At 43.4% G+C, this 1,094,851-nt stretch overlaps 3 protein-coding genes and 2 long non-coding RNA genes across 10 annotated transcripts; 3 read left to right on the top strand and 2 right to left on the bottom strand.

Moving 5' to 3' along the window:
* Positions 1 to 64,555: 64,555 nt before the first annotated feature.
* Positions 64,556 to 138,933, top strand: LOC136577484 (uncharacterized). 4 transcript variants are annotated; one of them, XR_010786489.1, is made up of 3 exons: positions 64,556 to 64,620; positions 137,921 to 138,066; positions 138,653 to 138,933. It is a non-coding gene; the product is annotated as an uncharacterized lncRNA (long non-coding RNA). The 4 variants fall into 4 exon arrangements; XR_010786490.1 differs by lacking the exon at positions 64,556 to 64,620 and adding an exon at positions 67,207 to 67,221; XR_010786488.1 differs by lacking the exon at positions 64,556 to 64,620 and adding an exon at positions 134,527 to 134,788.
* A 3,342-nt stretch (positions 138,934 to 142,275) lies between these two features.
* LOC136577483 (uncharacterized) lies at positions 142,276 to 148,074 on the bottom strand. The gene is made up of 4 exons (XR_010786486.1): positions 147,825 to 148,074; positions 142,935 to 143,080; positions 142,610 to 142,708; positions 142,276 to 142,520 (listed from the first exon to the last, which is right to left on the bottom strand). It is a non-coding gene; the product is annotated as an uncharacterized lncRNA (long non-coding RNA).
* A 225,028-nt stretch (positions 148,075 to 373,102) lies between these two features.
* Positions 373,103 to 399,719, top strand: LOC136576412 (ras-related protein Rab-5B-like). Its single transcript, XM_066575680.1, has 6 exons — positions 373,103 to 373,239; positions 382,527 to 382,760; positions 387,915 to 388,066; positions 390,262 to 390,384; positions 396,866 to 396,959; positions 398,722 to 399,719. The coding sequence occupies exons 2-6, from the start codon at positions 382,601 to 382,603 to the stop codon at positions 398,835 to 398,837; spliced, it is 645 nt and encodes a 214-aa protein (XP_066431777.1). The 5' UTR covers positions 373,103 to 373,239; positions 382,527 to 382,600; the 3' UTR covers positions 398,838 to 399,719.
* A 10,173-nt stretch (positions 399,720 to 409,892) lies between these two features.
* Positions 409,893 to 508,938, top strand: ARMC8 (armadillo repeat containing 8). 3 transcript variants are annotated; one of them, XM_066575679.1, is made up of 23 exons: positions 409,893 to 409,949; positions 427,504 to 427,580; positions 427,739 to 427,810; positions 429,683 to 429,825; positions 429,924 to 430,021; positions 432,280 to 432,372; positions 432,478 to 432,558; positions 434,906 to 434,981; positions 441,837 to 441,927; positions 447,127 to 447,187; positions 448,255 to 448,455; positions 450,350 to 450,499; positions 456,249 to 456,344; positions 476,343 to 476,425; positions 482,800 to 482,881; positions 483,308 to 483,394; positions 490,091 to 490,183; positions 490,271 to 490,420; positions 497,780 to 497,875; positions 500,323 to 500,418; positions 504,590 to 504,662; positions 506,411 to 506,504; positions 508,080 to 508,938. In XM_066575679.1, exons 1-23 carry the CDS (start codon positions 409,896 to 409,898, stop codon positions 508,111 to 508,113), a joined length of 2,181 nt encoding a protein of 726 aa, XP_066431776.1. In that variant the 5' UTR covers positions 409,893 to 409,895; the 3' UTR covers positions 508,114 to 508,938. The 3 variants fall into 3 exon arrangements, with proteins under 3 accessions (XP_066431776.1, XP_066431774.1, XP_066431775.1); XM_066575677.1 differs by lacking the exon at positions 450,350 to 450,499 and having other exon boundaries at positions 409,896 to 409,949; XM_066575678.1 differs by lacking the exons at positions 450,350 to 450,499; positions 456,249 to 456,344 and having other exon boundaries at positions 409,896 to 409,949.
* A 17,890-nt stretch (positions 508,939 to 526,828) lies between these two features.
* On the bottom strand, positions 526,829 to 989,990 carry LOC136576410 (potassium voltage-gated channel subfamily H member 8-like). The gene is made up of 15 exons (XM_066575676.1): positions 989,915 to 989,990; positions 815,643 to 815,876; positions 714,238 to 714,372; positions 665,289 to 665,425; positions 631,319 to 631,580; positions 622,450 to 622,607; positions 621,380 to 621,572; positions 594,996 to 595,265; positions 588,825 to 589,024; positions 584,469 to 584,718; positions 579,998 to 580,212; positions 569,711 to 570,048; positions 540,794 to 540,900; positions 535,785 to 535,828; positions 526,829 to 528,147 (listed from the first exon to the last, which is right to left on the bottom strand). Exons 1-15 carry the CDS (start codon positions 989,988 to 989,990, stop codon positions 527,395 to 527,397), a joined length of 3,372 nt encoding a protein of 1,123 aa, XP_066431773.1. The 3' UTR covers positions 526,829 to 527,394.
* Between the last annotated feature and the right edge of the window lie 104,861 nt (positions 989,991 to 1,094,851).

Here is a 1,094,851-nt window from a genome sequence, read left to right as displayed (position 1 = left end):
TCCTATGAGAGGTAAGTTTGACCTATGCATATTACACAGTACACTATATGCGATTCTCATTAAACATAGTTCTTATAGCATTTACTGTATGTCCCCGGGAGAATTAATAGATAGGTAACAAGAGCCCTTAGTGGTCAGGATACTTTTTTTTAAAAATTTGCTAAGTAAATTGTATTCTGGGCCTGTTTGTCATGTGACAGCTATACGGATATAGAGCGATAGGAATAGAGATGTACAGAACATATCGCTGGCAGTATTCATTGCTGGCGTATTTATATAGTTCAGTATGTAAAGGTGTTACAAGGTAGATGCTCAATGTATAACTTAACATTCATGCAGTGCTCTAATAGCGTATGTTATAATATTGTATGGTGGCGCCAGAGATCCATTTATGGTCCAACAGTTGTACATTAAACTAGTCTTTTTTTTAACCCCATGACCACTAAGTGTGACATGACTTTAAAATACTACTATTAGGGCTCAGTCAGATGAGCACAATTTTCACTCATTGTAGGGGCGGGGAAAAAAAATCGCACATCGATTGTAGAAAGAATTGCGCAGCCGGGTGCACTTGCATTGACATGTCCTATCTTTTGCAGGAGCGAATTGTATTTGCATATAAAAAAGGCACATGTGACCGCTTTCATTGGAAAGCATTGGTTCTAATAGATGTGAATCGAAAACGCGCCTATACGTGCGTTGAAAACTCGCTCGTCTGACTGAGCTCTAATTTAGGATGGTGAAGATGGCGAGAAAAAATATTATAAAACATTTTATATATATATATATATATATAGAGAGAGAGAGAGAGATAGATAGATATAGATATATATATATAGATAGATAGATTAAATTATATGTGTGTATCTATCTATCTATCTATATATATGCATTTTTTTGCTATACAAGCATATATATATATGTATATACACATTTTTTTACTATGCAATATATGTATATATATATATATATATATATATATATATATATATGCGTTTACTACTATACAAGCAAGTGAAAACATGAATCAACAAGTTGTGGTATACATGTAATGTACTTACTATTTAAAGCAGTCCATACACCACTGAACTATTTCTATCCCTACTCTGAACACTACACTGCCACATATGAACCATATGAACTTGTGAATTATTAATCTATTACTGCTCTACAAATGAGCCAGACATGTACATAAAGTACGTAAATTACTTACCTTATTATTTGAGGTGTGTCCCACGTACATAAAGTTAATGAAAGGAAAGTTCTTCTAGATATACACAACCAACTAAGAAGGATTGGTAATAATAATGGACTTCCTGGCTCCCAACAAATATAAATAATTGTCAGAGTCTCCCAATGAATTGATGGTAGCTGATTGGTTGCAATTATCGTATGTTGTGATTGGGTAGACTGGTAATGATAGATAGATAGATAGATAGATAGATAGATAGATAGATAGATAGATAGATAGATAGATAGATAGATAGATAGATAGATATGAGATAGATAGATAGATAGATAGATAGATAGAGAGATAGATGGATATGAGATAGATAAATAGATAGATAGGACTTACTGTAGATAAATAGATATTACATACTGTAGAGATAGATAGATAAATAGATATTATATACAATAGATATTGTTTACTGTAGATAGATATTACTTATTTTAGATATATATATATATATATATATTACTATTGATAGATAAAATTAGTGTATTATTGCAAATAACATACATATACATCTTTGGTGTATAATGGTATATATCAGATCAAAATAACCTACCTGTAGAATATGAAAAGGGCTAAATCGTGCAATTTATTCTTCCCTGCCAATGTTGGAATCAGTAAATCTTGCAGTTAGTGCTTATTATGTTACTGCTTCCCACCTCCCTTTTTCAACAGGGTCTCATAAAACTTTTGGAGTGATCTCTCACTAACCAGATGCTGGCAGTTTTTGTAGATACATCATGAAGAATAGATTTAGATTGTTAATTAGTTAATATTTTATCAGGTGTAAATATTTTATAACGTTTTTAGGGAAACCACTGATACTAAATTATTAAAGTAGGCGGAGGGACTTTGAATTATGCATACAATTAAGCACTTGTTATTATAAATTGTGGGATTTACAGAGGGAGCTCAAGGTGTGACTTGTCCTGCATACAATTACATGGATGTTTTTTATCTGTGTCATATAAATGTTTCAACTCTTTTTTTTCTTTCATTTTGTTGCCTGTCTTTTATCTGTTTGTATATGAAATAAATAAAACTTTTACCTGGACGAAAAGTTGTGTCGGATTTTGATTTTTAATGGTGTAGTTTTAAATGATCATTTCACTTATTTAATTTTACTTTTCTTACCGGTCTTAAATGACAAAATAGCCCTCATTAACAGAACACATAAATAGTAATTCCATCAACAATTAGCAAAAAAATGGACAATATCTAGATCTGCTTTTTTTAAGTTAAAAATTCTTTATTAGTTTGTTAAATATGTAATTGTTAAATAATTTAGTCCTGGTTTTCTCAATTATTTTCATCTGAATGGAGGATAATGGAGCGAATATATAGCAGAATTCTGCTGGTTTAGCTACTATTTCAATGTTTGTAGATAGCAATAAAATGTTTGTTACAAAACAAATATATGTCTGCAGATTATTGCTAGTTAAAGAATAATTTTCAAGAGCTTTTTCCTTCATGTGGATTCTAATTATGCTTCAACCTTGTATTTTCCATAGCTTCAAAGCAATGATGCAAACAGGCAATACAATGTTGCATTTAAAAAAAAAAAAATATATATATATATATATATTATTTTTAAAATCCAACATTTATTTACACACACACACACACATATATATATATATATATATATATATATATTTAATTTATATATATTTTTTCTAATATATATATATATATATATATATATCATATTTCTTTATTATTTTAATTTAGTATTGCTTTCTAATGATTAGGGTACTGAAATACATTGCCCATACCTGACATATTTAATTGCTCATTGCGGGACTGTTCATACCTTTGTTTAAAATGAAACTTGATGATAAATGAGATTTTTCTTACTGAACAATTTGGATCCTTTTTTTTTTGCCCTTCCACTTATACTCCCAGGAGAATATGGTTTGACAACATAAAAATACATGGATTGCTTCTGGCATACATCATTCTTTATTTATGAAAGAAAGATTAATAGACTATCAACATGCACTGATATAATGAAATTCGATGCGTTTTCTCTTTATGCTCAAATGTATTTTTAGGAACCTGAGAACGGGGACTAGAACTTTTTTGGAATGTAGTGTTACTTCGATATTAGTGTTGATGAAGAAACATTGTTCACTGCGTATTTTCACAAGAAGACGTTTATATGGATGTAAAGCACCAGGACAGACTACCAGTAATCCACATTTATGTCCAGGAACCCAACTCTATGCAGAAACTAGTTTTCTGCACTTGTTTCTCCTTAAATACTGCCACCTACTGGGCTGCTGATGACACTGTATTGCACACTTCCTCTTCAATCCAGATTTTCCTTGTTATATAAGCTTTCATATTTAATGCTTAGATGCAATGGTTAATAATAATTTTTTTTCTGAAGCACAGCAATTTGTTGTCCACTTTATTAGCAAATTGAACAATCAAGATCAATATAAGCAATAAAGCAGAATTATTGAATGAAGTGGATAAAATCAATAAAACAGTGTCGGGTTACAATTAATAATTTTAAATTAATTTTGGCTATGTTAAAAATTAAGGAAATATTAGATGTAAATAGCTAATATACCATAATTATAGTGAATTCTTGAACACATACCTTGTGTGTATATATATATAAATAGTCATTCAGCTTTTTCACCAGAAATGGGACAATGGCATAATGATTGATAGTATAAGTGATTGATGATGCCTTGACAGTGCCTAGGTTTTTCTTAAGACACTCGGAGCACTGAGCGAAGTCATCTCTGTGCAGCGCTGTGTAATAAGTTGGTGCTACATAAGCAACAGGACATAAAATGAGTAAATATATTAAATCACTACTCAACGTAAAACATGAACATGTCTTGTCCTACGTAGATTTTAATTAAAGCCGAAATTAGTTAGAGATCATTAAGTTAGAATTAATGACTGGTCACTATGGATTCATTCTCCTCAGGTTTTTTTTGGACCACATATTTACTAGACATGTAAGTGCATGTAGAACAGCTGTAGCCTCCGCTGAGACCAAAAGAAGAAGATGCATCCACTTAGAGAAGGATCTCCCTACTTCTTGTCATATTTTGATGCTCGGAATTTATTGTAAGTTTTAGTCAAGCTTGTAGTAAGTGCAAAGTTAACATTAATATCACTTATTTTCTCCAATACTTGTAATATAATTGATAGCAGGGCTCTATGGGGTTTGTAACTCACAGGTAGTTTAGGAAAAAGTTTAAGGACGTCTCATCGCCCAAAGTCAACATCAATAAATACCTCACAAGTTGAATGTAATCTCTCTCTTTATTTAGTGTTGTTTCCCTTGGTCATTGTTGTAGAGAATGTTATAGATTTCCTAAAAGTGTAGCCTGACCTTAAAAGCTCGATAATTAATATAGCTAGTAATAGTAATAATGATGGTCACTATTTTTCTTTATGTTTACCCATAGAGTATGATTGCATAAGTAGTCTATGTAGAAATAAGTCTTCATGTATCTTCAACTAACCATAACGATGGGGAGGAAATGAAGATACTAGTAATGAAATAAACCACAAATCCTCACACTATATATACACTAGAAAGGCGAAAAAATAGGCAAAAGACTTGTTCTAATTTACAGGTTATATTTTTCACTTAATTAAAGTCTATTTTCGTTTTCATTTAATTAATAAATAGCAACTAAAATGATAGCATATTGGGTTATAAGTGATGGTAGCATATTGGGTTACAACAGTAATATTTGTTATAATGAAGTACTGTTAATTAAACCCATATTTTGACAAATTATAGACTAATATACATTTATATATTTTTAATTATTTTATTCCGTCATTTCATGAGTACGACATGTGAGAAGAAAAAAAAAAGGAATCAAAGCACTACAAGATGTCTAACCTTAATTTGCACATTTCCTAGAAGTAATAACAATTTAGCCATTGATACATTTAAGTATGACACAACTATAATAAAGTAAAAGAACTAGTGAAACCTTGTCTAAGTAAAAACTAAAAAAAGTAACCATTTAAAAAAAGTTAGATACTTTAAGTAAATGAGTGTAAAATTATTAACACTTCATTTATTAATTATATTTATTAATTATTTCCTATTATAATGATATATTTTTAAAAAAAATAGATCTGTGTTGAAATATCAAGGGAGATCTTTAGTAATAGGCTATTTTCTGGATATAAAAATGATGATGCTTCAGTTTAAAATATTTGTATCATTATTTTAGTTTTACCTATATCAGAGGTTTAGGAATGTATTTGTGTAATTCTCCTAATGTTTGAGTATGACGAGACTGATAATTAATACATAATAATAATTAATTTTATTATTTCTAATTTGATTAAAGCACAATAATATGTATTTCCAAATTGTTTGATTTTTAGAGCTATGACATTTTAAAGAATAGTAGCAAATAATATTAATAATAATAAAAAATGCCAGTTATTATTAATAATAATAATAATAATATAGCAATAACGCTAGTATATTTGCTCACAGAAGCGTAAACAATCTGGAAGTGAATTGGCAAAAATTTGGTTTAAACTATTAATACTCAAACAAAAAAATACATTTTTATTGTACGAATAGCAACAAAGCAGAATATCTAGCAAAGAAGAATAAGGGAGAAAATGTTTGGGGAGGGAATTCTGGATACATTTCGTATATATTTATCACAATTGGGATTAGTTTTTACATATTTCTATATTGTTTAAACTATCTAATCAAATAATGCATTTAAATTAGACGATGATAGTAATGTTTAGATGATACTATGACGAAATATAGGATGGCAATACTATCTATCTATCTCACAGCTATCTATATCTATCTATTTATCTATCTATCTCCTATCTATCTATCTATCTCATATCTATCTATCATATATTTATCTAATATCTATCTATCTATCTCATATCTATCTATCTAATATCTCATATCTATCTCTATCTATCTCATATCTATCTATCTATATCTATTTATCTCATTATCTATCTCTCTCATAACTATCTCATATCTATCTATCTAACATCTATCTATATCTATCTATTTATCTCATTATCTATCTATCTAACTATATATCTATCTATATCTATCTATCTTGTATTGAAATGTATGTAACAAGTCACAGCAAAATCAACTGATTGATAAATCTACAGACTAGACTACGCTAAACTGAAGTTACCTGTCTAGAAACATATGCGCTCTTTACAATGTGTTAAAGTGCTATTTCTATTTCAGCTCAGAATATAAGTTAGATGGAGAATAATCTAAACTTAAGCTTCAGGTATGACTTCAGACTAAAGAGTGTTCTATATGATTCTAAGTCAATTCTATCCATATTGACTCCATTTACTTACTAATATACGTAGGTCTGTTTTTGCACTCTGCTATTTCACCCTTCTCTGTTGAGAAATTTCATATGAAGCGCCCAAGAGGCGTTCCTAAAGGGATGTCTCCATACAGCAATCCCTCAGCTTCCCTTGCAACTCACTGAACACAGTAAATGTGCCTGAAGTTTCTGCTCCTCCCTGCTGTCAATTAGCAAGCCAGGTCACTCCCTCCCTGCAGCTCATTAATGAATATTTATTAATAATATGCTAATTCCACCGGTAAGTCCGTTTACAATACATCTCCTAATAATATACTTACCGTTCTTTAAGAAACATTGTTCTGCTCTGTCATTGCGCTCACTTAGCACAGAGATCAACAGTAAAGTGTGCTGCTGAAGCCAGTGCGAGAATCAAAGTGGATAATCAAGCCCACCAGTCAAGCTGGTAGACCCCCCTCCTTCCCCTGTCTGCTGGACTTTTCTTTATCACTTCTACCAGTGCACACACAACTAGTTTAACTCTTTTATTGCCTCCCTGCTTGCTGACGGGAGGCAATATTAGAGACTTCTGTTCATAGATCTGCCTACATTACATTAGATGGTTTTCCTGCAAACTTGTACTTTATGGATGTTCTAGAGTTAGTTTTGAATTCATACCTTGATTTTCTAATGTAAAACTTATTTCTGTCTTATAGGATTTCTGAGAAATGTAATGGGTTTTAAAGATTCGTATTATTTCTGTAATAATATAACAACATTTTAGAACAATGCTGATAATTGCGATTTTATCCTAGGTCTTTTCTTTTATTGCTGGAGGCGCGTTTTCTTGCAAGTGTAATTTTAAAAATATACTCTTTTGCAATTTTTTTAAATTAATGTCTCACTTTTAGAGTTTGTATTTATTTAAATTGTTCATTCATTTCAGACTCACTTCTGCTTAATACATTCTCAGTGATCTTTAGGAGTTACAATAGTAACTCCTGAATGTAATATAACTCCTTTATATGATAATATCGTATGGCTATTAAAAAGAATTTGAAGATCACAAATTAGAAACAGACATGTAAACCTGATGCAAAGAGATGGTAAGAGGAATTGCCATATTCTGGTCTAAAAGCTGGTTTGGAGACAATTGAAAATGTAGCGCATATCTATCACCACAAACACACATGTACATAGAGCAAATTGGGAGTATCATATATGACCTTATATTATTCCTTACATCTTTTACCATCTTACATTATATATATATATATATATATATATATATATATATATATATATATATATATATATATATATATGTGTGTGTTTCAGTCTAAAATCTAGTTTGGAGAAAATTGTAGCACATGTCTAGCATTATCAACCCGCATGTACTTAGAACAAATTGGAAGTGCAGCATATATCCTTCCATATAACCCTCACCAAGAATACATAGGTGTATATATATATATATATATATATATATATATATATATGTATAGACATACACACACACACGTGTATTCATGGTGAGGAATATAACGATATATACTATACTTCCAATTTACCCCATGCACATGTGTGTTTGTGATGATAGATATGTGGCACACTTACAATTTCCTCCAAAGCAGTTTTTAGATGAAAATATGGCATTAGGTTTACAAGTCTGTTTCTGTGTTTCTAATTTGGGACATGTCATATATATATATATATATATATATATATATATATATATATATATATATATATATATATTTATACACTTACACTCATCAATACCGTGGATGCACATGAAGTATATTTATTAGACAAGTGTCTGAGCTTGAACTTGAAAATCAATTTAGGCAACACTGAACTTTTTCATTTCACTCAAGTTACCCTGAATATAATTGCGATCTCAGTTGTATGGGTTGATCTTCCTAGCGATTGTCCATAAGCGAAAATATCATCTAAGTACTAGATTTTACATACTGATAAGGTGTGACGTTGTAATAAATCTCCTCACTTTTGAAGTTGTCTCCCCGAGGACTGAAAAGAATGTCATGCAGAGTGCCCCGTTTATACCCAGTTCTGTAGCCTGTGCTAAGTCAATGCTCTTCATTCTGTACAGCTCCGTTATAACATTACAGATAACAATTCTGTCAAACATTATATATATATATGTACATTTATATATATATATATATATATATATATATATATATATAGCTGGGTTTAGCTGAAACGCTGTATATGTTATTGTAAGGGAATCTAGAAATGCATTCTGGACTGTGAGTATAATATGCGTAACTTTACCTGTCTGTAGCAATATCTCATTTCATTCTATCTATCTATTCCCTATCTATCTATCTCCTATCTATCTGATATCTATCTCCTATCTAGCTATCAATCTATCTAATATCTATTTATCTATCTATCTTCAGTATCTATATCATACTTCTTATCTGTAGTGCATGTATCTGAGAGTGAGAAAAATATAGAAACAGCTTAATGCAAAGTTTCATTTTCTTGTGAATTAACGTATTATTAGATATATTTAGCAAGCTTCAATGCTATTAATGCTTAATGTAATCAAATAATTGCAATGATTCATCCAATGTGACACTCAACAAGACTATACAACAATTCCGTAAGGTGCATTTAACTGTGATGTGAAAGTACAGAGTGTTTCAAATAGATGAAATCGCTCTATCTCTGCCCAGTTGGAGGGCACATAGAGCATTTATAAAATGTTTCATAAAACCCGTTAACTCATTAAACTGTTTGTATAATTGAAACATGTTGCCATTGTGAAATCTACTGCTTTGAACTTGGGTCCATCTTTTTGAAACACCCTGAATTATGACAGTATATTAATTTAATGGAAGCGTTGCGGAATATGTTGGCGCTATATAAATAAAGATTACTAACTTATGAAGGGCTTCCATTTAGCATCCTGTATTAGCTGATATAAGTAATAGGTAGATAGGTCATATATAAAGAACATGTCTTTGCATTTAAAATTTGCTTCATTTGAAAATATAGAAAACTAAGAGTGATGGATGCCACACAGGCAAGGATATGATTGATGCTGAAGTCAATGGTTCTATAACCTTGAACAGAAGGCAAGGTCACTTAATTATCATGAGTGTAGAAATGTATGTTTTACTGTACAATTCGTTCCTAAAACGTATAATGTGACAATACAGTGATGTATAAGTGGAGCTATTTACTAACACACGTTTCTCCTTTCGCTGCCGCCCTCATGAAGAATAATTACTCTGGGTTTCATGGTTTCCTCTAAATCACAAATTGTTTCCACTGATGTTGTCCAGTCCGAGGTAATACCCCTGTCTCTATGTGTAACCTTCTAGGAAAAGCCAGCCAAGTGGTACAATTCATTTAAATCTAGGCTATAACTACTGCTACTCTAAGGAGGACGGACTTTACCCATTAATGGATTTTCCGTCACTGACAGCTATAATGAAATGCTTTTTCTAAAGTACCCAATAGTAAATATAAAGTAAGAAAGTAACCCACAACACTAATACTTCTTCCTGGTACTTTATATCTACTTTAGAATAGTGCAGGGATCACCCACATGTAGTTCTAGTGCTGTTGTGAAACTACAGCTCCCAGCATATCCTTGCAAGCTCTTCAGCTGTTGTAAAACTACAATTACCATTATACTGGAAAGCCCGAGGTTACATACCCCTGGCATAGTGAGTGTGAGCAAGGATGGAAAGACGTTTGTCTAAATGTACTGTGATATATAAAATATTTATTTTCTGCTTTTCTATCCATTATGGATCATATCCTCCCTAAATTAGCATTTTCTCGTCCATTCACACGAGCGGGTGCGACGTATTAGCGAAAAAATACCCCACAGCCCGGAAGTCCCTTACTCGGCATAAATCCTTGGAATGACTTTTAATGCCTAAATACAGGCACCTGTAAGCTTTCCCTGCGTTAGACACAGCTAATCTGCCTCCCCCTCCCTTTTTTTGCAGCTCCCATAGGAGTCTATAGGAGCAGCAAGCGTATATAGACTCCTATGGGTCGAAAGATAGAGCAAGACTTCTCTTCCAACAGTGTAGAATTGTGGTTGCTGATTTCGGCTGCATATGTGCTATTTTTTTTGGCGCGATGGTGGAAAGATAGAGCAAGACCTATCTCTTCCGGCAGTGTATCATTTTGGCCGCCGATTTCAGTTGCATATGTGCTATTTTTTTTTTTGGCACAACGTTTTATGCGGCTACAAATAGGTGATCTGAACTAATACATTGGAAGCCAATGCTTCAGATGGTCGCGATTTTCGGTTGACGTTAAAACGTGGCTAAATAGCTGCGTAAAAACACTTGTGTGAATAAAGCCCGAAATGGCGGGTTCAGATGAGTGTGGTTTTGTACCCTTATAGAGCCATGACAATCACAGCTGTATAACAGGACAAAATGAAACCACTGATCTCTATGGGATTTTGCACGGGTAAGATTGGGCAGCACCTGTCTTCCCGTGGTCATTTTCAAACTTCTGTGCTCTGGCGCAGAGTTTTAACTGCCAGTCAGGGAGAAGAAATCTTCCTCGTTCAGGCGCAATTACGCTCCGTCCCGCTGAGGGTAGTTGCACCTACTGCAGTGGGGATAAGCCTAAATTACGTACAACTGCAAGATGAACAGAACTTGCACGTAAAAAGAACCCCTCCATTTCCATGGGTTAATACACATGAGTGATTTTTCTCTCGGACCGATAGTCTGAGATCCAAAAAACCGCAGCATGTCCTAAATTGGGGTGATTCTAGTTCAAGAACTGCCCATTCTTTTCTATAGGAAAACGCATCGCACTCACATTCTATGTGATTTGCAAGCAATTTATCATTGGAACCACTTGGTATTTTTTCACATGTGTAATAAACGTGTGTGAAGATCGTATGTACATCTGATTCAAAATGGCTGTTTTTCTTCCAAGATGCATTCCACTTGTGTGGCAATGGCATGAAAATTGCAAGTAAAATGGGTAGTTTTTTTTACTTATAAAGCACTCGCCTTCTTTAACATGGCCTGTGTGTACAGGTATAGGCACTTATATTAGGAACATTGGGGCTCTCAATCAGTAATGTTTGCATTACATGTAAATACCATTTTGAAGCAAGTGACGGTGGGGGCCCAGATGTGAGTGATTTCCAGGTAGGTCTCAGTAGGTGACTGACATTCGTCATGAAAGCATAATGTATTTTTATAAATTGATTTTGACCTCCTGTGTGGTTTCGGCTGATTGTGTCCAGATAAGAATGTCTTCACAGAATGGCTGCAGTTGGGGCTGGTTGTTTATAGCTGTTTGAATTAAGCCATATATTCGCCATGAACTCTCAGGCCCCAATCAATGGACCTCTCTGCGCAAAGTCAAACAGAATCAGACATTTCATGATTTTTATTACAATCACGCAAAATCATTTAAATACCTAACAACAGTAATGAGACCTGAAAGTAGCTGCCTCTAAACCTTGACGACTGAGTCATTAAGCTGGAGCAGGTAATTATTATCCTTGTTTAGTAGATGAACTTTGCTTTACAGTCACCTGAAGACAAACACGACCAGCTGAAATATGGATTTTACTGAAAATGTTTTAAAAGCATGTCGTAAAATCCATACGAGTTCTTCATCACCGATCTAAGGCTATATAGTGGATACATGCATCTACCCGAGTTCTGCAAAACACTCAATTAGATAAAACAGAATCATTTACATTGCACTCATTTCTGAATCAAGAGATAACTCTATGAGGCCTTAGTCAGACGGGCGTTTTTAGCCGCGATTCGCGCATGCGCATGCGTCCGGCGATTTTATAAAACCATTGCTTTGCAATGGTATGAGACACATGAGCGCTTTTTATGCTCTCGTCTGATAAATTATAGAACAGAAATCGCAGATCGCACCTATCTGCGATCTGCGATTCCTGTTCTCTTCTCTATATGCGCTCAATGGGGCCGGCGGCAGCAGCACCGACCCCATTGAGAACATATAGTAGACAAATCATTCTTCTCTGCCACAGCTGTAACAGCTGTGACAGAGAAGAACGATATTTGCCCATTGAATTCAATGGAGCCGGCAATACAGCCGCTCCATTGAAAGCAATGGGCTGCCGGCGTGCGTGGGGTGAATTGTCGGGAAGGGGTTAAATATATAAGCCCTTCCCTGCAATTCATCCTAAAATGTGTTAAAATAAAAAAAAATTGTATACTCACCTTTCCGCTGCAGCCGGAGTCCAGCCGCGGCCGCTGTCAGTTCTCCTGAACTGCTTCTCGGTACTATTCAGCCGGCGGGGCTTTAAAATCCCCGCCTGCTGAATGATCTGCCTCTGATTGGTCACAGCCCTGACCAATCAGAGGCAGGTTTCACTCACACACCCATTCATGAATTCATGAATGGGTGAGTGACTGCTGCCTCTCAGCGCTGAGCCAATCAGGGGCAGGTCTGACTCACATCCATTCATGAATTCATGAATGGGTGTGAGTGAGACATGCCTCTGATTGGCTCAGCGCTGAGCCAATCAGGGGGCAGGTCTGACTCACACCCCCTTCACACCCACTGCAGGACGGCCGCGCGGAGCTCCGGCTGCCGGGAGAAGGTGAGTATATATATATTTTTTATTTTTACACATTTAAGGATGAATTGCAGGGAAGGGCTTATATATGTAAGCCCTTCCCGACAATTCATCCCAGGCTCGCCCGCAGCGCATTGCTTTAAATGGAGCCGGCTCTATTGCCGTCTCCATTGAATGCAATGCGCTGGACAGCTCCGGCCCGTTTCTAATGAAACGCGGCTAGGAGCAGATTTTCGGGCGATTTGCGGGCGACTTGCGCGCACCGGTCACGCGATTTGCGGATGCGCATCCGTCATGCGATCCGCAAATCGCGTGAAAAAACGCCCGTGTGACTAAGGCCTAATGCGTAAGAGCTCAGTCACATGGGCGTTTTTCGCACGATTTACAGCTGCATTTGCGATCCGCATCTATATAGACCCAATGCTTTGCAATGGGAGCGGTCACGTGCGCATTTTTCATGCGCACAAACACATATGGCGAAAATTATAGGACACAACGATTTGCAGAACGCATGTATCTGTGTTCTGCGCAAAATCAGTGTTCCTGTGTATGTGCGCCCATTGAGAACATATACTAAAGATTGTTCTCCTCTGACACAGATATCACAGCTGTGGCAGAGGAGAATGATGTTCTCCCATTGAATTCAATGGAGCCGGTAATACAGCCAGCTCCATTGAAAGCAATGGGCTGCCGGCGAGCGCGGGATGAATTGTCGGGGAAGGGCTGCAAATATAAGCCCTTCTCTGAAAACCATCCTAAAAAAGTGTAAAAAAAAAAAAAGCAATACGTTCCCTTTCTGCAGCTGCCGGGGCTCAGGGTGCGGTCACACGAGCGTAGGCGTATTTACGTTCGCACGTGCGCAGCGTTTAATCGCCGGAAAGAACGTTTTTCGGCAATCATGACTGGAGCTAGAAAGCGTATTATCGTTTGTTCCTACTTTGCAAACTATCTTTTCGGCCATCGAATATGCGTTGGCGCGTATTTCGGTCGCATATGTTCCGTCTTTTTTTCGGGTTGCCGTTTTTACGCGCCGTAAAATCGCCCGTGCGAATGAATACATTCAAAACCAACGCCTCAGATGGTCACGTTTATACGATTGGGCGCAAAAACGCGCCGTTTATGCGCTCGTGTGAACGCACCCTCAGACGCGTTAAGCTGGCTCTTCTCCTGAACTGCTTTTAGTAGTATTCAGCAGGCGGGGATTTAAAATCCCCGCCTGCTGAATGGTCTGCCTCTGATTGGCTGAGCACTGTGACCAATCAGAGGCAGCTCTCAGCTATTGAATGACAGCTGAGAGCTGCCTCAGATTGGTCACAGCGCTCAGCCAATCAGAGGCAGCACTCACTCACCCATTCATGAATGCATGACACAGCTGTGGCAGAGGATAGCGGGCAGAGCTCTTTCTGAGCATACAAACGCCCGTGTGACCGAGCCCTTTTGGGCGGATAAACACTGCTAGCTGAATGAAGAATAGCCGCGATGTAGTCCCTATCTTAATTAGCGTTTTCTCATCCATTCACATGAGCGGCTGTGGCGTATCAGCAAAAAAATACGCTGCTGCATGGAAATCCCTCGGCAGCAAACCTTGAAATGGCTGCTAATGCTTAAATAGAGCCACTTGTCATCTTTTTTTCCCATTGGACGCAGCTAAACTCCCTCCTACTCCTTTTTTCAGCTTCCATAGAAGTCTATGGGAACCTCCAATGTATCTCAGCAAAAGATAGGGCAGGAGCTATCTTTTCACATGCCACATAAAATCGGTCGCTGATGCTATCTTTGCTGGCACACATTTTGCGCGGGTAAAAATCGCTCATCTGAATGAATACATTATAATCCAATGCTTCACATGGTCTGGATTTTTGGACGCAGATTCATTAGTTTTATATATATATATATATATATATATATATATATATATATATATATATATATATATAATGGGAGTGGGTAAACAAATCGTGGCATGTCTATTCTTGTACAAGCCTCGCAGAGGCCCGCACAGAAACGTCCCCTCTGACGCACCGGCTCTGCTCTGCGCATGTGCCTGCTGGACGGCAGCCGGCACATAGCAGAGCAGAGGAGACACCGGAGGAGGTGACCCGCAGGGGGCCACTGCAGGGGCACAGCTCGCATCCCGCAGCGAGAATTCTTGCAACAGCATCCGACCTGGCCATCTGCATGAGGCCTAAGAGCAATAAAAGCCCTGTATAACACTCAGCTTGTTAGATAGGGCTTTTCTGACTCATAGATAGTGTTATACACTAGTTTTAGGAATTTTATTGAACTTATGATTTGGTTCCAATTAATTTGAAACGAACCAAATTTTTTGCAAAAGTTTGGTGCATGCGCAAAACCAAACTTTTCAAAAGTTTACTCAGCACTAGAGATGAGCGAGCATACTCGATAAGGCAAACTACTCGAGCGAGTAGTGCCTTATTCGAGTACCTGCCCGCTCGTCTCTAAAGATTCAGGTGCCGGCAGGGGCGGGGAGCGGCGGGGGAGAGCGGGAGGAACGGAGGGGAGATCTCTCTCTCCCTCTCCCCCCCCACCCGCTCCCACGTGCTCACCGCCGCAACCGACCTGTCACCCGCGCCAGCAGCCGAATCTTTAGAGACGAACGGGCAGGTACTCGAATAAGGCACTACTCGCTCGATAGTTTGCCTTATCGAGTATACTCGCTCATCTCTACTCAGCCCTAGTCAGGAAGATCATGCAGACACAGCAGTTGCAAAGCTAGCTGTGATTGCAATTTTACCTTCTAATTAACTTGACAGGGGATGGAGGTCAAAGATTTACTATGGGTGCCAGGGGTTTAACAAAGGCCTTCAAGTCTGTCATAGCTGACCTATTAGGCCATGCCAGAATGATACACTGATAGGCAATAATGGTTTGAAAGTATTCCAAAGCAACATATATGTTATCAAACGCTCACAGTAAAATAGAAAAAAATAAGGCTTGTTTAAAAATGGTAAACCATATAAAATGGTGTATAGTATTGGTACAATGATTGTGACCGGTAAAATAAAGTTATTTACACTGCCAGGTGCATGGATTTTCCAATTCCTCCTCCAAAAGATGTATCAAAGTTAATCGGTCAATATCATATATATAACATACGTGGACCCTAGAGTGGTAGCAATGAAAACTATAACTAGAGATGAGCGAACGTACTCGGTAAGGCCGATTTCGCAATCGAGCACCGCGATTTTCGAGTACTTCACTACTCGGGTGAAAAGTACTCGGGGGCGCTGTGGGTGAGCGGGGGGTTGCAGAGGGGAGTGGGTGGGGGGGAGAGGGAGAGAGAGAGAGCTCCGCCCTGTTCCACGCTGCTACCCCCCGCTCCACCACGCCACGCCCCGCCCCACAGCGCACCCGAGTACTTTTCACCCGAGTAGTGAAGTACTCGAAAATCGCGGTGCTCGATTGCGAAATCGGCCTTACCGAGTACGTTCGCTCATCTCTAACTATAACTCATCCCAAAAAAATACACCGATGGAAAAAATTTAAAAAAATGAGGCTCCCTTTTTGCGCTGACACATAAATGAATTTTCCTCTACATAAAATTATTGTGCAAAACTGCTAAAAGATAAAAACACTTCACGAACATGAATAGGAGTTAACGAGAAAATTATATGTATACCAAAATTTGGGTAATGAAACCTACAATTCGTCCTGCAAAATAACAAGTCCTCATATGGCTATGTTGACAGGAAAATAAAAAAGTTATGGTCCTTGGAATGTGGTGATAAAAATACAAAAATAAAAAAAGTTTAATGCTGAAGAAGCAAAATAGGTTGGTCCTTAAAGGAGATGTCTCGAGGAAGCAGTGATTTTTTTTTTTTGCCCAGTCCCCCCCATTAAGTACACATTACTAAGCCCCCCTGTAAATGACATTTCTAGCTGGTTCGTACTTACCGTTCCAGCGTTTCAGCAACTTATAAAAGTTTCCCCAAGATGGCCGCCGGCTCTTTTCCCGTCGCTCGCTGCAGCCCGACGTGCGCGCTCCCGAGACGCTGCCAGCTGTGTCTCCATGGCAACCAGACGCCCCGCAGCCGCCGACCGGACCCACCGCAGCCGCCGACCAGTCACCCACCGCCAGGCAGCAGGTAACCGGCGCAGCCCCCCCCCCATCACAGCGGCAGCCCCCCCGGCCCAGCGACAGCCCCCCCCGGCCCAGCGCTAGTTCCCCCAGCCTAGCGACAGCCCCCCCCGGCCCAGCGACAGCCCCCCCCGGCCCAGCGCTAGTTCCCCCGGCCTAGCGACAGCCCCCCCCCCCCCCGGCCCAGCGACAGCCCCCCCCCCCGGCCCAGCGCTAGTTCCCCCGGCCTAGCGACAGCCCCCCCCCCCCGGCCCAGCGACAGCCCCCCCCCGGCCCAGCGACAGCCCCCCCCCCGGCCCAGCGCTAGTTCCCCCGGCGCAGCGACAGCCCCCCCCATCGCAGCGACAGCCCCCCATCGCAGCGACAGCCCCCCCCCCCCCCCCGGCGCAGCCCGGCGCAGCGGCAGCCCCCCCGGCCCATCACTTACCAGGACAGCTGGACGGCAGGACAGCTGGGCGGCTTCTCCGGACAGCTCGGCAGCTCTGCACCTTCCTCTAACAGAGGAAGGTACAGAATGGCCGCTCCAGCGCGCTCCCGAGCAGTGACAGCTCGTCTGCGCATGCGCAGAAGAGCTGTAGCGGGGAGCACACTGAAGCGGCTCGTGCTGAATGGAGAAGACCGGACTGCGCAAGCGCGTCTAAAAAAGCAAGCTGCCGGCGAATTTAGACGGAACCATGGAGACGAGGACGCTAGCAACGGAACAGGTAAGTGGAATAACTTCTGTATGGCTCATATTTAATGCACGATGTATATTACAAAGTGCATTAATATGGCCATACGGAAGTGTATAACCCCACTTTGTTTCGCGAGACCACCCCTTTAATGGATTAATCATTTTGTTTAGATATGTACATGAACACATACAGTAGTACCCTGTTTTCCTGAAAATAAGGCCTACCCTGAAATAAGCCCTACCCTGATTTTTCGTCATTTTCAGGGAGGCTTGAAATATAAGCCCTAGCTGCATTACTTAAAAAAAAAAATACATTACCTAGCAGGCTTGACCGAGGTCCCTCCCACTGGTCTCCGGAGCTCCGATGAACTTCTGGCAGTCCTCAACTGGCCACAGAAGATCACTTCCTGGTTACGGGATTGATAAATCCTGCCTCCAGGAAGCAATGGCTGTGATTGATTCTTTGACTGCTGCTCAGCAATGCAGTGCTCAATGAACTAATGTGATGGTTGTGATTGGTTCATCGAATGTTGCCTTGATTAACTGAGCAGCGGTCAAAGAACCAATCAGAGCCATCGTTTCCTGGAGGCGGGATTTATAAATCTCATAACCAGGAAGTGATCTTCTGCAGGCGGCTGAGGACTGCAAGAAGCAGGACCACTGTTCTCTGGATAGGTGGGGATCCCAGAGATCAGATCTCAACTAATCTAGCAGTTTTTGCCAATTCAGTGGATGGGTTAAAGCATAAAACAAATGTTTACTAATTGTAATATCCCTTTAAACCTTTATTACTGGGATCTGCACCATACAGAGTGCCACTGTACAGGCTCCATGCACATGACTTCAGAGCTGTTGGCATGAGTGGCTTCTTGGCACATTCCCTACCACCCACGAGGGCTCATGCTTTGCCAGGCCTCCTTGCTACTCTCTTATATGGCATTGTCATAAGATCCTGCAGAAATGTGTTTATCTTTCCTTTACGGAATTCTGGTATAACTCAAAAACACAGATATGGTGTTTTAGACACACACAGTGGGGCACATTTGCTTAGGCCGGTGCTTGTTATACCAGTCTAAATAAACTATGCTTCGGGCTAATAGCAGCAAAAGTATTAAGAGATGTAAGCAGCTCTTAATGCATTTGTTGCATCTGGTGGCACTTCCAGATGGAAACCCATGCCAGATGAAGACTGACGTTGGTTTCAGCTATATTTGACGCCAGTTTCAGCCAGCAGGTGATTAGGACAGCGCCTCTATTTACAAAGATGTGGTTGTAGCCAGTTGTTTGGAGAAAAAACCTATAATGTTTTTTTACAGGCTCCATAGTGTATAGATAGAGATATGTGCTAGTGGTGGAGGACACCCTGTTCAGATGGATATCCAAAGAGAGTATGCAAGGAGAAGTTTTGAGGTATTAAAACACTCCAGACAATAACTAGAGTACAGACAAAAAGAAGAAAAAGACTCCTGCGCTCAGGGTACCACAGAAGACCAGATGCACCAAGCAGTAGGCAATGCAAAAGGACTACGAGTATGTTAGTGGAGAGACTTCTTGTATAATCAAAGGAGAGATAATCATAGGGAAGTGATGAAACCTCCGTAAAAAGATCAAGATTACGGTATATTTATTGACAAACAGTGATACAGTGCAACGCGTTTTGGAGCATATCCTGCTCCTTTATCAAGCAGAAATCCTAGTTCTCTCTTCTCCAGTGCTCCAGACGCAAGAGCTCCCTCCACTAACATAGTCCTTTTACATTGCCTACTGCTTGGTGCATCTGGTGTTTTGTGGAGCGCAGGAGTTTTTTTCTTCTTTTTGTCCTTATGCTAATTTGAGGTATTGCGATATGCCATACACATCCATGTCCCTTAATGCTAGTCCCTACAAACGTTTTTATGTCCTTTACGACAGCTTCAGGCAGATGTGTAAGCTCATGGTTCAGAGAATAGAACTCATTGTTTGAGAACAAACACAATATGCTCTATTTGGGTGTGCATTCGTGCACCAAAGGTCCCCATAGGAGTCTATGGGGAAGCGCAAATAGGCACATATGCACATGCGAGCATGCGCAAAACACTGCGCATACTCACAAACACCGGCACCTAATTTGGCTTAATAGCCACTGAGATCAGGGAATGGGTGATTCCTCTCTCATGTCAACAAGCAGTGGAAATACCTTGAGGTGGAGCAAGTGTTTTTGCATTTACACTTGTCGTCAGTCACCCTTAGGCCTTTTATTGATACGCATTACGTGCGTATTTCATGACCGCAAAATACGCAGTCCTAAACCTTCATATATTTCAACAGGGCCTCTGACACTAGCATCTTTGTGCTTTGTATTTTATGCATACTAAATCGCACGCAAGATGTCTTATTTTTGGCGGTTTAGCGCATATTTCATGCATAAATCGCCATTGAAATGTATGGGGTGTGTAAATAACGTAATAAATACGCAATTGCACACATAATAATGTGTTATTTTACACAGGTTGCTACGCTACTGGAAGGGGAAAAAAGGTGTGACATCATCAGCTTGCCTATCTGTGTTTATTTTGCATAAAAATGCAGGCAAATGTGTGCAGAAGCGCATAAAAACGCCAAAAAATGCTGCGTAAAAAAGGCCGCATTTTTCCGTGCGGTGGTGTGAGAGTGGCCTACGGGTGCCGTTCTATAGGCATATTACTGATGCTATCTATGTTTTAGGCCAGGCAAACAATTGGATACTTTTTCATAGGAGGTTTTACACTCTTTTATGTATTTTGTGGTCGGTAAAAGATGTTTAATAAATGTAAATGAGCGATTTGTAGCTTTGCATTTGGTTCAGCTTTAAGCAAGTTAAGCAAATTACAAACATTGTTTGATGCCAGTATTTCCTAGAAGATATTCTGATTTACCCCAATAGAATAGACATTAAATGGCTTTTTGGGATGTATACATATGTTTTTAGTGATGTAATAGTAAAATGATTGTATATACACTGAAAATGTAATAATCTAAGTATAGCAATCTGTGCTGCATGCCAAAATAAAAAGATATGGCATTTTCTTCTGAGTGCATATATTGATATAGCTCCGCTGCAAAGCCAATAAGCTGAACCAATCTGAAACAGAAATGACATGTTTAGAAGTTACATGGGAGGTAAGTAGGATGTGGGCTTGATTAGATTTCATGGTAGGGAAGGAAGTCAAGCGTCCCCCTCTAAGTACTCTACGGTGGAGGTGTGCGCTCCACTGCTATGCATTACACTGTGCCTTGTGCCCCGGTGGCCTCTCATGCTGAAATCTTCAATATGCTTGATTATTAACCCTCAATATTCATACATATATCACCCATAATATGTATGCAGGCGTGGACACAGACAGCGGAGGGCAAGGACGGTATATCAGCACCTTGCTCTTAAATTGCTTCCCTTTAATTCTCTTTATTCAATACACAATCCACCAGTTGTGAGTCGTGACATTTATTAGCTCAGCCCCTTACATACAATCTAAGAGCTTAAACAGATAGGCGCATTTTTGTCCCGTCTTAAGACCGTGAAAATTACGGTCGCAAATGGGCCAAAGCAAAACCATTGATTTCTATGGTTTCGTTTTCACTATCAAGATTCACGTGCGTTAATACTACCCGCGAGAAAAGATAGGGCAGGACCTTTTTTATGCAAAATACTCGAGCGTTTAGCACATGTGCCCATCTTGTTAAGCTGTAGTAATCAGTAGGGAGCAGCCTTCTACCCTATAGACCCTTATCTACTGGGTCCGTGTGCAACTGCATAGGCCAGTGATGGTGAACCTTTTAGAGACCGAGTGCCCAAATTGCAACCCAAAACCCACTTATTTATGGCAAAATACCAACACGTCAGGGGGCGGGGCTTATCCTGATGTATGATTTTACCTCCCTCGATATAAAAAGGACAGGACCGCTTGAAATAGACTGGGAGGAACACCGTGTTTTTTTCCTAGCTGGAGCCATGGATTACCATTGGTGCGGATTTTGAAGGAAATCGGTCGCGTACTCGCAGCTGATTTCATACTATGCATCCCGCCCACCACCCCTTAGCTCCTCTGTAGGCTTCCCGCTGTCGGCACCCCTTGGCTTCTGGTTCCCTAGTGGCCTCACCTGACCAGCAGCACCACACCTGCCCTGGTTGCTGGGAACCAGAAGCCGGGGAGCGTTGACAGTGGGAAGCCTACAGAGGTGGTGAGGGGGAGTGCCGCATTGTATGAAATCAGCTGCAGATACGTGGCTGATTTCCAGTCAAAGGAGCCCTAATGATGCATACTACTGCACAGCATGCATCGGGCAGTCAGAGAGGCTAGTGTGGCCATCTTTGTTTCTCCAAGCCTGGAGGGTGACTTTAATTCTAAAGCAAAGGTAACCTTATAATATCTATAATATCTTAGAAGATATGCACTGGCTACTTTTAATAGAGACAATTTTATTTATTAGAGACACCTACTCCATAATTGGAGCTTCCCTGTATGAAAAATTAGACACGTAACCCCGGGGTGCAGCATAAAATTAAGTACGTTTTCTGTGGATCAGGTTTCAGTGTGAATTCACATTAGAATGGGAAAATCAAATGATCTAAGAAACTTTGAATGCCTGAGGAATATTCCGCTTTGGGGTTGAAACGCAAAGTTTTATGTTTCTTCTGTTTTGTTAATAAAAAGTGAATTTTAATCTGAAGCAAGTCTGATGTCACATCTGTCAGTGCTTGAGGAGTAGCACTTGTATTAGTTTATTCTCTTTTCATTTTGAGCCCCGGGAAAGGCCATCTGGTGGACCAAGAAAGGCTTGTAGCTCCACTTAATGCTTGACTCATCAGGTCTGCCATTTTAAAGTGCTTCTATGTGGTTGTGCACATTCCAGCACAGCTCCACCAGGTGAGAGTATAAGTTATTGCACCTTATCAGCTTCACCTACTATATGGACTTTACTACACCAGACAGCGCCCCTTGTCCTCCCCTCTCTCGTCTGTTCTTTTTTCCAACTTTGAATAATGCACGATCAACAGTGCTAGACTATTGTACCTGGGACCAGCATTTCAAAACTGCCAACCTTCTGGGGCTTTATATTGCAATGGTGTTGAGATTATACTCATATTCCCCTTTCGCTCATATGATTATACAGGTATGAGCGAAAGGGTATCCTGTGGATGTAAACAACTCGTCAATCAAAGGGGTCAGAAGAGGATATCAAGAATTATTCTAATGAACAAGATGTGCATAGTCAAGCAAATTCCAGTCAAATACAATGCTGGTGCTCCAACTAAGGTGTCTGAAGGCAAAACTCATTGTTTCTTAGCATGAATGGGAAATAACAGCAGACAACCATTTCTAGTGGTATTGAAGTCTAAGATGAAAAAAAGACTCTAGTGGACAAAAGAGCACAAAAATTGTATCCCTGAGCAGTAGAAAAACATTACTTGGACAGATGAATGGAGATTTCTGTCGCACGTGCTGATGGGAGGTCAGAGTTTGGCGCAAGTAGCATGAGTTTATGGACCCTTCCTGGCAGCTGTCCAAAGCATGTCAGCACCTTCATCTAATTTGCGGCAACTACAAGAAGCTTCCTGTCCACTTGGACCAATATGTCTACAGAAGTAATTCAACACCTACTGGAATCTATGTTCACAGTAAAATGCCTGAGGTTCTTAAGGCCAAAGAAGGTCCAAAGGTACTAGTTGTAGGATTTTAATAAGATATGCATCCAGTGTATATTTAACTGTTAATTGTTGCTCTTACTATAGCTAGATAGTTAAAGTGGTATTCCGGTGCTTCAAAGTGGAAGTTTCACATCCCACCTGGACACACTGGATTGTCTCTCGCAGATATACCAAAAATGTAAATAAATAAAGACAAAACAAGAATGGAACCAAAATATGGGAAACACTGTCCCTATACAACCAAACGCTGGGAAGGGCCCTGCCTGAATGCAGGGCGACCGCCCCATGCCTCGGCCCCTAGTTGACCATACGTGGGGAAAGAAAACAAAGCCCGAAAACTAAAATCACTATGTAAACAAATGCAGTACTTAGTTTGAGCTGCAGCAAGAAACTGAATGATCCAGTGTAGTGGCCCAGAGAATTAGTGGGGCCCCTCCATAATGTTATATGTCTGTCTTTTGCCATTGTCTTATGTGTAGTATGCATCACATTTATGTGTATTGCACCTCCGCAGCACTGAATGGGTTAATGTCTGGGTTATGTCTGGAAAATGTATCAGGTTGTGTGTCATGTGATTGTCATATATGTGTTTGTAAGGATGCTATGCTAGGTAGTCTATGCAAGGCAGAGTGAGTCAGTATAGTTTAACAAGTGTTCCTGCAAGAGTCTGCAGGTGAGTGAGCCACACAGACATTGATTGGTCTGAATGTGGAGAAAATGGAGGAAGCTGAGCGATTCCTTTCTGCTTGTCCTGGGACCAGTCTACCCAGGATATGCAGGTGCTACCACTAAGTACGGAGTGAGAGAGAAATACCACTGCATGCATGGAGAAAGGCACAAGAAGCATGAGTGTTGACCTGTAGAGAGTTGGAGAGAGAAAGAGTCGCAGGGAGCTGGATCACACAGATACCTAGGACTGTGGATTGTCCAAAATACCCAGAGAATCCTCACTGTCACACCACCTTCTCTTGTTGTAATTGTGCCAAACTGTTGTTGTAAAGAGGACTTTGTTGAAGTTACAGTAAATGGACATTACCGACCATTCCCGGTTTGTCCAGAACGTTTCCTTATGTGTGGACTACTTTATCCTACTGTCAAGATTCACTACAGAGGACAGAACAGTGGCATCATGAGTGACAAAGACTACAGGTAACTATCGGTTGCTTTTCCCTGTGACCTCCCCCAGCAGTAACTTGGTCGGGTCCCAAGCTGCGCCCAGGAGAGGAGATGGTCGAGCCCTGTGACAAGGTCTTTATCTACCCCGCTATCTCCTCGGCTGTTGGCCCACTTCTTGGATGCTGCTCAAGTAGAAAGCTTCTGACTGCTAGTCCAGTCAGGGAGAGACTGCAAAATCAACCACATTTCAGCTCAGTCTCAAACCAGGCTAAATAACACTAGTAATTAGCCACAGGTGCGACTAAACACGTCACACCAAACACCACACCCACTGAGCCAAAAGATGTTGAAACATCTCCAAAGCCAGCACCAGACTATCAGCAAGGTGGCAATTTCCAGAACCGTCGCAACAGGAAGTTATATGCTTCATGAAACGATAACATGTAATTTTGCAATATAATGTTATAACTTGTTTTACAAAGCAGTAAGGTATTCCTTTACCTGTGATCCCCCCCACTTAGTTCTCCATTGGTATCCAGTGGTTACGTCCTGTACGCTGTTTTACTGGTCAGGCATGCTCAGTGCCTTCACATTTTGTAATGATGACTAGAGATGAGCGAGCACCAAAATGCTCGTGTGCTCGTTGCTCGAGTCGAACTTTCCGCGATGCTCGAGAGCTCGTTTCGAGTAACGAACCCCATTGAAGTCAATGGGCGACTCGAGCATTTTTGTATGGGACCGATGCTCCGCATAGGTCATGACTTGTGAAACTCTGGAAAACCTCAGAAAGTCATGGAAACACAACAGAACCGGATAGGGAAGGGCAGGGGCAGCATGCATGGCTGCATCTGAGGCTCCCAGGTCCCACTATTAAGCCAAAATGGGGGCAAGAGTCTGGCGTCACCCCTCTAACAATTTTTACTTGGGACAAACCCTCATTAGCAAGGCACACTTTAGCTAAGCACCACACTACCTGCACCCAAGGACAATCACTGCCTGCGGGTGTCACCGCTGCCTCTTCTCCTAGGTTACATGCTGGCATTGCTGTCCAACCCCCCCCCCCCCGCACGATCCTCCATCCACAGCGCACACAAAAGTGTCCCTGCGCAGCGTTCAGCTGCCCTCATGCCACACGCTCGCTTCATAGCCACACCACCCTCATGTCTATTTATAAGCGCGTACTGGATGAGGAGGAACCGGAGGCACACACTGCAGAGGGTTGGCAGGGCCAGGCAGCAACCCTCTTTGAAAGTGTGGGCGATAGCTGTTGAGAATCGATGATAAATTGACGTTCGATCATCATTCCAATCCCATGCCACCTCCGTCGCAAAATTGTCAGGAGCCACAAACGTGGGCATAAAGGTGACTCAGGTGCCAGCACTTCTACACATCTCCACAATGCAGCAATACGTGTGGGAAACACGTGAGCAGGCCCTGGGTCAGGCTTGGTCCCAGCCTCCATCTTGTGTGACCCAAGGTGCCGCGAGTTGCATACCAATGGGAAATCCATGTGTCCCCACACATTTCATTCTGTGCAGGTGTTAGATAGCTCAACACCGCAATGGAAAGTCTTTGAGTTCCTTGGGCTTGCCTATGCTGTCAGTGCACAAAGATGGTATTACACAGGAAGAAATCAGAGCGCCCAAACATGGCAGAGTTTCACCCCGCCAAGGACCTGGGCCCACATTTCTACCCTAGTCAGTCAGTGTGTGTGCCAGACAGGTAAAACAATGCATAGGCGAGCCCAAGGAATTTAAAGATGGTATTACACATACGGAAATCAGAACACCCAAACATGGCAGAGTTTCACCCCACCAAGGACCTCGGCGAACCCCTGAAACATTGGTGTACCATGAGTGTAGGCGAAGGCCGGAAAAATTAGTTGCATAACAATACAGGCGAGGGCCACAAAAAATTGGTGTACCAAGAGTACAAGTGTGCCCCTGAAAAATTGCTCAACCGTGAGGGCAGGTGAAACCCAGAAACATTTTTTAAAGATACAGGTCACTGTTACTTAATTTGTAACAGAGCCTGGAGGCAGCCCTGTGAAAAAAATTGGTTTCTGTTAAAGTATCAATACTTTAGAAACTTTGAAAAATTGTAAAAAAAATTATAAGCAGCGCCTTTTGGGCCGCAGAAAAATTGGCAGTTCAGCGTGATGACATGCTGTTTAAGGAGGAGGAGTGAGGGGGCGTGGCTTAGCCGAACTCTAAGATGGCTGCTTAGTCCGGAGCTCTGAGACCCCAGACTCCCAAAAGCGACGAAAAAGCAAATTAAACAGCTTAACACTGACCGCAATACCGGCGCTTCCACGTCAGCTGTGCACCGATGTCCCGACGCAAGTCATCCAGAGCTCATGCAGGACGACTGGAGGAGTTCTTTACCGCACGGGGCAGCGGCCCGCGGGACGCAGTAACTGAAGTCCCGGCATTAATGTGCTCACTGCATGAAGAAGGAGAAGCTCCAGCCTCCCACTCTCCTTCACCTCGGGACCTATCACCCGACCGAGAGGATGATCCCGAGGTAAGCAAGACACATAAGCACCCGGGAAACGAACCCCCTTTGCTAGCAAAGACATCAAAGGAGAGCCACCCCAGCAGACAGGCACACGGAGCTCACAAAATGGCGTCGGCCCCACAGAATAAGAGTCCACTCTATGTCTCCCCTTCTGCTAGCCCTCTTAAGCAGCGCCCAAAGCTAGCAGGAGATCAGGCAGAAAGAACAACTATGCCTCCTGTAAATGACTATTTCTACAATGCTTACAAAAGAACAGCCAGCAACAGAAGCCTTTATAAAGGAGATGGTAGTTGCCCTAAGAGACTCCTTGCAGTCTAACTTTGATCTTCTATCCTCTACATTGAAAACAAGCCTAACGGAGTTTGATGAAAGGGTCACCCACACAGAAAACAAAATGGGAGAGCTTACGCACTCACACAACGACCTCATCGACTCCCATTACGCCTTAGCAGAAAAGGTAGAATCGCTCAAAACTAAATTGGCAGATGCGGAGGACAGAAACCGCCGAAATAATATTAAATTTAGAGGAATACCGGAATCTGTACCTCCAGCAGGAATCACCAAATATCTCCAACAACTAATACAAGCTCTATTACCTGAAGCTTCGCCGATGGACCTGATTATCGACAGAGCCCACAGACTGCCCAAGCCCAAATTTATTCCGGATACAGCACCAAGAGACGTACTGGCACGTATTCATTTTTTCCATATCAAAGAAGCGGTCATGCAAGCGGCCCAAAAACTTAATCAACTACCAGCTCCATACTCCAATATCCACCTATATATGGATTTATCTCAAGTCACTCTACAAGCCAGAAAGAAATTCTCAGCTGTAACCAGCACTCTTTGACAAGAAAAAATTCCATATAAATGGGGCTTCCCTCCGAAACTGATAATCCAAAGAGAAGGCGTAAACCATACTCTTTTGAAACCAGAAGATGCGGCTGCTCTCCTGAAAGCCTGGAACATCCAACTCCTTGAAAACGCAACTGCACTTCCTTCCAGGAGAACCAGAGACGCGGAGAAGAACCGACTTCCATACAACCCGAACCGCTGAAACTCCGAAAGCACTTACTAACAACGATAAGAGTCTGGGAGAAGGCTTTGCCTAAGTGAACTTTCCACCCCCCACCGATGACCAAGGCCAAAATCTGTAAGGACTTGTTTCTCTTTTTCTTTCTCGTAACACTTATGTTAATGTTACTGCATAAGTTGATGCATGTTACTTTTGTCCCTACTGTTTTGAGAAGACACGTACCGTATTCCATGCCGTATGCTAGCAAAATAATTGTCCCGCATGGCAATTGAGCTTCTCTCCATTAATGCTAATGGGCTGAACTCCCCATTTAAACGTTCATCCCTGTGGAGAGAGGCTTTGTCCAACCATGCGGATATACTTTGTGCCTCAGCTTCTCCAAAAATTTCACACAAAAAATACCCTAATATCTATATGGCCTGTGCACCCACTAAAAAAGTAGGTGTATTAATCGCCTTCAGAGACACTATGTCCCTAGAAGTATCGCATCTAGAACTTGATCCTAAAGGGAGATATATAATACTCTCTGGAAAATTAAACTCCACTCCCTTCACAATTTTAAATGTCTATGCACCCAATAATGCACAGATTCGTTTCTTAAACAAAATCGTAAAGAGGCTGAGGAGGCAAGAGATGGGCAGATTGATTTTATGCGGTGACTTCAATATCACTCCAGATAGACTTATAGACTCATCATCACACCTAGTCAGAAACGCACCTTCTCTACAGCCCTGGATTCAAAAAGAGGCACTTTACGACACGTTTCGCTGCCTAAATGCCTCTGCCAGAGAGTACACGTTCTATTCCCCCCGCCACAAAACCTTCTCGAGAATAGACTTAATTCTTGTGGACAGGTGGTCTTTACCCTATGTCACTGAGGCAAAAATCAACCAAGCAACCTGGTCAGCTCATGCCTCAATCTCTGCCACGTTTCAATGGAATGGCTGCGGGGAAAGATCAAGAACCTGGAGAAACAATCTCTTTCTGATGAGAGACCCCCAAAACTCCAAAGACATAGCGAAAGCCTTAGAAGAATTCTTCCAAATTAACGCAACCCCAGATATATCACCGCTATCTGTCTGGAATGCTCACAAGGCCTTCATTAGGGGAATACTTATTAAAATGAGTGCCAAACAAAAAAGAGAAAAAACAACCCAGATTAACGAAACTCTCTCACAAATCTCGCTAGCTGAACAATACATCCGCGACCACCCTACAAATGATGCCCATGAAAAACTTTTTACACTCAGACAAAAACTGCGCAAACTTCTTATGGAAAACTACGATAAGGCATTAAGAACTTCCCGCATAAATTACTATGGCTCAATTAATAAACCATCAAGAATAATGGCAAACTTAGTTAAAAAGAAAATCCAAAAGGCCAAAATCCCATTTGTGTATAGTCTTGATGACAAAAAAGAGAAAATTTCTCACCCAAAACAGATAGCCGAAATTTTTCGACAATATTACGCAAAGCTTTACAACCTCAAAGATGACATATCCACTCCCCAAGCAACCCCACAAAAAATAGCATCCTTTCTCCGAGACCTCAACCTCTCTTCTCTCTCAAAAGACCAAATAGACCAACTAAATAAACCTATAACAACAACAGAAACATCTGAAGCAATCACAATGTTAAAGAACCAAAAATCCCCAGGCCCGGATGGATATTCAAATGTATATTATAAACAATTCTCAACTCACCTTGTACCTTATATGGTTCCCGCTTTCAATTTAGCAATTTTACATAGTAAACTCCCAGAAGAAATGTTGGAAGCCACAGTAGTCACCATACCTAAACCGGGTAAAGATCCCACGTCACCAGCTAATTTCCGACCAATCTCACTTCTAAATTCCGACACGAAAATTTATGCAAAAATAATAGCCCATAGATTACTTAGGATCCTCCCCGAGCTAATACACACCGACCAAGTTGGATTTACCAAGGGAAGACAAGCCCCTGACGGCACCCGAAGAGTATTAAATCTCCTCAACAAAATAGACTCCTCCCATTCCCCATCTCTACTGTTAGCCTTAGATGCCGAAAAGGCTTTTGATAGACTCCACTGGGGCTATCTTTTCTCAGTCCTTGAAAAATTTGCATTTACAGGACATATAATACAAGCAATTAAAGCCTTATATTCGACCCCTAAAGCTAGAATACTGATTGAAGGCACATTATCTGACCCTTTTGACATCACAAATGGCACCCGTCAAGGGTGTCCACTATCACCATTAATTTTTACACTGATGATGGAACCCCTTGCAGAGCATATCAGAATAAATCCCCACATCCATGGCATACACACAAAAACCCGACAACATAAAATAAAACTATTTGCAGATGATGTCCTGCTAACATTAACAAAACCTACAACTTCTCTCCAAGCAGCATATTCGATTCTATCTCAATTCTCAGAGGTCTCTTTCTATAAACTAAATATTGGTAAATCACAGATCCTAAGCATTCATGTAAATGAAAAGTTAAAAACGGTACTACAGCAAGAATTCCCATTCCAGTGGCAACCCAAAAGTATCCCTTACTTGGGGGATACAACTATGTTTTCCTCTGAAAGAACTAGCATCTATAAACTACCTTTCCATTTTGAAATCCATACAAGGTGACTTAGATAATTTTAAAAGACAACAGACCACCTAGCTGGGTCGTATCATACTTTACAAGATGATGATTCTCCCAAAACTCATGTACTATTTTAGAACACTGCCCATCCCTGTCCCGAGAGTGGTAATTCAAAAATTTCAAAAACAACTGGCCAATTACATTTGGGAAGGTAAGCCGCCAAGAGTCTCCCTATCAACCCTAGCTCTCCACAACTCACAAGGAGGTGCCGGCCTTCCAGACCTCAGTGCATACAGAAATGCTATTACGTTAAACCAATCATTAGCATGGCTAACGAGGCCTACAACGATCAGCTGCCCTAGCCTAGAAGCAGAAGAGATTAGCCCCAGATCTTTAAACTCTTTGGTATATGCAAAAATCCTTGCCACCTCCTCCCCCCAATTGCGCTCAAGGGTAAACTTTCCTCACTTACCCCTAACCATGTCGGCAACACTACAAGCATGGAGTGAATTAGTTATCTCTTCAGACAAAGCAATATCCTCAAGCTTGAAAAAAATCCCTATTGACTGTTTAGGGTATTTTATTTCAGACTTGTAGTTGCTCCCATGGGTTAAAAAAGGAGTAAAACACATCTCGGATCTATTTACCAGGGGCGTTATAAAACCCTTTGGGTCCTTAATGAAAGACTTTAATATCCCCAAGGAAGATGTACTCAAATACCTCCAAATTAGGACATTCCTCCAGACGTACCAGATACATAATATATCTATACCCTGGGTGATCCTCCGAGGTCTTGAGGGAATCTGGCAAACAAATACTTCAAAAACCAGATTCTTTTACGACCACTTGGCGGGAAACTTAAAAACCGGAAAGAAGTGCCATCTCTTGAGTTGGGAGAAGGATCTGGGAATTGAAATATCAATCGAAGACTGGATAGATGCATTTAAATGGGCAAACAGAGCTACCAAAGGTGCAAACATGCTGGAAACACACATAAAACTAATAACAAGATGGTACTTCACACCACTCAAACTTAAGACCCTTCGCCTATCCAGAGAGGCATTGTGCTGGAGGGATTGTAAAGAAGTGGGTTCACTCCTCCATATATTCTGGCTATGCCCCCGGATCTCCTCCTTCTGGAGTGAAGTATTTATTCTCCTCAAAAATACAACAAAGTAAAATATATCAGAATTCCCGGGTACAGCTCTTCTGCTCTTAAAATTAGAACACCATAGCCCTCCAACCAGGCATTTGGTGGCCCATATACTCTTAGCAGCAAAATTGCTTATAGCAAGACGATGGAGATCAAATGAAGTACCAACAATCAAAGACCTAATCCATTTGGTTTCTGAACACAGCATTTTTGAAAGAGTTCTAGCCCTTAGAAACAACACTATAGAAAAGTACGATTCGGTATGGAATATGTGGCTTAAAAATCACCCAACATAATGTCTTCTCTTTGTTATGTTTGTCTCACTAAACTGTTAAACCCCCACATGTTTTACTTTCCACTCTAGTCTCTAGGTAGTTTGGAGACTACTGTTATACTACGTAGCTACCACTAAGTTACTATTTGCTGAAATAAAAAATAAAAAATTTTTCCGGTTAATAAAGTTGAGCATTCAAGATTATAGTTACAAATAAAAAAACCAAACTATTTTATTGTAAGAATTATATCAGATTCTATGAAAAATCTTACTGTAATGTAAAATGTATGTCTCCTTGTCTTTTATGATGCCAATAAAAATTGAATGATGAAAAAAAAAAAGGAGGAGGAGTAAGAGGAGGAGGAGTAATAATATCCGACAGTGATTGACAAAGCTAATTCCCCCTTCTTTTTCCAGTGATAGAGAATGCTTTTTTCTCCGGTTGCAGCGAAAATAATCTTTATGTTCCGCTGCTCTCCGCCGGTGGAGAAGAGAAGTCTGGGAAATTCCAGCCTTTGTTCATCTTTATGAGTGTAAGCATGTCAGCACTGGCAGTTGCGGGCGGGTACGCTTATCCGTAATGATTCCCCCAGCTGCAATAAACACCCTCTCTGACAAGACACTAGCGGCAGGGCAGGCCAGCACCTCCAGGGCGTACAGCGCAAGTTCGTACCACGTGTCCAGCTTTGAAACTCTATAGTTGTATGGAGCAGAGGCATCACGGAGGACGGTGGTACAATTGGCTACGTACTCCCTCACCATCTTTTTACAGTGCTCCCTCCGACTCAGCCTTGACTGGGGAGTGGTGACACAGTCTTGCTGGGGAGCCATAAAGCTGGCAAAGGCCTTGGAGAGTGTTCCCCTGCCTGCGCTGGATATGTTGCCTGATCCCCGCACCTCCCCTGCTACTTGGCCCTTGGAACTGTGTCTTTTGCCACTAGCGCTGTCAGATGGGAAGTTTAGCATCACTTTTCCACCACGGCCCTGTGATATTGCATCACTCTCATACCCCTTTCCTCTTTGGGAATGAGAGTGGAAAGGTACTCCTTATACCGTGGGTCGAGAAGTGTGTACACCCAGTAATCCATGTTGGCCAGAATGCGTCTAATGTGAGGGTCACAAGAAAGGCAGCCCAACATGAAGTCAGCCATGTGTGCCAGGGTACCAGTATGCAACACATCGCTGTCCTCACTAGGAAGATGACTTTCAGGATCCTCCTCCTCCTCTTCAGCCCATACATGCTGAACAGATGACAGGCAAGCAGCATGGGTACCCTCTGCAGTGTGCCCAGCTGTCTCTTCCCCCTCTTCCTCCTGCTCCTCCCCCTCCTCCTCCTCCAAAACGCACTGAGATATAGACATGAGGGTGGTCTGGCTATCAAGCGACAAACTGTTATCCCCCGTTTGCTGTTCCAACCACAAAGCGTTGGCCTTTATGCTTAGCAGCGAACTTCTCAGCAGGCAAAGCAGCAGGATGGTAAAGCTAATGATTGCCGCATCGCCGCTCACCATCTGGGTAGACTCCTCAAAGTTTCTGAGTACCTGGCAGATATCTGCCATCCAGGCCCACTCCTAAGTAAAGAATTGGCGAGGTTGACTACCACTACGCCGCCCATGTTGGTGTTGGTATTGCACTATTGCTCTACGCTGCTCATACAGCCTGGCCAACAAGTGCAGCGTAGAATTCCACCGTGTTGGCATGTCGCACAGCAGTCGGTGCTCTGGCAGCTGAAACCGATGTTGCAGGGTGGCAGCATCTGTGGTGGACTTGCGGAAATGTGCGCAGACGTGGCGCACCTTGCCGAGCAGGTCAGACAAGTGGGGGTAGTTTTTCAGAAAACGCTGAACCACCAAATTAAAGACGTGGGCCAGGCATGTCACGTGTGTGAGGCTGCCGAGCTGCAGAGCCGCCACCAGGTTATGGCCGTTGTCGCACACGACCATGTCCGGTTGGAGGCTCAGCGGCTAAAGAGAGGTCGGTCTGCTCGGTCAGACTCTGCAACAGTTCGGGGGCCGTGTGCCTCTTGTCACCTAAGCTGATTAGTTTCAGCACGTCCTGCTGACGCTTGCCCACCGCTGTGCTGCCGCGCGATACCGACTGCTGGCGACGTGCTCACACTTCTGAATTGAGAGGTAGAGGTGGCGTAGGAGGAGGAGGAGGGGGAGGGTTTGGAGGAGGTGGCATAAAACGCCACAGACACCAGCACCGAGGTAGGACCCACTATTCTTGGTGTGGGTAGGACATGTGCGGTCCCAGGCTCTAACTCAGTCCCAGCCTCCACCAAATTCACCAAATGTACTGTCAGGGAGATATAGTGGCCCTGCCCACCAGTACTTGTCCACGTGTCCGTGGTTAAGTGGACCTTCCCAGTAACCGCGTTGGTGAGGGCACGATTAATGTTGCGGGAGACGTGCTGGTGTAGGGCTGGGACGGCACACCGGGAAAAATAGTGGCGACTGGGGACCAAGTAGCGCGGGACCGCTGCCGCTATCATGCTTTTGAAAGCCCCTGTTTCCACAAGCCTGTACGGCAGCATTTCCAGGCTGATTAATTTGGCAATGTGCACGTTTAAAGCTTGTGCATGCGGGTGCGTGGTGACGTATTTGCGCTTTCGCTGCAACGCTTGTGTTAGCGACAGCTGAACGCTGCACTGAGAGACATTGCTGGATGGAGTGGAGGTGAGGGTGTGGGTGCAGGCCGGGAGGCGCTTGTGCCTGTGTCCTGGGAGGGTGTTGGATCTGTGTGGCAGGTTGGGGCACAGGGGAAGAGGCAGTGGTGTGACCCGGAGGCGGTGAACGGCCTTCGTTCCACCTTGTGGGGTGTTTGGCCATCATATGCCTGCGCATGCTGGTGGTGGTGAGGCTGGTAGTGGTGGCTCCCTGGCTGATTTTGGTGCGACACAGGTTGCACACCACTGTTCGTCGGTCGTCCGCGCTCTCACTAAAAAACATCCACACCTTTGAACATCTAGCACTCTGCACGGAGGCTTGTCGCGAGGTGGTGCTTTGGGAAACAGTTGGGGGATTCTTCGCTCTGGCCCTGCCGCAACCCCTTGCCACCCCACTGCCTCTTCCAACCTGTCCTGCTGCTACACTTGCCTCCCCCTCTGAAGCCCTGTCCTCAGTAGGCTTAGCAAACCAGGTGGGGTCAGTCACCTCATCGTCCAACTGCTCTTCCTCCGAATCCTCTGTGCGCTCCTCCCTTGGACTTAGTGCCCTCATCATCATCATCCTCCTCACGCACAGAAAGCTCTTGAGATAGTTGCCGGAAGTCCCCAGCCTCATCACCCGGACTCCGGGAACTTTCCAAAGGTTGGGCATCAGTCACGACAAACTCCTCAGGTGAGAGAGGAACCATTTTTTCCCACTCATGGCAGGGACCCGAGAAGAGTTCCTGGGAGTCTGCCTGCTCATCAGAATGTGTCATTTTCATGGAGTGAGAAGGCTGGGAGGAAGGAGGAGCAGCAGCAGAGGATTCAGAGTTGCAGTCCCTAGTCCGGGAGTAGTGAACTGCGTAGAAGACTGGGTGGTCGATACATTGCTGGATGCATTTTCTGCCATCCACGACACGACCTGCTCACACTGCTCTGTTTGTAATAAAGGTCTATCACGCGGACCCATAAATTGGGATATGAAGCTGGGGACCCCAGAAACTTGCCTCTCTCCTAATCCCGCAGCAGCCGGCTGTGATTCACCTGGACCAGGAACTCGGCCTGTGCCCACAACCTCGCTTGGACGTCCGCGTCCTCAACCCTTACCCTTACTCCTCATCATGGCGGATTAAGAATAGAGCAGGGCCCAAATAAATTACCCCACTGTACAGCACTGACAACTGTGGCTTAATTCACTGCACACAGAGACTTGTAGATAGCGGAGGCTCTATGCTGGGACTTGAAAAAATTAACCCGCTGTCTTGCGCTGATACCTGGGGGTAATTTACCGCTCGCAGAGATTTGTAGATAATAGAGGCTGTGTGGAGTGGGAGAAGACTCTAAAGCCAGTGGATAGTGCTGGTAACTGCGGCTATCTCAACCCCACCAACGGAAATGGTATTGTCAGACGCTCTGCACAGCGGCAGTCTACCTCTGTCTGTGGTCCGGGCCTAGTGACATCTACAGCTCTGACTACTTGAGACGTCATGTGTTCCACCACAATGTGTGTGTGCCACTCTGAGCAATCAGGTCCATCTGAGTGTTGAGAAGCAGTCACTGAGCATGCACCTGATTACTCAGAGTGGCAATATTTATGCCCAACTGGTTATGGGTATAAATTGAGCATTCACTACCTACTTCTCCGCCCTTCCATTTCTGATGTTTACCAGCATTACTATTTTCCAAGATGGCCACTGCATCCCTGCCAATATGCAGCTTTAAAATACATTTAGCACAATTACCCACTCTGTACGTTCTTCCTGTACATGTATCCACAAAGTAATGCCCTGCTATTGGTCAGCAATCTGGTCATAAGAGAGAAAAAAGCCATCCCTGGTCATTCCTATTGAGCAAGTCTGACCTGTAGTGCTGGAGTATTTACAGGACGTATCCAGGGGCAACCTGGGAATAAACACTTTTGAAGTGCCAGGAGAAGGTGATGGTTTATAGAGCTATAGACACAAAACTGAAAGCAGAATCACACTGCAAACTTTAATAACTTTTGATTATCATTTTCCAGCAACTTTGCGTAGCTGGAATATCTCTTTAACCCTTTCCAATCCATTTATTTTTTCTCACCCATTCTCCCCAGCTCCAAATAAATTGGAGCTGGGACAATGGGTGAGAAAAAATACATTTTCCCTGCACCCTCCTGATCTGACAGAGTTCAGGAGGGTGCAGGGAGGGACCTGCTTACCTGACCGGCGTCTTGTGCATTCTCCTTCTGCCTCCCGGCTCGGCGATCATGTGACCGCTGGGGTCAGGTGACACCTGGCGGTCACATGATCGCCGGGTCGGGAGACAGAAGGAGAATGCACAAGACGCTGGTCAGGTAAGCAGGTCCTTGCACGGTGCAGGCTCCCGGCTCGGCATTCATGTGACCGCCGGGGGTCAGGTAACACCGGCGGTCACATGATCGCCGGCCGGAATCTATGCATTGCATAGCGCTAATTGAGCGCTATTTAATGTATAAAGAAGTTCGCAGAAAGGGTTAAAAACCCTTTCTGCCTTCTCCTCGGGGGTCCTCGATGACGACCAGTAAAGGAGTGCATCTGCACCCGATGTGCCTGACGATCGGGTGCAGATCCACTCCTGCACTGCAGTGTCGGGCCTGCCCCGACATCGGAGCTGTGGAGGAAAATGATGATGTCGGGGCAGGCCCGACATTGGACTGGAGAGGGTTAACACCAGCCCAGAGGAAAAGGTATCCTTTTATATGCCTCGTAGCTTTTTGCTTTTCAAGTCATCGTATCTCCTACTCTAAAACTTAGCTTTATTCTATTTCCATCACTATTCAAAGACTATAGATACTTTGCTTGTAGCTCCAAGGTGAAATACAAAATCTGTAATAGGATTCCTCACCTACCCAGATGCGACTGCTGCCTCTGTACCCCTTATATTTATGCACTTGAACAACTACTAAGGCAAGTCCTTGGTCCCCTCTATAAATGTCATACATGTTTGTGTTATGTGGATGCACTGTGCAAAATCTGTCTAGTCATTTCCAGTGTGTATGTTACACAGCTCCAGCACTTGAGAGGTTAATGTCTGCTAAAATCAGTGCCTGCTTGTAAATGTATCAAGTTTGTCATGTCATATGGTATGAGAGAAGATATAAATAGGAATGATTGAGAGCGGGAAGATATATTCATCTTCAACCTGTGTTCCATCTTGACTGCCACCTAAAACAGAGCCACATGGAAGCACCTTCAGGTTCCTTGTGGTGAAGATGGAGGAGGAGGAGAGATTTCCCATGATGTCTGGATTGTGGATGTGAGCGGAGTGAGTCCCCAATAGTGAGATAGCAGTTGTAAGTAATTCTTCTGACAAGGCCAGTGCAGAGGTACTACCTCTCCGTCTAATTTTCCTACGCGGCTGTCCAGAGGGACACCCTTTAATTGTCACACCCATCCATCTCTGAGTTAGGGTGGAGGTACTGCAAGAGAATAATCTTTACTATGTTTAAAAGTCATTTGCCTGCACTGTAAAGTCTTAAAGTGAACTGCCTTGTGTAATCTGTTCAAGTTTGCAAGTAAAAGTTTATGCCGGGCCCTAACTGTTCCTAGGGACCCGTGGCACTCAAAGATTGCTTCTGTCTGCATTTATTCCCTGCCAAAGGTCTTTCTGGTGTTTAGGAACGGTGGCATCACCCTTGACAACTACAACCACCATCATCATGTATATTGGCATTCCCTATCCTAGGGGTATCTACGGTGGCCTGTAGTAATATTCCGGCCTTGAAAGCGTGTATCCCTTCAGAAAAGGAGTTTGGCAAGTGTCGCCGTGACAAGTCATCACTTTACCCTCCCAGCTCCCCACATATGTCAGGTGTCCGGGGTTTCCCTATGGGTATGTTGCATAATAATTAAAAGTTTTGCACCATTTGTCTTCTACATATCACTGTATATAGACACTGCAGTCCTAGGGTTTTTTCACTCGAATGTCGTTTTGATGCAGAGTAGGCGCATCAAAAAATTTGCATCTAAAAGAACCAATTGCTTCCTGTGGGTTCTTTCAGACTAACGTTTTTTGACACGGATATTTCACTCTGCCAAAAGATAGGACTTGTCCTATCTTTTGATGGCAAAATGCCGGAGACTCTATAGACTCCTATGGGAGTCGACCGGCACAGGGAAGAAGAGAGAGTTTAGCAGAGCTGCTACACAATGGCATTTCATGTCATTGTACATTGTCCTGGCAGCTGAGGGATTTCAGGGCTGTGGCATCGGTGCACTGCAAGACGCCACAGCCAGTTAAGTAAACTCACAAAAAATAGCTGCGACCAAGTCGCAGCTATTTTTCGTTCACGCATTTTAGCGCTCCGATTGCTGCATTTTTCTAGTGCGGCTATCGGAGTTGAAAAATGACGCTTGTATGAAAAAAGCCTAAGGCTGGTGTCATACGGGCATAAGTACATTTACCTGCGTGTTTGCTCTACAAATATGCGTGATGGGTGTTGATTATTTGCCCGCGCATGTGCGTGCTTTTTCGGTACTTTTGCGTGCACAAAGAAACACACAACCATGCTCCCATTTATTGAAATGGGCAATTATTAGAGTTGAGCGAACATACTCTTCCGAGCTTGATGCTCGTTCGAACATTAGCATACTCGATAGTGCTCGCTACTCGAACAAGCATCAAGCCATGTTTGACTTCGCCCCAGGTTTTGGCTCCTCCCCTCTGTGATGTTCCTGTTTTGGCCCCTCCCCGCCACGACGCAGGCGCGTCATTGGCAATTTTTTGGCGAGAGAGAGAGAATCTCGAATTTTACGAAAAGCTCGACTCGAATAACGCGGGCTCGAGCATTTGGGTGCTCGCTCATCTCTAGCGATTAAGTTGATTAGTTCAATATGGACTATTTTTTGCGCAAATGTTTAGGGAAAAAAGAACATGCTGCTTATTTTTTTGTGTGAATGAAATGCACATGCAAAACGTGAACCAACCCTTCGAAATCAATAGATTATACTTACTACGTATTGCACGTACACATTTTTTGTACACAAAACGCTGCACAAATGCGTTTGTGTGAACCCAGCCGAAGGGCCTATACACATGGCGTATTTACGAGCGCAAAACCTGTGCACACAATACGCAGAAAATAGAACCCATTGTTTTCAATTGTTTCCTTCTCACTGTTCTCTTTTGCTTGCACATTTCGCTCATGCGGAAAGAAATGCAACAGGTTCTGTTTTTGTGTGCATTCACGCACCAAAGGTCCCCATGGCTGTCTATGGGGGTGCGCAAATGTGCACATATGTAAGTGTGGATAGGCACATATCTGTGAACTGTGGCACCTAATTTGGTTTAATAGCCCTTTAAATCAGGGCAGGGATCATTTCCCCGCTCATGTCAACAAGCAGTGCCTGCGCAAATGCACACAGTATTGGTGCTAGAGGAAACCAATCTGTCAGGTAATATTTGATGTTGATGGTGTTAGTTAAAGGGGTTATCTCGCGCCGAAACAGGTTTTTTTTTTTTCAATAGGCCCCCCGTTCGGCGCGAGACAAACCCAAGGGATGGGTTAAAAAAAAAAAATATATATATTACTTACCCGAATCCCCGCTCTGCGACGACTTCTTTCTTCCTTCTCCAAGATGGCCGCCGGGATCTTCACCCACCATGCACCGCGGGTCTTCTCCCATGGTGCACCGTGGGCTCTGTGCGGTCCATTGCCGATTCCAGCCTCCTGATTGGCTGGAATCGGCACACGTGACGGGGCGGAGCTACGATGACGACGCGGGACCAGCTCTCTGGCACGAGCGGCCCCATTCACCAGGCAGATGACCGGACTGCGCAAGCGCGTCTAAAAACGCCAGAAGACAGTGAATTTAGACAGATCCATGGCGACGGGGACGCTAGCAACGGAGCAGGTAAGTTAATAACTTCTGTATGGCTCATATTTAATGCACGATGTACATTACAAAGTGCATTAATATGGCCATACAGAAGTGTATGACCCCACTTGCTGCCGCGAGACAACCCCTTTAAGAACATAGAGCTGATGATGTGTTGGTGGGGCAATACACACCACACACTAACTTTGATGGAGTGCAGTGGTTTTTCATTTTGTGTATTTTATACCGGTTACTTTTGACCCAAATTCATGTGTTTTGCTAGTCACATGACCACAAAGATGGAATCATGTTTTGTCTTTAAACCAAGTGATTTCCAACAATTCTTGATTTTGGCCTAAACGTTGCTGGAACCACTCCTCGTACGCCACAGGCTTTACTATGACAGGAGGCTGCAGTTCCCGAACAACCATGATAAAATGATATTGCTTGCTTAGTGGCTCTCTGACATGTTGCTAAAAACTTACCAGTTTCTTGTGCTTAACAACGAAGAGACGTTTGTGGAGAATTGAACAAACATACCCTCACATCCTGAACTGTGGCTGCTGACATTTTCAAATGCTCTCCCTGAAGTACATCCAACAAAGTTCCTACCATTTCCAGTTTGTTTGCTAGAAATCAAATGGTTGTGTTGTTGAGTATGGTGCGACCTCGAAACTTTGGCTGAAATTGCCACTGGCATTCCAAAAATGAACCAGACACCCAGTATGTGCGTATGAAGAAAAAAAAATACACTCTTCTATAGAAAACTCAGAAAAAACTGTACTTTCAGCAGTGATAAACACTGAAAGTCAACACTGGACCTCATTTATCAAAACTGCCTAACGGTATGACTGTCCTTGTTGCCTATAGTAGCCAATCAGAGCTCAGCTTTCATTTCTGAAACCTGGTAAAATGAAAGCTAAGCTCTGATTGGTTGTTATAGGCAACAAAATATATAAATGTGTCTGTGCATACTTCCTCCCAACAAGCTATGCCCCTTGTTGCAGAAAGTGGCGTAGTACGGCGTACCTGTCAAAAAGTCACAAGTATTTTGCGCCAGGTTTTGTGACTTTTTTATGCCAAAAAAAGGCTTCATAAATCTTCCTGTGTGCCAGCAGGTGCTACCCCATGATGAACAATGCGCTAAGCTGATTACTGCAGATAAGGACTGACATGGAATATTTGCACTCTGAGTGACTGAAGCACTTTAGGCAACATCTTCAGAGAATCATCAGCATTTCATGACAGTTAAATTAAAATACTGAAATTCTAAGAAAATTTGTAAGTAAAGTGTACTTAGACAAAACGATTATGCTCAGTGCTCTACACACCGAATATGATGCCTTATGGAGGCACTATATTTATGATATAGCTACCCCCCAGTATATATAAGCTGGTATTACCTTGATTAGTTATTCCTTTCTACCTAAGCTTCAGCCTCTTTTTCCTCAGATAGTCATGTGATCTCAGTTCTAACGAGCTCAGATCTACTTGTGGTTATGTGTTCATTTCCTAGTCAGTTTCTCAGCCTGTGTTTTGCTGTTACATGATCCATACCACAGAAACTACCTAGAGGTGGGACACAGACAACCCTATCACAGTTACTGATTATGATCACACAGTTATAATAGAGGAACTCATAGCTCATCCTCCTGACTGTATACTGGTGGTCTGTAGCTAATTTAGAAGACCATAGGAGCTAATGATAATTAAACTGCCCCTCTCAGCAGACAAAAGTGGTAAAGCCTCAGTTAATGCTGTACTGTTGCATCATGGGATAGAAGTGAAACTGAAAGTAAAAAATTTCAACCTCAAGATAATGAGTCATAAGCATCAGACAGGTGGCAGCATTGCATGGAAGTGGCTGTAATACACACAGGAGACCTCCAGAAGGTGACAGGCAATCAGGTATGTACAAGGTATTGGTTTGTATCTTGGCCAAGACACTGAAGCTCACAAGCCCACGCCAAGGGTCCTCTTTGTCTCGTGAGTCCCTAATCTAACAAGACAACTTATACCCAACAAGTCCTGCCTGTAAGCGGGGTGATTGTCCCAATAGGTACCCCGGGGCCATGCTCACTCTAGATGGTATACAACATATATGTTGAACAGGACAAAGTTTACATGCACAGACAAGGGACATACACCTTGATCAGGGAGTTGATCACAAGTGTCTGGTGAGCTACATAGACACTGAACATGTCGCTGTTCACACCAACAAACAGGGAATCCCACCCAGAACCTCATGCAAACAAGCAACACTGTACAGAACATGCATGACTCCAAAAAACCAGGGTCCTGAAATGAAGGAAATAGCAAAAAGGAATAAATGACCAGCACCCTCTAGGAAGAGGGTGCTACTATTTATATGCAGCTGGCCAGTGGTGATTGGCTGGCTGGAGAATTCCACACCATCAGCCAGCCAAATCATCCCACACCTGTGAAAGAGTGCTCCTGGAAACCTACAGCACCACAGGTCTCAGGAGCACAACATGACAGCTATATGTAAGATTCTAAGTGATTAAATAAATAATTATAATTATTAATAATAATTGTTCTAAGTATACTGCTTCTAAATTTAAAAAAATGTATTCAAACCTGTAGCCTAGCATAGACAATTTTTTTCAGCAGATAAGTCATCAATAGTTTGGTCCTTGAAACCCCCATTTAAGGACCAAGGGAAATGTTCATTATTGCATTCCTTCAGCTATAACTTTTTTTTTAAGTTTTAAAGCTACTGTGTTTCCCCGAAAATAAGACAGTGTCTTATATTAATTTTTGTTCAAAAAGGTTTAACTTTTTTTTACATGTATAGCTGCCTGGACACTATTTAAATTGACCTTTTTAATTAACTGTTAGCAGGGCTTAATTTTGGAGTAGGGCTTATATTTCAAGCATCCTCAAAAAGCCTGAAAAATCATTTTGCATCCTCAAAAAGTCTTATTTTCAGGGAAACAGGGTATGTAGTTACTTAAGACATTGTTTTTTGAGGAACTAGTACATATATGGTTTCATTTACTTTATGTGAATATTTGACACTGGCAATAATCATAAAGAAACGATTGCTTTTTATTTTTATGTGGTACTTAACATTTACCTAATTGATGGCATTTATTTGTTTTTCTATGGTGTATTAGCTTTAAGGCTGGGTTCACCAGGGGCGGAATTGGCATGGAATTTCCGTGCTGACTTCTCGCAGCAAAGTGGATGAGATTTGCAAAAATCTTGTTCACATGCTACGGACAATCCGCTGCAGACAAGCCGTGCAGAAACTGACATGCAAGCGGGATTCAAATCTGTGACATGTCAATTGTATCCCCGTTTCTGCTGCGGGGTCTCTTCTCTCACTGGGGAGAGATTTCTGCAGCGGAAAGGGCGCAGGTTTTGAAGCAGCATTTTTGCTGTGGAAATCTCATGGAATTTCAGTGGGTTCCCGCTGCGGACATTCCGTAAAATTTCCACAGGATTTCTGTCCCGTGGGAGACCAGCCTTATTACATAAAATTATTTATTTTGAAAGAATCCTGTTCATTGTATATAGTGTTTCAAAAGTGTGGAAAATATGATTGTTACACACATACTTATGACAAGGCACAGACCTGATGTGATTAATTTATATTTACATGAATACCACAACAGGATGAGTAGAGAAATAAAAAAATACCCAAATAGTCCGCTGATAAAGATGTGAAAGTTTTATGGCCTCTCAATTAGTGTTAGGGGGTCACCCGGTCAGAGTGTTATCTGTGCTATAGATTTCTCATACTTCCCATTCACACATGAACCCTCTTGAAGAATTTAGCCCTCTGTTGAAAGTATCAAAAGTTGCTAGAAAGTTGTACTTTCAAATTCTCCTACGGCTTTGTGATTTGAAATTGCCTTTTAATATGTTGACTTTCATGTGTTCTATGTTGTGTATGTGGAAACACCCATACAGAATGAAAACAGTTGGAAAGATAGTGATCCAATTTTGCCTTCAATGTATGGGTAAAGGGGGAGACCTGTTAAGCCTTGTCACCAAAATGATGGCCATTTTGGCCATTTTGAATGCCGACACCTTGGATTCAACTCTAATTTTTCCAATCAGAAGGTAGTTGTGTGATATATCAAACTGGCAGACAATTTCACCAGTTAAACAAGAGTGTGCTTCATTTTAACAGAATTTGTTTTCATATTAACACTGTGATTTAATGATTTTTCTTCGTTATGGGCAATGTCAGGTAAATGTCACCCAACCAGACCTCCCATTACCCGTAGTGCAGTTACGAAACTTCTTTCCAAATTTTAAGCAACAGGTTCTGTCGCTGATAAATTTTGTCTACTCATAAATGGCATCCTTACAAATTGCAGTTGCCGCAACACCTAATGGCGGATGACCCAGGTCATTGGATAAAATTTGCAGAATGGGTGTCATAGCAACTTTAGATAATGTCATCATTCACATTTACTGTAATGAAGAAAAATCATTGTGTTAACATCAGAACTAGTAAAGTTACATTAAAATGAAGCCCAACATTGGTTTTCTCTGCAGCTTGATATATCACAAACCTACCTAGAGTTGAATCCAAGATGGCAGCATTCAAAATGGCCGTCATTTTAGTGGAATGCCCTAACTGGTTTCTTCCTTTGTCCACAGCTTGTATGAAAAATTGGACCACCATCTAGCAGACCATTTTCATCCTATATGGGTTTTTACACTTTTCTTTTTTATACCTGTTATAGTGCATGTAAAATGCAGAGGCATCTGTTAGTGAAAATCTATGGCTGTAAGATACAGTGTCTACTATGCTGCTTCTTCAGACCTACCTGTATTCATACAAGTGCCCTACAGTTCCCTCTTAGTGGTTAAGTCATTCACTTATTCAAAAGAGAATCGCCTTGTCTAAAAGGACCCTTGGAGATGATTCTGTGTTGAGCAGTGATCCCTGTCTTCCTCCCTATGGCAATCAGAACGGCTTACGGTAAAGTAAAGGGAGAAAAACATAAAAGTAATGAATAACAGAAAATGGAAGACCCAGTTTCTATTTAACCAAACCAGAGAGGAAACTTAAAAGTGACTGTTTTTAAGCCTAATATCAGACAGCAGGTCTCGGGGGTCTAATAATGTCCATCATTTAACAGCTCTACCTACAAATAAGACACCATTTCAAACATTGTAAAGTCTTTGTCTCAGTCACCGCTCTGCTTTTTTTGATATTGGCTCAATTTAGTCCCTGATAATTGTCTACTCGATTCTTAAATTGCCACATTCACAGACCTTAGAAAACACAGACATCAGGCAAATTGGGAAAGGGATTTGTAGTAAGTAGTGAACAATACAAAGCAGTCATATAAGACTTAAGACGCCCTTCCACTAGCAAACAGTCCTGAAGAACAAGCAAGGTGAATGAGGGCTGTAATTGTGGTAAACATCAATCCTTTATCTAGATAAACCTGAAGAATTCACAAAAACATTCGATAAATTGAAGTAAAAGCCGGTCCTGAAACTGCTAATAACGATAGTAGGATGCATTTATACTTTTCTGTCTGCAACTTGGTGCAAAGTCAGATTTTGTCTGCACATCGCAAATAAATTATTAATAAGGTTATAAAGGAAAAGTATATTTTTCGATAATGTACCATTTGTAGAGATGAGCGAACGTGCTCGTTTAGAGCAATTACTCAATTGAGCATCGCTTTTTTCGAGTAACTGCCTAATCAGGCGAAAAGATTCAGGGGGCACGGGGGTGAGCGGGGGGTTGCGGTGGGGAGTGGGGGGGGGGGGGGGGGGGGAGAGCTCCCCCCTGCTACCCCACGCTCCACCTCGCTGCCCCCCGAATCTTTTCACCCGAGTGGGCAGCTACTTGAAAAAAGCGATGCTCGATCGAGTAATTGTCCTAAACGAGCACGTTCTCTCATCTCGAAATTTGGTATTATTCTGTGCTCATCAAACACCAATGGAGATTGGATTCTTCCATCACTATTCTATGAGCAAAACATTGCTGCCGTTCATAAAGCAATTCATTTTGGTATACTATGTAAATCAGCATTGGGGTACTCTTGTACGGTACAAATGACAGTTGGCTAATAACCTTAGGCCTCATATACACAGCCATATTGTGGTTCTGTTTGGTATTGAGCTGTAACTGGTTTCCCATAGAGGTGCATAAGGTACCTCTATAGATATACTGTACCTTCATATATCTTCCATTTAATATGTAAGTTTTTTATGCTGAGTTTGTTCGGAATATAACATGAAAAAATCTGGAATGCTTCACCAAATGCTGTATGTATAGAGCTTTTCGGCCTTTGAGGCATTGTCGAGCCATACAGGACACTTTAAGTCATAGGTCACAGCATATGTCATGTCTCTTCCTCCTGCTGGCACCCTACTCCAGCATCTGCCTGGTCTCTGTTGGTAGCACAATGGGCATGTGTGCATACCCGCAGTCTAAAAGGGCCAGCGTGCATCTTGGAAAGTCTTCCCTTGCCAATCATCAGGTTTCTTTGGCTATATCAGACACCGTCCACCTATAGATGGTGTCTGAGTTTGTGGTCTTTTGGCCCAGCTTAAGGTGCCATCTAGTGTGTTTTCATTCTCTGGCTGATGACTCTATTGCATTCTCTACTTTTGACCTCAGCTTGCTATATTGACCATACTTCTGTCTGTTGCCTGCCCCGAGCTTTGGCTTGTTGTACCATGCTGAATCTATTCTGTGTGTAGTAACCTCTTGCTTGCCCCTCGTTCTGAAGTTACCTTGCCTTCCACGACCGAAATTGTTCTGACTATGCCTTTATGCACCCCCTCAAGTATTGTGTCTTGGTCTCTTACTAGGACCACTTACATAGAAATGGCTTGGGGACTCTGCAGCTAAGCCCACATCTCGATTGGTGGGGTTAAAGGGTTAAGTCAAAAATTCCTCAGGTGTCATCTCTGGATTTGGCCCTAAGTCAAACCAGCATGTAGGAGAATGGATCTTCATCTGCTGATCCTAACACTATGCATATCAGTCAAACCTCAATGTCACTTTCAAGCAAGGCACAAGAGCATCTGAAGGCTATTGCTACTGATATATCAGCCCTCTGTATTGGCAATGCTATCCTGTTTGTATCTTTTTCCACTCATTTTGATTGTGGAGCGCACAGACATACACGTGTCCTTCCTTACCTTTACTTTTGGCTTGACTGTCACATCTGAATCAACTAGTTTGCATGACCAGAAATAACAAGTCTTCGATATAAAGACATAGTAAAACAGGTGACTGGTAATACCGGTCTCTTCAGCATTACTAAAGATAACAGGACTGTATGTAGCAGGGTATGGAGGATTTAATGGACAAGTTAACCAGAGCCACCTAAATGGGACCGCTCACTCAAGCGGAGCACCTGCCCTAGAAAAAGAGAGACCAGTCGGAAACTGCCTTATGGCAACTACGCTAAACGTTGGCTTCTAAAACTAAGTAAACCCAAAGTATTGATGTAGCTAAATCTTTAAAACTGAACACTTGGATAACTGCGGACTTTACCAAAGATTCCACTGGTGCAGTGTGGCCAGTACACAGTCAGTATAACCATTAGCCTCTAGTCAGAAGAGCTAGATACAAGAAAGTACTTGACTGACTGAGCTATCAATTATCCCAGCCAACCCAGCAGCTAAATAGATGATCAACCCTCAACTGCCAAGACTGAGTGAAATGTATATGTGCCGGCAGGTATATAACATGATCCAAAGTTAAAGTCGTGATGTCACCCAAGACTAACACAGAAGTTACGGCACAGTAGACAATGTGACATTGACATTTCCCCAGATGACTGCCAGGAATTGACCAGCTTTGAAGAGAACACAATTTCATTTTTCTCTGTCATTAGATGTATCTGCTACTGAATAGTGTTGCTCTTGTAATTGGCCGGGTGATAAAATCACCCTGAGTTTTGGTAAATCGTATGGGGTAAAGCCGGTCCAATTTTTGTGATCGAATTTACCAAAATGCCTGCTACAGAGGTCAGAGTGCAGCCAATCAGCAGCCAGGACATTTTGATGATGTCACCAAATATGTTCTTCATCTTGGATGTTCATAGCAGTTTCACTGCATCACATGACCTAGCCATATATAATACTAGCTGATATACCCGGCTTCGCCCGAGTTAATTTGGTACTGGTGTTTATCTGGTGTTCACACGGAAAATCTTATGAAGTCGTGGTTACTTTAGAGATACTGAGGAAAAACATATGTTCACCATTTTGCATAGTTCTCTGCGTTACCCAGGAAACACCACGTGGAGGCAACCATGCGACGTTTCTTTATATAAAATGACATCAGGAAGTGAGAGAATTAGATTACGCACATAAAATTTGGACACTAATTCTTTTGCGCTTAGAATGGAATAATCGAGTTGGGACTCATTAACTTTTCATATTTATGACACAATCAATGCTTGTGCCAAATTTCCCGTTTCTATGACACCGGGAAGTGAGACATTTAGATTATGTACGTAAAATTTGGACGCTAATTCTTTTGCGCATAGAATTGAATAATGGAATTGGGACCCATTAGCTTTTCCTATTTATGACATAATCAATGCTCGTGCCAAATTTCCCGTTTATATGACACCGGAAAGTGAGAAAATTACATTCCGCACGTAAAATTTGGATGCTAATTCTTTTGCGCATGGAATTGAATAATGGAGTTGGGACCCATTAGCTTTTCCTATGTATGACATAATCAATGCTTGTGCCAAATTTCCTGTTTCTATGACACCGGAAAGTGAGAAAATTACATTCCACACGTAAAATTTGGACGCTAATTCTTTTGCGCATAGAATTGAATAATTGAGTTGGGACCCATTAGCTTTTCCTATTTATGACATAATCAATGCTCTTGCCAAATTTCACGCTTCTATGACACAGGAAAGTGAGAAAATTAGATTCCGTACGTAAAATTTGGACGCTAATTATTTTGCGCATAGAATTGAATAATGGAGTTGGGACCCATTAGCTTTTCCTATTTATGACATAATCAATGCTCGTGCCAAATTTCCCGTTTCTATGACACCGGAAAGTGAGAAAATTACATTCCACACGTAAAATTTGGACGCTAATTCTTTTGCGCATAGAATTGAATAATGGAGTTGGGACCCATTAGCTTTTCCTATTTATGACATAATCAATGCTCGTGCCAAATGTCCCGTTTCTATGACACCGGAAAGTGAGAAAATTACATTCCGCACGTAAAATTTGGACGCTAATTCTTTTGCGCATAGAATTGAATAATGGAGTTGGGACCCATTAACTTTTCCTATTTATGACATAATCAATGCTCATGCCAAATTTCCTGTTTCTATGACACCGGAAAGTGAAAAAATTACATTCTGCACGTAAAATTTCGACGCCAATTCTTTTGCGTTAGAATTGAATAATCGAGTTGGGACCCATTAGCGTTTCCTATTTATGACATAATCAATGCTCTTGCCAAATTTCCCATTTCTATGACACAGGAAAGAGAGAAAATTACATTCCGCACGTAAAATTTGGACGCTAATTCTTTTGCGCATAGAATTGAATAATTGAGTTGGGACCTATTAGCTTTTCCTATTTATGACATAATCAATGCTCCTGCCAAATTTCGAGTTTCTATGACATTGGAAAGTGAGAGATTTAGATTATGTACGTTAAATTTCGATGCCAATTCTTTTGCGCTAGAATTGAATAATCGAGTTGGGACCCAATTACTTTTCCTATTTTGGAGATATTCTATGCTCGTGCCAAAATTCATGTTTCTGCGACATCGGGAAGTTGGAGAACTTTTGGCGAGTCAGTCAGTGAGTCAGTGAGTCAGTCAGTCAGTGAATGAGTCAGTGAGGGCTTTCGTCTTTATATATATAGATAGATAGGCACAGGACAGAGAAGCTGTATCACGTGTATATGCCTATACAAAACGTTTTCTGCACTTATACAGAGATAATGAACCAGCAGGATGCATGGACCTAATAGGATTCAATTGCAGAAGACAGTTAGAAAAAGATTGTGTATCCATGAAATTATGGCTTTATTGAGATATCTTAAAATCCTAACAGGAAGGACATACAATGGCGCAACAATCTGATGTGTTTCGACTGTCACAGCAGCTCTAAGTCATAGCAAGTGGTCTGCACTTTTGTGCATAGAATATATTGCTGCTGGTTTGAACACTTGCATACCAGCAAAGAAGTTAGATATAGTAACATAGTATGTTAGGTTGAAAAAAGACATATGCCCATTTAGTTTAGTCTACTAGCAACCCCCCCCCCCCCCCTCCCCCACATGTTGATCTAGAAAAAGGCAAAAAAAAAAATCCCCAATAAGTCAATTTTCCTCATTTAAGGGAAAAAAATTCCTTCTTCACACTTAGGCCGCCTGCAAACGGCCGGGTCGGATCCTGCTGCCAGAATTCTGCACAGCCTTGCAGCCCACCTGCTCCTGGCATCTTCTCTCTGCACTATGTGTCGGCTGCCACCCAGCTGATGCATGCTCAGAGCGGAGCTGGCCCATCACTAGTGACCTTATTTGTGCAGACCTCTGTGAGACCCGCACAGAAATAGGACATGCCGCTATTTGTTTTTCACGCATGTTTTCACGCGGACAAATCGAGGCCGTCTGCATAGGATTGCATTATGTAATACAATCCTATGGCAGCGGGCACAGGCGGAAATTCTGCGGGAAATCCGGAATCTCCGCCCATGTGCAGGGGTCCTAAGGCCGGCTGCACACAGCAGAGTCAGATTCCGCATTTGGGTTCCCGCGGCCGGTCACCCCACATACCTGCTTTTGCTGTACTATGGATGACCGCATACACTTGACGTCAGTAATCCGCAGTACAGATTTTTTTTGTTTTTCCCGTGCCATCGCTAGGCGATGACGCGGGTACCCACGGCCTATCCACAACGTCAATTGTGGATGTGTCGTGGGTCGGACAACTTCTGTTCACTTTGCACAAAAATAGAGCAGGCTGCAATGTTTCCTCCACTCCCGAAAATCGCAATTGTTTACTCAAATGTGAAGGAAAAAGTGACTTTACATAGCATGCTCTAAACAGTATTTGCTGCGAGTCGCAGATTCCACAGCAAAAATACGTTCGTGTGCAGCCGGCCTTAGTCTGGCAATCGAAATAACTCCCTAGATCAACAAGCCTACTTAAGTAATTAGTGACTATAACATGTAGTATTGTAATGCTTAAGAAAGGTGTCCAGGCCCTTGTTAAAGGGAACCTGTCATGTCCAGACAGGACCATAAACTAAGTTATGGTGCTGTTAGAGGATGTGACAGGGAGCCGGGTGATCTATTTTTTATACTTATCATATCCCACGACATGGCTGTGACCCCTCTGAAGGGAGTCTTTTCAGAGTCTTGTGTGGGCACCCTCCTATGCAGGTCTCTTTAAAAAGAGTCATATTCTTAGTCAGATATGCATAGACTTTGGAGGCGGCCTACAGGGGAACCAGGAAGCAGGTGAGTATGAAAAATATAGCACCCGACACCCAGTCACCTTGCCTAACAGCACCAATGGTCAGTTTACAGAGCTTTAGGCAGGTTTCCTTTAAACGTTTTTAGCAAATTCGTCATCACTATGTCCTCAGGCAGAGAGTTCCACAGTCTCACTGCTCTTACAGGAAAGAATCCCCTTTTATGTCGGTGTAGAAACCATCTTTCCTCTAGATGTAGAGGGCGCCCCCTTGTTACAGTCACAGTCCTGGGTACAAATAGATGGTGGGAGATCTCTGTTCCCTGATAATTTATACATAGTTATTAGTTCACCCCTCAGATGTAAGTGAATGACCTCAATTTTGATGACCTCTCTGGGTATTGTAGTCCACCCATTCCGTTTATTACTTTAGTTGCTCGCCTCTGTACCCGCTCAAGCTCTCATATGTCCTTCTTGAGTACCGGTGCCCAAAACTGTACACAATATTCCATGTGCGGTCTGACCAGTGACTTGTAAAGAGGAAGAATAATATTCTCATCATGTGCCCCTAGACCTCTTTTGATGCACCCCATGATCCTATCTGCCTTGGCGTCAGCTGCCTGACATTGGCTGCTCCAGTTAAGCTGACTATAAGTCCCAAATCCTTTTCCATGTCAGTTTTGCTCAGTGGTTTTCTAGTTTGTAATGGTGATATGTATTTTCCCTACTTACATGCATAACGTCTGCTTTCTATCATTGACCCACTTACACACATTCTCACCCAGACCAAGCATTCTTATTTTACATACCAACCTTTTATGTGGCACAGTATCAAACGCCTTGGAAAAGTCAAGATATACAAGATACAATGATTCTCATCCATCCAGTCTAGAGCTGACCCTGTCATTATAGAGTCCTTGAATATAAAAACACAATGGTCTGTCTACCACATTACTTAATTCCCTTAGAACCTGAGGGTGTATGCCATCAGGACCCGGTGATTTGTCTATTTTAATCTTTTTAAGGCGGCTCTCCACTCCTTCCTGGGTTAACCCCTTAATGACACGGCCTATTTTGGCGTTGAGGACCAAGCGATTTTTTGGTATTTTTCCATCTCCATTTTTCAAAAGCCATAACTTTTTTATTTTTCCGTGGACGTGGCCATATAAGGGCTTGTTTTTTGCGTGGCGATCTGTAGTTTTTATCGGTGCCACTTTTGGGTACATAGACAATATCGTAAAATTTTTTTTTTTTATGATAACAGGGAGAGAAAACGCATCAATTCTGCCATAGATTTCTTTTTCTTTTTTTTACAGCGTTAATCATGCAGCATAAATGACACACTAAATTTTTTCTGCGGGTCGGTACGGTAACAACGATACCAAAATTGTTATATTTTTTTTAGGTTTTTACACTTTTTTGCAATAAAACACCCTTTTTTTGGAAATCTTTTTTTTTTCTCTATAGCTGCATTCAAAGTCCTGTAACTTTTTTATTTTTCTATGTAGGGAGCTCTTTAAGGGCTTATTTTTTGTGAGACGAGCTGTAGTTTTTATTGGTACTATTTTGGGGAATGTATGGCTTTTTTGATCACTTTTATTGCATTTTTTGTGAGGCAAAATGCTAAAAATTAGCATTTTGCCTCTGTTTTTTAGCGTTTTTTTTAACGCTTTTTGCCGTACAAAATAAAAAGTATGTTCAACTTTTTGTACACGTCGTTACGGACACGTCAATACCCAATATGTGGGGTTTTCATTTTTTTCCCCTTTTTTTATGCTAATATTAGAAAAAGCATAAAAAAAGGGGGTTTTTTATATTTTTTTTTACATTTTTCTTTTTTTTACGATTTTCTTTTCTTTTTTTTACAGTATTTGAGTCCCTCTGAGGGACTTGCAGCACTGTGCCTATGATCGCTGTCATAAGGCATGGCAGAGCTACTGCCCTGCCATGCCTTATCGCTTGTACAGCGATTATAGGCACAGGCAATACAGGACGCCAGTGTCTGGCGTCCTGTTGCCATGGTGACAGGCCGGGCTCTTGTGATGACATCGCGATAGCCGGCCGGAGACACAGAGGGAGCGCGATCCCTCTGTGAACTCTTTCCCTGCCGCGATCTAGTTAGATCGCGGCAGGGAAGGGGTTAACAGCGGGGGGGTGCATCTCCGATGCCCCCCCGCTGTTGCAGCGGGATGCCGGCTGTGACTGACAGCCGGCTCCCGCTGCGGGATAGCGCGGGATCATATGTGATCCCGCGCTATCCCCAGGACGTACCGGTACGTCCTGTTGCGGGAAGTACCAGGCTCCCAGGACGTACCGGTACGTCCTGGAGTGGGAAGGGGTTAAACAGGTGACATTTAGTGGGACTTTACTTTATAATTCTGCATTTTACCTGATATTTCATTTTCTTCTGTGAATGCACTGGAGAAAAAAATATTTAATAGATTTGCTTTTTCCTCATCACCCACTACAATTTTTCCTACATTCCCTATTAAGGGCTCAGTCAGATGAGTGAATTTTTCACGCTTGTATAGGCGCATTTTAAAAATGGATCTATTAGAACTGAAGCTTTCCAATGAAAGCAGTCAGATGTCCACTTTTTAGAAGCATTTAAAATTTGCACCTGCAAAAGATAGGACAGCGTTTTTCGATTCTCACAAAAATGCGTTTTTCGTGTGAAGCAATGCAACTTTGACAGTAGAAAATCCTACTATCAAAGCCCTTAAATAAGCCCTAGCTGCAGGGGGAAAAGATAAAAATAATAATACATCACCTAGAAGTGATGTCAGCTCCAGCGCGTCTTCTCCTCAGTTTTTTTGGTGAGGGATTAAAAAATCACAGAATGGCTGAGCGCTTTGACCAATTACAGCCAATCAGAGGCAGCACTCCCAGGAGGCGTGGATTTTTCAATCCCCGGCCAAAAGAAGTAAAGAAGAACAGAGGAAAAGACGTACCTGACCCAGACAGCACTTCAAGGTGATGTATTACTATTTTTATTCTCACCAGCGCCAGCCCCATTGAAAGCAATGGGATAGCTGTCACAGCTGTGGCAGGGGATTCCTTGATCACCTCGGGGAGTCCCCTCATCACTGAACACTGCACACCTGTTATTTTTTTCAGGTACGGTGATTAATATTAAGTCCAAACTGGTAATCATCTTTAGTTATTGACAGAAACTTGTTGAATTTATGAAATCCATAGGTTTCAGCTTCTCAGTTTATATGCGGGAAGCTGAAACCTATAATAATTACCTCATTGTGATTTGCTGCTTTATCTATTCGCCTCAGTAATAGATTTTCGGTGGCTTCTATGATATTTTGTAACCTATAGAAAACACCTACAAAATTGTTATTATTGTTTTCCCCATTTATATCTACCCATAGAGACTCCACGTGTACATCTCCCTGACATATATCTTTCCGTACTGTAAGCTTTAAACAGGATTTGACATAAAAACAAACCACTCCACTTTTCCATTTTCTACATTCTTTTTGGAACAGACTGTAATCCTGTGAGTTAACTGTGTAATCACAGCATTCGTCCAACAAGATCTCAGTCATTCCCACTGTGTCATAGTTTTCCCACAAACATTACTTCAAATTTATCAACTTTATTGGTAAGACTTCTAGCATTAGTCATCATCATACAGTTTAAAAAGTGTTGGCTAATTTTTATATTAATTGTATCCCTATCAATTGTTCTGTCAATTCTAACTTTACTAACTCCTCCCACCACTCCACCCCAATTTTCATTACTTAGTCTCAGCTTACTGTCTATACTGTCTTTCCCATTATCTCTCTGGTTGCCCTACCAACTAGTCTTTAGTTTAAACACTCTTCCAGCCTTCTAGCCATCTTCTCCCACAGCACAGCTGCACCCTCCTCATTTGTATGTAGCCCATCCCTACGATAGAACATGTAGCCAATTGGCCCAGTTCTCTAGCAATCAAACCCCTACGTCCTACTCCAACTTTTGAGCCACTTGTTTTCCTCTATAATCTCCTGCTAACTTTCTTTGGAGGGCCTTGCCTTAAGCTTACATCCTAGTTCCTTGAAATTATTTTTAACGATCTTCCACCTTCCTCTATTGTGCTCATTGGTGCCAATGTGCAACATGGTCACTGGGTCCCCACCAGCCCCTCCTAGTAATCTGTCAACCAAATCTGTGTTGTGTTGAACTTGAGCGCTAGGAAGACAACACATTGTTCAACAATTCTGGTCTTTGTGGCAGATTCTGTGTCCCTCTAATAATTGAGTCTCCCACTACCAGGGCCTGTCTTACCTGCCCTGTGCTCCTATTCCTATTGTCGGAGGTATGCCAGTTCAGGACTAGCCTCCCTGGCACTTTACGCCACCTCCTGTCATCCAGCTAGATGCCTGATTATCCACCCCTCATCTACTCTAGTGAGTGTCTGCTCAGCGAGCAGCAAACACCTTTCCATGTTGTCACTATAGTGAGCTGTACATTTAGATCCAGGATCTGAGCTTCCAAATGCACAACCCTCTCACATCTCATACAGCAGTATGCACCCTCGAATGGCTGTTCAAGGACTATATACATGGCACAAGATGCACACTGGACAGCACTGTCAATCATGGAGCACATTCTAAATGGAGATAGTACAGATAGATAAAAGATATGGATCTTACAGATTAGATAAAAGTTAAGTGTGTACTAAAGTCTTCTCATTTTAAGATAAAAGTAATATATGCAAAAATTAAAATAAACACTGAATAAATACAAGTGACTCTTCCAAAGTCTTAGAATTTAAAGTCACTAATCTCAAGTCACACACTTAAGAAATAGCACACTTTAAAAGACAGCACACTTAGGATACACACTCCCTTTATATAGCTCTCAACTATAATACTCCTCTGTTTGGAAAGGACACAGGAAGTTCCACAGATGCAGACCTTGATTGAGTAACCCTGCCCTTAATTAATCAGCTCTGCAAAGAAATGGATATTGAAACCCACAAACAGACTATATGTGCTTTTAACTGTAACAACGTTTAACAATATAGCTCTCCAATATACCTCCTCAGTACAACGCATTTAACCTCTAGGGGAAAAAAAGCAATAAACCTATGATGTATAAGCTAAAAGATTATTATGATATGACTACTACTTGATATAAAACACAAATAAATAAATACAAATAAAATAGGGAAAGTTGCACTCGGCAATTACACTAATCTCAAGTCATAACGGTTAAGAAACAGCACACTTTAAAAGACAGCACACTTAGAATACAGCACACATACTCACTTATATGTGTCTTTGGCTTTGTTCCCATGAGCATATATTGGCCACCGTTTTCATGACCGGACGATATTTGCGCTACGATCTGAGGAGTTAAAACCCGTGAACAGGTGTACAAATCTAACGTTTGTGCGCCTGTTCAGATGGCATGGGCCCCAGTACATATATGCCGAGGCCGCCATGCTGTTGCTCCTTCCCCTACTCTCTCTTTCGCCACCTCACCTCCTTTCTCTCCCCTCTGGCTGATTGCAATAGCAGGGGGCTGGATGGGGGTGGAGCTAAGCCCTGTCCCGCATCCTCCCATTGCTGGCTGGGGGGTGGGAGCTTAGCTCGTAGGAAGAAAGCTTTATATAGCTTTTGGCTGTAGTACTCCTGCAGGAGTTGGAGCAAGCCCTCTGACCTTCCTTAAAAGTGGTTCTGCCTGTGTGTTACATCCGCAGTATACAGAGCAGATTGTAGAGTGGATGGGACACCATGCCTCAACTACCACCGCCTGCTCTTTCTCCCAGTCATAGGTGCACAGCAGTCAGTCTGCACTAGTTGGCCATGAACATTCAGCCTGTACTTTACCCCATGCCAAATACCCTGCACACTCTGAAGCCGTCCACATGGATCAGTCTGAGGAGCTGTTTGATCATTCAGTGTCATGGATATCAATGGACATTGAATGCACTGATGCACAACCATTTTTTTTCCTCCAAAAAGGAGGATTAGGATGGGTCAGTGCACATAGTCAGCCCTCCACAGGCAATGTGTTCTCAGGGGGATGTGGAAATGGAGATGCTAGCTCCCAGGGTTCACTGTAACATGAAGTCCACTCAGAAGGAGAAGAACATTGAAGAGGAAGAAGTGGTGGAAGATGATGAGGTACTTGATCCAACAAGGAGAGACTGAGAGAATCATTATAGAAACTCACAGGGGTAGGAGGAAGAGGTGGACGTTGCAGGGCAGTACTATTCAAATATAGGGAGTAGACTGTCTCAGACAAATAAAATGGTTCTACAGTTACCATCAGTTACTACTAGTCACAGCAGCACCAACATCAGGCCTACAGCTATGTCTGCTCACAGGACTTGTGCAGCCTGGGAATTCCTTGAAACTGCACGTGTTGACAGAAGAGCAGTCATCCATAAGATCTGCGGTAAGCATTTAAAACATGGCAAGAATGCAAACGACCTCAACACAACATGTGTGAACAGTGACATGAACTGCCGCCACCCACTGTCTTTGAGAGCCCACCATGGCTGGAGGGCAAAGATCCTCCTCCACCTCTTTGTAGCGCCCTTTTAACACCCTCTACATTGCAACAGATATCTTTATTTGAAAAACCCGGGCTCCATACAGTGCTGCACATTCTAAATGCCACACTCAGGGCCTGTCGTCTGGTGGAGTTACAGTGACAGTTTGGGCTACCACTCAACTGCCTCTTCTGTGACATGACTACAAAGTGGAATTCCATATTCCATATATCGCAGAGGCTAAGCCAGCAGCAGAGGGCAATCATGGAGTACCAGATGGTGTATACCATTAGGAAGCACTGTGCGAAGGTTGGCCACTTGATGTTTGTGGAGTGGCTGCGGATGAAAGATGTTTGTTCTGTTTTAGCCTGCCTTGAGAAAACAACCAAAAAGATCAGTCGTGATGATGCACTGATTAGTATGACCATCCCTGTTGCCTGCCCACTGGAGCAGATGCTGTAGGGCATCAGAGACGATGACGGGCGTTTTGTCACATTAGGAGAAGGAAGGGATACCAATGTCCCAACTGTCTGGCCAGTCCACCATTACTGAACACTGAAGGGAGGTTGGCTTTGGACAAGACAGGGAGGCATCTTCTTCAACTCATTTCTCTATCCATGGGAGAAGTATAGAAAAGGAAGATCAGAAAAAAGTAAGAAAATGGGGGGGGGGGGATATAGGTCCAGAGGCAGGGGAGGGGCCTACGCGATGTTCCTTCCATCTCTAATCCCAGCTATTCTACTTAGATTAGCAGGAGCAGACAGAGGACAGTCTTTTGCCTGACCCTGAGGAATGAGGGCAATCACCCTTAGGCACTTTGAGGTATATGAGTGCTTTTATGCTGCAGTGCTTGCAGAAGGACCGTTGCATAGCCCACAACAAATCATTACTGGATGGTCACTCTCCTTGATCCCTGCTACAAGGCCAAAATGACAAATCTCATTCCGACAGTCCTGATTCACGACGATTTTGGTGAAATTGGCGCAGTCCAAACACGAACCAATTATTCCATTAATCGCTTATCATCACTACTACTGATGTTTCTTTCTTTATCTTATCTCAAAACCTGGAGTACAAATGCACCAATCATTAACATGACTGGAGCATCCTGATAACTAAATTTATAGTACAATGTAGTAGTTATCTTATCATAATGTTAAATATCAGGTTAACATTCACTACATTTGTATCGCAAGATATTAAACAAATATATAAAGTAAATGTACGCTTCTGATGGATGCCATCTGTCAGCTATTCATCACCCATATACTCCCATGTTAAAAAAGTACATGTTTAGTATATACATTTATTTTACTGGATGGCGTGAGATTGTATTGAAATGGAATCATAATAAGTTGTATAACTTTACGCAAATCAAGAAAAGTTAAGAGTCGACATATTGTATATGTAGCCATTCAGTGGTTGTGATGTGAATTGCAGCCTGTCAAGGGTTTTGCTTGCATGTCGTGAGAATGTATTGAACTTGCATTGTGAGAAACTGGACTTCAAGGCATTTCATGCTGCTCTGTAATTGTCCAGCACTCATCACGTGAGTAGCAATCAGAGAACAAATGTAGTGCATCGGTAGTCTAACATGCTACCAATGCAGTTTACAATAGTTGGTCAGAGTATTATGATGGAATTTACATAGGAGTCTCACCAGTGAGAAGAGACACCTATGAAGTACTACACTACTCCAGTAGGGAGTAATCTGAGGAGATTCAGATTATATTGGATGAGAAGGCTGATACAGTTGTCACTGGAATATTTTGTGTGTGTTAGGCAGAGATCCCCAATCTGCAGCTCTCCAACTGTAGCAAAATTACAACAATCAATATGTCTTGAGAGCAGGGGTGATCCATGAATGAGGCTAGTTGAGCTTCTTGCCTCAAGAAGCGTAACCCAGCAGGAAGTAGGCAGCATGGATCATAAGAGAAAAGGCCTGCGGTGTAGATGATAAGTGAATATGAACCTTTGATGATGTAACAAGGGGGTGGAGCTCTGCAGTGTAACTAGGATGCATTCTCCTTGGCATTGGTGCTAAAGGATCTCTATGTGTCAGGTTGTATTTCAGGGTTACAGGAGTACACCTTCACAGGTAGGGGTTAAATGAGCTGGATGGGTGTGGTTATTCTGGTCAGCTACTCCCCTAGGTTTGGGGGTAGATATATACCCCAGCCCCTCTGCAAGAGGAAGCTGTATTTCCTCAGTCTCTGTACTTGTCCTGGTTCCATGTACCACCTATTCTGGGAGAGCCATGGCCGAGGTTCCAATGTGGGGCCGCCTTTATCTGGGCAATCACTCCACTTGTAGGTAGGGCCTAGTCATCTTCCCTGCAGCATAGGGTCAGTTTTCCTATCCTTTGTCCCTAATCCGTGTCCTTGGGTCACATTCATGTGGACCCGGTGCTTTGTTGCCCACACAATTGTAACACTATGATGTCACAAGAGGGCGGAGCTCAGCAGTAAAGTCTCCTGAAATGATGCAGGTTTAGGTGAGATCTTATACCCAGGGCAGTGCTTCTAACATCCCACAATAAAGGCCTCGATGTGTTCTCAGTTCTCTTACAGAGAGAATGTATACTGTTTTTAATAACACATATTGACAACTTGGACATCCTGACTTGTAATTTCGCCTCTTAGACGCCTCCACCATAATTTCCTCTGATAACCCACAATGTCGTGGACATGCTGGTACATCTTCCTTTGAGTATGTTCACACATGGCAGGTAAACTGCACATCTCTCCTATTTTCACTTTTTTTTCTTTACCATAGGAGACTTGAACTTGTGACCATTGTATTGCTTATATCATACACTGCAGTACTTCAGTATTGCAGTAAATGGTATTCTGCAGGCATTCTATTAAGACCGGCCACAGGTCTGTCTCAATAGGCTGAAATACATGGCAGGTTTGTGGACCTCTAGAAGGCTCCCTAATGATATGAAAATCGAATGGCACCTTGCTATCCTAGGGGGCCATTAGCGCAGCACAAATGCTGATTGTGGCTGTTGTAGTCCCTCTGTCAGATGTTAAAGACTGTTTACACTGGCCATGTATGAAGCCGGATCAGCTCTCATTCTGGCTCCATACAAAACCTGGGCAGTCCAGAGGCGTAACTCCAGGTGATGCAGAGGATGCGGTTGCACCCGGCCCCAGGAAGCTTAGGGGGCCCATAAAGCTTCTCTTCTCCATATAGGGAGCCCAGTAGTATAAATAAAGTATTATAGTTGGGGGCCCTGTTACAGATTTTGCATTGGGGCCCAGAAGCTTCAAGTTACACCTCTGCTGCTCACCCAGGATGTAATTAAATGTCAAGGGGTATGAAGTGGTTAAACACGAAACAGAGAATGTACTAGTATAAAAAACTTAAATAAAGCAGTGCTCACTTCCTCAGTTTACCTCTGATCCAGCACAGATGCTCCATTGGCTGCTTGCTGGTTCTTGCTTACAGGCTGCCAGCCATTATGTGCTATACCAGCACGCGACCCCTGCAATCCTTAGCAGCCATGTGCCATTCTCACTGCCATCATTGGGGAACAGGGAGGAGGTTTTTTTATTGCCTGAAAATTTGTATGCTGCTTTTTTGAACTACTGGACAACAGCCTTATCAGGTAGCACTAGCGCGTCAAAGTCTTTCCCCCAGATGACAAGCCACACTGTATAGTTACAATATAGACTATTGAGTGCTCCTTGGGCATTATTCTGAGAGTACAGTGCCACCCTTCCTCTTACTTCATTGCACAAAGCAAGTCGCTGATGGAAGGTAAAGAAAATTGTTCCAGAGCCAGCCGAAGAAGCACAAGGGGCAACTCCTCAGGAAGTCTTGTATATTCGTTTTATACACATAATATTGTAACTAGTATATTTTTTTTTGTGGTGGGGGCACCATTTTGTTGTTTGCCTTAGGCATTACAAAGGCTAGACACACCGCTGCTTGAGAGCCACATGATGCCAGGAATTATGGGAAATTGGGATCTCATGGAAAATCTTAGTAGGTGGATAGATGGGTTTCTACAACCAATTGTACAGATAATTCCTGGCTTTCCCAAAGACAGTGGAGATGTTCTGAAAGTTAGGACTAACTTGTGATTTTAGCGCACTCTATACCTCTATTCCATATGATAGAGCTTTGATGGCTATTGTTACCATGCAGGGCGGCGCTGGGTCCCGCGGCCGGCGCGCGCCGCTTCGAGCTCGGCTTCGGCATCCCGGAGCTGTGCTGTCAGGGATCTCCCGGCGGCGTGGAGCAGCCAGCGTGCAGCAGCGTGGAGCAGCCAGCGTGCTGCGGCGTGGGCGTGTCCGCCCGTAGGGTGCCGCCCGCTCTCATCCACCTCCCTTATGCAACAGTGGGAGAGTCGGCTCCTCCCACTCTCCGCCCCTGGGCGGAGGCTTTTAGTTAAAAGGCTGGCAGTGACCTGAACTCACTGCCAGTTATTGGTTCTGCTAGCCTCTAGTCAGGTCTATTCTAGTCTGTCCTAGTTGCTTGTCAGTATCCTTTCGTTTGCCTGTGAGCTACACCTCCAGCCTTGATTCACCTAGTAGTTTTGTTGGTCTGTTACACCTGCCTCTTCTGTCGGCACTCTGTCCCCTGTTAGTAGTTCCATCCAGGTAGTCGCCAGGTCCCTAGCCAGCGCAGGGACTGCCGCCCAGTTGTCCGCCTGGGGTTAGCCAGGGCCGAGGCAAGTAGGCAGGGACAGTGGGGTGCAGGAGATCAGGGCACCCCAACTGGCGCTCGGGGGGCAGAGTGCCGTAACAGCTATATCTGAACAATTGGATAGATATACCAACTATAACCCAGAGCTGAAGGAGTATTTATTATTGGTTATAAAGATTTTGTTGAAACACAATTGTTTTCTTTTAATGGTAATTTTTATTTTCAGCTGTAGGACTACCCAATGTGCTTGTGCTGGCTTCCATCCATCATGAACATTTATGTGTCCTGGTTGGAGAAGAGAAATTTATTTACTCATGATAAGTCTTTTTTTTCACTCTATCCAGTAGTATGCTTGATTTATTGATGACACCTCACTAATTTGGAAAGGCTCTCATGATAGTATACAGGAATTTGACCACCGCTTAACCCTTTCCAATCCACTGTCTGACCTCTGAAGACATTATGATTTAAGGCTGTACAGCTCCGATGTTGGAAGACGTCCGTCGGGGTTCTCTTACTGTATATTGCCAGCCTCTCTGCTGTTGGAGCCTACCCAACGTGTCACCTCATGCAGTACTGGCTTTAGCCAACATATAGCGCCGTTGTTTAACGGCAGAAAAAGAGTAAGCCCCCTAGGAAAACCAGGATACTGTTACGGCACTCTGCCCCCCGAGCGCCAAGTGGGATGCCCTGATCTTCCCGCACCCCACTGTCCCTGCCTACTTGCCTCGGCCCTGGCTAACCCCAGGCGGACAACTGGACGGCGGTCCCTGCTCTGGCTAGGGACCAGGCGGCTGCCAAACAGGAAACTACCTAATGGGGGGAACAGAGTGCCGACAGAGGAGGCAGATGAATCAGACCAACAAAACTGACAAGGCTGGAGATGGAACTCACAGGCAAACTGGCAGGGTGCTGGATAGCAACTAGTGCTGACTGGGCCAGACTAGATGAGAGGCAAACAGAACCAACAAAAACAGACAGAGTAATAGGGGACCAGAGGGAGCTGACCGACAACTAGGGACTGGCTGAGGCGAACCGCAGACAGACTGGCTAGGTGCATGCAGAACCAATAACTGGCAATGAGCTCAGTTCACTGCCAGTCTTTTAACCACAAGGTTCCGCCCAGGGGCGGAGAGTGGGAGGAGGCAACTCCACCCACTGCTGTATAAGAAGCACAGAGGAGTGCGGGCGGCACCCTACGGGCGGGCACGCCCACGCCGCCGCCCACTGGCCAACCCAAGCTGCTGGGATGACCTCGACACAGGGCTCCAGGCTGCTGGAGCCGACGCCGGAGCGACGCGCGCCGACCGCGGGACCCCATGCCGCACTGTATGGTAACATTACCCCCCCCTCTTACGGGGGACCTCCGGGCCCCCGGAAACTCGACCAGGCTTATCCAGGCAAAGGCTGTGAAAACGCTGTACCAACCCGAGAATGTGACCCTCCTGAGCGGACACCATGGCCTGATCCTCAGGTCCATGACTTCGGTAGTCTGTGGCTGCCCCATTTCCTTCAGGGCCAACCGTTGACATATCGTCATGTTTCAGGTCGTCTTCCGAGTCAATGTCCAACCATTCGCCACTGTCTTTTGACCCATCCTCGCTACCAATGACGCTGCCTTCAAAATCTGAGGCATCTCTAACTTTAAAATCACTGTCATCTGAGCTATCATACTCCAAAAAACTCTTCCGGGCCCCCAAATATTGTACGGTTCCTGGACCCCGGCAAGAATCCAGGACCTCCTGGGCCTTGTGTTCAACTTCATCACAGACCAGGGTGGGCGGCGGGGGACCGGAGGTGGGCATCACCGAAGAGACAACAGGTTTCGACAAAGACTTATGGCACCCCGTGCGACCCCTCCTTTTGCGATTTCCAGAGGACCGGTATCCCTTCTGTTCGACTGAGCAGGGGGGAGGGGGAGCACGATGGCTATGGCAGGACGGCCCCCACTGGGTTAGCTCCCCAGTGGCCCAATCGAATTGGGGGTTGTGCAACGCCAGCCACGGCATCCCTAGTACCATGTCTACCGACATTTTCTCCATCACCAGGAATGATAGACCTTCCGAATGGCGACCCCCCACCATGAGTTGTAACACTGGGGTCCTCCATTGTACCAAGCCCGAAGCAAGAGGAGTAGCATCAATGCTAGCAAAATGAATTGGCGTCTTCAGCGCCACAAATTCAGCCCTCAGGGGCTCAACGAGACGCATGCTTATCAGGTTAGCAGCTGCTCCGGAATCAATAAACGCCTGCCCTAGGCGGGAGAAGTTCCGGAATCTAACCTGGCAGGGTATCAGAAGTCTAGAGACGTACCTGAGGTCCTAGGCGACTCTCCCTGCAGTTGCCTAGGACTGGAAGTCTTTCTGCCGATTCAGACTGTGCACGCTGAGGCCTCCAGGGGCAAGTTATCACCCGATGTCCAGCTTTCCCGCAGTAGAGACAGAGATTATGTAATAACCGAATCCGGCGTCGCTCCTTGGGGTCCAGCGGGTCCAGTTCCATAGGTTCGGGAACAGAGACTGGTACGGACGGGGAGGGAACAGGACAAATGACCTCCCTGACTCTATGGGTCGGTCTATCTTGCTTCCCAGCCCTGAGCCTCCTATCTGCCTTCACTGCTAACTCCATAGCCTCCTTTAAGGACCCGGGAACGGAATGGGAGATCAACAGTTCTTTGACCGCGTCTGAGAGACCTTGCATAAAAACGTCTTTCAGGGCACTATCGTTCCATGCAGTATCACCCGCATAGCGTCTGAAATTGGAGCAATAATCCTCCACACAAAGCGACCCCTGATGCAGCGCCAGCAACCGTGCAACCGCCAACCCCACTCGGTCCGGTTCATCGAAGATACCCCCGAGTTCCTGAAAAAAGGAGTCCACCGACTGCAGGGAGGGGGAACCCTCGGGAATGGAAAAGGCCCAAGTCTGGGCAGAGCCCCGCAGCAGGGACATTATAAGCCCGACCCTCTGGACCTCCGAGCCGGAAGAACGGGGACGCATCCGAAAAAACAGGCGACACGCCTGTTGGAAAACGAAAAACTTGTTCCTCTCCCCAGAGAACACCTCGGGAAGAGGGCACTTGGGTTCGGGACAGGTAGAGGCGTTCTGCTCCTGCGACAACGCCCACTGCTCCTGGGCCACCATGCGAGCTGACAAATCCCGGATCACCGGCACCAGGTCTTGCAGCTGGTTTGCAAGGGCGCTGATCGCCGCCATGAAAAGAAAAACAATATTTTAAGGGCCAGTTATTATGTTACGGCACTCTGCCCCCCGAGCGCCAAGTGGGATCCCCTGATCTTCCCGCACCCCACTGTCCCTGCCTACTTGCCTCGGCCCTGGCTAACCCCAGGCGGACAACTGGACGGCGGTCCCTGCTCTGGCTAGGGACCAGGCGGCTGCCAAACAGGAAACTACCTAATGGGGGGAACAGAGTGCCGACAGAGGAGGCAGATGAATCAGACCAACAAAACTGACAAGGCTGGAGATGGAACTCACAGGCAAACTGGCAGGGTGCTGGATAGCAACTAGTGCTGACTGGGCCAGACTAGATGAGAGGCAAACAGAACCAACAAAAACAGACAGAGTAATAGGGGACCAGAGGGAGCTGACCGACAACTAGGGACTGGCTGAGGCGAACCGCAGACAGACTGGCTAGGTGCATGCAGAACCAATAACTGGCAATGAGCTCAGTTCACTGCCAGTCTTTTAACCACAAGGTTCCGCCCAGGGGCGGAGAGTGGGAGGAGGCAACTCCACCCACTGCTGTATAAGAAGCACAGAGGAGTGCGGGCGGCACCCTACGGGCGGGCACGCCCACGCCGCCGCCCACTGGCCAACCCAAGCTGCTGGGATGACCTCGACACAGGGCTCCAGGCTGCTGGAGCCGACGCTGGAGCGACGCGCGCCGACCGCGGGACCCCATGCCGCACTGTATGGTAACAGATACAAATTGGATTGGAAAGGGTTAATAATGATTGCAATTTGTCATTTATTTTTTCTGTAGATGCACAAAGTATTAATTTTTCTATATCTCAATTTGAGAGTGGATTATGATAATTGGTGAATTGCGCCATCCAAAATCTGTTAGTGGTAATACTCCAGTTAGTCTTCTGGTTAGTGAGTTCACCCATGCCAGGAGGTGTTCTTGTACTACCTATACACATTAATGGCACTTCCTGGTACAGGGTTATTCCCCACAAATTATTCATGGAGCAGAGAATATTGTTAATGACAAGTCAAGGGAAGAAGTGCTTTATGGGAAGAGAGAAAAACAAGGTAAATGTAATTACACGCAGAGTGTAAAATTTATTACCACACTAGTAATAATTACCCTGAAATAGTTATTATTAAAAGTGTTATATAAAGATAGAGCCTTGAGGATAATATTGGAAAATGGCTTCATTGCCAGAACACCCCAGACGATTGGGAACATTATTTCCCCCAAGCCCGTTTTGGACTAAATATGATGATAAAATCTGGTTGGCTCCCAAAGGTTCATTCAGATGTGGGAGTTTAAGATGCAATACTTGCTGCTACTTAATAAAAGCCTAGACTTTTTCCTCTTACCCTACAGGATACGTTCATTCTATATGTTCATTTTTGGTTTACCTATCATACTGCTTGTCAGGTACAGTAGGCTGGTTGTACAATAAGAGCTCCAAGGAAAAGTAAAGGTGAGCATGTCCATGATATGATTTATCCCTCCACTTGTGTTATATCAAGTGTTTCCAGGCATTTCTCTTCTGAACATTATGCTTGCCTGGATTCTACAGAGATTATTGGGGTGGAGAGGGTTAACTATAACCAGCCAACTTGGAATGAAGACTGGAGGCACATGTTGTTGAGGAAGGAGGCTTTTTGGATAGTGGCCTCAAATTGTAGGTCTCCAAAGGGTCTAAACCCGAAAACAGATCTTTGATATTTTTATTAAATTAGTAGCTCGGCATATACTGAATATTATGGAAAGTGTTTTTGATTTATTTTAAAGTATATATTTTCTAGCTGTTTTTGAGCATTGAGAGGCGGAGTTATTTTAATTGGGAGTAAATATAGGGTCACTCTGAGTATCTGGACTTTGCTATGGCTAAGACTCCTCTGTTTGAGTTTAAAAAAATGTAAGACTCGTCCAGAAAGTGCACTTGTTTTGTTTGTTTTTTAATGTTGGAATAAATTTTTTTTTGTTTTTAGTCTCCACTTGAAGTGCCAGAGTCACCCTCTTCATGATGCGAAATGTAGTCTTTCAACAACAGCTGGAGAATCACAGGCCGGAGACTACTGATGTAAGCTTAGAGCGTGAATGAAGAAAAGTACTACACTAAATCCCAATCATGTGCAGCAAAAAATGTCAGCAGGCTGTAGATTTCCAAATCTGTTTTATTTTGGCAGAGAAAATTATGTAATTTAAGCCGAAAAGCAACGCAAACAAAATAAAATCTAACATCTTACCATTAAATGGGCATTCCAACTGCAGATCTTTACAACATATCGAGGTGGGGGACCCTTCTGTGTGATTTCCAGCTGTTGGGAGAATAGGAGTTTCTTGGCTCATGCTCAGCCATCTAAGGCGGTCAGCGGTGGTCATGTATAGGAGGAGAAATAGAAAGTCACTCTGTATATGCTTAGAGATCATCACTAAAGATAACTCTGGTGTATCTGGTGAATCTTGGGTAACCCCTTTAATGTTAAATGAGAAGCAAATCTAAACAGAAGACAACCATTATCATCTATTATGCTTGATGACTAAAGGAATTAAAGGTTGCAGGAACATTTGGAAAATCATTTCAACAGTTTGGGTCCATTTGGGGCCTCACATGATCTATGATTTTATGATATTAACTATTACAAAAAAGAATTGTAAAAAGTTTGGTACCATGTAGAGATGAGCGAGCATACTCGTCCGAGCTTGATGGTCGTTCGAGTATTAGGGTGCTCGAGATGCTCGTTACTCGAGACGAGCACCACGCGGTACTCGTCTCGATTAAACGAGCACTGACCATTGAATTCAATGGAGCCAGCAATACAGCCGGCTCCATTGAAAGCAATGGCTGCCGGCGATCGCGGGATGAATTGTCGGGAAGGGCTTAAATATATAAGCCCTTCCCTGCAATTCATCCAGAAATGTGTAAAAATAAAAAAAATATATACTCACATTGTCCCGGCAGAACGATGTTAGCCCATTGAATTCAATGGAGCCGGCAATACAGCCGGCTCCATTGAAAGCAATGGGCTGCCGGCAATCGCGGGATGAATTGTCGGGAAGGGCTTAAATATATAAGCCCTTTCCTGCAATTCATCCAGAAATGTGTAAAAATAAAAAATATATATCTACTCACCTGGTCCCGGCAGATGGAGTTCAGCGCGGCTGGCCTGCAGTGGGTGTGAAGGGGGTGTGAGTCAGACATGCCCCTGATTGGCTCAGCGCTGAGCCAATCAGAGGCAAATCTCACTCACACCCATTCATGAATTCATGAATGGGTGAGTGAGTGTTGCCTCTGATTGGCTCAGCGCAGCTCTCAGCTGAATGACAGCAGTTCAGCACCACAGTGCAGGGGACAGCAGGAGAGCACGCGCCTGTGCCCCGGCAGCTGAAAGGAGGTGAGTATCTATTTTTTTTGTTTTTTAAATCGCTTTTAATTCATTTCCAGGGAATGGCTTATATGTAAAGTCCTTCCCTGAAAAAGAATTCAGGTGTGCCAGCGGACCAATGTCTTCAATGGAGTCGCCGGCAGCAGCAGCGGCTCCATTGAAGAGAATGCCTGCATTTTTATTCTTTTTTACACTAAAATCTTTCTTTTTCAGGTAAGGGCTTATATTTTTAAGCCCTTCCCGAAAATTCATCCCGCGCTCGCCGGCAGCCCATTGCTTTCAATGGAGCCGGCTGTATTGCCGGCTCCATTGAATTCAATGGGCTAACATCGTTCTTCTCTGCCACAGCTGTTACAGCTGTGGCAGAGGAGAACGATCGTTATGCTGACAGTGGGGGGGGGGGGGTCTCACTCTTGCCACTATTGTGGCTTAATAGTGAGACCTCGGAGCCCGAAATGCAGCCCTGCATGTTGCTCCTCGCCTGCCCTATCCATTTCTGTGTTTTTTACATGACTTTGGTGATTTGCTAAGATTTTCACAAATGAAAACCTTAGCGGAGCACCAGTCATATACAAAAATGCTCGAGTCGCCCATTGACTTCAATGGGGTTCGTTACTCGAAACAAACTCTTGAGCATCACTGAAAGTTCGACTCGAGTAACGAGCACCCGAGCATTTTGGTGCTCGCTCATCTCTAGTACCATGTTTGCCAGTATAGCCAAATGTGATTGTTCCCTGCAAGAGAAACCAATTAATCTTGTAGCTATGATACCTTTAAATGGCTAACAAAAATGATGTTACAGCAAGCTTTCAGAATCTACTTGGGGTTCTATTTAATCCTGAGGAAGATCCCCAAGTAGGTTTGAAAGCCCGCTATAACATTATGTATTTTTGTTCGCCATTAAAAGGTATCATATCTACAAGATTACTTGGTTTCTCTTACTGAGAACAATCACAAAAAATAATTGATGATTACAGTAAAATATCATTAATACAATGATTGGTGCCATATATTACAGTGTATGAGGCTGATTATGAATCTTCAGAAAAATCAAACTGTATGGTCAGCTTTAGGATAAACCTGTTCTAGACTCAAACCCCTAAAGATTTGGCACATGTATCCTTTATCTTTGTTTAGTCGTTCATGTCCACTGCACTTAACCCAGGCTGACTGCAAGAGATACTGTAACTTGTATTTGTAATGAGGTCTAGATCACTGAACAGAAGAGAAGCTGTTTTCCAGAACTGTAATAGTACATAGACACTGAAGCAGAAAATCCACTACGAATCCATGGTAAAATCAGTGCATGCTACATGCGATTTTGCAGAAAATTAATTGTTGACTTATCCATTGCTTATTTGAAGGCGTGCAATCCACATTGAAAATCTACAGCATAAGGGCGAGCACCCACTGGCGTTTGCGTTCTCCGCGGGATTTCCGCGCGTTTTTCGCGGCGTTTTCGCGGCGTTTTCCGTTAATTTCCATTGACATTCATGGGTGCATTAGGAGAAAAATAGGGACACATATGCAACTGACAGTTCCTATGTTAAAAACGCAAACGCAACGCAAAAAAAACGCCAGTGGACAGGAACACATGTTATCTCTATGCCTGTGCAGGAAAAACGCAAAACGCAGGTAAAAAAACGCCAGTGGGTGCTCGCCCTAAGGCTGGGTTCACACAGGGCGGATTTACCGCGGAAATTTTGTCCGGAATTTCGCCGGGGCAAATCTGCCTTCAGCCACTAATCCCGGGATTAGCTAGCCATGTGGATGAGATTTCTCAGAAATCTCATCCACACTGGATGGCGAATCCGTCGCGGCAAAGCCGGCGTTGCAGTACAGATTCGAAGGGCCGCAGCATGTGTATTCTTTTTTTTTTTTCCGTTGCAGTCGCGCTGTCCGCAACGGAAAAGCCTGTGGCCAAGCCGCCTCAAAACTCATGGCTAAGTGCTGCGGGGTTTGAAGCAGCGCTTTCTTGGCGGACATCTCGAAGTTTTTCGCTGTGGCCAAACCGCGAGGTTTCCGCCAGGGAATACGCTCTGTGAGAACCCAACCTAAATTGCCATGATGCAGATTTATAGCATTAATTTACACTGCAGATTTGTATGCAATTTGTGGATGAGATTTCCATAAATCTCATCCACTTTGCTTGTACTGTAATATGCGGTGTATTTTCTGCATACAAATCCAATGCTGAACATATACAATGTATCTGATATACATGAACATACACAACAGGGAGTGTTGCTTGGAAATCTACATGAAACTTGTGGGGATTATGCCATTTGCAAAGAATGTAATTCACAACAATAAAGATGAGAATCTGCAAGTATATCGCACATATTTTCTTGCAGATTTGCTGTGGTGTGCAAACATGCTCCCCATGTAAACAAACCCTTAAGGCCTCATGTCCACGGGGAAATCAGGGCCGCCGCAGATTCTTCATGCAGAATCCCGCAGCGGGTCTCTCCTTTCCCGCGGACATGAGGCTAAAAAGTAAGCATTACTTACCTGTCCAGACGCTGCGGATCTGCCCTCCGTCGCGGCCGGATCTTCTTTCTTCGGCCCGGCGGATGTGCTCGGCACGCCGGGAGCATGCCGCACGCATGCGCCGTGCACTCCATTTTCTTTTTTGAACTCCTGCTCTCCCGCGCTGGAGAGCAGAAATTCAGCTGCGGGTGTGCCGCGGATCCGGACGGCTTCCATAGGCTTCAAAAGAAGCCGGCGGGAGACTCGCACTAAAATGGAGCATGCTGCAGGTGTTTTCCAGCACACGCAATCCGCTCCTCAAGGTAAAATAACATTTAATTACCTGCGGGTGTCCAATGCATCCCTATGGGGCGCAGATCATGCGTGCGGGTGACCCGCTGCAGATCTGTCCCCGTGGACATGAGGTCTAACTCTGCACTAGTATTGAGCAAAAAAACCCTGTTTTGGAGTTGAATTTTGCTAAAAGTTCAGTTCAGCACAAATGTGAACCAAGCTTTTAGCAAAGTTCTACCAAAAAAGGATTCTATTGGTTTGGTTCACTCAACACTAGTCCTGAACACTGGTGTGTAACACTTTCAGAGTTGTTATACAGGGCTTTTAGGACTCCTAAACACTGTTATACACTAGGTTTTAGGGGTTTTGATGAACTTTGTATTTGGTTCAAACTAATTGAGACCAACCAAACTTTTTTTCAAAAGTTCAGTGAAACAGCCAAATCAAACTTTTTAAAAGTTTGCTCATCAAAACTTTACACATTCTGTACAACCATTGTAAAGGCACGTCATATTTGTGCAAGCGCAGTGGTAAATATGATGGTACGTTTGTACTCTATCAAACTCTGTAAAAAATGTAAACTATTAAAGTTCATGCCTACAAAATATTAACAGTATTTAGACAAAGTGAGCTCCACAATACAAGGATCTCTCCCATGATCTGTTTATACCCAGGACTACGATGGTAACGAGAGGGCATCCACTATGTCTAGAGGAAAGCAGATTTCATCACCAACACAGAAAAGGGTTCTTTACTGTAAGAGCAGTGAGACTGTGGAACTCTCTGCCTGAGGATGTGGTGATGACAAAATCCATAAAGGATAAAAGGGGACTTGATGTCTTTCTGGAGAGGAAGGATATTATAAGTTATAAATCTTAGGTTAATTGTTGTGCTGGGTCTTAGGCTGCATTCACACGAACGTATATGGAGAGGAGGCAGAGAGGGGGCAGGAGCTCAGTTCCTGCTCCTGACTCTTCCATCCCCCCCCCCCCCCCTTCAGATGAGGATGACGTATATCGGCTCGGCGTGAAAACCGAGCTGATATACGTTCATGTGAATGCAGCCTTACATTTAGGTAGGAACTATTAGGGGTTGATCCAGGGATTAGTCTGATTGCCATTAGGGAGTCGGGAAGGAATTTTTCCCCCAAAAGGGCTAATTGGCTCCTGCCTCTTGGGGTTTTTTGCCTTCCTCTGGATCAACAGCATAGGAGGATAAAAAGGCTGGACTAGATGGACATTGTCTTCATTTGGCCTTACATACTATGTATGTTACTATGTTACAGAGGAACAGCAAAAGCATTTATACATAGGGAAAATGAGCATGTTGGCCGTTGAAACCATTTCATCTAGACTCTGTAGAAGACCTTATGATATAATACATCTCTGGTGGAAATAGCAGAAGAAAGAAGTTCATCTAAAGGGAAACAATTCTTCAGTGAAGTCTACAGAACCAAGAAGTAATATTATTTTGACAATCTGATCTACTTTGTAGGAATGCCATCTAAGGTGACTTTCTTTGGCTCTGCCGTGGTTATCAACGTTAACTCCGAGTGATTCTTAATAAAATAAAATTTTTCCAATCAATTTTTTTTAACAAAATGACTTCCTAGCTAGCAAAAACACATACTTGCTTGCATGGAGAGAGTCGAATGACTATCAAACAGCGTTTTAGACTGCTGTACAATGAGTGTTCAGCTTGACAAGCCTTGGCATGCATTACCTTTTGTTATCGTTGGCTCCGAAGGGTGGTACTGTCAGATAGAACCCAAACCTTGATTGCCGTCTGCAGTTGGAGTGACACAGTAACCACCTTTCACAACTTACATCGCCTTTGATTCCTGACCCAGGTTTGACCCTGACAAGCACATAACTAAATTGTTGATGTAAATGTATATGTGAAAATATCCAAGCTGTTCCATCAATGCCATAGCTGAATGTGATTGTCAGGTGCTTGTACTTCGGATAGTCTACAGCCTTCATTCTTAACAAGAGTTTGATGAACTCTTTGGTATTTTAAGAAATGATCAAACATTGAAACCACCAAAACCTTGTAAGATGTTTTGCAGTGTGATGACATTTTAATTTAATAGTCCTGTGTTTTCTTTATAAAAGAAAGTGGCGTTCAATATTTATGTATCTACCCTATAACATCATAGAGTGTATATAGAAACTTCCTCGAATGTGGCTTTCTTCATCCATTGGCCATATTTTGAGCAAAGTGTCCTTGCAGCTTCTGGGCTATTAGTAGGGTTTGGAGGGATCTCCGATATCCACCATCTTTAGTATGGCGTATGCCTCTTTGACATCGCTGAGAAGACTCCCAGTGACATAGGAACTGAAGTTTTTTCAACGATCTTGCAGCTACAGGTTCTAGAAAAACTTCTGATGATATTGAATTACTGCTAGAAAGACTTCCCAGAATGGTGACTGCAATCTATATATACATTATATCTAACCATCCATCCATTATTAAGTGGAATTAGGAATAATAGTTATAGTACAAAGGTGACAGCTATTTCGAGTACACAAAATAGTCAGGGCAAACCAACATGGAGGTCTCTTTGCATGCTTCCCTACTTTTGTAGACACTGGCAGAATTTTTCGAAAGCCTCTGTAGGCTTTTCATTTAGTCTTAGCGTATCTAATGAACTATTTTCCAGTGTACAACATTCCAATGACGTTTGTTGTACAGGGTTGGCCAAGGAAAATTAGCCCGACACTATACTCTTATGTAAGCTGTAGTCAAGAAAATCTGTGTTGCCCACAGCAGCCAATCACAGCGCAGCTTTTATTTTACCTTAGCAGTATAGGAAATGAATGCTGCGCTGTGATTGGTTGCTATGGGCAACACAGATTTTTTTTTAGACAGCTTTCAATATAATGTGGTGCCAGGCTAATTTTCAATGGCCGACCCTGTAGACGCTATGGTGAGGATGAGGGAGTGTAAGGCATAGCGTGTATTGGTGCAAAATGTATGATCATGAGGGTAGAGTTGTTTGGAGAGAAAACCACATCACATCAGGCTAAGATGTATGTATATTAGATATAGACCATATATTATGCCCTAACATTAGTTTTGATATTAAAGAATAAGCTCGCCTTCACATAGCACATATCTACTGCGAGCTCTGCACAGCAGAAAAGCTGGAAATCTACAGTGGCCAAATCCATATCTAGGTGGCGTGCATTTGGCTGCGTTTTTTAATGAGTAAATGGTGCGACTTTTAACACTTATCTTTTAAGGATTGAAATGTGCAGCATGAATCCACAGCATAAATAGACATGCTACGGATTAAGAGAATCCGCAGGGTTTTTCAAAAATGTGGATTTATTGCGGAACTTTTCTCCAGCATGTAAAGGAGATTTTAGATAGCTCCCCCATAAGCTGTGCACTGTAAATGCTGCGGAATTTACGCTACAATTCCATCAGCGGAAATTCCAAAGCGATTCTGTTGTGAGTGAAGGTGGCCAATAGATTCCAACCTTTATAAAACTTCATTAATAGAGATGAGCGAGTATACTCGCTAAGGCACATTACTCGAGTGAGTAGTGCCTTAGCCGAATATCTCCCCGCTCGTCTCTAAAGATTCGGGGGCCGGCGGGGGGCGGGAAGCGGCGGGGGAGAGGGGGGAGGAACGGAGGGGAGATCTCTCTCTCCCACCCGCTCTCCCCGGCTCCCCGCCACAGCTCACCTGTCCCCTTGCCAGCCCCCGAATCTTTAGAGACTAGCGGGGAGATACTTGGCTAAGGCACTACACGCTCGAGTAATGTGTCTTAGCGAGTATACTCGCTCATCTCTATTCATTAATTAAAATGTGACAAAGTATAGAAAATATTTAAGTAAGATTATTATGACCACTAATTATTATTAATCACCTGCTTTTTTCTTGCAATGCTACTGTTTTATATTCTATTTTAGAGTCACAGGAATAAGGCTGAGCTACAATAACACAAACAGTCCATAGACAAGAGTAGTACTCTTTTGGGGTAAAAAACACTTTTTTTCTTATTTTAAAGTGACCCTCTATTTAGCAGTAAAGATTTCACTGTTGATGCAGAATACATAGTTAACATACAAGGTGCCTTCCTTTTCAATATTATGACAAGTTTCATCCCATTGTCAGTCCACTTTTTATATATTCATAGGGCTTCATTAGTCTGAGGAAGTCCAATAGTCTCGGGGCAGGGGACACGTAGTGGAAGATAAAAGATCGACACAGTGATGGCGTCTTCAGCCCTGCTCCATCTGAGAACAGGTGGAAGCTTTTACAGACACATAATGGGCATAATCTGGTGGCCACTCTTAGACACATGAAGAGGGGACTTGGGATGAGTCAAAACACAGCAGAAATGGAAAGAGCATAATCGAATAGAATTGAATATATAGTAAAAATTTTTATTTCAACTACAGCACTGTTTCCCAAACTCCAGTCCTCACGCCCGAACCCCCAACAGGTCTTGATTTGAAGATATCTTATAGGGAGGACACCTATGGCAATGTCTGAGGCACAGACAATAATGACAATACTTACATCACCTATCCAACACTGTGGAAATACTGATAACCTGACCGGTTGGGGAATTGTGGGGACTGGAGCTTAGGAAACACTGAAGTAGAGGGTATCTTTAGAGAATACCGTTGAATGACACAAAAAAAATATTTTTGGCATTAAAAAGTTTATACTATCATTTCTTAGGCATATATCACCATTATGATAAATAAGTTATTGGCTTCTGCCTCATTGGGTTTTCTTCTGCCTTCCTCTGGATCAACAAGGGGGGTGGAAACAGGCTGAACTGGATGGGCATTGTCTCCCTTCAGCCTAACATGCTATGTTACTATGTTCCTGTAACAACATCTACAAAAAACAGTGTGTACAATTACTAAAAAATCTATTTACGGTTTTTGGTTTAACTGTTGTTCAAGAATTAGGAAAAATGTCCTTTAACCCCCCACCCCCCCCCCCCCACCCCAGGTATTGTACAGCTACATAGCCTTAAAAATGTAAAACTGTAGGAGTGCTGGAAAAATAAGGGATCGACCACTGAGTTCTGTGATTCGCTGTAGCAGCCTGTAGCATGCCGCATACAGGCTGACAGCAAGTCAACAGAGACCTGGCGGGATGATCAGAGATAGCACTAGATCAGCATGGATGGGTAAATATACGCTAATTTATTATTTTGTGGCATGACCAGCATATTTAAGCACAAAAATTAAATCCCTTTTAAAGAAAAACCTGAGGGCCAATGAAGAAGAGCTTTAGAGTAAATGAAGAAATCTGTAGCCATTTTTGTTTCTCACTGTAAGAAGTTAATAGTATCTGCAAAAATATCCCTCATCTTAATTACTATTAAATCTTATTCATGTTATTAGTTTTTTGCTAGGAAAGCCCAATAAAAAGAAGGTCCAACTTTTTTACACCATATTAGGTTTAGACTTTAGAGCTCAACTTTTCTATGACAGCACTCCAAGTACAGCCAGTCAATCATAGGAAAAATATCATTGCTGATTGCAGTTATCACTTGAAGGAGCTCAAGAGTTTACAGTATATACATGTATTACTGCAATTATTGGGAGTTGTATACATTTGTATACAGTAAGGACACCTAGTGGTGGCTTCAAGCATTCAGAATTATTTCATTTAAAGATCCTTTAACACAGGAGCGGATCGCTCACTGAATGAAGGCGGAACTTGCCGGAGAGCTCTCCCGGGCCAACCACCTCCATTCAGAGTAAACAGGCAGTTGTTGAGAGATGACCCTGTTCACATGGGTCGATTATATCATTCAGTTCTTATACATACATAAAATGAAACACAAATGATAAGTGAACACATTGCCTTTCATCGTTCAATCATTGGCTGTGTTCACACGGAACAATTATCGTTCGGTTTTACATATGCAATGATTATCTGAACGCTAAGTGCTCCATGTAACAGAGCCCTATGGCTACATAGGAGATTTGAGCTCTATAACAGAAGAAAGTACTCATAGACAGTTTCTCAAAGCATTGGACCTATTTCGATAATAAAACTATCCAATTAGTTGACTAAAATTCATTCAGATTTGGCCATCTACATTAAAGTGAAGCTCTAGAGGTATCTGCCTTCTGATATATAATTCTAAGAGCATCTGAAGACAACATGGCATGCCAAGATCTACATCTCTTAGGCTCCTAGTCCTGCAGTTTCTCTATCAATGAGCTGTGATGACAACGCCTCCATTAAGTTCAATGGAGTCACGATGTTCACATGTGTTATCTAATGACAGTTCGGAATGACATGCCAATCATCATACCTAGTCTCAATGTCTTAATAGCACAGAACCGGTGTGTTACATGTATGTTATTACTCATTTGAAGTCCTGCTCTGTAAAGCACTTTATAAGTTATAAGGTATAAGAAGAACATGATATGAACGGTCTCGTAGGATTTACATTTCTAGGGGAAATATGGGAAAATCACAATTGCATCAGCTGGTAAACATCACGTAGCTGTGATGGAAATTGTTGGTAATGTCATTAGCTGGAAAGATTTAAAGTAATGCAGACCTGATTATTAAAACAGTGAGTAGTCAGAAGATGTCATATATTCCATTGCAAACATTCATATCCACTTTATTTAGAAAAGCCTGAGTTCACTTAGAAACACAGACATCTGACCGCAGATAAAGACCGATTTTATATATATACTAAATGTTTGCACATTACTTTTTGTGGGCTCATAGACATTCATTGTCCAGCCTTCCATAGGCTAGTGTGTGGTTAACTGCTTTCTACTACTTTTACTATATTGATTTCACCTATTACCTATATTGTTTTAGTAAGTTTTCACACTAGGCTATGCTGATCAAACACACTAGTGGCCATTTTATGGGAAGTCAGGTACACTATCTCTAAGTTTTATTATTGTGGGAAGCAACCAGAGGAAACCTTGGTTTTAAGGACTAGCTGCAAAAGTTACAAATTGAACAATTGTGCTACAGAGAGTTATGTGAAAGAAAATGGGAATTATATATTTAGGACCATGTAAGAAAAAAAAAGTCAAATCTGAAGTTACTTTGGTAATAATATGATATTAAATTCAACTCTACTATTTTGAACCCATTTAAAAAAAACAAAAAAAAAACAATGAACAATTTCAATCATTTTAGGCTCATTTCAGGCAAGCGTTTAAATAAGCATCCGTAATACACATCTGTATTATCGACGTGCCTCAAAAGACATTGCATCCATTTGTGATCAATTGTTAAGCCATATTGACTTCCGTAATTTTATTATTGTCTATTGAGCAAATACTGATCTGTATTTGCCCAATAGTAATGAATATAAATATGGAGGCAAATCCATAAAAAAATAAAGCTTCCTACATTTTTGAAAAACGGATGTAAAAAAAAATACGGCCATGTGATTAATCCTATAAATTTATATTAGCTCCATATTACAGTCCTCCTCAACAGAGACCAATATATGCTGGCCTGAAAGCAGCCTTATACCTTTGAACTACTAGGGAATTTTTATGGAGGCATTTGTAAAAGATTTGGATTTTTTTAATTACATTTTTGATATTAATAGCCAATCAAGTTTCCAGAAAAAGAAAACAACAACAATTGGACAGACAGACACTAAATAATAATAAAAACTGACTATTTTAATTTCATGATGAGTTGGATATTTTTATATTATTCATTGTATTATTATTTATTACATTGTTGCAAAGTGATACAATATAGAAATACATACAAATAATATCTGTTATTTATAATAACGTAGAGTAGCCCAGTGTTAACCAATGGCAATAATATTTCCTAATAATGCACATTTTATTTTATTTTTTGTCTCTAGTAGCTGATATCATGTGAAATTCTCCCTACAACACATACAGTCTGCAGCAAAAGGCAGCCGGTATCAGCTGAGCATGGTTCAGCTCCAAATTCGGGCTGTGTTTTCAGGACCACAATATGGAATAAATGTAACTCTATGTATCTATTCAAATAGCTGTATTTTTCACAGACCTATTTTTTGCATTTCTTCCCCCATATTGATATTATTTTCTATTGGGCAAATACAGATCAGTACTTGTCCAATAGAAAAAAAAAACAATACAGATGCAAATACTGATAAAATGCTGATGACATGTGGTTGTAAAGTCATCTATATCACACCCGTAAGATGTATTTAAATGCACTCATCTGACACTGGTCTTACCCAATAGATACAAAATTTAATCATAAAGTAGCAAAAAAGAAATAAACACATAATTAATTACTTATGTTATTGTAAATATTAATAGTCACAAAACCAGCGATGCCCCCCCCCCCCATGCGCACATAAAATCAACATGATTTAGTGGTAAAATTGGGACATTTCCATATTTTTAACATATTCATTACTGCAAACCTGTAAGTAACTCGTTCTATCTTCTTCCTGCCAAACATTTTATTGTTGCAGAACAACTATAGAACATAAGCTATAAGGATTAACAGGTCTCAGATTGCTCCAATCTTATAAAGCGAACATACTGAAACTACTGTACTCTCCGTGTAACCCTTACAAAATAAGGAGAAAAAAAAAATCACCATTTGCAGAACTGGATTTTTTGTCTCTAATGTTTATCTGTGTGTGTGTGTGGCTGCGGTTTGAAATAAAACCCATATGTGTGACTAAAATGAAAATATTAAAATCACAGGATCCCTCCCATGTTAGAGAAGTTAGAGTCTAATTTGTCCTGTCCCTGGAACACAAGCCCTTGGGGCAAAACAGCCAAAAAAGCAAGAAGCAGCAAGCCTGTTAAATTTAGGGGAGATCTCTGCACTTTGTCATTATAGTGAAGCATTTGACAATCCCAATTATCTGTAAATACTCCTATGGTTTTGTATATGAAACACTTTCTTTTGCCTAAAGGTTTGAATCTGGTATGTTTCACCCATTGTAAACATAAGTGAAGTCTTTAATGTTTGGGGAATAACTTTTTAAATGCGAGGCAAACTTTGTACTAGGTTGCAAAGGGTTAAGGAGCTTTAAAAACACACATATGCTAATTTACTGAATTGCATATTTGTCTGATTTCTGTCCTTGTGTATGAGGAAGAACAGTAACCGAGGACCACAGAAGCTGATAACTGAGATTGAGCTGTCAGACTGGTAGCTTGTAATTCCATGTTGCCTTCTAAAGGGGTTTTGGGCCCATACTTTTTCAGAGAATGCTCATAGACAGTCTATAGAACATGGCAGAGGCATACTGTAAATAAGGGATGGCAAAGACCAGTTGCTGGGTGCCAGGGGCACACCAACGAGCCACGCTTCTTTAACCAGGGTATTTAGGTTTGGGCAAGGAAGTGAATCTTTTCCATGGGTAAAGGAAATTCTAGATCCTACTTTCAGGCATTACCTGGAGCCAATGAAGGGTTAATAGCATCAAATAATGTAGCTAGTTTCCCTCAAACATACCAACTATCAGGTTATGGGGATCACTGCTGGGCTATATTGAAATAACAATAGTGTACTTGAATGGGAAGGCATGGATGTGCTACACGATGGTATGGCACACAAACTCCTGGGGACCCAAGAACATGGATTTCAATTTTGTGTTGTGGCCCCTGTAAGAGACAGAGTAAAACCCAGTTGCAAAGTTGAAGAGTAGAATGTGAGAAGCACTATCTCTCTAAGTCCCGTGGGACCGATGCTATCACTGAAGTAAGGAAGGCATACCAGATGTGGCCTGCTACTGCTGTGATAGGGGCAGATCATCCAAGATGTCATCCACCATTGTTTGCAGAAGGAATCAGGTACCAATTTGCGTTGAGAAACTCTGGAATGAACATGGGGCCAATGATGGCTCCATGCATGTTTTGTAGCAGAGCAGGCGACTTTGAGTACGCTTTCCTTACTTCAGTCATAGCAGCCATTCCACCGGAGTTAGAGAGATGCAGAAAGTGAATTTCTGCAGTTCACATGCTACGCTTCAACTTTGCAATTGGGTAATACTCTCTATCTCTTACAGGGGCCCCAACACAAAATTGAAATCCATATTCAGGGGCCCATGCACGATACTATCGTGTAGCGCATCAATGCCTTTTTGTTCAAATACACTAGTATTAAGATATAGCACTGGGTCAGTCTTTTGGACTACACCGTATATAAAGAATGGCAATAATTGCAACTGTCTCACCAGTTCAGGTATAATGAAGCAGAATTGTGCAGAACCCACCATAATCCCACTCCACATATAAGCCCCTCCTGGAGTATTAAGCCTAATATACCTTGTCATTGGAAGACAAACCCAATAATGCATAACAGAACCAAATATTCTTTCTTAGCTTTTGCAGAACATTTCAAACGTGTTTTTTAAGCTCAGAACCTTGTTGCTGCATTACGTACAATGTATACAATGTAGAGCATTGTACTTATAGAGCCCTCTCTATACCTCTTATCGGGAACACAATGAAAAAGTGGCATTCAATGCCCTGCGGAACAATGGGTATGAAGAATATTTTTGGACAATCGCCTGGTGTGTAGGTGACCACGTTGTTATGGGATTTGCCACAGTGCCAAAAAAATCATTGAATGCTCGAACCAATGTAACAGCCTCTCATCACAACCAGATATCCATCATGGAGGACGCCGGTAGTTACCGACAGGACTTGACCAGCCTTGCTTAGCATACAGTCTATAAAACAAAAAGAAACCAACGGTCAGGAATCTGAATATTTTTAGCAAATGTCTGATTTGCAGGAGTAATAGTTCCACTTACTCAGATAGGGGTCCCTTTGGCCTCTCGCACTGCCCCTCAATCTCAATCAAAGTAAATCCCACACCACGAAGTCTTCAGTTGCCCCATAGTAAGTGAATCTATTAACCCTGCAAATCACATACATTTGCTAAAAAGATTCAAACTCCTGAGTGCTGATTTCTTTTACTTCTATACATAATACCACTTATTAGGGCATGTTAATCTAATACAGAGCTTAGGGTTCCCCTGTACAAAGGGCTGAGTCCAGTGCCGCTCTCAGCTTCAGAATGCTTTACGCTTATCAAAACAACAATGTATTTGATACCTAGAGAAGTCTCTCAGCTCGCAGGCGCAGCACGTTCTCCCTGCCACCCAAGACGAATAAATGGTTTTACTCACTTCCTCGACAGATCATCTGTTCAGATTGATATCTTGTCAAGGGACCTTGAAAACTAAGCAACTGTTGGAGAAACCTTTCGGGTGCAGTTACCCTTCAATTATACATGTGCTGTTATAAATCAGGACTGTAAATAAGATAATGTTACCGGTCAGCGATGTTGGGGACGGAGAAGCAGTGGCCGTAACAATTCTCAGGTAATGATGGGAGGTAACAAATGAAACAACCTTATGTATACCATATAGATTTATTTATATCACCTTTATTTATATAGTGCGTACATATCACACAGCCCTTTACATCGCTTGATTTTATGAGTCCTTTCCCAATTGGGGCTCACAATTTTTAGATTCACATAGTAGCATGTTTTTTTGTTTTTTTTTGAAGTGTCGGAGAAAACCCACACAAGTACAGGGAGAAAATACAAGCTCTATGTAGATGTTGTCCTTCATGGGATTTGAACCTAGGACCACAGTGCTCCCAGGCAACAGTGCTAACCACTGAATAATGTATTTGCAAAATGTAAAGTTTTACAAAACTATACAAAAGTTAACACAGGAAAGGACAGAAAGTGGTTGCAAATGGATCTGGATAAAGTGGGTGCTTAGGCAGAGAAGTGGCAAATGAGGTTTAGCACTGATAAACGTTATGCACATGGGCAGAGGAAATACATGTCAACATTACACACTAAATGGCAAACAACTGGGACACACTGACATGGAAAAGGACTTGGGGATTCTAGTTAATTGTAAACTTAACTGGAGCAACCAGTGTCAGTCAGCTGCTGCCAAGGCTAATAGGATCATGGGGTGCATCAAAGGAGGTCTAGGGGCACATGATGAGAACATTGTTCTTCCTCTTTACAAGTCACTGGTGAGACCACACATGGAGTATTGTATACAGTTTTGGGCACGGGTACTCAAGAAGGACATATCAGAGCTTGAGTGTGTTCAAAGGTGGGCAACTAAAGTAATAATTGGGCGGACTACAATACCCAGAGAGGTTATCAAAATTGGAGTTATTTAGTTAAGAGAAGAGATGGCTGAGGGGCGACCTAGTAGCTGTAGAAATATATCAGGACACAATACTAGGATTGTGACTCTAACAAGGGAGCGCCCTCTACATCTAGAAGAAAGAAGGGCTCTACACCGACATAGAAGGGGGTTATTTATTGTAAGAGCAGTGAGACAATGGAATTCTCTGCCCGAGGAGGTGGTGATGGCAAACTCACTAAAAGAGTACAAGAGGGGCCTGGACGCCTTTTTTGAGCGATACAATATTACATGTTAACGTCAATGGTTACTTCTGAAGGGTCAGCGATGCAGGGATTATGCCAATTGCCAGACTTGGAGTCAGAAATAATTTTTTTCCTTTAGATGATGAAAATTGGCTTCTACCCCATAGGGGTTTTTTTACTTCTTCTGGAATAACATTAGGCTGAACTAAATGGACATACTGTATTTCTGTACAGGTTGTCATGGGTAGGATAATGGCATTTTTCTACGGCTCTGCAGGGCGGGGTGGGGCTTTGGTCATATAGGGGTGGGATTTCAGTGGTTTCAGTAGTAATGCTATTACTACTGGGGCTAATATTGCAGGCACTATTACTAGTAGTATCCCCTATATCAGCCCCAGTAGTAATAGTACCCCCCTGAAACCCATATACTTAACCCTTCCTCCCTGTGCAAGCGCTGCTACTCCTCTGCTCTGTGCTGTTAGCGGCGCTGATCCTTGTGCACACTGTGAGATCAGTGTGCTGCCGGACGTCTCCTCCCCCTGCTCTCGCGGAATGAAGTAGGAGATATCAGAGGAGGAGGATCCCAGCTGCACACCGGGATCAGCGCCGCTAGTAGCGCTGCTTAGTGAATATCAGCAGGGGATTCGTGGCCCCTGCCAGTATTCACTACTAAGGTGATGAGCGGCCAACGGCGGTGCCGCTGACCGGCAAAAAAACCCCAGTCCTGTTCTGTAAAGCAGTGGTTGGAGACCCCTGATCTAAACTATGCATACTAAGCAATATTCTATATGCAGGCATTCAGCTTGTTGATTTTACTTTTTATATTTCCAAATGTAGGCCAGAACTATGTTCTGTATGTTTATGAACCTTTTTAAGCTACAATACAGAGAAAGAATTCTGCTGTGGTCCAAACTGGCCAAAGCATAAAGAGAGACAAGCCCGTTGACATTTGTTTAGTAACAAAAGTTGTTACTACTGTATTTGGTTTATTTGAAGAAGAATCTGTGTTGGAAGTACAACATAATATTAATTATGCGCAAGCAGATAGCTTTGATCAGCTGACATATTTTATACTCTGGGTTGACACATTGACAAATAGTCTGATACTTATAAGAATAGCAGGTATAGACAGCAGCACACACACATACCACAATTCCTGTGGGGAGCAGGGTGTAGCTACACGCTCAATGTATAGATCCTGAAAACAGATCAATAAGCCAGATAGAACTTGAAAAAGACTGGGTGCTCCAGCCAAAACGTTATTTTCTATGTGGACTTGATTAAAGGGGATCCTCTGGACATGAGGATGTGAATATTGCACCTGTTTGCTGCTCATGTCTCATTTATGGTCTAGTCTGATACTTATTGATAGTGATGAGTGAACTTTTGAAAAGCTTGGTTCCGCCGACTCACCGAACTTTTCAAAAACTTTGGTTTGCTCCAAATTAGTTTGAACTGAATCGGATGTTCACCAAAACCCCTAAGGCCCCCTGTCCTCAGGGCGAGGCAGAATATCGCTAGCGATATTTCGCCGCCTGGGAGCAGGGGAGAAAACTAAAGCACCCTGTCCACGGGTGAGGCGGAATATCGCTAGCGATATTCTGCGATGAGGGAGCAGGTGAGAGACCTGTTAGTTCTCTGCTGTGAGCCTATCTGCAAGGTAGGCTCACTGCAGAGAATAGCAGCAAATCGGAGCATGCTGAGATTTGAGTCCTGCGAGCAAAGATTTGCTATGATTCTCCACTCGTGGACAGGGGGCTACGCTTTACTGCGCTTTCCAGTGTACGTGGACAGCGTGCACTGCGTTACTCGTGGCCGAATTATTGCCGCGAGTAACGCAATGCACTATCGTCTGTGGACAGGAGCCCTAAAACTAGTGCATAAACTGTCTAAGAGCCATAGAAGTATCACTCTGAGAGTGGAGCAACCTTTATTAGTGTTATGGATCAAGGAAGTAATCTTCCATGCAGAAGCAAGATAAGGTGCTGCTTGTCCACTAATCGCTAACTGTGTAGTAATGGGGTGTAGTAACTGGACTGAAGAGAAGTGAAAATCTGTGGACTAAAAGTGCAAAACATAACAAAAAGAAAATACTACAATAAGTGATTAACCCAGTTCCCTCTAGAATCTCCATATGATTTGCGTGTCAGGCTTTTTGTCTGTCTTTAAATGGTCACATGCCTAGCTGTGCCACAGTAATGGACTGCACTGAGCTGATATCACTCTAGGGAGGGATTCTGTTATAACCTCTGGATTTGCAAATGTGCTCCTGAGGAGGATAACCACCTTCTGAGAGCTATTTCTGAAGAAGAGTCTGCGTCCCCAAAACGTGGTAATAGTGGTTGTTTTTAATTATCTAATAAAGAAGAACCGGATTAAACACTCATTGCAATATTCTCTTTTTATTATAAGTGTTGCACCTTTAGGGCTCATTCCCATGGGTGTATGCATAAAATGCTAAGGGTTACCCATTTTGTAACTGTACGCTCTGCCGGCAGAGACCACGTATGGCTGTGTATGGCCCATAGCACAAGGTCATGCGCAGTGGGACTTTTTATTTTAAATGCCCCACTCTGTTTCAGGGTGGGGGAGGCATTTCAAAACATGCTGCATGGTATGTAGAGAGAAAGAGCATGCTGCAATTTATTTCTCTTGCGTATCGATACGCACTGTCTACATTCACATGTGCATGTATCAATGAAAGTCCATAGACTTTTATTGACTCCATTCACCACGTATCAGGTGTCTGTGCAATGAAAGTGTAATATGGGGTAAAATGCGATTGTTATCCGTAAGAGAAACCAAGTAATCTTGTAGATATGATACCTTTTAATGGCTAACAAAAATACATGATGTTATTGCAAGCTTTCAGACCTCTCAGGATCCTTACTGAGGCATAATCAAACAGATCTGGATGGGGCATATATAAATACAAATGTACACACATAAAAGGCACAGACATAGAGAGACTAATTTGCACTTAAAACAATACCAGACAAGATGAGCAGAGAAGTAAAAACTCAATTAGTCCACTGGTAAGGAATGTGACTGTTTTATGATCTCTAAATTAGTGCTAGGGGTCACAGGCCTGTGTGTTATCTCTCCTTCAGACCTGCAAATAAAGATGATGGAAGAATACCTCTGAAGCACCACCTATTGGATTGCAGCATTCCTTCAAATCAATGTGTGACTTTTTACCAAGTCAGTAAAACAATAATTGGGAATAGCACCCCATCCTGAGTGCTCTCCTTGGGGAGAGATGATGTCATCCCCTGACCCACTCATCCCCTAGGTGTCTCCACAAACAGCCTGGGTGCTCGCCTTAAGGACACTCCTCCTGACCTCCTTCAGACCTTTCATATTCTCCACTGATACAAGAACCCCGCTCTGAGGTTCATTCCATTTTTGAGGGTATCAAAAATGGCCAAAAATTTATACTCCCAAATTCTTCTGTGATGCTGCAACTTGAAGTTGCCCTTCAATATGATAACTCTCATCTGTTCCATGTTGTATCCGTGATTAGAAAAATGTTTTGCCACAGGTAATTCCGTCTTTGCCTCTCTAATAGTGTGGCGATGAGATCTCATCCTGGCTCTCAGTTTTTCTCCTGTTTCCCCAATATAAAGTCCTCCAAGAGGACATTTACTGCACTTGATCAGATATACAACATCGGATGTGAAATATGTGAATGTCCCCGGGATCTTATAGTCCTGCTGTGTGTTGGGGATTTGTATCCTGTCCGCAAGCAGTACATGTCAGCAGGTCTTGTAGCTCCTTACATTACAGGGATAAGTTCCTTTCTGTGTGTCAAAGGGCAATGCACTCCTGATTATAATGTTCCTCACATTTAGAGATTGCCCGTGTTAGCGCAATTTTCGCTATTTGATATACTGTGGGTGCCATATTAGATAGGAATAATGAACAAGCCTGGAGACCCTTTAAAGGACCACACATAACACAGAAGTGGAGGAATATAGTCTTCAGACAGCCATCCTTGTGTAGGGTATGATGGAGTTTCTTTGCAGTTTACTATTTGCGGTGAAAACACGGTTGTGTACATGAGCCCTTAGTCCATGACTTTTCACTGTCCTTCAGTACTATATCACTCTGTGAGGGTGATATAGGGCTTTTTTTGGCTCCTTATGTTATAGACCAGTGTTCAGAACTACTGTTGAGTCAACCAAACCAGTTTAACCCTGTTTCAGGTAGAACTTTGCTAAAAGCTCAGTTTGGGTTCATGCTGAACCAAACTTTTAGTAAAGTTCAACAGAAAACACAGTTCTACTGGTTCGATTGGCTCAACACTAGTTATTGACTATGTGTTAGATGTGATTGAAATCTAATATAGTGAAAAGTCAAAATGGCAGTGATTTGGAAACCTCTGTAGTGCTGATATCATAACTCTTGATTCTTTACATTGAAAAGAAAAAAAGTTGACTTCATTTCACAAAAATGCAAATGTAAATGATTTACTGTATTAATGGGTTGCTCCTATTACTATGCCAGTGAGAGACAGAGAATACGATGAGAACATTGCAAAGTGGCATAATGAAAGGCAAACTGCATGTTAGGGATACAATGCATGCTTCTGGATGTCCTAAATTGGTGCCTAACCCCTTGCTTGAAACATGGATAACTTAGCTAGCACCTCATGTGACACTGCTGTCTTTAATCCAGCTTGACTGAAGAAGTGATGCTGGTTTTATTCTGCCAGACTTTTTCCTTCTTTCATCTGCACACTTTGTGAGGTAGGAATGTTGCAAATTATGGCACATGCCATATTTGTGCTATAATTTGTGACTTTTCTGGGTGGGGTTTAAGAAAAGGGGGCATAATTCAAGAAATATATTAACACTTTAAGACATAAAATGGTGCAAAAAGTGGTGCAAATTTGCGCCTGCTCATACTAGGTGTTGATTACATTTTCTGGCTTTAGAACTGCCAAGATGTGCTAAAATAATTAACAAGTGTGGGTCTCTTAATTTATTTGGTATATTTGAGAGTGGCATATGAAACACCAATGTTGATAAATGTCTTCCATAGTTTTGACCATGTAGTTGTGTTAGTCTTTGATCGGTGGGGTACAGTGCACAATTTGTAACTACCAAACGCTGTATACAACTATACTAGGATGTGAAAGCTTTCTCCAACAAATAAGCTCTATTTCGGATACTACCGGCCTCTAAAACGACTGGTCTGGTTAGTAAATACCGTATATACCAGCGTATAAGATGACCCTTTAACCCCGAAAAATCTGCTCTGCAGTTGGGGGTCATCTTATACGCCGGATATACAAAAAAAAAGCAGTACTCACCTCCCCTGGCGTTCTGCGGCGCTGTTGCAGGCTGTCGCTCCCTCCTCGTCCCCGATAGAGCATTGCTTTCTGGATGGCTGTGATTGGCTGACGCCGCATGAGTTAGCCAATCACAGCATTAGCTTTCTGGAGGCGGGGATTTCAAGCCGGCGTATAAGACGACCTTTTAACCCCAAAAAATCTGCTCTGCAGTCGGGGGTCGCCTTATACGCCGGATATACAAAAAAAAAGCAGTACTCACCTCCCCTGGCGTACTGCGGCGCTGCTGCAGGCTGTCGCTTCCTCCTCGTCCCCAATAGAGCATTGCTTTCTGGATGGCTGTGATTGGCTGACGCCGCATGAGTTAGCCAATCACAGCATTAGCTTTCTGGAGGCGAGGATTTCAAGCCCCGCATCCAGAATGCAATGCTCTGTTGGGGATGATGAGGGAGCGACAGCCTGCAGCAGTGCCGCAGAACGCCAGGGAAGGTGAGTACTGCTTTTTTTTTTTTTATACCGTGTTCCCGGTGTATAAGGCGACAGTTGGGGGGTCGTCTTATACGCCCAGTCGCCTTATACGCCAGAATATACGGTACTTCTTTTTTGAGTGAATTAATTTTGAAGGATTCTTTTTGAGAACTCTGCATTGAGCCATTCCTGTCAATCCATTGAAAATAGTATGAATAAATTGACAAATAGGTCTAAATTTTTCTTGTTAAAATTGGTGTCTAAGAGAATATATAGGTTAATAAGAAGAAGGACTCACGGCACAAGATGGAGAAATGATAGCAGACAATCTAGTGGATATTAAGAGAAAAGAATATGCCACACACAATCTAGGAAGGCATAACCACAAGACTATATTCAACAAAGTCTAGCCTCTTGTCCTAAAAATGGAGCTGCCATGTTACCAGCAGACCAGACCTCCAGGGGGCCATGCCAATTAGGGGTTTCCTTATGTGTCCCTTCTAATAAATATCTGATGGATGTGTCAACTACTTTCCTTTGAGTAGGTTTGATTAGTACCCGCATGGCTTACGGGGTGGAAGCGACATGGATCTCCCTTGTTCTTCCCCTAAAGTGAGTTGATCTAACAATTCTTTGCATATTTATCAACTGTATGTCGGTAGTCCCTAGTCCTGAGCACCTGTTCCCTTCCTTCTTTTTTGCCTATCCTCAAAATAGATGTCTGTCAGCCCTTGTAGGGACGCACTCTATTGAAGAGGGGAATGGTAGAATTATGTCACTACATACATTTATTATGTCAATACTTAAACGCATGGCAAGGGTAAATTAAAACAGTAATAGTAAATTTATATTATTATGCCCCCTAGCTTAATCTACACAACAAGGTGTTGTCATCTGATTCTAATGATGTGGTCTGCAGCATAATCATAGGAAGTGCAGAGATAGCAATTGCACCTGTGCCCTGGTGCTGAGGGGTCTTAAGGCTTTCGCCCATGTAAGAAGACACCTGCATTACATATGGCACATAGTAGCTTAGGGGTCCTCTTACAGGTTTTGCACTGGGGCCTAGGAGCTTAAAATTATGTCTCCAGTTATGACAAAATAGCAGCTATATGTATTGCTTTTCTAGTTTAGACAGGTATCAGCTACTTCCAACTCCTATGTCCATGTTGATGCACAGTAGTGTCACATACAGACAAGAGAGAGCAACCCTGCTTTGGTATTCAGCCTCCTGAGATCAGATCTGTTGAAATAATGACATTTAGGTTGGTGTTATTACTGTTGAGTAATGTCACCCTTCGTTGTTTTTATAGCATTATGTTATAACGACCTACTTCAGCCTCTACCTGGGGTAATATGGTCACCACTTCATAAATGGTCTGACCATGGCAACAAACCTAAAATAAACTCTATGTTTCTCTGTCTGACATTTGAAAACCAATCAACTAGATGAAGGATTGATGACAAGTAAGAGTAACATTTGTTAATGAACTCAACATTACCCAAAGTGTGTTTGCTTTTCCATGAACATAGTCATTAAAGGGCCTGTAGCAAAACCAACTTTTATCACCTATCCATAGGATAGGTGATAAAAGTCTGATCCATGGAGGTCTCACCACTGAGACCCCCACCGATCCCCATCTTTCCCTCTCATCCTCACTCTTGACTCACTGCAACCCCTGCAGTAAGGAGACTGAATGGAGTAGTGATTGAACATGTGCAGTGTCGCTCCATTCATGCTGGAGATAGCTGACAGCTTGTACTCGACTAGTCCCATCATTCCCCTTTGGAATGAATGGAGCAGCGCTGCGCATGTGTGAACTCCACTCCATTAAATCTCCACATCACTGTGGCTGGGTGCAGTAGACAAGCCCACAGTTAGGAGAACAGGGAGTCATGGTACCCCCCTTTCTTGGGATTTTTGGGGCTCTTAGTGCTGATACCTTCATGATACTTTTATTTCAAGTATTAGCAAGGTCGGGAATAGAGATGAGCGAGCACCCAAATGCTCAGGTCTGCATTATTCGAGTGGAGCTTTTTCGTAAAATTCGAGAGCTCTACTCGAGTAACGAACCCCATTGATTACAATGGGAGACTCGAGCATTTTTGTATGTGGGGCGCTGGGTCCCGAGCTTTTTTTTTTCTTGGTTCGTGTTCTCTCTCTCGACAAAAAATTTGCCAATGACGCGCAGGGAGTGGGGAGGGGCCAAAACAGGCACGTCACAGTGGGGAGGAGCCAAAAACTGGGGCGGGGTCGAACACGATTTAATGCTCGTTTGAGTACGAGCACCATCGAGTACACTAATATTCGAACGAGCATCAAGCTTGGCACAGTATGTTCGCTCAACTCTAGTGGGGAATAAAAATACTTGTCGGAAATAAACATAAACGTATGAAATTTACAAAAAAGCTACATTTACAATATACCTGTGAATTTGTATATAGATAAATACTAAATAATCCCCAAAATATTGTCTATCAGGATTCTAATATGATATTCTTCCAGGAGTTGGAGCTTTGTTTCCCTCCATAAATCTGCAAGTACATAAAATGCTGAAAATCAAAATTCACCAAATACTGTTACATTGTGCAGCAGGTGATAAAGAAGTATAGAGGAGTGAGGGGCAGCTAAGGAGCAGAGATCCACAAGATGGTTAAAAATTGACAAGTTCCCTAACTGCTTTAACGTCCAAAAGCTTAGTGAGAAACAAATGTCAGAAAATATTTTACTGAAAGAGTAGTAGATACTTGGAACAAACTTCCAGCAGAAGTGGTTGGAAAATCAACAATAAATGAATTCAAGCTGCCTGGGATAAGTATAGATCTATCCTATAGGAGACATATCAAGAGGAAATAATATAAGGGTAGACTAGATGGACCACGTGGTCGTTCCGTGCCATCAGTTTTTTTTATACTTTTTCTGTTTGTAGCCATCTGGCCTCACGAATGCTGGATTGTTACAGAATATAAAATTATTTACATTCTACTTATATTTTGGATATATATGTGATCTGCTGGTTTTTTTTCTTTTTAGTTTAAAGGGGTTGTCCGGCCATGAACATCATATCTCATTACTTCTGTTTGCACATTTCCATGCACTTTGTAATGTACATTGTGCATTGAAAATGTTGCAAACAGAAGTTATTCACTTACCTGTAGGGGTGCCCCCCCCTGTGTTGACCCTCGGTCGTCCGTGGTTACGACAAGAAATCGTCTGCATTTCTTGTCGGGCCGGCAGCAGCTCTCGTCGGCGCTGGAACGCTCCTCTTCCCTTCCGCGCATGCGCAGTCCTTCTTTCTTCCGCCGGGACCGCGCTCTTTACCTAATCATCGCAGGGGACGCGCGCCGCCGGTCGGCGCATGCGCAGTACACTCACTTCCTGGTTTCATATACCAGAGCGGAGTGAGTGACTGCCTGCCGCTGCTGCTTGGACAAGAGCCAAGAAGACACCATCGGGACTTGAAAAGTATGTGAAAGGGGAGAAGGGGAGTAGGGGAGAAGGGGAGAAATGTTGGAAATGTTGGAGAGATGGATGGATGGATGTGTGCACGGGAGGGGGGGGGAGGCGGGGTGCAGTGATGTGTGTGTGTGTGCACGGACCGGCTGACAGAAGTCCCGGGGGAAGGGGGGGTGTGGAGAGGGAGAGATGGAGGAATGGATGGATGGATGGATGGATGTGTGCAGGGGAGGGGGTGCAGTGATGTGTGTGTGTGCACGGACCGGCTGACAGAAGTCCCGGGGGAAGGGGGGGTGTGTGGAGTGGGAGAGATCGATGGATGGATGGATGGATGTGTGCAGGGGGGGGGTGCAGTGATGTGTATGTGCATTGACCCGGCTGACAGAAGTGTGGGGGGGGGTCATTGTGAGAGGGGCACTATGAGGGCATGTGTGTGTGGGGAAATGTTTTACTTTACTTTAGCAGGGGGCGGGGCCTGGTCGGGGAGAGACTGTAGAGCAGTTCAATAGAGGTGGGCGTGTCGTGGGCGGGGCTAGGACGTGAGCTGAGGGAAATCCTGCCTTTCATGTCTCTTACTACCATCGGGAGCGCGCACACAGAGGAGGGAGAGCGCAGGGCATGTGAGAAGGCAGCACAGAGGCGCCATCTTTGAAAGCTGCAGAGAAGATCAGAATCTAAGGTAAGAAACTGACATTGCAGCTGATCTGCCGGCCGGTTTGCGCCCCTGTATGCTGTCTGTTACTATCCTTACTGAAAGGGAAGCAGCAGCATTATAAAAATTTTTACCCTGTGTGGCCGGACAACTCCTTTAAGTAAATTACTTTGCTATAATATATAAAAGTATAGAAGCATTACTTTTGTAGTTGCTACAAATCATAATTTGGAACACATAAAAGAAAATTTCATGTAGTCTCGATATATCTCCATTTAACAATTGTTACTGGGATTTGAAAATATTGATGAGGGAAATGTGAAAAAGAAAAAATATTCATTTGATGAACCAAAATTTAAAATATTGGACTGCACACACTTCTTTAAATTGCAAAAGTTTGTGAATACTTTTATTACAGAAGTTTTAGATGCTCACGGTATATCCAAGCAAGATAGGTCCCCTTCGCCATCCAGACACCTCATCTGGTAGACTCAACCACCAGTTCCTCCAGGATTCATACTTCTATTATTCTACACCAGACTCTGATGTTTTCACTCCTGGCTTGATAAAGGGCTATATTGCCCGAAACATTGCTTGAATATATAATGATTCAACATCTGATGTGTCTGTAAAAAAAAGCATTCGTGAACTTTAGCAAATTCAAGAAGAGTGTGGAATGCTATTTTCTGAATTTTGGTGACTTCTGGAGGCAGTGACATTGTGACACTGATACTGATATCAATTAGGGTAGTGCTGCCGATCTGCGTTTTAAGTGATCTTAGCATGAACGACACAAGACTGCTGAGACCTGTTAAAGGCTACAGTAGTCACATGGGTGTATAATTGACATGTCGTAACTACAGGAGATCAACAAAGACTGGTGGGACCACCGGAGCTGGAGAAGTGGGGAAGATAGCAGAAATTCTTTTCTTATCCATCAAACTTCTTTTCTTTATCTTTTCTCAAATACAGAAAATCCCTGCAGTATGTTCCTATTATTTTTTACTAATCCATGTTAAGATCCTACTTGCGTGGCCCAGACCTATATATATATATTATTGATGCTTTGTTGTTTTTCTGATTATGAATATCAATTAGTTGTATCACCCCAGATAGATAGATAGATTTAAAAAACAGTCCAAATGACAAGCAGCTATTTAAGCCATTGAGGCTGTGGTGTCTGTGCAATAAGATAAATATCTCAAAATTATATATAGCAGGTTTCACAGTAGTCTTATGATAAATTGTGCCAAATTATAATTTCACTTCAGCTCTGATATTTCTGTATACTGATTTAGCCGTACGAACTATTTAGCATAAAACATTACATTTGATGCACTTGTTTATATACTGTAATGTTACAAAATACCATCTAGATCTATAGAACATAGGAATATATATTTAGTGGATTTCACCTTTAGACTATTATGTTTTCGTATGTAATACCCCCACCTAAAAAAATATTATATTTATAATAATATAGTTTTTTTTAAGTTACAGCTAAAAACTTGAATACAGGTAAAATGAGGGTTATTGAAAGTGCAGCTTAAAAATATAATCACACAATCCTTCAGTCGTTTTCCCACGTGTGCACCTTTTCCTTTAGTTTATGCAACGCTTAATAGATAAAACTCATTTTGAAGTGTGTATACTGTACAATTTCTAAATAAAATGAGAAATTAAAAAAAAAAAAAACTTGGAGAAAATGTAAAACTTTTTCTTAGTTTTTAGATATCCCTTTCTATCTTTGTACTCGTATTTCAGTAAGGTTATTTATACTGTGTAGTAAAATATGCTATAAAATAACTATAAATAGAGGAAGGCATAGTTTGTGATTAATCCTCACTGTGTCAGAGAATACCAGGCATTTCACCCTTTACAGGCAATTATTTTGGACATCTGAACTTAACACAGTGGAAACCAATACTTAGAAGCAGGAAGGGCAATGTATTATGGCAGGGGCAGGAGGCACACATGAAAGATTCTATTCTGAAAAGAACTGTTGCCTTTTTGACATTGCTCAGTTAAATTTGACAAAAATGTAGATTGATTTCAACTTTTTTTTTCTAATCCTTGGGGGAAACGTCAGCTTTTATTTGGTCAGACAGGAATTGAAGGTTGTTGATAAATCAACACAATAGGAAATGTAGGTTAAGGAAACCTGGCTTAAATTAGTGGTCAGTGTCAAATAGTTCACGACCCTCAGATTCAGGTAACCTAAACATTTACTAACAGCATATATAGGCACCCTAATCAATGCTAGTCCAAGTTTATTAACTCTTTTCCTGCCATGTGTGCCATGCGTATGAGAAACGGAAATAGAATTTAACTCTTAAGCTGAGGCGAAGACAACAAATAATCATTGTCTCCCAGGCATCTTAGAAATAGTACATTTTAATACACTTATTTAATGAATTAGTAACTATTAGAGATGAGCGAGCACCCAAATGCTCGAGTCCGCGTTATTCAAGTCGAGCTTTTCATAAAATTCGAGAGCTCTACTCGAGTAACGAACCCCATTGACTACAATAGGAGACTCAAGCATTTTTGTATGTGGGACGAGCTTTTTTTTTTTCTCCTAGGTCTTTCTCTCTCTCTCTCCCTACCAGACAAAAATGTGCCAATGATGTGCGCTGAGTCGCGGCGGGGAGGGGCTAAAACAGGCACCTCATAGCGGGGAGGAGCCAAAAACTGGGGCAGGGTCGAACACGGCTTGATGCTCGTTTGAGTAGCGAGCACCATCAAGTATGCTAATACTCGAACGAGCATCAAGCTCGGCAAAGTATGTTCGATCAACTCTAGTAGCTATGATGAACTTTGTATGATGACGATGAGCAAGGCCTCGTCCACATGGCCTTATTATGGCTCCGTTCAACTTCCAAATTGGACCAAGCTGTAATATGGTTCCAATGGACTTCAATTTTATGTGTTGGGGGTTTTTTTCCCAGTTGGAGTCCATATAAATCCAAAATTGCACCATGTTGGACACTATTTAACAAAGCTATTCTGGTTAAAGCATTACTACTAGGGGAGAATATCTCAGAGTGCCTACAGGTTGTCTGTAGAGTTGCAGGGGTTCTGGATGCCTCTGTACAGGCTTTGCTATATGCTTGAGCTCTAAATGCTTAATTAGTAAAAGTTGTACAAAAGAATAGCCAGTTAAGTCAGGGAAGCTTCAGTTAGTCCTACAAAAGACACATGGGTGAAGCAGCAAAGCACCTTGGGAGAAGGCATTGAAGACTGTCAGCACTAATTTTAAAGTAAGTTAGTATGCTTTTAAGCTACATAAAGGCTTCAAAAAGTATATTAAATAAATTTACTTTGTTAAAAGACGGTTGTCAGAATTGTGTGATATGCGCATTTCATTTTGACTTTCATGCTGAGATGCTTTTAATTGTTGTGAATGGGGAGATTGCAGGAGAACGCTCAATTTGGTGTAAGTGGATACAAAGATGGTCTGTTAGATGTAAGATGTGCCTGAAATTACCAGCACAGTGCTGTAAAAGACAAATGCACAGGTGTGCCTTAGAAGAAAGACAATAAAAAATGTCCTATTACAGAATAACACAGTATCCTCCGTTTTGTATGCACACATCAGTTATTAAGACAGGAAAGATTAACCAGAGAAAGAAACTGGTGAACATCCTACTGGTGCGTAAACAGGAGCATCACCTGTTCAGCATGGTAAACAAGAGAAATATCTTATCATGGAACATTTTGCATCATCTTCTCCACTGTGTCCTTACTGTAATTGTTCGAACAGAGACTGAAGAGATACTTATGCATAAAAGAAAAGTATGTATATAGATGACAATGGAACTAACTTTATATCGATTATATAGTTAGTTAAGTTGAAAAAAGGCACATCCCTCAGGTTCAACCTTTTTAGACCCTCTTCACGCATGCAAGTTTTTTTTCTGAGTTCTGTCTGAGTTTGTAACTAAGTAAACTCGGACAGAACTTAGATCCATTAAAATCAATAGGGCTTTTCAGACATGTATTTTTTACAGACTGATAGCACATATAAAAAAAATCTCAGCATGTTATATTCTGGTCCAATTCACACACGAGTAGGACATGCAATGTTCATTACTGTGCACATCAGACAACACATAGATCGGGTGTCTGTATGCTGTCCGATGAAAGTTGTGCCTGAGAATCTTGAGCCCAACTCATACTCGGCTGTTGGAATACAGCCTTAGACCTTGCAAATCCAGAAGAAAGAAAAAAAAATCCATCCTGACTAGTGCTGAGTGAACCAAACCAGTAGAACCCTGTTTTGGGTAAAACTTTGCTAAAAATGCAGTTATGTGAGAACCTGAACCTCAGGTAGTTCATTTTTGCTGAAAAAGAAGCTCATAAGAAAAAACTTAAAACTAGTATTGAACGCTGTCTGACTTGGTTAGTTTTAAACACTCAACACTCTGAGGAGACAGTGCTAACCACTGAGGCACATCTATCGAATCTTCCTCTTCTTCTTCCTCTTCCTCTTCTTAATAGTTCAGCCCTAAATGAACCCTTTGACGTAATTTGGCACAGTGACCTAAACAAATTTTTGAAAAGTTTGCTCATCTCTAATCCTGACCTCATAACGGTAAGTCAGATAACTTTTGTGGACACATTCGCATCTTATTAGTTATAACTCTCAATTCTTCATGTAATATATTTCTCTTCTTTGTTCCCATTTTGACTCAAATTATAATGATAATGGTAAAACCTATATGAAGAATGTTTTTATATATGCCACATCTTGGTGTAAGGCAAATGGCTGCAGCAGAAGACATCCACCATTACTATCGCAGACCAGTCATGATAAGCACCCTTCAGAAAAGACCTGCCTCTATCAGCCGTATGCCAGGCAAAAATGAAAGGATCGTGAAACAATACCCATATCCTTAAGCACTGTATGAGGTGCATTCAAGTTCTCAGGTCTCCTAATTTTTTTCTCAGGAATAGCCACAAATAGAATCATGGACACATATTTTAGAAGATACAGCCATTCTTCAGAGATGAGTGAGACAGATAGCAACATTGTCCAGTGCACAGAACTCATATGACAGAAATCTTGAAATGGCAATGATTATGTTCCAAGAAAAGTGTGAAATAATCTGTTTTCTTCATTTATGTGGAATGGCATCCATCAACATTCATTGTCAGTTGATTGAGACATACAGCGAAAGTGTCATGGACATGAAAAATGTGTGTTTGCGGGTGTGACAGTTAAAAGAAGGCCGAATGCCATGTGAGAAGGAACCAGAAAAGCCTCAACCACACACCAGCTGATCTGACAAGACGAGTGCGTGAGTAGAGCAAGTGGTTATGGAGGACCACCGATTGACTGTGGAAGAAATTGCCTGAAAGTGTCATGGACATGAAAAAGTGTGTTTGTGGGTACGACAGTTAAAAGAAGGAAAAATGCCACGTGAGAAGGAACCAAAAGAAGGCTTGACCACACACCAGCCGGTTGGACAAGACGATTGCAGGAGTGGAGCAAGTGGTTTTGAAGGACCACCAATTGACTGTGGAAGAGATATACTGAAAAGGATCTGTGCTTACCATTCTGCATGAAGACCTAAAGATATGGAAAGTTTCCTTCAGGTGGGTGCTGCGAATCTTGACCAATGATCACAAGGCTGTGCACATGTCAAGATCACCTGACACATTGCTATGTGATAATGGCATGAATGGTGTCCTCATTCCATCATTGAGAAGATGTGGATGAATGATGCTCTCCATTGTCGCACATTTTCCCGTAGTGCCTCTTGCATTAGTGATGTTCCAGTGGTCAAAACGGGCTCCTAAAGAAACATTCACAGCGGTCATGCAATCACAGTGTTGACGCTGTGAAAAATGTGTATCTCAAGAGAGAGATTATGTTGAGAAGTGACAATACTTTTAGCTTTTTGGCGTAAGTAGTATTTTTAGAAAAAAAATGAGGAGACCTTAGAACTTGGATGCGCCAAGTAGCTACAACTCAGTCTCCCGCTTTTTATGTCTTCTAGTTGCTGTTTCACACTGGAAGAGTTTTTGGGGGACAGATGATATTTCTAAACATTTACAGAGGCAAGGAAAGGAAAACTACAGGCTATTATAAAGTTATGAAGATGTTACTTTCCACTAATAAAATCTCAACAAATTTTCAGGGATTCACATGTGCTTTTAAATATGGATAGAAAAACTGTATCTAGGGCATCGGGTATAAACAGTGGCTAACATTTATTCTCCCAATACAAGACAAGTCTCATCTGGTTATCGCACACTGGGAAAATTGGCAGCATCTTGCTTGGTAGGGACCTCAATCTTGGCCTAGACCTAAGCCTGGACACTTCTTCAGGTAAGCCCAGCTTCTCCCTGGTGTCCCTACCTAGACTGCAGAGACAACTAACAGAGCTGAGACTTTTTGACTTCTGGAGGATACTTCATCCGGGGGTCAAGGACTACAGCCATCACTCTACAGCCCATAACAGTTATGGGAGATTAGATTACATCTTCATCTTGCATGGTCTTCTGGACTTGGTTCCTAGTTGCTCGATGGGTAACTTCATCTGGTCAGACCATGCACTGATGCACTATGGGGCCCTACTAGGTCAGGATGCAACAGGGGGGGGTTGAACTCTGGGAGGCTAAATGATAATCTCTTAGGGAACACCTGCTGTCTCAAGGAGATAAGACAGTCCATAGAAGCCTTTACTGATGTTCACAAAACAGACATGATGTCCCCGACCATACAGTGGGAGACCCACTGTATGCCCGTCCTTAAACGCGGAGATTTCGAATTTGCGCCAACAAATTCTGGGGATCCTGGATAGGGCTCACCTATGCATGAGGGATAGAATAAAAGGAGGATTTTATGAATATGGGAACAAATGTAGCTCTTGGCTTACAAGAGCATCAAACCCAAGGGAGCGCCAGGCCTGCATATTTGCACTGAATCCAGCCAATAAAGGAAAGGTTCATGCGCCTAACGACATTCTTGAGTGTTTCTGAATGTATTATAGTGAGCTATACAGTATTAAGAGGGCTTCTGAAGTACTCACAGGGAATAACTTAATAGGCACTGACCAATACTTAAGCAACTTTGCTCCAACACCTATACCCTCGGAAAGTGCTGAGCTGCTAGAGCAGGATTTTATGGATCAAGAAATATTGGAGCAAATTCAGAATCTGAAAATAGGAAATAGCCCTGGGCCAGATGGCTTTACCCACAGGTATTATAAAGGCTGTGGGGATCTTATCATCCCTATAATGAGCAAGGCCTTCAATGTGGTCTCGGGGAGCTGGCCTTTTCCACGGCAGGCTTTGCAAGCTACCATCATGGTCCTGCCAAAACTAGGTAGGGACCCTATGTCATGCAGGAACTATTGCCCAATCTTCCTACTAAGGGAGGACGCTAGACACACATTTGCGACCCCTTGTTCCTGTACTCATTCACAGAGACCAGGTGGGCTTTGTCCCTGGTCGGGAGGCTAGGGACAATACCATCAGGACACTCTCGTTGATAGGGAGAGCATGGTAGGTGAAAAGTCAATTGTGTCTCCTATTGGTCGATGCCGCGAAGGCATTTGATCATGTTAGTTGGGCATTTCTTGAGGCAACGCTGACAAAAATAGGGTTAGGCAAAAGATTTCTTAAATGAATAAGGGCCCTATATGATAACCCCACAGCCCAGGTCCAGGGAAATGGGAAACTCTTTGGAACGATTAATATAAGAAATGGTACAAGACAACGGTGCCCCCTCTCCCCGACCCTATATACCTTGGTCATGGAATCACTAGCCAATGACATAAATGCAAACAAAGACATCCAGGGTTACAGTGCAGCTCAAAATGAACATAAGTTGGTCTCGTTCGACGATTTTCTGGTTTATATCACCAATCCCAGTCAGGCCCTGGCAGATATATTACAGAAATTTGACAGATAAAGTCAGCTTAGTAACTTTAAAATCAATCTGCATAAATCAGAAATCCTAAACATCACACTCCCAGCAAATTCAGCAACTCCAACCACTGTTCCAGTTAAATTGGCGAGACGATCATATCAGATATCTAAGTGTTAACCTGTCTCCTGACCTAGGGAAATGGTTTGATTTGAACTATGAACCCATATACTCTGCCATTGTGAAAGACTTCGAGAGGCAGCGACCGCTGACTCTCTCGTGGTTCGGGAAAATTAACACAGTCAAAATGAATTCCTTCCCTAAACTTATTTATCATTTTCAAATGCTACCCATACAGATCCCAAGAAACTTTTTTCTTAAATTAAGAAAGGCAGTGACATGCTTTGTGTGTGGGGAAAATCTGGGCACGCATCAGCTATAGATTGCTGACCCAACGGAAGGAGATGGGGGGGGGCAGGCCTACCTGATCTATTCCTTTACTATAGGTATGCGATATGCAAAGCTGTTCTGGTTTATGGTACGTGGGGGGCCCTCTAAACTATGGATAGAGTTGGAGCAAAATTCTGTTCCTGGGCAGGCTCAAGGACTCTTCTGGCTCAAGGGGGGTTTGGGTCGTATGGGTATCAAGGTTTCTCCCTTCTTGAACTCGCTCTTAAAGATATGGGACGACTTTGCTTTGCTGGGCGACTTAGTGACTATTTCGGGCCCGCTGACGTCTTTGTTAGAAAGCCCAGATTTCCTCCAGGGAAGCATGGGACTACTGTTGGTGGATAGACTGGTGGGCCAGCTATCAAGAGTGCATGACCTGATTGGAGGGGAGGGACTGTCTTCATTTAGCACAATTATGGGAGAGGGGTGGCCTATATCTGGTGTGTGGTACCAATACTTACAGATAGGCCATTTTGTTCATGCACTGGGACCCTTTTCAGACCTGACTAAGCCACTCATGCCTTTCGAGGAGCTATGTGTTGGCTCGCGTCGTTCAGGGAGCGAGATCTTTGCAGTCTACTCTATCTTGGTAGCTAAGGGGATCCGGTACTCAGGAGGTGGGATTCAGAGAGCTTGAGAAAAGGAACTTGAAAGTTTTTTGTCAGACAATGAGTGGGCAAGGTCCTTGCTCTTGACTCACAAGATGTCAGCTTCAGGTTCCCACCAAGAGCTAAATTACAAACTGCTTACAAAGTGGTATCGCAGCCTGGCACGACTATCAAGGTTCCACCAGGGCACATCTGACTTGTGCTGGAGATGTTTAAAAGGGAGGGGCACATTTACTCACATTTGGTGGTCATGTCCACTAGTCTCTGGACTTTGGAAGGAGATTAAGGACCTATATAACACCCTGAATCGGGGCTCGTTATCATTTTCTTCCAAAATTGCTATATTGTCGGTCCTGCCAGGGTCCATTGGCACTAATAAATGGAATATTCTAAGGTTCTTTATTCTAGCCATGAGAATAGTAATTCCTCAGCTCTGGAGATCCCAATCCTCCCCGACACGTTTGAGTTGGGTGATGGCACTAGATAAAATTGGCCACATGGAAGAGATGCGGGCTCGGGATGCCGACAAATACTCAATTTATTACGCCACTTGGGAGAGATGGCTGGAGTTCTACAAGTCGGATGGGTTTGAACAGTAGCTTGCAAATGGGGATCGGCCTACTCATTAGTAAGGTTGGGGTGATCTGCTAATACTGGTCGGAGGCTTTTCTTTCTCGCCTTTTCCTTTCTTCTTGTCACACTTTCTTACTTTTTCATGCATGCTCTATTTGCCGCGGGTGTACGCGCTGACGGCTTCCATTGCAGTCAATGGAAGCCGTCCGTTCACGCTATCTCCCGCTGTAACACAGCGGAAGATAGCGTGAAAACACTTTCCCGCCTACCGCCGCCGCATCATATGACGCGGCCGGCGCGTCACGTGACACGGCCGGCCGTGTCATGTGATGCGGTGGGCGTGTCACATGATGCGTCGGCGGTGGGCGGGGAAGCGTCTTCACGCTATCTTCCGCTGGTAAGTATGGGGTCTCTGGGGGGCGCCGTGACGGGCTTCACTGCAGAATATTCTGCGGCGGAGCCCGTCACGCTCGTGTGAAGCCGGCCTAATTGTACAAAAATGTACTGTTCTTTGTGGGAGGCTCTATTTTGAAGGGCGGGGGAGGGAAATGTATATGTTACCCATCTGGGGTGTGTTAAAAATTAGAGATGAGCGAACGTGTTCTTCCGAGCGTGATATTCGTGCGAATATTAGGGTGTTCGGGATGTTCGTTATTCGTAACGAACACCATGCGGTGTTCTGGTTATTTTCACTTCCTTCCCTGAGACGTTAGCGCGCTTTTCTGGCCAATTGAAAGACAGGGAAGGCATTACAACTTCCCCCTGTGACGTTCAAGCCCTATACCACCCCCCTGCTGTGAGTGGCTGGGAAGATCAGGTGTCACCCGAACATAAAAGTCGGCCCCTCCCGCGGTTCGCCTCAGATGCCGTGTGATTTAGATGAGGGACAGTGCTGTTTGTACCGGAGCTGCTGTAGGGAAAGAATTGGTAGTTAGTGTAGGCTTCAAGACCCCCCAAAGGTCCTTATTAGGGCCACTGATAGCTGTGTGTTGGCTGCTGTTAGCAGTGGCAATTTTTTTTTTCTCAAAATCGCCTCTGCAGACCGTTGCACCTGGCATTAGGGACAGAAGTGCTGCATAGGCAGGGAGAGTGTTAGGAGTGAGTGTAGCCTTCAAGAACCTCAACGGTCCTTTCTAGGGCCATATTTATCCGTGTGCAGTACTGTCCAGGCTGCTGTTAGCTGTGCTGCATTTTTTTTTGCTTCTCAAAATCGCTTCTGCAGAGCATTGCACCCTCCATTGATACTGCAGGGAAAGAATTGTATAGGCAGGGCCACAACACAGTTATTATTCATAGAATATACGCAGTGCTGCCTTTTGCTTGTAAAACAAGTGAAAATAATTCTATTTGTCCGGCCTCTGTCCGTCCTAAGGGCGGTGGACACGTGTCGGCTGCGTGTGACACCTTTAAAAATCAGACACACCCAGCTACGTTTTACTCCTGGCTTCGCCATTTGCTTTCCTTAATTGGGAAAAAAAATACCTGCTCTGCCACAGTTAATAACTCTGCTACCCTCACGTTCTGTGACACATTAGCAGGGACACAGCACAGTTATTAAACTTCTCATGTTCATAGAATATACGCAGTGCTGCCTTTTGGTGCCAAAAAACGGAAAATAATTCTATTTGTCCGGCCTCTGTCCGTCCTAAGGGCGGTGGACACGTGTCGGCTGCGTGTGACACCTTTAAAAATCATACGCACCCAGCTACGTTTTACTCCTGGCTTCGCCATTTGCTTTCCTTAATTGGGAAAAAAAATACCTGCTCTGCCACAGTTAATAACTCTGCTACCCTCACGTTCTGTGACACATTAGCAGGGACACAGCACAGTTATTAAACTTCTCATGTTCATAGAATATACGCAGTGCTGCCTTTTGGTGCCAAAAAAACGGAAAATAATTCTATTTGTCCGGCCTCTGTCCGTCCTAAGGGCGGTGGACACGTGTCGGCTGCGTGTGACACCTTTAAAAATCATACGCACCCAGCTACGTTTTACTCCTGGCTTCGCCATTTGCTTTCCTTAATTGGGAAAAAAAATACCTGCTCTGCCACAGTTAATAACTCTGCTACCCTCACGTTCTGTGACACATTAGCAGGGACACAGCACAGTTATTAAACTTCTCATGTTCATAGAATATACGCAGTGCTGCCTTTTGGTGCCAAAAAACTGAAAATAATTCTATTTGTCCGGCCTCTGTCCGTCCTAAGGGCGGTGGACACGTGTCGGCTGCGTGTGACACCTTTAAAAATCATACGCACCCAGCTATGTTTTACTCCTGGCTTCGCCATTTGCTTTCCTTAATTGGGAAAAAAAATACCTGCTCTGCCACAGTTAATAACTCTGCTACCCTCACGTTCTGTGACACATTAGCAGGAAAACAGCACAGTTATTAAACTTAGATTATTCATTCACTAGAGGCAGTGGGGCCTTTCGTTTTCAAAAAAGGGAAAAAATTATATTTGGCCTGCAGTCTTGCGCCAATTTATTTCCTGCCTGTGAAATCAAATCACTGGTAATACAGCATGCTGAGGGGTAGGGGTAGGCCTAGAGGACGTGGACGCGGCCGAGGACGCGGAGGGCCAAGTCAGGGTGTGGGCACAGGCCAAGCTCCTGATCCAGGTGTGTCGCAGCCGACTGCTGCGCGATTAGGAGAGAGGCACGTTTCTGGCGTCCCCACATTCATCGCCCAATTAATGGGTCCACGTGGGAGACGGTTATTAGAAAATGAGCAGTGTGAGCAGGTCCTGTCCTGGATGGCAGAAAGTGCTTCGAGCAACCTATCGTCTACCCGCAGTTCTGCGCCGTCCACTGCTGCCAATCCGAATCCTCTGTATACTGCTCCTCCTTCCTCCCAGCCTCCTCACTCCACTACAATAACACCTGCTCAGGAGCGGGAGCACTCCCAGGAACTGTTCTCGGGCCCCTGCTTAGATTGGGCAGCAGCGGTTCCTCTCCCACCAGAGGAGTTTATCGTCACTGATGCCCAACCATTCGAAAGTTCCCGGGGTCCGGGGGAAGAGGCTGGGGACTTCCGCCAACTGTCTCAACAACTTTCTGTGGGTGAGGAGGACGATGACGATCAGACACAGTTGTCTTGCAGTGAGGTAGTAGTAAGGGCAGTAAGTCCGAGGGAGGAGCGCACAGAGGATTCGGAGGAAGAGCAGCAGGACGATGAGGTGACTGACCCCACCTGGTGTGCAACGCTTACTCAGGAGGACAGGTCTTCAGAGGGGGAGTCAAGGGCATCAGCAGGGCAGGTTGCAAGAGGCAGTGCGGTGGCCAGGGGTAGAGGCAGGGCCAGACCGAATAATCCACCAAGTGTTTCCCAAAGCGCCCCCTCGCGCCATGCCACCCTGCAGAGGCCGAGGTGCTCTAAGGTCTGGCAGTTTTTCACAGAGACGCCTGACGACCGACGAACAGTGGTGTGCAACCTTTGTCGCGCAAAGCTCAGCCGGGGAGCCAACACCAACAGCCTCACCACCACCACCATGCACAGACATATGATGGCCAAGCACCCCGCAAGGTGGGACGAAGGCCGTTCAGCGCCTCCGGTTTGCACCCCTGCCTCTCCCCCTGTGCCCCAACCTGCCACTGAGATGCAACCCCCCTCTCAGGACACAGGCACTACCGTCTCCTGGCCTGCACCCACACCCTCACCTCCGCTGTCCTCGGCCCCATCCAGCAGTGTAGTTCAGCGCACCGTCCAGCCATCGCTTGCGCAACTGTTGGAGCGCAAGCGCAAGTACGCCGCCACGCACCCGCACGCTCAAACGTTAACCGTCCGCATAGCAAAATTCATCAGCCTTGAGATGCTGCGGTATAGGGTTGTGGAAACGGAGTCCTTCAAAAGTATCATGGAGGCGGCGGCCCCGCACTACTCAGTTCCCAGTCGCCACTACTTTTCCCGATGTGCCGTCCCAGCCCTGCACGACCACGTCTACCGCAACATTGTACGCGCCCTCACCAACGCGGTTACTGCCACGGTCCACTTAACTACGGACACGTGGACAAGCACAGGCGGGCAGGGCCACTACATCTCCCTGACGGCACATTGGGTGAATTTAGTGGAGGCTGGGACAGAGTCAGAGCCTGGGACCGCTCACGTCCTACCCACCCCCAGAATTGCGGGCCCCAGCTCGGTGGTGGTATCTGCGGAGGTGTATGCTTCCTCCACTAAAGCACCCTCCTCCTCCTCTGTCTCGCAATCAAGATGTGTTAGCAGCAGCATGTCGCCAGCAGTCGGTGTTGCGCGGTGTGGCAGCACAGCGGTGGGCAAGCGTCAGCAGGCCGTGCTGAAACTACTCAGCTTAGGCGATAAGAGGCACACGGCCCACGAACTGCTGCAGGGTCTGACACAGCAGACCGACCGCTGGCTTGCGCCGCTGAGCCTCCAACCGGGCATGGTCGTGTGTGACAACGGCCGTAACCTGGTGGCGGCTCTGCAGCTCGGCAGCCTCACGCACGTGCCATGCCTGGCCCACGTCTTTAATTTGGTGGTTCAGCGCTTTCTGAAAAGCTACCCACGCTTGTCAGACCTGCTCGTAAAGGCGCGCCGGCTCTGTGCACATTTTCGCAAGTCCCACACGGACGCTGCCACCCTGCGCACCCTGCAACATCACTTTAAGCTGCCAGTGCACCGACTGCTGTGCGACGTGCCCACACGGTGGAACTCTACGCTCCACATGTTGGCCAGGCTCTATGAACAACGTAGAGCTATAGTCGAATACCAACTGCAACATGGGCGGCGCAGTGGGAGTCAGCCTCCTCAATTCCTTTCAGAAGAGTGGGCCTGGTTGGCAGACATCTGCCATGTCCTTGGTAATTTTGAGGAGTCTACCCAGGTGGTGAGCGGCGATGCTACAATCATTAGCGTCACCATTCCTCTGCTATGCATCTTGAGAAATTCCCTGCAAACCATAAAGGCAGCTGCTTTGCGCTCGGAAACGGGGGCGGGGGAAGACAGTATGCCGCTGGATAGTCAGGGCACCCTCCTGTCTATTTCTCAGCGCGTACAGGAGGAGGAGGAGCATGAGGAGGATGAGGAGGAGGGGGAAGAGACAGCTTGGGCCGCTGCTGACGGTACACCGGCTGATTGCCAGTCATCCTTTCAGCGTGTATGGCCTGAGGAGGAGGAGGAGGAGGAGGATCCTGAAAGTGATCTTCCTAGTGACGACAGCCATGTGTTGCGTACAGGTACCCTGGCACACATGGCTGACTTCATGTTAGGATGCCTTTCTCGTGACCCTCGCGTTGCACGCATTCTGGCCACAACGGATTACTGGGTGTACACACTGCTCGATCCACGGTATAAGGAGAACCTGCCCACTCTGATTCCCGAAGAGGAAAGGGGTTCGAGAGTGTTGCTATACCACAGGACCCTTGCGGACAAGCTGATGGTAAAATTCCCAGCCGACAGCGCTAGTGGCAGAAGGCGCAGTACCGAGGGCAAGGTAGCAGGGGATGTGCGTAGATCGAGCAGCATGTACATCCCAGGCAGTGCAACAGTCTTTAAGGGCCTGGCCAGCTTTATGGCTCCCCACCAAGACTGTGTCACCGCTCCCCAGTCACGGCTGAGTCGGCGGGAGCACTGTAAAAGGATGGTGAGGGAGTACGTAGCGGATCGCACGACCATCCTTGGTGACGCCTCTGCCCCCTACAACTACTGGGTGTCGAAGCTGGACACGTGGCCTGAACTAGCGCTGTATGCCCTGGAGGTGCTTGCTTGTCCTGCGGCTAGCGTCTTGTCGGAGAGGGTGTTTAGTGCGGCTGGGGGAATCATCACAGATAAGCGTAGCCGCTTGTCAACCGACAGTGCCGACAGGCTAACACTCATCAAGATGAACAAAGGCTGGATTTCCCCAGACTTCTGTTCTCCACCAGCGGACAGCAGCGATACGTAAGCAATACGTAGGCTGCACCCGCGGATGGAAGCTACGTTCTCTCTCACCATCCAAAACGGGGACATTTCTGCTTCATCAATCTGTGTCTAATATTCCTCCTCCTCCTCCTGCTCCTCCTCCTGAAACCTCACGTAATCACGCTGAACGGGCAATTTTTCTTAGGGCCACAAGGCTCGCTCAAATAATTTTTCTGAACAATTTTTATAAGTTTCAATGCGCTTAAAAGCGTTGGAACTTTAACTTGAACCAATTTTTCGTTACACTGGGCTGCCTCCAGGCCTAGTTACCACTTAAGCCACATTAACCAAAGCGGTTAATGGGTTTCACCTGCCCTCTTGGCTGGCCATGGCCAATTTTTGGGATGTACATTAGTACTGTTGATACAGCAATTTTTGTGGGCCCTCGCCTACAGTGTAATCAAATTAATTTTTAGCCCACCTGCATTACAGCTGACGTTACCTCAGCTGTGTTGGGCAATGCAATGGGATATTTTTATGTACCGCCGGTGGGTTCCAGGGAGCCACCCATGCTGTAGGTGCACACAGAGTTTTTAATACATGTGTCCACTTCTAAAGAACCCCAGTCTGACTGGGGCATGCAGTGTGGGCCGAAGCCCACCTGTATTACGCACGACATTACTACCTCAGCTGTGTTGGGCAATGCAATGGGATATTTCTATGTACCGCCGGTGGCTTCCTGGCACCCACCCAGGCAGTGGGTCCACAGGGAGTTTAACCTACATGTGTCCACTTGTAAAGAACCCCGGTCAGACTGGGGCATGCAGTGTGGGCCGAAGCCCACCTGTATTACGCACGACATTACTACCTCAGCTGTGTTGGGCAATGCAATGGGATATTTCTATGTACCGCCGGTGGCTTCCTGGCACCCACCCATGCTGTAGGTGCACACGGAGTTTTTACTACATCTGTACACTTATAAAGAACCCCAGTCAGACTGGGGCATGCAGTGTGGGCCGAAGCCCACCTGCATTAAGCACGACATTACTACCTCAGCTGTGTTGGGCAATGCAATGGGATATTTCTGTGTACCGCCGGTGGGTTCCAGGGAGCCACCCATGCTGTGGGTCGACAGGGACTTCACAATAGGGAGTTGTACCTGCCTGTGTCTATGAATTAAAAAGCCCGGTCTGACTGGGGCATGCAGACACCTTGACAGAATGAATAGTGTGTGGCACATAGGTTCCCCATTGCTATGCCCACGTGTGCAGCTCCTGATGGCGGTGGCACAGGATTCTATTTCTCATTGCTTCTGTACAGCATTGTGGGCTATCGCTCCGCCACTTTTAAAGAGGGTCGCTGCCTAGCCGTGCCAACCTCTGCAGTGTGTGCCTGCGGTCCCTCGTCATGGCAGACGCAATTCTAAATAGACATGAGCGTGGTGTGGCATGAGGGCAGCTGAAGGCTGCCCAGGGACACTTTGGTGTGCGCTGTGGGGGGGAGGGGGTGCGGTTGGGCAGCATGTAACCCAGGAGAAGTGTCAGTGGAGTGTCATGCAGGCAGTGATTGTGCTTTGTTGGAGGTAGTGTGGTGCTTAGCAAAGGTATGCCATGCTAATGAGGGCTTTTCAGAAGTAAAAGTTGTTGGGAGGGGGGGGGCCACTCTTGCCGGTATTGTGGCTTAATAGTGGGACCTGTGAACTTGAGATGCAGCCCAACATGTAGCCCCTCGCCTGCCCTATCCGTTTCTGTGTCATTCCCATCACTTTCTTGAATTGCCCAGATTTTCACACATGAAAACCTTAGCGAGCATCGGCGAAATACAAAAATGCTCTGGTCGCCCATTGACTTCAATGGGGTTCGTTGTTCGAAACGAACCCTCGAGCATCGCGGGAAGTTCGTTCCGAATAACGAACACCCGAACATTTTGGTGTTCGCTCATCTCTATTAAAAATCTGTTTGATAGTATTAAGTGTGAAATTTCTACATTTTCTATGGTGATATATAAGGCAAGATTAGTCAAAAAAGGATGACAGATTAAACACAAATATAAGTCTTTCTTTTTACGTTTCCTCCTTTTAAGGTATATTCACACCTCATAGTGGTCCCCCTGTACTCCTGCCCCCTCCTCAAACAACAGTGGTCCCTTTGTTCCCCTAAATAATAGTCGTTCCTCAAGTAATAGTAAGCTTTCTCTTCCTCTGCACTGCCAAGTAACAGTGCTCCCTATATGCCCATTCCCAATCAACTAATAGTCGTCCCTCGGTTCCTCTTCCCCGATCAAGTAATAGTGATCCCTTTGTGCCCCCGTACCTTTACATATTTCCTCTGTGCCCAGCATGCAGCTAGCTCACAACAGCCTGTGCAGCCTGTCTTTTCTTCCCTGCCTCCTCAACTGCAGAGTGCCTCAGAAGAGGAACCAAAGAGAAGTCAGGGGAGGAGTATACATGCTGCACACACTGCAGCATGCCAGTAGCGCCTATAAAAATCCACGTGGGGCCTCTTGAGCACCTTGCCATGCCCCGACTACCAAAAAGTACCATTGTGGTGCCCTGGCACACCCCATCTCCACTACACCCTGCTTATAGTATGCTAAACTTTATTTAATATGTACTTCTTTCATGAATTTTAAGAACAAAAAATAAGCAATGCTGTAATTTTCTATACAGGGTGTTGTAAAAAAGACTGATCCAGCGCTATATCTCAATACTGGTGTGCCATAGTGAAATAATAATAGTGTATTTGAAAAAGAAGACATGAATGTGCTACATGATGGTATTGCACACGGGCCCTAAACATGGATTTTAATTTCGTGTTGTGGCCCCTGTAAGAGAGAGAAAGAGTAAAGTTGAAGAGTAGCATGTGAGAAGCAGAAATCCATTTTCCTCATCTCTCTAAGTCCCATGGGCCCACTGCTATGACTGAAGTAAGGAAAGAGTACTCAAAGTGGCCTCCCTTAGCTATGATAGCAGCAGATCATCCAAAAAGTCATCCACTATCGGCTGCAGGAGATTCAGGAATCGATCTACATACAGAGTCCCTGGAATGAAAACAGGTCCAATGATGGCTCCATGCATGTATCATAGCAGAAGGAGGCCACTTCAAATATACTTTTTCCTACTTCAATCATAGCAGTGTGACTTAGAGACACGGAAAGTGGATTTCTGCTTCTCACATGCTACTCTTCAACTTTGCAGTTTTATATTACTGTCTGAGGCCTCGGTCAGACGACCGTTTTTTGCCGCGATTTGCGGATCGCATGTCGGATGCGCATCCGCAAATCGCGTGACCGGGGCCGACGATTCGCCGAAAAATCTGCAGCTAGCAGCGTTTTCGGCGAAACGTGACCGATCAAAGGAGCGCTGTCCAACCCATTGAAATTCAATGGAGCCGGCAATACAGCCGGCTCCATTGAAAGCAATAGGCTGCCGGCGAGCGCGGGATGAATTTTCGGGAAGGGCTTGAAAATATAAGCCCTTCCCTGAAAATCATCCTAAAATGTGTAAAAAAAAAAAAAAAAATAATAAAATATAAATATTATATATATATATATATATATATATATATATATATATATACACATACATACATACTCACCTTGTCCCTGCATCCGGAGTTCAGCCGCGGCCGGCCGGCAGTTCTCCTGAACTGCTCTGTGTAGTATTCAGCAGGCGGGGATTTAAAATCCCCGCCTGCTGAATGGGCTGCCTCTGATTGGTCACAGCCCTCACCAATCAGAGGCAGCTTTCACTCACCCATTCATGAATTCATGAATGGGTGAGTGAGTGCTGCCTCTGATTGGCTGAGCGCAGGGAACAATCAGGGGCAGCTCTCAGCTGTCATTCAATAGCTGAGGCAGAGGAGAATAATAATAATAATAATAATCTTTATTTGTATAGCGCCAACTTATTCCGCAGCGCTTTGATCTTTGTCTGCCGCCGCCAGCCCCATTGAGCGCATATATAGAACACAAGGAATTGCAGAACGCAGATAGGCGCGATCTGCGATTCCTCGTGTCCTATAATTTATCGGACATCTGCATAAAAAGCGGCCATGTGACCGATCCCATTGCGAAGCAATGGTTCTATATATGCGCAGATCGCATGCGCAAATTGCACAAAAAAACGCCCGTCTGACCGAGGCCTCACTCTTACAGGGGCCACAGCACAAAATTGAAATCCATCTTCTGGGGCCCCAAGGAGTTTGTGTGCCACACCATCGTGTAGCGCATCCATGTCTTCCTATTCAAGTCCACTATTGGTATTTCCATATAGAACACCCGTACTGAGATATATCGCGCTGGATCCATCTTTTTGACTACATCCTGTATAATTGACTATGAGACATAAGGGAGGGAGCTGATAAAGTGGCTGATTTGAACAAGCAGCATTTGAAATGTCAGTATTTCTTGAAGACACTTTGTTAATTTTTTTATGAACTTTTTTTATAATAGTGATTAAAGTGTTGATCTGGTCTCCGTTCTTCATATTCATGTCACTTTCTGCCCACGCTTGTTTACAGATGTTCCAGGAATTTGCAGCTGCTCCATAAGAATGCAGCATGATTGTGCTATAAATACATGGACACTTGTGAAGTTTTGTTAATAACGTTCCCTTCTTTTCCATTTTCGCTCGCAGCTGATTACACTGCATGACAGGACCCAGGAGGCAGGAAAAGGACTGGTCCCTCAAGTGTAGTGTGTGCTAGTGGGAGATCGCTGTAACTGAAAAATGCTTATATATCAAAGCTATGAAGAAAATCAAAGTGTAATGATAAATGCACTAGAACTGAATAATTGGTAAATGTTTAGAAACATTAAGTATATCAATTCATATCTAACACAACATCTGACATTGATATTGTTATGTAAGTATTAGAGATAAACGAGCATACTCGCTAAGGGCAATTACTCGATCGAGCATTGCCCTTAGCGAGTACCTGCCCGCTCAGAAGAAAAGATTTGGCTGCCGACGGCTGGCAGGGAGCGGCGGGGGAGAGCGGGGAGATCTCTCTCTCCCTCTCTCTTCCCCCCCCCCCTCCGCCGCAACTCACCTCTCACCCACGCCGGCAGCCAAATCTTTTCTTCCGAGTGGGCAGGTACTCGATAAGGGCAATGCTCGATCGAGTAATTGTCCTTAGTGATTATGCTCGCTCATCTCTAGTAAGCATCAGAACAAATAATTGAAGCTTACAGATACTTTTCATATAAACATATTTACATATATTAGTGATTGGCTTAAGTTATAAAAGTTGGACTAATTTTCAGGCTGCACTCTCCATTCTTTAAAGTTAAGTTTAAGTTGTCCGATTACTTTTTCAAATGTGAATGTCAGCTGCATCTATGTGAAAATAACAGAAGTAGAACTTACCCATCCTCGGCCCCAGTGTTTCGGTGTTGCAGCCGCAGAGTTCTCCCAGTCTCTTGATAGCGGAAGTCAACCGGCAAATCAGAGGCTGCAGCATCATCACCTGTTCTCCTGTCATCAGCACTCTCATCCTGAGCACCATAATGCCATAAGTTCTAAATGGTGATGCTGTGGCCTATGATTGGTAGACAGCAAGTCACCTTATTTACATTGTCAACAGAGATCAGGAGAACCACAGGGCTGTAAGTACTGCGGAATTTGTTATTTTAAGACAGATGCAGCTGACATTTAAATTTGAAAAATTAACCAGACAACCCTTTAATTTTTCTTCAGACCCTCCCATATGTCCTTTGTAACCTGCTCCTAGTTTTATACCTGTGTCTTGTTGGCATGTCCCCGCCAGTTTTGCTGCCTGACAGTTGGGAGGCAAGTATCAATCCACACGGGTTTAACTCGCAGCACACCTCAGGGTTCTTCAAACCAAACCGAAAAGGGGACTAATAAGTCCAACGGGTGCACGCCAGCAATGTGGGGGTCAGAGCCTCAGAAGACCCCCCAAAGTATATCACAGTATCTCACAAAAAGGTTCGTGGCAGCATCCAGGGCGTAATGCAAAAATAAATAATTTATTCCTCCAAGAACATGCTACGTTTCGACCCTCATGGGGTCTTTCTCAAGCATGCTTGAGAAAGACCCCATGAGGGTCGAAACGTAGCATGTTCTTGGAGGAATAAATTATTTATTTTTGCATTACGCCCTGGATGCTGCCACGAACCTTTTTGTGAGATACTGGGAGGCAAGTATCAGCCAATAGGGGCATTTAACTTGCAAGTGATGACAATCTCTGTACAATGCTTGGTAAGGGCGTCAGTTCTGTGTGGGAGCCTAGACCCTTATCTGGAGCCTCACTCAAGGATAGCACAATAAAGGGGCAGACATGCAGCAGTAACTTTAAAATTATTCTAACAGGGGGGTGCAAGGCTTACAGTACAAGTCGTTACAAGCATATACAACTTAGTGGCTAGAGTCTCTATAGTGCACAAACAGCTTGGCAGTTACAGTCTCACATGGCAATTCACGGTAACTTAAAATAGAAGAGCACTTTCGGTTGACCCAACATGAGTATTCTCCAGGGCATTGTTGAGCCCACAGTACAGTCTCTCTTCTGGTAGCATTCCGAAACTGCTCCAATACTCCAAAGGACACTCCCGGTTCAAGATGCTCCCTTAGGCAATGTCAAAGGCAGCACAGGTCATTAGCACAGGATGGTGGTTTACCACGCAATAGATTTCAGGGTCAACAGCTTCTAATATGGCTCACTGGTCAGACCCAAAAACATTCTTATAGACCAGGCTTGTTCATGCTTAGAAGTTCCAGTCAGCTTCATGTAGATAATAAAGCTACATCTGACACTTGCTATATACACTTCTGCTAAGTAGGTCACAACTCACAGAGGAGCAAAAAACAGTCCCATGTATAATGTCTGACTGAATGGAGCCCATACAGTGTCACACTTCAACTTATAGAAAAAGAAATCGCCAATTAAGGCAATGTAAAGCCCATGCTTCCCTATAACCTTTAATAGTATACTTAATTAAAACTGTACTTCTACAAATATGCCAAATGCAACGTCTACAGTATTAATATTTTGGTTTGTAGTGAATTTTCAAAAGTAATGTACTTCTAAAAATGTGTGAAATAAGACTCTATACTACATATTAGCGGGTCTAACCGTAACAACATGAAGCACTATGGCTTGCTAATACAAGCTTTCATATAAGCCCCTTTGGGAATTAGGGGTTCCCTTCTTTTCTTATTTACACTTTACCTTGTCACCCAAGAGGCCACCTATAAACATACGCAATTCACAATCTTTTCTTTTGCCCATGCCAAGCATTCAGTTTGCTGCCATAATCCTATATTTAAAAAAACACAAGTGGGTAAGAGCCCTTATTTGCTTATACACAAAGCAAATTTTTATTTTTCAAAAGTTTTTTCATTTTGTAAAAGTGGTAAAACATAACTCTAGTCATTCAGTATTTCCATAACCATATTGACATGCAAAATAGATTTAACATCACATTTTTATGGCACAGAAAAACAATGTAAAAAAAATAAACCTAAAAAATTATGGCAGACGTGTTTTTCCTGCTCCGCGCCAACGTTTTTCAATACATTGTATGGTACATTAAATGGTGTGTCATTTACACTCACCTTTAAATTTTAAAAGGAGCTTATGTAGGTTGAATAAAGGTTGCCATTATTTATTCCCATACCTTGGGGCTGGAAGTTTTTGTTCTCAGCATCTACTAGCTGGGCAAGAGGTTGTCTGTGATTAAAACCGGAGAAAAAGAATAGTCAGGTAAGCCATTTCTGCATATTTAACTACAGTCAATGGTACTATTAAAAGATGCAATTCATTCCAGCAGTGTAGCTAAAGGCTTGTGGGCCTGGATGCAAAAGTTCATCTTGGGGCTCCCCAACTTCTCTTAACCCCTTAACATAGTGGCATTACTTAAAGCTCCTGGACCCCAGTGCAAAACCTGCTCTCAACTATAATGCTTTATTCATAGTACTGGGCTCCCTATATGGAGAAGAGAGGCCTTATGGGCCTCCTAAGGCTCCTGGGCCCGGGTGCAACTGCATCCCCTGCATCCCCTATAGTTATGCTAGTGATTCATTCCATAAAAAAACAAGCCTTCATATGGCTACGTTGATGGAAAATAAAAAAAGCTATATCTATTGGAAGGTGGGGATGAAAAAGAACAACAAAAATGAAAACTAGTTATCACAAAAAGTACAGGGTGGACCATGGAAAAGTAGCCCAACTATGACAATACTGCGCCAGGTAGAACAAGCAAGTGGATTGCTTTTATAAGTTTTATTGATTTACCCACATGTTGCAAGAGTTGCTAGAAGTGGTTCCCACTCACCTCTATGCGCCTGTGGGCATGTCACAACATGTTGGCTGATACTGCCTGTAACTCTTCAACGGTGATGCTGCAGATAGTGTTTGCAATGTTTTCCTGCAGTTCATCCAGGTTATACGAATTACTAGTGTACACTTTCTGTTTTAAATTCCCCTACAGTTAAAAATTCCCTAAACAGTTCATGAACCCATGCCAGTGAGAAACGGGAGATGCGGCATGTTATCCTATCTTGTTGGAAAAAGTGATACATCCTTTGCTCGGGTGTTAGTTGGTAATAAAACCATTTAAACATGTCCAGGCAAACAATAGTATTATTTACTGTTGCAGGAAGAAAACACTATGGGGCAGATTTCTGAAAACTGTCGAAAAGAAAATCTGTCTTTTTTGCCCATGGCAACCAATCACAGTGCAGCTTTCATTTCTTATACTACTTAGTTAAAATGATAGGGTTACGGCTTTCTTTAAAGAGTGTGGTAGCGGGATCGAAGGCGGGCTACTTTTTCATGTACCTAATGAATCTAGACTGGTCAGCTTGCAGGTTATCCCTCATATAGTAATATATAAACTTTTTGCCTTCATGGAGAGTGGACAATCAATTTGTAACATCAGAAGTGAAGAAAACTGAAAGACAGAAGAATAGAAAGACTATACTTATTGATTGTCGGAGATGTACTGCATTGTCTTGTCAACCACTGGAAAACTCTCTTCTAATTCATTTGGCAGAACCAAGTATCTCAATTTCAGCAGTCTTAAACATAACAGCTCTGCTTCTACAGCAAATAGCAAGAGGGTGGAAATAATGGGCCTTCACAGGATCATCATTATATGTGCATTATGTACGGGCTGCTACATTGTTAAAAGCCCTTTATTTTTAACTTCTGTTCGTCTGTTCTCCATTATTGGAGAAGATGAGAAACCCTAGGAGATGGAAGAGTGGCAGAGGGTAATTATACACTTTACAGAAAAGTATTTTTCATCACGGAATTAGAACAGCATCCAGATAAACACTGTCCACGTAGCCGCAGCTTTGTGAATAGCAGCTATTAGCAGGATACTAGACTGATTTGAAAAAAAAAGTATCATGTACTGCCTTGTTAACACTTTCAGTGCTCTGCTGCTTAGTTTTTGGAATATACTCAGCCTTTTCTGTAAAATATATGATCATTGGGTTAATAAATGGTATAATATCCCAATAAATACATGTAGGTAATATAGCCGTTTCCAGCTGTTCCTAGAAAAAAGCAGACCCTTTTTTTCTATTTTGGACAACTCTTTAAAACTCGTAAGCTGTGTGATGGGAACAAATTGAACAAGAATAGGTTAAGAAAAAATATAATTTTTATGAAATTTCAAATTTTATGCTTTTTATTATATTTTTAGAATATAACAATCATACAACACATACACAGGTTTTTCTTCCTCGAGGTAATATGCCAAAACAAAAATTCAGCATTTTACAATTTTCACTGTAGATTAAAAACTATTTAAAAAAAAAAAAAACATATCGCGAAATCCTGATAAGCGAATGTTGTAGTGAAAAGTTATTGATTAGAGATTGACAACTTTCTCGGTATCCGTGTATATTCGGAAGCTTGTCAATCACTGTCGGTAAACGGGGTCTGCAGGACTCTCATGGTCTTTCATAGGAGTCCTGTCAGAAATTTTGCTCCAAATCCTAAAAAAACGACAGATCACAGAACTCAGCTGCTCTCTCTCTACCAAATCCTGCTCTCAAATAGGGCAGCATAAATGGTCTACCATCCAGGATAAATCATCCAAGGTGTAACACAGCCATCTCTGAGTTTGCACAGTTATTCATTACTAGAATGTATATTAAAAAAAATTGCAATTTTCAGACCCATTGGATCATGGGGTCAATTTTTTTAAAAAAAGGTCACCAATAGAGTTGAGCGAACGTACTCTGCCGAGCTTGATGCTCGTTCGAGTATTAGCGTACTCGATGGTGTTCGTTACTTGAACGAGCATCACGCCGTGTTCGACCCCGTCAATGGCAAATTTTTTGGCTGGCTGGCTGGCTGGCTGGCAGGGGAGAGGGAGAGGGAGGGGAAAAGGAGAGGGAGAAAACACATGAACCAAAAAAAAAAAAGCTCGGCACTCGGCGGCCCACATACAAAAATGCTCGAGTCTCCCATTGTAGTCAATGGGGTTCGTTACTCGAGTAGAGCTCTCGAATTTTACGAAAAGCTCGACTCGAATAACGAGGACCCGAGCATTTGGGTGCTCGCTCATCTCTAGTCACCAATAACCATCATTTTTGATAATTCATATCTCAGAAATTTTTGTACATAGGAAGATGTGCAGCATGTAATTCCCTTCATAATAATATATAAGTTTTTAATGTTTTTTTCTAACACTATAATTCCAATACAAATCACTGAAAAATTGAAATAAAATTGTTTTTAGGAACTGAGCCACTCCAAAGAGACAGATTTTTAAAAAAATTATATATATATGCCCCATAGATTGAAGTTTCTTACCACAAAATTTCAGGAAGGTTTTCTTTGTAGTTTTTGAGAAACAAAATCTTGGTTGTGACTAACTGTATACTGACAACCATTTTAGTGGTATCAAATATGACTATACATACCTGAATATGCTTCATATCAGGAATTGGGTGAAATCTGCTTTTAAACAAGTCTTAATAAATGATTCAATTCCTTTTATTATTAAATTAATAATTTTAATGTAATTAATTTATGTAATACAATTCAATTAAAATGAATTAATTTTTTTCTCACAAACTACTAAGAACACCTTCCTGATGTTTTGTGGTATTCATGGGGCATATATACATTTTGCCAGCTTTCTGCCTTGCAGTGGCTCAGTTCCAAAAAAATAATTTTTAAATGATTGCTCCAATTTTACTTTAACTTCTATTAGAATTACGGTCTGGGAAAAATCTGGTATAAATCTACATATTATTACAAAGAGAATGACACCTTGCACATCTTTTTAGGCCTTATTTCTGGGATATGAATTAGCAAAAAGTTTGGTTCTCTGTGACCTCCTGCATTTCTAGACCCCATGACCCAATGGGTCTGAAAACGGCAATTTTGATATGCATTGTAGTAACTAAAAATTGTGCAAAGTTTTGTAAGAATCAGAGACAGTTGGGTGTTACCCCTTGGGTCATTTGTCCCATAATGATTCTGCCAAGCTCGCTTTAAATACCAGATTTTTTTCCACTTCACATTCTAACATATTTTTTTAGTTTATATCAACTTGACTTTGTGAGGCCCCTTTTATGTTACAAGATGTAAGTTTGTTGGGGAACATATAAGTTATGAAATTCTGCCATTTTTTTTGCATTAGCTGTTCACCATGGAAAACTTTAGATGTATTTCACAGGTTGACTGTGTTTTCATTGGCGTTGGAGGATCTTTTTGGGTCTTCAGTTGTAGATTCATCAAATTTAATGGATAGAGTAGAGCTGCATGCAGCACTATTAATCCTGCTAAACAAAACAGAAATCAGACAAAACCTGACCGACCAAACTGTAAGTCAATGGGGTTCGTCAAGTGCCATTAGTATATGTTGTGTAACAGATTTGGCACTGCATTATGGTTTCTGTTCTAATAAAGGAAACTGCAATGCAAGTATGAACAGAGCCTCAGTTTATTTTTTAACTGTAACCATATAGCATATGTAGTATCTATCTATCTGGACAGCCCAGGGGCCCTTGCTAAACATTAGAGTACCTTTAGTAAAGATTATCTGCAGTCATAGGTTCATCAGGATTTATATGACATAATATAGGGCACTTGCTCCTTAGCCGTCTACTAGGCATGTACTTGTATGCCGAAAGGCAGGAACTACCTTCCACTTCCAATGTACATCTAAATGCTAAAAACAATGAAATAAAATCTTGGACTGTCAGGCTTCTAACTGAATATAAGATACATTTTTAAGAAAAGTTAATACCTTAAATCACTGACTTCCGACAAGCCTATTCCTATACTGCTGAATATGACCCAGGACTAGACGAATCTAACATCCGGGCCAGTTAATGAGTTGTATACAAAGACCATGGTAGAACAATTCCTCCAATGCTAACTTTGTTGTTTCTTTAAAAAATATGGATTTGTGTATTTGTGAATGTAATACATGTTTCCAATATTTTAGCAGCCACCTTCATATATTATAGAAGAAATACACATAAATTGGCTTACCGGTAATCCTCTGCCAAAATGTTCATTATAATTTTTTTTAATAAATTCCATAGAAAGTTAATTAAATTCAGTAGTATATTGCTTATCTATTTGTACCCTGGTAAGGGTAGCTACTTAAAAAAATTCAGTAGGGCCATTTCCTAAACCCATCCCCAAGAAAGTTTATTTAGCTTTGGTAACAATTGGCGTTTATAGAGAAAATGATTGATAGAGATATCACTTATTGAAATTATTATCTTATTCAGCAATAATAAAAAGAAAAAAGCTGCTGTTGCGCTCGTCGGGATAAAAGACGGAAAAATGTAAATATACTTACATTTATTTACATTAATAAGAGCAACGCGTTTCGGCGAATGCAATCGCCTTTTTCAAGCTCTAAACGAACATGTTCGTTTAGAGCTTGAAAAAGGCGATTGCATTCAATTAGAAGTGTCAGATTTTTAAGTATAAATTTGCATTTATGGTTACTAAAACAAAGCAGACAATATAATGGGAGTGCACCTAATATGCCCCAAAAGTGCATCTAACATGCCCCAAATGATGGGAAGAAAAACCAACAAAAAAAAACACACTTTATTGAGACCACAATAAAAACTTTAAAACCTCTACAGAGAGAAGAATAATGATGTGCTAATCCATTATAAGATCCTAAACATGGGTGCAAAGCCTACCCAGGTGAATCTGAAAGTAAATGAGGGACAGGCCTTCCCTGTGTTAGATATTATAGTATAATGTGATTGTTCTCAGTAAGAGAAACCAAATAATCTTGTAGATATGATACCTTTTAATGGCAAACAAAAATACATGATGTTACAGTGAGCTTTCGAACCTCTCAACGTTCTTCCTCAGGCTTAAATTTAGCCATTAATGGGTATCATATCTACAAGATTACTTGGTTTCTCTCCCTGAGAACAATCACACTTGACTGTACTGGCTAACACTGTACCAAAACGTGTTTTGTTTTATATTATATAGCAGGTCTGTGAGATATATAGTAGAGAGGAGATGCAAACCTCTCATCTCACCAGTGTTGGAGTTAAGCTGGTTTTGACTACATAGTCTTATTGAGTTGCTGTATTGTCAAAAAAAATTGGAATCTTCAGCATCTGTGGTCAAGAGACACTGACAATTTTTTTTATATACTTTAGTGGCTTAGAAAATATGAAAACTCTGTTATCTCACAATATACCTGGATGAGAATGTTCAAATTTAAATGTGTTTCAATAGACAGGAAAAGTAAAATGGATCATATGGGAAGGCTAGATAAAGTGTGAAACAGGTGAATTGGTGCCGTATTCTGATTTAATAGAATAAGACCGCTTTTAAGCACACATATTTTTGCTCAAAATTAGGTCTGTGTTGAAGGGACTGCAGCACAGAGCTAATGTAAATCTATAGAGCTAATCATATGTTCATATTTTTTTCGGGCATTTTTTAAAACGCAGAATTATCTATTTTTTACATACTTACCTCCATGTTTCTTTCTTTTCTATTTGCCAAATAGAAAATAATAAAAATACAAAGGCAAATACCCATTAAAAAATTGATGACATCACACAGCACACAGACGGGGTGTCAGGGTGCTGTGCAATGCAGGCTGTGCCCGAGATTTTCACAAGCAACTCACTATCATCCATGTAAATGTGTCCTAAGATATATTGGATTTTAGTGACACAAAATTTAATTCGATGCCGACCTCTCTGAGGAAGAGGAAAGTCTCCACTACTTACTTGGTTTTAATGAAGAATGCTGGGAAAAATGGAATGAATAGAAATAGATCTTGAAAAGATCTTGCCTTGGTAAAAAACACAGGAAAATCCTACAAAAGACATGTTCCTTTTTAGTTAAAAATTGTTCCCTGATGAAAGAGGAATTACAGATGTGGCAAACCAGACATTTAACACATGATACCATGATGCAGCAATCTTTGAATTGTCATTTAACAGAACACATGCTAATGCTTGGAGCTGCTCAAAATTATTTCTGCAGATGAGAATATAAGGCAGCAGGAAAGACTTGTGCCAACCCATAAAAATAATACATAGGTAAAATTTTAGAATACTTGACTATAAAAAGGTGATATTGTGACATCAGATATTCGAAGGAAATCCAAAAACTCAAAAGACGCACTAGATAAAATGAGTAAGTCCAGCATATTGACATTTGCACCAAACCTTACACCTTGGGTATCGCCTGATGCAATTCTGCACAAACAAGATATACCTGTTTGGCAGATAAAATTCCGCTTAACACCAGCAAATCCTGCATGCTGGCTTTTGGTTTTATTTCCAAAAACATTCTTTTTATGGTTTGACACAATTATTTCTGATATTATAGATTAGAAAAATACTTTTAGTAGGTTACACACTCATGTTTTGGATTTTAACACACATCACCAATGGTTATTATTTTATCTATGCAAATTAGAGATGAGCGAGCGCGCTCGGTAACTGCATACTCGTCCAAGCAAATGGGGGGGGGGGGAGGTGAGAGAGAGGGATCTCACTCTCCCCCGCCCCTGCCACCCCCCGCATTTGCTTGGACGAGCTTGAAAATCTCTTCAGAAGGGTTCTAGTCAAACGACACCCTAGCAATTTCTGTTTCTAATCACTACATTCTGAGATTTCTCAGCAATTTTAAAATGTAGTAGTGACTTTATCCTCCATAAAGGAATAGAAAATTGCTTAGAAATTGTTTGGAAATCCCTTAAAAATCTCTTGTTAGTAAAGAAGAAAAGTCTTACAACTATAAGGTTTTATCACACTTTCGTTCAGTGTTCCACATAGGAATATGAAACACTCAACAAGATGTGAACAATTCTCAATGATGAATTTGCCTGTCTAAAGACAGGCTGAACGAGTGAGAACGAGCTGGTGATGACGTCACGAGCAGGTGATGACGTCACCAGCTCGTCCACTCGTGCAAACGATTCTGATTCCGAATTGTTGGGGGGGGTAAAGGAGCATTAGTTAGCAAGTTCTCTTATCAGACACAAGCAGCTTGTACTTCCCTGTTTCAGCAAGATTTTCAGGGTACTTAGCTATCTCACCATTTCTTCAACTTCAGCAGCTGACATCAGCAGGGAAGTAACAAAGGGCTAAAGTAATTCACGTCCCTTCCTACTCTGCCCCATATTAAAATAAATAGAAGGTGCAGGAGGCACACTTTACGATGAAATGTTACAGTTTTATTCATTACACTTTCAACCAACTGTGAATTTAGGAAGCACAATAGGCTAACGCTACACAGGAACCGTTAGCAGTACAGTCATGTTTCTGACTCATCATCAGTTTTGGATAGATGTCAGTAGCGCTCTTCCAGGATGGAAACACAGCTAAAATTTGTCATACAGGCATTCTTTAGCATATCCGATCTTCACATGATTGCACTCTTACTACTGTAACTAAACAATCAGAGCCACCATAATTTTCTATACCAGTTGAAAGATGAGAAGCTGATGAGGATAGGTGGTCTGGTGGAAGTGGTGATCTAGCAATGGGTATTGATTTGTAGTTATAGTCTATATAATAAGAGTTTAGAATATTACAGCTTTAAACAAAGAAATCCAAGACAAGAGATTGAGGTTATTCCAATAGTCGCTGTCTTTTTATCACCAAGTATGTCTCTATAAACACCTGTATGTCCTTCGAACTCACTACTGACATGAATCATTGCTATCAGTTGAAAAAATAAAACATAACTTTGAATAATATTCTTTAAAATCAGAGTTAATATTAGGAACAAAAGATTCTCAAAGCAAAAAGTCTCAAATTATATTATTAAAAGTCATGAGATATATTAAATGGAGTGAGCATGTTCACCTATATAGAAGGCAGTCAACAGTAGTGCAGTGGTATTCAAGTATTGGATTAGCTTAAAGAAACCCTCCAGGCCTGGAGAAACAAAGATGGCCAAAACACTTCTCTGACTACCTGATGCACACTGTACATGGTATATATTGGTAGTCTAATATATTACATACTGATCAGACTGGTCAGCCCTGCTCATGTGGGCAGCCCTGGTTAAAGGGGTTTCCCAAGGAAATACTTTTGATAACCTATCCTCAGGATCAGCTGAGCGGGTGCATGCTGTCAGCGCCACAAATACACAGAGATCGGAGCAGATGCAGCAGAAGTCTCTGCGCCGACCTCTGTGCAGTGGTCAGTGCTTGTAACTGTAGGCATGGCTTCCATTGATTTCAATGAGAGCTGTGCCTGCAGTTACAAGCACTGGCCACTACACTGAGGTCCACGCGGAGGCTTCTGCACAAAATACACAGAGGTCGGAGCGGAAACCTCCATGCCAACCTCAGTATAGTGGCTGATTTCAATGAGAGCTGTGCCTGCAGTTACAAGTGCTGGCCACTACTCAGAGGTTGGTGCAGAGCCTTCCGCTCCGAGCTCTGTGTATTTGCAGCGCTGACGGCATGCACCTGCTTAGCTGATCAGTTGGGGTCCTGAGCGACGGACTTCGGCTAATAAACTATTGATGACCTATCCTGAGGATAGATTATCAATAGTATTTCCCTATAAAACCCCTTTAATCAAAGCAGGTGCAGTGTCTTAGACTAATGATGTATACTAATGTACAGTGTGTAGCAGGTAGTCAGAGAAGCTGGTGTGGCCATTGTTGTTTCTCCAGGCCTGGAAGGGTGCGTTAAGCTCACACTTTTTGTGATGACCCTTCTATAATGCTCCATATTGGAGCCCTCTATACCTCTACCATCTAGTATTAGATATATTTATTTCTGCTATTCTTATGATAGTTTGATGGCATTGATTCTGCCCTCCCAAACACTAACGAAAATTATTGCACTCCCAGGATTAATGCTCTTATTCGGCTAATCAGCATTACCATTTTAGGATTACTACTCTTCTTCTGCTCGCCCTACAATAGGACCTTCCCCTGTCCCATTAGGAGCTTGTTAGTATTGTAGAATGATCAATCATTAAAATAAACAGACATATCAAGCCCTGATGATGGGCAAGGTACCATTAGGTTCAGACAGCTGCCAGCACCATGAAAACACCAACTAGTTAGGCTTTTATCTCCACCTATGGGACAAGGGGCACAGCCTGTCTGCACCAATGGGAGGAACAGGATTATTATTGGAGGGCTTGGAGTTCTAGCTCCAGGCCCCACTCTCCAGCTGTTTTAGGATGGTGGCCCCCAGACATAGGTTTGCATTTTGCGGCTTCAACAGCTCCATGAATGTACAGCTATTTACATAGAATTGTATTGTTTCTGATGCAGTATTATGTAAACTGTAGAAAAAATTTGGCATTTTGTGCAAATTGCATGAACAGGAAGGAGTGATAATGTAATGATAACATAGCTTTTAATAATAACAATTAAAATAAATGGTGGATATGATTACGATAAAGATCTGGTAATTGACCAGACAATCATGCAGACAAGTGTCAACATGTATCAGATAAAGCAATCAACCCCTTAGTCTGCGTAATTCATATCAAAAGTAGGAGGCAATCATATTTCCATTCTACGACAGATAACACCGGATCACAAAATGTAACCATTTTACCAGTCTCTGAAGTTAGCTATATTGTCTTGCCTGGGAGCCTCCTACATTTCAGATAGGTGCAATTTGTAGAAAAGAAGCAGGACCATTTCAGGCTGTCCCTGGTAACTATTATACCCCAATGCTCAAAAGTAGGGCAGTCACCCCAAAAAGGTCGGTCTCTCCCTGTTAAGTCACCGATTGGTCCCAACATGTTTTGTCCCATACAAGAGATTTAGAGGAATAGAAAAAATTCCCAAAGAAGGTCAGGTAGATGGATTCCTCAAAACTACAAAATGTCTGAGTGCTCAGGCATTTTAAAGGAAGAGGCCACTGTGGCGGCTCACCTACCTTTGCAGCTCACCACAAAACAGCTGGGATTGAAGATTACTCTGATGCTAGCCACGTAACCCTTTAGATGCCATGGTCAATGAGGACTAAAAGATCTAACCGATTAGCAGAATAATAGAATTGTAGAGTTGGAAGGGACCTCCTGATTCATCTGGTCCAACCTCCTGCGCAATGCAGGATCACTAAATCATCCTAGACAGATATCTGTCCAGCCTCTGTTTGAAGACTTCCGTTGAAGGAGAACTCACACAACCTCCGGCTCCCCCCCGTGGCAACTTGTCCCACTCATTGATAACTCATCTGTCAGAAAATTTTGTTTCTAATATCTAATCTGTGTCTCCTCCCTCTCAGTTTCATCCCATGGCTTCTAGTCTTTCCTTGTACAAATGAGAATAGGGCTGATCCCTCTGCACTCTGACAGCCCTTCAGATATTTGTAGACAGCTATTAAGTCTCTTGTCAGCCCTCTTTTTCTGTATGGTAAACACTCCCAGATACTTTACCCGTTCCTCATAGGACACGATTTGCAGACTGCTTACCATCCTGATAACTCTTCTCTGAATGGTCTCCAGTTTGTCGATGTCTTTTTTTAAAAAAAAATTGGGGTGCCCAGAAGTAGACATAGTATTTCAGATGAGATCCGATTAAGGAAAAGTAGAGGGTAATAAATACTTAATCTTATCTAGACTCTATGCTTCTATTAATACATCTCAGAATTGCATTTGCCTTTTTTTTGTTGCTGCACCACACTGTTGACTCATGTTCAGTCTATGATCCATTAGTATACCCAAGTCTTTTTCACATGTGCTGCTGCTTAGCCCAATTTCTCCCATTCTGTATGTGTTTTTTTTTCTCATTTTTCTTGCCCAGATGTAGGACTTTGCATTTCTCCCTATTAAATACCACTATGTTAGTTACCACCTACTGTTCAAGCTTGTCTAGATCTTTTTGAATCCTCTCTTTTTTCTAGTGTTAGCTAGCCCTCCTAGCTTTGTGTCATTGGCAAATTTGATTACTTTCCCCTCAATTCCCTTATCTAGATCATTTATAAAAAATGTTGACCAACACTTGGGCAGGACAGAGCCTTGGGGTACCCCACATTCGCAATTCTGCAAGATTTTTGGGTGGGGAGCTGTTAATGCAGTCCTGAGGAAAAGGCACATGTGAATGCTGCTGCTAATCAACAGCTACCTTCAGCCAGTTAATAGCAGCAGTGTTTTTGTGTGACCTCCTGTTGTATCGTCAGCAATGGTTTCTTAGAAGCTTAGTTTTGTATTCAATGAAGAGACACTAGCGGTGCAGGAGCTAACATGAAAAGCAGAAGCAGAACCAGAACCAGAACCACCACCACCCTTCCCCTCCCCTGAAAAGAAAGAAATAACTTGTTTTTTATTATGTTTAAAAAAAAAAAAGACAGTACACACTTTTTTAAAAAAACACTTTGAGTGACCAAAAAAAAATATACATGAAATGTCATTGCTTTTTAAGGAAAATATTGGATATTGGGGCCACATCAAGAGTCCTCATTGTCTTGCAAGTCCCTACCTAAAAAACACCCTAGCTAAAACAAAAAAAAAAAAGGAAGCCGATTTAGAGAGTCCAGCTCATCAGGCTTCATGGATAGAGTCCATCTGCTGTGGAACGTCTCCCTGAGGAGTCAGGAATTACTCCACAAAAAGGTCTCTAACTTGAAGCTGAGATGAGGCTGGCCTATGCTGTGGGTGCTGATCCACTCTAACAACTTGTGTGGTTGCTGGAACTGGATCATCAACCACAGTTCAACTTGTGTTACTGGTCTGGCAAAAATTCTGAAGAACCAAGGTTGCTTTAAATTACCGCACACACGTTCTTACGTTCCATCTGAATAGTGCCCAGGAAAACTCGTCACGCACTGGTAACAATCTGAAAAGTCCATTTGACAAAACGCAGAGTCTGTGTGAGACACCAAGTAAAAACCCATCTTCTGCTGTTCAACCTTTTACACAGAAATGATTGCAGAATATTGGTTGTTAGGTATAGCCCTCACCTGCCACAATAATGAATTGGGCTGGTGGACCTGAAGAGCAAGGAAGCAGCTGTGGCTCTGGCACGGCCAGCTAGTTTGAAAAAAGCTGCTGCACCATTCTGGAAGCCCTGAAAATGCATGCATCTGCAGTGCTTCTATAGGAACAGATATCCACAAGTACAAATCGATAGTTATTGTTGGCCATGGTGAACAGAACTATAGGAAAGTACTGTTTATAGATATATCAGGTCCCTGGCGGCTTCTTCATATGGAATATGAATGTGCTTCAGGGTCACGAGTCAGTATGGAAACTTCGCAGAAGCTTGGAATCTCTCAGCGATTTCCAGCCAGGCTTGCGGAAAGGGCAGCAACATCACCGATAGCTTCAGCCATTCCCAAATAATATTTCAGGTCCTCCTTACGATCCCACAGATGGTGGAGTGGCCCAACAAACACAAAATGCAGTGATGCAAATAAGTTCCCATTAGCAAGGAATCTGAAAAGACAAGAGAGACACAAATAATAAAACTATTACAAAAGAAAAAAGGTAAACATATTCTAGGAATAAAGGCTCTCTAAACCGCAAAACACACATGGAAACCTGCTTGCCCTTACCTCAGGTGACCAGCAGATGCTCTTCATGAGGAGATACACTAGCTCAAGTTCCTGTCAACATAGCTCAATCCAGAACACACCTCCTCCACCAGCTTGTTAAATTATGTCATAGACATGCGGCAGAGAACTTATCCGGATGCTGGCACAAGCTGCAGTAAAGGCTGATTAAGTCACCCCTACTCGCTCGCTGCAACACCTTTGGGAGAACACAGAACCACTGATTCTTTCTTTGGATGTGGCTGCACAAAAAAAAAAGTTATATAAGCCAGCCAAGCCAAGAAAACATTATCCCGTTCTGCTAACAGCTCTCACCACCACAAAAGTAGAAGAAAATGTCACCTGCGCGGTCACCTGAGCGTTCAGAGAGTGTTTCCAGGCAGTTGGGAAACTTCCTGACATCATTCCCTGCTTGCGTTCTTTTTCACATGTATCATACACTGTACATACGCGCACAAAAAGGAATGCATATGCATTAATACACGGGCATACACAATTCAGTTTGCCGGTAATTGTGATTTTACACAAAAGTAATACGAAATGGTTGTGCGAGCCCGGCTTAACCTGTAATATAGTGATAGGTGAAAGAAAGGTGTCCAGGCTCCTCTTAAACTCTTTTATCAAGTTCCTCATCAACACGTCCTCAGGCAGACAGTTCCATAGTCTTACTGCTTTTAAGGCTACTCTCATACAGGCATCTTTAATCATTTGCAGCACTACGCTAATCGGACGCTGTCTGTTCTAGTGACTTACAGTGCTTTTTAATGCACCACATCACGCACTGAAATGATGGAGTGCATTAACCCCTTAGTGACGGCCCAATAGTGTTTGTACGTCCTGCTGTTGCAGTATGTGTATGGAGGGAGATAGCGCCGCAGAACGTCAGAAGAAGTAAGTAATGATTTTTATTCTTTGCTCCACTGTATTGCCAGCGTATAAGGTGACAGTTGGGGGGTCGTCTTATACACCCCGTCGCCTTATACGCCGGTATATATTTTTATTGTAACACATTTCTGGATGAATTGCAGGGAAGGGGTTATATATTTAACCCCTTCCCGACAATTCATCCTGCGATCGCCGGCAGCCCATTGCTTTCAGTGGAACCTGCTGTATTGCTGGCTCCATTGAATTCAATGGGCAAACATCGTTCTTCTCTGCCACAGCTGTTACAGCTATGGCAGAGGAGAACGATCTTTACGCTGACAGTGCGGGGGGGGGGCACTCTTGCCGCTATTGTGGCTTAATAGTGGGACCTGGAAACTTGAGATGCAGCCCAACATGTAGCCCCTCGCCTGCCCTATCCGTTTCAGTGTCGTTCCCATCACTTTGTAGAATTGCCCAGATTTTCACAAACGAAAACCTTAGCGAGCATCGGCGATATACAAAAATGCTCGGGTCGCCCATTGACTTCAATGGGGTTCGTTACTCGAAACGAACCCTCGAGCATTGCGAAAATTTCGTCCCGAGTAACGAGCACCCGAGCATTTTGGTGCTCACTCATCTCTAATCATAATATATATTAATGCATTATTTTACCTGCACGATAAACGTGGTCCGGAAAAAAAAAAATAAAGAACGCCAGAAATGCACTTTTTTTGGTCACCCCATCTCCCAGAAAAAATGTAATAAAAAGCGACCAAAAAGTCAAATGGTACCAACTGAAATGACAGGATGTACCACACAAAATGAGCCCTCACTCAACTATGTTGGCGGAAAAATGAAAAAGTTATTGTGTGCAGAAAATGGACACAAAAATAATTTTAAAAAATTAAATATCTTAAAAAAAATATATAAGTACTACAGCAAAAAAAAAAAAACTATACAAGTTTAGTATTGTTGTAATTGTACTGACCCATAAAATAAAGATATCAGGTCATTTTTGTTGCAGTTTGTGCGCCGTAGAAACAGGACGCACCGAAAGATGGCGGAATGTAGTTTTTTTTTCATTTCTCTCCATTTAGAATTTTTTAAAGGTTTTTCAGTACATTATATGGTATAATAAATATTCCATTGAAAACTACAACTTGTCCCACAAAAAACAAGCCCTCATACAGCGACGTCGATGGATAAATAAAGGAGTTACGATTTTTTTTTAAAAGGGAGGAGGAAAAAACGAAAATGGAAAAAAGCAAAAAAGCTCCATCACTAAGGGGTTAAAAACGCTGTTGAGTGCGTTTAAAAACTTAGTTTGAAAACACAGCAAAAATGCAGTATTTTTACTAACATCTGTGTGAGACCGCTCTTACAGTAAAGAACTTTCTTCTATTCTGGCCCCCTTTTACATTTTCTTTCCTCTCTATAGGAGGATGCCCCCTTGTTACAGTGATGGTCCTGCGTATAAATAGATGGTGGGAAAGATCTCCGTATTGTCCCCTTATATATTTATACACAGCCATCTTTTCTAAACTAAATAACCCAATTCTGATAACCTCTCCAGGGATTGTAGTCCATCCATTCCATTTATTACTTTACTTGCCCCCACTCAAGCTCTGATATGTCCTTCTTGAGCACATTCTAAATGGAGATTGTACAGATAGATAAAAATATATGCAAAATTTCAAATAAATAAACAGTAATTAAATACAAGTGACTCTTCCAAAGTCACTAATCCCAAGTCATACACTTAAAGGGGTCGTCCCACCACCCAAACTGTTTTTTTTCCCCCATTACTGCCCTGTAGAGTAGAAGCATCATACACTACAGCTTTACACACACACACACACAAAAAAAATATTTTGCTTACATTTTTATTCCTTTTCTTCCCCTTATAAAGCTGGCCTGAAGGATTTTTCAAAGATGGCACCGCTGGGAAGTTCCCATGATGCACTGCTGTCTCTCTCTCCTCAGTGTTCACGCTCCCGATGATGCTGGTCACATGACGAAGACCAGCATCATAATGGAGACGCAGCTGTCATGGGGAGAGCGATATAGGGCTGTGAGTGACAGCCCGATATAGCTCTCCCCCTCTGCGAGTCCCTTCACTGCTTTGAATGGAGACGGTAGCCACCCAGCTCCATTCAAAGCAATGGAAGAGCAGGGAGAGCAGTGCAATCTCCTTCTACTGCTCTCACAGCTGTAGCAGGAGATTCCTTCATCTCTCGGCATGTCCCCTCATCACTGGACACTGTGACAGCAGTGGTCCAGTGTCCAGTGATGAGGGGACATGCTGAGAGATGAAGGAATCTCCTGCTACAGCTGTCAGAGTAGTAGCAGGAGATTGCGATCTCTAGCATTACTTTCAATAGCAGAGGATCGCGATCCTTTGCCATTGAAAGAAAGTGAAAGTAACACAACACAACACAACACACATCCCCCCCACGCATATTAGTAGTTTACACTGCGGTTATTCCTGCTGCCGATTCCAGCCAATGAGGTGGCTGGAATCGGCACCATGTGACCTCCCATTGTGCACGAGCAGTACAGTTCAGCTGCCGTGCACGATGAGAGCTGTGCCCGCGCCTCACGTGACCGGTGACGTCACCGGTACTTGAATTTGCCCGCGAATTCCGAGCCTACAGAGGAAGCTGATGGTTGGAGCCTTTTATACTACTTTCAACGTGGGAGAGGAAGATTTCTGCGCTGTGTGGTGAGTACCTACCTGAGATTAATGCGCTGTGTGATGAGTACCTACCTGAGATTAATGTGCTGTGCTGCTACGTGTGGTGAGTACCTACCTGAGATTAATGTGCTGTGCTGCTACGTGTGGTGAGTACCTACCTGAGATTAATGTGCTGTGCTGCTACGTGTGGTGAGTACCTACCTGAGATTAATGTGCTGTGCTGCTACGTGTGGTGAGTACCTACCTGAGATTAATGCGCTGTGTGGTGAGTACCTACCTGAGATTAATGTGCTGTGCTGCTACGTGTGGTGAGTACCTACCTGAGATTAATGCGCTGTGTGGTGAGTACCTACCTGAGATTAATGCGCTGTGTGGTGAGTACCTACCTGAGATTAATGCGCTGTGTGGTGAGTACCTACCTGAGATTAATGCGCTGTGTGGTGAGTACCTACCTGAGATTAATGCGCTGTGTGATGAGTACCTACCTGAGATTAATGTGCTGTGCTGCTATGTGTGGTGAGTACCTACCTGAGATTAATGTGCTGTGCTGCTACGTGTGGTGAGTACCTACCTGAGATTAATGTGCTGTGCTGCTATGTGTGGTGAGTACCTACCTGAGATTAATGCGCTGTGTGATGAGTACCTACCTGAGATTAATGTGCTGTGCTGCTACGTGTGGTGAGTACCTACCTGAGATTAATGTGCTGTGCTGCTACGTGTGGTGAGTACCTACCTGAGATTAATGCGCTGTGTGGTGAGTACCTACCTGAGATTAATGCGCTGTGTGGTGAGTACCTACCTGAGATTAATGCGCTGTGTGGTGAGTACCTACCTGAGATTAATGCGCTGTGTGCTGAGTACCTACCTGAGATTAATGCGCTGTGTGCTGAGTACCTACCTGAGATTAATGCGCTGTGTGCTGAGTACCTACCTGAGATTAATGCGCTGTGTGATGAGTACCTACCTGAGATTAATGTGCTGTGCTGCTATGTGTGGTGAGTACCTACCTGAGATTAATGCGCTGTGTGGTGAGTACCTACCTGAGATTAATGTGCTGTGCTGCTACGTGTGGTGAGTACCTACCTGAGATTAATGTGCTGTGCTGCTACGTGTGGTGAGTACCTACCTGAGATTAATGTGCTGTGCTGCTACGTGTGGTGAGTACCTACCTGAGATTAATGTGCTGTGCTGCTACGTGTGGTGAGTACCTACCTGAGATTAATGTGCTGTGCTGCTACGTGTGGTGAGTACCTACCTGAGATTAATGCGCTGTGTGCTGAGTACCTACCTGAGATTAATGCGCTGTGTGCTGAGTACCTACCTGAGATTAATGCGCTGTGTGCTGAGTACCTACCTGAGATTAATGCGCTGTGTGCTGAGTACCTACCTGAGATTAATGCGCTGTGTAATGAGTACCTACCTGAGATTAATGCGCTGTGTGGTGAGTACCTACCTGAGATTAATGCGCTGTGTAATGAGTACCTACCTGAGATTAATGCGCTGTGTGCTGAGTACCTACCTGAGATTAATGCGCTGTGTGCTGAGTACCTACCTGAGATTAATGCTCTGTGTGGTGAGTACCTACCTGAGATTAATGTGCTGTGCGCTACGTGTGGTGAGTACCTACCTGAGATTAATGCGCTGTGTGGTGAGTACCTACCTGAGATTAATGCGCTGTGTGGTGAGTACCTACCTGAGATTAATGCGCTGTGTGGTGAGTACCTACCTGAGATTAATGCGCTGTGTGGTGAGTACCTACCTGAGATTAATGCGCTGTGTGGTGAGTACCTACCTGAGATTAATGCGCTGTGTGGTGAGTACCTACCTGAGATTAATGCGCTGTGTGGTGAGTACCTACCTGAGATTAATGCGCTGTGTGGTGAGTACCTACCTGAGATTAATGCGCTGTGTGGTGAGTACCTACCTGAGATTAATGTGCTGTGCGCTACGTGTGGTGAGTACCTACCTGAGATTAATGCGCTGTGTGCTGAGTACCTACCTGAGATTAATGCGCTGTGTGCTGAGTACCTACCTGAGATTAATGCGCTGTGTGGTGAGTACCTACCTGAGATTAATGCGCTGTGCGCTACGTGTGGTGAGTACCTACCTGAGATTAATGCGCTGTGTGGTGAGTACCTACCTGAGATTAATGTGCTGTGCGCTACGTGTGGTGAGTACCTACCTGAGATTAATGCGCTGTGTGCTGAGTACCTACCTGAGATTAATGCGCTGTGTGCTGAGTACCTACCTGAGATTAATGCGCTGTGTGGTGAGTACCTACCTGAGATTAATGCGCTGTGTGCTGAGTACCTACCTGAGATTAATGCGCTGTGTGATGAGTACCTACCTGAGATTAATGCGCTGTGCGCTACGTGTGGTGAGTACCTACCTGAGATTAATGCGCTGTGTGGTGAGTACCTACCTGAGATTAATGCGCTGTGTGTGGTGAGTACCTACCTGAGATTAATGCGCTGTGTGTGGTGAGTACCTACCTGAGATTAATGCGCTGTGTGTGGTGAGTACCTACCTGAGATTAATGCGCTGTGTGTGGTGAGTACCTACCTGAGATTAATGCGCTGTGTGTGGTGAGTACCTACCTGAGATTAATGCGCTGTGTGTGGTGAGTACCTACCTGAGATTAATGCGCTGTGCGTGGTGAGTACCTACCTGAGATTAATGCGCTGTGCGCTACGTGTGGTGAGTACCTACCTGAGATTAATGCGCTGTGTGGTGAGTACCTACCTGAGATTAATGCGTAGTGTGGTGAGTACCTACCTGAGATTAATGCGCTGTGTGTGGTGAGTACCTACCTGAGATTAATGCGCTGTGTGTGGTGAGTACCTACCTGAGATTAATGCGCTGTGTGTGGTGAGTACCTACCTGAGATTAATGCGCTGTGCGTGGTGAGTACCTACCTGAGATTAATGCGCTGTGCGCTACGTGTGGTGAGTACCTACCTGACATTAATGCGCTGTGTGTGGTGAGTACCTACCTGAGATTAATGCGCTGTGTGTGGTGAGTACCTACCTGAGATTAATGCGCTGTGCGCTACGTGTGGCGAGTACCTACCTGAGATTAATGCGCTGTGCGCTACGTCTGGTGAGTACGTCACCTGAGATTTGCGCGACGCCACCTGACGCAACCTGTCTTTTTTTGCAGATTTGTGCGCTACGTGGGGAGACGCGGCCACCCGAGATTTGTGCGCTTTTTTTTGCAAACTTACGTGTGGAGATGATCCTGACGTTTGGACGCGTTGTGAGAAGAATTTCGCTTCGCTTGCACACAAGCTGACATAACTCGTCGAGGTAAGCTGCTGCATCTAAAATTTTCATTGCGTGCATCTGCTCATACGTGCTTATTTTGCGCATATTTGCAGGTTTTCGCTTGCGTGTGTGTGTACGCACGCGTGTGTGTGTACGCACGCGTGTGTGTGTGCGCACGCGTGTGTGTGTGTACGCACGCACGCGCGTGTGTGTGTACGCACGCACGCGCGTGTACGCACGCACGCGCGTGTGTGTGTACGCACGCACGCGCGTGTGTGTGTACGCACGCACGCGCGTGTGTGTGTACGCACGCACGCGCGTGTGTGTGTACGCACGCACGCGCGTGTGTGTGCACGCACGCACGCGCGTGTGTGTGTACGCACGCACGCGCGTGTGTGTGTACGCACGCACGCGTGTGTGTACGCACGCACGCGCGTGTGTGTGTACGCACGCACGCGCGTGTGTGTGTACGCACGCACGCACGTGTGTGTACGTATATATAATATATGATTCTTCTGACCAGGTTGGGGGAGTAGTGGTCAATGTAAGTGGGTAGAGCGGATCTAGGGATCAGTAATACTGGTGTGATGTGACTGTTAACCTGCTGATTTTTCGTTATTTCCTGCAGATCTGACGTCCTTGAGAATGGGAAGGCTGGCGGACAGTGAAGAGACCCTCGACGTTCAGCAATCTTGAAACCCTTCGTTTTATGGACTGCTTTTTGCCGGTGACTCACCTTTTTTTTTTTTTAATAAGCTTTTTGGAGTATCCTGAAAAACTGCGCAATATTTTACACCGATTGAGTAAACAGAAAAGATCCCCAAACACAGCGGCCTTTGGTTTATCAGGGAATGACACTTGGTGTAAAATCCAAATTTTTAATAAATAATAAAACGTGATTTGAATTTGTTTTTTTGTTTTACCTTATTTATATTTTCAGGCTCCTGATTACCCCCGCTGTAAAGCCGGCTGCGACGAGCTCCGCCATGGAATTCCGGGGCGGAGCCCATCACGGCAGCCCCAAGAGACCCCAATACTTACCTCTGGTTCCGGAGTCCCGCATGACGCCTCAGTGCGCATGGGTAATAGAGCGTGAGACGCACCGCAGCGGCATGTGACGCGGCTGGCGGTAGGCGTAGAGGCGGTTTCACGCTATTTTCCGCTGTGCTACAGCGGAAAATAGCGTGAATGGACGGCTTCCACAGACTGCAATGGAAGCCGTCCGCGCGTATACCCGCGGCATTTTACGGTGCGGAATTCCGCTGTGAAATTACGCACCGTAAGCATTGAGCTATTAGGTTGAATACCGTGTTTCCCCGATAGTAAGACACCCCCCGATTGTAAGACGTATCGGGGGTTTCAGGGGGGTCGGCCAATGTAAGCCGTACCCCGAAAGTAAGACATATGTCTTACTTTCGGGGAAACACGGGGGTATTGTCGCCTCCCTCTCATCTACGGTAGCTGCGCGCCGCCCCCCCTCCATACGTCACCGCGTCTGCCACCTTTGGCCTCATGTCCACGGGGAAAATCAGGCCCGCTACGGATTCTCCATGTAGAATCCGTAGCGGGTCCCTCCTGCCCCGCGGACATGAGCGCTGAAAATAGGAATAAATCAGAATTAACTTGCCTTTCACACGCTCCGGATACTTCCTTCGCTGCGGCGTCATCTTCTCTCGTCGCAGCCGGATCTTCTTTCTTCGGCTCGGCGGATGTGCATGATGACGTCGGTGACGTGCCCCGCACATGCGCCGGGCCGAAGCAAAATGATCCGGCCGCGACTGAGAGAAGATGGCGCCGCGGCGAAGAGAAGAACCAGAGCGTGTGAGTACAATTTGATTTTTGTGTCCCGGGAGACCCGCATGAAAATGGAGCATGGTCCAGATTTTTTCATGCTCCATTTTCCAATATAAGACATACCCCGAAAGTAAGACATAGTGGGGCTTTTGGGGATAAAAAGAAAGTAAGACACTGTCTTACTTTCGGGGAAACACGGTAGATCCGTCTGTGGGAAGGAGCCTTAAGGCCTCATGTCCACTAGCAAAATGGAATTGCGGTTTCCGCAGCGGATTTGCCCCTAGGGAATCATTGGCCATCCCGTCCATTAAACTGATTTTTGCACCCGCGGATGGAATTTTAATAGAATTGCGTTTTTCATGCGTGGGAGAAAAAACCGCGGCATGCTCCATTTTACCGCGGATCGGCCACATTGCTATCACATTGACAGCAATGTGTGCGTATATCTGCATGAAAATTATACAATTGAAAGCTGATTCTACGCGGATTGTATTTTTCCAGTGGACATGAGGCCTAAGGCCGCCTGCAGACGGCCGTGTCGCATCCAGCTGCTCGCAACGGGACCCGACCTGAGCGCCTGCAGAGAGCAGTGCGGAACTCGCCCGCTCCCGCAGCGCTGTCTCATGTGCCAGCAGACGACACATGCGCAGAGCCGGCAGCCAGCGAGTGGCGTTTCTGTACGGGGCTCTGCGAACCCCGCACAGAATTAGAGCATGCCGCGGTTTGTTTTCTGCGCGTGATTTCGCGTAGACAAACCACGGCCTTCTGCATAGGATTGCGTATTGAAATGCAATCCTATGCAGGCGTGTACAGCCAGAAATGTACGGTGCTGCGTCTGGCATAGACTGAAGTGGCAGCGGTGCGCACTCGTCATCAGCTGATTGGCAGGGATTCTGGGAGGCAGATCACCACTTCACTGCGCATAGATCATCAGTACTGGAGTCCCAGGGAACCCTTTTAACCCCTTGCCACCGCAGCACGTGAATGTATGTATATGTTAGGAAGCAGCTTTCTGGAATGGACTTGCATCTACATCCTACAGATCTGAGCCCACACCATCTACTGCTGAAGACTGTTGCTAATGACAGTTGGCCTCCCGCAGCCACAGAGGGGATGGGTTAGACAGATTCCCGCTGTTAACCCTTTCCAGTCCAATGTCGGGCCTGCCCCGACATCATAATTTCCCTCCAATGTCGGGGCAGGCCCGACACTGCAGTGCAGGAGTGAATCTGCAACCGATTGTCAGGCACATCGGGTACAGATGCACTCCTGCACTGGTCCTCATCGAAGACCCCCGAGGAGAAGGCAGAAAGGGATTTTAATCCTTTCTGCCTTCTCCTTTACACATTACTTAGCGCTATGTAATGCATAGATTCTGGCCGGCGATCATGTGACCGCCGGTGTTACCTGACCCCAGCAGTCACATGATCGCCGAACCGGGAGGCAGAAGGAGAGTACTGAAGACGCCGGACAGGTAAGCAGGTCCCTCCCTGCACCCTCCTGAACTCTGTCAGCTCAGGAGGGTGCAGGGAAAGTGTATTTTTTTCTCACCCATTCTCCCCAGAACCAATTTATTTGGAGCTGGGGAGAATGGGTGAGAAAAAATAAGTGGATTGGAAAGGGTTAATGCTTTGCATGCAACGATTGCTCTTATTTCATTAGGTTTTTGTATGTAATCAGATATACTTCAGTCTAAGCCAACCTGAGTATAAGCCAAGGTACCAACTTTTACCCCAAAAACCTGGGGTCAATTATTGACTTGAGTATAAGCCAAGGGGTAATATTAGGTACCTCGGCTAACACTGGGATCGGCTATACTCGAGTATGCATTGTGGCTGCTGCTACAGGCCAAGTGGGCAGTATTGTCCGGGTCTCCTGGACTCATGGTTAGTGTAGGGACTAGCGGTATAACCAGGAGCTTAGAAGTTCGCCCGCTAGCTTCACGTTTTGTCTAAAATGTCAAGTAATACCTGTTCTTTATAATCAGCCTGTTAGTAGTGGTTGCATTTTTGGCTTCTGTATGCAGTGTTTTCTATCTCTGTTGTATTCTGTTCCGTCTGTTATATGCCATGCGTGTGTCCTGTTCTGTGGCTCCTAGGATCAGCTATGGCCCAGTTCCGAAGACCGCTGGGCCGCCCTCTTATTTGGGGATGTATATGTTCACTCAGTGAACACAAAGGGGTGTACTTTGTAAAATAGGGCCATTTTAGGGGGTATGTATTCTGACACCCACGAGCCTTTGCAATCTTGGCTCGGTGGAGGAAAAAGGATTTAGCAAAATGAGGAAAAATGAGGTTCAACTTGAATGTCTCCTAAATGGTTCCAAACAAAGGATGTTTTTGCAAATGTGCGTCCAGAATAAAGTGAACAGATGGAAATATATGTTGGCGAGGATTTGTAGAGTATGCTTGCACATATGAGATATAACATTTGCAAATGTTAAAAAATTACAATGTCTTCAAAACTGTCAATATTCTTAATTTTAATTAATATACACAACTTCTAACTGCCCATTTTTACCACTTAAACGAAGTACAACAAGGCACAGAAAAAACAATGTAAGAATCACTTCGATTTGCAAACATGCCCATCTTGAAAGCGTCCTACTGAGCCAACATCTAGGACCGTCAGTCTCTCTGCTGCTTCAACAATGATTGTGAGCAAACGCAGTGTGGTAATCTGGAAATAACTTATCAGCTCACCTGTAAAGAAGAAGGAAAAAAGTTTGCAAGAAAATAAATAAAAGCTTAGTCTATCCAAAAATACCAAAAAAAAAAAAAAGGTGAGTCACCGGCAAAAAGCAGTCCATAAAACGAAGGGTTTCAAGATTGCTGAACGTCGAGGGTCTCTTCACTGTCCGCCAGCCTTCCCATTCTCAAGGACGTCAGATCTGCAGGAAATAACGAAAAATCAGCAGGTTAACAGTCACATCACACCAGTATTACTGATCCCTAGATCCGCTCCACCCACTTACATTGACCACTACTCCCCCAACCTGGTCAGAAGAATCATATATTATATATACGTACACACACGCGCGTGCGTACACACACACGCAAGCGAAAACCTGCAAATATGCGCAAAATAAGCACGTATGAGCAGATGCAGCAGCTTACCTCGACGAGTTATGTCAGCTTGTGTGCAAGCGAAGCGAAATTCTTCTCAAAACGCGTCCAAACGTCAGGATCATCTCCACGCGTAAGTTTGCAAAAAAAAGCGCACAAATCTCGGGTGGCCGCGTCTCCCCACGTAGCGCACAAATCTGCAAAAAAAAGACAGGTTGCGTTAGGTGGCGTCGCGCAAATCTCAGGTGACGTACTCACCAGACGTAGCGCACAGCGAATTAATCTCAGGTAGGTACTCGCCACGCACAGCGAATTAATCTCAGGTAGGTACTCGCCACGCACAGCGCATTAATCTCAGGTAGGTACTCGCCACACACAGCGCATTAATCTCAGGTAGGTACTCGCCACACACAGCGCATTAATCTCAGGTAGGTACTCGCCACACACAGCGCATTAATCTCAGGTAGGTACTCGCCACACACAGCGCATTAATCTCAGGTAGGTACTCGCCACACACAGCGCATTAATCTCAGGTAGGTACTCGCCACACACAGCGCATTAATCTCAGGTAGGTACTCGCCACACACAGCGCATTAATCTCAGGTAGGTACTCGCCACACACAGCGCATTAATCTCAGGTAGGTACTCGCCACACACAGCGCATTAATCTCAGGTAGGTACTCGCCACACACAGCGCATTAATCTCAGGTAGGTACTCGCCACACACAGCGCATTAATCTCAGGTAGGTACTCGCCACACACAGCGCATTAATCTCAGGTAGGTACTCGCCACACACAGCGCATTAATCTCAGGTAGGTACTCGCCACACACAGCGCATTAATCTCAGGTAGGTACTCGCCACACACAGCGCATTAATCTCAGGTAGGTACTCGCCACACACAGCGCATTAATCTCAGGTAGGTACTCGCCACACACAGCGCATTAATCTCAGGTAGGTACTCGCCACACACAGCGCATTAATCTCAGGTAGGTACTCGCCGCACACAGCGCATTAATCTCAGGTAGGTACTCGCCGCACACAGCGCATTAATCTCAGGTAGGTACTCGCCGCACACAGCGCATTAATCTCAGGTAGGTACTCGCCGCACACAGCGCATTAATCTCAGGTAGGTACTCGCCGCACACAGCGCATTAATCTCAGGTAGGTACTCGCCGCACACAGCGCATTAATCTCAGGTAGGTACTCGCCGCACACAGCGCATTAATCTCAGGTAGGTACTCGCCACACACAGCGCATTAATCTCAGGTAGGTACTCGCCACACACAGCGCATTAATCTCAGGTAGGTACTCGCCACACACAGCGCATTAATCTCAGGTAGGTACTCGCCACACACAGCGCATTAATCTCAGGTAGGTACTCGCCACACACAGCGCATTAATCTCAGGTAGGTACTCGCCACACACAGCGCATTAATCTCAGGTAGGTACTCGCCACACACAGCGCATTAATCTCAGGTAGGTACTCGCCACACACAGCGCATTAATCTCAGGTAGGTACTCGCCACACACAGCGCATTAATCTCAGGTAGGTACTCGCCACACACAGCGCATTAATCTCAGGTAGGTACTCGCCACACACAGCGCATTAATCTCAGGTAGGTACTCGCCACACACAGCGCATTAATCTCAGGTAGGTACTCGCCACACACAGCGCATTAATCTCAGGTAGGTACTCGCCACACACAGCGCATTAATCTCAGGTAGGTACTCGCCACACACAGCGCATTAATCTCAGGTAGGTACTCGCCACACACAGCGCATTAATCTCAGGTAGGTACTCGCCACACACAGCGCATTAATCTCAGGTAGGTACTCGCCACACACAGCGCATTAATCTCAGGTAGGTACTCGCCACACACAGCGCATTAATCTCAGGTAGGTACTCGCCACACACAGCGCATTAATCTCAGGTAGGTACTCGCCACACACAGCGCATTAATCTCAGGTAGGTACTCGCCACACACAGCGCATTAATCTCAGGTAGGTACTCGCCACACACAGCGCATTAATCTCAGGTAGGTACTCGCCACACACAGCGCATTAATCTCAGGTAGGTACTCGCCACACACAGCGCATTAATCTCAGGTAGGTACTCGCCACACACAGCGCATTAATCTCAGGTAGGTACTCGCCACACACAGCGCATTAATCTCAGGTAGGTACTCGCCACACACAGCGCATTAATCTCAGGTAGGTACTCGCCACACACAGCGCATTAATCTCAGGTAGGTACTCGCCACACACAGCGCATTAATCTCAGGTAGGTACTCGCCGCACACAGCGCATTAATCTCAGGTAGGTACTCGCCGCACACAGCGCATTAATCTCAGGTAGGTACTCGCCGCACACAGCGCATTAATCTCAGGTAGGTACTCGCCGCACACAGCGCATTAATCTCAGGTAGGTACTCGCCGCACACAGCGCATTAATCTCAGGTAGGTACTCGCCGCACACAGCGCATTAATCTCAGGTAGGTACTCGCCGCACACAGCGCATTAATCTCAGGTAGGTACTCGCCGCACACAGCGCATTAATCTCAGGTAGGTACTCGCCGCACACAGCGCATTAATCTCAGGTAGGTACTCGCCGCACACAGCGCATTAATCTCAGGTAGGTACTCGCCGCACACAGCGCATTAATCTCAGGTAGGTACTCGCCGCACACAGCGCATTAATCTCAGGTAGGTACTCGCCGCACACAGCGCATTAATCTCAGGTAGGTACTCGCCGCACACAGCGCATTAATCTCAGGTAGGTACTCGCCGCACACAGCGCATTAATCTCAGGTAGGTACTCGCCGCACACAGCGCATTAATCTCAGGTAGGTACTCGCCGCACACAGCGCATTAATCTCAGGTAGGTACTCGCCGCACACAGCGCATTAATCTCAGGTAGGTACTCGCCGCACACAGCGCATTAATCTCAGGTAGGTACTCGCCGCACACAGCGCATTAATCTCAGGTAGGTACTCGCCGCACACAGCGCATTAATCTCAGGTAGGTACTCGCCGCACACAGCGCATTAATCTCAGGTAGGTACTCGCCGCACACAGCGCATTAATCTCAGGTAGGTACTCGCCGCACACAGCGCATTAATCTCAGGTAGGTACTCGCCGCACACAGCGCATTAATCTCAGGTAGGTACTCGCCGCACACAGCGCATTAATCTCAGGTAGGTACTCGCCGCACACAGCGCATTAATCTCAGGTAGGTACTCGCCGCACACAGCGCATTAATCTCAGGTAGGTACTCGCCGCACACAGCGCATTAATCTCAGGTAGGTACTCGCCGCACACAGCGCATTAATCTCAGGTAGGTACTCGCCGCACACAGCGCATTAATCTCAGGTAGGTACTCGCCGCACACAGCGCATTAATCTCAGGTAGGTACTCGCCGCACACAGCGCATTAATCTCAGGTAGGTACTCGCCGCACACAGCGCATTAATCTCAGGTAGGTACTCGCCGCACACAGCGCATTAATCTCAGGTAGGTACTCGCCGCACACAGCGCATTAATCTCAGGTAGGTACTCGCCGCACACAGCGCATTAATCTCAGGTAGGTACTCGCCGCACACAGCGCATTAATCTCAGGTAGGTACTCGCCGCACACAGCGCATTAATCTCAGGTAGGTACTCGCCGCACACAGCGCATTAATCTCAGGTAGGTACTCGCCGCACACAGCGCATTAATCTCAGGTAGGTACTCGCCGCACACAGCGCATTAATCTCAGGTAGGTACTCGCCGCACACAGCGCATTAATCTCAGGTAGGTACTCGCCGCACACAGCGCATTAATCTCAGGTAGGTACTCGCCGCACACAGCGCATTAATCTCAGGTAGGTACTCGCCGCACACAGCGCATTAATCTCAGGTAGGTACTCGCCGCACACAGCGCATTAATCTCAGGTAGGTACTCGCCGCACACAGCGCATTAATCTCAGGTAGGTACTCGCCGCACACAGCGCATTAATCTCAGGTAGGTACTCGCCGCACACAGCGCATTAATCTCAGGTAGGTACTCGCCGCACACAGCGCATTAATCTCAGGTAGGTACTCGCCGCACACAGCGCATTAATCTCAGGTAGGTACTCGCCGCACACAGCGCATTAATCTCAGGTAGGTACTCGCCGCACACAGCGCATTAATCTCAGGTAGGTACTCGCCGCACACAGCGCATTAATCTCAGGTAGGTACTCGCCGCACACAGCGCATTAATCTCAGGTAGGTACTCGCCGCACACAGCGCATTAATCTCAGGTAGGTACTCGCCGCACACAGCGCATTAATCTCAGGTAGGTACTCGCCGCACACAGCGCATTAATCTCAGGTAGGTACTCGCCGCACACAGCGCATTAATCTCAGGTAGGTACTCGCCGCACACAGCGCATTAATCTCAGGTAGGTACTCGCCGCACACAGCGCATTAATCTCAGGTAGGTACTCACCGCACACAGCGCATTAATCTCAGGTAGGTACTCAGCACACAGCGCATTAATCTCAGGTAGGTACTCAGCACACAGCGCATTAATCTCAGGTAGGTACTCAGCACACAGCGCATAAATCTCAGGTAGGTACTCAGCACACAGCGCATAAATCTCAGGTAGGTACTCACCACACAGCGCATTAATCTCAGGTAGGTACTCACCACACATAGCAGCACAGCACATTAATCTCAGGTAGGTACTCATCACACAGCGCATTAATCTCAGGTAGGTACTCACCGCACACAGCGCATTAATCTCAGGTAGGTACTCAGCACACAGCGCATTAATCTCAGGTAGGTACTCAGCACACAGCGCATTAATCTCAGGTAGGTACTCAGCACACAGCGCATAAATCTCAGGTAGGTACTCAGCACACAGCGCATTAATCTCAGGTAGGTACTCACCACACAGCGCATTAATCTCAGGTAGGTACTCACCACACAGCGCATTAATCTTCCTCTCCCACGTTGAAAGTATAAAAGGCTCCAACCATCAGCTTCCTCTGTAGGCTCGGAATTCGCGGGCAAATTCAAGTACCGGTGACGTCACCGGTCACGTGAGGCGCGGGCACAGCTCTCATCGTGCACGGCAGCTGAACTGTACTGCTCGTGCACAATGGGAGGTCACATGGTGCCGATTCCAGCCACCTCATTGGCTGGAATCGGCAGCAGGAATAACCGCAGTGTAAACTACTAATATGCCCCCCCCACAGTGCCCCCTCCACAGTGTCCTCCCCAAAGTGCCCCTCCCTCCAAAGTGCCCCCCCACACATACACATGCCGCCTAACAGTGCCTCCCCCCACAGTGCCCCCCCCACTGTGCCCCCTCTAAAATGCTCCTTCCTGCAAAGTGCCCCCCCAAAGCGCCCCTCCCCCCACAGTGCCCCCACACACGCCTCCCCAGTGTCCCTCCAAAGTGCCCCCCACACAAACATGCCCCCCACAGTGCCTCTCCCTCCAAAGTGCCCCCCCAAAACACCCCTCTCCCCACAGTGCCCCACACACACACACACACACACACACACACACGCCACCCCCCCAGTGTCCCTTCAAAGTGCCCCACACACACACGCCCCCCCCCAGTGCCCCACAGACGCACGCCACCCCAAAGTGCACCCTCTACAGTGCCTGCCCACACAAATTTCCCCCCCAGGACCCCCCTCCCCCACACACACACACCCGAGTGCCCCTCCCCCCAAAGTGCCTTCTCCAAAGTGCCCCCCACAAGTCTATGTGACAGCACCCGACGGCCACAAGTCTATGTAACAGCACCCGGCCAATTATTATGTGACAGCAACAACCCCCCAACCAAGTATAATGTGACAGTACACCCCCACTTGCAGGATCAGTGACGGCCTGACACCCCCACCCATCCACCGCAGCAACTACTTGTTAGCACCCCGCTGCCCCCTGTGGCGACTAATTGTCAGCACCCCTCTGCCCCCACGGCGACTACTTGCCAGCACCCCCCCCCACCCGCAAGTAAAGTGACAGCCTGCCCCCCACCCCCGGAAGTAAAAAGTGACTGCCCGTGCAACCCCAACTTCGCAAGTGACAGCCCTCCCACCCTGCACGTAAACTGACAGCCCTCCCACCCCCACCCCCTGCAAGTAAAGTGACAGCCCTTCCTACCACCACTGCCCATAAAGTGACAGCCTGCACCCCCTAACCCCCGCAAGTAAAGTGACAGCCCCACCACCTTGACCCCCGCAAGTAAAGTGACAGCCGGCGGCCCCCCGCCCATAAAGTGACAGCCCCAACACACCCCCGAAAGTAAAGTGACAGCCTGCAACCCCCCTTCCCCCCCCCAGCCCCCATCAGCTGGCAGCCCCCCACCTCCAGCCCATAAAGTGACAGCCCCCCCACCTGAATCTCCCCGCAAGTAAAGTGACAGCCAGCGCCCCCCCCCCCAACTCCCACAAGTACAGTGACAGCCAGCAGCTCCCTCCTCAACCCCCCACAAGTAAAGTGAAACACCCCCCCACAACCCCCACAAGTAATGTGTCCGCCTGCCCCAACCCCCCCCCCCCCCGCAAGTAAAGTGACAGCACAAAACCCCTCCCCCCACCCCCCAAATGTTACTCACCCTCCCTCTGGATCGCCTTCACCCTCCTGCCGGAGCGCCGCACGTTCCCAAGCCCATAGGTGCTACTGCGCATGCGCAAAGGAAGAGGCGCGCACCCACGGCCCAAGCAACGCTACTGCACATGCACCAAGATCCAAAGGCTCGTCCACGGACCTAGGACTCGATCTGCTTGTGTGCGACTAGGAGAGAAGAAAGAAGAAGCTTCATGATCGGCACCAGGACAACGGAGTCGTCAACACAGGAAGGTTTTACATAACTTCTGTATGGCACATATCCTATGCACAATGTATATTACAAAGTGCATTGATATGGTCATACAGAAGTGTACACATACACTTCAAACTATGGGACAACCCCTTTAAGACTCAGTACCCTTAGAATACAGCATGTACTCACTTAGCTTGAATGCTGACATATGTTTGATTTCTATAGCACTTCTTTGTACTACTTCTGCTCCTCCTCTGTTTGGAAAGAACACAGGAAGTTCCACAGATGCCATTTTATCATCCCCCATTTGGGAAAGCCTGCCCCTAATTACTCACCTGTGCAAAGCAATGGAGATTGAAACCCTCAGGCTGCATTCAGACGAACGTATATCGGCTCGGTTTTCACACTGAGCCCATATACGTTGTCCTCGTGTGCAGGGGGGGAGGATGGAAGAGCCAGGAGCAGTAACTGAGCTCCCGCCCCCTCTCTGCCTCCTCTACGCCCCTCTGCACTATTTGCAATGGGGAGAGGCGGGATGGGGGCGGGGCTAAGTTCCAAGAATCAGCCCCGCCCCCGGCCCACTTCCCCCCATTGCAAATAGTGGAGAGGTGGCAGAGAGGGGGCGGAAGCTCAGTTCCTGCTCCTGGCTCTTCCATCCTACCCCCCCCTGCACACGAGGACAACGTATATCGGCTCGGCGTGAAAACCAAGCCAATATATGTTCGTGGGAATGCAGCCTAAGGCTGCATTCTCATGAACGTATATCGGCTCGGTTTTCACGCCAAGCCGATATACGGTGTCCTCATCTGCAGGGGGGGAGGATGGAAGAGCCAGGAGCAGGAACTGAGCTCCCGCCCCCTCTCTGCCTCCTTTCCGCCCCTCTGCACTATTTGCAATGGGGAGAGGCAGGACGGGGCGGGGCTAAGTTCTGAGAATTAGCCCCACACCCGATCCGCCTCTCCCCATTGCAAATAGTGCAGAGGGGCGGATCGTAGGAAGAGAGGAGGCGGGAGTTCAGTTCCTGCTCCTGGCTCTTCCATTCCCCCCCCCCCTGCCTGCAGAGCAGGGCGACGTATATGGGCTCGGCGTGAAAACCGAGCTGATATACGTTCGTGTGAATGCAGCCTCAAGCCTCTGAGCTCCCGCCTCCTCTCCACCCCCTCTCCACCCCATTGCACTATTTGCAATGAGAGGAGGTGGGACGAGGGCGGGGCAAAGTTTTGGGAATTAGCCCCGCCCCAACCCTGCCTCCCCACATTGCAAATAGTGCAAAGGGGTGGAGAGGGGGTGGAGAGGAGGCAGAGAGGGGGTGAGAGTTCAGAGCACTGCTCCCGGCTCTTCCAGCCTCCTCCCCCTGCAGAGAGAAACGCTGTATAACGGCCGGCGTGAATACCCGGCCGATATACGGTCTTCTGAAGGTGCCCTAAAAAGGAGTTTTTGGGTACATTAAAAATTAATTAAACGGTCTTACAATTTAAAAAAAATTCAATACTCACCTATTCTGGAAACTCCCCGTACAGCACTGAAGCCCCAGTGACTGCCACACGGAACCTTAGAAAAAGTAGTGGACGGTCATGTGCAGAATAAATAGCCACTTACGGGCTTCTTCCATAGTCACTGAAGCTCATGAGTGATTGAGTAATCACGTGCCGCTTCTTACAAGTTCATTGCGGTTGGCACTAGGGCCATAGCACCTGACTGGGAGCTGCTGGAATAGGTGAGTTTTAAATTTTTATTAATTTTAAGTCCCTTTAACTTTTCTTCTATGTCTCAGAAAACCCCTTGAATTGGGGGGTTCTATATTTCACTGATGAAAAAAGAGCAGCCATCATAATATTTTTTAAACTTTTGATACACTTTTGGCCTGTTTCACACAAAATCCTGACCAAGAAGCTCTGCCGGAGAACTTCAAGCAAGTGCCGAGGTGCTTTGGGAGACGTGCGCCAGAGCCTGACAGCGCCTCTTAGGTAATGTTTGTGTTTATGCAGCTAGGGCTTATTTTAGAGCTTTTACAGTAGGATTTTCTACTGTTAAATTTGCACCGCACGAAAACCGCATTGTGCTGCAACAGAAAGGAAGGGTCTATAGGTAAACATGGGCTACAAAATATCACAAGTCACGGGCATCTCTAGCAACCCACAATTTTTTTTTCTCGCTATGGCCGCCTGCAGAAGGGCGGAAATTTCCGCCGCTGGAAGCCTGCATAGGATTGCGTTAACAAACGCAATAACGCAATCCTAGGCAGACGGCCGCAGTTTGGCTGAGCGAAATCTCGCGCGGCAAACAAACTGCGGCATGTTCTATTTCTGTGTGGGGCTCACAGAGCCCCACACAGAAACGTCACTCACCCGGCCGCCGGCTCCGGTCTGCGCATGCGCCGGCTGCCGGCAGCCGGCACATGAAAGGTCCGGAGCTGCGGGGCGCCGGTGAGTACGCGCTGCTCTCTGCAGGCACTCGGGTCAGGTCCCGTGGCGAGAATTCTCGCAGCCGGATCCGACCCGGACGTCTGCAGGCGGCCTTAGTCACATGCTACAAAACATTGCTAATATGAAGGAACCCATAGGAAAGCATAGGCTTCACATACATGCAATTTGTTGCACAATCGCATCACAAGAACATTACTAGATTGTGTTGCCCGTGTGAAACAGGCCTTAATCGTATGATATTTCAGACAATTAATAGGTCTATGCAAATATGTAAAATGAGTGTGTTTTTTAAAGAACCTACCCTTACAAATAAACAGCTGGAAAACACTTTAAAATCTGCATCTTGATGTTTGGATACATGTTTGAGAAAGAATTTCTTTGTTGGGATATTTCCATAGATTTTCTGCCAAATCTTCATAAATAATCAATTTAGAAAACCAAACAAGAAAAAAGGCAAACTAAATAAATATCAGTTATAATCTGCAGTTTACGCATCACATTAAATGCTGTTGTATTCACTGACAATAACGATCAGGTTGTAGAGCGTTAACATTCTTGTTAACTCTTACAGCTAGCTATAAGATGCAAGTAATGGGTCTAGTTGGTTGTATACAACAATAGTACATGGTGTATAAAATGGTTTTCGTGAATGGCAAGGCAGAGGGAGTTCTAGTCTCTAAGAGGATGGTCAAGGGCCGTCGTCTGCTTCTTGTAATTGCTCGTTTTTGCTATTTTGTTTCATTTTTAGTTACTATTTTTAAGTTATCCAACTAAGGTAACTATGCATAAATGATACGGCATAGTAGTACAATAACCTAGAGTGCCAACTCATGTCATATTGTATACATTGATAAAATCAGCATAAAGGTTTAACCCATCAAGGACACAGACTTTTTGGGAATGGTTTCATCTAGAGATGAGCGAGCACCAAAATGCTCGGGTGCTCGTTACTCGGGACGAAATTATCGCGATACTTGAGGGTTCGTTTCGAGTAACGAACCCCATTGAAGTCAATGGGCGACCCGAGCATTTTTGTATTTCGCCGATGCTCGCTAAGGTTTTCATTTGTGAAAATCTGGGCAATTCAAGAAAGTGACGGGAACGACACAGCAACGGATAGGGCAGGCGAGGGGCTACATGTTCGGCTGCATCTCAAGTTCCCAGGTCCCACTATTAAGCCACAATAGCAGCAAGAGTGCCCCCCCCCCTCCCAACAACATTTACTTCTGAAAAGCCCTCATTAGCAATGCATACCTTAGCTAAGCACCACACTACCTCCAACAAAGCACAATCACTGCCTGCATGACACTCCGCTGCCACTTCTCCTGGGTTACATGCTGCCCAACCCCCCCCCCCCCCCCCGTACGACGCAGTGTCCACAGCGCACACCAAAGTGTCCCTGCGCAGCCTTCAGCTGCCCTCATGCCCCACCACCCTCATGTCTATTTATAAGTGCGTCTGCCATGAGGAGGAACCGCAGGCACACACTGCAGAGGGTTGGCACGACTAGGCAGCGACCCTCTTTAAAAGGGGCGGGGCGATAGCCCACAATGCTGTACAGAAGCAATGAGAAATATAATCCTGTGCCACAGCCATCAGGAGCTGCACACGTGGGCATAGCAATGGGGAACCTATGTGCCACACACTATTCATTCTGTCAAGGTGTCTGCATGCCCCAGTCAGACCGCGTTTTTTTTATAAATAGTCACAGGCAGGTACAACTCCGCAATGGGAATTCCGTGTGCACCCACAGCATGGGTGGCTCCCTGGAACCGACCGGCTGTACATAAATGTATCCCATTGCAGTGCCCATCACAGCTGAGGTAACATCCGATTAAATGCAGGTGGGCTTCGGCCCACACTGCATGCCCCAGTCAGACTGGGGTTCTTTAGAAGTAGACACATGCAGTTACAACTCCCTGTGGACCCACAGCATGGGTGGCTCCCTGGAACCCACCGGCGGTACATAAATATATCCCATTGCAGTGCCCAACACAGCTGATGTAACGTCAGCTTTAATGCAGGTGGGCAAAAAATTAATTGGATTACACTGTAGGCGAGGGTCACAAAAAATTGGTGTACCAACAGTACTAATGTACGTCAGAAAAATTGCCCATGCCCAACCAAGAGGGCAGGTGAAACCCATTAATCGCTTTGGTTAATGTGGCTTAATTTATAACTAGGCCTGGAGGCAGCCCAGTTAAAATAAAAATTGGTTCAGGTAAAAGTTTCAACGCTTTAATGAGCATTGAAACGTATAAAAATTGTTTAGAAAAATTATATGACTGAGCCTTGTGGGCCTAAGAAAAATTGCCCGTTCGGCGTGATTATGTGAGGTTTCAGGAGGAGGAGCAGGAGGAGGAGGATGAATATTATACACAGATTGATGAAGCTAAAAGGTCCGCGTTTTTGATGGTGATAGAGAACAATGCTTCCATCCGCGGGTGCAGCCTACGTATTGTTTAGGTATCGCTGCTGTCCGCTGGTGGAGAAGAGAAGTCTGGTGAAATCCAGGCTTTGTTCATCTTGATGAGTGTAAGCCTGTTGGCACTATCGGTTGACAGGCGGGTACGCTTATCCGTGATGATTCCCCCAGCCGCACTAAACACCCTCTCTGACAAGACGCTAGCCGCAGGACAAGCAAGCACCTCCAGGGCATACAGCGCGAGTTCAGGCCACGTGTCCAGCTTCGACACCCAGTAGTTGTAGGGGGCAGAGGCGTCACGGAGGACAGTCGTGCGATCGGCTACGTACTCCCTCACCATCCTTTTACAGTGCTCCCGCTGACTTAGCCTTGACTGGGGAGCGGTGACACAGTCTTGCTGGGGAGCCAGAAAGCTGTCAAAGGCCTTAGAGAGTGTTCCCCTGCCTGGCAGATGAAACCGATGTTGCAGGGTGCGCAGGGTGGCAGCGTCCGTGTGGGACTTGCGGAAATGTGCGCAGAGCCGGCGCACCTTTCCGAGCAGATCTGACAAGCGTGGGTAGCTTTGCAAAAATGGGCTGAACCACCAAATTAAAGACGTGGACCAGGCATGGCACGTGCGTGAGGCTGCCGAGCTGCAGAGCCGCCACCAGGTTACGGCCGTTGTCACACACGACCATGCCCGGTTGGAGGCTCAGCGGCGCAAGCCAGCGGTCAGTCTGCTCTGTCAGACCATGCAGCAGTTCGTGGGCCGTGTGCCTCTTCTCTCCTAAGCTGAGTAGTTTCAGCACGGCCTGCTGACGCTTGCCCACCGCTGTGCTGCCACGCCGCGCGACACCGACTGCTGCCGAGGTTGCTGAGGAGGAGGAGGGTGGTTTAGTGGAGGAAGCATACACCGCCGCAGATACCACCACCGAGCTGGGGCCTGCAATTCTGGGGGTGGGTAGGACGTGAGCGGTCCCAGGCTCTGACTCTGTCCCAGCCTCCACTAAATTCACCCAATGTGCCATCAGGGAGATATAGTGGCCCTGCCCGCCTGCGCTTGTCCACGTGTCTGTTGTTAAGTGGACCTTGGCAGTAACCGCGTTGGTGAGGGCGCGTACAATGTTGCGGGAGACGTGGTCGTGCAGGGCTGGGACGGCACATCGGGAAAAGTAGTGGTGACTGGGAACTGAGTAGCGCGGGGCCACCGCCGCCATCATACTTTTGAAAGCCAAAAAAGAAAGATGTGGGCTCACCTCACCAGCAGTAACTTTCAATGTTGCAGGAAGATCTGGGATCCAACAGGAGCTCCATCCTCAAGTAGCCGACGGCAAGCGGCCAGATTCCATATGAGCAGAAAATAGAGATGGAGGAGAGCTGCTACCGTTAAAAATTTCCTTCTTTATTGAATAAAATAAAGCATACAGCTCACAGGTGACGCTGAACGCGTTTCGGCAAAAGCCTTTGTCAACAGCTATGAGGTATGGAGTACATAAGACATTTATAGACCAAATACAAATTAAAATCAAAGGAGAAATACCTGTGTATGTTAGCTTGTCAGGGGGAGAAATGGTTGAGGGATGGTATAGAGGGTGTGTTCAAGAGCTAATTACATCACATGTTACAACCAGCATACAGAGATTTGTGGCAAGAGGATTCAAAACAGACAGATAGAGAAACAAGTATGCATATGGATATCTGAAAATCAATTCTTAAATACATTTACATAGCGATAAATAGGTAAAGAATATGAAAAAGAAAAAAAAAAAATTTATAAAAAAAAAAGAAAAGAAAAATTTTTTGAAGAAAAAAAAAAAAAAAAAAAAATTTTTCTTTTCTTTTCCTCTCCCATTCTTCTCTCTTTTTCCAGATATATAGTTGCACAAGCTATTTCCGCATAATAGTAAAGCAATTACAAAGTATATAAATTTACCAGAGTAGAAGTCAGGAGAGGGAAAAAGCACACACACAAAAAAAAACAAAAAAAAAAAAACACACACACGCACACGCACTTTCTCTTTTCTTTTTTACCTTTAATCCCCCCTTACTGTTCATTAATAAACACAGAATAAATCCGTTCTATAATTCATACCAAATGGGAATCTAGTATTTAGTTCCAAAATCCAATACGCTTCCCTGCGAAGGATATCCTTCATTTCTACTTTTTGTTTCCTATTTTTCCAAACTCTGTCTATCCCCAAACATGAAAAATTTTTTGTTTCACCACCATGTTTTAGAATAAAGTGATTTGCAACCCCTGATTTTCCTAATAGATTTTTTTGAATGTCCCTCAGGTGTTCTGCTATTCTAGTATGTAATCTCCTAGAGGTGCATCCTACATAGAGTAGATTACATAGGGTGCATACTATTACATAGATTATTCCACTAGTTTTACAGTTAATAAAACTATTGATTTTGTATTTTTTGTTGTTCTGTGGGTTATTAAATTCCCTAGATTTATTAAGGGTGTACTGACAACAACCACAACGGGGGTCCGCACATTTGAAAAATCCATTAATATTAATCCAATTATTTTTGGGTTTCTGACATATGAAATTCTTAGATACTCTGTCTCCAATAGTACGATTTCTGCGAGAGGTACATAACACGCCTTTGTCTAAGATAGATTTTAAATCATCATCCTGTTTTAAAATTGGAAGATAGGAGAAGAATAATTTTCTTATCTGTGGGAATTCCCTACTATATGGTGTAGTGAAGACAATTTTGTTGGATATACCATCAGATAAATCCTTATCCTTATACAGCAATGTCTTTCTGTCCATTTTATTAACCTTGTCCCTAGCATTATTCAAAGTTTGTGGGTTATAACTTCTATTCGCCAAACGGGTACAGATTTGGTTTGCTGATGTATTATAGCTTGATGTATTGGTACATATACGTTTTGCCCTAATGAATTCCGTAAGTGGTATGGCATTAATTGTATGTCGGGGGTGACAACTAGTCGCTTTAAGTATCGTGTTTCCACTGCTGGGTTTGCGATATACTGAAGCATTAATACTATCCCTAGAGCAACTAACCTCTAATAGGAGATCCAGGAAATTAATTTTGTTCTGATCACTATTAATGGTAAACTGTAAGTTGCAATTGTTCTTATTAATATAACTCAGGAATTCTAATAATTCTGAGTGGACATCAGAGATGGTGACATTATGGGAATGGGAAGATCCCTGTCTCCAAATAATAATGATGTCATCCAAGTATCTGGCATACCACACCACGCTGTCAATGAATGGATTAGATATAGAGAAAATATAGGATTCTTCCCACCAAGCCATATAAAGTATGGCTAAAGTGGGAGAGAATTTCGACCCCATAGGAGCTCCTACCAACTGTAAGAAAAATTGATTATTAAAAATGAAAAAATTATGAGTGAGAAGAAACTCTGTGCAAAGCATGATAAATTCTCTCAGCTCACTACTATATTCGCTATACTCTCTCAAATGGTAGTGTAAAGCTTGTAAGGCAGCGTGGTGTGGTATACAGGTATAGAGATTGACAACGTCGCATGTTACCCAAATGTAATCCTCCTGCCACACAAATGTATCCAATTTTTTCAAAACACTACTGCTGTCTTTCAGGTAACCCGGTACTCGCATAGCTAGTGGTTGTAAAGATTTGTCTACCCAAGCACTAAGTCTTTCACATAGAGAGTCAATTCCTGAAATAATAGGGCGCATGGGAGGAGGGAAAGAGTCCTTGTGTGTTTTGGGAAGGCCATACATAAATGGGACTTTTGGGTTGGTAGGGATAAGATATTCTCCCATATTCTCCCATATTAGTAGTAATAACACCTAAGTTGGATCCCAATTATAATAATTCATGCAATTTTTTAGAAAAAACAATCGTAGGGTCTCCCTGTAATTTTTTATAAGTGATCCTATCCTCAAGGATGTGATTAATACAATTAATGTATAGGGTAGAGAGAGTATAGCGAATACAGTAGTGAACTGAGAGAATTTATCATGCTTTGTACAGAGTTTCTTCTCACTCATAATTTTTTCATGTTTAATAATCAATTTTTCTTACAGTTGGTAGGAGCTCCTATGGGGTCGAAATTCTCTCCCACTTTAGCCATACTTTATATGGCTTGGTGGGAAGAATCCTATATTTTCTCTATATCTAATCCATTCATTGACAGCGTGGTGTGGTATGCCAGATACTTGGATGACATCATTATTATTTGGAGACAGGGATCTTCCCATTCCCATAATGTCACCATTTCTGATGTCCACTCAGAATTATTAGAATTCCTGAGTTATATTAATAAGAACAATTGCAACTTACAGTTTACCATTAATAGTGATCAGAACAAAATTAATTTCCTGGATCTCCTATTAGAGGTTAGTTGCTCTAGGGATAGTATTAATGCTTCAGTATATCGCAAACCCAGCAGTGGAAACACGATACTTAAAGCGACTAGTTGTCACCCCCGACATACAATTAATGCCATACCACTTACGGAATTCATTAGGGCAAAACGTATATGTACCAATACATCAAGCTATAATACATCAGCAAACCAAATCTGTACCCGTTTGGCGAATAGAAGTTATAACCCACAAACTTTGAATAATGCTAGGGACAAGGTTAATAAAATGGACAGAAAGACATTGCTGTATAAGGATAAGGATTTATCTGATGGTATATCCAACAAAATTGTCTTCACTACACCATATAGTAGGGAATTCCCACAGATAAGAAAATTATTCTTCTCCTATCTTCCAATTTTAAAACAGGATGATGATTTAAAATCTATCTTAGACAAAGGCGTGTTATGTACCTCTCGCAGAAATCGTACTATTGGAGACAGAGTATCTAAGAATTTCATATGTCAGAAACCCAAAAATAATTGGATTAATATTAATGGATTTTTCAAATGTGCGGACCCCCGTTGTGGTTGTTGTCAGTACACCCTTAATAAATCTAGGGAATTTAATAACCCACAGAACAACAAAAAATACAAAATCAATAGTTTTATTAACTGTAAAACTAGTGGAATAATCTATGTAATAGTATGCACCCTATGTAATTTACTTTATGTAGGATGCACCTCTAGGAGATTACATACTAGAATAGCAGAACACCTGAGGGACATTCAAAAAAATCTATTAGGAAAATCAGGGGTTGCAAATCACTTTATTCTAAAACATGGTGGTGAAACAAAAAATTTTTCATGTTTGGGGATAGACAGAGTTTGGAAAAATAGGAAACAAAAAGTAGAAATGAAGGATATCCTTCGCAGGGAAGCGTATTGGATTTTGGAACTAAATACTAGATTCCCATTTGGTATGAATTATAGAACGGATTTATTCTGTGTTTATTAATGAACAGTAAGGGGGGATTAAAGGTAAAAAAGAAAAGAGAAAGTGCGTGTGCGTGTGTGTGTGTGTTTTTTTGTTTTTTTTTTTTGGTTTTTTGTTTTTTTTTGTGTTTTTTTTTTGTTTTTGTTTTTTTTTGTGTGTGTGCTTTTTCCCTCTCCTGACTTCTACTCTGGTAAATTTATATACTTTGTAATTGCTTTACTATTATGCGGAAATAGCTTGTGCAACTATATATCTGGAAAAAGAGAGAAGAATGGGAGAGGAAAAGAAAAGAAAAATATATATTTTTTTTTTTTTTTCTTCAAAAAATTTTTCTTTTTTTTTTTTTTTTTTATAAATTTTTTTTTTTTTTTTTTCTTTTTCATATTCTTTACCTATTTATCGCTATGTAAATGTATTTAAGAATTGCTTTTCAGATATCCATATGCATACTTGTTTCTCTATCTGTCTGTTTTGAATCCTCTTGCCACAAATCTCTGTATGCTGGTTGTAACATGTGATGTAATTAGCTCTTGAACACACCCTCTATACCATCCCTCAACCATTTCTCCCCCTGACAAGCTAACATACACAGGTATTTCTCCTTTGATTTTAATTTGTATTTGGTCTATAAATGTCTTATGTACTCCATACCTCATAGCTGTTGACAAAGGCTTTTGCCGAAACGCGTTCAGCGTCACCTGTGAGCTGTATGCTTTATTTTATTCAATAAAGAAGGAAATTTTTAACGGTAGCAGCTCTCCTCCATCTCTATTTTCTGCTCATACTTTTGAAAGCCTCAGTTTCCACAACCCTATACGGCAGCATCTCCAGGCTGATAAATTTGGCTATGTGCGCGTTTAACGCTTGAGCGTGCGGTTGCGTGGCGGCGTACTTGCGCTTGCGCTCCAACACTTGCGCTAGCGACGGCTGGATGGTGCGCTGACAGACATTGGTGGATGGGGCAGAGGACAGCGGAGGTGAGGGTGTGGGTGCAGGCCAGGAGACTGTAGTGCCTGTGCCCTGAGAGGGGGGTTGGATCTCAGTGGCAGGTTGGGGCACAGGGGGAGAGGCAGCGGTGCAAACCGGAGGCGGTGAACGGCCTTCGTCTCACCTTGTGGGGTGCTTGGGCATCATATGTCTGCACATGCTGGTGGTGGTGAGGCTGGTGGTGGTGGTTCCCCGGCTGATCTTGGCGCGACACAGGTTGCACACCACTGTTCGTCGGTCGTCTGCACTCTCAGTGAAAAACTGCCAGACCTTAGAGCACCTCGGCCTCTGCAGGGTGGCATGGTGCGAGGGGGCGCTTTGGGAAACAGTTGGTGGATTATTCGGTCTGGCCCTGCCTCTACTCCTGGACATCGCACTGCCTCTTGCAACCTGCCCTGCTGCTGCCCTTGCCTCCCCCTCTGAAGACCTGTCCTCAGTAGGCGTAGCAAACCAGGTGGGGTCAGTCACCTCATCGTCCTGCTGCTCTTCCTCCGAATCCTCTGTGCGCTCCTCCCTCGGACTTACTGCCCTTACTACTACCTCACTGCAAGACAACTGTGTCTCATCGTCATCGTCCTCCTCACCCACTGAAAGGTCTTGAGACAGTTGCCGGAAGTCCCCAGCCTCATCCCCCGGACCCTGGGAACTTTCAAAAGGTTGGGCATAGGTCACGACAAACTCCTCCAGTGGGAGAGGATTCGGAACCCTTGCTGCCCATTCTGGGCAGGAGCCCGGGAACAGTTCCTGGGAGTCTGCCTGCTCCTCAGAATGTGTCATTGTAATGGAGTGAGGAGGCTGGGAGGAAGGAGGAGCAGCAAGCAGCCTGAGGATTCAGAGTTGCAGCAGTGGACGGCGCAGAACTCTGGGTGTTCGATAGATTGCTGGATGCACTTTCTGCCATCCACGACAGGACCTGCTCACACTGCTCATTTTCTAATAAAGGTCTACCGCGTGGACCCATTAATTGTGAGATGAATGTGGGGACGCCAGAAACGTGCCTCTCTCCTAATCCCGCAGCAGTCGGCTGCAATACACCTGGATCAGGAGCTCGGCCTGTGCCCACACCCTGACTTGGGCCTCTGCGTCCTCGCCCCCGTCCACGTCCTCTAGGCCTACCCCTACCCCTCAGCATGGTGTATTACCAGTAGTGCAGAAACAGAACGCTGTAATTAAATGTGCGCTTATTGGCCTGTGGTGGAGGCTGACTTCGCTTACCGAACGCACAGCAGAGCCAGGAAATAATTTTGCGCAAGCCTGCTGTAACACTTAGCTGGCTGCGTATGAATTAGGAGGACAACTACACCCAGCACAGACCCAGTACACTGAGGACAGTCACAGGCAGCCCAAATAGATTTTTTTTCCCAAATGTTTTTGGAAAGGCCCACTGCCTATATTCAATAAATTTATGTCTTCTGTCCCTGCCTCACCACTACTGGCCCTGGAGTATGTAAAATAACTGCAGACTGTTGCACTGTGGACTGGAATACAGCGGTGATGTAACAGCCAACACAGAGCCAGGAAAGAATTTTGCGCAAGCCTGCTGTAACACTTAGCTGGCTGCGTATGAATTAGGAGGACAACTACACCCAGCACAGACCCAGTACACTGAGGACAGTCACAGGCAGCCCAAATAGATTTTTTTTCCAAAATGTTTTTGGAAAGGCCCACTGCCTATATTCAATAAATATATGTCTTCTGTCCCTGCCTCACCACCACTACTGGCCCTGGACTATGTATAATTACTGCAGGGCGCAATGCTCTGCACGGCCGATATACAAAAAAAAAAAAAGTTCAACACTGCAAAAAGCAGCCTCCACACTACTGCACACGGTTAGATGTGGCCCTAAGAAGGACCGTTGGGGTTCTTGAAGCCTACACTAACTCCTAACTCTCTCCCTACAGCAGCTCCAACACGATACCACTGTCCCTCAGCTATGTCACAACGCATCTGAGGCGAGCCGCGGGAGGGGCCGATTTTTATACTCGGGTGACACCTGATCTCGCCAGCCACTCACTGCAGGGGGGTGGTATAGGGCTTGAATGTCGCAGGGGGAAGTTGTAATGCCTTCCCTGTCTTTCTATTGGCCAGAAAAGCGCGCTAACGTCTCAGAGATGAAAGTGAAAGTAACTCGAACATCGCGTGGTGCTCGTCACGAGTAACGAGCATCTCGAACACGCTAATACTCGAACGAGTATCAAGCTCGGACGAGTACGTTCGCTCATCTCTAGTTTCATCCAAATTTGCAAAAAAAAATCAAACTCTTATTTTTCCATCAATATAGACCTTGTTTTTCCTGGGATGAGTAATATTTTTCAGTGGCACTATTTAATGTACCATGTAATGTAAAGTTTTAACAATTTCTAAGTGGGGTGGAATGGGAAAATTGGGTCAGTATGATTACGACGATACCAAGTTTATATAGTGTTTTTTTTGCTGTAATGCTTTTAAAAAATAAGATATCTTTTGAAAAAAAACAAACATTTTCTGCCGACATCTTTTGATCACCATAAATATTTTATCTTTCCATCGATATCGCTGTGTGAGGGCACTTTTTTTGTAAGACGTCTTTTGGTTTCTATTGGTATCATTTGGAGTACATACAACTTTTTTGAATGCATTTCAAAAAAAATTTTTTCTTGCAGACGGGGTGGCAAAAAAGCGCAATCCCAGCATTGTTCTTTTTTTCCCTGAAGATAGTCACTGTGTGCGATAAATAAGGAATTACTTTGATAGATCAGACTTTTACAGATGTAGTGATACCAAGTATGCTTTTCTTTGAATTTTTTATTTTTTTTATAAATATGGGAAAGCAAGTTGAACGTTTAATATCCTTCATTATTAACAATAATGAAAAACACTTATTTCACTTAATTTTACTTTCTTTTAGTTTCCATAGGGGACTTGAACTTGCTATCCCCTGATCACTTATATCATATATTGCGATACAACTGGCCGAAATACATAGCCAGCCTAGGGATCTACAGAAGCTCTCCTGCTGCTGTGAAAACCAAATATCACCTAGTGAACTAATTGTGTGGGGGTGGGGGTGGGGGTGGGGGGAGTGGGGCGACATGTGGGACCCCAAATGCAAGTCGGGACTTTTAAATGCTGCTATCAAAATTAACAGTGGCATTTAAAAGATTAACAGCCATGATCAGCGCTCACGGTGATCACTGTTATTGCAACCAGGTGTCAGCTGTCAATAGAGCTTAGACTGCCATGCATGAAGCAAGCACAGTTCCCAATCCCTCTCTTTATAAATCCTGGGCACCCAAGACATAAATACATATCTTGGAGCATTAAAGGGGTTGTCCCGCGCCTAAAGATAAAAATTTTTTATGCCCAGTCCCACAGTACCTGTAAAGGAAAACCGCTGACATGTGTTGTTAAAAAAAAAAATTCCCTTACCTGAATCCCCATTCAGCAACTTTAAAAAATCTTCTGTCCAAGATGGCTGCCGCTGGTCTTCTCCCACAGTGCACCGCGGGTCTTCTCCCATGGTGCACTGTGGATGTTCTTCTGCTGTCTGCGCTCCACTGCTGATTCCTGCCACCTCATTGGCTGATTGGCACCATGTGACGGGGCGGAGCTATGCAATGACGCTGAGAAGGGGGAGGAGCCAGGACGCAGCTCGTGAGCCCGGACCATCTACGAGAAGAATCCTGTGTGAGCAAGCGTGACTGTTCCTGCGACCAGAGAAGAAGTTTGTTCGTCGCCATGGAGACGGGGAAGCCAGCACAGGGGGGGACCCCTGTAGGTAAGTAAATAACTTCTGTATGGCCAGTATTTAATGCACGATGTATATTACAAAGTGCATTAATATGGCCATACAGAAGTGTATAACTGCACTTGCTGTTGCGGGACAACCCCTTTAAGGACTAAAAGGCTCCTCTTGCAGGCAAGGTGCAGATTTAGCAATCATTAACCCTTTCCAATCCAATTTGTATTCTGGTTTTCCTAGGGGGCTTACTCTTTTTCTGCTGTTATACAATAACGCTATATGCAGGTTAAAGCTAGTACTGCATGAGGTGACACGTTGGATAGGCTCCGACAGCAGAGAGGCTGGCAATATACAGTAAGAGAACCCCGACAGACGTCTTCCAACATCGGAGCTGTACAGCCTTAACCCTTTCCAATCCATTTATTTTTTCTCACCCATTCTCCGCAGCTCCAAATAAATTGGAGCTGGGAGAATGGGTGAGAAAAAATACATTTTCCCTGCACCCTCCTGATCTGACAGAGTTCAGGAGGGTGCAGGGAGGGACCTGCTTACCTGACCGGCGTCTTCCGTATTCTCCTTCTGCCTCCCGGCTCGGCGATCATGTGACCGCTGGGGTCAGGTGACACCTGGCGGTCACATGATCGCCGGGTCGGGAGACAGAAGGAGAATGCACAAGACGCTGGTCAGGTAAGCAGGTCCTTGCACGGTGCAGGCTCCCAGCTCGGCGTTCATGTGACCGCCGGGGGTCAGGTAACACCGGCAGTCACATGATCGCCGGCCGGAATCTATGCATTGCATAGCGCTAATTGAGCGCTATGTAATGTATAAAGAAGTGGGCAGAAAGGGTTAAAAACCCTTTCTGCCTTCTCCTCGGGGGTCCTCGATGACGACCAGTAAAGGAGTGCATCTGCACCCGATGTGCCTGACGATCGGGTGAAGATCCACTCCTGCACTGCAGTGTCGGGCCTGCCCCGACATCGGAGCTGTGGAGGAAAATGATGATGTCGGGGCAGGCCCAACATTGGACTGGAAAGGGTTAAATCATAATGTCTTCAGAGGTCAGACAGTGGATTGGAAAAGGTTAATATGACTCGTGCATCATGATAATTCAATTTACAGCATTGTGGTGCATAAGAGTTTATGATAATGTGTTAAATATCGAGTTTAGGTTTGCTACATCTGTAACAATTACCCAACAGCTTCCACCTTGTGAAGCTGTGACATAAAACTGTACCATTTCTTGTCATTTGCTATTTACTGTAAAATGAATCAATAGTAGAGGTAGCATGAGGGAGTAAAAAGCTGGGGAATGCGGGAAAAAAGAAGTGCATCAGATGGGTATGGCAGAATAGTGCCTTGGAGCCACTGGGGGATTGCTGATAGAAGGGCAGCCATTTATATACGGGAGGGATATGCTGGAGCCGTTAGATAGGTATCTTGTATGTACTATAGCAGTTTTCTCAAAACTATACATAAAGGTACATAGTAAATACTTTATCTAGACCAGTGCTCCCCAACTCCAGTCCTCAGGGACCCCAACAGGTCATGTTTTCAGGATATCCTCAGTATTACACAGGTGATGTAATTATTGTCCGTGCTTCAGACATTGCTACTGGTGTTCTTACCATAGGATATCCTGAAAACATGACCTGTTGGGGTCCCTGAGGACTGGAGTTGAGAAACGTTGATCTATACAATATATGTTTAGATAGAACAAATCTAAAACAAAATATTGAAGGAGGTGCCCTGACTGTCTACCCTTAAGCTTGCCATAGACATTGAAATAATGTTGGTTGAAGCCTCTGATTTTGAAGAGCTCAACCAAACAACTCTTGTATTTTGGGGTTTACCAAATTTCACCTGACAGCAGACGGAGGAGAGATGGATTGGGCATTTAAATTCACTGGGAGCTACGCTGCAGTACTGGCCTGGTCCCCTACGTTATGTTTATCGTTTTCGGCTTCCTGTGCTAACTGCAGTGACAGCAGACCTGGGAATCAGCTGATTGGTAGGGATTCAAGTGGCAAGTCCCTGCTGATCATTTACCCTGTGTGAAAGCAGCTTAACTGATATTTCTTGAGAAGAACAATAGACAGGCTTTGTGTGCCTTTATTTAACGTACAAAGCACCTGTAAAACCTACACTTCTAATCTCAACTTCCTAATTAAAATACTTTCTTTCTAATTAGCACTTGGAGAAGTTATAACAGAGGGGTTGGCTTATTTTATTCTCTGTGCTCTGTAGATGTTAATCCTAATACTGAATAAAACACAAGAACAGTACAAATTCTAGTCTAGTTTAGTTAGACTGTGTGTGTCTATAATTGTGATTTGGATAACAATTTGACCACATTTATTAAAAATCAACGCACAAATCCAGGTAAATCCAAAGGGTTCCCTTACCGTTTCTTGCGACTGTAGTTTGCTTTCGTACCACATCACATGGCAGGTAGCTGCGTGTTTGAGACACACTGTTATATGTCTACAAGTGTCATCTTTGCTGAGAACAGCATGGGTCATAAAAACATAAGCATGCATAATTGCTTTTCACAGGAAATTTGGGGAAGAGGGAGTTGTTTGTACACTATTATATTTTCCATTGCAGAGCTGTGCATTCCTCTACCAAGTGATCCAGTGCAGAGTAGGTTAGAAATGTTTTGGGGGTTAAACGCAATCTGCATATTTTCCCATCTTATATTCAAATTGTACGAGAAACGTTTGTTGTACAACACTTCCTTTGGCTAAAATCATATACATAATGATTCTAATCCCAAGATGGTATTGAGTATGTAAAGCATAGATGTAAGGAATCCTCAATGTTAGATAGTATAAGGGGTCATGACTAGAGATGAGCGAGCATACTCGCTAAGGACAATTACTCAATCGAGCATTGCCCTTAGCGAGTACCTGCCCGCTCGGCAGAGAAGGTTCGGCTGCCGGAGCAGGTGACAGGTGAGTTGCGACAGTCAGCAGGGGGGGAGCGGGGGGAAGAGAGGGAGAGAGAGAGAGATCTCCCCTCCGTTCCTCCCCGCTCTTCCCCGCAGCTCCCCGGCCGCTGCCGGTAGCCGAATCTTTGCTTCCGAGTGCGCAGGTACTCGCTAAGGGCAATGCTCGATCGAGCAATTGCCCTTAGCGAGTATACTCGCTCATCTCTAGTCATGACCTCAAGCATTACTTCTAGGACAGAATATGTGGATGCATATGGCACCTGATAGAGTCTGTATGTCAGTACGCAGAGGTTGTGCAACTCTCTACTATGGAGTAGTGATGAGTGATTTGTGGAATAATTAGTCTGTGTGGGGATCAAGGCGATTAAATCTAATTCATCGTAAATCGGGCTGGTTGATTCCGTTTCCCATTAAAAGCAGTGGAAATAAAAATCACTTTCATTAATTTTCCCTTCGTAATGTCCCCAATGCAGCTAAAGCCCCCCCCCCCCCCCCCCCCCCCAGATTGCATGGGAATGCAGACACACATCTGGGGAAGACTGTGCTTCTCCCCAAAATTGGTCAAAATAGGGTACAGTGGGGTAGTGGTCAATTGTAGCACACAAGTGTCACTGAAAACAAAAGAAGGCCTATATGGGGTCTTTAAGAGTAAAAAAAAATACCAAGGAAGACAGCAGGTGTGCTGCTTGGTTAAAAAGCAATGTCATAAAATTAGCAAGGACAAACTCAGCCAGTTGAACACAACACTTCAGCCTGGGCCTCGTACTCCCCCTCCTCCAAGAAAATACTGGTGGAATACAGAGGAAAGGCCTGAATTAGCTATGCCACTGCCTACTCATAGCTGCCCTTCTGTACTCAGACTACTGCATGAACAGGGGGTGGGGGGGGGGGTGGATGAAGTTGACTATTTGCCCTATGTCCCAGGTGGGCTCTTGAAGGCAGCGGGTGGTGGGAGTTCATATATGTTGTGTTGAGGTTGTTTATGTTCTTCTGTCATCACATGCCGTTACAAAGAATGCCCAGGCTGCACCAATCATGTGAGCAGACTTAGCTGTTGGCCTGATGTTGCTGCTGTGATTAGTAGTAGCTGATGGTGATGGTATGGTCCTTATGTTTGTCTGCGACACACTACTCCTTGTCTCAGCATGGTGCTGCGCCTCAATGTGTGCACTTCCTTTTCCCCCTGCGAGCGGCAATCATGACTCCATATTTGTTCATGTTGGGTCAAACACCTTATCATCTTTCATCTCCTCTTCCTCTTCGTCATCCATTTCCACATCCCCCTGAGTACACATTGCCTTTGGAGGACTGACCACTTGCTCTGACCCACCCTCATCTTCCTCTTCGGAAGAGACAAATGGTTGGGCATCAGTGCATTCAACGTCTTGGTCTTCTGCTTCTTTGGACTTCCACATTGACATCCATAACACTGAATGATCAAACAGCTCCTCAGATTGATCGATACGGACTGCTTCGGAGGATGCAGTGGATTTAGCACAGGGTGAAGTAGAGGGGGATGCTCATAGCTAACTGGTGCAGACTGCTGTATGCCTACGACTGGGAGGAATAGGAGGTGCTGCTACTTGAGGCATGCTATGTCATCCACTATATGACCTGTATTGCATGCTGCGCATGTAAAGTAAGGCCTCATGTCCATGGCATTTTTCATGCAGATTTCTGCAGCAGACACACTGCGAGTCATCAATAAATTGATATTTTATTGCTTACAGAAAATCGCTGATTGCGGGTTTTTTCCACGTAGATGCACTGCGGATAATGTGCGTGGGAAAAATGCGCAACCCCAACTCCCAGCCTTTTCCCCACTTCCCTAATTGATTCTAACCTTTAAATCTGCAGTGCATCCACAAATGTATTTGCGGTTGCACTGTGGATCGTAAGGTCTCATAGAGATGAACAGAGCACATCGGTGAGTGATCTGCAGTAAAATGGAGCATGCTGCAATTTATTATCCACACGTGGCATCTGCAAGTCAAATAAAAGCAAATCCGCAGGTGTTAAATATAGTGCAGCCGACCAATGCTTCCCTATGGGTAGCTTGATTTGCGGATATTGTGTGCAGATTCCCCAAATCAAATCCACCCGTGGACATTGGACCAAAGGCAGGACCACTTCTAAGGAATGGCAGTAGGCTTGCCTCATGTCCTGTAGAACGTGGAGCTGTTGCTTCAGTGAGAGCCACTTGAAGTGTCAACTTGGCCCATCCTCTTCCACCCCACCACTACCAACACATCCCCTACCTCTATCTTTCCTTTTAAATAGTCCTTTTTTGTTTACTTTTTAGCTTAGTTTTAAGTAACTTTTCAGCTGACTTTGTAGTTTGCAGAAAACCAGTGCTAGCTGCATAAGACCTGCAAATAACTTGTAGTGGCCTGACTCATGACTGAATGACATCTGAGGCCGCTGACATGCACTATGTGTAGTTTCTCTTTCACTGTTTGGTTTTCTTTTTGTTTTATATTAACACAAAACACCACAGCCAACTAAATAAACCGTAATCCCAAAGCAGCACGATATGTAAGAACACAAAGCTACACAGTACAGCTTGTATATTTGTGCACTGTCCCTTTTTTGCGCAGTGTAACTGAATTCCCCGAAACCAACTCTAGCTGGATAAGGCCTGCAAATAATTTGTAGTTGGCAGACTGACGACTTTAAATGATATCTGAGGCCACAAACCGAGAACTGCAATATTCCCCACACCAGAGCGTAGTTTGTCTGTCTGCTTTGCTGCTGTTTATGTTGACAGCAGCAGAACTATACCTTCTCCCAGTGTACAGAACATGTTTTATATAGGCATATAAATGTGATGCAGCTTCTTTCTCTGCTCCCTCCCCGTTTAAGTTCTCTGCGAGTATATAAGCTTTCACACCCAGCAGCATTATATCCTCTGTAGAATATCTGTCCCTAACAACACACCATGTTTTATATTAGCTTGCTCCAGATCTGTGTATGGGACGTCCCAGGCTGCTGAACCCAATGACAGAGCCTGATGCTTGAGCACTGAGATCTGTGGCTGCTGTAGCCTGTAACATTCCATACACAGGCTAACTGCAGCCTGAAAACAAAGACTGGGCATGAAGGAATGAGCGGCATTGCAGGAGATTCAGAGAGCCGGGAGAGGTGAGTGGAAGGTAGTTTATGATTTTGTTGCTTGGGGATGCAGCGTCCCATAGGGTGACTCCGGACACGGGCATACGTTGAGGAACTGGGAGGGTAGAGTAGTCTTTTGTCACAATGGCACTTACCAGGCTCCCTCCTGGAGGAACAAACGTAGCCTTGGCCAGAGCAGTGCTGGGCCTCTTCCAGACACCCCTAGGAGTGGGATGGCCAATAAACATAACGGGAGATAACGTTGTCGCCACTGTTCCGTTACCCACCGGAATGACCCTCAATGGTAAATAAAGAAGATTCAGACAATGGTAAAGTACCTCAGGCCCCTGGGAACGGTCAGGGCCTGGCAAATCTTTAATTGATAAATGTGATACAAGGCATAAATGCAAAAGACAGCCTGCAGGCAAAACAGCAGATTTGAGGTCAGGGAGGAAACATAGGATGACACCGATCCTGCAGTCTCAGTTATCTGACAGGAATCACTCCTGGCATGGGAACTCTCCAGAGGAGGATAGAGGTAGGGTCACTCCACAGACGCTCGTGTAGTACAGTATTTCTGCATGGTGATCTCTGCCTTTTCTGTGCATGCTCACTCTCGAACTCTCTTACTTCACTTACTCTTTCTTCCACGGTTCCTGGTATATAGAATTTCAGGAACTGCTCCTCTTCTTTCATCTCTTCACCACATGAGGGTTAAAGATACCCCCATGTGGCCGGCACTCCACTCCACTCCCAACCGTAGAAGATGACAGAGTCTTTCACCACACCCAAAACACTTAAACATATAGACTACACAAATCACATGACTAGACAAATATTGATACATTTGCAGGCATCTCCAAGTCTCATGCAAACATTAAAGGGGTTGTCTCGCGAAAGCAAGTGGGGTTAAGCACTTCTGTATGGCCATATTAATGCACTTTGTAATATACATCGTGCATTAAATATGAGCCATACAGAAGTTATTCACTTACCCACTCCATTGCTGGCGACTCCGTCTCCATGGCTCCGTCTAATTTCAGCGTCTAATCGCCCGATTAGACGCACTTGCGCAGAAGGGTCTTCTCCGGGCACAAGCGGCGTTCTGGCTCCGCCCCCTTCTATGCGTCATCGCGTAGCTCCGCCCTGTCACGTGTGCCGATTCCAGCCAATCAGGAAGCTGGAATCGGCAATGGACCGCACAGAGCCCATGGTGCACCATGGGAGAAGACCCGCGGTGCACCATGGGAGAAAACCGCGGTTCATTATTGGGAAAGGACCGGTGGCCATCTTTAAAAGAAGAAAAGAAGATGCTGCGCGAACTGGGAAGGAGGTAAGCGATTTTTTTTTTAAAATTACAAACAGTATTGATTTTAACAGGGCAGAATGCAGGGGTAGGTTGAAAAAAAAATTTGCATTTCGCCGCGGGACAACCCCTTTAACTAGTCATACCAGACATGACAGCAATGCATTTTTGTAAACCTGAGAGTAATTTTTGTCCAATAGGACAATAGTTTTAGATCTGCTACTCGTGTCTTTCGCCCTCTTGTGGTTCCGGGCAGACACGAGCATCACTGTGCTCCTCCTGTGTGTATGGACTCCATGTGTCTGCTTTCTTCCAGTACTGAAAGAGTTCACCAGTTCTCTGGCTCTCAGCTCAGCTGTGGGGTTACTAGGTATTACTTTTGTATTTAAGCTGGGCTGAGAAATGTCCTCTTTGTCTGAGAGTTGTTGTTGTGTTAGTCTCTGACACCCAACTTTCCTAGGTCACCTGTTCCTGTCATTATTGTCCATTTCATCCGGTACCCATATCTGTATTTTGTTTTCTGGTTGCCTCCCTGTCTCTGCACCTTATCCCGTTTGTGTGTTTGGCTCTGTCATCCTCTGCCCTTTGTCTTGTATGTTTCCTGCATCCTGATGTTGGTTCCATAGCCTGGTGTGAAGCCTGCTCCAGTCACCCAGCTTAGGCATTTTGTATCCATGCCTGTGCATACATTTGTTTACCGTCTGATCCTGTCCCTGTCCTTGTTTCTGTCTTTTTGCACGTCTATCTGCTGTCTAATCCAGTCCTGGTACCATTCCCAGTTCCGTGGTTTGTACAGCCATGTCCTATGGTATTGGCGCATCCTGTGCCCAGTACTTTTCTCCCGTGTCCTGTTAGGAAGAGTCAGACCCAAGAGGAAGATAGTGGGACTGTTCTTATCAGGACATCTGCCCCGCTTATAGGCAGGGTTTCCCCCATCTTCCTTAATAACAAAGGATTAGATTTCCCATCTGACCACCAGAGGTCAGCTGCCAGCCTCTTCGAGAGTAGCCCAAAGGCCAAACTGGTTGGCTGGTTTAGTGGGTCCACACTCGTTCTCCGTAACAAATAATATATGCTGAATTGTATGGTTGCCCATGTGACTTACTACAACAAATTTTCTCGCTATATTCATATTTGTTGATCTTTGACCATCTTAATCTAAATGATTTAAGGAAATGGAGAACAGTTTTTCCTCCTAGGAAACTGTATATTTGTTTAAAGTCCTATCAAAGGCCATCTTACATAAACACTAAACGTGTTGGTCTCATTGGACAAACACAAGCTCAGTTGACTTTCGGCCGTGTTCTCTAAGACCTTGGCTAGACACATCCATTCTTGAAAACTTCTTCCTACCTAAAAAAAGGGTTGCAAGTAAACTGCTCTCTCATACACAACTGATGGATTTAGCTCAGAATGATGTATGAATATATGACTCCTGATCTTGCGCTGGGTCTGTTGAAAGCCTCTTTGTATTAATGGCATGAATCAGACAGTATGCGCAGGCAGCTTTTCTGCGACACCAGGGGAGGATTGCCGTGTGGCAGTGGATCGCATTTAATAACTTAAGGTTAGCTGTCATAAACACTTAATTTGACATAAAGCATAGCTCTTTCCAAACAAGTCATTTTTTTCTAGGTGTTGAGGTCGGTTTGCACATTACCAGCTTCATATTCCTTGCGTGTTAAGAGATGCCAAGAGGCAGTGAAATTGTGTCTTATTTATAACTGTTCATTTACGCATTTCATGGCTTTAAAGTAGCAAAGGTGAGTGAAGGTGAGTTAAAGGTTCCCGCGATCAAACATATTTATATTAACTTTTGTTCTGACAAATGATTTATTCCTAAATGTAGCCAGTGTGTATCGAGGCAAAAATTAAACCCTTTCATCTCTGATTTTTGCTTATGCATGTATGGTTGGTACTCTCCCCGTCTTGTTATAAATTAGTAACGGAGCCCAACATGATTGCATTGCTCTTAAGAAAACCAAATAGCAAATGAAATAGGATCAAAGAATACAAAAAAAAAAAATAGCAAAAAATGTGATGCGAATAGGGGTTTACTAATCCGTTGGGAAAAGCTACTGTAAAGCTCCTGACATTTAACCAGTGCCTGTAATAGATGCAATACGGTGTCTTTCATCACCTAAAGGCTTCCATGTTACAAAAAATGTATAAATTTAAACCATTAACATGTACATGTTGTTACTGGACTCTACAGGATGGGACACTATTCCATAGATTGTTTTTCAGCATATTGCTGTATACCAGCAAGACCAGGCCAAAAGATTAGTCTTTTGGCCTCTGTTTCACTAATGGAGCCCTATAGATATATTCAGTGGATATCTTGGGAACTTTCCTGGCATATACACTACACATTAATAGAAAAAGTAATGTGACCAGCCCAAATACAGCATTTTTTAGAGTGATATACTCCGTTTCCCCGAAAATAAGACCGACCCCGATTGTTTGTGATTTTCAGGGAGGCTTGAAATATAAGCCCTATCCTGAAAATAATATTTCACAGAGTAGGCAGAGCAAAAAGTCTCCAAATTTAACTTGAGTAGCCCTTTCACAGTGGTGACTTGAATTAAAAAATATAATTTTTATTTTGAACTTTTTAAAAATGCACATATAGGGGCACAACACATAAAACAACAAAAACAAAAAAAGTAAGTAAGGGGCGTGGTAAATACCATCCAACCACACCGTCACTAAAGATGGGCATCCAATTGTGCTGTGTGTGTGGGTGTTTGTGTGATCTGGTCACCGGCGACCACAAAGTTTTTTTGTCCTGCTTAAAGCCGGTAATGTATGAGGCAGGGGTATATTGGTACTTGGGGTTTGTAAGATTATCCCCAGTTGTTTTGGTCTTTTTTATTTATAAAGCCCACACACCGTAGATGGATGCAATTTTTAGTGATCTGAACGTTCGTTTCTTCACAATTCTTTCCCCCCCCCCCCCCCCTTTTTTTCAAAGGAGGGTAGAGGTACCTGACCAATTCCTAAATGGATAGTCGGAATTGGCCTTGGCCGTAGGGATCATCTCCCGAGGTTGCTAGATATGTATGATGCCAACCTCCAGAGAGAGTCTCCCGGTTAGTATAGGATGGCCTCGCCTCTATAGATAAGGGTCGTAGTGTAAATACTTGACCCAAGCGTATTCGAATTTCCCTTTTTAGTATGCTGATTCTCGTATTTAATTGCTCGACGCATTTCACCACTTCAATTCTCGTGGATCATCAGGAGCATTATAAATCGGGATTGAGTAGAGACAGTATAGATGATATCATGAGGTCACCAATAGACCAATTGATAAAGAAACGAATATCTTAATTTTTGGAGGGCCTGTTCATGCAGCAGGTTTCTCAAAGGATCGGGTCTAGCCTGGGTAGAAAGTTCGATACTCAAATTTCTCTTATTGACAAAAGCAATAATTTGAGATTTGCCAGAGATAGCGTATCCTAATGACCCAAATCAGCCTTGAATGCGAATGTCTGGCGTGGGGTGTTCAGGACTGATACGGGAATGTTCAAGCTGCTACTACTCACAGAAACATACCATAGGGATGCAGTATTATGCTGTGAGTAAAGTAGTATTGGAGCAATCCGTCTCTGTCCAGAGATTGGATAGCCGGTTCGTCCTATGCAATATGCATACTGGGACGCTAAGCCGGTATCGCAAGGGTTTTTGTGCCTGTGCTTATTCAGGACACATATCCCCAGGTGAGGAAAAGGAGAGAAGCACTAGCCCCCTGCTTCTCTATAGAGAACACCCCGTTCACCAATCTGCTGCTTCTTTAGCTATCACATAAACAGACTAGTGGTTTACTAGCCTGTTACGTGTAGGAGCTTATCTAACAGAACCCGCCCGAGTTTCTTTTCCCAGAGTGTCAGAATTGACAGAAGAAAAGGATGGATACAAGATGAAAATAACAAAAGTTGGTGTCCATAGCCCAGATGGTAGGCTAGGGACACCAACTTTTGTTATTTTCATCTTGTATCCATCCTTTTCTTCTGTCAATTCTGACACTCTGGGAAAAGAAACTCGGGCGGGTTCTGTTAGATAAGCTCCTACACGTAACAGGCTAGTAAACCACTAGTCTGTTTATGTGATAGCTAAAGAAGCAGCAGATTGGTGAACGGGGTGTTCTCTATAGAGAAGCAGGGGGCTAGTGCTTCTCTCCTTTTCCTCACCTGGGGATATGTGTCCTGAATAAGCACAGGCACAAAAACCCTTGCGATACCGGCTTAGCGTCCCAGTATGCATATTGCATAGGACGAACCGGCTATCCAATCTCTGGACAGAGACGGATTGCTCCAATACTACTTTACTCACAGCATAATACTGCATCCCTATGGTATGTTTCTGTGAGTAGTAGCAGCTTGAACATTCCCGTATCAGTCCTGAACACCCCACGCCAGACATTCGCATTCAAGGCTGATTTGGGTCATTAGGATACGCTATCTCTGGCAAATCTCAAATTATTGCTTTTGTCAATAAGAGAAATTTGAGTATCGAACTTTCTACCCAGGCTAGACCCGATCCTTTGAGAAACCTGCTGCATGAACAGGCCCTCCAAAAATTAAGATATTCGTTTCTTTATCAATTGGTCTATTGGTGACCTCATGATATCATCTATACTGTCTCTACTCAATCCCGATTTATAATGCTCCTGATGATCCACGAGAATTGAAGTGGTGAAATGCGTCGAGCAATTAAATACGAGAATCAGCATACTAAAAAGGGAAATTCGAATACGCTTGGGTCAAGTATTTACACTACGACCCTTATCTATAGAGGCGAGGCCGTCCTATACTAACCGGGAGACTCTCTCTGGAGGTTGGCATCATACATATCTAGCAACCTCGGGAGATGATCCCTACGGCCAAGGCCAATTCCGACTATCCATTTAGGAATTGGTCAGGTACCTCTACCCTCCTTTGAAAAAAAGGGGGGGGGGGGAAAGAATTGTGAAGAAACGAACGTTCAAATCACAAAAAATTGCATCCATCTACGGTGTGTGGGCTTTATAAATAAAAAAGACCAAAACAACTGGGGATAATCTTACAAACCCCAAGTACCAATATACCCCTGCCTCATACATTACCGGCTTTAAGCAGGACAAAAAAACTTCGTGGTCGCCAGTGACCAGATCACACAAACACCCACACACACAGCACAATTGGATGCCCATCTTTAGTGACGGTGTGGTTGGATGGTATTTACCACGCCCCTTACTTACTTTTTTTGTTTTTGTTGTTTTATGTGTTGTGCCCCTATATGTGCATTTTTAAAAAGTTCAAAATAAAAATTATATTTTTTAATTCAAGTCACCACTGTGAAAGGGCTATCCTGAAAATAAGCACTAGCTGCATTACATTAAAAAAAAAATACATACCTAGCAGGCTCGGACAAGGTCCCTCCCACTGCTCTACGGAGCTCCAGCATATTTCCGCCCAAGGAAGATAGCTTTCTTGTTATGGGAGTCATTAAATCCTGCCACCAGGAAGCGATGGCTCTGATTGGTTGAGCAGTGCTTGAGAAAACCAATCAATGCAGCTCTTAATGAACCAATGCGATGGCTGTGATTGGTTCATCCAGTGCTGCATTGAGTGTCTGAGCAGTGCTCAAAAACTAATCACAGTCATCGCGCTGTGGTCAGAGACGTGGATCAAGCCTGCTAGGTAGTCCTAGTGCCTCTTTTGGAGCAAAAATGAATATAAGACAGTGTCTTAAGGCTCATTTAGACACAATGATTATCGCTCAAAATTCGCTCAAAAGCCATCTTTTGAGCGATAATTGCTGGGTAAAAGTGTGCTCATCTTTCACTACTCTGCAGAACAAGGAATTTGAATTCTGCATGAAAACCATTGTTCAGCAGAACAGCTGATAAGCAGGACCACACGCTGTGCTCCGCCGAGGTAGAGCTGATTACAGCTGATTGCATTGTATCAGCTGTTCTCAGCTGTCAGCCCTGTGGGAAAAACAAAGGGAATGTAATTAGGGGATCTAAATACAGCTCCCAGTGGCTCACATGCTACTAATTGGTACAAAAAGGCAATAGTACAAAGAAGTAGTTTATTCAAAATGATCGCTCAAAAAGCCATCTTTTCAGCGATCATCTTTGGGGTGTAAGTGCACCTTTATTTTCAAGGAAACACGGTAGTGAATGTGATCTTCTGATCACTATGAAAACAACTTTCCAGTTATTGTTACAGAAGATGTCCAGGCTCCTATGAAAACCTCTTCACCAAAAACTGGGATCTGTAGAGATTATTTATCAAACTCAATCACTACTCCCACTATTATACTATCGCTAATTGTCAACATTTATACCTCTTCAAGACCAGAGATTTTTAACTTTTTATCTTCATTTTTTCATCCTCGCCTTCCAGGAGCCATACTTCACAAGTAAACAAAAAAGAATGCCCAGTGGAGGTGGCAATGATCTTCTCCACAAGGCAGACTACATAAGCTGATGTCTATTTAGGTATTTGAGCCAAAGAGGCACGTTTCGAAGTGTATAGCAACTTCCTCAATCAACAGACAAAGGGCCTGTTCCAAGGGTCATATTCTGAGACCCATAACTTTTTTACCGTATTTTTGGACTATACGATGCACTCTAGGTTTAGACAGCAGAAAACAGGGAAAATATTTCATACTAATTTAAACATCTCTGCGGGTCTAAGAAGTGGAGGGGCTACTGTCATTAACTTTAGTGTCCTAGTATAGAAAAGAAGGTTAACCCCTTCCCGCTCCAGGGCGTAAGTTTGCGTCCTGGCAGCGGGGTACTTCCAGCAACAGGGCGTAAATTTACGTCCTGGGAATAGCACGAGATTACTTATGATCTTGCGCTATCCCGCAGCGGGAGACGGCTGTCAGTCATAGCCGGCCTCCTGCTGTTAACCCCTTCCCTGCCGAGATCTATGCAGATCGCGGCATGGGAGGGGTTCACAGAGGGAGCGCGCTCCCTATGTGACGTTACCGGGCTCTCGCGATATATTCGCAGAGAGCCTGGCTGGTTGCTATAGCAAAAGGACGCCAGACAATGGCGTCCTGTATTGCCATAGCCTGTGATCGCTGTATAAGCCATAAGACATGGCAGGGCAGTAGCCCTGCCATGCCTTATAACAGCGATCATCAAATTGTGTAAAAAAGAAAGGAAAAATAAATAAAAAAGAAAAATGTAAAAAAAAAGTAAAAACCCCTTTTTTATGCTTTTTTTCATCTATATATATAAAATTGAATGTATGTCTGTCTGCGTGCGTGCGTGTCTGCGTGCGTGTCTGTTTGTCCTTTATGCGCTACTACACCATTCATCCGATCGCCATGAAACTTTGGGAAGTTGTTAAGTACACTCCTGGGAAGATTATAGGCATAGTACAAATATCCTACGATAAATGGCTCGCGAGCGTCGTCGAAAGTTACGCCCCCCCCCCCACGTAGATCGAATAAGTAAGCCACCTGCTATTGTGATGTCATCACTGATGTCATCAACATCGGACGCCCTTGAACATGCCCCAACATGTTCTATAAAGCTGCATTGTGATGTCATTAAGGCTGTATTATGACACGTACAGCTTGGAACCACTAGAGCACGCCAGCCAATTACCATTGGAGTTGGAAGTGGGTAAACAAGTACTAGGATATCTTCCTAAGAAGCCACAGCAGCCGGATAAATTGTATGTTCCACCCAACGGCTATTTTATTCAGCCTGCAAGGGGGAAGCAGCGGCCTACAAAATCTAATTCTCTCATTTCCTGATGTCATAGATAGATAGATAGATAGATAGATAGATAGATAGACTGTATGCAATAACCCTGATAGATAGATAGATAGATAGATAGATAGATAGATAGATAGACTGTATGCAATAACCCTGATAGATAGATAGATACATAGATAGATAGATAGATAGATAGATAGATAGATAGATAGATAGATAGATAGACTGTATGCAATGACACGTACAGCTTGAAACCATAAATACTAGAGCATGCCAGCCATTTACAGTCAGTCTCCATTGGAGTTGGAAGTGGGCAAACATGTACTAGGCCAGTGATGGCGAACCTTTTAGGGACCGAGTGCCCAAACTACAACCCAAAACCCACTTATGTATCGCAAAGTGCCAACACGTCAGGGGGCGGGGCTTATCACAACGTATGATTTTACCCCCGTCGTTCTAAAAAGGACAAGGCTGTTTCAGAATAGACCGGGTGCAGATTCTGACTGCTTTTTGGACGCGGAAATACTGCAGAATGTCCTCAGCGGAGATTTCTGTGGAAAATTCTGCAGCATTTCCGCATCTAAAAAGCAGTCAAAATCTGCACCCGGTCTATTCTGAAAGAGCCCTGCCCATTTCTGCCACATGTACACATACCCCAGCGGTAATAGTGACACCTTCACCCCAGCGATAATAGTGACATCCCACAGCAGTAATAATAGTGACACTCCCCCCATTAGTAATAAGAGTGACATACCCCAGCGGTAAACCTCAGTGGTCGCTGCTGCCGTCATCTAGATATATAAAAACGTAGTATGTATGTATGTCTGTCTTCGCAGCAACGCGCGACGGGTACGCTAGTATTAGCATAAAAAAGGTAAAAAAAAAAAAATATTTAAACCCCACATATTTGGTATTGTCGCATCCGTAACGATGTGTACAATAAGCTGCACATGCTTTTGACTATGCAGGGAAAAAAGCTTTAAAAAAAACACTAAAAAACAGAGGCAAAATGCTAATTTTTAGCATTTTGCCTCCCTAAAAACGCAATAAAAGTGATCAAAAAAGCCGTATGTACCCTAAAATGGTACCAATAAAAACTACAGCTTGTCTCGCAAAAAATAAACCCTTACAGAGCTTAGTCCATGGAAAAATAAAAAAGTTACAGGACTTTGAATGCAGGGATATAGAAAAAAAAAGATTTCCGAAGAAAAGTGGTTTTATTGCAGAAAAGTGGAAAGACCTAAAAAAAGTAGGAATTTTGGTATCGTTGTAACCGTACCGGTCCGCAGAAAAAATGGATTGTGTCATTTATGCTGCATGTTTAACGCTGTAAAAAAAAAAAAATTATCTATGGCAGAATTGATGCATTTTCTCTCCCTGCTATCATAAAAAAAATAATAAAAGTTTTACAATATAGTCAAATGTACCCAAAAGTGGCACCGATAAAAACTACAGTTCGCCACACAAAAAACAAGCCCTCATACGGCCGCGTTGACAGAAAAGTAAAAAAGTTATGACTTTTAAAAAATGGAGAAGAAAATCCGCCCAAAATCGTTGCGTCAGCTCCTATTAAACCTAGTGTGTCCATTCAAACAATGGCGCAAGCACATTCACATTATACACCTACACAGCACTGCTACATGCACATTGTACATGCATACAACACACACAGCTCACATTCACATACACACATAATGCTCTGCTGCATGCACACGCAGCTCATACAGCGGTGCTATTTGCTCACGCACACACCTGCAGCTGGCATGTTAAATAGTATTTTATTAACATTAAATCTCCACATACAAGTGTAGTAATACATGACTACCTCTAGGTGCTTCCCGGTCACATGGTTATTACATCATCTATAGTCCTGCTGCTACTGCAAGACCTTTGCAATTGTCTGTCCATGTGTGTACAGAGGAGGACCAGCACCACGGGGAAGATATGTGAGTGATCTGCTGGAAGAGACTGATCGGATAGGGAAAGGAAAGACTGCAACTGCGGTATGTATGGCTAAGGAGGTCTCCCGATGATCTGGCTGCTTGCTGTATCACTTGCCATCACTTGATCACTTCTACTATATACTGCAATACGGCCTATGACACACTAGTGTTTTTTTAATTCATGTGTCAGATGTGAAAAAAATGGACAACACATGAACAGTATACAGACCCGTAATATTCAATGAAGCAGCACACACTACTGAGGTTTTCCATGCGGACACGAGCTGCGCGAAAAACACATCACATGTCCTATTTTTGCCAATATAACGGATGAGAATTAGTACATGCAAGTGCATGTCAATGTGTGGACAGTCCATGTGTCAGCACATAGCAAATATGTTGAAGGCCTACTTCGGTATTGCAGTATACAGTACTTTTCACTGTTGCACAGGCAGGGCTTAATAGGCATCCATGCATGGAAGCACTGAGAGCCTTTACTAGACCCCAGGCTGCTATGCTAACACATAAGCATCTTGCAACTTCATTGTGAGAGTGCTAATAGGGTACTGAAAGCTCTCTTTCCTAGTAGGCTATGTAGACAAACTGTCAGCTTGGACAGCAGCATCTAAATAGTTAATAGCCACTACCATAGCTAACTCTGACGATGGCCATTGCCAGAGGCTGTCAGCTGTTTAAAACTGCTAACACCGGTTTAGTAGTCAGCTGACTCAGCTTCTGATCCCACTCTGTACACCCTTTGTGATCATAGGCTTACCCTCAGGGGTGACAATTGCAACCACACCCCGGCGGTGAAGGGGCGCAGAGGCCTCCGCCATATACAAAATGCACATTAAGTGCATTACCGGCCGGTTACACTGACGGCTGTGTGATTTGTGCGGCAAGCAGTGTGTGATTGTTCGAGGAGAGGAAGCCGATGCAGAGAAGAGGAGGAGGGAGGCCAATGAAGGGCATGCAGCGGAGCTGGATGATGATGTCATCATCCTGCTGCTCCAGTTGAATAAGTGCACGGCATTTGCATGCCCTGCTGTCCTCACACTGCGGCTGTCTGCTGGAAAAGCACAGAGAAGTGGTCCGATTCTGGGGTCACAACTGTTATTTAAGGTGTGGAGGGTACAGAACTATCCAAGTCTGACTGCCCTGTGTTTGTACGTAGTTCCCATGGATAATATTCAGAAAGGTGTAGTTTTACTACAGGTTATCTCCTATCCACAGGATAGGAGATAAATTGCTGATTTGTGGGGGTCTCACACCACTGAAAGACCCCTGCTGATGTCAAGGGCTCCTTTACCCTGATGAGGGTGATATCGGACTGTGAATCACGGCCCGATATTGCCCTTGCCATCCATGTGAAACCTGCATATTTCCAAAGTGGAGAAGACGTAAGACCTGCAGAAGACCTGGACGGGTAAGTAAAAGAACTGCAGTGTCCCCTGCCACGGGCAGGGTCAGATTCCGTTGCGGGCTCCCACATGTGAAATCCGATCCGCCCATGGACATTGGGCCTAAGGGCTTAAAAAATTAAAGTGTTTTACTCCTATTATGCAGAAATTATATCAATAACCGGACAAAACAAAACCATTGATTTCAGTGATTTCGTTTTCAGTAGTTCGTGAATGCTACGCCTAAGAAAAGATAGGACATGCCTTATATTTCCCGCACATAGGTAATACTACATGCCGGAAAGATAAGGCAGTACTTATCTTCCCACAGTTTTTTCAAACTCCTGTGCTATGGCCGAAGAAGGAAAAAAAAACAGTTCATGCGTAATTATGCTCCATAGCGGCGAGTGTAGCTGCGCATATGGCCATCTGAAACCGCCCTCAGTACATTCATAGGGAGCAGATTTTGTTGCAAATTTGCATGAAAACCCTCAGCATTTGGTGCATTTTTGCCACAGATCCACAGCTGATTTCACTCTGTAAATTGAAGGCTTGGACTCTGCTGTGAATCCTCATCAATAGTATCACCAGAGATGTGGAGTGTGCATCCGCTTCTGATGTGGATTTTGGTGTGGATTTTATGCTTCCCAAAATCTGCACCAATTCTGTTACATCTGAACATACTGCAAATCACACCAACACAATCCATAGCGTAGTCCCACACACACAGACCATACAGGAACCCAGAGAGGGTATCGAAATTGGGGTTATTTATTTCAGAAAAAAAATACGAGATAACTGAGAGGTGACAAAAAAAAAACCTCTGTATGAAAGCCCGTTGTAAAAAAATCTCTCCCTTAGAAGGAGTAGTTGGAATGGAAGAAACCTTATATGTGTGATTGTAACGTTGATATAAGTGATTACAATATCAGAGCAAAACTGAACACTTGAAGAGAGGCTCTGGTACCCTGTTGTACCGCCTCTAGCTTGGATACAAGATGTGATACAGGTGGGCGTGGTGGCTCTAGTACCCTGTTGTACCGCCTCTAGCTTGGATACAAGATGTGATACAGGCGGGCGTGGTGGCTCTAGTACACTATTGTACTGTCTCAAGCTTGGCTACAAGATGTGATATGGGCAGGCATGGAGCCTCTAGTACCCTGTTATATTGCCTCTGGCTTGGATATAAATTGTGATATGGATGGGCATGGAGGCTCTGTTACCCTCCTGTACCATCTCTAGCTTGGATACAAGATGTGATACGGGTGAGCATGAAGGCTCTAGTACCCTGTTGTACCGCCTCTAGCTTGGATACAAGATGTGATACGGGTGAGCATGGAGATAAAAACGTTCTGCATGACATCCTCCTGTATATTGCTCCATATTTGCTGTAACTGAGCCTCTAGATCGTGTAAACTCATAGGCTGTAGAAGTTGGTGCCCCAGATCAACCCATACATGTTCTATCGGGGATAAATTTGGCCACCAGGCAGGCCACGGAAGTGTAACAATGTTGCGGGGACATTCATGTGACTTTTCCCCCCTTGTTTGTGTGGGCGAGCATTATCCTGCTGGAAAATATACAAGATATATGAGGCCTCTGCAGCCCTATCTTTGCGCGAGCCCTTGCATCATTGTTTTCAACGTACAAGTTGCACACAATGCAATACAAGGTTTCTCTACTGTCGGTCACAGCGGAGTATTCCTACTTCCCCGGAGTGAGGCAAGACGTTTTTGGTACAAAAATACCTTGCATCCGTGGCGAAATCGCATGCTAGCAAGCGCGATATCAGGCTCTGGTTCACAGTCTGATATCGCACTCGCTTGTGTGAAATTAGTCTAAGGGGCTGTAAACAAACTCTCATGTAGTCCAGGAAATAACTCATGTTTGGAAAGCTTACGCCCAGATGCTAGCTCGTGTAGGTAACTTTGCTTTGCAGCTGTAGGCAGCACGGTTTAGGTATGGGTACAGGTGGGGGGGGGGGGCTGAACTTGTGCACCCAGGGACCTGAGCCTTTAGTTACATGCTTGTTTGTACCCATATGACCTATGATTACATTGTGCAGTTGGGAAAAGGTTAAAGAAAAAAATAAGTCAGTAGTATTTGGGTTATTCGAGTTGAGCTTTTCGCAAAATTCGAGAGCTCTATTCCAGTAACAAACCCCATTGACTTCAATGGGAGACTCGAGCATTTTTGTATGAGACCCGCCGGTTGCCGAGCTTTTTCTTTCTTCCTGTGTTCGTATTCTCTCTCTCTCTCTTTCTTTTTCTCTCTCCGCTAAGCCAGCCACAAACTACCGTTGACGTGCGCAGCGTAGCAGCGGGGATGGGTCAAATCTGACACGTCAGCGGCGGGGAGGGGCCAAAAGTGGGGCGGGGTCGAACACAGCGTGATGCTTGCTTGAGTAGCGAGCACCATCGAGTATGCTAATACTCGGACAAGCATCAAGCTCAGAGGAGTACGTTCACTCAACTCTAATTGTATCATGTTGTAAGAAGACAGATCTAATATGTGCTGAGAATGCCCCCAAGCCAGAACCCTGAATGTAGAAGAGCCTGCAAACCAAGTAGAAGGCTTTCTAATTACATGAGAAGGAAATCTCAATGCCAAAAAAAATCTAAGTGCATCATTTTTTTCCGGCAGGAATTTACTAAGATATGCTTATATGGATTTTTCATTCACAAAGGTTTGCATTGCCTTTAACCCCTTAGATGCTACTGTCAATGATAGAACTAATAAAAACATGATCTCTTAAAAAAATGATAATCGTGTAGATAAAGATTCTAAAGTAACTATATTTCTTATAATGCTCACATATTAAAGGCAATGATTCTCCTGCTGCAGCCAGAAAGACCAGTAATATAGCTGCTTTATCAACTCCAATTTGGGAAGACACGCAGTCCAGCTGTTTTAACTTAGAGAAGATGTCATTATTTATAGAATAATGTATTTTGGTAATTGTTTTAGAGAAGAGGCTTACATTTATTTACATATGAAATATAATGCAGGTGCTGAACCAAAGAGTCATTGGGTGTTGTCATGGAAGTTTGGGCCATTGTTGCATCTGCAGAGCAGGTCAAGGTGGATATCAATTTCTGGAGACACTAACCGGACCTGCTGCAGCCGTCATTTTCTTTCTTTCTTTAATTTATTTACATTTTGAAACATTTTTAACAAGTTAGTAAGTCAAAAACATCTTCATTCCTGGGAAGGGGAAGAAGTGTGATAATTACAGCTGACATTTCAAACATTTACAGTAAGCTCAGTGACAGCTAATAATATCTGTATAAACTAATGCATGCAGCCTTCATTTTAAAGCATGAGTAGAAAATGTTTTGTAGCGCTGCAACCTTTGTTCTGCACTTTCCAACATATTGTTAGATCACATTCTCTAAATGCATTTCATGGTGCTTTGACCACAGCTGAATTTTACCCCAGTAGTCAAAAAGTTCCATTGATTGCTTATACAGTAGGTATTGAAAGAGACTGCCAACACCCCGGAGAAAGAAAAACTTTGCCCACCCACCGTTCCCGTCCTTCCCCGGTTGATTTTTAGAAATGCCTCCCTTCTATTAATTTAGAATGTTGTAATCGGTGAATTTGAAAATGGGTTTTCCTAGCCAGACAGATCTTTGAAGAATCTAAGCTGGCGTGTATTGCTTTTGGCTGCCTATATCCTCCTATACCAATGCAGGCTCAGGTGTATCTTATATGTAGTGAGGAGAGGAAGCCGCTGCCAGACGCATCTGGCAGCAGCTTATCTTCCGAGAACAAAATCCATTCTTAGCTCCCTCAGTATCTTATGTCCAAGAAGATTCAGAGGTCGCCATACACATCAGATGATTAGTTAGTCCTGTTGAAATCGGCAAGGTTGATCAATCTATAGCTAACGTGTATGTCCACCATTTGTCTTACATTTAAAGTGCCTCTTCAATTCCATTCTCCCACCCTAATTATTAGGGCTCAAGAATCTCTGGTCACCGTACAGCAACTGCACTACTCTGCTTTTCTCCAATGTCAAATTAGTCAGCTTAAGTAAATTAAAGGGTTAGTCGCTGCTTTTCAGCTCAAAAATAGAATGCTTAAAGGGATATTCTGGAGACTGGACAAAATGTTTCAAAATTTCCCTAACATTTCCACCTATTGCCATTATTCCGGACGTCCGTCTAAATGATCAAACTGAACTCCAGTACCTTTGTATACTGACTTTGCCACCGCTGCTTTCCAGCTGCAGATTCCAACATTGTTTTTAAACCACTGGGGAGTGAAAAAACTACATCTCCCACAATGCCCCACTGCCAGTTACTGATGAGTGCGCGTTCACAACTGTACAAACTGTCATCATTACAGAATGTGAAGGCACTGAGCATGCCTGACCGGTAAAACAGCGGAGCCTACAGGACGTAACCACTGGATACCAATGGAGAACTAAGAGGAGGGAGACCACAGGCAAAGCAACATCTCTGCAGCGCTGTAAAACAAGTTATAACATATTGCAAAATTAAATGTTATCACTAGAGATGAGCAAGCGTACTCGGTTCGGGTGTTTTTGCACTCGAGCACCGCTTTTTCCGAGTAACTGACTACTCAGACGAAAAGATTAGGGGGGCGCCGGGGGTGAGCATGGGGTTGCAGAGGGGAGTGGGGGGGGGAGAGAGAGAGAGCTCCCCTCTGTTCTCCACTGCTACCCCCCTCTCCACCACGCCGCCCCCCGGCGCCCCCCCCAAATCTTTTCGTCTGAGTAGTCAGTTTCTCGGAAAAAGCGGTGCTCGAGTGCAAAAATACTCGAACCGAGTACGTTCGCTCATCTCTAGTTATCACCTTATGAAGCATAGCTTTGTAGTTGTAGAATATTATACATTGCCTACTGTTTTCATTATCAACTTACTTAAAAATCTAAGGGTTCATTCCCATCAGTGTCGGAGGTCCCGTTCGCAACCTCTGTCCCTGATTTCCAATAGAAAACAGGACAAGATAGCGCTACAAGCTGCCTTATTTTGTCCTGCAAATTCTGGCAAAATGCCAAACTGCTGGCCCGGAAATCAAACAGCCCCCTACTATAGTCAACGAGAGGCCATTCAACGCTCTTCGGTTCCATCATAAGACGTAACCATTCCGTCACGGAATGCTGGAAAACAGAATCCCCTAATGCTCATGTGAGCGAGCCTTGACTTGGCATGGAGTGAGTTAATAAGAAAAAACAATTACAATAATTGCTACATTGTATTAAATCTGAGTATATTAAATAGCGTGTTTATACTTATCCTTAATCATATAGTCTGTTTGGATCATCCCAAAGGTTTAGCACTTTTACTAAAAAGGGCAAGAAGTTAACCACTGTAATGTACTAACATGAAATGTGATGAAATAAGAGATTTGCTCGCACACGCTGGATGGAAGGCATCCTTCACTTTGGTATCCGAGCACGATTTACACTGTGATTAGGACTGCGAAGCTTCAGTTGGGATATTACGGCTTATGTTTTTCCTATTAGTTTCCAAATGACCTTGCAGCACCAGAGTTACATCTGATTTTGATGAAACTTTAGACGTTGCTGTTAATGGAAGGCATGAACCTTCCCATGACTCCTTGCAATTATGAAGGCCGTACAGCATTGCTAGTAATGTAAACATATTTACCAAACGTAAAATTGATCGTGTGAGATCCCTAGCGTCCTGCGTAGTCAGTCACGTCAGTACAGGGATATGGGTGGTAAAATACGCGCCAGGACTTTGCTCCCCCTGCACCTGGTATTGTTACTGTATCTCAGCAACATTCCACAGAAAGCTGGCTTCCAATTGGTTGGCGGTGTTCTAAAAGACGTAGATCAGTCTGTGGTTTGTTCAGTGATACTAAACAATAGCTAAACAATGGATGCACCACATGGCTGTCTGATTTTCTTAACAGCTTTGAGGCATTTTGTTGTTAGTATCATACCCCCGAATTGCTTTTCTTTTTAATTACAGTGAGGAGCAGTCACCATTCCTGAGGCTATTTGTAAATTTGATCTGACTTGGAAGAAACAGACAGTACAGACTCTGCAATGACTTCCATATATAATAGGCTGAAGGTTGGAAATAGTTCTCATTGGTATCAATCGGGTAGAACAAGGACCATCCCCTCTCTCCTGCATCGCTCCACTCCCAATCATATTGCTAGTTCTGTATATGTGTAATAGCCACAAACGAACCACGTACAAGTTTGCAAACTTTTTAGAGCCTACGGCTGCAAACAACATTTCATAATCTATTTGTGAATGAATCCATTAGAATCTCGTGATAATATCTGGAAAAGGTGATCTTCAACCGTAGAGAAGACTTTAACTGACCACGAGTAAACATTTTTAAATTATTTTGTTAGTATGAGTCATATCTTCTGTTGCTCGGATGGTTTTGGATGGCTGAGTAGAAAATGAGTAATGTATAATATGCTGTACATGGACATGCCAAAAGTCATGGGATAGCAGTATTTATATTGATTATGAAGTGGTGTTACTTTAGGTGATGGCTTGGGAATGCCCACACCTGTATAAGGTGTGTGTGATATCATGAGTGAAGCGGAACTCTGGTCAGTGTGCTCATGGCAAGGCGATGTGAATTATTGGAGTTTGAACAAGGCATAACAGTGGGTGCCAGATGGATGGGACATTACGTTTCTGAAGTTGTGTGGGCATTTAATATTCCTCGATTTACAGTGTCACATGTGTACTATGAATATGTCATCGAAGATATTACTTTCCATATTGGCAGTGCAGTAGCCACCCACGGGTATTTAATGATCACAACCGGTGCATCTAGGTAGAATTGTTCGGGTGAACAGTCAAGTGACTCTGGAAGAAATCACATCCACAGGCAATGCAGGAAGCCCAACACATATATCTTGTAGGTCAGTACATCGTTTTTTAACTTCCATGGGATATGGGAGCAAAAAAACAAACAGAGTGCTTCTGTTTATACCATGACACCAGACATAATGCTCGTGAGGTTGCTAACTGGACCGTAGAGAATTGGCAACATGTGGTGAGTCCCATGAGTCATGGTACCAATGGTTTGGGTTGATGGTAGGGTTCATGAAGCCATGAATCCTAACTGTCAACAAGGCACTGTGCAGGCTGGGGGTGGTTTGATACAGGTGTGGAGTGTGTTCTCATGGCATGGGTCGAGTCTACTGATTCGCCTAAAAATAAAAAATAAAATAAATCTTTGTATTTGTATAGCGCCAACTTATTCCGCAGTGCTTTCAGGTAATTATTACTTATTACCTCCCACCAAGCTGGGTTCTCATTTTACCTACCTCGGAAGGATGGAAGGCTGAGTCAACCTTGAGCCGGCAACCTGAATCATTCGGGGATTGAACTTGCAACCTTCAGGTCGTAGGCGAGAGCTTACACTTCATGTACCCACATAATGTTGGTATACTCCAGCATTAATGCATTATGTAATCACGCCCAAGTTGTCCAGGATTGCTATGAGGATTATTCTGGAAAGTTCCTATGAATGGTGTGGCTTGCACATTCACCCAACATGAGCTAAATGAAGCATTTATGGGATGTGGTGAAGAGGTCTATTCGCACCAGAGATCCTACACCGATAAATACAATTATTTTTTTTCTTCTCCTTCTTCCTTCTTTTTCTTTATTTAACTCCTTTTTCTTCTTTCCTTCTTTTTCTTAATTAACTTTGCCTTAAAAGCAGCTCAAAAGTACTTAGATATATTTCTAGGTGACCTAAGAGTATCGTACAGTGCCTTCATGACTCTTAAGACTTACCCACATTGCCGTAGGTGCAACTATGCTCAGCAGTATGGAACGTAGCTGCGCCTGGACAAGGGAAATTCCTTCTCCCTTGCTGGCAGTTCAAACTCTGTGCCAGAGCACAGAAGTTTAAAAATAACACTGTGCGTGGTGGATAGGGCATGTCCTATGTTTTCTCGGCCATAGTATTCACGGCTGAGTAATCCTAGCAGTAAAAACGAAACCATTGAACTGCTATTGAGATCAGTGGTTTGTTTTGTCCCCTTACACGGCCGTGATTATCACGGCTGTATAGGGGAGAAAAACACGCCCATGTGTTTTTGCCCTTAAACAGTGTTATATGCCAGATTCAGGGGTATTGGTGAAGGTTCAGTTCAAAGTAATTTGGACTGAACTGAACTTTTTGCCACAAGTCGTCGAAAAAGCTGATCCGAACTTTTCAAAAGTTTGCTCATCACTAGTAATGAACACAATGATTTCACAGTAAAGCTTTAATTAATGCAATTATCTCACACCACAAAGATAGTTAACATGATGATTAAGCCAAATGATTATCAACCTAGTTATGTTATACTATAGAAAGTAAAAACACACCTGGCACTTAGTACTTATGTATGTGAACCTTCCCTTCAAATTAACTTTTTCTCTAATTCTTTTATAAATAAATAAATATATATATATATATATATATATATATATATATATATATATATATATATATATATATATATATATATATATATAAAATGTGCTATGGTGTAGCATATTTTTCCATTTCTTGTAAGTAGCGTAATAGTTTTACAATCAACATAATAAAAAGTGATGGCATATTGTATATTATTATATGTCTGAATATATACTAAGTGTTTTCGGCAGGCAGCGCCTCCTAGAAGAATAGTTATTAATTACTTATTTTCTTTCTTATAGGTCAGAAATCTAATAATCAATAATCTCCATGTTTGTATTTATGTTATATCACATTCACATTTATAACGCTCTTTATTATATTATGTCCCCAGAAGGTAGAGACAGTCTTTCATCTACAATAAACGGATCTAATATTCAAAGGAAACATTCTCAAGTACTGATGAAGTAAATGTTACAAATCATCTTCTTCTGCCTTAAGCAGTACTCGAACATGACTTAGTTTTACTTCCAAAGCACATTGTACTATGATGACATATTTATTCATATTTTGAAGTTATGTCCTTCCATATTTTGACATCAGTAACAGCTCTATCAGATCTTACATATTATCATAGAGTTGGGCCAGAAAGTACAGTATGTGCACCTGTTAACAGTCTGGGAATGGAATTTTCCTTCTAGTATGACAGGAATATTACATTAGTACAGACATTTAACCCTTTCCAATCCACTGTCTTACGTCTAAAGACATTCTGATTGAAGGCTGTACAGCTCCGATGTCGGATGACGTCCGGCAGGGTATTCTTACTGTAGATTACTGGTCGTTCTGTTATTAGGGGGCCTCTCCGGCATGTCTCATACTGCAGTACTGGCTCTAGCCAGCAGATCGTGCCATTGTATAATGGCAGAAAGAGAAAGCCCCCTAGGAAACCCTGAATCCAAAATTGGATTGCAAAGGGTTAAATGAACCGAGTGGTTAGAGTCCTAATTACATTATAGATAAATGCATCCCCCCAAAATGTCATCGATTATAATTAAAAGGGTATTCCGAAGGTCACATTGGTGGCTCAGTGTATCCTATATCTAGAATTATTAGTCTTTGCAAATACATCAATTTACTGAAAATGCCCCAGTCCTGACTTCTTACCCCTTAAACATCCCATCTCCACTCTCTGTTTACCTTTGGCTGCCGCTCTAACTCTAGTAGTTCAGCACTTTAGTCGAACATGCTCACTTTGTCCTGTCTTCACTTCTTTGTAATTGTTCTATCCCTTACTTTTGCACATAGGGCAAGCATGTACATATCAGGCTATCAGGACCAGCGGCTCGTGGATCCTCCGTGCCCTTTCTGCCAGTCCTGTCACTCAGGAGGCTGTCGTGTGGCGCAGGGGAGTCCCAGTCCTCGTTACCTCCCCTGACCACCAGGCTCCTCTTCGCCGCCAGATTGCTAGGGACCTCCCTGTGCCACGTCCTCGACACCATGGCAACCCGGCACGCCTCTCCTTCTCTGCCTCCTGTAAGGCTGGGGGCAGGTTTCCCAGCACGGTTGGCTGTACCTGGCTCCTGTCAGACTCCCCCGCCCCAGTAGCTATTGGGGAAGGAACTCTGACAGGATTTAAACTTCCTTGTGTCTGCATACCAGTGCCAGTGTTAGTTTGGTCTTCCTGCTACACCTGCGTAGTTTGTGTTTTGACTCCCTGTTTTTTGGACCTGGCGTTGCCTTTGCCTGACCCTCTTGTATCGCGTACCATATATACGTTGCCGACCCATATAGTCTGACTCGCCTTTGTGTTGTTTGTTCCAGTGTCTGTTCGTTAGTCCCTGTGTCCCTCTTCCTTAGTGAGTATAGGGACCGCCGCCCAGTTCTCGCCCTGGGGCTTGGCCCAGAGGGGAAAGTAGGTAGGGACAGGGGTTGCGGGTTTTTCAGGGACCTCCAGTATCCCGGACCCCAGTCCTGACACAGGCTTGGCAAAGGGATAATCTGCACCAATTAACCTTTTCAGTGCACAAGCAGAGTAGTGTTACTGGTAAATACAATAACTTCCTGTTCACTCTGTATGGAAGGGGGCGGCTGGAAGAGACATCTGGTGCACTCCGCCTCCATTCAGTGAGCGATTATCGTTCCTGTGTAAAAGCACAAAAAAAGGTAATCATTAGGATGGTTGGGCTCTTAAGTGCTCAAAAGTCATCCAGTATAAAAGTATCCTTACATGAGCCCCAGTTTTAAATCGAACCCTGAAAATAATGTGTATATTCATGTATATGTTTGCACTCTCTTCTTGCAGTATACTACTGTAAAAAGTAGCAAATTAATTACAGTACTACTATGAATGTACTGTACTTTAGCATATTTGCTTCAGTGTTCCTCTGATCCCCACCTCTCATCTGGCACTTGATGGCTTGTACACTCTGATTGACCAGCATCCATGAAAAATAGCCTCAAACTAGAATCTACTGGTAAAAATCCAAGTGGTGTAAAAAGAACCGTAAAGCAACCTGTAGACTAAGATTACATGAGTTTAATACTGTAATTGCTCTTCCGAATATGTAAGTACTTTACTCTCTGAAATATAATATTAGCATATTAGAAAAATTCTAGCTAAAGTGTGAATATGTGATAATGTGCATTATGACATCATTAAATAAAGGCCATTTTAACCTTAGAATGAGTTGGATTTTGGATGGCCTGGCGGTCACATATCGTGTTTTGAATAAACGCTCGAATGGCCGTTAAAATTCTTGTATTACGGAGGATGACTACAGTATACAAGGCACAGCAGTATCCTGGTAACTGTTTTTCAGAGCAGATTTGGAGAGGCTTATAGCATGGGTGGTCTATTAAGAGCTTTACAAAAAATTAGGCAGGCTTTTTGGAAAATAGCTTTCTGCACTCAGTGAGGTTTTGCAAATGATGCCAAAGTCTGTAGGTTCTTAATGATGTCAGATCTGTGCAGCCAGACACAGAATTATATTAGAAAGCAGATCACTGTGGTTTATGTAATCTATGAAAGAAAGGGGAAAGGAGATTTTGTGCAACATGTGTCAACATCATAGAGTGGGATTGAAAAACAAATTGTTCTCCTCTAACATCTGCCCGAAGAAGACAAGTTTGTGTGAAGTCTAACACAAACTATCCTGTTAATAGATAATGTACGTTATCGTCATCATTATACATCTGCTTTTTATACCAAAGACACCAATCATGTTATTTCACCATTAATTGCAATTTGGACCTTAAAAAATGGCATACTTGGATGATATCTTGGAAGATGTGTAAATGGAAAACTATTCAAGACTATAGATATATGTGAAAAAGTAGATCTTTCACACAATGAACCATAAATGTCCCTCCTTGACCATTCAAAATGTTGGAAGGATTACATATAGTGCTGGTCAAGTACTCAAATAATATCTCAAATAATCAGAACCAAACTGTATTGACATTTCCAGTGGATTGTTAGTTCTTGGGAACTAACATGCAAATTTGACGTATGTTTGTCAAGACATGCCATGGGGCAAAAGTGAAGAAATAGTCTTCCAAGCCAGGGATCAAACTAGAACATTACAGCATTAAAAAAACAGGGCATATACTGGTTTCAAAGAATAAAGACATTTTACATGGGCCAATGATCATCTTAATGAATTTTTATCTGAATCTGAGATGAGTGAACTTTTGAAACATTTTGAACGGTCGGTCAGGCAAAGTTAATAAAGAAAAGCAAGGGAAAACAATAAGGAAGGAGAAAGGAGAAAGAAAAGCTATAAGGAAGGAGAAAGAAGAAAGAAAAACTATAAGGAAGGAGAAAGAAGAAGGAAAAACAATAAGGAAGGAGAAAGAAGAAGGAAAAACAATAAAAAGGGAGAAAGAAGAAGGAAAAACAATAAGGAGAAAGTAGAAGGAAAAACAATGAGGAAGGAAAAACAGTACATCTCCCCATATAAAAAGGTGATGTGTTGCTGACAAACATGATAACAAACAGCCATATGAATGATTGCAAGTAGTAGACGATTGTTCGTGCAGCTGTTCATTGGGGTGAACCTCATCCAGTATAAAGTGCTGACAGAATTGTCATATGGTTGATCGGTGCATCCCGGAAGACAGATGAGTAAACAAACCAGGAGCGATGCAGTAGAAGCAGGAGATGACAGGGATGTAGCAAAAAAAGTGGAAAAGGTATTTGTACATGTTAACTAGGAAATATTGCAAACCATGCATGGTTTTATGAAAAAAAATATATCATTATCAGAAACACCCATTTAACTTAGACTTTAATGCAACATATCCCAGGATGTGTGGCATGGGATAACCAGCTTAAAAAAATGGTTTTGTGATGATCTGTCATGAGATGTCTGTCCTATATGTGAGAATCAATGGTTGTGTTGTGAGTTGCAGATCATAAAGGGCTTTGCAAACAGGTCAAGATATTGTACTGAATTTGAAATTGGCACGTGAAGAAAAATAAAATGCTTAATTCTACAATAAACCAATTAGATGTACCCCTGGAAAACCAGGGCTTTCACCGAATAGAATTCAGGGAGTAATAGACGGTTTCATTGAGTACTACCTTCCAGGAGAGCTACATATGTACCACAAATCAGATCTTCTACACTGAAACTACTCTTGCAACCGGGTACATCAAAGCTATAGGTTTCTTGAACAACTGTACATAAACACGGCAAAGCAATGCATTTCAAGTTTCATGTCCCTTTTCAAGCCATTAAGTAAGCATAAACATCACTGTTACTTATAGGTAAAACTCACCCCAACATAGGTTCCAACATCTTCAGACCATGGGCCTTCAGTGAAGAAATGGTGCTGCCAGCTCACATGGTGTCCCAGAAGGGTTCCACCAGCCGGCCACCCGATGCCATGATAGGAATCTATACCATAAGACAGTCACAACCAATATTAATTTCACAATGTAACGGCAAATCCATCTCACAGCCAACAGGATTTAGGGCTTGTTCACATCTGTGTTAGGGCTCTATTAATGCCATCCATCTCTCTGTTCTATTTCTTGGAGCAGAGATATGGAATGAATCAGGTATTCCTAAAATCTAAAAATTAGCCCCTATTCTGTGAATAGGGGATAACTTTATAATTGGTGAGGGTATCACCACTGAGACCCCCTCCAATCCTTGGAATGGAGGTCCCAACTTTAAGTTCAAAAAGTGTTTATTAACCAACCATGGTACATAGAGTGTCATACATATTAAATCAGGTCAAAACAAGTTGAAGCATGACAGATTCTGGAGTCATAGTGTGGACATATAAATTCATGGAGGTCACACTAACTAAAGAAAACCTACCAAAACAAAAAGGAGGGAAGGAAAAGAGTGGGAGGGTAAAGAAAACCTAGTCCAACAGTAGTACTGGAGCTACAATAGCTTAGGTAGCTTAAATAGTCAGGGTGGAGAGCAAACTCAGGGAGATCCAACCCAGAGATCCCTGAGTGAAGCTGACCAAAATGCTTAGCTCTCATATAGCAAAGAAGCCCTCAAGATAGTTGTCTTGAGCTGCTGTCATGTCAAAATGGCCTCTGCCCACAGTACTTTAGAGGGCTCATTGGTTGACTTCCGTAACCTGGGAATCACCTGTCCCACTGCAAGGATAAAATATTGAAACAAACCCTTGAGATTTGGGATACGAGGGCTATATCAGGAGGAAGTCCAATAGAAGACCAGCATAGAGAGTTAAACAAGTCCGCAACATCTCACTAGAGGACGGCTACAGGAGGGCAGCCCCACCATATGTGTAACATACTGACTGAGGCGGCCGACCCAGGTGGGAAACATGATTAAACATTTTGTGCAGCTTCCCTGGCGCTCTAAACCACTAAGTAAGAATTTTCTAATTAACTTCTTTCAATCTGCAAGACACAGCTGAAATATGAGCAAGTACAAAAAATGAAAGGCTCCGACTTAGGGGGTCCCATCTTTAGACTTTGGGAAAACCCAAACTAAGATAAACGTTTCTGTTTTTTACTCACTAATGTCAATGGATTTTCCAAAAAAATGGAAGTTTTCAGTTTGCCTCCTTTTCAATAAATTTCAGTTTTTTAAAAGAAACATAATGCTATTCGTTCCATGAAAAAAACTAAACAGAAACCTGATGAAACGGAGGCAAAATGAAAGTGTTACTTCTTTGTGAAAACCCACTAAAATCAATAGGGAAAAAAAAAATGGAAATTTTTATTTCAGTTTTAATTCGGTTTCTCTACTCCAAATACAGAACAGAGAGAGAAGCCCTAACTCTATTAAGCAGACACTTCAAACAGAACTGATAGACTCCAGTCTGCCTAGGCGTCTCGTGCCACAAATAGTCGTAGAACATCAAAGAGAGAAGATTTTAATTATGAGCTGCAACCTTAGTTCTTGCAGAAGGCATAACACAGTGTAGCAGTATTCTTCTAATATCATCATATGAAAGATTTGCCTCTAATGCTACAGTATCATTATATAACAGATTATGATTTACATTTATTTACATGATAATGCAGTTTATCGTGCATGAGCTTAAGGCTGGACACCCACTGGCGATATTTTCTATCTTGCGCTACGAGAGCAAGTGAAAACACTCACCTCGCAGCGCAAGAAGGACGCCGGAATGGGACCAGGGTATCGCCAGTCTTTTCAATGGGGCCAGCAACAGCAGCGCTAACCCCATTGAAAAGATATGGAGAATACCGCGGACTTCTGCCACAGCTGTGGCAGAAGTGCAGCATGCTATCCCATTGCTTTCAATGGGATCGGCGCTGCTGCCGATCCCATTGAAAGCAAAGGTTTTTGGCAAACCCTGCAGTATGCTTTTCGGGGAGGGGCTTGAAATATAAGCCCTTCCCTGAAAATCAGCAATAGGTGGTAAAAAAAGTTTTTAAAAAAGTACTCACCTATCCGCCGCTCACATGCGTCCTCCGGCTAGCTCCCCGACACTGCTATCCAGCACTTTCAGCAAACGGGGATTTAAATATCCCTGCCTCAAGAAAGGGCTGTGCTGATTGGCTGAGCGCTCAGCCAATAACAGCTAGTGCTTAGCTATTGGCTGAGTGCTCAGCCAATTACAGATAGTGCTTAGCTATTCATTCATGAATAACACTATCTTAGCTGAAAGTGCTGGATAGCAGTGTCGGGGAGCCAGCAGAGGATGCGTGTGAGCAGCGAATAGGTGAGTTGTTTTTTTTTACCACTTATTGATGATTTTCAGGGAAAGGCTTATATTTCAAGCCCTTCTCCAAAAATCATACTGCAGGGTTTGCCAAAAACCACTGCTTTCAATGGGACCGGCAGCAGCACCGATCCCATTGAAAGCAATGGGATAGCATGCTGCACTTCTGCCACAGCTGTCACAGCTGTGACAGCTGTGACAGAAGTCCACGGTATTCTCTCTATATTTTAAATGGGGCTAGCACTGCTGCCGCTGGCCCCCTGGAAAATACTGACAATATCCCGGTGTCATCCCGGGTTTTTTTCTCACACTGTAAGGCGAGAGTTTTCACTTGCTCTCGCAGCGCAGTGGAGAAAAAAACGCCAGTGGGTGTCCGCCCTAAGAGTAAAAAAAAATAATTGAAAGCGGCCATAAACTTACTGATGTACTAATACAAGAGGGCAGGTATAAACACCACATATCTCTCAACATGCAGACAGCCATGCAAGCTTGCCACCTATTATTGATGCCATATTTTAATCCAGTGGGCAGCCCTGCCCCCTAATGGTGAACCATACCACCACTGGCACCCTGGACTCCCCCAGTGTTCAAAGCTGATAAATACCAATAAATACAAGGTATTGGTTAATATTTTGTCCAAAATACACAAGCTCACAACCCACGTTAAGGGTCCTTGTCCCAACATGCATAGTGCACTACATGTCCCATGTTGCCTGACACCCTGTATATGCCCTCTTTTTGTGCATGAATAGTACTAAGTAGCCACCCACTTCGATATAAGGAAGGTGTGTGAGTGGTTCATCAGTGTCCTTCACATGTGTTACTTGCTCCTCCATTTAGCAGTTTGGCTGTCTGCATGTTGAGGGATAAGTGGTGTATATAGCTCCCCTCTTGTATCAGTATATCGGTAAGTATATGGATGCTTTCTGTGATATTTTTTTATGTTTATTTTTCCCTTTTCTGTGATTTTTGATCTTAAGAATATGTTCAGACTTTGCTGATTCGTAGCCGGTTTTAAATGTACCTGTAGGTTCCAAAGTCATAGTATAATGTTAGTGAAAGGGATTTTACCAAACCTCATTCACATAGACCTTTCTACTATAGATTTAAGGCTTTACTGTGGATTTTTAAATGCATGCATATTTTGTTGCAGCTTTACATGCGATTTCTGTTACAAATTACAACCTACCGGTATTCCAACCTGTAAATCCGCAGCAAAATCGGTGTGTAACAAAGGATTCTCTGCAGATTTGCCATGGATTTCAATGATCTCATAAAAATAACATAGTGTTCATGTGTGCTTTCTGGAAACACGCCAATGACATGATGTACGTATAATCCTTTAACACCATCAAACAAATGTGAAAACCAACACTTCATTCTGCGCACAAAGTGAAGATGTTCTTCAGAAAAGGTAACAGGCAAGTCTTTAGTCCATGGTTGCAGGACAAAGTACACTTGCTGGCTGGGCAGGGTAATGTTGAATACAGTGTCCCCCAGTGGTAAGTTCCTGATATTAGCATTATTTATTCCTTGGGAAATTTTGAGGAATGCCCCAGCAGACGATGTGACTTAAAGGCAGAAATAAACATATCAAACTTACAGCTGATTTTCCCATGCAGATCGCTGCTTTAGCCAATTCTGCTCAATGTCTATTCCCTAAATGGGGCCACTGTGAAGTTGTAACCCAAGTAATTATGCTGTGATATTCTCAATACCAATATGAGCCTGGAGTAAATGTATATACAGTTCTACATTATGTATATGTGCTTCTTTGTTGATTTTGTGATGTATAAAAGACACCTTTATATTATGGAGGAAGACATGGAATGACCCATTTTAGAGGAGTGGGATCAGTGATGATGCAGGGTATGTAATATTGTAAAGAGAATCTTTACTATATATATCATATTGGGGCGCTATTGGACAGCTGTTGTAAGTATAAAGAGCTGATTTCATTAGACATATACATTAATATATGGATGGTCAGTGGTAAAAGGAAACTGGGAAGACAACAGACACGTTGGCTGGACACCATCAGGAAAGACATACTGATGAGAGACGGCGCTCCACCCACTGGAATGCAATATTTCAATCACAATAAAATGAAACAGAAAGCTGGGGACTTACCCGGTGAAGGTGGATGGGCCTCTAAAAAGGGACCCACCACCTACCACCTCCACGTCCTGGTAGGCATTGTATATAAAGTACACTCTCCTTTCTCCCGTCCGGAAATAAGGTGATGATGCAAAAAGAGCAAGCAGGGATCTGTCACATCCCTTATACAGGGATGCGACTAATAAAACAGTATGCAAAAAGAAAAAAAGATCCAGCGCTCCAAAGCAAAAGAAACCTTAATAACTAGTGAAACTAGAAGATTGCTTAGGTATCAAAACATAGAATGACTTTTTATTGAAGATATGGACATATCTTCAATAAAAAGTCATTTTATGTTTTGATACCTAAGGAATCTTCTAGTTTCACTAGTTATTAAGGTTTCTTTTGCTTTGGAGCGCTGGATCTTTTTTTCTTTTTGCATCAGGAAAGACATGGGAATATACGTCAGGGAGTTGAATGCAGTCGTAGAGGATAGAGATGCATGGAGAAGTCCGGCCTAAAGAGTATCCAAGAGTGGCACACAACTGAACGGGTACAATTGAATATATATATATATATATATAGATATAGATATAATATATATATCTATATATATTCAATTGTACCCATCAGTTGTGTTCCATATATATATATATATATATATATATATATATATATATATATATATGGGAAAATCCAGGTATTCACTACACCAAGCCGATGAGAATGAGTTTGGTGGAAACAGCATGAATCAATAACCCCTTCCTGTCAGCCGCTCAGAGCCTGTCAGTACTTCTATCTAATTTGTGGCAACTACAAGAAGCTTCCTATCTGCATGGGCCAATATTCTTTATTATTACACCTAGTAGAATCTATGCTGCATTGACTTACTGCAGTTCTGAAGGCCCCAGAAGGTCCAATGTGTTACTATGGGTGTCTCTAATAAAATGGCCACCCGGTTTATATCGAGCTTTGTTTTATTTAGCAGTCCTAATTACAAGACATAAAAAAAGAATGATGACAAATTACTGATCTACTGTACTTCCTGTTGACAGAGAAACATCAGCTAAAAAAGTTACAGAAAGCAGCACTTTGAATAATAAAGTGTTAGCGTAACAGAAAACAACAAATTCTTTTCAGACCAATGCAAAAAAAAAAACTAGAAATAAACAAACGATGTGGCGGTATGTTTTGTGTTTACATAAATTATTAAGAGATCAAGACATTTTCTTGGCAGCCATTAGTAAATTTAATCAGTCTGCCTGTGATTGGTGATTCAGGTCTGAGTTTCTCATGATCAAGAATCTGTATTAATTAGAAAAAGCAAACCTCTAGGGGGGAAAATATTTTTGTTAACATTTAATTGAATTAACTTTTTTTGTGGGAGAGAAAACTATGCTCTCAGATATTAACTAACGCAGTGCCATATGGTATATGATTGCAGCAGTCATATTCCAGAAGGGTGCAGATTACTCATATGTAGCTGGCCTAATCTCTTCCGGTCTCTGTCCACAGTAGACTACTAGAATACAGACTGCTGGAACTGGCAGCTTTAGATTACTGATGGATATTGCAGAAGGATCCAAAAGTGAATGTGAAACTCTCTACAGCCCAGGAGGTTATACCTGATAAATAGGAATAAATCCAGTAAAACTGGAAAAATTAAAAAATATACATTATTCTATTTCTAATCTCTATGAAGAGACTGGCAGTGCCTTGTGAACGTATAAGCCCCCCCTTTATGCTTGGTGACTTTCCTGTTTTGCTGCATTGAAACCTGGAACTAAAACAGCTGTCCTTGGGGATTGGACCATTTAATATACCCAATATGCTTACTACTTTGAAGGTGGCAAATATTTTTACTGTGACACGAACAATAGCTAAGACAAAAAAACAGGAAGTTTAAAGGGAATCTGTCACATACTTTTGGGCTAAAAGAAAGCGACCCTCTGAGTCTGGGGATGTAAGTCTTATACTTACCTTCCCTGTCTTTCCCCTAATGTCAGTGCTGGAAGCCGCCGCTCGGTGCATTGCTGCTAAGCAGTCCACCCATTATAGAATTAGAACGGGTAGGTTACTTAGCTCGCTACTCATTGCACTGAGTTGCGGCTTTCAGCAGTGAATCAGGGTTAACAATGGGGAAGGTAAGTATAATACTTACATCCCCAGACTCAGAGGGTCACTTACTTTTAGCCTATAAGCGTAGCGTCTGTGTGCATTGGACTTTTTTCAGGTTAAATGGGTTGAGTTGGTGTACAGCTATTTTCAAGTCATGCCAGAGATTTTCAACTAAATTGATGTTGGGGCTTTGACGAGGGCATTCTGCGACATTTCCATGTTTTACCTTACACTCTCCAGCATATCTTGAGGCTATAGGCGTAGCGGTAGGGGGTGCCGGGGTCGCAACGGCGACCCGGCCCCTGCGCTTGAGGGGGCCCAGAGGCCACCGTCCATCATACACTTCGCACTGCACTGTCGGCTGCCGCGTTCTTAGTGCAGTCCAACCGACTGCACAGCCAGAGAGGAGAGTAGGAGAAGGGAGGGGGGAGGGCTTGGAGAGATGACAGGGGAAGAGGAGGGGGTGGGGGAATGAGCAGAGAGGACACAGACTTACCAGCTCAGCACAGCACAGCATCGAGTGGACCAGGGATGATGAGGTCATCTCCCTGCTGCTTCCATCCTGCTGACACAGCTGCTCTCCTCACAAAAGAAAAGGGGAATGTATCTATCTATCTGCTTGTCTGCCTGTCTGTTTGTCTTTCTATGTGTCTATCTGTCTATCTATCTCATATCAATCTATCTATCTATCCCATATCTATCTCATATCTATCTATCTATCTATCTATCTATCTATCTATCTATCTATCTATCTCTCTATCCCATATCTATCTATCTATCTATCTATCTATCTATCTATCTATCTATCTCCTATGTATCTATCTATCCCATATCTATCTATCTATCTATCTCTTATCTATCTATCTATCTCTCTATCCCATATCTATTTATCTATCTATCTCCTATGTATCTATCTATCCCATATCTATCTATCTATCTATCTATCTATCTATCTATCTATCTATCTATCTATCTATCTATCTATCTATCTATATATCTCTTATCTATCTATCTATCTATCTATCTCTTATCTATCTATCTATCTCATATCTATCTATCTATCTATCTATCGATCTCATATCTATCTATCTCATATCTATCTATCTATCTATGGCCGCCTTCAGACGGCCGTGTCGGATCCGGCAGCGAGAATTCTCACTGCGGGACCCGACCCGAGCGCCTGCAGAGAGCAGCACGTACTCACCCGTGGCCTGGCAGCTCCGGATCTTTCATGCGCCGGCTGCCGGCGCATGCTCAGACCAGAGCCGGTGGCGGGTTACGTTTCTGTGTGGGGCTCTGCGAGATAGAATATGCCGTGAGATTTCGCGCGGCCAAACTGCGGCCGTCTGCATAGAATTGCGTTTGTTAACGCAATCCTATGCAGGCTTCCAGCGGCGGAGATCTCCTATCTATCTATCTATCTATCTATCTATCTATCTATCTATCTATCATCTATCTATCTATCTATCTATCTATCTATCTATCTATCTATTCATCCATCTATCTCCTATCTATTTATCTCATATCTATCTATTCATCTATTTCATATCTATCTATCTATCTATCTATCCATCCATCTATCCCATATCTATCTATCTATCTATCTGAAATCTATCTATCTGAAATCTATCTATCTATCTATCTCATATCTATCTATCTCATATCTATCTATCCCATATCTATCTATCTATCTATCTCAAATCTATCTATCTCAAATCTATCTATCTCACATCTATCTATCTCATATCTATCTATCTATCTATCTATCTATCTATCTATCTATCTATCTATCTATCTATCCCATATCTATCTATCATCTATCTATCTCATATCTATCTATCTTATATCTATCTCATATCTATCTATCTTATATCTATCTATCCATCTATCCCATATCTATCTATCTATCTATCTCATATCTATCTATCTATCTCCCATCTATCTATCTATCTCTCTCCTATCTATCTATCTCACATCTATCTATCTATCTATCTATCTATCTATCTCATATCTATCTATCTATCTATCTATCTATCTATCTATCTATCTATCTATCTCCTATCTATCTATCTATCTATCCCATTTCTATCTATCATCTATCTATCTATCTATCTATCTATCTATCTATCTATCTTTGTGCACCAATATTTAAAAAAAATCTCCTGTTCTCCCGTGTATCCGTGGCACTGCACAAAACAGCTGTGGCTGTGCCGCAGATACAAACGGCTTCCATAAGCTTCAATGGAAGCCGCAGGAGCTGTCCGTGTTGCAGATCCACAGGAAAATGGAGCATGCTGCGATCTCTTCCTGTGCGTGTGACCCGCAGTCCGGGAAGGAATCCCATCTGCATGCTTTTAGCTGCCCTACTGATGCTAATGCATCCCTATGGGCAGCAAGACGCACGGATCTCTCGTGCGGGGGCCTCGCGCAGATTTTATAAATAAAATCCGCACGTGGACATTGGCCCCCAGGCATAGGTACGGGGCAAGGGGGAAGAGGGCCTGGGGGGGGGGGGGCCCAAGCTGAACTTTTGCACTCGGGCCCCTAAGCTTTTAGATACGCCCCTGCTTGAGGCCCTTTTACATTGAACGATTATTGTTCAAAAAATGAATGATAATCGTTCAGTGTAAATGCAGCCAACAATAAAAACAACGAACGATGAACCCTTCACTTTTCATTCATTCTTCATTTTCTGCAGGCATACAAATCATCATTGACTTGTTCACTTATCATTCAGTTTAAATACTAATCATTCATCTTATTTACTTATACAGTGAATGTGAACGCTGAAGGATTTCACGCCAATGATGTATCTGATTGTATAAACAAGCTGCCTGAGTGTACAAATGGACTCAAACATAGTTCACTCGTTCAAACGACAAATCGCCCAGTCTAAACGGACCTTTAGCAGTATGTTTACGGTCATTGAACTGATGGAGGGTCAATGACTGTAAACATCCGAGATGAAGCATCCGCCCCAGTCTCAGATCTCTGGCAGACTGAAGAAGGTTTTCCTCAAGCATTGCCCTGTATTTACTTCCATCCATCGTTCCTTCAGTTTTGACCAATTTTCTAGCCCCTGCAGATGAAAATTATCCCCACAGCTTGATGCTGCCACTGCCGTTCTTCACAATGGACATAATGTTCTTGGAGTGATGGGAAGTGTTGGGTTTGCATCACACATAGTATTTCCCATGATGGCCAAAAAAATAAGTTTTAGTCTCCTCTGACTAAAGAACCTTCTTCCATGTACTTAGGGAATCTGCCACATGTTGTTTGGCGGACTCCAAATGTGGTTTCTTATATTTTTCTTTAAAGGGGTTGTCTCGCGAAATCAAGTGGGGGTATACACTTCTGTATGGCCATATTAATGCACTTTGTAATATACATCGTGCATTAAATATGAGCCATACAGAAGTTATTCACTTACCTGCTCCGTTGCTAGCGTCCCCGTCGCCATGGTTCCGTCTAATTTCGGTGTCTTCTTGCTTTTTAGACACGCTTGCGCAGATGGGTCTTCTCCCTTCGGCTCAGCTCGGCAGCATCGGCGTTTTGGCTCCGCCCCCTTGTACGCGTCATCGCGTAGCTCCGCCCCATGACGTGTGCCAGTTCCAGCCTCCTGAACGAGCATTGCCTTTAGCGAGTATCTCCCCCGCTCGAGACAGAAGGTTCGGGTGCCGGCAGCGGGCACGGAGCTGCGGGGGAGAGCAGGGCGGAACGGAGGGGAGATCTCTCTCTCCCTCTCTCCCACCGCTCCCTCCTGCTGACTGCCGCTACTCACCTGTCACCTGCGCCGGCACCCCAACCTGCAGTCTCAAGCGGGGGAGATACTCGCTAAAGGCAATGCTCGCTCGAGCAATTGCCTTTAGCGAGTATACTCGCTCATCTCTACATGTGATGCTTTGATTGCACACAGAGAGACTTTATTCAACTAATTATGTGATTTGTTGAATCCAACCTTATTTAGGGATTGAATACATAGGCACTCACAACTTTTCAATTTTTGTTTACTTATTTTTTTACAGGATTTTTTTTTTCATTCCACTCTAACAATTTGAACTATTTGTCAAGTTTATTACATAAAATCTAAATTAAAGTCAATTTTAATTTTAGGTAGTAAAGTAACCAAACAGTAAAAATACCAACAAGAGAAATAAATTGTTGTGGCACTGTATATGTAACATCACTACTGTAATATCAGTTGTAAATTATGAAAAAATGGTAATTATTTTTTAAAAAAACCTGAAGGGGACCTACCTGGTTACTGTAATGTCAGGGAGATAAGGATCAGGAATTTCAACTCACCAGTGCTTTTGTCCTAAGGAAGACAGTCCATTGACAGAAGTGTCTGGCAGTGGTTTTATCACGCTCGACATTGAGAATGCATGCAAGTTGGCAGCTGAACGAATGTTCATCAGACAGTTATCTCATGTCTATGGTCTCCCTTATACACTGAAGACAATAATAAAACAGTATGCAGTAAGATCTTAAACTCACCACAGCGTTGACAGAATTGTATCATTTAACTCTTTGGGGAAAATTTTATGAAGGTTTTGTGTCGATCTTTTTAGCTAAGGAAAGTCGTTAAATTTTGCGTAAAGAGACAGTCCCACCAGTTTTCCAAGAAGCAGTCAGAGCCCTCGGGATGGAACCTGGCCACTCTAGACCAACAGATTTGTGTATATATTAGGTCACACAATGGCATAAATTATGCTAGAAATGTACACCTGGTCGGTACTAACTGTACATTCCTGTGGACAGAGTGCACAGAGCTGCGCCTAATCATGGACAGGAGTGAGCCTCTTCATGTATTTAGCGCACCGTGCACTTGGGGAAATCTTAGTAAAGGTGCTTGTCATTCAAAAAAATCATTCGTAGAACAAAAGTGAATGAGAATCCTAAACGCGAGCCAATGAATGAATGATGGACGAGAGCTGCTCACTTTTTGTTTATTGTTCATTTTGTGCAAGCATAAAAATCATCGTTGGCTTGTTCATTTATTATTTGGTTTAAACAGCGATTGTTCGGTCCCTTTCATTCATACTGGGACTAAACGATTCTGATCGATTCTCATTTGAACGAGCCAGCGATGTATTTGTATTATGTTTGCACCCCACCAGGGCACCAAGCCTCAGCACGGATGCAGGGCGGCATTCACACAAACACCAGAAGCATACACACAATGCACATTCAACACCAGAAGTAGGACTGCGCACTGAACTCACAGGCTAACATAATATACCCCTACTCTAACAGGACAACCACCATGTGAAAACCTGTCCACAAGCAGGGCAATCATCCTGATAAGGACGACCCTGCACTGGAACCTAGGGACCTACCTATCCCTGGATGGCAAACAATCCACAGCAGGACAGGATGCAGCTCACACCAACCCACAAAACAGGACTGTTAACACCTGATGTCTGGAAACCTCCATGGACACTGAACATGTCACTATTCACACCAACACCCCAGGGACTTGCATGCAAGATAGAACAGGATTGTTCATACACTTTGGCATCTGCACAGACCCAATGAACATGTCACTGTTCACACATGTTAGGCCACCTGCATAGGCACACACCACACATCATACATAAAAGCAAAACCCTAGGGTGACAGAGAAACCCAACACAGAAACCCCACTCAGAGCTCACATGCATACAGATAAACCATTGCTAGCGCAAGTGTCCTCACACCAAGGGGAAAGAGTCAGACACGTGTTGACATACAGGGAACAGTGTCAGGCATCACTCGCCTGACACACACATAGCACATCAGACATATGGAGGCCGCATTTGTCAAAGAGAAGGGGAGAGGATCTTCATATGATGCAGACGGGGACTGCAGGTGTCCAGACCATCCTCAGGAAAAGTGAGAGAGACACACTACAGACCAGACAAGCATAAAAGCAAGCTCAGAGAAGGATTAACACAGAATGCATAAACAGGATAAAATAATAGGCCTTCTCTAGCAATAGAAGCTGGTATTTATGTGCAGGGGGGATTGGTTGGCGAATACCACACCCAGCCAGCTCAATTAACCCTCACCTGTGAAGGTGTGCTCATGGAAACCTGTAGAACAACAGGTTCCCTGCTGTACAACCTAACAATTTGCCTGTCTAAACAGGCTGCATGAGTGCAAACAAGTTCGCGGCGATGTCACTCGCTCAATCACACGAGAATTGGCTTGTCTAAAAGGACCATAAGCCCAATGCAGGAAATGCCGGGCTTAGTAAATTTCCTCCTATGTCTATACAAGGAGTTTGAAACTCTATAACAGTAAAATATATATTGAATAGCTCTAAAAATATATATTTCAAAATCAAATAGCAGAAAACGGTGACCCTAAAATGAAATGTAATTAAAAGTTGGACGTTGACTTTAAAGTTTCCGTTATTCTCATCCCATAACCTTGTTTGGGTCCCAACTTCTCTTTTATTTCATGAATTAATTACTATTTGCAGTTCCTGTTCTTAGACCCCTATTAAATTAATTCCCAATGGTAGAAAACCCTTTTAAGAATAATATGGATTGTTTCATACACATTATTTCTTCAAGGTCTCTAGAAATTTTGAGCATCCTACATAAATGTTCTACACAATCAAGAAAATGTTAAGGATAATTCAATATATAAAAAGTCTGAAAATAGAAACCAGAGTCCAGGAGACTGAAAACCAGAAGAGCTGCATGTATTTCATCTATTCTTCTAAATGCAGTGTAGAGTGAATGCTGCGGCTGAAAATGTGTTAGCCAGTTATTGCCTAATAATACAATGTATCTCATTCCCTTGATTAGGTAAAAGTTTCCATCATGTCAGCCCTGCACAGAAATGTTAGAGATCCTCCATCAGTTAATTTACATTCACCACGGGACATAATCGTAGCCAAAACATTCAATTTCATGCCGAATCAATGTTATCCACACTTTTTAGAATTATCGCTCTGTACTTAGTTCCCATCTTTTCTCAATGAACATTCTCAGAAAAGATATTTGCACAGAAAACTAACTTGAGATCCCTTACAGCACAAGGACACGAGGGCAAGATAGCCGACCTAGGAATGTTCCTGAAGACTAAGATCATACCAACAATGCCGAACCACACATTGACTAACCTATTAGTATGTGCCAGCTGCAATCATTATATTTATTAATTATACCTTGTAGCTCCTACAAAATAATTCACTTTGAGTTTTTGTATTCCCTGTTCAGGTAAGTTGAAAAGTCTTAACTTAAAAGAAGTTGACTAGAGATGAGCGAACGTACTCAGATAGGCACTACTCGTCCGAGTAATGTGCCTTATCCGAGTACCGCTGTACTCGTGCTGAAAGATTCGGGGCGCTCCGCTGCTGACAGGTGAGTCGGAGCGGGGAGCGGGGCAGAGCGGCCGGGAGAGAAGGAGAGAAAGATCTCCCCTCCGTTCCTCCCCGCTCTCCCCTGCAGCTCCCCGCTCCGCAGCGCGTCCCGAATCTTTGAGCACGAGCAGAGAGGTACTCGGATAAGGCACATTACTCGGACGAGTAGTGCCTATCCGAGTACGTTCGCTCATCTCTAAAGTTGACCATTTAAAAACTATTGATAGCCTGTCTTAAGGATAGGCCATCAATAGTAGATCGGCAATGGTGTGCCGCTCAGCACCTCTGCTGAACAACTGTTCTTTGGGCCAGTGTCTTCATGCACTGGGGTTTGAGTGGAGTGAAGTTTTTAGAGACGTTTATGACAGGCAACTTTTTAAAAAGTCACAAAATGTGTCGCAATCTCACATCAGTAGCTGATTGGCATACAAAGTGACTCCACATTTCTAGGCATATTTGAAGATGCAACAAATTTATCAACATCATGTGATTAATTTGTCACATTTATAAACTGGAGAAGGGACAAAAAGCTGTCAAAACTGCAGTCAAAAGTTTCGCCCATGAGGAAAAAAAAAAACATATTGTGTAATATTAAATGCCCCTGCTAGCATGGTTGCATTGGGCTGCAGGTTCTGGGATAGACCTATGGGATACAAGCTGGTGACCACCTCCCTCCCTACCAGAGTCCAATCGCACATCCGGTTGTCTTTTCTCTACTATCGGCATCCTTTACACCCAAAAGGTACCAGTGTCTTTTTGGGAGAAGTGCCCTGAAAGTGTCTGCATCAGGATGAATCAAGCAACTGCTGTATAGCAACAAGTCTTTATTGTCCAGAATATCAAACCAAGAGCCCGGTTTGATTTGGGTGATAATGGGTACAGCGCACACGATACAACTCTTATTGGTGTCTATCACAGCTGCAGACCAGTCCATCATATAATGTCCTGGCAAGCTCTCCTTTTATTTGCAGGCAGTCGCAGACTCACTTCAGTGAACCTCTAAAACTTAGGTTCATCTTCCTCCTTGGCAACCTACAGGATACAATCCCTTTCTGCCCTGATGAGTATTTCAGACTACGGCACACACTGGCAGGTACATTGTGACTTACTTATATAACCTCATCTTGCCCCTTTCCTGCACCATGTGCCTCTTATTCAGTCAGTAGAGTTAAAGTAACAATTAGAGATTAGCGAGCATACTCGTCCGAGCTTGATACTCGTTTGAGTATTAGGGTGTTCGAGATGCTCGTTACTCGTAACGAGTACCACGCAATGTTCGAGTTACTTTCATTTTCTTCCCTGAGAAATTTGCGCGCTTTTCTGGCCAATAGAAAGACAGGGAAGGCATTACAACTTCCCCCTGCAACGTTCAAGCCCTATACCGCCCCCCTGCTGTGAGTGGCTGGCGAGATCAGGTGTCACCCGAGTATTAAAATCTGCCCCTCCCGCGGCTCGCCACAGATGCGTTCTGACATAGTTCAGGGAAAGTGGTATCTTGGTGGAGCTCCTATAGGGAGAGCGTTAGGAGTATTTTAGGTTTCAAGAACCCCAATGGTCCTTCTTAAGGCCATAAAATGTTCTCTTCTCTACATGCGCTCAATGGGGCCGGCGGCAGCAGCGCCGACCCCATTGAGAACATATAGAAGACAAATCATTCTTCTCTGCCACAGCTGTAACAGCTGTGGCAGAGAAGAACGATGTTTGCCCATTGAATTCAATGGAGCCAGCAATACAGCAGGTTCCACTGAAAGCAATGGGCTGCCGGCTAGCGCGGGATGAATTGTCGGGAAGGGCTTAAATATATAAGCCCTTCCCTGCAATTCATCCAGAAATGTGTTACAATAAAAATATATACCGGCGTATAAGGCGACGGGGCGTATAAGACGACCCCCCAACTGTCACCTTATATGCCGGCAATACAGTGGAGCAAAGAATAAAAATCATTACTCACTTCTTCTGACGTTCTGCGGTGCTGCTGCAGGCTGTCGCTCCCTTCTGGTTCCCGGCAGAGCATTGATTTCTCTACGAAGGGCTTTAAATCCCCGCCTCCAGAAACACACGTGCCTTCAGCCAATCACAGCCAGTGACAATGATGTCATTGAATGGCTGTGATTGGCTGTGTTTCTGGAGGCGGGGATTTCAAGCCCTGCGTCCAGAAAGCAATGCTCTGCCGTGGACCAGGAGGGAGCGACAGCCTGCAGGAGCGGCGCAGAACGTCAGAAGAAGTGAGTAATGATTTTTATTCTTTGCTCCACTGTATTGCCGGCGTATAAGGTGACAGTTGGGGGGTCGTCTTATACGCCCCGTCGCCTTATACGCCGGTATATATTTTTATTGTAACACATTTCCGGATGAATTGCAGGGAAGGGCTTATATATTTAAGCCCTTCCCGACAATTAATCCTGCGATCGCCGGCAGCCCATTGCTTTCAGTGGAACCTGCTGTATTGCTGGCTCCATTGAATTCAATGGGCAAACATTGTTCTTCTCTGCCACAGCTGTTACAGCTATGGCAGAGGAGAACGATCTTTACGCTGACAGTGCGGGGGGGGGGGCCCACTCTTGCCGCTATTGTGGCTTAATAGTGGGGCCTGGGAACTTGAGATGCAGCCCAACATGTAGCCCCTCGCCTGCCCTATCCGTTGCTGTGTCGTTCCCATCACTTTCTTGAATTGCCCAGATTTTCACAAACGAAAACCTTAGCGAGCATCGGCGATATACAAAAATGCTCGGGTCGCCCATTGACTTCAATGGGGTTTGTTACTCGAAACGAACCCTCGAGCATTGCGAAAATTTCGTCCCGAGTAACGAGCACCCGAGCATTTTGGTGCTCGCTCATCTCTAGTAACAATGTATAAATAAAATAGTAAAATACACAATAGAGATAATGAGGCCACAAGACCACTTCTATAATAGAACAGTGAAAGTCTTCCCTACATGCCATAACTAGGGACGAAACAGATGCAACCATCAGAGATAATAAATATGCTCCCCTTTTTAGATTTTCACTCTCTCATCCCATATAGAAGTTTAGTAGGACGTGAAGTTCCTAACTCTGGTCAGGGACTATTGGAATTCAGTTATATGAAGACACTGAAGAGTTCCTATTACTACATTTATATATAAAGGAGGGGGAAGTTCACTTTTCTTCATATAAGTTTTTATTTTAAACAAATGTTATTCTGTATTTGCACTGTGCCTTTAAGAGGGGGCAGGAATGGAGGAACAGAGTAAAGCAGGAAACTGAACAGGAATGAGTGAGTGTAAGCTAAGCTGCAGACCGGTGTGGTGGCAGGAGCTTCTCCTAAGACTCTGTGCTAGTAAAAAAGGCAGTTGTCCTCTCCTAGAAAAAGGTGTTGTAAAGAAGCTACCGAAAGGGGATGTTAGTGCAAATTAATCTATTTGCTATACAATATGTTTCTGAGGTTCAAATTCTGTTAGAAGATAGCCGAGCCCAGAAAATAACTTTCACCACAACACCACTTAGCGTGATGAAAAGTTATCCATTTATTGTTTGACAGGCAGCAGCTTTTATAGAGGCACATGCTTCGATTTATTATTTCATTTATTACCATTGATCGATTAAACATAAACACAATATGAATATGCAAGATAAGGAATTTAACATCTAAAATGCAAACCCAATGCATCACAGGCGCAGTGGAATTATACATGATTAGTTTTCAGAACACAAAAGTACAGTAATAATAAACAATAAAATGTTTAGTATAAATATTTAGGAATATGCCTGAACAAAAAGGGACAAGTCATCTTGACCCACCGGCCAGTCTGAATGCTACATAGCTATCTCCTGTAGCTCTGGCCTCGGTTATTCACTCAAGGCTTTTTGAGTAACTATTTAATATCTATAAATCCTCAAGAAAGAGGACAAATGAATATAATGAAAAGAGGCATACAAGATGGCTACCTGACACAACATGGCTACGCATAGGATAGAACATGGAGTTATATTCATTTCACTAACAGGGACGTATTAACCATTTCCAATCCACTGTCTGACGTCTAAAGACATTCTGATTGAAGGCTGTACAGCTCCGATGTCGGAAGACGTCCGGCAGGGTATTCTTACTGTATATTACTGGCCGCTCTGTTGTCGGGGGTCTCTCCAACATGTCACATACCACAGTACTGGCTGTAGCCAGCAGATGGCACCATTGTATAATGGCAGAAAGAGAAAGCCCCCTAGGAAAACCCTGAATCCAAAATTTGATTGCAAAGGGTTAATTACCAGACTCAGAAGTGTGAGTGCAGATTCAGAAAGACGTGTTCCTCCTCTGACTATTACTAACCCCTATAAATGGACTAAAAGACTGTGCATTTCAAGTTCATTTTGTTGGAAATAAACCTGTTTTGTTTCAAGCAAGATGACTATGCCTCTTGCGTTCATCACCTACCCGTGTACTCTCCGGTACTCTCTGAGCATCCAGGGCCAGTTGAGCCTGCGGCCGTTACTGGGACCAGTATAGCCAGAACCCGTCCACAAGTCTCTGATGGCTCATTTGCCAATACAAGAGGATAACGTGACTACGACCAGCCTGGAGTTAATCCACCCCTTAATCCTTGCTTTGGAGAAACTGTGGCTTACTAAAGGCAGAGAGTGCAAGACTATTGCTCCTGTTGCCAAAGACCCTGGGTCCGATGCCTGATGCTCAGGTACATGTACATGGGTGCTGATTCCCAAAACTCGGACAATATACAGAACATGCAGTTTTGTTACTATACTGGCAATATATTTAACATTTCAGATATATTTGCACTCTTTTTCCATCATAACTTGGAAGTATTTTGCTTTTATACGTTAAACTCTCTCCATTCCAGGAGCATTTTACTCTATTTATAACACAACAGCTATCATTGCCGTTAAATATCAATTGTTTAGTTGCAATTGTAGAGAAGGAACATTACAAAATACTGTACAGACCACAGCTATTCCTCCATGGGTTTTAAGTTTAATTATAATAGAAGCTATAGAACAAAAGCTCTCCCGGTGCTAGACTCGGCATTATTCCTTAACAGTTGGGTGTCTTCATTTTCTTGGAACATTGAAAACCTTAGCATAGGTAGAACCCGTCTTTAACCGGTAAATGTGACGCTATCTGGAGAGCTTGTGGGTGGTAAATTGCAATGCTTTCACAATGCTTTTGAGAACAGATAATTGTAAGGTCAGCAACAGGCCCTGGTGTTCAAAAGACATCATCCTAAATCATCAAATTGTACCCTTAAGTGGGCAAAGAGTGTATGTAAGTGAAATTAAGTGAGTAATTTGAATATTCACTTCCAACTAACTAAGTGGGATTTTTTTCCACTGGGGGCTCCTAATTAACTCCTTTGCTGCTTTTGAGACTGGCTATTACACAGTGAGATCCTAGGGGAGTAGATAATAAAGATAATAGTTATCACTTGCTTTTGTGCTGCTCTGGCTGTGTGGGCAGTGGTGGACCTTCCACTGATACAGACAGAGCCGTCCTGTATCTCCCCATATGCAGCACCGCACACAATGCTATAATGGAAACAGATATTATAGGCATAACCCTTCCATTTCTTCAAATGCCTGCAAAGTGTTTCCTAACAGAACAGTCTAGAGCTCTTGCTCGGAGAAATGGTTAATTACACTAGCAGATTACATTGCCCTGATAGCAGGGGATAAATGGAGCTTTTGTAAGGAAAAGGACTGCATGAATTTACCCACCGCAGTAATGGTGTGGAGATCAGCTGGGTCATGATAAAGATCCAATTACCTTATAGCCATAGCATATCCAGCTACTATGTATGGAGCTACTGTGAGAATAATTAATATTAAACAGGGATTGATGTTCTGAAATTTGTGAGATATGTATATTATATATATATATATATATATATATATATATATATATATATATATATATATATATATATATATATATATATATATATATATATATAATGCACATGCAGTTGCAAGGAAAAGCAAGTGAACCCTGGATTTCTGCATTGATTGTTAATAAAATGTGATCTGATTGTTATCTAAGGGCATTTTATACACTGAATAATAATACAATAATAGTTTAGTGTAAGGCCTTGTTCACACAAGCATGATTTTAGCGCAGAATAGGCGTGTGAAAAAATTGCAGCTAACTGCACGAAAAATAACGTGAATAGGTGATTTCCAGCTATCAAGTCTTAAGCTTAATTAGCAGTGAAATTGGCCGTTCACACAATCGGGAGCTGTGTGGTACATGTACCCCACTTGGATGTGCAGCCATTTATGATCACACAGCCAGTTGGGAATCCACCTAACAGTTCCCTTGTCAATCCCATATTTGGTCATTTTTCATTAAGTATAGTATAAGATACTTTGTCAAATGCTTTACTAAAGTCAATGTACAGTATATACTATATCTACTGCATTTCACTGATCAAACCAGTCCGTGAGTCTGTCAGAGAAGGAAATTAGATTCCTCTGGCATGACTTGTTTGTTACAAACCCATGCTGGCTCTGGTTAATTACTGCATTGTCATCCAAGTACTTGCATACATGCTGTTTAATAATTTGTTCAAAGATCTTTCCGGGTATAGAAGTCAGGCTCACAGGCCTGTAGTTTCCTGGATCTACCTTCTTCCCTTTTTTGAAGATAGGGACATTTACCCGCTTTACAATCTTCTGGGACGTGTCTTACTTCTGCTTTCGGCCGCAGCATCGCTGCAGCTGACGTTGGCTCTTAGCACTCCTCATCATCGGTGAGGAGTGCTAAATGCTCAAAAATAGAACAGACACAGCTCAAATATCACGGCACTGAAAAACGCTGTGATCAAGCAGCTATCTGAGCGGTTCCCATTGAAAACAATGGGAGCGTTATACCGCGATTAACGCATTGCTGAAATCGACCAGCTAATCGCGGTAAAAAGCACATGTGTGAGATAGGCCCTAGAATGCAGTTATGCGGAAGAGAATATTTTTAAAAAAAACAAAACACTTTTGATTGTGCAGAAGTGGAATAACCTATAAAATATATATAATTGTGTTATTGTCCTAATCGTACCAACCCGTAGAAAACATGTATCATGTCATTTATGCTGCATGAGTAACCCTATAAATAAAGAATAATACAATGGCAAAATTTGTGTTTTTTTTTTCTTTTTGCCCTCCAAAAAGTTTAAAGTTTTAAAATATGTTTCCAAAAAATGGTACCAATAAAAACTACAGCCCATCATGCAAAAAACAAGCCCTCATATGGCCATATTGAGGGGAAAATAAAAAAAAGTTATGGCTCTTTAAAAGTGGAGATGAAAATCCCCCCAAAAATCTTTGAGTCCGTATGGCCAAAATAGCTATGTCACTAAGGGGTTAATGATATTGAACAAATTAACATGTTATCAAAAAAAAGCAGAAGGCACATCCAAAATACGGTGTTTTATTCCATTAAAGCAGGTGCGACATTTCGCCTGAATATAACCTTTTTTACAGCAGGCTTGAAAAACGTTATGTTCAGCCAAAACGTCGCACCTGCTTTACATGGAGTAAAAAGACCCTTTTTGGACACCGCGTTTTGGAAACTGTCCTCTATTTTTCTTGATGATCTACATGGTTAGGTAATGGGGATTATTCCCACAGAGGAGGAGAACATCCGTCCTCTTTATAAATGAACATGTTGTGTATTACATATTAGTAAACAATATTACAAAACATTAAACATAATACTTCTACTGGTGACTATTCTACTAGGATCTAACGTTGGTGAGAACGTGTGTTACACTAAATCACAGATAGCTTAGTTTCTCAAAGTTTTCATCCACGCGAAATACTTGGATGAGAGTCATTTCATAACTGAGTTGGAGCCTCCGGTCAGAGATTCTGTAGCAGATCCAGCACAGAATACTGGAAGGAAAAGACCTGCATACAGAAAACAAACACACCCATAGTAGTCAATGTTGTCCATTCCGTTCAGTTCCATCCTAAGATGGAGCCGTTCAGACGTGGGGATTCATGTTTCCTGCTCCCCGAACGAAGCAGGAAAGCCAAACCCCGAGCGCAGGTGTGTAACCAGTGCTAGAGATGAGCAAGTATACTCGCTAAAGGCAATTGCTCGAGCGAGCATTGCCTTTAGCGAGTATCTCCCCCACTCGAGACTGCAGGTTCGGGTGCCGGCGCGGGGGAGCGATGAGTAGCGGCTGTCAGCAGGAGGGAGCTCTCCCCCGCAGCTTCGTGCCCGCTGCCGGCACCCGAACCTGCAGTCTCGAGCGGGCAGGTACTCGCTAAGGGCAATGCTCGCTCGAGCAATTGCCTTTAGCGAGTATACTCGCTCATCTATAGTAACCACCCTAATACTCCACTGAATAGTGTAGCCTGCACATCGGCCCCTAGATGTAGATTCCGCAATCAACATCCGCGCGGACGACCCACGGCAAAACGCGGGCATTGAAAGGCATGTATTTTCGAATTTTTCTTCACACGTATGTGGGTACGCATTGGAATTTAGCGAGTGGAAAATCCCAGCATGCTATATTTTGCTGTGGACTCCATGCGGGCATCCTCCATTGATGTCAATGGAGGCATCCGACCCGCAGCCCATACGCAGTTAACATAAACTAAAAAAACCTGTATTGCGCATGACCGCTGGCGAGCCTCCATGGTCATATGCAATACAGTAAAGTGGCGTATGCAAGGTCACCGGCGGGGCTCAGACGGAATCTGCTGCGCCCTCCCACATGCGTAATTCAGACCAGCCTTACACATATGTCGTTTTTACTACATTTTTTTTACAAACTGACAGTTGACAGAAGTTGAGTCTTAAGGGACACACTGTGACATTACCCTGATGTCTGGGGTTTATGTACTTTAGGTTGTTGGCTTTAATGTAAAGTTTTTGTTTCTTGATTCATTCTTTCTATCTTTTGGAAACAATTTAAGAAAAGGTGGATTGAAATTTTCTTTCAAGATCAATCTTATTTTGATCTGTCGTGGCAGGGTATCTAAAAGGTGGCGTGCCCATAGGCTGGTGCCTACTCTGCCTATTTAGTAATCTGACACTTAGCACCTCCACCAAATGTTTCCTCTAGCTGTAAAAAAATACATTTTGCCCAACATTGAAGAGAGAACTTTTTGGATTATTTGTTGATGTAAATGTGCTTCAGTCCATTAGTTTTAGTCGGCATGTGACAGACTGCCATAGTATGGAAAGAAGTCAGCCATGTTTCTTGGTATTTTCCATGGCAGAATATACCCTGTTTCCCTGAAAATAAGACATACCCTGAAAATAAGACATAACATGATTTTCCAGAATTTTTGAGGATGCAAAATGATTTTTCAGGCTTTTTGAGGATGCTTGAAACATAAGCCCTACTCCAAAATTAAGCCCTGCTAACAGTTTATTTAAAAAGTCAATTTAAATAGTGTCCAGGCAACTATACATGTAAAAAAGTTAAACCTTTTCGAACAAAAATTAATATAAGACACTGTCTTATTTTCAGGGAATCGTGGTAGAAGAAGGCTAGTGTCAGAGGTTTATATTGAAGGGGTCTGTGTGGCGCAAGCAGACTGCTTAGTCCTGCAGTCTTTATGTGCCAACCTGCATGTTCTACCTGTACTCAGATCTGTCGGTGTAGTTGGCTGTAAACAGCCCATATACTTTCTAGCGTCTATACAGGACTCACTGAACAAGGACAAGAAGTGCTGACAGGAGCCAAAGGGGCACGGCACTCGGCAGACTGCTTGTAACTTGACGTTCCAGCAATCAGTGGAGGGGTCACAGGATCAACCGAACAATCACTAAACAAACCGTCTGACATGCCTCTATGATATGTCACCGTTTTGTAATGATAGATATGTTTCAAGGAGCAGCAGAACAGAATACGGATGCAGTAGCATAATGTTTACATAGTGTTTAACCCCCTAGGCCCATGTCACATGGGTGTAAGTGCATTTACACGCGTATTGGAATAATAGGCGCTGTGTATTTTGCTGTACTTTTTGCGTGTGCAAATCGTATGCATTGGCAAACACAAAAAATACATGCAGCCATACTCACATTAACTGCAATGGATAATTAATTAGTTCAATATGCGCTATTTTTGTGTGCAAATGTGCAGGAAAATGGTGCATGCTGGGTATTTTATTGTGCAAATGAAATGCGCGTGAGAAATACGCTTATATAAACAAACCCATTGAAATCAATACGTTCTATTTACTGCGTATTGCGGGCGCTAAATGCTGCACAAATCCGTCCATCTGTCATAGGCCTTACGGACGCGCCCCTTGTTTTTACTTTTTTTTTCGTTTTTTTCCTCCCCACTTTCAAACAATCATAACTCTTCTATTTACTAATCGCCGTCGCTGTATGAGGGCTTGTTTTTTGCCAGACGAGTTGTATTTTTCCATGGTACTATCTAATGTACCATATAATGTACTGAAAACTTTTTAAAAACTTTGGGTGGAGTAAAGTGGAAAAAAAATGCAATTCCGTCATCTTGGGGTGGGGGAAGTCTTGTTTCTACGGCGTATACGCTGCAGCAAAAACGACATGCTAACTTTATTCTATCGGTCAGTATCATTGGAATACAAAATGTATGTAGTTTTTTTTTTGCTGCACTATTATTGAAAAATACAATAGTTTTTTGTTTTTATAAAGTTATTATTTACTGCCCCATCTTCTGACAGCCATAACTTATTTTTTTTTAGATCACAATAGCTGTGTGAGGGCATGTTTTTGTGGAATGTCCTGTAGTTTCCAATGGTACCATTTTGGAGTACGTATCACTTTTTAATTACTTTTTACTACATTTTTTCTTGAAGATGGGGTGACCAAAAAAAGTGCATCTCTGGCATGTATTTTTTTTTCTGACAACATTTGGGATATGTAATGGATTACTTTCACAAATCTGATTTTTGCAGACGCAGCAATACCGAATATGATTTTTTAACATTTATTTATTTTAATATAAATATGGGTAACGAGTTTTTTTTAAAATTTTAATACCTTTTGTTTTTTCAATAATTACCTTTTTTTAGTACCCACTGGGGACTTAAACTTGCGACTGTTTGATCGTTCTTGCAGTATAATGTAATACCATAGCATTACATTTAGAGATGAGCGAGCATGCTCAGATAAAGCAGTTACTCAAGCGAGTATCGCTCTTCTCGAGTAACTGCTTACTAGTCCGAGCAGGCTCAGGGGGAGGGGGGGGGGGGCGGCGGGGGTTAGCGGGTGGGAGAGAGAGAAAGATCTCTCTCTCCCCCCCGCTACCCTCCGCCGCCCCTGCTCACCCCCGCTTCCCCCCCCCCCCCCCTCCGAGCCTGCTCGGACCAGTAAGCAGTTACTCTAGAAGAGCGATGCTCGCTCGAGTAACTGCTTTATCCGAGCGTGCTCGCTCATCTCTAATAACATTATAGTACAATTTGCCTGACAGTCTATCAAGCCACGCTAAATGCATGGCTTCATAGGCAATCTGCAATGGCAACCCTGAGAGCATTCAGAAGGCTCCAGCGAACGACCCCCTTCAATCTCATTGCTGGGGACTCTTCTGGACCCCCCGAACTCAAGGCATTTGAATTCTGTTGTCAAAATTGACATTGGCATTTAAAGAAATAACAGCCAAGATCAGTGTTAGCTGTCAAAGCCCCCGGATCCCGCTCCATACAAACCACGAACCTCCATGACATACATCATGTACGTCATGGAGCGTTAAGGGGTTAAAGACATGGAGATACATCTACTCAACATGCCAGACTAGTTTATACATCAGTAAGATGTTCTGGATACATAGTTGGCAACAGGGGCAAAAGGAACAATTAAAATGTCTCAGCTATCCTTAGGCCACCTGCATTCGTGGTGCAAATGCCGCAGAATCTCTACTGGTGGAAATATTGTGGAAGTTCCAGAGCATTTACAGTACAAGCCATGTGGAGGGGATTTACAGCGTAATTGAAAATCTCCAGCTTTTATTATTAGTTTTTAGGCCCAAAATTCTGTGTTGACCTATTTTTCTCCATCCATCCTCCATGCTTTACACTGCAGCTGTGCAACCATTTTGAGGTCAATCTGCTACTACACAATGACTGTGGATTTTGAACGTATCTCCTCCACACCCATATGGACAACATAATATACCTTATTACGGCCTAACGTGCATTCCATCAACCATCTCCTACATTCAAAAGGCTGTCATTCTGCTGCAGATTTATAGGCTGCAGGTGTGGACCTTGTTTGTGAGATGTTTATGAGAATTCTGGCAAAAATATAATTACCTAATTTTACAGTCTTTTATTGACTTGTTGTTTTTCACATGAAGCTGTTGGGCTGTATCTTTTATTAGGTGGCTGTAGTAGGTAATAGGTGCTGCACATGCACAGGACAGTGAGAACGTAGGAAGCCTAAACAGTAGCACTCCCAGGAACAAAAGCTACGGCTAAACCCCAAAGCTATAAAAGGCAACAAAGTTCATTGGTAAACTGAAATATATACGGACGTGCTTCTATTGTTACAAATGCATCTGACACATTACAAGCCCTCAGAGACAGAAGAAGCAGACATCTCTGCACCGCTCGCCTTACAGAAGAGAATCTAGCATCGGCTGCAGTGGCCTTCGGACGGCTGTGAAATTGCATTGAAATGACTAGATTAACTACTTAGTGACATATAATTGATACTACCCTGTTTCCCTGAAAATAAGACATTTTTGAGAATACAAAATGATTTTTCAGGCTTTTGAGGATGCTTGAAATATAAGCCCTACTCCAAAATTAAGCCCTGCTAATAGTTAATTAAAAAAGTCCATTTAAATAGTGTCCAGGCAGCTATACATGTAAAAAAGTTAAACCTTTTTGAACAGAAATTAATATAAGACACTGTCTTATTTTTGGGGAAACACGGTAATAATACTTGTGTTTTTCAACATGCAAATGTTGCATGTTGTTGAAATACACATTACCTTCTGCTGGGTTCTGAACGCCACCTTCATTTCCATTTCAGGGAATACTGAAAGCGTTGGCTTCAGATACATTGTTTCAATATGGGTAACAACTGCTAGATCTCTGCACAGCATTCCAGTATTGTTACCTGCATGCTTTGCTCACATGTACCATGTAATTACAGTGGCAGATATCGTTATATCAAGGTTTTCTATTTCATTTATTTTAACTCCTGGGATACAGTAAAAAAAAATAAAAAAAAAATATATATATATATATATATATATATATATATATATATATATATATTATATGAGGGGGTGCTGATGAGTCCTTGGCTTTAACCACAAAAAATTAACATATAAGGCCTCATGCACACGGGCGGAATTGATTTGCAGAACCCGCATGGGAGATCCGCTAATCAATCTGCCCATAGGGAGACATGGGCGCCCATACAGCAGCTAAAGCATTCAGATGTGATTTTTTTTTCCAGTGTGTGGATCAAAAGCGAGGGAAGAAATTGCAGCATGCTCTATTTTCCTGCAGATCTCGCAGGGACGGCTTCCATTGAAGTTAATGGGAGCAGTCCGATCCACGGCAAAGCAGCAGCTGTCACTGCAGATGTACTGCAGATACGCGGGAAAGTAGGAGATTTTAAAAAAAGGCACTGCACATGCACCATGCACTGCTCAGCCGACATGCCCGGATGCATCCACGGTGCTGAAGAAAGAAGATTCGTCCATGATGGAGGAGACCAGCACTGGATCCGGAAAGGTAAGAACCTGTTTTTTATGCCCATTAGAGATGAGCGAACGTACTTGTCCGAGCTTGATGCTCGTCCGAGTATTAGCGTGTTCGAGATGCTCGTTACTAGAGGCGAGCACCACGCGATGTTCGAGTTACTTTCACTTTCATCTCTGAGACGTTAGCGCGCTTTTCTGGCCAATAGAAAGACAGGGAAGGCATTACAACTTCCCCCTGCGACGTTCCAGCCCTATACCACCCCCCTGCAGTGAGTGGCTGGCGAGATCAGGTGTCACCCGAGTATATAAATCGGCCCCTCCCGCGGCTCGCCACAGATGCATTCTGACATAGCTCAGGGAAAGTGCTGCTGATGCTGGAGCTGCTATAGGGAGAGTGTTAGGAGTGATTTTAGGCTTCAAGAACCCCAACGGTTCTTCTTAGGGCCACATCTGACCGTGTGCAGTACTGTTGAGGCTGCTTTTTGCAGTGTTGCACATTTTTTTTTTTTTGTATATCAGCCATGCAGAGCATTGCGTCCTCAGTCTGCAGTAATTTTACATAGTATAGGGCCAGTAGTGCTGAGGCAGGGACAGTGAAAAAGGTGAAAGACATATACTGTCTATATAGGCAGTGGGCTTTTCCAAAAAGATTTGGGACAAAAAAATCTATTTGGGCTGCCTGTGATCGTCCTGAGTGTACTGCGTCTCTGCTGGGGGTAGTAGTCCTAATTAATACGCAGCCAGCTAAGTGTTACAGCAGGCTTGCGCAAAATTCTTTCCTGGCTCTGCGTTGCCCGTTACATCACCGCTGTCATCCTGTCCAGAGGGAAACAGTCTGCAGTAATTTTACATAGTATAGGGCCAGTAGTGCTGAGGCAGGGACAGTGAAAAAGGTGAAAGACATATACTGTCTATATAGGCAGTGGGCTTTTCCAAAAAAATTTGGGACAAAAAAAATCTATTTGGGCTGCCTGTGACCGTCCTGAGTGTACTGCGTCTCAGCTGGGGGTAGTAGTCCTATTTAATACACAGCCAGCTAAGTGTTACAGCAGGCTTGCGCAAAATTCTTTCCTGGCTCTGCGTTGCCCGTTACATAACCGCTGTCATCCTGTCCAGAGGGAAACAGTCTGCAGTAATTTTACATAGTATAGGGCCAGTAGTGCTGAGGCAGGGACAGTGAAAAAGGTGAAAGACATATACTGTCTATATAGACAGTGGGCTTTTCCAAAAAAATTTGGGACAAAAAAATCTATTTGGGCTGCCTGTGACCGTCCTGAGTGTACTGCGTCTCTGCTGGGGGTAGTAGTCCTAATTAATACGCAGCCAGCTAACTGTTACAGCAGGCTTGCGCAAAATTCTTTCCTGGCTCTGCTGTGCGTTCCGTTAGCGAAGTCAGCCTCCAACCACAGGCCAATAAGCGGCACATTTAATTACAGCGTTCTGTTTCTGCACTACTGGTAATACACCCTGCTGAGGGGTAGGGGTAGGTCTAGAGGACGTGAACGCGGGCGAGGACGCGGAGGCCCAAGTCAGGGTGTGGGCACAGTCCGAGCTCCTGATCCAGGTGTATCGCAGCCGACTGCTGCAGGATTAGGAGAAAGGCACGTTTCTGGCGTCCCCACATTCATCTCACAATTAATGGGTCCACGTGCTAGACCTTTATTAGAAAACGAGCAGCGTGAGCAGGTCCTGTCGTGGATGGCAGAAAGTGCATCCAGCAATCTATCGACCACCCAGAGTTCTGCGCCGTCCACTGCTGCAACTCTGAATCCTCTGGCTGCTGCTCCTCCTTCCTCCCAGCCTCCTCACTCCATTACAATGACACATTCTGAGGAGCAGGCAGACTCCCAGGAACTGTTCTCGGGCCCCTGCCCAGAATGGCCAGCAATGGTTCCTCTCCCACCGGAGGAGTTTGTCGTGACCGATGCCCAACCTTTTGAAAGTTCCCGGGGTCCGGGGGATGAGGCTGGGGACTTCCGGCAACTGTCTCAAGAGCTTTCAGTGGGTGAGGAGGACGATGACGATGCGACACAATTGTCTGTCACTCAGGTAGTAGTAATTGGAGTAAGTCCGAGGGAGGAGCGCACAGAGGATTCGGAGGAAGAGCAGCAGGACGATGAGGTGACTGACCCCACCTGGTTTGCTAAGCCTACTGAGGACAGGTCTTCAGAGGGGGAGGCAAGTGCAGCAGCAGGGCAGGTTGGAAGAGCCAGTGCGGTCGCCAGGGGTAGAGGCAGGGCCAGACCGAATAATCCACCAACTGTTTCCCAAAGCGCCCCCTCGCGCCATGCCACCCTGCAGAGGCCGAGGTGCTCAAAGGTCTGACAGTTTTTCACTGAGAGTGCAGACGACCGACGAACAGTGGTGTGCAACCTTTGTCGCGCCAAGATCAGCCGGGGAGCCACCACCACCAGCATGCGCAGACATATGATAGCCAAGCACCCCACAAGGTGGGACGAAGGCCGTTCACCGCCTCTGGTTTGCACCACTGCCTCTTCCCCTGTGCCCCAGCCTGCCACTGAGATCCAACCCCCCTCTCAGGACACAGGCACTACCGTCTCCTGGCCCGCACCCACACCCTCACCTCCGCTGTCCTCGGCCCCATCCACCAATGTCTCTCAGCGCACCGTCCAGCCGTCGCTAGCGCAAGTGTTGGAGCGCAAGCGCAAGTACGCGGCCACGCACCCGCACGCTCAAGCGTTAAACGTGCACATAGCCAAATTGATCAGCCTGGAGATGCTGCCATATAGGCTTGTGGAAACGGAGGCTTTCAAAAGCATGATGGCGGCGGCGGCCCCGCGCTACTCAGTTCCCAGTCGCCACTACTTTTCCCGATGTGCCGTCCCAGCCCTGCACGACCACGTCTCCCGCAACATTGTACGCGCCCTCACCAACACGGTTACTGCCAAGGTCCACTTAACAACGGACACGTGGACAAGCACAGGCGGGCAGGGCCACTATATCTCCCTGACGACACATTGGGTGAATTTAGTGGAGGCTGGGACAGAGTCAGAGCCTGGGACCGCTCACGTCCTACCCACCCCCAGAATTGCGGGCCCCAGCTCGGTGGTGGTATCTGCGGCGGTGTATGCTTCCTCCACTAAACCACCATCCTCCTCCTACGCAACCTCTGTCTCGCAATCAAGATGTGTCAGCAGCAGCACGTCGCCAGCAGTCGGTGTCGCGCGTCGTGGCAGCACAGCGGTGGGCAAGCGTCAGCAGGCCGTGCTGAAACTACTCAGCTTAGGAGAGAAGAGGCACACGGCCCACGAACTGCTGCAGGGTCTGACAGAGCAGACCGACCGCTGGCTTGCGCCGCTGAGCCTCCAACCGGGCATGGTCGTGTGTGACAACGACCGGAACCTGGTGGCGGCTCTGCAGCTCGGCAGCCTCACGCACGTGCCATGCCTGGCCCACGTCTTTAATTTGGTGGTTCAGCGCTTTCTGAAAAGCTACCCACGCTTGTCAGACCTGCTCCGAAAGGTGCGCCGGCTCTGCGCACATTTCCGCAAGTCCCACACGGACACTGCCACCCTGCGCACCCTGCAACATCGGTTTAATCTGCCAGTGCACCGACTGCTGTGCGACGTGCCCACACGGTGGAACTCTATGCTCCACATGTTGGCCAGGCTCTATGAGCAGCGTAGAGCTATAGTGGAATACCAACTCCAACATGGGCGTCGCAGTGGGAGTCAGCCTCCTCAATTCTTTACAGAAGAGTGGGCCTGGTTGGCAGACATCTACCAGGTCCTTGGAAACTTTGAGGAGTCTACCCAGATGGTGAGCGGCGATGCTGCAATCATTAGCGTCACCATTCCTCTGCTATGCCTCTTGAGAAGTTCCCTGCAAAGCATAAAGGCAGACGCTTTGCGCTCGGAAACGGAGGCGGGGGAAGACAGTATGTCGCTGGATAGTCAGAGCACCCTCCTGTCTATATCTCAGCGCGTTGAGGAGGAGGAGGTGGAGGAGCATGAGGAGGAGGAGGAAAAGACAGCTTGGCCCACTGCTGAGGGTACCCATGCTGCTTGTCTGTCATCCTTTCAGAGTGTATGGCCTGAGGAGGAGGAGGAGGAGGATCCTGAAAGTGATCTTTCTAGTGAGGACAGCCATGTGCTGCGTACAGGTACCCTGGCACACATGGCTGACTTCATGTTAGGATGCCTTTCTCGTGACCCTCGCGTTACACGCATTCTGGCCACTACGGATTACTGGGTGTACACACTACTCGACCCACGGTATAAGGAGAACCTTTCCACTCTCATACCCGAAGAGGAAAGGGGTTCGAGAGTGATGCTATGCCACAGGACCCTGGCGGACAAGCTGATGGTAAAATTCCCATCCGACAGCGCTAGTGGCAGAAGGCGCAGTTCCGAGGGCCAGGTAGCAGGGGAGGCGCGGAGATCAGGCAGCATGTACAGCACAGGCAGGGGAACACTCTTTAAGGCCTTTGACAGCTTTGTGGCTCCCCAGCAAGACTTTGTCACCGCTCCCCAGTCAAGGCTGAGTCGGCGGGAGCACTGTAAAAGGATGGTGAGGGTGTACGTAGCCGATCGCACGACCGTCCTCCGTGATGCCTCTGCCCCCTACAACTACTGGGTGTCGAAGCTGGACACGTGGCCTGAACTCGCGCTGTATGCCCTGGAGGTGCTTGCTTGTCCTGCGGCTAGCGTCTTGTCAGAGAGGGTGTTTAGTGCGGCTGGGGGAATCATCACGGATAAGCGTACCCGCCTGTCAACCGACAGTGCCGACAGGCTTACACTCATCAAGATGAACAAAGCCTGGATTTCCCCAGACTTTTCTTCTCCACCAGCGGACAGCAGCGATACCTAAACAATACGTAGGCTGCACCCGCGGATGGAAGCACGGTTCTCTATCACCATAAAAAACGGGGACCTTTTAGCTTCATCAATCTGTGGATTATATTCATCCTCCTCCTCCTGCTCCTCCTCCTGAAACCTCACGTAATCACGCCGAACGGGCAATTTTCCTTAGGCCCACAAGGCTCAGTCATATAATTTTTGTAAACAATTTTTATACGTTTCAATGCTCATTAAAGCGTTGAAACTTGCACCTGAACCAATTTTTATTTTAACTGGGCTGCCTCCAGGCCTAGTTACAAATTAAGCCACATTAACCAAAGCGATTAATGGGTTTTACCTGCCCTCTTGGATGGGCATGGGGAAATTTTTCTGAGGTACATTAGTACTGTTGGTACACCCATTTTCTGGGGCCCTCGCCTACAGTGTAATCCAATTAATTTTTTGCCCACCTGCATTAAAGCTGACGTTACATCAATGCAATGGGATATATTTATGTACTGCCAGTGGCTTCCTGGCACCCACCCATGCTGTCGGTCCACACGGAGTTGTAACTGCATTTGTCCACTTCTAAAGAACCCCAGTCTGACTGGGGCATGCAGTGTGGGCCGAAGCCCACCTGCATTTAACATGACATTACCTCAGCTGTGATGGGCAACGCAATGGGATATATTTATGTACCGCCGGTGGCTTCCTGGCACCCACCCATGCTGTCGGTCGACACGGAGTTGTAACTGCATGTGTCCACTTCTAAAGAACCCCAGTCTGACTGGGGCATGCAGTGTGGGCCGAAGCCCACCTGCATTAAACATGACATTACCTCAGCTGTGCTGGGCACTGCAATGGGATATATTTATGCACCGCAGGTGGCTTCCTGGCACCCACCCGTGCTGTGGGTCCACAGGGAGTTGTAACTGCATGTGTCTACTTATAAAGAACCCCAGTCTGACTGGGGCATGCAGTGTGGGCCGAAGCCCACCTGCATTTAATCTGACGTTAGCTCTGCTGTCCAGGGCACTGCAATGGGATACATTTATGTACAGCCGGTGGGTTCCAGGGAGCCACCCATGCTGTGGGTGCACACGGAATTCCCATTGCGGAGTTGTATCTGCCTGTGACTATTTATAAAAAACCGCGGTCTGACTGGGGCATGCAGACACCTTGACAGAATGAATAGTGTGTGGCACATAGGTTCCCCATTGCTATGCCCACGTGTGCAGCTCCAGATGGAGGTGGCACAGGATTGGATTTCTCATTGCTTCTGTACAGCATTGTGGGCTATTGCCCCGCCCCTTTTAAAGAGTGTTGCTGCCTAGCCGTGCCAACCCTCTGCAGTGTGTGCCTGTGGTTCCTCCTCATGGCAGACACACTTATAAATAGACATGAGGGTGGTGTGGCATGAGGGCAGCTGAAGGCTGCGCAGGGACAATTTGGTGTGCGCTGTGAACACTGGGTCGTGCAGGGGGGGGGGGGGGGGTTGGGCAGCATGTAACCCAGGAGAAGTGGCAGCGGAGTGTCATGCAGGCAGTGATTGTGCTTTGTTGGAGGTAGTGTGGTGCTTAGCTAAGGTATGCATTGCTAATGAGGGCTTTTCAGAAGTAAAAATTGTTGGGGGGGTGGGCCCACTCTTGCTGCTATTGTGGCTTAATAGTGGGACCTGGGAACTTGAGATGCAGCCCAACATGTAGCCCCTCACCTGCCCTATCCATTTCTGTGTCGTTCCCATCACTTTCTTGAATTGCCCAGATTTTCACAAATGGAAACCTTAGCGAGCATCAGCGATATACAAAAATGCTCGGGTCGCCCATTGACTTCAATGGGGTTCGTTATTCGAAACGAACCCTCGAGCATCGCGAAAATTTCATCCCAAGTAACGAGCACCCGAGCATTTTGGTGCTCGCTCATCTCTAATGCCCATGTCTGCGGGCACGGGCTGATTCCACTGCATGATTCAGCAGCTGAATCCATGCGTGCCTGTGTACATGAGGCCTATAGTTCCCTCTGATATCAGTGCTCTTCTGATTGTGGTGTTGCACCTTCTTCAACTCAACCAGACAGAAGTCCTTTGGTTGGCCGCCAAATGGATGTCAGCTGCTGCAATTGTGTCAGAAATTGAGGCAGATTTGGTTTCCTTGAGATGTTTCTTCAGATTAGAAAACAGATAATAGCCCAAGTGGGCCGCATCAAGTAAATAAAGAGGATGATCCAGCACCTCAAAACTAAGGTCAGCAAGTTTGCTGTGGACGATGACCCCTGTGCGAGACAAGGCATTGTCATGCAAGAAGATGACACTTTGGGTCAACTTTCTGCACTCTTTTACTTCAATAACTCCTTCAATTTACCAAGAAGTGTTGTGTAATACACAGCCATGAGAGTAGACCCTTTTGAGCAGTAGTCTGCAAGCAGTGTACCATCTTAATTCGAGAAGACAAACACCATCAAATTGGATGACTTCTGCACTCTGAACTTCTTTGGACGCAGGGAACCGCTGTGTCTCCACTCCTTTGCTCTTTTGACTAAGGATCATACATAAAAATCCACATTTCATCCATCATCCTCAGTCATGACAGAAAAGCATCAGCATCCTACAGAAAATACTACAGAATTACCTGGGATGCTTACACTCAGACACACTTTTCGTGATGTGCTTGGTAGATACCTTCCTCGGGTCCAGATGATTGTGAATTATGGAAACAACTCTATGGAAATGTTCAAGCCTCGACTAACTAGTCTTAACAAAAATTCACCCGTCTTCCAGAATCATGTCATGGATGGAGTCTATGGGTTCTGGCATGGTCACCGCTGGAGGTGTCCTGGAACATTCTTCATCATCAGTGTTGAAGTGGGGAGTTTTAAATTTGAGCAAAATATATAAAAAAGAAGATCCTGCGCTACTACTGCACCAGGCATTGATTGCTCTATCCTATCATGGGCTGGAACTCCGATTATCATTCGCAATCTCGCTTTTGCGGAGGCCTCCTAGGAGGGGACTTCTTATAAAAGTAAGTCACTCGTATTTCAGTTTGTTTGAAATATCGTCACTATTGCTCACTGAAGAAGCTTCTATTTTACATATTTTTCTCTATTGTTATCCCAGGTATCTATTTGGTCACTGGTGAAAAGCCCAGCAGTTCACCACTACATTGGTTTGAAAGGAGTGAAGACGTTTGACTACAAGAGGCGTAAATGAAGATCCCAAAGCTAAGGACTTATCAGCACTAGAGATGAGCAAGCACGCTCGGATACAGCAGTTACTCGAGCGAGCATCGCTCTTCTTGAGTAACTGCTTACTGGTCCGAGCGTGCTCGGGGTGGCGGTGGGGTGCGGGGTAGCGAGGGGAGTGAGAGATTGCAGTCCTTGCGTGGTCACTGGCTTTTCAAACAATTTGTACATATGTGATAGCCAATGTGATTAGCAAAAGTTCAAGTCACTTTATTTATCTGAAATGACATTTTCCTACTGAAAATTCTTCTAAAGTGCTGGTTACTAGAGGTCTCCCTTCCTTCTAATTTGCTGTCCACAGCCTATTGTCAAGTGATGCCAGTCTCTAGTAATAGAGATAACAAGATGAATTACAGGAAGTGAAGGAGGGTGATGATTCACCCTGTCCTGGACATTCTATAGAAAAGAGAGGGTAAGGAGGAGGAGAGAAGCAGATGCACTGTTAGATGTGCTGATGGTGAGTTATTTGCCATTATTTATTCACATCTACAGTGTTCAGTACTTCTCTAGTGTCCTGCATAATGATGTTATATCGATGTACGTGTTACAGACAGGGCGCAGAAACAGCAAAAACCTTTTTAAAGGGTCTGCTTAGTGACATTATATGAAGAAGGCACTGCCTGTGTGATTTCAACACAAATCTACTGCCCTCTTTAAGCACATGTGTGATGATCTTCACTAGCACTCATAAGGCAAAAACACCATAGGAAATGTTCACACTCATTAGAAGCACAAGGGAGCAACACTAACTTTCCTCTACAAACAGTACAGCTTTAGTTGTGCAAAGGGGAAATCTCATTTAGTTTCCGGCTGTTCTTTAACCTCATTAAAACAGCATTTTATAGGGAGGGGCATTAAGATAGTTACTTGATAACTTTTATAAGTTGACCATTTTTAATGATAAAGGTGTTAAGGAAACAAAGGAAATACATGAAATAGCACAGCTGGCAGAATCTATCATTTAAAGGGTATGTCCACCTATGAGCCCTATGTTACTGTTCATGTAGCTATAGAAATATAACCTGTATAAAAAAAAGTTGAGCAATGTCGTAAAGACATTTCAAGTGTATTTTTTAAAACTCCTTGACAATCGCTTCAATTCAGACCCAAAATTCATTCAAGCCCAGGCTCACACAGGAATGCCGGAGGAAGGTCAGGAACATTATGGGTGGTGGATAAGACAGGTGCTTTTTGAAAACTGTTCATAAGTTTACAAACTGTTGGTAATGCTTTCATGTTGGCATTTCTAACAGAATGGTAGGTTGGGATCAGTGCTGTTACAGAAAACAGCCGAAGGGGCCACTCAGTGTCCCCCAAATTACCGCAGATTTTGTGGACTTTGAAAGCCAGATGACGTACCCCATGGGATACATTGGGAATCGTGCAATGTAGCCTACATGGGATTATACAACAGGAGTCGTGTGACAACTGTATGCTGACTGCAGCGCAGCAAGACCTGGGATTCTCCTGTACTCATTGGGGCAGATTTACTAATACCATCCAATAATTACACAGTGCAAACAGACAATCTTAACCCTTTCCAATCCACTGTTTGATGTCTGAAGACATTCTGATTAAAGGCTGTACAGCTTCAATGTCGGAAGACGTCCGGCAGGGTATTCTTACTGCAGATTACTGGCCGCTCTGTTGTCGGAGGCCTCTCCAGCATGCCACATACCGCAGTACTGGCTCTAGCCAGCAGATGGCGACATAGTATAATTGCAGAAAGAGAAAGCCCCCTAGGAAACCCTGAATCCAAAATTGGACTGCAAAGGGTTAAAATACAGCAGATTTATCACAGTGGCTCAGGCTGGATAATAACTCTGGCACATTTTTAGACTTTATGGTCTCAGTTTATACCACCTATTAGATGACTTAGTTTACATCAAATATTGTGCTAAAATTTTGGCAAAATTTGTACCTCGCAATATTGCTTTTAGGCCTCCTTAAGGCAAGTTTCTTAAGAGTTTGAACTGCCGGTGAAAGGGAACGGATTAAAATGCAACTACACTGCATGCCACCGAGCGTAGTTGGTAGTAGGAGTAAGCCCTGACATGGCTGTTTCTGTACCTCTCATTGACTGTACAAAGCAGCAGCATATATGCATGACTATATACAACTCCTCCCTACCACAGCTATCCTTAAAGGGATTATATATATATGAGAACGTCCCTTTTGAACTATACCAATAATAAGAATAGGACTGAAGAACACTGATCTGTGCACTGAAGGGTCGGGAACCCCAACCGGCCAGCTATCATTAGTGCAATGTACTGAAAAAATTAGATCCTCCTCAGGGAACTCAAAACTAGTGAAACCGTGACCTTGGGCATTACTCACGCAAAGCTGTTAACACTCGTTAACAACTATTTACTGGAAGTGACTGGTGTTTTATTAGAGGATTATTGAGGACTGGAGGCACTAACGCGGTAATAAAATGGATCTTTGTTTATAGGACAGACCTAATACGCGATCTATAGGTAATGTGGAAGGGAGGTGTTGACTCAATAAGTCTATAAAGCCAATGCTGCGTCACTGTGCTAACAAAAAGAGAAATAAATGTGCCCTTTTATGAGTTAATACGTGCAGTAGCTAATGTCTCAGGGCATTAAAAAAAATTCCACACAGGGTAATATTATTTTTTACCACTTTATAACATGAACCACCAGCAACAAAATGACTCGTATAAAGGTGACTAATCTTTATATACGGAAAAAATTAAGAAATAAAGTGCGCAATAATCTTTATTTTTAGGAAGTGAGACTTAAAAATTAAACATAAAAGGGGGAAAAACTGCTGCATAAAAACCGGACTATTGCTGGTAAGGATATAATTAATGGGATAAGCAGAATCCAAAAATTGGTTCAGAAGGCAACACACCTACCGTACAACGTAAAAAGAAACACTGTCACCACCGAACAGCATGATAAACTAAGCTATGGTGCTGTCCGGGTAGATGACGGGGAGTCGGGGATGGATTTGTATACTCGCCTGAAACCCCATTCCCGTGCTGTCACCTGGTGAAGGTCACATGGTCTGAGAATCGGACTCTTTTTTGGACCGCTATGCGCACGGTCTCCCATATAAGTCTATGGGAGACTACGCACATGGCGGTCTGATAGGAGTCAAATTTGCACAGACTTCTGGTGACAGCAGGGGGAGCAGGTAAATATAAAAAAATACAACCCTGACTTGCCGTCATCTACCCGAACAGCACCATTACTTAGTTTATGATGCTGTACAGTGGTACCAGTGTCCCCTTAAAGGGGTTGTACCAGGATGCACTTTTATGACCTAACCATAGGATAGGTGATAAAAGTGTGATTGGTGGGGGTCTTACCTCTACTGATCCTGAGAATGGGGGTCCCATGTCCCCTTTTTCTCATCACTGTAGGAATGCTTCTCCCACCAGCAGCAACATTGGAATAAATGGAGCTGCGGTCGTGCATGCACCACCGCCGCTATATTCTATTCAATGGGGCTGATGGAAATAGCTGAGTGCTTGAACTTGGTTATCTGTGGCAGACCATTACTACACTCAATCTCCTCCTCATTGTAGGGGGTGCAACAAGCCTGCAGTGAGGAGCATTGTGAGATGGGACCCTCGTTCTCTGGATTGGTGGGGGTCTCAGTGGTGAGATATATCCTGTTGATAGGTGATAAGTGTATCTTGGTGCTACTACTTTAAGCCCTGAAGGTGTCCATACATATTACCTGTCGACACCTAGCACATGTGCCCACGTGTTTTTGCCAAAAGATTGATTTCTGAAATGTATAAAAGATGTTCGGTGATCACTATACAGGGTGCCCCAGTTAATGCTGCAACAGGGCAAAAAGTGCAGTTGGCTTCACTTGCTGATACTGTTGACTTGTCAAATTCAAGTAGCTTAAGGGCTTAGACAGACAAATGTGTTTGTGTAGGTTTTTGCGCACGTGAAACTCATACCCGTAAAATGTGCAAAGTCATTGACTTCAATGGGTTCAATAGAAGTCTATGACAGGTTAAAAAAATCATTGGTAGGGTGTGACCCTGTGGACAACCCAGGAAGAAGACGACAGCTGGAGGTTATTAGGCTTTAATAACCATTCTATTCCACGGAAAGGGAGTATCATGCGTCTGAACTGGGATTGCGAGTGCAAAAATTACATTACTATGCGCTGACACGTGCCTATCAGACTGATTAGTGCCATCTCCGTACCTTGTTCATGCGTGAATACGCTTTGCATGGAGCATATTTGCGCACACACTCATGGAACCCCTAAAGCACTATTGTCTCTGCTGAGTGATGGGCTTGTTTCCTGCCCTGCAAGACATGACGGCGAAACTATGTTGCCCGCTCGTTCATCACGTCGCATGCCCCTTGGTTTTTTTCATCTGGGGGGAAGCTGAAGGAGATGCTACATCTGTGAAAATCGTTCTCACCCTGCGCCAAAGACTTCTGGATGCAGTTGGACAATTTAACAGCAGACGGATTAATTGCTGCTGATCTCCAATGTATCCCTCGCACATAGTTATGTATTGCAGCAGAAGGAGGACATGTTGAAAAGTTGACATAAACTAATTGATCTTTCTGAACTTCATACGCTTACAAATAAAAATCTGTTTTACACTTAGGCTGGGTTCACACAGGGCAGAATTGGCGCGGAATTTCCGTGCTGGCTCTCTGCACAGAAACTCCACCTGGAATTTTTGATCCCAGGATATAGCAGCAAAGTGGACGAGATTTGCAAAAAGTAGCCAAACTGCACTGAAATTGAAATTTTTGCTGTTTCCGCTGCGGCCATCTCGCTACTCTATGGGGAAGAGCTGGCCACAGCGGAATGTTCATGCGGACATTCCACGAGCTTTCCATGGGATTTCTGCCCCGTGTGACCTCAGCCTTAAAGTAGATTTTGAGCTGCCTTCCATGTGCATAGCTCCCTAGTATTACACATCAGCGATGCGGTGAGGCTTACCTCTCTATTAGCACTTTTACAGCATTTACTGTATATAAAGTATGAGCCACAAACCCAGCAGTTCCCTAATCTGCCTCTACTATCACAACCCCTCCTTTATAAGGTGTGAGGCTGGAACACAGCAGGAAGGCAATGAGGACATCAAAATACCGACTGCTTCCCTTTTTGCTTACAAGCAAGCACAGTCCTTCTGTCATGATAGTCTGTTTCAGCTGGACCATCAGCTAAGCACAGGCTGCCCTGAGGTATAGGCCGCTTTCATACAGGCTACAAAATCATTGCTACAAATCGCATGTATGTGGAGCCCATACTTTCCTATGGGTTCTCCCACACAAGCGATGTTTTGTAGCCTTCGACATTACGAGACTACAAAATCGCGGCATGCTCTATACAGCCATAATTTGCAATTTTCTTCTACCCCATGTTTCCCTATCGAGTCTTCCTATCTGTTGCATCGCATGAAAATGTCGTGCGATGTAACTCTTACAGTAGGAAATCCTACTATAAAAGTCCAAGCTGCAGTAAAAAACAAAAAAAAAGTAATACATCACCTAAGAAGTGCTGTCACCTCCGGCGTGGGTCTCTTCTTCACCTCCGGCACTTGTCTTCAGTCTTCTGTCTGCCCTTCCTGGATTGAAGGATCAAAATCCCCGCCTCTAGAAAGGGCTGGCTGTGATTGGTTCACAAGGGCCAGGGGCTCAGCCAATCAGAGCAGGCGCTCGATGAATCAATCACAGCCATTTATTCATTTATTGAATGGCTGTTATTGGTTCCTTGAGCACTGGCTCTGATTGGCTGAGCATTGCACTTGTGAGCCAATCACAGCCAGCCCTTCCTGGAGGTGGGGATTTTGATCCTTGAATCCAGGAAGGGCTGGCAGAAGACTTCAAGCAAGTGCCAGGGAGCTTCAAGAGAGAAGGCGCGCCAGAGATGACAACGCCTCGTAGGTAATGTTTTTTGTTTTTTTTTCACTGCAGCTATGGCTTGTTTTCCGGGTAGGAATTATATTTCATGACCCCCCCCCATTGGAAATCCTCGTAGGTGGTGCTATAAAGTCGTGTGACTTCGTAGTCGGACCACTAATGCGATACTGCTGCGATTTTCTCGTGTCGCTCGTGTGGATGTGGCCTAAATCACATATCTACACCCAAATCTGCCTCAAATCCACATGTGGATTTTGGTGTGGATTTTCACGGTGGAATTTACTCTCTGCATTGCAATTAATGGCATTTCTGCAATTAATAGAGCATGTTGCGGATTTCAAAAGCTACAGTATGGCTATCTTTCCCTGTGGGTTCTTTCCACTGTATGGGTGGCCTTACGTGAGCGCAATTTATATCAGTGGTTTAGTTTTGTCCCGTTATATGTCCGTAATTATTACAGCCATACAAGAGGAGAAATTTACGCTTTCACAAATATGCTTGCCACAGAGCAGTGTATTGAAGAAGAACCCAAATAGCGTGTTGCGCACATGTCCGCAGGTATTACTATCATTTTTGCGCATGCCAAGGCCAGTTCATTCGCACGCATGACACACCCTTTGCGTGGAATTTAATTTTTATATAAGCCTAATAACATCTAGTTGTCTTCTTTTGCTGCGTTTTGCACAGTGTCACACCCTTCCCCTTGCGTATTTTTGCACCTGCCGTAGACATCTCTGGCACTTTTGCTAAGTAAAACGCAGGAAAGTAGAGCAGGTCCTATTTTTTGGCGCACAAGATTTGTGCGCGCAATATGCAGAGAATAAAACCCATTGCGTTCAATGGCCTCATTCTCATCACTCCTTTTTGCGTGCACAAAAAAAGAACACAGCATGCTCTAATTTTTCCTTTTGCATAATGGGAGGTGTAGAAATGCGCACTCAATGTACCTGCAATTGTTCAATACGCTTTGCAATTCCGCAAAAAAAGAACACACCTGGAACTCATTAGGCTTCAATAACCTTCAAAATCACGGCGCAAAGCCCAAGGACTGCAGAAAATACAGTAATATGCACAAAAGTGCTTAGTTCATGGTGCAAATATATTCCACGTTTTTGTGCATACGCTCGTGTGAATCCACCCTTGGGTATGTTGACACATGGCACATATGTAGCGAATTTTCCACTGCAGATTCGCGTAGTGTTTTACAGTACAAGCCAAGTGGAGGAAAATCATAGAATCACAGAATGGTAGAATTGGAAGGACCTCCAGGGTCATCGGGTCCAACCCCCTGCTCAGTGCAGGATTCACTAAATCATCCTAGACAGATGTCTGTCCAGCCTTTGTTTACAGACTTCCATTGAAGGAGAACTCGCCACCTCCTGTGGTAACCTGTTCCACTCATTGATCACCCTCGTTGTCTAATATCTAATCTGTGTCTCCTCCGTTTCAGTTTCATCCCATTACTTCTAGTCTTTTCTTGTACAGATGAGAATAGGGATGATCCCTCTGCACTGTGACAGCCCTTCAGATATTGGTAGACAGCTATTAAGTCTCTTCTCAGCCTTCTTTTTTGCAGGCTAAACATTCCCAGATCCTTTAACTGTTCCTCATAGGACATGATTTGCAGACCGCTCACCATCTTGGTAACTCTTCTCTGAACTTGTTCCAGTTTGTCTATGTCTTTTTTAAAGTGGGGTGCCCAGAACTGGACACAGTATTCCAGATGAGGTCTGACTAAGGAAGAGTAGATGGGGATAATGACCTCACGTGATCTAGATGCTATGCTTCTCTTAATACATCCCAGAATTGTGTTTGCCTTTTTGGCTGCTGCATCACATTGTTGACTCATGTTCAGTCTATGATCTATTAGTATATCCAAGTCTTTTTCACATGTGCTGCTGCTTAGCCCAATTCCTTCCATTCTGTATGTGCTTTCTGCATTTTTCTTGCCCAGATGTAGGACTTTGCATTTCTCCTTGTTAAATACCATTCTGTTAGTCGCTGTCCAAGACATCTTATCCACACACTGCTGGGAAAATCTGCTGCATAAATTTATCTTTCAGCATTTCAATTTCATTACTACAAACCAGGAAAAAAATCTGCACCAAAATCTGGTGTGAATATAAGAGCTTAACCCATGGGCATGATTTTGTCCCATTATGCAGCTGTGATAATCACGGCCGTATAATGGGACAAAACAAAACCATTGATTTCAATAGTTTAATTTTCACCAGGATTCTCGCCTGTTAGTATTATGTGACAGAAAGATTGGGCAGGGACCTATCTTCCTGCTTTTTCTTCAAACTCCAATGGCACACAATTTGAAAAGCCCGACAAGAAAAAAAAACGTATTTATGCACAACTACACTCCATACTAGGGAGCATAGTTGCGCATACGTCCATCTGGAACAGCCCTGAATGGAACACAGGCAGATTTTGCGACAGATTCCTTGTGGATTTTGCTTCAGGTTTATATCAAAATTTTCAGCAAAACTTCTGCAGCAGATAATATGACCAGCATGGAAATACCCGTAATTTTTCCAATAACATCCATCCATATGGATCACTTAAAGGGGTTTACAAGGGCAGCAAGTTATCCCCTATTCACAGGTCCCATGTTCCCCATCCTCCTTCTGTGGCGTAAATACACCCCCTTCAGTGAGGAGGAGACTAGTTGCGCAAGCACATTAATGCTCTATTCACTTTCAATGGGACTACAGAGTACCTAAGCTGTGCCCGCTCAGGTATTTCCATCATTCCCATTGAAATGTTTGGAGTGCTGACCACATGTGCTTGACCAGCGCTCCATTCAGAGTGATGTCACTGCGGCGGGAGAAGCAACCCCTGTAGTGACAGGAGAAAGGACATGGGAGTCCAGTTCTCCAGATCATTGGAGGTCTCCTGTGGATAAGTGATAACTTGATATTGTGGTACAACCCCTTTAAAAGGGATGATTTTGAGTAAGATATATATCGTAGGGCTTGATGTGCATGCACTTCCCTAATATACAAATCTTTAGGAAGAATACGGGCTTAAACAGAGTTCAATGGGTTCATTCTTACTTCTTTCTTGCACCTATTGTTTTCACTGAGGCAAAAATATACCATAGGACCTACTCTATCTTGTGCATGCTTGCGTACCTAAGAGCCCCATAGAGGTCTATAGGAGGTACGCAAACATGCATATCTGCCTGCACGGGGATGTGCCAAATGATGCATTTAAATACCCCGCCCATGTGAACAAGCAGTGCCTACTCAAATACACTTGTAGTGGCCCAGAGTTAGCGGGGTGCCTCCATAGTTTTGAATATGTTTGTCTTGTGCAATCGTATTGTCAGTGTCATCTGTGTTGTATGCATTTGATGTGTATTGCACCTCTGCAGCACTGAATGGCTTCTTCTTTCACCTTCAGAGAGTTTTCTGCCACTCAGTTATCGCCGTGGCTGTAGGAAAAATAACCCGACCGCGGAGCAGAAGCAAGAGCCAATGCCACAGCAGCAAGCTGGAGACCCCCTTGGGGAGAGGTCACCAGCACAGGTGAACGAGCCTGTGGATCTGACCCAGTACACTAGCGCAAGCACTCCTGCAGACAGCATGTCTTCTTCCACAACTCTTCATTCTGTTCCTGTGGGATATCCTCTATCCCAACCAAGATTTTATTGGGGTGATAAGCCTGAGCTGCAAGAATCAATGAAGACAATTTCACCAGCATTATCGTCGACAGAGGAAAGACTGGTGGAAGCGTGGGACAGTGACCGTACGGTTGTGGAGGATGTCTCCCCTTCTTTTATTGCCCATGCAACGGAGGAAAAGCCTTGGAGGCTGCATCACTATAATATCTCTTGAGGCAAGAGTATGGCATAGGAAACATGAGTGTGGACCGGTAGAGAGTTGGAGAGGGAGAGAGATAAGGTCACCAGGAGCCGGATCTCACAGATAACTAGCCTGTGGATTGTCTGGATTGCCCCAAGTATCCTCTTTGTCACACCACCTCCTTCCATTGTCTCTGTGTTTCTAATAACCAGTTTCACTGCAGAGCATGGAACGGTGGTGTCATGAGTGACATGAAGTTTTAAAGGTAACCTTCAGCTGCATGATCCCTGTGACCTTCCCTACCTGTAACTTGGATGCCTCCTGTGCTACCCTAAGGGCAGGGGATGGTGGAGCCACCATGACAAGGCCATTATCTACCCTGCTAAGTCCTCGGCTGTGGACCTGCTCATGGGACCCTGCCCACTCAGTATTTGCGTAGGCACTAGAGATGGGCAAGTATACTCGCTAAAGGCAATGCTCGGTCGAGCAATTGCCTTTAGCGAGTATCTCCCCCACTCGAGACTGCAGGTTTGGGTGCCGGTGCAGGCGAGCGGTGAGTAGCGGCTGTCAGCAGGAGGGAGCGGGGGGGGGGGGGAGAGAGATCTCCCCTCCGTTCCGCCCCGCTCTCCCCCGCAGCTCCTTGCCCGCTGCCGGCACCCGAACGTGCAGTCTCGAGCGGGGGAGATACTCGCTAAAGGCAATGCTCGCTCGAGCAATTGCCTTTAGCGGGTATACTCGCTCATCTATAATAAGCACGAGTGTAAAATATGAAACCCCATTTTTTCGATTGGGATCATTCCCATGAGTGATGTTTTCCCGCATCACACCGCAATGCGATGCAGGAAACAAATCGCGGCATATTCTATCTTTGTGCATGCTCTCACATCGCAGCGCCCATTGTTCTCAGTGGGGCCGGCAGCAGCCCCACAGCACATGCTAGGTTCACACAATGCGAGGTCTTCCAGTGAAAACAATAGGAAAAACTCAGCGATCCTCCGCCCTGGCTGACAGCCACGGTGGAGGATTGCTACATACCCGAAATGATATGAGGCTGTTTTGACATGAAAACACCTCACATCCATAGTGAACTCTCATGGTGGGGAGTGTGATATGGGGGTGGGATTCTCTTCTCTATATCGTGCTCACCTGTGTGAAGTTAGTTTCACTGCGCAAAAAAATTGCATAGGAGCAAGCGTATTTCGTAGCACGCCTGTCTGTTTAAACCCTAAGAATTATACTTCCAGTGATTACAGTGTAATCTGCATATGGTTCAACCAAGTAGTAGGTTAACTCCTTAGTGACCAAGTTTTTTTTTAGTTTCTTCATTTTCTTTTTTTTCCTCCCCCTTGTACGGACACAGCCTCACCCTCCTCCCCGTCTTCACAGCACCGCTGCTTCTCTGAGTACTGCCAGCGGACGTGTGTGTGCGCCCGCCACAGCGCCTCCTCCCCTCTCCTCTCATGCAGAGCCAAAGAGGAGAGGTCATGGGAGGAGGAGAGGAAGACCCCGGTAACCACTATAATGGTGTCCCGAAAGTGGAACAAATGGCTGTTCCGCTGGGGTTTTGGCGGAAAGCGGAAGATAGGGTCCCAAAGCCGGACTGTCCCACCTAAATTGGGATGTCTGGTAACCTTATGAAATGCCAAACAGCTGATCCCTCATGTCAGCATCACCAAGAGCAGTCAACTTATATGGGGGGATGTGGGAACGGCTAGGAAATGGGAGTAAGGAATGGGAAAGAGGGAGCAGAAGGAGGAGGCAGAGAAAGAGTGCAGCACAGAAAAAGGAGAGATAGAAGGAAAGGAGTCAAATAAGAATGTAGGAAATGTTAATAGAGAGGATCAGGAGACAAAAGTAACATAATGAGGTAACTATTGTGCTGCAGTTCTTGCTGTTCTTGCCATGTGACATCAATGACAGTTTACAATAAATTGCTTTAGTAATTAGTAAAAGTGCTGCAAATAGCGATAAAGCATGTGCTTTTTGGTTGTGTTGTAAGAACCACAGTATGACCACTAAGCGTGAATATGCAAAATTTTCACCCTCTGCTTAAGATTTGTCATAGCATCATATTGAGAAGGGGAGGGAGATATTGTATGTGGGCTGGTAGGATTTGTGTGCCAAGTTGCTTTTTAATCCCAGTCTGGCTCTGACTTCCCCTCTCACTTATCTCATTCTCTCTTCCATTGTAGATTGTAATCCTTCGCAGATATAAGGCCGGTTTCACATCTGCGCTGGAACCGCAGTTCGGAGCTTCCATCGTAGACCCATAGACTCAGTAAAATACTGAGCAGAAATCGACTGGACTGCAGTATAGTCAATAGGGTCTGTTTGGCACTGTTCAATTCCGTCATAAGACTAAGCCGTTCGGCTGCGGAGATTCCCTTTTTTCTACTTCTGGAATGTTTAAGGAATCTGAACCCCCTGAGTGCAAATCTTAGACCACCCTTAGGATATTCTCAGACAAGACAACTGTCAGGCTGACGATAGTCATTCAGTAAGCCGGAGTGCTCTTGAGATCTCTTCCAGATGTCCACTTTCCTTAAATGCAAACAGGTAGTCAAAGTGCTAATGACCACTTGTCCATCAATCCCTGTGTGTGTGTGATGTGTAAGTTACATCCAGAGCTTGACAGCAGCTGTGATGTCATTTACCATCTCTTAGTTCCGCCCACTGATGACATGACAGTGAGGTCATCACAGGTCCTTTACACATACATAGCTGGTGGTGCATATTGACCAACAACATTGAAGCATAGTCCTTCACTGCTATCCTCACATCTCCTGAACGTGATATCATGTCATCTCAAGTGCTAATGCCGCCAATACCAGACCGGCCTTCATCTAATCATGAACCGTTATCCAGTGTTGTAACAAACCATCGCTGTCATGCAAACATGTCACCACAGAGAGTTCAACACCACCGTGAAGCTAATGTAGCTTACATGACACAGCAACAAGCCACGATGTCACCTCAGCCACCAGCTGAAGTTTGTAAATCTCATGCAGCTGATATGTGAAAGCTATGAGCAAACATGTCTCCTCAGCTAGCTGCTGAGGTTTGTAAATCACGTGCAGCTGATATGCAAAAGCAACATAGCAGAGCTGTGTGTGTGTGACATGCATGTAGCAGAGCTCTGTGTGTGTGATGTGCATGTAGCAGAGCTGTGTGGTGCATTGCGCCACCAGAAACACTGGTACTATAATTTCCTAATAAATACTAGTCATTCCAAGATGAACGACTGCCTGTTTATACTAAGCGAGAAGTCACTCACTAGTCATATCAATTCAGTGAGCTGACACAGATCGACCAGAGATTACTGAGCAACTTGTCACTTAGTGCTCTGTCGGGTGCCATATTTACACGGGCCGAAGGTTGCCCATAATAGTTCTTTTGAGTAATTATTTGGGCAACTCTCAGCCTGTGTAAAAGTACCTCATCTTTTTTGCATTTATTGCTTCATCTTATGTTTGCATTTCATATGTATATCTCATCGAATGAATGGCACTATAATAAATAATAGTAAGCTGCGGTATGAATGGCGTGTCACATGCATTCTGCTTGATCTCATGATATACTTGCAGCAAATGTCTCCAGATACTATCAATTATATCAATCAGTACAGAATACATTTCACATGCCGTTGAATGTGCCATGTGAAGAACTGGTACAGAGGTGAGGGAGTGGTGATAATGATCAAATGTCCCTTACACTTCATAATGCTAAAAATATAATGTACCACTACCACCTAATATACAAAGCAGGTGTGACTCCTTGGTATTTAATGGCCTTGTTAAGATACAGAATAATGTTTATTGTTAAATAAAAAGTAGGTTGTAATCAGAGGTTTCCATGACCCTTAGTTCAATAGAAGCTGTATAATTCATATGAAGTCAGCAGAAAACTCATGTAGGAAAAAGAGATGGCGGAAGTAAACTTTTCTGCCATGTTTCTGTCCAGTGGCGTTGTAGTGGTATTGTTCAGCAGTTGAGCTACGTGTACAGAATGTTAGGCTAGAATTATACATCGGTGTACATCCGAGGACTTAAGGCTAGAGATGAGCGAGCATACTCGCTAAGGACAATTACTCGAGCGAGCAGTGTCCTTAGCGAGTACCTGCCTGCTCGGAAGAAAAGATTCGGGTGTCGGCGGGGGGCGGGGAGTGGCGGGGGAGAGCAGGGGGAAACGGAGGGGAGATCTCTCTCTCCCTCTCACCCCCCCCCCCCCCCGCTCCCCCCTGCTCACTGCCGCAACTCACCTCTCACCCGCACCGGCACCCGAATATTTTCTTCCGAGCGGGCAAGTACTCGTTAAGGACAATACTCGCTTGAGTAATCGTCCTTAGCGAGTATGCTCGCTCATCTCTACTTAAGGCCCTTTTGTAATCATTATTATAATAATATCATTCAAAAAGTCATTCAAACTAGTGAAAATTAACGATACAATTGTTCAGTGTGAACCCAACCAAACGAAAATACATTCACTTTTTTATTTTCATTCATTGTGGGCTCGTTTACTAATCATTCGGTTTAAATGCCGATTATTCGCTCATTCTCATTCTCTTATACAGTGAACGACTGAATAATTTATCTGCTGTATGACCAGGCTGAACAAGCAAACTCATTGTTCGCTCTTTTACTCATTCCAATGTGAAATCGGCAGTTCTAAATGGACCCATAGTAAATAACACCCCAGTAAACGGCCATATACTTGCTGGTACAGGAGGGCAGATATGTGCACTACCTCAACATGTAGGTAGTATTTATCTCCTCATTTGGCATTTTAGCTACCTGCATATTAAATTGGTGCACATATCTGCCCTCCTGTATCAGCAAGTATATGACCGTTTTCTGTGATTGTTTGTCTATTTTTATATTTCCCTTTCTGTGATACATTTATATTAATGTAGGGATTCACAAAAGCGAGGAGCCTTGACGATTGGCTTGTGAGCTCAAGTATCTTGCAAAAATCCAACTAATACCTCGCATTTATTATGTATTATTCACATGCAGTGCGGTTTCTATACCCTGGGGGAGCCCGGAGTGACAGTACCAATGTCGTTCACCTTTTGGGGTGCAGGGCAGCCCACCGAATTGATATGGCATCGTTAATAGGTTGCTAACCTGCGTGGTGCACCACATGTATCAGAGTGGTCTGTCACTCTGTATCTACTACTGTGTGCAGGAGTATACACCAAGCAGCTACCCCCTTCTATATTAAGAGGCTGTGTGAGTGGCTGTCTCATTGGTGTCCTCCATAGCTGTATTGGCTCCCTCATTTGGCAGTTTACTACCTGTGTGCTGAGGTGGTGCACGTCTCCCCTCCTGTATCAGTAAGTATATAGCCGTTTTCTGTGATTGTTTGTCTGTTTTTATATTTTCCTTTCAGTGATACCCTTAGTAAATACCAGTTCTAAACGGACCCTTGTAAATACCCATATTACCTCATTATGGACTCCATCCAGGGGTACTATCTGAGGTTCCATTTCAAAAACCCAAAAATGGCACCCTTGGACTAGACGTGAACAGAATCTATCTCAGCCATTAAAGAAAACTGCTGACACTCTGTTTGCACAGGTCCACATTAGTTTCTAGCATTTTGTTCTGGAAGAATAATGTCATGGCACAAAATGTCAGAAAGAACCAAAAACCTGCCAAAGTGAAGACTATTGGTGTCTGTTTCAGCTGTTTTCACTAATGGCAGGTTCTGTTCGGGTCCCATCCAGGGGTGACATTTTCAGGATTTTAAACAAAAAGCTGGACAGGACTGCTGGACAGAAGCAAATACATATAGTAAACTCTGAAGAGCAGAAATGATGAGAAGTTAACATGCTCTTTAAGACAGATAAAGATTATGACATTATTGAAACTTTCTCGAAAATGTATACTACAACCCTAAAGTGATACTCCGAGTCTGGGCAAAAAAAGATGGCCGCCCCAGCTTCTCTGACTACCTGATACCCACTGTGCATTAGTTTGCAGTATTAGTCCTCCTTCACACGGGCGACATGGCATCGCAGCAACAAAATTGCAGCAATATTGCATCGGTGGTCCATACAATATTGCTGCGCTTTCTCGCAGCAATACAATGATTTTGTGGCGCTACGAAGTGGTGCAACTTTGTACCACCACTTGGGAGGATTTTCAGGGATGGGGCTAGCCCTAGCTGCAGAAAAAAAAGAATACATCACCTAAAAAGCACTGTCAGCTCCGCTGCATCTTCTCCCTGGTCCCTGGCACTAGTCTTCAGCATCTCTTCTCGCCGGGGATTGGAACATCCCCGCCTCCAGGAAATGCTGCTTCTGATTGGCTGAATCGCGACCCTCAGCCAATCAGAGGCAGTGCTTCCTGGAGGTAGGGATTTTCTAATCCCCGGCCAGAAGAGATGCTGAAGACAACTGCCGGGGACTAGGAAGAAGATGGGCCGGAGCCGGACAGCGCTTCTTAGGTGATATATGTGGGATTTTTTTTAGTTGGGCTACAAAATGTCACAGGTCGCGTGCATATCGCCTGCTACAAAACATCACAAATGTGAAGGAACCCATAGGAAAGCATGGGCTTTACATACATGCAATTTGTAGCATTGTCACCTTGCGCGAAAATCGCACAACTTTGTCACCCGTGTGAACGAGGCCTTAATCTAAGACATTGCACTTGCTTTGATTAACCTGTGTTGTCCACATGAGCAGCCTGGGCTAGTCTGATCAGATGAATGTCTTAGGCCTATTTCACACTGGCTACAATATCTTGCTACAAAATCATTGCTACAAAACGCATGTATGTGAAGCTCATGGTTTCTAATGGGTTCTTTCCCATGATATGTTTTGCAGACTGAAAAAACCCATTAGAAACCCTGGGCTTCACATACATGCGTTTTGTAGCGAGATTTTGTAGCCTGTGTGAAGAAGGCCTTGGACCACCAATGCATACTAGTGCACAGCATACAACAGTAGTCCTAGAAGTGGTCTGTCCATCTTTGTTTCTTCACGCCTAGAAGGTCACTTTATAGAGGTTTTACAGCTTTAACAATTCTTGCTCAGTTCAGTTCACATTTTTGACAAGGGGCTGTGGTACATGGTGACATCTACATCAACCCCCTTCATATCCTGCAGGTTTAATAAGTGCCATTCTTCACTGCAGTTTAGTCTTGAGTAACACCAGAAGCTGTTCAGTAGTGGGGGTGTAGTGGCCCGAAGTCTATATATCTGGACCCTCCATAATTGTCATACATATCAAGTCTTTTATGTGGATGCACTGTGCAAAGTGTCTTGTTTGCTGCTATGTGTATTGCACAGCTGCAGCATGCAAGAGGTTAATGTCTGCAAGCGGCTGGGATATGTCTGGAAAAAGTAACACGTTTGTCTAGTCACGTGGTGTCGTATGATTATAAATATGAGTGATTGAGAGTGGGTCTTCTATCATCTTCAACAGTTGAGAAAGGAGTGAGTGCCGACCACATGGGGGTACCTTCAACTCTCATGTGGTGAAGAGATGGAAGCAGAGGAAAGGTTTTTTGAGGCCTACCATTCCAGGAACCACCTTTGGGGAGTGGAAGTGAGAGAAAAGAAAGTCTGCCATGCAGTGTTCATGCTACAGAATACAAGTGAGTGTCAGTGGAGTGTTCCCTTCCCTCGTCCTCCTCCAGAGTGTTCCCTTTCCAGGAGCGGAACCTTACAGATAACTTAGCCTGGAGGTCCGAGGTCATCCTGTGTTCTCCCCCCTGACCTTGCCTATTTGTAATTTCTGCACTGACGTGTGAAGTTTCTACCACAAGAAGTAAATTTCCAGCCACTGCCCGTTCCCAGTGATTGAGGTATTTAAGCATAACAGTGTGTGGACTCTGTTATCTCAACCGCCAGAGAATCAACGGTGTGAGAGAGCGCGGGCGTCACGAGTGACAACTTTTACAGTCCATTACACATCCCTATACAGGTAACCGCTATCCCAGAGGCAATGGCCGCCACTTGGACCAGTACCCTGTAGGGTCCAGAGATTGCATGGTCTTGGTAGGCTGAGTCACAGTCAGAGACCAGATTCCTCCAATCATTCGCCCTCCTGCATTAACATAACAGGTGGTTAACTGTCAAGGCTGTGCAGTACTTACAATAAAATGTGGTTAACACGGAACATGGCAAACAGACAAATGGTGGTACAACACTTAACAGCCCCAATCATGGTCATTAGGACCTGAAAGTTCCGTAAGACAGCCTATGATATATTGTGTTCACACTTTTGGTAAGGGGGTGCTGTATATGGTGGCATCTACATCAATCTCCTTACATATAGTAAATACTCTAGGGTCAATTTCTCACAAAGCTACAAGACATGAAAGGAAGCACAGTAGGCCGTGAGCATGTTACTGTAGGAAGCCAAGAAACTTCTAATGGTATCAAATATATACCTCCACTTTGAAATATCATGTCAGAAGCCACTCTTCATCTTTTATCATTGTAATATAACTATATTAAAATCCAATCCAAAGGTTAGTGTATGCAAATCAGAAGAGGATTATTAACTATCATTCATATTCTACCTATGACTTACAGACGTTACAAGTTTAGAAGGATGAGTAGAAGACCGTGGGAGCTAGGGCGGCTTCAGAGGTGAACTCCTGACTAATGGTGTGAGGGCTATTTTCTGGCGTCAGCTGTAATAAACAGAATAGACTTGTGTTTACACACCTGGATTCGTTGCATGTGATTTGACCTAATTGACTATGTAATCCATCATAAAACTAGATAGAAGCATAATGTCCAGCAGAAAGTCACAAGCCTTGTAATTCCTAATTGTCTAAAGGTGAAACTAAAGATGACAACATCATATATATTCATATTAAAAAAAATATCAAACGTCTGGAAGGAGTTTTTGGATTTGAGTGAAACTTTCTCTGTATGATTGTAATGATGATATAAGTAAGTGATTAGTATATCAGAGCATGTTGCGGAAAACTGAACATTTGCAGAGAGGCTCTAGTACCTACGCTTTTGTACCGCCTCTAGCTTGGATACATGATCTGATACGGATGGGCATGGAGGCCCTAGTACCCTGCTGTACCACCTCTAGCTTGGATAGATGATGTGATACGGATGGGCATGAGGCTCTAGTACCCTGTTGTACCACCTCTAGCTTGGATACATGATGTGATATGGATGGGCATGAGGCTCTAGTACCCTGTTGTACCACCTCTAGCTTGGATACATGATGTGATATGGATGGGCATGAGGCTCTAGTACCCTGTTGTACAGTCTCGAGCTTGGATACAAGATGGGATACAGATGGGCATGGAGGCTCTTGTACCCTGTTGTACCGCTTCTAGCTTGGATACAAGATGTGATGTGGATAGGCATGGAGGCTCCAGTACCCTATTTTATTACCTCTAGTTTGGATCCATGATGTGATACAGGCGGGCCTGAAAGTTCTAGTACCCCGTTGTACCGCCTCTAGCTTGGATACAAGATGTGATATGGGTGGGCATGGAGGCTCTAGTACCCTGTTATACTGCCTCTAGCTTGAATACAACATGTGATACGGGCAGCATGGAAGCTCTAGTACCCTTTGTACCGCCTATAGCTTGGATACAAGGCGGGCATAGAAGCATACAGCTTCTGTATGGTATCCTGCAGCATATCGCTTTACATTTGCTGTAACTGAGCCTCTAGATTGTGCAAACTTGTAGGCTGTCGAAGTTGGCATCACAGATGGTCCCATACATGTCCTATTGGCAATAAATCTGGTAACTGGGCAGGCCACAGAAGTGTGGCAGTTTTGTGGAGCCATTTCTTTGACCCCCTTGTTGTGTTCGGCCGAGCATTATCCTGTTGGAAAATGTCTCTTAGAAGTCCTGCCATGAGAGGAACACATGTGGCTGCAGGATGTCCTGAACATATCGCTGAGCTGTCATTGTCCCTCGTACCATGACTAGGGGTGACTGAATGTCGTATGCGATGGTTGCCCAGACTATCACACAAATAGTGCGGCAGTGTGCCGCTCTACAGCAAAGGCAGGATTGAAGAAACGAACACGGCCGTCATCAGTGCCCAAACTAAAGCTGGATTCGTCATTGAAAACAACCCAGCTCCATTCCATAGCTGTCCAGTTTTGCTGTTCACAACAGCATTGCAAACAGAGGCGACTGTGGGTGAGTGTCAAAGGCAGTACATGTAATGGGCTCTGTGAGACCTAATGTCCTTCAGCCAAGCACTAGTGAAATGGTCCCAACAGACACAGGCACAGTTGGAAATGCTCATGCTTGTTAAACGGTCAGATGATCCTCTCTACTGGTGGTCTGTTGAGGGCATACTAACAGTCTGGTCATAATTGCCCAGATGGTGAGCAATTTGGCGATACAACCATTCAACTTCTTGCATTCCAATAATGTGCCTCCTCTCAAATTCTGTTAACTGGGTGAAATATCTTTGATTGTATCGTAGGAGCATATCTAGTGGTCTAGAAGTTCTACACAAGCAAAAACGGAGGTCCACTACACACAAGTAACCTCTGTGAGCCTTTTTATATAAAAATAGAACCATTTTTAGGGCCTCAGTTCATCTAATCACACCCCAACTTTAATCATTTCCATATCTGTCAGAGATGTAACTGCATGCCGAATTTTGCAGCAAATTCAAAAATAACGCACCAAGAAGGAGTTGAGATCGAATGAAACTTTATACGCTATGTGTGAATGCAGTCATGATATATGTAAGTGATTACAATATTAAAGGGAAAGAATACATTAATTGGGGAAAACTGTACAATAGAAGGGAAGCTCTAGTACCCAGCTGGGCCACCTCTAGCCAGGATACATGATGAGATACAATCGGTATAGAGATGTAAAGGCTCAGTATGTTATTCATCTGAGCAAAATGTTTTCGAGTGCCTTGTGGAGTCATGTCCAGCAGTCAATGATCTCTCAACAAAAGGTGCGCTACACAAAAGAAACTTCTAAAAAGCCTTTTTATAGGGCAACGAGGAAGCACTTTTACAGCTTCTGGTTTCAAGTTCCAGTGTCTAATCAGAACACAACCAGGGGCGTAACTACAGAGGATGCGGTTGCACCCGGGCCCAGGAGCTTTAGGGGGCCCATAAGGCCTCTCTTCTCCATATAGGGAGCCCAATACTATTAATAAAACATTATAATTAGGGGCCCTGCTACACATTTTGCATTGGGGCCCAGGAGCTTCAAGTTACGCCTCTGACCACAACTGTAATTATTTACAAATCTCCCTGAGATATAACTGCATGCCGAGTTTTGCAGCAATCTGACATTTGCATCTTACATTTGCAAGCCAATCCAACATTTGCAAGCCAACATGAGGTGAGCGAAGAGACAAGCCATTGTGACATACTTCAAAATGTCTTATGCGGTGGCTTAACCAAGGTGTTCAGGCATTGTTTCTCTTGACATTTACTATTGGAGAGCAGTTAGAAGATCCCCATAAACATTAGATTGTCGGTGTATGTGTATGGACAGCTTAAAAGTTCTAGTATTACACTAAATGAAAAACAGAAGACTTAACCCCTTCCCGCTGCAGGGCGTAAGTTTACGTCCTGGCAGCAGGGTACTTCCCGCAACAGGACGTAAACTTACGTCCTGAAGATAGCGCAGGATCACATATGATCCCGCGCTATCCCGCAGCGGGAGCCGGCTGTCAGTCACAGCCGGCGTCCCGCTGCAACAGCGGGGAGGCATCGGAGATGCGCCCCCCGCTGTTAACCCTTCCCTGCCGCGATCTAAGTAGATCGCAGCAGGGAAAGAGTTCACAGAGGGAGCGGACTCCTTCTGTGTCTCCGGCCGGCTCTCGCGATAACATCGCGAGAGCCCGGCCTGTCACCATGGTAACAGGATGCCAGACACTGGCGTCCTGTATTGCCTATGCCTATGATCGCTGTATAAGCGATAAGGCATGGCAGAGCAGTAGCTCTGCCATGCCTTATGACAGAGATCATCAGGGCGGTGGTTAAAGTCCCCCAGGGGGACACAAATGTTGTAAAAAAGACAAAGATTAAAAAAATGAATTAAAAAAATGTAAAAAAAGAGTAAAAAAAAACATTTTTTTATGCTTTTTCTCAGATTAGCATAAAAAAAGGTAAAAAAAAACCCCCACATATTTGGTATTGTCGCGTCCGTAATGACGCGTACAATAAGTTGCACATGCTTTTGACTGTGAACGGGAAAAAAACGCAAAAAAACCCACTAAAAAACTGAGGCAAAATGCTAATTTTTAGCATTTTGCCTCACTAAAAACGCAATAAAAGTGATCAAAAAAGCCATATGTACCCCAAAATGGTACCAGTAAAAACTACAGTTCGTCTTGCAAAAAATAAGCCCTCATAGAGCTCCGTACATCGAAAAATAAAAAAGTTACAGGACTTTGAATGCAGCGATTTAGAATAGAAAAAAGATTTCCAAAAAAAAGGGTTTTATTGCAGAAAAGTGGGAAAACCTAAAAAAAAAGGGAGGAATTTTGGTATCGTTGTAACCGTACCAGTCCGCAGAAAAAATGGAATGTCTCATTTATGCTGCATGATTAACGCTGTAAAAAAAAAATTTTTTTAAATCTATGGCAGAATTGATGCGTTTTCTCTCCCTGCTATCATTAAAAAAAAAAGTTTTACAATATAATCTATGTACCCAAAAGTGGCACCGATAAAAACTACAGTTCGCCACGCAAAAAACAAGCCCTTATACGGCCGCGTCGACGGAAAAATAAAAAAGTTATGACTTTTGATAAACGGAGAAGAAAATCCGCCAAAAATTGTTGCGTCATTAAGCCCAAAATAGGCTGTGTCATGAAGCGGTTAAGGTAAAGTAGTGATGCAATTATGATAATCAAAGTTACAAAGGAATTCACAAAAATACTAGAAGATCTTCCATAAAGAGCTCAAACTTCATTAATGTTGAGTCCATAATTCAAAAAAACAACTGGGTAAAAATAGAATATATAGGGGAGTTACAAGTCAGAATCCATCGCTATTTGGGGGGTTGCAATGCTTTTTGTTTTGTTTTTTATTTATGTTTTTGTTAAATAAGAAAAGTGATGAAAATCCAAATCAAAAATATTTAATGGGAAAAAAAAGAATCCATCGCTATTTAAGACCTATGTTGTCTTGAAGGGTAAGGACACCTGAACTGAAATGTATGTAAATTTGTGCATTTTCACATAAAATCAATTTTACAATTGGTTGTTGTGGAAAAAATGTTGACTATTTATTTTCTGTGCTTCCATGTACTGTAATCCACTGCAGTATTGGAGGACTGAGAGTTTTTGAGAATCCGTCAGTCAAGACAGACAAACAGGACTCTCAAACTAATAATAGGAGGGGAAGAGCAGGTGTAATGTAAGGTAGATAGCAGATGGAGGGCATATGTGTGGGACACACTATTTAGAATTGTATTACTCTATATGAGCCGTCCACTCCTTAGCTCTGTTTGGGAGCACTGGGCATCGGATCCTTACTGTTCTCGATGACCCTGGCACATAATTGATTACCCCCCCACGGCTTGCCTTCCACAGTAAGGAGCTGACTTTCAGCACTCCTAAACACAACTACAGTGCGGATGCCTTATGTAATTAAATCCTAATTAGCTAAATAGTGTGTCCCACAGGTCTCCCACTCCACCTGCTATAAACCTTAGGCTACACATCTCCCCACCTCCTGACACTAGTTTGAGAGTCACGTCAGTCCGCCTTGCAAAATTGATTTTTATGTAAAAAAGGAACAAATTTGACTGACGGATTCTGTAAATTTCTCAGTCCTCCAATACTGTAGGGTATTGCAGTACATGGAGGCACAAAAAATAAGCAATTACATTGTTTTTTAATAACAACTAATTGTAAAAAGTGAAGGTGTCCATAACCTTAAAGGATGATATATGTGTTACCTTGGCATGAATTATATTTAATAGAGATGAACTAATATGTGAAATTCACTTAAAGGGGTTTTCCACAAATTAAAATTGCTTCACAACCCTTCTGCACTTCCTGATTGCTGGGGACCAGGACAATTGACTGTTGCAGCCAATCAATGGCTGTAGACGTTCACTGCCTTGGGCAGTAATTGGCTGCAGAGGTCACATGTCCTGGTCACCAGCAACCAGGAAGTACAGAGTGGCTGTTAAGCAATTTTAAGATGTGGAAAAATCCCTTTAACTTTAATTTAAAACAAATTAAAACTGATATGATAAAATATAGATCCTTATGTTAACCTCCATTGTCTTATGTGTTGGTAATATAGCTTAAATGTTTTAAACTCCAAATATTTCAGGACTGATGTTAGAATAGTACCACCTACTGTTTCTATTGAAGAGTCTTTCTATGTCCGGTCCAACTTAGTAAATAATCCATACAGTCTTGTCTCTTTCTCTGCTCTGCCAGGTATCTGGAGGGATCCCTGGCATTCTGAGCAGAGAGAGTAGCAAGTCTGAGCATGTGTGACCACCTAGAAACATTTACTGAGGTGGACAGGGCACAAAAAAAGCTATTCAATAGAAACGGCAGGTGGCGCTATTCTAACAATATTTCTGGAACATCTGGGTGTATAAACTTATTTTAATAACTGTAAATGCAAAACATACTTAGAATTATGGGCTAGATGTAACTATAAACAGTATTTTATGAGGCAACCACCTTGAAAGATGTATTTTACTCCTTGAGAGTTAATAGAAAACTTACTAGCTTCTCAGTACAAAGTAACCTTATCCTCCAAAAAGTAACAGTAAGTCATTTTCTGTAATATAATATTTTAACCCATTTCAAGCTAAAACAATCATCCACGCAAAAAATAGTAGCCAACCATTGCATTTTTTTTTCTGCAGAGGAGTTAAATACACTTAATTACGCATAACCATAGTGATCTGGCCTGTATACATGCATGAGGATTACAGACACGTTGCAATGATTAACCCATTTTAAATAAGAGTGAGTGTTATTTTTTCCACTTTCCAGAAAATTGCGCAGACTGAAACACCTTAGGTAGAAAATGCTTATGTATTGAATTTCCTTCAAAAATACCATGTTGATTTTTTTTCTTAAATTACCTCTTAAAGAAAATAGTTAAGAAAAGAAACTCTTAATGCTAAAAACCCTTCTCCTTGAAAACAATTATGCAGAAGCATATGGTTGCAGGGTGGTCAAGGCAACACACTTCTTTCTATGTCTAGTTCCCGTAAGGACCCATTTATCTATCAAGGATGACTCTTACCAGCTGCAAAATACATCAAAATAACATCCTAATTAGATTGTCTAGAAAATTAATTTCTTTACATGTATTATACAAATTTTTGGAAAGATTTTTGAAAGATTTTCCTAAAACAGTATATAGAAAGCCAAATTCCTGCATTTTACTTGGTCAAATGATAGCTATAGTTGCCTAGTTCACTGAATACTCACTATCGCCAATGATGCTAATTTTGCTAAACGAAACCCATGGTATTTAATTTTGTCTTTATTTCTCCTTTACAATTAGCTTTTTTGGTTTAAAATTTTTAGCAAAAAAGTTCATCAAATTTTTGCTTTGCTAGAGCTGACTCAGTCAACTGTAAATGCTCTTACCATAATGGAGAAACTGGTAGATCAGAGAATCTTACAGAATGTGACTCGTGAGTAAGTATACCTCCTCTGGAGCAGTAAAAATGCTTTCTCTGGAATTATGAATATATCAACCAACTGGCTAAACAAATCTGGATGACAGAAGAACACTTTTTTGCCTGAATGCATGGGACTAACGGTAAACTCTGTTGGATTTGGCACTGGCTAGAACTCAGGTGCACGTTCTTCACACTTAACATATGCAATGAGGTATGGACTTTCCCTGTTGGATTCCTTGGTCAACATCCTTGGTGGCAGTAGTATGGATGCAGCAGTAGTCAGGAATAAGTCCAAGGTCATCACCAGATAAGCAGTCAAGGTGTTACAGGCCAGAGGATAAGTAAAGTTAGAAAATCAGTCATGGATCAGAACCAAGACAAAAACAACAAATATCAAGCAAGTGAAATCCAGGAATAAGGCCAAGGTCAGCTTGCCAGGTCTATCATCTTTGGCATGCATTAGTTGCCCTGGTGCAAAAGAGGAGCCACAGCCAAATCAAGCTAGGCTGCAACAGAAGACTAGAACAGAGGCTACAGCATGTGGTTGCCTTACAACTGGCCTTGGCTGAAAGCTTGAGCTACTACCACTTGCTGTATCTTATAGCAGGAGTACACAAGTTGAAAAATAGTTGGCTGTTCTTCAGTGCTCAGGCTGAACCCATTGATCTTATGGATTATATGCTTCAGGAGACAATGAAATTCCACAGGCGATAAAGTCTATTTGTGTGTGCTTGCTCCTTTACTCAACCCTGACTGAATAATGTGTGGCTGTTGGATGGAGTCAAAGGCCATATATGAGGTCCCCATAATGTAAGATTGATCACCACTGTTTTAGATAATAATGTACTTCCCACCTTGTGGCAGCAGTTTATTGAAGCCCCTTCTCAATCTGAGCATGGAGTAGAGAAGGGACCACCTCAAGCAAAAAAAGTTGGCCCCACCTAATAGTATTTAGATAATTTGCAATTCTGTCTTTTTGCCAGGCTTTATCTTCTAACATTGAGTATATAACTTTAGTGATGCTCTCAATGCTGGATGTAAGATAACAACCACAGTTTCATCCCAAGATCTTGCAACACTAATTCCAAGAAGAGTGTTTGCTGGTATGGCCATAATGGGTTACCAATTCTTAAAACCTATGGTTTCAGAATTAATTATTCTTGAAGGATATGTTGAAGTGTCACTGTATTTTTTGTCCATTAACTGTATCTTTAGTTAACATTTTTTCCCTCTTCTTTCATTAAAGTGGTTGTCCATTTGTAAACTACATATGACTACCCTTGAGATAGGCTATCAATAGTAGACTGGCAGGGGTCTGTTGTCCGGGGCCCCTGCTGATCAGATGTTTGTTGGGCAGGTGTGTTCGGGCACTGAGCTGATTTCTGCAGAAAGCAGACACCTCAATTCTCACTGCAGTGGCTAGGCTTAGCATTACAGATGAAGTTCCCATTCATATCAATGGGAACTTTATCTGTAATACCAAGCCTGGCCATTGCACTGAGAATGGAGCTGTCGGCTCAGGGCATAATCAGATTGGCGGGGCAAACAGCTGATTGGCAGGGATCCTGGGGAGCTGACCCCTACTAATCTACTACTAATTGACTATCCTAAAGGTAGGCCATTAGTAGTTTACAACTGGAAAATCCTTTAAGTACAAAAAAAAATAATAACCCACTTTTTTATGTCTATTATTGATTAACAGAGACTTTATTATTGTACATTATTTTCTCATACATGAGTCAGAGTCAGCAATCTGAGCTTGAGCTAATAATAACTAATTTGGAGCATATATTATGCTCTTTATCTAGCAAAAATAGATCATTCTCTGGGAGTGCAGAAATCTGGGCTTGTATCAGTGCTTTTGGCACGTAGATATCATAGTGATGTATCATCTGGAGCATTAGACCATTGGATGTGTTTCGAACAATGATAGAATTATAGACTCAATCTTAGGCTTTTTTCACACGAACGCATAAACGGTGCGTTTTCATGCCCAGGCGTATATATGCGCCCATGAGAGGCATTGATTTTCAATGCACTCCTTCACACGGGTGAATATACGGAGCGTAAATACGCTGGCAGTGTGGAAATTAGAACATATACACGGCCGGCGTATATACGCTCAGCCGAAAGATAGTTCTGGAACTATGTTTTGGCCAATATACGCCGACAGGTCCCATAGACTCCTATGGGAGCAGGGAAAGAGAAGGGAGGGGGAGGCATTTTTCCACGTCCAATGCTGCGAAAAGCTTACAGGTGCCTCTATATAGGCACTGGAAGGCATCCCGAGTATTTTGGCAGAACGAGGGATTTCCGGGACGCAGCATATTTTTTAGCTAAAAACGACGCTCACGGTCGTGTGAATGAATGAGAAAAAGCTGTCATTAATTATTATTATTCTAACTCCTGTAAGTTACTAATGAGCAAATAGGAAACAGTTTATTAATGAGTTCAGAACTGCTAGGACTACTGTGATTTTCATGTAATACAATCTGTGACTTGTTGATGTGCTTTATGTGGATAAGGGATATATAATAATGCTCTGTCATTTCACAATGAAACAACCTCCTGCTCCCCAAGAATAAATAGATATGATGACAACAATGGCTCCAAAATAAAAGTATTTCTTTAATAAACTAAAAGACAGGATCAAGCTACACGTTTCAACCCCAGAATGGGGTCTTCCTCAGGCAATAAGTTCAAACCACTCACAGTTCAATGTTTTTCACTTATGCCTGAGGAACACCCCATTTCGGAGTTGATCCTGTCACTTGGTTTATTAAAGGAAGATTTATTTTGGAGCTATTGATGTCATCATATCTGTTCATATCTGATTGTTATATTGTGATTACTATGTCCGGTTTTTGAGCCTAGAGAAAGGCTTTCCCGATGACAATGGAATGGCTTGTAGCTGCCATAGCCTGGACTTACCAGCTCTTTTGTCTCCCATCTTGTAGTGCCTTCTATGTAGTTGCGCACCTCCTAGCACAACTGAATCTGGTGAAAGTGGCAGTCATTTGTACTATTTGTATTTTGGTTACTTTCTTTGCGTATACCAAACTTCCTCACTCTTGTTTTCTTTTCCTGGAGATTCGGTTGTCATTTTTATTGTTAGTTATTGAATGTAAATAGTATTGGCTCTAGTGATATCATGTTACAAAGGATGTATTAGATCTCCAGCCCTCATGCTGTAAGTAGATGTATATACATTTAAATACTTTAATGCGGATTAATTTTTGCCACAATATATTTGAATTACATTATTTTCCCCATGTACTAATATGACAAGGTATAAATTATTTTGGTATTTTAATTTTTTTCCTCCTTTATGGTCTCTCCTCTTTTTTAGGATTGTTCCTCACCATTTTTGATATACCAGTTGTGACGGTATACTACCCTTGATACGCCAGCCCGGGTGCCCTAGATCTCACCCACAACCCCTGTCCCTGCCTGCTTGCCTCCACTCCTGGCTAACCCCAGGCTGGCAACTGGGCGGCGGTCCCTACTCTCACTCGGGACGGAAAAGGGACGCTGGCGTACCTGGATGGAAAGGGTAGAATACTGACAGGAAAGGCAGATGTAAATAAACAGCACGAACAATACTAAGCAGAACTGAGGCAGATGGAAAAACCTGGCGGGAAATAGCAAAGTATAGCAGACAAGCTGACAGAAGCAGGGGACCAACCGAGGCAGACTAGCTAGCACACTGAGGGAAACCAATAACTGGCAGTGATTACAAGTCTCTGCCAGACCTTTAAACAAAAGCATCCACCCAGGGGCGGAGAGAGGGAGATAGCCTACTCCTAACAGAACATAATAAAAGGGAGCTCGAGCACGGCAGCTGCACTCACAGGTGTGCGCTCGCACTGCGCGCCACCAGCACCACGCCAGCCGAGCGCCTGCGCCCCTGGCAGCCGGACAACAAGCCGAGGGGATGTGCCCCCGACCGGGGGACCCCGCACACTGCCATCCCGGGAGGACCAGCAACCGCCGCATGGTAACACTAATATAATGGCCAATGCTTTATTAGTTAGTAGCATAAACAGAGCATTATATTAAGCAAATTAAGTTGTTCTGTGTGAAAAAATGTGTTTAATTTTTTTAGACATTTTGTGAATCAATCTTTTTTAGGGGAGAAGTACTAAAAGGGTCTTTTAGCGTGTATTCACACATTTTATGTGCAATTTCACATGCAATTTTCATCCACGCTTGATGTGTTTTGCCATAAAACATGCATTTTGTATCAGATTTACGTGCAATTTCTGCATGCTTGAAAAAAAATCACATGTGGTTCCAATAGTAAAATGCTTGAAAAACATCACACTGCACCACATGCAAATCGCATGACATGTGCTAATATTTTTTTATACTTCCATGGAAAATGATGGATGATTCTTAAAGCAGAATCACACAGAAATAGGAAATGCTGCTAATAAAAATTGCTCAGGTGAATTAGAACATAGAGATAAATGGGTCCTTTCACATGCAATTTCTGTCAGATAGAACTCACGCATGAATATACCTTTACACAGGCAAATGATTGTGAATGAAAATTCAACAGAATGAACAAACGTTCATTTGGCAGGTGATTACATCTTTCAATCAGCACCAAAAATCATTGTTGTCAGCGATGAAACATTATGGAGGATGAACAATCAGTCGTTCCCCATACATCTGAATTAGCCTGTGTTGTGGCCAAATTAATGAACACTAGTCTTATGGGTTGGTGCTCATCAGGGTGCTTTCACACGAGCTGGAATTAGCCCACATTAGCCACCCAAATCCACACTTTAGGGCTTCTTCAAACAGCTGTATTTTAGCGCATTTTTGTGCGGGGAAAAATCCCGTGCACAAAACCTATTGATTGTAATTGACTCATTTTCTTTTTTTTTTTGTGCACGCAATTGTCGTGGACGTAAAAAAAGAACGACCTGTTCTATGTTGTGCGCATTTTCACACCAAAGAGGCCCTTAGAGGTCTATGGGAGGTGCGCAAGTATGCACATACAAACGTGCAGGTATGAGCATAACATGACACATAAGACCTACCCCGAAAATTAGCCCTACCCAGATTTTTGGCTATTTTTGGGGAGGCTTGTAAGATAAGCTTGAGAAAATAAATCCTAGTTAGACTACATCATAAAAAATGCATACATTACCTAGCAAATTCCTTCCTGCTGGTCTCCGAGGTTCGGTAGCTCCACCAGGCTTCCTGTACTCCTCGGCCGCCAACAGAACATCACTTCATGGTTGCGACGTTCATAAATCCCGCCTCCAGGAAGCAATGGCTCTGATTGGCCAGTGAGCGCTGCTCTAAGCCAATCAATACAGCGCTTATTGAACCAACATGACGGCTGAGATTAGCTGAGAAGAATGGCGGAGCTACGGAACTTCACAGACCAGTGGGAGGGACCCAAACCGCATCTGCAAGGCAAGTATTAAAAAGACATCCCTTGAAAATAAGACCCCGTGCCTCTTTTGGGGCAAAAATGAATAAAAGACAGGGTCTTATTTTCGGGGAAACATGGTAATAGCTATTTAAATCAGGGCGCAGTGAATCCCCCACCCATTTGAACTAGTAGTTGTTCACAAAAAAGCTGACAGAATTAAGCCATTTCCAATACCGCATCAAAGTCCCCCTGCAGATTTTGGTGCAGAATTAACATGCGGTGCATCCACCCTTGTGGGCTAATCCCGCCCATGTGAAAGAACCCTCAGAAAAAGCTGCCTAAAAGGACCCCAAACTGTTGCACTTTTGCAATCCAACTTATCCCCTCTGATATCACTTACAAGAGTTTTGTGCACTCAGCTTGTTAGCAAAAATGAGGGGACAGATGGAAGGCAATATGACTGCAGGATCAGACTGTGCAGGGTTATGTTTGCAGTTTATAGACATCGCGCCACATAATACCTATATACACAAAAGGTAAAATATTTTTAATCCAAACAGTTTACTAAATTGCAGCATTTTTTATATGTATTGGGCAAAACAAAAAGTTTCAAAAGTGTCCGTCCACTTTAAATATCCTTAAAACATTACTCTCAAGTAAATCCATGTACTGTGCTTGTAAAGGAAAACCCATAATTCTGCGTTGTAGCTGGTTTATTCCAAACAATCTAACCATGTTTTTAGGGTCGCTATCAGGGGCGTAAGTAAAGGCTCAGGGGCCCTAATGCAAAAGGTGAGCTGGGCCCCCCCCTCTATCTATATCTGTACCCGTACCCATACCTAAACCATGCTGCACAGAGACATAACTTGAAGCTTCTGGGCCCCAATGCAAAACCTGTAACAGGGCCCCCAACTATAATGCTTTATTCATAGTACTGGGCTCCCTATATGGAGAAGAGAGGCCTTATGGGCCCCCTAAGGCTCCTGGGCCCGGGTGCAACCGCATCCTCTGCACCCTGGTCGCTATACTATAAAGAGCAGACTAGGCTAAGCTCTGGTATCCGATTCCAGGGTGAGCCTGTAAGGAGTTAATGTTAAAGCGAGCAGCAAACAGAACTGCCTTTAATGCCTTCAATGTATAGTATATGTCATCTACTTTTCTCAGTGAACTCATTCTTAATTTCCATCATCTGTACATGCCACAATCATACAGTAAGGTGGTCAGCATTACATAGAAAGCTTAACTCGCATTCAAAAATGCCAAATATCACGAAATGCTTCGTTTGAAAGGAAAAACCGACAACGTTACGTTTTTCAGACTGCTGACCTTGGTGAAATCCAGATCTGTAGTCCCTTGTTAGAATCTTACAAATTATAACAGGCCTGTCAATTTCACTTAAAATCTGGATTGTTTTCCAAATTTCACTTGGAATTTCCGATCAATATTTTTTTTTTCTACATAGGATAGAACTGCTAAGATTTGATAGGCCGGCGTAAGAAGCCAAAACAATTCATTACGTTTTTTTTTCTTAAAAGCCAGCAGCACATAATGTTTATTAATAAAGGGACAAGGTTTATAGAGATTTTATTATTATTGAGCATAAAACGGTTTATAGTACAAGCAAGGGTGAAATTACCAGCTAATTAGGCTGCGAGGATCAGGTTTAATGGAATATAAATCTAGATTCTTCCCAAACCTTTAGGGCCTCATTCATTAAACATTTATATATACAACGTTTATGGTAAAGTTGGGTGGGGGGGTGTTGTACGTACAGATGGTAGATCCAAGGTCAAACAACTCATTTCGAAATGCAAATCAGTCACTGAGATATTAAAGATTCTCTTAGCAGGAAAAAGATGAATCTTCGGAAAGGAAGAAATGCTGACTACTGATGACTCGTCTCCATAACGTTTTTTCCCATTATATGTTTGCATTTTTATGATGCTGTGATGTACCTGTTAAAAGGGCTGCTCCCATTTTGGTGAAACAAAGCCAAATTAACAAAACGTCTTAATTGCCTTCAAATAGCGTGTGATATAATTTAGCTAAAAAAACACTGATTTTAGGATTCTGGCTGCAGGACATACAGTAAATGTCCAAACATGCTGCATTGGTTGAATATATATGTGTATATATATATATATATATATATATATATATATATATATATTACAGTATATACTGTATACAAAAAGTACTATATCTCAATAGTGGTGTCCTATATTGGAATAACAATAGTGTACTTGCTTAGAAAGACATGGATTTACTAAATGATGGTATGGTGCATGGATTTCAATTTTGTGTTGTGAGCCCTTTGACCCCAAGCATGGTAAATATACGGTGTATGTTCCTGGGCTTTAATCCCGGCCAATAGCAAAAATATAGTATGGGATTAAAGCTCCTGCAATCAAAAACGAGCAGGTTGGGTCCTTGGCTGTCAGACACAGCCAAGGACCCAGAAGAGAAGCGAGAAGCGTTTTTTAACCACTTTTGCCTTTCTGGGGTACATAGTGCTCAATGAGTGCTATGTACTAAAGCAATGGGATGAAACTGAAAGGGAGGAGACACAAATTAGATATTAGAAAAAACTTTCTGACAGTGAGGGTGATCAATGAGTGGAACAGGTTACCATGGGAGGTGGTGAGTTCTCCTGCAATGGAAGTGTTCAAACAAATATCTGTCTGGGATCATTTAGTGAATCCTGTACTGAGCAGGGGGTTGGACCCGATGACCCTGGAGGTCCCTTCCAACTCTACCATTCTAGAATTCTAAAGAGGGAAAGCGAAGTGTTACTTCTGCTATTCGACCACATGACCACCGAATATTCCCTGTTACAGCAGAACTGCAGGGTTCTTGCAGACCCTGATCAGCTCTGTTAGTTACTATTGTCACTACAAGGGGATGTTTTTCGCCATGACTGAGGCTCCTATGGATGCCCCAATTATAGTGGAAAAGTATGAAATGGAGAAAAACAAAGATATAGGTGGTTAAACATAGGTGGTTAAAAAATGGTGACAAATATAAGTTTTAGAAAAATTATAGAATAGAATAAAAATATACACACACAAAAAAAATAACCAAAAGCCGACGCCAACTAAAATAAACAACTAAAAATCATTTTTTAAGCTTTTTAACCCCAACAAACCTAAAAAAACTGAAAAAAAAAAGTTCATGAAAAAAGATACAAAATAGCCATGTATGCTACAGAAAAGAAACGCATCAAAAATAATTTTGGTAGCTGACGAGAAAAAAATAGGACAGTAAAACAACCACATGGGTAAAACTCTAAAAAGTGTCTGGTCCTGTAGGACTAAAACACCCTGGTGCTTAAGGGGTAAAGAGACAAAGAGCAAAGGCCCATTTACATGAGCAGATATTCGCTCAAGGATCCCTCAAACAACAGTTTGAGTGACAGCTTTGAGTGATTATTTTGCATAAAAAACAATTGGTATTTAAGTAGCTACTTAAATACCAATTATGTATGCATATGAAGCCTTCCTTGAATGCAGCTAATAGCCCGAGGCTATTATCTGTGCTCAGATCCTTTGTTCTCCCTGGGGAAACAATGCTATCAGCACTCCCCCATGGAGAACGACTGATAAAAGTGAGAGATGATTTTTAGGTGAGCTTGATTTTAAAGATCAGCTAAAAGTGCCCGAAAAGCGGGTGCCCTGCGCTCATTTACACGCACCGATTATCGCTAAAGCGATCACCGATTAGCGATTTTTTTTTTAGCAATAATCGTCCAGTGTAAATGGGCCTTAATACGCAATTGCAAAGTTGAAGAGTGACATGTGATAAGGGGAATTCACTGTCCATGTTTCTCTATGACCGAACTTAGGAAAGTGTACTTGAAGTGGCCTCCTTTTACTACTGTACGGGCAGCTTATCCAGGAAGTCATCCACCATTGTCCATAAGGCATTCTGGTACTGATCCACGTTGAGAACCCCTATAATGAACACCGGTCCAACGAGGGGATCAAACTAAATTCCAGTCCACACGTCCATGCTAAAATTCGCATTGTCTTCGGATTGGGTTGTGTTCTTACTAGTAATTTGCATTACATCTGCATTGAATTGGCACTTCACCATTCACTAATACAGTCCCACAATTATTTGTATATAGTATTACGATTAAATGTAATACAAGAGAAGCTTACCCATGAATATATACACAATTAGTGACATCAGTATGGAAAAGGAATAGGATTCCTGAAATCTATTGAAACACATGAAAATATTGTTAAAATATATGACATGCTGAATGTTGTAATGCAAGTGTGGGCAGGGGGTGAGGAAGCTGCTTTTACCTGGTAGGGAGGTGAGCTCCGAGGAGGAGTATATACATGAAGGGAGGAGTCTTCAGGCCAAGATCAGCAAGTTTAACAGGATTCTGAATGTAATCTGTCTTTCTTTTAATTTTCTGTAATTTCTATTTGTGCTTGTTTTTCAGTACAGAGCAATAGGCTGTCACTGCAACAAGAAAGGAATGGGGTCTTTGAATGAGGTACATTTCATGGTGAAAAGGGGCCCATTGCAGGTAATGGAATCTCTAAGATTATGAATTATCAGTGGTGAATTACTGAGACTGTCTCTCTGCTGGGCTTAAGGCTTTATTCCCATGAGCGTATATCGGCCGGAATTTTCACAGCCAACTGATATACGCTATCATCTGGGGTGTAGAATCTCGTGAATGGGCGCACAAATCTAATGTTTGTGCACCCGTTCACACGGCATAGGCCCCAGCGAATATACACCGAGGTCACCATGCAGTCGCCCCTTTCCTCTCCCCCTCGCAGGCTTACCTCTGCTCTCCTCCCCGCTCGCTCTTTGCAATGGGAGGGGCAGGATGGGGGCGGAGCTAAGCGCCGGCCCATCCAACCTCCTGGAACTCTCTTTTGGGCCGGAATATGTCAGACGCTGCATGGATTCCTATGAGAGCCCATGACAGCGACCGGAGGTGGGAGGGAGTTTAGCACCGTGGGTGCTAAACTCTCTCCCTCTGCTCTCCTCCCCACTCTCTCTTTGCAATGACAGGGGGTGGGACAGGGGCAGAGCTAAGCGTTATCCCATACCGCCTCCTCCCATTGCTGGCTGCAGACAATGGGCGGTACAGGAGTGGGGGCTAAGTTTCCACCCCCTCCCCATCCCTTGTCTATAGCCAGGAATGGGAGGAAGCAGCATGGGGTGGCACTTAGCTCCGTCCGCATCTTGCTCCCTTTCTTTGCAAAGAGCGAGTGGGGAGGAGAGCAAAGGTGAGCCTGCGAGGGGGAGGGAGGGGAAAGAAAAGACGGCAAGGTGTCCTCGGTGTTAGATTTGTGTGCCCGTTCACGAGCATTAACGTCCCACCTGAGCCAACAACATATATAGTGTTTATTTTAGCTATTGAGTGAAATGCAAAGGATTTCAAAGAATTATCTTTACATGTAATAGCTCAGAATTGGAAAGCATAAAAGTTGTTAACTCATGCATTCATTCGTTCAAACAACAATCATTGCATATGAATTGGGCTTTAGTCTCCAAGCTTATTTTATTATTGTGTTATTATTTTAATGCTAATTTAACATGTCAGGTCTCTGCTCTTCTGTTTCTTCAGATATACTATTCTTGATGAAAAGACCTAAGTAGTCTCTAAAGCTTGCGCTGCTATCATCATTTCCTTTTGTTAGCCATTAAAATGTATCTTATCTACAATATTATTTTGTTTCTCTGACAAAGAGCAATAACATCACATATAAACAAACATCATGTAGCAACACAGTCTTTCCAAGTGGCACACTGTCATTAGACATTTTAACATACAGCATGCCCGTCATGTCTCTAGGGCACAGATGTATGACAAACATATATACTTACAGTCTATTTGTTACAGGCCTTCCAAATTTTCAGGAACTTGCTTCTACAGCTAGGAGGCTCCAGGCAGGGGCGTAACTATAGGGGATGCAGGGGATGCGGTTGCACCCGGGCCCAGGAGCCTTAGGGGTCCCATAAGGCCTCTCTTCTCCATATAGGGAGTCCAGTACTATGAATAAAGCATTATAGTTGGGGGCCCTGTTACAGGTTTTGCATTGGGGCCCAGGAGCTTCAAGTTACGCCTCTGGCTCCGGGGTTTCTTTTCGGCTCATAATCTTCCGGAACACTCAACTCCTCTCAGACCCCTGATACTCACTTCCCATTTCCACACTTTACACCACTGATTTGTTCTGCAACAGTGGCTCATTCATCACAGTGACTTCCTCAGGTCAGCAGCTAACTTCATAACAGTTCTCCTTACTCCTGCTGCCCACTTCACTTCTCTGGCACACTTTTCTACAGTAGTCAACTACACTGGGCACCAGTATGCTAAGCTGCCATGCATTACACTTACACACCTCACCTTTTATGTCATCGGCAGGCACCTTCCTGTAGGTTAGCTATGCCTGCGGTCTGTTTCACACGGTTGAGAAACTCGCGTAATTATTGTGCGCTGTGAGATGCACAAATACAGAGCTAATATGAGCGCCAATCTTTTAAATGAACTCATAGACACGAGCGATGCATGTCCCATCTTTTTGCGTTCCACAGAACGCATTCCCTATTATTTTCAATGGGACAATAAAACTTTGCATGGTGTGTGATGCGAGGTTTCTCATTGAAAACAATGGGAAACACTTGCTGATCCTCTAACGCGGCTGAAAGCTGCACCGGAGGATCGCTACTTCCCAAAAGTGATAGGAGGCATTTTTGCCAGAAAAACGCCTTGCATCGCCGTGAAAACGAACACAGGACAGCGCGATATCGGGACGAGTTTCTCAGCCCAATATCACACTTGTCCATGTGTAGGTAGCCTTAGGGTACCTTTACACGGAACAATTACGGTAAAAAAAAAAAAATTCCCAATCATTTGAATTTGAATGCTAATTGTTTTGTGTAAACACAGTCAGTAATCGAATGATGAATGATAATCTGTTCGCTTATCATTCATTGCTCATTTCACGCACGCATGACAATCCTGAATGGCTCATTCACTAATCCTTTGGTTTAAATACCAATCGTTCAGTCATTCTCATTCACTGATACAGTAAATGAGAACGGCTGAAGGATTTGAAAGTGAGCAATTTATCTGCCTGTATAAACAGGCTGTATGAGCGAACTCTGTCATCATCCGCTCGCATGAATGATAAATCGTTCCGTGTAAAGCACCCTTACTAATCATCCACCAGATGCCCATGCCCCATCCAGTATGGTTACCATCTACATAAAACTTCAGAATGGTCACTGGGAACAAACGGTAAGGTCAGTTACCCGAGCGAACCTCGCTCATATCGAGTACCTGCCTTCTCCTCCGAGTGTGCTCGGGGGGAGTGAGGCGGCAGGGGAGAGCGGAGGGGAGCGAGAGGGAGAGTTAGAGAGATCTCTCTCTCCCCCCGCCACTACCCCCTGCCGCCCGCCACCCCCCAAGAGCACGCTCGGAGGAGAAGGTAGTTACTCGAGATGAGTGAGGCTCGCTCGAATAACTGACCTTACCTACCGAGCGTGCTCGTTCATCTCTAATTACTATAACATTTGTCCCAATAACTCCTAATAACAGGATTGTATCACTTTCCTAATTAAATATTAGCACTTGTCCAATAAACCTCAGTAGCTATGGCATTTACCTAACTTCATTATTAGAGTCGAGAAATAATTTTTTCCCCCAAATTGGCTTCTGCCTCATTGCTTTTTTTTGCCTTCCTCTGGATCAACATGTTACTATGTTACATAAGCTCACCGTTCTAATCCCCCTTACATTCCTATGACGATTAATAAGATTTTCTACTATGAGAATCGTAAATTCATACTTCTACTATTTTCAGTTCCCATCCTGCCTAACCCCCAAGGGAATTTACCTGAAGGCTAATTATAACAAGACTCATGATTAGTGGCCATTACCCAAAAAGTCTCTACCTAAAATACTTCTGGCAACAGTTTTTTTTTAATATCAGGACCTCTCTACGAAATAAAACATGCTTCACATTTTCTGCCATGTAGTTCACAGCGGTGTTGAAAGACCATATTCAGACAAGCCCTCTGTTGCCTATAATAGTTTTACCTCAATATATATTTTGGAGAAAATACAATTCTCAAAGAGGTTCTTCAGGAATATATTAAGTATGGCTGACAGGTTCCTAAACAAAAAAAAAAATGAATATGGGAAAATACAGAGAAAACTGTCTATTTGACAGTTTTCAAGACTTTATACAAAGTCCTTAAATAAATAGCCTTGTACATTATGGCAACGGTTGCAGGGTTCCATCTTCAAATGGAATCCGTTACGGGAAAGGACTTTGCTAAAGGCACATTATTTGCTTGCCAGGTTTCCGGTAAAATCAAAGTGGGACAGCAATCTTATGCTTCCAAATGGAAGACTTGCCATGGATTATCCACCCCATAGAAAATCCACAGCGGCAAAAAATACAACATATGGTGTGCGCTTTTTCATGGATTTTGGTGGACAAATGCTGCAGATTTTTCACTTGTTGCATAGAAAATAATAAAATCCACGGTGAAGATCCACAGCGAAGAATTTACATGCTGTGGATTTGAAATCCTCACCACATGTCAATTTCCACATGGATTTCCCACAGCCTGTGAGGCAAATTTAAACAAATGCTGCTACTGCGCATGATGTGGATTATTCTAAGGTAAAATGCTTATATAATATGACATCCAATCAAATCCGAGACATATGGAGGTACAGTATGACTCCATAGATGTTGCATTGAAGCTTAACCCTAATTTTGATTTCAAGGTTTCCTAGGGGGCTTTCTCTTTCTACCATTATACAATGGTGCCATCTTCTGGCTAGAGCCAGTACTGCAGTATGTGACATGCTGGAGAGGCCCCCGACAACAGAGCGGCCAGTAATCCACCGTAAGAATACCCTGCCGGACGTCTTCCGACATTGGAACTGTACAGCCTTCAATCAGAATGTCTTTAGACGTCAGACAGTGGATTGAAAAGGGTTAATGCTTTGGTGGTTGTAACCCGTGAATTGTTTTAACAGGCTTTCTATTCAACAAGCATTAGCACTGGGGGAGGTGAGAATGAATCACAGACTAAATTGATGTCTCCATTGACACATATAGATGTTTTTTTTCTTTTTGTTATCCTTATGTTGTTATTTTATTTTTAACTTCTATAACCCTATATAGAGGGTTCTGTCATTAAAAAAAAAAACAGTACTTACCTATTACTGCCCAGGCAGCCTTTTTACTGCATCTTCTCCTTGACGATCTTCTGGCTCCTGCAGTCCCCCAGGTCACCTCACCGCAAGCCGGATGGATCCCCTTCCTGTGACGAAGCGGACATTTCCAGAATTCTGCTTCCTGCAGGGTAATATATGCTATGTCACTTGTGACCTAGTGTTCACTACCTAATACTATCTGTATTGGGCACTCTAGATAGGAGTATCACTCTACCTCCTGGGGTGTTCCTCCTACTGGCAGACTCCTATAGCCTGACTTTATGTATTTATTATTGGTTCCCCCAATGAGTAGGCACCTGTAGAGGCTCATTTTGAGTGACCTTGGCTACTGACCCGGGGGTATAGATTTTGTTTGTTTGTATGTCATGTCTATCTTTTGTATGGCTTGTAGGTTTAAGTTTTTAAATTATTGAAAGTTAAGTTTTAAGGGTCACAGTGTTTTTTTTGTTTTTAAGGCAGCGACTTCCTTCATGTTTCCTTTCCATGAACACTGTTCTTGTTCAGTTTTTCCTAATACTAATATTGGAGTTGTTTTCATTCGATGGAGTTCTCTAAAGATGTTTAGCGGGCCTTGTGTGGCAGAGTGTTAAGGCAGCAGAATGCAGTCCTAAGCTCTCACTCATGACCTGAAGGTTGTGGGTTCAATCCCCATTTGGTTCAGGTAGCCAACTTAAGGTTGACTCAGCCTTCCATGCTTCTGAGGTCTGTAAAATGAGTACCCAGTAAATAAGCACTGCAGAATGAGTTGGCGCTATTACAAGTCCCGTCCCCTTCCCCCTACCCTTGGGTTCTTTCTCACTGCTTTCAGAATAGTCCATAGTGCAGCGAGCGAAAATAATTAAAACCAGGCTAACTGATTAGTTGCAGTGGTCACATGCTCTGGTGTCAAGATGTTACTGACCGGCAGTCAGAAGTGAAGAGCAGTGGGGACCAAGCGCCAGTGGTACGGGTGGGAGTTATGGGGGTAAAGGTGAATATACCTTCTTTATGTTAATACTGCAGGCTGATGACAAAAAATTTGTCTGGATAATCTCTTTTAAAGTCTTTTATATACTCCTGATTTTTCCCAGAACGAAAAAAGTATCATAACTACATTTTGACAGCCCTGACCAGTTTTATAGAAAATATCGCCATTGACAGCAAATAAAAAACTTCTTACCTTTTAGGGAAGAAGTTGATATTTGTCTCAGAATTTCAAAATCTCTAGTAGTCTTGGGTAGTGATCTAGTGCGGTGAAGGCATTCATTGCAAGTTCAGGTTGCTCCTGATGATCCTGTGCATAGGGGAGCCCTCTAAGAGATGGGGACCATTTGCAACTGTTCAGTTTGCCACCTCCCAAACCATCCCTGGCTCTGCCTAAAGTGTGAAATGCAATATTACGGGCTGTTTAGAAAAAGAAACCGAATGGTATTTTGTTGATGTTACACTCGGAGGTCAAAATTCCCCCAAAATCTAAATCTTATCTGGAAAAGCTCATGTCTCAAGTATTCTGGATAATGTTCTGTATATGAACGAATTAAGTACAATCTTATTATCACAAGTTTTGTCAGTTTTCGAAAGGTTTTATTACACCCTGCTGATGATTATCAGTCTCTTTTTACCATGCTAACATTCATTAATCATTTTCATTCAGATCTAAACAACCTGATTTGTCATCAGATTAAAGAAAAAAACAAAAAAAATGCTACGAAAAACTCCATTTGGAACATAGTTGACTAATAATTGACTGGGTTTATTGAATTAATGACGTCTCCTTCCCTGATACATAGCAGATTTTTGGTACAAAGCACGCAATTCCTGAGCGAGAACGTGGCCTTTCAGTGTGTCATATCCAGAAGAAATGTTAAAGTATAAACTTCAAAACCTGGCCAAGCCAGCATCTAGAATTACAGGGGCAGCGCTGTGTCATGTAATGTTACCCTTCATATGAATGATGTTTTAATAAACCAGGCTGCTTTTCATTGCTTTGGTTAACACTTAAGAGACCAGATATTTAAAGTGAGTTGAAAAATGGCGTGAAATTTAAGTCGACTCAATATTCTCCATCATATCTATTATAATATGTATTTAGCTTAAAGGCACCATGATATAAAAATATATACTGTATTTACATGAAACTTTCCCATTCCACCCAAGAAAAACTCTACGTTGGACAAGGGGAAGTTATTCTAACATACAAGATGTTATAGCAGCTAACCTTATATTTTTGGGCAACACTCCACTATTATTTTCTCTTGCCACATGACATTTTATTTACACAGTGTACATATAATATGCAGTATGGTAAGTGGTAAGTAGTTATTGCCCTAGTGTAACTTGACAACCAGGGTAAGGATAAGGTATCTTGGCATCCTAAGCAGATTAGGTAAATAACCCCCCCCCCCCCCCCCTCTCCCATCCTTCCCCGAACAATTCAAAACTACCTTACTTGCTAATGGAGGAAATTTATATACAAATTTATATGGCTAAATAACCCATTTAAAGGAGTTTTCCAGAAAAATACTATTGATGAGCTATCCACGGCATAAGTCATCAATAGTTGATCAGCTGGGGTCCGCTACTTGGGACTCCGGCAAATCAGCTGATTGGGCGCCTACTGTCAGCGACACAATATACAGAGGTCAAAGTGGAAGCTTCTGATCAGCTTCCTTTGTAGTGGCCAGTGCTTGTAAATGCAGGCTCATTAAAATCAATGGGAGCTGCATCGGCAGTTATAAGCACTGGCCACTACATAGGCATTGGAATATTAGCTTCCACTCGGCACCCCAGTGGGTAGCAGCGCTGACAGTGGGCACCCAATCAGCTGAATATGCAGGGTCCAGAGCGATGGATTCCAGATGATCAACTATTGATGATCTATTTTGATCACCCTGCTCAGTACCATACCCTAGGTAGCGCAGGATTGAATTTTTCCTAACAGTACGTTGTCCTCTTTGTTTTGGGGGGTCCCTCTGTTTTGGAGAGATCCTCGATTTATCCTGCAGCTCTCCCCTTCCTTAGGGGATTGGATACTGGTACCCGAAGAACTTCCCAAGACGGACCTTGTGGCGTACTGCATATTTCCTATTCTGAGAATAGGTTATCAGTATTATTTTCCTGGAAAACCCCATAAATTTATACCCCAAAATTACTAGAAATGGCAGGGCACACCCCAAAATATAGACACAAGTTCGGACTCCATAATTAAAATGCACCCCAGGTCAGCTCCATAATTTATACACACCCCAATATTAGATCCCCCAAATAATACAGATTCCCAGATTAGACCCCACAATTATTACAGACCCTAAGATCCGACCCTATAATTGATATACACCCAAGATTCAACCCCATAGTTAACCCAGACACCCAATCAGACCCAAAAATTAATAAGCACCCCAGATCAGACCCCATGAGTCATACAGTGCCCAGATCAGACCCCATAATTTATACAAAAAAATACTATGCCCCATAATTAGTACAGAACCCTGATTAGACCTGTAAATTAATACAGACCCTGATCTGACCCTGTCATCAATACAGACCCCAGATTAGACCCTATAATTGACCGAGACCTAATATCACAGCCCATAACTCACACAGTTCCCAGGCCAAAACCCATAATTCATACAGAGAGGCCAGGAGCCTCAGTCCATATACAGTAGTTAGACTTTCTTTACACTGAGTACACTTTCCCCTCTGACATCACATCATCAACACACCAAGGAGTGCTTTTCCTCTCAGAATTGATGGAAATGCTCTTTGGTCACTGTCACTGACTAATGAGTGCTTCTGGAATATAGAAAGGTTAATTGGTCATTGGTGTAGTTTTCCTCTCCCAGTCCTGTTCCCACACCTTACGCTGCACAACTTTTTCCTGGTGGTGCACCAAAGCATGTAAAAGAAGGTGACAGGGATAAACTGGAGTGGCAAAACAGTTAAATGCACATAGAAAGTTATAGTGTACATCACAGAGAACATTGGTCAGGTAGGATATCGTTTCTCCTTAAAGAGAGCACCCAAGAAGACTTAAGGCTATGCATGCTCCTCTGGGTCATATGCAAATGGTAAGATGTAACAATACCTCTGAAGCGCCACATATTGGAAGGCAGAGCAGCGTCCGAGGAGTGCGTCACGGCCTAGGAGACAGCAGGTTATAGTTTGGGCCTTGTCATGGTGGCTCTACAGTCTCCCATCCAGAGGGTAACCGGTGACAAGTCCAATGACCGAGGGCGGGTTAGTAAACATGAACCCAATAATCGATTACCTCAGTCTTCTCCTTTCTCTTGCAAGCCCAGAACAGAACCCAGAACTTTTGCACTCCCTTTGCATTCACATATATATTAGAGGGTCACGTGACGACCAAACAGATACATGCGCCAGACAGTAAGCTCACATACCAGACACTTAACCCTTTCAGTGCTGCAGCTATGCAATACACATCATTCTTTCAACACAGAAGACACTGACATTAGAAAGACAAATGCATGCATACAGTTATGGAGGGGCCCCCGTTGTACTGGGCCACTACAGCAGCATTTCTACAAGTCAATGTTAGGCTTTTTAAACAAGTCTTCTAATAATGACTGTAAATTGTTAAAAAGTTGGCTTACAACTCCCAGTCATTGGTGGCGTTGCAGTAGTATTGTTTCATCTTCCCATCTTCCTATTTGCAGAAAACATTTGTAAATGTTACTCATTCACCTGTCTAGTTAGTTTTTTTTGTCAGGAAATGAGACTCAAATTGTCCAATATGTGTAATGTAGCGATATGTGTTTTTACATCTATACATCTATTTAAGCACCCAGTAGACTATTCTAGTTCATGACTCGCAGTTCACATCTTAGGAGCTGCTTCTTCTTTTCTTTCTTCTCCATCTTTCTCTGCTTGCCTACTTCTCATCTTTCCCCACTATATTACCTAGCCCCCCTTCCCGTTTTTTGGGGGTTTTTTTAACTTAGTTAATTGTTTTTTACTTTAATTTAGGCTTGGATTGGATGAAACTTAAGCAACGAGAGAATAATACAATATGTGGATCTCCTTCCAGTTATCATAACCAGGGCCTCGGGTATATTCATAGTTGAGAGGAATATACAGAGAGGTGGCATATGTCACCAGTAAAATTACTCCTTTAAGGCCGGGCTCACGTGAGCTCGCCGGATTTCATTTGCGGATATCCTCAGCAGAAGACCTGCGGATGATCATGGAAACAGATTCCGTATGGTCACGTGTGCGTGCAGTTTACCACACAAATGCACATTTAAGGACAGTGTATCGTCAATGAGGAAGAATGAACGCAAGCAGGGAATGACATCAGAAAGTTGCCCAACCTACTGGAAACACCCTTCAATCGCTCAGGCGTCATTCCCTTGTGCTGTCGTGGTGAGAGCTGATCTGAGAACCTTCAGGACGGGATACTGCTCTCTAGGCTTGGCTGCTTTATACTACTTATTTTGGAAGTAGTATAAACCATTAAAAAAAAAAAGAAAACACTTATTCTTGTGGAGGAAGAGCCCAGAAAAACAAGCAGAGGTTGCAGACAGCAGTCTGGATGGGGTGTTGCTCCACAGACTCCGTCCTGCATTGTCTGCCCACAAATTCCTGCTTTCTTTATACCAATTGTTATCTGATCTCCTAACAACTTGCGTTCGATCTGCAATTCATATGCAATTTAATTGTATTTGCACTATGGATCGAATGCATCCATAGAGATCAATGGAGCCCATACGCATGGAATCCGCAGTAAAATAGAGGATGCTGTGGTTTTTCTTCTGCTTGTAGAATCCTCAATTCCTACCTGCAAGTGTGAGCGAACCATCGAAAGTCAATACCTTTCAATGCCCGCATATTACTGCGTATCATATGTGTGGACAGTGATCGCGGAATCTGCAATTCAAATCCGCTCATGTGAGACTGGCCGAAGTCTATATGAAAATGTGAGTCAATTGGTATAAAGCAAAAGACAATATGATAAGTTATACAATTTTTTTTTATAACTTATTTGTTATATCTTTCATATTTTATTACATTCATGTTTCTTGTATTACCCTAAAAGTGTCAATAAAAATCTTTTGAACAATAAAAAGGTTTTAAGATCTCCCGTGCTGCATGTAAATCACTGTTAAGGGGTCCAGTGGGCGGGACGGGTCGTCTCTGCTGCACTGCATATCTCCCCTAAAGACATCCCTCTCTGCTATTGTATGCACCAGGAGCTCCGAGACCAACAAATGAGCAGTTCAACTGTCCCCTTTTGTGGGCAGATTTAGTAGACTCAACTGCACATGTGTTGGCCCTGTAACCCCCAGCTCATACATGAGAGTTTCACTGCTGTGTGAGAGAGTGTTAGAGGAGGTAAGAAGCCCACAGGAGACAGTCCAGCCTGCCCACGAGATGGTCCAGCCTGCCCACAGGAGACAGTCCAGCCTGCCCACGAGATGGTCCAGCCTGCCCACAGGAGACAGTCCAGCCTGCACACGAGATGGTCCAGCCTGCCTACGAGATGGTCCAGCCTGCCCACAGGGGACAGTCCAGCCTGCCCACAGGGGACAGTCCAACCTGCCCACAGGGGACAGTCCAACCTGCCCACAGGGGAAAGTCCAACCTGCCCACAGGGGAAAGTCCAACCTGCCCACAGGGTAAAGTCCAGCCTGCCCACAGAGGATGGTCCAGCCTGCCCACAGGAGACAGTCTAGCCTGCCCACAGAGGATAGTCCGGCCTGCCCACAGGGGCCTGCCCACATGTGACGGTCTGGCCTGCACACCAGACCACTCATCAGGGATTTGCATGTAGCAAGGTATGCTTTTACTAGAATGACTAACAAGTTAACATTATAAATGTGCATTACTTTGTTTTTTTACTGGTGTATGTAGTTTTATATCCATGAAACTTATGACGAGTTCCCTTTAATTTCAGTAAAAAATATGCCAAATTTTTTTTAGCATCGAGAGCAACATGCAGCAGCCTGTGAAACATCTAGAACTCTGTAGTTGTATGGATCCTGTCTGCATACATATAGCAATTCTTCAGATAATATCTGGCGGAAAATTCAGACAAATGGCTTTAAATGGCTTCTGCCACCAAAAAGCTCTCTGCTTTTGAACCAATAATTTCAGAATGATATAATATAGTCTGATGGTTATTTTGCAAAGGAAAGCTAAATGATGTAACCTGACACCTGATATGTTATTCCCACATTAACGGCAGAGCAACAGGGAATGTGATTGCTCAAAGCCTTCTTGAAGCTCCCGCCTTTAGACTCAATGAGAGACACTCATTTTCTTAGACTCATTTTTTCTAAGTACAATTTTCAATCGGCCGGCAAAAAGCTCCAAGAGAATATAATGTAATATAACAATAATTGTAACTCAAAAATCATGTACTTCAAAGAAGTTCTCTGGAAATGTAGAACTTAAAGCGTACCTGATTTTTTAGATAACTTTTCAGAATAAGCTTCCATGTGTGGACATGAAAAATAACACTATATTTGGCCGTTATATAACATTATATCCTGCATTTATTCCTAGTTTTCCCCTCTGCAGGTACTATTTCTAATGGTCCATTTTCCCCAGAAAATGGAAGGAGACTAGCTGCCATGATGTTTTCCATACACTGTACACATAGGGGAGCAGGACCTTTTCTTCTCTATCTCTCTGTTGCACAACCTCAGGAGCAACAGCAGCACGGATGACATTATACAGCCGTACTGAAGAGTATATAGTTGCAAGAAAAAGTAAGTGATCCCTTTGGAATTACTTGCATTTCTGTATTGATTACTAATAAAACAGTCTGATTGTTATCTAGGTCACAATTATAGCCAAACACAATCTAACTAAATTAATAACACACAAACAGTTGTACCATTGATATCTTTTATTGAGGTAATTGAGTAAAAATTAACAGTGCAGTGAGAAAAAGTAAAAAACTTATTTTGTAATGACTGCTTCAAGAGCTAATTGACTATTTGTGTTCCAACCAAGGAGATGAGATTGAGAGTGTGGCTTTCTTATGTGCTTTGCCCATTAAATAAAGGCACACAAAGTTGGTTGCTGACAAATCTCTTCTTCTCATGAAAAATTGGTTAGTGTGAACCATGCCTCAATGCAAACAACGTTCAGAAGACCTCAGAATTTTTTTAATAAGAATCCATAAAACCATTTTTAAAGACCTGGGTGCCTGAGTGTACATCAATCCATGGTTAGATAAATTATCTACAAATGGAGAGAATTCAGGACTGTTACTCTCTCTAGGCGTGGGCATCTTCTTAAGATTGAAAATGACATGGATAGGCAAGCAAATAAATCAATTATATCTATATAGCCAAACCTTGGCATAAATTGTTTACATGGGTTCATTAAAATGTAACTTTCATTTATTCATTCATTCAGTGGAGGCAATTTTAAGTATATTTTTCAATATACTTAATTAATCTATTCAGGATGCTTTTTAGTAGAAAAACTCTTGAATTGCTGAACCATCTTTACACAGCGCCTGACAGACGGTTATAATAGAGGAGATCACATCTCATCCTCCTGACTGTATACTTATAGTCTGTAGCTTAATTAGGTGAATACAGAAGTTAATGTTAATTAAACTCTTCCACCAGCATGCAAAATTATATAGCTTCAGCTAATGTTGTGCTGAGGCAAAATGGGATTGATGTGAAACTTTAAACGGAAGCAAAACGTCTCTCTCAAGATGGTGCCTCATAAGCATCAGACAGGGGGTTGCAATTCATGGAAGTGACTGGAGTATGCAGAGGTGACCTCCAGAGTGTGGCAGGCAATCAAGTGAAGGGGAGGGGGCAAGGCATGGAAAAATGAGTTTTTGCCAGAGTGGCCCTTTAATAAAAAAAACTTGTATATCCAAAACTGTGCCCTGAATAGTGTTACCGACTGCAAGCACTGTAGAGCAGCCTTCTTTTCTACCCAGAAGCCAGGCAGCTGAAGGTGTAATTTCCATAGCAATGATCTTCGCTGCATAGCTGAATAGGATGGGGTGTAGTGGCCCAGAACACTATCCTGGTCCCCTCCATAAATATTATACATGTTGTGTTCTATGTAGTTGCACTGTGCAAAACTTGTCCTGTCATATCCAGTGTGTGTGTTGCACAGCTGTGGCGCTTGAGAGGTTAACAATAATAAAATCATTGCCTCCATGTAAATGTATCAGTTTGTCTTGTTATGTGGTACAAGTGAGGTTATAAATGGGAGAGATTGAGAGCGGCAAAGGGGTCCATCTTCATTAGTTCCGAGAGAGAGTGCTAACACAGAGCCACATGGAAGAACCTTCAGCTTCCATGTAGGTGAAGATGGAGGAAGAGAAGCGATATCCCGTAGTGTTTGGAGTATGGATGTGAGAAGGAGGGAGTCCCGTCAGCAAAGAGAGAGAGCCCTACCAAAAGTTCTAAACCAGGTACCGGTTTACACTATAGGCTTTTCCTGTGCATCCGTCCATAGTTAGGATCACCGCACAGAGATACTTCATTGTGACATCCACGGGTCTGCCGTGCGGGGTGTGTATTGGCTAAGCCTCCCTTTAGTAATTGTCTGCCAGAGAGTTTGCGGAGTGACCGCTATCCCCCTTCCACCTCTGGAGTGCTCTCAATCCAGGACCCGGTGACATACAGATAACGTGGACTGTAGGACTGTATTCATCCTGTGTATCCTCCCTATCGCTGAGCAATAGCCTGTTAACTTGTGCCCATGAATTGTACCTGCATTACCTGTTATACAAGTTATTCTTCAGTAAAAGTTATACCGGGCCCTAACTGTTCCTGGGGACCCGAGGTACTATACCCAAGTCTCTGTGTTCATTTCTCCTCCACACAGAATACCGGTTTGTGGGAACGGTGGTGTCATGAGTGATTTGTACTACTTCTCCCCCATCCCATTTATTGGCATTCCCTATTATAGGGGTGTCGAAGCTGGCCTGCGATCCTGCTCTGGCCTTGGCAGCGTGTCATCCCTCCCAGACCAGAGCCTGGTAAGTGCCACCGTGACGAGATAGCACTTATCCCCCCCAGCTCTTCACGTTAACCAGGTGCCCAGGGTCCCCCCTCTGGGGTGTTGCAGGGACAGCTTTTGAAATAGATTTTCTTTCAAAAGCTTCTGGAATCTTTTAGTTAAATATATTGAAACAAAGCTTTAGATCACTGGTTAATGACGGTTACACTTTAACCCTGGAATGCTACCCTGGATAAAAATTAACCCTATCAAATTTTCAAACTGGTGTTACCAAAGTCCTATTAATTTCATATCTATTACAACAAGAAAAATGTATTAACCCTTTCCAATCCACTGTCTGACGTCTGAAGACATTCTGATTGAAGGCTGTACAGCTCCGATGTCAGAAGACGTCCGGCAGGGTATTCTTACTGTAGATTACTGGCAGCCCTGTTGTCGGGGGCCTCTCCAGCATGTCCTATACCGCAGTACTGGCTCTAGCCAGCAGATGGTGCCATTGTATAATGTCAGAAAGAGAAAGCCCCCTAGGAAACCCTGAATTCAAAATTAGATTGCAAAGGGTTAAGCTGCATTGTATATGTATGATGATATACTTGGCAATTGTTGTATATTTACTTTTGAAAAATAAAGTGTAGTATTAACATCTGTCCGGGAAGGTACAGTATAGTATTGCAGGGATAAATAATAAAATTCTCTCTGCCAGCAGCCACCACTAGGGGGTGCTCCCTGCATACATGTTTATACAACTGCCATTGAAGTAGCATGTAGCTAGCTCTGTTAGTGGAGGCTTTTTTAAGCAACTAATTAAAGGAGTTACACGTTAGTGAAAACTCTGACATTCCATTCACGTAATGTGCATTTATTTGAGGTTTTCTGTGGTGTATTTTTCATTGTAAACTTCTTTTTTGTTCTGCTGCATTCAGAATGTTTTTCATTCCGATGGTGTTTCCTTTTCCCCATTGAGGTACTGTAGATTGAGTCTTCTACTGACACTGGTCTTTCAACATTCACTATAGTCATTACTATTTTTTAAACCGTTAAGAACCTCTACAATCACAGCAAAAACTACATTGAACACATTCTACGTGAACTTGCAATGCTGTATTCCTTATCTATGTTTCATCTGTCAGTCCTAGTCATTCATTCCTGATGTGATACGAAATATGTAGATGAAATACATGCTGAAAATACAGCTGTCCACACTAAACTGAAGCCTGAAGACTGCTCAGTGGCATATGCAATAGCCCACCTTTCTTCTACACCGAACTCTAAAAGGAAAATTAATATATGGGTACCACTGGCATAACTATAGGGGATGCAGGGGATGCAGTTGCACCCGGGTCCAGGAGCCTTAGGGGGCCCATAAGGTCTCTCTTCTCCATATAGGGAGCCCAGTACTATGTATAAAGCATTATAGTTGGGGGGTCCTGTTACAGGTTTTGCATTGAGGCCCAGCAGCTTCAAGTTACGCCTCTGCGTTAAGGGGTTAAGAGAAGTTGGTGGTCCCCACGATAAACTTTTGCACCTGGGCTCATAAGCATTTAGCTACGGCCCTGATGCGTACCATAGATGTTTGTTAGGGGTCTTATATTAAAGGGTCATTTTAGTTATTTATGTGCCTGCCTGTAACAGGGTGGAAACACTGTGGACTCTGAGAATGATCTCTCATTGAGCAACAATAGAGGATCTGCAAACTGAAAGTCTCATTTTTTTTCTTAGTTAACTTTGCATCTGATATATATGGTAATTAGGAAGGGAAATCCGAAATCACCTTTTTAATGCATGCAAAGGGCAGACAGTTAATGCAGCATTGAGGGTCCCATCAAACATCATAACTCATGAGTCTTGTGTGGTGCAGAGTGTTAAAGCAGCAGAAATGCAGCCCTAAGCCCTCGCTCCCGACCTGAAGGTTGCAAGCTCAATCCCCACATGGTTTGCCATTACCTTCCGAGGTTGGTAAAAGGATAACTAGGGAAGGCACTGGCAAACCACCCTGCTAAACAGTCAAGATGATGTCATCTAAGGACCACCCCTTTTTTCATTTTCTTTTTTGATTTTTCCTCCCCAATTAAAAAAAAATCACAACTCTTTTATTTATCTAGCAATGCTGTCGAAAGACACTATGGTACTATTTTTTGAAAAAGGGGAGGAAAAAAACAAAAAAGAAAAAATAATACTGAAAAACTTTTTAAAAGTGCTGATTGCAGCTGTTGCCGGCAGGCATCAGCTATAAGAAACAGCTGGCAACCGCATTGTGCGGAGCAGGATCAATCCACCCCCATACAAACCCAAAGCACAGGGATTAAATGTCAAGCTGCACGTAAGTCATGGCCGCCTGCTTCCATTCACTGTGAACAGGTAATCATTCAAAGATGAACAACTGCCTGTTTACATGAAGCGAGAACTCTCTCACTAGTCGCCTCATTTCAGTAAGCTGAAACAAAGCAACTAACAACTAATCAGCAATTTCTCGCTCAGAACCCTGTTGGGTCCTATGTTTACATGAGACAACTATGGCTGAAAATCACTTGTCCATAAATATATAAAATATATAAAAGTCTCTATTTCTGCATTGACTCATATAAAAATTCGAAATTTTGAACTGTTTTTGGAATGATGGATCTGTTATCGTGAAAACAATCTGATTGTCACAGATTACCACTCAGATCTGCGGAATTATCTTTATATCTCTGATTAGACCTATTTACCCATAGGCGCACTGTTTGTTTTTTCTTGGACCTGTTAGAGGGGCCCCCCAGAATTATGCAGATATTTGCAATTAAACGAATAGTTTAATTAAACAGTGGCACGACTTTTCTGAGCAGTCCTTAAACTGGGGTGGAGGAACTCTGTTGGAGGTTCCACTATGTTGGATTGCACTAAACCGTCTGTCAGTTATCAGCAATTCCTACTGTGCTTCTATGGCTCTCTTATAGGCTACTCTCTACCACAGCCTGCCCCACCTAAACTCCACTCACGGGGCTGCACCAGTCACTTTGTCTCATGGGTCCTCGAGGCTGCAATGCAACTACCTTTTTTACAAACCTGATTATCCTAAGTTGTAAGCATGCAATGTGCCCTTTATATATGCATTGCGCAACACTGAAGAATGGCCTTAAGTCAAGAGGTGGCTTGTCTTGTGGCTGTTGTACCTAAGATTACTGCTCTGCACCACACACAGACAGCTCCTTTGGGGCTTCACATGGTTGCTCCTATATTCTGACACTTCCTCCAGACTCCACTTAATATGCCCTCCTATTGGTCTCGCCCTATGAAGCAATGCAAGAATGCTTGCCCAATTTTACTGCCCCAGTGTAAGTGTTGAGCTCTATGTGGACCCGCTCTGATAGATTCCTCCTTCTTCGAGCTAGTAACCTGGACACTAACCGGTGGTGACCAGCAACATATAGGATTTGGTGACACCAGATGGTACAGTGGGTCAGTAGCCATAGCTAATTAAAGGAACAAACAACTGTAAAACTGGTTTTCAGTAGAAGTAGGGGCACATATATTGAGGAAACAGTGGGGTATAAGAGGGGAGAGTGGTACTCCACTCCTCTCTTACCAAATGACAGCAGCTCCCGGTCACAAAAGGCTGCACCCCTTATCAAACACAGCAGGGTAATACAGGAGAGCAGAAGATTGGCCATGAGCAAGCATCAGGCACACGGCAGAAAAATTCAGGTGCATGAAGCACCAGAAGATTATAGCACTTGCCAGCGCCGAGGTGTTGAGATTAGCCCCCTCAGAGAACAAGCACGAATCTTCTTGGCACCCTGCAGGCGCTTTATAAAGGAAATTATTGCTGCGCCACAAGCAGGTAGAGTGCAGGAACTGTAATAGTGTGCTGTAGGTGGTGTTGGAGCACCAGAAGAAAGAGGCTGTGGACTGAGGCGCAGAGAGGTTAGCAGAGGACCCCTCACTCCCCTCTGCAACCCCCCGCTCATCCACGGCGCCCCCCGAATCTTTTCACCCGAGTAGTGAAGTACTCGAAAATCGCGGTGCTCGATTGCGAAATCGGCCTTACCGAGTACGTTCGCTCATCTCTAGAAGGAACAACGACAGAATTCACAGAACCCATGTTAGAGGAGTGCTCCTGATCCTGGGCTACATTGGGTTAGTTGAAGTGAGTAGTCCCACAAGACTTAATGGAAATGAGGCTGGCCCCAAACTGACAATAGGTGTGCATAGCATTAGGGACTCAAACAGTTAAATAACAGGCCCGTTGCATAGGAGAGTGTTACAGCAAAGGACTTGAGCTGTTTAACAAAGTGCTTAGCTCACACTTATGGAATAAGATAGTTATATTCAGTTGAGCCTTAAAGGGGTTGTCCCGCGGCAGCAAGTGGGTCTATACACTTCTGTATGGCCATAATAATGCACTTTGTAATGTACATTGTGCATTAATTATGAGCCATACAGAAGTTATAAAAAGTTTTATACTTACCTGCTCCGTTGCTGGCGTCCTCGTTCCCATGGAGCCGACTAATTTTCGCCCTCCGATGGCCAAATTAGCCGCGCTTGCGCAGTCCGGGTCTTCTGCTCTCTTCAATGGAGCCGCTCGTGCAGAATGCCGGCTCTGTGTAGCTCCGCCCCGTCACGTGCCGATTCCAGCCAATCAGGAGGCTGGAATCGGCAATGGACCGCACAGAAGAGCTGCGGTCCACGGAGGGAGCAGACCCCGGCGGCCATCTTCAGCAGGTAAGTATGAAGACGCCGGACCGCCGGGATTCAGGTAAGCGCTGTGCTGTTTGTTTTTTTAACACCTGCATCGGGGTTGTCTCGCGCCGAACGAGGGGGGGGGGGGGATAAAAAAAAAAAAAACCCGTTTCGGCGCGGGACAACCCCTTTAAACCGCAAAGCATTGTTATTTGCATCCCTGGTTAGTCATATCGAGAAAAGTGAAGTGTTACTCCTTTAAGGGCGCACTGCTGTGATGTTATGTGATTTGACTTTCTGTTCCACAGGACTGTTTTTCATGCTATATTATTAATAGTGTTTGGCCTGCATTGCTTTCTATTGTGCATGGAGCATTACAAATCCTTGGAATTAGTTAGTGTTAAGTAAATATTCAGTACATGTTAAAGGGGTTGTCTGGTTGTAAACTATTGATGGTCTACCCTTAGGGGGTTAGACCCGATGACCCTGGAGGTCCCTTCCAACTGTACCATTCTATGATTCTAGATTATTGTTGCGTTCATTTCCCTGGATCCTCACTGATCAGCTGTTCATTGTGCTGGTGTATTGAGCTGATTTCTGCAGGTAGTAAACAGCTCCATTCCCACCATAGTGGCCAGATTTGGTATTACAGGCAAAGTTACCATTAAAGTGACTGATTGTAATACCAAGCCTGGTCACAGAATGGAGAACGGATCTGTTTGGTTCCTGCAGAAATTAGCTTAGTGCATGAGCACAAAAGCCGAGGGAACAGCTGATGAGCAAAGATCCTGGGCTGTGGACCCCCACTGATCAACTATTGATCCTGAGCATAGATCATCAATAGTTCAGTCCAGGACAACCCCTGTAAACTGCTTACTGGTTATTATAACATTTTTCTCTTTTATTACTTTGTTTGCAAATAAACATTGCATTGTTTTGTAACTCCTTCTGCTGCATTGTATGCTGAATCTATGTCATGCCACCACCTATCTGTGACAGGGGCACAACATCTGGCAAATAACAAATACAAGGGGTGAACACAAGGATAACATAGGTCGAGAACAAGGGTTATTTCACCCCCCACATCCGTACAAACATTAGTAATGTAGCAGCAATGACAATAATAACGTCTGCTAATTATTTTAAAAAAGCCCAAGGGATCTTTACAAGATAGTTTGAATCCTATACTATAAATCCACCAAAATACATCAAAACAAAGGGAAGGGGAATAATGTCTAATTTGAAACATAACCTTTACTAAAACCAGATTAAAATATACAATGTCTCAATAATTCGCAATGAATTTGTTAAAATCCAGCATGCATAAAAAGGATATTCACTTATTAGCATTTATAGAAGAGAATTCTATTGGTCCGACACAACTAATTAGAGATGAGCGAGCGTACTCGCTAAGGCAAACTACTTGAGCGAGTAGTGCCTTATGCGAGTACCTGCCCGCTCATCTCTAAAGATTCGGGTGCCGGCAGGGAAGAGCGGTGAGTTGCGGGAGTGAGCAGGGAGGAGTGGGGGGGGGGGTGAGAGAGAGATCTCCCCCCCGTTTCTCCCCGCTCTACCTCACCGCCACCCGAATCTTTAGAGACGAGCGGGCAGGTACTCGCATAAGGCACTACTCACTCGAGTAGTTTGCCTTAGCGAGTACGCTCGCTGATCTCTACAACTAATCATAAGCAGAATAATTCTAGCATATACTGTATATGATTTACACATGCTATAACCCTACGACTGAATACCTCTAATTGTCCTAGCTGATTCAGTTCCCCAGACTCTTACCCGTAGAGCTCTATACCCATAATTTTCATGGTCTATTTTCTGAGGGCAACCTGTTAATCTAGCACTTTTCACTTTAAATATACATGACTGGAGTACATGCTGAATTCCTTAATCATAATGTATATAAACGTTTATGTCTCCACCCACTTATTTCCTGCTAACTGAGCATGTTAAATGTCTTTTGGTATATCCAGCTATATTTCGTGACACACACCATGCTCCCATTAAACTGTGATTAATGCCTGTGCCACACAACTAATATTCTTTCACAAAAGTTTCCATAGTGTGCTGCTATCTGTACAATTAGTAGAAGAATAGCTCCATCTACTGGTAAGAAAGCTTTCCTGAAGCCTCACCTAAAATCTTTCACACTAAAGTTTCTTGCTAAAACCTAAAAACCTAAAAATAAGTAAACACTAGATATGGCATAACTATGAATGAAAAAAAATGGAAGCAATAGATATGTAGCGGCTACTAAATGGCTGAATTGAATTTTTAACCTTTTAGAGATGGATAGTACATATGTATTAATCTGTTACCAACTAAAATAAAGCTGGATTCTGGATGACTTGCTCATTAGAGAATCAATGGGACTATCAGGCCTCGTTCATGCATGGGCTATTGAGGATCATTATGGGGATTTGAGAACTGCACCACTCTAGTATGAGGGCAAGAAAAAGCAAAAAGTTTATATTTTACACTATGTCAAAAAAGTTGAGCCCCCTAGAAGGAGTTGTCATTTTGCTGTAAAACTCGGCGTGCAGTTACATCTCAGACAGATGTACAAATGATGAGAGTTGTGGAGTGATTAGATGAACGGTTTTCACACCTGAGACTCTGAAAATGGTTCAAACCTTGTCTTATAAAAAGGCTCTCGGAGGCTCCTTGTGTGTAGTGACCTCTTTTCTGCTTGTGTTGAGCTTGTTGGCCACTAGACGCCTCTATGATGCAATCAAAGAGATTTCACCCTGTTACCAGAGTCTGAGAGGGGGCATTATTGGAATGTGAGAAGCTGGATGGTCGTATCAACAAACTGCCAGACAACTGGGTCATTCTGACCAGACTGTTAGGTGGTGTTGGGATCAGTGGATGCGTGTAGGCACACACAGAAGGCAACTGGGCTCAGTTGACAGACCACCAGAAGAGAAGATCATCTGATCGTCTGACAGGCAGGAGCTGCTCCAACTGTTTTTTTGTCCACCATATATAAACAGGTGGCGCCATTGTTACACCCCTCTCTCTAACAGAACCAGTTCCAGGCACTTGGCCGAAGGGTGCTTGGTCTCATGGCACCCATGATGTGTACTGCCTTTGACACCCACCCACCATTGCCTTCGTTTGCAGTGGTGTCATGAATGACAAAACTGGACTGCTACAAAGTGGAACCGGGTTGTTTTCAGGTTTAGTTTAGACACTGATGATGGCCGTGTTCATGCCTAGAGAACTAGAGGTGAGCACCTTAATCCTGCCTTTGCTGTGAACCGGCACACGGCCCCCACTGCTGGTGTGATGGTCTGAGGGAGCATCACATCTGACAGTTGGTCACCCCTAGTAGTGGTACGAAGGACAATGACAGCTCAATGATATGTTCAGGACATCCTGCAGCCACATGTGTTGCCTCTCAGGGCGGCACCCAAGAGGGCTTTTTCTCTTGGACCTGTAGTTCTATGGGTTCCCAGGAGCACACTTCCACAGGTGTGGGATGATTAAGCTGGCTGGGTGTGTATTGCTCCAGTCAGTCAATCACCACCAGTCTGCTGCACATAAATGTCAGTCTCTCTTGCTAGAGGGAGCTGGTCATTTATCTTTCTCCTCATTCCTCCCAAGCCCCTGGTTTAGGAAATCATGTATGTTCTGCTTGGTGTTGCTGCATGCATGAGGTTCTGCCTGGGATTTCTTAGTCAGTGTCCTGTTCTGCTTGTATGCCATTTACCATCTATGGTGAGCCAGGCCCCTAGATTCCAGCGTGGGGCTATCCCTATTGGCACGATCGCCCCATTTGCAGGCAGGACTAACTTTGCACATTAGCAAAATCCATGGTATAAATTTGCACTGAGTAAGCCATACCTCCTAATTTTTTGGACAGTCATAAATACTTTTTTATGTAAAAGTTGAATTTTTTCATTCATACACTTGAATAGTTTTTAATTAAATATTAGCAAAAAAAAGGAAACTCCAAAACATCAGAATATAGAATCTTTTAACCCTTTGCAATCCAATTTTGGATTCAGGGTTTCCTAGGGGGCTTTCTCTTTCTGCCATTATACAATGGCGTCACCTGCTGGCTAGAGCCAGTACTGCGGTATTGGACATGCTGGAAAGGCCCCCGACAACAGAGCGGCCAGTAATATACAGTAAGAATGCCCTGCCGGATGTCTTCCAATATCAGAAGCTGTACAGCCTTTAATAAAAATGTCTTTAGACATCAGACAGTGGATTGGAAGGGGTTAAGATCCAAATTCCACCATATGATGGAATAATATACAAATTGGGGTCTAGTATAGATAATTCATGGAGCAATATAGTAAGTTTATTCATGCAAATCTATTTCTCAGGTTACAAAGAGGGATATTTAAGGGGTAAAGGGGGACAGGGGGACTTGGGTGAAAAGTAGTGACTGTCCCTACAAAAGAGGGACACTTGGGGCATGGGTAAGCCACACGTCAGATGTACTTTCTTATAACCTAAGATATATCTTTCCAAAGGGAGATCAAAGACATATTAAACCCAATATATGACTAAATGATACCTCCCTCCGTGTTTTGGAGGCCACAGTTTTCCTCACCCTTAGATACCCTAAAATGAATTTAAAGGATGTCTGTCCTACAGACACGTCTGTGTCCATAACTTCCCTCCACCATGTTGTAGAAGATATAACCATTGCTTTTCAAGAGGCGGTGGAGTGCTGAAATGGACAATTTAGGTAGTGATAAATACAACGGGTCGAAGGGTGAGTATGGGAGCGCCTTCATCATAAGGGTTCAGGAGGCCAACTGTATGTGAGGGCCCCAACAAACTTCTCTCATTTCAGCCTCCTGAACCCCTGTGACAATTACAAAATGGGTGGGGGTGCTTGAAGGTTGATATGAGTTTTCACATTTTAAGAGGAATTTGTGCTTTTCGGGTGCTTTCATATGGAGTGGAATTTTTCTGCATTCTACACCCAAATTGATAGCTTATTCCACCACTGCAAATTCTGCACCAAAACCCACAAGTCTCATTGTGGATTTAGGTGGGGAATCTGGGTGCGACATGTGGAATAATTCCACGCGTCTGAAAGCATCTATGGGGTATTTTCAGGCAAAGGAAATATTTCTTCATTACGCTCGCAAGATCCAGTAAATTCTGCAGCCTCCATGCGGATTTTGATCCATAAATGAAAATGGGTTATTTGCACAAAACTCGCATGAATATAAACTCTATTTTTTTTAAATGGACTTTTTCACATAAGCAATTTTTTTTTCCCTCGCAGTGATACTGTTTCTCACCCGTGTGAATGTAGCCTTACAATGTGTATTGCAGAAATATTCCCCTAGTGTGAAAGAGCCCTTAGCGTGGATCTTCATGTGAACTTTCATGTGGCTTTGCCAAAATTTTTACAAATTTGGCGGCTTCTGATACTGTAGCAATTCTGCAGCAAATCCACAGCCAAATTTACACATAAGACATGCAGTTTTTTAGGTTATGTAAAAAAATGGAATTCATGTGCTTTTTACAAGTTTTTTTTTCTTGTTGTTTACACATTTCTTTAAATGTCCTTTTCCTTCAGGCATTTCTTGTCCTATAGAGAAGTATATGGGAAAACACCTGAAAAAAAACTGGAAAATCTACAGTCTTCTGTGACTGTAAAAAGAACCAATTACCAATAAAATGTACAATTGAAAAAAATGCTATCAAAAACTGCACTTTTTTAGAGCATTTCCTAGTTCCCTATTGACTTCCCGCTAGCATCTGGCTTAGGCCTTTTTAGGCCTAAAAAAATAAAATCACAGAAAAAAACTCCAGGGAAAGTGGCAGTCTTCCAAAAACTGCTGTTTGTTAAAGCACCTGAAGTGCAGCCACTTACAACCACCCTACCGTACCTACCATGCAAATAATTTCAATTAAAACTTACTACAATTTTGTATATACCAGCTCCAATACAGAGCTGTGTGTCTCTATTGTTACACAATATACACCACACAAGAAGGGCTTATACAAATGAGCGTGAATGTCTCCCCTTATACAGCAGTGATAATCATGGCCGTATAATGGGACAAAATGAAACCAGTGATATCAATAGGCGTTCAGTGGTTTTGTTTTCACTGCAGGGATTTCTCGGCTGTGATTTGTATGGCCAAGAAAATCTAGGACCTGCCCTATGTTCCCCGCATGTAGTGAACACATGGTATGGGGAAGATCGGGTATGCCCTATCGTCCCGCTTCTTTTTTTAAACTCCTACACTCTGGCGCAGAGTTTGAACTGCCAGCGAGGGAAAAGAAATCTCCCTTGTTCAGACGCAATTACGCTCAGTACTGCTGAGCCTAGTTGCGCCTTTAGCAGTGTGTTGTCAGGCCTCCGACACTTGCTGTGTGTCAGCTGTACTGGAGAGACTCAGACACAACGTGCATGGGACACCACACTGGCAGCTGGCCATGTCCTGTCCAATATATGGACAGCCCACACATTGACAAGCATTTGCATGTCCTACCTCTCATCTGTGATGATCCGTGTGAAAAACCGGCAGTGTGCATAGCCCCATAGGCTATAATGGGTTAGTGTGCTGTCCGTGAATTAACATGAGCTGCACACAGACCCAATACACTAGTGAGCGGGAGACCTTGACATGTCTCATGATATATACTATGAGGAAAAGCTGTAGCATATAAAACCAATTCATGGCAATTTGAGACCAATTCACTGCAGATAGCTTTTATGCAAACGGTGTAGGCTCCATATTACGTTTCCCATCGTTGACCCTTTTTCCATTGTGTCCCTGGTCTGAAGACTCAGGTGCGTACCAGTAATACCTCTTGTGTATGCCACTAGTGCTGTGATTAGCAGGCTGTGCAGGAGAAGGGTTAAATGGCATCGGGACTCCACTTGTGTATAAAGCAGACCTTTTCACTTGTACTAAATTACAGACCACACAAAACGTCCTAATAGAAGCCAGCTGGTATCAGCACTGTCACCAATAGCATCAAGGGTCTGAGTTCTGCGGATTTCTATTTCAAGTCCTACATCCCAAAAGCCACAGCCACAAATTACTCACTGTCCATGACAGGATTCCCTTTTAACTTGTAACATGACAAAAATCACAGTGTTGGTCCCTTCTTGTCCATCCTACTAAGACCTCAAGCATTTAGCCATACTATAGCTCCCATTAGTAAAGGGGACTGTCAATGTAGTGCATGAGGCCATACCATAACTAAGTGCGCCTTCGATTTTATACGGAGCCAGATTTATGTTCAAGTCTATACAAATGCTGTCAAAACTAAACCTCCCAAGGGACCATTCACACGGAATGGAATTAGTCTGCACGGACATTTCTGCATCGCAATGTTATCCCTATGGGGCTTGAATTCCGCACCAGGGCATGGAGAGTGTCACCAGCTCATGTGAACATGCAGTGCCTGCGCAAATACGTACAGTAAAGTACACAGGCACGTGTGCAAACAAGATTTGTTCACTGTGCAAGTACATATCATTGCTCTGTGTTGTATGGAGGTGTAGTAGGAATTACAAGGTCTCTATTGTATATCCATATGCCTAATTTCATGTCGTATTCTCTATGAATCTGGCAAAAAAAAAATGCTGCCATGGTCCATCAGACTCGGACTCCGTATATACGGACGTATTCACCGCTAGTAGTATTGCTTCTGGGAGAGACTATCTCCGTACAGAGTCCAACGGGGCCTCTCGGACAGAACACATGGGATGCCTGGCATCCGGAGCTGTGCAGGTTCTATGCACTGCGGCAGACGGTCGGCCCACCGTACTCTACTGTGCCCTAAAGGAGTAATGTTCACTGATCATGAAACAAGCTTCACATTTTGATTATCTCTCCAAAAATGAATGAATCAGAAAAAAAAAAAAACAGGACTCTCTAGCAAATCTAAAGACTTTTTGGAATAATGCGCTATAATGTGGCTGAGAATAGCACTGTTATGGGATGCCTCTGAAACGATCTGCGACAATGATGAAATCAATGAGGGTTAATGGAGCTGGTAGACCATAACCGACTTCCTGAAGTGGAAAATAGTAAGGCATATATTGTATCTCGTGCGACACGATAGAATGACAGGTCTGCAATTCCTAATGTAATCCCATTAAGTCTCCGAATTGGCTCTAGGGTGAACTAAATGTTAAAAATAAAAGAAAGAAACATGCTAATATCATGAATAATTAAGCATCACAACAGCCGCTACAACAAAACAGCATTAACAAAAACGAGTTTTCTTGCTTACGAAGTGCAGCAGGTCATTTCTAATTAAGTGCCCCATGCGTCCATAAAAACAATTACATTTTTAACACAGTCTTATTAGCTTTTTCTGGAGCGACGTCTCCGGCACCAAACGAGGACATTTCTGCCGGTGAATGAACAGAGTAAATAGAATTATTTAAATGTCATGGGGTCTTAATTAAATAAGTAAAGAATGAGATATACGGGATGTGTTATACCTCACTGCTGTTTAGGTAAAAAGAAGATTTATTTTAAGCCCCCATACTGTTTTATATTGCGACCCCAACCATCCAAATGTCATGATATAAATCTACGCGGTACGGTCCTAACTAGAGATGAGCGAGTATACTTGCTAAGGCACATTACTCGATTGAGTAGTGCCTTAGCCGAGTATCTCCCCGCTCGTCTCTAAAGATTCGGGGCCAGCGCCGGAGACAGGTGAGTTGTGGCGGGGAGCGGGGGGGAGAGAGGGAGAGAGAGATCTCCCCTCCATTCCTCCCCGCTCTCCCCCGCCGGCCCCTGAATCTTTAGAGACGAGCGGGGAGATACTCGGCTAAGGCACTACTCGCTCGAGTAATGTGCCCTAGTGAGTATACTCGCTCATCTCTAGTCCTAACATACCATGTGAGTGCAAGCCATCACCTACACCAAATGGGTTTTTTATTAAAGCAACCCACCGGTTTTGTGACAAAATTCTGTGCAGAACAGGAGGGACAGGGGGATATATTACTTGTAGTTGTTCTTCTTTGCCCACCCCCTTCCCTCCCGATCTAGTGGTTTCAGATCCAAGCTTGCTGCACAATTTTCTAACTACCTAATGCACACTGTACACTGCTCTCTGATTGGCAGATGCTGATCACATGAGCAGCTCTGACCAATCAGAGATCAGGTATAGCGTATTAGTAGTCTAATGCTACCAATGCACTGTGGGGATTAGGTAGTCTGAGGATTGTGTTGGCCATCTTGAACAGCTGAAAACAGGACCCGGAACCAGCAGATTAGAACGACGGCAGGGAAGAACAACTGAAGGTAATAAACCCACCACCGATCTCTCGAAAGAATTTTGTCCTGAAACTGGAAGGTTGCTTTAAGTATAACGACCTACTGGTGAGAAGCTCCTAAAGGGTTTGCTAAAGCCATTGATTAAACGGATAGATTCAAGAAGATGTCCAAACAGCAGCATAGCACTTAGGTCTTTCTGAGAGCTGCAAGGAATGGGAGTTGATGGTCAGAAACGTGTCAGTACATCACATACATGACATTCCCTCCGCACCGCTATTGGGCCCATGCAGATACTAGGTCCAGCCTCTGTCCAACCAGCAACTGAGAAAGCTCATTCTCTAGCAACCAGTGGCACTCTGAGCACTTGGGGAAACTGCTGCATGCCATGGCCTACCCAGTGGGGTAGTGAAGAAAACAGAGGCAAACTCAGACAAACAAGAGAATGGGGAAACTGGGACACGCATAACAGATAGAGAAGACAGGCACACAGTAATGATAGACTGAACAGAGACAATCAAAACAGAAGCACCTGCTCCTCCTTCCATGCTCCAGTCTTCCATTCCCTCTTACAGGCTTGCAAACAGCATATACAAAGATTCTAGAAGAAAACACCATTTATAAACCTGAATAGTTTTATTACTGTGTAGGGGTGCTGAAAGGGCAGTTTTGCTGCACTGGGGGCTTAGTTAGGAAGCACTATTACTCTGTTGGGGTACTAAAGGAGGAACCTCTGTTTGGGAACTTACTTAATGACACCATTATTGCGTGTAGGGAACTAAGGAGGTGGTTTTACTAAGTATGGGCAGCAAAGGGGCACTTTTACTAAGTGGGGGCAATAAGGAGGCGCGGCTACTGGGTATTATTGTATCTTGACGCCACCAGAACCTAGGGGTTTGATAGGAGGAATGCCCTTGTCACACCCCTAGCTCCCGATAGGGTCAAGGCTGGAAGGTCCTAGCAGCTTACATGAGTAGCTGTAAATGCTGCCATTTTAGCGCTGGAACCTGCCAGCATTGACCTCTAAGAATGTAAGCCTAAGAAGCAATTTAACCTTCACCCAAAGCATGCAGGGCCCAGCAAAAACAATCCACATGCTGCAGCCCTGAGTGAGCCCGGAGCAGCCTTCCCCCATTGCATCAGGAGCCTCCATCCCATCCCCTGCCTCTGTACTCTCAGGTCGGTGCTGGCTGCCCCCTCTGTGCTGGCTGAAGGCTGTTCCCCCACTCCCGTAGCATGTGGAGGCTCCATACTGGCCGCTGCCTCTATAATGTCAGGTCGGTGCTGTCTGCGACTTCACTGCTGCGTGACCGCCACTCACATCTCCCAATGCTGCCGCAGTCCGCAGGAAGGCTAGCGCTTGTTGGTCGCTGCCGCTAAAGCCGCTTCACAATGCTTTGCAGTCCCTGCTGCCGAGGCCAACCTGCGCTTTATGACTGAGTGTGGTTCCTACTTCTGGGGCGCAAGCGGGGAAAGCCCTTGCAGCTGCAACCACCGCTGTATGCCTTCCACCGGTGTATGCCTTGCCAAGAAATGGTTAGTGGGCTTCCAGGAGTTGCAGCCCAATTGCCACTGCAGTCAATCAAGTACAAGGGCCATCACTTCCCTCTCAACCTTGACTCCACCAGGATTTCCTGGTGGTGTCAAGATACAATAATACCCTGCTACTGTGTAGAGGAAAAAACTGACCTACCACTTTCCATTCATCAGTATTAAATTACGTCCACTTAGCAGAAAAACTGTGGATTTGATGTGGAATTTGTGTGGATTGCACATCAGATCTGCGCCCCATTACTTTCAATGGAAATATGCACTGTAGGCTATTTGACATCTGTGTGCGAAAAAATAACTAAATAAAAATAAGGGACATATCCTCCTTGGCTCTCCTTCCTTCTCCAAATACTGTATGTGGGGTTTTTTTTACAAATATATCCATATGTCTCCACCTCTGCTGCTTCAGCATTGTAGGTGTTGAAGGTTCATGCAGGGCACAAGTCCAACCACCCACACTAACAACACCAACACATCAACCATGATTATATACATTTTAATACCTAACAAGGGAAATACAAATATAGGAGAGAGAACACTATCCCTAACCAACTTCGGCTTGGCGGACCCTGCCTACAGATCTTGCAGCTTTAATCTGTTAATGAATCGCACCAAGCCATGACTCCATGCAGCAACGCTAAACATATAGCACCACTACATGCTACAACTAGAGTACAGTGTCTGAAAGATGCCTGGCGGTCTGCGCTACAGATGTAGCAAGCCAAACATCCTTCTTGGTGCTGCTACATCTGTAAAAGCAGAGTGATCGTTTCGATAGGTTTGGTCCCACTTCTTGAAGCTAAGGGACCTAGCCTGTCCCTATATGGAAGTTAGGAAAGGATAGTTATCAAATGCAAATGCTAACAGAGCTAGGCAAAGGTACACAGCAGATAGAATAGGAAAATCAGACAGAGCTCTGCGCAACATGCATGCACACAGGAGAATAACTGGCGCCCATATGAGGGCAGGACCAGAATAAGAGCACACCAGTTATGGCTGATTAGCCGACCAGGAGAAACACCTCTCTCCTGGCCAATTAGTCCACACACCACAGGAGAAGTTGAAGTAGAGAATAGAAAAAGGGAACATAAAACACTGAGGTATTCCTGACATGCGACACTTAAGGGAATCTCTGCAGTGACAAGAAATACTGAGGGATTCATAGAATCATAGAATGGTAAGGTTTGAAGGGACCTACAGGGTCATCTGATCCAACCCCCTGCTCAGTGTAGGATTCACTAAATCATCCCAGGCAGATGTCTGTCCAGCCTTTGTTTGAAGACTTCCATTGAAGGAGAACTCACCACCTCCCATAGCAATCTGTTCCTCTCATTGATCACCCTCACTGTCTAATATCTGATATGTGTCTCCTCCCTTTCAGTTTCATCCCATTGCTTCTAGCCTTACCTTGTACAAATGGGAATAGGGCTGATCCCTCTGCACTGTGACAGCCCTTCAGATATTTGTAGACTGCTATTAAGTCTCCTCTCAGCCTTCTTTTTTACAAGCTAAACATTCCTAGATTCTTTAACCGTTCCTCATAGGACATGGTTTGCAGACCGCTCATCATCTTGGTGACTCTTCTCTGAACTTGCTCCAGTTTGTTGATATCTTTTTTAAAGTGGGGTGCCCAGAACTGGACATAGTATTCCAGATGCGGTCTGACTAAGGAAGAGTAGAGGGGGATAATTACCTCACGTGATCTAGACTCTATGCTTCTCTTAATACATCCCAGAATTGTGTTTGCCTTTTTGGCTGCTGCATCACATTGTTGACTCATATTCAGTATGTGATCTATTAGTATACCAAAGTCACATGTGCTGCTGCTTATCCCAATTCCTCTTTTTCTGTATGTCTTTTTTTTTTTTTGCTGCTGCTGCTGCATCACACTGCTCCCAACAGAGGACTCCCAGTAGAGCTCCTACAGCAACAGGAAAAAGGCACTCCTTCCTGCTCATCACTGAATATCAGATGGGCATGCATCAAAGGCATAATCACATGGATTGGGTTGACATTGCGACGCCTCTTCATAAGTTCAGCCAACAAGCCGTAACAACAGGCGTATTTTTAGGATTATACCCCAGAACATAAGGTGAGATTTTTTTTAGCATCTCAATAAAAGTATGCCATGTGTAACTGTAGGGGTGGAGAGGTAGCAGTCACATGTCAGTCTGAGTGTTTGAGGTGGCCCCCCTTGTCACATAAGAAGATGCCAGTACTATAAATGCCATAAGATAGATGGGCCCTGATATTGGTTTTGCACTGGGGCCCAGGAACGGAAAGTTACACCTCTGACTTTTGCTATGTTACATAAGAACGAGCAGGCTCGTGGCCTCATGATTTTATAAGGTCAAAGGATTATAATATCCCGAGTCTGCTGGAGCATGTATATTATTCCTATTAGATATATGACTTTTGAAATATAGGCTATAATCAGGTTTATTCCCTACTGTAGGTATAGTTTCCATTTAAAAGAAACCAGCACCCAACTTCTACAATTTTTTACCTGTCAAATTAAATAAAGAAATAATTATTTGGGTGAGTAAGGGCCGGATAATAACAAGCCTATGGAAGCTGATTTATTGGGCATGATTTATTGAATTACACATCAGTACACAAGAAAGGGAGTGCGGGTAACTGGATACAGTGCACTGTGTGATTCATGATTTCTTAGGATATGTATACAACACTGTTAATACATCCTCATCAAGGATGCAGGCTATGGCTTTGAGGATGGTGTGATGTCAGAAAAGGGAATAAGACTGCTCTAGGCGTTACATGAAAACCACATAGAGCAAGACATGAAGGCTACAGCTACCAACACAGACAGAATCTTAAGAGCTATGTGGATGTAGAAAGTTCTTCTAACGTTTCAAAAGAATGTAATGAATTAAAGTATATGACTAGTCTTCCTAGAATTCTCCATAAAAATGAGCACTGAGGCAATCACGTAGTCAAAAATGTCTTTCCACATCATTTTCTTTAGAGGGGTATTCCCTTAAAATGTTCCATTGGTGGGGGTCTGATCTCTGGCGCCCCCATTGATCATCAGACTTGGGATCATAAAGGGAAGAAAGAAGTTCAGGGACTCTGCATGCATCACACTCCATTATGGTCTGTGGCAATTTATGGCCCATTTAGATGGGCATAACTCATATAGGGCTTTTTGTATATAGCCATAAATTGTCAGTTTAGCTTAATTCTCCCACTGATCTTACATTGGGTGTGCAGAAATGGTAGCCCATATTGGTGGTAAACGTGCTGAAGTAACTTAGGCAACCCAAGGACTCTGTATATGGGGGCTTTTCTAATAAGTATGAAACTCCTCAAGCATTGTACAGTTGCCCAACTGTATGGGCCATAGCTTCCCACAGACCATAATAAAAGAGTTCAAGAGGAGCCTGGATGCCTTTCTTGGGCAATACAATATTATATGTTCTAATCATTAATAACTTCAATAGGGTTGTTGATTCAGGAATTATTTTGATTGCCAGATTGGAGTCAGGAAGGAATTATTTTCCCTTGAAAATGGGGAAAATTGGCTTGTACCTCATTGGGTTTTTTTTTGCCTTTTTCTGGATCAACATTGGTGGGTAAAAGGCTGAACTGAATGGACATACATCTTTTTTCGGCCTTACATACTATGCTACTATAATGGAGAGTGATGCATGCAGAGTCTCTGAACTTCTCTTTGTTGTGTGTGAACCGAAGCCTTGTGATCAGCGGGGGTGCCAAAGATCAGACCCCCACCGACAACATGTTTTGAAGAAATACACCCCCAAGGAAAATTATGTGAAAATACATTTTTAGCTACTTGACTACCTCAGTGCTCATTTTCATGGACAATTATAGAGAGTCTAATCATATACTTTGTGATGCAACTCGCATACAGCTGTCTGAATACAGCCTAGGCAGCGCCCTGTATAATTGCCGGAAATCAACGGGAGCTGCACCTGCAATTACAAGCGCAGGTCCCATTGATTTCATTGAGAGCTGTGCTTGCAATTTTGGGTATCGGCCACTACATAGGGGCGGAGCAGCGCTTCCACTCCTACCTCGATGTATCCGGTAGGCACTGTCTGGATAGCCCCTTTAAACTCTCACTTCAACTTCACTGTCCAATTGATCTTACATTGGGTGTGAAAAAATGCTATTTCATAATGGGTGGTACACCTGTTTAGGCAACTGTAGGTACCCAATGACCTTGTGCATGTTTATAACAAATAAGACCTTTTTATGAAACTCCTCAAGCATCAAATGGTTGGCTCTGCAACTAGTACCAGAATCTCTCCATACCTGAAGGTCCCTTTAAATGGGTCAACTGTCAAGCTCATAAGCGCCTGACGGCAATCACATGGACTACCACCCAATTATCACTCATGTCCTTTTACACAGGAGCGATAGGTGTTCAATAATGAATGGAGGGGACCATTCTGGTCTCTATTCACAGTAAATAATAGTCGTTAGAGATGAGCGAGCACCAAAATGCTCGGGTGCTCGTTACTCGAGTCGAACTTCCCGTGATGCTCGAGGGTTCGTTTCGAGTAACGAACCCCATTGAAGTCAATGGGCGACCCAAGCATTTTTGTATGGGACCTATGCTCCGCTAAGGTTTTCATTTGTGAAAATCTGGGAAATTCAAGAAAGTGATGGGAACGACACAGAAACGGATAGGGCAGGCGAGGGGCTACATGTTGGGCTGCATCTCAAGTTCCCAGGTCCCACTATTAAGCCACAATAGCGGCAAGAGTGCCCCCCCCCCAACAATTTTTACATCTGAAAAACCGTCATTAGCAATGCATACCTTAGCTAAGCACCACACTACCTCCAACCAAGCACAATCACTGCCTGCATGACACTCCGCTGCCACTTCTTCTCTGTAACATGCTGCCCAACCGCCCCACACGACCCAGCATCTGCTGCACACACAAAAGTGTCACTGCGCTCCCTTCAGCTGCCCCATGCCACACACTCACTTCATAGCCACACCACCCTCATGTCAATTTATAATTGCCTCTGTGATGAGGAGGAACCGGAGGCACACACTGCAGAGGGTTGGCAGGCACAGTGCCGCCAGAAAAAATTATGCGCAAGGCTGGGTATTAATGAGCGACTACTACCCCCAGCAGACACGCAGTAAACTGAAGACGGTCACAGGCAGTCCAAATATAGTATTTTTTTACAATTTTTGGGAAAAAGCCCACTGCCTATATAGCCTGTATATGAATTTCCCTGTTGGAGGATGACTGTGGTTATTGAAAGCACAGTGCAGCCAGAAAAAATTATGCGCAAGGCTGCAGTAACACCTAGCTGGGTAATAAGTGAGCGACTACTACCCCCAGCAGACACGCAGTAAACTGAACACGGTCACAGGCAGCCCAAAGATTTTTTTTTCCAATTTTTTTGAAAAAGCCCACTGCCTATATAGCCAGTATATCTCTTTCCCTGTACCACTGTCCCTGCCTCACCAGTACTTCCCCTATACTCAGTAAAATGACTGCAGACTGAGGACGCTATGGTCTGCATGCCTGATATACAAAAAAAATAAATGTGCAAAACTGCTAAAAGCAGCCTCAACAGTACTGCACACGGTCAGATGTGGCCCTAAGAAGGACCGTTGGGGTTCTTGAAGACGAAGATAACAGCCTAACACTCTCCCTATAGCAGCTACAGCAGGACGGCACTTTCCCTAATGTCTCTCAGCGTGCCTCTGTGGCGAGCCGCGGCCGACCCCAGTTTATATACTGGGGTGTCACCTGATCTCCCCAGCCACTCACTGCAGGGGGGTGGGATAGGGCTGGAACTTCACAGGAGGAAGTTGTAATGCCTTCCCTGTGTTTCTATTGGCCAGAAAACGGCGCAAAATTTTCTGGGAAGAAAATGGAAGTGACTCGAACACCGCGTGGTGCTCGTCTCGAGTAACAAGCATCTCAAGTACCCTAATACTCGAACGAGCATCAAGCTCAGACGAGTATGCTCACTCATCTCTAATAGTCGTTCAATGATTGAGCAGCTCCGGTTTACATGGCCTAATAGTCACCTGGTTTTTAGATCTGCGTTTTGTCGCGCAGTGCCCTGCCGGCAGCTGCATGTGCACAGGATTAGTGCTCGAATTTGCTGTTTCCAATGAGAATTTGGGTGATTATCATCCTGTGTAGAGATACCTTTAGTATGTTCCATAACACCACATTGACTGTGATGATGTGGAGATTCACATGTGCAGAATACATTTCATACTTCCTTTTTCTTTGACACTAGGTTATAATAAGCAATAGGAGACATAAATGTGTTTTGGCGGCATATCTCCTTAGAAACATATGCCAGACTTGTTGAAGTTGCCAAAAGTGCAGAGGAGTAGTATTTGGTGGTTTACATAACTCTGATAGTCTTTAATGGAGAGAGTTAGGACTTTTATCCACTAGAGGTTTTTTCGCTGCGAATTCGCTGCGTTTTTTTCCCCAAAATGTCAATGGGACAAAAAACGCAAACTTGCGTTTTTGTGCGTTGTGATTTTAACATTAGAAAGTCCCATTGATATTTGGAAAAAAATGCGGTGAATTCGCAGCAAAAAAAACCCCAGTAGGTAAAAGCCCTTACACTCAAGCACAGACAACTCTCTATTCAAGCTAATGCAGCTACCGTGTTTCCCCGAAAATAGGTTCTACCCCGATAGTATGACCTATCGGGTTTTCGGTGGAGGCTTGAAATATAAGGCCTTCTCCAAAAATAGGACCTAGGTATGGTACCCCCCCCCCCCCCCAAAAAAAATCAATACCTACCTAGTCCGCGGCGTCCGGGTGGTCCGTGGCATCCCAATGGACTCCAGCGGCGCTGCGGCAAATGGCTGAGTCCCCCTCGTCTGCCTGCTCAGCTTCTGCTGGTGACGGGGCTTTGAACACCCCGCCTCCAGCAGAGCGAGCCCTGTGATTGGCTAATCTCCACGTCATCTGCCAATCTCAGTCGGCGCTTGATGAGCCAATCACAGCCATTCTGTGGATGACATCACTGAATGGCTGTGATTGGTTCATGGAGCGCCGGCTGTGATTGGCTGCTGGTGCTGTGATTAGGCAATCACAACACTCGCTTTGCTGGAGGCAGGGAATTCAAAGCCCAGTTGCCAAAAAGAAGTTGAGCAGGCAAACGGGGAGGACACTTGCCGCCGCGCCACCGGAGACCATCGGGATGCTGCGGACCAGGTAAGTATAATTCCCCTGTGCCCTTTTTGGGGCAAAAGAATAATGTAAGACAGTGTCTTATTTTTGGGGAAACAGGGTAGCAGCCACTTTGTTCCAACAAGCAAGTCAAGTGCTGCTTCTATAGCAAAAGCACATAGCAGGACTGCAGCTGTGTTCTTGTGCCATATTTCTCCCTTTTTTATACCAATAGGAAAATGTGGCTTATTGCCCATCACACCCAAATAAGTATTTTCTACTTAATATCATAAACATATGATATGTCAACTGAGGCTTTGCATACTACATAGAGTTCTGCACCTGTAACTCAATGGTTTTTCTAGTTTCAGCTCAATACCAGATCTCCCAAATTATTTATCTGGAATTTTTGTGCACCTATTTCAGCATTAACTTCCTTCTCCTCGTCTTGTATGTTCAGCTTAATTATGGTCTTTAAATAGGATTTCTAACCCTGAGAATAGCTTAATTTCCTTTGTAAAATTACATGAATGTGATAAAACAGTCCATAAGCAATTACAGTTGCATGTAAATTATTTAGGGGGAACAGTGAATCTAGGGATAAGCTCCTGGTGTATAAAGATCTTCAAGATTGCTGTAAGAAGTCTCCAACCACTCCTACATTCTTGAGATCTTCTTTAAACTTCTTCCCAAATCACTGACACTTAAGCTATGGGATTCGTTACTATGTCTCGCAAACTGAGCTGTCCAATTTCCTTCTGGTCTCGAAGCATTGTGGTTATAGAGAGCTAGAGACTATTGTGCTGTGATGTGTTCAAGATGGTAGCACTTACAGAAGCCTGGCTATAACTTAATGTATACCCTAGGGGCACTATTCATGAGATAATGGGCGGGTCTCAGACTGTGGTTCTGGCACTAACACTGAAAGCATTACCACAGTATTATTAGCACACACATTGTACAGAATAATGTATCATTATGTGTTTATCTCATGTCAATATCAATCGAAATGGTTACATAAATAACACCAACTTACTGCCAGGTCTGTCTTAGCTAGTTTTACTAAGTGCTACGTACAGAACAAAGCTAAGTAAATTGTAGTACATGCGCAGTAAATGGAGATCTTATAAATGCTATAGTGGCAACTTGCCATAGTGCTCACTCTCCTGTAAAAAGATAAAACTCACTAGAAAAGGGTTTTCCCACTTCAAATTTTTCTTTTTTGCCCCCTCCCTTCCTGCAGTGTACTGCCTGGCATTAGAAATACCCCAAGTACTTTTTTTTTCCTTTTTTCCTTCATTCCATAGGTTTCTGTACCCCCTTTATGTTGTTCGTCTGCTTAGTTATTGTCTGGGACCATCAGTTACTCCTGGTTCCTGCATATGGGGTCAATACCCATCAGCACTAATACTGGCTTCCATGTCAAAGCAACATCTGTCCTACACATGGTGCCATTCAACATTGAAGCCTGACCCATTGCACCCAAAGCAGCCACGTTGAGACTCATTTATTGTCTCAGTTCATTTAATAATAATAATCTTTATTTGTATAGCGCCAACATATTTCGCTGCGCTTACATAGACATAGGGAATACAGGAAGACAAAAAATACAAAAAATACAGAACCACAGTTACATAGTAATCAGTTGATGGAAACAATAGGGGTGAGGGTCCTGCTCCAACGAGCTTACATACTACAAGTAATGGGGTGATACAGAAGGTAAAGGGCTGGAGATGTGCGCAGTATGGCGAGATGGAGAGTGAGGGGTGCTGTACACAGACAATGGTCAGACATTTGGCTGTGTGACAGCAGAAACAGTATGACTGCAGGAGCGGCTTATGATGGCTAGCAGGGATTGCAGTCAGTAGGTCAGGGAGTATGTTATCAGGCGGCGTACAGAGGGGTTTGTTTAGGGAATGCGGTATGCCTCCCTGAAGAGGTGCGTTTTTAGAGCACGCCTGAAGTTCTGCGAGTCCTGGATTGCTCGGGTAGCCTTTGGTAGTGCGTTCCAGAGGACCGGTGCTGCTCTGGAGAAGTCTTGGAGGCGGGAATGAGAAGTTCAAATTAAAGGGGCACTCAGTCTGGTTTCATAAGCAGAGCGGAGAGTCCGGGCTGGGTGATGGATTGAGATGAGGGAGGCAATATAGGATGGCGCTGCACTGTGGAGGGCTTTGTGGATGAAGGTAGCGAGTTTAAATTGAATTCCCTATTTAACGGGCAGCCAGTGCAGTGACCGGCACAGGGCAGAGGCGTCCGAGTAGCGGCTGGACAGGAAGATGAGCCTGGCTGCCGCATTCAGGATGGATTGGAGAGGGTAGAGTCTGGTGCAGGGGAGGCCGATCAGCAACGAGTTGCAATAATCGAGGCGGGAGTGGATGAGGGCAACAGTAAGCGTTTTTAGCGTGTCTACAGTGAGAAAAGAGTGGATTCTTGCAATGTTCTTGAGGTACAGCTGACATGTTCGGGCGAGAGATTGGATGTAGGGGGTAAATGATAGATTAGAGTCGAATATGACCCTAAAGCAGCGGGCATGTTGTCTAGGAGTTATGGTGGCGCCACACACTGAGATGGAGATGTCAGGATGAGGTCGGTTAGTGGAGGGTGGAAATACCAGTAGGTCAGTTTTAGAGAGGTTTAGTTTTTGGTAGAGAGAGAACATAGTGTTAGAGACAGCGGACAGATAGTCGGTGATGTTTTGGAGGAAAGGTGCAGAGATGTCACAGAAGAGGTGTATAGCTGGGTGTCGTCAGCATACAGGTGGTATTGGAGGCCAAATCTCCTGATGGTTTGTCCAATAGGGGGTGTGTAGATAGAGAAAAGGAGGGAGCTGAGGACCGAGCCCTGGGGGACCCCAACAGCAAGGGGGAAGAGAAGGGGAGGTAGAGCCACCAAAGGAGACGCTAAAAGAGCGGTCATATAGGTAGTAGGAGAACCAGGAGAGAGCAGTGTCCTTTAGGCCGATGGAGCGAAGCATACTGAGGAGGAGTTTGCGGTCAACAGTGTCAAATACTGCGGAAAGGTCAAGGAGGATCAGTAGGGAGTAATCGCCCCTTGACTGTAGGGGGTCTAGGAGAGAGTGCTCTGATAGATAACTTACAAGGCTGGAGTAAACCAGACGTTCTTGTAGTTTGGAGATGAAGGGGAGATTAGAGATGGGTCGGTAGTTGGCTATCAGTCGCGTCCAGAGTCGGCTTCTTTAGCAGTGGGGATATGATGGCGTGTTTGAAAGAAGAGGGAAAGATGCCAGAGGTCAGAGAGAGGTTGAACATAGTGGTGAGATGCATTTTTGCATACACAGCTACCGTTCGGGTCATGTGTCTGGGTCTCATACCTTTGTTTGCAAGGAAAATCTGGTAGGACAATGCTAATGAAAATGTATTATAGTACCATAGCTTTTGGATTGGGAAAGTATACATTAAAGTGGTTCAAAAAAGAGGTTGGCATGCAAAAGCCTCAATAAAAAGAACGACATGTAATTAAATAGAATCATATTAAATATTACATAACAGAAGAGATAAGTTACCAAACAAAAATAAACAATGCATCAAAAAAGGAAGGCTATATAGCATGTCATGGTAATAGAGAAATGTCTATGCAAAACATATCCAATGCTGTCACAATCATGTTACCAAGGATGACTATAATATAACAAGCATATTGAACAGTGCGTATTCACATGGACAATACAATAACAAGAACATGAACATAACAATTAGTGCAAACCTTACAACCTGCGCCCTGATGTGCGTTTCACTAAAGCGTCCTCAAATTTAATTATTTCTTTTGCATGCTGACCTCTTTTCTGCTTATCCATTTTGCAGTTGAGAGTATGTTTATGGCTGTAATATATGCAACTTTGATTTACTGTATCTCGTACATTAAAGTGTGAAAACCCCTTTAATGGTATATTCACACAAAATACAAGCACAGCCAGTGGATAGGCTCTGCTCAGAGACAGCTGACACATATAGTGTCAGACAAAATTTAAAATACGTATAGATTAATCTTTTTTTTTCTAATATAGGCAGTGCGTTTCTACCTTGGAATGGGGTCATCTTCAGGTTTGATTGTAGTCGTCTGCCTGTTCAATCCCAATCCATAAAACTTGTGGCAACCCTTGTGCCTATGTACCAGAAGCAGACAACTTTTACTTGTCCTTTAGCATTCAGCACTAATATTGGTCAGTGCTTCAGTGACCTTCTGCTTCACAGCTGACATTTCTACTTCACTATACTGTCACTGAGACATTTTAACATCCGTATAGCATCTGCAATTTCCTCTACATGCTATGGCCTTATGAAACTGATCAAATGCCTCAATTAGATCATTATAACGTGGTCACATTTTTGCACCTGCGTTACAGCCACAAGTCCCAGGCATCTGAAGAAGACCCCATTCCAGGGTTGAAACGTGTTGCCTGCATTAGAAAAAAAATCCATATTTTCAATCTAGTCTAGCATTGTACGCATCAGCTGTCTCTGAGCAGCACCTAATTACTGGTTGTGCTTGTGTTACCTATGCTATTGGCCCCATTTGAGATCAAAGGGAGGGAAACCTCCCAGCAGGACTAGAAATAAGGCTTGCAGCTCTCAGGAACAGGATTATCACTGGGTTAACACCTTCTAGCCAAGAATGATTTCATGTGGTTGTGCTCATTCTCAGTCCAACCATTTCAGGTGAGAGCATTACTTATATGATATTATATTGAATAATTTTTGAATTACTACACCAGATAGTGCTCCGTTGTTTCTTTTTCTTTCTCCCCAAGATTACTCACTGACACGTATCAGAAATGGTGTGGACTTTCTGCAGTGGAAAATTGACACCAAAATCCACCCTAAAACTGCATCAAAGTCCACACTATTGGTGCGAATTTTGGTGTAGCTCCACAGCAGGTATCGCACTTTCAATTGAAAGGGTGAAATCTGCGACGGATCTGCATCAAAATTCACATGATTTGATGCGTTTTTTGATGAAGATTTTCAACTGCAGAAAATCTACACTAAAAAGTTAAATTCTATCACTCTGTTTCAGGTTCCCTATTTTTCTGGTTTCACTGTTTGTATTAAAGTAATCTAGATGCATACATGGCAAAAAGTAGGTGGACACCAGAATATCAAATCCTTATGTGTTTCTTACACATATAATTACAATATTTAGTGTAGTATCAGGAAGCTAATCCCTTTTGCTCCCACAGCAGCCTCCACTTAACTGGGACGGGTTTCCAGTAAATTTTGGTACATGGCTGCAAGGATTCACATCCACTTCACCACCCAGGACTGGGCTTTCCCCCAACTATTGCCAAACATTATTAAGCACACAATATTCCAGTATGTAATTCTATAGGTATGATTATTATTTGCCTATAATAAGTAGCCTATAACTAGGTATTCTCGCCCAAACCATGATAAACGGTTATTCACTAAGTTTTCACTATGCATTCAGAAAACAATAGGTTCCTGTCATCCGTCAAACCCAGATGGTGAAGTGTGATTCCTCAATCAAATCTATTTCCACTTTTGCAACTTCCAATGCTTTGTATAACTCCAGCAGAGGCTGGCATTGTGCCTGGTGAACTCAGGCTTGTTTGTGGTCTTCTGCCAGTTCAATGCCAATCCATGAAACTCCTGGTGACTCTTGTGCTTATGTACCAGAAACACAGCTTTTACTTGCCTTTCAACATTCAGCACTAATATTGGTCAGTGCTTGAGTGATCTACTGCTTCACAGCTGACATTTCTACTTCACCATACTCTCACCGAGACATTTTAGCGTCCGCATGGCATCTGCAATTTCCTCTGCAAGCTATGGCCTTGTGAAACTGACCAAAGACCTCAATTAGGCCGTTATACTGTGGTCACATTTTTGCACCTGTGCTACAGCCAAAAGTCCCAGCCTGGCCGCAAATGTAATTTGAAGTAGTAGCACCATACTCTAGATCCCTATGATGCTACTAGTGCAGATCAGTAGACTTCTTGCTAGGCTGGATACTCAAAGGCAGTTGCATTATGGTTGCCTGAATGAGGTTTAATGCTTATTTCTAGAATTGCATAATATTCCGGAATCTGAGTCTCAAGACTAAGGGGAAAACTAAATTACGTGTTAATGTTTAGCAACGGTAGAAATACTGGACTACTTATTACTTTAAACCATGGAAAGATCCATAGAATGCCTATATAGCACTGAAATAACCATGTCATTAGATTTCATAGGCTAGGAAGTTGCTTCTGCTGCTTCATATTGCAAATTCCATTTACTGTACTTCTATCACTTATAACTATTATTGCTATGAGGTTGTTGGCTGTTATAAATGTTGCCACCCAATGCAACCCTTTGGTGGATGCTGGATATATTAAGCTGCACATATTGGGGGGAAATGCTAAACAGAATGTACCAAAATTGTAACATATTGCCAAGAAGCCAAACAATGTGTCATATTTGCTAAAGAAGTGTGCAATTTGTGCAAAATATTTATTTTGCTGTGTTTGGATTAAAGCAACCCTCCAGTTTGGGAACAAAATTCTGTCCCGGGACAGGAGAGGAAAGAGGGTGTATTACCTAAAAATGTTCTTTACCGCCCCTCCAATCCATCAGTTTCAGGCCACATATTTGACTGTACAAGATAGCTGCAACAATTTTACGACTACCTAATGCACACTGTGCACTGCTCTCTGATTGGCCAGCACTGCTCACATCAACAGCTTTGGCCAATGAGAGAGCAGGAATATTGCATTGGTATTCTAATACTACAAATGCAATGTGGGATTAAGTAGTATGAAGATTGCATTACTAACCTTGGATGGCCAAAGACAGGACCAGAATCTTAAGGATTGGAGGGATGGCAGAGAAAAACAACTGCAGGTAATGTCCACCCCCACACTCACCACCTCCGACCCTGGGACAGAATTTTATCCCAAAACTGGAGGGTCACTGTAATGTAACTTCTACAGTATTTTATTATACACACTGTATCTGTTTTTGTATTTTATTAAATACAGCACTGCAAAATATGCTGGTGTCATACAAAAAATGGCAAACAAATAAGTGCATATTGATGTCCATGTGATGGCATTAATACAATATCTATACATATCGTATTGTACCTTATAATATAATAACTACCTGTTACATCACAATATTTACAGGGGTTACAAAATAAAATTATTCCCTGTTCACAGGATAGGACATAACTATCTGATTGATGGGGGGGGGGGGGGCAGGGGGTTCAGCCACTGGGAACCCCATAGATCACAAGTATGGGGGTCTCAGAATGAATGGAGCAGTGGTCACGCATGTGCACCACCGCTACATACTGTATATTCCAATGTCACGCCTGGAGAGAGCTGAATTCAAGTACTCAGTTATCTCCAGCAGACCCAATGAAATAATAGCATGGTAGAACATATGTGTGACCACCTCCCCATTTACTTGGGGGAATTTTGGATCCCCATTCTCGTAATCAGTGCAGTCCTGGTCGGACACCCACCAATCTGTTAGTTTTACCCTATTCTGTGGATAGGGGGTCACTATGTTCCATGAGACACCCCCTTAAAATTATGTTCTGCCTTCTGATTTCAAGTCAGCTAGATAGTCACAGGTTACCATAGCCAGGTTAAAGTTGTATATTGGTGTTGTATTTTGATTGCCCATTTATCTAAATCTTTTAAAGCAGTGATTTCCAACCAGCATTTCTCAGAAGATAAAAGCAAAAGGCAGGACATCCTGCCCAAAATATAAGATTATACAATGCTCCACCCTCTCATTCACAAAGCTTTATTCTAGGACTTTTTTACTTTTCCTATTTATGCCCGACAGGTCATCAATAAATGATCAACGGATTCCCGGGGCCGCTGCCACTGCGGTCAGCGCAGGAATCAGACAGCACTGACTATAGCGCAGTGGCCTGGGTTAGTACTGTAACACAGCTATCATTGAATGCAATGGAAGCTTCACCTGTGATACCAACCTAGGTAGCTGTGCTGTACTCAGTGTATATGCTACCTGCACTGACTGCAGTGGCAGCGGTCCTAGGAATCAGCTGATTGGTTGTCAGCGATCGAACCTGGGACCTCCTGCACTCTAGTCAGTAGCTCTCCCTACTGAGCCATCCAGCCCTTGGACAGTTTCCCTGCATGATTTCTTTTCCATATTCTCAGATCCTGCAAATCCAGCCCCTGTCCTGACCCCACCTCTATTCCTAATTAGACTCATATAAAAGCCTGACCCTTCCATTGCACCAGCGCGTGATTATTGTGCTACACAGCCTTAGTCAAGCTCCTCTGCTGCCTGCTCCTCTGTAAATCCAAACTGAGACTTACCAATACTGACCTCTGTTTTTTCTTCTGACTACGATACCCGCTTCCTCCTTTGTACCACAAGCTGAGACTTACCAATAACGACCTCTGGCTTTCCTCCTGACTACGATACCCGCTTCCTCCTTTGTACCACAAGCCGAGACTTACCAATAACGACCTCTGGCTTTCCTCCTGACTACGATACCCGCCTCCTCCTTTGCACTGCAAACGTAAACTTACTAATACCGACCTCTTGCTCTACTCTGACAACTGTCTGGATCTGCATGATTTCTACACCCGCTGCTCCAAACCCAGCACTAGAAACACTACACACATCCTCTATTTATGACCAGAAGGTCATCAATAGAAGAAATTTAGAAAATCCCAAAATAACCCTTTCAGGAAATATGGGAAAATGAATAGGGGATGCTTGGGAGTAGAAACATTTTTTTTGGTTTCTCTCATGGTAACAAAGTTGGGAATGACAGGTTTATTTTCATGTGACAGGCTTGACTGCTCACCTTGAACTTGATGAGATTTAAACATGCATAAAGAATAAAGGCAAATATACAAGTCGTATTGCTGATGCTTAATATTCCTAAAATGATCTCCCTTTCTACTATCAAATAAAAAAAAACCGTCCTCCTAGGCTGAGTTCAACTGACTTATTTTACTTTGAGAGGCTGAGAGAACGTCTGATCTAGAAATAATGCAATTACACACATGACTGCTGAGCCCGCGGCAACAGTGATATATATACTTGAATGTACTCACACACAACACCAATGGTGAGATGGGCGCCAGTTTTTTATTCAAGAACATTAAAGGCCCTACTTAAAAAGCTGTGAAGCTGGCACAATTGATGAGTTGTTTTCCAAGAGAAAACGGAGTCAATATAGATAGAAAAACATGTCAGGTCAGGGGTTTACATTATTTCGATAGTATGGCTGATTTACACTGCCCAACACTGACTGTTTTGGCTCTGGACAATGTGTGATGTGGTGGGGAGACACAGAGAGACAGACAGCTCTACATGTGCAACTCATTTACAGACGAAGGAACCGCACGTTCCTGTTTCTGACAGTTGGGTCATATGCTGTTCTTGTCCGTCTTTCAGTAAAGCAATGCTTCGAATGGTGGAAACACTGAAGGGGTTCCTGGCAGTAGAAAAGAGGGATCATAGACTTCTTGTTTACTACAATGATTTTATCCTTGGTAAGGATTTAGACTATGAATGTTTCGCCACTATTTAGTGGAAGAACTTTACTGGTTGTTGTGGTGGGATGTGAGAATGATTGAGTCTAGCTCTAGCAATGGACCTCTGCTTCATAGAAAATTGTGTTTATGTTGTATATTTGTATGAATTCTTTGTAATGGTAAATTACATTATGGTATCTGGCTCTATATGAAGGATTTTAGGTCCATGAAACTGTCACCGCATGCCACCGCAGCCATCTCACCCCACCTGCTGTTGCTCCTGTGGTCGGTCATGGTCCTCGTTCCTGTAGCACATGCCGCATTCTTCCTGGTGCATGGTCACTTGCCTCTGCCCCTAGGACTTGTGCATGCTCCCATTCCTATTCTTTAAGGGCCAGTGTGTGCTCTGATAATTGTCCCCCACGTATCACGTGTCAACCCTGGCAATATTAAGCATCCACCTTCTCAGGGCTCATGTTCACGACCGCGTTTTCACCGTGTATCACGCGTGCGTTGGAAGGACACATGATATTCGGTGAATGGTGTCAATGAAAGTCAATGGATGTTCATCGATCCATGCACACCGGTGTGTACACACTGCATATCGATACACAAGAGAAATAAATTGCAGCATACTCTATTTCTTTGCCTTTGTATGCAGTGAGCCTTATACACTTGTATGGGCTGTGTATGAAACGCTGTCCATACGCAATACATTGTGTACGGGCAGCGTTTTCATACGCATCTCCACTCTGAAACAGAGCAAAGAATTTTTTTTAAAAGTCAGACTACGTATGTTCTTGAGCGTGTGACACATGGGCATGCGCAGAAGCCATAGGCAATCATACTCGGTCTCTGCGAACAGAGGGTATGGTTGAAAAATTGGTAAAACATTGCAGGTAGACCCACAGCATTTCACGCATAGACTGTGGGCATGAACCCTTTGGATGGTAGCTAAGCAATTGTGTTCCTGCAGTTTTGTAACCCTATTGCAAGTGATTAGTGTGTTTTCTTAGTTTCTTGATGGCTTTACTGTTTCTGACAATCCTGACTTCTCCATTCCTGACCTGGGCTATGTTATTGGACTACGTCTCTGCTTGCCCTGACCGTTTACCGTACTGAGCCTGTTCTGCCAGCCCGTTGAAATATATGCTGCCTACGCTATCCTTGTCTACTGGTTACATCTGTGTTCACACCCTCAGGTATGCTATGGAAATGGTCTAACTGAATATAACTCACTCTTCAGTTTCTTTTCAGTCTTTATTGTGTATAAATGGATAGCGCAGCAGGATGCATTTCGGATTGTCCAAAGCCTTTGTTAACTGCTACATCAAAAAGTTTGATAGCAAAGTCTTCGAAAAAGACATTCCCTCACACATCCTCAAATGCAAATAGTTTATCATGATGAACTATCAGCATTCGAGCATACTGAATGATAAGCAAGAAATGTTTAACTGTATACAGCCCTACTCAAACATTTAGATGCTCTTGACAGCTAGCAAGAACCCCTAACCAGCATATTTGTTCCCTTTTGCCTCACTACAATTAGATGATGACATATTTGTGTATCTCACCTGTTTTTTTATGGTATATGTTCCTACATCTTTTCATTACAGACCTACTTTGCTCATGTTTGCTTGAACTATCCTACCAAAAGTAATTGGACAGCTGAGTAAAAACTAATATTTATTTACGTATATTAATACTTAATGGGGCCTCCTTTTGCCCTAATGACATTGGATACTCTCCGTGGCATACTTTCATTCTTTCTTCAGCTGGTATTTCCCTAATTCATTCTGCAAACATCTGGCAAGTTCTCTCAAAGAAGATACATTGGCGTCGTCATTGGACAGTTGAGAAATGGAAGAATGTCCTATGAATGACGACTTAAACTACTTCATCTTCAGATCACATGGAAGTACCTGGGTGTGGAAGATGCCTGGAAAACATCTTTTGCCTGAGTCTGTTAGAATCATAGAATAGTAGAGTTGGAAGGGACCACCAGGGTCATCTTGTCCAACCTCCTGCTCAGTGCAGGATCACTAAATCATCCCAGACAGATATTTGTCCGGCCTTTGTTTGAACACTTCCATTGAAGGAGAACTCACCACCTCCCATGGTAACTTGTTCCACTCATTGATCACCCTCACTGTCTAATATCTAATTTGTGTCTCCTCCCTTTCAGTTTCATCCCATTGCTTCTAGTCTTTCTTTGTTGTGCCAACAGTTAAGCATGGAGAACGTTCCGTTACGGTCTGGGGATGTTTTACGTGACATGATCTCAGTCTGTTGGTTGTAGTGGCTAGAACCATGAACACGGAGTAGTACCGTGAGTTCATGCTAGACAACAATGTTCTGCTGACAATGTGGTAATACTCTGGGAATAGTGAGCAATACTTCCAACAAGACTACGCGCCTTGTCACAAATCCAATGCTGTTTTATGTTGATTTGAGGTTATGGATGTTCTATGACTGGACTGGGAGGATATGGATGTTCTACACAGAGTCCCGACTTGAACCCTACTGAACATTATTGGACGAACTGGAATGTCTGGTCAGGAAATATAAACAATGTCCATTTTCTTTGAGAGAACCTGCCAGACGTTTGCAGGTTTAAATGGAAGGAAATACCAGCTGATCAGACATTAGTAGAAAGTTTAGCACCGAGAGTATCTGATGTCATTAAGGCCAACAGAGCCCCACTAAGTATTAAAATATGGAAATAAATACTACTTTTGATTTTTGCTCAGATGTCCAATTACTTTTGGTAGGATAGTATGTTTAGAACAGTCAGACTACTGGAAAAAGCTGTATGCCAAACTTTTTTTACTAAACTTTTTTTCACATAAAAATATGTTGCCTCATTTTTTGGAATGCATTTAATCCATGTGATATGGCCTATTCTGCAGCGCTCCTGAGGTGTAAATATAACAAGAGCAGTACCCACTGTTTTTTTATACCTCTAGAAGCTGCCAAGTTGTGAATTTCAGCCTCAATATGTTGAGAAAGTATATAAGAAAAGGTATTTCCACTGTGGCAAGTTGGGGTCACTCACCTACCAGATCGCCATCTTTCATCAGAATGGTTGGCAACAACTCAAGAACTTCACCTCGAGACCGTATCTTTGGAAAATATCTGGATTCGCCAGACTTTTATTCCATATCACATCAAACACGTATACAGCATCCCACAAAGTTTATTTATACATACCCAACCATGGGCATCCTCCCTGTTAGACTCAGGGGCCTTTTCTGCTCTGCTCTGCTGTTTTCCTTTCCCCCTGAGTGTGGCAGGAACTGATCCTTTTATGTTGCTTCCTGCCACACCCACAGGTGTTTTCTTTCAATTCTGATCCAGGAATGCCTGATTTCAGCCCCATACAGGCCATTCTGTGTAATACACTCTTACGCCACATATATAGTATGAGGCATATGTATGTGCCTCAGCTACAGAAATGTTCACTGGAAGGTTTCTAAACCTTTCAATGCTACAAGCTTTCTCTACTTGACCCTTATTTGGGAAGGCCCTTGGTTGCACTTGTTTTAGTCCTCCTGTTCTTTCACGAATGGCAGTTGCTATTGCTTTTCCTGTGGTCAAGTCTTGTGTGTCAAGGGTGATGTTACAGTTCATCACATAAGGGGTGGCACCAACACCTATAACGATAAGAACATTATTCTAACACAATGAAGTGTGTGGGTTTGAGTCACTGAACAGTATAACATGGTGCTTTCTATAAAGCATTTTTATTACTTTTAAACCAACTCATGAACCTAACATCTATTAAAGGAGTTTTCCTAGGTTTTAAAAAAATAATGGTCTAAAACAATAAAATACCCATTACTTTCCGAAACCTGAAAAAAAAGTTAAAAGGGCTTAAAATGAACCAAAATTGAACACTCACCTATCTCAGCAGCTTCCTGTCCAGTGTTGTAGCCCTGGGGCCCTACCCGAAAGAAGCAGCGGGCGGTCATATGCCATTCATTGTGCACGTGACCACTCAGTCACTCACAGACTTCATAGATCATACTATAATGGTATAGAAATTAACAGGTTACCAAGCTGACTTCTGTCATGCTAGAATATAGAGTGATTGAACGCCGAGCACAATCCCCCACATATATATAACAGAGCAGCTTTTATTCTATAGGAGCTGCAAGAGTCCTGTAATTTTAATATTTTCAGAGGTATTTTATTTCACTTGTAAAGTTATGTTGTATTTCGGTGCGGTCATAATCAACAGGCTTTGGGTTGCCCTGTGACAACTTTGTTTGTCTATTACATTAATAGCATGGTGTGACCCTTGGCAATTCGTCAATTATTTGTTTCATAACTCTGTCAAAGGCCCATTATTGTATCAGAATCAAGATTCACTGGAGGATTCTCTACTACTATGGTTGGTTACCTAATCCTGGAGGCATTGCACAAAAGAGTTGAGAGTATGGACTCAGTTATACACTTATAACTTGCATTTCTTTCATTGGCTCCACAATTAAAGTTTCTGTGGAGTTCATTCCTATCACAGAAAGTCATGACCTAACAGTAAAATATGCTATCACTTTCTGATTGGTTGGTAGTTGACTTTCTGGATCACCATTGATTATGGGATTGAAAGTAGCAGCACCACTGCTATTAACTGGAATTGAGTTGTGCTGTAGCTTGTGCACATCGGTTGGCCGGAACTACAGCACAACTTGATTCTACTTAAAAACAGTGCTGCCACCTCGTTCGATCTTATGGTCAGTGCCGGGCATCCAGGCAGTTGACCACCCACCGGTCAGAAAGTAATGGCATATTGTGCAAGAAGAATAGTGGTGGGGTCACAGAGTTGCTTTAGCTTCATTCTCAAGTCCTGGCAGTCAAATACCCACCAATCAGAAAGTGATCGAATATCCTACCGATATGCCATCAATTTCTGTGATGGGAATAAGCCTTTAATGAATAGTTAATAGGACACAAGCTTGTTTGCTCCCCTGTCTATAGGCCTATGATCAGTCCACCCTTTTGGGAGTCCCCCAGAAATTCATATTTGATGATCTTCAAAAGTTTTGAAAACAGTTTGAAAATAGGAGTTTTGTTGCTTTTTATAGAACTTGTTTAGTTTCTAATAAAGAACAATAGACACCTTAGAGCTTTCCAAATTCTGAGTCTTTAATCTGAATTGTCCCTGGTGTCTTAATCATTCTCCCCACTGCCAGTCAAAAACAAGTTGTCCCCCCTCCCAACTGTAAATAACCTCACATCCTTCCTGTGTGGTGGCCCAGAAATGAGCACGCATGTGGAGCTAATCTCATCATCTTCCATGGATAAAAAGTTGCTTATTCTTTTAATTATTTACCCCTGATGTGCAATTGATTTTGATAGTGGGAGATTTTGTTATGAGGGGACAATAAAAACAGCATATTTATATGTCTCCAGGCCCCACTTCCAGCCTTCTGTTTCTGGTTGTGTTCTTCATCTTTGTTTTGTCTTCCTCTGATTCTGTGTATATGACTCCAATAATAATCTGCACCGCAAACATCCTCAACATAGATGTTAATAGCATAACGGCCCGTACCGGGGTTGTTTCTGTAGACGCATTTGTAAACAAGAATGTTTAAAGCATCCAGAGCTAATCGTTATTTGTCTAAGTGCTTAACCCATTCCCATCCAGAGGGTCACTCTACTCCACGGATTTGTATCCTTGGAGCCTTGAAGACCAATATTATAAGTACAGCTCAGGGTCCTTTTAGTCGAGCCGATTATCTCTTGAATGGGCAAGTGTCATCACCGTTAGCGCGTTGGCTCTCGTGCGGCCTGTATATATAGCAGTTACATTCTTGGCTCGTTCAAACGAGAATCATTCAGTCTTAAACATTGGCTGTATAAGTGAATGAGAAAGACTGAATGAGCGCTGTTTAAACTGAATGATAAGTAAACTAACCATCGGTGATTTTTATACCTGCATAAGGCCTCTTTCACACGGGCGATGCGTTTTTACGCTAGCCACATCGCAGTCGTAAATCATGTAAAAAGGCATAATCGAGTCGTGGCTAAAATTAGCGCTTTCTTATCCATTCACATTGTGGGGGGGCGCAAACTGTCATGTTTTTGCAGCATTGGGTGCTGCTAAACTCGCTCCCCCTCCCTTTTTGTTTGGCTCCCATAGAAGTTTGTGGGAGCGCCAGCATATATTGGCTGAAAGATAGGGCAAAACCTATCTTTTCTGGCCGCTTTATTCAGTCGCGTATGTCCTAATTTCGTCGGCTCAACGTAGTTATGCAGCTAAAAATCGGCCATCTGAATGAATAAATTGGAAACCAATGATCCAGACAGTCGCAAATTTTTTAACGCGGCTAAATTAAGGCCATAAATGGATGATAAATGAAAAGTGAACAGTTTTCATTGGTCGCTCGGTTGTTGATTCACGTTTAGATCAAAAGATTATATTTTTCACTTTCGCTCATTTAAACAATTTTTGAATGATAATCATTCTATCTAAAGGCACCTTTGGACCTTCTTAAGGAGGATTTCTCAGCTATCCCGACAGGTCTGTTTTAGTAAATTCCAGTATTCCCATGATACAATGATTCTGCAGCATCCTTTCTTATCACTCTGTGTTGTGCTGTTCCTCTATTATTCTTCCTAGAAATTTATAAATAAATTGACAACTGGGTGTTACTAAAAAACCTTGTCAAAATTGCGAATAGGTATATTTACAGGGTTATTTGCATCTCACAGCATTTCTGTGAGATTAAAAAAAACAGCATGCCCTATTTTGCTGCGATTTTATGGATTTCTTGCCCATGCTTTCCTATGGAAGCTCCAAAAACATACATCGCAACAGCATGTAATGCGATTTATAGGCGATGCATTTTAACACGTGTTACTATGGTAATGCATTAAAACAAATAGGAAGCGCTTGGCAGCATGGAGGCCTGTGTGAGGAGTTTCAGTAGCGTGAAGGCGGGATTTTAGTACAGTTTGTATACAATGTCACGGATATTAATTGACAAGTAGTAAGTAATTTCTCTTGTCCGGGTCCATCCCATTCTTTGGGATACCAGGAAAGATTACCATGTGAGAAGCAGCAGGGACGTGCTGTGAAAGGAACTGTCCGTATTGCTATTTGAGGAACAGTGTGAATCTGCTCAAGCAACTTCTGTGCTTTTGTCATGTTTTTTGTTCCCCAAACCATTCATGTGCATTTTATTTTATATCATGCAAGTCAGAGGTGAAGCCAGGGGTCTGCAATGGGAGGTCTCAGTTTATAGTACAGATGGATCAGGCGGGTAGCGTAGTCAGAAGGGAAGCAAAAAGGTCTTGTAGCAATAGCAGAAGAGCAGGCAGAAGTGGAACCTGACCAATGCTGTGGACAAAATAATAACACAAGGAAGGAGTGTCAGGGCAGGCTTTTATAGGAAGTCCTAATCAGGGACAGGTGGAGCTAGAACAGGGACTGGATAGTAGGATCTGGAAACAAGGTCAAGGTATGTAGGGGAACTTGTCCAAAGGCCTGGATGGCTCTACAGGGAGAGCAGCAGACCTGAGAGCAAGAGATCTCGGGTCTGAGTCCCGACAATGATTGTGTCAGACCACGTCTTGGAGTCGGGAAGCAATTTTTTCCCCAAAAAGGGGGTAAATTGGCTTCTGTCTCATTGGGGGTTTTTACCACAATGGTTTTTGAAATAGGCTGAACTGGATGGCCTTTTGTCTTCTTTCAGCCTTGCATACTATGTTACTTTTGTGTCTAAAATTGTATTTTTTGGCCCTGTTTTTTGGCTTGTGTTGTGTGCTCATAAATCATTTCTTTCTATTCACCTATTTAATCTTTAGTATCTCTACATTATTTTTAAAGCCTTAGTATTTAAAAAATTGTGTGGGATCTATATAGTTCAAACTGCCTTTTTTCATTTTTTTTGTTTTTATTTTTGGGTCACTTCAACATTAATGTTTGTTTTTTATGTGACAAATATATAGCGAAGTGCATCTGCAAAGTTCACACAGCACTGATTTAGAAAAATATTCTAAACGTGTCCTTTTTTATTTTGGATGGTAATTTTTTTTTATAATTGTGTGCTGCCGTGTGGTCCATTACACTCCAGTCTTCAGCATTGCAGGCCTGCACTTTAGTTAAACTATTACCATAGAATTTTTTAAAATTATTTACCCTTTTGTTTTAAAATATTTTTATTTCAAAAGTGCAGAAAATACATAAAAAGTGGAGGAGCTGCCAGGGAGGGGCTGAAAAGCACGGGTTCATAACGCACAAAGCCCTATTATCTGTCCCAGCAAACTTCTACATCAGGAGCTAAGAGACAATTTTTTTCCCACTTGTACACTACTATGTTTAACATGACTTTTGTTTGTTTAACATGACTTTTCCTAGAAAATGATAACCCCCTTTTTTGGGTAAGAACTTTCAAATATTAGCCCCAGAAAATAAGGCTGCATTGCTCTGCCTTTTCAGCAGTCCTGTGCTGCATCATCTGACTGGTGGCAGTTCCCGGCCAGAGTGCCGTGTGATGCTCCGTATGGCCTTCAATTTTTGAAGCCTTGCAGTATATTTCCTGGATGTCAATGATGACATTCGTGTCCGACTTTTATTATTTGCAGCGTCGAAGTAGTTAGGCCGGGCTGCAAGATATATGTGCGTAGCAAGCAGCCAGTATGCACTGACATTGCCCCCCACCACCATGTACTATCTTGGAGTGCATGCGCATGTAATACACATCAAGACAGAACATACTGCCATTTGTCTTGTGTAATTTACGCAATTTGTGTGAGCGGCAACATGGCCGTCTATGGAATATTGCTACAGCGTATTATACGCGCAAAACCAGTGTGTGTAATACGCTATTACCATACGCTCGTGTGAGACAGCCATAAATCCAACAATGTTACCATTGCTTCAAAATATAAACAGAGGACAGGATGAAAACCCAGAGGCCGTGGGGAGCAGAGCTTGTGTGCCGTGAGCATGCTTCTATGTACCTGAATACAAACCTTCTCTCACCACAGTCCCCAATGCTATTGAAAAAATGTATTGATGTTGTCCTAGTTGGAATATTTCTGGACAACCGCATTCCCCATGGAGTAACTTTAGAAACAGTCACATACTCCCCTCTCCCTGTTCCTGCTGTATTCCGCACAGGTACCCGGTGCCCTGCCTGTAATTACCGCTGTAGTCCCGCCCACTTTACACAGGGGCTCCAGCCAATAACAGGGCTCAGTAATCGGTAACTTAGACAACCCCTTAAAGGGGTTGTCCCGCGGCAGCAAGTGGGTCTATACACTTCTGTATGGCCATATTAATGCACTTTGTAATGTACATTGTGCATTAATTATGAGCCATACAGAAGTTATCAAAAGTTTTTCACTTACCTGTTCCGTTGCTGGCGTCCTCGTCTCCATGGTTGCCGTCTAATTTTCGCCGTCTAATGGCCAAATTAGACGCGCTTGCGCAGTCCGGGTCTTCTTCTCTTCTCAATGGGGCTCCGTGTAGCTCCGTGTAGCTCCGCCCCGTCACGTGCCGATTCCAGCCAATCAGGAGGCTGGAATCGGCAATGGACCGCACAGAAGCCCTGCGGTCCACGGAGGGAGAAGATGCCGGCGGCCATCTTCAGCCGGTAAGTAAGAAGTCACCGGAGCGCGGGGATTCAGGTAAGCGCTGTGCGGATTTTTCTTTAGGTCCCTGCATCGGGGTTGTCTCGCGCCAAACGGGGGGGGGGGGGGGTTGGAAAAAAAAAAAACCCGTTTCGGCGCGGGACAACCCCTTTAAATTTCTGAATTTCTAATCACCTTTATAACCAAACATTTTTTTTAACAAACATTGGGTTTCGTTTATATTGTTACAATACACAGCTAAGAGTTGATATCTTCAACTTGCCTTTTTTTTTTCTAAGAGAACAAATATAATTGGTTCATGTTAAAAATGGTAATTAGTACAATATTTGATTTTGTGCTTTGAGAAAAAATTGTGAAATCGAAAAATATGAAAAAGTTTTTGCAGAGATCATTCATATTCCACATATAAATGTACAATCTTTTAGCACACGAGACAACATGGAGGAGGAGGAGGTTCCACCAGAGAGTGGTGTTGGAAGTGGTGGCATGGAGAAAGCTATATCGCCATCAACATCACCCAGGTGTAATATGCCTGTGATATCTGAGTAGCCAAGGCCATCCTCTCAAGCTACCACAGCTCCGAGACCAAACCCACCCGTGCTAGAGCCGGGGCAAGAAGACTGAGGATGGCCCTGTGGTGAGACGTGAGGACCAGCGAGTCCTGGAGTACCTGCAATCTCAAAGAACTGCAGACTGGGCTGATAACTTTGCCCAGTGGCCAACCGTCCCCGGGCACTGCTGGCAGAGCACCACTTTTCTATGTAGGCCGCAATCAGTACCCTCTGCTCCTCTGATCTTTTTGAGGGCATACACCAGCATAAACAGAGAACATACCTCCTCTCTGCCCGCAGAGGCTATATATGTACCACCCTAACACAGCCATGTGCAAAGGCCTGAGGTGCTACTGTTTTTTTACTGCACACAGAGGGAAATAGGGGGGAGAAAAAGAAAATTGGCAACATTTAAAACCAAAGTGCTTAGATAAGTAATTTCCAGACTCCCATATTTTTTTTTTCATTTCCAGAGGTAAATGAATATATATATATTGTTTTTGTAACAAAACTCAGTAATTTTAGTATATGGTACTTTAATTTTAATTACGTTGGACTTGTGTAGAGCAGACAACAATTGCTTGACAAGCTGAGCTCTGACTAGTAAGTACTAACTACCAGTGCTGATTAATGCACTTGGCCTTGTGTTATGTCTGAGTTAATTCTGTATGTAATTGCCCCTCTGCAAGACGCCGAAGCAGGTGGCAGCAAAGATACAACAGTGACATCTTGTGGCCACACGCTGCATGCAGTGTGACTATATCGGAATCACTTTCAACAATTCTTCCCTGTATTTCTAAAGTGTGGATAATGTTGGTATTTAGGTCCTAGATAAAGACTTAGAGGGGTTTAGCCAAGTTTTAAAAATTAGGATAGGCCAGCGATATATGACAGATTGGGGGGGGTCCCACTTCCGGCATCCTCACTGATTAGCTGCTTGAAGCAGTAATAGCACTCATGCGAGAACTGCGAGCTCTTCAAAGTTTACATCAGATCCAGCCTTATTTGTGCTCAGAACATCTTACTTGTCCTTCCGAAGGGAATGGGACAAGGCAGCAGTTGTCACGATGGCCTCCTGAGCATTGCGATCTCTTCAAACAGCTGATTGGTTGTGTTGGAAGTGGACCCTCTCAATGATCAGCTATTGATGACCTATGTTGAGGATACGCTTCATGGATTCCATGTGCATTTCCAATGCAAACCTGCACCCCATCACAATCAATGTGAATCCGTGTCGTAGTCTATACATCGTACATGTTCACCAAGCGGTGGTTTCTCAAGCGGACTGTAAAGGAACAGGGGACGTATAAAAACGACACCGCCAGACTCCGTGGCACATTGGCATATAAGCATATATACGTAGGAGCTCATAGGACAACTCTAACACAATGCAGCAGTGACATGTGCCACACAATAAAATGGAAACAATGCTAACAACTTCACATCCCATGGTGGACAGCGTCCGTATCTGTGCCAACATTTCCGTTTTTCCAACAAATTAAAACAACAACAGTGCTGGATTCATCACTTCAGGCACATCAATGGCGCCTGATGGACCCTATTTACGATAGTGGGGTGCATCAGGTCTCCATCATGTTGTCCATCACTCCACCAGAAAATAAAAAAAGTGTAGTGTGTTGCGCCATTGCTATCCAGCACATATGATGAAATCCACAATGGAGTTGCCAGTGTAAACTGAGTCTAAGTCATAGTCAATGCGTTGAGCTGCGCCCATTGGTTAAATGGGTGTGTTGCATTATGCCTGTGATGAGATGGTTTTAGGCTAGGCAACCTTAAAGGTTATGGTGCTTATAATTTAGGTGACAGGGAATCCGAGGAGCTGTGTCTCATGCTCGCACGGCTCCTCAATCCTGTTGTGTTCCCCGGCAAAGTCAGGAAACACCACCAGTTTGACTCTTTCTGCTCGGACATCTCCTGTTCATCTCTATGGGAGGCGATTTAGAGATGAGCGAGTATACTCGCTAAGGCTAGCTACTCGAGCGAGTAGTTCCTTAGTGGAGTACCTGCCCGCTCGTGTCTAAAGATTCGGGGGGCGGGGAGCGGGTGACAGGTGAGTTGCGGCGGTGAACAGGGGGAGCGGGGGGAAGAGAGGGAGAGAGAGATCTCCCCTCCGTTCCTCCCCGCCACCCCCCGCCGGCACCCAAATCTTTAGACACGAGCAGGCAGATACTCGACTAAGGCACTACTCGCTCATCTCTAGTCTTGTTCTATCTTTTGCCCAGATATTCTGGAGGCTTCCATAGGCTTCTATGGGAGCTGAAAAAAAAGGAAGGGGGAGGGAGTTTAGCTGCATCCAACACTGGGGAAAGAATGCAGCTCTAGTTAAGCATTAGAAGTCATTTTGAGGACCTATGCCGACCGACGGAATTCCGCGCTGCAGCGTATATATATTCGCTAATATGCTGCAGCTGCCCGTGTGAATGGATGAGAAAACTCTAATTTCCACTTGATTTTTGACTGCGATGCAGCCCACGTAGATACCCATATAGTCATCTGAATGAGATCTTAACTACATGAATGGTGGAACAACAATTACAAAATTGTTTTAATTATTAATAAATTAACACATTTACCTACTAATAAACTATTTTGAAAATTGCTTGCTCCATCAATATATTCAGTTATGGCAATAATTTAAAGGGCTACTCCAGTAAATATTCATTATGTAATCATTCAATGAGTATAAAGTCCACTAGTACTGTCTTGTTTAGTTATTTCTTTCTATCCGAAAAGTCCTGGACTCCTTATCTTCAGGTGGGTCATGTGATCTCATTGTGACTGTCTGGAAATTACTTATCTTTCTGTTCTCTCCAAGAGTCACTTGGAGTCATTTATGAATGAGATGACCCCTTTACATGAACAACAAGTGGCTCTTATAATGGCTCCCATACTGGGTTGAGTGGCTGGGCAGTTCTGTTCTCTAATCTGACTCTGTAAAGATGAGACGAGGGCAGAACAGGACACAAGCAGGCAGGATTGCCCCCTCATCTCCATTTCATCATATGGTGTATGAGCCACATCATGAAGAGAAAGGGAGAGATCAGGGTCTGCCTATCAAATGTTTAGCCCTTCTGTTAATTCTACAGGAGGAGGACAGAATAACCTGCAATGAAGAACCATTCGGGACCTGAAAGAGCCAGCCCTTTTTGGTGGTCTGAGATAAATGATACGGCTCACTCAAAAACAGACTGGACCTCCCAACAATTCATAATATCTTCCTGTGTGATGAAACTATATATACAGACTCTTCACAGGGGAAGATGGAAACTCCTGTGGCACAGTAATACTGAAGGAAATGACAGCTCCTCTACATGACTGTATGTTAATGGTCTTTAGCCTATTTAGTAGAGTGTAGAGGGTAATGATAATCACACTATCTTCCCAGCAGTCAGAAATTGGCCTGTCTCCAACTGGTCATGTATTGCTATGCTAATGCATCATAGGATTGTTAGCACAGTATAGAAGAAGAAAAAGCAGGGAGAAATCTAAAAATCAAGATGGTGTCTGATAAGTATTACACAAGAGGCTGCACTGCATGGAGGTGAGTGCAATATGCATGGGAGACATCCAAAATCTGTCAGGCAATCAGATGAGGGGGACAGGGATAGAAATAGGTGTTTCTGCTTGAGTACCCCTTTAATGAAACACTTCATGCAAAACTCCATATTATGTCTAATGTAGGGCCTGACAGGGTTGTGCAGAAGCCAGGAATTTAAAATGTACCTAACTTTTCAGATGACTTTTTAAAATAAGTTGCCATGTGTGTACTTCAGGAATAACACTATAACACTTTCTCCCATACAGATGAAAAGGAAGGTGCACTACCTTCTGAAAATAGTCATCTCCTGTCATGTGTAGATAAGCATGTGTATATATATATATATGTATATATATACACTACCGTTCAAAAGTTTGGGGTCACCCAAACAATTTTGTGTTTTCCATGAAAAGTCACACTTATTCACCACCATGCGTTGTGAAATGAATAGAAAATAGAGTCAAGACATTGACAAGGTTAGAAATAATGATTTGTATTTGAAATAACATTGTTTTTACATCAAACTTTGCTTTCGTCAAAGAATCCTCCTTTTGCAGCAATTACAGCATTGCACACCTTTGACATTCTAGCTGTTAATTTGTTGAGGTAAGCTTGTGAAATTGCACCCCACGCTTCTAGAAGCATCTCCCACAAGTTGGATTGGTTGGATGGGCACTTCTGGCGTACCATACGGTCAGGCTGCTCCCACAACAGCTCAATGGGGTTCAGATCTGGTGACTGCGCTGGCCACTCCATTACCGATAGAATACCAGCTGCCTGCTTCTGCTGTAAATAGTTCTTGCACAATTTGGAGGTGTGTTTAGGGTCATTGTCCTGTTGTAGGATGAAATTGGTTCCAATCAAGCGCTGTCCACTGGGTATGGCATGGCGTTGCAAAATGGAGTGATAGCCTTCCTTATTCAGAATCCCTTTTACCCTGTACAAATCTCCCACCTTACCAGCACCAAAGCAACCCCAGACCATCACATTACCTCCACCATGCTTAACAGATGGCGTCAGGCATTCTTCCAGCATCTTTTCATTTGTTCTGCGTCTCACAAACGTTCTTCTTTGTGATCCAAACACCTCAAACTTGGATTCATCCGTCCACAACACTTTTTTCCAGTCTTCCTCTGTCCAATGTCTGTGTTCTTTTGCCCATCTTAATCTTTTTCTTTTATTGGCCAGTCTCAGATATGGCGTTTTCTTTGCCACTCTGCCCTGAAGCCCAAAATCCCGCAGCCGCCTCTTCACTGTAGATATTGACACTGGTGTTTTGCGGGTACTATTTAATGAAGATGCCAGTTGGGTACCTGTGAGGCGTCTGTTTCTCAAACTAGAGACTCTAATGTGCTTATCTTCTTGCTTAGTTGTGCAACGCGGCCTCCCACTTCTTTTTCTACTCTGGTTAGAGCCTGTTTGTGCTGTCCTCTGAAGGGAGTAGTACACACCGTTGTAGGAAATCTTCAATTTCTTAGCAATTTCTCGCATGGAATAGCCTTCATTTCTAAGAACAAGAATAGACTGTCGAGTTTCAGATGAAAGTTCTCTTTTTCTGGCCATTTTGAGCGTTTAATTGGCCCCACAAATGTGATGCTCCAGAAACTCAATCTGCTCACAGGAAGGTCAGTTTTGTAGCTTCTGTAATGAGCTAGACTGTTTTCAGATGTGTGAACATGATTGCACAAGGGTTTTCTAATCATCAATTAGCCTTCTGAGCCAATGAGCAAACACATTGTACCATTAGAACACTGGAGTGATAGTTGCTGGAAATGGGCCTCTATTCACTTTTGTAGATTTTGCACAAAAAAACAGACATTTGCGGCTAGAATAGTCATTTACCACATTAGCAATGTATAGAGTGCATTTGTTTAAAATTAGGACTAGTTTAAAGTTATCTTCATTGAAAAGTACAGTGCTTTTCCTTCAAAAATAAGGACATTTCAATGTGACCCCAAACTTTTGAACGGTAGTGTATATATAAACACACCGTATATACTCGAGTATTAGCCGACCCGAGTATAAGCCGACACACAAAAAACTGGGAAAACTTATTGACTCGAGCATAAGCCGAGTTATACTCGAGTATATACTAGGTAAAAAATAAAACATCCATACTCACCTCCCAGCCGGTGTCTGTGTCTGTGCAACAAGCTGCTTGAATTTTTCCCGCTGTCATCCACCACCGTCCTCTCTGCTCGGCTCTGTCAGTGCTGTGTAAGTAAGCACTGTGATTGGATTGAGCGCCAGCCAATCACAATGCTTACCTACACAGCGCTGATGGCTGGGGGTGACAGAGCCGAGCAAAGAGGACGGCGGGGATGGCAGCGGAGAGAATTCAAGCAGCCTGCCGCACCACTGCCGGAGACACAGACGCCGGCCGGGAGGTGAGTATGGAGGTTTTTCTTTTAAGCCTTCCCTGACTTGAGTATAAGCCGAGGGGGGCTTTTTCAGCACAAAAAAATGTGCTGAAAATCTAGGCTTATACTCGAGTATATACGGTATGTATAATTTGGCACCTGGAGGCAGAAGCATGACTTGAAGCTCCTGGGCCCCAATGCAAACCTTGTAACAGGGCCCCCAACTATAAATGTTACAACTTCATAGTACTGAGCTCCCTATATGGAGAAAAGAGGCCTGATGGGCCCCTAAGGTTCCTGGGCCCGGGTGCGACTGCATCCCCTATAGTTACGCCCCTGCCTGGAAGCACTATTACTATCAGGGGATAATTACTATTGAGGTACTATGAATGCTGGAATATTGTTAAGGGGACACTAGTACTACTAAGGGGCCACTTGAAGGGGCACTATAACTACTAAGGGGCCACTTGAAGGGGCACTATTACTATTAAAGGGGCACTATAATACTATGAAATGTTTTTTATAGAATTAAGAAGACTTTATAGGTGTAAAATGCCATTCTAAACTCAAAATAAAATGGCCAGGGGTCATGTGTCATTCGTTGTGCTTCAGTAGTGATTCTTTCATGGCCACTGAAGCCTGTGATTAGCTGAGCGGTCGCTTGCACAGTGTACAGCACATGACTGCCGACCGGCTTCTTCTGGGTAGGGAGTGGTGGGGACCGGGGCTCCAGTGCTGGACAGAGAGCTGCTGAAGTAGGAAAGTATTCTTTTTTTCTTAGTACAATTTTAGGCCTATATTTTTTAAGTCCTGGAAAATCCCTTTAAGGGGACACTATAAATCCTATTAACGGGGCGGTTGGGGGGCACTTACAATTTGGAGTACACTATTACTATTAATGGGCCACTTGGGAGCACTAGTGCTATTAAGGGGGCACTAATATTTTGCAAGGATCACAGCAGTGGCCATTATTACTATATGGTTACACAAAAGAGGTATTATTAATGTGTGAGAGTACAAAGGGGGAAATGATACTGTGTGGCGCACAACGAGGAGCAATACTACTGTTTGCAGTACAGAAAATGGCACTTTTACTGTGTGGTGCCCTACTATCTTCTGTGACACAATAATGTGCACTATCTGTTTGGCACTTTTAATTTTCAGGACACTATCTAGCACTGCTGTCTGTGTAGTACTATATTTTTGGGTAGGTAATTATAGTTATGAAGTCTAGTTATTTTCTGAAACTCAGTTTTTGCAGATACTGTACCACACCACAGGTACAGTAATAGGGGCAGATAGGTCAGCAATAGGCAGATAACTAGCAGCAGAGTTTGCGTCCATTGGTAAAGAATTAATTGGATGCGGGGGCGGGTGGGGGGGTGAGAGAACCCAAAGATGTCAGTGCTGCAAACTTTACAGAGACAAGTCATAGCTGGAAGAAATCTTTATGGTGGTCTGGGCAAGATGGAAAAGACAGGAAAAGCAAACTCTAGAGAGGTCGTCACCTCTGAGTCACTAAATATAATGGTGCTGTTATTGCTTATATGGTCTGCAGATCACTTGCATAGAACCGGTATCTGATTAGGATGTGCTTCTATAATGCTGTGTTCTGGTCAGCAGACCCGCTTTCAGGCTAGGACACTCGTCTATATAATGAATACAAAAATGCACTTGTATTACACTTGTCTGAAATTGGCTATATAGAGAAGGAATCTAGTTCTTGGTTTTGGTACTGTATTTATGGCATAAGCTTGGTTCCTATACCGTATTTATGCAGCGAGTTTGGCTTTAGAAACATACAAAATTGACTGCAGAAAAAGACTAAGTGATCCATCTGGTCTGCCCTTACATTATCTCCTTTTTATGTCTTTCTTAGGATAGATCTATACTTATCCCAGGCAGCTTGATTTCATTTATTGTTGATTTTCCACGTCTTCTGGAAGTTTGTTCCAAGCATCGAAAACTCTTTCAGTACAGAAAAAAATTCTTGACGTTGCTTCTGATTTCACCCCCAACTAATCTCAAATTGTGCCCCCTCCTGGTACCATCTATATGTTATGGTGTTTGGTTCAGGGGTTGTATTTACGTTCTGAGCTTGGTTCTGTTGCTGTAGGTATATGAATAGGTTATAGGTGGAAACACACAGTGCGCCTAGAGTACACTGCCAAGTTATGCCTACCCTCGTCGGCTACTGGCTGCACAATATTGGCGATAACTTGTGCTGCCATCAGTGGGTGGGCATAGTTTGGCTTTGTGCTGCCATCCGCACTATTCGGTTCCACCTTTAGGATTGCTCTACTCATGGGCCAGTGCTACCTGCTTGCCCACACTCTAAAATTCCCCAGTCAGCCCCTGGTTCCTTTGAATACTAAGCAACCAACCCTCCATGAATTGGTAGGTAAGTTAGTGGCTGTTCACCAGTATTTTGCACTTGCGCAACCATGTAGCATTTTACCTTTCCGCATTTTGGCGGAAACTAGTGTTTGTACTGCCCACGCACCTCTGCATCAGTGCGTATGACCTCTTTTCAGTGACTATTAAGTAAATTTGATCCCATCTGATGCCACTGGATAGCAAAAACATAGAAAAAAGGCATATTTTAGAAATAGACAGTTTCAACAACCGATGGACTTCTATCTGTAGTTTTTTTCCAAATATTCTCTCCGAATTGATGCAGTAAATATCTGTAGTCATTTAAATCTGATCCGATTTTATGGGACGTATTATGGTTTATGAGCCCAATGTTCTGCGGACAGGAGCATATCGTAGAGAAAACATCCCACCAGATAATGAACAATCTCTGAGCATCAGGCACAATAGCCGGACGTGCTGTCTACCACCATGTCTAAACTTCTGACTCCTATAAGCCATGCTCAATCTAACGAGCTTATGGAAATAAAACACAATAGCGGATTTTGCGCACATAATTCATTTGTATGCGGCAATACCATTTTTTTTCTTATCCTTGTCCATATTAGGGTTAAAGAAAAAATGTAAAATAAATACAAAAACTACATGCAGACATTCATGTGTCCAGACAAAGCGTTAAACATTTTATAGGCTTTTCATTTCCCTAGCAAATGAAGTAATTTAATTAACAGCTTTTTTTAATTCCCTTGGGATCTCTTTTTCACTTGCTCAGCTAAAATAATGTTCACAAATGATGTTGAGATCTTAAAGCAACAGCAAGCATATTTATTAAATCATGGGATGTCATGAGGCCTTTTATGGCCTATTCATTACATCTGGTGGCTTCTGGTTCAGCGCTGCGCAGTAAGCAAAACCATTATTCTACAAAGTTGCAAGGTGCCATTGTCATGCTGATTACATTCACCTACATACTTGGGTGGGGATCATACATTTAGGCCACTTTCACACAGCCGAGAAAGTCGCTCGAGATTCGCGTGATTCTTTTTAATGGCATCATACACATGAGCGATTGTTTCCAGAATGGGAAAAAAAATCGCAGCATGTCCTATCTGTGGGTATTCCCTCGGAATGCCTTGCCGATTGTTTTCAATGAGCCCGGCAAAGCATCGCACGGCATGTGAGGTTCGCGCGAGTGTGATGTGATGCAAGGTTTCCCATTGAAAACAATGGGGAACACTACACAATCCCCACTACTTCCTTCAATATCGCGCCTGCCAACGTGTGAGGTTCCCTTGCAGATGCCCTCCCGTCACTTCAATACAGTCGAAACCTTGTACGGCACTTTCATGCACATCACACGCCATGCAATGTGTTTTCCGGACCCATTAAAAACAATGGGCGAGACGTTCCCAGGGAATGCCCAAATATAGGACATGCCGTGATATTTCTCCGCACCACGATGTGGGCAAAAATCACTCATGTGTATGACCCCATTAAAAAGAATAGGGTGCAAAATTTGTGCGCAAAAAACGGTCTAAGGGTGAATTCACAAGGGCGAGAAAATCGCCTGAGTTTTGTGCATGAAAATACAACCAATTATTTACACGAGCGAAACGGAAAAATCACAGCATGTTCTATTTTCATGCAAGTCTCTCAAGAGAATAGAACATGCAGATGTGCAGTCTCACGTACATAGCACGGCACACGGAGAGAGTGTCCGTGTGCTGTGCAATGCGAGTTGCACAAAGGCGCGACTTGCTCTCACCTGTGTAAATGAACCGTAAGATGTAATAATATCCATAACAGACCAACATATATATGTATTACACAACTGAAACAAAGGAAAGACAAAATATAGGAGAGGGAACACTCTCCCTACCCTACCTAATCGTCCCGATAGGGACAACCCCATGTCTCAAACCTAGGAGACCTAACCTGACCCTAGATGGAGAGTAGGGAAGGAAATATAGTGGATGTGTAGTGGCCCAGAGGGTCGTACAGAACAGTCACACTAACAATTGGTCCCGTCACACTGGTCTATGTGCTTCCAGGAGGCATAGAAGGCATAGAAACCTTTTTTCTCTCCTTTCCTAAGCTGAGAGCTTAGCACTGGCAAAAGCTGGTTGCCTATTGGCTATATGTCACATCTCCACTCATTGGCTGGTATGTCCAGAGTGGGAAAACTCTAACATGAGTCCCTATGCAGAGAGGGAGGAGTTTTGGAGAAAGTGCGGGAAGAAGAGAGGAAGAGAAGGAGTGAGAGTGAGTTAGCCATAGTCGGAGGAGAGGAGAGGCAGCAAGAGATGGACAGAGAAAGAGGTTCAGCAATTCAGCGTGTGTTCAGCGATTCAGCAGCCCAGCAAAGGTAGTGAGGTCCTTTTCTGCTCCCTTGTCTTTTCCAACTGCAGGAGGTGTGCTCCCAGTTTACTAAAACAAGCTACTGGATTTGTCTCAAGTTGTTCCTCCATCAATAGATGTGGGAGTTCAGATTGGAGTACTGGTGTCACCCATGACAAAAGGATTGTTCCTTTTTAAACATATCCAAATACGTTACTTGTGCCACTGTGCAAGAGCTGAGCAGAGCCCCGTTATCGCCACTGTTGGGAGGGATTACAAAGCCACCCGTGATAACCGTTTTCCAATCCCCGTGGTCTCCCCCACTTTGGCGTGCTCAGCTCGGCTGTTACAGATGGATATACTGACAGAGCTAGGCACAGGTAAATAAGCCCCAGAGTAAGACTATCATCACTGGTACTTATTTGCAGACGACCCACTGCCACAGCAGAGACAGGAAACATGTACTCATTGGCATCCAGCGCCAAATGTGCAGTAACGTGGACCAGGGCTTTCACCATGACACGTCCCCCGCTTCCATTTTCTGATTAAAGCTGGCATGCAGCAACACTATTGTTATATGGCCAATGAAGTTTCCAATATATTTTCTATGATCAGTATATACCATAATGTGTACATATATATATATATATATATATATATATATATATATATGATAGTCATGTGTCTAACCACTGATAACACCCTTATTGCATTATGTTCATTCAGAGAGTCCCAGTTTAGGCCAGGTTCAGATGAGCATATTATAGGTACCAGTATTACAGATGAGTGTCCTGGCCCTGACCGTGGGTCTACTGACCCAAACTTACACTATCATAGAGATCTATAAAAGCCTAAACAGATTGGCGTGATTTTGTTCCACTATGCGGCCGTGATAATCACAGTCGTATAATGGGACAAAACTCAACCATTGATTTCACTAGTGGTATTCTCGTCTGTTAATACTACGTGCGAGACACACAGGGCAGGACCTATCTTCCCGCTTTTTTTTCAAATTTGCGCAGAATAGCGTGGAGTTTGTAAGGTAAAAAAAAGGGAGTACATGCCCGTCTGAAGAAGCCCTTATGCACAGGGTGGGGTCATATCACGCTTTTCCGCAATCTATGAACAAACCATTACCCCAAAGTGCAAACAGTGCAGCCCTAAAGAGTTAAAGGACAAACTTGACTTTGCTACATCTGTACATAATAATGTTCTTTATTTATATTACATCAACAAGTTCTGCAGCGCCTTACAATCAGGGAATCAATAAACAGAAGAAATGATGAAAACAAACGAACGCTATCAAACAAACAGGCGAGAAGAGAGATGAATAAATACATAATGTTATCTACTAGAAGGCCGAATGCCCATGGACGGATTATCGCTGCGGAAATCGCGGTCAGACACAGTGGAAGTATCCCATAACCCAGCCATCATGCGCCGCACTGCGCATGTGTGCCAGCTTGCCGGCAGACACCTTTGTGGCAGATCTGGACAGGTGTGTATGGGGTTACTGGGGGGCACCGGGTCTGATTCCGCTGCAAGATTTCGCAGGCGGTATCTGACCCGGCCGTGGGCATGAGGCCTAATACTACAGCCACTGGTCTATGCAATACAGAGAGGGTTGTCTACTAATACTCTCTACAGGCACCGTCACACAACGTGCTGCTACTGGTGCGGATTCGGATTCATCTTTAATTGCGAAAATGCTGCGGATTTCACTCTTTGTATTTCAAGGGTTGGCCGAAAATTGTGACCATCTAAAGCATTGGATTCCAAAGTATTCCTTCAGATGGCTGATTTTTAGCCACGTAAAAACATTACACTGGAAAGAATAGAACGTACGCAACCGGAAACCGAGTTTATAAACTGCTGGAGAAGATAGGTCTTGCCCTATCTTTCGGCCGATATACGCTAGCGGCTCCCATATACTCCTATGAGAGCCGAACAAAGAGAGAAGGGGGGGAGTTTAGCTGCGTGTAGCGCTGCCAAAACACGACAGGAGCCTGTATTTAAGCATTAGAAGTAATTCCGAGGATTTATGCCAACCGAGGGAATTCTGGGCTGTGGCGTATGTACATGTCAAAAGATGAAAATAAGCTAATTAAGCTCGGGACTTGATTGTGGCTATTCTTCATTCACACGATTTTCACAGCCAGTGTGAAAAAGCATACGCTCGTGTGAATGAGCCCTTAAAATTAGCCAGATTCATCACAGTAGCTCTGTTGAATGATAAATCTGTCAAGTTTTAACCCTCTACAATCCAATTTGTATCCTGGTTTTCCTAGAGGGCTTACTCTTTTTCTGCTGTTATACAACAGCGCTATCTGCTGACTAAAGCCAGTACTGTATGAGGTGACACGTTGGATAGGCTCCGACAGCAGAGAGGCTGATAATATACAGTAAGAGAACCCTGACGGACGTCTTCCAACATCGGAGCTGTACAGCCTCAAATTATAATGTCTTCAGAGGTCAGATAGTGGATTGGAAAGGGTTAAATAGTCTAGTCTAAGTTTAGACCGCCTTTAAGTAGGCTTAGTTTACACCAAAAATTGTGCCAAAGTGTTTTGGCCTAATGTAGGCTCTTTTACAAAGAAATGTCTCTATTAAATGTCAGCCAAAAAGGGTCTGAAAAGGCCTCAAGCACAAAGTAATTGTGGCACCAAGCATGCCTGACAGTTTTTTGGCACCAGAGTTGTTGAATAATAAATAAGCCCCAATACGGCCTCCAGCATACTTCCCGGATGTGCGTCTCACCAGAGAGGCTCGGACTGGACAGCACATGGACAGCTGCCCAATGTACGCACAGGCTGCATGCCGACATGCATCAGCACATCCATGATCTGGACAAGAATATGACATACGATGAGCTTTTCCTGTGTGAAGAGACTTTCATGTGCATAGCCTCATAGACTGTAATGGGGCTGTGGGCCAAGTATGGAACTCACACAGACAGCACTTGGCCCAAAACACGCCAGTTTGCTGGAGGCCTTTGGCAGATTTATGGAAACTTTCTAAGGGCTCCTACCCACTTGCATTTTTTTTAACACTGCATTAACGCTGCATTTTTTTAACGTAAATGTCAACGGGACTTTCTAATGTTAAAAACGCATCGCAAGTTTGTGCTTTTCCGATTTTTCTGCGATGCGCTTTTAACATTAGAAAGTCCTTTTGACATCCGCGTTAAAAAAACGCAAGTGGATAGGAGCCCTAAGGGAATGTTAACACATAGTGAAAATGGTGTGGATTTTCCACAGCGCAAAATCCGCACCAAAAGAAAATGTGCAAATGACAAAGTGTTTCTCACATCTCACATTTGCGCAAACCCCCATTGACATCTATGGGGGCTTTGGGTGCACAAACGCACATGAAAATAGAGCATGCTGCATTTTTTGTTTGCACGACTGAAATGCACAGATTATGCACTCATAATCTTTATCATTTCGTAGGTGTTCCAACGTGTTCGTAAAAGCTGTCTGTGATTTTTGGATAAGTTGTCCAGATAAAAGAAAAATTCAGGTTGGCAACCCTGCCCCAGATATATCTTCCCCCCCCCCCCCCCCCCCCATAAAGAACAGAGTCAAATGGAGCCTATAGCTCTCTACCCACACACCCCCTTCAAAAATAAAGCACTTCTACTCTGCAGTCTACCCCTTGCTTCTGCTCTTTTGTCCTCATGAATACAAGCAGGAGGCAGTAGTGCTGTGTCATGCTGCCATCTGCTGGCTGAATTCATTATGACTCCTCTAAAACAGAACAGACAATTAAAAATGTGCTAGGTCCTCTGCAAAAAGAGGGAGGAGCGTTGGAGTTGATTATCAGCCCAGTTATTTAGGGTGCCTTCACACTTGCGATCGCGATATCACTGCATTTTTTTTGCGCAAATGTCAATAGGACTTTCTAATGTTAAAAACGCATCACACAGAAATCGCAAAGCACAAACGTGCGTTTTTTGTGCAATGCGTTTAACATTAGAACGTCTTATTGACATTCGAGTTTAAAAAACGCAGCAATATCGCGATCGCAAGTGTGAAGGCACCCTTAGGGTGGCTTCACACGCAGCACTTTTCAGCAATATGCCACTACAGTTTTTTGAGCCCCAACCAAGAGTGGATATAAAAGGAATTGAGAAATATAAAGGAAGGTCTTCTACTTCTTTCTGCTGGATCCATTTTTGGCGTTAGCTCAAGAAATGGCATCAAAAACAGCAGTGGTGTTTTTCAAAAAAATGCTATATGTAAAATCACCTTTCTGACTTAGGGTGACTACCCACTAGCGTTTTGCGCGATCGTGATTTTAGCTTTACAAGTCCCATAGCCCATAGACTCCTGCAGAAAAAAAAAAACGCTGCGAATTTGGCAGTAAAAAAAAACACTAGTGGGTAGTCACCCTTAAGGGCTCTGAGTACTTGGGTCTCCTTCACAGGGGCGGATTTCCAAGATGCAGAGAATAAAATTGATTTTAATGGGTTGCACTGCATGGAAGTGACTGAAATACACAGAGAAAAACTCCAGAGTGGGACAAGCATTCAGGTGAGGGGGCAGGGAGGGGAAAATGTGTTTTTGTTGCAGTAGCCCTTTAAAGGGGTTGTCCAAACGGATTCATTTCTATAACCTGCTCATGTGTAAAAATAGCACCAGCTCATATACTCACCTATCCTGGCTCCCCACTGTGTCATGCGCCTCAGCTGTTGTCTTCCCTGTGACGTAGTGTTTACATGCTGCAGTAGCCTTTGTACAGGGTGCTGCAGCCAATCAGAGAGTGATCACGCACTGAGCCCTGTAATTGGCTGCAGCAGTCTGTGACGTCTATACACAGGCTGCTGCAGCCTGTAAGCATTACATCATAGTGAAGTCCAACAGCTGAGGTGCAGGACATGGCACAAACCTGGGAGAGGTGAGTATATGATCTGTTGTTATTTAGACACATAGGAAAACTATCAATCAACTATTAAAAATCCCTTTAAGGCCCTTTTACATGAGATGATTATTGGGCATGAGAGTTTATTTGCCCGAACATTGGGCTGTGTGAAAGTGTTCACAATCAGCCAAAGAACGAACAAATACTCGTTCATCGCTAATCACATCTTTTGTGCTACCACAAAAACCATCATTGTCAGCGACACATCTCCCCATTTAAAGAAGACACAATCAACCCTCGTACAGTCTGAAATGGCCTGTGTGAGGAGCAGTTAAACGAGCGCTGATCTCATTGATTGACGCTCATCATTTGGCCCATATCGAACCATCTAAAAGTACCCTAACTTTCCCACTTTCTTACGACCTAAGACTATTTAACCCATATAACCAAAATACAAAGCCAAAATCTTGCTGGTCCTGCAAGTGAATCAGGACAGCAGTTAGGTGACGCAGGCTGACTTCACACTACATAGGGGGAAATTGCTGCTGGTTCCTCTTTTTTCATTACAATAGGGAACAGATGTTCCAACAAAGGAGAAGGTTAATATTCCCAAACATTTCCTTAGGGAGTGTTTCCCCTCTCCTTTGCATTAAGGCACATTTAGATGGGACGAGTGTCGGGCATCCCCACACAAACTCGCTCTCATGCTGCTGCACAGAAGCTAGAATTGCTGGCTCACAGCGAGGAGGCTGGAGGAGATTTCACTCCTTGCTCTCCCCTACCCCTCTCCATTGACTTAACATTGCGGCCGTTCAATACTGAACGGCTGCTATTTAGACTGAGCGATCAGCTCATCGTCCATCGTTTATGCTGCATACTAAGGATCCAAAACATCTGTGCAGTAAAGTGGATCTTGAATGGTCCTATCCATTAGACATTTGTTGGTGGATCCTGCCAATCTAGATGGGATCTCTTAAAATGTAGACTGTTTTGGGGAATGGGTGAAACATGAATGGGATAAGTTAAATTTTATGTTGCTCAGTCCCCTGGAGAAGAGCATTGTCAAGTGTCTAGATGACAACTTTTCACTACTGAAATAACATACAGTCTTGGCCAACTTTGATGTGCACGTTAATTGTGTCCAGTGGTCGCACTCGTCTCCGGAATCAATTGAATATCTTGCTGTGTACAGATTTAAAGGGGTTGTCCCGCGCCGAAACGTTTTTTGTTTTTTTTCAACAGCCCCCCCATTCGGCGCGAGACAAACCCGATGCAGGGACTTTAAAAAAAAAACGCACAGCGCTTACCTGAATCCCCGCGCTCCGGTGACTTCTTACTTACCCGGTGAAGATGGCCGCTGGGATCTTCTCCCTCGGTGGACCGCAGGGCTTCTGTGCGGTCCATTGCCGATTCCAGCCTCCTGATTGGCTGGAATCGGCACGTGACGGGGCGGAGCTACAAGGAGCCGCTCTCCGGCACTAGCGGCCCCATTGAGAAAAGAAGAAGACCGGACTGCGCAAGCGCATCTAATCCGGCGATTAGACGCTGAAAATTAGACGGCACCATGGAGACGAGGACGCTAGCAACGGAACAGGTAAGTGAATAATTTCTGATAACTTCTGTATGGCTCATAATTAATGCACAATGTACATTACAAAGTGCATTAATATGGCCATACAGAAGTGTATAGACCCACTTGCTTTCGCGGGACAACCCCTTTAAGTCCTCACTACCCTATGACCTTAGGTGTTTTGTCAGTTTCAGTTTGACCTGTGCATTTATCATTTTGACTGATGGGTCTGTCAGCTTTTGGTGTGCACCTGGGGGCAATTAAGGAAGGTTTTTAGTTCCCTCTTGGTCCGGGTTCTGTGCTTGTCGATTCAGTGCAGTTCCCTTCAGCTCTTGGAAGAGGACCTCTCTGGATCTGTTTTTCATGTTTTTTTCAGCAGCTCTTAAGATAAGTTCTGACATATATTACTTGAGGTTTTTGTTTACTTGTATAATGTTTTTTCCTTTATCATTTATCAGGGTTAGTGAGTGGCACAGGCACAAAGGTTGAATGCGCCCTTATCAGGGCAGGCCATCCTCTTGTAGGCAGGGGTTGTCACCCTCTAGTTCCCCTTTGGGAACATTTTCCTCCTTTGTTTGGTTTTTCCTCATACTACAGGGGTTGCTAATAGAGTGGTGTGAACACTGCCAAGTGGTGTTTTGGTTTAAAGTTATTACATGCTTGAAGCGGACATAACATTAGGCAATGTCACAACCACGGGAGAGCAAGAACAGCACCTTCATACTTCATGTCACGTCCATCAAGTCCTATCAAGGAAGTTGACCAACAGATTCAGAAGCAGAAGAAAGAAACAGGCTGATTGACATTTAAAACACGGGGGGTTTCAGGGTTGCTAGACATGTGAGATGGCAGTAAAAAAGAAAAGGCTTAGGAACGTTCCCTGGATCTGCCCCAATTGGACCTGACAATAAAGTGAAGCACCTGCCCTGAAAAGGGCGACCCCATGGCTACAACCTAAAAGGATTCCCTACCCGTTCCTAGGTGTAATGCGGAGGACAGAGAATATATAAGGATAGGAAGATGCAAAATAGACAAACAAGCAAGCTGAGGTCTGAGTAATAAAGCGACAATAGTCAGTACAAAATGAGAAGCAGACAGATGAAGTCCAAAGTCCATAAAAGGAAGGCACATAAGAAACTCTTAAAAGCACGTAGGCAAATACACCCAACCACTCAGCAGGACCAGTAAGCAAATGCATTACCGGCATCCTCTGCAAACAGGAGCCAGAATATATAGCCTGAACCAACTATTGAACGGCTGACTGAGACAATAGATAGCTAAGCCAGCCTATCAGCCTTGCAACAGTAGGGAGATGTTTCTCCATCGGCATCCAGTCCCAAAAGCCACTCCGGCAAGCACGTCACATGGTCCATCACTGATGCCATGAAGCCCATCGCCATCAGTGCCCATACTGCAGGCGGCACCGTGAACTTCAATTGCAATTAAAGTGATTTTATTTATATTATCAGGGAATCAAGTGTGAAATTACATCAGGAAGGAGGCTAGAAATGGTCAAAAGAGAAACCCATGATTCGGGGTTTCCCAAAAAAAGCATACAATATGTGTTTTTTTTTCCAGTGGTGATCTATGGGCAAAATGTGCAACTGTATGGTATGTAGAGATAAGTGAGTGTACTCGCTAAGGCAAATTACTCGAGCGAGTATTGCCATTTTCGAGTACATGCCCGCTCGTCCCAAAAGATTCGGGGGGTGGCAGGAGAGAGCGGGGAGAAATGGGGGGGGTCTCACTCCCGCAACTCACCGTTCTCCCCCGCCGGCCCTCGAATCTTTTGGCATGAGCGGGCATGTACTCGGAAATGGCAATACTCGCTCGCGTAATTTGCCTTAGCGAGTACGCTCGCTCATCTCTAATGGCATACAGTTGAATACCTTTGGGCATTTGTTGGATGCGTACACTGGGAACATTTTGCAATGTTTATATCAAACTGATATCATGTGAATTCATTTCAACAGAGGGAACCGTTGTCCGAGAAGAGAAACAGCAATAAACTCTGGTCGTATATTCAATCTTTAAATTACAGAATGGAAAAAAGGCTCATTAAAAAAAAAACAGTCGCTGGGAATCCACAAATTCTCATTCACGCATAGCAAAACGCTAGAATATGGTCAAAAAGCCAAGTGTGGTGCCTGTGGCATCAGTGTGAGAACCTACACTTGTTATCACTCTACAAAACTACCCCATTTCTAACAACCTGTTTTCGATATATTTTGCTAAAAACCGTGAACAAGGTATCCTGACCACCGAGAACACTAAGGACCAATATACAGAGTCGTAAACCACATGACTCCAGTTTATGATGTGCTCAGAGCAATTCTCAGAAAAGAAAACACATTTTCTGACAATTTCTTCAGGTTCCATCCAGGAAAAAGAACAAGAATGAATAGAATAACTGCAGGCGGAATTTGCTGTCAGCGTGATCCTCTGCAGAAGTAAATTGTTTTGTCTGCGTAATGGAGTATAATAGCTGTAATTTCACTTGAACCAAAGCCACTAATAAGACTGCAAAGCGTTTATCTAAGGCCCAGGGTATCCCACCAGCACACGGCTGGCAGATTGCTGGGTGCAATCTCTTAATCACTAGGCTGATAACCTAATCCCATAAAACCACTAAGGAGCCAAGGAAATAAAAGATTGGCCTCCACTGATTTGCCAGGCAGCGAAGTTGTGTTAAGTAAACTAGAAAGTGTAATGAATAATATTGTGTGTTGTCGGATACCCGAGGTGCTTTAATGCTGCCAACCAGACACACTCGAAAAGTTGTCCAACGCTAATATGCTTCGGGTAACATTTTTTACTCACTCGTGTACGCTAAGCAAACTAGTACACCGTATGTCTAAGCATGAAGAAGACGTCTGTGTGCCACGTCCAACTTTTAAGAATTCGAGTTTTGCTTATTTCAGGTAACTATGCCAGAATTGTCTTCCCGACAACATGCCGCCAGTCATCACAGAAGTTAGGATGTTTCGGGGTAAAAGGTAACCTCTGTTTGATAAAGGTTTAATTCCACATATTGAACACAGGTGGGACCATCAAGAGGCAATAAAGAAGATTTATTAACCCCTTAATGACATGGCCTATTTTGGGCTTGAGGACGCAACGATTTTTGGCGGGTTTTCATCTCCATTTTTCAAAAGCTATAACTTTTTTACTTTTGTGTCGTTGGGCCATATAAGGGCTTGTTTTTTGTGTGGCGAACTGTAGTTTTGATGGTGCCAGTTTTGGGTACATTGACTATATTGTAAAACTTTTATTATTTTTTTTATGATAACAGGGAGAGAAAATGCATCAATTCTGCCATAGATTTTTTTTTTTTTGGGGGGGGGGGGTTTACAGCGTTAATCATGCAGCAAAAATTACACAATAAATTTTTTCTGCGGGTCGATACGGTTACAATGATACCAAAATTCTTATATTTTTTTTAGGTTTTTCCACTTTTCTGCAATAAAAACCCTTTTTTTGGAATTTTTTTTTATTCTATATCGCTACATTCAAAGTCCTGTAACTTTTTTATTTTTCTATGCATGGAACTCTATGAGGACTTATTTTTTGCGAAACAAGCTGTAGTTTTTATTGGTACCATTTTGGGGAATATATGTCTTTTTTGATCACTTTTATTGCATTTTTTGGGAGGCAAAATGCTACAAAATTTGCATTTTGCCTCAGTTTTTTAGCGTTTTTTTTACGCTTTTTGCCGTACAAAATAAAAAACATGTTCACCTTTTTGTACACTTCGTTACAGACGCGACAATACAAACTATGTGCCATTTTAATTTTTTTTTACCTTTTTTTATGCTAATATAAGAAAAAGCACAAAAAAGCACTTTTTTATACATTTTTATTAGCTTTTTTTACACCATCTATGTCCCTCTGAGGGACTTAAAGCACAGCACTGATGATCGTTGTGATAAGGCATGGCAGGACTTCTGTCCTGCCATGCCTTATCGCTTAGACAGCGATCCCAGGCACTGGCAACACAGGACGCCAGTATCTGGCGTCCTGTTGCCATGGCAACAGGCTGGCCTCTCTGCGATTATATCGTGCTCTACATAGATTGCGGCAGGGAAGGGGTTAACAGCGGTGGTTGCACACACACACACACACACACCCGCTGTTGCAGCGGGAGGCCGGCTATCACTGACAGACGGTTCCCGCTGCGGGATAGCACGAGATCAGTCATGATCTCGCACTATTTTTATGACATAAGGGTACGTAATTTTGAGGGAAGTACCCCGCTGCCAGGACGTACCCTTACGTCATGGGGCGGGAAGGGGTTACTGTATCACAGCTGCACCAATTTCAGAAAATTATTTCAGGTGACTCGGAGAGCATTCACACATTTTAGCTGATTTTAGACTAATGTATATTTTAGTCTGTGTCTTGTGGACCGTTTTATGTGGAGCTAATGTAAATCTATGTATCTATACATACATACATGTCTGCCTCAGGACGTGGTGATGGAGAACCCTATAAAAGAGTTCAAGATCGGCCTGCACGTCTTTCTTGAGCGATACAATATTATATGTTATAGTAATTAATAACTTCAGAAGGGTCGGTGATCCGGGGATTGTTCCGATTGCCAGATCGGAGTCAGGAAGGAATTTTTTCCCTTAAATGTTTTTTTGAGGCGATTTTGCACAGGCTTCTCTATGGGACATGAAATACGGCAGAAAAAAAAACATGATAATGGCTGGCTCCACACAGGCGATCGCGATTTTGTCGCAAAAAAATCGTGGCAAAAAATCGATTCTGTATTCTCTGTGATTTGTGAGCCTCAGTGATGCTGTTCTTGGAGAATAATCTCGCATCCGTCCGCAATAAAATCATGCAACAAATATGTGGGATTTTTTATCGCATAAATCAATGGAACTTTGTAATGTTAAAATCGCGCTGCATCGCAACGCGTGTTTGTAGCTTTGCGATACGATAAAAAGAAGCCTCCATAGGATTACATGGGATAACGATTTGTTATCCCCTCAACATCGCATCAGGGAAAACATTGCAGATGGGAAGGAAACCGTGGCAAATCATTGGTTTCTCACCCGTCTGGAACCAGCCAAAATGAGTTAATTAAAAAACTACCCTAAAAACACTTTTAACCCTTTGCAATCCAATTTGGGATTCAGGGTTTCCTAGGGGGTTTTGTCTTTCTGCCATTATACAATGGCGCCAACTGCTGGCTAGAGCCAATACTGCAGTATTGGACATGTTGGAGAGGCCCCTTACAACAGAACGGCCAGTAATCTAAGGTAAGAATACCCTGCCGGACGTCTTCCAACATTGGAAGCTGTACAGCCTTCAATCAGAATGTCTTTAGACGTCAAACAGTGGATTAGAAAGGGTTAAAAATGTCTGTGTTTTGAAGAAAGCCCAATTGATTTAATTTTCTGCATGGCTTTTTATAAGCTTTTACTTCTTGATAAAGCTTTCAATAAAAAAAAAGGAAGCTCTGCTGAGAGGTCATAATGGCCGCCGGCGCCCAATTAATAAATATATCTCGGACACTGCTCAGAAAACTGTTGTGATCTATGGATATAAGACCGATGCTGATATGTCTGTGGTCAAGTGTAGACCAAGGACCCCCAGCCCTACCATGCTTCCTAAACATATAGATATGCATATCCCAATTAGTATGTCTGGATGTTAAAGAGGCAAGTTGTATAAAGATAACCATAAGATTACTTCCACACGGACAAAATCACAACAAAATCGTGTCTATGTTCCCGCAATTTTTGAGCGCCAGCGATGCTTTTTTTGAGAATAATCTGGCACTGCATTGCTGCCGCGCACAGCAAAATTGCGTTTTTTTTATCATGAAAGTCGATAGGACTTTCTAATGTTAAAATCGCAACGAAGTTTGTGCGCTGCAATGCGGTAAAAAGGAGGCTCCATAGAGAAACATGGGAGATTTAAAAAAAAAAAAAAATCACACATTGCAAAAAGACAGGACATGCTGCGATTTTTTGATGCAACATCGCATCAGTGAAAACATCGCTAAAGGGAAGGAAATCGTTGTAAATCGTTGGTTTCATAAATCTGCTCTCGCATCACGAGAAAATCTCACGATTTTATCGCCCACCCTAACTCATCATACGATGACTGATATTTATGCTCATATTAACCTCTTAAGCACCAGGATGTTTTTAGGGATTTTTACCCATCTGGTGGTTTTACTGCGCTATTTTCTTTTCTTCAGTTGCCAAAATTATTTTTGCAGCTTTTTTTTCTGGGACAAATAGCGCTATATTTTAATATATTTTTCCACTCAATTTTTTTTTTTCTCCACTTTTTTTAGTTTTATTAGGGGTAAAAACCTAAAAACCTGTTTTTTGGGGTTTTTTTTACATTTATAGTTGTTTACTTTTAAAATTAGTATATTCACGCCAAATAAAATACAGGAATGTATTCCTCAGGTGTTTTGATATATAATTTGCATAGTTTCGGATTACAGAGCACATATGCCGACAGTTTAGGTTGGCATCGGTGGTGGATCATTTTCTTTAAATATATATATATTTTATTTTATTTATTTATTTTTTAAACACTTCTACCTTCTCCTCTGGGTCCTCTGCTGTAAACAGGTAATTTATTCCCGAACCATATTTTTGCTATCGGCCGGGATTAAAGCCTATGACCAAGTGCCGTAAATTTACGGTGCTTGGTCCTTAATGGGTTAAACTATCAATTCATCATCCATACACATTCTACATTTGGGCAGGACTAAATGAAAATATGGATATCCAGACGTTGAAATGTTAACATCCAAATGCCACCCAACCCATATTAACATCTAAGTTTCTTTGTAGTCTCCAGCTCAGCGAAAAAGCCGTCTGTTACCAGTGAGCAGGAATTTGCACCATTAAAAAAAAATTGCTAAAATCTAAAAATTAAGAGCCTGAGGCGTTTTGCAGCAAATATTCTTTATGATGTTTCTTTATGTTCTATATTGAGAGGATCTAATTTGTGAGTGATGAGGCAATGATTCTGTCAATCTGGCTCCCATAAAAACTTATGGGCAATACAAAAGTTCAACACAAAAGCAATGAGAAATCGCTTCGTGAGGAAGGAAGTCATTATTCCTGGTTCACACTGGAGGAAAAGAGGAAACACATATCATCTGCTTTATCATAAATGACTCTGGACAAATATATTGTACAAATATAAAACAGCTTGCATCATATTCCCTTAACACGGCTCATTTCATAAAAATTGTGGACATTTTTGAAATGAGGAAGTGATAAAAAAAAAAGCTCCAGAACTTCCCCTGTTCTCCCTGCCGGTGTCTCAGAAATACTCTTAATACCCGCACAGAATTTAAAATATTTCCGAACATCTTATGGGGCAGGTGTATCAGCGGGGCATGTTATTACACTGGCATACCACAGGTGGTTCACTAGCATGGAATTGTGCTCAACACAATGTAGTCAACACAGCAATTGAAAAGTTGCATGACTTGCAAGTCAGACCCCCTTCTCTATACACTTGCTAAAAATTCATAAATGTCAAAAAAGTGTCACAAATTTCAAAATATGGCCCCATTCTTTTCAATGCAGCTATATCAGAAAAATGTCGCAACTGCAATAACAAGTGTTGCTCAAATTTGATGCTCCAGCGCATTGGGAAACAAAGCAGCCTCCAGCGACCTAGCACATGTACGTATGTTCTCCATGTCAAATCTTCAAAGCCATCATCTGTTAGGTCAGTTTTAGATGATCATATTTCAGCTCCATATTTGGTCCGTGTTTTGGGGACTATAATATGGAGTTAATATAAATCTATGTATCTGTTAACACGGCCGTATTTTTTGCATGTCTGCCTGCATATTGCTATTACTTTCTATTGAACAAAAATGTAACAGTAGTTGCCCAGTAGAAAATCAAACTACTGAGAACCGTTTGTCCGTTAGTATGTATGTATGTATGTGCAAGTGCTTCTGATGCTCCGCCCCTGGTGACGTCATCGCTCCATCGCTGGTGATGTTATCGAAGGTCCTACAACATATATAAAACACAGAGCCTGACCAACAGAAGAACAACACGGTTAGGGTCATTGAAAAGGGGAGGACAAAAATGGCAAAATGAGAATACAACTAAGCTGTTATTGTGTCAGACACAACTCAGCAGTCCTGACAGAAGACACCGACCTACCTCCACTTCAGAGATTGAATGGGATGAAGGACCTGCAATGACATCACTGTTGTAGGAGGAGCCATTGTGCAGTTTGGTAGAAAGTACTGTATACTGGATAAGCCAGGAGCAGTCACCAGGACATGTGATGATGTCACCATCATGTGATCACCTGTGTGGGTGGAGTCAGGTATCGAATGACATGGGGCTCTTCACTGTATTCAGGAGTCTGGTAATGTGTGGAAATCAGGATGGATGTGGATGTAGCAGAGCTATGTGTGTGTGATGTGTGTGAACCAGGATATAGTAGAGCTGTGTGTGTCACGTGTGTGAATCAGGATGGTTGTAGTAGAGTTGTGTGTTTCATGTGTGGGGATCAGAATGGATGTAGTTGAACTGTCTGTGATGTGCGTGAATCATGATGCAGCAGAGCTGTGTGTGTCATGTGCTGTGTGTGTAATGTGTGGGGTCAGGATGGATGTAGTAGAGCTGTGTGTGTGATGTGTGGAGATCATAATGGATGTACCATGCAGTAGAGCCGTGTGTGTAATGTGCTATGTGTTTGATGTGTGGGGTTAAGATGGATGTAGTGGAGCTGAGCGCGTAATGTGCTGTGTGTGTAATGTGCTGTGTGTGTGAGGTATGGGGTTAGGAAGGATGTAGTAGTGCTGTGTGTGTAATGTATTGTGTGTATAATGTGTGGGGTCAGGATGAATGTAGTAGAGCTGTGTGTGTAATGTGTGGGGTCAGCATACACATAGCAGAGCTTTGTGTGTGTAATGTGTGGGAAGCAAGATGGATGTAGCAGAGCCGTGTGTGTGTAATGTGTGGGGATCAGAATGGATGTACCATGTATCAGAGCTGTGTGTGTGTGAGTCAGGATGTAGCAAAGCTATGTGTGTCATATGCTGTGTGTAATGTGTAGGAATCAAGATGGATATAGTAGAACTGCGTGTGCGATGTGTGGGGATCATAATGGATGTACCATGTAATAGAGCTGTGTGTGTGTGAATCAGACTCTCGTGTACTGTGTGTGTGATGTGTGAGGTCAGGATGGATGTAACAGAGCTGTGTGTGTGATGTGCTGTGTGTGTAATATGTGGGAATCAAGATGGATGTAGTAGAGCTGTGTGTAGTGTGCTGTGCGTGAACAGCATGTATGTAGTAGAGATGTGTGTGTGATGTGTGGGAATCATAATGGATGTACCATGTTGCACAGCTGTGTGTAATGTGTGAAAATAAAGATAGATGTAGTAGAAGAGTTTGCTGCATGTAGTAGAGCTGAAAATAATAGTTAATACTCCACCAGAGGCATAACTTGAAGCTTCGGGGCCTCAATGCAAAATCTGTAACAGGGCCCCCAACTATAATGCTTTATTCATAGTACTGGGTTCCCTATATAGAGAGGAGAGGCCTAAGGCTCCTGGGCCCAAGTGCAACCGCTTCCCCTACATCCCTTAGTCCTCATGTCCATGGGCACGCATGTATTCTGAGTGTGGAATCCCACTGTGGATTCCACCCATGACCACAGCCATGAGGCAAAAATGTAACGTTATGTGTGTATTCTTATGTATTTGCTGTGTATCATTTGTGGTCACGTGATGGAGTTATATATAAATATATATATATGTGTGTGTGTTTGCTGAATGTAATGTGAGTAGTAGTACCATGTTTCCCCCCAAATAAGACACTGTCTTATATTAAAGCAGTTGTCCCGCGGCAGCAAGTGGGGTTATACACTTCTGTATGGCCATATTAATGCACTTTGTAATATACATCGTGCATTAAATATGAGCCATACAGAAGTTATATACTCACCTTCCCTGCGCTGGCGTCCCCGTCTCCATGGTGCCGTCTAATTTCAGCGTCTAATCGCCCGATTAGACGCACTTGCGCAGAAGGGTCTTCTCCCTTCTGGTCGGTCCGGGCACGAGCGGCGTTCTGGCTCCGCCCCCTTCTACGCGTCATTGCGTAGCTCCGCCCCATCACGTGTGCCGATTCCAGCCTCCTGATTGAAAAAGGCCAAAGCAGTGGCCGAAACGTCGCTGGGTTTTTGTTCATGGAGGAATAAAGATTTGAAAATCATTTGAAATCACATCTGATGCTGCCTGGTCTATACTCTATTACCTTAAGGACTACTAGGTCTTGATCCGGACCTAACCGGGCTGCTGCATCTATCCACTCCTCGCTGTATGTATTACAGGATATCAGAATCTGATTGCATCAATTCTATGTGAGTGCTGCAGTTGATATATATTGTTTATTATTTTCAGGGGGTGTCTTATAATACTTACCTAGGAGCCAGCGTTCGGGTCCCTCACACTGGTTTGCTGCAGGCTTCCGTGTAGTCCTCAGTGGTGACAGAGCATTTGTTCGTGGTAGCGGGGCTTGAATACCCCACCAACAGCAAGCAATTGTTCTGATCGGTTTATCGAGCACCGAGTCAGCCAATCAAAGCCATCGCTCGATTAACCAATCACAGCTATTCATTGAATGACATAATTGAATGGCTGTGATTGGTTAATCGAGCGCTGACACTGCGCTCAATGAACCAATCACTTGCTGGAGGTGGGGTATTCAAGCCCTGCTACCAGGAAGAAATGCTTTGTCACCGCCGAGGACTGCATGGAAGCATGCAGCAGCGCTGCAGCCCAGCATGAGGGACCCGAACACTGGCTACTAGGTGAGTATTGCTCTTTTTAGTGTAGCCAGGGCTTATTTTTTGGGGAAAGCTTATATTTGAAGTTCCACGCCCCCACAAAAAAACAAAAAAAAAACAGGTAGGGTTTATTATCGGGGTAGGTCTTACTTTTGTGGAAACACGGTAGTAGCAGTTGAAGTCAGTGAGAAAGCCGCACAGACACAAGAGAGATCAGTCTGTGTGTGGAGTATGGAGGAGACCAAGCAACTTCCTGATGCTCAGCCTGAGCCCATTCAACTCAGGAATCCTCGGTACTTCTGTTGGGTGCTGAGAGAAAGAAATTGCTTCATAGCGAGAACAAGAGGTAAGTGTGAGTGGTGGAGAGAGAGTGAGTACCAGGAGTGAGGAAACCTGCAGATAACTTGGACTGTGGATTGTACAAATACCCTGTGAGCTCCACTGAGATATAATCCATGTAAGCTGTGATTTCTGCAACTGTTCTGCAATTGTCATTGACTTTATTGAAATGTTTAGGCAAATGGACAAGATCGACCATTCCCGGTTTTGTTCCAAAATATACTCTTCTGGTGATGGACTATTTTATTTGTCTGCAAGATCCATCCTTGAAGAAGGAACGGTGGCGTCACAAGTGCCAAATGGACTTGAGGAAACCCCCAGTTACTACCCCTGTGATCTCCCCCAGTAGTAACGTGGTCTGGTCCCTAACTACCCTTAGTGGGAGGAGATGGTAGAGCCCCGTGAAAAGGATAACAGCTCTACCCTGCTGTGTCCTCTGCTGTGGGCCTGCTCTTCGGGCGCTGCACCAACACACACACACCTTCCATAATTACTGTAAAAACACAGATACATGGCCTGCAAAATACTTTATGAATATTTACTGCCTGGTCTTCTTCATATCTGATTAGATGAGTAATATATCAGTGACGTACAGGAAGATTGAGTTATTCCTATCTTTCCCTTCCAGTACAGATATTGTCCATTATACTTACCACAACTATTAAGTAAAGCTTTTGCTATTCTCTCAACACTATCTTTACTTCGCGCCTCAGAAACATTTAACAGGCAGTCTACTAGATCCTTTCCAAGATTACTAGATACTTTTGTGCTGTGGAGAAATAAGAACAAAGACAGCAGCACGTATTATCAAGGGCTCCTTCACACTGGCAATCGCGATTTTGCTACAAGAAAATCGTGGCAAAAACACGTTTTCGTTCGTGCGATTTTTGAGCATTAGCGGTGCTTTTTTCTGAGAAAAATCTTGCATTGTATCGCTGTCGCGAAAGTCAATTGGGGTTTCTAATGTTTAAAACGCTTTGAACGAAAATCGCAAGTTCGTGCGTTGCGGTGCAATAAAAAGGAGGCTCCATAGGGAAACATGGGAGATAAAAGAAAAAACGCAAAACGCAGAAAGATACGACATGCTGCGATTTTGGGGGGGAATTAAACTATTGAAAATCATTGGTTTAATAATTCAGCATTTTCACTCACTCTCATGCAATTTTACCGCAAGGCACCCTAAATAGTTACTTTACAGTAGTGTTCAGTTGGTGCAGTGTGTAAGTACAGAGTTAGCTAAATTAAACTTCCCCAACCAGAGGGTGTTTTGCTGCACCCAATGGGACAAAATTCAGACAATGGGCACTTCATGCAATGGGCTCGACATTTATGAAAAAAAATTTGTAAAAAAGTTGGCGATAGATGGCGCAATAGCAGAGCAGATCAAATGTGACCGACCTATATCAGTGTCAGATTTTAAGGACAGCATTCGTCGGCTTGTTGTAGCGATTAAGGCCATAAGTTTAAACCGCTGGGGGTTCTGCAGCATTTTACAGCTATGAGACCAGCCGTGACCCTCGTACTGACATGCATGGCAGCAAAATTCTACTGCGCATAACCGTGTACTCATGCATGTGGTCATGCATACTACACATCTGGTGTAGTGTCTTACTGGCATTGGGTAGGAGCCACGGGTGTAGTATCCACTCGGGACCAGAGAGTAGTCAGGAGGAAGCCGGAGGTCGTCAACATGTAGTCACGTTTGCAGTACAAATGGATAAAGCAGAAAGCGTAGTCAGATGGAAAGCCAGGAGTCGCTATCAGGAAGTCTTGGTTGCAGTACAAATGGATGAAGCAGGAATCGTAGTCAGGAAGAGAGCCAGGAGTCGTCAGCAGATAGTCACAGTTCACAGGAGAGGAGCAGGTTAGGAGAGGAGCCAGTTAGGAGAGGAGCCAGTTAAGAAATAAAGGCAAAGGAGAACAATAGTCATGCGCTGGTGCAGTGACATGGTCAGGCTTTAATAATGAGCCTAATCAGGAAACAGAGGTGGGATCAGGACCAGGAGGCAGAGACTAGATTACTGGGATCATGGAACAAGGCTAAGAATCATGCAAGGAAACTGTCCACAGGGCTAATGGCTTAATAAGAAGGGCTACTGCTTGGAGTGCAGGAGCTTTCCAGAGTTCTGACATCTGTTTTTTTGGTTGTTTGTATTTCCTGCACAGTTGCTTAGGGATTAGAGATGAGCGAGCACGCTCGTTTAAGGCTGATACTCGAGTGTGCATCGGTCTTTTCGAGTAACTGATTACTCGTCTGAGCACCATGCGGGGGGCAGAGAGGAGCATGGTGCTTGGATGAGTAAACAGTTACTTAAAAAGACCAATGCTTGCTCAAGCATCAGCCTTAAACGAGCATGCTCGCTCATCTCTACTAGTGATGACATGTATACCCACAGCCCATATGCAATGTAATTGCGTATGGGTGCATGTAAATACGCGTCCATAGAGACCTATAGGCTCTATCTCGCATAGATACGAGGGGTTGCTGATAAGTTTTAAGCCTTACCCAGAAAAAACTGAGCTAGGAAGCTGTAAATTGCAGGATGTAATTATCTATATTCAATGATGCAAAAATCAACTACCTATGATTTTAACTTATTTTTTTTTCCAAAATGAACATGGCAGCAGCTCCAAAGACATTCAGGGTGGAAGAGCATGGGACCATAATCAGGTTCCTGTTTCTCCAAGGGAAAGGTGCAAAGCTGATCCATAAGGAAATGTCACAAACTTTGGGTGACAGCGGCCCTTCATATGCAACAGTTAAACATTGGCTTGTAAATTTTAAAACTGGCCATTTTGGTGTTGAAGGTGAGAAACCCAGTGGAAGGCCGGTCTCTGTCTACTTGCCTGCAAATGTGAAAGCCATCCATGACGTGATCATGGAGGACCGCCGAATATCAGCCGAAAGTATCGCTACATATCTGGGGATGTCACATGAGAGAGTTGGTGCCATTATCCACAATGATCTGGGAAGGAGAAAGCTTATAGCCAAGTGGATCTCAAAACTTTTGACAACCGAACAGAAGAGGAGACGAGTGGAGACATCGGTGGCTGTTTTGGAGCATTTTGCAAAAAATGAGTCAGATTTCCTGGACAAACTGGTAACTGGTGATGAGACATGGATCTACTCTTATAGTCCAGAGACAAAGGAACAGTCTGAGGAATGGAGGCGCAGTGGTTTTCCAGGCCAAAGAAGTTTTGTGTGCAAAGGTCAGCACAGAAGCAAATGGCAACCTTTATTGACAAAGCTGAGGAAAAATATTAAGGAAAAACATTGAGGAAAGCTCTCCAATGGTGTCATCCTGTTGCATGACAATGCCCCGTCACACACTGCAGGTGCCAGAATTGCAAAAATGCCCCATCCACCCTATTCGCACCCCTGGTTCAGTCTGACTACCATCTGTTCCCTAATGGGAACGCTGAACATTTGTAGTGTGATTCGCATAGCTACAGCATCACCTGTCTGCGCCTTTTTTACTACATTTTTTTTCATAAATTGCGAGTGTATTATTATTACTATCTGTTATTGTCAGGCACGTTTAGCGCTCGCACCTCCTATTAGAGAGTCAGGTTAAAGCAGTATTCCAAAACCTTTTTTTATTTTATGATAGGCGGGGACCCTCTGCTCAGATCCCCACCGATCAGATGATTCCTGGGGCCGCTGTCACTGCGGTCAGTGCAGGAAGCAGAATGCGCTGACCACAACACAACAAAAGAATTGGTACTGCAGACACAACTCTCTCTGAGTGTAGAGTAGCTGTGCGTGTGCCCGGTTACACTGCAAGCCACGTGAACTGAAGACAAGGAACCTCGTTGCCCCTCTTACTTCTCACATCCTAATGTTGACATCCATGACACACTGGCGACGAACGCTCCCCCCTCCTAAAGTCCCACCGGTCGCCTTCCATAGCTCCACTGTACACCAAACCCTACTCCAAGATTCCAATGGTGGGTGGCAGTGGTGTGCGTAATATGAAGTTGCAGAAATGAAAAAAAAATTCTGATTGCTCCCGGGGCGGCCCCCCTGTATCTGGACGCCCTAGGCGCCGGCCCTCCAGTGACTAGTAGCAAACAAAGCCCTGGTTATTGTTAGTATTTAGTTATTATAGTGTTAAAAATGCTCTACAGCTTTTAAAAAGAATAAGATAGACCAGAGGCGTAACTTGAAGCTCCGGGGCCCCGATGCAAAACGTGTAACAGGGCCCCCAACTATAATGCTTTATTCATAGTACTGGGCTCCCTATATGGAGAAGAGAGGCCTTATGGGCCCCCTAAGGCTCCTGGGCCTGGATGCAACGCATCCCCTGCACCCTCTATAGTTACGCCCCTGAGATAGATTTATCAACACTTTCAGGAGAATGCGGGTAAGCTTCCTGATCTTCCTAAAGGAAACCCCCGGATCTGTCACACCACACATACCACATTAAAAAAGGTGCAAAAATAGCAGAAATTGGATTTATTCCTTCATCACCTGCAGCAACGTTTCGACATGGCAAGCATGACACATACCACTGGTGCTTGACCCCATTGAGTTAAATGGGGGTCCATTGCATTTTTAGAGGCTCTGACTGGAATAGCACTGCATGCAATATTCTTCCCATCAAATTTCCTGAAATCTACTACAAACTGAGCCTTCAGTGCAGATGTGAACACAACCTAATTTTTCATATTCCACATACATGAAATAGAGGAAAATCAACTTTTTATTTACACCACCAACAAATAAAGTCCCTAAAACCTGCAGTGGAGGCCCAGAGATTCGTTAATACTGCTCTAATGCTGTAGGCCAGTGGTGGCGAACCTATGGCACGTGTGCCAGAGGAAGCACGCAGAGCCCTCCCTGCTGGCACACATCGCCGTCGGCTGCTCACCACATTAGTGAATGACTGCAGGGGCCGCGGCTCCCCTGCCAGCATTCACTCAGCGCTTCTATCTGCACTGAACCCGGCGCACACTGTGACATCAGTGTGCAGCCGGGATCCTCCTTCCCCCGACGTCTCCTACTTGGTTCTGCAAGAGCAGGGGGAGGAGGCATCCAACAGCACACTGCCGTCAGTGTGCACCTGGGATCAGGCAGAAGAGGAACAATGCTTCCACGAAGAGGAGGGATAAGTATGTGGGGCTGGGGGCGGGCATTATGACTGCTGGGAGAATCGCTGGGGGGGGAAGGAGAGGTATTATGACTGCTGGGAGAAGTCCTGGGGGAAAGGGGAGGCATTATGACTGCTGGGAGAATCGCTGGGGGGGAAGGGGAGGCATTATGACTGCCAGGAGAATCGCTGTGGGTTAAGTGGGGCATTATGACTGCCGGGAGAATCGCTGGGGTGGAGGGGGGGCATTATGACTGCTGGGAGAACCGCTGGGGGGGGGGCATTATGACTGCTGGGGGAACCGCTGTGGGGGGAAGACATTATGACTGCTGGGGGACCACTAGAGAGCATTATTACTACTGGGAGAACCGCTTGGGCGGAGGGGGGAATTATTATTGCTGGGGGACCACTGGGAGTGGCATTGTGACTGCTGGGGGACCGCTGGGGGGGGTATTATGATTGCTGGGAGAATCGCTGGGGGGGAAGGGGAGGCATTATGACTGCCAGGAGAATCGCTGGGGGTTAAGTGGGGCATTATGACTGCCGGGAGAATCGCTGGGGTGGAGGGGGGGCATTATGACTGCTGGGAGAACCGCTGGGGGGGGGGCATTATGACTGCTGGAGGAACCGCTGTGGGGGGAAGACATTATGACTGCTGGGGGACCACTAGAGAGCATTATTACTACTGGGAGAACCGCTTGGGCGGAGGGGGGCATTATTATTGCTGGGGGACCACTGGGAGTGGCATTGTGACTGCTGGGGGACCGCTGGGGGGGGGGTATTATCACTGTTGGGGGACCGCTGGGGGGGCATTATTACTGCTGGGGGTCCGCTGGGGTATGTCACTCTTATTACTGCTGGGCGTCCGCTGTGGTATGTCACTATTATTACTGCTGGGGGGACGCTAGGGGGGTGTCACTATTATTACTGCTTGGGGCCCGCTGTGGGATGTCACTATTATCGCTGGGGGGGGGTCACTATTACCACTGGGGTATGTTTACATGCGGCAGAAATTGGCAGGGCTGTTTCAAAATGGACAGTGTGCAGATTTTGACTGCTTTTTGGATGCAGAAATGCTGCAGAATTTTCCACAGTATTTTCCGCTGAGGACATTCTGCAGTATTTCCGCATCCAAAAAGCAGTTAAAATCTGCACGCTGTCTGATTTTGAAGCGGCCCGATCCTTTTTAGAATGATGGGGGTAAAATCATATGTCGTGGTAAGCCCCGCCCCCTGACATGTTGGCACTTTGCGATAAATAAGTGGGTTTTGGGTTGCAGTTTGGGCACTCGGTCTCTAAAAGGTTCGCCATCACTGCTGTAGGCAATCTCTATTTCTTACAGTTTACCCCTTTAAAGGGCTACAAGTCTGTGAATACCTCACTAGCAGGACAAGGTGCAGCAGCACAGACACAGGTTACATAAGAAGGAACATAACTATATACAATCATCACGTGCATGAAGAATGCAGGATGATAAATACACTGTGATTCACTGTGTTATATCAGGAGAGAAGAAGGATCCACTCTAAAGGTCGCTTCTTAATTATTCATAACCAGTGTTTACTTTGTAGTGCAAGCAAAGGCCCAGCACTAACATGGCAAGTCACATAATCCAAGCCTATTCACTACCACATCGCCACCTTGTGTTAGAAAAGTGGTAGCCGACAGCATCAAGTGTTCTTGTTTTCCATAGTGTGATTGTTCTCAGCAAGAGAAACCAAGTAATCTTGTGGATGTGATACGTTTTAATGGCTAACGAAAATACATGATGTTAATGCGAGCTTTCAAACCTCTTAGGGTTCTTCCTGAGGCATAATAAAACAAATACAAAGAAGCATGCATATATTTACACATACTTATGATAAGGCACAGACATGGATGTGATTAATTTGCATTTTAAAGAATAAAAATAAATAAATACTTAAATAGCCCACTGATAAAGATGTGAAGGTTTTATGGTCCCTGAATTAGTGTTAGGGGGTCACCAGGCGAGAGTGTTATCTGTGCTTTCTCATACTTCCCAGTCACACATTAATCCTCTTGAAGAATTTTGAAAATGTCAAAAGTTGTTATAAATTTGTACTCGCAAGTTCTCCTATGGCTTTGTGACTTCAAATGCCTTTAAACCCGTTCCAATCTAATTTGTATCCTGGTTTTCCTAGGGGGCTTACTCTTTTTCCACCATTATACAACGGCGCTATCTGCCGGCTAAAGCCAGTACTGCATGAGGTGACACTTTGGATAGGCTCCGACAGCAGAGAGGCTGGCAATATACAGTAAGAGAACCCCGACGGATGTCTTCCAACATCAGAGCTGTACAGCCTTAAATCATAATGTCTTCAGAGGTCAGACAGTGGATTAGAAAGGGTTAAGGGCTTTTACCCACTAGTTTTTTTTTTTAATGCTGCAATATCACTGCGTTTTTTTCAATGGGACTTTCTAATGCTAAAATCGCATCGCACATAAATCGCAAAAACTTGTAATTTTTGTGCAATGCGATTTTAACATTAGAAAGTCCCATTGAAAACAACACAGCGATATCGCAGCATTAAAAAAAACCCTCCTGGATAAAAGCCCTAATATAGTGACTTTCATGTGTCTACCCTGTTTCCCTGAAAATAAGACATACCCTGAAAATAAGACATAGCATGATTTTCCAGAATTTTTCAGGATGCAAAATGATTTTTCAGGCTTTTTGAGGATGCTTGAAATATAAGCGCTACTCCAAAATTAAGCCCTGCTAACAGTTAATTAAAAAAGTAAATTTAAATAGTGTCCAGGCAGCTATACATGAAAAAAAGTTAAACCTTTATGAACGAAAATTAATATAAGACACTGTCTTATTTTGGGGGGAAACACGGTATGTTGTGTCCGTGACTAGAAAAGTGCTCCGCCACAGGGAATTCTGTCTTTCTCTCTTTGATTGTGTGGCGATGAGACCTCATCCTCGCTTTTAGTTTCTGTCCTGTTTCTCCAACATAAAGTCCCCCAACAGGATATTCACTGCACCATATCAGGTACACAACATCGGATGTGGAACATGTGAATGTAATTGGGTTCTTATAGTCCTGCTGTGTGTTGGGGATTTGTATTCTGTTTGCGGTCAGTATATGTGAGCAGGTCTTGCAGCTCCTTACATTACAGGGATAGGTTTCTTTTTGTGTGTCAGAGGGTAATGCACTCCTGATTATAAAGTCCCTAAAGTTAGGAAGTTGCCTGTAACACAGAAGCGGAGGGTCCAGAAATATCCTTGTGGAGGGTATGATGGAGTTTCTTTGCGGTTTTCCTTAGTACCTCTAGCTGTGGATTGTAGGTCACTACTAGAGGCACACAATTGATTGTTTCCTTCCTTCTGTGTATTGGAGTAGTTGATCTCTGGGTATTCTGGTGGCTCTAGTGATTTGGTCATCAATTCAGGTGGGATGGTAGCCCTGATTTAAGAATGGCCTTTTAAGGTGGCATAGGTGTTCCTCTCCGTCTGTTGGGTTGGAGCAGATCTGCTTGTATCTGATGGCCTAGCTGTATACGATGCACTTTTTGATGTGTTTAGGATGGGAAATGTTTTTGCAGATAAATGCTTCACAGCCCATAAAACTGCGAAATTTCCGCCAGGAGAACCGCTGCGACTAAAGCCACCGCGGCTTGAAGCGGCCCGGCTGCTCGCTCTTCCGCTGCAGCCGGCGCTCCCATAGAGCAGAGCACGGCCGCAGCGGGAAAACAAAATAGACGTGCTGCGGTCGGCAAATCCGCGCCGCAGCAGCAGCTTCTGCCGGCTTAGCCGCAGCAGATTAGCCATCCCGTGTGGACGAGATTTCTGAGAAATCTCTTCCACATGGCTGGCTAATCCCGGGATTAGCGGCCGCATGCGGATTTGCTGGAATTTCCGCGGCAAATCTGCCATGTGTGAACCCAGCCTAAGGGCTCCTTCACAGCGCCGGCCCCATTGAAATGGGAGAAAATCGCGATCCCCTGCCGTGGCTGTGACGGGGGTTTTCAGAAGGATTGCAAGGGTGATAATGGGGTCGTGAATCCCACCAGTGTGCAGGAGCCCTAAGAGTATATTCGCGTGGTGGAATTCGACATGGAATTTTCTACATGAATACACATCTTTCTGCCGTGGTTTTTGCTATAGATCCATGCACAGATTTAACCTTGTCAATGGGCGTATTCCATGTATGGAATTCCAACGCATTTCCGCTCATTTCCACGTCAAGGAGTGACATGACATTTTTTATGTAAAAACGCAATTTTCCATGTTAGGATTCCACACGAAAATTTTGTCTATTTATGGGAATAAATCTGCACATGGATCGACGGCAAAAAAAGCAGCAGAAAGATGCAGATTTTGCCACAGTATTTACAGACAGAATGTGGCCGTATTGATCTGGATTATGATTTTCTCCAGCAGGCTTTTGGGGTATTTTGTCACTTTCCTAATTATATCGTGTGCACACTTCGTCGACCAGAATCAGACACAAATGCTTGTCTAAAACCGGGAGAGTCTCTACAATGTGTAGAGGCTCAGGCTTTTTATTATAACACATGACAACCGCCCTTCAATGGGCGTGCAACAGATTACATCAGTAACATATAAGATTCTCATTTGTCGGATCATACAGAATCTCCCACCTCTCTGCCCACCTCTCTGCCCACCCTCTCTCACGTCCGCCATAGTATGGACTTTGTCTTCTTTAGCATGCAGACAACCTTAAGCAGGTTCTGTATATGTGGCAACTCTTATCAACATGTGCTTAGGCTGAAGGAATTTCTTTGTTGTAGAAGATTCTGTGTAGCTGAAGTCATTGTTTAACTAGCTTCTGGATGGGAGTGGAAGGGGGCTAGGTAAACACTCAGTATTGGACACGATCTACACATAACACTATGGCCCTTTAACTCTTAGAAACTGGTTGAGCAACTTCTATGTACTTAGAGCAAATACATCACCCATCCATTGGCTAGCAAATACCATGATTAGATTGTGTGTGTCCTTTAGACTCCACAGAGCTTAGAGTCATTACAACAGCAAAATACATTTGGGTTATATTAATCGATAGACATTTTATACAAAATAATCATCATGTCTATCACAATCCCCCCTTAAAATGTCTATCCTCTAATTCTCTATCTAATTTTCACAGTTTTTCTGCGCATGAGCCTATAACTGGAGCGCGTTGAAGGTTCGTTTTAGGGTCTTCAAGGGGGTGTAGGACTTGTCCACTCCTTCTGGGGATGCATCCAGCAAACTCATGGTGGGAGCGGCTTTTCCAGCATCAGTTTCACAGGTCTCTCTGACACAGGGGATAACACAGCAGACTAGAACAGAAAAGGTAACCATCAGTTCACATACAACAGCGACGCCCGTCTGTGCCAGGATCCTTTACCACCCGCTCATCCATGGCGAGTGCTGGTCCCAAAAGTTAGCTCTTTTTAGTTAGTGCGGTCAGCTTCTTAATGACAACTGCGTCTTTACCCGCGGGTCACGTGTCGTCTAGGATGTAGGTACAACAAGTCTCCCCTATCATCTTACAGACACTCCCCTTTTTAGCTAAAGTCATATCTAAGGTCACTCTATTTTAAAAAAAGTCATAGTCGAGGTAGGTCCTATTGGTCGACTAGTCCCTATAAGGCGTCTCTAGTATAATTTATAAACCACTGCTAATTATACTAAACATAATTAATCCAGTCAACATTTATTTACCCTAATGATCAGGAAAATGGACTCGAATCTAGTTTTAACTTGGTCTCTAATTTTTAAAACTTGTCAGGTACCCCCCTTGGCTATCCTATGACGTCAATGTACACGTGTAGATCAAAACTACCACCAGGGGTCTCTCTTCTCGCTCTAGCATAATGTTACAATACTAGTAGTGTGCACAGGCACGCACGGTGTGGGACTCCCTAATCTTCACCCACACCAATGTCCCTCCTGGAGATAGTCCTAATGGTGAACACGTCCAAGTCGCCTCACCCTTGTGTCAGGGTTTTCCCACTGCCCGTAAGTCCCTACTCCTAGGAGGGGGGGATCCCTACCTCACCTCAGAGGGAGGCCATGGATTCCCTGGGCTCATTTCCGGGCATCCATACCCTCTATCTGTACAAGTTAACACCCCACAGGGTGTGCCCTCGCCGGAACCTAAGGTCTTCTGCACTATCCCTAGGCAAATGGGAATTCCACTGACAATCCATCTTAGGAGATCGGGGCAGGCGCAGTACTAGTACATTTCTCCTTTTCTTTGGTAGCGTACGTGGTTGGCATTATCAGAACTGGCTCTTCATCTTTTTCAAACAAGGGAAACGTTGGTGTCTGACAGGATGTGGAGGAGCATAAGGGCTTTACTAAGGCACACTCCCCTGTCCAATTACCCTCTAGGCGGGTCCTCTACCTCATGTCTCCACAAAGCCAGTAAACGTCTCCTAAGGACTGGACCTGATTCTGCATCTATTCCCCTCCTACCATACTGTAGGAGGAGCAATACCCGTTGGTGAGTTCCCCAAAAATCTCCCTCCACCCTGCCTATTTGCCTGGCAGGTGTAGTTTCCAGGGTAGTCAGTAATACTCTCTCCGGTGCAAAACACTTAAGTAGTTATAGAGTATTCCTTCTTCCATTTCTCACGGACAGTGTAATTAGCGGAAATGTTCGTGAAGAGACTAATAACCCACTCTTCAGCATCTACAGGGAGATTTAGGGGGACCATCCCCGAGTGTGGTCGGGCACTACCGCACACGCAACAGTTAGACTTGTTGCTCCTGTTAGCATTGTACCTCATCAACTCCAACCAGAGATTCTGGTCAGAGTAGCCAGTCGCTACTGTCAAGGTGTCCTCAAAAGGTAGGGTCGGCTATGATCATCATGTTCGTCAAGGTCTTTATCTTACGGCGGAGGGGGTTAATTATGGGCACGGGACTAAGTGAAGGCTTCCATTCGGCTGCATCTACCATACCCCTTATTTTAAACTTCCCTAAGGGATCTGTCCTCCCGTACCGGTATGTCCCCAGACTATAAGTCTCCCCGTCCCCCGGGCTTGGATCTCCCATGGTTAATGTAAAAACCGCATTAAAACCAAGCAACATACTAAGTTCAGCCTTCCAATACCTGCTGTCCTTATTATTCTCAAGGAGGGTTATACGACTAATTAGGGATTTCCCGCTCTTATTTTTCTTATTTAAGGCACTTCGCGGTTTATAGCACCAGTCTATTCCTGTGTTACATCCCACTAATCCCCGATAACGGCAGTCTTCTCCCCAGACGTTATCAGTGGTGCAAACGTATTGTATTCCCCGGGTATATAAGTCGTATAACCAGCTGGACTGAGCTAAATCTGGCCTGCGGTGGGATCTTGTGCCTAGACACGGGACCACAGTACAATAGTCGAAGGAATATGCAGCTACTTGAGCATTGGACGAGTTATACTAGAAGGTAACCATACCCCCATATTCTTCCGACTAAGGATTCCAGTTGCCACCCTCCTCTTTCACTAGCCCTAACCAGAGTAATGTCTTTGGCACAACTAAGATTGGTCTCCCGGATCTGAAGCTTTCTTACAGTATGAAGCATGGATCCATGTAAGTCTTTCGGCTAGTTTCACAGCTGTGGCAGTAGTCAGAAGCACCTGGTAGGGGCCATCAAATCAGGGTTCAAGAGGGTGCTTCCTGAGGAACTTCTTGACGCACACCCAATCCCCAGGCTGCAAGATATGTGTCCCAGTGTCTGCCTCTGAGTCTGGAAGAGAACACCTGTGCATAGGCTTTGGTTAGTTCTTTAACAACGGTCAACACATCAGATTGTAATTGTAACTACTGAGGATAGTAACAACCTAGCCTTGGGGCTAGCCCAAACAATCTCATAGGGAGATAATGTATATTCCCCCCTGGGTTCATATCTAACACTGTATAAGGCTATTGGATGACAGTCTTTCCAAAGTGGCATCATTTTTAAGTATCTTACTTTTAGCGTGCCACTACGTCTCTCCACCTTTCCACTACTCTAAAGATGGTAGAGTATGTAAAAGGCCTGGGATACACCCAGAGCAGACATGACATGTTACATTCACCTGTGAAGTTTATACCTCTGTCTGACTCTGAATCACTTCTGGTACCCCATATTCACAGTTTACCTCGTTCATGAGCTTCTTTGCAGTTACCTACTTGTTTGCCTTGGTAACAGGGTCAGCCTCCAACCTGCAAAGACATCAACAACAACAAGCACGTATTCATACTTCCCAACAAGTGGGAGCTGAACGTAGTCAATTTGCAATCCCTGAAATGGGTAGAGTGGTCCCGGCAAGTGTGGTGTGGCAAATTTACTTCTGCCCTGACTTACCCATGGCATAGATCATGCTAAACCGGACAAATGATGCAGCAGCTACAGAGAACCTAGAAGTCGCCCAACTTCTTTCAAGCGTCGTCGTCAGTGCTGCTTTACTAGGTGGGTCTTTCCGTCCATCAGCTGGGCCATCATGGGATACAGGAACTGTGGTGGGCAAGTGCTGTTGACTGTTCACCACACGCTGTCCTGTTTCTGCTGCTCCCATATTAGTCCATTTATTCTTTTCTTCCTTGCTGGCTTGCAACTGTAAAAGTCTTTAGCATATCAAAGTCCAAATTTTTATCAATGTCCAAAGTTTTTTACCACTGACTCATGCTGTCAGTATCTTTCTTCTTTCTTCCACGGCTTGAGGGCCGCTGCCTTTGCTATGCTGTCAGCGAGGGTGTCGTCTCTCGCCTCTCCAGTGTAGGAATCGGTGCGAACTCTCAACTTTGTCAGGTAGAAGGAGGGCCTCCATGCGACTCCGTACCGCTGCACCATTCTCAATTGGTTGTCTTGCTAAGGTAAAAACTGTCTGGCCTTCCATATTGGGCCGTAATCATGAGCTATGCCAAATGCATACCAGGAGTCAGTGTAAAGGGTTGCCGTCTTACCTCTCGCCACTCTACTCGCCTCAGTGAGGGCCTTCAATTCCGCTTATTGTACTGTGACATGCGGAGGCAGAGCTTCTGCTTCTAGGACATCTTGTTGTGTGACCACTGCATATCCGATGTGGAGTCATCAGTCCTCACCCTGGTACCATCTGCAAAAAGCTCAACATATGCATTATCAACAGAGGTTCTGGTAACTGTTTGCATACCTGCAGTTTCTTACCGAATTAGTACTAAATAATCGTGCTGATGTTCTATTTCACATGGCTCGGAATCTTGTTATCTTATTCCATTTATTTTTATTTTTTTCAAACCCAATAGCTGATCTACAACACCTAGATCATCTATGGCCCAGATCACCTATGCCTCCCCCCTTTTGAACAGGAATACTCAATGGAAAAAGAGTCATTGCGTTCAAACTAGTAAACCAAGAGGCACAAAAACAAGCACTTTATAGGTCAAGGTGACATTGTATGCAGCGAAGTCTGAGCGAAAATCTCCTTACAAAAAAATTTATTTTTCTTTCAGGTCGCAGTTAGCATTTTTTAACACAAGGGGGCGCCACACAATTCAAATTTTACGTCACCCAGTGTAATAGTATTTCAGGGTATGGCCAGCATTTAGCTTTTACTCTCCTGTCAGAATATAATTATAGCTTCAGTGTAGACTGACACTAGAATATACCAAAGACTTAAAGAAAAACTAAAGAATACGGATGAATTAACATCCTATTCTGGGCAATTCAGTCCCTCTTTCTTCACATAAAAAGTAAAATTACTTCACCAAATTGCATGAAAAAGTTTGCTGGGTGACTATAGGGAAATTATTCCATCTGTAGGAGCCTTCCATAACATCATCGGTCTGAATATCCATTGGAGAAGCAGGCAGTGGAAAACAGAGCCCCTGGGAACATGAGAGAGCGTCCCCTGTCATGTATTCCTGGTCTCTGCCCCCCATGCATCAACTCCAATCTTCCATGCACTATAAACCAGCTTAGTCATCTACTATGTCCCAAGCTGCATCTCCACAAAGGTTTGTTTCCCTGAACTTATCACACATCCAAAGTGGCCACATCTTGGAGCGTAACAAAGTCTGGTCAAACAAAACCTTACTTCAGACAATCATGATGTTAGCACTGGATACAGTGGCATTGGGGAATATAGGCCTCCCAAATGCAGCAAAATGGCCGCCAGAGGCAGAAAGGGGCGGGGCTACAGATCTCCCAGGTGAGGCAAAATGGCTGCCGGAGGAACGGGCGGGGCCAGGGGCAGCAGCACTTCCAGGTGAGGCAAGATGGCCGCTGGAGGAGGAAGGGGCGGGGCCAGGTCCTGTCCCGGATGGGGAGGGACCGGAAGTAACATCACACACCCTGAAAGTGAGCACATGGGGGGAAGTAACTTCAGGGTGGGGGCAGGCCTCACTACATTTACTGCAGAGTCACACTATGTTGGATTGTAAACATTGCCAGCACGGCCGCCATTATAGGGAGGGGCTGTAGTCAACACAAAGACATTACATTGTTCATAAGCAATACACATACCCCACTACATGCTTTCCCCTCTTCAATCTCTTAACTACGTTATACCTCCTCCTAGCAATCTAAAAACACCTTTCTTTCTGCTGGGCTTCCTGCTCATCTTCTGAAAACTTTCTACAGTCTATCTTACCTGTCCATGACCTGACATTTCTTTCTGCAACTTTTCCTGATCCTTTCCCATCAGCAACCAAATCACAAGCTCTATGGCCTTTGTCCTTGCTCACTTTGCTCAACTCTATTCTATTCGAAGTTTCTATTCATTCTATTTGAAGACACAGTAGTGTTTCTCTTGTAAAATCTGCTTTCTTCAAATCCTTCCCATATAACCTCTTTCCCACTCAGATTACAATGCACATTAATTCTACAAAACACAGGGAACGACAATGTAAACAGAAAGGGTTAATTGGAAAAAAGCTTTCAGTTCACTCTCTTACCAGCACCCCTCCCCCAATAATCAACACTGCACATTCTTTCTATAATAGCAGACAGACGGGATTACTGGAGAATACCCACAACGGCTCAGGGTATATATATATCTCATCTACCTTTATAACAACCAACCTTTACTAGTAATCCGTCTGGACAGGACATTTTAGCTATACACAGAGACTGACGATTATTTTCAATGACCAAAACTTCAACAATATTCTGGAGACACCACGGCTATATTCCCGCGTATATACCTTTCCATATATGAGAACATAACATGCTCAATCATAAAGGTAAGTATACGTATCATAAATCTTCCTAACCTCACACTAGTATTACCTAGGAGCACGTGTCACTGGCGTGTTCCCTCAGACTTAAACAGCCGAGTCCGCCCTCCCGACACATTAACCCTCACAGAATTTATCTCTTGGTCTTGTATACGCAATTTTTAACCGTCTCAGACACAACAGCATACAAAATACCCCTAGACAGGTAACATGGTGATTTTCCGAGTGGACAGAACTAGAGTTATTACCTGTCTTTCAGTGAAGGTCCAGTCTGGATCAGGAACAGGCAGAAAAGCAGTCAGAACCCAGCTCACATCGGTAGATTTACATAAAGCAATCTTACCGTGTTCTGTAGATTTTCGGGCCCCTGAGTTCTGCGTGCCATCTGCCGATCTCTGTACGTTCCAGGCTGTGACCTCACAGATCCACTCGCTCACCCAGGGACTCCACTGATCTGGATTATGATTTTCTCCAGCAGGCTTTTGGGGTATTTTGTCGCTTTCCTAATTATATCGTGTGCACACTTCGTCGACCAGAATCAGACACAAATGCTTGTCTAAAACCGGGAGAGTCTCTACAATGTGTAGAGGCTCAGGCTTTTTATTATAACACATGACAACCGCCCTTCAATGGGCGTGCAACAGATTACATCAGTAACATATAAGATTCTCATTTGTCGGATCATACAGAATCTCCCACCTCTCTGCCCACCTCTCTGCCCACCCTCTCTCACGTCCGCCATAGTATGGACTTTGTCTTCTTTAGCATGCAGACAACCTTAAGCAGGTTCTGTATATGTGGCAACTCTTATCAACATGTGCTTAGGCTGAAGGAATTTCTTTGTTGTAGAAGATTCTGTGTAGCTGAAGTCATTGTTTAACTAGCTTCTGGATGGGAGTGGAAGGGGGCTAGGTAAACACTCAGTATTGGACACGATCTACACATAACACTATGGCCCTTTAACTCTTAGAAACTGGTTGAGCAACTTCTATGTACTTAGAGCAAATACATCACCCATCCATTGGCTAGCAAATACCATGATTAGATTGTGTGTGTCCTTTAGACTCCACAGAGCTTAGAGTCATTACAACAGCAAAATACATTTGGGTTATATTAATCGATAGACATTTTATACAAAATAATCATCATGTCTATCACAGTATGAACATACAGTAAAGTGTCATTCCCACAACCGTATACGTAAAACGCTGCGTATGGCAGAGATTGTGCACTGCGCGTGACATCGTTATCCCATGCACGCTGTCATGTGCAGTGTGACTAGTTTCTTTCTTTTCTTTTTTTTTTAATGCCCGGCTCTGTCTCAAAGCGGCGTTGCGTATTCAATGCCGTCCATATGCACTTTTTTTTGCGTATGGGCAGTGTTTAATACGCAACCCATAGAGAACAATAGGGCGGTACGTATGTAATACTCGCCTCGCAGCGCAAATAGATAGCTCTGCTACGTGCATGTCACAAACAAACAAAGCTTTGCTACATACACATCACACACACACAGAGCTCTGCTACATGCACGTCACACAAAGCTCTGCTAAACGCACATCACACACAGCTCTGCTACACGCACATCACACACACACAGCTCTGCTATGCACACACAGCTCTGCCACATGCACGTCAAATACGCAGCTCTGCTCTGTGCACATCACACACACAGCTCTGCAACACACACGTCATACACACAGCTGTTATATGAGCGTCACACAGAGCTGTGCTACACGCACATCACACACACATACAGCTTTACTACACGCACGCCACACACAGCTTTGCTACCTGCACGTCACAAACACAGCCCTGCTACACACATGTCCCACACACAGCTTTGCTACACCCGCGTCACACACACACAGCCCTGTTACATGCACGTCACACACACACAGCTCTGTTACATGCGTGTGTCACACACACACAGCTCTGGAACATGCACGTGTCACACACAGCTCTGCCACTACATTCTTTATCCTATACAACAGGGATCACAACCAGCAGAGCAGAGTTCCGCACACACTGATCACCCCCTGGTCATGTGACCCCAGACTTCTCCCACACAGGTGAGTGATCACATGATGGTGACATCATCACAGGTCCTGTAAGCACAGGGCTGCTGTCATGCTCTGCATGTTTTATGACCTTTGAAGACATCACCACCATGTGATCACAGGCAGAGCATGTAACTCACTCACGGATGGACAGGTGGTTGTTTTTTGACTAGTAATTATTAGGAAATGCACCACACAGCTGTGCTACATGCACATCACACACACAGCACTGCTACATACATTGTTCATCCCATACAACAAGGATCAGAAAGAACACAGCGCTGGAGATTAAGGACCTGTAATGACGTCACCATAACACTCCGCCCTTGATCACATGACCATGACATCATCAAAGATCCTTCATTGCCAGGGAGGGAGTTACATGCTCCGCCCCTTATCACATGATGGTGACATCATCACAGGGCCTGCATCCTTGTGCAGATTAAGGGCAGACAACAAACCCCCTGCAGCCTCAGTTGCTATGGAATGCTAATGAACACCTAGTCAGACAACAGCTGTGTGCTTACAGGACCTGTGATTATGTCACTGTCATGTGATCAGAGGTGGAGCATGTAACTCCCTCCAGGGGATAAAGGACCTTTGATGATGTCATCATCATGTGATCAGGGGTGGAGAATGTAAGTCACTCACAAACCCACTCATTAACACATGGACGGACAGTTCGTCATTAGTATTTTGATAATATATTTATATAAAATAATTACAAAAGGATTAGGGAAGACTCTAAAACACTAGTGTCCAATATAATTACAGGTTCCATCTCGGCAAGTCACAGTTCGTTGCTAAGGATTTGAGCCGTATTATAATTACAATATCTCCAAAGAGCTGCGTTCGTCTTGTTATCCTATCAGCAGGCCTGTTAGTCCCTACAAAGTCCCTGTTAGCATGCACATTGTTCGGCTTTTAATGAGGCCAGCCTCACTTACAACGCAATGCTGCATAAAATCTTGATGTTCTCTGGTGGTGCCCGATCCACCACATCTGCAGTACAGCTCCAAACTCTCCCTCTCTCTTTCGCAGAACATTGCACCTCTGTCTGCTCTTTGGTCCCCGGTCACCAAGGCCCTTTCAGTCCTGGTCCTCCATTTTTGGCTTCCGCTCATCAAGGCATTTTGGGAGTACTCTCCTGCACTGCTCCCCAGTATGGGTAAAGTGCTGAGCCCGCACCATCTACAGGACCTATGTGTACACCCTGGGGAGGGAACTGTTCTTCTACCAGGACGTACATTTATGTTCTGGGGTGGGAAGGGGTTACAGAAGGAATGCCTTTAAGTGCATAATATGTAGTCAATAGAGCCTATTCATTTCAATGGGTCCTTCACAGCTGCATATTTTTCACGGGACCTTTGGTGCCTGATGAGGGAAGTGCGAAGAGCGCAAAGGTTTCGGAGCTGAGAGGGAGCGTGATATCTTCTGAAATAAACTGTCGAAACGCGGCTCATTTTGACTCAAAATCCGCTTCGATGGTGCGGATTTTGACGCGGAAATGCTGCGGAATTTGCCACAGAAAATATGCAGCATCTCCGCTACGTGTAAACATACCCTTATACCGCTCCCCGAGGTCAGACTAAAGTAGCAATTGCGGGTATATGTCTGTTTTAGGTCTCATTCACACAACTGTATGCAGAGACCGCGTATGGCAGTGAGTATACTGCGCATGCCCACGTATCTCACGCACGCGGTCAGGCGCAGTGTGACTTTTTTTTAATTCCCTGCTCTGTTTCATAGCGGTGTTGCGCATGAATCGTCGCCCATATGCAATGTATTGTGTGCGGATTGCATAAGCATATGCGCCCATACAAAAATATAGGGCTCACGCTGTGCGGCGCAGAGCACGCTGCGATCTCTCGTGCGTACCGACACGCAGTGTTTACACGCTAATGAGAGCAATGACCGTCTATTTACTTTCAGAACCTCCATTCGCCGCGTGTCATGCGGCCGTACGTGCTGAAATCAGTCGTGTGAATGAGCCCTTATGTATCAGTTAGTCAGAAGCATATTCAGTAGCGGCGCACACAGGACTACAGGAATTAGTCGCCAATATCCGTGAGCCATATTTTGGCACCTCCATAGCAATGTACGCCACGGCCGGCATCGGGTACACTGGCGATGGGTGCCTCCACACGGGCGCTGAAACACTGTGTTTTTTGCTCTATGCAAGAGTGAGTAAAAAAAGCAGATTTATGAAACCGATGTGGTTTAATTTACACCCGCGATGTGTTCTCCGCTGCAATACCCAAAAAATTGCGTCACGTTCTGTCCATTTTTTTAGCTGCCCGTGTATCCATATCGCGCTGTGGTTTTTTCGCTTTAGGTGAAAAAAGGCACGATGACGCATTTTACACAGCAGACACACATTTTCCCTATCGCTGTGTTTTTTTGCCCGCGCCCAAAAACGCAAACACCTGTGTGGAGGCACCCTAAATTACTCGGTTGGGGCGGCCACGACTCTTGCAAACCCCCTGCACAATTTTTATGCAACAAGTAAGGAAGTCGAAGCCACAGATTTTTGGACAAATCCACAGAGAAACTGCATAAAAGGTTTATAAATGTCCCCCATTGCCCAGCTCTCAGTGAGCGGTAATCGCGCATGCGCACACCTGCCCCGGGGGACATGACTGGTGGGATAACCCGCTAACAACGCCACAAACTCTCCAACCACGTGACCCTCTCCTCTACACAGAGCTGTCTGAGCCGTAAGCCCCGCCCCTTCGTCGCCGATCACGTGATCCCCTGCAGCCTCTACCACTTCCGGTGTCCGGAGAATGTTCTCCCCCCTCAGGAGTCAGACACCCTGACAGCGGAGTGCAGGCCACAGCGGCACCTGATGAGCGGTAAGTGCCGTCCTCCCCGCCGGTAGGTCCTCTCTGACTGGTCGGTGCTGCCGGCGGGCTGTGCTGTACGCTGCTACTAACGGATAGCCACTGGACAAGAAGTAGGAGCTGGTAGAGCCGCGGGGGGTTCTGGGCGGGCAGTGGGGGCCAATATTTAGGGGCTGTGCCATACAGACCCATTTCTCATCACGTTTATCGTTGGATGGCGTAAAGCGATGGATGGTCGGTCTGTGTAAACGCTGCCGGCGACCGGACTGCGACCAATCGTTTATCGTCTGTTCAGTATACATCCCCTGCGGAGCGGCGTGTGCGCTGGCAGCGACCGGTGTGTGAGAGCCGACCGTGGGAACGGGTAAAAATACCGCCACGCGGAGAAACATCAGCGTGTGGTTACTGGTAGCGGGCGACGTCCGCCAACTTTGCCCTGTAGTTTGTGTTTGACTAGGGTGCGGGGGACGCCTGCTTGCTGTCAGTGAATGGAATGTAGAATTCACAGGTGTAGCTTTGGCCAAGCAGCATTAAAGGGATTCTGGCATCACCTTTAACTACATTTATTGGGGTCCAGCAGGACCGGTGAGTATGAGGCAGCTCCCCAGACCCCCATAGTTGGGTCTCACAGGTGATGCCGGCGGTCCTTTCATGAGGTCATGGCATAGAATCAGCCGCTGATGTCATGACAGGTCCTCGTTAACCACTTAGGGACCACCAATGCACCTATTATTGACCTCACTGATGGGCTTTATACCTGCATACATGTTATGTAGGTGATAGTTTGGCCGACTCCTGACAGCCACACTCCTGCTCTAATCTCAGATCCCGACGGTGTAACCCCTTCCATGTCACAGGTAACTGCCCTGTGTAAGCAGAGGATATGGGGAGGGAGCTGCTTCTGTAACCCTTCTACTCCCCGCAGTGCGATCATGAGGTACCAAGGGTTTCCATGGCAGCTGGAAGCCTGTCAAAGCCTCTGTCTGCCAATGTAACTCAGCCTGTGAGGCCCCGCCTCCTGCGCAGCCTAATAAGCTGCTGTCATAGACATAGTAGAATGCAATACGTAAGTAATGCAGTGCACTATCCTAGTGATCCAAAAATCACATCTTCAAGTCCCAGCCAGTTATGGTTCTTGCAATGCCATCACTTAGTCCTGAACGTAAAAAAATAGGGCTGGTCACTAAGGGGTTAAAGGGGTTTACCAACTCTAAATGACCGATGGCCCCCGAATCAGCTGTTTGCCAGGCAGGAGTTGGAAGCACAGGGCTCACCACACACTGCAGTAGCCTGACCTGGTACACTGAAGTGAATGGGAATAGTTGCTGCAGTACTGTGATTGCAGTGTATGGAGCTCCCAGCACACTCCAGCCCCATGCATGAGCGCCCCGGCCCCGGCGACTGCTGATCCCCTGTAGGGCGTGAGTCATTTAGTTCTGAACTGTTTTAGCGTTACATCACAACTAATGATAGTGAATGCCGTCACGTTGCAATCACGCTGACTGTATGTCGCAGCCGCCTTAAAGGGATCCTGTCATCACTTCCAGGCATATAAACCTCCTACAGCGACGGTAATACTGAAGCACCGCTGTGTCCAGAGGTTAGTAGACGGCTCCTAAAGAAATCCTACCTGTGCTTTAAAATGTATCTAGGCCGGGCCATCTCTGCTGGCTGGAGGGTCTCAGAAACCCTCCCTTCTCTGCTGTTGTACTATACAAATATTTTGCTTGCTTCAGCAGTTCACGAAGCGGCTCATACACCGATCATTTCACCATTTTACGGCACACTCATCTGCGCATGCAGCGGCCCACGAAATCCCGGCACGAGATTTGGATCACCTTGTGGGGGATGTCTCAGACGCCATTCACATCGCAGCGGCAGAGAGCGGTGGGTTTAGGAGACAAACTCCACCCATCCAACCAACGGCATCTGTTTGGATCTGGCACAGGAAAACTAGCGGTGCGTTCCCACATCGCTGATTTTGGCGCAGATCTGTAGCACATTTTACCCTTTCAGTTTTATGAAGGGTTAAAACCTGCAGCAGTGGGTGAGCGCACCTTGAAACACTATTTCTCCAGGTAGGACTTCTTCAGGAGTATAACCAACTAAGGTTTGGGAACAGCTGTGCTGCAGTACTCGGGTCTGCAGAATGGTCTCTTTGCAACTAAGATTTAGCAAATGGCAACAAGACTTTTTTTTTTAGTCTAGTCTCCATTTGTGACTGGCAGCACCTCCACTTTGCTTTCTGTAGGGGAAAAAAAATAAGTCTTGCCTCACCTAGAAGGCCCACTGAAGACGGCCTCCACCGCTGCCCGCCATAGAGGAGCAGTAGACAGCGAGTGGCGGGACTGTTAACTACAAGGTCATGTGGTGACACAGCCTTTGCTCACAGCTATGGTGATGCCACCGAGTCACTGGAGACCATGGGGGATCTGTCTATGCTATTGCTTCATTGCTGGCAATCATAAGAGACCGCCCACAACAGCCATCCGTAGCCCTAACTTCAGTGGACAGCTGAGTGAGTGACCCAACGGCAGGGAGGCGTATTATGGTCCTGCCATCCACATAAGCAGGTAGGAAGGTAATAAGCCAGGACGTCCAAGGCTGAATCATACAATGGAGGAGAAAGGCTTCATGCAGATTGCACGTTTCCGTGCCAAAAGGGCACCTTCATCAGATCATGGACAGCCAAGACCGTTCTATTTAAAAAGCAGGAAAAGCCTCCAGGCGGATGATGTCATCAAGGTTCTGTGAGATCACTTCTGCATTCATAGACATGGGATCGGGAATAACTTGCTGATTGGGGTCCCGTGTTCCCTTCGGCCTATCACTGTGGGGTCACTTCTTCCTCCTCCTCTGTGACATCAGAACAAATGGAGTGCTGGCCAGGTGGTCAACGCTCCTTTAATTTCAGTGGGGCTGACGGAAATACCCGAGCGCCTGTCACTGGTATCTCCGGCAGTCACTTGCCTGACCCGCACTCTGCGCAGTCTCCCCCCGGGAGGTGCAGATCGCTTGTGGTTCTGGTTTCACACAAGAATCCTAATTACAATGTATATGGTTGTGGTACTGCGGGGCTCTACTACCGGCGGTACTAGACGGAGGGTTATCTGCTTGGACCTCTGATTGTTCTTGTAGCCACTTGACATGTGGAGGGTTATGTTGACACGGACATGTGAGGATGAAGCCGCGTCTCCCTGTGTAGGAGAAGAACCAAATCTTGGATGGGTTTACTTTCACAAGCTTTTATTTTATCCCACTTAAACCGCATGTCTTATTTCTGGACGATTCTTCAAGAATCCCCCATGGTAGCATTTTAAAGATGGACCGTGCTTGCGTGTGAGTGGGATAGGTTTTTAAAGTATTGTACTTTTGGAAGCCCATGCAATTTTTTTTTTTGTTTTCCACACCTGTGAAAAACGGATGTAAATCTGCTGCGTATCGCACCTTTTATGGCAGCTTTGTATCACGCATGAAGATTGCAGTCAAACTGACCTACATTGTACTCACCCGTGTGATATCCTTCAGACCGGTCTCACACGGGCGGATTTGAATGGCGTCCGCACAGAGGATCTGCAGCAGATGGCATGTATGTAATCGCTTTTTCCTTCACACTCGTGGAAATGAATTGCGTATTCCGCTAGCCGAGGAAAAACAGCACCATGCTCTATTTTGCTGGACACTCCACGCGGACGGCCTCCGTTGAAGTCAATGGAGACCATCCGGTCCGCAGCTTATCCTCAGTTGACATTGCAGATCGGTCACGGGTACTTGCGTCATCGCCTAGCGACGGCGCGGGGAAAAAACCATCCTTAATAGATTCTAGAAGGCTCTTGTATTGCTTCATATTCCTTGGAGCGGGAATCTAGCGCACTGCGAGATGCGAAAATTCTTTTGAATGGAGTTATTCATAAGAATGACTTATTTTTTTCCCTTTCAGATGATGCGAGACTAAAAATCGCAGTGTGGTCGGTCTATGGGCGCTCCATTGAACGCCTCACCCCTTGTTTACGATGAACCTTTAAAGACCCCACATGTCAGCCGCTCCATTTCATAGAAGTGACGTGGGGGGTTTTTGAATGAAAAGCTCTTTGCATCCACATGTAAAATGCATTTGGCAGACGTGATGTGGGGCCCCATATCGCCCGTGTGAATCCAGCCTTCTAGGTGTTGTATATGCCGGTCGGGTGGTTGCACGGCGTGTTGTTCTGTGTACCAGCGATTCGGGGTTAAACATCTTTTTATATCTTTAGTTTCAAAACTGACACCTTGTATGTGAGCGCAGCCAGAATCTGGTGATTAGACCGTGCAGATAAATGTAGATAACAGGGAAGTGCAAAATAAACCCTCTCAGGCCGGTTTCACGCCGCCAAAAAACTTGCGAATGATTTGTGCATTGCAAAAATCTCCCGTCATTTTGAACCCCATTCTTTCAAGTAGTCATTTACACGAGCGGCGTGTCCTATCGGAACGCATCACCCATAAAACAAATCGCACGGCGATGCTCCCTTAGAAAATAATGCGCAATTCCTAAAAAAGAATCGCACACAAATAGGACTGCAGTGCTTTTTTTTTTTTTTTTTTTCTGACTTTCGGTCCAAGAGAAAAATCGCTTTAGTAAATGAAGGCTGTGGGCGCACGGGCGAGACCTTCATGCACATTCTGTCTGTGTCCAAGAGGGGCAGGATTTGTATAGAAAAATAACCCATTTATTTCAGTGCATTAATTTGCACTGGGGCATGCCACATTTCTTGATTTTGATGGCCGCAGCAGTGAAGCATAGTATGCCCCAGTAATCGTGGTACCCGGAGCGGCCCCATTCAACAGAGCAGAAGACTGCACAGCGCAAGCGCGTCTAATGGAAGGAGAAGGCAGCTTTAGTCGGCGCCATGGAGACGGGGACGCCAGCACCAGAGGGGGTAAGTGAATAACTTCTGTATGGCTCATATTTAATGCACGATGTATATTACAAAGTGCATTAATATGGCCATACAGAAGTATATAACCCCACTTGCTGCCGCGGGACAACCCCTTTAATGCTGATGTTTTCTGTAGCATCTGAACGAGCTTTTGAAAATCTCATCCACTTTACTGCTGCTGTGAATGCTGCAGTTGTGCCCGGGGTGACCGTGGCCTAGCACGGGTAAAGCCTGATGCATCAGTTTTTCGTGGCGCACTTCTACAAGCTGGCAGCGAGCCGGGTACCCGCAGGTCTCACCTGTGCTCGGCTTCTGCACTACAGCACTGCAAGCTCATTTGTAACGATTCAGTGGAGGCATGAGCAAACAAATCAATCAGCGATTGTTGTCCCCGGGCGGCCCTGACGTAACCCTTTCATGTCACATGATGGATTTTTCTTTCCGTGATGTCGGCCTGTTTATCCTCCATAGACTCTTGTGTAAGAGGCTCGCGGCGTGTAAACCCGCTCTGATTATATGAAAGCAGACTCCTTCCTGGGAAAGGAACTTTCATGGCTTATTCCTTGGGTAAATTCCATGTTCTTGCAGCTCGGTGTGCAAGTCGATCACAGATTTGTGGTGTTCAATACGCAGGCCATCCGAAAAATATCATCCAACTTTTTAAGTAGTCCTACTGCTCCGAGCAGTTTTTTCTCGATGGTTTTTACTACCTGATACCAAGTAGTAAGAGGCTGGGGTATTTCTTGGCAATTCTCTTTGTAGGCAGTGCCAGGTCTGGTGCGATGACTGCAAACAATACCAATAAGATACGGATGCAAATGGTAAGCTACATTGACGTGCCAAAAGTCATGGGATAACTGTATGTAAATTGATTGAGGTGACGGCTTGTGAGTGAGGTTGAACACCGGCTAGCGTGCTCATAGCAAGGTGACGTGAATTATCAGAGCATGATGGTGGGGGTGCCAGACGGATGGGACATTTCCTCTTCGTTGTGGGGACTTTTAACATTCCTCGATCCTTGGTGTCTTGTGTACCAGGAATACGACATACAAGGCATTACCACCCACAGTGGATAGTTTTGTGGCCATCCACCAGTGCTTAGCTATTGCAACTGGTGGCATCTGGCTAAAATGGCCTGTGCAAGCGACAAAACGAGTCTGCACAAATCACATCCACACTCAATGCGGGAGGCCCTACACGTAGGTTCATGCAGCCTTCTTTAGCGCCTATGGGATACGGGAGCAGCAGACCCACCAGAACACCTCTGTTAACACCAAGATACTGGACATGGTGCCTCCCCTGACCTGGTGAGGTTGGTAACTGGACCCAGAGGCCTGGCAATGTGGTGAGGTCCAACATGCCATGGTACTAATTGTTTTGGGCTGATGGAAGGGTTTGTGTGTGGCACAGATCCCATAAAGTCATGGACTCCAGTTGTCAACAAGGCACTGTGTTGGTTCCTTACTGGTGTGGGGTGTATTCTCATAGCATGGGTTGGGTCCACTGGTCTGCCTAACCATGTCATTGACCAATGCCTGCTATGTTTCACTGGTGACCATTCGCAGGTCCTCATATACTTCCACAATGATGGAATATTCCAACAGGATAATGTACAGGCCCAATTTGTGTAGAATTGGTTTGAGGAGCATTCCTACTAAAAGTGTGTTCTGCACGTTCACCTGACATGAGCCCAGTTGAGCATTTTAGAGAGGTCCATTCTCACCTGAGATCCTACACCTACAAATACCATGTGGCTGTGGGTGGCTATCTAGACGGCATGGCTCAACATCCCTCCAGACATCTTCCATCCCCTTGTGGAATTGTTGCTACACTTCACTAAGTTCAAGGGAGTCCTACAAGTTCTAAGTTCCTGTCCTGTGACCTTTGTTATGCTGGGGTACTTCCGTTCCAGGTATGTGTCTTGCTCTACGGTTATGGTATACCACTGCTTTAAGTAATGTTTAGAGGTGTATTCCATAGAGTCCTGCAGGAAGATCTGATTAAAGGAGACTCTCTTGGATGCCAACCAGAGATTTCTGGCACGGCACTAGAGCTTGGCTCAGCATGTCCTGTCCGTCATCTCTAGTGACAGGACTGACCAGTGCCATCGGGGGTTCTGTACAAAATACGGTGGCCCGTTGGATACAGTATGAGATTGCTTCCTGAATTCTGCTTCTCTTCTACATTTGGTGAAAGCAAAGGCAGGTGACACATTTACCATCTATTTCCTCTGTGGGAGAATCTTTAGGCAGATCTACAGTAGATACACAAACCTGTGAATTCATTCAGGAAACATGGGTGGGAGTTGTAACATCCGGCTGAAGGACACTTGTGGTCGGCCTCATCATGTCTACGACCAGCCAGCCTTTCTACAAGAAGTAAAATGTCTTTTACGTGGTCCCCAGATCCTGTGTGGGGAGACATAGTGTTACTATAGCGGTGTGGCGGTGTACTCAGAAGACCGATACCATCCAGTAATGTACCTGCTAGAATACCGGGGAAAACGGGGGGCAGTAACCCTTTATGTACCAGCGCTTCCAGTAAACTCATCACTGCTGATTATATCTGTAAAAGGAGTTTGTTTCTCACTTTGTCATGCTACACCAGTCATGTCTCTCTTTGGGATAAGCTAGTTGACAACCTCTGTGATGACCATTGTAGTTCTCACGGGTTGTCGGACACCTCCTGAATGCCTAAGCTGTTGATATATCCAGTTGTACTAGTCTCATCCTCCTTCATTACTATGCAGATTTGACACAATGCTTGTTGGAAAGTGATAGCCCATGTGGTCACCCATTACAGTTGTCATACAGCTTTGATCAACGCCAGGGGGAGAACTTTTCAAGGCGTATTTCAGTCTCTTAACATGATGGGTTATAGCTAGGATAGGCCATCACTTTGATTGTTGGGTCTGATCTCTGGGACCCTATTGATCTTGAAAATGAAGGGGCTGCAGCGTCCCTTTAAAAACAAGTTGAGCATATGGGGGGAATTGCCTAGGAGCCCATCTTTCTCGCGCCCAGCTAGTATAAAAACATTTTTTTTCTGAAATTCTGCAGTGTTTCTGAATAAAACATGCCTATCTGTAAAGCTTTGTGCACAATACCATACTCAGGACCTTGTGCTGTCAGCAATAATCCATGGACGGCACACAGCCCCATTATAGGACTATCAGGCTACACACATTGACACCTCAGCCCATAAAGTGATGACCTCCCCCCTCCCTGCCATTCCATATTGCTGTCAGGAGACGGACAGCGCAGGAGGGGACAAGGGACAGCGGCGTATGGGTGAGTGACACGAGGCGGGAGGGGACATGATGGGCACCCATTCTTCTGCCCAGCCAACCAAGTTATGGGCGTTTGTTGTGGGCTTGCATTTTGTCTCCACCCATTCTTTTGGTGGAGACAAGATACACCAGTACCGGGAGCTTTTGTGAAATGATATTGATGGTTTAGGGCTTATTCACATGGGTGATTTTCATATCCGTTGCTATCTGTATTTGTGACTGAATGCACACAGACAGCCCAATGGCCTATAACTGTAACAGTGGCTATACATGGACTGTAAGGAGAAAACAAAAAACAGCATTTCCTATTCTGGTCCACCTTCTCGGACAGCTATGCAATCAAGTCAATGAGAGTGCAAAAAAATATGAAGTGTACATGGACATTCGTGTATACTCCACTAATCCCTTCTAAACACTTCTAGCACTGCTGCAGCCAGTCACTGCCTATAGAAGGTCTCTACTGTGGCCAGTGATTGGCTGCAGCAGTCACATGTCCTGATCAGCAGCAACCAGGAAGATCATAGTGGTTGTGAACCAATTTTAAGTTGTGGCAAAACCCCTTTAAGATTTGATCGGTATGGTAAGTCGTTGCACAGTGCTCATGTCAGACAGCTGATCATCCGGGTCCTGAGTGGCGTAGCCCACTGATCTGATATCGATGACCTGCCCTGAGGATAGGTAATCAATATCTTGGTCACGGAAAACACCTTTGCCGATGGCCTACTAGTGGAAGCTGCTCAGTACTGGATGACCGTTCTGCAGTGACGTCTCAATAATGTACTTTTTTTGCTATAAAAGCAACACTGTTTAGGTAGGACAGTAATTGCCCTAAATAGATGCCGTCAAGCACAGACGAGGGGTGGGATCAATACATCAGTGTCTTAAATGGCACACAGCTGAATGTATTTCTGTTGGCCGTCGTAACATTAAGAGATTCTCTCCTGTACAAATTTATTTGCTAATCGAAAAGGTTAAACAAACACATTTGTCAGAAAAAGGGAGAGCGGGCGCTCCGAAGTACCCGTGTGTTTGGATAGTCTGATTTATGAGGTAACCTAAAAAACTCAGCCGCTCTCTGTTCTTTCTGGCAGCGCGCTTCCTGAAGGTGACTTTGGATTTCACGTAACCCAACTGCTACTACAGAAGACTGGAGACGGAGGACGCCATGGCTAGCAGGGGAAGCACAAGGGCTAATGGAGTGGGCCAGACAAAAATCTGCCAGTTCAAACTGGTGCTGCTTGGAGACATGGCTGTAGGAAAATCCAGTCTCGTACTGAGATTTGTCAAGGGTCAGTTTGACGAGTTCCAAGAGACCACCATTGGAGGTAAGCAGAACGGACGCAGACTCTCTTTTCTCCACCCTTTTTCAGTCGTCAAAGGTTTTTGGTATTGACTCTATCATGTTCCCCCTATAGCTCCAACTTTGTTAAAATAACTAACAAAATGAGCAGTACTTACCCCTCCTCTGCCGCAGGGATCCAGCACTGCAGCCCCGCTTTTCTTCCAGTATTTTATGTAAGATGATGTCACCTGACTGTTGCAGCATTGCCGCCCATTCTGCTGACATCAGCATCACATCCTGGGGGCGTGAGTTCAGAACAGTGACATCATCTTCCACATCAAACAGTGGTGCTACAGCGCTGGATCCCCACGGCAGAGGAGGAGTAAGTACTGCTCTTGTTGTCCTAACACAGCTGGAGCTGTAGGGACTATGTTGTCCGGTCCCTTTAGGTGGTGGCAACATATAAAGTTTCGTATGGGTGTATTGGGCCTGTATGTGTGTCTGGACTTGGGAGTTGCTCTCTGGTTAATAACTGGTTGGATTTCAGAAACAGGTGGGGCGTAGAGGTGACGAAAGCACACGGATATAGAATGGTTTACTGCACGCCGTTGGGTAATTAGTAGGCATCTGCATACTTTATAAGTTTGTTTTATATGATTTATATTCGCTGCTCCCGTATCTGACTACTGTGAGGATGAAGCATTCTGCGTGATCCTAGAGAGAACTGTGTGGAGGATCAATTACAGCTGAACATGCTAAAGCCTCGACAGGAGGGAGGGCCTCTAGAACCCCAGGGCAAAATGTAAACCAAGATGAGCCCTGGTCATACGGGTATGCCCATTGGGGCATATGGATGTCCTAGAGCTGAGACCCCCTTTCGTTACTATGAGCCATGACCCAAGAGAGCAGCTCCCATCCAGGCAGAGTTTGAGCTGGTCTGTATTAGGGGTGGCAATGTAACGCTACTTTTTTCCTACAGCGCCCATTACAGGGGAAGTGAATGGGTAGCCACTGCAAAACCAACTGCTAGGAGTGGAACTCATGGCGATCAACTGATCGCCCACGAGGCTACTTTCTAAAAGGGATCATCTCAGGTGGCATAAGCCCCTGGTAATATGACTTTAGAGAACAAAGTGCTAGTGAGTTGCTAAGTTGCATGGAACTCCTTTTACTTTTATGGTACCTGCTTTGTCTGTCTGATTGCCTTTCATATGTGGAAATCCAGTGGATTGGGGAGACGCTGATAATCGTATGTCTATAGGGTGATTCAAAAAGAACGGTACAAAAGTATTACTGATTTCTTCATACTTGAATTGATATACAACAGCCAGAAGGATATGACTAGATGGAATTACTCCAAGTTTGTAATGCACCTTACAGATGTCTGCTGCTGACACTGGGTGACCTAAAATATTGCATCTCAGCTGCAGAGGACTGATGGCATATGATATGGCGGGGCTCATCTGGGTAGAACCGGGCTACTGACCTGTCATGTCACCAACAGCACCCACATCCAACATCTGTGAGGGGCATTAAAAGCTTGAAGGGTTCTTCTCTCTATGTCATTCTTTCCTATTGCACCATTCTGAGTCCCCCTGTATTTAGTGATTCTCTGTTGTATGCCTTAGATTTAATGCAAGAATTATTTTCACAGAATGGCAAAGTTGGAAGGAACCTCCAGGGTCATCAGATCCAACCCCTTGCTCAGTGCAGGATTCACTAAATCATCCCAGAGAGATGTCTGTCCAGCCTTTGTTTGAACACTTCCATTGACTGAGAACTCACCGCCTCCTGTGGCAACCTCAGTAGCACTTATGGTGCTCATAGAGCAGGTCCCAAGGAGTCCAGGAATGCACTCTGAATACTTACCCGGATCTATGTATCCACGTTGTCACCCCTGAATTTCGGCGCACAGACAGTGCCACAGACCCGTTTGCACAGGCGCTGCGTGTACACTCCCATGTAGAACAGTGGAAGTGTGCACAACCTGCAGAAATGAGTCCGCTGCACTTCCAGAGGTGACACTGCAGTAACAAGGATAAAACGCTACCCCCGGACTCCTTGGGACCTGCTCTATGAGCACCATAACTGAGTTTATGGTGTTATAGGTGATGACTGGTTCAAGGTATTAACAACCGAGGACAACACTTACTGACCGCTAATGATAGGTGACTGTGAGCATGCTCCGAACACTGGGCAGGTGTACATGCTGGGATTTGTAGTTCCACACACCAGCACTGGTAGTATGATCTATCCTAAGTGCTGCACATCATGCATGAACTATACCTGGGATAACCCTGTGATGCTCCATAACTGAACTCTAGGTGGTAATGCCTCTTTCCACTGATCAGATACTGCAGTCGGCTTGTATTTAAAGGCCATACTGTAATACATCAGGTATAGTCACACTGCTTTTATTTTATTTTTTTTTCCTCATTGGAAAAAGTTTTGAAGTTTTTTTTGTTTTTTTTCTGCCATTGTGCCATACTGCACTTCTTCTGATAGTCATTTCACCTTGTCAGCAGCAAAGGATCGTGGGAAACATTAGCCTAGACGTCACGTCTGTTGCAAAACATCACATGCTCAGAGACAGAAATAAGCTTGGCAGATCTCCCGATGGCTGAGCCGGGCGGCTGCGTTCACCGTCCCGCTGGATCATAGTGCTTTGTGTTGTGCAACACACAAGTGCAGTCATTACTCTCCGGAGGAGGAGGAGGGCTGTGATCACTTTCCACATGTGACTGTAACATAGTCGCTGATGGAATTGCAAAATATTATTGCCTCATCTAACTGTGGATGAAGTACGGCTTCCATCAGCGGGGCATATTCAGAGAACTACTAAGTAATATATGCTGGGGACATACAGGGACCGTATCAGTTGTCACAGACCCTACATGGCACATAAAGCTACAGTAGTACACAAAGTTACAAGTGAAATCTGCAATGTCCCATCCCCTTCTGCTCTGCCCGTGTTATAAAGTATGTCGGTTCTGTTGGCCTAGCATTATATTCATGGATCAGGAGGCTCTGGATGAACAAACCCAGATAACACGAGTACTGCAGTTCTTGGCATTTTTGAAAGATGGTGAAGGGGTTTATTAGATACCTTGCGAGTTCTTTTAGAGTACTGAACAGCATTGGTGCAGCATAGAGGGAGCATGACAAAAATACTTGTATTTTTTTGGCATGGTTTTGCGGTCCCCGGTTGATCAACATGTTTATACTTTGGTTTATTTACCAAGCTTGAAAACCAATCTTGCATTGCCTGGTCGACAGGATTTTGGATTAGACTTCTAGTCCTCTTTTTCATACTGCTTTTGTAGAGATGTGTGTTAAAGGGGATTATCTGGGATTTAAATATTGATGACCTTTCCTTAGGTTATCCGTATCAGATCGGGGATGGTACGACTCCTTGGTACCCTTGTCGATGAGTTGTTTGAATGGGCTTAGCACTATGGCCTTTTCTTTGTGTACTAGGCACCGCTGCTACACAATGTACTGCACTCCTGGTATTGCAGCTCATTCGTGTTCACTTGAATGGGACTGAGCTGCAGCAACACCGTGCAAACAATGAACTTGACAATATACCTCTTAGGCAGCAGTCTGGACCCACCTTGATCTCCTATTGATGACCTGTCCTCAACATGGAAGTGTTGAATAACCCCATTAAGGGTGTGCCATAAAGAATTTTTTTTTTCCTTAAAGGGGTTGTCCCGAGGCAGCAAGTGGGTCTATACACTTCTGTATGGCCATAATAATGCACTTTGTAATGTACATTGTGCATTAATTATGAGCCATACAGAAGTTATAAAAAGTTTTATACTTACCTGCTCCGTTGCTGGCGTCCTCGTCTCCATGGTGCCGACTAATTTTCGCCCTCCGATGGCCAAATTAGCCGCGCTTGCGCAGTCCGGGTCTTCTCCTCTTCTCTATGGGGCTCCGTGTAGCTCCGTGTAGCTCCGCCCCGTCACGTGCCGATTCCAGCCAATCAGGAGGCTGGAATCGGCAATGGACCGCACAGAAGCCCTGCGGTCCATGAAGACAGAGGATCCCGGCGGCCATTTTCAGCAGGTGAGTATGAAGACGCCGGACCGCCGGGATTCAGGTAAGCGCTGTGCGGGTGGGTTTTTTAACCCCTGCATCGGGGTTGTCTCGCGCCGAACGGGGGGGGGGGTTTAAAAAAAAAAAAAAAACCCGTTTCGGCGCGGGACATCTCCTTTAAGTCGCTTTTTTTTCTAGTCTGATCTGTAGCTTCAAATACAAAAATATTACGTGGGTGTACCGTAATAGCAAGAGATGGCACCACTCCACCTGCTTGGGTAGTTGGCTTTTGTGGGCATCCTTAGCTCATTGTAAGAGTGCCCTGCCATTGTGTTAGCTGACAGCCAAATATCGCAACTGGCATGCCAAAGTTGATGAAAGCAGCTGACGACTGTGCATTGTGTATGGCCAGCTTTAGGCATGGGGGTAGGACAGTGCAAAAACATGGAGAGGTATCTGTTCTTTTTTGGGGTGCAAGGCAGGGGTTCTAGAAGAGCTGATTTATACAGTATGTATTTTGGAGTTTCTACAGTAACAGCCCTTCTACGTATTCAATTCATAACATTCTTTTTAAAAGGGAAATATTGGTCACAACCATCTGTCAATATTAGGGCTGCAGTTGCCATATTATGTATATGGCCAGTTTTAAAGGGATATTTCTATATTCATATCTATCTTAAAAGCGTATTCTAGTAGGAATGAATACTCGGAATCACCCACTTTCCATGGGATAGAGGATAACTAGCTGATCAGTGGGAGTTCGACCACTACGACTCCCACTGTTCGCAAGAACAAGAGTCTAGTTGGTCCCCAAATGAATGGAGCGGAGGTCAAGCATACCGCGCCACTGCTGTAGTCATTTCAGGGACACTGCCACATTCACGGGTTTGACAATCTCGTGTGTGTGAGTGAGAGACTTCTGATCTTGTTCTTGGGATCAGTGGGGGTTCCAGCATTCGGACCCCAAAGATCAGCTAGATATCGCCACTCAGGTAAGATGAGCAACTATGTGCAAAGTGTTTTGTGTTTTTTTTTTTTTTTCTTCCCCCCCCCCCCCCCCCCCCCCCCCCTCCATTTCTCATAATTGTTAGAAAACTGATACACTTCTGGTAGCCCGGTAATAGATTAATCGAGTTCCCTTTTCTGATGTCCCCAGCTGCCTTCTTAGCTCAGTCCGTGTGCCTCGATGATACAACAGTGAAGTTTGAAATCTGGGACACTGCTGGACAGGAACGATATCACAGTCTTGCCCCCATGTACTACAGAGGAGCACAAGCGGCTATTGTGGTGTTTGACATCACTAAACCGGTAAGGATACGCTGATGTCAAGGCTAAAGAGTTCTGATGCCTTTTTTTTCCCTAGGTTTTCTGATCCTTCCTGGGGAATCTCTTATTTTGGACATGACGTTATGGTTCTTTTACATAAAGTTAAAGCTTATGCGTTTTCATTACATTTTCAGCAGCAGCCCAGGTCTTCATTGGCCGCTGCAGTTTGCTGTGTTAGCTCTATCCAATCTGTCTTCCATGCAGATTTACTTATTTCTCTGCTGTTTGCAATACACTTGGAGGTGGCTGTCCAAAACTGCTATGCTGCTACTACTGTAGTGGTCAGGACTTCCTCTCCCATACTGCCTTGCGTAGCCCTGCTCCAATCAGCTGCAAGGCAGTAAGAGAAGCAAAATGCCTAACGACAGGCAGTGGATTGCAAAAGTGATGGAAGGGAGATCCCCAGTGGCAGGCACTTCAAACTTGATTTTAGTGGTAAAACAAAAAAAATAATGCAAGTATATTACAAAATTGCTGATCCATACACGGGCTGTTAGATGAGCAGAAGTTATGTCATAAGTTGTCCATTTAAATAATATTGGAGCTGCATTACATTACTTGTACAGATCCACTTTGCATTATAGTGCAGAGCTGCATTCTCAGTTGTGCTGGTATTAAGAACGGTCAGTAGCACATCCCTATTCTCTTAGATGAGGCCCTGAAATTCGGCAGGATTTTCGGTTTTCCCACAGATTGCATGAAGACTACAACAAGTCTTGTGGAAATAGTGAGTTGCAGGGAATGCTGGGAAAGTCGTAGTATTTTTATATATATACACTCATCCTCCCACTTCCACCAATGCTTTCATTTTTCGGAAAACACCTGGTTAGATCCAAGAATGTTGTTGTATTCACTATCTTGTGAATGGGATGAATCGGCCGCTGTTCGGGCTCTTTACTGCTTTCATTAATAATACTCCTCGCCGTTCCGCGAAGTTAATTGAAGTTATTTTTACTGAGGCGCGGCTGTGAGCCTGAGCGCACCCCCACCTGGTATCTGGGGAGTCACCTTGCAAATTTTAATAGTCTTACTAGAAACCTGCTTTTCAATAACCGTATGGCTTATCCATTTAAAGGCTCTGGACACCTTTGTGTGGAGGTATTGTTTATCTACCTAAATGCAGGTATTTTGGCTGGCGACCATTTTTACAATGAAACATTTTTCCCCTTTTTAGTTTTCTGTAGCTTCTACAGATCGCTGTATAGAGGGGCTGCAGGCCAAGTCTCAGGAGATGTCAGTGAGGCTGGACTGCCGCTTGGTTCCCCTCTGCTCTCTCTTCTCCTGTGCGTTATCTTCTAACTTATGACTGCAACAAAGTTTATTTCCATTTTCCACATAGATGTTGTTACCACCTTTTGGAATTTGCAAACGCACGACCTCTATGAGATATTCTGTGGATATGCCATAAATGTCCTTTTAAAAATAAGAACATCCTCCTCTTCTATCTATTTCTCTATATCTCTTCAATAACACTATTTTAAAGGGCCACTCCGGCGAAAACGCATTTTTCCATCCCTGCCCCCCCTCACCTGATTGCTTGTCACTCTGGAAGTCTCCTTTGTATATTGCAGCCACTTCCATACACTGATGTTTATCAGACACCATCCCGATGGTGAGATTTTTTAGGTTTCACATCAATTCCATGATGCATCTGCACAGCATTAGTTAGAGACTGTACTATTTCTGCCTGCTGGGTGAATAGTTTAATTATCATTACCTTCTATATTTACCTAATAAGCAACAGACCATAAGTGTACAGTCAGAAGGATGAGTTGTGATCTCCTCTATTATATCTGTGTGATCATAATCCGTACTCGTGAAAGGAGCGCCTACGCCCTCCTCTAGGCAGTTTCTGTGGTAGGGGCCATGTAACAGCATCACACAGGTTGAGAAACTGACTGGAAACTGAACATATAACCCCAAGTAAATCTGAGCTGGTCAGAATTGAGATCACATGACCATCTGAGGAGAGAGAGGCCAGGAGCTTCAGATAGCGTTCCCTTGGTTAGTTATTTCTTTCTATCTCCCTTATATATACTGGGGGGCTAACTGCATGATGAATGAAAGAGAATCACCAGAATGACCCTTTAAAATGATCCGAATAGTAACTCTAATGAGAGATGAAACCTAATATTTTTTACATCCCTTCTGAGGCCTTTGTCTTTATTTCCTCATAGGAAACCTTTGATCGGGCAAAAGCATGGGTTAAAGAATTGCAGCGGCAAGCCAGTCCTAACATTGTAATCGCATTGGCTGGTAATAAGTCTGACTTGGCCGAGAAGAGGATGGTGGAATTTGAGGTACGCTGCTTTACCTGGACGGTTATCTAAAAAACCGAGAATTTGATGAGTTTGACAGAACTCTGATCCATTAAAGGGAATGCTCTTGGTGTAAAAAAAAAAAAGAGAATCCCCACAGGTCCTATTTTGGTGCGTGAAAACACATCAAAATTGCCCATTGAATTTAATGCCTGCATGGAAGAGAGAAAAAACAGAATGCACTGGCATGGCATGGCATACATGTGTGCTCCGTGTTTTGTTTTTTTTCCCTCTTTCGTGCAGCCATTGACTTCACTGGATGTTTTAAATTATATCAATTGGGTGACTTTTGTTTTTCTGCTTTTAACCCCTTAATGACATGGCCTATTTTGAGCTTAAGGACCAAGCCTTATTTTTCAAATCTGACATCTGTCACTTTCTGTGCTAATAACTTTTGAATGCTTTTACTTATCAAGGTGATTCTGAGATTGTTTTTTCGTGACATATTGTACTTTATGTTAGTGTAAAAATTTCATCAATAAATTTTGTCCTTATTAGGAAAAAAAATCCAAATTTACTGAAAATTTGGAAAAATTCACAATTTTCAAACTTTGAATTGTTTTCTTTGTGAGATAGAAAGTCAAACACCACAACATAGTTATTAATTAACATTTCCCATAGGCCTACTTTACACAGCAATCATTTTTTAAGTGTTATTTTACTTTTTGCAGACTCCACAAAGTATATAAATTTAGCAGTAATTTTTCACATTTACTAGCAAATTTCAAAATCTAAATTTTTAAGGACCAATGCAGTTCAGACAGTTTTGCCGAGCCTGTATATCAGAATCCCCCATGAATTGCCCCATTTTAAAATCAGCACCCTTCAAAGTATTCAAAATGGCATTTAGAAAGTTTATTAACCCTTTAGATGTTTTACAGGAATTAAAGGAAAGTGCATCAAAAATTAGAACAGTTCCTTTTTTCTACTGATTTTCAATATAAAACCTTTTTTTTTATATAAAACAGTAGGAGTTAGCAAAGAAACAAAACTTGGAATGTATGACCCAGATTCCGCAGTTTTTAGAAATGCCCCATATGTGGACGTAGCCTGTTGTATGGGCACATGGTAGGTCTCAGAAGGAAAGGAGCGCTTCTTGTCTTTTTGAATGCAGATTTGGCAGGAATAATTTTCAGACCCCATGTAGTGTTTGCAGTGCCCCTGAGGTAGCAGTACATTTGAAACCCCCAATAACTGACCCCATTTTGGAAACTACACCCCTCAGGGAATTTATTAAGGGGTGTAGTGAGCGGTTTGAACCCACAGATGTTTGAGGATTTTTTTTTAACAGTTTGAGTTCAATACGAAAAAATCAAATTTTTCACATAATGTTTAGATTTAGGCCCAGATTTTCATTTTTCACCAGTGGCAGAAGGAAAAACGTACCACATGATGCGTTACCCAGTTGCTCTCGAACACGGAAATGCCCCATATGTGGATGTAGCCTGTTGTATGGGCACATGGCAGGACTCAGAAGGATAGGAGCGCTTCTTGGCTTTTTGAATGCAGGTTTTGCTAGAATAATTTTCAGACCCCATGTAGTGTTTGCAGTGCCCCTGAGGTACCAGTGCATTTGAAACCCCCAACAACTGACCCCATTTTGGAAACTACACCCCTCAGGGAATTTTTTAAGGGGTGTAGTGAGCGGTTTGAACCCACAGGTATTTGAGGAATTTTTTTTAACAATTTGAGTTGAGAACGAAAAATTCACATTTTTCCAATAATGTTCAGCTTTAGGCCCAGATTTTCATTTTTCACCAGGGGCAGAAGGAGAAAACATAGTCCATAATGCATTACCCAATTACTCTCGAGCACGGAAATGCCCCATATGTGGATGTAAACTGTTGTTTGGGCACATGGCAGGGCTCAGAAAGAAAGGAGCGCTTTTTTTGAATGCAGATTTTGCTGGAATAATTTTCAGACACCGTGTAGTGTTTGCAGTGCCCCTGAGGTACCAGTGCATTTGAGACCCCCAACAACTGACCCCATTTTGGAAACTACACCCCTCAGGGAATTTTTTAAGGGGTGTAGTGAGCGGTTTGAACCCACAGGTATTTGAGGAATTTTTTTTAACAATTTGAGTTGAGAACGAAAAATTCACATTTTTCCAATAATGCTCAGTTTAGGCCCAGATTTTTATTTTTTACCAGGGGCAGAAGGAGAAAACGTAACCCATGATGTTACCCAACAGGGAAATGCCCCATATGTGAATCTAAACTGTTTTTAGGGCGCAGGGCTCAGAAGGGAAGGACTTAGCATGTGGCTTTATGTACAAGCTGTGCGAAGTACATCAGGGTAAAACGTCAGGGCAATAAAAAAATTAAAATTTCAGGGACGTGTGGTAGATCTTAAAACTCTCATTTATACAGAGGCCGGGTTGTGTGGGGCACGTTTCACACTGGTATATGGTGTCTTTTCTTATCCCCTGTTTGTAGCACACTCTGCACCTCTTTTGGGTCCTTCCCTTCGTCGCAGTGGAGGGAATTTCACTGAGAAAATGCTGCCCTGGTACAATTCTTGTGGCCTCGCTTCCAGAAGTACTGGTCCTCTCCCCCACCTCCTGGTCCCCAAATATTAGGTCCTTGATAACTTCCTCTTGAAATTCAAGGAATGTCCCCCTGTGGCCTGCACCTCGGAACAGCACGTAGGCATTATACAGTGCCATCTGTACGAGGTGCACGGCCAGTTTTTTGTACCACACCCGTGTTTTCCGCATGGCTCTATAGGGCTCCAGTACCTGGTCTGATAGATCGACCCCTCCCATGTACTTATTATAGTCGAGGACGCAGTCTGGTTTGGGGGTCTCTGCACTGGTACCTCGTACTGGGCAGGGGGTACTGCTGTGGCCGTGTATTGTCGTCAACATAAGGACATCCCTCTTGTCCTTATATTTAACGCACAATACATTGTCGCTGCATTGGGCCCGGCTCTCACCCCTTCTGAGCAGTTGCCCAAGCAGCGTCTTAGGGAGGCTTTTTTGATTTTTCCGAACAGTGCCACATGCCACTGTTCCTCTGGAAGCGAGGCACTGAAACAGGGGGACACTGGTATAAAAGTTATCCAGGTACAGATGGTAACCCTGGTCTAATAGTGGGTGCACCAGTTCCCACACTATTTTCCCTGTTACTCCCAGCACGGGGGGGCATTCTGGGGGCTCAATTTTAGTGTCCTTCCCCTCGTAAATACAGAACTTGTGGGTGTACCCTGATGTACTTTCGCACAGCTTGTACAACTTCACACCATACCGTGCCCGCTTACTGGGCAGGTACTGGCGGAATTTTAGCCTCCCCTTGAAGTGTACCAGGGACTCGTCTACTGCAATGTTTATCTGTGGGGCATACGCCTGGGCAAACTTGGCGTTAAAATGGTCTATTACGGGCCTGATCTTATACAACCGATCGTAATTGGGGTGATCGCTGGGGGGGCACAGCTGGTTGTCATTGTAGTGCAGAAATTTTAAAATACACTCAAAGCGCGTCCTCGACATCGCCATGCGGAACATTGGGGTGTGGTACAAAATATTGGTAGACCAGTACGCCCTGATTGTTGGCTTCTTTATTAGCCCCATGGTTAGTATAAGCCCCCCAAATTTTTTTATCTCTGGTGCATCCACAGGGGTCCACTTATCGGGTCTGGCATAGCTGGAGGTGGGATTTTTTTCTATAAAATTCTGGGCGTACAAATTCGTCTGGGTAACAATATGGGCAATGAACTCTTCAGAAAAAAAAAACTTGAAGAAGTCCTTCCCTCTGAGCCCTTCCGTGTCAAATTGAATCCCTGGGTTCCCAATAAAATCAGGGATCTGGGGTCTGTAATCTTCCGGGGTACTCCAGTGAGCATCTGATGCATTGGGGTCAGTGGCGGTCCTTGGACGCCTTCTCGGGGGTGCAGGGAGCTCAGACTCGCTGGATGAGGATGAGGAGTCGGAGAATGCCAAAAAAGTGGGGTCGTCATCACCACTACCTGAGTCCGAGTCTGATGCAATGATTGCATACAGTTCCTCTGAAGTGTACCTCTTGCGGGCCATATTTATATAAAATGGGGCACACGGGGAAAAAGTTTTATTAGATGGGACACTGCGGGATGGGGTGACCACGGGACGGGGGTCGGAAAGAACGCGGAAACTTATGTGGTGTATTCACGTGTTTTTTTTTTTTTTCTTTTTTGTTTTTTTTTACACGGACGAATACACTGACACAACACGGACTAACGACACACTACACACTAGACGGACTAACGACACGCTACACTAACTAATGACGGGTGACGGGACAGGTAACGAAATGGGAACAACAGGAACTTTTTTTTTTTTTTTTTTTTTACACAGACGAATACACTGACAGTACACGGACTAACGACACGCTACACACTAGACGGACTAACTAAACGCTACACTAACTAATAACGGGTGACGGGACAGGTAACGAAATGGGAACAACAGGAACTTTTTTTGTTTTTTTGGGGTTTTTTTTACACAGACGAATACACTGACAGTACACGGACTAACGACACGCTACACACTAGACGGACTAACTAAACGCTACACTAACTAATAACGGGTGACGGGACAGGTAACGAAATGGGAACAACAGGAACTTTTTTTTTTTTTTTTACACCAAGGGATACACTGACTACACGCTGCGCTACACTACACTGCTGATCGCACGCTACAGCTCACTCACTACACTTCTGATCACACACTACAGATCCCTCACTCACTACACTACACTGCACTTCTGATCACTCACTCCACTCTGCTACACTACACTGCCTGATCAATCACTCACTACACTCACTACACTACACTGCCTGATCAATCACTCACTACACTCACTACACTACACCACACTGATCACTAACACTCACTCCACTACACCACACTGATGACTAACTCCTCTCCACTACACTGATCACTAACTCCACTCCACTCCACTCACTCCCTGCCTAATCTACACTCTAATCGCTCGTTTTTATGGCACACAATACGGTGGTTGCTCTTTCTACAAGCACCGGAAACACACTGCGGTGCTTGCAGACAGAGCTCCTATTCTAAACAGCGCGAACACCGCTGCCGCTCTGTGATTGGTCAGGGAGTTTTTCCCTGACCAATCACAGCGATCGTGGGGGAGGGACCGCTCTGATTGGTCCCCAGCCCGGATGCCTCGCTTGTCTGTCGACGATATCAGCCAAGATCGCTGCTGTGTCGCCGCGATTGTCACCGCGGCGACACTTTAATGGCATGACATACCAGGTACGTCATGTTGCGGGAAGTATCCCGCTACCATGACGTACCAGGTACGTCCAGGAGTGGGAAGGGGTTAAACAACATGAAAAACAGACAATGAAATGACACTCAAGTTAGAAACGCAACAAAAGCTGTCTGCACACTGGCTGTCCAGAGCGCGGAGTGGAATCCGGCAACCCAGCGTACCTTCTCTTTTCTGTATTGCAGATGACCACCGACACTTGCTGTCAGTCATGCGTAGTACAGAAAATTTGTATTTTTTTTTTTTTTTTTAAACCTTTGTTTTTCCCGCAATGACGTGGGGACTGCGGCCTATCCACAATGTCAATTCGGCTGCTTCCATTGATTTCCGGATTCTGTAGAAAAATAGAACATACTGCCATTTTTAAATTCACTTGCGGAAATCGCAATCGCTGTTCGCTCATGTGAGCGGATATGCAAATGTTCTACTTTTTCAATGTGTGTGGATCGTCAGTGCAAGTGATTATTTTGTGGATTCTGCAATTCAAATCTGTTCGTGTGCAGCCGGCCAAAGGCTGATGTGAAATCACACTCGCCTGTGTGAATGAGGCCTTAAGGAAATACTCCAGGCAAACATGATGCATCCTGTTGTGTATGGTGCGGGTCTTGAGCGAATCGAAGAACAAGAGGAGCATAATTATCGCTCCTCAAACCCTGCGCTAAACCTAATACAGTGTGTGTAATCCATCATGACAACTCACCTGCCCACATGGCGCCCTCGCTTCACCCCCTGTATTCACCCGATGCCACTTTATACAACTTTTTTTTTTACGGATGCTTTGAGCAGTGGCAAAGGAAACAAAATAGCTGACATTACACTGCTCCTCCAATGTTGTTACAATTTTTACTGCATTATGGCAATTCCCTAATCTACTGTGACAAGCCTTGTTTTATCTGCAAGCAGGAGTCGTCAACATGACAGCAGCGGGGGTCTCCGATTCCTTGCATTTGCTCCTTGAGTCTGTTGGTGAACTGTAGACATGGACTACATACGACGTGGCTTCTCTGCGCTACATGTCGCTAGTGACACTACATTATGGAATCAAGCCTAATATCCTATGTATCACCAAACCGGAGGCCTGGGGAGCACAAAACACCCCTTTTAAATTGTGATATTTTTTTAATGGTCATTCACCAGAATTAATCAATTCATGCTATTTTATTGTTGGCCTGCGGCTTCTTTTCTTTTCCCCACAGGAAGCGCAGACATACGCAGAAGACACTGGACTATTATTCATGGAAACGTCCGCAAAAACTGCAATGAATGTAAACGAGTTGTTTCTAGCAATTGGTATGTATAGTGTGTTTGAAAGTGAAAGCTCACCGCGTATTGTTACATATATTATACCAAGTGGAGAAATGAAGGTTCTCCTGCGTGTATTGTAGGTAATGTGAACTTGTGTTACGGGGGAGGTTCCTTCAGTAAGGGTATGTAAAGCAGGGGGATACTACAGCGTCCTATGTGTGGCCTGGTAGTCGGTCTCCTTATACACTCCCACATGGACTCTCACTGAGTCTAATATTATTGCATGGAGGCCACACATAACACTGTAGGGTTCAGAGAGTCAAAGTGTTGGTTATGTGCTAATGAATGGAGGCAGATCAAGCCAGAGATCGCTCCTGCCGCCCACCTCTAATCACAGGCAGTCATTCATAGATAACGAGTAGTTATTAGGAAATTGTAGTATTGGTGTTTCTGGTGGCGCCAGCTGGCCACACACACACACCTCTACTACACGCGCACGCACGGCTCTGCCACGTGCGCACATAACGGGGATCACAAGCAGTACAGCATTCAGGAGGAAGGACCTATGATGACGTCACCGTCGTGATCAGGGGCGGAGCATGTAACTCACGGACAGACTGGTGGTCATTAGTATTTTGAATGACTGCCTGTTTACACTGCCCAAAATCCTCCTTTGATTTTTATGTCTACAGAAACTAAACAGCGAATGAAAAGCGAACTAATTATTTGTTGTTCAGTCACTGGCAGCGTTTACACTGATGGTTCTCATTCAGATTCTTACGATGCACTGAGATTCTGAACGATAATCTTTCTGTGTAAAAGGGCCCTAAGCAATCCCAAAATTTCCCTAGAGTTCGTTTAACCCCTTAATGATGCTGTTTTTTTTTTGTTTTTTTTTCCCTTCCGTGTTTTTTTTCTTCCCTTTTAAAAAATCATAACTCCTTTATTTATCCATAGACGTCGCTGTCTGAGGGCTTGTTTTTTGCGGGACGAGTTGTAGTTTTCAGTGTTGCTATTTAATGTACCATATAATGTACTGAAAAACTTTTTAAAAAATTCTGAGTGGAGTAAAATGAAAAGACATTCCGCCATCTTTTGGTGCTTCTTGTTTCTGCGGCCTACAAACTGCAACAAAAATGACATAACTTTATTCTATGTGTCGGTGCGATTACTACGATACCAAACCTATTAGGTGTTTTTTGGTTTTTGTTTTGTTCTTTTAGTTTTTTGGTTTGTTTTTTTTTTGCTGTACTAATTTTGTTTTTGTTTTTTTCAAATTTAATTTTTAATATTTTCTGCCACCATCTTCTGCGTGCAATAACTTTTAAAAAAATTTTTCTTCAACATAATTGTGCCAGGGCTCATTTTTTGCGGGATGTCCTGTAGTTTGCATTGGTGCCATTTTGGAATATATATGTATAACTTTTTGATCACTTTTTATTGCAGTTTTTTTCTTGGAGACAGGGAGACCAAAGAAGTGCATTTCTGGCGTTCTTTATTTATTTATTTATTTTTCAGATGACGTTCACCGTGCGGGGTAAATAATGGATTACTTTGATAGATCGGACTTTTACGGACGCGGCGATACCAAATATGTGTTTTTGTTTTATGATTAAAAATATGGCAAGGGGGGGGGGGGGGGGGGATTTAAGCCATTATTTTAGTTAGCTTTTTTTTCTTCTTACAATTAGTTAAACTTTATTGATTTTATTTTTACTTTCTTTTTTTTAGTCGTCGGAATGTGTGATTGAGCCCTTGCACTGAGGAATGAGTTTTAACTAATATTCTTTGCTTTCTTCCCATGCAGCAAAGAAAATGCCCAAATCAGACGCCCAAAACCCAACTCATGCCGCCCGCAACAGAGGTGTAAATCTGCAGGGGTCAGACCAGCAGCCCAGAAGCGGGTGCTGCAGCAGCAATTGACCCCGGGAAGGACGAGAAGCCTCTTCAGTATGCATTTTCTACACATTATTGTGGCCGCTGTCTAGGAAGCCGCCTCTGTTTCTGGACAGCTGGTGGGAGTTTGTTTGGCTCTTTTTTTTTTTTTTTTATCATAGTGTTAAAAGTAAGAAACCACAAAATGGTTAAAAAGAAATCCACTCCATTCTCAGAATGCAAAACTACAAGAAAACTGCGCTAGTTTTCTGTGGTAGTCACTTCTTCCCACGCTGGACGAATGGCAGTATGATGTGCTCTGTGCTTTCCTCTAAGCATGTCCAGCTGACTGTTAATAACCCGCCGTCACAATCTGCAGTCTATAGAGTCCGCATCAAGAAGACATGTCTGAAGCAATAGTCTGCAAGCACTTAAGGAAATCCTCCGCGATCTGCATGGAGCCGAACCTGGACAGTTCTCGAGCTGATAGGCCGCTCAGCACTAAGGAGGTTTCTAAGCAGCTAATGACATGGAAAGTCAAACGTCCAGTTGTACAGCTGTGTGTATGAAGGACCTCGGCCGACTAGACCTACTGCATCTCAGCACTTCTCACCCCAATATGGCTGTTCTGTTACTCTGATGTGATTGCCCCCCCCCCTACACCACCAACCCCCCTCCCCTCCCCCCCATCCTCCTCTGCGGAAGAACAAAACACTGTGGACCTATTGCACTTTACCTGCCACCCATTTATATTTATCCTGAAAACGCAGATTTTTTTCAGACCCCCTCGCCCCTCCCTGCAACCTTCTTCTCAGCAGAGTGATAGAACATGCTCTGAACATAACTTTTGTATTGCACCTTCAGATAATGTTTTACTTGAATCCTAAAATATTGATTTTTAATGTAACATTAAAGCAAAGTGAATCAGAAGTGTGTTTTTGTTTTTGTGGCTTTTGGTAGTATTTGGTAGTGTATATTAGACCTGCGTTTGGGTCAGTTCAGGGTTTCTGTGTCTACTCCATATTTTGGAGGACAGAAACTGTAATAAAACAGATTTTTTCCTATTGATTTCAATGGGGTTTAGAAAAAATAATGAACAGGCATCCTTTTGCTTCCATTCTATTTAGGTTTATTTTTCTTTGGACGGAAAATTAGCGCAGCTTGCAGTGTTAATTTTTCATTCTCCCGGCAGCTCACATACCATGGTAGCACAAGTCAGTGCTGGGGGGATGGGGGTGTCACACAGTCTCCAAGGCTTGCAATTGAATGCCAATCAGAAGCTAGGGGCTTGTCACGGGGCGTTAACTCCTGCTAACCCAGATCAGCTCCTAGCTTCCGGTGGTGTCAAGATACAATAATACCCCAGGGGCATTGGGGCCAGCCCCCTTGCTCAGTGCAGGATTTACTATATCACCCCAGACAGATATCTGCCCAGCCTTTGTTTGAACACTTCTATTGAAGGAGAACTCACCACCTCCCGTGGCAACCTGTTCCACTCATTGATCACCCTCAGTGTTTTTTTTTTTTTTGTTTTTGTTTTTTTTACGAATATCTAATTTGTGTCTCCTCCCTTTTTAGTTTCATCCCATTGTTTCTAGTCTTTCCTTGTACAAATGAGAATAGGGCTGATCCCTCTGCACTGTGACAACCCTTCAGATATTTGTCGACAGCTTTTAAGTCTCCTCTCAGCCTTCTTTTTTGCAAGCTAAACATTCCCAGATTCTTTAACTGTTCCTCATAGCACATGATTTGCAGACCGCTTACCATCTTGGTAACTCTTCTCTGAACTTGCTCCAGTCTGTCAAGGTCTTTTTTTTTTTAAAGCGGGGTGCCCAGAACTGGACACAGTATCCAGATGAGGTCTGACTAAGGAAGAGTAGAGGGGGATAATGACCTCACGTGATCTAGACTCTATGCTTCTCTTAATACATCCCAGAATTGTGTTTGCCTTTTTGGCTGCAGCATCACATTGTTGACTCATGTTCAGTCTATGATGTATTAGTATACAATTACTATGATACCAAACTTGTATAGTGTTGTTGTTGTGTTTTTTTTTATTTTTTCAAAGACATTTAATTTTTTTCAATTCTTTTCTGCCGTCATCTTGCTCGCGCAATAACTTTTAAATTTTTTTTCTGTTGACGTAGTTGAGCGAGGGCTCATTTTTTGCGGAACCTCCTGTAGTTTCCGATAGTACCAATTCGGAATACATAATAATTCGGAATACATTTTATTGCGGTTTTTTTTCTGGGGGACAGGGTAACTGGAAAAGTGGCGTTCTTTATTTTATTTTTTTTTCCGGACGACGTTCACCATGTGGGGAAAAATAATGCGCTACTTTGATAGATCGGACTTTTACGGACACAGCAATACCAAATATGTATTTTTATTTTATGATTTAGATTTTTTAATAATAGGTATGGCAAAAGGGGGGTGATTTAAACTTTTATAACTTTCAAAAGGCCCCGGCTGCCATAACACCTGCACGACTCCCCTGATCTCAACGCAGCAGGGCCGTGTGGGACCCCCGAACATTTTTCGGGGGATTTTAAGGGTTAATAGGTGCGAACGGCCGATCGCGGCTATTGCCCGCAGGTGTCAGCTGTAGTAAACAGCTGACGCCCGCGCTGTATGCAGAGAGGTCGCCGCGCAACCTCTCTGCATACATACCCTGATGCTCCAGGACGTAAATATATACGTCCTGGAGCGGGAAGGGGTTAAAGAATTATTACTGGCAGAAACTTGAGATCTGGATTGAAAACTGTTTACTATCCTGCTAATAGCTTTGAAATATAAGCCCTACCCTGAAAATAAGGCCTATCTGCATGAAAAAGAAAACCAACTCTATCACCTTACAGGTGCTGTTGGCTCCGTGGCGCGTCTCCTCTTCAGCTCCTGCAGACTTGCTGGTAGTTTTCAGTCAACACTTCCTGGTTTGGAGGTTCAAAATCCCCGCCTCCAAGAAGCGCTGACTCTGATTGGCTCGCAAGCGCTGCAGCTCAGCCAATCACAGCCATCGCATTGAATGGCTGTGATTGATTTATCGAGTGCTGCGATAATTTGGCTAAGCTGTGGTGCTCAAGAACCAATCAGAGCCAGCTTTACTAGAGGTGAGGATTTCGAACCTCCCAACCAGGAAGCGCTGACTGAAAACTACAAGCAAGTCTGCTGGAGTTGCAGAGGAGATATGTGGCGGAGCCAACAGCGCCTGTTAGGTATTTGGAGTCTTATTGACATTGCATAATGTATGACTGCGCACTTGAACTAGACTCCCAGGAGTTGCAGAACTTTATCTGTAGAATCAAATTCAAGAAACAAGTGTGTAACTTTAAAAATGGCATGTCTCAAATCTGCATCTTTTCTTTTTAGCCACTAGGTGGTGCACTTGAGCCATTTAAATATCTTGGAAACTAGACACCAAACAGGATGAGTCTGTGAATAACTTGTCCCTCTGTGATGTACAGACAACAGCCCCAATCCAGGTCTGAACAAAAGTAGTAGAACTTTGGCAGCTAGAAATAAAAATACCAACTGTCTAGTGTCCTGGCTCATACACACAGGGGCATGGAGCAGGTACAGGTTATAAATGTGTTTTGTTTTTTTTTGTTTGTTTTTGTTTTGTTTTGTTTTGCTCTCCGATCTATATGGAAGTCAAGGGGAAAAGGTAAATGCACACAACGGGATTTGGTTTTAGACCGAGGATGTCCCCAGCCCAGCCTGCAGATCTACTAGCTCCTACAGCTTCCCCACCAGGGTAGTTATGCCCTATTCTTTGCCCCCCCCCCCCACAAAAGGAGGGGTGGGGAGTGATTTCTCATTTACATTCCAGCCTGTGCTGCCGTCCAACAACCTGCCCATCACCAAAGCAGGAATAAGAGCTATCTTGTAAAACAGGGGTGTAGCTAAAGTTTTATGGGCGCTGATGCAAGGCTCAGGTTGAGCTCGCTCTCAATTGACCCACTGATGCAGTGTAGTGGCCCAGAGTTAACAGGCCCCTCCATAAGTATGAACGCATTTGTCTTGTGCCTATGTATTGTCAGTGTCTTCTATGTTGCATGAATTTGATGTGTATTGCACCTCTACAGCACTGAATGGGTTACTGGCTGTAAAATGTATCTTGTTTGTCATGTGACCATGTTATATATATGTGATTGCAAGGTGAGTGTAAGAGAGTTGGTCTTCCTGCGGGAGTCCAAGGGAGACTGAGTCTAAGCCAGAGTACTGCAAAGAGTCCTGCAAGAGAGACTTCTGTTGAGTAGGAGAGACTGTGCCTTCTCTTGTGAGGAGCCCCAGGATGGAAAAGGCTGAGCGATTTGCCTTGTGCAGGCCCCGGGCCCAGTTCACCCAAGCCTTTCTGCTGTTGACCTGGAGGACTGAGAGGAGCTGCCATGCAGCGCTGAGTTCTACTTCTCAAAAGTGAGTGTTGACCGGTAGAGAGCTGAAGAGGGGGCAGGGAACAGAACCCCACAGATAACTTAGACTGTGGACTCGTCTGTCATCTTGTGATTCCTCCCTGTCACACCACTTATTGTACTTGCACCAGTGTCCTGATGGCCTATGTAAATTGTTTTGGACTGTTAACCATCTGACAAATAAATGAGCACTGCCGACTGTTCCCGACTTTGCTTTGAAGCATTATTCCTGTGTGTGGACCACTTATTTCAATCATCTGGATTCACCGCAGAAGACTGAACGGTGGCTTCACGACTGAGAGGACTTTAAGGTAAACCACATATTGGGTTGCCCTGTGAAACTCCCCCAGCGGTAACTTGGACTGGTCCCGTGCTAACCCCAGGAGAGTAGATGGTAGAGCCTGGTGACAAAGCCTCAATCTATCCCACTATCTCCATATCTGTGGGCCCGCTACTCGGACACTGCAGCAGTACTAGTAAACAGGGACATTGCTAGACATATGACCTGCCCACAGTGGCATTGGAAGGAAGGAAGGAAGTGAAATTTTCAAAAGTTCAGTTCATCAAAAAGTTTGGTTTGGTCCAAGGTGCGAATTTAACTGAAAACTTATTTTAAAAAAACCAAAACATGAAACTAGTATTGAACACAAGTGTGGTGATTGAATGGATTTGGGTCTGTGTTTAGCACTGTTCTCTTGCAGTGCTGAGAGCCTAGGTTCAAATCTGACCAAGGAAAACATCTGCATAGACTTTGTAAAACTCCATGCAGATGTTGTCCTTGATCAGAGTTGAACCTACCACTTGAGGGCTGCAAGCCAACAGTTCTACCCCCTTAGCCGCCATGCTTCTTTTACCTTCTCTGGAGGAAGAGAAGAATAAGAAAAAAATCAAACACGGAGAACATCCAAATTCTATGCAGATATTGTTCTGGGTCAGATTTGACCCTTAGATTCCAGATCTGCAAGGTGACAGTGCTATCCACTAAACCACCATGCTTCTTGTTCCTTCTCTGGAGGAAGAGGAGAAGGAAAAGAAGCACAAAGTGAAGGTGCATATCCGCGGCCATAGAGAACAATGGGCTTTATGTCGCGGATAGATGTGGTTAAATAGAATATGCTGCGTTTATTTAAAAAACACTGTACTGTGCACGACTGAGGGCGAGCTGCTGCGGTCATTCGCAATACAGTTTAATCAGAAATGCAGGGTCACTGGCCGGGTTCACAGCCAGAATCTGCAGCGGGTGTCCCGTCTGCAGAATCCAACCTGTTCGCGTGAGCCCGACCTGAGAGGGTAAACTCACTTAGCAAGCCAAAGAGTTCTTGATTGTCTGTTTGTCGTCTTCTTAGATTATTATCATTATTTATATAGCGTGTAGAAGCCGGGCAGATAGAGAGGAGTTACATTAGGGAACATGGTAAGACTCACTAAAAAGATGTGTTTTTAGGGCATGCTTATGATTGTGGGCATTGGGAATACACCTGATTGCCTGTGTAGCGCATTCCAGAAAACTGATGCGGCTTCAAGATTTTTCGCAAGCTGCGAGTGGGAGGTTCTAATTAAAGAGGAATTTAGGTTAAGGTCATTAAGTTGAGCGGAGAGCACAGGCAGGTTGGTAGACCGAGGGAGGTGCAGCACTGGGGAGAGCTTTATGGATGAGTGTATTCTGTATTTGACGGACAGTTAGCTCTGTGACCAGCCCAGGGTGGAGGCATCAATGTAGCTGCTTGCCAAGAAGATAATCCTGGCTGCTACATTCAGAATGGATTAGAGAGGGGAGAGCAATAGGGCAGAAGCTCAGGACCACCGATATGATGGGGCCTGTCAGGTGCCTAAGCTGAAATCAACTCTCAACTGCACTGGCATCCACAGGCGGCCAAAACAGTTGGAAGCCGTGCAGGCGGCCATGAGCTCCCTACCGCACTATTCACCATTTTGTGGCCTACAGAAAGGCAGGACTACGGCCAATAAAGTTTAATTGCAAATAAAAAGAACTTTCATAATAGTTTACACTATCTCCCTCCCCACAGCTTGTCAGGGAGGAACATGGGTAAGGTTATGTTCACACGGCGGGCTCCGATGCAGATTGCACATCTAAAGTCACAGAGAAAAACTTTCTGGCTAAGCCACATTTCTACAGCACATTTTCTGCAGATTCAAGCACAGCTTTAGCCCCGTCGATAGGCAAAATCTGGGTGCAGAATTTCCAACACGACTCCTCTCAGATCTGCATTGACTCATAGTGGAAATTACACGAGTCGACTTTGGGCATTTTCAGAGCAAAATCTACTTGTGAAACGTGGCACAGCCGTGGATTTCTGCTGCAGTTTTCAAGACAGAATCCACATGGAATCCACTTTGCGGGCAACGAAGGTCATGTGGCCAAAAATGCATCGTAGCCCAACAACAATACAAGTCCATGTGGACATGGAGCGGCTCGCTAGTTGCCGTGCCTCTGGATTTCTTGCAATTGAAGGGTCATTATTGTGGCAACTTGCAGGCCATAACACAACCACATTGGCTTGTATTACGTTGCAGAACTATGCCACGGTCTCTTGCCACATGACTTGCCATGTAACCCCAGCCTAAAACTCCCCTTAGCTTAATTTTTTCATTTTTTCTGCATGTTGTCTATCTATCCATCTTAGGCCCAATGTCTGCGGGTGGATTTTAATTACAAAATCCGCGCATGGCCCCCGCACGGGAGATCCGCGGCTCTAACTGCCCATAGGCATGCATTAGCATCCGTAGAGCAACTTAATCATGCGGATGTGATTTTTTTTTCCCGACGTGTGGAGGAAATCACAGCACACTCCATTTTCCAGCAGATCCCACAGGGACGGCTTCCATTAAAGTCAATGAAAGCTGTCCCCACCGCAGCTGTCACTGTGGAGGTACCATGGATCCGCAGGAGAGCAGAAGATTTAACAACAAAAAAACGGAAGAACGCATGCGCCGGGCACGTTACCCGATGCTCCCGGACATATCCGCCGTACTCAAGAATTAAGATCGGGCCGGGTGAGAGGAGACCCATGCTGGATCCGGAGAGGTAGAGGGAGCAGTGGATTCCGTGTGTGCCAGTGGACATGAGGCCTTAGGCTCTGTTCACATTTCCGTTCCATTATGGAACTCAGCGAATGAAAATTTAAAAAAACAAACAAAAAAACCCACAGTAATTATAGGGTGAAAAGTCAAACTCTAGACGGCTTTTTTACCAAAACGTTGGCATATGGTAAATGTTATGTATTAACTATTTTGTGTGGTATGAATACCTGTATTAGCCTGACTTCACACTTGCGATAAAATCGCACGATTTTTGCAGGATGCGATTGTGTGAGAAAGCGCAGAATTATGAAGCCCATACTTGTCCATACTTTCATTCCTATTTGCGATGTTTTCTGTCCGGCGATGTTGCGACATTTGAAAATCGCCGCCTGCCCCATCTTTCTACATTTTGCTTTTTTGATCACCCGTGTTTCCCTATGGAGCCTCCTTTTTATCGTATGGCAAAGCACAAACTTGCGATGTTCGTACGATGCTTCTTTAACATTGGAAACTCCCATTGTCTATCGCACGAGACAATCGTTGACAGCAGCAATGCGATGCGAGTTTATTTTCAGGAAAAAGCATCGCTGACACTCAAAAATCGCCTGAACACAAATGCAATTTTGTCACGATTGTCCCGTGGCAGAATCACGATCAGCAGTGTGAAGGAGCGCTTACAAGCAGAAGATGTAAAATTCTGAGAAAATGCAAATTTTTCCCAATTTTCTCTAAATTTTGTTTTTTTTAACCCCTTAATAACACGTTATGTTTTCTTCATTTTCATTTTTTTCTCTCCACTTTGTGTTGATCAGGAAAAGGTTTCTTTTCTTTAACTTCTAATACCTTTTGTTTTTTCCCATAATTACTAGAACATTTTTAAACTCTTCTTTAGTCCCCATAGAGGACTTGAACTTGCGATCGTTTGATCACTCATAAAACGTAATAAAGTACCGTAGTAGTGCACTATACCGCCTTCTGACACGCAGTCTATCAAGCCACGCCACAGGCATGGCTTGATAGGCAATCAGCTATGGCAGCCCCAGGGACCTTCAGAAGACCATAGGCTGCCGTGGCAACCAAACGGCACCTTGAGATCTCATTGCAGGAGCGGTCATTCAGGACCACTCAGTAGTGATCGAGGCATTTTAAAGGGTTAACAGCCGCAAACAGGGCAGCTGTTGAGGACAGGTATCAGCTGTCACCTGCATTGTATGGAGTGGCATCGGCTTTTGATCCTGCTCCATACAAATCCTGAACCCTCAGAACATAACTGTACCTCCTGTGGCATTAAGGGGTTAAATAAACTTAAAAAATACCAAGCAGAATGTAGCCTGAACATAAAGTAAGACGTGTCATGAAGGGACTATCTGGGGATCACTTGAATAATAGAACGCTCCACCGTTATCACCACATAAAGTCACACATGGCAGGTGTGAAAAACAGGGCCGGGTCACAAAGGCCCAAACTGACTTGGGTGGTAAATGGTTAAAGAGTACACTTGGGGGCATTATTACTTTTTAGAGGGGGCACTCAGGAGGCGTTATTTTTTAAAAGGGTAACTTGGGGGCATTATTACTCTTAAAGGGGTCACTTCGGGGCATTATTACTTTTAGAGGGGGCATTTAAAGGCATTATTAGTTTTTAAAGGGGTCACTTGGGGCATTGTCACTTTTCCGTAGAGACAGTTGTGGGCATTATTACTTTTCAGAGGAGGCACCCGGGAGGCATTCTAACCATCTTCGTGTTATGACGCGCCCTGTTGTCTCCCACAGTCTGATGTTGGGACAGTTGCTCTGTCGGGATTGTCACAATAGTCCAGGTCTTTTTATATATATATTTTTTAAATGTTTCGCTTTTATTTCCACATTTCATAGCTGTGAGAACTGCCACACGTGCCGGCGCTACTTATCAGGGGGGCCCTGCTGGCGCTATTTATCAGGGGGGCACTGCTGGCGCTATTTATAAGGGGGGCACTGCCGGTGCTACTTATCGGTGGGGCACTGCTGCCGCTATTTATCATGGGGGAACTGCTGGTGCTACTTATCAGGGGGGTACTGCTGGCGCTATTTATCAGGGGGGCACTGCTGGCGCTATTTATGAGGGGGGCACTGCCGGTGCTACTTATCGGTGGGGCACTGCTGCCGCTATTTATCAGGGGGGCACTGCTGGCGCTACTTATCAGGGGGGCACTGCTGGAGCTATTTATCAGGGGGGCGCTGCTGGCGCTACTAATCGGTAGGGCACTGCTGGCGCTACTTATCAGGGGGGCCCTGCTGGCGCTACTTATCAGGGGGGCCCTGCTGGCGCTACTTATCAGGGGGGTACTGCTGGCGCTATTTATCAGGGGGGCACTGCTGGCGCTATTTATAAGGGGGGCACTGCCGGTGCTACTTATCGGTGGGGCACTGCTGCCGCTATTTATCAGGGGGGCACTGCTGGTGCTATTTATCAGGGGGCACTGCTGGCGCTACTTATCAGGGGGGCACTGCTGGAGCTATTTATCAGGGGGGCGCTGCTGGCGCTACTAATCGGTAGGGCACTGCTGGCACTACTTATCAGGGGGGTACTGCTGGCGCTATTTATCAGGGGGACACTGCCAGCGCTACTTATCAGGGGGGCACTGCTGGCGCTACTTATCAGGGGGTCACTGCTGGCGCTATTTATCAGGGGGGCCCTGCTGGCGCTATTTATCAGGGGGGCACTGCTGCCGCTATTTATTGGTGGGGCATTGCTGGCGCTATTTATCAGAGGGGCACTGCCGGCGCTACTTATCAGGGTGGCCCTGCTGGCGCTACTTATCAGGGGGGTACTGCTGGCGCTATTTATCAGGGGGGCACTGCTGGCGCTATTTATGAGGGGGGCACTGCCGGTGCTACTTATCGGTGGGGCACTGCTGCCGCTATTTATCAGGTGGGGGCATCGGTGGGGCACTGCTGCCGCTATTTATCAGGGAGGCACTGCTGGTGCTATTTATCGTGGGGCACTGCTGGCGTTACTTATCGGTGGGGCACTGCTGGCGCTACTTATCGTGGGGCACTGCTGGCGCTATTTATCGGTGGGGCACTGCTGGTGCTACTTATTGGTGGGGCACTGCTGGTGCTACTTATCAGGGGGGCACTGCAGGAGTTATTTAGCGGGGTGGCCTTGCTAGCTATTTATCAAGGAGGCCCTGCTAGCGCCACTACACCCGTCTGTGGAGATTTTACAATAATGTCAAAAAAATGATGCCAAGTATGTGCAAATACAAAAAGTGCCATTTATTAACCGTGCAAAAACCTGCCCCTTCTCCAGAAGCCCCTGCTGTAGCTGTGCCCGCACCCCTGTCACCAGTGCACGAGGACAGGCACGACAGCCGTCCGGCGTGAGGTAACATGTATCCCCCTTCCCGCCGTGTACGCGCAGTACCACGTCCAGCCTGTGGCGTCGCTGTACTCCACACAGCAGCTGTCACTTCACGGAAACCAGCCCTGATTTCCCGCTCGCACTTTCCACACGGCTGCTGCTTTTTCGTGGTTTTAAAATAAATCAATATCCGCTATAAAAAACGTAGGTTATTTTCTACCCCCTCCTGTCACACGATGGCAGCGGCCTCTGAGTCCGCAGCGCTCGTGGGTAGGCAAGTGTTTGTGTGGAAAGTGTGGATGTAGGCGGGATGACCAAGATGGCGTGTGTGCTGGAGCCTCCGCTCCGGATGAGCGTGCTGTCTGTGAGTATGTGAGCGGGGGGCAGGCCGCACCCAGCCCGGCACTGACACACCGCGGACTGCCGGGGGCAGAGCTGTTGCTATGGGGACGAGGGTCACCCTGCACCTTGTACCACCCGTGAGAGACTCTTCTCGTTAGTCGTGAGGAGTTGTGGCAGGGCAGCACCAGCTTACCTGGCATCACTAGAAAGCCCCTTTATGCCAGGACTACAACTCCCAGCAGTTGCCCTCCTTTGCACTTGGGTCACGTGGTTTTTGTTTATCTGGTGCCATGCATGTGTTGCTGTGTCATGCCACCGTCACGTGTAAAAGGCTGGCACATGTATGTGGGCATGAGGTGACGGCGCCCCCTCCTAGAGCGCGTCCTATGACGTCGTGGGGGTGCGACGTGCCGTCTGTACGGCGCCCTACGTGTGTAGCGGTAGTCGGGTTTGTTAGGATGCGCCCGTCTGGCAGCGCCAAGATGGCACGATAAGAATTTTGGGTAGCGAATTCCTTTTTTTTAGGGTGGCGTAATGAAGTAAAGTGGCGTCCTCTAATTCCAGACTTCTGGGGTTCACGGCGCACTCCCACAAACCAGGACGGGCGTTCTTCCGTATAAAGAGCGTCTGTTGACGAACCGGTAGAACCAGACTTGTCACGGAGAGCGGACCGACGAGTCCGGATGGCATCTAGGATGCTGCACGCAATCTGCTGCTGGATGGAGTCGGGCCAGGACTAATCACCCCGGGGGGCGTTACACACAGCTGGCTACCTTTTTTTTTTTTACGGAACTTTGCGCATTTGTTTGTTACGACTATGTATATAAAAATCTCCGTTTTCAGACCCGTCGGCCCACAAGGTCAAGACGTGCAGGAAGGTCAATTATCCGAAGGTCATCGAGAGCCATACGTTTGGGAATTCCTATTTTTGGATACAATTGGCGCAGGAGGCTGTGCGCGGCGGCGGCGTTCTCTTCGTGACGTAGATTTATAACCCATGTCTCCTACTCTGTAACTCCAATACACGTTCTAGTAAAACCGGAACAAAAATGACAAAAAATATTTCGGAACTGAGGCCCTTCAGAGAGAAAGCTGAAAAAGTGCACAAATGCGCCCGCAGAGTGACGTTTTTCAACGGCAACTTTTCACAAAGGCGCTTTTTGAGGAAACAAATGTTTTTTTTCGTGACCAGACCGTTCTAGTGGCATCCAATGTGAATAATTACATCTGAATACGCCTCATATAATGAATTGGGGGAGAAATCTGCTTTTTGACATACAATTTGTTCCACTAAAGCCGAATGCACGCGGTCGGCTCCCGCAGCGCAATCAGACCGCCAGTGACCCTCGCGTACCTGTCCAGATTGTCTTTTCTCTGTTGCGGATGTGCCAGGCCTGCCCACATGCACAATGCAGAGAATTCAATGCCGCACGTCAGCGATGATGCGGACCCGCGGCGATCTAGAAATGGACATTTCAGAATCGCCGTGGGACGGATGGATTCCATTGTCTCATACGCAAATAGATCATGCTGCGATCCTTCCTCCGCGACCGGACATCACAAGTGATTTTACAGAATCCTTTTACATTGCATGCTATGGATGGACATTGCTGCGGAATCCGTGGCCAGGCGCCCACCGCGGCTAAAATCCGCCCGTGTTCATTGCGCCCAAATGTTCACTACTTTTAATGTTTGTTTTTAATTTCTTTAGGCCGGTTTCACATCTGTGGTGATTCCGCTGTAGATCCGACTCAAAATACCGGAAGAAGTGCTGCAGGCAGAGGTTTCTCTGCCGCCTAAAAGCCGGCAGTGGAGTGGAGACGGAACGGACCCATTGTAGTCACTGGGGTCTCGTTGGGCCCAAAATAATCCGGCAGTGGAGTGGAGACGGGACGGACCCCATTGTAGTCACCGGGGTCTTGTTGGGCCCAAAATAAGCCGGCAGTGGAGTGGAGACGGGACGGACCCCATTGTAGTCACCGGGGTCTTGTTGGGCCCAAAATAAGCCGGCAGTGGAGTGGAGACGGGACGGACCCCATTGTTACCGGGGTCTTGTTGGGCCCAAAATAAGAATGATCAAAAATTATGGTTCTCAGTGACCTTCGAAAATTGACCCCTCTTGTATTTCTTGAGCCGTTTGGTTCGCCTTTCCTGCTCTCCCAGGTGCAGGTGTGAACTTGCCCTCAACAACGGTGGTCTCACACGGGCGGATTGCAATTGCAGAATCTGCGGAAAAGCGTGGGCATTTAAAAGCGCGTAAAATCGCTTACACTCGGAAAAAACTGCAGCATGCTCTGTTTTGCCACGGATTCTGTGTAGACTGCATGCATTACAGTATGAGCCCGCGGGTACCTGCCTCATCGCTAAGCGACAGCGCGGGAAATACAGTCAAAAAAACCTGTAATGCGTGTGACAGACGACGGTCATACACAATACAGGCAAATCGGGGTCGCCGACGGGTTCACAGTTGGAATCCACTGAAGGCTTCCTGCATGCGGAATCCGGTGTGCCAGTGTGAGCCCGGGTTAATTAAGCAGCATATTTATGTCACCTGACTGTGTCATTAAGGCCTGTGTCACACAAGCCTATGTGTATTTGCGTTGTGTTTTTGCGCATTGCATATTTTAGTGTGCAGCAGCGTTTTTTTTAAACTGTCAGTTTTGCGGTGCAAGTCATGCACAAGTGCGCACTCAAAAAACAAAACATGCACCGAGGCTCTCAGCCATTGAAATGGGCAATGAGTTAAAGATGTTATCTCCCTGCGCAAATGTGCAGGAAAAAAACAGAGCACGCTGCGCATTTTCTGTGCGACTAAAGTGTGCGCACCAAATCTGTGCATGTGAACAAACCCATTCAAAGCAGTTGGTTCTCTAGCTTTTTCCGTGCGCACATTTCTCATGGTCAGACATGCTGTGTCAGCCCCGTGCAGGCAGTACTTTATTGTCAAGAATGGGTTTTGCAAAAACTACAAAGAAAACCTGAAATGTTGCGGTAAAAAAAGCTTCAGCCTATGGGGCCTGTATAGAAATCCTGGCCGCTCTCTGGAGTGCCTCAGCGCCAAAAAAGTTCCTCATATATTGGATTTCCAGTGTTCTAAACGTACGTGTAATGATGACTAGCGTAAGACCGCGGGCAGCTTCCTGGGCCCAGTCCTCTGCCACATACCAATTGTCAAAAATGATGGTTCTCAGTGACCTTCCAAAAACTGAGCCCTCTTGTGTTTTTTGGCCCAAAGCGTCTGGAACTTAAGATTTTTATATACATTGTAGTAACGAACAAATGTACAAAGTTTTGTAAAAATCAGTGATGATCGCCTGTTACCCCTCAGGTGATTTGCCCAGGAATGAACCACTTTCCAAACTTTCTCTGTGCTCGCTCCTTCATAGTATGCTTTCAGACAAGCGTATTGTAACTGTACGTCATCATATTGGATCTGTCTGCCTCCATATTCACTGTCATTGCTTTTATTTTCAGTTTGGGCAAATACAGATCCGTATTTGCTAGTTGAAAATAATGGCAATACAGTCAATGAGGCAAAAACACTAAAATAGGCCACGATGCAGTTGTGAATAGATGTATAGTTATATTAGCTCCATATTAATGCCGCCTGCACATGACTGGTCGGATTCCGGATGTGGAGTCCTGCATCGGTCTCGGACTCTGTACCCGGCCGGGGACCCCACGTACCTGTCATTTCTTGTTGTCTTCTGTACCTCGGTAGGTCCGGCCAGCGAGCTTTTTTTTTTTTTTTTTTCAAATATTTATCTTTCCCACGCCGTCGCTAGGCGATGCCGCGGGTCCTGTGACCTTTCTGCAATGTCATTTGCGGAAGGGCGACTGTTCCAGCGGTTTCAATTGACTTCAATGGGAGCGAGCTGCAATTTTCTAATTCCCTCCGTGAGCGGAAAATCAGTCGCTGTCCGCTCGTGTGAACGGACTTGCAGATGCTCCATTGGTTTGATTTGGTGCGGAAAGCCACGGATTCCGCAATTCAAACCCAGTCGTGTGCAGGGGCCTGAGGTCCGCAAAACACAGACCAAATCCGGAGTTAAAATAGGCCGAAAGTGACCTTTGTTGGGATTCCCATCAGTGTTTTTTTTTTTTTCTCTTTTCTATCCTAAGGCTAACTTCACACAGGTGAGCGCGACATGGTGCCGTAAACCACAGCCCAACATTGCGCTCACCAAAAGAATGGGGCTCATATTTGTGTGTGTCTCACGATTTTCTTCCCTGTGTGAAGGCGGCCTGAGGGTACACCGATGTGGTAAAATTTTCAGCACTTCTTGCTGCGGATCAAACATGGATTTAGCGGTCAGTGTGCAAAATTCACATCAGGGAGTCTGACGTGGAAACATGCTCTTCCACATCAAGAGGTAACCGTTGCTCCCCGGCGCTGAAACGCGTTGGAATGCCCCAGGCATATCTGTGAACGTAGACTGAGGGCACTCAGCAGATTATGGTGCAGATTCACACCAGAAGCCGCAGGATATTCTGTGCTGTGGATTGTGATGGGAATTGTGACACCGATCCGCAACAGATTTCACCCTTTCGATTAAAGGGATGAAGTCTGCTGTGAATTTGTATTAGAACGCGCAGCAATACCGCTGTGTGCGCAGGTACCGTAACAGCGGGGGAAATAATGGCTCCAGGAAAATCCCCACTGGTTTCATTGATTTACTTTGCTTCCTTTTTCTTCCATTTTTTGACGGGAACATATGTCTGACGCGCAGGACTCTTTATCTGGGCAGAATGGACCTTTCTGGGTATTTTTTTCCTGTCATTGTATTCTATGGGGGACGAGACAAACGGAAATGATTCCATTTAACGGATCCATTTAATCCCTGCCACATCAGCAACAAGTGTCAGTCTATCAGGCTCTCCGGGGTATCTGATGCCTAGTTTAATATTGTATATGTACAGTTTGCTCTCCTGACGGGGCTGTTTTAGTAAATCCTTGTATTCCCCGTGAAATAACAGTTCTGAAGCGCCTTCTCTTAGATTTCTGTATTGGGGTTTTCTCTACTGGAATTATATGAATAAATTGACAACTGGGTGTTATCATTCTGTGTCAAAGAGGTGTGTCCTACAGTTTGGTAGTGTCAGCAGTGATTGGACAGTATAGAGACACTCCCCTCCAACTAGTAACAGCTTTTAATTCATTCATTGACTTCTAGGAAGAATAAGAAACAGCACAACATAGAATTCTGAGTAAAGATGCTCCGGAATTGTTTCATGGGTGACACAAGTATTTATTAACCCCTTAAAGTTGCAGCCTTCAAAAAAAAAAAAAAATTTTTTTTTTTTTTTTGCCTTTTCCAGTTTTTTGTGGGACTAGTTGTAGTTTTCAGTGGTGCTATTTAATGTACTGAAAAACTTGAGTGGAGTGAAATGGAACAAAAACCCTGAAATTCCTCCATCTTTGGGGGGGGGGGGGGGGGTCTTGTTTCTACGGTGCATGCACTGCAGGAAACTTGACATTAAAACTTTTGTTCTATAACTTTTATTTTGTGGGTCAGTACGTTTACCAGGATACCAATTTATATAGTGTTTTTATTTTTTTTCTGTACTACTTCTAAAATATAACATATCTTTAGAATTTCTTGGTTTAGTTTTGGAGCTCATGTGACATTTTATGATGGCTTTTAACTTTATTTTTTTCCTTTTGGAGACAGAGTGACCTAAAAATTCTTTTTTTCTGACTGTTCACTATGCAGGATAAATAATGCGCTACTTCGATAGATCAGACTTCTACAAACGCAGCAAAATCAAATGTTTTTATTTAGATTTTTGTAGTTTTTTTCCCCTCACTTTTATCACCCCTGTTATTTTTTAATAATTGCTAAAACTTTTTTAAACAGTTTTTTTTTTTTTTTTTTTTACCCTTTTTTTCTATTTTAATCTCCATAGGGGACAAGAACTTGCAATCGTTTGATCACTCCTGCAGTATGATGTAATACCATGGTGTTACCGCGTCTGTGTTTATGCACCCAACTCACTGCAACGTATTTTCACTATAACCGAGTGTTTTTCGTTGGTGTTGTGACATATTTTACTGTAGGGCGTGTTCATTTGCACGCGGCAGAGAAACACGCCCAGATTTAAATGGCTATTTTGCGTAATGAGTTCCAGATGTGTTTACGTATCAAAGTGCGCAGTGTTTCACACATCCCCTTGCATATCGCCCATGCATTTCTGCACCCCCCCACCTTCCTCACCCCTCCCCATAGCCTTCTCCTTTGGTGCACAAATACACAGAAAGATAGTTTGTTCTAATTTTTTTTTTTTTTTTTTTTACGCGCCCAAAACCGGGAAATGAGAACGAGCCTATTGACATCTATGTGTCCTATTCTCTGCGGATTGTACGTGTGATTCGTGAAGGAGCCCGACGACCCCCGACTTTTCTTGCAAATTAAATTTCATATCCACATCAGAAAACTCCGCCGTGGTCTGCTGCCTATTGAGCCTCGTGAACAAGGCCCTTTGTACCAAGACAGACCCTGCAAGAGTCCTCGTGGCCTTGGCGACCATTGTCCTGCTTTCACTTCCCATCCTGCACTGAATGCCACCAGGATGGGCTAATATTCCATCACACCGGCGTTAGTTGTCTGTTACATTCTGTAAAGTATCTCGTTCAGGAGTGCACAAAATACTGGAGACTTTGGGGAACACTTAGGTCCCTGAGGCAGCCTGCTTGAAAATGTAGAACTATAAATAAAAAGACCCAAAAATTAATAGAAAATAGCCCATTTTACTGTCGGCCTCCAGATAAATGGACTTGTAAAACCGGGACGAGCTCCAGCCCAGGCCTGATCTGTTGTACAGCCAGGGAGTATGTTGGGGAAGCTCCCAGTGAGTATGGCATCAATCACTGGCATCCATTTAATGGGTATGTCATCAGCTTTTCATGACAAGTTAAAAGAATGCCATCGTGGCCTATAGGTGACAGATCTGTTAAAGCAACTGGACCTATAAGGATGGCCTGAGGCATACATCAGTAGTCTAAGACACTACACCTTTGATTCACTTATCCACGTGAGCAGTACTGCCCAGTTAGATCAGCATGTAGTGTTTTAGACTATTTTCTGCAGTTCGGCGCGATTCCGAAGATACTAACATTTATATCTATATAATCTGTATGTCTCCATGCTGCCTGTTTCACATCTTGTATCTAAGCTAGAGGTGATACAGCAGGGTACTAGAGCCTCCATGTCTGCCCGTATTACATCTTGTAGCCAAGCTAGAGGTGGTACACGGTACTAAAGCCCCCCTTTGGCCCGGTTTCACATCTTGTAGCCAAGCTAGAGGTGGTACAACAGGGGATTATAGCCTCCCTTCAAGTTAAATTCTCATTCTGCTCTGATATTGTAATCACTTACTTATATCAACGGTACAATCACATATATTTTTTATTTATGCTTTTTTTTTACTTTTATGCAATAAAAAACTATTATAAATTATATTTCTTTTCCATGGCCACATTGAAAGACGCAGAACACTCCTTATTTTTCCATTAACAGGACTCTGTAAGGTGTTTTTTTTTTTTTCTTTTTGCAAGTTGTAGTTTTTATTGGTACCATTTTGGTGTCCCTATTACTGTTTAGATCACTTTTTATTACGTGTGTGTGTGTGTGTAATATATATATAATTTTTTTTTATTTTTTATTTTGCAAGGCAAAATGAAAGAAATTTGGCTCCTTTTCTAAAATGTGTTTGTTGTCATGAGGGATCAAAAGTATGTTCCATTTCTTCTATGGATTGCTTCGGATGCGGTGATGCCAAATGGTATTAAATTGCGGTTTCCGCAGAAAAGCAGTAGTTTAAAAAAAAACAAAAAAAACTGTGCATGTGCGGTGGCGTGCCGGCTGGCACTTCCGCACACATCCGTAGTGAAGAAGATAGAAGAGCTGCAGTGTCCTCGGCCGCGGGCAGGGGCAGATTCCGCTGCGGGCTCCCTCATGTGGAATCTGATCCGCGCGTGGCATGAGGCCTAAGGCTGCGTCCCCACATGGAGCTGCTAAAGCGTTCCTATGCGGTTATTACAGTGTTTTGGGTGTGAATACCATTTTCACATCCGAAATGTAGTCTGAAAATTGCATATATTTTATCACCGACTCTTGCAGTGCAGTATCAGCCTGGCGACTTGTACAGATGCAGCACATTAGGGCCCAATGCACCCGGCGGATTTATGGAAGACCGGTACAGAGTATTTCGCATGCAGAATACACAATACAGACATTCTCATGTGACCCTGGCCTTATGTATGTGGAAAATACGCAAACATTATATGCCCATGTGATGAAGCCCTTAGATGTACCATGTGGGACACAGCTTCCAAGGCTTGATCATGAATTCCCCTGCAATCGGATGTTTGGGTCCTGTTGCGCCGCCCCTATACGTATTCTCTTCTCATGCTAACAGTTATCTAGGCCGTATACGGAGTACAATGGGATGGCTTCCTGAATATACTGCCAAGTATAGAGGATTCCAGCTAGGGTTTCATGCAGTCCTCCTACATGAACAAAAATGGCATGTTGTATCATGGACTCCTCTAGAGGGGATCCCCGGACGGGTCAGGAATGTTCAGCTCTGTCAGTCAGACAATGGCCATTATGCTGGAGTACAATGTACTAGAAAACCCCGCACTGGACTCATCACTGCTTGACGAGACGGCGTGTGATGGGCAGGGGCTCTCAACCCATAGCTCTAGTTACTGGGACTTGTTCACACTCCGCAGTATTGATGATGTCATCGTCTTTTCTTTGGGGGGGGGGGGGGGCGACTGGAAAAAAGACAAGCATTTTCCTTTTAAACTTGGTTTTGACTTAAAGGCAAAGATAACAAAACGCATTAAAAACTTGTAACTTGACCTAGTTTTAGGTCCGACTTCTGTCAGGTTGTAATGGAGTAAGCTCGGACAGAACTCAGACCTATTAATATCAGTGGAGCTTTTTGTCCTGTTGAGGTCTGATTCATGGAAGAGAGCAGGACATGAATGTTCAGTGTCCATGTGCCATCCAATGGGCGCTACACCTGAGAATCTCAGGCGCAACTCGGCCGTCTGAATGTGGCCTTAGGCAGGTCCCATACGACCGGACTTGAATTGTAGATTTCGCAATCGGCGTTTCTGTGGACGATCCGCGTGCATAGAAAAACATGCTTTTTAAAAAAAATTTCCTTCACACTTCCATATATGTATTGCGTATTCCACGAGTGGAAGAAAAATTACAGAATGCTATAGTTCACTGCGGAATCTGCGTTCTCATATCAGTGGAGGCGTCCAACCTGTAGCCCATGCCCATTGCATATTGGTTGCAGGTCCCTGCGTCATCATTAAAGGGGTTGTCCCGCGAAAGCAAGTGGGGTTATACACTTCTGTATGGCCATATTAATGCACTTTGTAATATACATCGTGCATTAAATATGAGCCATACAGGAGTTATTCACTTACCCACTCTGTTGCTGGCGTCCCCGTCTCCATGGCTCCGCCTAATTTCAGCGTCTAATCGCCCGATTAGACGCGCTTGTGCAGAAGGGTCTTCTCCCTTCTGGTCGGTCCGGGCACGAGCGGCGTTCTAGCTCCACCCCCTTCTACGCGTCATCGTGTAGGTGCGCCCAGTCACGTGTGCCGATCAGCCAATTAGGTGGCTGTAATCGGCAGTGGAACGCAAGACATCCACGGTGCACCATGGGAGAAGACCCGCGGTGCACCATGGGAGAAAACCGCAGTGCATCCCTGAGAAAGGATCGGCGGCCATCTTTGGAAGAAGTTTTATAAGTTGCTAAAACGCTAGAACGGTGAGTAGAAACCATCGTTAAAAGCCATTTACACTTGTGCATAGTAATGTTTGCTTTAGAAGGCGGACTGGGCAAAAAAAAAATCTTCACTTTTGCCTCGAGGCAACCCCTTTAAGTGGCGCCACGGGAAATACAAAAAAAAAATCTGTACTGCGCATGACTGCCTGTGAGCCTCCGCGGTCATCTGCAATACAGGTAAGTGAGGTATGCAGGGTCGCCGGCCGGGCTCACAGCCAGAATCCGCTGCAGGCTTCCCACATGTAGATTCTGACCCGATCGTGTGAGCCCGGTCTTCATCTTCCAAATATCACTCTGAGCTGAGCAAATAGCTCAAATGGTAGCAAAATTAAGCAACATAGGTATCGGCACTTAATTTTTTGGCATCAATTTAAAAAACTGGACGCACAACAAAATGATCAGATGGTTTCAAATGGGTTGTCCGGTTACCAGAAAACCCCGCTCCATAGGGCCTCTGCTATTACAATAATAAACTGAACTATATTTACTCCTCCATGGGCGCTGCGATCCAGCGCTGCAGCACCGCTCTGGTCTCTGCGTTTGTTGTGACAGATGATGTCACAGGAAATCAGGTGGTCACAGCAGCCAATGAGAAGCTGCAACATAGCTGATCGTTAAAAAAAAATGCTTCCCCTTTCTCCTGGTTCTCGGCTGTGTCTGACAGCTGGGGGACCCAAGCTGCACCTGTCTGATTGCAGGAGCAGAGGCTTTAATCTAGTGCTGTATTTTTGCTATCGGACGGGATTAAAGCCCTGGACCAAGCGCTGTGAATTTACAGTGCTTGGTCCTTAAAGGAGATGTCTCGAGGAAGCAGTTAAATTTTTTTTTTGCCCAGTCCCCCCCATTAAGTACACATTACTAAGCCCCCCTGTAAATGACATTTCTAGCTGGTTCGTACTTACCGTTCCAGCGTTTCAGCAACTTATAAAGTTTTCTCAAGATGGCCGCCGGCTCTTTCCCCGTCGCTCGCTGCAGCCCGACGTGCGCGCTCCCGAGACGCCGCCAGCTGTGTCTCCATGGCAACCGGACGCATCGCAGCCGCCGACCAGACGCCCACCGCCAGGCAGCAGGTAAGGCGCTAGCCCCCGGCTCCCCAGCGCTAGACCCTCAGCCCACGTGAAGGCCCCGGAGCCCAGCGCTAGGTTCCGGAGCCCAGCGCTAGTTCCCCCGGCCTAGCGGCAGCCCCCCCCCCCCGGCCTAGCGGCAGCCCCCCCGGCCTAGCGGCAGCCCCCCCCGGCCTAGCGGCAGCCCCCCCCGGCCTAGCGACAGCCCCCCCGGCCTAGCGACAGCCCCCCCGGCCTAGCGCTAGTTCCCCCATCACAGCGGCAGCCCCCCCCCGGCCTAGCGACAGCCCCCCCATCGCAGCGGCAGCCCCCTCCGGCCTAGCGACAGCCCCCCCGGCCTAGCGCTAGTTCCCCCATCGCAGCGACAGCCCCCCCCCCCCCCCGGCGCAGCGCTAGTTCCCCTGGCGCAGCGCTAGTTCCCCCCCGACCCATCACTTACCTGGGACGCTTCTCGGGGCTGCTGGGCTGGGCTGGGCTTCTCCGCTGGGCAGCTCCAGTTTCTGCACCTTCCTCTAACAGAGGAAGGTGCAGAATGGCCGCTGCAGCGCGCTCCCGAGCAGTGACAGCTCGTCTGCGCATGCGCAGAAGAGCTGTAGCGGGGAGCACACTGAAGCGGCTCGTGCTGAATAGAGAAGACCGGACTGCGCAAGCGCGTCTAAAAAAGCAAGCTGCCAGCGAATTTAGACGGAACCATGGAGACGAGGACGCTAGCAACGGAGCAGGTAAGTGGAATAACTTCTGTATGGCTCATATTTAATGCACAATGTACATTACAAAGTGCATTAATATGGCCATACGGAAGTGTATAACCCCACTTGCTTTCGCGAGACCACCCCTTTAAGGGGTTGATAGAAAAATAGTGCAGCATTTTTATTTTTCAGACACCATAGCAGAACCCGATGGACCCCATTGTAGTCTGTGGGGTCCCTCGAGAGGCGCTGGTATATGGCACCACTGCCGCTCTGATTGTTCTGCTGTTGTGAACAAGGCCTGATGCTGAGACCTAGATTGCTCTTTAACCCCTTAAGGACCAGACACTTTTTAGGGATTTTACACGTGGTAGTTTTACTGTCCTATTTTTTTACTTTAGCTACCAAAATTATTTTTACTGTGTTTTTTTTTTTTCTGTGACATAAAGGGCGTTTTTTTTTTGTTTTTTAATCTTTTTTTACTGACTTTTTTTCCTTTTTTTTAAAAAATTTTTTATTGGGGGTAAAAAGCTAAAAGTTTTTTAAAAATTTTTTTACATTTCTAGTTATTTTTTTTAATAAGTATATTTACATTAAAATAAAGTATGGGAACGGGTTCCTCATTTTGTTTCGGACGTTTTGATATATAATATGTATGGTTTTGGATTACAGGGCGCATACGGCAACGGTTTGGGTTGGTGTCGGCTTTGTGGTGTTTTCCTCTGGAATTTTGTTTTACTTATGCATGTAATTATGTTTTTTCGCCCTTCACAGTTTAGACATAGTTTAAAATAATTCCTTTTTATTAGGTAATTTTAAAAGAACATAGAACAAAAAAACAGGGCACTACAAATAACCCTCTTGATTGCCAGAGGTATATTGACCTTAGTCAAATGGTAGGCGACTTAGCTGCTTGCTTATTTTCTATATATATATATACCCTTTTAGTGTTCAAAGTTTATGGTCTATATGGTAACACAACAGCTGCCGTTGTACCATAAAACTCGGGTTCGGGAACTAGCAATATCTCACGCATTTATTCCCATATTCTGAGTCCTATGATAAAGATTAATCAAGACTTAGATTGAAGGCAAATATCTCAGCGCTTAGTCTCGTATCTTTTTCAGTATCATAAGACAACAGTTAGATCTAAATAAATACGAAAAATATAAAAAATTGGAGATTATGATATTATAATTGGAACTATAGGTGATGAGCCTTTATCTACTTGAACTTCACCTGAAATAAAAGCTATATGCTGGCATTATCAAGTCGAAAGGCACACACCTTATATATCCGCAAAACTGTTGTCTTATGATACTGAAAAAGATATGAGACTAAGCGCTGAGATATTTGCCTTCAATCTAAGTCTTGATTAATCTTTATCATAGGACTCAGAATATGGGAATAAATGCGTGAGATATTGCTAGTTCCCGAACCCGAGTTTTATGGTACAACGGCAGCTGCTGTGTTACCATATAGACCCTAAACTTTGAACACTAAAAGGGTATATATATATAGAAAATAAGCAAGCAGCTAAGTCGCCTACCATTTGACTAAGGTCAATATACCTCTGGCAATCAAGAGGGTTATTTGTAGTGCCCTGTTTTTTTGTTCTATGTTCTTTTAAAATTACCTAATAAAAAGGAATTATTTTAAACTATGTCTAAACTGTGAAGGGCTTTGATATATAAAAAATTAGACTTTTTTCTGCCTCTGTGAGTATAATTATGTTTTTCATGACAACATATAAGACGTCTTGGGGACATTCACGTGTGTGTTTTTTTTTTTTTTTAATTTTTATTTGACACTTACCCACTGTAGCTGAGGCATCCATAGGAGCCGCAGTTGCAGAGGAAAACAACCACTGTAGTGACAATAGTCACTGGCAGAGCTAGCCAGGGTCTAGTGTGACCCTCCAGCTCTGCAGCTCTGCTGTAGCAGGGGACTCCGGCGGTCACGTGCCCCCCACCGGCTCCCGGGCATATTTTTATATTCTACACTACCTCTGCTCGAACCAACCCAAACAACCAATCAGGTTGCAAATGGAGCAGAGGTGGTGTGGAATTTAATAATACACGGCTCCCAGAGTGAAAGTTACACTTTTACTTTCACTTTTCAGTACACAGCTAAGCAGGGAAGCAGCAGGCAGAAAAGGTTAAATACCCCTCCTGCCTATCAGCTGTCACCAACAGCTGATAACTCCTCCCTTCTTAAAGCGCTGCTGTAATTTTACACACTGCTAAGCTTTAAGCCCAGGACCAAGCACCGTAAATTCACAGTGCCTGGTCCTGAACAGGTTAACTTCTCAGTTTTATGCGAATGCTTCCAAGCAGCATTGCATTTCATGTGTGGTGTGTTTTTTTTTATCTTTTTTTTTTTTTTTTTACGTTTTTAAAACTTTTTATGAGCAAGGGTAAAGTAAAAAGAAAAAGTCAGTTTCGGACCCTTTTCTAGTCCTAATGTATACAGACCAATCTGATTCTAGTGTGCCATCCTATGGAAATGGATTTGTGGTTTCCTGTAGAGATGTAATATTATCTGCTCCATTAGGAGATTCCTCAATGTAATTAGTGCCTTGTGACATTTTCTTCTTACCGATTTCTTTTTTTCTTTGCGAAAAAATGACTAATCAATATTATTACTCCAAGTGTTCTATTCCCAAACGGCTTGTGTGTCCCTTCTGCTAGTTCTTTCCATATTTCATCCCATGTTCTGAAGCCACAAGACTGCAGGAACGTTCCTCTGCAGCGCTCCTCCTGGAAAGTCGTGATGCCAGGGGTGCGAGCACATGCTGACGAGATACTACAACTCCCCGCCAGCCCTTACAAGCCGCTTCAGCGGCACAGGTTGGAGACCGGAGGAGCAGGGCTCCCGACCAGAAGAATCACCTAGGAGCCATTGGCTTTTAAATGGCAATTTTTAGCCGCCATATTTAAAAGCATATATAATTAGATAATATATTACTATTCTTCCGTATAATAATTGCATCCGTTGTATATTATATACCAAGAACCTTGCATTACTTCATGTGGTTAGTGTGTATACTGTCATTTGGTATATTTCTGATAAGTGTATTTTGAGTTCTGTTGCCCCTTTTTTGGTTTTGCCCCGCTGTATATTAGTCACGTTTATAGCGGTCTTCCAAATTATATTCCAACTCATAGCTGTTCCCCATCCCCAGCCAACCATAGTAATGACACAGACCTAACCCGTTCCTCAACACCCCCCAATCATTCAAATTGCGACATCCGACACAAAACGTAGGCATTATGAAGCATGTAAAATCGCTTTTTCGCTCACACTCGTGAATACGAATTGCGGAGAAAAAAAATCACAGCATGCCCTATTTTGCTGCCGAGTCCGTGCCGTCTCACCCGCAGCATATATGCAATTCAAATTGCATATGGGGACACGGGTACCCGCGTCATTGCTGAGCGACAGCGCCGTAAATACACTTTTTAAAAAAAAAACCTGTATTTGGCATGACTGATGATGAGCCGCCACAGTCATCCGCTATACAGGGAAAATAAGGTAGGCAGGGTCGCCGGCCGGGCTCACAACCAGAACTCACTGCTGGCCTCCTGCATACAGAATCTGGCCTGCCTGTGTGAGCCCAGCCTTAGCTGTCCAATGACTGACCAAGTAAGTTCTCACCCCTTCCCACATTCACATGGGCAGGTGCTTCCAACCCTCCCCCCTCCAGTGATTGAGTGATCACACTGACCAAGACCATCCCCCAAACATATTCACAAGAGCCAGGAGCTACAAAACAGGTGCAAGTCTCCCCCCCCACCCTTCCATTATAATCCCACTGACCAAGCCGGCATCACTTCCCTACACTGGAGCTGCTGGTAGGTGCTCACATGACTCCTCTCGCCCATCTATCCTTGCCATGCAGCGGGACCGTCCTAGCGGCTGGCACATCTCTTAAATGAGCCTCGGGCCTTCTGTCTTAGTACATCATGGCGTTGCGGCGGAGCAGCGGTAGGGCTAATTGTAAATGGCAACAAGATTAAAGTCTTGGCAGAATTCTCAAAATCTTGGTTTCACCGATGAGTAAACTCTACTATGCCAGAAACCAATGTGGTGATTCTATGGGAGCTTCTATAGAAAATAAGCATAAACTTTCTGACACTTGCATATTTCCAGGAGTGTCTCTTAGGGTGGTTTCAGACGGGTGCGAGAGTGAGTAAAAACGCAGAATTATGAAAAAATCGCGACGTGCCCTATCTTTCTGCGTTTTGCAGATTTTCTTTTTTTCCGTGTTTCCCTATGAAGTCTCCTTTTTATTGCATAGCAAAGCACGAATTTGTAATTTTTGTATGATGCGTTTTTAACATTAGAAAGTCCTATTGAATTTCGCGCTAAAAAATCGCGGCAAAAAAGTGCGAGAAAATCGCAGACGGCAGCGATGTTTTTGCAACAAAAAGTGGCGCTGACGCTCAAAAATCACATCCAAAAAGACGCAGTTTTCCCATGATTTTCTCGCTGCAAAATCGCAATCGCCGTCGTGAAACTAACCTTATCTGGCATTTAGGATCTGCCTTGGCTCGCTGGATGGAAGCACATCACCTTGAGCGCTGGTGTTGGGGCGCTCACACGGACGGGTTTTAATGCCCAGTAATAAACATCTTTACTGTCAGTTGTGCCTCTAACGCCGTGCATGCTGCAATCTGCTTTGCATATTCTATCTTGGTGTGCACTACGCGGGCATGCATGCCGAGATAGTGTATGGGGACTTGTCGGCATGAAGCGCAGAATCCTTATCAATATGTGAGTGTATTGTTTGTGGAGGGGGAGTAGTTGTGTGTGTGTGTGTGTGTGTGTGTGTGTGTACAAAATCACTTGATATTGTATTGTTTATGGAGGGGGGGTAATTTGTGTGTGTGTGTGTACACAAAATCACTTGATATTGTATTGTTTATGAGGATTATGCCATCTTCAATCTGAGACCATTTTTATGTGGATTAGGGGGTTGTAGAAAGTTTTTTAATCTCCCGAAGGGCTTATTCAGACGAACGTATATCAGCCGGGTATTCACACCCGGAGAATATACGGCACCCCTCTCTGCAGGGGGAGGAGGCTGGAAGAGTCGGGAGCAGTGCTCTGAGCTCCCGCCTCCTCTCCGCCCCTCTGCACTATTTGCAATGGGAGGCGGCGGGAGCTAAGTTGCGAGACTTTACTCTGCCCCCGTCACGCCCCCTCCCATTGCAAATAGTGCCGATCAGCGGAGTGGACGGGAGCTCAGAGCACTGCTCCCAGCTCTTCCAGCCTACTCCCCCTGCAGAGAGAGACGCCGTAAATTCTCCGGGTGTGAATATCCGGCCGATATATGGTCGTCTGAAGAAGCCCTTCGAGAGATTAAAAACTGTCTACCACCTCCTAATCCACATAAAAATGGTCTCATTGTGTAAAAAGAAAAAAAAAACTACCAGGAAATCAAGAAATTCATCGTGGATTGGTCAAGTACTCTGGTATTTTTTTTTTTTTTACTGGTGGTTTTGTATATTTTGTGTATATATAATCTATAAGGAGGTTCTGTCCTATTGTGAAGTCAGTGGTGTTGGCTCTGTGGCTCTGCAGCTACACCTCTACTGACATCATTACTTCTTTTCTTTTCTTGATACTCGCCCCTATTCACCATTACAGGCTCTTTTTGGATCCAGCTTTCGGCTCTGTAAACCTGTCAAATGGGCAGTTTTCACTGCCACAGGTGACATCAGTCAGTCAAGTCTGATGTCGCCCACTTAATTAACAGTGTGGTGGGAACTGCCCACTTGACAGAATCGCATCCCCAGGACTCGGATCTAAGAAGAGCAGATACAGGTGAACTGGGGTGAGTAGATAGTCAATGGGGCTGTGGGTGCAGAGCTATGCAGCCAGCCCGGCAGACTTCACAATATGACAGCTCCTCTTTAAGCCAGAAGGTAGTGAATGCAGATTCTATGTCCTATCAGTATTGCCTGTGCTGCCAGTAACTCCTTTCTGTCTGTTTTGTTCCTTTTAGGAGGTTACAGCCAGTAGTCGCCATTATGTGGACAGACTGTTCGATCCGGATCCACAAAAAGTTCTACAGGGAGTTATGTAAGTATATCAATATTTGTAGTTTCTAAAATCTCTTTCAGAGTGTGAGGTGGAGCACTAGATGGTTATACTACCTGTTTTCAGAAACATTTTGGTTATCTCTCTATTTTGTAAGCTCTAAAATGTCTGTGTTTTTTTTGTTTTATTTTAATTTGCAGAGATATGAAAAATGCAGTTATTGGAAACAACAAGCAAAAAGCCAACCTGATAGTTTTGGGTGCAGTGCCAAGGTACAGACAGGTGTCTTGTTTTTTTGGTTTTTTTTTTGTGCCTAGTTTTCTTGGCAGTCTTTCCCATGAAGTTAGAGCTGGCTTGCCGTTTGACAACTTCAGATGCTATTCTTATACTATGAGACCATTTAGCTTCCACTAGGATGTGCAAGCTCAGACTAGATGTTGGAGAAACCTGTTCTGAATGCAACTCCGATGTTTCCTTCTGAGAAACAAGTTCAATGTCAAACTTACTTTTGTGGAGCTTGTTCTGCTTGTTGTATAACAGCAGAAAAAGAGTAAGCCCCCTAGGAAAACCAGGATAGAAATTGGATTGGAAAGGGGTTAACTATCTTTGATGCTGTAGTAAGCTGCAGCACCTAAGTAGTTTTACAGAGAGAGTCTCAATCTGTAAGCCCTTGCAAAGTGAACTTAAGGTGCCGATGAGTTGCCGTGGGCTCAACAAAGTCCTCTAGTTCTGACAAAATCTCACAATGGGACTAAGAAAAATCAAAAGTTTCTGTAGAAAAAAATTACTAAACCTAAGTAAAATAATAACCTTTTTCCCATCGAAAAGAACACACAGAAGAGGTATTACTGCATCTATAATAGCCCGAACTGTAAAATTATCCTGTTATCCCACATGGTGAACTCCGTACATAAAATTTTTAATAACAATTTAGGAATTCCAGTTTTTTTTCTCCCATCCCCCCCCAATATATTATACAATACATTATATGTAGCATGCCATTCAGAAATGCAAATAGCACTGTAAAAATTTGCACTCCTGTGGCTGTTTAGATGGGTGATTAGAAAAAGGTATGACTCTTGGAATGTGATATAGAAAAACTAAAGGGGGGAAAAAAGCTTGCTTTGTCATTTAAGGGGTTTGCCAAGATTTAACCTTATCCTCTAGCCACAAGATGGGAGTAAGTATCTGATTGATGGGGGTTCAACCATTGGGACCTCCACCGATCATAAGAACAGTAGGACTGCCAGAGATAGCCAAGCACATTTGCTTGGCTATCTCTGGCAGTCACATTTAAATGAATGCAAATAAGGAAGATGGAACAATACCTCTGCAGCGGCACTTATTGGATGGCAGCATTCCTTCAAATCAATGTATGACTCTTTAAACAAGTCTGTAAAACAATGATTGGGTATAGGAAGCAAAGCCATAAAATCATACACAGACAGCTGTTTCGGGGTGTTTGCACCTCATTGGTGTGCAGCAGGTGGCTTGGCTAGTGAGAGGCCTGTGACGTAGGTCGGAAGGAGTATCCTCTCTCCTTAAGTTGAGCACCTAGAAGGTGTTTGGAGACACCTAGTAGGTCGGGGGCTGAGTAGGTTTCTGTCTTAGCTTGACGTGTTTAAAGAGTCGTATGTTGATTTGAAAGAATGCTGCCATCCAATAGGTGTAGCTAAACCAGAAACCTATTGCACACTGATGAGGGGCAAACACCCCGAAACAGCTGCCTGTGTATAGTTTTCTGGCTTGGCTTCCTATTCCCAATCATTGTTTTAAAGCATTTTGTTTCAAGAGTCATACATTGATTTGAAGGAATGCTGCCATCCAATAGGTGGCGCTGCAGAGGTTTTGTTCAATCTTCCTTATTGGCATGCATTACCCAGAGGAGCATGCATGGCCTTGTAAGTCTCCTCACTCCCCTCCTAAGTGTCTCCTCAGACCTTCTGGGTGCTCTCCTGTTCTGCATGGACGTGGTCTCTGTTATTTATCCGGGCAGGATCCATGTCCGTGCCTGAGCTTGTCAGAAGCTGATTTTATTGACAGTCCAAATCATGTTACTTGTATTGTGAAATATTTATTAATCTATACTGTATTTACTCGTTAGATTACAAACAGTGCTGTAATTATATGCTCTCCTTTGACAGATTATTATATTTACTCCAGCAAGAGACGTCCGGCCTAGAAATGAGGACAGAATGTGTTGTGGTCCTGGGCAGCTTGTCTATGGGCACAGAAAACAACGTGAAATCCCTTCTAGACTGCCGCATAATCCCAGCCCTGCTGCAAGGTAGTGGTGGCCTCTCTGTGCCGTTCTCTGGCCTCGTGTGCCGGACTGACCTGCCAGGCACTTCTCATTCTGACAGACACATTACTCTGCATTTTCAGGCTTACTGGCAGCAGACATCCGATTCATTGAAGCTTGTTTGCGATGTCTCCGTACAATTTTCACCAGCCCGGTCACTCCAGTGGAACTCTTGTATACAGTAAGAGCTTCCTTATTCACTGATAAACTATGAGCATAGCTGAAGTGAAGTCTGACTTAATATAGCGTGTGAACTGTTCCAATTTTTTTTTTATATATATATAGAATAGGGTTACACAAGGGTCTTTTTTTATTTTTTTACCAAAGATCGCTATGTAGTCTTGCACTTTTGTAAAAGTCAGGGGGTTCGGTGTGACCTCCAAGTTGGCGCAACCCGCTAGTTGTAAAATATCTAACCTTCGTGGATGTTTTGCGATCTGCGAGTTGAGCTTGAGGACACTTGCATGATACCTCAATGACTTAAATATGACTGTGAGGTCACAGGGCTACACGGCGATCCTTGGTTGCACAACCACGGCCAAAGTAGCTGTGTAGCCCTAGCCTTATTTCCTAGAATACATAGAAATGTTTTAATTATTACACCACTTTTTTTTGGGGGGGGTGGGTAGGTAATAAAAAGATACTTGAGGTTAAGACTTCTGATTTGAAGAAATTCTAAATGGTCTTGCTTGGCCAAGCTAGAGTAAGTAATGACCAAAGTCTTTCAATCTGTAATCAACATTTTGTGGCATTAGCTGATGTACCATGCCAGGCTCGTGTGGCTAGTTTTTATGCTCCAATGTCCTTTCTTGTGGTTACGTTACACACATTCTGTTATTTGAGTGCAGTTCTTCTGGTAGATCGCGATGTTATTGCAGAGAGCCTGGCTGGTCGCTATGGCAACAGGACGCCAGATACTGGCGTCCTGTATTGCCATTGCCTAAGATCGCTGTAATAAATGATAAGGCATGGGGGGGGGGGGGGTATAGGGGGTAGAGTCCTGCCATGCCTTATCGTAGCGGTCATCAGTGCTGCAGTGAAGTCCATCAGAGAGACACAGATGGTGTAAAAAAAAAAAAAAAAATCTAAATAAAGTGCAAAAAATAAAAATGTAAAAAAAAATGTTTAATGCTTTTTCTCATATTAGCATAAAAGAAAAATCCCACATATTTGGTATCGTCGTGTCCGTAAAGACCCGTACAATAAATCAAACACGCTTTTTATCCTGGACGGCAAAAAGTGTTTAAAAAAAAAACGCTAAAAAACTGAGGCAAAATGCTAATTTTTACCATTTTTCCTCCCAAAAAACCCAATAAAAGTGATTAAAAAAACGTATGTACCCAAAAATGGTACCAATAAAAACTACAGCTCGTCTCGCAAAAAATAAGCCCTCACAGAGCTCCGTCCATGGAAAAATAAAAAAGTTATAGGACTTTGAATGCAGCTTTTTTTTTTTTTTTATAAGAAAAAAATAATCATTTAAAAAAAGGGTGTTTTTACTGTGGAAAAACCTAAAAAATATAAGCATTTTGGTATCGTTGTAACCGTACAGTCCCGCTGAAAAGAATGTAGTGTCATTTATGCTGCATAATCAATGCTTTAAAAAAAAATAATTTAAAAATGCATGGCAGAATTGATGCGTTTTCTCTCCCTACAATCATAAAGAAATAAAAGTTTTACAATGTAGTCTATGTACCCAAAAATGGTACCAATAAAAACTACAGTTTGCCGCGCAAAAAATAAGCCCTTACACGTCCGCGCGAACGGAAAAATAAAAGTTATGGCTTTTGAAAAATGCAGATGAAAAATACCAAAAATTGTTTGGTCCTCAACGCCGAAATAGGCCATGTCCTTAAGGGGTTAATGGACATAGTTTTGCTATGTGGTTTTTGACTGCACCTTTACATGTGAAATACATTCAAATGAAATTAATCCTTAGCTTTGACTCCATAAATGAGACCAAGTTATATATCAAAATATATTGTAAATGGCAGTGGATACAGAGATACATTTCTATTTTTTCTTTTTTTTTTTTAGGTAGGTGTCTTAGCTTCCCAGATATGTGTTTCTGTATAGCTGCTGTTCGGGGGATTATGTCTTCAGGTTTATACTGTACGGACCCGGCAGCATGAACCTGGGACAGGGATACCTACTGCCCTCGTGGATTCTTTATGCTGCTGCGTTTCAGAATAAATACACTTTGAAACGTAACTTTGAGCTGAGCTCCGAGCCACGAGGTGGGCTGCGTCTGCCCCTCTCTGGCCCACCCCCGTAGGTCTTATGTAAATGCCAGGACAACACCTTTAATGATTGCTGAAGCCCTATACATTACAGCTAGACATTGTTTTATTGTTTCTGCTTCCATAAAGCAAGAGTTGTACGTTTTGATATAATTCACAAGCGTATCTATAAACTCCTTCCTCTCCTCCCCCCATTTAGGATGCTGTTGTAATCCCACACCTCATGATGTTGCTCAGCAGATCTCTGCGTTCACAGGAATACATCTGCCAGATCTTCGCTCACTGCTGCAAAGTAATTTCTTCTTTTGCTCTTCATTTTTGAGCTTGCTATCGAAGAGTATCATAAGTAATGAATTGCTCAGGTGATGTATTCGATGAATGCCTCTGTTTCTTGCAGGCTCCAGACCATCAGACAATTTTGTTTAATCATGGTGTGGTCCAAAATATTGCACATTTGCTTACATCTGTGTCCTATAAAGTAAGTATAGTGTTTTTAATTATTGCAGTTTCCAGGAGTGAAGACTTGCTTCTTTTTAGTACAGGACATGTAAGCCTTGGTTCTGATCTCATTACTGCCTCCGTACAGGGGTCCTGTCAGGATTTTCATTTAAAATTCCCAAAACTGAACCCTTGGATGGAAGCTGTCTCGGCTATTATTGGAAACTGCTGAAACGGAGACCAATAGGTCTCCGATTTGGCAGGTTTTCTTTAATTTCCAGCATTTTGGGCCAGAAAGAATATTGCAATCAACCAAGCTATTCTTTCCTACTCGAAATGAACGGAAACCTGCCAAAACTGGGAACTATTGTCTCTGTTTCAGTTTTCAGTAATGGCTGAGACAGCTTCCATCTAAGAGTTTCATTTTTGGGATTTTAAACAGAAACTTTGAAGATCTGAACCAAGCCTGGCCGATGCAAACTACACTTTTTCTAATTGCACTCTATGATATGTTGCTCAGTGCACAGACGGCAGACATGTTTTCTCAATTCCTGTACAACCCCTCTAAAGGGGAAGTCAAGGAATAAAAAAAAATGTAATTAAATTCTGCTCTGTGCTGTATATGAACATAAAAAGCCATACTCTCCTGTCCCAATCCCCTGCAGTGCTTCTTTAAACAGTACTTGGTCCTCTGCTGCACTGTGCTCAATTGATGGCGTCCCGTTACAGCGAAGGGACCGCTGCAGCCAGTTATCTGCTGTATGTAACTCCGGATTAGCCAGTAATTGGGTAGAATGTCTAGATGTCCCTGTGATGAGACGCTGAAGCAGTGTGAAGAGTGTATCAGGGGCGGAACACCATTGAAACAGCAACTGCAGGGAATCGCATGAGGCAGATTTTTTGTTTTTATACAGCAATGAGCACATTTCAGTTTAATTTTTTGCCCCTAGACTGCTGCTTTTAAGTCAATAACAAATGGAATTTTCAATGTCTACACTCATTGTCAAAAAAAATCAAGCACTTAGAAGGAGATGTTGGAATCTAATGAAACTTTCTCTGTGTGATTGTAATGTTGATATAAGTAAGTGATTACAATATCGGAGCAAAAGGATGATGTATTGTGGAAAAATTACCCCTTAAAGGGAGTCTCTAGTACCCTGTTGTATTGCCTCTAGCTTGGACACAACATGTGATACAGGTGGGCATGGAGGCTCTAGTACCCTGTTGTACCGCCTCTAGCTTGGACACGTGATACAGATGGGCATGGAGGCTCTAATACCCTGTTGTACCGCCTCTAGCTTAGACACAACATGTGATATGGGTGGACATGGAGACCTACAAGCTCTGTATGGTATCCAATAGCATCACTCTACATTGTCTGTAACTAAGCCTCTAGAACGTGCAAACCGTCGCAGTTGACGTTCCAGATAGTGCCATACATTTTCTATTTGCAATGAATCTCGCGACAAGGCTGCCCACAGAAGTGTGTGTGGTAATCTTATGGAGACATTCCTTTGACCCCCTTGTGTGTGCGACCGAGCATTATCCTGTTGGAAAATGCCTCTTGGAAGCTGCCATGAGAGGAACACATGTGGCTGCAGGATGTCCTGGACATATCACTGAGCTGTCATTGTCCCTCGTACCACTACTAGAGGTGACCAGCTGTTGTATGTAATGGACCCCCAGACCACCACACCAGCAGGTGGGGGCAGTGTACCGCCCCGCAGCAAAGGAAGGATTGAGTTGCTCATAACTAGGTCTCCAGACACCAGCAAGGCCGTCGTCTCTGCCCAAACTAAACCTGATTCATCGCTTAGGACAATCCAGTTCCACTCTGTAGCAGTCCGGTTTCGTCGATGATGAGCCCACTGCAAACCAAGACAGTGGTTTGGTGTCAAAGGCAGTACATGTGATGAGAGACCAACTGTCCTTGGGCCAAGCATCTGGAGATGCTTCTGACACACACAAGGGTCTGTAACAATGGTGCCGCCTGTCTCTGGATGGCAGACAACAGTCAGGCAATCCTCTCTTCTGGTGGTCTGTCAAGGGAGTTCTGTGCCCGGTCGCCATATGTGCATGCCCTCATGCATCCACTGGTCCCAACACCTCCTAACAGTCTGGTCACAACAGCCCAGATGGCGGGCAGTTTGTCAATACGACCATCCAGCTTCTCACATTCCAATAACACCCCCTATCAAACTCTGTCTAATCACCACAACTCGAATCATTTACAGATCTGCCTGAGATGTGACTGCATGCTGAGTCTTGTAGCAAAACAACTCCTCCTTCTAGGGGCTTGATTTTTTTGACAGCGTTTATAATTCACTTTATTTCTAAACACATTACCCATTAATATTCAATTTCAAATACATTTTGTTTCCTCCTAGGTACGCATGCAAGCATTAAAGTGCTTTTCAGTTTTAGCTTTTGACAATCCCCAGGTATCAATGACGCTTGTAAATGGTAAGTGCGTGTGTGTCAGATATTGCTTACAACAGTACACTTTTTCACTCCAGTTTCCCTAGCGCTTTATTTTCTATTCTTGCTGTGCATGATTGGATATAGACATATTCCTCATAATCGTACATTTAAATGCAAAAGAACATTTCCCCATGAAATACAAAGAATTCTAAAAACGACCAGTGATTATATTAAATTGTCCTATGCTAACCAATTTGGCAGTGTTTGTTTCTTCAGGCCCAAAGGATCACTTTAACAAAGATGGCTGCAGTGCTTGTCTGACTATCTGATACACACCGTGTATTAGTATGCATCGGTAGTCTAAGACCCTACATGCTGCTCTGACTGGCCAGCACTGCTCGCATGGACATCACTGGTTGAACACAGCAGATGTAGTGTCTTACACACTGTGCATTAGTATGCATCATTGGTCTATCAGGCAGTCAGAGAAGCTGGTATGGCCCGGAGAGTTGCTTTAACCCACAGGAGTTGTCGCCTTGCTTCCACAGACTCCAGAATCTACCTTATGTAACAATGCATCCCTCCACTCTCCTACTAATGCATATTTAGTCAGTTTTTTGCATTTCAGGCCTTATGTTCCATAGAAAGCCTACATAATAAGGTTCTCCTCAGATGCTGTCATATTGCATTTTTTTCGCTGCTGCAAAAACTGCCATATGACTGCAACATGTGAATAGACCCTAATTGATATGCAATTTAAAGGGAAAGTCCAGACATCAAAAAAGCATCTTTAAAGTTTTTTTTTTCCCAATGAGGAATTCCATGTGTCTCACATGTGCTGGGGCTGGTCTGAACCAGGCTCTGGCTTTTTTTTTTACTAAGTTTCCTTTTACTCATACAGGCACCAGAACTTCCTGTATGATGAATTTAAACAAACTGTTCTACACAGGATCTTCACTTGGAGGGGTAAAAATTCTTATCACACTTACTGCTGATTACTAGGCAAGACCCTGTAACGCAGGTTTAATGAAGTAGATGACCTTTCAGTCTTGTGACTTTATACTTATGGTCTTTAGCTTATTTAGATGGCTATAGAGGTAAGGACAAGTACGCTGTCCTCTCACTAGGTAGAGATGGTACTATTTCTAGCTGCCCATGTCTTTTGGCATCATGTGGTTGAAAGCATAGTACTGGGGAATGTAAAGCAGGGTTAAATGTAAACAATCAGAATGGAAGGAAATGAAAGCTTTCCAACAACTCGGGCAGCATAAAAGACTTTTCTTTTTTAATTTCACTAAGAGCATGGGTATAAAACAACTGATATAGATGTTGAAACACCTACATGTTTCGAGCAGCAGATCATTTTAATGCCATGACTAAGAGCACCTGCTCGAAACATGTAGTCATTTCAACATCCTTGCCAGGTTTTTCTGTCCTTTTTTTTTTCTGAAATAAAGAAGTCATTTATGCTGCTTGAGTTGCTTGAAAACCTTTATTTATCTTCTATGCTTATCAGCAGTGGCTCTTTGCTTGCATGTACTCAGTGGGGTTGAATAGCAAGGCTGGATGAGTTCACAATTTCTCCAGTATATTAAAAAATCAGGATTTTGTCTGGTGAAAAATCAGGCAGATTACTGAACTGTGTGGAAATGAGTACAATCAGGTGGGGGTGCAGGGATATTAAAGCGTAAATGTAACTTGCTAATATATTACACATCCACTTCATGACAGCACATACAGAGAGATTGCACTATGACTTTCAGGAACAGGAAGCACAAAGTTAAAAGAAACCCTCGTGTCAGCATCCCTAGTGTTTTCCTATTACTGCAAGGACTAAAACACAGAAGAGGTACTTGGTAGTTGGTCCAGTGGCAGGATTCTAGCTGGGAAAACTTCATCAGGCGGTGTATGAGGAAATATTGGGCCTGCTCTTGCACTCCCTCTCCTTGGCTACACTGTGTTGGGTCTCTGCCTGTCAGAGCTCCCCAGCCTTGAAACATCCGTGCTGCATCTCATAGGGACTATATGCCGGGTGCTATGTACTTGCGAAGGTTACGGGTTGCCGCATGGTGGATTCTCCCCTTACAGTCTCCCGGGCGCTTGAAGGACATCAGGATCCTGGGGCCATGCAAGTATTATGGGCACATGACCACAAGTGGCCATGGCGGACCGGAAGTGACCATGGGGGAACGTCTGACAAGTCTTCCAGCGGTGGGGGACTCCGAGGCTGCTCAGTTTCCACAGGAGAAAGTATAAAAAACAGGGAAAATGTCTGTATTGAAGGTAAGACTGGTGTGACCTGCAGCACCTCTCTGATATGCTAAGCATTTACATATACCATGGAACACAGTATAGATGGTCATCAAGAAGTGGATTAAATTTGGCTCAACAGTGACATTACGAAGAATTGGACACCCCTCAAAAATCGATTAAAAAAGACCTGAAAATTTGTCCATCAGGCTGCCAAAAAGCCTACAGCAACATTAAAGGAGTTTCATGAATTTCTGGCAAGTACTGGTTGCGTAGTTCATGTGACGACCATCTTCCATATTCTTCATTTGTCTGGGCTATTGGATAGGGAGGCAAGACGGAAGCCTTTGTTAACAAAAAAAGACGTTCAAGCCCGGCTATGTTTTGCCAAAACCTACATCAAGTCTGCTGAAAGTATGTGGGAGAGCGTGTTCTAGTCCACTGAGACCAAGGGTGAGGTTTTTGGCATGAATTCCAAAAAGTATGTTTGGTGCAAAGCCAACACTGTGCATCACCAAAGAACGCCATACCCACAGTGAGGATGGTGGAGGCAGCGTTATGCTTTGGGGCTGTTTTCCGCTGCTGGAACTATGGCTTTAGTCAAGGTGGAGGGAATTATGAACCATTCCAAATATCAGTCCATTTTGGTACAAAACCTTCAGGCCTCTGCTAAAAAGCTGAAGATGAAGAGGAATTTCGCCTTTCAGCATGACCACAACCGAAAGCATAGCTCCAAATCAACAAAAGAATGGCTTCCCCAGAAGATCATCAACGGTTTGGAATGGCCCAGCTTGAGCCCCGACCTGAATCCCATTGAAAACTTGTGGGTTGATCTAAAGAGGGCGCTGCACACGAGATGACCTTACAGTCTGACAGATTGCCAAGTTAAGATGTGCCATGTTGATAGACACCTACCCAAAAAGACTGAATGCTGTCATAAAGTCAAAGGCTACATCAACAGGGTAATCGTTTTAGGGTGTTCTTATTTAAGCAACCACATTATTCTAGTGTGTTTTTGTTTTTATTCTCCTTCAATTTTTCCACCCTAAAAGATTTGAGTTTGTTTTTCAGTGGAATTGTAGAGATAACGGGTCACACCGAAGGTGGAGATAAATCTGAAATGATTCATCTTCGACAGATATTTTTTTTAACATGGCATTTTAACAGGGGTGTGTAGAATTTTTCTATTTTCTATCCACTGTATGGCTGAATCAGCTTGAAATTCATCTCAAGGAAAAAACCTCTTGAGATCAAATCCTAAATTCCATACCCTTGCTGAAATTAGTTACAAGTTTTTTGACCGATGCTTCAGCTGAGTCAGTACATACAGCCACTAGGGCTGCAGTATGTCAAATTCTGCCAGACACGCTCTTGGCTGAAGTATTGGCAGGGTGACACAGTATCAAAAACTAAGCTCTGTGGAATTCCTTTTGAAGGAAAATTACTCTTCGGTCCAGTTCTAGATAAAATATTAGAAAGGCAGCAGATAAAAGTAAGCGTTTTCCACAAGAAAAACTTTAAGAAAAAGACTTCATCCTTTCCAGGTAGGAGTCCAGATTTATAGGGAAAACTTAAAGGTGTAGTTACCCAAAAGGGGAGAAATTTTCTCCTCAATCCCATCAACCTTTAAACAAGCCATGATGCCATAAAGGTGGAGGAAATACATCATTAATATGCAGAGTAATGGCATTTCCATCATCTCAAACACTTGGACTATTATCAGAGGGTTGCAAAATAGAGTTTGCCTCTCCTTCCCCCATGAGATATGTGATCATGACACAACAATCCTTATTCCTGCAAAAACTTTAATAGAAGGAATAAAATACCTTAAAAAAATTAGAAGTAACTGTTTGTTAGCTACCTTCGGGAAAAAAAAGTAGATTGTGGGCATTATTCCCTTTTTATTTCTTTCCGTATTCCCTTTTTTCTTTCCGAACCATAATAAATCTGAAGTACCTGAACAAATCTGTTTCCTACCAGAAATTCAAAATGAAGACCATAAAGACAACCATACCTCTTATAAAGAATGCTTTTCTTTTGGCTACCCCGGACTTCCGATTCTGATAAAGAAGAAAGTCTTCCACTTTCACTCTGTAGCATTTTCCTTTGGGATTTGATTGGTTCCCAGAAACTTAATGAAGATCACGGTGGAGGTAGTGGCACTCCTCAGATTGAAGCAAATTATGACAGTCCCTTATCTGGATGAATTCCTCTTGGTAACAAATTCCGAAAACTGCTGTCATATTCAGGCAACCTGTACACTTGTACAACATGTTGGGTGAGTCCAGCTCCTTCTCGGAGGAAGATCTCTCTGGGAGTTCTACTAGAAATTCAGCGCACCTTCATGCCAGAAGGAAAAAGATTGACAATTCCGAACAGAATAAAATACTTTCCAAGGAGACTTATCTTTCTCGCTAAGCGAGGTGATGTCTCTTCTAGACTTAATGACATCCTACATGTCTGCAGTTCCATGGAGTCAGTTTAATTCAAGTGTTCTTCAAAGCTTGATACTAAAATCCTGGAACAGGTTGATCTTTTTTTTCCAGATCAAAGGATACAATTGACACCAGAAGTAAACCTCTTTCTTTGTGGGCGCATAAAGAGTCGGAATCTCAGCCAAGGCGTAGGTTCCCAAAATAACTGACGACGAATGCGAATGTCTGGGGTTCAGGAGCTCCAGTGAAAATCTCCTACTTTCAGGGCATCTGGCCTCATCACATCAGTCAACTTTCTTCCAACTTCAAAGAACTGAAAGCTGTTGGAAGCCCTAAAGGCAGGAAGTCTTCTTGTTTGAAACGAACATGTACATCTTTATTCGGACAACCTCTCTACTGGTGGGTCTTCTAAAACAGTCACAAAAAATTACATCAAAAAGGTTCCGAAAACCAGATGGTGTACTTTTTTAAGTTGCAGAAGACTGGATCTGGAGAAGTGGTTAAGTGATCAAGCTTTCGCCATTCAGGGCAGGTGGGGTCACCCTTATTATACAGTTTCAGGGTCCTAGTGAAAGGCGAAAAATACTATTTTAAGATGGCTATTAGAGAAGCCTGCATGGCTTACAAAAAGCCAGTTCCGAATACTTAAGGTCTCATTCCACAAGAGCTATGGTGACTTCCTGGCCCGAAAGATTTCGGGCCTCCATTGACCAGATATGCTGTGCAGCGACCATGGTTCATTCCTCATACGTTTTATTACGCACTATAGAATTAACATAGCTGCTGTTGAGATTTGGCCTTTGGGAAAAGGGTCCTTCATGCGGTTATCCACGCCTAATGAATTTCATTTAGTAAATGGGTGTGTGCTGTCATAAAGACGATGTACAATAAGAGACCTATCCTAACCAACTATTTGGTCTTCATGAGTCTTCCTGACAGCATCAGTTTATATCCCCCCAATTGTTTGTATTAGTTTATTACCTTTTGTTATGTCCTCTCTGTAAGTTGAAAGGCACTGGGGATGCGGAGGAGAGAGGGGTCCTTTTAACCTGTTTGTGCTTCCTGTTCCTGATGTTCATAGGGCAATCTCTCTGTATGTACAGTCATGGAGACTCGTGAAAACTGAATTAGCGGTAAGGATAATTCCCTTATTAGATCTGATTGTACCCTGCATTCGGAGATGTGTGGAGTGCTAACTCTATGTATGCACAGTGTCCAAGGCTATAGGCACTGTGATCACATGACCTCATCTAGGAAAGGTTCACCTGTATTTTGCGTTGACATGCGCTGCAGATATTTTACGCATCTCGTACTTCTGCGTTCCAACTATGCCCCATTCCATTGATAGGAAGTCACAATTGTACTTTGCTTACCACTTTCCTGTCCATAGTCTGAGCAGATTTGTTAAGCATTGCATGACTTGTAGTCCATATCAAAAGTACCCAACTTTAAAGCAGATATTTAAACTTTCTGCCTACGTTATGGGCAGAGTATGTGTTGCCCATGGCAGTGGGCTAAAAATTTGCATTTGTTACATAAGAGATAATGCTGCAGCAAATCATGGGTTCAGCCAATGTAATGACAGAGCAGTACTTCACCGTGATCTGCAGCAGCAGGTGGTTAAAGAGGAAGGGTGTTTTTTTTTTTTTTTTTGCATTAAAAGGGTTGTCTTGTGGAGATAATCCCTCTCCATTTGCCCTTTTAGTTCATATGAATATCATGTTGGGTCTGTTCTACTATACATGGGGGAGGAGGAGACTATTTGGATAAGTGAAAATGTTTGTAGTTCTTCTAATGACTCCTTAAGGCCCGTTTACGATGGACGAATGTTGGGCAAACGATGCCCGACACTCGTCGCTGCAGCGGAGTGAGTATCTCTGGCTCTCTGACAGACCGGCCAGTAGGGGGCCGGGGCGGCTGGAGGAGATGTCACTCCTTGCTCTTTCCCGCCCCTCTCCATTCACTTAACACAGCAGCCGTTCAGTAGTAAATGGAGCTGAGCGGGGAGTGAACTCTCCTCCAGCCGCCCCGCTGTGAGCCAGTGATACTGGCTCCCATGTGACAGCACGCTAGCGGGTATACACTGGGACGAGTGATGGCCATCGTTTGCCCGACATTCATCCAGTGTAATTGGGCCTACTCGCTCATTAGTTGTTAATGCCAATGCTCAATTGTTTTCATGACTAAGTCACCGTTGTTTCTCTTTTTGTAGTATTGGTTTGTGGGGAGCTATTGCCACAGATTTTTGTGAAGATGTTACAGCGGGACAAACCTATTGAGATGCAATTAACAGCCGCAAAATGGTAATAATGGTAGATGTGCAAAATTATTTTATTTCATTGTATTGTATGTTCAGAAAGGGGAAAAACTATAAAATCCAGAGGGAAGCATTAAATGAAATGTTATGCAAATGTGCAACTTGGGAGGCTAACGAACATTAAAATACACAATTTTCACTTCAAATGCACCTTTTAGTCCTGAAGTCACATGGTAACCTGACAGATCTGCAGATGGGCGATCTGGCCTTATAGTCCTACAACTCATTTAGTACACTTGGTGCAGGATTCTCAGCGATCATGTATAATGGAACTGCAATCTCTATAGGCAGTGGGAAAATATTTTTTTCCAGGTTTTGAGTGCCAAAAAATGTTTTGATTGCCATGAATTTCACCCATTGTAATATTAACCCTTTAGTGACTGCTAGAGATGAGCGAGTATACTCGCTAAGGCACATAACTCGAGCGAGTAGTGCCTTAGCCGAGTATCTCCCCGCACATTACTCGAGCGAGTAGTGCCTTAGCCGATTATCTCCCCGCTCGTCTCTAAAGATTCGGGGGCCGGCGGGGGAGAGCGGGGAGGAACGGAGGGGAAATTCCGGTGATATCAAGTTTGTACCGTTTTTTTTTTGTTTTTTTTTTAATGTTCTGCTATTTCTGTACACAAACTGTTTATTCATTTTATTTTTTAAGGTTTGCTTTCGTGTTGCCGCATTCCAAGAGCCATACCATTTTTATTTTCCCATTGACGGAGCTCTATTAGGGCTTGTGTTTTTAGGGATGAACTCTACTCTTCATTTATCCGGTCTTTTGTGAAAATATAACATTTTGATTGCTTTTTATTCCATTTTTCTTCTAGAGGCAAGATTAACAAAATCTGAAATTCTAGCATGGTTTTTGTTTTCATGCACCATGCAGTATAAATGATAAATTAATTCTGCAGACCAGTACGATTATGTCAATGCCAGATTTATATAGGCTTTTCTTTTTGTAACTTTTTCATAAGATATTTTTTTTTTTTTCAAAGGTGCTGTGAAAAGTTTTTTTTGTTTTTTTTTTGCCAGATGCATTCTACTTTCTATTCCATTTTATGGAAGGCAAAATTAGCTATTCTTGCCAAGTTTCTTTTTTCTTGTCGTGCACTGTGCCTGTTTAATAACGTACTTGTTTTATTAGCACAGTCAGGTCAGAATTCAAATGTGGAGGGCCATCAAACCATTATTTTTTTGGCAGAGCTTCCATCAGTGAGAGAACTTCACACTTATGCCCTGAGCACTGCATGGAAATGAGCGTGTGCTGTCTGATGGGTGGGATGCTCTGCCACAGCCCCTTCCCTTGATTAATGATTGTAATAAGTACAATAAGCAAATGAGAAGCTCTGGATTAAATGGTTAAAAGCCACTGCAACTAAAACACTTTTTTTTCCCATCCCTGCCCCTCTCAACTAATTGCTTGTCGCGCTCTGGAGGTGGTCTCTGTGTATTGCAGCCACTTCCATGCAATGCAGTCACTTTTCTGATACTTATCAGACATCATCATTATGGTGACAGATGTGAAAGTGAAACCAAAACTATCACATGATACATTATTTAGAGGCTATACCATTTCTTCCTGTTGAAGGGGGACAGTTTAATTTTAATCTTCTATATTCACCTAAATAAGCTACAGATCACAAGTATACAGTCAGAAGGATGAGCTGGGATCTCCTCTATTATAACTGTATGACAGGAGCTGTGCGATCATCAGTAACTGTGATAGGAGTGCCTAAGTCCCCCTGTGGGCAGTTTCTATTGTAGAGTCCATATAAAAGCACAGAGTTAGGGTGACTTCACACAAGCGTGGTTTTGTGCGTACATAGGTGCTACATAAGTGCGCACCCATGTACGTGCAAAAGCACGCTTGAATACAGATCCGTGCATTGCCTTCAATGGAGCCGCGACTGCTGCCGGCAGCTCCATTGAAGGCAATGGTCTGCCGGCACCCCTGAATTGTTTTTCAGGGAAGACATTTAAATATAAGCTCTTCCCTGAAAAACAAGCATTTTAATATAAAAAAAAAATTTACCTGTTTACCGCTGCTGTGTCCCTGCAGGGATGAAGAACATATCTGCCACATGCGGCAGATGTTTCCTTCATCTTCGCAAGGAAAAAGAATTCCCTGCTGCACCTGCCACATATGTGACAGATGCGGCAAAGGAATTTATCCCTGCGGGGAACAAAGAATTCCCTACCAGAGCTGTCACAGATGACGGCTGTGGTAGGGGATCCAGCTCCTGGCATCCTGTAATTGTTTTTAGGGAAGGGCTTTAAATATAAGCCCTTCCCTGAAAAACAAGAAAAGATGGTGATAAAAATACAAAAAATCTATACTCTCCTTTCTTCAGCTGCCGGGGCTAAGCTGTGTCCAGCCGCCTCTTTTTCTGCATTGCTGTGAGGAGTATTCAGCATTTAAAATCCCCGCCTGCTGAATGAGCTGCCTCTGGCTGCAGTGCTCAGCCAATACATCAGAGGCAGCTCTCTGCTATTGAAAGACAGCTGAGAGCTGCCTCTGATAGGTCCCTGCATTCAGCCAATCAGAGGCAGCACTCACCCATTCAACAATTCATGAATGGATGAGTGAGTACTGCGTCTGATTGGTCACAGTGCTCAGCCAATCAGAGGCAGCCCACTCAGCAGTCGGGGATTTAAAATCCCCGCCTGCTGAATACTCCTCTCAGCAGTGCAGGAGAAGAGCCGGCAGCTGAGGGGAAAGGTGAGTGCGTTTTTATTTTTATCGCCTTTTTTTCATGTTTTTCAGGGAAGAGCTTATATTTAAAGCCCTTCCCTGAAAAACAATTACAGGATCCTGGCAGCTGCATCCCCTACTGCAGCTGTCATCTGTGACAGCTGCGGTAGGGAATTCTTTATTTCCTGCAGGGATGAAGAATTCCTTTGCTGCATTTGTCACAGATGTGGTAGGTGCAGCAGGGATTTCTTCATCCCCGCCTGGAAATGGCAGCGGTGGACAGGTAGGTTTTTTTTGCTGTTTTGTTTTTATACTAAAATTGTTGATTTTTCAGGGAAGGGCTTATATTTAAAGCTCTTACCTGAAAAATAATTACAGGATGCTGGCAGCTGCATCCCCTACTGCAGCTGTCATCTGTTACAGCTGCGGTAAGGAATTCTTTATTTCCTACAGGGATGAAGAATTCCTTTGCTGCATTTGTCACAGATGTGGTAGGTGCAGCAGGGATTTCTTCATCCCCGCCTGGAAATGGCAGTGGTGGACAGGTAAGTTTTTTTTTTTTTTTTTTGTTGTTTTTGCTGTTTTGTTTTGTTTTTACACTAAAATTGTTGATTTTTCAGGGAAAGGCTTATATTTAAAGCTCTTCCCTGAAAAACAATTACGGGATGCTGGCAGATCATTGTCTTCAATGGAGCCGCCAGCAGCTGCAGCTCCATTGAAGACAATGCGTGCATTCCCTACTGTGCACGCATGTCCTATCTCTACAGGCACACACCTGTAAAATACGGACATGTGAACACACCATAGGGAATGTATTGCTTGTAATAGACTCATGTTTTTGTGCGTGCATATGCACGCAAAAAAACACGCTCATCTAAAGCCACCCTAAGTGACTAGAAAATTAACACATAACCCAAAGTCTATCTGAGCTGGTCAGATTTAAGATCACATGACCATCTGAGGAAAAAGAGGCCAGGAGTCTCCGAGAGAGAGAAATAATTGACCAAAGTAACATTAGTCCCCCAGTATGTATAAGTGGGTTAGTTACATAATGAATTTAAAAAAAATCACTGTTTCTTTCCTTTTAAATGTAATGCAGGGATTCATCAAAAATTCCTAAATACCATTTATTCAGGTGTCTTCTTTAGGCTAACTATCCTTTAGATAGTTGCTCATAAAAGTCGCTGAAGTGTACGAATGACAAGCCTTTCACTTGCTTTTGTACAGAGCAATCAATGATCGTTCATTAGTAGTTTGCTGAGATATTGTTCGTAGAGGAGATCTCCATGCTAATTCATTTATAAGTCATTCAAGTACGAACGACTGTGACTTTACACCGGAAGGCTTCTCATCAACTATTGACTTATTATTCTTTTTTTTTTTTTTTTTTAGTGAGCTGAATCGGCTGACTAGTTAACGAATTTTCACTCGTCGCTCTATTTGTAGCCGTGTACGCACGGAACAACTGTTATTTGCATTCGCTTTTTCGAACGATTGTTCGGACACTAGTCGTCCCGTGTAAAAGTACCTTTTAGTCTCTTTCTGCCAGTTAATGACAGATGAAAGTTTTTATTTTTGTTGTCCTAAATTAGATGATGTGAACATTCAGGAGAGGAGAGAAGAGCTGAAAACCAAGCTGTCAGTTCAGCCTCACTGACAGATCGCCTATTGAGATTCAGTGTGCAGCTTCTATATACAGAGATATGCAGAAGCTGCAGAAGACAAAAGATGGAAATGTTTAATTAAGCCAAAATGATTGTCAACCCAAAATACACGTATTCAAGTGGGAAAAGATTACCCCAACAATGTCCATAGCCTTTAACATTCGGCCTTCATTATTATTACACAATGTAAAATATCAAGCGCCATTCTATCATTCCTGGTGGTCTTCATAATGGGGTCAGTATTGGCAGATGGCTGGAGAGTAGAGATGAGCGAGCGTACTCACTAAGGCAAACTACTCGAGCGAGTAGTGCCTTATGTGAGAACCTGCCCGCTCGTCTCAAAAGATTCCGGTGCCGGCGGGGAGGAACGGGGAGAAAGATCTCTCTCTCACTCTCTTCCCCAACGTTCCTTCCTGCTCACTCCCGCAACTCACTGCTCTCCCCCGCCAGCACCCGAATCTTTAGAGACGAGTGGGCAGGTACTCGAATAAGGCACTACTCGCTCGAGTATTTGCCCTTAGTGAGTACGCTCACTCATCTCTACTCGAGAGCTTCGCCCTTGAAAGTCCCCTAAATAACTAGTTATTGAGTGGGGAAAGGTGTTGGGACAAATAGTTAGATGACAAAGAATACTACATAAAACTAAGTTTTTAGGACAAAAACAGCACACCATTTTGTATTCTTTATAGATTCAGATTATTTAAAGTAAACGGCACAAAGTTGATAACCGCAGTACGTACTATGTAAATCAGTAGGCTTTGTAGAAAACTGCATTTTTATGAAGAGTGACCGGCTATTATAGGGTAAATGTTTACAACATTGACCTTTATTCTTTCAGCTTAACGTACATGTGTAGAGCAGGCTCTATAAGAACGGATGACAACTGCATTGTGTTAAAAGTAAGTAATTTACAGAATCTTGCTATTTGACTAGTTGGTTGAGATACAATTGATTAAGGATATTTTGTCGTCTTCCATTCTGGGACCGGAGGGTTAGTAATATTGCCTGCCCTTCTTCCTTTCCAGCTTTATGCCCTGGATTTGCCAGTTCACTTTTGCCGTTCTTTGGTCTTCTACAATGGTCCCCTGACTACCTGATGCACACATTGGTAGTCTGACACTACACAGTGCTATGATTGACCAGCACTCCTGACATGAGCAGAACTGGCCAATCAGAAAGTGGCATTAAGCGTCTCATACTAGCAATGCATAGTGTGTAGCTGGTAGTGTCCATAGTGGTTCCACCATCTCAAAAGACCAAACGGGGACTGTGAACCAGTGGAACTGTGGGAGAAAGTGGCAGGTAATATTACTCCCCATCCCACTGGCCTTGGAACAAATTGTGTCCCCTGAAACCAGAGGATCGTTTTAAGTATAATTTGCAAAAAAGGTCTTGCAAGGGCTAGTATATGTGTGCTATACAAGGCTATGTTCCTCTTATTGTAATGTAACACAGAAATGTTCAAAACCTCTTAAAGGGAATCTGTCTTTAGTTTTCTGCTGCCCTATCTCAGGGCAACCCAAAGAAGTGGGTGACCCTGATTACAGCTGGGTCACTAACTTTTTCAAAATGTTTTTGCAGTAGTTTTCACAAATCGCTGTATACCATTTGCATTGTTCCCAGCGATGGTCCTCGATATTCCTGAGCTGCCGGCTGCCCGATCGGAGGGGCAGCCCATGAATACAAGGACTCTGCATTTAGCTTGCGCTGCAGCTGATAATTTAGTAAGTTTATGAAAACTAGTGCATGCAAAAAAGTGAATAAGACCTCGTTAGTATTGGGGCATCTGTCACTACTGATATAGGCAGCCTAACCCTGGTGATACATGGCCTTTACATTTAAACTACCTTAGAAGTGCTAGATGTGCGTTCTTGTGCATTGATAACGCCTGTAGACTAAAGTTAATGGAATGGATTGATTTATAAAAGCCACCATATTCTAGATTCTTTCTCCTAAAATCTTTCAGACTCTTCCCTGTTTGGTACGAATGTGCAACAAAGAGCGCCTTCTGGAGGAGAGAGTGGAAGGAGCGGAGACCCTAGCTTACCTTATTGAGCCTGACGTGGAGCTGCAGCGGATTGCAAGCATTACAGACCATCTCATCTCCATGCTGGCCGACTACTTTAAGTACCCCAGCTCAGTTAGTGCCATCACTGATATTAAGAGGGTGTGTATAGTCCTAGTTTTAAAGTCATTTATTTGCACAATACAGAAATATGCATTATTTTGTGTTTACATCTGCAGCATTTTTAGGCCTCATGCACAGAGCAGGACTTGTCCATGCCCACTATTGGGGAACGTCCGTGTCCTAGAGCGTTGTCTACACTGTACTAGTCAGAGCAGAAGCCATCACAAACAGTGCCTCCCACTTTGGAAGACTTCCCTAGACCATATATTACTTGAATGGCCACCATATAATACCACATCTTTGCTGCGGTAGAGATATGCTTCACTCTCCACTTCCCCTAGTAATAACCGTTGACTACTAGGGACCTCATTGGCCGACTCACAGCAGTAAGCTGATGGCCTACAGGTCCTTGGTTACAGAAGGAGTGGTCCACATAGGACCACCTCTTTCATGCATATGTCCCTGTTTGCAACCAATATATTTTAATGATTGCTTTAGTGCATCCAACATAAAAATGGACCACTGTTTGCAAACAGTCTGGACTAAAGACTATGCATCCATGTACAGTCTACAAACACATCCTATGTGTAGTCTAAGCCTGCAGGCATGTTTTACTCCATGCCGTCTGCCCATTTGTTCTTCTGTATGTTGGTTAGCAAGAATCAAAGGTTTAAGGGAAGGGACTAATACAATGGCTAGAGAATCAGGAACCATTTAGTTGTAGTCTGTAACCATGGAAACACACAGACAGTAACACAAACACTAACTGCAGACAGTAGGATATTTAATCAAGACTTAAAAAAAAAAAAAAAAAGTTGCTCCATTTTTATTTTTTATTTTTTATGATTGATCATAATGATATAAAAATGTAAATTAGATTTTCAGGAATTAAAAGTGGCATTTTGGGGCTGAAACCACTTATTACATTAGTTGTGTTGAGCTATTTAAAGTTGTTTGGTCTTTGGCAAACAGCTGAAAGTTGTTAGTAAATTTGGCAACTAAACCTAATTTGCAATCAGGGTTACATAATTTTGATTGCAATTGTATACAAAAACAGGTGATTCTTCTTGACGGCGGGGTTTCCATCTCAGTCAGCCAATAGAAATGGCAGTACCCGTCTGTGTGACAAGCCAGAGGTGGCTAGGATTATGGAAATGGCTGAGCTTGCTGTTCTTTGCTGCTTCTGTAACTCCTATAGAAGTAAACGAGAGCTACAGAAATGACGTAGAACGCTAGCTAAGCTGCTTTTGCATCCTGGCCACCTTTTGGCTGTGGCATAATGACGGATATTTTCATTTCGGTCATGACCGATGAGATGGGAATACATTCCCTTTTAAAGGAGTTAGGCCAAGAGCATAACCCCTGTTTTTATGCTTGGGACCCCCCTCTATGACACTGAATGGAGAGACTCCTGTTCTGCTACGTCCTAGTATTACAGGTTGCCTGTTCATGTGAATAGCCATCCTGTAATATTACCTTTGTCCTGCAGAGGATGCTGCAACGGAAATCCTTGGTTGGCGGCAGCTTCCCCTGGCAATATCAGCTGTTCGCCCAGGACCCCACATTCTGGGAGGGGTAGGGTATGTTAACACAACCCCTTTTTACGTATTTATTTCTGTGACATAAATCATACAGATATATAACTAATATATTGACATAAGTGATTTGGCTACAACATTAGTAGAGGACATTCCGGTAAGACCATGGGCTGCACAAACTTATATGGCATCGGTAGCAAAGCAGTCCTCCATTCACGTAAATTTACTGTACAGCACTAGATTTCTTATAGAGTTTGCAGAGGTTGTCACGTATTTGTGCTTGTATGTTTAGACTGCAGTGCATAGAGGGTACACTTTAGTCCCCTGGGTTTCTGCTCAGTAGTCGGCACAAACCTGTCCTCTTTCCCCCCTCTTCTTTCCCTGGTGTTTTACAGCACCATGAAACAGAGCAATCTGACACTGAGGACGCAGACTCCAGAGGGGCTATAGATGAGTCCCAGTGCACTGCAGCCTTTCTAACCTTTCCACTGTCACAAATGACCCAGCAAACACAACTTGTCTCAACACCGACTTCAGAGGAAAAGGTGGGTATATATTACTTGTACAGCTTGATAGGTAGGTGCTTGAGTGGATGTGGCATCACTGCAGCGTAAGCTAAGCACAGAGAGAACCCCTGAAAGTTTAAATCTATTAAAATATATGAAAGTCGCCAATTGCTGATGGAAGGGCATATTTTTTTTACTATGGCAAATGTGTAGTGCGGCTTACAGCCAACAGCTTATGGCAAATCGGACTGTATATTTACTTTTTAACTTTCTGAGAAAAAGAGCAGGTTCTGTTTTCCAAGGTTTAGTATTAGATGGTGAGAGCTTGAGTGTTTATTAAGTGTTCCCCTATAGCCGGCTTGACTTGCCTTTATTTTAAAGTAAAGCTCCGCTCTTGATACGTTGTTTTTTTTTTTTACTTCTTGGGTACAAATAATGAAGCAGACAATTTATTGTAGGCTTCATTCACCCTGTCTCCTGAAATACATATCAATGTGCCTGTAGACTTTAGTAGGCAAACCTCTATCAAAAGCTGGATTTGTTAAAGGGAACCTGCCATGTAAAAAATGCCCCCATTCCACAGGCAGCAGCGGTCCTCTCAGTGGTTGACAGCTATTTCTGTTTACGCAGTCCTACTCGGTAGTCAATCACTGATAGGACTGCCCACTAAGCTCCGAATGAGCAGATTTGTAAGTTAATAAAATGGTAGTTATACTGAAGGTTTTTCTACAAAACTACCGTATTTTTCGGCGTATAAGACAACTTTTTAACCCAGGAAAATCGTCTCCAAAGTTGGGGGTCGTCTTATACGCCATACTAAGTACTGTAGAAAAAAGAAAATCAATACTCTCCTCCTGCGGCAATCTGTGATTATCTTCGGCACCTTCTGTAGGCTGTCGCTCCCTCCTCCATGCCGACAGAGCATTGCTTTTTGGATGCAGGGCTTGAATGCCCCGCCTCCAGAAAGCTAATGCTCTGATTGGCTAACTCAGCCAATGAAAGCCGGGACTGGGTTAACCAATCACAGCCATTCAATGACATCATTGGTCTTCAACGTTTTGGGGACACGACAACAGTCAAACTGGTAAGCACTTGATGGGAACGTCACTTTGCAACCCTGGACTCTCCCTAGCAGCGCTGTTGGCTGAAACACATCACTCAATGTATGAAACTCAAATTTTATGATTTTATGGCGGTGGTGAGGATGTACCAAATCTAATGACACCAAAATCATCCACCAATGGTCACGCAAAGGGGTCAAAGTGTGGGGCAAGAAAAAGCCTGTAGGGTTTTTTATATTGGATAAGACTCTATTCACTTGTCATTTCTCTAATGATGTCTGTCTCTGCAATACAGTGCCATACAAAGGCATCCAATTACTGCCTACAGTATGTATAGCATATGTATATTACATATACATGTAATATACAATGTCGGAGGCTGTTCTGCATTTGCATATTACACTATACAGTATAGCACTGCGGAGCTGAGCTGTCCTGCATAGTGTAATATACATATGCAGAACAGCCTCCGACATTGGAGAGCTAACCTGTCTCGGACCTCACACGACATCAGAGCTATGTAGAAAAATCGAAGTGTCTTCCAAGGTCCGACACTGGGTTGGAAAGGGTTAATACAATAAAACCCATTGTAAACCAACCGTGGCACAGAAGGCTATCGCAACGCATTAAATCTTGAGTTGGAGGGAGGTTTTAGATGAGACGACTGTCACGCGTTTAAGTGCCAGCCAGCGATCCCAACAACTGTCACTCCTGTGCTTTCACACAGGAGCGATAGTCGTTCAGTGGATGGAGGCAGAGCGCACCTGAGATCTCTTCTGGCCGCCCGCCTCCAATCCTAAAACTGCCTGTTTTATGGTGAGTGAGAAGTCGCTCACTAGTCATTCCGTTTCTGTGAGCTGCGGTGGAATGAGATAACTACTGAACATCTTGCTCAGAGCTGTGCTTCCATGGGCCAACAGTCGCCCGTAATCGCTTGTTTGAGCTATTATTCGGGTGAAGATCGGCCTATTTAAAAGTACCCAAAGTCTGTTACATCTGTATCAGTCTTCGCAGTACCTCCGGTTCTATAACATGCTGCCTGTAGAACGGGCTGCTGCATTTTTAATGGAACAGGTTCCCTTTAATAATCTACAGCCCTATTGCGCTTTTCAATGCTCTTGTAAACACCGTATACACTTTTATTGTATACAAGCATACGGTTGCATAAGTCTGTCCATGTGTTTCCCAGGACCCTTTCAAGCATATACTTCTAATTTTGGCCTTTTTTTGAAATACTCGACCAATCTCACAGCCCTGTTTTGGTGGAATGCTTGTATATGAAATCTTTGCTCCAGTATCCTCCAAGAAGGAATGGGGGAAAAGTATGAAATACTTGGCACTATAAAGGGAGTTGAGGAGGGAGTGTCAGGATTTGTAAATTGATCGGATTTAAAGGGATTTAATAGAAGAGAAACAGGTAAGTTATCAAACAACCCCTTCTTGAACGTGGCCCCAGGAGGAGCTTCAGCCGGACGGATATTTTCTCCTACAGCGCTACTGCAGTGAACGGATGTTGTATTACATGGGGGCTGTTCATGTAGTACAATGACGGCTCGAGCTGACTAGACCAGGAGCTGCTCTTATAGAGCACATTTAGTGGGGGATCCTCATCTGTGATGCCCTGCATATGAACAGAGCATTCCTTCGTGACATACCGGTTTTTTATATTAACAGTTACTACTACCATGGTTATTGCGCAAATAACTCCTTTAACAAGAAGGAGCTTCTGTTGAACACCCTAAGGCTGGTTCACATGGAGCGGAGTTGCTGTGGAATTTCCGTGCGCTTTCTGCACAGAAATTCCGCCAGCAATTTTTATCCTGAGATAAATTAGCAAAATGGATGGGATTTGCAAAAATGTCATCCATACGCTGCGGAGAAGCAGTTGCGGCCAAGGCGCGCTGAAACTGACTTGCCATGCGGAATTCAAAGCTGCGACATGTTAATTTTATCGCCGTCTCTGCTGTAGCCATCTCTCCTTTCCATGGTGAGAGATGGGCGCAGCGGAATGCAGGCGGTGAAACTGCTTCAAAACTTGCGCCAAACGGTGTGTGACTTTTGAAGCTGCATTCCTGCTGCGGAAATCTTGCGGTATTTTCGTATGGTCATTCCACGGGATTTACGCCCCGTGTGAACCCAGCCTAACACTCCAGGACGTACATTTGCGTCATGAAGGTTCGGGGTTTGTATGGAGGCAGATCGTGGGGTCTATCCTGCTTTATACAATGCAGGTACCAGATGTTTCTTACAGCTGATGCCTGCCCACATCAAAACTGCCACTTATCACAGCCGTTAACCCTTTAAATGCTGCCATCAATTTTGACAGCGGTATGTAAATGCTGCGATCAGAGTTCCGGGGTTCCAAATGGTCTCTTGCGATAAGATCGAGGGGTGCCGTTTGGTTGCCATGGCAGCTGGGGGCCTTCTGAAACCGCCCAGGGTTGCCATTTCAAATTGCCTCTATCAAGCCATGCCTGTAGTGTGGCTTGATAGATTGCCAGATTGTCAGATCGAAGTATAATGTAATACTATGGTATTACATCATACTGCAGCTATGATCAAACCAATGCAAGTTCTATGTAAAAATCAGTTTTAAAGTTGTTGTTTTTTTGCCATATTTATAATGAAAATCTAAATCTATAAAAAAAACCTATTCGACATCCCTGCGTCCATAAAAGCCCGATCTATTAACAAAAATGCATTATTCGTCCCCACAGTGAACGTCCTCAAAAGAAAAATAACACCAAAATTGTGCCTTTGTTTTTTTGATCAGCCAGTGTCCAAGAAAAATGTAACTAAACAGCGATCAGAAACTCATATATAGTGAAAAAAAGGATACCAAAAGAAACTAGAGATTGCCCCGCAAAAATTGAGCCCCTGCACAACTATGTCAATGGAAAAATAAAAACGTTATGGCTGTCAGACTATGGCGGCAGAAAATATTTTTTTTCCCCAAAGATATTTTATATTTTAACCCTTTCCAATCCATTATCTGATGTCTAAAGACATTCTGATTGAAGCCTGTACAGCTCCGATGTCAGAAGACGTCCGGCAGGGTATTCTTACTGTAGATTACTGGCCGCTCTGTTGTTGGGGGGGCCTCTCCAGCATGTCCTATACCGCAGTACTGGCTCTAGCCAGCAGATGGCCCCATTGTATAATGGTAGAAAGAGGAAGCCCCCTAGGAAACCCTGAATCTAAAATTGAATTGCAAAGGGTTAAAAGTCATACAGCAAAGAAAAAAAGGACTGTATAAAACTTGGTTTCGTCGTAATCGTACTGACCCATGCAATAAAATTATGTCCTTTTCACTGCAGTCTGTACACCATAGAAACAAGACTCCCCCCTCCCCAAAGACAGCGGAATTTTTTTTTTCTCCATTTCATTTTTCTAAAGTTTTTCAGTAGATTATATGGTACCAGTAAAAAAAAACATCTCGTCCCACAAAACACAAGCCGTCTGACACTTACATTGATGGATAAATAAGAGTTATGATTTTTTGAAAGTAGGGAGGAAAAAACGAAAATGGAAGGGGAAAAAAAAGGAAGCCCTGCGTCCTTAAAGGGGTTAAATGTAATTGCGCTTAAGATGTTCATGCTGCCTTTTTTTTTTTTTGGGAGGAGGGAGGAGATGGGTTAAAGAAAGTTTGCCACCTTTCATACAAAGGTGAATGGATCCCAGTTAAATAAAGGAGAAAATTACCGAAGTAAAGATGTGACTTTGCCCCGGCTTTGAGAAAAATGACTATTGTGACCGCGGCGTAATGTCTGTGTGAGACGTGGCCTTTGGATGGATCTTTTTTTCCAATTTGCACTAAGCCGGTCTAGACAAGCAGGAGACCCTATTTTTGCACCTTCGGCTTCCTGGCTCTGTTGAGCTGTAGGTGTTGCTTCTCCCCAGGGCACTAATAGTGCCAATGTCTGTAAGAGAACATGTAGACGCTTTTACAATGCGGTCAGTTTTGTATCCTAACCAGCGGGTCACAGCATTTGGGGGTAACCAATAGAAACGTCCGTGGTGTTGAATAAAGAATTGTATTCTCTTGGAAGTCTGGCCAAATGTCCAAATATTTTTAGGCCTGTTCACATCTACCCCAGAGGTTACAATCAGTACCTGATTTCCATAAGAATAGCGCTGCATGGTCCTGTAAAATGCCGACCAGTAGCTGAACGGACCTCATTATGGTCAATGGGATCCGTTCAGCGCCATTTACTTCCATCATATGACTTTTCAGTTTCCCTGCTCCCGTAACCGAGCCGAAAAATGCAATTCAGAGCTAGTGTGAAGCAGCCATTAGCGCTCCTTGCGTGTGTGGTACGGTTTTTATTGCAAGTGTGTCAGTTGCTTTGGTTTACGTTCACACAAGCAGTTTTCTCCCATGATGGTTGTGTATTAAAAATATCAACTACTAATTGTTATTTCTGACTTTTATATCACTAGCGTCTACTGCTGGGTGGAAGGATGTATTCTACACCTACATGCATGCACAGCAGTATTTAGACGCTACCGTGTCTTTATATATAAAGGGATATTGAGAATTTAAAACTTTTTTCAATATTGAGCTAGAACAAAAGCTGAAGCCCCCACCGGCACGGCACGGGTCCCCCTGTCATCATTAAAATGCTTGTGTGGATGTCTTATCAGATTTGCGAGTAACCGATTAGGATGACGTTTAACAGAGTGTCTTACAGTATTCTTTCTTATCCTTCTTTCTTTTCTAATATCAGCTTGATCATGATTTAAAACATGCCCACGAGCTGCGCCAGGCGGCCTTCAAACTATATGCATCCCTGGGAGCCAATGATGAAGACATCCGGAAGAAGGTGAGTCTGGGAGAGGGCCGGCCTCCCGTTCTGTCCGCCAGCAGGCAGGGTTTGGCACCCACCTGAAAAGCTCTCCAGGAAGAGAATTACCAGTGACTGTCATGTGTAACGCCAAAGTCAGAGACTATGAGGTAACAGAAGAATGAATTAATGAGGCCCTTGGGTTTTTTTGCTGGTAGAAACGTAGGCTAGAGAACTATTACTAATTAGCTTTTCTCTGTTCAGTTTCAACCGTGCATATTCCGCATGAGCAAGTTCAAATGCACCTTTTTCTGTAGAGGTTACGTTATCCAATACTCCCGAGTGATAACTCTACAGTGTCGTAACTGTCCAAAGCTGGTGAAAACAGCCGAATACAGTGAGCAGTAGGGTGAATGCTCAACGGTCTTGCTTTGAAACTCTTCTTTACTGCCGTCATGTAGTGAGGAGGAACATACAGGGTTCATGGCCTCCATTCCTCTGGATAGGTGATAAATGTTCACGTTTTAGGCCTCATGTCAATGGGCAGATTTTCACTGCGAAATCCGGAGCAATAACCATCCTTAGCATGCTATGGAAAAATGATTTTTCATCCCATTGTGGTTTCCACTCGTGGATGAAAATTTGTATTATGCTCCATTTTACTGAGGTTCCCGCACGGACGGCTTCCATTGAAGTCAATGGAAGATGTCCGATTCACGGCCCATCCGCAATTGTCATAGCGGACCGGCCACAGATTCCATGGGTAAACAGGAGTTTAAAAAAAAGCTGTACTGCGCCGGCAGGTACTTCTGCACACAGGAAAAAAGACGCAGACATGTATACCGGGTCGCCGGGCATGGGTGGATTCCGTGAAGGATTCCCCATTGGAATCCGTGTGTGCCTGTGGACATGAGGCCTCAACCAGTTAATTATATCCATGTTCTTCCAGAGATCATATACGGGAAACCTGCACTAGACCAGGGTTTACTGATTGATGTAGCAGAGCAATCTTTAGTACACTACACTCTTGTGGCTGGACTGGCCGTGAATATGGACGATATGTCACCACCACCTTATTGTTTGTTAATGAACAAGGTGACGTAGGCTGGCTTCAAGTGATCAGATTCCTATTGCAGAATTCACGGTCAGCGTCCACACTGAGGATCCATGGCAAATCATATGCATTGAAAGGTATGTACTTTCGCTTTTTCCTTCACACTTGCGGAAACGAATTGCGTATTCTGCAAGAGGAGGAAAAATCGCACCATGCTCTATTTTGCTGCAGTCTGCCTCCACTGAAGTCATCGGAGGCCGTCCAACCCACAGCCTATCCGCAATTGACATTGTTTTTCCCGCATCAGCACAAATATTTAGCCAGCCCCCATTAGCCAGAAATAATGAGGACCTCTTACAAAAAGTGCCACCTGGTCTGGCCTGGCCACCTACAGCCATCTGTCTAACTAGCATGTTAACCTTATTTTGTAGTGGCTAATGCTGGGTAAGTCCATGGCCATCTACTATGTCAGTATTAGCCAATACCAGGGGTTTCGGACCACATGGAAAATTTGTAGTGGATTTTCAATGTAGAAAATCCGTAACAGGGACAGTACAATACTTTTTGAATAGGATTGTCAAATTCCCATTCATACAGCGGATTCCTCCACGAAGGAACCACATGGATCATCAGGTTTTGGAAAAAATCATTACATAAAAGGTTTTTTTTATTTTGGTAAGGCAGCAGCTCGTTTATTTCTCCAAAACCAGCGTATTTGGGAAAACATGACTTTTTCTGTGGTTGTTTTTCATAGTTTGTATGGCCAGACGTTCAAGTCTATAGTAAACTCGTACATGTACTACAAACTGTGTTTTTGTTTTTCTTGTGCCTTTTTGGTAGTGTTCATATTTTTTTTTTTTTTTTTTTAAGAAAAGCTCCGAGGAATTGAAATCCTTGTATCTTATATAACTGCAACATATCTGCACTCTGCCGTGATTATCACTATTTACTTTTAGCCTAAAATCACACATTGAGAATTTGATGCTGAAAGCCGCCTCACACCCCACTGAAGTGGAAACAATCTGCACAGATTTTTGTTTGTGCCACGATCTACGAAAATCAAAATGTTCATTATTCCTGCCGCTTCCCCATGGAAAAACCCCGGATTAGTTCAATCAGCCTTGGATTTCTGCTGCAGATTTTCCAGTAAAAATGCACATTATATTCGCCATAGGCGAATTTCAGCCTGTCCCCAATACGGCACACAGTCTTATTTCCCAATCTCAGACACACAAAAACTCGGGGCACTTTTATAGTAAGCCAATAAACCTATCTGTATATCCCTGGAGTGTGGGAGATCTGCATACACGGGGGAAACTGAGGACATGCAAACTCCATGCAGATGCTGCCCTGGGTTGTATTTGAACAGTACTACAAAGCACCAGTACTACCCACCTATACACCGCACTGTGTTCTCTGCATGTTGGGGAAATTTATTATGATTGGCATTTTAAATGCTGGTCTTAATATAATTTCCGACGGCACGCGATGCACCTATCTTCATGTATTAGGTGCATCTCGGCTCCTCCATGCGCCTACACTGAAATCTACGCCAGCTAGAAGCTAGTGAATATTTCTGGTATAATTCACACTAGTTTCTTGCTTTAAGTTATACATAAACATGTCGTCTTGGGGCAGCTATGCCCCCTTTTCTGAAACATGGCACAAGAATCAAAAACCAGAACATTCTTGCACAAATGGGGCTTCCTCCAAATGTTATGATTTTTTTTTTTTATGCCGAAAAACTAAAGTATTTGTATTTAACCAATAGCGCCATAAGACCGTCTTCCCTAATGTTAGTAACCCCAACTTTCCTGTAACACGGTATACCCTGTTAATTAATGTATTAACATTCATTGATTAATGGGGTACAACACCCCTTATATTGGTAATGGAGTTCTCTAATATACACACTTAGGTTCTCTGTAAAAAGAGTTTTAGATTGTGTAGAGAAGTGTTTTTCCAACCTTTTTATCCTTGGAGCACCTCTTGGCAACAAAAATGTTTTCCCTTGGGACCACCCACCCTAAAAAAAAATTACTAAAGACACCTCCCTTAATAATCACATCTAGAGCTTCACTATTCCTCCCCATCACAGTTCAGTCACATCCAGCATTTCGACAACCCTCAATCATCTACCCCCTTCCCCTGCTGTAATATATGGGTGACCAATACTCCTAAAACACCCCCTTCCTCCCTCCACACTGCTATATACACGTTTGCTCAAAACTCATTTCCTCCCAGAGAAAGGTTTGCGTTACACTACATTCACACAGGTGAGAGCGATATCGCGCTCGCCAACTGGCGTTTTTCACGCAGGTGCAAGCTGTTTTTGATTTAAAAACTCGTCGCATTACTTCTGTGAAATTGCGATCCTCAGGCCCGTGTCTCACTGCACCCCTGGCAGGTTCTCACGGTGCCTCTGCACTCTTGATGGGTTCCTGTGGCACCTTACTTGGGAATCGCTACTCTGGAATTTTCAGGATCCAGAGCGGGAAATGTTTTGCTTCTCGTCATTCTTGGACTTTTTTACATGCAGTGTTATTTTTTCCTTCACGTAGCGGAAATTCTGTGGGAAAGTCCACTAGATGGACGACACCCCCCCCCCCCCCCCATCTGATGTATTCTGGCTTGAAATGGTTTAAGGGGTTGGGCTATTTAGACAACATGTGCCTTATTAGGGGGGCATAGTGGGTTAATAGACTTGTGCCTTACCCCTTAAAAGGCTGCATTTGCACAGAGCGTTACTTGTTGCAGTTTTGAACATCCGAAAATAACCATGTTTAAAGACTGGATGCCGTTTTTTCAATTAGTGAATATGCATTTCTAAAACTGCATGGTTTTTACATGGTTTGTTCTTGTGGTTCCAAACCACAACACGTAGCCACAGCTGAACATGCTGACAGTAGTCACGTGGCCACGTTCCACTTGACCAAGGCTGACTCTCTTCTGGTCACATAGCTTGGGGCTAAAGAACCGCATTTGACTATGTGGCAGGTAGACACAGCAGGCACAGCCTATTGCTCATTAGCACACTAATTGCCAGTGACATGCTCCAGAAATACAGCATGAAAATGTAAAGCCCCGTTTAGACACAACGATTATCGCTCAAAATTAGCTTAAAATACATGTTTTGAGCGATAATCGTAGAGTACATTTACACTGCAAGATGATCGCTCAAAATTTGCTCAAACGGCAGTTTGAGTTAGTTTTGAGCGTTCACTTTGCATAAGTGTGTAACTGAAGGCTCGCGCTGTATGCAGAAGACAAGCGGGACCGCTATCTTCTGCATACGGCTGTTGTCTGTTGATATACAGCTGAGCGGCGTATGCAGAACACAGCTGGAGCGCTGTATTCTGCATACTTCTGCTGTCTACATCGATCACTCAGCTGGTATACAGTCTTCTTCATACTCTACCTGTGTTCACCGAGTGGGATACCAGCTGAAACAATAGTATAAGTGAATCGTTAATGAAAACTGCACGATGGACACACATTTAGACCCAAAGATTCTCGCTCAAAAGATTACTTTGAGCGAATTTTGAGCGAGAATCATTGGGTCTAAATAGGCCTTAAGTTCATAAATTGCACGGACTAAAGCCCTATTTACACGCAAAGATGGTCGCTCAAAATTTGTTCAAAAGATAGCTTAAATGACAGTTTGAGCGATCATTTTGTATAAACTACTAATGGGCACTAATGCCCATTAGTAGCGTATTAGCTTCATTTGTATGTAAATAAGCCTCCCTTTGCTGTATGCAGATAACAGCAGGTGGTCTTTTATCTGCATACAGCTTTTTTGTTCTCTCGCGGCACAACAGCTGAAAACAATGTCATCAGTGCTCCCCACTGTGAATCACAGCGTGTGGTCCCCATCATTAGCTGGCCGGCAGAACTATTGCGTTTCAGTTGATGATTTTTAGTTCAGCATAAAAACCAATGATGGTAGCATTTACATGCAACGATATCGCTCAAAAGACGATTGAACAAATTTTTAGCGATAATCATTGTGTGTAAATGGGCTTTCTAGAGATGAGCGAGCGTACTCTGCCACACCCCTTTTTCGCCTGAGTACCGAGATTTTTGAGTACTTCCGTACTCGGGCGAAAAGATTCGGGGGGCGCCGTGGGTTCCCCACAGCTACCCCCTGTGCTGCCACGCTGCCCCCCGGTGCCCCCCCCCGAATCTTTTCACCCGAGTACTGAAGTACTCGAAAATAGCGGTACTCGATCGAGTAATTACTCGAAACGAGTACGTTCGCTCATCTCTAGCTTTAACATTACACTTTGCTTGCCTCCGCTTTCGTGTAAGCAAAGAAATGCTGGCAAAAGGAGCGGGGGGGTGCCCCGTCGGAACACAGCCTTGGTTTCGCAAGGAGAGAAACGCTGACCGCAGCCTGCAGCTGGACTTGACTTATGCTACGTTTTAGACGTAACAATCATCGTTCAAAAATTAGTTAAAACAAGTGAAAGTGAACTATAATTGTTCGGTTTAAACATGAGCTAATGATCCGTTCGAATCGTTCACTTTTTGTTCGTCATCCAGTTTCAGCAGGACTAAAAATCATCGTTCAATTCTCGTTGCTTTCAAACACTCCCCGCTTAGTGTTTCACAAAGGAATGTGGATCAGGAAGGGTATAATTTCTTCTTGAGCTACCTACCCACGGGGTCTCGTGATATCGGGCCATGAAACTCTGCCTGATGGCATGTTAATGAACATCTCGCATTTTTGAGGTTCCGATCCTCTCGCACAATAGAGGATCAAAAGTGTTTCCGATTGCTTTTCAATGGGTAACCTCACATCGCACAGCATGTTATACATTACACGTCCCAGTGAAATCAATGGGTGATGCGTTCTGAGGAACACGAAAAGATACAATATGCCCCTCATGTGCATGACTTTATTTAAAAGAATGCGGTTCAGATTTGTGAAAGTTTCACGGTCGTGTGAGCACCTAGAAGGGGTGGGAGGAGACTTATAAGGCCATGCATGCTCCTTTGGGAAATATGTAACTGTAATATGGAACAATACTTCTGCAGCGCCACCTATTGGAGGGCAGCATTCCATCAGCTCAATGTCAAACTTTTTAAATAAGCCTTATAAAAAAAATTCCTAGTCATTGTTATAAGGCTTGTTTACAATGACTAGTAACATTGGATTGCAGGAATGCTGCCTTCCAATAGGTGGCGCTGCAGAGGTATTGCTCCGTCTTCCCATTTACATAGGAATATGAAACGCTGAACGAGAAGTGAACGATTCTCAACGATGATCTGCCTGTTTAAACAGGCTGAACGAGTAAGCGGTGACGTCACCAGGTCGTACTAACGAGAATCTGCTCCTGTAAAAGGGGCATTGGTGATTGAACTAAGAAGTCCGGGTGCTGGCTGCAATCAGCATAGCTCCCCCTGGGTTTCACAGAGGTGCGTTTCGCAGCCTTATGTACTCTGTTAACATGACCACAGGTACCATTGCATTTAGTGTCCTCAACATATTGGGATATGGTGCTTCTGCTGCTTGTGCTTCAATACAGAGAAAGGTATTTTTCTCTTGTATGTAGTGAGTAGTATATGTGTGTATGTATATAATATATATGTATTTCACTTCTGTCGTTTTCTTCGGCAGCCTTGGACAGTTGTGACTGTAGCGTTCTGAATGTTACTATCTAGCATCGAGGGTTTGCCAACACATGAAGTATTGTGATTTTACGGGGTCTTCTCTGCACTCTTGTGACCACTAGGGGCTCTGACCTTCTAGACGGTCTGACCGGCACTGCAGGGAGAGCACTACTTTCTAGTAATAAGCTTGCTGTGTTGCGACAGAAGAAACCTTTTACTGTAAAGTGTCCAGAAATGTCTCTTCTGGTCCGGCCTGGAGTTTTTGCTGTTTTGTGTAATTTTAGATTTTACTTTAATATTTCATGTGCAAATAAAGCTCTTTGTTTATGATCCGGTAATGGGAAGTGGTTGTTTGGGGATTTGGATTTGTAGCAACACATAAAATCTGCATGAGTAATTGACTTTTTTGTCATCTGCAAATGTGTTTTTTTGCAGTTAATGTTGCCACTTATATTTTCAATTACCATAAAGTGCTTTACAGACCTGTTATCAGCTGGAGCGGGGATTTCTACAGACTAAAATCATGAAACTACACAGCGTTTTATGAACGCCACCAGGCTAGTCGGGCACAAGAACTTTGTGAAAGTTTGCACTGTGCTTTAAGTTGCTAGGTAAACACAAGTTGAGTTGACCGTGGTCCACATGGTGGAGAGAAGACCCTAAAGATCAAACTGGAACTACCATTATGCTGCCCAGATTTGCCACCCAAGACAAAAGGACCTGAGATTTGTTGCCCCCTCAGTGTCTCTTCCTCGACCCTCAGGCAGTTCCCCACCTCCCCAGTTTGCCTGTAAATAAAGAGTCCTGAACAGGTTCTTCCAGCCCAATAGTAAAAGGGAAGTAACAACCGGGGTTGGGTTCCCCTCTCTCTAAGGATGCTACATCCCGTGCTTGGTATGCCTCTATGGTATGTATGCAGTTGTGAGATGATCTACTCAATGACGGAGGAATTCCAGAGTCTCCATTAATGGTTTCATTTCTAGTCATTGTAAAGGCCTTCATAGACATTACTGAAAAGTTGTGTGAACCCGACGACTGTCGTGTGTGGAGACCTCGAAAGTCTCCCCATGACATGATGTCAGGGGAAAGAAGGGCTGGGCTCCTTGAACTTCAATACCCGATCCTTAAGCTGTTCCTGGAGATGAGCCAGATTGGTCTAGCTGCAGCTTCCTCCACTCCCCATGAACGCTCGGTTTACGGACACGTTCACACAGATGTATGTAGGTTTCAGTCGCGTAAATGCGCTGCGTATTTGCGTAACCGAAAATCACAACTATTTTGGCCGTCTTTCCGGGTTTTTGTGCGCATAAATAGGCTGTGTATTTCCGCGCAAAAAAATATGCAGAAGGACCCATTGATTGGTTGTGCAAATATGCAGTGAATGCGCAGGTTTCCAGCATATCTGTGCTGGCTCATTCATTTCAATGGCTTATTGCGGTGTGAAATATGCCCTAAAATGGAACGTGCTGTTTATTATTATTTTCACGTGACTGAACCGTCTGAAATCTCTGGGTTTTATTCACGGAGTATTACGTGTGTAATACGCTTATGTGAACGAGCCCCAGCTGAGTCCTTGTGTTGGGGGAGTCGGGAGAAATAGCTGTTGGCCCCACAGGCATTTTGCCAACAGCTATTTTAAAGTGTTGGGCGCCTTAAGGGTTAAACTTTCCAATGCTTATCAAACTAATTTTCCATCTAGCATAAAGACGCTTATGTTAAATCGCTAACAACAAGATGTCTGTAGCTTACAGTTAGGCAGGTGTGGAAGAGATGAGTTTGTTCGTGCCAATTAGCAGAATGCACTTAGCAGATGTTCTTCATGTATGGCCACCCAGCCGTCTGTGGTTGTGGCAGGACTGGTCACAAAGCGGGACTGAAAAATCTTGGCGTCATTTATAAAATCTTGGTCTCCTTGGCAACCATTTTGGTCGCTGTATGCAGCCTTGTTGTATTCTCAATGTTTTGGGGTATGTGTAGTTTATTCATTTCTTTTGAGGGGAGAATTGCAAAAATACAGAAATTTTACCAATTACTAGAGATGAGCCAGCACCCAAATGCTCGGGTCGTCGTAATTCGAGTTGAGCTTTTCATAAAATTTGAGAGCTCTACTCGAGTAACGAACCCCATTGACTACAATAGACTCGAGCATTTTTGTATGTGGGACGGCGGGTGCAGAGCTTTTTTTTTTTTGTCTCTCGCTTTCCCTCACACTCTCCACCACCCCCCCTCCCTCTCCCTCTCCCTCTCAGCCAGCCAGCCAGCCAAAAACTTTGCCGTTAACGTGCGCTGCGGGGAGGGGCCAAAAACTGGGGCGGGGTCAAACACGGCTTGATGCTCGTCCGAGTAACGAGCACCATCGAGTATGCTAATACTCGAACGAGCATCAAGCTCGGAAGAGTACGTTCGCTCAACTCTACCAATTACCTTTTTTCTTTTTACCCCAGGGGTAAATAACATGTTACCTTCATTCTATAAGTTGGTATGAATACTCTGATACCAAATTTTTCATTATTTTTTTTTATTTTTTTTTTTAGTATTTCTGGTTCATGAAAGCCCGTTAGCACATGCTCGTGTTTAGAAAGCCAAACCGCAGCTGCCAAATGGCTTTCTGGTGGTTTGATGGCCCCATAGCTGCCGACATGTTCCCTTCAAACGGGTTCTCCTGGTCTGAACTATTGATGACTTGTCCTCAATATGGGTCGTCGATAGTTGATTGATGGGGGTCTGCCATTCATGACCTACAGCAGTCAGATGTTATCGTACGTATGGACAGACGGCTCTAGTGGCCCAGGTTGATATTACACGTTCTTGTATTTCAAGAGTAGAATTCCGCAGAATAGATAGACATGCTGCAGATTCAGAATCCACAGCGTTTCGTAAAAACAATGCTGATTAGTTGCGGAAATTCTCCACACCGTGTGAAGGGTTTTTTAAAACCCCCCTAAGCATGGCTTGTACGGTAAATGCTGCGGAATTTGCGCAGTGATTCCGCTAGCGGAAATTCCGTAGTGCTTCCTGCACGTGTGATAGCGGCCTGATGGTGTTATGTGGGTTTCTATGTTTGTTACCAGATATATATTTGTTTGTGTGTGCACTTTCTCTCCTGTATCTAATTATACACATGTATACATATACACAGAATCATCATAATTGATCTAGAGGTGTTCATAGGTCTCTATAAAAAATAAAAAAACTGGGGCAGAACCCAATGAAAGTTGATGTGTATACCCAATGGTGTATTATGACTGCAGTACTATGACTTACATTGCCTGAACGTGCCATGGTGGTTAATAGAGATGAGCGAGCGTACTCGCTAGGGCAAACTACTCGATCGAGTAGTGCCTTATTCTAGTACCTGCTCGCTCGTCTCTAAAGATTCGGGTGCCAGCGGGGAGGAACGGGGGGGGGGGGGGGGGGGAGATCTCTCTCTCTCCCCCCCACCCCCGCTCCTCCCTGCTCACTCACGCAACTCACCGCTCTCCCCCGCTGGCACCCGAATCTTTTGAGACGAGCGGGCAGGTACTCGCATAAGGCACTACTCGCTCGAGTAGTTTGCCTTAGCCAGTACGCTCGCTCGTCTCTACTGGTTAACCTTTGTCAGCGAGGTGGTAACATTCATATGCAAGGAGCACTGAAGTGTGTCTATATAGGTGGTTCCAACATGACAAATCAATGAGCCATCTGTACACCTAATCCTATCCCAAACCACAATGGATGGTTCTTAGCCATTAATTGTGATATACTGCTATAACCTGTGCTTTAGTGGCACCAAATATTTCCCTGGTGGCAACATTTGGTACTATTCTTTTTTTTTTTTTTTGCCTTCAAGAAATCTAAACCCCATATGCCTCTGAGTATACACACCAACTTTTATTGGGTTCTGTACAATAGTTTTTCACTAGAGACCTCTGAACACGTCTAGTTTATTTATGAACACCGTGTGTGTGTGTGTGTGTGTGTGTGTGTGTGTGTGTGTGTATGTATATGTGTGTGTATGTATATATATATATATATATATGTGTATATAATATATATATATATAATACTGTATGTGTGTAGTTTTTAAAATCCATAAGAACATGGCTCACGCCTCATGAGAAGTCAAGAGCTAAAAAAAAATGGGGTATCCACACATCCCAATTTACAGAACAATAGCAACTTTGCTGTCAGGACCACTCGGATGTAAAGTCTATTCCCCAGATTTATTGGATAAAAATGATGATGGTAATACTATTGTGTAGTAATAGAAGTATTAACCCTTTCCAATCCACTGTCTGACGTCTTCCTACATTCTGATTGAAGCTTGTACAGCTACAGTGTCAGACATCCAACAGGATATTCTTACCATCTATTGCCAGCCACTCCGCTGTCGGAGCCTCTCTGGCGCACACACACTGGCTTTAGCCAGCAGATGGCACCGTTGTGAAACAGCAAAAAGAGAAAGCCTTTAAGGAAAGCCTGAATCCAAAATTGGATTGGAAAGGGTTATTCTCATTTTTAGATAGTAAATCTGGTGGTTGGATTTACACCTGAGTGGTTTTGAGAGCCAAGTTGCTATTGTTATATGTAGTTTTTAGTAGTGCGATCTAGAGCCAACCCCAGTACAAAGCAATGCCACCTTGCTTACCTATAAGGAGATGGGTGTGCCATCATTTTGATATCCGTCATTTGCAGGTGTTAAGATGCACTTTTCCAAGTTACGTTACTTGAAAACTTGCACTGCTTTTTGGAGCCAGCGCTGTAGAGAGGAAAGGGACATCTGGCATATCACCCTAATTGTAAAAGTATTGTGGAAGGGATTTGCCTTTGTAAGCAAGAACCTGAATCTACCTTCTTGAGTAATTACATCACATCAACTATTCAATTTTCTAAGACATAGGCCTCATCAACTATGAAGCTCCGGTGGGACTAATTGCATCACACGCTTGTTTGTGCTGAAACGATTTGTTCTGTAGCATTAGGAATACAGCCGGATGTATAATACAGAGCTGATGACTGTATCAGGTGCTCATGTAAAGGGTCACAAGTCTCTTCAGCATATTGTAGTTGCATCCATTGTTTATAGATTGCCGTGCTGGTTCTTGGTGTTCTCAGCAGGGAATAAAAACATTTTGTGGAAAAAATCTTTATGTATCTTTCACATTTGTGAAACCATCAGGAAAAGCTGCATATGAGGGATTAAATACTGTATCCTTTTAACCCCTTAGCTCCATCTGCTGTCTATTCACATCAGATATGGACAGGGAGGTTATGCAGCGGGCGCAGGGGGTAAGCCCACGCCATATACAGCAGCTCTGGTTCTGTTATACAGCTAACATTCACTTGCAACAGCTGGAATAAGAGAACTTACTACTCAATTGTGACCATGGCATCTAAGTGGTTAAACAAAGGGAAAGTTCTCCCTCTTCCACCCCATTGCCAGGATGCAATCACCGTATGCCGAAGGTTCTGGCTGCTACAGCCACCTTAACAATGGCCTTCAAGTCTGCTAAGTTCGGAAGTCTATTAGACCTGCCAGCGGCAGGACTTAATACGATATACATTGATGGGCACAATACACTGCAATACTGAAGTTTTGCAGTAGATTATACAGTACATGGGATCCAAGGATTGCATGGTAAAATGAGAATAGAAAAAGTAATAAATAAGTCATTCTAACCACACAACGAATACTGGGAAAATAAAACCCAGAAAGCAAACACAATAAATTGGCCAAGTGTTTGTTTTTCCCCATTTTCACTCCACAGATTTGAAAGGGGGTTTCCGAGTTGTAACATCTCGGTACGACTTCTTGCCCATTGAGTTACAAATAGTCATATACTTGCCGCTCCCGCTGTGTCCCGCGCCGCTGCTTAGTCCTCCGATCCGTTCTTTGTTTATAGCTTCAGATCTGCCCGGTTTACGAGACATCACAGCGGCTGCAGCCAATAACCAAAATCAGCAATAATGTTACTCAATGGGGCAGGGGTTGTACCAAGGTGTTACAGCTTGGACAACCAACTTTAGGTTTTCCAGTATATTTATATGGAATAAACAACTATGTCTATGTGAAAATAAAGTAATGTTTGTTGAAAAGCAAGGATGGAGAAAAAAAACTGGCACCAATGGGTTAACTTCTCCTTTTGCAAATGTGGTATTTATATACAGCAGATGGACAAAAAATAACCTTCAAATCACAAAAGAGGATTAATATTCAAATTGAAAATAAATAAGACATAGAAAAGTGCAGCAAGTTTTGCAGAAACGTATATGCAATTTATTTGGGAAGATGTTGGACAAATCTGTCGCAGCTCCTCAGATTGTCACAACAAATCCTATGAGCCCCTGGTAAAATGTCATTAACTCTTAGCAGAAAGGACAGTTCACTTAAGGACTCTTGGACAGCTGTTTGGGTGGGCCGGTGGGAGATTTTAACCTATTCTCATATATTTATCAAGAGATGGAAAGGAAGAAAATGACATAATTTTTCTAGAGAAATCCAGCACTTAAGGCTTACTTACATGGGCGTAGTATTGGTCCCTATGTTGCCCATGTTAGTAACAGATAGCACACAGATACATAAAGTCCAATGGACTATCCACGTGTTTTGTTTTTTAAATACATAGACCGATGGTCCACGTTAAAAAAAAAAAAAATTCTTAGTGTGCCGTTCTATTCTAGGACATGCAATGTGTCAGGTATCTGTGTGCTCCCTAGTTGCACCCAAACTGCACATGCTCATCTGAAAGAGGCTTTAAGGTAGTACTCCAGGCAAAAGATAAAAATACAACTGTTGCCTGGAGTTGAGGTGCCCATCCCAGGCACAAAGTCTGTTTCTTGTATGATCATAGCCGATCAGGGATTTTTCCGGCAGGACGCTGCACTGCCCAGACAGCGTACAGACTGACAGAAAGCACCCGTGGATCTCGGGATCTTGAGAGGAACAGTAGCTGTAGGAGCTCTGGACAGAGCACACTAGTACAGGTGAGGAAGTACTAAGTAGGTACGAAACCTTGCTGTAACATCTGTGTGTTGGCTGTTAAAAGGTATCATATCTACAAGATTACTTAGTTTCTCTTACTGAGAACAGTAGCCTTTTTCTTTATTTTAACACACTGGAGAACACTCAGCAATGTGTTTGGGTCTGAAGAAGGTGTAAGTCCTGCTCCGAAACGCGGTGCTGTGTGTTCTCCTGTGTGTTAAGTACTGGTGTGCGCTCTACAGAGCTCCTACAGCTACTATTCAGCCACAAAGGCCAGCAGAGTGGGCAGCTGACAGATTTATATGTATTCACAGCGTTAGCATTGCTGTTAAGTTGGGGACTAGTATATAGCCCAGCTGATATGCGCATGAGGCGCTCTGTATTTGTGTTTTATGTAATGATCTGCGTGGACACGTAAGTATGATTTTGGACATTGGTTAGGCACCTCCACTCCAGAAACTGTTTCATTAAATCTGACTGTTGGGCACAATTCTGCTTTTCTCAGTTACTGCAGAAAACAAACCCCTTATTAAAATTCAGTACTTTATTAAAATTACCCATAAAATGCTATAACATGTATAAAGAATAAATGAGATCTATCTGCCAAGGTGAACAATACACCAGGTGATATGAATATATCAAAATTTACAGTTTGTTTGAGTTGCGTATTAAGGTCAAACTTATATGAAAGGCTATCATGATTGGTAGAGGAACCTAATAATCCATACTATTCTCAATCCATAATGTAAGCAGTCAAAGGATCAGGACAAACAAGGCAAGGATTATGATACCGAAAGGTCCCTATTCAGTCCACTAATAAAACAGCCCCTAACTAACTGTGGAGTGATCGCCCTGATACCTGTCACACCCTCAGACTATGGGTCCGTTTAGTCCTGCCAATTTCTCGTTTGAGCCAGCCAATGATGTCGGCGTTTGCTCTATGGCCACCTGCTTATACAAGTAGATACATCGTTAGCTTGCTTAAACGAGAAATCGATCGATTAGTCATTCACATTTGCTGTATAAGTGAGAACGACTGAACAATCGGTATTTATACTGATAATTAGTGAAGGAGCCAACGATGATTTTTATGCCTGCATAAAATGATAAATGAATGAAAGGCGAACGTTTCATCCAATCGATGGCCGTGTTTACGTTGAACGATTATTGTTCGTTTTCGCTCATTTGAACGTTTTGTTTTTTTTTTAAACGACAATCATTCCGTGTAAAAGGACCCTTAATTAAAGCAGATCTGAACGTGTTTCACCCAGTGTTTGCTGGGATCATCGGGGGACATTTCAAAACCGGAAAGGGCGTGAGCCCCAGACAGGAGTCATACATGGATATCCTCTATGTAATCACTTCTGTGAATGTTCTTCTAATTTGTGCTCCTATTATATTGGATTGTGCGGTGATTCAGTTTTTCTCAAAGACAGGCTTGACAAATGAAATTCAATATATGCTGGAATTTACTACTTGACTGTCTTTTGGCATGTTTTGGGCCTCCTGTACGTGGCTGTAGTACAGCTCTGGTACAAGCTCCAAGTTGTACAAAGTCTACACCAGTAGATGGTTTTGGGACCTCCATATGCCTCGAGCTGCATACTAAGGTTTGTATGATTCACATGGAAACAAATCTATATGGTGGTGTGCCATTGAGTGCTGTATTGCTTCTAAATTAGAGCATCTCTGTAATACTATGCCGTATGGACACACAATATGGCTGCCGTTAGAGAGGCAGCGTGCACCTGGCTCTTAACTTTTATGGTTGGGTGCAATTACCATGGTGAGTAAAGGCGTTCTCCCAGATCAGATAGAATTGGGACAGAGGCAGGGAGTGATATAAAATAGCAAAATAAGCCTTAACTTGCCTGAAGGAATCCCCACTGCTCCCCCCCCTCCCCTCTCCCGGCCTATGCTTATAGGGCTACAGCGGTCACATTGGCAATCAATGATCGCTGCAGCCAATCACTGACCTCAGCGGTCCAAACTGGCACGGTTTACAATATTTGTCTTTCCTTGTAAATTAAAATGCCCTTATACACCCTCAGATTTATATAGCCTCTGAGATGTCTTGGGCACAAGCTACAATCTCTTTAAGAAAGAAGTCCATGTGTCATTTACTTTGTGCTTGTAATTTTATTTTTTGTTTTCGGCTACTGGATTTATCTGATCTGCACAATTTTAATTCCCCACCTTTATATTTCTAGTAAAGCGGAGAATGAAAATTTTTCTAAAGAAGCACCTGTTCTTGACTTATTCATATATTTTTTACCTTTTCTAAGGGGGGTGGCTTAAAGGTACGTCTCCACATAGCTGCACGCGCATCTGAAACCACACCCACATACGCTAGACGGGTTATTCAAATCACTTGTTGAGTGATCACTTGGTTTTGCCTGTAGTACCTCAGTTTTACCCACAAGACAATCATGTTAATGACCACATGGTTTTCAGGGAAAACTGAATTTTCTGCAAAATCAGGCAGCCCAATTACAAGCTATTTGAAAACTCGCCTACTATACGGGGCTGTGAGCTCATATGTTCTGTAATTGCTGACAAGATAGTATCTCTGCCATTATTGCCACTACTGAAGGGCTTATTCAGACAACGGTATATCGGCCGGGTATTCACGCCTGGCCGATATACTGTGTCCCTCTCTGCAGTGGGAGGAGGCTGGAAGAACTGGGAGCAGTGCACTGAGCTCCTGCCTCCTCTCCACCCCTCGGCACTATTTGCAATGAGAGGGGGCCGGGCTAAGTTACGAGTCTTGGCTCCTCCCCAGCCCCCTCCCTTTGCAAATAGTGGAGAGGAGGCGGAAAGAGGGCGGGAGCTCAGTGCACTGCTCCCGTCTCTTCCAGCCTCCTCCCCCTGCAGAGAGGGTCACTGTATATCGGCCGGGCGTGAATACCCGGTTGATATATGGTCTTCTGAATAAGCCCTAAGACCGAGTCAAAAAGTTTTAGCAAGCTACAAAGGCATGATGCATTGATGTGAAGTGGGTACAAAGTGTGCTGTGCCGCGTCCATTAAGTCGTCATAGCAGTCTGTTTCTATGTTCTTAATGCAATTTGCTAAAAATCAAAACCCAATTCCACAGTTGCCGACTAGGAATGCATAGTTATTAAAACTTGCCTTGCACGTTACTTTATTTTTTATTTCGTCATGCATTTTCCCATTTTGTAACCTGCCAAACATATTTTGTTGATTGATTAAATTTTGTTCAATGTATGTCTGAGGAAAATGAAATAAAGAGTCGTCTCTCTGAATAACTCACTGGATGTGTTGTGTTTTCTCAGGATTTTCCCCAGACATTTTTTTTAGACTGAGGTAAAAAAAACAAACAGGTGCACCACACAAGCAAAAAAACTGAGACTATACTGATAAACATGTACATGCATATTACCTGGGGGCTAACACCATGTCTGTGGTGGAAAGACGTATTCGAACATATCGCATGTATCCATAGACTATGGTTGGTCAATCGTACGCACTTTTGAACTACTTTTCTCACCTTTTTAACCTCCTTATGTTTGTACTTTTTTTATGGGATGCAGTAGCGTAGCAGATCACACTTTTCTGTCCTTTTTAAAAACCGCATGCTGGGCTACACATTTTTTACGTTGCAGTCAATAGACTTATGAAAACTTTTATAGCTTTATGCTTCCATGCTTTTATTGTATAAGCCAAAAGGCTGGGAATAAGGCACAAGCCTTAAATGGACATGCCAATACGCAGGTGATGGTCATTAAAATTTCTCAGTTTTTAATTCAGTGGAACCAGCTTTAAAAAACACAACGCGTTTCAAAGCAATGCTCCGCTTTCATTAGATACATGTTTTGTTTTTGAAGGCCTAAAAAGGGTTCAATTACAAAACTTTATTTAAAAGTATTTTTAATGTAAACGGACACAAATGTATGTAAGCATGAGGCTATAGATTTACCATTTGGAATGTTTTTCCATGTACTTTTAACGTATATGCTAAACCTACATTAAAAATGTGACATGAACGGCTCGTAATACCAATGAAAATGAGTCCACTGAATGAAGCATGAGATTTACATTTAGAAGGCATCTCCTTATCTTTTTAATGAATAAGGATCTAATATCAAGCATGGCTAATCCCTAACTTTTCTAATGTAGGCGTCTTCAGTTCTGCAGTACTGACGTTTGCTACTAAGGCTATGGGAGTAGGGTAAATCCACCACAGCCTATAGATGAATGTAAAGATCTTTATACATAATACACATTCTGATCAACCGTTTCCTGAGTTCAGCTCTTGGGGATAGACTAATGTATACTATAAAAAGTTAGAACATGTCGAATACTCTATTTGACACCACATTACACTTTACCTGTGCTCTTGGAAGAGGTCACTTCAATGTACGTTTACCATATCCTCTACTTTATAGGAATAGAAAACTACATCCAAAATTCAGTTTGTTTTATTTTCCCCAGATTGTATGTAAGTTTTCAAAAACACACATTTTTAAAGTAATTCTAAAACCTGGTATTCAGAGGTTTTACTTGAACTGCTGGACCCTTATATATAGCAGGCACCAGGGCCCAAGGTTGTGACTGCTAATCAGTGGCATAACGATCATGGTCACAGGTGATGTCACCAGACCCAAAGGCAAAGAGGGGCCCATCCTGGATCCCTGGACAAGTACTACTTTTTACAGGATCCACATCATCAGGGCAGGGATCCAGTTGAAAACTATTGATTGCGAGTTTTGAATCTGCTCTCGAGTATTGATCTGTGCTATACCTTGTACCTCTATGTGGCCATTCTCCTGCTCCAGTGGTACCGCTAGTCCCGTTACATTGGTAGCATTGTCCTTTGTACTTACCTCCAGGACAGTTTATGTGCCGTGGCACATTTTGTATGCCAAGGCCTCTGCCAGCGGGGAACTTTTGTGTGCTGGGTCCTGAAGACGAGTAGCGAGGGGAGGTAACTAAATGCCTCTTGTTGCCTAATCTGTGCCCTGATCTTGAGGGTCTATGCTTAGTAGAAGGGCCCCATTCAATAGTATTGCATTGTGTTCAGCATCCTCTAGTCACCCCATTGCTGATACTTCTACTTCTGCGTCCCTTTAGCTGTGTCCCTGCAAATAATTATAAATGGACATCTGAAGATGTGGATTTTAGATCGGGCTTTTACCCTGACATGTAAATTAAATGAGGCGATAGCATGGGTAAGGTCGATTTGCACGGTTCTAATGCACATCTGCATTGAAAAGTCTTGCCGGAAGTTCAGTCGCAGATCTGGCTCAAAATACCGGAAGAAAAATTGCTTCAGTCCATAAGCTTAACAGCAAACTCCTACCACTCCCATCCCCTCTCCCCACAATCAGGGTAGGGCTTATTATCGGGGAAACAGGTAGTTTTGAGCATTGGATGGATTCAGCATTTTGTTTTCCTGCTCACAGAATAATGGAGCAGGGAAACCAAATTCATAATGGGTATTTGAAGAAAGCCTAATTTTTTTGGGTTGAAGAAAAGGTAAAATTGGTTTCTGCATCCGCGAAATCTAAAAAATAATTATTGTAATATACTGTTACTGTTTTCGTTTTTCTGATGTACAGTGTAAGATTCTTTTGGTATTACCTCCTATTGAATTTTCAGATTAGTGAGAGTCCAGTAAATGGGGGTGTCCTCCTTATTCATGTTGCTGGAGGCTCCACATTCTGGACTTCCACGGATCTTACTTTCTTGACTGATGGAAAACTCTTTGTTATGAAATTATACATCAAAGTCGATCTGCTGTATTATTTGAGTACTACTTTGTTTATTGCTTTACTTTTAGCTTAAATTATAATTCTGTGTCAACAGTTAAACTGTGGCAAAAAAATTGGAGTTTTCTGGGCACAAGAGTTTTTTTGCAAAGTTGTTTACCAGGCTACACAAACATGAAAGAAGTGGATTTTCCTCACTTGATTTCTCCCCCCCCCCCCCCCCATAGCACTGGTGCCCGGTTCCCCGTTGCTCTCAACTTGTAGCTGCAGTAGCGATGGCGTCCCAAGAATGGAACATGTTAGCATGTTATTTTGTGACTGCTGCATTCAATCATAGGCCAAAGTGAGCCGGTGATTGGTTCCAGCGGTCACCTGTCCCTGGTGTTGGTGACGGCATTACTAGTTCGCTGCAAAGTAGTAGAAAGCAGTGTCCGGGGATTAATATGATTTTTCTTTCTTTTTTTGCTTGTGCTGCCTGGTCTAGCAGCTTCAGTATCCAGATAACTGTTTAATACCATAAGGTTGTAGTAGAAATTGGTAAAGGTCATTTTCATGCATTTTTCATATTGATTCATAACTTGAAAGTGCATGAAATATCATAAGCATAACAATCTGTCAAGCAGGCACCCATGAAATCCGTGATGTTATTTATGCTGCATTAACATCTCTCTCCAGATCATTGAGGCTGAGCATATGATGGACCGGATTGTGAATGGCTTGTCTGAGACTAGTGTGAAGGTGCGGTTAGCGGCAGTCAGGTACGCCTTTAAACAGTACATACTCTTTATTCTGTTTACTCCTTTCTCTGTTAGAACTTTGAGAATACAGTATACTAGTAGTTGGATTGCTCTTGCCTTATTATTCAACCGACTAGCCACTTCACGAGAGACACCCATCTAGTAGGGCGTTGGCCTTCGAAACTGTGGTCATTCATAATGCCATAGATTCTACTAGGTGTTAATATCGTTCTGTAGGAGTTTGGGCCGATGCAGAGCTTCTTACAGTCACTGCAAATTAGATGGGTATTACAGAACATATCAGAACCTCCAACAGGAAGGATTCATGCTGCTTAAGCCAAATTATGACCCTCCCGCCAAGCACTCTTTTTGCACTCTTTTTGCCCAATGGAATCTTGTCATTCTGTTTTTCTTAGACCGCAATTGTGCTCAAAATGGTTTTCTGCTGTTGTAGCCCATCTATGCTAAAGAATTAAAGATTGTGTGTTCTGACGGGTTACTTGGAGCAACGGCATTGCCGTTGGGGGTAGTTTGCTTGACTGTTGTCAGAACAATTCTTGACTTCCTCCATAAACCATTTTCGTTGACGAGTTATGTCTAAACGATCTCTTTTCGCTGAATGTTTTTCCTCCATCACACTGGTCTCTGTATGTTCTCCATAGTATGGTATGAGAAAACCTCACAAGCTTGGCAGTTTCTAAAATACCAACTCGATATTCTAGCAGCAATGACCAGGCCTTGTTGACTCGATACTCTAGCAGCAATGACCAGGCCTTGTTGACTCGATACTCTAGCAGCAATGACCAGGCCTTGTTGACTCGATACTCTAGCAGCAATGACCAGGCCTTGTTGACTCGATACTCTAGCAGCAATGACCAGGCCTTGTTGACTCGATACCCCAGCGGCAATGACCAGGCCTTGTTGACTTGATACCCCAGCAGCAATGACCAGGCCTTGTTGACTCGATACTCTAGCAGCAATGACCAGGCCTTGTTGACTCGATACTCCAGCAGCAATGACCAGGCCTTGTTGACTCGATACTCCAGCAGCAATGACCAGGCCTTGTTGACTCGATACTCCAGCAGCAATGACCAGGCCTTGTTGACTCGATACTCTAGCAGCAATGACCAGGCCTTGTACCAGGCCTTGTTGACTCGATACTCCAGCAGCAATGACCAGGCCTTGTTGACTCGATACTCCAGCAGCAATGACCAGGCCTTGTTGACTCGATACTCTAGCAGCAATGACCAGGCCTTGTTCAAAGTTGCTCAGATCGCAAGATTTTCTCATTCTAATGTGGATTCACATGAAACTGATCAACAAAAAAAACTTGCTACCTTGATTTTATTCTGCACTTTAAGGTCACGTGTCTAATTGGCATACGGGGAAGCTCCAGTTGTGAAAGGGATGGTGTCTCTAATGAAGTGGCTATTCTCTGTGTATATGCCACAGTTAATCAGGAATAAGCCTGTGGATTAAGCCCTTGCAGGCAAATCATGCATCAGGCTTTCGGTCCCTGCTGCGCCATAATGGTGTAAAACTTGTACTCCATGGAGTCATTAGGTAATTATTGATTTGTGTCTCCATATTTGTTTATCTCTATTTTGAGCATACACTTGATGCGATAGTATTTGGACAACAGACTGTTCAGTAAAGGGGTTGTTTATGTATTTTTTATTAATCACATAGGTATGCAGTCACTATCCTGCTTATTGCTGGTTAGGTATTACTTTGACATCCATTGGGCATTAGTGCTACCCATTTTTATACATGAGCTGTGATTTTCCTGTATTTATGCAATTTTTGAACCATGAACCCCATGATGACATCCAACAATACATATTCTTCAGATGTACCTGAGGTTTGTATGGAGCGGGCTCGGGAGCAGATGCATGGCCCTAAGTGGAAATAACTCTGATCTCAGCCATTAACCATTTAGATTCCAGTGTCAGTTCAGACGGCGGCATTTAAATGTCCTAACAGAGGGATCAAACTCCTGTCATCCAAACTGTTAGCATGCAATCTGACAGCCTGAAACCTTGTGGATGCTTTTAGAGCTGCATTTGATTGCCTATTAAGCTCTGCAAGCAGCACATCTTAAAAGAATGCCAGTCAAAACACAATATATTGCAATACTGAAGTATTGCAGTATACTGTATAATCCATCAAATGATCACTAGCTGAGGTTGGGGGAGGGGGCTATAATTAAATAGATATTTTGCATCACCACATCCATAAAAATCGGATCGACTAAAGTGATATTTTATTTATCACGCACAGTGAATGCTGTAAGTAAAACACAATGCTAGAATTGCGCTTTTTTTTTTTTTGGTCACCCCATCTCCAAGAATAAATGCAAGCAATCAAAAAGTTATATGTACTCCAAAATGATACCAATAGCAACTACAGATCGTCCTGCAACAAACAGGCCTTAACATAGCCCCATCGACAGAAAAATAGAAACGTCACGGTGGCCAAAGATGCTGACAGTAATTTATTTTTTAAGATTTTATTTTCTAAAAGTAGTACAGCAAACCAGCAAATAAATAGAGATGAGCGAGTATACTCGCTAAAGGCAATTGCTCGATCGAGCATTGCCTTTAGCGAGTACCTGCCCGCTCGAGACTGAAGATTCGGGTGCCGGCGGCGGGCACGGAGCTGCAGGGGAGAGCGGGGTGGAACGGAGGGGAGATCTCTCTCCCCCCCCCCCCCCCCCCCCGCTCCCTCCTGCTGACAGACGCTACTCACCGCTCCCCCGCGCGGCACCCGAACCTTCAGTCTCGAGCGGGGAGATACTCGCTAAAGGCAATGCTCGCTCGAGCAATTGCCTTTAGCGAGTATACTTGCTCATCTCTACAAATAAACCAAAAACTAGAATACATTTGGTGGTGTTATCGTACTGACCCCTAAAATAAAGTTACAATGTTAATTTTGCCACACTGTGTATACCGCAAAAGCAACTCAACCTAAAAATCTGTGCAATTGTATTATTTTACATTTCAACTCACTTAGAAATGTTAGTTTTTTAGCATATCGTACAGTATATTGAGAAATACAGCTAATCCTTCAAAATATAAAACAAGCTCCCACAGCTGTATCAACGGAAAAATAAAGTTAGGATTTTTTTGGATAATGGGGAGTAGAGAACAGAGATGAAAAAATGCTCTTATAGCATTAACCCTTTGCAATCCAATTTTGGATTCAGAGTTTCCTAGGGGGTTTTCTCTTTCTCACATTATACAATGGCACCATCTGTTGGCTAGAGCCAGTACTGCGGTATAGGACATGCTGGAGAGGCCTACCGACTACACAGCGGCCAGTAATCTACAGTAAGAATACCCTGCCGGACGTCCTCCAACATCGGAGCTGTACAGCCTTCAATCGGAATGTCTTTAGACGTCAGACAGTGGATTGGAAAGGGTTAATAACATTTTTCAGCAAAGGCTTTTTGTACAATAGTTTTCACCTGTGTATACGGGACTTCCTTCTCAGATCTGTCTTGGACATTTGTAATTTATGATGATAGATTTTTCAATAATTTTTATGGATCATTCTTTTCTTATCGATTTTTAGTTATTTGTATTTTATGACTTAGTGTTACTCTATATTAGTCTTTGATTAGAAAGATTATTTGATTGTCAGTTGTTTCCATTGAAGAATACATTACAAACTTTTCTTAGTCCTGTTTTAGCTTTATAGAAAATATGAAACCATTTTTTATTTACAATTTTGGCCTCTTTGGCCAATTGCTTGAATTACTGTTAATATAAGTGTTTCCATCAATAGCTTTACTCCGTTTTCTGATATTTAAAAGAAACCATGATAGCTATGACAGATTCGCTTTTCAAACCGATACTGGCAAATCCTGACAGACCTAATTGGCCTTAAAGGGGTCTGTCATAGTTGACTGTGCTTATCTAGCTGCCAAAATATCAGAGAGGAAGTTAGATACCCAAATTGGATCCTGAATGAAGTGTTAAGAGTTTTACCTGAATTTTACACCATGAGGGCACATTCAGATGATCGTATATTGGCTGGGTTTTCACGCCCAGCCGATATACGGCGTCCCTCTCTGCAGGGGAAGAAAGCTGGAAGAGCGGGGAGCAGTGCATTGAGCTCCTGCCTCCTCTCCACCCCTCGCCACTATTTGCAATGGGAGGGGCAGGACGGGGGCGGAGCTACACCCAGGAACTTAGCTCCACCCTGTCCCACCTCCATCCATTGCAAATAGTGGTGAGGGGAGGAGAGGAGGCAGGAGCTCAATGCACTGCTTCTGGCGCTTCCCTGCTTCCTCCCCCTGCAGAGAGGGACGCCGTATAATCGGCTGGGCGTGAAAACCCGGCCGATATACGGTCGTGTGAATGCACCCTAAAAGTAGAAGCAGTTCAGAAAATTGAGCATATAATGAATGGAACGAAAAACCTTTCCTGGCATCTGCACTCGAAGTTAGTTGTCAACTAGCTGCTATAACTTAGGGCCTGCCGTTTTCTGACCTTGCATGCAGGGTAGCCATTTTTAAAGTGATGTTTAAATAGAACTTCATTAAGTCCTTAAGGAAAAAGGCTAGTTGTGGCCCTCAGGACCCTGTATTCCGAAAGTCCACTTTTTTTCTATTGGCTGTAGGAGGGCTTTTATTTTACATGATTTGCAATTTTCAGTGACAAGAATTTAGCGTACTTGGGGCTTATTGATTAACTTTTATTAATTCTTTTGGGGGCAGATTAGAAAAGACAGCAATTCCACTATTGTATTTTTCTATCTTTTTTTGCACGGTTCGCCGTGTGGCATAAATAATGCGTTCCCTTTATTCTGTGAGTCGGTACAATTATTGCTGTACTATTCTCTCTGGCACCAGGGCTGGATGCTAACAACCATGCTCAATCTTCTTGTTGGTTTGAGTAATGGAAGCGTGTGGTTCCATTGCGCACTCCATCTGGATGGCATTTTTAGCGCTCCAGATGGAACCTCATGATGGAACTCAGGGTCGCAAAAAGAAGCAGGTTGTGAACAGGGCCTACTAAATTTATGTAGGCTCTTTTTATACATATTTTACTATTTTTGCACAATAAAAGCACTTTTAAGACAACTATTATTTGTCTGACTGATGCTGCCTGACAGCTTATTTTTGCCAAGGGCGATGTAATTTTTATTGGTACATAGGACTTTTTATTCATTTTATTCCATTTTGAGAGGGGAGGTGACAAAATAGAGCAATTGTCAATTGAACCACACGGAAAACATGTCAGTTTTATTCTGCTGACTGATTGTACAATGATCCAAAATCTGTACAGCTCTACACTGTATAAAAGAAAGTCATTTGTATTCTTCTGTCACCACTTTCTGCGCGACATAAGTTCTTTTTAAATCTTTACTGTGCAAGGACTTTTTTTCTTTTTTGCAGGATACGAAGTTTTCACAGGTACTGTTTAGGTGTAATTATAACTACAGTAATCTGTGAATACTTTTTTTTTTCTCGAATAGGCATGATGAACAAAAAAGAGCAATTTTGGAATAGCTTTTGTTAGGGTTTTTTTTTTTTGCATAATAAATACCGTATTTTCCGGCATATAAGACGACGGGGCGTATAAGACGACCCCCGACTTTTCATCTTATATGCCGGGAATACAGTGTGATTAAAAAAAAAATCAATACTCAGCCCTTCTGCAGGCTGTCGCTCCCTCGTGCACGCTGGCAGAGCATTGTTTTCTGCTAGCCCCGCCTCCAGAAAACTAATGCTCTGATTAGCTAACGTCAGTCACTGACGTCATGACTGTGATTGGCTAATGCCAGACTAAGTTAGCCAATCAGAGCTTTAGCTTTCTGGAGGCGGGGCATTCAAGCCCTGCGTGCAGTAAGCAATGCTCTGCCAGCGTGCACGAGGAAGCGACAGCCTGCAGCAGCACCGCCGGGGGGGGGGGGGGGGGGGAGTATTGACTTTTTACGGGACATGTATACCCGGCGTATAAGACGACCCCCCGACTGCAGAGCACATTTTTCGGGGTTAAAAAGGTCATCGTATACGCCAGAAAATACGGTAAGCCTAGTACAATAATTTTATAGTAAGGCTCATTATAGACCTGGTAAAACCAATTTTGGTTTTGTTTTTTTTCCTCCATAATAAACGGTCTCTTTTATTTTTTTTTTAAAGACTTCAGAATGCAGTAATCTTTAGATTGCTTATATAATACACTGCAGTACTGAAGTAGCTCATACACATGGGCATATTATGCATGCTGTAATAGATACCTTCTGTTTGGTACTCTTCTGAGAAGATTGCTCGGATTATGGGGAATGATATATTCTTGCGTTTATGTTGCCACCGTAGTTTATAAAGTACTTGAACCAAACCAAATAATGGACTCCTGAAGGTGACTAATTGCATCTTTCTCTTTTAGATGTTTACATAGTTTATCAAGATCAGTCCAACAACTCCGTACCAGTTTTCAGGACCATGCTGTGTGGAAGCCCCTAATGAAGGTAATTCAATAGTTATGGGAATATGGGTTTTCTTATACCTTTTTGTACTGCTGAATAATAAAGTTCTAGGATGTCAAATCCCCATGATCATAAACAGGACACTTAGGCCTCATACCTACTAGGAAATTTGGGCCCACTCGGATTCTCCATGCAGAATCCCGCAGCGGGTCCCTCCTTTCCTGCAGATGTGAGGCCTGAAAATAAGATTTACTCACCTGTCTGGACGCTGCGGATCTGCCCTCCATCGCGGCTGAATCTTCTTTCTTCGGCCCGGCGGATTTTTCATGGTCAAAATATTGATGAACAGTAATTTTGATGGATTTACAAACGTTCTCATTTTATACATTTTCCATAAAATAATACATAATCCATTTTTTTTATTCCTTTTTTTTTAACCAAACTCTAAAGAGATCTTCTTCTCTGTAGGTTTTGCAGAATGCCCCTGATGATATTCTGGTGGTGGCTTCATCAACATTATGCAATCTTCTTCTTGAGTTCTCGCCTAGTAAAGAGGTTGGTGATATTCTTCCCTCATTTTAATGATTGATTGCCTTTTTTTTTAACTTGATGGTCAGGGGAGCTCCGATCTCTAGAGAGGAGTGCTGTCACTGTATCAGTGGCCTTTAGATCACTTTTATTTAATCTGAGAAGTTGACTATACAGTGATATAAGACGTGATCAATGCGTAAACTGCGAGGAAGTTCCCATTTGTTGCAGTGCTGTATTTGCACGTTGATACCGTTTGCCAGAATTGCAGCTGCTTTTACGGAATGGCTTGCCGTTCTGGTACATTGAGGGAGCTCCCAAACGGGAGACCCTGCTATATGAAATTAAAGGGAACCTATCATTATCTTTAACCCTTTCCAATCCAATTTGTATCCTGGTTTTCCTAGGGGGCTTACTCTTTTTCTGCTGTTATACAACGGCGCTATCTGCTGGCTAAAGCCAGTACTGCATGAGGTGACACGTTGGATAGGCTCCAACAGCAGAGAGGCTGGTAATATACAGTAAGAGAACTCCGACGGATGTCTACCAACATCAGAGCTGTACAGCCTTAAATCATAATGTCTTTAGACGTCAGACAGTGGATTGGAAAGGGTTAATCCCCTTGAACTAAGTTATGGGGCTTAAAAGTGAGGGAACTAGGAGTTCAGGGAGCTGTGATTCTTCCTCGCCGGGTGCCCTGTTCCTGCCCTGTGTTGCCACGAAGTTGGTGCACCCACACTGCATGACTCTATTCAGACAGCTCTGTGCACCCACTTTTCCATTCATCTCTCTGTGAGAGGGCATACACAAAAAACTGGCGAAAAAGAGTCAAGAGGTGTGCACGCGCCAATTTTGCGAGGACACCGCGCAGAAACGGAGCATCTGATAAGTATGAAAAACAGCTCCCTGGACTCCACTCTCCCCCACCTCCTGAGCCCCATAACCTCATTTATGAGGAACACAGGTGATGACTGGTTCCCTTTAAAAAGCCCTACAAGGGTATATGAACATGGGTTGCCCTCTTGGCATGCCCCCTTCTCCTTATAGGTGAGATAGCCACAGGTGATGCCCGCACCGCTAAGGCATTTTTGTCATGTCATAGGACAGAATAAGCAATGCAAGCTCAGAATGCATCTCACGACAGAAGGGTGGAGTGTGCAGAAGCCGAACATCTTCTAATGTGTCATTAAATGTGGATGCTGGTCATTTGTTGTCCTCTGAATATTACTGAAGTCTAGTCAGGCTCACAGTATACCATAAGCATTATGTCATCCTGTCCTACGCACTTGTTGTTACGTGCCCGTGACACCCGGAGACTTCTTAAATTTATGTGTCTGCACTGATAAACGAATGACTGCGTTGGAGTCTTGTGGAAAAATGAACTTCCCTTCTCTAATGTTTCCTTGGGAAAGCAAATTAACATTCAGTTGCTTATCTGTTTGAGGAATGAAGACAAAATAATTGCATTGCAAGTAAATGAGCCTTCATTACCTGATGCTTATGCTGATCACTGCTGCCACTAGAATGTATTACACTTGGCCAATTAGAATTTAAAAAAAAAATCCAGCGGCACAACTTTTAATCCCATATGTGTGGGTTTAGTCAGCGCCTGAATTCTCATTTTCAACTTGTCACACCCCTTCGGACATTGCCTATGTATTTTGCAGTCACTTCCATGCATTGCAGCCTCCTGTCTGATGCTTATCAGATGCCATCTTGATGTGCAGAGCGTGACAGGCAGTCAGTGGATACAGGATGTCTACCTCACAGTTACTTACTGCAGAGGAGACGGATTGCTAGTAGAGATTAGCAAGCCCGCTTGGATACAGCCAGTTACTCGAGCGAGCATTGCTCTTCTTGAGTAACTGCATACTGCTCCGAGCGTGCTTGGGGGCGCGGCGAGGGGGGGGGGGAGAGATCTCTCTCACACTACCCCCCGCCGCCACTCCCGGAGCACGTTAGGACCAGTAAGCAGTTACTCGAGAGCGATCCTCGCTCGAGTAACTGCTGTATCCGAGCGTGCTCGCTCATCTCTAATTGCTAGCCTTCTAGACCAGTACTAGTGTTCTCCTCCAGCATTTCACGGAAGAAAAGGCTTTATGCCTTGAAATGCGTTTTTTGTTTAGCTGGTTTCATAAATTGAGAAGTTTGGTTTATATTCTTGCCTCTGGACATTTTTCGCTCGTAGAAGGTTGCATCGTTGCCATTTTCCGTTCACCTCCTAGCGGCATTCCTGCTAGCTGGCAGCACCTTTTCTAGCACACTGACCTGAATGTAGTTCTGGGCACCAAACTTCTCAATAGTAATGAGACTTTTCCAATATAGAGGGGCCCTCCTTCAAGTTTTTACTTTCGACACGGATTATTCGTTGTTGGCTCTTCTCGGCCATGGATTCATAGACTTCTATAGGCATCTTTACAGCTGCCGAAAGAGCTGACAAAGAATGATTGATTAAAGCTGAAGGGGCACAACACTTGGGTGAGCACTACAGCCCCTTTATTTCAGCAATCAGTGGGGGTCCTGGCACCCAGACACCCACTGATCAACAGATGGCAGCTTTATTGTACTCCTTGAGGTCTAGATAAGGCAGGATGGCAACCCAAAACACTCATAAAGGCCCTTTTTACATGGGCTGATGATCAGGTACAAAGGTTTGATAAAATAATCCGATCATCTCCCTGTGTGAAGGTGCCAGTGATCAGCCTACAAACACACAAATGCTTGTTTGTCGGGTGATGACATCTTTCATGCGGCACCAGAAAGCATCGGTTGTCGGCAGTGCATCACCCTAATGTAAAAGCATGGTGCTGCCGGCAATAATACAACTGTTCATGCCAACCGATCATACTAGCGATCATTTGGGCACATACAGTATTGCTGATTGTAAATGAAGCTGAACAAGTGCTTATTAACTTGCAAAACTTTCAATAGGCTTGTTCTTGGCAAAAGGTTTGCCAATGCAAAGGGCTTTTAGACCTAGTTTACATTGGTCACATAGCTTGGCCCCAGTCACTGGAGTCGGTTGTTGACTTGCCTTTACATTTGCATGCTCTGGTTTCATTGGTCAAGTGAACTGGACTTGGAAAGAAATAGTCCCTGCTTCTCCTGCTATTACACTCGCCTATGCACTGCTCGGTGTACTTTCTGGTCTGCTTACACAGGGAGAATGCAAGGTGAGTGCACAGTACAGTGGGGAAGGAGAAGGCGAGTGGTCAACCAACTATGATGTCCGTTCTACCACTTGACTCTCCCCAGTGCTCGCCTCCTTGCTCTACTCTCCATTGACTAGTGTGTTTTTACACTGGCCGAGTGGTCACTCTTTTTACTAACTTGCCTGCCTACTTGACCATTTACTTTACCAATGTAAACTAGGCTTTAGACGCTCCATGCTTATCACTTTTCCATCACTCTGTGACCTCTATAAGAGCTGTACAACTTTTCCTTGAGGCTGTATTAGTTTATGGACACTTCTCTATAAACTCCCATTCCTTGCATCTGCCATAAAGCACTCATACCCTGCTGCAATATCTATTCAGTTAATTATAGCCAGCCCCCAGGAAAGACAAAATAAATAGCTACAGCATAAAAAAGTACATAATTCTTCTACAGATTTGTCGAATTAATGAAACTAGAGATAAATACACAATGGATATGTGTGTCTCCATTAGAGCCGGCCCCCAGGAAAGGGAAGATAAATAAATAACTAGAACGTAAAAAGCACATTCTTCTTGTTCTTCTACGGATTTGTCTAATTAATGAAACTAGAGATAAATACACAATATATTCCCTCCTAAAGCCAAATGAACTTAGAAGCTAATGCCTTTCTTGTAGAGCAACGCACACTGTAGACGGCATGCCCACATCCAGTACATCAGTTGGGTAGCGGTGTGGTTTTTCAGCGTATTGATGGTGTGCGCCCCTTGGAAATGTCAGGTTTTCTGACCCCGAACTTGTTCTATAAAATTCTTTGAAATCCAGCACTTATTTCCTTAATGCTCCAAATGCATCTGGAGTAAAATGGATTGCACAATATAAAAAATTCACGACCAATGGCGAACCACACGTCCCTGTGCTTTTTGGGAAGGAGCAGCAGGAGTGACGTGTGAGGAGACATCTAACGACTCCCCAGCGAGCACTGTGACTGCATCACCATCTTGTTTTCCATTATTACTAGAAGCATTCATCATGTAACATCCTGTACTGCAGTTTATCAGATATTAAATTAGCGAATTGGATAGAGAAGATGAATGGAATCCATTTGCACGAGTCAACCGATTTAACCCTTACTTTAGTATCTGTTCATTGACAGTCTAGCATGTGCTAGGAAACACGTTAAGTCAGAACCTGCTCCGGAGATCTGCGTCTGTTATTCTTAGAAATGTGTGCTAGCTGTGTTGAAGAAAAAAGAAAAAAAAATATATATACACTCTACCCTGTAAATTTTTTTCGTTACATATATATATGTGTGTGTATATATATTATTATTATAAAACTTCCAAAATGATTCAGCCGTTGGATGGTTACACGATTAGGGTCTGTTAACACTTTCAGGTATCGCATTGATTCCAGTGCAGATTCTGTAGTACAAGTAGCACAAGAACATTTTCTCTTTTTCTAAGGCCGGGCTCACACGGACGGATTCGAGTTGCGCAATCTGCGATCGGTGTCTGCACGGAGGATCTGTGGCAAAATGCTGGAATTTAAAAGCATGTAAAATTTGATTTTTTGCTCAGTCGCGGATATGAATTGCATAATTTGCGAGCGAAGGAAAAATCACAGTCCATCTATTTTGCTGCGGATAGACTTCAATGTAGGCTGTCCAACCCGCAGCCCATACGCAATTAACATCGCATGTGGGCCGTGGGTACTTGCGTCATCACTAAGCAATGGCTCAGGAAATACAAACAGTTGAAAAAAGAACTGTACTGCACATGACTAACGGCGAGTCGCCGCAGTCCTCTGCAATACGAGAAAAGAATGTACGCAGGGTCGCCGGCCGGGTTCACAGACCGGACATTTAACTGACTTATGTAGGGCAGTTAGTTTGTTTTGCTCTGCTCAGTGCAGGTTCTGCACACTCTCCTTCCTTATACAAGAGGTTGGGGGTTTCCACAATCCCGTTGACGCACTATGGAAACTTTCTGCATGGATTTTTGTCTGTGCCATGGAAATTAAAATTGGGGAGGATAAGTAGCATGCTACGTAGTCACATGGCTTCCTTAATGGAGAAGCCGACAGATTAGCCCTTGTGGAATGGGGTTAATCCTTGTGTGATCCACGGCGCATTTATAGCAGTCAGAGGTTCAGCCTCGGACTCTCACGTTTCTGATTTACAATATGCCGATCCAACATGAGTGAACATGCCTTTACTATCCCACAGCTATTTCGTACACGTATCAGTAGGGCAAGCTGAAGGGTGACCATCTACATGTTCGATTGCAAGGTTCTCATACAAGTTATTCCAAACCTGTGCTAATTACTTGCAGTCATCTTCCAGATGATATTAAAGCACACTCTAGCTCCACGTTCGAACATCCTTTTGCTTCTAGATACCCATTGTGATCAACATTAAAGGGAATCGGTCACCAGTATTTTAGTGTATAAACTAATCCTAGCCATACTGTAGGTGGGTGATATGACAACAGGTAGGTACATACCATTGTTTTTCCAGACTGAGCATCCCACACTCTAATATCCCGGTATCTTGATGGCGCATACAGTATGCAAATTACCCACAAGCCGTCCAGTGGTGCCGTTCACTGCTTTGGGACTGGTCTCACCTACATTGTGCCATATCCCTCCCTTTTGCATGATGCTTAACATCCCCAACTTGGAGCTAAAGACTTTGTGTGTTCCACAGACAGCGCATGCGCCTCACATCCCAGTCTAGGCGCATGCGTGTGTGATGTTGCTGGAGTCATATCATCCACTTATGGCTGGAGTTAGTTTATATGATAAAATATTAGCAAAACTTTCTCTTTTATGCCTCCTGTCCACGGCGATATTTCACTGCGTTACCTGCAGCGATAATCCGCATATGGGTAACGCAATAAACGCTTTCTATTGGATAACTATGGCAAGCGCAGCCCTATGTACACTAGCAGAAAATCGTGGCGATCTTCCGCTCATGTATAAAAAATAGCGGCATGTAGCGTTTTTCAGCAATAAACCTATTATGATAGGTTCATCGCGGAAAACCGCGGTGAGATGCGGCTCCCGCGGCAAAAATCTAGGGCGGTATATCGCACCGCCGTGGACAGCCAGCCTTAGTGTAGGTAGAACTTTATGGTGCTGAGTAAACTTTCAAATTCTTTGCTTCTACCTATTTTCTACTGATCTAGAACTATATCCAGCATTTTGCTGGTCACAGCTGACAGTAACGACCTTACAGCTTGTGTTAGATCTTACGATGCCGTGTCCAAATATGATTTTTTTTTTCTACACCGGACTACTATACAGCAGCTGGTCTAAACATGACATCAAGCACAGAATGTAAGTACATACAGTACAGACACTGAACCAGCAAGGGATGCTGAGAGCTACGATGAAGCTGGCAGGAGCAGGCTACTTGTAAGGTTACGCACTGTTATTTGTAGTTTATATCTAGATGGAAGCCGTATAATGCTGCTGTAGAGTGAAGAAGACAAGTAACTTATGAAAATGAATTGTGAAGACTCACATAATCTTTTTACAAGGTTATATTGTTGTATTTTCTGTTTTCAGCCTATTCTAGAATCCGGAGCTATAGAACTGCTGTGTAGTCTGACTCTTAGTGAGAATCCGGCTCTGCGGGTCAATGGTATCTGGGCTTTAATGGTAAGGTTTTTTTCACTTGATCGATTTTGAAGTAATTGTTTGACAAATCCTAGTATATCCTTTTTTTGAGTCTCTTGTGTTTCCTAGAATATGGCGTTCCAAGCCGACCAGAAGATAAAATCAGACATTTTAAGAGGTTTGAGCACTGAACAATTATTTCGACTACTCTCCGATTCAGATGTTAATGTGTTGATGAAAACACTGGGACTTCTCAGAAACTTGTTGTCCACACGTCCAGTAAGTTTGCTAGTAAAATATCTAATTACTTAGCTACATGTTAAGGGCCCATTTACACCTGACGATTGTCGCTCAAAAGCCATCGTTTGAGCGATAATCGTTGTGTGTAAATGCTCCCATCTTTCACTCTTCGATTGAATGGTGATTTTTAGGTGAGCATAAAATCCATAGTCCAGCCGGAGAGAAGATAACACAGATCGCATGCTGTGTTGACTGTCCATGGTGCTGTATTCTCCACGGGAGCACTAACTACATTATACTCAGCTTGCAGCCCCGTGGCAGTACAAATGAGCTGAATGCAGAGAACGGAACGTCTGCTGTTTTCTGCATACAGCTTCAGGAGGCTGATTTACATGCAAATGAAGGTGATAAGCTGCTAATGGACATTAGTTGTAGGTTAAATGGTCACTAACTTTTCAAGCAACTTGTGCTTATGTGATCGCCAATGTGACAAATGGCAAAAGTAATAATCACTTTATTTACCTAAAATAATAATTTTGTGCTGAAAAATCGCTCTAGAGACGCCACTACAGCTAATGGTATTTCCAGTCTCACGGTTACTGAAATCACATCTAGACTGCTCAGTACTTCTGTGTGATGTGTTCCATGCTGCTACTCTTCTGTGTGTGAGAGTTCGAGATTGGGGAACAAGATATTCTCTTCTTCGTTTGCACTGTATGAGAAACATCATGGCAACTAGTCTTCACCCACCAGCTCAGTAAAAACTAAAAATAAGAGATGGAGCCTGCAGGTTGGAAAACTGGAGATAAATGCAGAAATTAAGTCCTATAATTATCAGGAATAGCGTTATTCCTCATGTATACCTGGGTTTCCCAACTCCAGTCCTCAGGGACCACCAACAGGTCATGTTTTTAGGATATCCTATGGTAAGAACCCCTGTGGCAATGTCTGAGGCACCAACAATAATTACATCACCTGTGTAACACTGAGGAAACCTGGAAAACCTGACCTGTTGGGGGTCCCTGAGGACTGCAGTTGAGAAACACTGGTGTACACACACGACCGCTTAAGCAGAAGAGCCACTTGAAATGACAGTGAAGCTTTAAACAGAGTACACCAATTTGGTATCCCTATACTTGCGAGAGTGAGGATTTCTTTATTAATTTTTGGAAAATTTATTACATAGAATCACGGATGGGAAAAAACTGATGATAATTTTAATTTTATACTATTTTTGCCCATTTTCTCTCTATAAAACTTAATATTTACCTCATATTGACCAACTGCCGTCAATGTATGGCAGGTGGTATATTGCGTTGGCTCCTTAGCCGAGCCTGCTCTAAGCCCGATTGTGCATGTTAACTATATAGATGCCGCTGGTAAAGTTGACAGCGCATCTAAGCAGCCAGCTGGACTGAGGGCCCTCTGGCACCCCGTCAGCCGCCCTGTGACACAATTGCAGAGTGCTGATAGGTTCACATGGCAGCCCTGAGCCTAGTGAAGACTCCCAGGGCTACCAAGTACTACAGTCTATTAAGCCATGCCTGTGGCGGGGCTTATTTGATGACCTTTAAAAATACAATATACTGCAATGCTGATGTTTTGCAGTATATTGTAGAAGAGAGATAATATTACAAGTGCAAGCCCCATATGGGGACTAAAAAAATGTAAAAATAAGTTAAAACATTTTTTAAAATAATAAAATGGGGAAAAAAACTAAAAGAAAATGTTCTAATAATAAATTAAAATATAATTGATATTGATGTGTCCGTAAAAGTCTGAAATTATTAAAATAATTATCCTACATGGTAAACAGTGTAAGAAAAAATATACAGTGACAAATACTCTTCTTTTGGGGAACCCCTGCAGCTAAACAAAATAGAATAAAGAGTAATAAAGTCTTATGAACTCTTGAAATTGAACTAGTAAAGATTACAGCTCGCCACATAAAGAAAATCCTCACAGAACCCCGCTGATGGAAGAATAAAAATGTCATGAGTCTCAGAATATGGCAACAGATAGCAAATTTTTTTTTTTTTTTTTTTTTAGGATTCAATTTGTTGGGTTTTTTAAAGTAATATACATAAAAAAAGAAAACTGTAAATTTGGTGTCAGCACATTTGTACTCACCTGCAGAAAAAAAATAAACGTCATTTTTGCTGCACTGTGAATCCCATAAACAGAAAACCCAAAAAACAGTGGCACAATGGTTTTCTTTTATTTCACCCAACTTCCATATTTTAACGTTTTTCAATACATTATATGGTAAGTTAAATACTGTATTTTTTGCTATATAAGACGCACCTAGATCTTAGAGGAGCATGATGGGGGGATATTTTCAACTCCTGTAGACCAGGCAGTAAGGGGGGTATTACAGGGGGGATAAAGAGCAGTAGTACCGCCTCAGAATGAAGAAGAAGCCACTCGTCAACCTGCCATTCAGGATCCAGGGACAGGCTGTATACTTACATTTGATTGATGAGGAAGGGGGAGAGCAGCGGTCCCCTCAATAATCAGGTGTTTTACGGGCGCTGCGATCTATATCACACTGTCTGCTCTATAGCAGGAGCCGCCCACTCGTAGAGCAGCTAATTACTGAGCTCTCTGCTGCTCCCCCGCCTCCAGAAATCAGCTGTATGCAAACGGCCGGCCACTGTGGGAGAAGGATTTCTGATCCCTTTCAGCTGCTGGCCGGTCCGATTTCAGTACATTCGCTCTATAGGACACACTGACTCCCTCCCCCTCCTCCAACCCCCACCCCCTACCCACTTTGGAGGGGGGGGGGGGGGGGGGAGTGCATGTTATAGAGCAAAAAATATGGTAGTGTTATAAAAAAAAATAGCCATCATACAACTATGTTGACAGAAGTTGTAGTTTCTGAAAGAGCGGCAATGAAAGGGGAATTTTGAGAAATTGCTGGTCAATAAAGGGTTAAAAGATAAAGGGTCCAGCTTTGGTATCATGAAAGCCCAATCTGTGTCACACAAATAAATGATACTTTAATAAAGCATCAAAAAAGAAAAATATAGTAGCTGTTCATAGACCCTCAAGAGCTTTCGGGCGAACGCTCATTAGTCTCGGAGCTGTTTCCCTGGCCGCCCCTCACACGTCAACATTCAACCTGGCTGAACGTCCTTGTGTCTAAGGAGTTGAGCCGCAGCCTGACAGCTCTGACGGCATCTAATCTCTCCAGGAATGAAAGGATCAGGCCCTGAAATGCAAAGTCCGTAGTTCTTCTCCTCAGGCATCATTTGGGGGAAGGCTGAGCAGCCCTCATACACAGTAGAGTTATCTGGCTTGAACGCTTGTACTCTGATGTGAATGGGCGTCTGTTCCCCTAAGAAGGATTGCTTTATAAAGAGGACATTCATATGTTTGCCACTTGGCTACCGAAGGGCTTGGTCACAAAGGGGTGTAAGCCCAAGTTGGTTTCTGGCCTTGCTGAGTTTCTTGACACTTTCTCTTATAAAGTTGTAGTTTTCATCTTTTTTTTAAACGAAGTCTGCCAATACTTTAATGTACAAACTAAAACTCCGATAATTAAACTTTCATTAAAGTCTCAATCAGACGTACCTTAATTAGCTTTCCAGAGACGAGAAAATGGTCACTGAATGGGATGTCAGAATTTGTAATGAGGGGGTTTGTCAACTGAGATTTTCATCAATCACTCACTAAAGCAAAAGGGATGTTGCACCCCTTTGCTTCCTGCAGTTTTTTTATCTTTTGTTTTTGAGACGCATTAGAGCCATAGACAGCCTCGACATTTTTCACTTGTCTCCGAGTGTCAATACTTGACGTTTTTCAGTTGTCTCCAAATCTCAAAGAACTGAGAAGTTTGGCCTTTCTTTAATTTGCGGAAAATCATAACTTTGCGCAATTCACGGTTTAGTTTAGTTAAAACAACCCTCCGGTCCTGGACAAAGATGGCAGCAGCGCTTCCCGGACTACCTGCTGCACATTTATGTATTAATATGCATCATTAGTCGATGCATTGTTCATCTTCTCATTTGCATATTTCTCAGAGGAGCACAGATGGTCTAAAGGCCCCTTTAGACATAACGATTATCAGCCGTCTTTTAAGTGCTAATCGTTGTGTCTAACTGCGCTGACATCGTGCAGTTTTCATTAAGCCATCACATGCTGAAAGACAACGATGAGCCTTATCAGGGATTTACAGCGGGATACAGCTGATACTATTGTTGAACACAGGCGGAGTATGAAGAACAGAGCAGTCCGGCTCTGTTCTCCATACCCTGCTCGGAGCGCCCAGCTGTATAACAGCTGGGCACTCCAAGCAGAGAACTGCAGAAGACAAGCTACTATGGTACAGCTACAGTTTGCTACTATGGTAGGCTAATATTGCGCTGGCACTTCCCAGTTTCCCCTTTCTTCATCTGTCTGTCCCTTTCTATTTCTTTCTCTTTTCTAGTTCTAATGTATCAGTGAATCACTTAGTTCCGGTCCATACTATCTCAGGTTATAAGACTGCCAACTTTATCTAGTTTATTTCGATACCCGTTCCCTTTCCTCCATTGGTCCCATTAACGAGATCTACTCAAGCTTGCTGAATCATGCCCTCATTTTTGTTTATGGTTATTAACTCCCTACAGGAGTACCCAGTCTTGATTTGCTCATGATCTCTATGTATATGCTTGTGCAAAGGCTTCCAAAACGCATCACTTTATTAGCATTCATCGGACGGTACGTTTTGTTTCTCAAAATGTTAATTTAATAAAAAGACTCTACATAAATATTAATAAAAAAGAAGAAATCCAAATTCATTTCGCAAACAGTAATTCAAGATCAAGTCAGATAATTAGTCCTACTTATTAATTAAACGCATTCTTTCGATATAGAGGCTTACTGTTTTTTGTTTTTTTTTTCCATTTCAGCCTATAATTAAATGTCTTGTAAATGTTAATGGATGGCAAAGACTCCGAAGCAAAGTGCATCTGTGTTCTTCCATTAACACTGGAAGCATCTTAACTGTGGATGTAATTACTTCAGGGGGTGTGATCCCATAACCTGAGGGTTATATATCACACCGGCGGAAAAAAAAGTTTTATGCTCAAATATAATAAATAGACGGAATATACACATCACAGGGATAGGGTAATGATAACCCCAACCATCCAATATAGTGCCCATATAGGGTCACGTATAGACTAAGCCTGGATGGGCTCCATGTTTTGAGTTGGCTCATTATCCACTTCACGACCGCCCACTGTAAATTTACTTTGCTGCTTGCAGGGCTTTGAGCAACAGCAACATAAGTCTGTTCTTCACTCAGAAGGTGATCACATCCATGGCGCAGTGAGGCATGACGTAGCGTATAGCGGTAGTATGGATTGGGACAAAAATGTGTGATGTCGATGGAAGTGATGTGTGTCGTGTCTTGTGTGTAAGGTCACTGATCCTACGGGGCATTTGAGGTTGGGGTCTATAGCCAAAGCTGCTGATATGTAGCAGTTATGTAGCAAACCAGAAGTTGCAAAAGTTGCTGCTAGTTTGTAGTCATGCGCCTTGCTGCTGCCAGGAAGGAGTAAAGGAGATGTTAATGTTGGCGAGAGACGCTGCTGGATGAAAACACGTTTTTGGTGTCGCAGATGTAGCGTTAAGAGAATTTATGCCAAATTACTGTTAAAGTATCTCGAACCCTCCTATGGAGCATATTAATGCAGCTACCAGTTATATTCAGTCAAGTTTATTTTAACCCTTTCCAATCCACTGTCTGACGTCTGAAGACATTCTGATTGAAGTCTGTACAGATCCGATGTCGGAAGATGTCCGGCAGGGTATTCTTACTGTATATTACTGGCCGCTCTGTTGTCGGGGGGCTCTCCAGCATGTCCCATACCGCAGTACTGGCTCTAGCCAGCAGATGGTGCCATTGTATAATGGCAGAAAGAGAAAACCCCCTAGGAAACCCTGAATCCAAAATTGGATTGCAAAGGGTTAAAAATCTATTCCACTTCACGAATCCTGCAACACTAGGCATTACCGCACACCCATAACACAGGAGTCAAAACCATGATGGTATGGACTGTCTGTTCATTGAGTAGTAGTAGTTCCAGTACCCGACAGTAAGGTGTGTGTGTGTGTGTGTGTGTCAGTGTGTGTGTCAGTGTGTGTGTCAGTGTGTGTGTCAGTGTGTGTGTCAGTGTGTGTGTGTCAGTGTGTGTGTGTGTCAGAAGCCAGGCGGGCCTTTTCACAGTAGGAATGATTACGATGTTCAAGCAGCTGGAAAGTAAATGTATTTTATGACATCCCTTTTTTCCTTGCACTGGCATACTTAAAGGGATTGTCCTGAACTTTTATTATTAATGACTAGAGATGAGCGAACCTACTTGGCCATGCCCCTTTTTCGCCCGAACGCCGCGATTTTCGAGTACTTCCATACTCGGGCGAAAAGATTCGGGGGCACAGTGGGTGAGTGGGGGGTTGCAGTGGGGAGTGGGGGGGAGAGAGAGAGGACTCACCCCTGTTCCCCGCTGCTACCCCCCCGCTCCGCCACCCCGCCCTCCGGATCTTTTCACCCGAGTACGGAAGTACTCGAAAATCGCGGTGCTCGATCGAGTAATTACTCGAAACGAGTAGGTTCGCTCATCTCTATTAATGACCTATCCTCAGAATAGGGCATCAATAGTGTATCGGTGGGGGTCTGCCACTTGAGGATGCCCACTGATCATCTGATTGTTGGGCCTGGTGTCAGTGTGGACAGAGCTGTCACTATTACAGCGCCCCAGTTTGGTTCTACAAGAACAGCTCCAATTGAATTCAGTGTGAGATGTGCCTGCAGTAACAAACCAGGTCACTACAATATGGGCAGCACTATAGACTTCAAGCAGTGTCTGCACTGACAACAGGCCTTAGTAACAGTCAGATGATCGGTGGGGATCCTTGAGCGGCAGATCCTTGCTGATCAACTATTGATGACCTATCCATCTGTAAAAGTCTTTGACAGACTGATGTATGGTTCACCTTTTACAAGGTAACATCGTAGTGTAATTTTCACATTTTTATGATATAGAACCTTATTGTTTTTCCTTTCCACCTATATCTTCTATGAGAGTTCTACGCAGATTACATCCATGTTCCACAATTAGCACTAGATGTATCTTAAGTATTGATTTAATTACCTCAGAGGATGTGATCTCAAAATACATTACAAAGGTTAATTATGACAAAGCTGCATGCTCAGCGTCTGAGACCCTGTTTGCCAAAAACACACATTGTAGTGAAATTTTACTACTGTACGTCTTGCTATGCACACAACACTACTGCATAAAATATATAATTCAATACTTACACCATATAATGTAACGTATTACCTGCGGACCTTTTTCATTGGTAATATATATTATTCATTTGTTTTATCCTTGTCTCCTTTCTGAACAGCATATAGATCAGATAATGAGCACACACGGGAAGCAGATAATGCAAGCAGTGACCTTCATTCTGGAAGGGGAGCATAATATAGAGGTCAAAGAACAGGTATGTCATCACCACTTCCTGCCATCAGTACTTATGTTAAACTTCAGCGTTCCTTTAACCCCTTAATGACATGGCCTATTTTGGCGTTGAGGACCAAGCGATTTTTTGGTATTTTTCCATCTCCATTTTTCAAAAGCCATAACTTTTTTATTTTTCCGTGGACGCGGCCGTGTAAGGGCTTGTTTTTTGCGTGGCGATCTGTAGTTTTTATCGATGCCACTTTTGGGTATATAGACAATATCGTAAATTTTTTTTTTTTTTTTTTTTAATGATAACAGGGAGAGAAAACGCATCAATTCTGCCATAGATTTTTTTTTTTTTTTTACAGCGTTAATCATGCAGCATAAATGACACACTAAAATTTTTCTGCGGGTCGGTACGGTAACAACGATACCAAAATTGTTATATTTTTTTTAGGTTTTTACACTTTTTTGCAATAAAACCCCCTTTTTTTGGAAATCTTTTTTTTTTCTCTATAGCTGCATTCAAAGTCCTGTAACTTTTTTATTTTTCTATGTACGGAGCTCTTTAAGGGCTTATTTTTTGCGAGACGAGCTGTAGTTTTTATTGGTACCATTTTGGGAAATGTACGGCTTTTTTGATCACTTTTATTGCATTTTTTTGTGAGGCAAAATGCTAAAAATTAGCATTTTGCCTCTGTTTTTTAGCGTTTTTTTTTACGCTTTTTGTCGTACAAAATAAAAAGCGTGTTCAACTTTTTGTACACGTCGTTACGGACGCGTCAATACCCAATATGTGGGGTTTTAGTTTTTTTTCCCTTTTTTTATGCTAATATTAGAAAAAGCATAAAAAAGGGGTTTTTTACATTTTTTTTTTTACATTTTTCTTTTTTTTACACTTTTCTTTTCTTTTTTTTTATACTATTTGAGTCCCTCTGAGGGACTTACATCACTGTGCCTATGATCGCTGTCATAAGGCATGGCAGAGCTACTGCTCTGCCATGCCTTATCGCTTGTACAGCGATTATAGGCACAGGCAATACAGGACGCCAGTGTCTGGCGTCCTGTTGCCATGGTGACAGGCCGGGCTCTCGCGATAACATCGCGAGTTCCGGCCGGAGACCCACAGGGATCGCGATCCCTCTGTGAACTCTTTCCCTGCCGCGATCTACTTAGATCGCGGCAGGGAAGGGGTTAACAGCGGCGGGCGCATCTCCGATGTCCCCCCGCTGTTGGAGCGGGACGCCGGCTGTGACTGACAGCCGGCTCCCGCTGCGGGATAGCGCGGGATCACATGTGATCCCGTGCTATCTCCAGGACGTACCAGGTACGTCATGTTGCGGGAAGTACCAGGCTGCCATGACGTACCAGGTACGTCCAGGAGCGGGAAGGAGTTAAAATCATGACATTTAATACAGTATAACGAATGGCAGGCAGTGCTGATGTGTTAACCACTGCTTAATGATACAGTAGCTGTACGTATTTTAATAGCCCTTATCATGGGATCTACACTTCTGCAATTCATGTAGTAGCCCCCTCTCTGTCTGTACAGTATTAAAGTTGGTTTTGTTATTAATTAGACTCTTAACACATTAGGAAAATGTTTTTTGCAACAGTTTATTTGCCGTTCTATAGCTTTTTCAATTTCTTTTGCTGTGTTAAGCCCCATTACCACGCAACGATTATCGCTAAAAATTCGTTCGAATGAGCAATAATCGTTGTGTGTAAATGCTACCATCATTTCGGCTGAACGATCATTTTAAAGTGAGCTTAAAATCCATAGTTCAGCCAGAGAGAGATAACATAGACCGCTTGCTGTGTTATGCACAGGAGTGGCTGATTACATTGTATTCATACCAACAGCCCCTGCAAGAACAATGGAGCGAATTGCAGAGCTCAGACCACCTGCTGTGCTCTGCAAACAGCCTCTGGAGGCTCATTTACATGCAAATGAAGCTGATAAAGTGTTAATGGACATTAGTGTCCGTTAGCACTTTATGCAAAATGATTGCTAAAACTGTCAGTCTTTCAATCAGTTGGAAGATTGCCTTTGCGTGTAAAGGAGCCTTTAAGATAACAATAGATTTTCAATTGTTTAAGATAACGACGCAGAAAGTTATCACAGCTCAAGTTGAACTTTGCTCCATCTATAGATTTACTGAGTTCATATACCCAGAATACAGCATTGTTAAATTCAGCCTTTATTAAAGGTTATATTAGATTCTTTTGCCCCATAGCATCTGTATTGCATCTTTCCTTTTTAGTTATGTTTACATAATAAACAATTTGCCCGACGTCCTTTATTTTGAAATGTAGAATCAAGTGACCCCATAAAACATTAAGAGGGGTCTTTTGATATTTTAAAGAAAGTTTACCATTTCTCCAGAAACATTTGTCCTCTGGCTGCAGCATTGCAGTTCAGCCCCATCGATGTAAATTGCAAAACTGGCAACAGTGTAATACTTTTCGCTTTATTGTTTCTTTCAGACATTGTGCATTCTCGCCAACATAGCGGATGGAACAACGGCGAAGGACCTCATTATGACAAATGATGATATCCTTCAGAAAATCAAGTATTATGTGGTGAGTAACAAACTTGTGTGGGCATAGGAGGTCACAACACTGGTTCCATTAATGAAAAGCGTGTAAATAGAAAGCTGCCAAATCTCTTCTCTCTTTTCCTCCCCGCATCTTACGGTTAGTTTTACCTTGTACTGTGTTCTTTTACATAACTTACCAGGCCTTCATAATATCTATATAAACATTCTCACCTTTTGTAGCCGGTACATCAAGGCCTTCTAACTATACAGTGTGATTACACAACACTCATTGATTGAGGCTTTATAAATAGAGTGCTGGTAATTGGCGCTGGTTCGTTAAAGCTATGAATTGGCATTTGTGAACATAGACACAATAACCGTCCTTGCTGCAGTCACAGCTGGGATTCGGAGGCCTGCCAAGAAGTAAAGTTCAACCGCTTCCGCCTGTGTTTAAGAATACAGGATGACTATTCAACAGTTCTCTCTATATTGAATGTAGGGATATTACATGTTGTAGTCACTGATTACTTCAATAGGGATTATTCTAATTGCTGGATTTAGAGTTGAGAAGGAATTTATGCTCATAAAATGAGGAAAATTGGCTTCTTGTCATGTTTTTTTTTGCCTTCTGGGTCAAACCTTGCAGGATGGGCTGTGTGCAAGAGACATATGTCTTTTTACGGGCGGCTTACATACTATATTCACACAGTAGTTTTTTTTCCATTGAATCTACACAGCACTCGCATCAAATCCGCATCCTCTAAGTGGCCTGTTATTTTTAATGAGAAGCAAGAATTTGAAATGCACGTGCAGAAGGAAAAAAATAACATGTCCATTCTTGGCACAAAATTCGTGTTGGCAAATAAGTACACAGGTTTACCCACTGAAAGGGGCTAGACCCACATGGTGATCCGCGGTATACCAAAGTGCAATTCTGAGGAAGAAATCTGTTGCGGATTTTAAGGCAGAATGCATACGGAAAGCTCTGCCATGAATTCCGCCTTGTAAACGTAACCTTAGGGTGCTTTTACACAGTGTTTTTTGCCAAAATCCCACAGCAGTTTTTTGATCCAAAGCCAGAAGTGGATCTAGCAGGAAGGAGACGTAGGAGTCTGTCCTTTATATCTCCCATTCCTCTTGAATCCACTTTTGGCTTTGGCTCAAAAAAGTGTCTCAAAAATTGAGGCGTATTTCCAAAAAAAATTGCAGTTTATGTGAAACCACCTGTTTATGTTTTTTTTTGCATCCCTGCCAAATTAATGTTTAGTAAATAGGTATATTTTGGGGCTGAATTTTAATACAACTCAATGATCATCTTCTCATTTGTACTTCTAAATGAAACAATAAATGAGATAAAACGGGTAAGAAAAAAATCTGAATAGATAAATAATTAGGAATATTTAAAGGGAGTCTGACAACTCTTATGAGCCGCAGCAGCTGAAACACCGAGTCCAGGGATGGATTATACGAGGACTGATTGGAAAGTAATGGAGTTGCTTGCATGTTTTTCCCGCATGATAGATCTGGCAACACGTGTTTGTGAACGTCATGCATCAGCGTGTCTGAACCTGCAGTTGGCCAGCTATGCTCTTCAGCATTTTGTCACCGCGACCATGGGGGATGACGTAGACCTTTACCTAATACAGCAGAGGCGTGCGATTGCATTTTCAGTTTCCTTGTCACAATATGTTGAACCTGTATGAACGCGGGTATATTGTTTCATTACCGTATGCTTGTCGTAACATTTCGAGGGTTTTTAATTACCGCTTTTCCCAAACATTACACAAAATTCAGTCGCACACCTCTGCTGTAGTTTTAGAGAAATGTCTACTTCATGCTTCATGATGGCACGTACGAAGTACTTTCACTCGCTGTGGCAGATTGCCGAAGAGTTTGGCTGGCCAACTGCAGGTTCAGACACGCTGATGCATGATGATCACACACATCTGTGCAGTGTTAGAGCTGCTACCTGGAGGTAAACACAAGCAGTCTCATTACTTTTCCGTCAGCCCTCATACTTTCTCTGCCGTTCCCCTTTTCTGTCCTGTCAAGGTTGCTGCTGAATGCACCTGGCGGACTACATAGGTGTGCGCATAGAATTGGAGAACCAGTCCTCTCCTTCTATGCACATGCCTGCATCATCTGCTGCAGCAGTGCCTTCGACAGCTACTATGAGCCTGAAACTTTAGCTTATGGTGGCTCCCAAAAGCTGACAGACTCCCTTTAATTTTTTTTCCCTCCCATTGCTGTGCAGTCATTTTGCCAGATAATTTGAGGCATTAAAATGTACATTTTATGCAATTACAGTTTTGACTTTCGCCCCTTTTTTCTCTGCTGATGGCTGTTTGCCGTAATCTCCTAACAAGGCATTGTGACTTAACAATAAAGGTGTATTCACACATCGCTGATCCTCTGCAGATTTTGTTATGGATTTTAGTGCAGGTCTGCAGTAGATTTCACTCCTTCAATTTGAATTCAATTAAAAGGATGACATCTGCTGCAGATCTGCACCGAAATCTGCAGCAAAGCAGTGACGTGTGAACGAAACCCAAAGGCCCATTTATACGGAACGATGGTCGCTCAAACGACAGTTTGAGTGACAGTTTGGAGCGATCATCTTTGCATAACTCTAAGTAGCTAATTAGGTACTTAAGAGTTAATGCAGGCTGAGCTGGATGTTGCCACGATGCCTCCAAGAACAAAGCAGCTGTTTTTTGTATATGCAAACAGCTGCATTGTTCTCGGAGCTTTCAGGTGGTGTCCCGCCGAGAACTGCCAGAAAAGCTTGCTAGAAATCACAGATGAACGAATAGTGCATGATGGCCGCACGTTTAGACATGACTATTATCGCTCAAAAGATGGTTTTGGAGCAATAATTGTTGTCTAAATGGACCTTAAGACCTCGTTCACACGAACATCCTGGCTTTCCTTTATAATGCAAATCACAATGCATAACCTGGTCATCATACAATTGATACTTCCTGCCTCCAACAGATCCTATGAACTTACAGTTGACTTATAGTCGGGTTCTGCGGTAGTCGTTTTTCATGTCTTCATAACTATCCTTCCTATGAAGTCTACTGGAATCGTTCCAAGAGCATCAAACACAGATCTGAATCCAACCTAAACCTTATCCAACCTCCAGTCAGCTTCTCTGTGCGGTGAGCAATGGACGGCAGCAGCACAGCCATAACCAGCGGAGACATTTGTACTGGCTGCTGTTGTCCATTTTCCTTCATCATCCTGCAGGATAGTAAGGAAACAGGTTGAACCCCTTTATTTTGGATAGGTTCAGTTAATAGTTACTGTATATACTCGAGTATAAGCCTAGTTTTTCAGCACATTTTTTTGTGCTGAAAAAGCCCCACTCGGCTTATACTCGTCAGGGAAGGCTTAAAAAAAACCTCCATACTACCCTCCCAGCCGGCGTCTGTGTCTCCGGCGGCAGGCTGCTTGAATTCTCTCTGCTGTCATACCCCGCTGTCCTCTTTGCTCGGCTCTGTCATCCCCCGCCGTCAGCGCTGTGTAAGTAAGAGCTGTGATCGGATCGGGCGTCAGCCAATCACAGCCTGTGCTCGATCATTCACGGCCAATCAGCTGCTTTAGAATTCTCCCCGCTGTCATCTCCCTGCTCGACTTTCAAATCCCCTGCCGTCAGTGCTGTGTAAGTTAGCACTGTGATTGGATCGAGCTCCAGCTGTGATTGGCTGGCGCTCAATCCAATCACAGCGCTTACTTACACATCACTGACAGAGCCGAGCAGAGAGGACGGCAGGGGATGACAGCTGGAAGAATTCAAGCAGCTTGTCGCACAGACACGGTCACCGGCTGGGAGGTGAGTATGGAGGTTTTTTTTTACCTAGTATACTCGAGTATAGCTCGGCTTATACTCGAGTCAATAGGTTTTCCCAGGTTTTTGTGGTGAAATGTATTGTCTCGGCTTATACTCGGGTCGGCTAATACTCGAGTATATACAGTAATTTCTAAATGGTGTCCTAAATATTATTATTTAAACTCTTTTGGTGAGTATTGTGATTAAACTTTAGACAGCAGAAACCTTTTGGTTGGTGCTTTTTGTTAGGCGAAGGTATGTGATACGCCTTGTGGATTATGTGCAGCTCTCTGCCGGCTTTGAAGAATTAAACTCTTTCAGCAGAAGCGGAGAGCTTCTATCACACATATCACTGATATCTTGTTATGTCTTCTCATCACAGGGTCATTCCAACCTGAAGCTCCAGCTAGCTGCCATGTTCTGCATAGCAAACCTGACATGGAATGAAGAAGAAGGTAAGGGAGACCAGAATCAGCCTCACACGGCCATACAGAAGTCCTTTATCGACTAGTGTTTTCAGAGCTAGTCAGTTTACTTAGTGACCTAATATTATTTAAGCCTTGTCATCTCTAATTACATTTTCTGCTGTTTCGGCTCTATACGAATGGACTCTATCGCCATTTATAGAAGAGGTATTTTATTGCTGGTTCTGTTAGCGATGATGAACTTCTTACCACGGTCAATAATTCGGAGGTCACTGAGATATTTCTTGCCATGACGCCACACACTCTGTGTTTTACATTCCAGTACTTGCCATGTCTATAACCTCAATGAGTGAAGAACATTCCATCGAAAAGACTGAGCGCTTTAGATAGTATATGCAGCATAATTGCAGATTTAGCAAACTTTAAATTGACACTTAATGCATTAAATGCACAGTTGCAGCAAACATTTGCTTGTCCTTTTCAGTGGCTTTTGCTGTGTTACAGGAGTTAGCCAGGATTTAAAACTTGATGGCCTATCATCAGAATAGGCCAACCATATATCTGATCAGTAGGGGTCCGCTGCCCGGGACCCCTGCTGTCCGGCTAATTGAAGTGGCTGTAGCGCTCCTGCAAGTTCTGCAGTCTATTCAATGCTTACATCAGAGCGCTCTAAGTACTAGAAACTTTTTATTATTTATAGCAGTCGATATAAGTAGCGTTGTCCCATTTACTTCACTGTGACAAGCCTGTAGTACTTGGAACAGCAGCTCTACAAAATATGGTGTTCTGAGTACAAACCGGATCATACTCGGATGTTAACGCTGAAGAGGCTGCAGCGCTCTCATAGGCGCCATGGCTCCTACAGTTATCTGATTGGCCGGTAGGCAGGCCCCTACTGATTGGATGTTAATGACGTAAACTGACGGTAGCCCATGAGTTTTTACGGTCAGGATAATCCTTTTAAGTGTCAGTTTAATGTTTGCTGCAAATGTGCATTTAACACTCTTCTGTCAAGTTAAAGTTTTCTCCATCTGTACGTCATATGTTTAATTGTAGGGACCCGAACACTATATTTATCCGCATGTTTAGAGCACTAAGCTAGAATAGTGAAAAGTGTCATTGCTTTGTACATGGTAGAAGTGTAGCAGAAGGTTTGTTATGAGGCACCTACTTCTACGTTGAGATGCGCTGGAGTTAGTTAGCAACTACAACATTGGACATTTCCCAATTACTGAGTATTTTGCAGATAACATGGGATGTCTGACAAGATATACTGTATTGTATGTGTACATCTGAAATGTATAGAGATTCAGCAGTTTTAGGTGTTTACCAGTATTAACAAAAAGCCAATTGTTCCTTCTCTCCAAGAAATGCCTGAAAAATACTAGTGGAAGCTATGAATGCATCTACATCCCCAACATTATAAACTTCTGACACAATACTTTGACATTTCAAACATTTATTTAAAGGGATTGTCCTACTTCTAGCTGAGATGCGGCTGGATGCAGACAGCTCTGTACATTGCGCAGCAGCCTGGGTTGGTACTGCAGGCTAAGTCCTGTTGAAGTGAATGGGACTCAGCCTGCAGTACCAACCTAGTCCACTGTACAATGTACAGAGCTGTCTGCATCCAGCAGCATCACAGCTATATGTGGGACAACCCTTTTAAATGATAGACATTCTTTAATTGTTCTTACAATTTGGTTATCAGGACTCTAGAATTGTGTAAAATATCTGTTGATCTCATTTGTGACAGTATTTTGTTTTTATGCTGGAAGGTTCACAAGAACGACAGGACAAGCTTCGTGAAATTGGAATTGTCGACATCCTCCACAAACTGAGTCAATCAACAGATCCCAACCTTTGTGACAAGTAAGTGGCTCTGGCATAGTCAAGCAGTCCATGTATTACATAGATGGCCATTCATCCGAATGGCCACTATATAACACTAGACGGAAAGATATACTTTCATGTAGCTGCCCTTTATCATTGAATTTTAGCAAAGACAGCGATGTACTACAAGTAGCAGGATGAGTTAGTGCACTTTCTTAATAGACACTCCGTTCTAACTCTGTGTCTTCACCATGATTGCAGGATTAAAGGGGTTGTCTTGCGGCAGCAAGTGGGGCTATACACTTCTGTATGGCCATATTAATGCACTTTGTAATATACATCGTGCATTAAATATGAGCCAAACAGAAGTTATTCACTTACCTGCTCTGTTGCTAGCGTCCCCGTCGCCATAGTGCCGTCTAATTTTAGCGTCTAATCGCCCGATTAGACGCGCTTGCGCAGATGGGTCTTTTCCCTTCGGCTCGGTCCGGCAGCAGCGGCGTTCTGGCTCCGCCCCTTGTACGCGTCATCGCGTAGCTCCGCCCCGTCACGTGTGCCTCCTGATTGGCTGGAATCGGCACATGTGACGGGGGCGGAGCCAGAACGCCGCTGCTGCCGGACCAAGCCGAAGGGAAAAGACCCATCTGCGCAAGCGCGTCTAATCGGGCGATTAGACGCTGAAATTAGACGGCACCATGGCAACGGGGACGCCAGCGCAGGGAAGGAAAGTGAATAACTTCTGTATGGCTCATATTTAATGCACGATGTATATTACAAAGTGCATTAATATGGCCATACAGAAGTGCTTAACCCCACTTGCTGCCGCTAGACAACCCCTTTAACCTCAATGGGCAGCAACATTTGTGACACTTCAGCCTCCTCTTTCCTGAACGTTTTGTATTTGGGGTTGTAGATGGTTATCAGAAAGCTGCACCGCATTCCAGCTGCTGCGTTTAGGGCATGATGTTATCAAAGTGTAGGCACATAGACTTTTTCCATACATTGATGTCTAATAACTAGTCACCCAGTAGGAATATATTGGATGATATGAATCCTTTGAGGTTCTGTATCACCCCCCCCCCCCCCCCCCCGATACACTTAAAGGGACTCTGTCAGCCCTATAAACTACATTATGGGCTCAAAGCTGAAGCAATGTGGGCTCCAGAGAGCTGTGTTTCATGCTCAAAAGTCACCCCGTTTCAGCGCTGTGTCCCAATGAAGGTGGCACATGCTTTCAGCTTGACTCTTTCTGCACATGCATCTCCCATTCATTATTATGAGAGGTGTGTGCACAGAAAGAGTCAGGCTGCCGACACACATGGACTTCGCAAGGACCCAGTGCTGGGCACCTAGTGAGAGCATGGAACACAGCCCCCGGACTCCCTATTCCTTCACCTTTAAGCCCCATAACTTAGTTAATAGGCCTCGTAGGTGATGACCTTGCCCCTTTTAATTCTTCACGGTCTTCCTAATAAGAATTTAGTTGCACTAATATTTAATATATCTTGCAAGATTAATTGTGTTACCATGTTTGTCAGGAGTTGTTAAGTGGTTTATAAGGTTTGTATCAACTGAATGTGTAAAACATAAATTTTTTCCTCCTCCTTCCTCTAGGGCAAAAACGGCACTACAGCAATATTTTGCATGATCTTGGAAAAAGAAACTTCTCCGTTTTTATTTTTTTCTTACATCGCCTCCTTTTCACTTCTTCACCTATGGATGAGCAAGAAACTAGTCTGTCTCTCTAGTGCACACAGTCACCTTGGACTGCTCTTTGCAGCATGTAAAGCGAAAACAAGCTGCCTCAGCAGAATGGACTACTTTCTATATAACCTCCCGGCCCCAAATGGGTTATTGGTATTCTTTTTTTTTTCTTTCACATTTTGGGATTTTCTGAGCTACTTTGGATTTTTAATGCTGTTGCTGCAATCTTTGTGTGCGTGGCTAAATACCTCAACCCCCTTAATTTCCTTCCTCTACTTGCACACCTTTCGAGACTAAACACACAAGTACACGGACCCTTCCCATCGGTTTTCGTTTTCCACTTTAATTTACCAGGGCAAAGAATTTGCTGTACAAAAAGAAAAAAAAAACTTTTAAGTTCTATACAGTTTGTAAAATGTTATTTAATAAAAAAATATATGTAAAAATATAAATATATATAAATATATACATGCACAGACGTGCAGGACAATAAGTGCCCCTAAAGTTTATGTTAAATTTTTGAGCGTACAGATATTTGTAAGTAAACTATATGCATTTCTGAAGTGAGTCTTTGTATATATTTTTGGTTTTCTACAGATAAATGGGTGACTGTTTGCCTGTTGAATCAAAAGCTGAATTCATTAAAAAAAAATTTCTTTAAGGTATTTTTAATTATTTTCTTTTCGAGCTAGTAAAAGCCGATGAATGTATCTTGCTTTAATTATTGCCAATGTGTAGCAAAAATAATAATTTGCCGATTCAAAACCTGTCCGTATTGTCCTGCGTTCCGTCATTTATGCATTCTTGGAGTATTGCTAAAGGAGTTCTTCTAAACTTCTTAAAGGTATTTTTTTGTGGTTTCCCAATAATTTTGTGCACTGCATTATTACCCTCATGATGGCACACACAGCACTGGTCATCTTGAGTTTCGTTCCTGAAACAGTAGAAGAGAGAAGACCGATACATGGAAGATGCGGATGTACAGAGTAATGCCTGTGTTTAGGCTATTCAGGGATTTTGGATTACTGAGTGACAGCTATCCACACAACTGGGTTTTCCTGCACCCGGGGCAAGGCTTCAGTTTGGTGCCATGTTCTTCCCCAACAAATTCTTGAATTGCTGTAACATGACTTTTTTTTATTAGTTATTTTTCTCATACATCGTGGAGCCAGAATGTGGACATCTGAGGGTATGAAGACCCCACAGTATTACCTCTGGACAGACATGATGCAGCTCCACACCATGACAGTATTCACATGTCTCTCTTTCTTCTGCACAAGTTCACGTACAGAAAAGAAGTTCACCTCGTATGCACTGCAGCATGGATTTCATTAAAACGAATGAGAGATTTCAGATGCAGATTCAGTGGCAAATCCACGGCAAAAAACCCCGTGTGAGTATGGCCTTAAGTGAGCCTTTAGTGAAGCATTAACAGCGAGGGGTGTTGCTAGGGTTTTAAAAGATCAAGGGCACAATACCCAAGCTTTATGTTCCTCCTACATAGGAATCAGTTCTCCTTTGTTGCCCTCTCCATAGTGGTAAGCCCTCCTTTTTTGCCCTCTCCATAGTGGTAAGCCCTCCTTTTTTGCCCTCTCCATAGTGGTAAGCCCTCCTTTGTTGCCCTCTCCATAGTGGTAAGCCCTCCTCTGTTGCCCTCTCCATAGTGGTAAGCCCTCCTCTGTTGCCCTCTCCATGGGGGTAAGCCCTCCTCTGTTGCCCTCTCCATGGGGGTAAGCCCTCCCTTGTTGCCCTCTCCATGGGGGTAAGCCCTCCCTTGTTGCCCTCTCCATGGGGGTAAGCCCTCCCTTGTTGCCCTCTCCATGGGGGTAAGCCCTCCCTTGTTGCCCTCTCACTGGGGGTAAGCCCTCCCTTGTTGCCCTCTCCATGGGGGTAAGCCCTCCCTTGTCGCCCTCTCCATGGGGGTAAGCCCTCCCTTGTCGCCCTCTCCATGGGGGTAAGCCCTCCCTTGTCGCCCTCTCCATGGGGGTAAGCCCTCCCTTGTCGCCCTCTCCATGGGGGTAAGCCCTCCCTTGTCGCCCTCTCCATGGGGGTAAGCCCTCCCTTGTCGCCCTCTCCATGGGGGTAAGCCCTCCCTTGTCGCCCTCTCCATGGGGGTAAGCCCTCCCTTGTCGCCCTCTCCATGGGGGTAAGCCCTCCCTTGTCGCCCTCTCCATGGGGGTAAGCCCTCCCTTGTCGCCCTCTCCATGGGGGTAAGCCCTCCCTCGTCGCCCTCTCCATGGGGGTAAGCCCTCCCTCGTCGCCCTCTCCATGGGGGTAAGCCCTCCCTCGTCGCCCTCTCCATGGGGGTAAGCCCTCCCTCGTCGCCCTCTCCATGGGGGTAAGCCCTCCCTCGTCGCCCTCTCCATGGGGGTAAGCCCTCCCTCGTCGCCCTCTCCATGGGGGTAAGCCCTCCCTCGTCGCCCTCTCCATGGGGGTAAGCCCTCCCTTGTCGCCCTCTCCATGGGGGTAAGCCCTCCCTTGTTGCCCTCTCCATGGGGGTAAGCCCTCCCTTGTTGCCCTCTCCATGGGGGTAAGCCCTCCCTTGTTGCCCTCTCTATGGGGGTAAGCCCTCCCTTGTTGCCCCCTTACCTGCTCATGAAAATGTCTTCATTTCCTGTACTGGCAAAAAAACTGCAAGAACCTCCCCCAACAGTAGAGTCTGACTCCTCCCACTCATCACAGAAAACAAGAATTAATGGGCTGTAGGTGCTGTAGGTGCAACCCTTAGAACAGAAGGCTTATTAAAGTGAGGGAGTTAACCCAATTCATCTTTATTAATTAACAAACTGTGTGGGATACAATTAGTTACTGAAACGGAGGAGTCTGGCGCGCTCTTTAAGGATGTGGGTGCGCACCTGGAGGAAACAAGCTAGGAGTGCTGCACCATTGTAGGCAATATACATCAAGCTGCTGCTGAGAACCCATCCAGGATTTGCAAGTCAGAAATTAGTGGCGATCAATTTGGCAAACAATTAATTTTGATTTCTGGTACAGGTTGAATTGGAAAGAAAACTCATCTAAGGATCTGTGGAATATTTCTGCAACGGGCAGCAGAACTTGCTGTGCAGAAGATCCCCCACCAGAGTCTGCACTTCTAAATGCGGAGTTTGATGTGGAGTTGCCGGTAGAATTTTGCCATTTTCAATTTTCGCATCTAAACTGCACTTCGGGGGTGAAATAATCTGCTGCAGTGTTGCAGAAATATTCCCCCCCATGTGAAGGGTCCCCCAGAGAGGTCTCAAATCTTTCTCTGAGGGGGCTTTTATTTTCAAGTTCACAAAGATAACTTAAGAAGCGTTGTCAGCTCTGGCGCATCTTCCACCTGACAGTGGTCTTCCGGCATTTCTCCCTGTTCAGGGATTTGTATATCCCTGCCTCTAGGAAGCACTGCCTCTGATTGTTGAGCGCTGCACGGCTGAATGGCTGTGATTGATTTATCGAGCACTGGCTCTGATTGGCTGAGCGCTGTGACGCTCAGCCAATCAGAGGCAATGTTTCCTGGGAGCAGGGATTTACAAATCCCTGACCAGGGAGAAATGCCTGAAGATGACTCCCGGGGACCTGGGAGAAGAAGTGCCGGAGCTGACAGTGCTTCTTAGGTGATGTATGTGGGTTTTTTTTTTTGGTTTTTTTTTATGCAGCTAGGGCTTATTTTAGTGCTTTTACTGTAAAAGATGCATTGCACCACCCGAAAACGGCATTTTCATACGATACAACGCATAGGAAATCTCTATAAGGGAACATGGGCTACAAAAAAGCTGTATAGAGCATGCCGCAATTTAGTAGTCTCGCAATGTCAGAGGGTACAAAACATCATGTGGAAGAACCCATGGGAAAGCCTGGGCTTTACAGACATGCAATTCGTAGCACTGTCGCATCGCTAGAAATGTGGAAGCGGCCTATAGCAGAACTTTCTCCTTCATCAGGTAAACGCATTTCTCAAAGTTGCATATTTGCAAAGTTTTATACTTTACAGCGAAACTGCATGGCAGTGCCCGTTACAGCTAAGTGGCCTTTTCATAATGCGCTTGGTGCTTACCTTTTACCAAATATATGGGCATGAGGATGCAGCATAGGTTTTATTTCTGTATGTCACAAATGTGAACGTTCTCCAGAAACCCCGGCAGCGAGATTAACTTTTTCATTCACCTTTTTATGTATGTTGAACTTTCTTTTTTTGCCGGCTGTCTTGTAAATAGTATCAGCGAACAGCAATCTGTTTCTCCAGGCAGTTTGCCAAGTAGTGTGAGCGCACCTAGGCAGCGTAGACGGCGGCTATCCTAACCCAAATCTATGGGAATGATATACAGGCTGCCGGTGAAGATTTGCCTTAGCTCTGAGGAGGCACGGCGATGTATAAAGAACGGGGTGTATGATTAGCTGCTGGTTACTGGGTAATATATTCGTATAGAGACGGCTTATTTATCTTCATCCTGCGGCTGGAGTTGCTCAGCCACTGCTTAGGCCATTTACAGCCGCCGTAATTCTATTGATTATTACACCAATAAATGTGCTTTAGTGCAGATCTACTGAGTAACTGCATTGTGCCCGCTTATTGAAGAAAATGAAGTTAGTTGGGCAAGTTCTGCAGCTCTTTGTTTCCTGGTGTTATTAGATTACTGCAGTACAAATTGTACGTGGCCCTTGTATAATTTAGACCTGTAGAGCTATTATGTGCCTGGTAATAGCATATGCCATCTTGTGTAACTTAATTCTCTTGTCAGGGTTGGGAAAATGCCCACGGCCCCTAGGGGGTCCCAAAGTATAAAGTTAACAAAACTAAACATCCCTAACGCCGATGCTCCTAGACGGCATTCTGCTGCTCCAAATGAGCAGAAATTTTGACAATGACCACTTCAGACAATGCACTCGCCATTTATGGAAAAAAAATTGTAATAATGTCACCAGTAGGTGGTGCTGCAGGTATACAGATCACACTACAATTATTAAATAAGTTTCCCTTGGTTTTCAACAATGCTCTCCATTCACAAAGCCATGTTCTCCACTGCTGAACGCAGTGCGTCAGCTTTAACCGCTACTACATGCTGACAAATGCTGTTCTTCAGATCTGACACGGATGCAGATTAATCAAGATAGACCTGGCCCACTACAGCACCACCTATCAGCAGCTTTTTTTTTTTACTGCAAAGTTTTATTTCATCAATGGCGAACACAACATTAGAAGTGTCCGTTGTCCGAATGTTGTCTCATTTGAACAAGTAGAACATCCTTTGGGGACCTCTGAGTTGGGGAAGTTTAATTTCGCCAACCCTGTACTGGGCTTTTAGGAGCAACCTCAGAGAAAAGTAAATTTTCACACGAAGGGTGGTTTCACATGAGCGTGTTTGTGTGCGTATAGTTAACGGCACAAAAACAGTCTCCTATTAGAAACATTGGTTTCCTATGGTGTGTTCACATGTCCGTGTTTTACAGGCGTGCAAACGCACATACCTGCAAAGCATAGGACATGCGTGCCCTATAGGTCCGTGGTGCGTGTCAATATTCCCCAGCGGGGAGACCCCTTGTCACTGATCACTGTGACAGCATTGTCACAGTGATCAGTGGCAAGAGGACTCCCAGCGGGGAGTAAAGAATCCCCTGCCACAGCTGTGATAGCTGTGGCAAAAGATTTCCTCATACCTGCAAGGAGTAAAGAATCCCATGCCACAGCTGTGGCAGGGGATCGCGATGTTCTCCCATTGCTTTCAATGGGATCGGAACTTCTGCAGGCCCATTGAAAGCAATGGGTTGCGGGCAAGCCCTGCAGGGATTTTTCAGGGAAGGGCTTTAACTATAAGCCCTTCCCTGAAAATTATTCCTAGAATGTGTTAAAAATAAAAATTATATATACTTGCCTCTCATCAGCTGCCGGGGCTCAAGCGCGTCTACCCAGTCTTCTCCTTGCGCTGCTCAGAGCTTATAGAATTCAATGAATGGCTGAGAGCTGCCTGTGATTAGCTGAGCGCTCAGCCAATCAGATACAGCCCTTTCAGCAAAGAGCTTCAGATCAGTGCAGGGAGAAGACTTGGTTAGACGCGCCTGAGCCCCGGCAGCTAAGGAGAGGTGAGTATATATTTTTTTTATTTTTTGACACATTCTAGGGATGATTTTCAGGGAAGGGCTTATATTTAACCCCTTCCCACTCCAGGACGTACATTTACGTCCTGGAGCATCGGGGTATGTATGCAGAGAGGTCGCAGGGCGGCCTCTATGCATACAGTGCGGGCGTCAGCTGACACCCCCGGGCAATAGCTGCGGCTATTAACCCTCTAAATCTCGCGTTTGGGGATACGTACACCCCCCCCCCCCCCCCGCGCACACGCGGTGAGATCGCGGGAGCCGTCCAGGTGTCATGGCTGCTGGGGGCCTTTTGAAAGGCCCCAGGGCTGCCTTGAGAGACTGCCTATTAAGCGATCCCCGTGGGGTGGCTTGATAGGCTGCCTGTCAGAATGCAGTATGACGTAATGCTATAGCATTGCATCATACTGCAGGAGCGATCAAATTATCGCATATTGTAGTCCCCCAGGGGGACTTAAAAGTAAAGTGAAAAAAAGAGAAATAAAGTTTTTTTAATTGTAAAAAAAGGAACAAAAGTTTAAATCACCCCCCTTTTGCCATATCTACAATTAAAAAGTCTAAATAATAAAATAAAAATATGTATTTGGTATTGCCGCGTCCTTAAAAGTCCGACCTATCAAAGTAGCGCATTATTTTTCCCGCATGATTAACGTGGTCCGAAAAGAAAAAAACGACGGAAATGTACTTTTTCAGTCACCCTGTCTCCCAGAAAAAACGCAATAAAAAGCGATCAAAAAGTCGTATGTTTTCCGAATTAGTACTAAAGGAAACTATAGGACATCCAGAAAAAAATGAGCCCTCGCTGAACTACGTCGACAGAAAAATACAAAAGTTATTACGCGCACGAGATGACCGCAGAAAATAATTGAATGTCTGAAAAAAAAGAGTAGTATAGTAAAAAAATATATATACAAGTTTGGTATCGTAGTAATCGTACCAACCCATAGAATAAAGTTATCATGTCACTCTTGTTGCAGTTTGTGCGCCGTAAAAACAAGACGCACTGAAAGATGGCAGAATGTCGTTTTTTGGGTTTTTTTTCATTTTACTCCACTTAAAATCTTTTTTTAAGTTTTTCAGTACATTATATGGTGCATTGAAAAATACAACTCGTCCCGCAAAAAAACAAGCCCTCACACAGCGACGTCGATGGATAAATAAAGGAGTTATGATTTTTTTAAGGGGGGGGAGGAAAAAACGAAAATGGGGGAAAAAAAGGGCCGCGTCATGAAGGGGTTAAAGCCTTTCCCTGAAAATCCCTGCAGGGCTTGCCAGCAGCCCACTGCTTTCAATGGGACTGCAGAAGTGCTGGTCCCATTGAAGGCAATCGGAGAACATTATGATCCTCTGCCACAGCCGTGGCAGGGAATTCTTTACTCCCTGCATGGATGAAAAATTCCTCTTCCACAGCTGTGGTGGGGGATTCTTTACTCCCCGCGGAGATGAAGGAGTCCTCTTGAACTCCCCGCGGGGGATATTTACGTGGCAGAGAGGGGTGTGTGTTAGTGTGTTATAATTTATTTTTTTACACATGCTTGGATGATTTTCAGGGAAGAGCTTATTTTTAAAGCCCTTCCCCGAAAAATCACTGCAGGGGCTGCTGGAAGCCCATTGCTTGCAATGTGGCCGTCGGCAGCAGCTGCAGCCCTATTGAGGGCAATGAGTGGCATGGACCTGCATTAACGTGCGTTTGTGCACGTATGTGGGTGCACACCTATGTACGGCACACGCACATGCTCGTGTGAAGCCACCCTAACACTACCTAGGGTTGGTGACATAGACGCATATTGCGGCCACATTTATGCATCTGTAATACAGAGCACTCTCCCGTCTGTGGGTCTCCTAACCTAAACTCCAAGCATCCTAGGAATCTTATCATGAATCAATCATGCATAGTCTTTAAACAGCAGGCTTTCTTTTGCAATCTGGGAACTTTTTTTGCTAGATATCCTGACATTTGTAAATTGCTCTTTAAGGGATTTTATACATTTTGACCAATTTCACTCTTGAAGCCCCAAAATACCTTTTTTATACTTTTGTGAATCCTGCAGTTTATTAAAACTTCAGGTAGCCATGTTTCTCAAGCTCCTTATTTGTTTGAGGATATTCCCCACTGACATACAGCAGGGCCTTAGAATAATAGTTGTACAGGTGCTGTTTATTGTTGTTGCTCTTTTTAGGCTATACCTTTGCATACTTTTATGCAGAGGAGTCCGCCATACATTGTAAAGCCTGCTATGATGATCCTCCTATTACAATTACTATGATACGTTCAGCCTTCTTCCACGTACAAGCGTAGCCTTTATTTGCAGCTGTTTCATGTGGAACAGCTTGTGCTTTTGATTGATTGCTCATTTTAAAGTTGATATGACTGTCAGTATGGTAGATCCTTGTTACTATCAACTTATTAGCTATTGTTTTCATCACACTGTCACTGTTCCTTCTTTCTGTCTTCCTAAAGCCTGAGGGAAAAAACTTGTTTACATTCTCTAAATTTATGGTAATTTTCAAAGTAGCTGAAACTTGCTAATGATATTTAATTATAAAGCGCCAACATGTTTCCTAACGGCATTTTGTGCCATTGTGTGGTAACCGCAATGCAATATAAGCCCTACCCACCCATAGCAGCCAGAGCCTGTAGATCTTACCGATAATGTTGCCTTCTTATCAGCCAAATCTTCCGCCAATTAGCTGCTCTGAACCCTTTGACCCTGAGACACAGAGTTCTGTTCCAATGATGTAGTTTGGAGATATACTGCCCTAACAGCATTTATTCTAGGTGAGGACCATATGGAGACATCCCAGAACTGCACGCACAAGTGCCTGTTTAATGTTATGGCTGATTGGTGTACAGTAATCCCTCAAGTTACAATGGTCTCAAATAGTGTTGAGCGAACACAAACAGTTAAACTTTGCTAAAAGTTTGGTTCAGCATGAACCTCGGGCAGTTTGTCGCTGCAGAACCCACTAGAGTACTACCACCAATACTTCTTTTAGGGGTATTGGTGAAATTTCAGTTCAGTTTGAACATAATTTTTTGACAAAATCTGCCAAAATTGAATTTTTGAAAAATTTGCTCGGCATTAGTCTCAAAATATAATATTTACACCATACAATAGTCTTTCCTGGGCACTTGTAACTTGAAACCAGGCTCAACATGCAATGACACAGGCAATCCAGGCCCACAGTATATGGAAAATGCATCCAATCGCCAGGAGGCTGTCGCTGATAAAGCCCTGTATTAGCTTGAGGGCTCATACACACTGGCGTTTTTATTTCTTGCACTGCAAGAGCGAGTGAAAACACTCGCCTCGCAGCGCAAGAAAAATGCTGCGATATCGCCAGTGTTTTCAATCTGGCCAGCGGCAGCAGCGCTAGCCCCATTGAAAACATGGAGTATATCGCAGACTTCTGCCACAGGAGTTTCCTTCATCCCCGCGGGGACCGGCTGGCTCCCCTGCACTGCTGTCCAGCACTTTCAGCAGCGCTCAGTCAATTACAGGCAGTGCTTAGCTATTTAGCAATGAATAGCTAAACGCTGCCTGCAATTGGCTGAGCGCTCAGCCAATCAGCACAGCCCTTTCAGGAGGCGGGGATTTTTAAATCCCTGGCTGCTGAAAATGCTGAACAGCACTGCAGGGGAGCCAGCCAGAGGATGCGTCTGAGCAGTGGAGTGGTGAGTAAAGTTTTTTTTTTTTAACCAGCTAGGGATGATTTTCAGGGAAGGGCTTATATTTCAAGCCCTTCCCCTGAAAATCCTGCTGTGGGGTTGCCACAAAACCACTGCTTTCAATGGGGCCGGCAGCAGCGCTGATCCCATTGAAAGCAATGGGATAGCATCCTGGACTTCTGCCACAGCTGTCACTGCTGTATTACACTGTCTAAGAGCCATACACGCCTTCTATAATACTCAGTGTCCTACATGGCTTTTATGGCACTCAGGGTTTTAGACCAGTTTTAGGGCTTTTAGTAAACTTCGGGTTTTGCAAGCGTTCGCTCATCACTAGTGTATTCTACTACTTCAGGGACTGAGCGTTTGGAGTCGATGATGATGAACACTTGCAGTGTCAAATGTTTTAACTCCGACCAGCTCTGGATGTATCCTGATAGAATCTGTGGGATAGCCTTCAGGTCACATATTTTATAGTTTTCATGCAGAAAATGAATATATTAAAAAAAAATAGAAATATTGAAAGAGTGCAGCATTTGACCTATGTGGATAGAACCAGTGGTCAAACGAAGCTGAATCAGATGATAATGATGATTGTGAGGTTTGTATTTGAACAACAAAACCAAACTGAATTGTGTATCTTAGAGGCTTCTTTAATGCACATACTTCCTTAAAATGAAATATGCAACTTGTGTTACTACTCTATGTTCTTATGTAGGGTGAGGACATCGGTCATTTGTCTACCACAATGAAGAACACTGCAGTTGTGAAGAGTCCTTACGTTTGGTGGCTGTTTGTATGAAAGGAAAGGTAAATGTAGCAATTTTCATAGGTTTGTCTTTGTAGAGTTTGAGTTGGAGATGAGCAGTGAATTTCCTCAAGATGTTCACCTGGGAGTTTTATGTGACTGCTAGGGGCATCCTGCTGTTCTCTTTTTTTCTTGTGTATTCCAAGAGGTTTGCTCCTTGTTACACTGTCTTTTCTAAATGTAAATTAATAGCACCATTTCTCTGCTCTGTTGTGTGTGTGTGTGTGTGTGTGTGTGTGTGTGTGTGTGTGTGTGTGTGTGTGTGTATATATATATATATATATATATATATATATATATATATATATATATATATATGTGTGTGTGTGTATTAGAGATGAGCGAGTATACTCGCTAAGGCTAACTACTCGAGCGAGTAGTGCCTTATTCGAGTACCTGCCCGCTCGTCTCTAAAGATTCAGCTGCCGGCGCGGGTGACAGGTGAGTTGCAGCGGTGAGCAGGGGGGAGAGGGAGAGAGAGATCTCCCCTCTGTTCCTCCCTGTTCCTCCCCACTCTCCCCTGCCGCTCCTCGCCGGCAGCCGAATTTTTAGAGATGAGCGGGCAGATTCTCGACTAGGGCACTACTCGCTCGAGTAGTTAGCCTTAGGCTGGGTTCACACGGGGCGGATTTGCCGCGGAAATTCCGGCTGGAATTTCGCCATGGCAAATCCGCCTGCGGCCGCTAATCCCGTTATTAGCCAGCCATGTGGACGAGATTTCTCAGAAATCTCGTCCACACGGGACAGCAAAGCCGGCACTGTGGCGCGGATTAGCCGGCAGCAGCATGCTGATTCTTTTTCTTCCTCCACTGCGGCCGCGCTCTCCTCTATGGGAGCGCCGGCCGCAGCAGAACAGCGAGCGGCCAGGCAGCTTCAAAACCCGCGGCTAAGTGCCGTGGGTTTTGAAGCAGCGCTCCTCCTGGCTTTTCGCTGCGGCCAAACGGCGAGATTTCCGCCGGGAATCCGACGTGTGAGAACCCAGGCTTAGTAAGTATACTCGCTCATCTCTAGTGTGTGTGTGTGTAATATATATATGTGTATGTAATATATATATTTGTGTGTGTGTGTGTATACATACATACATACATACATATCTGTCTATTATAGTATGTTTATTTTATAATTTGTTTTTTTGTAATTCTTGTTTATTTTGGCATATGAGAAACCCTTTTATCCATATAGGAGACACATTATTTCTCAAACAACTCTTCCGTCCAATTATTGAGGTTTTGGTTCTTTTAAGCTTTGAAATTGACCATGAATTATATTAGATTATCTTATTATTTGAATTGATCAATTATATTAATTTCCATATAACACACATTTCATGCTTCATATTTGTGTACATCACATTTTGATTTTTCCTCTGCATCATCCACTTTATTTTATGGTTTTATTTTATTCTTTCCTTTATATTTATTGCTTTGTTACATTGTTCATTATCCCAGCTTAACTGAAGAAGAGGCCGTACGTCTAAACGCGCTTGTATTGCTGTTTGTTTAAAGTTTATATAATAAAGAATATCATTGCACTCCTATTGCCACTTGTACCTGGAGAGTTGCGCTAGATTATTTTTTACCATTTCCCATATGTCGCATGACTTGTTATCCTCAGGTCTAGACTGACTGGCAGCACCTCCAGTTCTCAGTTGACCAGGAAACGCCACCATGGGGTTTGCGCCACCTTTCTCTCCTTCAAGCATTCCTATTTTTCCATGTAGTCAGCGCTGGGACCCCTTAGACCTATTTGCTCTGGATCTTGGTGGTGATAACCATTAATTCATTCACAGATTCATTTGTGTATCCTGTAAGAAACCTCTGCCGGCTAAGAGTAGAAGTGTTCTCCATGGCACTGAATTCTGTAAACCTCACAGAGAAGTCCTATTATTCTCATCTCTTGTCTTTGGTTTATCTTGTCTATCAAAATGCTGTCTCTTTCCTTGCTGACTTCTTGTGTTCAGCATTAATCAGAAAATTCTAATAACTGAAATGTCAAAACTATTTTCTTTAGTGGATCATCCATTAGAAGCCGATGCATTTTTAAACTTGGGGCTCCATTTCTACTGATGCTTTTAACCTTATGAAATTATACAATGCTAAACAAAAGTGCTAGAACGTGGTAAAATATGTGAAAAAATGAACTACTCGCACCATTCTACAATACTTGCTTAGATAATAATACAAAGAATGGGCATGGCCAAAAGTTTCTATAGATGGTGCAATTGCTTAATATCTGCCAAACTGTAAATGCAATGTAAATTATTGTCCTTACATGATTATTGATGAATGTGCCCTACTATCTTTGGTTTACCATATTTTAACCATTTCCAATCCTGTGTCTGACCTCTGAAGACATCATGATTTAAGGCTGTACAGCTCTGATGTTGGAAGACGTCCGTTGGGGTTCTCTTACTGTATATTGCCAGCCTCTCTTCTGTTGGAGCCTATCTAACGTGTCACCTCATGCAGTACTGGCTTTAGCTAGCATATAAGGCTGTTGTAACGGCAGGAAAAGAGTAAGCCCCCTAGGAAAACCAGGATGCAAATTGGATGGGAAAGGGTTAAAGAATAGATAATGCGGGAATCCAAAACCCTATGAAATAGGAAATCATATGAAGTACATGAACTGTTCAACTGCTTTTCTAGGGCAGGGTGCCCAGAGGGAGTTAGTGGCGAGAGCGCAAAAGCAAAAATACAGTACTATTTGATTCCAAATTTATTCTGCAGTAGGACAACCGCCCCAAACATCCAGCCAATGTCATTAGGAACGATCTTCAGTGTAAAGAAGACAAGGATTCCGGGGAGGGGTATGACCCCCGTAGAACCCTGATCTCATCATCGAGCCTTTTTGGGATTACATGAAGAGACCGAAGGATTTGAGCGAGCTACATCCACAAGATCTGTGCTTAGTTCTCCAAGAGGTTTGAAACAAACCTAACTGTTGAGTTCCATGACATAGTCCCCAGAGATGATCTCAACATCATCGACTCTATCAGGGAAAGTTAGGGCCCTTTTACACGGGCCGATAAATCTTTCAGATTTGTGCATCCAGTGTGGATCTGAACAATTATCATTCAGTGTAAATGTATGCCCCGAAGGAACGGCAAACTGCCGCAACTCACTGCTCCCCCGTGCCGGCACCCGAACCTTTTCTCTTGAGCGGGCAGGTACTCGCTAAGGGCAATGCTCGCTCATCTCTAATTCTTACTTCTCAGCAGTTTTCCTCACCTGCCTAAACGTTTCACAGTACTGTACATCTACTGTGTTCCTAAACACATACTGAAGGCTACTAGTGAGTACTGCAGAGAGAATATCCCCAACAAAGCAGATTGCGGGAAAAGAATAAGAACTGGACGAGAACTTTGAGGGGGTATTCCCATCTCCACAAGTTATCAGAGTTGTCTCCTTTTAGGGATTTTTCATACGATGGCATAACGTGACAAAACAAAACCATTGATTTCAATGGTTTTGTTTTCATTAGCGGGATTCTCACCAGTTAGTGCTGTCGAGAAAAGATAGGACTTGCTCTAATGCATAGAATTGAAGAAGGTGTCTATGCCCACAGAAACGCGTTGCCAGTCCCCTTTATCAGTATGTTTATGGATCCTGATTCTCATCTTTACTGTGGTTTGTAATGGGTGTGGATTTTTAGCCTTTACTATTCTATTAAATCACCTGTGAATCACTGCACTACCTTGGGAGCACCATTACTGTGTACCACCTACCAGGATTGGGAGGGGGAAGGGGGTTGTTTTAAAGATCCCCTGTGAAGTAAGTTATTACTTGCATATTCATGATCTGCTGCCTGGAGCGCTGGGGTTATTTTCCTACTTTGTTTCTACTTCTTTCCCTCCAACTAATCTTGGATTTGGAGTCCCCCATTGGACACTCTCCTATTCCTTGGATGTCCGTGTGACCAGGCAGGAGCCACATCTCTGGTAACATCCACTATTTAATTTCATCGCCTACTGGGACTCCAGGCATGGTGGACTTCCCACTCAGGACAGTTCACTCACGCCAGGTAAGTCTACCTCTTTCTAGAGTAACTACTCTCTGGTTGTAATCTGAGGAGCGCTGCCCTATTTATTTCCTTGTCTAATGTGTTAGGTCCTGCCCGATCTTTCTCGCACGTAGTATTATCTTTCCACTGTTTTTCATTCTCGCATGCTATGGCTTTAGAAGGGCCCAGAAAAAAAAACCTTGGGTCATGCACAACTACGCTTCATGGCAGCAAGTGTAGTTGTATATACAGCTGTTATTACCCTTATGGACAGAGAGCATACATAGAGATTAGAGATGAGTGAACGTACTCGTTTAGGGCGATTTCGCAATTGAGCACCGCTTTTTTTGAGTAACTGACTACTCGAGCGAAAAGATTCGGGGGGCGCCGGGGGTGAGCGGGGGGTTGCAGAGGGGAGTGTGGGGGGGGAGAGAGCTCCCCTCTGTTCCCCACTCCAACCCCCGCTCCACCACGCCGCCCTCCGAATCTTTTCACCCGATTAGTCAGTTACTTGAAAAAAGCGGTGGTCAATTGCGAAATCGCCCTAAACGAGTACGTTCGCTCATCCCTAAGGGTGAAGTCACACGAACGTATATCGGCTCGGTTTTCACGCCGAGCCGATATACGTTGTCCTCGTGTGCAGGGGGGGGGGGAGGATGGAAGAGCCAAGTGCAGGAACTGAGCTCCCGCCCCCCTCTCTGCCTCCTCTCCGCCCCTCTGCACTATTTGCAATGGGGAAAGGTGGGACGGGGGCGGGGCTAATTCTCGGAATACGAGGACAACGTATATCGGCTCGGCGTGAAAACCGAGCCGATATACGTTCGTGTGACTTCACCCTAATAGAGATCCATGTACTATTTCATTCAATCAGAGGAAGATTTCATTCAAAGGAGAGTCAACATTGCATAAGCCCTTTTGGATTTATTCATTTGCTCATAGAATTACTTGTGTGTAGAAATATTGTACAGATGATGTACACAGAGCCATAATGACACTGTGTGCCCCATGTAGTGTCTTCATGAGCGATGCTATATCTGTCTAATATTTCCACAATAGGACATCCAATGGAGCAGCCTACGATTATTTCATGCAGATCCATAATGAATGCATTAGAATGAAAACTCTGTAGGTGTCCATAAGAACTTGGCAGTTAGGAAAAGAAGAAGAAAACGGCTCCTCCAGTCAACAAAAGGGTTCTACGACACTCGCTATGTATTAAGGATCCTCAGAGCGGCAGAGTAATTAGAATCTGAATTAGCAAGTCCCGCTCAGCGACTCATTGCTGACCTGTCTGACACCTTCAAAGTGGGTATTTGTTAAATAAGCCTCAATTCTTCCCATCACGGTGTATCCTGTCAATCTTCAGCTCTCTGGGATATTCCTATTAAAAATAAATAGAGGAGGAAAGGCAGCCAAGTATCGGACCCCGGGGGAATATCCTGAGTCGTCTTAAATCAGGCTGTTGTAATGACAACATTTAGCTCAATGTCTTAGCTTGAGACCAAGTTAACTGGAGCTCAGCGGCATCTGATTACTTGTATGCCTCAAATTATCTCTGTTTTTACAACTTAAGAGCATTTAATGGTGTAACAAGGTACCTGAAAAACCTTCCAACAGGGACTGATTGCCATCTTGCTGCTATGCTCAAGTTACAGCATAAAAATAAGACAATGCAGTGAAATCACTCCAAAAGACAATCTCTTGAGACGTCCATGTCTGATCGACACCACATTTGTGTGGATTGGGTCCCTAAAGATCTTATTGCATCTCAGCCCTTTGTCCTTCTTTGGTAGGACCAAACCCAATTTTGAGTTGATGTCTTAGAATAGCTCCACTTTTGTTTGGGGGTTTACAGGGTCCATTTACACCAGCGTGTATGATGTCAGAGTTAGGCCCAATGTCCACGGGTGGATTTGATTTGCGGAATATCAATCAAGGCGCCCATAGGAAAGCATGGGCGTCCGCAAATTAATTAAAGCATGCAGATTTGTTTTGTGGACCTTTTGGTCCGGAAAACAAATCGCAGCATGCTCCATTTCTGTGCGGTTCACATTTAAGTCAATGGAAGCCGTACGATCCGAGGCCCATCCTCAGCCGATACTGTGGCGGGGTCTCGGATTTTGCGAGAAAGCAGGAGATTTAGGGGAAAAAAAATCTGTACTGCGTATGTTCGGTGGCAAGCTGTGTGGACCATCTGCAGTACATAAAATCTGGAAGTACAGAGGTCCGCACGGACGCCGCCACCTGCCCGCACAGGTATGCAGGGCGGGTTTCAGTTGCGGGCTCCCGCACGCTAAATCCGACCCGCCTGTGGACATGAGGCCTTAGTTCGTTTGCCAATGCAGCCTGTTTATACAGGCAGATACATCGTTTGCTCGTTCAAGTGAGAAATCATTCAGTCGCATCACATTTGCTGTGTAAGTGACTGAGAAGGACCGAACGATTGCTGTTTAAACTGAATGACAAGCGAACGAGCCAACGATGGGTTTTACGGCTGCGTAAAATGAACGACGAGCGAAAAGTGAACGATTCTCGTTTGTCATTCGGTCCTTGGCTCCCATTTACACTGAACGATTATGGTTCACTTTCAAAGTTCCACAGTATGTTAATTTCAGTTGCAGATTTTCACTGCGGATTTCACTCTCTTCAAGGAAAAATAAGGAAAATCCACAGCAAGCCTTCAACAAATCCACATTACACTTATGGTATTTTTGTGGATTTACGTAGGATTTCTCTGCCATGTGATTCCTAAATCCTTGAGCCTGCTATGTCATATTTGCTGTGGGCCTTCCACAGCAGAAAATATGCAGTGGCCAAATTCATGCCCAAATGGTGTGGATTTTGTTATGGATTTGCAGCAGATTTCAACCTGTTTATTTCAAAAGGTTGAAGTCCACAGCATAAAGACATGCTGTATATTTAGAATACACCGAGTCTTTGAAATATTCTGTGCAGAAATTTCCCACTCCAAGTGGATAAGATTTTTAAAATCTCATCCAAGTGGGTTGTACTGTGAATGCTGCGGAATTTACGCTAGAAGAATCTGCTGCAAAAATTCTGCAGCATTCACAGCACATATGAAGGCACAGTGAGGGTAGAACTTAGCATATATTTATTTCATACTTAAAGGGGATGTCCAGACAGAGGAAATATTTACCTGATCCAGTGGTTTCGGAACCACCACTTCCCGCCTGGTTCTGACACCAGGTCACGCGATATGGGCCTTCCGTTGCTCGTGACATCATTGCAAGGGACTGGCTGTTCAAGTCATTCCAATAACTAAGCCAGCCCCCTCTCTGTCCTTGAATTGGCCTTGACATATAAGGGGCTGGCTTAATTATTGAAATGAGCCAAGCAACTAAGCCTCTAGGATGATGTCATAGGCAACAGAAGGATCATACCATATTACCCGGTGTTGGAACTGGGCTGGAAGTGGAGGTTCCGACACCACTGGATCAGGTATTTTCCCTCCCTGGAAACCCCTTTAACCCTTTCCAATTCACTGTCTGACAGCTGAAGACATTCTGATTGAAGGCGGTACAGCACCGATGTCGGAATATGTCCGGCAGGGTATTCTTACTGTATATTGCTGGCCTCTCCAGCATGTCCCATACCACAGTACTGGCTCTAGCCAGCAGATGGCGCCATTGTAAAATGGCAGAAATAGAAAATCCCCTAGGAAACCCGGTATCCAAAATTGGATTGCAAAGTGTTAAAATACTGTTGAATGTCAATAAGAAACCACAATTTTTTGGTAATACATTATCTTTATTAAAGCAAAATAAATAGATTCTTCCATTTGCTCAGATAGACCTCTACCCAGAAAATGCTCCATGCGTTGCACCACATGCACCTTTAATTTGATCCCTTTTATTTTGTACGTGTTTCCCTGCCAGAGGGTCCAGTCTCGTAGCAAATCAATGTGCTTGTTAAGTCCCCTCTAGCAATGAAAGGGTTGAATAAAATCTCTGCTTTGGAATGACAAAGAAAAAACAAAACAAAAAAAGTTCAGTATAAACCTTCAAGTAGCAAATATAGAAAAATAAGGTCCCTTTTTTTTTTTTTTTTTTTTACTCAAAAAAAGCAAAAGAAATGAAAACCATCCAGAAATGTTCCCTTTTTAAAATATTTGGCTCAAATTTGTACACCGTTTTCTAATAAGTGTTAATATTAACAATATTAAGATCATGCTATAAGAAACTCTTGTTCAATTCTTACGTTCCATGCGCATAGACACCTTAGATTACTCTTAACCATTCGTGTTCTGGGTCTGACCACTTTTAGAACAACGTTAGTGCTCGGGTATCTATAGTCGCTACAAGTAACTCTGTTTAATGTCCATGTGCACAAAGTGCTAAGATGATGTGGCTGGTGATACTATCAGCCATAAGAACCAACCTTAGAAAGTGTCGTTTTTGTTTCACTATAAATTGCAAGTTTTGTTAAAAAAAGAAGAAAAAAAAAAACAGAAAAAAAAAACCATCTGGGCTTTGTATCTCTCGTTGCCTCTAGACTAGTATCATGGCAAAGAGAAGAAAATCTGGCAGTAGTTAGACATTCTCTTGTCAATGGGATAATATTATCCTACAGTAGCTTGGTCTAGCCTTGGAGAGCTCCACTTTGGTAAGCATCCCCATGGTCAGTGCTTTGGCTTCACATTCTTTCTACTATTACACGTTGGTGCCCTCATCATCTATGAACCTGATGATGTCCCCTTGCGAGTCTCCAGAAGAACTACGGACCAGCTCCAGAGCTGCAGGAGATGATGTGTCTCTATAGTCTCGTGACATCAATCCCAAGAGGTCAGTCACTTGGTCGTTGACTGGGTCGGCATCTTTAGGGCTACAGAATGATCTGCTGGATGTGAAACTAGGACTGAGCTTCTGCACTTCATTTTGCTTGCTGGGTGCTTGATGAGAAGCCATCACTGGGGATGAATTACTATGAATCACCTGGCTCACGTGGTTCATTTGGGTTTGCGGGAAATGGCTATGGTAAGGGGACAGTGCTTGGTTCACAGTCATGGGGCCACAACTCTTGTGCTGCCTGTGGTGAGTACACGAATGTCTAAGGAATGAATCCAGCGAAAGGGCAGGGTGGACATTTTTCCTGCATGAATTCTCTGGCTGGGCAGCCTGAGTTGGCTGATTTAAGGCCTCCATCCAACCTGTGTTACGTTGTGCTACATCTACCCTTGTCTGACCAGTGCAGGATGTTCCAACAAGGCTAGGAATGGTAATTTGGGACTGCTGTCCACTGCAAAACCCACTGCTGTTGCTATAGGTGTTATTCAGGGTGGGGGTAAGGAGGCCAACAGAGGGAGATTGCATGTAGCTCTGGTTTAGGAGAACAGGTCTCAGAAGCTGAAGCATCTCATTCAGGTCCTTACTTAATTGTGTAACTTGCTGAGAAAGGACGGTCATCTACAGAAATGATAGGCAACAACATGTTAAGGATTAATGAATATACCGTGTTAACTAAGTTTAACTCTACAATAATATACCAAGCACAGAGTTTCCTGTGATCTTTGCATGGTTCTTTAAAGGGGTTGTGCCACTTCTAGCTGTTTCCCCGCAGGAAGCAAATAGCTCCATACATTGTGAAGTGGCCCAGGTTTGTACTGCAGGCTGAGTCCCATTTACTATACTAGAATTCAGCCTGTAGTACTAACCCTAGCCACTGCGCAATGTATACAGCAGTTAGCTTCCTACAAATAGCTAGAAGTGGCACAACCCTTTTAAAGGAATATTCCCATTTTAGGCATACATGGAATATTCACAGGACATAACATAAATAAGTTGGCGCTATACAAATAAAGATTATTATTAAATACCTGTAAAACATGGGATACCTCTAAGACTCTGAAATATGAGCGCACAGGGGTCTCTAACAAGAGGTTTTCAAGGCATTTGACTCTTGTTAGAGGCGTTGTATGACATCAGAAAAACATGACTGGTTTTTTTTTCTCCAGAAACAGTGCCATTCTTGTCTAGGGGTTGTATCTGGTATTGCAGCTTGTTCAACTGTATGGGGCTGGGATGCAATGCCAGACACATACCATGGCAAAAAGTGGCACTGTTTCTGAAAACTAAAATAAGTATCAATGTTTTTCTACCCCCACACACCTCCTTTTAAAGGAACCTGCCAGCAGGTTTAACCCTTCTACACCGTATACACAATACTAATAATAAAACATATACCCTTTCTGACATGTACACATTAGCCCTGCATCCATCTTGAAAGGACATTTGTAATAATTAGGCGCCATACGCAAATCGAAAGTTAACAGTCCAGTAGGCAAACCTGGACTGTGACCGCCGTCCACAGTTCTCTCTGTAAACCAGCCCCCCTGTCTTTGATTGATGTGGATGACATCTCAAGGTCATCCACAAAAGGGGAAGAAGCCAGTGACCTGGAAGTCAGAATGGGTCCGATGCATGTGCAGTTTGTTACGCCCTATAGTGGGCAGACTCATCAGGCTCCCCTGTGTGTGCCCCAGTCCCGCTCTAACTGCCGGGAAGGGGGCTTCCTCCTCTGTTTGTGGATGAAGTGACGTCATTCATGTCAATCAAAGGCAGAAGGGCTGGTTCACAGAGAAGACAGCAGGTGATAGGCATGGTCGGAGTACGCCCACCTGACAGTTAAAGGGGTTTTCTGATTATAAAAGACATCGGTAGTATCGGGGAATGAGTTATGAATTTATAAAACATAACAATACTCTCCTCTCTGCCGCTGCTCTGGTCCTCCCATTAGTCAGTTTACTTCAGCTGTCACATGGTTGTTTAGCCAATAGGAAGCCTTGACATTGAACATTATCGGTGACTTCCCATAAACTAGTTGTGACTTGTACATTAGAAACCCACATGACGCATTTATGGGGCGTCACTGGGCCAGAAGACCCAGTGATGTCAGGGGTCAGATGCCGCGCTGCCAGAACGTTAAAACAGTTTTTAGCCCCATGGTGAGTATATTTCCAAAGTATAGCTTTGGGCACAGGAGAGCCCAAAAGTACATCAAAAAGTTAAGTTGGACAACCCCTTCAACTACTGATTTGCATACAGTGTAGAATTTTTACAAACTTCATATTAGGATGTATGTGGGGCTAATGTGCGCTAATAGTTATATGTTAGGAATGGTTTGTTCATGACTAATAGTATTGTACATACTTTTAATAAGGGTTAAACTGGGTGACAGGTTCCCTTTTAAAATACTTCTTATTTTAGCATAGGTCACATCTTCCCGTAACAAAAAAGGACACAAATCAGTTGAATAGCCTGAGAGTCTGTTCTTATATACAGATGCATTCACTTCTTGCCTTAACAAGAAAATCTATGTTAATATATGATTATCAGATTGAAAAGCCAGCGACTTAGCAAGAACTGCCATGAATGGAGGCATTGTTAGAATATCTTTTCAGTTTTATACAAAGCTGAGCAGCATGATAGAACATAATCAGGACAGTGTTATAGTACAAGCTGAGCGGCATGCTAGAACTGGGCAGGACTGTGTTTATAGTACAAGCTGAGCGGCATGCTAGAACTGGGCAGGACTGTGTTTATAGTACAAGCTGAGCGGCATGCTAGAACTGGGCAGGACTGTGTTATAGTGCAAGCTGAGCCACATACTAGAATCTTGTCAGGATTGGGTTATAGCTGGGTAGCATGCTAGAACATAAGCAGGACAGTGTTATAGTACAAGCTGAGCAGCATGCTAGAACTGGGCTGGACTGTGTTATAGTACAAGCTGAGCGGCATGCTAGAACTGGGCAGGACTGTGTTATAGTACAAGCTGAGCGGCATGCTAGAACTGGGCAGGACTGTGTTATAGTACAAGCTGAGCGGCATGCTAGAACTGGGCAGGACTGTGTTATAGTACAAGCTGAGCGGCATGCTAGAACTGGGCAGGACTGTGTTATAGTACAAGCTGAGCGGCATGCTAGAACTGGGCAGGACTGTGTTATAGTACAAGCTGAGCGGCATGCTAGAACTGGGCAGGACTGTGTTATAGTACAAGCTGAGCGGCATGCTAGAACTGGGCAGGACTGTGTTATAGTACAAGCTGAGCGGCATGCTAGAACTGGGCAGGACTGTGTTATAGTACAAGCTGAGCGGCATGCTAGAACTGGGCAGGACTGTGTTATAGTACAAGCTGAGCGGCATGCTAGAACTGGGCAGGACTGTGTTATAGTGCAAGCTGAGCCACATACTAGAATCTTGTCAGGATTGGGTTATAGCTGGGTAGCATGCTAGAACATAAGCAGGACAGTGTTATAGTACAAGCTGAGCAGCATGCTAGAACTGGGCAGGACTGTGTTATAGTACAAGCTGAGCGGCATGCTAGAACTGGGCAGGACTGTGTTATAGTACAAGCTGAGCGGCATGCTAGAACTGGGCAGGACTGTGTTATAGTACAAGCTGAGCGGCATGCTAGAACTGGGCAGGACTGTGTTATAGTACAAGCTGAGCGGCATGCTAGAACTGGGCAGGACTGTGTTATAGTACAAGCTGAGCGGCATGCTAGAACTGGGCAGGACTGTGTTATAGTACAAGCTGAGCGGCATGCTAGAACTGGGCAGGACTGTGCTATAGTACAAGCTGAGCGGCATGCTAGAACTGGGCAGGACTGTGCTATAGTACAAGCTGAGCGGCATGCTAGAACTGGGCAGGACTGTGTTATAGTACAAGCTGAGCGGCATGCTAGAACTGGGCAGGACTGTGTTATAGTACAAGCTGAGCGGCATGCTAGAACTGGGCAGGACTGTGTTATAGTACAAGCTGAGCGGCATGCTAGAACTGGGCAGGACTGTGTTATAGTACAAGCTGAGCGGCATGCTAGAACTGGGCAGGACTGTGTTATAGTACAAGCTGAGCCACATACTAGAATCTTGTCAGGATTGGGTTATGTTCTAGCATGCTACCCAGCTTGTACTATAACCCAATCCTGACAAGATTCTAGTATGTGGCTCAGCTTGTACTACTGTATAACACCGTCCTGTTTATGTTCTAGCATGCTACTCAGCTTGTACTATAAGCAGGACAGTGTTATAGTACAAGCTGAGCGGCATGCTAAAACGTGGGCAGGACAGTGTTATAGTACAAGCTGAGCGGCATGCTAAAACGTGGGCAGGACTGTGTTATAGTACAAGCTGAGCGGCAGGCTAGAACATAAGCAGGATTGGGTTATACTACAAACTGAGTGGCAGGCTACAACATAAGCAGGACTGGCTTATAGAATAAGCCGAACAGCATGCTAGAACATAAGCAGGACTGGGTTATAGTACAATCTGGGTGGTATGCTATAACATGGGTATGACTGCTTAGCAGCATGCTAGAACATGGATAGGGTTGGGTTATAGTACAAGCTAAATTGAATGCTAGAACATGGGCAGGACTGGGTTATGTGACAACCTTAGCAGCATGCAAGAATGTGGGCAGGACTGCTTAGAGTACAAGCTGAGCAGCATGCTAGAACATGGGCAGGGTTGAGTTATAGTACAAGCTGAGCGGCAGGCTAGAATGTGATTAGGCCTGGCTCATAGAACAAGCTGAGGGACATGCTATAACATGGGCAGGACTGGGTTATAGAACAAGCTGAGCTGCATGTTGTTACATGGGCAGGATTGGGTTATAGTACAAGCTTAGCGGCATGCTAGAATGTTGGCAGGACTGCTTATAGTACAAACTGAGCAGCATGCTAGAACATGGGCAGGGTTGGGTTATAATACAAGCTGGGTGGCATGCTAGAACATGGGCAGGACTGCTTATAAAACAAGCTGAGTGGCATGCTAGAACATAGGCAGGATTGGGTTAAAGTGCAATTTTGGCCGCAGGCTAGAACATGGGCAGGACTGAGTTATAGTACAAGCTGAGCGTCATGCTAGAACATAAGCAGGACTGGCTTATAGAACAAGATGACTGGCATGCTAGAACATGGGCAGGATTTGGTTATAGTACAAGCTGAACGGCATGCTGTTACATGAGCAGGATTGGGTTATAGTACAATCTGAGAGGTAGCCTAGAATGTGGTCAGGCCTGGCTTATAGAACAAGCTGAGCGACATGCTATAACATGGGCAGCATTGGGCATTAGTACAAGCTTAGCGGCATGCTAGAACATGGGTTGGGATATAGTGCAAGCTGGGTGGCATGCTAGAACATGGGCAGGATTGGGTTATAGTACAAGCTTAGCGGCATGCTAGAATGTTGGCAGAACTGCTTCTAGCACAAACTGAGCAGCATGCTAGAACATGGGTTGGGTTATAGTGCAAGCTGAGCGGCATGCTAGAACTGGGCAGGACTGTGCTATAGTACAAGCTGAGCGGCATGCTAGAACTGGGCAGGACTGTGCTATAGTACAAGCTGAGCGGCATGCTAGAACTGGGCAGGACTGTGTTATAGTACAAGCTGAGCGGCATGCTAGAACTGGGCAGGACTGTGCTATAGTACAAGCTGAGCGGCATGCTAGAACTGGGCAGGACTGTGCTATAGTACAAGCTGAGCGGCATGCTAGAACTGGGCAGGACTGTGTTATAGTACAAGCTGAGCGGCATGCTAGAACTGGGCAGGACTGTGTTATAGTACAAGCTGAGCGGCATGCTAGAACTGGGCAGGACTGTGTTATAGTACAAGCTGAGCGGCATGCTAGAACTGGGCAGGACTGTGTTATAGTACAAGCTGAGCGGCATGCTAGAACTGGGCAGGACTGTGTTATAGTACAAGCTGAGCGGCATGCTAGAACTGGGCAGGACTGTGCTATAGTACAAGCTGAGCGGCATGCTAGAACTGGGCAGGACTGTGCTATAGTACAAGCTGAGCGGCATGCTAGAACTGGGCAGGACTGTGCTATAGTACAAGCTGAGCGGCATGCTAGAACTGGGCAGGACTGTGTTATAGTACAAGCTGAGCGGCATGCTAGAACTGGGCAGGACTGTGTTATAGTACAAGCTGAGCGGCATGCTAGAACTGGGCAGGACTGTGTTATAGTACAAGCTGAGCGGCATGCTAGAACTGGGCAGGACTGTGTTATAGTACAAGCTGAGCGGCATGCTAGAACTGGGCAGGACTGTGCTATAGTACAAGCTGAGCGGCATGCTAGAACTGGGCAGGACTGTGCTATAGTACAAGCTGAGCGGCATGCTAGAACTGGGCAGGACTGTGTTATAGTACAAGCTGAGCGGCATGCTAGAACTGGGCAGGACTGTGTTATAGTACAAGCTGAGCGGCATGCTAGAACTGGGCAGGACTGTGTTATAGTACAAGCTGAGCGGCATGCTAGAACTGGGCAGGACTGTGTTATAGTACAAGCTGAGCGGCATGCTAGAACTGGGCAGGACTGTGTTATAGTACAAGCTGAGCCACATACTAGAATCTTGTCAGGATTGGGTTATGTTCTAGCATGCTACCCAGCTTGTACTATAACCCAATCCTGACAAGATTCTAGTATGTGGCTCAGCTTGTACTACTGTATAACACCGTCCTGTTTATGTTCTAGCATGCTACTCAGCTTGTACTATAAGCAGGACAGTGTTATAGTACAAGCTGAGCGGCATGCTAAAACGTGGGCAGGACAGTGTTATAGTACAAGCTGAGCGGCATGCTAAAACGTGGGCAGGACTGTGTTATAGTACAAGCTGAGCGGCAGGCTAGAACATAAGCAGGATTGGGTTATACTACAAACTGAGTGGCAGGCTACAACATAAGCAGGACTGGCTTATAGAATAAGCCGAACAGCATGCTAGAACATAAGCAGGACTGGGTTATAGTACAATCTGGGTGGTATGCTATAACATGGGTATGACTGCTTAGCAGCATGCTAGAACATGGATAGGGTTGGGTTATAGTACAAGCTAAATTGAATGCTAGAACATGGGCAGGACTGGGTTATGTGACAACCTTAGCAGCATGCAAGAATGTGGGCAGGACTGCTTAGAGTACAAGCTGAGCAGCATGCTAGAACATGGGCAGGGTTGAGTTATAGTACAAGCTGAGCGGCAGGCTAGAATGTGATTAGGCCTGGCTCATAGAACAAGCTGAGGGACATGCTATAACATGGGCAGGACTGGGTTATAGAACAAGCTGAGCTGCATGTTGTTACATGGGCAGGATTGGGTTATAGTACAAGCTTAGCGGCATGCTAGAATGTTGGCAGGACTGCTTATAGTACAAACTGAGCAGCATGCTAGAACATGGGCAGGGTTGGGTTATAATACAAGCTGGGTGGCATGCTAGAACATGGGCAGGACTGCTTATAAAACAAGCTGAGTGGCATGCTAGAACATAGGCAGGATTGGGTTAAAGTGCAATTTTGGCCGCAGGCTAGAACATGGGCAGGACTGAGTTATAGTACAAGCTGAGCGTCATGCTAGAACATAAGCAGGACTGGCTTATAGAACAAGATGACTGGCATGCTAGAACATGGGCAGGATTTGGTTATAGTACAAGCTGAACGGCATGCTGTTACATGAGCAGGATTGGGTTATAGTACAATCTGAGAGGTAGCCTAGAATGTGGTCAGGCCTGGCTTATAGAACAAGCTGAGCGACATGCTATAACATGGGCAGCATTGGGCATTAGTACAAGCTTAGCGGCATGCTAGAACATGGGTTGGGATATAGTGCAAGCTGGGTGGCATGCTAGAACATGGGCAGGATTGGGTTATAGTACAAGCTTAGCGGCATGCTAGAATGTTGGCAGAACTGCTTCTAGCACAAACTGAGCAGCATGCTAGAACATGGGTTGGGTTATAGTGCAAGCTGGGTGGCATGCTAGAACATGGGCAGGATTGGGTTATAGTGTAATTTTTGCCGCAGGTTAGAACATGGGCAGGACTGAGTTATAGAACAAGCTGAGTGGCATGCTAGAACATGGGCAAGATTTGGTTATAGTTCAACCTGAGCGGCGTTACATGGGCAGGACTGCTTCTAAAACAAGTTGAGCTGCTAGAACATGGGTAGGACTGGGTTGTATGAGAAGCTGAGCGGTATGCTAGAATGTGGGCAGGACTGGGTTATAGTACAAGAGGAACGGACTAATTCAGCAGATATATTTCAGTAAGGACCTCACCTCCTGATTCAGCTTCACAATGCTTTTCCTGGTCTCTGTATTCTCTGCTTAAAAGAAATTAAAAGGCAAGTTAAATTTAGTTAATGAATTACATCACAGTAGTGGAATCTCAGCGTGGTATCACAGAAGCCAATCTGCTACATGAGTACCATCATTTATGGAACCTGTCATCATCACATAAGAATATCAATTACATATCCAGTAATACTATGGGACTCATTGTTGAAAACCAGCACAGATAAAATAAAGTGGTCAGATCAATGTTGTCATCATTTTCTATCCTGCATTGGGAAAAGCTAAGTTAATTCAAAGTACAGTATTACAGCGCCGTACATCTTTTACTGTGATACAGGATCAATAGACTTCTGTTGTGTGTTACTGTATCTCTCTAGGTCTCAGATTTCATTCTGTATTAATCAAACAAAATAGAATTGCACCATGGTCCATCAGATGTCATATTCTAAAGCTATTCTCCCTACACATTGCTCCTAGAGGAGGAAATCTCCATAATACAGCTATGTAAGGAAGCACCATATGGCAGCACAGTGTACATACAATGTCTAAGGAGACTGTACACGGCTCACAATGACAGCACCCAGCAAACCCCTTCTGCCTATTAGTTTTAGTGATCATGGTGGTCTTAGTACCTGGACCCCACCAATCAAAACTTCTATCATGTCACTGTGGCACGTCAAAAGTTTTGAAAAAGTTTAGTTATACTTTAAGATTTTACAAAATAAGGCCATCTATCTTAAGATATGAATATGTAATTACGTTCTTCTCAGCTGTGATCTCTTAGGAAGTCAGCCATGTCAAGAGGGGTCACATTGCATGCTTTGAGTTGTATTCAGAATTTCTTGGCTTTAATTGTATCCGGCCAGCTCCGGACTTTCTATCTCATGCTTCCAACTAAATTGATCTTGAAGGTTTTGGTGTTTATGATTATATGGGTCATACTCTACATAGACTTGCTCTGAATAATTTGGAATCTGTCCTAGCTTGACTTTAGGATTATTATCATGTTTCCCCAAAATAACACCCTGTCTTATATGAATTTTTGCCCCAAAGAAGCACTAGGTCTTATTTTCAGGGAGATCTTATTATACTTACCTGGTAGTCTCAGTCCAGGTCCTTCCCGCTGCTCTCCACAGCTCCTGTTACTGCAGTCCTTGGCTTGTTCATACAACATTTCCTGGTTACAGGATTCATAAATACCACCTCCAGAAAGCGAAGGCTGTGATTGGTTCTTCGACCGTTGCTCAGCCAATCAATGCAGCACTCGATGAACCAATACGATGGCTGTGATTGGTATACTGAGCACTGCATTGATTGGCTGAGCAGCGGTCAAAGAACTAATCACAGCCATCACTCCCTGGAGGCAGAATTTAGGAATACTTTAACCAGGAAGTGATGTTGTGCGAGCAGCTGAGGACTGCAAGAACTGTGCCCGACCTCTGGAGAGCAGCAGGAGGGACCTGGACGGAGCTTGCTAGGTAATGTATTCCTTTTTTTAATGTAGTGTAACTAGGGCTTTTCTTTGGGGCGAGATTTTTTTATTTCAAGCTCCCTAACCCCTCCCCCCCAAAACAAACAAACAAAAAAGAAAATCGTGAAAAATCAGGGCAGGGCTTATTTTTGGGAAAGGTCTTATTTTGAGGGAAACACGGTGGAGGATCTAATAATTGGTCTGTTATGGTGAAAGATTTCCTTCAAAAGGCCACTCTGGTGATTTGTTTTATTCATTCATTATGTATCTATCCACCTAGTATATATAAGTGGCCTGGTGTCACCTTGGTTAGTTGTTTCTTTTTGTCCGGATTTCCCAATCTCTTTTTCCTCAGATGGTCATATGATCTCAGTTCTGACCAGCCCAGATTTACTAGGGGTTATGTATTTTCAAATTAAGTCAGTTCCACAGTCTGTGTGCTGCTGTTACATGCACCTATCACAGAAACTGCCTACAAGGTAACACAGACACTCCTGTCACAGTTAGGCTAGGGTCACACAGGGCGGATTTTCGTCGGAAATCTCGTGGTTTGGCCGCAGCAAAAACCGCGAGATTTCCGCCGGGAGAACCGCCGCGGTTTAAGCCGCGGCGGTTTTGAAGCGGCCCGGCCGTGCTGCGGCCAGCGCTCCCATAGAGGAGAGTGCGGCCGCAGCGAAGAATGGACATGCTGCTTCTTTTGAAACCGCGGCTGCGGCGGCCGCAGCCGCGGTTTCAACCGGATTTACCGCAGCGGATTAGCCGTCCCGTGTGGACGAGATTTCTGAGAAATCTCATCCACATGGCTGGCTAATCCCGGGATTAGCGGCCGCGGGCGGTTTTGCCGCGGGCGGATCTGCTGCGGCAAAACCGCGGCAAATCCGCCCTGTGTGACCCTAGCCTTACTGATGATGATCAGACAGCTCCTGTCCCACAGTTGTAATAGAGGAGTTCACAGCTCATCCTTCTAACTGTATAATTATATTCTGTAGTCTATTTATGTGAATATAGAAGGTAATAATAATTAAGCTGTCTATTGGCGGGTAAAAAAAAATGGTATAGCCTCAGCTAATGCTGTGCTGATGCATCATGGGATTGATGGGAATCTGAAAGTAAAAAATCTCAGCATCAAGATGGATACATCATACAGGGGGCTGCACTGTATGGAAGTGGCTACAATACACAGAGTGACAGACAATCAGGTGAGGGGGGCAAGAATGGAAAAATGTGTTTCGCTGGAGAGTCCCTTTACAAAGTACACAGTTTAAAATATATTAACACCTTTCATACCTATTTATTGTATCTACAATGAAAAATGAAGCAACTCTGCAGTAACGGCAACATTCATTGACATTTTATGTGTACAGCTCATATGCAAACCTATGCATCCTCATAGTAATGGGGTACAGACAGAAGGGAGCATAGTTGCAGATCAGGCTACTTACTGTTCACGGTCTATTTACAAAGTTGCATCATTTTTCATGAATGTGGATACACTGGAGCCTTTATGAATTTCATTTCAGACAGGAATGACAAAGTAACAACATGTATAGTATATGATATATAATTCACAATAGTGCATGATAAACCCAGATTCCCCAACAAGTCCTTATATAAAGAAACTATTTGTATAAAATGTCAACATCTAGAAGAAAATCGAGTTTAGCATGTACAGCTGGAGAAACTGGCAATTGACACACTTTCCTATATTGTTCTGTACTTACAGACGGGAAGTAATAATGCAGTTAAGCTGTGTCCACCAGAAAATGAATTCAAGATGTATGAATGAAGATGAATGAAAGCATCAGCTAGAACAGGGGTCCCCAACTCCAGTCCTCAGGGACCACCAACAGGTCATGTTTTCAGGATATCCTATAGTAAGAACACCTGTAGCAATGTCTGAGGCACCGACTATAATTACATCACCTGTGCAACACTGAGGAAATCCTGAAAACATGACCTGTTGGGGGTCCCTGAGGACTGAAGTTGGGGAACACTGAGCTAGAACATCCTCTTGTAGATGAGCCCTCGTTTATGGAGTATTATTATTGGTGGCATATTATTTTTATTGGGTTTACATCACTATATAGTTGCCTCTCTGTGAGCTACAAGAGAGAATGTCTAAGGGCCCCTTCACACCTGCATCTGGGCTCGGTTTGGGCTTTCCGTCTGTGAGAGCAGTAAATATGTATCAGTTTTGCCTTTTGTATCCATCTTATATGTCTCTGTCTGTTATATCATATTTCTGTCATTTTCCTTTAGGAGAGCTTTGCAGACATACTGGACAATCTTGATTATTGAGCAACTTGAGACATGAAAACCAGACTGATGGCCTTGGTGTAATCAGCAGCAGTTCTCCAAGACAAAGCCATATATTGTTTTGTACATGTTTCCCCCCCCCTCCCGCACGATAGAAGATACACTTGTTTTACTTCACCCTATCAATTGAGATAGGGCGCTAATAAAGATGAGATGACCTCCTTTCACATTCATATTGTGTTCGATTTGTAAGCTTCTTCGTGCTCGAACATTAACAGTTAATCTGGCCACCCAAGTAGCGAATATTAACTCTAGCACGTGTCTCCGCTCTGTTTTTTCTAGCAGGGAAATGGAATTCAACCTTAAAAAAATGGATGTTTTTTCTCCATTGATTTCAATAGGGTTTCAAAAAAAAAAAACAGAACGCAAACAAAAGGCTTTCCGTTTTGCTTCCATTCCGTTTGGTTTCTGTTTTTTTCAAAGGACACATAATGCTGCTGAAAACTTTTTGTTTGCCTTTAGTTGTTTTTTCTTTTTTAAACCCCAATGAAATAAATGAGGGGAAAAAAACTGCTCCGCTTTTTTTTTTCTTCAGTTGTAATTCAATTTTTCTGCTCATAAAAACGGAGCAGAGAGACAGAAAGCCCAAATGGAGCCCATACACAGTTGTGAAAGAACCCTAAGTATGGGCAGCTACTAGAGTTCAGCGAACGTACTCTTCCGAGCTTGATGCTCGTTCGAGTATTAGCATGCTCGATGGTGCTCGCTACTCGAGCGAGCATCACGCAGTGTTGGACCCCGCCGCTGACATGTCAGATGAGAGAGGGAGGGGGAGAGAGAGAGAGAACACAGGAAAAAAAAAAAAGTTTGGCAATCGGCGGGTCCCATACAAAAATGCTCGAGTCTCCCCTTGAAGTCAATAGGGTTCGTTACTCGACTCGAATAACGAGGACCCGAGCATTTTGGTGCTCACTCATCTCTAGCAGCTACCCATGCAACTATAAGAGCACCCAAAAACGTTTTGTCTATTAGATTGCATGCAAGGCCACAATAAGCTAATGAAGTTCACAGCTAACCATCATTGATGGACAGAGACTTATAGAAGGTGTTCTATGGTGAGCTATTGGAGAACAAGGGGCCCTCTACTGGCTATATCCCAAGATTGGAAATAAAGTTACATTATTATGTACTTTCATTGGGAAGATTACAGATAAAGCAACTAACCAACAATGAATGTGATACAATGCATGAATGGAACGTATCTTACCTGAGTTAGAACACCTTGGTGAGTTTTCTTGGCTTAACTGTTTGGTATTGAAGTCAAACGTCTGAGTTGTGGGAGAGCTACAGTCAGTCTCAATGCCGTCCACGAACCTGTTTAAAGAATGCATTGATTACATGTTTTTTCTATGTTCCTTACATTAAACGAAATCCCCAGCACAAAAAGTAATGACATATTAGGATCCTGAAATTGAAGGGGTCTCAGTGCTGCTTTATCGATCCTTCAAAGTTCTTCCCTGCACTTTCAGCCACCATCTGTGCAGAGAACGGCAGCACATCCCCATTCACTGCACTTCGGAAGCATCCAGGAGTGTCTTCTTTATGTCAAGATGCTGAACATCTTAAAATATCCTATAGTTGTATCTAGTCTATGCACTCCTTAAAGGGGTAGCTCCAAGATTGACTTTGACAGGACAGGTAATAAAAGCCTGATCAGCAGTATTCTCACCACTGATCCCAAGAACAAAGGCCTCCATGTTTCTTCCTCCTCACTGTGGGCTACTTGTACCCCACGCAGTGAGCAGGTGATTGACTGGAGTGAGGGTTTAGCATGCATGTTGTTGCTCCATCGATGGGACTGCCAGAAATAGCCAAACACTTGTACTTGGCTATTTCCATCAGCCCTATTGAAATAAATGGAGCAACACCGCAGTGAATTTCCACAATACTGTGGGGGGTGCAGTGAGAAGAAGAGAAGGACATGAGATCCCTGTTCATAGGATCGGTGGAGGTGTCAGCAGTGAGCCCCCCACTATTCAAATTTTATCTCCAATTCTGTATATAGGTGATAAAAGCCAACCTTGGGAATACCCCTTTAAGAAAACTGCTGGGTGTCTGGACTATAATAATACAAGGACAAAAGAAGATAAATACCCCGGGGCTTTTACCCTCAGGAGAATAATTTGGAGAGGGCTCTGACACAAGCAGACTCAGAAACATATAACCAGAGCACCATTGCTAAGCAACGTATATCAAGCTTGCCACTACTCAGGGGTCGGAGCAGCTGCTTCCGCTCCATACCCTGTGTTGTAGTGCTGACAGTGGGTGTTCAAACAACAGATCGACTGGGGTCCTGAGTGGCAGACCCCAACTGATCAACTACTAATGACCTATTCTGAAGATAGATCCAGAGAAATTGCCCAGAAAACCCCTCTAAATATGCTCTCCAGATAATAATATGAAGCGTAAATGGATAATGACAAATATTCTATGTTCAGGTCCTGGTTCATGCTATGCCACAGTCCTGTGAACTATATTATGTAGATGCCTCATGGTAATTATAAAGCTTAGAGCCTATTATAGTGCAGAAAGTTGTTAAACATCTTTTGTACTGTTATAAAAGGCTAAAGTGTGTATTAAAGCGGCAGCAGCTTCATATCCGTCTGCAACAAAAGAAAGCGAATTGGACATTATTTGTAGAACATAAATTATAGACTTCTAAATGGATACAGACATTCATGGAAAATTACTGCAGTTCAAATAGGCCAGTGAAGGAGTTTTCAGAGCTGTAGAACATCGCGTGTCATAAAAGTTTTATGCACTGACAACATTTAGAGTAGTAGAAATACATTTTCCCCAGGAGAAGCAACTGCAAGATGTTTGGTAAGAGTATTTCCCAACTGTGGCTCTCCATTATCCTCCTCACGCTCTAAAAATCACATGGTATCTATGTAAATGATGGCAACATAGCATGTAAAGCCGAAAAAGACATGTCCATCCAGCTCAGCCTATTACACCCCAATGTTGATCCAGAAGAAGGCAAAAAAACAAAACAACAAATAATGAGGTAGAAACCAATTTTTCTCATTTAACCCTTGCCAATCCACTGTCTGAAGACATTCTGATTGAAGGCTGTACAGCTTCGATGTCGGAAGACGTCCGGCAGGGTACTCTTACTGTATATTACTGGCCACTCTGTTGTCAGGGGCCTCTCCAGCATGTCCCATACTGCAGTACTGGCTCTAGCCAGCAGATGGTGCCATTGTATGATGGCAGAAAGAGAAAGCCCCCTAGGAAACCCTGAATCCAAAATTGGATTGCAAAGGGTTAAGGGGAAAAAATTCCTTTCTGACTCCAACCTGGAAATCGGAATAATCCTTGGGTCAACAACGCTTTGACAACTTTAGACTCCCCTTTCTCGAGATTACTTAAGGGTCCATGCCAGAATTCGGACCCTGTTGATCACCTTCTGGCCATTCACCATGTCACTGCCTCTTTAGCAACTTGGGTGCAAAAGTCAAGTGATTTGGTGCCTAGTGACCAATCAATGAAGATAGGCTGATAGCCAAAACTGGTATTGGATTCAAAAAGAGGATCATAAGTCCTTCTTACATTTTTTTTTCTCCACTTAGGTTCCACCCCTAGTTTTGGCAAACAACTTGCATTAGGGTATATTTACATGTAGTGGAAACGCTGCGGAATTTCCACGGCAGAAAATGGGTGTATACAATTTTGGTCTATGTAAAACGCACTGTATTCACCAGGTTTGCCAACTGTTCAAAAATTCAGGATGGTCTGTAAAAATAGGAATTTTTTCTTCTGGTGTCTGTGAAAACCTAATAGATGCATCCAAGATTTTTTGAGGCTGGAGGTGCCTGAGCTGGTTAATACGACTGTAATTATCGTGATTCTACAGTTCACAGTAAATGCTCGTAATCATATCAGTATTTGACCTATAGACCTGTATTAAAGCCCATGTAGGCACAACGATTATTGCTCAAAAGCTGTCTTTTGAGCGATAACCGTTGCGTCTAAATGCGCGGCCGTCGTGCACTCTTCGTTCATCGCTCATTTCTAGCAAGCTAGAAATGAGCGATGAGCCTTATCAGCTGGTATCCCACTGGCAGTTCTCAGCAGGACACCAGCTGAAAGCACCGAGAACAATGCAGCTGGTTGCATATGAAAAACAGCTGCATTGTTCTTGTAGCTATCGCAGCACTATCCCGCTCTGCCTGCATTAACTCTTTAGTAGCTAATTAGCTACTAGAGTTATGCAAAGATGATCACTCAAACTGTTACTCAAACTGTCATTAAAGCGAATTTTAAGCGATCATCGTTCCATGTTCATGGGCCTTTAGTTGCCATCTTCATGACTCTTTTTAGGACTCGTTTTAGGACGTGTCTGTAAAAAATATAATCTGCGATTTTGGAATCAGTTATCCAGAAAAAAAAAATCCCAGTTGGCAACTTTTGTTTTCATAGCATGTGTATGTGCATTTTTTGTGCATATGTATGTTTTTTTTTCCATGTTACATACATATTTACTGCATTTTTAATGTGTACAAGAAGGCCCAATTGATGTCCCTTTTTTTACTCCTGGCAACATACATTAAAAAAAATAAAAAGTAAATACGCAGGCCACATCTGTTTTCACTGCATTTTTTACAGTTCCATAGACTTTTGGTGAAACGGAACAAAATTGGACGTGCTGCAATTTTTTTTAGGAGTATTAAAAAAAAAAAAATTGCGTGTTTGGATTCACCAATTTAATTCAATAGCTCCGGATTCAGTTAATGGGCTTTAATTGTCATGCAAAGCCACGTTCAGGGCAGGAAAGTAAAATCAGTTAAAGTAAACAAGCTATAGTCAGGAAGAGGCTGAAGTAGCAACAAGGTACCCGAGGAAAGACAGAATTTCATGAAGTGTATTGCTTGACATCAGAGTCCTATAGCATTCAGTCCCTGAGTATACATAGGTATAACTGTCATCATTATGGCATAGCACGCCATTCACAAAGCACACTATAAAGAAATCTCATGCGTTGGCTTTTGAAATTCTAGAATATTGCATGTGCACCAGCAGAGGGCAGCAAAGAGGAGCAGCAGCAACAAACTAGAGGCGAAATCTGACTGGTCTATAGAACTTTTAGTATGGCTAGAGCATGCAGAAGCTGGAGGATGACAATGGCTGCCTGGCTGTGAGGAGTGATCAGGGCATCGCTAGAATGTGTCTAAAACTCTCTGGAGCGCATATTTAATGCAACATATTCATGGCTGAACTGACACTTAGCCAAAGTGTGAAATGTAGCCAAGTTACAGAGCGAAGCATCTCCAGCAGAGCTGGATGCATCAGCCATGTATTCCCTTGTCTCTATGATGGATTTACAGCATGGTCAGTGCCAATTCCCAAGCTCTATTTACAGGCAGGGCTTGCATAGTGGATTGGTCATATTGCAGGCAGCTCTTCCTCTGATGATGCTGCTTGCATTTTTCTATTCTGGAATTGCTCAGCCTGTTTACTTACAAACTGATTTTCTGGATGGTTGCTATGGTAACCATTTACAATAAGTGCTATCTTACTGCCGCTTGAGTAATTAAGAGTTTATAGTTATGTATTGAGTAATTAGACATCCATAAAATCTTATATATTCAGGAGTCAAGCTGAAAAACTTAGCATAGTTGGCATTGAAAATCTGGCCAAAGCACCTTAACCCCTTAAGGACCAGGCTGTTTTGTACCTTAAGGACCAGACACTTTTTGGGATTTTACCATGTGGCAGTTTTACTGTCCTATTTTGTTTCCTTTAGCTACCAAAATAATTTTTGCTGTGGTTTTTTTCCGTGACATAGGGCGCCTACCCACTGGCGATTTTTTTTCCTTTGCGTTTTGCGCTTTTTCTGAAGAGCAATTAGTATAGAATGTGTTCTTGTCCACTGGCGTTTTTTTTTTCGGTCCGTTGCAATTTTTCACATAGGAACTGTCAGTTGCATATGTGTCCTTATTTTTCTCTTAATGCACCCATGAATGTCAATGGAAATTAACGGAAAACGCGCGGAAAACGCAGCGTTTTTCACGCACGAAAATCGGCAACGCCAGTGGGTAGGCGCCCATATAGGTGGATTTTTTAAAATATCTTTTTCGTTGACTTTTGGGGGTAAAATGCTAAAAAAAGAATTTTTTAAATATTTATAGTTATCTTTTTTTATTTAGTATATTTATACTAAAATAAAGTATGGGAATGGGTTCCTCTATTTGTTTCGGATGTTTTGATATATAATATGTATGGTTTTGGTTTACAGGGCGCATACTGCGACAGTTTGGGGTTATTTTCTTTCTTATGTATATATTGTTGTTTTACTTATGCATGTAATCATGTTTTTTACTATCTATGTTCCCCATGACGTTATATAACACCTAAGGTGGGCATTCATTTTTTTAAATTTATTTGACACTTCCCACTGTAGCTGGGGCATCCATAGGAGCCCCAGTTACAGGGGAAACAACCCTTGTAGTGACACTAGTCACTGGCAGAGCTGGCCAGGGTCTAGTATGACCCTCCAGCTCTGCTGTAGCAGGGAACCCCCGGGGTCACATGACCCCCCAGCTCCTGCAGTGGAAGAAACCCTTCCACTTTCACTTTCCAGTACACAGTGCTCAATAAACGCTGTGTACTCGGGGAAGGAAAAGGCAGGAAGGGTTAAATACTCCTCCTGCCTTCTCCTCCGGGTTATCAGCTGTTACTAACAGCTGATAACCCCTCCTGCCTCTAATTGATTGCAGAGCAGGAGGCTTAAAGCGCCACCATAATTTTACTATCGGCGGAGTTTTAAGCCCAGTACCAGGTGTCGTATATTTACCACGCCTGGTCCTTCATGGGTTAAAAACACAACACCGTTCTGCTGTTGAAAGAAACAATTATAAATTTACAACAGGTATATATGAAATAATAGAATAACTGGATCTATCTAGTATAATGCCCAATCCATTTCATCTAACCCAAAGCTACAGGCAAAACTAACCAAATGCAGGGACCACAGGGCTTGGGGAGGGAAATAAACTCCAGGCTGTCCTCACATTTTGCCGTTTTTGCCATGGTTTCCCAAAATCGTAGTAAAAATGCAGCTTTTTTTGTACGATTCCAGAAAACCCTAGCAAAGACTGCACTGCAGTTACAATGTAGCAATGCAGTCCTATACTTATTAAGGGTGGGGTAGACAAGGGGCACATTGTATCTGTAGTCACCTCAAAACACCTGCTGGCGGTCCTGCAAATCCATTTAGAAAAAGTAGTAACACAGAACAGAACACAATGGGGAATTACATGTTCCCAGGGCTGCCATGCATTTCAGTCTATTAAGCTCTGCCTGTGGCAGGGCTTAATAGACAATCATTAAAAATACAATGTAGTACTGAAGTACTATGGTACACTGTAGAAGAAATCAAATAATTGCAAGTTCAAGTCCTTTGTGGGGATTAAAAAAAACTTAAAGTAAGCTAAATAAAATTTCTAAAAATATTTTAAGAATTAAAAGTAAAAAAAATCTTTTCCTCATTTCTCATATAAAGAAAATAAACAGAATTGGTATTGCTGTGTTTGTAAAGCCCAAACTGTTACGATATATAATTATTTATATTACATGGTGAAGGTTAGAAAAAAATAGTAATGACAGAATTGCTTTTTTCGAGTCTTCTCTTGAATAAAAAGTAAACGACAAGTTGTATGAACTCCTAAATTTATACCAATAAAATCTAGAAGTCACCCAGCAAAAAACAAGTCCCCACAAAACCCAACTAACGTAAAAATAAAGTTATGGCAAAAGAGAACAATTTTTTTAAAGGTTCTCTTGGTTTTTAAAAGTAATATAAATTGAAAATCTGCATAAATTTGGTATTGCCATATTTATTCTGACCCACAGAATAGCTTTTCCGTCTGCTGTCCATGCGAGTAGCAGTTTTCTACCGCCCCCCAGGTGCTCCTCGCCTGTTTTTGGACCACTTTGCTGCCTGGCTCGCCCACTTCCTATCCTGTGAAATTCCAACCCTCATCTTAGATGATTTTAACATCCCCACTAATGACCCCAACTCCCCATCTGCCTCTCAGCTTCTTTCGCTCACCTCCTCCCTGGGTCTCTCTCAACTCACAGCCTCTCCCACTCACAGGGATGGAAACACTCTGGATCTGGTCTTCCTCCGTCTCTGCTCTACTTCCAACTTCACTAACTCCCCTCTCCCACTCTCGGATCCTAACCTCCTCTCTTTCTCTGTCATGCTCCCTAACATCTCTCCAGACCCACCTATCTACCGTACCTACAGGAACATTAAGGCCATTCACACCCAGGACTTTGCTGAATCTCTACAGTCCTCTCTGTCCCCTATCTCTCTCCTTTCCTGCCCCAACCTGGCTGTCGCTCACTACAACATCGCTCTCAAACATGCCCTGGATAAATCGGTGCCCCCAGCACCCGAGCCATCCGATGTAGAACGCGGTAACCCTGGCTCACGCCTCCAACGCCCTTCATCCGGCGGTGCCCTAGAAGTGCTGAACGGCTGTGGAGGAAGTCGCAAACGTCCGCAGACTTCCTCCACTACAAATTCATGCTCAGAACCTACAACCTCGCCCTCTGCCACGCCAAACAAGTCTACTTCACCTCTCTAGTCTCCTCACTATTGCACAATCCCAAATGGCTCTTTTCACTTCCTTCTCAGCCCTAAACCGCAGCCCCCTGTGATGGATCTCAGTGCTGAAGAGCTGGCTGCTTACTTCAAAAAGAAAATTGATCACATCCGTCAGAAAATAACTTCCCAATCCCAGACTAGCCCTGACCCTAGTCTTGTCAGCACTGCATCTAGCTCCTACTCACTGTCTGTACTCAGACCAGCGACAGAGGAAGAAGTCTCCAAATTGCTCTTCTCTGCTCGCCCCACCACCTGCGCTAGCAACGCCCTCCCCTCACACCTCCTCCGATCCCTCTTCCCAGTGGTCATCTCCCATCTCACCACTATAGTCAACCTCTCTCTGACCTCTGGCATCTTTCCCTCTTCTTTCAAACATGCAATCATATCCCCACTGCTAAAGAAGCCTACTCTGGCCGCGACTGATGCTGCCAACTACCCACCCATCTCTAATCTCCCCTTCATCTCCAAACTACTAGAACACCTGGTTTACTCTCGCCTTGTAAGCCATCTATCAGAGCACTCTCTCCTAGACCCCCTACAGTCTGGCTTCCGACCTCAACACTCGACAGAAACTGCCCTTACAAGGGTATCCAATGACCTACTGACAGCCAAATCGAGGGGCGATTACTCCCTACTGATCATGTAAATAAAGAAGGTCTGGCAGCACTTCAGGATGCAACGAAATCAATTGGTGTTTTGGTGTTTATTTTCCCATCACCCATAGACAGCGACGTTTCGGCTTTGGCAAGCCTTCCGCATGAGGAAGGCTTGCCAAAGCCGAAACGTCGCTGTCTGTGGGTGATGGGAAAATAAACAACAATTGATTTCATTGCATCCTGAAGTGCTGCCAGACCTTCTTTATTTACATGGACTTTTGGCTTTGGGGATTTTTTGGATTGGATCTCCTGACTGGCGATTGCACGCAGGTCTGACCCTTATTGGGATAACTACTGTGCTGCTGATTCAACTTCTCTGACAATATATACTCCCTACTGATCCTCCTCAAGCTTTCCGCAGCATTTGACACTGTTCACCACAAACTCCTCCTCAGTATGCTTCGCTCCATTGGCCTAAAGGACACTGCTCTCTCCTGGTTCTCCTCCTACCTATCTGACCGCCTTTTTCGGTGTCTCCTTTGCTGGCTCTACCTCCCCTCCTCTTCCCCTTGCTGTTGGGGTCCCTCAGGGCTTGGTCCTCGGCCCCCTTCTTTTCTCTATCTACACAGCCCCTATTGGACAAACCATCAGGAGATTTGGACTCCAATACCACCTGTATGTTGACGACACCCAGCTATACACCTCTTCCCGTGACATCTCTGCACCTTTCCTCCAAAACATCACCGACTGTCTGTCCGCTGTCTCTAACACTATGTCCTCTCTCTACCTAAAACTAAACCTCTCTAAAACTGACTTACTGGTATTTCCACCCTCCACTAACCGACCTCATCCTGACATCTCCATCTCAGTGTGTGGCGCCACCATAACTCCTAGACAACATGCCCGCTGCCTTGGCGTCAATTTGACTCTGATCTCTCTTTTACCCCCTACATCCAATCTCTTTCCCGAACATGTCAGCTGCACCTCAAGAACATCGCAAGAATCCGCTCTTTTCTTACTACGGACACATTAAAAACGCTTACTGTTGCCCTCATCCACTCCCGGCTCGATTATTGCAACTCGTTGCTGATCGTCCTCCCCTGCACCAGACTCTACCCTCTCCAATCCATCCTGAATGCGGCAGCCAGGCTCATCTTCCTGTCCAGCCGCTACTCGGACGCCTCTGCCCTGTGCCGGTCACTCCACTGGCTGCCTGTTAAATACAGAATTCAATTTAAACTTACTACCTTCATCCACAAAGCCCTCCACAGTGCAGCACCCCCCTATATTGCCTCCCTCATCTCAATCCATCACCCAGCCCGGGCTCTCCGCTCTGCTAACGAAAACAGACTGAGCGCCCCTTTAATTCAAACTTCTCATTCCCGCCTCCAAGACTTCTCCAGAGCAGCACTGGTCTTCTGGAATGCACTACCAAAGCCTACCCGAGCAATCCAGGACTCGCAGAACTTCAGGCGTGCTCTAAAAATGCACCTCTTCAGGGAGGCATACCGAATTCCCTAAACAAACCCCTCTGTACTCCGCCTGATAACATGCTCCCTGACCTATTGACTGCAATCCCTGCTAGCCATCATAACCCGCTCCTGCAATCATACCGTTTCTGCCGTCACACGGCTAAATGTAGACCATTGACCATTGTCTATGTGTATAACATCGCTCACTCTCCACCTCGCCATATGGTGCACATCTCCAGCCCCTTTACCTTTTGTATCACCCCATTATCTGTAGTGTGTAAGCTCGTTAGAGCAGGAACCTCACCCCTATTGTTTCCATCAACTGATTACTATGTAACCGTGGTTCTGTAATTTTTGTATTTTGTCTTTCTGTATTCCCCCTGTCTATGTAAGCGCTGCGGAATATGTTGGCGCTATATAAAGTTTATTATTATTTTTTGCTGCTCCATGAACATTATAAAAAGGAAAAAAAAACAATTGTGGGTTTCTGCCATTTCACCGAACTTCAATTTTTCTTAGTTTAAGGTTTTTCAATATATTACATAGTATATTAAGGTACTGGTGTACTTTGACGCCACCGGAAGTGGTAGGTGTACACCAGTGTTAGGCTGCTTGATTGGCAAATAGCAGCGGCCAGATTGACAGCGGGGGACAGGACGGAGAGCAGCAACGGAGAAGGCACAGTAGTGGCGGCTGTTAGCAGCGGTGCTGAGCTGATTGACTGCTGGTGACAGGATGGAGAGCGCTGAAATAGCAGGGAAAAAGGCACACCAGCGGCAGCGCCACGGACCTTGTCAGAGGGCCACGGACAGCGGCAAAGCAGCATAGAAGATGGCAGAGCTGCGGCCACAGGTACAGGTGCCGGACTGTAACACACCACCTGGGTCAGCATCGGGAGCGGTGGCGCCAGGAAGCGGGAGGGGGTTTCACACATGGCCGCCTAAGTTCCAAGCAGCGTGGCCTAGGAGCCTGGAAGGAGTTTACTAATGAATGAAGGGTTAGGGGTTGTTTCACAGTTAGGTGTACATAATAAGCGGTAAATGCTTCCATGTTATTGCCGGCCGCCTCCCACATGGAAGCATTTACAGCTAATAATGTACGCCTAACTGTGAAACATCCCCTAACCCTCCATCCATTAGTAAACTCTTTCCAGGCTCCTAGGACCTTGCACCAGGCAGGCAAGCAGGAGCTTTTCAGCCAATCAGGAAGTGGGGGCGTCACCTGGCTGTCAATCTAACACTGGTGTACACCCACCACTTCCGGTGGTGGCAAGGTATACCAGTACCATATATTAACCGATACTTAAATACAAATAAAATACAGCTCGTCCTTGAAAACACAAGCCCTTATATGGCTATATTGACAGAAAAATATAAAAGTTGAAGCTCTTGAAATATGGGGATGAAAGCTTGACAGTTAGCGGTTAAAGAAATTTCCTCATAGTCTTCATGATTTAATTAATTAGTAGCTGTAGTTTTCAATTCATCTAATATATTTAAGAAAGCTGATTGGATCTGTCAGAAGGCCCCCAGCTCTATTTTCTTTGCTTTGTATAGAAACCCTGATTTCCTATCTATTACCGTATGGTCAATATCAGACAGCTGCTTCCTTGAAGATAAAGCAAAACGCTGCATGCAAGGGACAAGCCAATCTGTTTCAAATGTACTGCTCCTTTGTGGAAGAAAACCAAAAGGCAAAAACATAGAAAGACTTTTTTTTTTTACTCATATATGTTTAAATGAATTATAGACCTTTTCGGTCTGGGTAGTTATCAGGACTCATCACTAAATTATAAAATCTTTATTACATTAGCTGCTGCCTAATTGTCTGCAGTGCATTCCCATGCATTAACATTCTCCTTATAGTCTGAGCTTTATTTCCAAGGCATTCCACAGCTATGTGCACATAGAAAACCATCCCAGTCAGAGATGGACACAAGTCTAACATTAAAAGCAAAACTTAAAGATGCCCTTACTATATGACAACCTGTCCTAATGCAGGAGCCCTTTAACAGTGATAAACTCAATGTATCTATTTGGCTATCCAGTGCTTCTATACCCACTGTAATAACTTGGGGGTTAGTAGTTCAAGGGACCGCCATCTTTCCTGTACCAAACGGTTGGGAACACACAAGGAAATCATGTCCAGACCAGAATTTTAGTAAAAACTGGCTTTTCCAATGTTTACTTTTATCAACACACAGGAATCTTCACACTGTTGTTAAAGGCATCACAGTGTGCATGTCATCAAAAAAAACCTAGCCATCTGGCCACTAACTATGCAAGATCACCATATCATAACTATCAAGATGATTTTCCATACCATATTTCTTGACTAAATGACCAAATATGGGATTGACAAGGCAACTGTTAGACAACTGGCTGAATGATCGTACTCAAAGAGTGGTCATAAATGGCTGCTCATCCAAGTGGAAGAATGTATCAAGTGAGGTACCACAAGGCTCTTTCCTTGGCCCAGTGGTGTACATTTTTATAAATGATCTGGAGGAGGGAATTGATGGGAAACTGATCAAATTTGCCAACGACAGAAAGCTAGGAGGGATAGCTAACACTAGGGAAGAGAGAGAGAGAGAGAGTATTCAAAAAGATCTAGAAAAGCTTGAACAGTGGGCAGCGACTAACAGAATGGTATTTAATAAGGAGAAATGCAAAGTCCTACATCTGGGCAAGAAAAATGAAAAAAGCACATACAGAATGGGAGGAATTGGGCCAAGCAGCAGCACATATGAGAAAGACTTGGGTATACTAATAGATCATAGACTGAACATGAGTCAACAATGTGATGCAGGAGCCAAAAAGGCAAACACAATTCTAGGATGTATTAAGAGATGCATAGAGTCTAGATCATGTGAGGTCATAACCCCCCTCTACTCTTCCTTAGTCAGACCTCATCTGGAATACTGTGTCCAGTTCTGGGCACCCCACTTTAAAAAAGACATAGACAAACTGTAGCAAGTTCAGAGAAGAGTTACCAAGATGGTGAGCGGTCTGCAAATCATGTCCTATGAGGAACAGTTAAAGGATCTGGGAATGTTTAGCTTGCAAAAAAGAAGGCTGAGAGAAGACTTAATAGCAGTCTACAAATATCTGAAGGGCTGTCACAGTGCAGAGGGATCAGCCTTATTCTCATTTGTACAAGGAAAGACTAGAAGCAATGGGATGAAACTGAAAGGTAGGAGAGACAAATTAGATATTAGACAGTGAGGGTGATTAATGAGTGGAACAGGTTACCACGGGAGGTGGTGAGTTCTTCTTCAATAAAAGTGTTTAAACAAAGGCTGGACAGAAATCTGTCTGGGATGATTTAGTGATCCTGCACTGAGCAGAAGGTTGGACCCGATGACCTTGGAGGTCCCTTCCAACTGTACCACTCTATCTAAGACCTAGTACTTAATACAACATCAGCAAAGTCTATATATCATACCCTCCCAGGCGTCTCTTCCTTGTCAGACTTGTGGCTCTCTCAAACGGCCAGTAGAAATTCTACGGTGGACCAAAGCTTGGCTATTAAGGACTGACACACGGACTCTGAGCTCCGGATCACTAGAGTTTCCTGTCCTATATACGCACTCACACAGGTGTCTGTTGATTAGCAGAACAAACTCTTTCCCTGCCAGCACTGCAACCTGCCAATAAGCCCCCTAATGGCCATCTCAGGTACTGCATTGCTACAACCCACAGGCAATTACACAAAGTGATGCCTTAGTCAACTGTACGTTTTGTATTGTGTAAATACATCTAGGAATAAAAGTTGCTCAGCCACAGTGATCGTTTTCACAGATTGAGAACATCAAGTGTCAAAGTGTACAATGAATAAAAATATAAAAATCGAATTTCATATGTGAGGTCAACTTGGTTGCAACCTCTAGCACTCCATTGATCACTGCGGTTGACTTTGCTCATTTCGCCTTCTGAGTGTCCCTTTCCTCCTTCATCACTCCATGTGAATGTCTCACGAAGCAGTATGCTAAGGTGAAGATGATAGCTGTCCCTGAAAGTTGATGTCAAGGATATACAAATCTCCCCTTGTAGACTTCATCTTTCTTTGATAGTATCAGTCAGTACTCATTTCAAAACTTTCTCGGAAAGCATTATCAGCACAAGAACCGTTTGTCAAGAGTCCCTGGGGCTGCAGCAAGTACCGGGAACTGGCAGATTATTACTTATTTTATACGTAGTGCCATTAATTCCAGAGTGCTGTAGGTATGAAAACAAGGAGGATCGTTAGACAGATGGGGTCCTATATTGAAATAACAATAGAGTATTTGAATAGGAAGGCATGGATGTGTGACACGATGGTATTGTGCATAAACTTCTGAGGGCCCTGGAACATGGATTTCAATTTTGTGTTCTGGCCCCTAAAACCCAACTACAAAGTTGAAATGTAGCATGTGAGAAGCAGAAAACTACTTTCTATCCGTAGTACCACTGCTATGAATGAAGTAAGAAAATCGTACTGAAAGTGTCCTTCTTCTGCTAGGACAACGCAGATCATCCAAGAAGTTGTCCACCGTCATCTGCAGAAGATTCAGGTACCGATCGCGTTAAGAGTCCCTGGAATGAACACCGGTCCAACGATGGCTCCATGCGTGTATCATAGCAGAAGAAGGCCACTTCCAGTACGCTTTCCTTACTTCAGTCCGAGCAGCGGTCCCATGGGACTTAGATACAGAAAGTGGATTTCTGCTTCTCACATGCTACTCGTCAACTTTGCAATTGGGTTTTACTCTCTTACAGGGGCCACAACACGAAATTGAAATGTGTCGCAGGGCTCCCCGGAGCCTGTGGCCATACTATTGTGTAGTTCATCCATGCCTTCCTATTCAAGTACAATACTATTTCAATATGCTGTAGGATACCTGTACTGAGATATAGCACCAAACCAGTCAGTTTGACTACACCCTGTATAAAATGGGTAAGATAAATAGACAATAACAGTGTTGCACTAGGGTGTCTAGAGCCCAATAGGGGAGGGGGGAGAAGGAAGGGATGTGAAAAAAATGGTAAATTCGCTATTGATTTTTTTTTTCTCTTGCAGCATTTATGATGTGATATAAACAGCTTTAATTTACAGGTTATTTTAATTTTGGCTATACCAAATATATAGGCTAGTTTATTGTAAATGTTACTACTTTTCATCCTGTTGTCGCTGAATTCCAAGAGCCATAACTTTTTTGTTTTTCCATCAGTCAAGGTGAATGGCAACTTGCTTTTTTTTCTTTAAGGTTTTATTCCCATGAACGATCTTTCTGCCCGATTTACGGAGCGAATCAAATTGAACGGAAATAAAGCATATTATTATTTTAAATGGTGATATTAAGGTCCAATGCCCACGGCTGTATTTGCACTGTGGGATCCGGAGCGGGCATTCACCTCCAGATCCCGCAGAAAATACTCCCCATAGGACATGCAAGGAAAACGGTTTTCCACATCCACGAGTGGAAATTAACAGGGAAAATTCCAGCATGTCCTATTCTAGTGCTAGGCTCACATGGATGGCTTCCATAGCAGTTAATGGAAGCCATTTGTCCCGCAGCAAGTCGCGGCAGATCCGCGTCATCAGCGGCATGCCAGCTGGCACATCTGCAGAGCGGAAAGAGAAGACTTTGCACAAGTAACTTTGGGGGTCAATGCCGGGGAACAGGGCCTGATTGTGCCGCGAGATTTCACTGTCGGAATCCGACCCGGCCGTGGGCACGAGGTCTGAGGCTTGTGATTTTTTTTAAATCGCACAAAGCTTCAGAGGAAAAAAAATGTGCAGCATGTCCTATTCTTGTCTGATTTTTGGACGAAAATAGTACATGTAAATGTATGGTGTCCTGCACATCAGATAACACACAGATAGGGTGTCCATGTGCTTTTTTACATATTGGGTGTCCATGTGCTTTTTTACATGCTCATGTGAATAAACATTTAGTTGTAGCTTTTATTAGGACTATTTGGGGCATATATATTTATCGATTGACTTTTATTGCATTTTTTGGGAAGGAAGGAGTACATCCGCCATTTTTTTAACACCATAAATACTATATTTTTTAAAATAATATCTCGAGGTACCGTTGCCATAGTCATTATTGACTGTGACCAGGGGTGGATTGGGAAACCAAAGTAGCCCTAGAAAAAAAATTATAAAGTGGCCTAATATTGTAAGTGGTTTCAAACCATCAGCAAGTGGGACACAGATGAACAGCCATCACATTGGTAATAGGAGGGGAGAAGCCTATGTAGCATGATTAGCTTGCTGCAGCTAATCTTGTACATTACTCACACCGTTCCTCCAAAAATAAACTATAATACACACTGTTTCCCCTGAAATAAATAATATATACTATGCCCTCTGAAATAAATTATAATACACACTATGTCCCCTGAAATCAATTAATATACACACTATGTACCCTGAAATAAATATACACAGACAGCACAGAAAGAATAGAATTTCAGATGGAAAACTGAACACAGCCTAAGGTTAATTGTATCATGACCACTGCTTGTGTAGAGACAGACAGGAGATAGATTGATATGAGAGAGAGAGATCGATTGATCGATCGATAGATAGGCTACTGTTGTAGCTTGTCCCCACCAGAAGAATGGGTGGAGACAAGATGCACACCCAAAACAAACACCCATAACTTGATTGGCTGGGTCAGATAATCAGCTCTTCCAGTTTCGTTGGTGTCGGTGTCTGTTCCCCTCTCCCCTCCACTACATTTCCCCGCTGTCAAGCTCCCAGGGCAGCAAACCCCTGAAGGCGGCACTGCTGTGGGCTCGTAGATCCGCAGTGCCCACAGACCTTCTCTCCAGCCAGTGTCAGTCCTGTCATTCTCCAACCCCGCTGTCAAACCCTGGACGCTGTGGGCTCGTAGCTCTGCAGTGGCTGCAGAGATTCTTCTCTGCCATTGTTGGTGCCTTTTATTCCCCCCCCCCCCCCCTGTCACTGCCCCTGGCACTCTGCCATCTCCCGTCCCTGGGGTGCCAAAGTTGTTCACCCGTTGTCTCTCTCCTCACCGCCATCGCATATTGCTTGCATTATGGAAGACCTAAGAAAACTCGGACCATAAGGTTGGATTTCAGAAAGGCAGATTTTAATGGATCCAGAAAGAGGATAGGAAGAATCCAATGGCTGGATGTTTTTAACCCATTAGAGATCAAGAGCAGTAAATGTACGGCGCTTGATCCTGGACTTTATTCCCAGCCGATGGTAAAAATATGCCGCAGGATTAAAGCCCCTGCTTCTGCAATCATTCAGAAGCTGGACGAGTTGTCAACTGTTAGACACAGCTGATAACCCAGAAGAGGACGTAGAAGTGGGTTTTAGCCCCTTCTGCTTTCCCTAGTACACAGCGCTCAATGAGTGCTATGTACTAAAGAGTGAAAGTGGAAGTGTTTCTTCCACAATGCTAGCCAGCGGTCACGTGACCACCAGGATCCCCTGACACAGCAGAGCTACAGTGTTCTTGCAGACCCTGATCAGCTCTTCCAGGAACTACTGTCACTGCAGGGTTATGTTGTTTCTGTTACTGGGGCTCCTTTGGATGCCCCAGCCACAGCAGAAAAATGTCATAAAAAATAAAAAAAGACAATGTGAATATCCCCCCGAGGTCTTATATGACATCATTGGGGGACATAGATAGTAAAAAAAATAATTACATAAATAAGTAAAACAAAATTACAGGATAAAATAAAAATATATACATAAGAAAAAAAATAACCCAAAACCGACGCTACCCAAAACGGTTGTCCTATGCGCCCTCTAATCCAAAAGCCTACATATTATATATCAAAATGTCCGAAACAAAATGAGGAACCCATTGCCATTTATTTTAGCGTAAATATACTAATTTTGAAAAAAATTATAAATGTAAAAAAAAAAAAAAACATTTTTTTTTTTACCCCCAATAAAACTAAAAAACAGGAAAAAAAAAGACAGTGAAAAAGATATTTAAAAAATAGCTCTATATGTCATGGAAAAAAAATGCACCAAAAATAATTTTGGTAGTCCCACCTTCTCTATAACATGATGCCTGCAGTTTGGACAGCATGTTCGAGCCGATAGACTCCCTTTAACCCATTCCCACTCCAGGGCGTAAGTTTACGTCCTGGGAGCGGGGTACTTCCCGCAACAGGGCGTAAACTTACATCCTGGGGATAGCGCGGGATCACATATGATCCCGCGCTATCCCGCAGCGGGAGCCGGCTGTCAGCCACAGCCGGCGTCCCACTGCAACAGCGGGGGGGGGGGGGGGGGGCGGCATCGGAGATGCGCCCCCCGCTGTTAACCCCTTCCCTGCCGTGATCTAAGTAGATCACGGCATGGAAAGTGTTCACAGCGCGCTCCCTCTGTGTCTTTGGCCGGATCTCGCGATGTTATCACGAGAGCCCGGCCTGTCGCCATGGCAACAGGACGCCAGACACTGGCGTCCTGTGTTGCCAGTGCCTGAGATCGCTGTATAAGCAATAAGGCATGGCAGGGCAGTAGCCCTGCCATGCCTTATCACAGCGATCATCAGGGCTGAGGTGAAAGTCCCCCAAAGGGACACAAATGTTGTAAAAAAATCAATTTAAAAAAAATGTTAAAAAAAAAAGTAAAAAATAAAAAACTTTTTTAATGCTTTTTCTCAGGTTAGCATAAAAAAAGGTAAGAAAAAATTAAAACCCCACATATTTGGTATTGACGCGTCCATAACGACGCGTACAATAAGTTGCTCTTGCTTTTTACGGAAGCACGGAATAAAGCGTAAAAAAAAAAACACTAAAAAACTGAGGCAAAATGCAAATTTTTAGCATTTTGCCTCACTAAAAACGCAATACAAGTGATCAAAAAAGCCGTATGTACCCCAAAATGGTACCAATAAAAACTGCAGCTCATCTCACAAAAAATAAGCCCTCATAGAGCTCCGTACATCAAAAAATAAAAAAGTTATAGGACTTTGAATGCAGCGATTTAGAAAAAAAAAATGATTTCCAAAAAAGGGTTTTTATTGCAGAAAAGTGAAAAAACCTAAAAAGAATGTTAGAATTTTGGTATCGTTTTAACCGTACCGACCCGCAAAAAAAATGGAATGTCTCATTTATGCTGCATGATTAACGCTGTAAAAAAAAAATCTATGGCAGAATTGATGTGTTTTCTCTCCTTGCTATCATAAAAAAAAAATTAAAGTTTTACAAAATAGTCAAATGTACCCAAAAGTGGCACTGATAAAAACGACAGTTTGCTACGCAAAAAACAAGCCCTTATATGGCCGTATCGACGGAAAAATAAAAAAGTATGACTTTTGATAAATGGAGAAGAAAATCCGCCAAAAATCCTTGCGTCCTTAAGCCCAAAATAGGCCATGCCATTAAGGGGTTAAGGCTTCGTCACTTCAAGGCTTCACTGTTTGTAGCTGTACTGGCTATATATATTTCTTATTGCTATATCCCCTTTAATATTATTGATTATTTCCACACTTTATTATGTTCCGCAGATGATACATAAGCAGACGCACTTCATTTTGTAACTGCTATTCCTATGTGGGAAAGATGTTTCTGGAGTCTTTGCCGCTTCCAACTTCTGTTTGTTTTCTCGATTTGTATTTTTTTGGCTTAGATACAAACATATTTTTTGAAGAATTTAATTAATTAGAATTTTTTGGTAATTGATTGGCCAATACTTCCCTCTGCTAGTTTGGTTTGTTTATGAAATATATAGTAGGCCTCTATACGCGTCAGCTCTAAAGTACGCACAATACCGTACATACACATGAGCACTGAAGTTATAAATTCAACCCCAATTAAGATGATCGTTAATAAGATGTTGTGATTTAATATACTTGTTTGTCCTCTCCTAGGCCTTTCACCCACGTCATTCATCTCAGTGCTTTATATATCAGAGGCTATGGAAATTGGAAAGAACATACAAAAATCAACTATAAATATTCATGTTTGCTTAGGCACATAGTTTCCTCCTCACGGATGATGCCCGGCTGTACCGTGTGCATGCTGATCCTGCCAGCTGCTGGTAAAATCCAAGTCTTTGTATTTGCTGCGAGCGTTTTCTCTAATATTACGTGAATTATTTAGTACATTCTGGCAGCTTCTACTCGGGTGAACTACTGTCACACCTATAAGCTCCACTGTTCTATTTTATTATAGACCTCTGACCTCTAAAGACATCACATATTAATGATGTGTCTCGTTTTCGATACCACTAGACTTATCTACAATTGGGAATTACTTTGAAAACATTAGAACCAAACTGATTTTTTTTTTACAAGATTGGGAAACCATTGAGAGTGTAGCTGTTGCCCTACTCTATACAGGATCAATAACCGAGCGGGAATATGTCAGCGCCGTCAGGGGTGGGGCGAGGGCCTACGCTTCCCCTCTTCAATCTGCCATCTCTTGCTTATGTTCTCAGGGCCGTGAGGAGCATCCAAGTGGAGCAATTAAGTAGAGATCAGTATGCTGGGTCCAAGTTCTCGGGATGGAGAAATGACTTATCCGGGCAAGGTTGTGTCAATAGCTTATTTGTATGTGAAGAGAGACTCTTATGAATGTGATTTCGCTACTCAAACACTGAAGCCAGGCTTCATTAAACACGGACAATGTTAATTTTATATATCGTAGAGTTTACACCAATTCACAGGCGCTTTTTATGGTTGTGTCCCACAGCTGTTGATTGAACACTCCTAATTTAACTCAAAATATGTTTTGCCAAGCAGTCTCCATCAATAATTATACTTTATATTTAAAAAGGTTATCCATGTTTTAAAAATTGATATCGCTGTTCTCAGGATAGGCCATCAATATCTCATTGGTGGTGGTCCAATTTCCATTAACCACGCCAATCAGCATTCTGAAGAGGCTGCGGCGCTTGGTCTCTTCAATGTTTAAATCGGAGTATGATCCGTTTCCTACTCAGAGTGCCGTACTTTTTACAGTGGCCATTCAGAGTACTGCAGCTGTCGCCCAATGAAGTGAATGGGGCAATGCTGCAGTACTCCGAATGACCTCTATGCAAAGTTTAGCGTTGGGAGTAGAGATGAGCGAGCATACTTGTCCGAGCTTGATGCTCGTTCAAGTATTAGGGTGCTCGAGATGCTCGTTACTCGAGACGAGCACCACGCGGTACTCGTATCGATTAAACGAGCACTGACCATTGAATTCAATGGAGCCGGCAATACAGCCAGCTCCATTGAAAACAATGGCCTGCTGGCTCCCTGCATTCCTTTTCAGGGAAGGACTTTACATATAAGCCCTTCTCTGAAAAAGAAAGATTTTAGTGTAAAAAAGAATAAAAATGCAGGCATTCTCTTCAATGGAGCCGCTGCTGCTGCCGGCGGCTCCATTGAAGACAATGGTCTGCTGGCACACCTGAATTCTTTTTCAGGGAAGGGTTTTACATATAAGCCATTCCCTGGAAATGAATTAAAAGTGATTTCAAAAACAAAAAAATAGATACTCACCTCCCTTCAGCTTCCGGGGCACAGCCGCGTCTTCTCCTGCTGTCCCCTGCACTGTGGTGCTGAACTGCTGATCTATCACCAGCCGGGGATTTAAAATCCCCACCTGCTGAAAGAGCTGAATGTGATTGGCTGAGGTGCTCACTGCTCAGCCAATCAGAGGCAGCTCTCACTCACACCCATTCATGAATTCATGAATGGGTGGCAGGGACCAATCAGGGGCAGCTCTCAGCTGTCAATCAGAGGCAGCACTCACTCACCCATTCATGAATTCATAAATGGGTGTGAGTGAGAGCTGCCTCTGATTGGTGAGGCTGTGACCAAATCAGAGGCAGCTCATTCAGCAGGCGGGGATTTTAAATCCCCGGCTGCTGAATACTACTCAGAGCAGTTCAAGAGAACCGCCGGCCAGACGCGGCTGAACTCTGGCTGCAGCGGAAAGGTGAGTATACATTTTTTTTTTATTTTTACACATTTTAGGATGATTTTCAGGTAAGGGCTTATATTTTTAAGCCCTTCCCAAAAATTCATCCCGCGCTCGCCGGCAGCCCATTGCTTTCAATGGAGCTGGCTGTATTGCCGGCTCCATTGAATTCAATGGGCTAACATCGTTCTTCTCTGCCACAGCTGTTACAGCTGTGGCAGAGGAGAATGATCTTTATGCTGACAGTGCGGGGGGGGGGGGGGTCTCACTGTTGCCACTATTGTGGCTTAATAGTAAGACCTCGGAGCCCGAAATGCAGCCCTGCATGTTGCTCCTCGCCTGCCCTATCCATTTCTGTGTTTTTTACATGACTTTGGTGATTTGCTAAGATTTTCACAAATGAAAACCTTAGCGGAGCACCAGTCATATACAAAAATGCTCGAGTCGCCCATTGACTTCAATGGGGTTCGTTACTCGAAACGAACTCTCGAGCATCACTGAAAGTTCGACTCGAGTAACGAGCACCCGAGCATTTTGGTGCTCGCTCATCTCTAGTTGTGAGTATGAACAGGATAATATGAGGCCATAGCATATGTTGGACATTGAATCATTCTGAGGTGTCTAAATACTTAACATTACAATAATCATCTTTATTTACATAGTATATACATATAACACCACTTGATATTGGGGCTCACAATCTATATTCACCAATGTTTTTTGGAGGATCCCCATGCAAACATACAAACTCTATGCAGATGTTATTCTTGGGGGAATTTGAACCCAGTACCCCAACATTGCAAGACAACAGTGCTAACCACCGAGCGATCATGCTTTTTGTTCAATGTCAGGGTGTTGTTTTCATCCTGGATGACATGGGCACTAACATTATCTCCCTGCTACACAACCGCATTGACTTGTGTAATAAAAGGTCCCCCATTGTAGCTGTTTTCTGCCCCCCCCCCCATCCCAACCTGGACCAGCAGGAAAGCAGTGTCTATAGCAAATAATCTATCTTGAATCAACTAATTCAGCTGTAGCGATCCTACTGGAATGCAGCGGCCCGGGTATCTCCCAGGTGCGGACGCCAGCCCTGTTTGAACAGTCCAGCCCATGACCTAACCAGTCTACCAGGAATTCTTCTAGTAGAGCTTCTGGCTAATCTGCATCTACCCTGTTCTTCTACATGATTGCAATGCTATGTCTTCAGGACAGCTGTGTTATGCTTGTGCCAATACTGCAGCTTTCTTCTCGGATCAGATCAGGGCAATATTTGCTGAAATTACAAATTTGCTTTAAACTTTGTTGCCCAATGCAAAATCTGAAACTCTTCTTCATCATTTCTAGTAATGGTCTCCTTATATGGAACTTAGAGGCTTCTTGGGCCTGGGTCTAACTGCAACTCCTATAGTTAACTGCACACCTCAGTATGTAACAAGTATATGCATTGTGCATATAATAACCTACCCCTTTCAGTGTCTATTTAAGCCCTTTTTCACACTTGCATTGGGGCTCTGAGAGAGTTAAGTTGTTCGGCTCCGTCCTCTGATACGAACAATGAAAATACTGGAACCACTGGAATTGGCACATGCTAGAGCTGAATGACATTGAATGCACCTTATTGATTATGATGTTGTCCATTTTGGCATTCTGATTAATATTTTAGCTGACAAAATAGTACATCATACGTGCTATTGTGTCTGGGACTTTCTGCTGGATTTGCGCCAGGAAACTCTGAGAAGAACATTGGAGACAGATGTGAATGGGCCCTTGCAGTGCCATTCAAAAAGCCTTAAGACAATAATAGCCACAGTGCCTTCACAGCAGTGTCATCCACTTGCCCCATAGCCAATGTATGCACATGTGCCATCTGTAGTGCAAGTATAAGTGACAGCCAATTTATTGACCTATTCCTCATTCTCATGACCGGGAGAGTATCAAAAGCTTCCTGAGCTTCAGGTACCCCGCTCTCCTGGTATCTGATGTCCAGGCAGTTAAAGCCAGAAAAACAGGGGTGCGACTTCTTACGGTTTATTGCCCTATGGTGCTCAAATAATGCTACCAGAAAGTGCCCAAATAATACGGTACCATATATGATGTGTGTCAAAATAAAAATTACATTACTCACAGTACAATATAAAAACAAATCCAGTTCATAGTAGCTTACATAAGATATGGCACAAAAAGTAATGTGCCAACAATCCTGACATGTCGAAAAAAGTAGGAAAAACTATAAATCTGTCTTATAGCAACTCATGTATGAAAGAAAGTGGCTCTCCATATCATCAATCAAAGGCAGTAGAGGGTGAACTTGAAGAGGGATATTGAAACTCGGGGGTAAGTACATTTTGGGGAAAGTGTCTTGTAAGATGAAGTTCTTCCAAGTCACAAGTAAGCTGAATTAAACAGCACATAATCTAGTCTATACTGTAAATGTGTGCGTCCTTCCAACCACGTAATGTCCGTAGAGTGTTGTATATATTTGCCCTTTCTGTAGCACATAAAAGCAAGAAACCACCTTGTTAGAGCACCAAGCTGTGCGGATAATACGCTCATTTCCTTCTATTCTTTACACGGAGTAGAATGTATCAGAAGCTTTGTTGTTTGACTGATTTGTATTCAGGGAGTCTTGTAGGTAACCGTAGAGTGCATGTTTCTTTTATCGCTGATTTTGAGCCTTTGTCTTAGATAACAATGCAAATCCTCTCGACCTCGCAGCATCTTCTTGGAAATACACTTCATTTTATATCATAACTTGTGACTACAAGAACGGTTATCAGTAGGATTCACAGTGGGAAAAATTAAGTAAATGGAGTCTTCAAGAGCTGCCATTGATTTAGGAATTAAAGGACAATGCAACAGAATACGTTAATGTTTTTTCCTGCATCTTTTAAGAGTTTTCAACATGATTGACTAGTTCTAAAATGCTAGTTGAATCAATGACACTAGTTAACAATTTTTTTTTGTTCCTGGCACTTTGTTTGATATTTCATAATTCACATGTATTCTTTTATTGAGTCATAACTTTAGTTTTGTACCGAGGCAGTATTGTAGCCGACCCTATATCCTATACAGTACATCACTGCACACATCACAACCAATCACGGCACTTTGTAAACAAATATGTTATTGCGCATGACTAATGCAGCTGTTTGCTTTTGCAAGCCTGGAGCTGCCTGGAAATCTGATGCAGACTTTATATTGGTTTTCCTATGACCTGGAGAGGTTGAAGGGGTATATACAAAAACAAACAGATGCATGTGTCGTGCGCAATGACAAAACCAATGTTATGACTAAATCAAAACATATTACCAGTTACATGTGACATATGCAACACAAAACTAGTGTTAAATTCCCAGGAAAAAGAACAACAATTTTTTTTAACCTAGTGTTATTTTAGTATGAATGAATGTAAATGGTAATTGATTTGAATTAGGTTTACTGATCTTATGCAAAGAAGGATAAGAAAAAAATCACAGGTTTTATTGTGTAAAAGGAAAATTTTAGAATGAATAGTTTTCCTGGCAGCAAACTCAAAGTTTAAAGCTACGGATAGGTATTTTCTAAATGTTTGTGATATGAGACATCAGAAGCTAAAGGTTACAACCTGTGAACAAAAAGTGTATTACACAGTATTATTAAAGGTGCTCTGCTGGATTATAAAAATGGGTTAACAGCAGGAAAGTTGATACAATATTAAAAAAGAACAATATTCATTTGTTTATTCCCCCACTGATCCAGTGATCCCCACTGGTCTCTGCATACTTTCCTGCAGTGATAACTTTACGTACATTTGCATTCTTCTTTAAATGACTGTTCGATGCGCCACTGCTGTTTGCTTGGTACACTGAGTGGCCATTTGGTGCATTACACTATTTGTGTAGCCCATTGCTGTCTACTCACTGCCGAGCAAGGCAAACTGTGCAGGTATGCTACAATAGCACGTTTTGTAAGTCATGTTAAAGAAGCATAAATCTGTGCATCCACATAACTGCTGAATGCATGGAGGGCGTTAGCTATCTTTGAAAGACATCACGTGGCCACATCAACCACAATCAGAGGCACCTCATTAATGACAGCAGCATTAAAATGGCCCAATAGAAGGAAGAAGCTCCTTCTGTCAACCAAACAGCTTGCCCATGATGAGATTGTGAGTGGTCATATGTTTGTGGTGGCAGCCTGTGGCTTTGTGAAGGCCCTCAGGACTGCCATGGATGCTTGTCTTTGAAGCACTTCTTGTGGCAAGATTTAATAAAATGCCTGACAAAATACAGTATACTGCAATCCTGAAGTACTGCAATATATTATAAAAGCAATTCAAAAGATTTCTAGTTCAAGCCCCCTACGAAGACTAAAAAAAAGTAAAACAAAGATTTTTTTTAATTAGTTTAAAAAAATATGAAAAGTTTTATTTTAATATGGGGTTAGCATAATCACAAATAATTTATACACTTTAACAGCCCAATAAAGAGCCGAGTGGCATTCTCTATCTATATGTGACTCCACTGCAATGCAGTGATTCAAGAAACTCATTTCTCACGATTAAATTACCCCAATTTCTTTGACTGTCAGTTTCACAGGGTCTCTCTCTCTATATCATGAACTAAATCTAAGAGGGATGCTATCCTTTTGAAAAATTCTCTCCCATTTACTCCTACCAAAACCAATATTAATAGTGAAGGATATTTTATTATCCTTTCAGGTATGTTGACAGGGAGTCACATTCACCACAGTATATGCTCCAAACTCAGCACCCTCTACATTTTTTACATTTTTTTTCCATTGTTTGGAAAGGAATGCAGACTCATACATTATACTGGGTGGAGACTGCAAAGTTATTTTGAACACTCACTGGGGCCAAAGTAGCCCACACCCTTCTATCCCGGCTGCCCCCTTATCACTTCACTACTAAATACGGTCACTAGGTTTCATAGATGTATGGAGACAGTATCAACCACTCGATAGAGAATGCTCATTTTTTTATCAAATGCACAATAGTCATTCTTGAATAGACTTCTTTTTAGTATCAACGTATTTAACAACGGAAAATCATGACTTGGCTTATTCTGTATGCACTTGGTCTGACCACGCTATTCATTCCTGTACTGTCTCCTTTCTACTTAATGTCACAAATTTTGCATGGAAAATAAATGATTCATTACTGACTAGAGATGAGCGAACGTACTCGGATAAGCACTACTCGTCCGAGTAATGTGCCTTATCCGAGTACCGCTGTACTCGTGCTGAAAGATTCGGGACGCTCCGCTGCTGACAGGTGAGTCGCAGCGGGGAGCGGGGCAGAGCGGGCGGGAGAGAAGGAGAGAAAGATCTCCCCTCCGTTCCTCCCCGCTCTCCCCTGCAGCTCCCCGCTCCGCAGCGCGTCCCGAATCTTTCAGCACTAGTACAGCGGTACTCGGATAAGGCACATTACTCGGACGAGTAGTGCTTATCCGAGTACGTTCGCTTATCTCTATTACTGACCCATCGTGAACTAGTCCCTAGCATATCCAAAGTATTTCAGAAGTATTTTTCCATCAACAGATCAGGAACTTCCCCCTCTTCCCTTCAGCTAGTTCACAAAGCTGTCATTAGAGGAAACTTAATCCAAGCTGCTTCTCGGTTAAAGAAACAAGAACGAAAAGTCCTAAATACTTTGTTTGATAAACTAAATTTGAGAGACAATATGTTGAGTGTCCTTCCCCTCCCCTGCACACTCAGATCGCTGGAACTAGGGCTGCCTTACTGGCTGAACGAACAGACAAGGCCGAAAAAGCAATTTGCTGAAGAAAAACTAAGGTTTAGCTAAAAAGTTAGCTCCAAGGTTTGTTAGGAAGCTTAATTCCCACATTCGAGAACCTCAACTATATCAACTACACACACTGCAGGGCTCACTCACTACGGACCCTAAGCAGATGCTTAATATCATGCACTGCTTCTGCTCTTTATACAATGTTTCCTCTCTAAATGCTATTAAAATTAAACAATGGCTTTCCTCATTGGTCTTCCTTCTCTCCTATGGATTCCTGTGCAAGTAGTACAAAAAAACTATGTAAATTAGGTATGTCCATAATCGTACTGACCGACAGAATAAAGTTAACATGTCATTTTTGGTGCAACATGCATGCCATAAAAACAACACCCACCCACCCCAAAAAAATGGCACAATTGTGTTTATTTTCCATTTCATCCCACTTAGAAATTTGGTAAAAGGTAAATGGTGCCATAAAATACAACTTGTCTTAAAAAGCCCAACCTCATACCGCTATGTCGACAGAAAAATAAAAAAAGTTATGAGGAGAAAACAAAAATGAAACAAATAAAAGATGGCCGTCATCTCCTCTGGTGATTAATAATATCACTGAGCTTAACCCTTTCCAATCCAATTTGTATCCTGGTATTCCTAGGGGGCTTACTCTTTTTCTGCCGTTATACAACAGTGCTATCTGCTGGCTAAAGCCAGTACTGCATGAGGTGACACGTTGGATAGGCTCCGACAGCAGAGAGGCTGGCAATATACAGTAAGAGAACCCCGACGGACGTCTTCCAACATCGGAGCTGCACAGCCTTAAATCATAATGTCTTCAGACGTCAGACAGTGGATTGGAAAGGGTTAAATCTTCTGGGTCTCAATGCAAAATCTATTAAGAGAGCCTTGTCTACAATAAACAATTTATAATACTGGCGCCTTACAGTTTGTGAAAGAGGAGCTTCTGGCCTCCTCTGGCAGGGACAGATGACACTGCTACCTCTGCACCCTATGGATGCTTATCTGATATCAATACTTGTTTGTATAATTTCATGATTAATGTGTTTTTGGTACACTTTTTCTTCTAGTTTTTTTTTTCTATCAAAGCCAGAAGTGGATTCAAAAGAAATGGAAATTATAAAAGACTTCTACTTCTCCTTCCTATTGGATCCACTTTTGGTTTTGGTTCATAAACTGCAGTGGCGTTCAAAAAAAAATAAATTTGTACGTGAAACCAGCCTAAGATAGGCAAAGGGCATGTTATAGGAAATGGCTCATTTCAGTTTAGTTATTTGGTATAATAAATAGGGTTTAACCCTTTCCAATCCACTGTCTGACACCTAAAGACATTCTGATTGAAGGCTGTACAGCTCCGATGTCAGAAGACGTCCGGCAGGGTATTCTTACTGTACATTACTGGCCGCTCTGTTGTCAGGGGCCTCTCCAGCATGTCACATACCGCAGTACTGGCTCTAGCCAGCAGATGGCGCCATTGTATAATGGCAGAAAGGGAAAGCCCCCTAGAAAACCCTGAATCCAAAATTGGATTGCAAAGGGTTAATGGTGGTTTCACTCATAATTATCTAAATCCATACCAGTAGGGTTTACTGGAACTGAAGACTAAGTAGAAATGTTCAGACATTCTTAAAGGGGCATACATTCATGTATTGATATGTCTGACCTTCAATGATATGCCTGGCCTTCAGTATATTTGACATAAAACATAACATTTTAAGTGAATTCCATTTATTTTGAACAGTCAAGCCCACGCCTTCACATCTACAGTACAGGATATAGAGTATACTTACCTGGGACTTAGTACAGGTGGAACACTGATATTGAAAGCAGGAAGTTGAAGTTTACAAGGTCTTCCGCCATCACCAGCTGGGAACTTGCCCTTTTCACTTGATCCAAGGATGTCTCCGAAGCTCTTCTCTGCTCTCTTAGTGGGAGTTTTAAAAGCACGTGGCGTCAGAGGGGATAGCATTGGAGAGCTGTACGCTTTAGGCACCTTTAGAGAGGATTCAACAGGACTCATTCCTCTTGGGCTAATCGGCAAGGGACATTTCTCATCATCTTCAAATTCATCATCCTCCAGAATGGATGGAAGCTTCTGAATCAAACCTCCATTGCTCTCATGATCGAGCTGGTAAAAGATATTGGACAGCATTAGATTTCATTTAACATTCAGCTGGAGCTTTCATTACTACAGTAATATTAAAAAAATGACTATTTCTTCTTAAAGAAATTCTGTCGCCTGCTCCTAGAATTAGAAACTAATTCTATCACATGTATGAAGCAGCCGCTAGAGGATTTTAGGTCCTCCTTTTATTGGTTCATTTTCCAGGCACCATATTGGCTTCCTGCAGCCATGTCAACTATTGGCACTCCACAATTGCATTGTGGGATGGCTGATGGGATGACTGAGGAGACTCCAAACCATTTGAATGCCTTGGTTACCAGTGATTGCAGCATTTAAGCGGTTAAATTGCCAGAACCGGAGTCAACAACAGGATTGCAGCTGTCAGTTCAAGCCACAGATCTGCTTTGGTTATGTGCGGCTCACCTTTGGACCCACCTTGTAATTAGCGCCATACATCTTCAGTGTGATTTTTGAATTGCTGTCCTGCTGCATTGTACATGTTGGCACATGTCGGGGAGGTGTTAAAGGAGTTGACCACTGACATAGCTTGAACTGAGCCATCTCCAGCAGTAGCAATGAAAGGAACAGAGCAGCAGTGCACATCCTCAACTATCGCTCCAAGCTTTCGACAAACTTAAGAAAGGGAATAACTTGCTGATCAGTGGGGATCTCACCACTGACACCCCCGCTGATCTGGAAAACAGGGCTCTCATGTCCCAATTTCCTGTCACAATGGGAGTCACTTTTCTCCCCTCAGTGGCGTCACTCTGAATAGAGCGCTGGCTGAGCATGTGCAATCAGTGCTCCATTCATTTATATGGAAATACCTGAGCGAGTGCACCTCTCTCGCAGGGTTCGCCTGCCTCATTGGTTTTCTTTTGCCTTCCTCTGGATCAACACTGGGGGGTAGTAGGCTGAACTGGATGGACATGTCTTTTTTCGGCCTTACATACTATTTTACTCTGTTCGGCGAGCAGGAAAGGGGAGTCCCTTGGCCAAGCGGATCCGTCTTATGACGGAATGGAACAGCACCGAACGAACCCTACTAACTATATTGGAGTCCTTTCGGCATCCGCTCAGCTGCCCGGCACAAATGCGGCTCAAATTACCAAAAGAAAAAGCGCTGCATGCAGCATTTTGTGCCACATCTGCGACGGAACCTCTGAACGGAGGATTAGGCGCACATGTGAAACCGGCCTAACAAGTATTATCTTTATGACTCCTTACAACTTATATTACAGTTTTCCAATTTTTTCATAAACAATGTCTGTCCGTGATTTCCGTGAACCATATGTGTAGCCTGTGAACATGCACAGGGGCCCAGCAGTCAAGACGGTCCATTACTGCTACTGTCACTATTGCTACACTCAATATTGGTTCCTACTGTTGATTAAGCCCCTTATAAAGGGTTATATGCCTTCTTACTGTTGGAAAGGTACAGTAGTAAAGCAGTTTCGAGAGAGCCATGAATGAGGTGGGCAATGGCCAGCACCCCACTGCCATCAAATCACCAAGTGAGAATCAACTGGTTCTCCAACTGTTCTTGCACAGGGGCCCTTAGTCTTGCATCTATGCCTCTATCACATGACTAGCATAACCTTTTATCCATTGGAGGTCAACAATGAAGCTTCCCAATGAATGACAAGAAGAGGTTTTGAAATCAATGGGGAATTGATGCAGAAAGTATGTTGAAAAAAATGGTAAAACTTTTTTTTTCATAGAATTACATTTATATTTCTGAAAGCCTCCTTAGTAAGTGGACTTGGAGATGGGAGATAAATACATCTTTCAGGAGAGGATAGATACATCTTTCAATTGACATAGAGTTGTATAGACTGAAGGATGTCAGCTAGGCTTCGTATGGAATATTGGGTGATGCATAGTCAATCATTCTGCACCATATATTACAATAATCATCGTCAATCTCTGTGGTCTGTCAACAGGATGCAAAAAGTGAGTGTCTTGTCAACTTTGCACCCTTGATTGCAGGTTATTTATTACATCAGTTGATTTGTCACTAAATAGGGACTAATCGTATCTGTGCAATTACCTTCCTAACATAGCTCCCCGCTGCCTCTGCTCAAACAGTTCTCTGAGCAGAGTCATTCTGTATCGAGCAATTACATCCCCGCCAGCCCTTTGTGCTTCATTCTGGCAGTGGATCCATATCTTCGTTTAAGGAGCTAACTCCGAGAATACAGCTGCTTGATTGTGAAAGGGAAGTAGCTGGTGTGGCCGCAACCGCTGATTGCGCTCTCCCAGCAGACCTCTGATCGTGCTCTGTGGGGGATAGGGAAACTTGCAATGCCAAATAACTGCCTCATGATTACTTCCTTGCAAGTCAATATATCACAGGCAATTCATTCTCATACTTTTAAATGAGCCAGTTCTTTTAAGCAACCATCAGACCTATCCAATTAGCCAGTAAGTGTCCATCAACAGTAGCACATAATGAATGCAGAAAAAAATCATCAATAAACCGGAATTAACATTTATAAACATCTTAAAAAGATGATGTCACTGCTAAAAGTAAATTACGGAAGACTTAATAACAGTAACATATGGGGTGCAATAGCAGTACCCACAGATTACCAACAGTCACTCCCAAATAGAAGATTGCAACATAGTACTCTCAATGACTTTCCGAGAGCACCATAGTATCTTATTAACTAGTAATGGAGTTAATAATAAGGCTACATGCACATAGGATCTGTATCACATGGATCCCAAATACAATGCCCGTAGAATTCTATGTGCACATACACTTTCCTACCAAAAGTATTTGGACATCCTTATCAGTAGAATGTCTTATTAGCATGTTATGGGTACTAAACCATAAGATGAAGACCCTTGGAACTGCACACTGTTGAATATACAGGTTATGCCACTGCACCCAAGTCATCCATCATGAAGCACAATCCATCAGCCTGTCTACAATGGTGCAAGGAGCAGTGTCATTGGACAGTTGAGCAATGGAAGAATGTTCTATGGAGTGACAAATCACTTTGCTCCATCTTTAAATCAGATGGACATACCTGGGTGTGGAGGATGGCTGGGGAATGACTCCTGCTTGAGTGTGTTATGCCAACAGTTAAGTACGGTGAAGGTTCCATTATGGTCTGGGGATGTTTTACGTGGTATGGGCTTGTTCTGTTGGTTGTAATGGCAAGAACCATGAACATGGAGGTGTACCTTGACATTCTAGACAGTAATATGCTGCTGACAATGTAACAATACTATGGAAATGGTCAGTAATACTTCCAACAAGACGACATGCCTTGTTACAAATCCAACGTTGTTTTACGTTGGTTTGAGGACATGGATGTTCCACAATTGGACTGACCTGCACAGAGACTCGACCTGAACCCTACTGAGCAGCTTTAAGATGAATTGGAACATTGGATTAGGATATACAAACAGCGTCCATCTTCTTTGAGAGAACTCAACAGATGTCTGCAGAACAAATGGAGGGAACTACCAGCTGAAGGGTATCAGACGTTAGTAGAAAGCATGCTACTGAGAGTATCTGATGTCGTTATGACCAAAGGAGGTCCCACTAAATATTAACACATGTGAATAAATACTACTTTTGATTCTTGTTCAGGTGTCCTATTACATTTGGTAGGATAGTGTACTGCACTTTTGGAAAAAAGTCAATGCATGTCATATTACAGAAGGAGGGGCAGCATGGTAGCTCTGTAGTGCTGGGGTCCTGAGCTCAAATCCGTCTAAGAGCAACATCTGCATGCTGTTTGTGTGTTCTCTCTGCGTGTGTCTTCTCCAGGTAGCCTGGTTTCCTCCAAAAACATACTACAGCTGGGTTCACGCCACATCTATAAACAAATCTATGGTTTCCAACTCGGGTTCCATGTGCGTGAACTACGCTATTCTGTCCTCCAAAAAAGATATAAACAAATGTTTATGTCAAAGTTTGCATCTTTGGTCTCCTTTTGCCTCTTTACAGTCAATGGTTCCATCATGTCTTCCATACTAATACCATCAGCCAGTATTCAACAGAATGACAGGAACCATGGACGTGGTTCAAATGCAGGGTAAACCCAGCCTAAAAGGTTCATTTGGAATTTATATTGTCTGTCCCAAAGGGACCAAATTAAGTGATGACAGTCTTTGTACAGCGCTGCAGAATATGTATAGGCTATATAATGAGTTGATTAACCCCTTAGTAACAAAGCTTTTCAAATTTTCCAAGTTGTATTTTTTAATGCCATCATTTTGAGGTACATCTAAAGCATTGTATAACTTGTATTAATTTTTTTTAGGGGGATTGGGAAAAAAACTGAATTTCCATCATTGTTGTTTGGATTTCAGTTTTACGATGTTCAGCAGGCAGAGTAAATAATGTGAGGCCATTATTCTCTGGATCAACACAGTTGCGGCGATTCCAAGTTTATACAGTTTTTTTTTAGACTTTGCTATTTTTATACACTAAAAACACTTTTTGTGTCGCCACATCCCGAAAGCCATAGCATTTTTAGTTTTCAATCAATTGATCTCTATGAAGACTTGCTTTTTGTGAGATAAGCTCTAGTCTTCAATGATCCAATTTTTGGGAACATATAACATTTTGATCACTTTTTATTCCATTTCTTCTAGAGACAAGATTTGGCTTTTTTTTTTTTTAATGGCATTCACCGTACGGTACAAATAATATGTTAAATTATTTCTGTTGGTCAGTAGGACTACTTGGATACCAAGTTTATAAAGTTTTTTTGCAACTTTTTCACACTATAAAAAAAAGGTATGTTTTGCTATTGTTGCATTCAGGCTCGTAACATTTTTTTATGCTCATCAACGGTGCTGTGCGAGGGTTTTCTTTTGTGGGACAAGATGTACTTTTTATTGGTATCATTTGATGATCCATAGGACTTTTTTTTATCACTTTCCATATCATTTTTTTGAGAGGGGAGATATGCAAATGTAGCTATTTTGCCATATTTTTTTTTATTTTTTTCATGCCATGCACTGTGTGGGTATAACAATGTGCTAACTTTTTTTTACATGCGTCATTACAAACGCGGTTATACTAAATTTGTGGTATTTTTTGTGTTTTCTCATATACGAAGGGGGGAAAAGGTGGGGCTTTGACGTTTTCATTTTTTATATTTTTAACTATATCTCTTTTACACTTTCTTAGCTGTTTATTTTTGTCTCTCTAAGGGACTTGAATATCATTACATTTGATTGTTTTTATAATACACTGCTATACTTTAGTATAGCAATGTATTATATTGTCTATAAAGCTTAGCCAGAGGCTAAGACTCATAGGCCACCATAGATGGCATACCTGGAGGCGATCTTTAAAGCCTCCGAGTGTCATAACAGCCCAATGGATGTCCCCTCTCTCTGTCAGGCTTTTACATGCCGCAGTTGCATTGACAGCAGCATGTAAAGGGTTATACAGGTGGATCAGAGGTCTTGCTGTTAGAGCAGGTACCAGGCTGCAATGAGACAGGTGAGTACCTGCTTTCCCTGGTACAGTACACCTGTGCCAGGCTTCTGAAGCAGTGCGGTCAAAGGGCATTAAATAAAGCTAATTAATGACCATCATAGAAAGGCATATAGATGATCGTTAAGGGGTTAAATAAAGAAATTCTACCCTAAAAACACTGCTTCCGAGGGTGACTATACAGTAGTATACAAAGTATGGAACAATACAGACATAGGGAGTGCCCACTGCTATAACCACTTTTAAAGGCAGCTTCTCAAAATGTACTTTGACACAGGTTGACAGTTGTAGTTGTTGAAAAGAGTGATTATGGATGACTGCCTTCCCTGTAAATATGGGACCTCACAGGACAAGTGAGTGAGAATCGCTCACTTGTCGAAGTTGCTTGGTGTTCAGCTCACCTAAAACCCAAGCAACTGTTGGTCCATATAAACAGGCAGTCCATCTATGAATGGCTGCCTGTTTATCCTGAATAGAGGTGGGCGGCCAGACGAGATCCCCGATGCGCTCCACCTCCCTTCTCCGATCGACTATCGCTCCTGTGTGTTTGTGGGCTGCTTAACTTCCCGAGAAAAGAAGGATCGAGGATCTTGAATTTCAACGCCCAATCCTTTTCTTTCCCGGAGGTAAGCTAAAACCATAGCTGTCTGGCTGCGGTTTACCTCTCTAAACACATGACTGTTCAGCCCACAGTTGTTCAATGTGTATAGGCAGCTTTAGTGGCCTCTGAAAAGTTTTGCTTTCCCTCTCATATGTATGCAGGGAGCTCTATGCAGTCAGTTAATTAGGGAGTGGAAGAGGAAATCCAGCACAGCAAGTTTTATTTTTAGCCTCTTCTCCCAGCGGGATTACACCAACAGAGGCTGCTGCTCCGAGCAGCTATGAATAGAATCGAGAGCTATTTTTAGGATCACAAGACATTTCTCTAAGACTCAGAAGCCCCATCCTCTGAGGGATCATTAATTGAGGTTTATGCTCCGTGTTCCGTGCTAGCTATATGCTGCACAGAGCATCATCTGGAATAAGCAGCAGAACACTAAGAGGCTGCAGAGCAATGCGATGTGGAAACTCCCATTAGGCATCCCTATGAATGTAAATTAATGCAAAATAAGTTTTGCAATTCTTCTTGCGTTAAAGGTTACAGACTATGGAAGTTGTATCATTCTGTATGGAAATGTTGTATATCTGTGATGCACTGATAAATGTTGTTTTTAGTGCTGCTACATTACCATGTCTTCATGGTAAAAAAAAAAATGATATGCAGTGACCTTAAAGGGGATCTCACGTACATGTATTAATATGCGTGTGAACAGTGCAAAGAACTGGCAATCCAATCATTTTTTTGCAAAGACTGTAGAGAGGAACAGGGAAAGAGAGAGAGAGAGAGGATTTAAAAAAGATCTAGAAAAGCTTTAGGAGTGGGTGTCGACTAACAGAATGGTCTTTAACAAGGAGAAATGCAAAGTCCTACATCTGGGCAAGAAAAATGAAAAAAGCACATACAGAATGGGAGGAATTGGGCTAAGCAGCAGCACATGTGAAAAAGACTTGGGTATACTAATAGATCATAGACTGAACATGAGTCAACAATGTCATGCAGCAGCCAAAAACAAACAAACATGGGATGGGATGTATTAAGAGAAGCATGGAGTCTAGATCACCTGAGGTAATCATCCCCCTCTACTCTTCCTTAGTCAGACCTCATCTGGAATACTGTGTCCAGTTCTGAGCACTCTGATTTAAAAAAGACGTAAACAAACTGGAGCAAGTTCAAAGAAGAGTCACCAAGATGGTGAGCGGTCTGCAAATCATGTCCTATGAGGAAAGGTTAAAGGATCTGGGAATGTTTAGCTTGCAAAAAAGAAGGCTGAGAGGAAACTTAATAGCTGTCTACAAATATCAGAAGGGTTGTCACAGTACAGAGGGATCAGTCCTATTCTCATTTGTATAAGGAAAGACTAGACGCAATGGGATTAAACTGAAAGGGAGGAGACAGATTAGATACTAAAGAAAACTTCCTGACAGTGAGGGTGATCAATGAGTGGAACAGGTTACCACGGGAGGTGGCGAGTTCTCCTTCAATGGAAGTCTTCAAACAGAGGCTGTACAGACATCTGTCTGGGATGATTTAGTGATCCTGCATTGAGCCGGGGGTTGGACCCGATGACCCTGCAGGTCCCTTCCAACTCTACCATTCTATGATTCTTAACGTAGCAAGAAAGGCAATTTAGGCATCTATATAGGAAGAGGTTCTTTACAGTTAGAATGGTCAAACAGGTGCACTGTTCAGACACAATCCTCTGCTTCCGTGGCTGCCAGGCGAGGGCATTGTCCTACTCTCCCTGTTCACTGAACTTACATTTATTCTCTTCCAGCACTCCTAGGGTTAAATTCAGCTTTAGACCTCATGATCACGACCTGCCCGTGGACATGAGGCCTAAAGTTGATCATACAGAGTAAAGGTGCATTTACACACAAAGATGATCGCTTAAAAGATGGCTTTTCAGTGATCATTTTTGCTTAAACTACTACATGGTACTAATGCCTATTAGTACCAATTAGTAGCATGTGAACCGCCGGGAGCTGTATTCAGAGAACAGATCACCCACTGTTCTCTGAATACATTCCCTTTGTTCTGCCACAGGGGCTAACAGCTAAGACAATGTTATCAGTGCTCTCCGGGCTGAACACAGAGCGGGTTCTTCTTATCTGCTGTTCTGCCAAACGATGGATTTCATGCCGAACTGAAATTCATCATTCCGCAAAAAAGTGATAGATGGGCACAGTTTCACGCAGCGATTATAGCTGAAATATGGTTTTTGAGTGAACTTTGAGCAATAATCGATGTGTCTAAATGGGCCTTAAGATGTATCGCTGACACCTTTATTGCTTGAGACACCTTCCAATTCCCAAAGCCCCTTCTGTACAGTCACCAGATGGCAGGTCAGAGCCGTACCTTTACTATGGGAAACAATGAGGATTAGTTAATTGCTTAAAGATTATAAAACCTGTTTTCACATCCCCTTGTGTGATATTTAGAGCCTCAGGGGCCGGACGCTGTATGCATCCCAGATTAACTGCCCAATATTCATTCTCATCTCTGTATTCCTCTGACAAAATGAGTCGTGTATGGCAAGAGATTATTCATTCTTTAACCCCTTAACAGCCAGGCCTCTGTGGGTCCTAAGGACTCTTTTTTTTTTTGGCTTTTCTCCTTGTTGCTTAACTTTTGCCTATTTGCACGGGCAATTTTTTAAATCTGAGTTTGTAACTGAGCAAACTTGGACATAAGGGCTTCTTCAGGTGTTCATATTTGTACCTCGTATTGCGCATGTAGAAGAAGCACGCACAATACGCAGAGAACAGAACCCGTTGATGTCAATGGGTGCGTTCTCAGCAACGATTTCATGTGTGCTAGAAAATAGGACCTGCTCTAGCTTTCTGCATAGATCCGCATAGACGTCTATGGGAGGTGCGCATAGCCATGAAAAAGAGAACACACTGGGACCTCATTAGGCTAAATAGTCTTAAATCAGAGCAGGAAGAGTATCGGGTGTCTTTTGAACATGGCCTTCTTGTGCAAAAACATACAGTATTATGCGCAGCAGACATGTGTGCAAATCAACCTACTTCACTGCGCTGAGGCGAGCATATTTGTTCACGTACTCAGAACCATTAAAATCAATGGGGTAATGCCAAACATTCCAAAACTAAGAATCCAAAGGCTACAAAATCTCGCTACACAATCATCGCTGCAATGTGAAGCCCATGGTTTCCAATGGGTTCTTTCTAGAGATGAGTGAGCATACTCGCTAAGGACAATTGCTCGAGCGAGCATTGTCCTTAGCGAGTACTAGCCCGCTCGGAAGAAAAGGTTCGGGTGCCGGCGCAGGTGAGCGGTGAGTTGCGGGAGTGAGCAGGGGTGAGCGGGGGGAGAGAGGGAGAGAGAGATCTCCCTCCGTTCCCCCCTGCCGCTCCCCGCCCCCCGCCGGCACCCGAACCTTTTCTTCCGAGAGGGCAGGTATTTGCTAAGGACAATGCTCGATCGAGTATTTGCCCTTAGCGAGTCTGCTCGCTCATCTCTAGTTCTTTCACATGAGTGATGTTTTGTGGACCAAGCGGATGCAGCCTTATTATCACATTATTACATAACTCTAAGCAACTATCATTTTCTTTCTGAGGAAGAAGCAACTCCATTGATTTCTCTTGTCCCACTTCTATAACTTCAAATTTGACCCAAGATCTGAATCGCAAAGGTTTGGTATACAATTTGTATTCAGTTGCCTTAATAAGTCACAAATAACCCTTGTGCAAAACTGATATGGAAAGCTGGCTGTCCTGAATTCTGGACTTTCGAGTCCATTTCACTATACTCCATTACTCTGCAGTATACATCTTCCCAAAAGAAATCCAAGAACTGATGTAATTACTTATGTGATAAAAATTTATAATAATGCCATCACCATAAACAACAGGAAAACTTACTTCTGCTTCACTGCCCTCCCGAAGATTATAAGTAAGGTCATGCTGGATCTCAGAGATAAATTTATGAGAGTATTCTGGATAGAGCTCCAAGACCTCCCGAAGTCCTTTCAGACTGATGTACTGCAGGTCACAGTACGTTAAGGCTTTCACGTTGGCGTTGGTCTTTATCGTCCGGTTTTTGTTAAGATTGTCTGAACCAATCAGATCTCCTTTCCCTGAAAAGAGCAGAGATTTAGAATCATTTTTTGTAATATTCACCAATAGTAAAATGGCATAATACAATTTTTTTTATTGTGATGGTGATAAATTTGCAATATATTTTTACAATGCCCGCATGGGATCCCACAAATTTGTTACAACTTGTACTAGGAAGAACCCTGTGTAACATGTTTAGGGTGCATTCAGATGACCGTATATCAGCCAGGTTTTCACGCCCAGCCGATATACGACGTCTCTCTCTGCAGGGGGAGGAGGCTGGAATAGCCGGGAGCAGTGCTCTGAGCTCCCGCTCCCTCTCTGCCTCCTCTCCACCCCCCTGCACTATTTTTTAATAAGGAGAAGCGGGACGGGGCTGAGCTAATTCCCAGAACTTAGCCCCACCCTGTCCCCTCTCATTGCAAATAGTGCAGAGGGGCAGAGAGGGGGTGAAGAGGAGGCAGAGAGGGGGCGGGAGCTCAGAGCACTGCTCCCGGCTCTTCCAGCCTCCTCCCCCTGCAGAGAGAGACGCCGTATATCGGCCGGCGTGAATACCCGGCCGATATACGGTCGTCTGAATGCGCCTTTAGACTGCTAAAACTGAAGGTGATACAGTAGTATTTGGTAAGGAAGTTGACCCAAAACATTGATTTATATGTCATGTATTACGAGCTTTATATAACATATTCATGTAATAAAGACATTGTGTCTTGGCAGAACTTTTTATGAACAGTTTGTGTTATTCATTATAATGCATCAGTGTTTTTTATTTAGTTTTTAGGTACTTTGCAGAAAATGTTATGTTAAAAAGTATATTCTAGACTAAATAAATTAATTAATAAAATAAAAGTATCTTTCCTAAATTTCTGTCATTGTACCATTTTTTTTCTTCTCATTAGTAACCATGTCATTAAGGAGGACCTGCCATGTTGTAGTCAATGCAATCCTCTTCCCAATCACAACTTATGGCAGTAAAAGTTGGGCCGGAGGAAGATTCATGCCTTAAACCTTTGGTGCTGGAGGAAACTCCTATGAATTCTTTGGACTGCCAAGATCAAGAATATAACAAGTCCTGGATCGCATCAAACCAAAGTTTTCATTGGAAGGCAAAATTACAAAACAGAGGCTCTCATATGTGGCAAAATAATGCAAGCTAATTCATTAGAAAAACCGATAATGTGTGGAGTGGTCAGCGGCAAAAGAAGACCTGGCCACCAAAGAATGCGCTGGCTTGATACTATCAAAGTCAACACCAACATACAAATTATTGAACTGGTGGAGAAGGCTGATCCATAAAGTGTCCGCGAGTCTGTCACGACTAATCGGTTAAAGATAAAAGCCATATTATGTAGTCAGTTTGATGTCACCTATTGACAGTGAGGACTGTCCACCCACTTAATAGACTCACACAACCTCAGAAGCTGGTCTACGAAGAATGAAAAAAGAAGCGTCCATGATGAGTCCCTGGTCCACGTCAGCAGAGCAATGCAGCCATCTCCACTAACTTTATATGGCAGGTCCTCTTTGATGGTGACTTTCACAGCTCTTACTGTCATATCCATGACATAATTATTCCCATCAGACATAGAGGCAAAGGAAAAAGACCAGAGACAGCGCAACCTTCTTCTCATAAACGAGTTCAAAGATTGGGAATATTAACCAGACTTCTCTTTATTAAAGTTCAAAACCAGCAAAAAAATTACTTCTCCAGTGGGAAACACAGCTGCAGCAGATCTTCCTGTTTGGTGTGTTCCCAAGAGCAAAGAAAGAGGCGATACAGGAGGATGCGCTTGTGTTTTTTTTTTTACTGGTTTTGATATTTAATAAAGAGAAGTCAGGCTATTACTCCTGGTCTTTGAACTTGTTTGTGCGCAGATGTTTGCATGGTCACTGTGTTTTTTTGTCTGACTCATTTCACACTCGCTGCTTTTAGCTATGGCATCTATACCAGTTGGCAGCACCTTCCATGGCATATTGCCCTAAAAACACCTTTGGGCACTAAAGCACCATATTCCTTGTGGGACATTTTTCTAAGCCTACAGGGGAGCTCTTTTTTGCATTTTGTACATAATTATTCCCATTGCTCTTGGTATACTTGGTCATTCTTCTCTCCTTGTGTCCCAAGCACTTCACAGCCTCCTGACTCGTCACTCATGTTATATTAGTCAATCATAATCCAACATGAGCAAAATGTCCATTATTAGACCTTCAGGCCCTACTTTCCAAATGCTGTGTTTCATTCCTCCCTTCCCTGTCAAACCTTGTAACAAAATAGAAATATGCAGATCCAGTTTATATTTGTATTATAGCTTGCACAAGGTTTCCTGGAGAACACGGAGGTTAGAAAAAGACACCAAAAGCTAGCCCCCCCACCCCAACCCGTCCCCCTCATCCTCATGTTGAGAAAAGCAGCTGTAGCTTCCAACATGAACAGTGTGGAAATGGGAATTAAATGCACTGCTTTATATCTTAGTTGAACTGAGTATGTAGCGGAACTCAGAATGCTGTATTCAATGTGCCAATAAGCATTTTTTTCTTAAATTACTCTTAGGGCTTCTTCAGATGGGCATATGCACAACCATGCTTGCTGCTATGGAACATAGTTGCGCATTAAGGCTGGGTTCACACAGGGCGGATTTGCCGCGGTTTTGCCGCAGCAGATCCGCCCGCGGCCGCTAATCTCGGGATTAGCCAGCCATGTGGACTAGATTTCTCAGAAACCTCATCCACGCAGGACGGCCAATCCGCTGCGGTAAGTCTGGCTGAAACCGCAGCTGCGGCGGCCGCAGCCGCGGTTTCAGAAGATGCAGCATGTCTATTTACTTTTTTTTTTTGTTTATTTTCGTCGCGGCCGCGCTCTCCTCTATGGGAGCGCCGGCCGCAACGGAAAAGCAAGAGGCCGGGCCGCTTCAAAGCCGCTGCGGCCCAAACTGCGGCGGTTCTCCTGGCGGAAATCTCGCGTTTTTTGCTGCGGCCAAACCGTGAGATTTCCGACGGGAATCCGCCCTGTGTGAACCCAGCCTAACAGTTTTTTTTCTCTCAGACCATTCAAACTGCGCTGCTGCGCACAAGTTTGAAAAAAAAGGGAAAAGATAGGTCCAGCCCTATCTTTTCTTGCCCGTCCTATTATTGGGCGAGAATCCTGATAGTAAAAACAAACCCATTAAAATAAATGATTGTGTTTCATCCCATTATGCGGCCGTGATTATCATGACTGCATAACGGGACTAAATCACACCCATCTGTTTAACCCCTATTACAACAGAAGGGTTACAAATATATAAAGCAGGATGGCTGTGGAAATTTCAGATTCTGTATATTGTAACCATGAGTAAGCTATAGTATAGACTGTCACTTGCTACTGCAGTTTTCTAATGGAATGCAGTCTGTTATAGAAAAAGACCGATAGAGCGATATATCTCAGTGCTGGTGTCCTATATTGAAATAACAATAGTGGACTTTGAATAGAAAGACATGGATACGCTACACATTGGTATGACGCAAACAAATGGGGGTCCCAGAACATAGATTTCAATTTTGTGTTGTATCCTCTGTAAGAAGGAGTAAAACCTAATTGTAAAGTTGAAGAGTAGCTTTTGAGAAGTGGTAATCCATTTTCCGTGTCTTTTTAAGTCCTGTGGGACCGCTGCTATGACTCAAGTAATAAAAAAAGCATTCTCAAAGTGGCCAACTTCTGCTATGATACATGCATGAAGCCATTGGTGGACCTGTCTTCATTCTAGGGACTCTCAACGTGGATCGGTACCTGAGTATCCTGCAGATGATGGTGCATGACTTCATGGATGATCTTCCTCTTTCCTAGCAGATGGAGGCCATTTTGAGTAGGCTTTCCTCACTTTAATCATAGCAGCGGGCACACGAGACTTAGACAGACGCGGAAAGTGGATTCCATCATGTAGCACATCCATACCTTTCTATTCAAGCACACTATTGTTATTGCAATATAGGACACCAGTATTGAGATATAGCGCCGGTTCAGTCTTTTTGACTATACCCTATATAACAACTTCTAGTTGGCTGGCAGAATGTCTGCTTTACTTTCAGGTCAGTTTCATTAATAATACAGTACGTTATAAAACTGATGTTAATGGATTTGCCTAATACTTTCTGTAAAATACACTCATCCCCAATTCAATGTTTATGCATAATACTTTGTGATTCATCCCTATGAGTTTTAGCATTCTTTCCTGTCCAGTGTATGGCCAATAGTTGGTTTTAGCAAGAAAGAATTCCTCAATGTCCTATGAAAACCCACCTAAGATGGCAAGAACAGTATTGTCTTTCAGCACCTCCATCGATCCAGAACAAACAAAATATATGGCTTGTAAAGCATCCCCTTGCCTGATTAGATATTCTCCTGGGGCGCAAAAAGAGGTTTTAATGCTGAGAGACAGAGAACGCAGGCAGCCCCGACTGGCAGACTCGAATATTGGCAGCTGGAGGATCTCCTTGTTAAGATGCATGGCTATATCAGCTCTTAGTTCATCAGGAAAATCCCTAAGAAGCTAAATGGGAGAACAGAGAGGGGTGTTAGAGATGGGAAGCAGGTGTACAATGCATACAACGCCAATGATAGAATCAATACACTCATAAAACAAAGACAATTACACCAAACGCAAATATATATTCAGTATAATACAGTGCCAAGGAGAAAAAACAATGAATATTACCCAAACCGCGATATGTTCCTTTATATCTGATGCCGAAAAGCTGTAAAGCCCATAAACAACATGTCAGAGAATCAGTTTAAGTCTAAATTCAAGAAATAATGAGATGTGACAGGTCGATAAGTCTCTTTGGGACAATTATATCTAATACAAGAGTGACTGCCAGTGCACACTGCTCTGCATGACTATGTTTTGAGAGAATGACAATGGTTGTTTCTATTGTACTGGGATCTCCACTGATACATTCGGCCTCCGGCAATTGAAGAAGCTATTGTGTCATCTTGAATGCACGCGGTGGAATTACATGGCCTCAGTGTAAAAGGCTTTTCTTCTTATCTGACAATAGGAGTCTTCTGTTAACAAGAATAGGATTCATCCTGGGTAAAAAAATGAAGTCTCCAATGATCCGATCTGACCTCATCTAGTCCAGAAGATACCAGAAATGACCTGGCCAGTGGGACGTATTTCAAAATGTGCTTGAAGCGCACAGTTGGAATTTTGAAGCTATGAGAAAGTCTTTATGAAGATCAAACAAGTCTCTGATAGACAACTATTTCTATTCTGTTACAACATGAATTTATTACAATAGTATGCAAAAAATAAAACAGGCTGCCAGCCAAGGTCATATGAAAGAGCAGGACCAATATCTAGAGCTTGACCCACCATCTTTGTTTTCAACAGTAGACCAAAATATTGCAGTTCAGATGTTTCTGGTGGCGTTTTTAAATTAATTGTTTTATGGTACCGTGATTACTGTATCAATGTGCTTCGATAAGTCTTATCTACGGTGAGGAACAAACTTGCTTGAAGGACCATAAAGAAGACATCTCCAGCACCAATGGAAGATAAAAGTCCAAAATGTGTCATAATCTAGGATTAAAATGTCACAGCCCAATAAAAAGTAAATCATCTATGTATTTCAGACTAACGTGAGTCTTTACTCATGGCATACTGAAGGCCATCACATGGCACACAGTTATACAAGAGTGAAGTTACTGCAAAAACCTGGAATAGACAAATTCAAATGGTCACATGACCACCCAAATCAATAAGCAGAATTTACATTCTGTGATAACATTTTGAAAATCATAACAGTAGCACAGAAATACTTGAAAGAAACTTGTCAGATAAATAATTAAAAGAAATCAATAAAAATACATAAGGTCAGATCTGACGGTAAATTTCTTGAGTCCAGGATCTAGAAAGTTTCTGTTGTTAAAGGGATTGTACCAGGATTACAAGTTATAACTTACTGACTGGTGGGGGTCTCATCACTGAAACCCCTACCGATCTTGAGAACATGCAGGGTTGTTGTTCCATTAATTTTCAATGGGGCTAATGGAAATATCTAAATGCTTGACTGTATCATTGAAAGTGAATATAGCATTAGTGCCACCAGTGCTCTCTTCAGTTTCCTTCTCACTGAGCTAAGCGTACTAACCCAGCGGTGAGGAGGACTGTAGACACCCATTCTCGAGATAGGATTGGTGATTACATGTAATCTTTGTACAACCCGCTTAAGAACTTTTTTTGCCTGTCCCTCCACCTAAAGGGGTTGTCCAAGGTTAGAAAAACATGACTGCTTTCTTCCAAACACAGTACCATACTTGTCCATAGGGTTGTTTGTGGTATTGCAGCTCAGCTCCGTTTTAGTGAATGGGAGCTGAGCTGCAATACCAGACAGAAGCCGGTCTGTGCACTGAACCACTCGCTGTGAATTTGCATGCCGCACAAGAAAAGTTAATACAATCTTTTTTAAGTTAGGACTTGATGAAAAAAATAGCAAAATACAGTTTGTAAAGTATGATACTTCATTGTTTTACCAGTATAGCCAGTTTTATGCACATAAAAGGGATGACCGGTTCCCTTTAAGAGAAATCCCTTCCTCCAATTAGCATTTAAAGGAGCTTCTAATGTGTTCTGTAGGGTAACTGGGCAGTGTGCAGTATATAGATTCATCATGCAACTTGTGTTTGATCTCTTTAACATATAGACTCTTGATCAGAATACAACTTGCCCCCCTTTATCGGACAGGTGAACCATTATATTTTGGTTATTATGGAGTTCCTGTAAAGCCATCCTCTGATTACAGGGTAAATTATCTTCCCCTCACTGCAAGTTATACAATTCCTCTTCTAGTTTATGTTGGGAAGAGTCTATAATTGGAGCACGAGATTGAATGAATAGGTTAAACTAACAGGTTGGGAACCCTGGCATGTTTACTAGTGGAGGTGACAACTAATTGGTTATCAGGTGAAACTGTCGGTAAGTAGTGAAAGGGACATGATCATTGTCTGATCAGCGAATGATGAATCCAAGACGCTGACATCCCAAAGGATCCTCAGGGGGTCCAACAGAACTTGAATCGAAATTTCCATTAGGATTGAAAAAATGATGTATGAATTTGATCACAGCCCTCAAAGTTTGGTAACAATCGAAATGAGTGTTGGGGACATAATTTAACCTCTTAGCCAATAAGGATATTAGTTCAGAGGACAGAATAGTACCTGGCAGGTTCCTGACACTAAGAACATCGTTGACAGACAAGTCTAATGTAGTTGACATGTTGGATAATAGCGTCCGTTGCTCGTGTTTGTGGCCAACTTGATACTTGCATTCCTTGCTGATTTGATGGTTTTTTGGTGCATTTTTTATGTGTTTCCTGATTTAGGCCAAACACATGAGCTGGTAATATACAACTATTTTATTCAGTTAATATTGTACTAAATTAATGTTTTATGCAGGAAAAAGGCTGCCAGCCAAGGTAATATGAGGGAGCAGGATCAATACCTACCATCTTTATTTTCATCCGCAGTCCACAATATTGTAGCTTAAATGTTTTTGGTGGTGCTTTTATAATGTATCATTTGTTTCATGGTATCATGACTACTTTATCATTTTGCTTAGAGAACTCTGATCTATGGTGAGGAATAGTGATGAGCGAGCATACTCGCTATGGGCAATTACTCGATCGAGCATTGTCCTTAGCGAGTACCTGCCCGCTCGGAAGAAAAGGTTCGGCTGCCAGCGCGGGTGAGTGGTGAGTTGCGGGAGTGTGCAGTGGGAGTGGGGGGGGTGGTGCGGGGAGAGAGATCTCCCCTCCGTTCCCCCCCCCCCGCTCTCCCCCGCCGCTCCCCCCGCCCTCTGCCGGCACCTGAATCTTTTCTTCCAAGCGGGCAGGTACTCGCTAAGGACAATGCTCACTTGAGTAATTGCCCTTAGCGAGTATGCTCACTCATCTCTAGTGAGGAACTACCTTAGGGTGGTTCCACATCTGCGCTGGAGAATCTGCTATCCTGCTCCAATCAAGGAGCAGAAAAGAAGAATCCCCTCCCGCTGGTGAACAGCACCGCACAGACCCCATTGACTTTAATGGGGTCTAGCCGCTTTCTGTCTAGCTGCTCGGCTCATGGATAGAAGAAAAAGCGCTGAATGCAGCGCTGTCTGTTCCGGTATTCTCAGCTGCATCTGAGATAGAATGTCCGATCAGAGGTTCCGACGCCGATGTGAAACCACCCATGGCTGTCTACGCAAGTGGTCATGTATAATTTTTGCTTAGGTTTTATGTTATTATTTTATTTTACTACTGTATTAGTGCTAGCACAGCACATTGAAGTGAATGGGAGTTAGGGAAACAGCATTACACAGCCTATTACATAATGTCCGTGTTATGGAAACAGTATAGTGCTTTGAGCTATGCCATTTCTGTAACTCCCAATCACTTCAATGGGAGTTATGGAAACAGCATAAGGCTGCTGCTTTAGTTGTTTCCGTAACACCTGACAAGTGGTTGGAAAATGCATGGTTTCCCATCTCAGCTATCAAACACTGTGATGGGACATAAAGAAGAAGCTGACAGCCACTAACATTTCATTGGCAAATACTAACTGTGGCATTACTCATGTTGTGCTAATAAATAGTTCCCCCCCATTCATTTCACATACCTCATTGGCATCAATGCCATTGTTGACTGACCATGTAGTCTGGAAACATTCCAGCATCCTTTGCTTGAGTGGCTTGGGCATACGATGAACTCGTATAAAGTCCTTCAGGTCCTTAGTACGGGTATGGTAGAGGGAACGACGAGAGTACATCCTCTGAATGATGGCAGTCACATTACCAAATACAACTGCATGCATGAGGGCTGAACAAAAGACCAAGGTATAAATGAATTAATGTAGAGCTAAATGAATAAATGAAGAGTCAACAATACTAAGCAGCCCAACCTACTGGAGACTCACTGACAATTAAAAGAAAATTGGGGTTATCATTTTACATGTTATTTTGGTCTTTTCATGCCTTGCTTTTAAAATGTGATTGTTCCCTCCAAGAGAAACCAAGTAATCTTATAGATATGATACCTTTTAATGGCTAACAAAAATACATGATGTTAATGCAAGCTTTCAAACCTCTCAGAGTTCTTCCTCAGGCATAATGAAATAGATCCGAAGAGGCATGCAGCTATATATGCTTTTTAAATTAACTTTTATTATTCCATTAATATACATATAATTTATATTATGTGACTATATTTTTATTAACTGCTGGACTCAACAGTCTTGTGAATACAAGATAAGGATTTTTGGAATATTACATAATAATTGCCTCAATAATTTCCTATTTCTGTTTAATTACTCAGAAGAGCACTGAAACTACGGAGAAGCAGAACCACCAAGTACATAAAATAGACCAGAAAAAATAATGTTATCTGTCTATATCTACAGTATCTAGATATAAATACTGTCTATCTATTGATCTATGTAACCATTCATCTATCTATCTTACATCTATCTATCAATTTCCACAGTATCTAGTATCTATCTAATATCCATTAATCTATCAATCTCATATCTATCTACCTATCTATCTATATCAGTATCTGGCTATATCTACAGTATCTAGATATAGATACTGTATCTATTGAACTATGTATCCATTTATCTATCTCACATCCATCTATATCTACTAGTATCTATCTATCTATCATCAATTATTCTATCTATCTCACATCTATCTATATCTACGGTATCTAGTATCTATTTAATATCCATTAACCCCTTGAGTGGTGGGTTTCCTACCACCCTGTCGTGCTCACCAGGGCAGGTTTTTTAAAATGGTCTAATCATTGAATTTCAACTAATTTTGCAGTTGCGTCTCAAGAGCCATAACTTTTTCATTTTTCCATTGACATGGCCATATGAGGGCTTGTTTTTTGCGGGACAAGTTGTGATTTTTTAAACAGGAGGGAGGAAAAAAAGAAATGGGGAAAAAAGAAAAAAAGGAGCCATGTCATTTAGGGGTTAAATAATGTATTAACTTCCTTCTCTGGGTCATTACGACGCATGGATACCACATGTGTGATTGTATTTTTGATTTTTTTACAAAGTAAAGGGAGAGAAGTGTTTTTATAATTTTTTTATCATTTTTAAACTTTTTTTTTTTTAAAATTTTTTTTTTGTCCCTTTAGGGGACTTCCACAGGGACCCATCAGGACCCCTGATCACATTCCGGGGGTCCGATGGTGACAGCCCTTTACATGCTGCAGTCACATAGACTGCAGCATGTAGAGGGTTAACACAGCAGAGATCGGAGGTTTTCTCTGATCTCTGCTGTAAGAGCTAGTACCTAGCTGTCCTCTGACCACGAGTACCAGCTCTCCCTGCCACAGAGACTATCGGCTTGCTTCTGACAAGCCAATGGTCTCTATGGCAACCTGTAAACAAAGCAGGAGGTTGCCGACATATCGGCAATATCTTCTGCTGGTTTTTCAAAGCCCTTGCTTTGTTCTCTGTGGGTCTGTGCAGGCAGAGCACACTGTCACAGCTTGTGGCATTGTGCTCTGCAGCTCCCATAGTGATACATAGCCCGGAAATCTTCCGGGCTATGTCGCTATGAGCAGTGGAGCTCATCCCGGAAAATTTCCGGGCGTGCCACTCAAGGGGTTAATCTGTCAATTTCATATCTATCAATCAATCTATCCATCCATCCAACCATCCCTCCCTACAATATATATCTCTACAGTATCTAGATATAGATACTGTATATATTGAACTATGTATCCATTTATCTATCTATCTCACATCTATCTATACATCTATATCTACAGTATCTAGTATCTATCTATCTCATAACAATTAATCTATCTCACATCAATTTATCTAACTCGCATCTATCTATATCTACAGTATCTAGTATCTATCTAATATCCATTAATCTATCAATCTCATATCTATCAATCTCATATCTATCCATCTCATATCTATCCATCTCATATCTATCTCACATCTATCTATATCTACAGTAACTAGTATCTAGCTAATATCCATTAATCTATCAATCTCATATCTATCTATCAATCTCATATCTATCTATCTAATATCTATCATCTTTATCTCTCCATCTCATATCCATTGTATATCTATCTATTTATCTATCTATCTAATATCTATCTAATATCTATCATCTTTATCTCTCTATCTCATATCCATTGTATATCTATTTCTCATATCTATCTATCTCATATCTATCTCATATCTATCTATCTATCTATCTATCTATCTATCTATCTATCTATCTATCTATCTATCTATCTATCTATCTCATATCTATCTATCTCATATCTATCTATCTATCTATCTATCTCATATCTAATATCTATCTATCACATATCTATCCATCCTCATATCTATCAATCTCATATCTCTCTATCAATCTCATATCTCTCTATCTATCAGCATATCCTTATTCCATTGTATAAGAGGTTGCCTTTCTAGTGCTGCTTTTACTTGTAATTACCATGGAGTACTTCGCTGGAGACACCTGCAAGGGCTAAACAGAGAATATTGCACTGATCTCCATTTTACATACTAATGAAGCAATTATGTATGTTCTATCAAAACATCTAAGAATTCCTACCGAGTAAAATAACAGCAGAAACCAGAGATGTTTCTTTTGTGATGCCTACAAACACTTTAGGAGAATACAATGTAAACACCTCCATTGTTTCAAAACATTATGGACCTCTGAATTTCCAATAGCGGGAGCTCAGATTGCTGCAAGCTCTGACGGAACAATGTCTACCTTTTCTCATATACAATAGGATTTAAAGCTCTCTAAATTGCAGATTGGAAACCATAGTCAGGTTCTGAACTGTTATTCACTGTGGAAGGTTACAATGAAAAGATATTCCATGAAGTGCTTGCCGATATTGTGACAAGTGAAAGAACATTAATGTTCTTGATGAATTGTTCTGAAATAGGAACACAAAAATCACAGTAGCCCGTTGATATTTCTTAGCATTTTATGATATAAGAACTTTTATGGCTAAGAGTCAAAGTTACATTATTTTGAAGTTTAGACCCAAGTTGAAGAAATATCACAAAAGTAAAGAGAAAGGAAACTAGGTCAGATAGATGAATAATATTGTCAGATTAAAGGGGTTTTCCAAAGTAATTGGTGGCAGTTGAGGAGGAGGGGGGGGGGGTGCAGTGTAAGGAAAAACATGGACACAATACTCACCTCCCACTGCCATGCGCTCATGGACCTCCGATCTTCTGCTTAAGAGTGCTGCAGCGGTGGCGTGGGTCAACAATCCATGTCACTGCTGCCGCCAATAAAAGGTCTGATAGGGACAGCATCGGTGAGTCTGCTGGGGCCACTTGACAGGTTGATGGGGTGTCACCTGGCCTTCTGGCCCAGTGATGTCACCTGTGAGATGCTGAGGTGCCGTTGTGCCAAAAAGTTGCTGCAATGAGTATATTTATCTTATATAGTTTGGGGCTCATGGGACCCAAAGCTATATACAATAAATAACAAAGAAGAGCCCTTTCAGTCCAATAAATTTTTGACCATGGTTGATTTACTGTATGTACAGGAGGCTGCACACAACCGGGTCGGATTCTGCATAAGGGAGCCCGCAGTGGCATGTGACCCTGTGCCCAGCTGGCATCTGTGTGTACCTGCTTTTCTTCTTTTTTATCGGTACTGCAGATGGTCCGCACAACGAGCCATCGGAAATGTGCAGTACAGTTTGTTTTTTTAAATCCCGGCTTTTCCCGCGTCGTCGCTAGGGGATGACGCGGAATCTGTGACCTTTCTGCAATGTTATTGCAGAAGGGCCACAGGTTGGACGGCTTCCATTGATTTTAATGGAAGCCGCATGTGCATATTTCGCACAGGAGTAGAGCTTGCTGCGATTTTTCCTCCGCAAGCGGAAAATCGCAATTGATTTCCGCTCATGTAGAGGACAAAGTGTTTTTATATAGCAGACTATGGGTGGTATTTGCTGCGGAATCCTAAGGTGGATGCCCGCTCCGGATTCTGCAATGCAAATCCGCCCATGTGTACCCAGCCTGAGTCCCACTTTAACCCATTAACGACACAAGATTTACAGTTACTATGCTTTTGGGGTTTATATGGAGAAGGAATGGGAGCCAGTCACACCCAATATGATGTGGGCATCAGCTGTTTCTTATAGGTAACAGCTGTCAGTAGTGTTGCTCATCTTGATTGTCTTGGGAACAAACTCAACCTGATTTTTGCAAAATCAAATCAGTTTAGTCCAAACCAATTTTTGGAGAAAATTACAGGAAAATCAAATTTCCAATAATGGCTGCTGCAGAGGTTAGCGTGCAGCCAATCAGGAGTGCTTTGCTGATGTCACCAAATATGTCCCTATTTTGCATATAGGCAGCAGTTTCATTGGACGATATCACATGACCTAGCCATATATAGCATAGGTATAGTGTAACCTGTGGTTATAGGACAGTTGAGCGCAGAACAGAGAAGCTGCATCATGTATATAGGCCTATGTAACATGTGATATGCTGAAAATAGGGACAGATATTCTAAAGAGGATAATGATTGGTGGAGCCCCCAAGAACCAGACGTTTATCACATATCTTTTGGGTAGGTGATAAATGTCCTCTGTGGATCAACCCCTTTAATGCTACTTTCTTTTATAATATTCTGTCTGACAATTGTTTGATGTTCCACCTACCTAGATAATGCTGCTGCGATGCTTTTAGAGAGTATGTAGATTAAAAATCAGTGGATTCACACACATATCTACAATAGTTATGTCAAACAATTGGAAGATTTCTAACAATTATAGGTGTTTTGGGTTTCTGGTTATTGCAGTGCTCTGCATAGACAGGAGCACAACTCTGCAGGTGTTTGTCGATTAGGCTGGCTGTGAGGCACATTGTCCAGCCCGCCTATCACAATTTTTCTGTGCACCTATAGTCTGGCACCTCCTCTGAGAGGGCGCCGGTTATTCTCCTCATTTTATTGTGGTTTGATCATGCATGCTGTCTGTTTGTGTTTTGTCCTATGTTTGTGCCTTGTTTGAACACTGACAGGTAGAATGTCTGATGCCTAAACTTTGTCTGAACTGTGTCTAGTCTGAATACCATCAGATGGGATGTCTGATGCTTTAGTCTTTCCAGTACCTGAGTCTAGTCTGAACTCTGTTTGATGTTATATGTAAGTCTTGACTTGAGTTGGTGACAAAAGAGTGGTGGAGCTACCCCATGGTTCGATATACAACATTCATTGGTGGATAGTGGTACAAATGTACATGGGAGGTGCTGCTGGCCAGACGTATACCTGTGCAAGACAGGTCAAGGAGTACACGGTGGAAGTGAAAGAAACAGCAAAATGGCTCAAGGCACCACGACTCCAAAAAATGGTGATCATGGTGCAATATGGAAATTTTTTAAAATTCATTTAATAAGGAGCATAAAATGTGTTTCAAGTAGAGATGAGCGAACATACTTGCTAAGGACAATTACTCGATCGAGCAATGCCCTTAGCGAGTATCTCCCCGCACGGAAGAAAAGGTTCAGCTGCCGGCGCAGGTGAGAGGTGAGTTGCGGCAGTGAGCAGTGGGGAGCAAGGGGGGGGGGAGAGGGAGAGAGAGATCTTCCCTCCGTTCATCCCCGCTCTCCGCCACCGCCGGCAGCTGAATATTGTCTTCCCAGCTGGCAGGTAGTCGCTAAAGGCAATACTCGATCGAGTAATTGCCCTTAGCGAGTATGCTCGCTAATCTCTAGTTTCAAGGTTTCAGGTTTCTATATTCTGATTTCCAATACACTGTGAGTAGGATCTCATCTTACCTCCAATCAGCATGGTGCAAATAGAAAAGATCTTTTCAGCATCTGTGTTGGCAGACACATTCCCAAATCCTACACTAGTAAGGCTGCTGAGTGCAAAATATAAAGACGTGATATAAGAACTCCGGAGAGAAGGTCCACCAATTATATCCGGAAAAGATTGGTTTTGCACATGACTGCCATTGGAGTGTGCACTACCATTAGAGGATGGTTCAAATTTTATTACTTCCTGAAATGGCAGTCCAATACGTCTGGAAAACTCATGTAACCAACCTGGGGAAAGAAAATAAAGAACAGGATATATTCAGTCACGTATACAGATTGTAATGTATTAATTATAAGTGAATTCAAGTCATTGCAGAGTTTCAGTAGAGTGTATGGACTCTTGTACAGTGCCAACCAGAGAGTGCTTCCATATACATTGAACGATGACTGCATTATAAACAGCTGGCGTGTGGCATCTTGTGATCAGTAATGTGGTTCTATGTGATGGCTGTGTCATGATCTGCTCTCAGATAATCAGATGACCTCTCCTTTGCTCAGTAGATGGCAATATTTGGCAGTCAAAGTGAAAAGTGGAGAATTGAGTGACTTTGAATGCGGGCAGATTGTTGGTGCTCAGAGGTGTGGTACTAGTATTTCTGGAACAGTTGCACATATTGGCTGTTCCCTAACCGCAGTATTAAGAGTGTACCAAGATTGGTTGAACTATGGACAGACATCCGACATAAGATCACACAGCAACAGGCCAGGCCACATGTGGTTGATCCTAGTAGTAAGTGTCGGGTAACACATCTGATATCTCAACAATGACCTGCCACAGTGGACCAACTGACCCAGCAGTACAACAGTATGGAGGTTAGACAAATTTGCATAATGACCATGCAATATGCCTTCCATTGACTAGAGTTCAATAGCCAAAGATCAACAAGGACGCCCTTAATGACCCTGGGTCATCATCAACAGCTCCTTGCATTGGACCCAGGGAAGATGTCAATTGACCTTGGACACATATCAGAAGGTCATCAAGAGTGATGAGTCCCATTTTCTATTGAAGCATATTGATGGTCACGTCCGCATCTGATGTAAACAGCATGAAGCCATATCCTATTGTTGGGATTCGACAGCCCAGTAGTGGTGGTCGTATAGTCTAGGGTGCAATTTCCTGGTGTGGCTTAGGACTGTTGGTTATCATATCACAATTCTTGAATACTGAACACTACAAGGATCCGTTAGCTGACCATCTGCACCCATATCTTCAGGAAGTCTTCCCTGACCACAGTGTCATCTTTGAACAGGACAACGCTCCATGTCATTGAGCTCAGATTACTAGGGAGTGGTTGGAGGAACACAACCATGAATTACACACTGCTTTGGCCCTGAAACTCACCAGATTGTAACCCCATTGAACATGTTTGGGATATGCTGGAAGGGGCTGTAAGATTTGCTGCCACTTATCCACAAGATGTGCACTAACAGATGGAGCTGCTTTGGGCATGGGTCAAGTTGAGTATGGAGGATGTTTGCCACCTTGTGGAATCTGTTTCCTGATGTCTGAAAGCCATGATCACCCAAAAAGGTGGACCAACCGATTATTAAATAGGTGTTCCTAATGCAGTGATCATTCAGTGTATACTGCCAGCCAAATATTTCATTAATTAAGCCATAAACCTTCAGCATATACTGTACTATAATCTCTTCATTAAACTTACTGCTAGAATTACAAAGTCTACACTGTAAATAGAGGCAGAGCTAACCCATTCTGCTACAAGCTCCACATTTTCTTTCTACAATAGACTGCCATTATAAAGATGGTGTAGAAAATACTGCAATTTGACTACTATATGATATGAAATTCTAACAGAATATATAATACCTTACAGCTGAGATAAAAAATACGTTTGAGAGGTTAATGTTGAATTGCTCTGCAATAGAAACCTATTCAGCTCGAAGTACCGTATTTTTCCGCTCTATGAGATGCACTTTTCGTCCCCCAAAGTGGGGGGGAAAAGTCGGTGCGTCTTATAGAACGAACATGCCGTTTGTTCATGCGATGGCGAGTTTAATGTGCGATTGTGCAAAAAATCAGGTGAAAAAACCCGCCATCAGTTAGGAGAGCAGTTCTCTCTTCTTTGCCTTCCCACCCGTACGTACTGCTGATTGGTGGTGAGCACCGGTGGAACTATTGCTGCTCCCCACGCCTCCACCAATCTGCTTCTTCTCTTCCTCCTGCCATAGATTTCCGTTCTTCCTGTGTTTGACTGATTCACAGAAGCATTCTGAGGATGGTTTCACGTCTGCGTTGGAACCTCTGGTCGGTGGTTCCATCGCAGATCCGGAATAAAACGCATGCCACAGTTTTTCATCTGGCTTAAAGCCGGACAGCTGAGTGGAAAGCAAACAAATCCCATTATAGTCAATGGGGTCCGCTTGGCGCTGTTCAGTTCTGTCCAATGATGGAGCCGTTCGGGCAGGTGATTCCCCTTTCCTGCTCACCAAATGGAGCAGAAAACCGGAACCCCCATTGCAGGTGTGAAACCACCCTGATACTTCCCTTGAGATCAGTGTTCGGAAGTACACTATTGAGGCAGGAATCAGCAGTTTAGCCTTCAACAGCAAAACCCCATGCATCCTAGAAGTAGAACTTTGAGCAGAAAGATAATAAAAACAAAAAGTATATAAGATAGAATTTGCAAATTGTGTTTTTTGTTTTGGATTCCCTTCTGAATAATGTTGCCACCAAAGGAATTCACTCGTGGTATTTTCCCATCATTCTTGCCAAAAAGAGAAGAGATTTATGAGCGTATCATTATTATATTAATACATATTCATTGCTGATGTGCTTGACATAATGGAACAGGCAGACATTCATTTACAATTTGTAATAACACAACAGGAATCTGTAGCCTTTATTTAATTAGTAGAGTTACAAGGAAACCAATTTCAAAGCACAGTCGATTAATATTTAGGCCATATACAGAGGTAGCATTTGGGTTCATAGATATATGTGATTTTGTATAACGGAGAACAAACTTTCATTAAGTCAACATCTATCAATAAGAGTTGCTGCACTTTAGAATGAGTTCTGTGCACTGAATGACAATGCTTTTCTATCCATCAAAATTAAAGGTCAGTATAAGTACCGATGTTTATAATACTGATTTTTGGCACGTCCTTTTATACTACCTTTTCCAGCAAATTAATACATGGAAGGGATGCTTGCTATCAAATGGAAAAAAAAAACTACCCCACCATAATTAAAGATGTCTGGATGGATGGACACAATGAATGACTCCTTTATTAGACTCCCACCTAGTAGCACTTGGAACCTCCTTTAGCCTGCAAAAGTCCTCTAGGCTTTGAAAATGTTTTGTGTGAATATTGACCCATGTGGACAGGATTGCTTCTTGATTACTTTCTGCAATTGCAGCAAATTAAATGGAGGTACTAGTGTGCTGGCAGGAAAGGTTCATCAATTCATACTGTTCACGCCAAATTCTGACCTCCCATCAGCATGGTGCAACGGATATCTGGATTGATCTGACCTGGTGCCATCTTTCCACTGCTCAGTGATCCATTCTCTGCACTTTTTTACCCACTGGAGTCTTGCCTATCTCTTTCTTTTAGACAGCGATGGCACTCAAACTGATTCTATGCTGCTACAGCCTAACTATACCAAGGAATGATGAGTTGTGCATTCAGACACACAATCCGATTTGCTTGACTGTGCACCAGTTGTTCATCAGAATGATGCTTGATGTCCTCCTCTGACCTCTTTCGTTGATGACTTACTGTATGTCTACAGGATCTTCTTTTGCTGCATGTTCTTCCTTGATAACACAGTTTCTTGGTATATTATCGATGCTATTGTATGATAAAACCCCACAAAGTTGGTCATTTTTGAAATACCTTTCCCTGCTAGTCTAGTACCAATGACAAGGAATTGTTTGAAGTCACAAACATTGCTCAATTTTCCTATTCTAATTTGGATTCACATTGAAACCGATCCACGGAAAGCGTACTCAATTTTATGCTGCACTCCGGAATCACGTGTCTAATATCCAAACAGGGAAGCTCCAATTGTGAAAAGGAAGATGTCTCTAAGGCCTTCTTCACATGAGCATGGTTTACATGCTGCTACAGCAGCATGTAAACCACGCTGCTGACATGCAGGAATTCTGCGGTGAATAAGCTGCTCCGTTCACATGTCCATGCTGCGGGCAGAGTTCTGCTGCGGCTCCCATAGGAGCCTGTGGTCAACACTATGGACAGCGCCGCAGCATGGAGCTGGCAGGCGAGTTGGCACTCGCTGTCCTGTCTTTTTTACCAGCGCAGATACTGCGCTGGTAAAAAAGCTCTATGTGAGAAGCTTCCATAGCAACCTATTGGTTGCTATAGAATCGTGGTTTACATGCTGCTGTAGCAGCGTATAAACCATGCTTGTGTGAACAAGGCCTAATACAGAAAAGTGGCCATTCAAATATGAGACAGCTAGCTATGCTTGCTAATTTCACATGACAGCTTCAATAGAAACAATCTAACAACTTGTGTGCCACTTTTTTTCACCTGTTTTCACCTTTTACTTTATACTAGTATCTAGCACAGAAATAATACAGAACACAACTAATAAATTTGGCACATTTTTTATTCCTCCTAGTCATGCCCTGTTTTCTAGACACTTTTCAAAACTTTCTTGTGAAGCATAAAAAGTGTCTAAAATACGTAATAAATGTAGTACAAGGCATGTACACTACTTTTTGGGCACAATTCATACTAAAATTCTGGCATATTTTACTTAGTAAATCTTTCCTTTTGTGTTTTAATTTTTCACTATTACTATGATTTTTCTCCCCATAGCCAATAAATGGAAACATTCATTATTTATAGTGAGTCTTAAAACCTGTCCTAAAATGTGCAGCTCACACAGGTGCATAACTGAGAGATGCTGTCCAGCTGCAAACTACTGACAGCATATCCTCAGTATAGATCACCAATAGTAGACTGTTAGAGGTTTGTTACAATCCAACCCCACCGATTAGCAATTTTCTGGACCGTTGCACATATCTGACCTCTGCAGGAAGTAGGCAGCTGCGTTCTCACTGCAGTGGTCTGAATTGGTATTGCAGGCCAAATACCTTATTCATCTCAATAACTACCAAGCCTGGCCATTGCAGTAAGAATGGAGCTGTCTGCTTCCTGCAAAAGCTAGTTGCACAAGTGCAGCATCCTAGAGAATTGCTGATTGGTGGAAGTTTTGGATGACGGACCCCCGACAATCTACTCTATTCTGATCTATACAATGATCTATTCTGAGGAGAACCTCATTAGAAGTTTACAACTGGTAAGGTAAAGTCCCCTGATGCAAGCACCGAGGCATGACGGACTCCTCGGGTGATGTCAAATCGTGATGCTTTCATGGCAGACTGTTTTTGCGGGGCGGTTTGCCATTGCCTTCCCCAGTCATCTACTGACCTCAGAAGGATGGAAGGCTGAGTCATCCTTGAGCCAGCTACTAAACCACAGGGGATTGAACCTGCCGCCTTACCACTGTGCGCCACACGAGGCTCTACAACTGGACAACCCCTTTAATCCAGTGCATCAGAGCTCTGACTTATGACAAACCATCTCCTTGTCTGAGCACAGACAGATGAAAGATACACTACACATTTTATTAGGAAGCTCCAAAATTTAATTATACTATGATTAAGGTGTATTTACATAAAAGTGGAAACCCCCTTTAATTACCCTCCACTAAGCTGCTACTCTATTTTTACAATCGTCTGTGTTTTTAATTTCCTCAATGGTATCCGGTTTAATATGCAGGTATCTTCAGAGTGCAGTTTTACATTTTTTCACTCCAATGTTTTCAGGATTAGCTAAATCTTCGTGAACTCTGATGCCTTCCGCCTGGTACATGGTTTTATTTCTATCGGCTAATGTGGATAGCTTACACTCTGCATTAATGCACACTAAAATTACACAGCCCATTAGTGATCTCTTCTGTGCCCCACTAATAATTTTAGGCAAATCAGAATACTTTAAATTTCCATCACATACATTAGCCTTCCTCTGGTATTCTATGGAGTTTTGCATAATTTCGGAAGGAAATTGTTTTCTTTAAAAAAACCATTTCAGCAGTGATTTTTGCTATTTCCTATGTAATAGTGGTAGAGCAATTTCCAGTATTAAATACAGAAGTCTAGAAAGCACAGCCTAAGCTATATACAATTTATGAACATTGCACAGTATGTGCTTCACTTTTGTAGAAACTGAACAATATTACTGAAGGAGAGGGCAATATCTCTCTATATAAAATAGGATGTATGTGTGTGTGTGTGTGCACCATCACAACACCTGGAGCAAGTTCAAACAAACTTGGTACGTATATAACTCATCCAATGAGGACAAATTGGGGGGGGGGGGGGGGGTAAGACAGCCTCACTACCCCTGGGGGGAGGGGTGAATGCCGAAATGCTCATCATACACTAATGTATTACACAGATGACCTCCTTCTCCTCAAATACTAATATATTACACAGGCCTTCTGCTCCTCAGATAATAATATCCTACACAGACAACCTCCTCCTCTGCTCCAACCACCACACAGCTTCACACCAGCACTAAGCCACTATGTACCACACAGAAATGAGCCCAGCACCTACTCTTATGGAAGCTGTCAAAAAGGAAATCTGTGTTGCCCATAGCAACCAATCACAGCGCAGCTTTCATTTTACCTCAGCAATATAACAAGTGAAAGCTGCGCTGTGATTGATTGCTATTGGCAACAAAAATTACATAGGAAGTCAGTGAGTTTTTGATTTTTTTTTTTTTTTAAACTCTTTTATTGGCAATTAGGAAGATCATACATGTACAACATTTGTTAGTCATCAAAAGTCATGAACTCAAAATATACATTTACAATGGTGATGTCATCTATAGGTGTTAACATGTTTTTTTCCTGTACAATGGTAACAATGTATATAGTTTCAGGCCATACTTATATCTTCCATTTTTTTCTTTTTTTTCTCCCCCGACCTCCCCCTTCCCCTAATTCCCCAACGTTTTAATATTTTGGTTTGAAAATGAAGACCTAAATATCTATAAACATTTAACTTATTTGCGGTAGATCTCATCAGCGCTCAGTCTCTCATTAGCGTCCCATCATCGAATCTCAAGGGATCCCAGTTGGTTTGTGTCTTTTTGGATGTAGTACCATGAAGTGTTGGTAAATTGGTTCATGCATTCGTATATTTCTTGAGGGTTAAGGAATTTTTCTATAAATCTTTTCCACTTTTTAAAGAATTTTGGGGCTTGAGATTCTACTTGTCTTTCTATCTCTATCCTTTCTACTTTTAGAAGGTGCTTTAATTGTTGTATGATGTCTTTTGAGCAAGGGGGTTTTGCTAACAGCCAGTCGTTTAGAAGACATCTTTTGCTGATCAGTAATATAGTGTGGGTCATTTTAGAATTTTTCGTCTGGTTAGGTAAATGTTGGAAAATGTACGTCTGCGGAGTCAGTTGAAGGAGCTGTCCCCCTATATCTTGGAATAATCTTTGCGTGTCTGCCCAATAATTTTGAATTTTGGGGCAATGCCATATGCCATGTAGGAAGTCGGATTTTGGTTGAGCACACCTAGGGCACGCTTGTATCCTAGTCGGACCTTTTGGGTTTTGTGGCTTGTCAAATCCATATATAGCTCCATGGATTATTCTAAAATAGGTTTCCCTCCATCTTTCATTTGATATCGCCTGTCTCACCAAGGACCAACTCCCAGTCAATTTCTCGGGTAACTCTATGTCTTGGAGTTCTCTGACGCATTTTTTGAATAGGTTAGGGTTGAAATTATTTTTCATCACCGCTCCCTCTCTAAGTTTAGTGTAAAGTTTTGAAATGGAGTGTTTGTATGTGTAGTCCTTTACCATGGTATCTATTGGGTTGATTTTCGCTTCCTTTGTTATGTCCGCTAGCCTTTCTCGGAGGAAGTTTCTCACTTGAGCAAATGACAGGAAGTGGGACGGAGGTAGGTTATATTCCTCACATATTTCTTTAAAGGTCTTGTACCTAGGGCTTTCCGGATGGATGAGGTGTTGGACTTTCATAATCCCCTTATGTTGCCACATTTCAAACATTTAATTTTCTCTCCCCTCCTTAAATTCTGGGTGTTGCCACAAGTCCATGTGTTTGGAGAGCTTGTACGGTAAACCAAAAGCTTTTCGGATTATTTTCCAGGCTGCTATAGTGTCTTTTGCCATTATTGAGTGTTTGCATTCTATTGGAAGATTGGAGTAATTTGTGTGTAGTAGGGCGTTCAAGCTCCATGGAGTGAACAGTTCTGTTTCTATGTCTATGTTTGAGTAGTCATTTGAGTTTCGTAACCAATCTATCGAATGCCTCATGAGGCTAGCCACATTGTATAGTTGAATGTTCGGGAAATTAAGTCCTCCTCCGCTTATGGGGTGCATTAATTTTTTTAGGGCAATACGTGGTTTTTCCGTGACCACGCGAAGGTCGTGAATGCTGTGTGTAATTTTGCTAAGTCGCGCCTTTGGAGTAAGAGAGGGATTGTCTGCAGTGGGTAGAGAAGTCTTGGGAAGCTAACCATTTTGATCAAGTGGCATCTGCCCGTGAGGGATAGCGGGAGATTACTCCATCCATTCAGTTCTTTTATTATTTTAATTATTATTGGAGGATAGTTTAATGTATAAAGGGATTCTGGCTTTTTACCTATGTTTATGCCCAGGTATTTGATATGTGTCTTTGCTACACTGACAGGGTAGTTTCCAATGTTTGTATTTGTATGATTACCTCGAGGGGAAATGTCTAATAGTTCGCATTTCGTGGTGTTTACTTTAAATCCTGAACGTTCTCCAAAGGCTTCCAGCATGGCAAAGACCCGTGGTAGGTCGGATTTTGGTTGGGAGAGCACTATCAATATATCGTCCGCGAATAACATGGTTTTTATGGTTTTCTTCTGGACCTTTATACCCCTAATCTCGGTATTGCCTTCTAGCTTTTGTGCTAATGGCTCAATCGCCAGGTTGAATAAAAGTGGCGATAGAGGGCATCCTTGTCTCGTCCCTTTTTGTAGAGGGAAGCTTGGGGACAGGAAGCCCGGGGTGTGGATTCGTGCCTGTGGGGAAGAGTAAAGTTTCCACAGGTAGGAACAGAAAGGCCCTTTGAAGCCCATACTATCCATCACCTCCCCCAACCAGGACCATGAAACATTATCGAAAAGCCTTTTCGGCGTCTATTGTGAGGAGGGCTGGAGAAGGGTGGGCATTCGGGTGTATCTTGATATCGTCTAAGATTGTCAAGATTCTCCTTATGTTTATAATGGCTGAGCATCCTTTCGTAAAGCCCGCCTGAGCTGGGGAGACCAAGTGGGACATAATGGTGGCCAGGCGGTCTGCCATGATTTTGGCCATTAATTTCAAATCGGTGTTTATTAGGGAGATTGGTCTATACGATTTGGCCTCTGTGGGATCTTTGCCGGGTTTGGGTAATAATTTGATATGAGCCACATTCGTGTCCGAGGGGATTGGGTTATCTTGCATGTATCCATTGAATAGTGTCTCAAGTAATGGGGACGTTTGGTCTTTTAGTATTTTATAAAATTCGCTCGTATATCCGTCTAGCCCCGGAGCTTTGTTGTTTCCCATGTTTTTGATACCTTCTTTTATTTCCCCTTGGGACACCGGTGTATTTAGTAAATTTGTTTGCTCCTCGGTCAATCTGGGCCACAATATGTCTGACAATAAGTCCTCTTCAGTAGTTGTGTGTGATTGTGGTTTACTGTATAATTTTGAGTAGAATTCAAGGAATATGTTGTTAATTTTTTGGGGGTGGGAGTGTGATTTTCCTGTTGAGTCTTTTAAGCATGAAATATTAGATCTTTGAAAAGGCCCTCTTGCCAAGTTGGCCATGATTTTCCATGCCTTATTACCGTATTTAAATAGTTTTGCCTCTTTACGGGAATACGCTAGTGCTTCCCTTTTTTTTAGCCAGGTCTCATATGTTTCCTTTGTTTTTGTCCAATTTTGTTTATTTTGGTTATTTGTTTTTTCTTGGAATTGGGTGTATGCATCGCGTAGTTGTTTATTAAATTTGCTAATGTTATCTTTGATGTTCCTTTTTAGAGAGATCACATATGCGATTATCCTGCCCCGGATAACTGCCTTGGCCGTGTCCCAGAGTAGTTGAGGATTGTCTGAGTGAGCTTCATTGTCAGACATATACTCCATCCACCACCCCTTCAGTAGTGCGCAGAACGTCTCATCTTCTGCTAGATATGATGGGAATCTCCAGATATAATCTGTGACCCTCGGGGTTTCTTCGCACAGCGATAATATCACTGGCGCGTGGTCCGATATCACCATATCCCCTATGGAGATTTTTGTGAGTTTTGGCATTAACAGGGACGGCATTAATATGTAGTCTATTCTGGACCATGAATTGTGTGCGTGTGAAAAATGAGTATATTCTCGCCCCTCTGGGTTATGTTCACGCCATGCGTCCTTTAGAGCGGTTTTGTTTACAAAGTTTAAAAGATTTAGGTCATGGTATCTGCTTCGATCGCTCCGAGTCGCCTGGCTGCACCTATCCTCACTCGTCCTAATAGTCGCGTTAAAGTCGCCCCCTATTATTTTGCGTTTTTCGGTGTCTGCCAGTATTTTGTCCGATAGATTTTCTAAGAACTGTTTATTATTAATGTTAGGGCCATAGACATTATAGATGTTGTAGTTCTCCCTTCCTGTTTTGATCTGTAGGAGTGCTATCCTCACCTCCGAGTCGTGCCATTGACCTTCTACTTCAATATTTAATCCCTTCTTAATTAATATCATCACCCCTGCTTTTGATTGTACTGCTGGTGACCCGTATATTTCCCCCACCCACATCCTGCGCATACGAAAGTAGTCGTCCTCCCCTAGGTGTGTTTCCTGGAGCAAGGCTATGTCCGCTTTCAGACGTTTTAAGTGGCGTACTATTACCGAACGTTTTTGTGGTGACCTGAGACCCTTTACATTCCATAAGATAATTTGCATAGTGTTAGTTTCTTTTCAAGTTAGCTTCTAGGTGGGAATTGAACGTCTGTGGGGCCCCCGCAAACAAACAGAAAAATATAGGATTTTAACTTTAAATTCCTAACTCTCAATTAACTTCTAACAATCTCTCAGCCTTTCTCTTTCTTTTTCTAAGCCCCTATAATAGCAGTAGGGGTATTTATGCAGTCTCCCTTAGGGTAGGATGCCTGGCATCACCCCTAAAGAAAGGAGCATGAATTGACCTCCTTCAATTCCATTTCGTAAGCCTCGTCGGACAGATTAAATTTGTCGCAGTCGCGCAACAGCTCCTGTAGATATCTTCAACTTATTGGGCCATCTTGCTCCTCTTGTAGATTACGTCATGGAATCAAATTAAGCCTAACTCCATTTTTGTTCTGTGTACCATAACTTTAACTTTCCGCTCCAGATAATTGCATTTTGTATTAGCAGATTTAGACACATTTAAACAAATGTACAGGTTTGCAATACAGTCAGTCCCCCTTTTTTTTTCTTCTTTTTTTAACAGAACTGTTGTCCCATGGCAATTTTCCCAAGTTTCCCCATAGTGTCCATTTTGTGGGGACGTATACTCACGACCCTGTCGGGATGTCACGGGGGGTTCGTAGGTTCCGGCGTGGACCTGCGGAGTTGGTCATTTGGCGTAGCGGAAGCGTTCTGATTGTCGTCACGTCTTCTCCTGTTGTAGCTTGGTGTTGGGGGGGAGCCCTCTCCCCTTCTGTTTGGCGATCTCCCATCAGCTCTTAAGGCCAGCTCTCGTTCTGCTTTTTCCGGGTATTGGAAAGTAAGAATAGTTACATTAGAGCAGAACACTTTCAATAGTGCAGGATAAAGTAGAGCAAATTTTTGTTGTTTTTTGTGGAGTTCTGAGCAAATAGGGGAAAACGCCCTTCTCTTCCGCTGGACCTCTGCCGAATAGTCCGCAAAAATCAGAATTTTATGTCCCTCAATTTCTAGCAAGTTGTTACAGCTTTTGAAGTTCCATAGAATCAGTGACTTATCTGTATAATCTAAATATTTTACTACTGTGGGTCTTGGGCGTGTTTTATTTCTTGAAGTTTATTCGGTAGAAAATATTCGCCTGTCGGTTCCTAAGCGATGGGCACGTTCCACTTTACATTTGTGGGTAATCCCCAGGCTATTTGGAATTGTAGATTCGCATAACTGGTGTAGATCTTTTTGTGAGTATGTTTCGGGGACTCCAATGATGCGTAGGTTGTTTCGTCTGGACCTATTTTCTAGGTCTTCTAATCGCTCCCAAAGTTGTTTGTTGTCTTGACTCAGCTGGTCTATGTCTTTAGCTGTAGTATTGAGTCCTGATGATAGGGTTTCTACCTCGAACTCCATTATCTCAATTCGGTTGCTATGTTGTGTCACTTTGTCGTGGAGCTCGCGTAGTGTGCCCGTCACTGTAGCTGCCAGTGTCTCTTGTATGCCCGGTGAGATAAGTTTAGCGACTTCAATCGCTAGGTGTTTGTAATCTAATGTTGTCGCGTCTTTTATTATTGGGTTCTCTTGGTCGGGTGGTGTAGGATACCCTGGGAGTTCTTCCAGTGGGGCCCCAGCCTTTGGTATGTCTTCTCTCCCTGATGTTGGTTTGAACGGGGTTTTTGATGGTGTATCCGTTTGCTTATTTTTGTTGCGCCTCGTTTTGGTCACAAACTCCTCCATATTTGTTGAAGTCAGATGTTGTGCGCGGATTATATTTTTGTACGAGTAGCAAGACTGTGGACGTTATGTACAGAGTGTATTGCTGTCCAAGTAGTATGTCTACGGACGTTATGCGCAGAGTCTATTGTTGCACAAATTGCAGGGTTGCAGATATGCGCAGTCTATTGTTGCACAATTTGCAGGGTTGTAGATGTTATGCGATCTATTGTTGCACAATTTGCAGGGTTGCAGATGTTATGCGCAGTCTATTGTTGCACAATTTGCAGGGTTGTAGATGTTATGCGCAGTCTATTGTTGCACAAATTGCAGGGTTGCAGATGTTATGCGCAGTCTATTGTTGCACAATTTGCAGGGTTGTAGATGTTATGCGCAGTCTATTGTTGCACAAATTGCAGGGTTGCAGATGTTATGCGCAGTCTATTGTTGCACAATTTGCAGGGTTGTAGATGTTATGCGCAGTCTATTGTTGCACAAATTGCAGGGTTGCAGATGTTATAGACAGATTATATTGCTGCACGAATGATAGGGCTGTGGGTGTTATGCGCAGAATATCTTACGGACGTCCTGGCGGGGAAAGTCGCTCTCTAGGTATAATGTTGTGTGGGTATCCGGTTTTTCAAATTTCTAGGTTTTGTTGGAGCAACTTTTCCAGGGGAGACAGGGGTTTAGTTAGGATATATTGAGCCTCATGTATCAATGACTCCCGGTGTGCACTGGGGGACTGACAGTATGATTGTGTGGGGTTTCAGTTCTCTCTACCCATAAGTTTAATGAAGCTGGCCGCGGAGAGAGACAGGTTCCCAGCTCCCTGTCCTCTATGGGGCTTTAACACAGTCTCTTGCCTCTAAAGGAGAGGCCAAGATGGCTGCCGCCGGCTCAGCCTGGGGGGAGGGGGACACGTGTCTCCTACCGTCTCCCTCTTGTACTTGTGTTCCGCCGGCTCCCGGGGGCTCCGTTCGCGCTGTGACCAGAGCGCCGTCGGTGTCGGTGAGACTCTGGGGTTCCACTCCTCAGCGGCAGTCCGCCTGAGCAAGCTCCGAGGATGCAGGTGCCGGGGTTGCTGTGGGGGTGTTTTGCCGCGCGGCCGGCCGGCAGTGGGGTTGTAGAGCCTGGTGTGGTTGGCGCCGCTGTCTCCCTTTGTTACGTGTGCTGCTGGGATTTGTTGTACTATGTACTCCTAGTAGCACAGTCAGGCGGTCGAGGGTTATTTGAGCTGGCTGGGTGTGGTACTTCCTGCTAGCCAATCTCCTGGATTTGTGCTCACATATAGCCCAGCTCCTGTCAGTCTCTGGCTGGGATCCCTAGGGTGAGTACTCTTGTTAGTGCTGTGTCCTGTAACTTATCAGTCATGGTCTGTCCTGTTTCCACTTGGATCTGTATTTGCAAGTAAGTCTATTGTGTGGCTCTGCTTCCCCAAGATTGTCTGGACACCTGTCGTCCTAGTCTGCAGTACTTGCAGCCCCCTTTTCCTTCCCCCGGTTCAGGTGCAGCCTCTATAAATCTTATGTCTTACTCCGGGTGTCAGTTGGTGTAACTGGACACTCCCCTATGTCAGCTTGTGTAGCTGACTGTCTATTCCCCCCGGTATGAGGACACATTTTCTGCCTACTCCATGGCGCCGGAACCGGAAGTCTCGAGTTTTTGATTTTTAATCACAGTATTGCACAGACCTCCTGATCCTGAGATAATAATATTACACAGATGACCTCCTTCTCATATACCAATATATTACATAGACGACCTCCTCATGCAGTAAGATATTACACAGACAACACACACACACTTAAATTATTTTTGTGTCTAAAAATAAAATACACGGGCAACGCCGGGTATCCCGCTAGTATTAATATATAATTGGAGGTTGAAAGGCATTGTCCGACTGGGCCCGCCTACCCTACACCTAAAAAAAGCCAATGCCTCCCTTTCAATCCACTCTTCTCCCCAGGTCCAGTGCTTTGAACCACCTTAATATAAGCTGCTCGCTGAGGTTTCCAGTGAAACGGTGTGTAGCTGGATGTTTTGTCCAAGCACACCATTTATGTATTATTTCAATTTGTATGGATAGGTGACCATGGAATACATGGCTGGGTTATGTCTACCAGAACAGGAGATGAGTGGCTCTCCAATAGAAGATGATTCCTTCACTGACATGCTTGTAAAAGTACCGTAAGACTGACAAGACTGCACTTCATATGGAAATTAATCATTATAGAGTACAGACATGTTTATTAAAATGTTACAAGATAAATGTCTCCAAAATTGCAATACAGTTCTAGATGGACAAAGAAGTCTAGTGTCCATTTAAAACATGTTTTCGGGATTTATTGAGATCCTATATAAAGTTCATTTGGAGTACACAAGGATTCTGTTGCAGCACACAGGCCGCGATGAGGAAGTGGAGCTGGGGTGATGTCACAAAGATAGCCCCAGTCTACGTGACCACGCCTTCGCTCATGCACTCTGTCATTCCTGGGCACCAACGAGTGCCTTCCTCCTATCATTGCAGAAAGTCCCTGAGGTGTCATCCCTTAGAAATCCCTCAGTGGGCTCAGTGTATCTAAGTGAAATCTGCCCTTCTTCCCAACATTTCCTCTGCTGTGGACTGCTTGGCTGACAGGGAGGTGTTTCCGCTAGTCAGCCAATTAGTCTTAGGCTTCATGTCCATGGGTGGATCCATTTGCGGGATATCGCACCTGTAATGGTTTTTCTGTGCGGATGCACTGTGAATCACCTGTGCATAAAAAATCTGCAACCCCACCTCCACGCTTTTTTCCCATCTCCCTAATTGATTTTAACCTTCAAATCCACAGTGCTTCCACAATTGTATTTGCGGAGGCACTGTGGATCATCCGTACCCAGTGACTTCTATTGAGCCTGTCCGCATGGAATCTGCACTGAGATTAAGCATGCTGTGATTTGTTTTCCCACACCAAACGGTCCACAAATCAAATCTGCATGCTTAAATTCCAATACTTCCTTATGGGCACTTTGAATTGCGGATCTTCCACATGGGTGACCTGTGCAATTCTGCGAATCAAAACCGTCCGTGGGCATTGGACCATAATGTAAGTGCATTGAGCTGGCCTGGTGTGGAGTTCCTCCCGCCAGCCAATCCCCATGGGTCTACTGCATATATATATAGCAGCCCCTTTGCAAGAATAAGCTGGTATCCCTTCTCTATTGGTTGCCCTGCATGTCTGTGTATGTATTATGTGTGTGAACAATGTCTTGTGCAGTGGCTGTGCAGGTTGCCAGACATTAGGTGTGGACAGTCCTGTTCTGTGTGTGTTCTCTCTTGCATGCTGAGTCCTAGTGTGTTGGTGTGAACTTTGTCCTGTCCTGCTGGATCATGTGTTATCTCTGGGCTAGTTAGGCCCTTAGGTTCTAGTGCAGGGCCGCCCTTATCAGGGTGATCGCCCTGCTTGTTGGCAGTGTTCTGGTGAATGTTGTCTTACTAGAGTAGAGATCTGTGAGACAATGAGGAGCCTTGAAGTGGCTGGCGGGCTTAAGTGATTTGGCCAAGCCACGAACTAATATCTTGTACTTTATAGCAATTCCATCTGTTATGCATGCAGGTATGCAAGGTGAGTGTTTTGGTCATTTATCAGTCGTTATGTTATGTCTGTCTGTGAGTCCAGTTCACTGTCCCTTTGGTGTTCCAGCCAGCACGTCTTGTTTGAACGCAATACCGATCCTGCATCCGTCCTGCTGCGGGGTGCACTAAGCAGACGTAACATGCATTTAGTCCAGGCCCGCCTCTACATGGGCACAGATTATTGTCCTGCCTGAGGAGTTTGGTAGCGGACTCCTGTCAGCTAAGTACCTATTACTTATTCTAGGTCCCTTCTACTTCACTTCTACTTTTGTTATATACACTGTTCTTTCCATCTGCATGTACAACATCTCCTCTATTCTCCATCTAGGGACAGACCAGGTTCCTGACGTGGGGCTGCCCTACCAGTGCAATTGCCCTGCTTCTGGGCAAGGTGTGCCACACCAGAATTGGTTAGGGATGGCGTTCTCATCCCCATATTTCTATAACCATTATTTGCTCTATCCACATTTTGGTGATTTAATTTATATCTATATTGGTCCATTGTGGATATTAATTACATCTTAGTCTGCCAGGTTGGTCACGTCTTTGAGGGCACAGTACCTGCGCCTGGCACAAACATAAGAGATTTACCTTTTACATGTTTCAGGCTGCTGTGGCACTCAGCCATAGCACACAGAAGGATTAAACAATTGTTAGATTTATATGTCATTTTCTTTTATAGGAAAACGCACATTTGAGTAATTAAGGAGTGTCATTTTTTATACCAGTTGATTGTTTTTAATCATGTAATGTCTTGCATGGAATTGATTGTTTTCACCTTTTTAAACTCGTGTGCTTCCTTTATGCCTTCAGCTGCTGGGTCCCATACTATGGTACCTACTACTATGGTTGGTACACGAATGAGCTGCATGCTACACTGCAGGATCAGACTAGTCTTCGCAGATGTGCAGCATTGTATGGCTATGATCTCTAGCTGTCACACAATAAGAGGTCTGTATGTAGACTAAAGCTCCATTCACATGGGACAAATGTCGGGCAAACGATGCCTGACACTCGTCCCCACATGTGCTTGCTCCCGTGCTGTCACACAGGAGCGAGTATCGCTGGCTCTCTGACACAGCGGACAGCAGGGGGCCGGGGCAGCTGGAGGAGGTTTCTCCATTCACTTAACACAGCGGCCATTCAGTGCTGCTGTTTGCACTAAACGATCATCGTTCAGCTCATCTTTCATCGTTTATGTAGCCTAAATGATGAAAGATGAGCAGAACGATGATCGTTTAGTATAAATAGCAGCCGTTCAGTACTGAACAGCCGCTGTTAAAGTGAATAGAGCGGAACGGGATAGAGCGAGGACTGAAATCTCTTACAGCCGCCCTGCTGCGAGCCAACAGTACTCGCTCCTGTGCAACAGCATGGGAGCGAGTACATGCGGGGACGAGTGACGGGCCTCATTTGCCTGTGTAAATAGGCCTTCAGTGTCCAATAGTATAATTCTATTTAGATGTTTCAATTTATTCTAATTTGAAAGTCTCATAATTGTTAACTATACTAATTGACTTTATTTCAAAATGTTCTAAATAGCCCAGATAATAATATCCCCAGATCTGTGAATTGGCTTTGGCAACAGTGCTAGAACACATGATTCTGCACTAGCCGGTATAACATTTGATGCATGCTCCCTTGGTGTTATAATACATTTCATTTGCAATGATACTCACTTTTTACAACCTTCCTGGGCTTTCCTCCAACAACATGTTGAGAATTTCTGCACTTAATTAGGCAGTGATATCCTGCACACAGGGCTCCGACAAGGTTAAACTTTGCAGCTCCCTATTCATACTTTGCAAAAATAAGTCACTAGACAGAAATAAGTTACAGCCCAGACTCAACATACATATTATATATTAATATACTATTATAAAATTATATATATATATATATATATATATATATATATATATATATATATATATAGGTGATTCTGATTTAAAGTGGTTCTATAGATTAATGTATACATTTTCGAAACAGGTATAGTCAGTGTCCACATTTAATATCCCTCTATTAATATTCTGCCCTCCTTTTGCTGACAGGTAAATAAATCTATTAGTGACAACTGCAAAAATGGCCAAATTCAAATCAAAATCGACAATGAGGTTATAGAATGCGTGCAAGACTTCATCTTCCTTGGCTCAAAACTATGCCAGAGATAGAACATAGGATAGCATTGGGGTGAAGCGTGATGCTAAACATGAGCAAAATCTGGAAAAGTGGACATATCGGTATAGCAACTAAATGCAGGTTAGTGCAAACCACCGTTTTCCCCATAGCCATGTATGGATATAAAAAGGTGGACTGCGAAAAAATGTGATAGAAGGGGGATTGATGCGTTTGAGCTCTGGTGCTGGCAAAAGCTGCTGCGTATGCCCTGGACAATGTGAGAATCAAACAGAGAAGTCATGAATCGTATGAGACCCGATATATCACAGGAGGGGAAGATGAGACTCACGGATTTTGGCCATGTAATGCGAGCAGAGTCGCTAGAAAAATCTATAATGCTTGGACAGATCAGTGGCAAAAGAAGACCTGGCTGCCAAAGGACTCAATGGCTGATACTGTCAGAGCGGATACTGGCATGGATATCACACAGCTGAAAGAAGCAGTGCAAAACCGAAAAACCTAGAGGGGGCTCGCCTTTAGGGGCGCCGAGGGTCATGAATAGCTAACCAGCTAACAACAACAAATCTATTATAAAGCGTTATTTGCCACTTATACTACAATAGAGAGCAAATTATGGGTCCGTTTTTCAGTCATCTTTGTATTATATGTGACATACATGGCTGGCTACTTAATAGGAAATGTGCCTGTTATTGAATAGCTAGAGAAGAAAATGATCAAAGTGTCACTCATTCCTAGTTATAGACGAATGAACAATTATAATTATCCCAGCTATAAGGAATTATGTTTACCATCTCCCAACCGTGGTAACCTCATGTTCTTGAAGGTTCTAATAGAAATTTACATGCAAACATCATTATCATTAGGAACACGCCACTGGCCTTTAAGGCCCGACAATACACTAAAGCGGTGCCAGTTCCACCGCCGCTAACATCACGGCCAGTCAGAATGTATAGAACATCCAGCTAGTAACAATATGGGAGTTCAAATGTTTGCATTCTGTTAGCTTCCGATGTGTCCTCCCTGAGGACCTTCAAAGATAACAGGCTCTGCTCCTTTCGCCTGTTTGAAGCTGATTTTGGCGTAATTGCAAACACTGTGCAGCTGTGTGAGCGGCAGTGATAGCTGTTCGGCTATTAGGGAGCAGGATTATCTTAGCCATTAAAATATATCTCCAGCCTTTTTTTTCCCTAGCTCTTTCTAATTTGTGACTTTGTTCTACTTTCAAGTCATTGCAGAACTGGGCCATAAAACTCAAACTGTTATTGACTTCACGCTGGGCAGCAGGATCACGGAGAATATTTTACTCAGACGTCATGCCTCAGTGCCACAGATGGGTTTATTGCGTTATCTAATAAAAAAAACTGCATTAATATATTATCACTGTAATATAAGATATGTTGTGACAGACCAATAAAGTGAAATAATTGGTTGCCCTTAGAACAGTATGATCAAGCGATTCACGAAGTTACAGTTCTAACACTGCAGGCCTAGATAAAGTGCCGCAGCACCATGTATGTAGTAGACCATTAAAGTAGACCTCTGCTTTCGGGACAAACTTCTCTTCCAGGACCAGAGGCTGGGGGGTATATTGTTTGCATTTGATATTCTCCTCTGTCCCTCCGTTACACCAGTTCCATTCCCATTTTCAGCTGGCATAGAGACGGAGGTGGTCATTTTGGCACCCCGAAAACTTGACTAGAACTGGCACAATGGAAGGACGGAGCAGAAGATGTAATGCAGGTAATACATCCCTACACTGTCTTTTACTCCCTTGCCCATTAATCTGTTCCCCGCGCCGGTGTTCTAATTCCCTGGTGGCACACTGTGAAGGGGAAGCCATTCTTTTCTGCAGATGGCTTTTCTCCCCTTAACAACACCCGCCCCACGCCAGACCCGATGTACTGTCAGGATGTCAGTCCATCAGATTGTGACATATATTACTATACTCCCAATGCACTGAGAGCCCCGACAATGCATCGGTCCAGTGGGCAGTGGACGTTGTGAAGGGGGAGAAGCCATCTGCAGCATAGAATGGCTTCTCCTTCACAATACCCCGCTGGGGACACAGCCAGGGACAGCAGAACAAATAAACCTGTTGCCAGCAGCACAATCCTCACTGCAGGTTTCAGTGAGGCAACTTGATGCAGAGTCACAAAGGAGCCTGAATCACAGGATCCGTTCTTGAAACAAAAATAATGAAAGGCATGACAGCATATACAGTGCAAAATGTACAAAACTCTTCCTTACAAAGCAGCAACGTTTACTTAACAGACTTCCTCCACTTCAAATTCATGCTTAAAACTTCTAACCTAGTCCTTCACCACACCAAATAAGTTTATTTCACCTCCCTTGTCTCCTCACTATCCCACAACCCTAAACAACTCTTCGACACCTTCCACTCTCTCCTCAATCTCAAAGTACAGGACCCCATGATGGATCTCACTGCTGGAGAACTAGCTGCCTATTTCAAAGGAAAAAAAAAATCGACAATATCCGTAAAGAAATCTCCAAAAACTGCATATCTAGCCTCGATCCCGGTTTCCTCAGCACAGCATTTATTACCCACTCACTTTCTATGTTAGAATCAACGTCAGAAGAAGAAGTCTCCAGAATGCTTTTCGCTGCTCACCCCATTACCTGCGCTAGTGACCCTTTCCCCTCTCACCATCTCCAGTCCCTTTCCCCAGCGGTCATTACCCTCCTCACCACCATCTGCAACCTCTTCTTGACCTCTGGCATCTTCCCCTCCCCATCCAAACACTCCATTATATCCCCTCTGCTAAAAAAAACCCAAAACATTTGACCAGACAGACGCTGCCAACTAGCGACCCATCACAAACCTCCCCTTCATCTCCAAATTGTAAGACTGCCTGTTATACTCCCACCTCACATGCTTTCTCTTTAACAACTCTCTCCTCAGCCCCCTCCAGTCCGGTTTCCGCCCCCTACACTCGACCGAAAATGCCCTTACAAAAGTATCAAATGACCTGAGGATGGCAAAGTTGAGAGGCGACTACTCCCTACTAATATTCCTTGACTTATCTGCTGCATTTGACACTGTCGACCATGACCTTCTTCTCACTATGCTTTGCTCGATTGGCCTAAAGGACACTGCTCTCTCCTGGTTCTCTTCCTACCTCTCTGACCGCTCTTTCGGTGTCTTCTTTGCTGGCTGTATCTCCTCTCCACTTTTTCTCGCTGTCAGGGTCCCCCAGGGCTCAGTCCTTGGTCCCCTTTTCTTCTCTATCTACACAGCCCCGATTGGACAAACCATCCGCAAGTTTGGCCTCCAATACCATCTCTACGTTAAGGACACCCAACGATACACCTCTTCCCATGATATCTCTGAACCATTCCTCCAAAATATCACATCTGTCTGTCCGCTGTCTCTAATACTATGTCCTCCCTTTTTCTCAAACTTAACCTCTCTAAAACTGACCTTCTCATCTTTCCACCTTCCAACCGACCACCCCTCAACATCTCCTTTCCAGTGTCTGACACCACCATAACCCCCACACAGCATGCCCACTGCCTTGGGGTCACACTGGAATCTGACCTCTCCTTTACACCCCCACATGTAATTCCGGTACTGCCCGTGTTCCCCCATGCCTCATCTCGACCGCCCTTGTACCTCCTGTATCACCCCCATCCCCTTTGTTTCAAACCGATTGTATATCACATTGTAATTGTTGTATTCTACCATGCACAAAAGCGCTGCAGAATACGTTGGCGCCATACAAATAAAGATTATTATTTCTTAAAGGCTACTTAGCCGAAATGTTGCTGCTTTGTATGGAAGAATAAAAATGTCTTGTACTTTTTGCACCGCATATGCTGTCATGTCTTTCTTTATTTTTGCTTCAAGATTAGAGCCAGAGACAGAGCGACCAGGAACAGAGCCACTGAGACCGGCAGTGGGTTCTTATACTAGCATGGGGGGGGGGGGGGGGGGAGATCAGGAAGCAGTAATAGGGTTAAAAATCAATAAAACCAAAAACAAAACAGTCATTCAATACCGTGTTATAATAGCAACAGCTGTGTCTGCAGCTTCACTAGTATGAACAGTGCAGACACAGCTGGAGCGTTCTCCCCTACTGCTATGTAGCTAGGTGAATACGGATTTCCCTAGCAACGTTGTAAACTAGCTGTATAGCAAAAGAGGAGTTTTCAAGGAAAATAATAGGCTAGTAAAATATATTGTAAAAATGCTTAGAATCACCTATTCTGTATATTTACAAAAAAAAAGAATGACACTTTAGGCCTCTTTCACACTGGCTAAAAAATCACGAGATTTTGTAGCGATGCAACATCGCTGCAATGTGATTGTTCCCAGTAAGAGAAACCACATAATCGTGTAGATATGATACCTTTTAATGGCTAACAAAAATACATGATGGTAATGCGAGCCTTCGAACCTCTCGGGCTCTTCGTCAGGCTGAAAATGGAATAGATCTGAAGATGTATGGATATTTATAGACACTTATAACATACATACTTATGACAAAGCACAGATATGGATGTGATTGGTTTGCACTTAAAAGGAATTCTGCAACAGAACCCCCCCCCCCCCCCCTTTTTTTGTCTAGGCACTGATAACGGAGTGAAAGTTTTATGGTCCCTGAATTACTGTTGGGAGGGGGGGGGGGGGGGTCGTCAGGCTAGGAACACCTGCCCCACACCAGTTAAAAAAATCCCTTTTTAATCCATGGTCTTCAGGGTAAAAAAGCAAGCAAGACCATGGATTAATAAAGGATTTTGTAACTTTCTTATTAAAAAAAAAGAGACAACTTTCTGCTTATGCTCCCACTACATCCGTATATTCTGAAGCTGTATTGGAGTCTTGTGGTTCAGACTCTTTCTGTGGCCTGCATCCCATACCCCTCACCCTTTTGGGTTTTTTCGTGTGTGCTGCTGTAACCCTTTACTGCACATTACCCACACATAGCGATAATGCCATCTTCCTTTTACTAAAAAATACAGTATTTATCTACCACTCTATGGTCCCCATACAGCGACCATAGAATGGTAGATACCACTTTACACAGGCACTATGCAGACCATATAACTTACTACAGTACTGTTACCTCCAGTTACCTTCTCAGCCACATTTCTCATTGCAGAATCTGGCATAGAGACATCTTTGGCTCCTTGTTTTTCAACACACGTCTACATAATATCCACATTCATAGTGCCTCAAACAGTAATTAAACACTACATAGTAAGTGCTGCTTTTAGTGCCCTCCACGCAGTAAAATAGACTCTGAAGTCAGGGATTGGCTGCACAGTGGAGCGACAGCAGGGGCTAAAGAGATGAGTATAGTATGTTTTTGTTTTTTTTGCATTTTATATCCTTATTCAACTTAGTAAACACGTTCTATCGCAGCAGCAGCCTGGGCACCCCTGAGACTGCACCCCCCCTAGTATGCCAGCTGGTCAGCACTGCAGGCAATTGCACTCTCCGCCTGGTGGTAGAAATGGGCCTGGTAAAGGTACCCTGTGGACACAAGCAACTTATCAAAAAAAGAGGTGAAAGGGGAATGTGAAGAAGCATTCTGACAAACAGTCGGTGTAAAGTCAAGCAAACTGCAGTTGAATACAATTCTAGTCATTCAACTAAAATGTCCAAATGCACAACTCATCATTTCTTAACACAGCTGGGCTGTAACAACAGACGACCAGTTTGAGCGCCATTGTTGTCTAGGAGAAACAGAAAAGCAAGACTCCATTTGTAAAAATTGGATCACTGCACAATGGAAAAACATTGCCTGGTCAGATGAATCCAGATTTTTATGGCACCGTGATAATGGGAAGGTCAGAATTTGGTGCAAGCAGCATGAATTGATGAACCCTTTCTGTCAGCTTTTCACAGAATGTCATTACCTTCCTCTAAACTACAAGAAGCTCTCCTGTTTGCATGGGTCAATATTCCTTCAGAATGATTTCAACACCTTATCGAATCTATACCATGATGAACTGCTGCAGTTCTGCAGGACAAAGGAAGGACAAAGTGCTACTAGAGGGGTGTTTCTAATAAAGTTGCCATTAGGTGTATAGCTGGCTGTATTGCAATGTGTAAAGAATATGGCAAACAGTTCCATCCTATAAGCTCCTGACAACGGCTGCTTCCTCTTTGTCAATTACTTTTACTTGTCCTCCCAGATACTGCTTCAAGATGTATTGAGTTTATGTCCATTCATCACGCATGGAAGCAGGAGTTGACCAACTGTGCAAATCCATTTGACCTATTGTTAAAAAAGCACTCTAGAAAACTTGCATGAACTTTTAGAGAATGTTGTTATTCTACGGCCAAAATCAAACCTATATTGCAGTTTGGATTTTTAAACATTTTAGTGAGAGGCAAGAAGCAATGGTGCCTTCATGGTCATGAGTCCCATTTTAAACATTATCATGATCACCCACTTGAGTGATGGAAGCTTCATTGAATGATGGAAGCCAGTTTGTGGACATGATGGAAGTCCACAAATTGGCTTCCATCATTCAATGAGGTTGACCTCTAGGTTAAAAGGGGTCATTTACATTTTAGAAAATGTATGGCCTATCTTCACTTCAATGCGACAAGCCTGCAGTACTCAGAATGGCTGCTACGAAACATTCTGAATGTGAATAGGATCATACTTGTGTAAGGGATTAAATACCCATACATATATAAGTATGTCTATTATTGCTTGACTTTATATATGTTAATGCTAGAACCCTCAGAAAGGTCATGTGCTTTTTAACTTCAATATTGCTGCTGTGGAGTGAGCTGCCCATTGACTGGCAATGAGCTAGTTAGAAGAGGCAGCTAGGTGGTGACTCCAGAGTTTTTATAGAGCAGAGAACCTTGTGAAGAGTGAGCTGTCCCAGTGCTAATGTAGAGCTCGGTTTTCCCGTACCAGAGAGAGTGTGGAACTCAGATTCCTGGAGTGACATTACCCAGTTGTTGCAAGGTAACTGCCAAAGGGAGGTCAGCCAATTGTCCAAGGAAAGCAATTACCGACCACAAGCACCAAGCAGTCACTGAGAGAGAAATCACTAGTGATCACAGATGGACCGACAGCAAATATCCAGATATTTAAGTTTCAGTGGTGTGTAATCGTGAGTGCCATCCCCCAGGCTCTTCCTCAGTAAAATGGATTATTTTGTCTTCATCACTTTACAGCCTCCCAAAGGCACTGTGCTAAAAATTTATTTAGGGTACAGTGACTGCATATTTCAGGTATTGGATTTAGTCATTTGGTTAACTGAAGTTCCTGCAAGACTAAATTACTTTAGAGGAGACTTTAATTTTCAAATAGGATAGTTGTATCTCTTTAACCCTGGCCATGGTATACCATTCACTGACTGTGATAATGCTATATTGTGTGTGAACCCTTAAGGACACGCTGTTCGTGGAGTACGGACTGCGTTATAGCATTAATCGAGCCTTAGCAAAATGTTTGCACTGTGTCCAAATAATGCTGTATTATGTTATTGCCATATTATTCTTTAGCTCACATTCAATAAAGCATTGCTTGTTCAACTGAACAGGTGTAAAGCCTCTGCATAACTGGCGTCATATTCTACACCTGCAACCCATTTTACTTATAACCATGTCACACATAACTATTGAAGCAGCTGCAGTGCTTGGTTATGCACTCTAGTGCCTTCTTGAGGATAGGCCATCAATTTCTAAAACCCAGATAACCCCTTTAATTATACACTCTGCAAACTGATTGATATTAAAAAAGCTGTTACAATTGTATTTTTATCTTTACACATTATATCTATTACTTCTGTTTATATTCTGCACACATAATCCAAGCCAGGTCCTTTGTAAAAATATTTGTATGATGTCAATGAATACCAGACCTCTATACATTATGGATTGCCCATCCTATCAGGCTAGAGCCCATTGCATGTGTTTATTGGTACTACTTACCAATCTCATTAAATTCAACTTCCTTCTGCCCAATAAAGTACCAAACACAGGCCATCCAATGGGCAAGTAATGCAAACATAGACATAAGAAGTGTCAGTACAACTGCACTGTACTGGGAATAGCGATCCAACTTTTGCAGCAAGCGAAGAAGTCGGAGTAGGCGCACTGTCTTCAGGAGATGAACACCAAAATACTGAGAAATAAAAGCAAGAGAAACTTTGTGAAAACTATGGTAACAAATGTCAAAGAAATGTAAATTGCATACATATACGTAATTGGACAACAGGTCTAAATATCACGGCTTGTTGGCATGCGCTCCCTGTCACATTGGTACTAGGCATTGACAGGAGCACTTCTCTAAAGGTGTTAGATTGATTTGGTTGGCTGAGGGGTGGATTAGCCCAACCAGCCAACCACCGTTGGCCTGTGCACATTAATTCCAGTCCCTCTTCTTAGAGGGTGCCAGTTGTTCTCCAGTTTGTTCCAAGAATGCATGCTAGTCAAATCTCTGTCTGTCTGTGTCCTGTTTGACTCTTGCCTTTTTCGGTCTGGTCTGCCTCCTGAACCAGCCTGAGTCTTGATTCCAATCTGACTTCTCTTAGACATTCGGTCTGAACCCAGTTTCACTTCTGTCGGACTCTCTGTCTGATATCGGACTACTGTCTGTCTTCTGTTTGACTATTATCGAACACCTGGCTATTCCTGTCTGAAGATACTCTGAAGGTGTTTCTAGTCTTATTGGCAGTACCTGGCTTAGCCCTGTAGAGGCATAACACTAGTATTGTAGCTCATGCCCATTTGGTTGGATTAGGCTAAGCCGAAACAACCTATGGAATGGTTTCCAGACAAGAGAAGTAGACCCTTATTTACAGTCTCCGACAACCCATATAGGTTGTAGCAACTACATCACTAGGTGTTTGCTATGTCATTGGATTGTGGGTCAATATTCTCTTGCCTTATGTTAGATGCTGCCTCTTTTCAGCAATGATTTGCAATCCAGACACAAGAGAAGAGTAATGATCTTTGAATGTATTTGATAACAGTTAACAGAGACTAATATTTCCACTTACCACATTAACACTAAATGCATAGAGCAGGTCAAAGGGAAGGGCAGCAATGAGGTCCACAAAGAACCACGTGGTTGCATAGTGCACACAAATAGAGCGAGGGTCATACACAACCTGACCGGACTTGCTGACATATGTTGTTCGGAAATTTAAAAGAATATCTGAAAATAAACAAAGAACAGATATGATGATATCGGAAATATTTTAGTTTAATGAATTTAACTTTTTACATTTTCTAATGACTTCATTTCATGTATAGTGTCCATATTTACTGTCCATGTCTGTATACTTTACTGACTGAATACAGAAAGCACACGGACCCAATTACGCTCGGATGAGAGCCCCTTCACATGAGCGGATTCGCAAATGAACACACTTCAGTGCATCGTATTTGCACTATCAACACGGTTGATTTGCGCGGGTGTCCACGCATTGTACTGTACTTTTTTGCACTCGCAAGGCGTGTTCATATGTGCGCACCACACTCCCCACCCTGTTTTAAATGGCTATTTAGCCTAATAAGCTCCAGATGTGTTATTTTCCCTGTGGCTTTGCACTGTACTTTGTACATTCCCTTGCGTATTGCGTTGTGCATTTTAGCCCCCCTATAGACTTTCATGGGGACCTTTGGTGCGCACAAAACAAAATAAGCTTCAATTTGTTGCACGACGGAGAATTGCATGTGTAAAAAAGGAAATGTGAATGATCCCATTGAAGTCAATGGTTTCTATTCTCTCTGAATTGCGCGCACAAGTAGTGTGAAGGAGCCCTAACACATGGATGTAAAATAGGGGCACATACGTAGCAAAAACATATGTAATGTGTGCATACATTTACGGACTGAAGTTGCATACTTTTGTGTCAGTGAGTCTAAGGGCGGACTCACATGGGCGTTATGTGCAAAAACGCTTGTAGTAGCGCAGTGCCTTTGCGCCGTGAACGGCGTGCTTTTGCACACATTTTTGTGCATATTACCATACTTTTTGCGCTTGTAGGGCTTCTTCACGTGGGCGCGCCCTGATTTAAAAGACTTAAAGGGGTTGTCCTGCGCCGAAACGGGTGTTAAACAAGAAAACCGCACAGTGCTTACCTGAATCCCCGCGCTCCGGTGACTTCTTACTTACCTGGTGAAGATGGCCGCCGGGATCTTCTCCCTCAGTGGACCGCAGGGCTTCTGTGCGGTCCATTGCCGATTCCAGCCTCCTGATTGGCTGGAATCGGCACGTGACGGGGCGGAGCTACAAGTAGCCGCTCTCCGGCACGAGCGGCCCCATTCAGAAAAGAAGAAGACCGGACTGCGCAAGCGCGTCTAATCTGGCAATTAGACGCTGAAAATTAGACGGCACCATGGAGACGAGGACGCTAGCAACGGAACAGGTAAGTGAATAACTTCTGATAACTTCTGTATGGCTCATAATTAATGCACAATGTACATTACAAAGTGCATTAATATGGCCATACAGAAGTGTATAGACCCACTTGCTTTCGCGGGACAACCCCTTTAATCTTAATTAGTTCCAGATGTGTTCTTTTCCCTTCAAAATTGCGCAGCGTAGTGCGCGATCCTGCGGGTATTGAGTGCACTTTCCCTAGACTTCTATGGGGCCTTTGGTGCACAAATTAGAGCATGCTGCAGAGGGGATTATTTACGCTCACGAAATGCGCATGCAAAAATGAGTATGAATCCACTAAAATCAATGGGTTCTATTCTCTCCGTATTGTGCGTACAAATACTTGCGCAAAAACCTTTGTGCGTGTCCGCCCTAAGGGTGCTTTTGCTAGCTGAAAAACCCCTTGCGCAAAATACCGAGAATAGAACTCATTAAGTCTACGGTTCTCATGGCCGCAAAAAAATAGGGTTTGCTCTATTTTGTGCACCAAAGAGCACATGTGCAAAATGCACTCGTTCTCTGCACAAAAAAATTGCGCAGGAGCGAACGTATTTTGGAATACACTCGTCTGAAGGAACCTAAGAGTCCAGAAAAACGTAGGCAGCAATTGTACATGTCAGCATATCTGTCAATACCTCCCCGTTCTACACGCCTGAAGCTTTTGAAGACGAACCCTCGGTTTTCCTCTACAACCACATGCTAAGACTTGTATCTGAGTGCCGCTATATATGTGACACTTCTACTTCACCCCAAGTCAGCGTCTTCCTCCTACTGATTTCTAAAAATGTAGTTCGCCCTAGTAAATAATTAACAAGATGTCTGAAAATGAAGCACGGCCTCTACCATTAGCCCGTCTGTGAATAATAACCGGAAAATCTTCCATCCATTCACCTCCGCAGGACGCTGGTTCCACGGTGCACTTCTACATCTAGATGCGGCATCTTTTGTGAATGGATGTCTCGCAGCTCCTCACCCGGCTCTGCAGCTGACAAGCTAAAAGGACATCTCATCAGGGGTCCCGGCGGTCCGTGGAACAGATATTTAATAAATGAGAATGCTGTTTGTTTTTACAAACTAGCATGAAATGAGCAGGCCGGCACTTCTAGCATTCATTAGGACTGATGCCCAGGAATTGGGGAACATCCAAGCAAGCTGTTGGATGTGATATATTAAGACAGTTGTTGGATGAATATGCAAAACCTGTACATGTGTCATCAAGGACTGCCAAAAGCATGGCTTCCAGGATTGGCGCAAGGATGCTTCACACTCCGCACAATCTATTATTCTGGAAAGCAATTGACAAATACATACAGCCCCAGTCTGCATGATCTAGCTTAAAATATACGCGCGCAATACGAAGAGCATAGAACTAGAGTTGAGCGAGCAAACTCGCTAAGGACAATTGCTCGAGCGAACATTGGCCTTAGCGAGTACCTGCCCGCTCGAGAGAAAAGGTTTGGCTGCCGGCGCGGGTGACAGGTGAGTTGCGGCAGTGAGCAGGGGGGGGGAGAGAGGGAGAGAGAGATCTCCCCTCCGTTCCTCCCCGCTCTCTGCCCGCCGCCGGCAGCCGAACCTTTTCTCTCGAGCAGGCATGTACTCGCTAAGGGCAATGCTCGCTCGAGTAATTGCCCTTAGTGAGTATGCTCGCTCATCACTACATAGAACCCATTAATTTTAAGGAGTTTGTTCTCTTGAACAATTTTTTTGCAAGCATCACCCTGTCCTGATTTAAATAGCTATTAAGCCAAACCGGGTGTGCCGGTATGTGCAGGTATGGGTCTCTTTGGTGTGCAAATGGGAACAAACTAGAGCAGGTCCTCATTTCATGCGCCCACGAAAACTGCACGTGAAAAAAAGAAATGAGATTGAACCTACTGAAATCAATGGGTTGTATTGACCGTGTTGTTTTGCACACTGGGTTCTTCCATGCACAAAAGGGCAGTAAAATACGCTTATCTGAAGAAGCCCTAAGTCCCATTTATTTCAATGAGATTTTCTGAGGTTCAATTATGCTCATTTCAGTTCGGCTCCATTTGATTTACATTTTTTTCCCCCAGAAAAAATAGCGCAGCAGTCTGCATTAATATTTCAGTTTAAAAAAAAATGAATTAAAGCAGTTCCTTTTTCTTTTACATTACAGTCAATGGCTGATAGAACTGAAAGGAAAGGCTTCCATTTGGCTGTTTTTAACCCCTTAATAACACGGCCTATTTTGGCGTTGAGGACAAAGCGATTTTTGGTATTTTTCCATCTCCATTTTTTAAAAGCCATAACTTTTTTATTTTTCCGTCGACGCAGCCGTATAAGGGCTTGTTTTTTTGCGTGGTGAGCTGTAGTTTTAATCGGTGCCACTTTTGGGTACATAGACTATATAGTAAAACTTTTATTATTTTTTTTATGATAGCAGGGAGAGAAAACGCATCAATTCTGCCATAGATTTTTTTTTTTTACAGCTTAAGGGCGCCCACCCACTGGCGTTTGCGTTTTCCGCGGGAAAAAAACGCAGCGTTTTCGCCGCGTTTACCGCGGTTTTTCGCAGCGTTTTTCGCGGCGTTTTCGCGGCTTTTCCATTAATTTCCATTGACTTTCATGGGTGCATTAGGAGAAAAATAAGGACACATATGCAACTGACAGTTCCTATGTTAAAAACGCAAACGCAACGCAAAAAAAACGCCAGTGGACAGGAACACATGTTATCTCTATGCCTGTGCAGGAAAAACGCAAAACGCAAAACGCAGGTAAAAAAACGCCAGTGGGTGGGCGCCCTAAATCATGCAGCATAAATGACACACAAAATTTTTCTGCAGGTTGGTACGGTTACAACGATACCAAAATTCTTATATTTTTTTTAGGTTTTTACACTTTTTTGCAATAGAAACCCTTTTTTTGGAAATCTTTTTTTTTCCTCTATAGCTGCATTCAAAGTCCTGTAACTTTTTTATTGTTCTATGTACGGAGCTCTATAAGGGCTTATTTTTTGCGAGACCAGCTGTAGTTTTTATTAGTACCATTTTGGGGAATGTACGTTTTTTTGATCACTTTTATTGCATTTTTTGGGAGGCAAAATGCTAAAAATTAGCATTTTGCCTCTGTTTTTAATCATTTTTTTAATGCTTTTTGCCGTACAAAATAAAAAGCATGTTCAACTTTTTATACATGTCGCTACAGACGCGTAAATACCCAATATGTGGGGTTTTAATTATTTTAAATCTTTTTTTATGCTAATATTAGAGAAAGCACCCAAAAAGTTTTTTTTTTTTACATTTTTTTTTTTTTTTTTTTTACACAATTTGAGTCCCTCTGAGGGACTTGCAGCACTGTACCTATGATCGCTGTGATAAGGCATGGCAGAGCTACTGCTCTGCCATGCCTTATCGCTTATACAGCGATCATAGGCATAGGCATGGCGACAGGCCGGGCTCTCGCGATAACATCGCAAGAGCCGGCCGGAGACACAGAGGGAGCGCGCTCCCACTGTGAACTCTTTCCCTGCCGTGATCTACTCAGATTGCGGCAGGGAAGGGGTTAACAGCGGGGGTCGCATCTCCGATGCCCCCCCGCTGTTGCAGCGGGACACCGGCTGTGACGGACAACCCGCTCCCGCTGCGGGATAGCGCGAGGTCAGTCATGATCTCACGCTATCCCGATGACGTACCGGTACATCATTTTGCGCAAAGTACTCGCCTCCCATGACGTACCGGTACGTCATGGAGCGGGAAGGGGTTAAAGGGGTTGTACCAAGATTACAAGTTACCCCCTATCCACAGGATAGGGGATAACTTGCTGAATAGTGGGGGTCCCAGCACACAATGAGACTCCCGCTGATCTTGAGAACAGAGGTCTTGTGTCCGCTCTGCCTGTCATTGGGGGAGTTGCTTTTCTCTCAGCAGTGATGTCAGATGGAGTACTAGTTGAGAAATCACGGCTGTCTGTACATTAATTTTAATGAGGCTCAGGGAAATACCTGAGCTTTGCCACTCGGCTATCTCTGCAGTCCTTAGAAAGTGAATGGAGTGCTAGCGGTAAGCAAGGAGTGAGAAGGTTGGGGGATATGGGACTCAGCAGTGAGGCCCCCACCAATCAGCAAGTTATACCCTATTCTGTGGTTAGGAGGTAACTTAAAAAAATCTTGGTACAACTCTTTTAAATGAGCATGCGCCAAAGGTTAGATAGACATAGTAATAAATAATGGACTTCTTAAAAACTGATAGAAACTGTCCGTATTTTTTTTATGGAGCCGTTTATTGTATCAATTAAAAATGGAAACTATGGTTTCAGTTTGTGAATTTCATTTTGCTATCCATTCCATTAAGAAAAAAACTTGAATCTGACTGCAATAGAAGTTGAAACGCTGATGTGAATGAGCCCTAAGAGGCCCTACTATACCACTGTATACCTCCAATTACATATGCTGACATAAATTCTATGTGTCTCCAACAGAACCAAGGTTGTGCAATGGTCCATCAGATGCTATACTACACTGCAGTATCATTCTCCTCTTGCTGCATTGCTTCAAGTGGAGAATAGTTCTATAAAAGGCTATTATATGTTGACACCATACAGCACCATACAACGTGCCTACAGCTCTGTAGTACAAAGCTGCAGAGATGTAATGTGTCTTTGTACAGGCTCAATGCATACATCTCTGCATGAGGCCTGAGTATTGGTAGATTCTAAGAGCTGCTTTTTTCATACATTTTGAAGGATTTGGAGAGTGAATGTGATAGCCCTTTGGGTTAACATACAATATTTAGGAGTAAATGCTATTTTTATTCTTTTCATAAAGAGAAAAGATGAAGTGTAAAGTATAGATGAGTAAATCAATCAGTCAAATTTAGAGTGTACTTCAGTTTGCAGATTTTAGCACATAACTAAACATTCACAAACTGAGAAACACATTGTGAATTGCGACAGAGCCTCATGTCTGGCTTCCAAAGACTTCTACAGTATGAGCCAGTATTCAGCTGCTGCACGACCAAAAGTATAATGAAGACAGCCGAAGGGGCAGAGTGCTCAGGTCAGCGCAGCAGTCCCTTCATTTCAGCAATGAGTGGGGATTAGAGATGAGCGAGCACCAAAATGCTTGGGTGCTCGTTACTCGGGACGAAATTATCGCGATGCTCGAGGGTTCGTTTCGAGTAACGAACCCCATTGAAGTCAATGGGCGACCCGAGCATTTTTGTATATCACCGATGCTCGCTAAGGTTTTCATTTGTGAAAATCTGGGCAATTCAAGAAAGTGATGGGAACGACACAGCAACGGATAGGGCAGGCGAGGGGCTACATGTTGGGCTGCATCTCAAGTTCCCAGGTCCCACTATTAAGCCACAATAGCGGCAAGAGTGGGCCCCCCCTCCCAACAATTTTTACTTCTGAAAAACCCTCATTAGCAATGCATACCTTAGCTAAGCACCACACTACCTCCAACAAAGCACAATCACTGCCTGCATGGCACTCCGCTGCCACTTCTCCTGGGTTACATGCTTATAGCCGGTTCCACTGAAAGCAATGGGCTGCCGGCGTGCGCGGGATGAATTGTCGGTAAGGGCTTAAATATAGAAGCCCTTCTGTGCAATTCATCCGGAAAAGTGTAAAAAAAAAAATATATATATATACTTACCTTGTCCCGGCAGACGGAGTTCAGCGCGGCCTACAGTGGGTGTGAAGATTGTGTGAGTCAGACCTGCCCCCTGATTGGCTCAGCCTGAGCCAATCAGAGGCAGGTCTGACTCACACCCCCTTCACACCCACTGCCGGCCGCGCTGAACTCCGTCTGCCGGGACAAGGTAAATATATATATTTTTTTTATTTTAACACATTTCTGGATGAATTGCAGGGAAGGGCTTCTATATTTAAGCCCTTCCCGACAATTCATCCCGCGCACGCCGGCAGCCCATTGCTTTCAGAGGAACCTGCTGTATTGCCGGCTCCATTGAATTCAATGGGCAAACATCGTTCTTCTCTGCCACAGCTGTTACAGCTGTGGCAGAGAAGAATGATTTGTCTTCTATATGTTCTCAATGGGATCGGCGCTGCTGCCGCTGGCCCCATTGAACGCATATAGAGAAGAGAACAGGAATCACAGATCGCAGATAGGTGCGATCTGCGATTTCTGACTATGCCCTAAGAAGGACCGTTGGGGTTCTTGAAGCCTAAAATAACTCCTAACGCTCTCCCTATAGCAGCTCCGGCATCAGCAGCACTGTCCCTGATCTCTGTCAGAATGCATCTGTGGCGAGCCACGGGCAGGCAGATTTTTATACTCGGGTGACACCTGATCTCCCCAGCCACTCACTGCAGGGGGGTGGTATAGGGCTGGAACATCACAGGAGGAAGTTGTAATGCCTTTCCTGTCTTTCTATTGTCCAGAAAAGCGCGCAAATTTCTCAGGGAAGAAAATGAAAGTGACTCGAACAACGCGTGGTACTCGTCTCGAGTAACGAGCATCTCGAACACCCTAATACTCGAACGAGTATCAAGCTCGGACGAGTACGCTCGCTCATCTCTAGTGGGGATCTCAGCATCAGGACCCCCACTGATCAAAACTTTTTTGACATAAAAAGTTTTAGCAATGGAAGCTCCAGCACAGGTGGAAACATGATCTAAAATGGAATACATCATTATAAAGCAGCCGCCATGTCCTCTTTGTTATGTACAATATGTGCATATGTTGCCAGGTGTAATGTTGCTGTTGGAATGGAATTGGAGCAAAAATGCTTAAAAACTCTTTAATTGTTTAGCAACATTTAAAATTACTTTCTGAGTCTGGACAGACAAAGATGGCCACACTAGCTTCTTTCGCTACGTGATGAACACTGTGTATGAGTATGCATCCATAGTCTATGAGCTCCTCCACAGGGGCATTGGCCATTTTTTTTGCACGACATATTTGCACTATGCAGAAGTCTTTTTTGCGCATGTATCAGTTTATGTTACTGTACTTTTTTCGCGCGCAGGGCATGTTCAAATTTCAAGCCACAGGTGAACACATCCCAATTTAAATGGCTATTTAGCCCAATGAGTTTCAGATGTGTTCTTTTTCACACAGAACTGCGCAGGGTTTTGCACATCCTGTTGTGTATTACATGTGCATTTGTGTCCCCCCATAGGCTTCTATGGGAACCTTCCGTGCACTGGAAAATATTGCATGTTCTTTGTTTTTGCGTGCACAAAATCAGGAAACATGTACGAACATGTGACATCAATGGGTTATATTCTCTGCATGTTGCGTTGGAAATTTTACCTGCACAGATATGCCAGTGTGAAGAAGCCCTAAGGCCCTACACCTAGTTTGATGGGCCAGTCCTGCACACATCCACAGCACTGTCCAATAGCTTCAGTCTTAGACTACCAATGCATACTACTGCAAAGTGTGTATAAGATAGTCAGATAAGCTAGTGCGGCCATGTTTATTTGTCCAGCATCCGGAAAGTCGCTTTAGTACTAGGGCAGAATAGAAATAAAAGTTCACATTATCATACCAAGCATGAAAAGGATCTCAACAAAGATGTCGCTAACACTCGGTGGGCTACGTGATGAACTGGTGCTGTTGCTGTTGTCATCTCGAGTGATGGTAGTGAAGCAGACATTGTAAGGAACCGTCACAGCAACGTAGAAGGTAGCCAAAAGGATGAGCCAGTCCCAGCCTGCCTTAAAAGTGCCATAGTGCAGTAGAATGAAGCGCGACTTCTGAATTGCAGCAACCTTGTATTCCGGTATTGTAGGCTTATCGCCGAACACACTCTATGGATGAGAAAATAGAACAGGTCACATTCTTGAAGCTTCTTAATAAACTGGAAGAAAAATGTTTAAGATGACTGGGCAGAAAATGGATCACCATATATATCAAAATCCATTTTCTCAAACACAGCAAAACCACCATTAGACATGAACTACGGGACACAAATGGGAATAAGTTCAGAGTCGCTCATGACCAACCTTGAAAATAAGTCTTGACCACAGCTGTCTAACTACTAAATTAACCAGTGTTCATTTCTAAGATCCATAGACAGATCTTGCGGCAGGTTATTGAGTTGCGAATGTTTGAGGAATGACTCACAAGTCACAACTCTGGGTAGAATTCTCAGATACATCATTCAGATTTTTCTGTGGCTTCTGACAATAATAATATCAAACAAATATATTGGATGGCCAGACGGAAGAAAATAGTTACCACGCTCTGTGGAAGTCAATTATGCGTTTCATAGGCTCTTACATTATGAGAAGCAGATACTTGAAGTGAATTGTAAATTTGATAGTCCATAACACAACCACTGCAACTTTTTACCTCCGTCTATAGAACACAAGTAACGTCTGTGATCATTTTGAATCATAAATCTTCTTACACTGAGTCAAGACAATCGTCTTGTAGATGATCCAAGACAAGAAGAGAAATGGGTGGATCGCCTTCTACTGTCACTGTGTAGAGAAATTAGGCTTAATTATGGAAAGCGGGATAGGGTACTGCCTGTCCACTAATGTTGACTGTGTGATGTGGGGCGTAGCAATTAGGCTGAAGAAAGCTACTAAATAATGTGGGCATTAAGAGCGCAGCTCCTATAAACAATAGAGAGTATCCAAATGAATTATTAACCTGATTCTTCTTTAATAGATAATTAAAACAACCAATGTTAACCCTTTCCAATCCACTGTCTGACGTCTGAAGACGTCTGATTGAAGGCTATACAGCTCTGATGTTAAAAGACGTCCGGCAGGGTATTCTTACTGTATATTACTGGCCGCTCTGTTGTCGGGGGCCTCTCCAGCATGTCACATACCGCAGTACTGGCTTTAGCCAGCAGATGGCGCCATTGTGTAATGGCAGAAAGAGAAAGCCCCCTAGGAAACCCTGAATCCAAAATTGGATTGCAGAGGGTTAATGCATTTCGGAGATGCAGCATCTTCTTCAGACATGGCTTAAATAAGCACGGGAGTTAAAGAGATTTCTTAATGGCAGCCCTATAAGTCCGTCTTGTAGTTGATGTCATAAATTTCTTCTAAGGTAGTATTAATTGTCAATACAGCATCCAAGTAGCTGCCTAATTTTTTCTTATTACCTCTGCTAACATCCAACCCTTTCCTAACATGCTGTAAGGCTAGATTCACAACACATTCCGAAGTTCTCTGGCCATATATGTCTTACCTACCCATACTTTATCATTAACCAGATGTATGCCCAAATTCTCAACAGTTATCTGTTTTTCAATACGATAATGCAAGAAAAGAATTATTATACTATTTTGTCATGTCACAGCCCATTTATTTAATAGGGTGATTCAAAAGTCAGGACCACCTAGAATATCTTCTGAACTTAAGAGATACAAGTGGGAAACTTTGTAGAACACTTAGATGGGTGGGAGAAACCTTTTTGGCACTATGGTTGGCCATCTTAGTGCCAGCCATTTTGGATTCAGGCCAAGAAGCTTCAATGGAAAAGGGTCATGGAATACATTATTTAAGGGTCAAATATTTAAAAGCAAGACAGCGCTCAGGGAAATAAAATCAAAGGTAAAAAACAAAATAAAAGGAATGGAAACACCTGGTGCAGACTGCCTGAATAATTGACATCCCCATAGCTCTATATCTTTCTTATATTGGGTTTTTATACTGTATTTTTTTTATTATATACATATATTATTGTCAGGATGGGCGGCTAGCGAGTGTGCGATGCAGGGGGGCTCCTACACTGGTCATCACTCCTGGCCGCCCGACTACTACTTGGCGCAGAGGTGCTGGGAACATGGCGGCTGCTGCCCAGCGCTGTGTCCCTGTTTCCATGGCAGCCTGCTGCATCCCCACTGACCTAGTCTGGTCTGCTAGTGCTGAGGGAGGTTCTCCCAGCACTTGATTATTCTGCTGCTGTCAGGTGCTCCGCCCCAATCAGCTGCTGGGGCGGGAGCATTTAAACCCCTCAGTTTCTTCCTGACACTGCCAGTGTTTGTATAGGCTCCTTACACTCACCAGCGTTATCTTGTATTCCTGTTTACCAGTGTATTGACCTTGGCTTTTCCCCTGACCTGACTTCGTCTCCTCCTTCTGTACTGCGTTTCTCCGGACTGACTTTTTGTACTTGACCCTGGCCTGCCCCTGGACTGGTTTGCGGTTCCCTTTGTGCTTCGCTCTGGTTGTCTGTTTGTCCATTTGTTTTCTGCTTCCAGGGATTGTGGCTTTCCCCAGCATTCCCCTAGCCAGTGTAGGGACCGTCGCCCAGTTGCCCGCCTGGGTTTAGCCAGGAGAGGAGGCAAATAGGCAGGGACAGGGGTTGTGGGCTACGTTGCAGGGACCCCCGACTCCTGCTTTCCCTGGTTCCCTGACAATTATATTTATCTTAACATTATATTATATTTCATAGGTCTACGATTTTTTCTGTTTTTTACCATTTATTTCCCTTTTATTTATATATTTTTCAGGCACAGTAATGTTTTTTTTAAAATATATAACGCTTTTGTATATATCATGTTCTAAATTTCAACATCTGCAATTTCCAATCCATTTCCGGGATTTGGCACGCAGGCCCTACCTGCGTGCCAAGGCCCTGAACCGCACACTGGTGGGTGTACATTTCCGATGTCGGCATGCCTTTTGCGGCCATTGGAAAGCATGCTTGTATTTGGTATTTTTTATTTGCGCGCATGTTTGCTCATAAACACGTACGAACACAATTACGTTCGCTCTGCCCCACATTACCGCCAAGTCACAGACATGTCATTATATTAAGTGAACCTGACATTCCATCTGTTATAATCTTTGTGCTTGAAAAAAGAGATACAGTTCTCCGAAACGCATTGCTTTATACTGTACCTGTCTTTAATTAATAAATGTTTTAAAATGTATACAACATTGGATTTAGCTTAATGTTGATGGAGAATATCGCCATAACTTTTGCATTCCTGGTCATTAAGGGGGAGTTTTCTGGAATCTACCGCCACACCAAGTAAGTACCATGAAATTTACCATTTAAGTTCTTAGAATTTGATTTTAAATAATTTGAGCGCAAAATTTTATTGGCTTCTGTTTGATATGAATTAAGAGTAGGATTTCATCAGAAATTGGTAGATGCAGTCATTTTTTGATTTCCTGCAACCATTTTTGAGTTATGGATGATGTCTTGTTGAGTATTAATCAAGTTGCTTTGTTTAATTATGTGGCATGGAAAACACGAACATGTTTTTCAGGAATCAGAAAAGGACATGAACATTCAAGGACAGAATTAAGATCACCCAGATGGTTAGTAACTGAAGTCTACTTGAGGTAACCAAGGCTTTCAATTAAGAACTTCCAAGAAGACAACGTCGAATGTATAAACTGTCAGGAAACTGATTCAGATGTTCAGGAAAACTGGTTGTGTCCAGAAGTAAACAAGAACTGAATGCATCTATCAATTTCTAATGACATTCTACCATTAAATCACATATGACCCCCTTTCCATTGGGCTGAATCCACGATGGCTGCCACCAATATTGTCAACAGGCACCAACATAGTGCCAAAAAGTTTTCCTCCACGCATCTACAAAGTTTCCTACTTGCATCTCTTTTCATTGAGAAGATATTCTGGTTGGCCCTGACGTTTGAATCGCCCTGTACACTGATCCACAACAAATATTCATCTCAATGGGGCTACAATGTGGCAGCATTGGGGAGGTTGTAACACTATATCACCTTGCCAGAACAACTCCTAGAAGATCAACTAGGGTGTGGTAGATGTAGCCATCTAGGCACCTAATCGAACCATAAAGCCAAACCTCATCTTAAAGCAGACATCCATAGAAAGTTAAGTAAACATTAAGAGTATTTTTTGTAGGAGACCCCATTATAATTTAAATTCTGTTTAATTTACTGCATCACCTAGAAATGTTTGCTGACTTGTATTCCTACAGAGAAGACATTAAAGTAATATTGTTTAATTCTACAAACTGCCAAACAACTTCAGGCCATAATAACCATTTCAGCATCAACAAAGTTTACAGAGTGCTTACCCTGGTGAGGTTGGAAAATGCTTTTTGCAAGAACTAGGGTTAAATTGATGCACACTGCTTGATAATTAAGCTCAGCATGTAGTGCGCTGCTTACTAGCGTGAAATGATTCTATTTGGAAGAACAATTTGCAGAGTCTGATAACTGTTCCTGGTCATCTTCTCATGTCACCCTATGAGACTAATGTACTTACCGTAGTCTTATTTTTGTACTACAGAAGCAAGCCTCCATCAATATACCTGCCTTTACCTGCTGAATACGAACACTGTTGTAATAGAATTTATATAGCGGCAACAAATTCATATTATATAATTAGATGACCAATATACCTATAGGAAATTACAAACACTTCAAATTCATTTAAAGGGGTTGTGCCACCAGACACAACATTTTCAGATGCAATGCCGGGGGCAAGCAGTGAATCGCCCTGGGCCCTTCTCCTAGTACCCCCCGGGGCAAGCAGCACATTTTGCTGAGAGATGTGGCAGCCAGGCATTTATCCTGTAGCAGTTACTGCTGGGAAAATGCAGTATTCCATAACAGCCATTCAGATAAATGGTTGTCTTGTAATGTAAGAATGGTTGAACATCCACCAGAACGGCTCATAGAGGGGATCCTAAATGGGGGATCCTGCACTATGACGTTCATTTGTCTTAATAGGACATATGAACACTGGTTGTGTTCTTGGAAAAGCCGCTTTAAAAAAAACCTGCAACAAACAATGAAATCAAAAGGCAACAAGATAAATTAGAGCTTAAAAACTTTAAGACATATTCCAGTTTTAACAAATTAAGGTTTTCACTGCATAATGAAGGTTTATACAATTTTCAATAGATTTTCTTTATTAATTTCTTACAACTTTCAAGATCTCTGCTGTCATTAAGGCCCAATGTCCATGGGAGGGTTTGATGTCCGTAATCCGCTCGCAGAAAATCTGCAAATGAAGCCACCCATAGGGACACATGGGCGTCCACAAATTAAATAAAGCATGCGGATTTGATTTGCGGATCCTTTTGTCTGGAAAAAAAAAATCGCAGCACGATCTATTTTACTGCAGATTCCGTGGGAAAGCAGGAGTTCCAAAGAAAAGAAAAGTACTACACTTGCGTGCCGGCTGGTGCTTCCGCATGCATCCGCAGACCTGGAAATAGAAGAACCGGACAGCATGTAGAAGTAATGCAGTGTCCTCAGCTACAGGCAGGGTCACATTCTGCTGCGGGCTCCCGCATGCAGAATCTGATCCGCTTGTGGACATGAGGCCTAAGGCCTCATGTCCACGGGGAAAATCAGGCCCGCTGCGGATTCTTCATGTAGAATCCGTAGCGGGTCCCTCCTGCCCCGCAGACATGAGGCCTAAAAGTCAGAATAAACTCACCTGCTCCGGACGATGCGGATCTTCCTTCCTTTGTGGCCAGATCTTCTTCCTTTGGCCCGGCGGGCACATGCCGGGCACATCCACCGGGCTGAAGAAAGAAGATCCGGCCGCGAAGAAGGGAAGAACCGCATCGCCCGGAGCAGGTGAGTTTAATTCTGGTACGGGTCTCCCACAGATCCGGACGGCTTCCATGGGCTTCAATAGAAGCCTGCGGGAGCCGTCCCCGCGGTAGACCCGCACGAAAATAGAGCATGTCCATATTTTTTCCCACACGCGGATCCGTATCTGACGGGAAAAATGACATCCGCAGGTATTTAACTACCTGCGGGTGTCTAATGCATCCCTATGGGGCGCAGATCCGAGTGCGGGAGAAACGCTGTGGATTTTAAGCCCGTGGACATGAGGCCTAAATTGTAATTTTCTTTAGGGATAAAAATCTGACTTGGTCATCTGATGATCACACAGGTGCTCATCCCATTACAAGTCATATCACCGAGAACTACACTACACCTGAGCTGAACACCTATGCGATTATCACATGAGTAGGACAGACGTTTGTCCCTTGAAATGAAAGAATAAAGGCTGCCACTGAATGACTGTAAGCAGAGATTTCGAAAACCATAAGGAATCAATACAAAATTCTCTCCTTCTACCGTGGGTCAATATGGTTAATGAAGATATATATAGGAAGAACATAATATCCTGTCAGTTGTATGTTATTAATTACATTGATTACAATGTAAGCAAAGAAAAGCTTTAAAGGCTGTGGTAACCTTTGTGTATGAAAAATCGATATACACATATCTTATTAGTTCTGGCAGCAAAAAATGATGCACTTATCTGTTTTTGCATTAAGTGTTCCTTCTCATACATTTATAAAGTCTCATACTTGGTTTTCAGGCTCTTCTATGCTTATTTCTGTCTCAAAGGTGTTCTCAGCAGTGATTCAGCTGGTCTATCTTATGAATATGCATACGTTCAGCTCTCCCTCCCCTCTCCTCTTTCAGAGGCTGTGTAGCATAGCCAAACCCACTCAATAATACACAGCTGTCTCTCCATCCTCTCTCTGAATAGCTGCTGGTCTATTCTCACTCACTCTTGATAAGAGCAGAACATTCACAGCAATGTGTAATAGTAGCTTTCTTTATTCTCGCCTGTTCTCCTCCACCATCCTCCAGCACTGTCACAGCCCTCTGTAACAGTAGCTTTCTCTGCACTTTTTTTCTCCCCATGCCCTTGCATGGTCATGGTCATACAGCCCTATGTAAGAGCTCAGTGGAAAGGCAGTAAATCCAAAAGAGAAGGAACTGTCAGTTTAGTGACAGAATTTGCCATGAGATTTCAGTCTTCCAGTCTGCAGTTCCTTGGAAAACAATGCAAGCACAGAAATCAAACAATCATACATTTTTAATGAAAACCAATTACAAAAACTCTTCATTTCCAAAAACACATTGATTAAAAAAAAAGAGTGCAGAAGCTTAGTAATATTTTATGAAGACTATAGACATACTTTACTTTTCTATGTCCTCTCTTGAGATTTATCTTCTTTAGTGCACATTTGCTTAACAGTATCCTTATGTAAGTACTGTATTCACATCTTAAGAACAGTTTTTTTCCCCAACCATGGCTCCCCAGATTATCATCAAGGGTTCTGTAGAACATATTTGCAAGATCTGACACTACTGCGTATTTCAACCTGCTTAGAAATGCTAGGTAAAACACTCAACACATCTGAGCCAGAATATAGTGATAGGCAACAATTATAGAAATGTATATCTTCCCTTACACCACGTTTCTTTGAATGGGAGTGTTTCCCAGTATTATAAAATAGTTCACTGGTTCCCCCATTGCCATGTTAAGAATCACTGCACTAGAGTAATGGGACAAGGTTGATGGACAGTAAACCTCTCACAGCCCACAGCTTTAGACTTTGCTCAGTTGTACAGTACATTAGCCCTTTAATTTCCCTTTATACTTGTCCACTACGCAGACCTGATTCCTTGTCATTGACATTGTCTTGGAGAAGCAAGGGATGAAACTTAAAGGGAGGAGACACAGATTAGATATTAGAAAAAAACTTTCTGACAGTGAGGGTGATCAATAGGTGGAACAGGTTGCCAGGGGAGGTGGTGAGTTCTCCTTCAATGGAAGTGTTCAAACAAAGGCATGACAAATATCTGTCTGGAATGATTTAGTGCATTGAGCATGGGGTTGGACTCAATGACTCTGGATGGTCCTTCCAACTCCGGATACTGTTGTATCTTGTCTACACCAGAACTATGGGTGGAGACCTGGGATTGTCAGGGTGGAGTTATAGTCAACGCCCACATGTCAATTGGCTACCTGAACTGAGAGTGAAGAAAGCGCCTGACAGCCATCGGGGGACGGGGAGATCTGACAGCTGGGGGGGGGGACGGGGAATGAGATAGCGGGGGCAGCAAGGTAAATGTGGGATGAAGGGTAAAGAAAGTGGATGACAGCCGCTGCAGGACAGGGACAGAGAGATGGACATCAGGGCCGGCAAGGTAGCAGTGCAGCCGTCTTCAGCGACAGCAGGACACATTACAGCTGACACAGAAAGATGGGGGGTGGGGGTAAATTGGCAGCACAGGAGTGCCGTGAGTTGGGGTGCACTGTGCTCCTGGTCTCAGCCACGCAGCAAAGCGGCAGACCACAGCGTTCAAGCAGCTTACAGCTGTTAGAGTCTGGCTTACGGCAGCTTACAGTCTGGTCCTCTGCACAGCAGCACCTACCATCTCCGCTGGCATGTGTCCACACCAGCCTCCGCTCTGTGCTCCTGACTCTGCTGTCAATCTCCTCCCTGGCGGCCTCAACTGGATGGATGGCCAGCAATTAACAGTGGGGATGGGGGACAGAAGAGCCCAGGAGCAAAATCGGCAGCTAGGGGCGTGACAGGGGCATTACCTCCAGCTAAGGCTGGTCCTCCCCTAGCAGCTGGTGGAGACAAGATACAAAAGGACCCCAACTCCCTTCCATTCTATGATCCTAAGTTCTCCCCCAACTTTATTACTAAGGGCGCCCACCCACTGGCGATTTTTTTTTCTTTGCGTTTTGCGTTTTTCCTGCAGAGCAATTAGAATTGAATGTACTCCTGTCCACTGGCGTTTTGCGTTGCGTTGCGTTTTTTAACATAGGAACTGTCAGTTGCATATGTGTCCTTATTTTTCTCCTAATGCACCCATGAAAGTCAATGGAAATTAACGGAAAAGCCGCGAAAACGCGGCAAAAAACGCGGCGTTTTTCACGCACGAACGTCGCAAACGCCAGTGGGTGGGCGCCCTAAATCAGAAGTTAGAACAATAACTGAAGTTTCCTAATTATGTTTCTATTAGGGCTCCTTCACACTGATGATTGCTATATTGCCACGATAAAATTGCATTTGTGTTCCGGCATTCTTTGAGCATCAGCAATGCTTTTTCCTGAGAATAATCTCACATCACATCGCTGCTGCCTGCGATTTTATCGCACGAAAAACAATAGGAGTTTCTAATGTTAAAACGCCTTGCACGAAAAACGTAGGTTCATGTGCTGTGATGTGGTAAAAAATGGAGGTTCCATAGGGAAACATGGGCGATAAAAAAAAAAAAAGAGCAAAACTCAGAAAGATAGGGCAGGCAGTGATTTTCAAATCTTGCAACATCACAGGACAGAAAACATCAGAAATGGGAATGGAAACATTGAATATCATTAATTAATTCCGCGTTTTCTTGCACAATCACATCACGCAAAAATCATGCGATTTTATCGCAAGTGTGAAAGGACCCTTACTTTGAGATATATTGGCATTTCTTCTATTTAGTTGCAGTAACCACTTTTTCAAATGTAACAACAGGAAGTGCAGCCATATTGACCGATTAGCTGTAAGCAGACTGCTAGCAAAACTGACAACCAATATGGCTAGACTTTCTCATTTCGCTTGGTCACCAAATAGAAAAATGCCAATATCTCACTACTCTCTAAACTCCCTACTACTTCTCCAGTTTGTTACCATTGACTAATTAATATTTGGGTCGAAATTCAGAATTGGATGATAATGTAGATACCTTTTTCACAAATTCAGGGATAGAGTGATTGAGGAACATTAATAATGATAAAGCAACCTGAGTTATAAGCAGGGAGTACATCCAACTCTTTCTTGCAGGTGATTACCCATAATGCATTTGGAAATACCACACAGTAGTAGAAAAGAATCAGGTTTACCAGTGAGCATGATCACTAATATTAACTGCTTCAATGTCATATAGGTCACATTAGACTGCTGGGCAATATAAACAGCCGTCATCAGTATGAGTAAGCATATGATCGTACAGCATACAGCTATATCTTCCCTGCAGGCTTGTCTGATTATGTATTTCTTGGGAATTTTCTGCCTTCAGAGATAAAAATGAAGGCACAAGAAGGTGAACTTAAAATGTGATAGAAATACTAAGAGGCTGGGAAAAATAAAATAAGAAAGTAATTTTAAAGTCAACGAACAATGAGTTGCTGATGATCTTACTGGAATGAAAAGATATTGGACAAGTCTTGCATTGCAGAATGTCAATAAGCGGAATGTGAAGGAAAATGAGGGGGAGGTAATGGTTGACCAAAGACTTTAGTATAAGAGGAGGAACTTGTCACAGCGCTAACAGCACTGTGACTTTTTGGCTGCAGACGTTGGTCCATGGTAATGTAACAACATAGTAACATAGTATAAAAAGCCGTCCATCCAGTTCAGCCTATTAGCCCCCAATGTTGATCCAGAGGAAGACAAAAAAGAAAACAATGGGGTAGAAGCCATTTTTTCCTATTTAAGGAAAAAATGCCTTCCCGTCAGCCTTGGACCACATAATGCATTGGGTGGCGAATATGCAGTGCCATTTCGCCCTGGACACTGAGGGATTAACCCTTTGCAATCCAATTTTGGATTTAAGGCTTCCTAGGGGGCTCTCTCTTTCTGCCATTATACAATGGCACCATCTGCTGGCTAGAGCCAGTACTGCGGTATGGGACATGCTGGAGAGGCCCCCCGACAACAGAGCGGCCAGTAACATACAGTAAGAATACCCTGCCGGATGGCTTCCAACATCGAAGCTGTACAGCCTTCAATCAGAATGTCTTCAGACGTCAGACAGTGGATTAGAAAAGGGTTAACATCTACCTTCAGTTCCAGCGCTGATAGGCTAGCTGGGTTGTCTTTTAGTCCAGTCAGCCTATCAATTTCTATTTGATGGTATTTAAACCAGCTCATTTGTGCAAAGGATGCAGGTTATACTTCTTGTACTCTGGTCAGCATTCTCTGAACCTGTGCTCCGAGGTTTCTGTGCTTACTGGACCTGTGTTCTGTGGTTCTGTGCTCAGCAGTTCTGAAAACAAAAGTTTAGTGCTCACTTTTCCTTTATTTCATGCCTAGTACTCAAGAACACTGTGGTTTGGTGTACCAGTCAGTGTCATTTGTTCGACTTGGACTCAGTTTCTCTCGCACAGCGAGGTCGCCCTTTTCAGGACAGGTGCTCCGCTTGAATGGCCTGTTCGAGTCAGGTGGTTCAGTTGATACTGTGTCACTATTATGACAGTTCCTTATTAAAGTCCATTCTAGTGTTCTATGTTTGACCATAAAATCCCATTAATCCATCTTCCGGTCTGACTCTGCTTAGCTCTGGGATTGTCTCTGGCTGTACTGACAAGTCTAATCATACTTGACATAACTAATGTAGTTCTCTACATATTGAGCTGTGGAGTTTATACACAAACTTGGAGTGGTTGGAGATTGTTGATATGGCTATATGTTGTTGTAGTAATACTAATAAATGTATTTCTTAAATCAGTCTAGGCAAACATATATATACACTGTTATATCCACCTTAATAGGAAATAGCTAGCAGTTAAATGGTTAACTGGTTCAGTATTGTACACTGGTGTGTGTGTTAGATTCTGTAGACCCCTATGCATGGTTCCCGGCACATGACGCACAAGGGTGGGTGGGACTTCTTATCTATTATTGCATTCCTTTGGTCCAGGCACGATGAACACAGTATAAGTGTAGTTTGTTCTCATCTAGTTAAAGCTGATATGTTTGGTAGCGGCATACACCTGGGGCATAAACATATGTCAATCATTAGTGTCATTACATACTAGGCCAATTATGAGTTATAATGTTGGGGGGGCCTGCATGTATTGGGTGTGTCATGTTCAACTATATACGTATTTTAATCTTTTGAATAAATCAGAATGGTATTAGAGAGTGACTGATTACATGAGTCAGCTCAAATACATCATTTTCATGCATGAAGCTTCTCCTTATAACCAATTTGGAGCAGACCAGGGACATCTTCTGGAATATGATTTATTCCCATAACAGAGATTGTTGATATGGCTATATGTTCATCTTGAGTGAGATAACATTAGGGTTACAAGTAGTATTACCAAGCCAAGTGAAACTGTTTAGTGTCTTTATATTAAAATATAATTGCTTCATTAGATGATTCCTTCAAACAATAAATTGTAGCTTCTCCGCATCTACCAAGAGAAGTTGCAGCATCTGGATCTACTGTAGATATTGAAAGAAGGCTGAACTAAAGTCAAATGATCAAGGTGGCAAAGATGACATCAAGGTGACATGTATAGGTTTTATTCAGCTTGACATGTCGTTCTTCTGCTACTGTAGAAATCATCACAAGGTAGAAATTTGAGAATAAATTGACAACTAGGTGTTTCTAGTTTGGGGGGTGTTGCTACACACTCTGAGGCTATCCAATCAGTAGTGACAATGCCAGACTGTATAAAAGCACACCCTTTTGACAAGGGGAATGCTAACACCCAGCTGTCAATTTATTCATATTTTCTAGGAAGAACAACAGAAGAATTGTGCAATACAGAATTCAAAGAAAATATGATCCAGAATTTTTGTTTTATGGGGAATACATACTAAAGCAAACATGTCAAAAGTGAAGACAGGCCCTTTTAAAATAAAACATACCTTCACCCAAACTGTTCCATTGTTAACAAGGTCCCACATCAATAACTATGGGGGTCCGTCATGTGCATGACTAATCTTTATTGTGCCAATTCATGATAGCAAGGTGCTTGTAGATTGCTAAAGGCCCATACTGTGCCTCAGCTTTCATATGGTTTCTGCATGTATCCATGGAAAAAAATGTTCTATTAGAAAGATATTCTCCCATCATGGAGACACTAGATGGCGAAACATGAAATACCTTAGGGATTGGGTCTGTTGACATGCATGCTTGGATTTGCTGTGTACATGGACTATAAGAATGGTATTTTTAAACTCAACTAGGTTTTTCTGAAACCATTTCCATGGTCTTGGTGGAGATATTTTTTAAAAACTAGTTTAAGGGGTTTTGTCATTAAAAAAAAATAAAAATCTAAACTTACCTCTCCCTTCCCTGTCAGTCTCCTTATCCCATCTTCTCCTGGTTGAGCTTCTCCAGTGCTCCAGGTCAGCTCACTGCAGGCTGGGACCAGCTTGTTATGAAGGCTCCTCATCACAAACTCCTTCCTGCTGGGTCAGTGAAGGTCACATCCCTGTGCTGTAGCTTCACTGCCTAGGAAGGAATTGCAATCTATTTCAGAGACAGCTCGCATGAGCAATCTCTGAAGAAGATAGGCAGTCCTCCTGCTGGCCTGTGAGCTGTGACATAAGGTACATTGGCAGACTGCCAACCTAATGTATGTAACCTCACAGGAAGGAGAAGAATTAGGCAGCTGGAGGTAAAGTGAGCACCCGGACTGCAGGAGACAGGAGAAGATAAGGGAGGTGAAGATCTGGTAAGTAGACTGATGGGGCAGGAATAGATAAGTAGAGCATTTTTCGTTTTTAGTGACAGAACCCCTTTAATGGGTATGGGTTATAATGCTGCTGCATGTTGGTACATTTTCGGTGTAAAGGAAAAAGCTGAAAACTCTAACAAGCCGTAAGCTTTAAGCATTTGGCCCCTCATTTGAAATTTATGTAGTTATTTTTATGAAATACGTTGAGCTTACAATAATTGCTACCCAGTGTGCAAACCTACAACATCATAGGCACATGTACAACAGTTCAGGTTGCAAGGTCTTTGTCATCACATTAGGAAAAGTAGAAATGATGAGTCAGGTGATGAGTTCAAGAGTAGAAAAATCCTTCCTCCTAAATTTTGAAGTAATCAGCACACTTGTCAGGATGTTTCTGAATTAACAAAGAGGAAATGTATGCGCTTGAAAGAGGAAAGCTCCCTTGATGTTAATGAGTTCCCTAGAATAGCACAACTCAAACACAACATAAACATCATACTTACATTCAGCTGTGCCAATTAAGGCAGAACTATGCTGCTCGCCGAAAGATAGCAAAGAATAAGAGCGATATAGCAATATTCCAAGTAAATCATGATGTGTATTGGAATATATCTCTCTACTTACGTAGTAGTGCGTATGTACAGGAGTGGAGGAGCCACCTTGTTATTGTGTAGGCCTAGCTGACAATGTGTTATGTTAGGTTGGTTTCACATCTGCGTTGGAACCTCCATCACAGAATCGGCTGAAAATACTAAAAGAAAAAGTGCAGCATGTAGAACTTTTTCTTCCATCCAAAAGCCGAGCAACTGGGTGGAAAGTGGGCGGACCCCATTATAGTCAATGGGGTCCACCTAGCATTTTTCATTTCCGTTCAGAGACAAGGCCATTCGACCGTAGGGATTCTCGTTTTCCACTTTCTGAACGGAGCAGGAAAGTGGAATCCTAGCGCAGATGTGAAACTACCCTTATTTACGTTTCATTTGACAGGGCAGGTTATCTGATTTTTCAATGTATATTCTGCTTATTGACCCTGTTGAGTGATGGGGACCTATCTTCAGTCTGTGGATGCAGCGGTGCCCAGGAGTAGTGTCGTGCCCTAACCAACATAGCTATAGGTAAACCAAAAGCACATCAGTCACTTGTACGAGATGCTACATATGCTTCAAGTGCAGGAATCATTCTAAGGAGGAGTAAACGCTGAGCTGGTTCCCAGGTAAGAATAAGCTGGAACAATGGTAAACTCCAGCACCAAAAGTAAAATTAAAACCTTATGCTTTATTGGTAAACTGCACATTTTCAGCACCAGGAGAAATCCGCAGCAAATGTGCACTGATGTCAGAATCAAAATTTGCACCCAACTTCTGATGTGGATTTGCTGTAGATGTTTTCCACTGTGGAAGATCCTCCATGTCTGAAAATATACTTAAAGGAATATTCCAGTAACATTAAATTATCTCTGATCCAACAACTGGGACCCCCAGAATGTGGTTCCCAAGTTTCCCAAGAGACTGGCAAAATCAATGCAACAGCAGCATGCACACTTGCCCACCACTCTGTTTATATCAATGGCAGCTCCAAAAACGTCCAAGTTCAAGTGTTCAGTAACTTCTGGCGCTCACATAGAATGGAACTGTGGCCGAACATGTATGCTGCCTCTCACTTCATTTTGCCGGTCTCGCAGGAAACTGGGGAACCACGATCTGGTGATCTGTGGGATTCCCAGCAGTCGGACACCCATCAATCAGCTAGTTATCGCTTATCCTGTATAAAAGAGATCCTCCTACCTGGAGATCCTCCAGATGTTACTAGAATATCCCTAAATTTATCTTATTTTACTAAGAAAAGCAAAAAGTTATAACTCAACTTTATGCTACAAATACGTCTGAGAAGAGCTGCTGTCTGCTGTCGTTTGCTCAGATCTTTGACCTAGTTGGTTAAATTTTTTATTTTTTTTACATTTGTACATTATTTGTGTTACATTTGTTGTATAATTTGTACAAAGCATGAAAAATACTTTTTAGAAATGCTCTGTTTCTTCTACTTTCTAGTTTTTTTGTTAAATGAATCAATACATTGTGGCTCTCATTTTCAGCTCCATTGGCTTACAACAGTATTTCTTGACTTTTTAGAATAATTAGTGTAGAAGAGCAATTCAAAAGTATGGGGTCAGAATGTATAGAAACACATTGCATGTTAAGCTTGAAGTAATTAGCTTGTTGGGTTACATATTTTCTCTGTAGAGGTCTATGTTAATGCCTAATAATGGAAGTTAATATTGGATAGTGTTCATTAAACTTCTCATAAGCCCCAGTGATAAAACCTTGTGTCAGATAAGCAGTAAAATGCGTGGGATGCTGAGTACTTTCTGCAGGAAATCTAGCGTAGTGGAATATTTCATGCCGGAGCATAAAGCAAGAGATGAGATTAATGGATAAATCTTGAAGTCTACGTGCAATTGTGGTGTGCTAAGAGAGTTTCGAGATACCAATTTTACGATCAATATCACAGAATTACAAGTGATCTGAGTGTTATTGTCTAGACCTGGCGTATTTAGACACAAAGTTTGCATGAAGTAGTGGATTTGCTGTGGAAGGTACTTATTGATGGTTGGGCTGATAGATGCTAATATATAACTGCAAATTGAATCAGGGAAGCAGAAGAGATAACTCAACGAGATAACTCACTTAAACATAGCTTATTTTTATTTACGTCGAGTTAATGTATTACAATGGCTACATTGTACAATATTCTGTTCATTATATTATTCTGCATGATGTGAGAAGGCTGCTATGTAGAGTTATTCAAGAGTCAGGGCCATCCGGAATATCTTCTAAACAAAAAGAGATACAAGTAGGAAACTTTGTAGAGCATGTAGGGAAAAACTTTTTGGCACTATGGTAGTGCATGTCGGCCATTTTGGTGACATCATCTTGGATTTTGATTAAGAAACTTCAATGGAGAGGGGGTCATGAGATACATTATTTATGGGTAGAATTTCATAATAAAGTGATAGGTGCAGTTATCTTTTTCAATACCTACAACCATTTTCTAGTTATAGATGTTTTTGAACATGAAACAGTTTGAACACAGAGGAGTAGGTCTGGGGTGATTTACAAAGGTCGAAAATCCCTCGAGTGGCCTTCAATATCACCAGACCTCACAACACTTTTAGATACCACTTACAGCTTAGAATCATCGAAGCCTGCACACAAATCACAGCAGACATACTCAACCATGTCCAAACTGATTGGAAAAGACATTTATAACTTCGTAGCTAACAGTGGAGAACATTTTGAGCACATCTTGTGAATTTGCAATTGTTACATCGTCAAAATGTAGCCGTAAAAAAAAATACAAAAATTGAATTAAAAGACCCTCTCCGCCTCAATGTCTGATGTTCATCATCCATAACTCAAAAGGGATTGTAGGTAATGAAAAAAATGACGACGCCTATTCATGATGAAGTTCTACCCTTAAAGGGGTTGTCCCGTGGCAGCAAGTGGGTCTATACACTTCTGTATGGCCATATTAATGCACTTTGTAATATACATTGTGCATTAATTATGAGCCATACAGAAGTTATAAAAAGTTTTATACTTACCTGCTCCGTTGCTGGCGTCCTCGTCTCCATGGTGCCGACTAATTTTCGGCCTCTGATGGCCAAATTAGCCGCGCTTGCGCAGTCCGGGTCTTCTGCTTTCTTCTATGGAGCCTCTCGTGCAGGATGCCGGCTCCGTGTAGCTCCGCCCCGTCACGTGCCGATTCCAGCCAATCAGGAGGCTGGAATCGGCAATGGACCGCACAGAAGAGCTGCGGTCCACGGAGGAAGAGGATCCCGGCGGCCATCTTCACCGGTAAGTATAGAAGTCACCGGAGCGCGGGGATTAAGGTAAGCGCTCCGGTAAGCTTTCTTTAGGTCCCTGCATCGGGGTTGTCTCGCGCCGAACGGGGGGGGGGGGTTGAAAAAAAAAAAAACCCGTTTCGGCGTGGGACAACCCCTTTAAATCATGAATCCCATGACCCCCCTTTCCATTGAAATGTTTTGGTCTGAACCTAAGATGCCTGCCATCAACATGGCTGACAGGCACTATCATAGTGCCAAAAAGTTTTCCCCTACCCATATGTGTGATCTACAAAGTTTCCTACTTGCATCTCTTTTGTTCAGAAGATATTCCAGTTGGCCCTGTCTTTTGAATCACCTTCTATATGGGATTAGCACATAATTAGCAAATTGCTGTCAGAGGCCGATAATCGCCTAACCATATATTTCTTTGAGTGCAGGTACTGTACTATAAAGTCCCTTGCAGTGAATTAGTAATTGGAATTCTGTAATGCATTGTGATCCTCTTTAATTATCATATATATTATCATGATGATCAGATCATTCTCATAACCGCAATCATTAAAAAGCTTTTCATTAAAAACTAATTTATAGTGCATATGCCGTATGATACACTTCACTGGATGTATTACATCGATGTCTAGGTACATACTATCTGCATAATCATTACATCATGATGAAAGGAAACTCGAAATTAACATTTTTCACATTGTAGAACACAAATCTAATAATTGGGCTCATTTCAGGTACTGTATGACATCATCATACTTCTAAACAGGAGGTCTTGGTGCCCCAATACCGTTTTCAAAACTAAAGGTCATTTCTACTCCCTTGTTTACTAACATTACATCACTGTGCAGGTTCTCTACACCGCTAAAAATGGCCCTAGAACCACTTACTATAGATTAGGCCATCCCACCTCAGAGGCCCCAATAGCAGCCACATAGCAACATAGTTGATAAGGTGGAAGGAAAACTGTATTGATCCAGAGGAAGGCAAAAATAAAACCCTTCATGATGAGGATGCCAATTGCCTTATGATAGTGGAAAGAAATCCTTCTGGACTCACCTTCTCCAGAAATCTAGTACCCAAATGCAATATTATTACTTTTAAGAAAGGCATCCAGGCCTTTCTTAAGGGCCATTTAGACACAATGATTATTGCTCAAATGCGTCACTCAAGGGACTTTTGAGCAATAATTGTTGCGTCATTTACGGCGCAAGATGATCGCTCAAGATGAGCGATCACCTTGCGCAGGAAGCAGAGGATGCAGAAGACAAGCAGGTGTCTTCTGCATCCAGCTGTTCTCCGCTCCGAGCGCCCGGCTGTTAGACAGCCGAGCGGTCAGAGCGGAGGATGCAGAAGACAAGCAGGGTGTCCCCTCTTGTCTTCTGCATCCAGCTGTTCCCCATTCCGAGCACCTGACTGTTGTACAGCGAGCACTCCGAGTTGAGGATGCAGAAGACAAGCGGGGTGTCCCTGCTTGTCTTCTGCATTCTGCTGTTCCCCGTTCTGAGCGCCCGGCTGTTATACAGCCGAGCGCTGGGAACGGAGGATGCAAAAGACAAGTGGGGTGTCCCCGCTTGTCTTCTGCACGGAGCGCCCGGCTGTTATACAGCCGAGCGCTCCGTGCTGGGTATGGAGAATAGAGCTGGACCGCTCTGTTCTTCATACACAGCCTTTGTTTAGGGAGCGGGATACAGCTGAAACAATATTATCAGCTGTATCTCGCTGTGAATCCCTGATAAGGCTCATCGTCGTCTTTCAGCGATGATGAGCAACGGGATAGCGAAAACTGCACAATGTAAGTCCAGTTACACACAACGATTATCGCTCAAAAGACGGCTTTTGAGCGATAATCGTTGTGCCTAAATGGGCCTTTAAGCCTAATAGCTTTTCTGCCTGCCAATGCGCACATGTGGAATTCTACCATGGATTTCCGCAGCAGAAATTAAATCATGGCATGTTCTGTTTCCCGTGGATTTATGCCACGAGAGGTCTCCATTAATATAGCATTAATGGAGACCACGGAATTCCACGATCACCAGCAGGCACTTTTTGTTTTTAAACACTGTACTCCCGCAGTGTAAATCCACGGGCGTATCCCGCGACACTTGTGGGCATGAGAGGTTAGACTGGTTTAGTATAATGTATTACAGTCAATCACACCACATTGAGACTCTGATTTTTCAGTTTATTGTTGCTGTAATATATTTTACTACATATCAATAAAGGTGATTTTTTAAGGGGTCCCAACTGTGGCTTTCGGCACAGCAAAGGCTGTGGGGGGATTGGTCACAAAGTTATTATCACACAAGCTCAGAAGCAGAGCCAGCACTATACACAGCCGATGTCGGCTGTCTTTGACAGATGACTCCAGGCTGCAACAGCCATGATCAGAGTTTACACCAATCATGGCTGTTAACTGTTTAAAGGACACAATCAGTGGGTGGAGGTCCTGAACAGCTGCCCGCAATCAATCACTGGGTGATGTCTGGGTGTTATGGCAGCCGGGGACCTTCTGAAGGCTCCTGGAACTGCCAGGTATTTCTGCCTATTAAGACATACCTCCAGCACATTTTAAAAGATTTCCTGTAGAAATACCATATACTGCAGTACTGAAGTATTGCAATATATGGTATAAGTGATCAAACGATTAAGGAAACGAAATAAAATAGGTGAAAAAAAATATTACTGCAAAATTAAAGGATATTAAAGGTTTAAAAAAACTTTCCTCCAAATTTACAAAACAAAAAAAATCACCCCCCCTGTACCCCCACCCCCAAAGAAAACTTATTTGGTTTCGCCGCATCTGTAAAAGCGTGATCTATGAAAGATTGCATTATTTATTCTGCATGGTGAATATCATCAGCACATGGATGGGGACCATTTGTGGACAGCCATTTACAGGTCTCTCTAGAGATGTTCGATTTGGTTCAAGTCAGGGCTCTGCTGGGCCACGCAAGGACATTCACAGCGTTATTCCTAAGCCATCTTGTATTGCCTTGGCTGTGTGCTTACGGTCATTGACATGTTGGAAGGTGAACCTTCTGCCCAGTCTGAGGTCCCTTGTGCTCCGGATCAGGTTTTCATTAATGATTTCTTTGTACTTTGCTCCATTCAGGTTTCCATCAACCCTGACCGGTCTTCCTGTCCCAGCTGCTGAAAAACACCCTCACCGCATGATACTGCCACCACCATGCTTCACTGTAGAGATGGTATTGGGCCAATGATGAGCAGTTTCTGGTTTTCTACAGACATAACACTTAGAACTAAGACCAAAAAGTTCAATCTTGGTTTCATCAGACCAGAGAATCTTGTTTCTCGCAATCTAAGAGTCCTTTAGGTGCTTTTTGGCAAACTCCAAACTGTCTCTCATGTTTCTTTTTACTGAGGAGAGGCTTCTTTCTGGCCATTCTACTATAAAACCCAGATTAGTGTATTGCTGCATGGAGGTTGACCTTCTGGAAATTTAACCGATTCGCACACAGGATCTTTGGGGCTCACTCAGAGTGACTGCTCTTGGTCCTCACTTGTACCAAAGCCAGTCTCCCCTGATTACTCAGTTAGGTAGGTTGGCTAGCTCTAGGAAGAGTCCTGGCTGTTCCAAACTTTTTCCATTTAAAATTTAGAGAGGTCACTGTGCTCTTGAAAACTTTCAGTGCAGCAGAAATTTTCTGCAGTCTTCTCCATATCTGTGCCTCCACACAATCCTGTCTCTGAGCTCTACAGGCAGTTCTTTCCTCCCTATAGCTTGGTTTTGGCACTGATATGCATTATAACCTGTGAGATCTTATACAGACAGGGGGTGGGTCTTTTAAAATTATGTCCAATCAATTGAATTTACTACAGGACGACTCAAATCAAGGTGTAGAAGCATCTGAAGGACGATCAAGAGAAATAGGAAGCCCCCAGAGCTAAATTTCAAGTGACATACCAAAGGGTATGAATACTTATGTCAATGCAAAATGTTAGTTTTGAATTTTTGAAAAATTTACAAAGATTTCTAACATTCTGTTTTCAATTTGTTATTATGGGGAAGGTTGGGGAAAACTTTATTTTTTTTTCTCAGTTTGCACAAGTCCACAACAAAGTATAAAAATAGTAAAAATAGTGAAAGGATCTGAAGACTTTCCAGACCCCTTGTAAATATACGGATTATATATATTATATAAGATATATATAGGATTTATATTTATAATGTACATAGTAATGTAACAATTAATGTACAATATATACAGTATATATTATATTATTGTATATGTAATACATGATTTTTTGAAAATGTTTAGGCTGCAGCTCCATGATGTGGTAACTGTATCTATATGTTACCAAAATCTCACCGTGCATTATTGTAAAGATTGTGTGACCATTGGTGGCTACAGGTGGGCGGGGCCTCCTTTGCATGTGGCTACCACATTGTGGAGCATCAAATAGAGATTTTAATAAAAAATAATAAAAAAAACACCTACTTGTAAAACTTTTAAAAATCTGTTTTAAAAAACTAGTTTCCTTGTGCTACCCCCACAGTACATTTTTGTTATACGACTTTACATTGTCATAGTGGACTCATTATAACCATTATTATCCTGCAGTAGTAAATACAATATATTCCCCAGTTGGCCCTAAGGGATAGCAGTTGTTATAAAGTAGCTATGAGAATATTCTACTGTAAGAAAGCTCACACTGAATAATTTATAGTGAATTGTTGTTGCACGTTTCTTAAACCCCCTCACTGTAATTCTGGAGGATGAACTCCTGGGTACTCGCCAAATCCAACTTTGCAGTAATCAATGTTCTGCATCTTGAATTGATGAGATATAAGATGATTGACATATACAAATGTCTACTTTTCTAAATGTGGCCATGCTGGAAGAATGTCTGCCAAAAGCATACTATATTCCTATCTATGAAAAACATACAATACTGCACAAAAGCAGAAAACCACAAATGTATTTATATAATTTCTAGTCAAAACAGCCAATATGTACAAGTGAGGTTGATTTCCAAAGGTCATAATAGTAATCAGTTTTTGAACGTTTCATACAGCATACTTTATATTTTTATCTGTATAATATAATCTTTTGCTACTTTTGACAACAATTAAATGGATTGTCCAAGATAATATATTTTAAAAACCAGTCTATAATGGCAAAAAAATAATAAGCCAGTTAAAATTCCCAGCTCCCTGCAAGGCCCCCATTGACAGCTAAGGGTCTTACCCATGATGTATTGTTCACAGGCTGCAGCAGCCTGTGCATGGGACATCACAGACTGCTATAGCCAATTAGTGATTTTAGTGATCGAACACTGGGCTGTGTGATTGGCTGCAGCAACCTATGATGTCCTGTACACAGGCTGCTGCAGCCTGTAAGGAGTACATCACAGAGGAAAGCTGGAGCTGCCGACAAATACTTGCAGGGAGCTGGGAAAGGTGAATATTAGCTGGTTTACTAGCATTTGCCATAGGAGACGTGCTTTAAAAAAATATTTACCGTATATACTCGAGTATTAGCCAACCAGAGTATAAGCCGAGACAATAAGTTTCACCCCAACAAACTGGTAAAACTTATTGACTCGAGTATAAGCCGAGCTATACTTGAGTATATACTAGGTAAAAAGAAAAACCTCCATACTCACCTCCCAGCCAGCGTCTGTGTGTGCGACAAGCTGCTTGAATTTTCCCCGCTGTCATCCCCCGCCTTCCTCTCTGCTTGACTCTGTCAGTGCTGTGTAAGTAAGCGCTGTGATTGGATTGAGCGCCAGCCAATCACAGCTGGCGCTCGATCACAGCGTTTACTTACACAGCACTGACGGCAGGGGATTTGAAAGCCGAGCAGGGAGATGACAGCAGGGAGAATTCTAAAGCAGCTTGATTGGCTGTGAATGATTGAGCACAGGCTGTGATTGGCTGACGCTCGATCCAATCACAGCTCTTACTTTTACCGCGCTGACAGCGGGGGATGACAGAGCCGAGCAAAGAGGATGGCGGGGGATGACAGCGGAGAGAATTCAAGCAGCCTGCCGCACTGCCGCCGGAGACACAGACGCCGGCTGGGAGGCGAGTATGGAGGTTTTTTTTTAAAGCCTTCTCTGATTCGAGTATAAGCCGAGGGGGGCTTTTTTAGCTCAAAAAAATGTGCTGAAAAACTAGGCTTATACTCACAGTATATACATATGTAATATCTCGGACAACCACTTTAATGTGAGGATACCACTCCATTGACTGTCTATGGAGATAGCGGAGTGCTGTGCTTGGTTATCTTCGTCAGTGCCATGGAAATGAATGGAGCGGTGGTCATGGATGCACCACACCACTTCATTCACTAATGGGATTTGAGGATGCCATTCTCATCACCCTTAGGAGTCCCAGCAGTCGGATCCCCAGAGATCATACATTTGTTATCTGTCCTGTGAATAAGTAATAAATAAGTTTAATCGCAAAACCAATTCAACACTCCAAATTCGACAGAACCATAATATGGTACCATTAGAAGTCTATGAGGTCTTAGTATAATTCAATATGCACGGATGCTGAGGTTTTTTTTCTGTCAGGTTCCGATGAAAAAGAATTATACCATTTTCGCTCAGATGTTGTAGTATGTAGGCATTCTCTGCTTCTAGGTGAGAATATATTCCTGATACATTGCATATGGAGGCACCGAATAGTCACACACAGAGTAACAACTTTTTCATTTGTTCTTCGGAGATAATGGGAAACTGTGCAAAACATGGTACAGAATAACTATGCTTTGTGTGGAATAACTAGATCATTGCTGGAGCCCTAGTATGTACTGATGCAGCGATCGTTAACATGACATTGTAACAACTCGATTCACTGTATTGTAATAAATTGTAGTTATAATACATTAAATGTCAATTTAACATTTGCTACATTTGTACTTTACGATATGTGAATCTATAAGATAAGTAATAACACCTTCACCATGACCCTCTTATAGTTTAAGTTTTCAGAAAATCTTAAACTATTTTTAAGACTAGTTTCACATCGGCACAAAACGACACAAACTTATTCCAACCGCATTTATGTCACACAGGATAAGTGTCCTGCCTGACCACAGGTATCCCGAACTCAGGACTTCATGGATCCCTATTATGTTCTACGTTTGGGTCAGGATACCTGCTGTCCAGCTTATAAATGCGGGCGCTATAAGTTCTTGTAAAACTGGCCTAACTAGTATTATATTACAGAGACACTTATCACAGGCGGACCTCAGCGCAGGGAAAACTCAGGATACTACACCCATGGCTTATAAAGAATAAGCAGTGCTATTCTTTGCATCAATCAAGCACAAGGTGGTGACATTAGATTTTGCTATTGCAAAAAAAGGTGTAATGTCAGTGCTTGAGTGGCGTCAGGTTTATAATGGAGGCCAGATCCTGACATTATAACACCTGCTTTTCACCACTACATTGACATGTTCTTTATTACTCACTAATTGGGAACTGGTAGGGTTTTCCATGCTCTTTTTTTCCTTCACAGAAACGGATTTTCTTTTCCCTTTCCTCACCAGATGCTTCAAAAGCAAATTCAAGAGGTGGCATAATGATAAACAAAGAAATAAGACATGAAGTTGGAATCGTGAAATCAGAACTTAACTGCGTCTTTTCAGATCAATTCTGCTCTTAGATTTGCATTATCTTTTACAGAAAATAGGAAAGAATTTTGGAGATTAACTTTTTTTTTTTCCAGGAATACCACAAAACTTGTCTATCCACAGTAGAGTTGCACAAGGAAAGACTAGAAGCAATGGGATTAAACTGAAAGGGAGGAGATACAGATTAGATATTAGAAAAAACTTTCTGACAGTGAGGGTGATCAATGAGTGGAACGGGTTACCACGGGAGGTGATGAGCTCTCCTTCAATGGAAGTGTTCAAACAAAGGCTGGACAGACATCTGTCTGGGATGATTTAGTGATCCTGCACTGAGCAGGGGGTTGGACCCGATGACCCTGGAGGTCCCTTCCAACTCTACCATCCTATGATTCTATGATCTAGGATTCTAGAGTTGCAAGAAAAAGTTAGTAAATCCTTTGGAATTAAAGAGCCACTCCAGCGGAAACACATTCTTCTATCACTTCACCCCTCACCTTATTATCTGTCCTAGGCCAGTTTCCGACAAGTGCATTGTACCACATCTGTAATATGGATTCATATTATGGACATGTCACAGATGACATTACAACTGTAGGTCATCAGTATTTCAGCAGTATTTGATAGTTCACAATAAACTACCATTTAAAGCCCCCTTAAAATCCAATACCTTATTAAGATACTATTAAAACCTCCAATTATAGATATATATGCCAATACGCAAAAAATCTGACCACTAAAACAACTCCCTAATTAGCATGACAAAAACGGGGGGTCTTGTAAAACCAAGAGGTATGAAAGAGCACTGTGAATTAAGGATAAACCAGTCCATAGGTGTGGTACTCAAGGATCAAGTAGGGGTTCAAGAGGACCGGTCTTCAGCACCGATTCACCAGGTAGATATACAATGAACTTCATCACTCAACATTTTAAAAAAACAGGAAACTCTTCTCCAGGAGTAAAGTGTATACTATATTATGATGGGCCATAAAGGTGCACTGACTTTATATTCGCCTATGTTCCCCCTAATGGCGAAGTAGTTAGCCTGAAAAGAGTGTCCCCTCAATCCAGAAGGCTCACGACTATTAATACTTCTTAACACTTCCAGTGCCTTGCAGGCCCAAAAATGACATCCCGATGTTGCAAGACAATGTTCTGGTCATCTATGGACATCCTAATCGGTAGGTCTATTGGACTATTGTAGTAACTAGCCCTACGAATATACTAGCATTTATTTTTCTACATTCCCTAGTGAATCCGAACAAACTGAAGGAGAAAGCATCGGGATGCTATTTTGCAACATTGAGAAGTCACTTTTGGGCCACCAAAGCATTGGAGGTATTAAAAGGGATTATGGTGCATTAATAGGGGGAAGTCTTTTGAATTGAGTGACGTTCTTTTCAGGACGACTACCCTGCTGGTAGAAGCCACAAAGGGGATTATAAGGTCAGTGCACCTCTGTGGATCCATCTATATATATAAAGACGAAAGCCCTCACTGACTCACTGACTGACTCGCCAAAAGTTCTCCAACTTCCCGATGTCGTAGAAACATGAATTTTGGCACAAGCATAGATTATCTCCAAAATAGGAAAGGTAATTCGGTCCCAACTCAATTATTCAATTCTAGCGCAAAAGAATTGGTGTCGAAATTTAACGTACATAATCTAAATCTCTCACTTCCCAATGTCATAGAAACTTAAAATTTGGCACGCGCATTGATTATGTCATAAATAGGAAAAGCTAATAGGTCCCAACTTGATTATTCAATTCTATGCGCAAAAGAATTAGCGTCCAAATTTTACGTACGGAATCTAATTCTCTCATTTCCCGGTGTCATAGAAGCGTGAAATTTGGCACAAGCATTGATTATGTCATAAATAGGAAAAGCTAATGGGTCCCAACTCTATTATTCAATTCTATGCGCAAAAGAATTAGCATCCAAATTTTACGTACGGAATCTAATTTTCTCACTTTCCGGTGTCATAGAAACGTGAAATTTGGCACGAGCATTGATTATGTCATGCATAGGAAAAGTTCATAGGTCCCAACTCGATTATTCAATTCTAGCACAAAAGAATTGGCATCAAAATTTTACGTGCGGAACGTAATTTTTTCACTTTCCGGTGTCACAGAAACGGGAAATTTGGCACGAGCATTGATTATGTCATAAATAGGAAAAGCTAATGGGTCCCAACTCCATTATTCAATTCTATGCGCAAAAGAATTAGTGTCCAAATTTTACGTGCGGAATGTAATTTTCTCACTTTCCGGTGTCATAGAAATGGGAAATTTGGCACGAGCATTGATTATGTCATAAATAGGAAAAGCTAATGGGTCCCAACTCCATTATTCAATTCTATGCGCAAAAGAATTAGCGTCCAAATTTTACGTACATAATCTAAATCTGTCACTTCCCAATGTGATAGAAACATGAAATTTGGCACGAGCATTGATTATGTCATAAATATGAAAAGTTCTTAGGTCCCAACTCGATTATTCAATTCTATGTACAAAAGAATTAGCGTCCAAATTTTACGTACGGAATCTAATTTTTTTACTTTCCGGTGTCATAGAAACGTGAAATTTGGCACTGATTATGTCCTAAATAGGAAAAGCTAATGGGTCCCAACTTGATTATTTAATTCTATGTGCAAAAGAATTAGCGTCCAAATTTTACGTGTGGAATGTAATTTTCTCACTTTCTGGTGTCATAGAAACAGGAAATTTGGCACAAGCATTGATTATGTCCTAAATAGGAAAAGCTAATGGGTCCCAACTCGATTATTCAATTCTAAGCACAAAAGAATTGGCATCCAAATTTTACGTTCGGAATGTAATTTTCTCACTTTCCGGTGTCATAGAAACGGGAAATTTGGCACGAGCATTGATTATGTCATAAATAGGAAAAGCTAATGGGTCCCAACTCCATTATTCAATTCTATGCGCAAAAGAATTAGCGTCCAAATGTTACGTAAATAATCTAAATCTCTCACTTCCCAATGTCATAGAAACATGAAATTTGGCACAAGCATTGATTGTGTCATAAGTATGAAACGTTAATGGGTCCCAACTCGATTATTCAATTCTAAGCGCAAAAGAATTAGTGTCCAAATTTTATGTACGTAATCTAATTCTCTCACTTCCTGATGTCATTTTATATAAAGGAAACGTCGCATGGTTGCCTCCACGTGGTGTTTCCTGGGTAACGCAGAGAACTATGCAGAATGGTGAACATATGTTTTTCCTCAGTTTCTCTAAAGTAACCATGACTTCATAAGATTTTCCGTGTGAACACCAGATAAACACCAGTACCAAATTAACTTGGGCGAAGCCGGGTATATCAGCTAGTCATAATATAATATACACTTTACATCTGGAGAAGGGTTTCCTGCTTTTGAAAAATTTTGAGTGATGAAGTTCATTTGCTATCTGCTCGGTGAATCTGTGCTGGAGACTTGTCCTATTGAACCCCTGCTTGGTCCATCAGTACCCCACCTGTGGACTGGGTTTATCATTAATTCATAGTTCTCTTTAATAGTTCTTGATGTTACAAGACCCCCGTATTTGTTATGCCAATTTGAGAGTTGTTCTGGTGGTCTGATTTTTTTTGCGTATTGGTATATATATATATATGTATATATACATACATATTCTAATTGGGAGTTTTAATAGTATCTTAATAAAGTATTGGATTTTTAAAGCAGATTAAAATTGTAGTTTGTTGTTTCAAAGGTTGCTCTTCCAAATGTCATTTTTTTGGCTGTTAGTATTTGATCTGTATTTTATTTTCTACTGGAGAAATGCTGATCCGTATTTGATAAATAGAAAATAATAGCATTACGGAGGCAAAAATGCAAAAATAGGTGCATTTATAAATAGCTTCATTTTTTAAAGATGACCATAAAAATACAGCCATGTGAATAGCTCAAAAACACAGACCAAATCTGGAGCTGAAATACATTTGACTGAAAAAGGTCACACTCTGGATATCTCCTATGTATGTTACACTCGTTCTTGCAGTGTAGCCTTCATTCTGTACTTATTATGCACCGCCTTGATTTTTAGATTTCTCCCTGCTTTCTCTTTCTCCATGCTGTGCTAGCAGTCCCATAATGCATTAGTGCAGCATCAGACGACCAGCTAGGGCTAGTACCATCTCTGCCTACTGGGAGGACAGTATCATTATCATTACCCTCTATATTCTCCTAAATAAGCTATAGACCATAAGTATACAGTCGGTAAGGCTGAGCTATTATCTCCTTCATTAAAACTGTGTGACAGGAGCTTCTAATCATCAGCAGTAACTGTGACAGGAGTTTGTCCCCCCCTCTCCTGTAAAGAACATGTGGTGTACAGTCCATGCAGTTTCATCATACAGGAAGTTCTGAGAGAACAGAGGGACAAGTAATTCCAAGGTGGTCACAATGGGATCACATGACCCAAGTGAAGAGAAAGACTCCAGAAAATTTTCAGATAGAAAGGATTTACTAAAAAAGATGATGCTAACTGACTGAATAGGGAATTGTTGTTGCACATTTCCTAAACCGCCTATCTACTTTACCTAATTGTGTTTTTTTCCCCACCTTTGCTTTTGTGGGGCATTACCTGTGAAAATACACCAGTTCAGTAAATCCACATCAAATTTGGATTTGCATAAAAAAATGAGGGTTAACGTTGTGGATTCATTTGTACATTTTCTGAGTATACACAGCTTTGAAACACATATATGAACCCGGGCTTGCAGACTAGAGCAGTAACGCTGGCATAAGGGTTACCTCACTAAGGCTAGCTCCAGGCAAATGTATTATAGTCCTGCTTATGGGTCCATAATACGGATGACTGTCTCGTCTTTGATGCAGGTTTCCTGACCTCCTCAGAGCATTATAGAAGTTCAGGTCCGGAGGACCGTGGTCAGGCCAATACCCTCACCTGTATTATGGATGCATACATATGTCCGTAATATGTTCAAGTGAAATCAGCCCAATAAAAGATGGCGTCATGAGAGATATTAATTGCATATCGCTACAATATGCCATCAAAGCCAACTGCTAGAAAGAAGTAACAACTTCATCTTATATTGACCCCATTCAGAACTTTCTACAAGCTCCATGGTCGGCCGCTAACTATGAAGAGCAAACTTATTATATGTGGTCGGCCATGGGAAAGTAGGCAGCGCACTCTTACAAAAGCTAATAATAGGGAATTCGCACATCATTAAATGTTAATATTAGGAAAGCCTCCTTAGCAGCAGCAGTACTTTGTATTGCCGGCGTCACTACTGTAGCCCCGACTGCATCGCTGATATCTTTCTATTTTCGTAAGACTGCGTTCATCCTTTATACATGAGACAGGTGCAATAATTTCTGGCTGGTAAGATGATTAATGATAAACAATTATTTTGCATTCTTCCGTGATGCACTTTATTATTACATAAATCACCCCCTGCATTAATACGAAGCGCTTGTCTGCAGTATTAACTGATGAAAACATACCAGAGAGTTTCCTTCATGTAATATTCAAAGGGGAGGTCAGCTTACATTTTAATTTCCAGCGCACGACTCTGGCCTTTCAGCTGGGTTTTTAAGTGGTGAATTGGTTCCCGCAGAGTTGAGAGGGGACAAGCTGTCATCTCGGCTGTTTTTCACAGCCAAACAACAGATAAAACTTTATACCTCCGGCTGAGCAGTACAAAATGATTGCAAGACTTGTAAAATAGGCAGATGAATGGGGGAGACAAAGTGGTAAATTGTCATTCTTCATACTAGTCGGCATTGCCCCGATACGCTCTTCTATTTAAAGTAATTAGACACCTGAGCAAGACTCAAAAGTAGTATTTGTCTCCATGTGTTAATACTTAGTGGGGCTCTGTTGGCTCTAATGACATTGGATACACTTTGCGTTATACTTTCTACTAACAGCTGGTATTTCCCTCCATTCATCCTGAAAACGTCTGATGAGTTTTCTCAAAATAGGTGAACGCTGTTCATATTTCCTGACCCTACTTTCCATTTCATCCAAAGAATGCTCAATAGGGTTCAGATTAGATGTGCAGGTCAGTTGGGGAATATCCATATCTGCACACCAATATAAGACACTGTTGGAAGTATTGCTGACTATTTCTAGAGTATTGCCAGAATGTCAGCAGCATATTATTGTCTAGGATGTCAAGGTATACCTCCGTGTTCATGGTTCTTGCCAATAAAACCAATAGACTGAGACCATGCCATGTAAAACATCCCCAAGCCATAACAGAACCTCCACCATACCTAACTGTTGGCACAGCACACTCAGGTAAAAGGCTTCCCCAGACATCCTCCACACCCAGGTGGGTCCTTCTGATTTGAAGATGAAGTAGCGTGATTCAACACTCCGTAGAATGTTCTATTGCTCAACTGTCCAACGATGACGACACTCCTTACACCATTGCAGACAGACCAATGCATTTTCTTTGAGAGAGCTTGCCAGACATTTGCTTGATGAATGGAGGGAAATACAAGCTAAAGTGTATCAGACGTTAGAAGAAAGTATGCCACGAAGAATATCTTGTGTCATTGGGGACAAAGGAGCCCCACTTAGTATTAACATATGGAGATAAATACTTCTTCTGGTTCTTGCCGAGGTTTCCATTTACTTTTGGTAGGATAGTGTACAGTAAGGGCATATTTGTGGTTTGCAATGAACGATGCTTCTTTACGTGCATATTGGCATATCTGACTGAGATATTTGCGCTCGCAGGGCACGGTTTCTTGCACGCAGCAGATGACTGCCCCCATTTAAACGCTATTTACCCTAATGCATTTGAGATGCATTATTTCTGCCACAGAATTTTGCCGCGCATTTCCTTGCATATTGCACACGCATTTGTGCACAAAAGTAGATCATTCTGCACTTTTTTCTGTGTACACACTTGAAAAGGGAATGCGTGCGAGCCATTGAAGTCAATGGCTTCTATTCTCTGTGTATTGCGTGCGCACAGACGTGAATCATTCACTTAGACGAATGATTTATAGTAATGCACCGTCAGTTAGAGGAACGATGCGGCTATCTTTGCATGTCCAGAATGGGAGGATCACTTTAATGTTCTTACAATGGCAGCAAGAACCACATAAGGGTAGGAGGTACAGAATGTATTTCCGTGCTTATTATTTTAAGAAAATTAAAAATATATATATATTAGCCTGCTGTAAATAATTAAGATTAAATATGGGATGTGACGGGTTCTTCTTAGCATAAATAATTAGATATAAAAGCATAATAAAATGCATAAAGTAGGTGCCTCACGGCGCAGAAGAGCGGCCCCTTAATAGCCCTGTTCCTAAAATATCTCTCACAAAAAAAAGTGCCCTTCCATTATTTAACATGGCTGAACTGGATAATTTATTGGTGAATAATTCAGAGGCAGTTAGGAACAAGTAACTTTTAACCCTCTAAAAAGTGATTCTGCAGACTAGATTAATTGGCCTTATGTGACTCTCCGGTATACTGGGAATAATAGAATGGCTGACACTGAAGAAGAGGACGTGACAAGCACTGTTTATGTGTAATATCCACCAGAAATCCCTCATATTATCTAATACTCAGCACCTTTTAGCTAGATTTCATTTGCCTTGTGTATAGTGCATTGAGCAATATGTGGTTAGTTGTGCTTTTCTTTTAACCCCCTATTAAGCACTTGCAAATCACTAATGTGAATGCATCCAGGGGCGTAGCTAAAGGCTCATGGGCCCGGGTTGCAAAAGTTTATCTTGGGGCTCCCCAACTTCTTTTAACCCCTTAACACAGAGGCATAACTTGAAGCTCCTGGGCCCCAATGCAAAACCTGTAACAGGGCCCCAACTGTAATGCTTTATTCATAGCACTGGGCTCCGTATATGGAGAAGAGAGGCCTTATGGGCCCCCTAAGCTCCTGGGCCCGGGTGCAACCGCATATTCTGCATCCCCTATAGTTATGCCAGTGAATGCATCCTGCAATGTTCGTGGCTGCAGAACAATCATGCAGCCACAGAAGAGATACCTCACTGCCAAAGACAGAGCAAGAAAAAATGTTTCCTCACCAACATCCTTGGCCTCTCACCCAGCCAGCAACTTACTGATGAGGGGCAAAACCCCAAACCTGTCTGTCTATACATGGTTATCTTTTCCTTCTGGAGAAGACTTTAGCTGATATTCCTAATCATTGTTACAAGGCATCTTAAAAGGTCAAACATTGACTTGCAGGAGTGCCTTCTTCTAGTAGGTGGTGCTGTAGAAGCATTGCTCCATCTACCATTTGCATCAAAAACCCTTTACACAGGACATCAAATTCAGGATACAGAACCACTCCAAAAATATGCATAAAAAATGATAAGCCTTTAACTATCACAAAACAAAAATTGCTATATGGTTTCTGATCATTAAGGGATACAATATGAAGTATCATACAGAATACAATAGTCCACATTTATGACAGCATTTGCCCTAGGTTTCAGCCTAAAGTTCAACTTTTAAAAAGTCACATTAGAACATATATACCTAATTTGCTACATTTTTGGCAATATTTATCTTTGTCAAATTTGTGAAAATAAAAGTGGGCGTGGTCTCCATTGACATGAAAATTTAGAAGTAAAGGAAAATTGCGCAAATTTATCTGTGACTTTTTTGCCTCTCAAAGCATACAAAATTTATCAAGAGGTGTATGACTTTATACATTTGGCACAGCTCTTGCCAACTATCCATTTAACTTTGCCATATAATGTGCCAGTCTTAGCCAACTTAATCCAATAAGTTTGTTTTCTGCTAGGCCTGGGCAACTATTATACAGCTCATTCCCCCGTGCACAGATCATATGACAAGTTCCAGCTTAACACTTACATTATTCAGCTTGAGCTTGCTCTTATCCTGCTTCTGCAGATGCCCAGAGAGATGATACAGTACTGCTCTGCTTCTCCTGCGGTTGGCATTGAATCCAGGCGGCCTGGTGTCAGTGTAAACCTCTAATTCATCATCATCTGTGAGAAGAAACACATCAAATGTAAATATAAAGAGGAAAATGTGTTTACAGAATTATCTTTTTTCTTTGAATAAGCTTACCTGATATAATGTAATAAACAGCAAATAAAACCCCATTTCCCAAAAAGTTGGGGCGCTGTGTAAAATGTAAATAAGTGTAAAGAAAAAAAGAATGCAATGATTTGAAACTTTCAAATATCCATATTTGATTCACAACAGAACACAGAAGGTGAAAGTGAGACATTTTACTATTTCTTTAAAAAAAAAATCAACTAATTTACAAATTGATGGCAGCAACACAACTCAAAAAAATTGGGACGGGGCCATGTCTACCATTGTGTAGCATCTTGAGATGAGCGAGTATACTCGCTAAGGGCAATTGCTCGAGCGAGCATTGCCTTTAGCGAGTACCTGCCTGCTCGAGACAGAAGGTTCGGGTGCCGGCGCGGGGGAGCGGTGAGTAGCGGCAGTCAGCAGGGGGAGTGGGGGGGAGGGAGGGAGACAGAGCTCTCCCCTCCGTTTCTCCCCGCAGCTCCCTGCCCACTGCCGGCACCCGAACCTTTTGTCTCGAGCGGGCAGGTACTCGCTAAGGGCAATGCTCGCTCGAACAATTGCCTTTAGCGAGTATACTCGCTCATCACTAGTAGCATCCCCTCTTTTCACAACAGTTTGAAAACATTTGGGAAGTGAGGAGACGAATGGCTGGAGTTTGTGGAGAGGAATGTTGTCCCATTCTTGTCTAATGTAGGATTCGAGCTGCTGAACAGACTTGGGTCTTCTCTGACGTATTCTTCATTTCATACTGCGCCAAATGTTTTCTATTGGTGAAAGGTCCGGACTGTAGGCAGGACAGTTCAACAAACGGACTCTTCTTTTGCGAAGCCATGCAGTGACGAATGCAGTATGTGGTTTACCATTGTCTTACTGAAATATGCCTGGCCCTCTCTGAAAGAGTCATCTTGATTGGAGCATATGTTGTTCTAAACCTGTATGTAGTGCTCAGCATTGATGGTGCCTTTCAAGCTGTGTAAGCTGCCCATGCCATAGGCACTAATGCAGCCCATACTATCAGAGATGCAGGCTGATAACAAGCTGGATGGTCCCTCTCGTCTTGTTTCAACAGGACACGGTGTCCATGGTTTCCAAAAAGAATTTCAAATTTTGATGAATACGACCACAGAACAGTTTTCCATTTTGCCTCAGTCTATTTTATATGATCTTTGCCCCAGAGAAGACATCATGTTTGTGGATTGTGTGGATATATGGCTTCTTCAGGGGCGTAACTATAGGGGGTGCAGGGGATGCAGTTGCACCCGGGCCCAGGAGCCTTAGGGGGCCCATAAGGCCTCTCTTCTCCATATTGGGAGCCCAGTACTATGAAAAAAGCATTAGGCTGCGTTCACACAGGTCGGATTTGCCGCGGATTACCGTTGCATATCCGCACTGCGGCAAAACCGCTGCATTTGCGGTGCAATGCAGCACAAATGAGATTTGCCAAAAAGCTGTTCTCACAGGACGGATTTTTTCCTCACAGCCGCAGTGCGGAAATGCAACTGCGTTGCGGTTTTAAAAGATGCAGCATGTTCATTCTTTGGTCTTTTCCGCAGCGCTTTTTTGTCCATAGGGGTCTATGGATGCAGCCAAAACCGCACCAAATACGCAACAAAAAGTAAAAAAGTGCTGCGGAAAAAAACGCTTGCGGATTTTTCCGCACGAAAATATGCAGCAAAATCTGCAAGCCCAAATTAACCTTTGAAGCGGTTTTGCCGCAGAAGCAGTTCTTCTGCGTCAAAACCGCAACGGAAAAACCGCAGCAAAACCGCGACAAATCCGCCCTGTGTGAACCCAGCCTTATAGTTAGGGGCCTTGTTACAGGTTTTGCACCGGGGCCCAGAAGCTTCAAGTTACGCCTCTGGGCTTCTTCTTTGTATGATACAGCTGTAACTTACATTTGTGGATTACATGATGAACTGTGTTCATAGGCAATGATTTCTGGAAGTATTCCTAAGCCCATGCAGTGATTTACATTACAGAATCTTCGCTGGTTTTAATGAAGTGACGCCTGAGGACCCGTAGATCTCAAGCAACCAATGTCGACCGTTGGCCTTGTCTCTTCTGCACATATATAACTCTGAATCTGTTGATGATATTATGTGCTGTAGATGGTAGTACATTCAAAGTCTTTGCAATTTTAACAATGAAAAACATTTTTCTGAAATTGTTCCACAAGTTTTAGAAGAAGTTTTTCACACATTGGTGAATCTCTGAACATCTTTGCTTCTGAGAGACTCTGCCTCTCTAACATACTTTTTTTATACACAGTCATGTGACTTCCTAGAAAATAGACCCTCCAGTTGCTCTTCATTAGTACCACCTACTTTTCTAGCCATTTGTTGACCCTGTCCCAATGTTTTGAGATGTGTTGCTGCCATCAATTTCTAAATGACTTAATTAAAATATATACATTGGAAACATGTCCCACTTTCACCCTCTGATAGGTGTTCTATGTCCAATCGTGAATAAAATATGGATACATGAGATTTCCAAATCATTGCATTCTTTTTTTTCTTTACATTTCTTTACATTTTACATAGTATCCCAACTTTTTTTTGTAATTGGGGTTGTATAATGTAAGGTCAAGTTCACATGTTATGAATTACTTGCTATAGGGAAATCCACTGTGAATTTTTTTTATGAAATCTGCGCTAAAAATTGATAGTTATATCTCAGGTTTCTGGCATGGAATGCTGAACAGATTCACACACATTTTAGCACCTTTGTAATGCTTTGGAGTTCATTCACACGTGTTTAGCATGGAATCCACAGCAATAATGAGCATGCATTATTCTGCATGGATACTTTCCTGTGCGTGTGAATAGACTATAAAAGATCCCATTTACATGCATTGCTGGCAAAATGGCAAAAGAATAATATATGTCAGGGCATTTGCATAGAGCAGGAGGGCCTTCAATTAATAATACTTTTAGGAATGTTAGAGGCAGTAAAAAAGTGGTTCGGCCAATAAAGTTGGGATGTAAAGTGAGGAAAAGGAGTGGTACAGGAAAAACGGTGAAGAAGGAGAGAAGCAGAAGAGGAGAGAATGGCAGATAGTGAAAGTTTAGTTGGTTCAATGGATTCCTACATTGGATAGAAGAATATAAAGCATGTTATTAAGAAACTATAGTCATTCTCTTGGGTAGATGGAGTGGGCTGAAAGTAAGACCTTCAGGTTGCATACTGAAGGTAAGTTTACATGATGGTCTTCCAGCATGGAGGGGAGTTGAAATCAATGGGTTCTATTCTCTGTGTATTACGCAAGCAAATTTTGCATACACAAATATGCCCCTGTGAAGGAGCCCTTAGGCCGCTCTTACACTGGACGCGTTTTACCGTGATTAGCATGGTGTCCCAAATGCCATGCTAACCCCGGCACAATACTGCCATTGAATTTAATGTGGCCTCGCAGTGATGGAGTGCATTAAAAAATGCTGTCAAATGCTGTAAGATGCATTTGAGTAAAATTATGGTAAAATGCCACAGTTTTGCAATGCGCTTTCTGAACACGTGTCAAAGCAGCCTTAGTGCTCATTCACACGGGCGTATGCGTACCATGCTATGAGCATCCTGCAGCATTGTAGCATCGCAGCTAGAGATGAGCGAACGTACTCGTCCGAGCTTGATACTCGTTCGAGTATTAGTGTGTTCGAGATGCTCGTTACTCGAGACGAGTACCACGCGATGTTCGAGTTACTTTCACTTTCATCTCTGAGACATTACCGCGCTTTTCTGGCCAATAGAAAGACATGTAAGGCATTACAACTTCCCCCTACGACGTTCAAGCCCTGCAGTGAGTGGCTGGCGAGATCAGGTGTTACCCGAGTATATAAATCGGCCCCTCCCGCGGCTCGCCACAGATGCATTCTGACAGAGATCAGGGACAGTGCTGCTGGTGCCGGAGCTGCTATAGGGAGAGCGTTAGGAGTTATTTTAGGCTTCAAGAACCCCAACGGTCCTTCTTAGGGCCACATCTAACCGTGTGCAGTAGTGTGGAGGCTGCTTTTTGCAGTGTTGCACATTTTTTTTTTGTGTATCGGCCGTGCAGAGCATTGCGTCCTGCAGTAATTTTACATTGTCCAGGGCCAGTAGTGGTGAGGCAGGGACAGAAGACATATTTAGTGTATATAGGCAGTGGGCCTTTCCAAAAACATTTGGGAAAAAAATATATTTGGGCTGCCTGTGACCGTGCTCTGTGTACTGGGTCTCTGCTGGGGGTAGTTGTCCTAATTCATACACAGCCAGCTAAGTGTTACAGCAGGCTTGCGCACAATTCTTTCCTGCCTCTGTGTTGCCTCTTACATCACCGCTGTATTCCTGTCCACAAGTGTACTGGGTCTCTGCTGGGGGTAGTTGTCCTAATTCATTCGCAGCCAGCTAAGTGTTACAGCAGGCTTGCGCAAAATTCTTTCCTGCCTCTGTGTTGCCTCTTATATCACCGCTGTATTCCTGTCCACAAGTGTACTGGGTCTCTGCTGGGGGTAGTTGTCCTAATTCATACGCAGCCAGCTAAGTGTTACAGCAGGCTTGCGCAAAATTCTTTCCTGCCTCTGCTGTGCGTTCCGTAATCGAAGTCAGCCTCCAACCACAGGCCAATAAGCGGCACATTTAATTACAGCGTTCTGTTTCTGCACTACTGGTAATACAGCATGCTGAGGGGTAGGGGTAGGACTAGAGGACGTGGACGCGGGTGAGGACGCGGGGGCCCAAGTCAGGGTGTGGGCACAGGCCGAGCCAGTGCGGTGGCCAGGGGTAGAGGCAGGGCCAGACCGAATAATCCACCAGCTGTTTCCCAAAGCGCCCCCTTGCGCCATGCCACCCTGCAGAGGCCAAGGTGCTCCAAGGTGTGGCAGTTTTTCACAGAGACGCCTGACGACCGACGAACAGTGGTGTGCAACCTTTGTCGCGCCAAGATCAGCTGGGGAGCCACCACCACCAGCATGCGCAGGCATATGATGGCCAAGCACCCCACAAGGTGGGACGAAGGCCGTTCACCACCTCCGGTTTGCACCACTGCCTCTCCCCCTGTGCCCCAACCTGCCACTGAGAGCCAACCCCCCTCTGAGGACACAAGCACGAGTGCCTACCGGCCTGCACCCACACCCTCACCTCCGCTGTCCTCGGCCCCATCCAGCAATGTCTCTCAGCGCAGCGTCCAGACGTCGCTAGCGCAACTGTTTGAGCGCAAGCGCAAGTACGCCGCCACGCACCTGCACGCTCAAGCGTTAAACGTGCACATAGCCAAATTGATCAGCCTGGAGATGCTGCCGTATAGGGTTGTGGAAACGGAGGCTTTCAAAAGTATGATGGCGGCGGCGGCCCCGCGCTACTCGGTTCCCAGTCACCACTACTTTTCCCGATGTGCCGTCCCAGCCCTGCACAACCACGTCTCCCGCAACATTGTACGCGCCCTCACCAACGCGGTTACTGCCAAGGTCCACTTAACAACGGACACGTGGACAAGCACAGACGGGCAGGGCCACTATATCTCCCTGACGGCACATTGGGTGAATTTAGTGGAGGCTGGGACAGAGTCAGAGCCTGGGACCGCTCACATCCTACCCACCCCCAGTATTGCGGGCCCCAGCTCGGTGCTGGTATCTGCGGGGGTGTATGCTTCCTCCACTAAACCACCCTCCTCCTCCTCCTCCTACGCAACCTCTGTCTCGCAATCAAGATGTGTCAGCAGCAGCACGTCGGCAGCAGTCGGTGTCGCACGGCGTGGCAGCACAGCGGTGGGCAAGCGTCAGCAGGCCGTGCTGAAACTACTCAGCTTAGGAGAGAAGAGGCACACGGCCCACGAACTGCGGCAGGGTCTGACGGAGCAGACCGACCACTGGCTTTCGCCGCTGAGCCTCCAACAGGGCATGGTCGTGTGTGACAACGGCCGTAACCTGGTGGCGGCTCTGCAGCTCGGCAGCCTCACGCACGTGCCATGCCTGGCCCATGTCTTTAATTTGGTGGTTCAGCGCTTTCTGAAAAGCTACCCCCACTTGTCATACCTGCTCGGAAAGGTGCGCCGGGTCAGCGCACATTTCCGCAAGTCCAAGACGGACGCTGCCACCCTGCGGACCCTGCAACATCGGTTTAATCTGCCAGTGCACCGACTGCTGTGCGACGTGCCCACACGGTGGAACTCTATGCTCCACATGTTGGCCAGACTCTATGAGCAGCGTAGAGCTATAGTGGAATACCAACTCCAACATGGGCGGCGTAGTGAGAGTCAGCCTCCTCAATTCTTTACAGAAGAGTGGGCCTGGTTGGCAGCCATCTGCCAGGTCCTTGGAAACTTTGAGGAGTCTACCCAGATGGTGAGCGGGGATGCTGCAATCATTAGCGTCACCATTCCTCTGCTATGCCTCTTGAGAAGTTCCCTGCAAAGCATAAAGGCAGACGCTTTGTGCTTGGAAACGGAGGCGGGGGAAGACAGTATGTCGCTGGATAGTCAGAGCACCCTCATGTCTATATCTCAGCGCGCTGAGGAGGGGGAGGAGCATGAGGAGGAGGGGGAAGAGACAGCTTGGCCCACTGCTGAGGGTACCCATGCTGCTTGCCTGTCATCCTTTCAGCGTGTATCCTTTCAGCGTGTATGGCCGGAGGAGGAGGAGGAGGAGGAGGATCCTGAAAGTGATCTTCCTAGTGAGGACAGCCATGTGTTGCGTACAGGTACCCTGGCACACATGGCTGACTTCATGTTAGGATGCCTTTCTCGAGACCCTCGCGTTACATGCATTCTGGCCACTACGGATTACTGGGTGTACACACTGCTCAACCCGCGGTATAAGGAGAACCTTTCCACTGTCATACCCGAAGAGAAAAGGGGTTCGAGAGTGAGGCTATACCACAGGACCCTGGCGGACAAACTGATGGTAAAATTCCCATCCAACAGCACTAGTGGCAGAAGGTGCAGTTCCGAGGGCCAGGTAGCAGGGGAGGCGCAGAGATCAGGCAGCATGTACAGCGCAGGCAGGGGAACATTCTCCAAGGCCTTTGACAGCTTTATGGCTCCCCAGCAAGACTGTGTCACCGCTCCCCAGTCAAGGCTGAGTTGGCGGGAGCACTGTAAAAGGATGGTGAGGAAGTACGTAGCCGATCGCACGACCGTCCTCGGTGACGCCTCTGCCACCTACAACTACTGGGTGTCGAAGCTGGACACGTGGCCTGAACTCGCGCTGTATGCCCTGGAGGTGCTTGCTTGTCCTGCGGCTAGCGTCTTGTCAGAGAGGGTGTTTAGAGCGGCTGGGGGAATCATCACAGATAAGCATACCCGCCTGTCAACCGACAGTGCCGACAGGCTTACACTCATCAAGATGAACAAAGCCTGGATTTCCCCAGACTTCTCTTCTCCACCAGCGGACAGCAGCAATACCTAAGCAATACGTAGGCTGCACCCGCGGATGGAAGCTACGTTCTCTATCACCATCCAAAACGGGGACCTTTTTGCTTTATCAATCTGTGTATTCTATTAATCCTCCTCCTCCTCCTCCTGCTCCTTCTCCTGAAACCTCACGTAATCACGCCGAACGGGCAATTTTTCTTAGGCCCACAAGGCTCAGTCATATAATTTTTGTAAACAATGTTTATTAGTTTCAATGCTCATTAAAGCGTTGAAACTTTCACCTGAACCAATTTTTATTTTAACTGGGCTGCCTCCAGGCCTAGTTACCAATTAAGCCACATTAACCAAAGCGATTAATGGGTTTCACCTGCCCTCTTGGTTGGGCATGGGCAATTTTTCTCAGGTACATTAGTACTGTTGGTACACCAATTTTTTGGGGCCCTCGCCTACAGTGTAATCTAATTAATTTTTTGCCCACCTGCATTAAAGCTGACGTTACATCAGCTGTGATGGGCAATGCAATGGGATATATTTATGTACCGCCGGTGGCTTCCTGGCACCCACCCATGCTGTCGGTCCACACGGAGTTGTAACTGCATGTGTCTACTTCTAAAGAACCCCAGTCTGACTGGGGCATGCAGTGTGGGCCGAAGCCCACCTGCATTTAATCGGACGTTACCTCAGCTGTGATGGGCACTGCAATGGGATACATTTATGTACAGCCGGTGGGTTCCAGGGAGCCCTGCTGTGTCGTTCCCATCACTTTCTTGAATTTCCCCGATTTTCACAAATGGAAACCTTAGCGAGCATCGGCGATATACAAAAATGCTCGAGCATCGCGAAAATTTCGTCCCGAGTAACGAGCACCCAAGCATTTTGGTGCTCGCTCATCTCTAATCGCAGCCCATTGTAGCATTTGCTTTGCCAGCAGAGAGTAAGCAGAGATCGTATATGGGCTGCAATTGGCACTTTGCATGCTCGAGATTCTGGCGTCACAGAGACGTGCACTGTGATTTTTTTTTTTCAGATTCCCCATTCTGTGCAGATCGGGGTTGCGTATTAAATGCGGTCCATTCACAGCATTTCAATAAGTAGCCCTGCAAGCGCAGTGTATGATGCTGCGATTTATTTCTTCTGCATTTTATACGCAGTGTTTCCTTGCAGTTCCAATGCAGGTGTGAATGGAAGAATGAAAGTCCATTGACTTCCATTGCCTCCATTCACTGTCTATTTTGCATGGGAAATACGCATGCGTAATGTGCTGTTTAGAGATGAGCGCGCATACTCGTTAAGGCGATTTGCTCGAGAGAGCATGCTGGCTCATTCCTGCAGATTCGGTGGGGCTGCGGGGGGCGGTGGCGGCGCAGGGCGTCGGAGGGGAGCAAGGTGGAGAGTGAGAGAGATCTCTCTCTCCCTCCCGATCCCCTCCGCAACCCCCCGCTCACCCCCGCACCCTTCCCCCCCGAATCTTCAGGGATGAGCCAGCAGGTACTCGAAAAAGGCAATGCTCTCTCGAGTAAATCGCCTTAACGAGTATGCTCGCTCATCTCTAGTGCTGTTACAGTGCGCCCGTATGAATGCGCCCTTAGTCCTCTTTCTTTGCTGCACCTTTGGTATCACATGTCCCTCACCAAGTGTTCAAAAATAATAAAATCGTTTATAAATAGTTAAGAAATAATAACCATAATACTTCTTTTCCACATATTGTAATTCATTTGCCAGAGACGGTAGAAGGTCCTTGACTGCTGCTTCCCACTATTATGCTGCTTAGAAAAGTACAAGGAGAGAGAGAGAATACTTCCTTTGCTCGCTGGTATGTATCTCTCTCATCTTTAGAACAAAGCCCTCCTGTAATTAATTTAAAGCACGCTTCTTTCGTCTTGTCATGTTCCTCTTAATAGGATACATGCCCTTATTCTGTTTTCTAGACAAATTAGATGGAGTTTATATACACATACTCTGTGAAGTTGGGTCCTTGGGGATATTTCTCTCCTCGTTTTGCTATTTTGACACAAACAATAATTTCTGTACACAATACACTTTGTTACTGTTTAACACCGCAGACGCTTTATCGCTTCCATCCTATTATAGATTTTGCATTAGCAAATTGCAAGCCATGCTTATAATGCCACAAGAAGAATTGGCAATGACAGCTAGAAGCATAAAGAAGGAATGCAATGCTTAATATGTGGAGTTGCTATTGTGGAAAATGCAAAGATGCTGTTAAAAATCAGATGTACCTGTATCCATGGGCGTAACTATGGGGGATGCAGTTGCACCCAGGCCCAGAAGCCTTAGGGGGCCCATAAGGCCTCTCTTCTCCATATAGGGAGCCCAGTACTATGAATAAAGCATTATAGTTGGGGGCCCTGTTACAGGTCTTGCATTGGGGCCCAGGAGCTTCAAGTTACGCCTCTGCCTGTATCCCATAACAGAGGGTGAAGAGATAGCAAAGCAGTGGAGCAAACCCGGTGTCAAGAAGGATCTAGGGCCCGATAGGATGTCCGATGCCAAGAGGCCTCAAGGAGTTGAAGAGAAAAAAGTGTGAATGTGTGTGAAACAAGTTTCAATAAGGAGGAGCTGCCGACCAGATAGATTCACTAAATGGTGATCATGTGGAGTGAGTAGAGATACAATACTCATATTATTTTGGCGCTGCCCTCCAATAAATTTCGACAGACATTGCTCAAGTTCTCTTTTGATTAAATCAATTGAAACCAGCAGATACGCGTTTCGGGTTAGACCCCTACATCAGTCAGGCTGGGTGAGACTAAGTTACAGAAAATAAAGATATCCAGAAATAAGAAGAATAATTGGATTGTCAAATTTGTCTGATGAAGGGGCCTACTCCGAAACGTGCATCTGCAGGTTTTAATTGATTTAATAAAAAGAGAAGTTTGATAATTTTATCCCACTGTCTGTAAAAATTTATTGGAGAGCAGCACCAAAATACCAGTATTGTATCTCCACTTCCATAACATAGGGTGGCCAGGACGACCAGGGAAGAAGTTTCGGCCCAGACACAAAGAGGTGGTGTTGTATAAGGGCAGCATATTCTCAGGTGAGTAGTTTGGTAGCTGTGAAAGAGGGAGCTTGCTATGTGTGGTGGAGTATTCAAGAAGTAGTACAGGATCTGTTTTGCAGAAGCAGTGCCAAGGAGCAATGAAGTAGATATACGTGAAAATAGGAGCAGCAACTGAAGAAGAGGGCCAGCTTTATACTGGAGAGTTCACTAGGGATAAAAGTCAGTGTGAATCTAAGAGAATAAGAGCACCTGGTGTAAGAAGTAACTGAAATCCAGGGAATATCCTAACATTGCTAGGATTCAGAAACTGTTCACAGAATCAACAGAAGATATAATGCAAGTGTTATGCAGAATATTTATTACAGCAAGAACAAAATAAAACCCTATTGTTAAAAAAGAACGTTTATTTCTACTTTTATTAAAACGCACCCCAAAGTCTTAGTGATATCTGAAGTCTAAAGAATAATAAGTTTACTAAAGTATCACCAGTTAGTTATAATCCATAGTGCAAAATTCCATGGATAAATAAACATACTGTATATACATCTGTTTTGGGATACATTATTCTCAGTTTGACAAAACTCCTCCTCAGAGATGTTTTGTAGAGCATCATTGCTAGATAGATATATCCGCCCCTGGTTACATCCTCATGCATGTCCCCATATGATTGCCAGTCTACCTATGTGGTATCAGTGCTACCTATTAAGGCAGTGATGGTCTAGCACTACGGTAATACCAATGTAGCAGTGAAAACGCATACTATATTAGCATGCTACGGAGTTCATTACAGGTGCCAGGTGGTCTGTGCTGCAGATGTATGGCACCATTACTTTACTACATCTATATATCACCTAAATAAACAGGCAATCTTGTGGGAAAATGTGTCGGGCTGTGGTAAATGGTAATTTATTAACCTGTCTATAGGGCATAATAGTGGACATCTTTGTAGGTTTAGCCATCTAGAAGTGGGAGCACCCTTGTCAGGGCAGTTACTCTGCTTTTAGGCAGCAATGACAGTATAGTGAAGTTGTTTCTGATACGGGGTTCCTAGTTCCTGCAATGTGTTTAGAGCTACCTGCTTCATGCTCTGTGCACACTGGCAACTGCCAGGACAACAGCTGATCAGCCATGGTCCCAAGCAGCGGACCCTCGCTGATTAAATATTGACCTATCTTGAAGAGAGGTCATCAATAGAAAACCCCATTAATGCGAAGTGTAATATGTGACTTTGCAAAAAAATAAAGGTAGCTCTACTATATACAATACATCCAGATGCCTTTTTATATGGACTTCATGCAGCCTCAGATCTCTCCATGTTAAAGCTGTCAACTTACTTCCACTACTTTGCATTAAAAAATATGACATATACTTCTATATAGCCTGAAAATTTTAGATATAAACTGCAGCACCAGAATTTCATAAAGCTGTAAAACAGGAGTGCAGTGGTGATTTTTCCCCATTAACCCTCTTACAGCTTAGAACCAGCTCTACGTGTTCTTCAGGAAAAGGACATTACAGTTCTGAATGAACAGAGATAATTATATTTCAAACAGCTTTAGCTCCGGTTCTGTCAGTGCTTTACAATGACACCAAAAGCATGTCAGTAGCACGGACAGAAGCAGAGCTACAGCCATTTGAAGTGGGGTTTGAAATACTGGATTTACAGCTGTCACTTTTCAGGCAGTGTGCAGAGCAGAAGAGATGCAGAAGGGGAGGAGCAGGCAACATAGAAGAGACCTGCGATTCTCCTGCCTTTCCCCTTATTCCAGGGCAGGGGTGACATGGACTTCTCTTAATAGAATCACCTTTCCCCATCAATCGGGAAGCATACTTGCTCTCTCATTGTCTTCTTTTCCCCAGAAAGGAATGAAAAGATGAGGACTTGTTCATCTAATCACTCCTCTACACCGTTTAACCCTGTAGATGATGCAGTCATTGCTGGCTGCTGCATTTAACCCTTTCCAATCCACTGTCTGACGTCTAAAGACATTATGCTTTAAGGCTGTACAGCTCTGATGTTGGAAGACGTCCGTCGGGGTTCTCTTACTGTATATTGCCAGCCTCTCTGCTGTCGGAGCCTATCCTACGTGTCACCTCATGCAGTACTGGCTTTAGCCAGCATATAGCGTCGTTGTATAACGGCAGAAAAAGAGTAAGCCCCCCTAGGAAAACCAGGATACAAATTGGATTGGAAAGGGTTAAACATTTTTATAGAAAAAGTACTTTTTTTCTCCCTGTTGCACAAGGCTTTAAATGTTGACTAAATAGAAAGAACAACTAAAAACACTAAACATAATCGGGAACGCCACATCACTAATGACCCGTACTATAAAATATTATATTATTTATCCAGCACTGCAAATTCCATAACAAATGCTAAAAAGGAAAACGCCAAAACAGTTTTCTGCTCATCTTGCTTCCCAAAACATGAATAAAAAATAATCGAATAGTCATATATACCTCAAAATGGTACCAATAAAAGCTACAAGTTGCCTTGTAAAAAAATAAACCTTCATACAGTTCAGTCGCTGGAATAAAAGATGCTTTGGTCTTAGAATGTGGTGCCACAAAAAACAGTATTTTTGCAAAAACAAAGGGTTTATATTGTGCAAAAGTAGTAAAACATAATAAAACTTATATAAATACGGTGTTGTCAGAATCACAATGACCTTCAGAATAAAGTTAACATGATGTTAATTCCACAAGGTGAATGCCATTAAATACATCCCAAAAATTAATGGTGAAGTAGTATTTTCAAGGTTATTCAATATCTTATATGTACCTGAAATTAGAAAAATTTAGAACTAGAGATGAGCGAGCGTACTCGCTAAGGCAAACTACTTGATCGAGTAGTGCCTTATGCGAGTACCTGCCCGCTCGTCTCTAAAGATTCGGGTGCCGGCGGGGGAGAGCGGTGAGTTGCGGGAGTGAGCAGGGGGGAGAGTGAGATCTTCCCCCCCCCCGTTCCTCCCCGCTCTACCCCACCGCTCCCCGCCCCCCGCCGACACCCGAATCTTTTGAGACGAGCGGGCAGGTACTTGCATAAGGCACTACTCGCTCGAGTAGTTTGCCTTAGCGAGTACACTCGCTCATGTGTATTTAGAACACTTCCCACAAAATATAGGTTGTCATACAGCTACATTGACGAAAAAATAAAAATGTTACGACTGCTGGAACACAAAAGGGGAAATGATTTACCGTTTTATAAAACTAATTAGTTATGTCACTAAGGGGTTAAAAATGTTCCTAAGGCGACTTGGTTGTGCACTAAATATATTTAGTTGTAACATAAATTCATACTCTACAATAAAAAGTGACATAATTGAAGGGTTGGTCCAAATTTAATGTGACTGTTGTGGGGTTAGGCCACCAGCTTAGCTTGCCTTGTGCCTTGTTTTGGAGAAATAATATAGTAACATAGTATTTTATGCTGAAAAAAAGACATATCCATCCAGTTTAGCCTATTACCATTCCATGTTGATTCAAAGTAAGGCAAAAAAAACGTCAAAGAGGTAGAAGCCAGATTTCCACATTTAACGGAAAAAATTCCTTCCCGACTCAAAGTCTAGCATTCAGAATAATCCCTGAATCACTGACGCTTCTGAAGTTATTAGTGATTATAACATATAATATTGTAGCACTCAAGAAAGGCATCCAGGCCCCTCTTGTACCCTTTTATCTAATTTGCCATCAACACATCCTCAGGCAGAAAGTTCCATAGTCTCACTGCTCTTACAGTAAAGAACCTCCTTCTATATCGGTGTAGAAACCTTCTTTCCTGTAGACGTAGAGGGCGCCCCCTTGTTATAGTCACAGTCCTGGGTATAAACAGATCATGGGAGAGATCCTTGTATTATCTTCTGATATATTTATACATAGTTATTAGGTGGAATAGCAGCCAACTTTTTTATAAACTAAATAGTCCCAATTTTGATAACCTCTCTGGGTATTGTAGTCCACCCATTCCATGTATTACTTTAGTTGCCTGCCTTTGAACCCGCTCAGGCACTGATGTCCTTCTTGAGTATCGGTGCCCAAAACTATATACAATATTCTATATGTGTCTGACCAGTGACTTATAAGGAAGAGGAACTTTAACTTTTTTTTCTGTAATTTTTCGTCTAAAGGATGGTATGTGGAATTTATCATATATGATCAGGTACCTGCCACCTGCCTATGACATGAATGAAAAAAATCTGTGAACTTGTAATGCTTTAACCTGTTTAAGACCAAGCACTGTAAATTTACGGCGCCTGGTCCCGGGCTTAAAGCCCAGCCGTATGTAAAATTACCACTTTCTGTCTTCTCCTTTTCTGAGTACACAGTGCTCAATGAGCACTCTGTACTGAAAAGTGAAGGTAGAAGTGCAACTTCCACTACGGGAGCCCGGGGGTCACATGAGCGCTGGGATTCCCTGCTACAGCAGAGCTACAGGGTCGTACTAGACCCTGACCAGCTCTGTCAGCGACCAATGTCACTACAGGGGATGTTTTTCCCTGTAACTGAGGCTCCTATGGATGCCCCAGCTACAGTGGAAAAGTGTCAAATAAAGAAAACAAAAAACATAGGTTTTATATGACGTCATGGGGGACATATTTATGTAATTATGTTTTTACTATCTAAGTAAAAACAAATGACAGAATAAAACAACAATATATACATAAGAAAGAAAATAACCAAAACCGTTGTCGTATGAGCCCTGTAAACCAAAACCATACATATTATATATCAAAACGTCCGAAATGAGAAACTCGTTTCCATAGTTTATTTTAGCGTAAACATACACTACCGTTCAAAAGTTTGGGGTCACATTGAAATGTCCTTATTTTTGAAGGAAAAGCACTGTACTTTTCAATGAAGATAACTTTAAACTAGTCCTAACTTTAAACAAATGCACTCTATACATTGCTAATGTGGTAAATGACTATTCTAGCTGCAAATGCCTGGTTTTTTGTGCAACATCTACAAAGGTGAATAGAGGCCCATTTCCAGCAACTATCACTCCAGTGTTCTAATGGTACAATGTGTTTGCTCATTGGCTCAGAAGGCTAATTGATGATTAGAAAACCCTTGTGCAATCATGTTCACACATCTGAAAACAGTCTAGCTCGTTACAGAAGCTACAAAACTGACCTTCCTGTGAGCAGATTGAGTTTCTGGAGCATCACATTTGTGGGGTCAATTAAACGCTCAAAATGGCCAGAAAAAGAGAACTGTCATCTGAAACTCGACAGTCTATTCTTGTTCTTAGAAATGAAGGCTATTCCATGCGAGAAATTGCTAAGAAATTGAAGATTTCCTACAACGGTGTGTACTACTCCCTTCAGAGGACAGCACAAACAGGCTCTAACCAGAGTAGAAAAAGAAGTGGGAGGCCGCGTTGCACAACTAAGCAAGAAGATAAGCACATTAGAGTCTCTAGTTTGAGAAACAGACGCCTCACAGGTACCCAACTGCTATCTTCATTAAATAGTACCCGCAAAACACCAGTGTCAACATCTACAGTGAAGAGGCGGCTGCGGGATTTTGGGCTTCAGGGCAAAGTGGCAAAGAAAAAGCCATATCTGAGACTGGCCAATAAAAGAAAAAGATTAAGATGGGCAAAAGAACACAGACATTGGACAGAGGAAGACTGGAAAAAAGTGTTGTGGACGGATGAATCCAAGTTTGAGGTGTTTGGATCACAAAGAAGAACGTTTGTGAGACGCAGAACAAATGAACAGATGCTGGAAGAATGCCTGACGCCATCTGTTAAGCATGGTGGAGGTAATGTGATGGTCTGGGGTTGCTTTGGTGCTGGTAAGGTGGGAGATTTGTACAGGGTAAAAGGGATTCTGAATAAGGAAGGCTATCACTCCATTTTGCAACGCCATGCCATACCCAGTGGACAGCGCTTGATTGGAACCAATTTCATCCTACAACAGGACAATGACCCTAAACACACCTCCAAATTGTGCAAGAACTATTTACAGCAGAAGCAGGCAGCTGGTATTCTATCGGTAATGGAGTGGCCAGCGCAGTCACCAGATCTGAACCCCATTGAGCTGTTGTGGGAGCAGCTTGACCGTATGGTACGCCAGAAGTGCCCATCCAACCAATCCAACTTGTGGGAGATGCTTCTAGAAGCGTGGGGTGCAATTTCTCAAGCTTACCTCAACAAATTAACAGCTAGAATGTCAAAGGTGTGCAATGCTGTAATTGCTGCAAAAGGAGGATTCTTTGACGAAAGCAAAGTTTGATGTAAAAACAATGTTATTTCAAATACAAATCATTATTTCTAACCTTGTCAATGTCTTGACTCTATTTTCTATTCATTTCACAACGCATGGTGGTGAATAAGTGTGACTTTTCATGGAAAACACAAAATTGTTTGGGTGACCCCAAACTTTTGAACGGTAGTGTATATATTTTTTAAAAATGTGTATATATATATATATATATATATATATATATATATATATATATATAAAATGTATAAGAGTGTTTGAAAAAAAACAACATTTTTTTAGGTTTTTACCCCCAATAAAACTAGAAAATGGGGGGAAAAGTCAGTGAAAAAGATAATGAAAAAATAGCCCTATATGTCATGGAGCTGAAGGAAAAAAATTAGGGCAGTAAACCTACCACATGGGTAAATTCCCTAAAAAGTGTCTGGTCCTTAAGGTACAAAACAGCCAGGTCCTTAAGGGGTTAAATTCTATGCTGACATTGGTTACAGTACAGAATAGCAGATCTGACAAAGATTTGTGTTTTTCTGCTCATCTGAATGGATGTTTTTTCATATTTTTCAATGTCCATAGTGAATCTATAAAGTCTGAGGTTACATGCAAACTCTCCAGAAAGATTGGCCTTTACTGTCTAGGATTACCTGTGTCACTGAGGCCAGGAGCAGACCTCTTTATCTATTAGTGACAGATGATGTCAAAACAAGACTTGCTCCTTATTAAGGAAGCAAACATTGGGAGAACAGCAGTTGTAGTCTGTGCAGAATCAATAGCTGTAAGAGTACATTAGTATCAAGCTACAGGATGAGATCTCCGCTGTTTGAATAAGGGAGAGCGGAGGGCAAGGCCCAGCGGGGAAATTCTGCTAGAGATACCAGTCATAAGCAGCATCAAATGAGGAGGACGTGTTATCAGGCATGTCTAAATGGTGATCTACAGAGAGATTTGCAAAGGAGTTGGGAAACTACGTGACTCCATTCATAGTGGCTATATTTAATTGTATATCATAAATTACACATAGGCTAAAATGGCACACATCATATAATAGATGCACTTAAAACATGGATATCTATCAGAAAGTGACCCCAGGTGAACGTGGTTGATGAACAACAAGACCATTGTGACATAATCACAACAAGCAGCCTAGGAATAAAGGCAAACACCATTGTGACATCATCACAGGCAAGCATAGTTTAGGAATGAAGGCGATCACTATTCTGCTATTGCAACATCAGGAGAATAAACCAGTCTTGGAATAAATAGAGACATTTTTGTGACATAATGATTTTCAGCATTGACTTGGAATAAAGACATAGACTATTGTATCGTCATCAATATAAAGAACAGACTAGAAACTAATATAAAAACGATTGTGAGAAACAGTATATAGCTGTTGGGCAACAAAAATGGCCTCATGACACACTCGTTAGTTGCCAAGTCCACTGAATGCACATAAATACATGCAAGTGGTTTGTGATTGAACACTCACTGCTGCGAGAGGTCGCAGCACCCAATATTCTATAGAGAGACAGTAGCAGCGAGTGTTCTTTCAAAGATCAGCAGAGGCAGTTTAGTTGAGGATCACTCACAGGTTTTTTATGTCTTTTTAGGAACCAATGAGGGGGAGTTCAAAATGTTTAAAAAGAGGCAGAAGCCAATCAGCATTTGGTAGGAGGTACATGCCAAACAAGCATATACTTCCTTGCAAAGTGGTTGTGTTAGGGTTCGAACCTGAGAACTACCACGCTCCAGGCAGTGTCTCTCCCTATTGAGCTATTCAGCCTGCTGGACAGCTCCCTGCTTAACCTTACCTAGTTTCTTGCTCCTGCAATTCAGCTCCTGATTGGCTCCACCCTGCACTGATTGGAATTCCTATAAAAACCTGTCCCTGTCCTTCCCTAGGTGTGTGATTATTGTGCTCTTTAGTCCAGCTCTCCTACTCCTGCTCCTCCTACTTACTGTTGCACACCTCCAGCTAAATCCTGACTACGCTACCTGCCTGCTCCCTTGTACCAAAACAGATACCTTCCATTACCGACCTCCGGCTTAATCCTGACGAAGCTACCTGCCTGCTCTCAGATACCTACCAATACCGACCCTTGGCTTTCCTTGACCACTCTATCTGCATGCTCGAGTTACAATCCGAGGCTCCAAAATTGCTTCTGACTGTAACATGCTTCCCAGTTTGCACCAGATGATTATTCATTAACCAATAAGTATTTTTTGGTGAGCTAAACTGAAGCGACTAGTGAACGAATTCAGGCTCATCGCCCTAGTTTTTACAATAGTCATGGTGGGGTAAAAATAACATGTTCAATTCATTCTGCAAGACTGTATGATTACAGCGATACCAATATATAAATATTATATATGCTTTGCAGAAAAAATGAATTTCCGTTTCTATCTTCTGAAACTCATAACTTTTTAATTTCTCTATCGACTGGGCTGCGAAAGAGCTTGTTTTTTTGTGGGGCGCGCTTTAGGTTTCATTAGTACGATTCTGGCGTACATAGAACTTTTTGATCATTTTTTTTCAATTTTTTAGGGAGATGGGGTGCACTAAAAAATGGCATTCTGACATTGTGTATTTTTTAGGGTGTTCATCACTCAAAATGTATGAGATTAATTGATAAAATTAAAATAAGGACTAGACACTTCTTTTCTCCAAGTTCTGCATTTCATGATCTGTTCATCTGGACATGCATACATGCCTTCTTCTGTATTGCAGATGACTATGGAAGCTTGCCATTGGTCATGTGCAGTACAGACTTTTCTTTTAATCTTTGCTTTTCCCGCGCTGTCGTTAGGAGATTATGTAGGTACCCGCAGCCTATCCACAATGTCAATTGCGGATAGGCCATGGGTCGGACGGCTTCCGTTGACTTCAATGGAAACCGTCCATGTAGAGTCCACAGAAAAATAGAACATGCCGCAATTTTATTTTCACTCATGGAAATCGCAATTGCTATCCACTTGTGTAAGCGGATAAGCAAATATTCTTTCAATGTGTATGGAATACGGCGGATCGGTTACGATCGCGGATTCCGCAGTTCAATTCCTCCTGTGTGCAACTGGACTAATAACCATCAAAGAGGCCACATACTCAATGATCATTTTAATGCAAAGTGATTCATGGCACTGAACCTTCATTCACATTCCCTTTTGCTATGTGGCAAAGTATGAACGTTGGTTTGCAATTTTGTAGTGCACGGTTTTCTCTGCACGATCAAAAAATCTCTCCCACCGCAAATAAAATCTGGCGCATCTAATTTAAACAAAGAGCCATTTTTATGTGCTCTTTTCCTGAAAATAAGGATCTGTTGCCCCATTTTCAGGCCATGTTTCTGGATTAAAAATTTCGCAATTACTGAGATACTTTTTGTATCTCGTAACTATGTATCATCTCATAATTGTCACAGCAGGCTGAACGTTTTGATGCTTTCTTGCAAAAGCATTTAGCTTCCAAATTACTGTCAAGGCTAGTCAGGAGCTGCAACCTTTTGATGTTTCCATTCTCAAATTATGGGATAGCACAACACTTTTGAACTCCATCTTCGACTCAATGCTGGTAATTTCACGTCCCTTTTCCTTAGGTTTTGCTTTCATTGTGACTAGTATGTGAACGGAGCGCCTAATTAATTTTCTTTGTAGTAATTGTGTAAGCTCTGTCTTGTAGCTATAATCAAAGGATAGTAATTCTTCCAGAGCATCATACATTAAAGTAAGCTCTTTGATGAGTTCAATTCAAGGTCTTCTCTAAAGGCCAATATGTTTTTACCTCTCACTTGCCATCCACTTCGTGTCTTAGGAAACCTCTCTAAAATGTTCATTTAAGGCAAGGTAACTGTAAGAGTAAACTAAAATTAAGAGTGGATGGTAGTTTTTCTTTTGCTTAATTTTTCCATTTTTTCCATTTTTATTTAAAGATTTTTTTTCTTTTGCTTTTCTGAATGCAACATTTTAATTACCTATTTTGTTATAAGAAGACAATTATTTCAGTTCTGTGTTACAATTGCACCAAGGTTGCCAACCTTAAAGGGGTTGTCCCGAGGCAGCAAGTGGGTCTATACACTTCTGCATGGCCATAATAATGCACTTTGTAATATACATTGTGCATTAATTATGAGCCATACAGAAGTTATAAAAAGTTTTATACTTACCTGCTCCGTTGCTAGCGTCCTCGTCTCCATGGTGCCGACTAATTTTCGCCCTCCGATGGCCAAATTAGCCGCGCTTGCGCAGTCCGGGTCTTCTCCTGTTCTCTATGGGGCTCCGTGTAGCTCCGTGTAGCTCCGCCCCGTCACGTGCCGATTCCAGCCAATCAGGAGGCTGGAATCGACAATGGACCGCACAGAAGCCCTGCGGTCCATGAAGACAGAGGATCCCGGCGGCCATCTTCAGTAGGTGAGTATGAAGACGCCGGACCGCCGGGATTCAGGTAAGCGCTGTGCGGGTGGTTTTTTTAACCCCTGCAGCGGCGTTGTCTCGCGCCGAACGGGGGGGGGGGGGGGGGGTTTAAAAAAAAAAAAAAACCCGTTTCGGCGCGGGACAACCCCTTTAATTTTTTCATTTTCCTGGACAACTTCTCCAACAATCCTGGATAGCCAACAGTTTTTATGGACACAATGCAAATACTATATTTAATGATAAGGAATTCAAGTACTACATATCAATAGGTCAGACACTGATATGAGCTCATTACTGTAAATTTATGAGAACTACAATCATTGTAACCCGCTCATATGCTATCATGACTGGAGCTAATATTTTTTTTTTTACAGACACTGCAAAAATGTGCCCTTTTATTACGGACTGTCAAAGAATTTCAAGTCGTCACTATCATAGCCTGGTTTGGGTGATAGCAGTGTGCAATTTTGCACAATTTCTTGCCAAACTAGGACTTAAAGGGGTGTTTCCATCTCCTTATTTTACCTCCTATGCAGCTTCTGTGATGGGCCACCTCCTACTTTCCCCTGGGTGGGACTTAAAGGGGTGTTTTCATCTCCTTATTTCACTGCAGCTTCTGTGATGGGCTACTTCCTGCTTTCCGCTGGGCAGGAACTCACCTCCTGATTAACAACCTGAATGTCCACACTTTTACTGCCCTTGTATAAGCTGCAGGCATAGTATTATCAACATAAAAACCTCCTAGTAGGGTTCATTCAACTATGCTAGTTGTTGTCTTGTTCCCTCCTACATACTCCCTTCTTCAGTCCTCCCTGCTGCTCAGTACCTCCTTTCCTCCACCTGTTGTGGTTTACCTTAACCTGCTACATTTGTCCTGGTCAACTCACATGCTGCCGAGATACTGAGGATGTAGGCACTACAGAATAGATCTCAACAAAACAGTGACTTGACACAGACTATTTCATTTTAAGGGTTTGGATTAGATATTCTCATAAAACAGTAGTATAAGATTGTAGATGGTCAGCGGTTCGAGCTGGGGTTCTCTCCTTGCCCCTTGGAAAAGTTTGGTGGACTGGCTGAGCATCTGGGAGCACCTCCATGAGGGAGCCTATCCAAAGTGTCACCTCATGTAGTACTGGCTTCAGCCAGCATATAGCGCTGTTGTATAACAGCAGAAAAAGAGTAAGCCCCCTAGGAAAACCAGAATACAAATTGGATTGGAAAGGGTTAACCAAGGCTTACCCTGTCACCAGGTTTGTAAATTAGCATACAACAGATCTCAGCAGAGAGGAGAGGGAATGAGGGAAACGGCAAGCTCTGAGACTTTCCTCTTTACAGACAGAATCGTCTTTTCTTACTTCGCACCCAAAGAGCGATTCTGTCAACATGTCCTCAGCTCCATGAGAGATCTCCTAAAACACATCCACACCATCACATGTGGTCCCTGCTCTGCCCACCTCCCAGCTTCAGGTTAGTGGTTTCTGCTCGGAGCCTGTCACTCTTTATGCCCTGCTTTCCCTACATAACACACAGGTACATTTTCAACTATAAAACAAAACAATAGTACAAATGTACCCCCCTTGCAAGCTCAATGTTTAATAATGCATAATTGCCCACAAGTTATTTAGGCTTGACTTTCCGAGGTTCTCATCTGCATTGAGAACCATTGTTACAGATTCTGCCAAAGTTACTGGAAAAATGACAGAATCCAATGTAAGTCAATGAAATTCGTCAGACACTGTTGGTGTTTGTCATATGCTAGATATGGCACTCTTATTACGGGGCATAAAAACCGTAAATGTGAAAGTAGATATGAACCCAGGCTTACATCCTTAGGGCTTATTCACATGGGTGTATGTATGTTGCACCCAATAAACTCAGGTGCAACACACGTTGAAAAGCACTTGGACACAAAAGCATGTTGCATGTCCTATTTACATCAGTGAAAAGGCACAAGAATAGGACATGCAGCAATTTTATTCAGACCAACCAGTGGTTCATGGGAAAAAAACGGCCATGTTAATAGCCACATAGGCTATTATGGGGCTGTGTGCTGGCGGTGTTGCACTTCTATGAAAGAGCCTTCATCAATAACCAGTACAGTAACTCATACCAGCCAATGTGAGAAGAATCAACTCAATCCGCCTATTTAGTGTGTAAAGGATATGAACCAGGCTGAGTACAGTAATCTCTATCTGCCATAGTGGAGAAAACTATATACCGGTACTATTTAGTCATTTCTCTACTGACACATGCTCAGATGTCACCAGAAATTTCATCATTTCATCTTCAAGTTTGCCAAGAGCAATGATCCAGTTTCTTCTAACATTGGTTTAATTACACAGTGACCTCTGCCTCAGTGTCACGTAATGTCATCTATACAACACATGTATCATTCATGAAGATGGCACCTTGCTTGCATGTTTGTACTTGGTGTTGCACTATGGTTGTCAGGTTTGGCAATGGTGATTATACAAGAAGGTTGGTTTCACGTACAGACTTTTTGAAAACGCCAAAGCTTTTGTAGCAGTTTTTGAGCCAAAGCCAGAAGAAGATCCAGCGGGCAGGAGAAGGAGAAGGCCCTCATTTATATTTTTCATTCCCTTTAAATCTATTTCTGCCTTTGACTTTAAAATCTGCAAGAAAAAACTGCAACAAAAACGGTGTGTTTTTTAACTTTGCGTGTAAAAGAACCCTTAGACCTTATTCAGACAAGCGTATTTACGCGGCTAATTTAGCTGCAATAAAAAATCACAACCATCTGAAGAATTGGATTGCAATGCATTGATTCAGATAGACGATTATTAGCCGCGTTAAAACACCCAAATACGCTGGCCGATCTTTCGATGTGGCTGGAAAAGATAGATCTTGCCCTATCTTTCGGCCGCGATCAACTGGCAACTCCCATAGGCTTCTATGAGAGCTGCTGGTGAAGGGAGGGTGAGGGAGGTTAGCAGTGGCTAGTGCTGCTAAAACTTGTCAGCTTGCTCTTTTGAGCCAGTAGAAGGATTTTTGAAGACTGCTCTTGACTGAAAGAATTCCGTACGCCATACCGAGCCATGTGAATGGGTGAGAAAATGCAAGATTTAGCCGCGACTTGGTCTCGGCTTTTTCTCGTGCATGCAATTTTTGGCCACAATACTGCCGGACGCAAATCGCAATGCTTCTGTGAAAGAGGCCTAAGGGTGCATTCACATGTGCTGAGGGAGGCCACAGAGGGAGCGTATTTGCGCATGAACAAGATGAGACGGCAGTAATCAGGCGGATATGCACGTGTCTGCGCACAGTATTGTCATTTTTGCGCTCAGTTCACATGCACAATGATACTGCCTTTCCTCGAATAGAATGACTATGTAAAACCTAATAAGTGGCAGCTGTCTTCTTCTCTCTGCCTTGCACTCCGGGTCACACCTTCCCCTTGTTTTTTTTTTGTAAACTGCCATAGACTTCTATGGCAGTTTTCCACTTAACACCCAAAAAGCTAGGGCAGGTCCTATCTTTTCTCGCATGGAGGATTTGTGCATAAGATACACGTTCACGAGAACAAACCCATGGAAATCAATGGATTTGCCTTGCCACATTTTGCAGGTGTGAGCTTCACGCGCGCAAAAACGTGTACAAACATGTTTGTCTATTTAAGCCCTGAATCCGTAACAGAATCTGTACCATATCAGTTACGTGTTGATGCACCCTTAGCGCTTTTACCCACTAGCGTTTTTTTTAACGCTGCAAATCGCTGCGTTTTTTTAACTGCAAATCTCAATGGGACTTTCTAATGTTAAAATCGCATCGCGGGAGTGCAAACCCGCGATTTTTGTGCGATTTTAACATTAGAAAGTCCCATTGAGGTTTTCAGTAAAAAAACGCAGTGATATCGCAGTGTTAAAAAAACGCTAGTGGGTAAAAGCCCTTAGGCTGGTTTCACACAGTTGAGAACCTCATGCGAGTATGGTGGTTTGCAAAACTTGTGCGAATATGAACCTCATTCTTTTGAATGGAGTCATATACATGATTGATGCGGTGTAGCGGCTATTCTTCGCCATTTTTTACGGCATCTTGCAGTTAGCTGATACCGTAGCCCCGAAATCCCTCAGTCATCAGAAATACTGTAATCACTTTAAATGCTTCACTAGAGGCACTTCTCATTGTTTAACAGCACTAGCCGCTGTTATATTCCCTCACCTCCCTTTTTTGAACGGCTCCCATAGACTCCCATAGGAGTCTATGGAGTCTCCTGCATTGTGCTGTCAAAAGATAGGACAAGACCTGTCTTTTGACGCGATAGAAATATCGGCGTCAAAAAATCATTCGTCTGACGGAATCCATAGGAAACCAGTGCTTCCAGGAGGTCTTAGGGTATGTTCACATGGAACTGATTTGGGGCACATTTTTTGTGCTCACCCTCCACACAGAAAATCTGCAGCATTCACAGTAGCAGCAAAGTGAATGAGATTTTAAACATCTTGTTTTCAGGGTGGAGCGTAGTTGCACCTGAACCAGGGGAATTTATTCCCCTTTGCTGGCTATTCAAACTCCATGCCAAAGTTTGAAAAAAGCCGTGGGAAGATAGGTGCTGCCCGATCTTTCCCGCTTACAGTATTCAATACATCTGGGGAAGATAGCGCAGGTCTTATCTTTTCTTGGACGTATAAAAAAATCAACTGTGGAAATGGACATGTGGTGTGGATTTTGGATGTCAATTATGGCCCCCCGGATTTTAGGTGCTGATTTCACCTCTTCAAATGGGGGATAGGAGGAAGGGGGGGGGGGGGGGGAATTCCACACCAAAACCTGCATTAAAAAAACACTTCAATATCCGCATCAGATGTTGCAGCTAATTCTGCACCAAATGTGACCACGCCGCACACTAATTCTGCCCCATCTGGACATACCCCTAGGGTATGTAAAAATCTGCAGCAAATCAGTAACAAACTCTGTGTCACAATTTGCAACATTTGCTGCAGATTTTGTCACTGATTTTGGTGCGGAGCTGAAACGGATTTCATTATTTTAATTTAATCAACAGGATGAAATTTGCGGAAAATCTTTACCAAAATCTGCGACAGAATCTGTTTCAACTGGTGCAGATTTGCTGCTGGTTTTTGTGTAGATTTCTTTCAATGCGAAAAATCTGCTACGTATGAACAAACAGTTATGAGTCGGGAACGCTATCTTTTCTCCTTAGGGAGAGCAACTCGAAGGTGAGTGAGTGAGGAGTTAAAGGGGTTGTCCCGCGGCAGCAAGTGGGTCTATACACTTCTGTATGGCCATATTAATGCACTTTGTAATATACATTGTGCATTAATTATGAGCCATACAGAAGTTATAAAAAGTTTTATACTTACCTGCTCCGTTGCTGGCGTCCTCGTCTCCATGGTGCCGACTAATTTTCGCCCTCCGATGGCCAAATTAGCCGCGCTTGCGCAGTCCGGGTCTTCTGTAGTCTTCTATGGAGCCGCTCGTGCAGGATGCCGGCTCCGTGTAGCTCCGCCCCGTCACGTGCCGATTCCAGGGAATCAGGAGGCTGGAATCGGCAATGGACCGCACAGAAGAGCTGCGGTCCACGGAGGAAGAGGATTCCGGCGGCCATCTTCACAGGTAAGTATAGAAGTCACCGGAGCGCGGGGATTAAGGTAAGCGCTCCGGTAAGCTTTCTGTACGTCCCTGCATCGGGGTTGTCTCGCGCCGAACAGGGGGGGGGGGGGGGGGGTTGAAAAAAAAAAACCCGTTTCGGCGCGGGACAACCCCTTTAAGGCCATACTCTGGGTAATATGCAAATAAGGTAGATGGAATAATACCTCTGCAGCGCCACCTATTGGAAGGCCGCATACCTGCAAGTCAATGTCAGACCCTTGATCCAGAGGTGTAACTTGAAGCTCCTGGGCCCTGATGCAAAACTTGTAACAGGGCCCCCAACTATAATGCTTTACTTATAGTACTGGGCTCCCTATATGGAGAAGAGAGGCCTTATGGGCCCCCTAAGGCTCCTGGGCCTGGGTGCAACCGCATCCCCTGCATCCTCTATAGTTACGCACCTGCCTTGATCCAAGCTTATGGTTACGATACAAGGTAATTTGTTGTCCAGAAAAAAAAAAATTACTGTATTGGCCAAACTTTATCAAAAACAGCACTTGGATGAACTTCTTTCCAGTGTTTGGTCCTCAGAATTCATTCCTAGAATTTATTGCTTTTGCTTCACTTTTTGTTACTTGCTGTTCTTAGTATTGGGATTCTTCTTGAATGCAAAACACTGTGTTTGCATTTTCCCCTTTCACTGCTGTCTGGATCAGTTCCAAATAACATGTTAAATTCTAAAAGATTCCTTTCTCCTAGCAATCACTTGTCATTAAACAGACCCAAAAATGCTGAATATTTTCTTTTTAGGAAATCGACAATCCCATCTAGCTAAGAGATGGTTCACTTTATGGTTGAAGGCTTGCATGTAATGTCCCTGGCAAGGGTATGACCTTCATAGTCTTCGTGACTTCTGTCTCTCCAGGCTGTTACTCCCCAGGGAGAATTTCATATAGTGACATCATTCTAAATTATAAGTGTCATTTACACTTGTTTTAACTCCTTCACTGCTAGAAGTAAAGTGAGAAATAAGTGAATGTGAATCCATGGGGCAATGCAATGCTTATCTGTCTGAAGATGACTTGAATGATACGGTTATATAACCTAGTATAAAATGTATGTATGCATGTTCTTATTTATTTAGATCAACATTACAGAGAATCCTCGAAAAGCCAACAAGGAAAAGGTAAAGAAAATCACATTAATGAAACATTAGACTGCAGGAACTATAACGTATCAAAGATGCATAAAGCATAAGTACGTGTCCCAATGGTCTTTCAACCTAAAAGGCAACTACATAAATTAGATGCAGTACCGTAATCTGCAGTTGGCATTGGTATTACAACTCTGTAATGCAGATGATTTAGGATGCCTACTGTTTTGCCAAACTGCGGACATAAAGATATATCAGAGGTTTTGACCCTGGCCCAGGTTCTCAGACTCCCATTAATTGCTGCGAAGGGCAGAAGTAGTACGAACCACTGTTGTAACTATAGGGGATGCGGTTGCACCCAGGCGCAGGAGCCTTCGGGGGCCCATAAGGCCTCTCTTCTCCATATAGAGAGCCCAGTACAATGAATAAAGCTTTATAGCTGGGGGTCCTGTTACAGGTTTTGCATTGGGGCCCATGAGCTTCAAGTTACACCTCTGTGGTAAGGGGTTAAGAGAAGTTGGGGGGCCCCAAGATAAACTTTTGCACCAGGGCCCATGAGCTTTTAGCTACACCCCTGGCTGCAAACCTTCTGGTCTCATTAGCTTTTTACATGTGTTATAGGAAAACCATGCAAAGCAATTAGAGATGAGCGAGTATACTCGCTAAGGCTAACTACTCGAGCGAGTAGTGACTTAGCCGAGTATCCTCCCGTTCGTCTGTAAAGATTCGGCTGCCGGCGCGGGTGACAGGTGAGTTGGGGCGTTGAACAGGGGGGAGCGGGGGGGGGGGGGGGGAGAGGGAGAGAGAGATCTCCCCTCCGTTCCTCCCCGCTCTCCCCCGCTGCTCCCCGCCCGCCGCCGGCCCCCGAATCTTTAAAGACGAGCGGGAGGATGGTCGGCTAAGGCACTACTCGAGTAGTTAGCCTTAGCGAGTATTCTCGCTCATCTCTAAAAGCAATGCATGGAATCATGGTAAATGTACAATCCATAACATAGTAATGATTCCTTTCCCAGAAAAAGCAGTCAAAGCCAAATTGACTTCACTTCAGTCCCTTAGTTCCAGCATGGTGATCTCAGCACTTGGACAGCCAAGGATCAAAATGACGTTAAAATTTCACCTATTGTTTCACTAATCTTCTAAAGCCAGGCTCACACAAGCGGGTTAGATGGCCTTCAAATGTTCGCGGAAACAAATTTCATATGGTTGCGTATGTGTGTCGTTTTCCACATGGATGTTTGTGCAGAAGAATGATTACAAGCAGGAAATGACATCATAAAGTGGCCCAACCCCTAGTAACTCCCTTAGATCACCCAGACATTCACCCAGGCGACATTCTCTTGTGCTGTCGTGGTGAGAGCTGCTTTGAGAACCTTCAGGACGGGATACTGCCCTCTAGGCTTGGCTGGTTTATACTACTTTTTTGGAAGTAGTATAAACACCACATTTTTGTAGAGGAAGAGCCCAGAAGAATAAGCAGAGGTTGTAGACAGCAGTCTGAATGGTGTGTTGTTCCCCAGACTCGGTCCTGCATTGCCTGCCAACAAATTCCTGCTTTCTTTATACCATTTGTTATCTGGTCTCCTAGCAATGTGCATTCAATCTGTAGTCCATACGCATCCATAGTGATCAATAAAGCTCATGCGCACAGACTCTGTGCTGGAATAGAGTATGCTGCGATCTTTCCTGTGGGTAGGAATCCGCAATTCCTACCTACAAGTGTGATTGAACAGGCGAAAGTCAATGCCTTTTCATGTCCTTGTATTACTTTGTATCATACGTGTGGATGGCGATGGCAGAATCTGCAATTCAAATCCACTTGTGAGAAACCGGCCTAATAGTTATTGTAAAGTTTCAATTATGAGTAAACATACTGTACACTCATTTCAAAACAGAGCATGAATAGATTAATGCCTGGTGTCTGGAAAATGTATTGTTCTAGTCTAGTTATGTGTATTGGGTGACTTAGACTTTTGTGTGTACTTGCCTTTTGCAAGAGGTCAAGTGTTAGGGGGAGGAGTAGGTAGTTGGAGGGTGGAAGAAAATGGGGATGGAGGAGAGAAGGGCTGCTCCTACCAGGGCTGAGCCTGGACTAAGTCTCCCCTCGTGGGAAGTGCATCTCCTTCAGGGACAGAAATGTCAGTCATGCATAGAAAAGGAGTTGGAGTGAGAATGTAATACCACCAGCTCCCCCGCTGAACCGCAGCATGAAGAGAACTGTAAAGAAACTGTCTAAATTTGTCATAAGGAACGTGTATGAACGTGTTGTTTTAAGTGAGTCTGCCTCAAGAGGAGCGTCCATCAGATAACTGTGGCTGAAGATGTGTGTGCCTTGAGAGAAGAACTGCACTTTCATCTGAGCAATTTAAAGGAATTGTAAGTGCTCAAAAGGTTTATTCTGAAGCACTAACTACTGTGTTTTGCTAAGCTTGAATAAACAGATTTTTTGCAAGTTTCCACGTTAACCATGAGTAAAAGAGAACCGTGTGCCCCTCGGTTTCTGAAAAGTCTTTTGTTGTGGACTAAACTTTAATCTGGGTGAGTGAATTTATCACTTATTCAAGGGCACTGGCGTCACGATGACAAAACAAGGACACCGTTGGGATAATCAGGTAAAATCCCCTTAGTCTCCCCCAGTGTGCAGCTGGGCTACCCTTCAGCCATCTTGGAAAGAGGGAGATGGTAGAGCCACCATGAACTGTCTGCCAAAGTTTACCCCACCGTCCCCTCAGCTGAAGGCCTATTCCTCAGTCTCTGCACAGGGATGAGATATAGAATTTGGACCACAGACAGGCCATGGAGCTTTTTCCTGAGATGGCAAGATTCCTCCATGCAGAGCACCATAAGGACTGATTCCTGGGTCAAGCCTGAGCCCATACTACTGGCATGTCCCACCATGAGTGACTCCTAGCTGCACTGCATACTTATGGCCTATAAAATCTGTTTCTGCAGGGCTGTTCTACATTAAAGTCAGAGGCTGTGTTCTTCTTGCTGGCTAATTTAAGCAATTTCAATTAAACATCAAATTCCAAAGGCAGACAAAAGTACCGATTGTCCGTATACAATGGAGGAACAAAGCAATGGTAGACACAAGCAGAAAGGCCTCTGTTCAAGAGCCACTAACAATCAGATGTGCCATTCTTATTATATGTCTCTGTTGTGTACCGGCCTGACCTATCAAATTCAGCTCACATTTTCCGACCACAAGCAATAACACATAAAAATACTGGCCTTATAAAACACTAGCTGTGCCTGCGGCTCTATGCTTTAAAATTGAATTTAATGGAAAGTAGCTGTGCTCACAGTTTTGCTCGTCTTATAGAGTTTCTTTATGTACTACATTTTTTTGTTTTCCCGTCCAGGGTGAGGAGATAAAAGTTACTTTTAGAACTTCCCCGTCAGCATGCCATATAAAGTTGATATAAAGTACAAAAAACATGGGGTGCACAAAATCACACCTGCCAACCTCAACATTTGTCTCTGCGCTTTGTTAATTGCAAAACAAGACTTTACTGGGAATCGCAACATTTTAAACTGGGAGGCAATATCTGTATGGATAACCGATATTCCTGGGTGGATTTTTACTTTTTAGTAAAATTATAATTTTATTGGTGCTTGAACTTCGTCGCGTTGGAGGCGAGCAGATGGTTGCAATGGTGGTTCTGTGTCCCTCAGAACATCATGGTGTATTCTGCCACTAGAGAGACAATTTTGCCTTTCTGCATAAGATTCTTGCAAGCTTTGAGTCTTTCTCTATCAGCGCTGAGATATTGTTCCCTCCCCTCAAAAGATTCTTCAATACATTGGGGGGGGGGGGGCGTGTCTTTCTCTATCAACAATCAAGTGGTCCTCTTTCGTTTCGAATCAAGGGTTCTAAGTCTAGCGCATCTGAAGAGAGCAGGTCCTCCCTATAAAGAAGATTCAGTTGCTCTTTGGGATGCATGTCAAATTGTATCTTGTGAAAGACAGACTGCCCTTTGGAAGCTTCTTTCATTTCGTCTACATAGGCGCATCCTTTTGTGAGCCGGTGTATTTTGTTCTTCAAAGCTTTTTTGCATTGAGGTGTTAGCAGCAAAAATATGGAAAAGAAATCAAAAGAAATAATAAAAAAAAGGAAGTAATTAGCTAAATTAGCCCCACGGTATGAAAATAAAGTTTGCCACAATGTGGCAGATTTTTGAAACTGTGGGAAAGAGAAACGGTCTGTTCTCTTTAGCAACAAATGGCAATGGAACTTTCATTTCTCTTAGTGCCCTTACAAAATGAAACAGGCACTGTGATTGACTGCTATGGGCAACGAATAGTTTTTCTTTTAGCCAGTGTAATAAATGGGTCTGAATGTATTCCAAGAAAATATGTAAATGGTTAATTTAGATTTAGTATTATGCGTGTGCATAAATATTAATGCAAAATTAACAAAGCTTAAAATGTAGCGTTTAAACCCCATTCCAGTATACGTTGTACATGTACAGTGCACTTCAGGTGTCTGTGTGTGGAGCAAGCTCGGTGGCCAACTCCGTTGGCAGACGACACCCATCGAGATCAGAGAGAACACTGATGGCGATTGCTGAAGATCCCCCGGGGCTGCCATAAATGATCACCTTTCAAGATGTGATTGTGACTTGTCTTGATAGATTGCTGCTCAGAATACAGCGTAATGCAATACTATTACTGCAGTTTTGCATTATTATTACAGTACTGCATTATGCTGTATGAGCAATCAAACAATTCCAAGATCAAGTACTCTGTGGGGACTATAAAAAGCACAATAAATAAAGCACAATATATATTTAAAATTCTTTTTAAAAATAAAGATATTAAAAGCTTCCACCTCCCACCTCTCCCATTTACCCAGTCATTACATTAAAAAATAAAAATAAATTCAAAATAGTGAAAAAGAAAAAAATCACTGTGTTGGCAAAAGTCCAGATTTTCTAAATATCACATTGTTAGTCCCACATGGTTAACACTGTCAGAAGATAAATATACACAATGTCAGAGTCGGGCTTTTTTGGTCTCCCCATCTCCAAGAAATCTATATATATAAAATTGAATGTATGCGTGTGTGTCTGTCTGTGTGTTTGTCCTTTATGCGCTACTACACCATTCATCCGATCGCCATGAAACTTTGGGAAGTTGTTGAGTACACTCCTGGGAAGATTATAGGCATAGTACAACTATCCTACGATAAATGGCGCACGCGCGCGTCGTCGACAGTTGCGCCCCCCCCAAGTAGATCGTTTGATTTCCATCACTGCCACTAATTCTCTCACTTCACGATGTCATAGAAACTTGAAATTTGGCATGAGCATTGATTATGTCATAAATAGGAAAAGTTAATAGGTCCCAACTCAATTATTCAATTCTAAGCGCCAAAGAATTAGCGTCCAAATTTTACGTACGGAATCTAATTCTCTCACTTCCCAATGTCATAGAAACTTGAAATTTGGCACAAGCCATGATTATGTCATGAATAGGTAAAGGTAATGAGTCCCAACCCGATTATTCAATTCTAAGCGCCAAAGAATTAGCGTCCAAATTTTACGTACGGAATCTAATTTTCTCGCTTCCCAATGTCATAGAAACTTGAAATTTGGCACGAGCATTGATTATGTCATAAATAGGAAACGCTAATGGGTCCCAACTCGATTATTCAATTCTATGCGCCAAAGAATTAGCGTCCAAATTTTACGTACGGAATGTAATTTTCTCACATGGAAACTTGAAATTTGGCACGGGCATTGAATATGTCATAAATAGAAAACGCTAATGGGTCCCAACTCGATTATTCAATTCTATGCGCAAAAGAATTAGCGTCCAAATTTTACGTACGGAATGTAATTTTCTCACTTCCTGATATATATAAATGAATGTCTGTCTGTCTGTCCGTCCTTTATGCATTACTACACCATTCATCCAATTGCCATGAGACTTTGGGAAGTTGCTGAGTACACTCCTGGGAAGATTATAGGCATAGTACAACTATCCTACGATAGGTGCCGCGCGTACGAGCATCGTCGACAGTTATGCCCCCCAGACAAAGATCGTTTGATTTCCATCTCAAGCACAAAAGCAAAAGGCATTACGAGCAACGGGATGCGTGTTCAACCACAAAATGATGCATCCGCCGAACGTTTCGCAAGACAATTGCTGGATATTGAGAATGCTGAGGTAAAATGAAAGCTGTGCTGTGATTGGTTGCTATTTCTTATACTGCTGAGGTAACATGAAAGCTGTGCTGTGATTGGTGGCTACTTCTTATACTACTGAGGTTGCATGAAAGCTGTGCTGCGATTCGTTGTTATATATTATACCACTGAGGTAACATGAAAGCTGCGCTATTATTTGTTTGCTATATATAATACCGCAGAGGTAGCATGAAAGCTGCGCTGTGATTCGTTGCTATTTTTTATATTGCTGAGGCAGAATAAAATTTGCACTGTGATTGGTTGTTATTTCTCTTATTGCTAAGGTAACATGAAAGCTGCGCTGTGATTGGTTGTTATATATTATACCACTGAGGTAACATGAAAGCTGCGCTGTGATTGGTTGTTATCTAGATATATAAAAACGAATGAATGTCTGTCTGTCTTCGCAGCAACGCGCGACGGGTAAGCTAGTATTGAATAAAAAGCGATCATAAAAGTCATATGTACCCCAAAAAAGTGTCAATAAAAACCACAGGGTATCCTGCAAAAAAACAAGCCCTCATAAATCCCCATTGATGAAGTTATAGAAATGTTATAGGGGTTAAAAAATTGCGACAGAAAGCTAATTTTTTAAAGCAGGACAGCATTAATAATATAAATTTGGTATTGTTGTACTTTTACTGACCCACAGAACAAACATAATGTCATTTGTACTGCAACGTGGATGCAGTAAAAAACAACCCCTCCTCCAAAAATGGCGCATTGCAATTTTTTCCTTTTCAAAAAGGTTTAAAAGTTCTACAATACATAATATGGTACCCGCAGTGAAGGCTGCGGACGGGCCATAGAATCCGCATCATCATCTAGCAACGGCGCTGCATTATCTGTACCGCGCATGTGCCGGACGGCACATCCACAGTACAGATGAAGAAACCCTACGGACAGGTACGCAGGGGTCCGCATGGGTCACCAACTGGGCACTGATTTTTATTCTGCTGTGGGATTCCACATGTGGAATCCGACCAGGCTGTGTGCATTCAGCCTTACTTTGGAATTACCAAACCTATTTTGATTAATCAAAGCCTAAAACATGAATACGATGGAGAAGTTCGGATGAAAATCAGACCAATAATTCTTGAGTTATAAGCGGACAGATGGGTTTTATAATAGGTAGAGATGATACATTAGCTTGGCAGCCAACCTTCTTTTGCGTGTATTGTATTGCAAGACTTTTGTGGATTTTACTTTCAGCTGAGATGGAAGTTTAAGAACCCCCGTGTAGCCGCTCCAGATCGAATGTACCGAGATTCAATCAATAGAAAACGCTTAAAAATATTATCAGCAAAGAGGAATGAAAATAGCTGAACAGGAAACCATATGTCAAAACCAAGCCTAAGTCAATATTCTACACAATTAATGTCATACCCGCCACTGAGGGATCATGATGCTGAAACATGAAAAGCCAGCGTGGATCTTATTATTGCATTTGCTCTTGTGTGTTATTGAGAATGTGGTGGTAAGTTGCAGAAGACATCTAAATACACTAGACAGTGTACATATGGGGAACTGACCAGGACACAAATGGTTATTATTGAACGGGACCCTTGATATTCGAGTCATTTTATAAGACATATTTGGACAAATATTAGCAGAATGTTTTTTTGTTTTTTTAAAATCAGAGATTAGTGCAAACCAAAACAGTATAACCAGGAGGTGCAGGGGATGCAGTTGCACCCACGCCCAGGAGCCTTACGGGGGGTCCATAAGGCCTCTCTTCTCCATATAGGGAACCTAGTACTATGAATAAAGCATTATAGTTGGGGGCCCTGTTACAAGTTTTGCATTGGGGCCCAGGAGCTTCAAGTTACGCCTCTGCGTTAAGGGGTTAAAAGGAGTTGGGCGCCCCGAGATAAACCTTTGCACCTGGACCCATGAGCCTTTAGCTATGCCCCTGAGTAGAATCCTGTTACTAGTCGAACTTTGCTGAACCGTGCCAGTTCGACGTGAACCTTCATCTCGGTGAAACCCGCTAAAATTCTTCTTGTTCTTTTTCCTTCTTTTAAAACGATGGAAAATGAAGAAGGGGACGAAGGAAGAAGAAAAATAATTGTTTTCCTTATTCTCTATTAGAGATGAGTGAGCATACTTGTTTAGGACAAATACTCGAGTGAGTATTGTCTTTTTCGAGTACCTGCCCGCTCATGAGAAAAGATTCGGGTGCCGGCGGGGGTCGGTGGGGGAACGGGAGGGAGATTTCTCTCTCCCCCCGCTCCCTCATGCTCACTCTCGCAACACAGCGCTCACCCCCGCCGGCACCCGAATCTTTTCTCACGAGTGGGCAGGTACTCGAAAAGGACAATACTCGCTCAAGTATTTGTCCTTAACGAGTATGCTCGCTCATCTCTATTCTTTATCCTTCTCTTTTTTTCTTCTTTTTTTAACTTTTCCTTTTTCTTCTTTTTCTTCATTAACATTACCCTAAAACAGCTCAAAAGTACTCGTATACACTTCTAGGTGACCTAAGACTATATTTACACAGGTAATTTTGTCATGCGAGTTTTGTGTGCTGGGAGACTCTGAAAACTCACACAGAAATAGAAGCAATTATTTACCATCGGAGCATTTACAAGTAACAACGATGCCGTGAGATGAAAAAATTACAACATGTCTTATTTCCTGGCGATATCGTTCATTATTCTCTATGAATGTTAAAAATCGCATCACACTCACATGCCATGCGTCAGTGTGATGTGATTTTTACCTTTATAAGAACTGAAGCTACAATTTTTCAACAAGTGTTAAACATACACATGAGACTTGCATGTACAGTGATGCTTTTTTCTTGCAAAAAACATCATAGTTACAGAAAAATAGCATTTTTGTAAGCGCAAACCGATCTTGGGCTTGCCTTTGTAAATACAGCCTTAGGCCTTAGTCAGACGGGCGTTTTTTCACGCGATTTGCGCATGCATCCGGCGATTTTTTAAAACCATTGCTTTGCAATGGTATCGGACACATGAGCGCTTTTTATGCGCTCGTCCGATAAATTATAGAACAGAAATCGCAGATCGCACCTATCTGCGATCTGCGATTCCTGTTCTCTTCTCTATATGCGCTCAATGGGGCCGGCGGCAGCAGCGCCGACCCCATTGAGAACATATAGAAGACAAATCATTCTTCTCTGCCACAGCTGTAACAGCTGAATTCATGAATGGGTGTGAGTGAGACCTGCCTCTGATTGGCTCAGCGCTGAGCCAATCAGGGGCAGGTCTGACTCACACCCCCTTAACACCCACTGCAGGCCGGCCGCGCTGAACTCCGTCTGCCGGGACAAGGGGAGTATATATATATATATATATATATATATATATATTTTACACATTTCTGGATGAATTGCAGGGAAGGGCTTATATATTTAAGCCCTTCCCGACAATTCATCCCGCGCACGCCGGCAGCCCATTGCTTTCAGTGGAACCTGCTGTATTGCCGGCTCCATTGAATTCAATGCGCTGGACAGCTCGGCCCATTTCTAATGAAACGCGGCTAGGAGAAGATTTTTCGGGCGATTTTTTGGCCCCGGTCACGCGATTTGCGGATATCGCATCCATCATGCGATCCACAAATCGCGCGAAAAAACGCCCGTGTGACTAACGCCCGTGTGACTAAGGCCTTAGAGTGCATTCACACAAGCGTGTTTTTGTGCGTACGTACGCACGCACAAAAAGACGCTTCTATTTGCAACATTGCAATCCTTATGGAGTGTTCATATGTCTGTACTTTGCAGGTGCGTGCCTGCAAAGATAGGACATGCGTGCACCATAGGGAATGCACGCATTCTCTTCAATGGAGCTGCTGCTGCGGCCGCCGGCGGCTCCATTGAAGACAACGGTCTGCTGGCACACCTGAATTGTTTTTCAGAGAAGAGCTTTACATAGAAGCTCTTCCCTGAAAAAGAAAATTTTGGTGTTTAAAAAAAATAAAAATAAATAAATAAATTACTTACCTGTCCACTGCTGCTGATGTATTCTTCATGCCCGCGGGGGTCACGGCAGTGGCGGAGAGATACGTTTTAAAATTTTTTTTTGTTTTGCACTAAAATGTTAATTTTTCTGGGAAGGGCTTATATGTAAAAAAAAAGCCCTTCCCCGAAAAAGAATGCAGGGGTCCGGCAGAGCATTGTTTTAAATGCAGCCACCGGCAGCAGCCACGGCTCCATTGACAACAAGCATGCAGCTGTGTTCACGCGTGTTTTTGCTCGTACCTAGGTGCGGACGTATGTACACACCTAAGTACGCACAAAAACACGCTCGTGTGAACGCACCCTTAAAGTGTTATTTAGGGCTTTTATGCTTCTCGGACAGTGATATACACCAGTTTTAGTGTTATCGGGGAAATTCTTTTTGGAACAAATTAATTTAGACCAAGTCAAACTTTTTTCCCAAATTTGGCAAACCCTTCGAAAAGTTGGCTCATCACTATGAGAGATGGAAGGATGTGCCGTCACAAGCAGCAATCATAATGGTATATTTTATATTCAGCATTACTGATATATCGTATAGTACAGTATATGCAGGATATTCTTCACTGAGCATTAGGAAATTCCTTTATAGCAGTTTTCTAATACACATTGAATAGATATTGTGATCATACTATGTGATAGCAGCTGCTCTGCGTCTACGTAGAATGGTTATTTCATAGCAGTCAATAGTCATAGGACTTTTCACTAACTGAAACTGCTGCCAATAGTCTATAGCCAGCAGGGGATGGAACGTCAAGATGTAACTGCTGCAGGTGCAGGGTAGTAGAATCACACTGCGCCAATTACAAAGAGAACATATTTACAAGTGAGCGTTTGTCAGGAAATTTGTGATATTCCAATACAATACTTAATGAAAACAGATCAATAGTTTAGTAACTTTATTTACTGTGTGCTTAACAAGTAAAAACTAGTGCATTACTTAATCATATTTTTAAAAAACCCTTTCCTCACTGAGCCATACATTTGTAGTTCTATAAACAGTGCTATAAATATACAGTGTGGGGATAGTGCTGGTGCAGGAGAAATACCCATGGGTGTCAGGTGTAACATATAAATAACCTACTCCAACAGCCAGGGTCAAATGCCTTGGATTCCTACTATTTAACCCCTCAGATGTTGCAGTCAATACTGACCATGGCACCTAAGTGGTTTTTCTGTAAAAGGGGTGCTGATCGGTAGATATTACAGCTGGTAGCCTAACAAAGGCCCCCCAGGTCTGTCATGTGCTATTCCACCCTGCCTACGGTATAACCTAATATGCTACCCATAAGTTTTACAGTGATAATAATACACTGCAATAGAATATTGCGGTGTATTAGTGAAGCAATGAGAGAATAACTATTTATTAGTCTTTTATAGTGAAACTAAAAAATGTAGAAATAAATGAAAGTGTAAAATAACATCCTAAGTAAGAAAAAAAAAAAAACTTTTCCCTTACACAATATTTTACTATGGAAAACATTAAAAGGTATACATAATTGTTATTGCCACATCTGTAATAACTGGTGTTATTTCTATCGATACCCGTTTACTTTATTACCTCATTATGCAAAAGTACAGTAATAAAGCATCGAAAAATTACATTTGGTATTACAGTAATGATAATGACTCACAGAATAACATTAACGTTAGCACATTATTTATATCACGTGGTGAACACTGTAAAAAACAAGACCCACAAAGCAGTGACTGATCTCTTTTTGCTTCCATTCGCCCCCAAAAATGAATAAAAGTTATTTAACACATCATGTATAACCCAAACTAAGCCGGATCTAATAGGCTTTGTAGATGACAGATCTGAGGGGCTTTGTTAGGCCTCTATCTGCCATAAAAACCCTTCAACCCCTTTGAAATTTCAGCCAGCAGGCCTTTGAGATGGCTCTTGGCCTCCCACAGAAAACAGCTGATTTTGCTGGGAAAGCCATAATAAACAAAAGAGGCATAAATGTAGTATTACATAGTGGACATTCATATAAATGGTCTTCCATTTAACACATGGGTGTCTGAAGTCTACCAGAGCAATTTTCTGTTGTAGCTCATTTGCCCTAATAGGCAACCGATTTAAAGGGGTATTCCCAGACTTAAAAAAAAAAAATTTCTATCGGTGACCAAGAGGTCATTAATAGATCAGCTGACTAGTAATTATTGGGAAATTATATAGTACCAGTGTTTCTGGTGGCGCAATGCGCCACATAGCTCTGCTTCATGTACGTCACACATACAGCTCTGCTACATACATTCTTCATACAACATGGATGAAAAGCAGCACAGCAGAGGCCTGCACACACTGATCACCCCCTGGTCATGTGACCAGAGACTGCTCCCACACAGGTGGCTGATCACATGACGGTGACATCATCACATGTCCTGTAAGCCCACGGCTGCAGTGGGGGTTCATTAGCATTCCATCCCATACAAAACCCCTGCAATCTCAGTTGCTATAAAATACTAATGAACACCTAGCGGGACAGAAACTGTGTGCTTACAGTACCTGTGATGAAGTCACCATCATGTGATCAGGGGTACAGCATGCAACTTACTCGGGAAGGACGTGTGAGGACGTCACCATCATGTGATCAGGGGTGGAGCATGTAACTAACTCATTCGCTCATGCACACACAGATGGGTCGTCATTAGTATTTTGATTTCCAGGGCCGCTGTCTCTGTAGTCAGTGCAGGAAGCAGAAAGCACTGGCCATAGTGCAGCAGCCTGGGTTGGTACTGCAGGTGCAGCTCCCATTGAATTCAATGGCAGCTGAGCCTGCAATACCAACCCAGACCACTTCCTGTTTACTGTGCTGAACTCAGTGACAGCGGCCTCAGAAATTAGCTGATCAATGAGGATTCAAGTGATGGGTCCCCGCCAATTACATATCTATTTATGACCTGTTCGCCATCAATAGAAAAATGTAAAAAGTCCCAGAATACCCCTTTGTATTTCATGAATTGGCCTAGGTATCAGCGATGGCGGTCTTTACACTAAACATAAGAAAATAATAGGTGCTTGAGTTATTATATACACTACCCTAAACATAATTGAAGAAGCAATAAATACTACATGACTGTTTGAGGATTATTTGCTGCTTTCTGGAAGCAAAACTCCCTTCACCAACTTGGCTGTATCTACAAAGAGAAACTTTATTCCCTTACATTAGAAAATACATATGCTACCCTAAGGGCCTTGACATGGGTATGGTTATTACTAGAGATGAGCGAGCACGCTCTGTAAAGGCAGGTACTCGAGCGAGCATCGCTCTACTCGAGTATCTGCATACTCGTCCGAGCAAATGCGGGGTGGAGGGGGGTGGAGTGAGAGAGATCTCTCTCTCTCCCACCCGTTCCCCCCGCATTTTCTCGGACGAGTATGCAGATACTCGAGAAGAGCGATGCTAGCTCGAGTATCTGCCTTTACCGAGCGTGCTCACTCATCTCCAGTTATCACTATACCATTGATTGCCAACCTTTTTACTATGGAGGAACCCCTATCACCATTCCGACATCGAAGCTTGATAGGATGTGAGTGAAGTGTGCCACATTTTTGCTTTAGCACTATGTTGTATTCTGGCTTAGACATGCTGACTGTTTTGCTAATAGGGAAGATGGAACAACAGGAAGGCAGCATTCCTGCAAGTCATTGTCAGACTCTTTAGGCCAGCCTTATAACAATTCCCGAAGCTGCAGAGGATGCCTGCGCCGGAGCTGGCAGCACTTCTTAGGTGAGGTATTATTTTTGTTTGTTTGTTTACTGCAGGTAGGGCTTATTTTCGGGGTAGGGCCTATATTTTAAGCCCACCCCTGAAAATCCTTGCAGGTGGTGCTATAAAGTCGTGTGAAGTCGACTTTGTAGCACCACAAAATCGCGGTATCACGAATAGATATTGCTGTGATTTTAATCGAGGCAATATTGCGTTGCCCATGTGAAAGAGGCCAAAAAGTACTACTGCACCGTGTATTTTTGGGTAATCCCTACATAATGCCCTAGACTGAAAAAAAATTGCCTAAACTATGCAAAAAATTGTTTATCACATAGCTGCTATTGCAAATCAATAAAATTCAATTCTGCTCACATCGCAGTCTAATGTCTCTATACCTTCAATACTCTTCGCACATTTAGTGTAAGCTAATGGTTGTATCCATCATGGAATTAGAAAGTATAGATTTACATGTGTGCTACATACACGATTAACTCAGCGTAGCATCACTGTAACCGGTTTGTAGGAAAGATAAATGTCCCACTATGACAGATGAGCTTATCAGGGAATTAGACCATACATTGACTGCAACAGCCTACGACATTTACAAGTGTGCTTTATAAAAGATAGAGATAAGTGCCAAGAGGATTTCAGGCAGTCACATCTATGTGCCTTGTCAGATTATGAACTATGTGTTCATTTTCCTCTATGTGTTCTCTATGGAAAAGATTTATCTGCGGCCGGTGCTGAATACAGTATTCGCTCTATGGCTCTCTACACTGCACTATCTTAAGCAGTCAGAAAAGGCGCACTTGGGAAAAACAGGCTACTAATCTGATTACAGAATATACTGGATATATAAAGGACTTTTCCATCGCCCTTCTATTTTTAATAGTACTTTTGTGTTTTTCCTAGGCCTTCAGCTGAACTCTATTAGTGCATTCACAACATTAGATTGTCAAGCGCTGCCCCAGAATTACCATCCCGGCTGCTTCCCGAGTTCGAAGAGTCAAGCCAATGGTCTTGTGTCAAAGTGTTACAGAAAATTCTGCATTTTTCCAGCAGTAATCTGCTTATTCATGAGGAAAAACGTACATTCAGTACACAAAATGAACGATCTGTTCTTGTAATAGCTACAATAAACAGATAATTAATTACATAGCTCGCTATTCAACGCTAATCACTCACAACCTTCTAACTGCACTTAAATGATTTCCGTTTACATTTTATTAATAACGTGTGAAGAGAGGAAACATTGACTAAAATATTATTATAATCACAGAACAGTAAGAGACCGTGGAGAACTAATTCACTCCGAAGAAAACAAGCCGCCGGTGAAATAAATTATTTGCCAACATAATTTAAACCTGATTTGTTTGTCAGAAAATGGAAAAATGTTTATACTTGTCTGCTTTGTTTATTCATTGCCCGTAAGTCTGTAATTTCCACTGTGATGTACAGGGTGGGACTAGCCTATTAGAGCACCGAAGCATCCTTCCATGGCCAACGCCAGACTCAAAGGTCCCACAGAAGACAACCGCATTGTGTTTTGCTGGACCATTGGAGTCAATCGTTTGCTACTAGGGTCTATAAGTAGGTATTTGTGGAAATGCACTGCCAAAATAGACATAGAGTTACATCTGTTTGCAGGAAGGAGATAAAGTGGCCTTACTTAAATGATGTTCTTTTCATATTATGTCATTTTTAGGGTCAATATTATGCTTAAAGGGGTGGTCTCGCGAAACCAAGTGGGGGTATACACTTCCGTATGGCCATATTAATGCACTTTGTAATATACATCGTGCATTAAATATGAGCCATACAGAAGTTATGCCACTTACCTGCTCCGTTGCTAGCGTCCTCGTCTCCATGGTTCCGTCTAAATTCGCCGGCAGCTTGCTTTTTTAGACGCGCATGCGCAGTCCGGTCTTCTCCTTTCAGCACGAGCCGCTTCAGTGTGCTCCCCACTACAGCTCTTCTGCGCATGCGCAGATGAGCTGTCACTGCTCGGGAGCGCGCTGGAGCGGCCATTCTGTACCTTCCTCTGTTAGAGGAAGGTGCAGAAACTGGAGCTGCCGTCCGGAGAAGCCGCCCAGCTGTCCTGCCGTCCAGGTAAGTGATGGGCCGGGGGGGGCTGCCGCTGCGCCGGGGGGGGGCTGTCGTCGCTGTCGCCGCTGTCGCTGTGATGCGCCGGGGGGGGCTGTCGCTGCGATGGGGGGTCTGTCGCTAGGCCGGGGGGGGGGCTGTCGCTGCGATGGGGGGTCTGTCGCTAGTCGCTGCGATGGGGGGGCTGTCGCTAGGCCGGGGGGGCTGTCGCTGCGATGGGGGGTCTGTCACTAGGCCGGGGGGGGCTGTCGCTGCGATGGGGGGGCTGTCACTAGGCCGGGGGGAACTAGCGCTGGGCCAGGGGGGTAAGTGATGGGTCGGGGGTGATGTTCACTGACAGGTGAAGGCCCCGGAGCCCAGCGCTGGGCTCCGGGGCCTTCACCTGGGCTGAGGGTCTAGCGCTGGGGAGCCAGGGGCTAGCGCCGGTTACCTGCTGCCTGGCGGTGGGTGACTGGTCGGCGGCTGCGGGGCATCTGGTCGGCGGCGGCGGCTGCGGGGCGTCCGGTTGCCATGGAGACACAGCTGGCAGCGTCTCGGGAGCGCGCACGTCGGGCTACAGCGAGCGACGGGGAAAGAGCCGGCGGCCATCTTGGGGAAACTTTTATAAGTTGCTGAAACGCTGGAACGGTAAGTACAAACCAGCTAGGAAAGTCATTTACAGGGGGGCTTAGTAATGTATGTTTAATTAGGGGGATTGGGCAAAAAAAAAAAATCACTGCTTCCTCGAGACATCTCCTTTAAGTTCTTGGTATATCTTTAGAAACATTGTTTGATATAGAACTCTTAAAAAATGATAACATTCTGGCTGCCTGTAGCCGCACAGTAGGCGCACAGGGACTTAGTGCAGGCAGTTTGATCATTGAGATCATCGGTGTTTATGGGTTCGGTTGATTGATTTAATCTAAAGGCCCACTGACACAGAACGATGAACACTCAAAATGACAGTTTGAGTGACAGTTTTGAGCGATCATCTTTGCATAACTCTAAGTAGCTAATTAGCTACTAAAGAGTTAATGCAGGTGGAGCTGGATACTGCCGTGATAACTCAGGGAACGATGCAGCTGTTTTGTATATGCAAACAGCTGCATTGTTCTCAGTGCTTTCAGCTGGTGTATCGCTGAGAACTGCCAGCGGGATTACAGCTAAAAGAATTATATCAGCACCGCCCGCTGAGATATCAGCATATGGTGCTGATAAGGCTCATCACTCATTTCTAGCTTGCTAGAAATGAGCGATGAATGAACAGTGCACGATGGCCGCATGTTTAGATGCAACAATTATTGCTCAAAGGACGGCTTTTGAGCGAATTTTCAGCGATAATCGTTGTGTCTAAATCGGCCTCAAGTTCCACCTTGTTTACATATTATACCAAACAGGCGAGTTTCTAGTGCAGGATTCATGCGTTGCAAGCATGTACAAATACGAACCCTCTTTTAAATGGGGTCATACACATGAGCAATTTTTTTCCCACATTGCAGAGAAAAATCATGGCACGTCCTATCTTTCTATCTTAGGGTGTGCCCTTGCTTCGTCCTTTGCTCTCAATGGGGCCAGCAGCAGCATCGCACCATGTGCTAGGTGTACACGATGCGATGCGATGCAAGGTCTCCCATTCAAAACAACAGTAGCAGAGGATTGCTAGTTCTCCAAAGTGGTACAAGGGGGTTTTGATACAAAAATGCTTTGCATCTGCGGTAAAAATCGCATGTTGCAGCGGGAGGCCGGCTATCAGTGACAGCCGGCTCCTGCTGCTGGAGAGCGTGGGATCTCACCTGATCTCGCGCTATCCACAGGACGTATGTATACGTCCTGTTGCGTTAAGTATCCCTCTGCCAGCACGTATAATTATGTTGTGTGGCAGGAAAGGGGTTAATGTATGCTAACATAATAATATAGTATTTAGGGCCGAAAAAAAGACATATGTCCATCCAGTTCAGCCTATTACCCTCCAATGCTGATCCAGAGGAAAGCAAAAAAACCCAATGAGGTAGATGCCAATTTCTCCATTTAGGCTGCTTGTTCACTGGTGAGTTTTCATTGCGAGATCCGCGGCGATAAATCGCCCGGGGACCTCGCATGACACTCTTTCCATAGGCTAACTATGGAAAGCGCAGCCCGACGTCCATGAGTGGAGACTCATAGCGATTCTCCGCTCGCAGGATTGAAATTGCAGCATGTTGCAATTTGCCGCGATTATCCATGATAAGCCTATCTATTAGATAGGCTCATCGCAGAGACCTACCAGTGCTCCCCCCTCCTCCCCTGTGGCAGAATATCACTAGCGATATTCCGTCACGGCCGTGGACAGGATTTGCGGTCGCACGCGGATTTGCTGCAGCGAAATTCCACAGAGAAAATTTTGCCCCGTGTGAACCTGGCCTAAAGCTGTACTATACAAATATATAGTATAGTGCTGTTATATGATACATGCACACATACCGATTTAGCAAAGTTTAACTTGTGTGTGATAACTTTTAATGGCTTAAGGCTGCCTGTGCATGGGCGTTGCGGTATCCCGGTATCCGCCCAGGAGCAGGAGGCGGCAGACAGATCTCCGCTGTCAGCCTATATGACAGATAGGCTGACTGCAGAGAATCACAATGATTCTCCACTCCTGGACAGGGGGGCGGCACTTTCTATAGCAACGCTATGGAAAGCGTGCATTGCGTTCCCCGCGGCTGGGAATGCAATTCAAAAACACTCATGGACAGGCAGCCTAAGATAACTTGTTGCAGAAAAAATCATTATCCTCTTACTTAACACAACAAAACCCATTGCAAAGCAATTAAAAGGGCCTACTGTTTCACACTGATGTATCTTAACAGGTTAAATCTCCTGCTACATCTGTATATACACACTACACGTTCATAGCACACACATATTTTCATACACATAAAAACAACCCTACAGTTTCAGGACAGGAATGAAGAGAAAGTGGGGTCTATTACCTGCAGTTGTTCTTTTCTGCGGTCCCTCTGATCCACCAGTTTGGGCCCCTGTTCTTGGTTGTCCAAGATCTTCAAACTGCCTAATACCCACAGTGTATTGCTAGTGTTGGACTACTAATATACTTTACCTCTTCTCTGTTTGGCCAGTTCTGCTCATATGATCAGCACTGGCCAATTACAGAGCAATGCATAGTGTGCATTAGGTAGTTAGAAAATTGCTGCTGCCCTCTTGGATGGCCGAAAACTGGGCCCAAAAATGAAAGATTAGAGGGGTGACAGGGAAGAACAACTACAGGTATTAGACCCCCACTCCACCTCTGGTCCCAAGACAGAATTTTGTCCAGAAACCAGAGGGTTACATCCTGGGCATGCAGGATTTATATGGAATGGGATCGGAAGCCGATCCTGCACCATATACAGCGTGTGTCAGCTGTCACTGACAGTTGGTAGGGATCCGCAACAGCCGCAATTAGCATTCATGCTCATTGTGCCTGATAACCCTTTAAATTCCCCCAGTCGGGGGGAATTTAAAATGCCCCAGTCGGTGTTTGTGGGTCCTGAAAGGCCCCCCTCGCAATGAGATCTGAAGGTATTGTTCAGTTGCCAAAGCAGCCTGGGGCCTTCTGAAAGCTCCCATGGCTGCCATAACAAATTGCCTGGGGCAGGTCTTAATAGACTGCCTGCCAGAATGTGGTGTAATGCAAAACTGTGGTGTTGCATTATAGTATATGTGATCAAACAAGTTCAAGTTCAAGTCTTACATGGGGACAAAAAAAGTAAAAATTTGTAAAAAAAAAGTTTTATTTAATATTAGGAAAAATAAAAGGTAATAAAAGTTTAACCCCCTTTCCTTTTCCCAATATTCATAACAAAAATCAATGGAAAAAGCAAACAAAAATATTTGGTATCACTGTAACCGCAAAAGTCTGATTTATCAAAGTAACACATTATTTATTCTAGAACATGAACATCATCAAGCAAAAAAAAATATATGACAGAATTGCGGGTTTTTAGTTACCCTGCCTCCAAGAAAAAATGTAATTAAAAGCAATGAAAAAGTCAAATAAATTCCAAAATGGTACCAATAGGAACTACAGGACATCCTGCAAAAAAACTGAGCCTTCACACAACTATAGCGACGGAAAAATAAAAAAATGTTTAATGCCAGAAGATGGTGGCAGAAAATAATTTTGTTTTTTTCAAAGGTATTTTATTTTTCAAAAATAGTACAGCAAAAAAAAACCAAAAAAACAAATCCCCAGGCATTAATTTGGTCTCGTCGTAATCATACTGACCTGTGGAATACAGTTATGTCATTTTTACTGCAAAGTGTACACTAGGTAGCACTAAAAAGTACTGTTAACTGCAATAAAGAAATCAAGCCTTCAAGTGATCGCAAGTTCAAGTCCCCTCTGGGGATGATCATCACTGAGCTCTATCATTGGCTGCAGCCACAGGTTTATGGGACTTCAGCCTGTAAATAATACGTCACCAGGGAGACCCAAAGCCACCGGCGAGGGGCGAGTGTGAGCTCTATGATCATCTTTTTATTATGTTTTGCACACTGGTGACCCGGTTTTGTAAAGAAGCTGCATTTTGGACAACCCCTTTAATAGTAACACCTAGAAGTATTCTCCTCCCCTCCATGGCCATCTCTGGGAGACAACATTTACAACATAACTGATAGCATTACATCAGTTCTATATAGCCACTACTGTTATCCTTAAAATGAAAAGTAATTCAGTAGGGTTGCCAAATTTACCATTTGGCAACCCAAATTCAGATCCATTTTCCAAGGGCTAGCAATGAAGTTGATAGACTGTAATGCATGCTAGTCAGAGAATAATCATGAGTTTTAGGATTTTATAAAAATGGATATTTATAAAAGACACAATATCAACACATCACATTTATTTTAAAGGGGGTTTGCAAGCAAATATAATTAATGACCATACACCTGTGTGTTGACAGGTGGCTCCTGATCAACTGATCGGCAGGGTCCTGAGTGGTGGATTCGAGCCAGTCAATTAATGATGATGACCTATCCTGAGGATAGGACATCAATAGCACCTGCCTGGAAAACCCCTTTAACTCCATCCCTCACCTGTGGTTCTGCTGTCGTCTGGTGAGAGTGCACTCTTGGTGTCTGAGATGTCTTTATGAGAAGCCAGGAAGAGAACCACTTCACCTTTCTCATTCTTTATTGGAACGATATCAAGGAGACACCAGAATGATCCACCTACGAATTAAAAAAAAAGACATGAGATATCTTCTCCTTTTAGAGAATGATTATACAAACAGTTTACAAAAATTCTCTAGCAGCTGATGCCAGTATACACAAAATACAAAAAGTTTTTCTTGTTTTTGTTACCGATGTTGGATGAAACTTATAACATATACAGTATACTATAACTTTTGACTTAAGGTGGTTATTGCAAGTTATTCAGATGATCCACTGAAGTTGTGGCCAGCCATACATTTTTCCCTTCAACATGTTGATATTGAAGGAATGGCTATCTATGTAATACATGGACATGAGAGTGGAAGGCACTGATACTTGGCTTTTCACTTTTGCCCATAGAGGGGTCTTCAGTGTGGGATCCCCTTACATGATGTTTATATATTCTAATAGGGTATATGGCAAAAGGTTGTCACATCAGGTTAAACGCTTAAATAGCTTGCCCATTCCGGAGTGCCTATTAGAGCAACTTTATCAACAGTGGGCATCAGAGGCATAACTTGAAACTCCTGGGCCCAAATGCAAAACCTGGAACGGGGCCCCCATCTATAATGCTTTATTCATAGTACTGGGCTTCCTATATGGAGAAGAGAGGCCTTATGGGCCCCCAAGGCTCCTGGGCCCAGGTGCAACCGCATCCCCTGCATCCTCCATAGTTACGCCCCTGGTGGGTATACCACCCATTTGGTAACTCTGTGGTCAATTGGAAGGTTTAAATCATTCTGCCTTCAGCTTGGCTTCTCAGCTTTGTTCCCATCATTGCTTATATATCTTTTTTTTTAGCTTCAGGAAATATGACTTTTTGAAACCAACCATTCTCTAATCCTGTATATCATTATTTCGCATAATTTAAAATGAAGCTGTGATTTGGAGACAGACTGCATATTATAGTGATGGAACGGTAGAAGTAGAAAATCTCTACTATAACACTATAATTTCTCTTTGCTTGTGCATAAAGAATTCAAAAAGTACTCTGCAGAACTTCCGCAACCCCACACAGGCTGCCAGCGAATCACCGCTGCCTTTATTACAATGTATTGCCCAAACATAGGCTGCTCTAAATGGCATTTGTATTCAGTTAACAGAGATTGGTGATCATTTGGATTCCCTGTAGCTTTTTATTGGACCTTTCATGAGTGTAAATGTAGCAAATCTAACAATAGCATTATAGTATATTATGTACTTCCCAAAAACAACCATAATTCCAAACTGGAGCTTAACTTTCATTGTAAATTTAAACCAACTGTCTTAAAGGGGAAATTCATTTCTGTTTGTTCCCAGAAATTATAGACCAAAGGTGCTGCATTCTTGTGCAGATTAGGGGCGGACTACAAACCACCTGTGGGCTCAGTTGCTATGGAATACTAATGAACACCTAGCTGGACAGCAGCCGTGTGCGTACAGGACCTGTGATGATGTCACTGTCATGTGATCAGGAGCGGAGCATGTAAGTCACTCACAAACCTACTCATGCACGGACGGACAGGTCGTCATTAGTAGTTTGATTGTGGGTTTTGTCACTTTGATTGGGGAGCATGCTGTGCTATTCTTCTCGGTAAATCTGTTGGAAGTGCCTTGGGAGACCACCAGGGCAGTGTGAAAATAGCCTGGCTATACTGTATTGATTTGCTCTGTTTAAGGTGTAGCATCTATACGCATTACCAAGGCGATCATTCCAAGCTTTATAAATACTAAAGCACTAGGCAGATGGTCATATAGTATGTTCTTTTCAACTCCAGCACTGCACAAGTAATTGGGAACACAGTGTATGTAGAAACGATCACTAGTCATAAGTGTTTCCATTTAATCAAACTTCTATATAACTCTGGCTATTTCATATCACTCCAATCAATCTCACTAATGTATTTTGGCTAGAGCTAGACCATTTTCTATAATTCAGTGTTCTTTTAGCTATGAAATTAGGGAGGTTTGTGGAAAGTCATTACTTTGCATGCTTTCTCTTGATGGCTACAGCTGTTGGATGTATTAGCAAGATTTATACAACATTGTCACCTTCCCATATTTTTTCGCAGGCTGATTTCATAACTGTGTATCAAAATCTAAAAAACAGAGTTATGATTATGTCTTACTGTGATTAGCTAGCTGGAAAAGCATAAAACACTAGATAATATACTTGTTATAGACAAATGAAAATAAAAAAAAAAATCACAAAATATATAATCCATTTATTTAGTAGAGCCCAAATGCTATTAACCCTTTCCAATCCAATTTCTATCCTGGTTTTCCTAGGGGGCTTACTCTTTTTCTGCCATTATACAACGGCGCTATCTGCTGGCTAAAGCTAGTACTGCATGAGGTGACACGTTGGATAGGCTCCGACTGCAGAGAGGCTGGCAATATACAGTAAGAGAACCCCGATGGGCGTCTTCCAACATCGGAGCCGTACAGCCTTAAATCATAATGTCTTCAGAGGTCAGACAGTGGATTGGAAAGGGTTAATATGTTTTGTGGCAAACGGGTTTCTTGCCTTCGGATTTCCGACCTTTCGGACTGAAATAGGCACCACATGTGCATACAGCTGCTCCAGTGACAGATTTTTTTAAAAACTCTGGCACCTGCCAGCATTTATTTCACAGCATTCCAAACATATACAGCATAAGCACAGTCCATTCCACTATCCCGCTGGGGTGCCCAGAGGGTGCTTTCCTCTTTCTAGACTAGCGTGATGCTCCCAGAACTGGTCCGCACCGGACCTCAGGCTCCAGGTTCTTGGCACAGCGCCCTCACACTGCCTCTCACTGGACCTCAGGCTTGCAGCCTGTCCAGCTCTGCTAAGCTGTCTCTTCCCCGAGTGTGGCAGGATCTGCTCCTTTAACATTAGTTCCTGCCCCACCCATAGGTGTTAACCCTTTCTCTGCAGTACCAGAATGCCTGTCTCTAGCCCTCTGCGGGCCACTCTGTATACTGCACTCCCCCAGTTTTTTACAATGTTTTCTGTAATAACATGTAGAATACCATGGTCAGCAAATGACTGCACCATCTGCAAGGTTAAATGCTATAAAGGAGTGATTAAAGGGTATAAAAATGGGAAAAATCTAATATGTGACAATCAGAGCAAATATGATTGATGGAGTGGGGGATTGATAACATGAACGGAAATTCATGTCCGCCTTTACCTGGAACAAGGAGATATATAGGAGAGTCACAGATCCTCTCCGCTGCTGCTGATCTTCCCTCCCACTCCCTTTTTCCTCTGCAGACACTTACTGAAATGACAGCTGTAATTTCTGTATTCCCGACCCAAATTCCAACAGCTGTAGTTCTAGTTCTGTAAGGGCTACCACAAAAATCTCAACTTTAAATGACACCAAAAGCATATTGATAGCCCTGATAGAACCGGAGCTACAGCCTTTAAGATTAGAAGTAGCTACATTTGTTTAGAACTGTAATGTCCTTTTCCTGCAGAAGGAACAGAGCTCATCCTAAACTGTGGGGGAATTAAACTAGCCAACCTTCTGTTTTTAGGAGATAAGCTGCTGCCAGAGTTGTCTGGCAGCGGCTTCTCCCCTGTCTATATTCAGAACACATGAATGTGTATGAATGCAAACAACAAGATAGCTGTTCCACAACACTTACCTAAAAAGTGTGGTCATAGGAATAGTATCACTGCCTATATAATAAGTTGAATATAGGGAATACACTTTAAGAGAGAAAACATGGGTATGTTGCTTAATAGTGAGTTAAATAATAGCCCTTAGCCCCTTGAGTGGCATGCTCAGAAATTTTCCGGGAGGAGCTCCACTGCCCATAGCGATATAGCCCGGAAGATTTCCAGGCTATGTTTCACTATGGGACCTGCAGAGCACAATGCTATAAGCTGTGGGCAGTGTGCTCTGCCTGCACAATCCCACACAGAACAGTGCAGGAAGATATTACCGATCTGCCGGCAACTTCCGGCTTCTATTTTCAAACTCCTGCACTGCTTTGTTTACAGGTTGCCACAGAGACCATCAGCTTGTCAGAAGCCAGCCGATGGTCTCTGTGGCAGGGGGAGCTGGTGCTTGGCTGTCAGAGGAAAGCCAGGCACCAGCTCTTACAGCAGAGAATGGAGAAAACCTCCGATCTCTGCTGTGTTAACCCTTTACATGCCACGGGCTATGTGACAGCAGCATGTAAAGAAAGGGCTGACAGAGGGAGGGGCTCCCTCTGTCAGAGGATAGCTGGGCACCAGCTCTTACACAGCAGAGAATGGAGAAAACCTCAGATCTCTGCTGTGTTAACCCTTTACATGCCGCGGTCTACGCGACTGTAGCATGTAAAGGGCTGTCACCATCGGACCCCCGAAATGTGATCTCTGTGAAAGTCCCCTAAAGGGACAAAAATTTTTAAAAAAGTTAAAAAAAAAGTTAAAAAACTATTAAAAAAATAAAAATAAAAGCACTTTTCTCCCTTTACTTTGTAAAATATTTAAAACAAAATTACACATGTGGTATCCCTGCATCGTAATGACCCAGAGGAGGAAGTTAGTAAATTATTTAACCCCTTAATGACACAGCCCCTTTTTATTTTTTTTCCCCTTTTCGGTTTTACCTCCCACGGTTTAAAAAAAATCATAATTCCTTTATTTAGCCATCAACGTCCCAGCAATGGGGCTTGTTTTTTGTTGGACGAGTTGTATTTCTCAATGGTGCTATTTAAAGTACCATATAATGTACTGAAAAACTTTTACAAAATTCTTAGTGGAGTAAAATGAAAAAAAAAATGACATTCTGCCATCTTTCAGTGCATTTTGTTTCTACGGCGCACAAACTGCAACAAAAATGACATGATAGCTTTATTCTATAGGTCAGTGCGATTACTACGATACCAAACTTGTATAGTTTTTTTTTTGCTGTAGTACTTATATTTTTTTTCAAAGACCTTTAATTTTTTTAAATTGTTTTCTGCTGCATCTTCTGCGCGCAATAACTTGTTAATTTTTTTGTCAACGTAGTTGAGCAAGGGCTCATTTTTGCGGGATGTCCTGTATTCTCCGTTAGTACTAATTCGAAATACATACGACTTTATGATCGCTTTTTATTGCATTTTTTTCTGGGAGACAGGGTGACTGAAAAAGTGCATTTCTGGAATTATTTTTTTTCGGACTACGTTCACCGTGTGTGGTAAATAATGCACTGCTTTGATAGATCGAACATTTACGGACGCAGCAATACCAAATATGTATTTTTCTTTCAGGATTTAGATTTTTTTTTATTATAGATATGGCAAAATTTAAACTTTTATTACTTTTTTTTTTAAACTGTGAAAAAGTTGTAAAAAAGAAAAAACTATTTCAATTTGGTATTGGCATAATTGTACCGGCCTGTAAAATTACAGATTTTGTTAATCTTGCTCCTAGAAAAAAATGGAATAAAATGCGATCAAAATGTTACATATTCCTAAAAATTAGATAAATGAAGACTAGAGGTCACCCCACAGACAACAAGCCATTCTAGAGCTTTGGCAATGGAAAAATAAAATGAATACGGATCTTGGAATGTGGCGACACAAAAGCAAATGTTTTAAATGTACAAAAAAACCTGTATAAACTTGGTATCGCCTGAATCGTGCTGACTCAGAGAATAATGTTATCACACTATTTATTCTGCACGCTGAACGCCGTAAAAATAAAATCCAAAAAACAAAAACAGCAGAATTCCTTTTTTCTCCCCATTCTCCCTACAAATATTTTGCAAAAAAGTTATGCAATCCATTATATATACCCAAAAATTATGCCATCAAAAAATACAACTTGCCCCACAAAAAACAAGACCTCATATGGCCGTGTCAATAGAAAAATTAAAAAGTTATGACTCTTGGAGCGCGACTGCAAAATTAGTTGAAATTAAATGATTAGACTATTTAAAGAAACCTGCCCTGGTGGGTACGACAGGGTGGTAAGAAACCCGCCACTCAAAGGGTTAAAGGGGTTTTCAAAGTTATTTTTATCAATGACCTATCTGTAGGACCTTCCCTTAGGTCATCAATAGTTAATTGGCTGTGTATTACCATTCGGGAGCCCAGCTGATCACTATTTAGATGCCCACTGTTACTGGCAAAGCCCAGAGTACAGAGCGGAAGCAGATAGCGCCGACCCCTGTGTAGTGATTGGGACTGGGAATTGCAAGTGCAGCTCTCACTGATTTAAATGAGAGCTGTGCTTGCAATTACTAAGACTAGTCTCTGCACAAGGGTCAGAGCTATCTGTTTTCGCTCTGTACACTGTATTTTGTGAGTGACAGCAGATGCCCAAACAGCTGATCGTCTGGGTTCCCGAGTAGCAGATCTCTGCCGATCAACTACTAATGACCTATCCCAAGGGTAGGTCATCAATAAAAATAACCTGGAAAACACTTTTAACCCTTTCCAATCCACTGACGTCTGAAGACATTCTGATTGAAGGCTGTACAGTTCCGATGTCGGAAGACAACTGGCAGGGTATACTTACTGGCCACTCTTTTGTCGGGGGCCACTCCAGCATGTCCCATACCGCAGTACTGGCTCTAGCCAGCAGATGGCGCCATTGTATAATGGCAGAAAGAGAAAGCCCCATAGGAAACCCTGAACCCAAAATTGGATTGCAAAGGGTTAAAGTGTTCCAAACTTGTCAGATGACTTTTCCACTTAGACTCTTTTGCAGTGTGAGACATTTGTAACTAAACTATACTCTGTATTGTCGGATTTGGTTCCTGCTCATCTGACTCATTTGTGCATATCCTTATTGCTCCCCCTTTCTTTCCCTTCCCTCTCTACATCTGTTTTTTCCAGTTATTGGTACTGCTTACTGCTTATGGTGCAGTCCAACACACAAGACATGGGAGCATAATAAATAGAATTTTATTAGACCTCTAAACTTTTTAAAAACATGGTATGCACAGACCATATAAACAGGTGCTATATGGAAATATCCATGATTTTGTTTCTCCCTGTGGCGATATCAAATGATAAGCTTTTCCTTGTTTATTTTATTGTTTATGCAAGCACAATTCAATAAAAAATGTATTGGATAAGATTAAGCTGCCATGTTTATGTACATGAGGAATAACACTTTTTCGGTCCATTATAGATTATGACTTGTATAAGGCATTTTCACAGTTTTTCTCCTCTGCAGCCTGTACTGTATATCTAGTTCAGTTATCTCTAAGCTGGTGGGTGAACACTGCTGTACTGCTGCCTTCTATACACTGTGCACACAGGAGACTTTAGATTCTGCTCTCTAAAATACATAAATAACAGCCTCAGGGAGGACAATAGAGATGTACTGAGCAGTGTAGATGTGATCCTAGTAGCGATGACACAGTAAATAACCCAGAATTTGCGACAGCACATCTGTGTGGGAGTTTCTTTTCTTTCCTCCGGAAGCCTTCTCCCCTCTTCTCACCATAGACTTCTCTAGGCAGCATGAGTCAACAGTTCCTGTTATTTATTTTGTTATCTCTGTTACTAGTGACAGATTTCACTAGACAATAGGTAGTAGACAACAAATTAGAAGGGAATTCCCTAGTGACCAACACTTTAGAAGGATTTTTCAGCAATAGCAATGCCATTCTTCAAGTCATTTTCACTTTTGTTAGTTATCACTTTGGCACATAAGCACAATTTGTTTGAAAAGTTCATGACCAATTAATGCCGAGGCCGTAGCTGCAAAAGTAATTACAATTTTAGTATGCATTAAAAATTAACTAAAGAGTTGTGATTCCAATATTACCCATCTGTAAATCACTTGTTATACCTTTTTTATGTCTATATGGTGCAATTTTAGTGTTCACACTATAAAACAATGTAGTTAAAATAGCTGGAGAGGGTTCAGAGCTTGGAGCTAGATTAATAAAAAAGATTAAAAGGTCTCAGTAGAAAAGTAATGTCTCGGTCTTGTGCCTAATTGTATTCAGAGTTAGTTATGTTCACGCCTGCACTATGGCTTCCATTCATAATGGACAGCACTGGCAGCAGACGGATCCCATTGACTTATAATGAGATCCATTGGGATTCAGCATGGTGTTCGTAGTTTTGGCAGGAAAATTAGCTCTGCATGCACGAAGGTTCAGAAAACTGATGAACTTGTGTCTTATCTCAACCTAACAAACTGTGTAATTTAAATGGGTTTCCAAAGTGGAACAGGGTCGTCACCACTCATGTCCGTGGGCTATAAGAAGTATTGTGCTCAGCCCCATTCACTTGAATGAATACCGAGGGCTATGTTCTTTGTTTCTCTCAATGTAACGTTCCTAAAGAGGTCTACCTTCCTACAGTTGTGTCTGCACTAATAGTCTTCCCTCTAGATTAGTCAATGGTGTTAATATAGCTACTCAAGAACCAGCGTTTTGCTTTTTTACTCTTACTGTCTTTAATTAAAAAAACGGCCCCACTTCAATCAGCACCGGGGGATGGATTATCGCTAGCAATTTTGCATGTTACTACAAATGTTAAGCAAATGGAATGCTAATTTAATACATTGGAGAATCAGTCTCATGTAAATGTGAGTTTTGGATCTCCTGGGTGACAGAATTACATATTTAACAGACTTTTTCATATTTTCTCCTGTCACTTTTATTTAATATATGCAGTTGGAGACTAAGTTTTTTTTTTTTAATACTCAAGTGGCTTCAAAGCACAGAAATGGGGATAAAGGAAGACGTGCAATATATTTTACTATGATAGAGCACAGTTTCATTCTAAACATATCTATCCTGGGCTTTGATCTTGGCTTTAAGCGCACCTTTCAAAGTTTCTCAGACCCTTAAACTTTCTGACTGTTTACTTGCTATCTAATATATCCCACCCTTTGACAGATGCCATTATATCAAGATTATTATATCAACATGATTCATGTTCTTCACTTCACCCGTCAGTGGTTTTAATGTCATGGCTGATCCATGTATTGCTGATGCATACTGAGACAGTTATGTCTGTCTTCCTATTCTTAACCAATCTTCACAGTTAAGATGCTGATTGACAGGGAACAGGAACGTGGGCAGATATTACCTTACACTTTCTACTTGACAAAGTCAGTAAGCAAGCCAGGAAACATTGTTCAGCATTTCCACATGTCAAGAAGTTACAGTAATTCATTATCGGGATGTCAAACTATTTAGGTGAGAAGGGCACTGGTGCGATTATACACTGACATTCCAAAAGTCATGGGATAGCAGTATGCAAATTAATTATGAATAGAGATGAGTGAGCACCAAAATGCTTTTTGTAAGGCTCGAGAGACCGTTTCGAGTAACAAACCCTATTGAAGTCAATGGGGGACTCAAGCATTTTTGTATGGGACAGATGCTCTGCATAGGTGATGACTTGTGAAACACAAGAAAACATCAGAAAGTCATGAAAACACCACAGAAACGGATAGGGGAGGGCAGGGGCAGCATGCATGGCTGCATCTGAGGCTCCCAGGTCCTACTATTAAGCTAAAATGGGGGCAAGAGTCTGGCGTCACCCCCTTAACAATTTACTTGGGACAAATCCTCATTAGCAAGGCACATGCGCTGGCACATCTTAGCTAAGCACCACACTACCTGCAACCAAGGACAATCACGGCCTGTGGGTGACACCACTGCTTCTTTTCCTAGGTTACAAGTTGGCATTGCTGTCCAACCCCCCGCACGACCCTGCGTCCACAGCGCACACAAAATTTTCCCTGCGCAGCGTTCAGCTGGCCTCATGCCACACGCTCGCTTCATAGCCACACCACCCTTATGTCTATTTATAAGTGCGTACTGGATGAGAAGGAACCAGAGGCACACACTGCAGAAGGTTGGCAGGGCTAGGCAGCGACCCTCTCTGAAAGTGTGGGCGATAGCCCACAATGCTGTTGAGAATTAATGTTAAATTGACATACGATCATCATTCCAATCCCGTGCCACCTCTATCACAAAATTGTCAGGAGCTGCAAACGTGGGCATAAAGGGGACTCAGGTGCCAGCACTTCTACACATCTCCACAATGCAGCAACACTCTGTGTGGGAAGCACATGTGTGGGCCCAGGGTCAGGCTCCGTCCCAGCCTCCACCTTGTGTGACACAAGGTGCCGTGAGTTACATAGCAATAGGAAATTCATGTGTCCCCACACAATTCATTCTGTGTAGGTGTCAGTTAGCTAAAAACCACAATGGGAAGTCTTTGAGTTCCTTGGGCTCACCTATGCTGTGGGTGCACAATGATGATATTACACAGGAAGAAATCAGAGTGCCCAAACATGGCAGAGTTTCACCTCGGCCCACATTTCTGCCCTAGTCAGTCAGTGTATTTGTGCCAGACAGGTAAAATACCGCAATGGGAAGTCTTTGTGCACCCACGGCATAGGCGAGCCCAAGGAACTGAAAGATGGTATTACACATGAGGAAAACAGAGTGCCCAAACATAGCAGAGTTTCACCTCGCCAAGGGCCTTGGCCTCGGCCCACATTTCTGCCATAGTCAGTCAGTGTATTTGTGGCAGACAGGTAAAACAACGCAATGGGAAGTCTTTGTGCACCCACAGCATAGGTGAGCCCCTGGAACGCAAGGAAAGTATTACACATGAAGAAATCAGTGTGCCCAAACATGGCAGAGTTTCACCCCACCAAGGACCTCCGCCTCGGCCCACATCTCTGCCCAATTCATTCTTTGTATGTGTCAGATAGCTGAACAATGCAATGGGGAAGCCTTTGTGCACCCACAGTATAGACGAGCCCCTGGAACCCAGGGACAAAATTAAACAGGAAGAAAAGAGAGTGCCTAAACATGGCAGAGTTTCACCCTGCCCAGGACCTCAGTCTCGGCCCCCATTTCCGCAAGTCCACCACGGACGCGGTGCACCTTGCCAAGCAGGTCAGACAAGTGGGGGTAGTTTTTCATAAACCGCTGAACCACCAGATTGAAGACATGGGTCAGGCATGGCACGTGTATGAGGCTGCCGAGCTGCCACCTGGTTACGGCTGTTGTCACACACGACCATACCCGGTTGGAGGCTCAGTGGTGAAAGCCAGAGGTCAGTCTGCTCTGTCAGACCCTGCAACAGCTCGGGGGCCGTGTGCCTCGTCACCTAAGCTGATTAGTTTCAGCACGGCTTGCTGACGCTTGCCCATCGCTGTACTGCTATGACTGCTGGCGACGTGCTCACACTTCTTAATTGAGAGATAGAGGTGGCGGAGGAGGAGGAGGGGGAGGGTTTGGAGGAGGTGGCATAAAACGCTGCAGATAGCAGCACTGAGGTAGGACGTGAACGGTCCCAGGCTCTGACTCGGTCCCAGCCTCCACTAAGTTCACCCAATGTGCCGTCAGGGAGATATAGTGGCCCTGCTTGCCAGTACTTGTCCACGTGTCTGTGGTTAAGTGGACCTTCCCAGTAATTGCGTTAGTGAGGGCACGATTTATGTTGCAGGAGACGTGCTGGTGTAGGGTGGGGACGGCACACTGGGAAAAATAGTGGCGACTGGGGACCGAGTAGCGCGGGACCGTCGTCACCATCATATTTTTGAAAGCCTCCGTTTCCACAAGTCTGTACGGCAGCATCTCCAGGCTGATTAATTTGGCAATGTGCACGTTTAAAACTTGTGCATGCGGGTGGGTGACGGCGTATTTCCGCATTTGTTCCAACGCTTGTGTTAGCGACAGCTGAATGCTGCACTGAGAGACATTGCTGGATGGAGTGGAGAACCGTGGAGGTGAGGGTGTGGGTGCAGACCGGGAGGCGCTCGTGTCTGCGTCCTGGGAGGGGGATTGGATCTGTGTGGCAGGTTGTGGCACAGAGGAAGAGGGAGTGGTTTGACCTGGAGGCAGTGAATGTCCTTCGTCCCACCTTGTGGGGTGCTCGGCCATCATATGCCTGCGCATGGTGGTGGTGGTGGCTCCCCGGCTGATCTTGGTGCAACACAGGTTGCACACCACTGCAAAGCACAAGCCATCACACAGCCAGATGGATGGAAAAATAAAGAGGTTATGGGTCTCAGAACCTAGAGATAGAAGCACATTTTTTAAAAGGATTTTTTATTAGTAATAATATACTAAAAAACTGAATAAATTTGGTATTACCCCATCTGTACTATCCCACAGAATAAATTTAAAATAACAGTTGTGCTGTACCATGAACATAGTAAAAAAAAACAAAAAAACAATGGTGCAATTGTGTTTTCTTTTCTATTTCACCCCACTTAAAGTTTAAAGGTTTTCCAATACATTATACAGTATAATAAATAGAACTATTTAAAAAACCAACTCGTTCTGCTGAAAGCAGGTCCCTATACAGTCGTGTCAACAGAAAAAGAAACTTTATAGCTCATGGAAAGTTAATGCCGAATAAAATATTTTGTTTAAGTGAACTTTGCTCAATATTGCAGCAAATTCATTAAATATATTAATGTGTATGCCATGTGAATAATCATGTGCATGTTTTATTGTAGTAGAACTATAGCGGATAAACAGTACAATAAACTACATCCACATACTGTTAGGCCACCAGTCCATTGGCGTAGTGTTTTCCCGCAGCGGACTTTTGCTGTGGGAGCCACTGCAGGAGAGCGCTAAAGTCACCACAATTTTCCGTGATGAAACTATCATTAATGATTGGAAAATCGCGGCTAAAATCGTAGCATGCCATGATTTTTATACACAAGTGAAAAATCGCAGCGGTTTTCCACTCGTGCATTGGACTACGCTTTCTATAGTTATCCTATGGAAAGTGCTCATTGCGTTACCCGCGTGCGGATTATCGCCGCAGATAATGCAATGATATATCGCCGGTGGACAGGAGGCCTAATAGTCCCTTCTTCCTCATGAGTCAATATTACGGATTGTTATGGGAATAAATCATATTCCAGAAGATTTCACTGATCTGCTCCAGATTGGTTATAATGAGAAGCGACATGCATGAATATAAGTATTTAACCTGATGGATGTTATCCATCAGTCCCCAATACTCTTATGATTTATTCAAAGGAAATGCAATACAGATATAGTTGAATATGATGCACCAATTTTATGCATGCCCCCCATCATAACAACTCATGATTGTCCTAGTATATAATGACGCTAATGAGTAACATATATTTACGCCCCAGATGTATGTTACTTTGTGAACATGTAATTCCTATATACCCAAGTAGCATAGACTTTATTACTATTCCAATCTGAGAGAAGGAATGCAGTAAGAGATAAGAAGTTCCTCCCCTTGTTAGCTAGAACTGGGAAACATGTGTAGGGGTTAGCTTCAACATTGTACTTGTACATACCAGGATATAATATTGAGCTTGTTAACCATTTAACTGCTAGCTATTTCATATGAAGGTGGATATATGAATATATATATGTTTGCCTAAGCTGATTTAAGAAACACATTTATATTATTATTACTGCAACAGTATGTATAAAGAGCTTTTTTACTACATTGTTACATGATTGAATGCACTGATTTAGTGCTCTCAGTATACATTTACTGACATATAAAGCATTGGTTGGTATATGTTTTTAACTCATTGGAAATAAGCAAATGTGTATCTGTGTGCTGTGTGGATAATAGATTTACTGTGCGTCTGACAGACTTCCTACTATCTTCATTAGAGAAGCTCTCTACTCAGCAGTAAACTATTCTCATTGGAGCCGGCTTTCTGTAGCCTGTCATCTACTTCTGTGATCTTACATTTAAGGTCTTCACTTCGTTTGAGCTTTGACATGCTGTTAACTTTTGGGCAAAGCTCAGTATAATCCTCTAATCAATTAAGCATATACAGATGCAATACTTTAAAATTAAATTTTGCTGTGCACTACATCATTAACGTAGTACACCTATGCAATTTGCATTTACAACCATAAGTTTGGCGCATGCTATTTCTATATAATCTAAACTCCCATGTAAATTGATTGTTGCAAGTTCCAGAGTTTGGTTCCCCACCAATCATAAAGTAATGGTGTAAAAGGGTCAGTTTTTAAGTACAGCCCTTGACCCACTTGAAAGGTCCCACTAAAGCATGGTGCAATAAATGAGACAGACATCAGTGGTGGCTTTAAAGTATTTTGCTCCACATGAGGTATAAGCTTAGCAGTTCTGGTCACAAAGGATACAGGCTTGTTGGTTAGAGTCTATACAAGCTACAGAGCTTGGTGGTTAAAATAATTGTATAAGGAGTGGTGGTTATAGTCTCTCTAAGAGGGCACTTAGTTTTGCAGTGGCAACTAATGAGAAAATCTCTCACTAAAGGCACACAGCTTAATGGTCACAGTCCTTTTATAGGGCATACAGTTTATCAGTTACAGTCTCTGTTACTTTCAACAAGACGCAAACTTGAACAGAACAAAACACAGGACAACTGGTTATGCCCAATGACTTTCAGATATCAGCTATATGGAGCAGAGCCAATGAGGCGCAATCTATGGGCCACTCCAAAAAGTAAAAAAGTATTATTCAATTCAGTGACAGTATTCAGTGACAGATAAACAATGTGTTTCAGGTCTGTACTAGACTGTTCATTTTTCTGCTTTCTCAAGGGTCTAGTACAGACCTGAAACACGCTGTTTATCTGTCACCGAAAAAAAACATTAAGCCATACTGTTAAGAGTGGCCTGTGGATTGTGCCTCATTGGTTCAGTTCCATATCACTGATATATGCCAGTCCCGATCTGCTCCCTGCTGTGTACATAGTTGGCGGTACCTGTTGAACCTGGCAGCAACAGGGGAGTACCATTTACAAGTGCGTGCAGTGCTGTGTATGTCCAGGAATTTATGGACTGTTTGCAACCCTGATAGGAGCTTAGGATCTTGGGCTGAGCCACACACTCGTTAGATTCAACTCTAATCTCACAGGACAATGTGTATGACTCCCATACTCCCTTTAGTCTTATACTCAACTAGCTGATATACCCAGCTTCGCCCAAGTTAATTTGGTACAGGTGTTTACCTGTTGTTCGCATGGAAAATTTTCATGAAGTCATCGTTACTTCAGAGGTACTAAGGAATAAAATATGTTTACACATAGAGGAGCGTTAGATTCTCCACAGGTTGCATGTACCGATGTCCCTCTGCAGAATGTGCAACCCCTCCAATTCTCCTAACGTTTTACCCTTAAAGGTAACACCCCTTTTATTCAAATTTAACCCCAGACTGGAGGATACACCTCTTTCTTAGCCTTAAAAGCATGTTCCATCCCTGCAGTCTATGGTCGATTCCTTAAGTACTTTACAGTCTTTCAGTATATGCACATAGAGGTCAGTTAGATTGTTCTCAGTATAATCACACAGAGGTGAGGTAAATTTTTCTCAGTATATGTTCAGAGGTCAGTTATATTGTTCGGCCAAATTTCACGCTTGTACAACACTGGGAAGTTACATTACATAGGGGTGCACTTACTTCTGCAATTAGCAATAAATAATCGAGTTGTGATCCCTTTACTTTTCCTATTCAGGACCTAAAGAATGCTCATGCCAAATTTCACGCTTGTACAACACCGGGAAGTTACATTACATAGGGGTGCACTTACCTTTGCAATTAGCATTGAATAATCGAGTTGTGACCCCTTTACTTTTCCTATTTAGGGCTCAGTCAGACAAGCACATTTTTCATGCAATACAGGTGCTGGAAAAAAAAAATTGCACATTGCGTGTAGAGAAAAATCGCGTGACCGAGTATTGGAACTCACAGGTCCTATCTTTTGCAGTTGCGATTTTTTGTATGCTCCTAAAAAACGGACATGTGACCGGTTTCATTGGAAAGATTGGTTCTAATTAGAGATGAGCGAACGTACTCGGTAAGGCCAATTTCGCAATCGAGCACCGCGATTTTCGAGTGCTTCACTACTCGGGTGAAAAGTACTCGGGGGTGCTGTGGGGCGGGGCGTGGTGTGGTGGAGTGGGGGGTAGCAGCGCGGAACAGGTGGGAGCTCTCTCTCCCTCTCCCCCCCACTCCCCTCTGCAACCCCCCGCTCACCCACAGCGCCCCCGAGTACTTTTCACCCGAGTAGTGAAGTACTCGAAAATCGCGGTGTTCGATTGCGAAATCGGCCTTACCGAGTATGTTCGCTCATCTCTAGTTCTAATAGATGCAATTCGAAAACAAGCCTAACATGCGTGCACAAAAACACTCATCTGACTGAGCCCTTAGGACCTAAAAAATGGTTGTGCCAAATTTCATGTTTGTACGACACTGGCAAGTTAGAGAATTAGATTAGGCACATTACATAGGGGTACCAATACTTTTGCACTTAGCATTAAATAATCAAGTTGTGACCCCTTTACTTTTCCTATGTAGGACCTAAAGAATGGTTTTCAACAATTTGTTCCTGCGGTTTCAATTTTTGTGTTTTTTTCATTTTGTGTTTTGTATTTTTTACTTTTTGCTCTTTAATTTTGGTATACATTTTTTCACTTACTTTATTTTACTTTGTTTTGTATCTATGGGGTGATTGGATATATTGGAAATTTATTCATTGTATCTCACTGTGTATGACTAATTTAGAAAGGCAAGGGTTAATTATTAGAGATGAGCAAGCATACTCGTTAAGGACAGATACTCGAGCGAGTATCGTCCTTTTCGAGTACCAAAATGCTTGTCCGCAAAGATTTGGGTGCCGGCGGGGGTGAACGGTGTGTTTCGTGAGTGAGCAGGGTGGAGCAGGGGGAGGGGGGGAGAGAGAGAGATTTTGTTCTAAAACCTCAATATACTGCTATTTATTGATAGGGTCCCTCAAGATGTGTAAACTGCCCATGCCATAGGCACTAATACAACCCCATACCATCAGGCTGTTAACCCTTTCCAATCCACTGTCTGACATCTTCCAAAATTCTGATCGAAGCCTGTACAGCATTCTTACTGTATATAACTGGCCACTCTGTTGTTGGAGGCCTCTCCAACATGTCACATACTGCAGTACTGGCAGAAAGAGAAATCCCCCTAGGAAACCCCAAACCCAAAATTGGATTGCAAAGGGTTAAACTGTGGGCTGATAGCAAGTTGGATGGTCCCTCTCTTCTTGTGTCTGCAGGACATGGCATCAATGATTTCGAAAAAGAATTTTAAATATTGATACATGTGACCACAGAGCGGATTTCAATTTTGCATTAATCCATTTTAATTGATCTTTGGCCCAGTGAAGATGTTGGAGTTTCCGGATTGTGTTCATATATAGTGTTGCTTCTGGGATACTCTGCCTCTCTAACATGCTCTTTTTATACAGAGTCATGTTTTTCACACTACTGTTTTGCATTAGTATCCCTTACTTTTCCAACCTTTTGTTAACCCTGTTCCAACTAAGATAAGATATGCTGCTGTAATCAATTTCTAAATGAGTTAATTTTCTTTTAATGAAATGTAAAATTGTCTCATTTTTAACTCCTGATATGTGTTCTATTGTGAATAACATATGGTTATATGAGATTTCCAAATCATTGCATTCTCTCTTCCTTTACATTTATTCACATTTTACTGTGTCACAATGTTTTTGGAATTTGGTTTATAATATATATATATATATATATATATATATTATAAACCAAATTCCAAAAACATTGTGACACAGTAAAATGTGAATAAATGTAAAGGAAGAGAGAATGCAATGATTTGGAAATCTCATATAACCATATGTTATTCACAATAGAACACATATCATATATATATATATATATATATATGTATATATGTATATATGTGTGTGTGTGTGTGTATAGAAAGAGAGATATTGATATCCCTCTCTCCCTCCCATATATAAATATATATATATATATATATATATATATATATATATATATATATATATATATATATATATATATATATATATAGGAGGGAGAGAGGGATATCAATATCTCTCTTTCTATACACACACACACATATATACATATATATATATATAATATATATAAGCTGATATACCCGGCTTCGCACGAGTTAATTTGGTACTGGTGTTTATCTGGTGTTCACACGAAAACGGGTTGGGACCTATTAACTTTTCCTATTTATGGCATAATCAATGCCCATGGCAAATTTCAAGTTTCTATGACACCGGGAAGTGAGAGAATTAGATTACATACATAAAATTTAGACGCTAATTCTTTTGCGCTTACAATTGAATAATCAAGTTGGGACCCATTAGCTTTTCCTATTTATGACATAATGCTCGTACCAAATTTCATGTTTCTATGACATCGGGAAGTGAGAGAATTAATGGTGAGTCAGTGAGGGCTTTCGTCTTTATATATATACGGTAGATATAGTATATACTATATCGACAAACTTATTTGGACACTGTATGTTTTTCAGGAAAAGTGCTTTATTCTTCTATTTAGTAACGTGTCGGCCCTCCTTTTGCTTGTATTACAGCAGCAACACGTGGAGGCAGATTTTCCACAAGTTCTCTGTAAGGCTGTGAGAAGAGATTGTTGTGTGGATGGGCGTGGGTGGCGGTGTCGTACTCATCACTCCAGTGCGTCCCACAAGGGTTCGATCAGATGAATGAATAGCTATAACAAAATTAGCAGCTTTTTATTTCACCAATGCCCTTCCCAGCAAACTCAATATTTGCTGATTTGCTGATTTTCTACACTGTCCAAATACTTGTCCATATAGTGTGTGTGTGTGTGTGTGTATGTGTATGTATATATATATATATTATATATATATATATATATATATATATAGATAGATAGATAGATAGATAGATATAGATAGTATGCTGTGTTTTTGTACTCATAATTTACATATTAACCACTACTTTATATTTCACGAAAAGCCGCAAACTTTGAAAACTGTTGAACCGTTAAGAAGAAATCAAGAAAAATTACCAAAACTCTAACATTGCGTGCAACAAATGAGACGTGAAATGAATATTTTCTTCCCAATGCATTTAATTAGTAATACTTCAAATCCTAGCAATGCATAGCCATTCTGTGTTTACGATTAGACTTATTAAATCCTAATAGGAAAATAAGTTTTTATATGAATAATTCATTTGTAAACTGGGAGATTTGTTTACAAATGCACACAATATGCGTCATCAAGATCAGTGGTTCTCAACCTTTTTCAGCCCAGCTATCCCTTTAGGTATTGGCATGGTGGCCAGCGCCCCCAAAGCCTTACTAGTTTAAAACCAGTCAAAGTTTTCCTTGTTTACAAAGTTAGGGTGGCTTCAGACTAGCGTATTTTTGTGTGTTCAAAGGGCGCGCCCATGTACGTGAAAAAAGATGTGTGAATGCAGGTCCGTGCATTTTTTTCAATGGAGCCACAGCTGCTGCTGGCGGCTCCATTGAAAACAATGGTCTGCCGGCACCACTGCATTGTTTTTCAGGGAAGGACTTTACATATAAGCCCTTCCCCGAAAAACAAAAATTTTTGTGTAAAAAAAAATAAAAAAAAAATAAATAAACTTACCTGTCTGCCTCTGCTGTGTCCCCTGTGGGGATGAAGAACACATCTGCTGCATGCGGCAGATGTTTCCTTCATCCCCACTAGTAAAAAGAATTCCCTGCTTCTACATCTGCCACATCTGTTACAGATGCAGCAGAGGAATTCTTCAATTCTCTACTGCAGCTGTCACACATTGCTGTAAAAAGCAATAAAAATAGATACTCCTCTTGCTTCAGCTGCCGGGGCTCAGCCGCGTCTTCTCCTGCTGTCCCCTGCTCTGTAGTGCTGATCTATCAACAGGCGGGGATTTAAAAAGATTATCCCACATTATTGTAGGACAATCATAAAAATATGTAAAGACATACAGATGTCTGCTAGCACCCAATGTGTTATTCTATGATATCACTTCCTGTTTTGTCATTTCCTGTTGTGTTCTTAAAATCTTGCAGAGTCTACCTTCATCCATGCTAGGAGTAAGACCTGTCCACTTGAAACGCATTAGCAGTTGTGATTTGCCACATTGCGATATTAATAAAGAGACTTTAAATGAAGCAAGGAGGCCTTTGTCAGCATTGAGAGACGATTTTTCAAATAGCTTGCCTACAGTGCTGCTGTTCTCAAATTTTGACTTTAAACCTTAGAAAAATAAAATAGGCTTACCCACTTTTTCTGAATGCATTTTTGCAAGGTGATCACTCAGTCTCAAAGGCTTCATAGCTTCATTTGAAAATGCCTTTTCACAGACGAGGCACAAGGAAAGCTGTCAGTTTATAGGAGAAGGGATGAATTTGTATTTCTAGTATTCATTTGAATATTGACGGAATTTCTTCTTCTCAGCCATTGTTATAAAGTATGCTTCAAGAATGCACTGCTTATGTCGCTCTATCATATAATGATGTATGACTTTTATAACTCCATGTCTCCGCTACAGATCAATCACACTGGATAACCTAAAGAACAACCTAACTCGCTGTATTCCATAATGCCACTGATTGGCTGGAACTTTCAATTGTGTGGGTCTCTCGGAGTTGTAGCTTATATCAGTGTTCTGAAAAGACACTTGGCATCCACTAAGACTACAACTCCCAGAGACCCACACGAGTGAAAATTTGAAGCGGTTCCAGCCAATCCAGCGGGATTATGGAATATAGTGGGTTAGGTTGTGTTGTATGTTATCCAATGTTATGAAGTGTGATTGATCTGTAGCGGAGTCATGGAGTTATAAAAGTCATACATTATATGATAGAGACGCGCAGGCTGCGCAAACTCCCATTACATGTAAGTGATTCATGTGGAAATAATGGCCTCGGTTTTCACCGGTTTCAGATTTCACCAATAGTTTTTGAACGGATTATCGATGAAAACTGAGGTATCACTACGAATGTTTAGAAAAATGTAGTTATTAGACAAATAAAATTCAACAAAGCAAACACAGAACACTCCTCTCCTATCACCCCCTTTGTGTTCCAATGCCCCCCTGTCACCCATTTTCATTCCACTGCCCCTTGAGAAGTAAAAATGCCTACCAGGGAGCAATAACGCCCACTTTGAGAACCACTGATCTAGATAAGAAACAAAGGCAATTCCATGAGTAGGCTGAAGAATGCGTTCTTATGTTTATCATCTACCAGCCAGTTATGAATAGTGAATTCCAGCTGAAGGCTCTTGTAATAAATAGTTCAGTGATTTGAGCGTACTTGGTATAGTTTAATTTATGATCACTTTTGTTCAATCTACTCGAAATCTTTCACTTTTCGCTGTATCGATTCACATTTACAAATTGTTTCAGTGCTAGAGGTCATAGATCAGTAATGAGATGTGGAAAAGCAGGAAACCCCAATCCTCATCCCTGTTAGACTATTATCCAATATATATCACTGGCTTTTCAAGTACTGACTCCTTAGATTCCTTTTGAGTAAAATATATAAAACTGCTTTAAAAAAACTGCTAAACATTTAGTCCATCATAGTTCTAAGGGTGGCTTCAGCTATTGAATGACAGCACTCACCCATTCATGAATTCATGAATGGGTGAGTGCTGCCTCTGATTGGCTGAGCGCAGGGACCAATCAGAGGCAGCTCTCATCTGTCATTCAATAGCTGAGAGCTGCCTCTGCTTGGTCACAGTGCTCAGCCAATCAGAGGCAGCCAACTCAGCAGGCAGGGATTTTAAATCCCTTGCTGCGGAATAATACTGAGAGCACTGCAGGGAGAAGAGCCGGCTGGACGCGGCTGAGCCCTGGCAGGTGAAGAAAGGTGAGTATTCTTTTTTTTTTATTTTAATCACCATTTTTCCTTGTTTTTCAGAAAAGGGCTTATATTTAAAGCCGTTCCCTGAAAAACAATTGCAGGATGCCAGCAGCTGGATCCCCTACTGCAGCTGTCATCTGTGACAGCTGTGGTAGGGTATTCTTTATTCCCCGCAGGGATGAAGAATTCCTTTGCTGCATCTGTCACAGATGTGGCAGGTGCAGCAGGGAATTCTTTTTCCTTGTGGGGACATGGCAGGGGCGGACAGGTAAGTTTTTTTGTTGTTATTTTTAACACTAAAATTCTTGTTTTTCAGGGAAGGGCTTATATGTAAAGCTCTTCCCTGAAAAACAATTCAGGGGTGCCGGTAGACCATTGCCTTCAATGGAGCCATCAGCAGCAGCCATGGCTCCATTGAAGGCTATACACGGACCTTCATACACACGTGTTTTTGCACATACATAGGTGCGCACCTATGTACACACAAAAACACGCTTGTGTGAAGCCACCCTAACTGTTATGTAGCTGAACTGAATTAGGGCATTAAAGACCATCTTCTAGGGAAATGTTACCTTGCTATTCGCTGTCAAAACTGCCAGTGAATGCATCCAGCGGACTACTTATGCATGCACATAGAATGAAAGGCCAAGCCTTCTCACTCTATATTTGCACTTATGTAGTCCAGCGGGTGCATGCAGTGGTGGCATTGACAGCGCACAGTGGGAGAATGCTGAGGAGGTAAGTATATTACTCACATGCTCAGTTTCAGTGTGTCAGCTCCCATAAGTTTATAAGTTCAATCTATAGAGCTCATAGGAGCTGACAAACTCATTTTAAGTTGAGGAAACATAAATGCTCCAATGTTGTAAAACTAAAAAAGGGGGTTTGATAACGTGTTAGCCAGTAGAGCAAAATATGATTGTTCTCAGTAAGACAAATCAAGTAATCTTGTAAATATGATACCTTCCCATCTTCTTTGTTTGCAGGTCTGAAGGAGAGACTTCACATTCCTTTCACATCCCTTGTTACTGGACTATTTACTGTTATGGTCATCCCTCCCTGCTATTTATCTAAATGCTATTGATCCCAACATCCCTGTGCCCACTTACCCTCGGTCTTTGGTATTTATCTAGTGCAAATTAAGTTCACCATGTTCCTGACCTCCCTTGTAATCATTTGAATAAGAACCCTGAGTAGGTTCGAAAGCTCGCTATAACATCATGTATTTTTGTTAGCCATTAAAAGGTATCATATTTGCAAGATTACTTTATTTCTCTTACTGAGAACAATCACATTTTTACTCCAATATTTACACAGAAATAAAAATGTCTCAAATGTTACATTTCAAAAACAGGTTCACTCTTATGAATGTTGGATTGATTCAAGACAATTTGTGCTATTGCTATTTCTTTTATTATTGAAGGTTTTTCCATCATGTGCTTTGCCATCCTCGGTATAGCCCCAATGTTTAAAATAGATAACTAACTCATTCATTCTACTCCTTTGAAACAAGAAATTCCCTTAAGTTTTTCTTTATACAGAATAGCATTATTTATGAATTTTCTTGTAAGACAGTAGCTAAAAGAAATCAAAGTTTTAAGGTCTCTTAGAGAATTTTAGTTATATTCGTCATTTCTAGTCTATCGTAGTGCTAGTTTGTCATGTAATATATATTAGAAAGAGCAGATAATCTGGCTATTTTATAGGACTCGTGCTGCTAAGAAAAATACTCCATAAAGTCCACAACCTACATGGAACAAGGTATGTGTAAAAAATGTTTATAATCCCTTAGTGTAAACTGTACCGGTTACCTGTCTCCATTGGGGAATTATATTGAACATATACAAGTATTACTGACAGCCACTGGAAAGAATTAATAGTAACTTTCTGATTTACCAGTATTTGTAATTGGCCAAATGGAATGAAATACCACTAGAGGAAATTCCACTGTGGAACGGTTTCAATATAGATTTATGCAGCCATGTATGTGTATGTATTATATGACCCCATAGAACCCCTGAGTTGTACAGAGCTGTAACATACTTCACATACTGAACATCCCTATCAGTCTCTACTCCACTCCTGCATGCTTCTCATTTTATATGAAGACATACAAAGATACATGCAAAGTTTTTTGTATGAGATTCTGTACACATCCAACAAAAAATAATCTGAGGCATGCTCCATCAGATGTGACTTTGTTCTGGCACTCTCTTCAAGTAGCATTGCTTCTATTGTGGAATACAGAACTACAACAAGCACCTTACTCTGGCACCTAAACGGAGGTCAAAGTGTAACAATAAAGTTATCCTCCGGAAATGGTTATAAAACAACAAGACCACCCAAAGTCTATCTATTTTTTGCCTTCTTGCAGGGCTACTCAACAGTCCCGGGGGGGGGGGGGGGGGGAGGCATCATTTGGAGAGTAGATCAAGTGTTGACGAACCATAAGTGCAGCACCCTATTTTGGGTTGAACTATGCTAAAAGTTTGATTCAGTGAGAAGCTGGATCTTAGGCTGTTCTTCTCTGAACCTGCTATAAGAAGAAGAAAGAAAAGGAAGAAGGAAAATAAAGAAGATGAAAAAATGAGAAGGAATAAGAGGGAAAGGAAAGCTGAAGGAAAGAGAAGAAGAAGAAGGAAAAATGAGAAGGAAGAAGGAAAAAGAAAAAGAAGCAAAAATAAGTAAATGAAGGAAAAAGGAGAACGTAGAAGAATGAAAAAGGAGAATGAAAAATAAGTAGACGGAAAATCAATCTTTTTCCTTTTTTCCTTTCGTCTTCTTTTTCCTCATTTCTTTTTCCTACTTCTTTATTTTTCCTCATTGGCCTTGCCTTAAGACAGCTCAAGCGTACTTAGACACACACCTAGGCAACCTAAGAGCGTAATACGAGTACAAGGGTTTTTTTATGGCTTTTACACAGCGTTACACGCCAGTTTTTGGAGTATTGGTGAAGTTCTGCTTTGGTTCAAAGTAATTCAGACTAAACCAAACTTTTTGCTAAAATTTAGTGAACCAGCCGAACCAAACTTTTCAAAAATTCACACATCATTAGACGAGACCATTATTAGTACTGATAAGTAACTTAGGAACTACAGTAGCCAACACCTCCATTACCAATACGATTATCTCATTTAAAGATTGGTTCATTTAAAAAAGAAATAATGCAGTTGACCAAGAGAGAAATATCATTGTAAACTTCAGTGCGAGTAAGGCCCCCTGTCAACGAACGTGATTTTGCGAATCACGCCGTCTGAAGCTTTCCATAGCATTGCTATGGAAAGCGCCGGCCCTATGCCCACAAGCAAAGAATCATTGTGATTTTCCATTCGTGGCCAGCAGTTCGCAGCATGCTGCAAATTGCCGTGATTCTACGTGGTCAGCCTATCTGTCAGATAGGCTGACCGGTGGAGATTCGTCTGCCGGTTCCTGCTCCCAGGCGGCGGCTCGCACTTCCCAACGCCCGTGGACAGGGTGCCTAGCAATGCTGCAATAACAGAACTACTTCTATTCACTACAGAGGTCTCGTGTTCCATGAACTTTGTTTTCCAAATAAAGAGTTTTCCAAGATTTAGAGCTTAAACAGGCGAACGTGTTTGAGCAGATTTTTGCACGTATGAAACTCACGCCCATAAAACGTGATGAAGCTAAGCCATTGATTTCAATGGGTTAATTCTCACAAGTGTATTTTTCACGCCCAAATCCTGCATCCAAGAAAAGATAGGCCTTGCCTTATCTTTGTATGTGTTACGCAGAAAGCGCCATAGAAGTTAATGGCAGCTTTAAAAAGGGCGGGGGTAACGCTGCGTGAAAAAAAAAAAAGACAGCTGGCCCTAATTTGGCTTTAAATAGTCAGGGAAAGAAGTAACACGCGCGCAGGTGAACTGGAATTTCAAGCACTAAAATTACATTACTATGAGCTGGCACACACGTATCAGCCTGTTTAGTGCTATCTAAAAACTATGTTCATGTGCAAATACGCTCCATTGCGGTGAGCATATTTGCGCATATCTGTTGAAGCCTTCAGAAAAAGAAATCTGCTTATTTTTGTTCACAAATAGGACCACCTTTGTCCATAGATTGCGCCAAATATTGCAGCTCATCCTCTTCCAAGTGAACGAGGCTAAATTGCAGTACCAACTATAGCCTGCGGACAGATGTGGCTCGGTTTCTGAATAACAAGAAGCAGATTCCTTTATCTAACCCTCGATAACCCCTTTCAATAAATGAATTCTATGTTTTAAAAAGGCAGATTGTGACATAATTTATACCATCACTGCCTCTCGTCTTTAGTTTACAGCTAGACGAATCTGTCTTTCTCTGATTTCATCCCGCGGCGTCCAATAATCTGCATGCTGAGCATTGTCTTAATATACATGTCAAGGATTACTGGCAGTGGTCGTACTGTGCAAGATGCCAGCTATAAATCCCTTGTAAATTAGATCACGCTCGCATTCGGAGATCACAGAGGAAGTTCCAGCTTTGGATAGATGTGTGAACATGTGGCATAAAAATGAGAGGAAGTTGGAGATAAGAGCTGCAGATCAAAACCAGGACTGACGGCTACCGAGAACACGAATCTCATATCTATTCTATCTGGCTGCTCTTTACAACAAAGTTAGAGTTGTCGTTATGTGACATAGGGGAGTACAAAGTTAGAGTCTGTTAGTCAGAGCGGTACGACCTGGTACAAACAGTGTGGCAAATCATTTTTGAGATCTGACGCATAAGTTACGAGTCCCTGGGCTGATCTGTATTGGTAGCAGTCTGCGGCTGCTTGAAGTTCAGGAAGAATACTTCATATGAGTTTTGCGACATTCTTTAAATAAATGCAGTAATAATGAAAAACATTGCTTTCTGTGCATCTTTTTTTTCTTATGTTATATTTTGCATATAATTGCCCTAGTGTATGTGTCTGGGATAGGGAGGGACATTACATTGTAAGTCACAGTGAGGACAGGAAATTAGGTGCATGATGACAATGTCTAAAGCCCCACTTACACGGATCGCTCAAAATTCGTTCAAAATATAGGGAGAATGACCTTTGAGCAATCATTTGCATAAGTTGCTAATGGGCACTAATGCCTATTAGCAGCTTATAAGCTTCACTTGCATGTAAATGAGCCTTCCTTTATTATATGCAGAGAACAGCAGGGGGTCTGTTATCTACACACAGCCTCTTTGTTCTGCTATGGGACAGCAGCTGAATACAATGTTATCAGCACTCCCGTGGAGAATCACAGCGTGTGGTTCCTGCTATCAGCTGCCTAGCCGTGCAATGGATTTTAAACTCAACATAAAATCATCGCTCGGCTGAAAAGCAAATGATGGTAGCATTTACACGCAACAATTATCATTTAAAATGGAATGTTCTGACTTAGCTCAACTGTCCAGTGATGATGCTCCTAGCACCATTGTAGATGAGTTGATGTATATACTTTGAAACAACTCAGACGAATGGAGGGAAATACCAGCTGAAGTGTATCAGATGTTAGCAGAAAGTATGCCAGAGATAGTCACTGATGTCATTAAGGTCAACAGAGCCCCACTAAGTATTAACATATGTAATTAAATACTACTTTTGATTCTTGTTCAGGTGTCCAATTACTTTTGGTAGGCTAATGTATGTTCCAATGTATAAGTATTGTTCCATCTCCCTTATTTGCATATTACCCAGAGGAGCATTAATGGTCTTATAAGTCTCCTGACTCATTTACTTTCTAGGTGCTCTCCCTAGGGAGAAAAGATAGCGTTCCTGACCCACATCACAGGCCTCTCGCTAGTCAAGCCAGAAACCTACTGGACACTGATGAGGGGGAAGCACCCCGAAACAGCTGTCTGTGTATGGATTCAGGCTTGGCTTTCAATTCCCCGTCATTGTTACAAGGCTTGCATAAAGAGTCTGACATTGACTTGCAGGAATGCTGCCTTCCAATAGGTGGCGCTACAAAGGTATTGTTCGTTCTCTCTTAATAGTTATAGATGAGAAATACACAAGCAAAAAATAAATAGTAAGAAAACAGCCTGATATCTAACATACATTGTATGGCATGAGCTCAGTAGCATAGCTATAGGGTTATAGTTGTGATTGGGCTCTAGAATTTGCAGAATGCGTTTGTGATAGATAAGCAACAATAATTAAATAATTATGTAATATATGATTATATTACATATAACATACTTTACATGGCATAGGCTCAGTGGTGTAGCGATGGGGTTCACGACTGAGCCCTGTAATCCGCTTGTCCGCTGCACCACATCTGTCAGTGGAGTTAGTATAGTAAGTAGGGCCTGTGTAGTTTACATCACCACAATAACTCCTCCATTTACTTACTTTACTCTCCTCACTACCTGGTTGGGCCCTCTTCAGCTTCACTCCTGCACTGTGCCTGCTGCCATTTAGCATCATGTTGTTGAGTGTACCGTGTTCTGATATTAAATACTCTAGCGCCCATAACTGTAGAAGATCTGAACTAGAAAACAGGAACTTGCAGGAGTCTGGTCCTAGGTTTGAATTAAAGGGGTCATCCAGTTGCCTTTATAAATGGCTTATAAGCATGATAGTCCATCATTAGTAGGCCAACAGGGGTCTGCCACCTGGGATCCCACCAATCAGCTGTTTACTGAGCCAGTGTGCTTGTTCATTCAGCTAATTTCTGCAGGAAGCAGATTGCTCCATTCCCACTGCAGTGGACAGGCTTGGTATTACAGGCAAAGTTTAACATTAAAGTGAAGCAGACCTTTGCCAGTAACACCAAGCCAGGCCACTGCCGTGGAAGCACAGCTGTATACTTAGGGGTCTGGTCTGGGGTATGAATACATTTTGGCTTGGGCTGAAGTCTTAATTTATTTTAGGGTCTGATTTTGAATGTAAATTTATTTTGGGGTCTAGTCTGAGGTCCGAATTTTATGTTCTGGATTAATTTAGGGCTCAGGAATGGGGTGTAAATTTATTTTTGGGTCTAGCATTTTGTAAAAAATGATAACCAAAAATAAGGCACTTTAGAATGGCAGGACTTCCATAGTAGACTTTTAATCTGCAGTATGTATTTTACCGGAGACTATAATATGACAAGTAAGCAGGCACAATTTTTTTAAAGACGGACTCATATAGAATCCAACACAACAAATATCCTGCATGCTCTCATATAAAATCAGATATATAGGAGAGATACAGAAGGGCCGCAGAGAGCGCTATAGAAGCAATAATACAGCTTCATACAGGTTGAAGTTGTACGGAGCCGTAATATAGGTCTGTCTGCATGTACACAGGTTGATGGTTTGGTTTTGTCACAGCTAGGGGGGACAGGAGGGCCCCAAGCTGAACTTTTGCAGAATAGCCAATAAGCCTTTCACTATAATAACCATGACCTTATTTTGTAGCATAGGTTGTACTCTATAAACAGCTGATACCTTCATAATTGTTTTCCATTGTGTCACACAGTCCCAAACCATATGTCACAAAGCGAATCGTGTGAGTTTGAATTAAATACAATTAGACAACGATACTACTTAATAGCACAAAATGAGAACCCTGGATATCATATGGCAGCATATGCTAAGTAGCGTTAGTGAACTCAATCCACCACAGCCTATACTGCACTTGAACTTTGGTGATTTCTTGCCTCTTAGAATGTGAATGGGGAAAATAGTCTATAAAGTTTTGTCAACATTTGACATTACCCTGCATGAGACATGAGGGGTGCATATGTAATAAGAGACAAGAAAGCATGTTATTACACCAGTACCTTAGTGATGTCCTTTTAGTTCAGCATGGCTGGGGAATGCTGTTGGTCTTTCTGGCCTCATGAGGACCCAAAAATGCATCCGTGTGCTAAGACTACCTTTAGTAGACTACTAATCCTGTACCATAGGATATATTGGATGTTTTAATTTTTAGAAGACTTGAAGACCCGGCCACCAAGGAACACAATGGCTGATACAGTCAAAGCTGATACTGGCATGGTTATCACACAACTGAAAAAAGCAGTGCAAAATTGAAAAACATGGAGGGAGGGAGCCTTTTGGGTCGCCAAGGGTCGTGAACGACTAACAACAACAATTATCAGGGTTTTTCAGATTTTTGGACTTTTTTAAATTAAAGTCCCTTTCGACATCTCATGTCCACAGAAATACTGGAGCAAGTCGCGTACCCAACATCTTTTCTATTGAGTGTATATACAGTTGTAATGCTTTCACACAGGAGCGCTAATCGCTCACTGAATGGAGGTGGAGTGCACCAGAGATCTCTTCCGAGCACTTGCCTCCAGTCAGGTTAAACAGGCAGACATTCATAGATGAACGACTGCCTGCTTACGCAGGCCAATTATCGTTGTGCTTTCATGCCTGCATAAAAGGAACAATGATCAATAAGTCAACAGGTTATTGTTTGCCATGCCGTCGCTGGCTGATTTAACACTGAACGATTATCTTTCTGTTTTGCACAATCAAGCAATTAACGGAGCAAAAGTTGTTCCATGTAAAAGGCAGAATACAGTGTATCATGTTTCCCCTAGATTATTCCTTTAAAATCTTCCTAAAAAGGTAATGTGTCTTCTATATTTTTTGCTAATTTAAAACCAGATAATGAAACAAATCTGTTTACATTTTCTGATGGTAGAATTTTTTTATTCCATTGTCCTCACATGACTAAGGGGGGGCTATTTAGTCTTAGCTACATTTAATAGCATAATATGCCTTACAATAACGAAGAGGTTCCATAAACACAATGGAAAGCCCGGTATGCAGCCAGCTGTGATGTCCTGTGTGTTCTGATAATTTTCTATGATTATTAGGAATAACGTTCTCAAAAGTTTGTGCTACAGTAACTCTTCTGTGGGATCAGAAAAGATGAACAAGCCTGAGCTTCTCATGTGTATCAATGAGCCTTAAAAACTCAAGATACTCTCACTAGGTTCACAGGTTCCCCTTCTTTAGGCTACTTTTAGTACTATGTTTCCCGAAAATAAGACCTACCCCAAAAATAAGCCTTACCCTGATTTTTGGTGATTTTGGGGGGATGCTTGAAATATAAGCCCTAGCTGCATTACGTTAAAAAAAGCAATACATTACCTAGCAGGCTCAGTCCGGGTCCTCCAAGTGTTCTCCGGAGCTCCAGCGCACTTTCTGCAGTCCTCGGCCACCCACAGAAGATCGCTTCCTGGTTACGAGATTCATAAATCCAGCCTCCAGAAAGTGATGGCTGTGATTGGTTCTGGAGTGCTGCTCAGCCAATCAATGCAACACTCCATGAACCAATGTGATGGCTGTGATTGGTTCACCTAGCACTGCTCTGCCAATCAATGCAACGCTCGGTGAACCAATCACAGCCATCACTTTCTGGAGGTGGGCTTTATGAATCTCGTAACCAGGAGGCAATGTTCTGTGGGCGGCAGAGGACTGCAGCAAGTGCACTGGAGCTTCAGAGAGCAGCGGGAGTACCCAGACTGAGGCTGCTAGGTAAGTATAATAAGACATCCCCCAAAAATAAGACCTAGTGCCTCTTTTGGGCCAAAAATTAATATACAACAATGTCTCATTTTCAGGGAAACATGGTATTTACTAACCACTGCATCCTGGAAACACCCCACAAGTCCCATTGTTTTGGACACAGTTCGACCCTTGTCAGAGTTGCTCAGGTACCCATTTTTCCTAATACTAAGACATCAACTTCAGTTTCATTCACTTTAACTATCAGTGGTTTGAATATTATGGCAGACTGGTATATACAGAAGTAGCCACTATTTCTGTGCAATCAGTACTATGTAATCAATTTCTTAATTAGCGGCTTTCATAGTCCATAAGAACATAACGTTTTGCATCTAAATTGCTGCTTAAGTCTATTAGATTGACAGTACACATAAACTTTTTCTGTTTGTCCTGCACTAGGCATGGAGTCTGCAAACCATCTGATATTAAGTCGCTACTATGTACGTCTACTGGCATATTGGGTATTCCGCATAGAACATGCGGTATGCTTGCTGTTGGGACGCATTGGCATAATAGCGATATTCTTTTATGCCAGAAGAATTCTTGAATGATATTAATCGGCACAAGTTTGCAAATCCGGACAACATGAAAAGCTCCAATCACTTTCATGTTCTGAACTTTTGTAATTAACTTTTAGTATCAGTACATTGTCTTTTTGGGAATTTAAAATTGGGAATCTCCTCACAAGCAGTAGTAATCATTCTCGTAGGTCATGGTTTTTAATGAAGGAGAACGGCTCAGCAAATAAAACCAATGATAATTGCTTTTCTGAAATTCCAGCTGTGAGGACAGACAAAAACAACCATCATTGTAATATTAAAAAAACTATAATAAAAGAACAAAAAAAAGTGTTCCACAGCGCAAGATCAACGGATCACCGACAAGGAACAAAAGGACAGCATTCACTTGCATGAGTTGCACTGATGGAGCAACCTGTGTAGAGGCGATAAAACAGCTGCAGCCCCTAACAGGGGATTTGGACAATCCGACCACAAGCGCACTGAAGGAAGGAGGACGAAAAGCAGAGGACCACATTGCTGCGGCACGGGAAAGCTAAATGGGATGAAGGAGAATCCGTTATTTGGACAACACATTTCAGCATTTAAATAACAGATTCTCCTTCATCCCGTTTGGATTTCCTGTGCAGCAGTGCTGTGGTCCTCTGCTTTTCCTCCTTCTTCCTTCAATATTAACCCTTTCCAATCCTCTTTCTGATGTCCTCAGACATTCTGATTGAAGGCTGTACAGCTCCGATGTCAGAAGACGTCCGGCAGGGTATTCTTACTGTATATTACTGGCCGCTCTGTTGTCGGGGGCCTCTCCAGCATGTCCCATACTGCAGTACTGGCTCTAGCCAGCAGATCGCACCATTGTATAATATCAGAAAGGAAAAAAAATTCCTAGGAAAACCTGAATCCAAAATTGGATTGCAAAGGGTTAAAAAAAACAAAAAAAAACAACATTTCTTTCTTCATTTCTTTTCAAGTCTTCAACTTGAAACAGACCCCTGTGCGGGTCGAAACGTCATGCTGTGCTCGGTTCTTGGAGAAATAAAGGAGCATCAATATTGATGCATTTTAAATGAAAGCACTCTCTATGCTGTTCTTATCTTTTTTGCATGGGACTTATCGTGTCAATGTCTAGTCGGTGTCTTGATTGTAGAGTATGCGTATTGCATATCTGCAAGCATGAAAGGGTTAATGTCTGGGTCATGTCTGTAAAATGTAATATTATGTGTGTATCGTTTGTGGTCACGCGATAGTGTTATGTATATATGTTTGCAAGAATGGGAGAAGAGAGATAGTGAGTGAGCCAGATGGAACGGTCTGTGTGCGGAGTATAGAGGAGGCCGAGCGACTTTGTTGTGCTGAGCCTGGGCCCGTTCAACCCAGGAATCCTAGGTTCTACTGCTGAGTGCTGAGAGAGAGAGAGAGAGAGAGAGAGAGAGAGAGAGAGAGAGAGACCATGTCATAGCAAAAAGAAGAGAGAATGTGAGTGGTTGCCAGTGGAGAGAGAGAAAGTAAGTACCGGGAGTAATGGAACCTACAGATAACTCGGACTGTGATGGTACCCCATGAGCTCCACCGAGATGTAATACTTGTAAACTGTGATTTCTATACCTGTTCAGCAATTGTTAGTAACTTTATGCAAGCGATTAAGTAAATGGACTAGATCAACCGTTTTTCCGGTTTTGTTCCAAAATATACTCTTCAGGTGTTGGACTACTTTATTCATTCACAAGATCCAGCCCTGGAGAAGGAATGGTGGCGTCACAAGTGACAACTGGACTTAAGGTAACCGCCACTTACTACCCCCTCTGATCTCCCACAGCAGTAACGTGGTTGGGTCCCGAGCTACCTTTAGTGGGAAGAGATGGTAGAGCCCCTTGACAAGGCCTTTCCCTATCCCAGCTGTCTTCTCGGCTGTGGGCCTGCTCCTTGGATGTTGCAACATCAGCATGCAGTTTGCCGTTTTTCTGTTCCGTTTGAAAAGCAGGAAAAAAATGTATCTTGTAAAATCCGTATTCATTTCAATGGATCTTTCTTTCTTAGTTTCTGTTCCACTTGGTTTCCGTCTTTTTAATGGAAAAAAAAGACTGACCTGCAGGACTTATTTCTGTCCAAGATAATGGACACCAAGTGGAGTGGACCTTTTTTTCAAATGTTAATGAGTCACAAATCTTGCACGAATATGAACCCCATTCTTTTGAATGGGGTCATATACATGAGCGATTTTTTTCCCCCCACATTGCATTGTGGTGAGGAAAAAAATAGCGGCATGTCCTATCTTTGGGCGTTCTCTCTGAAAACAACGCCCATTTATTTTCAATGGGGCCAGAAAACAATGGGAAACACTTGTCAATCTTCCAGCGTGGCTAAAAAGCAACGTCAGAGGGTCGCAACTGTACTTAAGTGATGGGAGACGTTTTTTCACACAAAAATGCCTCCCATCTGTGGGGACATCCCATGTGCAAGAGAATGATATGGGCCTGATATGGCGCTCGACCATGTAAAACTAGCCAAAGTCTGGATGTCCATTCCTTGTCCGACAGCATCTATAAAGGACTACCTGTTTACTGTAAATGGAGCTGGGTAGCTAGAAGAGATTTCCGTCTGCTCTGCCTCCATTCATCGAACCAGGGGCATAACTATAGGGGATGCAGGGGATGCGGTTGCAACTGGGCCTTGAAGCCTTAGGGGGCCCATAAGGCCTCTCTTCTCCATATAGGGAGCCTACTAGTATGAATAAAGGATTGTAGTTGGGGGCTCTGTTACAAGTTTTGCATTGGGGCCCAGGATCTTCAAGTTATGCCTCTGGGTATGGGTAAAGATGGAGGGGAGCCCGGCTGAACTTTTGCACTCGGGCCCCTGAGCCTTTAGTTACACCCCTGCACCAAACGATTTTTGCTCCTGCATTTAAGCAAAGCAACAATAATCGCTGGGACGAGTGTTGAGCACTGACAAGCGTCCTATCTGAAAGGACCCCAAGAGGATAAGGAAGATATGATATCAGATGCCAGTAGACCAGAGAATGTCAAATTATGATAATCAAAATCTGCTGTATTAATCCCCACATTATCTAAATTGTGATGCATATAAAGCCAATAATTCAGACTAAAATCATAAAATAAGTATCTAGAAAGAGGACAATATCAGACAGACCCACATAACACAATTTAGAAGATAAGCAGATAAACTTGTTCCATTTATAAAATAACTCAGATGTAATTAATTACCCTGAGTTATCTTACAAACTCACTGCAAAGTACAAGACCCAAGTCTGACTGATAGCCCTACATTATTCTTCACCATGTTTCCCTGCAGTCATATCCTGGACTGCAATTCATTAGGAAGGTTCTCCATTAACATCTATTATGTCATACGAGTAACTGAGTGTCTAACTAGATCAATGTGCAGTAAAATCCTAGAGATATGCAGCACTCATGAAGTTACAAGGTCATAGATAAAGCTGGAGAACCGGCATGTCCCATCTGGACAGCACAGGATATCTGTTATGTTTGAGAGACGAAATTGGTTTACATCCGACGCCATCTGTTACAGACATGCCTCCAGCGCCTGTTATGATGGCGCAGCATGTGACATAGGAGTTGAGGGAATCCCATTCTAGTCTTGTGATGAAATCAGGAGATTTTATGCTCAATAAGCCTCCCTCTATGAATCCTGCCTATTACTCTGATGTATCACTCTTAGGGGCGGTATACAGAACGATAATTCCACCCCTTTGGGTGGCTTTACTTGTCTGCATCTCCAAGTACAAACCAACATTCCCCTTATTTTAGTAACCCAATCACTGGCGTAACTATAGGGGATGCGGTTGCACCCTGGCCCAGGAGCCTTAGGGGGCCCATAAGGCTTCTCTTCTCCATATAGAAAGCCCAATACTCTGAATAAAGCATTATAGTTAGGTTTTGCTTTGGGGCCCAGGAGCTTCAAGTTACGCCTCTACGTTAAGGGGTTAAGAGAAGTTGGGGGGGCCCCCAAGATAAGCTTTTGCACCTGGGCCCATGAGCTTTTAGCTACGCCCCTGAGCCCAATGGTATACAGTAACAATGGTAAGTGAAGACAGTGATCCAACCCTCAAGTGGCAGGATATTTTTTAGCCACATTGCAATCAATGACAGGTCCCATTTTACAGAATATCACAGCATATCAGACATAAAAGGCAGAATATCAAATTCCTTCTAATTTTGAAAAAATTCCTAATTTGCAGCATTTTTTTCACACCTGCCTAAAACTTTTACACAATATTGTATATTCCAGTGTCAAGTGATTCCAAAGTCAGCTTGAAATGGGATTTTCTTTTGCTGAACATTTAGTACTCATTTTTGAGAACCTGGGCCCATCACAGAATGTTCCAGTACTTGGGTGTACCAGTCTGATTCTATGTGTGTTATAAGGAAAGGAGTGTATATCACTCCTGTTTTTTTTTTAATAATTAAAACCAGTAGCTGATAAAGATGCTATATTTTAATCCATCTTTCTGTTTTTATTTTCTGATTGTGGACTTTTTTTATTCTATATTCTGTACAGAATTATGGTGGCAGCCATCTTGCCCTAGCTACTGTTAATGGCATATAGATATATGCTTTACAGCAGCCACATAAACTATAGGAAACAAGAGACAGGTAATATTCATTGACTTTTATAGGAGAGTGTTGTGGGCATGCTGCGTGACCTGTGCAGGCCAGGGGGAGGAGGTGAGCTTTGATCATGACCTACTGTGAATGGTGGATCCTGTCTTATCTATATGTAGGCGTTACCTGTCACTTTAATCTGCTGTGAAGAAAATGAATAGGAAATATCATTCTATTATGAATGGAAAAACGGTAGAATTTTTCAATATATAGATAATGATGTAGAAAATAAAAAACACCTAAGAAAAATCCTAAGAAACACGTTTAGCATGAAATAAATAATTTAAATAAGATGTCGCTTTCTGATAATAACTTATTCCCTTTAAGGTATACTTGTTTTGTATGGTTAAGGCCTTCCATGTAGATGATCTTTATAAAGAGCAGCATACAGTACTGGTTTTAGACACTAGTTGGTGCTGTACGTGAACACACATGCCGTCTGAATATGTGCTAGACCCATGCTTTTCTCTTAAGTATTCTCCATGTTTGTATATGACATTAGTTCAATGAAAGACTACAGAAAAGAGGAAAGGAGATATAAGATATGGAGGAGGAAGAGCTAGACAAAACTCCAGACGTTGTAGTGAAATGTAAAAGAAAAGTCAAGATAAAAAAAAGGGGCAAAAGCAGACAAGTAGTGAAGACAGTGGCATACTGCCAATGTAAGCAGGCTACACGACTGCTATGGGGCCAGCAGCATAAACTTCCATTACATTCATACTGCTCTGTCTGTCCAGGTGGCTCCTCCCCTTCCTTCTTGCTCTCACTGTAGTACTACCCAGAAATAGAGGAGGTAGCCTCTGCTCTGAGTCTGCAGTGTGAATGTAAGTGAAGATTATGGTGCTGGATGTTCAGGGAAAAAGGAGGCATAGTGAGGACACCAGTGCTTTGAGGAGCTACAGGGGGACACCAGTGCTTTAAGTGGCTACATGGGGGCACCAGTGCTTTGAGGTGCCACAGGGAGACAGCAGTGCTTTGGGGACAAGAGGGAACACCAGTACTATTGGGAGCCATACCAGTGCTTTGAGGAGCTACAGAGTGGACATCCGTGCTTTAAGGACCACATGGTGACACTAGTACTTTTGGAGTAAACTGAGAGATTCATTAGGCGTAGTGGCAGGATGGGAAGATTGTTCAGAGATGAGTTGTGGCTGGAGCAAACCTTCATGGTCATGTAGGCCCAAATAACGAACAAAAACAGACTTTACCAATCAAAAAAACCACCACGTGTTATCACTGGAGATAACTGCACTGTAATCACTGTATAGAACTTGTATCTGGCTATTATATGGTGACTGCATTATTTTTTCGTATCCTTGAACTGAACTACTATATCAAAACCCACCGCATTATAGATACGCTGCCTCTATTATATTATATATTTTTTTGTAAATGGAGGGGCCAATTCTAAGTTTCGCTTTGGGGGTCCCATTATTTCTATATACGTCCATTGAGTGAAGATATTTGTGTTCTTTGTGTCATTCGTGTATAAATGCTGGCAAACCTATGAAGCAGACAAGTGTCAAGTAGTTCTTCAGTGGGAGGTTTGTTTTGTTCAAGTTGAATTAGAGCCCTGCAGCGAACAGAACATGATTTTTTAAACTGTTTTTTTGAAGACAAAAGAAACTAGAAAACCTGATGTTCAGTATAAGAAGTTAGCGCTTTGTATAGATAACTATGTAGGTTGGCAGGATTAGAGGTAAGAACCTGCTTGGCTAGGACCATTATAGCAATGTACATATGTATATTAGTGTAGATTCTGTAAAACAGGGTAGACCTAAACACCAATGTCTCTTCAGGATACAGTGACTTCAATGGTTTTAAGTCTAATGGATGATTGTTTTTGCCAGGGTATATTTTTAATGAAGTTGATGAAGGCTAGATACCCATGGCTCCCCGGCTGTTGTTTAGCTACATCACCCAGCATGGTCTGTGATGAGTAAAAATAATAAATGAGGGAGTCTGAAAAGCTGACAGAGTAGTGATTTATCAACAGCTGGAAATCCACAGGAAGAAAAAGTGTTATGGAGAAAAATTTAGGGAAATGTTTTTGTTTCCTGTTTTACTGTACTAAGAAAACATAATGTAAGAGTAGGCAAATCACCAAAATTATTTTCAGGAATATCTAGAATAATTGAGCACCTTGTTCACATGTTAGAACAGTAGAGTCCATTGTCAGAAGGACATCATGTTCACCAGGGTCTGGTCAGGGGTGGGTACTTATAACAACAATGTTTTTGGAAAAATACGTATGGTAACTCTTCAGCTGTGCATAATTCGACAAAACATTTGGTATATAGAAGTACCTACACTTAATTATTATCATGGAAAAGGCAGCTGTACCATATGAATATCCCTTCCCATGGTGACAGCATATTAGACACATAAGGACCGTATGTGACCCTTAGACTTCTATTTGGGCATCCCTGGACCAGCATCTTGCTCATCTATTTTCTGGACTCTTAAAGTTTTCAAATGTCATATTTCACGATTTTATGATCACCACATTTATCAACAAGTCGTCTTTAGACTTGGAAACCTAATTTTAAAGTTGTTTAACAATTATTAGAGTCCATAGGAAATACAATATGGACTATTATATAATGCCTTTTCCCTGAATTTCTACAGTGTAGCAACTCATTGCAAAAAAAAAATCAAGCACCTAGATACATTTATCAGAGTCGAATGAAACTTTATATGTGATTTCAACTTTGATGTGGTTCCAACAGACACAGACCTGTAACGATGGTGCCAACTGTCTCTGTATGGCAGACAATGAAACAATTGGAGCTACTCGTGCTTGTTGGACTATCTTCTCTTCTAGTGGTCTGTCAAGGGCGTCCTGAGCCTGGTCGCCATGTGTGCCCTCACACATTCATTGGTTCAAGCAGAGGCGTACGTTGATGCTTCTGGACCCCAATGCAAAATCTGTAATGGGACCCCCAAATATAATGCTTTATTCATAGTACTGGGCTCCCTATATGGAGAAGAGAGGCCTTATGGGCCCCCTAAGACTCCTGGGCCCGGGTGCAACCGCATCCCCTGCATCCTATATAGTTACACCCCTGGGTTCAAACACCTTCTAACAGTCCAGTCAGAATGGCCCAGTTGGATGGTAGTTTGTCACTACGACCATCTAGCTTCACGTATTCCAATAATGTGCTCCCTCCCAAACTATGTTAACTGGGCGAAATATCTTCCATTGCATCATAGAGCGTCTAGTGCTCAACAAGCTCAAGCGGAAAAAGAGGTCCACTACACACAAGTAGAAAATCCATGATGTTAACTACATATTTGTTAAAGATGTCAAGCAAATCAGCCACCTACACAGTGACATAGGTTTTAAGACATAGAAATGGTTAAACATAGTTTCCTCCTGCTTGCCAACTGGCAATCACTAGGCTGAAAAAGCTATAGAAATAGCATGATCATTCCAAAAGAAATAATGTTCGTAAGGCAATAACTGCAAGGCGCAGCTTACCCTGATCAATCTCAGCTCAGCAGGGTACTAGGCAGCTTTGAACCGAGGCATGGAAAAAAACAGATCCTCCATTAGCTGGTTAGATCAATAGCTCTTTGAAGAGCAGAGTCTTTAAAAATATATCTATATTAACTCCTTCAAAGAACTGGTCATACATGTATTGCATACATATGCATTTGCTTCTAAATGCATTCTCTTGAAAGGCCAGATAATAATAATAATAATATTCTACATAGTTTGACAAGTTACTCAGCATACTGTAATATGTAACATACACCAAGAGCATTCTGGGTGGATCTGGGCTACTACACCCCAATCCTGCTACATACATGAATGTGATTGCTATTTAATATTAAATTTTGATTGCTCCGCCTTCCTTCTATGAATCTGCTGTGAAACCTTTAAATTTGTCAGAATCTGTGTATGTCCCATTGCTTCATCTAAATTGAATTGACTCTATTTGTACTATATGTATTTTCCTCATCACCTCCCCCACATAGTTTTCTCCCTGTCTCATCTTAGTGTTGCTGGACAGTTTGTTTTTGTAAGAGGGCAATAAAGCCGCCCCCATCTTGTTCATCAGCCATCTAAAGGTGGGTCAGCTGGTTTACTAGTGAAATGTAACAAGCCACTCCCAGCTGAAGTCCTATAGCCAGAATTTTAAAGTCAGTTTTATCCTCCATGCCTCACCAGAGGCTGCCTCACCTGATGTCTCCAGCACTAAGTGTCCAGCAACAAGTGTTTGATGCTGTTGAATGATGCAGTTATACAGTGCAGTGCGACAGAACAGGAGACAGGTAACATGCACAACTGTCCAAAGCCTGGAGGGAAATGCTCTCCTCTTCGCACTAATCTCCTTCACCATCCTCTTTTCAAGCCTTAACACTTTCTTCCAACGCCCAGGCCCAACACACTCCATCCACATCAGCCCCTCCCTCCTTTCCTCACCTATGTATGGCTCCCAGGCACTGTTCAACTTCCTAAGACGCCTTCAACCCCAATACTGCAAAGAAACACCTCAGCCACCAACACAAATCACCTAGCCATGCGCTCACCCTTGCTACTCTGCTATTCCTAGCTGCAGGGGACATATCCCCCAACCCAGGACCACCCCGTACTGTTCCCTACCAAAATGCCCCCCCTGCCCCATTTAAATGCGCCCTATGGAACTCCCAATCTGCATGTAACAAACTCCCAACTATCCATGACCTTTTCACCAGTAAATGCTTGAACTTGCTCGCCCTCACGGAAACCTGGATACAGCAGTCCGATTCTACCTCCCCCGCTGCATTGTCCTATGATGGGCTGCAGTTCTCCCACACCCCTAGATCGGATGAAAGACGCGGCGGAGGAGTAGGCATCATCCTCTCCCCGAACTGTACCTTCCAAGTCATTTCCTCAGCTTCCTCGCTTACCTTCCACTCCTTCGAAGTCCACACCCTGTGACTCTTCCGCCCACTGCCTCTGCATGTCACAGTTATTTACCGCCCCCCAGGTCCCACCCGCCTGTTCCTAGACCACTTTACTACCTGGCTCCCCCACTTCCTATCCTGTGAAATCCCAACCCTCATCTTTGGCGATTTCAACATCCCTACTAACGACTCTAGCTCCTCATCTGCCTCCCAGCTTTTAACACTTACCTCCTCCCTTGGCTTATCACTAATCTCTGACTCCCCCACTCATAGAGATGGTAACACTCTCGATTTAGTTTTCCTCCGTCTCTGCTCTGCTTCTCACTTTACTAACTCCCCACTTCCACTCTCAGATCACAACCTTCTCTCTTTCTCCATCTCTCCTGACCCTCCTATCTATCGCACCTCTAGGAACCTCCAGTCTGTCCGCACTAAACAGTTTGTCGAAACTATTCAGTCCTCCCTATCGCCTATCTCTCGCCTCCCCTGCCCTAACCTGGCAGCCGAATACTACCACACCACCCTCAGCCGTGCCTTGGATGAACTGGCAACGCCTGTGACACGGGCTGTCAAACGCAGACCACTGCAACCCTGGCTCACGTCCAAAACGCGCTTTATCCGGCGGTGCTCTAGGTGCGCCGAGCGGCTGTGGAGAAAGTCAAAGCTGCCAGCAGACTTTTCCACTTCAAATTCATGCTTAAAACCTATAACCTAGCCCTTCACCACGTCAAACAAGTTTATTTCACCTCCCTTGTCTCCTCACTATCCTACAACCCCAAACAACTCTTTGAGACCTTTCACTCCCTCCTCAGCCCCAAAGAACAGGCCCCTGTAACAGACCTGACTGCTGGAGAACTAGCTGCCTACTTCAAAGACAAAAATCGACAACATTTGAAAAGAAATCTCTGAAAGCTGCATGCTTAACCCCGATACCAGTTTCATCAGCACTGCACCCAGCACCTACTCACTATCTACGCTAGAACCAACGACAGAGGAAGAAGTCTCCAGGCTCCTTTCCGCTGCCCGCCCCACCACCTGCGCTAGCGACCCTCTCCCCTCTCACCTCCTCCGGTCCCTTTCCCCAGCTCTCATTACTCACCTCACTACAATCTGCAACCTCTCCCTAACCTCTGGCACTTTTCCCTCCTCATTCAAACACTCCATTATATCCCCTCTGCTTAAAAAACCAACCCTGGACCCAACTGATGCTGCCAACTACCGACCAATCTCAAACCTGCCCTTCATCTCCAAATTACTGGAACGCCTGGTCTACTCCCGCCTTACCCGCTTTCTCTCTGACAACTCACTCCTTGACCCCCTCCAGTCTGGTTTCCGCTCTCTACACTCGACTGAAACTGCCCTTACAAAAGTAACAAATGACCTGATGACTGCAAAGTTGAGAAGTGATTACTCCCTACTAATCCTCCTTGACCTGTCTGCTGCATTTGACACTGTCGACCATACCCTCCTTCTCACTATGCTCCACTCTTTTGGTCTAAAGCATACTGCTCTCTCCTGGTTCTCTTCCTACCTCTCTGGCCGCTCTTTCAGTGTTTCCTTTGCTGGTTCTATCTCTGCTCCACTTCCTCTCGCTGTTGGGGTACCCCAGGGCTCGGTCCTTGGTCCCCTTCTCTTCTCTATCTATACTGCCCCAATTGGACGAACCATCCACAAATTTGGCCTCCAATACCATCTCTATGCTGACGATACCCAATTATACACCTCCTCTCGTGAGATCTCTGGACCAGTCCTCCAAAATATCACCGACTGTCTGTCCGCTGTCTCTAACACTATGTCCTCCCTTTTTCTCAAACTAAACCTCTCTAAAACTGACCTCCTTGTCTTTCCACCTTCTAACCGACCTCCCCTCAACATCTCTATTCCAGTGTCTGGCACCATCATAACTCCCAGACGGCATGCCCGATGTCTTGGGGGTCACACTGGACTCTGACCTCTCCTTTGCCCCCCATATCCAATCTCTGGCCCAAACATGCCACATGCACCTCAGAAATATTGCTAAAATACGTCCATTCCTAACCACGGACACGTTAAAGACGCTCGTGGTTGCCCTCATCCACTCCCGGCTTGACTACTGCAACTCGCTACTCATTGGCCTCCCCCGCACTAGACTCGCTCCGCTCCAATCCATACTAAATGCAGCAGCTAGACTCATTTTTCTATCCAGTCGTTATGCACGAAATTTCAGACGTGCCTTAAAAACGCACCTCTTCAGGGAAGCATACCAAATCTCCTGACCTAGTCCCTCGCCCCTTCCTATGGTGCCCCACCCTGTTTGCCTTCTAATAAATGATCTGTACATGAAATTTCCTATTGCCCGTGTTCCCCAACCCCTGCACCTCCTGTACCACCCTCAACCCATTTGTGTCTAACCCAATGTACCTCATATTGTAATTGTTGTATTGTTTTGCATTTATCCATGCCTGAAAGCGCTGCGGAATAAGTTGGCGCTATACAAATAAAGATTATTATTATTATTAATAAACTTTCTACATTCTCATAAAAGAAACCTTGATATAATAAACTTCCATTTGTTAGTGAATCAAAAATGCTGATGATGTGACTCTATGCAGAAAAACCCAAATAATCCTAAATATTTCTAAAAATTCAGCATGCCAGGGTAGCATGGCACCAAAGTGGAGATGCAGCCTTAAGAGAGGAATTTGATAAGCAACATGAAATTTGTAAGCAAAAACATTTTTTCACGTAAATAAAAAATATGCCCTAATCAAAGAAATTTAGCCTTCTGGGTTGATCGTTTCCAGGAGTGTACTTGCTATGAAGGCAGCTGATCCTGATACTATGAGAGCCTTGGAGAAACAACAGTCCAGCCCCGGTTGGTCCCATACCATTTGTTATTAAGTTGTAAGAATTTGTGCAGCAAAGAGGAACTGCGTTGCTAACAAACAATATTGTAGGGAGTTGATGGAAGGTCTGTAAAAAGGTTGCGGGGATTAAAGCAAACACCAGGCTCTTCTATATTGGGTGTTGAAATACAGAACCATCAGGTTGAGGATGGGAGGGCAACGTGATGCATCCTATGGGCCCTTCTCTTTATGTACATCATTGATGGCTTCTGCTATAGAGTGCTTGATATACAATTTACAAATCCCATCAAGGGAAGGCCTGTTGTTTAGAGATGAGCGAACATGTTCTTCCGAGCTTGATATTCGTGCGAATATTAGGGTGTTCGGGATGTTCGTTATTCGTAACGAACACCATGCGGTGTTCTGGTTATTTTCACTTCCTTCCCTGAGACGTTAGCGCGCTTTTCTGGCCAATTGAAAGACAGGGAAGGCATTACAACTTCCCCCTGTGACGTTCAAGCCCTATACCACCCCCCTGCTGTGAGTGGCTGGGAAGATCAGGTGTCACCCGAACATAAAAGTCGGCCCCTCCCGCGGTTCGCCTCAGATGCGGTGTGAGTTAGATGAGGGACAGTGCTGTTTGTACCGGAGCTGCTGTAGGGAAAGAATTGGTAGTTAGTGTAGGCTTCAAGACCCCCCAAAGGTCCTTATTAGGGCCACTGATAGCTGTGTGTTGGCTGCTGTTAGCAGTGGCAATTTTTTTTTTCTCAAAATCGCCTCTGCAGACCGTTGCACCTGGCATTAGGGACAGAAGTGCTGCATAGGCAGGGAGAGTGTTAGGAGTGAGTGTAGCCTTCAAGAACCTCAACGGTCCTTTCTAGGGCCATATTTATCCGTGTGCAGTACTGTCCAGGCTGCTGTTAGCTGTGCTGCATTTTTTTTTGCTTCTCAAAATCGCCTCTGCAGACCATTGCACCCTCCATTGATACTGCAGGGAAAGAATTGTATAGGCAGGGCCACAACACAGTTATTATTCATAGAATATACGCAGTGCTGCCTTTTGGTGGAAAAAAACTGAAAACAAATCTATTTGTCCAGCCTCTGTCCGTCCTAAGGGCTGTGGACACGTGTGAGCTGCGTGAACAACATTGCTAAATCAGACGCACCCAGCTACGCTTTACTGCTGGCTTCGCCATTTGCTTTCCTTAATTGGGAAAAAAATACCTGCTCTCCAAGAGTTATAATAACTCTGCTACCCTCACGTTCTGTGACACATAGGCAGGGACACAGCACAGTTATTAAACTTCTCATGTTCATTGAATATACGCAGTGCTGCCTTTTGGTGGAAAAAAACTGAAAACAAATCTATTTGTCCAGCCTCTGTCCGTCCTAAGGGCGGTGGAGACGTGTGAGCTGCGTGAACAACATTGCTAAATCAGACGCACCCAGCTACGCTTTACTGCTGGCTTCGCCATTTGCTTTCCTTAATTGGGAAAAAAATACCTGCTCTCCAAGAGTTATAATAACTCTGCTACCCTCACGTTCTGTGACACATAAGCAGGGACACAGCACAGTTATTAAACTTCTCATGTTCATTGAATATACGCAGTGCTGCCTTTTGGTGGAAAAAAACTGAAAACAAATCTATTTGTCCAGCCTCTGTCCGTCCTAAGGGCGGTGGACACGTGTGAGCTGCGTGAACAACATTGCTAAATCAGACGCACCCAGCTACGCTTTACTGCTGGCTTCGCCATTTGCTTTCCTTAATTGGGAAAAAAATACCTGCTCTGCCAGAGTTAATAACTCTGCTATCCTCACGTTCTGTGACACATAAGCAGGGACACAGCACAGTTATTAAACTTCTCATGTTCATTGAATATACGCAGTGCTGCCTTTTGGTGGAAAAAAACTGAAAACAAATCTATTTGTCCAGCCTCTGTCCGTCCTAAGGGCGGTGGACACGTGTGAGCTGCGTGAACAACATTGCTAAATCAGACGCACCCAGCTACGCTTTACTGCTGGCTTCGCCATTTGCTTTCCTTAATTGGGAAAAAAATACCTGCTCTGCCAGAGTTAATAACTCTGCTACCCTCACGTTCTGTGACACATAAGCAGGGACACAGCACAGTTATTAAACTTCTCATGTTCATTGAATATACGCAGTGCTGCCTTTTGGTGGAAAAAAACTGAAAACAAATCTATTTGTCCAGCCTCTGTCCATCCTAAGGGCGGTGGACACGTGTGAGCTGCGTGAACAACATTGCTAAATCAGACGCACCCAGCTACGCTTTACTGCTGGCTTCGCCATTTGCTTTCCTTAATTGGGAAAAAAATACCTGCTCTGCCAGAGTTAATAACTCTGCTACCCTCACGTTCTGTGACACATTAGCAGGGACACAGCACAGTTATTAAACTTAGATAATTCATTCACTAGAGGCAGTGGGGCCTTTCGTTTTCCAAAAAGGGCAAAAATTATATTTGGCCTGCAGTCTTGCGCCAATTTATTTCCTGCCTGTGAAATCAAATCACTGGTAATACAGCATGCTGAGGGGTAGGGGTAGGCCTAGAGGACGTGGACGCGGCCGAGGACGCGGAGGGCCAAGTCAGGGTGTGGGCACAGCCCGAGCTCCTGATCCTGGTGTGTCGCAGCCGACTGCTGCGCGATTAGGAGAGAGGCACGTTTCTGGCGTCCCCACATTCATCGCCCAATTAATGGGTCCACGCGGGAGACGGTTATTAGAAAATGAGCAGTGTGAGCAGGTCCTGTCCTGGATGGCAGAAAGTGCTTCGAGCAACCTATCGTCTACCCGCAGTTCTGCGCCGTCCACTGCTGCCAATCCGAATCCTCTGTCTGCTGCTCCTCCTTCCTCCCAGCCTCCTCACTCCACTACAATAACACCTGCTCAGGAGCGGGAACACTCCCAGGAACTGTTCTCGGGCCCCTGCTTAGATTGGGCAGCAGCGGTTCCTCTCCCACCAGAGGAGTTTATCGTCACTGATGCCCAACCATTCGAAAGTTCCCGGGGTCCGGGGAAAGAGGCTGGGGACTTCCGCCAACTGTCTCAACAACTTTCTGTGGGTGAGGAGGACGATGACGATCAGACACAGTTGTCTTGCAGTGAGGTAGTAGTAAGGGCAGTAAGTCCGAGGGAGCAGCGCACAGAGGATTCGGAGGAAGAGCAGCAGGACGATGAGGTGACTGACCCCACCTTGTGTGCAACGCTTACTCAGGAGGACAGGTCTTCAGAGGGGGAGTCAAGGGCATCAGCAGGGCAGGTTGCAAGAGGCAGTGCAGTGGCCAGGGGTAGAGGCAGGGCCAGACCGAATAATCCACCAAGTGTTTCCCAAAGCGCCCCCTCGCGCCATGCCACCCTGCAGAGGCCGAGGTGCTCTAAGGTCTGGCAGTTTTTCACAGAGACGCCTGACGACCGACGAACAGTGGTGTGCAACCTTTGTTGCGCAAAGCTCAGCCGGGGAGCCAACACCAACAGCCTCACCACCACCACCATGCGCAGACATATGATGGCCAAGCACCCCACAAGGTGGGACGAAGGCCGTTCACCGCCTCCGGTTTGCACCCCTGCCTCTCCCCCTGTGCCCCAACCTGCCACTGAGATGCAACCCCCCTCTCAGGACACAGGCACTACCGCCTCATGGCCTGCACCCACACCCTCATCTCCGCTGTCCTCGGCCCCATCCAGCAGTGTAGTTCAGCGCACCGTTCAGCCGTTGCTTGCGCAAGTGTTCGAGCGCAAGCGCAAGTACGCCGCCACGCACCCGCACGCTCAAACGTTAACCGTCCGCATAGCAAAATTCATCAGCCTTGAGATGCTGCCGTATAGGGTTGTGGAAACTGAGTCCTTCAAAAGTATCATGGAGGCGGCGGCCCCGCGCTACTCAGTTCCCAGTCGCCACTACTTTTCCCGATGTGCCGTCCCAGCCCTGCACGACCACGTCTCCCGCAACATTGTGCGCGCCCTCACCAACGCGGTTACTGCCACGGTCCACTTAACTACGGACACGTGGACAAGCACAGGCGGGCAGGGCCACTACATCTCCCTGACGGCACATTGGGTGAATTTAGTGGAGGCTGGGACAGAGTCAGAGCCTGGGACCGCTCACGTCCTACCCACCCCCAGAATTGCGGGCCCCAGCTCGGTGGTGGTATCTGCGGAGGTGTATGCTTCCTCCACTAAAGCACCCTCCTCCTCCTCTGTCTCGCAATCAAGATGTGTTAGCAGCAGCATGTCTCCAGCAGTCGGTGTCGCGCGGTGTGGCAGCACAGCGGTGGGCAAGCGTCAGCAGGCCGTGCTGAAACTACTCAGCTTAGGCGATAAGAGGCACACGGCCCACGAACTGCTGCAGGGTCTGACAGAGCAGACCGCTGGCTTGCGCCGCTGAGCCTCCAACCGGGCATGGTCGTGTGTGCCAACGGCCGTAACCTGGTGGCGGCTCTGCAGCTCGGCAGCCTCACGCACGTGCCATGCCTGGCCCACGTCTTTAATTTGGTGGTTCAGCGGTTTCTGAAAAGCTACCCACGCTTGTCAGACCTGCTCGTAAAGGCGCGCCGGCTCTGCGCACATTTCCGCAAGTCCCACACGGACGCTGCCACCCTGCGCACCCTGCAACATCACTTTAAGCTGCCAGTGCACCGACTGCTGTGCGACGTGCCCACACGGTGGAACTCTACGCTCCACATGTTGGCCAGGCTCTATGAACAACGTAGAGCTATAGTCGAATACCAACTCCAACATGGGCGGCGCAGTGGGAGTCAGCCTCCTCAATTCCTTTCAGAAGAGTGGGCCTGGTTGGCAGACATCTGCCATGTCCTTGGTAATTTTGAGGAGTCTACCCAGGTGGTGAGCGGCGATGCTACAATCATTAGCGTCACCATTCCTCTGCTATGCATCTTGAGAAATTCCCTGCAAACCATAAAGGCAGCTGCTTTGCGCTCGGAAACGGGGGCGGGGGAAGACAGTATGCCGCTGGATAGTCAGGGCACCCTCCTGTCTATTTCTCAGCGCGTACAGGAGGAGGAGGAGGAGCATGAGGAGGATGAGGAGGAGGGGGAAGAGACAGCTTGGGCCGCTGCTGACGGTACACCGGCTGATTGCCTGTCATCTTTTCAGCGTGTATGGCCTGAGGAGGAGGAGGAGGAGGAGGAGGATCCTGAAAGTGATCTTCCTAGTGACGACAGCCATGTGTTGCGTACAGGTACCCTGGCACACATGGCTGACTTCATGTTAGGATGCCTTTCTCGTGACCCTCGCGTTGCACGCATTCTGGCCACGACGGATTACTGGGTGTACACACTGCTCGATCCACGGTATAAGGAGAACCTGCCCACTCTGATTCCCGAAGAGGAAAGGGGTTCGAGAGTGTTGCTATACCACAGGACCCTTGCGGACAAGCTGATGGTAAAATTCCCAGCCGACAGCGCTAGTGGCAGAAGGCGCAGTACCGAGGGCAAGGTAGCAGGGGATGTGCGTAGATCGAGCAGCATGTACATCCCAGGCAGTGCAACAGTCTTTAAGGGCCTGGCCAGCTTTATGGCTCCCCACCAAGACTGTGTCACCGCTCCCCAGTCACGGCTGAGTCGGCGGGAGCACTGTAAAAGGATGGTGAGGGAGTACGTAGCGGATCGCACGACCATCCTTGGTGACGCCTCTGCCCCCTACAACTACTGGGTGTCGAAGCTGGACACGTGGCCTGAACTAGCGCTGTATGCCCTGGAGGTGCTTGCTTGTCCTGCGGCTAGCGTCTTGTCGGAGAGGGTGTTTAGTGCGGCTGGGGGAATCATCACCGATAAGCGTAGCCGCTTGTCAACCGACAGTGCCGACAGGCTAACACTCATCAAGATGAACAAAGGCTGGATTTCGCCAGACTTCTGTTCTCCACCAGCGGACAGCAGCGATACGTAAGCAATACGTAGGCTGCACCCGCGGATGGAAGCTACGTTCTCTCTCACCATCCAAAACGGGGACATTTCTGCTTCATCAATCTGTGTCTAATATTCCTCCTCCTCCTCCTGCTCCTCCTCCTGAAACCTCACGTAATCACGCTGAACGGGCAATTTTTCTTAGGGCCACAAGGCTCACTCAAATAATTTTTCTGAACAATTTTTATAAGTTTCAATGCGCTTAAAAGCGTTGGAACTTTAACTTGAACCAATTTTTCGTTACACTGGGCTGCCTCCAGGCCTAGTTACCACTTAAGCCACATTAACCAAAGCGATTCACCTGCCATCTTGGTTGGGCATGGCCAATTTTTACTGAGGTACATTAGTACTGTTGGTACACCAATTTTTTGGGGCCCTCACCTACAGTGTAATCATAGTAATTTCTATGTTCTTCGCCTGCACTCATGGTACAGAAAGGTGTGTGGGGTTGGCCTACAGTTTAGCTACATAAATGTAACTTGTGCCTTGGCTATACTAAGGCTACTGAAATGGAACGAAGACTGCGCTCCCGCTATACTGCTGCTTCAGAATTGTTAATGGGGCCTGTCCTGAGTGCTACTATTGCTTACATGGAACGAAGACTGCGCTCCCGCTATACTGCTGCTTCAGAATTGTTAATGGGGCCTGTCCTGAGTGCTACTATTGCTTACATGGAACGAAGACTGCGCTCCCGCTATACTGCTGCTTCAGAATTGTTAATGGGGCCTGTCTTTAGTGCTACTATTGCTGACATGGAACGGACACGTGGAGAGGACACGTAGTGCCTCAAAAACATCCCCCTCCTCCTCCAACAGGGAAAACATTGTTGGCAAATGCCTTTGCATTGGTTCGTCTGGTGGCAGTCCAAGAATTTCACCTTTACCGACACAACAAGAGAGCCCCCACACCATCCCCCCGCCACGGCCCACTTAATCCTGGCCACATTCCGAAAACCAACAAAATACAACCGTGCTACTAGGTCCGCAGTCACCACCACATTACCACCAACGCGGTTACTGTTAAGGTGCATATAACCATGGACACGTGGTGAGGACACGTAGTGCCTCAAAAACATCCCCCTCCTCCTCCAACAGGGAAAACATTGTTGGCAAATGCCTTTGCATTGGTTCGTCTGGTGGCAGTCCAAGAATTTCACCTTTACCGACACAACAAGAGAGCCCCCACACCATCCCCCCGCCACGGCCCACTTAATCCTGGCCACATTCCGAAAACCAACAAAATACAACCGTGCTACTAGGTCCGCAGTCACCACCACATTACCACCAACGCGGTTACTGTTAAGGTGCATATAACCACGGACACGTGGAGAGGACACGTAGTGCCTCAAAAACATCCCCCTCCTCCTCCAACAGGGAAAACATTGTTGGCAAATGCCTTTGCATTGGTTCGTCTGGTGGCAGTCCAAGAATTTCACCTTTACTGACACAACAAGAGAGCCCCCACACCATCCCCCCGCCACGGCCCACTTAATCCTGGCCACATTCCGAAAACCAACAAAATACAACCGTGCTACCTGGTCCGCAGTCACCACCACATTACCACCAACGCGGTTACTGTTAAGGTGCATATAACCACGGATACGTGGAGAGGACACGTAGTGCCTCAAAAACATCCCCCTCCTCCTCCAACAGGGAAAACATTGTTGGCAAATGCCTTTGCATTGGTTCGTCTGGTGGCAGTCCAAGAATTTCACCTTTACCGACACAACAAGAGAGCCCCCACACCATCCCCCCGCCACGGCCCACTTAATCCTGGCCACATTCCGAAAACCAACAAAATACAACCGTGCTACTAGGTCCGCAGTCACCACCACATTACCACCAACGCGGTTACTGTTAAGGTGCATATTACCAGTCTGACTGGGGCATGCAGACACCTTGACAGAATGAATAGTGTGTGGCACATAGCTTCCCCATTGCTATGCCCACGTGTGCAGCTCCTGATGGCGGTGGCACAGGATTCTATTTCTCATTGCTTCTGTACAGCATTGTGGGCTATCGCCCCGCCCCTATTAAAGAGGGTCGCTGCCTAGCCGTGCCAACCCTCTGCAGTGTGTGCCTGCGGTTCCTCCTCATGGCAGACGCACTTCTAAATAGACATGAGTGTGGCGAGGCATGAGGGCAGCTGAAGGCTGCGCAGGGACACTTTGGTGTGCGCTGTGGGGGGGAGGGGGGGCGGTTGGGCAGCATGTAACCCAGGAGAAGTGGCAGTGGAGTGTCATCCAGGCAGTGATTGTGCTTTGTTGTAGCTAGTGTGGTGCTTAGCAAAGGTATGCCATGCTAATGAGGGCTTTTCAGAAGTAAAAGTTGTTGGGAGGGGGGGGGAGGCCCACTCTTGCCGGTATTGTGGCTTAATAGTGGGACCTGTGAACTTGAGATGCAGCCCAACATGTAGCCCCTCGCCTGCCCTATCCGTTTCTGTGTCATTCCCATCACTTTGTTGAATTGCCCAGATTTTCACACATGAAAACCTTAGCGAGCATCGGCGAAATACAAAAATGCTCTGGTCTCCCATTGACTTCAATGGGGTTCGTTGTTCGAAACGAACCCTCGAGCATCACGGGAAGTTCGTTCCGAATAACGAACACCCGAACATTTTGGTGTTCGCTCATCTCTACTGTTGTTCAACTTTTTCCGATACTTCATACTCTTCAGGATTTATAGCAGTCCGTTAGTATCTACAGCAGTTATAGAAAAAAGGGTTGCATATCAACAATAGTGATTCCCTAAAATATATCTGACTGAAGGGAATCTGAAAGAATTGACATATTGTTGCCTACAGACCTTTTTATGTGTTGAACCTTTACTTGCCATGATAATAAGATGAAACATGCCAGTCTAATTTCTTATGGTTTGAAGTATTGATCAGCACTGGGGTTCACCAGCTGAGCTAAAATTGTAAATGCCATATGTATAAATAGTGCAAACATGGTATTGGAAAACAGGAATGCGTTTTTTATCCTGATATACTGTACAAAGGATTTCTGACATTCCTGGCTTTCCCTGCTGCATATTATTCATGTCATAAACATGGTAGAGATATAAAGCTATAGATCTTCCTTGGGAACCGTAGCTACATGTTACGTGTGCTGCTGAGACATGTTGTACTACTGTGCTTCCAGCAGCACAGCACTCTCAGGGTTAATGATTGAGCTAGCTGGGTGTGATACTTCCTGCTAGCCAGTCACCTGGGTCTGTGCTCACATATAAACCCAGCTCCTGGTCAGTCTGAAGCTGGTCTTGTACTGTTTGGATGTATCTGTGACATGTGTCTTGTTACAGCTTGCTGTGTGATCTGTGTTTTGTGGTTCATGTCTTGTTTGCTATGTCTGCAAGTCCCGGCAAGGCCCCTCGTATCTTGCAGTCCCTACACTAGCAAGACACATCTACTAGAGGGCCCTAGGGGCCAACCTAGCACAGACATAGCAAACAAACTCAGCAGACCAAACTGACACAAAATAAACGGACATGAACCGCAAGGCACAGATCACACAGCAAGCTGCAACAAAATACATAGCAGGTAACAGGACACATGTCACAGATACATCCAAACAGTACAAGACCAGCTTCAGACTGACCAGGAGCTGGGTTTATATGTGAGCCCAGATGCAGGGGATTGGTTAGCAGGAAGTACCACACCCAGCCAGCTCAATCATTAACCCTGAGAGTGCTGTGCTGCTGGAAGCACAGTGGTACAAAATGTCTCAGCAGCACACGTAACACTACAGTTGCAATCAAAATTATGCAGCCCTATTGCAGATTACGGTTATTTGCCGAATTTATAAACATTCAGCTGTTTGCAAAAAAAACAATCAAACAAAAACTATTTAAATAGCTCAACACAACTAATATAGCAAATATTTTCTTCAAATTCAACACAAAATGCCACTTATGATGACTACTGCAGTTGTAGAATTATTCGACTCCCTGAATAGAACCCATCATAAAAGCACACAGTTGCAAATCAGGTGTTGTCTCAAGCACACCTGATGCAACTAATCAAGGGCTTCATAAGTTGCATCAGGTGTGCTTGAGAAAAAAACATATCAACTACCTGCACTGGCTTGGGCTTTGTTGAATGTGAGATTTCATTGCATGTTAGAAATATGGGCAAGTTAAGAGAGTGGTCCAAAAACGTTAAGAAAGAAGATTGTTGCCTTGTACAAATAAGGAAATGGATACAAAAAGATAGCAAAGGCAATGAATATTCCTATAGATAGAGTTGGAAGCATAGTTCAAAGTTAAAGGATCACTGGCTACAATGCCTGGACGTGGCAGAAAAAGGAAGCTATCACCAGATTTATGAGAAGGCAAGTGGCCAAAAACCCTTGGGTGACTACAAAAGAGCTGCAGCAAGATTTGTTGGCAGCAGGCACTGAGCTTTCCATTTGTATAGTAAGGTGCATACTAAACGTTGAATGTCTTCATGCACAAACTCCGAGACATACACTCGTACTAACCTAAAATCACAAAGAACAGTTGGCTCCAATAGGCTCAAAACTACATAAATAAGTCACAGATGTTTTGGGATTCTCTTCTGTGGATCAATCAAACAAAACTGGAATTTTTGGGGCCTATGAAAAAGGAAGATGCTGAAAAGAATGGCCCGTCTACAGTGAAGTATGGCGGTGGTTCAGTGATGCTCTGGGGCTGCTTTGTTTCTCTGTCACTGGAAAAATGCAGTGTTTGTTGGACAATATGGATTCAATCAAGTATCAGGAAATCCTAGGAGAAAAGATCATGTCTTCTGTGAGAAAGCTGAAGCTTGGGGCAATGGACTTTCTAACAGGACAATGATCCCAAGCATACCTTAAAGTCCACCAAGGCTTGGTTTTAGAACTAGTCATGGAAGATCCTGGAATGGCCGTCACAGTCGCCTGACTTATAGAAAACCTTTAGTGGGAAGTGAAGGAGGTTGTTACAACATGCAAAACCAAGAATATTAGTACACTGGAGGCTATTGGCCATGAGCAATGAACTAAGATTCCCTAGGAATGCTGTCAGAAGCTGCTGTCTGTTTGTGCATCATTTCTTTAGCAGGTTATAACAGCAAAAGGTGCTCTACTAAATACTAAAGACGCTTGTCATGAAGGGATGGAACAATTCTGAGACCACATAAAGTCCCATTTAGAAACAAGGATTATCACTCAAAATTCGCTCAAAAAGCCACCTTTTGAGTAATAACCATTGCATCTAAATGCGCGGCTATCATGCACTATTCGTTCATCGGTAATTTCTAGCAAGGTAGAAATTTGTGATGACCCTTATCAGCGCCGAATGCTGATCTTCTCAGCGGGCCACACTGATAGCTTTCACTTGGTATCACACTGGCAGTTCTCAGCGGGACACCAGCTGAAAGTTCTGAGAACAATGCAGCTGTTTGCATATACAAAACAGCTGCTTTGTTCTCTGAGCTATTGCAGCAGTATTCCACTCCGCCTGCATTAACTCTTAAGTAGCTAATTAGCTACTTAGAGTTATGCAAAGATGATTGCTCAAAACGGTCACTCAAACTGTCGTTTGAGCGATTATCTTTCAGTGTAAATGGGCCTTAAGTCTTTAAAAGTGGCATTTTGTGCAACGGCAGAATAACATAATATGTGGATCCCTTTCCGGTTATCATAACCATGGCCTCAGGCACATTCACACTTGAGATGGATATACGGAAAAGTGGCATATGTCACCAACAAAATTACAGCGGAAAAGTTTGTAAATCTGGCAAATAAACTGAATTTGTAATGGGGGTTGAATAATTTTTACTGCTGGTGTAAAAGTTTTACATAAACTTTCCACTGTCTACACAACCCTACTCGCTGCACCTATATGTAGAGGTAAAGCTGCTTACAATCACATGCAACTATTGGCAGGGTTATTGTATGCTTTGCACATTGAACACAATAAACAATGAAAACAAGATAGAACATTATAACAGAATTGGTTACAGATGCTCGCATTACAGTGCCTCAATGAAACAGCTATTTGGAGGCACTGTATAGCTCAATGCAAAAATGTACAGCAACAATCAAATGATTTCCCTATGTAACAATAACGCTACTATTATAGAAACATAACCATACAATTATCACCAAAAATGTAAGTAAAATGACTGCAGCACTGTAAGCTGAACTGAGGTATAGCGTGAATTGGGCATGAACCGTGAACATTGCATGGTTCATGTCATTAGGATATAATGTGCAGCTAGAAATGACATATGGCATTGCAAAACAAAAATATTGTATCACTTGTCTACTTGACTTCTGGTTTCCAGATGGCAATGCATTTGAAGGATCCTTATTCTGTGAACCTTTTGCATGCATAATACATTAGTATGCTCTAAAGATCAGGGTGGCATTCCTGCTGCTCCCAGAGATTTGAGAACATATATCCAGTGATAGCAAAGTCAACACTCACAGAAAGTATTTCAGGCAAGCAAAGGAAGCGGCATCTGGGAGGCAGACAAAAGGTGTTGGCCTGGAAGGATCCCTGTCACCACCTGCCATCTGATCACTTTCTGAAACGTTGATACGCTGAATCATCTAATTAGAAATGCATGATTTGGCCTTTTTGCAATATTGGGCTCAGTTCGTAATTTTATGGCAATACGTTTTCTGCAAAAGGCAATTGCCAAAGTGAGTTGTGGTTTTCAGTACAAGTCTATGAGTTATATTTGATGGGGCTTGTTTTACTGTTAAGAAGATAACTATAAGAAATAATTTAATCTAATTTCAAACTATTTTGGTATAAAAATTTAGTGGGAGAAAACTGAAACTATAAAAATACAAAAGAGATCCCGTTCTAATATTTTATGCAATTCAGATCCACTCTTGAGATCTACTGATCAAAAACTTATGGCTCCCACTCAATGTCTCATAAAGGCACTATCACTGGTTAAGGGTACTTTCACATCTGTGGCAGGGGTTCTGCTACCTGCTCCATTCAGGGAGCAGGAAAGGGGAATCCCCTGGCCGAATGGATTTGTCTTATGACAAAACTGAACAGACCCCATTGACTATAATGGGGTCCGTTGGTTCCCACTCAGCTGCCTGGCATTTTACATGCAGCGCTATTTCTTCATGTATTGTGTGTCGGATCTGTGACGGAATCTCAGAACGGAGGTTCCAGTACAGATGTGAACTCGGCCTTACGGACCTCTTTCTAACAGTGACTTTTAGGCCTCATGTCCACGGGGAAAATCAGGCCCACCCCGGATTCTTCATGGAGAATCCCGCAGCGGGTCTCTCCTTTCCCACGGACATGAGGCCTAAAAAGAGGAATTTACTCACCTGTCTGGACACTGCGGACCTGCCCTCCGTCGCGGCCGGATCTTCTTTCTTCAGCCCGGTGGATGTGTTTGGCACGCCGGCAGCGTGCCGCGCGCATGCCCCGAGCACTCAATTTTTTTTCGAATTCCTGCTCTCCTATGCCGGAGAGCAGAAATTCAGGCGCGGGTGTACCGTGGATCCGGACGGCTTCCATAGGCTTCAATAGAAGCCTGCGGGAGACCCGCACTAAAATGGAGCATGACGCGTTTTTTTTCCCGCACACGCAATCCGCGCCTCAAAGGGAAAATGACATCCGCAGGTATTTAACTATGGGGCGCGGATCCGCGTGCGGGAAAAACGCTGCGGATTTTAAATCTTCCTTTTACCATGGACATGAGGCCTTACAGTGAAACAAAGTGTTGGCTCTAATGTGTAAAAAAACTCATAGATACCAGATGGACTACCGGCGTGTCTAGAGCTCCGTGTGCTTCTAAGCTGGTGAACCTGGTTTTTCCGTTGAAGAGGAGGTGAGGGTTTGTTTTGATGACTACATATAAGTGAATTTTAGAAGCTCTTAACATTCTTCTCTACATTTTGTCCATTTGTGAGAACAAGGTCTCATCTCTAGAAATAGTGCTAAAGCCTGGTTACAGTTTGTTCTATTCCCATCAGCTTGAACTCATACTAGTTGTCAGGAAACGTAGAGTGATTAAAGGATTAATTAAATGCCATCCTCCAAATCAATCAGCTATCTCCCTCGAATACGTTTAAAGCACTTAGGTCAAGGCTTTAACTGAACCCTTATCCTCAACATATGGGATAAGCATCTGATCGGTCAAGGTCCAAACATTGGTAAACCCATTGATCACAAGAACATGGACCCAGTGTCCTCCCATATGAGCTGTGGTGATAGATGGAGGTGCAGGCAGTTCGCTAACGCAGCAAAGTAAACTTTAGAGAATAATACATAAATATTTACAGTACATCACTCCAAAGGCGGGTTCATATATTTTAACGTTACAATACTCCTCAGAATAGAATAATCTTGCTAAATAAAGAGCAACCAAACAGCCACGAACATACAAATATTGTTCACAATATTCGGCATAACGTGTCCAAAGTGACAGTAGAAGGCATATTTAGCTCCAGTCTTTCCCATATATGCCCGACCTATACAAAATTTTGACGACTCTCTCCAAAATGGTTATGATTAATATACATTTGAGGCTCAAACTGTAATTTCTCTCTGGCTGCTGCTGCTGGGATTCCACATCCAGCTTCCTTCTGTCTTGGTCATGTAGATGTTCCTTAGCTACACACACTTAGCCCATGGCATATATACCACATGCAGGGGCCTAACACATCCTTGACAACATCTGGATGGAATTCTTTCTCCAAATATATTCTTCTAGCAACTTTCTTCTATTTACCTAAACAGCTCACACTTTTTGGAACCACCCATTGGAATTCCTCAGTAAATGCGTTGAAGCTTGGTCTGGAATATTGCTGTCTGTGGCTTTATCACAGTATCACATCTGATTCCAAATTCAAAAAGCCCTTTTCTTCTGTTCTATAACTTGTGCCTTGCTGCACCATTACATACATATTAAACATACAGAATCCCATCACCCTTTTAAATACCTATTAGAGATGTGCGAGCGTACTCGGAAAAGCACTACTCGCTCGAGTAATTTGCTTTATCCGAGTATCGCTGTGCTCGTCCCTGAAGATTCAGGTGCCGGCACGGAGCGGGGAGCTGCAGGGGAGAGCGGGGAGGAACGGAGGGGAGATCTTTCTCCCTCTCTCCCGCCCGCTCTCCCCTGCTCCCCGCTGCGACTCACCTGTCAGCCGCAGCGGCACCCGAATCTTCAGGGACGAGCACAGCGATACTCGGATAAAGCACATTACTCGAGCGAGTAGTGCTTTTCCGAGTATGCTTGCTCATCTCTAATACCTATGCAAGCAATTTACGTAATTGAACACACTTTATCTCTATGCAAGGACTTGCACTATAATGGTGGCACCATTAGCACTGTATGGTACATTAACCCTTTTAGGTAGTCCCAGTAGGTCCAAAACTCCCACGCTGGCCAGGTATTATGTATCTAACATAACTCAGTAAACAGAATTCGCTCACGATTCCTCTGGAATACTTTCAGTGGCCCTTCGCTTTCATCAACGGACACAGTGCAGACCATTGCAATACCTGCTCTGTCTCTGCTTCCTGGTAATGGTGAGGAGGGGGACTCCCCCAACTCCCGTGCACCCTGGGATCCTCAGTGCCTCTGGGACAGCCACTCATCCATTTTCAGCGGCTGCCTTTTCAACACCACCACTTCAGTACCAGGAAATAGCAGGGAGGGAGAATCTTTACTCCCACGTGTGACCGAAATGCACTTACATGCATGTGAACAAGCCCTAGGGGCACAGGCACACAGATGGGGTTTTTTCAGTCTGATTTTTAGGACCAAATAGTCTGAGTAAAAAATAATTTTAGCATATTCTAGACCGATAATAGGACATGTCAATGTGAAGTTTCCAGCACTTCATGCAGCACACAAATAGGATGTCCCTGTGCTGTCCAAAACAAGTTGTGCGAGCATATCGGGATTTTACACATTCATTTGCATGTACCCTTAGACTGCGAATACATACAGTTTTTGATGTAGTTCAAAGGGCAGTCTTTGATGTAGATTTTTGAGCCTGAGCCAGAAATGCATCTAGCGGGAAGAGGAATGAGTTCTGCCTTTATACTCCCACTCATTTTGATTCTGTTTCTGACTTTGGCCTCGGTCACACGGACATTTTTTGGTCCGATTTGCAGACGCACTTGCAATCTGCAGATATATAGATCCAATGCATAGCAATGGGATGGGTCACATGTTCGTTTTTGATGCGGGTTTGTCGATAATTACATAACACACCGATTCGCAGAACGCATGTAACTGCGTTCTGCACAAATCGGTGCTTGTATATGCGCTCAATGGGGCTGGCGGCAGCAGTTCAGGAGAACTGCCGGCCGGACGTGGCTGAACTCCGGCTGTAGCAAAAAGGTGAGTATACTTTTTTTTTTTTTTTTTTTACGCATTTTCAGGATGCTTTTCAGGGAAGGGCTTATATTTTAAGCCCTTCCCTGAAAAATTATACAGCGCTTGCCAGCAGCCCATTGCTTTTAATGGAGCCGGCTGTATTGCCGGCTCAATTGAATTCAATGGGCGAACATGGTTCTCCTCTGCCACAGCTGTGGCAGAGGAAAGCGGGCAGCGCTCGGCCCTTTCGCTGAAAACGCTGCTGGGTGCAGATTTTTCAGCGAATCATCAGCCTCTGTCATGCGATTTGTGGATGCACATCCGTTATGCGATCCACAAATCGTGCGAAAAAACGCCCGTGTGGCTGAGCCCTTTGGCTCAAAAATATTCCCCCACAAACTGTAGCGTAATTCAGAAAATAAAAAACGATGTCTTAGTCACGAATAGAAGTACAAGAACCGATAAAAAAACACAACTGGCCCGTTTACACGTCTGGAATTGTGGCGGATTTTCTACAGTGGAAAATCTGCACCAAAAAACGATACAAAGTTTGCGCGAAAAACGCATCAAAATCAGCACCATTGATGTGGATTTTGATTCTGACCCAGAACAGACTTCACTCCTTCAACTGAAAGGGTAAGATCTGCTGTGGATCCATGTCAAAAAGCACGTTAAAATCCACATCAAACGGTGCAGATTTTGATGTGGATTTTGGTGCAGATTATGCTTTGCTTATTCTGCAGATGGATTTTGCCCATTGACAGGCTTAATCTGCATGCAGATCTATGGCAAAATAGTTGCAGACTTCTGCTGCAGTTTTATAGGCGAATTCCACGATGGAATCCACTGTGTCAACTGTTAGGAGGAGACTTGCAGTTGCCGGAGGGGGCAACTGGAAGTCCTTACAACCAACACTGACATCAACATGCCCTTACTATAACTATCTCGTCTACTATTTGTTGCATTGTGCTAGTTTTTGCTTTGTTTCTGTACTTGTATGTCTAAATAAATAGTAATCATTTTCTTAACTATGCATACAAGGCTTCCTATCTGCGTCAGAACCTCCGGTCAAAGGTTCCATCAGACATCCGGCTCAAAATACAGGAAGAGATGGCACGGCATGCGACACTTTTTCTTCCATCCAAAAGCCAAGCAGCTGAGCAGAAAGCGGACGGATCCCATTATAGTCAGTGGGGTTCATTCGGTGCTGTTTGGTCCTGTCCAGAGACGGAGCCATTCAGCCAAGGGATTCCCCTTTCCTGCTCTCCAAACAAAGCTAGAAAGCGAGAGCCGAGTGCAGAGTGAAATCACCCTTAGGGCTTAAACAGACAAGCGTATATATCCAAATTTGCACACTTCCCTTAGACCTCTATGGGGCTCTTTGGTACGCAAACATGCACAAGGTAGAGCAGGTCCTATTTTTCGTGTCCACAAAAACAACGAGTGCCAAAAAAGTAAGTGAGAATGGACTCATTGAACTCAAGCGTTATGTGGGCGGGATTTTCTCATCTGTTTAAAGGAGATGTCCCGCGCCGAAACGGGTTTTTTTTTTTTTAAACCCCCCCCCCCGTTCGGCGCGAGACAACCCCGATGCAGGGGTTAAAAAAACCACCCGCACAGCGCTTACCTGAATCCCGGCGGTCCGGTGACTTCAATACTTACCGCTGAAGATGGCCGCCGGGATCTTCTACCTTCGTGGACCGCAGCTCTTCTGTGCGGTCCACTGCCGATTCCAGCCTCCTGATTGGCTGGAATCGGCACGTGACGGGGCGGAGCTACACGGAGCCGCTCTCTGGCACGAGCGGCTCCATAGAAGAAAGCAGAAGACCCGGACTGCGCAAGCGCGGCTAATTTGGCCATCGGAGGGCGAAAATTAGTCGGCACCATGGAGACGAGGACGCTAGCAACGGAGCAGGTAAGTATAAAACTTTTTATAACTTCTGTATGGCTCATAATTAATGCACAATGGACATTACAAAGTGCATTATTATGGCCATACAGAAGTGTATAGACCCACTTGCTGCCTCGGGACATCTCCTTTAAGCCCTAGTATGTGCAATCTGTAGTAGGTGATAAAAAGTATAACTCTTATGCCCCATTCAGACGACTGTATTACACCCATGTTTGTATTCCGGATATACCGCCCAGACATAACACGATTCTAATAAACCGACGTCGCAGTACCATCCATTCTGTTAAATGAAAAGTTTCACTTAGCAGAATTTATACAATTAAGAGTCAATCATGCACTTTTAGAATACGGATGATTGTGTTATACTTATTGAAACACACGACTGAATACTAAAACGGAATATTAATTAGAATTTCTAATTTCCCTATGCTATCTGGAAGCAGCAGCGCTGTGCCCTCAGTAGCTCTGTGCAGTAGTCACATGGAAGTCATATTTGGGTTTCTTGGGTTTCTGAAAGTGAAGGATAGAAGAGATGTAGAGATGAGCGAACGCGTTCGTCCGAGCTTGATATTCGTGCGAATATTAGGGTGTTCGGGATGTTCGTTATTCGTAACGAACACCATGCGGTGTTCTGGTTACTTTCACTTCCTTCCCTGAGACGTTAGCGCGCTTTTCTGGCCAATTGAAAGACAGGGAAGGCATTACAACTTCCCCCTGTGACGTTCAAGCCCTATACCACCCCCCTGCTGTGAGTGGCTGGGGAGATCAGGTGTCACCCGAACATAAAAGTCGGCCCCTCCCGCGGTTCGCCTCAGATGCGGTGTGAGTTAGATGAGGGACAGTGCTGTTTGTACCGAAGCTGCTGTAGGGAAAGAATTGGTAGTTAGTGTAGGCTTCAAGACCCCCCAAAGGTCCTTATTAGGGCCACTGATAGCTGTGTGTTGGCTGCTGTTAGCAGTGGCAAATTTTTTTTCTCAAAATCGCCTCTGCAGACCGTTGCACCTGGCATTAGGGACAGAAGTGCTGCATAGGCAGGGAGAGTGTTAGGAGTGAGTGTAGCCTTCAAGAACCTCAACGGTCCTTTCTAGGGCCATATTTATCCGTGTGCAGTACTGTCCAGGCTGCTGTTAGCTGTGCTGCATTTTTTTTTGCTTCTCAAAATCGCCTCTGCAGACCATTGCACCCTCCATTGATACTGCAGGGAAAGAATTGTATAGGCAGGGCCACAACACAGTTATTATTCATAGAATATACGCAGTGCTGCCTTTTGGTGGAAAAAAACTGAAAACAAATCTATTTGTCCAGCCTCTGTCCGTCCTAAGGGCGGCGGACACGTGTGAGCTGCTAGAACAACATTGCTAAATCAGACGCACCCAGCTACGCTTTACTGCTGGCTTCGCCATTTGCTTTCCTTAATTGGGAAAAAAATACCTGCTCTCCAAGAGTTATAATAACTCTGCTACCCTCACGTTCTGTGACACATAAGCAGGGACACAGCACAGTTATTAAACTTCTCATGTTCATTGAATATACGCAGTGCTGCCTTTTGGTGGAAAAAAACTGAAAACAAATCTATTTGTCCAGCCTCTGTCCGTCCTAAGGGCGGTGGACACGTGTGAGCTGCTTGAACAACATTGCTAAATCAGACGCACCCAGCTACGCTTTACTGCTGGCTTCGCCATTTGCTTTCCTTAATTGGGAAAAAAATACCTGCTCTCCAAGAGTTATAATAACTCTGCTACCCTCACGTTCTGTGACACATAAGCAGGGACACAGCACAGTTATTAAACTTCTCATGTTCATTGAATATACGCAGTGCTGCCTTTTGGTGGAAAAAAACTGAAAACAAATCTATTTGTCCAGCCTCTGTCCGTCCTAAGGGCGGTGGACACGTGTGAGCTGCTTGAACAACATTGCTAAATCAGACGCACCCAGCTACGCTTTACTGCTGGCTTCGCCATTTGCTTTCCTTAATTGGGAAAAAAATACCTGCTCTCCAAGAGTTATAATAACTCTGCTACCCTCACGTTCTGTGACACATAAGCAGGGACACAGCACAGTTATTAAACTTCTCATGTTCATTGAATATACGCAGTGCTGCCTTTTGGTGGAAAAAAACTGAAAACAAATCTATTTGTCCAGCCTCTGTCCGTCCTAAGGGCGGTGGACACGTGTGAGCTGCTTGAACAACATTGCTAAATCAGACGCACCCAGCTACGCTTTACTGCTGGCTTCGCCATTTGCTTTCCTTAATTGGGAAAAAAATACCTGCTCTCCAAGAGTTATAATAACTCTGCTACCCTCACGTTCTGTGACACATAAGCAGGGACACAGCACAGTTATTAAACTTAGATAATTCATTCACTAGAGGCAGTGGGGCCTTTCGTTTTCCAAAAAGGGCAAAAATTATATTTGGCCTGCAGTCTTGCGCCAATTTATTTCCTGCCTGTGAAATCAAATCACTGGTAATACAGCATGCTGAGGGGTAGGGGTAGGCCAAGAGGACGTGGACGCGGCCGAGGACGCGGAGGGCCAAGTCAGGGTGTGGGCACAGCCCGAGCTCCTGATCCCGGTGTGTCGCAGCCGACTGCTGCGCGATTAGGAGAGAGGCACGTTTCTGGCGTCCCCACATTCATCGCCCAATTAATGGGTCCACGCGGGAGACGGTTATTAGAAAATGAGCAGTGTGAGCAGGTCCTGTCCTGGATGGCAGAAAGTGCTTCGAGCAGCCTATCGTCTACCCGCAGTTCTGCGCCGTCCACTGCTGCCAATCCGAATCCTCTGTCTGCTGCTCCTCCTTCCTCCCAGCCTCCTCACTCCACTACAATAACACCTGCTCAGGAGCGGGAACACTCCCAGGAACTGTTCTCGGGCCCCTGCTTAGATTGGGCAGCAGCGGTTCCTCTCCCACCAGAGGAGTTTATCGTCACTGATGCCCAACCATTCGAAAGTTCCCGGGGTCCGGGGGAAGAGGCTGGGGACTTCCGCCAACTGTCTCAACAACTTTCTGTGGGTGAGGAGGACGATGACGATCAGACACAGTTGTCTTGCAGTGAGGTAGTAGTAAGGGCAGTAAGTCCCAGGGAGCAGCGCACAGAGGATTCGGAGGAAGAGCAGCAGGACGATGAGGTGACTGACCCCACCTGGTGTGCAACGCTTACTCAGGAGGACAGGTCTTCAGAGGGGGAGTCAAGGGCATCAGCAGGGCAGGTTGCAAGAGGCAGTGCAGTGGCCAGGGGTAGAGGCAGGGCCAGACCGAATAATCCACCAAGTGTTTCCCAAAGCGCCCCCTCGCGCCATGCCACCCTGCGGAGGCCGAGGTGCTCTAAGGTCTGGCAGTTTTTCACAGAGACGCCTGACGACCGACGAACAGTGGTGTGCAACTTTTGTCGCGCAAAGCTCAGCCGGGGAGCCAACACCAACAGCCTCACCACCACCACCATGCGCAGACATATGATGGCCAAGCACCCCGCAAGGTGGGACGAAGGCCGTTCACCGCCTCCGGTTTGCACCCCTGCCTCTCCCCCTGTGCCCCAACCTGCCACTGAGATGCAACCCCCCTCTCAGGACACAGGCACTACCGCCTCATGGCCTGCACCCACACCCTCATCTCCGCTGTCCTCGGCCCCATCCAGCAGTGTAGTTCAGCGCACCGTTCAGCCGTCGCTTGCGCAAGTGTTCGAGCGCAAGCGCAAGTACGCCGCCACGCACCCGCACGCTCAAACGTTAACCGTCCGCATAGCAAAATTTATCAGCCTTGAGATGCTGCTGTATAGGGTTGTGGAAACTGAGTCCTTCAAAAGTATCATGGAGGCGGCGGCCCCGCGCTACTCAGTTCCCAGTCGCCACTACTTTTCCCGATGTGCCGTCCCAGCCCTGCACGACCACGTCTCCCGCAACATTGTGCGCGCCCTCACCAACGCGGTTACTGCCACGGTCCACTTAACTACGGACACGTGGACAAGCACAGGCGGGCAGGGCCACTACATCTCCCTGACGGCACATTGGGTGAATTTAGTGGAGGCTGGGACAGAGTCAGAGCTTGGGACCGCTCACGTCCTACCCACCCCCAGAATTGCGGGCCCCAGCTCGGTGCTGGTATCTACGGAGGTGTATGCTTCCTCCACTAAAGCACCCTCCTCCTCCTCCTCCTCCTCTGTCTCGCAATCAAGATGTGTTAGCAGCAGCATGTCGCCAGCAGTCAGTGTCGCGCGGTGTGGCAGCACAGCGGTGGGCAAGCGTCAGCAGGCCGTGCTGAAACTACTCAGCTTAGGAGATAAGAGGCACACGGCCCACGAACTGCTGCAGGGTCTGACACAGCAGACCGACCGCTGGCTTGCGCCGCTGAGCCTCCAACCGGGCATGGTCGTGTGTGACAACGGCCGTAACCTGGTGGCGGCTCTGCAGCTCGGCAGCCTCACGCACGTGCCATGCCTGGCCCATGTCTTTAATTTGGTGGTTCAGCGCTTTCTGAAAAGCTACCCACGCTTGTCAGACCTGCTCGTAAAGGCGCGCCGGCTCTGCGCACATTTCCGCAAGTCCCACACGGACGCTGCCACCCTGCGCACCCTGCAACATCACTTTAAGCTGCCAGTGCACCGACTGCTGTGCGACGTGCCCACACGGTGGAACTCTACGCTCCACATGTTGGCCAGGCTCTATGAACAACGTAGAGCTATAGTCGAATACCAACTCCAACATGGGCGGCGCAGTGGGAGTCAGCCTCCTCAATTCCTTTCAGAAGAGTGGGCCTGGTTGGCAGACATCTGCCATGTCCTTGGTAATTTTGAGGAGTCTACCCAGGTGGTGAGCGGCGATGCTACAATCATTAGCGTCACCATTCCTCTGCTATGCATCTTGAGAAATTCCCTGCAAACCATAAAGGCAGCTGCTTTGCGCTCGGAAAGGGGGGCGGGGGAAGACAGTATGCCGCTGGATAGTCAGGGCACCCTCCTGTCTATTTCTCAGCGCATACAGGAGGAGGAGGAGGAGCATGAGGAGGATGAGGAGGAGGGGGAAGAGACAGCTTGGGCCGCTGCTGACGGTACACCGGCTGATTGCCTGTCATCCTTTCAGCGTGTATGGCCTGAGGAGGAGGAGGAGGATCCGGATAGTGATCTTCCTAGTGAAGACAGCCATGTGTTGCGTACAGGTACCCTGGCACACATGGCTGACTTCATGTTAGGATGCCTTTCTCGTGACCCTCGCGTTGCACGCATTCTGGCCACGACGGATTACTGGGTGTACACACTGCTCGATCCACGGTATAAGGAGAACCTGCCCACTCTGATTCCCGAAGAGGAAAGGGGTTCGAGAGTGTTGCTATACCACAGGACCCTTGCGGACAAGCTGATGGTAAAATTCCCAGCCGACAGCGCTAGTGGCAGAAGGCGCAGTACCGAGGGCAAGGTAGCAGGGGATGTGCGTAGATCGAGCAGCATGTACATCCCAGGCAGTGCAACAGTCTTTAAGGGCCTGGCCAGCTTTATGGCTCCCCACCAAGACTGTGTCACCGCTCCCCAGTCACGGCTGAGTCGGCGGGAGCACTGTAAAAGGATGGTGAGGGAGTACGTAGCGGATCGCACGACCATCCTTGGTGACGCCTCTGCCCCCTACAACTACTGGGTGTCGAAGCTGGACATGTGGCCTGAACTAGCGCTGTATGCCCTGGAGGTGCTTGCTTGTCCTGCGGCTAGCGTCTTGTCGGAGAGGGTGTTTAGTGCGGCTGGGGGAATCATCACAGATAAGCGTAGCCGCTTGTCAACCGACAGTGCCGACAGGCTAACACTCATCAAGATGAACAAAGGCTGGATTTCCCCAGACTTCTGTTCTCCACCAGCGGACAGCAGCGATACGTAAGCAATACGTAGGCTGCACCCGCGGATGGAAGCTACGTTCTCTCTCACCATCCAAAACGGGGACATTTCTGCTTCATCAATCTGTGTCTAATATTCCTCCTCCTCCTCCTGCTCCTCCTCCTGAAACCTCACGTAATCACGCTGAACGGGCAATTTTTCTTAGGGCCACAAGGCTCACTCAAATAATTTTTCAGAACAATTTTTATAAGTTTCAATGCGCTTAAAAGCATTGGAACTTTAACTTGAACCAATTTTTCGTTACACTGGGCTGCCTCCAGGCCTAGTTACCACTTAAGCCACATTAACCAAAGCGATTAATGGGTTTCACCTGCCCTCTTGGCTAGCCATGGCCAATTTTTGGGATGTACATTAGTACTGTTGATACAGCAATTTTTGTGGGCCCTCGCCTACAGTGTAATCAAATTAATTTTTAGCCCACCTGCATTACAGCTGACGTTACCTCAGCTGTGTTGGGCAATGCAATGGGATATTTTTATGTACCGCCGGTGGGTTCCAGGGAGCCACCCATGCTGTAGGTGCACACTGAGTTTTTAATACATCTGTACACTTCTAAAGAACCCGTCTGACTGGGCCATGCAGTGTGGGCCGAAGCCCACCTGTATTACGCACGACATTACTACCTCAGCTGTGTTGGGCAATGCAATGGGATATTTCTATGTACCGCCGGTGGCTTCCTGGCACCCACCCAGGCAGTGGGTCCACAGGGAGTTTAACCTACATGTGTCCACTTGTAAAGAACCCCAGTCAGACTGGGGCATGCAGTGTGGGCCGAAGCCCACCTGCATTAAGCACGACATTACTACCTCAGCTGTGTTGGGCAATGCAATGGGATATTTTTATGTACCGCCGGTGGGTTCCAGGGAGCCACCCATGCTGTAGGTGCACACTGAGTTTTTAATACATCTGTACACTTCTAAAGAACCCGTCTGACTGGGGCATGCAGTGTGGGCCGAAGCCCACCTGTATTACGCACGACATTACTACCTCAGCTGTGTTGGGCAATGCAATGGGATATTTCTATGTACCGCCGGTGGCTTCCTGGCACCCACCCAGGCAGTGGGTCCACAGGGAGTTTAACCTACATGTGTCCACTTGTAAAGAACCCCAGTCTGACTGGGGCATGCAGTGTGGGCCGAAACCCACCTGCATTAACCCTTTCCAGTCCACTGTGTGACCTGTGAAGACATTAGGGTTTAAGGCTGTACAGCTCCGTTGTTGGTAGACGTCCGTCGGGGTTCTCTTACTGTATATTGCCAGCCTCTCTGCTGTCGGAGCCTATCCTACGTGTCAGCTCATGCAGTACTGGCTTTAGCCAGCATATAGCGCCGTTGTATAACAGCAGAAAAAGAGTAAGCCCCCTAGGAAAACCATATACAAATTGGATTGGAAAGGGTTAAGCACAACATTACTACCTCAGCTGTGTTGGGCAATGCAATGGGATATTTCTATGTACCGCCGGTGGCTTCCTGGCACCCACCCATGCTGTAGGTGCACATGGACTTTTTACTACATCTGTACACTTATAAAGAACCCCAGTCAGACTGGGGCATGCAGTGTGGGCCGAAGCCCACCTGCATTAAGCACGACATTACTACCTCAGCTGTGTTGGGCAATGCAATGGGATATTTCTGTGTACCGCCGATGGGTTCCAGGGAGCCACCCATGCTGTGGGTCGACAGGGACTTCACAATAGGGAGTTGTACCTGCCTGTGTCTATGAATTAAAAAGCCCGGTCTGACTGGGGCATGCAGACACCTTGACAGAATGAATAGTGTGTGGCACATAGGTTCCCCATTGCTATGCCCACGTGTGCAGCTCCTGATGGCGGTGGCACAGGATTCTATTTCTCATTGCTTCTGTACAGCATTGTGGGCTATCGCTCCGCCACTTTTAAAGAGGGTCGCTGCCTAGCCGTGCCAACCTCTGCAGTGTGTGCCTGCGGTCCCTCGTCATGGCAGACGCAATTCTAAATAGACATGAGCGTGATGTGGCATGAGGGCAGCTGAAGGCTGCGCAGGGACACTTTGGTGTGCGCTGTGGGGGGGGAGGGGGGGCGGTTGGGCAGCATGTAACCCAGGAGAAGTGGCAGCGGAGTGTCATGCAGGCAGTGATTGTGCTTTGTTGGAGGTAGTGTGGTGCTTAGCTAAGGTATGCATTGCTAATGAGGGCTTTTCAGAAGTAAAAGTTGTTGGGAGGGGGGGGGGGGGGCCCACTCTTGCCGGTATTGTGGCTTAATAGTGGGACCTGTGAACTTGAGATGCAGCCCAACACGTAGCCCCTCGCCTGCCCTATCCGTTTCTGTGTCATTCCCATCACTTTCTTGAATTGCCCAGATTTTCACACATGAAAACCTTAGCGAGCATCGGCGAAATACAAAAATGTTCTGGTCGCCCATTGACTTCAATGGGGTTCGTTGTTCGAAACGAACCCTCGAGCATCACGGGAAGTTCGTTCCGAATAACGAACACCCGAACATTTTGGTGTTCGCTCATCTCTAAAGAGATGTCAAAGCGTATCGTAACTGGACAGTAGGAATTAGGCTAATAATGAGGGGAAGTTAGACCCCTGCAATCAGCATAAAATTGGGACTCCTAGAATGGCAGCTTTGTTACTCAGTAGTCGCAGTGTACAAGCGATAACAGGAACTTGCAGAATGGCAGTTTTGCAGTGCAATGGAGTGGAGCCCTAACAAACAAAAAGAGATCCATGTCACCTATTTAATATGTAGGCCCCTGGCTGGTTAGCCACTTATAAGGGGCTTAGTTTACAAGGGCATGCAGGTCATACATACCCCCATCAAATAGTTAGAGTGGGTTATGGATGCATCAGCAGCTCTCACCATGGCCAGCCTTAGTGATGACTGATTGATGCGGTTGCATAGGGCACAATAACCCCCCCCCCCCCCTGCTGAAAGGGGTGCCAAAGATGGCCTCACACCTGAGCCTTGTGATCAGCACAACCCCTTAAGGACACGGCCTATTTTTGCCATAAAGACGCAACAGTTTTTGGGGGATTTTCATCTCCACTTTTCAAAAGCCATAACTTTTTTTTCCCATCGACATGACGATATGAAGACTTGTTTTATGTGTGGCGAACTGTAGTTTTTATTAGAAACCTTTTTTTGCGTGCATATAATGTATAGTAAAACTTTTATTAATTTTTTTTGGGAGGGCAGGCAGAAGAAACACAAATTCTGCCATGGTTTTCTTTTTTATATAGCGTTAATCATATAGCATAAATGGCATGATAATTTTTTTCTGTGGGTTAGTATGATTACAATGATACCAATATTATATGTATTTTTTTATGTTTTTCCACGTTTGCACAATAAAACCCCTTATTTTTCTAAAAATGATTATTTATTTTTTTTGCATTGCTGCATTCAAAGTCCCATAACATTAATTTTTCCATCGGTGAAGCTCTGTGAGGACTTGTCTTTTGTGTGACGACCTGTAGTATTTATTGGTACAATATTGGGGTATATATGGATTTTTTATCACTTTTATTGTGTGTTTTGCAACCCAAAATGAACAGAAAAAGCACTTTGGCTCCATTTTTTAGTTTCTTTTCTTTTAAGGTTTTTGCCTTGCAGGATAAATAGCTATTCTATTTATTGTACAGGTTTTACAGATATGATACCAAATATAAGAGTTTAAAAAAATGTTTTTATGCAAAGAGGGGAAAGAGAGAAGAAAAGGTTTTTTCTCACTATTTTTTATGTGTCTCTTTTATAATATTTCTGTTTTGTCCCTGTAGGGGACTTGAACCAAAAAACTATGGTCACTATAGTAATGCATTGCAATGCAATACATAATTGCTTAAAATAGCGATCACAGGCCATGACCGCAGCATATAAGGTGTAACAGTGGGTGTCAGTGTTCTTCCTGATCCCTGCTGTTGTAGTGTGAGGCTGGCTAGCACTCACAGCCGGTTACCACTGCAGGATGGCATGGGCTCAGTTCTGAACCTGTGCCATTCACAGGACGTCAGTTTACATCCTGCTGGTTCAAATATAGAGATGAGCGAGTATACTCGCTAAGGCACATTACTCGAGCGAGTAGTGCCTTAGCCGAGTATCTCCCCGCTCGTCTCTAAAGATTCGGGGGCCGGCACGGGTGACAGGTGAGTTGCGGCGGGGAGCGGGGGGAGAGAGGGAGAGAGAGAGATCTCCCCTCCGTTCCTCCCCGCTCTCCCCCGTCGCTCCCCGCACCCCGCTGGCCCCTGCCCTGAATCTTTAGAGACGAGCGTGGAGATATTCGGCTAAGGCACTACTCGCTCGAGTAATGTGCCTTAGCGAATATACTCGCTCATCTCTATTCAAATACCATGTGCCCAGGATGTAAACTCACGTCCTGTGGTGTTAAGGAGATAAAGAGGTCTATCGGGCTATTTTTATTGACGACCTATTCTCAGGATAGGCCATCAATAGATGACTGGCTTGGGTCTGCCGCTTGGGCTCTGACCAATCAGCTGTTCAGGCACCCGCTGTCACTGTCAAAATATAGGGTACGAAGCAGAGCAGATAGCTCCAACCTGTGTAGTGGCCAGTGCTCATGTTTAGCACAGCCCTCATTGATTTTAAAGGGAGCTGTGCCTGCAATTACCAACGCCGGCCACTATACAATTTGAGAATTACTGGTCTAGATACTTTACCATAGAAATGATTCCTTGCTGCGATGACCCTACTTAGACTACTTGTTTGTTAGCAGATACGGCAGCACATAATTAAGATAAGAGTGTTTTCCTTTGTCAGACAGTTTTTTGCTATGAAATGATAAATGATTTCTGCTTGTATCACAGTGCTGGCGTTCTGGACAAACTTTACTCTGTCCGATTAAAAAGACTCAACCTTTTAAATTACGGCTGAACATTGTGATATTAGTTTGACATATTAAATACAGTTGACAAACAAGACGTTCCTGGAAAATGTACCCTGTGTTCATAAGCAATGAGAAGGATCGGAATAACAAGTCATTTGTGCCTTTGAAAAGATACTCGCAAACAATTAATAGTGCATTTAGCTACAATGTATCAGGTATTATATGCATCAAACAGAAGCGAAGCATAACTCTTTATTTATTTATCTTTTAAATGCGCAGAATAGACAATTCTAAGACGATTTAATCAGCCTATTTTGTACATTTTTACTAGAAAGACCTAATTAACTATGTAGCTATCACGTGTGTGCAGTATACAAGCACCACGCTCAGCACGGACGCAGGGTGATAACAACTATAGTAGCTGAAAGACTATTGCACTGAAGAACAGTGCGCACCACAACTGAAGTACGTAACCCAGAAGTAAGGCCCGTGCGACACCAGAGTACAACGCTCAGCACAGCGACAGGGAACATACACATGATAGAAAATAGCCACAAGCCAAGCTACCGTAGCACCACTCCAGGGAGAGGGAAGCCTGGCCCTAAACTAGCAGGGGAGGTGAAGGGGCCCTGCCTAGAAGCAGAGTATTCGTCTCGATAGAGACGGCCCCACGGTCTTCATCCTGCGCCCTGACTGTCCCTGTAGGGACCCCCGGAAAGATGAACTGAACAGCAAAGCAAAACAGAAAAAAAGTAACAATACAACTAAAAAAGGAACCCGCAGCAACTTATCTGCAGGTAGCAATACACCCAGCACAGAAGAGCTCCAAACTCCAGGAACTCCACTATGGAACGGAAAAAGCAGCACTGATCATCAGGAGGGGTGAGAATATATAGCCACTCTGCCCCTGAAAACTGGCAGAGTGAATAAATAGAAAAAACACACCTCCACCCTACTCCCAGGCATGGCTAATCCAGCATGCATCCATGCAGCAAAGGCAGATAGCAGCAGCAGACACTGCACATGGTGCATTAACCCTTGTCCTGCATAACAAGGCAACAGATCTTTACCTGTGTTGAGGCCATCATGCCACAACGTTATAGCAATCGACAAACCGTGGCAGTAGCTTTGAGTGCTAAGCAAATCCATGTTTAGCTAACTTGCATAGTAAGGCCTTTTTCACACGAGTGTTGCGTTTTTACACTCAGCAGATTGCAACCAAAATTCACGTGAATAGATGATTTTCCACGAACAAGTCCCAAGCCTAGTTGGCATTGTGTCATTCATTCACACGATAGGGTGCGAAGTATTGCCAAAAAAAAACGCGCTGCTAATCGGAATTCCCTCGGTTGGCAGAAATCCTCCTAATGACTTTCTAATGACTTAAATAGAGGCAGGTCAGGAATTTCTCCGGTGTACTCTGGAGGAGATCCCAGATCAAATGATACAGCCGATGTCAGCAGAGTTTTTCTCCTATAAGGCGTAGCCCAAATTTAGCAGGCAGAAATAGGTCACTCTCCTGTGGTCACTTTCTGCTCCCTATGCAGTGGGGGTCCAGGACATTTTATACCAAGGGGAGTATTCCTTAGCATCCATTTCCTCGCCCTTCCAGTTAATGATAGCATTTATACACTTATAACAATACAAAAACACCATAAGAATAAAATGTGAACTCTTTTATATAGTCCGAAACGGTTCCCCTTTTAGATAGTTTCTGCCTTGGTTTCTGTCCCAAAGCAGTTTTCTGCATAAAAGAAAGATGAAGCAGTTTTCTGCATAAAAGAAAGATGGAAAGCTCGGTCAACCTTGAGTCGGCTACCTGAACCATGCAGGGATTAAACTCGCAACTTTCAGAGCCTGTTTGTAAATTTGTCCATTGATCAAAATGATTCCTAAGGCATCCCACCATCCATGTATGTCTTTCTGTCCACCAATACATTGTCACTATTCTTTTTAATTGATGCAACAATTCCAGAGAACATTTCCCAATCTTTGCATTCAGGACAGAGTGCTCCTTTAAGAGGAACGTTAGAAGCTAGGGTCAGTTTACTTTGCTCCTGGCAATGACAAAATGCTTCTCTTGTTTCTGTGTTCTTTGACACTCTCTGTTGAATGAATGCCTTCTTGTAGCAAGCTAATGTAACCAATGTGACAAGGACAGAATATATCGAGGAACAGCGACTTGCTATTGGTTGTATAATGTTTAGAGAAATGCCATATCACATTGCGAACAGCTACTATCAACCTGTTGTAGAATTGCCCACGGGGAGGAAGAGAGATTACTTTTGTTTCACAGCAAAATAGCGAGATGAGAGATTTATGCTCAAAAATAGGAATCGTATGATAAATTTTTTAATAGTTTCATGTAGAACTTTTTGTAGTACTCTGGGATGGAACATACCTAGCTTCAAACAGAATGGATTATGTCTACTTTGAGGCATTTCTAGCACAAAACCTACAGAATATGGAACTGGATGGGAAGGCTCCTTTTACATGGGCAGATTTTTTTCTGTAACGAGTAGCCATAAAAAATATAGCAAGTCAATCTGCGCGAATGAGCTGCCATTTCCATGCAGCAACCTTTGTTCTGTATGTGGACAAATCATTGTTAATGCAGTCAATTATTATTATATACTTTGCATTTGTTGGCAGTAGTGTTGTTGAGTGATGCAAACCTTTAACAAAGTTCTATACAAAACAGGGTTCTACTGGTTCGATTCACTCAACACCAATCCTGAACACTGGCGTATCATACTGTCTATCCCCCAGGGCTTTTATGGCTCTGAGACAGTGTTATACACCCGTTTTAGGGGGTTTAGTGAACTTCCGGTTGGGTTCAAACTAATTCGGACTTAACCAAACTTGTTGCAAAAGTTCGTTCATCTCCTGTCAGCAACACCAACCTTTTTCACCCAGATACGTGCTGCCAACACATGCAATCAGTTCATAAATGAGCATTGTTTGTTGACAGATCACTGGGCATATATACAAGGGACATTGGTTGGGGACAAACAAGCGTTAAGCCAGTCTTCAGCCACTGTAAGGCCTAATGCCCATGGGCAGATCGGATTCCGCATGCGGGAGCCCACAGTGGAATCTGACCCTGCCCGCAACCGAGGACACTGCATTACCTGTCCTGGTCTGCTTATGCGTGCGGAAGCACTGGCCGGCACGCTTGCGCAGGATCCCCACTGCAATGGGTCCACAAATCAAATCCGCATGCTTTATTTCATTTGTGGATGCCCATGTTTCCCTGTGATGAGAGGCTTGATTTGTGGATCTTGCGTGCGGGTGCCCTGTGCGGATTCTGCAAATCAAATTCTCCCATAGACATTGGGTCTAAAAGGGTATTAAATCCTACATAAACCTACACCTATAGTACATTATTGCTTCAGATGTGCATTATGCTCTCCGCCAATCCTGAGAATGAAGGTCGAGCAGAACTGATTTAGTGTTGTGGCCCCTTAACAATGACACCCTGGCCACATGCTGAATGGGCCCAGCTACAGTTCCGGACACAGCTGGATGGCTTCAACAATGAATCAGCACTGCAACCCCTTCAATCCCATTGGTGGGGGTCCCAGGGTTCAGACCTTCACCAACCATAAAATGACTATATTAGTGATATGCCATAATTTCAGAATAAAACACACACATGGGGAAACAGGCATCCTTGTCCTGGGTTCATACTGCCCACCTTATGACAGAATTTTAAAAAGTCACAGCATGTTAATTTCTGTTGTGTATTGTTCACAGATCTCTTGCAGATTTTGCCCTTTGGGTTCAATTAGGCCAAAATTGCTTAAAAAAAATTCATGCCATCCAACTGTTGTAGATTTTGCTATGAATTTACCTACAAAATCCCCATGTGTGGAATCATAAAATTAAAAAAAAAGCAATATACTCACCTTACCAATCCCATGACACCCTGTGCCGAAAGATCCTTGCTTCCCCACTGATTCACCATGCTCCAGTAATTATGAGCTCTATTGATACATGAATGGCACAGCCAAATACAGGCTGCAGTGATCCCATGTGTTGACACATCATCATAGGATCCAATTGAGAAGACACAACAGGGGGGCAGAGAAGGGTGAGTATACTGCTTTTTATATTAATGCAAGCTAAGTTTGACCTCAATGGTGTGCGCACCTAATGCTTGTGTTGAGACTAGCCTCACTTACAGTTCGTCACTAGTAAATTACGCTGCTACTGATCCAGGTTAGGTCGAGGTCAGGAGCTCGACTGTACCATAGTTCCTTTAGATCGTTGCCACAGTCCAGTGGCTTCCACCAGGTTGTGGCTATAGCATGGCTACTCTCCCTGTTGATTCCAGGTAGCAGGCAATCTCCAGTTCCTCATTCCAGTCCCCATTGTCCTCTTCAAGTGATCTCTTCTCCTCTACCAGCACACACTATTGTGCAGCATAAATGAACCCTTTTATTTCCAGGCAGCATCCCACTAGAAAGTTCCCATTGAACATGCTCAGTTTCACTGTGCTGAATTTGGCACAAATTTTGGCACAATTTTTGGTGCATTTTCAGTCCATCTCTATGGAAACATTTTAACCCTTTAGGATAGCCCATTACAACGCTAAATACCACATGCATTAATATGTGGATCTGGTTATGTATTAAGCAGGACTGTACTTACTAGGGGTGACGAAATAGCAGTTGCACTCAAACTGTGGTGGGGGTCTGTGATAGGCACAATTCCACATACAAAGGCAACAGCATTATAGATAGCAAATGGTAGGGGGGAGACTCTGGTTCAGAGTTTGCGTTGGGCTCCAGGTGTTTCAAGCTCCAAATCTGATTTTCGATTTGCTAAACATACAATGTGGTGCATTATTAAAAAGGCTTTTGTACCTGCAACTTTATAATATTATTTCATTGGCTAGTCTTAATGACTGAAACCAATTCAGCTACAGTCTCCTATTTTTCGAGCATCGGAGTACAACAGCTGGTCTCACATCAAGTAAAGTGGACCTGACAAATCTATTCTCATGATTGACATGCAATGAATTATTAACAGATGTAGGCTTTGTTGGCAGATTGATTCACACTTCTAAATATTTCAAGCCGGGTTCAGCAACAGAAATCAAAGCTAAGACGTTTGAGCTGCTGCAGAAGAGATGTAGGTCTTCTGGGTTGGCACGTACAAGAAGATGTAGAGCTCTCAACACTGGGGTTGTGCTAAGTGTCCATCATCACTCCTGGTGGCCAGCACTTTCATCTGATAGTTGTGTCTTGTTGGGTGAGTTTTTACTAGATTCAGCCCTGTCTATTAGCTTTGTGAGCGCTGATGTAAGGCTTCACACAGAAGAGAAAAGTGGGGACTGATCATAAGAAGTGTATTAAAAGCGAACAACGCTATCACACTGTATTTCAAAGGGAACACAGGGGATAGAACCAGAAGGGTGTTAGATAGATCAATGGGACTTTATCTATTCTTTGCTGATGTGCTCTCTAGATTTTATAAGTAGGCTTTATATATGTTACAGGCAATCTATAGAATGTATAAGGGTTTTAGGAAAAGTGTGTTTTATTATATATATTCAAATAAGGGAGATGGAAGAATACCTCCACAGTGCTACCAATTGGAAAGCATCAATACCTAAAGTCAATGTTAGACTCTTTATACAAGCCTTGCAACAATGACCAGGAATTGAAAGTAAAGTCAGAGCCCATGCACAGACAGCCGTTTCAGGGTTTTTGCCTTTCATCAGTGTGCAGTAGGATTCTGACTTTGCTATTGAGAGGCCTCAGACGGGGGTCAGAAACACTATTTTTTCTCCTTAGGGAGAGGACCTAGACAGTGAGGGAGGAGACTTAAAAGGCCATTTACACTCCTCTGGATAATATGCAAATAAGGGAGATGGAACAATACCTCCACAGTGCCACCTATCGGAAGGTAGCAATACCTAAAGTCAATGTTAGACTCTTTATACAAGCGTTGCAACAATGACCAGGAATAATTAACATATTATATACTTTCCGGAGGCATTATATAGAATACTTGTGCATTATACAGAATGACAACTACTACTGTAGGCAAAGTATGAAAAGAGAGTCATGAGGCCTTTATTGAAAAAATACATATAGGAAAATGCAAGAAGAAATATGAAACTAAGGGCGCCCACCCACTGGCGTTTGCGATTTTCGTGCGTTTTTTGCGGCGTTTTCGCGGCTTTTTCGCGCCTTTTCCATTAATTTCCATTGACATTCATGGGTGCATTAGGAGAAAAATAAGGACCCATATGCAACTGACAGTTCCTATGTTAAAAATCGCAACGCACCGCAAAAAAAAACGCCAGTGGACAGGAGTACATTCAATTCTAATTGCTCTTGAGAAAAAACGCAAAACGCAAAGAAAAAAAAATCGCCAGTGGGTGGGCGCCCTAAAAGTACAGGACTTTCTTACTGGAAAGAAAAACAAGAGAAAAAAAAACAGCATTGACCTAGTGGCGTGTAGTGCCTGCGCCTCAGTCCTTTGGGGTGCTACAGCAGCCCTCCTATTTTTCTCTCTTTTTCTCACTAAGTAAGTCAGATTTTCCTTGTGGTGATGGCCAGAGGAGGCGAGGAGCTGGATCAGTACTGACTCCTGTCCTAATGGGTCCTGGCAGCAGACCTAGCAGCAGTTCCTGGACTGGCAGAATGGACAACAGCAGATAGGGTAGTAAGTGAGAATTGCTGAAGAGGACCGATAACCCAACACCATGTGGTGGCAGCGTTACAGCTAACAGACAGAGTCAGACCTGTGCAGCCTTACATGCAGCCTGTAGGCACTGCGGTCTCTGGAGTCTGGACTGTGCTAGTGTGTGTGCAATGGAGGAGCTAAGGGGCCCTGGTTGGCTCAGTCAGTGGTGATTGACTGTGGTAATGTAGAGGAGGATAAGGGTTGGATTGTGGGACATTGGTAGATGGTGAAGAACAAAACAACTCCGTACAATGCGCTTCGTCGCGAGGACCGCGACTTTTTGAGTCATGGTCCACGCAATACAAAACGCGTTGTACGGAGTTGATTTTTATGACATTAAAGATCATTAATTTTGATTTTTAGCATTACTTACATTGGTTATTCCTGCAAGGAGCGCCGGGCCTTTTTTCTCTTTGTTTTGTTCTACACTGTATTTATCAGCCCCCGTGTGAGGTACGATAGGCTAGGCAAGCTCTCCCGCCGAAACATTGGGACTTTGGGAAACCTGCCCGTGGATTTTACCTGTTTGTGGATTACTTATACGCCGAGCAGGACGTGGAGGTGTCAGTGGGGGACTCTTTCTTTGGTCACCCCCGTGTCAGTAAAACACGCTAGTTCCGTCCATATCGCCATCGGATAGAACTATGCGTAAAACTCACCCGTGTGAATGCACCCTAAAAGTAAAAGCTGCCTCACAAAAGGGAATTCTTTATTAAACTCACAAAGTAGAAAAAAAGTGAACATCAATAAAAAAGCGGGCAGCACGCTTTGCACAGACCCAACGCAGGGTTCTGCTCATGTTCTTCATCAATAAACCCCTAGGCTTTTATTGATAAGCTCTTACTTCGTTCTACTTTACGAGTTTAATAAAGGATTCCCTTTGTGAGGAGCATTTACAGAAGATCTTTTCATTCCCGTCCGTTTCTGGCTTTTGAGCATTCCAAATCAACATCGAGCAGTCAGACTATTCTCCTTTAATCTTTAAGGTGAACATCCATAGACTTTGTGTCTGAAGGTACCTTTAGGCTAGTTTCATACGGGCAAGTGCGATATCTAATATTCCATATTTTATACGATTTTCTCTCAAAGTAAACAATATGAGTTTCTAAAATCGCAATTGTGATGCGATAACACAAAGGCTCCATAGGGAAACATGGGCGATCAAAAAAGAGCAAAACGAAGAAAGATAGGGCAGGTAGCGATTTCTAAAATTCGCAATATCGCAGGAGAGAAAACATTGCAGATGTGAATGAAACTATTGAAAAACATGAGGATTATAATTCTGTCTTTTCACTCACTCTCGCATCATACGAAAATAGCACAATTTTATCGCCAATGTGAAAACAGCCTTAAAGGATGATTATTGCCCAAATTCTATCTGGAAACAGCGAGTTTGGGTGATAATTGTCCCGTGTACACAGGGCCGCTGACCGCTCATTGAGCGAGAAATCACTTATCTGTTGGAGTTGCTAGGTTTCAGCAGACCCAAAACCCAAGTGACTGTCCGGCCATGTAAATAGGATCCGCCCAATCTTTGAGTGACTCCTATTTCCTGTGAATGGAGGCAGGCAACCATGACAATAACGGACCGCTCCTTCCCCTTTCACTTGAATGACTATCACTCCTGTGTAACACACAGGAGCGATACTCGAGAGGTGGTCTGTGCGCCCGCAGTCGTCCTGAGTAAAGGTACCTCTACTAGTTTTACCTGCTACGCTATGTATATATTATGTTTGTGACTTATTATGGTCTTCCAATTTGTTTATTAAACATTTTGCTGTATGTGATTTTTTTCATGTGATTGAAGTGAAATGGAGCTGTGACTGCAATACCATGACGGGCCACTACACAACGTACAAAGCTATATTCTTCCTGCTCCATACAGTGTGATAGCTGGCTCGGTGAACTATTGACTTTCCAGAGTCCTGGGTGAAAGACAACCACATATCAGCTATTGATGGCTTACTGTATCCTGTGGATATGCCATCAATTTTTAAGAAATGGAAAACATATTTAATTAGAATTCAGTTCTGGTTTGAATAACTTAATTCGACTCAAATTATTAATCAGAACTATGACTGCTTTATTTACAGTATGGTACATATGCTATATATTCTACCTAATATACTATCATATAATAACTCTGTCAATATACTTTTCTGTAAGGCTAGTGGGAACTAAATTGACTAAAAAATTCATTTCTGAACAAAAAGAAAATTTATAAACCATGTAATAACGCTGAACATGGAAAAAGGAGTCCCAAATGGCACAACATTACATAGCAGCTGATACTCCCCTCTCCCTGCTCCCCGCATGTCCCCCACCAGAGGCTCTGGGTCTCTTTGCTGCATGCAACCTGTGCTGTCCCATAAAAATGCTGCTGCAGCCAAGGAGAGAGCTCAGCAATGGTCACTGAGCTCTCTCATTGGCCACAGCAGTAGGCTTACTGGACAGTCTTATCTGCTCTTGCTGACAACTTTACCTTCCAAAAGGTAGAAGGGAAAACAAGAGGATCTGCTATCCTGGATCTAATTCTTACCCCCAGGGTTGGAAATGGTTGAGGAAGTAAGGCTGGATGGGACCTTAGGAGGCAGCGATCATGTTATCCTTGAATTTTGGATAACAAGGAGAGAAAGACCTGAGAAGACTCGGACCTCAAGGCTGGATTTCAGAAAGGCGAATTTTAACAGATTCAGAAACAGGGTAGAAAGAATCCAATGACTGGATGTTCTTAAGAACAGAAATGTCCAAGAAGGTTGGGAATTATTGCGAAATAGGATTGTCAAAGAACAATCATTAACGATTCCTAAAAGAAGGAAGAATGGGAAGCATTTAAAGAAACCAGGATGGATGAACACAGAACTTAAATACATGCTAAAAAAGAAAAATATATTTCTCAAATGGAAAAAAGGGGGAATATCTAGAGATGAATATAATGTGGTCTGCAGAAACTGTAGGGCAAGTGTCAGAAAAGCTAAACCACTCGGCGTAATCCTTGAAAATTCATGGAGAACAGGAGAAGTCCCAGAAGATTGGCAAAGGGCAAACATTCCTATTTTCAAAAAAGAGAAGAAGGTGGACCCAGGAAACTACAGGCCTGTGAGCCTGACTTCTATACCAGAAAAGATCTTTGAACAAATTATTAAGCAGCATGTATGCAAGTACTTGGATAAGAATGGAGTAATTAACCAGAGCCAGCATGGGTTTGTAACAAACAAGTCATGCCAGACTGATCTAATTTTGTTCTATGACAGAATCACTGACTGGGATAATCAGGAAAATGCAGTGAATATAGTAGATCTTGACTTTAGTAAAGCATTTGACAAAGTATCTCATACAGTCCTTATTGAAAAAAAGGTGGATTCACAACTGGCTTATTGATTGTACTCAAAGAGTGGTCATAAATGGCTTCACATCCAATTGGAAGAATGTCTTAAGTGGGGTACCACAAGGCTCTGTCCTAAGCCCAGTGTTCTTCAACCATTTTATAAATGATCTGGAGGAGGTAATTGCGGGGAAGATGATCAAATATTAAAAGAAGCATAGAGTCTAGATCACGTGAGGTCATTATACCCCCTCTACTCTTCCTTAGTCAGACCTCCTCTGGAATACTATGTCCAGTTCTGGGCACCCCACTTTAAAAAAGACATAGCCAAACTGTAGCAAGTTCAGAGAAAAGTTACCAAGATGGTGAGCGCCCTGCAAATCATGTCCTATGAGGAACGGAACGGTTAATGAATCTGGGAATGTTTAGCTTGCAAAAAAGAAGGCTGAGAGGAGACTTAATAGCGGTCTACAAATATCTTAAGGGCTGTCACAGTGCAGAGGGATCATCCCTTTTCTCAATTGCACAAGGAAAGACTAGAAGCAATGGAATGAAACAGAAAGGGACGAGACACAGATTAGATATTAGACAGTGATGGTGATCAATGAGTGGAACAGGTTGCCACAGGAGGTGGCAAGTTTCCCTTCAATTAAAGTCTTCAAACAGAGGCTGGACAGACATCTGCCTGGGATGATTTAGTGAATCCTGCACTAAGCAGAGGGGATTGCACCCGATGACCCTGGACGTCCCTTCCAATTCTACCATTCTATGTCACAGGCTGACTGCAGATTGCAAGCAAAATAGCATTGGAGACCCAGAGCAACCAGCTGAGGACATGCAGGGAGAGAAGAATATTAGCTCCTTTGTTATGTTGTGCCATGAGGGACCAGTTCGTAAAGAAATATTTAACCTGTGCAACCCCTTTAAGTTTTAATATGGCTGACATTGGTACCTGTCAGACAGCTATTTCCTTTACCAAAAACTGATGGCAGGAGAAGTCTGAAGCACAAGGTCTCAACCTCAAAAGTCAAAGACAGTACACGGTTACTGCACATAAGGATTTAGATCACAGTCATCCATTCATTCTTGCCTGCAAGTCGTTTTTTTTACAGCATCCCAACCTGCATACCACTAAAGTAGACAGAAATAGGATATAATACACTGAATGTTCTGTGCCTTGCAAGTACCATAACCATGATCTGCACTCACATTCCTCTTTTCTTAATTAGTTTTTCTTCTTGCAATGTTAAATAAAAATACGATTATTATGGCTCCATTCTTCATTTATCTATCATGCTAATTTCTAGATAAAATAATCTGAAAGAAAGGCAACCTGAAGAGCACAATGTATCACTTGATGGTACAAGGAAACAATTAGCATGAGATAAGAGCAGACAAATGATTCAGTGTGAGACACTGCAATGATCTCTTAATGAGCATGCTTAGATTTCCTTAACAAGCTCCAGAACAGGAGCAAGTAAGTAGACATTATGTTATGCAGATGAGCTTACTAAGTAGTTGCTGGGTCTTGTATCTAACTCATTTGGATCACTGTTTAACCTTTGTGCAAGTTCTCATTTTGTAAAGTGCTCATCAATTCAACAAACAGAAAAAAAAATGCCCGGTGCTATCCTCTCCATCCTCTGCGGTATAATTACATAGCAGAAAACTTCAATGAATTCAGCTAGGAATTGTTGGTAATATCAAGATGTGCAAATGAGCATTCGAAACACACATAATAGTGTCCCAACAGAGGTAGCAAGATATTGTAGTATAATAAGCATTATACACTTAAAACTCTCCACAGAGACATGATAAGAGGTAATCAAGCACATACAAACATAGGAGCCTCAAGGAAAACAAGTGCAAGAACTCTGGTCTATTGGGTGCCGGGCCAGATGTGCTTCATGCTGCCTTCCATGTTTTCTCATTTCTTCTATTATCCTAATCTACTGTTTATTAACAAATTAGGGAAAATGGACTATAAAAATGGAACAATATTATTATTTAAAAGGAATTCTGTTTATAAGCTCTGGGCATAAGAAAGTGTAGAGATGATACAGTGCTAAATATGTAACATTAAGATAAAATGTGATTGTTCCCCAGCAAGAGAAACCAAGTAATCTTGTAGATGGGATACCAGTAATGGCTAACAAAAATACAACTGGAAATCCAAGCTTTTAAACCTACTCAGGATTTTTCCTCAGGCGTAATGAAATGGATGCAAGAGGCGTGTGTGTGTGTGTGTGTGTATGTGTGTATGTATGTATGTATGTATGTATGTATGTATATATACACATACATACACACATACATACATACACACACACATATACTTATGGCAAGGCACAGACATCGTGGGATTAATTTGCACTTCTAAAGAAAGAATTTATAAAGAAAGAAAGAAAAATATAACAGAAATACAAACGTACTTAAATAGTCACTGACAAGGATGTGGAGGTTTTATGGTCTCTGAATTAAGGCCCATTTACATGCAAAGATAATCTTTCAAAGGACTGAAAGATTAAAAGATTTAGTGATTTATTTGCATAAAGTCTTAATGGCCATTAACACTTTATCATCTTCATTTGCATGTAAAAGGGCCTCCAGGAGCTGTTTGCAAAGCCCAGTGTGTGATTAAACACACGCCGAGCTGTGCACGCAGCTGCATTGTTCTGCTTGAGGCTGACAGCAGATTACAAGGTTATCTGCCTACTCCCGTAGAGATAACAGCCTGCAGTCTACTGAGTTATAAATGTGTTTACTTTACCTCTCAGTAGCTGAACGATGAATTTTAATTTCACCTTAAAATCATTGTTCAAACAAAAAGTGCACGATGCCCGCGTTTATGTAACGATTAACGCTCGTTTTCCATTGCTTAAATGAATTTTGAGAGATAATCGTTACGTGTAAATGGGCATTTAGTGTTAGGGGGCCATTAAAATAATAAATACAGAATAAGCCCATTGATACAATATAAATATCAATATAGTGTATAGAAAAAGCTATTGGAATCCTGGATTTGTGTATTTAGAGTACATTTATCGCTACTATAGTTGTGCATGCAAATGTGACCTCACCGATAGGTAAATTAAGGAGTTGCACCATTCTGTAGAGGCTATGAGGCTTTGAATCCCTATGACCTTTCAGTACAATCTCCTGCATAAAGCCGAGCAAACTCCATGGGATATGGAGCTCTGCTGCATTATTGTAATGTAAGGGGGTTTTAATAGGCCTTATAATCCGAAGGCTGTTCTGCACCTTCATCACTTGATGTGTGTCTTGGTACATGAAGCGCTGTCTTAGAATATGTTCACCATGTGTTTTGAGATTCTCCAAAATTTTCCTGGATGATTTGCACAGGTGTCTCAAGCTGATCTCAAGGTCTCTAAGTATGCGGTGTACTTTAATAAGGTCTTCAAACCCTGTGTTGTAAATTGTAGAATTGGCATATTTACATCACTTAAAGACTTTACGATTTTTTTTAATGGTAACTGTTTCTTTAAGCTTTGTACCACCATGGTTGCAGGGTATGGGGGTGCAATCAGGTAGGCACATAGTGTCAGGGGACAATACTGCCAAAAACTAGGGCGGCCCTAAGATTATTTAAGCTCCGCAGAGCAACAAAAGTGTCTGAAGCAGAGGTTTGTCGAATTGGCGGAAGTGAGAAGAAGAGAATCCCAAGAGCAACCGTAAGTTGAAGCAACCAAGTAATTACTGAACCGAGCAAGTAAGTCAATGATAAAGGGCAATTTATTCAGTGACAAACTCCTGCACTGTCCGGTTCATTGCCCAATATCTGGTAATCATAATTACAAGTAGAAGCTACTGGTGTTCCTGTTGACTTGATTCATTAATAAAGTTTTGATAAACAAGCAAGTATGTGGTCGGTTTTCGGCATATGTGCAGAATAGCTGTATAGTGCCAAGGCAGGCTTATGATAGGGCTTTCTTCATATGTTTTTCAGTGGTGGTCAGAAGAGAAGACTTGGCCCACTCTACAGCCTCTCCTACATGGAGTCTAGAAAAACACCCGCCTGCCAACCCCCTGCCTTGAAGTCCTTTCAGTAAGTTACTCTATTATAGCTATTGAGGGAGCTTCAAGTTACGCCTCTGTATACATGCATGGTTGACAGTGGGAAAAAAACTGCTTGCAATGCACTTCTTGATAAGTGTAAAATAAATCAGCTTCAAAGGGGTTGTCCCGCGCCGAAACGTTTTTTTTTTTTTTCAACCCCCCCCCCCCCCCCCGTTCGGCGCGAGACAACCCCGATGCAGGGGTTAAAAAAGAACACCGCACAGCGCTTACCTGAATCCCCGCGCTCCGGTGACTTCTTACTTACCTGCTGAAGATGGCCGCCGGGATCTTCTCCCTAGGTGGACCGCAGGGCTTCTGTGCGGTCCATTGCCGATTCCAGCCTCCTGATTGGCTGGAATCGGCACGTGACGGGGCGGAGCTACATGGAGCCGGCATCCTGCACGAGCGGCCCCATTCAGAAAAGAAGAAGACCCGGACTGCGCAAGCGCGTCTAATTTGGCCATTAGACGCCGAAAATTAGGCGGGCTCCATGGAAATGAGGACGCTAGCAATGGAGCAGGTAAGTGAAAAACTTCTTATAACTTCTGTATGGCTCATAATTAATGCACAATGTACATTACAAAGTGCATTAATATGGCCATACAGAAGTGTATAGACCCACTTGCTGCCGCGGGACAACCCCTTTAAGTATTGGCAATATAACAGGATGCATTTCCAATGACTATGATACATTAATGTGACCGATTAATCCACTTCAACACAAAACTACAACTCAATCGTGAATCATTTATATGGAAGCAAAATTGTTCCAAACTTGTGTGAGTAGATTAGGAATAGCCCAAATCCTCTACGACATGCAATATCCGTAACTATGCCTATTATGGATGTAGAAAATACAATTTACAACTGCGAAACTGGAAAAATATCTACCTTGGGTATATGCCCACAAAGGTGTTTACAGTTTTCAATTATTCGCTGTTCATTTCCAATTAGAAAGGAGCTGTTTTTTGAATCTATCAACTTCTTGAAAGATGTCACAAGCTGCTTCAAGGGGCCTTGCCAAATATGCTCTAGAGGTTTCAAAAGACAGTGAGGAGGTGTCTCCTTGGTAGCTGCCATTGCTGACAGATGGAGTCTTAGGAAAAGGAAGGAATGCTGAGTCAGAATTGACAATTTCATTTTAGCTTGTCAATAACTCATTGTGCAAGGTGGAGACCACCAAAGTCGTAAATTGTCTCTTTCGTTGAAGCAGAGCAAAGAACCAAGACAAGTTATTAGAGGATGAACGTGGTGAGAGTAATCAGAAGAGCAACATTTAAGGATGACCTTAGGTGGTACATGATCAAAATGACAGAAAATACAGCTGGGTTTCCTAATGATAAAGTTATTTGCTAAGGGAAACGGTTTATCCAAACTACTTTGTCTTGATCTGAATAGAGATGAGCGAGTATACTCGCTAAGGCACATTACTCGAGCGAGTAGTGTCTTAGCCGAGTATCTCCCCGCTCGTCTCTAAAGATTCGGGGGCCGGCGCGGGTGACAGGTGAGTTGCGGCGGGGAGTGGGGGGGGGGGGGGAGAGAGATCTCTCCTCCTTTCCTCCCCGCTCTCCCCCGCCGCCCCCCGAATCTTTAGCGACGAGCGGGGAGATACTCGGCTAAGGCACTACTCGCTCGAGTAATGTGCCTTAGCGAGTATACTTGCTCATCTCTAGATCTGAACCCTTTTGATCGTCACACTGAAAATCTCACTGAAATTTCTCATACTATAGATGCTTTTCAGCTAAATTTCTGTTGGATGAAACTTTATTAAAAAAAATACTGTAAATTAAAACTATTTCTACATAACATGCTACAAATTCATATTACAAATGCAGAATACTAGATGGAGTTGGTATCTATAGCAAAGAAATCCATATTACACAAAAGTGTCCTCATGAGTAGAAGCTGTTCTGCCGTTCCATTAATCAAAAGCATACAGTGCGGATATTGACAGCACGGTATGTAGCTATTGTGTCTTTCTCATGAATGCAGGAAGCCGGAAAACAATAAAATACACTAGGGTTAAGTGAATGCTAGGCATTCAATAGATTGACTGAAACCCGAGTGTGCAGGAAGCACTTATTAGAAAAGGAAGGCAAGTGATGATGTATGGAGGTAGAAGGGTTCATTCATACAAGGCATAAAGATATGCCACAAACAAATCCACCATAACATCAGCAAGTCTTACATCTGGATTTTGATGCTGATTTCGATGCAAATTTTGAACGGAAATGCTATGGATTCCACTCTTTGCTTCACAGCATGGTTGCACACATCCGGCAACTCTTCATTAAAGGGATTGTGCCAAGTTATAAAGTTATCCCCTATTCCGTGTATAGGGGATAACTTTATTACTGGTGGGCGCAATACTGTTGGGACCCCCACCGATCCTGTTCAATTCCCAAGTGAACAGAGTGGAGGGCGCGCAAGCGCGTTGGTACTCCATTTATTTCAATGACGGCACAGAGATTGCAGAAGCACTTGAACTTAGTAATATCCAGAACTGTCATTGAATTGAATGGAGCAGTGGCATGCCTGTGCAACCACTGATCCATTCACTCCTGGAGCGAGCAGACCCCTGTTGAGGTCCCAGCAATTGGAACCCACCAATCCTAAAGTTTTCCCCTATGATATAGATAGGGAATAACTTTGTTACTTGGCACAACTTCTTTAAAGTCAGTGGGAGCAACAATAACAGCCAAGTGAACAATTGTAACTCATTATTTTTGCATCTTTTATTGACTTAAGTAGAGGCTGCACATTTGTGGGTTCTTATTGGACCAGGATCAGAAATTAGGCATCCCATTTCTATAAGCTGGTCAGGATACAAGAAGTCATATACTCATAGATTGGACTTTTATGGCGTATCTTTTTGATTTGAAAAAAAAGCCTATTGTGGGAATTAAAGGGGTTGTCGCCAAAAAGATGTTTATTACATTAATAAAACATTTCAAAGTCAGCTCAGTGAATCTAGCAGCTGGGACACCCACATATCCTAGTCCTGACCTTCAACAAAAAAGTGACTGTGCATATGAGATAAGTCTCTATTAAAATGAATGGCTTCAGAGTAAGGCAATAGTCATTGGCTTGACAATGTATTGGTATGATAATGTCTTAGTGGTCTCATAAAGCCAGCCCTTATCCATATGTTCTGTTGGCACGTGAGAATATCAATGAGGGTGGTAGTACCGCAGGACTGCTTTGCATTAATAAAGGTGGCCTCCTGTAAAAGCAACTCCCATACAGGTAAACACAGTCCATTCATGCAGAGCATGGACGGCCATTCATACTAGCTAAGTTAGAAAAGCGGGACTCATTTTCATTTTAAAAATGAGCAAATAGGATAACCCTTTGAATGCCTTTCCTACTATATACAGGAGCTAATAAATGTTACTAGTTATTAAAAATGTTCAGTTGTCCAGTAATATCAACATTTACATCTTTAAAAAATAATGTGGGAAAAATGATAGAGGGTGATGAGGACAAAGCAAATCTATTAAATAGTTTTTTTCTTCAGTGTATTCACAGATGAAAATGAAATGTCAGGTGAAATGCAGAGTTATAAAGTAAACTCTCCACTAAGGCCTCGGTCAGACGACCGGTTTTTGCCGCGATTTGCGGATGCGCATGCAATCTGCGCATATATAGAACCATTGCTTCGCAATGGGATCGGTCACATGGTCGCTTTTTATGCGGATGTCCGATAAATTATAGGACACGAGGAATCGCAGATTGCGCCTATCTGCGTTCTGCGATTCCTTGTGTTCTATATATGCGCTCAATAGGGCCGGCGGCAGCAGCGCCGACACCATTGAGAACATATACTATAAAGATCATTCTCCTCTGCCACAGCTGTAACTGGCAGAGAAGAACGATGTTCGCCCATTGAATTCAATGGAGACGGCAATACAGCCGGCTCCATTGAAAGCAATGAGCTGCCGGTGAGCGCAGGATGAATTTTCGGGAAGGGCTTAAACATATAAGCCCTTCCCTGAAAACCATCCAAAAATGTGTAAAAATAAAAAAAAATATATATACTCACCGTGTCCCTGCAGCCGGAGTTCAGCCGCGGCCAGCCGGCAGTTCTCCTGAACTGCTCTGTGTAGAATTCAGAAGCCAGGGATTTAAAATCCCTGCCTGCTGAATGAGCTGCCTCTGATTGGTCACAGCCCTCACCAATCAGAGGCAGCTCTCACTCACCCATTCATGAATTCACGAATGGGTGAGTGAGTGCTGCCTCTGATTGGCTCAGCGCAAGGACCAATCAGGGGCAGCTCTCAGCTGTCATTCAATAGCTGAGAGCTGCCCCTGATTGGTCCTTGCGCTGAGCCAATCAGAGGCAACACTCACTCACCCATTCATGAATTCCTGAATGGGTGAGTGAGAGCTGCCTCTGATTGGTGAGGGCTGTGACCAATCAGAGGCAGCCCATTCAGCAGGCGGGGATTTTAAATCCCCGCCTGCTGAATACTACACAGAGCAGTTAAGGAGAACTGCCGGCCGGCCACGGCTGAACTCTGGCTGCAGGGACAAGGTGAGTATATATATATATTTTTTATTTTTAGACATTTTTGGATGGTTTTCAGGGAGGGGCTTATATGTTTAAGCCCTTCCCGAAAATTTATCCTTCGCTCGCCGGCAGCCCATTGCTTTCAATGGAGCCGGCTGTATTGCCGGCTCCATTGAATTTCAATGGGCGGACAGCGCTGCTTTGATCGGGCCCGTTTCGCCGAAAACGCTGCTAGCTGCAGATTTTTCGGCGAATCGTCGGCCCGGCCACACGATTTGCGGATGCGCATCCGTCATGCGATCCGCAAATCGCGGCAAAAAACGGTCGTCTGACCAAGGCCTAAATGTTACCATTCTTACCCAGGAAGAAGTGCAGAGCCACTTTAATATATTTATTAATAAGCTGGTAGAAGGATTGTACAGTAAAATATTTGCAGATGACACAAAACTATGCAAAGTAATTAACACAAGAGGGGACAGAATGCGGTTGCAAATGGATCTGGATACGTTTGGGGCACAAAAGTGCCTAATGAGGTTTAACACTGATAAATGTAAAGTTATGCACATGGGCTGGGAAATACATTTCGCCATTACATACTAAATGGGAAAACGCTGGTCAAAACTGACATGGAAGAAGATTTGGGGATTTTAGTTAATTGTAAACTTAAAGTAACCCTCGAGGTCTGGAGAAACAAAGATGGCTGCACTGCTTCTTCTGACTACCTAATGCACATTGTGCATTAATATGCATTAGAAGTCCAAGACTCACATGGACAGCACTGGTTGATTAAAGAAGATGTAGTGTCTTAGTACTAATGCATAGTATCAGAGAAGCTGGTATGACCATCTTTGTTTTTCCAGGCATGGAGGGCTGCTTTAACAGAAACAACCAGTGCCAGGCAACTTGTGTATAGTTTTGGGCACCGGTACTTAAGAAGAAGAAGATATCAAGGCTTGAGCAGGTTCAAGGACAGGCAATCAAACTAATAAATGGAATGGGTGGACTACAATACCCAGAGAGGTTATCAAAATTGGGGTTATTTAGTTTAGAAGAAAGACGGTTGAGGAGCGACCGAATAATTATGTATAAATATATCAGGGGACAATACAGAGATCTCTCCCATCATCTATTTATACCCAGGACTGTGACTGTAACAAGGGAGCGCCCTCTAAGTCTAGAGGAAAGAAGGTTTCTGCACTGACCTAGAAGGGCCTATGGAACTCTCTGCCTCAGGACGTGGTGATGGGGAACTCACTATAAAAGTTCAAGAGGGGCCTGGACGCCCTTCTTGAATGTAACAATATTACATGCTATAGTCAATGATTACTTCAAGGGGCTTTCCAATTTAACATCCTAGGTGTGAGCGAGGGGGGGGGGGGGGGGAGTATGTAATAAAATAAAAACATACATATTCACCTCACGCTACCACATTGATTCCCCACCACTGATTGCTGGCAGCAGTGATGTGAGTGGTTTACCAATGTGAATGCCTCAGTCAACAGGAGGGTAGCAGGAACATCATCAGTGACGTCCCATAAACCTGCCTTGGGGCTTCTACATTAGAAACCAACGTAATGGGTTAACTGGATGTCACCAGGCCTTCTGGCTAGGTGACGTCACCTGTCAGATGCCGTAGAGCCACGGTGAGTATATATCTTTTATAAAGTTTGGGGGTCAAAAAACTAGATAAAAGAAGTAACCTGGAAAACTCATTTGAAGTGACTGTCCTCAAAGGGACTGTCCAATATCTTAATACAGATACAGTGATTCACGTTGTTTGTAATTGTGAGGGTGCAACTTTTTCTCGATATTGCTTTATTATCCAATTTTCAGTAAAGTATTGTTTTTGCTATTGTGAAGCCTTTCCATAAATGACATCATATCCTGCACCTGTTACACTGTCAATCCCCTGAAATTATCATTTTCCCATCACACGCTACATGTAATTCTGTGGCAAGTGGGCCAATGGGTGATCTTCTCCCTCAAACTGGTCCAAGCTCTCATCCATTGTTCGCCCTAAATCCTGACCTCTGCCTGATGATGTTTCCAGCTCCCATCTCACATGAGTAACCCAGAGCTATTGGCTAAAACTGCAAGATGCCATAAGTACTACCTGCCTCACTGGCGCCTCCTATTTCGCAGGGTAAGCAGCATTCTCTATAGTAGTGGGGTTGCTTGCTTGAAGTTTCTGCATGGATGGCTTGCAATATCACACATTACTTTTGAGCAGCATACAGAAATTAAGCAGCTGTAGGAATAGTCTGGATGAAAAATATCCTACCATTGTGTGTACACCTCTTATCCCGACCTATGTGTTTCCATGGTTACAGGCTATAAGCAAACTTCTGTAGTCCTATTCTGTAGTCACTCTCACTTCCATCTGCCCCCTATTTCTTTTAACCTTCCAAATGAAAGAAGCAAAATATAAGAGGGCAGATGGAAGGAGGCATTGTAGAAGGACCGGCGGATGTCACACAAAGAAGGAATCTACTTGGGTTTTTGCAGAATGAATGACCGCAACAATAGCAACAAGTCTTTTAAAAAGTCTGGCCTTATAGTCTACAAATGGAGGTGGTATTAATAAAGGCATACAATTTTTTAACAAAGGAGTTTCTTCCCACTCCATGATGGCAAGAAGAGATGACAAAGGGCTTCTTTGTAGGCTGGAAGCATGATAACACTTGGGTCTGCATTGTAGCTGTATACAAAAAATGGTAGGAGATATTTCATCTGGATCATTGTAAAAGTTCGTGTTGTATATTAGATGCATGCGGGTTTATTTACTAATCAATATACAATAGTTTTCTGGCATAAATTACTTTTAGACACTTTCAGATGTTTTTCTGATTTGTCCAAAAAAGTGTATGGCCTGATTGGCACCAAAAATTGCACAAAATTGCTGCTAATTGTGCCAAAATTTGGCATAAACCAAGCAAACTAATAGGTGGTCTAACGTTAGACTAGCCAGTTAGAGTAAATAAGCCCCAGTGTGTACAAGGCCTTTTAGACCGCCTGCGCATGAATGGGTCGGATTCTGCATGCAGCAGCCCGTTGCAGAATCCGGCCCTGACCACGGCCGGGTACCCTCCGTAACTGTCATTAATCTTCTTTTTCTATACTGTGCATGGTCCGGACTGCTCGCCGTTACATGCGCAGTTCAGATATATATTTTTAAATGTTTACTTTTCCTGTGCCGTCGGTAGGCGATGACTCTTGAATCCGTGACTTTTCTGTAATGTCAATAGAAGCTGTCCGTGCAGAATCTGCAAAAAGAATAGAGCATGCTGCAATTTTTCTCCGTTCGTGGAAGCCTCAATTGGTTTCAATGACTGTGCAGAAAAAAAACGATTTCCCATAGCATGCTCTGAACAGCATTTGCTGGGGATTCCGCAATGCAAATCCGTTTGTGTGCAGGTGGCCTTAGTGTTCAAAAGTTACTGCTGTTGTGAGTGATGAATGAGCTTTTAAAAAGTTCAGTTTGTTGAACTTTTACAAAAAGTTTGGTTCTGTCCAATTTAGTACGAACTGAACCGGAAATTGGTGTATAATACTGTCTTAGGGCTTACTTACATGAGTGCGCGCAGAGAATAGAACACATTGTTTTCAATGGCTTCAAACTCACTTTACCTTTTGCAATTCGCGCGTTCAAAAAGAAAACACAACATGCTCTATGGTGGATTTGCACACCAAAAGGCATCATAGAAGTCTATGGAGGTGCACAAATGCGCACCCGATACCCTCACAGTTGCACAATGAACTGCGCAATTTTGTGGGAAAATCTGAACACCACGGACTAATTAAGGCTGCACAGCCTTTAAGATCACGGTGTGTCCCACGCCAATGTGAATGGTCCCCAGCAGCATAAAAAATACAGTAAAAAAACGCAGAAATGCGTGCAAAAGCACAACCTTCACTGAACAAAGAGTCGTGCTATGAAAGCCCTGTATGGGACTTGTATGGGGCTCCCTGTATGGGAGTGTTAGGGACTTTTCACATGGGAAGAAATTGTCTGCAGGATGCAGCACAGACAAGGATTTTGTCAATTAGTGTTAATGTTGCATTTTTAACTGCAGAATGCTTTCTACGGAACATCTTGCGAAATTTAGTGTCTGTTATCTCTCCTTTAAAGAAGGAGCTGGAAACACCTCTGCAGCACCACCTATTGGATGGCAACATTTTTACAAATCAATTTTCGAATTTTTATGAAGTTTAAAAAAAATAAATAAATACAAACAATGATTGGAAGGAGGTCACTTCTCTTGAGCTCCTTCAGACCTTTCATATTCTCCACTTATGCAAGAATCCTGGGCCACGGTTCATTCTATTCCTGAGGGTGTCAAGCATGGCCATAAACTTGTGCTCCCAAATTCTTCTGTGACGCTGTGTTTGAAGTTGCTCTTTGCTATGTCTGTGACCACACAAATGTTTTGCCACAGGTAAATTCATCTTTTCCTCTCTAATTGAGTGGCAATGAGATCTCATCCTGGCTCTCAGTTTTTGTCCTGTTTCTCCAACATAAAGGCTCCAACAGGACATTTACTACATAAGATCAGGTACACAACATTGGACGTGACACATGCTAATGTCCCAGGGATTTTATAGTCCTGCTGTGTGTTGGGGATTTCTATCCTGTCTGTGGTCCGTACATGTGAACAGGTCTTACAGCTCCTTACATTACAAGGATAAGTTCCTTTTTGTGTGTCTGAGGACAATGCACTCCTGATTATAAATCATTGTTTTAAAGACTTGTTTAAAGGGTCTAACATTGAATAGAACGAATACTGCCATCCAATAGGTTGTAATGCAGAAGCATTGTTCCATCTTCCTTATTTGCATATTTTCCAGAGGAGCATGCATGGCCTTATAAGCCTTCCCATTCAACCTCCTTGGTGTTTTTTTACACACCTTCTAGGTGCTTTCCTTAAGGAGAGATGATATCCCTCCCGACCCAGGAAAATAAAGTCATGGCTCTTGAAAGGTGAAAATTGAAAAAAAAAATTGACCAGTAGTTAAAGGGTTAAAATAAATCCATCAAGAAATAAAACGATTACATAGAACTGTATGAATGGCATGTGAACATAACAGATAACGAATGGCCATCGGGCTTCACATGTACATATTGTCATAATAGCAATGGTATGGGAAACAGGCAATCTAGTATAAACATAAAGCTTCTGTATCTAACATGATACAGATAAACTATCTCCAATATTGGGAAACAAAAAAAGATATTTAACCCCAGAGGACGTCCCATCTGTGTATAATTTGTACAAACATTCAAGCCTGAAACCACTAAGGGAAGAATTCAATGAACTGCAGACATTGGAAGAGGAATTGGAAGCCTTGCTAATGCTCACTGCCAGTTTGTGTGCTACGGAGCATCAAAGCACAGCGTGAACCAAATCCAGCTAGAAATAGGCCGTCAGTAACTAACATGTATTGCTGCTCACTATTGTATCTGCTAGACATGAGGGGACATTGCAGTTATTATGGAGCGAAGGTTGCTTGCCCGGTCTTGTTGGCTTGTCACTTTTCTTTATAGTGCAAATAACAAGTAACTAACTGTGTGATTCATTAAATAGCCGTTCTAGACGGAATGAAGTAATTGGCTTGTCACTGTACATTGTGCCACATGTGTTGAGTACTGGTGCTTTAAGGCCCTTTTACATGGAACTAGTATACTTCCAAAAATCGTTCAAATGAGCAAAAAGGAACGACATTGTTCAGTGTGAATGGAGCCAACGATCGATCACTGATCGAGGAATCGTTCACTTTTTGTTTGTCGTTCATTGTATACAGGCATAAAGGTCATCGTTGGCTCGTTCACTTATCGTTCAGTTACTGATCATTCAGCTGTTCTCATTCACTCATACAGCCAATGTGACCAACAACGGTTTCTCGTTTGATCTTGGCAACAATGTATCTGCCTGTATAAACAGGCTGCCTGAGAGCAATCTTTGACATAGTTTGTTCATTGAAACAAGAAATCGGTAGGTCTAAATGGACCCTTAGATCCCAAGTAGGGTTATGTGTAAGCAGTTTGTATGGAAAGTCTCTTCACATCCATATTATTGAGTGCTGCCACATGCTGCCTTTGTACTGCAGTACATTACAGAGATACAATGATCCCTCAAGTTACAATGGCCTCAGGATACAATATTTCCAGCATGCAATGCAGTTTCTAGATCCAACAGTGGAAAATTAAACCAATTAGAATGGGCACTGATCGGCTGTCTAGTAGCGCCTCTCTACAATACAGTTTGATATTGCATGTTCTGCCCTGTCTCTTACCTGTGTCAGATGAGTTGCTTCTTTGGACACCAGGTAAGGACGGCACTGGTTTATTTTTCTTGTACATTTTGTGTTCTGTAGAGAACCCCGAGGAAGCTCCTGTCCTCCTACATAGATATAATTTACAGCTTCCAGCAGTTCTTTCTGACTGTGGGTTCACACAGGACAGAATTCCAGCGGAATTCTCGTGGAATAACTACATGGAAATTCCACGGGAGAGACGCTGGTTCAAAACCTGCGGCATTTCGCCGTGGGTTTTGGAGCAGTTTTGCCGCTGGCATTCTGCTGTGGCTTTCTCTCCCCATAGAGAGGAGAGAGGCTGCAGCGGAAATGAAAAAAGAATTGACATGCCGCGGAATTGAATTATGCTCCGCATGTCTGTTTCCACCCAGCTTTGCTGCAATGGATTGGCTGCAGCGTGTGGATGAGATTTTTGCTGGCTAATCCCGGGATTAAGAGCCACGGGCGGAATTGCCACACGGAAATTCCGTGGCAATTCCGCCCTGTGTGAACCCAGCCTTATATGTAAGAACTTGTTTTATCTGTATTACTTATCTGCTTACTATTTTTTAATATTCATTTTGTGTTGCTTTTGGTTGACATTTTGTGAGCTTCAGAGCCAATTAGCAGTTTTCCATATATTTATGGTTTCAGCATACAATATTTTCAACCTTCAAGGACTCTCTTGGAACCAATTAATATTGTATGTTGAGGGGCCACCAAATTGTTCCCCACCAACAAAACCTACTACGGGAGAATACTTTGGTAATACACCAGCCAATGGAGCATGACACAATTATTTGCCCTGTCCGATTCATATGGAAACAGCCAATGTACTATGGCTAAAGATGAGCAAAAGTTAGGTTTTGGCAAAAGTTCAGTTCAGTATGCATTAGTTAGAAACAAAAATTCATAAAGATCCCTACAACTGCTGGTGGTTCCGCTTCAATGGATTTCGCTTCATGGTTAGCACTGTTGCCTTGCAGTGCTATGGTCCTAGGTGCAGATCTGACCAAGGAACACGTCTGCATGGAATTGGAGTTGCCTTGCAATGTTGGAGTCCTAGTTTCAAAACTCCAGACAAGGCAACAATACTACCCACTGAGCTATATCCATTGAAGAGGATCCATCATTACCTTCTTCCTCTTAGACAGTGTTTAGTACATTTTGAGTGGTTTTATGAAGTTCCGGTTCAGCAGAAATGAGCTGTATGAAGTTCAGGTTCTTGCCAAACTGAATTGTTGCAAAGTAGGCCCGAATTTGGACTCTTCAGGTTCAGTTTTCTTATCTCTAATTATGACCTTGTACACCTGGCTGTGAATTTCTATGAGACAAGGAGGTACAGTATGGCCCAATGGAAGTCCCCAATGCCATAGCACAGATCCACACCAGTCGGCGATAGTTTAGAGTCATAGTATACTCAATTACGATTAATTTTGGAATTGGACATATCTACATTTATGTCAGCAGTGTATTTACCTGCAGAGTGTAGAATTCATGCATTCCTAAAGTGAGACCCTCATTTTGGTGGATTTCTCTCAGCATATAGAAGTGGAAAGATTAATTATGAGTTGATGAATATGGACCTACAAGATCTTCTGTGTACCAACCTTCACACAACTGGTTTGAAGTTCTGAGCCACAGAAGTACTGGGTACACAAAGGTGATCAATTGCTGAATGACAAAAACCCATGGCCAACAATTACAATGGCAAACAATGGAGGGATGGTCCTCTGCTAGGTGATGAACGCCTGAGATGGAAACGCATTAGGGCTCACTTGCACAGGCATGTATTTGCAAGGGCAATTTTAGTCCATAAGACAGACCAAAGTAGATCACGCTACTATTTGTTTTCATGTGCATAAAATGTATGCATGATAAGCGCATGTTTGCATACCCCAATGCAAGTCTAGTGGATTCATGCTATCCGTATTACACGTGTATAAAATATACACGTAATACGGATTGCAAATATGCTCTCGCGAGTGAGCTCAAAGGTCGGCTTCAGACAACCAAATGCACAATTGCGCATGCTTCAATGCAATGTATTTGCACAGTAAATGAGGTTTGATAAGGTAAAGTTATGCATCTATTGGTGCATACTACTGTACTTTTAGCACACAGGGCCAGTTCACATGCGTGGATGACACCCCCTCCTCCCCGTGGTGATTTCAAAGGCTATTTAGCCTTATGAGGTGCAGATGTGATTTATTCTTCATGGAATTATGAGGCATATTACGCATTTGCATTTTGACTACAGACTATGGGGCCTTTGGTGTGCAGATACGCAGGAAAATAGTGCAGGTCCTACTTTTTTCCATGTGCAAACAACATGTTCATGGGGATCCTGTGAATTGCGCACGTATGTTTTATGTGTGCAAACATGTGCACAAATACGGTTTTCTGGAGGAGCCCTAAGAAGTAAGTAAACATTCCCTATTAGAATTTGGTTATTATTTATGACTTCACTGATTTATGTTTAGTGCTGTTCCAAGGACATACTGTAAGATATATTTATTTATCTATATATATATATATATATATATATATATATCTATATATATATATATATATATATATATATATATATATATATATAAACGAAAGCCCTCACTGACTGACTCACTCACTCACTGACTGACTCACTCACTGACTCGCCACTAATTCTCCAACTTCCCGATGTTGTAGAAACATGAAATTTGGCACAAGTATAGATTATGTCATAAATAGGAAAAGCTAATGGGTCCCAACTCGATGATTCAATTCCAGCACAACAGAACCAGCGTCCAAATTTGATATGCGTAATCTAATTCTTCAACTTCCCGTTGTCCTAGAAACATGAAAATTGGCACGAGCATTGATTATGTCAAAAATAGGAAAAGCTAATGGGTCCCAACTCGATTATTCAATTCTAAGCGCAAAAGAATTAGCGTCCAAATTTTACGTACGAAATCTAATTTTCTCACTTCCCGATGTCATAAAAACTTGAAATTTGGCATGACCATTGATTATGTCATAAATAGGAAAAGTTAATGGGTCCCAACTCGATTATTCAATTCTATGTGCAAAAGAAATAGCGTCCAAATTTTACGTACGGAATCTAATTCTTCCACTTCCTGATGTCATTTTATATGAAGGAAATGTCGCATGGTTACCTCCACGTGGGTAATGCAAAGAACCATGCAAAATGGTGAACATATTTTTTTCCTCGGTATCTCTAAAGTAACCACGACTTCATAAGATTTTCCGTGTGAACACCAGATAAACACCAGTACCAAATTAACTCGGGCGAAGCCGGGTATATCAGCTAGTTTTATTATATACTGGAACACTTTCTTACACATCTTAGAAAAGAACAAATAACTATTTCCTATTATGTCTTGAAGCAGACATATTGGTAAGTTTAGACACGTCACATAGTCTTACTGGCCATTCAATAATGGATCATTTCATCATAAAATAATACAGCAAAGTGAAACCCTGTGTGAAGCACACATCTAAAATGCATCCTTCAAAGACAGAATGCCGCCTGCAGACAAAAGAATACATATCTTATGTATTAAGAGACATGGTTGTTATTACTCACCAGTCTTCCGATAGAGAATGATTTCTGTCTTAAACTCCCTTTTCTCATCCAGAGCTTTCTGAATCTGCACCTTGAGTTGCTCACTGGTTTCCTGTCCATAGAGAAACTTACAGGCACAACTTTTCTGCATCACTTCAGCCCGGGCAAATCCTGTCAAGTCACAGAACCCATCGGAGCAATAGACTATGGGGAACAAGTTCAGCACCTGAGCGTTTCCCAAGACAAAATTGCTGTCTGAAAGAAAAGACAAGAAAATCTGTGTCAGCAAAGTTTTCTAAAGAGCACTTCTATCATCATCTACTATGAAGTTTTCAAAAAAACTGTTCAGAAAACAAAACTTCTCCATAAAGTTTAGATTAGGTAATCATTGGAAAATGTGTTCTTCCATTTTCTTACCAATTTATAACATATCTGTAAGGGATTCTTCACACAAGTGCCGACCTGCAATGTCTCTTTTCCATTGTTCGGCTCAGTAATAGGAGCCGAACAATGGCAAAATTGGAAGGGCTGGATCCAGCATGGCATTGAACAGAACCCATTGACTATAAGGTATTCCATTCAACACTCTTATGCACTCCAGCACTTTCACAGACCAAATAGCGCTGAATGTTATTTTCACGGGCGTCCGCAACCTCCAATGCTTTTGTGAACACAGCCTAACAAGTAATATAATGACACCCACATAAAACCCCTAAAAAGTCATCATCTAAACGACTCACTGACTGATCCTCTTCTTATAACAACTTCTATCCCCTATATATTACAGAGGCTGACATTAGACAATATTGCCAACCATATGAGAAGTTGCTATGGCAACGTGCCCTTCTCCGCTTGACATGACCATTTTTACTGCTTCCATCCATTTAAACTTTGCACTAATGTTTTGTGTCTACGGGTCTTATGCAGACCCATGTGTCTCTATAGACAGGGCTTGGCTTTGTGGTGTGCAACCTATACAACCGCACAAGGCACACCACTTCACCTAGATAAAGGGGACATCACTAGACTCGCTCTTATCTAGGACTGCCTGGCTCTGTTCTAGCTCCTGGAAAGGATTACATTTTTATTATATTCACTCACTGACTGCTGTTGGAATCCCATGCGATCTCCGCATAGCACATATTAGCTTCTTCACTTCTCTGCCCGGTAGGCAGCAGTGCTCAGAGTTCAACAAGTGCCGAAACCGGGGAAGAAGGAGTGAAGAAGTTACTGTGCGCTATGCGGACATGGTACGGGTACACAGATGGCAGCCAGTGAGTGAATGTATTAAGGAATTTAACCCTTTCCAGCAGCTGGAGTTTTAGGAGCATGGTCAGGGGGCTGAAAACATGCATGGGGGCACGTATGGAGTCCTATTAATGAGTGGGGGCACCCAAGGCATCCTACTACTAAGTGGATCTACAGAAGAGTCACTATTACAATTTGGGAGCAATTACTAAGCAAGGGCACTAAGGGGGTCACTTATCATTTGGAGCTGCAGAAAGGGTGTTATAACTAAGCAGGGGGACCCAGGGGATCCTACTACTAAGTGGAGTGACAAAGGGGGTTGCTATTACAATTTGAGGCTACACAGTAGCTCACCAAAGAGGTTACTATTATTAGTTGGGGCCACAGAGAGGTCCTATGACCCTATGACTAAGTGGGGACATCAAGAGGGTCTTATTACTAAGTGGGGGCATCCAGAGGAGCTTATTATTAAATGGGGTCAAATAAGGGGTTTTATTACTAAGTGGGACTATAGCAGGCACGTTATTACTATGGGGCACCAAACGGGTTAGTATTATTATTTGGGGCCACAGAGGAGGTCCTATTACTAAGGGTGGACATCAAGAGGGTATTATTACTAAGTAGGGACACCCATAGGGGATTATTAAATGGGGTCACATAAGGGGTTTTATTATTAAGTGGGACCATAGCAGGCACATTATTACTATGGGAGGAGCACTGAAACATTGATTAGGGGTTGCAGCAGGTGAGTCATGGCTGGAAGTACTCTCAATGGCAGTCTGGGCCCAGAAAGAAAGAGGACTTTTTTGATTGGTGGGGCTCCACCTCTCGGATCCCTGGTGATCATCTGATTACCGCCGTTGCCGTCTCTATAGAAATTGCAGGAAGCATTTAATAGAAGCTGCGTCTGCTGCACTTTGGTCAGTGCATTGTGCTTTCCACAGTTCCAGGGCAGTTCATCAAGAGATAAATATCAAAAAAGTCCCGGACAACACACTTAACAAGCTTCCTCATGGAATGCAAGCTGTGGGGAAGACTACAATTACCAGTGATTTCTGAAAGTCTGCAGTTGTCAGGGCATGCTGGAAGTTAAAATTTCCTATTGCAGGAAAGGGATGACAGATAGCTTTGAAAATGAATTTATTTCAATTATCTAGTAGGACAGGGCAAACCAGCCAACCTGAGTTTTTCATTTTTCTGGACAACTTATGCAAAAATCACGTATAGTTAATTTTTATTTACTGACACATTGGAAAACCGTACTGATCTGACCTCATTATCAGCGTTCACTGTGAGCTGTAAAATGATAATTACAGTCACAATAACCTGCTCCAGTGTCAACAGCGTTAATAAAATCACGGACAAATCTGTTTTTTTTCACGGACAGGAATTTCTGGACGGTTGGCAACTCAGAGCAGACTGCAGCTTGGTATCTGCCATGTACTGTTTCTGTCTTGGGGCCCTTTCAGTAGCCTACTGCTTGGCTCTTGGACTACCAGCCCTCTTAGTTCTGTGAGCCGGGTATACCTATTCATTCAAGATGCTGGCATTAGGAAAAAGCTGCAATAATATTGGTGATGGGGACTCCGCAGCTTCAAGAATCGAGGCCCAGATACAAAGGATTGGGTTCCCAATGCAACTACATGTCATCTCAGCCAACCTACACATCTGTATAAATAGATATAAACTAACCAGTTTATTATATAGAAATAAAGACTGGTTAAGATTCTGCCTATCTGTATTTATTGCAACCAGTGTACTGTGCCGCCGATGCAAGCGGAAAGGAGCTGGGGGCCACTACCGACTGACAGCCCACGAGAGAATTCCCTTATTCTTCTTCAAGCCAGTCTTAGTCTGCTGTCATCATGCTCACTTCTGTCCCCTCTTTCTTGTTTAATTAACAAATGAATAGTAGCAAAAAGTAAAGTAAAGACAAAAGAAAGTATGACTGCCAGACCAGACTACACAAGGTTTATTTTGTAGTCTGTAACCATGGAAACACACAGGTCTGTGTATATGCTGTAGACACATAATGATACAACTGCATCCTGCTACATTTTTCTGTCCTGTAAAAAAAGCAGAATCCAGATGTACATTGTTGTAATTTTTTAATAAAAGACGTTAATGGCACAGGATTAGAGATGAGCGAGCGAACTCGCTAAGGCAAACTACTCGAGCGAGTAGTGCCTTATGTGAGTACCTGCCCGCTTGTCTCAAAAGATTCGGGTGCTGGCGGGGGAAAGCGGTGAGTTGCGGGAGTGAGCAGGGAGGTGGGGGTGGGGTGGGGAGGAGAGTGAGAGAGAGATCTCCCACCCGTTCCTCCCCGCTCTCCCCTGCCGGAACCCGAATCTTTAGAGACAAGCGGGCAGGTACTCGCATCAGGCAATACTCGGTCGAGTAATTTGCCTTAGCGAGTACGCTCGCTCATCTCTACACAGGATCTATCTGTATAGGCAATACTGTTGCATCCTGCAGCACCCTATTTTAACTTTTATGTGCAGTGAACAGTAAGAAACTTATGTGTCAGCTCTATGTGAACACGATCGGAACCTATCTGAGGACCAAAGAAGAAGAAGGAGCAACTCTGATCTGGATGAAAGTAAAGTGTATAAATATGATACTGCACACACAATGTGTCAGCGTTGCTTGTTGACTCGAAACGCGCCCCCAACCCAGACTTGTCTGATCTACATCACACAGTATACTGCCTTTAAAATGCAGATGTAGAGATGAAACATAGGAACATACCAACAGTCTAAATGAAAGGAGCTAAAGTTCACTTTGAAGAACATACATCTCTTGTTTGTGTCTCAAAAAAGTAAGCAAATGCTAAATGAAAATTCAACAATCGTCTCGGATTTCCTATTTTCGTATTCGTGGCACAAGCCAATACGGAGACCTTTTTAAGATCAGAAGCAAATAGAGTTCATAGAACAAAATTAAAAGCTTTTTCCTGTTGCAGTTGATGTGGAGAGTCAGAAGCACCACAATGTTAATGCAATTTGAAGTGCAGCATATTTTAAAGAAGCTCAATATTAGAATAAAACCCTTAGAATGAATTGTATCAGTAAATTGCTTTGGCGGTGCATAATCCTTTTTGTTCATGGATAAAAGTGTATGAATGTACTATTGTGCACCCTATTATTTGGGATTCAGTGAAGAACATTACAAATGAGAACGGCTGTTGTATATAAATACACACTATACAAAAAATAATTAAAGACCCTGCATGCAACCGATCTCATCACTGCTTAGATTAGCTTTAGAAAATAACTTGCTGTATCTTTTCTTAAAGCTCGTGTGGGGGCGGAAGTTTTTTCCCCCCCATAAAGTTATGAATAGTGTTGCTCATCTTACTCAGTCGGATGATAATATTATCCCAATTTTTGCAAAATCGAATTGAGTTAGGACAAACCGATTTGGGCGAAAATCGTGGGAAAATCAAATTTCCCATAAGGCCACAAGGTTGCCTTGCTGCGGTCACCAAATGTGTCCTCCATCTTGCATATGGGCAGCAGTTTCATTAGACGCCTGCATCACATGACCTAGCTATATATGACTTAGGCACAGTTGAGCACAGGACAGAGAAGCTGCATCACTTTTATATGCCTATATAAACACATTGTGTGTTGTTAATAGGAACAGCTATTCTGCAGAGGATATATTCTTGTTCGGTGTGAAAGCTGAGAACTTAAACAGGGTTCTGTTGGAGGGAGCAGAGAAAGTTGCTGCATCTCGAATATATATGCCTATACAAAACGTGGTTTGTACATTGGGAAAAGGTATATTTCTGCTACTGTCAACGTATATAGCAGTGAAGCATGGGGGATATTGTAGTTCTCTGTTTGTTGCCTCAGACGGCATTCAAAGCCACTATGAATTATTTGCAGACCTTATGCAGCCAGCAAGGGTTTGAGGAAATCAGTCACACTGCGCCCAACAGAGACAGCTTACAAAGATACAATCTATACTCTGTGGTCTTCTGTTTTCACATATACCTCCCAGGGATTGTGGTTTATTTACTTGGTGGTGCTTTGTTTGTTAATATAAAACAAAATGATATCCAAACAGGGAAGCAGCAAATACATACAGTGCGTGTCAGCAGCCTAAGATGTCTGGCCACTACAAATTATTTGCAGGCCATTCGCAGCTAGCTGATAGATTGTATAAAACTACACTAAAAAGTGACCCCCCCAAAAAAAAGCAGCTCCCCCAGAAGCAACAGCTCCATGTTCTGCAGGAGGGGAGGCAAGCCCACTGCCATTCCCTAGAAGTGGTTCTATCAGTGTGTTACATCTGCAGCATGCATAACAGGTCGTAGAGTGAAGGATACAGCATGCCTCAAGTACCGCCATCTCCTCTTCCTCCCAGTCACAGGCACATAGCAGTTAGTCTGCACCAGTCGGCCATGAGCATCCTGCTCTACTTTATTCCATGCCAAATCCCCGCTCCCTCCAAAGCAGTCCACAGGGATTAGTATTAGGAGCTGTTTGATCAACCAGAGGGAGAAGACCAAGAGATTGAATGCACTGACCCCAACCATTTTTTTTCTCCAAAAAGAAAAACAAGAGTGGATCAGTGCGCGTGGTCAGCCCCCCACAGGCAATATGTACTCAGGACAATATGTACTCAGAGGTACAAGCTTGCAGTGCTCTCTGTGACCTTAAGTCCACTCACAATGAGAAGGATGATTAAGAGGAGGTGTAAAAGGATGAAATACTCGACCTAACATGGAGAGGCAGGGAGAGTCCTCATAGCAGCTCGCAGGGAGAGGAGGAAGAGATAGGTGTTACGGGGCAGCACCCTGCCAAGGCAGCGAGTAGGGTGTTGCAGAAAAACAAAAGGGCACAGCCACCTCCCTCAGGTACTACTAGTCACAGCAGCAAAATCAGGCCCACAGCCAGGTACAATCTTGTGCAGCCTGGGCATTTTTGAAACCATATGTGATGACAGAAGAGCGGTCATCTGTAAGATCAGTGGTAATCATTTAAAATGTGGCAAAAACGCAAACAACCTCAACACAAAGTGCAATACAGTCACATGAACTCCCAGCTCTTGGCTATCTTGGAGAGTCCACATGAATCAGAGGGCAAAGAGTCAATCTCATCCTGCTCCCTTTTCCACTGCAGTAGCTGTCTCTTCCTCCATCTCCCTCCCTAGTCATATAGTGGCCTCTAAGCACAGAGAGGAAGTTTTGTGTAGGGGCAGTAGCATGCCTAATTCAGGCCTCTCTTCTGCAATTGACAATCAGGATCGGGCCACGAGCTTCAGAACCATGAGTGGGAAGTGGAGAGCAGAAGTTGAGCCTCCACCATCACCACCACCTTTAACGACATGGACATCTACCTGATATTCCAGCACATCCCAGGTCAGTAGCCAGCTCTCCATTCCACAACCATAGGAGCAGTAAAAAAAACAAACCCAACCCCAACCATTCATGAACATAGAACCTGAACGCAACCATTGCACAACTGCTTGCAATGGAAATGCTGCCCTTCAGGCTAGTGGGCAGAGACACCTTCCACAACGTGATGCTCCATGCTAACCCACAGTACCAGTACTGGGGAAAACTATGACTGCCATATTTGATACCATGATTTTATCTATCTACAGACACCAAACACGGCATAGGAGAGTATATTAACTCAATTAGTATCAGCCTGATCCAGAGACTGCACAAAGATGAAAGAGGATACATTTGATTCAATATCATCTTCCAATTCTACATGGATGACCCACAATCTTCAATTATTAATTTCCCAATTGTTGTAATATTATTCTCATCCTCTGGGATAATCCAAAGACCGTGGCTACTGCAGGGGAAGTGTCTGGGTGGCAATGACGTTCACCAGTGAAATCAGCTGTATGCCAGGTGTCTGGAGTGGAACCCCAGGAGATCGGACTCAACCCATTTCAAAACAGCTGATGATACAATATCTCATGCAGCTGCAAAAAAGTAAGCCAGACTTTAATTCTACAATTCAGAATATGCTGATGCTACTTTTTTAATATACAAAAGAAGTGAAGGAACTGTCCATGAGGCTGACTGATAGACATCACACACACAGCTCCGCTACATCCATCCTGACCCCCACACATCACACACACAGCTCCACTACATCCATCCTGAACTTTCCATGAGGCTGACTGATAGGCGATTTGTTTTTAAACCAATGTATTCTTCACCTGTCGAAAGATACATATGTATAAGGGGAATATTTTTATTCTAGCAGCAGTGATTGAAAACACTATAACCTCTAGAGTAGATTATGTATCTGGATGGATAGGAGTTTACATATAGAAGTGAAGTAACTTTTTGCTATATTCAGCATTCTGTTTTCCCCATTCTGCAGTTCCTGGAACTGCTATACTTTTTTACCCAATAGGCTGTAATTTTGAAGACGTTTTTATATATCCGCTCTGCCAAATCATTTTTATTACAGCAGATGAAATATGCTTTGGAAGTAAACTAGTTTCTACAACAAGGCATTCCTTGAGTGTTGTCTGGTTTATTGATGTCCTTGCATCGATGGCACATAGTGACCTGCTGTGGAACAGACATTTAGCATAGAATTTTTAATCTACAAGCACTATGATGAAATGATATGGTTGGCAACAATTTCCAGATGTCACCATGACCAAAGGAAGCTCATTCCATAATATGCAACCAAGCTGAAAATGTAGAAATCTGTGGTGATTATACACGGCCAAGGTATAAATATCCTCATTTTAGTATCAATAGGTTAATTTGTGTGACTATGCCTGTAATACAATAAATATTTACTCTCCAATTTAAGGCCTCCTTCCCACGAGCGTGACGGGGTCCGCCGCGTAATATTACGCAGTGAAGCCCGTCACGGCGCCCCCCAGAGCCCCTATACTTACCTGCGGGAGATAGCGTGAAATCGCTTCCCCGCCCACCACCGCCGCGTCACCGCCCGTCACCGCCCACCACCGCCGCGTCACCGAGCGTGTCACGTGACGCGGCCGGCCGTGTCACGTGACGCGGCCGGCCGCGTCATTTGGCGTCAGATGACGCGCGGCGGTGGGCGGGAAAGCGTTTTTTCACGCTATCTCCCGCTGGTTACAGCGGGAGATAGCGTGAACGGACGGCTTCCATTGACTGCAATGGAAGCCGTCAGTGCGTACAGCCCGTCCTCACCCGCAGAAAATAGAGCATGCTGCGGGTGAGGACGGGAGAAATCGCGGTGCGTAATTCCGCGCTGGAATTACGCATCGTGAGCATTGTGCTATTAGGTTCAATAGAACCTAATAGCTGCGGGCAACGCAGCGGATTTTCGCCGCGAATTACGCGGCGGAAATCCGTTCGTGGGAAGGAGGCCTAAGTACTTTTCTATTTTTATTATAATCTTGGCTTTGAGAAAGTTGCAAAAATCATATGCTTTAGCACTCAAAGGCTGTTTTCACACAGGGTGGAATTATTCTGCATTCTGCACCCAACTCCACAGGATATTCCGCTGCTGCAAATCCCACACTTCAATTTGCAAGTCTTAGAATATGTTCACACAGTGGATTTCACTGCTAAGAATGGGAACTTTGCCTCTAAATTTTACGTCAAAATTTACATCTTTCTGACACAGTTTTTAGCACAGATCTGCAAGCAGAATTTGGCCTGTTAGGCCGCCTGCACAAGAGCGAGTTTGAATTGCAGAATCTACCATTGTCTCCTGCGTGGATGATCTGCGGCATTTCGCACAAACTCAAACCACTACAGCATCCACATGTCCGGTCACATGAGCCGAAAGCGAATGTGATTTTCTGCTAGCGGAAAAAAGTTGCAGCATGCTCTATTTTTTCATGGATTCTGCGCGGACGACTTCTATTGATGTCAATGGAAGCTGTCCAACCTGTGGCCCTTCCGCAATTGACATTGTGGTAGGGTCGCGAGTAGCCGCATTATCGCCTAGCAATGGTGCTGGAAGGGAAGTAGATTAAAGAAAATCTTCCCTGCGCATTTCCGACAGCGAGCCATGCGGACCATCTGCAGTACAGATTATGAAGACAAAACACAGGTACGTGTGTATGCCGGCCGAACACAGAGTCTGCTGCAGGTTCTCATGTGCGGAATTTGCCCTGCCATGTGCAGGTGGCCTTAATCTGCAAAGTTCATGTGCAGAATTCAAATGCAGAAAATATAGTTTCTGCACATTTCTGCATCACTCGTTACTGCGCCATACATCTGCATGTGGATTTTGCTCATTGACAGGTCAAATTCAGTATGCAGATCGATGCCAAATAATGCAACAGGAATCCGAGGTACATGGCATTATTTTCTTAGATGGAATTTATGGAGAAAATTCCATGGTGTATCCCGCTGTGTGAACTTATCCTTCTTGTGGATTTTGATGCAGAATTGCAGGCTGATTTAAGCCATTTCAATTTGGCATTAAAAAAAAAAAATGTAAAAAAAAAAAATCGCTCATAGATGTGTGGATTTTGGTGCGGAATCTGGGTGCGGAACTCTGAATAAATCCACCCATTTAAAAGCACCTTTACACATTTAACCCTTTCCAATCCACTGCCTGACGTCTTCAGACATTCTGATTGAAGGCTGTACAACTCCGATGTCGGAAGACGTCCGGCAGGGTATTCTTACTGTATATTACTGGCCGCTCTGTTGTCGGGGAGCCTCTCCAGCATGTCCCATACCGCAGTACTGGCTCTAGCCAGCAGATGGCGCCATTGTATAATGGCCGAAAGAGAAAACCCTCTAGGAAACCCTGAATCCAAAATTGGATTGCAAAGGGTTAATTTTGGAATAAAATTGCATTACTGTTGTATGTACTAATCACATAAAAATGCAAAGTTCTTAGCACGTATTTTGATCAAAACATGTGGGCCTATCTGTCACGTCTGGGTGATCATGGCTTTTAGAGTTAGGCACCCAGGTGAAGTAAATGAACCTTTGAATTCAATAACCGCTAGATACTTTTAATAACCTCTACCAAACATTTCCTATAGCTGCAAGTAAAATTTGCAGAGTGTTCAGAAGATATTTTGGACCACTTTTCCTTGCAGGTGTGTTTTAGTTCATGAATACTTCTTGGTACCTTGTGTGCAACTGTTTGTATGTTATCAATTTAGATACTATAGATTGTGTTTGTCTAAAGTCGTAATTTATATAACAATCAAAACACATTTTATTAGTAATCAATGCAGAAATCCAGGGAAGTCTAAAGTCTTTACAAGGGGTGCATTTAGACGGAACGATTATCGTTTCAGCGGGCATAAAAATCATCGTTAGCTCGTTGCGTTTAAACAATTCTTGTTAAGTGTTTTACATAGCGAATGTGAAACACTGAACTAGAATTGAACGATTCTCATTGAACGAGTCAACGATGAATCTGCCTGTCTAACCAGCCCGCATTAGCGCGGACGAGCCAGCAGTGATGTCACCAGCTCGTTCGCTCTTACAAAAGAGATTGTGCCCTTTAAAAGGAACCTTAGGCTGCCTGTCCCCTGGCGTTGCAGAGCCACGGCCTGGAAGCAGGAGCCGGCAGAAGGATCTTCGCTGTCAGCCTATCTGCGGACAGCGAAGGCTATCTATAATCGGAGAATTGCAATGATTCTCTGCTCGTGGACGGGAAGGCGGGGCTTCGCTTTCCATAGCAACGTGATTCGGCGGTGATTTACCGCCAGCGAATCAACGCCCGTGAACAGAGCCCTTACTGTTTCTTGCAAATTGTATAATAACTCCTCTACTCCTGAGCCAATATCACTTACCATATAGAAACTGTAGACAATACCAATTAACCACAAATCCGCATCCCACATCATTGAATAGTACACATTCTTCTACTAGAAATGTAAAGAGTCTACTACATATTTAATGCCATTGTTTCAATAATTCCTTCCTTCATACAGACTGTAACCGGACCCACAGAATTTAGGAACGAAATAGCAATGGATTATTTAAATGCAATTAAGTCAAGTAATTTTCTTGGTCTAGACTGTCATTAGTTACTTTAGTAAGAGGATTGTTGCCGAATAAGACTAAGAAATCTTGTGATTATAATAATACTTTGTGAATAATAATTAGCGTCATTATCTCCCTTGGAGCCATATTGTATTTGCTACTCATATATGTAAAAAGCAAGTGAAGTAGACCTAGAGAAACTTTAAAGAGAACCCGTCACATGGATTTGCTGCCGTAATCGGCCACCACCACCAAATTTCAGTCTATTAAAGAATTGGGTTTTATTCACGCGTCGAGATTTTCAGTCTGACTGCCTCGTGGCTGAAAATCGCATGAATGAGAGAAAGCCGCGACCAGGTCACGGATAAATCCCGTGCTTTCTTGCCCATTCATGCGACCGGGTGCGGTGTATATACGCTGTAGACCGTAATTCTGTTGGCCAGGGGTAGATACATTAGCGCTGCTAGACTCTCGCCCCTCACTCCCCCTCCTTCCCTCTCCATTTGCCAGCAGCTCCCATAGGCTTTTATGGGAGCTGCCGGCTGATTGCAGCCAAAAGATAGCGCAAGACCTATCTTTTCCTACCGCGTGTAAAAGCAGCTCGTTGAAGAAGACAGCTGGCTCTATTTAGCTATTTAAGCTAAATAGAGCCATTCTGCCAACCGTCGCTCCAATGTCCTATTCACGCAACACGGCTGTGTGAATGGACACGAACACGCTAATTCCTTCTGGAATTAGATCGCGGAAATGCAACTTTGCCGCAATGCGACCTGTGTGAAAAAACATCACCTGTGTGAAATAGGCCATAGAAATCTATGGGAGCTCCCCGTGATTTACGTCAAAAGACAGGCCATGACCTTTGAAATATGCACAGGAACGAGTGCCCCTGATAAGTACTGATGGCTAAGTGGCATATTGCAGACACCGAATTAGAAATTTTGGGAGTTTTTTTGCATTGTGTGCAAAACGCTCATCTATAAGCCTTCTAAAAGACACACTGCAAAAAACAAATTTCTAATTCAATGTGTGCGATCTGCTACTTGGCCATCAGTAGTTATGTGGAGCACTGGTTCCTGTGCATAGTCTCGGTATCTGGGCTGAAGGCACATCTCCATGGCATGCACAGTGAAGCATTGGTCATGCACCAAACCTCCTTCACCCAGTCTTGTGGCACCTGATGCCAAGAGGAACGGCCCGACAGGAGGACTACTTGTGGCTATTTGCCATATTGCAAGCACCGGATTGAAAGTATGCTTGTTTTAATCAAGCAAACACAGATTTTCATCAAGGATGAGGCGGGAACTCATCTTCACACATGGGGGAAATGCTATGGAATTTCCGCTGCAGAAATCATTGTGGAAATTCTATGGCATTTTTAAAAAAATCTCCTTCATGCAGTGCAAAAATTTTCCGCAGCATGTCCATTTGTGTTGCAGATTTAGGGCTTCTTCACACAATACAATTTACGCAGCTAACTTACATTCAGATGGAGAAATTTTAGCTGCACAATTTAAAAAAATTGCACCTAAAAAGTTAGGACATCAGTGACTGAAATTCCCTGCTGTGCGAAAAGATAGGTTCTGAGCTATCTTTGGTGCACAAAGCGCAGAAGCCTCCATAGACTCCTATGCAAGACTTCCGGGAAAGGGAGATGACAGGATTCTCCAGTAGCATGGCTGGAGGGGTTCCCTTGCAGGGGAGATGGAGGGGTTCCCCCACTGCTGGAGAAGCTCTTCATCTCTGCTGCAGTGGAACCCCTCTAGCCACGCTGGGATGAAAGGAGTCCCCAACGATGAAGGGAAGCACCGGGAGAACGCCTTCATCCCCTCTGCACGGCTTCTCTTCACTGGAGAGAGAGAGATGAAGGGAAGCACTGGGGGAAGCCCCCTTCATCGTGGAGATGAGGGAACCATCAGGTAAATGAAGGAAAGCCCTGGCAGGGATAAAGGGAGTCCCTGTCAGGGCTTCCCTTCATCACTGCCGGGGAATCAGAGGAGCTTACAGCGATACATTTAAAAAGTGAAAACTTGCTGTTCCGTGGGACTTCGGGGCTGCTATCGTGATCTCTCTCGATCGTGCCCGAACTTACAAACAGCAACGCATCTCTTCCGTTACTCATCAGCGTTGTTTCAACACTGATACAGCTCAAGACTTCAGTGCAAAAAAATCATCCATTCACGCTTTTTTTTGCGCAATTACCCACGATTTTTTTGTGCCCAAAATTAGTGCACAATTAGGTCTCTTGTGTGAGCGAGCCCTTATGCTGTGGATTTTAATCCCCGAAATACAAGGGTTAACATCTGCAGCATTTCTGCTAGTAAAACCGATACGCAGCATTTAGGTGCAGATTTGGCCACTGTGTATGTATTGCTGTGGGTTTTCCAGTGTGGAATGCCCGCAGTCATTACGTGTTGTGTGAAGATACCCCAACGCCCCTAGGGCCAGACTCACATGGGCATATTTGCAAAAACGAAGTGCCATATATTTGCGCTGTGATTGAGTCTTTTTGTGCATATTATGGTACTTTTTGCATTGTCGGGGCGATTTTGCATGGTCGCACTCCGATATAAAAGGGTATTTAGCTTAATTAGTTCCAGATTTGTTCTTTTTCCCGTGAAATTGCACAGTGCAATGCACAATCGCGTGGGAACTGGGTGCGCATTTGTGTACCCTCATTGACAGAGCCTTTGGTGCGCAAATGCGCACTAAAATAGAGCACGCTGCATTTTTTTTTCACATGAGCGATATGCGCACGCAAAAACGAAAGATGAGAATGAACCTATTGATATCAATGGGCTCTATTCTCTGCATATTGCATGTGCAAATCCGCACACAAATACATCTGTGTGCATCTGCCTTAAGGGCTTAAGCAGACAAATATGTTATGCCGCGATTTTGCACGTGGGGACTCGCACAACGCTGAGAATAGAACCCATTGATTTCAGTAGGCTAATTCTCACTTTCTTTCTTTACGCCCATTGTTTTGTGGGGTGCACTCACTATCGCACAGCAGGATTTGATTTGGTTAGTTTTTAGCATCAGTATTTGTAAGCCATAACTAGCAGTGAAAGAGAAAGAGAAAAACTATCTTGGGAAGGTTTGCCTTTCTATGTAAAGTTGAGCTTCCATAGTTTGCAGTCCAGTATTCACCATAGTAGCGATGCTCTTGTCCTGACTGCACACATATGTCAGCTGTCCCACAGTGCATCCACTCTTCACTATACTCTACACCTAAGCACCACACTAGACCACTGTCCATATTTGCAGGACGGACATGTCTACTTACAGTAGAAGATTTCTGCAGCAAATCCACAGAAATTTTAAGAGAAATTTGCTGTGGCAAATCCACACAAAACTGTCTTCCTTGTCATTGTGGACGGGCCGCAGATTACGCGGGAAAAGCAGGAGTTAAAAAAAAATCTGTACTGCGCATGTCTGCGCGTACACCACCACCTGCAAACACAGGTACGCTGGGTCAGCCGCTGCACTCAGGCTCGGATTCCATGTGGGATTCCACAGGTGGAATCTGGACCTGCCCTGTGCATGAGGCCATAAGCATTGAAGAGACTATGGTGTTCAATGAGCACCACGGCCCCTTCAATCAGCTGGGGGTCCTGAGGAGCGGAGCACGTCTGATCAGATATTCATGGCCTATAGACCCATTTAGACACAACGATTATCACTCAAAATGTACTCAAAAGCCATCTTTTGAGCAATAATCACTGGGTGTAAATGAGCCCATCTTTCAGTTTTCTGTCGAATGACGGTTTCAGTTCAACCTGAAATCCATTGTTCGGCCGTACAGCTGATAAGCAGGACCGCACGCTGTGCTCTGCCTGAGGATCGCTGTTTACAGCGGATTACATTGTCTCAGCTGTTCTCCGCTTCAGCCCCGCTGGCAGAACAAAAGGAACGTAATCAAGGAATAGCGGGTGATCTGTTCCCTGACTACAGCTTCTGCTGGCTCACACGTTACTACTTGGTACTGATAGGCATTAGTACCAAGTAGTAGTTTATGCAAAATGATTGCTCAAAAGCCATTTTTTGAACGATCATCTTTGCAGTGTAAATGTACCTTATATGTGAGGATAGGCCATCAATTCTTAAAGGCCCCTTTAAGAAAAGACAAAGGTAAATAACAATACAAATTAACTCAAAATGAGTTTGGCGGCCAGCAGATATAAAAGTGCCTATCAGTTTAAGAAAAAAATGTACCCTTTTTAGTGAATGTGTGATGTGTTCCCAGTATTTTACTAACTGCTACCAAGGCCCCCTGTCCACGGCCGTTGCGAAATATCGCCAGCGATATTGTGCCGCGAGGGGGCAGGTAGGAGCGCTGACAGGTCTCAGTGGTGAGCCTATCTGACAGATAGGCTCACCGTGGAGAATCGCAGCATGTCGCGATTTAGATCCTGCAAGCAGAGAATCGCTATGATTCTCCGCTCATGGACACCGCGGCTGTGCTTTCCATAACAACACTATAGAAAGCGTTCACTGCGTTACCCGCGACTGGATTATTGCCACAAGTAACGGAATAAACAATCGCCCAAGGAGAGGCAGCCTAAGAGTTTCATACAATGAACCTTTTGGCTCAAGAACGGCCACCAATAAAATGAATAGATGGTGTTCTGTTTTTTCTGTATATCTATAAAATCCTAAGTGGAAAGAAATATTAGGCTTCAAATTCTAAATAACGCTACCAAACGAGGGCGATCTCCTCAATATATCTCTTCATAATAGCTACAATTGAAGTCTTTGAGCTCTCGCCTATGACCTGAAGGTTGCAAGTTCAATCTCCACATGTCTCAGGTAGCCGGTTCAAGGTTGACTCAGCCTTCCATCCTTCCGAGGTCGGTAAAATGAGAACCCAGCTTGGTGGGGGGTAATAAATAACAATTACCTGAAAGCGCTGTGTAATAAGTTGGCGCTATACAAATACCAAGATTTATTTTCTTCAGTAGGAAGCTGATAATAGTCTGTAAAAATGGAATCAATGTGTTTTTAGTATCCTGGTTACATTTTGCCGAAAACTATAAAGGCCTGTCCCTAGAAAACCAGGACAGATGGATGCAATATTTTATAGGACACATATGGTGCAGAATTTCCTCTGAAATAAATCCCTTGTGTGGTGAGATGGTTTAGATCCGTTATTACCAGAAGTTTCAACAGCTAGGATTACATAGAGAAATAAAGAAGTCACGCTGGAGAGAAGACAACTATGAGCGATTCTTACGTCTGCTGTGGAATACACTGTTATTAGTCACATACGGAAAGTCATTAGGAGAACTTAATAAAAGAAACAAGAGCTAGATTCCGTTTTTCACTCCCTTCTTGCTACTTTTGCAGTTACATTTTTAAGAAGCTTTGGAATTTGACCCCAAAATGACAACGAAATATCAGACTTTATCTACTATAATTATCAATACAAAGCTGCAAATGGCGGCTCTGGTATGACTAGTCTGTTGATTAAAGCCCGCAGATGAAAGCGTACAAGTTTCCAGCTATCTATTCATCACAGCGGATTGTAAGTAGAGATGAGAGGAACGGTTCAGGACCTTTTGATTGTCTATCAATTTCGATGTTTAAATAGTTGTGGATTGAATAAAGTCACGCTAAATGGGAAAGTGAAATCAACTCTGGTCATTGTTATTGAAACTGGACTTTGCCAGTTAAGATATACGAGGCAACAAGTGTATGTTTGTGCTCCTCGTCCTCTCAGTTTGGTCCATTTACACTGGTGCATACCAATTTTGTACTTAAAGGGGTTGTATGTTTTCAATATAAATATTTATAAGGGCTGGGTATGTGTTGAAATGAAAAAATAAAGCATATTCACCTGTCTTCAGTCCGCCGGGGCACCACTAACCAGTTCTGCTGCTCCATCCCAACCACTTCTCTGACATTGCACATTGCATATTAGTAGTTTTCATTAATCTAAGGGCTCTTTCACATGAGCGTAGCGATTTTTGGTTGGCCATGTCACGGCCACAGTGTGACCGAAAAGTGCGTGAAACAGACGCACAAATCTATTTGTACACCCGTTTAGATGGCATGAGTCTGCATAGACACTGAGCCCGGAATGCTGTCGGTCGAGGGGAGACAGTTTAGCTCTGCTTTTCCACCCTCTTGCCAGCTCTCGGCAAGGGGAGGGGGAGAGAGCTAGTGTACTAAGCTGCCGCCCCTTCTCCGCCCCTTGTCAGCTGCCACCAATGGGAGAGGGTGGGACAGGGCGGGAGCTTAGCAACTAGCTCCCGCCTCATCCCGCCCTCTCCCATTGCAAACAGCCGGCAAGAGATGAAGAGGAGGATCGAAGAGAGTGGGAGTTTAGCAGACATGCTGCTAAACTCCCTCCCACCTCCCTTCTACAGCAGCTACCATAGGCTCCTCTAGGAGTCTACGGAAGCCGCCGCTGTATTCTGGCCAGAAGAAGGGCAGCGTATATCGGCCGGTTGTGAAAGCACGGCCGATATACGCTCGTGTGAATGAAGCCTAAGAAAGTGGTTCCGAACTCCAGTCCTCATGGATCGCTGATAAACCATGTGTTCAGAATATCCTGTAGAGCCAACACCTGTGGTAATGTCTGAGGCACTGACAATAATTACATCACCTGTGCAATACTGAGGAAATCCTGAAAATGTGAACTGTTGTGGGTCCCTGAGGACTGGAGTTGGGAAAAACTGGTCTAAGACATTACACACCTGCTTTGATTGACCAGTGCTGTACATGTGAGCAGAACTGGCCAGTCAAAGCAGCATGTAATGTCTTACACTACTGATGCATTACAGTGTGCATTACTATGCATACATTTACCTTGGAAAATGTATTCTGTAATGATTTTGCCAGTCCCTGAATATGTAAAAGATATCTTATGAGGAATAACTTTGCAATGTTTAGGAGGATAGTATCAATTCGGGGTAAAAAATGTATCTCAGCAAACCATGTAGATGAAAGAAAATTCAAAATGCCCCCAATACAACTACCCAAACCCACAAAGGTAGTTAGTTAAAAACAATATCAAATACCAGGGGGGCATAAAGAAATAACTAAAACAATACAAGAACTGCTGAAAGTGGGCGTATTATTGCCAGTGACAACTGAATGGGACAATCCTATGTGGCCAAAGAAAAAGAGTGATGTTACATTGAGGAGGACTGTAAATTATCGTGAATTGAATAAAAATACTCCACCATTAACAGCTGCATTATTAGCACAATTCCATTGATAGAAAAGATACAGAGACACAGAGGTAAAGGCCCATTTACACACAGCGATTATCACTCAAAAAAGTCGCTCAAACTATGTTTTTTGAGCAATAATCGTTGCGTGTAAATGCTACCATCGTTTACTTTTCAGCCAAACAAAGATTTTTAGGTGAGCATAAAATTCGTCATTCCGGACAGAGAGCTGATAGCAGGAACCGCATGCCATGTTCTCCATGGAAGCGCTGATTACATTGTATTCAGCTTGCAACATAGGAGCTGTATGCAGAGAACAGACCACCTGTTATCTGCATACAGCTCCCAGAGGCTCATTTACATGCAAATGAAGGTAATAAGCTGCTAATGGGCATTAGTGACCATTTGACAGTTTTAGCGATTGTTTTGCATAAACTGCTATCTCCCTATCTTTTAAACAAATTTTGAGCAATCATCTTTGCATGTAAATGGGCCTTTAGTGATATGCGGTGATAGACCTAACTAATGATTTCTTCACCATACCTATAGCAGAAGAACTTTGGTCACAATTTGCTTTCACATGGCAAGGAAGGCCATATACATCCACGCGTCTTCCTCAAGGATATAAACACAGCCCTACCATATGTCATTGGATGGCAGCAGAACACCGAGATGTTTTACATTTACCCAAACAAATGCAGGTATTACATTATATTGATGACATCATGATTCAAGAGTTACATGAGCGATCAAGGGTTGGAGATCAAGTCCAAGCACTGTCACAAACTGTTACATTCATTGATATACAATGGAATCAAGGACATAGAGAATCTTGCCAAAAGGCTAGACAGAAAATAAATGGAGGCTCAAAGGTTCATATGCCTTTTTGGATTTTGAAGGCAGCACATTCCCTATCTTAGTCAAATCTTGGCTCCTTTATACAAAGTCAAATATAAAAAGTATGAGTCTGAGTGAACTGATGAGTAACAGGAAGCATATGAAGTGGCAAAAGAAGCTATATAGCAGGCTATGGATTAATGGCCTTTGATGACAGGGAAGTGGAGTTCAATATGTCTGTGGGTGACACATGGAAATTGGAGTTTATGGCAAAAGCAGGGAAAGAAAAAGGTACCTTTAGGTTTTTGGAATAAGAAATTACAGATGCAGGTAGTAAATACACACCTTTTGTGAAACAGTTACTGCCCTGCTATTGAGCCTTGGTAGAGACAGAACAACCTACAGGAGGTCATTAAGTGGCCATATGGCCACTGTGATACCTATTATTCAATAGGTAAATAGCAAGCCTATGACAGACAAGATAGGTCATGCACAGGAAGCTAGTATCACTAAATGGAAATGGTACATACAAGACATAGTGAAGACAGGGACAAGGGGACTAGCCACACTACATATAGAGGTAGCTACAGTCCCAGGATAGATCAAGCAATCCCTGATACAACCCTTCCAGTACAAGAGTCTCCAATAGTCTGGGGGAAAAGCTTTTTACCAATTGACAGATGAGGATAGAAAACCTGCATGGTTTACAGATCGTTTGGCGAAACATACGGGAAATCAGAGATACTGAAAGGCAGTTTCCTATAATCCTACTACTAACAAATTATTAGTGACTACAGAATAGGGTAAGAGCAGCCAGTATGCAGAATTATACACAGTGCTCCAAGCACTGAGACAGGAAGATATCAGTCAGTGTCATGTATATACTGATTTATGGTCGGTTTTAAATGGGTTAACTACATGGATGCTTGTGTGGGATAAAATTAATTAATATATTCATAGAAAAGAAGTATAGGAAAAGACATATTGAAGGATACTTGGAGTTTGGGGCAAAGAATTAGGTGAATGGTGTGTTTCATGTAGATGCTCGTTGTGCTTCAGACATTCTAGAACAGGGTTCCCCAACTCCAGTCCTCAGGGACCGCCAACAGGTCATGTTTTCATGATTTCCTCAGTGTTGCACAGGTGATGTAATTATTGTCGGTGGCTCAGACATTGCCACAGGTGTTCTGACCATAGGATATCCTGAAAACATGACCTGTTGGTGGTCCCTGAGGACTGGAGTTGGGGACCCCTGCTGTAGAATGATGGTGTAATTACATTAAGCATGTACAAATAAAAATTTCACAGGTAGATGTGGAAGAGACTCAATAGCAAGATCATACAGGTTGGGTAGAAGAGAAAGCTACTTACAGGGTAGAGGTATACCCCTTACACTTACATAGTAACACAGTATGTTAGGCTGAGGGAAGACAATGTCCATCTAGTTCAGCCTTCTTGAGGTCATCAAAACCATTACAGCCCAGTGTCTAGTATGTCAACATAGTCAACATCAACAAGTACCGCAGGCCTATCGCCTGGCCAAATCTGGCAAATTGATTATATTGGACCCTTGCCACAAAGAATTGGTTGCCAATATATCTGTACAGCTATAGACACATATTCGCGAAATATAATAGCTTATCTTTGCAAAAGAACGACTCATGAAAATATGATAAAACTCTAGATTTGATAATGTTGTATTACGGCGTTCCCTTAAAAATACAAAGCCTATTTACATACAGACTATGACTGATGACTAAGGGTCCGTTTAGACCTGCCGATTTGTCATGTGAACAAACGAACGTGTGAACAATGTCAGAGTGGGCTCGTTCACTCGGGTAGCCTGCTTACACAGGCAGATACATGGATGGCTCAATTAAACAAGAAATTTCGCTTTCGCTTTCACTCTGTAGGTGAATGAGAATGATTGAATGAGCGCTATTTAAACTGAACAATACGAGAATGAGCCAGCAGGGATTTGCCCGTGTAAAATAAACTATGAGCGAAAAGTGACTGATTATCGTTCAGTCGTTGGGTCGCGTTTAGACTGAAAAATTAGCATTCAATTTTGCTTGTTTGAACGATTTTTTGAATGATAATTGTTCTGTCCAAAAGTGCCTGTAACTCTCAAACTGTTGGATGTGTACTAGAGATGAGCGAGCGTACTCACTAAGGCAAACTACTCGAGCAAGTAGTGCCTTATGCGAGTACCTGCCAGCTCGTCTCTAAAGATTCGGGTCCAGGCGGGGGAGATCTCTCTGCCACTCTCCTCCCCCCCACTCCCCCTGCTCACTCCCGCAACTCACTGCTCTCCCCCGCCGGCACCCGAATCTTTTGACACGAGCGGACAGGTACTGGAATAAGGCACTACTCGCTCGAGTAGCTTGCCTTAGCGAGTACGCTTGCTCATCTCTAATGTGTACCCTTTCACCGCTTGCTGCAGCAACACTGCCTTATTTAGCTGTACCTTGAACTGATTAAGGCCACTAAAGGAAATGAACATTGGAGGAATATCCCAGTACCAATACACATAGCGAACTGGGTTATGCTGCCCTAGTGGCAAATGAACTTTACTGTAGCAGATGTTACTGAGGAATGAAAACAAGATATAAATAGATTTAAAAAATGCTTCAATTTGGGAACATTACCTAAAAGTAATCTCAAAATAAACTATAAATTAAACACAAGTAATGATTTTATATTATGTACTCAACATAATCAAAAATAGAGACATAGTAGAATATTTTCCAGTTCAAAGCAAGAGTCATGTATAGATGAAGATGAAGCTCAAATAGATTCTTATTTTCCTGCATATAATAAGTCAGATAGTTGCTGGCAGAATACATAATACATAATCCTGTAAAAAAGGATAGTTGGTCAGTCACAAACCGTTCCTTAGGGTGTGTTCACACGAACGTATATAGGCTTGGTTTTCACGCTGAGCCGATATACGTCCTCCTCGTGTGCAGGGGGGGGAGGATGGAAGAGCCAGGGGCAGGAACTGAGGCTCCCGCCCCCTTTCTGCCTCCTCTCCGCCCCTCTGCACTATTTGCAATGAAAGGGGACGGGGCGGGGCTAAGGTTCCGCGAATTAGCCCCGCCCCTGTCCCGCCTCTCCCCATTGCAAATAGTTCACAGTAGTAAGCAAAAGACCACGGCACTCACTCTACCCCACCAGAGTAAAATACTAGGGGGGAGGCAAATTAGGGAAAAATAGTATTTTTAAATAGAGGAGAATCTTAGTTCTCTGTAGCGAAACATGCGGAATATGGACTCCATACCTTGTTTCATCTGTTTTTTGGCTTGAAAAAGACCTTTACAGGTCGAAACGTCGCCTATTTTTAAACTATGAAACAATAAAGCATGTTCCTTTAGACAAGGAGTTTTTTTTTTTTGTGCATCACTATATGCTGCCACCTTTTCTGCTATACATGTTTCCCCATTGCAAATAGTGCAGAGGGGTGGAGAGGAGGCAGGGAGGGGGCGGGAGCTCAGTTCCTGCTCCTGGGCTCTTCCATCCCCCCCCCTGCACACGAGGAGGACGTATATCGGCTCGGCGTGAAAACCGAGCCGATATACGTTCGTGTGAATGCAGCCTTAGGGTCAGTAACACCTGCATTAAGTTTATTGAAAACTCAAGAATGATTAATTCCTACAACAGATATTTATGCAGTTAGTAGTCATAGTGCCTGTAAATGGATGTGGAGTGGGGTTATATACATTAACTAGGATAATCCCATTAACTTGAGTATGCCAATCTACGGATCTTCCCCATCATAAAATGCCTGCCCATATGTTATGTCATAGAAAAGCGCCAAAAGCTAAATCTCTATTACATATGCCTTAGGAGAAAGAATTTGGACTGGCCCTTTCTAGATTTAGAGGATCGATAAAAAATGCTCACAACATAGAAAAGTTAGCCAATTGGTTTGAAGACATAGCAGAACTAATCTTTGATGCGATCAATGATTTTCAAGCTCAATTAATTATAGTAACCAGTCAACATTCTTTAGTATTGGATTATGTGACTGCTGCTCAAGGGGGAATGTGTCAAATAATAGGACCTGCGTGTTATCACTAGATCAAACCACATGGTATCATGCAGGCCAGACAGGATATAGAAAAAGCTAAGCAGCTGAAAGAAGAATTTAGGATGGTTAATTTTCAAGATGATTGGGATTTATCATGGCCCTCGTGGTTAGATTGGTTGAAGCCCCGCAAATCAGTTTAAAGGTGTCAAGAGATGGTTTGGTTAGACCCTATCTGAAACCCTGGGTGTTAATGTTTGCTTGGCTGGCTTGTGATATTTCTAGGTATCTGGCCAATATTTGGAGATGACAAATATTAAGCTGAGTCAGCACGAATGAACAATAGAATATCTATGTGTATATAGGCATATAGATAATTTTTGTAGATAGGCTTGAGAATATGTGGGCAGGAAGCTCGTTTATGGAACTGATGAGATGGGATCTTTAACCTGATGTAGATGTGACTCCTGCCTCTACGGAAATCAAGGGCTTTCCCCATCTGATGTGCTGACTAGAATATAGAAGTTACATTTAATAATCAGTGATGTATTCTCTTATGTTTTCCTAAGTCTATATTCATTGTACAACTCCTACAATAAAAGACTGAAATTATATAATTGTAATAGTGTCTAACCCATCTTTTCTATTTGTATCCTGGCTTGGTAAAACAGCATGTGCGGTGTAGAGGATTGTCCATGATATTCCCCATTGATTGATAACGCTTGGTGACACGATGTAATCTATAATAGTGGATACAGTTTAAACTTTACGCATTCACTGGATTATTTTAATATTTGCTTGAACGCAGAGCCTCTTTACAAAACATTCTGATGTGCTAGAAGGTTAAATGATAAAGTCTTACCTATACGGAAAAGTGATAATTTGTAGCGTGCATGCGTATAGAGCAAGTAAACTACTGGTACATCATATATGAACACAAGTACTACTTTGGCAAAATATGAAGGCTTATGTTAGGTAATACTAATCGCTTATTCAGAAAATATCACCTACTTTTCTTACTAATGGAAACAAGATAGTGAAACATGCCATTTTTCTAATCCTTTATTTTCTGATTATGTATGAAATGCTTAAAGGGGTTGTCCCGCAAAGTTGGGGTATACACTTCTGTATGGCCATATTAATGCACTTTGTAATGTACATTGTGCATTAATTATGAGCCATACAGAAGTTATTCACTTACCTGTTCCGTTGCTAGCGTCCCCGTCTCCATGGTGCCGTCTAATTTTCAGCATCTAATCGCCCGATTAGACGCGCTTGCGCAGTCCGGTCTTCTCCGTTTTGAATGGGGCTGCTCGTGCTGGAGAGCTGCCCTCGTAGCTCCGCCCCGTCACGTGTGCCGATTCCAGCCAATCAGGAGGCTGGAATTGGCAATGGACCGCACAGAAGACCTGCGGTCCACCGAGGGTGAAGATCCCGGCGGCCATCTTCGCAAGGTAAGTAAGAAGTCACCGGAGCGCGGGGATTCGGGTAAGTACTGTGCGTTTTTTTTTTTAAGCCCCTGCATCGGGTTTGTCTCGCGCCGAACGGGGGGCTATTGAAAAAAAAAAAAACCTGTTTCGGCGCAGGACAACCCCTTTAACCATGCACTCAAGATTGGAGAGGAGTGAACTTTTTAAAAGTTTTGCTCGGCAGCTCAGCACTGTTACCTTGCAGTGCTGGAGTCCTAAGTTCAAATCTGAGAAAAGACAACATCTACATGGAGCTTTGCAAAGTCTATGAAGATGCTGTCCTTGGTCAGATCTGAACCTAGGACCTCAGCACTGCAAGGCAACAGTGCTAACCACTAAGCTAACAGACTACTTTTTCCTTCTCCAGTGGAGGACATGAAGGTGAAGAACAAGATACACAAAGAGAACATACAAACTCTACACATATGCTGTTCTTGGTCAGATTCAAGCCTAGGACTCTAGCATTGTAAGGCTACAGTGCTAACTGCTGAGCTATAGGAGAAGAGTCACCACTGTTGCTTCAAAGATCTTAGATAGTGTTCAATACAAGTTAAAGGGGTTTTTATGAACTTCTGGTCTGACTAAAACCCAATTTTCAGCAATGTTTGACCTGAAACAGGTTTCTACTGGTTCAGTTTATTCAATAATACTCAGGATAGTAAACCAAGTAGATATATCCTAAAGTACCAAGAACTGCATAACACTTACATAGTCCAGAGGATACTGGAATTTTTGTCAATTATTCCTCCAGGAAAGCTTGATGTGCAGAGCTTTATGTTTGCTACCTTTATACATTGCCTTGTCCTGCTCACATTGTTCCTCAATAAATCCATGGCTTTGATGTTCTGCCTCACAACAGGGGTTTGAGAACTAGACATCTGATCCGATTAGATATAAGCCTTTATGTACTAGGGCTAAAACAGCATAACACTTATGTAGTTCTGGGGGTAGTGGACTTTTTAGTCACCTACTCTCTCCAGGAAAGCTTTCCTGGAGAGAGTAGGTGACTAAAAAGTCCACTACCCCACGGACTACATAAGTGTTATGCTGTTTTAGCCTAGTACTTCAAGGTTTATATCTAATCAGTTTACTACCCTGAGAGCGGCGTTAAGCATTTCATTTCTTTTTTTGTACATAATTAAGTAAAGAGAGCCTATGGAATCTTGAATCCTCCAGGACTCTGATAGGGAAGCATTCCTGATCTTGTTATATGGAGGGCTAACTACATGAGTTACAGGTTTTTTCCATTAGTGGTGATTCCTCCTGATATACCGGATAAGTCTTATATTGTTTTATACATATATTTTTCTTAGATTCCATTGGTTGAACACTGTTCCATTTTTTCTTATCTATTGTCTCATATTTTGTGATTGTAGATTTTTTATTCTATTGTCTGTACATCACTATAGGGGTGGCTATCTGGCCTGAGAGGCAGGTAATAGCATTTAGAGATATGCCTACACCAGAACTAAAGGCCATTTACACAATGGACAAGAGCTGATCCATTGACTTTTATGGAAGACTAGGTGTGCCCTGTCCCTTGTGCTAAGGTCATTGTGCAGAAAGCGGCAGGGGTAAACTGTGACCATCATAGGTTATGAATTGAGGGCCCTGTGTTATCTATACAAAGCTGCCATTTTTCATTGTAACGCCATCTGTCATAATAATGAGATGAATGTTGAAAATTTTTCTCTACAGAATTGAGTGTCAGACTATTACTATGCTTAGTGGTCAGTGTAAAAAAACTACAGGATCTTAGGAACGTTGTTTTAAAGTATAGATCATAGCACTAAAAATTTTATAAAATCACCAAAAATTCATGAAAAACATGTTTAACATAAAAAAACATGATTTATTCAAAAGGTGATTTTCCAATGACACATTCCCTTTAAATAGCATTTCCTTAAGGTTCTACTCATGTCTTCTATAAGCAGGTACAGTATAAACCACTAATACAATAAAACAGCTTAGAAACTTTCTAATTTCCCTTGCTTTGCCTCATTCAGTCTTTTTCACCCAGAACTTGTAGTGTGGAATATTTTCACAGAATGCCGGCTGTCATATTTCCAATAAAAACATTATGTGAATGAATTGTTATTCTGTACGGTCAGGGTAGAACAATGCTTCCAAAAAACTTCTGCTTCAACAATGCTCATTGCAAAAATAGTACAGTAGTAGAAAATAAGAATATGCATAATGAATAGTAAACTCCAAATGATGAAAGTGAGTGACATTAATACAATGTTTGCGCTCAGAGCTTGGTATTACTATGCCATTAGTGTCAACATCTCTTCTTTGTTGCTGCTTGGCAGGAAAAAGCACAGCAAGGTATAACTAACTTCATAAAATAACACACACCAACGGTTCTATGTACAGTATCAACAATAGAGTAATACCAATACCCTTGACATAATTAGTAAGCCACGATTTAGACTTGATATACGATCAATTTACTAGTATTACTCGTATATAGAGCCAATAATGGCGGTGTCTGTATAGCAGTTTGTAACTATGTAGCAGGTATTAGAAATAAAGGAAAATATTGTAACAAGCAAGTTCCTGCATAAGAACTGTCAATAATGGTCGGTATGGTCCGAAACTCTAATGTGCTTATACTCAGAATATCCATAGCAATCTAAGGAATAAACATTAAAACACACCTAATTTCTTTTTGTAATCTTCCTTGGCTTTTAAGAGCCATAACTCTTTACTAGAGATAAGCGAGCACAAAAATGCTCGGGTGCCTGTAAGCTTTTTATAATGCTTGAGAGCTCGTTTCGAGTAACGAACCCCATTGAAGTCAATGGGAGTCTCAAGCATTTTTCAATGGAGCCACGGCTGCAGACGGCGGCTACATTGAAGACGATGGTCTGCCGGCACCCCTGAATTGTTTTTCATGGAAGGGCTTTACATATACGCCCTTCCTTGAAAAACAATAATTTTAGTGTTAAAAAAAATTATCTCTCCGCCGCTGCAGTGTCCCCTGCGGGGATGCAGAACACATCCACCGCATGCAGCAGATGTTTCCTTTATCCCCGCTAGTAAAAAGAATTCCCTGCTGCTGCACCTGTGACAGATGCAGCAGAAGAATTCTTCAATTCCCTACCGCAGCTGTCACACATGACAGCTGCGGCAGAGGATCCTGTCATTGGATTTCAGGGAAGGGCTTTAAGTATAATCCCTTCCCCAAAAAAACTGTAAAAGTGCTGTAAAAAACAAAAAAAATACATACTCACCTCCCTTAAGCTGCGGGGCTCAGCCGCGTTTTCTGTCCGCTGTCCCCACATCTGTAGTGCTGATCTATCAGCAGCAGGGATTTAAAATCTTTGCCTGCTGAGAGAGCTGATTGTGATTGGCTGAGGCGCTCATTAGGCAACCATTCAATGTGGCAGGTGCAGCAGCAGGGAATTCTTTTTAGTAGTGGGGAGGAAGGAAACATCATGCGGCAGATGTGTTCTGCATTCCTGCAGGGGACATGGCAGTGGCGGAGAGGTACGTTTTTTTTTTGTTTTTTTTTTTACACTAAAATTATTTTTTTCAAGGAAGGGCTTATATGTAAAGCCCTTTCCTGAAAAACAATTCAGGCCGCTGGCTGCTGCCGGAGGTTCCAGTGAAAACAATTTAGTGTGTGTCCTGTCCATCCGCACTAAATAACAAGACTGTCTCTCATTTTACACTGTCTATTTTTTGCTAAACTGTATGCAAAATACTATTTTGCATATGCTTTAGCAAAAAATAAACATGTAGGGAGGAGAGTGTGAAAATTTCTCGAGCACCCGAGCAGAGTAACGAGTACTTTCAAGTATGCTAATGCTCAAACGAGCATGCTCGCTCGTCTCTACTCCTTACATTTTTCAATTGAGATAGAGAGTTTGTTTTTTGTGGGATGACTTGTTTTTTAACCCCTTAAGGACATAACCATCCCCCCCCCCCCCCTCCAATTTCATTTTTTCTCCCCACTTTTGAAAAAAATTCACTTCGATGTCCAGGGCTTCTTTTGTTTGCAGGACAAGTTTCAATAGTACTGTTCAATGTACTATATAATGCACTGAAAAACTTAAAAAAATTCTAAGTAGAGTGAAATTGAATAAAAACTAAATTTGGCTATCTTTGTGGGGGTGGGGCTTGTTTCTACAGCGCACACACTGCACCAAAAAAGTGACATGATAATTCTATGTTCACCTTGTGGGGTAAATAATGCCTTATTTTGCTAGATCAGGCTTATTGATGTAGCGATACCAAATATGTTTTTTTTATTTAGCTTTTTAAATTATAAATATGGCAAAAGTGTTTTTTTTAAACTAACTTTTACATCTTTTATTTAGTCCCCACAGGGGACATAAACTTGTCATGATTTGATCACTTCTGCAGTATGATGTAATGCCATAGCATTACAGTATACCGCAATTGGACAGGCAATCTATCAAGGTCACTACAATTATGATGACACTTAATTGATATAGTTTTTATTATTTTTTTTACTACTTTTAACCCCTTCCCACTGCAATCATTTTCGGCTTTTCTGACCAGGCCCCATTTTTCAATTCTGACATGTCTTAATTTATCGGGTAATAACTTTGGAATGTTTTTACATATCCAAGTGTTTCTGAGATTACCTTTTCATGACACATTGTAATTTATGTTAGTGGTACAATTTAATTGATATGTTTTGTGTGCATTTATTTTTTTAAAAATCCTAAAATTTACAGAAAATTTAGTAAAATTAGCAATTTTGAAACTTTAAATTTTTCTGCTTGACTCAAACTTTGCAAAATAGTTAATAATAACCATTTACCATAAGTGCACTTTATATTGGCATCATTTTGTAAACACTCTTTAATTTATTTTTTGGGATGACAGAAAGCATATAGGTATTGGGGCAATTAGGGCCGCTGTGGCTGGGTGTGAGCTGTGGAATACAGCTGGCACCCACCGCATATTGGCATTTTGTGTCTGTGATCACTGGCTAATGCAGTCATTCAGCCTCCAGTATTCATTTTCTAAATGGCATATTCATATTATATCTTTCAAGAAAGGCAGCCAGGCCCCTCCCGAACGCCTTCAATAAATTAACCATTACTACATCCTGTGACAGGGTACTACATTTAACCTATTTCCTTAATGACTGGAAGAATGGTGAAATTAAATATGTTTTATGTGTGATCTATTCCATAACTAGATAGTGACTGACTGGTCACAGTGTCACACAAAGCAACTATTAGACTTAACCTGTAAGTGGGTATGTTTTAAAAAGCAATTATAAAATAGCAGTAATGAGGATGAAACATCCAACCTGTGAACGCCGATGTCTTTTATTATAGACACAGGAGAGGTAAAAAATGAGTTCTCCAAGAAATACGACAAAAATGATTATGGTGCACAATAAAAAAGACAGCATTTAAAAAAAGACAAGATTAATAGGTAGAGATGAGCGAACGTACTTGGTTCGGGTGTTTTTGGACCCGAGCACCGCTTTTTCCGAGTAACTGACTACTCGGACGAAAAGATTTGGGGGGCGGCGTGGTGGAGCGGGGGGTAGCAGTGGGGAACAGGGGGGCGCTCTCTCTCCCCCCCCACTCTCCTCTGCACCCCTGGCGCCCCCCGAATCTTTTCGTCCGAGTAGTCAGTTACTCGGAAAAAGCGGTGCTCGGGTCCAAAAGCGCCCGAACCAAGTAAGTTCGCTCATTTCTATTAATAGGGCAAAAAAATAAATTAAAAAATGCCCTACCAAGCAGAAAGTATAATTGACAACTTTGTTCTAAAACTTTATTGTGCTGCCTCATCAGGAGCTGCCAAGTAAGTCACAGATGTTCCAAATCAACAAAATTAATAAATTGGAAATTTCGACTTTATAGCACAGTCCTTTACTGGGATTGGGAAGCTCGACTACTGCTGGTATTGCCAGATTATACCAAAATGACTTTATGAGGACCACCATGCTACTGTGGGTTTTTAAAGGGCTACCCTTTGCTAAAGCTTGCCTCGTCTTCACGCCATCTGCGCGGATGCACCTGTCATTTTACAAGATAATGTTCTGCACCTATGTAGGTTCTCATAACCACTATGTTACAGACCCTGACCTTCCAAAAGCCCATCGTGTCTGTTGTGTGATTTCCATATTGCAGTCAAAAATGGCCCTAAACTCAATGGGGCAACCACAGTTCCAGTCCAAGTTCACACATATTAGGGTACAATTTCTTTAAGGACATCACCAGTTTTACATCAACATATCAATTTACAGCAGCAGAACGTTCACCTGGTTGCAACCAGTAATGATTTTACACAACTTGGTTGCAGACCTGGTTGCAAGAGGAGAATCATTTCAAGTGGTTGTCCTCATTATCCTACACTTTGGGGTGTATCCATAGGAGGTTAAGTTCCCGTTTTTCCTCAGAACAGAAGTTCTCTCTGTCCATATATCAAAGTCCAATAATCTGTAGTCGATCCTTACATAGGAGTTTTTTGGTTGCCTCTAGCATGTCTTATAGGGTCTGGTTCAGAATTGCTACTATCATAGCATTGTTAGCAGGTCCCTCTACTCGCACACATAGTGGCACTCATGCCACTTCCCGACACCAGCTTCAATTCTAGAATCTTCCTAACTTCGCTGTATGGCAGAGCCACAATGCCACTGTTAGTGCTTCAATACTGCCCCTACGTCAGTGTCTGGTTCTGCTTAAATGCTTGAACCTATGCGGACACTGGCCCCTCCTCTTGACTGGGGGCTAGGAAAACTCATTTTCTGGACAGCCAGGAATACTGTCAGTATAAGGCTAGTTGCACACTTGCCATGTGTACAAGTTGCACTTGAAAGGTTGGGACACAACTTGCATCGGACACGACATGCATGACCCACACATTGACATGCATTTGCATGTCCAAATTCCCGGACATGATATGGACAAGAATAGGACATGCGGTGAGTTCTTTCACATGGACCAATGGTCTGCTTGAGAAAACACCAGTGTGCATAGCCACATCGTCTATAGTGGGTCTTTGTGCTGTCTGCGAATTAACATGGACAGCACATGGACCCAAATATGCTAGTGTTTTGGAGGCCTTAATTCGTGGCCTTGTATGCAGAGGCCTGTCAAACACAACACTAAACAAACCACAAGGGAGGGGTCACAAAGGACAAAGTTATGCACAGTAAGATTAGTAGTAGTTATCCCCCCTTTACATTCTTTGCAGTTGAATGTGTTGGTAGATTGCTGAATGTTGAAATCCATAATGTATAATATTATTAAAGAGGACTTCCAGGAATATAATCTGATGTCTTATCCGCTTTTCTTCCAGGCTTGGAAAGAGGTTAGGTGGGGAAACAAATATCAGTTCCTGCTTTGATTGTTAAGCTGGCACCATAGCGGGGAGCACATTTTGGTCTTTGCAATGGATCCACCTTTCTTCTCTGTATGCCACTATGTAGTTTTTTTTCTACTTGATCGATGTTTAAAAATTTTTTTATTTACTACAGCCCCTTTTAGATTGGATTATGAGTAGAGATGAGTGAGCATACTCAGTAAGGCGATTTACTCGAGAGAGCACCGCCTTTTTCGAGTAACTGCTGACTCGTCCCTGAAGATTCGAGGGGCCGCGGAGGTGAGGGAAAGAGAGGGAGAGAGATCTCACTCTCCACCCGGCTTCCATCCGCCGCCCCCGCACCCTCCCCCCCCCCGAATCTTCAGGGATGAGCCAGCAGTTACTCGAAAAAGGCGGTGCTCTCTCGAGTAAATCGCCTTACCGAGTATGCTCACTCATCTCTAATTATAAGGCATGCTATAATAACCTGATTACATTGGGTTATGCACAGAAGCATTAACATGCTAACGGTATACCTTCCCTTTGGGAAATAAATGAAAATGTTGAATGCATGCTGTATTTGGACCAAAGGCAAGCATAATTCATTCAAAAGATGAAAGTCTATTTGCACATTTTCCTTGGATTTGACATTTCTCACATTTTACACATAAAGTGCAGCGTATTAAACCCAAGTTGTTCGTCTGTTATTCAAGATTGTATCGATTAACACTTATTATAGATGTAAGGACCTTGGCTCACAGGATAGAAAGTTTCTTACAGACAACTGTAATATTGCTTCACACTATTATATAAAACTTTCCAAAAAAAAAAAGTATTTCCTCTAAAAGCGCACATATTTTACATTGTGACGTAATGATTTGGGGAGAAGCGATTTATTTGATTAATAATTATGCACTAATTGTCAAAAGCAAAATCAAGCACCTAGAAGGAGTTGTCTTTTTCTGCAATACTCGGCATGCAGTTACATCTAAAGGCCCATTTACACACAACAATTATCACTCAAATTTTGTTCAAACGGCCGCAAATGAGTGATAATCGTTGCGTGTATACGCAACCATTTTGCACTTTTTGGCTGAACGATGATTTTAAGGTGAGCTTAAAATCCATCGCTCAGCCGCAGATGATAACACAGACCGCACGTTGCATTCTCAGTGGGTGCTGAGAGATTATATTGTATTCTGCTGGCAGCCCTTGCAAGAAAAATGCAGCTGTATGCAGAGCCCAGCCCAGATGCTGTGGTCTGCAAATAGCTCCCGGAGGTCCTTTTACATGCAAATGATGATAAAGTGTTAATGGACATTAGTGTCCATTAACACTTTATGCAAAATGATCGCTTAAACTTTCAATCTTTCAATCACTTGAAAGATTGTCTTTGCGTGTAAATGGGCCTTTGGATAGATATGAAAAGGATCAGAGGTGGGGTGTGATTAGATGAACGTTCTTGCCACCTGAAATCCTAAAAGTGGTTCCACCCATGTAATCACTTAAAGTTCCTGATGGAGGGAGGGTCGCCCTCATCAGGGTGATGACTCCACTAGTAGATCGGGTCTTGCTCCTTCTAAGGGTTTAGTGTTAATTTACCAGTCTTCCCCGTGTTCTTGTTTTGTGTTTTATTTTGCCTTTTTTTTGTCTTGTCTGTGTTTTTACTGTGTGTATATATTTGTCCCTTTAGGACATAACCAATACATCCGGGTCAGACGTAAGACTCTTCTACGAGTGCAACAGGGAAATCATGAATCAATGGGTATTCGTGCCATTTGGTATTTATCCGATTTCCTTTCAGTCCTTAATCACAATGGGAAACTTTTTAATTATGCAACATATCTTTGTGGAAAAGGGTGGAAAACGTTGACAAGAACTTCAATATAGCTAAACAATCTGTATATCTACATGTTATTATGAGGGGACTTCTCCGCTAATGGATACAAAGTCGACAACTGAAAATAATTCTGCATTATGGATCCTTTAATAATATCCGTCTCAATGGCGACATAAAGCTGCTAGTAGGTTTAAAGCATAGTTTTACATAACTAATATTACAATGTAATCTGCCATACTGTAGGCTAAAAATAAACTGATGAATTCAGTTGCTTCAGTCAAATTGAATTACACTCCTTAGCTCATGCTTTACAAGCGCAGTGAGGGAGATTCATCATATGTGCAGTTTTGTTGCAATTGTTTGTTGTGACTTTTTGGCTAGGCTTATGTCTAAGATGCATCTAATTCTTCAAGATGTCACGTGCAGAATGTTAAATCGGGCGCAAATACTTACTTTCTTTGTGGTGTGAAAGTTTGTTCTAAAAATACACTTAGGGCTCCCGCAGATGATCGTAGGCGTATATACATTCACGAGAGTGTGACGTAATAGCACTGCAAAGGGATCGCTATCACGTGCTTTCACACGCGTATCCACGCATTCCATGTACTGTTCTTTGCTGCCGAGACCGTTCACATTGGCGTGGGACACACCCAGGCAGCCTAATTAGTCCCCAGTGTTATCGATTAACTACACACTTGTGTGTGCACGAAAATATAGCACAAAAATGCTATTGGTTAGTGAACCCATTGAGATCAATGGGTTCTACTCTCTGCGTTTTGCGCGAGCGATTTTGCACGCGTCTACAGGAGCCCTTTTTTAAAAAGTCACACATTACAAACCATCTATAAACTGCTGTGCCACCAATGTCACCCCCATTAATTCAGACTAAAATGATAATGGCGTAACTAAGGACCCTTTTAGACGGGCCGATTCTCGTTTGAACAAGCAAGTGACGTCACTGCTAACTCGTTTGCTCATGCAGCCTGTTTAGACAGTAAGATCATCAATGAGAATGGTTTAAGTGTTTTACATTCCTGTGTGGGTCGGAAGGGGTAACATCACTCCTTAGGGAGAGCACCAAGAAGTTGAGTGAGGATACTTACAAGGCCATCCATGCTCCTCTGGGTAATATGCAAATAAGAAAGATGGAACAATACCTCTGCAGTGCCACCTATTTGATGGCAGCGGTATTGTTCATCTTCCTTATTTGCACATTGCTATGTGAAACACTGAGCGGGAAGTCTTTAAATGCAATGAGAAGGGAACGATCCAATGAGGATTTTTAGTTCTGCTAAAACTGAATGACGAACAAAGAGTGCCCAATTCTCATTCATCGTTGGCTCACGTTTAAACCGAAAGATTATTATTTATTTTTGTTCATTTTATTGCTTTTTTAAACAATAATCATTTGGTCTGAATGCATCATTAGTGTACATATTAAAAAAAACAGATGCATAAGGTTTTATAAAACAGGTGCAAAGGTTCATAAAACTAGATCAGAAAAAGTCGCATTCTAGGACCAAATCCAGGTAGAATAGCTTTGATAACTCTCTCCCAGTGTATCAGTTTGCCGGTCTAGGTGTCATGCGGGAGGCTATTGTATCTTGCTTCTATGTTTATCAAACCCCTATTGAAGTGTTAGATAACATATGATCTCAAACTGACAGTAACACGACTCCCAGCATGTCACCGAGCAGGGTAATATAATAATGTAATTGTGGAAATGGAAAATAATTAAATTCTGCATGCTTTGTATATCCACTACCATCTTCCTTTCCTTCTGGTTACATTAGCCTCTATGTATCTTATTAACCCCTTTGCTACCAGGAACATTTGAAAAGCATTCGTTTTTCTTGCAAACCAATAATAAATCCAGTTCAACGAAACATGGACACGTATTGAGGTAGATGGACTGTTCTGCTCCGGGTACTGCAGAGCAAGAAAAATGTCATCGATTGTCCACACAACTGCAAACAAGCTCCAATACCTTTTGTATTTCTTCCGCTTTTTGTGTTCAAATCTTGTTTTCTCCAGCTGCTCGGTTTTCATACTACAATAGCAGTAAAAGCTGCACATAGCCGTACAAACACAGAGACTATTGTATACCTGCAGCAAAAGAATCAGAGCCTGCTGATGAGCGGAACAGAACTGCATTATGGTTACGTCTGATGGCCAAATCATTTCATTTTGGAGCTGTAATAGCAGATATGGCCTGCTGGCTATGTATGGGTGTATCTGTGCAGTTTGTAATAAAACTTTATGATCTACTCTTGTTGTATCCTCGTTGGCTCAAGCATTCAGTATAAAGTTAAAAACAAATACCCAATTGCATACTTTTGGATAGATGTGGCACTCAAGGCATAGGAGTACAATATGTTCACTGTTTTCTGAAAAACAGATGACAAATTTAGGGCGATTTTTCATCTACGTTGCAATCTTCGGTAGGAGGTTCCACCGCAGATGCGGTTCAAAATTACAGAAGAAAAGCGCTACCTACAACGCTTTTTCTTCCGTCTAAATGTACGACAGCTGACAGAAGCCCAAGAGACCCCATTATAGTCAATGGGGTCCTTTGGGCGCCGTTGAGTTCCATTTTGAGCCAGGGTCATTCGGACATGGAGATTCCCCTTTCCTGCTCCCTAAATGAAGCAGGAAAGTGGACCACCAGACGTAGGTGTGAAACCACCCTAATATCAATATCCATCAGTTTTTCACTCAATGGAAGAAAGCATGATGGCCTAATTAATGAACCTTTCTATTTTACCATTTGGAGATCCAACACAAAATTTGAGACCAAAATAGTGCAGCATGCTGCACTGTTTTGTCCTTTATCTATCTGGACAGCATGATGGAAAATCAATTATATACTCACTGACAAAAAAAATGGACACAAACAGAAATGTATGATTACTGCAAAACCCAGCATACAGTTATGTCTCAAGCAGATATCTAAATGATTAAACGAGTTGCTGTGGTATGTTGTAGTTGTGGTATCATTAGACACGTCGGCAGATTTTTGATACTTGTTTAAAAGAAATCTGTCCTAGTTGCCCAAGTAACCAATCACAGCTCAGCTTTCATTTTAGCAGAAGAAAATACAAAATGAAAGCTGCTCTCTGATTGGTTACTAGAGGCAACTAAGGCAGGTTTTCTTTTAGACAGTTTCATAAATCTCCATAACTGGGTCTTGCTACCAGAGGCCATAGAAGTGCTTCCCATGTTGCCCTATAAAAAGGCTTTTAGAGGCTACTTTTGTGTACCTCTTGATGAGAGTTAAGTGACTGCTAGACATGAATCTATGATGCACTCAGACATTTTGCCCAGTTAACAGACTTTGAGAGGGGGCGGCACACTGGAATGACAGAAGCAGGTTAGTTGTTTTGATGACTTGTACACCATCTTGGCCATTGTGACCAGGGTGTTAGGACAAGTTGAAAGCAGTTTTTACTTAAGGGCATGCACACATGGCGAACAGGTGCTGAAAGGGTCCAGACAGACCACCAGACAAGTACAAGCAGATCCAACAATTTCATTGTTCACCATGCAGACACAGGTGGCACCTTCATTACAGAGCCCTGTCTCTGAGGCTGAACCATTTCCAGGTGCTTAACAGAAGGTAAGTTGGTATCACAGCATCCATTAGGTGTCCTGCCATTAACACCCCAATGGGGTCGCCTTGTTTGCCATGGTGTCATAAATGAGAAACTTGGACCGGAAATCTGCAGGAAATCCTGTGGCCACATACGTTGCCTGTAACGGCACGGCTTCCAAGAAGCATTTTTCAGAAGGGTAATGCTCAGCCGTACAGCAAGGATTTGTCTGTAATGCCTCTGCCAGGTTGCCACACTTTTAGTCTGACTGGTGGTGCCAGATTTATTGTTAATCAAGCATTTATTAGGACTGGCTGGACCACCAGCTTTGACACCCTACAAGTGTGCAAGATCTAGCGGCCCAGTTGCAACAACTATGGGCCATTGTGCTGCAGGGTAACATACAGAGCCTGTATCCCTCCATGCGCAACCATATCTCACCATGTCTGCAGGCTAGAGATTGCCCAACAGGGTAGTAGAGCCACTTTTAAATAGCACCGTTTTCCCCAATAAGCTCATTCTTTTGTCTAATATTGTAATCATCATTATATTAATACGTATAAAGTTTAATTTGATTCCAGCAATTCCTTCTTGGTGCATTATTTTTTATGTGAATGAGTGTAGTTAAAGGGGTTGTCCCGCGAAACAAAGTGGGGGTATACACTTCTGTATGGCCATATTAATGCACTTTGTAATATACATTGTGCATTAAATATGAGCCATACAGAAGTTATTCACTTACCTGTTCCATTGCTAGCGGCCTCGTCTCCATGGTGCCGTCTAATTTTCAGCGTCTAATCTCCCGATTAGACGCGCTTGCGCAGTCCGGTCTTCTCTGTGTTGAATGGGGCGCTCGTGCTGGAGAGCTGCTCCTCGTAGCTCCGCCCCGTCACGTGTGCCGATTCCAGCCAATCAGGAGGCTGGAATCGGCAATGGACCGCACAGAAGACCTGCGGTCCACCGAGGGTGAAGATCCCGGCGGCCATCTTCACAAGGTAAGTAAGAAGTCACCGGAGCGCGGGGATTCAGGTAAGTACTACCCGTTTTTTTTTTTTAATCCCTGCATCGGGTTTGTCTCGCGCCGAACAGGGGGGCTATTGAAAAAAAAAAAAAAACGTTTCGGCGCGGGACAACCCCTTTAATGGGTTTCGTCTGGTGCCATTTGTGTCCATGAAGTGTCAGATTTGGCACTTCTCTAACTTTTGTTCATTTCTTAGGATGGAGTTGAATGATGGAGATATGAATGCAGATGTGAATAGCGCCATTATTATTAGAGATGAGCGAGTATACTCGCTAAGGCACATTACTCGAGCCTAGTGCCTTAGCCGAGGCGGGGGGGAGCGAGCGGGAGAGAGGGAGATCTCCCCTCCGTTCCTCCCCGCTCTCCCCCGCCCCCCGCCGGCCCCCGAATCTTTAGAGACGAGTGGGGAGATACTCGGCTAAGGCACTACTCGCTCGAGTAATGTGCCTTAGCGAGTATACTCGCTCATCTCTAATTATTATATACTTTCATACCATTGTTGTGACATTAAAAAGTCACTTATAATTAAGACAAAACTCTCCATAACACCCAATGAGGTTGACTATATTCAGTGACTTAGCATTTCATTGCAATGACTAACAACATTTTGCTACATTTCTAGATATATTATAATCACTCCTTTATTACAGAGATATTCTCCCCAAGAATACGGACGTGACCATAATACTGAATGTCAAGTAATCTAAAGGCTTAACGTAAAATACAGGTGTAAAACTTGGCACTTGAAACAATGTACATGTTATAAAATGTACATACTTATAAAACCTTACTTAAAATTTCATTTTTGTGATAAAAGTGCCATTTTATATGTAACTTCGAGAAGTCAGCCTGCCTTCTACACCTAAAGACAAAGTAGAAGCAATCCTGATTATTCCCATCTTGCAGTTTCTAAGTGAAGCAAAAAATGCATCTCTTTATGGTGTTCATTATTGTGAGGGTCAGCCTGATCTGTAAGCTCAGGCCGCTTCTATTTTTCTCGTAGATTTGCTAATTCAAAGTAATGCTCCAAACTTTCAAAACTAGTTCCTAAGGTTAATGAAAGCTAATGTTATCCCCTCAGGTGTACGAAATGAACATAAAAAACAAGCAGCTCTTAAATAAGCCATTTACCTTAGAAGCTAATGCAGCCTAGTCACAGTGTTACCTTATGTCAGTGCCGGGATACACCGGGGATGGAGCAGAAGCCGCTGCTCCGACCCTTGTGTAGTGACTGGAACTCGTAATTGCAGGTGCAGCTCCCACTTATTTCAATGAGACCCCAACTTGCAATTACAAATGTCAGCCACTGCACAGGGGTGGAAGTAGCAGTTTCCACTCTGACCCCGGTGTATCCCAGCACTGACAATGGCCGCTGCCTGGAAACCCCCCTTTAAAGGCCCTTTTACACACAAAGATAATCGCTTAAACAACTGCATGACTGAACAAACCAAGAGCTGTCGACGTTTTTTAATAATAAATTAATTGCTTGATCATCCGTTTTCCTCCAAGAGTTGTTTGCTCAGCTGGGTGTGTGTTTAGGCGATTGTTATTGCATAAACATTTCACCCAACTGAGCAAACATCTGGCTGGCACATTACATCCTGGCTGAGTAAACATTGCACTAATTGAATATGCAAAGTAAGCAATGCCATCACTGGCCGCTGGAAACACTGAACAAACTACATTCAAACTGAACGAATTTCCAGCGGCCAATGATGGATTTTATGCCAGCCTAAAAACTTGGCTAATGACAATGAAATGAAAAGTGCATGACTGCCTGCATTTAAACGTCACGATCTTCGCTCATTTTTGGCCATTTGAATGAATCTTGGGCGATAATCGTTGCGTGTAAAAGGGCCTTAAGTGTCAGGCCAGTAATGACAAATAATTGCGGAGCAGATGTAGCAAAACAATGATGGAAAAAGAGAGAATGATGTTGTAAAGGCCTGAAAGAGACAATCTGAGGCAAATCAATAAAGTCACTGAGACATGTTTTGGCAATATGGAATAACTGTCACTAGTGAGACTTTGTGACATTTTTTAAAAAGTGTCTCAAATATCAAGACTATTGTCTCTATTCTGTGTGCAGGATAAAGAACTAAGCCACCTCATTTGCATGTATCCCTCCGCCAGACCACCGCATCAGCCTCCCTGCCTATAGCAGCTAATCACAGCACCGCCTTCATTCTACCTCACCCCACCCTGTATAGTTGACATTAGTTGAATGAACCTTTTTTATATTTTTTGCTCTTTAATCAATGTACCATATACAATAATTAACAAACTATTGTTTATGACAAAGCCTAGGTGGAAAATGTAATGATAATTTGCATCTATGTTTGGTACTATATATTTCACAGCATAATCTTTCTCATACCTATACACTGGATTAGTTCTTTATCCTGCACACAATAATTACAAAGGCTGTTATGTTCTGGTTTAAATATATAAGAAAATAGTGCAGACAGAAGAGTAGTTTCCAATCTGAACTAATTTTTATAGGCTTATGGTTTATGTCTCACGGTTCCATTAGAATCAACAAAAAATGGCATTTGAATGAAACCCTCATTGGATTTAAAATACATGAGCGAAAGCTGCCGCAAATCTGCTGTGTGTAAACAAGCTATTATATGAGCGAAATCTTACAGCTGCAAATTTTGTATTGCTTCTGTCAGGTTTGTGCTGCTGGGATCTGTTCTACAGTTTTCAAGGAGTCAATCTCTACCGGTTTGCTGCACATGTATACTAGTCCCTCTGGAAGAGGAAGCTGGTATCCCTTCACTCTAGGGTTTGGGTTTCTTGCATGCCTGTTAAGTGCATAGGTGTGAACAGTGTCCTGTGCTGGTGGCCATCCTCTTCTGTGTTGCATGCTATCCCTAGTGTGTTGGTGTGAACTGTGTCCTATCCAACTGTGGATCGTTTACCATCTTTGGGTGAGTTAGGTCCTTAGGTTCCAGCGTGGGGCCGTCCTTATTGGGATAATTGCCCTGCTTGCAGGCAGGTGTCATGTCGATTTTGTCTCATTAGAGTAGGGACCTGCGAGACAACAAGGACTTTGAAGTGGGCTCACAGGCTTAAGTGACTTGGCCAATCCACGAACTAATACCTCGTACTTATGATAGCTATTCCATCTGGTTATGTGTGGGGGTATGCAAGGTGAGTGTTTTGGTTATTTGTCAGTTCTTATGCTATGTCTGTCCGTTAGTCCAGTATGCAGTTCAATTTCCCATACGTTCGTGCTGAGGCAAGGTGTGCCTGGTGGATGTAACAGCAAAAATGTATCTGAGATATCACAATGAAGTAACTTTGCATATAGCCTTGATTAACCACTTTCTGATCAGAAGTTTTGCCTCCCTTTATTACTTGGTATGGACTACCAGGATGTTTTTAGTCTTTCAATAGTCAGGAAGTGGTTAAAGAAACCCTACCGGTTTTGTTAATAATTTTTGTGCAACCTATGGGTCTATTAAGACCTGCCGATTTCTCGCTTCAAAAAGTGAACGATGTCAGAGTTCGCTCAGGCAGCCTGTATATACAGACAGATACATCGTTGGCTCGATAGTTTTTATGCCTGCAGAAAATGAACGATGGAACATTGCAAATGATTTATCAATCGTTTTTGCTTGTTTGCTGCGTTTACACGGAATGAACAGTCATTTTCACTCGTTTGAAGGAGAATCGTTCCGTGTAAAAGGGCCTTATGTTAGTAGTCTGATCATAAAGTCATGTGTTACTCTATTTATCCCCTAAACTACAGACAGCTAAAGAATGAGTAGGAGGAAGGGTGCCTTGTAGGGTTGTGTCAGGGAACAACGTCTTGATAAGTCTGAAGAAAACTGTAGCCTCTCCACTACAGTCAGAAACTCTGCAAGATATCACAGAAATGCAGAGCAAAGGATAAGGAATAGAGATGAGCGAACCTACTCGGCCACGCCCCTTTTTCGCCCGAGCGCCGCGATTTTTGAGTACTTCCGTACTCGGGCGAAAAGATCCGGGGGGCGCCGTGGGTGAGTGGGGGGTTGCAGCAGGGAGTGGGAGAGAGAGAGGGCTCCCCCCTGTTCCCTGCTGCTACCCCCGCGCTCTGCCATGCCTCCCCCCGGCCCCCGGCACCCCCCGAATCTTTTCACCCGAGTACAGAAGTACTCGAAAATCGCGGTGCTCGATCGAGTAATTACTCGAAACGAGTACGTTCGCTCATCTCTAATAAGGAACCTAGGCATGCTTTGACAGGAGCTCGTGTTTAAGTGCAACAAGGGTCCGCATCTTTTACACTGCATTCCTACTTAAAAAGAAAATGTTAGGGATCTATGAATGCAGCAGTAAGAATAAATCTTTTTTTTTTATTTATGCAAAAATAACAAAAGGGGAAGAAGAAAATAAACTATTTGCGCCTTAATGGCCAACAAATCTATTTTCATAATTGCATTCCTAGAGCGCTAACTTTTTAATTTTTCTGTTGATATAAAGGGTTTGTTTTTGCAGGACAAGTTGTATTTTTAATAACATTTTTGGGTGCATATAATGTATTGTATAACCTTTATTTTTTTTATTTTTTTTTAAGGATTGGGAAAAGAAATTCTGCCTTTTGTTTTTCGAATGTCATTTTTACAGTGTTCAGCATGCAGAATAAATACTGTGCTCACATTATTCTCTGGGCAACACGATTCCGGCGATACCAAGTTTAACACTTTTTTTTTTACGTTTTGCTATTTTTGTACACTCAAAACACTTTTTTTTTTAAAGATTTGCTTTCGTATTGCTGAATTCCAAGAGCCGTAGTATTTTTATTTTTCCATCGAAGGAGCTCTATGGGGAATTGTTTCTTGCTGTAGGAGCTCTAGTCTTCATTTATTCCATTCTTGGGAAGAGATAACATTTTGATCACTTTTCATTCTATATGTTGTAGAGGCAAGATTAACAAAAATCTGCAATTCTGGCATGTTTTCTTTTTCTTTACGCAATTCATTATGTCATATAAATAACTGGGGAAATATACCAAGCCATGCATTTGCAACACCAGGCTTTGTATTATTTTCCTGGTGCACAGCACTCTGAATACATGTATTCAGCGCATTCTGGGACCTCTATGTATGCATTTCTGGTATACGTTTGTTCTACAGGCCATGGGAGCAATGACCTAAAGAAACGCAACGTAAATAAGGGCTGGAGGGAAGAAAAACGGAAAGCATATGTACTCGAATGGACATCAAAAACATAAACCGAACATGCATGCCAATACACATCGGCAGATGGAATTGTTAATAAGTATGAGGTACTGGTTTGTATTTTGGCCAGAACATGTAAGCTCATAAGCCCACGTCAAGAGTCCTTGTTGTCTTGTGAGTCCCTACTCTAACAAGGCAACTAAAAACACAAAAGGGAGCCTTGCCTACAAGCGGGGCAATCGACTCAATACGGATGGCCCCACGCTAGAACCTAGGGGCCTGGCTTGCCCTGGATGGTAACAAGCAGGAACACCAGACAAGGGAAATCCAACATACACACTGAAATTGGACAGTTTACACCTACAGACATAACCAAAACACAACCCTGTTCACATTAAATGACTACAACATAATGGAAACACCACACAGTACAAGACATTGTTGACACACAAAAGTCTGCTCACCTCACAGACAGAGGGAAACCCCATTCAGAACCTCATGCATGCATAGATAAACAGGAGCTAGTTCAAGTGTCTACACATCAAGAAAGGGGCAAAAGTGTCAGATACATATCTGACATAAAAAGGAACAAGTCAGCCATCACCCACCCAACAATGTACAGGACATCCGATGTCTGGAGGTCACACCTAATAAAGGTGAAGGGAGAAGGGGCTGCAGAACATGCAGACAGGGAGACCATTTTTAGGGAAGGTGGGAAAATCAACTCAAACTAAAAGAATGCAAACCACTGAGTAGGAAAGGGATAATGGAGAAATGACCAGCACCCTCTAGTAAGAGGGGCTTGTATGTATGCGCACAGACTGTTGTTGATTGGCTAGAGAACTCAATCCCATCAGTCAGCCAATTAACCACACCTGCAGCTATATTTGATTGTTGGTATAATACACTGCTATACTTTAGTTAAGTAGTGCATTATATTGGTCTATGAGGCTCAACCAAAGATGGCAGATTTAGAGGGCATCGTCAAGCCTCCGCATGCCATAGAAACCTCTTGGAATCCTGTGATCACATTGCAAGGTTTCGATGGGTGACTGAAAGTGTCCCCTGACTTTGTCGGCCTTTTACATGCAGCATGTAGAGGATTAAAATAGGGAATATCTGCGGAGTCTCCAGTCCCTGCTGTTAGATGAGCCACAGCTCCCTCTTGCACATGAACACACATACCACGCTTCTAATGCAGTATCATCATAATTATGCCGACCTAGAGAAAATGTTACCATGTTTCTTTTTTTGCACGAGAGTCAGAAACACTATCTTTTTACCTAAGGGAGAGCACCTAGATGGTGAGTGAGGAGACTCAAAAGGCCATTCATGCTCCTCTGGGTAATATGCAAATAATGGTGAAGGAATAATACCTCCACAGTGCCACCTATTGGAAGGCAGCATTCCTTCAATCCAAAGTTAGACTCTTTATACAAGCCTTGTATATAATTCCCAGTCATTATTACAAGGCTTGTATAAAGAGTCTAACTTTGGCTTGAAGGGATGCTGCCTTCAAATAGGTGGCGCTGTGGAGGTATTATTCCGTCTCCCTTATTTGCATTTTTTTGTGCGATGAACACTATAAAACTAAAATCCCAGAAACAATGGTGGAATTTCTTTTTTTCCCTTCTTAATCACTCCCCGTCCCCGTCCCCAAAACAAAATGACATTAAAAAATGAAACTTGCCCTGAAAAAAGAAAAAATCAGCCTTCATATTACTGGGTTAATGGAAAAATAAAAAAGTTATTGCTCTAGGAATACAGTGATGAAAAAAAATTTTAAAAAATGGAAATTAGAGCCTTTTAAAGGGTTAAAAGTTACTCCATGTTTACAGATACAGTTACAATGCCATAAGCTACTCCTATTATCCCATTATATATGCATTGGTAGTACCGAGCTCACAGCGCACGCCAATTACACCCTCCTAACATTCTTTCTGAGTTTTAAACATACACAGATTTGCAACATGAACAATATTAGTAGAACTCCTGGGACTTTAAACAGATGGAGGCTCAAGCTGCAGATCATAACACTCTAATGAAATAGGCAACACCCCAAGTTCTTGCTGGAAAGAGAACAAATACTTAACAGCTAGAAAATAATGTGCTTGAATTTGAGCTTCATATGTGCTGGGGTAGGGTCTCGGTGGAGCCCTGCCATTGATTACAACTAGAGATGAGCGAACGCGTTCGTCCGAGCTTGATATTCGTGCGAATATTAGGGTGTTCGGGATGTTCGTTATTCGTGACGAACACCATGCGGTGTTCTGGTTACTTTCACTTCCTTCCCTGAGACGTTAGCGCGCTTTTCTGGCCAATTGAAAGACAGGGAAGGCATTACAACTTCCCCCTGCAACGTTTAAGCCCTATACCACCCCCCTGCTGTGAGTGGCTGGCGAGATCAGGTGTTCGCCTAATATAAAAGTCGGCCCCTCCCGCGGCTCGCCTCAGATGCGGTGTGAGTTAGATGAGGGACAGTGCTGTTTATACCGGAGCTGCTGTAGGGAAAGAATTGGTAGTTAGTGTAGGCTTCAAGACCCCCCAAAGGTCCTTATTAGGGCCACTGATAGCTGTGTGTTGGCTGCTGTTAGCAGTGGGATTTTTTTTTTTTTCTCAAAATCGCCTCTGCAGACCGTTGCACCTGGCATTAGGGACAGAAGTGCTGCATAGGCAGGGAGAGTGTTAGGAGTGAGTGTAGCCTTCAAGAACCTCAACGGTCCTTTCTAGGGCCATATTTATCCGTGTGCAGTACTGTCCAGGCTGCTGTTGGCTGTGCTGCATTTTTTTTGGGCTTCTCAAAATCGCCTCTGCAGAGCATTGCACCCTCCATTGATACTGCAGGGAAAGAATTGTATAGGCAGGGCCACAACACAGTTATTATTCATAGAATATACGCAGTGCTGCCTGTTGGTGGGAAAAAACTGAAAACAAATCTATTTGTCCAGCCTGTGTCCGTCCTTACGCCTGTGTAGACGTGTGAGCTGCGTGAAAAACATTGCTAAATCATACGCAGCCAGCTACGCTTTACTGCTGGGTTCGCCATTTGCTTTCCTTAATTGGGAAAAAAAAATACCTGCTCTCCAAGAGTTATAATAACTCTGCTACCCTCACGTTCTGTGACACATAAGCAGGGACACAGCGCAGTTATTAAACTTCGCAGGTTCATTGAATATACGCAGTGCTGCCTGTTGGTGGGAAAAAACTGAAAACAAATCTATTTGTCCAGCCTGTGTCCGTCCTTACGCCTGTGTAGACGTGTGAGCTGCGTGAAAAACATTGCTAAATCATACGCAGCCAGCTACGCTTTACTGCTGGGTTCGCCATTTGCTTTCCTTAATTGGGAAAAAAAAATACCTGCTCTCCAAGAGTTATAATAACTCTGCTACCCTCACGTTCTGTGACACATAAGCAGGGACACAGCGCAGTTATTAAACTTCGCAGGTTCATTGAATATACGCAGTGCTGCCTGTTGGTGGGAAAAAACTGAAAACAAATCTATTTGTCCAGCCTGTGTCCGTCCTTACGCCTGTGTAGACGTGTGAGCTGCGTGAAAAACATTGCTAAATCATACGCAGCCAGCTACGCTTTACTGCTGGGTTCGCCATTTGCTTTCCTTAATTGGGAAAAAAAAATACCTGCTCTCCAAGAGTTATAATAACTCTGCTACCCTCACGTTCTGTGACACATAAGCAGGGACACAGCGCAGTTATTAAACTTCGCAGGTTCATTGAATATACGCAGTGCTGCCTGTTGGTGGGAAAAAACTGAAAACAAATCTATTTGTCCAGCCTGTGTCCGTCCTTACGCCTGTGTAGACGTGTGAGCTGCGTGAAAAACATTGCTAAATCATACGCAGCCAGCTACGCTTTACTGCTGGGTTCGCCATTTGCTTTCCTTAATTGGGAAAAAAAAATACCTGCTCTCCAAGAGTTATAATAACTCTGCTACCCTCACGTTCTGTGACACATAAGCAGGGACACAGCACAGTTATTAAACTTCGCAGGTTCATTGAATATACGCAGTGCTGCCTGTTGGTGGGAAAAAACTGAAAACAAATCTATTTGTCCAGCCTGTGTCCGTCCTTACGCCTGTGTAGACGTGTGAGCTGCGTGAAAAACATTGCTAAATCATACGCAGCCAGCTACGCTTTACTGCTGGGTTCGCCATTTGCTTTCCTTAATTGGGAAAAAAAATACCTGCTCTCCAAGAGTTATAATAACTCTGCTACCCTCACGTTCTGTGACACATAAGCAGGGACACAGCGCAGTTATTAAACTTCGCAGGTTCATTGAATATACGCAGTGCTGCCTGTTGGTGGGAAAAAACTGAAAACAAATCTATTTGTCCAGCCTGTGTCCGTCCTTACGCCTGTGTAGACGTGTGAGCTGCGTGAAAAACATTGCTAAATCATACGCACCCAGCTACGCTTTACTGCTGGGTTCGCCATTTGCTTTCCTTAATTGGGAAAAAAAATACCTGCTCTCCAAGAGTTATAATAACTCTGCTACCCTCACGTTCTGTGACACATAAGCAGGGACACAGCACAGTTATTAAACTTAGATAATTCATTCACTAGAGGCAGTGGGGCCTTTCGTTTTCCAAAAAGGGCAAAAATTATATTTGGCCTGCAGTCTTGCGCCAATTTATTTCCTGCCTGGGAAATCTAATCACTGGTAATACAGCATGCTGAGGGGTAGGGGTAAGCCTAGAGGACGTGGACGTGGACGTGGCCGAGGACGCGGAGGGCCAAGTGAGGGTGTGGGCACAGGCCAAGCTCCTGATCCAGGTGTGTCGCAGCTGTCTGCTGCGCGATTAGGAGAGAGGCACGTTTCTGGCGTCCCCACATTCATCGCCCAATTAATGGGTCCACGCGGGAGACGGTTATTAGAAAATGAGCAGTGTGAGCAGGTCCTGTCCTGGATGGCAGAAAGTGCTTCGAGCAACCTATCGTCTACCCGCAGTTCTGCGCCGTCCACTGCTGCCAATCCGAATCCTCTGTCTGCTGCTCCTCCTTCCTCCCAGCCTCCTCAGTCCACTACAATGACACCTGCTCAGGAGCGGGAACACTCCCAGGAACTGTTCTCGGGCCCCTGCTTAGATTGGGCAGCAGCGGTTCCTCTCCCACCAGAGGAGTTTATCGTCACTGATGCCCAACCATTCGAAAGTTCCCGGGGTCCGGGGGAAGAGGCTGGGGACTTCCGCCAACTGTCTCAACAACTTTCTGTGGGTGAGGAGGACGATGACGATCAGACACAGTTGTCTTGCAGTGAGGTAGTAGTAAGGGCAGTAAGTCCCAGGGAGCAGCGCACAGAGGATTCGGAGGAAGAGCAGCAGGACGATGAGGTGACTGACCCCACCTGGTGTGCAACGCTTACTCAGGAGGACAGGTCTTCAGAGGGGGAGTCAAGGGCATCAGCAGGGCAGGTTGCAAGAGGCAGTGCGGTGGCCAGGGGTAGAGGCAGGGCCAGACCGAATAATCCACCAAGTGTTTCCCAAAGCGCCCCCTCGCGCCATGCCACCCTGCGTAGGCCGAGGTGCTCTAAGGTCTGGCAGTTTTTCACAGAGACGCCTGACGACCGACGAACAGTGGTGTGCAACCTTTGTCGCGCAAAGCTCAGCCGGGGAGCCAACACCAACAGCCTCACCACCACCACCATGCGCAGACATATGATGGCCAAGCACCCCGCAAGGTGGGACAAAGGCCGTTCACCGTCTCCGGTTTGCACCCCTGCCTCTCCCCCTGTGCCCCAACCTGCCACTGAGATGCAACCCCCCTCTCAGGACACAGGCACTACCGCCTCATGGCCTGCACCCACACCCTCATCTCCGCTGTCCTCGGCCCCATCCAGCAGTGTAGTTCAGCGCACCGTTCAGCCGTCGCTTGCGCAAGTGTTCGAGCGCAAGCGCAAGTACGCCGCCACGCACCCGCACGCTCAAACGTTAACCGTCCGCATCGCAAAATTCATCAGCCTTGAGATGCTGCCGTATAGGGTTGTGGAAACGGAGTCCTTCAAAAGTATCATGGAGGCGGCGGCCCCGCGCTACTCAGTTCCCAGTCGCCACTACTTTTCCCGATGTGCCGTCCCAGCCCTGCACGACCACGTCTCCCGCAACATTGTGCGCGCCCTCACCAACGCGGTTACTGCCACGGTCCACTTAACTACGGACACGTGGACAAGCACAGGCGGGCAGGGCCACTACATCTCCCTGACGGCACATTGGGTGAATTTAGTGGAGGCTGGGACAGAGTCAGAGCCTGGGACCGCTCACGTCCTACCCACCCCCAGAATTGCGGGCCCCAGCTCGGTGCTGGTATCTGCGGAGGTGTATGCTTCCTCCACTAAAGCACCCTCCTCCTCCTCCTCCTCCTCTGTCTCACAATCAAGATGTGTTAGCAGCAGCATGTCGCCAGCAGTCGGTGTCGCGCGGTGTGGCAGCACAGCGGTGGGCAAGCGTCAGCAGGCCGTGCTGAAACTACTCAGCTTAGGCGATAAGAGGCACACGGCCCACGAACTGCTGCAGGGTCTGACACAGCAGACCGACCGCTGGCTTGCGCCGCTGAGCCTCCAACCGGGCATGGTCGTGTGTGACAACGGCCGTAACCTGGTGGCGGCTCTGCAGCTTGGCAGCCTCACGCACGTGCCATGCCTGGCCCACGTCTTTAATTTGGTGGTTCAGCGGTTTCTGAAAAGCTACCCACGCTTGTCAGACCTGCTCGTAAAGGCGCGCCGGCTCTGCGCACATTTCCGCAAGTCCCACACGGACGCTGCCACCCTGCGCACCCTGCAACATCACTTTAAGCTGCCAGTGCACCGACTGCTGTGCGACGTGCCCACACGGTGGAACTCTACGCTCCACATGTTGGCCAGGCTCTATGAACAACGGAGAGCTATAGTCGAATACCAACTCCAACATGGGCGGCGCAGTGGGAGTCAGCCTCCTCAATTCCTTTCAGAAGAGTGGGCCTGGTTGGCAGACATCTGCCATGTCCTTGGTAATTTTGAGGAGTCTACCCAGGTGGTGAGCGGCGATGCTACAATCATTAGCGTCACCATTCCTCTGCTATGCATCTTGAGAAATTCCCTGCAAACCATAAAGGCAGCTGCTTTGCGCTCGGAAACGGGGGCGGGGGAAGACAGTATGCCGCTGGATAGTCAGGGCACCCTCCTGTCTATTTCTCAGCGCGTACAGGAGGAGGAGGAGGAGCATGAGGAGGATGAGGAGGAGGGGGAAGAGACAGCTTGGCCCGCTGCTGACGGTACACCGGCTGATTGCCTGTCATCCTTTCAGCGTGTATGGCCTGAGGAGGAGGAGGAGGAGGAGGAGGATCCTGAAAGTGATCTTCCTAGTGAAGACAGCCATGTGTTGCGTACAGGTACCCTGGCACACATGGCTGACTTCATGTTAGGATGCCTTTCTCGTGACCCTCGCGTTGCACGCATTCTGGCCACGACGGATTACTGGGTGTACACACTGCTCGATCCACGGTATAAGGAGAACCTGCCCACTCTGATTCCCGAAGAGGAAAGGGGTTCGAGAGTGTTGCTATACCACAGGACCCTTGCGGACAAGCTGATGGTAAAATTCCCAGCCGACAGCGCTAGTGGCAGAAGGCGCAGTTCCGAGGGCCATGTTGCAGGGGATGTGCGTAGATCGAGCAGCATGTACATCCCAGGCAGTGCAACAGTCTTTAAGGGCCTGGCCAGCTTTATGGCTCCCCACCAAGACTGTGTCACCGCTCCCCAGTCACGGCTGAGTCGGCGGGAGCACTGCAAAAGGATGGTGAGGGAGTACGTAGCGGATCGCACGACCATCCTTGGTGACGCCTCTGCCCCCTACAACTACTGGGTGTCGAAGCTGGACACGTGGCCTGAACTAGCCCTGTATGCCCTTGAGGTGCTTGCTTGTCCTGCGGCTAGCGTGTTGTCGGAGAGGGTGTTTAGTGCGGCTGGGGGAATCATCACAGATAAGCGTAGCCGCTTGTCAACCGACAGTGCCGACAGGCTAACACTCATCAAGATGAACAAAGGCTGGATTTCCCCAGACTTCTGTTCTCCACCAGCGGACAGCAGCGATACGTAAGCAATACGTAGGCTGCACCCGCGGATGGAAGCTACGTTCTCTCTCACCATCCAAAACGGGGACATTTCTGCTTCATCAATCTGTGTCTAATATTCCTCCTCCTCCTCCTCCTGCTCCACCTCCTGAAACCTCACGTAATCACGCTGAACGGGCAATTTTTCTTAGGGCCACAAGGCTCACTCAAATAATTTTTCAGAACAATTTTTATAAGTTTCAATGCGCTTAAAAGCATTGGAACTTTAACTTGAACCAATTTTTCGTTACACTGGGCTGCCTCCAGGCCTAGTTACCACTTAAGCCACATTAACCAAAGCGATTAATGGGTTTCACCTGCCCTCTTGGCTGGCCATGGCCAATTTTTGGGATGTACATTAGTACTGTTGATACAGCAATTTGTGTGGGCCCTCGCCTACAGTGTAATCAAATTAATTTTTAGCCCACCTGCATTACAGCTGACGTTACCTCAGCTGTGTTGGGCAATGCAATGGGATATTTTTGTGTACCGCCGGTGGGTTCCAGGGAGCCACCCATGCTGTAGGTGCACACTGAGTTTTTAATACATCTGTACACTTCTAAAGAACCCGTCTGACCGGGGCATGCAGTGTGGGCCGAAGCCCACCTGTATTACGCACGACATTACTACCTCAGCTGTGTTGGGCAATGCAATGGGATATTTCTATGTACCGCCGGTGGCTTCCTGGCACCCACCCAGGCAGTGGGTCCACAGGGAGTTAAACCTACATGTGTCCACTTGTAAAGAATCCCAGTCTGACTGGGGCATGCAGTGTGGGCCGAAGCACACCTGTATTACGCACGACATTACTACCTCAGCTGTGTTGGGCAATGCAATGGGATATTTCTATGTACCGCCGGTGGCTTCCTGGCACCCACCCAGGCAGTGGGTCCACAGGGAGTTAAACCTACATGTGTCCACTTGTAAAGAATCCCAGTCTGACTGGGGCATGCAGTGTGGGCCGAAGCCCACCTGTATTACGCACGACATTACTACCTCAGCTGTGTTGGGCAATGCAATGGGATATTTTTGTGTACCGCCGGTGGGTTCCAGGGAGCCACCCATGCTGTGGGTCGACAGGGACTTCACAATAGGGAGTTGTACCTGCCTGTGTCTATGAATTAAAAAGCCCGGTCTGACTGGGGCATGCAGACACCTTGACAGAATGAATAGTGTGTGGCACATAGGTTCCCCATTGCTATGCCCACGTGTGCAGCTCCAGATGGCGGTGGCACAGGATTCTATTTCTCATTGCTTCTGTACAGCATTGTGGGCTATCGCTCCGCCACTTTTAAAGAGGGTCGCTGCCTAGCCGTGCCAACCTCTGCAGTGTATGCCTGCGGTCCCTCGTCATGGCAGACGCAATTCTAAATAGACATGAGCGTGGTGTGGCATGAGGGCAGCTGAAGGCTGCGCAGGGACACTTTGGTGTGCGCTGTGGGGGGGAGGGGGTGCGGTTGGGCAGCATGTAACTCAGGAGAAGTGGCAGTGGAGTGTCATGCAGGCAGTGATTGTGCTTTGTTGGAGGTAGTGTGGTGCTTAGCAAAGGTATGCCATGCTAATGAGCGCTTTTCAGAAGTAAAAGTTGTTGGGAGGGGGGGGGGGCCCACTCTTGCCGCTATTGTGGCTTAATAGTGGGACCTGTGAACTTAGGATGCAGCCCAACATGTAGCCCCTCGCCTGCCCTATCCGTCACTGTGTCATTCCCATCACTTTCCTGAATTGCCCAGATTTTCACACATGAAAACCTTAGCGAGCATCGGCAAAATACAAAAATGTTCTGGTCGCCCATTGACTTCAATGGGGTTCGTTGTTCGAAACGAACCCTCGAGCATCACGGGAAGTTCGTTACGAATAACGAACACCCGAACATTTTGGTGTTCGCTCATCTCTAATTACAACCATTTGTTTCAATTTGTCTTTTTGAGATCAATTTGCATATTGTGACAGAAAAAATAGAACAACAGATTCATTCACTATTCACATATATGTAAATGTGGATGCGCTGCAGCAACTGTGAAGATGGGAATATGTTTGTGTATATAGATGTTGGCAGGTACTTGATAAATGTAACTGTATCTGTATATTCGAAAGGAAGGTTCACAATCTTCAACTCCTGCAGCTCGCTCGGGGTTTCTCCAAAATGTGCTATTTTCCAGTTGATTCTTAAGGTTATTTGATTGGATTTTCAAGGATTACTGTGATAGCAACCATACGACTCAAATATACTCTTTCCCCTTAAAGGTGTCTTACCACCAAAGATATTTATTCCCTATCCATTTGTCTGATAGCTGGAGGTCCAAGTGTTGGGACTAGAGATGAGCGAGTATACTCGCTAAGGCACATTACTCGAGCGAGTAGTGCCTTAGCCGAGTATCTCCCCGCTCGTCTCTAAAGATTCGGGGGCCGGCGGGGAGCGGCGAGGGAGAGTGGGGAGGAACGGAGGGGAGATCCCTCTCTCCCTCTCTCCCCCCCGATCCCCGCCACAACTCACTTGTCACCTGCGCCGGCCCCCGAATTTTTAGAGACGAGCGGAGAGATACTCGGCTAAGGCACTACTCGCTCGAGTAATGTGCCTTAGCGAGTATACTCGCTCATCTCTAAACGCGATTAAGTATTGCTATTGACTTTGTTCCGTGGTATAGGGGGTGCAGAGGTAGCAGTCACATCCAGGTCCTATTGCTTCAAGAGCCTAAATGCCCTCCTGCCACATAGGAAGACACAAGTATTACAGATGGCACATGGTAGATGGGATCCTGTTGCACATTTTGCAAAAAAAATATTGTATTTAATGCCCCTCTTTTTATTGAAGTTTCTTGGCCAGAATCCAAGAAGGCTACTACCAAGATGGCCACAGGTACCACCATAGTGGCAAAAAGTTTTCCTCACCCATTTAAGTGTTCTACAAAGTTTTCTACTTGTATGTCTTTCCGTTCAGAAGATATTTTGGGTGGCGCTGACTTTTGACTCACTCTGTATTTTCCTATCCATTGATGTAGGATTTATCTTAAAGTTTAAAAAGCACCTTCATTCTAGTCATGCAGAAGAGTAGGCTTAAAGTGAACCTCCTATTTTGGGACACAATTCTGTCCCTAGACTGGTGGGGATATATTACTTATGGGTAATCTTCTCAGCCATCATTCCATTGCCATTTGCAGGTGGCCTAGATGGCCGCCACTATTTTCTAATTGCACTATGCACTGCTCTGTGATTTGGCAGCAATGATCATAGGAACAGTGCTGGCGAATCATAGAGCAGGTATAATACATGGGCAATACTAACATTACTAATTCACTATGTGTGATTAGGTAATCTAAAGATGGCAGTGTATCTTGGCTGTCCAAAAATGGCACCCGAAATTAGCAGAAAGATCATCGGCGAGTAATATACTTCTTCAACCCTCCGATCACGAAACTGGAAAGTCGCTTTAATTTAGTCAAATATCTATTTTTCATTCTTTACTAGAGATGAGCGAGCATACTCGTCCGAGCTTGATGCTCGTTCGAGTATTAGGGTGCTCGAGATGCTCGTTACTCGAGACGAGCACCACGCGGTACTCGTCTCGATTAAACGAGCACTGACCGTTGAATTCAATGGAGCCGGCAATACAGCCGGCTCCATTGAAAGCAATGGCCTGCCGGCGAGCGTGGGATGAATTGTCGGGAAGGGCTTAAATATATAAGCCCTTCCCTGCAATTCATCCATAAATGTGTAAAAAAAAATATATATATATATATATATATATATATATATATATATATATATATATATATACACTCACCCGAAAATTCATCCCGCGATCGCCGGCAGCCCATTGCTTTCAGTGGAGCCGGCTGTATTGCCGGCTCCATTGAATTCAATGGGCTAACATCGTTCTTCTCTGCCACAGCTGTTACAGCTGTGGCAGAGGAGAGCGATCTTTATGCTGACAGTGCGGGGGGGGGGGGGGGGTCTCACTCTTGTCACTATTGTGGCTTAATAGTGGGACCTGGGAACTTGAGATGCAGCCCAACATGTAGCCCCTCGCCTGCCCTATCCGTTTCTGTGTCGTTCCCATCACTTTCTTGAATTTCCCAGGTTTTCACAAATGAAAACCTTAGCGAGCATCAGCGATATACAAAAATGCTCGAGTCGCCCATTGACGTCAATGGGGTTCGTTACTCGAAGCGAACTCTCGAGCATCACTGAAAGTTCGACTCGAGTAACGAGCACCCGAGCATTTTGGTGCTCGCTCATCTCTATTCTTTACCCTAAAAAGAAATCTTTTCAAATTTCTTCTTGAAAGTAATATAAAAAATGCCGCAGCCACAAAATTATTTACAAAAAGTTCAAAGTCATCATTTTGAACTTAAGCAAAGTCTGCTTCTTTTCAAAATACTATACTTCGGCTAATGCTGATCTTTGTTTTTGTAGACATGTCATTATATGAAAATCTGTTCTCGGTCATGTAAAAAGTGTCATTCTGCATTATATTTTTACTATAAGTATAATACTTGCTAAATGCCACAAAAGCCTGGTTGAGAAATGTGTGGAGTATAAAGCATATAGGGGCGTAACTTGAAGCTTCTAGGCCCCAATGCAAAATGTGCAACAGGATCCCATCTACCATGTGCCATCTGTAATACTTACGTCATCCTATGTGGCAGAAGGGCATTTAGGCTCGTGAAGCAATAGGACCTGGATGTGACTGTTACATCTGCACCCCCTATACCACAGAACAAAGTAAATAGCAATAGTTAATAGCGTTCAATGATTTACAAATATAGGGTGAACAGAGCCTAAGGGGAGCATGAAGCCAACTCTAACAAAATCAGTATTGCATTTAGAAAAGTCAAACATCCCTGTAAAAAAAAAAAAAAAGACTAAAATAGCAGTGTCACCTCCCAACTGTGTGACAGCGAAATAGTTAATCCTACTACTGTACACTGACAATACTTAGATGAAAGATTGTTTTCAACAACCTGTCTCTGGTACTTAGATCCTATTAGAGAAAGCATTAAGCCCCATTTCATAATGGCACAACAGAGTGTGCCTCAGCTGCAAATCGGTAACACCAGATATCATCACAGTGCCATTCATTTCCTTTTTTCTAATTATCTCAATGTTCATCTCTACCTAAATAGACCCAGTAAATGGTCTAAAAATGTTATTGTGAGTTGTCCTTCGAAAGTGGTGGCTTTCAGATAGAGGAGCTAGAGAACATAGGGAGGGGCTACATGTTAATATAGCGATATTATAAAGTTAAGAATTTCTTCTATCCTACCAAATCTAACAAATCACAAGGCAACGAAGGCCAATGCAAGTGATTTGGAGATTATTGTAAATGGCTATGCTTCATCTTTTTTCATGTTTTAATCAGTTTATCTTCATAATCTTTCCATGAGCTTTTCTGTGACCCTTTTTTCACATCCTCATTATGTAACATAAGATATATTTCTTACCAGTGGCCAGGATAGGGACATTGTTTGCATCACATTCCGATGTAATAAAGCTTAACTAACTTTTTACAACATGTTATCTTAACTTAAGCCATTAATAAAGACCCATTTAGACAGGATGAAGTGGGCAAACAATGCCCAACACTCATCTTCACACATACTCGCTCTCGTGCTGCGGCATGGAAGCTAGTATTGCTGGCTCACAGCGGGGTGCGGGGAGGCTGCAGGAGATTTCTCTCTTCGCTCTCCCCCACCCCTCTCCATTGACTTAACATAGCAGCCGTTCAATACTGAACGGCTGCTATTTGCACTGAACGATCAGCTCATCATCCATCGTTTATGCAGCATAAATGAATAACAATGAACTGATCGCTGGTCATTCAGTGTAAATAGCAGCCGTTCAGTATTCAACGTCCGCTATGTTAAGTCAATGGAGAGGGGCCGGGGGAAGAGCGAGGAGAGAAATCTCCTGCAGCCTCCCCACATCCCTGCTGACTGCTCTGTGAACGAGCCAGCGATACTTGTGAATGAATGCAGGGACGAGTGTCGGGCATCGTTGGCTTGACATTCGCCCCATCTAAATGGACATTAACTCTTGTTCTCTTATCTTAGCACAACAAACCCATTGTAAAGCAATTAAATGGGTAAGCAAATGTTGGCACAGCGGGTTATCAAAACGCCTTCAAGTAAGGCCTCATGTCCACGGGCTGATCGGATTCTGTATGCTGATTTCCACAGCGGGAGACCTATTGAAACCATTTGTGGGAGATTGCAGCTGTAATGGCTTTTCCGCGTGAATGTATGCGGATGCTCTGCGGATCATCCATGCTGAAAAGAATCTGTAACACCACCTCCCTAACTGATTTTTTTTGGAAATTATTTTTTTTATTTTATCCCTAATGGATTTTAACCTTCAAATTCGCAATTATAAATCGTCCCATTGACTTCTATTGAGCCCGTCTGCACGGAATCCGCACTGAAATGGAGCATGCTGCGATTTGTTTTCCCCACCAACGGTCCCCAAATCAAATCTACATGTTTAAATTCAGTTACAGATGCCAATGCTTCCTTATGGGCACTTTAAAGTGCGGATCTTCCCCGCTGGTGACCCTTGCGGATTCCACAAATTAAATCCGCCCATGGACATTGGGCCTAAATCTCTGCTACATCTGTTCTAGGCTGCTTTCAGAGGAGCATACTTTGGGTCTATGTTGAGGGGACCGTAATACCAAGCTGATGTAAATCTATAGGACTAATCACATTGCCATATATTTAACAACTGTTTTTCGAAAGCGCTGCATGATCTATTTTTCGTGTACTTGCCTCCATATTGGTCTTCTTTTCTATTGGTCACATATAGGTCCGTATGTCATCCATTTTTCATCTGTTTTTGCCTCTGTACTTTTATTATTTTTTATACAACAAATAAATAATGGCCAAATAGAAAATAATAAAACTCCAGGGGCAAAAACAGATGAAAAATAGATGGCATACGGATGTTACACAACAGCCAACATCCTTCTCCCTCCCTTTCCTTACAGCTGCTTTGGCTTTTATCCTTATATTTGTATTCATATATTTTACCCTCGCAGCAAGAAAAGTTATTTACATTTATATATTTTAACGATATTTATTTTTCCAACTCGATTGCTCTATTTTTTGATTGTACACAGTCACAGCACATGATTGTCAGAAACGGTTATGCTTTGTCTCTAAGCAATTTGGTTCCATTCTTTGTTTTTTATGAAATGTTGTTTTCCTCTGTGATCACCCATTTACTTTTTAACAAAATATGCGTATTGCTGTTTCTGCCTCTTTTTTTTTCTTCCTTTGCATTGCACACCTTATTCTGTTTTTATGCTATTGTTAAATTGTCATTGTGCCCCCTAGTTAAGCTGATGAAGGGGTTCTTTCACCCTGAAATGCATTCTTATTGATGTGTGATCTATACATATAAAATAGGATGTATGTATGCATGTGCCACCATAACTCATAAATGCCTGGAGCAATTTCAGCCAAACTTGGTACATATATAACTCATCCAATAGGGACAATTTATTTTATTTATTTTTTTTGGGGGGGGGGGGGTATAGCTGTATAACAAGTGAAAGCTGAGCTGTGATTGGTTGCTATTGGCAACTCAAAATTACATGGGAAGTCGGTGAGTTTTTGATTTTTAATTACGCCAGTATTACACAGACCTCCTGCTCCTCGGATAATATCTTACACAGACAACTTCCTTCTCCTCAAATACCAATATATTACACAGATGACCTCCTCCTCATGCAGTAAGATATTACACAGACGACCTCCTCCTCATATACCAATATATTACACAGACGACCTCCTCATATATTTAATATTACACAGACGTCCTCCTCCTCATATACCAATATATTACACAAATGAGCTCTTCTTCCTCATATACTCATATATTAAATCAGTACACACATCCACACACACACTTAAATTATTTTCAGGTCTAAAAATACAATACCTGTTCTGAGGCTTTAGAGACGTCCTGGAGAATCCCTCTAATTGCACAGCTCTGCTTAAGTTAAGATAACGTGTTGCATTATACTATTCTCTATCTATATATCTATATAAACACTTTAACATGAAAACTATTATTGGCCGGATGATCCTAAGACACTCCTGCAGGGCAGGCACCGAAGAAGCACTTTAGATGTGGACCAGTGGAACGTTCCCATACTTTATACGAGTTTTCCTTGACATTTTTAGTTAATTTGATTGATTGTATGTTCTTGTGTACCACAGCATATTTCTTTCAGCAATTTGATGGCTAAAAGCAAAATTCAGGGGTTGCAGTTATCTATTAAGCATATAAAACTATGTATGCATTCCTCATAGAATAAAACTATTTCTACTGCCGTAGTCCCAGATCCATACTAAGGGTGCATTCACACGAGCGTAGGCGTATTTACATTCGCACGTCCGCAGCGTATAATCGCCGGAAAGAACGTTTTTTGGCGATCATGACCAGAGCTAGAAAGCGTATTATCGTTTGTTCCTACTTTGCAAACTATCTTTTCGGCCATCGAATATGCGTTGGCGCGTATTTCGGTCGCGTATGTTCCGTTTTTTTTTTTCGGGTTGCCGTTTTTACGCGCCGTAAAATCGCCCGTGCGAACGAATACATTCGAAACCATTGCCTCAGATGGTCACGTATATACGATTAGGCGCAAAAACGCGCCGTTTATGCGCTCGTGTGAACGCACCCTAATACTGAAATACTACATATATGGCCTGCAAAGCTCAATCACAAATATGGTCTCTTAAAATCATTTTCTGTCCCAAAGCACTCCATTAATTGACAGCTACAGAAGACTTTCCCTTCATTTCTTATTAATTTATACGGTCAGAGTCGCATCAACTTTGTAACATTCTTCAAGTCATGCCATTTAAGGAAAATGATGCAGCTACAGTAAGGCCGGATTCACACAAACGTATTTGCACGAGCATTTGCACATGAGAAATTTGCGTGTGCAATACGCAGAAAATAGAACCCATTGATTTCACATGCACAATTCTGCTGTGCAAAAAAATACGTCTTGAACTCCTTAAACTAGTTTGCCATTTCAATGGCTGAGAGTATCAGAGCTTTTTTGTTTGCCTGCGCAATTGTGCACGAGTTGGGCGCAAAAAGTACGGTAAAAACGCTGTTGCGCACGCAAATACACAATGTCAGATGTGCAGAATTGTTATGTTCATGAGAATTGGTTAACCTAAGTAAAAAAACATGATGGTACCGGCCTCAGAATATACGGCACAGCTCTTATATCACACCAACAAGGAGCTCAGAGAAAGACAACGGGCATTTACAGAAACCAAAGAGGGAAAGAAAAAAAAACAAAAACGCGGAGATCAATCATAACTAACTGCTTTAAACCTAACATCCATTTACAACTGACCATAGACAGGAGATAGAGATAATGCTTTACCATAAAAATGAGCTCTGCTTCATGAACACAGCCTGCATACTTATTTAATGAAGAGGGAGAGATAAGCCTCTGCAAGATCTCTCGGCCACTGCCTACACGGGCTGATAGCTGCTCGAGTAATTGCTGACATGAGTGTTTCGGACGACTGTCAGCCTGTGCACACATGGCCCCCAATAGGGCATTGAGAGGTCCCTCAGTAACATAGTATGTTAGGCTGAAAAAAGACACAAGTCCATCCAGTTCAGTCTGTTTCCCCCCACCCCTTGTTGATCCAGAGGAAGGCAAAAGAACCCCAGTGAGGCAGAAGCTAATTTACCCCTTATTTTTTGGGAAAAGAAAAGTCCTTCTTGGCTCCATAATGGCAGTCAGAATAATCCCTGGATCAGCATTTGAAAAGTAGTCACTAGTCCTTCCGTTGCAGCTCACTGAAATGGAACGACTGCTGAGCGGCTTCTTGCTCAGTGTGAACAGGAGTCGCTCAATCTATGAATGATTTCTGTTTACTGTGAATGCAGACTGGAGGGCCAGGACGATCTCCAGCGCACTCTGCCTCCATTCACAGAATGACTATCGCTGCCGTATAAAGTACAGGAATAATAGTCACTGGTACGGCTTTCGGGCGCTTAAGCATACGACACTTGTACTGTGTAAAAGGTACCCTGCAAGAATAAAGGATCGGGCAAGCTAAAACCCAACATGCCCAATCCCTTAATCTCCTAACTTCTGCTGGGGCAAAGTCAGGAGGCTCATCAGACATAAAGATAGTCTACATATCACAGTGACATTGATAGGTCTGAATAACTTTTGTCTCGTGTATAACCAGCTTGACGTGTAATTATAACAATTACACTTTAATCCCTTCCCGTTCTACTAGGACATCCACAGTCATCCACATCATATGCTGTCTATGGGGCAGGCTCGGGAGATGAACCCACTCTACAATGATTATTTGTGTATTAGGGGGGTGCCACATCTGTAATAGGAAGCCTGTTAAAATATAGCATAATGCAATACCATCATTTCATTAGATTGCATGAGTAATCAAACGATCACAAGTTCAAGTCCACTAGGGGGACGAATAAAAAAGTAAAAATAAGTCCAAAAAAGATTTTCAAAATTATTTTTAAAAAAACGAAAAAAAAAAAAAAACCCTTTCCAAGTGATTGCATAAAATAAATAAATAAATAAATATGTAAAAATAACTTGCTACACCCGTAAAAGTTTTTAAAATATAGGGTATAGCTACAAAGCAATTAATATTTTCAAACACAATGAGGGAATAATATCTTACATGAGGTGCAAATTCAACTATCATACAATGGAATAAGAATTTAATAATGCCATAAAAGTGATGCAGCAGTCATAGGTTTTTGAAAAATGAGCCGTATAACATTTACCAGCGACTGGAAAGGGTGGGGGAACATGTTCAAGAAGTGTAGCACATCCTGTGTAAGACTTGAATTCATTACATTTGGTGACCTATGCTGTGTCCTCTCCAAAGACTTGCTCAATCAGGGACTGTGACTTAGATGATGAGCTGAACAGACTGAAATCTCCCTCCTTCTAGAGGCTGATCAGAGAGAGAAAAGCCAAAAGGATCTGCATTAATCTTTCCTGAACTGAGATTTTAGTTGTACTTATCAGCTGGCTCAGTCTAACATTGTGCCACGGAGCCAGTAAGCCCCAGGTATTAGTTACATACCATGTAACTGCAAATGAACTTCGTTTATTCAGAGGCTTTATGGACACATCATGCTTAATGGGCATAGTACATCAAATCTAAATGATATCCAGAACTCTACCATGCAGGTAACAATAGAAGGCTAGTAACGGATTTCACATCAGGAGACCGCAGCTGCAAAATGCTCAGTATGAATAAAATAGAGGCAGAACAAATACTCTGTACACTCCAAAATGTCTATCAAATATAACCAAATGAAGTACAACTAAATAATCCACTATCAGCGCTTTATGCATAGAGGTTACGGCATGTACAGGGGTGTAACTATAGGGGATGCAGGGGATGCGGTTGCACCCGGGCCCAGGAGCCTTAGGGGGCCCATAAGGCCTCTCTTCTCCATATAGGGAGCCTAGTTCTATGAATAAAGCATTATAGTTGGGGGCCCTGTAACAGGTTTTGCATTGGGGCCCAGGAGCTTCAAGTTCACCTCTGGGCATGTATATACCTATTGAATGGAGGTTACTATCATAATCAGGCCTTCACTGAGAGGACCTTCAACTTTACCATAGGTCAGCCATTATCATGGCCTTCCAGTAGACAATGGAAAATCGAGTCCCGTTAAAAATGTTCATACTGTATTTCTCTGATTCTTACATTCACTCTTAATCATTACACTTTCTCAACCAATGTCAGTCCAGTGACGTAGCTATAGGGGTCACAGTGGTCCCGAAATCATGGGAGTCCACACAAGTAAAGATGATGCCAGTGTTTTGCCCATGCTGATGGAAGCCTGGGCCAGGGGGCGTATGTCCACCCGACCAGTTGCCGAGAGACATTAAGGCCGCTCAAGTTTCCAGCCTAGAACTTGACATTACAAGGTCGAGCTGACAGAGTGGCACAAAGTGGCAAAGATGAGTGCATATCTTCACTCCTCCCCATGTCTCCTGCCAAGCACTTCAGACTCACTGAGAGAAGGAAGCGTGGGGTTGAAGACGTGGGGAGGAATCTAGGTCTGCACACATCGCTGCCAGTCTGTATCACAATATCAGCCCGGTAGTCAAGGGTGTAGCTAACGGCTTATGAGCCCTTTGTCATAAAGTGAAATACCATCTTTGGAGAACCTTTTTGAGATTCAGTGACTTCTCTCCAAATACATCAAAAAGGTAAAGTGCTTATTTTTCAGCAGTCGTGGGAACATACAGTACAGGAGCTTGCCTTATATATCAGACCATAGCTGAATAGCTGTGGTGAATTGTTGCAGAAAATTGATTGTGGGCTCTTTTGGTGCAAAATATTGGCTTACAATTATAAAAGGTAAGGACACAAATACATAAGATGCAGAGGTAACAGTTGACTCTGGTGCTGGTGAGCCCAAAGGCTTCAACGGCACATTTTAAGTCACCAGTTTTATAAAAAGGCAGGTGGCAGGTGGGAACAAGAGCAATCAAAAAGTCATAAATTGAGATAGCACTCGCAAAATAGTGATCATTGTATCTTAAAGGGATAGAATCACAGACTGTCCTAGGTAAGGAGGCTGTACTTGGATCACTGAACATAAACCATTATGGGTCATCTTAGCTTTCAAACAGTCCAATAAAATCTCAGCTTAAGGTCTCTTTCACACAACATATACGGCTAAAAAAAAAATTGCATGAATCAAGAATAGCCGTGATCAAGTCCTAATCTAAATTAGCATTTTTTATCCATCAACACAGGCAACTGTGGCGTATTGGCGAAAAAATACGCTGCAGCGTGGAAATTCCTTGGTTGGCGTAAATGCTCAGAATGACTGCTAATGCTTAAATAGAGCCAGCTGTCTTCTTTTCACTGCGTTGGACGCAGGTAAACTCCCTCCCGCTCCCCTTTTTTTTCAGCTTCCATAGTTGTCTATGGGAGCTTCCAACATATCTCAGTAAAAGATAGAGTAAGAACCATCTTTTCATGTGCCATATAAAATTGGCCGCCGTTTTTAGTCACCGATGTGCTATTTTTGCCGATACATTTTTTTTTACTCACACCGTAAAATCGCTCATCTGAATGAATACATTGGAAACCAATGCTTGAGATGTTCGCGATTTTTTTTTATGTGGCTACAAGAGCCACATATATATGGTCGTGTGAATAAGGCCTAAGTAACATCCAGGCTGGACATTACTAGTAAAGGTTCAATTTCAAAGTGTTCTTGTTGGAGTGGATAACAGAATATGGATGTGAAAAAAAGGTGACTTACTCCATTTTATCAACTTACCTCCTCCTAGATTGCTTATCACCCTTAAGGTAAAATGGTCTTGTCCCACATATTGAAGATAATAATCCAAATGGTAGGTCCTTAGTGCTTTACTGTATTTCAATGTATTGTTCTTCATAGACTCCTATGTACATGCCTTGATTGATTTCAACTAGAGATGAGCGAACGTACTCTTTTCGGGTGTTTTTGCACTCAAGCATCGCGTTTTCCGAGTAACTGACTACTCGGATGAAAAGATTCGGGGGGCGCCGGGGGTGAGCAGGGGGTTGCAGAGGGGAGTGGGGAGAGAGAGAGCTCCCCATGTTCCCCACTGCTACCCTCCGCTCCACCACGCTGCCCCCGCCCCCCGTCACCCCCCCGAATTTTTTCGTCCGAGTAGTCAGTTACTCGGAAAAAGCAGTGCTCGAGTGCAAAAACACCCGAAACGAGTACGTTCACTCATCTCTAATTTCAACCAAACTTGGTACACATACTCTTCATGACCAACTTAAATTTATTTTTTTTTTGGGGGGGGGGAGAGGGGGAGGGGGTAAAGAGTGATGATTGGGTTTTATGTGCAACAAAGAGTTTTGTTTTTCTTTTTACAGAGTTTCAGTAAATTAGTCCTATTGTATAATCTATATGCAATCTAAAATAAGATGCTTTGTGATTTAGTGCAGTGAATAAATTAGATGTGTAGTGATCTGGAATTCCTTCAAAACAATGGAAACCCACTGGACAAGTCTAGCTGGAAGTAAAGAAAGTAAAATTACTGCGAGCGAGACGAGTGAATGTGACCAAAAACTTAAGAATGAGCGGGAAAGAGCCAGGACATCAAGGGCTGCAGAGACCTTGGACCTAAATTCAAAAAGAGGAAGACAGAGCCAGTGCATCAGGGGTGGTAAGGCACTCCAATTTGTTGCTGGAAGGTTTTCAATATGACCTTCACAAGGACTACGAAAAACATCCGAATGTTATTATTAGACAAACAGACCAAATATGTAGTTACTGTCATGCCAAGAAATTGGAAAACAGAGCCTCTTGGAATGTGCTGTAGAAGTGGAAACCCGTGCAACGCCAGGTATATAAGCTAGTGGCATATAAGAGGAATGTCATTTGTACAGTAATAACATATTTGTGGTGTAACGTATGCATTTGGGAAATTAAATCAAACTACAAACCTTGGTTCCTATTATTGTAATGCACTGAACTGTTCTTCCATAATGAAGATTTCTTCCATGAGCAAGAACTGGAGGAGACATTTGACAGAGATGTATTCAGTAGTCACCTCATATGTCTGTTTGATCAGACAGTATGACATACAGTAGATACAGGATTGATGGGTTCCTTTTTTCATGAAAAACTCCCTGTTCTCTGCCTGTCAGCAAAGCATATAGAAGGAACACTTCAGAGAATAGGATTGTGGACATGAGAAGATTGCATACTAAATGTCATAGTGACAGCAAACTAAGAAAGAGTTAGGGGTCCTTCTGCGATCAGTGGAGCCAACAGAGACGTTCCCATGACAGATTTTAATATGGCACGAAGCAGTTATATCATTAAATATCTATTTGTTTTTCAAAGCTGTGTCATAGAGCAAACGAAAGCACATTACAATGACTATTATAGCGAGTCTTCTCAGACAGCCAGAGAATCCCCCAGGAGGAAAGATCAAGAGTAATAAAGTTCTGCTAAGTTTCGTATATTCCAGTATACATGCAGTAATGAATAGAATGGATGGAAAGGACACGCACATGATAGGACTCTGATGGTCACTTTATTAGGGCAAAAACACATGGGCACATGTGCTAATGCGCTCGCAGCAATGGAGAATATTAGCGCATGAGCCTGGGGTTTTTTTACGGACTCCATGCTAGTGCATGTGAGAGTTTGAAAAAAACAGCGGGAAGATCGGTCCTGCCCTGTCTTTCCGCACGTAGACTTAAGGTGCAAGAATAGCGCTAGTGAAAATGAAACCATTGAAATCAATGGTATCACTTCAGCCCATTTTGTGGATGTGATTTTCATCATGGCTGCATAATGGGATTGAAACACCCCCATGCGTATAAGCCCTTAGGCTATACTTGCATTGGATGTTATGAAAATAAATCATATTGCAGAAGATTTCACTGACCTGCTTCAAATTGGTTATAATGAGAAGCTTCATGCATGAATATATGTATTTGAACTGACGGATGTTATCCGTCAGTCCCCAATACTCTTCTGATTTATTTAAAGAAAATGCAATATAGATATAGTGGAACATGATGCACCAATTACATGCACGCCCTCCCCCCCCCCCCCAACAACATCATAACAACTCATGATTAGCCCAGTATGTAATGATGCAAATGATGAACATATTTTTATGCCCTAGGTGTATGTTGCTATGTGAACATGTAATTCCCATATACTCAAGTAGCATAGATGTTATTAATATTCCAATCTGGACCACAGGAATACAGTAAGTAGATGAGAAGTTCCTCCCCTTGTGCACTAGCGCTGGGAACCATACGTAGGAGTTTAGCTTTAACATTGTACTTGTACAAACCAGGGTATAATATTAAGCTCGTTACCATTTAACTGCTAGCCATCTCCTATGAAGGTGGATATATATGCCTAGGCTGATATAAGAAACACATTTATATTATTACTACAACATGGGCGATGCTAGCACAACTCGCATCCCACAGCACCGGACGCTCCATCCATGCTCTATGTGATGTGTGAAACACCGTAGTTAAATTTCCATTCTCGTGTGAGACTGGTACAAATTTAGGACTTGCAATGATTGAGCCTACTCATATGAATGAGCCTATTCAAATTAATGGATTCATTTTCGATGTGAGTTCTGTCCGTATTGGACAGGACAGAACTTGCTAAAGTTTAATGGCCAAGTGAAAGTGGCCTTAGGGCGGTTTCACATGGGTGTATTTGCATGCACATTGCACAGAGAATAGAACCCATTGTTTTCATGCAGATCTCACACTCACAATCCCCACTCTCCCCGCAGCATGCTCTATTGCAGTATGCATTTGTGCACCAAAGGCCCCAACTGAAAAGTTGATGTAGTGTTATGTACAAATACAAGGGAAATGCAAGGCTTCAATAAGGGGCATAAGTAACAGCACTAGTACATGAAGACTTCTCATTAATTAGCTCTTCTGGGAAGTGGAAAGAATAAACAGATCTACTAAATATACTGTAGCTAGCTGAGATTAGCACATAACCGGCAGCAGAGACAAACCATATTATTCCAATCTAAAGACACTATATTAACTCCAGCATAGTTACTGTCACATAACGACACCTGACTGTTTATAAGGAAATGAATAGCAGACTCATTCTTTATGTAAGATTTCAATAAAATCCTAGAATGGTGGAGTTGGAAGAGACCTCCAGGGTCATTGGGTCCAACCCCCTGCTCAATGCAGGATTCACTAAATCATCCTAGACAGAAATTTGCCCAGCCTTTGTTTGAACACTTCCATTAAAAAAGAACTCACCACCTCCTGTGGTAACCTGTTCCACTCATTGATCACCCTCACTGTCAGAAAGTCTCTTGCAATATCTAATTTGTGTCTCCTCCCTTTCAGTTTCATCCCATTGCTTCTAGTCTTTCCTCGTGCAAATGAGAATAGGGCTGATCCCTCTGCACTGTGACAGCCCTTCAGATATTTGTAGACTGCTATTAAGTCTCCTCTCAGCCTTCTTTTTTGCAAGCTAAACATTCCCAGATCCTTTAACCGGTCCATATAGAGCATGATTTGCAGACCGCTCATCATCCTGGTAACTCTTCTCTGAACTTGTTTGTCTATGTATTTTTTAAAGTGGGGTGCCCAGAACTGGACACAGTATTCCAGATGAGGTCTGACCAAGGAAGAGTAGAGGGGGATAATTACCTTATGTGATCTAGACTCTATGCTTCTCTTAATACATCCCAGAATTGTGTTTGCCTTTTTGGCTGCTGCATCACACTGTTGACTCATGTTCAGTTTGTGATCTATTAGTATAAACATTTTTCTCGCCCACATGTTGAACCTTGCATTTCTCCTTGTTATATACCATTTTGTTAGTAGCTGTCAATTGTAAAGGACCTTTCGCATGGGATGGAATTACACTGCAGGGTGCAGCCAAATCCGCAACTGAAGGCTTCTTCACACGAGTGTATGTGAAAAATGCTTGCCTCAGCGCAAGGTATTTGTGCATGAATGAGGTTGTTGAGGTTGATTTGCGTGCGCATCTGCACATACTACTGTACTTTTTGCACATGCAAAGCCAGTTCACACAAACACGCAACGCACCCTTTCTGTGGGTTAAAAGGCTATGTAGCCTAATGAGGTGCAGTGAGTTCTTCATGTTTTACACAGTGTTTCACGCTTCCCCTTACGTATTTGTGCACCTCCCAGAGACTTCTATGGGGGGCCTTTGCTGTGCAATACATAGAATGATAGACCAGGTCCTACTTTTGCACATGCAAAACACGCTCATGAGAATGAACCCATTGTTTTGTGTGCACAATTAACCCATTCTCTGTGTTTAGTCTACGCACGCAAAAACATGTGCAAATACCATCCTATGCAGAAGCCCTAACTATGGATATTGATGCAAAACTGCAGACAGCTTTTAGGCCATTTTCAATTTCACGGCTCATGCTGCATCATGTAGCCTCTTCTATCCTGTGTGAAAGGTCCCTAAGAAATAGCATTGTCATTTAGGACTTCTCCTTGTTAGCAGCATCACGATTTCCTTGTTATCTTCTCTCCACTCGCCTTATGGAATTGTAGGCATATATAATATAGTAAAAAAAAGGAAGGGGAATTGGTCAAAATATTTCCATTCAAACTGTAAGCTAGGAATTACAACCAGCACAGCAGTGTGCTGCACACACTGATCACCCCCTGGTCATTTGACCCCCGGACTCCTCCCAAACAGGTAACTGATCACATGACGGTGACATCATTACAGGTCCTGTAAGCACACGGCTGCTGCCTGACTCTGCAGGTGCATATTAGCTTTTTACTCCCTACCTCTACACGTGCTGTGATGACGTTACCAGCATGTGATCAGGGGTGGAGGTCAGAGCCCAGGTGACTGATCACATGGCGGTGATATTATCACAGGTCCTGTAAGTACATGGCTGCTGTCAGGCTACGCATGTTTTAGGACCTGTGATGATGTCACTGTTATGTGATCAGGGGCGGAGCATGTAACTCACTCACAAACGGACAGGTAGTCGTTAGTATTTTGAAAATTCTCTCCCTAACTCTGCCTCTTCTATAACTAGGGGCCACAGCACTGAGTTTGACTATTTGAGAAGAACTGACTTAGTTCACAGGGAAAAACTAAAACATGCACAACAAAAAGGATCAAAGTACCAATACAAAGGTGTGTCGTTTTTGCTGGTAGTAATCTTTATATTTTAGAGCATAATGGTTGTCAAAAGGTTCCATAATGTTTTAGCAACTTTTCATGTTGTAACATCTGTATCGTCTCCCATATTATAGAGGTAAATATTAATCAAATATAGAGGTAACAGAAATGTAAAATATCTGTTTTTATTGAATTTACTGGAGAGCATAGCTATAATACAGCATGCTATATATCTAGACGAGCACATTTCATATAGAAATACGGTCATATAAAATATGGTCGTGTGAATCGTTTCACTGACATCCATTGCCTCCATATTTGGGACCTTCCAAAATGCGGAATACACTGTGTGAGTGAGACTTTCGGGGTGCGATATTAATGACAATTTAGCCCTGTTTGAATAAGACTGTATCCATTTTATATTTTATTTTTGAGCTAAAGTGTACATAAATGTACTTAAAGCCAAAAGTCACTAGTATGTTTAAAACTAACAGGTAGCACCAGGTGAGAGAGGTGTGCCGGATCATGGATACCTGGTGTGTGTGTTATATAAGTAAGAATGTGCTTTTTTTTCTATTCTTTCATGGATCACTTTAAAATTTGCATTTAAGAATATTATCTTATATATTAATAGACATATTAGTAGGGTAAGCAAGATAAGAAGCTGACTTATCTCATGTCCTGGAACTCCAGCCAGCAACACATATTCAGCAGGGAACAAACTAGGAATATTTGCATGCCAGATTGCCACGCTTGGAAATTCTTCATCACAGATTTAATATTTTTTGAACATTTTGGGTGAGCATTCCTTACAATATCATTGTTAAGAGAATAGTTCTGTTTTATTGTAGACTGCGCAGACGCAGATTAGTCAAAATGCCTATGTCAACACCCGTCCACCTCCAAAAGCAGCAACAGTGTACAATGGAGTAATGGAGTTTTCCACTGTATTTATGTTACATGCTTGCTTTTGGTGCGGTATTTATGTTATGAGCTCGGTTCTGGCACCATGTTTATGTTAGATCCTTGGTCCTGCTGCTATATTTATGCTAAGAGTTTGTGCATTTATGTACTGAGCCATATTTATGTTTGGTTCTGGTGCTGTATCTTCTATATATTTGTCAATGTCTGTTTGTCTGTTGGAGCATCGCGCACAAACGGTACGACCGATTGAGATGAAATTTTGCACACAGTATAATCTCGACCCAGAAAAGGTTATAGGCTAAAAAAATTAAGAAATGTTGTCTTGGCAACCTTATTTGCATTTTTTTGCCTTTGCTTGAATTTTAACGCAGCAAACCCCAAATGTGCTTTCACCAATTGGTTCTACGGACTCGATTTAGTATTCCTGGTTATTTCCAACCAGTAATTCCCACTAGAAGAGTCAGACTGAGTGTTGAAAATTTGTGTTCAGGACTGCTTTTTCGCCCCAGTCTAAGGGCACCTACCCACTTGCGTTGCCGATTTTCGCGCGTGAAAAACGCGGCGTTTTCGCGTGTTATTTGCGCGTTTTTTGCAGCCCTCCATTGACAATCATGGGTGCATTAAGAGAAAAATAAGGAGACATATGCAACTGACAGTTCCTATGTGAAAAAACCCCACGAAACGGAAAAAAAAACCCAGATGGACAAGAACACATTCTATACTAATTGCTCTTGAGAAAAAACGCAAAACATCACAGGAAAAAAAAATCGCAAGTGGGTAGGCACCCTAAGGGTGGCTTCACACGGGCGTGTATTTGTGCGTGCATACGCGTGCACAAAAACACGCTTATATTAGAAATAATGCATTCTCTATGGTGTGTTCACATGTCCATGTTTTACAGGTGTGTGCCTGTAAAGATAGGACATGCGTACACCATAGGCAATGCATGCATTCTCTTCAATGTAGCCGCTGCTGCTGCCGGCGGCTCCATTGACGACAATGGTCTTTCGGCACCCTTGAATTGTTTTTCAGGGAAGAGCTTTACACATAAGCTCTTCCCTGAAAAACAAGAATTTTAGTGAAAAAAATTTTAAAAAATACTTACCTGTCTGCCACTGCCATGTCCCCTCGAGGAAAAAGAATTCCCTGCTGCACCTGCCACATCTGTGACAGATGCAGCAAAGGAATTCATCCCTGCGGGGAATAAAGAATTCACTACCACAGCTGTAACAGATGACAGCTGCGGTAGGGGATCCAGCTGCCAGCATCCTGTAATTGTTTTTCAGGAAGGGCTTAAAATGTAAATGTAATTCATGAATGGATAAGTGCTGCCTCTGATTGGCTAAGTGAAGGGACCAATCAGAGGCAGCTCTCAGCTGTCATTCAATAGCTGAGAGCTGCCTCTGATTGGTCACAGTCAGAGGCAGTCCATTTTAAATGCCCGCCTGCTGAATACTCCTCACAGCAGTGCAGGAGAAGAGCCGGCTAGACGCGGCTGAGCCCCGGCAGCTAAAGAAAGGTGAGTATAGATTTTTTTTTTATTTCTATAACCATTTGTGGTTGTTTTTCAGGAAAGGGCTTACATTTAAAGCCCTTTCCTGAAAAATAATTACAGGATTCCCGCAGCTGGATCCCCTACCATAGCTGTCATCTGTTACAGCTGTGGTAGAAAATTCCCTGCAGGGATGAAGAATTCCTTTGCTGCATCTATCACATATGTGGCGGGTGCAGCAGGGTATTCTTTTTCCTGGAGGGGATAAAGGAAACATCTGCTGCATGTGGCAGATGTGTTCTTCACCCCCGCGGGGACATGGCAGCAGCAGACAGGTAAGTATTTTTTTAAAAAATGTTTTACACTAAAATTCTTGTTTTTCAGGGAAGACCTTATATGTAAGGCTCTTCCCTGAAAAACAATTCAGGGGTGCCAGCAGACCATTGACTTCAATGGAGCCACCGGCTGCAGCCGCGGCTTCATTAAGGGCAATGTACGGACCGGCATTCACGTGTGTTTTTGCACGTACATGGGTGTGCACTTTTGTAAGCACCTATGTATGCACAAAAACACGCTCGTGTGAAGCCACCCTAACCCTAGTGGAGCCACCAATCATTTGTCCATTCTGTCCTTTCACCTTCAATGTCCATATAGATAACAGTTTGCAGAAATGTTATGTCCCCAGACAGGAGTACATGCAACAAATTTACAAACACCAGCCCTCATTAATCACAACTGTCTAACTATAAATTAACAAAAAGTAAAAAACTGTTTATGGTGCCCATAGCAACCAATCACAGAGCAGCTTTCATTTTACCTCAGCACTAAGAGTATTAAATACTGTTGCCCATAGCAACGAATCAGAGCAGCTTTCATTTTTTCTCAGCACTAAGGCCTCAGTCAGACGGGCGCATCGGCGCCCATGTGACTGCAGGAAGGAGACGGCCGTACCTGCAGACGGCCGTCTCTCTGCAGCGCCGGAGGAAAGAACACATGACCGGCAATGAAGCCGGTCACATGTTCTTTCCTCCAGCGCTGCAGAGAGACGCCCGTCTGCTGGTGTCAGTCACACGGGCGCATCGGCGCCGGTGTACAAGTGCCGATGCGCCCGTGTGACTGAGGCCTCAGGATTGAAAACTGTTGCCCATAGCAATCAATCACAGAGCAGCTTTCATTTTACCTCAGTACTAAGAGAATTAAAAGCTGTTGCCTATAGTAACCAATCACAGCGCAACTTTCATTTCACCTCAACAGTATAATATGTAGCAACCAAAGAGGGCGCAGCTTTCATTTTACCTCACCAGAATAACAAATGAAAACTGAGCTATGATTTGTTGCTTTTGGCAACAAAAATGCCACATTTTACTCAAATCGGACCAGAAGTGGGTATTTCCAAACAGCTTTTGTGTTTTAGATAGAAGATGCCGAGCAAGGGAAGGACCAATATATTTGAAGGATACCTATGCTGTTTAATGCATTAACTTAAAGGGGTTGTCCCGCGCCGAAACGGGTTTTTTTTTTTTTCAACCCCTCCCCCGTTTGGCGCGAGACAACCCCGATGCAGGGACCTAAAGAAAGCTTACCGTAGCGCTTACCTTAATCCCCGCGCTCCGGTGACTTCTATACTTACCGGTGAAGATGGCCGCCGGGATCCTCTTCCTCCGTGGACCGCAGCTCTTCTGTGCGGTCCATTGCCGATTCCAGCCTCCTGATTGGCTGGAATCGGCACGTGACGGGGCGGAGCTACACGGAGCTACACGGAGCCCCATAGAGAACAGGAGAAGACCTGGACTGCGCAAGCGCATCTAATTTGGCCATTAGGCCATTTTAGACGGCAACCATGGAGACGAGGACGCCAGCAACGGAGCAGGTAAGTATAAAAATTTTTATAACTTCTGTATGGCTCATAATTAATGCACAATGTATATTACAAAGTGCATTAATATGGCCATACAGAAGTGTATAGACCCACTTGCTGCCGCGGGACAACCCCTTTAAAATAGACAAATTCAATGATCCTTGCATTTAACATTTTTATTATATAACTTTTACTGCAAGGCTTTTGAAGGTGGCGGGAATTAACCTGGAGGAGTCCTGCAGTTGTACATGGTGTTTTCAAGAGTTGGGAATGGAAAAAATCTTTTTGTTTATGCTCCTGATGGAAAAACCAGAAACACTGTGTAACCAAAAACATTGCAGTAAAAGTTATATAATAAAAGTGTTAAATGCAAGGATCATTGAATTTGTCTATTTTAAGTTAATACATTAACATAGCATTAATCAGTATTGGTGCCCTTCGACGTATTGATGCGTACATTCTGATATAATCTTCTCTTACTTAAAATATCACGGTTTGTATTGCACGCATTCTGTATTCAGTACTTGGGCTTGTTTGTTATATGCTTGGTTCTGGTGCAGTATTTATGTTATGAGCTCAGTTCTGGTGCTGTATTTATGCTATGAATTTGTTCTGATGCCATGTTTAGGTTATTAGTTCAGTTCTGGTTCTGTATTTATATACTGTGCTTGGTACTGGTGCATCCAATGGTCACACAATTTTCTAGTAACATGTGTGGCCATTGGCAGCCACAAGTGGGTAATTTTGGCTGTATGCAGTGCATTGGGGTGACCCCAGTTGTGTGACCAGCCCAGCTGTTCCCGCCACTGGTGGAAAGTAATTTTCTACACAAGGACAGGAATTCTAATACAAAATGGAATATTCTATAAGGACAGAAAATCTAGCCATCCAGTTTCTTATTTACATGCACCACAATGCATCAGGATACTATCTAGTCCATCATCTTCACTAAGTATCATGTTCTTAGAACTAGAATTACGGTGCCATTAACGGCTGAATTACGCCCGACAGAGATCTTCCCATTTATGCTAGATGTGACATAAATTTTGCTGATGACCAAACAACATGCAAAGGCAATAGCAAGGAGAAATGTTATTATCTTATTATCAGTGAGCACTACCTGCCTTTATCCCCATTTTCCTGCACCTAACTTTGAGAGGCACTTTTTGTCAAAATTGACTTTAAGATTACTTCTACGTGGAGCAGCAGCCGTGTAGACGTTATATCTCTGCTGTTTGACGTGCTTTAGATTTTTTAAAGAAACCATGTGAAGAAAGTGTTCCAAGAGCTGCCTCCATGGACAACTGCAGAGCGGCGCCGCCATTGAAAAAAGTGATTGAGGGCGTTGTTGGCATTTTTTGATGCTGTAGTTTTCCCCAAGTGACGTCAATAGGAAAAAAAAAAACGGCAACTTATATATTCTGAGTAACAAAACTGAGCCTTCAGGCTTTTTTTTTTCTTTGCTCATTGTCTATCTTCTTGAATGTTATGTGTCTAAAAAAGAGCAGTATGATGCCTGCATTTTTTCGGTTTTTTAAGAGGTGTCACATAATATATAGCTGAGGGACACAGGGGATCATAGTTTCAGTATATTGATAATGTTTGCTTACAGCTTTCGGAATGGTTATCCAGTCATAGCATGGTGGCGTTTTTTTTGTAATGGTACTGTGGTGTTATGCAGTTACAGTCCAATGGTACGCTGCTATATATAGTTATGGTGCGGTGGTAATATTTCACCATGGTACACTGGTATATTCAGTTAAGCTGTGGTTGTATTTTTCTTTCAACATGGTACGTTAGTATTATCCAGTCACAGTGTGGTGGTATTATTTCAGCATAGTGCACCGATATAGTATGCTGGCTGGTATTATCTAGTCATGCTTTGGTGGTATCATTTCACCAGGTACACTGGTATATGTAATCATGGTATGACGGTATTGTTTTGTTATGATACACTGGCAGGAATTATCTGTTATGGTTGGGTAGTATTATTTCATCGCAGTATGGTGCTGTCATCCACTCTCAGTATGGCGATCTTAAGACCCATTTACATGGAGCAATGATCGCTTTAAAAAAAAAAAAGCTAAAAAGCGATCGTTTGAGCGATAAATGTTGCGCCTAAACGTGAATCCATTGTGCACTTTTTGTGCACTGGTAGCTGATCTTTAAATTCAGGCCAACCTAAAAATTGTCCTTCAGCCTTATCAGCAGTTCTCCGTGGGGAGTGCTGATAGCATTGTTTCCCGCTGGACAACAAAGGAACTGAAAGCAGATAAGAGCCCTCGGGCTATTAACTGCTTTCAGCTAAAGGCTTCATTTGCACACTTAAAGGAGATGTCCCGCGCCGAAACGGGTTTTTTTTTTTTTAAACCCCCCCCCCCCGTTCGGCGCGAGACAACCCCGATGCAGGGGTTAAAAAAACCACCCGCACAGCGCTTACCTGAATCCCGGCGGTCCGGCGTCTTCATACTCACCTGCTGAAGATGGCCGCCGGGATCCTCTGTCTTCATGGACCGCAGGGCTTCTGTGCGGTCCATTGCCGATTCCAGCCTCCTGATTGGCTGGAATCGGCACGTGACGGGGCGGAGCTACACGGAGCTACACGGAGCCCCATAGAGAAGAGGAGAAGACCCGGACTGCGCAAGCGCGGCTAATTTGGCCATCGGAGGGCGAAAATTAGTCGGCACCATGGAGACGAGGACGCTAGCAACGGAGCAGGTAAGTATAAAACTTTTTATAACTTCTGTATGGCTCATAATTAATGCACAATGTACATTACAAAGTGCATTATTATGGCCATGCAGAAGTGTATAGACCCACTTGCTGCCTCGGGACAACCCCTTTAATTGCTCTTAAGTAGCTGAGTAGCTACTTAAAAGTTTATGCAAAATGATCGCTCAAAGCTGTTACTCAAGCTGTCGTTTGAGCGATCATCGGCTGGTGTAAATGGTCATGCTATAGTGGCATTACTCACTAACGATACAATGGTGTCAGTCAGTCATGGTATGGTACAGCATTTACATTTAACAATCATGCCACTGTTAAGTTTTTGTACGGTATCAAAATTAATGATAATGAATAGTCTATCATTGATCTCATTAGTTAAGACTGACCAGTTATTATTAGGATTACCCAGAAACAGCCAAATCATGATAATAATTGACAAGCATAAAATGGGCCATTAAACGGATGTTCTCATCCAAATGTGGCCACAATGGAAATACTACGGCCAACGAGGTGGCCGGAACTGCTGAGCGCAGGTGGGCTTCATATATTCCATAACACTCATAGGAGTGGATGACAGATAGGGAGTAACCTTTTCTGGAACAACCCTCCTTAATGCTCAAATATGCTCCATTGCGGCCAGCATATTTGCACATACGTTCGTCTGCTGAAGCCCTAAGGTAGACTACTTCCAACAACTTATGGATTTCACATGGAGGTACAGAATAACCATAGGAGGAGTTGACCACTATAGGAAACGTTATAAAATACAGCATGGATCCATAATACAGACATGTGCATGAGGCCTTGAATGGAGCAATGAGTTTGAGCAATGGGTTGCTATTAGCTAGTGCAAAGGTATATTATAAATATATGTTACACAGAATACAATATTTTACTGCTATACCCTTTTTCCCTGAAAATAAGACATACCCTGAACATAAGACATAGCAGGATTTTCCAGAATTTTTGAGGATGCAAAATGATTTTTGAGGCTTTTTGAGGATGCTTAAAATATAAGCCCTACTCCAAAATTAAGCCCTGCTAACCGTTAATTAAAAAAGTGAATTTAAATAGTGTCCAGGCAGCTATACATGTAAAAAAGTTAAACCTTTTTGAACAAAAATTAAAATAAGACACGATCTTATTTTCTGGGAAACACGGTAGTTTGTCCTTGTAAGTGAATACAACGGAGCACTAACCAGAGGATACGGAGTATCAAAGAATCTTCCTTTTTCAGTCACCCATAAAGTGTGGCATTTCCACTTAACCAGCCTTTATCAAGCTTGATGGGTGACTCAGAAAACATAACTCTTTTTATTGAATATCTTCCTGTTGCTGTGACTTTCCCTTGTCTGGTTGATTTAAAGTGCCATTATGGTGATTTTTTAAAATTCATTCCACAACTATAACCTCAATATACCGGTATATATAAATCAGCGACCTCTTTTACAGGTATTAGTGAGGCTCAGGGTCAGTTTGGGCCAATTCAAACCGGACCAAACTTTTTGCCAAAATTCAGCTAACTGGCCAATCTGGACTTTTGAAAACTTTGCTCATCACTATTTCCCAACTTCAGTCCTCAAGGCATTCCCCCCTCATTACCTGATTGGCTTCAGTCCTGCAGAAAACTCATATGCCCATCATGGATGTTTGCTGGTTATTATCAGGGTACTTTCACACATGCAGTTTTGTTCAGGTTTTCTGATGCAATTATTTGAAGCCAGAACCTGAAGTGAATTTAAGAAAGAAGAAGTCGTATCCAGCCTTTGTACTTTCTCTCCTTCTATGATCTTCATTTGGCTTTGGCTTCAAAAGCCACATTCAAAAAACCTGCACGAGTGAACTTTATTGACAGACTGACTTCACACTCATATGCAAGTTTTGTTTTGTACAAAGTCGAGGTGTACAATTCATATTATGGAAGGTATCTGTTGCTCTATAGGCAGAGTATCTGCTCTTAATGTATCTACATACACCAAACAAATATATCCATATTCCTAATTATGTAGAGTTGATGTATTTTTTACTCTTGGCTGTTATATAGATTTTTCTCTAAATGTTACTTTTATCTATCTTATGAGACCAAGAAAAGAACCCATGCTCTCAGCAAGGCACATTGTTATAGTGAATAATTACAAAGCGTGAGGACTTGGGTCTTCATTGACACAATATAGGGATTTGGTAGACATATGACAGGTGTGCAGATCAGGTCTTGCCTATCAAAAACAATTAAGGTCATGGAGGAGCAAAGCACCAAATTACAGTCAGAATTCATTACCCAAAGGAAGCTAATTAGCTCTGTGTTTGTCTTGATTGTGTGCCATCAAGCAACATAAAGATTGGTTAAATTTAGCTCTGTGAACACCAAGTTGCAGGGAGGGAAGACAAAGAGTAATTGAAAACCAGAGAGGAGCTTCCAAAATATAATTTATGCACTCAGGTCACGCTTGAGCAAGATACTTTTTAGAGGAATAAGCTTAAAAATGAAATGATTTGCAAGTCATCCATGCATTGCATCCTGTCCTCCATTAGAAAATGGCCATTATTACTTCTAGAGCTATAGTATTACTCATACCTTAACAGCCTATCTGAGACTTGAAAAGTAGTGATGAGTGAACTTTTTAAAAGTCCCGTTCCACTGTTTTGTTGAACTTTTGCAAAAAGTTCAATGCAGTTCGAATTAGTTCAAACTGATCCAGAAGTTCACCAAATTCCCCAAAGCTGGTGAACAACACTATTGAAGAGCCATAAAAGCCCTGTATCACTATGAGGATGTTATACGGGGCTTTTATGGTTCATAGTGTTCAGGATTAGTGTTCAGGGAACAAAACCAGAAGAACCGTGCTTTGGTTAAAACAATTCGACTTGAAACAGGGTTCTACTAATTCTTCACTGCACACAGGACTATTGAAGAGTCTACATGCTATGTGTCAATTCAGTCTGAGAAGACTGCAATCACAACTTCTATCCCCATTACTTTTTATTACAACGCAACTGAAGACGACTATTAGTTTCTAAAATTGCAGTAAAAACTAAGGTTTCTTCTCGTAAAACCAAATATTACAGCTGATAGTTGGAATCTACAAAACAGACTTAAAGAACATGGTGACCCCCGCTTCATTCAATGACCTTCAGGACCCTTGTTCTTGTGGTTAGTTGGGGTCCGAGTCGTCAGACACCTAACTTTTAGAAAGCTATCCCATACCCTGTGGATAGAGGATAATATTAAGTGTTGACACAACTCCTTTAATATTCTTTTTACATCGTAGATAATCTGACAACTCTCAAAAAGATAAGCTAATTTAGAAAACTTGACCTTCCAACCAGCTGTACTCACCTTGGACTCACACATTAACTCTCTTGATCTCCAAGAGACATCACAGTAAGAAGAATTGAACTCCATCAACCATGAATTAAGCAAGTCACTGTGGGATTTATTAATTCCCCTGCAATCTTCTGAGTGGATGTTAATTATAGTCATAGAGAACTAATCAATCAGGGATTTCCTACAGCTATAGATTTTGGATTCACCACTTTCTGGTTAATCAAGCAAATCTATTTCTATCTAATGTATAGTTGGTATTCATTCCTATTCTGAGCAGCAGGCGGTGAATCATGAACTTTGTAGTCTTTCGGTTTAGTTACATGAAGATAGCATCTAAATTGTAACTCAAGTCGAAATGTAGGCTTGAAGTTAAAGATCTTGAAAATGTGATCCAACCCAACCGGGATTAAATGAGACGTCATACTTGTATTTATTGAGACATGTTAATATCTAAACACATGGGATCCTGTCTTCTTGTGCCCTTGCATCCTAATATGTCTCAATAAATACAAGTATCACGGTACATTTGATCTTGTTCCTATTGAGTAGGATGACATTTTCAATGTTTCTTAGGACTGGCACGTGGTTGAAGCAGAGTAGTTTCCTCACACCGAAATCCCTACAGACATTCAGGTCTATATGCTGGTTTTCTTTTTACTTAATTGAATCTAATTATGTCAATGTCTACCAGAATCCCTTACAACCTATCTAAAACGGAGCAGGTGAGCAGCAGGGGCACACCGTGACAATAACATTCTGGCACCATCCTGTAAAAAAAAAAGTGTTTACATTTAATGTATACTTTTTTAAAAATGTGGGGCCTTTAGTGTCAGTTGGTTGTCAGATGTAATCTGTTGGACATATACAGGTTCAGACTGGTCCACAGGGAAACAGGGGAATTTTTTGGTGGGGCCTGAGCCAGGGTGGGACCCCAGCCCCCATCCCCTACATGAGCTGTGCATAGGAACTTGCACATATTGGGTGAATGGGAGTCTACCAATTCCTACCCACGGAATTCTCCATATACTTCCGTGGAAACAGCGCTGCATGCAAACACAGCCACCTTTCTATTGAAGCATATGGAAAATGCAGCAGCACAAAATCTGAGAATGGGGAATCAGGTAATATGTGCATGTAGCTGCACAGTGGTCCCCCAGAATAAATATTACTGTTGAACTCTCAGGCAATCCAGCCTGAAGCTGAAAGTTGTTTTTTTTTCATTTCGCAATACATATCTCAATATATGCCAAGTTAAGAGAGGACACATCTGTACTTATGTAGAGTAGTAGTTGAAAAAATGGTGGCGCAATCCCAATAGTATATGGAAATATTATTGAAGATATAGAATTGGGAACTATGTCCTCCTTTTGAAGGCTAGTAAGTTAGGCAGGGGCATAACTATAGGGGATGCAGGGAAATGAAGTTGCACCTGGGCCCAGGAGCCTTAGGGGGCCCATAAGGCCTTCTTTCTCCATATAGGGAGCTCAGTACTATGAATATAGTATTATAGTTGGGGGCCCTGTTACAGATTTCGCTTTGGAGCCTAGAAGCTGTAACTTACACCTTTTGAAGCTAGAGATCAATTGCAGAGACACAGTAAAGGTGTCTATAAATATAGAAGGTGAAGCTCACCCCAAGTTATGTTGTACCCAGCTGGGTAAATGTTTTAACCAAATAGGCAAGGAAAAAATGTAAAAAAAAACAACCTATGTTGGTTGTGTGGCGCGACCTCCAGGTATAACATAATTATAGTAGATTGTTTATTGCCAAAATTCCCTATTTATTTATTAACATCAGCATGTAAACACGTTTCGAGGTTGGTGAACCTCTTCCTCAGTATTTGCTGGGGAGATACCTGTCCGGATGTTGACAGTGTATCTCGCAAAAAGAATCGGCAAACCAATGTAATTATATTGTGCCTGTAAGGACCGGCGGTTCGTGGGTCCCTCGTGCCCTCACCCCTGGTCCTGTCACACGGGCTGCCACTGTGCAGCACAGGGGAGTCCCGGTCCTCGTCACCTCCCCTGGCTGCGGAGCTCCTCCTCGCCGCGTTGCTAGGAATGCGGTGGGTGTTGCCCCGCGTCGCGTCCTCGGTATTATGGCCACCAGGCATGCGTCTCCTTCCCTGCCTCCTGCAGGGCTGGGGGCGGGTTCCCCAGTGCTGCTGGGTACACTCAGCTGCTGTCAGGCTCCCCACCCCAATCAGCTGCTGGGGCGGGAGCTCTGACAGCATTTAAACCTGCTAGTGTCTGCAGACCAGTGCCAGTGTTAGTTTGGTCTTCCTGCTACATCAGCGTACTTCTTGTTGTGACTCCTGACTTTTGACTCCCTGTTTTGACCCTGACGTTGCCTTTGCCTGACCCTCTTGTACCGTGTACCCTCTCGTTGCCGACCCCGATAGTCTGACTCTCCTTGCTGTTGTTTGTTCCAGTGTCTGTCAGTCAGTTTGTTAGTCCCAGCGTTCCCCTTCCTTAGTGAGTGTAGGGACCGTCGCCTAGTTGTCGCCCTGGGGCTTAGCCCAGGAGGAGGCAAGTAGGTAGGGACAGGGGTTGCGGGTATTTTCAGGGACTTCCAGTTTCCCTGACCCCGAGTCCTGGCAGTGCCGGGATATCGCGCCACATACCCAAGATAGTTTTTTTTTTTCTTGTCTACATCTGTACTTATGTCCTAAAGGTTCGCTTTTCTGGTTATTTAGCATTTATAATTGTAATGGTTTTGTAATCTGGAACTAAATAGGAGCAGGATCCATAATTCATTGCCAAACACTATCGTAATAATATAGCCCCGCTTCATTCAGCTGCACTTAGAAAAACACTTTTGATGACATTTGAAAAAAGAGAAAATAAGAGAAAAATCCCAGCCTTAGTAGAGAATTAGGAGCGCACTGCCCATAAACACAGAGGTGAATGAGGCAGCATCTCTGGAACATCAAACATCCAGCTTCAATCCCTGCAGGCTCTGGCTATAGGGATGCATACTCATACATACATCAAAAGGCACGATCTGTTTTGCTGGCAGTACAAAAGAGCAAGCGCTTTTCTAAATCCTCTTCAGGTTCCCTGTCATGAATACATGTTATATCAACAACACGAATACTGTGCAGTCTATGGCATTTTTGCATAATTATCTTGTTGTCAGCACATGCATTGCAATAGTCAACGGTAAAGTTTTCTTTCGGGTTTGCCGAAGTGTGAATAAATAAATTGAATGGTTTCCCTTGTAGTGTCCCATAAGTAAAGAGGTGGAAAATAAATTCATTGGCACAAGAGGTATGCAGCTGTCAGTTCGAAAGCATTGGTATATTGTATGCAATATGTTGTAGAGTAATGTAGATGACGTAACTGTCCATAACAGTGGTGGACATCTAATAGAGACTAGGGATTGTCATTTCTTTTTTTCATTGAGGTGGTGGGTTCTCTCGCCAACAGTTACCCCTGTACAACGGATTGGGCAGCACATATATGTCCTGATGTGTGTGTGTCATCAGTAGTTGATCGGTGGGATTCTGACACGGACTGCTGGGCCACTGCTAGTATGTATGTGGACACAAGTCTACAGATCTGTAGACATAGTAGCAGCTCAGGTTCCTATTGCAGTCACTGTTCCCATTCAATGGGAATTCAACTAGAGCTGTGCCTACATTACCAACTAGGTTATTTGAAATACAAGTTCACGTTTCAGGCAGCGATATCTATGAAAGTCTAGATTTATATTAAGCTAGGAAAGGAGGCACTGGAGACAGTCAAAACTACCATAGATATGAGGTAAAGTGGCTAGCCAACACTAGGTATTGGTGAGAAAGGGGGATGACAAAGGTCAATTAGATGAAAGATTGTTTAACTGAAAGCTATCAAGCTAAATCTCAGGGTCCAAAGGGGTTGAATTCTGTGTAATAGAGAGGGATCTATGGTGTTTATTGGCAATATTTGCACTGTTTAAATTATATACCCTTGTACTTTTAGTGCAATGTAACTTGTGGCAAGGTAGTTCACATAAGAACCTGCAGAGGGTGTGAAAGTAGGCCTTCTGTGTGCTAATCAGCTGGGACAGCTGTAGGGGTGTGGTTGGAGGAAATAAAGCCTCCAGACACACTCCTACAAAGGGAGAAGTTGGCTGAAAGCCAGAGAGAGAGAGGCTGCAGAGCCAGTATCAGGATCTTGGAGCCTAAGGTCCAGCAGGGACCAAACTGGGCCTGTCCCAAGGTCTGACAGCGGAGGATGCCCTCTAGACACCCCTGAATCCTGAAATCATTGTATGTTCCAGTACGTGTTTGCGAAGTATGAAATAATTCTGGTGAAAGCCAGAATTTGAAGTAATTCGGTGGTCCTAAACCTTCATGCATGTGGTGCCAACCATCCTGAATGGAGAAGATGGCGATCCTAGAGAGAGAGTAAGACCCAGACTGCCACACTAGATTGATGTGTGTCTCTTTAAATGAGTGCCATAATGTGAGGTGATGTTGTAGAAGTTTGTAAGAGGTTATGCTGAGTTATGCCTAGGGGTATAAAAGCATAGGAGGTGTTATGCTACAAGTAGTGTAACTCAGAAAGAGAGTTGAAGTGGTTTCTCTACACATAGCTGCATAAGCCTGGAGACCTAATTCAGTGCAGTAGTTGTGCATTGGAGAAGCTGAGAAAGAATCCCGGTTATCAAGTATTTGGTGGTCCTGTTGCGTGAACCTCCACTGACTATGGGCATCATTCATTACCGGATGGGTTTGTATTGTTCCTGTTAAAATTAATGAGTTGAAGCATACAACGAGCAAGCAAGTCATGTCATCAAGTGCTTCCGTACATCTCAGGTAATCAGTTCCATTACAACCACCAAGATGCCCAAACATACTGACACTGGAGTTGTCCATTGACTTAGCAAGTTGAGAATATTCTTACACATCCAGTCTTTAGATCTGGTTAAGAAATTTTACTTTGCAAATATTACAGTTTGGTCCCTTGAAGGGGCTCTTAAAATTTTGGAATGTTTCCAGGTTCTGATTCTGTTTAAGCGCAAAAACCAAGTAGATGAAGCCTGTTCACTTCCATACAAAGTATTTGTTCTTGAGAACATCTACAAAATATTCATCGGTGGCATGGGGCAATATTTGTCCAGTGCAGGTACAGCATGACTTTCTAGTTGACTTTGTGAAGCATATTGATGTGAAAGACAAATTAGTATACTGTAGCAGAAGTACAGATCAGCTGGGATCGGGTAGAGGTGGTACATAAGCTTTGGGGAAGGGTGGTAAAGGGGCAGTATGTGCTCTGTTATGTTAGTAGTGAAGGCTGATATGGATTTAAAGCTTTAAAAGTAGAGATGAGCGAGCATGCTCGTTTAGAGCAATTACTCGATTGAGCATCGCTTTTTTCGAGTAACTGCCTAATCGGGCAAAAAGATTCGGGGGGCGCCGGGGATGAGCGGGGGCTAGTGGGGGGGGGGGGGAGAGAGAGAGAGCTCCCCCGTTCCCCCCTGCTACACCCCGCTCCATCCCGCTGCCCCCCAATCTTTTCCTCCGATTAGGCAGCTACTCGAAAAAAGCGATGCTCAATTGAGTAATTGTCCTAAACGAGCATATTCGCTCATCTCTATTTAAAAGGCTTTTCAAACTTTGTATCTACCACAAAGAATGGAGATTTTTGGAAAAATAAAAAAAATGAAGCCAAGAGGTCTTCTGTACACATTGCTATCTGCGAAATGTCATGAAACCAAATAACCAATATATACCATGTTACATTATGCATACAAATGAAGTTCTGTAGTCCTGAGCTAATTATTATGTCTATAGTGTTCTGCTGCCTATGGGGAATATTACATTGATATACGGTAGATTACAGTGGGAACTTTTGAATTGCTAGCATACAGTATCCACTGCTGTGATAAATACATAATCTCCCATCAGAAGCCATACAGAACAGAATTTCAATGAGACTATCAAGGCAAAACTAGCTCGGAAGCATTGTGAATGAAGGGGCTATTCATACATTCAGCGGCACAGAAAACAGGATATTGTTATAATTTTCCTACTAAAATGATACCTTGACTTATTGCCAGGTATATCATATGCAAGGCTAAATCCGAAACACAATGTTTGATATGGAGCATCACACTGTAATCTGCAAAGTTAAAGCCTGCTGCATGATGTCATATCTCATGATGTCACGTGTCCTATTTAGTAGGAATATATCACAATTATTCTTCTAATTGAAGTACATAATGAAGCGCACCATTTTATTGTAATCTGTAGTCAGATATGCTACATTAGGCCACACTCACAGTAAGGAGGCGTCACAGGAAGGAATGTGGTCACGGGATGAGGGGATGTATGTATATAGTGCAGGGGGCACAGGGTATATTATTTTATTTACTAGATTGACCCGTCCGCGGCTTGGTCTTCCATGTTTTGGGAACCTGGCAAAAGTCAAACTGGTAAGCACTTGATATGAACTTCGTTCAGCAACGCTTTACTTTCCCTAGCAGCGCTGTTGGCTGAAGCACAACCGTGCCGATAGACTTCACATAGGAACTTTGACCTTCCCCAACGGGTCACTCAATGTAACAAACTCAAATTTTATGATTTTACGGTGGTGGTGATAATGTCACAACTCTAATGACACCAAAATCATCCCCTAAAGGTCACGCAAAGGGGTCAAAGTGTGGGGCAAGAAAAAGCCTGTAGGCTTTTTTTTTTACATTAGATAGGAACATTAGGTAGGATGTTGTCTAGAACTCTGATACAATCTTTTTGTCTTCTAAATGCTACACTATCTTGTGTTGTCAAGTTTATCTCCTGGTACTGCTAGGGCCTGTTTATCTAAAGCTTGTCATAATGTTACTGCCACCCACCAAACCTACTTGTCATCAATTGCTACCATAGTGCTCTTTCTCTGACTTGGCGGTCAGTGGCAGTACTAGCCCCCACCTTAGAAGCTGCGCCTATTTTTACTTTATAAAACCCTATCTGCATGTAGCAGAGAAAAACCTGTGTGGAAATACGCGTATGCTGCAGACTTTAAAATGGGCATCACACTCATTACTTTACGGAAGAATTGCAGATCTCCACTGCACATCTCATCCTTTTTAGTGCATATGGTAAAATTCATGATAATCACGGCCGCATAACGGAACAAAACAATTTTCATGGTTTTGTTCTCACTATTGGGATTTTTACCAGTTAATTGTACGGGCATGAAAAGATAGGGCTTGCCCTATCCTTCCCACATGTAGTTAATACTATGTGCGGGAAAGATAGTGGGAAGAGAAGTACTGCCCTATTTTTTTCAAAGCCTAGTTGCGCCTACAGCCATCTGAAACCACCCTAGATCCACACCAAATCCACAACAGTAGCTGCCGATTTTGCACATCAGATTTTCCAATGTGGAAAATGCGCAGATAATCTGCAGTAAAATCTGCAACATTAGCTGTGGATTTGTTAATGCACATCTTACCCATGGAAAATGCTGCAGATTTTCTGCGTGGAAAATCCACCCCTTGTGAACATAAACTTAATCTGTCAGACCTAAACTACTCAAATATCTGTTTATTATCTCTATAGTTAATTCAGTTAAGTGGTACATAATTATTGACTTCTAGAGATGAGCGAACGTGCTCGTTTAGAGCAATTACTCGATCGAGCATCGCTTTTTTCGAGTAACTGCCTAATCGGGCGAAAAGATTCAGGGGGCGCCGAGGGTGAGCGGGGGGGTTGTGGTGGGGAGTGGGGAGGGGGGGGGAAGAGCTCCCCCCTGTTCCCCCCTGCTATCCCCCACTCCACCCCGCCGCCCCCCGAATCTTTTCGCCCGAGTAGGCAGTTACTCGAAAAAAGCGATGCTCGATCGAGTAATTGTCCTAAACGAGCATGTTCGCTCATCTCTATTGATTTCCAAAACTACTCTATAGCTATACACTGAGGAATGTGTATGGGAGTGTTTTGTGAGCATGCTCTGTGCCATAATACATAACCTTTAGAGATGAGCGAGCATGCTCGTTCGAGTTCTAACATACTCGATGAGGATCGTTACTCGAGCGAGAACCACGCTTTGTAATCGCGGGGAAATTTTATGCCCCCTCCCCGCATTACCACTTCCTGCTGTGACATGCCAGCGTGCGCACATCTACAGCAGTGAGAGAGAGGGGGTAAAAAAAACTCGGCACCCGGCGGGTCCATTGCAAAATTGCTCGGGTCTCCCATTCACTTCAATGGGGTTTGTTACTCGAACAGAGCTCTTGAATATTACGAAAAGCTCGGCTCGAATAACGAGCACCCAGCATTTCGGTGCTCGCTCATCTCTAATAACCTTTAATTAAAGTCCAAAACTTCCATATATCCAGACAGTGAGGAATGTGCCTACTCAAATGTAAACCAGACAGTCGCTGTTGGCAAACCAAACAGGAACTCTCATTTGCATGGGCCTTAAAATAGGCGGACAACATATCTAGAAACTTTTGCATACATGTGTTACATGCACTTTTTCAATTTCCGGGACAAACAACAACATTGTGGATACAATATAGGTCAGCCAGTCATTTTCAGCAGGGGCATGTCTTGTTGCAGTAGTCTGATTGAGCACATTAAAGAATTAGATGTTCTGTGATTTTCAAGATGTTCTTCTTTTCATCATTTATTTCTCAGCACAAATTACAGGAATTATGCTACAAAATTATACTAGATTTTTCCCAGTATTTTGTTTTGCTTCTGTCATTTCCCTTTCAATTAATTTTAATGTGTTTATGTAAATGATTGTCAAACATGTACATTGAAACAATCGTAGCAACAAACAGGAAGCCTTGGGTAACATTGTATTCAGACTGCAGAGAGATTGATTCGGAGCTGGGAGATGATCTATCTTTTACAGAATGATATTAATTTTGTGAGAAGAAACAAGAATTCTTCGTAAATCTATGTTAGCGACTAGAGATGGGAAAAACTATGAGAACCGTCACTGGCAAATCCCATATGAAAGAAGTATGGAACCATATTTATTCATTATAAGACAATTGTGTGGTATTACTGATCTATATATTAAACTAAGTTGTCTTATATGGGCAAAATGGGGTTAAAAAATAGTGTATTTACCGTGTAGTATACAACAAAACTTCTCATTTCACCTATTGATCGTAAAAAACGGAAAGGGGAGGGGTTTGTCTTTATGTAAAATCCTGTTTAAAGCCCACACTACGGGAAGATATATGGGAGGGAGATGAACTTGTAGCATCTGTATGGGTAGAGATTAGAGATGCGTGAGCATACTTGCTAAGGCAAACTACTCGAGCGAGTAGTGCCGCATGCGAGTACCTGCCCGCTCGTCTCTAAAGATTCGGGTGCCAGCAGGGGAGAGCGGTGAGTTGTGGGAGTGAGCAGGGGGGAGTGGGGGGAGGGAGAGAGTGAGAGAGATCCTTCTCACCCCCCCCCCCCCCCCCGTTCCTCCCTGCTCACCCCCGCCGCTCCCCGCCGGCACACAAATCTTTAGAGACGAGCGGGCAGATACTCGCTAAAGCCAATGCTCGCTCGAGCAATTGCCTTTAGCGAGTATACTCGCTCATCTCTAGAAATGTTTTAAAGCATCTTAAAAACATAAGGTACATTTAGACGGGGCGAATGTCGGGCAAACGATGCCCAACATTTGTCCCCGTTTTTCCTTGCTAACATTCAGGGAGTTCAGTTCAATAGAGAAGCAGACATCTCGAAGTTGGGTGGAAATGCGGAAATAGGACCAGGTTGCTGCTGTTGTTAGATCCCACTCCATCCATCCTTTCATGAGCTTACTATGCTTCACTTGGGAGAACTCATTAAGATAAGCATGAGCAATGCTAGCCTCTGGGAGTCATGGAGATCAAGAGCTGAACATATGTAATGTTTGAGATAACACTATGGCTGACACTGAGTAATGGACTATGTTGTTGTATAGTTAGTGGCTGGATGGCTAGGATTTCATTTAATTATTTGCCCTGTTGGTGTGAAATGTTTTGTTGTAAAAAAGAAAAAAAAAAAGCAATAAAAAGGTAGCTGAATGGATGAATCAATCAATCAATCAATCAATCAAATCACTATGTTAACATGAATTACCTTATATGCCAACCATGTTGCCCATGGCATGGTGATCCAGGGAATTGACTGACCCCAAAGGTTTAGCACCAGTTAGCATTGTATTTTCATTTTATGATTTAATTACTGTGAAATGTGCATTTTCTATGTGCGGCATACACATTTGCAGTGTAAGGCCAGTTGAACGTATTGTAATACATCCAGAATTCGGATCCATGTTTTCCAAATAGAAAACAACACAATGAATGTAAATGCGGAGAGAAAAACTGACAAAAGCGAGTAGATGCTTGTCTGTAAGTGACCTAAATGTAGTCTTTACTGCTTGAATTGCTCAGTAGGAAGCAATACAGCTTTGATGATGCCATATCATGTACAATGTCTCCATGTGTCTTCACTCTTCTTAGTGGCAATGAAGAAATGTTCCCGTTATTTGCATGTTCATTTCTGATGGGGAACAATGACCCCTATTGTTACTCTGTTTTGCAATCATTTATGACCGAACCGAATGTTATTCCGCACACCAAGTTGCATAAGAACAAGACCAATTATCTCCTATGTAAAGTAGCTCTGCTGTCTATTCCTATAGGAAGAAAGAAGGATGTACTTACACTGTAAGATGGAAGAAGCAGAGGCATGTCTTTGAAGAATTCTTTGTAAAGGAATGCTAAGGTTCTGTCTCACAGTTAGTATTTGCTACAAACCTGAATATCCTTTACTGGGGGCTATGGTTGGAATTTACATTTCCTACTTCAACTGATAAATGTAGACACAGAGCAAACTAGACATTAGAATGATTTTTCTTGGAAATCTATAACTTGCCAGAAATGAAACTGCATTTGAATACTGAGGGGCTTCTATGTGAAAAAGTATGCAAAAATAAAAAACTGAAAGTGGTGTCACATTGTAAATGCAGTGCCATCTGTGGGAGGCATGGTACAGGGCAGGAGGAGCAGGTGATTATATGGTTTTGTACGGAAATAATCAGCATTAGGCTTGATTCACATGGCCGTAGGCATTTTTACATGCGCCCGCTGGCGCCGTAGGCATTTTACATGTGACCGTCGGCACTGTAAAAACCCGTGAATGGGCGCACAAATCTAACATTTGTACGCCCGTTCAGACGGCCCGAGCCTCATCTCCCTCCCACCAGCTCTCTGCCTCTCTCCTCCCCTCCAGCTGTTTGAAATGGTAGGGGGTGGGACTGGGCAGAGCGAAGCTCCACCCTCTCTCCACTCCTTGTCCGCAGCCAGCAATGGGAGGGGACAGGGCTGGGGCAGAGCTTAGCTCCACCCCCTTCCATTGCAAACAGCCAAAGGGCTAGGGAGTTTAGCAGTGCCTCCCACCTCCCTTCTCCGGCTGCTGTCATAGGCTCCCATAGGAGTCTATGCAGCGGCCAATGTATTCCAGGACTATCTTTCTTGCCGGCGTAAAGGCTATATTTGCCAGCCGGGACCTTTTATGCTGCGGGAATGATATTATGTATTGGAATCCAATGCATCAGATGGTAGCGTATATCGCCGGCGGCCGATATATGCTCGTGTGAATAAGCCCTTAAGCCGTATCACACATTTCTGTCTGAGAAGTTGGTACGTAGAAGTCCTCGGACAGCAGATGGATGCCGTCTGTGTGTTGTCTGACTCAAGGAACTCCATTCACTGCACGTCCTACTCTTACCTCTAAAAAAAGTGCAGAATAGGACTTGCAGTAATTTTTTTAAACATGTGAACTTCTATAAAAAAAAAAATTGAGTTATCTATAGGAATTCTTAATGAAAAATGATATCCTTTTAAGATATGCTCTTTGACTATTGGCATCTTCTAACATATTGGCTGCTTAAAATGTTTCAGCATTTTGCACTCCCCTATTTTCATTCAGGTGAAATGGTTGTATCAAATATGCAACTAGGCATAAGCCCAAAACTGCGGTGGTCAGTGTAAGTGAATATATTCTTTTTGCCCTTTTTTGTTACCTATACTTGACTTTCACAGTCCCGATTACAAATTTAACAATGTTCCAAAGGATAAAAGACTGATGCTTTGCTGTATTCATGAGGAGAGTTGCTCCTGTCTAACCCCACCATCCAGTATTTACACATTTTCCCTTGTATTGGGCTTTTTTGCGTGTGTATTTACGTGCACAACAAGAAAAAAATGCAATAGTGCCCCATCGATTTAAGTGAGTAACTTAATTTAATATTCGCTATTTTGGTGCGTAATATGCACCAAAATAAGATATGCAACGGCTGAAATAACACTATATGCTGCGCTAATTCATTTGGGATTTCCTGCTGGATCTGCACTGGAGGCTCAAAACAAAACTTCCACTGCAAGTATGAATGGTGGAACTAGGTACAATGAGAATCAAACAGTAGTTGGTATTTAACCACTGAAACAACCTCTTGCTACCAGTTCCAATGGTATAAAAATGGCAAATACCAGAAAACATAGGTATAATTTATTTCAGTGTAGTAAGCATATCACGCTATATATCTAAGGACTATGTTGGGTTCACACCAGCGCTTTTCACTTCCATTTTTTGCTTCTATAATAGTAGCTAAAAGGGGTTGTCTAGAGATGAGCGAGCACGCTCGGATAAAGCTCTTCTCGAGTAACTGCTTACTGGTCAGAGCAGGCTCGGGGGGGGGGCAGCGGGGGTGAGTGGCGGGCGTGGCGGGGGGATGGAGGGGAGAGAGATCTCTCTCACTCTCCCCTCCCCCCCCCCCCGAGCCTGCTCGGACTAGTAAGCAGTTACCCGAGAAGAGCGATGCTCGCTTGAGTAACTGCTTTAGGGTTAGAAAAACATATCTCTGCCTTCTTCCTAAAAACAGCGCCAACCTTGTCTGTAGGTCATGTCTGGTATTGCAGCTCAGTTCCCCTTTCCCTTCTATGGAGCTCAACTGCAATACTATACACACCCCACAGACAGGGGTGGCACTTTGTTTGGAAGAAAGCAGCCATGTTCTTTTAACTTCGGCCAAACCCTTCAACAGAAAAAAAAACTAAATTGTCAGATCCAGCACATGATGGGCAGCTATGCCCCTTGACATAACTTTTTGGGTAAAATGGGGTTCATTGGGTGTCCATCATGCACTCCAGCATTTTACTGGACAAAATTGCGCTATTTTTTCCGGAATTTTGTGCCAGGTCTGAGCTGGCGGCTCAGAATGGAGATTCAGATGCAGATGTGAAAATAGCCTAAAGCATATCAATACCTGTAACTGAATAAGTAATCACCATGGAATAGAGAAAAAGACCAAAAATGCATTTTTATTTCACAGGAAGAAATTATTAGTAAACATCTAGAAAACAGCATCCAGAGCTTCACTTAACATTCTCTGTGCCAAACCAGAGAACATACTAATGCAATTCCCCCATTATTAACAGCAGTAATAACTGCAGGCATATATAGGAGACCTGCATAAATCTGCAGCACTCCATGAACACCAGGACAGCTCACAGATGGCTTGTCCAGATTCTACCATGACCCCCGTCATGTACTATTTGCTGTAATATATCTAGCAAGTAGCAATCCACATTCATAAAAAAATATTAAAAACACAGAGAATATCCATTTTCTATTCTTCAAGGCAAGCGGAGTGCCACCATCTATATCTACAACCTCATTGCATTTATTCTTTTCTGCTGTAATAGCATTGTTCAAAATAACATGACACTCTCATTAAAAAGCTGCCAGCATGTGCAGAAATGAATACAAAGCCCTTGACTTCACTCTATTTATCTATTAACCCTTTGTATTTTCAATTTGTTTTCCCAGCATGGAATCCTTGTATATTTCTGTGCCCACCCCTCCCGCAGATACGTCTCATCTGTTGTCTAATAGTTCCAACATACTTTCTATAAAGCATGCGGCACGCATTCAGGAACATACCGAGACCAGATCACTTAACCTTTACTAGGAGATTTCCAAATCATTTGTTAACTTCTTTGCCTAGCTCCGTTTTGTCTGTGACACTAGCAGTAAAACTGAGAAATGAAGATGATAGGTATTGCAGATAGATATGGTGGCCATTGTGTTCAAACTCATTACAATATTGTTTTAAGTTTTACCTTTCCAGAGCACATAACTTAAAACACCTATTTATGGTTAACCCAGTAGGTGCTGACAATGCTTACAACACCACTGCATCTGCAATCCAGATGAAGTGGACATCTGGATGGTACAGCAAGAGGGTATTCATGTCTGTCAGCAATCCTAATTCAATTGTCATTGCTAAAATCCCTCTCACTTTTGTTGACTGGAGAGTGTTACGTCCAACCTGGATGCCCTGGTTCTGGAACCAGGACTCTTTACATAAATGCACACACGGAACACCAAAGAAAGTGAACTGCGAACTGGGCTCACGGATAGACATACACAATGACTGACAAATGCTAAAAATACTCACTCAGCATACCTGCATGCATAAACACATGGAATAGATACAGGACGAGGTATTGGTTTGTATTTTGGCAAGGATACTTAAGCCCACAAGCCCATGACTAGGGTTCTCGTTGTCTTGTGGGTCCCTACTCTCACAAGACAACCTACCCTAGGAGTCCTGCCTGCAAGTGGGGCGATCATCCAAATAGGGTCTGGAACTTGAAGACCTACCTAGCCCTAGATGATAAATGATCATGAGGACACAGTTCACACCAGCACACCTGAGAATGCATACCATATGTTGCATTCCCACTGTTCATACAAACCCACAGAATGTCACTGTCTACACCAGACAAAACACCATGTATGGAAGCAAACACCAGGGTATTGGGAAACCAGAATCCTGTAGCCAGAATCCTGCAGACCAGTGAGAATTGGCTGGCTGGAGAACTTCACACACCCAGCCGCACTTGTGAAGTTGTACTCCTGGAAAGTAATTTTCAGGTAATTTCTATGTATTTTATTACCCCCCACCAAGACTGAGTCGACCTTGAGCCGGCTACCTGAACCATTCAGGGTTTGAACTTGCAATCTTCAGGTCGTGAGCGAGAGCTTACACTCTGCGCCACACGGCTCTATGTTGTTTCTAATATCTAATCTGTCTCTTCCCTTTCAGTTTCATCCCATTGCTTGTACAAATGAGAATAGGGCTGATCCCTCTGCACTGTGACAACGCTTCAGATATTTGTAGACATCTATTAAGTCTCTTCTCAGCCTTCTTTTTTGGAAGCTAAACATTCCCAGATCCTTTAACCATTCTTCACAGGACATGATTTGTAGACTGCTGCCATCTTGGTAAGTCTTCTCTAAACTTGCTTCAGTTTGTCTATGTCTTTTTTAAAGTAGGGTGCCCAGAACTGGACACAGTATTCCAGATGAGGTCTGACCAAGGAAGAGTAGAGGGGGATAATGACCTCACATGATCTAGACTCTATGCTTCTCTTAATACCTCCCAAAATTGTGTTTGCCTTTTTTGCATCACACTGTTGATTCATGTTCAGTTTGTGATCTATTAGTATACCTTTGGGCAGAGGGAACAAACAGGACAAGACTCAGGCATCCAACAACTACACAGACAGAGGGGACAAGCAGATCATGGCTAAGGCGTCCGATCACCATTGGATGGGTTAAACAAACAAAAAGTGACTTAGACTAAGCAAATAGACAGTATGCATGCACACAAGAGAATACTTGGCACCCAAGTCAGGGGGGACTGAAATAATTACACACCAGTTATGGCCGATTGGCCGGCTAAGGGAAACACCTTCTGTTGGTCAATCAGTTCATACACCACAGGAGATATTAAAGCAGAGAAAAAAGAACATTAAATCAGGATGCCACCCTGGTCTCACCTCCTGATTGTGGGTGGCAAGCCGCAACAGCTCCCTTGGATTAAATACACAATTTATTCTGCCTCAAAGACTGTAGTGCTGCTCCATGCATTGCCTCCATGTATGCCTCAATTAAATGCACAAACATACATTATATATATTTTATATATACACACACATATTTACATATTATAATATGCAGGTAGACAGTGCTGCAAAAGAAATAACAAAATATCATGGAACAATATAGTTTGCTCTTGTGCTCTTTGCTTCAGTGTAACTATGTGTCTCGCCTGACGCCGTCTCCTGTGCCCAAGACATTAGAGGCGAAATATAACACTTGGAAACCTGCCAGCCACGGATTGTCACTTGTCACCTCAACACTGAAATTCAGATCTATTCATCAGCAATAGACATACGGATTTCTGCAAGCCTCATGGGATAGTCACAGAAATACCTGCAAAAAAATGTACCATGTATGAATATATCCTAATGGCGTGGTCCTATAATAATACACCTCTTACAATGTAACACCTAGAGACTGACGGGAACTGCCACAGTTCATGGAAAGTTTTACTTAATCCGTTGGATGTATTGTCCCTTACCTTTCACATTCTAGTTAAATAGTGAAGGGAGGAAAATACCAGTTTATCCTCTGCAGATCCACTTTGCAATTCAAAAGTTGTTTTCAAATACAGGATAAATACACAGTACAAATCCCGCACATGTATACAGAGCATTGACAAGCAGCAGGTGCACCGAAACAACAACCATTGGGTAGGAAATTGCACTAGATTACAATACAACATCCAGCATGTCGAGCCTCTTATGCAAAGGGCTTTTGTGGTTAGTCATACAACTGACAGCAGTTCCAAAGCGCTCAGACCCAGCCAGTCAGTCACACTGCTCTGAGCGCAGCTATGTACAGAAGTCCTTTATAGTCCTAGATTGTGCTGATCAATGTAAGGAGAAAATATTGTGACTTGAAGTCATAACTCTATGAAAGTTAGTAGTGGAAAAGGAAGGGGAAAAATGATATAAGAACAAAACTAACTTCAATCATATTTCTATGAAATCAGAACCCAAAACTAATCAGTGCAAAAAAAAATAAAAATCGGAGGCTAGTAACAAAATATGGTGATGGAACCCAAACTGAAACCAGAAGAGATCTTTTGCTCCCTATTTTAGTGTTAACTTCTAGTTAAGTTTGACTCTGCCGTGTAGAGAAGCCGAGTCTGATGATACCTGGAAGCTGTGAACAAGCTGTTCTTGGCAGAGGTGTCATTAATGTCTCAATTAAGTACTTTGGTACTAAAGATTTGTGAATGAGTCTAACGGAATCATTTCCACTAATGTTTCCCAATTCCAGTCCTCATGATTTGAGGATATAGTAAGAACACCTGTGGCAATTTCTGAGGTGCGGACAATAATTACATCACCCGTGCAATACTATGGAAATTCTGAAAACGTGGCCTGTTAGGCTACTACACACGGGCGAGAGCGATGGAGGATTGGAAGGGTCTCCCATTGATTTCACTGGGAAACCTTGCAACGCACTCACATGCACATCACACAACATGCGAGAGCCATGCAATGTATTAACCCTTTCCAATCCATTTTGTATCCTGGTTTTCCTAGAGGGCTTACTCTTTTTCTGCTGTTATACAACAGCACTATCTGGTGGCTAAAGCCAGTACTGCATGAGGTGACACGTTGGATAGGCTCCAACAGCAGAGAAGCTGGCACTATACAGTAAGAGAACCCCAACGGACGTCTTCAAACATCGGAGCTGTACAGCCTTAAATCATAATTCTTTAGACGTCAGACAGTGGATTGGAAAGGGTTAAAGGTCCCTTGAAATCAAAGGGCGATGCGCTCCAAGAAAATGCGAAGAGATGTTGTGACATTTTCCCTGACTGGAATGTAGCTTGTGTACATGACTGCATTAAAAAAAAAACTGGGTTTCATATTCACGCAATGCACCAATCTTGTATGGGTTTCTCGGCCGTGTGTAAGCAGCCATAGGCAGTCTTGAGGACTTGTAAACACTGATGCATACGTTAAGGTCAGCTTCATACAAGCATATGTCCAATTGTGTGTGCCTTAGTTCAAGGTTTTGGCACTATCAGGCATATTTGCACATGCACTTGCATGCTTAAAATGTGTGCACACAATACGCAAAAGTATAGAACCCATTTTTTCCAATGCGTTTATTCTGAATCCACATTTTCTTGCACATTTTGTATACGTGAAAAAAAAAAACGCAACATGCTCTATCTTAGGGCACATTTGCGCACCAAAGGCTCCATAGAAGTTTACAGGAGGTGTGTAAATGCACACCCGATACCCATGTTATTGCAACATACGTTGTACAATTTTGTGGGAAAGCGAACAAATCTGGTACTAATTAGGCTGCACAGCCCTTTTAAATCGCTGGTGTGTCCCAAGCTGATGGGAACAGTCCCGGACAGCGCAAAATGTACAGTAAAATGCTCAGATATGCACATGATAGGGCGACGTTTGTGGCACAATGTCACAGGTTCAACATACTTTTTCCTCAATAGGTCATCAATATCAGATTGGTGGGATTTCACCGCTTCAGATCCCACAGTGATCCGCCGACATGAGAAAGGTCTGAACGGATGATCTGCAGCATTACACACACATACAAACAAATAGAGCATTCACATGTCCGCTCGCAAGAGCGGACAGCAACTGCGATTTCCGCATGTGGAAAAAAACCCGCAGCACTCTCTATTTTTGCGCCGGTTCCGTACGGACGACTTTCAATGAAGTTGATATTGCGGAAAGATCGCGGATTTCGCGTCATCACCTAGTAATAGCGCGGGAAAAGCAGGGATTTAAAACACAAAAATCTGTACTGTGCATGTGTGGCGGTGAGCCAAGTGGAGCATCCACAGTACAGATTTTACAGATATGCGCAGAAGCCGGCCGGGCACAGGCTCGGATTTCACTGCAGGCTCCCACATGCGGAATCCGACCGGTTCTTGTGGGACTGGCCTTACAGTTTAACTTTACACCACACAACATCAGCTTGAAAATGACTTGTCAAGCCCAAAACTGTTACCATGCAGGGCAGCGCAGGGTCCCGCGGTCGGCGTGCGTCGCTCCGACGTCGGCGTCCTGGAGCTCTGGTGTGGGGGCTCTCCCGGTGGCTTGGGGCAGCCGGTGGGCGGCGGCGTGGGCGTGCCCGCCCGTACGCCTCCATCCTTCTTATGCAGCAGTGGGAGGAGTTGCCTCCACCCACTCTCCGCCCCTGGGCGGAGCCTTGTAGTTGAAAGACTGGCAGTGATCTGAGCTCACTGCCAGTTATTGGTTCTGTTAGCCACTAGTCAGTTCTGTCTGCAGCCTGTCTCAGTCAGCTCCTAGTTTGCTAGTCAGATTCCTTCCTGTTTGTCTGCAGCTCAGTCTTTCCTGTTAGTCATTCCATCTGCCTTTCTGTCGGCACTCTGTCCCCCATCAGTTAGTTCTTCCTTGCAGTCGCCAGGTCCCTAGCCAGAATAGGGACCGCCGTCCATTTGTCCGCCTGGGGTTAGCCAGGGTCATGGCAAGTAGGCAGGGACAGTGGGGTCCGGGAAGTTCAGGGCACCCCACCTGGTGCTCGGGGGGGGGGGGAGGGGGGGGGGGGGGGAGTCAAAGTGCCGTAACAGAAACATTGCTAATTAGACTGCGAACTCTGGAGCTCTAAACTCTGCGTTACTGTTTTTTGCATCACTTAATTGTGTGACATCCCTTTATTCCTTTGCATGATTGCAGGCATAGGGAAAGATAAGAAATGCCAGTTTTTCTGCATACAGTAATTGCACTTTATGCAAAAACATAATTGTCAAGTATAAACCTTAGTATATTTAAAAAAGAGTGGGTATCTCAGACTCCAGAGACAAGAGCAGCAGCTTCTCCTCCCTCACTAAACATTTTCAAAGATGAATTTTAGGTCGCTGCCAGTAATTGGTGAAGGTGGGAGGTTTTCTTTCAGTCTATGACAGTTCAAATCAAAAGTCCACACATAATGTCAGTATGTAGGTTTATCATGTCATGGCATCCAAAGGGCTATTCTGGCGATTCAAAGTGAAAGTTATTTGCTTTATAAACTGACTAGCTAATATACCCGGCTTCACCCGAATTAATTTATTAGAGGTGTTTATGTGTTGTTCACACAGAAAATTTTATGAAGTCAAGGTTACTTTAGAGGAACCGAGGAATAAAATATGTATACAGATAGAGGAGCGTTAGATTATCCTCAGGCTGCATGTACTGATGTCCCTATGTAGAATATGCCAACCCTCCCATTCGCCTCATTTAAGACCTAAAGAATGTTCATGCCAAATTTATGCTTGTATGACACCAGGAAGTTACATTACATAGGGATGCACTTACTTTTGCAGTTAGCATTGAATAATCAAGTTGTGACGCCTTTACTTTTCCTGTTTAGGAGCAAAAAATGCTCCTGCCAAATTTCATGTTTGTACAACACTGGGAAGTTAGAGAATTATATTAGGTATATTACACAGGGGTGCCAATACTTTTCTTATTTAGGACCTAAAGAATGGTCGTGCCAAATTTCATGTTTGTAATAGAGCTGTTTTACTGGTCCAACATGCTCAGTGCCTTCACATTCTGTTATGACTGTTAGGACAGTGTGTACAGTTGTGAATGTGCACTCATCAGTAACTGGCAATGGGGCATTGTGGGAGATGTAGTTTTTGCACTCCACGATGGCCACTTAAAATAACAATGTAGCAGTTTCAGGCATTAGGGTGGAGCCTCAGGTGTAGCAGCCACAGTTTTGGAGAGTAGTCTGAGAAGAGCAAGGAGTCAGCAACAGGAGGTCTTTGTTTGCAGTACAGATGGATGAGGTGGGTAGTGTGGTCAGACAGGAAGCCAGGGGTCAGCAACGGGTGGTCTCGGTTTGCAGTACAGATGGATGAGGTGGGTAGCGTAGTCAGAAGTCAGTATCAGAAGGTCTTGTAGCAATAGCAGAGGAGCAGGCAGAAGTGGAGCTTGACCAATGCTGTGGAGCAGAATAATCACGCAATGCATAAAGGGACAGGGCCATGTTTATATAGACGGCTTAATTAGGAGAAGGGTGGAGCTAGAACAAGGAGGCAAGAACTAGGTAAATGGGATCACGAAACAAGGCTAGGGTATGCAGGGGAATTTGTTTAAAGGTTTGGATGGCTCAACAGGAAGAGCTGCTGACCTGGGAACAGGAAGTCGTGGGTTCAACCAATGTGGAAATGTGAAGCTGGCTAGAAATTAGCGGTGGTGCAGGTCAGCTAAAAAAATGTTCATTTGGTGATTTGGATGGATGTTTGAATAATGGCACTAAGTGGAAACAGAAAAATTTTGAAATTTCGCCAAGACTCTGGCATATCCCTTTAAGCCATCATAAAGTGACTTGTTCTAGTCTTTCCAACTCTCTTGAGAAAGCAGAGAGTTTTGCTACAACACATAGTCACTGTATATTCATGAGTCTTTGACGGCAGAGATTGTTAATGGCTGAGCTTAAGACACTTTTCCCTGGCCCGCTGACCTGAATTCACCGTTTGCTTGAAAGCACCTTAGTGTCTAGAAGAAACCTCTAGCTTAGATAAAAAGACGTGTAAAGAAGATGCAAAGTCTTTGCAATAAAGTCTTGAATTACCATAACCATATACTCCGTAAATGTTCATTTGATGTATTCTGCAAGGTCATAATGAAGTGATAAGTGACAAAATGTTACTAGTAAAACTATTTTCTAGTGAAGACATTAACAATTAACCCAAGAAACTCAAAAGATACATAACTTTATATGAGCCCGTACATGCTGTGACCGATCTATAGGAGTCATATTGCTAATTGCCAGGCTGCACATAAAACTTGCCACTTGAAACAATAGTAAGTCCAGCTACAACCCAGCAATAATCAATAATCCGGTGACTACAGATCAGCCACAGCATGCACAGGCATTCTTACTATCACTTGCTACAAAAATGGCTACAAATTTCATAGAAGGCCCTAATAGACCCTAATGCCACCCTGCTGAATGAGAGTGACTGTGCTGACAGAATCCCTGAACACTGGGCCCTGTTGTCACCCTGAATGATAACTCAGCCATTATGGGTATGTACTCTTTGCCATTGATAGGGGGGTGGGTGGGAAGGAGGGTGGGGGCAGATTGGAAAAAAAAATATTGTAAGTAGAAATGAGCGAGCACGCTCGGTTAAAGGGGTTGTCCCGAGGCAGCAAGTGGGTCTATACACTTCTGCATGGCCATAATAATGCACTTTGTAATGTACATTGTGCATTAATTATGAGCCATACAGAAGTTATAAAAAGTTTTATACTTACCTGCTCCGTTGCTGGCGTCCTCGTCTCCATGGTGCTGACTAATTTTCGCCCTCCGATGGCCAAATTAGCCGCGCTTGCGCAGTCCGGGTCTTCTTCTTTTCTGAATGGGGCTCCGTGTAGCTCCGTGTAGCTCCGCCCCGTCACGTGCCGATTCCAGCCAATCAGGAGGCTGGAATCTGGAATCGGCAATGGACCGCACAGAAGCCCACAGCATGGGTGGTTCCCAGGAAGCCACCGGCGGTACAAAAATATATCCCATTGCATTGCCCATCACAGCTGAGGTAACGTCAGGTTTGATGCAGGTGGGCTTCGGCCCACACTGCATGCCCCAGTCAGACTGGGGTTCTTTAGAAGTGGACACATGCAGTTACAACTCCCTGTGGACCGACAGCATGGGTGGCTCCCTGGAACCCACCGGCGGTACATAAATAAATCCCATTGCAGTGCCCAGCACAGCTGAGGTAACGTCAGGTTTAATGCAGGTGGGCTTCGGCCCACACTGCATATCCCAGTCTGACTGGGGTTTTTAATACATAGACACTGGCAGGTACAAATCCCTAATGTGAAGTCCCTGTGGACCCACAGCATGGGTGGTTCCCAGGAAGCCACCGGCGGTACAAAAATATATCCTATTGCATTGCCCATCACAGCTGAGGTAACGTCAGGTTTGATGCAGGTGGGCTTCGGCCCACACTGCATGCCCCAGTCAGACTGGGGTTCTTTAGAAGTGGACACATGCAGTTACAACTCCCTGTGGACCGACAGCATGGGTGGCTCCCTGGAACCCACCGGCGGTACATAAATAAATCCCATTGCAGTGCCCAGCACAGCTGAGGTAACGTCAGGTTTAATGCAGGTGGGCTTCGGCCCACACTGCATGCCCCAGTCTGACCGGGGTTTTTAATACATAGACACTGGCAGGTACAAATCCCTAATGTGAAGTCCCTGTGGACCCACAGCATGGGTGGGTCCCAGGAAGCCACCGGCGGTACATAAATATATCCCATTGCATTGCCCATCACAGCTGAGGTAACGTCAGGTTTGATGCAGGTGGGCTTCGGCCCACACTGCATGCCCCAGTCAGACTGGGGTTCTTTAGAAGTGGACACATGCAGTTACAACTCCCTGTGGACCCACAGCATGGGTGGCTCCCTGGAACCCACCGGCGGTACATAAATATATCCCATTGCAGTGCCCAGCTCAGCTGAGGTAACGTCAGCTTTAATGCAGGTGGGCTAAAAATTACTAGGATTACAATGTAGGTGAGGGCCCAAAAAAATTGGTGTACCAAGAGTGCAAATGTACCTCAGAAAAATTGCCCATGCCCAACCAAGAGGGCAGGTGAAACCCATTAATCGCTTTGGTTAATGTGGCTTAATTTGTAACTAGGCCTGGAGGCAGCCCAGTTAAAATAAAAATTGGTTCAGGTGCAAGTTTCAACGCTTTATTGAATTGAGAATTAAAACGTATAAACATTGTTTACAAAAGTTATATGACTGAGCCTTGTGGGCCTAAGAAAAATTGCCCGTTCGGCGTGATTACGTCAGGTTTCAGGAGGAGGAGCAGGAGGAGGAGGATGAATATTATACACAGATTGATGAAGCTAAAAGGTCCACGTTTTTGATGGTGATAGAGAATGATGCTTCCATCCGCGGGTGCAGCCTACGCATTGTTTAGGTATCGCTGCTGTCCGCTGGTGGAGAAGAGAACTCTGGGGAAATCCAGGCTTTGTTCATCTTTATGATTGTAGGCCTGTCGGCACTGTTGGTTGACAGGCGGGTACGCTTATCCGTGATGATTCCCCCAGCCGCACTAAACACCCTCTCTGACAAGATGCTAGCCGCAGGACAAGCAAGCACCTCCAGGGCATACAGCAAGAGTTCAGGCCACGTGTCCAGCTTCGACACCCAGTAGTTGTAGGGGGCAGAGGCGTCACGGAGGACGGTCGTGCGATCAGCTACGTACTCCCTCACCATCCTTTTACAGTGCTCCCGCCGACTCAGCCTTGACTGGGGAGCGGTGACACAGTCTTGCTGGGGAGCCAGAAAGCTGTCAAAGGCCTTGGATAGTGTTCCCCTGCCTGTGCTGTACATGCTGCCTGATCTCCGCGCCTCCCCTGCTACCTGGCCCTCGGAACTGCGCCTTCGGCCACTAGCGCTGTCGGATGGGAATTTTACCATCAGTTTGTCCGCCAGGGTCCTGTGGTATAGCATCACTCTCAAACCCCTTTCCTCTCCGGGTATGAGAGTGGAAAGGTTCTCCTTATACCGTGGGTCGAGCAGTGTGTACACCCAGTAATCCGTAGTGGCCAGAATGCGTGTAACGCGAGGGTCACGAGAAAGGTATCCTAACATGAAGTCAGCCATGTGTGCCAGGGTACCTGTACGCAACACATGGCTGTCCTCACTAGGAAGATCACTTTCAGGATCCTCCTCCTCCTCCTCCTCCTCAGGCCATACACGCTGAAAGGATGACAGGCAAGCAGCATGGGTACCCTCAGCAGTGGGCCAAGCTGTCTCTTCCCCCTCCTCCTCATGCTCCTCCCCCTCAACGCCCTGAGATATAGACATGAGGGTGCTCTGACTATCCAGCGACATACTGTCTTCCCCCGCCTCTGTTTCCGAGTGCAAAGCGTCTGCCTTTATGCTTTGCAGGGAACTTCTCAAGAGGCATAGCAGAGGAATGGTGACGCTAATGATTGCAGCATCGCCGCTCACCATCTGGGTAGACTCCTCAAAGTTTCCAAGGGCCTGGCAGATGTCTGCCAACCAGGCCCACTCTTCTGTAAAGAATTGAGGAGGCTGACTCCCACTACACCGCCCATGTTGGAGTTGGTATTCCACTATAGCTCTACGCTGCTCATAGAGCCTGGCCAACATGTGGAGCGTAGAGTTCCACCATGTGGGCACGTCGCACAGCAGTCGGTGCACTGGCAGATTAAACTGATGTTGCAGGGTCCGCAGGGTGGCAGCGTCCGTCTTGGACTTGCGGAAATGTGCGCTGAGCCGGCGCACCTTTACCGAGCAGGTCTGACAAGCGTGGGTAGCTTTTCAGAAAGCGCTGAACCACCAAATTAAAGACGTGGGCCAGGCATGGCACGTGCGTGAGGCTGCCGAGCTGCAGAGCCGCCACCAGGTTACGGCCGTTGTCACACACGACCATGCCCGGTTGGAGGCTGAGCGGCGCAAGCCAGTGGTCAGTCTGCTCTGTCAGACCCTGCAGCAGTTCGTGGGCCGTGCGCCTCTTCTCTCCTAAGCTAAGTAGTTTCAGCACAGCCTGCTGGCGCTTGCCCACCGCTGTGCTGCTACCCCGCGCGACACCGACTGGTGGCGACGTGCTGCTGCTGACACATCTTGATTGCGAGACAGAGGTTGCCTAGGAGGAGGAGGGTGGTTTAGTGGAGGAAGCATACACTGCCGCAGATACCACCACCGAGCTGGGGCCCGCAATTCTGGGGGTGGGTAGGATGTGAGCGGTCCCAGGCTCTGACTCGGTCCCAGCCTCCACTAAATTCACCCAATGTGCCATCAGGGAGATATAGTGGCCCTGCCCGCCTGTGCTTGTCCACGTGTCCGTTGTTAAGTGGACCTTGGCAGTAATCGCGTTGGTGAGGGCGCGTACAATGTTGCGGGAGACGTGGTCGTACAGGGCTGAGACGGCACAATCGGGAAAAGTAGTGGCGACTGGGAACCGAGTAGTGCGGGGCCGCCATCATGTTTTTGAAAGCCTCCGTTTCCACAAGCCTATACGGCAGCATCTCCAGGCTGATAAATTTGGCTATGTGCACGTTTAACGCTTGAGCGTGCGGGTGCGTGGCTGCGTACTTGCGCTTGCGCTCAAACACTTGCGCTAGCGACGGCTGGACGGTGCGCTGAGGGACATTGCTGGATGGGGCCGAGGACAGCGGAGGTGAGGGTGTGGGTGCAGGCCGGGAGACGGTAGTGCCTGTGTCCTGAGAGGGGGGCTGAATCTCAGTGGCAGGTTGGGGCACAGGGGGAGAGGCAGTGGTGCAAACCGGAGGCGGTGAATGGCCTTCGTCCCACCTTGTGGGGTGCTTGGCCATCATATGTCTGCGCATGCTGGTGGTGGTGAGGCTGGTGGTGGAGGCTCCATGGCTGATCTTGGCGCGACAAACATTGCACACCACAGTTCGTCGGTCGTCTGCACTCTCAGTGAAAAACTGCCAGACCTTTGAGCTCCTCGGCCTCTGCAGGGTGGCATGGCGCGAGGGGGCGCTTTGGGAAACAGTTGGTGGATTATTCGGTCTGGCCCTGCCTCTACTCCTGGCCACCGCACTGCCTCTTCCAACCTGCCCTGCTGCTGCACTTGCCTCCCCCTCTGAAGACCTGTCCTCAGTAGGCTTAGCAAACCAGGTGGGGTCAGTCACCTCATCGTCCAGCTGCTCTTCCTCCGAATCCTCTGTGCTCTCCTCCCTCGGACTTACTGCAATTACTACTACCTGAGTGATAGACAACTATGTCTCATCGTCATCGTCCTCCTCACCCACTGAAAGCTCTTGAGACAGTTGCCGGAAGTCCCCAGCCTCATCCCCCGGACCCCGGGAACTTTCCAAAGGTTGGGCATCGGTCACGACAAACTCCTCCGGTGGGAGAGGAACCATTGCTGCCCATTCTGGGCAGGGGCCCGAGAACAGTTCCTGGGAGTCTGCCTGCTCCTCAGAATGTGTCATTGTAATGGAGTGAGGAGGCTGGGAGGAAGGAGGAGCAGCAGCCAGAGGATTCAGAGTTGCAGCAGTGGACGGCGTAGAAGTCTGGGTGGTCAATAGATTGCTGGATGCACTTTCTGCCATCCACGACAGGACCTGCTCACACTGCTCATTTTCTAATAAAGGTCTACCGCGTGGACCCATTAATTGTGAGATGAATCTGGGGACCCCTGAAACGTGCCTCTCTCCTAATCCCGCAGCAGTCGGCTGTGATACACCTGGATCAGGAGCTCGGCCTGTGCCCACACCCTGACTTGGGCCTCCGCGTCCTCGCCCTTGTCCACGTCCTCTAGGCCTACCCCTCAGCATGGTGTATTACGAGTAGAGCAGAATCAGAACACAATTTTTTTGAAAAAGCCCACTGCCTATATAGCCTGTATATCTCTTTCCCTGCCTCAGCAGTACTGGCCCTATACTCTGTGCAATGACTGCAGACTGAGGACACAATGCTCTGCATGCCCGATATACAAAAAAAAAATAAAATTGTGCAACACTGCTAAAAGCAGCCTCAACAGTACTGTACACGGTCAGATGTGGCCCTAAGAAGGACCATTGGGGTTCTTCAAGCCTAATATAACTCCTAACGCTCTCCCTATAGCAGCAGCAGCACTTTCCCTGATCTATGTCAAAATGCATCTTTGGCGAGCCGTGGGCGGGGCAGATTTTAATACTCGGATGTCACCTGATCTCCCCAGCCACTCACTGCAGAGGGGTGGTATAGGGCTGGAACATCACAGGAGGAAGTTGTAATGCCTTCCATGTCTTTCTATTGGCCAGAAAAGCATGCTAATGTCTCAGAGATGAAAGTGAAAGTAACACGAACATCGCGTGGTGCTCGTCTCGAGTAACGAGCATTTTGAACACCCTAATACTCGAACGAGGATCAAGCTCTGACGAGTACACTCGCTCAGCTCTACATACCATGAATGTGGATTAGCTCAAAAGCCCTTATTCATAGGAAATATAGCATATGGCCAACACTATCATATACAGGCAGCTGTGGAAAAAATGCTGCAAAGTTAGAATAAAAAAAAAAAATAGAAGGCATCTGGTAGACCCCAAATTTATTCTGCAGCAGGACAATGACCCCAAACATCCAGCCAATGTCATTAGGAACCATCTTCAGTGTAAAGAAGAACAAGGAGTCCTGGAAGTGATGATGTGGCCGCACAGAGCCCGGATCTCAGCATCATCGAGTCATTCTGGGGTTACATGAAGAGACAGATGGATTTGAGCAGGCTACATCCACAGAAGATCAATGGTTATTCTCCAAGAAGTTCGGAACAGCGTCCCTGCCGAGTTCCTTCACAAACTGTGTATAAGTATACCTGGAATAGCTGAGGCTATGGTTTGAAGAAAAAGGGGGGTCACATCAAATATTGATTTGATTTACATTTCTCTTTTGTCCATTCATTTTTAGAGATGAGCGAGCATACTTGTTAAGAACAAATACTCGCGTGAGTATCGTCCTTTTCGAGTATCTGCCTGCTTGTCCGCAAAGATTTGTGTGCCGGCAGGGGGCGGCCGGGTAGAGCCGAGGGGGGTGGGGGGAGATCTCTCTCTCACCTTCCTCCCTCCGCTCACTCCCGCAACCCACCGCTTACCCTCGCCGGCACCCAAATCTTTGCGGACGAGCAGGCAGATACTCAAAAAGGACGATACTCACGCGAGTATTTGTTCTTAACGAGTATGCTTGCTCATCACTATTAATTTTGCATTTTCGCAATTGACCAGACAACTATTAACCCTTCTATTTTTGAAAACATTCTTACTTTGCAGCATTTTTTCCACACCTGCCTAAAACTTTTACACAGCGCTGTACTTGATCACTGTGTTTTCAGAAGCTTCTCCTATTCTGATAACCCTAAAAGCAGCAGACATAAAAGTGCATCTTTAATGCATTGATTTTTTTTTGCATAAAATGAGATACTTTAACAATACAGAAAAGAAAACATGAGAATTCCGTGTTCAGAACTGCAAAAGTACAACAGACAATAAAGGTATTGTAACTCAATGCATTTTTCATAAATCAAATAGTATTACTCAAACCAAAATTTGAGAACATGAGGTCATAGAAAAATGCAGAAGGACTTTTAAGATAACACATGAAGGCATTGTATCCTGATACCCACTAGCAATATATTGAGAACACTATCTTCTTTGCTGATTTGCAAGTGCCTTTTTCTTTTTGCATAGATAGGATGTACTGTGCAACAATAGCCACCAAACGAAGAAGAACACACAAGAGGTACAATTTAGGATAGTGCAGAAATGACCGTCAATAGCAATAGGGAGTGTCATAAATGCAGGTGGATACAACTATGTGGACTGTCTATATATGTAACATAGTATGTAAGGCCAAGACAAGACAAATGTCGATCCAGTTCAGCCTATTACCCCCCGATGTTGATCCAGAGTAAGGGGAAAAAATAACAATGAGGCAGAAGCCAATTTTCCTCATTTAGGAGAAAAAAAATCCTTCCCGACTCCAATCTGGCACTTTGAATAATTTCTAGATCACCGACCTTTCTGAAGTAATCAGTGACTAACATGTAATATTGTGACACTCAAGAAAGGCGTCCAGGCCCCTCTTGTACTCTTTTAGTGAGTTCCCCATCACCACATCCTCAGGTAGAGAGTTTCATAGTCTCACTGCTCTAACAGTAAAGAACCCCCTTCTATGTCAGTGTAGAAACCTTCTTTCCTTTAGATGTAGAGGATGTTCCTTCGTTACAGTCCTGGGTATAAACAGATGATGGGAGATATCTCTGTATTGTCCCCTGATATATTTATACATAGTTATTAGCTCGCCCTCAGCCTTCTTTTTCTAAACTAAATAGTCCCAATTTTGAAAACCTCTCTGGGTATTGTAGTCCGCCCATTCCATTTATTACGTACTATTATCACGATCACCAAAAAACAGGCTGTTTGACGTTTTTTACTGGGTTGGAGGCTTATTTGGTCATTGGCAAGTAGTTTGGAGAAAGGTGGGTAGATAACTTGGGGTCCACTATGTCCTAAGCAGTGTAAGCTCCGCCTTGAACTTATCTCTTTTGTCCTGGTTTACTGACCATTCTCCTGAGCGTTGGTATTTTCTTGTCTGTCCATTTATTACTGCAATACTAAGCCCTAGTGTCTGCTGGTGGGCTCCTAGCTTTCTGTCTTGGCCATGCTGGCTCAGCCACATGAATATTAATGAGCTGGGCCAGCAATCAGGACCAAAAACCCCAGAGTTAAGAGCAGGCACAAGAGAATATTGCATGCTCACTAATATGGCCCTGTACCGCTGCCGTCTAGTGTTGCTCGTCATGATTGGCCAGTTGATAAAATTGAGCAATTGTCGCTAAATTGGATCAGGTCATCTTGAAAATCATTTTACAAATAAAAACTAAAGTAAAGTGCGTGTTCCCTGGAGATGTAGGTTCAATTTTGACCAAAGGCAACATCCGGTTGAATTTTTTAATGTTCTCTTTGTGTTTACGCTAGTTGTTCTTCTCGTCCAGAGTGGAATGGCCAAGTCTGGTGGCTGAGTTGTTAGCACTGCTGCCTTGCAGTGCTGAAGTTGTAGGCATTAATCCCTCATCGCCTCTGCCTTCTCCCTCTTTCTGTTACTGCCCTGATGGCTGTCATGCATTGGGCTGCCCTATCAGAACAGAATGCTGTGTATTCATAGATAGAAGCTCATGTTTTATTCATGGACAAAGTGTATACCAGTGTTTTCTTCATGTCTTTACCGTGGATGGTCCACACGGCGAGCCGTCGGACATGCATAGTACAGATTTTTTTTTTTAAAACCCCTGCTTTTCCCATATCATTGCCTTGTGGAAGGCTGTGGGTTGGTTGGCTTCCATTGACTTCAATGGAAGCCGTCAACGCGGAATCCGCTTGAAAAATAGAACATGCTGCGATTTTTCCTTTGCAAACGGAAAAATCGTAATTGATTTTCGAACCCTGGCTAAAACTTGCCGTAATTGATATTGTGCATATACATTTTACTTGGTCCAAAAACAGTAGTTTTTTTATATTCATAAGGAAGTTAATGGGGGGAGGGGGTGGTAGTTCAGTTTGTCTCTGAAAATTAAGATGTCCTGGCAGGTAAAATCAGTTGCAGAAGAAGAAAATGCCAATAAGACTGCAACTGTTATAAATATCAAAGTGCATTTCACAGTCTGATGACCCACTGCACACCAGGACTGTTCTCTTGTATGAAGGACTACAGTTGCAGCTATAGCTGGTGACAGTGATACGGGCTTTATCCTCTTTTTCAGCTTTGTGAAACAATGAGAGCAGCTAGATGATCATCATTGGTTTATTAGGTGGGATTTAGTATTCATGAGCTGTGTGTGGAGGGAGGATATAGAGTGAACAGGCAGAGATGTAGCCCAGTGGATTATGGGAGATGTAGTAGAGAAGAACAGGAGGACTGTGAACAGGAAGTGCTGATGTAAACAGCAATAAAGTACAGCTTTGCAGATGCTGCAGAATGAAGAGGAGAGCAGAAAAAGTAGAGGAAAGGTAATGGATGGGTTTATTATAGCACTATGAGAGTATATTAGGACCATTTTGGAATTTGACTTTGTCTTAAAATACCCCTTTAAAAGAAAAAAAAATGTCTTATTTTCAAATAGAAAAGTATTTGTATTGCAGGATGGACTGGCACAATATTTCTATAGATCTCCACTATGCAAAATCTATACCTCGCATACCTAGTGCATAACCCCATGCTTTGGTGAGTTGAGGTGTGCCTATGAAAATATGGCTCTAAATGAAGAAAATGCAATATCATGCTGGATAGTTCTATAATGCATGGTGTCCATTATCCAAACGAAGTAAGAAATTCTGATGAAGAACAGTAAGGACAAGTCTTTACATGATTAATAACACTAAAACATAAGAGGATGTACTAATGGAATATTACATTAATGCACACATCATAGCATTGCCTCATGCTGTGCTACTTTATAGAGCTGATTAATCATACTCTGAAACACTCTCCGGCTGATGAATCACTCACACTGTTACAGCATTTCTCTTTAGTTTTATCACCTGCTTTATGAATGCACTTCTGTGATTTAACATTGGCGGGTAAAGAATTCATTGATCTATGGCACTCATTCATTTCAGAACTCGTAGCTTTTGAAGTCAGATGTTCATTCTGCATAATGCGAGTATCATGGGCGAAAATGTATTCAGTCATTAAATATCTATTGAATGAATCCTATTTCCAAGAGCCTATGGCTGGCTACTTGAAAGAAAACAACTCATGTGAACCTTAGCCGGGTGGGGCCAGAAAAGATACGATCAAAGGGGAATAGAACAATACCCAATGAATGAACGTCTGCAACCTGTGACTGCAGATGCAACAAAAGTGTGCCTTGATTGGGATAACTTTCTGCAAAAAGTTATTTTATTTTAAAGGGTATTCCCAACTCAGGAATCCCATAACAAGGTACTGCAAATAGGAAACTAAAGCACTCAACAATTGCATGTCTTTTTCCCAAATGTCCTGTTTTGTTGAAAACCTATATTTTCTTTAACCCTTTTCAATCCACTGACTTCTGAAGACATTATGATTTAGGGCTGTACAGCTTCGATGTTGAAAGACATCTGTCAGGGTTCTCTTACTGTATATTGCCAGCCTCTCTGCCGTCGGAGCCTATCCAATGTGTTACCTCATGCAGTACTGGCTTTAGCCAGCATATAGTGCCGTTGTATAACGTCAGAAAAAGAGTAAGCCCCCTAGGAAAACCAGGATAGAAATTGGATTGGAAAGGGTTAAAATTGTTTACTGCTCAGTGCTAGGGAAACCAACCAGCTCTGATATGGAGGAGCGGAGATGCCCGGTTCACTCTTCTAACTCTGTGCTAAGTGGCTGGGATATCTGGAGCGCATGCAAAATAGCACCCGGCCATCAGCTACCACTGCACTTCGCTGTATCTTTGTATAGAAGGGCTTCTGAGCAGCGTGGACAACAAGGTCTTCTTCACGCTGCTCAAAAGCCCTTCTATGCAAAGAAAACAGCAGAGTGCAGCGCTAGCTGGTGGCCGAGCCAAGAGGTGCCCATATCATATTGTTAAATGAAAACACAAAATTCTGCAATATAAACCTATTACTGAGAACAACCTGAATAATTACAGAGGAGCACATAATAATACAAGATATCATTCACTTGTCTCTAGAAAATACTGGATCAGTGTAACAAACTGACAATACATATACATCCAGTGAATAACACTGATCATCTTGGGACAACGGTACCTGCCATAAGGTGGGATATACTAGGCAGCAAATGAACAGTCAGTTCTGGAAGTTTATGCAAGAAAAATGGCAACCATAAATGATCTGAGTGACTTTGATGAGGGTCAAATTATGATGACTACATGACTGGGTCAGAGTATCTCCAAAATGGCAGGTCTTTTAGGGTGTTCCCAGTATGCAGTGGTTAGTAACTACCAAAGAAGGGCATCTGGTGAACTGGTGATAGAATCATTGGTGCCCAAGGCTCAGTCATGCGTGTGTGGAGAGAAGACTAGCCCATGTGAGCCCATCCCACAGGAGAGCTACTATAGCACAAATTGCTGAAGCGTTAATGTCGGTTATGATAGAAAGGTATCAGAACACATAGAGCATCACAGCTTGCTGCATATAGGTTGCAAAGCCACAGACTGGTCAGAGTACCCATGCTGAACAGCATCAGCCATCTGCAATAGGCATGTGAGCTTCAAAACTGCACATTGGAATGAGCAATAAAAGGAAGTGGCCTGATATAGTAAATGTTTGATCACTTGAAGTCCAACCACTTGGTCTCCCAGGGATCACAAGAATAGTGCACCCTGAGTTCCCTGGGACAATGGAGCAGTGCACATGTGTGACCAACTCTCCATTCACTGTGCAGAAAGCCCAGCTCAGGTGTCCCCCTGAATTCCATAGAGATTAATGTAGCAGCGGTCACAAATGCACAATATTGTTTAATTTCACCCCCCTTCCCTTCCTAAACTCTGCTAAAAATTCAAGTCAGTACAAACACCTAACCCAAGCCTTTCTTCTTCTGCTTATTTTTCCTTCTTCTAATTTATTTTCCTTTTACTTCTTTTTAAAAAGAAGGAAAAAGGAAAAGGAAGAAGGAAAAATAAGAAAAAAAAAAAGAAAATCTTTTTCTTTGTCCTTTTTTGCTTGTTCTTGTTCTACGTTTTCTTCACTAACCTTGCCTTGAAAACAACTCAAAAGTACTTAGATGCACTGTTAGGAGACCCAAGTGTGTTATACAGGGCTTTTAATGCTCTTAGCGTTACACATCAATTTTAGAGGCACTGGTAAAGTTGAAAAAAAATTAAGAAAAAGTCAGCTCACCGAATCCTGCAGTTTATGACTGCAACCTGTTTCCAATGCTGGAGAGTGACCTGGATGCTCCAATGGACCTTTGGAAATATAAAATTGTATCCAACTTTTCTTTTTAAAAATCCCAGCACTTCTGTTAAAAAACTACTATTCATTGCATCATAAAAATGATCGGGGTAGTGTGATCATAATAGGTCCAATGTGTTCCCAGCATTACCGCGCCTAATCATGGCATAACAGTAAGTGAAAAAACTTCAGTTTTAAAAGCATTACTACCCAATCAAGCAATACAGATCACATGATATGTAGGGGTTTCATTAACATGAATTAGGAGAGAATGGGATTTAAAAAAAAAAGAAAAAACACAACCCGCCCCCCCCCCCCAAAAAAAAAAGGTCCCTCTCCCCATATTACCCTGGGTAAATGTATAATACATTGTTCATGTAATCTAAACCCGATGGAAACCTAGCGTGTAACTCAAAGATCCAAAAAGCTTCTCTGTGTAACAGCTTCCTCTTTCTCTCACCTCCATGTATGGGGTTAAAAACTCTTTCAATATCATAGTGTCGGAAGAAGGTAAGTTCATGACTATGCTGAGAGATAAAATACTTGGCAGCTCCCATACATGTTTAGCTTCCCATTATTTATGTCAGAAATGTGTTCAAGAATTTGGTTTTCGTTGCCTGGCGGTCACCCCACATACTTTCATTGGCACACCGAGCATTCAATGATATATACTACATATTCGCTCCTGCAATTAATGTTATAACTAAGATCAAAAAAACGTGTGCCTTCCGCATTGGTAGATCTGTTCATTGTAAATGTCAACCTGCACACTTTGCAAATATTCCTCCCACACTTACAATTTCTATGTATTTTCTCTCCTATTATGTGTGAACAGGTTTGGTGACAAGTCATTTTCTAGGGTGCATCCCCCCCTTGCTCCAAAGAAGCCCCCTTTACTTAAAATATCGGTTAGTATCTTATCTTGGAACAGCACTCCAATATTTTTCCTAACAATGTTGACCAATTGTTTATATTCTGTGCTGTAAACAGTGGAGAAAGTTATATTGGACATTTTATGGGGGGGGGGGTCCTTCTGTTCCATTTGAAACAAATAAGAGATTCTCTATCTATACCCCGAACTATATGCTTAGCTCTATTTAAAACCCAACCTGGATAACCTCATCTGGTGAATATATTTGTAATTAATTCTCTGAACACGCTCCCTTATGTCTAATAAGTTCCCCCACTGGTATAGATGTTACTGTATGTGGTGGATGACTACTGGAGCATGAAGAATGCTATACCTAGCTGTATCTTTGCGCTAGGGTGTTGTAACTACACGTTCTAGTTCAGAATTTTTTACTTAACGTAATATCTAGAGATGAGCGAGCGTATTCGCTAAGGCAAACTACTCGAGCGAGTAGTGCCTTATTAGAGTACCTGCCCCCTCGTCTCTAAAGATTCGGCTGCCGACGCAGGTGAGCGGTGAGTTGTGGGAGTGAGCAGGTGGGAGCGGGGGGGGGGGGAGAGAGTGAGAGAGGGAGATCTCCCGTCCGTTCCTCCCCGCCTCTCCCCTCCCCCTGCTGGCAGCCGAATCTTTTAAGAGCGGGCAGGTACTCGAATAAGGCACTACTCGCTCGAGTAGTTTGCCTTAGCGAGTACGCTCCCTCATCTCTAGTAATATCCAAAAAGTTATTAAAATGTTTATGAGCAACATGAATGAACTGTAGATTGACATCATTCTCATTTAAAAAGGAAACCTATGTATATTTAGTTAGTATCTCCGTATCACATTATCAAAATATCATCGATGAAACAGCCATACCAGTGAATGTGTCAGAGATACCGATTATTGCTTGAAAATATATTCCTTTCCTCCCACCAAGAAACAAACAAATTAGCAAGAGATGGAGAGAATTTATCCCCCATCTGTGCTCCATATATCTGTAAGTATTACCACTGGCCAAACATAGTAATTGTGCTCTAATGAATATTGGGCTACTGTAAAAATGTATTCTTTCAATGCACAGGTGTATTCACTGGAATTGTATAAATGGAAAGCTAGTGCTGTTAATGCTATAGTGTGTGGTATGCCAGAATCTAGGGCTTTGATATCACGTTAACCATGAAAAGAACTACCTCCATTCAAAATCATGGAAGAGCTACAGCACCTGTTTAGTATACTGGATATAACCTGCCGCTCTCTATACCAGTGGTTGTAATAAAATATCCACCCATTCATATATATTCTGATTTATGGACCCAATGACAACAATGATGCAGTGCAATGGTGGTCTATTGAAAAACTTATGAATCTAAGGGGCCCTTTTACATGCTACGATTATTGCTCAAAATTGGTTCAAACGATAGCTTTTGAGCGATAATCGTTGTGAGTAAATCCTACCATCGTTTGCTCTTCTGCCAAACGATGGATTTCATGTGAGCATAAAATCAATCATTCATGATAGCAGAGACCGCACGCTGGTTCTCCACGGGAGCGCTCATAACATTGTTTTCAGCTGCTGTCCCATGGGAGAACAATGTAGCTGTGGGCAGATAACAGACCACCCGCTGTTATCTGCATACAGCGAAGGGAGTCTCATTTGCTTAGAAATGAAGCTATTTGTGGGCATTAGTGCCCATTAATAGTTTACGCAAAATGATTGCTGAAACGGCCATTCAAGCTAGCCTTTTAAACGCATTTTGAGCTATCATCTTTGCGTGTAAATGGGGCTTTAGGCAAGCCACAAATATTTTGCCTGCTCATCATTGAATATGCCTAAATGAACATCTACCTTCTTCAATGATATTTTTGGAGTTCAATGTGAAAATGTTCCACTGGATTATTGGCTAATTTTCTATAAGTGCTTTTGTTCTCCAGGATTTCCAATGCCAAGTTTCTATAGAGCTCCCTATATACTGTAACACTACACTGGCACTTCCAGATCTGTTTTCTTTACAATTATATTACTATTGTTTTTTTAATTCAGTTAGAGCCAACCTTTGTTGATATGACAAATTATACTGCATTTCTCCACTTCCAGTAGTGTCCTATAATTGAATGAGGTCTCTTCCTACAGCTGCCTGAAAATCATCAATAGCTTCTACCCTTGAATGACTGGGATAACACAAAGTATTGCGTGTAGGAAAATTCACAGTCTGAACACTCTCCAATCTGCACTGATGGTTTTCTCACTCTAGTTGTAATAAATTCAGTATAGAAACTTACTCTTCGAACATCAGACCCAAAAATTCTTTTTTATCCTCCAATCCAGCAGGTTGTTCTGTTCACCCGTCTCTTGACTTACAAAATGTCTGCATGAGGTCAAAAGGCGTACAAACTTGTCAACATCAAGTGAAGTGAAAAACAAATTAAAATTCTCTCTGGGTAGGAAGCCCAAACCTTTGTTCGGAACATCTGTATGAGGTTGAGGTGAGAAGATGATAAATTCAGCACAGTATCCTCATCCTCCAAGGTGTCATGATTTTCTTCTTCGGGATATATTAAATGGTTTTTCACACCCTCTTGCTGCGGGTTGGGGGTCTTCTGCGACCTCCTATGCTTCCTGCCTCCGCTTCTTCGCTGTTTTTTGATGTGCAAGATCTCTTGAGACTCTTTTATTATTACCTTTTCTCTCTCCCATGGAGCATGAAGCATGGAGACTGTTGCTGTCTGGAGTGGTCAGACACCCTCGTACTGTGAGTCGTCATGTTCAGAGGAGATGACGCTCACACCATACTGCCGCTTCTGTGGTTTTTTAGATTTCTGTTTATGCACTTCATTTTCCATTGGTAAACCTTTCCCATAGTAGAATCCTCACTATCTCTACGAAACATGGATTTTTAAAATATTTTTATAGAGTCTACTGTTTTTTTTAGGCTTCTTTCCAAGTTAAATACCATATCTTTGTGAAATTGATTATGATTGTATGTCAATAATTTGATATACGCTGAAGAGACAAATCATGACACCTTGGAGAATGAGAATATTGTAGTGAATTTATCTTTTTTTCCCCTCAAGCAGAATCACATAGTTGTTCTAAACAAAGGTTTCGGCTTGCACTCATGGAGAATTTTAATTTGTTTTCCACTTTACTCGATGTCAACAGGTTTGTACGCCTTTTGACTTTACGCAGACATTTTTTCAGTCAAGAGACAGGTGAACAGAACAACCTGGTTGAGAATGCTGGATTGGAGGATAAGGAATTTTTGGGTTTGACATTCGAAAAGCAAGTTTGTATACTGAATTTGATATAACTAGAGTGAGAAAGCCAGAGAGTGTTCAGACTGTTGATTTTCCTACACGCAATACTTTGTTATCCCAGTCATTCAAGGGTAGAAGCTATTGATGATTTTCAGGTAGCTGTAGGAAGAGATCTCATTAAATTATAGGACACTACTGGAAGTTGAGAAACACATCATAATTTGTCATATCAACAAAGGTTGGCTCTAATGATTAAAAAACAATAGCAATATAATCATAAAGAAAGCAGACATGGAGATGCCATTGTAGAGTTAGATAGGAAGCTTTATAGGAACTTGGAAATCCTGGAGGACAACGGCACTTATAGAAAATTTGCCGATAATCCAGTGGAACATTTTCACATTGAACTAAAAAATATAATTGAGGAAGATGTTCATTTAGGCATCTTCAATGATTAGCAGCCAAAATATTTGTGCCTAGGACATCCTATAACACCAATGTTTCATGGCTTGCCTAAGTTTCGTAAGTCATTCAATAGACCGCCATTGTGTCCCATTATTGCTGCCATTGGGTCTCTGAATGAGAATATATATAAACAGGTGGATATTCTATTACAACCACTGCTATAGAGAGTGGCAGGTTACATTAAGGATACTAGGCAGGTGCTGGAGATCTCCTGGGATTTTGAATGGAGAGAGTCATTTTCATGGTTAACATCTCCAATCAAGCGGCAGCATCAATGGTGTATTAAAAATAAAGAAAGCTTTATTGCTCCATAATAAAATGGTTAACATGTGACATCAAAGCCCTACATTCTACTATACCAACCAATATAGCATTAACAGCACTAGCTTTCCATTTATATAATTACAGCGCATACACCTGTGAATTGAAAGAATACATTATTAGGGTTCAATATTCATTAGAGCACAATTACTTATGTTTGACCAGCGGTAATACTTACGGATATATGGAGCACCGATGGGGCCAAATTCTCGTCATCTCTTGGGAATGTGTTTGTTTCTTGGTGGGAGGTAAGGAATATATTTTCAAACAATCAGTATCTCCATCACATTCACTGGTATGGTCATTTTATTGAGGATATTTTGATAGTTTATCGGAGATGCCAACCAAATATCCAATTTTGTTTCCTTTTTGAATGATAATGATATCAATCAATAGTTCACATCTCTTTTTTATAAATGTTTTATTAATTTTTTTGGATCTTACGTTAAGTGGAAATTCTGAATAGAACGTGTCGTTACAACACCCTACTGCAAAGATACAGTTAGGTATAGCATTCTTCATTCCTCCAGTAGTCATCCACCACATACAGTAACATCTATACCAGCGGGGGAACTTATTAGACATAAGTGAGCATGTTCAGACACACAAGAAGGATTAATTACAAACACGTTTTAAAGTAAAGGGGCTGTTTTGGAGCAAGGAGGGGATGCACCCTAGAAAACCACTTGTCACCAAGCCAGAGGCATAACTTGAAGCTCCCGGGCCCTGATGCAAAACTTGTAACAGGGCCCCCAACTATAATGCTTTACTCATAGTACTGGGTTACCTATATGGAAAAGAGAGGCCTTATGGGCCCCCTAAGGCTCCTGGACCCGGGTGCAACCGCATCCCCTGCATCCTCTATAGTTACGCCCCTGCACCAAGCCTATTCATACATAATATGAGAGAAAAACTGTGGTTGCACCATAATGGAAACAGAATTCTTAAATAAATTTCTGACATAAATAATGGGGAGCTAAACATGTATGGGAGCTGCTAAGCACTTGATTTCCCAACATAGTCATGATCTTACCTTCTTCAGACACTATGATATTGAAAAGGTTTTTTAAACCCATACACGGAGGCAATATAAAAGAGGAAGCTTTTTGGATCTTTGAGTTACACACTAGATTTCCATCTGCTTGAAATTACAAGAATTTATTATACATCTACTGAGGTGGAATATGGTGAGATGGATGTTTTTTTGTGTGTTTTTTTTTCATCCTGTTCCTCCCTCTGATTTCTTCTGACACTCATGATGTTAATGAAACATTTACATATCATGCGATTTGTATTGGGTAGTATTGCTTTTAAATCTGAATTTTTCTTCATTTACTTGTATGTCATAAATACATCACACTACCTGGATCATTTTTATAATACAATGAATAAAACTTATTTTTTAACAGAAGTGCTGGGATTTTTCTAAAGAAATTTGCATACAATTATGTACTGGTAAAGTTCTGTTTCATTTCAAACTAGGCCCAGTGTTGTTCAACATTTTTATAAATGATCTGGAGGAGGGAATTGATGCGAAACTCATCATATTTGCTAACGACACAAAGCTCGGAGGGATAGTTAACACTAGGGAAGAAAGAGTATTCAAAAAGATCTAGAAAAGCTTGAACAGTGGGCAGCGACTAACAGTGGTATTTAACAAGGAGAAAAGTAAAGTCCTACATCTAGACTGAACATGAGCCAACAATGTGATGCAGCAGCCAAAAAGGCAAGTATAATTCTAGGATGTATTAAAAGAAACAGTCTAGATCACGAGGCAATTATCCCCCTCTACTCTTCCTTAGTCAGACCTCATCTGGAATACTGTGTCCAGTTCTGGACACCCCACTTTAAAAAAGACAAACAAACTGGAGCAAGTTCATAGAAAAGTTACCAAGATGGTGAGCGGTCTGCAAATCATGTCCTATGAAGAACTGATCTAGGAATGTTTAGCTTGCAAAAAAGAAGGCTGAGAGGAGACTTAATAGTGGTCTACAAATATCTGAAGGGCTGTCACAGTGCAGAGGGATCAGCCTTATTCTTGCTTGTACAAGAAAAGACTAGAAGCAATCGGATGAAACTGAAAGGGAGGAGACACAGATTAGATATTAGAAAAAACTTTAACAATGAGGGTGATCAATGAGTGTAACAAAATACCACGGGAGGTGGTGAGTTCTCCTTCAATGGAAGTCTTCAAACAAAGGCTGGGCAGACATCTGTCTGGGATGATTTAGTGGACCCTGTATTGAGCAGAGGGTTGGACCCAATGACCCTGAAGGTCCTTTCCAACTCTACCATTCTATAAAAGTTTTGTCACTCCTGAGTCTTGTCCTGTTTGCTCCCTTTGCCTAAACGTTTGTACGACATCTGAACCGCGACCCTTGTCTCAATGATGTCCTGCCTGTGGTGTTTTAGTGAATCCTGCACTGAGCAGGGTGATGACTCTGGAGGTCCCTTCCAACTCTATAAATTTTGACCAAACCAAACTTTTTTGCCTAAATTCATCAAACCAGCCTAACCAAACCTCTGAAAAGTTTTCTTATCCCAATTTATCAATTATTTGTGGATAAGTGATAAAGTGATTATCCCATCAAAACATGTAACATCGAGTAATGGCTGCAGTCTCCAAGATTCCATACAACTTAATGTATCGCTTTGATTTTTAGCTTCAGCTGCATTCCAATCAGTACAGTTACAAAAAGTGTCTCAGTATAGCTCAGGCCTTATTGTTAATTTTTGAAAATAAAAATTAAAAACTATACATAAAAAAAAAGAAAAGGAATAGCCTTATTGAACTGAACAAAGTAGTAAAATTTGGCGCAAAAGCATGAGTAGGTGTTCCTTTTAACAATAGAATCCTATTACCTATCAGCAATTGGTAAACACCTGATTAAACAAGGATATCCGTTCGTCACCAAGTGTTCCTACTAATTACTAATAAAGACTCATTGCTAAAACTGACTGATTGTTATTTAATTTGATGGATGAAGAATTATTTCTGCCATCAGTTCTATTTAACAAAGCACATTGGACAAGCATGGAAAATAGATGTTGATCTTGGGGAAAGCTTTATTATCCTAAACACTGATCTCGTTGTTACTGTTTAATTATTTGCCTTCTGGATTTAATTTGAGTTGCAAAACGGCAACATGAGAAATACTTACTGAATCACAAGGTATTAGATTTCAAGCTGTAAGTAGGATGGCAGATAAATATACTTCATAAGGAGTCTTCAAATAAAGTCTACATATATATATATTTTTTTTACCTGTGGGATAAATACATTCAAAATAATAGAGAAGCTTTACAGGTTATTCAGCCCGAAAACATTTTTACACTTGCTCAGGGTGGTGGAGAAATAAAGGCCATACTGACCTTGTTACATCCCTATCAGCACCTGTTCCTCTGGTGCCCGTCCTTCGCTGCTCCCTACTTCCTGCTGCAGCAGTGATGTCGTCCCAACACAGGAACATTTGGCTGTTGCAGTTAATCATCCACCAAAGTGAGATGGCGATTGGCAGGAGTGGTCACATGTCTCTAGTGTTGGTGACTTCATCAAGCAGGAGAGACTAACGGGGAAGCAGCGGAGTGGTTGTGACTGGGGATCGGGTGAAGTAATTATAACCTTTTTTGATTCTCCATCACCCTCACTTAGTGTCAAAAAAATCAGGTGCTGGATAACCCCTTTACGAAAGTTGTTTGTCCATGATTTGAGAAGAGAATCTGCATTTTTTAAGACATATCATCTAATGTAGCCCTGTTTCTGGAAAAGCAAGCAGATCATTTTTTTTAAGGTTGTAAACCCATTTACGTGAATCTATATATTGTATCTTGTAGAAATAACATTTTAGATAATTTCATATATTTTTATTGCTTAAATAGCTCTCTTTAGGTTGGCAGTAATTTATGTAATTGGAAAGAAAAGGCAAAGGGAAATTAGTTATCCCACAATGGCTGGTCTTCTGGAGCCAATAGAACAATAAAACAATATATCTTGTTGATTTCCTGTGCTGGTAGACAACATTGCAGACCATCTGCTCTCTTCAGTGAAACAAGGCTAGAGTTTTCCTATTACCCCATTCACTCCTCCTCCCATAAGAGAACAGTATTTTAGGAACATGTGGGGTTTGGACTACTAGCTTTAGCCCCTAGGAGCTCCGAAAAGACCGTTACATTAAAGGACACTACTACAATAAAAAATGCATGATAGTTGGGTGAACCCTGGTATAGACTTTGCATCAGGCCGGAAGCTTCCACTTACCCCAACCAAATATACAACTAAGTAGATTGTGGCTACTATAGGACTTTGTTTTTTAGGGTCATACTTATCTGTGGATAATGGATATTTATGATAAGTAGGTGTATATAGCTATATATGTATAATGATATATGCACTCTATAGCCAAATGTGCAGTGTATGGACGGCCTTCTTAAAGGGGCTGTCAAGTTGATAAATTTTTTTTAACCTATAGCTGCACATGTTTAAAAATAGCAAACCCAGTGGTACTTACCGGTCCTCAGCCCTGGTGATCCTGTGCTGCAGCCCTGTGGTTCTCCTGCCCTTTGCTTTGGAAAGGCTTCCACTTGGTCGCTGCAGCCAATAGGAGCCACAGCACCCAAGTGTGTCCACTTAGATGCTGTTGAGTGGATATGCCAGGAGAACAGCCTTTAACCGCTGTACCTTCTGATTGGCTGCAGTGGTCAGGTGGTAGCTCTTCCAAAACAAAAATCTAGGAGGACCACGGGGCTGCAGCGCTGGATCGCTGGGGCTGAAGGCTGGTAATTGTTAGAAATTTTTAAACATGTGCAATAGGTAAAAAATATTTTTGCATTTAACCCCTTAGTGACCAAGCCTGACATGTGTCACTTTAACAGAGTAACTCCGTAAAGGTTTTGCATATCCAAGTCATTCTGACAATGTGTACAAATAACCCAAAAGAATTTGTGTATATTTATTAAAAGTGCCAAAATTGGGAACATTTTTTAAAAATTGTAATTTTTTTACATTTTCAACTGCGATATCTGAAGTATGTGCAAACATACTGTACACATTTTTAATGAGGTATACATTTTCATATGTTTACTTTATTCTGGATGCACATTTGAAAACTTTAGTGTTTTTAACCATTTAGGAGATGTACAAATTTAAAAGTATTAACATTTTGAGGAACACTTTGTTTTTAGAGTGTCAGAATGATAGATACACCCATGAATGACCCCATTTAAAAAACAAACAAACACATATCTTAATGTATTCACTGAGGGGGGTCAGGAGTATTTGGACCCCACAGTTTCTTTTCAGGAGTTAATGCAATTTAGAGGAGAAAAAAAATAAAATTTCATATTTTTGTAAATATGTCATCTTTAAGAAAGGATTTTTTCTATAGTGCACTGGAAAATGAGGATTTGCACTAAATTGATACCCCTTTTTGTCCTGTGTTCAGAAACATACCCGTTGTGGCACACCAGGGCCCCAACCGAAAGGAGCTAGTTGCTTTCAGACCAGACATTTTGCTTGAAGGTGTTTTAGGCTCATTGTACACTTGTAGAGCCCTTAAACGGCCAAAACAATGAAGAACCCCTACAAATGACCCCATTTTGAAAACTAGACCCTGTAACGAATTCACCTAGGGGAGTACCGCGTATTTTGACCCTACAGTTTTCAATTGAATCTAAGCAAAGCAGAAGCTAGGAAAATGTCCACGGATAAAGATCCTGTCAGGGAACATCGCAGGCCTTAGGTAAGTAATTTCACCTCCCCCCACCGATCGGATCCGTGACAGGAGGTGAAAGTTTAACTTTTTTTACTTTTACGTGATTGCCGTCATGCATTGGTTAACGGCGATCACATGATCAAACACTGTGTACTGTGGCCCCCATGAGATCTCCAGGCTCTCGGCTATGTTTGGGAGCCGTAAGATTTTAAAATTACCCCAGCAATCTACGGCTTTTGCACATGCGTCTGCCATTTTGGAGAAGCAGGCTTAAGGTCTGTGGATAAATCTGGGGGCCTTATGTACGTAATTTCACCTCCTCTTACAGATATGATCTGTGAGAGAAGTTGAAACAACCTTTTTTTTTTTTCTCTTTTAACACTTTTTTTTTACTTTACATGATCGCTGCTATCCATTGGATAATGGTGATCATGCGACCAGGAACCACATACCTCAGTTCCCAGAGACAGCTCCCTGCTCTCGGCTACTCATACTAGCCAGGAGCAGGGTTTTTTTCCCCCGTGCCTCCCAGCCTTCTATGCATGATGTATGACATCTTGTGCACATGCTCAGATGTCAGGTCTTGGAAGACGAGAACGCCGCGGGACATCCCAAAGGATGGTGGGGATACGATCCATGAGGGGAGCTGAAACTAACTTTTTTTTTTAACTTTGTATTTACTTTAATGCGATGGGCTCTGGGGATTAAAGCGCAGCCAGCCAGGCTGTAAAAATACTATGAGGTGGTCACTAAGGGGCTAATTATTGAGCTCAGGTATTTTAACCTTGTCTACTGAAAACAGATACATAAAATCAAGCACACAGCCATGCAAGCTCTATAGACAAACACTGGAGTAGCATGGGTTGTACCAAAGAGCTCATGGACTTTAAACATCATACTGTCATAGGATGCCACCTTTACCACAAGCCAGCTTGTAAAATTTCTATTCTGGTAGTTATGCCAAAGTCGACTCTAAGTGCTACCACTGCATGATATATGGCTTCATGGATGAGCACCACTTTACATACTGTAAAAATCACCTATTACACCAACATAGAAGGGAGTTATTTACTGTAAGAGCAGTGAGACTATGGATCTCTCTGCCTGAGGATGTGGTGATGGTGAATTTGATAAGAGTTCAAGAGGAGCCTGGACACCTTTCTTGAGCGATACAATATTATAGGTTATAACCATTAATAACTTCAGAAGGGTTGTTGATCCGGGGATTATTCTGATTGCCAGATTGCAGTCAGAAAATAATTTTTTCCCTTAAATGGGGAAAATTGACTTCTACGTCATTGTTCCTCTGGATCAACATTGGGGGGGTAATCAACTGAACTGGATGGACATGTATCTTATTTCAGCCTTACATACTAGGTTACGATCGTCTGTTGCATTACTCATTATAGAGTTCCAAACTGTCTTTGGAAGAGACATCAACTCACGAACTGCATGAAATGGGTTTCTGATGTTGAGCTGCTACAAAAAATTCTACAATAACTATGCAGAATGTCAAGCATTGTCAGGACTCTGGAACAGTGGAAACATGTTCTTTGCAGTGATGAATCATGTTTCACTATCTGACAGTCTGATGGACAAATATGAATTTAGCAGATGCCTGGAGAGAGCTACCTATTGGGATGCATAGTGCCAACTGTAAAATTTGGCAGCCTCCATGTGTATCCCTCTTCATTACACAAGTCAGATGCAAAGTTAAAGGCAGGATAAGTCCAATGTGTTGCCAAATGTACTTCAAATGAACAGACAGGATTAGTATCACCGCATGTTAATCCAAAGCTTTATTCATCCAACAGTAACATTTTGACTAGTAACATTGACAGAGGCTACTGCAGCCAAAACATTGCCTCATAATAATAGTGATCAAAGATTGCTTGGCTTGGCCCATTCGGTCTTCAGTTGACCTAATTGAAATCCATTTGCAAGCTCATAGATTTGTTCGAGAGCGTGTAGCAATACTACTGCTAAATAGTAAAGGGCAAGCACAGTAGTAGCAGATAAGGGATAGTGTTCACTTATTGCTGCTGAGTTATCAGGGTTTATTGATTTTGCATTGTGTGTATGGGGATAATATATTGTAGATTGCCTTCAGTCAGTGGTGCAGGCATATTCAGTCTTGAGGTGCTCTTTATGAGTTAGATTGGGTTCACCCATGAAAGGGAAGGAGCCAGAGCTGTAGTGCTGAAGTTAAGGTCTCTTTAATTGCATCATGGATGAAAAATCACATGAATGAGAAAAAGCCGTGACCGAGTTGTATATACGCCGGGGCCTGGAATTCCATCGGCTGGGGAGAGAGAGTTTAGCAATACTAAACTCTCTCCCCCTCACTTTGCTGGCTGATCGCGGCAATCGAAGCTCCCATCGAAGCCTATGGGAGATGCCAGCAAACGGAGGGGGAGGGAAGGGGAAGGACTTTAGCAGCGGCTTGCCAAAGGATAGGGCAAGACCCGTCTTTTCCAGTGACGTGTAAAAGCAGCTGCCCGGATACTGCAGTGTATGTGTTATCTTTTCCGGCCGATTTTATGCGCCGGAAAAATCACCCATCTGAACGACTACATTGGAACCCAATGCTTCAGATGGCCGTGATTTTCAGCCGACGTTTTATGGCGGCAAAATAGTAGCGATAAAGGGTTCATGTAATAAGGCCTAAGACTGGTACCACTGTATAGAAACAAAAACTGCAATAAAGACCTGTGCTGTCTTTGGATTTTGTGTTTTCATTTTTTCTACATTACGGTTTTCATTACTGAAAAAATTGGTGGAAAAACTAAATAAAAAGGGATTTAAAAAAAATTGCATTTTCTAAGCTCCATACACTAGCGTTGCACAGCTGAGCACCCTAAGGTTGTATTCAAATGGACAATTTTCATGCACGAGTTCCGTTCGATTGCGAGAAGAGCAGAACTCTTATGCGAAAAGAACTTATTCATTTCAATGGATTAATACACATGAATGATTTTTAGTGGGAGATAGTTTGCAGCATATCGTACTTCTGAGCGATTCTTGTTGAAGAACCACCCATTATTTGCTACGGCAGTAAAAAAAAAAAAACACATCACACTCACATCCTATGGGATTTTTTTCCTGTGCATGAAAAACGTGTAGATTGATGCAAATAGCGAAATATATCGCACATTTTTGAAGATTGCGGAAAAATTGCTAATAAACAAGTGTGAGGTCGGTCAGATTTTCACTCACCCACACGCACTCGCCCTTGTGAATATAGCCAAACATTTAGATTTGGAAATCTGGCCTAATGCATTTAGACGAGTTTACCCAGCGATAGGGGCAAAATCGTACTGTCTCTGGGTAAACTCGTCTGTACTTGAAACAGACCCTAATCTAAAAGGGGAAAATTTGAGCGATCAGACTTTCCGTTTGGCTGTATTGACACAGCCTAAACGGATTATACATCAATTATCTAGAAACGCATCTGATCTAGTTTGTGATAGTGTACTCTTTTAGATCTCCGCTATTTTCATCTTGGCGGTAAGATTGTTAGCCACCGATCCAGTATAAGTCTGGAGCAAATCTGAGCCCCTGAGGAGCCCATTTGCTGGGCGAAACGCGTTGGGCATCGATAGGGCACGTAGTGGTATACATTACCATCACCTCTGTGACGCACTACGACAGTTGTACACAATCTTGGTTGATTGAAAACCTAATGTTATGTGTGACTGTCACTATCGTCTTTTTCTTAAGGGTAACAACTCTGTATATAGAAAAATGAGTCACTATAGCTATTTATCTGGATACATAACCAGATAGTACCTATAATCTTTCCCCTTCAGGAGTATCATTATCCGTTACTCCTTCAGATATATATGTTGTTTGTTTATTCATAGGTTTTAATTAGTAATAATAAAAGTTAAATTTTAGGATTATTAGACTGAAGGTCCAATCAGTAAGCTTGATTGGTTCCTGAGCATGCAGCTTAGTTATCAGAGCCAGTGTTCGATGAACCAATCACAGCCATTCAATAATTGGCTGTGATTGGTTTACGATCACTGTGGCTCAGCCAATCACCACCAGCCCTTCCTGAAGGCAGGGTTTTTGATCCTATAATCCAGGAAGGGCTGGCAGAAGACTGAAGACAAGTGCAGGGAGCTTCGGCAGAGAAGACGCGCCGGAGATGACAGCGTCTCTTAGGGGATGTATTTTTATTTTTTTACTGCAGCTAGGGCTTATTTTTAAGCCCCTCCCAAAAATCTTCGCACATGGTGTTACAAAGTCACGCGACTTTGTAGTACCACGTGTGACTTCGTAGTGACACAAAATCACAAAAAACTTCTATACTGTGTGGACCCTATTGATACCTTTTGCTATGTGAATCACCGTGGATTTTGCGTTGCGATGATTGCATGAGTTAAGATGCCTTTAGATGTAACAATCAGGGTTACATTTACAAAGAAACAATTAGAGACGACAGTGTTTGCGCATGTTTTTGCATGTGTGAAACTCACGCCCGCAAAACATGGCGAAGCGAACCCCTTAATTTCATTGGGTTCGTTCTCATGAGTGTGTTACGTAGAAAGCTGCCTTGAAGTCTGTCATAGGTTAGGAAAACGAAGAGGAAGGGTGCAACACTGTAAACAACGCAGGGAAAGAACAGGGCCCTTCTGATTTTAAATACTCCCTTTGCATGGAATAGAATGGTTATCACACGCGTGGAAACTAGTATTTCATGGGCAAAAATTACATTACTGCGCGCTGATAAGCGTGTATCAGCCTGAGTATTGCCATCTAAAAACCTTGTTCATGTGCAAATATAGTTCAAAAAGATTGTTCGAGTGAAAGTAAACAGTAATCGTTCGGTTTAAACCTGAGGCATAAAGAAGGTCATTGGCCCGTTCGCTTATTGTTCAGTTTAAACAGCACTTTCTCATTCACATAAACAGGGACAGAGCGATTCTGAACAATTCTCGTTTGGACAAACCCACGATGAATCTGTGTAGTGACCCAGTACATCATCCTGGTTCCCTCCATAAAGGTCATATATGTATATCTTATGTTGATGCACAGTGCAGAACTGTCTTGTCATCTCCAAAAAAAAAATCCAATGCCTGCATGTAAATGTATCAAGTCCGTCATGTCCTGTGGTATGAGAGGAGGTTATAAAAGTGAGTGATTGAGAGCGGGAAAGTAGTCCATGTCTTCAGAAGTGTTGCGGTTCAGGAGGTCCAGGTACATGGGGGCACCTTCAGCCCTCATGTGCTGAAGCATGGAAGAGAAGGAGAGATTTCCCATTCTGCATGTGATTGGATGTTAATAGAGAGAGCGCCAAAAGAGATAGAGAGAGTGTGCCATTAAGTCTAACTTGTTTTCTACAAGGCCCAGTGCAGAAGTACTAACCACTCTTCTGATTTTCCTAGGCGGCCGTCTGAAGTCTTTATCACCGCGTTGAGGTACACTCTTTATTTGTCACACCTACGCATCTCCAAGTCTGGGTGGAGGTACTACAAGAGATTAATCTCTGTTCACACATGTGCATCTTTGAGCCTGTAAGAGCCGTGTGGAGATACCAAGTTCTGAAGTCTATTTATTTGCCTGCATTGTGAAGTCTACAATTGAACTACCTTGTATTATCTGTTTCCAATTTCCAGTAAAGTTTATGCTGGTTTCTAACCGTTCCTAGAGACCCGTGGTACTTAAGAACTGTCTGTGGCTGAATTTCTTATCCGCCAAGGGTTATACCGTTGTGTGTAGGAATGGTGGCGTCACGCATGATAATTACCTCCTGTTATCCCGTTTGGTGGGCATTCCCTATCCTAGGGGTGTCCGAAGTCGGCTGCAGTGCTACTCTGGCCTTGGCTGTGTGTGTCCCACCAGGATGGAGCATGGTAAGTGCCACCGTGACAAGTCAGTCCTATACCCTCCCAGCTTACCACGTATGTCAGTTGTCTGGGGTCTCCCTATGGGGCACTGCATCTGCCTGTCTAAACTGACTGCAAACGTGTTAGCGGTGACGTCACTCGCTCGTTCAAACAAGAGTTGGCTTGCCTAAAAGGAGCATTAGTGCTATAGTTTTCATCTAATTCATAGTGACTCTTGAATTATGCATAAACGGCCTCGGTCCTTCATTTCTTTATTACCTTTTACTTATGACTATTACTTTGTGTATAACTGATGTTTTTCTATACTTCTAATTCTTAAGTGCCGCTCAGTTTATGTATGCAGTGTTGGCGGACTGACCTCTCCTAACCTAATGAGGTCATTTCCCATGGTTTGTTCTTTTTAACTGTCGGGAATATACTGTACTCCTCTAGGATCTGATGAAGGTGCTTGTTTGGTGCTGAAACACATTATCTCCCTTAAAGGCTTTTCCTCATCTTATCGGACATCCTTATTGATCAGCAGCTCTGGTGCATCCTGGTTATCTTATCTAGTCTCTTTGCCATAGGCATCGCAATGTTGGCAAAGAACGGGAAGGGGCGTAAAATCTGTAAACAAACATCAAAGTCAACGTGCATCATCCAGCCCTGTAAGAAAGAGGAGGATTTTGATGGCTCCTATGGTGCACTCTTTCCTTAATGTATGCCCCCGGATGGTTAAAGGAGATGTCCCGCGCCGAAACGGGTTTTTTTTTTTTTAAACCCCCCCCCCCGTTCGGCGCGAGACAACCCCGATGCAGGGGTTAAAAAAACCACCCGCACAGCGCTTACCTGAATCCCGGCGGTCCGGCGTCTTCATACTCACCTGCTGAAGATGGCCGCCGGGATCCTCTGTCTTCATGGACCGCAGGGCTTCTGTGCGGTCCATTGCCGATTCCAGCCTCCTGATTGGCTGGAATCGGCACGTGACGGGGCGGAGCTACACGGAGCTACACGGAGCCCCATAGAGAAGAGGAGAAGACCCGGACTGCGCAAGCGCGGCTAATTTGGCCATCGGAGGGCGAAAATTAGTCGGCACCATGGAGACGAGGACGCCAGCAACGGAGCAGGTAAGTATAAAACTTTTTATAACTTCTGTATGGCTCATAATTAATGCACAATGTACATTACAAAGTGCATTATTATGGCCATACAGAAGTGTATAGACCCACTTGCTGCCTCGGGACATCTCCTTTAAGATCCAATAAATAGATAGAAATGCCTTGAGCAGGAAGATTCATAAAATAGATTGAAATGCATAAGTTTAGAAATAATTCATAGTAAAATGTAATAAACACATTGATAACATATTTCTTTGCAACAGTGTAGGACTACGATACTGTGAGCTGAAGTATACAAGTAGATCATTTTAGGACACCTCAATTAAAAACTTTCATTGCTAAGTAAATACATTTCTTAGGGTGCGAGTAACTCATACCGATATTGTACTTGCAGTCCTGTTATTTCTGCTCTGAGTGCCATGCGTTTAGCAAGAATATGCATTGCATCTATGCAACATGCGATTTTCACGTGCTTGGTTTCTAAAGTAAAAATAGAAAAATCGCATCAACATGCGAGTGCAATTTTTTTCTCCCCAATTCTTAGGGAGTTTTCATACGTCTGTGAAAATCGCGTGAGATTTGTGCATTGTGAGACGCACAAAATATAAACCTCATTCTTTTTAATGGCGTCATACACATGAGAAAATCACGGCAGGTCTTATCTTTAATTGTGCCATCGCATTGGTCATTGTACTCAACGGGGCTGGCAGTAGCATCACAACACAGGCTAGGTGCACATGGCGCGAGGCAAACCATTGGAGAAACTCCACAAATGCTACTTTCTCGAAGTGATGTGAGGCGGTTTTGACATAAAAATGCCTCACATCCATGGGGATATTGGGATATTGGATGTTGGTGAGCGCGATATCGGTCCTTGATTCATGGCCTGATATCACGCTCAACCCATGTGAAGTTATCCTTACAGAAAATAATGGGTAATTTTTTAGCGAAATCACCCAGAAGTAGAACTTGCAATGACTTTCATTTCAGCCCATCAGTCCGAGAACAAAAAATAAATAAATAAATAATCTGTCATGTGAATCAATCATTTAAATCCATTGGTCATTTACTTACGCAATGTCTGACCATATTTCGATCAGTCAGATTTCAGGCGTTAAAACTGGCTGTGCATTGCTATAATATCCTATCTTTGGGTATTCCCTGGGAACACTTCTCCCATTGTTTTCAATGGGGCTGGAAAACACAACACATGGTGTGCGATGTGCACACGCGTTTGATGCAAGGTTTCCCATTGAATGTAATAGGTAAGCTTGCCAATCCTCCGGAGGCCGCGTTGGAGGATCACAACTGTACTGAAGTGATGGGAGGTAACACAAAAACTCCTTCCATCCACAGGGAAATCGCACGTTTCTAAGCGTGATATTGGGTCAGGTTTCACGGCCCGATATTGCGTTCGCCTGTGTGAAATTATCCTTAAGGCACCCTTATTCTTATGGCATAGGATAAGTAAGGGTATGATTATGTCATTTGAAGCATAAAACTGAGCTAAATATATGAAAGTCTCCCACTTTACTATATTAAGGAGCGGCGACTACACAGTTTGACAAATTTATTTTCCCGCAATAATAATCCCCATCGTTTATCAAGACATCTGTCTCCTCTCTCCCTAATAATTGTCTGAGATGAGAACAAACTGACGCTTCTGTCACAATACATAGCTTCACAGTTAATGGCATACCTTCCACATACTTGTAGTCACACTATGGGAAATTGACAGAAAAATATATATCCTTAGGGCTTTTACCCAGTAGTTTTTTTTTTTCGCTGCGTGTTTTTTTTTTCCAAATGTCAGTGGGACTTTCTAATGTTAAAAGTGCATCGCACAAAAAAAAAAAAAAGAATCGCAAATTTCCGTTGCTGTGATTTTTGTGCGATGCAATTTTAATGTTGGAAAGTCCCATTGATATTGGGAAAAAAAAACGCTGCGAAATCACAATAAAAAAAGTTCTCTTAATTATTGATTACTCTATAATCCTATTAGGAGTCGCAGTGATTTAGGGGCTACAGAGTCCATATACATGGCTCGTCCTGTGTGCAGGAGCCCTTAATACTAGATATTCTTTTGCTCATCCTTTTATTTTTGCAAGAAATTTTTGGCCCCTCTAGGAAAAGTGTTGAATTATACAGACATCATTGCATCTTCTATGTTCTACCAATGCCTCTAGGTGGACAGTATTCAGAAGACTGAAAAATAAACAAAATAAAAAAATCACACTGTAGAAAAATGTATGGGGAAATCAGTTGACTGAACAAGTCTGAACAGTGTGTTACAGACCCGACTTCAACACACGGAGTGTTTGGGCACCACCTGGCCAATGAGGTTCAATACAGATAAATGACTGAATCGGGGCGGATTGGTTCGGAGATAATCATTGCTCATGTGAACAAAGCCATTGAAATCTATTCACTATGTATTAGGGTGCCTTTACCTGGGTGCTGCGATTTCCAGTTGCAAGTGTCGCGGCCGCATCAAGACTGAAAATCGCGACTGGAGCGTGGCTGTATCTCCAGTTTTAATGCCGATTCAGATGGCCAGGCTGTGGATAAACTCCCTCCCCCTTTTCTGCCCCTTGCCGGCTGTCGACAAAAGGAGGGGCGGGAGCCAGTGTGTTAAACTCCCGCCCCCTCTTTGCCCCTTGCTGGCTGCCGGGGCTTATCAGAGCTAGAGAGCCAATCTCCTGCTCTGTCCTACCTCCCTCTCTTTGTCAGCAGCTGGCAAGGGGCGGAGAGGGGGAGAGAAGGGGAAGTGAGTTTAGCAAAGCCGCTGCTAAACTCCCTCCCACCTCTCTTTTGCTGCAATCCCTCATAAGCCCACATAGGAATCCATGAGACTGGTCAGCATATTCCGGCAAAAGATAGGTCCTGGCCTATCTTTTCCAGTCAGCCCAAAAAAGTAGTAAAAATGGCCAGCCGGAATGTGTACCGCGTGCGCTATCTTTTCCAGATGGCCGATTTTACACACCAAAAAAATTGCCCATCTGAACAAGCACATTGGAACCCAATGCTTCAGAAGGTTGGGATTTTTAGCCGTAGTTTATCACAGCAAAATAGCCGCGATAAAACGCTCCTGCGAAGGAACTCTTAAGGAGGTTCAGACGAGTGGAAGCGCAAAAAACGCTCGCTCCAGTGCAACATACTTGCTCTGTGAAGGAGGGTTTTTGCATACGTGCATGTCTGCGCAAATACTTTGCACATTTGCGCAGGCATCTCATGGGTGGGCAAACCACCCCCACCCTGATTTTAGTGGCTATTAAGCAAAATTAGGTGCTGGTGTTCGCGGGTATGTGCGGTGTTTTGAACTTATGTGTGCACTTGTGTTCGCGTTTGTGCACCCACATAGACTCCTAAGGGTCCACACAAAAATGGAGCATGTCGCATAAAAAAAGAACAGCGAGAGTGGACCCATTGAAAACCATAGGTTATATTCTCTGTTCATACTTTGCGCGCGACCATGCCCAAAAATTGTGCATGTAATATATTGCGAAAATATGCTCATATGTATAAGCTCTTATTATACAATTACAATTGGCCCTTTGAAGGAAACCATAAGGCCTTATGCACACAGCCATATATATGCAGCTATTTAGTAGAATACAAAAATCTGGCAAAAGTCGTGACCATCAGAAGCATTGGATTCCTATGTATTCATTCAGAGGACTGATTTTTGGCCGCATAGAAAAATAAAATAGCACATTGGCAACCGATTTTATATGCTGCACCCAAAAGGTAGGTCCATACCCTATCTTTGGACCATGATACGCTAGAAGCTCCTATTGACTTCTATAGGAGATGAAAAAAAAGGAGGGGGAGGGAGTTTAGCTGCGTCCAACACTGGGAAAAGGTGACAGCTGGCTATAGTTAAGCATTAGCAGTCATTCCCAGGATTTCTGCCGACCGAGGGATTTCCATGTTGCAGTCGCTTATATGAATGGCAGAAAATACGCGGCTAAAGCTCGGGACTTGATCATGGCTATTCTTCATTCATGCGATTTTTCACGCATATGGCCAAACATAAAAAACATATTGTCATGTGAAAGAGGCCTAACTATGTAACCGATTTCCTACCTTGAGTGACCCTTATCATACCGAGTATAATAAGGAGTTAGATCTCAGCATGTACAATATGCAGCCTCTAATACAATTAGTACAAGTGCCCTTTAAATATTTACTTTAACACAGAACAGTAACATAACTGCTGCTGCCGGTGGCAGTAAATTGTCAGCTAAGTGACCTTTAAGTGAAACACGTTAACAGCTCTAAAGGCCTCAGCTGGTCACACTTACAAAGTTCTAACACCTGAACCACGGTGGCTGTCTGCTTTCTGGAAACCCCTCTGCCATTTAAACATTAAAAAGTTATCACTTTTACAAAATTTCCCAGTGCAAATTTAACAGAATTTCTAACACAAAACTAAGAGCAAAAACTGCAAAAAAGCAGCTCTTGTAGAGATCACAGGTCAAACAACATTTCCAATACAGGCACATAAGGAATCAATGGCACAAGAAGTCTATGTGAGCTTGTAGAGAGGATGAGCTGATTCAGCACATATTGAAGGCATGTTGCATTGTTGTTTGCACTTTCTTGGCCAACTGATCTCACCTGAATGGAGAGCTCATGTAAAAAAGGTGCTTCTACACGAAACGATTACTGTTCAAAAGAAGTGATGAAAAAAGGCTGGATTGCTTAAATTTTAACGATAATCGTTTAGTCTAAAACCCAGCCAAAGATTGAACACTGAACGATAATTCATTCGCTTATTGTTCATTCGCTTCCTTAAGGACTCGCCCCATTTTTTCATTTTTGGTTTTTCCTTCTGAGGCGAATTTCACACGGGTGAGCGCAATATCACGGGCAGATATCGCGATGTGCGATGTGGATACTCACTATAACATCATGTTTTTTGTTAGCCATTAAAAAAGGTATATCTACAGGATCACTTGGTTTCTCTTATTGAGAATAATCACATTTTGTTCTACTGGCTAACACCGTACCAAACCTTTTACATTGTGCAAAAAGAGTGGCACGAAAAATGTAGCATACTCAGATTATGTTTTTTCCTGGATTTCTCCATAGACAATGGACTCTATATTGTCTGCCCATACAAGGTATGGGACCTGACTGCATCAAAGTGTTCGATAAACCAATCACATGCATCGCATTGAATGGCAATGATTGGTTCATCGAGTGCTGCAGTGATTGGCTGAGCCGCGACATTCAAGAACCAATCAGAGCCAGGAAGCGTTGGCTGAAAATTCTGAAAATTATAGACAAGTGCCAGAGCTTTGAGAGGAGAAGTGTGCCGCATCAAAGAATCACGATCATCTGAAGCATTGGATTCCAATGTATTCATTCAGATAAGCGATTTTTAGGCACGGAAAAAATAAATTAAAAATCGCACTTTCTGACCAAGGGATTTCCATGCTGCAGCGTATTTTCTTGCTGATTCGGCGCAGCTGCCCCCTGTGAATGCACGAGAAAACGCTAGTTTAGATTGGGGCTTGATTGCAGCTAATCTTCTTTCATGCGATTTTTAGAGGCGATCGGACGAGTGTAAAACGCATATGGTCGTGTGAAAGAGGCCTGAGGCTTTATTCCCTTGAGCATATATCGGCCTCCATTTTCACGGCCGTACAATATACACTACAATCTGATGCATTGGATTACAATGCATCAGATCAAACTGGCGTATGCCTGCGGCGTAAAAGCACCCAGCCTGCCAATATAGCGCCAGGTGCTTTTACACTGGGCAGCAAAGATAGTCCTGGAACTATCTTTGTGCCCGGAATACGTCGGCCACTGCATGGGCTCCTATGGGAGCCAATGACAGCAGACGGAGAAGGGAGGTGGCAGGGAGTTTAGCAGCGCGACTGCTAAACTCCCTTCCTCTTCTCTCCTCCCCTCCAGCTGTTTGCAATGGGAGAGGGCGGGATGGAGGTGAAGCTAAGCTCCACCCCCCATTTCTGGCTGCGGACATGAGGCAGGGAGGGGCAGTTGCTTAGCTTCCCCCCCCCCCCCCCCGCCCACTCCCATTAGAAACAGCCGGAGGGAAGAAAAGAGGCGGGGAGCCGGCGAGGGAGAGGGAAGGGGAGGCAACGGCATTGCAGCCTCGGTGTATATGCACCATAGCCCATCCCGTCTGAATGGGCGCACAAACATTAGATTTGTGCGCCCGTTCGTGTGTTTTTATAGTGCCGGCCAGTGCACGTAAAACCGCCTACGCTAGTGGGAAAGAGCCCTCAGACTGTGGTTGTGTATTACACAATCCTGATCACACAGACACCATGGCAGTGACTAATCTAGTTACCTTGATAAGAAGACTTATGATGTGGCAACTGCTTGCAGCTCATGATGATCACAATCATTAATCCTCAACAAGGTTAACCAAACTACACCAATCTACCACAACATTTTAACCACTATTTCAACCTACACCTAATCTGCCACTGGCAATTACTGTTACCGTGAAGGGGATGTGCTTGGTCTGCAACAATGCTTAGGTAGGTGGTACGTTTCAATGTAGCATCCACATGAATGCCAAGACCCAACGTTTTCCAGCAGGTCACTGCACATTCCAAATAGGACATTGCCCAGAGCATCACGGCCCGTCTTCTTCCCATAATACATCCTGTTGCCATCTCTTTCCCCTGTAAGTTTTGTCAATTTTTCCTGCTTCCAACATATCAGCTTCAATAACTGACTGTTGACTTGTTGTCTACAGCTTGAGCAGTGCCATTATAACAATAACCAATGCCATTCATTTCTCCTGCCAGGGGTGTAGTTATATGGGGTACAGGGGTAGCAGTTGCTACTGGAGCCTTGGGGGGCCAAAAGACCCCTCCATCCCATAAGAAGACACCAGTATTATAAACGGCACATGGTAAATAGGGGGCCCTGCTACAGATTTTGCATCAGGTCTCCAGAACTTCTAGTTACGCCTCTATCTCCTGCCATTGGATTTAAGATTATGGCTGATTGGTGTATGTCATATCGAGGATTACTATGAAAAATTGACTTTTCAACAAAAAAGTGGTGTACCCCAGAGTAAATGAAGAACGCATTAAACTCAGGCTACACCTAATATTGTTATACATGAAAATAATCTGCTTTATCATTAGTAAGATTCTCTGTAACGGGGATGAGTTTCATTTAGATGCTTTGAACTCCTCCTTCCTCTGGAGACTCAACCATAAAATGATTGTAGACTGTTTGCTTCTGTTTTCATTTGCTGTAGAGTAAACAGGCCCGAGCGCTGGGATCTCCCTGTAACAGATCCTATATCAGCGGACAATGCACCGACTCCTAGAGTGGGTTGTGGTGCCTCATGACTCACCAAACAAATACCTCGGACTACAAGCCACAGCCCAGGGGGACATTCTTGTGATGCTTTTGTAGGTTAACAAAGCAAACATGACTATTGTCCTCAGCAGAAACAACATAGAATATCGAACAATTAGAAGGACACAGGGATCATGTTATCACTGTCTGATGAGCTACTAAAATTTGCTTAATGACATCTGGAACTCCGTGCGCTGAACCATTGGAAATTATCTGTTACATTTTATAGGAAAGTTGCACACTAAAGAATAATAACGGTGTCCTGGCTCAAAAATCACTGACCGGAGAGCCTCATTTGTATGGGATTGCTTGGTTCTCTGCCCAGCAGAACACAAGGGGTTTTATCTTTATCCACTTCTCATAGAGTTGTCATATAAAATATACTGCTTATACAATTGGCAACTAGAAGTCTGGAGAATATAGTAGCAAACAGGGTATCTTGCATTACTGCAAATAAAGGTACCTTTACATGGGATGACTATTGGTCAAATAATGGCTCAAAAGACTTAATTCAAATAATAGTCATTCAGTACAAAATGATGTAAGTGTCTAGTGCAGGTTCGAAGCCTTTTTGTTGTAATGCGAGGGGACAGATAGCATAGTCAGAGAAAAGCCAGAGGTCATAACAGGTAATATCTGTTGCGGTACAAAGGAACAGACACATAGCATAGTCGGAGGAAAGCCAGAGGTTGGTAACAGGTAATATCTGTTGCGGTACAAAGGAGCAGACATGTAGCGTAGTCGGAGGAAAGCCAGAGGTGGGTAACAGGTAATATCTGTCGTGGTACAAAGGAGCAGACATGTAGCGTAGTCAGAGGAAAGCCAGAGGTGGGTAACAGGTAATAACTGTTGTGGTACAAAGGAGCAAGCATGTAGTGTAGTCGGAGGAAAACCAGAGGTCGATAATGTGTAATATCAATTCGCAGTATGGAGGAGCAGACAGGAGGTGAAGCTTGACTATTGACTGGGAGCACAATAAACACGCAAGGAGTGAGGTACAAGGCCAGGCTTATATAGGAAGTCCTATGAAGGGAGCAGGGCGGAGGAAGGCAGAAACTGGATCAACAGGAGCAAGAACTAGGCTATGATTCAGCAGGAGATAGTCCAACAGGTAGAGCTGCTGCCTGGAGTACAGGAGTTCCCGGGTTCGAGTTCTGACACAAGGAGACAGACAGGGTGAAGAGTGATAAATTGATAGTCACTTAATTTCAGCTTGAAAATAGTTGTTGGATGATCAAAAATTGCCTGGTGTAAAATCACAGTAATTCGAATTTGAACAACTTGCAAACATACACTCATGATAGCATGACATAGTAGCGCTGATGAGGCTATCATGCGTGTATGCATACATTTCACTGTACTTTTCTGTGCTGCTTGGCCTGTTCACATCTGTTAAGAAAATTGGAGATCAATGTATCAGTTAATTGTTTTTGTTATTAGATTGTAGGCTAGAAAGATATAGCATCCTACTAGTATAAGTGGTGAAGGGGTTAGATGTAACCATTTCTATATACCAGTAAGTGTATAGCACAGAGATAAGGTAGTCCTTCAGACCTCCTCCCTTGCATTCCTTCCCAATGAAAAGAATACGTTTCTTTGTATGTTATAGTTACATCTTAAAAGATGAAACTTATGTTAATCATTTTAGTTTTAGCCTATCATGTATTCTCATTAGTTTTGGAGGTGAATACTTTTCTTGTGATGTCATTTATGATATATAAACCTCATGCAACTTTGAACACATTAGAAATCATTTCATACAGCGAAAGGGCGGGTGTGATTTGTATTTTTCTTAAGGGCCCGTGCTTCTACACGAGATCTGAGATGGCCTTCTCCTTGGTAAACACACACATTCTCCTTACAACGTCAGCACCATATTTGAACCGGCTGTGCATCCTAATTAGTCCACAGTGTTATCAATTAACACCGCAAAATCATGCAGTTCAGTGCACAATTTCATGCGGGCGGTGTGCCATTGGTGCTCAAAAATAGAGCAAGTCTCCTAATTTCACATGTGAAAACTGAGCGCAAAAACGCAGAAATCAAAAGGGTTCTAATCTCTGGGTTTTGCGTGCACAAAAACACGTACAAAATTGCTAGTCTGAAGAAGCCCTTTCTGCATGTTTTTTTGCCACACAAATCTGCAGTGTTTTTACGCACACAAAAACCCGCAGGAGCGACCGAAATACACAGGTTATCATGATTTTCAGTCAAGTCAATACACAGCGCTTCTATGCAACCAAAACCTGCATGTGGCCATGTGAATGAGCCCTTATTCATATTGGAACGATTTGTGAGCAAGTTTGCATGAAGATCTCCTCTATGAACGATATCCCAGCAAACAACTAATGAACGATCATCACTGTGTGCAAAAGCAAAAAAACAGCTGCTGTTTATACGCTGCAACGACTTTGCTGAACGACTATTTGAGTGATAGCTGCTCTGCGTAAAGGTATCTTAATTCCCTTAGTTGAATCATTTTGGCGCTGTTACCAACCAAGGGTCGCTGCTCAGAAGCGCTGCCAGGTCTATTACACCATCTGAAGAGTCTTTGATTAACCTAGAGCTCCTTCAACTCAATCTTTGATTCCCCAGACCTACATCTCACTGCATAAATGAAGCTGCTTCCTCGCTTGGCCTGCGTATCCTCAGCTGTGAAATAAAACTATTTTTTCTTTTTTCTCACTAGGGCTTAAAGGGAACCATCATTAATGCTGTCATTTTGTAGATCCAAAAGGGTCGTTATTCTGCTACTTCCAAGTAGAATTGGAGTTCAAGCAGTGCAGGACCTACAGTATTCAACTCTTTGGCTGAATGCACACGGGTGTTTTTGCATTGCGGAATCGGAATCTGGAGCGGGCGTCCACCTGCCTCTGGATTCCGCAGCAAATACTGCCCATAACATGCTATGGAAAAATCACTTTTCCATGTCCACGAGCGGAAATTAATTACGATTTTTCCACTTGCTGAGGAAAAAAAATAAAAAATAAAAAAAATCGCAGCATGTCCTGTTTCAGTGCGGATTCCGCACAGATAGCTTCCACTGAAGTCAATGGAAACCATCCAATCCGTGGCCCTTCCACAATCATCATTGTGGAAAGGTAACGGAATCCGCATCATCGCCTTGCAACGAAGCAGCATAATCAGTACTGTGAATGTGCGCCGGCTGCACATGCACAATACAGATCTGGAAAGGCAAGCAAGGGTCCCTGGCTGGGCGCAGGGTCAGATTCCACTACGGGATCCCGCATGAGAAATCAGACCCGGCCGTGTGCATTCAGCCTTCTGCTTTTCAGAATGCAGCATTAAAATTGTATTTAAAAACCAAATTCGCTAAAAAGAAACCTTACAGAACCTCATTTATCCAAACCATGTAACAAAATCACCAACCATATTACCCTCGCTAACGTGAACGAACGGGTTCCTACTGTGTTTCCGCGGTGGAAATCCACGCGTGAATTCCGCAGCTATGAGATTCTATTGAATCTAATAGCTTTCTGCCTGCCAATTCTCACATGCGGAATTCTACCACGGATTTCCGCAGTGGAAAATAAATCCCTGCATGTTCTTTTTGCGGTGAATTTATGCCGCGGGAGGTCTCCATTAATATAGCATTATTAGAGACCGTGGAAATCCGCGAACACCAGCAGGCACTTTTTGTTTTTAATCACGGTACTCCCGCAATGAAGTTCCGTGCGCCTATCCAGTCACGCTCGTGGGCAGGAGCCCTAATTGTTTGTTTGCTTGTAACATAGTATTTACATTGAGGTAAAGCAGTGAAAATACTCTGCAAAAGTAGTCAATAAAGGCTGATCCCATCCAAGTTATATTTACTATTTTACTTGGCCTTTACCTATACATCACTGTCAGTGTCAATCGCACCGTGACATCCAAGTTTGTGATGCACCTGCTAGCATATGCACATTTCACTCTGTCTTGGCAGGCAAAGGGTTAATCATACCTTCTGCTATTTAGCAGCTGGGCTGGCTGAGATGATTGTTAGCTCAGCTGGCCAGTCAATAACTTTATTAGTTTGTTTTTGCTATTGGGCTGGCTGGGATAACTGTCAGCTCAGCCATTTAATTAGGTTCTTTCTGGTGCTATTTAGTATTGCTCCTCTGAACTGAAGTTGCAGGCTATGCTACTTGTGTACTGGCCACATCATGCCAGTGTATTAGATTGATGGTTCATGTGCTTTTTTCGAGTCTCTCAGGCTGGTCTCTCTCCCATAGTGGGGTTGTCCTTTTCAGGGTGGGAGCTCTGCCTGGTAGCCCAGTGCAGTTCGAGCGGTTCCGGCAATTAAGTCCATGATATCTTCAGTATGTTAATATACGTGGTTCTGCTAAACTAGTTTGTCCTATAAGATGCATATTACCACTGACTGGATTCACTACATTATTGAATTAGAAATTTGTTGTCTCTAGTACTGCGAACTAGTCGATCCAGATGCGACAATCACATTGGGGAAAGCTATTTTTATTCATAATGAACAGCCATGTATTGCAAATCAAGAAAAAAAAATATAGGAGAGAGATTTTTGAAACGTTCTAAAAAAAAAAATAACTATCGCAGTTGCCCCTTGCTCCCAATCACAGAATAGTTTTTATTTTGTATTCTCTTCTGGTAAAATGGAAGTGGAGCTCCGATCGGTTGCTAGGGGAAACTAAGGCATTTTTTCTTTTAGACATTTTCACAAATCTGCCCCATAGAGCTCCTAGCATCGCAGGTCTTCATTTTGTCTTCAACAGTATAAACTAGGGGGTATAGAACGGAGAGTTTATTTAAAAGGTATGCAATTTTCTGAAAACATTCCTCATTTGATGAGACTTGTACATAATGTATGTATATTTTATGACATGTAAAACAACATCAAACATTGAATTTACCAATAAAAGCAAACAGCATTTATCAGAGTTTAGGTTTTTCTGCATACACCTTGAATATACAGTATTGTGGAATCCTGCAGAACAACAGGGGTTAAATTCCTACTAGGGTTAAAGGGGTTGTCCAGTTGGCCTATTCTAAAGGACAAACCATTCATGATAGAGTTTGGTGGGAGTCCGCTCTCTGGGATCCTTATTGTTCATCTGGCTGATGTGCTCATGCACTGAGCTGATTTTTACAGGAAGCAGACATATCCATTACCACTGCTGTGGCCAGGCTTGGTATTGCAGGCAAAATTCCCTCTTATTTTAATTGGAACTTTGCCTGTAATACCAAATCTGGCCACTGCAGTGTGAACGGAGCTGTCTGCTTCCTGCAGAGATCAGCTCAGTCAATGAGCACATTGACCCTATGAACAGCTGAACAACGAGGATCCCAAGCATCAGACTCCCATCAAACTGATGGTATGTCCCGAGAAAAGGCCATCAGTGGTTTACAACTGGACAACCCCTTTAACTACCATCATGGCTGGTAAATGACAGAGTGGGCATTGTTCAATGAGGTAGTTCTTAACAACTTCTGTGTTTCGCTCTAATTACAGACAGACAGTGGGGAGAAGTTTCTTTTGCAGACACTAATAAAAGCTATGGTGAAAAATATGTAAACATGATATGAGGAAAAACAATTATTTGTTTACTTCTCTCTAAGCAATGGTGTCCACCCCCCCCCCCCCCAAAAAAAAGCAAAGTCTTATCTCGCCCAATCCTTCCCGTACCTATGATGATTTATTGCTCTCTATTTCCTGCTGCAGCAATAACATCGATAACAAGGGCATGTGACCACTGTAGCCAATCACCAGCTCACTTTAGCTGCAGTGGTCACATGTCTCATTGTCGGTGATGTCATCACTGCTGCAGCAGAAACTAGGGAGCAGCGGAGTAGTGGGCGCCATCAGAATAGGATTGGCAGAAGATTGGGTAAGACATTTTTATGTCTTTCCAGCACTTTGGGAAGTTTTTTTTTGCTTAAAGTTTTGCATGGATCACCCCATTAAAAGAATAACGGTTTTTTTTAACAAAACATATTTTAGAATGGTATCCACCAATCATTCCATGGCGATAACTAAAGGTTTTCCTAGACAGTATTATGCCCGGCCAGGGTAATAAAATCACGAGTGACAAAGTCTTCCCGGAAATGATTTCTAGGCTCTGAGATAAGATGACAATGTGGTTTTCATAACCCGGCTTTAAATAGAAGAACGGGTAAAGGGCAAAAATGAAAGAAGTGAAGGAACTACAAAGACCAGAAAAACAAGACAGGGACAGTTAAAAAGTTGGTGCAGAGACACTAAGGTAGAGATTGAGCAAAATTATAGTGAAACGTCCGTTGCTTGACAGTTTAAGGAGTATAAATAGTCTGTCAATGAATTACGATTGCAAGTAGTCGAGAGGATAGAAGGAAAAGAGACAACGACAGCAATAAACCTTTATGACCAAGGCAGGTAAACTGGATTACCAGACTACATGCATTGTGCCCAGTGGGTTTAATGAAGCTTGCAATTTTAGAGTATTTTTGTGATTTTCCGTAAATTATAGAGATTTGTATATAAGTATATGTAATTTATTAACTAACCCTTTCCAATCCACTGTCTGACGTCTAAAGACATTCTGATTGAAGGCTGTACAGCTCCGATGTCGGAAGGCGTCCGGCAGGGTATTCTTACTGTATATTACTGGCCGCTCTGTTGTTGGGGGCCTCTGCAACATGTCGCATACCGCAGTACTGGCTCTAGCCAGCAGATGGCACCATTGTATAATGGCAGAAAGAGACAGCCCCCTAGGAAACCCTGAATCCAAAATTGGATTGCAATTTCACACCAATGAAGTTGTGAAGAGTATTGCACACACAAAATTTGCGTGCGCAGTACGCCAGCGAATAGAACTCGTTGATTTCAATGGGTTCATTCACACGAGCGTATTTTGCACGCATTTTGTTTGTACAAAAGAAATTTGTTCTATTTTTCTTGCGCACGAACATAGCATATATTAAACTAATTTTATTTTAATTGGCCGTTGAAATCAATGGAAGAATGCTTGCTCACTCAAATACACACAACCTGCAGGCACAAGAAATACAGCACCCATTGCGCAAATGTGCTTACTCCCATGTGAAGTCGGCCTAAAAGTATGATAATGCGCAGGCTAATATAAATTTACGATGATCGTATGTAGCAGGTAATGCCGATGATAGGCAGAATATAAAAATCCAACATGAGTACACATCATCACACTTGAGAAAGGGGACGCGCGTCCCAGAAACATTGAGAGACCTCAGTGTTTAACAGTCTCTGTATAATCCTATATACTGAGCTTTCTAACTGTCCATTAAAATAAAAATGCCCCGCTGACATACTACTGAAATGTGAGTAGTGAAATCTCTTAGTTGAAACTATACCAAAGATTAAATGTGCCCATGCACATTAGACTAAAGTTGATGAAAATGGACGATTGCAACCAAACGATCGTTCACCGGGTGAAATTTATGAATGGATGATTTTTTTTAGCTGACCAATGGCAAACTGTCATCATCTAGAAGGAACAGTAGCGTAGCTAAAGGGGGTCGCAATTGTGACTTGACCCCCAAGTCTCGAGACCCAAAGGCCCCCCTCACCCATAGTCCCCCTGAAACGGCAACCAGGAAGATTGCAGGTTGGTGCATTGCTCACCCTGCTGCGCCATTGTCAATTATAGCGTTTCTTTGAGTGCAAGACAGACTAGCTCCTCCCCCTCTCCAGCACACATACACTATACTGAGAGCAAAAGAGTGTACCAGCTCTGGAGAGGGCGGAGGAGCCAACCAGTTGATCAGTGCTATGCTCCAAGAGATACTGTATAGGCTGCGGCATGGTAGCAGGAGTAATGCAGCAGCCTATAGTCTTCCTGGCCTTCCTGAGGTATAGCAGGGCTATGTGACCACCGGTAGAGAATAAGGACTGCAAGCAGCATGGTGGGGGCACAGAAGAGAGGCCACCCTGATCATTGGGATTACAGTAAGGGATTCACATATGGTGTGGGCACAGAAGGGGGGACACTATTACAATAAAGAGGACACAGAAGGATGGCCACCATAGCCATGAGGGGAACTCCGAAGGGGAATTAGTTCCCATAGTGGGTACTAGGAGATAAATATAAGGGTGCATTCACATATAGCAGATTTCGGTGTGGAAATTAACACATTTTGGTGGTGATTTTCAATAATTCTGCTACTTGTGAACATACCCTTATTGAGGCACTATTACTTTGCAGGGCACACCAGTGGACACTACTACAGTTTGTTCGCTCACAAGATCCTAATTAGAGATGAGCGAACCTACTCAGCCACGCCCCTTTTTTGCCCGAGCGCCGCGATTTTCGAGTACTTCCGTACTCGGGCAAAAAGATTCGGGGGGCGCCGTGGGTGAGTGGGGGGTTGCAGCGGGGAGTGGGGGGAGAGGGAGAGAGAGAGAGGGCTCCCCCCTGTTCCTCGCTGCTACCCCCCGCTCCACCACGCCTCCCCCCGCCCCCCGAATCTTTTCACCCGAGTACGGAAGTACTCAAAAATCGCAGTGCTCGATAGAGTAATTACTCGAAACGAGTATATTCGCTCATCTCTAATCCTAATGGACTTTTCTGACACATTAAGTCCCTATATATTTAGTAAAAATAGTAACAGGCACTTTATACTGCGTAACTACAACGATTAGATAGTTATTGGGGTGGATTAGTTTAAATTTAATATTTGCATTGTTGGATAATTATTCATGCCTTGTTCTTCCACATATAACTGGCGTCATTCACTTCTTGAAATAAATGCACTATGTCATCACCTCAGGGGTTAAATACTTAACCTTTTTTCTGGGACATATCTTAATGATTGGTCGATTTTGTCACAGCAATCACATTATCTTATAGCCATCACTTCATTTCCTGGCAGACCAATACAGAGGTATAATCAGAGATGACAGGCTAAGCCCCAGATCTGAACCACACTGTTATAATTAAAGGGAACGAGGTGTAATATCTTCTGCCATCCACCAGAAAAGTCTTGTAAAGCCAGTAAACTACTTGGAAAACACAGCTTATTGAAACACGGATGACCCCAATTGTCTTACTCCCTTGGGTATTAGCGATGTTTCAGGTATGTATAATATTGGAGCTAATACTGAGAACAATAGCCCTTGGTGAGGGGCCAACATCACAAAATGTATTGTAAAAGCTGGGAACAGAGGATCGAATAACTAATGCTGTATCAAAAAAGGGAAAAAGTAGCATTTTATATTAATATTTATACCAGAGGGAATAAAATAAAGATTATACAATGATGGTTTTTGTAAAAAAAACCATATGACCTCATTAGAAGCCTCATATTATGCTTCAACGTTCTGAGAAGTTACCATTGCACAAATGCAGAGAACAGGTAGGCACTGTGCCAATAGAGTTGTTCTATGCTATTTCTCAGGATTGGACTGGGTACTTTTGGACAAACAGAGGGTATGGATACTTTCTACTAGCATCAGTTGGTATATCCTTCCATTCATCGTGCAAACATCTGGTAAGTGCTTTCAAAAAAGATGGACACTGTTCATATTTCCTGACCCAACGTTCCAGTTTGTCCTAAAGCTTGGATTTAGGACAAGGCGCGTTGTCTTATTGGAAGTATGGCCGACCATTCCCTGAGTATTACCACATTGTTAGCAGCACATTATTGTTTAGAATGACAAGCACCACCTTTGTGTTCATTGTTCTTGTCACTACAACCAAAGGACCAAGACCATGCCACGTAAAACATCTCCAGACCATAATGGAATCTCTGCCATACTTAACTGACTGTTGGCACAACACTCAGGCAAAAGGCGTTCCCCAGGCCTCCTCCATGCCGAGGTACGTCCCTCTGATTTGAAGATGGAGCAGGGCGATTCATCACTCCACTGAATGTTCTTTCAATGCTCAGCTGTCCAATGACATTGCTCTTTGCACGATTGTTGATGGGCCAATGCATCTTCTTTGAGACAACTCACCAGATGTTTGCAAGATAAATGGAGGGAAATACCAGCTGAAGTGTATCAGAATTTAGTAGATAGTATGTCACAGAGAGTATCCAATGTCATTAGTGCCAAGGGAGCCCTACTAAGTATTAACATATGGAAATAAATAATGCTTTTGATTTTTGTTCAGGTGTCCAATTACTTTTGGTAGGATAGTTGTATACAGAACATGTGCACTTGCTAGAACACTACGGATTAACTGAATTTGTGTTACCCAAAAATTTGTAGACTTTGATAGCGAGTGATCTACTCCAATCTGCGTTTCAGATAAGGTTGTGTTCAGCTGAGCTCTGGCTCAGCCAATCAGAGCCAGTGTTCGATGAACAGCTGCGATTGGTGCATTGAGCGCTGGTTCCGATTGGCTGATTGAATGCAGGAATGCCAGAGAGCAGTGGGAGGGACCTCCATGGTGCCTCTTAGGTGAATATTACTTCTTTTTTTTCCCGCTTCCCTGGCTGCCTTTTCAGCTGTGCTGCAAACTTAGCCAAAGCGCATGCCAACGCCGCTGAAACTGCAGTGTTGAGAAATGCAGCATTTTTGCAAAAGGCTTTGTGAGGGAGGCCTTAGCGAGAAGTTGTTAATTGCTTTGTTTTTGCTCACCTAAAAATTGTTTGTCTTTTAACAACTAGCCAATAGTGCTGCAGGGAGGTTTGCATATCGATGGCTGTGAAACTGAACAGGTGAACAATAACTTTTGCACCCTCCTTTTTGAATCAAGGTGGGCGAGGATTTCAAAATTTGTCAGAGAGCAGGTAACTGTATAAAAGAAAGAAAAAAAATGAAAGAAAAAGTTACTGAACTTCTAAGTGTCCCACTGCTCCAGTCATGGAAGCTCCTGCAGAGGTCATGTGTCATTCACCATGCACATGACTACTGCAACCAATCACTGACCTTGTGGTCATGTGTGCATGAACACATGACCAGCAATTGGGTACAGCTGTCATGTGACAACATTGCTGCAGAAGCTTCCAGGACTACAGCATGGAAAATGGAGCATCGGCCCTGAAAAAGCAGGACATTTAAAAGCTAATACATTTTTTTTTTACTTTTATACAGTTAACTTTTTTTTTGGCAAATTTAGAGGAATGTCAAAAAATCCTTTTAAATGGTGTATTTTCAGCAAAGTCCTAAAAGTCTATAGACCTGTACATCCTAATTAAAGGGGTTGTCCCGCGCCGAAACGGGTTTTTTTTTTTTCAACCCCCCCCCCCCCCCGTTCGGCGCGAGACAACCCCGATGCAGGGACGTACAGAAAGCTTACCGGAGCGCTTACCTTAATCCCCGCGCTCCGGTGACTTCTATACTTACCTGTGAAGATGGCCGCTGGAATCCTCTTCCTCCGTGGACCGCAGCTCTTCTGTGCGGTCCATTGCCGATTCCAGCCTCCTGATTGGCTGGAATCGGCACGTGACGGGGCGGAGCTACACGGAGCCGGCATCCTGCACGAAAGGCTCCATAGAAGAAAGCAGAAGACCCGGACTGCGCAAGCGCGGCTAATTTGGCCATCGGAGGGCGAAAATTAGTCGGCACCATGGAGACGAGGACGCTAGCAACGGAGCAGGTAAGTAAAAAACTTTTTATAACTTCTGTATGGCTCATAATTAATGCACAATGTACATTACAAAGTGCATTAATATGGCCATACAGAAGTGTATAGACCCACTTGCTGCCGCGGGACAACCCCTTTAAAGTGTACCAATAAATATGATCTATATAATGATAATAACTGTCTTCAGCAGAAGATCTGTATTTGGTATGATATTTTAAATAGCACTCAAAGCACCTCCGAATACCAATGAACCCCAGCTGAGATTGTACATATGTCTAAAGTGGTATTTTTCTACTTGCTTGCCTTTAGATTGTTGCTAAGGATCACTTACGGTGGCTAACTATGAAAAAAAGAGCCACATTTTGGGAATAGGTCGTTGTTAAATGACAAAGAACTTTCCGTTAGCTTGGCTATCTATATGATCCTTTCCACTTCATTGAAAGCCGCGTAGCATAAAGCGAAGGTCTGTGGCTCAATGATGCAGAACAGGTCTTTGAATACAGTCATCAACAATATCTCACTGGAGTCTCACGCAAACTCCATCACCTTACAGTTTACACATTGTTATGATGGATTATTCAGCTGGACATTATATTGTACATGTACGAATGTATTGCATGCTGAATTCGGAACATGTAAGAAATTGAGGAAAAGTATGTGACCTTATAAGCAGAGGGTTGGAAAATGTATTTCTTGTAAGAATATCGGAGAACTTGGTGAAAACATTAGCATGCAAGAGTACAATAATCTACAGTGACGGGTAGATCATATATAATAATCGCTGTCAGTGTGTTAATTAATTAGCACTTCATATTACTACCTAGGGGAAAGCATTACAATATTATGTGCCATTGCTTTAAGCATGGTAGACCATTAGTATTCACTGAAGAGTCTACATATACTGTTTTGTCTTTTATGTTCCTGTTAGACATATGTTTTTTTTTGAGCAAGCTAATATTGTATTTTGTTTGACATTATGAGATGTGGCTTGTCCACATTATATATACACACACACACATATATATATATATATATATATATATACATACATACATACATACATACACACACACAAAAGGAAATACTGTATATAAATTGAAATACAATCATTTATCAGAACAGAACTCAAATTTCAACATTTCTATAAAATGACCTAGTGGAGGAAATTGAGGGGAAACTGATCAAGCTTGCCAATGAATCAAAGCTAGAAGGAATGGCTAACACTGGAGAAGAGAAATATAGGATTAAAAAAAGATCTGGATAAGCTTGAGCAGCGACTAACAGAATGGTATTTTACCAGGGAGAAATGCAAAGTCCTACATCTGGGCAAGAAAAATGTGAAAGCACACACATAATGGGAAGAATTGAGCTAAGCAGCAGCACATGTGAAAAAGACTTGGGCGTACTAATAGATCACAGACTGTACATGAGTCAACAGTGTGATGCAGCAGCAAAAAAGGCAAACAATTCTAGGATGTAATAAGAGAAGCATAGAGTCTAGATCACGTGAGGTAATTATTCCCCTTAACTCTTCCTTGGTCAGACCTCATCTGAAATACTGTGTCCAGTTCTGGGCACCCCACTTTAAAAAAGACATAGACAAACTGGAACAAGTTCAGAGAAGAGTTACCAAGATGGTGAGCGGTCTGCAAACCATGTCATATGGAAAAAAAAAATGACTGAGAGGAGACTTAATAGCGGTCTACAAATATCTGAAGGGCTGTTACACTGCAGAGGGATCAGCCCTATTCCCATTTGTACAAGGAAAGACTAGAAGCAATGGGATGAAACTGAAAGGGAGGAGACACAAATTAGATGTTGAAAGACACTGACAGTGAGGATGATGAACGAGTTGAACAGGTTACCACAATAGGTAGAGAGTTCTCTTTCAATGGAGGTTTTCAAACAGAAGCTGGACAGACATCTGTCTGAGAGGATTTAGTGATCCTGCATTGAGCAGGGGGTTGGACCCAATAACCCTGTTGGTCCCGTCCAACATATGATTTTATGATTGTACAAAATGTAAGTTTATTATATGTTACTTGTGGAAAAGGCATTTAAATTAATTATAGAACCCAAACAAAAATTCCAAGATCCATTTATCTAAATTTTGAAACAAAGAGTCGGGAAAGTTCAAGACGTTTAGTCACAAGTTCTATGAACCCTGGAACCTCTCTTTAGTAGGCTTATACAACCCTGTGTTACAAAAAAAAAGTAGTTTGAGACATTGTAAGATTAATGACTGAAAAAGACCCCAGCACAAGATCAAAATGCATTGCATGATTACAGAACCTGTTATTCACCTGTAGTGTTGAGAGAACTGAAGACAGTAGAACCCTGTTTTGAGGCAAACTTTGCCAAAAGTTCAGCTCGGCGCAAGCCGACTAAAATTCTATTAAAAAAAAAGAAAAAGATGAAAAACAAGGGAAAAAGTCCATTTCATTTTCCCGCTGCTTCTTTTTCTTCTCTTTTTCCATTAACTTTGCCTTAAAACAGCTTAAAAAGTACTTCGATAAACTCCTAAGTGACCTTACGGTGTTATGAAGGACTTTTATAATTATTAGACAGTTTTACGGATATTGGTGAAGTTCTGGTTCAATTCTAACTAATTCAGACCAAACTGAACTTTTTGCCCAAATTCGGTAAACTGGGTGAATGGAGCTTTTAAAAAGTTCACTCATCAATCACCATCAGCATCAACAGTGGAATCTGTTTTCTTTGAATACCATGGACAGCACCTAATCAAGCACCTATTTTCTTTCCTTCTACTTGATTGCACAAACATCATGCAGTAGCCAAGTACTCCCATTGCTTTGCTGAAAGTCCATAATTATTTTTGATTAATTCAACCTTAAAATACAGAACAAAATGCACAACAGACAGGAGATGCTGCTAACCCGGGCATGTCCTCATATCCACGCTGATTTTCTCCACTGTATGCGAATGAAGTTTTATAAACCTACAACATTTAAAGTGGCCTCAGTAAATGTGGCTCGAATGCTCATACATTTCATGCATATATAACATTTTCCTATCCTTATCATTATCGCCTATGTATTTAAATTTGAAATGTAAATGTCCTATTTTCACTGCAGAACCAGTCATATGTGGCTTTTTTTGTAATTTTATGCACCATCTAATTTGGGTTTTCCTCTGAATGTTTAATGCAAATATTGAAATCTGTGTCCTTCCAGGAATGTCTCATATTTCTTAAGAACACTCTCTGTTTACCACAGTTCCTTGAAATATGTCCCCCTTAATATTTGATTCAGAGCTGGTGGAAGCTGAACACAATTCACAGTTTGCAGCTGTTGTCACGAACAAGGAATCTGTTTCGATAACTAATTAGCGCACATAGTATGTTAGCGTGTACAGCGTTGTTATTGTACTTGGAGATTTTTTAAAACATCACGTCTCCCAAAGCTCAGCCATACACCATCATTTAGAAGTATGCTATTTAGTTCTGAATAAAATATAGTTAGGCTATTTCTAAGCAACATTCAACAGGTCAAGAAGTCTTTAGTAGCGATCACAAGAGCGGAATGGGTGGACCATACGTGTCGTCACTCAGTGGCTTCTCAACCGTCACATTCGGCAGCTCTTATATAGGGCAGATACTAGTGCTCACTCATACAACTACAACAATTCGGCTTGAGTGTTGCATTAACCAGCTTATGGTCCTTTTACACCGGACGACTTCTCAGCACAAGGTTTTACAAGTACAGATCAACACTAGAGATGAGCGAGCATACTCGCTAAGGGCAATTGCTCGATCGAGCATTGCCCTTAGAGAGTACCTGCCCGCTTGGGAGCAAAGATTCGGCTGCTGGCGGGGAGCGGTGGGGGAGAGCAGGGAAGAACGGAGGGGAGATCTCCCTCTCCCCCCGCTCTCCCCTGCTCATGGCTGCAACTCACCTGTCACCCGCGCCAGCAGCCGAACCTTTTCTTCTGAGCGGGGAGATACTTGCTAACGAGTATGCTCGCTCATCTCTAATCAACATGCATCTCAATCAGTGCTAGTCATTTTTTCTTTTAAAAGACCCAAAAATCGAATTATTGGGAATAATGATCACTAATACAATCTTTCGTCCCAATAGACCAGCTGTGTACTTCCCTGTTCACATGGGGGAGATGTACTGCCAAATCAGCAGGTATTTGCTAATTCATTGGCTGGATTATTGGTCCCTTTAAACAGCCTAATTTTTGAGTAAACGAGCATTTGGAGGATTGCTCGGGCCGGATATTCAGTCTATATAAAAAAAGACTATTAGGCTCTCTTCGCATTCCTGGTGTAAATTCCGTTCTTAACAGATCCATCATCCCATTGACTTATAATGAGCCTGTTTTTATGGCCAGAACAGAACCACAAAAAAGAGAAATAAAAGAACACCCAATGGAATGAAAATCAATGGCAAAGTCAACAGAAGGGACTGTGTGCACCCACGTATGCTATTCTCCAAGTATCATATGATTTTGTGGTGGATTTCCTGCAACCAACATTGGAAAAATATGCAACGTTTGAAGGTTCCCTAATAGTTCTTGTGCTGATGTGGCTCCAACTACAGTTTAAGTCCCCCATCACAGGCGCTCTTTACTGCCATCTGCGTGGCACTTCCAGCACCACACTAATTGCAGTACAATGTTCCCATTGTTTTCAATGGGACAGCTCACACAGGCGCAGACAGCCTCTCGATCACTGAACTTTTCAGCGATGCAATTTTTAAGTGGTGCTTGTTCTATTTTTGGGCGCTTCAGCATTTTTAAACACTGTGTCGCCCATTGAAATCAACTTGGTGCCGTTTTTTTGGCAGCGCTAAACGCCCTAGCTACATTACCTGAAAAAAAAAAGCCACACTCACCTAGCAGGCGCAGATTATAATAACCTGATGACAACTAAATGCCCTTTATTTTAAGGTATTTTTTAAAATAGTTATCATATCTAAATATCCATTCTTAAGAAAGTTGAGTGTCAATCAATTGGGCTTAGACTAGAACTCTCCATCGGAATGCTGAACAGCAAATCTATTCTCATTGCTGCAGTTCCCACACTGTCACCACGTTGTAGCAGTCTACCAAATGTACAATTTACTTAGTTAAGCAATGAAACATTCCCTCTCATGCCTCACATCATAACTAGGCAGATTCGCTCAGAAGTCTGAGAGAACTACAATACAGTAGAAGACATCTCTTGTCGGAGCTATGGTAGGCATATTAACTGTCACATAGTTACATGTATTTCTGAGAAAACCTAAGAAATAAAACAGAAAATGATATATAAAATGACAGAAGAGAACAACTTAAAGCATGCTGGTAGTGTGAAATGACTTTTCAGAATAAGCTGTCACATGTATCTACATAACAAATCAACACAATGTCTGGCCAATCTATGACTTGTATTCTGCACTTATCAGCAGTTTCCCCCTTTGCATCCTCTCAGCTTTCCCTAAGCTAGTGATTGGAGACTCGTCAATATGATGTCTCCAATACACTGTACACAGAAAAGAGGAGATGTTGCCCCCTTATCACTACCTCTCATATACTGAGAAGCAGCATATAGAAAAGTACTGAGCAGTAGAGATGTGATCTCTGTAGGGGCTTTTTCACAGGACTGGATTTAATTAGGTATTTAGCCACATTAAAAAGTTGCCCAAAATTGCGACCATCGAATCATTGGCTTTCAATGTATTCATTGAGATGAACAATTTTTGGCTGTGTAAAAAAATTGCAATGGGTAAAATTAGCACACTCAGTTTTCAGTTGCCGATTTTATATGCGGCGTAAAAAGGAGGAAAGGGAAAGGAACTTTTGTATAGTGTGAACTTATTCCGAGGGGCTTGCAGGTCATTTATTTATTACCCCCCACCAAGCTGGGTACTCTTTTTACCAACCTCGGAAGAATGGAAGGCTGAGTCAACCTTGAGCCGCCTACCTGAACCATGCAGGTATTGGAAAAAAGGGAGGGGGAGGGACTTACCCGGCGCACAACGACAGCTGGCCCGATTTAACCAATATTTGTCATTCTGAGAATTTTACAGCGATCGATTGTTTTCATCGCTTCTGTGTATTTTTTTTTGCTGATATGCAGCAGCAGCTAATGTGAATGGCTGAAAATAGCTGACTAAAGATCAAGACTCTATTGCGGCAATTCTTCATTCATGCGATTATACAGTGCGTACAGGCGAACATAAAAACCCTAACTGTGAGGCAATAAAACACAATCTGTTGTAAAATCACCTGTGTATGCCTCTTGACTTCTCTATCACTTGACTCCCTTCCTCTGCTTAACTCTCCATAGAGTTCTATGGGCAGCATGTAATCTGATCCCCCAGTGAGCTATCTAATAGTCCATCTCCACTCTCAAGATAGATTTTAGCAGTATTTCAGAGTGAGCAAGAATGTTATTTGGAGGATGGGGTTAGAAAAAAACCTAATAAGTGGAGAAAGAAGCATTTTTCTCTTGTTAAAGACTGGAAGGAAATTCTCATCAACATTATTCATGGATGCTTATCAAGTAAAAAATCTTTTAGCCACATTTAGCCAGATTTTAGGATTAGATCTATTTTATCTTCCATCCAATCCTTTCTGTTTGTGCATTTGGGAATAACTCGAACAGCCTGTAGACAAGTAAATTAATCAGCATGCTCACAGCAGCATGGAACATACAGGGAAATTATTTCTTTGACCTCCCAATTCATGTAGATATGTAAGAGGAGGAATAGCTAATGTAATAAGTGCAATTTCCAAGATATGGACAGAATGGATACAAGTGAGCCTTACTAGTGCTATACCCTCACCTTGGGCTGTACTGCGCAGCTCTTCTAACATGTCCGTTTTATTAGATACTAGTATTCTACATGAAATAACAATTTTGGATTAATTGTCTCCGACTTCATGTCATGTCATGGGTACATTTAAGGATGGAAGAGGGCAATGAAGGCATATTTTTTGTTTATTTTCTTTATCAATCCAATAGATAATGGCCGATGAGACTTAATCCCCTCCTTCCCTGGAGCTTTTCTTCAGCTCAGTTTTGCAGCGAGTAGTGCTGCACGTAGCATTCTAATGCTGTCGGCAGTAGAACCCTGTGTAAGGTGGCACCTGAAGCTAAAGAGGAACAGTGAGAGGAGGGCAAGTATTACTGGCCATTATGTATTGGATTAATCAAATAGACAAAAGCCAATTAAAAAAAAATGAAAAAATAAAAATAGAATTCATCTATTTACACTATCATATCAAAAGTATTTTGACACCCCTATCAGTAGAATGGATGATGTCTTATTAGTAGGTCCCATGTCCTAAGCAATGCTACATAAGATGAGATGCAGACCCTTGGAGGTGTCGGCCATAGTTTGTGAAAGAAACTGCATGCTATTGGATATATGAGTTATGCCACTGCATTTAAGCTGGCCATTGTAAAGGAGTGTCGTCATTGGATAGTTGAGCAATGGAAGAGCATTCTATGGAGTGATGAATCACACTACTTCATCTTCAGATCAGAAGACCGTACCTGGGTGTGGAGGATGCCTGGTGAGTATGGCGGAGGTTCTGTTATGGTCTGGGGATATTTTACGTGCCATGTTCTCGATCCCTTGGTTCTAGTGATAAGATCCATGAACACTGAGGTGTACCTTGACATTCTAGACAATAATGTGCTGCCAACAACGTGACAATACTCTGGGAATGGTTGGCCATACTTCCAACAAGACAACGTGCCTTGTCACAAACCCAATGCTGTTTTACTTTGGTTTAAGGATATGGATGTTCCACGATTGGATTGGCTGCACGGAGTCCCAACATGAACCCTATGTAAAATCTTTGGGATGAAATAGAATGTCCCTCCCACCTCCCTTCTCTGGCCACTGTCATTGGCTCCCATGGGACAGTTCCAGGATTATATTTTGGGCATGACGTAAAAACGCCCGGCGCTGTATTGGCCGGCTGTGCGCTTTCATGTCACGGGAATAGGGCCATGTGATCTGATGCATTGGAATCCAATGCATCAGTTTACAGCGTATATTGGCCGACCGTGAAAACGCTTGGGGGAAAGAAGCGTAAGCAATAGATGACCAGGAACATGCTGTCCACCGTATAATATATGGCTGGCTGACTTGTAACCATTTACGTCACTATGACCTAGGCATTAATGTAGCCAGTAGTCTGTAATGGATGCCAAGCTGCATTAGTTACTGTGGCCGGCCAATAAACAAAGATTTAGTGTCTGGAGTTATAATGTTCAGTGCTTAGGACATTCGGTGTGAAATCCCCAGGGAAACGAGTTTAGTTCATTTAATCCCGCTAATAGTGTGCCAGGCAGCATCCCACTCCACAAGACTAGTGTCTCATTTCCATTTACATCAGAAAATAAAATCTAAACAGCTTCACGTCTCGTTGGATATAGGCGGCAGCCGCCTTATCAAGCAGTACTATGAGATAACATTAATTATAGACCGGGGAAACTGTGCTGTGTTGTAGGATGACTTTAATGATTGCATTACCTTCAGACGCATGATGTGCTTGCACTCCGCGGTAAACATTATTACCTCTTGTACTTTCAAATATTGTACAAAGGACATGCAGCATCTAACGGCAATTAATACGTAATTGTCTAACAGGCTAGATACATTTTGTTGCACAACTTAATGTTCATGATTTCTGCTCCAGAGCAGTGCATTATGGGCCTGTATATAATTGCTGTAGCCCTTATCATGCTGGTGTCAGCTCAGTCTGTCTATACATCTGTGATGAGATACTGATCAGGCTCCAGAACTCACAGACTAAAGAAATGTACAGTACGTTCGAAGCCGACCCGCAGGGGACAGGCAACAGGTACCGCAAAGTAGGTAGGCTGCTATTCAATCAGCAAGGTGAGAAGAATTGTCAGCTCCAGCGTTATGGGTGACATCCAACAGGTCCCAATGCAGAACTAAAGCCCCTCTACACTGTAGTGCCTGACAGCCGTCCCTGCGATGATCGCTCTTGTGCTTTTTTACAGGAGGAATCATCGCTCAGTGACTGCAGGCAGAGCGGTCGGGGATCATTCACATAGATGTGGTTTTTTTGTAGGTCTGCATGAAAGATCTGATAAGCGAAAAATCGCTGATTGGTCTTTCACTGCATCCGTTCACACAGCACAATTATCGTGCAAGCTGCTTAACCCAACGAGCAATTTGCATGATAATCGTGTCGTGTAAATGGTGCTTCTGGGTCTGTTTAGATCTACCGATTTCTCGTTTGGACAATCGAATAATGTCAGAGTTCGCTCCGGCAGCCTGTTTATGCAGGCAGATACATCCTCATCGTTCAAATGAGCAATTGTTCAGTTGTTCACATTCGCTGTAAAAGGGAATGAGAACGACTGACCGATTGGTATTTAAACCGAACGATTAGTGAATGATGATATTTATGCCTGAATAAGGCTGGATTCACACGAGTGTTTTAATCGCACCAATTTGCCGCAATAAAACACTGGCCGAAAATTGCAACCATCTGATGCATTGGATTCCAATTCAATTGTTAAGATGGTCAATTTTACGGTGTGTGTAAAAAGCGCATACGGTGCACATTCTGGCTGGGCACAAAAATGGCGGTCTTGACCTATCTTTTGCCGGAATACGCCAGCCTTTCCCATAGATTCCTATGGGAACCTATGAAAACCACTAGAAAAGAGAAGGGGGGAGGAGTTTAGTAGCAGCTCGCATTGCTTAAGTTCCTCCCCTTGCTTGCAGCTCCCATTGGCTGGGAAGGGAGTGTGAGGGACTAGCTCTGCTAAGGTGCTGCCCCCTCCCCGACAGCCAGAAAGGGGCAGAGAAGGTCAGCAGGTTTAGCACACTAGCTTTGCTAAGCTCCTGCCCCCTGCCTTTGCCAGCAGCCAACAAGGAGCGGAGAGGGGGAGGGAAGAGGGAGGGATTTTAGCAGTGCTGAATTCTCTCCCCGGTCCGGCAACATCCTGGGCTGCAGCATATGAATGGGTGTGAAAACGGGAAATATTTACCATATTCTTAAACCCCTTGGTGACCACCAATATGCCTGCCCACCAATAGAAGTATATGGGAGGTTCAAACATATGCAAGGGGAAGGGTGTGACACTGTGTGCAAAGCACAGGGAAAAGAATACATCTGCAGCTCACTAGGCTTTAAACAGCCAAGAAATCCACAGAAAGGGTGTGTCATGCGCACGTGTGAACTTGCCTTGCATGCGCAAAAAGAACTGCACTATAAGCAGACATACGCGTAACACGCAGATTATGTACCTCTTCAAACCTCCTTACTGCAGTAAGTGTTTTATTTGCTTGAAAAGAGGTACTGGCATCACGTGACAACACCGTTAGGACTAATTAATTGCCTGTTCTGTTTGCATTGCGAGATGGGCCACGTTTCACCATTGCTGAGGAGAGATCACAGAGGCACTGTGACAACCATATTGAGAGCCCCGGGTCTCACCCGCAACGGCCGGCCTCTATTCGGACGCCGCAGGTGATGCAGATACAATTGTTTTTTGTTAAACACGCATTTTTATTGTGCTACAGTAGAAAACAAAAATCTATATGAACCTGGTATCGCAGTGAGCATTCTGATCCAGATAATACAGTTACCGTTTTTTTTTTACCGAATCGTGAACACTGTAAAAACCTAAAAAAATAGCAACATTTTTGGAAGTTTTTTCCATCTGCCCCCACAAAAAAATGCAATAGAAAGGTGGAAGTGCACGAGCCTGACATCAAAAAGGGCACTCGAAGGGGGTTCTGGATTCTGTATTTTTACAGAGACTCCAATGCACTGCTAATGCTTCATCGGGGAAATCACTTAAGAGATCAAGCAATGAAACTAAATGTGATGGACAAGACGTGCCAGCCATGAAGTACAGTTCATGTGTGTTGGGAGGGGGGAGGGGTAGCTGAAATTTTGGACAGGGCCCCTGGTTTGATGACCCTTGACGACAGATGAACAGGCTTACACATAGCCAAAACTCACTCACTAGTTGCTTTGTTTCAGTGAGCTGAAATGAAGTGCCTAACAACTACTGAGCAATTTCTTGTGTTAAGACGTGACGTCTATAGCTGAAAATCACTTGTTTGAGCAATTTTTCATCCGATAGTCATCTCATGTACAGCTACCCAGAACCATCAATATGTGATTGGAACCCTGGAAGCCCAACACAGTGTTTCCACAGTGGCTCATTCACACAGGTGGCTGTACAAGTGTTGTAGATCCATCCCATTCAAGGTAAAGTACTTTATCTGAATGCTAAATGCAAGTTAAAGGGGTTGTCTCGTGCCGAAACTGTTTTTTTTTTTCCATAGGCCCCCCCGTTCGGCGCAGGACAAACCCAAGGGATGTGTTAAAAAAAAATAGAAATACATATTACTTACCCGAATCCCCGCTCTGCGACGTCTTCCTTCTTCCTTCTTCTTCCTTCACCAAGATGGCCGCCAGGATCTTCACCCACGATGCACCGCGGGTCCTTTCCCATGGTGCACTGTGGGCTCTGTGCGGTCCATTGCCGATTCCAGCCTCCTGATTGGCTGGAATCGGCACACGTGACGGGGCGGAGCTATGCGATGCCGCGTAGAAGGGGGCGGAGCCAGAACGCCGCTTGTGCCGGACCGAGCAGAAGGGGAGAAGACCGCACAGAGCAAGCGCGTCTAAAAAAGCAAGAAGACATCAGAATTAGACGGATCCATGGAGACTGGGACGCTAGCAACGGAGCAGGTAAGTGAATAACTTCTGTATGGCTCATATTTAATGCACGATGTATATTACAAAGTGCATTAATATGGCCATACAGAAGTGTATAACCCCACTTGCTGCCGCGAGACAACCCCTTTAAAACAGTTTTTGATGCAATGTTTGAGTCAAAGCCAGGAGTGTATCCAACAAGAGGGAAAAATAAAAAAAGGAGGGACTGATACTTTGCATTGGATCCACTTGTGTTTGGCTCGATAAACTGCATCAAAAACTGTCAGAAAAAAAATTGCATCTACAATTCAGGTCCGGTGGGTACAGAGAACTGAATCTAAATCATGCAACAGCCTCCTTATGCTGCATGTTTTTGGGCGCCATACAATTGGGCACACAAAATATGTGCTTGTGAACAAACCCATTAAAATCAACGTGTTCTATTGTCTGTGTATTAGTCGCACAAATTTTCTGTGTGCAAATTCACCTATGTGTAGGGACACTAAGGGGTGTAGAGGGAGCAGTCATATCCCGCTCCTGGTACCTCAGATGACTGCCACAAAAGAAGAAGATACCAGTATTACAAGTGAGAAGTGGAAAGTGAAGGCCGTCTTCCAAGTTTTGCATGGAGACCAGGAGCTTTATGTCTCTTACTATAAATAAGCATTTTCCACCAGTCCTGTTTTCAAAGTCTATTCATTCACTCACTCCGAACTATCATTCTCTGCATGCTTTCTTATCCCTTTGCCATGCTGCATAGCATTACAATATTAGTTGCTCCAAGCAAGGATATGGGAAAAAAAATGTTACTACAGTATTTGTTCTTAAGACATGGCTTTCGCCGGTGAAATGCCACCCATCTTTTACCATTGCTCTGGCAGCAATGTGAATTTCTGGCTTTAATAAAGCTCACGATATTCAATAATCCTCAGTAAACTAGGTGGATTTAATTAACATGTCTAATTTTGCCATCTGTCCTCCCCTACTAATTATGGTTGCAAAGACTTAATTTCATACAATCATATCAGTTAGAGGCTTGCTACTGTGAAGTACTGAATAAACAGAGTAGTGGATGCTTTCAAGCTCACAGTAGTTGTTGCATGCAGAAGGCATTTTTAATAAATATCATCCCTCAAATGTCCACTATGGCGCACGGACGTAACCGAGAAACTGGAGCTTGTTAAGGATGCAAGCTATGGAAATCGACACATCCTTTTTCTATTCTAGGGGCACACTTAGAAAACTATAAAAGGAACATGGTTCAATATCAGATGCCTTCTTTCTAAAGTTTAAAGGTCACATTGCAAGCTGTCACTCTTTCTTCCTGCAGTCTAGGCAGACAAGCAACTTTGTCTTCAGTAGGCATATACACTACATCGTGATGGCTTATGTAACCCATGCCCTGAAGCCTTCACATGGTTTGCTGCCAAGCTCGAATCTCTAAACCTAATTGGCAGCAGTATAGAATAGCTATTGGTGGAAATACAGTATAACAATCTCCAAATCCAACTATATATATATTTACTCTGTGCACAGATTTCTGGAGAACAGATTTGTAAAAAGCTATCCCTTCCTGTACATCTCTGGAGAACCCACACACTGGAGAACTACAAAAGGATAACAGCCTACGGCATATGTATAAATCTCCAGACACAAGACTAGAAATGGAAATTGCTCATAAACTGTATACATAATCCCTGTTAGAGATTTAGACATTGTATGCATGCAAAATACAGACATGAATATAAATGTATCATCAACAGTGTGAGGCAGCGAAACACAACACAATGTAGCGAGAGATGTTACATTTGATACATGTTTACAAACATACATTTGTTACTAAACTACATAATGCAGTGATCAAAGCAATGGCACTGCTATACATAGAGAGAGTTTGGAGCATCCTTCATATCAAGGCACAGATGGTACCTTGATAAATATGTATGTTAGGTACAATATACAGTGCCTGCTCAGTTCATGTTCAACACAGATGTTAATATTTGAGTTGTCGTTTAACAAGAGCAGACGACGCTCAGGAGGATGTGAAGATTTGCATTCAGTCCCTTTAAGAAGACGACAACATGGAGCTGTTTGAATGCTCTGAGAGATTAAAGCTATGGCAGAAGTTTAAGCTTTGTTCTCATAAAGACATACAATCATTTAATTCCAAAGAAGTTAGAGTACAGATAGTCCCCGACTTGCGAATGTTCGATTTATGAACGTCGCAAGTTACGAACAATCTGTCCAGCACAGTATGATGTAATGCTATGGCATCAGATCATACTGTGCAGGGACCGGACAAGCTATCAAGCCTGATAGAAGCCTGTCCGGTCAGATCGCGGTTGCTAAGCAGCCGGTGGCCTTCTGAAAGGCCCTAAGGCTGCCAATCAAAGTGCCTATCAAGCTGTGCGCTTGTTGGGCACTCTGCATAGGCAGCCCTGGGGCCTTTCAGAAGGATCCTGGCTGAGTAGCAACCGCACAGCGTCCCGCGATCTCATCGTGGGACGCTGTACGGGCCCCCTGAACGTCGGGTGCAGGCTGTTTCTTACAGCGGGCACCCGGCGGCAGCAGTTCCGACGAGCCGTGCCGCTCATCGGAACTGTTAACACTTTAAATACCGCTCTAACAGCGGTATTTAAAGTGTTAACAGTTCTGACGAGCGGTGCGGCTCGTTCAAACTGCTGCCGCCGGGTGCCCGCTGTAGAAACAGCTGACTCCCGACGTTGCATGGAGCAGGATCCACCCGCGATCCCGCTCCATACAAGCATTTGTTCGGACTTGCGAACAGGTTCCTGGAACGGAACCTGTTCGCACATAGGGGACCATCTGTATCACATAGGAGATACAATATACCCGCCACAAATCCACCAGCAACTAACTGTCTGCACATTCACTGGTTACAAACCAATCTGTGCAGAATAAAGTGATTCCGTTAACATATGGTTTGGATAACGATCCATTGGGGTGTGTTCACACACTGTAGATTGCAAATCCGCACCCAATGGTATTGATTTGAAGTAGATTTTGCCGTGCATTCATTGCAGATTTTACCCTTCATTTGAAGAAGTGAAATCTGCTGTGATAATCACAGTGCGAGGCTTGTTTCCCACGAGCGGCCGGATGATATACGCCACGTTGGGTGTGAAAAAACTGGTGAACAGGTGCACAAATCAAATGTTTGTGCGCCTGTTCATATTGCATGGTGTGGCCAGCGCAAATGCGCTGACCTCACCAGGCCATCTCCCATTTCCCCTCCCCATCGCAAGCTCACCTCTTTTCCTCCCCGCTCGGTCTGTGCAATGGGATGGGGCGGAACAGGGGCGAAACTAAGCACCATTCCGCCTCCTCCCATTGATGGCTATGGGGAAGGTGGACGCTTAGCTCCACCCATGCCCCTCCCATTGCACCAAATGAGCGGGGAGGAAGAGAGGTGAGCCTACGCGGGGAAGGGGAGGAGAATAAAGCTACGCTGCTAAACTCCCCCCTACGGCTGCTGCCATGGGCTCCCATAGGAGCCCATGCAGCGGCCGATGTATTCTGGCCCATAACATAGTTCCAGAACTATGTTTTAGGCCCGACATAAAAACGCCAGGCGCTATATTGGCTTGGCCGGGCATTTTTACATCTCGCAAATACGCCTATGTGATCTGATGCATTGTAATGAAAATGGCTGGCTGATATGCACTCCTGTGAAAGAAGCCAAAGGGCCTGTTTACACGCGCACAAAACACACCCACCCTGATCTAAAAGACTATTTAGCCTAATGAGGTCCAGATGTGTTCTGTTTTTCATGGAATTGCTCAGCGTACTAAGCATGTTCATACATTGTGCACACACATTTGCACACTTTCCATAGTCTTCTATGGGGGCCTTTGCAGAGAGATAGGGCAGGGCCCATATTTTGTGCTTGCATGAAATGCATGTAAAAAAGGTTCATGGTTTATCCAAAATGCTGCAGATTTATCCCAAAAAAAGAATCACGTCCACACGGCTTGTACTGTGAACCTACGCTCCTATTCTACTAGTGAAAAATTCTACAGCATTTCTGCCACGTGAATTGCGGGCCTAAGGGCTTATTCTCACGGCTGGTAGCCTTTTTACGTGCGCCCGCCAGCACTGTAAAAACGCATGAATGGGCGCACAATGCTAATGTTTGTGCGCCTGTTCAGACAGCCCAAGCCTGGCGCATATACGCCAAGCCCGCAATGCTGTTGGGCGGTGTGAGACAGTTTAGCTCTGCTAAACTGTCCTCCCCCTTCCCTCTCTGCAGGCTCCGCCACCTCCTATCGCAAACAGCCGGCAAGGGGCGGAGAGGAGCAGGGAAGGAGAAGGGAGTTTAGCAGTCACACTGCTAAACTACCTCCCACCTCCCATCTCTGGCAGCTGTCATTGGCTCCCACAGGAGTGTATGCAGCCGTCAGCGGCATGAAAGCGCCTGGACAAAATGCACTATCTTGGCTGATCAGGCACCTTTACGCCGCGGAAATATGCCCATGTACACTAATGCATTGTAAACCAATGCATCAGAGTAGCAGCGTGTATCGGCCATGCTTGAAAACCTGGCTGATATATGCCTGTGGGAATCCAGTCTTGGGGTGCCTACCCACTTGCGTTGCCGATTTTCGCGCGTGAAAAACACGGCATTTTCCGCGCGTTTTTTTGCAGCCCTCCATTGACAATCATGGGTGCATTAAGAGAAAAATAAGGACACATATGCAACTGACAGTTCCTATGTGAAAAAACCCCACGAAACGGAAAAAAGCCCAGATGGACAAGAACACATTCTATACTAATTGCTCTTGAGAAAAAACGCAAAACATCGCAGGAAAAAAAAAAAAAAAAAAAAAAAAAAAAAAAAAAAAAATCGCCAGTGGGTAGGCGCCCTTAAGGCGGTTTCACCCAAGTACTAATCTCATGTGAGTTTTGTGCATTGCGAGATGCACAAATATGAACTCCACTCTTTTGAATGGAGTCATTCACATGAGCGACCCTGCGAGGAAAAAATACTGTGGCATGTTCTATTTTTTCACGTCACCCATTGATTTCAATAGAACCTTAAATACATTGCATGGCTCTGACATGCCTTGTGATGTGCATGAGAGTGCAATGCGAGGTTTCCCATTGAAAGCAATAGGGAACACTTCTGATCCTCTATCGCACGCAAAACTCTCGCAAGACGATCGGAAATTCACAGAAGTGATGCGTGGCTTGTTTCCCTGAAAATTGCCTCACATCCATGGTAAAACATGTTGATGGGCACAAGTTTCTCAGCTTGATGTGGCACTCACCTGTGTGCAGTTAGCCTATGGGTGCATTCAGATGACCGTATATCAGCTGGGTTTTCCCGCCGAGCCAATATACGGTGTCCTTGTCTGCAGGGGGAGGAGGATGGAAGAGCCAGGAGCAGGAGGGGGCGAGACAGGGGCGGAGCTAAGTACTGCCACTTAGCTCCGCCCCATCCCACCCCTCCCATTGCAAATAGTGCCAAGGGGCAGGGAAGGGGCGGGAGCTCAGTTCCTGCTCCTGGCTCTTCCATCCCCCCCCCCCCCATGCAGACAAGGACACAGTACATCAGATCGGCGTGAAAACCGAGCCGATATACGGTCGTCTAAATAAGCCCTAAAGCTAAGTGCACATGATTTGTGTGCGCAAAAAGTGCAGTAAAAAATGTACATGCATGCGCAAATATGCAGCACAAACACACGCGTAAATGCACTTACACCCTTCACAGAGATGCATTTGTGCACATTTTGCACGCGGAAATACACTTGCGCAAACTGCATACATTAGAATCCATTGACTTCAATGGGCTCACTCACAATGCTCATTTTTTCATCTGTTGGACTAAAATAAAACACGACATGCTCTATTTTTGCATACCATCTCTATTGGAGTCTATGGGAGCGTGCAAATACACACGAACTATGCTTGAAAATGCGTGGAAAACTGCGTAATTTCACTGCCACCTGTTTGGAAGTGCGCAAAAACCACTTGTTCTCTGTGCTAAAAAGTTGAGCAGGTGCGAGAGTATTTTGAAATAGGCTTGTCTAAAACTGCCCTAAGGCTCTCTCACATGAGTGCGTTTGTGCGCGCACTGCGACGAGTAGGGCCCATTGTTTTCAATGGGTTCGCTCTCACAGTCCTTTCTTGTGCGTACGAAAAAAAACCCCATGACATGCTCTATTTTTGTGCACCTTTGCACACTAAAGGTTCCCATAGGAGTTCATGTGGGTGTGCAAATGCTTGCAGTGGGTATGCGCAAAATACTGTGCATAGACGCAATCACCTGTGCCTAATTTGGCTCAATAGCCATTTAAATCAGGGCAGGGGCGATTCCCATGTCAATGAGCAGTGCCTGCGCAAATGCACACAATATTAGTGCAGGCACATAAACACAAAACACTCCACTGCGCAAATACTCAGGAGTGAGCGTTTTTGCCCCTCCGCTTGTCTGACAGCGCCCTAAAGGCGGCTTCATGCGTAAAAATGCTTGTCGCAGGGTATTTGTGCATAAACAAGGTTTGAAGAGGTACATAATCTGTGCGCTGCTCGCATCTATGCATAGTACTGTAGTATTTGGCACGCAAGGCTAGTTCACACACGTGCGTGATACACCCTTTCCGTAGATTTAATGGCCATTTAAGGGCAGAGTCACATGAGTGTATGCGCAAAAATGCTCACCGCAATGTACCTGCACATGATCGAGGTTTAAAGGGGTACATAATCTGCATGTTGTGCGCAACTGCATGTATCACTGTAATTCTTTTAATGCATTTTTGAGACCAAACCCATTGAAATCCGTGGGATCTGCTGTGTTTTGTGTGCACAGACTTCAAGCGTGCAAATACCTGCGCAATCGCAATCGTGTGAAGAAGCCCTGATCTTGCAGAAATCCACCTGCTTGCTGTCCAAACAACCCTGCTGTGATGAACGGAGCAGATTTTGAGTTGCAGGCCTATCTGCAACGAGTAAGTGGCCACTGCCCAGAATGTGATGTGCAGGTTGTAAAGGGGGAGTTTAGGTAATTCAAAGGATCTTATTCATTACCTTATTGAACCCATCCATTATGTACAGCACTAGGATTTGGTGACCACTATGATATCTTTTCAGGACTACCAGTGTCCTTCTCTTCCAAACTGCTCACATTTCCACTCATCGCCTGCCCTGGGATGATGCAAGGGTTAAGTTCCCCCTCCCGCTGCACGTGTTGTATGCAAACACCTTTCCGGAGAGCTTTCAAGCAAATCAGGCATTGCAGAAAGGATTTAAATAGTAGAGACATATTTAACCCTTCAATGGTTGCAAAGTTCACAATGTCCCATGGGTGTCCTACTAGTTACTTAGGGGTACTTCACACTAGCATATGAGTATTTTCGCGCACCTGTACTTTTTCCACCCGGATGGCATGTTCATTTGCGCATGGCAAACAAGACGCATCAATTGAAATGGCTAACGAGTTCCAGATGAGTTCTTTATATAGTGGAATTAAGCCGCGTATTACACATCTCCTTACATATTGCGCACGCATTTGCGCACCCACCACTAACCTCTTTGATGCACAAAAGCACAGATTGTGTTTTTTTTTTTTTATTTTGCATGGCAGATGTGTGTGTGCAAAATACATGCATGTGAACGAACCCATTGAAATCAATGGATTTTATCGTCTGCGGATTGCGTGTGCAGTACATATTACGCCCGTGTGAAGGAGCCTTTATACTCCTTTTCTGAGTTTATGAAGTGCAAACCTAACAGCTTTCCCATAAATATTCAGTACACGTGAATACTAAATAAACCGCGCAGTCCATTATCTACTGGGTCTAGAAACAGCGAGTGAAACGGCCAATTCTGTTTTGGGGTGCATTCGCGTAGTGCTAATTTGTTGCAGACTTTGGTGCAGATCTGCAGCAGATTTAACCCTTTAAATTGAATTCTAATTAAAAAGGTGAAATCTGCTGCAGATCTGCCACAAAATCCACAAAACATCAGCGACGTGTAAACGCACCCTTGCGAATCAAACGGTTAGCTCCTTTTTATGAATCACGCTAGAGCTGTATAGGACTAGTATGCATACTGACTAGAGATGAGCGAACGTGCTCGGCCCCGCCCCTTTTTCGCCCGAGTACCGCGATTTTCGAGTACTTCCGTACTCGGGCGAAAAAATTCGGGGGGCGCCGTGGCGGCGCCGGGGGTTGCGGCGGGGAGTGGGGGGGAGAGGGAGAGAGAGAGGGCTCCCCCTGTTCCCCGCTGCTACCCCCCGCACCGCCGCGCCTCTCCCCGCCCCCCGGCGCCCCCCGAATCTTTACGCGCGAGTACTGAAGTACTCGAAAATGGCGGTACTCGGGTGCGTAAGTACTCATTACGAGTACGTTCGCTCATCTCTAATACTGACAAAGTAAGAAGCCAATAGCCTTCAACCAGATCATTGATGTTGAGGACTTTAGTGAATGAAGATTGTCCTGTTTTGTGACTTTTCAGGCTTAAACACACGGGCACATGCATAAATACGCTCACCGCTACGGAGCATTTTTGCGCATGAAGCAGCAAAATTTTTTTTAACTGTTTAAACTCCATGCTATTCCGTGTGAGTAAAAAAAAAAAAGCCAACAGGATCTTTTTTTTCTTGCACATATAAAACATGGCCGTGAGAACAAAGCCATTGAAATCAGCGGTTTTGTTACTTTTTGCACCCACAAACACAGTCATGCATTTAAGCCCTGACATCATCTAAACATGACTCATTCTGTGCTTCGCAAACTCAGGTCCTCATCACCCTCCAACAGGTCATGTTTTCAGGATTTCCATAATATTGCACAGGTAATATGGTTATTGTCACAGGTGTGCTCTCTATAGGATATCCTCAAATCATGACCGGGGTTGTGAGGACTGGAGTTTGGGATTCAGATACTTTAGTCCATAGTTCTCCACAGAAGATCGATGCACTACATCTCCAAGAAGAATGAAAACATCATTTCAACACTGCCTCCCACTGCCCAATCTTTGTCACTGCATCCCTGCTCTGTAGATTGACAAATATGTGTATCCTGAATCCATGAACCCTAAGCAAAGCAATCGATATATTTTCAGACTAATGAAAAATTTCAAGCAAACTTATGAGTCCCCCTTACACATCGCTCTCCGTAGAATTCACAGCTTGTTTTGCATTTTAATTTCTTTCCCCTCCAGCCCTGTTTCATTTAAAGTTGAGACTTTACACATGAATAAATCACCAAGATGTGTCATTTCTTTGTTCAACTCTTCCTGCAGGCAATCATATCCTAGTCGTTTGGCTTAATCACAGAGCAAACAAATGTGTCCAACCCAGATCACTATTAATCTGGAAGCCATAAAATGGCAAAGAGACCCGGCTGTTCCATCTACAAGACTCGGATAGGCAGTATTGAGATGGCAACCTTTTGGACATAGGAAGTGTTAGTAGATTGGTCTGTTCTCCATCTTCCCAGGAAAGTACATAATGATTTGTTTGAGCCCAGAACACACAAGAACCTAAACCTAGTCCGATTTCCATGTAATTTCCATACAGCTCGGCTTCCTGAGTAGGTGTGTATTCAGGATATCTTAGGATAAGTTGATCATTTCCTTATGCAATCATAGCAATGAGGCGCCCTGCGTTTTTTTTCTAAAGGCTTGTGATAACTCATTTGTTGAAATAAATCAGCTTTCCTACAGCCTTGCATGACATTAGTGTGCAGTCAATGTGCCCAATCAGGCAAGCATTGCTATCAACACTATGGGAATGAGAGTCTGCTCTGTCCATGGTGCTGAATCTAACAGCTTAGAAGCAAAACCCATGATAAAAAAGAATTACTTGGCGATGCCATTGAACATGATAATATCTGCATACTATGCACTCTCCTTGCTTGACATACATGCAATATAGGATCACAGGACATCCGGTTGATTCAGTTCCTATTACATTATCCACATTAATCACTTTTCCAAGTTACGAGTATATCATTGCTTCAATAATTGCATTGTGAAAGTCTGCTAACCAGCTGGATATTGAGGGGTCCCTGGAGGATTCTGAGCTAGAAGTGGAATAGTTTAACAGGCTGTGTGCACTGATGTACTTTTCAAAGCAGCTACTGTAAATTGTAATTGCGGGCATGCAGCCAGCCCTAGGGCGAAAGAACAGGAAGAGAGACATATAAGATATATGTGAGTAAGAATGTGTTCATGCTAAGAGCCAGTTAGTTCTGGAGTTGCAATGGAATACAATAATAATAGCACAGAACATATAGATTTTTTTTTTGCTCAATCGAATAACTACATATTGAACTTCCTTTAATACAAGGCAAGTCTCTAAAAAGATCTTTCATCCATTTATAGGGATCATTCCAATTGCATAGTGCAATCAACATTTAGCACCAACCTTGCCAGCCAATATAATAGCACTTGAGATTCAGATAATTATGCTGGCCTAAGATATAAATGACTTCTTTGCCCAATTTTTTGCATTCAAGCATGTTTCTAGAAACCCTTGGCTTATGTAAACATTACATGGAGTCACAGTGTGGGTTAAACCAAAGGCGTAGCTGGGGCATGTGCCCTGGGTGCAGCGTACCAGGGGAGGGGTGCCAATAAGCCACTTTGCCTTGGCTAGGGTATTTACATACAAGGCTAGAGCAGCAAATTGAACATTTGCCCGCAGTGACAGAAAGCCTAGCTACAGCTCTGGGTTAAACAAGTCTTATAATTCATGCTAAATATTGCATGTACTTGAGGAGATTGAGTTTCTACTAAAGACCAAAGAGGAAAAATAAAAAACTAACCTCACTACATTTTATTACAATGAGATAGGATGTCAAAAAGATAGGTTGTAGATATCACCATTCTACATGTAGTATTCACTATACAGGCAAGTGAAAGTGTAAGTGGTCACAAGTGGTTAAAAAGATAATGATTTCTAATACAGCATTAGGAAAACTTTGGAGTAATTGACATTAACAGATCTACCTTTGTTCATTTGCTAGCTTGCATTAAACAAAGAACAGGCTCCCTACAGGTTGAAAGCATAAAAGTGCTCCACAAGCTGCATCATGCATAGCAAGGCAAATCCACATGGGGATCTACAGATGCATGCATTAGGAATGAATGGGATTATGCAAATCATACAGAGTCTTTAAGATCACTTACGGGTTCCGTCGAATCTAGTAGCTATAGTATCCAAGAAAGTGTTTTGCGGGGCCAGCAAGCCTTTCATTACAGGCATCTTCCCAGCAGCTAATCCATGCACGCCTGGCTGCACAGTGTGTATGGAAGATGGGTGGACAAAGGAACAGCAATGAGTTGAGAAGTCAGAAATTGGTCCAGATCAGCCCCCACAGCCTGATTTCCGCTGACAAAAAGACATCCACTTGTCAAGCATGGCTCTTCCCTGACAATGTAATTAATTGTTGGGCTGGGGAAGGGGAGGGAACTGGCAAAAGTTGAGTCCAAGTCTGGTCTACTGTTGGAGATGCAGGACACTACAACAGGTCTTAGGCTGGGAGATGCTGCTGATCTTCATGAGGCTCTCCGGGGTTGTGGTGCTGAATCTGGCTGTGGATGAAAGAGCTTCCATTCCCTTGTGTGCGCTCATTCTCTCCTTTTCTTGTTCTCTGGCAGATGTAAGATCACGTGGGTTTCCAGGAGGAGGAGGAGGGGGAGTGAGTATGGAGAGGCAGCTCCCAGGTAACAGCCTGTCTGAGAGCTCGATGGATGGGCAGGGCAGGAGCTGATGCACCTAGCAAACTTGGCATCAGCAGTCCTGTTATGTGTGCATGCCTGTCTGGCTATAACACAGGTGGCATCATACTGGGCTACTGCATTCATCCTGACACTATCATGATATCATCTTATGTTGGCAGAAAACAGATGCAGCGTTACCAATTCTATCAAATAGATCCTAGGAATATAAAACAGACGCCGAAAACAGACTTGATGTTACCAACTAAATCAAAGACAGCCTTAATAATAAATATTATATTTAGTGGCTGTTATATATTATGACATGCATTGTCTATTACTGTTTGTATTTGTCAAGTACTGATTGTATCCTCTAGGGCCCTTCTACACTGAATTACGGTCATCCATGAATCTCACGCGTTTCTTAATCCCAAAGATGGATGTAAATTTAGCATTTAATGGAGCCATAGGCTCTACTGTATTAAACATAGTCAAAGAATGTATATGTTTGACTATGTTTAGGAAAACATACATTTATGTTCGGGTTTGTTTGCGGGATTGAAGAGCATAGCCTGCTACACCTTTCCATCCCACAGAAGAAAAGTTATTGAAATGTATACTTTTTTTTAACATTACAGACAATAGAAAATGGAAGGAAATGTATGTTTCCATATGCTTTACATAATTGTTTGCTTAAAACGCATGTTTTTTCATACATGTTTTTTGAAAATGCTAGTGTGGATGGGTCATTATTTGTTTTATTTGACATTGGCTAAGTGAAGGTACTTTTACGTGGGCTAATAAGTCACCCAAGTAATCATTCAAAAGAGTGATTACAGGTGACTGTCATCCTGTGTAAACACATGACCTGACAGGGCAAGTGAGCGAGAATCGATCACTGATAGAACAGGAAGGGCATAGTTTCCCCTTTGGAAAAGCACTAAAAAAGGCCACGCATTGAATATGTAAAAGGGAGGTGGAACGATGCCTCTATAGTGCCACCTACTACAGCATTCCTGCAAGTCAATGTCAGACCAGGCTAGCTTAAAGGTTTTTTAAAGGACCCAATGTAAGGGATGACAATATGTGTACCGCACTGCAGAACAAGTATGTACTATATAAATGAGCTAAAAATATATAAATGTCTAAGACGGGAATTCTCCTTTAAGTTTTATTGCAGTCCTTGGAAGTGCTTATTTTTCACAATATGGCCCTCGGACCAGAAAAGGTTGTAAAACCCTGATTTATATTGACGGCAAAAAAAGTTTGGGCTCATATCTCCCTGTACGGCTGTAATAACATGTGCAACAAAGAGGTAATAGCTCAATACTGTGGATCTCTAATTATGTTTCGTCTATGGGAAAGCATACGGATTCACTTTAAATTAGGAAGCAGTGAGTTATGTCAAAGTCAGCTCTGCTGTATATAATTAGTCAAAGCATTAACAATAGTGCCACCTGCATTATATAATGGGGAACTTGCACAATCTTACGTTTAATAATAAGTTTTGAATAATTTGATACTATTTGTTTGAGAAGTCAGTGCAGATGCTCAAGCATAATTCTGCATTCATTGGTTATGATCCCGACTTCATTATAGACAAGTGAGTTAATTTCACCCCATCCTTTTAAGGTGGGACAGGACAGGTGGCAGGTAATGCATTTCTTGTTAGCCCTTAGGACACAAAGAAATAGAATATACTGACAAATCATGGGTCAAAGCAGATCGAATTATTCCAAGCAAATAATTAACTAGTAATTGATAAGAAATGCAATATGGCAGATATTTTACAGCTTTAGGGTGCATTCCCATGAACGTATATCGGCTCGGTTTTCACGCCGAGCCGATATACTTTATCCTCGTGTGCAGGGAGGGAGGATGGAAGAGCCAGGAGCAGCAACTGAGCTCCCGCCCCCTCCCTGCCTCCTCTCCGCCCCTCTGCACTATTTGCAATGGGGAGAGGCGGGTGGGGGCGGGGATAATTCTCAGAACTTAGCCCATCCCCCGCTCCACCTCCTTTCATTGCAAATAGTGCAGAGGGGTGGAGAAGGGGTGGAGAGGAGGCAGAGAGGGGGCCGGAGCTCAGCTCCTGCTCCTGGCTCTTCCATTCTCCTGCATCCTGCAGATGAGGACGACGTATATCGGCTCTGCGTGAAAACCGAGCCCATATACGTTCGAGACTTGCACACGATGTTAATATGTATTTCATGATTCATCAGACTAGGCTACTTTCTTTCGTTGCTCCATGTTCCAAGTCCAATACCTGCAAGACCATTTCAGGTACTTTTTGTGGCAGTCAGGGGGTCCGGATGACCACTCTGACTGATATTAGAAAAAAACTTTCTGACAGTGAGGGTGATCAATAAGTGGAACAGGTTGCCACGAGAGGTGGTGAGTTCTCCTTCAATGGAAGTCTTCAAACTGGACAGACATTTGTCTGGGATTATTTTGTGAATCCTGCATTGAGCAGGGGGTTGAACCCTGGAGGTCCCTTCCAACTCTGCCATTCTAGGAGTCTATGATCTGTGGCTATGTAACCACATATGCAACAAGCTGTAATGCACTCTAGGTCCTGACATCTTTCATCAACTGTGTCCTAAGGATTTAACTTGACCCCTGATATATAAAGCCATTGACAGTTAACTCTTATCTTGTAATGTATTGCTTTTAAAATTGCCTGTGGTATTCATTAACACCGTGTCAAATTCTAAATGGCTGTTATACATTTGAGTAAAGTGGCCAAAATATTAGGACACACCCTAGAGTTGCTATGGGGCATGTGGAGGAGGAAGCACCTGCTATGATTGGCACTATGTTTTTCATCCATGTTGTTGAAGACCAGCACTGAATATATCTACTTCATAGGTACTGAAAGGTTAGCTGAAAGGGAACGTGAATCCCTCCTGAGAGTCTTGCAATCTCACCCAAAAAAAAATGTGAAGATGGAGTGAATAGTGGAGTGGAGTATGGTAGCATGAACCTGCACCAGATGAGAAGACCCATCTTAAATTTTAGTAATATGAAGCAAAGCCGTCTCTCTAAGCTAACTGGGGAAAGGTTAACAAAGTGCAATGGGATAAAATATACCATATATACTCGAGTATAAGCCTAGTTTTTCAGCACATTTTTTTATGCTGAAAAAGCCCCCCTCGGCTTATACTCGAGTGAGGTTAAAAAAACAACAAAAAACCCGCAATAGTCACCTCCCATCCTGCGTTTGTGTCACAAGCACAATGGTCTGCCCGGCGGTTCAGCAAGCTGCTTGAGAATTCTCCCCTCTGTGATTTCCCTGCTCAGCTTTGAATTTCCCCACCGGCTGTGATTGGCTAGCACTCAATCCAATCACAGCGCTTTCTTACACAGCGCTGACGGCAGGGGAATTGAAAACCGAGCAAGGAGATGACAGCGAGGAGAAGTCTGAAGCAGGTTGCTATACCGTCGGGGAGACCATCGCGCCGGGGACACAGATGCCGGCTGGGAGATGAGTATTGCTTTTCTTTTACCTAGTATATACTCGAGTCTAGCTAGGCTTATACTCAAGTCAATAAGTTTTACCAGTTTTTTGGCGTAAAACTTATTGACTAGGCTTATACTCGGGTCGGCTAATACTCGAGTATATACGGTACGTTAAGACAGCAAATTTAATATTTGTTGAGTGATTCAAAAGGGTGAAAACACAAAAATTAGATAAACACATATTAAAAGAACCAAAGAAATAAAGGAAGCTGCCAAAGCAAGGGTGGTTGTTAATTAGAAATGGTAATTAGGAAGAGTGTCTAGAAGGTGTGAGAAGACTTATAAGGCCATGCATGCTCCTCAGGAAAATCTGTAAATGGGAAGATGGAACAATGCCTTTACAGCGCCCCCCATTAGAAGGCAGCATTCCTACGAGTCAACGTCTGACCTTAAAATAATGACTGGAAATATAAACCAAGGCTAGAGTCTTCTGAAGAAGAAAAAGATAACCATTTGGGTTTTTTGCCCCTCATCAGTGTACAACAAGCTTTGGGCTCATTGGGTGAGAGGCCTATGATGTGAGTTGGGAGGGATATAGTTTCTCCTTAGGCAAAGCACCTAGAAGATGTGAGAAGACTCCATCTTCCCATTTAGAAGTGGTTTGCATGATCCAAGTAGTCAATAATGCTTGACACAAAATAATCAATTTGATTCTGTTTCCTTAAAGATGAATGGTGACCAGATGTGTTTTGGAGTATATAATGCTTGAAGGCTTCGAGAACCATTGGCTATTTATTCCTCTAAAACTGCACAACAAGACATGCCTTGAGCAGCTTATATACCAACCTCTTTTCTTGCCACCACAGGGTGCTGGGACTGTGTGGTGATACCACTGCTGCCAGAATGACAGTTAGCTGAAGGAATGCATGAGTCGGCATGTCCCACATCCACAAGCGGTTAGGTTGAATAACTAGCGAACAGTAGTCAATTCTGAGGTAAGGATGTTGAATCAACAATGGGCGAGTTCATTCAAGGATATTTTTTGCTCCTCATATCTGCTAAACTACTTTACAATTGCCTATAACTCAGATGTAAATCCTCACATCAAGCCCTTGTACTTGGTAACAATAACCCAAATGCAATATATGTATATAGACTATATAGATTACAACTTCCACTTAAATAAATTTAAACTACCAAATGCTGACAGCAGCCTTTTACTAAATGAATAATTGCTTACTATATACCCTACTCGATGGGTTTTCTATCGACACAGTGAGGCAGATACTATATTTTAATCACTGTATCTCAATTTTTTTAGTTTGTAGCATGGACCCTGTGGCAAACAGGGTAGGGCTGGGCTGCGGGACGGGGAGGCATGAGCCCCTTGGGCCGTTCCCCCAGTAAATGGGCTGTTTCCCCTAGTTTGACCCATCACCTGTCACAAGTGGCTGAGGCTCGCCCATTCTGTATAGAGTGACAGGTGCTGTGCAACTCTTTGCAATGCTTAAATACAACACTCAAAGCGTTAGTCTCATACTACATAACATCGTACTGAGGGCGCTGCTCCCACCCCTTCCTACTCATGCTGGGTAGTGCTATGCTCAGAGGAAACTGCTGGCGCCTGACCTGACGACCGTCAGAACTAGGGAGCAAAACAAGGAGAGGCTGGAGACCTCCTAGATAATGTCTCTGCACCAGCCTGCCAGTGTAAGTGTGAACTGCAAATTAATGTGATGAAGATAAAAAATAAAAGCACACATTCACCATCATCCCTGGACTTGATGTTGATTTAGAAAAAAATGATTTTAGGAAAAATTTCTATCACAAAAATAATGGTGAAATTGGTTTATTTTTCACTTTCCCCAGAAAGAGTTGATAAAAGTTAAAAGGATTCTGTCATCGGGTTCATGCTATCCAACAGCATAAACCTGATGACCAAATCCCTTTAAACAGGTTATACCTACATACCCCAAAATGATGCCATCGAAAAATATAACTCATTCTGCAAAAAAACAAGCAGACCCATTAACATAAAAACAAAAACATAATAGCTCCTAGTGCATCAATGCAAAAACAAGAAATAGCTTCATCATTAAAGGAGTTGTATCACTGCCAAAAAAAAAAAATTCCAACAGCTGGGTCTGTTAGAAAACTCTCCTGTCTTCAGCCGCCTGGGACACGACTGAGCGGCTCTCGCGACCCCAGTCTGGCTCCCGCCATGGACATCGGGAGGAAATCAGTTGAAGAGAGACTGCAGTGCATCACGCCATCTTCAGCGGGGGAATACTTTGGGAACGAAGGAGCCGGTGAATATAGAAAATACATCACTCTCATCCCCGTCACCTCCCATAACATCACTATAATTTAGTTTATGATGCTGTAGGGAGAGGGGCATGTTCCCTTTAAGGAAGGGCCGCCAGTTATTCATGGGCCAGTGCTATGTGCTTGCCCCCAAGCCATCAAATTTTATCAATTAAACCCACCTCTAATTAACAACCAGGCTTATTTTAGCAGCTTCCATTACCTCTGCTGTTCACTTAATATGTGGTTATCTATTTTATCTTTTTTTTTTTAGCATTTTTGCTCTTTGAATCAATCTATTAAATTTGTTGTCTATCCATGTATTTCATCCCATTGCACATTATTGTTTCCCAGCATTGCTCCATGTTACTGGTGGTTTAGCCTATGTGAATGCTATAGGTCTTGACCAGTGCACTCAGCTTCTGGCCATTTGGCGTATCTCGGGGATGAGCCTTCCCATCTTAGGTTTTGCTATTGTTCTCCTTATAGTATTGTGTTTTAAAAATAATAGACAGCATTGATCAAAAAACCTCACCAGCTATTTATGGACTGAAGCATCAATTGCAGTTTTCTAGATACTAGAGCCGCCATGGGAGTCATTTATGGTAACGGCAACGCAGTAAAAAAATATCACAGCAGTTCTAGTGTTAAGTTAAATTGTAGAGAAAATATGACATTGCCAATGGTTGGAAGATGTTGGCATATATAGAAGGGACTATTTCCAACTGGTCATTGATGAATATTAAAATGTTGATACTTTTTTAATAATGTTTCTTGTTTTTATATGATTTGTTTCCCCCAGCGCTGTTTCTCCTTAATGGACAATATCATGTTATTGCCTATTTTGACCAACCTCCACATATTTCTTGCTGCATCCAGTCTCAAATGTCATATAAAATTATTGTCACAAGTTCCTTAGCTAATTAGCAGCAGGTGCTTACAGCTCGAAGAAAATACTGCCAAGTCTCCTTCTCTGCAGAATGAGTTGTACATTATATTTGCTCTTATAAATATTACTATTATATAGTATGACAGACTTCAAGTTCTCAGAATTAAATTGTGCTGACGGAGCATCTATCACTGGTTTTGAGTTATAGTCAACATCATAATATAATATTGTATCCTGGAAGTAGTCAGGTAAGTTATATCACTTTTTAAGGCCTTGGTGCTCCATTTTTAGGAAAATTATACTAAAGAGTGAATTAAGTTCCTTTTACAACTCTCGAGCACTTGGGGCTCCTTCACTATAGCGTATGTGCAAAAGCAAACACTTTAGCGCAGGGCCTATTCATATGTGCACACAACCCCCCCCCCCCCCCCCTTCTGGCCTAAGGAGGACCAGATGTGTTCTTTTTCCATTGGAATTGCACAGTGTATTGCATATTTGCGCAAACATTGAGCACATGTTTTCACACCTTCCATAGAATTCTATGGGGACCTTTGTTGCCCAAATGTGCAGGAAAATAGAGCAGGTCTTATTTTTTGTGCACATAAGAAATGCACACGCAAAAAAAAAAAGAAATGTGAATGAATGGGTTCTATTCTCTGCGTTCTGCACACACAAATACGCTCCTTGTGAAGGAGGCATTAACCCCTTAGTGACCGCCCTATAGTCTTTTTACGTCCTAGCTTCATGGGCTTTAATTCCATGGGCCGTAAAAACATGCTCGCCCTCAGGATTAAAGCCCTGGGGCCTGTGGTCATGACAGCTCCCTGCCGTTAGCTGCCAGAGGTAGCTGAGAGTATGGAGCTGTCGGGGTGGGGGAAGGGGGTCGTGGTGAGCAACATCCAGACATGCAATTACCGTTATCCAATGGATAACGTCGATCACATGAAAGTAAACAGTAAAATAACATTAACGTTTCAACTCCCCTCATGGACTGGATCTATGATGAGAGCTGAAACTACTCACCTCCATCCTGCGCAGTATCCTGCTGAGTTTTGGTCCTTCCATTTAAAATCTCCTTGCTCCCAGCTAGCATGAGTAGCTGAGAACAGGAAGATGTCACTGGGAACATTATCGCCGTTTTCCAATGGATAATGGTGATCATGTATAGTAAAAAAAAAAAGTGTGGTAAAAAAAAGTTTAAAAAGTTGCCAAAATGGTGGTCGCATGGATAACGATGATCATGTAAAAGTAAAAAAAGTTAAAGTTTCACCTGCTGTCACAGATTGGATCCATGAGGGGAGGTGAAATTACTTGACTAAGGTGTCCAGCGATGTCCCCCAATGGAATCTTTATCTGCGTTCCTTTCCCCAGCTTTGGCGCATGCGTCCATCGGCAAAATAGTGGACATAAGTGCAAAGGCTGGGGAGGGCCTCGAAAACTTAAAATCTCCTTGCTCCTGGCTACTAAAGGTAGCTGAGAGCCTGGAGCAGTGACCGAGGGCCACGATGAGCAGTCCCCAGTCACGTGATCGCCATTATCCATACATAATGGAGATTACATAAAAGTTAAAAAAACAGTTGAAGTATAATGTTCCTTTCGGTTTGGGTCCCATTGTGCAGCCAGACATAAACTTAGGGCCACAATGGGTATGTTTATGAACTCAGGACAAACAGGGGGTTCCATTTTGGGGTAAAAGTCTTCATTCATATGTGTGCTGTACAAAAAAAAAACTTTTTAAAATGACACAATTGAATACATTAAGGGGTGTAGTTTTTAAAATGGGGTCATGTGTGGGAGTATCTATCATTCTCACACCTATGAGCCTTTGCAATCTTGGCTTGGTGTAGGAAAACTAAGTGTTCCTCAAAATAATCAATGTTAAATTTGTACATCTCCTAAACGGTTAACAAAAACTAAAGTTTTTCCAGAGAATATTGAAGAATATTGCATTTGTTATTATTTTTTCTGTGCCTTTCCCATTTTTGTTGCCCATTACTATACGGAACATCTAATGTCCTTGATGTGAAGTGAAATTCCCATGTTTGCTCCAGGTTTACTATTGGAATGCTTGCTGGTACATCTGGTAAATTATAAATTGTTTATAATTACAACATGGAACAAGTGGTAGTTGGGATATGACATGGTATTGATATAAGTGGTTTCATTGCAACATCATATCTACCGTATTAGAGTTACATCTCCTGAAAATGTAACTTCTTTTTCTGTGAAGGCTCAATAAGTGGAATATTGGCAGCACGCTAAGTATGTATGGGTACATTATGTGAATATAGTTTTGTTCTCCTCACCGTCTATTGGTACCTGAGGCAATGAGGTAGAACTCATATGTAATTGGGAGCCTTCTTAATCTGAAACTTGATCCATTACAGTTTGGTATTATTTTTTGATAATTGATAATATCTGGTAATATATTATAAATGATATCTGTTCGTGGCATCAGTTATTGAGTAGAAATCCGTGATGAGTCCTTTGAACTTAGGGGTAAAGCGTGTAGGTTTAAAAAAAAAAAATTATATGTATTGCTTGAGGTCATGAGGAATTGATGTTAAATGTATTTTTTGTTCATATTTTTTCGTTTTGGTTGTGGAATTTTTTGCAATATTTTTTGGATCTATTAATATTATTTAGCATTTTTTGGATCAGGTCTAGAGAAAGTCGAACAGCCTGACCAATCAGAGGCAGATTCCACTCACACACCCATTCATAAATTTATGAATGGGTGAGTGACTGCTGCCTCTCATCTGATTGGTCCCACTGAGCCAATCAGAGGCAGCAGTCACACACCCATTCATAAATTCATGAATGGGTGTGTGAGTGGAATCTGCCTCTGATTGGTCAGGCTGTGACCAATTAGAGGCAGCTCATTCAGCAGCCAGGGATTTTAAATCCCCGGCTGCTTAATACTACTCACAGCTGTTCAGAGCAGTTCAGGAGGACTGCCGCTGGCCGCGCTGAACTCCGTCTGCCGGGACCAGGTGAGTATATAGATATTTTTTTTTTTTTACACATTTCTGGATGAATTGCAGGGAAGGGCTTATATATTTAACCCCTTCCCGACAATTCATCCCGCGATCGCCGGCAGCCCATTGCTTTTAATGGAGCCGGCTGTATTGCCGGCTCCATTGAATTCAATGGGCTAACATTGTTCGGCCAGGACAAGGTGAGTGTATATGTATGTATATATATATATATATATATATATATATATATATATATATATAATTTTTTTTTTTTTTTTTTACACATTTCTGGATGAATTGCAGGGAAGGGCTTATATATTTAAGCCCTTCCCAACAATTCATCCCGCGCTCGCCGGCAGGCCATTGCTTTCAATGGAGCTCGCTGTATTGCCGGCTCCATTGAATTCAATGGTCAGTGCTCGTTTAATCGAGACGAGTACCGCGTGGTGCTCGTCTCGAGTAACGAGCATCTCGAGCACCCTAATACTCGAACGAGCATCAAGCTCGGACGAGTATGCTCGCTCATCTCTAATCAGGTCTCATTTTTGCTGACCTGGGTATCTAATACCTCTCCGTTCTCTTATTTTCTCACTATTTCTAATTAAGGAAAGCTAGGGAAAGGCTGGTAAGGTTCCACTGTGGTGTCGCCCTTTTCAGGGCGGTGACTCCACTTACTCATCTAGATACTATGGTTTGAGACATACTAGAGTGCAGTTTGTTTTTTATGTCATTTTATTACTAATACAATTTAAATTGTAATTGAAGGATACAGTACACCCTGAAAATATGCAGCAATGTAGGGCTATGTGATACTTACAAACTTGCTCATCATGTAGAATACGAAGCTGGGGTATGCAGACTAATTTAATGTCCCTGCCTAAAATTGTGGTTAATCTCATAATCTACTCAAGATGCCTGTTTCTGTAATAGCCGTTACTATTAGATAACATAAAATCAGTAGTATCAACTTTAATTTAATGAGATTATTATTTATTTGAGTAGTGACGTTTCGGAGGCAGCAGAATGAAACGTTTAGACCTCGTGGATCCTGTATAAAAGAGTGAGTATGAACGCACCATTGCTATTCTCTATACAAAGCATCACATAATTATTTTTCCGCATTACAAGCTTGGAGATACGGCGGAGGATATAGTATTAGGCAGAGAAGTATTGCTGATAGATTGATTTAATCTCATATAGCTATACAGCACAACTATTGTTAGCAATGTATTTTTAGGTACATTAAAGAACTCTTTCCACGTCAGGGTTTTTTTTAGCATTTTGGAAAAGAGCAATTACAAAATACATACTACAAAGAAGAGTGGAGGATATTAGAAGAGGGATGCAACAGTATGAGATTTTTTAGTTATTAAAAGGAATGTGTTATCAGGAAATGACCTAAAGCAAAAAAAAACAGGTTTTTATGAAAAACATTTCTGGTGGGGTTTTTTTTTTGTTTTTTCTTTCAGTTTTCCATGTCGCCATATTAAAAAAAGTTTTGCAATTTTTTACTCTGGCCACCGAGACTCATAACAGGCTGACACTTCTTTTTGTGAAGGTCACTTTTCACCAGTCATCTCATTATTAGATTTCAATTACAGGGAAAGGTTATTCTTCACATAAGCATTGTTTTGTCAGGGTCGAGGGGTCGCATAGAGAGATATATATGTGCTACAAGCAAATATTTATACATGGATGCATGAGAATGCTTGCGCTTTTAAAGTCATGACAAGTGTCGCATATTAAAACCAGCCACTATCAAGATAACACACACAGTAACCATGCTTTCTAAACCAAACATCTTTGGAGTAAAATGCACCAAATTTATGTAGGGACAAGCCAAAAATGCACCTATTAATGAATTTGGTACATCTATGGCTTGTCCATACATGAGAAATTGAAATGTTCACTTGTTATGAGCAGACATAGATTTGCACTATAAATTGTGGCAATTTCTTTCATGGGTGATGATAGTCAATCTGTTGGACCAATGGAGACCACCATGCCCTTCCAGGCAACTTTTCAAAAGTTCACAACACAAAAATGATATCAGATCGTTTAATACATTGTCCACATAGCGCCATATTATGCCTATATATAGCAGTTTCAAACTGTCCCAAGAGAGTCCAATATTTTGACAACATAAAGCCATACTTTAGCCACATAATATCGCCCCTTTGAAGGATTTGATTCTACATATCATCTTCTATTCCCTCTGCTTGTATCTTGACTGACAAAGACGCCTTGAACCTCGAAAATCATTTTCACTGCTGGCAATTTATACATAAAAGAAACATCAATATATATGATTTTGTGAGAGACCATCGATATTGGTAGGTTGCGCTGCACACCAGGCCTTCCTCTCCAGCGGATTTGTCTTCTTTCCTTACACTCACCTACCCTGGGTGAGGCAGGTCATTTCGATTTCTGTCTCTCACTTTCAAGAAGTTAAGGGGCCCAGCTCAATGTCCTATATATATAAACATATTTAGGCACCTTTTGGGTTTGCTCCAGCAATCTTTCTGGCTTCACTTAAAAGGGAACATGTCGCCTCCAAAAAGCGCCATTAACTAAGTTATTGTGCTGTTCGGGGAGGTAATGGGGAGCAGGAAGATAGATTTTTTATACTCACTTGCTTCCCTGTTCCTGTGCTGGCCACTGGTGAAGTCCACGCATGGTCTGAAAATCTGACTCTTTTCAGACCACTGTGAGCATGCACTTCCATACATATTCGACTTTCTGTCACACCCCCATAACTGAATTTATGGTGCTGTTCAGTGGTGACAGATTCCCTTTAAATAGAAATATATCGTATTGGTTGAATGTTATCCCTCTTGGCGGCAGTACAGTGGAAAATATATACAAAGCAAAGTTTGGTTGTGATTAGAGATGAGCGAACACGTTCGGCCCCGCCCCTTTTTCGCCCGAACACCGAACTTTGCGAACACTTCAGTGTTCGGGCGAAAAAGTTCGGGGGCCGCCGTGGCAGCGCGGGGGGGTGCGGCGGGGAGTGGGGGGGAGAGGGAGAGAGAGAGGGCTCCCCCCTGTTCCCCGCTACTGCCGCCCGCGCCGCCGCGCATCTCCCCGCCCCCCGGCGGCACCCGGACACTTACGCGCGAACACTGCAGTGTTCGGCGAAGCCGGTGTCCGGGTGCGGATGTGTCCGTAACGGACACGTTCGCTCATCTCTAGTTGTGATCAGTGGGATTGCACCAATGGAGGCAGACCATGCAGCAACTATGGGGCCAGTTGAGTAGAGGGTCTGGGGCCAAACGGCTCTGCCTCCCTATTGTGTTTATTGGGTCCCTGCTCCTAAAACTCTGGCCAGCAGTACAATTATCTGTCACACAGTGGGTGTGGTCTACTGTACTACTGTCCAATTTGACTTTGACCTACTCCTAAGGGAAGTTCATAGTGGTCCCATTCTTTTAACCCTTTAACCCCTTCAACAGGATTTGGTTGTAGTATTAGTGCAGTGGCAGCTGACATGAACAGGTTAGAGGCACTATTGCATGATTTCAGAGGGCCAAGCAGAGACATAGTTGATACACAGGGCCAGGTCATTATAGGTGCAGTTTTAGCTTAAACAGAGACAAGGCAGAAGGTTATGGCAGATCAGATGGCAAACTGGTAAAAGTGTTCAAATAACAATCTGAGGTCAGAACAGAAGAAGAAAGGAAAGCTGGGTGATCAGGCATGGGTCACAACCAGGAATCAGACAGAAATAAATTATGTGTTTGCAGGGACAAATTTAACCGACTACTCAGGCACCCTTCATTGGGAGATTGCCTTAAACAACCAGAAAGATGTTTGGATTGGTTGGGGATGGGAAAGCTGGATGTACGAGCTGGCCCTTTAAGAGACAGGTCGGCCATGCATGCATACTTAACAGTAGAACCTAGCCCTAACAGCACAAGCGAGAGTGTGACATCTGCCACTGATTGTGACTGATTGGTGAGGAGAATTAGATGAGACCCTGACAGCCAGTCAGCAGCCATTACACAATCATCTTTAGTTATCCACAGAAACAGGATTGCCTGATGCTGCATGCTCTTGTACAGCCCGACTACACTGTAGTCTCTGGCACCTACTGCAGTCCTGTGTCTGAGTTGTAAAGAGAAGATAGTTGTACTGTCGAGCAGAGTTTTGTGAGCACACAGGGGACATTATTATTAGTTGGAGCACAGATAGGATATTATTATTAATTGGGACACAGAGTGGACACTATTACTTATTGGGGCAGAAGGGGGGCATTATTACTAAGTAGGTCACAGAGGCAGCACTGTTACTAAATGGGGTGGGGTCACAAAGGGGGTACTATTACTAATTGGGGCATAAAGGGAGCATTATTACTAAGTGGGGCCACAGAAGAAACACTTTTACTAAGTGGTGTGGAGCCACAAAAGAGTCTCTTTTACTGTGGGGCCACAGAGGGGACACTGTTAGTTTGTAAGGCCACAGGGGAAGTAATAGTTAGAGATGAGCGAGCATACTCGTCCGAGCTTGATACTCGTTCGAGTATTAGGGTGTTCGAGATGCTCGTTACTCGTAACGAGTACCACGTGATGTTCGAGTTACTTTCACTTTCTTCCCTGAGAAATTTGCGCGCTTTTCTGGCCAATAGAAAGACAGGGAAGGCATTACTACTTCCCCCTGCAACGTTCAAGCCCTATACCACCCCCCTGCAGTCAGTGGCTGGCGAGATTAGGTGTCACCCGAGTATTGAAATCTGCCCCTCCCGCGGCTCGCCACAGATACATTCTGAGATTAGTTCAGGGAAAGTGGTATCGTGTTGGAGCTGCTATAGGGAGAGTGTTAGGAGTATTTTAGGTTTCAAGAACCCCAACGGTCCTTCTTAAGGCCATAAATCTTCTCTATATGCGCTCAATGGGGCCGGCGGCAGCAGCACCGACCCCATTGAGAACATATAGAAGACAAATCCTTCTTCTCTGCCACAGCTGTAACAGTTGTGGCAGAGAAGAACGATGTTTGCCCATTGAATTCAATGGAGCCAGCAATACAGCAGGTTCCACTGAAAGCAATGGGCTGCCGGCGATCGCAGGATGAATTGTCGGGAAGGGGTTAAATATATAACCCCTTCCCTGCAATTCATCCAGAAATGTGTTGCAATAAAAATATATACCGGCGTATAAGGCGACGGGGCGTATAAGACGACCCCCCCAACTGTCACCTTATACGCCGGCAATACAGTGGAGCAAAGAATAAAAATCATTACTTACTTCTTCTGACGTTCTGCGGCGCTCCTGCAGGCTGTCACTCCCTCCTGGTGTTCTGCGGTGCTCCTGCAGGCTGTTGCTCCCTCCTGGTTCCCGGCAGAGCATTGATTTCTCTACGGAGGGCTTTAAATCCCCGCCTCCAGAAACACACGTGCCTTCAGCCAATCACAGCCAATAACAATGATGTCATTGAATGGCTGTGATTGGCTGTGTTTCTGGAGGCGGGGATTTCAAGCCCTGCGTCCAGAAAGCAATACTCTGCCGTGGACCAGGAGGGAGCAACAGCCTGCAGGAGCACCGCAGAACGTCAGAAGAAGTAAGTAATGATTTTTATTCTTTGCTCCACTGTATTGCCGGCGTATAAGGTGACAGTTGGGGGGTCGTCTTATACGCCCCGTCGCCTTATACGCCGGTATATATTTTTATTGTAACACATTTCTGGATGAATTGCAGGGAAGGGGTTATATATTTAACCCCTTCCCGACAATTCATCCTGCGATCGCCGGCAGCCCATTGCTTTCAGTGGAACCTGCTGTATTGCTGGCTCCATTGAATTCAATGGGCAAACATCGTTCTTCTCTGCCACAGCTGTTACAGCTATGGCAGAGGAGAACGATCTTCACGCTGACAGTGCGGGGGGGGCCCCACTCTTGCCGCTATTGTGGCTTAATAGTGGGACCTGGGAACTTGAGATGCAGCCCACCATGTAGCCCCTCGCCTGCCCTATCCGTTGCTGTGTCGTTCCCATCACTTTGTAGAATTGCCCAGATTTTCACAAACGAAAACCTTAGCGAGCATCGGCAATATACAAAAATGCTCGGGTCGCCCATTGACTTCAATGGGGTTCGTTACTCGAAACGAACCCTCGAGCATTGCGAAAATTTCGTCCCGAGTAACGAGCACCCGAGCATTTTGGTGCTCGCTCATCTCTAGTAATAGTACAATGGAGGTGTCCTAAGAGGTTCAGTGGGAGTAGTTGCAGGATGGGAAATTTGGGTGCAGAAATGAATTGTAGCTGAATAAGTTGTCATGGTGGTCTGGACCCATATAGAGAAATAAATGCCAATCAGTGATGATGTCTCCTGTGATCACTGGAGGTAACTGCACTGTAATCACCATCACTGTGTAGAACTGGTATCTGACCATTATTGGGACATCAAAATAGTTAGAGGTACATTATTCATGGTATCTGAGCATGCGGTGATATTATATGTTATCTTATAAAATATATTAATGGGCCGTGGCCTGGAGAGAGGTGCCCAATTCTGAATTTTGTTATGGGACCCGATGAGTTCTGTGTACACCCTGGCTGTGAAGATATCTCCATCTAAATAACAAGCTATACTATCATACTGTGTAGGCTAAGAAAAGCTTCTCTTGAATTATGATCATGGGCTAGCAAAACACAAATGAATTTATTCAGTAATCCTCTTTTCAGTCCATTGGGTTCCATAGCATCAGAGCACCTCCAATATTGACCTGATTTACTACGTTATATTTCACCATTCATTTTAGTCAGTATGGGTCTGTTCTTTCAAGATACTATTTCTCCTGGGGCTTCCACTGTTTTGAAAATGCCAATTAGGTAACAAGGCATCCAGCATAAAACCCTCAGTAATGATTGTGAAATGTATGGTTTAATGACACTGTACTATTTTTTACATGCTTTTTGAGTATATTACAAGGGAACGCTTTTTCACCTAATAGCCCTGAAAGCTACTTTAACAAGAATTGTTGGAAGCTGGCTGCTCTATATTAAAGGCATGAAAAAGTCTTATGCTGACAGGCCAATAATCACAGCACATAATGCAGGATTCACACAGACTTTAAACAGTAAGCCTGTGAATGCTAGAACTGTTACAATATCATTATTGGCACACACACAAGTGCCAGCAACAGTAGAGTTTAACAATGTCAGCTTTCAGAGAATGTCAGATATGTTGAGACGTACATAGAAAAGAAACGGCTGCTGGGGTGTCAATATTGGTGGCTGTCGTGGTTTTAACTCTTAAATGTCAGAAGGCATAGGAATATATTGGGTGTACTTACCCAAGCTTACGACCATGAAGACTACTATAAGGAATGCAGTGGCTGCATTCACACCTTGGCATTGTAGGTAGAAGGAACACAAACGGTCATTCTACCCCCTATGAGCAGACCAGTACGAACAATAAAAGCATAATAGTTAAGGTAGTAGAACCTGTGACAAATGTTTCTTCAGGAGGGGTAACATCTCTCCTTAGGGAGAGCACCAAGAAGGTGAGTGAGTAGACTTATAAGGCCATCCATGCTCCTCTGGGTAATATGCAAATAAGGAAGATGGAACAATATCTCTGCAGTGCCACCTATTGATGGCAGAATTCCTTCAAATCAATGCTTGACCCTTTATACTGGTCTGTAGAGCAATGACTGGCAAATGTTTTCCTTCTGCTCAATTCTACCAATTAGTTAGTAACTACCCCTAACTTATAACAATCCCAGGCACCTTCTAAAATTTTATATTTATATGTCTTATTCAACTGTAAAATGAATGTTCTTGTTGCTTATGAAAATACATTCTTATTAAATAAAATTTAGTTTAGCAAGTTTAGATTTCAAGTTTCACAGTTCCAGGCTGCATGGAAGCTACAGTCACAGAGGTCAATGCACATATAGCACTGATCCTCAGCAATCAGCTGATCACTCGGCCTGTTGTCCTTGAAGTCGTGATGGACGTCATCATCGGGGTCAGAGCAGGAAGTCTAATAGGCAGCTTTGTTCCCAAAGATGCCTAGCACATTTCCTGCTCCGCATTGGGGTCGGAGGCAAAAGTGTAATAGGCAGCTTTGTTCCTATTGATTTCAATGGGAGCAAAGCTGCCTATTAGACTTTGGCTCTGATCCCAATGATGACGTCTAGCTTTGCTGTACTGACAGCAGGCCAAGTGATCAGCTGATCGCCAGGACAGCCAAGCGGTAGATGCCCACCAATCAACTATTCATAGCCTATCCTGAGGATAGGTCCTCAATAGTGTCTTCCTAGAAATCCACCTTTGCTGTTGATGACCTATTTTCAGGATAATTCATCAATACTTGATTTTCAGGGTCCAATGCTTGCTATCCCCACCGATCAGCTGTGGACAAAGCGGGAAGCAGACTGCTCTGTCCACATTGCAGTGGCCCAGGTTGGTAATATATATATATATATATATAATGTTTTTTATTGTTCATATATATATTAGATATTCTCTAATGCATCATTACAGCCCATGGGTGCAAAAGTGTTCAATTTATATATCCAAAATATCTGTCCCCTCTTCAGTTCTGAATCTATTCTTCATGTTCGTGGGTATCTGTTCCAATGCTATTACTAGAAATGTGTTAAAGTCACAATTATGTTTGAGTGCTGTCTAGACACACTATGTTTTAAAAACCCATGTGTGACGTTAAGTCTACGTTTATTTATTCCACATCTAAGTAGGTCCTTCGTACTGGAGGCAACACAAGCATTGCAGCATATAAATAACAAAATTAGAGGAACAGTTTATGGAAGATTTTATCTGGTAATTTCCATTGGTCATGTAGCTCGTACAATTGGTGGTTTTGTTAGTAATATTTGAGCAGCATTTCGTATTGCACCTATAACAGCCCTCTATGTTCAGAAATAAATACTGGACATCTGTCTGACAGTTTTTTGGCTGTGTCAGCTTACTTGGAGGAAGACAAGTTTTTAAAGATCTGGGTCTTCTGAATATGATGCATGGTTCTGGTAGAATTATTTTTCTCAACTATGGGTCTTGTAAAAAGGACTGGCCAATACTTTTTAAAATGTTGCTGATGGCTGGATGTAAAGAGTTATAAATTGTAATAAAGTAGAGACCAGATATCTGTGAGTCCTCGACGTTCCTTCTTTTTTTCTGGAGGGCATCTGTTTGGGATCCACTTTTTGCTCCGTTGAATGTGGATTGAACCAGATGATGTGGATATTCTTTCTGTTTGAGTCTTTTTTAATGATATTGCTCTGGGACACAAAGCCCTCTGTTTTTGTACAATTACACCAAAGTCTTTTAACTACCCATATGGTATATTTGTCTTCCATTTCTTGAAGTGGGCACTTTTGTAAATTAGTAAATTATTGATGATTTTAAAAAGTTATTGAAATAAGTTAAAACATATAAAAGGTTTTTAATATCATTCCGCTACTTATGGTTTGACTGGATGCAATTTTTCTCGAATTTGCCAGTTTACAGATTTGAAAAACGTGGTGCAAATCCTGTACCCACTGCGGTCCCCATTATCTGTTTAAAAAGCTTACCATTAAAAGAAAAATAATTGTTTTCTAAAATGAAATTAATGCCATCTAAAATAAATTAATTTTCTGTTTGGTTGGTATACTAAAATCAGGGTTTAAAACAGAAGCAATCACATTCAATCCTTTTTCATATGAGTTGTTAGACTATAGCAAAGTGATATCTAGTGTAGCCCAAATATATGAGGGCTGGCATCTGATATCTGTTAAAAACGGGTGTTTTTCCATGCTTAGGCCAGCGTCTACTTGACCGTTCACACAATCGGGAGCAAGGGAAAAAATATGTCGCACCCTGGAAAAAAAACCCTCGCTCTGCCAAAATCCTTGGGATGCCTTCCAATGCCTATATAGTGGCACCTGTAAGCATCAGATAGACGTGTATATCGGTTTGCCATAAAAACATCGCCGTTTATGCGCTCCTGTGAATGAAGCCTCAGGGTAAGGGAAAATAGTGGTAATGATGTCACATTGCACAGATGATGCATAGAGTGATGATGGTTACAGTCTATTACTATACAGGTATAATACGCAGAGTGATGTTATAAATTAGGAATAGCAAAACACAACATCACAGTGATGTCACAGCACAAAAATATTATAAACACAACATCACAGTAAAATTATCATGCACACAGTGATGTCATAAACTGGGAATAATAAATGTGGTGATGTCACAGCTGATGCATATTGACCACACTGAAGATAAAGCACAGATATAATTAAAGGGGTTGTCTTGCGCCGAAACGTTTTTTTTTTTTTTTCAATAGGCCCCTCGTTCGGCGCGAGACAAAGCCAAGGGATGGGCTAAAAAAAAATATATATATATTACTTACCCGAATCCCCGCTCTGCGACGACTTCTTTCTTCCTTCTCCAAGATGGCCGCCGGGATCTTCACCCACGATGCACCGCGGGTCTTCTCCCATGGTGCACCGTGGGCTCTGTGCGGTCCATTGCCGATTCCAGCTTCCTGATTGGCTGGAATCGGCACACGTGATGGGGTGGAGCTACGATGACGACGCGGGACCAGCTCTCCGGCACTAGCGGCCCCATTCACCAGGCAGAAGACCGGACTGCGCAAGCGCGTCTAAAAACGCCAGAAGACCGCGAATTTAGACGGATCCATGGCGACGGGGACGCTAGCAATGGAGCAGGTAAGTGAATAACTTCTGTATGGCTCATAATTAATGCACGATGTATATTACAAAGTGCATTAATATGGCCATACAGAAGTGTATGACCCCACTAGCTGCCGCGAGACAACCCCTTTAACACTACATGATAATGCTAGGATAATACGCACAGTGATGTCATGGGACACGGATTTGAAACTAAATTCCCCCAAAAATTAAGGGAGGTGGGGACTTATGAAATGATTTAAAATAAAAACTGCTTTGTTGCCCAGAGCAACCAATCGCAGATCAGCTATCACTTTTCAAAAGCACAGTATAATCAAAGCTGAGCTGTGATTGGTTGTTAAGGGCAACAGAGACAGTTTTCATTTTAGACAGTTTTATAAATCTCCCCTTAAATGTGCAAGTGTATGTATACCATGGCTGTGACAATACAGTACAAAAAAACAACACATGGCAACAGCACTCATAAATATTTAATATCTGAATAAGATTGCAAAACTCTAATATATACTAACCACATAAAAAAGGGGATGTGGCGGATGGGCCCACATGTTTTGATCAAAATATGCACTGAGAACCTTCCATTTTTATGTTACTATATATATAACAGTTACATCATTTTATTCAGATATTAAATATATATGAGTGCTCTTGCCACATGTTTTTCTTGTACTGTATAGTTGCAGCTATGGCTTACCTGCACTGGCACTTATAATTTATTTGTTAAAGGTGCTGTGTTTTCATTGCATTTGCATTCGTGGTGGAGGAGCAGTCTCCACTTTCGTTGTACACACCCTTCACCCATCGTACCCAAGCCTTTTAATTAGATTATACAACCTGGTATCTTACTTTCCCTGAATTCATTTGCAAGCTTATGCCCAAAGAGAGGTGTCTGTTAAAGTTAGACAACCCATTTTCCTCAAGTCTGACTGTAGTTTAGGTAGCATGAACCAGGTGACAGGTTCCCTTCACCCGGTTCATGCTGCCTAAACTAAAGTCAGAATGAACCCGAGACAAAATATGCACAGTGCTCCCATGTATGGCCGCCTGCAGACGAGTGGGTCGGATCCGGCGGCGAGAATTCTCGCCGTGAGACCCGACCCGAGCGCCTGCAGAGACGAGCGCGTACTCACCCTCACCCGCCGGCCCCGGCTCTTTCATGTGCCGGCTGCCGGGCAGCCGGCGCATGCGCAGACCAGAGCCGGCGGCCGGGTGAGCGACGTTTCTGTGCGAGGCTCTGCGAGCCCCACATAAAAATAGGATATGCCGCGGTTTGTTTGCCGCGCGAGATTTCGCAGGCTTTGAGCGGCGGAAATCGCGCGGGAAATCCGCCCGTGTGCAGGCGGCCTAAGTGTTATTCTGAAATGCTTTCAAATAAACACACTTGAAGATTGCCTGTTTGACTTGGGAATGGAGCTCTCAAGTCAAAGAAGTGGGTTGCAGCAGATTCTGCCCACCCGCAGCATTTTAACTTATAGCTCTCCCTCTGCTTGTGTATAGGAAAAGAGTTGTCAGTCAACATGCTGCGGACAGGGAGAACCTGGTTATACTTTGACTCAAAAGCTCTATTCCTGAGTCAAACAGGCACCTTTAAGCTCATGTCCACAGGTGGGTCGGATTCCGCATGCGGGAGCCCGCAGCAGAATCCAACCATGCCAACGGCTGGCGACCCTGCTTACCTGTCCGCGTCCTCTTTCTTCTGTACTGCGGATGTGTGCAGAGGTTCCGGCCGACACACATGCGCAGTACAGATTTTTTTTTAGCTGCTCTTCCCGTGGAATGGTTTCATTCTCATTTGCAATGTTTTTGCTCTAACCTTGCATCGCAAAGAAGAATCTGCAATATCGCCGATTTTTTTCAATGGGGCCAGCGGCAGCAGCACTAGCCCCATTGAAAACATAGGGAGTACATTGCACTCTCCTGACACAGCTGTGACAGCTATGGCAGGGGATTCCTTCATCCCCGTGGGTACCGTGAGGATGAAGGAATGCCCTGTCACAGCTGTCACAACTGTGGCAGAGATCTCCGATGCTATCCCAGTGCTTTCAATGGGGCCGACGCTGCTGCTGCCCCATTGAAAGCAATGGAATGAAGACTACCACCATGGCAATGATTTTTGGGGAAGGGCTTGAAATATAAGCCTTTTACTGAAAATCTTGGCTAGCTGTAACAAAAAAGTTAAAAAAAAACATTAACTCACCTATAGGAGCCGTCTGGCTCTTCTCTCCAGCCTGGCAGTCTTCTCCTCTCTTTTGGTGGCCACTCAACCAGTCAGAGGCAGCACTCAGCAATCATTCAATGCCGGCTGGGTGCTGCCTCTGATTGGCCACAGCGCTCAGCCGATCAGAGGCAGCACTTTCTGGAATTTTTCATTATGTTTTTTCACAGCTAGCCATGATTTTTAGGAAAGGGCTCATATTTCAAGCCCTTCCCTGAAAATCATTGCCATGGTGGTAGCCTTCATTTTATTGCTTTCAATGAGGCTGCAAAAGTGCCGCCCCCATCGAAAGCAATGGGATAGCATTGCAAACTTCTGTCCCAGCTGTGACAGGGCAGTCCTTCATCCCCGCAGTCCCCAAAGGGGATGAAAGAATCCTCTGCGATAGCTGTCACAGCTGTGTCAGGGGAGCACAATGTACTTTGTATGTTTTCAATAGGGCTAGCGCTGCTGCTGGGTCCATTGAAAACAGTGGGCGATATCACAGATTCTTCTTTGAGATGCGAGATTACAGTGAAAACATTGCAAATGAGAATGAAACCATTAAAAATCATTTGTTTTATTATCATGCATTTTCACTCACTCTCGCGGTGCAGGAAGTCGTATCGCCAGTGGGTGTTCACGCTTAGAGTTGCGATGCACACAGTGATAATAATTATGGTGCTTTTGCAGTACAGGCATACATAATGCAATGATATCACAGCACAGGAGTAATAATTATGTTAATACGTTTAGAAAAATAATGCACACAATTATGTCATGCTGCAGGGAGAAAAACATTCATATCATAGTACAGAGAACAAACATGGTAAAATGACTGTAGGGCCCTAGCACCTTGCTGTGATTGCTACCTCTTAATAACCTTCTGTTCATGCCACACAAAATGAGTAGAATCTTCTAAATTATGGGTTTTAAATCTTTGTCTTCTTTATTAAAGTGTTGCATTCATCAGACAAATTTCCCCTCAAGGATCCTAGATCATGCCATTGTTTTCAGATAGTTGCCAATAGTAACACTCTCTAGTAGTCCCAATTAGTTCAGGATTAACATGACTAGATTCTGTTTACCCATTGTATGCCATCATTACAGTGTTGCAGAATCAAGCATGCAACCCTATATGGTTGTGATTGTATAAGGTATGCATTAGAGTCTTGAGTCTCAGAAAATCATAGCATATGCACAGAACAAAGCCTGGAAAATGTAGTTTTCTACTTAAAAATGGGAGTCATGTGTCATGCTCTGTGGAACCAACCATCTTCCAATCAACCTCCTGAAAAAGATAACATAGTATTGTGGAGGTTTACAAAACCTGCTAGATGGCAGGAAAACTGCTTTAGGGTATCTCACAGGTAGTGGAAAATGGTGCAAATTTTTCAAAAACAAAAAAAAAAGACTTGTTTTTCTGCAAAGAGTTGGCCAACTGAACAAGGCAAAGCCAAATTCCGCATGTAGGTTCCCAGGGAAGAATTCAGCTGTGACTTCGGCCAGCAACCCTGCGTACTTGCTTTTTCTGTACTGCGGATGACCGCGGACACTCGCCGTCTGTCATTAGCAGTACAGATTATTTTTTTTAATATTTGTTATTAATGAAGGTTGTCCACTTGGAGTCTGCAGCAGAATAGAGTAGCATGCTGTGATTTTTCCTATGCTCGCAGAATACGCAATTTGCTGTGAATCCTTCATGCGGATGCCGACCACAAATTTAGCAGTAGAAATTGGCTCATGTGAAGCCGGCCTTAGGTTTGGATACAGCTTTAATGAGAGTAAGATAAGATGGAAGATTTAAGAATTTATTCAAATTAAGTGATAAATGAGAATAGGTATGAATAATTCTCCTTCTTTTGTAAACTATTTATATACAAAAGGATAAAGGTTACAACTTATGTCACATCATCACCTATATACAATAGATAAAGATGACACTTTACATCGCATCACTGGGAGGCAGCATCTTCTGACTTGTATAACAGCAGCCGGGAAGATCATTTTTAATGGTGCCAAGACACCAAAACCTTCTCCAGGAGTTCGGACCAACAGGTAGCGTGTCCCCCACCTGTCGTGAAAAGCTTTTGTCTCAGCTATGGAAAGTAAAACTTTCATACTATCTTAGCACAAATGCTTATGCATTCATTTCTTAATCCTTGAGACAGAAACTATGCCAGTTTATTCTGTCATGAGGCAGAAAGCAAAGTATGCTAAATAAAGAAAAAAAGGACATAATTACCAGCTCCACCACCTCCTTGCCTAGCACTGGAGCACCAATGCCCATCGCTCAAAACCCGTAAGAAGTTGGTTGGAGTCTATGTGCCATATATACACGCTACAGCAGTGATACTTCTATGGCCACTGCAACAAGTGATTGTCTAAACAGTCATGTGCACAATGTATGGCATGTAACCACCAATTGGCTTCCTTCAGGGTCCAAGTGGCAGGCATCGGGGCTCCAGTGATGTTTGGTGAGCCACAGGAGCAGCTGAGTATGTCTTTATTTTGCATACTTTTAAGTCTGTGAAATTTTCAGAGAGCCTCTTTTTATATTAACTCTAGATTTTAGATTGGGTGCACACTAGCATTTGTACATTTTATTTGTATTTCGTCCTCCACCATTTTGAATCAGTACAGTATGTACGAGTTCATAATGCAGTTGCTGTTGAAGTATATTATGAAACTTATCGGCTTGAATGGAGGGGAACCCCATTTATTATCCATAGTAAAGAGTCACTGGAATGAGTGACCTTTCCCACTCTCAGAGCATGTTCATTTGTGCATGGTAAACAAAGATGTGTACATGTGTTTCATCGACTACAGCAAAGAATTTGATTGTGTCGAGAATGACAAGCTTTGAAAGTGTCTAAAGCAAATGGGGGTCCCAGAATGTATTGAGTAGCTAATAAGGTGGCTTTACAACAACCAGGAAGCAACAGTCAGGACAGCTTATGGAAACATGAATTGGTTCAGAATCGAGAAAATCGTACGGCAAGGCTGCGTTCCATCACCAGTCATTTTTAATCTATATGCAGAAATCACCACAAAGCGATGCAATCTGGACGAAAGAGAAATCAGAGTCAAAATTGATGGAAGAAATGTCAACAACCTTTGATATGCAGATGACACCACCCTACTTGTGGAAAGTGAAAGGCACCTGGAATACCTTATCCGGTGAGTGCAAAAGGAAAGCATGGGACTATACCTCAACAGCAAGAAAATGAAAGTAGGCAACGGTACATTAAACATAAAAATTAGCAACGAAGAAGTTGAGACGGTCCAAGATTTCATCTTCCTTGGATCCAAAATCGATTGCAACGGGCAATCTGGACCCGAGATCAAGAGACGGATTACACTTGGTAGGAATGCAATGCAAGGAATGGAAAAGATCTGGAAAAGCAAGGATATTAGCATTGCAACAGAAACCAGACTTGCCAATGCAATCGTCTTTCCCATAATGGCGTATGGTTGGAAAGTTGGATGCTCAGGAAAACAGACAGAAGGAAAATTGATACGTTTGAACTATGGTGCTGGAGGAGAATGCTACAGATACCTTGGACTGCTATGACAACGAACAAGGTAGTGTTAGATCGCGTCAGACCGAAGATATCACTAGAGGGCAAAGTCATCAAACAGCGGCACTCTTGTTTTGGACACGTGATGCGCGCTAACTCACTGGAAACAGTACTGATGCTTGGCAAGGTTAGTGGAAAGAGAAGATCAGCATGACAAAAAACAAGATGGCTAGATATAATCAAGGCCACCACTAACATGTCAATCGCCGAACTGAAAGAAGCCGTGAAAACAGGAATGCATGAAGAACAGTGATCCATAGAGTGACCGATGGTCGGATGCGACCTAATGGATAATCATCATCAAACAAAGATGCACCAATTGAAATGGCTAATTTAGTCTAAACATGTGTTCTTTTTCCAGCAGAATTACGCAGCATATCACGCATTTCTTGCCTATTGCGTGTGCATTTGTGCACCCCCTCATTGACTTCCATGGGGACCATTGATGCGCAGAAAAGTAGAGTAGGCTGCATTTTTTTGTGTGCAGACGAAATGTGTGCGCAAAATACATTAATGTGAATTAACCCATTGAAATTGATTGGTTCTATTCTCTGCGTATTTCGCAGGTAAATATTTCGCACACAAATACACCCTTGTGAAGGCAGTCTTAGAGACCCCATGAAAATTCAGATTGTACAAGTGAACTAACAAGTATATAGGGGGGAATATATTTTGAAATTACCTTTTACCTAAATTCCACTGTCTGCTGAACTTCTGTGAGGTTTCCTGAATAAAAGAGGTGAATAATTATCTTTCTCATCAAAGTAAACATCTACCTAAACAAGCAGTAAGAAATTAGGCAAATGCTATAGCTGTAAATGCGCGGGACCCACTTGCTGCTTAAAAGATGTCGTTTATTTTGATATATTCCTTTTTATAAACTTTATTTGCTGCTATTGTTTACAGGTGACATATTTTCTCCTCTGACTCCTCACAGTAGGATTCAATTTTATTCCAGCCACACCGAGCCACTATAATATTGCTGTAACTAGCATAGGATGTGTCAGGAAGATAGAAGGACCGCTGCAGACTAATACACATTAAAGCTCTCTTTCATTGTACAGTCTGGGCCCACAGGTCTCCATCATAGAGGCACATTTGCAGGGTGATTTAGAGGAATGCATAGAACTGAGGTAATGCTGTAAAGTGAACAGTGTGAGTGATGCTGTTTTGCTTTGATGTGGTTTGCTGTCCTGAATAAACATGTTGTCTGCTCATGGAGCATGTAGCATGTAAAGATGTCAATTAAACAGATCTATGTACGCAATTAAACATCAATCTACTTAACTGGAGCATTAAATCTTAAACCTATGGCCAAATATAGTGAGGAGAATAGAACAAGAATAGACAAAAGGGACATTTAACGCAGCAGATTTTTTTCAGCGAGTAAAAGTTTTAAAGAAGTTTAATGCATGCGAGATGGAGAACCACTGGGTATTATTGTATCTTGACGCCACCAGGAATTCCTGGTGGAGCCAAGATTGACAGGGGGTGAAGCCCCCTCTACCTGATTGGTTGCAGACCTTGTCTGGCTGCAGGTCCTGCAAGGGCACTAAGGATTTATAGAAAAGGCATACAGCGGCTGGCACTGCAGCTGCACAGCCCCAACTGCAAGTGGCTTCCCCAGCGGTGCCCCAAAAGGCAGAATCCCCCCCTTAGTGTAGAAGCGCAGCGCGGGCTTGGTAGCAGGGAGGCAAAAGTGACCTGTATCTGGTTTCCCAGCGGCGGCCCACAAGTGTGTCCCCCTCCCCCCACCCCCACCTTCATGGGCAAAGTGCCGTCCTGCGGACGGCAGCATCATTGGAAGCAGTGAGCGTGGGAACGGCCATCAGGGAGCAGAGAGGCAGTCGTCAGCACGGAGCTGACAGGTGGCTGCTGGGACGCAGCAGAGAGGCGGTGGCCAGGACGGAGACGTGAGGTGGCGGATGGGCGGGACGCATGGCTGAAATGCTAGGTGGGATGCAGCACACACGCTGCAGTGTCTGGATAGATTTGTGCCTGCACTGGAGAGTTAGGCTGAGGGTTACTTTGCTTATTTGGCTTAGTTCATTACATGTAAATGCTGCCATGTTACAGCGGTAACATGGCAGCATTTACTGCGACTACACTAAAAGCCTAAGAAGACAACTAACCCTCACCCTAAGCCTGCAGGGCAGGCACAAATCTATCTACAGGCTGCTAGGACCTTCCTGCCTTGACCCTATCGGGAGCTAGGGGTGTGAGAAGGGCGTTCCTCCTGTCAAACCCCTAGCTTCCGGTGGCATCAAGATACAATAATACCGAGCCGCTGTATAATGTATGCTAGCAAAAAACAAACTGTGGATTGCAGAAGCACTAAATTCTGACATTTATGCTTTAACTTCTTAAGGGTGTGGCCCTTTCTGTCATGTTCAGGTTTTCCTCATCACTTTTCCATTTACATAGCTACATGAGGGTTTGTTTTTTGGTAATATACCACATACTTTGTGGAGTGAAATGGAAAAAAAAAACCTCAATTCCGCCATCTTTTTTCTATAGGAAAAATGACATGATATTTCTACAAATACAAACATACCAAATTTATATAGTTTTTCTCGTGCTGTACTACTATTAAAAAATATATTATTTTCTGCTGCCATCTTCTGAGAGCCATAACATTTTTTATTTTTCTGTTAGTATGGTTGTGTGAGGGCTAATTCTCTTGCCTATGTCCTGTAGTTTCTATTGGCACTATTTTGTAGTTCATGTGACTTTTTGAGTACTTTTTATTACATTTTTTTCTTGGAGATGGCATGACCAAAAGAGCACAATTCTAGCGTTGTTTATTTTTTTTTTCTGACGACGTTCATCGTGCAGGATAAATCTATTGCTTTGATAGACCAGACTTTAATGGATGCAGCGATACCAAATGTGCTTTTAATTTTTTTTATTATTAATATGGGAAAAGGTTAAACTTTTACTTGCTGTATTGGAGCCACCATCATTGTGATCTGTATGTAAGTGACATCTACGACATGTTTAACTATCTTGTGTAGAGGACGCTGCTCCTACAGGGTATTTGAGGTCGGGCATATGGCCATAAAGAGCAGTTATGTAGTGGTTATGCTGCATTGAAGATTACTTGTAGTTGTAAAAGACCAACTGCCTGACTGCTGCCATGGAGGCAGAGATAAGACAGAGATGTGTATGTGGAAAGTGGATTTTAAGTGAAAGTATATTTTGAGTCACAGCACAGATATAGAGTACTGTTGCTTTAAGAAAGTTTGCCCTAAAGGTGTTCCACAACATCAAAATATCACAAACCCTCCTAAGGAGCGCAATAATAGTCATGCTAATAGTGTTCAGTAAAGTTTATTTTTTTTAAAAGTGCCATCTCTGCCACAGTCTGTGCTGTCCTGGACCCATGTCGTACCACCACCTGTGACACATGTGTGAGAGCCATACATGGCGGGTGTTGGCTGTCACAGCTGTTAACCATTTAGATGGCGCTGTCAATTCTGAGAGAGAATTCAGCTTCCAGGGGGGCTTAAGGGAGAGAAACACTGAACAGGAGGCATGCAGCAGTAATACAGATGAAAGGTCATGGCATGAAAAACTTTTTAGGACCGTTCTGACCTCACCATGATGTGACCAGATGCTCAGGAAGAATCAAAGATTCAGAGTCTGGCAGCTGGGAGATAGGTAAAAGATCAGTAAACTAGTACAAATATATTAGTCATTGGTAAAATCTAAAGGTCTACTGTATGTATGTAAAAGCAGAGCTGTGTGTGTATATGAACTGTGCGAATATGCATATGGTGTGTGTAGTATAACTATATGGAAGCGCTACCCTAGATTACCAAAGTTAGTGACATTGCCTCCTCCACTGTCATAGACAACCAGGATAGTTTTAATTGGTACCGGGTTTCCGCGAAAATAAGACCCTGAGACACAGGGTTTTATTTTCAGGGGGTGTTTTATACTCACCTAGCAGGCCCTTCCCGCTTCTCTCTGGTGCTCCTGCAGACTTCTATGCATTCCTCAGTGCAGATAGAGCATCGTTTGCTAGTAATAGAGTTTGAAAACCCCGCCTCCAGCAAGCGATTGCTCTGATTGGTTCTCAAACACCGCAGCTCAGTCAGTCAGAGCTGGTGCTCGATGAATTAATCACTGCCATTCAATGCGATGCTGTGATTGATTCATATGTTGATGTGAGAAACCCCTAAACCTGGGGTGCATCTTATAGGCCAAAATAAACTGTACCTTTCTGAACAAATTAGTACCTTGTTCTAAACTCATACTTCTTTTTTGACTTATCATTTGAGTATCATAGAAAAGGAATAACAGCATTTCAATGGGTCTTTTCAAGGTGAAATGAATCTCGCTCTCACCGACGTCTGACTCCCTCTTCTTATTTGGATTGTGAGTAATCTTGAGCGAAAGAAAACTTTCACACATCATGAATTGAATTCACACTTTCAGAGACTTTGGAATTTTCCACTAACACAACTATCTCCTCTATCGTTAAAGACAAAGTAGTTGGGAATTGGATCTAAATTTTCCGGATGTAATTGAAAAGAAGAAACTAAGATTCTGATACTTTGAAGCTATCACAGACTCGGCACATGGCATCACAAAACGAACAATAAGTACGCCTCGAATCGAAATACATGTGAGTTAAATCACTTAGTACAGCCTGCATTATACTGTAGTTAAAGGCTATGGACGTTAAACATTTTTTTTTAAATTGTCAAGACCTCGGGGCTCACTAATACGAGTGTATTTACTCTGTGTATTATGCATTTTTTTTTACATGCATAAAACGGAGCACGATAACCCCATGGACTTGTATTTGGGTATTCAAATCTGTGGTTTTTACACAAATATTTTAGATGCATGAAAAAAAATTGCACCATGTCCCATTTTAGTGCATAATACACCGATAATATAGTTGCTAACTGTTTAGTTACTCACGACCCTTGGCAACCCTAAAGGCGAGCTCCCTCTAGGTTTTTCGGATTTGCACTGCTTCTTTCAGCTGTGTGATATCCATGCCAGTATCAGCTCTGGCAGTATCAGCCATCGTGTCCTTTGGCGGCCAGGTCTTCTTTTGCCATGGATCTGTTCAAGCATTATAGTTTTTTCTAGCGACTCTGCTCGTGAGTCTGAGTTGGTCATCTTGGCCTCCAGTGATCTATCCGGTCTTATTCAGGGCTTCTTTGTTTGATTCTCACGTTGTCCAGGGCATACGCAGCAGATTTCGTCAGCACCAGAGCTCAAACGCATCAATCCCCCTTCTATCAGCTGTTTTTGGAGTCCAGCGTTCACATCCGTACATGGCTATGAGGAAAACGGTGGTTTGCACTATCCTGCATTTATTTGCTATACCGATATCCTTACTTTTCAATGTCATATAGTCATGTAATTTTTATGCAAAGATGCAGGCAATCAACTGAAGACACCTCTGGTGCCACTTTTCTTGGTGAAACAAATGAAATGATCAACTTGTATCATTGCCTTATCTTATATTAGGCATTAGGAGAACAGTTGGGTTTTCCCTGGAGACGTTAGGTCTATGGCCATAAGGGAAACTGTCACCAGCTTTTAGGCCAGTTAACCAACAGCAGCGCTACTATTGTGTAGTATCTACCATTCCCACATTGCTTTTGCCATTAATGCTGTTTAAAGGCATAACTGAGTAAATGGAAATAAATTCCTTGATCCTGCCCACAGATTGAAGAGTTCATCTACATCTGCGCGGGAGAAAAAAAAAACACATGGCGCAGTGTGAGACTTCAGAGCGCAGCGTAGATGATGTCTACTACTAGAGGGGAGGACCTGCGTGGAAAACAACCAGTGAGGAGAGATGGTCTGGCATGCCCACTGGACCGCTCGCCCTAATTTACATAAGGTGCTGGACATTTATAAACATCTATTAGGGTTCCTTCAGACAGGAATATATACAACCCATTGATATTAATTGGTCTGTTCTCATTTTCCTTTTATGTGTATGCTCTATTTTTGTCCGAATTTGCACACCAAGGGTCCCCACAGTAGTCTAAGGGAGGTGCTCCGCAAATGCAAATGTGAACATGCCCTGCGTGCCCAAAAATCCAATAAAATGCGCTGATGCATGCACAATTACATCCCGCTCATAGCACAAATACGTTGCTCTCAGGTGTGAGCAATTGCGCCTATGTCCGTGTGAAGAAGCCCTTAGTCAGGTATATGTTTTATCAGCAGTGATGGCAGAAGCAGTGTGGGATGATAGATACTACACAGTGGTAGTGCTGCTATTGGTTAACTGGCCAAAAAATTGGGGACAGGATTTTTTTTGCACTGGAGAAAACAGCTACATTACATGTGGTGTCACTATTTATGCTCAGAGCTGTTAGGGCCCAATGACTATGCCATGAAGGCAGGCTGTATTCTGTATAATATAAGATAGAAGCAGTAATAAACCATGACATGGGGAGGCCAGAATGATCTCCGCTGTAACCACCCCACCCAATAAAGACAGGCCCCTTATTTTTGGCTAAAGTGGCCACAGCAGCCAATTTATTTACAAACCGTACATAAAAACATAACTAAATATGAGGCGGAGTCCTTGGAGCCACAAAAATCTGGTGCAACCATATTAATAACTGAACCCTGCCCCCTGCCGGACCAACAGGCTCAGGGGCAACACAAGCCGTCCATGGGGTGGCTACCACTACTGTGAATTACAGCCGGAGGGAGTCTACCGCCACCCCTTCACCAGCCAAGTCACCTGCACCAGATACCATAAAATTACCACCAAGGAGGGAGTCTTAGCAGGTGAGACCGTGCCCACCCAACTCCCCCACTCACACACACACACACAATTTCCACCGACTCCAAGGACCCCCCACCCGCCAAGCCGCCATGACAAAAACAACCCCCAACTCAGCAAATCTCAGGCGGGCAGGCAGGACTCACTTGACTCTCCTCTAAAATGGCACTGACCTCAACTCCCCATCCCTAAATAACCCCCCCCGCCTTCTTCCATATTCACCAATCCCCACTATCACCTCCCATTTTCCAGAAACTTCCCCACTATTCCCTTAATATTAACCCTTCCCTCACTGAAAATACCCTGGGTATCCCCCCCCCCCTTCCACTTAAAGGGTGCCCTGTGTCCCCTCCGCTACAGCCCTATCCTTTTTTCTCTTCAGAGTGTTCTTTACTCAATTGCTGGAGTAGGCATTCGCATGAGTTTAATGACCAAGACCATGTGGTGTCCCTTTATGCCACTTGGTCTGTAACTGGTTAAAAACAGCAATGTCCCTATAAAGAACTATAGACTTTAAGCCAACTGAGAATTTGGAGTTGAACTTGTGAATTGTTAACAGCCCGCACTCCATTCAACAGTACAACTGTGCAAAGAAAACGTGGAGCAAAAAAATGCAGTGTTGAAAAGTACAAAGATGGTAGAGACTTTGTGCATTAGATCTACAGTATCTACAAAGTTTCGAAACTGTAATTGTTGCCAGAGATGACTGTACTAAATATTGACCCCCTAGAGGGTAATTAGTTATATTTTGAGTTATTTTCTCTTTAATGCCTTTCCACCGCCCCACGTAAATTAACAGGCTAATGCTACAGTCCCTGTCTTTGATGACACTATGCACTCTTGCATGCAGTGCCGATGGCAGGATTGGGCTGTCACTCTGATATAATATAACTGATATGATATAATCAGTTCCCTGCCACTAATCAGTTTCTTGAGGGAAAACATGACGCCATTATTGGCGTCACTGGGATTCCCTGTGGAGACATTGCTACTGGGCATGCAGAGAATATGCAGTCCTCATCTCTGCAAGTCCATATACAGATAACAGTGATTTAATGAGAACACTCCAGTTATCAGTTATCTGTATAGAGGGACAGCAGGGAACACAGACGCCATGTGTTTCTTGTTAGTCTGTGCCATAGTATGAAAAAGAAAGAAATGAGAAAATAAGTAACTCTACTAAATGGTAAAAGAATAAATATAATAAGTAAATAAAAATAATGAAACACCTCCAAAAAGCACATCTATACAAAACCACATGCACAAGTATAAGATCCTACCTGACATGAACACATTTTTGCTTGGCTGTTCGGTGCTCAGGCATTAATTTGTTCATGTTCTGCAGAATGTACTGTATGTTATACCAAATATACAATAATAACCCAGAGCCACTAAGGTTTACTTATCTGCCATTTGCGCCTTCAATGAAAACAAATCTGTATCTCGATGTCTTTATATACAAAGGTGCCTTCTAAGATTTGTTTGAGTCTCTAACCACTACTCTGATGCCTCCACCCTGTGCCGGTCACTGCACTGTTTGCCCATCCACTTTACAATATAATTTAAACTCATCACTCTCATCCATTAAGCTCTCCACAGTGCTGCCCCTTCCTACAGTTCTTCACTGTCTACCACCCTACCAATGTTCTCCCTTCTGCTAAGGTACTCAAACTAGCATCACCCATAATCTAATACTCCCACTCCCATCTCCAGTGCTTCTCAAAAATTAAACCAGTTCTCTAGAATGTGCTACCCAGACAATAAGGTCAACCACCAACATCCACAGTTATAAGCATGCCCTAAAAAATCATCTATTTTGGTAGCCCTTCTCCATTTACTTCTCTTCTACCTCCTTTCTTCTATTAGTTACCCCCATGCTCTGTGCACTTAAAAACACTTTATAAAGTACTTCAAGCAACCCTCCGGTTTCAGGACAAAATTTAGTTCCAGAACCAGGGAAGGGTGTAGATTAATTGCAGTTGTCTCTCTCTGCAGTCCCTCCAATCCTCCGGATCCAGGTGTCGTTTTCAGCTTTCTAAGATGCTCAACGCAATCTTCCGACTACCTAATCCCCACGGTGCATTGGAATGGTTAGGCTACTAATGCAGTATACCTGCTCTCTTATAGGCCAGAGCTAATCACATGTTCAGAACTGGCCTACTAGTGAGCAGTGTACAGTGCAAGCTAAAAAATTGGTGCGGCGATCTTTTACTGATGAAAACCGGGCTCAGAACTTTGGATGGAAGGGGCGGCAGAGAAGAACAACTGCGGATAACATACCCTCCTCCTCCTCCTATACTGGAACAGAGTTTTGTCCAAAAAGAGGAGGGTTGCTTTCAAATTTATATATACACAGGTCACCTGCTGTATGTATACTACACTGCTTGGTATAAAGGGTGGCTGGACCACTGCACAAAACAAGCACTTGTACCTCTAGTTTCATCCCTATTTCCTCATAGATTGTAAACTCTTGCAAATGGACCTTAAACCCCACTGTTCAAATCGTTCATTAATTCACTAATGTATGTGATGTCTGATTTTGTCTGTTCACGTTCCCTCTGATTTGTAAAGTGCTGCGAAATATGTTGGCACTATATAAATGAAAATTATGATTTATTAGTCTTTTGTTTTGGTGCTATATCAACATAAATCCTTACATAATGTTGACTTATTTGGCATTGCTATACACAGGGAAATTAGAGGATTCATTTTGGGGATAAATATTATTCATTGAACACTACTTTAAAAGAGATTGTCAAAAATTTGATGAAAATGTACTTTTTTTCTGGTTTATGACCGTTTGTTTCCAAATAAGACATAGAAAACTAAATAACATCATCTCCAATTTTAAATAAGAAGATAACCATCTCACAAATAAAGTAAAAATGGTATAGTCTGAAAATAATTGCCTTAAAAATTCTGAATTCCAAAAGGAAAAATTCTGCTCTGTACATCAAGGTCTAAAACAATCATGGTCATGAAAGAGCTAATAAATAACTCTGGAGAGATTTGATTTCACATTGGCATTGAAGTTCTGAATTATATTAGTTTAGAGAACATACAGTTCTGTGCAAAAGTATTAGGCAGCTGGGGGAAAAATGCTGCAAAGTAAGAATGCTTTCAAAAACAGAACTGTTAATCTTTTTTATCAACAATTTCAGGGAATTAGGATGTAAGGTCAGGGCAAGGGCCTCCCAAGTAGCATTTTCTGAGAGGGAGATTAGGGAAGTGAACAAGTAGCTCCAGAGTTGGTGTAGGAAGGAGGGGTTTGGGTTCTTGGAGAACTGGGCTGACTTTGCTGTTGGCTACCGGCTCTACAGTAGGGACGGGCTGCATCTCAATGGGAAGGGTGCAGCTGTGCTGGGGAAGAAGATGGCTAGAAAGTTGGAGTTGTGTTTAAACATGGGACCAGTGGGGGGAGGCAATCACAAAAATAGACAGTATAGACAGTGACTTGGTACTAAGTAATGAAAATTGGGGTGGAGCAGTGGGAGGGGTTAGTACAGTTTGAACTGTCAAAATAGACACTTAACCCTTTCCAATCCACTGTCTGACATTTAAAGACATTATGATTTAAGGCTTTACAGCTCTGATGTTGGAAGACGCCCGTCGGGGCTCTCCTACTGTATATTGCCTCCCCCTGCACACGAGGGCAACGTATATCGGCTCGGCGTGAAAACCGAGCCGATATACGTTCGTCTGAATGCAGCCTAAAGCAGCAAAGGTGGAGATTGACTAATTGCCAAGGAGAGTAAAACTAACCCTAAACTGTACAACTATATTAATAGTAAAAAGATTAATACTGAAAGAGTTGGTCCTTTAATAAATAGGAAAATTTGTAAATGTTGATGACGGAGAAAGCAAATCTATAAAAAATGTTTTCTTCAGTGTATTCAGAGAGGAAAATGAAATGTCAGATGGGATGCAGAGTGATAATGTAAACTCTCCACTAATTGTCACCGGTCTAACCAAGGAAGAAGTACAGAGCCGTCTTTAAAAGATTAAAATAGACAAATCGCAGGTCCTGATAGCATACATCCCCGGGTTCTAAGCAAATCAACCCCTTAAGAACGCGGCTTTCTTCCCCACTTTTACAAAATCATAACTCTTTTATCCATCCATATAGAGATCTGAGTGCTTATTTGTCGGACGAATTGTATTTTTCAATGGTATTATTTAATATACTATATAATGTACTAAAAAAAAATTTAAAATTCGAAGTGGAGTGAAACGGAAAAGAAAAACAAAATTCCATCATCTTTGAGGGGGGGGGGGGGTAATGTTTTTATAGCAAACACACTGCAGCAAAAATGACATGATAACTTAATTATATGGGTCAGTATGATTACTACAAAGTGAAAATTATATAGTTTTTTTTGCTGCAGCACTTTTGTTTTTTCCCAAATTATCTTCTGCTGCAACATCAGAATTGAAGGGTTAGCAGCTGCAATCAGTGATGGTGATGATTGGAGCTGTTGTGAGCAGATGTCGGTTGTAAGAAATAGCCAGCATCTGCATTATATGGAACAGGATAAACCCCGGATTCCCCCTCCATACAAACCCCAAACCTATAAATGTATGTCCTGGACTGTTAAGAAATTAAAGGGCTTAACAGCCCACAAAAGCAGGCCTAGAGGTGTTCTTGCTGCAATAGAACTCACTGTAGCATTTCAGCTAATTCAAGAAATTGACCCGCAAGGCAGATATGTTATATTGATCCATTCCATAAATAAACAAAAAACAAAGGCTTTCAGCAAAGATCCTACATATTCCTTCAAAATGCAAACAAGGCAAATTGCCTATTTGCTGCAATTTCAATGTAGTCTCGGGTATCATTGATACCACCTCCGTAATCAGGCCCAACTTTTGGGTGAGATGGAGGAAGGAAGAGATCTTCGATGTTTGGCGGGCAATGCGTAGCTCCAAGAGGGATTACTCCTTTCATTTAAACTGTTCACAGAACTAGTCCAGGGTCAAAATTTATATTAGATAAAAATCTACAATTTTTTTCCAAGAGTCCACAATGGAAACAATCACCTGGTCTGATCATTCCACAATCTCCTTCATTCTTGCAGGATACCACAACCAACCACCAACATATATTTGGCTTAGTGGTGATTCTCTAATTCAGGTGGAGCATAAAACCAATCTGGAAAGAGATTTAAAGGACTATTTAACTCATAATACATCCCCCAACGTGAACTCTCATCCGGCATATATAATAGGATTTTTTTATCAGAATGCTCTCAGCCAATCACAGTCATCGCGTTGGTTCAGTGAGTGCTGCATTGATTGACTGAGAGCAGTGCTCACTGAACCAATCAGAAACATGGCTTCCTGGAGGCTGGATTTATGAACCCTGCAACAAGGAAGTGATGTTCTGTTGGTGGCCAAGGGGTGCAGGACGCGCGGCGGAGCTATGGAACTTCAGAGACCAGCAGGAGGGACCCGGACTGTGGCTGCTAGGTAAGTAAAATAAGACATTCCACAAAAATAAGACCTAGTGCCTCTTTTGGGGCAAAAATTAATATAAGACAGGGTCTTATTTGGGGGGAAACACGGTATCAACTCTCTACCAGTCGGCAAATTTAAAGGTTTAATAGTTGCCCTTCCTAAACCAGGGAAACAGCCAGATTCCCCCCAGAACTTTTGGCCTATATCACTACTAAACATAGTTATCGAAATCTATGCAAAAATCCTAGCCTCCAGATTAACACCTCTCTTGCCTTATTTGATTAAAAAGAACATGTTGTTTTTGTGAAGGGTCGACAAGCATCAGATAATACCAGAAGGTTCCAAAATCCCATGCATTATATGATATCGAATGCACAAAACGTCCTGTGGCCTTCCTTGTCCTTAAAGGGGTTGTCCCGCGCCGAAACGGGTTTTTTTTTTCTTCAATAGCCCCCCCGTTCGGCGCGAGACAAACCCGATGCAGGGGTTAAAAAAGAAAACCGGATAGTGCTTACCTGAATCCCCGCGCTCCGGTGACTTCTTACTTACCTGGTGAAGATGGCCGCCGGGATCTTCACCCTCGGTGGACCGCAGGTCTTCTGTGCGGTCCATTGCCGATTGCAGCCTCCTGATTGGCTGGAATCGGCACGTGACGGGGCGGAGCTACGAGGAGCCGCTCTGCAGCACGAGCGGCCCCATTCAGAAGAAAGAAGACCGGAATGCGCAAGCGCGTCTAATCCGGCGATTAGACGCTGAAAATTAGACGGCACCATGGAGACGAGGACGCTAGCAACGGAACAGGTAAGTGAATAACTTCTGTATGGCTCATAATTAATGCACAATGTACATTACAAAGTGCATTAATATGGCCATACAGAAGTGTATACCCCCACTTGCTTTCGCGGGACAACCCCTTTAATGCCAAAAAGGTGTTTGATCATATTCATTGGTCATATGCCTTTGGTTACAAATAAAGTTCTTTATTTCATATGGGACGGAATTGTCTGCAGGATGCAACGTAGAAGTGGATTTTGGCAATTAGGGCAGATTTCGTTGAGTTTATAACTGCAGAATGCATTCTGTGGAACATGTTGCGGAAATTCTGGCATTTTTTTCCTGCAGACTCCATTCCAGAATTACATCTCCTGTATGTCAGAAATCCGCAACACTTCCGCAAGATATCCATAATTCTGCAGCAGGACACTTTTCCATTGCGGATTTGAATCTTGAGGTTTTAAAGTTGAGACGCGGATTTTAACAGTCACGGAATTCAAACCCCATAGAGATAACATTGTGACGCAGAAATGTGCACACAGACTAATTCTGTACCGTTTGAAAGGTCCCTTAAGGTTTTAAAGTGCTTTTGAATCACATACTTTTTATGAAATGACATCCACAAAATTAAAGGGGTCTTATAAAATGTAGTCCTAGATTTTGATCTGGAACTTACAAAACAGGAAAGGGCAGAACCCCACCCAACTAAACTTTAGCAAGTTCTTAACTCATACATCTATATTTTAGCTTCCTTGAGACTCTCAAAAAAAAAATCAGTGATGCCTGAACAGTCCTATTGAGAATAAAAGAACCATAAAATATATGTCGTCCTGATATTTCCTGGGACATCTGGTCATTCATTTATTAATATAGCACAGATGATACATTTTAATATTTAGCACACACAGCTAACAAGTAACTACATGAAAAAAGAAAGATTGCTATTGTGTTACCCTATTTACTGCATAATCAAATAGTTGTATTAGAAATGTATGAGCACATAGAGGTAGACTGCAGCTGGGGAGGTAGGTGAACCCAGCCGCTGCAAGGTCACCATTATCTTATTCCGAAGCACTAATGCATGAGCAAATCACTTTCAGGAAATGTGTGTTTTTATGCATTTTATATTTGGTGGAAACTTTTTACATAGTGCAACAGTGGCTTTAAACAGGACACGTATCGTCTGAATAGTAGCTCGAAATAGTTGCTAAAGTGTACGCCGTTACACGGAGCGATTGATGCTCATTCGATGTTCAGATTCGTGATGGCTGAACGAATTGTTGGGAGCATTTATACGGGCTGAAATACCATTTGTCGAATTGTTAGTGGCCGTAACGTTCTTTGACAGGTATATATTAGACATTTTGTTCCATTCCCTTGTGCACTCTCATTGGTGGCCAAGTCCATGAATGTACATGAATATGTGTGAGCCATGCAGTAGGCCATAGCACCTAGTGTTCCATTGAAGGCCAAACTAGCGTGAGATCACAGGAATGAGTATATCTTCAAAGACCAAAATCAGCCAGAAAGTGTAGCAGTGAGTCTTCTTTTGGAGACCATTATGGACTGTTCAGTTGAGGATCACTTGCATGCATTTATGTGTTTTTGGGAACCAATGAGTGTTAAGTGGGAGGGCAAAATGTTCAAAAAAAGGCAGGAACCAATCAGCATTTATTGGGAGACTAATGTTAAACAAACACACACCTCCCTGCAAAGTTGTTGCTTAGTCAATGAAAGACATTACCTGTTTATACCAGACAATAATGAATCAACCAGTGACTATTTTGGGGGGTGCTGAGACAAAGCAACTAGTGTTATACACAAATTCTCCTTCGTCAATCCTTTATCCCAGAAGGATTCTGCAAGTACACACAATTATACTACAAAGAAAAGCATGAAGATGACCAGGACATGGCTTGGACAAATAGAGGACAGACAGGTTCCAGTAGCAACTGTAAGAAAAGACTAGGTATTGATATAAGTAGTGACTCTTATTTAATGATTATAATATAGGTCTGAATCACCAACACCAAGCTTCAAGACCTTGTCACCTCGTGCCCAAAAAATGGTTATAAAGTGAGATCTGTAGCATCACCTGTACAATAGAGGTAAAGGTAAAGTCCCCTGGTGCAAGCACCGAGTCATGACTGACTCCTAGGGAGGAGTCACAGATTAGATATTAGGAAAAACTTTCTGACAGTGAGGGGGATCAATGAGTGGAACAGGTTACCATTGGAGGTGGTGAGTTTTCCTTCAATGGAAGTCTTCAAACAAAGGCTGGACAAATATCTGTCTGGGATGATTAAGTAAATCCTGCATTGAGGTCCCTACCAACTCTACCATTCTATGATTCTAGGGTGACGTCACATTGTGACGTTTTCTCAGCAGACTGTTGTTGCCCAGTCATCTTAACCCCCCAGCAGGCTGGAAACTAATTTTACCGACCTCGGAAGGATGGAAGGCTCAGTCAACCTTGAGCCACCTACCTGACCTAAGCGGGGATTGAACCCGCAACTTGCCTTAACACTCTGTGCCACACGGAGCTCATTCAAATCCCAGGAAAGTAAGAGGTATGCAGAAGAAAGACTGAAGGGCGAAGAAGAAAAGCTATACAAGGGAAATGTTGTATCAAATAAGTTAAAGAAGCTTTCTGAAAGTAAACAACTTGTGGAACATGAGGAGCTAACAAAGGAAGATGACCTTCTGGAAAGTAATCTGCACAACTGAGATGAAGCTCAGATCTTGGAGCTAATTGAGCAACTTGCAACACAGATTTATTAAAGGTTTTTTACAACTCTAAAACATTGATGACTTATCCCCAGGATAGGCAAACGTCACTCAGAACCCCCACCGATCATCTGTTTGCCATGCAGCTCTCATGGCGTATGGAACAAGAATACGAAAGGTCTGCACATTGTGCAGTGGCCCGACGCGGTACGGCAGGTACAGGTTCCATTAAAGTGAATGGGTGCTTTACTTGAAATACCATGCCAAGCCATTGCACTGTCTGCTCTGTACATTAGTATAGTTCTAATCTAATATATTTCCACTTGTCTTTCAATAGGATGTTTTGGTAAAGGGGTTCTCTGCAACATATGATTTCTGCAACCAATCACTGGTCACTGTTGTGGCTAGTGATTGGCTACAGCAGTCACATGTCCTGGTCAGCAGCAACCAGGAAGTACAGAGTGGTTGTGAAGCAGTTTTATGGGAAAACTCCTTTAACCCCTTAGTGACCAAGCCTGTTTGAGCCTTAATGACCAGGCCAAATTTTGCAAATCTGACATGTGTCACTTTAACATGGAAAAACACCAGAAAGGTTTTGCATATCCAAGCGATTCTGACATTGTTTTTTCGCCACATGTTGTGCTTCATTTAGGCGGAAAAAATAGACCGATAGAAATTGTGTTTATTTATTAAAAGCGCCAAAATTGGGAAAATTTTGAAAAAATCGTCATTTTTTCACATTTCCAACTGCAATATCTTAAATATGTGCAAACATAATATAGAAATTTTTGCTAAGATTTATATTTCCACCCGTTTACTTTATTTTGGGCGCAAATTGGAAAAACTTTCGTTTTTTTTAAACTATTTAGGAGACATACAAATTTAACATTACTTTTTAGCATTTTGAGGAACACTTTGTTTTCCTATACCAAGCCGAGATTGGAAAGGCTCATGAGTGTCAGAATAATAGATACCCCCCCAAATGACCTCATTTTAAAAACTACACCCCTTAATGTATTCACTGAGGGGTGTCATGAGTATTTTGACCCCACAGTTTTTTTTCAGGAATTAATTCAATTTAGAGGAGAAAAAGTAAAATTTCATATTTTTGCAAATCTGTCATTTTAAAGACATATTTTTTTCCTATAGTTTACATGAAAATCAGGATTTACACCCCAAAATGGATACCCCTATTTCTCCCGTGTTCAGAAATATACCCATTGTGGCCCTATTGTTATATCTGAGTCCACAACGGGGCCCAAAATGAAAGGAGTAGTCAGTGTCTTTCAAAACAGAAATTTTGCTTGAAGTCCTTTTAGGCCCCATAGCACACATGTAGAGTTCTTGAGCGCCCAAAACCATAGAAAACCCCCACAAATGACCCCATTTTGAAAACTAGACCCCTTAAGGAATTTATCTAGGGGTGTACTGCATATTTTGACCACACAGTTTTTGAATGAATTCAAACCAAGCAAAAGGAAAAAATTGTGATTTTCGTTTTTTCGGCAATTCTGTCATTTTAAAAACAGCTTTTTTTGTACAGCACACATATGAAGGAAGACTTGCACCCAAAAATGGATACCCCTGTTTGTCCCGTGTTCAGAGACATACCCATTGTGGCCCTAATCTTATGTCTGGATACACAACGGAGCCCAAAATGAAAGGAGCGACCGGTGGCTTTCGGAACACAAATTTTGCTTGAAGTCCTTTTAGGCCCCATTGCCCACTTGTAGAGTTCTTGAGCGCCCAAAACCATAGAGAACCCCCACAAATGACCCCATTTTGAAAACTAGACTCCTTAACAAATTTATCTAGGGGTGTACTGCGTATTTTGACCCCACAGTTTTTGAATAAATTCAAGCAAAGCAAAAGGAAAAAATTTCGATTTTTGTTTTTTTGGCAATTCTGTCATTTTAAAAACAGCTTTTTTTGTACAGCACACATATGAAGGAAGACTTACACCCCAAAATGGATACCCCTGTTTGTGCTGTTTTCAGAAATATACCCATTGTGGCCCTAATCTTATGTCCGCATGCACAACGGGGCCCAAAATAAAAGGAGTAATCGGTGGCTTTCAGAACATAGATTTTGCTTGAAGTCCTTTTAGGCCCCATTGCCCACTTGTAGAGTTCTTGAGCGCCCAAAACCATATAGAACCCCCACAAATGACCCCATTTTGAAAACTAGACCCCTTAACGAATTTATCTAGGGATGTACTGCATATTTTGACCCCACAGTTTTTGAATAAATTCAAGCAAAGCAAAAGGAAAAAAATAGGATTTTCATTTTTTGGGCTATTGTGTCAATTTAAAAACAGTTTTTTTTGTACAGCACACATATAAATGAAGGCTTTCACCCCAAAATGGATACCCCTGTTTGTCCCGTGTTCAGAAACATACCCATTGTGGCCCTAATAGACTTACAGGACCCATGGCTAGGCCTACAATGAAAGGAATTCCCGTTGGATTTCAGGGTACCACTGAATAAAGTTCAGGCCCCATTGCCCACTTATAGAGCCATTGAGCGGCCAAAACTATAAAGAACCCCCTCAAATGACCCCATTTTGAAAACTAGACCCCTTAACGAATTCATCTAGGGGTGTACTGCGTATTTTGACCCCACAGTATTTGAATGAATCTAAGCAAAGCAGAAGGAAAAAGTTACGATTTTCAATTTTTATGGCAATCTTTTCAATTTAAAAACAGTTTTTTTGTACAGTGCACATAGGAATGAAGACGTTCACCCCAAAATGGATACCCCCGTTTGTCCCGAGTTCAGAAACATACCCATTGTGGCCCTAATCTACTTACAGGACGCATGGCAAGGCCTATAAAGGACGGAACACCTGTTGGATTTTAGGGCACAACTGAATAAATTCCAGGCCCCATTGCTTATTTGTACAGAATAAAGATTGACTCCCTAAAAATTCCCCCCCTCCCCCTCCCCCTCCGCGCCCTTTTTGGCGTTCGCAAATCTTAGATAAAAGTAAAAATGTGAACTGTGTAGTATTTCCGAAGACAGGGGTAATTACGGAGGCTGGTTGGAATGGGCCCATGGGGCAATAAAACCGGGTATCCCCCCCCCCTCCTCTCATGCTTTTTGGGGGTATTTCATGACCTCAGTGGCGGGTATGGGGTGTAAAAAGTGGCGTTCCGTGAGTCTCCGTAAGCTTGATGAGGTGCGGCGGTCTCACACAGAAGGCGCTCAACAAGGTGCTCCTGGAACTGCAGGAAGGCGAGCGTTCCCGGGGCTTCTTGTAAAATACGTATCACAGGTAGCAGTCTGAATAACGCCGGGCTCACGCGGGTGCAGGCGGAATCCGCTTGCGGAGGCCCGCAGTGGATCCCATCTGTGAGCCCGGCTGTGACCCTGCGTACGGCCGCGTAATGTACTGCGCATAACTGCCTACTCACACAGGCGGTCATGCACAGTACACCTTTGTTTGTATTTCCCGCACCATCGCTTAGCGATGACGCAGGTACCCGCAGCCCGTATACAATGTATTTGCGTATGGGCTGCGGGTATATCCACGACCATGGAGCACAATGGGCTCTATGTTGCCGATATCCGCAGTAAAATAGAACCTGCTGCGTTCTCTTTTCTGCGAGTGGATTACGCAATTTCGACCCGCTAATGTGAGCGGAATTGTGTAATCCAATGCGATTGATCTGCGTAATACCATTGATCAGAAGCATGCAGAATCCGTAATTCCTATCCGGTCATGTGAGACCGGCCTAAGGTAGATCGCTACCTTTTTATCACGTGACCGGGGACCGCTCAACGAGGCCACCCGTCACTGCTCCAGGCTCTCTGTGACCGTTGGTCGCTGGGAGCAAGGAGATTTTAAGTTTCCTGGGCTCCCTGACTCCTGCGCATGTGTCCGGCTTTTTGCCGGCAATCGCATGTGCAGAATCCTGGAAGGTCCACGGAGGAAGATCGCGTCGGGATTCAAATACGCAGGCCTCCGGTAAAAAGTTTAATCTCCTCTCACCGATCGCATCAGTGAGGGGAGATGAAACTTCCAATTTTTTTTTTTACTTTTACGTGATCGGCATTATTGGATAATGGCGAACACGTGACCAGGAACCGCTCACCGCGGACCCCCATTAAATCTCCATGCTCTTGGCTACGTTTTGTAGCCAGGAGCAGGGAGAATTTAAATTATCCTGGCAATCCACAGCTTTTGCGCATGCGCCCGCCATTTTGGCGACGGGCGCGTGTGCAGAAGCTGTGGTAAGGTCCGCGGATAAATCTGGGGGCCTTAGGTACGTACTTTCATCCTCCCTCACGGATATGATCCATGAGGGGAGATGAAACGTACGCTTTTTAAACTTTTAAAAACTTTTTTTTACTTTTTTTTTTTTTTTATTTTTTACACTTTTTTTTCACTTTACATGATCACTGTCATCCATTGGATGACAGTGATCATGTCCCCGGTATAATCTCTCTGCTCCTAGCTACACATGGCAGCCAGGAGCAGAGGGATTTTAAATTCCCCGGGGCTCGAGCCCGTCTGAGCACGCGCCCGATGTCAATCATCGGGCGCGCATGCGCAGACGGGGATTCGGGTCCCGGGACATCGGGACACCGCTGAGGACTGGGGGTGAGTATTTTCACCTCCCCTCATGGATCCGATCCATGAGGGGAGGTGAAACTGACTTTTTTAAAACTTTTTTTTAACTTTTTCGCAATCGCCGCTAACCATTGGATAACGGCGATCGCGGTACCGGGGACCGCTCACCGCAGTCCCCGCTGACATCTCCTGCCTCCCGGCTACCTACAGGAGCCGGGAGCCAGGAGATTTTAAATCTCCCGCGCCGCCGGGCTTTCTGCGCATGCGGCTGACGTAATGCCGCCTGGCGCGCATGCGCAGAAGACCGGCTTCGGGCCCCGGAGCGGCAGCAGAGCGGGGAGCAGCGTGCCGGACCTGGGTGAGTAATTTCAGCTGCTCCGATGGATCCGATCCATCGGAGATGCTGAATCTTTAACTTTTATTGCACTTTTATTTACTTTTTTGCGATCAGCGCTATCCATTGCATAGCGCCGATCGCAATGCCGGGGGGGGGGGCTCCGAACAGCCCGGGATGACAGCTCCATGCTGTCAGCTACCTGCGGACACCGACAGCATGGAGCTGTCACGTCCACAGCCCGAGGGGCATTATTCTCTGCAGGAAGCATGTTTTTACGTCCTCAGAGAATAGAGCCCACTTCGGGAGGACGTAAAAACACTATGGGCTGGTCGTTAAGGGGTTAAGGAACCAATCCTATGAAATGACCGCTGTGGAACCGTACAGAAATTCCGCAAGATTTACGTGGCAGAAAGGCAGCTTTACCGCCTGTATTCAGCTGCGGTCATCTCTCCCCATAGAGAGAAGAGATGGCCGCAGTGGAAACGTCGATACAATTGACATGCCGTGTGGAATTCAATGTCTTTTTCAACTAGGCTGCAACGGCTTGTCCGCAACAAGTGGACGAGATTTTTGAAAATCTTGTCTACTTTGCTGCTAAGGCTCGGGTTTAAGATTGCAGGTAGAATTTCCGTGTATGTGTTTAAGCCCTAAGGCCCAATGTCCACTGGGGGATTTTAATTATAAAATCTGCGTGAGTCTCCTGCGTGGGAGATCCGCCCCTCTAGCCAACCATAGGGATGCATTAGCATCCGCAAGGCAATTTAAAGCAGGTGGATGTGCATGCTCCATTTTTCTGTGGATTCTGCGGGATGGCTTCCATTGAAGTCAATGGAAGTGGTCCAATCTGTGGCACAGCCATAGCTGTCCTTGTGGACATGCTGCAGATCCGCGGGAAATAGGAGATTAAAAAAAAAATTGCACTGTGCATGCGTCCAGCACGTTGCCGGAGCGTCAGGACGCATCCGATGTGCTGAAGAAAGAAGATCTGGCCGGCACAGGGGAGATCCACGCTGGATCTGGACAGGTATGAAGATGTCTTTTCCTGTCATGTCTGCGGGCACGGCTGGATTCCGCTGTGGGATTCAGCAGTGGAATCTGTGCGTGCAAGTGGATATTGGGCCTAAATCTGTGTTCCGGAGAAAAGTGCAGCTTCTAATCAAATAATTTAGATTCGTTTTCATATTTCTTGGTATATTTTAATATACGGTAAGAGACCATCTGTTTCCAATAATTGTAGACATGTCAAAATTCCAAACCTGCACATAACTCCCTCCCAAAGTGTAAACTACTGTTTCTTGGAGAGCTGTTAGACATCTTAAGAATGTAACATAGTAAATATTTGACTTCTAAAGCTTCAATCAACTGAAAAGAAGTGTTCTAAGGACTTTAGAAAAGGTTTTACATTATCTAAAAACAAAAAACACAAACGAGTATTTGGAGCCATCTAGTGGCAAATGGAATATAAACCAGCTTAGATGGACCAGAATGGTTTATATGTTTCCATTAGTAGATAGCTCGTCCTAGAACGGTGACTGCAACAGGTAATGCATCCACTTAAGGCTGCCTGTCCACGGGCGTTTATGCATTGCGTTCCGAGCGGCGATAATCCAGCCGCAAGGAACGCAGTGCATGCTCACGGGCGGCAAATCGTAGCATGCTACGAATTGCCGTGGTGAGCCTATTTGTCAGATAGGCTCACTGCGGAGATCCGTCAGCTGGCTTCTGCTCCCCAGCGACGGCTCCTATGGCGGAGATCCGCCGTGGGATATCGCAACGCCTGTGGACAGGCAACCTAAGGGAAGATTTCTTGTCCCAGGACAACGACTGCAATCATATATATATCCATCATAAAATGCAATCACAAAAATTACTTAGTGGAGTTAGGAATAATAGTTGTAAAAGAAAGATATCAGATATTTCAAATACACAAAATACCCAGGAGAAACCAACGTGGAGGTCCCTTTGCATGTTGCCTCACTGGTCTACGGTACTGGTGTATCTTGATGCCACTAGAAGTGTGGGTTGCGACAAGATAGAGCCAGTTTGACAGGAAGTTCTTGCCCCTAGGAGCGGATTGGCTGGAATGTCCACTGCATAGGGCGGCAAGCGGCTGCATAGCAAACACAGTGGCTTATGGGCCAGGCAGACACCCGGATACCGAGTGGACAGTGGGGCATCCACAGTGCGTGGGGAAGGGTTCTCTCTGTTGGACTGTGGAGCACCGGAGCTGCAGAGTTTGCGGCAGTGGATGGCCACAGCACAGCGGCAGGGAAAGGATTCTGTGTCTGCAGCATCGAATTGTGCAGCACCGGCGCTGCAGAGTCAGCGGGGGGCATGGGGGGGAGCAGTAATGGGGCACAGCGATCAGTGTCTGCAGCATTGGAGTCTGCAGCACGGAGGGACAGAGCTACGTGCAGGTAGGTGAGGACTGTTAGCGCCGGAGCCAGGACGCAAACAACATCTGCGACTTGTGGGGAAGCAGGGAACACAATGTATGGAGTCGGGACGCAAAGTACACGTCAGTCACCAATCAGGAGCTAGGGGTGTGACAGGGGCGTTCCTCCATGTAACCCCTGTCACACCCCTAGCTTCCGGTGGTGTCAAGATACACCAGTAGCCTGTTCTACTTTCATAGACACTGTCGGAATTTTTCCTAAGCCTTAGCAGGTTTTACACAAAAGCCACCAGCCAGGCTTGGTAACGCACACATCGCACTGTACATCCCTGTACAGAGCTTCAATATGGGTGCCAAATGTAGCAGGAGTGACTGGCCACAGGTTGGTGAAGTAGAGGCGGATGAGCCGAATGTGCAGGTTAGTATAGCTGGCGCTGCTCTCTGCTACACTGCTGAGTGCAGGGCCCAGTGCAGTTTGGATGAGACGGTCTCCTGCTCCTCCTCATCTCTTGTTACCACCCACATTACACCGTACATTTCTGTACAGTGCTTCGATGTGGGCGCTGACTGTGGGTGTAGTAGGCATTGTTTTACCTCAACTCCCACCCCCAGGCTGGTGAATGTGGCCCACAGTGTTCTCTAGAGAATAAACAATTAGGTACAAAGTCCCCCTGTATTAAAGGAGTTGTCCCGCGGCCAAAACAAAAAAAATTTCACACCCCACACCCCCAGCATCACAAACTACCCCTGTAAATCGTTTTTTTAGAGTGTTTCTACTCACCATGAAGCTGTGTCATGAAGTTATAAAAATCTTCCAAGATGGCCACCGTCATTTCCCAAGGTGCACCGCTGGTCTTCTCCCATGGTGCACTGCGGGTCTTCTCCCATGGTGCACCGTGGATGTTCTTCTCCAGTCTGAGCTCCACTGCTGATTACAGCCACCTCATTGGCTGATCGGCACCACGTGACGGGGGCGGGGAAGGGGGAGGAGCCAGGACGCAGCTCGTGAGCCCGGACCATCCAGAAGAGAATTATTCTCTGCGCAAGCGCGACTGTTGCGGCGACCAGAGGAGAAGTTTGGTAGTTGCCATGGAGACGGGGACGCCAGCACCGGAGGGGGTAAGTGTATAACTTCTGTATGGCCAATATTTAATGCACGATGTATATTACAAAGTGCATTAATATGGCCATACAGAAGTGCATAACTGCGGGACAACCCCTTTAAGTCCCCCTATAAATGCCTCAGCACGTCATGTGGTCATAAAATCACATGGTGGCAGTATTTTGGTTACAAACCGACCCAGGACACGCTTAGGCATGTTATACAATAACAAAATTGCTAGAATGCGTATGATCTAATTTATATGAATTAATCCCATAAATCAACTAAATAGTATAAGGTCTAAGGCGTCATTCATATAAGCCTTTTTGCGCAGCTATTTTGATTGACTCTGATTGACACAGCCCATTCAGGAGGCGGGGATTTTTAAATCCCCGGCAGGAGAAGAAGCTTCAGAAGACTGCCAGGAGCCAGCGAGAAGATGGACCCGAGCCCCGAGAGCGGGGAGAGGTGATGGTTTTTTTTTGTTTTTTTTTAATAGCAGATATCAGGGATGATTTTCAGGGAAGGGCTTATATTTAGCCGTTCCCTGAAAATCACTGTGGGGGTTGCCTGCATGCCATTGCTTTAAATGGGACGGCTGCAGTAGCTCTGACCCCATTGAAAGCAATGTGCCTGGCACTGCAGTCCTTTGGGATTCCTTCATCCCAGCAGGGAGTCCCCTTGTCACTGTCACAGTAATGAGGGGACTCCCTGCGGGAAATCTTTACGCGCAGCATGGACCTTCCCAGCACATGGATGTCCTATCTTTTGCAGGTTCGAGTATTGTGTGCCTGTAAAAGACAGACATTTGAACACTACATAGGGAACCAATAGGCGCGCGCAAAAAAACGCTCATTTGACTTTGCTCTAAAATTGTCAAATTGATAAGTGATTCCGGTCGCCGATTTTCTTGCAGCATTAAAAGCTAGGTGTAGACCTATCTTTTGACGAAAAACATGGGAGGCTCCCATAGACTTCTATGGAGCTGAAAAAAAGGGAAGGGTAGGGAGTTTACCTGCGGTCAACACCAGGAGAGGAAGACAGCCGGCTCTTTTTTAGTTATTTAAGCTTATAAAAGCCATTCTGCTGACCGACAGAATTCTGCACTGCAGCATTTTTTTCATGCAACACGCCCTTGTGAATTGACGAGAAAACGCTAATTAATTTCAGAATTAGATTGCAGCCATTCTTCTCTATTGCAGTTTTCAGCCACATTCGGCCAGCATGAAATAACGCACACTCGTGTAAATAAGGCCTAAGGTTGCAAGAAAAAAGGTGCTACAATCATCTTCAACCTACCCGTGCACCATGGAAATATGTGTGCAGAAAAATAATTTTGGCCAACTGTTTAAGGGTGCGTTCACATATGGCTGATTTGGTGCAGATTTTTTTGCGGTTTTTGGTGTGGATCTGCAGGGGATTTCACCCCTTCCATTTGAATTCAAATGATAAAGTAAAATCTGCTGCAGATCTGTATAAAAATCTGCAAAAAAATCTGCAGCAAATCAGCTATGTGTAAACTGTCCTAACGGGTTTTTTGGCTTTGGACAAACCCCTTTTGCTAGAAGGATTCCCCTATACATAGTATGCAGCTGCTGGGATTGGCAGCGATCTGCTGTGGTCTTAAAAAAAACAGCGATAAGTGTTCCATTTTGTAACCTCAACATTTGTACAGTAGACTGGGAATTACGGGTCACATTATTATTATACGTTACTATTATTACTAGACATTAAGTGAGAAGCTTTCTGAAAATTTAGTTACACTTTAACCCCTTAGCGTAAATTTACATCCTGGCTGGCGGGCACTTAACACAACTGGTTATAAACATACATCCTGTGGATGGCGCAGACTCAGAAGTGACTGATCCTGGGCCTCCCGTTGCAACCGTGAGGATCGATGAGAGTATTGAATCCCGCTCAAAAACCCTTACACACTGCGGTCAAAGTACATCGTGGTATTTAATGCGGATGTGCGATAAATTATAGGACACAACGATTTGCAGAACGCGCCTATCTGCATTCTGCGAATCTTTGTGTTCTATATATGCGCTCAATGGGGCTGGCAGCCGACCCCATTGAGAACATATACTAAAGATTGCTCTCCTCTGCCACAGCTGTGCCACAACTGTGGCAGAGAAGAACAATGTTCTCCCATTGAAGTCAATGGAGCCGACAAAATATAAGCCCTTCCCCGAAAACCATCCTGAAAATGTGTAAAAGAAAAAAAAAAAGTATACTCACCTTTTTCCTGCAGCCGGAGTTCAGCCAGCTGTCATTCAGCTGAGAGCTGCCCCTGATTGGTCCCTGCGCTGAGTCAATCAGAGGCAGCACTCACTCACCCATTCATGAATTCATGAATGGGTGAGTGAGAGCTGCCTCTGATTGGTGAGGGCTATGACCAATCAGAGGCAGCTCATTCAGCAGGCGGGGATTTTAAATCCCCGGCTGCTGAATACTACTCACAGCAGTTCAGGAGAACTGCCGGCCGGCCGCTGCTGAACTCCGTCTGCCAGGACAAAGTGAGTATATATTTTTTTTTACTTTTTACACAGTTTTGGATGATTTTCAGGGAAGGGCTTATATTTTTAAGCCCTTCCCGAAAATTCATCCCGCGGTCGCCGGCAGCCCATTGCTTTCAATGGAGCCGGCTGTATTGCCGGCCCCATTGAATTCAATGGGCAAACATCGTTCTTCTCTGCCACAGCTGTTACAGCTGTGGCAGAGGAGAATGATTTGTCTAATATATGTTCTCAATGGGGTCGGCGCCGCTGCCGCCAGCCCCATTGAGCGCATATAGAGAAGAACAGGAATCGCAGATCGCAGATAGGTGCGATCTGCGATTTCTGTTCTATAATTAATTGGACGAGCGCATAAAAAGCACTCATGTGTCCGATACCATTGCAAAGCAATGGTTCTATAAAATCGCCGGACGCATGCGCATGCGCAAATCGCGCGAAAAAACGCCCGTCTGACCAAGGCCTAAAAGAAGCACACATTAAAGGAAAAAAACCATCCTTTTTGAGCACTTTCCCCTGTTTGCATAAAAATAATATATATATTTTTTGAAAACACATATTAGGTATCATAATATCTGTATCTAGGCTAGAGATGAGCGAGCATGTTTTCTTCATCCTCGCTAGTAAAAAGAATTCCCTGCTGCTGCATCTGCCACATCTGTGATAGATGCAGCAGAGGAATTCTTCAATTCCCTACCGCAGTTGTCACACATGACAGCTGCAGTAGAGGATCCTGCTGCCGGCTCCCTGTCATTGGATTTCAGGGAAGGGCTTTAAATATAAGCCCTTCCATAAAAAGACCAGTAAAAGTTGTGTAAAAAACAAACAAAAAAATACATATCCATCCCCCTTCAGCTGCCGGGGCTCAGCTGCGTCTTCTCTCCGCTGTCCCCGGCTTTGCAGTGCTGATCTATCAGCAGACGGAGATTTTAAATGAGGCGCTCCGCCAATCACAGGCATCTCTCGCCTGTCATTCATTCGGCTCCATTCAAAAATGCTCGAGTCTCCCATTGACTTCAATGGTGTTTATTACTCGAAACGAGCTCTCGAGCATTACAAAAATGTGGGCTCGAGTAACGAGCACCCAAGCATTTTGGTGCTTGCTCATCTCTAGTAGCAACCTATTCAATAAATTGAACACACTATTTATCTTGCGTAGCTGAATCTGTAAAAAAAATGCAGGCGAAAAGGGTTCTTTACTGTAAGAGCAGTGAGACTGTGGAACTCTCTGCCTGAGGACGTGGTGATGGCAACATCCATAGAGGAGTTTAAAAGGGGACTTGATGTCTTTCTAGAGGGGAAGGATATTACAGGATATAAATCTTAGGTTAATTGTTAATCTGGGTATACATGCAGGTAGGAACTATTAGGGGTTGATCCAGGGAACAGTCTGATTGCCATTAGGGAGTCGGGAAGGAGTTTTCCACCAAAAGGGCTAATTTGCTCCTGACTCTTGGGGTTTTTTGCCTTCCTCTGGATCAACAACACAGGAGGATAACCAGCTGGACTAGATGGACATTGTCTTCATTCGGCCTTACATACTATGTTACTATGTAAATGCTCATTTTGTTCATTTTTGCTCCAAAAAAGCACAATAAAAGTGATGCAAAAAGCAGTATGTACAACAAAATGGTACTAAAAAAACTACAGCTCATCTCGTAAAAAAACAAGCGCTCAAAGTGCGCCATCCATGGAAAAATAAAATGCAATAATGCAAGAAAAAAAATTCCCAAAAAGTGCAAAAGTGAAAAAAAAGTAAGAAAAAGTAATAATTTTGGCATTCTTCCAATCGTACCAGGCTGCTATTAAAAAAAAACAAAAAAACCAATGGTAGAATTCATGTGTCACTTACTTTCAGCCCCACAGGCTAAGCTTATGGGCTAAAAGGAGTTGAAACCTGAGTCTGGGTATGTAAGTGTTATACTTACCTTCCCCGCCCCCCCCTCCCCCCGTGTTAGCGCTAAAAGCTGCTGCCCAATGAGCGGCACGCTAAGTAGTCAGCCCATTCTAATTTTATAATGGATGGACTACTTAGCAGAAATCATTCATTGCACTGTGCGGTGGCTTCCAGCGCTGACAATGGGGAAACAATGGGGAAGGTAAGTAGAACACTTATATACCCAGACTCCGGTTTCAACTCCTTTTAGCCCATAAGCTTAGTTTATAGGGCTAAAAGTAGGTGACTGAGTCTTTTGAAGTAAGCGCCAAATCTGATAAGGTTCCCAAGGGCCACCCCAAATCATGAGGAGTTCATCCATATAGCAAACACACCCGATCAAGCACATAATAAATGCATTTCAATAAATGCTCTGGCTGTGCCACTGAACAGCTGTGGTGCTTTCTAGTCACCCATCTCTATTTTCCTTCTAACAGCCCCAATGCACAATATAAATGTATGTAATAATACGCGACATCTAGTTGTAATAATGAAAGCTTTAGCAATGCAGACATTTATCTCAGTTCTATGCTCTGTCTGTTCTTTTGTCTTAGTGTACTGGAGATGAATAGAGATGCCATAGAGCGGAAAAGTGAGCAGAGCTTTTGTTATCTTTTTAATCTAATCGTGCTGTATATTCTGTGCTGTTACATTTCATAAAATATCTTTATTGGGTTCACAAGAATATTTCTTTTATATAGAGCCACAATTCTGTTTGCAAGGCGGATGAAAATGTTAACCTAGCACAGTCAGCAAAGAGTTCATCTAGAGAGGTGATAGGAATTTTGGGGAAAGTGATATAAGCGCTAAAGTTTATTAGGGGGGTTTAGCAGTGAAGGAAGACTGTTCCGTAACTGCTAAGGTTCATCATCCATTGCTGCTTTATATTACATAATGGATTCATATAACAGTTTCTGTCATGGCCCATGTGGACATTGTATGAATTCCATTCAAGGTGGCCACTGGAAAGTGTATATCGCCAGGTACTTGTCTCATGGATGAATGGTAAGGCACACCTTGCCCTGCAGGGTGGTGCCTGTTTTGGTATATTAAGTGAGGTGTGGCACGCATAATATTGTTATGTTGGCTCCAGCAGTAAAGTGAGGAGCAAGTACTCCATGTCAATGTAGGGTTGGGTCAGGTCAAGTTGTGAGCCACAGAAGAATTCCTGTCAGCCTGCTGTTGAAGAGATTGGGTGCTTCACAGTTATAGACTAAAATAATAATTTTTATTAGATCCTTTTTAAAAAAAAACAATTATGGGCTATAGAGACTCACAAAACAAAAAACACAAAGGGATGTGACATTACCCCTTCCACACAACGAATCGTTTAGTCAAGAGAACCCACTAAGATTAGAAACAGTGGGAATATCCCGTAGACTTATTATACAGTAAGGGTGATCAAATAGGTCTGATCAGAGAATAGATAGACCATATGATTAGGACTCAGACCCCCTTGATTTTGTCTAGGGAATACCAGTCCGAGCTCGTATCAAGGCTCGATTTGGGTTCTCTTGACCAATAGTGCATATGATTTGGCAGATATGGTCAGAAATTCGATAGACCCATCTGATTAGACCCAGAACCCTATCATGTGGTCTGAAGAATAGAAATGAGTCTATCAGTGTGAGCTCAAGTTCTGGCTCAATTCGGGCTCATGGCTCATAACAGATTTTTGCTTATGATATGCAGACCTCTCGGCGGTATGTGCTGTTTCTCTAATCGACCTATAAAGAACAGAGAAGGGCTAGATAACCTCTCCCTTTCTTAGGTCAGACCAAGTTGGTCTTATAGCATATCTTTCGATATGTGAGCAGAGGACTGATGGCTGAGCGCGTAATAGCGATCACCTACATGAATCATCAAGAGGTGCAAAAATCAGCGATCATGCCTATCTAGCTCATAACAAATCCAGAGCATATTCAGGACTGCAGGTTCTGAATATTTGCTATTAGGACCAAAGTATGCGCCTCCGAGAGAAGATAATTCTCATAGGAAAACAGTCTATACCAGGCGCACCACATCCATTAACCCAAGAGTTGTAGCTTGGATTGGATGCACGGTCAATAATAGCTTGGATAGAAGTCAGCCTCAATGAGATATAAATTAAGCTGAACTTTTTAAGCTAGTGCTAGAGAAAGTTAGATTGCAAGGTACACCAGAGGTTCTGATGCCTAGCGATATTTTTCAAAGTATCAGGGTTTGAAAAGAATTGAGAAATGATAAATGAAATAAAAAAAGATGTAGCGCCTGTAGCTCTGATGGTGAGCTAGAGGCATATGAGGCTATCTCAATTGGAGTGCATTATATAGCCTATCAAGGGTACACCCTTTAAGGAGGGGTTTATGAGTTGGACCTATCATGGTTAGATACCACATGTCTAGGGAAGTGGTCTTACGATAGTGTGTGTGATTGATGCTAAACTGAATGACTAAGAACTTAGAGAGAAGCAAGAGTCAGGGTACATAGAGATCCCTGTCTTGCCAGCAGATCGCTGCTGGCCGATCGCTGTATAACAGCGCCGATCGCCCGCTGTGGAACGCTAAACGGCAGGAGAACCGGAGGGATGCACTTCCGGGTCTTCCTGCGCATGCGCGAGCGGCGTCGTGACGTCACCACGTTGGTCACATGATCCGTGCGTGCCGCAGTGACGTGGTGCATTCCAGAGTGCCGGGATGAAGAAGGACGCATCGTTGCCTTGTTGCTAAGCAGCGGAAGCTCCCTATTTGTATCGATAGCGGAAGCGCTAGCGATGCCAGTCTGTAGGGCAGTCTTGTGCATCATTGCAATATATTGCATATAAAGATCATATGTTATAGCATTAATGAGTGTGAATAAAGTGCCTTCCTGCTTAGCTTAAATGGTGTCTCTCATAGTTGTGTTGTAACTTTTGATATATAAGACAGTCAGCATAGGTTTCTTAGTACAGATGTAAGATGATTATCTGCATCATAGCAATTATTTTATCAATCATATTGGTGATACTTATATCATTTTCACACCCAGGACATTGTTGATAGCGAAGATAAGGATCGCTTTTAAATGGAAGTCAGAGGTTTTTGTGCATTATAAGTACGATACTCTAAAATAAGGATTATATTGTTCCCTTAAGGAACGATAGAACCAGGACGGTGTTCACTGAGGGGGTAAATTGTTTAAGATTACTGTCAGGACTCATAGGAAGCAATTAAAGCATAAGTTTACATTCAGACCAGACGGGCTAAGTGACTCCATGCGATATATCCAGGCTGATTCCTTTTGTAAGAGGCGTTTGTCTAAATTACCTCTGCGTCCGTACGATTTTAAAATCTCGATGCCTTGGAATTTTAAAGCTGCTGGATCACCATTATGTTCTGACCAAACGTGATCTGCCAGTGGCGTTGATTCATGGCGTTCAATGTTACCAATATGGCCCTGAATTCTCCGGCGAAGTTGCTGTATAGTTTTGCCAATATAATTTTTTGGACAGGGACACGTTGCCATGTACACAACGTATTTTGACCTACAGTTTATAAACTCCCGGCATTGGTACGTTTTACGAGTTACGGCGCTGGTAAAGATGTTCCCTTTTAGAATTAGGGGACAGACCGAGCACCCCTGACAGGGGAATGTCCCACAAGGTTTGTTAGTTTCCAACCAGGTTTTTCTCCGCTCATCCGTATGGAGATGGCTCTTAACTAAATAGTCTTTTAGGTTTCGTCCCCTTCGAAACATGATGAGAGGTGATGGTGGTATGAATTCACCTATGTCTGGGTCATTTTTTAGTATATCCCAGTAGTGTGTTAGGATGTCCCGTACTTTGGCAGATGCCGTATCGAAAGTGCCAATTACTCTGATATGTTGGTCAGAATTGCGTTCTCTGGGTGTCAGGAGAGTAGATCTATTCTGTTGTGATGCAAAACTAAACGCTTCCTGTACCACATTGTCCGGATAGTCTCTGTCCCTGAATCGTTTTGTCAATTTACTCGCTTCTTCCTTAAAAGATGTATCATCAGAGCAGTTGCGTCTGATGCGCAGAAATTGGCCTTTTGGTATTCCTCTTTTTAGAGGAGTTGGGTGGAAACTCTGCCACCCTAGGAGACTGTTTGTGGCAGTCTCTTTTCGATATAATGTGGTTGAGATAAGGCCGTTTTCTTCTTTCCGGATAAGTAAATCCAGAAAGGGAAGAGTGGTGGTGTTTGTTTCATAGGTGACATGAAGATTCAGGGTGTTGACGTTTAGTGTGTCCACAAATTTAGAGAAGGATTCACTTGAGCCATTCCAGAATATCAGAATATCATCGATATATCTGAGCCACATGATAATGTTGTCTGACCAGGTGATGTTATTTAGGACAAACCTTTCCTCCCACCAGCCCAGGTACAGGTTGGCATAGGATGGGGCACAAGGCGTCCCCATCGCTGTACCCCTGAGCTGGTGGAAGTACTTGTTGTCGAATATGAAATAATTGTGGCTCAGTGTGAATTCTAGGAATCTCAGGACACATTGGTTGTGGTTTGAAAAGTGGACCCCTCGTTGTTCCAGGAAGAATTTAGTAGCATTTAACCCCCCTTCGTGTGGAATGGAGCTGTATAGCGATTCAACATCAAGTGATGCTAAGATGGTGTTGGGGTCGACTGAAACCCCGTCCAAAAGACGTAATACATCCATAGTATCTCTCACATAGGACCGTAAAGATGTAACGTACGGACGAAGGATTTTATCGATATAGATACTAAGGTTCTGTGTCAAATTGTCGACTCCCGATACAATCGGTCTCCCTTTGATAGGATTAGTGCCCTTATGCACTTTTGGTAGGGCATAGAAAGTTGCGATTGTCGGATTTGAAGGGTATATGAATTGATATTCCTTATCGCTAATACAGCCCATTCCAAGTTCATGTAACAACAGGGTTTTCAGTTCTGACAAAAAGGGGATTGTAGGATCTCCTGACAGTACACCATATGTTGATGCATCATTTAAGAGTCTCTGGCACATTTCGGTGTATTGGCATCTGTCCAAAAGGACGACATTACCGCCCTTATCAGCAGGCTTGAGGATTAACTGAGAATTTGTCTCCAAGTTTTTCAAAGCACGGAGTTCGCCCTGAGACAGATTTTGGTGTCTTGGTTTCGTCTGATAAAGTGCTTTCAAATCACTTCTAACCAATTTCTCAAAGATATCAATTTCTGCACTCTTTAGGGAAGGTGGGTTAGAAGTGTTAGGGGGTTTTAATGATGTGAAGGGACCCTGCCCTTGGGGACTAGAGTTCTCATCCTCAAGATCCTAAAGAGCCTGAAGACCAGGTAGGTCTGATAATTCAAGACCTAATTCACTCATCTTTTCTTTATTTTTGATGGCAAAATATTTTTTCCACCTCAATTTCCTTGTGAAGAGGGAGATGTCCTTCGTCTACACGAACGGGTCAAACCGGGTCGTGGGGACGAAGGACAGCCCCCTCTCCAATAAGTCCCGCTCCTGTTTGGTAAGATTGTGACAGGACAAATTCACAACTTGCAGTCTTTTTTCATTCTGCTCAAGGTGAGTATTATAATGACCTCCCCGAGATTGATTCACCGTAGGTGGCTGGAGAACATGGACGGATGTATGTGGGAACATTTCATTGCGTGGTATCATAGTGGTACTTGAATGTCCCGTCTCCCCCTCAAAAAATACTGAGAAATTGGTGGCTCAGTAAACGTTCCCTCCTGAGGTCTCCTACCTCGTCCTCTATTGCGAGGAGGGTAGCGACCTCTGAAACGTCTAGATGTAAATCTGCTGGACGAGGAGGTGTCGCCTTCAGAGAGATCTGAAGAGCTGATATCTGTTTCTGTTCGATTTTTGTTTTCGGCGTAAGCTCTGTTTTCCTTAAAATCTAACAGATCTCGGCTGAATTGAGAGTGTTTTCTCTCTTTTATTTGAATAGTATATTTTTCAATATTCAAATGAAGAGATTTTTCTTTTTCTAAAAACTCAGGATCAGTACTGAACGATTTGGTTCGTTCGATCAGCTCTTCTAGTTGTTTTTGATTAGTACTTAGGGTAGACCTCTCCTCGTCCAGCAGTAAATTAATTAGTTTGAGGGATGACGCAGTTGACTCCTCTTCCCACTTTTTCAGAAAGTTTGGATTTTGTAACCGTTTGGGTGGTAATATAGGGTTCCGGAGTCCCCTTGGTATTATACGATGCTCCAAATATTTCTGGAGTCCCTGTACCTCCCACCAATTTCGTATAAATTCCCTATATTGATGGGTCAAATCTTTGAAACACTTTTGTATCGAGGGAGTCTGAGACAAGGCTCTGAAATCACCCTCAGAGAACACCGACCCAGCCTCTGACAACCATTGGGTGGAGTTAAGATCTCTGGAAAGAAAGCCTGCCATCAAGTATTGAAACTATTTCACAGGAGCAGGTAAGTCTATAGTATTTACAAATTGGGCCCTTCACAGTTATAGACTAAAATAATAATTTTTATTAGATCCTTTTTAAAAAAAAACAATTATGGGCTATAGAGACTCACAAAACAAAAAACACAAAGGGATGTGACATTACCCCTTCCACACAACGAATCGTATAGTCAAGAGAACCCACTAAGATTAGGAACAGTGGGAATATCCCGTAGACTTATTATACAGTAAGGGTGATCAAATAGGTCTGATCAGAGAATAGATAGACCATATGATTAGGACTCAGACCCCCTTGATTTTGTCTAGGGAATACCAGTCCGAGCTCGTATCAAGGCTCGATTTGGGTTCTCTTGACCAATAGTGCATATGATTTGGCAGATATGGTCAGAAATTCGATAGACCCATCTGATTAGACCCAGAACCCTATCATGTGGTCTGAAGAATAGAAATGAGTCTATCAGTGTGAGCTCAAGTTCTGGCTCAATTCGGGCTCATGGCTCATAACAGATTTTTGCATATGATATGCAGACCTCTCGGCGGTATGTGCTGTTTCTCTAATCGACCTATAAAGAACAGAGAAGGGCTAGATAACCTCTCCCTTTCTTAGGTCAGACCAAGTTGGTCTTATAGCATATCTTTCGATATGTGAGCAGAGGACTGATGGCTGAGCGCGTAATAGCGATCACCTACATGAATCATCAAGAGGTGCAAAAATCAGCGATCATGCCTATCTAGCTCATAACAAATCCAGAGCATATTCAGGACTGCAGGTTCTGAAGAGATTGGGTGCAACTTGAAAGTGTGAACTGTGGACCACCCTGCAGCCTCCTGGTCAGAGCTGAAAGTCACTGGTCAGGTAGACCATTGCAGCTGTTGTGAAAGAGGCGAGTGATGGCCAGAGATTTTCATTGGGCTCAATTCACCCAGGCCTCCCTGCTACTAATACCTAACCTACATTCCATGACTGTTAGAGGAGAAGACAACATGGACTCACAAAATGGCGCCCAAGCTTCTTCATCATCCTGTACTTTGGAGCTCGCGAAAAGTTTCAGGAACAAAGTTCCCGCTGTGGCTGAGGAAAAAGTGTGTGGGGGGGGGGGTCACCCCTAATGCAAAACAGCAACAGTGTACAGAGGACCGCCCAGCGGAGGAGTCGCCCCTGCTGGTGAGTGAGCTGCTTGATTTTTCCTTACAGACCAGCGTGAGCACCCTCCCAGATGAGATGGCCGCTAAAGTTCTTGTGGGAGTTTCTGCTGGATACCCTCCCCAAGACCCTGCTTTTATTGGGGCAACGAGCCAGAGCTAGAGGGATTGGTATCCCCACCTTCACCTGCATCACTACCTCCTGAGGACCGCCTGAGGGAACCATCCAGATGGGACCCTATACTGCCTGAGGGTGTTTCTTCATCTTCTACCCTACCTGCCAGGGAGAGACTCTGGAGGCCGTAGAGATACCGCCCTGGGGATGGATTCGTAGACAGCCGGTACCCCTATGGATCCTGATACACAGGGATAATCAGGAGGTTAAGGACATCCTGCCTCTGCACCTGTTACCCTTCATATGGGAGTGTGGGGATGCAAACTTTAACTTTGTATTTGTGGACGACCTGAGCGACTGTTCTTCTGGACCACCTTACTTTGTCCTGGCTGAGGTACCCCGGGGTTGGACTCTGGACTGCTCTCAAGTGGAAGAGGGAATCAGAGAGAGGTATGCCACTCCAGCAGACTTATTTGCTGCACTGTGGCAACCCCTTTCAGTGCATTGGGTACTTTCTGAGGAGTACGTTGTTGGACCTTCCAGAGTGTCTACATCACGGCAGCAGACCCAGAGGACAGCGAGAACTCGGAGGTTAGAGCCTTCCTGTACAAGAGTCCTTTCCTATGCTCATCCACTGGTATAGAGTCCTAGAGTACAAATCCTACGCCCACAGAATTCAGTGCTGAGTCATAAGCAGAGGAGCCCACTGTTCCTTACCCTAAGATAACTTGGTACTAAGAGACTCCTGTATTGCTTTTTCAGACTCTTTTTCCAGAGACTTTGTTTTGCCCTGTTATGCTGAGATGGACTGAAAAGTCATTACGCCCCATTGCATCATTTAAAAATGCATATATTATTTTTCTGCCATTTATTTCATAATGCGATTTTGCAATATTTAATGCAATGTTATATAATGTTCAAGTATTGTGTAGGAGTGTGACAGGAGTTCAAAGTAGAGATTGCATTTCCACTGACTGTGTGTAAACTTGAATTATATGTGTAAATGAGTTAGGAGGCCTGTATGCTATGTCCCGCTTAATCCACTTAACGTGTGCCAGTATGCCTGACACTCGTTCCCACACATACTAGCTCTTGTGCACTTACATGGGAGCTAGTATTGTTAGCTTTCAGCGGGAAGGCTGCAGGAGATTTCTCTCCTCGCGCTCCCCCCGCCCCTCTCCATTGACATAACATAGCAGATGTTCAATACTAAACACCCACTATTTACACTGAACGATAAGCGATCAGCTCATCGTCCATCGTTTATGCAGCATAAACAATGGACGATAAGTTGATCGAGCGAGGACACACGGGGATGTTTGCCCGACATTCGTCCCATCTAAATGGACCCTAGCTTGGAGTTGTGGGAAGTTGGAGCCTTTTAGTGAGGAAGAGAAATTGTACCTCGTCCTATGAGGAGCCCCAGGAAGGAAGAGGCTGAGTGATGGCCAGAGATGTTTCCTGGGCCCAATTCACCCTAGGCCTCCCTGCTCCTAATACGAAGGACTGAAAGAAAAAGAGTGGGAGGAGCCACTATGCAGCGCTGAGTGCTACTGCCAAGTGTGAGTGTTTGACTTGTAGAGAGCTGTAGAGAGAAAGAGAGTGGCCAGGAGCAGAACCCCACAGATAACTGGGACTGTGGACTCGTCTGTCATCCTGTGAATCCTCCCTGTCGCACCACTATTGTGTTTGCACCGGTATCCTGCTGGCGTATGTAATGTTTTGGACTGTAACTGTTTCTACAAGTAAACAAGCTCTACTGACTGTTCCTGGTTTTGCTCATAACGTTATCCCTGTGTGTCGACTACTTTATTGTCAACTACTGGATTCACTGCAGAGGACGGAATGGCGGCGTCACAAGTGACAAAGGACTTGAGGTAAACCACGTACTAGGTTACCCTGTGAAACTCCCCCCAGCAGTAACTTGGTCAGGTCTTGTGCTACCCCAGGGGAGGAGATGGTAGAGCCCCGTGACAAGGCCTCATCTATTCCGCTATCTCCTCAGCTGTGCGCCTTCTCCTCCAACGCTGCACCTACAGCTGGTAAAGGGAAAGTTGTCTACAGCCTCATTCCTAAGGCACATACAACATTGTAAGATTCTTCTCAGGGTTCCAAGGAAAAACATGAATAAGTAGTACAAGAATTTCTCGATAAACAACGGTATCTCCAGTCACCATTTTTGAGCTGAATGATTGGAAATGAACTGTATTGAATGCCAACCTGTTTGCTGCCTAGAACTATAATAGACATAGGTTTTGGTGTTAATCCCTATCTGACTCCTGGAACTTTTTTTCCACTGGGGGACCTGCACCATGCTACCCTATAAAATCCATCCCAGTAGAAGAGACTATAACATTCTTCATTTACTGTAGTGAAGCCAGGTGGGGGGTTATGGACTGTAGCCACCATGACACCAGCTTCTCCCACTCTGGCCTGCCATTGAAAGACTGACTGCTTACCAGTGAAAGCCATGTCGAGTGTCTACGGAATCTCACCAAGCCTGCCAAGTATCTATAGAGACTGTGAAGAGCCAGCAAGCCTTTGAATATATAAAGAGACTAAGAGAGTTCCCCAATAGTAAATTGCCAAAGGATTTAAAACTATGTTGTAACATTCTGAAACTGTGTGTCAAATTAAAATAACTACTGCTTATTCAGCTGCCAAGTAAAGATTGTTATTGTTTACTACAATGTGCTTTCTGTTTCTTAATCCACCTGCACTGGGGAACCCCACACATGCTTCCCCTTAGGCCGGCTGCACACGGGCGGAAATCCCGCGGCGGGATTATCCGCGGGATTTCCGCTACTGAAAGCCTGCATAGGAGTGCATTACAATACGCACTGCTATGCAGACAGCCGCGGTTTGGCCGCGCGAAATGTCGCGAGGCAAACAAGCCGCGGCATGTCTTATTTCTGTGCTGGGCTCGCACATTGGTTACATTTGTGACTATTTTAATCAATGTAGGGATTTCCAATAGGGACTGTTTAAATCTCTCTTCAGTAACTTCACAAGCAAACAGCTTGAAAGTGTAAGGAGTGAACTGTAGAGTCGGTTGATTTTATTTTGTGACATCAAGGTAAATTACACTGGAAAGGAGATGTTTGTCTCCCACTGTGCGATGCGCATGCTCTCTGTGGTTGCTAAGTGATCCATACAATCTCTCTCTATATATTATATAGGCGGTTCCCATGTTTCAAGTGAGTGAGCAGTCCTTAGGGAGAAAAATAAAGTTTTTGGTGCTGCTGTACTAGGCTTCACCTATCCTATAATAATTGTGAATCCCTCTACGTGGAAGTGTCAAACATCATCCTACCAGCGCAACTAGAGAGGGACTTGTGAACCCATTCTATTTAAGTTTTCAAGTTGTGTCTGCATTGTTGCATCTCATGGCTACTTGGATGATAAGCAGCGGGTGAGAAATAGGACAGACTTGCAACTGGGATTTTGTCCACTGGTTCCATAAAATGGTACCTATACTACCAGGTTTCCCTGAAGATAAGCCCTACCCGATAATAAGCCCTACCCTGCTTTTCATCAGCCATCCAAGGCTCAGCTGTGCCCAGGATTGCATTGGTCATCCAAGGGTTGCAAATATGTTGCTCCTCTGTGGGTCCTCTTGGGTGTCACCCACTAATAAAGTAGAGGTCGTTTGTTATTCCACCTTGCTGTCCTGGTTCTCTGGCAACTAGTGCCACCTTTGTGGGTCTACATGACTACTAGCCACTACCTTTTATGGACTCTGGATCAAATGCTCAAGGTGAAAGTACCTCAGTCAAAATCATTCTCAATTGAACAGCAAAATAGCTGGGTCATATATAGAACTTACATATTCAACCAATCAGTCCTCGGGAAAGAATGCTCTAGAACATGAGTTATAGGTGCTGTCACTTTAAAGGTACTGCCGCATGGGTTGGATTTTCTGCAGCAAACTTTGTTGCAATTCAGTAACAACATTTTCTCATAGATTCTGAGTATACCTATGTGTGGACAACATTTGTTGAAATCTCATCTACACTGTAAATGCTGCAGATATTCTATCTGAAGAGCCACTCCATAATACAGTTCTAGCACTATATGAGCACACAGTCACTTCTGTCAACCTATCAGAATCAATCACCAGTTAAGGAAGATATATATTGATGGTATATTCTCCCAAGTCCACTTCACCTGCCACTCTCTTTCAGACAGCTGGCAGAGTTAACACTTTACAGCAAGCCGAGATCACCGATTTGGGGGATGAATTATGGCTGGTCTTTGCTAGTGGGTCGCGCATAACTGCACTACAGAGGTGTTTTCAGTACAAGGACAAGACTAGAATACTCAGCTGGCCACTGTCCAAGGACTTGCTGGGGAATGGACTGCACCGCCGGGTAGAAATTGATCATAAGAAGCAAATTGCAACTTCTCTCTAATGCTCCAAAGGATATACAAATCTTAAAGAAGACGGAGGTAACAGGTAGCTTTATCCACAGTGTACAACACATTTCAACCCCAATATGTTATTTTAATCTCCTTTCAGATTTTTTCATACTAAAAAGTGCATCTTATGCTTACTCTAAAAACAGAGTAAAAATGTGAATTAGCAGCACTGTTTTCTATTAAAACAATTTTAAAAACAAACTTATTTGCTTTTTTATATTTCTCCCTGATTACACCTAATACATTAAAATATACTAATATAGTAGTAGCACAATGTCCTCCTACACTTCAGTCTCGCCAGCAGCTAAGAACAAGATGATCCAATTGCACGTTATACATCAATGTTACTTGACACCAAGCAGACTCTTTAAGATGAATAGAACCCCCAACACACAATGTCATCGGTATCAGACACCCAACGCTAACTTTAACCATCTGATGTGGAGCTGCCCGATGATATACTCCTTCTGGACGGAGGTTACAGATTTCCTGGCACAACTATTGGGGGTGTCACTTCTACCAAACCCCGCTGTATGTCTGCTAAGTATACTGGATGAAGAGCAGTGGCAATTCCATATCCGCATTTTTCTTGGTGAGGTGCTGTTTCTGGCCCGTAAGGTCGTAGCATTGCGCTGGATGGGTAGGAAACCCCCGACGCTCCCCCAATGGCGTAATCCAGTCATATTCTCCCATATGTAAAAATAGTATACAAAAATAGAAAGTGCCCAAATAAATTCTATAAAATCTGAAGAATTTGGTATGGCTCATCAACCACAACCCACACGCAAAACGCATTTCAGCAATTGGTAGACCAAATGAGGTTCTCGACCCATCGGTGTGCCATTTAGCCACAGGTATAGTAATTGTTAGGTGTGTGCTTCTGGGACTTGTGGTATCTCTTCACTCTAGGGTTGGGTTTTCATGCATGCCTGCGTATGTATTATGTGTGTGAACAGTGACTTGTCCAGTGTCTGTGCAGGTGGCCAGACTTTAGGTGTGAACAGGCATGTTCTGTGTATTATGTGTGTGAACAGTGCCTTGTCCAGTGTCTGTGCATGTGGACAGACATTAGGTGTGGGCAGTCCTGTTCTTTGTGTGTTCTGTGTTGCATGCTAGCCCTACTGTGTTGGTGTGAACTGTGTCCTGTCCTGCTGGATCATGCATCATCTCTGAGCTAGTGAGGCCCTTAGGCTTCCAGTGTTGGTCCGCCCTTATCAGTGTGATCGTCCTGCTTGCAGGCAGAGTTCTGGTGGATGTTGTCTCATTAAAGTAGGGACGCAGGAGACAATGACGAGCCTTGAAGTGGCTTGCAGGCTCAAGTAACTTGGCCAATCCATGAACTAGTACCTTGTACTTTTATAGCAATTCCATCTGTTATGTGTGCAGGTATGCAAGGTGAGTGTTTTGGTTGTTTGTCAGTCCTTATGTTATGCTTGTCTGTGAGTCCAGTTCCCAGTATACAGTTCACTCTCCCTTTGGTGTTCCAGCCAGCGAGTCCTGTTTGAACATGGTACCACTTCTGCGTACGTCCTCCTGCGAGGTGCGCCCAGCAGACTTGGCAATTATATCCTGAACTCTGCAAACTATCTTTTCAAATATGCTATGTTATACTGTGTATATTGTTTTAAGTAATTGGAACTGGTTTGTAGACTTGAACCATGTTGTCACTGAGTAAAATACTTTGATATGTTCTGCTATTCTCAATAAAACAAGTTAAAAAAATACCGATATAAAAGGTGCATAAAAAATAACTTTCAAAACATTATTACTTTGGGTGAAACAAGGTTCACATTTGCGTTAAAAAAGTCATCCATGCTAGAGTGGTTTCACATCTGCAGCGGGGGTTCCATTTTTCTGCTCCATTCAGGGAGCAGGAAAGGAGAGTTCCCTAGACAAATGGCTCTATCTTATGACAGAACTGAACAACGCCAAACAGACCCCGATGACGAAATATCACCAACCGGGTTGGAGACCTAAGAAGGTCTCCAAATATGTTTCACCTGACGAGCTAAAATCAAAGAAAATATATATTAGGAATAGCGCTCAATGTATAATAGTTAATATATTTATTTATAAGATTGAGGGGACTCACTTGGTGCTCGCAGTCTTGTCCCCCCCAAAAAAGGGGGGAAACCGACCGCTGCACCTCAGAAGTTGACTCTCCACAACAATGGTATATCCAGGCAGATCCCTTCCCTTAACCAGATGGAGCGCTCTGGTAAGCCACAAGAACTTTAACGCCAGATTTGAATACAGGAACCCAGGGAATTAAACCAAAGAAGACAAAATATATATGTTTCCACGCTCTTTATATGGATGGGATATATACACGGATTTCCTTTTTAAATTCGTAGAAGAAGCACTTACTACTTAGGGAGGTCTCCTCCCTGGAGACCCCCTTTTGTGGATAAAAGAAGCCTTAATCCTTTCCAATCCAATTTGTATCCTGGTTTTCCTAGGGGGCTTACTCGTTTTCTGCCATTATACAACGGCGCTATCTGCTGGCTAAAGCCAGTACTGCATGAGGTGACACGTTGGATAGGCTCCAACAGCAGAGAGGCTGGCAATATACAGTAAGAGAACCCGGATGGACATCTTCCAGCATCGGAGCTGTAAAGCCTTAAATCATAAAGTCTTCAGAGGTCAGACAGTGGATTGGAAAGGGTTAAGGTATCACCTCTGACGAGATGTCTAAATGAGGATCTTCCAAGATTAACAAGCACTAAATTTATTTAAACAAAGAAACATAACATGCATAACAAAAAAAGACCTACACGATGCAACGCGTTTCGGGACAACAGCGCCCTTTTTTCATGCTGATGATGATTCTCTTCCTTAAAGGGGTTGTCTCGCGCCGAAACTGTTTTTTTTTTTTCAATAGGCCAAAGGATGAGACAAACCCAAAGGATGGGTTAAAAAAAATATATATATATATTACTTACCCGAATCCCCCGCTCTGCAACGACTTCTTTCTTCCTTCTCCAAGATGGCCGCTGGGATCTTCACCAACGATGCACCGCGGGTCTTCTCCCATGGTGCACCGTGGGCTCTGTGCGGTCCATTGCCGATTCCAGCCTCCTGATTGGCTGGAATCGGCACACGTGATGGGGCGGAGCTACGATGACGACGCGGGACCAGCTCTCCGGCACGAGCGGCCCCATTCACCAGGCAGAAGACCAGACTGCGCAAGCGCGTCTAAAAACGCCAGAAGACAGCGAATTTAGACGGATCCATGGCGACGGGGACGCTAGCAACGGAGCAGGTAAGTGAATAACTTCTGTATGGGTCATAATTAATGCACGATGTATATTACAAAGTGCATTAATATGGCCATACAGAAGTGTATGACCCCACTTGCTGCTGCGAGACAACCCCTTTAAATACGCTGAAAGTGCTCATAAGCGTCATGACATCACCATGTGATGACACCGCCATGTGACATATACAAACATTAGCATCGTTATAACATATCTAGAGTCTTTTTTAAAACATAGTATATCCCGACACTTCACCATGGTTCATGATAAAGAATTAACAGGATTGAAAATAATGCCATTAGAAAAGATAGAATACGGCAACTTCACAAGATTAAAACAAAAGGAAATTCATTGGATCTACACAATGAATAGTTTGATGCCTGGGGTATTAAACGAGGTTTTAGAGAAAATTTAATTAGTGTAAAAAATCTAATTAATGTTTTGTTTTTTTTAAAAATCAGTATTTTAATATATTGGAATATTTAAATTGAATATTTCAATATCTGTGGATTCTCATGATCATTTTAATATTTATGGAATATATGATTATAGAATATTTTTGTAGGTTAATTATCATAAAAGTGTCCCTGCTTAATGATGTAATTAATAATTTTTAACGATGTAATTAATATATTTTTAAAGAAAAATGTCATGAAAGATTAATAGTATTATTGTAGCCTTAAGAATATGGAGTTTATGTTTTTTAATTATAGTTCAACTTTGTCAGCTTGGCATTTCCAGAAAAGAAGGATACTTGATTTTACTATTGGTTAGGATGAAGGGTGACTTCCGCGTTCCAGATGGAATGCACAAGCATGAAACATGATGAGGTGGACGCATTGAACACAGTAGCGTCATCGCATTGTGACCTCTCTGACGTGAGAGACGTTGGAGATGTTGTGCGTGGTCTCGTCATCGCGTGTTGACGTATGCTGTGGCGGCACGGCGGATGTCACGTGGCAGTGTCATCACGTGGTGATGTCATGACGCTTATGAGCGCTTTCAGTGTATTTAAGGAAGGGAATCATATATATATATATATATATATATATATATATATATATATATAGATGTTTAAAAAAGGCGCTTTGTTGTCCCGAAACGCGTTACATCGTGTAGGTCTTTTTTTATTATGCATGTTATGTTTGTTTAAATAAAGTTATTGTTTCAGTAATCCTGGAAGATCGTCATTTGGACATCTCGTCTGATGAGATACCTTAAGGCTTCTTTTATCCACAAAAAGGGGGTCTCCAGGGTGGAGACCTCCCTAAGAAATAAGTGCTTCTTCTACGAATTAAAAAGGAAATCCGTGTATATATCCCATCCATATAAAGAGTGCGGAAACACACACACACATATATATATATATATATATATATATATATATATATATATATATATATATATATATATATATATATATATAGTCTTCTCTGATGAGCTAAAAGCTATGTTCAAAGATTTAACCCCTTGAGTGGCGGGTTTCCTACCACCCTGTCATGCCCACCAGGGCAGGTTTTTTTTTTAAATGGTCTAATCATTGAATTTCAACAAATTTTGCAGTTGCGTATCAAGAGCCATAACTTTTTCATTTTTCCATTGACATGGCCATATAAGGGCTTGTTCTTTGCGGGTCAAGTTGTGATTTTTTAAACAGGGGGGAGGAAAAAAAGAAATGGGGAAAAAAGAAAAAAAGGGGCCATGTCATTAAGGGGTTAAATAATGCATTAACTTCCTTCTCTTGGTCATTACGACGCATGGATACCCCATGTGTGATTGTATTTTTGATTATTTACAAAGTAAAGGGAGACAAGTGTTTTTATAATTTTTTAAATAATTTTTTAACTTTTTTTTTTTTTTTGTCCCTTTAGGGGACTTCCACAGGGACCCATCAGGACCCCCTGATCACATTCCGGGGGTCCGATGGTGACAGCCCTTTACATGCTGCAGTGACAGCCCTTTACATGCTGCAATCACATAGACTGTCGCATGTAAAGGGTTAACACAACAGAGATCGGAGGTTTTCTCTGATCTCTGATGTAAGAGCTGGTACCTAGCTGTCCTCTGACAGCCAAGCACCAAGCTCTCCCTGCCACAGAGACCATCGGCTTGCTTCTGACAAGCCGATGGTCTCTATGGCAACCTGTAAACAAAGCAGGAGATTGCCGGCAGATCGGCAATATCTTCTGCTGGTTTTTCAAAGCCCTTGCTTTGTTCTCTGTGGGTCTGTGCAGGCAGAGCACACTGTCACAGTTTGTGGCATTGTGCTCTGCAGCTCCCATAGTGATACATAGCCCAGAAATCTTCCGGGCTTTGTAGCTATGAGCAGTGGAGCTGGTCCCGGAAAATTTCCGGGCGTGCCACTCAAGGGGTTAAAGGACACTATTCAAAAAGACATCACAGAGGCTGTTTCAACTATCCATGCAAATGATATTGCAATAAGAGATTGCACTTCTCATCTGAAGGAGAAAGTGGTGGAATTTGTAGTAGCTAAAGATGAGCAAGCACCAAAATGCTCGAGTGCTCGTTACTCAAGTCGAACTTTCAGTGATGCTCGAGAGTTCGTTTCGAGTAACAAACCCTATTGAAGTCAATGGGCGACTCGAGCATTTTTGTATATCGCCGATGCTCGCTAAGGTTTTCATTTGTGAAAACCTGGGAAATTCAAGAAAGTGATGGGAACGACACAGAAACGGATAGGGCAGGCGAGGGGCTACATGTTGGGCTGCATCTCAAGTTCCCAGGTCCCACTATTAAGCCACAATAGTGGCAAGAGTGAGACCCCCCTGCCCCGCACTGTCAGCGTAAAGATCGTTCTCCTCTGCCACAGCTGTAACAGTTGTGGCAGAGAAGAACGATGTTAGCCCATTGAATTCAATGGAGCTGGCAATACAGCTGGCTCCATAGAAAGCAATGGGCTGCCGGCGATAGCGGGATGAATTGTCGGGAAGGGCTTAAATATATAAGCCCTTCCCTGCAATTCATCCAGAAATGTGTAAAAAAAAATATATATATACTCACCTGGTCCCGGCAGAACGATGTTAGCCCATTGAATTCAATGGAGCGGCAATACAGCCGGCTCCATTGAAAGCAATGGGCTGCCGGCGATTGCGGGATGAATTGTCGGGAAGGGCTTAAATATATAAGCCCTTCCCTGCAATTCATCCAGAAATGTGTAAAAAAAATGTATATATATATATATATATATATATATATATATATACTCACCTGGTCCCGGCAGACGGAGTTCAGCGCGGCCGGCTGCAGTCCTCCTGAACTGCTCTGAACAGCTGCGAGTAGTATTCAGCAGCCGGGGATTTAAAATCCCCGCCTGCTGAATGAGCTGCCTCTGATTGGTCACAGCCTGACCAATCAGAGGCAGATCTCACTCACACCCATTCATGAATTCATGAATGGGTGAGTGAGTGCTGCCTCTGATTGGCTCAGGGGCTGCTCTCAGCTGAATGTCATTCAGCTGAATGTCATTCAGCTGAGAGCTGCCCCTGAGCCAATCAGAGGCAGCACTCACTCACCCATTCATGAATTCATGAATGGGTGTGAGTGAGACCTGCCTCTGATTGGCTCAGCGCTGAGCCAATCAGGGGCAGGTCTAACTCACACCCCCTTCACACCCACTGCAGGCCGACCGCGCTGAACTCCGTCTGCCAGGACAAGGTGAGTATATATTTTTTTTTTATTTTTACACATTTCTGGATGAATTGCAGGGAAGGGCTTATATATTTAAGCCCTTCCCGACAATTCATCCTGCGATCGCCGGCAGCCCATTGCTTTCAATGGAGCCGGCTGTATTGCCGGCTCCATTGAATTCAATGGTCAGTGCTCGTTTAATCGAGATGAGTACCGCGTGGTGCTCGTCTCGAGTAATGAGCATCTCGAGCACCCTAATACTCGAATTGAATTCAATGGGCTAACATCGTTCTGCCGGGACAAGGTGAGTATATATATTTTTTTATTTTTACACATTTCTGGATGAATTGCAGGGAAGGGCTTATATATTTAAGCCCTTCCCGACAATTCATCCTGCGATCGCCGGCAGCCCATTGCTTTCTATGGAGCCGGCTGTATTGCCGGCTCCATTGAATTCAACGGTCAGTGCTTGTTTAATCGAGACAAGTACCACGTGGTGCTCGTCTCGAGTAATGAGCATCTCGAGCACTTTAATACTCGAACAAGCATCAAGCTCGGATGAGTATGCTCGCTCATCTCTAGTAGTAGCCCATAAATCATTAGTAGATGCCCACAACGAAGTGCAAGATGATATTACAGCCATAAAACTGAGATTAACAGACCTAGAAGACAGGTCAAGGAGAAATATTAAATTCAGAAATATCCCAGAATCTGTCAATGATTCAACTCAAAGAATTTCTCTCTGATATTTTCATGTCCATTATCCCAAATGCTCAGGAGTGTGATCTTTTGATTGAGAGAGCTCACAGAGTTCTAGATACCATCAGGAGTAACTAGAGATGTACTGGCTAGACTACACTTCTAGCATTTTAAGGACACACTTTTAAGGCACTCTTCACAAGCCCCAAAACTCTCAGATTGTTTTCAGGAAATATCTCTCTTCTCGGATCTCTCACTTTCTACTCTGGCCAAAAGAAGAACATTTGCTAAGTATACAAATGTTTGCTTAGCTAATGTTCAAAAATGGAGCTACTCAACATTTCATCTTCCAAGGAAGTGGAAAGTCTGTTCACCAAATGGTCCCTAATTCATCAAGAAGAGTTGACAACTTTGCCTAAGAAAAAACTCGCCTTGCTCAACCAGGACTGGACCAGAGTATCTCAGAACCACTCTCTTAAGGCTCCTACCCGAGTACTTGAAATCAGGATTTTTCTTTGTCCTGCCCCTTCTCATTCAAATATAGCCTCTCTGAAAATTAGTTTGTCTTCAAATTGATCTGAAGCCAGACTATTCTTCAATATTACTTGAGTGCCTATACTCTGTTCTGTTATTTTCTTCCTAACTACAAAATTCAATTTTTGTAACGGTGATCTAATGTTTTCTTTATAGCAAGACTGAGGATCCTGTCACAGTTGGTTTTCAACCCCCTAAATACAGATGCAACTTTATTTACCTGAGCTTCCTATTGTGGTTCATGTAGAACCAGGACTGATGAAAACATTTCATGTAAATAGGTTCAATTTATTTTTCTGGCTTATGTTGATCTCTTTCCAAAAGATCTTAATACTTTTCAAATCTAAAAATACATTTGGTTCCAAAGTGTTGGTGGACAATGATTGCTCATGCAGCATTTCACTGGGTCTCAGCACGTTTTATACAAACGATATTAAGCTCAAAGTGCTAAATGGTTAGATGGTATTTGAAATCAGTTCTCTAAGGCTGGTTTCACGCGGGCGACAAAATTGTGCGATTTTCTCACGATGCGGCAGTGCTACAAATTGCATGTATGTGAAGCCGATGCTTTCAAATGGGTTCTTTCACATTATTAATGTTTTGTAGGCTGCTACATTCCGAGAATACAAAATCATGGCATGCTCTATAGAATTGAGATTTGTGATGTTTTGTAGCCCATGTTTCCCTATGCAGCCTTCCTTTCTGTTGCATCGCACGAAAATACAGGTTTTTGTGCGGTGCAATGCAATTTCTCCAGTAGGAGATCCTACTGTAAAATTCCTAAAATAAGCCCTAGCTGTATGAAGAAAAACAATACATCACCTGTCCGCTCCGCCACACGTCTCCTCTGCAGCTCTGGCACTTGTTTGTATTCTTCATGGAGTACTTCCTGGTCAGGGGTTTCAAAAACCCCTCCTCCAGGAAGCACTGCCTCTGATTGGTTCTCAAGCGCCCTGGCTCAGCCAATCACTGCAGCGTTCAATGAACCAATCACAGCCATTGCATTGAATGGCTTTGATTGGTTCATCGAGCATTGGCTCTGATTGGCTGAACTGTGGTGCTTGAGAACCAATCATAGCCAGTGCTTCCTGGAGGTGGGGATTTTGAACCTCTGACCATGAAACACTAAGGGAAAACTACAATCAAGTGTGTTGGGAACCTGTGAGGAGATGTGCAGCGGAGCCAACAGCGTCTGTTAGGAGATGTATTGTGGGTTTTTTTTGTTTTTCTATGCAGCTAGGGCTTATTTCTAGGGCAGGGCTTATACTTCAAGCCCTCCCAAAAATCCAGGCAAAAGAGCGCTACAAAGTCGCGCGACTTTGTAGCAACACAAAATCACACTATCATGAGAAAACGCAGCAATATTACACAGAACACAGATGCGATATCACGTCGTCTCTTTGAAGGAGGCCTAAACATGCCATCAATAAAAAAAGGATCTACTAGTAGCTATAGAACAAAGTCTAGTATTTGAATGCATAAAAGTAATTACAGACAAGTGCAGATATGTCATCTTTTTTTGCCTAATCAATAACTCCCCATATACTATTCTAACTCTCTACTCCCCAAATACAAAACAAATTACTTTTCAGCGTGGATCACCTAAATAGAGTTATATAGGGGGGGGGTTATTGTGTGTGGTGATTTTAATATAATACCTAACTCCTCCTTAGATAGAAATGCTACGGTACATATCCCATGATTAACAATTACAACATACAGGACCTAATCTTTAAAGAAGGCCTATATGATGTGTGGAGAATACAATATGTTAAAGACTACTTACTCCTTTTTTTAAACCCTCATAAATTATACTCTCGCATGGATTTCTTTTTAATTGATAGATAGCAAAGGCGTCCAATAAGGTTGCATCCTCTCACCCTTCTTGTCTAACCTATATGCGGAAGTGATCATGCGTAAAATGGACCTAGACGAATTGGAAATCGGGCTGAAAATAGGTGGCAGAAACATCAACAATCCCATTATGCGGATAACACAACTCTGCTTGCAGAAACAGAAGCAGGTGTGAAGCAAAAATGGGCCTCTATCTGAATTTAAAGTAGACTAAAATGACAACTGCAAAAAATGACAAAATTAAAATCGACAATGAGGCCATAGAATGCATGCAACACTTCATCTTCATTGGCTCAAAAATTGACCAGGCTGGAGAATCTATGCCAGAGATGAAACGTAGGATAGCATTGGGGCAAAGCGCGATGCTAAACATGTACAAAATCTGGAAAACTAGGGATATCGGCATAGCAACTAAATGCAGGATAGTGGAAACCATCATTTTTCCCATAGCCATGTATGGATATGAAAGCTGGACTGTGAAAAAAACTGATAGAAGCATGATTGATGCGTTGGGCTGTGCTCCTGGCGAAAGCTGCTGGGTATACCCCGGACGGTGAGAGTAACAAACATAAAAGTCCTGAATCGTATGAGATCCGATATATCACTGGAGGGCAAGAGGACTGGACTCAGACTCACATTTTTTGGTGGCCATGCAATGGGAGAAAAGTTGCTAGAAAAATCTACAATGCTTGGACAGATCAGTGGCAAAAAACCTGGCCACCAAAGAACACGATGGCTTGAGACTGTCAAAGCTGATACTGGCATGGATATCAAACAACTGAAAGAAGCAGTACAAAACCAAAAAACATGGAGGGAGTTCAGCTTTAGGTTCAACGACTAAACGGCTAACAATAACAGCTCAGTCTTCTCAAGCCCTCATACTTGCATAGATATCTTGCATAGATATTAGAGATGAGCGAACGTACTCGTCCGAGCTTGATATTCGTGCGAATATTAGGGTGTTTGGGATGCTCGTTACTCGTAACGAGCACCACGCGGTGTTCTGGTTAATTTCAGTTTCCTCTCTGAGACGTTAGCGCGCTTTTCTGGCCAATTGAAAGACAGGGAAGGCATTACAACTTCCCCCTGTGACGTTCAAGCCCTATACCACCCCCCTGCAGTGAGTGGCTGGGAAGATCAGATGTCACCCGAGTATAAAAGTCGGCCCCTCCCGCGGCTCGCCACACATGCCTTGTGAGTTAGCTGAGGGAAAGTACTATCGTGCTGGTGCTGCTGTAGGGAGAGCGTTAGGAGTCAGTGTAGGCTTCAAGAACCCCAAAGGTCCTTCTTAGGGCCACATCTACCTGTGTGCAGGCTGCTGCTAGCAGTGGTTTTTGTTTTTTTTTTCTCAAAATCGGCAGTGCAGAGCATTGCACCTGGCATTAGGGACAGAAGTGGTGCATAGGCAGGGAGAGTGTTAGGAGTGAGTGTAGCCTTCAAGAACCTCAACGGTCCTTTCTAGGGCCAAATTTAACCGTGTGCAGTACTGTGCTGGCTGCTGTTAGCAGTGTTGCATTTTTTTTTTCTTCTAAAAATCGTCTGTGCAGAGCATTGCACCCTCCATTGATACTACAGGGACAGAATTGTGTAGGCAGGGCCACAACACAGTTATTGTTCATTGAATATACGCAGTAGGGCCTTCCCTTTGCAAAAAAGCGAAAAAATAATATTTGGCCTGCCTGTGTCAGTCCTAAGGTCTCCGTGTACGTGTGTGCTGCGTGGAGAACGTACAAAAATCAGACGCAACCAGCTACGGTTTACTGCAGGCTTGCGCCATTGTCTTTCCTGACTGGCAAATACCTGCTCTGCTAGAGTTAATAACTCTGCTACACTAAAGTTGTGTGACACTTTTTCAGGGCCACACCACAGTTCTAAAAGTTATTGTTCATTGAATATACGCAGTGGGGCCTTCCCTTTGCAAAAAAGCGAAAAAATTATATTTGGCCTGCAGGCTTGCGCCAATTTATTTCCTGCCTGGGAAATCAAATCACTGGTAATACAGCATGCTGAGGGGTAGGGGTAGGCCTAGAGGACGTGGACGTGGCCGAGGACGCGGAGGGCCAAGTGAGGGTGTGGGCACAGGCCGAGCTCCTGATCCAGGTGTGTCGCAGCCGACTGCTGCGCGATTAGGAGAGAGGCACGTTTCTGGCGTCCCCACATTCATCGCCCAATTAATGGGTCCACGCGGGAGACGTTTATTACAAAATGAGCAGTGTGAGCAGGTCCTGTCCTGGATGGCAGAAACTGCTTCGAGCAACCTATCGTCCAGCCACAGTTCTGCGCCGTCCACTGCTGCAAATCCGAATCCTCTGTCTGCTGCTCCTCCTTCCTCCCAGCCTCCTCACTCCACTACAATGACACATGCTCAGGAGCGGGAAGACTCCCAGGAACTGTTCTCGGGCCCCTGCTCAGATTGGGCAACAGTGGTTCCTCTCCCACCAGAGGAGTTTATCGTCACTGATGCCCAACCATTGGAAAGTTCCCGGGGTCCGGGGGATGAGGCTGGGGACTTCCGCCAACTGTCTCAAGAACTTTCTGTGGGTGAGGAGGACGATGACGATGAGACACAGTTGTCTTGCAGTGAGGTAGTAGTAAGGGCAGTAAGTCCAAGGGAGCAGCGCACAGAGGATTCGGAGGAAGAGCAGCAGGACGATGAGGTGACTGACCCCACCTGGTGTGCAACGCCTACACAGGACAGGTCTTCAGAGGGGGAGGCACGGGCAGCAGCAGGGCAGGTTGCAAGAGGCAGTGCGGTGGCCAGGGGTAGAGGCAGGGCCAGACCGAATAATCCACCAAGTGTTTCCCAAAGCGCCCCCTCGCGCCATGCCACCCTGCAGAGGCCGAGGTGCTCTAAGGTCTGGCAGTTTTTCACAGAGACGCCTGACGACCGACGAACAGTGGTGTGCAACCTTTGTCGCGCCAAGATCAGCCGGGGAGCCACCACCAACAGCCTGACCACCACCAGCATGCGCAGACATATGATGGCCAAGCACCCCACAAGGTGGGACGAAGGCCGTTCACCGCCTCCGGTTTGCACCGCTGCCTCTCCCCCTGTGCCCCAACCTGCCACTGAGATCCAAACCCCCTCTCAGGACACAGGCACGACCGTCTCATGGCCTGCACCCACACCCTCACCTCCGCTGTCCTCGGCCCCATCCAGCAATGTCTCGCACCGCACAGTCCAGCCGTTGCTAGCGCAACTGTTGGAGCGCAAGCGCAAGTACGCCGCCACGCACCCGCACGCTCAATCGTTAACCGTCCACATAGCCAAATTTATCAGCCTTGAGATGCTGCCGTATAGGCTTGTGGAAACGGAGTCCTTCAAAGCTATGATGGCGGCGGCGGCCCCGCGCTACTCAGTTCCCAGTCGCCACTACTTTTCCCGATCTGCCGTCCCAGCCCTGCACGACCACGTCTCCCGCAACATTGTACGCGCCCTCACCAACGCGGTTACTGCCAAGGTCCACTTAACTACGGACACGTGGACAAGCACAGGCGGGCAGGGCCACTACATCTCCCTGACGGCACATTGGGTGAATTTAGTGGAGGCTGGGACAGAGTCAGAGCCTGGGACCGCTCACGTCCTACCCACCCCCAGAATTGCGGGCCCCAGCTCGGTGGTGGTATCTGCGGCGGTGTATGCTTCTTCCACTAAAGCACCCTCCTCCTCCTCCTCCTCCTCCTCCTCAACCTCTGTCTCGCAATCTAGATGTGTCAGCAGCAGCAGGACGTCGCCAGCAGTCGGTGTCGCGCGGCGTGGCAGCACAGTGGTGGGCAAGCGTCAGCAGGCCGTGCTGAAACTACTCAGCTTAGGAGATAGGAGGCACACGGCCCACGAACTGCTGCAGGGTCTGACAGAGCAGACCGACCGTTGGCTTGCGCCGCTGAGCCTCCAACCGGGCATGGTCGTGTGTGACAACGGCCGTAACCTGGTGGCGGCTCTGCAGCTCGGCAGCCTCACGCACGTGCCATGCCTGGCCCACGTCTTTAATTTGGTGGTTCAGCGGTTTCTGAAAAGCTACCCACGCTTGTCAGACCTGCTCGTAAAGGTGCGCCGGCTCTGCGCACATTTACGCAAGTCCCACACGGACGCTGCCACCCTGCGCACCCTGCAACATCGCTTTAATCTGCCAGTGCACCGACTGCTGTGCGACGTGCCCACACGGTGGAACTCTACGCTCCACATGTTGGCTAGGCTCTATGAGCAGCGTAGAGCTATAGTGGAATACCAACTCCAACATGGGCGGCGCAGTGGGAGTCAGCCTCCTCAATTCTTTTCAGAAGAGTGGGCCTGGTTGGCAGACATCTGCCAGGTCCTTCGAAACTTTGAGCAGTCTACCCAGGTGGTGAGCGGGGATGCTGCAATCATTAGCGTCACCATTCCTCTGCTATGCATCTTGAGAAGTTCCCTGCAAACCATAAAGGCAGCCGCTTTGCTCTCGGAAACCGAGCCGGGGGAAGACAGTATGTCGCTGGATAGTCAGAGCACCCTCCTGTCTATATCTCAGCGCGTTCAGGAGGAGGAGGAGGAGCATGAGGAGGATGAGGAGGAGGGGGAAGAGACAGCTTGGCCCACTGCTGACGGTACCCATGCTGCTTGCCTGTCATCTTTTCAGCGTGTATGGCCTGAGGAGGAGGAGGAGGAGGAGGATCCTGAAAGTGATCTTCCTAGTGAAGACAGCCATGTGTTGCGTACAGGTACCCTGGCACACATGGCTGACTTCATGTTAGGATGCCTTTCTCGTGACCCTCGCATTCAACGCATTCTGGCCACTACGGATTACTGGGTGTACACACTGCTCGACCCACGCTATAAGGAGAACCTTCCCACTCTCATTCCCGAAGAGGAAAGGGGTTCGAGAGTGTTGCTATACCACAGGACCCTGGCGGACAAGCTGATGGTAAAATTCCCATCCGATAGCGGTAGTGGCAGAAGGCGCAGTTCCGAGGGCCAGGTAGCAGGGGAGGTGCGTAGTTCGAGCAGCGTGTACAGCCCAGGCAGTGCAACAGTCTTTAAGGGCCTGGCCAGCTTTATGGCTCCCCAGCAAGACTGTGTCACCTCTCCCCAGTCAAGGCTGAGTCGGCGGGAGCACTGTAAAAGGATGGTGAGGGAGTACGTAGCCGATCGCACGACCGTCCTCGGTGACGCCTCTGCCCCCTACAACTACTGGGTGTCAAAGCTGGACACGTGGCCTGAACTAGCGCTGTATGCCCTGGAGGTGCTTGCTTGTCCTGCGGCTAGCGTCTTGTCGGAAAGGGTGTTTAGTGCGGCTGGGGGAATCATCACAGATAAGCGTACCTGCCTGTCAACCGACAGTGCCGACAGGCTAACACTCATCAAGATGAACAAAGCCTGGATTTCCCCAGACTTCTCTTCTCCACCAGCGGACAGCAGCGATACGTAAGCAATACGTAGGCTGCACCCGCGGATGGAAGCTACGTTCTCTCTCACCATCCAAAACGGGGACATTTCTGCTTCATAAATCTGTGTCTAATATTCCTCCTCCTCCTCCTGCTCCTCCTCCTGAAACCTCACGTAATCACGCTGAACGGGCAATTTTTCTTAGGGCCACAAGGCTCACTCATAATTTTTCTAAACAATTGTTATATGTTTCAATGCTCTTAAAAGCGTTGAAACTTTAACTTGAACCAATTTTTCGTTAATCTGGGCTGCCTCCAGGCCTAGTTACCACTTAAGCCACATTAACCAAAGCGATTAATGGGTTTCACCTGCCCTCTTGGTTGGCCATGGCCAATTTTTTTCAGGTACATTAGTACTGTTGATACAGCAATTTTTGTGGGCCCTCGCCTACAGTGTAATGAAATGAATTTTTAGCCCACCTGCATTACAGCTGACGTTACATCCGCTGTGTTGGGCAATGCAATGTGATATTTCTGTGTTCCGCCGGTGGCTTCCTGGCACCCACCCATGCTGTGGGTCCACAGGGAATTATAAATGCATCTGTTTCCACTTGTAAAGAACCCCAGTCTGACTGGGGCATGCAGTGTGGGCCGAAGCCCACCTGCATTAAGCACGACATTACTACCTCAGCTGTGTGGGGCAATGCAATGGGATATTTTTATGTACCGCCGGTGGGTTCCAGGGAGCCACCCATGCTGTAGGTGCACACGGAGTTTAACCTACATGTGTCCACTTGTAAAGAACCCCAGTCTGACTGGGGCATGCAGTGTGGGCCGAAGCCCACCTGCATTAAGCACGACATTACTACCTCAGCTGTGTTGGGCAATGCAATGGGATATTTCTATGTACCGCCGGTGGCTTCCTGGCACCCACCCATGCTGTGGGTCCACAGGGAGTTGTAACTGCATCTGTCCACTTCTAAAGAACCCCAGTCTGACTGGGGCATGCAGTGTGGGCCGAAGCCCACCTGCATTAAGCACAACATTACTACCTCAGCTGTGTTGGACAATGCAATGAGATGTTTCTATGTACCGCCGGTGCCTTCCTGGCACCCACCCATGCTGTGGGTCCACAGGGAATTATAAATGCATCTGTTTCCACTTGTAAAGAACCCCAGTCAGACTGGGGCATGCAGTGTGGGCCGAAGCCCACCTGCATTAAGCACGACATTACTACCTCAGCTGTGTTGGGCAATGCAATGGGATATTTTTATCTACCGCCGGTGGGTTCCAGGGAGCCACCCATGCTGTAGGTGCACACAGAGTTTAACCTACATGTGTCCACTTGTAAAGAACCCCAGTCTGACTGGGGCATGCAGTGTGGGCCGAAGCCCACCTGCATTAAGCACGACATTACTACCTCAGCTGTGTTGGGCAATGCAATGGGATATTTCTATGTACCGCCGGTGGCTTCCTGGCACCCACCCATGCTGTGGATCCACAGGGAGTTGTAACTGCATCTGTCCACTTCTAAAGAACCCCAGTCTGACTGGGGCATGCAGTGTGGGCCGAAGCCCACCTGCATTAAGCACAACATTACTACCTCAGCTGTGTTGGGCAATGCAATGGGATATTTCTATGTACCGCCGGTGGCTTCCTGGCACCCACCCATGCTGTGGGTCCACAGGGAATTATAAATGCATCTGTTTCCACTTGTAAAGAACCCCTGTCTGACTGGGGCATGCAGTGTGGGCCGAAGCCCACCTGCATTAAGCACGACATTACTACCTCAGCTGTGTTGGGCAATGGGATATTTTTATGTACCGCCGGTGGGTTCCAGGGAGCCACCCATGCTGTAGGTGCACACGGAGTTTAACCTACATGTGTCCACTTGTAAAGAACCCCAGTCTGACTGGGGCATGCAGTGTGGGCCGAAGCCCACCTGCATTAAGCACGACATTACTACCTCAGCTGTGTTGGGCAATGCAATGGGATATTTCTATGTACCGCCTTTGGCTTCCTGGCACCCACCCATGCTGTGGGTCCACAGGGAGTTGTAACTGCATCTGTCCACTTCTAAAGAACCCCAGTCTGACTGGGGCATGCAGTGTGGGCCGAAGCCCACCTGCATTAAGCACAACATTACTACCTCAGCTGTGTTGGGCAATGCAATGGGATATTTCTATGTACCGCCGGTGGCTTCCTGGCACCCACCCATGCTGTGGGTCCACAGGGAATTATAAATGCATCTGTTTCCACTTGTAAAGAACCCCTGTCTGACTGGGGCATGCAGTGTGGGCCGAAGCCCACCTGCATTAAGCACGACATTACTACCTCAGCTGTGTTGGGCAATGCAATGGGATATTTTTATGTACCGCCTGTGGGTTCCAGGGAGCCACCCATGCTGTAGGTGCACACGGAGTTTAACCTACATGTGTCCACTTGTAAAGAACCCCAGTCTGACTGGGGCATGCAGTGTGGGCCGAAGCCCACCTGCATTAAGCACGACATTACTACCTCAGCTGTGCTGGGCAATGCAATGGGATATTTTTATGTACCGCCGGTGGTTTCCAGGGAGCCACCCATGCTGTGGGTCCACAGGGAATTCACAATAGGGAGTTGTACCTGCCTGTGTCTATGAATTAAAAACCGCGGTCTGACTGGGGCATGCAGACACCTTGACAGAATGAATAGTGTGTGGCACATAGGTTCCCTATTGCTATGCCCACGTGTGCAGCTCCTGATGGAGGTGGCACAGGATTCTATTTCTCATTGCTTCTGTACAGCATTGTGGGCTATCGCCCCGCCACTTTTAAAGAGGGTCGCTGCCTAGGCGTGCCAACCCTCTGCAGTGTGTGCCTGCGGTTCCTCGTCATGGCAGACGCACTTCTAAATAGACATGAGGGTGGTGTGGCATGAGGGCAGCTGAAGGCTGTGCAGGGACACTTTGGTGTGCGCTGTGGGGGGGGGGGGGGGAGGGGGGCGGTTGGGCAGCATGTAACCCAGGAGAAGTGGCAGCGGAGTGTCATGCAGGCAGTGATTGTGCTTTGTTGGAGGTAGTGTGGTGCTTAGCAAAGGTATGCCATGCTAATGAGGGCTTTTCAGAAGTAAAAGTTTTTGGGAGGGGGGGGGCCACTCTTGCCGCTATTGTGGCTTAATAGTGGGACCTGTGAACTTGAGATGCAGCCCAACATGTAGCCCCTCGCCTGCCCTATCCGTTGCTGTGTCGTTCCCATCACTTTCTTGAATTGCCCAGATTTTCACACAAGGAAACCTTAGCGAGCATCGGCGAAATACAAAAATGCTCGGGTCGCCCATTGACTTCAATGGGGTTCGTTACTCGAAACGAACCATCGAGCATCGCGAAAAGTTCGTCCCGAATAACGAGCACCCGAGCATTTTGGTGCTCGCTCATCTCTAATAGATATCTTTTTAATTGATATATAGCTTTTTACAAAGAATTTCTTCCCCACACATAGACCTTATGACTTGCTCCGACCATGCCCCTATCTCCATTATCCTCAAAGAAAACTATAATTTACCTCTATCTTCTCCATGGAGACTTAATAACCATCTGCTCAACAATTTAAATTTCACTGTAGGGATGCGGAACACTCTTGAAGAATACTTTACTTTAAATTATGTCAACTAGACGGCAATCACTTCTATTTGAGATGTGCATAAAGCGGTTATGAAAGGTCACTTCTTAAAGAAAGAAGGTTATGAAAAGAGAAAGACTAAAAGAGATAAATGATATCTTCAAACATATTACATCTTGATAGACTAGAATAAAAAATCATTTTTTGATAATACCTTGTTAGAAATTTAAAAAGCACACTTTATGCTTCATAACCTAATGCAAAATAAATACGAACTATATCTCCGTAAAGCTACCTTCATCCACTATACACAAGGGAACTAAGCTTCTAAATTTCTAGAATTAAGACCAAAAAACTAGAATTCCTTATCTGTTAGACTCACACAATAATAAAATTATGGTTCTTCGTGAAGTTGCCGAAGAATTCCCCAAATATTATTGCTCACTTTACACTCTAAAGAATGATATTACTGTTTCCTTACTCAATCAACAACTTATTGACAAATTTTTAAAAGATATTTCACCTCCCACTCTCGCTAACATTCAAATTGAATTTCTAAATAGAGTTCTCTATTTCGGGAATTTTAGATACCATTGCCTCTTTGAGAATAAATTAATCTCCAGAGCCCGATGGCTTTGCGAATGAATATTATAAAATATTTACACACTTTATGCTTCATACTTCAAAAAAAAATGTAGCCACGCTATTAACCCCTTCATGACATGGCCTATTTTGAGTTTAAGGACGCAACAATTTTTGGCGGATTTTCTTCTCCGTTTATCAAAAGTCATAACTTTTTTATTTTTCCGTCGACGCGGCCGTATGAGGGCTTGTTTTTTGCGTGGCGAACTATAGTTTTTATCGGTGCCACTTTTCGGTACATAGACTATATTGTAAAACTTTTTTTTTTTTTTTTAATGATAGCAGGGAGAGAAAACGGATCAATTCTGCCATAGATTTTTTTTTTTTTTTTTACAGCGTTAATCATGCAGCATAAATGAGACATTTAATTTTTTCTGCGGGTCGGTACGGTTACAACGATACCAAAATTCTTACATTTTTTTTAGGTTTTCCCACTTTTCTGCAATAAAAACCCTTTTTCTTGGAAATCTTTTTTTTTTCTAAATCGCTGCATTCAAAGTCCTGTAACTTTTATATTTTTTGATGTACGGCACTCTATGAGGGCTTATTTTTTGCGAGACAAGCTGTAGATTTTATTGTTACCATTTTGGGGTACATATGGCTTTTTTGATCACTTTTATTGCGTTTTTAGTAAGGCAAAATGCTAAGAATTAGCATTTTGCCTCAGTTTTTTAGCATTTTTTTAGCGTTTTTTTCCGTGCACAGTCAAAAGCATATGCAACTTATTGTATGTGTCGTTACGGACGCGACAATACCAAATATGTGGGATTTTATTTTATTTTTTACCTTTTTTTATGCTAATCTGAGAAAAAGCATAAAAAAATGTTTTTTTTTTACTCTTTTTTTACATTTTTTTAATTCATTTTTTTTAATCTTTGTTTTTTTTACACTGTTTGTGTCCCTCTGAGGGACTTTAACCACTGCCCTGATGATCGCTGTTATAAGGCATGGCAGAGCTACTGCTCTCCCATGCCTTATCGCTTATACAGCGATCCTAGGCATAGGCAATACCTATGACATGCCGTGACAGGCCGGGCTCTCGCGATGACATCGCGGCAGGGAAGGGGTTAACAGCGGGGGCGCAACTCCGATGCCCCCCCCCCCCCCCCGCTGTTGCAGCGGGACGCCGGCTGTGACTGACAGCCGCCTCCGGCTGCGGGATAGCACGAGATCATATGTGATCCCACGCTATCTCCAGGACATAAGTTTACGTCCTTTTGCGGGAAGTACCAGGCTGCCAGGACGTAAACTTACGCCCTGCAGCTGGAAGGGATTAAAGACACCTCATTCCCTTCTGAAATGTTAAATGAGTTAATAATCACACTTCCTAAACCAGGCAAACCACATACTTCTCCTGCAAATCTTAGACCCATCTCTTTACTTAATTCTGATATTAAGATATAGGCTAAAATTCTGGCTTCTAGACTTGCAGATATCCTTCCAAATGTAATTGAAAATGATGAGGTAGGTTTTATCAAAATAGACAGTCTTCCAATGCCTCTAGGCGCTTCATATCCTTTATTGAACTCTCTGGAAAAAAGAGTTTGTGGTGTCAGTTTGAGCTTGACTGTGTTACGATCGTGTGGGCAAACTAAGCACGGAGCCCACACGATCGTGACCAAGAGCATTGGATGCACACAGGCTTCAAGCAGGTTTCAGGCAAACTGCCCCTGTGCAGAGAAGATGACATGGCCCTACCTAAGCGGGGTGGCCCAGCGGTCTTCGGATCTGGGCCCTAGCTGCTCCTAGGAACCACGCCACAGAACAGGATACAAACACATGCTACATGACAGGGACAGAACAACAGGACACACAGAGCCAGAAAACACAGCATACAGAAGCCAAAATGCAACCAGTAGTAACAGATAAGCTGAATATAAATACCAGGTGTTAGTTGACATTTTGTACAAAACATAGAAGCTAGCGGGCCAACTTCACGACTCTTGGTTATACCGCTAGTCCCTACACTAACCAGGAGTCCGGACACAGTTCACACAGCAAGCTGCAACAGGACAGGACACAGATCGCAGGTCATACAGCAAGCTAACACAAAACTGACAGAAAGTAAACGTACAAACGGACATGAACCAGAGCACACTTCACACAGATGAAACTCACAGCAAGTCTATGTGTCCTCATACAGGGGGGAAATACAGTCAGCCACTGAGCTGACATATGGAACTCTGTCAGGGATCCACCAACTGACACATAGAGCAAGACATAAGACGTTTGGAGGCCGCACCTGTAAAGGGATCTGCATATAACACAGACAAGGACTACAGGTGTCCAAACCGTCTTGGGAAGTAGAGAAACACAAAAGACCTACTTGCAAACACAGATCTGAGTCAGAACATAACAGATACATCAAAACAGTAGAAGACTAGCTTCAGACAAAGACTCATGACTGCTCACTCTGGAACCCAGATAGACACTGACAAGAGCTGGGTTTATATGTGAGCACAGACCCAGGGGATTGGCTAGCAGGAGATCACCACACCCAGCTAGCTCATTTAACCCTCAACCACCTGTAGCTGTGCTGCTAGGAAGCTTAGAACTACAGATCCCAGCAGCACACGTAACAGACTGTGCATTTGATCTTCTTTGACGGGTGTGTCAGCTGTTGGTGTATCCTATCACCGAGGGAACCAAAAACTAAAGTATAACCTTTATTGATATACAAACTAAAATACGTAAGGGCCTTGTTTAGCAACTTTACATAAAACCTCTATTAAATTGATATACACAATTGGTACTTTATATCTCTACTTGGAGGATATCTATCATAGTTGATGACCTGATCACCACATGATATTCCACAAATAGAGTGAAGTGGTGTCTAAAGCATGGACATCCTCAAGTAACTAGCAATAGTGAATGGTATTTTTCGCTTGCTTCAATCCCTAGGGAATATGTTCCCACAGAGAATCCTTGTGACGCTCTGTGGAGATCTATCACCATTAAACTGATGTCCCTTTTCTTTCCCCTCACAGACAATGCAAAGGGGAATTAGTGGTGTCTAAAACATAGACATCCACAAATAACTAGCAATAGTGAATGATGTTTTCACTTGCTTTAATCTTCAGGGAATATATTCCTTCAGAGAATCTTGATGAAGCTCTGTGGGTATCTATCACCATTGACAAATATCACTTTTTCCCACAAATGATGCAAAGGGGAATTAGTGATATGTTAATTAATCGACGGTGAAGAATCCCCTTATTAAAGCCACAACCATTGCAAAAGAACTTGGTATTAACCTTTACCTATACCCGATTATGATTATTATAAATCATGGCATAGGAAAGTACCAGGTTCAATAACGGAACCAATGTGTCAATGATAATAAAAATGGAAGAACAGTCAGCACATATGTATGTTTTACAGTGCTGACTATTTTTCCTTTCATTTGACGGCAATAATGATACAAGCCGTAACTGCTCTTTTTTTCACGTGCTCTTGAAGCACTAGGGTGAACTGACAGGTGCATACACAAAGAATCCCTTAGTGAATTTTAGGATCTCTGTATGCCCTCTCTATTTTTAAAATTTATGTCACCCTAAAAAAGTCCGGGATACATTGGAGTCAAATGGCCCAATCAGGAATTGCCATCGTTAGTATGACTACCAAAGTTAACCCGAACCCCAATCTAATAACCCCATCGACGCGTTTCAACAGTATATATGTTCATAACTGTATCATCAGGATGGATTGTTAAAGTATCAATGTAGTCAGCCGTCTAGGCTTAGATGCAAACAGCCTGACGGCTGTGTTCAAATGAGCAGCGCTGGTAAGTAAACCTCTGATAGAGGCTTATATGTGCCAAGCCACGCCTCCCTTCCCAGGGGGCTCGTCCCGGACAGCCAATGGGCTGACACTCAGACCTCCGCTGTCATCTAGTGAGACGCGTTGTAGCGGCGTCTCAGCGCATGCGCAGTAATGCCCGGAGCGCGGCGCCAACCATGCCAACCACTGACACGGCGGCAGCCGCGTTACCCGGCAACCACGCACGGCGTGATGACGCGGACCTGTAACCGGGCATAGATAGCCCCTGGATGGGCGATCATAGAACGGGATTTTCTAGGACACAAATGCACAGCAGTGTTTAATCGCTACAGTAAGAGAGAGTTATAATGTGTTCTTACTATAGATAATTAGTCTGTTATTCATAGGGCTCAGTCTATATAAATAGTTTATATACCTTAATGCAATATGCTGGTATATAGAAGGTGGTGGATGATTAACAGCACCTTATCTTATATGGGATAGTCTATATGATGTACCTTTATGCAGTATAGCTTATACTGGTATATATAAAAGGTGATGGATAATGAACAGCCCTTTATCCTATATGGGGTATACTTAATAAGGCCATGGTAATAGTTTCCTGGCATCTTATGCATTTTTTTTAAAAACTATATGTTTGGATATATAATATAGGATATCCAACACTTTCAAATACCCCTATTATTTAAATAGGGCAATAGAGTATAATTAAGGATCAACTAGCTATTTGCGCATATTATCAGTGGCATCTATATGCAAATGTTCTTGGTGACCTTTACTCACCAAGTTCTATGATCCTATATATATTATCCGTTTAATTATACATAACCTGGTTGTTTATCCCAATAACTTATCAACCTATTACAGACATTAACCCTGGATATTATCTATAATATACTATATCAACCTCTCAATTAGTTAAACACCCTTTTGTGCATGAAGGAATTTTAAATAAATGCCGCGAATGACAAATTCTCATTCAGGCCTTTCGGCGCGCAGGACTGTAGTCGATGAATCCATTTGGTTTCCTTTTGCATTAATCTCCTGTCTACATTACCCCTTCTACCATTCTCTCGGATGATCTCAATACCCTGGAATGTTACCGATTGTGGATCATTTTTATGCTTCTCACGTACGTGAGTAGCAAGGCTCGTATTTTCGCCACGATCAATGTTCCCGACATGTTCCAATACTCGTCTTCTTAATTGGCGGATGGTTTTGCCGATATAATCGAGCGGACATGTACAAGTAGCTTTATATACGACGCCCATGGACCTACAGTTTATAAAATCCATTATTTGATACTGTTTTCCCGTAGAGGAGCTTGTAAAGGTACTCCCACGTTGGATATATTTGCAGGCCTTGCAGCCCGCACACCGGTACGTACCTTTGGGTAAATCTGATCCTAGCCAGGATATGGTAGTTTCTTTTGGAGAGAATAGACTATGGACCAATCTGTCCTTTAAATTGCGTCCACGTCTGTAAGTTATCAGGGGTTTTTTTGGGAGATGTTCCTCAAGGTCTTTGTCTCTCCTCAATATGTCCTAGTATTTACTTAGGATTTGCCTAATTTCGTGTGATCGATCGTCGTACGTGCCAATTAGACGGATCTTAGAGTCTTCATTAATGCGTTTTTTAGGTTTGAGAAATTCCTCTCTCCTATATTTCTTGGCAAATTGATCAGCCACCTCTACCACCTCCTGCGGGTATCCCCTATCGGCAAATCTCCGACTCATCTCTTTCGATTTAATATCATAATCATCCTCAGATGTACAGTTACGTCTAGTTCGGATGAATTGCCCCTTGGGGATTCCCTTCTTAAGGGATCTGGGATGATGACTTTCCCAGTGTAATAGGGTGTTGGTGGCCGTTGTTTTGCGATAGATAGACGTCTGTAAAGAACCATCGTCACACTTTGTTATAAGGAGGTCTAGAAATGTGATACGTTGCGGATCGATTTCTGCCGTAAAGAATAAACCCAACTTATTGTTGTTCAAGTGGGAAACGAATTTGTGGAAGGCCTCAATTTCTCCGGTCCATAATATCAACACATCGTCGATAAAACGGACCCAGAGTTCTACCGATGTCGTCCAGCTCTCGTTTGTCTCAATGAACACAGAGGTCTCCTCCCACCAGCCCAGGTACAGGTTGGCATAGCTGGGGGCACAAGGGCTCCCCATCGCTGTACCCCTGAGCTGGTGGAAGTGCTTCCCCTCAAAGAGGAAGTGGTTCTTGGTGAGAACAAACGAGAGGAAGCTTAGGAGCATATTGTTATGTTCCTTAAGATGTATGTCCCTCTGATTAAGATAGAACTCCACCGCCTTGATGCCCCCTTTATGCGGAATGGAGCTATACAAAGCTTCCACGTCTAGTGATGCAAGTTTTGTGTCTGGTGCAAGAACTATACCATCTAGACGTTTTAGGACATCGGTAGTATCCTTGATATACGCTGGAAGCGCTTCCACAAACGGCCTTAACAACGTATCAACATATGTACTGATGCCTTGGGTGAGGCTATCATTGCCCGCCACAATAGGGCGACCTTTCAATGGATTCAGACCTTTGTGAATTTTAGGTAAACTGTAAAACGTCGCTACCTGGGGTGTTGCTGAGTACAAATACAAAAACTCTTTGTCATCGATGAGTTCGTTATTCTTAGCTTCCAGCAGGATTTTTTTCAACTCCTGCAGAGTAGAGTCAGTAGGGTCATATGGGAGGACCTCGTAATTTGATCTATCTTTCAAGATAGTCAAGCACATATTTCTATACATGTCGCGATTCATTATTACTATGTTGCCCCCCTTATCGGAGGGCTTGATGACTAAATCACTTTCTTTTTCAATCGCTAACAGTGCTCTTTTCTCTTCCGGCGTTAAGTTTTGATGACCAAACTTTCTTTCCTTGGATAATTTATCAAGTTCATCATTGACCATGCTTTCAAATATCTCGATATATGGAGATTCTCCAGAGGTAGGCCAACCTGTGCTCTTGGGTTTCAAGCTGGTAAATGGGCCTTTATATGGATCTTTACTACCTTCCTTTTCAAGGGACTCCAATATCTCGATGGCCGCTAGATCATCTCTCGTTATTCCAAGGTCATTGCATTTTTTCCTTTCTGCAATGGCAAAATGCTTTTTCCATCTTAACTTTCGTAAAAATAACGCCACATCCTTGGTCCACTCGAATGAATCGAATTTATTCGTAGGGATAAATGACAATCCCTTCTTTATTACTGTTTCCTCATATTTAGTGAGAACTCTCGATGACAAGTTGATTATTTGTAACTCATCCTCTCTATCTTTCCCCGTAACATCCGTTTCTGAGCCTAATGGTGGTGCGGCTGCGCCTGATATACTTGTGGCATTTCCATCGTTGTTCGATTTCGTGTCATATAATGGGTAATGGGTTGCCCTAAAAAATGATCATCACTAGAGCTACCCCTACCTCTCCCTCTGCCTCTAGATTTAGCCTTATATCCCCCTCTTCCTCTTCCTTTCCCTATGTAACCCGGTCTCCGTGTTGGTTCATGGGTAGAGTAGTCACTTTCAGATGAACTTATTTCTGTTTCAGTCTGTTGTCTTGTCTCGTACACTCTATTCTCAGAGAAGTCTCTCAGGTCTCTCTGATACTGATGATGTTTCCGCTCCTTCAAATACACTGTATATTTATCAATGGTTAGTTTTAGTGTATTTTCCCTTTTCTCATAATCTGACTCGTCCGAGAATTTTTTTCCTTCCTTAATAAGTTCCTCCAGGGCCCTACTCGATTTTTCAAGGTTACCACGTTCTTCTTCTAATAATAAATTCATAAGCCTCAGAGAACTATCAGTAGATTCCTTCTCCCACTTACTCATGAATTCAATAGTTCTTAGTTTAGGGGGTGGCAGAAGATGGATCCTCAAGCCGCGAGGTACAATTTTATTCTCCAAGTATGTGGAGAGTGCTTGAACCTCCCACCATGTCTTAACAAATTCCTTGTACGCTTTGGTAATGTTGCGAAACGCCTGATTTATAGATGTACTCTGCAGTTGTGTATTCATGTCCTTATCAGAAAAGACCGTTTTGGCCTCCATCAACCACGAGGCCGTATTGATGCTCCCTGACAGGAAGCCTGCCATTTTGTAAATATAACCAATCACCGAGACAGTTGGAATTCCCTAGGAATTTCAAAAACCCTATCACCGAGGGAACCAAAAACTAAAATATAACCTTTATTGATATACAAACTAAAATACGTAAGGGCCTTGTTTAGCAACTTTACATAAAACCTCTATTAAATTTATATACACAATTGGTACTTTATATCTCTACTTGGAGGATATCTATCATAGTTGATGACCTGATCACCACATGATATTCCACAAATAGAGTGAAGTGGTGTCTAAAGCATGGACATCCTCAAGTAACTAGCAATAGTGAATGGTATTTTTCGCTTGCTTCAATCCCTAGGGAATATGTTCCCACAGAGAATCCTTGTGACGCTCTGTGGAGATCTATCACCATTAAACTGATGTCCCTTTTCTTTCCCCTCACAGACAATGCAAAGGGGAATTAGTGGTGTCTAAAACATAGACATCCACAAATAACTAGCAATAGTGAATGATGTTTTCACTTGCTTTAATCTTCAGGGAATATATTCCTTCAGAGAATCTTGATGAAGCTCTGTGGGTATCTATCACCATTGACAAATATCACTTTTTCCCACAAATGATGCAAAGGGGAATTAGTGATATGTTAATTAATCGACGGTGAAGAATCCCCTTATTAAAGCCACAACCATTGCAAAAGAACTTGGTATTAACCTTTACCTATACCCGATTATGATTATTATAAATCATGGCATAGGAAAGTACCAGGTTCAATAACGGAACCAATGTGTCAATGATAATAAAAATGGAAGAACAGTCAGCACATATGTATGTTTTACAGTGCTGACTATTTTTCCTTTCATTTGACGGCAATAATGATACAAGCCGTAACTGCTCTTTTTTTCACGTGCTCTTGAAGCACTAGGGTGAACTGACAGGTGCATACACAAAGAATCCCTTAGTGAATTTTAGGATCTCTGTATGCCCTCTCTATTTTTAAAATTTATGTCACCCTAAAAAAGTCCGGGATACATTGGAGTCAAATGGCCCAATCAGGAATTGCCATCGTTAGTATGACTACCAAAGTTAACCCGAACCCCAATCTAATAACCCCATCGACGCGTTTCAACAGTATATATGTTCATAACTGTATTATCAGGATGGATTGTTAAAGTATCAATGTAGTCAGCCGTCTAGGCTTAGATGCAAACAGCCTGACGGCTGTGTTCAAATGAGCAGCGCTGGTAAGTAAACCTCTGATAGAGGCTTATATGTGCCAAGCCACGCCTCCCTTCCCAGGGGGCTCGTCCCGGACAGCCAATGGGCTGACACTCAGACCTCCGCTGTCATCTAGTGAGACGCGTTGTAGCGGCGTCTCAGCGCATGCGCAGTAATGCCCGGAGCGCGGCGCCAACCATGCCAACCACTGACACGGCGGCAGCCGCGTTACCCGGCAACCACGCACGGCGTGATGACGCGGACCTGTAACCGGGCATAGATAGCCCCTGGATGGGCGATCATAGAACGGGATTTTCTAGGACACAAATGCACAGCAGTGTTTAATCGCTACAGTAAGAGAGAGTTATAATGTGTTCTTACTATAGATAATTAGTCTGTTATTCATAGGGCTCAGTCTATATAAATAGTTTATATACCTTAATGCAATATGCTGGTATATAGAAGGTGGTGGATGATTAACAGCACCTTATCTTATATGGGATAGTCTATATGATGTACCTTTATGCAGTATAGCTTATACTGGTATATATAAAAGGTGATGGATAATGAACAGCCCTTTATCCTATATGGGGTATACTTAATAAGGCCATGGTAATAGTTTCCTGGCATCTTATGCATTTTTTTTAAAAACTATATGTTTGGATATATAATATAGGATATCCAACACTTTCAAATACCCCTATTATTTAAATAGGGCAATAGAGTATAATTAAGGATCAACTAGCTATTTGCGCATATTATCAGTGGCATCTATATGCAAATGTTCTTGGTGACCTTTACTCACCAAGTTCTATGATCCTATATATATTATCCGTTTAATTATACATAACCTGGTTGTTTATCCCAATAACTTATCAACCTATTACAGACATTAACCCTGGATATTATCTATAATATACTATATCAACCTCTCAATTAGTTAAACACCCTTTTGTGCATGAAGGAATTTTAAATAAATGCCGCGAATGACAAATTCTCATTCAGGCCTTTCGGCGCGCAGGACTGTAGTCGATGAATCCATTTGGTTTCCTTTTGCATTAATCTCCTGTCTACATTACCCCTTCTACCATTCTCTCGGATGATCTCAATACCCTGGAATGTTACCGATTGTGGATCATTTTTATGCTTCTCACGTACGTGAGTAGCAAGGCTCGTATTTTCGCCACGATCAATGTTCCCGACATGTTCCAATACTCGTCTTCTTAATTGGCGGATGGTTTTGCCGATATAATCGAGCGGACATGTACAAGTAGCTTTATATACGACGCCCATGGACCTACAGTTTATAAAATCCATTATTTGATACTGTTTTCCCGTAGAGGAGCTTGTAAAGGTACTCCCACGTTGGATATATTTGCAGGCCTTGCAGCCCGCACACCGGTACGTACCTTTGGGTAAATCTGATCCTAGCCAGGATATGGTAGTTTCTTTTGGAGAGAATAGACTATGGACCAATCTGTCCTTTAAATTGCGTCCACGTCTGTAAGTTATCAGGGGTTTTTTTGGGAGATGTTCCTCAAGGTCTTTGCCTCTCCTCAATATGTCCTAGTATTTACTTAGGATTTGCCTAATTTCGTGTGATCGATCGTCGTACGTGCCAATTAGACGGATCTTAGAGTCTTCATTAATGCGTTTTTTAGGTTTGAGAAATTCCTCTCTCCTATATTTCTTGGCAAATTGATCAGCCACCTCTACCACCTCCTGCGGGTATCCCCTATCGGCAAATCTCCGACTCATCTCTTTCGATTTAATATCATAATCATCCTCAGATGTACAGTTACGTCTAGTTCGGATGAATTGCCCCTTGGGGATTCCCTTCTTAAGGGATCTGGGATGATGACTTTCCCAGTGTAATAGGGTGTTGGTGGCCGTTGTTTTGCGATAGATAGACGTCTGTAAAGAACCATCGTCACACTTTGTTATAAGGAGGTCTAGAAATGTGATACGTTGCGGATCGATTTCTGCCGTAAAGAATAAACCCAACTTATTGTTGTTCAAGTGGGAAACGAATTTGTGGAAGGCCTCAATTTCTCCGGTCCATAATATCAACACATCGTCGATAAAACGGACCCAGAGTGAGGGTTTTAGTTCCCTCCTGGTCTGAGTTCTGTGCTGGTCAATTTCAGTTCAGTCTCCTTCTGCTATGGAGTGAGGACCTCTCTGGATCTGATTTCCATGGTTCTTTCAGCGGCTATTTATTGCTGAGATTTATTCTTTGAGGTTTTGGTTTACTCTTATGGTGGTTTTTCCATTCATTTATCAGGGTTAGTGAGTGGCAGAGGCATGAGGGTGAATGCAACCTTATCAGGGTGGGCCATCCATGAGTAGGCAGGGGTTGTCACCCTCTAGTTTCTCTCTAGGAAACGTTCCCTCCTTTGTGTATTTTTTCTAATACTACCGGTGGTTCCTGGTAGTGTGGTGTGAACACTGCCAGAAAGTTTATATTTTGGTTTGCAATTATTGTACACAGAAAGCAGACATAACAGATGTCTTTCTTACTCTTGTCATTAGATGCGCAAAAGGCATTTTACAGGGGATACCTACACTGCTGTTCTCAAAAAAACTGTGTTACAAAGAAACTTCCTATCAGCTGTCATGTCTTTATATTCCAACCCCAATGCCTCTGTTTATTCCTCTGGTTTTATGTCTAAAACTTTCATTATCAGTAATGATACTAAACAGGATAGCGCAATGTCCCTGCTAATTTTTGCTTTAATTACTGAACCCTTTTCAGAATATATATCTTCACTAGAGATGAGCGAACGTACTCGTCCGAGCTTAATATTCGTGCGAATATTAGGGTGTTCGGGATGCTCGTTACTCGTAACGAGCACCACGCGGTGTTCTGGTTACTTTCAGTTTCCTCTCTGAGACGTTAGCGCGCTTTTCTGGCCAATTGAAAGACAGGGAAGGCATTACAACTTCCCCCTGTGACGTTCAAGCCCTATACCACCCCCCTGCTGTGAGTGGCTGGGGAGATCAGATGTCACCTGAGTATAAAAGTCGGCCCCTCCCGCGGCTCGCCTCAGATGTCTTGTGAGTTAGCTGAGGGAAAGTGCTGCTGCTGGTGCTGCTGTAGGGAGAGTGTTAGGAGTGAGTGTAGGCTTCAAGAACCCCAACGGTCCTTCTCAGGGCCACATCTATCTGTGTGCAGTACTGTGGAGGGTGCTGTTAGCAGTGTTGCAGAAATTTTTTTTTTTTCAAAATCGGCAGTCTGCAGAGCATTGCGCCTTGCAGTAATACTACAGGGACAGAAGTGGTGGTTAGGTAGGGAGAGTGTTAGGAGTGAGTGTAGGCTTCAAGAACCCCAACGGTCCTTCTTAGGGCCACATCTATCCGTGTGCAGTACTGTGCAGGCTGCTGTTAGCAGTGTTGCATATTTTTTTCTTTTCAAAATCGGCTGTCTGCAGAGCATTGTGCCTTGCAGTAATACTACAGGAAGAGAATTGTGTAGGCAGGGCCAGAAGACATATATTATTGATTGAATATAGTCAGTGGGCCCCCCCGTTTCCCAAAAATGGAAAAATTGTATTTGTCCTGCAGGCTTGCGCCAATTTATTTGCTGCCTGTGAAAAGTCTCCGCTCTGCTGCACTTCATATAACTGCATTTCTGTGCAACACATATCTTATCTGATTGAATATAGTCAGTGGGCCCTCCGTTTCCCAAAAAGGGAAAAATTGTATTTGTCCTTCAGGCTTGCGCCAATTTATTTGATGACTGTGAAAAGTCTCCGCTCTGCTGCACTTCATATAACTGCATTTCTGTGCAACACATAGATTGAAATAAAGACTGTATGCAATAACCCTGGATGTCTGACAGTTGAAGCTGACTGGTGATGTCATTAAGGCTCTATTATGACACGTACAGCTTGGAACCATAAATACTACAGCACGGCAGCCATTTATAGCCAGTCTCCATTGGAGATGGAAGTGGGCAGAAATGTACTGGCCTATCTTCCCAAGACGCCACAGCAGCCGGACAAATTGTATGTTCGACAGAATGGCTGTTTTATTCAGCCCATAAGGGTGACTACCCACTACAGGTTTTTTTTTCACTGCGAAATTCGTAGCAGTTTTTTTTCTGCAGGGGTCTATGGGACTTGTAATGTTAAAATCGAAATCACGCAAAATCGCAATTTACCGCAAAATCGCGATTTTAACATTACAAGTCCCATAGACCCCTGCAGAAAAAAAAAAGGCTGCGAATTTCGCAGTGAAAAAAAACTGTAGTGAGTAGTCACCCTAAGGGGGAAACGGCGGCCTACAAAATCTGATTGGTCGCTGCTGCCACCATTTATGAAAAGGTCGGCTCAGTTCTTCCATGGATAAGAATAAGGTAGGTACATAGGCAGGCAGGTAGGTTCAGTTTTTGTAGGTTGAGGAATGCTTATGGGCAAGGCCTTATGTCTGAACGCTGGCGCATGAAATGGCACAGAGGCCCGGCCCTGTGCATTCACTGATTATTGCCGTCAGCTGCTGTCTGCTTTCAAGCATGAATCAGGGGCTTGACACTTATCAACTGGCTTTGATTGTGGGTCACGCAGGTTGGTTGCAATGCCCTAGTATAAACGATACCTGGAACACAAGCCAGTCCTCAGGATGCATTCTAACTCAAGAGCACGATCACGTTGTGCCTGACCAATGTTTCCATCTTGGGTAGTAGCACAGTCCTAAGCGATATGGAGTGGAGTTGGCATATGAGCTGGTCTGTGGTTTTGCTTCCAACAGTTTCTACCGCACGCAGATGCTCGGTGGATACAATGTTGCGCGCTGGGGAAAACCCCAGGAATAATCCACAGCAGGCAGGCAAGCAAAGTATAAATAAGGGGGGGATTGGTTAGCTGCCTGCAACTCTTGCTTGTACCCGAATAAGGTTTTGCCTGCAACGCGGCCTTGTACTGCTTGAGGCGACGTGACATTCATGCACAAGGCACAGGTGCTGGCAGGTTTCTGCGGGCACCCACAGTGCAGCGTTGCATTCTTGAAACCGTTGCTTGACCCTTTCCCTAAAATCAGGAAGATTCGCTTACACCTCTTATGGCTTATAATAGCCGTCTCCTGGGATAACAATAGCAATACTGGGAAGAATGAAAATAAAACGCATCATAGGCTGAAGAAATTAAACGCTCGGCACGTCTTTTCTTCAGCCTTACATGACTATATATATATATGTATTCATCCATATATTTGGGTAGAAATCTATAAAAATATATATCGATATATATGTATTTCTATATATTTATATAGATATTTATCAATACACAGAGACAGATAGATAGATAGATAGATAGATAGATAGATAGATAGATAGATAGATAGATAGATAGATAGATAGGTAGGTAGTAGGGATGAGCGAACGTGTCCATTACGGACACATCCGCACCCGGACACCGGCTTTGCCGAACACTGCAGTGTTCGCGCGTAAGTGTCCGGGTGCCGCCGGGGGTCGGGGAGATGCGCGGCGGCGCGGGCGGCAGTAGCGGGGAACAGGGGGGAGCCCTCTCTCTCTCCCTCTCCCCCCCACTCCCCGCCGCACCCCCCCCGCGCTGCCACGGCGGCCCCCGAACTTTTTCGCCCGAACACTGAAGTGTTCGCAAAGTTCGGTGTTCGGGCGAAAAAGGGGCGGAGCCGAACGTGTTCGCTCATCTCTAGTAGGTAGATAGATAGATAGATAGGTAGATAGATAGATAGATAGATAGATAGATAGATAGATAGATAGATAGATAGATAGATAGATAGGTAGATAGGTAGATTGAAAGACAGACTGTATGCAATAACCCTGGATGTCTGACAGTTGAAGCTGACTGGTGATGTCATTAAGGCTCTATTATGACACGTACAGCTTGGAAGCATAAATACTACAGCACGGCAGCCATTTATAGCCAGTCTCCATTGGAGATGGAAGTGGGCAGAAATGTACTGGCCTATCTTCCCAAGACGCCACAGCAGCCGGACAAATTGTATGTTCGACAGAATGGCTGTTTTATTCAGCCCATAAGGGTGACTACCCACTACAGGTTTTTTTTTCAATGCGAAATTCGTAGCAGTTTTATTTCTGCAGGGGTCTATGGGACTTGTAGTGTTAAAATCGAAATCACGCAAAATCGCAATTTACCGCAAAATCGCGATTTTAACATCACAAGTCCCATAGACCCCTGCAGAAAAAAAAAAGGCTGCGAATTTCGCAGTGAAAAAAAACTGTAGTGAGTAGTCACCCTAAGGGGGAAACGGCGGCCTACAAAATCTGATTGGTCGCTGCTGCCACCATTTATGAAAAGGTCGGCTCAGTTCTTCCATGGATAAGAATAAGGTAGGTACATAGGCAGGCAGGTAGGTTCAGTTTTTGTAGGTTGAGGAATGCTTATGGGCAAGGCCTTATGTCTGAACGCTGGCGCATGAAATGGCACAGAGGCCCGGCCCTGTGCATTCACTGATTATTGCCGTCAGCTGCTGTCTGCTTTCAAGCATGAATCAGGGGCTTGACACTTATCAACTGGCTTTGATTGTGGGTCACGCAGGTTGGTTGCAATGCCCTAGTATAAACGATACCTGGAACACAAGCCAGTCCTCAGGATGCATTCTAACTCAAGAGCACGATCACGTTGTGCATGACCAATGTTTCCATCTTGGGTAGTAGCACAGTCCTAAGCGATATGGAGTGGAGTTGGCATATGAGCTGGTCTGTGGTTTTGCTTCCAACAGTTTCTACCGCACGCAGATGCTCAGTGGATACAATGTTGCGCGCTGGGGAAAACCCCAGGAATAATCCACAGCAGGCAGGCAAGCAAAGTATAAATAAGGGGGGGATTGGTTAGCTGCCTGCAACTCTTGCTTGTACCCGAATAAGGTTTTGCCTGCAACGCGGCCTTGTACTGCTTGAGGCGACGTGACATTCATGCACAAGGCACAGGTGCTGGCAGGTTTCTGCGGGCACCCACAGTGCAGCGTTGCATTCTTGAAACCGTTGCTTGACCCTTTCCCTAAAATCAGGAAGATTCGCTTACACATCTTATGGCTTATAATAGCCGTCTCCTGGGATAACAATAGCAATACTGAGAAGAATGAAAATAAAACGCATCATAGGCTGAAGAAATTAAATGCTCGGCACGTCTTTTCTTCAGCCTTACATGACTATATATATATATGTATTCATCCATATATTTGGGTAGAAATCTATAAAAATATATATCGATATATATGTATTTCTATATATTTATATAGATATTTATCAATACACAGAGACAGATAGATGGATAGATAGATTGATAGATAGATAGATAGATAGATAGATAGATTGATAGAAAGACTGTATGCAATAACCCTGGATGTCTGACAGTTCAAGCTGACTGGTGATGTCATTAAAGCTCTATTATGACACGTACAGCTTGGAACCATAAATACTACTGCACGGCAGCCATTTATAGCCAGTCTCCATTGGAGATGTGTCAAAGAATTTTTAAAGAAGTACACCTAGATCAGGTAAAATTGAATATAAGAGTCACCAGTGACTTAACCCTTAACCAGAATTCAGACACGACATCCGAATGTAGTTAATGGCAGTGAGTGCTCGGCGAGCCAGGCACCCAACTTTTATTGAGTACACAGGAAAGACGTAATTAACATATAGATGAGGAAAGGCATATTCAAATAAGATATAGGTAAGACATATGGGCGTATACGTTATTGGCAAATTAATGACTTTCCCAAGCTCAAAATATCACATTTGACATAGAAACATTGGAATTCGCAGATGTTGAGAAATCACACAATGAAAGGATAACCCCTATGCACTCCATCAATCTCAATGCATCCTGATGCCATGATAAAGATAGTTTCCAGCACAAACATCCTTGTACTAATTACTAGTGTGCATGACATGCTAAGTCAGCACACAGTTCATGACCAGGGCAGTGTGTTCTTCTCTGAAGGCCTTAAAGGGATCTGCAGAGTGAACCAATGTCAGTGAACCAAACTATATCTCTCACAATTTCCCTCCTAAAATATCTTTATAATGGCCTTTGAGGATGCAGCCCTAGGCTAGAGGATTTATGACAAAGCAGACCTGCTATCTTTGCTACACTCACTAGCCCTGCCTAGAGAGACCTGCCCCGAGGAAAGTCAGGAGATCTTCCTCCCACTCCTCTACCCGTCCCCCAACTGGTTCAGGTCTCTACTGTCCCTATGTCTGTCTTGCAAAACACAGCACAAGGAAAAGGGGTTATCACATTCCAGTGTACAGCATCCAAGGGTGTTGGTTATATGCAAATAGATGAGAATAAATGAGTCCAATGAAAGTCCATATAATGAAATGTCCATGGTATGATTGACAGTCCATTAGGTGTATAAGTCTCTCAAAAAGAGTATAGTCCTTTAAGGCTGAGATCCTTTAGATCACACTCTCATATCCACAGTACATGCAGGTGTCAAACTTTTGCAAAGTAGGTTTTCTACATTAGGTGCAAGGTGCCTTGTCAGTTGTCAACATGGTCATAAGATGAGTTTCAGTTTTTAACACACCAGGTAATTTCCCAGCAGATTTTCCTGAAAAACATTTGCAATTAGTACCCAGAATGTTCTTAATGATTTTGTTAGCACATTCTTTATCTAATGCATGCTCACTAAACACAATTGAAATCTTGCCAATAATACAGGAAGGGAAGTAAAATATTTTCTTTTGTTCCTTTACAGAAGTAATTAAAGTTGGTAAAGGCCTTCCATCTCCTGGTTGCAGGTTATGAGTACTTTGTAATGATAATAGATCTGGAATAGAACTGAAAACATGTTTATGAATCTGCTGCAATATTTTCTACATAAAATGTCAAAACAGCATCTATTGGTCACTGAAACAGGTATAAGAGAAAAATTTAAGTGCAACCTTAACAGTTTTTCCAACGTTCTGGCAGGTGCAAATGGCACAATCCTTGCACAAACCTAGCAATAGCGTGCTGACATCCTGATGTTACCCAGCGCTGTTTACCAGACTCACCATTGCCT

The sequence above is a fragment of the Eleutherodactylus coqui genome, chromosome 8, assembly GCF_035609145.1.
Source record: "Eleutherodactylus coqui strain aEleCoq1 chromosome 8, aEleCoq1.hap1, whole genome shotgun sequence".
Lineage (NCBI taxonomy): Eukaryota > Metazoa > Chordata > Amphibia > Anura > Eleutherodactylidae > Eleutherodactylus > Eleutherodactylus coqui.
Note: the sequence above shows the minus strand (reverse complement) of the source record. Positions and strands in the feature narration are given on the sequence as shown.

Excerpts from the sequence above, each read along its gene's own strand:
- LOC136576412 (XM_066575680.1), top strand. The coding sequence starts at position 382,601 with ATGGCTAGCAGGGGAAGCACAAGGGCTAATGGAGTGGGCCAGACAAAA. Across the intron at positions 382,761-387,914 it reads CCAAGAGACCACCATTGGAG|CTGCCTTCTTAGCTCAGTCC; the intron begins GTAAGCAGAACG and ends TGATGTCCCCAG. Across the intron at positions 388,067-390,261 it reads TGTTTGACATCACTAAACCG|GAAACCTTTGATCGGGCAAA; the intron begins GTAAGGATACGC and ends ATTTCCTCATAG.
- ARMC8 (XM_066575679.1), top strand. The coding sequence starts at position 409,896 with ATGACCAAGATGGCGTGTGTGCTGGAGCCTCCGCTCCGGATGAGCGTG. Across the intron at positions 432,559-434,905 it reads TTACATCTGTGTCCTATAAA|GTACGCATGCAAGCATTAAA; the intron begins GTAAGTATAGTG and ends GTTTCCTCCTAG. Across the intron at positions 504,663-506,410 it reads GACATGGAATGAAGAAGAAG|GTTCACAAGAACGACAGGAC; the intron begins GTAAGGGAGACC and ends TTATGCTGGAAG.
- LOC136576410 (XM_066575676.1), bottom strand. The coding sequence starts at position 989,990 with ATGCCTGTAATGAAAGGCTTGCTGGCCCCGCAAAACACTTTCTTGGAT. Across the intron at positions 631,581-665,288 it reads GCAAGCTCAAGCTGAATAAT|AGTGTGTTCGGCGATAAGCC; the intron begins GTAAGTGTTAAG and ends TCTCATCCATAG. Across the intron at positions 528,148-535,784 it reads TTGTGAAGCTGAATCAGGAG|ATGACCGTCCTTTCTCAGCA; the intron begins GTGAGGTCCTTA and ends TCATTTCTGTAG.